Source organism: Mustela lutreola, chromosome 13, assembly GCF_030435805.1.
Source record: "Mustela lutreola isolate mMusLut2 chromosome 13, mMusLut2.pri, whole genome shotgun sequence".
Lineage (NCBI taxonomy): Eukaryota > Metazoa > Chordata > Mammalia > Carnivora > Mustelidae > Mustela > Mustela lutreola.
Genome location: NC_081302.1, coordinates 54705791 through 55859223, shown reverse-complemented (window position 1 = coordinate 55859223; position 1153433 = coordinate 54705791). Strand labels below are relative to the sequence as shown.

Here is a 1153433-nt window from a genome sequence, read left to right as displayed (position 1 = left end):
TAATCTTTTTAGGGTTCTTAGAGCTTTTTGAATGTAGGTTGATATGTCTCATCAGGTTTTGGAAATTCTGTCGTTATCTTTTCAAATATTGCTCCTGTCCTATTTCTCTCTCCTCTATTTTTATAAACCCTATCACAAGTGCTAGCTTTTTTTTCCTATATTTCAGTGCATATATATATATATATATGTGTACATATATATATTTATGTATATATATATGTATGTATATATATATACACATACACACACACACACATATATATATATCTCCTTATAACTTTCTGTATTTTTGGTCTTATTTTCTGTCTGTGGTTCAAGCTAAATTTTCCTTCACTTACATATTTTCCAGTTCACTAATTCTTTCTTCTGCTCCTATTTTCTATTAAACCTATCTATTGAGTTATTAATCTAAGGTACTTTAATTTTTCAACTATACAGTTTCTATTGTATTATTTATTTAAATATTCCAGTTTATTTATTCTCTAGCTTGTATCTGTTTTCTCAAAACTACTGATTACAGTTAATCTGAGAGTTCCTTCAAATAACTCCAGTATCTGGGTTGCCCATGGATCCATTTATTACTCCCTTTTGAAGTTGTGATTTCCAGTCATTTGGTCTCCAGGCATGCCCAGTGATTTTTAATTGAGCAATGAGTATTACCTATGAAAAACTGTAGAGAATTTGTGATACTATTTTCTTCCATAAAATGTTAACTTTTCCTCTGGCAGGCAATTACAGTAGGAGCACGTAACATGGATTCAATGGGCTATTGGGAGAAATTGGGTTGAATTTCAGTATTTTGTGAGGGCTTGTCTATTTCCAGTTTCCCTTTGTAGTTCTTCATGGGTCTCCACTAAAAGAGTAGAATGTGTACCATTGCAGCTCATCCTTGGTTGGGTGACATGAACTTCCATTTGTGTCTCCCTAGCACCATGATAACAACAAAAGTTTGCTAGGCTGTTAACCTCTTTTTTGTGTCATTATGTTTGTCTTTGAATCTTTTTTACCTCACACAGCTTTGCAATGGCAAAACATCTCCAGGGGAAAAGCAACAAAGAATGTCAAATTGTCTCATTGTATTTTCTTCCTTTTCAAAATATGTATCTCCTACTCTTTTCCCCCTTGGTTGTTCTCCAATGTCTTCTTGTAGTTATATTTTAGTATTTGTCCTACTTTTACTGAGGTTATCAGAGCCAGAGTTGATTTGATATAAACTATGCTTATTCTCAAATATGTAGATTCATGTATTTTAAATTTTTTCACTTGTAAATATCATTTTGATGAAAAAATATTTAGGTTTCAAAAAATCATTATATATCTGCCAAGTAAAATAACAATGTGAAGTTAGGACACCTATTACTTGACAACTACATTTTTAAAGGATGACTACATTGTAATCATGCTGGAAACCAGGTGATAAGAGGAAAGAAATAAACCATGAGATCATATTACCAGCAAGATGTTAGTTGAAACCAAGGGGAAAGATACTGGAAAACAAGTTCTGCAATGTCAATGTGGGTGTGTGTAGGAGGAGGAGAACCATTAATAGCCTACTTATTTTTAGAATGTATCTTTTTCATTCTAAAAATATTATCATTTATCAGGTAGCACTGTGGTCTTTCAGTATAACTTGATCAAAGATGTTGATTGAAAGGCAGGTGCTATTAATTATTCTGTATCTGCTGAAATATTGAAAATAAGGTGACAGAACTGAGTGTCCCCCTTTCCTCGGCTATTAAAAAATCACAGCTGCATCAGTCATATGAGAGACAGCATCACATGGTAGCATTGGTGGAAAAGTGCTATTCTGTGCTCAATCTATAGTAAGAGCAGTTATGGAAAAGAGTGAACGATGGGGAGAAAAGAACAAACAACTTCTAGACCATTTATTTGGGCTATCAACATCCTGCAAACTACCGACCCGCCCTCACACAACAAAAATGCTCAGTCACTGGAGAGTGATCTTACAGTTCACCGAACAGGTGATATGAGGAGGAATGAGAAGGGGTCTTGGAATCATAGTAACCAAGGTTCAAATTCATGGGTTCTGTCACTTCTTAACTATGTGCCCTTAGTCATATTGCCTGAATCTCTGATTTTTCATTTGTAAAATAAGGATCATGATACTTACAATGCTGTTGCACAGGTTAGATATAACCTAGCAAGGGGTGCCTGGGTGGCTCAGTAGGTTAGGTATCTGCCTTTCTGTTCACGTCATGATCCCGGGCTCCTGGAATCAAACCCTGCTTCTGGCTCCCTGCTCAGTGGGGAGTCTGTTTCATCCTTTCCTTCTGTCCCTCCGCACCATGCTCTCTCACATGCCATCTCTCTCTCTCTCTCTAATAAATAGATAAAATCTTTAAAAAAAAAAAAAAAAGAAATATCTTAGCAAAATAACAGACATAAATAGGGTCTCAATAAGTAACTTATATTCTTATAATCTCATTCTCAAAATAATCAGCATAATAATGCTTATTGAGTTACTTATTGTCGTGTAACCTTTACATGGAAGACAATTTGCCTTATAGGTTCCTTCAGAACTAGCTTTCAATTTTTATATCAAAGGAGTCATGTAAAATTAGCAAACTGTTAGATGATGATTTCATTGAGAGTTCGTAATAATCATTCCAGATGCTGTTAGTAATTTCTCATGGAGGAAAGAAACAAACACTATAAGTTTGAGAAAAAAAGGAATCAAATGGATGTTTTTGTAATTATGATTTGTATTCTATTTATCCTTTGACTACAATGAGACATCAATACAGACTTCCTTATTCTCAGAGATTGGAAACAAAACTCATATGTGGCACAGTGACCTTGACATTGATCAGTGTACTCTTTCTGGCACCAAAACTTCGAGGATTATTCATAAACAAGAACATCTGCTTTACTGATTTTGCCACCACTGTTCATCACCTCGTTCATGTCCTCAACTTACTGCCTCCCTGGGTTTAGGTTTCCTGGTCCATAACTACAATCACTCTATCTTCCACTCAGTTTCCTTGCTCCTTCACCCTCCATTATGAAGGCACAGCAAAACACCAACTTTCTCACTAGGACCCATTCCTCTTTATAGAAAAACTTGAGTGTTGTATGCTTGTTCTTCCTATCCCTATGTCCCTCCCTATGCACCCATTTCCTCTTAAGCCTACCCCAGCCAATCAGACTTGTGTGCACCCGTCCTCTCAAATTATTCTTATCAAAGGCATCAAATCCAGCTGTCAACACCACATCTCCATCTTACTCAGCAGCATTTGATGTCGGTGATAATTCCCTACTTTAAAAAAAAAAAAAAAAAAAAAACCTTCTTTAATTGGCTACAGGGACACAATAATTGTCTCCTTTGTCTCAGACTTCACAGGTTGTTACTTCTTAGATTCCTCTGAGACTCCTCCTCCTTTCCTTTTCTTGATTTCTGGATGTTGCAGTCCACTGGGGCACGTCCTCTGACTCCACTCTATCCATAGTCACTCTCTCGATCATCTCATCCAGACTGTGGCTTTAAATAGTATCTGCATGTTTCATCAAGTCTGAGATTCTGTGAGAGGTTGAATGGTGGCTCTCAAAGATATCCAGGCCCCAATCCCTGGTGTCTATAAATATTACCTTATGTGGCAGAAAAAGCTTTGTAAATATGATTCAGGTTAGGATCTTCTTATGGGAAGATGGATCAGGGTGTTCTGGTGGGCCCTAAATGTAATCACAAGTGTCTCTTGTAAGAAGGTGGCAAAGGGAGATTTGACTACAGGGAGAGAAGGTGATGCTGCTGGCTCTGAAGAGGGAGGTGAGGACCCCAAGCTGACGACTGCAAGGACCACAGCTCTCAGAGCTGGAAAAGGCAAGCAAATAAATTCTCCCCTAGAGCCTCTGAGGGAACGTGGCTTTCGTTTCAACCCAGTGAGACCGTTTGGACTTGTGGCCTCCCGAACTGTGGAGAGTAGAACTTTGTGTTGTTTTAAGCCCTCAAGTTCTTGACAGCAGCCTTGGGGAACAGATATGGTTATCCTATGTTTTTTACATTTTAACTTCTTTGAGATCAGATGCATGGAATAATTGTGGCAGAAGAATTGCTGTCAGCCAGTCAGAAGTCGTGACCTCGTTCAAACAGTTCAGTAGTGTTAAGTATATTCACATGGTTGTGCAACCCATCTCCAGAACTCCTTTCATCTTGCAAAACTGAAACTGTGTATTTATTAAACAACAACACCCCACTGTCCTCTCCTCCCAGCCCCTGGCTCCCACCCCTCTACTTTCTGTCTCTATAGACTTGACCTCATGTAAGGGGAATCACTGTTTTTGTCTTCTTATGACTGGCTTGTTTCACTTAGTATACTACCATCAAAGTTCATCCACGTTGTAGCATGTGCCTGAATTCCCTTTCTCTTTAAGACTGAATTGGGGCGCCTGGGTGGCTCAGTGGGTTAAAGCCTCTTCCTTCGGCTCAGGTCATGATCTTAGGGTCCTGGGATCGAGCCCCACACCGGGCTCTCTGCTCAGCAGGGAGCCTGCTTCCCCCTCTCTCTCTCCTGCCTCTCTGCCTACTTGTGGTCTGTCTGTCAAATAAATAAATAAAATCTTAAAAAAAAAAAAGAGAGAGACTGAATAATATTCCATTGCAGATGTGCCACATTTTGCTTATAAGGTATATGCCACATTTTGTTTATCCATTGATCTGTCAATGGACATTTGGTTTGCTCCCCACCATGGTTTTTCATCATGCTTAGAAGAAAATCAGAAGTCCTTACCTTGGCTTACAAGGCCTTTTATGGTCTGGCCCTGAGCCATCACCTTGGCCTCTTTGCCTTAAGCTTCTCCTCACTATCCTCTAGCTACCCCAGCCTCCGTGACGCCTATGCTGTTTCCCCTTTTACCAGGACTCCTCTGTGCATAGCCCACATGGCTCCTCTTCCTTAGGGCTCCCCTCAAATGTCCCTTCTGAGAGGACACTGCCCTGACCACCTCATCTAAAACAGTGATGCTTCTGTTTGACTGCCATTGTGTTGTGCTACTCATGTTCCTCCATAGCTCTTACTGCTTGACATGATTTGGGTTTTTATAAGTTTATGTATTGCCTGTCTCCCAAACAGAATAAAATACCAAGAGGGCAGGGATTTTGTGTCATTAAATGTTGACTCCTGAGTGCCTAAAATAGGAAATAGTACATACTCGGGCGCCTGGGTGGCTCAGTGGGTTAAGCCGCTGCCTTTGGCTCAGGTCATGATCTCAGGGTCTTGGGATAGAGTCCCGCATCCGACTCTCTGCTCAGCAGGGAGCCTGCTTCCCTTCCTCTCTCTCTGTCTGCCTCTTGCCTACTTGTGATCTCTCTCTGTCAAATAAATAAATAAAATCTTAAAAAAAAATAGTACATACTAGAAATTCAATAAATGTCCTAGAATATTGAATGAAGTAAAGGGATCAGATTCAATGATTCCTTTTCAGAGTATTTCAAGTTTTTCCAATTAAAAGATTTATTTCTTGGGGTTCCTGGGGGGCTCAGTCAGTTAAGGATCCGACTCACGATTTTGGCTCAGATCATGATCTCAGGGTTGTGAAATCAAGCCCCACATCAACTCAGCACTGGGCATGGAGCCTGCTTAAAATGCTCTCTCTCCCTCTTCCTTTGCCCCTCCCCTCTGCACTCCCAACACCCCACTGCATGTGAACGCTGGCGCGCTCTCTCTCTCTCAAAAACAAAACAAAACAAAAAAACTAAGACTTTTTTTTTTTTTTTTCAGAAAAAAATGCACGGAAAGTACAGAGGGGTTCCATATATCTCCTCTCCTCCCTCTAGTTTCCCCTGTGATTAACATTTTGCACTAGTGTGGCATATTTGTTGCAGTTGATGACCCAATATTAATACACTAGTATTAACTAAAATCCATGGCTTATATTAGGATTCAGTCTTTGTAGAGTACATTCTACGGATTTTGACAAATGCATCATGTTATGTATCCACCATTAGGGTATCATATAGAATAGTTTCACTTCCCTAAAATTTTCCTGTGCTTTGCCTATTCACCTCTCTTTCCTTCTCCGCAACCTCTGACAGGTCCCGGAGTGTTTCAGTTTTGCATGACTAGGTGGCTAGACGCTTCCCAGAACAGACATGAAGAAGCCCATGTGTGAGTTTTCTGCTGCTCCTAACACACTGTCTTCAGGCTGAATGTTCTTGCCTTTCAAAGCTATTAAGGAACCGCAACACATTTCTTGGTTTAAAAAAAGAAAGGAAGGAAAAAAAAAAAAAAACCACTTCACCTAATAATGTTCTATCTTGTTCTCCTTTCAGAAAGATTGCTTGGTTCCTAATTATCACCCAGCTGTGGTCCCAAAGGCTGACGTCTGAAAGCTGTGATGAATAGGGGGACTCACTGGGAAATCGTTTCTCACATAGATTCATTTCCTCCTTCTAGGATTCTCCCCACTCCCACTTTTTTTTTTTTTTTTTCTCATCTTCATTTTCTAACAAGTTGGAGTTACTGAGATTTCTAATTCTGTTTTTATGCAACGCCACTTTAATTAAGAAACAATCACAAGCAAATTGATTTTTCCAGTCAGTTATGAAGGGAGGCTGTGCTTGAAGATTTCCAAATCGTAAAGGCTCTATTATGGGTCTTAGGGGTGGGGGGTAGGGAAAGGCCCGGGAATCTTTCTGTGGGGATGGGGACAGAAGAACTGCTAAGTGAATGACTTGTCATTCCTGGTAAGGAGAGAGTTTCTATCCTATTTACCACCTGTGAAGGTGACTGAAATGTGACAAGGGAGAGTAAACTTTGAAGTCTTTAGCTTGTCTCCTGGGGGTTTCTTCCTCCTTTACTCATGACCACTAGTATTGGACCATTTCATTTGCCTTCAGGGCTAGGCTCTCTCCTTGGAGTAACTTGCCAGTTATAAAATCACAGCCATTGTTAAATGCAGAGAAGTCTACTGAGTGTTAAGGAAGAAGAGAATGTATTTGGGAGAGGAAATTATTTATGTTCATTGTGTAAATCAAGTTCTTAAAAGTGGTTTGTTTCCCTAAATTGCTTGCCATTTCCCCAGCCCATAAATCTTTCCTTCACACATGTTTCCCATGTGCTCATCCTGATGTCAAGGTTCCCATTTCTTTCTTTCTCCTTCTTCTCCTTCAGTGACGTCTTCTCTTTGGCCCCAGGGAGTGAGTCACTCTGTTCAATCTCCCCGTCGTTCCTTACATCATTTTAATGTAATACTTTTTGCTCAGATTTTTGACAAGTTCTTTCTTAAAGGCAAGAAGTTCATCTAGAGCTCTATAATCCATAGTTAGGAGCTCCAGAAATTGTTGGTTACAAAAATAAGCTTAGATCTTTTAACTAGACTGTGTGTAGCAGGAGTCTTGGCTAAGGTACAAGTGTGAGGTCCCTATGGCCACTCCAGCATGTCCAGAGGATAGGTGGAACCAGGCCACTACAAGCTGTTTTCATGAGGACAGAGGATCTCTGGGGAAAGAATCAGTACTACAAGACTCTTTCCTGGAAAGACCTAATCTCTCCTGCCTCCAGGCCTCTCTACACATGCTCTGCACATGTTCTGCCTGAAACTCTTCCTCCACCTCCATACCGAGCTAATTTCATTTATGTTGCAGAGATGAGTTTAAGTCTCATTTCCTTGGGGAGCCTTTGCTAGCCACCCAGACTCAGCTTCCCTCATTCTTCCCTCTCAAAGCCTGGGGATTCCTGCATCAGTACCTACATCATGCTTAGTTATTGTCCAGTGTCTGTCCTGTTTGCTTGTAAATTTGGTAAGGTCAGGACACTCTCTGCTTTGTTTACTGCTTTACTAGAGAATCTGGCCCAGTTCCTGTGCACAACAGTAACTCAAAAAATATTTGTTAAATAAGTAAATGAGTATATATAAATGTTGCACTTCAGGGACTCATAAGCGCATCAAACTATGCTGCAGATTACTGATTCTCCCTCTGAAGTCTGCTCATCTTTCTCATTTTAATAAATGCACCTGTATTTATCCTGTATTGCTTTGCCCAGAAACTTAGAATTGGTCTTGCCTCTTCTTCTCCTTTACTGGACCTCCATATTGAATATATCAGCAGATCCTTCTAGAATACCTCTTCCATTTACTTATAGAGCCATCACCAGTGTCACTGCCTTCCTTCAAGTCACCTTCATCTCTCACCTGGATGACTGCTGATCACAGCCTGTCTGCTCCACCTGCTTTCACTCTGTTCCCTTCTACTTTCTATGTAAACTGCTAAATGACTATTAATTCCCCCACAGAGCAGTCAAGATGATCTTTACAAAATGTAAAGAGAGCTAGTCCATTGGTCTGTTCTTTAATGGCTATTTCAGTACAACCCACAGAGCCAAACACAGGCTAGCCATTCCTTACTGCTCCAATCTCATCTCCTGACATTCTGCCTCTCACTCACTCTAGCCATGCTCACTCCAAGCTTATTTTAGGATATACCTAAAAAGCATTGGATATGCCATATACCCATCGGATATACCATGCTTCTTTCTTCCTTGTGCTCTTTGTGATTCCCTTTGCCTGGAGAACTCTTCACCCACTACCCCGTTTCCTTCGCATCCTTTGGGTTCACGTTACATGTCATTTCCTGAGTGAGGACACCTCCTGACAACTTCATCAGCTGTTGTTCCTTATTACAACACCTCGGCTAGTTCCTTCTTAGCATTTCATATAGATAGTTGTCCATTTATGAATTTGTTTTTCGTGATGCTTTTTTACTTATAACTGTGCACCATGAGCCATTGCTCAACATCTCATAGATATTCAATAAACATTTGTTGACTTAAAGGGTATGGACAAAGCTCAAGGGTAATAGCATGGGAATAGTTATGAGGACAGTACAGGATCTGCAATGGTCCAGAAATTGCTTCCCTCTGCCTTGGTCACCATTATCTTGCTGTAGACATCTGCAACAATCAGCCTTTCTTGGGCCGTGGAGGCCAGCCTCTCAACTAAGGAACAGGAGAGAGAGATACAACACCATGGAAGCCTGGATATCCCGGGGTCCATCAGGGCCAAGACGTTTAGTTGTTTGAATCCTCAGGTAGTGACATATGGGAAGAATTTGGGCCTTGCTAGGACCCAAATTGGAAGAATTTCTGGGAGCTAAAGATTCTACAGAGTGAGGGCAGAGCTATAAAAATGCCATCGTGTGAGCATTGTAGCCAGGCACATTAGGTTTTGATTTGTTTAAGGCTTGTCTCTCAATCAATAACTTATTTGGGGTTAGATTTTTATCCTCAAGACACTTAACATAGGCAGAATTAATAATCACTGACATCAGTAGTGGTGGAAGGTGAGGTCTCAGGGAGTTGAATAAAACCTCAGTCCCACTGGTGGGAGTGGTTGCAATTTTATGAAGTCACTTTGGAAGTACATTAAAAAGCAGACACAAAAGGTCTTTGAGCCATGTTCCAGCTGCTGTAGAAACCCTTCAGGTATTTATGTCAATGAGTACATTAACAGTCTTAATAGGTCACAGGTGGCTGCATTTTATTTTTTAAAGCATTCTTACAAGGCGATCCAATTTAAGTACACATTCGGGCCAAATTCTCATCCTTTATGACTCTATGGGGACATGAATTCATTAGTGAAAAGGCATAGAGTTCTTTAAAAGGAAGAATTGTCTACCAGTTAGTTAGTTAGTTGGCCTAAAATATTAGGAACTCTATATCCTATTTCCACTCCATTCATTGTCACATTATTTCCTTAAGTAGGGGCTAGTTTTCCTCAAGGCTGATGTTTCTTGTTGTCCTTCCCAACATGGGTTTTACATCATGAAAATGAGATCATAGCAAGCCAACATGGTTTAGTCTTGCTCAATATCCAGCCTCTTAGGTTTCCTCTCCCTCTGTGAATGAGACTGTGTAAGCCCAGTTTCAGGCTCACCCATTCCCCAGGCTTAAACAGCGCAAGATGTTCCAGAACACACCCTGAATCTCCCCACAAAGTCATATGTGCTGTCAGTCCAGCTCTGACCTTGTGTAGAGAGGTCTTTCTGTCTAGAACTAGACTCCACCTCCTGGGCGAGTTCTGAGAAATGGTCTTCTCCCTCACCATTATGCCTGAGTTTCTGCACTGGAAACCTGATGCTAGCGTTGTCTCTTTTTTTCTCATTTACTTTTTTCCTTAAAAAATTCATTTATTGTGGTAAAATATACATAACATGAGATTTCCCGTTTTAACTATTTTGAAGTACACTGTCCACTCACATTGTAAATTCATTCATGTTGTTGTACAAATATCACTGCTATCCTTCTCCAGAACTTTTTCATCATCCCAAACTGAAACTCTGTACCCGTGAAACACTAACTCCCCATTCTACCCCCATGGCCCTTGGTAACACATCTTTGACTTTCTGGCCATTGTCTCTGGTACCAAATCTTGCCTTGAACTTGCCTGCCCACTTCTTTGTCCCCTAGTCACCAGGACTAGTCAGAGATCAGAGTGTTATTTTTGAAATTTGATTGGAGAGATGAAGCCCTATTACTTCCTAACAAAATTTTTGTATTTTCTGTCTGGGTGGACTTCCAAGTTTCCTACCGCAGTCTTCCCTGCCTTCCTCTGCCTGTCTCTCATACTTTCCCTCCTATTTTTCTTTGAGTTCCTTACTCTTCAACACACTCATCCTATTTCCAGTCTTCATTTCCCCACGTCCATGGCTTATTTCCATACTCTCCAAAGCAGTGTTCTGTCTGCCAAATGACACTTCTCAGCACCTATCACATGACCCTCTCCCTACCCCCTTGCTCTAAATCTTCATCCCTCCCAGCATGCTTTGCAAGACCACCTGGCAGCCTCTTGAGGCAAGGGAACATTGCCATTCAGTGATGAGCACATGGAGACAAAACCATTGGCTCTGCAAACTCTTGCATATAAAGTTCTATGTCCTCTTGGAGGACATAGATTCAAGTTGAGAATTAGTGGCAAAAGACAATGAGAACTGACAAAGTACAGCACAAGGAGAACAGTCAGCACTCAGGCAACACAAATGAAATGAGTTTCAATGTACTGGAATGATTTAATATGAAATCTGATTTTCTATATGGATTTAAAAGACTGACTTCAAATGTCATTAACTCAATTTCCCCAGGCTCTTCACACCACTGTGTGAAATGTGAATCTCTTTGCCAATACCCCCCAAAGGAATAGGAGCTAGATGCATCTCTGAGTGTCCCATTGTACCTGAACAGGTTAGATTATTAAACCCTAAGATCCCATTCTGAAGGAAAGCTGTTCTTCCAAAACAGAGTATTATTCCTCTCTTCTATTAAAGGCTGATTCAGCTAAAGAATTAGTTTCCATACCATTTTAATAGTAGGTATTATTTTTAGAGGTCAGTGAAATGTTACTGTGAGATTGAAAATAATGACCCAATTCCTGATCTCCTTCAAGAGAAATGATACTTAAGACCTATCTCCCTGAGAAGAGAGATGAGGTAGAATTAGATATTCTTAATAACTCTGTGAATTCTCAAGTACTTCATTTTTCAGTGAACCTTTAAAAATAGTTCAAGAGCTTATTTAAAATAGCATTTGGGTCGTCTATAACTGTCTAATGCACTTTGCCACGTGTCATTCCTGGCCAGGACCAAGGATCAAGGCAAAACAGGAACAGAGACCAGGACCTCAGCATCAAACAGGTAAGTAAAAAGCTTAAGGCAGAATTTTCAGCTGTAAGATGAATAAGGTCTGAGGATCTAATGTAAAACATGGTAACTATGGTGGATAACACAGTGTTATATAATTGAGATTTGCTGAGGGTAGAACTTAAATGTTATCACAAAAAAGATAACTTATTTAAAAAGCTAAATTATAGTGTGGAAGCAGAATTGATTAAGGTATAGATCAACTCCTCACCAGCTGAGCAGGAATCAGAAACCTAAAAGTCTGATCAGACTCAACTAGGAAGCAGAGAAAGTGAAAGCGTTTGAGGGAGAAAATGGAAAATAAATGACTGGAATTGAGATTTGGTGATGCTTGAGAGAAATTTCTGGTTGTTTGTAGTGGTGCCCTTTAGAAAGCCAAAGCCCACTTTTGGTACTCTCACTGAGCAGGTGACATCTTGTTACAGATGCCTGTTGTCTGCTGACATGTGCCAAAAAAGAAGACCAAGGCTTTCTCAAGATGCATTTAGTAGTAGAAAGGGTGTTAGATTTTTTTTCAAAGTATCCTTTTTAAAAAGATTTTATTTATTTATTTGAAAAAGAGAGTGAGTGACATAGAGAGCAGGAGCGAGAGTAAAGGCAGAGAGAGAGGGATAAGCGGACTCCCCACTGAGCAGGGACCCTGACATGGGGCTCAATCCCAGTACCCCGGGTTCATGACCTGAGCGGAAGCTAGACACCTAACTGACTGAGCCACCCAGGTATCCCAGAAAGGGTATTAGATTTTAATTTTCAAGAGCAGGTTTAAATTCCAATTCCATTATTTTTAAAATACGTATTTGGAGCAAATCATTTATCATCTCTGAACCTGTTTCTTTCTCTGGATAATAACAATAAAACTCATTTTACAGAGTCCTTTTAGACATCTAATGAGTTAAGGATGTTTTGAGCATTGGAAAGTATTGTGTAATTATAAAGGCTAGATTTTTCTAAAAGAAACAAGACTTGCACACCCTAAAAAGAAAAATCCAGCTCTTTGTTTCATAGAAAATGTGAGCTGTATACAGAAAACAAGGTTGAGAGAGTTTGTGTTTTCCTTTTCAGTTCTATTCAAGAGTTCCACGTCATGTTTTTTCAGCTGCTAATAATGGATATTTCTGCCAAATATGTAATGATGATAATACTAACTCTAAACCTTTTCTAGCTGTCACTTTAGCACTAAGCCAGCACAGAGACAATGGTACACATTTTCCTGGAACATTATCTGTGTGATATCAGTTAATTTTATCCCAGATTTCTATATAGATCTTCTCTGATCAGTCCTGTAATACTGCAGAAAAGAGAGAATTTTCATCTTTAGATATATAGAACACTTGTGAAAGTAGTTCAGAGGGTTCCCATATACCCGGTCCCCAGTTCCCTCTGTCATTAACTTCTTACTTATTTGTTGCAATCAATGAGACAACATTGAAACATTCATTATTCCATGAGGTCTCCAATTTAGTTTGTTTTCCTTAATTTTTTTTTTTTTTTTAGCTAATATCCTTTTTATGTTCCAGGGTCCCATCCAGGATACCATATTACATTTACTCATTATGTCTCCTTCAGCCTCTCTTAGCTGTGACAGTTTTTCAGACTGTCCTTGTTTTTGATGACCTTAACAGTTTTGAGGGGTACTGGTCAGGCATTTTGTAACTTGTTTGATTTTTCTCATGGTAAGACTGGGTTTTAAAGAGAAAGACCACAGAGAAAAAGTACCGTTTTCACCATATCATGTGAAGGGTTCGTTTGGTCACCATGACTTATCATTGCTTCTTTTCACTTTGGTCACCTGGCTGAGGCAGTGTTGGTCAGGCTTCTGTACTGTGAAGTTAATTTTTTATTCCTCCTTTCACACTGCACTTTTCTGAAGGAAGGCACTGTGTGCAGACTATATTGCCACACTTAAGAAGGAGTTAGGAGTTGTGTCCCACTTCCTTGAAGATGGAGTCTCTACATAACTTATTTGGAATTCTTATGTGTGGGAGATATTTCTTCTCTACCCCAATTATTATTTATTAAATTATCTATATCAGTGTGGGCACATGAATGTTTATTTCATACTTTGGATTATAATCCAATACTACTTTGAGTTTTTGCCCAAATTGTTCCAGCTTTGAACATTGGAAGCTTTTTCAGTTGGCTCCTGTGTCCCTTTGTAATATTTCTCTTATTGTGGGATTTTGTTTACTCCATTTTGGTTTCTGGTTTTTTAACACTTCCTGCCACTATAAGATGCTCCAGTCTTATTTCCTCTCTCAGCCCTAGAATCAGCCATTTCTCCAAAGAGTCCTGGCTCCTCCTATTACAGGAGAATGATATTGGAGAAACCAAAACCTGGGTGGTAGGTGTGCTTGTTGCTATAGAGGTTTGATGTTTCTGGGATTTACCAGCTGACAAAACAAGGGAATATATGTGTATTAATTCATGTATTTTCACATATATAGAAATATTTTTTTATATAGCCATCTTTATCTATAGTAAGCTAACATGAGTTCATACTGATATCTCCAACCCTAATCCATTATCAGAGGGATCACTGTGGCTCCCTCCTCTTGCTTATTGGTAAAATTTCACTCTCACAGTGAGAAACCTGGCTCTCATCATCTGCTATCCATTTATCTGATTATTCAATTTCAGTATATATGTTTAGTAGTTTCAGAATTATTAAGACTTGTATTTCCCCTTACAGGGAAAAACTTTACCAACCAGAGTACAGTGCTTCTGTGTAGTTTCTTTTGCCTTTAAATCTTATGGATTCCACTCATTCCCTAAATCATTTAAGTTAGCATCTTTTCCTCACCTGCCTTAGTGAGGTTGTTTCATACACTGTAACACAGTTCAATTCTCTTGCGATAGTCTACATTTCTCCCTGGTATCCCCTGACATTCTAGATGGTTTTTTAAACTTTTACATAAACTAAGTTCCACTCTTTTTTTTTTTTTTTTAAGATTTTATTTATTTATTTGACAGAGACAGATCACAAGTAGGCAAAGAGGAAGGCAGAGAGAGAGAGAGGAGGAAGCAGGCTCCCCGCTGAGCAGAGAGCCCGATGCGGGACTAGATCCCAGGACCCTGAGATCATGACCTGAGCCGAAGGCAGCAGCTTAACCCACTGAGCCACCCAGGCGCCCCTAAGTTCCACTCTTTGTGCTATTAAGTTCAGTGGGTTTGGACAAATGCATAGTGCTATATCCACAATTACAATATTATACAGAGTAATTTCACCACCCTAAACTAACCCTTGTACTTCACATATTCAACATTGGCCCCCACCACACCCATGAACCCTTGGTGACCACAGATCATTTTACTATCTCTATAATGTAATGTTACGTTATTGGAATCGTATGGTATATAGCACTTTCAGACTAGCTGTTTTTTAAAAAACCATTAGCATTTAAGATACATCCATGTCTTTTTGTGCTTCATTGGCCCATTTCTTATTATGGCTGAGTAATATCCCACTATATGGATATACCATGGTTTGTTTATCCATTCACTTACTGAGGAATATCTTGGTTGTTTCCAGGTTTGGGTGATTATGAGAAAAGATGCTGTAAGAATTCAGAAATAATCCAGTTTTAACCCATTTCCATCAACTGAAAAAATTTCTTTGAACTATTGGCAGTCATCCCTGCTCTCCCTCTCTCTAATCTCAGGCAGTATTGTACTTTTTGGAAATTATTTATAAATGTGATCATCATAGTCTAATGTATCTGGCTTCTTTCATTTAGCACTATGTTTTTGATGTGTGTTGTTGTATATGTTAGTAATCCATTCCTTTTTATTATTGTGCAATATTCTACTGTCAGGATTTACTACATTTTTTATGCATTCATCAGTTGCTGGACATTGCCTTTTTTTGGCTATTGTGAGTAACACTACAATGACAATTCACATACAAATTTTTATGTGGACATATATTCTCATTTCTCTTGGGTAGATATCTAGGAGTGGAACAGCTGGCTGTTTAGTAAGTTTACATTTATCTTTTAAGAAACTATCAGTTTTCCAAAGTAGTTGCACCATTTTGTTTCTACCAGCAATGTATGAGGGTTCCAGTTCCTCCACATCTTCACCAACACTTGGAAATTTTAGTCTTCTTGATTTGAGCCACTCTAGTGGGCGTGAGGTGGTATCTTGTGGTTTTAATTTGCATTCTCTAGTGACCATTGGCATTGAGCATCTTTTCATATGCTTATTAGCCACTTGTATATCTTCTTTGGAGAAATGTATATTCAAATTGTTTGCTTATTTTTTTTTTCTTTCCAGTTTGCTCATTTTTTAAGGGAGTTATTTGTCTTCTTATTGAGTTGAAAAAGTTATTTATCCTATCTAAGTCTTCTTTCTGATAATGTTTTGTAAATATTTTCTCCCTGTCTCTGTCGTCTCTTTTTATATTATTAGTGATATCTTGTGAAGGCCAACATTTTCTTATTTTGATGAAGTCCAATTTATCAAATTTTTAATGGATGTGCTTTTGATGTCAAATCCAAGAAATATTTACAAACCCCAAATCACAAACATTTCCTCCTGTGTATTCTTTTAGACTTAGTTTCAGCTCTTACATTCATATCTATGATAACTGATTTAAAGTTTGGGGAGGTTTTTTTGGTGAGGAGGTGTTTTTTTGTGTGTTTGTTTGTTTTTGCAAATGGATGGAGGTCTATTTGTTGAAAAGACTCTCTCCTCATTGAATTACCTTGGCACATTTGTTGGAAATAAATTGACCATATATAGGTAGGGTTTATTTCTGGACTATTCTGCACTGTTGATCTTTATGTCTACCAGTATGCCCATATCACACTGTCTTATCTACTCTTACTTTGTGTTGACTTTTGAAATCAAGCTGTTTGAGTCAACTTTGTTTTTCTTTCTTAAAATCGTTTTGACTATTCTATGTTGTTTGCATTTACACATACATCCTACGATCAGTTTATTGATATTCATTAAAGAAAGCCAGCTGGGATTTTACTAGAGGCTATTTTGAATTTCTAGATCAGTTTGAGAAAAATTGACATCTTAACCATGCCAGGTTTTGTAATCCATGCACAGAATATATTTCTCATTTATTTTGTTCTTCTTTCATTTTGTTCAGTAATAAAATCTTAATATATAGAACAGTCTTATGTTTAAAACATTATTCCTAAGTATTTTGTTCTTTTTGTTGTTATTGTGAATGGCATTTTTTATTAATTACATTTAAATTGTTTGTTGCTAGTGTACAGGAATACAATGCTATTCGTATATTCATTTACTATCCTATAAACTTGCTAAACTCCATTAATAATTTAGTCTTTTTCTTAGATTCCTAAACTTTTCTACACAAAAGATCATTTCATCTGTGAATAAAACATTTTATTTCTTCCTTTCTAATCTATGTGCATTTAGTTTCTTTTTCTTGCCTTACTTCACTAGCTAGAGACTCCAATACAGTGAATTTCCCCAATCTAAGGAAGAAAGAACTTAGTCTTTCACCAGTAACTTTCACTCACCAAATGTGAGTTTTTTTAGATACTCTTTATTAAGTTAAGGAATTTTTCATTTATTCCTGGTTTGTTGGGAGTTTTTAACATGAATAACTATTGACTTTTTTTCCCAATTCTTTTTCTGTCTCTATGGAGTTGGGTTTTACCGCTTATCCTCTTAATATTGTGTATTACATTGATTGATTTTTCAACTATAATCTTGCAAATCCCACTTTTTCATTATTTATAATCTTTTCCATACATTGATGAATTTGACTTGCCAATGTTCTGCTAAGGATTATTGTGTCTGTACTCATGGGGGTTATTTTCCATAGTATTATTAATTTATTTTTCTTGTGATACATGTTTTACTTTTATATCAGGCTAGTACTGGCCTTACTATATCAGTAGAAAACGTATTCCTTCCCCTATTTTCTGAGTTTCTGTAGAATTACAGTTATCTATTTCCTTTAAATGCTTGATAGATTTTATAAGTAAAATCATTTGAAACTTGGCTTTCCTATGTGGAAAGATTTTTTGTGTATTAATTCAATTTCTTTACTCAGTATACATCTATTCAGAGCTACTATTTCTTTATGAGTCAATTTTAGTAATTTGTGTCCTTCTAGGAATTTATTAATTTGTCAATTCATTTCATTTAAATTGTTTAGTCTTATAGCATAAAGTTGTATATAATATTCCCTTATAATTATTTTAATCTCTTTATGGCCTATGTTAGTGTGTCTCTTTAATTCTTGATTTTGGAAATTTCCATCTGCTTCTACCTTTCCTTGTTCAGGCTAGGTGGAGGTTTATCATTTTGTTGATGTTTTTAAAGAGCCAAATTTTAATGTAATTGAAATTCTCTATTGCTTTGCATTTTCAATTTTACTTATTTCTGTTCATATCTTTATTTCCTTCTCCACCCTTTGAATTTGATGTGCTCTACTTTTCCCAGCTTCTTATGATAGAAACTTAGATTATTGACTTTAGATCTTTCTTCTTTCTTAATATAAGCATTTATAGCTATGAGCTCCCCTCTAAGCACTATTTTAGCTGTGTTCCAAAAGCTTAGATACTGTTTGTTCTTGTTTTTTAATTAGTTCACAATATTTTCAAATTCCTCCTGTGAGAAATTAGACCCATGGGTTATTTAGAAATATGCTATTAAATTTTCAGTTATTTGAGGATTTTCCAGATTTTTTTTTTTGTTACTGATTTTTAACTTAGGTCCACTGGAATCAGAATGTACTTTGAATGGCTTCAGTCTTATTAAATTCATTATTGTTTTATGAACTTAGCCTAAAAAGAATGTGTATCCTGGAGTTGGTGACAGTGTGTTTATGTAGGTCAACTAGGTCAATTTGGTTGATATTGTTCAAATCTTCCTTATTTGATTTTTTTTCTCATTCTATCAATTGTGGAGAGAGAGTATTTGAATATCCAACTATAATTATTGTTTTGTCTATTTCTACTATCATCTTGTCAGGTCTTGCTCTATGTATTTTGTGGCTTGGTCGTGAGGAATTTTACATTTATGATTGTTATATCTCCCTGCTTCCCTCTTATCATTACTAAGATTACTAACATTTCTACTGCCATTACCTTTTCCTAAGAATATTCCTTGTCGTAAAGTCTATTTTGTCTGATATTAGTATAGCCATTCCAGCTTTCTATGGTTGCTGTTTGCCTGGTATCTAAGGGTGTCTCTTGTAGCATAAACCTGCCATACTTTGCTTTTTATTTCTTTATTGTTGGGCATTTATGTTACACATTTTTCTATAGATACTTACCCTCCAAATGTTCAATTTTTTTAGACTAAGGAATTCTTTAGTTACCACCCATCAAACAAGAAATGTTTCAAACATCTTCCGTGATTGTATGGGCATAATTGTTATCCTTGGGAAATTATAAATTAATGAAAATAAAATATTTTAAGGGAATTATATGCTTTTTACTTATAACTTAACATAATCCTTAAAATAATCTAGTCACACAGATATTTTATTCTTTTTCAGCCTAAGGATCATAGAGACTAAATAAGGGACCCAAGCATACAAAACAAGCATTCAGTGAAGGAGCGCATCCTATTAGACTCCACATGATACGTGAAGTTTTTCTTCAACTTCTTCTCTCTCTTCCTTCTGTCCATGCTCTCCTTACTCTCACAATGTTTTTTCCTAACATTTCCCATGTCCTTTTCAGGCACGAGGTAGTTCAGAACAAGTTATTTGTCTTTTTTTTTTGTTGTCAGGGCCAGAGATTACGGTAAACTCATTCGAAGTTGCTTATAATTGATGATGGGTTGCTTTATATAAGAATATGAGCAAGAATGGGAATTTTTTTCCCATTCTTATTTTATCCCATTCTCTTACCTTATCTCTAATTGTATTGGTGGTAGATCCGGGAAAGAAATACAAGATGAGGACTGAAGAGATGGGAGTTGTTTTTGCTCTTGTGTTAATGTGTGGGGTGTGTGTGTGTATGTGTGTGTGTGTGTGTGTGTGTGTGTGGTGTGGTGGCAGCCTCCTATGTAGTCACAACCAGATCTCCCCAAAGTGTCCAATCCTGTCTATTCTGGCCAAGGAGGAATATCCTTTTCAGATATGAATTAATATCCATCACATACCATTTCACAACAGTTTCTAAAAAGAGAACCAAAACTGATATTTAAATTATATTTTAAAAATAGCATATAGATTGAAGGTGATAACATTCTTGTGTGAGTAACTGGAAAATAATATGGGGGAGGCAAAGAGGAATTTGGTCTGAATAAGGATTTATATATATACTAATATAATATTAATATATAATAATATAAGTATACAAAATTGTATATAAATACACACACACACACACACAGATATACCCTCTCTGTTCTATGTCCGAAAAGTGATCACCTACCTCTTCAGCATGAAATACCTCACTCAGCAATGATTTCCTTCAATGAATCCAAATGTTATTGTATCACCAAAGAGTTAAAGAGATATCTGCCTTTCCTGTGCCAATAGAAATAAACACACAAGGAGAAGATTGGTTTTAAACTTAGCAGATTTGAAGTCCTTGGGAATTTCATAAATGTTACAATTTTAGATACACACAGTGTTACTCCATTTTAATACTTTCCCAGAGCCACCATCCTTTTTGATCCTTCAAAGGGATTTAATTTTGATCTTTCAGAAATGTTCTTTTCTCCTGAAAAGAAAAATCTGTCATGGAAACAATAGCAAATGTAAAAAGTTTGGGTGTTTACAATTTTCTCAAACTAGTTAGAATTCTCAAGTTCTGTCCTTACTTCTTGTAGTGGTGGGAGCCCTAGATAGAGCAGAGGGTGGGGTGAAGAGAGTGTTTGCACCAAGAAGAACATATAGGAGAGAGGTGGGGTTTTTTGTTTGTTTGTTTCTTTGTTTTAAGATTTTATTTATTTATTTGACAGAGGTCACAAGTAAGCAGAGAGGCAGGCAGAGAGAGGGGGAAGCAGGCTCCCTGCTGAACAGAGAGCCTGAAGTGGGGCTCGATCCCAGGACCCGGGATCATGACCTGAGCCGGAGGCAGAGGCTTTAACCCACTGAACCACCCAGGCGCCCCAAGGAGAGAGTGTTGCCACTGCTTTTATGCCTAATGGTGAAAGGCAAATTGTAAGATATAGAGAATAAGAGTTAGAGATGGCCCACTAGGGAGGAGATGAGCCCTTTTGTTGGATTCTTACGTGGGATATGATGCATAAATGTGTACATGCTTTCCTTCTTTTTTTTTTTTTTTTAATTGAGAAAGCCTTGCAAGTGTTGAAAGTCTTAAAAGCCAAAGTTGAGTAACCATCAGTCATGCCTATCCCTTCCATTCAATATCAAAGAAATCCTATTTACCTGGGGCCCAGAAAAACCCGTTTTATTTTGCCCTCCCCCAACCCCATGTTCTTTTTGCACCTGGCTACTTGGTTGCTTGCCTTCTCCCATGGTTCATCTGGAGAGATGTGTGTGGCCAGGGAAGGACAAGAGGGGAGGTAGGGGGGCATATGCTGTATATCAATCGCCTTCCTCTCCTTCTTACCCTAGGGCCATGTTTCTGGGCATGTAAAATGTATTATCTTTTATTCTGATTTCTCAAATTGGAATATAGATTTCTCCATCTATATCAAGACGTCTAGAGGGCTATTTAAGGAAGTCAGAAGTAAAACTGACTTGGGGTCTCACTCCCTTTTTAAATTCTCTCTAGAAAAATAAAATATTAGGGAGACGATCCTCTAGATCAGCATATTAATTTTGCCATTGAGACAACTGAACACCAGAGGGTCTGAGAGGCTCTGTCAGGTCTCACAGCTGGTCCCTGCCCATCTAAGACTTGGTTTTCCTTCTCTGGCCTCCCAGGACTACCTTTTTCCCACTCAGCTACACCACCTCCTTGATGGATGCCAACAGGAGAAGGTTCTGATGAAAACAACCTTAAATTTTTACAGCGTGTGAAATCTCCTATTTAGCATCACACAATGTTAGGAGTTAGACCTTTTACATAAATGTTATTCCTTATTATTAATTTATTTTTTCTTCATTTTAGACATCAGAAAACTGAGGTGCTGAGTTGCAGCAACCTCCATAGAATCTCAAAAATACACCCTAACCTGCTCTTCACAGGGCAAGTCCTCAGTACAGGCTTTCTGTGGAGAAATGTGGCTCAAGCAAGAAGTGTTCGGGGTCATTCACACAGAGCCCAGGGGAATGGCATCTCTTAGGACAATCTGATATTAAAATAAACCAAGATTTGGATTGCCCAAGGCGTTCATGCTAAGGCTGCCTGTCTGACACTAACCCCACACTTTGATCATTCATTCAAATCAAAAAGCATTTATTAAGCATCAGTTGAAGGGTCCGGGCAGGGGTTTCTCTTTGTGTTTCTGGCATTCACACTTCCTTGCTTCTCTTCTTGACTCTTCACCCCCACCCAAGAAAACTCCCCAGTGCACATGGATCTCACTGCTGATACTATCCTTATCTGCTCCTTCCCAAGTCTTTGAATACAAAGTCCAGGACAGAACTTATTCCACTGAAAATCTATGTACCCACCCTTGCATTCATGGGGGCACCCCAGCCAGTATTCGAAGCTTAGAGAGGTGAAATTTCAGCGTCTGTTTTCTTCCTTGAGAAAACAGAGTGAATGTTTTAGAAGGGTTTTTAGGAAAGCAATTTACAGCCAGTAATTGGAAGTGCAGTGTTTCCACAAGAACAATGTCTCAGATTACAGGTTTATGATTTATCTAAAAACATATCATTTCTTTTAGGCTTAGATTTTGAAAAGGAGAAAAATTAAATTTTAGGATGATTTTCTTCAAGTTTTTCTTGACATTCTTTACATCAGCAAGGGGAGATGTGGGAAGGCAAGATGGAGTTTCTAGAAAGGAGAAATCCAACGTTGTTTTCCCTTCTTCAATTATGAGACTACATTTTCCTAGCCATGTACACTATTTCCAGATTATGACTCACTCAGACAATTTACTATATTTAAAATTACATTAAATTCTCTTTGCAATGCTTAGGTCAAATATTCATACTATGTATACAGTTGGAAATTCTTCCTCATAGATCCAGTGCATGGTATGGACGTTATTTGTGTCTTTGTTGCCATGGTGACTAGAAAAGGTTAAAGCCAAAGCCTCAGAAAACAGAGTGGCTGAGCAATAAAATATCATAAATATGTGTGTGCTTCTTAAAATACTCTTCTCACATATGGATTTAAAAATTTTAGAACCACCGCCTTGAAGTGAATTTTCCATTTCTAGCATGCAGGTTATTATCTAAAAAGAATATTCTCAAAGCAATCTGTTTCAATTCACTCTCCTTTCTCTCTAAACTGTAATCTAATAGCTATTTATCTCAAAAGACAGACTATGTAAATCATGGGCAATGTTTTGGATTTTAGATATGGATGAAACATGCCAATGAGAATGGAGATCAACGAAGTTGTTTTCTGGTTGAAATACACTGTCTTTTACAAATCTCTCCTTTAAGCACATCCATATAAGCATAATAAAATATTTTTTCCCACCTTAAGAACTGGGAAGCAAATTGGGCAGTATTTGAAAGTGCTAAGATGTGGAACATGTTTCTGCTGTACAAATTCAAACCCTTCTTTTTTGTCAGCTGATGGCCCTTGATCCCTAACTAACCCTTTTTTATTTCCTCACATTTTAACTCTCCTGTGAGATGAATTTTTAAGGGTTTATCCTCAAAATTAAGGCTAAACAGTAGTAGAGAATGTGATTCCTATAAAGCCGAGAGCCATTGCAGCAAAGGGTAAGAGAACATATCTTACATCCATATGTAAGTGCGGAGGGAAGAAGATGGGTAAAAAACCTTCACTAAGTAATTTTCTTGTCCCCATGGCCCACTTTATGAGGATCCCAGAAAGAATATTAGTACATTCTTCAGTCCATAATCCTTGGCTTAATGTTTAACCACCAACTAGCATCTAAATTCTTCACAATCCTTTATTTATTTCAAGATATTCCTATGTTGGAAGTATAATAAAAATAAAATTATAGCAATATATTTGGGCATTTTTTCCTGCCTCTGCGTAACATACCACGTTTCAATGTCTAAGAATCAAAGATATCTTGAACTCAGTAATCTGGCCCTTCTTCTGCCATCTGGTGGAGAAATGGGGAAGTAGTTTCATAATGAACCCAGAGTGACTTCACTGAAACCAGAAACTCATCAATCAACAAATGTTTATGGGGTTATTATTATTATTCATCATTTTTATTCAATAGGACATATTGGGGCACTTGGTACCATTAATGACCAAACTATTAGAATATACAGGTCCCCAAAAGAACTGTGAAATACTACAAAATTAATAGCTCTCCTACGGATTAGTCATTTTCCAGCGACAGATTCAACACACGGTACAAGGCAGAGACTCTTTAAGAATATGAGGTTACCACCTAGCTCATTTTAGTAAATTCGCTTTATGATGATATTCTGACCCTAAAATGCATATGCTTTTCTGAGTATTTTCTGAAGAGAAGGAAAGAGGATAGGAGGGTGAGGGAAAGAAACTGTGAGGGCGCCTGGGTGGCTCAGTGGGTCAAGCCTCTGCCTTCAGCTCAGGTCATGGTCTCAGGGTCCTGGGATTGACCCCTGTGTTTGGCTCTCTGCTCAGCGGGGAGCCTGCTTCTCGGCCTACTTGTGATCTTTTGTCTGTCAAATAAATAAATAAAATCTTAAAAAAAAAAAAAAAGGAAAAAAGAAACTGTCTTATGCCTTACAAAGTCAAAATTATAGTTTGGGAAATATTTTTCAGTTAACCACATAAGAGTGCCTAAAACATCTCGATAAGAGAAAAAATAACATCTCTGTAATCCGTCTGCATTTTTATCCATTCCTAATTTACAGCCTATAGAGAGTAGGGATGTGATAGAAGAGATGTGATAGTAATCATGCCACTGCCACAGAATTGAGGAAAAGTGACAGTCTCCTCAAGTTAGCTTGAACAAAACAAAGCCACAAGCCTATGGAATTAGCCCATATATAGCCAAATCTGAATTCCCTTCTTCTTGCCAAAGCCCACAGAGAAGAGGCAGATGTAAATCATGGAAGAGATGCTGCGGTTGTTATTAAATGTCCTGTGCATTTCAAGGAAATGTGGCACTTTTCCGCCAGTGGATTCTGGTGGAAAGCACTTGATACAGAAGGATCAGACCAGGCTGTTTTAGGTCAAAAGGGGCTCTTGGCTTGGCCTATTGCCATATGCTCTTTGGTTTTCAAAGGACATTCAGACCTAAGAAAAGCCCTTCATAGTGTTCCAGAATCATTACTATGGCACAGACAAAAAATAGTGCTTATCTAACCAACATGCTCAACTCAAATAGGGCCCTAGGCTGGAATGCGGAGTACAGTAAGCTCCCACCCCTACTTCCTGCCTTCTCCACTCAAATCCTCTTGCCCAAATCTAGGATGAACCATCTGCCTGAAGTAATTCTCACATTAAAGAAAGGACAAAATTGCGAACATCCTTGTTTCCAGCCATCAGTGGGTACCTTTGAAATAGGTACTGCACATATGATGTTTTTCTAAACAAAATGAAAATCCCTTTAGTCTAACAATAGGCTTTTAAAATACGCCCTCCACAATTTTTGTAGCTGCTTCTCTACTCCACTTCCCCCCATGAATTCTGATCTGCGGCAGCAAACTGAAAGGTCAATGGAGTTTCATGACTGACTCCTATAAATTCTTACCCCCCACCAGTGTCCACAAGAGGGCTCAGGACATTCTGCCCACAGAGGGAGGACGGGACACCTGCAGAAGAGGAACTGGCAATCACCAGAAACCAGTATGTTTTCTTAATATCAAGCTATGTCAGTCTAAACTTATTTTCCATCGAAACTGTTTCTACAATGTAAGTGCAGTATATCTTCACGACAGCAAAACACCCTGAAACGTTCTTTATGACAAAAAAAGGAGGACTATGAGCTGAATTCAAATATATTTGGGCTGGTAGACATTGAGAAAGATACCAAAAGAATGGTGTTTCTGGAAGAAAGCTACAATAGGCATCCTTTCTTAATTTTAATTAATATTTGAAAAGTAGAGAAGGTATATCACTTAGTTTGTCCAGGAAACATTTAACCGAGTATGCTCTGGACAACAGGCCATGTGCTAGGATTTGGAGATAGCAGTGTGGATGATGCAGAAAGTCTCTGGGAGCCTGGAGTCAGGCTCATTAATTATGCTGACAATAGAAAGCCTGGAGAGTAAAGTCTGGACAAGAGAATCACAAGCAAAAACCATGCAGACAGGCATTCATTGGGCTAAGTTTTAGGAGGGATATATAGAAAGTTCTCGACTAAGATCCAAAAAAATATAATAATCTAGCAATGCCATTACAGAGTGGAAAGATAAAGCTTAGCAACTATTTCGTTCAAAAGACTCAGTGGGGGGAGCCTAGGTGGCTTGGTTGGTTAAGCGTCTGCTTCCTTTCAGGTTATGATCCCAAGGTCCTGGGATCAAGCCCTCCACTGGGCTCCCTGCTCAGCAGGCAGTCTGCTTCTCCTTCTGCCCCTCCCCCTGCTTGTGCCGTCTCTCTCTCTCTCTCTCTCCCTCACACACACACACACACACACACTCACACACTCTCAAATAAATAAATAAAATCTTTTTTAAAAGATTCAATGGTTTTAGATAACTGATATAGGATAACAGTATGATGTAATTCCCTCAAGGTCTGTGCTGTGTTGGGGTGCATCATATTCATATATGGATCCAGATAAAATTGGCAACTATCCCCTTCCATTCTGCAATCGGTCTACGAATATCAGAGTATTGTACTTTGCACTGGACACTGCATATTAGCTGGGCCATAGACAAATAAGAGACCCACTGATGAACTAGAAATGTATATCAGTGCCTATGTTTAAGTCACTGATTTCGGTGCTAGGGATAAATGATGGACAGGACACGCAAGGTCCCTACCGACACGGAGATGGCTGTTTAGTGAAGATAGAAGATGAATAATAGTTGATAAAGTAAATTTATATACTGGTAACTGTTACTCTAAAAACCACCTAAACTCTGTCCCATGAAGCACAACGGAAGGGAACTAGAGACAGGATGTCTAGAGGGGAAAAATGAAAGAGACAGGCAGAGTATATACTAAAGTATGAGAAGGCTTTTCTACAAGAGATACTGTATTCTGTAAGGACCTGGCAAATAGAACCATGATGTCCAGTGAGAAACATGAAGACAGAATCAACTCAACATAAAATTAAACATTCTATAAATCAGGCCACTCCAAAGAAGACTGTCTTCGTCAAAAGAAGAAACGTTATTTACCAACCCTCTTCCCAAAGCAGAAGCTTCACAACTCCCCGCAGGAGTTGAAGGTGCATGACTAATGGGTCCAACCTTTGTGTCCCAGCACTTTGTGGGTACTCCTGTTAGCACTTCTCACTCAGCCCACTTCTCCAATACGTGAATTAATGAATTAATTAATTCACTGAAGTTAATTTCACTTCAGCTTCTCCAGTCCCTCCAGCTTCTATTCAGCTTCTCATTGTTTTTATCTGTTTCCTTAAGAAATATTCAGTTAGGGGAGGTGAACCATGAGAGACTATGAAAAACAATCTCTGAAAAACAATCTAAGAGTTTTGAAGGGGAGGGGGTGAGAGGTTGGGGGAACCAGGTAGTGGGTATTAGAGAGGGCACGAATTGCATGGAGGACTGGGTGTGGTGCAAAAACAATGAATACTGTTACGCTGAAAAGAAATAAAAAATTTAAAAATAAATAAAAAATTAATTTAAAAAATTTAAAAAAAGAAATATTCAGTACAAGTGACAAGAAAAACGAACTCAAGATCTGACATATTACCGATGTCTGTATTGATTAGGTCCCTAGCCTTCGGTACTGCCTCTTGTTCTTTTTTTTGTGGTGAATTTTTACGTCTTGTCATTTTGTCCAGATAAGAGTAAATGAAGGGGCAAGTAAAATACTAAAAGGGTGGCAACAACCCCAGGAATATATGCTTTAGCCAAATTAGAAGAGATCCAAAATCGTGAGTGGGGAGAAAGGGGATAAAAAGAGGTTCAAAAAGGAAGAAAGAAAAAAGAAAAAAAAAAAAAAAAAAAGAAAAGAAAAGAAAAGAATTTTTTTTTAAAAAAGAAAACACCTAAGAAAAATGTAAAAAAATATATATATATATTAGATAAACTATTAAAAAATCGTTAAAAAAGAAAAAGGTAACAGTTAAAAAAAATAAAAAATAAAAAATAAATAAAAAAAAATAAAATAAAAAATAAAATTTTACCTGAAGGCGAGAGAAAAAAAAAAAAAAAATGAAGAAGAAAAAATTAAATTAACTGCAAGACTAAAAAAAATCACAGGAAAAAAGCCATGAGTTCCGTGCTTGGCTTTCTCCTCCTCTGGAATTCTGCTGCTCTCCTTGGTATTGAAACCGCACTCCTTGGTAGGTGAACTTGGTCTCGGCTGGATTTCTTGTTGATCTTCTGGGGGAGGGGCCTGGTGTAGTGATTCTCAAGTGTCTTTGCCCCAGGCGGAATTACACCGCCCTTACCCAGGGCCGGGGTGAGTAATCCGCTCGGGTTTGCTTTCAGGAGCTTTTGTTCCCTGAGCGCTTTCCGTAGAGTTCCAGAGGACGGGAATACAAATGGCGGCCTCCTGGTCTCCGGCCCGGAGGAGCCGAGAGCCCAGGGCCGCACTCCCCAGTGCACCCTCAGAGAACAGCGCCCAGTTATTCCCGTCTGCCTGACCTCCGGCCGTGCCCCGAGCTCACCGAGCCTGCGACCGGTTCAAGGTAACACGGAGCTGCGAGCTTACTGTCGGCTCTGCCTCTGTAGCCGGCTTTCCCGTTCCAATACCCGCAAGCTCTGCGACACTCAGACACCCCCGATCCTTCTGTGACCCTGCGGGACCTGAGGCCACGCTGACCCCGCGTGGGCTTCGCCCCGGTTTAGCCTCTGGAGCGATGTCCCTCCGCGGAACAGACTTTTAAAAGTCCTGATTTTGTGCGCGGTTGCTCCGCCGCTTGCCGGGAGCCGGCCCCTCCCCCCGGGGTCTATCTTCCCGTCGCTTTGGATTCACTTCTCCGCCGGTCCTACCTTTCAGAAAGTGGTTGTTTTTCTGTTTCCAGAATTGCTGTTCTTCTTCTCTTCGATCTGCCGATGGATTTTCAGGTGTTTGCAATCTTTAGATAAGCTATCTAGCTGATCTCCGGCTAGCTGAAGCAGTCTCAGCTTGCTACTTCTCCGCCATCTTGACTAGAGTTCAGAATGACAATTCTCAAGGTTCTAGCCGGGCTCGAAAAAGGCATGGAAGATATTAGAGAAACCCTCTCGAGAGATATAAAAGCCCTTTCTGGAGAAATAAAAGAACTAAAATCTAACCAAGTTGAAATCAAAAAAGCTATTAATGAGGTGCAATCAAAAATGGAGGCTCTCACTGCTAGGATAAATGAGGCAGAAGAAAGAATTAGTGATATAGAAGACCAAATGACAGAGAATAAAGAAGCTGATCAAAAGAGGGACAAACAGCTACTGGACCACGAGGGGAGAATTCGAGAAATAAGTGACACCATAAGACGAAACAACATTAGAATAATTGGGATTCCAGAAGAAGAAGAAAGTGAGAGGGGAGCAGAAGGTATACTGGAGAGAATTATTGGGGAGAATTTCCCCAATATGGCAAAGGGAACGAGCATCAAAATTCAGGAGGTTCAGAGAATGCCCCTCAAAATAAATAAGAATAGGCCCACACCCCGTCACATAATAGTAAAATTTACAAGTCTCAATGACAAAGAGAAAATCCTGAAAGCAGCCCGGGAAAAGAAGTCTGTAACATACAATGGTAAAAATATTAGATTGGCAGCTGACTTATCCACAGAGACCTGGCAGGCCAGAAAGAGCTGGCATGATATTTTCAGAGCACTAAACGAGAAAAACATGCAGCCAAGAATACTATATCCAGCTAGGCTATCATTGAAAATAGAAGGAGAGATTAAAAGCTTCCAGGACAAACAACAACTGAAAGAATTTGCAAATACCAAACCAGCTCTACAGGAAATATTGAAAGGGGTCCTCTAAGCAAAGAGAGAGCCTACAAGTGGTAGATCAGAAAGGAACAGAGACCATATACAGTAACAGTCACCTTACAGGCAATACAATGGCACTAAATTCATATCTCTCAATAGTTACCCTGAATGTGAATGGGCTAAATGCCCCTGTCAAAAGACACAGGGTATCAGAATGGATAAAAAAACAAAACCCATCTATATGTTGCCTCCAAGAAACACATTTTAAGCCCGAAGACACCTCCAGATTTAAAGTGAGGGGGTGGAAAAGAATTTACCATGCTAATGGACATCAGAAGAAAGCAGGAGTGGCAATCCTTATATCAGATCAATTAGATTTTAAGCCAAAGACTGTAATAAGAGATGAGGAAGGACACTATATCATACTCAAAGGGTCTGTCCAACAAGAAGATTTAACAATTTTAAATATCTATGCCCCCAACGTGGGAGCAGCCAACTATATAAACCAATTAATAACAAAATCAAAGAAACACATAAACAACAATACAATAATAGTAGGGGACTTTAATATTCCCCTCACTGAAATGGACAGGTCATCCAAGCAAAAGATCAGCAAGGAAATAAAGGCCTTAAATGACACACTGGACCAGATGGACATCACAGATATATTCAGAATATTTCATCCCAAAGCAACAGAATACACATTCTTCTCTAGTGCACATGGAACATTCTCCAGAATAGATCACATCCTCGGTCCTAAATCAGGACTCAACCGGTATCAAAAGATTGGGATCATTCCCTGCATATTTTCAGACCACAATGCTCTAAAGCTAGAACTCAACCACAAAAGGAAGTTTGGAAAGAACCCAAATACATGGAGACTAAACAGTATCCTTCTAAAGAATGAATGGGTCAACCGGGAAATTAAAGAAGAATTGAAAAAAATCATGGAAACAAATGATAATGAAAATACAACGGTTCAAAATCTGTGGGACACAACAAAGGCAGTCCTGAGAGGAAAATATATAGCGGTACAAGCCTTTCTCAAGAAACAAGAAAGGTCTCAGGTACACAACCTAACCCTACACCTAAAGGAGCTGGAGAAAGAACAAGAAAGAAACGCTAAGCCCAGCAGGAGAAGAGAAATCATAAAGATCAGAGCAGAAATCAATGAAATAGAAACCAAAAAAACAATAGAACAAATCAACGAAACTAGGAGCTGGTTCTTTGAAAGAATTAATAAAATTGATAAACCCCTGGCCCGACTTATCAAAAAGAAAAGAGAAAGGACCCAAATAAATAAAATCATGAATGAAAGAGGAGAGATCACAACTAACACCAAGGAAATACAAACTATTATAAGAACATACTATGAGCAACTCTACGGCAATAAATTTGACAATCTGGAAGAAATGGATGCATTCCTAGAAACATATAAACTACCACAACTGAACCATGAAGAAATAGAAAGCCTGAACAGACCCATAACCAGTAAGGAGATTGAAACAGTCATTAAAAATCTCCAAACAAACAAAAGCCCAGGGCCAGACGGCTTCCCGGGGGAATTCTACCAAACATTTAAAGAAGAACTAATTCCTATTCTCCTGAAACTGTTCCAAAAAATAGAAATGGAAGGAAAACTTCCAAACTCATTTTATGAGGCCAGCATCACCTTGATCCCAAAACCAGACAAGGATCCCACCAAAAAAGAGAGCTATAGACCGATATCCTTGATGAACACAGATGCGAAAATACTCAACAAAATACTAGCCAATCGGATTCAACAGTACATTAAAAAGATTATTCACCACGACCAAGTGGGATTTATTCCAGGGCTGCAAGGTTGGTTCAACATCCGCAAATCAGTCAATGTGATACAACACATCAATAAAAGTAAGAACAAGAACCATATGATACTCTCAATAGATGCTGAAAAAGCATTTGACAAAGTACAACATCCCTTCCTGATCAAAACTCTTCAAAGTGTAGGGATAGAGGGCACATACCTCAATATCATCAAAGCCATCTATGAAAAACCCACCGCAAATATCATTCTCAATGGAGAAAAACTGAAAGCTTTTCCGCTAAGGTCAGGAACACGGCAGGGATGTCCATTATCACCACTGCTATTCAACATCGTACTAGAGGTCCTAGCCTCAGCAATCAGACAACAAAAGGAAATTAAAGGCATCCAAATCGGCAAAGAAGAAGTCAAATTATCACTCTTCGCAGATGATATGATACTCTATGTGGAAAACCCAAAAGACTCCACTCCAAAACTGCTAGAACTTATACAGGAATTCAGTAAAGTGTCAGGATATAAAATCAATGCACAGAAATCAGTTGCATTTCTCTACACCAACAGCAAGACAGAAGAAAGAGATATTAAGGAGTCAATCCCATTTACAATTGCATCCAAAACCATAAGATACCTAGGAATAAACCTAACCAAAGAGACACAGAATCTATACTCAGAAAACTATAAAGTACTCATGAAAGAAATTGAGGAAGACACAAAGAAATGGAAAAATGTTCCATGCTCCTGGATTGGAAGAATAAATATTGTGAAAATGTCTATGCTACCTAAAGCAATCTACACATTTAATGCAATTCCTATCAAAGTACCATCCATCTTTTTCAAAGAAATGGAACAAATAATTCTAAAATTTATATGGAACCAGAAAAGACCTCGAATAGCCAAAGGGATATTGAAAAAGAAAGCCAACGTTGGTGGCATCACAATTCCGGACTTCAAGCTCTATTACAAAGCTGTCATCATCAAGACAGCATGGTACTGGCACAAAAACAGACACATAGATCAATGGAACAGAATAGAGAGCCCAGAAATAGACCCTCAACTCTATGGTCAACTAATCTTCGACAAAGCAGGAAAGAATGTCCAATGGAAAAAAGACAGCCTTTTCAATAAATGGTGCTGGGAAAATTGGACAGCCACATGCAGAAAAATGAAATTGGACCATTTCCTTACACCACACACAAAAATAGACTCAAAATGGATGAAGGACCTCAATGTACGAAAGGAGTCCATCAAAATCCTTGAGGAGAACACGGGCAGCAACCTCTTCGACCTCTGCCGCAGCAACATCTTCCTAGGAACAACGCAAAAGGCAAGGGAAGCAAGGGAAAAAATGAACTACTGGGATTTCATCAAGATCAAAAGCTTTTGCACAGCAAAGGAAACAGTTAACAAAATCAAAAGACAACTGACAGAATGGGAGAAGATATTTGCAAACGACATATCAGATAAAGGACTAGTGTCCAGAATCTATAAAGAACTTAGCAAACTCAACACCCAAAGAACAAATAATCCAATCAAGAAATGGGCAGAAGACATGAACAGACATTTCTGCAAAGAAGACATCCAGATGGCCAACAGACACATGAAAAAGTGCTCCATATCACTCGGCATCAGGGAAATACAAATCAAAACCACAATGAGATATCACCTCACACCAGTCAGAATGGCTAAAATCAACAAGTCAGGAAATGACAGATGCTGGCGAGGATGCGGAGAAAGGGGAACCCTCCTACACTGTTGGTGGGAATGCAAGCTGGTGCAGCCACTCTGGAAAACAGCATGGAGGTTCCTCAAAATGTTGAAAATAGAACTGCCCTATGACCCAGCAATTGCACTATTGGGTATTTACCCTAAAGATACAAATGTAGTGATCCAAAGGGACACATGCACCCGAATGTTTATAGCAGCAATGTCCACAATAGCCAAACTATGGAAAGAACCTAGATGTCCATCAACAGATGAATGGATCAAGAAGATGTGGTATATATACACAATGGAATACTATGCAGCCATCAAAAGAAATGAAATCTTGCCATTTGCAACAACATGGATGGAACTAGAGCGTATCATGCTTAGCGAAATAAGTCAAGCAGAGAAAGACAACTATCATATGATCTCCCTGATATGAGGAAGTGGTGATGCAACAGGGAGGCTTAAGTGGGTAGAAGAATAAATGAAACAAGATGGGATTGGGAGGGAGACAAACCATAAGTGACTCTTAATCTCACAAAACAAACTGAGGGATGCCGGGGGGAGGGGGTTGGGGAGAAGGGGGTGGGATTATGGACATTGGGGAGGGTATGTGATTTGGTGAGTGCTGTGAAGTGTGTAAACCTGGTGATTCACAGACCTGGGGATAAAAATATATGTATATAAAAAATATATGTTTATAAAAAATAAAAAATTAAAAAAAAAAAAAAAAAAAAAAAAAAAAAAAGAAAAACGAACTCAAACTTATTTAAGCACAACAGAATTTATTGGCGTTTATAACTGGAAAGTCCACTGGTATACTGCCTTTAGACACATCTGGATTTCTGTCCTAGATTCTAGGGTCTCAAATAATGTCAATAAATTTGTTTCCCCAACTATTAGTGCATTTTCCTCTATTAACCTAATGATAAGAAAGCCCTCTCCATGTAAGGAAAGATAGCCTCTGGAAGCCAAAAGCTACATCCTTTCATCTTGAGGAAAAAAGATAGAAAGAAAAATAATCCTATGTCCAGGAGTCCATAAGTAAAATTTCACAGGAGAAATCTGATTGGTGCTGCTTGGATTATGTGATTAGCCCTGGGCCAATCACAGTGAATAGTGATATGGTATTATAATAGGCTGAGTTTGGGTCATATATCCACTTCTTCTGTGAGTGTGGGCCATGGACTAAGGACAGGGCATTTCTCTTCCAAAAGGCAGATGCCCCCCCACCCCACAAATGTTAACGAAATAAAATAGAATGCAATAGTCTCATTATTGCGATAATTTCCTAAATGCCCTATGTTTCCCTCAGTTCATGCTTTTTTTTTTTTTTTTTTTTTTCCGGAAGAATAATCTTCCAAAATGGCAATTATAATTCTCTGTCTTCTCTCCCTAAAAATTTAAGTGGCTCCTCTTTGCCTATAAGATAAAGTCAATCTCTTTGACATACCTCTGACATGGAACACATGCCATTTCTCCCTGACTGTTCTCATGGCCAAAGATCTAACAATTCTGAGTTGCTTGTAATTCCCCAAATACCCAGGATCATCCCACACCTTCAACTCTTTTCTCACATTTTCCTTTCTACCTTGCTGGCTTAATCTCTCTAATTTCCTTTCAAAATTAACCCAAACATCACCTCATCTCCCAGCCTGTCCTGCTCTCCCTCGGATAGATTTATCCATCTGGGCCATTGTGGACACCTCTCTCTCTAGCTTACACATTTGCTTACATGCCATGTCCTTGTCTAATAGCCTGCGGGTTCCTAGGGGACAGGGATTGAACTTCACTCATCGTTGTGTTTCTGGTGGTTGCCTGGCAGATAATAGGCATCTAATAAACAGTTTTAAGAAAGAATGATGGGGGAAAGGGAAATAGAAGAAGGGAAGGAAAGGACAGATTCCCTAGGGCCTTTCTTTTCCTTCCAGATAATAAATAAATGTTGAGGATTATATTCTGGGTAAAAGGGCCTGGCTTTGTAGTCTAAATCAAAGTAATGAGTAAGAGAATTTCAGGTTCAGTCATGATGGAAGGTAGATGGAGGGAACATGGGAAGAAGGAACGAAAAGGTCTTCATGATGTCTTTTTTGGTGTGTACCAGGTGGATGAGCCACTCGCCCACCCGTGAGAAGGGGAAGCCTGGCCACGGGCTCGTGAAGCGTCATCTTCCGTAATGCACGCTGGCTACCCTGTTTCTGGCTCACCTCCAACTGGGCAATCATGTGGAGAAATGAAAGTGAATGGAGAATTTAAAAGGTGACCTAATTCTCTGCTGAAAGCATTTCCAATCATAGGTCTGAATGTATTTTAATTATATCTGGACACAGGAGCCCTCACCCAGACATAACTGCAGTCCCGAGTGGACTGTCAGTGTGGTTGTAAAGATTTGTCTAAGCTTGTGGTTATCTCAAGAGCCTGACATCACACTGATCATTAAGCAACAGTGTGGAGGTGCAGCTGGGCGTTTCCATGGCAACCTGCACTGGGTTCACCCGCAGAGCTTGGTAACAAGAGCATTTTATTATGGGTCATTAAGGGCAAAAGGCTTCATTTACATTATTTCCTGTAAAATCCTATTATTTCAGGTGTTACATTCCATCTCCATCAATGCAGCTCTTCCAGAAGAAATCATAAAAGTGTGTTATTAGGTAGAGAAACAATAACAAGCTTCAGGTAAACTGTAAACCACAGTGTTCGGTAGATGAGAAAAGCATTTCACAATAGGGATGTGGGCTAAAGAGGCAGCCAGCATTCTCTGAAGGCAAAGAATTCTTATTCTGAAAAGAGAATCATCTTTCTTATTTTTCTCTTCCCCAGGGCTGAGTCATTCTTTAAGAATGGTTGATAAGGATTCTTATATTAAGGATACTAAATAAGTATAGACAAATCTGACTCTATTGTTTTATCCTCTAAATATTATTTTATTATGGTAACAATACTTAACGTGAGACCAAACTTCTTAGCAAATGTTTAAATGTACGGTACGGTATTGTACAGGTACAGAACTGTATAGCTCTCTAGAGTTTACTCCTTTTGCTTCAGTGAAAAATTATGCCTGCTGATTAGCAACACCCCACTTCCCCCTCGCCTGCCCCTGGCAACCACCATTCCACTCTTTGATTCTGTGAATTTGACTATTTTAGATACTTCGCATTAGTGCAGTCATGCAGTATTTGTCTTCCTGTGACTTGGACTGTTTCTTATCCTCACCAGGCACCGAGTCTCTGGTGTCTTATATTCCAGAATGCCTTTCTTTTCCAGCCCTACCAGATCCAGGAAATGGTAGCTTCTGTCAGTGCTTAAGTACTTCATACTCTACAAGGCAAGGAGCCTCTCCCTTGTTTATCTGTGCTTGGGAGTAGGGAAATGAGGCCTTCAAGCTGAGCCAGCATCTGTGTAATAGCTCAGGCCCCTGGCCAGCGTTGCAGGCTGACCTGGAGCTGACGGATAGTGATTGCCTTGGAGCTGTGCTAACACTGAGTCAGCTTGAGGACAGGTCCTCAAAGGTCATTCATTCACTTGAGAGCTCCACCTGCTGTCTATAAAGGATATCAGTTTTACAAAGGCAATACGGCAAATGCCACCAAATATGCGCTAGCTTCCAAATCCCTATGATCTAACAATAGTTAATTTAGCTTCTTCTGAAGGGTCAAAACTTCTCTCATGATCGAAAAGACTCTGGGGGTCTTGTGTCCCAAGACACAAGAGATGTAGAGATAAACAACAAAGGGACTAATCCTTACATTTCCCGAGTTAATTTAGTACGGTCAGGAATAGGTGAAATGTTTCCCTGTTCAGAAAACCACTTGCCTAAATGAAACAATAGGCATGTCATTGCATGTTATTACTTCCAAGGATGGCTGTAGTCAGCTTCAGATGACCCAAAGTGGAGCACTGGCCAGTGACTGAATGGTTATCAATGCTTCAGTTATAGAAAATAGTTGAGTCATACTTAAAAAACAAAATACAAAACTTTTCCTTCTCTCAGTGTCCACTAGAACTGTTAGAGTTATAAAAATTTTTGTGTCAAATTCCAATTTTTAAATATAGAATTAAGGTATGCCTATTCTGAACAGTATGATCTCTTCTTATGGTTAAATGACACAAGGCAGGAGACGGGTGAATGAAGACGATCTGATGAGCGTTCTGGGATGTATTTCCTGGTGTAACAGAGGAACCAGGGAGGTAAGTTTTGTGAAGACTTCCTGCTGAGCTGTGTGAGCCAAAACACAGGACCTCCCATATACTTTCAAGCCTAGACGATACTCTTTGAGGGTTATGATGGAGAGATTACAAGTCGCTTTTTTTTTTTTTTTTTTTTGATGTTTGTTTTGTGTCCTGGAAAAGGGGATCAGTCTAGATTAGATTTTCAAAATGAGGCTTTATTGCAGATAAACAATAGTGGATATGTAAACAATGGTGTATGTGGAACAGAGGTGAAATTCAGGTTTAACTTGTGCTTTTATACCAGTGATTACTTGCTATTAAAATGGTTGTGGCTATGTGAGATGTCAAACATCCCTTTAAAAGGATTCTAATTCAGGAAGCGCCTTATGTGGGGAGGTGAATCTCTCAGCTCCCCAAATCAATAAGTATATAATTAATTAGAGTTAAAAGGAAGCAAAGCTCTGAGGACAGGGGTTTCACAGGCAACTCCCAACAGTTGGATGAAAAGATTGGATTTAACCACAAATTATTGTCCCCAATCCCCTCCTTCACGTCCAGGACATGTACAGTTAACTCTTATAAAGGATTTACAGGTGAAGAACTGCTTTTCTTGGGTAAAGATAAGTGAATAAGAATGGTATTTATACATAAAATTAACCTTTTGTAACCCACATTTCAAATTTCCTTTTTCTGGAATACATGGGTTAATTTTTGTATGGACTACTAAAATAAAATTTATATGTTTAAATATTATAAACAGAACATACGCAGAGCAGAGTTGAGGAGTACAAATATTTCAGACACAATAATGACAAAGATAAAAAGAGAGAAAAAATTTTAAATAAAACTCAGTTCAAAAAAATGGAAAGGTTTTAAAAATTTAACGGTGTTTCCTTCTAAATACATTATCCCATTGTGTACTCTTGGCTTCTAAATTGTAAAAAAGTTATAGTGATTTGCTTTACCAAAAATAACAATGGATTAATATCATAACAGCTTGAGCAAAGTGAGCTAATTTAATTAACTTGTTTATTATGTCCTAAACTGTTAAATATTAAAATAATCCTGCTCTGAATTAAAGGGCTGACCTGCCTGTGAACATGTTATTAGAGAAGATTCATCTCTTTCACTTGGTTCTCTTATTATTTTGAAGAAAACCATTATGACCACTTTTCCAGATCTGTCTGTCCTCAGCTCCTGAAGAAATAATCAGCTCATCCAGATTTGAAAGGCTGTCATACTTGTCAGTTAGCATTGGACCTATGAAAAACCAAAAAGTGCTATTGAAAATGAAAGGCTTAATTATTTCAATTTTCTGGCAGAGACAGTTACTTGAATGACCGTCTGTTCCCTTTTTTCAATGTTATAGCCATTTATGAGTGTAATTTTAAAAAATTAATTGAAGTGTGGTTGACATATAATATTATATTCATTGCAGATGTACAACACAGTGAGTCCACAATTACATACATTACAAAATGCTCCCCATTGTAAGTGTAGTTACCTCTGCCACTATGAAAAGTTATTAAGATATTAGTGACTATATTCCCTATGCTGTACTTTTCATCCCCCTGATTTATTTATTTCATAACTTAATCCCCTTCCAATCTTGCATTAAAAGAAATGGTCAAAACAGTACACTTATAAGACATCTTTATAGGTTAATTGGGAACAATTATCTTCAATGTTGATTAACAAAGAGATCTATAATTAAGATTCTGAGAACTATCTATGCAGAGGAACAATTTTGTAAGTTTTTATAGAGCCTGAGTCTCAGGAGTTTTAAGGACCTCACAAACATCATCTATTGATTTTCTGCAGCATCTTAATAAGGTAGTAGAAAGCTGCCATCCTGGCCCTGTAGCACAGATGGGGATACTAAACCATAGCAGTAGGTGTTAGATTTATACTGATAATGCGTGGAGCCACAATCTTTTTTATTTCGTTTTAAAGACCTCAGACACACAGCACTGAATTGCTTATGCTCTTTAGTCCAACACTCATTATTAGCACCCACCTGAAGGAAGTCCTTGACTTGTCCTATTACTTTTCCTTCATCTCCTTCTCCAATTCATCCCCCTTCCCAGAAAAGTATATTAAAGTATGTGCTTTAGAATAAGTAAAGAATATGCAATGGGAAAAAGATAGTCTCTTCAACAAATGGTGTTGGGGAAACTGGAAAGCTACACGCAAAAGAATGAAACTGGACCACTTTCCTATACTGTATACAAAAATAAATTTGAAGTGGATTAAGGACCTAAATGTGAGACCTGAAACCATAAAGATACTAGAAGAGAGCAGAGGCAGTAATTTCTCTGACAGTGGCCTTAGCAACATTTTTCTGGGTATGTCTCCCGAGGCAAGGGAAATAAAAACAAAAACAAAAACTGTTGGGACTACAGCAAAATAAAATGCTTCCACACAACAAAGGAAACCATCAACAAAACTAAAAGTCTACTAAATGGGAGAAGATCGTTTCAAATGACATCTCTGGTAAGGGGTTAATATCCAAAATATATAAAGAATGTACACAATTCAACACCCCTTCAAAATAATCCAATCTAAAAATGGTCAATGGGGAGAACATAAGAACAGACATTTCTCCAAAGAAGACATACAGATGGCTAACACATGAAAAAAACGCTCAGCATCACTGATCACCAGGGAAATGCACATCAAAACCGCAATGAGATATCACCTCACACCTGTCAAAATGGCTAAAATCGAAAACACAAGAAACAGCAAATGTTGGCAAGGATGTGGAGGAAAAGAAACGCTTGTGCTCTGTTGGTGGGAATGCAAACTGTTATAGCTGCAGTGGAAAACAGTATGGAGGTTCCTAAAAAGTTTAAAAATAGAACTATCCTATGATCCAGTAATTGCACTACAGGGTATTTACCCAAAGAATACAAAACTCTGATTCGACAGGACACATGCACCCTTACGTTTATAGCAGCATCATTTACAATAGTCACCTATGGAAGCAGCCCAAGGGTCCATTTATAGATGAATGGATAAAGAAGATATGACATATATATATATTGTGATACATATATTACTCAGCCATAAAAAAGGATGAAATCCTGCCATTTGCAACAACATGGATAGAGTTAGAGAGTATAATGCTAAGTGAAATAAGTCAGTCAAAGAAAGACAGATATCATATGATTTCACTCATCTATGGAATTCAAGAAACAAAACAAATGAACAAAGGGAAAAAAAGGAGACAGGCAAACCAAGAAACAGACTCTTAACTATAGAGAACAAACTGGTGATTACCAAGGGGGACATGGGTGAGGGGGATGGAGGAAATAGGTGGTGGGGAATAAAGAGGACTCTTGTCATGATGAGCACTTAATAATGTATGAAATTGAATCACTATATTGTACATCTGAAACTAATATACCGGAATTAAAATTTAAATATATATATATATGTGCTGTCCTTCCAAGTAAGCAATCTATAAGCTATGCATTTATGACTCAGCAATTTTGTCCTTGGAAATATACCTTAGAAAAAAAGCTTGTACACATTCATAAGGAACTACCTACCTATTTGTTTCACAGAGTTGCTTGGGAGTAGCAGAGAAATGGAAGCTACCTGTATCCATCACTTAGTGAATAGATACATAAAATATGGTTTATGGACATGACAGAATACTATGGAACAGTCAGAGATGATGAATTTAATTCTCATATAGTAACATGAGAAATGTAGGAAACAGAATGGGAGTTAGAGCACAATGTCATTTATGTAAAATTTTAAAACCATGTGTATAAAACAATGCTAAATATTTCTCAGATGCCATCTGCGAAGAGTGATAATTTGACTTCTTTGCTGATTTGGATGCCTTTAATTTCCTTTTGTTGTCTGATTGCTGAGGCTAGGACCTCTAGTACGATGTTGAATAGCAGTGGTGATAATGGACATCCCTGCCGTGTTCCTGACCTTAGCGGAAAAGCTTTCAGTTTTTCTCCTTTGAGAATGATATTTGTGGTGGGTTTTTCATAGATGGTTTTGATGATATTGAGGTATGTGCCCTCTATCCCTACACTTTGAAGAGTTTTGATCAGGAAGGGATGCTGTACTTTGTCAAATGCTTTTTCAGCATCTATTGAGAGTATCATATGGTTCTTGTTATTTCTTTTATTGATGTGTTGTATCACATTGACTGATTTGCAGATGTTGAACCAACCTTGCAGCCCTGGAATAAATCCCACTTGGTCGTGGTGAATAATCTTTTTAATGTACTGTTGAATCCTATTGGCTAGTATTTTGTTGAGTATTTTCGCATCTGTGTTCATCAAGGATATTGGTCTATAGCTCTCTTTTTTGGTGGGATCCTTGTCTGGTTTTGGGATCAAGGTGATGCTGGCCTCATAAAATGAGTTTGGAAGTTTTCCTTCCATTTCTATTTTTTGGAACAGTTTCAGGAGAATAGGAATTAGTTCTTCTTTAAATGTTTGGTAGAGGGCGCCTGGGTGGCTCAGTGGGTTAAGCCACTGCCTTTGGCTCAGGTCATGATCTCAGGGTCCTGGGATCGAGTCCCGCATCGGGCTCTCTGCTCAGCAGGGAGCCTGCTTCCTCCTCTCTCTCTCTGCCTGCCTCTCTGCCTACTTGTGATGTCTCTCTGTCAAATAAATAAAACCTTTAAAAAAAAAAAATAAATGTTTGGTAGAATTCCCCCGGGAAAGCCGTCTGGCCCTGGGCTTTTGTTTGTTTGGAGATTTTTAATGACTGTTTCAATCTCCTTACTGGTTATGGGTCTGTTCAGGCTTTCTATTTCTTCCTGGTTCAGTTGTGGTAGTTTATATGTTTCTAGGAATGCATCCATTTCTTCCAAATTGTCAAATTTATTGCCGTAGAGTTGTTCATAGTATGTTCTTATAATAGTTTGTATTTCTTTGGTGTTAGTTGTGATCTCTCCTCTTTCATTCATGATTTTATTTATTTGGGTCCTTTCTCTTTTCTTTTTGATAAGTCGGGCCAGGGGTTTATCAATTTTATTAATGTTTATCTCTTATGTTTAAGGGGAAAATTGATGTAGTTTATCAAGAACAAAGGGAAGAAAGGAAAGGAAAACATGTAAGGACAAGAGGGAAAAAAAGAAATTAATCCAAGGGTCTATAGATATAATTTATTAACTATGCATCAACACAATACTAAATTCATTACATTTGTTATTTCAAGTAAGTAGATACTATCATTCCCCTAATAAAAGTTAAGCCAAGTGAGGCTCAAAAAAGCTAAATATCTCATCTAAGAGTTCACTGCAAGAAAATGGCAGATCCAGTTTACCAAAGCAGGAGATCTGGCCCAAGAGTAACCAAGTCAATTATAAAACCATTCATCTCTGCGAGTGTTTTTGGTGGAGGCAAGGTTGTTCATTTTCCTATAGCCTACAGTTTTCTCTGTTCTACACTCTGCATTTCTACACTCTGCTCTCAACTGTTAGTTGTTTTGTTTCTCAGACTCCTGGAAGTGAGTATAAAAAGTAGTAGACAGAAGTATAATAGACATTGATAGATAACTTTTCCTTCAACCAATATACTTGCATCTGATTTATATTTTAATGTTTCATTAATTCGGTTAGCATGGGTTGATGCCTAAGAAACCAGTAAGCCTAGATGCACTGTTCAAATTTAGTTTCTGGACATGGAAAGGCAAAAGAGTAATTCCGCAGGGTGACTCATCTGCTAACCTGACATACCTGAAAATCTGACTTGACCATACAGATCATATCCTTTTAAACTTTACAGATTGTTTTCAGTAGATTCTTAAGGTTCCGAGAGTATGTGTTGTGTTTCTTAGTAATAGAAGCTATTCCCTGTTTTATCTTTAAAATATTAAAGGAAAGCATTAATTAAGCAGAATGATCAATTACATTATCTTCTTTGAAGTTTTATGTGATGCTTCCAGGTTGTTAGAAAGTAAATTTAACAATAATGAAATCTCTTAGGTGTTAAAAAGAAAGTGCAAAATGCCAGACCACACATCTATTGTTGAGTTGGCTCTTTATATTCCTTATAAGTGCTGAATGGAAAGTGTTGTTTGAGAGCTCTAGCAGAGAGGGCACACAAGCTGCTTCTGATCAATGAAACAACGAGAAAGATGAGAAGGGCAAAATGGATGACATCGCCAAATAATATAATGCTTGAGATTTTTACTTTCCTATTAAATATGCTCAGTATGCAACCAGAGAAAGAAGTAGAAAATTTAATTAGGAAGCCACAATAAAAAGTACTATTTATTGATAATCTTATATGAATCTTCAAAAGCTAGGAAAAAAAAGAGATGTGGATGGAACTAGAGGGTATTAGGCTAAGTGAATTAAGTCAGTCAGAGAAAGACAAATACCATATGGTTTCACTCATATGTGGAATTTAAGAAACAAAACAGATGAACATAGGAGAAAGGAAGGGAAAATAAAATTAGATGAAAACAGAAAGGAGGCAAACCATAAGAGACGCTGAACTCTAGGAAACAAACAGAGGGTTGCTGGAGGGGAAGTGGGTGTGGGGATGAGGTAACTGGGTGATGGGCATTAAGGGGGGCACAGGATGTGATGAACAGTGGTTGTTATATACAACTGATGAGTCACCAAGTTCTACCCTTAAATTAATAATACAGTATATGTTAACTAAATTGAATTTAAATAAAAGATTTTTTAAAAAAATAGAATGCCTACCTACCACCTTAAAAAGGCTAGGAGAATAAAAAATTGGGGGGGGGTGAGAGAGTACATAAAATGTTATAGATGAATTTTGAGTTTCATAGTTCCAGAAGTAGGAGAGAATTGAAAAATAATGATAGAGGGCATAATTATACTATCTCTTGAAAAGGTACTAGTACTTATTTTTTTTTTATTTCTTTTCAGCATAACAGTATTCATTGTTTTTGCACCACACCCAGTGCTCCATGCAATCCGTGCCCTCTATAATACCCACCACCTGGTTCCCCCAACCTCCCACCCGCCCCCCTTCAAAACTCTCAGATTGTTTTTCAGAGTCCATAGTCTCTCATGGTTCACCTCCCCTTCCAATTTCCCCCAACTCCCTTCTCCTCTCTAACTCCCCATGTCCTCCATGCTATTTGTTATGCTCCACAAATAAGTGAAACCATAAGATAATTGACTCTCTCTGCTTGACTTATTTCACTCAGCATAATCTCTCCCAGTCCCGTCTATGTTGCTACAAAAGTTGGGTATTCATCCTTTCTGATGGAGACATAATACTCCATAGTGTATATGGACCACACTTTCCTTATCCATTCGTCCGTTGAAGGGCATCTTGGTTCTTTCCACAGTTTGGCGACCGGGGCCATTGCTGCTATAAACATTGGGGTACAGATGGCCCTTATTTTCACTACATCTGTATCTTTGGGGGTAAGTACCCAGTAGTGCAATTGCAGGGTCATAGGGAAGCTCTATTTTTAATTTCTTGAGTACCTATTTAAAAAATTCTATATTTCCACCAAGAACAATCTAACTAAAGAATTCCACATAGACTTCATTTCTTTATATAAAGCAATGATTCTTTATGTTTGGGGGGTTATGAACTTCTCACAATTTTGGCAAAGGTTCTGGACCATCTTTTCTCAAAATGCCCATTTGTGCTCATTTTGCATAAAATTCCAAAGGCTCATAAACCTAAAACCCGAGGACTGAGACTACAAAGATCAAATTGATAGGATACATAGCAACTCAGCCTAAGTTTTCCTTACTAATTCTCTTTATAAAGTTTTCTAAGAAACATCTTGATATTTACCATCTTTCTGGGTGCTCATATAATATATAGAATGAAAACTAATCATCCTACTTCAGGCAGGGTCCAATTTTGACATAATCAGATTTTGTTTATTTTATTGGAGCAGCCATTGAGTTGTGCAAATTGCAGACATCGTAATGACACTTACAGGAACTAGTGCTGAAGGAGACAAAAGCTATCTGGTTACCAAGGAGAAAGCTAGTGAAGCCTTGCGCTGTGGAAGGAGGCGGTATTTTCAGGGGCTCTATCAAACTAACAGAAGAGAACTGAGAGTTCGTCAAAGCTTACAGCTTTTTGAAAAAGTAAATCTAGACAAGTGCTCCAATAATATAGTTGACACTCAATTAAAATAGTCTTGTCTAACCCCACATCTGGTACATCATTAAGGTTTAATGCAATCATGTCTTGAGAGCAAATAGAAATGTTATTTCCCAGGTGTACTGAATCCAATTAAGAAAATTTATAAAGCAATGAAATCCATTCCTTGTGTCTTGGGATGATCTAATGAGAAGCATTTATCTGTTAGGAAAAGGTTTAGACCCCAAAGCTGTACCTACTACCCACCTGAATGATCATCTCTGGTCCCCAGGGTGTCACCAAACTGAGGGTGCAAATGAGACCTAAGATAATATTTGATTCTGTTCAGTTAGTTCAGACATGACTAATGAAGGCTGTGATTTTGTATATTCAGAGATTTTTTAGTTGCCACTGTGTGGGTGATATTTAAAGCAGTGTGGCAAACTTAAGGTAAAAGATAATGAGAAGCAGCAGATACTGTGAAGCCTGAATATGAAATCGAAAAGACTGGGTTTAGTCCCTGGCTCTGTCATTTTGTAACTTGCAAAATTTCTATGGGCTTCAATTTCTTCACAGGTAAAGTGAAAATATAATGTTTATCTATTAGGGATTTTCAGAGTTTTCACATGTCATCACAGTGAGGTATGTTTTTCTCTATATTCCAAATACACATTAAATTTATTTTTTATATTCATTATAGTGATCAGTGCATAAAATTTTTAAAACTCAAATATTACTACAGTTTCAAAAGAATCACAAAAAGCGGCAGTTTCTTTTCAGATTCCTGCTCCTCAGGGACAGCCACTACTAAATCTCTGAACTCTGTTTATTTGGTCTTTGAAGTCACTTTTGTAATATGCTTATTTCTATTTCTGGATGTTTTCCAACATTTAGTTACCATATAATGAATTCCCAAATTAGAATATGAGAATTTACTTCTCCTGAGCCACTCTCCGCACACACACTTTCCCCTTATTTATCCCCCCAAAATAGTCATATCACAATTTGTGATTAAATAAGTATTTAATTCTTGTTATGACAATAAAAATGTTCAGAGCTGAGCCATGTAATTTAGTATGATCCTATTCTTAAGCAACTCTTCCCTCTCTCGTGTGGTATTTTTATGCTTTGTATTTATTCCATTTTATATTTACTTTTCATTAATTCCTTATCCAAATCTCCACCTGAACTGTAAATAGCTGCTCAGTGTGATCAGATGCATCAGGTGATACCAGTTTCAGTTTTCCCGTCCCACAACCTGCCTACAGCCTTTTGTCTTCTGGTCCCAATCTTCACTGTTTATAGGATCCTTGAAAACTTACCCTTACCAACAAACTCATAAACCCCTGTGCGTCCCTCTTGTGACTGAACCGTGTTTCCTGAATCAATTTCTTTCCTTCCTCCCTTTTTATTTTCCTTCCTTCCTTCCTTCCTTCTTAATAACATAGAGCACATTACCCTGTTGCTTCCTAAGAAACTGTGTGTAGAAAGTAAATGTTTGAGATGGACTATATCTGAAAATGCTTAATTAAATATTTGTTTGGGTAAAGAAGTCTAGGTCAGAAATTAGTTTTTTGGGGCACCTGGGTGGCTCAGAGGGTTAAGCCTTTGCCTTTGGCTCAGGTCATGATTTCAGGGTGCTGGGATCGAGCCCCGCATCGGGCTCTCTGCTCAAGAGGGAGCCTGCTTCCGCCTCTCTCCACCTGCCTCTCTGCCTACTTATGATCTCTGTCAAATAAATAAATAAAATATTTTTAAAAATAATTAGTTTCTGACAGAAAAGAAGGCATTGTGGTAATGTCTTCCAGCTTTCAATGTTAACCTTTAACAATTGAGGCCATTCTAATTCCCAGGCTATCATGTGACCTATTTTTCCTCTTGGAAATTTAAATATGTTTTATTGTTTCCAAATGTAATGACGTTTCAAGATGTTGTGAGCTGTGCTGTCTCTTTCATTTCACCATGCTGCTGCGGACTTGAAGTCTTGTCCAAATTTTCATGTTCTTCACTTCAGGGAAGTTTCCTTGGATTATCTCTGTAATAATTGCCTCTGCTCTGTTTTCCATTTCCTTTTCTAAGAAGGTTTCAAGCAGTTATCCTGTTTCCCATCTGATCCCGCACCTACTCCATTAGACAAACTTGGTATCTCCACATCCGAATTCCTGTAAAGAAAGGTACAACCGTGTTGACTTCACAGGGACTCCTCACACGGGCAGTTGGCCACCGTCAGCCCCAACCTGAGCGCTCAGTCAGGTATAAGGATGCAGCTACTGCTAATCACTTATATAACCAAGCAGAACAGAGATTCTTACTCTAGCCTCTTTTTTGTTCCTTCTCTCCAGTCTCCTTACCCTTCTCCCTCTTTTTTCCTCCTTTGTTATCTTTCTCCTCCTTCATAGGGATAACCACGTGATTCTTCCCTTCTTTCACACTCTTCCTTTTTTTCTTAAACTTTACTATCTACCTGTATCCTAACCCTACTGGCCATCTGTCCTCATTTCAGTTCTAAACCTCTCACCTGTCCTCTCTATAGGCTCACCTGTCATATTAACTACAGCTGTAGACCTAGCATTCTGGAGCTAGAATGGTTCCATTTACTCATGAGGAACTGGGCCCGAAGAGGTTGGTCTGACTTGGTAGTGGCAGCAGGACTCCAATGCAGATTTGCTAACTTTGGATTCATTGCACTTCCCATTACATAACAGTTCAGGGTACCCCAACACCAGGAACACAAACCTCTGGGCAATGTGCTTATGCATTTTGTAGTACCAATCCCACTGAAAAGATAGATCTTTACATTGTGCTTGAGTTAACTGTTTACAAAGTAGCCTCTGTATATTCCAAAAGTAAAATAAAACAAAAAAGGAAAGGGTTCCTAGTAAATGCTAATATTTATTGAAACTTTACTAGGTGGCATTCATTTTGTATATGTTTATCTTATTTCAGCTATATACTAACCTTATGTAATACTCTCCCAAGCGCAAGTTTCTCACAAGTGTCAATAGGATGAAAGGCAGAGAAACTAATTTCTTTACTCATAGGAACATAAGAGGAACCTATTCACAAGTCTGTCTGTTTCTCAAGTTCATGCTGCTAACTCTTCTATGGTGCTTCCTGACAAACATTATTTAAGGCATTATTGTAGTCTGCGAGACAAGCTCAATAGACCAAGAGCATGCACAATTTTAAAACAGGCTTCAAAGTGTTCATGCTCCCTGGTTGTTTAGCAATACCTGTTTCTCCCATTTCTTTGCAAATCTGTAAATTCAGAGAGGGACAGATTATCCCTAAGCCCCTGTACATCCTCATTATGAGCCCTCCCATTCTTATGGAAAAAGGTAAATATAGCAAAAGTAAAGTGTTCCAGACTGTTTCCAGTTTGGTTCACTTCTTTTCAGATTAAAGAAAAAAAAAAACCATTTGGTGAAGTGATATTTTTAAAGCTATTATAACAATTATATCCAGCAAGCTTCTTAACGTTTATTTAAATTGAAGTGATTTGCATCAATCCAAGCGCCCAGTCTGCTCTCCAGGTTTTTGTGATTGCTGTTTTGAGCTATAAATCTAACTTGGCTAATGGAGGATAATAAGCAAAATGTCCTTGCCTTTTTTCCAATATAACTCAGCTGTATAGCACAAAACCTTGATTCTGCCTTCAGACATGTGTTGACCAGCTTGTCAGAATTTCCATTGGCATTGTCTGTGAGGGTGGGTGGCAATGCTACAATTTAGATGTAACTGATTTAAAAAAAAATTTATTTCAAGTGACTTCAACCCCTTGATTCATTTTCAACTTGGAAAAAATATCATATGCATGGTGGCCTATGAGAGCTGTACTTTGGCAAGCACCATTTATAATTCATTATCTTTTTTTGTCAAGGCAATTTTTAAAAAGCTATTTCTGTCATTTTTTAAATTGATATCTTTCTTCCTTGACTGCCATATGAGCTTTATGCCTTATTTTCAACATCTTTTGGGTATTTTTTTCTATTGCTTTAAAGTGTAATGAACCATATATCAGATATTGCAAAATATGTTCTAACCTTCAAAGCAAGTTAAGTCTGTCACCTGTTTCATAACAAGCAAGAAGCCATGAATATTCTGTTGTACTCTACACAGTAAGAAATAGTACTCTATATTAATATGGTTCCCAGGGTCTTTCAGAGTCAGTTTGGAATCCAGGACAAACAATGGTTTTGCTGTCGGGCTTAACACCACCAGGCGAACCTGTATGGTGGAGCTGTGCAGAGAAGGAGGCTCAGAAATATCCCTGAGTTTGGCAGGTTGAAAAGTGCCTCCCCTCTAAAAAATTATATCAGCTTGGAACCTGAGAATGTGAGCTTCTTTGAAAATAGGGTCTTTGTAGAAGTACTTAGTTCAGATCAGGTCATACTGGATTAGACTGGGCACTAAATCCACTGACTGATATCCTTATAAGAGTAAAGACAGGGGCACCTGGGTGGCTCAGTGGGTTAAGCCGCTGCCTTCGGCTCAGGTCATGATCTCAGGGTCCTGGGGTCGAGTCCCGCATCAGGCTCTCTGCTCAGCAGGGAGCCTGCTTCCCCTCTCTCTCTCTGTCTGCCTCTCCGTCTACTTGTGATTTCTCTCTGTCAAATAAATAAAATCTTTAAAAAAAAAAAAAGAGTAAAGACAGGGACACAGAGACACAGGGAAGAAGCAGAGATTGGAGTGATGCAGCTACAAGCCAAGGATTGCCAGAAACTAGGAAGAGGTAAGGAAGGATCTTCTCTAGAGCCTTCGGAGGGAACATGACCCCCTTAATGGCTTGATTTTGAACTTCTTGCCTATAGAACCTTGAAAGAATCAGTTTCTATTGTTTCAAGTCACCCAGGTTGGGGTAATTTATTACAACAATCCTAGGAATGAATATACTGAGGAGCTCCTGATTGATGTTATTTGAAGAGGCTTGGTCACAAGTGAAACTGTCCAAACACTCAAGACTCCTGGGTATCTGACTTTAAACTATAAACTAGAAGCTACACATGGCTATGGCTAAGAGGAATGAATGGGAAACTAGGGTAGTGATTAAAGCTGGGATAGTCTCACTTCAAGCAAAAGGGCAGCTGCTAAGACAGTGAGGAAGATCCAAGCTTGGTCTGAGCCTTGGAATGCAGGATTCAAGCTGCAAAGGAAGGAACAGACTTCAGAAACATTCTGGGATGGGAGAACCTCAGTAACCTGTTCATCTTCTCAGCCGCACCAGCACATGTACACTTGGGACAATTGAGCCCAGTCTGATAACTTTGCAAATAGGTCAACTACAGTAAATGAAAGGGCTTTTACTATGAATTATGGGAAGGTGTTCATTGCTTTGGGAAATCCAAGCTCAGAACTGGAGCCCAGGCTCCACTCTGGTTTGAGGAGCACCATTTCACACTGGGAAGCCCATGGGCTTTGACATCAATGAGACATGTGTTAACATCCTGACCCCTTCATTTTCTGGCTGTAGTATTTTAACAAAATGCTGTGAGCTGTGATATCCCCATTTAAAATGTGAATAAAATGTATCTACCCTATAAAGTGGTTGTAAGGATAAACTGAGATAACATATGCAAAGCAAGTGGCATACAACAGGTGTTCATTAAATACTACTCCCTTCTGTTCCTGGAATTCAGGGAATTAAACAATAACTGTTCTCTTCCTCTCTTTCATACTTGTGTCCTTAAGAAACTAGAGAGGGCATGATTGCCAAAGAAAGGATGAGACTGTGTTTGGTCACTCAAGCTTGTATAAGGAAATTGGTATATTGTTTCCCTATTTGATGGTCAAGGATAAATTATTTTTAATAGTCATGCTGAAGAGTTATCTATAGGGGGTCTTCCAGAAGACATTGATTTAACTCAGAAGCAGACCTCAAAGTCTGCAGTGGTGAGGAGATAAACTCCTTTGGCTGCTTTGAGCTCCTCATCTAGAGCTGAAGTGCTAGTGAGGCAAGAAATTAAAAATGGCTACTCTTGTAAACAGCTTGGATTGGTCTAATATGATGATAGGACAAAGATAACCTATAGTAGGACAGAAAGGGTAGCAGTTGAAACTTCACTTTTCTTTAGTTCTGGAAAATCATAAATTCTTTTCAAAATAGTAACACTTCACATAGACTATTGTGGGCCCAAACCCTCAAGGCTTTTAGAAAATAATGCTTTTCAAATTTGGATTCAAACTAAGACCTAACACCTAGAGCATCTGCCTGGCTTAACCACACCAGGCTGCCCAGTGTCTCTTCTGTATGTGTCTCCTCCTTTCCCTCTCTTAATAACAGTGAAATTAGCCTAAAAACTTTGTCTCTGAATTTTTATGTGTGTGTGTGTGTTGTTTTTTCCAGAGGAAGAAGTTACATTCTGATCCCATAATAATTAAATCAGAAAGGAACAATGGAAGACATTTGGAAGAATTGGATGCGATGAATGGTTATCGAATCTGGAATTCAGCTTCCTGGAAAGGGAAAAGGAGGCAAAAGAGTAGGGAAGGAGAAGGAAGAGACAGGAAGAGGCGATGAGGGCAGGGAAAGGAGGAAAAAACTGCAATACTGAAGAGAGAGAATGTGGGAGGAACATTTTAGGGGATTGTTTGGCAAACACAGCTCACCTTTCCTATGCCTTCCCTTGTCTAAACTTGTTACCTCATTTCTTCCTATCCACCACAGAGGGAAATACTGTAAGCAAGGACCACTCAGAGCTTAAACGGGGCCCTGTAATTAGTTCATTATGTGCTTGCTAGAGGCTTTGCTTAGAAGAAATTATGTCCAGGACAATAGCTGACTAACATATAAAATACATACTAAGTATTAGTCACTGTCCTCACAACCACCCCTGAGGAGATGACTATTTTTATATTTGACTGAGAAAAATGAGGCTTAGAGAGATAAAAAAAACTTGCTTTAAGGCCCTATAACTAGAAGAACCAGCATTCAAAACGAGGTCAGTGATTCAATACTCCATGCCTTTAACCACCAAGCCATGCTGCCACCACTAGAATGGAGAAAAGAGACTGGAATGTTCTCTCTGGGCACATTTCAGTAGCAGTGCATGGGCCTCAGTCCCTGGAAGCGGTGTGGTGAAGGGGTTTGCTTGAAGGAGCAACAATATTTTTTTGTTCCTCGTGTTTCCTTAGACAAGAGATTTCCACCCACTTTCTAGGAGGGAAAGGATGGGAAGAATATCCTTGCTTCTCTCTACCTCCTTCACTGATCTTCTCCTGAGAGGAAGAGGAACAAACTCTCTGATACAGAAGAGGAGAAAGAACCCAGTGTACTTGGCTCCACAATTTGATTTCTCCTTCCCCCAGCCTGTCTCCCACTCACTGGTTCCTCACTTACATGGTAAATTTTCCAGAGCAATCTCTGCCCTGGAGGGGAAGGCCCTGGGATGGTCCTGCTGAGTTGGGAACCAGGAGGGTAAGGAGGGTAATTGTCCATGGACTAAAGCAAGCCCATTTAGCCGCACAGGTAAGCCATGCTTTGTAGTCATTTTTATCAGTATGAAAACTGTTGGTTTTATTTCCATCTCTATGTCTCTTCTGTCTCAGTTCCCAACTCTCAATTACCTCAATTCAAAGTGGGAATGTTAATACCCAGTACAGGACCAGCCTGACAGTTAAATGAGATAAAGTATTTAAGTCTTTTGAGACCCAGTAAGGGTTTAATATCATCATCTACCCCCCACCCTTTCTCCTTCTCTTAGTCACCATCCACCTTTTATGACTTGTTTTTATTATAAATATATCTCTTCCATCTTGTAGTCTCTCATGGCAAAGATTCAATTCTATTCTTATAACATCTCTCAGGTTTGGGCAATAAAACTAAATTTGGGCAAAGAAGAAGTGTCACAGAGTTGCTATCTTCTGTAAGTTTGGTCTACATGTCTTTAATCTCTGAGCGTATTTATCCCATTGGAAGCATCCGATGTAATTGTTTCAGCAACATGTAATTTTTTAATCACATGACTAGATCATAATATTTAGGCTCTTGAAAGGAGCTGCAAAGTAGAAATTTGAACATGTAAAATAAGTCTTTTAGACTTCAAAATTATTAATTTGTCTTCTTTTTACATACCATATTACTCAAAGACAGAGAGAAAGGGCTAAAATATCTTTAGATTTGAAGGAACTCAATATCACTTGAATTTTATTATTCAATTCTTTCACATTTTTCCTGATAAAAGAGCTAAAAATCTCAGCCTTCAAAGACCAGACAATGCTATTTTCCCAGTGGGTCCATCATTAAACGTCTCCTCATGTAGGAAGATACCAAAAACAAACAAGCAAACAACAGATGACAGATAAAAGCTGCACATTTGTTGCTGATGTGCAGCCTGATTCTCTTTCCCTTTGCAACTAAATGTAACAAACTGATGTGTGACATAGGAGTCAGTAAGTAGTCAGCCCCAGCAAGCGGATCTTGGCGGTTCTGCTTTTAGGCCCTGTGCTTGGGTCAGCCAGAAGCCACACATTACAGGGCCACTTGATCACAGAGTTTACGAAGGCTGTACCTCAGGATGTGAGCCAGTCCTGAGTGGAGCTTTATGGAGGCAAATACTCAGTAAGACAGATCCAAGAAGTGTTCTGCTTGATTCCTGGCTCAAAGCTAGAGCTTGGCAATCCTAACAAAGATAGGAAATGATGGTGGTTCCAGCTGAGCATTACTTAGGGCATTTTGGTCCCCCCCGCCCTTTTTTTAATATATAGACAATGGCGAGTCTACATTTAGTATAAACTTGCTCAGCTTGGAATTCTCTACCTTTTCTTCACCTTTTGATTTCTTCCTACATTGATCCCAGATCGAGGAAAAGAGAAATAACAGAAAAACAACTTTAGTTCCTTGAATTCTGGAGTGCCTGAGCCAAGGATGAAGAATCTAGCAGTTAGGAGAGAGACACACTATCTGGTTTCTTCTGTTTTCTCCAGTCCATCCTCAACCACACTCAGAAGTCCATCTTTCTGTCCAAAACTCAACACTACGCTTTAAGAAGAGTCACAAAGATATAGCTCTACCCTCTCTCCCACTTGAAGGTTAGGAAAAGTAGAATTGAACAGAAACAGGGAAAGTTTATAAAGACCCAAATTCCACCCTATGTAGTCATACTTTCTAGTGTTAAAGGTCAATAACTCAATGTTTACCCACCCTTCCTAAAATGGCATAGGGACTTTGTCTGCCATAACTTTTGAACTGCCACAAGGATTGAGGTTTTAAAATAAAGCAAAGATGCCACTCCAAATTTTTCTAGTAACAAGCTGTGGGTATCTCCAACCTATAATGTTTATAGTATGGCTTAGCTTATTTCATTGTGAAGAAATTCCAACATCTATTTTCCATTAGTAATTAATGGAAAATGCTACGATACCATAGAAGGGTTACCCACTATCTATTAATGACTGCCTCTGAGATTGCTAATTGAACTGACTTATCGGAACAGTAACGATATTAACCATTGCCTGCCTGGAACACAGCTTAGCTCACCAGGATCAAACAAAAGACTGACAAGTCATAAGTAGGTATAAAGCTGGTGACATCATATTTCTGAGTCAAATATGTCCAACATTTCAATAGCATAACAGAAAAGACATATGCTTTCAACTGAGACAATGGCTAGCAGCACTCCGACAGCAACTTTGGCATTTGCCTTCATTGGGTATAGCAAGAAAAGGACGGACCTCTAGGACTTCACAGTGGGGTGAGGGAGGAAAGTACACTAATTGAGAAAGACACGGTCTACTTCCTGGCTGGTCAAAGAGAGACAGTCCTTCTTAGGCAAGAAGGATATGGTTAGGCCTCAGATTAGAGGGAAAAATAGGATCTGTGGCAAATTTCATGATAGGTACTTATGTCACATTTTTATGCAAAAATCAAGGCAATCAATGAAAAATAATCCAGTCGTATCACCTTGGTCATTTGCTAACAGTCCCGTTTGCTTCCCATCCCATTGGAATAGTGATGACAACTAGAGTTTAAAGACTTTACAGTTGTTCCACTAATCATCTACACTCATCATTTTGACATTAATCAGCTGTTTTGTTTTATTCTTCCCCATCCCCCACAGAAAGAAGAAGCTGCTAAATCTGTTCAGTGAGAAAATCTGTTAGCTGCTAAGAGGCTTGTTATGAAGATTCCAATATTATGGGATAAAAGGAACTGTTGCACAGTCTTGTCCTAGACATTCAAATACTTGAAGCCATACATCGTGATAGAGGATTATGCAAATGCCCCTGGTTTGCTTTGCAAAAGTAACCTGAGTCTTCCTGAGGAACTGACTTGTGTGGTTTTTGGAGGAACTAAATGGCAATAGTTTGGGAAGTTCTTGGGTGTTTGGAAGCGTCCTGGAAGGCTTCCAGAGATATTATCTAGCGCTACCCACACATATCCTGCCCTAGCCCCACTCCTGGATACTGACTGAGTGACGTCTTGCAAAGATAGAGATGATAGGTGACAATAACCTGCATTTCAGTTTGCGTAATTCCACTCTCCTTAGCAAACTTCCCTCAAAAGGTTGCAACCTTTAACAGGATACAACTTCTTTCCTGAGCTGAACTATTATGCTAGCTGTGGCCCCTTGTCTTTTTGCTCATTCCTTATTCCTCAGAGAACCTGGGGAATTTTAATAACAGGGACTACCAGCTATAAAAATTTTGACTCATGTGTCTAAAAGAAATGGAAATAGGCTTAATTCCTTGCTTCTTTCTAGTCTTCTCTGTAAAATGTCTTAATCTGGTTAAAGTGACATATTAAGACCTATGTTTCTCAAACCTTAGCATACCACATGTATCAAAATCACCTAGAGGACTTATATAGACACAGATTGTGGGGCCCCATCCCTAGACTTTCTGATTCAGTAGGTCTGAGTTTGTTCTCAAGGATTTGCATTAATAAGTTTCTAGGTAAAGCTACATCACAATGACTCCTTCAATTCAGTTGGTCACTCTAGGTGGGGCTAAAAATATATCTAGCTTAAAGGGAAATTTTGTAGTTCTTAATACTTCTAAAAACTGTTTTTGAGAAAGCTGTATTAGGTAATTAAAGGGCTTTTAAAATCAGTAAGTTTAGAATACTCAATATATCTAGCTAGTATTCATAGTTCTAAAATATAAATGGTCTTAGAGTATCCTATAATAACAGTAACAAGCTCTTAGTCAGGTCCTAAAGCTCTGTGTGCCACTATGTTAGCATTTTGAATATATTACATCTAATTCCTACAACAGTACAGCTTCTTTGGAATTGTAGTCAATACAGATGGTAAACTAAGCTTGCAGTGGTTACACACAGCTGGTTACTCTGTAGCTGGGATTTGAGCCCAGCTCTCTCTCACTTCAAAACTTGGATTCTTTCCCTTAGGATGATCCAAGTAGGTATTTGTTTTTCCTAAGGTTTAACATTTGCCATCACTTAATAGGTATAGATGTTCAAGGCCAGTCTGATGGGGGCTGATTATTTGTGCACTCAATCTGAGATTATAGTGCATGCCACTATGCCACTATGTAAAAACTGATATCTCCTTCGGGGAGAAACGGTTTGTAGACAGGCTTTCCTTTTTTTTTTTTTTTTTTTTTTAAATTAAATTAATTTATTTATTTTCAGAAAAACAGTAATCATTATTTTTTCACCACACCCAGTGCTCCATGCAATCCGTGCCCTCTATAATACCCACCACCTGGTACAGGCTTTCCTTAACTAGGAAAAGCTAGTACAAGAAAAAAAAGCCAGTTAATGTTTTTTAAAATAGAAAAGTACATTATAGAAAGCAATTTCATGGGTGCCTGGGTGGCTCAGTGGGTTAAAGCCTCTGCCTTTGGCTCAGGTCATAATCCCAGGGTCCTGGGATTGAGGCCCGCATTGGGCTCTCTGCTCAGCTGGGAGCCTGCTTTCTCCTCTCTCTCTGCCTGCTTGTGATCTCTGTCTGTTAAATAAATAAATAAAAATCTTAAAAAAAAAAGAAAGAAAGAAAGCAATTTCATTTTGATATTAAACTAGTTCACAAGTGAGGCACAACGTAATACAGAATAAAAGTTCAAGGCATACCCTTAAATATAACATCACCTCTTTATCACATTTCAATGATTACCAATCATCACTTACTGCAAGAAGGCCAAGTCCTCTCTCCTTTCCTTTCCTGGGGCCCCTCTGATTCATCACATACATACATTTGCTAATCATGAACATGTCCCAGATCCTGATCCTGTCTTGGGACTTCCAGTAACTGGGGATGAAACTCTCTTTACTCTTTCCCCTTCTGTGCTCCTACTAGAAAGCTATTGCAGGTTTCATTTTTCCCTTTATTTGCCATTTTTTCACTTTTTCTGAAAGAGATCTATTTACCCATCTCTCTCCCTCTCTTTCCTACTCTATGATCTGTCTTTTCAAGGCCAGATCATAGAAGAAGAACAAGACACCTGATCACCTGATCAAAATATGTTTCCTTCTCCCCTAAGCCTCTCACCCTGATAATTTCCTTCCAGTCAGGAAAATTATCTTGTCCACTCCCTAAACTCGTACAGTGAATTCTTTCCCCATCCTCCCCCACTCCATTTAACAACACCTTACAGTAAGTGCAGAATTCATTTTTTGATTACTCTGTCAATTTTGTGATTCCAAAAGGGCACTCTTCTTCTCTTTGTTACTTTAAATATATTTGGGTCCATCAGGAATGTTTCACAGGACTCACTTTTATTTTTTGCTTGTATAGGATATTCTCAGTTCCTAGCATCCTCTCACAATTATGTGCATATTATGGCCCACACCTGGTATGAAATACTTCTTACTCACCTTTTTTTCTTTCCTAATTTCCATTAAACAGAATGACTTACATGCTTATAACCATAAGAAAATAAAAGTTATGAGGGCAGAAACTCTCAAAGATTCCTAGCACCTGTTCTATTCCAGTTGGTGGCAGAGAACACTTGTGGCCCCTACTCCCACTAGGAGTGCTCACCTGAGGTGGGCTCAAAGAACACTGCTCAGAGTAGAAAATTCAAGACAGGATGAAAAAACATCCCCGACCTTAGAGCAGAGTCTATGGGGTGTAATTCACAACTTACTACATCACATCAAGCCTATGGGTGCTTCCTTGGCTTTGAGCCTGGCTTTGCACCTACTTCGATTGTTTGTCTTCGTCTTAAACATGGTCTGTATCTCTGGGCTTGGACCAGTGAATCTTTGCCAAGGGCTCAAGATGCTAACTGGTTCCATATAACTTTTATTTACCAGAAATGTTGGGTAAAAGAGAAAAAGGAAACTATGCACATCATTGTACCCAAAATTGGTGAAATTTTCAAACAATGAGAAAGTGGCTGGAAAAGAGAATGGGTAGCAAGTAGGCAGCAGTACCAATGAGTTCAGCAAACATATAGCAAATTTCATAGGTCTAAGTTAAGCAAATAGCAATTGCGTTCTCTTCCTTTTATGCCAACATTTTTTTTTAAGATTTTATTTATTTATTTGACAGATGGAGATCACAAGTAGGCAGAGAAGCAGACTCCCTGCTGAGCAGAGAGCTCAATGTGGGGCTCAATCCCAGGACCCTGAGATCATGACCTGAGCCAAAGGCAGAGGCTTTAACCCACTGAGCCACCCAGGCACCCCCAGGCCAGCATTTAAAAGTCAAATATCTTGAACAAGACACCAGACAGAGACAACATTTATTTTCTTTTGTTTTTCATAATCAAATGAGATTATTAACAGAAAACAGATCAAGCATAAATGGCCAACATCATAAAAGGTTTTTACTTAATACGTGTCTCGGAAACAAAGTAAAAATGTCTTAACAAAATTTAGCATTTCAAATTAAGATAATTGTGAAACAGTTATACTGAAACCAACAACAAACAAGGTTTTGTTGTGTGTGTGTGCGTGTGTTTTTAATACAGAATGCCTTTCACTGCTCATAGGATCAGATTGCCCCTTTTTGGGCAAAGACAAGGGAATGACATTTTAAACTCTGAACTGAACCCAATAAAATCTGCTGGTGGTTTCTTCCTTCTTAGGGTGTAGACCAGCAGAGCCCCTGCCAGGCCTTGGGCCTTCCTCAGGCCATTTCCTGACCACGAGCACTGTGGCAGGGCATGGGGCTACTTCGACATCTTTGTTTCAGGGCCTCAAGGGCATAGGTCTCCATTTAAGTTTCTGGTGGGCCAGTTCCAAGGAATATGATGTTTTAGCCTATAACCCATCTCAACGTTGTTCCAAAAAGTTTAACAGCAGACACAAGTTAGTTGATTGGGTTTGCAGTCAGTTCAGGCTTTCTCTAATGTTTCTTTCTAAACCATAGGTCTTTTTGGAAAACAAGCAGTTGCTACTGAGAAATTGTTTATTTCTAACCCGTGAGCTGCATGAAAACACAGTGTTTCTATTAAGATACCAGTTTGGTGATGTTTGTTTAATCATTAACATATTCTGTTTTTCCCTGTTGAATAGCTGAAAGTTACCCAGAAACTCTCCCAGAAAAGGAGAGTTTGAACCAGAAACACACATTAAAGAATTAGAATAATCGATCATATAATTTTCCAAACTACACTGAGAAAGTTCTGGATTATTTAGCATTATTTAATATGGCCTACCCTAAAGTATGTATTTCACTATGTGGGAAGAAATGCTTTGCTAAGCAAATTAATAGTGTATATAATAAATTCCATAGTGCTTTTAACCCACTAAAAATAATAAGGTATAAGTATTTTTACTTGATTTTTTATGCTTTATTTCTATAGAATTTGAATGGGTAAAGGAGAATATAACATTTTGTTTAAAAGTGAAGTTTGATTTGTTTTTGCATCGTGATTCATGCAATTTTCTTATATTAGAACAAGAAGATGAAACAGTACGTTTAGAAAAACTCAAAAGACTTTCAGAAGTTTTTTTTTTCAACTTTTTCCTTCTCAATCTAGCTTTTTTAGTTCTATAATTTTTAATTAATTTGTGTTATATTCAATCAACATTCACATAATTATATTACAACTGTAAGTAACTGGATTTTTTTTTAAAAAGGCATCAAATATAATAGGACAAGGAATGATGTATTGTGACATACTACAGCCTTGAATTGGCAGTACTATATCAAATTACTTTTTTCTTCATATTAAAGACTTCCTTTTCACAGTTCAGCTGATATAATTGGGGGAGGGGGTAGGACAGTGAGCAAAAGGCAAAACAGAATTTCTCTTGGCTTAGGCAGCAAAGTCTTCATATTAAAGACCAAGGTGTGATGCAAGAGCCGGGTTAGATGGATCAGGAAGCTGGCAACAAGTGGAAGCCAAGTAAGTCAACAACCAGATACCAAGAAATTGTGTCTGGATGAAGTAATCCTAGCTGGTTTTCACCAAGGCAAAGGCAGGGACTTTCTTATGTCTGATCCAGCCAAGAAAAAACACAAGGAACAAATACTGGTTAAGCACAAGACAATTACATAATTTTTTTTGTCCAAATTGGCACACTTTGGAGAGTTAAAGATACTATTAATAATATACCAGGACAAAAGGAATAAACCAAGCCTATTCTAGGCAAAATAGGGCTTACAGTCATCTAGCTAAAAGCCATCCAAGGCTATGTAGTTTTCATATCACAAAAACTAAAAGCAGAGGGAAACTTCCATCAACATTTTCATTTTGCTGGCGGAGCAGCAAAGGGGTAGGGCTACAAAGAGGACTTCCTTGAAGCCCCACAGCAAGTTCCTGGCAGAATTAGGACAAGACTTAGAACTTCCTGCTTCCTGCTCAGTGTTTTCCTAACATACTACATATCTCAATAGTGTTTCACTCTCTTCAAAGTGTAGTCCCAAATTTCTCCAGGTTGTAACATTCAGGAATATAAACTAAGGTCATAGTATCAATAGCAAATAATAGTTTCCTGGTTCTGCATCTACTTGTGATTTCAGAAATTCTGGTTTTACTTTAAATTCCCATTAAACAATTTCTAGGAGACTGCTGGGGCTGGTTCATGCTTGTTTATGAACAAAATCCTCCCTGCATTGTGTAGAATCCACTACTTCCCTCAACATCCACCTTCACATCAGAGTAGCACAATTTCCACAAGCTGGAGATAGAGACAGAGCTGGATTCTACTTCCTTGCAGTATTATGGCTTTGAACAGAGTCTTTAACATTTCTGGGACTACAATTTCTCTAGGCCTGAATTTTTGTAAAATGTGGACTTTATAGCCTTGCTTTCTGGAACTATCACTATAAGTGAAGTAATGTCCAATCAATTCTTATTATTTCTGGTAGTTCTGTTCTATAAAGCCACCTGTTAACATTTAAATAGCAAATATTAAGCCACTGCTCATAAGGAAAAGAGTTAGGTTCCTGTGAGCCTCTGGTCACATTTTGGTCGACTAAACAAATCATAACCTTGTTTGATGTGTGTTTCTATTTAAAACACCTTATTTCATATATATTATTGATTCCTTAACATTGAACTCATGGCCAACAGCACCATAACTCATGCCTAAATGAAACTTATCTAACATACCTACATTTCCCTAAGGCAGATCGCAGCTTTCTCATGCTGAGGAACACCAGACAGCACATAGGCATTACATTTGGGACCCATTGCAAACAGCAAAATCACCAACAAAAAGCACACAAGAATTGTGAAAACATGGTACTAGAATGACAGCCAAAGGACACTTCCTTACAGTATGATAGCTTTACCCTCTTTGACCTCAACTAGGAACACACATGCCTGCCATGGCATCAAATTTTTCCCTGTACTTCTCTATGAATGGCCACAAAAACCTGTGATTTTGGAGTCACAAATAAATTTTGTGAGTAGGCAAACACGGAATCTGAAAATAATGCGGATCTACTATCTATAAAGAGCCTAGAAGAGCGCATGACATGGAACCCACGATAAATGTTCACTATTATTTTTGCGTGATCATTGCTAAGAAGAACTTGCCAAGGCCTAATGCAGGGGAGCCACCTCCACAACTGTTGAATACCCCAGTGCTACCTACTGCTGAAGTCAATCAAAGGAGATGGTTTTTCACTAATATAAACAGTAAGCTGGTTTAGCCCTGATACTCAGGCTTTATATCCGAGATGGGAAAAGCGTAAAATTTTCCCAAAAGGCTCCAATGTCCACCAGGTAATGAATGGACTCTAGAGCGCCTACTTTCCAGGTTCTCTGTGGTCAAACACTAACTGGGACATCCTTTTCCCCCTCCTAGGTGCCGCCTCTCTTCATTTGACCCTCACAAGGCATTTATAGGTTATATTTGCAAAGGCCTGGCACACCAGAATGAATTCATGACCCAACATCAAACAAATGCACACACACTTGAACACTTTCCAGTTTCTCTTACAAACGGTACTCAGATTTTCTACTCCCTTCCTTGTATTTATTTTTGTTTTGTTTTATTTCTCAAGTTCCTCTCTTAGACCTCTCTGTGGCCTTGCATATTCTCCTATTCTTAGAGCATGTTCTTGAAATGGCTTGAACTCCTCCTTTGGCTGCCCTCAGGGTTTTCTCTTTCCCTATCCTCTTTGACTCCTTGATTTCTGGCTTATTCATTGTCTCAAATTCCAAATACTCCCTCTTCCAGCAAATCCTCTTCCTGCAGCTCTGTCTATAATTGAACTTGTTGTTCTCCTCTGGCTGTCTTAACTTCCGAGAATGGCTTCCTCCTTGCGCCCTCTCCTCCCCTGTGGCCTCGAGGACAGGGTTGTTTTCTCGAGGGCAGCCCCAGACTGTCGCCTTCCCTCGGTGGGGGGTGTCTTCTCCCTACAATCTCCTTCCTGTGCTTTGTGTGGAGCCCTTGCTGTATTCCTCATTTCCTGCTTCCCCTTCCTCTCTTATCTCTGTCTGAAATCCATCACCCTTAATGCATGTGATATGTAGGTTTGGATTTTGCAAAAATCGGATTGTCTTAAAATAGGTCGTGCCGAGCACTCTGTGTACATCCCTTATAGAACAGCTCATTATCGCATGGATTTGGACACATTGCAGGTCACATCCCACCCCCTAAATAGCAACTAAAAATGCACGCCAATGCAACTAAAATGCACGCCAATCCGTCGTGATTTTCAACTAAGTGTGTGCCTTAGATTTGTCTCTTAGTACCAGTATCAGAAAGAGTTAATAGTTACTTACAGTTCCAGAGTTTTAAATATTACGCCCAAATATTAATTTGCTCTATGATTTTTGCTTCTTCCATTTCTACTACCCTGTCCCACTTACCCAGCTCCCAATTAGTCTACTGAAACTACTCTCACTAGCCTGCCAAGGACTTCCAAAAATATCAGTCTTGTGACTTTGCCCATTCTCCTTGTCCCACTCTTCTTGCCTTCCCAGCACTATCCAACACTGCTCATTCTTTTCTTCAACAAAGAGCCGCTGAGTAGTTCTTTATACAAAGTGCTGTAATAGACACTTTGGACAGTTTAATAAAACAAAGATTCCTGCCCTTGTGAAGGTTATGTTTTATTAGACTATGGGGCAGACATCAAAAATGTAAAGAACAAATTATTATTATGTAGACAAATTAGTAAGTAAATTACTTGCTATATTAAATAGTCCTAAAGAAAAAAAAAAAAAAAAAAAAAAAGGACGGCAGAGCAAGGTAAGATAGTCAGGAAGGTGCAGGTATCGGGAAGCTTCAGCATTTAAAGAGTGGTCAAGCAGAGATCACTGAGAAGGTGACAATTTAGCAGATTTGAAGGACATGAGAGAGAAAGCCATATGGCCATCTATGGGAGTGTGTTTCAGGCAGAAGGAAGAGCCAGCCCAGTGGCCCTAGGATGAGGGTTGTCTGAGTGTTCAAGGATTGGCAAGGAAGCTAGCACATGTGAAATTGCTGAGGGGAGGATCCTAGGGGAGGAAGCCAGAGAGCTAATAGACCTCTGCCATCTTGGGTTTGCAAGCCCTGTTACCACATTCCTCCTCTGGTCTCCGTAACTGTGCTCTGCTGGTTCTTTCTTCAATTTCTTCCTGTGCTTCTTCCAGGGCCTTTGTCTTCAGCTGATCCCCTCAGAGTTGGGTTTTCCAGATGCTTCTTTTTCATCCTCCTCTGCTCCCTCACCATCTCTTCCTTTTTTTTTTTTTTTTTTCATCTCTTCCTTTTTGATCTCATCTACTTCCTTTGCTTCTGTCAGATGGCTAATTCTCAAACTTTTCTCCAAGTGACACCTACGTCCAAGGTATTGTTTCTAATTTGGTGTCTTACCAACATCTCACACCCAATATGTAAGAAGTCAGCTTTATCCCAAGCTAGTAATTCCGGTTTTTTTTTCTATTTCCATAAAGGAAAACTATTTCTTTGGCCATTTTTATTTAAAATATTATAGCTACTATCATCTTTCTTATCTAATCAGTTTCTAAGTGCTCTTAAATCTATCTTTAAGCAAGGAAACTTCTCGTGGATATCATATGTGCAAGAGAACCATAATCTTAACTATAGTCACTTTTAGGCTTTTATAATATTGTCAAATATGCCTATGAAAAATCTGATTATCAATGTTTGCATAATGAGTTTAACAAATTAGGAATTAATTTTAAATTTTAAATGATTAGAGTCATTTGAAAGTTTATAATAAAGGGAAATTCCAAGGTGTCAACTAGACAAGGTAGCAGTGGGTTTGTAAAAACCAACAGAATAATAGGATCTGGGTTGAAGTTCCTACTTTTAGTGCCAAAAAACTTACATCCTGCCATTTTCTGGGTCTTCCCTCATGTTCATTTAGCATCACTTAGGCTGCTTTGCAGCGCCTGCCTGGCACTATAATTCAACAGTTTATCACAGATCCACCAAGAAAAGAATTCAAGGAATGAGTGAAATCCCTGGAAGTAACCTATTCACCTTCCAGTCTCTTCAAAGATTACATGACTCACAAGCTTGTAAGTCCCCACCACTCAGTTTTTAAAGAAGAACCCCATCATTCATCCCCATTCCCACCTGGAGCCATAGGGTACATGCTGCCTTATTTGCATTTTTCCAGGCATTGTCACTTTCTGTGATACTTCTACAATAACAAGATGAGGGGTTATTCCCTGCCCTGCCTGCTGCCCCATTCTCTCTCTGATTCCTTTCCTCCCTTTTTCTTTCCTTCTGAGAAGCCCTTTACCTGCCTTTAGTCAGATGGAGAAAGATAGTTGAATCACTGCTGTTCCATACAATAAGAGAGTGCCATTTCTCCTTCTTAGGGTGCACCCTTCCTGGGGCACATAATATGGTCCCTATTCCTTTTTGCATAACTGTCCACTCTTCTTTCTTTGGGGAGGGGGTGGGAACAGCCTCCAGGGAGGGGCTATGCTTGCTACACATGGCTCAAGCTCTGGCTCTGTAATGTTAACAAAGACTCACATATGGCATTGAAGCAAGGAGGCGTCAGCAATAGGCTCTTCATCGGGGGCTGGTAAAGGTGGATGGGCAAGAGTGGCCCCAGACCCTATCAGGCAAGCAATGGCCTCACTTGCAGAGACAGGTCACTCAGCAGATATGCTTGAGGGATTCCTTTAGGTCTTACATTCTGGCTCAGGAGCTGGAAGAGTCTGATGACAGATGTCCTGGGTAAAAGTGATAGGAGAGAACAAGGTTCACAAAGAAATAAAGACAAAGGGTTTTGTTCCCTTCCTATGGAGCTCCCAGTCACCATACAAAGGACCTCTGGACCTCAAAAAGGCTTTACCCAGTTCACTAGTCTGTCTGACCTCAGCCTAATGGTGAGACCAGGAATGAGTGGAGTTATTGACACTGCTAATGAATCCTAAAGTCCGCAGACGTACCACACTCCTTGCACCTCTGCGTGAAGAGTCCAGTTTATTTAGACTGGGTCTGTAAGTTGGAAACTCAGTAAAATTTTGTTAGGGGCTTTCATTCTAAATTCTAAATTTCATTCTAAATTTCACAGCTGTGCCTGCTTTGTGTCCATTCCTTATGGGTCCTTCCCACACCTATGCCTGAGGCCTGTGACGCTGCCGTACAGCTGCCCTGACTTCTGAGCTCCGTGAATTCTCCTGAAGCCTCATGGTCTAAACACTGAATCTCATCACCCATCATTCTACTCAGCTTCTACTCCAGTGGATTTCTCAGTGTAGTGTCCCTTTCCTGTGCTGTCCCACTTGGAACTGGTAAATGGGTTCAGAACAGCCATTGCTGGCCTGCAATCCCTGTGGAAATCTGGCTCACATAATTTTCCCCAGGCTCTATTTTCTGCTTTCATGGGTAGGAGGTACCTAAGACACCAACAGCTAGGCAGAGAGTGTAGACAAATAATATGTTTCCTCAATATAATGGAATTTGATGATTGGCTGTGGGGTGGGAAAATATCTGGGGGGAGGAGAAACTTGCACATAAAACAGAAACGTAAAAGGTAAACATCTGATAGTGGCAAACACCTTGAGAATGCTTGGCTTAAACATTCTTCGCTGGCCTGACAGATAGTGATACTGATGGAAATTAGGAAAAGCACATCAAGCAATCTGATTAGCCAATACCAATAAACAAATTTAATCAAAAAAATATTTAACGGCAATGAACAACAAATGTATGTTTTATTATAGACTTTATTAAAAATTATCTGGTTGATTTCACCAGCATATGCATAAAGTCATTATAAATATGACATATGCTGGAATATACATTTGGTTCTTCTGTTTACTTCTCTGCTGAGGAGTGTCCAGGGTTACTTAGCTTGCGTCATTCATCATTGACTAGTTAGCCTTTAACTGCTCCCATCTTATGAAGGGGGAGAATTATGGGAAGAGTACAAAAGGAGAAGTTTCTGGAAATGATATAAAGCTAACATAACTTCCTGAACCATCCTCTTATTCTTTGATGACCCAGATTGGAGAGTCAAGTGCACAGATGTGCTTAGGAAGCCAACAGTGCCAAGTGGCCCCGGAGTCTTGGAGGTGGAAGTTTGGGTGTACCCATCTCCCACAGAGCTGAGTCTGAGCTCATTGCCCAGATGGTTGCAATAAAACTCTTCTTTCACATAAAAATAAAAACATTTTAAAAGATCCCTCCCATGTACAGTATTATCTGAGGTAAGCATAGGAAATCAAATCTGAGTCATTCATTTAAATCCAAAGCACTATTTTTAGTTGACAGTGTCAGCTGTTACTTAACACTCTGTCCTGATCTCTGGGCCTCTTGGCCAGACTTCCAATCATTTACTGATCATTAATGGAGTAGATGAGACATAACTTGTTAACAAGTTTCAGTTTGAGGCCGTGAATTGGTAGCAAATTGGTCTTGTTCCAAATGATCAAAGTTTAGTAGCTAAGGAGCTGTGAGCAAACATGGCTCTCATCCCCATATTTTTCATCTCTGCTCTTCTAGAACTAGGCAGAATTTTATCAAAGAGCTTTTTTGTTTGATGCCACTATGTAAGTGTAATTTGGAAAAGGCAGCATTTTGAAAACCAAGACATTTTTTAAAAGGGCTTTTGTTAAAAAGTATAAAGCTGGATTTCCCCTAGTGATGTGTTTATATTCATGGATTACCCAGGCTTTCTGTGGCTCAAGTTTCTTACAAATTCCCAGAAATTTGGCAAGACCTTCTGAGAGGAAGCCTCTGGAAAGGTCTATTTGTAGCATCTCATTTGTCCTCAGGCTATTCAGCAAGATCCCAGAACTTGGGGACCAGGGAATGATCAGGAAGGGGTCAGGATTCAGGACCTCCTGGGTTGCTAGGCAGGAGGTAGGTCTTTCCACCTCTCCCTGAGGTTAGGGTTATTGTTCTGGGCTAGCTGCTCCTTATGCATCTACCATCCCAGTTTATTTATTTCATGGACAAAGCCTTCCTCATGTTGCTTCTCGTGTTTCTAGATCCCAGAATGTGCCTGCTGACTGCCAGGAAGTGTTTTTCACCCCAGGCTGATCAGTCAGGGCAGTAACAACAATCTGGGAACCAGAGAAATCCAATGGCAAGTCTGAAGCAATTTAATTTAATCTTAATACATTTTCACAATAAGTGGAAAATGTGGATGTCAATTCTCCATTACTGAGTAAATTCAAAATATGAGAAAAAACAATCAAAACTCCAGTTTTCATTGGGGAGGGTATGTGCTGTGGTGAGTGCTGTGAAATATGTAAACCTGGAGATTCACAGACATGTATCCCTGGGGCCAATAATACATTATATGTTTATAAAAAAACAAAAAATTATTTAAAAAAACTCAATTTTTTTACCCAAATGCACCACATGACTATTCAGTTTTTTTCATATTATTGTGTTATTCAAATGCATTTCACCAAATGCAGATGCTTATGGTCTCTCAGTGCCTCATTATCATCAAACATTTGAGAAGCCAGGAAAACATTTTGGCAATATGTATCAAAAGCCATAAAAACATGCGTATCCTTGTACAAGAGATTCCATTTCTTGGAATTTTTTGAAATTTATCCTCAGGAAGTAAGTAGCTACTGTACACACAAATTTAGATAACTAAATTTGTACTGTACACACAAATTTAGATAACTAAATTAGATAACTGAGCAAGCAGCTGGAGACAAACCAAATGTCCAACGAGAGATTTAGGATAAGTAATGGCTAATCCATGCTACAGAACACTTTATAGCCTCTCAAAGCTTTATCTTTGAAGAACAGCAATGGCATGGGAAATATTTCCTATCACCAAAAGAAGGGGTATGGAGGGAGAGACAGAAACAGACGGCTGACAGAGGGCTGTGGGTAGAGGTGAGACCTTCGATCGGTGGGATGGTAAGGCAGGGCTGAGTTGTGGGTTACTGCTTGGAATGTTGAGGTGAGAACGTACAGACTCCTCTGAGAGTTTGCCTATGTGCCCACTTGCTCAGTTGGTTGATATTGGTAAGCTACTCTAGACAATTTTGCCATTCTGAGAAGTGGGTGGGTGAAATTATGAACAGATGGAGACCACATGCCCTCTGCTTAGATCAGGGAAAATACTCTCTACTTACCAGTTGCTATACATGACATTATTATTATTATCATTATTATTATTATTATTATTTTAGAGAGAAAGAGAGAGAGAGAATGGGAATGGAGAGGAGGCTGGCAGAGGGAGAGAGAGAATCTTAAGCAGGTTCCATACCCAGCTCAGAGCCTGACGTGGGGCTTGATCTCATGACCCTGAGATCATAACCTGAGCTGAAATCAAGATTTCAACACAATTTCACAATAGCCAAACTATGGAAAGATCCCACATGTCCATCAACAGTTAAATGCATAAAGAAGATGTGGTGTATATATACAATGAAATACTATTCAGCCATCGAAAAAATGAATTCTTGCCATTTCCAATGATGTGGATGGAACTAGAGGGTATTATGCTAAACGAAGTAAGTCAATCAGAGAAAGACAATTATCACATGTTCTCATTTGTATGTGGAATTTAAGAAACAAAACAGAGGATCATAGGGAAAGGGAGGGAAAAATAAAACAAGACGAAATCAGAGAGGGAGACAAACCATAACAGACTCATAATCATGGGAAAAAAACCGAGGTTTGCTGGAGGGGAGGGGGATAAGGGGATGGGATAGCAGGGTAATGCACATTAAGGAGCCCATGTGATGTGATGAGCACTGGTGTTATACAAGACTGATGCATCACTGAACTCTCTCTCTGAAACTAATACACGCTATATGTTAATTAATTGAATTTAAATTTTTAAAAAAAGAGTCCAATACAACTGACTAGGCCACCCAGGCACCCCTGCCCCACGTGACATTTTTAACATGCTTGGTCACAATCTTCTTTAATTAAAAAAATAATAATAATACAAATAAAGATTCCCTCACCTCTAAATTTTCTTCTAACAACACATGGTCTCTTCTTCCCTTCTCAGAAACACTTCTTAAAGGAATAGAATCAAGATGTCTGCTGCCTCATTATCTATTCACTTCTCAGCTCACTGAAATCAGGCCTTGAATTCCACCACATCATTGAGACTTCTGTGGCAAAGATCACCACATGGTTTATAACTGCCCCATCTAATAGACTCCTTCCTGTTCTTGTCTTCTTGGATCCAATATAGCATTGAACCATTCCTTACTGAAATTTTCTCTAAAACTCTTCAAATGCACCATTCTCACCAATTTTCCTCCTTTCAAACTCTTTCCATCACCTTTTTGTCTCTTTTCCTGACACCTTCTACTAGGCCTGGTGATTCCCACTGACCTTAAAACGGTCTTCTTATCTTTCAAGACTCAGCTCCAAGTTTGATGCCACTTTGTTCCCCCACTCAAATTAGTCGCCTGCCTCCTCAAAGGCAGATTTACATGGAAGTTAATAAAACTTAAGCAACAGGGCACTTTGTTTGCCAAGGCCCTGGTCCTCGGGTGTTCATGAGGACACCTGTCCTTGTAAATTTGCTGATGTAATCTATCTTAATTATAGTAAGTTAACTGTCTCTTGTCAGTCTGACTGCCCCCACCCTACTTACTTTGCATGTTCAGTAGTTTGGAACATCTGAAGGGATTTGGGGGATCCAGGTCAGAGAGTTGAGTTAGAGAGAGACATTGATTTGGATTTCGTCAGATGTATTTATACGGTTCATAAACACTTACATGTAGAGTCAAGTGATGCTAGCTGCCCTGGTGAAGGAATGGTTTCTGGGAATACTCTTACTGCCCACAGGGCTGACTCACCCTGCCCCATGGCACTCAGAAGCAAAGAGGCCAGAGGCTGGATCACAGTAAGAATAGCTTGCCACACCAGGCACTGGGACGATGAGAGCAGGTGAAACAAGGTTTGAGATGTACCAAATTTTCTCCCAATTTTTAAATATATAAAATTATAAGTGAGTGATTCCATCTTCAATTGCACCTAGTCAAAATTATCAGTAACAATTATCAGTAACGTTCAATGAACTATGCTAGAAGAACTGAATTACATTTCTGTCTATGAAAAATGGTTATAAAAGTTATTGTCATATGAAGAGGCAATCAAAGAGTATATGGCCAAAACATATAAGGGAAAATGTACTAGAAATTTGTTATGCAGTTAGTGAATAAAAATACTATGTTGGTTCTGCCCACCCCTCCCTGGATTATAAGATACTTGAGGTATTTGTCAGGTTTTTAAAATTTGGAATTTGTTGGAATTTGCTTTTTCACTCTGAATAAAATTTCTCTTTGATGCTTAAATTTCTATTTGTGACATAATCTATTTTTTTCCAAAAGAAAACCGCAAATTGCATTGACTTCTACCAGCCTCCCCTGCAGACATGCTCAGGTCTTCATCTTGTAGTTCCATTACTTAAACCAGGTCTAAATGCCTCAGGCAGGCTCAGGAAATGCTTATTGAAAAATGTATCAACCAAAAATGATGTTACCCTCTAGATTTACTTTATCTTACTAAATCCAAAGAGTGAGAACTAAGGGAATTAGGAGATCCTAGAAAACCAATCCTAATTCAGATGGTGTACCTTTGTGGCTCCTCTGCTCACACAGCACTTCTAAATGCTGTATGTCCTTCAATCTTTACAATGTCCCCCTAACAAGTGGGAGAGATAAGAAAAATGCAAGGATTCCTCTAATTATTATAGGTGATTCAGGGCCGAGAATGCAGCAAAATGAAGAGGAATTGAAAGAATAATGAACAATATCTGCCTAGGACCCCCGAACCACTGAGATCCCAAATTCCCTTTTCTGCAGAGACTACCCAGCTGTTACAGGTGTAGTCAGGGCTTAAATCTCAACTGCAAACATCAACTCTTTTACATTGTTACTTTACTTTCTCTTAGAGGCCTTGTTATTTCAGGTGATGAACTCTACCCGGAGGCTTAAATTATAGGTATGCAGCTGGTTTCTGACTCTGCAAAGCACACTCCCAAGCCTGGCTTTCTCCTGTTTCAACCTCCCTTTTGCTCCCATTCTAGAGATACTCTTTTCTACCCTGTAGGTGTTCATCTAGCATCTTCATCATTGGGCCCTTTACCTCAGCAGCCCCCTTTCTATAGACATTACAAGCAAATTTCCTGGAAAGAATTCATATTTGCCTGGTAATATAACACCTGTGATGTAATCCAACAGCCCCCCACCTGTGATTCTGTCAGTCAATTTCTTAATAAGTATAAATCTGTCATCCCCAATTCCATGTCTACAGGTTACTCATCAGTCTACATTTCCTTGCTATGAAAGAAACAGAGGGCACCAACTCAGGCTTCATAAATAGTTAGGCCTGGACAAGGTAGTTCAAGAAGGCAGTAAAAGTATATGGAAGAAAACCAGGATAAACCAAAGAAGAAAAAAGACATGGAGAGAATAGCCACAAAGAAGACAGAACTTTCACCCAATGTTCTAGATAAAATGAAAAAGAAAATTTTGAAAACAAAGTAAGGAGTGGTCTCCTAGAGAAAACTGAAAAAAAAAAAAAAAGTCTAAAACCTTAAAGCATAGGACAGATAACTTGAAGCAAGAGATGAAACAACAACAACAACAAAAAAAAAAATGTAGAAATTTATGTCTTAACGAGAAGAGAAATGTCCCCCTCTATCTGAGAAGATTGACCAACAGGAAGATGCAACTTCTGGGTCTTATGTGTCCATATTAACATAGTGAAGAAGAAAACCCAGTGACCATGCCAATAGGTATCATAAGCATATTATAGGGACAGCTTGCAAAACAGTAATGAAATAAATCTGATATTTAAAATACTAATAACAGGTTAAAACAAATACATTAGCACAATAAATGTAGGAGTTTAAAAGCAGATACAACAAATTCGTTTATATAAGAAATCTTTGGAGATATAGTTAAAGTATATTTGAGTTTGAAGATACAGGGACAATATGTTTCAAAGGTAGTAAGAATATGTGCTTCTTGTTTTTGAATAAATTTGGTATGACTCCAAGAACTAGTTACTCATTAAATTATTATAGGCTTTTCTGACTTATTAATTAAAAACCAATTAACAATAGTCTTTTTTAAAGATTTTATTTATTTATTTATTTGACAGAGAGAGAGCACGAGTAGGCAGAGCAGAAACCAGAGGGAGAGGGAGAAGCAGGTTCCCCACTGAGCAGGGAGCCCGATGTGGGTGGGGCTTGATCCCAGAACCCTGGGATCATGACCTGAGCAGAAGGTAGACACTTAACTGAGTGAGTCACCCACGTGCCCCAATTAACAATAGTCTTAACCTAGATTTCTTTCCAGTTCCCTTGACAAACTGGCTGTGGGTGTTTCTTGAAAGGGAGCTATAATGAAGTTGTGTTCTACCTTTTCAGAGAGTCTGACATTCTACCACCATCACACAAGGGAGCAAACAGGTTTTTTTTTTTGTAGGAATGTTGGTATAAATTTGTGCTCAAAAATAGAACATCACAGGGGAATGTCAACCCATGAGGATGGAGTGGATGAGAAATCAGAATCTGTATTATCTGATTTTGGCCAAATTTAGGGGATGGAGATTTGTACATATTGAGTAGTGTTTTCCTATATATACATAAAAAACTTTACCTATTCAATATCCAGAATAACATATCTCTTTGACAAATGAAAGGTTCCATTTGTGAAACAAGTCTCCAGGATTTCACTCCTTCCTAGTTGTATAAATTTGGGGGTAGACAAAGGCCAGCGACAATAGTCACACTGTTCTTCATCTCCCTTCCCACCCCCACTAGGACCACAGTATTTCCAGGATCTGGATACCATGCACTAATCAAACACAGTGACCAGAACTGTCTTCTGTCAGCATGAGGAAGCCCCTAGAAGGAATCTTCACAGCAGAAAAATAGCAAGAAGAGTAAAATTAAAAAGTGCATTTCTTTCTGTTATATCCTAGATCATTAAAATGCTGGGTCTCAAGAAAGTATTTCCCAAATCCATTGCACAACTTTGCCTGGTAGATGAACATATACATACCAGGAAGATATATTAAACTTTTCGGGTTGTTACAATGAAATATACCCCTATTCTCTCCTACCCCCATATCCCATTCTTATGTCTGTTTGGTCCTAATGACTTTGGCATAATTCCCTGGCAGGTGAAACACAGATTAAATGATCTCTGAAGTCTTTTCCCAGGAAGATATCCAACATTATAAAAAGGGTTATGTTTCTTGGGTATGTTCTGAATAGCCCCACTGTTTTTTTCTCGGGAAGCTGCTTGTGTGTTCACTTTATGCTTACCCAACCACACCCCAAATAAACTTAAGCAAAGAGGTGCCATAAAGAGTTCCCATTTGAATTGTTTTTGAACAATCTTCTGGCAAGAACTGAAGTGTTCCAAGTTAGGGGCTATTTCTCATATAAGAAGAGTAGGCATCACTTGCCTGACAAGTTTTCTGCCATCTGACTCTCATGTTAGCTGCAGCAAGTGGTATTATAGTCATGAGCCAAATTCCAGCTGACAGTGATCAGGGCCACCTTGACCTATGAGAGTTAATTAACAGAGGTCCAGGGGAAGTGTATGCATCCCTGGAATTGTTTCACTGAAGCACAAGAACCAGATTCAAGATTTCTTGAATCAAAGGGAGATGTCTCATATTCTAAGAAGCTGAAGTAGTTCTGATAGTCTTACCAAACTGGTATTATTACAATTCAACCTATCCGTGAAGCTTTATTTATATGGGCAAGAGTCACAGAGCCATAAAATTCTTTAACATTCCTCCTATGGAAAGATAGGTTTATATCTCCTCTCTATAAGTCTGGAGCTTTATGAGTGCTTAACTAACAGAATTCAGAGATTCTATGCTAGTATTCATAGTATTCAGAGATACTATGCTAGTTTCAAACCTAGGTCTTAAGGGTACTGAGCTTTCACTTCCTATCTATCGGGATATGAGACCCAAAAACCACATAGCACATAAAGAAACCCACATAAGAGGAACTGAGGTCCCTGGTCCATAGTCTTCGCTAACCTTCTAGTTAATAGGTAGCACCCATTTGCCGGCCATGTGAATGAGCTATCATGAAAATACATCCACCAGCCCCAGTCAGGCTATGCAAGCTGACCCCCATATGAGCAGATGAGTTGTCCCTGCTGAGCCCTGACAAAATTGCAGATTTAGGATCAAAATAAATTATTGTTGTTTTAAGTAACTCAATTTTAGAATAGATTAGTATGAAGCAATGTATAAGTGATACAGTCAACTTGCTACAAGATATATTTAGGCAACCTGAAAATTAAAAGTGAGGCAAACTGTAAAAGACATGGAACTCTAGGAAACAAAGTAAAGGTGGCAGGAGAGGAAGTGGGAGTGGGGGAGTGATAATTGGGTGATGGGCATTAAGGTGGACATTTGACATAATGAGCTGGGTGTTATATGCAACTGATGAATCACTAAATTCTACATCTGAAATTAATTTAAAAAATAAATTTAAAAAGTGATCTCTCCTTAATTTAATATCAATTTTGAAATCTAAGAAAGTAAATTCCATTTAAGAGAGTTGGTATTTTGCAGCAAAGATACATTTGATGTTGCTGTTTTACAACAAACTCTGTTAAATTAATATCCTGCACATTTAAAATTGAAAACAATGATATTAATAACAAAACCATAGCACTGGGATAAATCTAATCATAATATTATTCCCAACATGGGAGTTCTGTTGTTGGTTATCTTTGAAAATTTTTCCTTCAACTGCATGTCTCTCGGCGGTGGACTATTTAAATGCTTTAATTTTTCTGGATCATTAGGTTACATAACCATAAAGATTTTCAGCATGGGACAGAATACATCAAAACAAAACCTTATGAAATTTTAAGTAAATGAAACACTAGAGGACTTGAAAAATTTATTACAAGACATCTCAAATCCTTACAATAAAGATATATTCACTTATTTATCCATTCATGCCACAAACATATAATGGATTCCAATCATGTACCAAGCATCTGTAAGCGATTGGACATAAAGATGAATAAGAGGGCATAGTGAATAAAAATGAATACCTTCCACTCTTGTCAGCAAAGTATTTGTACCTCTACACCTGGGGAAACTGGGGCTTATGGACCTCAGACCACTTCCCCTATCTGTCTCAAATGAGGCAGAAATTGCCTGTGGAGACCCGTGCACTTTCATGGAGTTCCAAGGCTAAATATCCTGGATATGGCAATACACTGGTCCAGGTTCCTTTGTATGTTAGCCAGTGTGGTGGCATCTGTTATATTTTTCAAGATTTATTTATTTTAGAGAAAGAGAAAAGAGCACAGCAGAGGGGTAGAGGGAGAGAGAAAGAGAAACTCAAGCAGACTTTGAGCTAAGCGCACAGAGCCTGACGCAGGGCTAGATTCCACAACCATGAAATGATGACTTGAGCCAAAACCAAGAGTCCTGGGCTCAACTGATTGCACCATGCAGCCAATGCCCCTGCTGCCCACCTTTTTCTTTTAAAAGATTTATTGGCATGTTATTTTTGTCTGCTTGATATTCATCCCCTACTTATGGTAATAGCACCTGGATTTTCCTTTCAGGACTCCCTGTCAGTGCATACATTACTCTACTCCAGTCTAGCTAAAGCATCACATTCCATTCTGTTTTTCCTGGCCACGGTAATTGGCTTACAGTTTGGTAGGAGACACACATAAGGAAGATGTGGACATTCTTTATAACTGCCGGGAGGGAGAAACTCTTTTTCTTTTTTTTTTTTTAACTGTTAAATAAATTCTTTTTTTCTTTTTAATTTCTTTTCACCATAACAGTATTCCTTGTTTTTGCACCGCACCCAGTGCTCCATGCAATACATGCCCTCTCCAATACCCACCACCTGATTCCCCCCCCAACCTCCCACCACCCCCTTCAAAACCCTCAGGTTGTTTTTCAGAGTCCATAGTCTCTCATGGTTCACCTCCCCTTCCAATTTCCCTCAGCTCCCTTCTTCTCTCCACTCCCCATGTCCTTCATGTTATTTGTTATGCTCCACAAATAAGTGAAACCATATGATAATTGACTCTCTCTGCTTGCCTTATTTCACTCAGCATAATCTCTTCCAGTCCTGTCCATGTTGCTACAAAAGTTGGGTATTCATCCTTTCTGATGGAGGCATAATACTCCATAGTGTATATGGACCAACTCTATGGTCAAATAATCTTCGACAAAACAGGGAAAAATATACAGTGGAAAAAAGACAGTCTCTTCAATAAATGGTGCTGGGAAAACTGGACAACTATATGTAGAAGAATGAAACTCAACCATTCTCTTACACCGTACACAAAGATAAACTCAAAATGTATAAAAGACCTCAACGTGAGACAGGAATCCATCAGAATCCTAGAGGAAAACATAGGCAGTAATCTCTTCGATATCAGCCACAGCAACTTCTTTCAAGATATGTCTCCAAAAACAAAGGAAACAAAAGCGAAAATGAACTTTCGGGACTTCATCAAGATCAAAAGCTTCTGCACAGCAAAGGAAACAGTCAACAAAACAAAGAGGCAACCCACGGAATGGGAGAAAATATTTGCAAATGACAGTACAGACAAAAGGTTGATATCCAGGATCTATAAAGAACTCCTCAAACTCAACACACACAAAACAGATAATCATATCCAAAAAATGGGGAGAAACTCTTTTTCATCTGGGGTTGCAAGCCTAGGAGCTGTAAGTCTGGATGGAACACATCAGGGCACTACAGGGAGGGTGTCTGACCTGAGGGAAAGCAGAGTAGAGTTGTGGACAGATTGATAAGGCACAGGTGGGGCGGGGTGGGGGAAGCATGCTACAGGAGCCAATAATTCCTGACCTTTTGCTGAGGCTCATTTGAATAGGGTTTCTGTCATTTATAACAAATATTTCTAAAATAGCTGATCTACTGGATGATTTGGTCAAGAAATTGGCCCACAGAGAGGTAATTATTCTCTAAAAGAAGAGGTTAAGAAAAGCTGAGAATCTAGGACCTCTCCAGTGAGGGTGTTCATGCAGTTAAAGACAGACATGATGGTCCTAAAGATGCTTATGGTTTGGCACCAGGGAGCTGATACAAAACCGTGGAAACCAAGACATAGGGCTACTCCCAGAAATTCTCTTTACTTACACCCATGGACTTGATACTCTACAAACATACATATACTAGAACTTAATATTTTTATTATTTTTTTTAAAAATCTACAACGTGATTTAAAGTTTTCAAAGAATATCCACACCACCATTTCAAATAATTCTCACAACTGCCCCCAAAACTTTCCTCACTATCCAAAAACAGCGATGTTATAACTCAAGCCCAAAAGTTGAAGGGCATGCATTTCGACCTAAGATATCTGACTCCAAATTTAGTGTTCTTTTCACTATTCCACCCCTGTTGGTAAAAAAAAAAAAAACAAACCTCAGATCATCTTTTTTTTAAGAAGATTTTGTTTATTCATTTGACAGAAGTAGGCAGAGAGGAAGGCAGAGAGAAAGAGAGAGAGAGAGAGAAGCAAGCCCCCTACCGAACAGAGAGCTGGATGCGGGACTTGATCCTAGGACCCCGAGACCACAACCAGAGCTCAAGGCAGAGGCCCAACCCACTGAGCCACGCAGGTGCCCCAAAACTCAGATCATCTTTATTGTGATTTCACATTTACAACATTTTCTTTGGAGAGAAAAAAGGGGAAATATTAAAGGATCTGATTATCAAAGTGTTTTAGGAACCGGTATCAGATGAAGATTATGGGAACTAAAAGTTGCCTACTTGCAAACTGAAAAGAAAACTGAAAAGAAACTGCAAACTGAAAAGAAAAACTTATTTTTTATTCCATCAGGATAGTCAGATAGTATTTTTAAACTGTAATAGATTTTTCTGACTATATGACCCTCTTCCCCTTGTAGGCCAGACTAGGTTCCCTAGGGCACAGATGGGACAGGTGAGGGGGCCCTGGTGGACAGAGGGGTCTGGTGGGGTTGACAAATTTTCCTGATAGTCCAGTTAGGATTTTTGCAGCGAGACAATCAGCTGGAGAGGTTGGCATCATCAAAGGGAAAGGATTTCCTAAATTAATTTTACCGCATTTAATTAGGCAGTTGGCTGGGAAGAGAAAATCATTGTTTTGTATAAGTAAAGGCCTGAGAAAGCAGGAAGAGGAAGTCACAGAAAATCCATACCCTTGCTACTCTGAGAGAGTGCACCGGTGGAAGAGATGTGAGAAGTCATAACTTGATATTCACACCCTGGGAATTCAGTGTAGGTAGAGTCAGAAGTTTTCCTTGATGGGCTAAGGGAAACGGCAGGGGCAGAAGAGCTTCCTTTTCCCTCCTAGAGGCCCATCATGAGAAGAGGATGGAAAGCATGGCCAAGCAGAAAATGGGTTTTGATGTTCCTAAACCTCCTGCAGCTTCTGAGTAGTAAGGACAGTAGGCTGAGAACTGTGGGGCCTGACACGAGGGACGGGGATAAAAGACAGGACAGATAATCCTACAGAAGCCATAGTGGCTAAATATGGAGAGACTCAGAGCAATTTATGTGTTAGGGAAAGCCAAGAGCAGAAGGGTTGGCAAGGAGAGGTCCTGGGGCAGAGCAAGACAAGAATAAAATAATCAGGAAGTCATTGGCCAGAGACACTAACAATGAAATGGACCCATCTCCCTTCAGCAGGGGATGCCCAGTGCCCATTCAAGGTCCAGCACCAAGCCAGTGGTCCCCCTTTCCCCATGCCCTGAGGTTATGTGAGCCACACCCTTCCCCCCCTTACTCAAACACAACCTTCTAGAGAGTTCCAAGGAAAGGGGGAAAAAATCCATAAATCTGAGCAATTATCCCAGAGCTTTGATTTAAGCCTAAAGAGACTTGAAATTCTTAAATCAAACTGGGCTGAAACCGGTGTGTGTGGAGAGAGCCTACCATCCAGGAAGAGAGAGCCTCCAAAGGATTTTGCACCTTCTAATCAGTATCTGTGCTAAAGCCTTTTCTGGGTCTGGATGCATTCTTATTCTTTCCACCACAGTGTAATTCAGTCTTTCTTTGGAACATCGGTCCCCAGGCTTGCTTGATCATAAGAATCACCCAGATATTTTAATTAGAAATACAGATTTTTATATTTTATAGTCCCACCAGACGTACTAAGTTAGAATTGCTAAGGGAGGACCTGGAAATCTATACTTCTCATGACCACCTCCTATGACCCTTGTAATCGATTTGGCAATTGCTACTCTAGATTTTGTTGGAGCTTCAACAAAATATAATTCCATAAGTCCTCCAAATTGTGTAGCCTGGCAGGCTGATTCTGGCTGTTTGTCACTACTATGGAAAAGTATGGTTATTCTTGAACCAATTGTACTTCTTTCTCCTTAAACTTTGAGGGGCCCAGATGTTATCACTTCATTACCATGTTTACACAAAGTTAATTAAATTTTGTCCAGTTGGTTAAAGATGTTAAGCCCTTTGTTTTAAGTTATGCAGATAAATTAACAGCTTGGATGGCTACATCCCACACATCACCCTGACCATCAGGACTGGTTTGGTTGTGAGCAGTGCTAATCAGAGTAAAGCTAATGATGTGGCTTCTCTGGTGAAGCAAAAGATGAACGCCCATTTTCTACTCCAGATATGAATGGGAAAGCATATATCACAGTTTACTGGGATATTAATCACAATATTTGGGGCCAAGCCACAGAAATCTGCATTTTCAACAAACTCATCCAGAAAGTCCTCAAATCGCAATACTAGACAGAGATCAAGGACCCATGCTCATATCAGACATAGAACAGATTCTGGAGAAATCTGGTCAGGAATCACGGTAATTTTCAGTAAAGAAATGATATGGCAACAGAAAGTACATGGCTTGGGATGCCTGGGTGCCTTGGTCAGTTAGGTGTCTGCCTTTAGCTCAGGTCATGATCCCAGGGTCCTGGGATTGAGCCCCCATCGAGCTCCCTGCACAGTGGAGACCCTGTTTCTCCCACTCCCTCCACCCCGCCCCCTGTTTGTGTACTTGCTTGCATGCATGCACACTCTCTGTGTCAAATAAATAAATAAAATCTAAAAAAAAAAAAAAAAGAAAGAAAGTACATGGCTTGGAGTCTACAAGGAAAGATCTGTATCTCACACAGGAAAACGCTTCTGTCTTCCAGGCACAGAGGAGCTTCCAGAGAGCAGAAACAGCTGTTAGTCCAATGGAAGCCACTCTGGACACAGGAGAACCTGCCCATCATGGACTTGTGAACCACAGATTGGAAAAGAAGGACAGAAGGGTGGGTGACACATGGTCCCTGTCCTGCTGTAGTCAACAAACTTCTAAGCCCACAAAAGAAGCAGCCAGTGTCTGACAGTCTTTCCAAGGCACCAGGAAGAAATGGCCTGCTCTGCCCCATGGGATCAGGCAGGACTCCAAGAAAGCAGTGTTGGAACCCAATTCTGAAGAACAAGTAGACTTCTCTGTTCTTGGGTTGTTTGTGCAGCTTGCTTTATTTTGTTTTCCTATCTTGCCATATTCCAAAGAGGATTTGAAGAAATTCTGAATTAGGATGTTTACAAATGAGAAGTGCATTGAGGCAGAGAAAAACAGCAGAAGTAAGACACAAAATAATGATAAATGGACAGGACCAGAGCCCTGAGGAGACAGGAGTGGGGTGGGTGGTAAGACAGGCTCACTTGTTCAGGTAAGTATGATAAGGTCCTGGACCAAGGCAGGAACAATGATTTGGAAAACAGGGACCTACATGGAGTTTTTTGGGGTTTTTTTTGTTTTGTTTTGTTTTGTTTTGTTTTGTTTTGTTTTGAAGAGTGGGATAAAGAGAATGGGGAGGGAGAGCGAATCTTAAGCAGGGTCCATGCCCAGTAAGGAGCATGACACAGGGCTTGGTTTCACAACCCTGAGATCATGACCTGAGCCGAAATCAAGAGTCAGACATGCTTAATCGACTGAGCAACCCAGGCGCCTCCGTGGAGACATTTTAAAAGCAAAATCTGCAGGACTGGCCACAAATGGAATGTAGTAGGTTGAAAAGGGGAATAGTTGAAAATAACACTGACATTTCTAGTTTGATGCAGACCAGATAAAAACATTATTAGCTAAGACAGAAATTTGGGATAAGCATGAGGCACAGAGACACCTGGGAAGGGATGAAGTGATCAGTTTGGAACCAGTCTGTTTGGAATAGAAGTATATTTAAAAATATAGACAATGAGCAAAATGGGTAAAGGGGGGGTCAAACAGTATAAAGTTCAGTTATAAAATAAGTTCTGGAGATATAATGCAGAGCATGTGGCTATAGCTGATAATAACTATATGCATACTTGGAAGTTTCTAAGAGAAACATAAAAGAATCATAAAAGTTCTCTTTACAAGAAAAAAACATTTGCAACCATGTGTGATGACTGATTTATTGTGGTGATCACTTTGTGATATATACAAATACTGAGTCATTACATTGTACAGCTGAAACTAATATAATGTTATATGTGCATTTTACTTCAATGAAGAAAAGTTTAACTTGGGAAAAAGATCCAAAACAAAAGGTGTTTTAAATATCTTAGTATAACTCAAATTATTAGAGCATTTTGATGTCCAAGGACCAAGAATAAAGATGTTTCAGAGAAGCAGTGACAAAAAACAGATAGTCTACAAAAACCTGCCTTTGTTACCTCACTCAAGGAGAGTAATTTTGAACAAAATCTTGTGAAAGCAGACTATTCTGCTAGAGATGTTTACCATGCTAGGTGCTACTTTTAGTTGCCACTGCAAGTGAAGGGGAAAAGATGACCCTACTACTCTACAAAGTATTAGTTATAAAGTTACTTATTTGTAGTACACATTAGGTATCACACAGATAGAATAAGGCATAGTTCTGACCAAGAGAACCACAAGAGAATTCTGAAGCTAAACAAAAAATAAAAATAGATGATAGATAGATAGATAGATAGATAGATGACAGATTACACAGGTCAAATATCTCCAGAACAGCTACCAGTCAGAGCTGGGAGCTTAAGCTCCTACCTCAAGGAGGGGGCAGAACTAGATGAATATAGACTGGAGTACAAAAGCTTCAAAAGTGGGGCACCTGGGTGGCTCAGTTGGTTAAGCGACTGCCTTCAGCTTAGGTCATGATCCTGGAGTCCAGGGATCGAGTCCCACATCGGGCTTCCTGCTCAGCAGAAGTCTGCTTCTCCCACTGACTTCTCTTCTCTCATGCTCTCTCTCTCTTTCATTGTCTCTCTCTGCCTCTCAAATAAATAAATATTAAAAAAAAAAAAAAAAAGCTTCAAAAGTGACCAAAAAACAGGATAGGAACACCCTTAAGATCTAAGGACTGATGACACACATGTCTCATTTTAACCTATGTTTCCTTGAGTTTTGATATTGCAATTGGTTTGTTGTGTTGTGTTTGTTTTTGTCTAACAAAAGTGTCTGAGGAATGATCAGGTGCCAGCAGGTTGGAGGATGGCAGTCCCAGGCCTGCACTGTCGCTCCAGAATGGGGCAGGGAAAGGAGAAAAGCCAGTGGGAAATAATGAACAGCACAGCTAATTACCAGAGCCCAAGAGCCAGCTGGAAGGCTGTGGGAACCGCTCCAACCTGCAAGACACCTAAAGCTTTAACCAGTGAAAGGATTATGCCCAAACATCCAAGCCTTCATGGATTGCAGAAGTCAAGTCCCATCCCCAAATAAGGCACAAAAGCAAACTGAGTTTGTTTGGCTTTACTGCTGAGGACATAAACTGCTTTAGAGAAAAAACAGCGGCATTAAAAAAAAAAAAAAAAAAAAAGATTTATTTATTTTTACTTGAGAGAGGGAGAGAGCAAGTTGGAAAAGGGGCAGAGAATCTCAAGCAGACTCCCCACCAAGCTGGGGCTTGATCCTAGGACCTTGAGACCTGAGTCAAAATCAAGAATCAGACGCTTAACCAACTAAGCCACCCAGGAACCCCAGAACAGCAGCAATTTGTTCAAGAAATTTGGCAAGTCCACGGTGTTGACAACATGCTGAGAGAGTTAGTTGATGTTTGACCTCACCACGATTCAACCTATTTGCATTTCCTGCCCCTCAGAACACTGAAGGTGAAAACATGTCACTGAGACATCTGATAATGGAAACCTTTTCTCTGCTATGTTCTCCAGCTATCACCTGAACTTTTTTTTTAAGATTTTATTTATTTATTCAACAGACAGAGATCATAAGTAAGCAGAGAGGCAGGAAGAGAGAGAGAGATGGGGAAGCTGGCTCCCCACTGAGCAGAGAGCCCAATGTGGGACTCAATCCCAGGACTCTGGGATCATGACCTGAGCCGAAGGCAGAGGCCTTAACCCACTGAGCTACCCAGGCACCCCAGCTATCACCTGAACTTACCCATAATGTTTCAGCAGACAATAGTGAGATTGTCGAGTCAAACAGTAACTCTTTTAGTGATTCCATCCAGGTCTCTGGATTTACTTGGATGTCAGGAGTCCAGGCTTGGCAGAGAGAACACAGAGGAGGAAGGACAATGACTGGAGCAAGATGTGTCATCAGGAAGAAATCCCATTTTCTGGAAAAAAAAAAGGGGGGGGGTGAATGCCTTCTTATTGAATACATAACTAAGTCATGGGTCAATTTTGTATGACTCAATTACTTCTCTACGTTTGTTGACACTACTTCCAAGAATTGGAAGCCAAGAGCAGGGTTCTGAATGCACAAGAAACAAGAAGAAATGCAGAAATGTTGAAAATAGCAGAATAATGGGAAATGATGAGGATGAGAAATATTTTCTGGGAAAAGGACATAGCATGGGATTTCTCGATCACAGAGCAGCTGCTCCAGATGAGGGCATCAGCCCTGGGAAGAGTTGGATGAAGCCCTGGTCAAAAGGGGTTTTATTCTATCACCATCTCTGCCAATCCCCACATTTCATTTGCTGTTAGTGAAATAGCTGGGGTGGGGGGGGAGTGCAAAATATTTAATAAATAAAATGGTGAAGTCTGACCAATCAGAATAGATGTAGGCCAGAGTGTTGAAACAGGTGCTAAGACCTACTGTCAGGCTGGATCCTGGAGACCCTGGAAATGGGGCCCAGCATCTGGAACATCAGAGCTACTGATGGTCCGCCCTGTTACCAGGCCTTCTTTGAAGCCTCACTTTTGTTGCCATGTCCTCTCCATCAACCTGAGATCAGATGGCCTTCATGCCGCACAAGAGCATCTGATTTCATATCACTCCAGATTCAGTTGTCTGCTGACTTCCCTGTCTCTCCACTATTGTAAAAACCTAAGAAAAGCTGCCTCTTTCCTCTGTGGTTTTGGTATCTAGCATTCTACTTCTACTTTGGGTAGCAGTGCTGCAATCCTGGACGAGGTGGCATCTGAGAAATGCTTGTGTGGGATAAAATTCAGACATTCAAAACATAAATAAAATAAAATGGGAAGCAAGCAGGAAAGGGCTATTGCAGAAAGAGGAGGTATTGATGTCTGGCTGTGTGAAAGAAGGGGAGTAGCAGGGACCACATCTGAAAAGGTAGTCTGAGACAAAACTATGAAATGTCGTCAGTAACCAACAAAGGAAATTAAAATTTAGCCTGAAGACAAGTGAGAGAAGTGGGAAATTTTAGAGCAAATATTGACTGCAGGGGTGTGATATATCGAGTGGAAATGAGTCTAAGCATTTGGAGCCAGAAAAAAAGGCTCTTTCCCTAGTCCAGGCAGGAGAAGGTCATAACTTGACCTTGGCAGGTAACAACAGTGGGAAAGGAGAGGACAGTTTGGATATGAAAGATACCATGAATATAATTAGCAGTCCTGGTAACTGATTGGAAGCACAGATAATGGGGGATCAGAATCTAAGATGATAAAAAAGCTGTGAGACTTAATTTCAGGGAGAATGGTGTTATCCTTAGTAGCATGAATAACTCAGAGAGAGCCCAGATTAGGATTCAGTTGGGAAGGGGAAAGGAAGGGCTACATTACGGGCATGGGAATCTAATGGACTTAGCAGAAAACCAAGGGGGAGCTTGAGAATAGTCACGAATATGGTTTCAGAGCTTAGGAAAGACATCAGAGCTCGAGGTAGAGAATTAGCTCAAACTGACTCAGTTTTACTGAGCATTAAAAAAAAAAAACAAAGCTTAGTAGATGCTCCAGATACTCCCAAAAATGGGTTGGGGTCCCAGCAATGGGGCTCACTTTCTCACTTCCTGGGCTCTTTGGTCTCAGAGAAAGGTGAGGGAGGTATGCAACAGTTGATTCCTGAGCTGCCTAAGCTTGGCTGCCCTTGTGCAAAGCTGACATCCAAGAGGCCCAGCTAAAGAGAGGCAGCCTTCACCCTGAGTTTTCTTCAACCTCTACCTAATTGTATTTTCAAAACCTTTCTAGGAGTAGCTGGGTGGCTCAGTCGGTTAAGCATCTACCTTCGGCTCAGGTCATGATTCCAGGGTCCTGCTTATTGTGGAGCCAGCTTCTCCCTCTCCCTCTCTCTCCCTCTCAAATAAATAAATAAAATCTTTAAAAAATAAAAATTAATAAGTAAAATAAAACCTTTCTAACAGTGTATTGTGAAATGATACAAGTGAAGTCATACAAGTAATTTTAGTGAGTGAAAATGGAGAGAATATTTTATAGAACGCAAATTTACATTAGCCATGGCTAGGAAATGATAGATGGCTCACAGAAGTTTTAGTCTGGCTCTCAAAGCCCAATAACTCTAAGAAACATCATTTTTTTCCTCTCCGTACATGAGACAATATTGATCCAAAACTGACAACCTCAGCTTACCAGGTAGAAAGTTCTTGCACTCTGCTTTTACTGGATTTACTCGTTAGTAACTTTGCTTATCCTTGCTCAGTGTTAATGCACTATATCTTCATTTTGAAGTGATTTTAATTTTAATTTTTAAAATTTATTCTAGGCAATTTTTGAACCAGACATTTTAAAAAACTAAGAGTTCTTACAGCCCCATGCCTGCAGAGCAATGATTTTAACATCTCAGCTTGTACAAGGGCATACTCCCACAATTAACCATATCATTTCCCAAAACACTCATATCAGATTCACTTGGACAATTACTTCCTTTCTTAATTTACTTACATTTCAAAAAAATTTAAAAAGTAAAAGAAAAAAAAAAGAAAATGATCAAGTGTTAATGATCCAGAATCAGATGCCCGCTGTTTGAATCTTGGGGCACCATTAATAGTTTCCTGCAGCTGCTATAACAAATTACCATAAACTGGGGGAGGGGAGCCTAAAATGACAGAAATGTGCCTTTTCATAAATTAGGACCCCACAAGTCCTAAATCAAGGTGTCAGCAGGGCCATGCTCCTTCTGAAGGTACTAGGGAGAATCCTTCATTGTTTCTTCTACTTTCTGGTGGCCTCAGACCTTCCTAGACTTGTGGCTGCATCACTCCAATCTCTGCCTCCAAATTCACGTGGTCCTCCTCCCTCCGTGAGTTTGTGTGTCCATTCTATCACTTACGAAGACACTCACATTAGACTTAGGGCCCACTCTAATCCAGAATTACCTTGCTTCAAGATCCTCAACTTAATAGAAAAGCCTTTTATAAAATAGGGTCACTATCTGCAAAGACTCTTTTCCAAATTAGGTCACTTGCAAAGTACCAAGGGATAGGACTTGGAGATGTGTTTTTAGGGGACAAATGCAACCCACCCACTGCAGGCCCCCAGGACCAGCTCTGTGACCCTAGGCAACTTGCTTTACCTCTCTGTGTCTTTGTTTTCTCATCTGTAAATGGAGATGGTAATAATACCCAAAAATTATATAAATAAATATGTGCAAACCATTTAGCACAGTGCTTGAAATAAATATTGGCTAATATTATTTTTTGGTAGAAACGCAAACCATTTAGCACAGTGCTTGAAATAAATATTGGCTATTATTATTTTTTGGTAGAAACAAACAAAAAAACAAACAACAAACAAAAAACACGAGATTGGGTTATGACACTACTCTTTACCAGGCACTGTAAATTTGACACAGAGATCACAAGTAGGCAGAGAGGCAGGCAGAGAGAGAGGAAGGGAAGCAGGCTCCCTACTGAGCAGAGAGCCTGATATGAGGCTCAATCCAGGACCCTGCAATTATGACCTGAGCTTAAGGCAGAGGGTTAAGCCACTGAGCCACCCAGGCATCCTAGTTATTTTAGGTTTTTATTACAAACCATCACCCCATCTCCAACATTTTGTCTGGATATGAGGAAGGGATTGTGATAGAGCTCTTGATTTGAAATACATCTAATGACGATTGATATGGGAGAGAGGCAAAAAAGCAAGACAAATTAGAAAAGAAAGACAAAGGGCACCTGCATGGCTCAGCCATTAAACATCTGCCTTTAGCTCAGGTCATGATCCCAGCATCCTGGGATGGAGCGAGCCCCACATTGGGCTCCATGCTCAGCTGGAAGTCTGCTTCTCCCTCTCCTACTCCCCCTGCTCGTGTTTTCCTCTCTTGCTGTCCCTCTCTCTGTCAAAAAAATAAATAAAATCTTAAAAAAAAAAAAAAACGAAAAAAAAAGAAAAGGACAAGAGAATATATTTATGAAGTGATTAAAAGTGACTTAAGACATCTTTTCTTTCAACTTTCATATGTAATACTGTAGTTTATTTAGTCCAAAACAGGTTATCAGGCAACCTTTTTGAGCTAGTCACCTCAGATCTGCTCCTGTGCCCCGCAGGACCACAGTGGGTTGGAACGAGACACAGATGTCCACAGGGGAGCTCTTTCCCACTTCACTCCTTTTCAACCTTACTCAGTGGCAATTACCTGAAGTTCCAGCCCGACTTCTAATGCTTCAGGGAAATTGGGGACAGAAACAGGTAAGAAACAGGCAATAAAAGAACAGTAGGAAGAAACCTTGAATTTAATCCTTTGCCAACTGTGGTGAGAACAAACCCACTCTATTTTCTTCAAAAGGTATTCCTTGGAGGAAAAAACATTAGATATATTGAAAGGAAAGAACGTGAAGGAGTGATTCTGGTATTTTCATCTAGATCACTCAGCCTCTAGTTCTGAAGTTCCCCTGTGGGCTCCTGCTAGAAGCCAGAAAGTTGCTTCATAGAACAAGAAAGAACAGGAATAAAGCAGGGGGCATGGTAAGGAGGGAGTGAGATGATGAGGTGGGGACATATTTTTATAAATTCTGTCCTCAAAATATGGAGTGTGAATAATTATGTAAGTGGATGAAATATGAGTAAATATGGGTATTACAACCTCTGCTGAAAATTGGGCTCATACTGTTTAAGTCATTTTAATAAACTTGTGGTTTATTCGATAATGTATTTTCCAAATTGTTCTAGAGAGGCTCAAGGCACACGTACAATGAAATCATTCAGCAGAGTCCTTTAAACAATTGATACTAGTAATAACATGAAAACTGCCTGCATCTAACTGTAACCCACATTAAGATAATTCTTTGCCCTTCTATGGCATTGGCCTTGAAGTGACTGACCTATGGGTAAGGATTAATTAAATCCCACAACAGGAATGAGGGGCAAAATTCCAGACAAGTACAATTAAATCCTGTTATAAGGCACTTTTTTATTCACAGGTTGGGTTACACCTGGGTCAGATTATGCCCCTGATACACATGAAAATGTGGAATGAACACACCTTTCACTTATAAGCCTGAATGCTTGTAACACAAGGTTGTCCTTTGTCCGGGAGGACTGATTAAACGCCTGACTCAAGAATATATTTTTTTTGTTTCCTCCTCTACCCATGCTGTCTCTCAGCTCCTCATCCCCAGATGATGTCCGTCTAATCCTACAGTTAGAGCATTATAGCCTTTAACAAATACGGTAATCAATTTCTCAAACTCAACTGTTTCTCCTTTCTCCAATCTGCCTTTCATGAAAGAACTGGACAAAATGTATCCTGCCTGCTAGAGGAGCTATTTCAACTAAAGCATTAGGAAACTGGTCTCTCTTCCTGACTGCAGGACTGGATTCTATTTAGTTATATTTCTGGAAACAGGTTTTTTTTTGTTTTTGTTTTTGTTTTTGTTTTTGTTTTGTTTTGTTTTAGATGTAATTCCCCTCTAACTGAAACTTGAAGTCTGCAGGGTACATGTCCTCCAGGAGTGGGACAGAGAGCCTAGAGCAGGAAATGGCTAAACATCCATCAGATAGGAGAACGTTCGTGCACTGAATTGCCACTGTTCTCTCTTACATTTGAACAAGGAACTTGAAAGGGAATATAGTCCATTTAGGAAACTCAGCCCTTTTTTCACACTGCTTTCAGGCCTTCACATCTCAATTTTTTTCTCTGCCAACTTAAATCTGACCCTCATCTTGTCGATCGGTTAGATGACATTAACATCACCTGTCATGTACAGAACATGCTTCTCAGATCATGGAAAAACCAAAGAAACTTCTTTGCCTACCTGGAACAGAAATAAAAGTTAGCCTAAACAGAGAGACATGGCAGTGTGCAAATAAGAATCAGAGATCACATATACGGTTAATTATGGCTTCAAACAAGCTCTGGCAAAGCCAACTGAAGTGAAAAGACATAGAAAGGGGTTTTCTGAAAACATCTCAAGGGGTATAGAAGCTGTGGGACAAGTTTTAAATGTTAAAATTTAATTTTAAAATTTAAATTTAAAACTGAAATGTGCACAAGGGGTTAAATTGCTCCAAGCATGCAAAAATGTGTTTAGCTGGAGAAGAGGGAAGTCCTGAACAGAGTTTTTACCCATAGCCCATCCAGAGAGTTGATAACCAAATGTATCATTAAAAAAAGAATTGCTCCTCTGCTTTGTTACATTTTGTGTATCCTATTTTAGAGTCTCAGATGCTCTCCAACTCAAATAATAAAAACAAAATAGATAGTATTTCCATATTGCTAACCTCTAAAGAATGGTGAGTTGCTAACTGCCATATTCTCATATATTTCCTACAGAAATTACAGAAGCAACTTGGTGCCCATGGGAGTTTGTAAGTAGGCAAGGAGCTACTGGATAGATGATTCCTGAAGACCCCTACCTTTAATGAGACAGAACAGGTCAGGAAAGATCCAAGCAGTGACACCCAAATCTTAGATGTTAGAACACTGTATGCTATTACAAGACTTGAATTCACATTTCTGGGAATGAAACCTCTACTTGGCCCTGGCACTCTTATCTCCACAGCCAGAGTACAAATCCATGTCTAAGGGAGAGCGCACAGAATTCTCTATCAAGCGCACAGTAACAACCATTCTTTATCATTTCACTATCTAAAGAAATCTCTTCCATAAACCACATCACCAAATCCTGAGTGGAACTGAGAATTTCTTCTCCTCTGACCCACTGCCTGCTTGACCACTATTTCTGCTGTTAAGGTTTTCCAAGCTAGTGGGCTGAGGTGCTCTGGATCCCCAAGATTCTCGGGGCTCTGGACCACTGATCTTACTTCTAAACCTCATCATTACCAGTGCCCAAGGAACTCAGAGGCTTTGCATGAGGGCTTTGCCTCAGATCTGCTGGTTTGTTCTCCACAACATTTAAAAAAAAAAAAAAAAAAAAAAAGCCGGCTGATGTCCATCTACTGCCAGAGCATGTTCTCCTGGCTCACTTTTTCATCTATTTTCTTATTGACTCAACAAATACTGTCTAGTCCTTACTCTGCACAGGACACTATGTTGGGTTTTATTGGGAGTGGGGAGTAGAGTTAGTTGTCTCTTGGAGTATGCGCTGGGAATTCTCCAAAGCTTAGTACATGCATAGATACCATGCAACTCCTCTGTTACCCATTCTGATCTTGGAGTTCACTGAGTCAGGCATGTATAGAAAATGGGAAGATGCAGTGTCCTTGGGGGCTAAAACTGAAAGATGAAAGGACAGAGTTATAAGCCATTTATTACATCACTTCCCAAACAGGCGCCCTCCTCTCCTGGCTTCAGACACAGCCAACTCCAGATTATAGTCTTGAAGCCAAAATCTACCCTGTAAGCCAAACATACCCTGGGCATACCCACTGCCCCCAACTACAGGGATGCAAAAATTTCCCTACTCAGACATTAGCTGAAACTGTCTAGTAAATGGATAAAGGAGGTGAGAATACTTGACTTTTGTTAGAGAATGAATAAGCCAAAAGGAGAAACTAGAAAGTAGGAAAGCAGAAGATGATTGTGTTCATTTGTTATTGACTGTTTTTTTTTTTCCAAAAAGAGGGAGAATGTACTGCTCTCCTCTATTTTTTAAGAAAAATAAAAAATAAAAACTGCCTTCTAAAAACAGTGCCAGCCCAAAAAAGAATCCAGACCTGCTTCTTCCTTTGAAGTTTTCATTTAAATGTATTCTTCAACTCCTTGAGAAAGGTTCTTTTCCACCTAGACCCCAGGGTAGCTCTGATTTCTATGTAGCATCTGGTCCTATGTCAGAATGGACACTGGAGTTTGGAGACCAGAAAGCAAAAGAAATTTCAGGGGTTCCCTCAAGGGACACAAAACTTAACCAGCAGGAAAAAGAAAAACCACCAAATACCCACCCTTTCCTTTCCACCACTATTATAGTTATAATAGTACCACTATTGGCAATGTTGGTACTTCTTCTGAGGAGACAGAAATGAATAGATCAAACAGAATTCATCTTTAGAGGAAAACAGATGGCTATATAACATGCTTGGTGAGTCAGAAGAATTCCTAGAAGGAAAAATAATAATCATCATCAATTGATAATGAAAATTAATTGTTGCCACTTACTGCCTTTTTCCCCCTTAGCACAGAAGGTAGTTCAGATGACATGAAGAATTCCTCAAAAAGTTGAAAATAGAGCTACCCTATGACCCAGCGATTGCACTGCTGGGTATTTACCCTAAAGATACAAATGTAGTGATCCGAAGGGGCACATGTACCCGAATGTTTATAGCAGCAATGTCCACAATAGCCAAACTATGGAAAACCTAGATGTCCATCAACAGATGAATGGATAAAGAAGATGTGGTATATATATACAATGGAATACTATGCAGCCATCAAAAGAAATGAAATCTTGCCATTTGCGACAATGTGGATGGAACTAGAGGATATTACGCTTAGTGAAATAAGTCAATCAGAGAAAGATAACTGTCATATGATATCCCTGATATGAGGAAGTGGAGATGCAACGTGGGGGGTCTGGGTGGTAGGAAAAGAATAAATGAAACAAGATGGGATCAGGAGGGAGACAAACCATAAGAAACTCTTAATCTCACAGAACAAACTGAGGGTTGCTGGGGGAAGGGGTGTCGGGAGAGGGGGGTGGAGTTATGGATATGGGGGGGCGGTGTGCTGTGGTGAGTGCTGTGAAGTGTGTAAACCTGGAGATTCACAGACCTATACCCATAGGGCTAAAAATACATTATATGTTTATAAAAAAAAAAAAAAAAAAAGATGACACCAAGAAAAACTTGGTGTCATCAGAAATTCACAGAATTTATTCACAGAAATCATACCTAACAGGTCAAATAGATTCTTCTTCCCATGTAAAATCAATTATTTTTCCCATGTAAAATCAATTTCCTTCCTTCTGTCTTCCTTCACTTCCTCCAGCAGCCTTTCCTGCTGAATGATGCTAAGCTTTTTGCTGAGTCAGCCTGGCATGTCTTCCATTTAAGACGCTTAGCAGGTGTTTGACAGGCAGAGGTGACAGACTTTTGAGATTTATTTCCATCCATCAGCCTGACTGGCTTCACAGGAATTGATTTCAGTACCTGTAACAGTACTTCCCAAGAGCCTCTGCACACCAGCCAACTACTATCAGAGAAAAGAACATAGGGCAGTTTGCCCGCCTTTGCCCTGCATCCTTATGCACTCAACTTGCCAGAATAAATAGGAAAGTCTCCTGGCCTCCTATCATAACGTGGAGGTTGCTAACCTGAACATTGTTCATGTTTGTGGGTATAAACATGAACATGAATGCACAATTAATCACATGTGCGCTCACGAGGTAGACTTAGAAAAAATTCATTCCACATATTTCTCTTGTGTTTCCTTATCTCTTCTGCTGAAAAAAAAAGGGGGGGGGATGCAATCAGTCTACTTAAATGAAAGTACTAATGGCACTTGGCATACTTTTACAATCAACAATTCAAAATTGAAGTCAATTCTCTGGGCTCAGACTTTCAGCTACAAGATGGGTAAATGATAATCATACAAAAGTGATCAGAAGAAATGTTTGGAGAAATAATATTCTTTTCTAGTTTAACCCTAGTAAAGAAGAAGAAACACTACAAATGGGCTAGCATGCCAATTCTTATCTGCTAAACCTGTGATATTGTCTTCCTCCCACTTCATCCCTTCCTTCAGGTTTCAGATTTTTATTCCCACAAAAATCTTCTGGCTAAACTAGAAGATGGAAAAGTTATATTAAGGTGCAATTTAAATCTTAATAGCTTGCTAGTCTGTGGCCATACCACCCTGAACGTGCCCGATCTCATCATAAATCTTAATGGCTTGCTAAAAATATTGATACTGTAAATTTGTTTTCATGAAGGAAGACTTCAGACTTAATTTTATTCCCGATCCATGCAAGACAGAAACCAAACTAATCCCCACTAGTGATTGCCAGAAGAAAAAAGTTTGCCATTGATTAAAGAGATCATTGCAAGAAAACACCATTTGTACTACCCAGTTGTTCACCAATGGAAGCAAAACCAAAGTTGACCCCTTGGTGCCTTGTTATTTTAAGCACAAAAACTCCTGGTGATTTTCTTTAGGAAGGTGAACACACCCCCACCAGAATGTAGTTACTGAATGCAATGGTATTTTGAGGGTGAGAATCATCAGGTGTTTGTTCAATATACAGATGTTCAATATTCAATGATCTTCAATGACATTTCTGATTCAAAAAGTGTGTGCCTGATGTCCCAGGTACCTAAATTTTTTTAAAAAGCTCTTCAAGTAACATTAAATAATTTGCTAGCATCCATATTGCTGGCTAGAGGTAAAACCAAGACTAATTCCAGGTATTTTCACTTTTAGACCAAGACGATTGACAGTTCTGCACTGCATACAATTTTATTGAGGAAAATAACAATTAAAGTCATCAGGCAAAGAAATATAGGACAACATACCTGTAAGACCATTATATTTTCATGAAGCTTAGGTGGCATTGAAACTTAAGGGTATTACCAAACTATCATTTAAGGCTCTAGTTTGAAGGACCATGTGCTCTCCTCATTTTAATAACTGTTTTCAACTTTTAAGGTTTTCTTTAAAACTAGGATATCCCTCTATTCAACTTAGCATATAAACCCAGAGCGCAAAGGTTAAGTCTTTATGGTCCAATAACAATAGAAAGTTCAGAAATCTAGTCTATCCTACTTCAGACCTTCAGTCCTTTCTTTGCTCCATGTTCTGGGATCTCTGACAGCTCACAGGTGTCTCAAGTTTGTCATATGTCAACGGAGGAGGCATATCATGTCCCTTGTCCCTCTAATATCCACAATTCCAAAATAGGGTCTTGCCTTGGCCATGACAAAATTCAGCAAGAAACTGACCATTTCCCTAGCATAACCCATAGTAAAAATCTCCCAGACACTTTGGCTAGGACACTTTGTAATGAAATCCAGGCAGTTTTCCTCTCTCAGACCCTGGGCTTCCCCAGATTCGGTTTGGATGTGCATCTTCCAGGGTTTCTGATCAATTGGCTGCAGTGGTACCTGAAATGAGGCTCACACAATTCAGCAGGACAGCCTGCACCAGGCAGCATAGGTCAGACGAGGGTTTAGGCATGATGTTAGAATTTTTTTATACCATGGACACCTTGAGCTGTCTGATGAAATCTATGAACCTTATGACAGGTAGAATACTGCCCCTGAAAGACATCCTCATCTAATTCCTAGAACATAGGAATATGTTAATTCATGACAAAGAACAATTGAAGTTGCTAGTCAGCTGACCTAAAAAATAGAGAAATTATTCTGGATTATTCAAATGAGTCTGATGTAATGACAAAAGTATAAGTGGAAAAGGGAAGCGGGAGGGAAGGTTGGAATGATAGGATTTGAGAAGGACTCAAACATGTCTTTGAAGACAGAAAAAGGAAGTCCTCAACTACAGCCTGCAGGCAGCCTCTGGGAGCTGGGAAAGGCAAAGAACAGATTCTCCCCAGCTCCTAAAGGGGCACAGCCCAACTGATGCCTTGATTTCTGCCCAGTAAAACCCATGTCGGATTCTGTCCAGTGCGACCTACAGAACAATATATTAATTTGCGTTGTTTTAAATCACTAAGTTTGTAGTAACTTCTCACAGCAGCAACAGAAAACTAATATAGACCTCTTCTTGAAATGTTTGTAAATGCAGAAATAAAATGCATAGTGTTACAACGGAAAGCCATTATATTGAAATTGTTATCTAAGGTTTTTAAAGTGAGATATAGCTATATATCTATATCTATATCTATATATATATAAATTCACTAAATAAGATTTTGTGGCAAGTATAATTACTGTAATTTTGAAATAGTGAAGGTCATTAGCAACATTTTGAGAGATCTGCACAGCTATAACATAGCATAAATTACTTGTGATTTCTAATCATTATGGTCACAGGTACTGTTAATATTATTATAGTTTGCTGCTTACATTCATAATGAAAGGAAATGAAAATTTTCATCACTGATCAATAGAATAAAGATGCAATTTTTGCTTTCAAGTTCTGGAATTCTATCCAGAGATCCATTAGAGGTCAAACTCAGGTGAAGGCCTCCTGATTTAGAGAGGAGCTTGGCTGTGATTCAAGCAAACTGTTTCAGGATAGGAACATGGTGGATCTTAGGCAACATCCTAGAAGAGCTAGATATAGGAACAGGCTACTCAAGAGAGTATCATAACCCAAAAACCAAGCCAGGGAGATGAAAGCCAGCAGACCCTCATTCTCAAGTCCAGGCCACAACTGTGGGGATGTGATGAGCACAAGGTCAAGACAGAAAGGAACCCAGAAACTGTGATCACTCCTATGCATCTTCTTGCTGAAAAATTCTGGGCATCTCTTGGTAGCCCACACAATAAGGAGATCCCCCTGAGCCTAGAGGCGTGGTTATTGGCCATTCTTCCATTCATAAATCCTTGTGCTGGTGCCTGCAGGCAGGGCTCTTTTGTCCACCAGACTGCAGTCACAGGTGGAAACAGGTCATAAAACTGTATATACTTAAGCACACTGAATACTGAAAATTCCATTACCCCGGAAAGTTTTCTTCTGCCCCTTTCTGGTCAAAACCTGACCTTTCTGGGGCATCTGGATGCCTCAGTCATTAAGTGTCTGCCTTTGGCTCAGGTCATGATCCTGGGGTTCTGGAATCAAACCCTGCATCAGGCTCCCTGCTCAGCGGGGAGCCTGCTTCTCCCTTTTCCACTCCCTCTGCTGGTGTTCCCTCTCTCACTCTTTCTTTGTCAAATAAATAAATAAAGTCTTTAAAAAGAGACTGACTTTTCCTTGCAAAAGACACCATTATTACTATTTCTATCATCATATATTAGTTTTTGATATTCTTAAACTTCATTGGAATGAAATTTATAAATACGCATTATCTGGTGTCTGGCTTCTTTCACTCAATATAATGTTCCTGAGATTCGTTTGTATTGTTGGCGCATATATCAGTAGTTTTCTCTTTTTTATTGTTAAATAGTATTCCACTGTGTAGCTGTCATGATTTATTTACATATTCTTTTGTTGGTGGGATTTGATGGAAATAAACCTGTTATTTTCAGGAGTATTTTAGGCTACTAGGAATAAAGTTGCTACAAAGAACAGTGTTGTTAACAAGTCTTTTGGAGGACATAATTTTTTATTTCTCTTAAGTATATGCATAGGAACACAACTGCTTTTTCATAGATAGGCATACATGACACCGTGAGAAACTGCCATCGAGTGCTCTAGAGTAGTTATTCCATTTTATACTCACACCAGCAGTGTGTAAGACTTCCAGCTGTTTTATATCCTTGCCAACATTTGATGTCATACTTCTAATTTTAACATTTTAGTGGATACAAAATGTTATCTCTTTCACTATGGTTTCAATTTGCATTTCTCTGATGAAAACTGATGTTGACCAAAACCCAACCTTTCTTGCCACACTGCCTTTTGATCTTTTCAATATCTGAGCTATAAGAAAGGTTGGCTGCAGTTGAAGGTATTTTGGGTTCACTTATGTTTTATTATTTATTTATTTGGGGGGAACGGTCACATTTAGATTCAACTCAGTCAGGGTCCTAGAATCCAATTACCATGGGAACAAAAGGTAATATGTTATTTCCTTTCTGCTTACCATCTTTCCTTTACTGTTGCCTTCTCAGCCAAATTTCGGTTTGGAGAGAGACTTGTTAAGCTAATTCTGCTCTGTGTCTACTCTGCTTTTTGCTACCCCCACAGAAAAGTGTGATTTGAGTTTTGTACGGGTTCTTCTTGTTACCATGAGAACAAAGGGCTTTCATAGTTTTCCATAGTGTAGCTGGAGGCACACATCTTTTCCTTTTCTCTTTTTCTACGTTTTGCATTAACTGACAACTATGAAAAATTAGGGAAACCTCCCAAAATATGCAGATTTCCCACTTCCCTTTAGAGTAGGTTCTCTTGAACATACGAGGCCTTTCCATATGCAGTGATTGGTCACAGCTAAGCAGAGGCTACCCCTGAACGCAGGGTGGGTACCCTCCACTTCAGCCTCATGGCCTGCATTCCCATCATCTGGCCCAAGTCACATTACTCTTCATTCCTAGTCTTTTGAATATTCATCACCAGATCTTTCCATCAGCCTGAAAGAGAGTCATGTAGCAAACTTTTTTGACAAAATACTGATTCATTTAAACCTATGGTCAATAAAAATTAGGTCAAAGACATCCTGAGCCACTAATAATCTCTTCTGGTTCAAGTATCTGATAACATTTGGCAGATAATAGATCTCCCCAACAGAAAATCAGGAATAACTGCAAGTAGGTATCTCTTGTTTTAAGATAGAATTTCTCTGCTCTGGAAAGATATGGAAACTCACAGTCTGGAAAAGCTACCCTTAAGTTTCCATGTTCTGAGCTGCTTGTTCTGAAGTATTGTCTAATAATAGATAGGTGACAATTAAACATACTTTACACTATGTTTGAACTTTCTTTTAAAACAACATCAGTATGTCTTGGAACCTTCTCAAACAGTGTACAAGTAACTAAAAAAAAGCTGTAAGTTTTTTTACTACAAAATTCCCTCCTCCCAAGACTTCTAGTCAGTATCAATTTTAAGCAAGAAATCCCAGCCTATTTCCTATAGGTATATTCTTCTCATCATCTGAACTGAAATGCCCCCAAACTATACCCACATTTAGTACATTTAAATGAAGTCAAGGAGGATGAATTTTCAAAATAAGCTTTTATCCAAAATCATAGTGAGCCTCATACTGGAAGTTCACCAGAAAAGAGCTATCAAGAAAACAAAATTTAAAACTCATAGTTAGAGGGCACCTGGGTGGCTCAGTGGGTTAAGCCACTGCCTTCAGCTCAGGTCATGATCTCAGGGTCCTGGGATTGAGCCCCACATTGGGCTCTTTGCTCAGCGGGGAGCCTGCTTCCTCCACTCTCTCTGCCTGCCTCTCTGCCTGCTTGTGATCTCTCCCTGTCAAATAAATAAATAAAATCTTAAAAAAAAAATAAAACTCATAGTTAGAATGGAAATGATATGTTTTAACCAGCACCAAAATTCATTCCTGTACCTAAACTATTATTTTGTATGACTGTTTTGCAACCAATCGTGAGTTTTTTGGGGGCAGAGACTGCATGTTATTTATTATGTGACTTCAGCACCTAGCTCAATGCCAGGTTTACTGTGGAAGTTCAACAAATAAATGTTGAACAACTGATTATGAGAAGTATACTTTTCTGAATTGTGCTGGATGCAAGCTTAGAAAACTCTGAGAATCTCAAAAGCATACACTATTGCTGGTTTTTGAAAATAATGAGTTAAAAGATTTCAAAGCCATAATTGTGTTGTAATGAAACTAGAATGTCCTAGAGTATATTACAATTTAGGCGCTTGTGAGGGGACGGCTTGGAGGAAGAACTCTGTAGAAAGAATCTTCTCATCCTTTGTTAACTATTAAATTCCTGGCTCTCAGGAAAGTAGCCCTCCTGTGATGGAACTCCTTGCCATACAGGATTCATTTAGTGGGCATTTATAGGTCAGCACATATTCTCAGGGAAGGACGGCAGGGAAATTAATACCGGGTACATTAGCCTTAAGAGATGACTATCAAGATGGCAAAAAGGTAGAAAAAAATTATGAGAAATGGATAAATGCACAATATTAGTATGGGTTTTCAAGCAATATCCAATTTACCTTTCTTGGTGACATTTCACAGTATGTATTTTTTGCTAGATTTAGAGCCATGACCAATTCACAATGGTCCATTGTTGAAGCAGTTTCTCTGCCTTCTAGACCTAAATTCCAAATACCTTGGCAAGATTGGCACATTCTCTACCAATGTTACCCATAAACCTTTTCACTGGACTTATATTTTTTAAATAATGCCTGAGATGACAAATCAGCTTGGAATGATTCCTCTTATCTATTTTTTATGTAAAGCTTATTTGTATTAGACTACAGTTAGAAAAAAAAAAATGGGGGAAAACTAATTAGGAAATCCTGATTTTTAAAAATTCTCACCATTAAACCAGATTATAAATAGAAATCTGGACTTAAAGGCAGACTTTGAGCAAGTCATTGGGTTTTTTTGCTGCTTCAGTTGTATCAAAGAGTTAGACTGGACTCAATGATTAAATTATCATTTTAGAAATGATATTAAAAACTAAAATTTCTGGGCGCCTGGGTGGCTCAGTGGGTTAAGCCTCTGCCTTCAGCTCAGGTCATGATCTCAGGGTCCTGGGATCGAGTCCCACATCGGGCTTTCTGCTCAGCAGGGAGCCTGCTTCCTCCTCTCTCTCTCTCTGCCTGCCTCTCTACCTACTTGTATCTCTGTCTGTCAAACAAATAAATAAAATCTTAAAAAAAAAACCAAAAAATTAAAATTTCCTACAAACCTTAAATTTTAGACAAAATTTTTATTTAGTTTAATATATCCAAAGAATATGCATAAATTATGATTATCTTGCTCAAGAATTATCACAAAGAAGAACTCAACCAACTAAGCCCCACCTTGATGAAGAAATCAAACCTTACCAGCAACCCAAGTCTTCCTCAGGGCTCACCCAGCTATTACCTTCTCAGTTCTCCCCAACATTATCCTTATTTCTAATATCTTGAATCAGTCTGCTTTTGAACATTATTATGATGAAATTATACCACTTGTATCTTTTGTATCTGTTAAGCCATATATTGGTCATAATTTGGTGCTAATCAAAATTCAGATTTATCAACATAGCTGACCAAAGTATTGGGCCTTTGCACCTAAGCCTTTGTGTTATTCAGGTTTACGTGGGGAGGAAAAAGTGACTGTATAAATTTTGAGTGAAGAGATATTTAATATAGAAATTTCAAATTTTACATACCATTGGAAGAACTGGGAGAGCAAGTGTCAAGAGGCTACTTTAGGAGACCTTCAGTGATCACAAGGAAGGCTCTGCTGATGTCCTTAGCTGCCTGTCTAAAGGAACCCCAGAGCTGAGGGAAGTCATCAGTGATGGTCACAGCTCCCTACCTTCTCCTCTTCGGCCTTCCAAATCTCACCTAAGTTCCTGTCATCTGCAGGTTGAACTCAGAACTCTACAGGAAAAGGATTTTTTAAAAAATGGCATTCTGAGCCTCTTCTGTGATGCAGGACAGATTACAGAAAAGAGGAATGAAGATTCGTGCTAAGAGCCTCGTTTGGCAGAAGCTTAGACAGTTTTAAATTAGCTGATGGAAGAGAACTGGCGCCTGGCTACATTTCTGACCTGCTAGTCACTCCTTGGTCTTCAGATTCCTTTCCAACACAAATCCTACAGTGCCCTCCTTAGGGATACTTGAAAGCCTGCTTCTATTTTACTTCTTTCAAGACCAGTGAGTTACAAGACATTCTTCTCTTATTTTGCAGATTGTGCTCTACTTCTACTTTGAAGAAAAGGAGGCCTGTGTATAATCATCTGAAGATTCCCAGAATTATGCAATATGAAATTCATCATATTGAATCTAGGCACTTCCCACTGACCATGTCTCTCAGATGGTGAGACTACCTTTTAGGGAAGACGTAGTTGAAAATAATTACTATTCATCATCCTCTGCTAACAGAAACAATTATCCCCCCTTATGTAGGTTTCCAGCCTTAGAGGCTGCCCTGTCCCTGCAGAGATAGTACCAGAGAGGTAAGAGTTTTGTTTGTTTGAACCTTACACCAAATAGAATGGCCAAAATTAACAAAACAGTAAACAATAAGTATTGGAGAGGATGGGGAGAAAGGGGAACCCTTTTACACTGTTAGTGAGAATGCAAGTTGATGCAGTCACTTTGGAAAACAAGTGTGAAGATTCCTTAAGAAATTAAAAATAGAAATGTCTGTTCATGTCCTCTGCCCATTTCTTGATTGGATTATTTGTTCTTTGGGTGTTGAGTTTGCTAAGTTCTTTATAGATTCTGGACACTAGTCCTTTATCTGATATGTCGTTTGCAAATATCTTCTCCCATTCTGTCAGTTGTCTTTTGATTTTGTTAACTGTTTCCTTTGCTGTGCAAAAGCTTTTGATCTTGATGAAATCCCAGTAGTTCATTTTTTCCCTTGCTTCCCTTGCCTTTTGCGTTGTTCCTAGGAAGATGTTGCTGCAGCAGAGGTCGAAGAGGTTGCTGCCCGTGTTCTCCTCAAGGATTTTGATGGATTCCTTTCGTACATTGAGGTCCTTCATCCATTTTGAGTCTATTTTCGTGTGTGGTGTAAGGAAATGGTCCAATTTCATTTTTCTGCATGTGGCTGTCCAATTTTCCCAGCACCATTTATTGAAAAGGCTGTCTTTTTTCCATTGGACATTCTTTCCTGCTTTGTCGAAGATTAGTTGACCATAGAGTTGAGGGTCTATTTCTGGGGTCTCTATTCTGTTCCACTGATCTATGTGTCTGTTTTTGTGCCAGTACCATGCTGTCTTGATGATGACAGCTTTGTAATAGAGCTTGAAGTCTGGAATTGTGATGCCACCAACGTTGGCTTTCCTTTTCAATATCCCTTTGGCTATTCGAGGTCTTTTCTGGTTCCATATAAATTTTAGCATTATTTGTTCCATTTCTTTGAAAAAGATGGATGGTACTTTGATAGGAATTGCATTAAATGTGTAGATTGCTTTAGGTAGCATAGACATTTTCACAATATTTATTCTTCCAATCCAGGAGCATGGAACATTTTTCCATTTCTTTGTGTCTTCCTCAATTTCTTTCATGAGTACTTTATAGTTTTCTGAGTATAGATTCTGTGTCTCTTTGGTTAGGCTTATTCCTAGGTATCTTATGGTTTTGGATGCAATTGTAAATGGGATTGACTCCTTAATATCTCTTTCTTCTGTCTTGCTGTTGGTGTAGAGAAATGCAACTGATTTCTGTGCATTGATTTTATATCCTGACACTTTACTGAATTCCTGTATAAGTTCTAGCAGAAGACATCCAGATGGCCAACAGACACATGAAAAAGTGCTCCATATCACTCGGCATCAGGGAAATACAAATCAAAACCACAATGAGATATCACCTCACACCAGTCAGAATGGCTAAAATCAACAAGTCAGGAAATGACAGATGCTGGCGAGGATGCGGAGAAAGGGGAACCCTCCTACACTGTTGGTGGGAATGCAAGCTGGTGCAGCCACTCTGGAAAACAGCATGGAGGTTCCTCAAAATGTTGAAAATAGAACTGCCCTATGACCCAGCAATTGCACTATTGGGTATTTACCCTAAAGATACAAACGTGGTGATCCAAAGGGGCACGTGCACCCGAATGTTTATAGCAGCAATGTCCACAATAGCCAAACTATGGAAAGAACCTAGATGTCCATCAACAGATGAATGGATCAAGAAGATGTGGTATATATACACAATGGAATACTATGCAGCCATCAAAAGAAATGAAATCTTGCCATTTGCAACAACATGGATGGAACTAGAGCGTATCACGCTTAGCGAAATAAGTCAAGCAGAGAAAGACAACTATCATATGATCTCCCTGATATGAGGAAGTGGTGATGCAACATGGAGGCTTAAGTGGGTAGAAGAAGAATAAATGAAACAAGATGGGATTGGGAGGGAGACAAACCATAAGTGACTCTTAATCTCACAAAACAAACTGAGGGTTGCCGGGGGGAGGGGGTTTGGGAGAAGGGGGTGGGATTATGGACATTGGGGAGGGTATGTGATTTGGTGAGTGCTGTGAAGTGTGTAAACCTGGTGATTCACAGACCTGTACCCCTGGGGATAAAAATATATGTTTATAAAAAATTAAAAATTAAAAAAAAAAAGAAATTAAAAATAGAGCTACCCTATGACTTGCAATAGCACTACTGGGTATTTACCCCAAAGATACTGATATAGTGAAAAGAAGGGCCATCTGTACCCCAATGTTCATAGCAGCAATGGCCACAATCGCACAACTGTGGAAAGAGCCAAGATGTTCTTCAACAGATGAATGGATAAAGATGTGGTCCATATATACAATGGTGTATTATTATACTTTCATCAGAAAGGATGAACACCCAACTTATGTATCAACATGGATAGGACTGGAGGAGATTATGGTGAGTGAAATAAGTCAAGCAGAGAGAGTCTCACTACGAGTCTCACTTACTTGTGGAGCATAAGGAATAACATGGAGGACATTAGGTAAAGGAAAGGAAAAGTGAATTGGGGGAAATCTGAGAGGGAAACAAACCATGAGAGGCTATGGACTCTGAGAAACAAACAGGGTTTTGGAAGGGAGGGGGTGGGGGGTTGGGTGAGCCTGGTGATGGGTATTATGGAAGGCACATACTGCATGGAGCACTGGGTGTGGTGCATAAACAATGAGTCTTGGAACACTGAAAAAATAAAATTAAGTTAAAAAAAAAAAAAACTAACCAAAAAAAAAAAGAAGATTGTTTGTTTGCTTTTCTGTGCATCTGAATATCATGACAATCTAATCTCCAGAGTCCCAGTAACCAGGCAACATAAGACGTGCTCCCATTGTAAGGTACACAATTCACTTTTTCTGTGCTACTCTATTTCGAAATAGAAGCAGAACTGCAAAATTAGATTTGGATCTTTATTACTACAAGCAGATAACTTTTCCCCTTTCTGATACTTGATCAGAAATTCTGAGATAAGTGCTTTTAAAAAGGTTAGAACAACTAATCTCATCTAAGAATAAGACCAACACCAGATCAGAAAAAAAAGAAAATGGAAGGAGAAAGCTTTTGTCTGGTGACAGTTTATTTTAACCCAGACGTTTTTTCCATTTGTAATTTGGTGTCACTGTGTTATGAGAATCACTGCCAATTCAGATGGGTTTCTTGGGCAGGGACTAACAGACAAGGTTAAACACAGCTGTTCTGGTGTCTGAAATCCTTAAGAGTCCAGCAGGACCTGAGCTGGTAAAATAAACTCAGAGAAGCCTGTCTGAACCAGCTTTTCTAGAGACAAATTGAGCACAAACAAGCATGGAGTCAGCAGAGCTCCCTGGCCAAGGTCAGATGCAACCTGGGGACATGGATTTACAGAGGAAGATACTGTCTACAGCACATTTGCTACAACACAGTACAGAATTGAACATTCTGTCTTTTAATCATTAGGCTATCACAAGGAAAAGTGGTCCAGATTGGCACTGACCCTGTCAGCGCTTTTTATAATAAATGCTTCATTTACTGGGAATTTTGCTATCAGGTTGCTGAAGATAAAAATGTCACCAAAATACAAGGTCAAACCACAAGGCTAAGAGCTCCTTTCTATTAGTGAAACACACACAGTCCTAACTATTCAGATAAAGGGGGGTAGTTGCTTTCTCAAATGGTGCTTCAATCTCTAGTGATTTAAAGTACTTTTACACATCATAACAACAGCATGGTGTGTGGGCCCCGGTTACACAAATGAGTTGAATTGAAATTAGTTTCGCTTGCCAGTTTTAAGTGTTTTCCTTTAACCTCTGGGTGGCATAATTTTCCATGTGGCTTAAGAGAGATTGTTGTCATTTGGCTCTCCCAGGCGTAGAATACTTCTAGAGAGGCCAACAATCTGGAACTATCTCAGTTCTAACACCTTAAATGAGAGTTCCTTCACCTCCCTGGGTTTCATATTGTTCATATGCATGCCTTTGATATCGTGAACTAATAAATGATAAGAATGAGACTGTGTGTGGCTCTGGGGCTTTTACACTCAATGGTGGGAATATATATTAGCATGACTTTCTGTTGACCCTATGTAGTAAAACTCAAAATGTATGTATCATTTTATAAATAAAACCTTATACTTAACAATCTATCCCAACGAGAAAACCATATCAATAGGCAAAGATATACAAAAATGTTCCCTGCAATTAGAAACAATGTCAACATTTACCAACACAGGACTAGTGAAAAAAGAAGTGATAGAGATAGTCATATAAGAGAACCTATACACCTACTAAAAAGAATCATGGAGATTTGTACTCATGGACTTCAGTAGAAACTCCATGACATATTTTTGAAAGAAAAGAAATTACAAAACAGTATAGTTGATATAATTTCATTTATATATAAATGATGTAAATCCCAGATCCTGCTGCGACCCACCTCAGCAGTGTTGCCTTCACAGAAACAGCTCAGCTACTAAAAGGCATTACTAAAAGGCATTACATTACATTTTAGTCTTTGCTCTTAACTTTCAGAAAACATTAAGGAACGTATAATTCCTAACCCACAGCACCACATCTTAAAATACCCTCTGATTCTACCTTTTTCGTCGTCTTCTTTATCTCTAACACATTTCAGCGAACGCTTTCTGTCCCCAACAGCCTTTTCCTAGTCTCAACCACAAACTATGCCCCTAAATTGACCAATCACTCATCTTTTTGTCTCTTTTCCCCTTTCCTTTGGTTCTCTCTCCCTTGATTACCATAATCTGAATAATAAAGTGGGGAAAGAAGAAAATGCCAGGTGAACCAAATTTCCTTCCCAGGGACTAGGAGGAAAAGAGATTGACTATGTTTATACTACGATGTCTTAACTTTGCAGTAAATGCAGAGTTATTACACTGCTACCTACTGATATTTATGTAGAAGTGGCTGCAAGGTTGTTAAAATTCTTAGCAGTAATGATCTCAGTTGGAATTTCTTTAATGTCTCTCCTTCTATCTCTTTGAATTACTCATGGGAAACATGTTTTGTTTATAATCAGAAATGAGAAATAAACTTGTATCAACATGTAAAAAAGGGATCATAATGATGTTTACAATGAATAATGGATATAAAAAATTAATACACAGTTTAAATATAAATATATGTATTTTAAATAAATAAAAATACAGTTGGACTGTGTCTTCCTGTTTGCAATATTAATAAGCTCCATTATTTGCGGATTAGCTTTAATTACCCCTATGTGTTAGAGTTGGTCAGTTTCTCAGCAGCAGTTGAACTCTCCCTTATACTGCTTAATTTGCTCCTTTACTCCAAATCAATCCTATTTAATTTGTGAGTCCACTGCATTGTGACTCTTATACAACATCTAATGACTTATAAAAAATGTTAACGTTTCAATGAAACAAGATGGGATTGAGAGGGAGACAAACCATAAGTGACTCTTAGTCTTACAAAACAAACAGAGGGTTGCTGGGGGGAGGGGGGTTGGGAGAAGGGGGGTTGAGGTTATGGACATTGGGGAGGGTATGTGCTATGGTGAGTGCTGATTCACAGACCTGTACTACTGGGGATAAAAATACATGTTTATAAAAAATTTTAAAAAAATGTTAACATTTCAAACTAATTGTAATCATTTTCACCCATTTGCCTTGGAAGCCTTTATTTTTATGGGTCTCTTTGGTGAATAGGGAGTTACTGTATGTATGTTTGTACCCATTTAAATTTCTCCACACCTACACATCCCTCTACCTCTCTCTAAATAGATAGCATTTATTAACTTTTGTGGGTTTTGAGCCAGACAAATTTTCCTGAAAATCAAGGTGTCTAAACATGTAGTTCCCAACATGGTGACTCATGAATCTTCTCTCAGCTGGGGGAATTCTAAAGAGAAATTTGCAACACATCACTGGTGGGGCACAGTCCCTCAACTGCTAATAACTAGTGCCAGGCAACAGGCACTCCTAGTTCCTGAGAAAAGAGCTTGTTAGTCAGACTCTCTGCCCAGAAATGCCAAACAGCACCCTTGTTTGTGGCTGGAAATTCCAACCTGGGAATTCCAGAAAGCATAATTTGTCAGGTGACTACTATATTTACCTCTCAAAGTTCCTTCAGCATTATAATTAAGTAACTGAATCAGTTCTAGTTGTAGACAACTTACAGCATGTCTCTATGAGGAGAAAAGAAATAATTGCTGATCAAAATCCTGAAGAACATTGAAAAATTAGAAATAAGCTTCAATAGGCTGGCTACTGAACAAAACATTCAGAGGGAAAAAAGTGCCCAGACTAGGTAGAAAATGGTTAACTTTTTAGCCCCACAGATTCAGATGTCAGGAAGGGACTATGCCCTTCAGTGATACTATATAAACATTAAGCAACATTTTAAGAAATAAAATCAGGGTACATCTGTTTACTTTCTGTTTGTTCTTTTTGTCCTTCAGAGTCACTTGAGCAGAACTCAGTTATATGAATATGGCTGAGTAAGCCCCATTGAACTAGAGCTATAGTATAACAGGACTCCTTTATTTCTCTCTCTTGTTTTTAAAATGACTTCCATCTTCTGGTAAGATCAACATGGCCAGAAAGCCAGACTTTCCTACCCCTGAAGGATGAACTCAGCAGAATCACTCCCTCAGGAAAGCCTTCCCAGACTTTCCTGACCAGATGGTTTTTTTTTTTTATATAACCTCTCTGTGCCACTCCATCACTGCCTTATCACAGTTGTGACTTTATGTTTATATCATTACTCTTTGTTAATATCTCAAACTTCCTCTAGGCTTTAAGCAACATTAAGGCAAAGACCATGACCCTCTTTACCCATATTTATATTTCTAAGGCCTCACATAGTGTCTGACCCACATTAGCACTCAATAAATATAGTACTTGTAGAAGAGATGAACAGATGAGTGAATGAATAAATAAATGAATTGGAAAGATCTATTTAGTATGGTACCAATCAAGGTCAGTAGGGAGAGAGGATAACAAAATGGCCAAAATAAAGTTGTCACAAAGGTAGAAAAAGATATGGCCAATAGATTAGCCCTGGATATGGGATAGAAACAGAGAAAGGGATAATTGTTTAATTTCCGTGATGTGAAAGACACTAGAACTGGTCTTGATCCATCCTTCCTGGGAAGGCCAGTCCTTTAAACTGGCTGGGTATATAAACAAAGAAACAATTTGTATGAATGGTATCAATGTGCATCTCAGACTTATTATAGACTGATTCTATCTGAACTAAACAATGGACAGGAAATGACCTTCCCTCAAAGGCTTATTGAGGTTAGGACAGGGTTCTACCAAAAGGATCTCACCCAGCCCCACTGCATGTTTCTGGAGAGCACCCAGGGTTTACCGACAAGAGTTGGCAACATTCTGGAATAAAATTAATATACAAACTGTACTTCCCCTCCCTGCCTGACTCTTCTTCTTTTGCAGGGTTTCTGGGTCACTTCACATGAGATGCTTAAAAAACAATGATTGTTACCCCAAATGGGCTTTCATCTACCTTAAATTCACACAATGATTTTCATCAGAACGTGCCCTAAAGGAGATGAGTACCACATGAAATGTCACCAGGTGAAGGAATTGAAATCATTATAACTCAAAGGGACCTTGTCAGGGGGCTGGAAGTCATTGCCACTGAGTACAACCCAGACCCTCCCTGACATTCTTGACTACCTTAGGAACAAAAAGCTTCCATCTCTGTATTTCTAGCAAAGTCAACCTCTACTAGGAGCTTTCTACCCTTATCCACTCTCGGTCACCCATATGGCTCAGAAGCAGACTGAATTCTCCCTACCAAGATACCTGTGAATATTTGAGGGCTGGCAGGATAGAAGACAGGGATGACATTAGAGCTGCAAGAACAGACTCAATGTCTGGACTGTGTGTCTGCTTGTACAGACAAGCAATTACTTGAGTATCACACCTTATGAACCTAGTGCAAGTTATTTCTACCCAAAACCAGATAAACATTTATGTTACACAAATAAAGACCAGAAGAGAACTCATCCATTAAACTCAGTATCCCTCTCACCAGTGCCACCTGTAATGCTATCTTCCCAAAAAATCCAGATTGAATCACATCACCCTTCAGGTTAAAAATCTCGGATAAAAATATATGTTTATAAAAAATAAAAAATTATATTAAAAAAAAAATCTCCATGGGATTCTCATTATCTACAAGATCAAATCCAAACTCTTGTTTCATGCCCCTTTACACATCCTTGAATTTGTGTTAGCCGCATCAATTTAAAATTTTTCATTTTAGATATTTTAAGTATAAAATAATACACACTCAAAATCAAACAATGTAAATGGCACAAAGAAAAAATATCCTTTTCTTCTATCTCCACCTCTTTCCCTTCAGAATAAACTGTTAATGCTTTAGTGGGTAGGCCTTTACATCTTCCTCAGCGTATGAATATTTGTGTATTGGAGTTGCATTATAACTCACTCATGCATACACAAAAAATATGGAAACAGACAAAGAGAAACATACAAAAAGAAAGCAGTGTAAACAGAGAAGTTCAGACCACTGTTCTACTCAATGAGCACCAAGTTCTGAGAGAGGCTGGGATGCAAGGCGTGATTCTGCTGTCTCTTGGGAGAGCTAAGTTTCCAGTCCTGTGGAAGATGGACATCTCATGGAGCCGAATGTGGTTCTACTGCCCACAACTGCAGAGTTGACTATAGTTGTTCAGGATCACACCTTTCATTGAGTGTAACTCCATTGCATATATGAATACATTTTGTTATTATAATAAGAGTGTATTATACTGCTTTGCAACCATGAGCACTTTTGCAACTTTTTATTTAATTCGTAATTTTTTTTACCACTACCTGATATGCCATTGCTTAGATGTACCATAGTTTGATGTACATAGGGAGTTTAATCTCTCTCCTGCTGATAAGCATTTTACCCCAGGTTTTCATTAGTATAGGTGATGCTCCAAACATCCTTTTACATAAACCTTTGTGCTCTTGTTTGGGAATATTGGTAGGTATATACCTGGTAGTCAAAATACTGGAACAGGGGCACCTAGGTGGCTCAGCTGGTTAAGCAGCTGCTCTCGGCTCAGGTCATGATCCCAGAGTCCTGGGATCAAGTCTCGCCACAGGCTTCCTACTCCTTGGGGAGCCTTCTTCTCCCTCTCCCTCTGCCTGTTACTTCTGCTTGTGCTTTTACTCTCTGTGTCAAATAAAGAAATAAAATCTTTTTTAAAAATCGGAACAAAATATAGGTGCTTTTTTTGATAAATATTTTTGATAAATTTTTGATAAATGTTACCAAATGGTGATATAAACTTAAACACATACTAATAGTGTCTCTTACCCTTTTCTGAAGAATTTTTAGGGGCTATTTATTATAGAAAAGTGTGAAGAAGAAAGCAAATATATCCCAGAGTCTCCACTGAAATGTACAATACAGAATTGAAATGTATAAATATAAAAACAAAAATATCAAAAAAAACTACCTCTCCACAATCTCCTCCAAAGGGAATTACCTTGAGTGTCCATTAACAAATTTTTGTATGCATATAATAGCATTCTTATGTACATACAAATATATATGTCTTTTAATAAAGAAGGATTATTATATACATGCAAATTTTCATCGTGCTTTTCTTTCCTTTAAAAAATATATCCTTGAGATTCTTGCCATATCAGCATATATAAGTCTACTTAATTCTAATGGCTGTATATTATTCCATTTTATTGTATTTTATAATTTATTCAATTTGTCCCTTACTGGTGGATATTTATAATGCTTCAAGTTTTATGTTATTGCAAATGATCCTGAACACACTCATTGTAAAAACACACTCTTTTTAACTCACTCACACTCTAACACACTCATTCTTAAAATTGAACACCATCTTTATTCATATGTTATTAATAATATAGGTATCCCCCACTTTTCAAAAATTTCACGTTAGCTATTTCTCTTTTACAAAAGACCTACCTTAGTACCTGTTTTCGATACCCCCAAAAAAATCCAAAGAGGAATTGCGCTTTTGGGAAACAAGGCAAAAAGTGAAAATAGTATTCATCGGTTTTTTTGCAGTGACGCCTTATGGAGGCCATGTAATCAGGAACAGACGGGAGAGTGGTTCTGCTCAGCTCCTTCCACAGGAGCTACACAGCATCTCAGCATCCAGCTGTTACAGCTTTAAAGAATGTCTGTGAGCATCTGTGTCTTATGTTGATTTCTTTTGTGCATCTGTTAAAAAGATGTTTCCTAAGGTATCAGAAAATCCTAAGAGGGGTTATTTTTTGGATATGAGAACGCTCAAAAATTGTTCCATATCAATTAAGGTCATTGTTTCTTTGCTTTATGCCATTTCAGCTTAAGCAAATTATCACTAGAAGGCTCCACTTTCAGATAGTGGGGAAACTTGTACATAGATTGTAAGTGTAGTGTGATTATTTGGATATGTCTTCCCCAGAAAACTGTGAGCTTGAAGAAAGGAAGCATGACCTACTATTTGGTAAATCCTGCAGAGCAGAGTACATCATTACGGGATAGATGATTATTAAGCATTAAGAAGTAAAAAAGGAATGAAAAAAGTGTTGCTGGGCAAGTTGTATCTTTTCTTAGTTTTAATGTGAGTGTGAAAACTGTGCCTTTTATGAGTCCCTTGATGAAACAGACATTTATTAAGCATCTACTCTATGCTAGACATTATGACTCATCCAGCCAGGAATTGAAGCAGGTATATAAACAATAATGATAACTGGAGATAACAGCCAAAGTGCCACGAGTAATCAGAGGGAGCCAGAGAACAGATCTAAAAGGTAGTTTAAGCTTAAAATCAGACAGTGTCGTAAGGGGCCAGTGGCACAATGGATAATGAGTCTGACTACAGATCAGACAGTGTCTCGTATTGGTAAACCATCCTCTGGTGGATGGGATGAGGGAGGTTGTTTGTAACATATACCAATTTGCATGGCCATAATTAAGCTACCAGTATCCTGAACAATCATCTCTCTTAAGCCAATACAAGCATTCTCCAGCATCACATTGAATGAGGGCATACCAGCTGATTTTTTCAAAACCTCTTTCTCCTCCTATCACCATGACCTCTCAATACCACATCGTTTTAGCAATTGCCCCCAACCCATGTACTCTATAAAAGAAACAAAGTGGTTTTTGGAGGCTGTTAGCAAAGAGAAAATGGGAGCTAGAGAATGAGTTCCAGATGTGGTTAAGCTTACAGAAAACTGCTCTGTCCAGTTTTATGTGCTTCATGTCCAATTCTGCTGGCCTGCCATGGGTCATCCCCTCCTCAAAGGCTTCTTTTCCCCATTATATTGCCTACACTGGGTTCCTCACCAATACTTCCAACCCAGTTTTGCTGAAGAATCCAGAAATCTCTCAGAAAGGTAAGGAAAACAAAAGGAGATAGCATGTTTACAGGGAGGGCTCAAATCTAACCCAGCTCACATTCCCCCTGAGGCTTCAATTTGTATTTAGATATCAAATTTAAGGAATATGGGGCCTGGTGTTTGGGGGATGAATCAGAGTATATTTTAAGAGGTACTGGACACATGTTAAGATTATATTTTGCTTTAGTGTCAGGAAATAAAGTGTCTCAGCAGTGCCATGAGAAGGTGTAATTTCAAGATCTTGCTTTGGTTGCCCAAGTAAGAATATCATACAAGTTTGTAAAAGAAGGGCTTTATAGAAATTAGTCAATCTTAGCCCAAAGTGTTTTTAGTAGGGTTATTTGGCTTTGGGCTTTGTTTATCAGAAATCTTGAAAACAAAATAAAAACAACCAAGTGAAACAATCATATTCACCTCTTTGGGAGTTTGAAATTTATTTTTCCACATAGACCTTCAACCTACAATGTTCTCATTCATCATACCCAGACTTTCAAACTAGTGTGAGATTTTAATTTTCCACTCAAAATAAACCATGAAAACTAGTATGTCAGAAGAGGTCTCTTGGAGTATAAAATACTGCCTTTGATGATCAAAATAAAGAAAGGATGGGGAATCATAGACACAAAAATTAACCCAACCCAGTTAAAATCAATAAGAATGGTTTTTGTTGTTGCTGCTGTTTAAATTAAGAATACCAATGAACTAAGCCTGAACATTAGCATACATTCATTCTACTTTTTCTGTGGAAGATTTCAGACATGGGGAAACACTGAAGCTAATTACGAGCAAGAAAAAGAATGCTGTGTTTAAAAGGAAGTAGAATGCATCAAAAATCAAAGGCTGAATCAGGAAAGAACTTGGCTCAAGAGAAGGACAGAAACAGCAGATGATTACTGGGCTCCATGACCTTTAACTCATTTCCCAATAAAGCTGGCTTCATGAACTTGCCACCAATGCTATCTCTCAAAGCCCCACACTCACACTGGCCCTGTTCTTGGGGCTTAATATCCTGTGGTTGCCATCTTGAAATTGTTCATCTTATCTTTGAATTTGTGTTTTTAAAATGAAGTCTCCTGAGAAAATGGAACATGTGCTGGTGACCTGGAGCTTCAGCCCAAGAGAAGCCCCACCTACCTCAAGTCTTCTCCCTCAGATGGGCTTTCAGTCACCCACTCTTCCACTCCCTAGTGCCTCAGGCCACTCCCATCTCTCCCTACCTGTCCTTTCCCAGGACTCTTCTGCCCTCTGGCCCCTTCTGGAGCCTTGACACCAGAAGAATCAACCTTCTTGGGACAGGGTGTGGTGGTGGCATTCCCATATTGGGCTGGCAGTGCCACAGTGCCCTAAGCAGATTCCTTGGATGGGGGAGATTCTCACCCATCTCCCAAACCACATACTGAGTGCTTCCTAGTGCACAGGTTGCAATCCCTTGTGGGTTACCCATCAGCAGTGGGTTGGGAGAACAAAGAAGTCCTGTGGGAAGGGGAGACTGACTTCTCTGCCCAGAGCAGGACACACATGTCAGTACAGTGGCTGAATATTGCTATCTAATTAGTGACTTTTATGAGCCTCTGTTTCACTTTTTCTTCACACAGTTATCTCTCCATATTTATATTTCCCCCAAGAATTATTATTTTTAGTTACTTAATCACCTGCCTCTTGCCTGCAGCTCTCTGCCCAGATTCTCATCTCTTGTTCCACACCAAGAATCAGCAAACACCCAAGGATAAAACCAGACACTGAAGTCAATTCCTCCCTCTGCTATTCCTTTTCCCTGGGGTCTTAGCACCTTAAGCCCTTTTTGCTTTTGCAAGACTTCAAAAATAATTTTTTAATGGCTTTTGATTTTTCAATGGGAGTATAGGTATACCACAAGCTATTCCATCATAGCTGGAAACTGATGACATAGTTTACTATCATAAACAAGACAACTGTTCCTACTAACAGAAAGAACAAATGAACATCAACTGTTTCAAAATCCATCATTTTGAGTTCAGAAACTCTAAATTTTAGTTAGTTTGTATTAAATAATGTTTTATATTTGTTCTTTAAATTAGGCTATCTTTGGTTTTCTAATAGATACTTCAGATGATCAATATCACCTAATTGTAACATTATTCATGATGTTAAAACTAATATAACACTGTATAGTCATTATATGGGAATTAATGTAAAAACTTAATAAAAATTGAACACAGGTAAAAAAAAAAAAAAAAAAAAAAAAAAAAAAAAAAAGTATGTATCCCATAATACTTCTAGATTGTCTGTCTGTATAGTGAAGTGAAACAATTAATTAAATTAGTTAAACAATTAGTTAATTTTCTAGGAAAAATCTGGCCCTACCTAAGGATTTACCAACCCCTATGTGAAGGTGAGGTTGCCACCGGTTGGACTCCCTAATATTTATAAAATTTCATGCAGAAAAGTCAAACTTGCCCTTCTCTTAGTTTATTCCCTAAATGTATTTAGGAAACTTCCTCTTATCAGTAACCTGGAGATTGGGTTCTAAATATACAAAATACTATTAATTCTTCATGGAACTTCTTTTAAAATAAAAGGTTAGCTTTAAGAAATATTGCATAAGGAACACTACTGTAAAGTTAGAATCCACTCTTTCCTCTTCTATCTAATAGAGCTGAAGAAAAAAAAATGCTTTAGATTTCATTGCTTTTTGGTCCCTCATATACAAACTATGCTACAGCACTGTGCCTTTGACTTACATACAAAGAGGTAACAAGAGGAAGTCATTCCAAACTTGCCATTTTATTTATTGCATAAATATTGTTAAGGACATTGATTTCCTTGAGAAGTCACAGGAGATGTTTCTGCCAGCTGTCAATATTGGGAAGAGCGATACTTCACTGAAAAAAATATTTGTTTTCATTTTTAGATACTCTAAACATTATAATCAATTATGTTTCATTTTGTTTGGCAGCTAGGAAGCTCAGAGGCAAATCTGAAATCCACTTCGGACTGTTATTTCAAGAATTTTGTGTATTAATCTTATCTCTGGTTTTACTTTATTTTCCTTTTCTCTGATTTCTGTACAGTTATCATGCAGCATTGTATATATGTTTTCAGAGACAACCTGAAATAATTTCTGAAATAAAACAAGGGGTTAATAATATGCAAATAAATGACTAGACCTTAAGAATGGGGATGGGCTATGCTTAGGGTTCCACTATTTCCATCTTTTGGATCTACTCTTCGCATGGGCAGAGCAGGCTGCTGTAGGACTCAATGTTCCAGCTTTTATGACAGGGATTTACCAGAAGCTCCTGTGCTGGCAGTGCCAAGAAAGTGAGGTGAGAGGAACATGGCAGCCCATCAAGAAGCTCAATCCATAATTCACTACAATTGATAGGGTAAAACTCTATTGTAAATATTTGTGACAGTCTCTTCCAGCTCTAAAATTTTATTTTATTCTATAATTTTATAAGCAATCACAACACTAACAGATTAATTCTGGTTTTGTAAGTTCTTGATGCTCTTGGGACCTCTCTTCTCTGTGTTTCTTGAAGCCTTTATCTGTAGGGGTGCCCCTGCTCAGGTTCTTCCAGAAGGTTCTGTTCAGCATTAAAATCTGGATGAGGAGAACTCATAGTCCCTGTTCCTATGCCTCCACAACATAACAAAAAAATGAAATTAGCAGCATACTTGCATCGGCCACCCTAGTCCCTACAGAAGGGATTCTTAAAGGAGGTGGGGGGGGGTGTAATAGTAAATGTATTTACCCTTCAAAGAATCCATGGAAAAAATGTTACTAACTTCAGAATCATTTGCCTCCTTTTCACCCTCTTTGTTTTCAGCAACTCTTTACTTAGACCTGTTGCCTGGGGCAGGATATGCATAAATGAAAACATTTTCTTCTTCTGTGAAACACATCTTATAATTCCTATTATGAACTACATATGCAGGTTGCTAGGAGGATATACCAATCTTAGCAGATTTCAGAAAGGGTCCTTGGCAGTCTCTCATCCACTCAATCAATGTCAACCATGGCCCGGACATAAGGCAAAGCCACTGAAGGTAACTTCCGAAAAGGAGTTTAAGATCTGATAGAATAAAAAGAAGAGAAAGAAAGAATGTCAACATAGCACTACAGTTGAGAAATAGGGAAGGCACAGTAATGCCTCTATGAAGAGAGTGATCTACCCTGGGGGACGTAGAGAAAATTCAGAGAATTAACCTTGGTTGTGTAGGACAAGTGGTGGTTTGCCAGGGATAGAAGGGGAGGGGATGATTCAGGTAGAGTGGGCAGCAAGTACAAGATGTGGCAGGGAAATCTGCAACTCATGTTTGGGGAACTTCCCAGGAACGTGCATTATTTTTCATGAAGACTGAGAAGAGACCAGAAAGAAAGCCAAAAAAAGTAAGAAAGTAAGAAAGCAAAAAAAAAAAAAAAAAAAGAATGTAATGAAGGTGAGAAAGAGAGAAAGAAAGAGAGGAAGGGATGGATGAATGGGAGGAGGGAGGGAAGGAGAGGGAGAAAGGTAGAGAGGGGAAGAGAAGGGAAGGGTCTTCCCAAGAATGACATCTTGACCAAGTATATTCATTTTCAATTGCTGCTATAATAAATCACTGTAAACTTGGTGGCTTAAGGAGTACTAATTTGTTACCTTCAGAGTTCTGTAGGTCAGAAGTCTGACAGAGGTCTCTTTAACCTCGAATACACCTGCAAAGTCTTTTTTGCCATTTAAGGCAACATATTCACAGGTTCCTAGAATTAGGGCTAGAACATCTTTGGGAGCCAGTAGTCTGCCTGCCACATGAGGTGATGAAGGTTTACATCACTGGTAGAATGGGTCAACATCACACTGTCTCCTGTGGGATGCCCTGTGAGGAGCACTGTTAGCAGCATTCCTGGTGTATGGCTGCCAAGAATGCATGGCCTGACTCTAGGCAGGAGGAATCACTGAACAGACCCAGGTTGAGAGACGTTATACAGAATGAATACAGAATGAAATACAGTTACAGAATTCAAAATGTCAAGGCCATAGAATACAGGAAAAGAGTGAGGAAATGTTTCAGAGAGAAGGAATAAAGAGATATAACAATTAAATGCAACACATAATTAGGGATTAGGTCTTACATCAGAAGAAAAAAGAGATGTGGGGAACAGTTGAGGAAATGTGAATTGGTCTGGGCTTTGAGGGGTTGTGGTGCCTTAATATTAATTTTCTAATTCATTGCCTTATATGGCAGACACATGGAGAAATTTTCTTTTTCGAGGGTAAAGGTAGAAAATACACATTGGAGGGTCTAGAAATGATGAAGCATCATGTTTGCAACTTTCTCTCAAATGAGACAGAAAAATACTAATGATGATGGAGATATATATATGCATGTGAGTGTGCATATGTGTGTGTATACATATAGAGATAAATGGAATAGTAAAAGTGGTAGAATGTTAATATAAGGGGTTCTGGACAAAGAAAATATGGTGGTCTTTAGGTTTGAAATTATTTCAAAATAAATTTAAAAAATTATAATGTAGATGTATGCTTAGTAAAATGGAAAAATACCCATGATTTTTTAAAAAATATTTTATTTATTTATTTTGAGAGAGAGGATGAGCACAAGAGTGAAGTGAGTGGCAGAGGATGAAGCAGACTCCCCACTGAGCATGGAGCCCGATACAGGACTTGATCCCAGGATATCAAGATCATAACCTGAGCCAACAGAAGATACTTAACCAACTGAGCCACTCAGGCACCCACCCATGATTTATTTATACATGATTCCATATATTTATGTGTTAACAGGAATAATCTCTTTACCATAGAATTATAGATGATTGTTAACTCTCTCCTTATACTTGTCTGAATTATTGGACATATTTATAGGCTTTTACATTTTTCTGATTAAAAGGAAAATAAAAGGCCTTTTTTTTTTCTATTTTGAAGTCAGTCTTTTAAAACTCTGTAATTACAATTTCTTATTTGCAGTTTTTTTAAGTTTCTTTGCTCTTCACAAACAAGACTAAAATTACACTATACATACAAATATACCCCTGCATATAAGGTACTCATACTTATGAAAGGCTCAAATACATGGATGTGAAATCATCACTTAAGGTATATATGTCAATCATTTCTAAGCAATGAACTAAAGTTGTCATTATATGTACTCATTTACATAATTAAGTGCTCTATTACATTAATCATCCTAAGTCTTGTGAACCAGCCACTCAGAAAATTAAAATTAAATCCAGTGACATTTATATAATACTCTACAGTTAACAAAGTGATTTCGTTAAATCTTCTGAATCACATTGTTTGGCTGTATTGCAAGAATCCATCTGTGTCTCACCTCAGACCTCTCTCGATCATGAGACGAAGGCCAGCAAAGGTCTCCTCTTCCTCGAGGAAGCTCCTGAGAGTGTGTAAGTGTCCAAGCCAGTCAAGGGTGGGGAAGATCAGGAATATGCCTCCACATATTAAAGATAACGAACTCTTGTCCTCACTTCTCACCCTGAACTACTGCCTCAGGCAGTCAGCTTGTGCTCATCCTCACAGCCCAGTCTGTTTTCTGAATCATCCTCAGAGAAAGAGAGGAATCTGCTCAGAGATCTGCAGGCTCTCTGTTCACCACTAAGCTCTTATCTTCATTCATTAATCCTAAGAAAGAGACCTGAAAACGGTTTTCCCAAATCAAAAATCATTAGCAGATCAATATCCTCAAGTGATGTATATATACATATACAGGTCAACTTCATTAATAATGAAGCATCCTGCATCTCCAGTTCTAGCTGTTGAAACTGAAGCTGAGCAGTGCCTACTTTTGTAGAGATCTTACCTGGTGAGCCATTTAGTTTGCTTCGCAGAAGGAATGTTGTCTTTTGAGTATCCCGCTGGTCCCTTATTTCTGAGTGACTTTCAGTGGACTTTACCTTGGTCTCTCTTTCCACATCATGCTTTTTCATTAGTCCTGGCAGATCTGCACCATCACTGAGAGAATCCCATCTCAATCCTTTGTTTGGAATCTGTGGTTGTCATCAAGGGGGAAAGGAAGGAGACACCACAGTGTTTGAAAAGAGTGGCAAGAGGAGCAAAAGTGATTTCTGGATTATACCCTAGCATCCAGCCTGCTCACTAAACCAGTCGCACAGGTTGTCACTTGCCAGCAGATAGCAGGGCAGGAGTGAAACTGCTCTGCACAAGAAGGGGGTGAAGATAGACACAGAGGGAGAAAGGTGGATGAATATTCAGGAAAGTGTAGGCAGGAGACAAAAAAGCTAAGCATCAAGGAGGAAGAGAGGCAACCAAGATCAAGGAGTGAGATGTGAGAGAAGAAAAATGTTTACTGGAATATTTAATTAGAAACAGTCTTCTGGATATGCCCATAATCCATCTTCTTTTACCTTCCCCCATTCCCTCTACAAAAATCCTTATCACCCACTGGATTATGAATGATTTTAGGCAAATGGAGTTTTTTTGCTAATCTTTCCTCTTCAATTCTGTTCTCTCTCACCCACTCTTCACATAGTCACCAAAAGGCTATTTTTAAGATATAAAATGAGAGGGGATCCTGGGTGGCTTAGTCAGTTAAGCCTCTGCCTTCAGCTTAGGCTATAGTCATGATCCCAGCGTCCTGGGATGGAGCCCCCAGTCAGGGACTCCCTGCTTAGTGGAGAGCCTGTTTCTCCCTCTACCTCTGCCCCTCCCCACCATCTCTCACTCTTTCTCAAATAAAAGAATAAAATATTTTTTTAAAAGATATTAAATGAGACCACAAACTCCCCTGTCTAAAACACTTCATTTGTTTCTCACTGTACTGATAATAAAAACTAAATTTCTGACCATGACCCCAAAAGTCCTGTATGATCTGAGCCATATATTCCCCCTAGCCCCAAGTCATATCTCCTTTCCCCAACTCACTCTCCTTCTGCCACTCTAGATCCTCATATTCTCTTAAAAATGCCTGGTCCTAGAAGTGTTATTCTAAACCAGATATGCCATGTTTACAGGGAAGTCACCTATAAACCTCAGGTCTTCCAGAAGCCCACGGGAAGGCAGAGATGTCAGCCAATGAGGAAGCTTCTAGTCTGACGTCAGACCAACATTTGTTATTCCACCATCAGTATAAGAGAAAATTAATGGGCAGCTGCCTGTTTCTTCCCTGAGTGCCAGGATATCCCCATCATCACTAAGTGAGGCTACAAAGCTAGCAACAGGCTCCCTTAGTAGGGATGTCATGGTTCATAATATAAGTTTGATTTAGACAAAACTAGGTTTGAAACCTGACTTTACCACTGTGGCTGTATTTCTTAGTCTAGTTGCTTAATCTTACTGAGCCTCAATTTTCTACACTAAAATGTGGTAATTAGTTGACTTTGTGAAAGTGAAATTAGAAAAAGCATAGAAAGCTCTTTGTCATAGTAACCACTCAAACACTGCTAAATCCTGAACTATAACTGAACAGAATTGCTGTTTTGAATTTTATTTTTGCTTTTACAAACCTTGTAAGTCCAGAAGTTAAAAGATGAGTTAGGCAGGAAAGAGCCAGCAAAGTAGTCAACTTGTCATGGATTGGGACTGTGTTAGACTTTTCCTAAAGCTTTGGCAATATCGGGTGCAGTACTGGGCACACAGTGAAGCAATGTTTCTCAGGTGAGGCATGTCAACCCCTGCATCAGAAACATTTGTCGTGAGGCACATTCTTGAGATCCACCCAAGATCTCTCATCCAGAATCCCTGGGGTTGAGGGCAGTAATGGACATTTTAAACAAGTTTCCTAGATGATTTTTATTGCACAAACATATCGACAACATGTAACTGGCACTCAAACCAAGACTGACTGATTTATTGAACAGTAGAATCTACAGTTCTGATCTCAGAAGCACAAAATTTCCATTTAGCTTTGCAGCTTTTAAAAAATCTTTTTCCAAAAACATAAACAATATGTTAGATTTTTTTTCAAATGCAATGAACAAAAGGTCAAGGGTTGCTGGGATATTTATTTCCAAGCCCCAGAGACTTCCTTGAAATTCCAAATGCCCTCAGTGGGCCTGTAAATTGAATATTATATAACCACATGCTTATTAAACTCCATTCTCCCAGAGATTTGCCTCCATAATGCAGGTTCTATCAGGTGGTAGCTTATAGTTCATTTATAATATCAACATGGTGCCCTCATTCAACACCTTAGCACTCTTACCACTCTATGTGTCTGTAATAAAGAGTCTGACTCTGTTTTTGATTTCTGATTGCTGACAGCTTTGAAGCTACATCATTCCCCTTCTCTTTCTGCTCCATGTCTGGACAAGCTGATAAGAAAGTCTGGGTGTTTCCTCCTTTGGTACCAGCAGGAAGTTCAAACCATGCAAGTCTCAGCACATTGGAGGGAATACTCACTCCAGCCTTATACTCAGACCACCATAAAAATCCAAGGGGTCACCCCTCTCTATTACTCCTAAGCTATTTGTGGACCTGCTTGGTAGTTTGTCTTGCTCTCCCTAGAAAGCCTCATTATGTGAATAGTAAACCTTTTCATATCCTCTTAGTGTGTGTGTGTGTGGCATCTTCAGTCTAGACAGCCAAATCAAATTTTGCATGGTGGGGGGTCTATCTTGTATCCATAGAGTGACCTAAACAACCTGAAAAGGGGTAGTAACCTTTTAGTCCCTCTCAGTGTCTGAAGTTTCTCTGTCCAGTCCACATATGACTGAGCTATTCATCTCCCCAACATGCTGCTCTGATTCTGTCATTTCTGCACTTAAGGACAGAATTAAAATTTTCAATGGTTTCTCTATAAAATCAAGTTCTAAAACCTTAGCCTGGCATTTAAGCGCATAATTTTAACCCGGTTTATCTTTCTAGGCTTATCTCCTGAACCATTTTTAAAAACTCCTGCTCTTTAGTCAAATAACTGAATTACTGATATCCAAAGGAATTTTAATGTCTGACTTGTATTGATATTGCCCTTGTATGTTCTTTTCCACTGTTGTCTTAAAGTATTACTTATCCTTATGATGTTATTTAAACTTTGAATTTCAACAATTTTCCTCTACAAGATTTTAAGAAGCCAGGAACCTCCTTTGTTCCTCCCATAGGACTTAAGGCAAAGCCTGGCACATCATACGTCCTTAATAAATATTTATTCTTCTGATTTGATTTTATAAAGAGTCATAAATCTACTCTAACATTTCTCAAGGGTAAAAAATTAAAATAAAGGATAATTTTTGATATTGACTTTTCATCCAAATTCTATGTTTTAATCATGTATGACTTTATGGGATTGCATTTGGGAAAATATTTTTTAATGAAATGGATCTGTGTTTTTGTAAATATGACACTGCTTAGGAACAGGACCATATGGGTCATAGCTTTATAAGTATTGTATCAGCTCCAAATTCTAAATTCCACAATACTCTGTCAGTTTCTCTGCTACAACTTCAGTTGTCATTCCCTGAAAAGTTCACTATACACACACAACACTCAAGACATTCTTCCGTGTCCAGGCATTTCTCCAACACACTCAACACTCTTCACGTATCTCTTTTCCTCTAATTAAGTGTAATTCCATTCATTTTCATTTTTATTTTGACTCACAAACTCCCACAAACAGGGTCACATATCTGAAATAGTTCCCTTTCAGCTACTCTCCACATTCTATACCTTTACATGTTCCATGTGTTTGGATAATGTGAAAAATTTCAAGCTTCTGAAGTCTCTTTATAGGAGTTTTATGACTGTTTCTATTAGTTTAAGTCTCTCAAACATACTGTGCCACATTTTCTTCCTATCTTTTAATTTTTATAGCTATGTAATATTGATCATAACATCATTTAAATCTGGCAATGAAAGACTTTCCTCTATTGATGGAGAAAAAAATCTTCATTCATGATGATGGAAGCTAATAAAGCAGTTATCTGAGGCAAGGCTGTGCAAGTTACAAATGATGGCATGTGAGCCACATGTTACTAAGCTCTCTCAATTGCCAAAATTTATTTCATTCCTTTAAAAAAATGCAGCCTAAATTTCCAGCTGCAAAAGGCAAAGTGGAAAAAAAAATTACAAATTAGTGTTAGGTTTCTCAAGAACGTGTAGTTTTTGGAATCTAGCATCGTCACCTATGACTTCTTGCAACACAAGTAACATTTATCTGTAAAATATGGAAATAATCCTGTGAAGACTCAAATTGTAAGTAGAGAACATTTTAAATTACACACTTGAAGAACTTCCTGTAAATTAAATCTGAAAGTTCCATTGATATTCCAAATAAGGTTTCTCATCTTTGCAACAAATGAATAAAATAATCATTCCTAAATAAAGACCATGTGCTCAATAATGATTATATTCTGTTATTTCTTTTGTATTCACCCTGTAATGATCAAGCTAACAAATCCAGAATAGCAGTTTTACATTATAATGCTGCCACCTTTTTGTGGGGTTTTGATCCTAAATATGACTACAGAAGCTGGCCCCAAATGTCTCTTTGGCAATGATCCATTTTGGCTCCCATTACATCCTATCATATTCCCCAAAGGGGCATGCTAAATGGAGACATTTTTCTTTATCAATTAGCTACTAGAACAACAGTAGGAAAAGTAGCTGCTCTTACTTCTGTCTCAGAGACTTCAAGAGCTGGTTTTCAGGCAAGATCTGACTTTCAATTTTTGAATACTGACTAATAAGCTTCCTGTTAAAATGTAGACTGAACAAGAATTTACTTTCTTTCTAGAAACCTCACTAAGAAGGCAGTAAATGTGTTAAGATATATACATCTACAACCATAAAGAGAATGGGAAAAAAAAATGAAAATAGAATTTTGAAAGCTGAAAATCAGATGGATGAGTGGTTACTAAGTTAAGAAACTAGAAAAAGCCCAGAAGTGGTTTGAAGTGAGGAAACTCAAGGTAACTTCAGAAACAAAGAGATGCATGTTCTAAAGCCAAAGAAAGCCTGGGTATTTGGGATATCAATCACTTCTGCAAATGGAGGTTTGAGTGAGGAAGAAAGCCAGAAGCTTAGTTGGTAATCTGTATAAGAAACAACCCCATGGAACTCCTCTCTCAGACTGTTCAGCCAAATGACCACTTCCCTCACCGTGAAAGAAAAGAAAAGTTTTGCTCACAGGAGAAATTGAACCAGAGAGACTCCAGTCTCACTTTGCCACAAAATATGAAAGAAATGTACTAAAAACAGGGAGAATAGATTAATTATGAAACTTCTTTTTTTTTTAAGATTTTATTTATTTATCTGACAGAGAGAAATCACAAGTAGATGGAGAGGCAGGCAGGCAGAGAGAGAGAGAGGGAAGCAGGCTCCCTGCTGAGCAGAGAGCCCGATGCGGGACTCGATCCCAGCACCCTGAGATCATGACCTGAGCCGAAGGCAGATGCTTTAACCCACTGAGCCACCCAGGTGTCCCTAATTATGAAACTTCTGAGAGATAAACTTCCTCCATACCTACCCCAGCCTCTTCTTCCACTTAGTCCCAAAAGCTGGCAGGAACTCAAAACCCTAAGGCATGAAAATGGAGGATTTATCTCAAGGGAACCTGAGCCCCCAGAAAGACACATTGATATTGATAGCTGGGATCCTCTAAGAAAATATCTCAGCCAGATTATTTTACACCGAAGCCCACTACTCAAGAAGGCCTATCCACTCATTTAGAGTTTAAAAGCAACCTATTTTGGTGCCTAAAATATGAGCACACCACCATTAACACTGAATATGAAAAAAAAAAAAAACCTATGATAAAAAGCGCATTGAACAAAACAAAACAAATGAACAAGAATCAGAAAAGAAGTATTGAATGCAACAGAAGAAAACTTCAAACAAACAACTTAATTAATCCTTATAATCTTCAGAGAAATGAAAAAGATATAGCATACTCCAAACAAGAACAGAAGGCTATAAAAAACCAACATTTATTGAATAAAAACAAATTCTTGGAAGTAGGAGAACACAGCAGAAACAAACATTTTAATTGAAGGAATATAAGATAAAGTTTACTAAGTCAAGTAGAAAGCATGACACATCTGTTTAAGAGATAGAAAATAAGAAGAATGATAACATAATTAAGAGGATCAATCTGGAGGGCCATCATCATTTTAATGGAATATTCTGAAAAAGAAAAAATAAACCAGAGGGGTAGAAATTATTACAGAAATAATTTGAAAATGTGTCAGTGCTAAAAAAAAAAATTATCTTGCAAAGGGAGAGACCCACAAAATGCCCAGTACAATACATGAGCAAAGATCCATGTCAGTTCCTTTAGTCAGGAAATTTTAGGAGCTAAATGACAAAAAGGAAATCCTAAAACCTTCCAGAGAGTAAAAAACATATAAGAATCAGGAATCAAATTCACATTGATTGCATCACTTTAATACAGCAACTGCAAAATAAAGTGCAACCTCAGAATCTAGAGGATAATGGAGTGATATTTCAAACTCCTGAGGGAAATGATTTTCACTCTAACAACCTTTAATTACAAGACTAGAATAAGGACAGCAAGTTCTCAAAATATATGTCCTATGAACTCTTTCCTAAGAAGTTATTAAACGACATGTTCCCAAAAAACAATGGAGGAAACCAAGAAAGATGTAGACACAAAACTTAGAAAACGGTATGGTCCAAGGTCCAACAGAGGAGAGAGGCAAAGGAAATCTCAAAAATAGTAGTGAAAGAATATTCTTTGCCAACACCTGTGTAGAAGTTCTAGACTACCAGTCCAGACTTGAAGGAAGATAGAAGGTTACAAGAGATAGGTCTTCAAGAAAAAAAATATATAATGTGATAGTTTACCTGATGTAACTGAATATATTCAGAGGAGATTTTGTATTTCCAGAAGGAAGTTCAAGAATGAATTAATGGTAGTAAACAGTACATAAAATTTAAAATTGAAGAAGGTGATTAGTCTAGGGAAAACAAAAAGGTATAAAAAACGTTGTTAATAATGTTTACAAGAGAATAATATTGTAATTAATGAATACTGAACTAAGAAAATTATGTTGAGAAAATATGAGAGCTAAATTATCTTCCATAGTAGGAAGTGAGGGGATAATATCTAATGCTGAAAATCAAGTAGTAAAACCAGAAACATATTATTGAGAAATATGAAATTAAATACCAGAAGAAAACTAAAAGATGAGGGGGACTGCTTCTTGAAATTGAATTGAAATAGGATAGAAAGAGGCAAAGAGACCCCTGTTTTTTACTGAAAGCCTTAGACAGCAATTTGAAACTTAAAGAGAAATTTAAACAGTGTACATAAATAATTTTGATTAAAAGTAAAATTAAATATAAAAATTAGAAATTATAAAGAAGAACTTAATTAGGACTGATTCTAAAATGCATATGAAAGCCCAAGTATTGAGAACAGCCAATACAAGGTAGAAATACTTTTCCTGTCCTTTTTCTTTTAAATGTAGGCTCAGCATGGAGCCCAATATAGTGCTTAACTTTAAAACCCTGAGATCAAAACCTGAGCTGAGCCCTTCAACAACAGATGAATGGGTAAAGAAGATGTGGTACATATATACAATGGAACATTATGCAGTCATCAGAAAGGCTAAATATCCACCATTTGCATCAACATGGATGGAACTGGAGGGGATTATGCTAAGTGAAATAAGTCAAGCAGAGAAAGACAATTATATAGTTTCACTCATATGTGGATCATAAGCAATAGCAGGGAGGACCACAGGGAAAGGGAGGGAAATCTGAAGGGAAAGAAATCAGAGAGGGAGATGAACCATAAGAGACCATGAATGCCAGCAAATGGACTGAGGGTTTCAGAAGGGAAGGGGGTGGGGGGAGTGGGTAAGGCAATGGGTATCAAGGAGGGCATGTATTGTGATGTGCACTGGGTATTATATGTAACTAATGAACTGAACACTACATGAAACTAATCATGTACCATACAGTGGCTAACTAAACATAATAAGAAAACAAAACAAAACAAAAACCTGAGCTGAGATCAAGAGTTAGACACTTAACTGTCTGAGACACTCAGGTGCTCCAAGATATAAATACATTTTATATAGCTTCATAATTAAGGTAGTGTACTACTGGCATAAATATAAATAAATAAAGCAATGAAACAAAGTAGAATAGAAGAAAAGATCTATATATGTACAGTCATCTGATTTACAACAGAAACGCTACTATAATTTAGGGAGGAAAGATTGAAATTTTCAATAAATATTGCTGAACTAATTGAATATCCATTTGCAGGGAGGATATGAACCATGGCCCTTACCTCACAGAATATACAAAAGTTAATTAGATATAGACTAGAGAGTTAAAAGCAAAAAATAAAGCTTTTAGAAGAGAACAGAATAATAGATCTGTAAACTTGGGGTTAGATTTAAGTAGCATAAGAAAAGCACTAATTATAAAACAAGAGATTGATAAATGAAATTTTAACACAATTAAGAACTTCTAGGGGTATCTGGGTGGCTCATTTGGTTAATCCACTGCCTTTGGCTCAGGTCATGATCCCGAAGTCCCAGGATCAAGTCATGCATCAGGCTCCCAACTCCATGGGGAGTCTGCTTCTCCCTCTGACCTTCTCCCCTCTCAGGTTCTCTCTCACTGTCTCTCTCTCTCAAATAAACAAATAAAATATTAAAAAAAAAAAACTACAAGAACTTCTATTAATCAAACATTTAAAAGGCATGTCACGGAGGGATTAAATTTAGAATACATAAGTAACTACCAATCAATAATATAAATGTAGACAACCCAAACTTTATGGACAAAAACCTGAGTAAGAATTTTATAAACATGGATATCCACATGGGCAATATTTATTTGGGGAAAAGTGCTCAATTTCATTACTCATTAGGCAAATACAAATTAAAAACAGAATACCACTGTGCACTCACCTGAACATCTAACATTTAAAAGACAGGCAATAGCAAAATTTGGTGATGAAGGGAGGTAATGAAGGGGGGCAACATCTACCTCACATGTCACTAGCAGAAATTTAAATTGTATAACCACTTTGGAAAATTGTTTCAGTATCTATGACAGAGTAATTCCACTCCTAGTAACACATACATTCAAGAGGAATGAATGCATACATCCGCCAAAAAATGTACATGAGAATGTTCATAGCAAATTTATCCAATAAAGAAAAACACTGGAAACAACCCAAATCTTCATCAGCAATGGAGTAGATAAACTATGGTATTTTGCTACAATGGGATATTAAGTAGCAATTAAAAAGAACAAACCAACATTAAATGCAACCATGGGAATGAATTTCACAGACATGTTGGGTGAAAGAAGCTAGACACAAATGAGTACATATAGCATGATTCCATTTATGTGAGGTGTGTAAGCAAAATAAATTTTCAGTAATACAAATTATAGTAATTATTCTGAGAACAGAAATAGTGATGGGAAAGATGCACAAGGAAGCCTTCTGAGATATTGGAAGTATTCTGTATTTTGATCTGTCTTGTGGATCCTTAGGTATGCTCATAAATAAAAATTCAATAAACTACACACCTAAGATTAATGCACATATATTTTTATACCTCAATAGAAAAGAGAAGTTTGTTTGTGGGACATTTTTTAAGCTCCTTCACCTCCCTCAGGGTCTCCTTGTAGCCACTACTCCTAGTTTCCAGTAACCTCTGTTTGTCTTATTTACTCTTAGATACTTTCCAATGTCACAACACTAAACACCTTCTTCTCCCAACTACTCAAAAGTTAACAGTTTAACCATCTCAAGCTTAATGTTCCAGACATTCTGGCCTTCCATCAGCCCTAAGTAAAATACCTGCTCTTGGAGAAAGTGCACAGACTATTTTTAAGATTCCATGATGTCATCTTACTCCACATTCTAAGCTTGCTGAAGTCCTCTTCTTCACCCAAAGCCCCCCTACCACCCACAAAAAAAAAAAAAAGAAAGAAAGAAAGAAAAGAAAAGAAAAGCACAGAGAACAGGTATGAGGGGTGACTGTAAATTAAAAAAAATTTTTTTCTGGTAGCATAAACTTCATTTTCTTTATATTTTTGTAATTTTCATATTTTTCTACCTTTTTCTTTCCTTTGCACTAGTCTTATTTCTTCTTTTCTCTGCACCTGTATCTGTTATACTTTAAAAAGACATGAAGAATGAGTTGGTTCTAGAATAATTTCTTTAATAAACAGATTTTTAGAGCAGTTTTAAGCTTAGGGGAAAATTGATCAGAAAGTACTAGAGAGTCCCATATATCCATCCCCTTTCAAGGACACCAATCTTTCTAACTAGTTTCCCTAATATTAACATCTTGCATTGGTGTAGTACAATTGATGAAGAACTATTGATACAATATTATTAACTAAAGTCCATAGTTTACATTAGGCTTCACATTTTGTGATGTACAATGTTATAGTGTTTTAATTTTAAGTAAGCTCCATGCCTAATCCAGAACTTGAACTCATGACCCTAGGATCAGGAGTCATGCTCTACCAACTGAGCCAACCAGGTGCCCTTTATGGGTTTTGACATATGCATAATGTCATGTATCCATCATTACAGTATCACACAGAATAGTTTTCATACCTGAAAAATGCTCTGTAGCCTCCTGTTCACCTCCCTCCTCCACCTCTGTCTCCCATCTCAAACTTCTGGCAGCTTCTGATATTTTTATTCTCTCTATAGTTCTCCTTGTTCAGAATGTCATATCATTGGAATCATACAGGATATAGACTTTCAGACTGGCTTCTTTCACTTGCAATATGCACTAATGTCCTCAATGTATTTTCATGTCCTGATAGCACTTTTTACAAAAGTATTGTTAGGTAATAGTTCATGGTTTGGTTGTACCACAATTTGTTTACCCATTCACCTATTAAATTATATCTTGGTTGCTTCCAGTTTTGGCAATTATGAATAAAGTTGCTATAAACAGTTGTGTGCATGTTTTTTGTGGACATAAGAGGAAGGGAGAGAATCTCCCCAACGTGGGGCTCAAACTTATGACCACAAGATCATGACCTGAGCTGAAATCAAGTCAGAATTTGGGTAAATACCTGGGGGTACAGGTCATATGGTAAGATACTGTTCAACTTTGTGATAGATAATTTTTTAAACATTCTAAATACAAAGAAATGAGGTACTTCTTCAGAACAGAACATTGGAAATGGCCTTTTTCCCATCACTACCTCAGTCCTACTTAGTAGTAGATCTCAGAATAGTTCAAGTTTTCACATTTTAATCTACATTTCTTCTCTTGAAGGAGCCGCTAAACTCCTCTGTAAAACAAGCCAGAATCAAGTAGATCTGGGTGGTGAGGAAGAGAACCAAAATGCTATAGAAAAAATTCCATTGGTAAGAGCCCTTTTTGGAAGGGGGTGGGGGTATGAGATTTGAAATGAGGTATGTCAAGCTTGACTCCAAAATCTGCTTACTAGTTCCTCATTATAGTTACTTAACCTACCATAGCCTCAATTTCCCATCCATAAAACAGTGATTAACAGCATAATGGCATTGGAGAAAGATTTGATGAAATGGCGTATTTCAAACACACAACAGAGCCAGGTATATGGGAGACCTTCAACAAAAGTTTATTTCCCTCCTTTGATTAAGACTACATGATTACCACACTAAACTTTTCCTCCCCCCACCTCACTGGGACAATACCAGTGGGACCTCCTCTAGGGAGACCAGGAAATCTCTGATAAGACTCTGATAAGTGAATTCTTGAAAAGATTTCTAAGATTGAGTGACATCCTGTGGAAGTCATTAGAAGTAAGATAGTAATAGGCCTTGGCAGTTCTCTTGATAGATTTACTCCCTAATGCCTTTTAATGTATTATCCTCCCTGGAGTATTTGCATTTTAAATTAGGATTTCAGAAGATAATATGAAGAAATTAGTGTCCAGCTGAATTTTAATCAATCTTGTGATTGACTCTCCTTAACCTGTCCCGAGAAATACCAGTCATTTTGCAACATAGCCTAAATGGTCCACAGAATTCAACTCAGACTCTTCTAACAACAATGCAATGTGGGATCATTGTTCCTACACTACAAAGTTCAAATGAAAGGACTACTTGGAGCCTTATGAAAATGAGACGGCTATTTTCTATGAATGTGAGGGTAAAAATCACTTTTCATGGAAATATATCTATCTTTAGATGTGTTAGCTCTAACTACCACAGGGAGTATCCAATCAAAGTTAAGTGACTTCACAGATATCAAAAGTGCTGAGATTTGCTGATCACATCTGGGATATGTCAGACTTCTTAGAGATAGTTCTGTGCTTTCAGTGTCATTATAAATGATAGTTCCCTTTTTTCTCCCTAGATGATTACCAGGAGATTAACAGTTATTTAAATGCACCAATATTTTGGCTCTCTGCAAATCATAGATCCTACCATTCTTCCCCCAAGATAATTTACCCTCCCAGTTCTCAGGGTTATATTTGTGTCATGGAGCCAGTGTTTTCCTTCCTCAAAAGAGGGCAAGACCCATGTCTTATTTGCCTATGTACTTGGTTGCATGAACCCTTGTGTACATGGTGTTGACTATCTATTGGCAACTGTCATAGCCTTATTGTAAAATAAGAAATTAAAGATGCAAATTCTCTATTTACAAAGTGATTTGATTACCAACCCGGTAGTTTAATAATTTGCATTTTATAACCTACAGGAACTATGTGGTAGTATTCAAAATAATCGTAGTAGGCCCTGGCATTCTTAATATATATGTCCTGAGACAGTTACAAACTCCTCAATTCACAGATTCCATTTATAGTATGGAATTTCTCTTGTAAATTTCAGTCAAGTATCACTAAAAACTTTTAATTGATCCCTTAAGACCTTTATAATTCTATAAATAGAAGACTAGACTCATTTATAAAGCTAACAATATGAATTCTGTCTGGAAAATTTATTGAAATAGTTTGTGAATTGCCTTTCCTTCTTTCCTTATGGAGCACATGGTAAAAATATTCATATCATGGACCCAAACCACTACCAATGTCGCACTCCTTCTCTATAACTTATCCCAAGCATCTATTTCTCTGTATAAGCATCATCTACTTCTTAGGTTGCATAACTTCCTCTTCATACCATGACAACATTGTTTTTAAAGATTTTATTTATTTTTCTGTTTGTTTGTGTGTTTGAGAGACAGAGAGACAGAGAGAGAGAGCCTGATCTAGTGAGGGAGGAGCAGAGAGGAAGGGAGAGAGAATCTCCCCAACGTGGGGCTCAATCCTATGACCACAAGATCATGACCTGAGTTGAAATCAAGTCAGAACTTTAACCAGTTGAGCACCCAGGCACCACACCAAAACTTTTTTTTTTATTTCTACTTGGTTTTGGTTGTCTGGTGTGTTTTTTTTTTTTTTTTTTCCGTTTCTTTGTTTAGTAGGGGTACTTTCCATAAAATACAGATTCTTGCTTCATAGAAGGTGCACAAATGGGGGGATGAGCTAAGAACCATAAAGTCAAGCTGAGATGAGGATGTCTGGCATTAGATAGGCTCCACTTGAGGAATGTGACTCCCTCCTACCAACTAGCCCCCTCTCCGTATGTAGGATTCAATTGTGTACATCGGCAAAATTCAAACTATCACATTATGTGAACTATTGGAATTGCTTAGCAATTGTCAAAACTGCACATATTAATTCTCTAAATGCCAATGGTCTTACAATAATTTTTTTTAATTCTAACATAATTCATGAATATACAGCCTTTTTTGAGAAGGAGAGGGTTGTAAACTAAATTAGTGAGTCCTATTTTGAGTAAGAAACTGGGTTACTTGTCTTATGCTCTAGAGACACGACATTTAATTCTCCCAGAAACCTTATGAGGTAGGTATATTATTCCTGGTTTTACAAGAAACTAAAGCTCTGAAAAGATTTAAACTTGCCCAGATTATACAACTGATAATTGGCTGGGAAATCATTCAAAGCTGGGTCTGACATGACAGTGCTATTTTCACTTGGACCTTTGCTGTTCAAAATGTCTACAGCAATAGTGTCACTGGATGGCTGCTGTAAATGCAGAATCTCTAAGAAATACAAACCAGTTTACAGATAATTGAGATTGGGTCTGCCGATCTCATACATGCCAAGGAATGAATGGAAAAACTAAGAAACTGAGGTACACAGAGATTGAAAGTGTTGACAGGGTTTATTCATTACTTAATTATATAATCTAACCTTTGAAAATATTCCTTTTCTCCAGGAAAATTTCCACAAGTCAATATTATACAGGATGATATCTCTTAATAAGCAATAAAAAAGTAATATGCTCCAAGCTAATGATAGATTAACCACAATATTTTTCCAGGCAAGGGGAGATGAAAGGAATAAAGTCCAAGTTTAGTTGAGGTGTACCCTTTAGAGGAGCACTGATGTCCAGCTGCTAGTATAAGAGCCCTCTGTTGCTAAAGCATGTTGCTAGGGAATATGGGCCATGGTGTTGGCATTGCCCAGCGAGAGGAACTCTGAGGCCACTCCATGGTCTTCATCACTGCAGGGAAGAGTTGCCTTTACTGGCAGGAGCTAATGAACACCTCTTGGATAGTCCTCACAAACACTCAGTCTTTATGTCTAAATGTCCCTTTGCCACAGTTGCTTCTTCATGTTTTTATTGAAAGCCCTCAGGGGCCCCCCTCAGCAGCCCAGCTTATTACCAGCAACAGATGAGATGACAACACTCTGTAGCAGCAGACTTTACTCTTATAGCAAAAACAATGTTACTATTAACAATTTTATTTTTGTCATAAACAAGTGGATTTGAAATCAGATCAAACCCGTATACAACCTTAAGTTACTTCAATTCCCTCTTCCAAACATACTCCTCTTCTAGTCTTTCTTAGTAGTGACACTATTCAGTTGCTCAGACCAGTCCTAATGGTCATCTTTATTCTCTTTCTATTGTCCTACATATAATCCATCACAACTTTTTTTTTATTCTCCCATAAAATATCCTAAAATTCAACCACATTTCACCATTATCACTTCTTCCAAAAAACCCCATCTTTTTCTTGGGTAACTATATGGTCTCATAATTCACTATTCTTTCTTATTCTACTCTTTAACTTCTATAAGTCATTCACTACACAGAAGTCAAAGTGATATTTTTAGTTACTTCTAATAATTCCTCATTGAATTAAGAATAAAATTCAAATTCCATGATCCAGCCACTCTTTCTACCAGTCTTTCTCATTATCCATGCTTGAGTTAATACTGGCCTTCCTTCTTTTTCTGGAACATATCAAACTCATTCTCACCTCAAGGTTTTCATACCCAACTATAATGCTACTCCTTCAATTCTTTCTGTGCCCTTTCTCACACTCACACATCAACTCAAATATCAGCTGCTCAGTAGAGCCTTACCTGATCATCTTAACTAAAGCAACCCCTCCTGGCCCTGAAATGTATTCTAAAAGACAGTTTTATTTTTTTCATAGCACTGTTGCAGGTTGGGTTCCCATGGAACCAGAGACTGGGTAGTGGCTTTGCTTGTAGGAAGCTTATTAGAGATTTTCTTGATCAACATCTGATGAAGGGAAGGAAAATAAGAGGCTTTGACAAAGGGAGAAATTGAGCTACAAGTCCAGCCCCAGCAAAGGCCTCAGCCAACCCCACAGGGAGCTCTGCAGCTGCGATGGACCTTTAGAGATAGATCAAGTATCAGCAAGGGGGAAGGCAACATTTTTATATCTCCACATCAACTCAAAGATAGAATATAAAGATCTAGAGAAGTCACAACCCAATATTTCAAGGTCATTCTTTTTTGTATGTCAGCATCAGGATAACAGACATTTGGGGCTGGGAAGAAGAAGGAAAGAAAGGAGGGAAGGAAAAAGGAAGGAAGCAAGCAAGGAAGGAAGAACAAATGACCTTACCTTCACTGATATTTGCTCTGTTTTGGATTAGGATTAGATTAGTTTATTGCCCAAGCCAAGTGGAACTGAGGTTAGATTTTACATATAATTACTTAAAGAAAAACACATACAAATATACTTAACATTTTATGTGTAAAACTACCTATATATCTATGTACAGTGACTACCTATATATCTATGTACAGTATGTAAGGATATATTAGATGCCAGCTGGTTTCCAGATAGTGAAATAATATTGAAAATAATACTCTTCAGAGCCATAATTTTTTACTCAATTGTTAGGGCCAGTCTATCCAAAACACACTTTTAATAGTGGCATGAGATATGTGGAAAATACAAGGAAGAAAAATCCATGCAAACAGCAAATGCCAAAATCGAACTGAAAACTCAAGGCGTGCCAAAGTCTAAAAGGCATGATATGTGTACAGAAGCAAGCTGAAGTGGTCAGCCAGGCTCCATGAAATAGCTTTCAGCTCAGCTGTGAGGTCCAGAATAGGATTTTCTCATCTACCCTATTCTTCATTCTTTGGTTTCTGCATGAACCCAAATAAATACATTCTTTATCTAGATGGGTGTATCTGCCTTCTGGTGAGGGTCTAGTTACTGGTTTTAGGGAGGAACTGAGTATTGAAATTGGCCATGGAAACCTTGGTTTACATTGCCTTTGAGCCGCAGTCTTGTTTGCTCAGGGAAAGGAGCTGGCTGCAGGAAGAGGCACCTTCTTCCTCTGCTGCTGAATTTCAATAAGCAGAATCAATCAACAAAGTCAGGGCACTGTTCAGACCTGACAGGCTCTGGGATGAGGCCAGACTAGGGATTTAAACCTGACACAGAACTTGTTGGATATAATATTAAAGAAACATGAAGCAATGGCATGTCCCCAGGAGGCCCTTTCTCCTTGACACAGGAATAGAAGTTATGGCCACATGGCCTTATCTTTTTTTCCCTGTTGTCAGAGGCTACTTAGACATAAAAGACACCTTCTTTTGAAGAGAGTTATGGAAACAATGTATAATAGTTGCTTGTTATACATTTTACCAATATAATTAGCCAAAAAATGCCATAGATTATAAATTAGGAGTGTGTGAATTTAGAATTTCATTCTGTCCATAGCCTTCCCTTCCTTGAAACTTGAAAGCCAGTACATTCAGCTGCCAGAATAAATCAGCTCCACATTTTGGAGGCTTAACTTCAGTGCAGTCACCAGGCAAGTGAGATTCAAGGGTTTGCTGCAGATCCTGGTGTGTTTTCGGTTTCCCTGTTGTGAATGTTTAGTAGTGGTAACCCCTTCAGTGTTACTTCTCCCAAGGTATCTCTGATTCCCCTTGATTTATTTCACCGACAGAAATCACATTTTTAATCTGTCTGTACCTCTGAGCCAACTGAGAAAAGAGGGAACACAAAATGGCCCCATTTCTTGTGAATTATCCAAACACATTGTCAGCAACTCTAAATACTGCTCAAGATTAATTTCTCCTTTGGTTCCTTCTTGTGTTTTGGCCCTAAGCTTTGCTAACTGTGACTTTTGGCTCTGGTTCCTTTTGGGCTTCCTCCTCCTGGCTTCCACCTTGTCTCAGTAGCAGAACTTCTAGCTCTGACCATAAGCTGTGTCCTTGATCTGGTTTGTTGCATGTCCTTAAGGTCTCCTGCTCTCTTTTTCCCATAGACCTGGGGTGAGGTACTAAGGTAATTTCAAAATTCATGGCCTAGTTCTGATGGCATGTCCTGGAAAGAAGGGAAACCAGAAAACCTTGTCTTCTAATATTCTTTCCCTACCCTGAAAAACAGATTAAAATGTATTTTGCCCTTCTGGACAGCATAGGTGTGTTATAAAGATTAATATCTGTGGAGCCTATGTGGATTTATGGGAAAAGCAACCATGTAGACGATTGCCAAGCTATTGCCTTGGCAACACCTCCACATTAGGAAGAAACCTTTAACACAAGCTGTAATTACAACTAAGGAGACTGTTTTTGTTTTTATCAAGCAAACCAAACTCTGTATTTCCAGGTGCCTTTTGTCTCCTTCAAATTAGCCATTGGGTGAAACTGTCACTTATTTCACTGATTAAAGCAATTAATCCCTGCTCAAAAAACTGTTTAGAATGACCTTTTGGTATTGCCTTAAAGTCTCGTGGCATATTTTTTTCAAATATCCTTAATGGCAAAAAAGTCTTCATCCTATTAGGGTGGCCCTCAAAGTACCAAATACAGATATAAAGTTAGCCATTAACCTACTAGGAAACATTAGAGAGACAGAGAGGGAGAGAGAGAGAGAGAGAGAGAAATGGAAAGAGAGAGACTAGACTCTATCCATAACTATAACCATATATAGAGAGAGGACTGATTCTAAAGTAATAAGGTGTATATGTGTATACAAATCCATGCTCATAGGGGTGAGTGTGTGTATGAAAGAGAGAAAGACAGAGAATATCCTAGGTTTATTGGTAGAGTAGTGACTTTATGTTTCACTGAACAAGGAAAGCAAATCTAACAGACCATGCATGCTACAACTTCTACCCCATCAGGAAAATTTCTCAGCTTCAATCTTGATTGGAAGCACAGAAAAAAAAATTATTATTTTGCTGTCTGCTAGAAGGTCCCATGGGGCACAGTATGGGAACACCTTTCCTGAACCCAAGACTCACACAACATGGTCATCATCACCCATCTCTGCTGCTCCAGAAGACCAGACAACAGGACTGGATGTGCAGACTTGTTCTGAAGAAAATGTGCAAACTGTCAGACTGCCTCTAAAATGCAAGCTACCCCCCTTCCCACCCACTCTCCCCTTTTTCCACTGCAGCTAGTCTCTATCCCCATTATTCTTTCCCTCAGGCCTCTCTCTGCCTTTATAAAGATAAGCAATTATTTTCAGCTTCAAGAAGGATGCTGCCCCTTAGGGTCTTTCTGAATGTAACAAATCTGGGAAAGGCGGATGATTTACAGATTCAACAACTACCTGGCAGATACTGTGCGATATTTTGCTGTCAACCCCAAGGGACTTATAAACATAGTTTTTCTAGTCACAGAAAATCTGTAAGAAAAAAAAAGGGAATCAAAGCTTTTCCTCTCCTTTTAAAAAATCTGGTTCCTTCTTTCCTTCCCATTGGCAAATAATTCCATTTTTAGATGCCTACAAAAGAAGCAGAAGCATTCTTACTTTGTAAATTCTGGTATTTCCTAACTCATATTGTATATGATTCTTCTTCAACATTAACAACGGACAGAATTCCTGGGTTTGTACTATTTTCTGGATTCACAAGTCAGTGTGTGTGTTGGGATTGGTGGGGTTCTGCCTGTCAGATTCTACTGAGGACCAGTGATGCTAAGTCAGGACATGAGAACTCAGTTTTGTTTTGTTTTTTAAAATTTTGTTCATTTATTTGAAAGGGAGAGAGAGCACAAGAGCATGAAGACGGAGGAGCAGACTCTCCGCTGAGCAGGAAGGCCATCATGGGGATGCTGAGCTCATTCCCAGGGTGCTGGGATCATGTTCTGAGCCCAAAGCAGATGCTTAACCATTGAGCCATGTAAGTGCCCCGGGAACTGAGTTTATGTTCTTGCTCCTAATTCTCAGTGGTGTTAGTCACCTCTCAACCTGTAACTGACATACCTACCTTCTCACTTTGCCAGGACTGACAATTTGCCACATTTCAGGAAATGCTTTCATGTATGCCAGAGCATACTCAGGCCCCATGTTTACAGTTTTTGTTGTTGTTGTTTTCTATTTTAATCCCTCTGGCAGATTACTGCAACATTTAGAATGGATTGGTTGGGTCTGCTTTGCCCTGTTGCCTAAATTCAATTCATCTTAACAATCATTTATGGAATCCATGCTAAGGACAGATATAAACACTGCAAAAGGTAAATAAAAGGTTGAGACATAATCAACAATCTAAATGGGTAAATAATTTGAGCACAAAAGGAATGTAACATAAGGAAGAGTAAAACAAATGTCTTAAGATATACATGACATTACTCTTTACTATTATACTGTTAGATGTTGGCCATCAGGAACAGAATCTGATGAGAAAAAACACTTCTCCAATAAATAAGTTCTAGTCTGTATTCTTTTTTTTAATTTTTTTTAAATTTATTTGACAGAGAGAAATCACAAGTAGACGGAGAGGCAGGCAGAGAGAGAGAGAGAGGGAAGCAGGCTCCCTGCTGAGCAGAGAGCCCGATGCGGGACTCGATCCCAGGACCCTGAGAGCATGACCTGAGCGGAAGGCAGCGGCTTAACCCACTGAGCCTCCCAGGCGCCCCTCAAATCTGTATTCTTAAAGGGTCTTTATTCCTCTGGCTACACTAGAGCCCTCTGAATATGAATGCTATGTTGGTAAATCTGTGTAAAGAGTGTTAAGTGTAGGGAAGCCATTATTTGTTCTTTAAGACCTTTTTAAAGAGCAATTTTAGATTTATAACAAAATTGAGAGGAAGTTGCAGAGATTTACCATATGTCCCCTGAACTCACATGTATATAACCCCCTTGTTATCACCTTCACTCACCAGAACAGCACTTTTTTTTTTTTTTTTTTAACCAAGGATGAACCTACACTGATGCATCATAATCACCCAAAGTCCATAGTTTACCTTAGGGTTCACTCTTGGTTTTGGACATTCTGTAGATTTGGACAAATGTATAATAACATAATATCACTATAATATCACAGAGTATTTTCACTACCCTAAGAACTCTGCTCTGCCTATTGATTCCCTAACCCTGGAAACCCCTGGTCTTTTTATGGCTTCCATAGTTTTCTCTTTTCCACAATGTCTAATAGTTGGAATCATATACTCTGTAGCCTTTTCAGGTTGGGTTCTTTCATTTAGTAATATGCATTTAAGGTTCCTCCACGTCTTTTCATGAATGGATAGCTATTTCCTTTGTAGTGTTGCATAATATTCTGTTGCATGTTTATACAACAGTGTTTTTTTTTTTTTTAAGTCCATTCATCTACTAAAGATAATTTTGCTTCCACGTTTGGGCAATTATGAATAAAGTTACTATAAATATCCATGTGCAACAACTCATTTGGGTGAATACCAAGAAGCACTATTGCTGGATTATATAGTAAAAGTATGTTCAGTTATGTAAGAAATCACCAAACTGTCCTGCAAAGTAACTGTATCATTTTGCATTCTTATCAGTAATGTATGAGAATTTCTGTTGCTCCAAATCCTTGCCAGAATTTCATGTTGTCAGTGTTTTGTTTTGGCCACTCTAAAAAATGTGTAGTAGTATCTCATTGTTTCAAGAGAACCCATTTCATTTGTTTATTTCTTTAGAAAACAATAGTGGAATCCAAAAGTTGAAAGAGACCTATAGGCCAACTGACCCAACCCTCTAGAAGAAGTTGACTTCCTCCCTCCAACAGAAAAATTATTCTATCAGAGACATGGTACATTTCTCTAAGTAGATCCAGCATTTACTCATTTACTTCCTGCTTACCCAGTTAATTTCTCTTTCTTCAGACAATTCTGTTCATCTTTCTTATATCAAAAGGAAATCTAATTCCCTGCAATCTACACCAGATGAACATCAAAACATTTCACCATGAAAGCCCTGGAAACAGCTATCATGACCCATCATCTGTCAGTTGCTCACCTGACCCTGCCATGCCACTCTCTTCTGCAGCTCAATTCACCAATTATCTCAATAAGTATGCCCTTAACAATTCTTTTATTTTGTTTGAATGCAAAAATAATCAATGACTATAGTAGAAATTATGTTATGGCATTAAAAAACAACTCCAGAAGCATGTGGTCTAGTTAGAAAAAAAAAAGAAAGAAAGATAAATGTGTGTTATGGATATTATAAGAGCACAAAGAGGGGATATCTGAATGAAACTGGGTGACAGTGACAACTGAGTTGACTGCTGATGGATGAGTAGAAGGACAAGAAGCAGATCTAGAGATGTTTCAGGAAACATACTGTGATGTCCAGAGCTTGTGCCATAGTCCAGAAGTAGGAAAGTGGGCAGTATTTAAAGAATGGCAGAGGGTCAATTTGGCAAATGGTTTGTATGAAAGTGGTAAAAGATGAAACAGTAAAAAACAGTATGGAAACTTCTCAAAAATTTAAAAATAAAACTACCATATAATCCAGCAATCCCACTCTTATGTATGTATCCAAAATAATTGAAGTCAAGATCTTGAAGACACATCTGCATTCCCATGTTCACTACAGCATTATTTACAATACCCAAGATATAGAAACAACCTGAAAGTCCATCAACAGACATGAATTTTAAAAGTGTGGTACATACATGCAATGAAATATTATTGTGCCTTAAAAAAGAAGGAAATCCTACCATTTACAACAACAATAGATGGACCCAGAAGCCACTATGCTAAGTGAAATAAGATGTGAAATGTTTGGAGCCAGAGACTAGTCTACAGGAAATTCCTCCAAATTTTAAAATTACCTATGAAAGAAACTTTACTGAGGTTTTCCAAATTTGATAACAATAAAAATGTATACGATTATTCCTATAATGAGTTGTGAAATGTTTTAGAAATAATCGATAAGAAAAATAATTTTAATTAACCATACTAGATAACAAAGAGGATTATCTTTCTAATATTTCTATAGAAAATATTATCAAAGTTATTGTCATAAGAAGAATCAAAGGATAAATGGGTATGCAACCCAAATACATTTAGCAGTCATTTAACTAAAAACATGTTACTTATTTCTGGATTTCTTGAGGTATTTATCAGCTTTCTCAAATTTGTAATTTAGTATGATCTTAAATAAAAGGTAAATAGGAAAAAAAAACAGATTTAAATTAAACAATAGCACTTATTATATCAGATGTAATTCGTGTAGCCATATGAAATAAAAAGCAGACATTGTCAGATCAGATATCAAAAACAACTGTATGCTCTCTATAAGAACCACACTTTAGGGGATGCCTGGGTGGCTCAGTGGGTTAAGCTCCTGCCTTTGGCTCAGGTCATGATCTCAGGGTCCTGGGATCGTGCCCCGCATCGGGCTCGCTGCTCAGCGGGGAGCCTGCTTCCCTCTTCTCTCTGCCTGCCTCTCTGCCTATTTGTGATCTCTCTCTCTGTCAAATAAATAAATGAAATCTTAAAAAAAAAAAAAACACTTTAAATATGAAAAGGCAGATAGGTTAAAAATGAAAGGAATAAAAAAGTTCATGATAACACTAATGAAAAGAAATCTGGAGTAGCTGTATTAATACCATATAATGTAGGGTGCCTGGGTGGCTCAGTGGGTTAAGCCGCTGCCTTCAGCTCAGGTCATGATCTCAGGGTCCTGGGATCGAGTCCCGCATCGGGCTCTCTGCTCAGCAGGGAGCCTGCTTCCTCCTCTCTCTCTCTGCCTGCCTCTCTGCCTACTTGTGATCTCTCTGTGTCAAATAAATAAATAAAATCTTTAAAAAAAAATACCATATAATGTATATTTCAAAGGAAAAAATATAAGCAGGGGTAAAGAGGGCCATTTTATAATGGCAGAGAAGGAATTCACCAAGAGGGCATTACAATTCCAAATGTGTTTGTACCTCTTAACAGAACTTCAAAATACATGAAGCAAAAACTGCTAATACTGGAAAAACAAATAGACAATTCCACTATGGGAGTGCTCTCTCAAAAATTGACAGAGGTGGACAGAAAAATCATTAAATGTGTATAATACTTGAACAGCACTGCCAACATACCTGACCCTATTAACACTTACAGAAGACTCCATCAAATATCAACTGAATACACATTTTTTTTTAACAAATGTACATGGAACATTTATCAGATGTATTGGTTTCCTAGGCTACCAAAAAAAAAAAAAAAAAAAAAAAAACACCACAAACTAGGTGACTTAAAACAATAGAAATTTATTCTCTCACAGACATTGAGAGATAGGCTCCTTAATCCAGTATGACCTCAATATATCTGCAAAGACCTTGTTTCCAAACCAGGTCCTATTCACAGGATTAGGACTTGAACTATCTTTTTGGGGGACACAGATGAGCCCATGATACCCGATTAGCCCACATTCTGGACCAATAAACAAGTCTTAATAAATTTTAAAAGATTGAAATAACGTAATATATATATATATATATATATTCACTAACTCCAATTGAATTAAGTTAAAAAATCAATAACAAAAATATATATAGGTACAAGAGTTTTAATAATGATGTCTTGGTGAGACAATTTGAGGTCTCAAATGATTGAGAGGTGAGGGAGGGCTCAATCTATGAGTTCTAGAAGCAAAGTAAGGTTATGATGATGAGAGATTGAGAAATTCTACCTCCCCTTCTCAGAAATGTTGCCGAAATATCAGAAAGGAATACCCACACATTGCTGTATATTTCTGATTATTTCACCAATGCAGGAGCAGTTAGGCCAAGATATGCACATTGATTTTAGAATAAGAGAGGATGAACTGATTTATATATACAAGCAAAACTCATACTAAAAAAAAAAAAAAAAAAAAACTCATACTAAATTCATAAGATTTAACTGCAGATGAACACTGCATACCAGGACCATAGTAGGGAGGAAGAAGGCGGCAAAGAAAAGACCTTCATATGGGTGCTAATAGTCACAAAGAATTCTCTTAGCTAAAGAAAATTACAGTGAGTGCATGCTGGTATTATTCCTGCACACATCCAACTCATCGCCCCTTATACTGGAGTCCATTGTTCTTATAAATGGTTATATATAAAAGAAAAGTAACTAAATTGCTTTGCTTTCTTAGGAAGAAAAAATATAAAAAGCTTAACTCATCACATTTTAAGCGAACAATAAATAATATTAAATCATATTCAATACACAAAATTTGTTCTAAATTACCCTTTAAAAGTTCCCTTTAGTCCCAAGTATGGCCCATTAAGTGGGGAAAGGGAGAAAAGGGAGTGAAGAGAAGGCAAAAAAGAGAGAGAGAGGAAACAATAAATAAAGAGAAATAAAAAGGAGAAAAGCAGATAGAAAATGAGGGAGGTAAAAGTGACCAAAAGGGAGTCAGATATACCAATAAAAATAAAAGAGGAACAAGTGAAATGAGTATGGATAACAAACTTAATTTTTTTAATAAAAATTGATTATAAAAAACCTCTCCCTCCTATTCCTTTTACCTATTCTTTACTGAATTTGTGGTGATGTTTTCATCTAAATGTTGACAATAAGGAACATATAAACATTTGAATTTTTTAATGCTTTAATTTTTAAGTTTTAAAGAACCATAAAAATATAGTTACCTAGAAAAGTTATCTAGAAATTGTCAAGTTTTAACAAGGTCTCTTTTGATAAAATATACTAACATTGTTTCTTGCATTATTTCAAAAGGCAACATGACACAACAATTTGCAGACTTGAAAAATAGAAGGAGATGAGGGGAAACACATTTGTATTTGTCATTTTTGATTTTCGAAGTTCCTATATCTTTGTGACAAGAAAATAGATCCTGAGCTTGTATTTAAAGTCACAACAGTTGTTCTCTTTGAAACAAAGGAAGGAAAAAGGATTACAACTTCCCAATGCCTGTTAGATAAAATACTGGGAGGCACTTCTTTTTCCTTCCATTCTTTCCTTCCTGTCTCCCATACTCCCTCCCTCCCTCCTCTCTCTCTTCCTTCCTTTCTTCCTTCTTTTTGTAAAAGGGTTAAATGATCAACCAATCTGTTTTTGTCAAATGAGTCTGTCAAAATGTTAAATCTAGTGAATAGACAAGGGGGAAATTTTGCTGGATATTTATCCATTCATTCTTTATGCTACCCATAGCTGTGACTAGAGCAATATTACTTCCAAAGAAAGTTTGAATCATCAAATAAAATCTATATCAAAGGTTCCACCCTACATTAAGATCATGCATTGTACTACTCCAAATGATTCAACTATCTAAATTTTCATTTCTTAACAGGTCAGATACGATAGTCTTACTTTGTTACTCCATGAAAACTCTAATGTACCCATGGTGCTAAGATTTAGATACAGATTCTCAGCACTGCTGAAAAGGACATAGAGTAGTGTCCCCTAGTACAAAGTGGGGCTAGATATAAATTCCTTACACTTTAAATACTTACACAACTATAAAACCAAAAGAAACGTATATTATGTGTTATACATATTAAAACAAAATTAGTAAAATTCAAATTTGCAACATTAATTTAGTTTAATGTATGGTACTGATTGGCTGAAAATAAAAGTCTCATATAGAAAAATGTCAGCTCAGATCCAGTGTTAGAGTGCACTCTCTCTAGAATGATGGGATGTGAGGGGTTTGGAAGTAGAGGAGATGGGGAGATGCTGGTCAAAGTGCACAAGCCTTCAGGTATGGGATGAATAAGTCTGAGTATCTAAGTACAGCACAGTGCCTATGGTTAATAATACTACCATACACATTTGAAATTTTTTGAGAGAATAGACCTTAAGCATTCTCGGCACACACAAATAAAAAATGCTAATGATGTGAGATGATAGATGTGTGGTAATCATTTCACATAGTATATGTATGTCAAATAATCACTTTGTACATTGTAAATACATGCAATGTTGTCTATTAAACCTCAATAAGCTGAGAAAATTTTTTAAAGATTTTTTTTTTATTTGAGACAGAGAGAGAGAAAGAGAGAGAGGGCAAGTACACACTAGCAGAGGGGAGGAGAAAAGGGAAAGGGAGAGAGAATCTTAAGCAGTCTCCACATCCAGGATGGAGCCTGATGCAGGGCTCTGTCTCACTACCCTGAGATCATGACCTGAGCCAAAATCAAGAATTGGACACTCAACTGATACAACCATCCAGATGACCCAAAAAGTTGAAAATTTAAAAAAAAAAAAAACAAAAACAAAAAACAACTACTCTTTCCCACATGCAAAAGAGTATAGAATAAAGCCTAACTCCTTAGCATGGCTTCAAGACCCTCCAACTAGATCCCTTTCCAACCTCTTTTCTTTCTATATTCCCCACTCACCATTCACCAACTTCCAACTCAATGACTTTCCATGATTTGCCACTCCCCCAGAAAAACCCAGTCCTCTTACCTACCTGTGATTTTGCCCAGGCTATCTTCTCAGCCTCTAGTCTCTGCTGTCTATGACATTCTAATTTTGCTTTCAGATTCAGCTCCAATGTGTTTACTTCATAAAGCCATCTCAGGTGCCTGGACTTAATAACTGCACCTTCCTCTGAGTTTCCAGAATGCATTGTTCATATCTATTTCACAATTCCCAGTACCATGTTATCTGTTTATAGATATGTCTTCTTTACTATATTGTTACCTTATAAAAAATAACAACTTTATTGAAATTAATTCACATATCATGATTCACCCATTTGAAGTATGCAATTGGATGTTTTTTAGTATAGTCACAGAGTTGTGCAACCATCACCACGAACAATTTTAGAACATTTTCATTACTGCAAAAAGGAATCTTGTACCATTAGTGGTCATTCCGTACCTGCATACCCCCAGCCCTAGTCAAACCTTAGTTTTTCTTTTTGTCACTATAGATTTGCCTATGCTGAACATTTCATATAAATGGAACCATTCAATCAATATATGACCTTCTATGTACTTATAAATCTTTTAAAGGTAGAGACAAATCCTATTCATGGAAGAAGGAGTTAATGAGCAGGATATGTGATATAAGAGAATAAGTATGGAGTCATACAAACCTGAATTAAAATCTCAATTCAGCCATTTTGTGTAACTTTGGACAAGTCATTTTATCTCTCTGAGTCTCAGTTTACACATCTATAAAATGGAGATAAACAATTCCTCTCTTGAAAGATGGTTGTGAGGATTAAAAAGAGGATATGAAAAGTTCCTAAAAAAGTTTGCTTAGTAAATAAAAGCTGTTATTTGTATTTATCTCTGCATATCCATAGTACCTGGCATAGTAAACAGTAATGCATATTGATTTAATTTATGGATGAGTGATGAAAGATTCTAATGCCTTTCCTTCAGAGTGCCAATGAACTTCCAACAACTCAGGTAAGGACATAAAGTTACTAGGGCCAAATCTGACCTGGAATATATAAACTAGCTTCCTTTCCTTTTATTTCTCTCATTGTTCTGTCTCAGAGACCAGTCAATGAAGAGAGATAACAGAGCCAATAAACAAAGCTAAGATCTGAAATCAGAGAAGAGGTTGCTTTCTAGCTCTGATACTGGCATTTGAAGGCATTTTGAAAAACAGCTCATCCATTTAAGTCTCCAGTTTTCATTTTTATATACTTCTTCATTAAATAATAATTTCTGCTTTCCCTATTACAGGATAAATGAAACGTAAATCACACCTGAAAACTGCTTGATTTCTAAAGATAGACAAGCAGTACCATCTGAATCATGAGTAGATAAAAGTACAGAAAGGGAAAGGCACAGAATAGTTGTCAGTCCAGTGGAAGGAGAAGTCCAACCACATAAAATAATTAAATTATATCTAGATATGTCCAAATAAATTGGGAAACAATGTAACAGTTACAAGGCATTCCCACAGGAATGAAAACACTAGCATACCAATTCAATTCTCAAAAAAAAAGATATTTTTATTTCAAAGAGTCATAATAATAAATGTAGCTGAGTCATACTTATAATGGAGAATATAAGGACTGAATCAATGGCCTGAAAGAAATTGAATAGTTTGCCTTAAAACAAAAAGGGTACAAAAGTAATTCAATCTCTATGGGAGAGAAAAATGGCAGAATTTTTTTTAAAGGATCTAATCTCTAAAAGATCATAGGGCAAGTTACATGAGTTGTCTGTAGGATTTAGTTTTTAAAACTATAATCCTGCAAATCATAGGGATAATTAAGGATATAATTATTTAATTGGGCAGCTGCCTATTGAAGCAGTGTAGTTTTATCAAAATAGAGACTAAAAAAGGTAGAAATGATCTTGGAAACTTTTGCCATTTAAAACTTTTTTTTAAAAATATATAAAGAGCTAGAAAAATTAGCTTTGAGCTAGAAACAACTATGTGAAATTCAGATAGAGACATATCAAACTTATGTCATGGAAATGCCCTTACAAGCCCTTCCAGCCCTTACAAGCAGGCTGAGGAAAATCACAAGCACTGACATGAAGTAATATCCATTATTGGCATAAAGATAGGCTAAAGTGTTCCCATCACAAATTATTCTAACTCTTTCACTGGCCCTTTTCCAAATAATTTATCCCAAGATGACAGAATGTTTATCTTTTCATCCAAATAAAGGGAGCTAATGAGTTTTTCTATCTACTTAACTTTTTAAAAATAAGGCAAAAAAGAAAAATAACAAAAAGAAAATATATTGATTCCCAATGGGTCTCGTTCTTTATACTAGTGGCCTGTTCATGTAGGATCATGGACAAGTCATTCTAAAATCTCATGCAATCACCTCACCTCTCTTTCATGCAAACCAATATTCTCTCCAGGAGTTACAAGAAACCTGAGACCTCTTTTCTATTTCAACAGGTGGGAATAGCTCCTAAAACTCTCCGAAGATATTTGCTGACTGTAAATAAAAATTCTTTGAGTATCTAGACGTGAAGTTAAGAGCAATGTATATTTTTTTCCTTGTCACAATTTTCCAGATTCTATCAGAGGTCCATTGAAAGTGAAAGGAACAGAGACAATATATAGGAACAGCAACTTTACAGGAAATACAATGGCACTTAATTCATATTTATAAACAATTATTTGGAATGTAAATGGACTAAAGATCCCAATGAAAAGACATAGGGTATCATAATGAATAAGAAAATAAGACCCATTGATATGCTGCTTACAAGAGACTCATTTTAGACCCAAAGATAGGTGGAAAGTGAAGGGATGGAGAACCATCTCTCATGCTAATGGATATTGAAAGAAAGCTAGAGTAGTTATACTTATATCAAACAAACTAGATTTTATTTTTATTTATTTATTTATTTATTTATTTATTTATTTGACAGAGAGAGATCGCAAGTAGGCAGAGAGGCAGGCAGAGAGAGAGGAGGAAGCAGGCTCCCCGCTGAGCAGAGAGCCCGATGTGGGACTCGATCCCAGGACTCCGAGATCATGACCTGAGCCGAAGGCAGCGGCTTAACCACTGAGCCACTCAGGCGCCCACAAACTAGATTTTAAATCAAAGACTAATAAGAGATGAAGAAGGGCATTGTATCATAATAAAGGAGTCTAGTCAACAAGATCTAACAATTATAAATATTTATGCCCCCAAATTGGGAGCAGCCAAATATATAAATCAATTAATAACAAACTTAAAGAAACTAATTGATAATAATACAATAATAATAGGGGACTTCAACATCCCACTCACAGTAATGGACAGATCATATAAGTAGAAGATCAACAAGGAAACAATGGCTTTGAATGATGTGCTGGACCAATGGATTTAACAAATATACTCAAAGCATTTCATCCTAAAGCAGCAGAACACACATTCTTTATGAATGTACATGGAACATTCTCCAGAACAGATCAGGTGTCAATAGATCAGGGTCACAAATCAGCTTGCAACCAGTACAAAAAGATTGAGATCATCACCATGCATATTTTCTAATGGATTAAATAGTTGGGATCTCCCTGAAGAACTGGACCAACTCAGCTCCAATACTCAGTCATCAAAAAGCAGAAACAATGTTTGCAGCTTTGAACCCAGCTTTGACTGGACTTCTGTTTACATAAGAAGCTCTCAGCACTGAGACAGACTTTCAGTACTAAGCATCATGGAAGGGATTCCTCTAGGGCTGACAAGCTTGGGAATTGGGAAAGAAGAGGGAAAAGTGAAGTAGTAAAATGTTGGCATCTAGTATTACATTAACTATAACTGAAGTGAACCAAAATCAAGACCTAAATAACCAACATGAAACTCACTGCAAGAAATGAACAGAATACAAACATCCTCCAGTGTAAATGATGGCACAGAAAACTTCTTCTGATTCATTAAGCTTCCTTATCTTTTCTAATATTCATAATTATCCTGGTTCCTCCCCAAGCATTAAATGTGCTCATTAGTTTCCAACAGGCCACATAAAATTAAGCCTTAGTGGCTGGGTTTATTTTTGTGCTCTTAACATTCCCCCAAAGATTTAGTTTCAAGATCCAAACGTCTGCTATCCAGGCTAATAGTCACTAGATTTGTATACTATATTGGACTCTTCCAATGATTTGTTACTTTACCCAAGTGAAGTGCTGCTTTCTCTTTTTTTAACATGGGAACAATAACATGGTACCTATAATTTGCCTTACAGGGTTATGGTGAATGTTCTGCAAACATTAGCTCATGGATAGTCTTCCGAAAAATATGAAGAGCCTTTTCATTTTGAAACTGTTATTATACACTATTAAATATTGATATAGAACATTATAGTAATAGCTTCATAGTGAATAACAGGGCTGAAAGTCATAATTACACATACCTTTCAGTCCTCAAGATACTTTATTACTGCCCATAATCCTTTTTACTTCTCAGGAATGAAAGCCCCAATGGTCCATTTAGTTTTTCCCTTTATCATTAAAATCATTTATATTAACAAAAATTCAATCCACTAAAAGACTATGGCCTATGACTCAGATATTTTTAAAACTGACCAAAGAATCTTCAAGCATCTCAGATCCCTATTAGCCCAGGATAGATATGCAAATCTGACTTGTGATTTAAATATTATAAAGGCTATTTTGATGGGAATCTAAGTCAAATAGTAAAAAGGGAAGATTTACAAAGCAACAGAAAGCATATGTAATCCATTTTATATCTATTATCATGGTGTTCAATTCACTGAGATGTTGGTTTTCTGCTGCGTAAGTGAAGTATTAGACTGAATCGCTTTCAGATTCATTTTTTGAGAAAGGATTTGTGGAATGACAGGAAGTTTGGGTTTTTAATCTTCTGCCTTAAAAAGGGGTAGAATTTCAGTTTTGTGTGTTATATAATATTGTATAAATCATTTAATCTTCTTAGTCTCAGTTTCTTAACTATAAAATGAAAATAGTAACACCAAAAATTGTAAATGCCTTTGCTGCTTCATCACACAAAATTTTTATTTGTTTATAAGTCAGTCTCTGAACTTTTTTTTTAAGATTTATTTTATTTATTTGAGAGACAAAGAGTACATGAATACATGCGAGAGGGGGGAGGGGCAGGGAGAGAGGATCTCAAGCAGATAGGCCTGGATCTCATGACCCTGAGATCATGACCTGAGCCAAAATCAAGAGTCAGACACTTAATCAATTGAGCCACCCAGGCGCCCCAGTCTCTGAGCTTTTTGAGGGCAGGGACTATCTCATCCATCTCTATATCTTGAATATCTAACACACACCAACAAATAAAAGTCACTCAACAAATATTTGTTAAACGGTATTGAATCAACTATTTGCACTGCTTTTGATAACAATATTCTAAAGGTTATTTTTATAAAAAAGAAAATATCAGTTTTAAATTCAGATAGTAGATTAGATCACTGTTTATCAAATATTCATCTTCATCCCTCCCCTTAATGAGAAGAATATATTTTCTCACCCTTTAAATGTAGGCTTGGAGCAGAGTAGCGCAGCGGAAGCATGCTGGGCCCATAAATGTAGGCTTGGCCATTTGCTTTGGCTAAGAGGCCGTTAGTGGACATGACATGAGCAGATGTTTTTTTTGTTTTGTTTTGTTTTTTTAAGATTTTTATTTATTTATTTGACAGAGAGAAATCACAAGTAGGCAGAGAGGCAGGCAGAGAGAGAGAGGAGGAAGCAGGCTCCCTGCTGAGCAGAGAGCCCGATGCGGGACTCGATCCCAGGACCCTGAGATCATGACCTGAGCCGAAGGCAGCGGCTTAACCACTGAGCCACCCAGGCGCCCATGAGCAGATGTTTGAATTGTGCTTGCACAATTGGGATTGCTTTCACAAACTCCTGCCTTTCATTATAAGATAAGTATGCCTGGAGTAGCTACTAGTCCAAGGAGGGTGAAAGACCCTTGGGAGCAGGCCTTGGAGTCAGGGCATAGTTTGATTATCACCATTATTAACAAGTTCTTAGGTGATACTGATAGGAATGTAGATTGTGCCTGCAGATTACAGATTAGATAAATGGAAATAAATTTTGAAAAAAACTTGACCAGCCTAAAGTATTCATCATGCCACCCACATCAGTCAGTTAATAAAGATATAAGCAGTGAACTTGATAAGTCAGTTAAGTAACAGTTTGGTTAAGAAATTTCTTACTTTCCACTTCATACAATTGCTAGAAATTTTCACTGAGGTTATGACTATAAAGTAGTCAGCAGGTACCTGGTATATGAAAACACTCAATAAATATTATTATTATTGTTATTATTACTATTCTAGTTTTCTTTTTATTAATTTTAAAACTCACCCAACAGCCAAATAATCACCTCTGTGTCTTCATGTAAGTTATTTAATCACCTGGGTTTCTTCATCTGTAAAATAAAATGGTTGGAATAGATGATCTTTCTCTAGATTGGAAATTCTCTAGTTTTACATTAACAGGAATTCATCACACCTGTCTTAATTAAGGTTTTACATTCACTGAGGGTGCTCCCTCTTTCTGATCCCAACTGATATCCTGAAAATCTTGTTTCTTATTTATCTCATTTGAATTTTTCAACCTGTAGAATCTTTCTCTTTTTTTTTTTTTTTGAAAAAGTACTTTGGACTTTAGGTCAGTTTCTACCCTTGCCTGAGAACTTAGAACTTAAGTATTATAAAGAGAAAAACCCAAAGAGGAAAGGTTGTATAGTATAGAATACTATATCCAGCTAGGCTGTCATTGAAAATAGAAGGAGAGATTAAGAACAAAAAACAAAAAACAAAACAAAAAAACAGAAAGAAAAAACTTCCAGAACAAACAAAAATTAAAAGAATCTGCAAACACCAAACCAGCCCTACAGGAAATACTGAAAGTGATCCTCTAAGCAAAGAGAGAGCCTAAAAGTAACATAGACCAGAAAGGAATGGAGATAATATACAGTAGCAATCACCTTACAAACAGTACAATGGCACTAAATTCATATCTTTCAATAGTTACCCTGAATGTAAATGGGCTAAATGTCACAATCAAAAGATGCAGGGTATCAGAATAGATAAAAATACAAGACCCATCGATATGCTATCTACAGGAAACTCATTTTAGACCCAAGGACACCTCCAGATATAAAGTGAGGGGGTGGAAAACAATTTACCATGTTAATGGACATCAAAAGAAAGCTGAGGTGGCAATCCTTATATCAGACAAATTATATTTTAAACTAAAGACTATAATAAGAGGTGAGGAAGGACACTATATCATACTTAAAAGGTCTATCCAACAGGAAGATCTAAAAATTTTAAATATCTATGCCCCTAACATGAGAGCAGCCAATTATATAAACCAATTAATAACAAAATCAAAGAAACACATCAACAATAATACAATAATAGTAGGAGACTTTAAGACCCCCTTGCTCAAATGGACAATCATCTAAGCAAAAGATCAACAAGGAAATAAAGGCTTTAAATGACACACTGGACTAGAAGGACATCACAGATATATTTAGAACATTCCATCCCAAAACAACAGAATACATATTCTTCTCTAGTACACATGGAACATTCTCCAGAATAGATCACATGCTAGGTAACAAATCGGGTCTCAAACAGTACCAAAAGACTGGGATCATTCCCTGCATATTTGTAGACCATACTGCTCTGAAACTAGAACTCAATCACAAAAGGAAAGTTGGAAAGAATTCCAATACATGAAGACTAAAGAGCATCATACTAATGAATGAATGAGTCAACAAGGAAATTACAGAATAATTTTAAAAATCCATGGAAACAAATGAAAATGAAAACACAACTGTTCAAAATCTTTAGGACATAGCAAAGGCAGTCTGGAGGGGAAAGTATATAGTGATGCAAGCCTTTCTCAGGAAACAAGAAAGATCTGAAGTATACAACCTAACCCTACACCTAAAGGAGCTGGAGAAAGAATAGCAAAGAAAACCTAAACCCAGCAGGAGAAGAGAAATAATAAAGATCAGAGCAGAAATCAATGAAATAGAAACCAAAAGAACAGTAGAACAAATCAATGAAACTAGGAGCTGGTTCCTTGAAAGAATTAATAAAATTGATAAATCCCTGGACAGACTTATCAAAAAAGAAAAGAGAAAGGACCCAAATTAATAAAATCATGAATGAAAGAGGAGAGAGCACAACCAACACCTAAGAAATACAAACAATTATACAAACATATTATGAGCAACTATACATCAGTAAATTTGACAATCTGGAAGAAATGGATGCATACCTACAAACATATAAACTATCAAAACTGAACCAGGAAGAAATAAAAAATCTGAACAGACCCATAACCAGTATGGATATTGAAGCAGTCATCAAAAATCTCCCTAAAAAACAAGAGCCCAGGGCCAGATGGCTTCCCGGGGGAATTCTACTAAACATTTAAAGAAGAATTAATACGTATTCTTCTGAAAATGTTCCAGAAAATAGAAATGGAAAGAAAACTTCTAAACTCATTTATGAGGCCAGTATTACCTTGATCCCAAAACCAGAAAAAGACCCCATCAAAAGGAGAATTAAAGACCAATATCCTTGATGAACCTTGGTGGTTGCAAAAATTCTCTCCAAAATACTAGCCAATAGGATCCATCAGTCCAATAAAAGGATTATTCACCATGACAAAGTGGGATTTTTTCTTGGGCTGCTAAGTTGGTTCAACATCCACAAATCAATCAATGTGATACAATACATTAATAAAAGAAAGAACAAGAACCATATGATACTCTCAATAGATGCAGAAAAAGCATTTGAGAAAGTACAGCATCTTTTCTTGATCAAAACTATTCACAGTGTAGTCATAGTGGGTATCATCAATATCATCAAAGCCATCTATGAAAAACCCGCAGCAAATATCATTCTCAATGGGGAAAAAACTGAGAGCTTTTCTGCTAAGGTCAGGAACTATCCACTATCACCAGTGCTATTCTAGTACTACAAGTACTAGAAGTAGTAGAAGTCCTATGTCAGCAATCAGACAACAAAAGAAAATAAAAGGCATCTGAATCAGCAAAGAAGTCGTCAAACACTCACTCTTTGCAGATGATATGACACTTTATGTGGAAAACCCAAAAGACTCCACTCCAAAACTGCTAGAACTCATAAAAGAATTCAGTAAAGTGTCAGGATATAAAATCAAAGCACAGAAATCAGTTGCATTTCTATATACCAACAGCAAGACAGAAGATAGAGAAATTAAGGAGTTGATCCCATTAACAATAGCACCCAAAACACAAGATATCTAGGAATAAACCTAACCAAAGAGGCAAAGAATTTGTCCTCAGAAAACTATAAAGTACTCATGAAAGAAATTGAGGAAGAAATGGAAAAACATTCCATGATTATGGATTGGAAGAACAAATATTGTGAAAATGTCTATGCTACCTAAAGCAATCTACACATTAAATGCAATCCCTATCAAAATACCATCAACTTTTTTCAAAGAAATGGAACAAATAATCCTAAAATTTATATGGAATCAGAAAAGACCCTGAATAGCCACAGGAATGTTGGGAAAGAAAACCAAAGTTGGTGGCATCAAAATTCCAGACTTCAAGCTCAATTACAAAGTTATAATCATCAAGACAGTATGGTACTGGCACAAAAACAGACACATAGATCAATGGGACAGAACAGAGAGCCCAGAAATGGACCCTCAACTCTATGGTTTCCTGACAAAGCAGGAAAGAATGTCCAATTCTGTTGAATGTCTTCAACAAATGGTGTTGGGAAAATTGGACAGCCACATGCAGCAGAATGAAACCAGACCATTTTCTTACACCACACATAAAAATAGACTCAAAATGGATGAAAAACCTCAAGGTGAAACAGGAATCCACCAAAATCCTTTAGAAGAACACAGGCAGCAACCTCCTAACCTCAGCTGCAGCAATTTCTTCCTAGAAACATTGCCAAAGGCAAGGGAAGCAAGGGCAAAAATCAACTATTGGGATTGCATCAAGATCAAAAGCTTTTACACAACAAAGAAACAGTCAACAAAACCAAGAGACAACTGACAGAATGGGAGAAGATATTTGCAAATGACATATCAGATAAAGGGCTAGTATCCAAAATCTATAAAGAACTTATCAAACTCAACACCCAAGGAAAAAAATCATCCAATTAAGAAATGGGTAGAAGACATGAACAGACATTTTTGCAAAGAAAGCATCCAAATGGACAACAGATAGATGAAAAAGTGCTCACCATCACTTGGCATCAGGGAAATACAAATGAAAACCACAATGAGAAACCACCTCACACCAGTCAGAATGGCTAAAATTAACAAGTCGGGAAATGACTGATGTTGGCAAGGATGTGGAGAAAGGGGAACCCTCCTACACTGTTGGTGGGAATGCAAGCTGGTGCAGCCACTCTGAAAAACAGTAAGGAGGTTCCTCTAAAAGTTGAAAATAGAGCTACCTTCTATCCAACAATCGCACTACTGGGTATTTACCCCAAAGATACAAATATAGTGATCAGAAATGGCATGTGCACCTGAATGTTTATAGCAGCAATGTCCACAATAACCAAACTATGGAAGGAACCCAGATGTCCATCATCAGATGAATGGATAAAGAAGATGTGATATATAGATACAGATAGAGATAGAGATAAAGATATAGATATAGATATATGTATAAACCCAATGGAATACTATGTAGCCATCAAAAGAAACAAAATCTTGCCATTTGCAATGATGTGGATGGAACTAGAGGGTATCATGCTAAGTGAAATAAGTCAATCAGAGAGAATTATCATATGGTCTCTGATATGAGGAATTTGAGAGGCAGGGTTGGGGGTCATGCGGGGTAGTGAGGGGGAAAAATGAAACAAGATGGTACCGGGGAGGGAGACAAACCATAAGAGACTCTTAATCTCACAAAACAATCTGAGGGCTGCTGGGGGGATGGAGGGAGGGATAAGGTGGCTGGGTTATAGACATTGGGGAGGGTATGTGCTATGGTGAGTGCTGGGAAATGTGTAAGCCTGATGACTCACGAACCTGTACCCCTGGGGCAAATAATATATTATATGTTAATTTAAAAAAATTTTAAAAATTCTGTATATCAACATTCTTACTATCAGTATAACTCTACTTATTCACTTAATTTAATAATGAGAAAGCAAAACAGAGCAGAAATGAAGTGTACAATTGCCAAAATGATTAATTTACCATTGCCAGTTTGCTTTCTTTTGCAATGCCCTAAGTCTTTGGCTGAAAGTTGTTTTTACTGGAAATGTGTTCTGCATGCACACTGAATCTCACTGCCTCTTGCCTATATGATAACTCCCCCTCTCTTGCATCACCAATTTTCTCTCTGCTGCATCTTTGTTCTCTGCTCAAAAAATGCTGTTTTATTTCTCCCATTTTAGAAAAATCAAAGCGTCTCTTGGTCACAACTTTCTCTAATTACTGCCCATTTTCTGCTTCCTTTTATAGAAAGGCTCTGTGCACATTCACTTTCCATATCTTCTTCTCTCATTCTCTCTTGAGTGGACTCCTATCAGAGTCCCTTCCATTTCAATAAAACTGTTTTTTCCTTCATTGCCAATTAACTTCTAATTGCCAAATTCAGAACCTGATTCATGGTCTAAGCTAACCGTCCTCCTTACCAAAATACTCTCTGTTAGACTTCCAGAACCCTACATTCTCCAGCTAGCCTGTCCTTCTACCTCAGTGGCTAGTCTTTCTTGATCTTCTTTACTGAATCCTCCTCAGTTCCTGACCTCTAATGTTGGAATGCCCCAGCTGAGACCTCAGACATTTCTTCACTAAGTACATTTATTCTCTACATGATCTCACTTACCCATCCAATGGATGTACGGCTTTCAGTACCACCTATATGCAGATGATTTCAAAATGTCTCTAGTCCAGGCCTTCCCTGACCATTCTTTCTACACCCTCCTGTTATTTTTTCTTTTTTTGAATCACTTTTAAAATCTATTCTCTTAGCAACTTTCAAATGTGTAATATAGTGTTACTAACTATAGTCACCATAATGTACTTTAAATCCTCAGGATTTATTTATTTCATAAAAAGAAGTTTGTACCTTTTGACTATCTTCATTCATTTGCCACCACCTACCTCTGGCAATCACTGATCTGTTCTCCATATCTATGAGCTTCTTTTTTGAGGGGAGGGGAGTTGCTTTTTTTAGATTCCACATATAAATGAGATCATATGGTATTTGTCTTTCTCTATCTGACTTATTTCACGTAGCATAATGCCCTTGAGGCCCATCCATACCGATGCAAATAGCAGAATTTCCTTCTTTTTACGGCTGAGTCATATTCCACTGTGTGTGGATTGTGTCATACATTGATAGACACTTAGGTTGTTTTCATATCTTGGCTATCATAAATAATGCTGCAATGAACATAGAGGTATATTTCTCTTTTCAAATTAATATCTTTGTTTTCTTCAAATAAACACCCAGAAGTAGAATTGCTGGAACATATGGTGGCTCTATTTTTTTTTTTTCAACTACTCAAAGACTTTTGTTTTATTATAGTGCATGAGCTGGGACTGACAGGAAGGGGTAGATGTAGTAGGCAACCACTGCCCTGATTAGCATCAGATACCCATCCCGATGGCTGTGAATGTGTCAAAGGTGTCACCACTCTTCGTGGTTTTCCCAATGACACACATCAGCTCCCGATCCTGCATTCAGATCCTGAGACAGGAAAAGGTGTAGAAGAGCATCCCAGCCATGATGCCCGCTGCTCAGCCCATCACAAATCCCATCTTCATGTGGTAGAAGTAGCTTGGCTGAGACTGTTCTTAGGCCCCATGGTCACTGGCATCTCACTTGCAGCTTTAACCAGTCAGTTTTGGTGGCTCTATTTTTAATTTTTTGAGGACCCTCTGTACTGTTCTTCACAGGGGCTGTACCAATTTATATTCCCACCAACGGTGCACAAGGCTCTCTTTTTCCACATCCTGGCCAACAGTTGTCTTCTTGATAATAGCCATTCTGACAAGCATGAGGTGAAGGTTTATCGTGGTTTTGATTTGCATTTCCTTCATGTTAGTTATTTTGATTAATGATGTCATTTTCTATTCTCTTTCCCCACTTACTTTTTAGCAGCGACTTTATATTATATATCTACTTATTTATTTTCTTATCGTGTTCCTTCTAGACTAGAACGTAAACTCCATGGAGGGCAGGGATTTGATCTTGTTCCTTGTATCTCTAGCACCCAAATAGCATGTAGTATGATATATATTAGGTACTCAATAAATATTTATTAAGTGAATAATTAATGACAAAATTCTTTCTTTCAGAACGTTCAACACCGATTTATTTTATGCAACAGTGATAGACAAGCAATAGCTTTAACTCTCAGAGTGGGATTACAGCAGGATGCCTGAGTTACACTCAGCATTCCAGGATGAAGGAGGATGAGCTGAAGGGCACAAGAAGGAGGCCCTATACAGTGGTAGTAGTTCTAATTTGTGTTCAAACCAGGGAATGGCAAATCCAGTCCAGTCCAATGCAGATACTAGTTTTAGGGTGGGGAGACAATGGGATGGGAGGGCCTGAATATAAGGACAGCTTTATGATGATCAGGTGAAGAGCATAGACTGCAGGCCTCTAAATAGTAAACAAGGTTATCCAGGGAAACTATCCGATGTTCTGAAGCAAAAGAAAATGTGCTAAGCCCACAGGAGACCTACCACCTTAATGCCTGTTTCCTTAATTTCAGTGCAGGATCACAGCTGCCTGCAGATAGCTTCGCGTTCAATACAGTATCAAATGTGGGATGTGCTGGGGTAGGTGTTGTGGAACAATGCAAAGATGAATAAAACAAAATTTCTACCTTCAAAGTGCCTATATATCTACAGGAGATAAGACACAGCTAATAAAAATAAGAGCATTACATAACACGTAACCTGTTCTTCAGAGAGTCATGGAATCGTAGCAAATTATATCTGTAAAGAGACTATTTCTGGATTGGGTTTAAATATAGAACTAGTCTCTTGAGTACAAGAAGAAAGAACAATTTACCAGTCACAAATCTCTTCATCTGTAAAATGTAAGCTTTAAATAGAATTCTTCTTTATGTTTCCTTCCAGTTCCAAATTGCTATCACATATATCACATATACATATATACATATACCTATTTAGATAATTAAATCTCATTAATTTGGACTTTGCTAATCTAGAATTTATGATCAACCATCAAAGTGAGCCTAACTGAATTTTAATTTTGCTCTAACAGAGATATCAGTAGATTGTTCACTAAACAGTATAAATAAATTGTAAAAGGAATGCTCACAAAGTTTAAAGAACAAACTGTTTTCAAAGCATTCAGAACTCCTTTTTTGTAAACAAATAGCTGAACTGGACATCAGCCACTTGGACTGTTGTTTTGATATGCTTCATACAGATCCCTGGGCTAGGGCCCAAAGGACAAAAGGGGGCTGACACACCAGTCCCTTGATTCTCATCTCCGTTCAGAGCCTAGAAGTCAACTTGGTTTGACTGAAAGAGAAGACAGAGGAAATCACATCCAGAAGAAACATGGCCTTGCTGATTATTCCTTAAGCCTCTTACTGTATTTCTTGTTCTGATAGTAAAAAGTGCTATGCAAAGTGTACACTAGGAAAGATCTATTCTTTTTTTATTAGCACGTTATTACCTAAAATCTATTCATTTGGCAAGATTTATCAAATGTCTACTGTGCATTAATACATATCTTTGTCACATGATGGATTTTTCAGTGCCATATGTTTATTTGTCCACAGCTCTTGAAAATATGCTAGAAGAATACCTCTTATTACACAGTTAATTCTAATGGGAATTTCAATTACATTGTCTCAAAAGGCTGCATGTGGACCTCACAGGGGAATGGGAATATTACCAAAATAGAAATTAAGGTGCTTAGGGATATAAAATTTAGCAAAACTTTTAGGATGAAGGCCAGAAAAGCAGAAATGTAAATTGAAAAAAAGCCAGGAAGGGAATGGAAAATGAGATCACGGAAACCATGCAACTAGAAATCTTCACTATAACTCAGAAAAATAATAAAATGAATCATGAAGAGGATATAGACATGGGAAAGCAGGAATAGGAGTCATACACCCTATCAGCTGCTCTCTGTGGCAGAGTCAAACACAGACTAAGATAGGCCATGGTCCTCAATCTTCCTTGAACAGATTGAGGTCATATCCAACTTGGTGTCTTTCCAAATGCTGCTCTCCTCACCCACTGCCCAAGTTTTCAGATACTGGTCATTCTTCAGAGCATTGCTGCAATTCCAGTTTTACCTTAACTATAGCCCTCTCTAATTCCTCCTTCCAAAAATGACAACCATTTTCTGGATGCTCCATGAACTTTCATAACACCAAAGTTTACCACTAAATGTTTAAGAGATGTTGAGTTCTTCTGGATTAGACTACAGATATCTTATTTTCAGGATTCATGCCTTAAACCTTTTAATAACTTATGAACTTATTTATGAGAAAAGTCTTACAAGACACAAAAATTAAATCATATTAATTATATATTTAATGAATTGCCTTTGTTGAAAATAGTACTGTAGGAAAGTGAAACTATTGCAGAAAACTTGGGAGGTGTGGTCCACATACCAATTGCACTTAACTCCTTAGAAGACATAAAAGACATAAAAGTAAAATTTTTTTAACTAAAATATTTTTGACTGATGTACTAATTGATTGATGAATGTTTTAATAAGGGAATTTTTTCTTACCTAGATCTTTCATCCCAGCCTATATGTTAATAATGTATGAGGTTGATTAGTGCAAATAATCAGATAATATGTCCTAATGTAAACTCAAGACATTCACCACCACCTAAAACCTGCCTGACCTCCTGTATCCTCTATCTTATTTAATGACATCACCATTCACCCAGTGACCTAAGCCAGGAACCTGGTGGTCATCTAGCATTTTCTCCTTGCTCTCAAATTCTATTCCTTACCTAAAGGTTCTGGAACTAATTTCAACTTGTATGGGGAGAAATTTTCCCACACACCACCAAGCAATTCTCAGATGCCAGCTCGGTGTTCTACAACTCAACTCAGTTCTGACAGTACCTGGAGAGAGCATCCAATTCCACAGGCTAAGGGCTCAGTCTCACAGGAATGTCTTCACCCCCGACTCCCATTCTCACCCTCACTCCCTCCACTTTATATGCTAGTCCTGTGTCCAGGTTGTTGCAATCAGCTCTAGACTGGTGGGTCCCAAGACTCCCTCTACTTAGTAGATTACTGATTTATAATAAAATGATGTGACTCAGGAACAGCCAGATGGAAGAGATGCATAGGACAAGGTATGGGGAAAGGGCAGGGAGCTTCCATTCTTTGAGTGTGCCACTCTTTCCAAATCTCCCTGTGTTCACCAAACTGCAAGCTCTCAGAACTCCATCCTTTGGGGGTTTTATGGAGGCTTTATTAATAGCACAATTGATTAAATCATTGGTCATTGACCACTGGTGATTTATTCAACCTCTAGCCCCTAGCCTCTCTCCCCTCCCCTGAGGTCAGGGGGTGGGACTGAAAGTCCCAACCCTCTAATCATTCCCTTCTCCTGGCCATCAGCACCCATGCCCATCCTTTGGTTACACAGTTTTTCAAAAGTAACCTCATCAACATAACAAAAGATACCTTTCTGGTTCTCATCACTTACAAAATTCGATGGGTGTTAGGAGAGCTCTGCCAGGAAAGGGGGATAAGATCAAATACATATTTCTTATTATAAATCACAATATCATATTATCAAATTCTTGTGATGCTTTCAGATTCATCCCTGCCTCTTCTTCAGCACAGCTTTTACCTTGGTTCAGGCCTAAGCTTCCCCACCCAGGTTCAATGGTCATCTCCTAACTGTTTGCTTTATATTTGTTCTCACCTTTTTCCAATCCATGCCACATATAGCTGGGGATGATCTTTCTAAAATGCAAATCTATTTGTGTCATCCCCCTTCTTAAATATTGTAATGACTTTTATGCTTAAAGGATAAAGTTCTAACTTCCTTGTAAGTCATTCAAGGACCCTCATAATCCGGTCCCCTCCTTTCCTTTTTAATATCAACTTTGGCCATTTACCTATATACATTATAGCTTCTAATCATGCTAAAATTGTCAGGCTTTGAAACACCATGCCATTTCCTCTCATTCTATAAAGCCATCTTTGACTCTGTATGCATTTAAACTATTTGAGTTACCTTCAGACCTAATTCAAGGGCCAATTTCTTTCTTGACCACCCCTGATACTTTGGCTGATACTTTGGTCATCATTAGACCTGGTAATTGCCTTCAGTCTATTTGTTCATATACCTATTTTACTAACTGGATCTTCTTTACTCTCAGAAGGGTAAAAAGGGTCATAGCAGATTCTGGTATGCAAATAGAGTACATAATTTGGCATCTCGTATATCAGCAGCTTCATAATAGCCACTCAAAAGTTTGTTGAATATTGGTAAGTCAATGATGAGTTTACAAGAAAAGGAATTTCCTTTATAAGAAAAGGAATAAAAGCTCAGAAGTAGCAGTGAACTTGAAGTAGGCTGAGACTAGCCCAAGATGGTATTTTCCTGACATTGCTAAATTGCAGGCTTTTATAAAGGGGCTAAAGGTGAGGAGAGAAAAGAGTTTGAATAAGTAGTGAGTCAGTGAGTAAATCATGATATGAAACAGAAAAATAACTCAAAGACTTGTACCTGGGAGGTTAGCATATTGTCAGCACCTTAACAGAAAATAAGTCTGACCACACATTCAAACCAATTCTCATCATCTGAATCAGAAAAAAAAAAAAAAAAAAAAAAATGTCTAAGAAGGGAAATTGAATGGTTACCTACAAACTACCTATAAATGTCCTTGTCAGTCTGAGGGCTTATGCCACCTGGTGGCAGTTTACTCAGTTTTAGCTTCAACTCTTTAAAGTGGTGTGATGACTGAGTTGGATGTATAAATCAATGATTAAGGGAGACAAAGCTCTGTGGTGAAAAAGAGCTCTGACCTAAGGATCAAGAGAGTAAACATACAGCTCCATATTTTTATGGGGTGACCTTAGAAAGTCACCAGATCTCTGGGTCTCAACACTCGTGTCTATAGAGTCTCTAAGTAGGTGATCTCTAGTGCCGTGTCCAGCACTAATAGTATTGACTTTATATTGGGACTTCAATATGCTCATCTAGAAAAAAAATTAGGTAGCCAAAGATGATGATATATAAAAATCCCTTAACATTATATTATTTGGTTTTTTGAGTAAGTATATATGGAAAAAGGGAAAAGACCATTGTCATGCAAGAGCCACAGAAATAAGAGATAGGATATTAAGAATATTAGAGCTGAAATATAGGTTAGGGGAATTTAGAAAATGCATGTGTGTGTTTAAGAAGTGAGTTATAAATAACTCTAAAATGGTGAGGGATGAGAAGACCATGAAGGATCTTCTATTTCGTCAATGTGTGTGTGAACATATTGGAAGGAGAGAGAATGTGGTTGAGAGTAAATGGCAGGAAGTACTAACATTATTAAAATCTCTGCAGTCACTTCTGGGTAGGAGCTTGAATATAGACAAAACTGTTTCTAATGATTTGATACAATGGCTATTTTCCAGATTAAAAAAGTTTGACATCTTAAATTCAGTTGCGGGTGGGGGGGGCTGGGTAGAATAGAGGACTAGTAACAGTATACATTCTTGAGTATATATTGCCACCCAGTGGATGAATGTGCATGACGCACAATACATTTATAAAGGGAAAGACAAAGGAAGACTCTAAGAGGTTATGACCATGATGCTTGTGTTAAAGCTTTGTTTATGCTCAGTGAAGGTCAGATATCGTAGGTGATCCAAACGGAATCACCACTCTTTTAGAATGCCGGACTAGATTTTAATATACATTTTCCAAGTATTCTGATAAACATTATCAGAAGCTTTCAGCAATGAGAGAAAAATATTATGAGTGTGCTTACCTCCATGTTAGACACTAAAGTCTCATTAATGCTAGTGAAACTTATGTCCATGAATTTCCAATAAAACAAGTCAGAGACACTTAACTTACAATAAGCCAGAAAGAGGGTTCTCAAGGCAGAGATTAGAGATTCAAATCTTGGTTCTCCAGGTGCTAAGAGATTTGATATAAAGTCTAGACTCAATTACATTTTTGGCATAAAAATCTTAGAGTTTCCCTTCATTTGAAAGTGAGTAAAGACTTACTAGAATAGAGGGGTGCCTGGGTGGCTCAGCGGGTTAAGCCTCGGCCTTCAGTTCGGGTCATGGTCTCAGGGTCCTGAGATCGGGCCCTGCATTGGGCTCTACTCAGCAGGGACCCTGCTCCCCACCCCCCTCTGCCTGCCTCTCTGCCTACTTGTGATCTCTCTCTCTGTTAAATAAATAAATAAAATCTTAAAAAAAAAAAAAAACTTATTAGAATAGGGATATACAGGGGCACCTGCGTGGCTCAGTGGTTTAAAGCCTCTACTTTCGATTCAGGTCATGATCCCAGGGTCCTGGGATTGAGCTCCACAGCATCGGGCTCTCTGCTCAGCAGGGAGCCTGCTTCCACCTCTCTCTCTCTGCCCACTTGTGATCTCTGCCTGTCAAATACATAAATAAAATCTTAAAAAAAAAAAAAAGAATAAGGATATAGAGAGACAATGGATGGAAGTTGGATCCCTTATGTATTGAGGTCATGTTTATGGAGGAATTTTTCTAGTGGTTCAGCTTGGAGTGGCACAATAATATCCTTTTCATTGGATAACTCTTTAAGAATCTTCTTACTGAGCTAGGAGCCCAACTGGGGATGCTAGATCCCAGAACCCCAAGATCATGACCTGAGCAGCAGATGTTTAACCAACTGAGCCACCCAGGTGCCCCAAAATTCATGCTATTGTAATGACATTAGAAGTCCAAGGAAAACTAGTCTGGGGCTTTATTTCTTGGTTGTTTAGACAGTATTCCTATCAAGAGATTTATCCATTCACTTATGAACACCTCTAGATAAGAAGCCCAGTACAAATGTGTTTCTTTGTTGGGTCTTTACTACAAGTTGGAAACAGGAGAGTCTAACTGTGGGTAAAAACAAAAACAAAAACAAAAAATAAAAACATGGCTGAAAGAGACAGATCTCTATTGCAAACGTTCTTTATACTACATTAATACATCATTATTTAAATAACTTCAACTAAATGAGGATATACAAGTACCTGGTCACAGGTTCTCAAAATTCGCTTTGAAATGCACTGATGCCTGGTTCTAACACCACCTGTCATTCTAATTGAATTGGTTTTGAGTGTTATTTATTTAAAGATTTTATTTATTTATTTGAGAGAGAGATAGCATGCAAGTGGGGAGAAGGGAGTGGGGCAGAGAGAGAATCACAAGCAGACTCCACCATGCAGACCTTGGAGTCCAACATGGGGCTTGATACCATGGGCCTGAGATCATGATCTGAACTGAAATCAAGAGTGTCGCAAGTGCCGACAAACCGACCAGGGTTGAGAGGGTAAGAGGATGGTGAAAAGAAATTAAGAGACAAAGAGATGGGGGCAGGAGGAGCACCAAGGAAGATGTCCAATAGTGCCAATTTTATTGCAGGCTGCAAGGCATTATATAGCTAACAGAAACAATCATAAGAAAAGTATCTATTTTTAGCTGATTACTAAAGAATTTGCAAGATACACAGAAAATCCTTCGAGCTTTCCCATTATCTATTTCCCAAGCACCCACAGCAGACATTCTAGTGCCAGATGTACTGACTTCAAGGCCACTTAAGACACAGTTTATGTAAGCACAGCAGTCTTACAGTGGTGTAGTCTATAGCCCGTGCAAGGACAACAAGGACCAGTCAAGAATTTCTGACCCCAGCCAAATCGTCTCTATCTGACTAGCAAACATGTGGGAAGTCTCATAGGTGAGCGCCCAACACATAGCACAGACCCTTTCTCAGTGCTACTCGACTTTATCGATCTAAGCCTTTTGTTTGGCTATAAAGCCTTTTAAAAAGGCACAAGTCAGGGCCTGGTTTGGTCCTCGTCTCAAGCCTTACCATGGCCTCCCACACAAGAGTCAGATGTTTAACCAACAAGCCAACAAGGTGCCCCTGGTTTGGGGTGTTTTTTAAAAGTTTACCAGGTTTGGGACACGTGGGTGGCTCAGTTGGTTAAGCAGCTGCCTTCGGCTCAGGTCATGATCCCAGCGTCCTGGGATCGAGTCCCACATCGGGCTCCTTGCTCAGCGGGGAGCCTGCTTCTCCCTCTGCCTCTGCCTGCCATTCTGTCTGCCTGTGCTCGCTCTCTCCCCTTCTCTCTCTCTGATAAATAAATAAAATCTTTTAAAAAAAAGTTTACCAGGTTAATTCTATTCATGTAGTCAAGGTTGAGAACTATTGCTCTAAAGATAGAGTCTACTAAAACAAAGAAAACAAAACAACTTTACTATTTAACTTTCAAATATCAAGAGCGCTATTGAAAAGCTATTTAATTTTCATCAAGATTTAATTTAATTTTCATCAAGAACTACCTGTTTGATCTTTACTCTCTGGGTCCCTGTCATAGTGATTTGTTTAAATGGTTGTATTCATTTCATTAACAGGATGTAAATAAGTAAGTTCCATGGCATCATGGACCATGGCTCTTATGTAATATAAAATAAATATGAAAGTATATTATTACAGGAGTGAAAAAAATCAACAGTTTGCAAAATACATATTGGCCCTAATATACAGCATTCCCATAGAAGATACGTATTTTGGGGTGCCTGGGTGGCTCAGTGGGTTAAGCCGCTGCCTTCGGCTCAGGTCATGATCTCAGGATCCTGGGATCGAGTCCCGCATCGGGCTCTCTGCTCAGCAGGGAGCCTGTTTCCTCCTCCTCTCTCTCTCTGCCTGCCTCTCTGCCTACTTGTGATCTCTCTCTGTCAAATAAATAAATAAAATCTTAAAAAAAAAAAAAGAAGAAGATACGTATTTTATTTACAATTTTATTTATTTATTTGTTAGAGAGAGAGAGAAAGAGCACAAGCAGGGGGAGCAGTAGGTAGAGGGAGAAGCAGTGGGACTCAATCCCGGGACCCTGGGATGATGACCTGAGCCGAAGTCAGATACTTAACTGACTGAGCCACCCAGGCATCCCAAAGACATGCATCTTAAAGCCATAACTTAAAGTTTATATTGTTACACAAATTGGAAACCAGAAATCCTAATTTTTTTAAAGAAACATGGCTGAACACTTTAAAACAGATATTCTTTCTTTAAAATGACATTAATGTATCACAATTACTTAAATACAACTAAATATTGAAGATAGAAAACTACTTGATAAAAATGACAACACACTCCCCCTCCCCAGAATGGTTTATTATTTTTATCTTTGGACTTTGTGTTGAACCATTAAAAGATTCCTTCCCTTCTCCCTCCCTTTTTCCCTTCTATAGATATAAGTGATTATAATGTTAATCTTTGCTAGATATTAAAAATGTGAAAATGAGTAAGACATGGTCCTTACTCTGATGGAGCTTACATTTACTAGTAGACAAGTAAACAGACCAACATTTAAAAATCAGTACACTGAGGACTATAAAACATTATGCACAGGATGCTAGTGAGGAAAATGTTCTAGAAGAGATAACCACTTGTCTGAGCCTTAAAGAATGGTGTGTTATTCAGGAAAAATGAGTTTGAGAACTATGCACACAGAGCCAGCAGTAGGTACAAAGCCAGGAGGCAAGAGAAATCACTACTATGAAAGATAATGGTAAGACCTGCTGTGAGCCCAATGACATGGCAAAAAAAAAAAAGAAAAGAAAAAATTCGTGTTTAGATATAGCAAAATTTTGTTATATGGTAGAAAGTAGACCCTTGAACATTAACATGGCCCCTTACTCTGCCTAATGGAACAAAAACTACTGAGCTTCTTCTATATATGACCTGGCACGCTACTCACTGAATATATACTTCATTGACAACTGAATTTTGTTCATATCTCCCTAAAAAACTAGGGGGACACCTGAGTGAACTTAGATGTTTATATCATATGTCCTTGGTGCTACTTGTTTTCTAACTTAGTAGAAAACCTAAGTGAAAGTAACCTTAAACTTAATTTGACTTCTAGTCAATCTTTGAATGCAAACCAACCTTTGTGGTCTGACCTAGCTTTATGTATATTCTAGGAAATGGAAAAACAACAACAACAACAACAACAAAAGTAGAATGGCTGGAATATGATATAGACTGGGGAGTGGTGGAAGCTGAAAAGGTAAGCAGGGGTAAGATCATAATAGCACTTTAAAAAGTCAAAAGTCTTTATCTTGGAGACAGTGGAAGAGCCATAAAATAATTCAGAGGGATGTAATGTGACCAGATTTGGATTTTAGAACAATCAATAATAGCAGTAAAAGTAGGGATTAAATGAAGGCCTAGTTAGAAGCCTGCTCAAATGATGCATATGAGACACGATGATCTATTTGGCAGTTGTGATAGAGACAGAGGAACAGATGATAGATTTACAAAGGAAGAAGCATAGAAAAAGAAGAGGTAAAGGAAAAGTAATATTCCCCTTTCCTTTACCTTATTTTAGAGAAAAACTCTAAGATATTTGGATGGGCTACTTCATGGAAAATTATTTCATTCTCTGACACAGAACAGGAGAGGGGAACAAATTTTGGAGGGAAAATGGTAAGCTGGAGTATATTGTTTTGAGGAATGCGTAGGATATGTCCAATAAGGAACTTTATATCTGAGTCTGAGTATATATTTGAAAGTATAAAATTCAAAGAATTAAGTTACCTTATGAATATGAAACATCAATTATGAAAACCAGGATGGAGGCCCCTGGGTGGCTCAGTGGGTTAAAGCCTCTGTCTTTGGCTCAAGTCATGATCTCGGGGTCCTGGGATCAAGCCCCACATCGGGCTTTCTGCTCAGCAGGGAGCCTGCTTCCCCCTCTCTCTGCCTGCCTCTCTGCCTACTTGTGATCTCTCTCTGTCAAATAAATAAATTAAATCTTTATTTTTTTTAAAGATTTTATTTATTTGACAGAGAGAAATCACAAGTAGATGGAGAGGCAAGCAGAGAGAGAGAGAGAGGGAAGCAGGCTCCCTGCCGAGCAGAGAGCCCGATGCGGGACTCGATCCCAGGACACTGAGATCATGACCTGAGCCGAAGGCAGCGGTTTAACCCACTGAGCCACCCAGGCGCCCCATAAATTAAATCTTTTAAAAAAAAGAAGAAAAGAAAACCAGGATGATGGGGGATAAGAACATATAACTCAAAAAAAAAAAAAAAAAAAGAAAGAGAGAAAGAAAATATAACTGTAAAACATACTAAGGAAAGTAAAGGAATAGGAAAGTATGTGTAAGATATAAACTGAAGCAATGTGCAACACAAAACTAAGAATTAAGAAAATGGAGGACGTTAAAAACTCAAAACTCAATTGTTACCACAAACAAATCTATTTCTACAAATGTTTCTCATGAAATGAGAGTACTCTTTTTGTTGTTGTTGTTGTTGTTATTGTTGTAAAGAAATGTGACATTTTGAGCTGAAGAGTCTGCTGGAAATTTTAGTTGTTTAATAAAATACGTAACTGGACACCCCAGCCTTCTAAGAATTAAATAAAACAAAAAGCCTGCTCCAGATATAGAAAGGACATAGTTTACCACAGGCACTTGGTACAGGGACACAGGAAATACAGTGTAAGAATTTATTTCTCCATTTAAAAAAATGCATCTAAAGACAGTAGGAAAAATTTGTCTCCACATGGAGACATGGATTATCATGTGTCCAAACTAAATGTGTTAATCTATAGTACTGGTAGATTCTATTTCCTTCACTAAACAAAGATCTAGCACAGAATAATGTATTATTCGCAGCAACTGCCCCATCTCTGAAATCACAAGCTTAAAAACACTGCCTACAATGGAAACATAGGTGCTCTAGACTACAGTTCCCATAAACATACATAGTAAGCACATAAACCATGATTCCCACAATTTACAAAAATTTATAGAAAGAAATCTGTAATTTAACTGTATCCAATGTGTTTTTTGTGGATTTATATTTAGGGCAAAGAGGCTATGTATCCCATACAACACGTACATATTTCTTGCTTGCCATTTAGCATGAACACTCAGATCCACCCACACACACACAAACATATAGAAAACTGAGAAGGGCTTTCTTGAAAGTGCTGAACTTCTGTAGACTGGTGGCATTCTCCAAGAGTTCACATAAAAAGTAGGATGGATATATTGTAAGCATAACTTTAGAACAACCAAGTGAAAATGATATCAAATCCACTTTGGGATATAAAATAATGTAATTCATATGTAATTGACATCTTATCCTCCAGCTTTTGAATCCGTGGGTATTATTTATGTTCTTGTCATATACCACAGAATAAGTTTCTGAGAATTTTTCCCCCAAAAGATCTACTTACAGAAAAAGTATGGAGATTCTGAAGAAGTAAGATAGTTCCAGCTGGGTCAGGGCTCCTAAATCATTTTATATACTTGAACTAAAATTTGCATATAAAGTAGGAGCAATACATTCATTAAGTTTAAATGTCCCCCCTTTTTTTGGTATAAGTAAATACAGAGAATAGATTGGCTCAACCTTCAGTCAAGAAACAGAACAGAGCTACTTGTAGAAATACTGCCTCCTAGTGGAAAGATCACTTTTTAAATTTATTTTATAAAGCACTGGAATATAGCATATTTACTATGTCACTAGTGTCATAGTGTCACTATGTCACTAATGGCATAGTCACTATGCCATTATTCACAATTTAAAGTTACAATTCAATTTCAGCTTGATACTTAGTACCTCCAAAAGAATGTCATGAACTCTCATCTAATTTACAAACTTAGGGGCGCCTGGGTGGCTCAGTGGGTTAAGCCTCTGCCTTCGGCTCTGGTCATGATCCCAGGCCCCTGGGATCAAGTCTCGCATTGGGCTCTCTGCTCAGCAGGGAGCCTGCTTCTCCTCATCTCTCTCTCTGTCTGTCTCTCTGCCTATTTGTGATCTCTCTCTCTGTCAAATAAATAAATAAAATCTTTTAAAAAAAAGTTTAAAAAAAATAATTTAAAAACTTAATTCCTCTTCTTAATAAAATGACAACCAATAGTTCCTATGTGCAATTAGTAGTAGTGCTTAGAGTGAAAACAAAACTTACTAAAAATAAAAATTATCATTGTGGCTGTACCCTCAAAGTCCCAGAAATTCTTGAGAGTGACAGAGATCTTACAGAGTTAATAAGATATGATCATTTAACAACCTATTCATACTGTTTCTGAGTTACTGAATCAAGATTTTTTACTCAGTAAAACGGCAAGAAAACTTTTCGTTAAATACTGTGAAGCAGATAATCTAAAATCACAGATAATCAAACATAATTTTTATTTGGTTTTAGAATATTTTGGTACATAAAGTGAAATACAGACACCTAATACTTTTTTTTTTTAAGATTTTATTTACTTGAGAGAGAGAGAGAGCACACACGCAAGTGAGTGGGGGGCAGTGCAGAGGAAGACGACTCCCTGTTGAAGAGGGAACCCAACACAAGGCTCGATCTCAGGACCCTGGGGATCATGACCTGAGCAGAAGGCAGACACTTAACTGACTGAGCCACCCAGGCACCCCAGCCACCTAATACTCTTGTAAATTTGTAAACTTCAAACAAAATAATACACAGTGAAGAACTGGAAAATTATCATACTTTCTAAATGTGTGAAATTATTCTTTATCTTTATAATTATCATTAAACATAAAAGTTTTTTGCGTGAGTTTGAAATTATTGTCCTATGCTTTTTGTTTAATGCCTTCCATCAACTGGAAGAAATGAGGTATTTTATTTCAATTTTACACTGAGTTACGAATTGCATAGAAGAATTCAACTAAACAAGGTACCACGTTGTGACAACTTTACAACATAAATCACAGTATTGAAATTGCTGGTTTATTGACTGCCACCTTGTACTAGATATTAAACATGTGAAAGATAACAACTGGATTTTTTTTGACCTACCCTAGTATCTCAACAGAATTTTGGTTGAATGGATTATATTAACAAGAAGTTGAAAAAAAATCAACTTAGATATCTCTGATTAACTGTAAAATCTGAAATGAGATTTCAAGTCACAAGATGTGGGGTCAAATCTTATTTTACCACAAATTATATGATTTTAAGCTCCACCTCAATGAGACTCAGTTTTCTCATCTGAATAAAGAGAGGTACAACTGACCAATGTATTTCAGAGTAGCTACAAAGGTAAAATGAAGTAATGTATGTAAAAGTCCTTTGTAAATACCTAACAAATGTAATTTTCCATTATGCTACTGCATGTACAGTTAGGACCACGTGTATAAAATAAGAAAAATTTTTAAGATGCAATATAACTAACTACTCATATTAAAAATACATGTCATATATTACATGACACACCATTTTCTCCCAAGTGAAAACAGCGTGACTTCTCTCTTCAGCCTACAAATATACTTACAAGTACTGGTCAAAAAAGAAAGAAAAAAAAAATCCCTTCCTTCGAGACACAGCTCCCAGTGCTTTATTTTCTCTGCTAAATACTTTTAAAGAAGAGTGGACATCTATGCATATTCCTTCTCAATGCACTGAAATCGGACTCTGCCACCATTGCATGTAGAACAGCTTTGATATGGTTAATCCATTGGTTTCCTTCTCATTCTACATTTTATTCTATCTCTGAAAATTTCTTGTACCTTGTATCTCTGGAAATTCCAAGTACCTCTCACATTCATACTGGCTTCTTTATTCAAAATAAGTATACTCTGCTTTTTTCCCCTTATTTCTGATGATTCATCTTTTTTTTTTTTTTTTAAACTTGTTCAGCTTCTTGTTCTTCAAATGTACATGTTGTATGAGGTTTCACCCTTGAACGTCCTTTTTTCTCACTGTGTAGTTCTGCCTAGATGATTCAGCCTACTCCGGCAAACTTGGGCCTCATCTCTGCACAGCCAGCTTCTAAATCTGTATCTTTCTACCAGCTCCCACCAAGATGTGACGTCTGTATTTCTAGTCATTGACCAAATATATCCACTGGATATACTTCAGTCTGCATGTCAAACTCACTATTCTCCCTTTTCCCAAACATCTTCCTTCCGTTTGTTGCTGTTCTTGATAGACAACCAAGCAGAAAGCTTAGAGTCATCAGTAATTTCTCCCCTCCATAGCTGTCATCTTTGTTATCTATTAAGAGGATCTATGGGCTCTATGTCTGGTCCATCTTAATTTCCACTGCCTTCATTGTTTCTTTTTAAAAATATTTTGCCTCTTTTTTTTTGTTTGTTTGATCTTATTTTATTTATTTATTTTTTAAAATTAATTTTTTATTTTTTATAAACATATATTTTTATCCCCAGGGGCACAGGTGTGTGAATCACCAGGTTTACACACTTCACAGCACTCACCAAAGCACATACCCTCCCCAATGTCCATAATCCCACCCCCTTCTCCCAAACCCCCTCCCCCCAGCAACCCTCAGTTTGTTTTGTGAGATTAAGAGTCACTTATGGTTTGTCTCCCTCCCAATCCCATCTTGTTTCATTTATTCTTTTCCTACCCACTTAAGCCTCCATGTAAATACATCTTTCTGCTTTGGTCTCTCACAATTTAAATCCATCCTGTTACAAATGATGCTAAGGAAATAAAAACACTACCCTGTTTTTTGTGTTTATTCTTTACCTGGAAAATCAACCCTACACTCTTTGACATGGCATTTGAGACTAATCTCTTTCCAACCTGTTTTTCTAGTAACTTCTGCCTACACCCTTTTCTCTCTAGAACATGGTTTACACTTTCAATTTCATAGCCCTAGTTCATGGTATTCCCTCTATCTGTTACGGCTATTCTTCATTTATCAAAAGCCTGTGCATCTTTTGGGCCCATATGATACATCATATTCTCTATGGCACTTTCCATAACCTTCCTTCTTCTGTACTCTTCTGCTGCTATCAAAATTAAATTTAAGTATTATAAGTGTTTATCTCCTTCACTGCATTAGACTAAAGGTGAAAAGGTCTAACCCACTTTAATTCAGATATTCTTCATACAATGCCTGACAAATAGGGTATACCCAGTAAATACTGAACTGAACAGCCCTATTACTGATTTATATAACAAACAGAACAAACCTAAAGAATAATCTTCATCTAGATTTTGCTGGAATCAAATGAAACTCATTTGGCTTTGGATTAATACTGAAAATATACCTAAAAGATGAATTATCCATTTAATCCATCGGTTTTAAGTAAATCAAACAGCTAAATTTCCCTCTTGTAGTCAGTTGAGAAGGAGGCAGGAAACAGTTGCATAAAAATCCAGTCAAGTATCTGTAAAAATACATAGAAAAGAAATGTAAGACACTTACTAGTGCTATTACAATATCCAGATAAGGATCATTAGGTCTGCTAAAGTCTTTTGTATATTAAAGAGTTAAAGACATCGTGAAGCTTAAAAATAACATTACTTAAGTTAAGAGTAAACTTAAAGAAAAGTAGATATATGCTAAAGGGTCAGCACTAACTCACTGTCATGAAATATTTTTGTATAACTCTTTAAAAAATCTGAAATAAATACTAATTTAATGAAATTATACTCAGTTTTACTCTAAGACTATAGATCATGTATCAGCAAATTATAGCCTGTAGGCCAAACCTGCCTGGCCCCACATCTGTTTTTTAAAAATAAAGTTTTACTGAAACACGGTCATACTCATTTTGTGTTGTTACTGTCTGCTTTTGCTCTACAATGGCAAAGCTAAGTAGTTTGAGACGGAGACTGTATGTACCACAAAGCCTAAAAATATTTACTATCTCACCTTTAAAGAAATTTGGCCAACCCCTGCTACAGATAATCAGTTGCAAATCTAGTTGAAAACCATGTCAGTTTGATATGTGAGGACTTTTTATTATTCTAGAATTTAGAATCTTTATGCAAAGATTTCTTCTCAAAAATCAAAAGAATAAAAAATAAAGTTTTAAAGATGTTATGATAGGAAATATACTGATATCAAGTACATAGGAGATAAATGGTATACATGCAGGATTTTTAAAATAAATTATTTTATTTGTATATTTATATGGTGGCCTGTTTACTTAAGTAGGAAAAGGAGCAGCTATTCTTTATATTAGAGTATGTCCCTAAAAATTAACTCTTCTAAAAAAAAAAAAAAATTAACTCTTCTACCTCTACTGTCTCACTAAAAATAGAAACTTAATTCTTCCTACAAGAATAAAGGGACAAAGTTAAATATAATCAATTATTTTTTAAAATGAGGGGAAGGAAAGCTGGAAAGAGGAGAAAGAAAAGAGGTAAAGGAAGAGGAAGAACCCGCTGTTACCTCATTCTCTAATTGATATGAAGCCAATCTGTGTACCAAAATTAAGGCCATCTCGGACATGGGAGAAAAACTTGTCAGGATGGCAGGACGTACAGAGGTCAAGATCTTGGTTCAGGTCTTGAATATTCTGTGGTAGAATTCCTCCCTGTTCTAGAAGAATCCTTAGGATAAAGATTTTTCAAAGATACCAAGTGTTTATTTTACCTAGCCAAAGCAGTAAAAAATACATACATATGAATATTGGTGTAAAAGAATTCTGGGAAAGATTTGCTTGGAACAATGAAATTGGTTTTCAGATACAAAACATGAACAAGTCAGGAATTTGGAAGATTTTATAACCATTAATCACTTAAGTTTACATACGAACTATAAAACTTTCTATATTGTCCTGCAGACATGACCTGGGTCCAGAATTTTATAAACAAAATCAAGTACTTATTTAGAAGAAACATCTAAAGTTACAAGGATATTTGTAGACAAGATTCACCTGATTCAGACAGAGATGCTTTTTGGTCTTTTGGCCCTCCCACCTCTTGTCCTCCTATTAACAGATTTTCACAGAGAAATTGCTTCTCCATAAATACTTTACAATATGAAATATGAATATTAATTAGTGATTTTAATTCCACAAGTCACATTTTAACAATCAATTTCAATCCTTTCTATATGCTAAATGAGGCAGAATCTGTGCAACGTTTTGTTGACTAGAATAGAAACACAATTAAAATCAGACAATTTTCTTTTTTAAAAATAACAAATAATGGCTTTTAATAGCAAAACTTCATAATTCAAAATTGAAAGGGACCATAGAAAGCTTGAGAGTGACTATGTGCTTATATTATCTAACACTTTTGCTAAGAAATATATTCCTCTAGCTAAAGAATAAAGATAATTTTAAAATATCATCTTCCTGGGGCGCCTGGGTGGCTCAGTGGGTTAAAGCCTCTGCCTTCGGCTCAGGTCATGATCCCAGGGTCCTGGGATCGAGCCCAATTTTCTCTTGCTCAGCGGGGAGCCTGCTTCTACCTCTCTCTCTGCCTGCCTCTGTGTCTACTTGTGATCTCTGTCTGTCAAATAAATAAATAAAATCTTTAAAATATCATCTTCCTGATAGTTTATTACATTACAGATTTCAGCTGAAGAAAGACTATGAAGCACATGACAACTTTTCTATATGAAGTTTAAGTATATCTCTCAAAACTCAAATAATAGCTTCCTGCACTTTTAAGTCAATAAGAGATAACAAGAAAATTTCTGTTAGTCAAACTTAAATGAGAATAGATTTAATAATCAAAATACGTTTTTGTATAAAATACGTATGTCAGCTACCTATTTATCTGCCACCTCAATTTTTCTTGGAGTTACTAATTGTTGTCTAAAATTATTTTCATTTTAGAAACAATAAGCAATAACTAAACTTGCAGTTTTGGAATGAAATCAAACATACCTGGTGGCTTTACGAATGTCAATGTAAGGATTTGGTGAATCAAATAACCGTACACATTCAGGATCAAGATTATGAAATTCCTTTGCTGATTCCTTTGGCAGAGTAAAACAGCAAGGTCCTACTGAAGGTCCCAGTACAACAATAATGTCTTCCAAATTACACCCATATTCTGTGATCATAGCATTCACTGTAGCCATAGCAACACCTAGCAAAGTACCCCTCCAACCTGGTAAATAGGAAGAAAAAGAGATAAGGGAAGTTGAAACATAGCATTTCACCTTAATTTATCTCTAACTTAAAAATGAGCAGAGTTAGTTTGCATATTTTTCAAAGTCCAGAAATAGCAATGAATCACAAGATCAATTAATTAAGCTAAATAACCAATTAACAAAAACACCGGTTTTTATTTTTCTTATTTTTTAAAAGATTTTATTTATTTATTCATTTGAGAGAGAGAGAGAGAGAGAGAGAGAGCAGAGTGGAGAGGAGAGGGAGAAGCAGAACCTTGGGATCATGACCTGAGCCTAAGGCAGACATTTAACTGACTGAGCCACTCAGACACCCCTAAAACACTGGTTTTTAAATGAGGTACACTATGCAAACCACCTGACATGGGAGAAATATGTAATGGGAGGTCCCTTCCGCTTCCTTTAAAAATATTCTATACTTTCAGTTTCCAGTGGGATTATACCTTATAAGTCTTCTCTCTCTCCTTCACTTTTTTTAGACACTTTTTTTAAACTTGGGGGGAGGAAATATACATATCATTAAATTTACCATTTTAACTCCTTTTAAGTGTATACTTCAGTAGTGTTAAATATATTCACATTGTTGTGCAACCAAGTTCTATAACTTTGTCATCTTGCAAAACGGAAACTCATTAAATAACAATTCCCCATCACCACTTTGCCCCAGCCCATGGTACCCACCATTCCACTGTGTCTATGAATTTGACTACTTTAGATACCTCATGTAAGTGGAATCTTACAGTATCTCTTGTGACTGACTTCCTACATTTAACATAATGTCCTCAAAGTCCTCATTCAGGTGTAAGGATTTCCTTCCTTTCCAATGCTAAATAATATTCCACTGTATGCATTTATCACATTTTGCTTATCCATTCATCCATCTATGGAAACTTGTATTGCTTCCACCTCTTTGCTATTATGGATAACTCTGCTATATGCACAGGTGTGCTTTTGTTCTTTTGGATATATACCCAGAAGTAGAACTGCTGAATCATATGGTAATTGTATTTTAAAATTTTTGAGGAACCACCATACTATTTTTTATAGCAGCTGCACCATTTTACATTCCCACCAATTGTGCATCAGAGTTCTAATTCTTCCACATCTTCACCATTTGCTATTTTCTTTTTATTTCTTTTTTTAATATTAGCTATCCTAATGGGTTAGGTGATATCTCATTATAGTTGTGATGCGCATTTTCCTAATTATTAGTGGCATTAAGCATTTTTTCATCACTTGCTTGTTGGCCATTTGCTTATCATGTTTGGAAAAATGTCTGTTCAGGCCCTATGCCCATTTTTAACTGGGTTATTGATTTTTTTGTTGAGTTGTAGATTCTTTATATATTCTGGACATAAACTCCTTATCAGATATATGAATTGCAAGTATTTTCTTCCATTCCATGGGCTGCCTTTTAACTTTGTTGTCTGTGTCCTTTGATGCAGTTTATTAGTTTTGATGAATTTCAATTTATCTGTCTCTACTCTTGTTTCTTGTGCTTTTGGTTTTATAGATTTAGCTCTTACATTTAGGTCTTTAACCTGTTTTGAGTTAATTTTTATATACAATGTAAGATAAATATCTAACATCACTCTTTTGAATGTAAATATCCACTTTTCTCAGTACTATTTGTCGAAGAGACTGTCCTTTCCCCACTGTATAGTCCAGGTACCTTTTTAAAAACCTTTTGATCATATATGCAAGGGTTTATTTCTGGGTTCTTTTTTTATATATTTTTATAACAAGTTTTAAAATCAGAAAATGTCAGACTTTTAACTTTATTTAAGAGTGTTTCATTTTGACAGCTTTAGTATATGTGCTGCTGAAGCAAGCACTCATTTTGACAGCTTTAATCTTTGATATTTAAAAATAATGTTTCAAAACCTAAGAAGTAACAAATAAGATTCTCTTTTTATATCCAAAATCGAAGACTCAAATAACTTTTTGACAATGTCAAATCATAAATGTGACTACTAGTCATCCAATCCCATAACTTTAGCTAGATCAGAAGAAAATATGCCACCTTCTTATTTTTTTGTCTAAAAAGCACAATAGATTTACAAGCAGAAAGAAATACCAAAGATCATCCCTCATTTTACAAAGCCATGGCCACAGGATAATCTAAATAGCACTTTAAAATACCTTCAGGGACGCCTGGGTGGCTCAGTTGGTTAAGATGCTGCCTTTGGCTCTGGTTATGATCCCAGGGTCCTGGGATCGAGTCCCACATCAGGCTCCTTGCTCAGCGGGGAGCCTGCTTCTCTCTCTGCCTCTGCCTGCCTCTCTGCCTGCTTGTGTTCTCCCGCTCTCTCTCTCTGACAAATAAATAAAATCTTTAAAAAAAAAAAATAAAATAAAATAAAATAAAATACCTTCAGAAAACAAAATTCCATAACCTTAACACAACAACAAAAATCCTTTGTTCTTTAGATAATATTTAAAGGCACTAGACTATAACATATTAAGCTAAATGCAGTTTTCTAAACATATCTTGCTTCTTACCTCCATACCTTTACATATATGCTGCTGCACCTTCATCCTCATGAATACCTTTCTCCAACATACCTTATCTTCTTGGTCCCCATTGCCTAGACTTTAAAAGTTCTCAACAAGAGCCAGTACCACTTCCTCTCCCTCTGAAGTGTTCTGAAAAGCATGGAGGTGCTTTTTGCTGTTGTTGTTGTTGTTATTACAACTGGGGTGCTACTGGCATTCGGAATTTTGAAAGCCAAGCAAACTACAATATAAGATTATCTTGCCCAAAATGTTAAAAGCAACCCTGCTGAGAAACCCTGGCACCTAGTCAAGTCCTGCAAATTCCTCCCAAATCAGTCAGGGTACTGCTTCCTTTGGGAATTCTACTCTGATTCATGTAATTTGACTTAAGTACTGCTTTTATTTGTTCCTATAATAAAAGTATGCTGGCTCTACTTCTATTTTATATTTAATAGCTGTAAAGTAATTAACTGTCTTTCCCACTAGAAAGAAATTATAACTTTTCCTATACTACAAAACTGGTAAAATCCTAAATGCTTAATTAAGTACACTTACCAGCGTGAGCAACACCACATGATTTTCTGACAGGATCAGCAAAAACAATTGGTATACAGTCAGCACCAAGAGCTGCTATTGTGACTCCCCTCTGATTTGTGGTGATTCCATCATAAGATTCAGGTTCCTTCCTTCCCATAATCCAGACGTCATTGGCATGATCAGTCTAATACCAAAGATGTGTGATAAAAATATTTTGAAAGTAGAATTTCTGATCCATAAGCTTTTTCTGAAAATACTCATTTTGTACGAAATTATATAACCAGTTTAATATTACTAGCAAGCATTAAAAACATCACTTCGATAGTAAAATACCAAATTTACTTGTCATTTAACTTTTGGCATTATAATCTCTATAAATTTTATTCAAAGGAAAACAGACTTGAACACTTAACAATTTAATACAGTCCATCACAAACATCTCCTATTAGAGATGGGTAAATATCTCCTTGCAGCAGTTTCGATAAAGTACTATTTATGAAAAGAAGTTAATTACCAAATTAAAGATATTCTTACTTTTCCTGACCCAAATAAAGCTAGAATTCTATAACAAACAAGATATCAATAGTGATCCTAGTTCCTCCTAATGTTAATTTAGAAAATAATGGCCTTTCTCTCGCACCATTCTGGAATCTTCTTTCTAAACCAAAAAGGGCAGTGGTACTATAAGAATTAACTGTACTTTTAGATGCAAGAAGCTTCCCGTGAAATATATCTATGAAGAACTGATTTTTAGGCTCTAGTGTATAGATCCAAGAAAAACAACCATATCATTATCCTAAAATTTTAGATAAAATACCAGATGCAAAAGTTAAATAGCTTGTTTAAAGTCCATGTAGTCATTAGCACCGTCAAGAATATATTTTAGATCGTCCAAAACATGAAACAAAATTTTACCTTTATTCGGTAAAATTTCTCCACATTAAATCCTACAGCATTTCCCAACCTACGCAGATTTTCTTGAACAACGACCTTGGGATCTCTCCTTTTGGAACTACTGAAGAGATTGAATGAGCTAAGAGTTGGGATGTAGGATATTCCACCTGTTCTTGTAGTAAATCCGTGTAAGAAAATATCTGCTGAATAGAAGTAACGAAAGTAAAAATATGCTATACAAAAGACTATAAAATGCTCAAGCCCAGTGTCTCAGCAAGACTCTCCCTGATCACCTCAAGCTGCATGTTTTTCTAGCTTCCAATTTCTTCAGCACTGTGTACCTCATGTGTTCTGTTATATATGGCTTTATGTTTGCTTTACCTTCCCCATGGGATTATTGCTCTTCAAAGAGTATCTTCTGTCCCATTTGTCTTTGTTATTCCTAACAGCATATAGCCCAAAGTAAATATCATTTAACCAAGAAGTAAGATTCACATTTTAAAATTTCATTCTTCTGTGAACGTGCCAATGAGTTAAAGTATCAGAATTTCTAAATAGGAGATGCTTAGGGTCATAAATCTCATTTTAAAGGAAGGCTGGGGAATTTGTCTTAAAACAATTTGCATAAAGCAAATTTATTTGTTAAGGGTGGCATTGAAGGGACTATCCCTTGGTATCCCTTGACATCCCTCACACTCCCACGTTGCAACTGATGTCAGTGAATAATAAACCTATAGTCTATGAAAGAAAGGAGGAGGAAAAAGGTGAACAACCTCTAAAGAAAGACTAGTTTTTCATGTATACAGCAGAAACAACAGAGTGTTTAACACACCTGAGATTAAAGGAGATGTGATAATGGTTAACTCTCCTCTCAGTGCTGGCAGGCTTCTCAAATATGTTTGAATTTCATTCTGGATTGCTTCTACTTCTTGAGCTGTGATCATGTTTATTTCAGTGGATTGTTTCAAAGGATCTCCCCTCGAAGTCACCTGTAAGTCTTCAAACTCAAAACTGTAAACATCGGTGAAGAGCTGATCAATAAAAGCCTTCAGTAATGTCTTCCGGTGCGTGGGTACAATTACTTTAATGCTGGTCAAATTTTTTTCATCAATTTTTTGCTTAATAGTATACAAAGAGGCAGCCATACTAGGATTGCTAACAGTCTCAAATCCTCTCAAGAGAGTTGATAATCCATTGCTTGCTTCTAATTCACAGTGATTATGTGCACCATCCCTTTCACAGCTGATGTTACTGCAACATATTATACAAAGAAACTTGGCTTTGGCAGCATGGTGGTATCTGACAGCATTCAATGTCTTTAGTAATGCCTGATGACTGTTTTTCTGAGAGTTAAATTTCAAACCAAAGAAATCAACCAACACTGCTTCTGCCATCCTTCAGGAGGGTACAAGGCCCTTCAAAGATTTCTGTGCCTCCTAAGAAATCACCTACAAAGAAAAATTAGTCTAAGAATGCAAAATTATATCAACCTTCTCATAGTTACAAGTTTGTACCTATGTTTAAAAAAAAAAAAAGTTTTACCGATCTAAAAACATAAAAAAATAGATATAGATGACTCCAAGAAAAGCTAGTCCATTATTTGTCCTAACAGAACCATGAACATGGAACCATTTGTGAAAGTGATTTGTACATCTTTCCAGTCGAGCAACAGTTCCTGTGTGTGTGTGTGTGTGTGTGTGTGTGTGTGTGTGATGTTTTTCCATACAGCAAATTTTAAGTAGGGAATTACTTAACTTAGACAAAGTCCTGCTTTTTAATTACAGGGTGTCAAATTATGGTATATGTGTATCATTAATCCTGACATGACAGGCATGTTAGTTCACACCCCTTCATATGAAATATCGGGGCCTTCAATAGGTTAATGGAGCCACATCTAAAATTTACGGGTTTTTTAAAAAACTTTTTTGGGCGCCTGGGTGGCTCAGTGGGTTAAGCCGCTGCCTTCGGCTCAGGTCATGATCTCAGGGTCCTGGGATTGAGTCCCGCATCGGGCTCTCTGCTCAGCAGGGAGCCTGCTTCCTCCTCTCTCTCTGCCTGCCTCTCTGCCTACTTGTGTTCTGTCAAATAAATAAAAATAAAAAAAATCTTTAAAAAAAAAACTTTTTAAATTTATTTTCAGCATAACAGTATTTCTTATTTTTGCATCACACCCAGTGCTCCATGCAATCCGTGCCCTCTCTAATACCCACCACCTGGTTCCCCCAACCTCCTACACCCCCCCCCCCGCCACTTCAAACCCCTCAGATTGTTTTTCAGAATCCATAGTCTCTCATGGTTCACTTCCCCTTCCAATTTCCCCCAACTCCGTTCTCCTAACTCCCCTTGTCCTCCATGCTATTTGTTATGCTCCACAAATAAATGAAACCATATGATACTTGACTCTCTGCTTGACTTATTTCACTCAGCATAATCTGTAAAAGCTGAAACGATTCTAGGATTTACACAGCACTCTAGGATTTGGAACAGACGTTACTGCCCACCTGCTTCCTTACTCCGTCCCTGGCCCCCGCCCGGCGCAGATCTTCTCCCCTCCCAGCCCAGAGAGTCGGTTTCTCTTCAGGAGCCGCCTTGGGTGGTGAACCCCGCCGCCCAGGGCTCTTTTCTCCTGCAGCCACTCCCAACCTCCACTCCGGACGGTACTGGGCTCCCACTGAAGTTCATCTCGCCAGGTTTGAAAAACACTGAGAGAAGCGAGGGGAGTGACAACCATCCTCCCTTCTGCCTTGGGAAATGCCACCAAAAGTATCTGTCCTCCTCCCGATCCCGTGCTTGGTCTCCACCAGCCCGGGCGCCTCCACCGCCTCCTCCCCGCCCCCTTGAGACTTTCTGACCCCACCGATGCCCAGCGCAGGCAGATTTCCCCGTCCCGCCTGTGGGCGCTCCGCCTCGGCTTGCACCCTCCAGGCTTCTGCAAGCTCGGAGACGCCCGGGCGCCGCCACCTCCCGACCCCCCACCTGGAGCCTGGACGGAACCCGGAAGCCACGACCTTGGCACCTGGAGTTCTAAGCCTGACCCGCGACTCCGCCGCTGCAGCGCCTGGACCACCTCACCCACCTCACCGCCGACCCACCACGGGCGCCCCGCCAGACGTGGGCACGACGGCTGGGGCCCAGCGGCTGCGGAGAACCGGGCTGCGCCAGGCCGGCGACCTGCAGGGAGGGGCGAGCGGAGAAGAGGGCTGGGTACGGAGAGGCGCCGGGGGAAAGCCCGAGAAGAGCCCAGCGCCGGCCCCCGCGGCCGCCTCAGCAGTTCCGGGTCAGCGCAGCCCGTCGAGACCGTCCTACGCCGCACGACTGAGGCAAGAGAAACAGGAACCAGAGCCCTCTAGCCGGAGCCAGCCGGGTCAGCTGCCGGGGCCGGGACTGCGGGCCGTGAGTGGAACTGGGCGGGAGGCCGACTGTGGCGTGGCGGCGGGCGGGCCCTTGAGTGGGGAGGGACTTCGGGCGTGCAGGTGAAGGGAGCGGGGTCCTGGTAGGCTTGCGGGCCCCTTAGGGGAGCGGGACGGCTGAGAGGCTGGCGCTCGGGTGAAGGGAGCCGGGCGGCTAGCAGGCTTGCGAGCCCCTCCAAGAGAGCCCCGCGGCTACGAGGCAGTCAGGCGGTGAGGGGAACAGGACTGCCGGCAGGTGGGCGGGACCGCGGGCAGGGGGGCGGGACCGCGGGCAGGGGGGCGGGACCGTGGGGGGGCGGACTGTGGGCGGGCCTATGAAGGGACCCGGCGTCTGGCGGTAGGCAGGCTGGTGCCGGGAGCAGGGCGGCGGAAAGGCGGGCGGGTTACGGGAGGGGGACAGCTGCCAGGCTGGCAGGCGGGCGAGGAGAGGGGGTCCGCAGGAAGGCAGACCAGTAAAAGGGGCGAGGGGCTGGCTGGCTGACGGGCCAGTGAGGGGGGCGGGCGGTGGGCCGGCCCGTGAGGGGCGGGGCGGCTGACCGGAGGGCAGCTGGTGAATGGAGCACGCCGGCGGAAGGGCGGGCCAGGTGAGGGGGACGGATTGGAGAGGTAAGTAGGGCGTCTGGAAAGCTGCTGCGAGGGTGAGGGGAGAGAGGCAGCGGGAAGGCGGGTGGGCCGCCGAGGGGAGCAGCAGGCGGGCAAGGAGGGCGAGTCAGTGAGGGGGACCGGTGGGCCCGTGAGGGAAGAGGGACGTCTGGAAGGCTGGCGGGCGGGTGAGGGGAGCGGGGCCGCGGGAAGCCGCGGGAAGGCAGGCGGGACCCTAAGGAGAGACGGGGACCCGGGGAGCAAATGGCAGACTCCCTCCTGCGAATGGAAGCCCTCTCCCCAAGTCCGCTCCCCCAAACGCTCGAGGACGAGCCGTGTGGATCAGACACTTGGTTTCATCACCCGAGCCCAACCCTGAGAAGCAGCTTGTGTTAGCACTTGGAAATTTACCCCATCCAGGGTTCAAGTAATCCTCCTCCTTGGGTGGAGTTTGTTTGTACTTCTTGCTGTTTTTTTACACTGCGTGGCTTTTTTTGTTCCCAGAAACACTTGGTTGAACCTTCCTTTGCCTTTTTGCTGATTCCACCTTACTTGACTGGACTGGACGAACTTACTTGACTGACTGGACTGGACGAACGCTCTTTACAGCTCCTCTATTTGCACTGACAAAGTCTTGTACGGCCATTTAAAAATACGTGCCACTAGTAGAAAATTAGAAGGCAGTAACTCTCAGAATTGTGATAAATTAGCGTCCCTTGTCTAACCTCAAAGAGTATAACATCCATTTAGAAATATCGAACAGCTACTACATGGAGGGCAGATGCTAAGATAAAGGGAAAATCTGTCCCGCCTTGGAAGAGTAGGAGAAAGGGTGCTTCCTGTGGAACTGGTTATGATGGAAGGAGAGGTCCCTTTTGTCTTCCTAGTTGCTCAGACGATAACTGCTGAAGAAGTTTTACCTGAAAGAGTCCTAGATATCTGGGAGTTTGGAAGATCACTTGGAGGTGGGCAAGTGCTTCCATTCTATTTGACTAGGTGCTGGGATCCCCAACCCAGAGTAGGAACTCGCTGTTCTGTATCCCTAGCAGATGTTTTTGTCAAAATTTGTATTTTCATGATTTTTGTGGGGCATTCGTTAAGAGCCTTCCGCCGATGGTACCTGTGATCGAAGGGTGCACTCTGCACTCTGAGTTTATGTTAAATAATTACCTTAAGCAAAATAGAGATCTTTTGAGTCACAAAGCTGGTTTAAAACATTTATCCATGTTTTTACAATGATGGGAATTTATTTTCTTTCATTAAACAGTAGTGGCAGTAAAAAAAAATTTTTTTAAAGATTTTTTTAAATTAATTTGTTTGACAGAGATCACAAGTAGGCAGAGAGGCAGACAGAGAGAGAAAGAGAGGGAAGCAGGCTCCCTGCTGAGCAGAGAGCCCATGCGGGACTCCATCCCAGGGCCCTGGGATCATGACCTGAGTGGAAGGCAGAGATCTAACCCACTGATCCACCCAGGCACCCAGCAGTAAAAAAATTAAAAGTAATTGAAAATAGGAAAGCTGCCAGGGAAGAGAGTTTGTCATTGTGTTGTATTTACATAACATTTCTTTTCACCATTTGTTCCTAGACTATTTAGCCTCATCACCTACCTTGTCTCCATTCACCCCATTCCAGTGGTTCTCCTGCTGCACTTCAGAACTACAAACAGAACTTAAAATAATCTAGGGATTCCATTCAATATGCATTTGAATCAGAATCTCTAGGAGTCAAGTCTGGGCTTGATGTTTATTTTGTTTTAATCTATACAGATGATTCAGATGCATAATTAGCTTTAAAAAAAACAACTGCCTTATTCCCAAGCCACTCAAACTAAAGGCTGTTCCTTCTTGGAACACCCTTCTCTTTTTATGCTTATCTAACTGCTACTTGTTAAGATCTTCCAAGCTCAATCATAACCTTCCCTGAATCTCCATTCCCTCACCAGGCAGAATTAATTGCTTCTTCCTTAGCATTTTGTTCATACAAAAGAAACCCTCTCATTGATGTAGTCTGGACCCATAGCCTAGCAATAAACTAAAAAAGTCAATTAAACACTATAATGTGGGTGCCTGGGTGGCTCAGTGGGTTAAGCCGCTGCCTTCGGCTCAGGTCATGATCTCAGGGTCCTGGGATCGAGCCCCACATCGGGCTCTCTGCTCAGCAGGGAGCCTGCTTCCTTCTCTCACTCTCTGTCTGCCTGCCTCTCTGCCTACTTGTGATCTCTGTCTGTCAAATAAATAAAATCTTTAAAAAAAACACTATAATGTGTATACTTTATAAAGTGTATAAGTGTACACTTTATAAGGAACTTAATAGTATATAAATTTTCTCTAAATCTGCTTTTTTTTAAAGTCAGTTTAACCAGAGAGTCATTATAAAATGTATTCTCTCAAAGTTATAGAAACAGAAGAGAAACAGTCTCTTACCTGTCATTGGATTTAGGTGGGACCCTAAATTTAGGCACATTTAGATCCACCCTAAATCCAGGATGATCTCATCTCAAGATACCTTATTACATCTACAAAGACTGTTTTTCCAAATAAGACCACATTCACAGGTTCTGGAGGGTAGGACATGGACATATTGGGGCTGGGGGTATACTGTTCAACCCACTACAAGCTCCTCATGGTTTAGAGTAACAGAAGACCTTGCTTCTTACTGTTCTCATTGAAGCAAGCAGGTAGGTTATGACTGAATTTCATCATAGGCTTCTCATTTCAATTTGAAACAGTGGCCCAGCCATCCCTTAAAGCTTGGATTCAAGCTGCTGATCAGTCTCTGTATGTCTACACTTTACAAGGACACATTTGGTAGTCCAGTACTATCAGGAAATTCAGAGAAATCTCATCTTTGATGGAAAGCTAAAAGCAATGTGGATAATGTATTAAAGCTGCCTGTATTGTCTTTAATAGGAAGTTAAGGAATGGTACAAATCCTCTGGGTTTTTTGTTTTGTTTTGTTTTGTTTTCAGCAGTCTGAAACCTTAGTCACGTTGCCTAGTCAAAAAAGAGGTAATGCCTAGTCCTACCAGATCCTAACACACAAGTAAATAATAGATGTGAATACATTTTTTATGATTCAGTTAATTAATTCCTTTGGATGACTCCGACAATGTTGTAACTTCTCTTGAAAACATATGATTGAAAAGACATGTTGTTGCTGTTGTTGTTTTTACCTGAAATGTACGTTTTTACTCATTTGTAGTGTGTCACATTTTTATCACTATTATCTTGTTGGAATTGAACCACTCAAATCTGATTTCATCATGTTTCTGACAAATTATAGTTTAAAATTTGCTTGATACCAGGGAACTCTTTAATCTCATCTTTCCCCAGGCTAATTTTGTGGCTTTCTCAGTTAAATATCAGCTTTAGATAATAAGCCCACCTCCCACTTAGAAAACAATTTCACACAAGAAAAAAGTATCTGTTTTCTGATAAAGTATCTATTCTAAAAGGGTAGAATGAAATTATAAACTTAACTACTTTAACTGCCTAGCAGGTTCATATGACAGCTTTTTCCATTCAGAATGAAAAACAGTGCTTATGTGACATGGGTGCACATATACATTTGCCTCCTCTTAATTCTTCTAAGCTAAAAGCTCCCGAAGGCCGCAGAGTAGTTTGATAAACTTGCTTTATTTTGGTCATTAACTTGGAAGAGGTACCAGATGATGAGTTTCCAAAAACTTGAAACATGGCCATTTCAGATTCTTCCAAGGGTCACGTAGAGGGCCTTGCCTCTCAATGCAAAAGAGACAATGCACAAATCATGATTATCCTAGTGCTTTAGTACATATTGAGTGCCTAATAAATGTAATTTGGATCCTAATAGTTTCAAATTACATCCTTCCTACTTGTTGGATGTGTGGTTTTTGGCTAATTTCTTAATTTCTCCAAGTCTTGAGTTTATTCATCTACAAAATATAAGTAAAAATAGTATTTAGCTTATAGGATTGCTCTGAGGGGAAATAAAGATAATTCATGTAAAAGCACTTAGAAAAATGCTAGTTACTTGCAAGTACTCAATAAATGTTGACTATAGTTATAAAAGAATGGTAGTTTAATGTAACATGTGCATTACACTGTTTACTGTAAAACTAATTATTTTAGTTGAAAGTATTTTTTCTAAATGATTTTGTTTCATATGTAAATTGGACATTTACTATGGAATACTATAGGTATTTTTTTTTATCAGAGTCACTTAATTCATCTTATATTCCTCACAATACTTTGCATATTATATGTACCTACATATGTGGCTTGAATGAAAGAGTAATTGATACTGTCTAGTCTAAACTCTGTTTTCATTAAGTTAAGCCATTGTGATGCATTATCAGTAGATGGCAGTAGTTTATTTTCGTTTTTATCTTTTGTCCATTCTACAATAGAGATCCAGAAAAAAATAAAATTCCCAATTTATTATTTTTTTTAAGATTTTGTTTGTTTGGGGGGAGGAGTGGCAGGAAGAGGGGCAAATGGAGAGAGAAAAGTGAACTCCACCCCTGAGCAGGTAGCCTCACTTGGTACTTAATTCCACCCATGATCAGATCATGACCCAAGCCAAAGGCAGACAGTTAACTGACAGAGCCACCCAGGTGCCCCTCAAACTTCCCCAATTTTAAAGTAGATATCCTTTCACAATTAGTTGATTTAAATAAATGACACCCAAGAGTTTTTCAGTTCATATTGCTTCAGATATAGAGATCGAGAAGTACCAGTTATGTTATTTTTTTATTATGTAAATCTAATTTTCTTCATTTTTTGCATTTCTCCACCAAATTCTTTAAGGAATACAGAAATGAATAAGACATTATATTTGTCTTCCTGGAGCTTACAGTCTAATGGAAATAGTAAGAATAAAAACTGTTGAGTAGCAGGAATTTACTAAATGATGTCATGCATTATTTCATTTAGTCCTCCCAATGAGATAGGTATTACTATTGTTTCTGTTTTATAGGATAAGGACCTTGAGGCCCAGATTGGAAAGAATTTACCTAATGAACTAGTAAGTGGTACAACCCGAGTTCAAAGCTAGTTCTGTCTTACTCTATGACCTAAACTGTTATCATGGTATAATAGAGATATAGAAACAATTGCACTAAAGAGAGGGAAGGATCATATCTACCAAGAAAGACTTCTTTTTTAAAAAAAATATTTATTTGACAGAGATCACAAGTAGGCAGAGAGGCAGGCAGAGAGAGAGGAGGGAGCAGGCTCCCCGCTGAGCAGAGAGCCTGATGCAGGACTCCATCCCAGGACCCTGGGATCATGACCTGAGCCAAAGGCAGAGGCTTTAACCCACTGAGCCACCCAGGTGCCCCAAGAAAGACTTCTTAAAGAAGATGCCATCTATGATGGAGTTGAAAGACTGGCTGGGATGTTGATATGGTAGGAACAGTATTTTAGGAGCATAATTCTATCATTAGAACAAGGTAAACTGGAGTGGAGATAGACTATAAATAGACACCTATTAAGTAAGTGCCAGGCATTGTTCTAAGGTCTCTACCCTTATGGAGCTTACATTAGTATAAGGAAATAAAAAAAGAAACAAATCCATGTAAAATATCAATGGTGACAAATGCTATTAAGAAAAAGGATGCTGTTGAGGAGAATATAGGCAGTGATCTCTTCGACCACAGCCGCAGAAACTTCTTCCTAGAAACATAGCCAAAGGCAAGGGAAGGAAGAGCCAAAATGAACTATTGGGACTTCATCAAGCTCAAAAACTTTTACACAGCAGAGGAAACAGTCAACAAAACCAAAAGACAACTGACATAATGGGAAAAGATATTCACAAATGACATATCAGATAAAGAACTAGTATCCAAAATCTATAACTGAACACCCAAAGAACAAATAATCCAATCAAGAAATGAGCAGAAAACATGAACAGACATTTCTGCGAAGACGACATCCCGATGGCCAACAGACACATGAAAAAATGCTCACCATCACTTGGCATCAGGGAAATACAAATCAAATCACAATGAGATACCACCTCATACCAGTCAGAATGGCTTAAATTAACAAGTCAGGAAATGACATATGTTGAAGAGGATGCGGAGAAAGGGGAACTCTCCCACACTGTTTTGGGGAATGCAATCTGGTGCAGCCACTCTGGAAAACAGCATGGGGTTTCCTCAAAAAGTTGAAAATAGAGCTACCCTACAACCCAGCAATTGCATGACTGGGTATTTACCATAAAGATACAAATGTAGTGATCCCAAAGGGGCATTTGCACCCGAATATTTACAGAAGCACTGTCCACAATAGCCAAACTATGGAAAGAACCTAGATGTCCATCATCAGATGAATATATAAAGAAGATGTGAGATAGATGTATGTGTGTATATATATATATATATATATATATATATATGAATACTATGCAGCCATCAAAAGAAATGAAATCTTGCCAGTTGCAATGACATGGATGGAACTAGAGGGTATTATGCTGAGTGAAATAAGTCAATGAGAAAGGCAATTATCATATGATCTCCCTGACATGAGGAATTTGAGAGGCAGAGTGGTAGGTCTGGGGGGTAGGGAAGAAAAAATGAAACAAGATGGGATGGGGAGCGAGACAAACTATAGGAGACTCTTAATCCCACAAAACAAACTGAGGGTTGCTGCGGGGGAAGGGAGTAGGGAGAGGGTGGTTGGGTTATGGACATTGGGGAGGGTATGTGATATGGTGAGTGCTGTGAAGTGTGTAAGCCTGATGATTCACAGACCTGTACCCCTGGGGCAAATAATACACTATATGTTTATAAAAATAATGAATTAAAAAAAAAGAAAAATGAGGCAGGATAAGGAAATGGAAAATGAAGGAGGAGAGGTCATGTTTTAAAGAATGTTATGACAGAATCCTCTCTAGTAATAGTATTTAAAAGTGGCAAGCAGTGGGCGCCTGGGTGGCTCAGTGGGTTAAGCCGCTGCCTTCGGCTCAGGTCATGATCTCAGAGTCCTGGGATCGAGTCCCACATCGGGCTCCCTGCTCAGCAGAGAGCCTGCTTCCCTCTCTCTCTCTCTGCCTGCCTCTCCATCTACTTGTGATTTCTCTCTGTCAAATAAATAAATAAAATCTTAAAAAAAAAAAAAGTGGCAAGCAGTGAGTGGATTCCAATATAATTTAAAGATAGAACCAATAAGTTTTACTAAAAGAATTGCATGCAGCATATAAGAGAGAAGGCAAGATTCTGGCTTGTCCTTTTAGTGAACAGTTGTTTTCAGGATCACCAGGATATATGACAGGAGAAAAAAAGACAGAAAAGTGAAAAATTATCAATATTGATTATTTTATAGGCCTAAAGAAAGTAAACCAAAAAGAGAGAAAGATACAGAGTAGAATGTCAGGCAACAAAGAAAGGAAGAGTCAAGGAGTTCCTGAAGAAGGTAATGAAGCAATCTTAAGAAATAAATTATTTTTTAAAAGAAAGAAATAATTAAAGGATAAGCAGCAACAAAAAGGTAGTATGATAGGATAATTTTGTTAAAATGTATAGCCAAATGCAATAGAAGGAAGCTATTAAATTTCTCCAGGAGGACACTTAGATGGTATTTAGAAAAGGCATAACAACAGGCCTTTAATGAAAATTCATCAACTATAAATTGCTGTATACTTATTATGGTAGCACTGTAATTATGCATATGTGTAAGTGGTCTGGATAAAAAAAAAATGGGGACAATCAAAATATTTATACTGTTCCATACAGGAACAGGTATAACATTATATTAGGCTATTCTGCATTGTGTATTATTATGGCTTTTGATTTTGGTTTTGCTTATAATCAGAAAGGGAATATTACCAATTCTGAATCTACTTTATTTATGAGACATATCACATTTTTCATGACTTTGAGTGAAGAAACAATAACTTTCTTAGAGTGTTTGCAACTTACAGTTTTATGTACTTTATTCTTTTGTCTAGCTCTGGCTAACCAAGGCACATCTTCATTAACTGATGCTGTAGAGCAAGTTGCAAAGCAACAACAATCACAAACATCAGAAATAGAAAAAAACAAAAAAGTTCTGTTCCATTTGCAGGTAATCTACTTCATATAGTCTTTTAAATGAGTCAATACTGTCTTTAAAATGATATTGAATTATTAACAGGGAAGTTAGGAGGAGGCTAACTTAGGGGTTAGGGAAGTTAGGAAGTTAATTTGGGAGGCTATTTGAAACTCCTGTTTTTCATGTTTACTCCTTCTTAATTATTCTATTATCCCAAAGTGAAGTCTATACAAGTATTTTAGTTTCATGGAACATTTCACACACCCAATATACAAAGATTCAGCAATGTCCTTAGAACTGTAGTATGTACATATAAAGCCCAATGTATCACATAGAATTATTTTAAATTCACTTCTATTTCAGTTTTTCCTAAAATGTTAAACTGAAGAAAGGTTAAGTTTTTAAGCCAGTGTTCTTAAAGCCATGGCTATTAGTTGACAGTGAACATTACAAGGTGATGAGAAACATTTTTGTGTTCCTTATATTTCATAATGTATTCATGATTCCACTATGGGGAATTGGAAAAGCCATACTTGTTTTTTGTATGCAGCACAATTAGATATAACTATACTCTTAATATAGCTAAAGAAAAATGGAAATAGTATATTTACTATGTGGTTCTTAAAGATTATTATTAAATATATTATGGAACTGAAAAATAGGCTCTAGAACCCAGCAGCCTAGTTTGAAAGGCAAGATTTGCTGCTTTTAGCTCCATTGTTTAATTTCTCTGTGCTTCTGTTTTTGTATTTGTAAAATAGAGATAATAGTATGACCTGCCTACAAGGTTTTCATGAAGATTAAATGAGTTAATATTTGTAAATATATGTACAGTATCCTGCTGGGACCCTGGTAGACAGGATAGAGGTAGATTTTGATGTTGGTTTTAGGTATTAATGTATCAGCAGAGATATGATGATTAATAATTATACTACCATGGTAATATGGATCTCATAAATATTTACATTGCATAGTTACTTTTAGAAAAGAATACTTTTTTGCAAGAGAATATAAAATAATAATGTCTTAGCTCTTTATAAATAAATTTTCTGTAAAATTTCTCACTCTCCAATAAGTTTCACAGGTGTTATTTCACTTATATCAATAAACTACATTTTATTAAGCATTTTGCCAAACATTGTCCTCACTCATCTATTGAAGAGGGAGACAAATAAATAAATAAATAATTATACACAGGGTAGTAATGTCAACAATGAAGGCATGAACACATTTAACGCTAAACGAATGATCACAAAGTGACGTTTCTATTGGGTTTAAAAAAAGAAGACAGCTGGAGTTCACTTGAATATTGGCTATCTAGGACAGGTTTAAGGTTTGGGTGTGAGAAGGATGGTATTCTGGGCAAGAAGATCCTGAGAAAATTCACAGAAGCCTGAAAGAGCATTTGATACATTCACAGAACTACAGTTGATTCTTGAATAATGTGGAGTTTAGGAGTGCTACCCTGAGCCAGTTAAATCAACATATAACTTTTGACTCACCCCAAATTTAACTACAATAGTCTACTATTTACTAGAAGACTTACCAATAGACATATTTTTAAGTTACATGTTTTATATACTATATTTTTACAATAATGTCAGCTAGAGGAAAAAAAAATATCATTAAGAAAATCAGAAGGGGACACCTGGGTGGCTCAGACGGTTAAACGTCTGCCTTGGGCTCAGGTAATAATCCCAGGGTCCTGGAATCAAGTTCTGAGTTGCAAGTTGCACTGGGCTTCCTGCTCAGGGTGGAGTCAACTTCACCCCCTGCCTCTCCCCTTGGCTTGTTCTCTCTCTCGCTCGCTCACTCTGTCTTTCAAACAAATACGTAAAATATATATATTTTTTAAATCACAAGGAAGAGAAAATACATTTATAGTACTGTACTTTTTAGATATATAAAATCTGCCTCTAAGTGGACCCATGCATGTGTTGCTCAAGGGTCAACTGTATATGTGGTTTGGTGGCAGTATAGTATAGGGTGTGTTTTGAGAAGTAGTGAGAGATACATACTATGATAAGAAAGTTGGACATTATACTAAAGATAATGGGAAGGTTTTGGTGGGATTTAAGCAAGAGAACAAATTAGTACATTTATATTTAGAAAGAGAATTATAGACACATAAAAAATACTTTTCATAATCCAACATCCATTCATGATAAAAACTAGCAAATTAGGAGTACAACTTCCATAATCTAAAAAAGGACATTTACGTACCTTTATGAATCCTATAGCAAATTTATCTAATGGTGAAAAAGTGAATGTTTCTCTCCTAAGACCAGGAGCAAGGAAGGCAAGGATATGTGATCTTACCACTTCTGTTCTTTCTATGGTACTGGCGGTTCAAGCAAGTGCAATCATGAAAGAAAAATAAATAAATAAATAGTAAAAATAAATAAAAATAAATAATTTCATCCATATTGAAAGAAGAAAGTAAAACTTTTTATTTATTTATAAAGTGTTAACACAAATTATGAAATTTTAATATTTTGAATTAGATGAACATTAAAAAGTAAGAAATATATAACTCTCAGCTCCCTCTAACATTATAAAATCATTTTGTTACTTATTGAATGGTTCCTTTTATTGTATATCAATTTTTCTATATCTGACAAATGTGTATTTTTATGTTGTGGTTTTGCTACAGACATATGGATCAAAACAATAACATTCTTCTAATGTTGAATATCATGAATTAATAATAATAATATTGAAATATTTTACAGAATGAACTCCATGAGCTTGAAAAACAAATAGCATCTGTCTCTGCAGAAACTAAAGAAATAGAAAAGCAAATTTGTCAGCAAGATGCTGCCATAGAAAATGCCAAACTTCAGTGTGGGAACCTGGAAACTCAAATCAAATCCTTACATACAGAAAATGTAAAGCTTAAATTTGACATAGAAGCAGCCCAAGAAGATTTTGAGGAACACAAGATAAGATATAATGAATACTACGCAAAAATAAAAGAGCATAAAGTTAGTTTGGGGGCGATAGAAAACAAATGGTCATTCATGACTGTACTTCATGAAAAACGAGATCTTGTTAAAAAGTTAAAAAAAATGAAAGAGGAACTTATGCAAAATCTCCAAAATCCAGGAGGAAATCACATAAAACAACTACAGGTTTGAAATATCCTTTATCAAAATTTTTTCTATTACTTCTTTTTTGCAAGTACTCTTACTTATTAAGCGATACACTTATCATTAACTTAATAAAATGTCCATAACTCTCTTAACTAGATTCAGAAACTATTTTCACAACTTTTAAAAACTTAAATACATGAGTTATATAACAACTATACCAAATGTACAAATACATAAGGGAGTTTTTCTCAAATCCCTTGTGGATTAATAAAAATATATAGTCAAAAAAATTACAGTGAACAATTAATCCAGTTGTTTCAGAAAGTGTGACTCACAAAAGTGTTGAAGCCCTCGCTTCCTAGGCTAATGGATCTGACCAATTCAAATCAATTTTTTATGCTTAATGCTATTCTACAAACAATATCAATTAATAATAGTGCCTTAAGATCTTTTTTTACTTTTATACCATTTTTTGAAGACAATGGGAGATATAAACTTAAAATACCTGTCATTTTTTTTTTTTTAACCTGTCGTTTCTTGCTAGAGAATTTAAAAGATTCCTTTACACTGTTGCTGGGCAATTGCCACTACGACTACTACTTTTCTTACATCTTATTTACATTTCGTTTTAATTTTAAGTTTTTATCCTTTTTACATTTAAATTCAATTTAATTAACATATACTGTATTATTAGTCACTGTTTCTGTGCAATGGCCAGTATGACTACCACTTTTTAAAATATCTTATTTACGGGGTGCCTGGGTGGCTCAGTGGGTTAAGCCGCTGCTTTCGGCTCAGGTCATGATCTCAGGGTCCTGGGATTGAGTCCCACATCGAGCTCTCTGCTCGGAGGGGAACCTGCTTCCCTTCCTCTCTCTCTCTGCCTGCCTCTCTGTCTACTTGTGATCTCTCTCTGTCAAATAAATAAATAAATAAATATTTTTTAAAAAGAATCTTATTTACCTTCAGTTTTAATTTTAAGTTTTTAAATCAAAGGTTTATTTGTTTGAATAACAGTTCTTTATTCTTTGTACCTATGAAATATTCTAATTCTGTTTACCAAAATTAAATGTGATGGCTAGTTTTTTTAAATTATAGAAATACTAAAAATGTTGGACTTCTATTGACCATTCATTGTTTGACTTGTATATTTTAAACTTTTGTAAACATACAGGAAGACATTACAGAGTTAAAGGATAAAATTATAACTGTAAAAGAATCTATCACTGAAAAAACTTGTTTTCTTGAAGAAGAGAAAAAGACACATGAAAAATTAAGAAAAGAAATAGAGGTAAGTCTTCATTATCTGATTTCAGTGTTTTATGGTATCATTTCTTAAGCTTGTACCATATTTTTAATTTCCATAGTTTACTCTCAATTTCTAAAACAGCTAGAGAAAAAAAAGAACTATAAAAAGTAGTAAAGTTCAAATCATTAATAGAGATAACTCCCTCATTCAGATACTTCTGTCTGTGAAATGTATTCAAACAAAGCAAGCATTCATTCCTATTAAAATGTGGCCTAAAATTACTATAGGTCTCATTCCACCAACACTTTTGTTCTCAATTAATGTCTAGGAAACAGATTATCAAGTCAAAAGGCATGACAATTACTAGAGAGCTATCAGAAATTCCTTAAGTTAGAGTAAGAGACAATGGAAGTCATTAGTATTCTAAACCTCTCTGACCTTATATTTTTTATTATTAAGAATCAAATAAAATGATATACAAAATTGAAAGCAAGATTAAATTTGGGGTACCACTAGTAGATTTCTATGGTCATTATTGTTTAAATGAATGGAGAGCAAAAATGGAAAATAATATGTTGTTGAGGGCAAATAAATAATTTTCACCCTTAGGACATTAATTTGAAAACTAAAAAGATGCATTTGCTTGTGGCTAATTTGCCACAATAATAAAGCATTTAAGGAATTCAAAGGTAAAAATCCTCATCCTGGGGCACCTGGGTGGCTCAGTGGGTTAAGGCCTCTGCATTTGGCTCAGATCATGATGTCAGGGTCCTGGGATCAAGCCCCGCATTGGGCTCTCTGCTCAGTGGGAGCCTGCTTCCCCATCTCTCTCTGCCTGCCTATCTGCCTACTTGTGATCTCTCTGTCAAAAAAAAAAAAAAAAAAAAATCCTCATCCTTAAAAAATATTTAAGAAACATCATTACTTTATCTTGCATTTTTCTAGTAATCTAAATAAATGGGGGTTTTTTGGCTTCTAGATCCATATTTATTATAAAATTATAAATAGTAAGGCACTATCAATGGCCTCAAAATACAAATAAAATGATTAATGTAATAGAAAAAAGAATACAGATATAATCTATCATAAATTGTACAAACAAAATAGGTCAGCCATATGGAGAAATAAAGCAAATTTAGAAATAAAGTTGTATTTCTATCTTATAACACACACATAAAACCATTTCCAGGAAGATTAAAGACCATATAGGAGACAAACTTACCCACTTGTGTCAGAGAAGTATTTCTTTTAAAAGACACACACACACACACACACACACACACAAAATGCATGATTAAATGTGACTTTTGACACTATCATAAATTTCTAGATTATTAATAATTATATAATATTAATGTATAATTACATATAATATAATTGATTATAATATTAATAATTAATTATTATTCATGATAAGTGCACTGTAACAAGAGAGAAGACAAAACTCATTTTGAGAGAAGGTATTTGTGACTTACATTAAAGTGACTAAGAAATAAGAAGATGTCAAAGAAGCCAGTAGAACACTGAGTAATCGATATGAAAATTCTTATTTTTTGAAACATGAATATCCAAAAAACAATGGGAAAAATGACTGACCTAAATAACAATAACAGATTGATAATTAAAACCACAATGGGGTCCCATACTTAGTCCCTTAGATTATCAATATTAGAGTTAGTAAGATGTGGAGCACTTGAATTTTAATATACTGTTGTTATTTTTTTTTAAGATTTTATTTATTTATTTGACAGAAAGAGATCACAAGTAGGCAGAGAGAGAGAGAGAGGAGGAGGAAGCAGGCTCCCTGCTGAGCAGAGAGCCCGATGTGGGGCTCAATCCCAGGACCCTGAGATCACGACCTGAGCAGAAGGCAGAGACTTAACCCACTGAGCCACCCAGGCACCCCTATACTGTTGTTATTAATGTAAATTGGTAAAAAGCATTTTGGAAAGGAATTCGAGATTACCTATCAATTTCTTATTCTAATATTCTTTATTGTGGTATAACTATAACAGTAAATACACAAATTGAAAGGTTTAGTTTGATTAATTTTGACTAAGATATATTAATTTTGACTAAGATATATATACCATATATATATATATAAGATATATATGGTAATACCTATGTTACCATCACCTAGATCAAGATATAAAACTTGCCCATTCATGCTTAGGAAATCCTTTTGTGCCCCTTTCCTTAAGCTACCACTATTGTGATTTTTAAAAACAACTTTATTGAGATAAAATTAAGATAAAATTTACCCATTGAAAGTGCATAATTCAATAATTTTTGGTATATTCACAGATCATTTGTAACCATTTCCTTAGTTAATTTTAGAAATTTTCATGACCTCAAAACAGAAATTTCATACCCATTAGCTATGACCTCTCCATTTGTCTATTTATTTACCTGTATTTTTGCTCTATCATATTCTTCCTTCCTGATTCTCTAAAATTCCTTCTATCTTTTTCAATTCAAATCTTTTAGGATACTTCCAATTTAACTCTTTTAGGATAGATCTGCTAGTGACAAAGTCTTTTAGTTTTTTTACATCTGAGGTCTTGATTTCCCCTTCACTCCTGAAGGATATTTTTCTGCATACAGAATTCTGAGTTTGGCAACTTCTTTCCACAGTTGAAAAATGCTTATTTTGTGTTACTTCTTTCTGACCTTATTTTGCATTACTTCTTTCTGTCCTCCATTATTTCTGATGAAAAACCCCCTGCCACTCAAATTGTTTTTCTCCCTATACATAGGTGTTTCTTTTCCTTTTTTCAAAATGAAATATGATTAATATACAGTGTTACATTCATTTCAGGTATACAATATATTGATCTTATTTATTACTCAGTGCTCATCACAATAAGTATACTCTTAATTCCCTTCACCTATTCTACCCATATCCCCCACCACCACCTTCTCTCGGTCAACTACCAGTTTGTTCTCCCTATTGCAGAGTCTATTTTTGGTTTATTTCTTTCTTTTGTTGTTGTTGTTGTTTTCAATTGTATGTATGTATGAGATCATATAGTATTTGTCTTTCTCTGACTTATTTCACTTAGCATTATACTGTCTAGATCCACCTATGTTGTTGCAAATGGCAGGATTGTATTCTTTTTCATGGCTCAGTAATATTCCATTGTGTGTATAAACAACTTCTTTATTCATTCATCTATCATTGGACACTTGGGTTGCTCCTATAATCTGGCTATTGTAAATAATGCTATAATAAAACATAGGGGTGCATTTATCCTTTTGAATTACTGTTTTCATATTCTTTGGGTAAATATGTAGTAGTGGAATTACTGGATCATATGGTAGTTCTATTTTTTATTTTTTTTTAGGAAATTCCATACTATTTTCCACAGTATGGAGGAAACTCCATACTGTAATTTAGTTGTAATATATATACTGTATATCCACAGTTTGCATTCCCATCAGCAATGCATGAGGACTCCTTTTTCTCCATATCCTCACCAACACTTGTTTCTGGTGTTTTGCTTTTAGCCATTCCGACAGGTATGAGGTGACCTCTCATTGTGGTTTTGATTTGCTTTTCCTTGGTAATGAGTGATGTCCCCAGAAGGAACCAGCATCACCCAAGGTGTTTGATTCTTGCTGCTTTCAAGATTTCCTCTGTCTTTAGTTTTTAGAAGTTTTTCTGTGATGTGTTTTGGCATGAATTTCTTTGGATTTATCCTATTTGGTTACTCTTAGGCACTTGATTCTATAGGTTTATGTCTTTTGCCAAATTTGAGAATTTTCAGCTCTTATTTATTTGAATACTTTTTCAGCTCTGCCCCTTTTCTTTTTTCCTTCCAGAACTCTGATGACTCAAATGATCTTTTTTATGGTCCCACAGACCCCTGAGACTCTCTTATTTCACTTTTCTATCTGTTCTCTCTGTTATTCAGATTGAGCAATTTCCAGTGGTTTGTCTTCTTTCCCTGATTCTTTCCTCAATTTCTTTATTCATTTTGGTATTGTATCTTTTCCATCTGGTTCTTTATATATTATATTCTTGCGCTGAGACTTTCTGTATTTTTGTTTCAAGCATGCTCACTGAAGAATTTTTATGATACCTGCTTTAAAGTGCTTGTCAGGTCATTCTGACTTCTGTGTTTTCTTTATGTTGGCATAGGTTGATTATTTCATAGTCAGTTGGATGAGTGTTTTACTAGAAATATGGACATGTTGATTATTATGTTTTAAGCCTCTGGTTCATTGTTAGTTCCAGGTGGTGAAGGAAGTTCATATTCTCCACTCTGTCTCCATTGACACCCATGGAAGACAGAAGGGCTTCTTGATACTTGAAGCCATAAGTGGGAGTTCTGGCTACCCACTAGGTCTCTACTGATAACCTTCTGGCTGGGAGAACAGGAACACATCAGTTGTGCTCCTAATGCGGCCTTTATTGACAAAATGTAAACATGGCCTTGTTACTACCAAGCGGTGGTGAAGGTCCTAACTCTCTAGTAGGCCTTCTATGACATTGCTCAGTAAGAAGAGGAGGTTGCCTTTTTACCATCAGATAGGAGTAGAAGTCCAGGATCCCCAAATGGGTTTCACTGATACCGGAAGCATGATTTGTTACTTTCTAGTGTAGATGAAAATCCCTGGCTTCCCAATTAGCATCCTCTGACACCACCCCTGCAGGGAGATTGAGGTACCATGTTATAGCCTAGCAATGGTGGAAGTATAAGCTTACCATTCAGTCTTTACTGGTGTGGGAGGTGGCACATTCCTCATTTTTTGCAATATTTGACTTAGTAGTTACTACTTTAAATGTTTCTGTCTTGCTAGGTAGCCCTGTTCCTGGTTCTTTGGCTAGAGAGCAGGCATTTCTTAGAGTTTTATTTATTTTTTATTTTTTATTTTTTCTACATCTATTGACAATTCCAGGTTGCTGTCCTCTCTACTATCCACTTTGGGATATTTGAGGCAAAATAAAAAGCCAGGGAACTCACCACCATATCTTTCCTTGGGTCCTGAGGTCACTAGTCAGTTTGCCCTCTTCTCTCCACCTTTTAGAAGCTTCTTATGTTTGTAGCCTTAATTTAGTTGTATTTAGTGAGAGAAATAGATATTTTAAAGTACATCTACTTCATATGGACAGAGGCAGAAATGTAAATGGGTATTTCCAATGGTAAAGAGTAATGTAAGTGGTCACTAATATTAGATTTAGATGGAATGTCATTGAGCTCAAGACTTGATTTTTTTTAATGTTTTCATCATTAAACTATTTGTCCTGAATTTTATTAAGCTGTTTTTAAGCTTTCATGACATGATAGATATACTGTTGTTAAGATTCTTCAGATGCTTTTTTAATTTAGTTTTGTCACCTGTAACACATTTTAAAATAGTCTTCACTTCTATAAATGAAAATTTAAAAAATTAGAAATTATCCAAACTAAATTATAAAACTGAAAGACAAATATAGCCACCCCATTGTTTTGAGAACATTGCATTTCTGTTAAACAATTTCTCTTATTGCTTGATGAGAATTGCACATCGATAAGAATTAACTGCTTTCTCAAAACAGCCATTTTTATAAAGAAGATAAATTCAAATACCAGAATATTGTTATGAATTTTTTCTTATTTGAGTCTTTTCTTTTCTCGCCTCTCTTGCATGTCTTTAGCCATTTCCTTGGTACAGCTCATGATCATCTCTTACTTGAATTATAGCATTCTTTTGTTCTAATCCTAAATGCTTTCAAACATTTTGTACTTTGCATGTTTTAGTTTTGATGTTAATGTTGATTTTATAATTTTTGGTTCAGAAAAAATGAAAATAGGTTTTGAATTTCACATTTTTTGTCAAATAGATGTTTTTTGTATTTACAGACCATATCTGAATAAAACAATTATTTCTAAATTTTTATCCCAAAAAGCCTTTTTCTCCAGCTTATTATCTGACTTTATATATGTTTTAGAAGAAGAAATTGGTGAAAAAACTAGGGAAGCAAAATACCATAAAATCACCAAAACAAGCTTCAAAGCAACATTCAGTGATTAAAATGTTATTTGGCAAAGCCAACAAATTTCAGGGAAGGGAGACTTGGCAGTAAAGAAATTTTTAGCAAATGATGAGTGCTACAAGCAATATTTTGTGATGACGGACATTATGTGAAGTATTTTGAGATTCACTAGGGTTAATCTTGACTAAATTTTGTAGGATCTGAGCTGCAACTTTAAGAAGAGAGGGAAAATTTAGAGGTTTTTTTTTTAATTTTTTATTTTTTATAAACATGTATTTTTATCCCCAGGGGTACAGGTCTGTGAATCAGCACTCACCAAAGCACATACCCTCCCCAATGTCCATAACCCCATCCCCCTTCTCCCAACCCCCATCCCCCCAGCAACCCTCAGTTTGTTTTGTGAGATTAAGAGTCACTTATGGTTTGTCTCTCTCCCAATCCCATCTTGTTCCATTGATTCTTCTTCTACCCACTTAAGCCCCCATGTTGCATCACCACTTCCTCATATCAGGGAGATCATATGATAGTTGTCTTTCTCCGCTTGACTTATTTCACTAAGCATGATACGCTCTAGTTCCATCCATGTTGTCGCAAATGGCAAGATTTCATTTCTTTTGATGGCTGCATAGTATTCCATTGTGTATATATACCACATCTTCTTGATCCATTCATCTGTTGATGGACATCTAGGTTCTTTCCATAGTTTGGCTATTGTGGACATTGCTGCTATAAACATTCGGGTGCACATGCCCCTTTGGACCACTACGTTTGTATCTTTAGGGTAAATACCCAGTAGTGCAATTGCTGGGTCATAGGGCAGTTCTATTTTCAACATTTTGAGGAACCTCCATGCTGTTTTCCAGAGTGGCTGCACCAGCTTGCATTCCCACCAACAGTGTAGGAGGGTTCCCCTTTCTCCGCATCCTCGCCAGCATCTGTCATTTCCTGACTTGTTGATTTTAGCCATTCTGACTGGTGTGAGGTGATATCTCATTGTGGTTTTGATTTGTATTACCCTGATGCCGAGTGATATGGAGCACTTTTTCATGTGTCTGTTGGCCATCTGGATGTCTTCTTTGCAGAAATGTCTGTTCATGTCCTCTGCCCATTTCTTGATTGGATTATTTGTTCTTTGGGTGTTGTTTGCTAAGTTCTTTATAGATTTTGGACACTAGTCCTTTATCTGATATGTCGTTTGCAAATATCTTCTCCCATTCTGTCAGTTGTCTTTTGATTTTGTTAACTGTTTCCTTTGCTGTGCAAAAGCTTTTGATCTTGATGAAATCCCAATAGTTCATTTTTGCTCTTGGTTCCCTTGCCTTGGTGATGTTCCTAGGAAGATGTTGCTGTGGTTGAGGTCGAAGAGGTTGCTGCCTGTGTTCTCCTCAAGGATTTTGATGGATTCCTTTCTCACATTCAGGTCCTTCATCCATTTTGAGTCTATCTGTGTGTGTGGTGTAAGGAAATGGTCCAATTTCATTTTTCTACATGTGGCTATCGAGATAATTTTCCCAACACCATTTATTGAAGAGGCTGTCTTTTTTCCATTGGACATTCTTTCCTGCTTTGTCGAAGATGAGTTGACCATAGAGTTGAGGGTCTATTTCTGGGCTCTCTATTCTGTTCCATTGATCTATGTGTCTGTTTTTGTGCCAGTACCATGCTGTTTTGATGATGACAGCTTTGTAATAGAGCTTGAAGTCCGGAATTGTGATGCCACTAACGTTGGCTTTCTTTTTCAATATCCCTTTGGCTATTCAAGGTCTTTTCTGGTTCCATATAAATTTTAGAATTATTTGTTCCATTTCTTTGAAAACGACGGATGGTACTTTGATAGGAATTGCATTAAATGTGTAGATTGCTTTAGGTAGCATAGACATTTTCACAATATTTATTCTTCCAATCCATGAGCATGGAACATTTTTCCATTTCTTTGTGTCTTCCTCAATTTCTTTCATGAGTACTTTATAGTTTTCTGAGTATAGATTCTGTGTCTCTTTGGTTAGGTTTATTCCTAGGTATCTTATGGTTTGGGGTGCAATTGTAAATGGGATTGACTCCTTAATTTCTCTTTCTTCTGTCTTGTTGTTGGTGTAGAGAAATGCAACTGATTTCTGTGCATTGATGTTATATCCTAACACTTTACTGAATTCCTGTGCAAGTTCTAGCAGTTTTGTAGTGGAGTCTTTTGGGTTTTCCACATATAGTATCATATGATCTCCAAAGAGTGATAATTTGACTTCTTCTTTGCCGATTTGGATGCCTTTAATTTCCTTTTGTTGTCTGATTGCTGAGGCTAGGACTCCTAGTACTATGTTGAATAACAGTGGTGATAATGGACATCCTGACCTTAGCAGAAAAGCTTTCAGTTTTTCTCCATTGAGAACGATATTTGTGGTGGGTTTTTCATAGATGGCTTTGATATTGAGGTATGTGCCCTCTATCCCTACACTTTGAAGAGTTTTGATCAGGAAGGGATGCTGTACTTTGTTAAATGCTTTTTCAGCATCTATTGAGAGTATCATATGGTTCTTGTTCTTTTTTTTTTTTTTAAGATTTTATTTATTTATTTGACAGAGAGAAATTACAAGTACACTGAGAGGCAGGCAGAGAGAGAGAGAAGGAAGCAGGCTCCCTTCTGAGCAGAGAGCCCGATGCGGGACTCGATCCCAGGACCCTGAGACCATGACCTGAGCCGAAGGCAGTGGCTTAACCCACTGAGCCACCCAGGCGCCCCTTTGTTCTTTCTTTTATTGATGTGCTGTATCACATTGACTGATTTGCAGATGTTGAACCAACCTTGCAGCCCTGGAATAAATCCCACTTGGTCATGGTGAATAATCCTTTTAATGTACTGTTGAATCCTATTGGCTAGTATTTTGGTGAGAATTTTCGCATCTGTGTTCATCAAGGATATTGGTCTATAGCTCTCTTTTTTGATGGGATTCTTGTCTGGTTTTGGGATCAAGGTGATGCTGGCCTCATAAAGTGAGTTTGGAAGTTTTCCTTCCATTGCTATTTTTTGGAACAGTTTCAGAAGAATAGGAATTAGTTCTTCTTTAAAAGTTCATAGAATTCCCCCGGGAAGCCGTCTGGCCCTGGGCTTTTATTTGTTTGGAGATTTTTAATGACTGTTTCAATCTCCTTACTGGTTATGGGTCTGTTCAGGCTTTCTACTTCTTCCTGGTTCAGTTGTGGTAGTTTATATGTTTCTAGGAATGCATCCATTTCTTCCAGATTGTCAAATTTGTTGGCGTAGAGTTGCTCATAGTATATTCTTATAATAGTTTGTATTTCTTTGGTGTTAGTTATGATCTCTCCTCTTTCATTCATGATTTTATTTATTTGGGTCCTTTCTCTTTTCTTTTTGATAAGTCTGGCCAGGGGTTTATCAATTTTATTAATTCTTTCAAAGAACCAGCTCGTTTCGTTGATTTGCTCTATTGTCTTTTTGGTTTCTATTTCATTGATTTCTGCTCTGATCTTTATGATTTCTCTTCTCCTGCTGGGCTTAGGGTTTCTTTCTTGTTCTTTCTCCAGCTCCTTTAGGTGTAGGGTTAGGTTGTGTACCTGAGACCTTTCTTGTTTCTTGAGGAAGGCTTGTACCGCTATATATTTTCCTCTCAGGACTGCCTTTGTTGTGTCCCACCGATTTTGAACCATTGTATTTTCATTATCATTTGTTTCCATGATTTTTTTCAATTCTTCTTTAATTTCCCGGTTGACCCATTCATTCTTTAGAAGGATGCTGTTTAGTCTCCATGTATTTGGGTTCTTTCCAAACTTCCTCTTGTGGTTGAGTTCTAGCTTCAGAGCATTGTGGTCTGAAAATATGCAGGGAATGATCCCAATATTTTGATACCGGTTGAGTCCTGATTTAGGACCGAGGATGTGATCTATTCTGGAGAATGTTCCATCTGCACTGTGTATTCTGTTGCTTTGGGATGAAATGTTCTGAATATATCTGTGATGTCCATCTGGTCCAGTGTGTCGTTTAAGGCCTTTATTTCCTTGCTGATCTTTTGCTTGGATGATCTGTCCATTTCAGTGAGGGGAGTGTTAAAGTCCCCTACTATTATTGTATTATTGTTGAAGTGTTTCTTTGATTTTGTTATTAATTGGTTTATATAGTTGGCTGCTCCCATGTTGGGGGCATAGATATTTAAAATTGTTAGATCTTCTTGTTGGACAGACCCTTTGAGTATGATATAGTGTCTTTCCTCATCTCTTATTATAGTCTTTGGCTTAAAATCTAATTGATCTGATAAAAGGATTGCCACTCCTGCTTTCTTCTGATGTCCATTAGCATGGTAAATTCTTTTCCACCCCCTCACTTTAAATCTGGAGGTGTCTTCAGGCTTAAAATGAGTTTCTTGGAGGCGACATATAGATGGGCTTCGTTTTTTATCCATTCTGATACCCTCTGTCTTTTGATTGGGGCATTTAGCCCATTAACATTCAGGGTAACTATTGAGAGATATGAATTTAGTGCCATTGTATTGCCTGTAAGGTGACTGTTATGTATATTGTCTCTGTTCCTTACTGATCTACCACTTATAGGCTCTCTCTTTGCTTAGAGGACCCTTTTCAATATTTCCTGTAGAGCTGGTTTGGTGTTTGCAAATTCTTTCAGTTTTTGTTTGTCCCAGAAGCTTTTAATCTCTCCTTCTATTTTCAATGATAGCCTAGTATTCTTGGCTGCATGTTTTTCTCGTTTAGTGCTCTGAAAATATCATGCCAGCTCTTTCTGGCCTGCCAGGTCTCTGTGGATAAGTCAGCTGCCAATCTAATATTTTTACCATTGTATGTTACAGACTTCTTTTTCCGGGCTGCTTTCAGGATTTTCTCTTTGTCACTGAGACTTGTAAATTTTACTATTAGGTGATGGGGTGTGGGCCTATTCTTATTGATTTTGAGGGGCGTTCTCTGAACCTCCTGAATTTTGATGCTCGTTCCCTTTGCTATATTGGGGAAATTCTCCCCAATAATTCTCTCCAGTATACTTTCTGCTCCCCTCTCTCTTTCTTCTTCTTCTGGAATCCCAATTATTCTAATGTTGTTCCGTCTTATGGTGTCACTTATCTCTCGAATTCTCCCCTCGTGGTGCAGTAGCTGTTTGTCCCTCTTTTGCGCAGCTTCTTTATTTTCTATCATTTGGTCTTCAATATCACTAATTCTTTCTTCTGCCACATTTATCCTAGCAGCGAGAGCCTCCATTTTTTATTGCACCTCATTACTGGCTTTTTTTATTTCAACTTGGTTAGATTTTAGTTCTTTTATTTCTCCAGAAAGGGCTTTTATATCTACCGAGAGGGTTTCTCTAATATCCTCCATGCCTTTTTCGAGCCCGGCTAGAACCTTGAGAATTGTCATTCTGAACTCTAGATCTGACATATTACCAATGTCTGTATTGATTAGGTCCCTAGCCTTCGGTACTGCCTCTTGTTCTTTTTTTTGTGGTGAATTTTTCCGCCTTGTCATTTTGTCCAGATAAGAGTATATGAAGGAGCAAGTAAAATACTAAAAGGGTGGCAACAACCCCAGGACAATATGCTTTAACCAAATCAGAAGAGATCCCAAATCGTAAGGGGGGGGAAAGGGAATAAAAAGAGGTTCAAAAAGAAAGAAAGAAAATAAAATAAAAGACTTTAAAAAAATAAAACGTATAAAGAAAAATATAAAAAGGAAAAAATATATATATTTTTATATATATATATATTTTATAGTTAAAATATATATAGTTTTATATATATATTTTTATAGTTAAAAAACGTTAAAAAAGAAAAGGGTAAAGGTTAAAAAAATTTTAGCAGAAGAAGAGAAAAAAAATGATAAAGAAAACATTAAATTAACTGCAAGACTAAAAAAAATCACAGGAAAAAAAAAAAAAAGAAAATCACAGGGAGAAAGCCATGAATTCCGTGCTTTGCTTTCTCCTCCTCTGGAATTCTGCTGCTCTCCTTGGTATTGAAACCGCACTCCTTGGTAGGTGAACTTGGTCTTGACTGGATTTCTTGTTGATCTTCTGAGGGGAGGGGCCTGGTGTAGTGATTCTCAAGTGTCTTTGCCCCAGGCGGAATTGCAACGCCCTTACCAGGGGCCAGGCTGAGTAATCCGCTTGGGTTTGCTTTCAGGAGCTTTTGTTCCCTGAGCGCTTTCCGTAGAGTTCCGGAGGACAGGAATACAAATGGCGGCCTCCTGGTCTCCGGCTGGAGGAGCCGAGAGCCCGGGGCCCCACTACTCAGTGCGCCCTCAGAGAACAGCGCCCATTTACTTCCGTCTGCCTGACCTCCGGCCGCGCTCCGAGCTCACTGAGCCTGCGACCAGTTCAAGGTAACCCCGAGCTGTGATCTTACTGTCGGCTCTGTCTCTTGTAGCCAGCTTTCCCGTTCCAATAGCCGCAAGCTCTGCGACACTCAGACACCCCCGATCCTTCTGTCACCCTGCGGGACCTGAGGCCACGCTGATCCCGCGTGGGCTTCGCCCCAGTTTAGTCTGGTCCCTCAGCGGAACAGACTTTTAAAAGTCCTGATTTTGTGCGCCATTGCTCTGCCGCTTGCCAGGAGCCGGCCCCTCCCCCCGGGGTCTATCTTCCCATCACTTTGGATTCACTTCTCCGCTGGTCCTACCTTTCAGAAAGTGGTTGTTTTTCTGTTTCCAGAATTGCTGTTCTTCTTCTCTTCGATCTGCCGATGGATTTGCAGGTGTTTGCAATCTTTAGATAAGCTATCTAGCTGATCTCCGGCTAGCTGATGAAGTCTCAGCCTGCTACTTCTCCGCCATCTTGACTCCTCCCCAAATTTAGAGGGTTTTAAGAGCTACTAGGGATCAGGAGCAAAATATATTTTACTTGATATAATATAACATGCAGCTTATACAATTAACTAATGCATTCATTTCTTGAGGTCACCCACAGAAATGATTCTGCATCTAAAAATCTAGTTGTATGAGAAAAACCCAGAGAAGCAAAGGTTAAAAGGTGAGCTAAAGACAGGATAAGAATTATTCAGATATCTAGATTACATGGTAAAGTTTTATTATCTTTATTATTCTATTTTATAAAATGTACAAGAAGAAATGTTCAGAAGTATTGAATCTATTGCTTATTGAGTGCCTGGTATTTTTCAAGCAGTTTTCATAAGCTATTCCATTTATATTCTCATAACCTATTTTGCAAAATCTCAGAAATTTAAATAACTTCTAAGAGGTTATTTAGCTCAGAGACAAGAGTAGGATGTGAATCCAAGTCTTTTGTACTTCACTTCTCTCAATCTTTTTTAAAAAATGGTTTCATTTCAATTGGAGTGCATTCTCCTTATAAACGATTAAAGTATTAGGGAGAAGGCTATAGTTCCTTTGATGACCACTTCCCATTGCATTGCTCTCTCTTATCATGTTCACCTCTCATTAATGGCAACAAATGGTTAGTGTATATGCTTCAAGGTTTGTGTGTGTGTGTGCATTTAAATTAATGTGCGTGTGTGTGTGTGTGTGAAATCATTTCCTATGTAAGGGAAGATTACATAAATGTACCACACATATAATTTTGCAACTGCTTTACTTAAAAACCTGTCTCACAGATTTTTTTGTTCATATTAGTATGTATGGGCCTACTTCAATCCTTCTAACTGCTACAAAATATGCTACAGTATATCTATACCTTAATTTATTTAACCATGCTACAACTGATAGACATTCAATGGGTTCCAAGGTTACACTATTAAAAGTAATGTAATGGGGGTGCCTGGGTGGCCCGTTGGTTAAGCATCCAACTCTTGGTTTGGCTCAGGTATAATCTCAGGGTCCAGGGATCAAGCCCCGCATGGGGCTCAGTACTCAGCATAGAGTCTACTTTCCTCTTCCCTCTGCTCCTCCTACCTCTATTTCTCTCTCCCTCATAAATAAATAAAATCTTAAAAAATTAAATAATGTAATGAACATTATAGAATACCCCCTTTGCACCAAGAATCAGAATCATTGGATCAAAAGGTAAGGTCTATGATTTTTCCAATTTTTAATATGTTCTTCTAATAATTATCACTACCACCAAACTACTTCTATTACTACTACCAGTATTATGACTAATAATAATATCATCTTAATTTGAAATCACTTCATACTGTTCTATGGATCTTTATCTTCCTCCTCATGAGGCTGATTGAGTAAATATTAAATTTGGCCTTATTGGTAGCCTCCATGTTCCATATTTGTTCCCTTCAAATTCATGGTTTTAACCTGAGCTGAACATGTGTGGGGGATAAAATTCCAAGGAGCAAGAATGCTGGAATTTCAGCATCTGCCCACTACAGCATCTGCCAACACCTCTCTACTGCCACACCTTAGGAATAAAGATCACACTCAGAACTAAGAATGTCTTTGATTTAAAAGCCAGACTAAGAGCAAGGCCTAGACTTAAGGACAGAACTGAAATAGACACTCTAACAAAAATATTAAATAAGGTCTCACAGGATCAGTATGCTCTATCAGAAACTTACCTGATTATTTGAACAAAATTCAATACTTCAGAGAGAAATAATGGAATCCAGAGTTTACGATATATATACAGCATTCAGTTAATAATGAAACATTCTTAGACATGTGAATAAATAGAAATGTATTACCCATAACTAACAGAATAATCAATAAAAACAGAATCACAGTTGACTCAGAAGTTGTTTGAAAATTTTGATACATATATTAAATATTCTACAGAAAAAAAGGTGGATAAATGGGTAAAAAGAGAGAATTTTAGTCATTTAAAAAAATGGAAATCTTAGAATTGAAAAAAATGTTGAAAAATTTATTGGGTGAAGTTAACAACAGGTTGTACATAACAGAAGATATGCTCTTTCTTGAACTTAAAGACAGTTCAGTAGAAATCATCAAAGTAAACATATAGAGAAAAATAAAAATTTTGAAGAAATACACAGAGCCTAAATAACCTGTGGAACCAGGTTAAGCAATGTGACATATTGGTAATCAGAGTCCCAGAAGGAGAGGAGAAAGAGAAAAGGGAACAGAAAAGTATTTGAAAAAATATTGACCATAAATGTTCCAAACTTGACTAAAAAAACAACACATAGATTCAAGAAACGTAGCAAACCCTGAGTATAAAAGTAAATTATAGTCAAGCTACTGAAAACCAAATACAAAGAAAAAGCCTTAAAAGCAGCTAGGGAAAAAAAAAAAACATTCTAAATACATAAGAACAGTGATAAGAATATAATTTTTTTAAATAGACTTTATTTTTGGAACAGTTTTAGCTTCATAGCAAAATTGAGCAGAAAGTATAGACAATTCCCTTACCTCTTGCTCCTGCCCACAGCCTCTCACATTATCAATATCCCCAACTAGAATGATACATTTATTATAACTGTGGACCTACCTTGAAGCATCCTTATCACCCAGAGTCTGGAGTTTACATTAAGATTCTTTCTTTGGGGACGCCTGGGTGGCTCAGTTGGTTGGACGACTGCCTTCGACTCAGGTCATGATCCTGGAGTCCCGGGATCGAGTCCCGCATCAGACTCCCAGCTCCATGGGGAGTCTGTTTCTCTCTCTGACCTTCTCCTCGATCATGCTCTCTCTCACTGTCTCTCTCTCAAGTAAATAAATAAAATCTTAAAAAAAAAACTATTAAAAAAAAGATTCATTCTTCGTACTTTTTATGGTTTTTGACAAATGTAAAGATATGTACACATAATATAGTATCATACAGAAGAGTTTCACTGCCCCCCAAATCCTCAGTGCTCTGCCTTCCATCCCTACCTCCTTAATAACCCTGTCAACCACCAAGATTTTTATTTAATTTTGCTTTTTACAAAATGACATGTAGTTGGAATCATACACCTTGTACTTTTTAGATTGGCTTTCATTAACTTAGTAAAGTATTATTAAGGTTTTTCCATATCTTTTCATGCCTTGATAGACATCGTGTGTGTGTGTGTGTGTGCCCCCCAATAATATTCCCTTGTCTGGGAACACCAATTTATTTATCCATTCACATAGTAAAGGATATCTTGGTTGCTTTCAAGTTTTGACAATTATGGATAAAGCTTCTATAAACATCTACGTGCATGTTTTTATGTGGACATAAGTTTGCAGATCTTTTGGCTAAATACCAAGGAGTGAAATTCTTGGGTTGTCTATCAAAGGTGTGTTCAGTTTTCTTAGAAACCACTGAACTGTCTTCCAAAGAGGCTATACCATTTTGCATTTTCACCAGCATTGAATGAAAGCTCCTGTTGCTTCATATCCTTACCAGCATCTGGTGTTTTAGGGTTTCAGATCTGGGCCATTATAATAGGTATGTAGTGGTATCTTATTAATTTTGTTTAATTTTCATTTCCCTGATAACATCATGTGGTACATATTTTCATATGCTATTTATCATCTCTCATCTTTTTAAAAAATATTTTTATTTATTTTAGAGAGAGACAGAGAAAGCACAAAGTGGGATGAGGGTCAGAGGGAGAGAGAGAGGGACAAGCAGGCTTAGTGCCTAGCAGGGAGCCCAATGTGAGGCTCCATTCCAGGACCCCAGGATCATGACCTGAGCTGAAGGCAGATGCTTAACCAACTGAGCCACCCAGGCACCCCCCTGTCTATCATCTTTAGTGAGGTTTCCCTTAAGGTCTTTGGCCCATTTTAAAATCTGATTTTTGTTATTGGTGTTGATTTTCAAGAGTTCTTTGTATATTTGAATGAAGTCATTCAGCAGATGTGTCTTTTTAAAACCTTTTCTCCCAGTCTGTGGCCTCTCTTATCATTCTTTTGTGATAGTGTCTTTTACAGAGCAAGGTTTTTAATTTTAATGAAGTCCAGCCTATCAATTATTTATTTCATGGCTTGTACCTTTGGTGTTGTATCGTAAAGTCATTACTCATACCCAAGATCATCTGGTTTTTTTCCTAAATTATCTTTTTAAGAGTTTTTGCATTTTATGTTTAGGTCTGTGATTTACTTTGAGTTAATTATTGTGAAGAATATAAAGTCTTTGTCTAGATTTATGTTTCTGCATGTGGATGACCAATTGTTTCTGTGCCATTTATTAAAGGAACTGTCTTTGCTTCACTATATTACCTTTGTTTCTTTGTCAAAGATCTGTTGACTATTTTTATGTGGGTCTATCTCTGGGCTCTCCATTCTGTTACACTGATCTATCTGCTGTTCTTTTACCAGTACCACACTGTCTTGATTACCACAACTTTACAGTAAAGTTTGAAGTTGGATAGTATCAGTTTTCAGTTCAGCCATCCTGGGTCTTTTGCCTTGTCATGTAAACATTAGAATCAGTTTATTGATATTTGTAAAATAACTTGCTGAGGTTTTGATTGGATTTGCATTGACTTTACAGATAAAGCTGGGAAGAACTGACATATTGGTTATATTGAGTCTTCGTATCCATGAACATGGACTATCTCTTTGTGTGTTTATTCTTTCATTTCGTTCATCAGGGTTTTGTAGTTTAACTTATATAAATCTTATACGTGTTTTGTTAGATTTATACGTAAGTACTTCATCTGGGGGCAGATGCTAATGTAAATGCTAAGTTTTTTTCATTTCAAATTCTACTTGTTCATTACTGGCATATAGGAAAATGATTGACTTTTGTAACATTCTATAATTTGAAACCTTGCTATAATTGATTATTGAGTTTTTAAAAGCATAGACATAGAGGCCAATGCAAATGGAAGGAATCATTAAATTGCTGGTACAAGAAGAAAGGTCAAGCAAGAATTCCATATAAGATCTATTATCTAATGAAATTTTTTTTAAATGAGGGTGAAACATTTAATTCAGTTAAATCAGAGCTGATGAGCTTTGCTTCCAGTAGACATGTACTACAAGAAAAACTAAAGTTCTTAAAACTGAAAGGAAATATGGACAGACTGATTAACAACAATGAAATTAAATCAGTAATCAAAAAACTCCCAACAAATGAAAGTCCAGAACCAGGTGGCTTCACAGATGAATTCTACCAAACATGTAAAGAAAAGTTGATATCTGCTCATCTCAAACTTTCCCAAAAAATAGGAGAGGAAGGGAACTTCCAAATTCATTCTATGAGACCAGAATTACCCTGATACCAAAACCAGATAAAAACACAGGATAAAAAAGAATAACCACAGGTTAATATCTCTGATGAATATAGATGCAAAAATCCTCAGCAATATTAGCAAACTGAATCCAAAAATACATTAAAAAATCATTCACCATTATCAAGTGGGATTTATTTCCAGAATATAAGGATGGTTCAGTATTCAAAAATCAATCAACATGATGCATCACATCAATGAGAGGAAGGATAAAAAAATAAGAGAAAGGATAAAAACCATATGATCATTTCAATAGATGCAGAAAAAAACATTAAATGAAGTACAACACCCATTCATAATAAAAACCCTCAATAAAGTAGATTTACAGGGAACATACCTCAACATAATAAAGGCCATGTATGAAAAACCGATAGTCAACATCGTATTCAATGGTGGAAAACAGAGCTTTTCCCCTAAGATCAAAAACAAGACAAGGTTGTCTACTCTGACCACTTTCATTCAATATGTACTGGAACTCCTAGCCACAGCAATCAAACAAGAGAAAGAAATAAAAGGCATCCAAATTGGTAAGGAAGAAGTAAATCTTTCACTATTTGCATATGACCTGACATTATATACACTACATACATAGAAAACCCTAAAGATTCCACCAAAAAACTGTTAGAACTGATAAATGAATTCAGTAAGATCACAGGATTAAAAAAAATCAATATACAGAAATCTGTTGCATTTCTATACACTAATAATGAAGCAGCAGAAAGAGAAATTAATCCCATTTATAATTCCACCAAAAATAATAAAATATCTAGGAGTAAACTTTTTTTTTTAAAGACTTTATTTATTTATTTGACAGACAGAGATCACAAGTAGGCAGAGAGGCAGACAGAGAGAGAGAGAGAGAGAGGAGTTAGCAGGCTCCCCGCAGAGCAGAGAGCCCCATGCGGGGCTCGATCCCAGGACCCTGGGATCATGACCCGAGCCGAAGGCAGAGGCTTTAACCCAGTGAGCCACCCAGGTGCCCCTCTAGGAGTAAACTTAACCAAAGAGGTGAAAAACCTTTATTCTGAAAACTATAAAACACTGGTGAAAGAAAGTGAAGATGACACAAATAAATGGAAAGACATTCCATGCTCATGGGTCGGAAGAACAAATATTGTTATAATGTCTATACAACCCAGAGCAGTCTACAGATTTAATGCAATCTCTATCAACAGCATTTTTCACAGAACTAAAACAAACAATCCTAAAAATCTGTGGGACCACAAAAGACCTTGAATAGCCAAAGCGATCTTGAAAGCAAAAAACAAAAGTAGAGGTATCACAATCCAACTTCAAGTTATATTACAAACCTGAGGAAACAAAACAGTATGATACTGGACAAAAATAGATACATAAGTCAGTAGAACAGAATAGAAAGCCCAGAAACAAACCCACAATTATAAGGTCAATTAATCATCAAAAAGGAGGCAAGATTATGCAATGGGAAAAAGACAGTCTTTTCAACAAATGGTACTGGGAAAACTGGGCAGCTGCATGCAAAAGAATGAAACTGGACCGCTTTCTTAATACCATACGCAAAAATGAATTCAGAACGGACAAAAGAGCCCACTATGAAACCTGAAACCACAAAAATACAAGAAGAGAACACAGGCAATAATTTCTTTGATATTGGCCACAGCAACATTTTTCCAGTTAAGTCTCCTGAAGCAAGGGAAACAAAACTAAAAATAAACTATTGGTACTACATCAAAATAAAATGCTTCTGCACAGTAAAGGAAACAATCAACAAAACTAAAAGGCAACCTACAGATTGGGAAAAGATATTTGCAAATGACATACCCAATAAAGGACTAGTACTCAAAAATATAAATAAAAATATAAAAATATAAATAATATATATATATAAATTATATAAAATATAAATAAAAAATATTTTTAAAAACTTACAAATCTCAACACCCCAAACCCAAATAATTCAATTTTAGAATGGGCAAAAGGTGTGAACAGACATTTCTCCAGAGAAGACATACGGATGGCCAATAGACATGAAAAGATGCTCATCATCACTTATCCTCAGAGAAATGCAAATCAAAACTATGATCAGATATCACTGAACACCTGTCAGAATGGCTAAAATCAACAGCAAAAGAAACAACAGGTGTTGATGAGGATGTGGAGAAAAAGGAACCCTTGTGCACTCTTGTTGGGAATCCAAACTGGTGCAACCTCAGTGGAATATGGTGGTTCCTCAAAAGAGATTTCAAGATTCCTTAAAAATAGAGCTACCCTATGATCCAGCTATCACACTACTGGGTGTTTACCTAAAGAATACAAAAACACTAATTCAAAGGGATACATACACCCCTATGTTTATAGCAGCATTATTTATAATAGCTATATGGAAGCAGCCCAATTGTCTATCAATTAATAGATAAAGAAATGGTATACATACATATACATAAATATGTACATATACATACATATATATAATGGAATATTATTCAGCTGTAAAAAAAAAGAATGAAATCTTGCAGTTTGCAATGACACAGATGGTGCTAGAGAGTATTCTAAGCAAAATTAGCCAGAGAAAGACAAATACCATATGATTTCACTTATATGTGGAATTTAAGAAACAAAACAAAACAAGCAAAACAAAACAAAAACAAAACAAGCAACAAACAAGGAAAGGAGAGAAAGAGGAAAGAGAAATCAAGAAACTGACTCCTAATTACAGACAACAAACTCATGGTTATCAGAGGGGAGCTGGGTGGGGGTAGGAGTGAAGCAGATAAAGAGCACAAGATGACATACAACACAGGAAGTGTTGAATCACCATATTGTCCATCTGAAACTAATTATAACACTATATATTAACAAAATAAAATAAAAACTTAAAAAAAAAGAAAGCTGGTTTTGGTTTTATTAATATCAAGTAGATTTCAGAGTACAGACTACTAAGCTAGAGTCAATTAATGAAAAGGGAATAAATGTGAATTCACCTAATCAGAGTTTCAAAATACATAAGAAAAACTGACAGAACGAAAAATAAAAAGAGACAAATCTTCAATCATATTGAAGATTTTAATAACTTTTGGAATTATTGCTAGAACAGTAGAGAAAATCAGTAAGTACGTAGAAAATTTGAACAACTTACCTACTAACTTAACCTATTTATAAAATAGTCCAACTAACTATTCATTTTATGTTATTTTCAAGTGCAAATGGAACATTCACCAAGATAAACAATACACTAGATGATAAATTGCAAACAATTTGAATCTCTCAGTCACAGCAGAATTCAATTAGAAATTAATAACCGTAAGATAGCTACAAAATACATAAACATTTTAAACTTGGGCATTATAATGCTAAATAACTCATGAGTGGAAAAAAAATCACAAGAATTGGAAAATAATTGAAGTTAGGGGTTCCTGGGTGGCTCAGTTGGTTAAGCATCTGCCTTCAGCTCAAGTCATGATTGTTGGGGTCATGGGATATAACCCCGCCTTCAGTCTCCCTGCTCAGCGGGGAGTCTGCTTCTCCCTCTCCTTCTTCCACTCCCCCACTATCCCTGGCTCATGCTCTCTCTCTCCTAAATAAATAAATAAATACTTTTTAAAAAGGAAAATATTTGTATTTATTGATGATGAAAACATATTTGAAAAATTGGGAGGTGTAGCTGAAGTAGTGTTTAGAGAAAATTTTATATATTTAAATGCCTATATTAGAAAAGAAAAAAAAAACCTTAAAAGTAATTATCTAAGCTTCTACCATAAGTAAATAGAAAAATAGGAATAAATTCAGCCAAAATCAAATGGAAGAAATAAGATGATAAATAGCAGAAATCATTAGAAAACAGGGGGGAAAAAAGGAGAAAAAAATCAACAAAACCAAAAACTGAAAAGACTAATCAAATTGATAAACCACAGCAATATGGATCAAGAAAAGAAAGAAAACAATGGGGTATTCAGGTATTGTAGCATAGCAATATGGATCAAGAAAAGAAAGAAAACAATGGGGTACTTCAGGTATTGAAGACTTATAAAGGTGATAAAGTCCTATTATTAACAATTCTATGTCAGTAACTTTAATGACTTAGAGGAAATGGACAAATTTTTAGAAAAACACACATATAACTAACACAAGAAATCACTTGTATGATTAGGCTTATGATCTATTTCAAGTTAGGCTTTATAAATGGTGTGAAGTAGGAATCAATAAAATTGAATTTATCAGTAAAACCCTTCCCATAAGAAAAATATCAGACTAACATGTAATCACTGGTAAATTCTATCAAATATCTAAAGAAGAAATAACACCCAGCCTACACAAACTCTCAGAAAATGGAGGAAACTCTTTCCAACTCATTTGAGGAAGCCAGCATAACCCTGATATAAAAACAAACAAACAAACAGTGACATTACCAGAAATGAGAGACCAATGTCTCTTATGAGTATAGATGCAAAAACCCCTAATGAAATCTTTCAGATTGAATTCAAATACATATATATAGAGAGAGAGAGAGAAGAGAGAAAGTTTTGATTTTCACCTTTCAAAAAGTAAACAAGGTAATTCAGTACATTAACAAAATCAAAGGAGTTAAAAAGAAATAACTTGATAGTTGCAGAAACAGCGTTAGACAAAATTCAACACCATTCATAATAACAACTCTCAGCAAATTAAGAATAAAAGGAAATTTTCTCAACCTATTTAAGGGCATCTATAAAACAACTTACAGCTAACAACATCATATTTACTATAAAATGTTGATTGGTTTTCCCCCAAAGATTGGAAATAAGACAAAGATGTATTATCCTATCTCCTCTATGCAACATTATATTAAGAGGTTTTAATCAGTGCTATAAGACAAGAGAAAATATGGCCTAAAGATTGTAAAGAAGTAAAATTATATTTACAGACAGAATGATTGCTTATGTAGAAAATCCTACAGAATCTACAAAAAGACTAATAAACAAGTAAATTTAGTAAGGTCACAAGATAAAAGGTTAAGACAAAAAATCAATTGTATTACTCTATAGATTCCAAGAAGTAGCAACAAACAACTGAAAAGTGAAATGAATAAAACAAAACTCTTCGTTGACACTAAAGAACACAAAATATTTGCTGAGAAATTTCATGAAAAAATCTATAAAACTTCTATAATAAAAATATTAATGAGAAATTAAAGAACATTAAATAAATGGAATGATATTCTAAGTTCATGATCTATAAAACTCAATATCTTAATGTCAACATTCATTAGATCAGATTCATAGATCAGAGATCTAAACGTAAAACTAAAACTCTAAAGCTTCTAGAAGAAACCATCGGAGAGTATCTTTATTAAGATTTGGGTTAAGCAAAGACTTCTTGGAACACAAAATGCACTAACTGTAATGAAAAAAACTGATACACTGGAACTTAAACTTTGAAACCTCATTCTTCAAAAGACACTATCAAGAAAATGAAGACAGAGGTGCCTGGATGGCTCAGCTGGTTAAGCATCCAAATCTTGATTTTGGCCCAGGTCATGATCTCAGGATTGTGAGATTGAGCCCTATGCTCAGTGGGGAGCCTGCTTAAGATTCTCTCTCCACCTCTACCCCCACCCCACACCACATGCTGCTTAAAAAAGGGGGGAGGAATGAAAAGACCAAATTATAGGAGTAAAAATATTTGCAATACATACAGGTCAGGGAAGACTTATATCAAGGGCCTATATATAAAGAGCTCAATCCATTTTAAAAATGGGCAAAAGATATAAACAAATTTCACAGAAGACATAGGATGGCCACTAAGTTCATGAAAAGATGCTCAGCATCTTTAACCATCAAGGAAATGAAAATTAAAGCCACGGGTGCCTGGGTGGCTCAGTGGGTTAAGCCTCTGCCTTCGGCTCAGGTCATGATCTCAGAGTCCTGTGATCAAGCCCCACATCGGGCTCTCTGCTCCGGGGGAGCCTGCTTCCCCCTCTCACTCTCTGACTGCCTCTCTGCCTACTTGTGATCTCTGACTGTCAAATAAATAAATAAAATCTTAAAAAAAAAAAAAAAAAGGAAATTAAAACCACAATAGGATATCATTTCACAACCAATAGAAGGGTTAAAATCACAACAAATAATAATACCAAATGTTGTTAAGGGTATGAAGCAACTGGAACTCTCTTGCTTTTTTGGTGAGATTATCAAATGGTGCAACTGCTTTAGAAAATGGTTTGGCAGTTTATTAAAAAATTAGCAAATACATTGTATGTCTCAGCAATTCCATCCCTAAGTGTTTATTCAAGGGAAAAAAATGTCTTAAAATAAAACTTGCATATGAATGTTCATAGAAGCTTTATTCATAATAGCCCCAAAAAAGAAACACTACAAATGACCCTCAAGAACAGAATGAATAAACAAATTGAGGAATATCCATATAATGGAATACTATTCAGTGATAAAAAGAATGAAATACTGACACAACATGGGTGTATACATTTGTCAAAAGTCATTTAACCATAGCCTTAAAAATATGTGTTTTTATAGTTCCACAAATATATTTAACCACACTTTTTAGATTAAATAACTAAAAGAGAAGTTATATGACACGTTCAAATGACGAACAGTGATCTCCAAGTGGAGCGTTTTCTCCATGGTAAAACAATGGCATTTTATGAGTCTTTGTTACATTCTGAATAATACGGAATTTAACAATATATTTTATATAACATTCTTCTCAAAGTAGGGTAGCCATCATTTGATTTCCAAAAGCTGTCTCATTTTATTCACATATTTCTTCAGTAATTTATTCAACATATTTATTGTGCTCATACTATGTGCTAATTAATTACTCTTTAGGCTCTGATAATGGAGTGGTGAATAAAATAGCACATGATTCCTTCACTTTCCTATGCATGTGCTACATTCTTCACAAAACACTTTCTAATATATGTCTTTATGAACTTGCATTCTAGCTGGAGAGACAGACAAAAAAGATATGTAAATAAGACCTATTAGCTAAGGATAGTGTTAAGGACAAAAGAAAAAAAATGGAACAGAGAAGGGAATATGTAATACATGTACTGCAGGGAAAGGGAAGATGAAATATTAGATCTTGCAGCCATCAAAAGCATTACTGAGAAGGACTCTTTCAGCAAAATCCTAAAAGTGAAGGAGCAAGGCATGCAGATCTGAAGATGAGATTTCCAGGAAAATGAACAAGCAAGTATAAAGGTCTTAAGATGGAACATACCTTGGCTCAGAGAATAGAAGAACAGGGTGGCTGGAGTGGATGGAACACAGAAAAAAGCATTGATGAGGTCAGATTTGGCTCTTACAGGGCCTTGCTTTCTTTATGTCACTGTGTTTTGTTGGCCCCACCCCTCCTTCACTATTGTTCTTATTTCTGCCTCGCCAGCCACGGTAACTAAGGAGAGTAGTAGCCCATCCACTTCCTAGAGGCAAAAAGTTCAGTTCTATACAGAACCATTTACATCCTTAGTGCCTACAGATATCCAAGTTTGATACTCAGACTTGATATTCAAACAGATATTCAAAGTCTGAACATTACCAGTAGAGGCTGAACAAATGCTTGTCTTTCAAGAAGGCTCACAAAACAAACTTGGCCTTTATAAAGTCATGTCTGGTCCCTCACTCTTTCTTTTTTTGTTTTCCTTTGTGCATTTGTTGGTGGTGGTGGTGTCTGTGTGTGTGTGATGTTTTATTTGGTTGTTGTGTTTGGGGTTTTTTGTTTGTTTAGTTTCAAGTTTTTATTTAAATTCCAGTAAGTTACCAGAGGGTAGGTGGGTGGCAGGATAGGGGCAAGAGGTGATGAGAATTAAGGAATGTACCTGTGGTGTGAAGAGCACTGGGTGATGTATGAAATTGTTGAATCACTACATTATACACATGAAACTAATATAAATCTATATGTTAACCAGAATTAAAATAAAATAAGATAAATGAAATATTGGCATGTGAAAAAAAAGTAGTCACTTCTTGATCAAAACTGCCTTTTAGCCTTGGAAACTTAGAAAGTTATTCTTGTTAGTATCCCAGCGTTTGGTAAATATGGAGAGATGTTAGTACAGTCCACAAGAAACTGACATATAAAGCTCAAGTATCAGTTTATTAGTTTATAATAATAAAACTCTAAAGGAAACCAGATAAATATAGTCATTAGTGCTTCTTCTTCCTATAAGGAAACTACCTACATTGGAAGCCAAGTTATTTCAAGTTTAGTTAGTGAGCATGGAAATCAAAGCTGTTATCTGAGTTTGACTATTCTTGGCCTCTGGTTCTGGGTGCTCAAAGACCCAATCTCCATAACATAGTTATACTTCTCAGATAAATAATCCCTACCAGCGTATGACTCCTTCACCTTTCTATATATATACTACATTCTCCACAAAACCTCTTCTAAAGATATATTCTTTCTTTAGAAGTATTAAAATCTTCTGTGACATCTAGCTATGACTGATGATCTGGATTTCCCCTAAGGGACTTTGCACAGCTCTACTCTGATCTATTGTGTGTTAGTTTCATAGCTTAACTATTGAAGAATAATTTTAGAAGAATGCTACTATGCAACTGACCAAAGATTTTGATTAACCAAAAATTTGTTTTAGTTATTTTATTTCTATGAATATATTCTATGAACAGGGGTATGGACATATTTAGTGACTATACTCTCCCTCTTCTATTGGATATATATTCTGTTGGAACACCAATGAATATATATTATATACAAATATATTATGTATAGTGGATATATATTTTTAATATAGAAATATATTCAATGTTAAAAAAATCTTCTTTTGAACCAGCTTCATATCTAATATGATGTTTCAGTTTATTCTAATTTATTTCTAATCATTTTCAAGTCATTTTTTTATTTTGCCAACATATTAGCAGGCCTAATTCCACCAATTTCAACGAATTATCTGAATTCACAGAATTAACAAAAATTGGACATTTAAAAAGGCATAAAGTTTATAGGAACTTATGTGAATATTTTTGTTGATAAGTTTTCACTTCGTTTTTATAGTAGTACTTTGGAATACTTAATGTGTCTTGGTCCCTGTTCCCCTACTACTGCTGCAGAGTTGTTTCAATATTACTTATTTCCTTGGTAATCATGATTGTTTTATTTTATGTACTAAAAACATTATCCTAAGGAGTCCATAGTATTTATCATACTGTTGAAAGAACTCATGGCATAGTAAAGGTAAAGAAACTGTGCTGAGGGAGGAGCTTGGAAACAGAGAGGGAGTAACCTTTGCTGGGGGAAAAGCAAAGAGAAGATTCAAGATATAGAGAAATTTGAACCCATACACAGGAATCATGGGAATGTAAAAGTGGTACAGTCACTGTGGAAAACAGTCTGGCAATTGCTCAAGTGGTTGAACACAGAATTACCAAATGATCCCTCACTTCTGTTCTTCAGTATAGACTCTAGAGAAGTGAAAACATAAATTCACACAAAAACTTGCACATGAATGTTCATAACAGTATTGTTTATAATAGCCAAAAACTGGAAACAAATGTCCATCAACTGATGAATTGGGTAAATAAATTTTGATATTATTCTATAATGGACTATTATTTGACAATGCAAAGGAATGAAATACTAATACATACATACAGCATGGAAGACCCTAAAAAGATTATGCTAAATTGAAGAAGACAGTCACAAAAAAAATGTAGTGTATGATATCATTTATAAGAAATATGCAGAATAGGCAAATCTATATAAAGAGAAAGATTAGTAATTTTCTAGTGCTAAGAGTGGGGGTATGGGAATGGGAAGTCACTGTTAGCAGATACTATCTTTTGACATAATGAATATGTTCTAAAAATTGATTGTGGTAACAGTTGTACAACTCTGTGAATGTACTAAAACCCATTTTGAATTGTCCACTTTACAGGATGGATTGTATAGTATGTGAATTTTATCTTAATAAAGCTGTTGTAAAAAAGAAAATTAAGTATTTTTTGTATAGATAACAAATATCGTGAATTTTTTTCCTTTCTCTTTTCTCGTGGCCTGACAACAAAAACCTTGCACTTTCCACCATGCTTCATTGCTTTCCAGTGTAGCCTTGCTTAGCTCAGCATAAATATACTGCTCTACTTAATGTTATGACTACATGATCTTTTGAATCTTTGAGATGGATGGGTCTATGTTTCATTGAACCACTGGATATAGGGAATGAAACCATTATTCCAAACTGGTAACTATTTCGATAGCTTGAAGGCATTCCATCACGGATACTTTGCTTGAATTCAGATCCCAAATACGATCACTTATTAGCTATGAAACCATGGTTGAATTACTTAAACTCTTTGATCTTCAGGGTTTTTTGTACAAAAATGGAGATAATAATATCCATCTATATCATATGGTGTTATGAGAATATAATTATGCCTAAAAAGCTCTCGTGTAGTATCTAACATGTAATAAGTTTTGAATAGTTATTATTACTGTTGATGTTTATTACCATTATTATTTACAGTGAGTAAATAATATTTACTTCTTTAAAGAAGTCAAAATATCCTTTATGTCTATTTACTACTTATCCTTCTCAAGCCCTGTTGATGTGTACTGTTCTTTTAATAGGTGCAACATAAGAGATATGGTGCAATTCTTAAGCGTTTGCATTGTCAGGTGAACAAAATTCAGTCAAATAAAAGACAATGGCAATGGAACATTCACCAACTGGAAAAAACTGCAGCTGAACTAAGAAAACGCATTGGAATGAAAGATTAACATGGCCAAAGGACAATGTAGAACACAGACTATGTCAACAAAAATGATAGGACAAAAGGTTGGGAAAATTCTTTGGATTCTTAACCAGCATCTACTAAGAGAGGTCTGTCTTAATAACACATATAATATATTCTCTCTCTCTCTCTTTTTTGAATCAGTTAATCTCTTTGCTATAGTGCCTTCCAAACCTGCAATTGATAACAGTAGATAGACAATAGGAATGCTGACAGAAGTCTGGTAGAAGATTCTGTATAAATATTTTCAGTATGTAAGATATAATTATACTCATGAATGCCTGTTTATAAACATGTTGCCTTCGCTATCATATGAAATAAAAATGTAGAAAAGAAATGCAAAAAGTTATGATGATTTAAATTGTTAAGATATTTTAAATGATTCTGTTTCAAACTTTTTATTAAAACTTGCTTTTTTACCACTGTCTTCACAGTAGTCCATAAATATTGACATTTACAATAATATATGTTCAATGCTTCAGGTATTTTACTTTTTTCTTTCATTCAGAAGGTCGCAACCATTTTTTCTTATTAAATAAGACAATTTTAGAGTGTTGCAAGACATAAAACCTTTTGTTTAATTTTCTGTCTTTAGTACTATTCTTTAGTACTATTCTGTGACAAAACTGAAGTTATGACATCATGTAAGGAAAATACCAGCTCTTAATTTAAAAAAAAAAAAAAGAACATGAATAAATATAGACTACCGTGTATTTTTATTCTCACTGTAAGTCATATGCTATGTCCATGGCAACATTTCAAAATTTAACTTGTCCATATTAAGATACAAGTGCTCCTTTTTTTGGCTCCACTGAATCAAATTTTTAGGAATAAAAAAAATTATTGAATATAATGGTCTTTCAATATTTACTTTTTAGATTAAATCCTTTCAAAACAACAACATCAAAAAGGTATCTCAAGTTCATTTTCTTTTCACCTTTCTTTATGCCTAAAACTAAGTAAGAGGAGAGCTGATAAAGAACCTGATATTAATAATCTTGCTATGTCTAACATTAATAATCCTATAATGAATTAACATGGCTTATTATAACTAACTTCAAATGCTTTGCTATAACAAAATCAACTTTGGCAGGTAACTCAGAAATAGAGTTACAAATAGGAATAGTTAAACCTGGGGGAGGAGCAAGATGGTAGAGGAGTAGGAGACCTCAATTTCGTCTGATTCAAGGAATTCAGCTAGATAGCTATCAAACCACTCTTAGCACCTATGAACTCAACAGGAGATCGAAGAAAAGAATAGCAGCTACCTATGAATAGAAAAGCTACCACTTTCTACAAGGTAGGATGTGCGGAGAAGTGAATTTGAGGCAATATTTGGAAAGATAGACTGCAGGGTATTTGGGAAGATAGGAAGGCTCTTCCAGCTGGCTCCTTGGCAAGTGACAGAGCAGCAGAGCACAAAATCAGAACTTTTAAAAGTCTGCCCCACTGAGGGATGTTACTCTGGTGGCTTAGTGGAGAGTGCAACCTTCACTGGAACAGTGTGGTTTCAGGAACCTCAGATTCACAGAAAGACTGGGGATGTCTGAGTGCAGCAGAGCTCCCAGGTATTGGAGCAGGGAAGCCGGTTGCAAAGACAGAGCCACGGAGTGGGATCTCAGCTCAGGGTTGCCATAAACCATGATCCAATGCACAGTCGGGCCACTATTTGAGTGGAGACCCCACAAGTGGCAGATCCAAGGGATACTTCCCCTCCTCCTCTGGGGGTAACTGTGCAGAAGCACACTGAAGAAATCTGCTGGGTTTGGAGACTCCAAATGGGGCTGTGCTCCAGAGATAGAAATGGTTGGTCACAAGCTGTGTGAGCATGGAACACTGCTGGAGACCAGGGAGACAAGCATGGTTGACTGCTCTTCTCTGAGGGCTCACTAAAGAGGGCAGCTCCTGGGATCTCACCTCCTCCTGGCCAGAGATTGGGAGGCTGCCATCTTCATTCTCCTCCTCCAAACCTATATGGAAAGTGTTCAGAGAACAAAACTACTGAAAGCAAACCCAAGCAGATTACTTATCCTGGTCCCTGGCAAGGGTGGTGCAATTCTGCCTCAGGCAAAGACATTTGAGAATCACTGCAAGAGACCCCCTCCCCCAGAAGATCAGCAAGAACATACAGCCAAGACCAAGCTCACTGATCAATGAGAACTGTAGAACTCCAGAACTAAGAGAAAGCAACACATAGAATTCATGCCTTTCCCCCCATGATTCTATACTCTCTCAAAGTTAATTTCTAAATTTTTCTTCTTTCCTTTTCAACCAACATCTTATCAATTACTTTTTTAAAATCTTTTTTTAAATTTTCATTTTTAAATCATATGCTCTCCCTTCACTGTATTTAGCCTTATTTTTTTGTATATATATGTTTTTCTTTAAAATTTTGGGATACAGTTTCTCCTAACAGACCAAAATATACTCTTTATCTACTGTATGGCTTTGTTCTAGTCTCCCACCTGATCACATTCTCTCCTTTTTTAAAAATGTTTTTCTTTCTTTTTTTAACCAACTCCTTGTTTTATCAATTCCTTTTTACAAATCCTTTTCAATTTTTAACTTTCATTTTTACAGTCATATTCCATTCTTTCATCACATCCACCCTTATTTTTTTATACATATACGTTTTTCTTTAAAATTTTGATAGGCAGTTCTTCTAACAGACTACACCCAAAATCTAGTGTGTGTCTCTGTTCTGTTCGCTAGCCTGATCATAGTCTATTTTTTTTCCCTTTCTTTCCCCCCTGGTTTCAGGTCTCTTCTGATTTGTTTTGTGTATATTTTTCTGGGGTCATTGCCATCCTTTTAGCGTATTGTTCCCTCATTCATCTATTCTTCTCTGGACAAAATGACAAAAAAGAAAAACTCACCTCACCAAAAAAAAAAAAAAAAAAAAGAGGTAGTACCATCTACCAGGGACCTAATCACTATGAACATTAGTAAGCTGTCAGCAACAGAGTTCAGAATGACAATTATTAAGATACTAGCTGGGCTTGAAAAAAGCTTAGAAGATACTAGAGAATCCCTTTCTGGAGAAATAAAAGAACTAAAATTAACTATGTCAAAACCAAAAATACTATAATGACATGCAATAAAAATGGAGGCTCTAGCTGCTAGGATAAATGAGGCAGAAGAGAGAATTAGTGATATAGAAGACCAAATGATGGACAATAAAGAAACTGAGAAAAAAAGAGATAAACAACTAATGGACTATAAGGGGAGAATTTGAGAGATAAGTGATACCATAAAATGAAACAATATTAGAATAACTGGGATCCCAGAAGGAGAAAAAAGAGAAAGGGGGGCAGAAGGTATATTAGAGCAGGTTATAGTGGAGAACTTCCCTAATTTTAGGAAGGAAACAGGCATCAAAAGCCAGGAGACACAGAGAACCCCCTCAAAATTAATAAAAATAGGTCAACACTCTGTCATCTAATAGTAAAACTTACAAGTCTCTGAGACAAAGAGAAAATCCTGAAAATAGCTTGGGACATGAGGTCTGTAATATACAATGTTAAAAATATTAGATTGGCAGCAGACCTATGCACAGAGAACTGGCAGGCCAGAAAGGACTGGCATGATATTTCCAGAGCACTAAATGAGAAAAATATGCAGCCAAAAATACTATATCCAGTAAAGCTGTCATTGAAAATAGAAGGAAAGATAAAAAGCTTCCAGGATGAACAAAAACTAAAAGAATTTATGAACACCAAACCATCCCTACAGGAAATATTGAAAGGGGTCCTCTAAGCAAAGAGAGAGCCTAAAAGTAACATAGACCAAAAAGGAACAGACAATATACCATTACAGTCACATTACAGGCAATACAATGGCACTAAAGTCATATCTTTCAATAGTTTCCCTGAATGTAAATGGGCTAAATGCCCCAATCAAGACACAGGGTATCAGATTGGATAAATAAAAACAAGACCCATCAATATGCTGTCTGTAAGATACTCATTTTAGGGACGCCTGGGTGGCTCAGTTGGTTAAGCAGCTGCCTTCGGCTCAGGTCATGATCCCAGCGTCCTGGGATCGAGTCCCACATCGGGCTCCTTGCTCGGCAAGGAGCCTGCTTCTCCCTCTGCCTCTGCCTGCCATTCTGTCTGCCTGTGCTCACTCTCTCCCCCTCTCTCTCTCTCTGATAAATAAATAAAAATCTTTAAAAAAAAAAAAAGATACTCATTTTAGACCCAAGATTTAGACTCAGATTTAAAGTGAGAGGATGGAAAACCATTTATCATGCTAATGGACATCAAAAGAAAGCTGGAGTGACAATCCTTATATCAGACAAATTAGATTTTAAGCCAAAGACTATAATAAGAGATGAGGAAGGACACTATATCATACTTAAAAGATCTGCCCAACAAGATCTAACAATTTTAAATATCTATGCCCCTAATATGGGAGTAGTCAATTATATAAACCAATTAATAACAAAATCAAAGAAATACATCAATAATAATACAATAATAGGAGGAGACTTTAACACTGCCCCCCTTTAATGAAATGGACAGATCATCTAAGCAAAAGATCAACAAGGAAATAAAGGCCTTAAATGACACCCCGGACCAGAAGGACATCACAGATATATTTAGAACATTCCATCCCAAACAACAGAATACACATTCTTCTCTGGGCACATGGAACATTCTCCACATCCTGGGTCATAAATCAGGTCTCAACCAGTACCAAAGGACTGGGATCACTCCCTGTTTATTTTCAGACCACAATGTTCTGAAACTAGAACTCAATCACAAGAGGAAATTGGGAAAGAACTCCAGTATATGGAGGCTAAAGAGCATCCTACTAAGGAATTAATGGATAAACCAGTAAATTAAAGAAGAATTGAAAAAATCCATGGAAACAAATGAAAATGAAAACACAACTGTTCAAAATCTTTGGGACACAGCAAAGGCAGTCCTGAGGGGGCAGTATATAGCTATACAAGCCTTTCTCAAGAAATAAGAAAGATCTCAAGTACACAACCTAACCCTATTTAAAGGAGCTAGGGAAAGAACAGCAAAGAAAACCTAAACCCAGCAGGAGAAGAGAAATAATAAAGATCAGAGCAGAAATCAATGAAATAGAAACCAAAAGAACGGTAGAACAAATCAATGAAACTAGGAGCTGATTCTTTGAAAGAATTAATAAGATTGATTAAACTCCTGGCCAGACTTATCAAAAAGAAAAGAGAAAGAACCTAAATTAATAAAATCATGAAAGAAAGTGGAGAGATCACAACCAACACTAAAGTAACACAAACAATTATAAGAACATATTATGAGGAACTATATGCCAGCAAATTAGACAATCTGGAAGAAATGGATACATTCCTAGGGACATATAAACTACCAAAACCAAACCAGGAAGAAATAGAAAACCTTCCTGACCCATATCCAGTCAGGAAGTTGAAGCTGTCATCAAAAATCTCCCAAAAAACAAGAGCCCAGAACCAGATAGCTTCCCATGGGGAATTCTACCAAACATTTAAAGAACTAATAATACCTATTCTCCTGAAACTCTTCCAAAAATAGAAATGGAAGGAAAACTTCCAAACTCATTTTATGAGGCCAGCATTACCTTAATCCCCAAAACAGACAAAGACCCCATCAAAAAGGAGAGTTACAAACCAATATCCTTGACGAACATGGATGCAAAAATTCTCACTAAAATACTAGTCAATAGGATCCATCAGTACATTAAAAGGATTATTCACCATGACCAAGTGGGATTTATTCCTATGATTCACAGTTGGTTCAACATCTGCAAATCAATCACTGTGATACAGTACATTAATAAAAGAAAGAACAAGAACCATATGATACTCTCAGTAGATACTGAAAAAACATTTGACAAAGTACAGCATCCTTTCTTGATCAAAACTCTTCACAGTGTAGGCATAGAGTTTCTTGATCAAAACTCTTCACAGTGTATATGGTACTGACACAATCAATATCATCAAAGCCATCTATGAAAAACCCACAGCGAATGTCATTCACAATAGGGAAAAACTGAGAGCTTTCCCACTAAGGTCAGGAACATGGCAGGGATGTCCATTATCACCACTGCTATTCAACATAGTACTAGAAATCCTAGCCTCAGCACTCAGACAACAAAAGAAATTAAAGGCATCCAAATTGGCAAAGAAGAAGTCAAACTATCACTCTTTGCAGATGATAAGATACTTTATGTGGAAAACCCAAAAGATTCTATACCAAAACTCCTAGAAATCATACAGAAATCCAGTAAAGTATCAGGATATAAAATCAATGTACAGAAATTGTTGCATTTCTATACATTAACAACAAGACAGAAGAAAGGGAACTTAAGGAGTCATCCTCATTTACAATTGCACCCCAAACCATAAGATACCTAGGAATAAACCTAACCAAAGAGTCAAAGAATCTGTACTCAGAAAACTATAGAATACTCATGAAAGAAATTGAGGAAGACACAAAGAAATGGAAAAATGTTTCATGCTCATGGATTGGAAGAACAAATATTATGAAAATGTCTATGCTACCTAGAACAATCTACACATTTAATGCTATCCTTATCAAAATACCATCAACTTTTTTCAAAGAAATGGAACAAATAATCCTAAAATTTATATGGGACCAGAAAAGACCTCGAATAGCTAGAGGAATGTTGAAAAATAAAGCCAAAGTTGGTGGCATCACAATTCCAGACTTTAAGCCCTATTACAAAGCTGTCATCATCAAGACAGTATGGTACTGGCACAAAAACAGACACATAGATCAATGGAACATAATAGAGAGCCCAGAAATAGACCCTCATCAACTCTATGGTCAACTAATATTCGACAAAACAGGAAAGAATGTCCAATGGAAAAAGGATAGTGTCTTCAACAAATGGTGTTGGGAAAATTGGGCAGCCACATGCAGAAAATTGAAACCAGACCATTTTCTTAAACCACACACAAAAATAGACTCCAAATAGGTGAAAGATCTCAATGTGAGACAGGCATCGATAAAAATCCTTGAGGAGAACACAGGCAGAAACCTCCTCAACCTTAGCTGCAGCAACTTCTTAGAAACATCGCCAAAGGCAAGGAAAACAAGAGCAAAAATGAACTATTGGGACTTCATCAGGATAAAAACTTCTGCACAGCAAAGGAAATAGTCAACAAAACCAAAAGACAACTGACAGAATGTGAGAAGATATTTGCAAATGACATATCATATATAAAGAGCTAGTATCCAAAATCTATAATGAATTTATCAAACTCATCACCCAAAGAACAAATAATGCAATCCAGAAATGTGCAGAAGACATGAACAGACATTTTTGCAAAGAATATATCCAAATAGCCAAGAGACATGTGAAGAGCTGTTCAACATCACTTGGCATCAGGGAAATACAAATCAAAACTACAATGAGATACCACCTCACACCAGCCAGAATGGCTAAAATTACAAGTCAGGAAATGACAGACGTTGGCAAGGATGTAGAGAAAGGGAAACCCTCCTACGCTATTGGTGGGAATACAAGCTGGTGTAGCCACTCTGGAAAACCATATGGAGGTTCCTCAAAAAGTTGAAAATAGAGCTACCTACAACCCAGCAATTGCACTACTGAAAGATACAAATGAAGTGATCTGATGGGGCACATGCACCCAAAAGTCTATGGCAGAAATGTCCACAATAGCCAAACTATGGAAAGAGCTTAGATGTCCAACAACAGAGGAATGGATAAAGAATATGTGGGAGATATATATATATATATATATATATATATATATATATATATATATATGATGGAATATTATGCAGCCATCAAAAAATGAAATATTTTAATTTGTAATGATGTGGATGGAACCAGAGGGTATTATGCAAAAAGAAATAAGTCAATCAGAGAAAGGCAATTATCATATGAGCTCACTGATATGAGGAATTTGAGAAACAAGACAGAGGATAATAGGGGAGGGAGGGAAAATGAAACAAAGTGAAGCCACAGAGGCATACAAACCATAAGAGGCTCTTTATCTCAGGCAACAAACTGAGGGTTGCTGAAGTGAAAGAGGGTGGGAGCAATGGGGTGGCTGGGTGATGGACACTGGGGAGGGTATGTGCTATAGTGAGTGCTGCAAATTGTGTACAACTGATGAATCACAGACCTGTATCCCTGAAACAAATAATTCATTTTACGTTAATAAAAAAATAAAATAACAATAATAATAAAAATGGTTAAACCTGCAGTTTGAAGAGAATACCCACAATGCTCAGCTTAAGAGAAGACTGAAACATTTTAAGCCTGATTATATAAAAACATTTCAATTTAATTTGCATATTTAAAATGCTATTCTTACCATAACTATACTTCATATATTTACTTAAAGTTTGTATAAGAAAAATTCTAGGTTTCTAAACTCTTTTTAAGTTTATAATAGCTTTCAAAATATTTGTACCTGATAGCTAACACTTGGGTTATATTTGTAAAAGTTATTTTTCAATTAAGATATAACAAAATAGGTTTAATCTGCTTAAGATAATGTGCTTATTTGGGAAAGTAATTTTCAGTGTAGTGTTCTGTCGCTCTCGCCAGCAAGAACGACTCCGAGACTCCGAGACCTTTTTTATTAATCGCTTTTTTCTTCCTTCTCCTCTCTAACCCCGGGGGCATGGGTTTTTATGCAGGCAGTGTTAACCAATCAGAATGCCGTGCTCATGCACCTCCCGCGTGAGTGGACCTAAATGAACAGCCAATCATATTCAGTCCCTTACAGCTCTTATAGTAGGCCTCCCGTACTGGCTCCCGACAGTGTTCTGAAATAGCCATGATAATAATACATGTACTTATTTAAAACTCTGTGACAGATGAAAGAATTATTTGAACAAGAACATTTTTCCTTTCCTTGCTTTTCCATCTGAAAATCATTTCAGATGATGGAGGCTGTCAGATTAGCCAAGAAGAACTAAAACTTGAGGTATCCTCAAGCCTGATCATGTAGTTAGTGGATGTGATATCTCAACATGGTCGCAAACTCTAAAGTTAGAAAATGAATTAATTTTAAAAATTTCTCTATAACTGAACCTAGCTTAGAATATGAGCTCTTCTGCTTAATGGCCTTTGTCATCACACACACAGTTTTGCCTTTAAACTAAGTCTCTTTTGGGTTATCATTCAGTTCAGAATTGTCCTTCTCATTTTCTTCCTGGAAGTAACCTAAATTCCTGGGACAGGGATTAGGGGGTACACTTATGTTGTTTTGTCATCAGGGAAAGGGTTCCTTTCTCACTGGCCTCTGCAGGGGTGTAATCTATCTTCTTGGTCTTGAGCATTACCTTTTGTCTATGCTGTACCTACTGTTGTTTTCTTTAGTCAATGTGATCAGCCTCCTTCCCAATCACAAAGCCTCTTATGGTGATATTTAATTCTCTTTTTCTGTATGCAGGCCAGATTTTACCTCTTTTGGACCTGTTATTCTACGCATACATTCTTCCTTACTCTGATTCCTGGTATAAAATGAGTCTTTCAAGTCTCTCAGTGCTTTGGGGCTCAGCAAATTCTTCTCTCAAAATGCCCCTTTTATGCAAAGGAAAGCTTTAATTTCAACAGTATTGATTCTACTGTGGACTTTTTAAAAAGCTTAATGTGAAGCTCAAAGCTGATAAATGACTTCTTAACTCTGAGTAGTGTCTGTCCTGACTCCAGCCTGCTAGGCTCTATTACCTAAATGATCAGGAAAAGGTAACTAGTGCAAAAAAACAGTGAGAGAGAAAAAACCTATAGTTAATATACCAAAATATTACTTACTACATGTGCAATCTGTGGGAAAATTATAGTTGACTAACGTGAAGAAATCGATATCTGCTTTTAAGCCATATATTAACAGTGGTGATTTCCATTGTCAAAGTAGCCATCATAGACACGGTCATGACCAATATAAATGATCTATATGTTATCTGTTAGGCCATGTTCTTCCAGTCAATTGATTAACCATGCTATTTTCCAAACACTGCAGATGTGAAATAGCAATACTAATAACAGACTGAGTAACTATCTTTTGTCCTAGTTGGCCATTTGTATACATTAGTTCATTTACAGAATAATGAGAATAATTGCTTAAGGCATATACTATTATCCTTGATTTACAGAGGGTGCAACTAAGGCTTAGTAACTTGCTTAAGCTCCTATCACACAGGTCATCAGAGGCAGAGTTGAAATTCATTGCCCCATTTTTTCAGCTACTTATACCCTGCAAGAAATGAGTGCAAGGCAAGCCTAGATTTTATTATGAATAAATAATAATTGATTGTATATTCAATTAATTCTTTTAATAGATTTCAAGGCATACGCTGAATTTATTTTTTTTAAGATTTTATTTATTTATTTATTTATTTATTTGACAGAGATCACAAGTAGGCAGAGAGACAGGCAGAGAGAGAGGGGGAAGCAGGCTCCCCGCTGAGCAGAAAGCCTGATGCGGGGCTCAATCCCAGGATCCCAGGATCATGACCTGAGCTGAAGGCAGAGGCTTTAACCCACTGAGCCACCCAGGCGCCCCCATACAATGAATTTAATTAGAGAGAGAAATCTTATGATTAATAAACAGGCTCCAGTGGCACCTGTGTGGCTCAGTTGATTAAGCATCTGACTCTTGATCTCAGGGTCATAGGCTCGAGCCCTATGTGGGGCTCTGCACTCAGTGTAGAGTTTGCTTGGGCTTCTCTCTCTTCCTTTTCATCTCCCTCTTTACCCCTCTCCTTTCTCTCTCTCTCAAAAAAAAAATGTTTTTAAACAGAGGGTGGGTTCACATATAAGTCATCACACCATCCTAACAAGTGAAAAACTGATAGGCTGAAAAGTCAATAATTCCTCTTGGATTCCTAAAAGAGGTAAGGACATGGGGAAAATCACTGTGAAGTTGGAGAGACAGGTAGGTACATACAGGGAGTCAGAGTGACCAGAGCAGAGACTCACAAACCACCACGGGAAATAGTGTTAGGACAGGAAAACCTAAGTGTAATTGACAAAATTTCTGGAGTCTTGGTGTAGACAACTCTAAGAGTTAAAAACTCCAGGGGAACCCAGTCAGAAGGAGGTTCCCACAATATTGTGGGATTTACCTCCGTAATAAAATTACATCTGACTTCTTGGTAACCATGCAAGCAAACAGAGAATGATAGGAAATATATAAAGTGTTGGAGGAGGGGAAAAAAAAACCCCACCAATCTAAAATTCTGTACCCTGTGAAATTATCCTTCTGAAGTGAGGCAGCAACAAATATTTTCACAGATGAACTGAAAAAATATGTTGCCAGTAGACCTGCTTCACAGGAAATGTTCATGAAGTTCTTTACAGAAAACAAAAATAATATAGGCCAGAAACTTAAATCTACATAAAGTAAGGAAAAGCATCAAAGAAAGAATAAATGAAGGTAAAATAAAATATTTTACTTTTCTTATTCTTAATCTAACAGATAACAGCTTATTCAAAATACTAATATTAGCAACAATGTATTCATATATATGCTTATTTATATATACAAATATGTTATTAATGTTTCTACATTTGAAATGAATGATAGCAATTACACCAAGTATGAAGGAAAGAATTAAAATTATTTTGTTATTACAAGATACTCTACCAGTGAAATTGTATAGTGTTACTTGGAAGTGGACTTGGTTTGGTTGTAAATGTATATTACAAGCTCAAGGGCAACCACTAAGAAAAGTTTAAAAAAGTATAACTGATATTCTCTAAGAAGAGAAAATTTAATCACATAAAATGCTTGATTAAAACCACAAAAGGCAGAAAAGGAATGAGATACAAAAATTGGAACCAAAAACAAGGGCAACAAACAGAAAATATTAGCAAATATGCCAAGTATATCTATTATGCCATCTGTATCAATTATCGCTATGAATCTCAATGATATAAATGTGCTAATCAAAGATAGATTATTAGAGTAGACCAGAAAAGCAACAAATTATATTGTCTATATGAAATCATTTTTTAAAATATTTATTTATTTATTTATTTGAGAGAGAGAGAGAGAGAGTGAGCAGGGGAAGGGACAGAGGGAGAGGGAGAAGCAGACTCCCCACTGAGTAGGGAGTCCAATGTAGAGCTCAATCTCAGGACCCTGGAATCATGGCCTGAGCCAAAGGCAGACACTTAACTGACTGAGCCACCCAAGCATCCCTGAAACCACTTAAAATATAAAGACACATATTGATGAAAAGTGAATGGGTAGAGAATATACCATGCTGCCATTAGTAAATTTTAAAAAAAGGAATAGCTATATTAATTTCATGACTGAGCAGACTTCAAAGTAAAGAAAGTTACTAGAGATGAAGAAGGACATTATATAGTAATATAGAGGTCAATTCTCCAAAAAGACATAACAGTTTTTAATGTGGATGCATCTAACAACAGAGGATCAAACTATGTGAGGCAAAAACTGATAGAAGGGCCAAGGGGAAGTAGATAACTCCACTATCATGGTTGCAGACTTCAATATCACTATATCAGAAATGGACAGATTCATTAGACAGAAACTCAGTAAGGACACAGATGAGTTCAACAACATCATCAATGAACTGGATACAACTCACACCTATACATTACTTCATCCAACAACAAGAGAATACATATTTTCTCATGTATACATATTTTCTCATGGAACATTAACCAAAATAGACAACATCCTGGGCCATAAATTATACTTGAATGAATTTAAAAGAGTAGAAATCATAAAATACCTGCTCTCAGACCACAATGGAATTAAACTAGAAATCAATAACAACAACAACAAAAAAAAAAACTGGAAAAATCTCCAAATAGGTAGAGATTAAATTACATAGTTAAAATAAATGCATCAAAGAAAAAATTTTAAAATATTTTGAACTAAATTAAAATGAAAACACAATTTATCCAAATTTGTGGAATGGAGTAAAATCAGTGTTTAGATGGAGATCTATGGCATTGAATGCATATATTAGAAAAAAAGAAAAAACTAAAATTAATGTTCTAAGTTTTCACATTAGGAAACAAAGGGTGGGGGATTTAACTATTTCTAAAGTAAGTAGAAGAAAAGAAATAATAAGAATTAGAGCAGAAATCAATGAAATTGAAGGTAAGAAATCAGTAGAGGAAATTGATGAACCAAAAGCCTATTCTTTGAAGAAATCAGAAAAATCACTGAAACTCTAGATTAACTAAGATTAGATTAACTAAGACAAAAAGGTCAAGACACAAATTTCTAATATCACAAATGAAAGAGGGGACATCACCATAGATCTCATGGAAATTAAAAGGAAAATAAAGGAAAACCATGAACAATTCTATGCTCACAAATTTGATATCCTAGATGAAATGGACTATTTCCTTGAATGATACAATCTGCCAAAACTCACACAAGAAGAAATAGATTATCTGAATAGACCTATACTTATTAAGGAATTGAATAAATAATTCATGTTATTTATGAATAAATAATTAATTGAATAAATAATTCATGTTAAATCATGTTCCAAAACAGAAAGCATGAAGCCCAATTGGTTCACTAGTAAATTCTACCAAACATGTAAGAGTTATACCCATTCTCTATAATCTCTTTCAGAGGATAGAAGCAAAAGGAATGCTTTCTAACTCATTCTATGAAGCCAGCATTACCCTAATACTAAAACCAGATAAAGACATTACAAAAAAAAAAAAGAAAAAAGAAATCTACAGACCAATATCTCTCACGAATGTAAATGCAAAAATCCTCAACAAAATATGAGCAAACTAAATCCAAAAAAGTATAAAAGAGATTATATGTCATAGCCATTTGGAATTTTTCATAGGTACACAATGCTAGCTCAATATCCAAACATCAATTAACATAAACTATATCAACAGACTTAAAAAAGTAAAATCATGTGATCATACCAACTGGTACATAAAAATCATTTGAATCCAAATCCCATTTATGATAAAAACAGTAAAGTAAGAATACAGGGGAACTTTTTTAACTTGATAAAGACCAAACACAAACAAAAAATTTATAGTCAACATCATGCTTAATGAAAAGACAAAAGATTTCCCACTAAGATCAGTACAAGACAAGGATGCTCCCTTTCACCATTCCATTTCAACATTATACTGTAAGTCCTTGCAGTTGCAATAAGGCAAAAAAAAAAAAGAAGAAGAAGAAGAAGAAAAGAAATAAAATGTATACAGATTGGGAGGGAAAATGCAAAACTGTCTTCAAAGATGACATGATCATCGAGGTATAAAACCCAAAATAACTGGGAATAAAACCCTCCTGGGTTTGTTTGTTTGTTTGTTTGTTTGTTTGTAATCAATTATAGCATAGTTGCAGCATAGTTTTTTACATTTATTAGTATAAAAAGTCAGTGCTTTCTTATATATCAATCGTGAACAAGTGGAATATGAAATTTAAAGCACAATACCATTTACATTACATTAGTACCCCCCAAAATGAAATACTTGGGTGCAAATATAACAAAATATATGCAAGATCTATATAAGAAAAATTATAAAACTCTGATGAAGATAATCAAAAAAGAACTACATTAATGGAGAGATATTCCATGTTCATTGATAGGAAGACTCAATATAACCAAATGTCATCTCTTCCTAAGTTGATCAATAGATTGAGTGCAATCCCAATCAAAATTCCAGCAAGTTATTTCATGGATATTGACAAAGTGATAATAAGGTTTATAGAGAGAGGTTAAAGACTAAAGACTGGCCAACACAATATTGAAGAGAAAGAACAAAGTTGGAGGACTGACACAATCTGATGACAAGAAATACTATCAAGTTGCAGTAATCAAGATAGGGCGGTATTGGTGAAATAATACATCAATGTAACAGAATAGAGAACACAGAAATAAACCCAAATACATATATCAACTAACCTTTGACAGAAGAGGAAGGTAATACAATGGAGCAAAGATAGTTTCATCAACAAATGATGGTGAAACAACTGGACATCCACATACAAAACAATGAATCTAGACACAGACCTTAGACTCTTCACAAAAATTTATTCAAAGTGGATCATAGACCTAAACACAAAATGCAAAACGATAAACTGTTAACATAGAAGAGCTAACATAGGAGAAAATCCAGATGACTTTGGGTATGGTTTTTATCATTTTAGATATAACACTATAGGCACAATCCATGGAATAAATAATTGATAAGCTGGACTTCATTAAAATTAAAAATTTCTTTCCTATAAAATATAATGTCACAAGGAATGATAAGACTAGCCACAGACTGGGAGAAAATGCTTGCCAAAGATCCTTCTGATAAAAGACTGTTCTTTGAAATAAAGAACTCTTCAAAAGGGTCAAAGACCTTAACAGACACCTCACCAAAGAAGATAGACAGGTGGCAAATAGCATAGGAAAAGGTGTTCCACATTATATGTCACTAGTGCGAATTAAAGTGCAAATTAAATGAGTTACCACTACACACTTAGCAGAGTGGCCAAAGTCAAGAACACTGACAACACCAAATGCTAATGAGGATGTGGAGCAATAGGTACCCTCATTCACTGCCGGTAGTAATGCAAAATTGGTACAGCCATTTTGGAGGACAGTTTGGTGGTTTCTTATAAAACTAAACATAATTTTACCATACAATCCGCAACTGCACTCCTTGGTATTTATCCAAAGGAGTTAAAAACTGATGTTCCCACAAAAACACAGATATTTATAGCAGCTTTATCTATAATTGTCAAAGTTTGGAAGCAACCAAGATATCCTGTAGGTGAGTGGCTACATAAACTGTGGTATATCCAGTGGAATAAGATTTAGTGCTGAAAGAAATTAGTTATCAAGCTATGGAAGGACATGGAGGAACCTTAAATGAATGTTACTAAGTGAAAGAAGGCAATCCGACAGGGCAACAATACTACAGGTTTCCAACTGCAAGACATTCTGGAAAAGGTAAAGCTATGGAGACATTAAGAAGATCAGGTATTGCCAGGGTTGGAGAAGTAGGGGAGAGATGCATAGGCAGAGAACAGAGGATTTTTAGGGCAGTGAAAAATACTCGGTATGATATTATAATGATGGATATATGTCATTATACGTTTATCCAAGTCCATAGATAGTATAAAACCAAGAGTGAACCCTAAAGTATACAATGGACTTGGGGTGATTGTGACATGAAGGCACCATTCTGGTGAGTGAAGTTGATAATGAGGGAGGCTATGCATGCACAGGGACAAGGAGTTTATGAGAAATCTCTCTACCTTCCTTTCAATTTTGTAGTAAATCTAAAACTTCCCTAAAAAAAAAAAAAAAGGTTTTTTTTCTTTTTAAAAAAAGCATTCAAATGCATAGTTAACACTATGGGAAGGTCAGTATCAGTAAACATTTTGGCTAAGGACAATGGAATCCTGTTTATAAATATTGCTTTGGAAACTTTTAAAGTTCACATAGGTGATTGCAATGAAAACCCTAAATCCTTATATCACCTAACATTGAACATACTCATATAAAAGTTATTAAGGTACACATTAATGTTATGGAGATTTGGGACATTTTTTCTTTCTTTTTTTCTTTCCTTCTTCCTTCCTTCCTTCTTTCCTTTCTTTTTTTTTCCCCAGGAGGAAACAGTAGATTCGGAACTTGTAGTTTTGCAACTGTTTGATTTGTTGCTTATATTTTCAGTATTATAAATATTTTGTTTTTCATTAAGCTAATGATTACTAAAGTTAATGATCAGGAGCTAAAAATTATATGCCTGTCAAAAATAACCTATGCTATATTTGTTTATTTGAATTTATAATGTATTTCTGAGGAAAGGGTTTTTTTCTTTTCTGATAGATTTGGCAGTGTAAGTAATGGGTTTTCTATATCACATTAGTTATCATATAACTTTCTCCTGAATGTTACTGAACTATGACCAAAACCAGGAAAAATAAATTGAAAAAGATACTAAGAGCAGGATAGCTTTATTCAATACATAGCTAAGAATGGGATGCTCAAATTGCTTTCTCTCTTCTGTAATTTTCCATTTAAATGATGGCTTTGGGATATAAGTCTTTAGAAGTATAAAAATAGTATATGATTTGGTAATGACAGAGCTGTTTATGTAATCTAGTGAAGATGGACATGAAGTAATGAAATTCAGATCTCTTAATTAATGAGATGATGTATTCCAAAGCAAAATCATAGTTTTGTGGTAAAGAGTTTTAAAAGGCTTCTTACCCAGAAAGCTCTCTGGCATAACAATCATGTCAAAATTGGAATAAAACACATGAATTACACATTTTCCAATATTGTTCAGTCCATATGGCACAAAGTAATTTAGAGACAGTGATAATACACTGACAATCTAAGGTACATTTTCAAATTTTTTTTGTCCAAAATATTTAAGTCAAGACATATGGTCCATCTCATCTACTATTACTTATTACTCCTCCTGACATTATTTGACACAGTAAGGCAAATGTAATCCCTGGGTTTATATTGAAGAAGCTTCATCAGGATGTTCTTAAGACTATGCCTCCTCGAGCCTGCAGTGCTTCTTTGTGTATATGACATGGCAAAAATAAATAAATAAATAAATAAAATAACATGCCTGCAGTCTGCATGAGTTGTTTTATCTTCAGTGCCTAATGTTAACTAACTCATGCACAGTGATTCAGCCAGATGTCAGCACATCTACTTGGCTGAAAATACCACATCGTTTTCTTTTCATCCACCTTTCCCACAGAGACTGTGTAGAGCCATCCTCAAGAGTCTGTCATTCTTTAGAGTGAGACCTCTTTGGGGACACTTCCCTCCCTTAAGTGTAACATTAACTTTGCTGGGTTGTTAGATAATGTTGATATTATTTTAATCTGTGGTTCATAAAGATTTATATTAAGCACTTTTCCAGAAAGGTCCAATTTTTTTCTAATCTTTCAGTAATATGGGTTATTCATCTTCCAAGACTTTCAGTCTCAATCTGTCAATGTAATTCACTCCTGCACAGTTTTTCTAATAACTAGTGTAACTCTCTCATTTTTCTTAAATTTCTTTCCATTAAAAATGCCATGTCCTCATTCAGAGCTCACTTGTTTCAGTTTCTACAGGGCCATAGTTGTATCATCTTCAGGCTCCAGTTCTCATTTTTTGTTGTAACTCCAAAGTTTAATCCATGGACTAAAGTTAGATCTCGAACACTGGAAAAAATCTCTTCATTTATAACTGCTTATGCAAGAGAATCTATCTTTTCTTTACTTTGAGATGCTTCACAGAGATTAGCTTTCTCAGAAACACTGTGTAGTGGACATGGTCAGGGCTCTGCCCAAATCCTCTCAGATATATTTTTTATCCTTTTTGAGCACCCCTCTCCCAATTGAGGCATGCTTTTGCCTCCAATAACTCTCACATAAGACTTACTGTGGGAGGTTTTTTCTCTCAAAAAGAGTTTGCCTGATACTGCAGCCTTGCTTGACTTCTTTCTCCTTAGCAGTCTTGCTTCCCTTACCAATTTCACCTGGGAGGGCTTCAGTAATAAATCACTTGCTCAGAGTCTGCTTCTGGGAATCCCATAGTAAGTCCCCTTGCAAAAATAATCACACACTGAAATCTATTTTCAAGAGATGACAATTACTTTATTCCTGCTGCTCATTCCAGATCAATTCTAGTCCCAGTAGTAACAGCAGCAACAGGGGGAGGAAAAAAAAAAAAAAAGACGTGGTGATTGGGGAGCAGAGGGGTGGGTTTATGCCTTTGGAATTTAATTACTGTCCCATTAGTATAATTTTTATATTATTTATTTATTTAGATCTAAAAAGAAAGCCCAAAGACACAAACTTGGTTCCACATACTTAGTGTGAATATAAAATACACTATTAGACTTCAAATATAGTAAATCAATCACTATTTTGCATCTTTTTTGATGTTAGTGTTCTTAGGAACTACCATGTTGCTGCATATAATAATTTATTAAATAAGTCTTGATTCTGAGATTCCAATTTAAAAGTTTAGGATATGTTTTGAAGTGTGTTAAGGTCATATGACTTCATACAGATGAGTTAGAAGACTCATGCAACCAGACAAAAGTGGTGATATTAAGGGAAAACATCTTCATTGTTCTCAGCCAAACCAGATAACAAGACAGGGACAAGAATAAATCATGTGTGCTTATCCACAGAACCTATCTTTTTTTAATAATTACTCTGGTTCTTTCAAGCCATCCTTTCCCATCTTTTCCATTTTCTAAATCTACCAGTTCTCCCTTCTAATCATTCATTATCCTACTTACAGCTCAAGAACACTAGAATAAAAATCTGTTGCCATATCAATGTGTTGCCACATTGAGGTGCCTGGGTGGCTCAGTTGGTTAAACATCTGACTCTTGATTTTGGCCCAGGTCATGATCTCAGGGTCGTGAGATTGAGCCTAGGGTAGGCTCTGTGCTGAGCTTGCAGCCTGCTTAAGATTCTCTCCCTCCTCCTCTTCCCCCACCCCCCTTTCTCGTCTTAAAAATTAATTAACTCAGGAAATTACAAGGAAATACAGAGCTACAAGACAGAACATTATAAATATGAAAATCACAGCATCTGTGATCATGGTTTTTAAGATATATAACACTTTTGAGAGTATTGATAATAATGTCTTATAATATCTTTGTGGTATTTTTAGCATAGCAACATTTAAAATACACAATAATTCTCAAAAACAATTATTGCTGTTATAAAAATCATTTTATCCTAAGCTAAAGTAGATACAACACTTTTTGGTCTGAACCTCAAAATACTTTTAATGTTACTTGTCCTCAAAACTTCTAACTGATATATGAATAATTTAAAACTACTACAAAATGTCATACATTTACAGAAGTAGGGCCTGATAATAGGAGCAAAACTTGAACATAGATTTTCATTTTTGTAACATAGTCTAAAAACAGAAGCTGACTGGTATGGGTTATAGCTCAAAACACTGAACTGATGGCAAAGAAACAATTTTCAAGTTCTATCTTCTCTGTGTTAGATATCTGCAAAAATAAATAAGACATGACTCTTTGCATCCAGGAGATCAAATTAGTTGGCAAGAGAGACATATACATAGGGTCAAATGCAATGTAAAACATCTGGTAATAGAAACATAAACCAAACCTTGTGGAAACACAAAATAAGGAATACTTAATTCCAAATGGAGTCAGGGAGGCTTAAAAGAAGAGGTGACATTTCGGGTGAGCTGCAAAGCATTTTAAGTTCTTGTGACTGTTTCACTCATCAGACCTTGAAAGTTTCTATTTTATTCCTGTTTGCGTTCTACAAGCTACAGATATCTGGCATGCATAAAAGGTACTTTGATGTATGTTGAATGTATTAGTGAATAAGATAACCAACCATTATTCTTGTTATCAGTATCTCCCAACATTCCTATTTTCAGTCTCTCTTGGCTCTAGTCTTACTGTTAATGCTATTGCTTGAGTTCTCTCCTTTGAGTAAACACTGAGTATGTAATGCCTCTTCTAAAAAGAAAGAAAAAAGTAAAACTTTCTATGGATACAAAATCCCTTTGATCACTAAATATTAAACACGTAAAAATCTGTTCCAATCTGCTTGTTCCCCCTCATTTTTTCCTACTCAACCTAAGAAACTTAGACTCCAGCCAAAACAAAATTTGAACTCTTCTGTAAGCATGTATATTCATATACTATTCTCTTTGCCTTAAAGTTCTCACTCCCACATTCAGGAATCAGCTCCAATTCAGCCATCAACCTCAATTTCTCTGTCATGCCACAGCTTAGAAGTAGTAAGAAATCTACATCATGATTTCTGAATCAAAATAAATACTGGCTTACAACCGAGAGAATTTATGTAGAGCTCCTTGTTTAAAATAGTTTGAAATAATTTTAGACTTTTAAATATTGGGCTTTATGATGAATGGTCTGTCAAGGAATTATTTGGATGATACCAAATAACAGATAATTCATTTATCATTTATAGAAGAACATAAAAATTAGTTGTTACATGACTATTCCAAAATCTACTTTAATGATTTTAAATCAAAATGTGAAACTTTTTAAAAAATGCTTTTCTAGAAAATGAAATTGTACTTTTAGTTTAGCTCTAATGAAAGTAAACATACAATTTCATTTTCTAGATAAATGATAAATGATAAGAAATATGTTTTTCTCTTCTTCAATTATAAATACTTTGAGCAGTGCTTTTTAAAGAGTTTTATATATTGAAAAATTAGGTAAAATGTTCTATCCTTTAAAAAAGAAAGCTATAATAAGCTTTATGAAAACATAACTCAACAAATGAGACTGTATGGGAATTGAAAGAAAATCTGCATTAAAAATGGAAATCAGAACATTTCTCTTAACAGAATATTGTACATTAATCATAAATTTAATGTATATTTAGCATAAGTTGGCAAAATGTTCACTTTGTTTTTATTGTTTCTATATGAGCTATACATAATTATGAAGTTTAACTATAATTTTAATATAATTTTCCCAATGCCACACTTTATATCTTTCCTAATTACATTTGTAGCAAAATCATTTTCAGGAAACCAGCTTTCTATGTCTATTATATTACTCTTTACACCCCTGAAAATAGCCTCTTTTTTAATCGCTTTCAAATATTCTTTACTTTTTTCCTTTAAAATTACAATATTCCATTAGCTGGTGGCACAGGGGTTTTGAGCACTTTTCAGACTTTTGGCATCAGAGGTATCCTTAACCATGCTTATTAGGCCTTAGAGAGTGCTAATTTTCTCTTACAAAGGGAGTTTCGAGCTTTCATTAGAATGCTTCCCAGATGCTTTAATTTTCAGATACAGTTTAGTACCATTATGGCTGCTTTAACCAGGGTTATTTGAAAAATAATCTACATAGAAAAATGGAAAAGCACCAAGTAGCTGATAAGCAACCATAGTAACATGGTTTAATAGTCCATGTACTAAAGGGAAATGTGTATTCTGTGATATTAACTATTGTAATTGCTAATACATCATGATTTCAGCAAATAAGTTTAATATTCTCCCAAGTCCTTGAAATTGTAAGCATTTTTTGAATCTGAATTAAGATGTAGCACTATTTAAAATAGTGGGCACTAGAGAGGAGTGATTAAAAAAATGAAAGGCCAAATATACCTTATTAAATACTGGAAAAAGTATTTATGAATATGCATATTATCAAGAGTATGAGTTCACTGACTGAGTTAAGAGAAAATTACAAAACATTATGAACAACATATTGTAATTACATTTTTTAAAAAGTGACTATGGGTTGTGTTTCAAGAAGCTAGGGATATTTAAGACCATGTAACCCCAGTTCTTTTGTAACAAATCATATGATGTAACTTCAAGTTCCTTTATGATCCTTGTCACATCTGTCTGGTTACACTCTGCCTTGATACTGTCCTGTGAAAGTTATAGATCAGAATTTGAAACTTAGATAGATAGTCTGATCAGCTGTTTGTAGAAGCCTATTCATCCTATATTCGAGACTCTGTTTTCTAATAATGCAACCTAAGTTTACAAGGGAAACTTGGTGGTCATTATTCCTGGGTTTTTCAATGGGTGGAGGTAGGAGGAAAAAATTCATGAATTTCTACTGTATTTTCGACTCAAGGATTACATGTAGTTTTGCTTAACACCTTCAATTTCATATGTTTATCTTTTCCCTCTGATGCTGAAAATCTTAGTTGCTAAGTCACATTAATATGAATATTTATTGCTTCAAAATAACAATGATGTTATTTTTAACAATAAGATAATTTAAGATCAATTTTTATGTAGAGTCTAATTTCTTTTTTATAGCTACATAGCTTTCCATTCTAATGGATATTGATAATTTATTCAAATCTTTTTTTATACCCTCCCTGTCCCCATATAGCTTATTCCATTCTTCATGAACATTCCAGTTATTTCTAATCTTTTGCTACTATAAATAGTATTGTAATTATGGTCTTCTTGTGAAAATGTCATTTTTTAAAGATTTTATTTACTTGTTTTAAAGACAGAGAGAGAGAGAGAGAATGTGATTGGGGGAAGAGGCAGAGGGAGGGGGAGAGAATCTCAAGCAGACGCTCCATGGAGCATGGAGCCCAAAGCAGGACTCAGTCCCAAGACCCTGACATCCCATGACCTGAACCAAAACTGAATACTCCTGTGCTCAACTGACTGAGCCACCCAGGTAGCCCTGTCTTTTTTTTTTTTTTAAGAGTGGGAGAGACAGAGAGGAAGGGGAGGTGCAAAGGGAAAGGGAGAGAGAGAATATTAAGCAGGCTCCATGTCCAGTGAGGAACCTGAGATCATGATGTGAACCGAAATCAAGTCAGATGCTTAACTGATGGAGTGACCCAGGATCCCCCAAAATATCACTTTCTATTTTAGCCAGTATATCTTTGGAATAGATTGCTAGAAGTAGAATTGCTAAGTTGAACTTTATATATAATTTATACATATATGGGTACATATATAATTTTGCTTGATATTACCAAATATTTCTCTGTGGTGCTGAACTATTTTGTATTCCCATCAACAGCAATGTATGAGACTACTTGCTTCTCCAAAGTTTTGCCATCAGAGTAGATTGTCAAGCTTTTGGACTTTTGCCCACATGATAGGAGAGTGAACTTTTATATAAATGCATTTTAAAGTTTTTTTTTTAATTTTTTTAATTTGACAGAGAGATTGAGCACAAGTAGGCAGAGCAGCAGGCAGAGGAAGAAGGAGAAGTAGGCTCCCCACTGAGCAGGGAGCCTGAGGTGGGGCTCCATTCCAGTACCCTGGATCATGACCTGTGCCAAAGGCAGCAGCTTAACCGAATGAGCCACCCAGGCGCCCCTATAAATGCATTTTAATTGGCATCCCCCCCCCAATTATTGAATTTGAACATCTTTCATATGTTTAAAGGCTTTTAAAAATATGCATTTCTGTATCTGTGAATTGTTTTTACAGTTTCCCTTTTAAAAAAATTGATTTGAGGGGTGCCTATGTGGATCAGATAGTTAAGAATCTGCCTTTGGCTCAGGTCATGATCCCGGAGTCCTGGGATCAAGTCCCACATCGGGCTCCATGCTCAGCAGGGAGCTTCTCCCTCTCACCCTGCCTGCCATTCCTCCTGCTTATATTCTCTCTCTCTGTCAAATAAATTAAATCTTTTAAAAAAAATTGAGGGGCGCCTGGGTGGCTCAGTGAGTTAAGCCTCTGCCTTTGGCTCTGGTCATGATCTCAGGGTCCTGGGATCAAGCCCCACATCCAGCTCTCTGCTCAGCGGGGAGCCTGCTTCCCCCTCTCTCTCTGCCTGCCTCTCTGCCTGCTTGTGATCTCTATCTGTCAAATAAATAAATAAATAAATAAAATCTTTAAAAAAAAAGAGTATTGTGCTAAATGAAATAAGCTAGAGAAAGAAAAGGAAATTCTAGAGAAGAAAGTAAATGGGAGGAGTTCTTGTTTAGACAAAGTGGAGGGATAAGAGAGTGATAATGTAGAGTTAGCATGTTTGAGAAGAATGAAATGGTGCATGAACCTTTGAAAAAAAGAGATTGTCATTAATGATCTACATGATATGGATTAGAGTAAATACATGGTGAGCCTACTAAACTCAGTTTTGCTATTTTTATTCTGCTATGTTCCGTTGTCTAGGATCAGGAGGCACAGCAAAACATGGGATGGAAATTGTATTAAATAAATTCAGTACATCAAACACATTTTAAGTTTTCTTTCCTAATAATTATGGATTTTTAGCTCAGGGCTGTCATTTTAAATAGCTATGCTCTCTCTTTCTCTTTTTAAAAAGAATTTTATTTACTTATTTGAGAGACAGAGAGAGCACAAGCAGGGAGGAGGGGGAGAAGGAGGCTCCCCACTGAGCAGGGAGCCCCATGTGGGAATGGGATCCTAGGACCCTGAGATTATGATCTGAGCCAAACGCAGATGCTTAACCAACTGAGCCACCCAAGCACCCTTACTTTGCTATTCTCTTAATACGGTAGTATAGTGCTAAATATATGTTATAAAAGATAAGGCTAAACTCAAAACATACCTTGGAAGTAGTTTGTTTGATTTGTTGGCTTATTTTATTTATTTTATTTTATTTTAAGATTTTATTTATTTATTTGACAGACAGAGATCACAAGTAGGCAGAGAGGCAGGCAGAGAGAGAGGAGGAAGCAGGCTCCCCGCCGAGCAGAAAGCCCCACGCGGGGCTTGATCCCAGGACCGTGGGATCATGACCCAAGCTGAAGGCTTTAACCCACTGAGCCACTCAGGCACTCCTGTTGGTTTATTTTAAAACTAAATTCAATATCTCAGATTACAAGTGGAATGCTAATATTTATTGAACACCTAAGAAATGCTGGACATTTGCTTGGGCACCACACAAATATGTAACTTGATTTGATTAAATATTCCAAAGTTCTGAGCCATTTATTCAAAAAGTCTGGATGATTTATTCAACAATTGTACATCTACTAACTGCATCCCTCTGTAACATAATATGAAGTGTGGTACATAGTTATTTCTCTCCTTTATCTCAGACCCAGTTATGCCAGTAAGACATGAAACAGATGAGTCACTTGAGCAGCATCGAAAGGGTAAGTATAATGAAGTATCACTATGTTTCACAAATTTTCAGAGGAATGAAGAACATGAGTTATCTTTGGAATGATGGACAGAATTTGGATGAAGTGGAAAGGAAAGGATTGGTTGTTTCAAACCACAGCTGTTGTGTACAGGAACGACTAAAGTACACAGGTCTGACTACTTTGGGGAAGGGATAAAAGAGAATGCTTGAATCAGATATACTGAGATTCAGAGGCTGGGTGGGAGTGGGAGAGCTGCTTGGTGCAAGGAGAGAACGGAAACCTATCCCTGAGGGTTTACACCATTGGTTCACTTGCTAGTTGTAGCTCCTCTAGGTTGTTTTGGATATGAAACCTTAACTGTGCCATGCTTCTTTAGATAGCATTCTATGACTATCATTCCACCATAAAGATTTTCAAAACATGAAGTCTGTAAGAATCAGTGCTGTCTGTAATCATTCATATACTTTCCTCTTCCTCAAGCAATCCCCAACTGACCTACCCATTCATGTAAGTTAAACAGGAAACTATTATCTTTGGAACAGGTCACAAGGCCTTCATGCAGCCTAGACTTTTTTTTTATTATTTAAATCTTAAAATATACTAAATAAATATGAAGAGGTAGCAATTTAAATTTTCAAGTTTCTCTCTTAGAGCCCAAAACTGAGTTCAGATATTCTTATTTTTTGTAGTTCTAAAAGTAGCTAATGAGTTGTTAACATATTATTGTACCTCTTGAGAGTAAAAAGAAATAGCCTAATAAATTTTATTTTGACAAATGCTTGAATAAAATGTGCCAGAACATATCCTATAACCCCTAAACCTACTATAGGTCAAATATAACAGCATTCGGACTCTGACAGAAAACCCCAGACAGTTGCAGGCATTGTAAGGGGTCTCAGGAGTCAATTTAATTTAGGTTTACTTGCCCCCTACCCCAGCCGCCCAAATCCCTGGCTCTTCATACAAAGCAGCAGGATGGGTAGTCTGGCCCATAGTGCCACAACTTTTGACCCATACTTCCCACCACACCTAACATTTCAACAGATTCATTCATTTAACAAAAATACTTATGAGCAGCCACTCTGTGCAACCTAGTAGGATACAGTGTAGAAAAACACATATGGTTTCTGAAGTTATGGAGCTTACAACTGAGCAGGGAAGGCAGATGTTAAATAACAACTAAATTAATTATTGAACTGTAAAGATGGCAAGTGCTCTGAAGAAGTAATACAGGGAACCCCTAAGAGAATGACTTAGCCTAGAGACTCAAGGAAATCTTAAGTTGTCCAACTAAGGAATGCTACACATGTAGCAATTCATTGCCCCATAGAGATTCTAGAATGCAAAGAACAAGCAAATTATCCTCAACAAATACTTCTTTTGCATTTACAATGTCTCACAAACTCTCATAAGCACTTTATAAACATTAACTCTGTAACTTCCCTATGAGCAAAATGCAATTAATATAATCATTTTCATTGCACATGTGGGGAAACTGAGGCAGAGAGAAGCCAGGTAACTTCATATGGTCACACAATGACATAATGCCTTAGCCATGATTTGGACCCAGGTGCTTTCAACCACCATGCTCTGATGCTCCTGTTACACAGTCCATATAAAGCATAAGGGAAGAAGCAAGCATATCAAGCTATAAAATATGCTGTGATTGGTTTAAGTGCATTTGTCTTCTGCATCCAAGGGCAAATTTCATTCAAATTAAGGATTACTAAAATCCACCAGAAATCAAAGTGGGGCTGGGTAATATTTTTATGCACGATTTATCTTTTTTTTTCTCACCTAATTTTTCCCCTTACCCTCTTCCATATTCAAGCCAATAAACCAGCTCTGTGCACTTTTGCCTCAGGCATAGAAAGTAAAGTAGCCCCCATATTTCTGGCTTTTCTTTCTAAAAATAAAACTAAGCCCAGAGAGGAACTTACACTGTTTGTAGAGGATTCATTAGGGAGAAAATGTTTGCAGGAGCAAAATTTGAAAAAAGTAGAAGGAAAAAAAGGGCTTCCCCAAGAGACAAAGTCAGATGCAGTCTTCTGGAAACATCCAGGGAGGCAGAAGAGCCTAGTGCAGAATGGCTATGACTGTTAAGGCGGGACAGCATGGAAGCATGAGAGGCTACCAGACTGGAAGGGACAAACATGTGGAATGAGAAAACGAGTGTGAATACAGTTGGATACAATTGAGAAACCACTGTCTTCATCCATGTTCCACTGGGCATCTCCTCCTTACATCATCTCAGGGAGATCCTAGAGCATTTCTGGACATTTTCAACCATAGCTACAGTCTCATCATTAGGTAAGTATAAATTTAACTTTAAATTCCTGTTTTGACTAAAGCTTCCCTTCTGTCAACTGAGGTCTGACTCCAGCCTTTGATTGGGTCACAGGAGTAGGACATGCAGGCTATTTCTACTGCTGTCTTCTAAATACCGACTGCCAACACTGCACCACTTCTTGCCACCTCAGTGTGGAGGAAGAGGGCTGAATAGAAAGAGCAGAAACCTATTTACTCAGAGGTTGCTGTTTGTACTTCTGTCAAATGTAGAATCTCCCCCTTATGTTATATTTGCATATTATTTAAATACACCCCCCAACCCATTCAAGGAACTCTAGCCTGCACCATTCTCTAGTGGATGCCTTCCATATGACCTCTTATCATTCCCTAAAGCTGCCACCCCCTCGTGGTGCACACGCACCCTCTCTGCTGGGGTCCTGTCACTTGAGTTGGCTCAACACTGGCTCCCCTGTAAAGTTAACTTGGAGATGTAAAAAATCCCAGAACAATGACACCTTTGGGGGCAGGGGAGGTTTCGAAGAGAGGAAGAGGTTAAATTTTTCTCCAAGCAGGAATGATGGAAAGTCTGGAGTCAGAAATTAAGTTGAGTTATAGAAAACAAAGACTATTTATTACTTTTCTGTGTTTACGGTTTGAGAGAGTCCCACCTGCTAAAATGGTAAGTCCCTTATTTAAATGCCATCTTTGGAACTGTATAACGTATGGCCCAAATCATCTATTAACATATGCCAGGTCATTGCCCATTACAATAAATTTCCTTGGACTTTCTTGAAAGAGTTGCTGAGAAAGATGTCAGTTGCCATTGTCTTATAGGAGGCTGAATGTACAATTTACTTTCTAACTAATCTGTAACCATGGAAATTATGGTACCCAATGAAAAGTACCTCCTGGTTTCTCATTCAGGGGCTTAAAAACAGTCTTGTTTTTTAAAAATTATTTGTTCAATAAACACTTATTCTGCTCCTACTGAATACAGGGGTCATGGGGATTCAAAAAAGTTGCATGGTTTAACAAGTTGCAGAGGATATAAGACATGTCACAGATATTGAAACTGAAACAAAATTATGATAAATGGCACAAGAGAGGCAGGAACAGACAGCACAGTGTTTCCCAACCCGAATCTATTCCAACTTCAAAGAAACATGTGGGCCCCTCATAACAAGAATAAAAAGTCTTCCTTAGTAGAACAATATGGAGAATGAGCTTTCTTTCCCTCCTCTCTTCCCACTGGCCTCCCTCTTTCTTCTTTTGTCAATTGATCAGTAGTAGCTCAAAATCCGCAAGTCACTGCTAATCACTAATTGTCACAAAATTGGCCTCTGTTCACCATCCACTTTTTGGATTTTATCTTGTCCTTATTGTGGCAGCAGGGGACCATCATGTTTTGAAAATTTTCTGTTCCATTGATCTTCTCTGATAATTTTCAATATGGGTTAGCAAAAAAGCCTTGTAGTCCGTGTGAAGGAGGAAAAACTGTTAGCTGGGCATTTTTGCCCAATATTAACAGTCTTAAAAGAACAAAATTTAACACTTAAAAGTATATGATGCTGTTGTGTCACTAGATTCCTCTTTATCTCTAAAGAGCTATTAAATGCTGCTGGGTCAACTTTGACATGTTTAGTTAATGGGAAAGAGAGAACAAAGAAAAGAAACTTACATAATGCATCTGCAAATTAAAAAGAAGGCAGCATGGTTGGGAGTCTCTCAAGAATCACACATCTATGTGTTCTGCCTCTCACTCTGGTTCTCTGACTTGTCAAATCCTTTTGATTTTTCAATTACACATCTTTGAATCCTTAGAAAGGTAACAAAACCTAAAGCTAGCAAATCTGTTAAAATTCTCAAAAAAGAAACAAAAAACAAGGAAGGTGAAACAGAAACAGAAATGGCTGTTCTCAGCTCCCAGTACATATGTTTTGGGAGGATGTCATAACTTCACAACAATTTCAGGTCAGTATTTTATACTACTGTTCCCAGGCTCATCCCTCAATTGGTTATGAATTCCTTTATGATGGTCCTCCAAGTTCCCTATACACCCATAAATGCCTATTCAGTGAAAATGGCAGATTAAAAACTCTTTAAACACATAAAACTCTGTGGAACACAATCTTTAAATGTGTTCAAAAACACATTTTACAAACTAGTTATGTATTTCAGATCTGCTAATTTTTCCCAATAAAATGTTAAACAGGCAAATTTTAAGCCATCATCATTTCCATTGATTACTGACAGAAATAGTAGGGATCCAATAGTGTAGAATAAAATTAAATAAAACAACTTCAGATGGATGGAGGAGGGCATTTTATCCAAATATGAATCATTTTATTTTAGTGAAACCTATTGCACCCATATATTTATTAGCCATTCATGTATCCCCTAGACACCTATGTGCCAGGCAAAACATGATGATGGGCTGAGAAATAACCCATGCTATTGTACTAGATGGTAATTAACATTTAAAATCCTGGAAACAGTGCACTGAGTGGGCAGTAAATTGGGTTAGATGTGATAGCTGGCAACATCACCCACTGGGCAGCACATTTGAGTGGGAGTCATGTTTCTACATTCCATTCAAGGCAACCCTTTCCTCACACAAAATCACATCTCTTGACTAACTTCTCCAACATTAAAGATTGGGAGAAATGAGAGTATTGGTGAAGATTCTCACAATCTTGTGTTTTGTTTTGTTTTTTAACCAAGTCTTCCATGTCATACCATTTTATACTTAATGCATTAAGTAAGTAGTTCTTAAGCCCAAGGCAAGGCATCCCTTGCCTTGAAACCTTTAAAATATCTGAGGAGTCCAGTTACCTCCCCAAGGTAGTGGAAGTAGGGTAGAGACACCCTATATCACTGTCTGCTAACTTTCTGTAAATGTCTATACTTGCATTTGTTAATTTTTAATAGTTAAACCTGAAGCCAGGAATTTTGACCTAAATTTGGAGTTAAAGGCAAAACAGGAACTTCTTAGCTGAGTGTAAGAAAACTAGAGTGTTCTCAATTCTGGATGCATATTCGAATTACCTGAGAGATTAAAAAGAAAATACTGAATCCTTGGCCGCACTCCAAACCAGTTAAATCAAACTTGTTTTGGAAGTTTGGGAACCAGTGTTTTACAAAGTTACCCAATGTTTCTGATGTGTAGCTAGAGTTGTGACCCCCTGGAAAAGATAAACCAACAATAGTTGAGAAGGGCATGTGTCTTACAGCTGTGGAAGACTCTGGGGAACAGGATAAAAGTTCTGCTTGGATGAGAATGGAATTGCCTCAGGAGCAGTTCTGTATATAGGGAATAGTGTGGAGAACCAAAGAGAGCTTGCCTGAATGAAGGACATGTCTAAGACCACTAAGCAAGGACTTGGTCTGGGATGGGGCTGAATTTGAACAAAAAGATAATCAGGTCCAGAGTTTCTCTTAATCTGAGGCACATTTTGCTCTGACTCTGTAATCACCAATCTGCAGAATAGCCAACAGACCCTACGCTAAAGGAGCCTTTAATTTAAAAAAGTGCTATCCATGTCTTATTCCTGAGGGGAGGTATGAGAGAAAAGTTGCATCAAATGAACAACTATTTACTAAGCATGTGGCCTTTGTGAGATAGTATGGAAAATATAAATAAATATAGGACATGGCCCTGTCTCCAAGGAGCATATATTCAGAGAGCTGGAAAGATCGTCGTAATAATAACACTCATGTTACTAATCATTGCAAAATTTCACTTTTATTTTTTTGTTTGTTTGCAAATTTTCACATTTAAATTGTTCTTTTTACCTTTCTTCTTCACCACAACTTAAGAGCTGTTTAAAAGCAGTCTGTAACTAGTTGTCGCGTAGCGGCTCAGACAGTAAGTGCCGTGGTTTTAAAGAAGAGAGCACTATGGACAGGACTGACCTAGGGCAAGACGTCATAGGAGCTCAGACCCTGGCTGGGTTTGATGTCTGAATTGGGTGTAGATAAGAGAAAACAGGGAGTTCTTAGTGCTGAGGATGTCTTCCCTGGTGTCACTGCTGTCTGTCAGGGAAGTCTGAGACATGAATGGTTTGCCAGCGCTCAGGAGGTCTCCCTGCCTCCATGGTGTACACCAGCATTTCAGGAGAGCAATACCTCACGTGAGCAGACTTCCACAAAAGGTCGGCTAACCAAGCTTCTGTCCACATGGCACCACCATTCACAGCGTGCTCTGTGATCCACACCTGTACGTCACTATAAAAACCTGGATGTCTTTAACAAGTCCATGCCATTGACATTTTAACTAAGGGAAGAGCACCATATCTGAAAACATAGTTAGATATCAAATAAATGGTTTCTGGTTATTACATCACAATATCTGACAAAATAGTATTTGTTTTCAGACTGTATGACTACCCTGTGTGCATGTAAGTTCATTCAGTGTCTGATCTGGGAGATTAGTTGCCATCAAGAATGGGGTGAATGAGAGGAATCTGAGTCTGAGGACTAAAAGACAGAAGAGGGGCCCACAGGGGAAACAGGGTGTCAAGAGGAAGGGGTGCACTCAAAAGGCTGTGGGGAGACAGCCAACGAATGCTGTCTGCTCTATAGTTTTCCTGAGGGCTAACTTGGTAGGGTTGGTCCTGGAGATTGCCTAGAGCAGCAGGAATATTGCATACACAATATTCACAGCTACCCTATGAATCAGAATCCCTGAGAGGAGATCCAGGAGTGTACAACTTTTAAGAGTACCACAGATGGTACTGATGTGCAGGCTCGTACTATTCCAGAACCTCCTCCCAAAAAAAGCCTAGAACGGGTTGCTGGAGGCTGACCCACCTGTAGTTTGAACTTAGGCATCAGCAAAGCTACAGAGTAAACATTCCAAAGTTCTAGACAGTGATTTTCAAACTCCAACAGGCATGAGGATGGCCTGTTAAATGAGTGTCTGGGTGCCAGACCAGAGGTTTAGGATTTAGCAAGCCTTAGGACTAGGCTGGGAACCTGTGTCTTTCACCAGCTCCCCAGATGATGCTGATACAGGTGGTCTGAGGACCATGATCTGAGATACACTGTGCTGGCATGTTGCCAGGGCATGGCTCACAAGCCATATGGGGCACAACTGAGGGCACACTGGCTGGGAGAGAAGCCAGATGACCCAGCATGCTGAGTCCTCCTGGGGAAAATGTCAGGGACAACACACCCAACCCCTTATTCTCCATATGGGTAGCGTAAGATGAGCATGTGTAAACACCCCTGAGCCTCTTCACTAAGAAAAATGTTCCTCTTTTCCTCCTTTTCTTTGTAAAGAAGGTAATATGCTAGTTTCTGAGGTAGATCGGATTAAGGGTTGGGGGGAGAGCTGTCAGCTGAGCAGAGAAGGATTATTCACAAACCTTTGGAGGTTTTTCTCGATTTGTATTTAATTATGCTTCCATGTAAGTCCATTTAAATTTTCTTGTAGCACTGTTTTGTTTTTTTTTTTAAATCAAAGTAGATTTCTGTGAAGGCAATTATTTTTACTGAATTATTTCTTTTAATACCAGTAGGAAAATGACTTAAAATGTTTTGATAAAGAAAGAAACAGAGCCACTTTAAAAACTCTTGCAATCTTCATGACAGATAACAAAGGATTTTTAAATTTATGTCTTATTTGTGTTGTGTATACGTATTCAATGTGCACAACAATTCACAATCATGGGCAAAACCTTCAACAAAGAGAACATTGAAGCCCAGTAGATGGCACTGTTTGCTACTTCTTTACAAGTTAATTCAATAAGGAACCATTCCCCTCACCCCTAAACCTATTTGTTTTTACAATAATATAAATCCAACCTCCATTTTTAAAGAGCATTACTTACAAGGAGCCCAATCATTATGTCCTCTTCCAGACTCACATTGAGTAACTCTGTCACAATTTATTAAACAGAACAGTACTTAAGGATTATTAATCTTGTCTGAGAGTAGAAAGCATTTAACTTGCTCCTTTTCTTTCAGTGCTGCTAAGACAGCTGCATTTCTCCTCCCCCACTAGCCTCCATATACATTACAGATGCTCCCTCTTCAAAAAAGATGTAGGTTCAAATCAATTTCAGGCCAGAACTGCACCTGTGTTTAAATGACATTATGTTTGTATTAGGGTTGTACCTGGCTATCCATGCACATCTACCCCCCCCAAACATTATGATACATTTATGAACAGACACTTTATTGTATTTTTTGACATAAGAAAGAACTAACATGCAAGTGATGTAGGTAGTAGGTCACTGACATCAGAAGTGGCACTGGTATGGGGTCCTAATCGTACAACCTCTTATCAAAGGATTTGGGGTACAGAATTAACTTCTCTGAGCATCATTTTGATCACATGTGTAGTGTCCCCAAATCACATGATATCCATTAGGATACCATGGAAATGAAACTAGATAATGCAAGCATCAAACACAATGCATGGTCCACAGTAGGTCCTCAAGCTGTGCTATTGTTTATACTGTTTATATCAAACTTAATTTCCTAGAGTCAGGCAGGCCTTACACAAAACTTTCTTCAAGAACTTCAGAAAAGTAAATTCCATCATCTCCATGAGCAATATATTTAGTCTTAACCCTCCCCCACCCCACCTAAGTGTTGCTAATTTACTGTTTTTTTCTCATCTTCAGCATCAAACGTGTATATTTAAGCTTCTTGGGCTTTAGAGGCACATGGAGGCAATTCAGCAAGCACCATTTACTGCTGAAGGTTAAAGCAGCTGTACCCTGTAATCTCCTACTCAGCTGCCAATACTAATTTAATACAGAAAGGTGAACATGTGGCTGAAACATTTAGCACAGTATCTATTTTTCCTATCTTGGTTTAAGATTATGAAAATTATATATTATCTACAAAAGCTAGGATTTCTAGTTAGTGATAGTTTCCCAACATCAGGGCACTAAATACATCAAAGTGCCAAAGGGGTTCTATGAAATAAAATTTTATATCTGTAACCATTCAATTTGATTAAAACTCAGAAGCCAAGCAGAAAAAGATTAACAAAATGAACAGGCATATTCTGAAGATAGAAAACTACCACCTCATAAAGAGAAAAGGCAGAGGGGAGGGGACCCACCCTCACAACAACTTGGCTTTTCTATATTTATCCATGTGTATTTGCTTCACTTGGTTGTCAATTTTAATTGGTCTGCAACATGCTGTGGTTCTAATGTGTTCAGAATTTCAATTGTTGTTTCTGCCATCTATTATAGTATCCCCAAATGCAGTCTATTCCTAGTGAATAATAAGGGTTTCACTCATTATAGAAATAAATAGCTTATTAAATCTACTGGTAGTTTTTATACCTGATGACACAACTGTTTAAAAGTGCAGAGAATGGGAAACTGTCTCTTTCACAAATCACATTTTCCTACAAGCAAAGATGATTCATCAAGGTTGACCTACTGCTCATTAAGATTTTGCAAAGGTTAAGCCAAGGCAGGTATATACCAAATTGTCAGAAGTTCACTGCTAATGCTCATGTCGTTCTCATGTTTTGGATGCCAAGACTATGTTGAAAAAGGAAAGAATCCAATTCTGCTTGTATATATGGATGTGTGCCAGTGTGTCCTTGATGGTTTTCAAATTTGAGAGCCCACAGGATAAACTGACAAAGGCATAAGCCTTAGAGAAAGACAGATCTGGATTCCTAGGTGAATAGTAACTCTTATTAGTTTTCTTACCTTGGAAACTTACTTATCCTTTCTGAAGCAGAGCTTTGTCATCTGTAAAAAATGAGAATAATAATACATGCCCTAAAGGAAGTGATTGTTGTATTTCATCACAATGCCTGAAATATAAGAGATACTCAATACTCAATTAAAAATTAGAGCAGAAAATAAATAAATAAATAAATAAAAATAAAAATTAGAGCAGAGGTGAGCCTTTAAACAATTTCATATGCAAAAATCTGGATTTACAACAACAAAAAAATTAGTTGTTGATAATTATTTTTAAACACAGTTTTAAGAAAAAATAACAGTAGAATCATTACTTTTAAAAGCATCTATAAATACATTTGAAATTTAACAAAAACAATGCTGTATAAAACATATTAATTACAGTGGAATATACTGTAGAATTAATAGAACACCAAAGAGCAAGGCATTATTATGTTGCTTCTAGGCCATTCATTTGTTCATTTCTATGAATAAAAAGGAATTTCCCCTAATTGAGTATTACCTAACAAGTATTTTTTAGAAGATTTTATTTATTTATTAGAGAGATGGAGAGAGTACAACTAGGCAGAACAGCAGGCAGAGGAAGAGGGAGAAGCAGGCTCTCCACTGATGGGTGAGCCCAATGAGGGTCTTGAGTACAGGACCCTGGGATCATGACCTGAGCTGAAGGCAGCTGCTTAACTGACTGCGCCACCCAGGCACCCCACCTAACAAGTATTTTTTTATGCTTTACTTTGAATAGGACAAACTAATATATTTAGATATCTAGGCTTGTTAATTTAGCTAGTGTCCATATGTATGTGCATATATATTCTTTTGCCCTGTTCAGAGACATTAGCTAATATGTGCCTAGTAAGTATATGGAAATTAAAGGTCAAGCACAATAAACATACAGAAGACTTAAAGAGTTGAGACCCACTTCTCTGCATGTGTCTCAGACCCCTCACTTAATAGGAAAAGTTGGAAACATACCTAAAGTCTCAGATGGCTTTAATGAGGGGTTAATAAAATTGAACTACCACATCTTGATACTGGATGCATTAATGAATCCAGGATTGTCTATTGTATAATTATTCAAAATGGTATTAGAATATACTATCATAAAGTATTCGTTTTATATAAGATTTTTTATTTAAAATAAAACAGTTTGATGTTTTGTGGGTTTTTCCGGAAAATGAAAAACTGAACTGAGGTTGTGATGTTAATTGTAATTCAACAATACGTGTGTTTAATAGAAGCTGTGCGGGTGAGAATGGGTAGTCTGTTGAGCTGATTGTGATTCTAAGAAATAAGACTTAGTAGGCCCAAGCAGACTTCCCTGATGAACCATTTTGAAAAGATAATTAGCCAAAATGTTACTAAATGACTAAAATACATCTGTAAAATGATAGCACACATAGAAAGGATGTTGAGGATAATGACTTGGTCTCTAAGCTAGTATACATATCAAACACGTTCACTGTCATCGGATTCTAGCATCTTTGAGGGCTGTAGGACACTCTAGCAACTACTATGTGAGCATTTCCTTTAGCTCAAATCTGGTCTAGCTAACTGGATTACCAAATGTTTCCTGCCTCATCTAAGAAAGGCAGCCACTAAGTGCACAGCCATTCTCTTACCCTTCCCTGCATTACGACTATTCCCCAACTCACCTACTGACAATCCAGCCTCTATACGCAACCCTTTTCCAAAGCTCAATATAGCACACAAAAGTCTTGGAACTTGCATATGCCATTAGCATGAGCAGAGGACATTCATAGCAGGCTGTCAGTTGCAAGTCGTATGTGTCCTGATATCAGTTTCTGATTTCTGGTCAGCCCAGAAGATTTTCACAGTAAACACATCACACATTTTCTTAATGAAATGAAGGGCTAAACTTTTGCTTTTTAAGGCCCTTCCATTTATTGCATTTTGCTGGTTATAGTTGAATCTACTAGAGAAGTGGCTCTGTGCCTAAGCTACTGAACAGAGGTAGCAACTTGGCAAGAGTATTGGTAGGACTGGAAAAGAGTACTGAAAATTGGCATCACAAGGGTCAGGAACAAAAAATTAGCAATACAGAATGGTTTTTGTGGGTTGAGCAGCAGGTTAGACAGCAAGGATGTCACGACTCAATAATTAACCCTTGAGTCCTGCTGATAGGATATCCATAATATTAATTAATTAAACAACTCTTTATTAAGCACTTAGTGCAAGCTAGGGTCAGAGTTAAGCCCTGAGATGCAAAGGGAAGAAAATAGATAAGCTTCTCGATGCTTCTTGACATGCTCCCAGAGCAGTCACTGTTCCTGCTATGAAGTCCTTGCAGCATCAGGTGAGAAGAGACCGGGCAGAGATTCTGCAGGTCCTGATTCCCCTCTAGCTTCGTTTCTGTCTTGCCATGGGACCTTGGACAAGGCATTTAACCTCTTAGTCTCAGGTTCTGTCTTCATACAAAGAGGTTAACAGCAAAACCGCCCTCTCTAGCTCCCTCAAAGTGTTGGTGTGATGGACAAACAAGATAATCGATAGGAGAATGCTTTGAAAATTGTAAAGGAGCCATTTTATTTTCACCTCACTATACACAGAAATAATAATTTCCACCTATTCACCTCACATGGATGCTGTCGCTTCTTGGCATTTATTGAACAACAATGCTCTCTCCCTGATTTACAAATAGAATTAGACAGAGTTCCTGCCCTGTGATTTTAAACGAGGCAGACGTGCATGATAAAAAGATGTGAAAACATTCAAGGCAGACAATGTTGTGTGATGATCATTAATGTGTTTATAAGGGCCTATGTGGTTCTTAGTGGAAGGTACTGTGGGCATTTTTCACAGTTCTTGGGATATTTGCTTATTGCCAAAAAAAAAAAAAAAAAATCTCCACAACATAAAATGAGAAGAAAAGTACAGGAAGACTGAGAAGAAATAAAGTTAATTTAAAAGATGGGAATAAATAACATGATATACTGAACACCTTACTACAATCCAAGCCCAAGTTGGGTAAAACAGGGGCATGAGATGAACAGCAACCCACTTTACAAGTGAGTTCTTTACTTTGCTCTAGAAACTATGCTGAGTAAATTAGTTCATGGTTGACTGTGTTACTATATTTAGCTTTGAAAATATCAATGTTTTAAAGCAGTAATAACCATACTAACACCCTACAAATATTTTAGCATTTACACAACACCTTAGATTTTATAAAATTTTTATTGAAAAATTTAATCTTGTTCCTAATAATTCTGTGTGATGGGCATTGCCATATATGTCTAATTTAGAGATGAAAAAAACTGAGCAAGAGTTGGGCAAATCATTTACGTAAAGTAAGACAGTAATGGGAGCCCAATGGCTTGAACCCAGGCTTTCTCGCACTAGCGTCTATTTTCCATCTTCATTCCTCATAAATAAGTCAACAGTCTACAATAAAGTACCATTCTAACAGGCTAGAAGAAGAAAAAAACCTAAAAAATAAAAAGCAAATTCAAAGTGTGGATTGAATTTGGAAGCATTGTCCCTCAAACACCCCATCTTACTCCAGTTGCAGAATTTACAAGTCAATTAATTGCATTGGTTTCCGGAGTGATGCAGTCATTAGAAGGATTTTGTGAAATGGTAGTTCTGGGCAAACACTGCCTTCTTAAGGGATGTCAATTAAACTGTGAAGGTTTAATTGTGATTGTGGTTCTGCATACGTATGGAAAGTATTTCTTTCATATGTTTAGGACGCTCAAAAAAAAAAAAAAAAAAGAGCCTTATTGTGAGACTCACTAAAAAGTTTGAAGCATCTATTTTGTTTGCATCTAGCTATAGGTAATTATGTATAACATGAAATCTGAAAAAAGAGTAAAAATTGTTTTAGAAAAATTTAAGCCAAACCCAAACTCATAATTGACATTTCCACTTTAAGAATGAAAACAAGATTCTAGTTAACTGTATTAATGACAAGGCTATACCAGTAAAACACATACACATTCACATAATTATGCATGGTTGTTAGCAAGACATTAATGATTCCCTGGAAATTCTAACAGTCTTCTAGTCTAAGAACAGATTACTACATGGCAGTTAAGGTAAAACACAACTACTACAAAAATTCTTGGAGTAGTGTCTTAGTTCAGATTGCTATAAAAGAAAACCATAGACTGGGTGGCTTAAGCCAACATTTATTTCTCACAGTTCTGAAGGCTAGGACATCCACGTTCAGGGTGCTGGCAGACCCTGGGGTTGGTGGAGGCTCTCTTCTCAACTTGCAGATGACCATCTCCTCATACTCTTACAGAGTGGAAAACAAGCTCTCTTATTTCTTCTTGTAAAGACAGTAATCTCATTCATGAGGGTTCTACCCTCATGACCTAATAGATGTGTCCTCCCCAAAGCTCCACATTCTAATACTGATATGATAACTTTAAGGGTTAGGATTATGTGAATTTTAGGGAAACACAAACATTCAGCCCATAGGAGGTAGCCTGGCATATCATTTTCTCTCTTTCTTTCCACACTATAAGAACAAAACTGTAATACAAGATCTTTTACTACAATAAGAAAAAACCCTTTTTTTCTCTCCCAGACTACTGTCTCCATTCTAGAAATCTAAAATGGAGATTATCTCACTAAAATATCTGCTAAAGGTCAATTTCCATTTCTTTTCATTTTTCCTTCTATAATTGTCATGAAATAAAGCTATTAAAATGTATCAAAATAACAATCTAGTCTGGATTTTTCTATTCTATAACATCAGAATCATTTGACTAAAAAAATAATTGATCGTCAGTGTCCGACTTTATAAAGTACTTTGCATAAGTACTTCTATTTAGACCCATTTTTAAGGATATATATGTATATATACACACACATATACATGTATGTATGTATGTATGTATAAGAATATACATAAAGAGGACAATCCCACTCTTTTTTAAAAATTTTTTATTTTTTTAATTACTTTTCAGTGTACTAGAATTCATTGCTTATGCACCACACCCAGGGCTCCATGCAATACGTGCCCTCCGTAATGCCCACCACCTTGTTCCCCCAACCTCCCACCCCCCACCCTTTCAAGACCCTCAGGTTGTTTTTCAGAGTCCATAGTCTCTCATGGTTCACCTCCCCTTCCAATTTCCCTCAACTTCCTTCTCCTCTCCATCTCCCCATGTCCTCCATGTTATTTGTTATGCTCCACAAATAAGTGAAACCATATGATAATTGACTCTCTCTGCTTGACTTGTTTCACTCAGCATAATCTCTTCCAGTCCTGTCCATGTTGATAGAAAAGTTGAGCATTCATCCTTCCTGATGGAGGCATAATACTCCATCCCACTGTCTTTCTTAACTCATTCTGGATAGAATCATTTTCTTTGTCAGGAAACATTTCTTTATACTTCGATTAAATCCCTTATATACTATAGATTAAGACGTATAAATATATACACTTTGCATGTGAACACTTAACTCTTGGAGTAGTATGTTAAAATATGAGAAAGAAATTGAGTTCATTAATTTTCAAAAAGTCATGTTGTGATTTTTTATGACATGAAACACTGAAAGTTTCAGGCTGGGCCACACAGGATGTAACCTTTAATGAAACCTTCATCGTCTGGGGTTTGGCCACAGTTTTGCAGCTGCAAAAAAACTGAGTAGTGATCTGGCTCTGAGGAACAGAGTCACACTAGCTGAAATCACAAGAAACTGATTTATAAGGGTGACTATGTGGTATGATATGAGGAGTACAGAGTTGAGCAAGAAGGAGGAAGGGCAGATATAAGCCTTTTCTGCTGGGTTGTTCTTTTTCAGATATCAATATATCTGAAAAACTGATTCCAATAATACTTTATGTATTCAGAATACAGCCTAAATATGGGAAGTAAAAGGAAACTGGTGAAAAATAGATGTTTCCAAATCTGTGCAATGGAATTCTTTGGAGCAGATGAGAAGCTATGATTAGTGTAACTGATAGAAATGAGAAAAGACAGCTGACATCTTGAAAAAATATCAGAAAGCAGACATGGGAACTCAGAGGTCCATTCAGTGATGGAGGAAGATCTGTTAGTCAGGGTTCTGCAGAGAAATAGAACCAATATTCATATTTAAAGAGATTTGTTAGAAGAAATTGGCTCACGTGATTATGGAGGCTGAAAAGTCCCATGATTGGCTGTCTGCAGGCTGGACACCTAAGGAAGTCTGTGGTTTAGGTCTGGTTGGAGTCCAAAGGCCTGAGAATCAGGACGAATGAGGTCAAACAGAGAGAGTAAATTCTCTTTTCTGCTTTTTTTGTTTCATTCTGGTCCTCAGCAGAGAGGATGATATCCACCCACATTGGGGAGGGCAATCTGCTTTTCTCAGTCCATTGATTGAAATTGTAATCTCATCCAGAAACACTCTTGTAGGCACACAGAAATAATGTTTAGCAAAATCTCAGAGTACCTTATGGTGTAGTTAGATTGACACATAAAATGAACCATCACAGAGAGTAAACTCTGTGTACTCTCAGTATCCCCCAGGGGCATGTTGACATCAGGAAAGGAAATGCTTAATATTGTCTCATTAATCTTCACAAAAGGTTTTACAGTTAGGTATTAACTTATCCTTACTTTCTGATGAGGAAATGGAGGCCTAAAAAGGTTAAAGATAAAACTTACCCAATTTCACTCCAAGAGTGACAAGCCTATGATTTAAATCTAGCTTAGTCTGATCTTAAATCACATATTTTTCCTTTTCTATGCTAACTATAAAAACTGCTCTAGTGATTCTATTTTGTGAAGTTTAGGTTAAAGGATGTGAAACATACTATATTTTAGCAGAAAGCAATTAAATTAAAACTATTATTGTACTGATTTCCACATTTCTTAATTACTCTGGTCAGATATGTTTTTATTACAATAACTTAAAGACTGATTTTTGAGAATGGAGTCAAATGAATGAAAAGTACACAGCATCCATCTCTGAGCTTGGACCAAGCATTTATCACACAGGGCACTTACATACTCAACCCTCAAGGACATATTCTGGAGCACTGGTCTCATCCTGTCTCCCAGTCTCAGATTTTCTGTTTCTACCCTCACCTTACCTTTCAGATTGAATGGTGTGAATTTGGCATCTTATGGTTTGTAGCACAGGAGAGAATCAGGATAAGGGATCCTGTGCAATCAGAGTATACTTTTCTAGTTGCAGAAACTCTCTAATTTGCTAAATTCGATGGCTCTCTCCCTTGATCAATGCTGGAGACAGGCTATCAATTCTTGAAAACTTTTTAATACATATTGTTATTCCCTGTATACAATTTCTAAGATTATAGCTTGTCTCATATGTTGCATTTTATTATCTCATTATTTTCTTTTATGGGTTGCACATACAATGTTGTAACTTATTTACTTAAAACTTTCATAATTCACAATGTAGGGGATATATTCCTCAGAGAACTCCTGTATGTAATTAATCTCACCTTGTTTGCTTTTCTCCCTTCCTTCCTACTGTCAGTTCCTCAGCTCTCATTTTAAGAGTGGCACCAGAGGTCCTGGTCTCTTGGATTCGCAGGATAGGTTGGGTTGTGGTGGTTGTACTTAGGGAACCTGTAACCCTCTGTACAACTAGCAAACTGGCAAAATTATAAACACTGTTCTATGTTTCATTAATAATGATAGCTTCTGGGTAAAAGAGTGAACATGCTCAATTGCAAAAGTTGGAGATTCTACTGGAATTACAGCCAGCATTTGCATTGTGAAGGACTGTTTTTAGATTCTCCAAAGCAAAATAAAACAAGCTTCCCAAATTTTGCCTGCAGCAATTGACATAAAACATGAACTCAAATAATTCACTACTACGCCAACCCTCTGCAGAACCAGTAGATGGTCACACCAATGAACACTCTGGTTACTTATTGAAATCAAGAATCTTTTTTGCTCCATCAGGGAATGCAGTACCAGATCCAAGGTCAGAGCTGGACCTCATCTTGGGGGTGGAGGCTAAGTAATGCAAAGCACCCACAGAATGGCCAGAGGCCAAGGAGCAAGGCTTGTGACTCCAGATCACGTCAGCTCAAGGTGAGTTTAAGTTTTTAAAGGGTCATTAAAAAGTACTCATTGTTAGAAGTGGCAGAAGTGGGGAAATTGGAAGGGGAGTTTCCAAAGATGACTAGTTAAAATCCTAGTTAAAATCCTGTTTAAAGGACTAAAGCTAAGGGCCCATCTTGAAAAGAAAGAGTATGAAAGGGAAGAAAAATTCCGCATTTGAAACTTTTTGTGAAACTGTTTAACCATTTTTACTAAAATGCTAGTATGCATTTAAATGGCTGAACATTGACTTAACTGACTTTTATTTTTATTTAAGATTTTATTTATTTATTCAACACAGAGAGAGAGATCACAAGGCAGAGAGGCAGGCAGAGAGAGAGGAGGAAGCAGGCTCCCTGCTGTGTAGAGAGCCCGATGAGGGGCTCCATCCCAGGACCCTGAGATCATGACCTGAGCCCAAGGCAGAGGCTTAACCCCCTGAGCCACCCAGGTGCCCCGACTTAAATGACTTTTAAAAGAATAAATTTTTGCCAATAAAATATCTGGAAGGGAATATACCAAAATAGTAATGGTGGTTGGTTCCTGAGAGGTGATGTTAGAGTAAATTTTCTCTTTTTTATACATTTCTGTATTGCCTATTTTTACCCCCAGTGAGCACACACACACTACTTTTACAATTAAGAGTGAGAAAGCAGTGAATATTCTTGTTTAAAAAAATTACTATTAGTATTAATCTGTAAAATAAATATTCGCATAGCCATATTAGCAGGGCAAAGCAGCACTGGGGAGGCAGAATCTGTGTTATAGAAAAAAAAACAGAGACTAATCAAAAACAAACGAACACAAAAGCTTGGGTTTTGCCATAGCAGTAGAATTTATAGAATTACAGCACCTCTAGAATTATGAAACCCACAATTTTCTGCATAAGTCCGTTTCTGCCAACTTTTGGTTGTCTGTGGTTTTCCTAAAATATTCTTGGAAGGGACTCCTAGGAATCATCAAATCAGTTCAACATTATTTAAGTTATAATCTAACAAAAGCTCCCAGAATTTCTGTGGGAACCTCCCATTCATGTATGTGTTCCAATTTTCTGCCACATGTATGTTTTTTTTGTTTTTAATTATTAAGATCCAAAATTGCACAGAGTCACTTAGCTCCTACAATGAGAGGAACCTTTTGTCACATTATTTCATGTAATTGTCTTAAGAAATGAGGCAGTTATTATTCTCCACATTACACAGGAGGACCACCTGATGCTCAGAAAGTGAGTTGCCCGAAGTCTCACAGGAAGTTGTTGGCCAGGTTAGGATTGAATTTAGATCTTATGACATGGTGCTCAGTGATACTTTCATATGACACCAAGCCTCTGAAAGGGTAGAAAGACATGACTTACAGTCTTGGTTTCCCCACATGAAGCCTCTGGGGTCCTTGGGTAGGCAGGCTATGTAAAGTGTTCATATATATGGATGGCTGGGCTTTCCACAGGTCTAATTTTGTGACTGACTTTATGTCTGTGCCACCCTATGAGTGGGAGGGGAAATCTTGGTGACACTGCCTTAACCATGAAAATGTCTCATTTCCTTGGGTTGTTACTTTTCTGTTCTTCATCATTTTGTCATGAATTGAGTGAAGGAATTGTTATTTTTAAAAGTTATATTAACCAGGGTGCCTGGGTGGCTTAGTGGGTTAAGCGTCTACCTTCAACTCAGGTCATTATCCCAAGGTCCTGGGAGTAAGGAATTTTAAGGAGAGTACTTAATAAAATATTACATTAGCATATTATGCTAAATAATAAATATTATAGTATTGATTTTATATTTATTAATAATTTTAAATGAAATATTATGTAAAATTCTCCGATAATAGATTGTAGACCTAGAAATTTCATAAAACATAGGTACCCCTACTAATTCTTTGATGAATAGAATTCTGAACTCTAGTATATTCTAATCAATTCCATTTTGCTGAAGGATCCTGTGATAGGTAATCCATAGCCCCCATGGCCAACATAGTCCATTTTTCTTGTCAGTAATTTTCTTTGCATCTTCAATCTAACATTCAGAATACAAAAATAAACTTGCTTTTTACATTACAGCTCCTGCAATAACTACTAGGGAATATGAATATGAAAACATGCATACAGACATTGGCAACTAATAATCAGTTTTCAATGTAATGGTTTATTTAACAAATGGCTTAGTAAGTTGTATTGGTAATTCAAATCAAGGTTTTTTGTTCATGGTCAAGTGCTAAATTATGCTTAGTTTCACTTTTTTGTTCCTAAGAATAATGATAGCTAGACTATAGGCTCTTTAAAGGCAGCGATAGATGGCATTTTATATTTTATTGGTAACAACCACAGCATGAGAAATAGAATTGATTATGAAGTAGGTACTCAATAAATACTTGTTTGGTTTACTGATTTGCTTATGCATCTTTTTGGTGTTGACAATCAAATAAATTATCAGTTTAAAAACAAAAGTGAGGGTATTAGTAAATCTACCAGTTCATCTCTCTGTAGCTTTAAATGTCAGTGAGCAAAGGGTGTATATTAGGCAGGGGTTCTTAACCTCAGTTTCAGAGGAGATTCCTCTAACTCCTGAAATTTTATTTAAAAAAATTTTTTTATATCTTTGTACGCTCACTTTCCTGAGGAGAGGATACATAGCTTTCTTCTGCTTGCAGGAAATCCATCATTCTATCATCAACTATTTAAAACTAGTGGTATTTCATATATTCATCCACAACCTAAATATCATTTAGGTTGTGGATGAATATATGATGATAAAACCTGTCTACTTTGCTTTCTTTCTTGTTGTTGTTCTTGTTGTTGTTTCTTGTTGTTGTTCTTTCTCTGACTTTTGGCTTTGCTAAAGATGGTTGATTTTCAGTCAGAATCAAGCTGCCTGGAACAAAGTGAGTTATAAAAGCATGAAAGCAAACAGGATAACTTGAACCTTCTCCTTGTTCTCATGCTATCCTCTGTGTGCTGAGTTGGCACTTGTGTATAGGTGCAGGTCAAGGATTCTTATCATATAAAACTGGAATGGACAAAGTGACCTGGAACCTAATTATGGGAGAAATTACCTGTCTCCTTATGCGTGCTCACAACACTAAAATCAACAGCAGCACCTCAGCTAACGGTTCCTGCCTCCTCACTTCAGGAAATTTGGGGCAGTCGGCTTCCAGCATGAGGAGTTGACTTTGGACTTCCTGGGACATCTCATCTAAGCCTAAATTTGCCAGTTCAGAGGTAGAAAGCTTTTGTGTGTGTGTGTGTGTGTGCGCGTGTGTTTAATTTAGAATAACAGAATAGATTAGTTAGTTGTGGTCAAATCAGGTTAAAGTGTTTCTCTGCATATCCCACCTTTCCTCAATACTGTGTTGTTAAGAAAGTTAATGTTTCACTAGTTTATTGCACTGCTGCAAATTGAAAAAAGCAGTTATGTTAAGGAGCAAGGCTTTTTTAGGAAGAAAAATAGGACCTTTATGATTATGCTATTGATTCTCAGTCCAACTTATAAAAACATGTAACAGTGAATCTCTTAGTAGCCCATTTTATTATTTAGTGTTTAAGTAGCTTGAGGACCTATGATTTATAGCATTTTAATTCTACCTGTTCCTCCAAACTTTTATCCTTAAGTGGGTCATAAACACTATACATATCTTATGATGTTAGCCTTTCTATTGTTTATCTTTTAAACTAACATAAATTAAGATTGCTATAAGCCTACTTATTTTTAAATATTGGCTTCTTAAAAATGTATTTATTTTTATAAAGACCACTCTTTGGTGGTCATCAGAGAAGTTAAAACTTTGTTACATTCTTTATCCCACTCAGTAAGACAAGCACTTGGAAAGCCTAAAGGCAACTTTCTAAGGAAAACAAAGCTTTAAAATTATTTTGTAAGATTTTGACTCATACCTAAAATGTTTACTTGTCAAGAATCTATTTGGGGGTTTCAGAGTTTTTCTGCTCCCCCTGCAAATTCTAGAGCTTCTTTCAAGTAAAAATTTTAAATAGCATATATTTGAGTTCAACATAAAAAAGCACATGAATTCCATATCACAACAAAGGACTCCTAAGAAGACTGTAAATTGAGGGACAGAAGAGAAGTTATTTAAAGGGATCCCCACTAGAGAACACAGTGGCAGCTCCCAAATAAATCCATTTTAATTTTCACTTTATTTCAGTTATATTTCAAAGCTGCGATATCATGAGTAGAGAGAGAAGGAGCTCATAGAAGAGGCTGAGTTCAAAGGAATTGAAATTTAGCATGGAATGTAAAATTGAGGACTTTTACTTCTAAGACGGTGATTGTAGAAATACCAAGGCTGAAGAATGTGGGCTTGGTGCTACAGCAGAAATAGTAGTCTGGGTTGACCCTGCATATATTGGTCAGTGTCCACCAAGAAAATCTCTTAACAGGAGAAAAGCTTGTAACTGGCAAGCTAGTAGGAATGTGCATTTCTCTGAAAACTTCTTTTCCTGTCCTTCTGTTCTAAAGGGACATTCTTAATTGCTAAAGAACAGAGACTTTCCTGTTTTAAGAGGTTAGATTTCCCCAGCACTGAAATAAAGCATGCTTTAGCCTTCTTACACCCAGGATATCCCATTGGGTTCCCTGCAACATGCTCCCTTGCCCCCTTTGTTAAGGCGGCACCATGGGTCAGTATTCCCTGTAGTCTTTTTTTTTTTTTTTTTTTTTTTTTTTTTATGCTGGTGCTCTGGCTGCTAGAGGGGAAAATAGCCACACACAGGGAAATGGTGCAAGTTTAAATCAAGTAAGCCTAGTGGGGTGGTAATGACTTTCCCAGCATCCAAGTTTTTGCCTTCAGGACATGTGAAGCTAGAAAACAATGTCATTCATTCAACATTTATAGAAAACACACAATGTACATGGTACTGTGTTAAGTACTGGAGGGTATGCAAAGGTATGCAAAACACAATCCTCGCGCAAAGGAATCTGCCAAGAAGGGTATTTTCAAGTATTACTCAGACCTTATGATATTTCAAGAAATTCCTGGATGAATAAAATTGTACTTATAATTTAAAATAAGCGTGGAAAAGAATACTGCTAGGACGATATATCTTTTAGGAGGGAGGGGTGTAAATGTGTTTAAGATTTTTATTTCTAAGGTGTATACAGTGTGGCTTGGATGAATGGAGGAGTGTAGGGTTTTACAGGCCAACAGCGGCCCCAGGATGGCCGCACCGGCTGCTTCCTGGCAGAGCCTGACTTCAAAGAGGCAGTGCTCGGCTGCCTGCACACAGCTGAATCCGAACAAAGAAAAGACCGGCACTTTTACCTGGGAAGTGGATTAACTTTGAGGAAAAGTGGCCTCCGAGGAGAAAAAGAGGCAGCATTCCACCTGGAGTGAGAAACACCCTCCCTTCCTCCGGACCGTGCAAGCTCACCTCACCCACTACCGACCTCACCCTTGCCCCCGCCCCACATCCCTACACTGTAGAGGCGGTGGGCCGCACTCGGTGGGGTTCCACCGCCCATTCCACTCCCGCAGCGCTTGCACACGCTGACTCCAGCCGGTAGTCGGCCACGTGCGCCCAGGTCCTCTGCTCGGCCCCTTAGTGGGCCGAGAGACTCCAAGGTTGCAGTGCCAACCATGGGGTCCTGATTACTGTTCCCCCGCGCTCAGCCAAGAAGTCCGGAGCAGCCGCGGCGGTGGCGGGAGCGAGCAGCTCGGCCCCTCCCTAGAGGGGGCAGCGCGACCGAGGGCTGCGGGCACCGCCTCTGCTGCATCTGTGGCTGCGCTCTCCGCTGGGCTCCGACCCGCTCGGATCCGGAGCCAGCGCTCTGTGCCGCCTTCCCTTCCCCTTCTGCCGCCGCCCCGCGGGCAGCTCCCCGCCGCTAGACGCGTGTTCGATCCTCCTTCTCTGGCTTTACGGATTTCCGGGGGCAAAGAATTTTGCCTCCGTCCCTACGAGCATCTCTTGGCCTCTCTCCCCCTCCCCTCGCGACTCCCCCACCCCGTGGGCGCGCGCGCGCGCACACACACACACACACACACACACACTCACACTCACACTCGCAGGCGCGCGTGCGCACGTCCGCGCGCCCCGAGCCGTGGAGTCTCCAGCAGATCCCACTCTCTCGGGCGCCGCTACTCACACAGGCTTCCAGTCGCCACGGGGCGTCCTCTGTCTGCGGCAGCGGCGGCGGAGGCAGCAGTGGGAACCGCAGCTGCAGCCTGGCCGCGTCTTACAGCTTCGTGCCCGGGACGGAGTCTGGGAGAAGCCGAGAAGGAAGACGCCGAGGCGAGGAGAAGCCGCGCCGCGCCCAGCGCCCGGCTCCCGGCTCCGCGCGGCGGGCTGCCCCCGCTCCCGGTACCGCAGCTCCAGGTAAGCAAGCAGCCCCGGGGCCCGCAGCATCCCTGGGGTGTCCGAGCTCGGAGCCGGGGTTCCCCGGTCCCGCCCCCGCCACGGCCCGGGACATGAGGCTTGGAGGGGAGTGGGCTCCGGGGAGGGGGAGGGGAATGGAGCTAGAGGTAAGGCTGGTGGGGAGGGGTGCGTGGAAGCTTCGGGGCTTCCGCGCAGCCCCCCGTGCCCTTCCCGCTCTATCCTAGCTCTAGCCCTGTCACTTTTACGAGCCTGGGGGTGCCCGGCGCCCCAGACTGCTGTTCCCCGCTCTCCCCGCCGCCGCCGACGACGACCGGTGTTGGCTCCGGGCTTCGCGCCCGCGGCGCGCTTCCCACCTCCCCTGCACCTTGGACAGCGCACCCAGCCGCCCGCCGCCCCCTGCACAGCACCCGGGACGGCGTCTTGCTCGCGCAGCCCTCTGGCTGTCCTCTTCTTTCCCGATTGTCACCCTCCCGCCCTGTATTCCTTGTCCTCACTGTCTCGGCGGACTCCGCTGTGGTGCGGGCCGGAAACTTTACTCCCCTTCTCCTCTGCGCTAGGTAGTGTTGTTGTTATTTGTGACTGTCCCCTAACACGGGGAACTCAGACACCTTGGACGTGTCTTTCTCGGCGGGAGCGGTCCTGGCCCGCCGTGCAGGAGGCAGAGGAGGCACTGGGCAGCTGGACTCAGTGGCTGCCAGGGTGCAGAGCCCGCGCCTTAGGTCCTGGACGCCTGCCGCCTCTCCGCCTCCCTGCCTCCCTGGACTCGACACGTGCGCGCCTCCCACGGACGCGGGCCCTCCCCGACCACCCCACGTCCTCCCCCTGCACGGCCACGGCCACCCCATAGGTTGGACACCCGGAGTTCGCGGGTTCTGATTGGCTGAAGGCGTAACCCCGCCTCCTTCCCGGAGGGGGGTGGTTCTGGAGTGTTGTGGTTGTCATCCCGCGGCGCGCACATGGGGGAAGTGGGGTCGACAGGTGGGGATTCCGGGTGGGTAGGGTCCCCGCGTCTACACCGCTGTGTGTAGTCACTCACCCACCCTCTTTCCTCCAAATACACTCCTGCTTTTCTTCCTTTCTATCTCTCAACATTCTACTGCTGTAATTAAAAAATAAAACAAAAAACAAAAATTGGCTCGCAACCCTACTTTTATTAATACTGCATTCGTTCCGGTGGTAGAGGTTTTTAAAGCATATCTAGAAGAATGAGGGTACCAAGTGGGTATGCAGAGGTTCGTGGCAAACTGGGCTGCAGGTTTGAGTCCAGTAGTTCCGAGAAAGTAATGGGTGGCTAAGAGATCTGAAGAGGATGGAGAAAGTGGGATGGATTTTGTTCCTTGTGAGAAGGAAGGACACAGTGGGCGAGCTTGGGAAGCGGAGGGAGAAAAAATGGGTCACTTACGGGGTGAATGTGAAGGAGAAATTCCGATGGGTATGGGGGTGGGGCTCTGGGGTTCTGCTGAAGAAGGCTCTGTCCCAGAAAAGGGGTAGTTTTGAACAATATTTTGATCATTATTAGCACACTTTGTTTCTGTTTTGCTAGCGCTGTCCTTTTGATATGAGACTTCATAGTAGTAATGTTAATTCACTTAATAGATTTTGTTTATTCCAGTTTGTTGTAATATATAGATGTGCAAGTGGTAATGAATTTCAAAAACTGAAATTTTAAAAGTTCCTTTAGAGGGATGCACTAAATAGTTAAGGCAAAGTGCTTTTGAAATATTGTGAAAGAAGACGGATGAGCATTGCATAAAATCCAAAGATTGTTCTGGCGTTATTTAGGTCCTTTGCAGAAATATATATGTATGCATAAATGATACTGATTTTTCTTCATTTCAGAACGTGATTGCCTCTAGCATTTTCAGGCTTTAATTCCTTCAGGCTGTTTTGATGTTGTGTCTGTACATCTAAGAATATTGTAATTCTTATCTTTAGAAGCCTTGTCAGTGCAAAACAAACAGCAACTGATGCAAGTTAATGTTGACAACTTTATATTGAGTACACTGTGTTATTTTATTTGCAAGCTAGTGAGATATGCAAGAATAACATAGCATGACTGTTATTCCCCAGGGACCCATATCAAAACAAAGTGAGAATCACATGAGGCTATTCCAGGGAGAACAATTCAATTATTTTAAAAATGAATGTATTTTAAGATTCTTGGGTGTAAATAGCAACCGAATTTTTCTGTTTCAATTATTATCTTTGTACACAGTAATAGCACATGATAAGTCACACAGCATGTTAAATATATTTGGGTAATTCCAAAGTAGATAGTAAAGTCTTTCCATTTATTATTGTTTTTATGTAAGTAGACAGAATTGCTTCCTGACTGTAGGACTTTAATTCAAGGGACATATTTGATACATGTGACAAAATGGAAATTATTGCTATTGTTGAAAAAATAATTCTTACTATATTTTCATATTCATAAGTCATGCCTTGATTTGCCTTCAAGGGATTTAGAGTCTAGTTCTTGGCCTCTCAAATTTAGATAGGTTTTGAGGTAGGTAGAAAAACAGTGTATATAGTCACACATATACATATGCATAAATGCAAAATATATGTATGTATATCCACATACAGCTGTATATGTATATACATAATTTTGTGGTACATTCAGTGTATTTATTTATATGTTATTGTCATTCTTAAAATTTTTTCTCATTTCTTCTTGTCCAAAAGGTGGCCCTGTTTTAAACGTAGAAAGCATTACCAGGAGTAGAATTGGCCAATAGATCATGGAAACAGACAATAGTATTTTGTTGCTTGGCAACCACCTACTGTGAATGAAAAACAAAGCAGTGACAGCTGCTTCCACATCCTGATACCCATACTATAGCTCAAGCATTGAAACCCTCCAAGTGAGACAGATCTAAGTTTCATTTGAGTAAGGTGAAGCTGTTTCTTTTTTGGGATGTTTTTAAAAAGAGTATTTAAAATTTTTATTGTAATAAGAATTATATTGTGATTGTGGGATGAAATGAAGCATCTAATTCCAATTGCCCTCTTAAGCCTAGTATAAGCTGAAAAATGTAAGATTGGGAGGACTGTTTAGACCCTTTTCATTCTTCTCTTTATAGTCATTAAACACTGTAAGCACATTTTCTGCTGCCATCAGGTGCTCTTAGGATTTTATAAAAACTTGAGTTCTCTATGATATCTAAATAGATAGCTGGATTTTACTCTTAGCGGGGAATTAGAGATTCATGCAGTGGCCTCTTTCATTTTACGGGACGCTGAGGCACAGTGAGGTGATGTGATTTGACCCTGGTGACTAAGCCATCTCCAGAATGTCTTCCCTTGGGTCACACTTGGAAATTTTTTCCATTTCCTCCCTGGAATCACTCTTGTTCTTGAGTTACATAAGATTTATATAAAAATGATTTTTATCCTGATAAAGATACTTAGCAAATAAAGGAATTCTTGGGCATAAACATTTAGTACTAACATCAGGCTGAATTTTGGTGTTAAGATGCATTGTATATCCTGTGTTCTTCCTCCCATCTACAGAAGTCCAGATGGGAGGACCGTGACTCCCACCTTTTTCTCCAAAATGGGGAAGCCCTGTCCCTTGCTTTGCTAATTGTTTACACCTCTGTGTAATCTTTAATGATCCATTATTCTCTGTGTGAATTTTAAACGGGAATAAGATTGAAGATTGTGTCGGTCAGCTTGTAAGCTGGTGAGAGTTTAAACAGTACAGCTAATTAATCACCTGTTCTGGTCTGTCTGCAACGTGATAGACATACTGTGGGTGTATGATTTGGGCTCTTGAAAGTCCATGGGACAGACTGTGTCTCTCTGCATAAAATTCATTTCAATCTTTTATCAAAGCTGTCTTGCCAAAGGTGCTACCTGAAGCATGTTGGTGGAGGACAGGTCATCTATCTGTGTGAGATGGTAGTAGTGCCGATTGTTTCTTCACTTAGCAAAATGATAATGAATAAGTTATTAGGCGGCAAACTTGGATGACATATGCATTATTAAGCATTTCTTCTAAAACTTAGGAAATGTATTGCCTGTGTGATACATTTTGAGGTTCCTTATGCTATTTTAAACGATGTGTATTTCACTGTTTATTATTTATGTCAAACATACGCATTGAACTTTAACTTGAAGTGGACTGCTTGGAGAAACAATAAAGTGACAGTATTAAGTAACATTGAAGAACCATTTTCACCAGAAAAGCATGCACGTTAGCAGATTTGTAGGGGGGAATAAATTGATTTACAGCATGTTTAACCTAGATTTAGAAGCCTGCTATTAACTTGTTCTAGCTAGGAGGATTTTCAAACAGAATAATAATTTGGCGGATTTCAAGTCAACTTCACTGATTTTTTAAACCATTTTCCACAGTCTAGTTATAGTTTGTCCGGGCAAGTACTTGTTTTGGATCCTGTAGGATTAATCTGAATTTTAAGGTTGTTATTATTATTATTTTTTATTTCTGAACCATTTCTCTTTGCAGGGAATGATGTGAAATATTCTGATGTTCATCCATAATTTAGCCCACTGGAATTTTGATATTTAACGACACTCTCCCATCTTCACATACAGGATAATATATGTGTATGTAAATGGACGAACACACAATACTTACTTTTTTCCCCTTCTGTTGTTTTCATCCTTGTAATAGAACACTAAAAGACTTGATTTATGCTTTTTTTTTCATACAGTAAAAAAAGGCTTTAAACGAGATATTTAGTTTTCAATTTCCTTATGTCTGCTTCTGCTGTTATAACCTGTAAACTCTCACCCACACAAGTAGGATGGTTGCTAAAAAAACAAGCAAATAAATAAATATACATCCAAGCACTATTTGTTATCCCCCAAGCTAACCAGGAAAGCGTATTTTCTCCTTCTTAGACACACATATCCTTCCACACACATATCTACATACACATTGAGTTTAAGGTCCTCTAGACTCTTTTTTTGGTGGGGGGCAGTGAGAGCGAGGTGGGAGAAGGGGAGTGGGGGAAGAGAATCCCAAGCAAGCTCCATGCCCAGTGCAGAACCCAACACCAGGCTCAATCTCAGTAGCCTGAGATCATGACCTGAGCCAAAATCAAGAGGTGGGCCCTTAACCAACTGAGCCACCCAAGTGCCCCAGTCCTGTTAGACACTTTCAAGAGTGGATGGAAATAGTGTTTTTATTGGGAGCCCTGTGCATGCTAATGTTGATATATTACATAAAGTGGATATATTCAGATTTTCAGAAATATAGTAGCACAGGAAGAATTAAATTGAATTATTCCCTTTGGAAAATTCTCACATTATGCTGAGAACATAACCCACGGCTTCTATAACAATACCCAGTAGCTACAATGAGCCTAGCATATGGTAGACATTGGGTGTATGTTTTGTGGAATATACATCTGCCCTCCTTCTTGATATAATGTTGCAAACATTTCAGTCTGTATCTGTGTGAATTGTAAAAGTTGAGAAGATAGAGAAGAAATTACTCTGGTTTTCTAATTGTTTCTGGCACTATATTTAAAAAAATAACTTGGCCAGTGAGATATTGTGGAATATACTTCTTGTCAGTACAGGAAGTTATACCAGGGGTATATTTTTCACAAATACAGCCATCCTAAGTACAGAATAGCTCTTTAATAGCCCACAGCAGCAGAACAAAGGTTACGGCAGCTAGTCCAAAGGAATACTTTATTTAGTTGGAGCTGGAGGGTGAAGTTTGCTAGCCCTAGTGTAATTATCCAGACTGGAAAGTGGCCAAGGGACTGTGGTTAATGTCCCAAACAGTGGGAAAAAAGTCACAGATGAGGTCTTTAGTGACTACGAGTGGCCAGACCTCTGCTTTGGTCTCATTTGCAAGAGAGCACCTTTATAGTAGCTTAAAAACCACAGCAACTCTTTTGCAATTAAGGGGTAGAGCCCAAAGTTACCACTAGATCCCAGGAACCAAATTTGTTGTCCTTGAAAGAAGTCATAATCCCAAGAGTTCAGTGACATTGAAATAAGACTTTCTTCTTTGTCCTGTTCCATCTTTGAAAGTAGGTGGAGAGTAATGGTGTCTCTACGGACAACTCTGGCCGAACCACAAGGTAGGTTAAGTTTGACATGCTTCTGGTTAGTCCTAAACATCCTTGACCTTTCCACCACTACCTAGTTGGTTATCTCCTCTGTAGGGATTCATTAATAGTTTCATATCAGCAAAGCTCCAACAGATTGCTTTCCTGTGTTCCACTTTTCTGTGAAAGTGGAAAGTTAGCCCTGCCATATTTTTTAAAAACACTTCTCTATGTCACACCTGGGGCCATACTAGGTTGGGGAGAGGGAGGTATACCACATCCAATGGGTGGGAACTGAATCATGTTCCCTGTTTGCCCATCTCTATTAAAAGACCCCACTTTGGGGGGAAGAAAAGATGTTAAGGTGTGTACTGAGAAAAGTTATAGTACTTTTCTGGAGGGATTCCTGAGTCTCATGCGTATATTAGGTGCTCAATATATATTTGTTTATTTCACTAGTAGAATTATACCTACCTTTTTGATGCATAGGGAAGATAGTTTTGTTCAGGGAACACTTAAATATTATACTATTTCCTTTTAGAATTCTTTCTTTAAAAATAATTTTTTGAGCATTTACTATGTGAATGGTACAGTATTTGGCCCTGGGGATGAATAGGATTCTTAAGGCACAGTTCCTGCTCATGGAAGAGATAATGCTATTTGCAGGAAAGTGCACAAATTTGGTTTGGGTTAAAGGTGACTGTGAAGGAGGGTCAGTAGGTGTGGAGAGCAGAACAGCAGACAGACAATGAAAAGCTTTTGAGCTTAATAATAATAGGCAGTGTTTTTACAATCTGTTTGTTCAACAAAATCCCATGAAGCATTTGCTATGCTGCTGATCCCTGGGTCCTATCCCAGACCTACTGAATCAGAAACTTCAGGGACATGGCCTGTGGGAGCAGACATGGTCACTTTCATACTTGTTTGCCCAAATGCCCACTGCTCCAATATATGTCTGTAGAATTTTTCTGCAATCGCCTCTGTTCTCTGCCTGAAGGTTTTCTCTTCCATATGTAGGGCAGCTTGGTAGGGCAGTGAAGTTAATGGCTTCAGGAGTGGGCCTAAGCCAATAACAGAAGGGAGCTGGGAGGTGACACACTAGCATCTTGCGTCTTGGACCCTCTGATACAATCGTTGACACATGTTCTGCACTATGTCCCCAAATTCCCTAGTGAATCTGCCACAACAGCCATGTGCTAGATAACCTGTGCTTTGTGTGCTAGAGGGCTACTGATGGATTAAGACGTGGGCATCATTCTTTTTGATTTGCATCTTGGGAGCGTCATGCTGGCAGGTGTCTGGCGAGTGGATTGGCGGAGGGAGAGTCAGGAGCATGGAGATCAGTTGAAGGTGGCAGTGCCCAGGCAAGCAATGATGCCCGCCAAAGCGAAGGTAGTAACTGTGGGGACACAAAATGGATTTTTCTGGAAAGCTGTCATGACATGGAGGCTGGCAGTGTGTGGACCCTTTAGCTGGCTGCTGTTCCAAGAATGAGATTTCATTGCTCTGCTGTGCACCATGGCTCTGCTCTGGACTTTAGGCTTGGCACCCTTTGGAGACTCCTGTGCTTTGCCTGTAATCTTGGTCAGCCTTTCTAGACTAAAGTAGCACAAGTCTGGGAATAAATAAAAGAAGACAGGAAGATAAATTGAAGAATATAAATAATTCACTACTAGATCATTAAAGGAAGAAAGTTATATTTTACAGGAAGGATTTGTGGAGTTATATAGAACAGAAGAGTTGCAGAAATGCCTGCGTCGCATGTCCATTTTGTGATGAACAGTGATTTTCTCCCATGCTCTAGACTAAGAGGTGATTTTCATCTACCATTGGTTTCTGGAAGACCTAGCACGTACTTATGTCTATTGTTTTCCCTGCTTCTCTGATAGCCTGTGTTTTAGCTAAGTGAATGAGTGGGGGATGGGGGGTGCTCTATTCTCTTGCTCTGTCAAAATGCCAGGCTTTTCTTTGCAATTTCTCCTGCCTGTTCCTGGGCCACCATCTCCCGAAGGAGATCAAAGGGTGCAGAAGATGGGAGAAGGAAAGAGTAAATCCGCTGAGAGAGCTGTTTTGAATTAAATGCTTAATCATGAAATGAACAGGTTAAAGATGATATGAAATAAGATTAGGCAGCCTTCTAATTGTCCCATATATAAATACACTCCGGCTCTGTCTGTAGTCAGAAATGCAAAGGCTGAATAATCAAACAAGAGCAACCTGACACCATCATATTTCTGCAAAAGTAGCACTGAGCCAGTGGCAAGGAGAAGACTGAATTATAAGAAGTAGAATGGGTCAGCAGAGAGCTTCCTGGGCCTTGCTTAACAAAACAGATGATGACAGTGGAAATACTGAAGACAACATGGGTGAAACACAATGGAAGGGATGTAGCCTTATTAACAGGGAGTATTATGCACATATTTATGATATATATTTTTTTAAGATTTTATTTATTTATTTATTTGACAGGCAGAGATCACAAGGAGGCAGAGAGGCAGGCAGAGAGAGAGAGAGGGAAGCAGGCTCCCTGCTGAGCAGAGAACCCGATGTGGGACTCGATCCCAGGACCCTGAGATCATGACCTGAGCTGAAGGCAGCAGCTTTACCCACTGAGCCACCCAGGCGCCCTATTTATGATATTTTAATTAAACCTTTTCTTTGGAGATCATTCTAGATTCATATGAAATTTGAGAAATAACATAGAAAGATTCTGTGTACACTCTACCTGTTTCTCCCCAGTGATAGTATTCTTGCAGTCCTATAGCACAATATTATAACCAGGAGATTGGTTGGTACAATCCATCAATCTTGTTCATATTCCCCCAGTTTTACTTGTAATCATCTGGGTGTACATACACACATGTGCATGCAAAGTTTTCTTCTATTCCATACTTAAAAATATTTTTTACTTTTAAAAGTAAGAGTCTTTTTCATTTGAAAATTTTGAAAAAAAAAAAAAATTCGCTTGTTTGGACCAGACCAGGCTTACTGGTAACTGAAGAAAGGGCAATAGAGAGTAAATTCCCTAACCCTCTTCTAACTCTGGGATTCTGGAGAGTGACTCCAGGGGTCACCTAATCTGGCAGGAAGGTCAGTAAGCCGTGGTATAGCTTCCACTTTGTTACCATGTGACCACTTTATTATTGGCACCATTACATGGCAGTAAGCAAACCTTTTTAAAAAGTATGTCTGTTGCAAACGAAGCTTGCTTATCAAGACTTACTGTAACTCATCTTCTTTGTACCAGAGTTTCTGTCCTTTCCTTCTAGCATTCCGGCCCTCCCCTGTTCCTCGCTGTGTTGGGAGGGGACACACCCCTTCAGGCTGCTCTCCCTGATTTCTGAGTTAGCTGGTTCGCTGCATTTAGCCTGAGGGAGACACTGGTAAGAGAGGGAAGGGAGAAGGGCAAAGCCAGGCTATTTTTTTTCTTTCCCTGGCATCCCTGGCAGTGGGAATCCCTCCTGCCGTAGCACCACTCATGCTTGACAGACTGGCTCTGGTTCTAGCCGCTCACAAGTGACCTTGGCCCATGGACTCCAGACACATCATCTCTTGCTATTGTCTCTTCAGCCTTGGGGAGATTGCAGCTTCTTGCTCTTGCTGGTCTTCAGATTACCTCGCTGTCCTGCTAGGCTTTCTGCTCCACCATCACCTGAGTAACCAATTCTCTATATTAAATTTCCCTTGTAAAAAAAATACTTGGAGAGATTTCTGTTTTCCTAGTTAGGTGTTCTGCAGTTTCTCAAAGCACAGATGTGATATAAATCTGATGAGGGTTTCTTCTTCTGTCACTCTGGCTTCTTCCACTGGAAAAATCTAACTAGCTCCAGTCTGGGTCGAAAGCACCTGCGTTTGTAACCTCACCTCTCCCACCTAGATTCGCAATTCCTTGACCAGTTGTTCAGCCACTCCCAGTCTGGTTTTCCAACACTGACTTCCCTTTGTCTGATATATGTGGAATTTTGACAATTTCCCCTAGTGTCTGATATATTTCCCTTTGATATATTTGGGATTTTGACAGTTTCTCCTAGTGTGTGATATATTTCCCTTTGTCTGATATATTTGGGATTTTGACAGTAACCCCTAGTGTCTTTGTAATTCTGTCCCTGGGCCCCTCTCTTACTAACCTTCCCTATTGTTTTCTACTAACACTTCTTTCTGACCTCATCTCCATGTGTAATGCCCTTATGCCCATGTTCACATATCGGTCTCGTGGTACACTCCTGAATGTGCTTTGGTGTAGGGGGCATATGTCTGCTACATTAGGATTTAGTTTTGCTGCCACTTCACTTTTCTGCACAAGGATGCTGTTTATTTGTGTTATCAGCTCCTCTAGTTCATCTCTCATAGAAGCGTATGTGGTTCTGCTACAAAAACAATGGTGGAGCGCCTGGGTGGTTCAGTGGGTTAAACCTCTGCCTTCAGCTCAGGTCATGAACCCAGGGTCCTGGGATAGAGCCCCGCATCAGACTCTGTGCTCAGCAGAGAGACTGCTTCCCTCCGTCTCTCTGTCTGCCTCTCTGCCTGTCTCTGTCTACTTGTGATCTCTGTCTGTCAAATAAATAAATAATCTTAAAAAAAATGGTAACAGTGGGACTAAGAATGCTTTTGTGAGAAGGGAACAGGACTCAGTAGAATCTTCCAGTATAAAGCACATTTAGAAGCCCTGTCACTGGAAGCAAACCTGGGAACCACTGTGATGGCCACATGCTACATTAAGGAAGGAGCATGAAAGAGAAACTTAGTATGCTTAGGGAAGGTGTTAAGACAGTGCAGTGACCACGAGCAGTCTTGCTGGTTCCTACCATATTGGTCTCATAGTTAGGTGTATCAGGCAGCTTTGTCTTTTCTCCAGGGGGTCCTCAACTGAGACAGAGAGCTGGGAGCTGGAGCAACGAAAAAGCTTTCAAGTTTCTCTGACTGAGATGTCCAAAAAGTCACACAAACAATGCAGTTGCAGGTGGCCCTCACTTCTGAGGCCAGGAACAGTACCTTTAGGCACTGCAGCACAAGTGGGGATGCTCTTTAAATAGACAGCTGTGCAAACCACTACCAGGATGCTGGACGAGGGCCTGGGAAAATCCAAAGCTTTAGCTAAAGAAGAATTTAAATATTGAAAAGTAGCCTGTAGCATGGCTATGGATGCGTTCAGGTCCTGGTGTACTCCTGTCCTTGCGGTGGACACAGGGCTGGAGAGTGTTTTGTGGGCCAGCACACACAGTTATGAACAGATGGATCTCTTTGGAAGCTGTCTGTAAGGCTCCTTGCTTGCCTCTGCTCTCCATAATGATCAGAAGTGGTGAGTGCTGGGCAGGAGAATTGTAGATTAGGCAGCTCTGGGCAAGCGGACAATGGAAAAGAAATAAGCTTATTTTAAATGGGCATAAGCTTTGAAGGCAACTAATTGAGACATACTTCAGCCTCATGGACAAATTAGGGTTCCAGTTAATACAGGAGCAAGATTGGACAAAATAAATCACTTGCTCACCTATAATCTCTAAAGAACAGTTTGTTTAGTAACAAAACATTGATTGTGCCTGCTCTTAGGTGAGTTTCTCCTCTATGCCCCTTTTCCCATCAGCTCTCAGAACTGGCTGGGTTCCGGTCCTTTTTCCCTAGTAGTACTTCATACACTTTTACTCTGAGAAGTGGTGCCTATGTGAGAGCAGCTAATGGTTTCCCATGACATCTTTCTAAATCCTGGACTTTTACTCACCTCAGTTGCATCTTTCTTTCTTTCTTTCTTTTTTTTTTTTTAAAGATTTTATTTATTTATTTGACAGACAGAGATCACAAGTAGGCAGAGAGGCAGGCAGAGAGAGAGGGAGAAGCAGGCTTTCTGCTGAGCAGAGAGCCCGATGTGGGGCTCGATACCAGGACCCTGAGATCACGACCTGAGCCAAAGGCAGAAGCTTTAACCCTCTGAGCCATGCAGGCACCCCTCAGTTGCATCTTTCTGCAAAGATAGAGTCCCTGTTTCTTTCCTCATTGCTCAGTAATGTGCAGTGGCATGGAGAGAGAGGTTTTTTTTTTTTTTTTTTTTTTTAAAGATTTTATTTATTTATTTGAGAGAGAGACAGTGAGAGAGAACATGAGCAAGGAGAAGGTCAGAGGGAGAAGCAGACTCCCCATGGAGCTGGGAGCCCGATGTGGGACTCGATCCCGGGACTCCAGGATCATGACCTGAGCCGAAGGCAGTCGTCCAACCAACTGAGCCACCCAGGCACCCGGAGAGAGAGGTTTTAAAAGGAATTTTCTTGGGTGGTAGGGACTTGATTTTATCAAGAAGCACAGAGCAGGCACTGTAGAAGTGAGAGAAGTTGTTATTGTGCATTGGTTGGTGTGCTCTATGGTATTGAGTTGGCCCTAAGTAGTTTGTGATTTTTCTCATTTAGTTATTAAACAAATAATGTTGGATGATGTATTTTAAACTTCACATACTACTGCAACCTAGCCTAATACTCGTTCTGTAGTAGAGATTTAATGTTTTTGGAGGAAAGCATGCTATACATATTTCTTGTGCCCAATGGATAGGTGTTTATTGTGCCAAGTTCATGCTAGGGCTGGAAATATAGCAGTGAGCAAAAATGAATCATTGTTCCTGTCCTTTCTAGGAGCCCACAGTTTACTGGAAAGGGTATTAAGTAACCCCCAAATATTCCTGTTATTGGAACTCTTGATAAGAACCTGGAAAAGAATAGGTTTCTCTGACAGGATATAGAAAGGATGAAATAATCAGAGAAGGTTCATAGTTGGAAAATAATTGATAAGATCTGAAGAATGATTGGGAAGTCCAATCCCCAACTCCCCACAGATAAGGAGTCCCATTTGTGAAGTCCACATGTGAGATAGAGCTTGGATCGCATAACCACTGAAAGACAGCAAGTGTGGCTGGAGTGCAGAGAGTGAGCATGGCGGTAGCTGGGAATGAGGCTGCTGAGATGTGGCTTAGGGCCTGATTATGCCAGACCCACCAGGCCCTGTCGAGCACTTGGATTTTATCTTAACTGCAATAAGAAGTCATTGAAAGGTTTTTGCCTTTTTTTTTTTTTTTTTTTTTTGGTTTTGCTTTTTCTTTTTTCAAATGGAGATGAAACTCACATAACATGAGCCATTTTGAAGTGAATAATTCAGTGATATTTAATACATTCGTGATGTTGTATGACCACCATCAATGTCTGTTCTAAAACATTTTCATCACCCCAAATGGAAACCCCATCCCCATTAAGCAGTTATTATTGAAGAGTTTTAAGGGGGGCGATGTGTGAGTTGTAGTATGCAGGGTATTTCTGGCAAGTTTGTGGAGAAAGGGTTGGAGACGGCAAGAGCAGTAGCAGGGCAACAGACTGGGACATAGTGGTCAAGTCAGAGACAGAGGGTGGTGGTGGCTTCCCAGGCAAGGGATAAGAAGAGACCATAGATTTGGAGAAGAGGAAAATGATCCAGGATGGTGTTCTGTAAGCAAGTTTGATTATCTGTTTCAATGGCTTATTTACATTACTATTTCCCAAAGAGTAATCCATCTCCTATTTGGATCTGGCAGGCTGCTTGTTAAAAGTACAGATACTGAAGCCCACGTCAAAGTGCTGATGCAAATAGACTAGCGAGGGACCCTCAGGGGTTCTTCCTGGAACTGAGGTTTGAGAACCACCTATCAGTTGTCTCCTTTCTCATTCTGATGCCCTTTAAGATTGCAGACTGCCAACCATCCTTCAAGGAGAGATGAATTAGAATGAGACACAGGAGAGACAAATGGATATTCTAGTGTATGCTCATAATTTTGAGTGGGATGGGTGCCTTTTGGAGATGCAACTTTAATTTGATTCTAAAGACAAATATGGAATATAAACAGTTTTATGGGGTGGTGTTTGTTTTTGATTCTTTTCTTTCTTGGAGTATTGTGACTCTCCCAGAATCAAGCGGTGGCTGACAATGGCACTGTCATGTAATATAATGTAGGTACAGTGTATCAGTTTATTGTAAAAAGAAATCTATAACAACGGAAGATGAACTTATAAAACAAACCATCCTAATGTTTTAGCAATTACCTTGTACCTACAGGATTCCTATTAGAGAGATGTTCACTTTAATTAACTGATTTTAGAAGCCAGGCTTTTGAGACTTGAAAGTCAGAAAATCTTTCAAACTGTAGTAAAAATCCACCCATCAACAAATCTGGATTTTGTCTTTGGCTTCTGGTTTCTGTTTGCCTCTGGTAGGTTTTCCTAACCCAGCACTCTAACAGCACTCTTAGAGCTGTTCCTTCTAGCCCGAGTCTGCCAACACGCAGATGTTTCTATCCCATTCAAATAATTCCCTCCCCCACCACCATTTCTGGAATATGTTTGGTTGTATTTTAATTTTAGAACTGAAAGAGGTCACAGAGAATCTAGTTTTCTGCTGCTCTTGTTTTGGAAACTATGACCTTTGGAGATCTGAAAGTAACTTAAAGAAGGCTCCTGCTGAGGAAAGGGTGTGAATATCCAGCAGCTGTCAGGAGGTAAGCCCTCTACTCTACCCAGCCCAAGAGCACCCCGACAATCCCCCCCCCACCCCATGTAGCTTTTTTAAAAAAGATTTTTATTTATTTATTTATTTATTTGACAGAGAGAAACCACAAGTAGGCAGAGAGGCAGGCAGAGAGAGAGAGAGAGGGAAGCAGGCTCCCTGCTGAGCAGAGAGCTGACACGGGACTCAATCCCAGGACCCCGAGATCATGACCTGAGCCGAAGGCAGCGGCTTAACCCACTGAGCCACCCAGGCACCCCCATGTAGCTTTTAACTGGCCTCCATGCAAGGCCCTTCCTGTGGGCAGCCGAGCGTGGTACTCTCCCTGCAGCTTCTTTCTTTGAATAAGAAGTGCTCATCTTCTACAAGATGTCTCATTTTGATTAATATTACTTCCGGTCTTCTAGAAAGACACTTGGGCACCTCTGGCTATGTTTCCTTTTCAGCATGTACAAATTCAGATCTTAGAGTGGTTTCATTGCTTCATCATAGAATTTTATAATGAAATAATATTTTGAGTGCCTGCCTGGCTTTGATCTTTCTCCCTAGACCACTTAAGTTTGGAGAGGGATCTGAGGCAAAGCTGTCCATTTATTTTACACTAAAGACAAACAGAATCAGTAAATAGCCAGCTTTTCTTTTGTAAAGCTTAATTTTTCTGTTCCACAAAAATGCATGTTGTTGTACAAGGGCATACATTCTGGAAGAATACAAAAAGGAAAGTAAAATCCCTCAGAAATACTAGAGTTAGCCCTTACTGATATTTTCATGAATTTTTTCCCCATGTTTCTGTCTCTTTCTTTCTCTTTATGTGTGTGTGTGTGTGTGTGTGTGTGTGTGTGTGTGTCTATGTCTATTCACACACACCATGTACAGATGAAGTTCTCAATAATGCAGTTTTGCTGTATGTGATATTCTATAACCTGCTATGTTTTTCTAATAGTGTGTGGTGGGCAGCTGTCCATTTCGGTAAAAATATGTTATCTTTCTAATGACAGAATGCTTTTATCGGCTACTTTTCATGCAATTAATACAAATCCCAGGACGAAGTCATAATAAGAATTAAAACTAAACAGTAAGAATATATTGAAAAATCCAGTGGGAAGGGGCTTCAGACATGATTTAATCAGGATTTAGGAGTTCTTTCTTTATAATTTTCTTTTTCATGCTCCTCATGGTAACAAAACTGCCACAGCTCTAGGGGCTCATTACCCAGAAAAAGAGAGCCTCTGACAATCCTAGGCTGCTTCTACTTGGACCATCTTGGGTAATGTGACCAGGGGAATGACATTATTCTGATTGCTTCCAATTTGGGTAGACCTGCACGCCTGCTCTTTGGTGGATGACGGCTCAGGAACAGACTGGGTGCCCGGAATGCCAACCTGTATGTTCCCATTGGCATGTGCCCTGCAGTCACTCTGTATTGTCTATGTCCTCATTCCCATGCAAGTAAGTCATAAAGACCAACCAAACATAACTGGAAATGCTGGGAGATGGGGGCCACTCATGCATTTAGTCTGCACTTTCAACTATGGTACTTCTGAAATTCTTACAGTTGAATTTAGTAGTAAGCTAACTTAGAAATTCATGATCTCTGGGATGGCAGGACCCTGGTCATCCTTTTGGGGAAGTGAATGGGAAAGCTCATGGATTATACACTTTCAGGGAACCAATGACAGAAAGATGCTATTTGCCAGGATGGCCTTTATTAAATGAATGAAAAGGGCATTTGAATGGAAACAGAATAGAAAATCTCAGGGTTATGGAGAATGTCTTTTGAGTATTTTTGGCACAGTGGTAGATGCCATCCTGTTTAATCCTGATAATGACCTTTTTTTAATCAACAGTAAGAGGAAACAGAAACTCAGAAAGATTAACTAGTCCACTGCACAGTTAGTACGTGGAAGAAGCAAGAATTCTGAACCCTTTCTCTCACCACATTTTGCTCTCTGATGTTATTTCTCTCCATATAAAAATTATTGGTAATTGGGACGCCTGGGTGGCTCAGTTGGTTAAGCAGCTGCCTTCGGCTCAGGTCATGATCCCAGCGTCCTGGGATCGAGTCCCACATCGGGTTCCTTGCTCTGCAGGGAGCCTGCTTCTCCCTCTGACTCTGCCTGCCACTCTGCCTGTGCTCGCTCTTGCTCTCTCTCTCTCTCTGACAAATAAATAAATAAAATCTTAAAAAAAAATTATTGGTAACAACTTGCTTTGTTTTATTTTAACTGATGATATGAAAGAAGGAGTATATTGTCTAGTATTAAAATTAAGATGACATTGGAGAGATTCACCTTAAAATTGTAAATGGGAAAAACGAGCCCAAAGTGCAAATGGCCCAAATGAGGTCTGTGACCTAGAAAACAAGGAAGTTGGATCAACAGTAACAGAGGGAGCAGGGAGCAACCTGTGGGGGCTGCAGGTAAGGACTCCCATGAGCTTCAGACATGAGGAAAGAGGCCAAATGGTAAAAATAGGTAAGAAAAGTGTGTGGGATATGTGAGCATGTTCCAAAGCTACAAATATGCTAAAGAAGTAGAAATCATTGTTAAATTAGAAATGTTTATCATGGAAGCCTATTTTCATGACAGAATTTTATTATGAAGTAGAGAAGTAGTAGAGTTTTGGAGATGTGTGAACTTGGCTGCTCTGTTTTTGTGTTGAGAATACTAGACGGATATGGCTCAATGAAGTCAAACAATGTCCTGATCAAGAAGAAGAAGAAAAAACAGCAACTTATAAATAATAAGCAAAAATTCATTTCTATTAAAAAAGAAACTGGGGGCATCTGGGTGGCTCAGTTGGTTAAGAGACTGCTTTCAGCTCAAGTCATGATCCTGGTGTCCCAGGATCGAGTCCCACATTCAGCTCCCTGCTCAGCGGGGAGTCTGCCTTTCCCTCTGACCCTCCCCCTTCTCATGCTTTCTCTCTCCCTCTTCCTCTCTCTCTCTCAAGTAAATAATAAAAATAAAAATCTTAAAAAAAAAAAAAAACTGTTAGGGTGTAGCGTGTCTAATGGAGAAAAGTGATGGCTTAAACTCACAGGAATGGAATTATGTAACATGGGGTCAGTTCTTCTGCCAGTTAGAATAAAGAAGAGTTGTTTGTGGGCAGGGGCCAAAAGGAGAGCTCCCACTTTCTCAGCCTCTCACTACCCTCCCCCTCTCTAAGCTACCCAGTGCCAGGTGGAGCTGGAGGGCTCTGACAGATTGAGTGGTCCTAGTGAGTCTTGTTTTGCATCTGGCAACAAGTGCATTGCTGTCCTTGGGTTCCTGCTGGCTGCCCTGCCCTGCCTGTTGTTTGTGGTGTCTGCCAGTGGACAACTGATTAAGAGCCAGGGGGGAGAGTACAGGGCCTTGGCGAATACCCAGCTGTTCCACGGCAGACCCCGCACTCTGTAGGTGCTTTAGTGGGAACCAAGTGCTTTCTTCCGCACTGAGGCTGTAATGAACCCATTACAGAATATCTGCTCTCATGTCTCCTTGGTCGTCTTTACTGGGAATTGACTCCGTTGCCCAATTGCACCGATCATTAAAAACTTAAAGAGTGCAGTCTAAACTTTTCTCTCTTTGGCTCGAGGCATTTGCTACTCGCCCTATTTGGCAGTCGAGAGAGTAGCTGTGAGCCCTAGTGATGTTATTGGCTGAGGAGTTAAGCAGAAGCTGAATAAGGTTTGGCTCCCTGTATAGTCGGGGCAGAGCTTCGAGTCCCAGGGTTAAAACAATACAGAAACGGCAACTAAAAATGTCATTGAGCAGCGTGACGTGAATGGACTTCGGTGCCTAACGGGGGCATCCGTGCCTCAGTGCTGAGGATGCTGGAGTGGGCTTCCAAAGCTCCAAATCTGTGCTCAAGTTTCTTTAGTCTCAAAATCTTAGCGTGAAATATTTAGTACCCTAGGAAAGCTAAATTAATGGTGAGTCAAAGTAATTAAGGCAAAGTAAATAATCTCCAAGGTTCTCATTCCCCGTGAAACTAATTTCATATCTTATCCTTCATGTGTTAAAAATAGTTCTCTGCTAATTCAAGTTGCCCGTGCTCTGTGTTGGTGAAGTGCACTTCAGTTCTATTGAAAGGATGCAGATTAGAGAGTTATTTTCAATTGGGCATTTTTTTTTTTTTTTTTTTTAAAGAGAGACACTCATTTTGGCACCACGAGAGTGTGAATCTCTTTGGGTGAACTGAGTTGGCCACAGCTGTAGCTGGGCAGATGATGCGCCAAGTAGCTTATGACAACTTGCAGCTGGGACAGCCTTTTTGTCCTTATAGTGAGAACTCTCAGTTCCTAACTTTCGAGCTGGTGATGAGATTAATTTAACTGTCTTGTAGGATTTGGACTTGCCAGAGCTTGATCTTGTCTGTGTCTAAACGTTTAGGAACTAGATCTGTTTAGGTTTTCTACATAATGGGAACATTGGGGCTTAAACGTAATTTTACAGTAATCTGTCACCTTAGAATAACCATGACATGGACATTAAATAATTTTAGACTTCAGTGTACCAAAGCTGGTCTTTCTACAATTGAGCTATTCTAGGGATAATGCCGCATTGTCCTAGGGCCTGAGAAGACACGGTACTCTGGACTGAGCGCATGGGTAGGATAGATACTAGGCTTCTTCCAGCTCATGAAACTGCTTTAGAATCTATTATGGTCACAGTAGTGGTCTTGATTAAATGCGAGCATCCTTTCTCTATGATAAGAGAGTATTTTGGTTAGAAAGAACAGTGGTGTTTGAAGAGAAATGTTTAACATACAATCCTCAGTTACCTACAGCTGAAATATGAGCTCCTTATCTGGCTGTTGCTCCCTTTCAAAATTCCTCAGTTCTCTTTTCCTCTTTAAAGGGATGCCCTGACCCTCTGGTGCATCATGGACCTGTTCTTCCAGAGAAATGCAGTTTTGCCTATAAAATGTTTTGAGATGGCAGCATGGGAGTGGAATAAGTGGTTTCCAGTTTACATCACAGAGCAGAATCTGCCTCTGCCCACACGTCCATGTGGACAAATGTGCATCATTAGTAGAGGGAGAACCATATGTAAAGTGATTCTCTGAGTTCTGATACTTGGTTTAGATAACAGTTTTTGGACAGTGAAGTGTGCTTTTTCTAAATTTTTAGTATCTCTTTCTGAAAAATAATCAAAATTGGGTCGAGCCTAGGTACATGGTATATATGGATAATAATTTTTTTACTGTAGGTGAGGCCCTCATGCTGTATTCGTACATTATGTCTTTTTAATATTACCATCTTTATCATAATCACTGCAAATGTACCACATCTACCAAATTGTAAAGCCCCACCTCATCTTGTGGTCATCATAACTTCTTAATGAACTGAGTAACTATTATCATCCCTGTTTTATTTATTTATTAAAATATTTTATTTATTTATTGGAGTGAGAGAGAGTGTGTGTGCGCACTCCCACAAGCAGCGGGAGAGGCAGAGGGAGAGAGAGAGAGAAGCAGGCTCCACACTCAGCAAGGACCCCGAGGCGGGGTTCAATCCCAGGATGCTGGGACCATGACCTGAGCCAGAGGTAGACATTTCACGGACTAAGCCACCCAGGCGCCCTTGTTATTCCTTTCTTAAAGGTGATGAAATTTGATGCGGTTTGTTTTCATCCCTTCATCGATCTATCCTTTATTTCATAGGCTGCTACTGAGGGCTTCTCAATGTTTGGCGGTTCTGAATGGACAAAGATGAGATGCTCTCTGCCCTTGAGGAGCGGAGACAGTGTCGAGGAAGTGGGTAGACAGGCCCAGATAATGCTGTGTGGTCAGCGTTGGGCCGCACATAGTGTTCAAGGTTCCCATAGCAAGGTGCTTTTCATTCAGATGAGGGAACTGAGAGTACCATTTGTGGGAATGAGAACGAGGCTTCAGAGTGGTTCTCCAAGTAGGGAAGGTCATCTAAAGCTGAGACACGGAGGCAGGGAAGAGCGCCGTGTGCCCAGGGCAAGTGGCGTGAAGTGGCTGAAGCATTGAGAATAAGCAGAGGAGATGAGGCTTTGGAAAGGTCATATAACTTGTAAATGACAGAGCCAGAAAGGGGCAGGGCTTTCTGCTTCCTAGTATTATGTTTCTCCTTTACATTAGGGTCTTTGTTCTTTATTTAGGGTTTCTTTTCTTTTTTCTAAATACATCATTGACACCCTCTATGCAAGCTGTGTTGAAGATTTGACAACTAGGGATTTCAGGTGACAAGGTTATCTCATGTGGTTTGAGAGGTGTAGCTTGTCTTTTGGTCAGTGTATGAATACGTATGTCCTCCCATGTATTAAGGTGAAGTGACTGGGGACTGGGGCCCAGATGGTCTCAGCGAAACATTCTGGCAGGAGAAGTAAATACCATTTTACCAGCCACAGACAGGTGCATTTTTGCTGCATGACCCCAGCCCCCACTTTGGAGGTCTCCCATGTTATGTGTATTCGGCACTTGAAAATCTAAAGGCTTTAGTAATTATTTGCAAGGGTTTGGTTTTTTGAAGCTGTTTCTCAGGTTGAAAATGACTTTTTGTTCACAGAGCTGAGTAAGTGCTAGAAATAATTGAAAATGACTTGAAGAAGGAGGGTAAAGTGGAGAGAAGGCATATTAGCGGCTGGCTGATGTTATTGCTGGAAAGCAGGCAGTTTTGTTAGATTTTGTACACTGTATGTGGTGTAAAGAACAAACCTTTCCATTTTTTTTTTTTCCTGAGAGCCATGATGTTATCTCAGTAATTGAAAATAATCTTCTAAAGTTGCTCTTTAACTAGATTTACACAATCCCCTTTCAAATCGGCTGTTATCTGCCCTTACATTTCACAGTAAATGTTGCTGTCTGCACAGCCCCTGCTAACAAGAAGATCAAGTGTAACTCTTTTCATGATTTGAAATAAAGTGTTTCTATTGTAATTATCCTGGCTCCTGGTTGTGGTGTTCTAAGGAAGCTCCTTTCTCTGCCGGCTCAACCCGGCTTTATGAGGAATACAAGGCCTTCTGTTCCAGTAGTATCTTTTCCCACAAACATTTAAGGATTTGTCTAACTTTCTCCATCATTTTAATTTTTTTATGTTTAAAAATGTTTTCATAGATAGTTCAGGGTATGGGCTGGGATTAAGGAGGGGCAGGTTTTGGGAATTTTTTCTTCGGGTTATACTCGGGAGGCACATGTTTCTATTTTCACCAACCTCATTTTGGCAAAATTACACTAAACACTGTGCCTATCAAGCTGCAGTAGGTAGGTTTTTAAACGGGTGTTTTATGACGGTGGAGACAGAGGTAAATATTAAAATGTGCTGCTCAAGAATGGTGTGAAAAGCTGACGAATCTTTGAAATTCTTCAAGAACAGGATAAATTCTCCTATGTTTGGGATACAATTCTCTGAGTCTTATCTACTGTGATAACATATGTAACTCTACTTCTCGATGGTGTTTACATTCTATTTTTAAGTTGTTATGTTATCCTCCTTGCATTATTGACTTATAAAAGCATTTTTGCTTATTTGTAGGCTTGCAGTTTTCAATAAAATTTTCTTTAAGTCATACTGTGAATTACTTCTTCATGGAAGATAACAGTCAACAACCACAGAAGAATAAAAGGTTGTTAAGTTCTGTTTAAATTTGGAGTATCAAGTAAACCTGAGACTATACATAAGAGGTTCTCAGTAGGCATTTTGCTGCTGGTATTTTGGGGAGGAAGTCCTGAGGGTTGATAAAGGATGGGGTTAGGGACGGAGGACATTAACTAAGGCAGCTAATTGGTTTTCAGACTTCTTTTGAATATGGTCCTCATGGCTCTTCTTCATGATGTCAGTTGGAATAGTTAGATTAAGGCCCAGCCCTTCCATTTAACAACTGTTTGAGTCCCTTAAACATTTTAAGCCTAACTTCACTTAAGTGTAAAATAAGAGGGTTGGATAAAATGACCGTTTAAGATTCTCACTGCTCTGAAATGATGAACTCTGTTAAATTAAAAAGCTGTTCATGCACCTGTATATTAATAGTAAAGTGTGGATTTATTAGCTGTGGTAAAACTACATGGTCTCCCATTTTAAACTAGTGTATCAATCAACCCCATTAGTAGATATAATTGAGAACTGAATGAATCATTTTGACACCTTAATTACATTAAAAAAATATAAACATTGAATAAATATTTCATGTACTACTCCACAGGCTTCATATTATGTGACACTTTTTTCCTAAAAATATTTTCTGACTCTAGGTATAGGAAGTATTGTTTTGTATTGTAAATAGTGACAAAGTAAATTCTTGCAGAATTCCCACAGCTCTCCCAGTGCCTTTTTTGAATTGTTCGATTCCAAATTAGTGCTTGCCCCAGATTATTAACTTCTGCCTGGTGAAATGGACACCACTGACTTACTTTTTTTGGAGGCAAAAAATCCAGGTTGTGCTTCCACTTCTTCTTCTTCTTCTTCTTCTTCTTCTTCTTCTTCTTCTTCTTTTTTTTTAGAGATTTGTTTATTTATTTAGAGTGAGCACAAGGTGGGAGGAGGGACAGAGGGAAAGGAAGAGAATCTCAAGCAGACTCCAGGTTGAGTGCAGAGCCCCACAGGGGCTTGATCTCCCTGAGATCATGACCTCAGCTCGAATCAACGATTGGGCACTTAACCAAATGAACCACTTTTCTTTCCATATTGTTTTGCCTAATTCAGTATTTACTAAAGCTACTACCGGTTCAAAGACACAGGAGCAGTCCTAGAGAGTAAAATCCAGATTTTATCCCATGGCTCATGAAGGAGGTGAGGAAGTTGATAAGAAAGAAAATTGGGATTCTGAGAGTTAAAGCCAGCTTAGGCACACCAATTATCACAGAACACTGAGACTTGGATGACCTGTAGAATGAGTGATAACTGCCACCTGGCCACCTTCTCTTCATTCTTCTCAACATTAGGCTGTCGACGACACAGGGCATCCAGGGGAAATGGGAAGGGAGGTATGTGTGCCAGAAATGCAGACAGTATGTAGTTAGCTCACATCTCTGCCAGAGCTCAGAAGAGGGAGCACACTGTAAGCAGGAGAGACTAAAGTGGTAACAAAGTTTAAGTTGTCCCAGCGTCCCTTTAATTTATTAATTTTTCACCTAAGGGAGATGTTGCCGGATGAATTCTTCAAACTTTTGCGGGCACTGAGCTATCCCTCACGATAGATTTCAGCAGTCATACCCAACCCAGATGCAACCAGGCACATTAAGCATGATTCTTCTCCTTACGCCAGCAAGTCCAGTTTTACTTGACATTAGGTGTACAGAAAGGAGAGGGAGAGGATGTGCATTAATTAGATTTGCAGGAGGAGGCAGCATGACCTAGAGAAGGGCAGAGACACATGCTTTTATTTTAGTTTTGTTTCTCTTCCTGTCTGCTGACTCTTGGAAAGTGTTTCTAATTCCTCTTTTGTAAAAGTTTGTAGTATTTTACTAATCAAGGCTGGAAAGTGACACGGACTTGGCTTAAAGCAGTGAGAACATTGTGAACACTTAAAAATGTTACATAGTAAGAACCCTGGGTGATTCAGCAGACACAAATGAGGAGCTTCAAAGAAGAGGCGCCAGGGTCCTGCTAGTTGAAAAGCAAGTAGAGGCCGGTCCTAATTCATCGACATTAGTCCAGTCTAATGTCTTAAAGTGAGGAGACATCTGAAGATGGTGGGCGGTGAGTTGATACTTGTAACATGCTAATGCAGTTGTTTTTGTAGAGGTGTGTAGTTTTATATACTGTCATAGAATTTTTTTTTAAACCATATGAAACATGTCCTGAGAGTTCTTGCATTTACCTGAAGTAATTTCAAGGTGTTTGGAAAGGTGACAAGTTCATGTGGTGGTATAGCAAGATGAGAGTATCTTCCTATGTTTTAGGTACTATCCTTTAGTTTTCCTGTGAAATAAAGGCGGTTTCCTTCAGACTGAAAGCATTTATTAAAATTATTTTTTACTGATCTTAGTTCTGAGGAACTTGTTTTTGTTTAGTTTTAAACCTCAGTTTCTCTGTCTCAGAGGAAAATTAGGTACTTGTGGGATTTCTGCTCTGGAAGTGTTTTTTTCCTCAAAAGAAAATGGGGGCAGGGAGTCAGGAAGACAGACCCTCAGGCCTCTTCCTGTGACCTTGGGCAACTCACTTCGAATCTTGGTAGTCACAGCTTCTTTCTCCGCGTATTAAAAATTACACTTGCTTTTTTCTGTATCTCGGGAATTTGGGGAAAATAAGTGAGATAACATTTCAAATATTTGAACTCTTTGTAGGGAAAATGCTATATAATCACTCTCAGCCAGGCAGGTAGTGTTTGTTTCTTTGATTTTTTCTATAGTAATGCTCTAGAAAATGTGTGATCCTGGGGAAAAAGAAGAAGGAAAGCACGGGATCCTTTGGTTTCCCTGAAATTTTTTTCTACGAACCTGGTGAATTTGAACACGTTTTAGGAAAAACGTCTTTTTTTGAGGGGGAGAGGTTTTGTTTTGTTTTTTTAATTTTCTCATGTTTATTTTTTATTTTTTTAATTAACATATAATGTATTATTTGCTTAGGGGTATAGATCTGTGAATCATCAGTCTTAGGAAGTGTCTTTTTACTTTAAATTTATTTATATATGGTACCTGTTGTTTCGGTTCCCTTAGAAATTTCCATTTTTGATTTAGCTTATAAAAAGGAGGAGGAGAACCATTTAGCCAAGGGAGCAGGTTAAAGGGAAGGAATGATGGCAGAGACAGGCTGTGTGGCCACTGCCAGGAGTGATCAGGCCCCAAAGGAAACCAAACTTCCCTGCATGGAGGATGTTTCCTGTGAGGCAAACATGCACTCCCAGTTACAGGGAGGAGGGCGTGCACAGATAGCAGGTAGTAGGTAGTACGCAGTAAGACTTCCGGTCCTCTGCACCCCTCAGGAGAGTTCCGAGTGAGCACCTGGTACTGACATTTACAATGGTTACCAGGAGCCACTGTAAGAAAAGTATAATCATCTGTCTGTTTTAAGGATGTAGAGCCATGCACGATGGCTCATTTTAGAATTTAGTTTTTAGAAGTTTTATTTTATTTTATTATTTTCTTAAAGATTTACTTATTTGACACAGAGAGAGTGAGAGAGAAAGAGAGAGAGTGAGAGAGGGAACACAAGCAGAGGGAGCAGGATAGAGAGAAGCAGGCTTCCCGCCAAGCAGGGAGCCCGATGTGGGGCTTGACCCAGAACCTGGGGATCATGACCCAAGCTGAAGGCAGATGCTTAATCTACTGCACTACCCAGATGCCCCAGTTTTTAGAAGTTTTAAATAAAATTTTAGCCCAGGGTGATAATTTTTTGCTGTCAAGAAAGTGCACCTAAACAAACCAGAATACTCTTCGATGGTGCCAGATAAATCAGGTGCTGATTGTCACTATGTAAGTGGAAAAAAATGAATGAACAAACACATAAATAATTGCAGTATGTTTTCACAGTCTATTATTGTATGAAGGAGAGTCTTAAACACCAGTGGAATCCTTTCAGATGAGGAGATCCTTCTGCATCCAGTGAGGTATTCCCAAAGCCCCTCTGGACTCCCCATCCTTGTACATTTTATGGATGATTAAGCAATTGGATTACTCTCCTGAAAGGATGTAAGTTGCATGAAGGCAGAGGCCATGTCCCTCCTGTTCATAGTTGTAATTGCAGCATGTACTATGGTTCCCATCACAGAGAAGATGGTCCATGATTGTTGACTGGATGGATGGGTTTACCTAAAGATAGTGCAGCTTAACTCTTATGTACTGTAGCTCTTCTCAGACATGATCAAAGAAGTAGTTATCTTCAAATGTTGCTTGCAGCCCCAGACTGAAGAGATATCCTCTTCATTATTCCAAGGTGATATAAAGTGATATAATGTGCTGTATGTGTGGAAACCTTTGATTCTTATTTTCAGTGCTTATTAGATGCTTCTCATGTGCAGCTTGGAATTTTACAATATTGTGATAGACAGTGGTTTCTCCAACATCTCCAACATCTCCATCATTTTTTTTTTTTAAGTGAGACATTTTCCTTATTAGGCATTGTAGAGACAATTTCAGCATACCTGGAGAGATTTAGAAGTTAAATGGGGGATGAGTTAAACTTAACTCCAAGATTCTGTGACTCTTGGGTTATATGTTTAATTATGTATCTTTAGGCATATTATAGAGATTAGTCAATTTCCAGCACAGGATATCATTTACTGAATTTTCTGACACATATTTTCTTTGATTCGGTCTATAGCCTTTTCTAAAATAGAGCCACCTTTCTCTGTTTCCGGGTCCTTGAGCATGTACAGCCTCCTTTTCCTTGCTCTAGGTCTGTTTTCTAGTTAGCACCCTGACAAAATGAACTCATACCATTTGCCTTGCTTTCATGCCCCCAACATCTGAGTGGACTTGAAACAAATAGAAACATCTTTATTTGTGACTATGTTTATTATTTTTATTACCATTTGTTATAATTGCTACTAATATTATCAATAACAACATTTATTAAATACTAGTCATCCTATAAGGGTATTATAAATATTTCTTTTAATCATCTAATTTAAGCTCTGTTACACAGGTACCATTTTGTCCCTGTTTTACAGGTAAGGAAACCAGGGCTTACAAGTTAGTTCAGTAACTTGCCCAAAGCCACTCAAGTAGTTAACTTTAACAATTTTATTTATTTACTTGAAAGAGGCAGAGAGAGGGGGGTATGAGACAGATGGGGAGAGATGGGGAGGGAGAGATAATCCAAAGCAGACTCTGTACTGAGTACAGAGATGAACATGGGGCTCGCTCTCACAACTCTGAGATAGGCATTGTAGAGACAATTTCAGCATACCTTGAGCTGAAACTAAGAGTTGCATACTTAACTGACCAAGCTACCCAGCAGCCCCTCAAGTAATTAGTTTTAAACTAAGCTTTTTATTTTGAGACAATTAGATACATATGTGGTTATAAGAAATAATAGGAATCGGAGGAGGAGTCAAGATGGCGGAGAAGTAGCAGGCCGAGACTACTTCAGCTAGCCAGAGATCAGCTAGATAGCTTATCTAAAGATTGCAAACACCTGAAAATCCATCGGCAGATCCAAGAGAAGAAGAACAGCAATTCTGGAAACAGAAAACAACCACTTTCTGAAAGGTAGGACCGGCGGAGAAGTGAATCCAAAGCGACGGGAAGATAGACCCCGGGGGGAGGGGCCGGCTCCCGGCAAGCGGCGGAGCAACCGCGCACAAAATCAGGACTTTTAAAAGTCTGTTCCGCTGAGGGACATCGCTCCAGAGGCTACCCGGGGCAAAGCCCACACGGGGTCAGCGTGGCCTCAGGTCCCGCAGGGTCACAGAAGGATCGGGGGTGTCTGAGTGTCGCAGAGCTTGCGGGTATTGGAACGGGAAAGCCGGCTACAGAGACAGAGCTGACAGTAAGCTCGCAGCTCGGGGTGACCTTGAACTGGTCGCAGGCTCGGTGAGCTCGGAGCGCGGCCGGAGGTCAGGCAGACGGGAGTAACTGGGCGCAGTTCTCTGAGTGCACACTGAGGAGTGCGGCCCTGGGCTCTCGGCTCCTCCGGGCCGGAGACCAGGAGGCCGCCATTTGTATTCCCGTCCTCCGGAACTCTACAGAAAGCGCTCAGGGAACAAAAGCTCCTGAAAGCAAACCCAAGCGGATTACTCACCCCGGCCCCGGGTAAGGGCGGTGCAATTCCGCCTGGGGCAAAGACACTTGAGAATCACTACAACAGGCCTCTCCCCCAGAAGATCAACAAGAAATCCAGCCGAGACCAAGTTCACCTACCAAAGAGTGCGGTTTCAATACCAAGGAGAGCAGCAGAATTCTAGCAGAGGAGAAAGCAAAGCACGGAACTCATGGCTTTTGCCCTGTGATTTTTTTTAGTCTTGTGGTTAATTTAATTTTTTTCTTTTTCATTTTTTGTTTTTTTTTCTTGCCTTCGGGTAAAATTTTTTTTTTTAACTGTTACCTTTTTCTTTTTTAACGATTTTTTACTAGTTTATCTAATACATATATTTTTCTTTTTTATATTTTTCTTAGGTGTTTTCTTTTTTTTTAAATTCTTTTCTTTTTTTTTTTTCTTTCTTTTTTCTTTTTTTTTTTTTCTTTTTTTCTTTCTTCCTTTTTGAACCTCTTTTTATCCCCTTTCTCCCCCCTCACGATTTGGGATCTCTTCTAATTTGGTTAAAGCATATTTTCCTGGGGTTGTTGCCACCCTTTTAGTATTTTACTTGCCCCCTCATATACTCTTCTCTGGACAAAATGACAAGACGGAAAAATTCAACACAAAAAAAAGAACAAGAGGCAGTACCGAAGGCTAGGGACCTAATCAATACAGACATTGGTAATATGTCAGATCTAGACTTCAGAATGACAATTCTCAAGGTTCTAGCCGGGCTCGAAAAAGGCATGGAAGATATTAGAGAAACCCTCTCGAGAGATATAAAAGCCCTTTCTGGAGAAATAAAAGAACTAAAATCTAACCAAGTTGAAATCAAAAAAGCTATTAATGAGGTGCAATCAAAAATGGAGGCTCTCACTGCTAGGATAAATGAGGCAGAAGAAAGAATTAGTGATATAGAAGACCAAATGACAGAGAATAAAGAAGCTGAGCAAAAGAGGGACAAACAGATACTGGACCATGAGGGGAGAATTCAAGAGATAAGTGACACCATAAGACGAAACAACATTAGAATAATTGGGATTCCAGAAGAAGAAGAAAGAGAGAGGGGAGCAGAAGGTATACTAGAGAGAATTATTGGGGAGAATTTCCCCAATATGGCAAAGGGAACGAGCATCAAAATTCAGGAGGTTCAGAGAACACCCCTCAAAATCAATAAGAATAGGCCCACACCCCGTCACCTAATAGTAAAATTTACAAGTCTCAGTGACAAAGAGAAAATCCTGAAAGCAGCCCGGGAAAAGAAGTCTGTAACATACAATGGTAAAAATATTAGATTGGCAGCTGACTTATCCACAGAGACCTGGCAGGCCAGAAAGAGCTGGCATGATATTTTCAGAGCACTAAATGAGAAAAACATGCAGCCCAGAATACTATATCCAGCTAGGCTATCATTGAAAATAGAAGGAGAGATTAAAAGCTTTCAGGACAAACAACAACTGAAAGAATTTGCAAACACCAAACCAGCTCTACAGGAAATCTTGAAAGAGGTCCTCTAAGCAAAGTGAGAGCCTACAAGTGGTAGATCAGAAAGGAACAGAGACCATATACAGTAACAGTCACCTTACAGGCAAAACAATGGCACTAAATTCATATCTCTCAATAGTTACCCTGAATGTTAATGGGCTAAATGCCCCTGTCAAAAGACACAGGGTATCAGAATGGATAAAAAAACAAAACCCATCCATATGTTGCCTCCAAGAAACTCATTTTAAACCCGAAGACACCTCCAGATTTAAAGTGAGGGGGTGGAAAAGAATTTACCATGCTAATGGACATCAGAAGAAAGCAGGAGTGGCAATCCTTATATCAGATCAATTAGATTTTAAGCCAAAGACTATAATAAGAGATGAGGAAAGACACTATATCATACTCAAAGGTTCTGTCCAACAAGAAGATTTAACAATTTTAAATATCTATTCCCCCAACGTGGGAGCAGCCAACTATATAAACCAATTAATAACAAAATCAAAGAAACACATCAACAATAATACAATAATAGTAGGGGACTTTAACACTCCCCTCACTGAAATGGACAGATCATCCAAGCAAAAGATCAGCAAGGAAATAAAGGCCTTAAACGACACACTGGACCAGATGGACATTACAGATATATTCAGAACATTTCATCCCAAAGCAACAGAATACACATTCTTTTCTAGTGCACATGGAACATTCTCCAGAATAGATCACATCCTGGGTCCTAAATCAGGACTCAATCGGTATCAAAAGATTGGGATCATTCCCTGCATATTTTCAGACCACAATGCTCTAAAGCTACAACTCAACCACAAAAGGAAGTTTGAAAAGAACCAAAATACATGGAGACTAAACAGTATCCTTCTAAAGAATGAATGGGTCAACCGGGAAATTAAAGAAGAATTGAAAAAAATCATGGAAACAAATGATAATGAAAATACAACGGTTCAAAACCTGTGGGACACAACAAAGGCAGTCCTGAGAGGAAAATATATAGCGGTACAAGCCTTTCTCAAGAAACAAGAAAGGTCTCAGGTACACAATCTAACCCTACACCTAAAGGAGCTGGAGAAAGAACAAGAAAGAAACCCTAAGCCTAGCAGGAGAAGAGAAATCATAAAGATCAGAGCAGAAATCAATGAAATAGAAACCAAAAAAACAATAGAACAAATCAACAAAAGTAGGAGCTGGTTCTTTGAAAGAATTAATAAAATTGATAAACCCCTGGCCAGACTTATCAAAAAGAAAAGAGAAAGGACCCAAATAAATAAAATCATGAATGAAAGAGGAGAGATCACAACTAACACCAAAGAAATACAAACTATTATAACAACATACTATGAGCAACTCTACGGCAATAAATTTGACAATCTGGAAGAAATGGATGCATTCCTAGAAACATATAAACTACCACAACTGAACCAGGAAGAAATAGAAAGCCTGAACAGACCCATAACCAGTAAGGAGATTGAAACAGTCATTAAAAATCTCCAAACAAACAAAAGCCCAGGGCCAGACGGCTTCCCGGGGGAATTCTACCACACATTTAAAGAAGAACTAATTCCTATTCTCCTAAAACTGTTCCAAAAAATAGAAATGGAAGGAAAACTTCCAAACTCATTTTATGAGGCCAGCATCACCTTGATCCCCAAACCAGACAAGGATCCCACCAAAAAAGAGAGCTATAGACCAATATCCTTGAGAAATAATAGGAATCTCTTTCATTTTTTACATAATTTACAATATTACATTGTAATATCTTGCAAAACTATAGTACAGTGTCACAACTGGGGTACTGACTGATACATTAAGATACAGACATTTCCACCAAGTGAGGGTCCTCCACTTTGCCCTATTCTTTTTTATGCCTGCACCCACCTCTTCTCTTGCCCCTCCTCATAGTGGGCCCAGCAACCACAATCTATTTTTCAGATTCTATAATTTTGTCATTTCATGAATGTTCTGTAAATACGGTATGTGGACTTTGGGGCCTGGCTTTTTTTCACACAATGTAATTCCCTGGAGATTCAGCTAGAGTATGTTTACCAAAAGTTTGTTCCATTTTATTGCTGAGGAGTAGCCCAGCTTTTTTTTTTTTTTTTTTTAATTTATTTTCAGTGTACCAGAATTCATTGTTTATGCACCCAGTGCTCCATGTAATATGTGCCCTCCATAATACCCACCACCAGGCTCACCAAACCTCCTATGCTCCCCTCCCCTTCCAAACCCTCAGTTTGTTTCTCAGAGTCCACACAGTCTCTCATGGCTCATCTCCCCCTCCAATTTCCCTCAACTCACTTCTCCTCTCCATCTCCCAATGTCCTCTGTGTTATTCCTTATGCTCCACAAATAAGTGAAACCATATGATAATTGACTCTCTCTGCTTGACTTATTTCACTCAGCATAATCTCTTCCAGTCCTGTCCATGTTGATACAAAAGTTGGGTATTCATGCTTTTGATGGAGGCATAGTACTCCATAGTGTATACGGACCACATCTTCCTTATCCATTCGTCCATTGAAGGGCATCTTGGTTCTTTCCACAGTTTGGTGACTGTGGCCATTGCTGCTATGAACATTGGGGTACATATGGCCCTTCTTTTCACTACATCTGTATCTTTGGGGTAAATACCCAGTAGTGCAATTGCAGGTCATAAGGAGGCTCTATTTTCAATTTCTTAAGGAATCTCCACACCGTTTTTCAAAGTGGCTGCACCAACTTGCATTCCCACCAACAGTGTAAGAGGGTTCCCCTTTCTCCACATCCTCTCCAACACACGATATTTACTGTCTTGTTAATTTTGGCCATTCTACCTGGTGTAAGGTGGTATCTCAATATGGTTTTGATTTGAATCTCCCTGATATAGCCCAGCTTTTTAACCATTATCTTGTCAACATTATCTTGTTTCCAGGTTTGGGCTACTGCGAATAAAATTGCTATGGATGTTCGTGGATGTATTTCTAGTTTGAACATGTCCCGGGCTTTTAATTCTCTGGGATAAATCCTCAAGAGTGCAATTGGTAGGTAGTTTTTACATTTTGTTTTATAGGAAACTGCCAAACTGTTTTCCACTGTGGCAGTACCCTTGTACATTCCCACCAGCAATGTATGAGTAGTGTGTTTTCTCCACATCCTTGCCCACATTTTGGGTTGTCATTATTATTATTATTATTTTATTTAGCTTCCTGACAGATATCTAGAGATATCTCATTGTGGTTTTAATTTGCATTTTCTAAATTCTTTGGTGAAATATCATAACTCTGTTCCTGGGACAACACTGCTCAGGGTGGGATGGTCCTACATCTGGTTGTTGCAAGGATGGCCGACCACATGGCCTTTCATCCAGGAGTCTAGCTTGGTGATAGAGCAGAATTCTGAGAGAGCAGAAGCACAAAAATTCTTTTCAGACCTTGGAACTGGCACACCTTTATTTCTCCTGTGTTCCCTACTCAAAACAAGTCACTAGGCCAAGCTAGATTCAAGGATTGGGGAAGTAGACTCTGTTTGCCTCTTTTTTTTTTTTTTTTTTTTAAGATTTTATTTATTTATTTGACAGAGAGAGTTCACAAGTAGATGGAGAAGCAGGCAGAGAGAGAGAGAGAGAGGGAAGCAGACTCCCTGCTGAGCAGAGAGCCCAATGTGGGACTTGATCTCAGGACCCTGAGATCATGACCTGAGCCAAAGGCAGTGGCCTAACCCACTGAGCCACCCAGGCGCCCCTCTGTTTGCCTCTTGATGAAAGAAGCTGCAGAGTCAAATATCAAAGGGCATGGGTACTTTGGGGAATTGGTGGCCATCTCGAAATTAATATACCACATCAGGCATCTTGTATAATTATCTTTCACCCATTTTTTTCCCCTTCATAACACACATTAACCTTGGAAACGGTTTGCCTTAGTGAAAATATATTTGACTTGGAGTTGGCAAATGGTGTGTGGGTGTGTAAGAAATTGAATTAAAATTGCCTAGAGCCCTAATACTTTCCACCTTATTTATCATCACTTACCTTTAACATATACAGGATTCACTTTCTTTGAAATCAAAATGGGACAGTCATAGTTGGAGATGGTGTTTTCATTTTTTTTGTAAGGTGCTACATCGGCTAGTTTCCACCCAATCATTTCCAACTAAGCTGCTTTTGAGACAGTCTCTAAATTCATTCAGTGAATCCTTACTATGTGCCTGTCACTAGGGATAGAAAGGAGAAATAAGACATGGATGTACATAAAAATGGCAAATGTTATGTTGCACTTCCCACCTCATACATCTTTTCTCTGGACATCTGACACTTTACTTCTTCTCACCAGTAATGACATGGCTTCAACTCTTTTCACCCTCCCAATCCTAAGTGTGCAACCACCTGTCCCCTAGGTTGCTTAGAACTTTGTGGACAAGTGTCTCACGTGACCTGGCCAAATGACAGTGTTCTACCTATGGTTTCCTAACTAGTAGGAGATTTCTTCATTTGCTAGTTAATTCTGCTTGGGCAGGCTGGAGGTAGTGCAGGTCTTACACCATAATTACTTTATAGCTTTGGTTGAAACTCTAATGTTCTCTATAACACGTGATGTCTTTTGCTAAGGTTGCACCAAAAAGTAAATATGCTTTGGTGCCGTATTATCTGCCTGACAACTTAGAAGACAATAGTGGATAACTTTATGATTTCATTTTTGTTGAAAATGTTGTAACAGTGGAAAAAAGTCTGGGAGAATGTGTATCAGATGTTAGGACTTGTGATCTCGGGCTGGTACGCTTAATGATGATTTATTTTTTTTATTTAGGTTTAATTGGGTTTTCTATTCTTATGCAGTAAAAATGTATTTTGTTGCAAAAAAAATTTCTTTTAGTTTATATGAAAAAAATTTAGAGTTCATAGGTAATGATTTATAACCAGAGAGGGAGCATGAATGTAAGAGGTATTAGAGCCTCACAGGTGTACCAGACCCTTATTAAAGCGGTGACAGAGGCCTCCTGAATGACTGTTATGTCAACATATAGCAAGAGAAAGCAGGTTTAGGGAATTCTGACCGGACTTCGTTCTTTGATGTTAATTCTGTATACAGTGCCCCTGGTGTCTCTATTTCTCTCTTCCCTTCATTCAGTGTGTCCTTCATACTCAAAGATGATGCTTCTGACAGTGATGGTCATCTAGAGACACAGAGGTAGCTGAAAGTGCTCATATTCAACCAAAAATCCTTTCAATTAGGAACATGTTTTGAAGTTTTCTGTGCAGCGTGGAATGGAGAAGTGGTTTGTGTTCTGGGGTTTGTTAACAATAGAATCCTTTCTTTTATGTGCAGAACAGATAGAGCTCTGGCGATGCGAAGGATGAGGAAGCATGTGACCTCTGAGTTTCCTAGCATGGAGAATGAGTGCGGCAAGCAGGCTACGCTGCCTTGTAAAGCAAGCATCCTATTTATGGGTGTGAGGTCAACAGCATACGAGCAGATTCAGTTATACAGGCAGTCAGCCTGAATTCATATGTACGATTTAGAGGCAGGAACCCAAGACTAATCATTCAAAACCCAAGTAGAGACATAGAGGAAATACTCGTGTAAGTCCCAGTTCTGAAATGTAAGGACTAGATTTCTATTAAGGAAACTTGGTTGTAGCAGGATGAAAAAAAGAAGCAGAAACCAGCCTAAAAGATTCAAGATCAAAAGAAAGGTGAAATATTATTGCTGCTGGTCTCCCCCGGGGTTTCTCTTTAGTGGCAAGGGATTATACTCTCATATTTCAGAATCTGTGTAGGAAGGACCATATGTACTAAGTAGGAGAATCTTTCCTATACCACTTGGCTAATGAGCTCAAAGACTCATTCAAACCATCTAGGCCAAAAACATAGAAATAGAAATGATGATGTATCTGTACTTGTCTTCTCTCCCCTAGCATATGTAAATATCTCCACAGCACAGTTTTTCCTATATGTAACTGTGATCAACTTCCTTCTTAATTCCATTGTCCTCTGGCAAGAGTCCAGGATGGCATATCAATATATAACAATCAATTATATTACTGTATACTAACAGTTGAACAATAAGAAATTAAAATAAAAATGCCATTTACAGTAGCACCAAAAATATGAAATGCTTAGGGGTAAATCTAACAGAAGGTATGCAAGACCTTTTCACTGAAAAACCATAAAATATTACTGAGAAAAAGAAGATCTAAATAAATGGAGAGCTATAATTGAAGTCTCAGTTTTGTTATGATGTCAGCTTTCTCCAAATTGATCGATAGATTCAGTGCAACCCTACTCAAAATGCCAGCAGTTTTTGAAATTACAAGACAAATCTAAAAAGTCACAAAGATATGCAAAGAACCTAGACTAGCCAAAACAACTTTGGGGGAAAAAAAGAACAAAGTTGAGGGACTAAAACCACCTGATTTCAAGCTCAGTAATCAAGAGTGAGATGCTGGTGTTCCAATAGACAAATAGATTTCTGGAAGAACAAAGAGTCAGAAATAGATCCGTGTGTATAGAGACAATTGATTTTAGACAAGGGTGAAAAGGCATGTCTGTGGAGAAAGGATTGTTTCTTTAACAAATGGCTATGGAACACGTAGATATCCAAGAAGGGAAAAATAAATATTGAACCATACCTTATAGTATATTTTAAAAATGAATACAAAATAGATCGTCGACATACATGTAAAACCTAAAACTATAAAACTTGTAGAAAAAACAACAACAGCCTAGGTGCCTGGGTGGTTCAGTTGTTTAAACATCTGACCCTTGATTTTGGCTTAGCTCATGATCTCAGGATCATGGAGTGGAGCCCACAGGGGGCCTCCTTGTTCAGTGGAGAGTCTGTTTATCTCCCTCTCCCCACCCCTAACAGCTCAAGCATGCTCCCTCTCTCTCTCCCCCTCTCTAATATAAATAAGTCTTTTAAAAAGGGGGGGGGGTAATAGGAAAAAAATCTGTGTGACATTGAGTTAAACAAAGATTTCTTGGATATGATACTAAAACCACAATCCATAGAAAAACAAGTTGATAAATTAGACTTTATCAAAATTAAAATTTTCTGGTATTCCAAAGGTATTGTTAAGAAAATGCAAACATAAACCAGAGATTGGGAGAAAATATTTGCAAATATATCTGATAGTGGATTTGATTTCCAGAATTTATGAATTACTCTCAAAACTTTTTTTAAATTTAATTTTATTTTTTCAGTGTTCCAAGATTTATTGTTTATCTAACACACCTAGTGCTCCATGCAATACCTACCCTCTTTAATATCCACCACCAGGCTCACCCAACCCCCTCCCTCCCCTCCAAAACCTTCAGTTTGTTTCTCAGAGTCCACAGTCTTTCATGGTTTGTCTCCCCCTCCAACTTCTCCCTACTCTCAAAATTTCATAAGAAAACCATAACCCTCCAAAATAATGGGAAAATAGTTTGAAACAGATATTTTACCAAAGAAGAAATATGGGTGACAAATAAACTCATGAAGAGATGCTCAACACCATTAGGTTATTAGGGAAATGCAAATTAAAACCCCAATGAGATCGCATAATAGACATATGACTGTAATGAAAATGACTATATAAAATGTTGGTGAGAATATGGAGGAAATGGATCTTTCATACACTGTTAGTGGGAATGTAAAATGGCACAGTCACTTTGGAAAGTAGTTTGGCAGTTTCTTAAAAATTAAACATACACCTAACATATGACTCATCCTTTCTAACCTTTAAATATTTACCCAAGAGGAAAGAAAACATGTGTCTGTACAAAGACCTATATATAAATGTTCATAGCATCGTACTTTGTAATACTTTGTGATACTCAGGAAGTTGAAACAACTAAATGTTCATCCACAGAGGAAAGGAAGGACTCACTGCAGCGTGTCCATATCTATGCTGAAACTACCCAGGAATAAAATCAAATGAACTATTGATTCATGCAGCAACACGGATGAATCTCAATATAATTATGCTGAGTGTAAAAGCAAAGCAAAAAAAAAAAAAATCCATAGCATACAATTCCTTATGTCTAAAACTATAGCAAATGCTGGATGAATACATAGTTTCAGAAGCAAATCGGTGTTTGCCTTGGGATAGAGAAAGGCAGGAAAGGATGAGAGGGAAAGATGGAAAACTTCAGAGGCAGTGGATATATATGCTCATTATCTTGATTGTAGTGATGGTTTCACAGGAATAACCATAGGTTACAACATATGGAATTGTATGCTTTAAAATGTGCAGTATATTGAATTTGAATGTTTTCTCCAAAAGACTATTAAAAACAATACTGTGGAATGCTATGGTGGGCAGGAGGGCAGGAGTGGACAAGACACTTTGTGGGCATGAAAGAAAAGAGTGGGTCAGTCTTTCCTGGCAGAGGAGAGTTGGCAAAGACTTTACAGGGGAGGTGATCTTTGCTGAGCTGGGAAAGAAGAATAAGCAGTTGTTAGAACGGCTATAAAAACAAAGCATTCCAAGTACACAGCTAGTGTTGGTGAGGGCTGAGAGGTGTGAAGAAGCCTGGCAGAAAAATCTGAGGAGTTTCTGAGAGGTTGAGCATCCTGGCAGCCATGGAGGTAAATGAAACTAGACACGAGGTAGGGTCCAGACCATCAGGTCTTGCTTGTCATCTTGAAGTATTAGGATTTTGACTTCTAGATGCGGGGGAATCACTTAAGGTGTTTAATCTGGGCAGTGACAAGCCGTATTTATTTTAAGGAAGATTATTCTCATACTAGAATGAACACTTAACTATGATAATAGAAGCTATGTAGGATTTTAGTTAAATAAGAAGAGACTTTTCGATTGTTAAAGGTTTAATATGAACACTTGCTATGAAAGTATTTTATTTTGAATGGGCCTGAAAGAAATTTGATCACATGGAGATTAGGTACCAAATGCCAGCTGTGTGGGTACATACACATGGATAAACATTCTTGACTTTCTGTCCTGTCTTCTCCTTACCCCACCTGTTGATGTAGGGCACATTCAGCAGTCTTGTTCCAAGGCTTTTTGGACCAAAGATTCCAGATCAGATGTCTTGCCTTACTCTAAATTATGAAAGGGCTCCAGTGCAAACTCGCTGGAGTGAAGTTCAGAAAGAAGCTCAGCAGCCTGGATATTTGGAAGTCATCTCCGTGTGGTTAAGCACTAAAGACCAGGCTCACCCTTCCCTGCTTTGAAAAGCCCCTTGTGGTATTAAAAGTCAGCATTGCAAGGGCAACTATTAATTCCTCAGCTGGAATGTTTCACTTTGGACCTGTTAAGGGATATTGGAAATAATGCTACTGGCATGAATAGTGCATTCAAGAGGAGAACCCCCCCAATCTGCTTTGACTCCACTTTAAATATTTCCACTCCCTGATAATCTCTGGTCAGGAAATCCAGAGTATACCAAATTTTGCTTTCCTGTTAGGAAAAACTTCTTGGTGGTTCTCCCTACCCCCCACCCCTGCCCCCTGGGAACACACCTTTAGCTGTATGAGTTGGAAAGCTAAATCTCCAAAGGATACCTCTGTGTGTATCTGGGGAAAAACTAAAGATTTATTGCTTCTGACTTTTAACACTGGTGGTTTAGTAATCTTTTGATCATTGTTTTTTAAAAAAATCAGATCTAGCACTTAACATTTTTGCAGGGTACTGAGGATGTGATGAGCATTGATTTTACTGTATGTTAGAATTATTGTGATATGTACTATAACTTGGTTTTTGTATTATCTTCCACGCTGGGAGGGTTAGTCTTATATTCAGCAAAGAACCCTGAATTCTTAAAGCTCCTAAGTAAAAAACAACATAAAAATGAAATAAAATGAAATAAATTGATGGTGAGAATAATTTCATGGCCTTTATAATTTTGCTGTGATTACTAATTATTCAACTACCTTAAAAGATGAGGAGAAGTGGATGTTTAATATCGCTATTGTTGTTTGTACTGTAACTCTTAGTTCAGAAAATAACATCAGTCACATAGTCACACTCTCAGATTAGTGGTTTGTGTAGGTTTTATGTTAAGTCAAAGCCTACTAATTGCCTGGTGAGGAGCAAAGCCGGTCCCCCGCTGGGAAACAGGTGCACTTCTGGTCCTTGCTGTTGTCACTGAGCCCAGCATTTCCATGGCTCCTTTCTCCAAGGTGAGCTCTAGCCCGGACCACAGAGGCCCCCTCTCTGCACCTGTTTAAAGGTACAGAAGTAAAGTTATTTTTGTCCCTATATGACACAGATCTGTTGCCATAAAAGAAACATTTCAGACTTTAAAAAGATCTTTTCTGTGTGAGCTCTGACTTGGTTACAAAACCATGGGAAGTGGGGTCTTTCTTATTCCCCAAGGATATAATTGTGGCTGAATTTGTTCCCTGCCTTGTTCTTATTAATATCAAAATAGAGTCATGTAAATACTTTCCTTTAAATGAGACTAATTCTACTTCATTTGTAATAAGTCTTCACTGAAATTTAGATGGTTCTTGACCACAACTTGATGAGAAAGGGAGAAAGGGTTCTTGACAACAACTTGATGAGAAACCATTATATAATAACTATTGATGATGATACAAACAACTGATAATTACAAAGTATTTACTGTGTACCAGGCACTTTTTTTTTTTTTTAAGATTTTATTTACTTATTTGACAGAGAGAGATCACAAGTAGGCAGAGAGACAGGCAGAGAGAGAGGGGGGAAGCAGGCTCCCTGCTGAGCAGAGAGCCCAATGCAGGGCTTGATCCTAGGACCCTGGGATCATGACCTGAGCTGAAGGCAGTGGCTTAACCCACTGAGCCACCCAGGTGCCCCTACCAGGCACTTTTTAATGAGCTTCACATACAGTTATGAATTTGATCCTTTTAGGTAGATACTAAAAATTTTCCTATTTTACAGATCTGGAAACTGAATCTCAGAAATGAAGTTACATAGCTTGTAAACAGAGGAGGAAAGTTCAAACCTAGGCAGTCTGTTGCTGGAGTCTGTGTTCCGAAGCAGTGTATTATATTGGCTCTTAATTACATAATCTTTTAAAGGAATCTTAAAGACTCAATATAAATTATGACTTAAATGTCATTAATAACTAAACTAAAATAGTACCATCACTACAATTTATTGAGTACTTACTATGTCAAGTACTGGGCTAAGTTCTTTGCGTGCATTATGTAGTGTTTTGCCATACTAGTTAATCCTTTTAATAATGCTTTGAGGCAGGTTTTATCATTCACATTTTGTAGATGAGAAAAATGAGGCTTAGAGAGGTTTACTGGCCTGCCCCAGGCCAGATAGTAAATTTGAAATAGTGTTCAAAGCCAAGTCCTTGACTCAAATACTTGTGTTCTTAACCCTATGCTTAAAGGCAATAAAAGGAATTCAAGTGGGCTTGTTTTATCCATAGGCTGCTCTATTATGTCATTCATGCCATTAATTTTGAACTTTTTAGTCAATATAAATAACTCCTACATATTAGAATGGTAGCAGATTCCCAAATATTTTTGTCTTCACATTTAAAAGTGTTTCAAGCAATGGGATTGGGGTGTATGTAACATATATGGACAATTGAAAACCCAGCCCCAGGTTCTCTTTCCCTTTTTCATGTCATGGACATCTTTCATAGTTTGGTGGCATCTATGTCCTGCTTCTCAGGACGGTAAAGCATGTGAATGCATGAAATAAAAAACATAAAATGATAAGGAACCAATTCTGAATCTTGATTGAATCACATTTTGCCCCAAGTATAGTTATTAAACTTAAAACAAATTTGTTTTGTAATAACACCTATGCTTTTTAAATTAGCACATTGCATTCAGTCTAGCAGTGTATGGTATAATGACCATTGTGATTTCAAACTGGTTATAAGTGACGATATAGATGACATTTTGAAATATCAGCAACAATTACAATGAGATATGAAAATATCACTTCTGTTCAACAAATGTAGAAGTACTGCTAATGATACCATGATTTGTTGCCCAAATTCATAATGGAAGCAAATGCTACATTTTAGCTAGAAGTTGGTGAAAATACAGATCTAATGTTTTCTTATCTGAGTTTAGGTACTTTCATGAATTCTGTCCATGGACCTCTTTGGGATCAATGGACCTAGAGGAGCAAACTCTAGTCCAGAGAGTGTTGCTTAATCTTATACGTTTCAAGCGAAAGTGATCACTTTTGATGTGCTGTTCACAACCAGGATCAAAATCGTTTTGTCTCAACATGGCCAAATGATCTGGGATCCCCTGTACTGCCCCGACATACAGAGCGGCCCCTGCTGGTTCGCCCTGGATCTGCGGAAGGCTTAGAACTACTTCCTTCTCTTCCTGGCTTTCTAGAATTAGTTATTTGCCTTCTCTCAAGGTATAAGGACACAGCCATCACCATTCTAGATTTTATAGTTCAAAAGAGAGAAGGCAAAAATCACAGAACATGTTCAAAGTTGAGAAGGGCTTACAGATGCCCAGGAAATTTGCTTAGGAAGACCAGTCACAAAAATAGAAGCAGTAAATGGGAGACTTTACTGTTAAAAGGAAGTGACTGGACCTTATGATAGAGTTAGAATCCAGCAGGAGTTTACCTTTCCCATACCATCTCTCTCCACACAGGAATAATACTGTACGGTCCCCACCACGTTGGTTCTTTTTTTCATTCAGAAAATACTTATTGTTTATGGACATTGGGGAGAGTATGTGCTTTGGTGAGTGCTGTGAAGTGTGTAAACCTGGTGATTCACAGACCTGTACCCCTGGGGATAAAAATATATGTTTATAAAAAATAAAAAATTTTAAAAAATAAAATAAAATAAAATAAAATGCCAAAAAGAAAAAAAAAAAAAAGAAAGAAATACTTATTGTGTGTCTGCTGTGTCCCAGGCACTGAGTTTTCATTTGTCTATCATTTGAATCTCACAGTTCTTTGAAATTATACCCATTTTTTAGACTCGGAATCTAAAGCATAGCGAAGCTGATCATTTTACTTTTTGTACTGAGTGGTACTGCATACACTTGTCAGCTCTCCCAGCCCGAACACATTAGTTGCCCCAATTCCCAAGAACATCTGAGACGTGGTGACACAGACTAACATGATATATAGGAATGGTGATTTTCAACTGAAATTTGCTGAACTTGTTAAGGGCAGACACACTGTATTTTGAGGTTCAGATTTCTGTGTGGAAGCAAGAAAGCAGGTTTCAGGTTAATGGGTTTGAAGCTGGATTACTTTGTGCTTGACTGGCTTTTGGTAAATCAGCCATATGTTACAAGTCTCCTCATACATTCTGTTTGTTCTCCTCTCGTTTTTCTTCTGTGCTGTTTTATTCACGGTCAACCCTTCCTTCTTAGCCTCTCTTTTCCATGTTTTTCTTTTTCTTTTTCTTTCTTTTTTTTTTTTTTTTTTTTTTTGGCCACCTCTTCCCTTCTACCTTTCTGAAATTCCCCATCACTTTTCCTCAGGACTCGGAAGGAACAGTCAATCCTTTGTATACTGTCAAAAACCTTCTCCCTAACTTTCTTTTCAGATCGTTTTCTCATTCCTCCTGTCCTTCAATTTAGGGTCACTGGGTAAATCCTGCCCAACTTAGAGAGCTCAGCGTGCCTATTTATTTTCATTCCCTTAGAAACACAGTCTTTCTATATAGTGCTCTATCCCCAACCACCCTCTGCTCTTCAAAACTCCTCTTAGATTTTACTCCCCATTTCCCAAAGATAAACTTCTAAAATTTGTCCCCATATACTAGGTTTCAAAATTTTTTAATTCAATTTTTACTCCTCAATATGTTTTTTCCAATAACACTTATACTACAAGTTTACACAAAATGCAGATATTACAGATATAGATTAACATAGGAAAAGAAAATATGTGATCCTATAATTTTCCCTGCATTTTGGGTCTATTATTCCAAAGTCTTTCCTGAGTCTCTACCCACATATATTAATATAGTTATTTATTTTATATGAATATGATTATAACATGCATATTTTTCTACAAGTTTCTTTTTAAAAATATTACTTGGCCATAAGCCATAGACCTATCTTCATGTCAGTGAGAATAGATATACCTTAATTTTTGAACTGGTATAGGAGATTTTGTTTTAAGGAATTTTTGTTTTTAAGCAATCTTAACACCCAATGTAGGGCTCAAATTCGTGATCCCAAGATCAGGAGTCATGTGTTCTACTGACTGAGCCAGCCAGGCACCCTTAAAATGGTGTAGGAGATCATCTCATGTCTATGCCAGGACTTACATAACCTGTCCCTTATAGATGGATATTTGAGTTACTATCATTTTTTAACCATCACAGAGCTGTAGTGAATGTTCACATATACTCTAACTGCCTATGAAGATAGAGTGTGTACGTGTACATATGTGTGTTTTAACAATAAGATTAAAAAAACTTTCATAAGTAAACTGATATGTCCATATTTCACCTCTTAGGTAGTGATTTTGAGTTTTCTTTATTCCCTTCCAGACTTCAGCATTTTGTATACACATTTTCAATCATGGCATATTTATCATATTACATACTGTGTTTTTTTGTTTAGAATCATTTTATAAACATTGCTCCACGTTGATAAATTTTCTTGGTGGTTCTAATGGAAATGTCATTTTCCATTATACTGAAACTCTAACTGATGTTTTTGTCTTCTTCTGCTCTTCTGCTTTCTCTTCTGTCCCTGTCTACTGTCTTTACCAGTCCAGGCTTTCTACTGCAGTGGCTTCTTTTCTTGCATGTCTTTTGTTAAGCAGCTTCTTCTCTCCACTCTTGTGACACCTTCTGACCAGAGGTGTCTGCAGCTTTGCTATCTCCTCTGTGAGGCTCCAGACCCAGCACACTCTTAGTGCTCCATAAATACATGACCATCTTTTGCAAAGGAGTGCCTTCCCAATTACCTCCCTAAGAGTTTTCTTCATGTTGTGGTGCCTCCACAAATACTACCTTTTGGGAAAACTTGTACTCATTGGTGATCCATAAATGCTAAGACGCATTGTAGGAGTAATTTATATTCACAGCCATTTATAGGAGGCTCTAGTTAGGCAGTTCAGCACCAAGGAGAGTGACTGTTTGCTTTAGCTTGGGTTCAAGGTCGCTGGAGGATTTACTGTGTTTAGGCCTCTGTAGTGCTGTTGGCAAGATGTAATTTTTCCATAATAGATGAAAAGCCAAACCCTGTATAAACACACTTTAATAATGGTGGAAGCGCTGGCAGAGCTGTACACTGAGGAAATATTAAAGTTCACACTTCTGTAGCTTAGACTTAATTGAAGCAAATAGTTTTTGTATTTACATTTGAGTTGTTTGTTTTATTATCAGTTCTTGGAGTGGCTCATCACATGTCTTCCATTCCTCTACACATAACTGCTTAACAGCCTATTCCAGGATTCCATTGGGTCTTTGTCTTGTCTCCAGGCCTGGGGACAGATTTACATTTTCCTCTGTATGCCTTGGAAATCCTTGACATGGTACCCTGGCCTCCTTTCCTCTGAATATCTCCAGTGCTGAGAGGCACTGCTTCCTCATTAGCTGTGGTTCACTGAAGAAAAATGACTTGAGGGGCTTATTAGGATCTTGAACTGAGCTCTTTTTGTCTGTATAGCAGGTTCTCAGAACTAGTTCAGGGTTGCCCAGAACCTGTTTTCAGAGAAACCTCCAAGTCTTATCCTTTCTCTTGAAAAGGATGCTAGCTATCCCTTGTGCCCTGTGGTCACAGTAGATTTTCACTGAAACGGAAATCTTGTCTAGGAGAGAAGAGAATGGAAAGCTGCTAAATCCAGAAGAAAATCACCCTGTTTTTATGCAAAAAGAGACAGCTTAAATGCTTCTATTTCCTCCCTGTGTGTTACAGTACTTATCCTGCTTCACCTGCCTCTCTTGAGACCAGGGGAGGAAGATTAAGTCTCTTCAAGGGACACTAGAGCTGCAGTGCTTTTTTCCAGTACAGTGGTATGAACTCTTTTAGTTGTGCCTTGACCATCTTCTCAAGAGGCTTTAATAGAACTTGAGGATTTATGCCCGAGAACCCCCTGAGCTGGACCAGTGATGGAGTCCACTACAAAAGCTGCTTGAAAGAATTTCTGAGTTAATAGGAAATGAGGTTTTCTTGTCTTCCAGTGAAAATGTTCTAGAGGAGTGTGATTTGAAGGGTGCCTAAAATCCCACCAAGCCTATAATATCTTCCCTACTGACCTTTGTTGAGATTTGTAGTCAAGGCAATTAATTATTTGTTTGAATTTTGTCATCACATCTCTTAAGAAGTACTAGTGACAATTCAAATAAATTCCGAAGTGGGATTATCATCGTAGCCTTTTCTCACTGATCCCTCTGCTTCTGTTCGCATCCTTTTACCATCTAATTTCAACACAGCAGTCTGGGTGATCAGGTCAGTCTTCCAAAATTGTAGTCTGTTCCACTTCAAAACAAAAATATCAGAGTCCACTTTGAGCCCTATCATTCTCACATCCACATTCAATCTCTAAGTATATTCTATCAGCTCAACTTTCAAAACACATCCAGAATTGGACCATGTCTTACCACTTCTGTTATCCCCCTCATGGCTGAGCCACCATCATCTCTTACTCGGTTATGACAATAGCCTCCTAATTGCTCTTTGTTTCTACTCTCCCTCATCTGGTATAGTTTCAGTACAGCAGCTAGACAAATCCTGTTAAAATTAGTTTAGTTCAACAAAGGTGCCTAGATAGTTCAGTGGGGGAAAGAATGGCCTTTTCAGACAATGGTGCTGGGACCACTGGATTTCTACATGCAAAAGAATAAAGTTACATTTCCTTCTCTCATACCACATTTGCATATTAATTCAAAATGGATTAAAAACCTAAATGTAAGAGCTAAAACTACAGAATGCTTAGGAGAAGACACAGGTATAAATTTCATGATCTTGGACTAGGCAGTGCTTTCTAAGATATGACACTAAAAGCACAAGTGTCAGGAGAAAAAAGATAATTGGGTGCAGCCACTCTGGAAAACAGCATGGAGGTTCCTCAAAATGTTGAAAATAGAACTGCCCTATGACCCAGCAATTGCACTATTGGGTATTTACCCTAAAGATACAAATGTAGTGATCCAAAGGGACACATGCACCCGAATGTTTATAGCAGCAATGTCCACAATAGCCAAACTATGGAAAGAACCTAGATGTCCATCAACAGATGAATGGATCAAGAAGATGTGGTATATATACACAATGGAATACTATGCAGCCATCAAAAGAAATGAAATCTTGCCATTTGCGACAACATGGATGGAACTAGAGCATATCATGCTTAGCAAAATAAGTCAAGCGGAGAAAGACAACTATCATATGATCTCCCTGATATGAGGAAGTGGTGATGCAACATGGGGGCTTAAGTGGGTAGGAGAAGAATCAATGAAACAAGATGGGATTGGGAGGGAGACAAACCATAAGTGACTCTTAATCTCACAAAACAAACTGAGGGTTCCTGGGGGGAGGGGGTTTGGGAGAATGGGGTGGGATTATGGACATTGGGGAGGGTATGTGCTTTGGTGAGTGCTGTGAAGTGTGTAAATCTGGTAATTCACAGACCTGTACCCCTGGGGATAAAAATGTATGTTTATAAAAAATAAAAAAATTAAAAAAAAATGATAATTGGGATGTCATCAAAATTTAAAAAAAAGTTTGTGTTTCAAAGCATATATAAATTAGACCTGGCCTGCATTAGGACATATCTTCTGGTTCACTTGATTCATCCAAGTTTAAGTTGACCATATGTAAAACTACCTGAAGTGGGATGTGGAGAAGAGATGAGGATTTGGGTAGGAAAGGATGATAAGCCAGTGTTTCATTTCTTTATCAGCTTGAAGCTTTACTGCTTTCCATGGTCTTAAGTAGGGGCTCTGCACCATCCTTTTCATACGAAAGGCCCCAGAAACCACCTTTCATTATAGCCTTGTGGCTGGTTCTGCAGAGTTTCCCACTCAGACAGTCCCCTTAATGTGTGCTTTTAAACCAGTACCAAGTATCTGGGTGAAAATGAGTCTTTCCCTGGGAATAGAGGACCATCCTGTAGACTAGAGACAAGATGTTAAGAATGAAAGCAAATTTGTTGAGGCAGTTCACCGGACAATACATGCCACTTTAAAAGTGTTAGCTCAGGATCTTATCATTGTGGCCATTTTGCCTGAAAAACCGTGCCCTGTGATGAGCTCCATGTCCTCCGAATAGGACTACACTCAAGCGGAAAGCTTGCTTGCCATTCCCAGAACCAAATTCAGGGCATGTCAGTCATATTTCTAGAAATTAAAAGAACAACAGCAAACAGCATATTTTCATCCAATGAGTTTTTCATTCTTGTGTAACTTTGACTTTGAGAAAAAAAAATCTTTTTTTAAAATATATTTATTTGTTTGTTTGTTTATTTATCTATTTGACAGGACAAGAGAGAGAGAGAGAGAGAGACAGCAAGGGAGGGAACACAAGCCGGGGGAGTGGGAAAAGGAGAAGCAGGCTTCCTGCTGAGCAGGGAGTCCGACATGGGGCTGGATGTCAGGACCCTGGGACCATGACCTGAGCTGAAGGCGGATGCTTAACGATTGAGCCACCCAGGTGTCCCCACCCCCGCCAAATTCTTATTGACAGCACCTCTGAAACATAACCCATTGACTAGTACTTTTAGAGGAAATAAGCAAACTACCATGATTCATTTGCTGAAAATTTCTGACAATTTTTTTGCCATAATTTGAGAAATAAAAAATATTTACAATAAAGCTCTTCAGGTTTCCTGGCTGACATTAATAATTAAAAGATCAATAAATGCACTATACCAAAAGTTTCTACGCAAGTATAAATGTGTATGATTGAATCAATAGGGTACATTAAATGATGTTCCTTGCAACCAAGCTGACTGAGAGAGTGTGAAGTGGGTTTAAAAAAAAATCAATGAAAGGAGGAAAATGGAAGGAGTTAGTCCTAAAAATGGGTTTTGATCATCATTCTTTATTGCTCACTTTACCTTCTATAATGTTGTACTTTTACGGGAAGGCTGAGGAAGCAAGGATTCTTCCCATCATTGCCTGGTGCTGTGGTCAGTACTAAAAGGAAGCTCTATGCTGTTTTAAGCCTTCACCTTGAATGACCTTCAGGTTGATTAGATTTTTGTGTAGTAACTATCCTTCCCCCTGGGAGGTTGCGAAGGTTGAAAGGTTGGCCCTTTCATCTTTTACATTTTAATTTTGCTCCAAGTTTGCCTTTTCCTTTCATGCCTCTCAATCCCACAAGTATTTGTATTATTTAAAATGACTGGTAGTAAATTTTATTGTTTGTTTCATTTAGGTAAATACTGTAATGTGTTTTATTGATTATATTATTGTTTTATTATATATAGCAGGGAGGAATTTTTTATGTCTGTTCAGAAAAGCCGAGTTGTAATTGTGGTCTTTAGAGGCTCAGTTACTAGATTGTCACCTTAAATGTCATGCTTTCCGATACATTTCAACAATGAGTATTTTGATTAATTTTTATGGCATAGGAATATGTTCTCTATTTTCCTAAATCCATTTTCCACGTCAAAATGGTAGGCCTTGCTTGCTTGCTTTCTGACACAAAATTGGCATGGGCTGGGATATCTAAAAGTATATTATGAACAAATAACTATCACTCTCTTCTTTGGATATAGAGAAGCAGACTGATTGCTGTCCGGTAGAAGGTCTGCCTAGCCCAGGATTGGCAATGGCGTCCTCAAGATATGCCTTCAACATGATTTTCCTCATGTTTAGAATTATGACATGAGATCTCCAAAAAAATAACTAGCTCTAACAATAAGTTCTCTGGTTCTTCCAGAGCTATCCTCTGTCTTTGTGAATGTATATCATATATCTTTGTTCCAAACAGAGCCAACCAGAATTTCCCTTGCATCACATTTTTATTATAATCTTTTCAACAGAACACTCCATTTTCCTAGCTGCTGGTGGTGCGGGTCACCCCACCATACTATTTAATGTGATTGCATTAAATAGTAGAGGGCTGCCTTCATCTATGTGCTCATACCCAAACATGCTAGAACATCAAATTACTAAAGGTCCTTTAGATCTGAGCATTTGGAAAAACAAATAACAAGGGTCAGAAGTTGACTGCAGTGCTCCTGGATTTGCCTCATTGCCTTCTCCAGGATGACTCCTGTAGGAGAGAAAGGCAGAGTGACCTCCGCAGTTTCTAAAGATACTTTTAGGTTTTGAGGTGGTAGGTGGCAGTAATGTGTTTTCAATTCTCTTTGGGTTGCAGATACTAATTTCTGGTTTCAGGGTATCTTATCCTTTGGGCTAGGTTACAGGGAGTGTTCTAAGGCTTTAACTTAGTCTACCCATAAGGATTAATTTTCATGAAGTCCAGCTGGAAGGTCAAAGAATGGAAGAGATGACCCTTGTATTAGTTTTCTAGGGCTGCTGTTCCAAAGAACCACAAACAAGGAGCTCAAAAGGACAGTTTTTCTGTCTCCTCATTCTGGAGCCAGAAATCTGAAATCAAGGGATTGGTTGGCTATGCTCCCTCTGACACCTATAGGGGAGAATCCTTCTTTGCCTCTTTCTAGCTTCTGATGATTTGGTGGCAGTAGGAGGCCCTCCCCAGCACGTCTGCTGCAAGTCATCCTCTCCCTCTGTGGTCACGTGGTGTGCTGCCTTCATGGGTAGGTCTCTGTTTGCTTCTTATGATGGTATCCATTGTACTGGGTTAGAGCCTGCCTGAATCCTACCTCATTCCTAACTTGTTTCCAAGTAAGGTCAGGATCACAGTACTGGACATCTTGGAAAACACTGGATATTTGGACATGCCATTGTGGAGGACACCATTCAGCCTGTATTAACCCTGAAGCTTTTTTTCATATCTAACACGCAGAGAGCCTGGTGGTGAGGGGTCAACCTGAAGATCAGTAATCCAAACAATTGAAGTTGGAAAACAAGTCTCTGGCATGAGGAAAAATGAGAAATCTTTTAAAAAGATAGTGCTTCTGGTGCATTGAAAAACTAGGTCTCTGTGTTTCTTTGGAGCATCAGACAAAGTCAAGGATAAGTCACCACATGGATGTGGCTTACTCTAATGCCTTTTGATGCTTCTGACACGTTTGCAAAGCCCAAAACTCGCTTGTGCATAGAGGTTGTTATCTTTCAGTCCTTTGTGTGGAAAATATCTGTTTTCCAATCACAGTTACTAGACCTTCCACAGCGCAATTGCTATCTTTGCTTCTTTTCTTGGCTACAAAAGGTATTCTATGTAGCATTTGTTATATTTTATTGTTGTTATTGCTCCCATATGTAGATGGTATACAATTATTTAGGGCGTATGAAATTCTTATGTTTTTATTCCCCATCCACCACAGTAACATAAAATTTTTGTGCAGAATGGGGTCTGGTCATCCAGGTACAAATGTGCAGCTTGCAAAGAGATTTACCCTTTACCAAGTATGGAGAGAGGCTTTAAGGAAGGGACTAGTTTAACAGTGAGGTGTACCTTATGACTGGCCCAGCCTCCAGGGTGGGGGCTGTCTGTTACTCTGTTCCCCTGTGCAGTTAGATCTAACTTGTGTTAGTGACGTGAGCAGCCGGGATGCTGATTTTGCCACATGCGGAGCCTGAGAGACAGGTGGGGAACTTGCTTTGTCTTCTCTTTCTGGGCAGAGTGAAGGCCGGAGAGGATCCAGTGAGTGCTGAGGGCCAGTTAACAGGAGGGAAAAATTAATAGGCATCAGACCTATGCTTTACCCTCTGAGCTTTTTGAATCCACCAACTTTATTCTTTTGGAGATCTCATTTAGGAACATCTTGGAGTAAGATTTTTTTTTTTTTAAGATTTTATTTATTTATTAGACAGAGAGAGAGATCATAAGTAGGCAGAGGCAGGCAGAGAGAGAGGAGGAAACAGGCTCCCCGCTGAGCAGAGACCCAATGCAGGGCTCGATCCCAGCACCCTGGGACCATGACCTGAGCCGAAGGCAGAGGCTTAACCCACTGAGCCACCCAGGTGCCCCATCTTGGAGTAAGACTTAAGGTGAATCCATCTTAGTATTCTTTCATCTAACAGTACATTGTCTTTTTTATTTTTTTTTTTTTTTTAAGGGCAACTGTTCGGTACTTGTTCTTTGGTGCTAGCAGTGGAAACTAATTGGCTTATTATTATTATTATTTTTTAAATAGTAAGGGACTGGTTGGGCATTCACCCTTATTTGGTACATGTGTTCCAGTAACTTGGTAGAAAAGGACACTAGCTTTAGGGAAATGGATATAAATTCCAGAACCTTACTTTGTTCTACATCAGTTTGAACAGTAATAAGCGTACTTAGGAATAACCTTGGAATGAGGTAGACACAGGTTCACTGTTATCTGTCATTGGAGGCTTAATCACAAGGAGAGGGGAAAGACAAAAACTAAGAGAACTTTATTGAGTCCTAACACGGGCTTAGGTCCCTGGAGTTTATCTTATCTCTGTGTCCAGGCAGGTCTGTGTCCTGTGTCTTCAGGCAGGTCTGCCCTTGGCTGGGTGAGGCTGTGCAGGATTCAGCCTTGCACATACCCTGTTTTTATAAGGGTTAGCTGTAGGCGTAAGTGCATAGCGGGCTGGGCTTGGTGGTGGTATGAGCCTCTTAAATTATATTCACACTGCAAACGACTCCTGTAAGATTTGAAGTGAATTCTGGTGCTGTTAATATTGATTTTAATTTTCTTTTCCTTTTCCTTCTCTGCTTGGGATAAAATGTTAATGAACTCTTACCTGTGAAACTTGTGTGGCTCATATTGCTACTTTAATTTAGACTATAAGCCCATGGCACAAGTTCCTTTTCTTTTCTCTGTAGCTTGGAGGATCCCAATGGCAGAAATGTTTATTATTATTATGTCTTATAATAATCATGATGTTCTGCTCAAATATTATGCTGGTTGCATTTACTCACAAGTGATAGCTTTAGTCCTTTTTAGCTTGAAAATATTTTATTTTGCTTTAAGCTGTTTAGACAGTGATTTTATAAGGAAGACTAAGCTAGGTACTAAATTGAAATGTAGTTTGAATGTATTTTTGAATTATGTTGGTTATTCTGAGCCAAAAGCAGTTACACCTTTGATGTAAAGTATGTTTTAATCATTTTCTATCTCCTCTCACTCCAGAATGGCTAAGTGGATTTTTTTCCCTCAAATTATTCCCAAAGAAAGAAAAAAAAAAAAAAAAGAAAAGACTGGGACCAAGCTTAAAGAGGTTTGGCTGAGCAAGGGAATTATGATTGAGTGCAAACAGGTGGCTATAATATTCTTCCTAGGAATATCTTTAATAGGAACTTTTAAAAAAACTGTAAACTCTGTCATTTACTGTCCATGGAAAGTGACAGAGAAATGAAGCACATATTGGAATAATTCAGTCCAAAACACTCTATGTGAAACAGAGAAAAAACTCATTAATTAAAACTGACTTGGAAAGGCCAGCCAAATTAGTGAAGTTTAAATTAGAGTAATCTCTAGTGTATGGCAAATTGATGTGATTACCCAGGACCATTGCCTAGGAGCTGGCAGGGCTTCTGAGAGGTAGGGAGGGACTCAGACACAAGGTAGGCTTGGTGGGTCTGTGTTTGTCATAATTGATTTCTCGTTTTATTCATTCAGGAGATAGTTACCGGTCACTTTTATGTAAATGGCACCGTACTAGGATTGGACAGACACAGATAAGCAAGATACTGCTTTTGCCCTCAAGGGTGAGACACAGCATAGAGAGTCAGGAAGCCACTTTAAAGAGTGGTGGCAAGTTACAGGATATCAGAGAAATACTGAGTATGGATAGCTGTGGTCTAGGTTGGGAGTCAGGGAATGCTTCCTGGAGAGGTGATGCCTGAGCTGAATCCTACAGAATGAAGGTGAGGATGAGGGTAAAGCACTGAGTATAAGCAGTAAGGTCATAAATAGCCTTTAATATATTAACTTGTAAAGGTTGATTCTACTTTCTGGAGTGCCTGGGTGTCTCAGTCAGTTAAATGTCCAACTCTTCGTTTTGGCTCAGGCCATGATCTTGGGTTCATGATATCAGGCCCCATGCTCCGTGCTGAGTATGGAGTCTGCTTCAGATTCTCTCTCTCTCTCTCTCTTTCTCTCTCCCTCCTTTCCTACCCCTGTCCCCACCACACACAGCTGTCTGTCTCTCAAAAAGTTTTTTTGATTCTTCTTTGATCAAAATAATGACTGCTGGAAGGGGATGGGGAGAGACAGCGGAGAATGCCCAGGTTTATCTAGGACTGTCCTCAGAATATTTTTAGTATCAATTTATTTATCAAGATAAAACAACACAAACAATGTTACAGAAATGTTTTAACAAATAGATGTAAAAACATGAGTTTCTGGGGGCACCTGGGTGGCTCAGTGGGTTAAAGCCTCTGCCTTCGGCTCAGGTCATGATCTCAGGGTCCTGGGATCGAGCCCCGCATCGGGCTCTCTGCTCCGCAAGGAGCCTGCTTTCTCCTCTCTCTCTGCTTGCCTCTCTGCCTACTTGTGATCTCGGTCTGTCAAATAAATAAATAAAATCTTTAAAAACAACAACAACAAAAATGAGCTTCTGGTGGGTTACTATTAAGATGTTTGAAAATCACCTTTTGTCTATCATATAGTAATTAAATGTTTCCAGTGCTGATCCTATTTGCATTAGACATGTGTCTTCTTCATAAATAAGGAAAGGGAAATGTTTACCTAGACCTAGCTGCATTATCTCACGTGCCAAAATTGCAGAGTATAGTTAAGAGGTTTTACTGCACTTTAATCAAAAGAGTACCATTTTAATCTGAGTTAAATAGTTATTTATTTAGATTGTCTACTTTATCTAAGAATATGTAATTATATTTATAGTATATATGGGGTAAATACTATTTGGGGGAATGTTGGATATGGTAGAATATTGGATTTTCTCTTCCAAGTTCTCCTGCTTTCTTACTGAATGACCTTGGGCAAAGCAGATAACTTCTTTGGTCCTCAATCTTCTCACATATAAAACAAAAGATCTGGACTAAGTCAATGGCTTTTGTAGTTATTATTATTATTATTCCTGATTAAATAAATAAAGCTGAAAGAGGGGCTTAAGTTGATTTAGAAGTGCCAAGGAACTCACTGGGAGCTCATGTGGCCAAAGAAAGGAAAGAAAGACCATCGGTCCCTTCATGATGCTCTCCACACCTTCATTTACTATTTAAAATACTGTAGACAAGGGGCACTTGTGTGGCTCAGAGGGTTAAAGCCTCTGCTTTCACCTCAAGTCATGATCCCAGGGTTCTGGGATTGAGCCCCGCATCGGGCTCTCTCCTTGGTGGGGAGTCTGCTTCTTCCTCTCTCTCTCTGCCTGCCTCTCTGTCTACTTGTGATCCCTCTCTGTCGAATAAATACATAAAATCTTTAAAAAAAAATAACTGTACACAAAATAGTTTACAAATGTGTATAATTGGATTATAGATATGTGGCCCATTTTTCTTCAACATGTGTTCTATAAAACATTGATCAGTGACATGTAACCCTAAAGGAATTAATGGTCGGATATGTCAGATTAAGTCAGAAACTACTTACTATTTCCCTCTCTTAGGAACTCCCAATGAATCTTACATACTCCAAGAAAGTTCTCACATTAACAAACACATTTTTTTTTAACCTAGTAACTCTCAAATGAATTTTTTAGCTCCTGTTTTACTCAGAATCTGTTGTCTTCCCAGAGAGCCACTGATCTCAATACACTTTATGAGGAACAATGATATCTTTGCGCTCCAAATGTTCACTGAAGGGATAGAACATAAAACACCAGAGCTATGAGTCCCATGCTAGGTTCAAATTGAAGGGTGGGGGCAGTAGGGAAGGGAGGATGACAAGGAGAGTAGAGAGAGGCTGCCTAATGTTGTCTTCACTTGGCCATCTAGCAAAAGACAGAATTCATACCACCCCTTCTCCTCTTTCTGTCTCTTTCCTCTCTCCCCTGTTCCTCCTTCAGCATCCACACATGGATTTCAGTACCATCTTTTGCTATCCTTGTTCTCCTGGTGGTGAACCCCCTGACCCTGGGGAGTCCCCATACCTAGAACAAACTTTCTAGACCAACTTTGTAATGACAGTCTAGTTATCTTGTCTGTTAGTCAAGTAGAAAAGAACATGGGTCGAATTAATTTTTATCTATGTGTAGATTGCTTAATCTGTTGTCTACTGAGAGTGAGGGATGGCACAGTCCTGGATGTCCAGAGCTTATGCTGAGAGAGAGAGAGAGAGACAGAAAGAGAGAGAGAGTGTGTATGTGTGTGTAGAATTACCTATTATTGTTGGGTCTGCAAGAAGGTTTTGCTGTTTCATTCCCATCTGGTTTAACACATGTAATGAGGAATTAGCCACAGAATGTTAATAAAAAAGGATGTATCTTGAGTCCATTCAAATGATCAGGGGTACATCTGCCTTTGCTCTGGAGGCTAAGATAGTGGAAGTGTTCCCAGAAAGAGTGACATGTGCACTGGGGCAGGGGTTAGGGGGTTGGGAGGGCAGAGAACTTCAGGGTGTGCCTTGAAGGCAAAGTTCAAACACTTCTGCTTAAAAGAAGCAGTACGTTTCTCAGGTCTCTTAAGGGCTGAATTCTGAGGAGAGGACAATTTCTCTTTCTCCACAAAGCCAGTTCTTCTCACTGGTCAATTGTTTAGAGTGTGTTTATGATTTGTTGGGTGATTCAGGTCTTCTCCAATAGTTTCATACAGAACATAGAATAGTCACTAAATAATTAAAGTTGAAGCATGAAAAATGGCAAAACAAAAGTCAGAGTTGAAAACCTTAAGATTTTTTTCCCCCCTTTGGTGTGTGCTTTTCTTTGGGTTTACATTTTTTCCGTTGCTTGACCATACCTTGTTTCATTGCTTTGTTGTAGGATTAGGTTTGCTTCAAGAGCTGTGTTTCCTTTGTTTACTTTGAAAAGTAATATTGTCATCATTGGACAATATCTGGTTACCAAAAAAGTTATGAGCCTCAGAACTAACTTTAGGTGGCTCATAGCTGGTCAGGAACAGAAGGTGCCTCTGGAAAAAACAGTAGTCTCTGCAGAGATTTCTGCAAGATAAATCTGACTCTGGAGACAAAAGATAGGCTCTTATTTGTAAAATTCTTGCTGCTTGGCTCCTGCCCTCATCCCAGGGAGAAGAGCATGACTCTGGCTGATACTAGGTTTAGCTCTTTCGAATACTCTGTCTAGGATACCTCACAGCACAAGAACATCACTATGTGTGCTTCCTGAAGTCCATATCCTTTAGACTGGTGGTGATCAGAAAGGCCCAGTTAGCTGCGGCCTGATCCCTTAACATTCAAGCATTTTGGGGGAAGCGGGTCCTTTACAGTCACTGTACCAGGCTCAGACTGATTGGGTGATCCATTATCTACCCAGTGGGAAAGGAGACCCTATCTGACTTCCTTATAAAAACAAATAGAATTAACCAATAAAATGCTTCCATCGTGCTTTTTAAATACCAGTCGGGAAAGTCTTAGCTTATCTTTTCCTGCCAAAGTCAAATGCTTTATAATTACAACTTAATAGTCAAGGAAGTTGGGACAAACATCTTGTGGAATAACGTTTGAATTCTTGATACTCTAGAGAATGTTACCTTAGCTTTGTTGTGTCAGGCAGCTGAGTATTCAGTGGGTCCGTCCTGCTGTCTCTTTTCCCTTGTCCCCGTGGGTCTGTGCTCTCATGGGGAGAATAACAGAGGCCGATCACAGGGCTTTTGTGGTTACCTCGTGTGGGCTGCATCTAGAGCGAGATGAAGCAGGGTAACTAAATAACTGGTATAGAAGTTATTTCATGCATAGATTTAAATAGAAGCCATGTGTGTAAAGAGAGAGGGAAGGAGAAAGATAGAGAAGGGGAGGCAGAGAGAAAAGACAGGATTTTTTTTTTTTTGAGGAAAGATGAATTAGATAATTATGAATAAAAACAACCTACAATCTTTAAGTTCATTTTTTTAAAAGTTGAGTTTCCTTCAAAATCTATTACCAGGGTTATAATACAAAGGTAAACTTGACTGTCTTTGTTTAATCTTTGCATGTGTACTTGGTGTTTATTGGGCTTCTAGTATTGTGCTAGTCTGAGGAGATAACACAAGTGAATAAAACACTCCTTCACAGGTACAGACAAATGGATGATTTCATCAGTGTGGGAGACTGTGCTGCCGAGGGGAGACGGAGCATACATGCTCTGAGGATTCCCTCTTCAGTCCATGCATCCATGGGTTGGAGGTCTTGGTGGACCAGAGATGTCAAAAGGAGGGCAGAAGGAGGGCAGAAGGAGAAGCCAGGTATCAGACATATACAGGGCTCAGTACGTAGAGGACAGATCAGGCCTGCACTTGGCATTCGGGGTCCTGGGGAAGACAGATACGCCATTCCTATTTGTGCAGAAGCATGTGTTACCTTTCATGCATGAAAAGTCCTTTGTATACATTTGATTTATATAATTTAAAGGAGAGGCAAAGTAGGCACTTCCATTCGGGCAATAGCAAAAAGAACATGAAAAATGGATCCCTAGAATCTTTTCCCGGTGTTCACAGCATTATTTAAAAGACCTAATGTGATGTCATGTATGATTTATGCTGTGTAGGTGTTTTTCTACTGTGTTCAAAGCAGATAGGTATTAGAGAGTAATATATTATGTAGTTTCAAATATAAAAACTGCCTAGTGATGTGAAGAGATAAGGTGTTGTACTGCTGATCAGATAGCGCAGAATAACTGTTTTTGGTGGCAAAGCTTATATTTGGACATTTTTATCCTAATGAAACATTCAGGAGTCTAATTTCCTTTTTTTCTACTTGTACCTTGAAGACTTGGTCCCATTCTTCTTTCTTACATACGTGTGTGTGTGTGTGTGTATACATTTTTTTCCTTCCTTTTTTGTCTTTTTTTTTCCCCCCGTTTCCACTTCTTTAGATGTTTAAAGTGCCACCACCAATTGGAAGGAGAGCAAAACCTGGAGAAGGGTCTTGGCTCCCCTTTATAGCTCTGGTATCAACTTACTTCTAACTCTGAGTATCTCCAGCGACTCCTACTTTGTCCTGGGCTTTTGCTTTTGAAAAAGTATGTTAAAAATGCATTTGTACTCATGGAGTGCTTTGTTGCCTACTTGAAATGAATATAAGAAGATTAAGAGTTTGAAGTGCTTTTAGGAATAGCAGAGTCGGCTGTCTTCCAGTTCCTAATTTTCAGTTGAAATATGTGGTGATGTCATTTCAAAACAATCCTAACAGGTAGAATACAGAGCATTTACATGGCTCCTGAGTAATTTTTAGAAAATGGAAGCCTTTAAACAAGAATCCCAGCTTTGGTTTTTACAGATGTTGGTTTTCAGTCATGTTCGGGGCTGAAGTGGTAGGAGGCGAGCTAGAGACAGTGAACAGTATCCCACCCAGAGAGAATTTCACACCTGCTAGACTTCCAAGTGCCAAGTATGGCGTCCCTAGAGTGGTTTTCAAGATGTTTAAGTATAAAAAGCTACAAAACCTATCTTAAAATGGGACAAAACTGCTGTCTGGCAGGCCCAGGCTCTCACTCCCTCTGCCAAGGCGGAGGCTGAGGCCGTGTTTAGGGATCTTCTGCATCGTGATAGAACTCCAGAACCTCTCGTTTCTTCAGATGGAGGAACAGTATGGGGAAGCCTAGAGACTCAGTCGCTGTGATGATGCCCTAAGAAAGTGAACCATTCTGGCTCCTTGATTTTTCAGAGCCCTGTTTTATAAGGATGTGATTCTCCCTAACAGATTGAGTGTATCTTTTAGGTTGCCTGATAAGGATTCAGATGAATATTGTCATGTTTGTGTGAAGGTGAAGGGACCGTTCTGGGAATCTTGTACATTCAGAACAGGGATTTGTAATGACTCTGATTTCCTTTAGCATTTGGGTAAATGTTGCCCCAAATGTCTGAAGCTCAGAGTTTGAAGAGAATCCAGTGAAAGGTGGCTGACTTCAGAACATACCAGCTTTGTGACCTTGAATACATTACTTAAGTAAGAATAGGAGCTGTAAGAGGACTATCACCCAACTCATGGATTGGCTGTTAAAATGTAATAAGATAATACATACAAACTGCCTCTCATAATGTCTGGCATTTAGCACGCACCAACAAATGGTACCTCCCACCATGATTATCGTCATTATTTTATAAAATAATGGTAATGACCAATCTTTATCTGACATTATATGTTTCTTAAAGTTTTGTTTTTGTTTTTGTTTTTGTTTTTTCCCAAATACTCCTCTACTCTCTTAAGGGACAGGGAGCTTATTCTGTCCTCAGGCAGGTCCATGTTGCCTCCTTCAGAAACTCTTCCTCATATTGGTTTTCTGTGTACATGTCTCCCTAGTGGTCCCTGTGAGTCTTAAACCTTCTTCTGTTTTCCCAGTGACAGACATTCAGCTGTTAGAAGTCAGTAGTTGTTTTCCTCTTAGGTATTGTTTATACTTTATTATCTATATCGTGCAAAAGAGAAAACTGAGGGTCACAAAGGTGAATTTATTTCCTTTTGGTTATGTAGCTAATAGGATGTCAACATTATGTGAACCCAATACACCTTTTGATGAGTTCTTCTCTAAATTCCTTTTCCAGTGTGGCCCCAGTACTGAGCTTAGTACTCCAGGTGTTGTCTCTGCAGCACAGAGTAAAGAGTAGGATTATTGTTTTCATAGTTTGAGACCCTGTGGTCTTTTGTTATTTATTATACCCACCACATTCTCTATCTAACAAATGTTTACTGAATACAGAATGAACCCAACCTAGCAGCTGAGGAGCTGCAATCATTTCGCCATGAATAAAGCAGAACCCATGCCCCTAAAGAACTTTTGTCTTAGTGGCAGAGCTGGTTATGGGGTCCAGAGCAATTAAACATGTGGGTCCCCTTGTTCAGAAAAGCAGGGGGAACAAGGGCCTTTAAAGGTGTAAAATACAACGTTTTTTTCCTTTCTTCTGTGGTCTCTTGACTTATGTTATTTTTATCCCTGCAATTTAATGTCTTTCTAAATAAAGACTGATTAAAAATTTAGATTATTAGCATGAACTTTACCATTCCTTTTATATTGTGCAAATGCTGGTTTTAAATGCAAATATAAGTCACTAAACTTCTAGGTGGAATTACTGAAATTATGCAATTCATGTTTTCCATTCTTACCAGAATGGTTGAAACATTGCAAAACTGCCTTGGTTGTTTTTATTTTATTGCCTTTTCTTTTTTTGAAATTTATTTATTTAGGGAGAGAGAGAGAAAGGAACAAGAGAGTGCATGAGTGGGAGGGGAACTCCCACTGTTTGAGAGAGAATCTCAAACAGACTCTACTCTGAGTGTGGAGCCTGATGCAGGCACGAACCCACAACCCTGACAGGGTCATGACTTGAGCCGAAACCTAGAGTCGGTGGCTCAACTGACAGCCACCCAGGCACCCCTATTTCATTTCTTGATATGTGCATTCTACTTAGAGTCTCTACTTTGGCTTACTGAGAAATAAGGAAGAACTGGAAGGAAAACATACTATGGGTTACCCTCTCTTTCCCTTTCTTTCTATGGCATTATTTTCAGCATAAATTGTTGGATCACATTTAGAACACTATCACCTTCTTTCTATAATCAAATCAAGTTTTGGTTCAGATGGAAAGCATGGTCATCCGGGACTATCTGTGTGTTTGCTTACTTACTACTCTGTCATAAACATAATACACTTACCTTGTACTTGTCTGGAGTCTTGCTAAACTCCCACCCATTGTGGGTCCCCTGGAGTTCTCTTCTCATGGGGCATCAAGAAAGCTACATGCAGTGAGGTGGAGAGGAACTATGGACATACTCATTGTCTCATCAGATTTCATTTGTAACAGGCTGTTTGAAAGAAAAGAATATGGAGAATTTGAAGATGTTGACAGATGGGCTTTAAACCAAGTGTGGGCCCTTCTGAGAGGAGGGCTCTGTGTGACTGCACAGGTCGCATGTCCATAATGCTGGCCCTGCCTGCTAGGGACACGGAGAAATGTAAGCCAAGGCAGTCGGAAGCTGAGCTCTAGCTGAGATGGCTCTACAGGCTTGGGCATCTGGTGAGACTGGAGAGTTTCAGGGAGAAGGTAATGTTTGGATAGCCATCCAGAGACTGCCTTGATAAACAGAGGCACTGATGACAGTTAACAACACTGTATTATATTCTTGAAGATGGCTGAGTGGATCATTTAAGTTCTCATCACAAGAATAAAATGTTGTAACTGCATGGTGATGGATGCTAACCAGACCTGTTGTGGTGACCATTTCACACTAGACACACATATCAAGTCATTATATTGTATACGTGGAACTAGTATAATGTTATATGTCAATTATAGCTCCTTAAAAAAAAGAGAGGCATTAAAAGGGTTTCCAAAGGAGTGAAAAATTTTGCTAAGACATGGGGGGAGAGCTCAAATTCAAGGAACGGCTACATTCCGGGGTGGCCTGAGCAAAGGGAACGTGGTAGGTTAATAGAACATTTACTCTGTGTGGCACAAGAGTAATTGAATGAGATCCTTGCTTCTTTATTCTCATTTATATTGCATAGGGTCTATAAATCTGCAAACATAGTCCTAAGAGAAACATCAGATTTATATATGTGATTTTTCAATAATAATGTAAGTAATTTATATTAACTTTAGACAATCCCCCCCCCCACAATGAAACACCATTAATTCTCTGTCTTGCTTTTAGAATGATTACAGTTAGAGATATAAATCTTGAATTTTTTTCAAGTATATCTGCTTAAAGAAGGATTACGTGAACATGATGTTGGTTTCATTCTCTATATGTGAAAATTCCAGTGAGTTTTAAAATGTTGCCTTTATCTTGTCTGAGAGATAACATGTAAGTTCTGATTCCTTTTCCAGCAGCCTGAGACAGGAGCTCTTGGGCAGAAGACTTACTTATCTGGACAGACTAAGGATTGGGATGTGGTATGGTACCTTTGGGTCCATGGCCAAAGGGCGTAGGAAAGTCTTTTAGGATTTTAACTGGTTTCTCAGAGTTTTGGCTGCACTGTTGCATGCTTCGAGGCTCTCCATCCTTGGTAAGCTGCGTTTGGGTCCTCTGGTGGTGACTTCTTTGGATTCCTTATGCTGTGGTGTTGGGGGCTTACTTTAGGCATTTTGTCTGTGAGTGACTTAGGATTTGGTGTATTTCTAGTCTCCAGTCCTTTCACTTGTGATTTTCTCCCTATCTCACAGCTTGCCAACCACTATGTCATTGCCATTGGTTTGGGGAGGATAGGGGTGGGGGAGCCTCAGTGCTCAGTCACTGCATTGAACAGCTCCAGCTCCCAGGCTGAGAGGCAGGCTAGCGCAAGACAAAGTCATAGACACCAAAGCGCAGACCTAGCCCTGAACATGTGTGTGCGCATATATGTGAACGAGTGCATGCTTCTGTGTGCACCCATGGGTAGGTGTGGAGCACTACAGCTCTGTGGGAAGTAGAACACAGTTCTCACTGCTAAGGACATCTAACTTCCAAGAGGCAGTGTATGAAGCTTAGGAATCTTGGTGAAAGCCAATATCTGGAAAGGTGACTAGCTCTGTATCTTCATGGAAGAATGGCCAGTGGGAACTTAAATACTAATTGTCTTATATCTAGATCAGCAAACAACTAGATCCTGAGGCTTCAGGAGGAGGTGAAAGAGGATAGTGGTAGGAAAAAAAAAATCAGAAGGTAACAACAATGTTTTTCCTATGCATGGAATATTTCTCCATTAATTCGTTGTATCCATTATAGGCTATCTCAACATAGCTTTACAGTTTTTCCATAGAGGCCTTGTGCATACTGAAGTTAATGTAAAGATATTTTATTCTATTGCATGTATGTTATTTCCTTTTATATTTTCTACTTGGTTATTATTTTGTAGAACACTGTTGTGGACTTTTTTTTTTTTTTTTGAAGACTTTATTTATTTATTTGAAAGAGATCACAAGTAGCCAGAAAGGCAGGCAGAGAGAGAGGAAGGGAAGCAGGTTCCCTGCTGAGCAGAGATCCCGATGCCGGGCTTGGTCCCAGGACCCTGGGATCATGACCTGAGCCGAAGACAGAGGCTTTAACCCACTGAGCCACCCAGGCACCCCTGTTGTGGATTTTTATAAGCCAATCTTGAATGTAACCACCTTGCTCTCATTTCTTACTATTTTTTATTTTTAGTCTACTTACATATTGATTCTGTTGTTTCTTATCTCGTGTTTTTTTATGTTGATGCTCACATTTTCTATTCATCTGTCGATTGTGGTACTTTTTCTATGTTGATAGTCATAATTCTGCTGATCAGTTTTTTTTTTCCCCCTTCAGTCATACACCTCTGATGTCTTGTCTCATGAAGTTTGCTAGAAGTAGCAAGAGTGGGTAGCATTTGGTATCTAACGTTTTTTGATTATGATGTTTGCTGTAAATTTTGGTATATAATCTTATTTTTAGTATGAGAATTTTTAATATGAATCATTATTAAACTTTTCAGAAGTTTTTTCTATATTTATTGGGATAATTGTGTGACTTTTATCATTTAATCTGTTAATGTGATAGATTAATAGGATTTCTAATGTCACACTATCCTTGAATTACCAGGATATTTATTTTCTAGACATATAACATGTGTGGATATCAGGATAAACTATATCTGACCATGATGACTCTGCCTCCTTATTTATTTAACACTGTTGGATTTGAGTGGCAAATATCTGCTTTAGGATATTTGCATCTGTGTTATTAGTGAATTTTCTTGCATTGTCTTTATAAGGTTTTATAAATTTTTTAAAGATTTCTTTTATTTATTTGACAGAGAGATCACAAGTAGGCAGAGAGGCAGGCAGAGAGAAACAGAGAGAAGAAAGCAGGCTCCCTGCTGAGCAGAGAGCCCGATGCAGGACTTGATCCCAGGACCCTGAGATCATGACCTGAGCTGAAGGCAGAGGCTTAACCCACTGAGCCACCCAGGCACCCTAAAGGTTTATATTTAAGAAAACAACTGTTCTCGCCCTCTATGTTGGGCAGCTTTCCCTCTTTTCCTGTATACTTTGACAATTTTTTCTGTTCCTTGAAAGTAGAGCTTACTGGTGAAATTATCAGTTCCTTTTTTTGTTGCGGAAGAGACTTTAAATTATTTTTATTTCTATTTTTAAATGGTTATAATTTAAGGTTTCTAGTTCATCTCACTTTTGACATTTAATATCTTTAAGAATGGCGAATATTTTTTATTTAAGTTTTTCTGTTTGTAGTTGTATACATATGTATTAGTTGTTTGAGGTACAGTTGGCACATAACATTATATTAGTTTCAAGTGTACAACATAATAATTTGATGTATGTATTGTAAAACGGTTACCATTGCTGATCTAGATATAAGACAATGGTATGTGTTACCATACATAGTTACAAAGTTTTTTCTTGTGATGAGAACTTTAAAGATCTACTGTCTTAGCAACTATCAAATATACAGTACAATATTATTAACTGTAGTCACGATGCTGTACATTCTATCTCTAGGTCTTACTTTTTTTTTTAATTTTTTATTTTTTTATAAACATATATTTTTATCCCCAGGGGTACAGGTCTGTGAATCGCCAGGTTTACACACTTCACAGCACTCACCAAAGCACATACCCTCCCCAATGTCCATAACCCCACCCCCCTTCTCCCAACCCTCCTCTCTCCTCCCCCAAGCAACCCTCAGTTTGTTTTGTGAGATTAAGAGTCACTTATGGTTTGTCTCCCTCCCAATCCCATCTTGTTTCATTGATTCTTCTCCTACCCACTTAAGCCCCCATGTTGCATCACCACTTCCTCATATCAGGGAGATCATATGATAGTTGTCTTTCTCCGCTTGACTTATTTTGCTAAGCATGATACGCTCTAGTTCCATCCATGTTGTCACAAATGGCAAGATTTCATTTCTTTTGATGGCTGCATAGTATTCCATTGTGTATATATACCACATCTTCTTGATCCATTCATCTGTTGATGGACATCTAGGTTCTTTCCATAGTTTGGCTATTGTGGACATTGCTGCTATAAACATTAGGGTGCACGTGCCCCTTCGGATCACTACGTTTGTATCTTTAGGGTAAATTCCCAGTAGTGCAATTGCTGGGTCATAGGGCAGTTCTATTTTCAACATTTTGAGGAACCTCCATGCTGTTTTCCAGAGTGGTTGCACCAGCTTGCATTCCCACCAACAGTGTAGGAGGGTTCCCCTTTCTCTGCATCCTCGCCAGCATCTGTCATTTCCTGACTTGTTGATTTTAGCCATTCTAACTGGTGTGAGGTGATATCTCATTGTGGTTTTAATTTGTATTTCCCTGATGCCAAGTGATATGGAGCACTTTTTCATGTGTCTGTTGGCCATCTGAATGTCTTCTTTGCAGAAATGTCTGTTCATGTCCTCTGCCCATTTCTTGATTGGATTATTTGTTCTTTGGGTGTTGAGTTTGCTAAGTTCTTTATAGATTTTGGACACTAGTCCTTTATCTGATGCAATCAGGCAACAAAAGGAAATTAAAGGCATCCAAATCGGCAAAGAAGAAGTCAAACTATCACTCTTCGCAGATGATATGATACTATATGTGGAAAACCCAAAAGACTCCACTCCAAAACTGCTAGAACTTGTACAGGAATTCAGTAAAGTGTCAGGATATAAAATCAATGCACAGAAATCAGTTGCATTTCTCTACACCAACAACAAGACAGAAGAAAGAGAAATTAAGGAGTCCATCCCATTTACAACTGCACCCCAAACCATAAGATACCTAGGAATAAACTTAACCAAAGAGGCTAAGAATCTATACTTAGAAAACTATAAAGTACTCATGAAAGAAATTGAGGAAGACACAAAGAAATGGAAAAATGTTCCATGCTCCTGGATTGGAAGAATAAATATTGTGAAAATGTCTATGCTACCTAAAGCAATCTACACATTTAATGCAATTCCTATCAAAGTACCATCCATCTTTTTCAAAGAAATGGAACAAATAATTCTAAAATTTATATGGAACCAGAAAAGACCTTGAATAGCCAAAGGGATATTGAAAAAAAGAAAGCCAAAGTTGGTCTTACTTATTTTTTAACTGTAAGTTTGTACCTTTTAACTCACTTCACCCATTTTGTCCACTTCCACCTCTATTTTTTTTTTTTTTTTGGTTTATCTGTGATTTTGTTTTATTATTTTTTTAATTTAAATTTAATTAGCCATCATTTTATCTTATTTAGATTTGCCTGAGATAATATTTAATTTAAGTGTGTTTTCAAATAACCAGCTTTGGTTTTATTAATCATCTTCTTACCCTTTTTCTTCTTCCATCTTCCTTCTCTTCTCTTTAAAAATAAGTGGGTTTTGCATTAATTTTTGCCCTTCTCATTCTTATTTCCTCTTTGTGTTCTTCATTTTGTTAATTGCTCTTTTCAGATTCCTTTGTTGGATGTTTAATTTGTTGCTTCCAGCATTTCTTGTTGGCTTAAAAACATATTTAAAATTATAATTTCCCTTAAGATTTCCTCTATCATGGTTATTCAGTGGTATACTGTTTATTTTCCAGACATAGATTGTTTTGTCTTGCTTTATTTTTATCTTTCCCTTTATTATCAGTTTCTGATTTTATTACATATTATGGTCACAGCATGTTTTCATATGATGTTTATCCTTTGGAATTTATTGTTTCTTGTAGCTTATTACAAAATCAATTTTTCAGAAGATTCTAATGCACATTTCTCTTTTTCATGCAGCATCTTATCTAAATCTGTTAATTTCAGTTTATTTGTTGTGTTATCCTGTTCTATTGTTTTGCTACCTTATTGTCTGATCCATCCATCAGTTCATGAGATTGTGTGTTAATATCACAGCTATGATTTTAGATTTATCCACTTCTCTCCATATTTTCCAATGATTATTTTGAGTATTCTGGGCAAAATTATTAAGTGCATTCATGGGCATGATAGATTTATAGTCTTAACCTATGGTTCCTTTTCCTAATATGTAATTTCTTTGTCCCTTATGATTTTTCCTTGAATTCTATTTTATGCCAAATATTGTTATGCTAGCTTTCTTTTGGTGTATACCTTTTGTTTCTATATTTATATCTCTTTTTAAAAACTGTGATTTTTACAGACAAGGTATTGCTTTCTTTGTAAAGTCATTCAGGCAATATTTCTGTTTTTGGTGAGGAGGATAAAACTAATACAAATGAACTGCACTGGTTTTGTGAATGGTTTGATAAATTTGCTAAATGTATATACTTCTATGTAACTACCACTCTAATCAAAGTATAAAGAATTCCAGTTGCCCAGGATGATCCTCGTACCTTTTTCCAGTCACTTTTCATACTCTGCTGTGAGGCACAGATACAATCACTTTGCTTTTTTTTCTTTGTAAAAGAAAGATTTTATTTATTTATTTGACAGATCACAAGTAGGTAGATAGGCAGGCAGAGAGGGGGTGGGGGGGAGGAAGCAGGCTCCCTGCTGAGCAGAGAGCTGCATGAGGGGCTCAGTGTGGCTAGATCCCAGGACCATGAGATCATGACCTGAGCGGAAGGCAGATGCTTTAATCAACTGAGCCACCCAGGCGCCCCAGCTTTTCTTGTATCTATCAATCTCCCTTAGTTTAACCAGTTATAGAACTGCATATAAATGAAATTATACATTATGTGCTGTTTTTTTTTTTTTAAGATTTTATTTATTTATTTATTTATTTGAGAGAGAGAGAGCATGCGCGTGTCTGAGCGTGAGTGGGAGGAGGGGCAGAGGGAGAGGGACAAACAGACCCCACTGAGCAGGGAGCCTGACTCCGAGCTTCATTCCAGGACCCCAGAATCATGACCTGAGCTGAAGTCAGACATTTAACCAACTGAGCCACCCAGGCACCCCTACATTATGCACTCAGGTCTGGCTTCTTTTGAGACTTCTCCAGACTGTTTTCAGAATCAGCAGATTATTCTTGAATTGTTAGGCAGTATTTGGTTGCATGGATAGAAACACTTTGTTCATCCATCAATCTACAGATGGAATTCTTAGTTGTTTTGATTAACTGGCTTTATAAATACAGCTGCTGTATATGTGTGTGCAGTCCCGATTTGGACGGAGAAATGTGTAAATACCTAGGAATGGGCTTTTGAGTCATGACATAGGTATATAAGAAACTGCCAAATGGTTTTTTTGTTTTTGTTTTTTTAAGATTTTATTTCTTTATTTGACGAGATAGAGCGAAAGCACACAAGCAGGGGGAGCAGCAGAGGGAGAGAGAGAAGCAGGCTCTCCACAGAGCAGGGAGCTCAATGCAGGACTTGATCCCAAAACCCTGAGATCATGACCTGAGCTGAAGGCACAGATGCATAACTGAGCCCACTCAGGTGCATCCCAAATAGATTTCTAAAGTTGTCACACCATTTTATGTTTCCATCAGTGATGTCAGAGGGTTCTAGTTGCTCACGTGCTCATTTTAGTTACCATTCTAATAGGTCGGTCTCCTTATGATTTTAATTTGTATAGACATCTAATAGATATCTAAAAGATTATCTTTACCTGTGCTAATTAACATCTTTATATTCTTATGTATGGTACTTTTAAATTATTTTGTCCATTTTTTATTGTATTGTCTATTTCTTTATTATTATTGAATTATAGAATTTTAAAATATATTTTAGAAAGAGGTCTTTATCAGGTATGTATGTTTTGAATATTTTTTCCTATCTATAGTTTGCCTTTTCATTTTCTTAATGATGTCTTTTGAGGAACAGAACTTTTGATTTTGGTGAACTTTTTGCTTAATCTGTAGTGGGTTTATATGCAAAAAGATTTTTTGTCATTGTAAGGACATAAAAGTATTGTCTTGTATTTCTAGCTGGCAGCATTGCAGTTTCGGTTTTTATATTTAGGTCTATGAAACATCTTGGATTACTTTTTCTATATGTTTTGGCTCATTTATTCATTATAGATTTATAGCTGTTTCAACATCACTTGTTAAAAAGATTCTACTTTCTCTGCTGAATTATTTTGGTATCTTTACTGGAAATTAATTGGTCACATATGTCCACATATATATCTCAATTCTTTATTCAGTTTCATTTATTTAACTGTCCTTACATCAGTACCTTATTTTCTTGATCACTGTAACATTTTTTAAAAGTTGAAACCATGTTCTGTAAATTATGCAACTTTATTTCTTTAAAAGATTATTTTGATGACTATAAATCCATTATGTTTTCATACAAGTTTTAGAATCAGCTGTCTGTTGCCACAAAAATTCTGCTGAGATTTTGATTGGAATGACATTGAATCTATAGATCAGCTTTGGGTAATCTGACATTTTAATGTTATCGGGACTTCCAGTTCCTGAGTGTGCAGCATGATATATCTCTTCATTTATACAGGTCTTTATTTTATTCTCTAATATTTTGTGGTTTTTCAGTATGGAGGTCTTGCATATTTTTCATTACGTTTATTCCTGAGTGTTAATGTTTTATGATGCTATTATAAGTGTTATTTCAAATTTCATCTCCAATTACTCATTGCTGGTATGTATAGTCGAGGTTTATGTAGTGACTATCATCTCACCTTGCTAAATGAATTTTTGAGTTACAGTAGTGTGTGTGTGTGTGTGTGTGTGTGTGTGTGTGTGATATAATGTTTTTCTTTGTCTCCAAACATCATGATTGTTTATAGAGGAAATCTTAAGGAACAGTGTATAGGGATTCTCCATATTCTTACTAGCATTTGTTTTCTCCTGTCTTCTTAATCATTGGCCATTCTAAAAGGGGTAAGGTGACATCCTGTGGTTTTGATTTACATTCCTGGATGATTAGAGGCTTTGAAGACCTTTTCATGTACCATACAAATTTTAGGATTTTAAAAAATTTCTATGAAAAGTGCTATTGGAATTTTGATAGGGATTACATTGAATCTGTAAAATGTATGAATCTCTTAACAATATTAATTCTTCCAGTCTATGAGCACAGAATTTCTTTTTATTTTTGTCTTCTTCAATTTATTTCATCAATGTCTTATAGTTTTTAGTATATAGATCTTTCATCTCCTTGGTTAAATTTATTCCTAAGTATTTTATTCTTCTTTGCTATTGTAAATGAGATTGTTTTTGTAATTTCTTTCTGATACTTCATGGTTTGTGTATAGAAATGCACTTGATTTTTATATATTGATATTGTATCCTAAAACTTTATTGAATTCATTTATAAGTTCTAATAGTTTTTTGGTAGAGTTTTTAGGGTTTTAGATATATAGTATAATATCACATCATCCATAGATACAGTTTTACTTCTTCCTTTATAATTTAAATATCTTTTATTTTGTCTCTTGCCTAATTGTTCTGGCTAAGACATCCAGTACTATCTTAAATAGAAGTGGCAAGAGTAGGCATCCTTCTTTTGTTTCTGGTCTTAGAGGAAAATCTTTTAGCTTTTTACCATCAAGTATAATGTTAGCTGTGGGCTCATCATACATGGCCTATTTTATGAAGGAAATTCTGTCTATACTGTTTGTTGAGATGTTATCACTTATCTTGAATTTTGTCAAATGTTTTTTATGTATCTGTTGAGATAAGGTTTTTTATACTTCATTTTGTTAATGTGGATTGATTGTGGATATTGAAACATCCTTCCATTCTTGGCATAAATCTGACTTGATTATAGTATATGATTCTTTCAATGTACTGTGGAATTCAGTTTGCTAATATTTTTTGAGGATTTTTATATATCTGTGTTCATCAGGGATATTGGCCTGTATTTTCTTTTCTTACAGTGTTCTCGTATAGCTTTGGTATCGGGGTAATGTTGGCCTTGTTAAATGAATTTGAAAATGTTCTCTCCTCTTCCATTTTCTTGGGAAGAGTTTGAGAAGAATTAATATTAATTCTTCTTTAAATGTTTGGTAAAATTTACCAGTGAAGCCACATGGTCCTGGACTTTTGTTTGCTGGGAGGTTTTTAATTCCTAATTCAATCTTCTTCTTAGTAATTGGTCTGTTCAGATTTTCCGTTTCTTCATTATTCAGTTTTATTAGGTTGGATGTTTCTAGGAATTTATCCCTTTCTTCTAGGTTAGCCTAATTTGTTGTCATATAATTATACATAGTAGACTTTTACAATCCTTTTTATTTGTCTGATATCAGTTGTAATGTCTTCTCTTTCATTTTTAATTTCATTTATTTGAGTACTTTCTTTTTTTCTTGATGAGTCTAGCTTAATGTTGTCTATTTTTTTTTAATCTTTTCAAAAACCAGGTCTTCATTTCAGTTACTTTTTAGTCTCTATTTATTTCTACTCTGATCTTTGTTACATGCTTTATTTTACTAATTTTGGGCTTAATTTATTCTTTTCTCTTGTTCTCTGAAGTGCAAAGTTAGATTGTTATTTGAGATTTTTTTCTTAATGAAGATGTTTATTGCTATGAACTTTTCTCTTAGAACTGTTTTTGCTGCATCTGGTAAGTTTTGGTATGTTGTGTCTCAATTTTCATTTGTCTTAAGATTTTTCTTTTAATTTATCCTTTGATTTATTCTTTGATCTGTTGGTTGTTCACTAGTATGTTGGTTAGTCTCCACATATTTGTTCCATTTTTCTTTCTGTAATTGATTTTTAGCTTCATACCATTGTGGTTGGAAAAGACGCTTGATATGATTTCAACCTTCTTGAATTTATTAAGACTTGCTTTGGGGCCTAATATATGATCTATCTTGGGGAATGTTCCATGTGTGCTTGAGTGTATTTTGCTGCTGTTGGATAGATGAAATGTTTTGTGAGTGTTAGCTCCATCTGATCATTAGATCAGATGTGTAGTTTAAATCCAATGGCTCCTTATTGATTTTCTGTCTGGTTGATCTATCTATTGTTGAAAGAGGGGTATTGAAGTCCCCTACTCTTATTTTATTGCTGTATATTTCCCCCTATAGATCTGTTAATACTTGCTTTATATAATTAGTTGCTCCTATATTGGGTGCATAAATATTTGCTAAAGTTATATCTTCTAGATGAATTGGCCCCTTTATCATTATATACTGACTTTCTTTGTCTCTTCTAACAGTTTTTGGCTTAAAGTCTGTTTTGTCTGATGTAAGTATAGCTGTCTCACTTTTCTTTTGATTTTCATTTGCATGGGATATCTTTTTCTATCACTTCATCTTCAGTTTATGTGTCCTCAAAGCTGAAATAAGTGTTTCATAGGCAACATATAGTTCAGTCTTTTTTTTTCTTTCTTTCTTTTTTTTTTTTTCATCCATTCAGTCACTCTGTGTCTTCTAATTGGAGAATTTAGTCCATTTTTATTTAATTATGAATATGTATAGACTTATTATTGCCATTTTATTAATTGTTTTCTGGTTGTTTGGGGATTCCTTTCCTCCTCTTATACCTTTTTTGCTTTCTTCCTTTGTGATTTGATGATTTGCTGTAGTGGTATGCTTTAAATCTTTTCTCTTCATTATTATTTTTTGTACCTACTGTATTTATTTTGTGGTTACTAGAGGCTTACATAAAACATGTTATATTTAAAACTATCTACTTTAAGCTAATGAGAACTTAACTTCAAATGCATGCAAGTGCTCTACATTTTTTTCAACCCCTCCCCACATTTTGTTTTTTTGATATCACAATTTGTATCTTTTTATCTTGTGCATCCATAAGATACAATTTATATATTTTGATGTTTTATATAGCCTTGTCTTTGAGTTCACTGATCCTTTCTTCTACTTGATCTAGTCTACTGTGGAACCCCTCAATTGAATTTTTCAGTTTAGTTATTGTATCTTGCAGTTCTGTGATTTTATTTAGCACTTTTTAATATTTTCTATCTTTGTGGAACCTCTCACTTTGTTCATGTATTACTTTCTTGACTTTGGTTAGCATATTTATGACCACTATTTTGAACTCTATCAGATAAATCACTTATCTCTGTTTCATTAAGATGTGTTTCTAGAAATTTATCTTATTCTTTTGTTTGGAATATATTTTCATGTTTATTCAGTTTACTTTGCTCCCCATGTTGGTTTCTGCACATTAAGATAGATTCTTTAATTAATTAATTAATTTCTTTATTGAGAAGGAGCATGTGAGTAGGGTTGGGGGATTGGGACAGAAGGAGAGGGAAAGAGAGAATTTTAAGCAACCTCCATGCCCAGCATGGAGCCTTATGTGGGGCTCAAGTCTCATGATCCTGAGATCATGATCTGAACCAAAATCAGGCATCAGATGCTTTAACCAACTGAGCCAAACAGATGTCCCTAAGATTTTATTTTAAGTGATCTCTATACCCAGTGTGGAACTTGAACTTACAACTTAGAGATCACAAGTCACATGCTCTGCTGACTGAGCCTGCTGGGTGCCATGATTTCTGTAGGTTATATGAAGTATCCACCTCTCCTAGTCTTGACAGAGTGGTCTTGTAATGAGAGGTTAATCTTGTCAATCAACCTGGCCCAAACTCCTTGTTGTATGTTAAACCTTTCTGATTATCCAAACTGCCTTCTTTGTTCTTAGTCACTCCCAGCAGTTGAGGGTGTACCAAGTGTTCCAAAGGGGAAAACAACATTCAGTACTCAGATGGAAGGTGATAGAAAGCAGCTAGGAAAGTATATAGTTAATTGGGAGATGAGTGTTTTTGCCTGCTCCTTCTGCAGTGGGTCCAAGTGTACAGTGCCCGGGTACTTCTGTTGCCCATTAATAACTGTTTTGTTTGCTACAGTCCTATAGGACTCATGAATACAAACCCCATTGACTTACAGAGTCAGGTGATCTAGGTTCTGTTCTCTGGGCAGTAGCCACAAAAATTAAGATGCCACACTTGGGTACAATACCTTCTAAGGAGGACCGCTGACTTGGAGCTGGTTAGAGGGATAAGGTAAGGGATGTATCTGCCAGCTTCCCCAGTTTATAGGGTGGGTAGCTAGGTCCTTAGTTTTAAAAAAATATTTTTTAGCTTTTTTTTTTTTTTTTAACCACCAGTCATTAATTTTAAACCATTACTATTTTTTAAGTTAAGCTTTTCTTAAAGCTACAGATATTTCTCTAAACACACTTTAAGTTCACAAGTTTTTCTATGTTATGTTTCCATTATTATAAAGTTACAAATATTTTCTAATTTCTCATAATTTCTTACTTGGACTCACACTATTTAAAAGGGTGTTGCTTAATCTACAAGTAATTGGATCAGGATTCCTAGACCTCTTAATATTGATTTTTAATTTAAATTCTTTTAAATATTTGTATGTAAATATCATAAATCTTTTGTATGATATATCAAAATTATCAAGATTTGTTTTATGTTCTAATATGTGGTATATTTTATTGAATATTCTTTAAAGTACTTGACAAGCATATATGTGTGAATTCTGCATTGTTGACTTTAGTATTCTACGTATATTTTAAGTTAATTTGGTAAATAGTGTTGTTCAAACTTTATATATTCATACTGTTTTTTCTCTATTTTTATCACCTCCTGAGAGATTATATAAATCTCCAATTATGTGTGAATTTTTCCATTTTACCCTGAATTTCTATCAGTTTTTTACTATATGTATTTTAAAATTCTTAAGTACATATATGTTTGGGTTGTTATTTTTTAGTAATGAAGTGATCCTCTGTCATACCCTTTATTATTTAAAAATGACTCAATATCGAATATCCACTGGCTTAAAGTACTTGGATATTTATATAGCCACATTAGCTTTCTTATGTGTCATATGACATGATATATATTTTTTCCATTCTTTTTTTTAACCTGTGTGTTTACATTCAAAGTGCATCTTTTTTATAGAGAATGTAATTGTTTTCTTCCTTATCTAGTTTGACAATCTGTACATTGTAGTTTGATGATTTATTCTGTGTATATTTAATGTAATTATTGATGTTTGTGTTTATGCAACCATGCTATTTGGTTTTTATTTCTCCCCTATCTCTAATGTTTTCTTGTTCCCTTTCTCTTGTCCTTTTTTAGTTAATTGAATATTTTTGATATCCCATTTTATAACCTCAACTTTTTATTTTTTTCTAAGTGATAGAAAACTTATAATTGGAAGTCATATCAATTCTCCAGCTGCCTCTAGTTCCTCAAAGTAGGTGTTTCAGTAAGTAATTGGTGAAAATGAAGCATTTACTGCTAACGAGGTATGAGATTTGGAGAAACAAATTTGGAGAATACCTATAAATTAAATAATGTCCTGGTAAAGCATAAACAGTTTTTTATTTTCTTTCTAAATCTATCCTTCCATCATCTATTTGTCATCTCTATTCTTTTTTAATAGCTTTTCTTTTATTTATATGTCTTGAATTATTTTTTAATAATTACTCTAGACATTGCAGTACTTAGTTTTAACTCATTACAAACTACCTTCAGTTAATGTTATAAAATGCATATAGAATGGAAGGACTTTGTAGCACTTTGTTTCTATTTTCATCTCTCTTTGCCTTTGTGCCATTGATGTCTCATATTTTTCTTCTCTACTTTTTTTTTTTTTGAAGATTTTATTTATTTTCAGAGAGAGAGAGGGGGAGCGAGCGAGCACAGGCAGACAGAATGGCAGGCACATGCAGAGGGAGAAGCAGGCTCCCTGCCGAACAAGGAGCCCGATGTGGAACTCGATCCCAGGACGCTGGGATCATGACCTGAGCTGAAGGCAGCTGCTTAACCAACTGAGCCACCCAGGCGTCCCTCTTCTCTACGTTTTAAAACAGAATATGTTGCTATCATTATTTCTATTGCTTAGCGTTAGAGAGCTGACTTAAAAATCGAGCTAAAGAGGTAGTATTTTATATTTATCCATATACTAATTATTTCAGTCTTTTTGTCCTTTCCTATAGATTTCAATATCCAATATGTAATATTTTAAATGGTGTCAGTACCATTTCTCTTTAGCAAAAAAAAACAAACTTCCTTTAGTCTTATTGTTATGCAGATCTGCTATAAATGACTTTTGTTTATCTGGAAGTATCTTCATTTTTGAAATGAAAAGTACTGAACAGCTATTTTTTCCCCAAATACAGAATTTTAGTTGTTTTTCTATCAGCACTCAAAAAATGTCATTCCATTGTTTCCTGGCCTTCATTATTTCTAACAGTAGACCTGTTACAATTCTCTCCTCTCCTCTTTGTTCTCTTCCTGTGTATGTGTGTGTGTGTGTGTGTGAGTGTGTGTAGACTGTTTTTCATTTCATTTGCCTTTCTTATGGTGTGAATATGATTTTTTTCAAGTTCTGGTTTTATTTTTATTTATGTTATATTTGCCATTCTTCTTTTTATAAGAAATTTTTGTATTTCTTTCTTATAATTTATAAAATAAATTAAAATAATTAAATTTACAAAATTACAAATTAAAAGAAGATTTGTAAAATTTTCTGTCAGTGTTTTTTTCTGTAGATAGTTTTCCTGTTCCAATGTGTCTCTGCTTATCTGAAGTTTCCAATTACAGGTATGTTAGAGTACTTTGTGATTACTCTCAGCCTGTTGAGACTGTAATAATAATAAATGTATTTATTTCTGATTATTATGCTTTAGTTTAGATGATTTCTGTTGATCTCATTTCAAGCTTATTGGTGTCTTTTTTGTGGCCCATCTGCTGTTAATTCCAAATTTTAATTTGAGATATTATGTTTTTCACTTTAGGATTTCTATGTGTCTGTTTTTACAATTTTAATACCTTTCCTATTATTCCCCAACCAGTCATCTTTTAGACATCAATAGTTTTTTGTTTGCTAATTCCAACACCAAAGTTGTTTCTATTGCCTGAATTTTCTCTTAACTGTCACATTTTCTTATGTATTTTTATATCGAGAGGATTTTTATTACACTAATATCATGAATATGTTGTAGATATTCTGTATTGTGTTATTTTCCTCTAAATACTTCTGAATTGTGTTGGAGCAGCCAATTATGTTTCATAATAATTATATTAAACTTTTGGAGGTTTGGTATTAGATTTTGTTAGGTTAGGCCTGTTTGGGTTTTGCCTTTAATCTTAGGACAAATCAGACAAATAGGACAAGAGTTTTCTTCTAAGTTGTGGCCCTTCTGTGATGTCACTGGAAAGCCCAAGTTGTTTCCCAAACCAGACCTCAGTTAGCAGGTTTTGAATTGCAAACTCTGTTTCCTTTGAGATAAGGAGCTGTTAAAATCTATTATTTAGTTCTTTCTGTGTTCCATTGGTTGGTTTTCTCCTGTGCTTTTTGAAGTCTTGCCCCATGTGTGCACAATTAAATAATCAGCAAAGGGTTTATATGCAGATTGTAGGTTTCATGTTTTCCTTCTATAGATTTCTTGTTTCCTGGATCCCTATTCCAATTATGAGCACTTTTTAAGTGCTCTGTCAGCTTCAGACTCTGTCCTCTGATTCCTCAGATTAATAAAACTATGGATTTCTACTTTAATTCTGTCTACATTGCCCTAGGGGAAAAGATGTATAAAAGTAGATCTTACCTGGTGTGTTTTTTTTTTTCTTTCAAAGGTCAGCTCTCCTCTTTGTTTGGTTTCTCTTCAGTGCCTTTAAAAGAGTTGTTTTTATATTTTGTGTAGTTTGTACTTATTTTCAGCAAGAGGTTTAGCCTGAAAAGAGCTACTCCACCATTATTAGAAGTAAGAACACTTCTGAAGGTCTTGGTTGCTGACTTTAAACCATTTACCATGATTTTAATTACTGTTATGGCAGGATTTATTTCTGCCATCATCGTTACATTTTATATTTACTGTTTTTTTCTTTTTGTTTTACCCTTCTTTTCTAATTTCCTTTGAATGTATCAGATTTTCTTTTGTTTGTTTAAAAAATATTTACTCGATTTTTATTCTTTAGGTGATTTTTTTAAACGTGTTTTTCATTTTTTTCCTGTCAATATCTTAGTTGTTATCTATGAGCTTCCCTATCAAGCAGTGTATAGCAGTACAGGTATCTTTGGTATTTTTCTCCATCCCTGTCATTTTGGTATTTTAGAATTTTAGGTCTTTGTTCTCAAGGATATTTTCTTCAGGTTTGAGCATGGGGAAAAGATACAATAGCCCTTAATAGTTAACCATTTTGCATGTAGCTTTCTAAAAATAAAACATATTCCATTAGATACAGGGTCATTTTTTAAAATGTAAAACTGAGAAACTAATAAAGAAACAGCTTCTAAAGGAAGGCCAGTATAGAATTGTAAGCAGTGTATTTTTTATAGTCAGTGATTCCTTTTTGAACAGAAATTAGGGGAAAACAGAATATTCATTTTAAATTTAAGGTAAATTCTCTTAACTCCTAACATATCACCTGTTTATTACAAGTTTTCTTCTGAGTGCCTCAGCTACTGAGTAAAAAACTCTATTGAGAAATAACGTTGAGATATTCTGTAAATATCAGTTAAGAATAGGCTCATCACTGGGCTTTTGGACCGTAGAGGAAATATGTGTAACAACCCCAGATAAGCCTAAGAGAGGTAACTGATAATACCACCCAAGGCAATCTGAGTGGTCCTGCCTTTGTGGTCCTGATAAGTGGTCTCTATTCAAGGGAATAACCACATTTCTGGTTACCCATAAGTGAAGGGGATAAGTAAAAAGAAAGTGAATGGAACAAGAGAAAGAAGTTAAATTTGGGGGTGGGAACAATTATTCCTGACTATTTCTGTTTCTGTAGAAAAGTACATTTGTACACTTGCTTGAGCAAGGAAGACTTTGGGAGGAGTGCCACCCGTTTCACTGTGACTTCTCACTCTTCTGCTGGGTTTGAAGCTCTCTGAAAGGTTTGTTAGGGCGTAGAAACTCGGCATGCTCCTGACTTTGAGATCTCCCACCAGTAGTTTTCCAGCTATGCCATTGGGTAAATTTAATCCTTCAGTAGAATGTTAGCCAGCCATTTTGACGGTAAGTACAAATAAAGCCATATTCTCCAACCAGACTGAACAGTAAAACACTGATATCTTTATCCCCTATTTATCTGCTTCATTTACCTTCTTATTTTGTTTGGAACTTCAGAGTGTTATTTGTCAATCCTTGCAAATCCAACTTTATATTTTTGTACCCAGTTTGTATTATGATGAAAATGGTAACAGTATTCTTAAAGCACTAAAAAACAGTGCAAACTATTCAAACATGCAACAATTTGAATGGATCTAAAGGGAATTATGCTGAGGGAGAGAAAGGCCCATCTTCGGAGGTTAGGTAGAATATGATTCTATTTATATAACATTCTTCAAATGGCAGAATTCTAGAGATGGAGAGTATGTTAACGGTGACCAGGGGACAGGGATGGGGTAGTGGAGCAGATAGGAGAATTCCTTGGTGGGGATAGAATACTGTATCTTGCCTGGCATGGAGGTTACATGAATAGATACAGGGGAGAAAATTATATGCAAACACTATACACAAGCCATGTTAATATTGGTAACTGAATAAGACCTGAATAGTATTGCACCAATGCAGTTGTCCTGGATTTGATATTGTGCCATAGAATGCTACTATCTGGGGGAAACTGAGCTACAGGTACACAGAACTCTCTACTATTTTTATAATTTTCTGTGAGTTGAAAATTATTTTAAATAAAAAGTAAGAAAAAAAACCAGACTGTGCCAATAGTGTGTCAATTAAGTTCCCCCTCACTTAAAAGATAGCAAGCAGGGAGATGAGCTAGAACTTACAAAGCTGGACATACTAGAAGAGACTTTGCTGTAATCGTCTCTGCTAAAATCATGACGCAGATAATCTTGAAAACCCAAGAAAATACCCTAGTCAAGAATGAATTTTTAAAGTTCATCTATCTCTTGCTAAAGGTTTTGTTTGTTTGTTTTTTTGTTTTGTTTTTTTTTAAATCGAAGGCAGATTTTATTTCTACCTTACTGGATGAGACTGTTGGCTGCCTTGCTTCCTGATTTAAAATTCGACTTAATGAAACTTGCGCTCATTTGTGAATATAAAAATACATTTTCGTTTACCATTGGTTCTAATAAAATCAAGTGCTTTTTAAAAACAAGTGAATGGTTTGAGGGAAAGAAGTTCATACTTAGGAACAATGAATGGTTTGGGTAATTATTATTCACTGCACAGGTATTAACCAGTGTTCGCTCTTTAGTAGTAATATATACTTCAAGCCCCTAAATATTCAAAACATGAACTAATTTTTCTTCATTATTGCAATCTCTGTATGCAAACCTAGTAGCAGTTGAAAGCTAATCTCCCTATGTGCCAGAGTAATTACAGTAAAGTAAATAATCTCCAGTGTTCTTATTCCCTATAGAAATGGTTTAATATCTTATCTTTCAAAACTGGTTTTTGGCTCGTTCCAAAAGCCTGAGAAAAGTTCTTTAGTATTCAGAAAAGGAGTAACTTTAGGAAAGCTCTGGAGAATATCTTCCCTGTAGCTATTGCTATTGTAGTGGGCACTTTCTCCAACAGAGAAGGGGAAAACAAATCTCTTTCTTTGCTGCTGTTCCCTGGCGTGTGTGTGTATGTGTGTGTGTGTGTGTGTGTGTGTGTGTGTGTGTGTGTGTTCCTCTGTAGAGCCTCAAATCAAAACTCTGAACCAGAAGCTACCGTGTGTAAACATGAAGTGATTTATTTGGCTTGCTGATCGTTCCAGAGGTGGCATTCTGCCATCAATTCCCTTCTAAATGAATGCCCCAGTGTGACGTCAGGGGTCACCAAGCTTTTCCATGAGATGTTACACAGAAGTCCCAAGGGACCATGTTGATTTCTTACCCACTGGGATTTTTTGCTCCCTGACAAGTTTTGTGGTGTTTGTCCCCGTGTCTGTACTGGTTCCAGAATGAGTCATTATGCAATTGCTTTCCAAGTTATAAGGCAGTAATGAGTTCTTTGCTTCTGTATCTGAAATGTTGGATATCAGGCCTCAAAGTGCCAAAGTGAGTCTTGCTTTTTAAAACTGTGAAATTGTTTTTCACAGGTCTCTTTAGTAGTGTATGGGTTGGAAGCTCTGCATTTTTTTCCCCAAAAGGTTAAAACTGTGAGGAGAGCTTCTCAGCATAGATGACTCATGTTCCTTCTAGAGCAGGATTATTGGGAGACATTTTGTTTTGAATAAATATATCTTTAGTGAAATGTGCAAAAGACTTGACATGTGCTACTTGCAGCTTTCAGCCTGTTATAATTTTGTGGAAAGTGCGGTGTTGATTGAAATTTTCTATTTTTGGTCTTGGTGTTAAGATAGTTTTTGTTTTACTTTTTGCTTCAATAAAATACAAGGGGGAAAAAAACCCAACTATTCATTTTTATGAGTTTGTTGTTTTGTATTAAAATTGTCATGTTTTAAATACTCAAATGTGCCTTTTTATAATATAGTTTATTTGTCTAAAGTTTAGCTCCAATCTATTTTGTAACCACTGAGTTTTGTTAATTTTATTATTTGCTCTGTGACTTGGCATTCTGCAGGATTTCTGATATTTTGCCCATCATTCTAGGAATTAGGGCCTTTAGAGGCCTGTATTTCCAATTTTATATTATTGTTGATCTTTTCTTGGCTTTTAAGTTAGCCTGTAGGTGTTGCATGTGTTTACTGAAAGGTATTTATATAGGACCTCCCACTCTTAAATATTGGTTGCCAAAACAGAAAGGGCAGCTTTTTAAAATGGGCCAACCAACAAAACATTATTTGTGAGAGCACATCACTGACATGAAGTGAAAATTTTGGTGAAAACCAGTGAGATCAGTAGGGTCCCCGGGTGACCCATGCATTTCTTCCAAGTTGTCTCCTTGGATTTCTCTGGTTGGCTTCACCGTCACTGCACTGCTGTGCAGTGTCGTTGGAATGTTTTCTCTGCCTTGTCCTTTTTCTCCCTCTTCTTTCTTCCCCCTGACAAATGTGCATGTTCTTTGTGGTTCTGTCCCTCAACCCTGACTCTGGAGTAACTGAGCATCTAGCTCTGCTTTACTTGCTTTCTGAGCCTTTCCTGAGCAGGGTGGAAACAACAATGAGGGCTTCATTTCCAGTAGCCTACCGCGCTCCAGATCAGTCTTGCTCAGTGATAGGTAATGTGGAGAGTGAGGAGCTAGAATCATGGTGACCCACATCCACATCGAGCTCTGTCCCTACCATGGAGGCTGCTATGCCTACCGTGTGAACCAAGCTTCTGTTGGACCCATCCCTTTGGATGGAACTTGGGTAGTTTGGCTATTTTGCCCAGCTTTTGCTCGTCCTGAGAGGCTGGACTCTGCCTTTCAGCTTTTTGGTCAGTGGCAGAGATCTGCTCTGCTCTAATACGCTAAACTTTCTGACGGGAAATGCCTACGATTGAGCCTGGCCTAGTTTAAAACTAAAGCAGTAGCCCAAGTTAACCTGAATTTGCTGTGTCCCTTGCAACTTAGTAGTTGAACAACCGCAAGGGTAAGACCTAAAATTCGGTCACTTTCCCAAACCTGGCCTACCTAGTCCTGGCCACCTTTGCTTCACCTGTGGACTAAGTTTCCTGTTCAAGTGGGAGTTAAAACAAGCCCTTCTCCCTCACCCTCTTCACCCACTCTGAAGGCTTTAGCAGTGATCTCCATTAGAAGAATTTCCTAAGCTCCAACTTGTATTTTCATCTGCTGGGTAGATCCCACCTACTTACGTTCCTCTGGTATTTTAAACTCAATGTATGTCTGAAATTGGACTCTGCCTTCCCACTCATACTAGTTCTTCCAGTAGGCTTTCCCATTATTTCCTTTAATGGCACTATCATTTGTCCCATCTTTTTTTTTTAAGAAGGGAAATGAATTTTATTCTATTTATTTATTTATTATTTTAAAAAGATTTTATTTATTTATTTGACAGAGATCACAAGTACGCAGAGCAGCAGGCAGAGAGAGAGGAGGAAGCAGGCTCCCTGCTAAGCAGAGAGCCCAATGCAGGGCTCCATCCCAAGACCCTGGGATCATGACCTGAGCTGAAAGTAGTGGCTTTAACCCACTGAGCCACCCAGGCGCCCAGGTTTATCCTGTCTTCTATGCTAAAACCCTCGGAGTCTTTTTTTTCCTTTTTTTTTTTCAATTTTGATTTTTAAAAAATTTATTCTTTAATATTTATTTATTTTTATCTTAATGTCAGTGTAGTTAACATAATTATATTAGTTTTAGGTGTACCATATAGTGATTCAACAGGTCCGGGTCTTACTCTATGCTCTTCATGATAAGGGCACTCTTAATCCACGTCACCTAATTTACTGATCCAGGTCACCTAATTTACCGATCCCCCCATCTACCTCCCCTCTGGTAACCGTCAGTTTGTTCTCTGTAATGAGGAGTCTGGTTTTTTGGCTTATTTCTCTCTCTTTTGTTTTGTTCCTTTGTTTCGTAAGTCCCACATATGGGTGAAGTCACAGGGTATTTGTCTTTTTCTGACTGGCCTATCTCACTTAGCATTGTACTCTCCAGATCTGTCATGTTGTTGCGAATGGCAAGATTTCATTCTTTCTCATGGCTGAATAATATTCCACTGTGTGTGTGTGTGTGTGTGTGTGTGTGTGTGTGTGTGTGTGACTTCCTTATCCATTCATCATTCAGTGGACATTTGGAAGCTTCTGTATCTTGCCCATTGTAAATAATGCTGTAATAAACATAAGGGTACATATATCCTTTCAAATTGCTATTTTCATATTCTTTGGGTAATACCCAAGAGTGAAGTTAGTGGATCATATAGTAGTTCTATTTTTAATTTTTTGAGGAATCTTCATATTGTTTTCCATAGTGGTTGTATCAGTTTGCATTCCTACCAACAGTGCACAAGGGTTCCTTTTTCTCCATCCCTCACCAATACTTGTTACCTTGAGTTTTTAATTTTAGCCATAACAGGTGTGAGGTGGTATCTCATTGTGGTTTTAATTTGCATTTCCCTGACAATGAGTGATATTGAGCATCTTTTCATGTGTCTGTTGATCATTTGGATGTCTTCTTTGGAGAGATATCTGTTCATGCCTTCTGCCCACTTTTTAATTGGATTATTTGTTTCTAGGGTGTTGAGTTGTTTAAGTTCTTTATGTATTTTGGATACTACTAACCTTATATCGGATATGTCATTTGCAAATATTTTCTCCCATTCAGTGGGTTGCTTTTTACTTTTATTGATTATTTCCTTTGCTCTGCAGAAGCTTTTTATTTTGATGTAGAACCAATAGTTTCTTTTTACTTCTGTTTCCCTTGTCTCAGGAGATTTATCTAGAAAAACTCTGCTACGGGTGATGTCAGAGAAATCATTGACTGCTTTTTTCAGGATTTTTATGCTTTCGGGTCTCACATTAGGATCTTTAACCCATTTTGAGTTTATTTTTGTGTATGTTGTAAGAAAATTGTCCAGTTTCATTCTTTTGCACGTAGCTGTGCAGTTTTCTCAACATCATTTGTTGAAGAGACTCTTTTTCCCATTGCCTATTCTTGCCTCCTTTGTTGAAGATTAATTGTGGGTTCATTTCTGGACTTCCTGTTTTGCTCTATTAATTCATGTGTCTGTTTTTGTGCCAGTACCACACTGTTTTGATTAATACAGCTTTGTAATATAGCTTGAAGTCTGAGACTGTGATACTTCCAGGTTTTTTTGTTTGTTTGCTTTCCAAGGTTGCTTTGGCTATTCAGAGTCTTTTGTGGTCCCACAGAAACTTTACAGTTGTTTCATCTACTTCTGTGAAAAATACTGTTGGTATTTTGATAGGGACTGTAACAAATCTACAGATTGTTTTGGGTAGTATAGACATTATAACAGTATTTGTTCTTCTAATCCATGGGAATGGAATGTCTTTCCATTTCGTTGTGTCATCTTCAGTTTTTTTTTATTGATGTTTTATGGTTTTCAGAGTATAGGTCATTCACTTCTTTGGTTAAATTTATTTCTAAGTATTTTATTATTTTTGGCATAATTTTAAATGGGATTGTTTTAATAATTTCTCCTTCTGTTGCTTCATTATTAGTGTATGGAAATACAGTGGATTTCTGTACATTGATTTTGTGTCCTGCCACCTTACTGAATTCTTTTATCAGTTTCAGTAATCTTCTGGTAGAGTCTTTAGGATTTCCTATGTATAGTATTATGTCATCTACAAATAGTGAAAATTTTACTTCTTCCTTACCGATGAGGATAACATTTTTTTCTTTTTGTTGTCTGATTGCTGTGGCTAGGACTTCTAGTATTATGTTGAATGAAAGTGGTGAGAGCAGACATCCTTGTCTTGTTCCTGACCTTAGGGGGAAAAAAATCTCAGTTTTTCACTATTGAGTACGATGTTCCTATGGGTTTTTCATATATGACCTTTATTTTGTTGAGGTATGTTCCCTCTAAACATACTTTGTTGAAGGTTTTTTTCATGAATGGATGTTGTATTTTGTCATATGCTTTTACTACATCTGTTGAAATGATCAGTTGGTTTTCATCTTTTCCCCTACTGATGTGATGTATCCCATTGATCAATTTGCAAATACTCAACCTCCTTCGCATCCCAGGAATAAATCCTTCTTGATTTTTTAACATACCACTGGATTCAGTTTGCTGATATTTGGCTGAGAATCTTTGCATCCTTGTTCATTAGAGATAATAGCCTGTAGTTCTGTGTGTGTGTGTGTGTGTGTGTGTGTGTGTGTGTGGTGTCTTTATCTGGTTTTGGCATCATTGAGTGGATTTGGAAGTTTTCTTTCCTCTTTTTTGGAAAAGTTCAAGAATAGGTATTAACTTTAGAGTTAATAGGTATTAACTCTTCTTTCAAGAATAGGTATTAACTCTTCTTTCAGTGTTTCTAGAATTCATCTGTGAAGCCATGTGGTCCTAGACTTTTGTTTGTTGCGAGTTTTTTGATTACTGATTCAATTTAATTGTTGATAATCAGTCTACTCACATTTTCTGTTTCTTCCTGCTTCATTTTTGGTAGGTTATATTTCTGGGAATTTATCCATTTCCTCTAGGTTGCCCAATATTTAGCATATAATTTTTCACAATAAATATTGTGAAATATTATAGTCATTTATATTTCTGTGGTGTCAGTTATTATTTCTCCTCTTTCATTTCTGATTTTGTTGATTGGTATCCTCTCTCTCTCTCTCTCTCTCTTTCCTAATGAATCTGGTTAGAGGTTTATCAATTTTGTTGATCTTTTCAAAGAACCAACTCCTGGTTTCATTGATTGGTTCTAGTTTTGGGGGAGGGGGAGGAGCAGAGGGAGAGGGAGAGAGAGATTCATAAGTGGGCTCCACACCCAGCATGAAGTCTGACGTGGGGCTTGATCTCACAACCCCGTGATCATGACCTGAGCCAAAATCAAGAATTAGACACTTAACTAACTTTGCCATCCAGGCGACCACATTGGTTGGTTCTCTTACTTTTCAGTTTCTACGTCACTTATTTCTACTCTAATCTTTATTATTTCCTTCCTTCTGCTCATCTTGAGTCTTGTTTATCCCTCTTTTTGTAACTCCTCTAGGTATAAGATTAAGTTGTTTGAGCATTTTCTTGCTTCTGGAAGTAGGCCTGCGTTGCTACAATCTTCCCTCTCAGAACAGCTTTTGCTGCAGCTGGGGGTCATCTTCTCCTGCCCCTTCTGCCTCACTTCACATTTAGCCAACTGCCAAAACATCAGTTCTTTGTTATCTTTCCTCTGCTTTTCTAACTCCTCATTCTTATTCCTTCACCCTGCACTTTTTGCTTATTCTATTTCTTCTGTTTGAAATGCAGTTCCTCCTCACTTTTGCTTTTTTAAAACCTGGGTATCCTTTGCCAGCTAGTAAAGATGCCTTCCATTCCCAAATGATGTTCCCTGATGTGCCTAACTGGAATGAATCTCTCATATATTAGTTTAAAAAAAAAAAACATTATTTGTCATTATTTATGTTCCTATTATGTTTTTCTGTTGTAAGTACCTGACATAAAGATAGGGGTGTGCTTATATTTATGCGGTTTATCATTTTAAGTCTAGGGCATAAAAATTTAAACTGTATCGGGGCACCTGGGTGGCTCAGCAGGTTAATCCTCTGCCTTTGGCTCAGATCATGATCTCAGGGTCCTGGGATCGAGCCCCGCATTGGGCTCTCTGCTCAGTGGGGCGCCTGCTTTCCTTTCCCTCTCTGCCTACTTGTGATCTCTTTCTCTCTCTCTGTGTCAAATAAATAAATAAAATCTTAAAAAAAAAAATTTAAACTGTACTAAACCCTCTCAGAACTTCCTGAGTTGGTTCCTGCACTGTCTGTGTGTTCTCTAGCACTGCTTTGTGTTTTCCCCAAACTCACATCAACCACCTTGTTGTATTTGTGTTTACCTGCAGCGGCCAAAAATTGCCCATTCTATAGAAAATGTCTTTATAATCACCCCAATTATTTTCGCAGCTGAGCTCAAACTACCAGAAAGCTGACACAGAAGGAACCAAAAGAAGTAAAAAAGCAAAGAAAATAGTCTAACTCGTTTGGAGAAAAGTTTGGTTCCTCAAAAGTTTAGACATACAGTGAGGATATGACGGAGCAGTTTTTCTCTTAGGTATATACCCAAGAGAAATGAAGATATATGTCCCCACGAATACCTCTACGTGAATGTTCATAACAACATTATTCATAAATAGCGAACAAATGGAAACAACCCACATGTACATCAACTGGTGAGTGGAAAAATAAGAACTAGAATATCCATACGGTGGACTTTTATTCAGCTATGAAAAGGAGTGAAGTAGTGACACATGCTAGAACAAGGTTATCCTTGAAGACATTATTCTCCTTCACCGAATTCTTTCACAGAAGCCAACCACAGAGGCCACTTACTGATTCTCTTTATACGAAATGTCCACGGTAGACAAAACCTTAGAAACAGAAAATACGTTAGTGGCTGCCGTAGGTTGTGATGGAAGTATGGCGAGTGACTGCTGATGGGTATGGGTTTTCTTTGGGGGATTATGAAAGTGTTCTGGGATTAGATAGTAGTAATAGTTACATAACCCCGAATGTACTAAAATCCACTAAATTATACATTTTAAATGGTTAAACTTTCATGGCATGTGAATTTATACCTTAGTAAAGCTATTATTTTTAAAAAAGAAGAAGAAGAGGGGCACCTGGGAGGCTCAGTTGGTTAAGTGTCTGCCTTTGGCTCAGGTCATGAGTTTGGGGTCCTGGGATCAAGCCCCACTTCGGGCTGCCTGCTCGATGGGGAACCAGCTTCTCCTCTCTCTCTGCCACCCCCCTACACTCACTCATTCTCTCTCCCCATTTCTCTCTCTCAAATAAAATCTTAAAGAAGAAGAAGAGATTAGAGAATTTAAAGGTGGAAGGAGAAAGGTTTTGAGTATGTTTCATTGAACCAAGGTGAGCCCTCTGACTGGTTAGACTGATGAGGAGATGAGGAAATGAAGGCACAGAGAAATTAACCCACTTAACATTTTGTAGAGTGTGGTGGCAATGACTGAAGGAATCATTATTCAAAACACGTGTTTTTTCCACTTGTTACCTTCCCAGAAGAGCATACACCTGATATGAGATATGTCTAGTGAACATATTGCTCAAGGAGGCCTGATGACTGTTAGTTTGAAGTCTGGACTTAAAGCACCCCCTGACCCCCTGTTTGCCTTCTGGTGCCTTAAATAGTGCTATAGATATGTGTGCTATTAATGCTTGTGATCAGCTTACTATGGTCCTGTATTTTCTTTACTCAAAACAGAGTAGTTATTGGTTATCTCTGTGAAAGGAAAATGTTTGGGGCCTATGGTTAGGGGTGTCTATAATTTCTGAAAAGCACTACGTGAGTGACAAAATGCACCAGACTATTCAGGAGAGGATTTTACTCAAGTTGTTGTAAAAGAATGTTCTTTAATGAGGACTGTCTCGGGAGGAAGAACACTTGGGTTTCATAAAACAAGGGAGTCAGTATATAAGGGTGGACGTGGGTCTTGTTTCAGAATAAAAGAAGTCAGGGTGGTCCTTTGTGGTTAGCCACTGCTTCAGCCTTGTCTTTTCCAACATCATCAATAAGTTAAAATGATGCATACTTCTGCAGGTATTATAAAAATGGAAGCAATCTTCGAAGTGTTACTTAAGGTGGTACATTGTTCTCTTTCTGCACAACTGAAGTGAGAGGCACATACCTGTTGGTAGTCAGTTTTAAAAGAAACTAGAAGGGGCACCTGGGTGGCTCAGTGGGTTAAGCCTCTGCCTTCAGCTCAGGTCATGATCCCAGGGTCCTGGGATGGAGCCCCACATCGGACTCTCTGCTCATCAGGGAGCCTGCTTCCCCCTCTTCTCTCTGCCTATTTGTGATCTCTGTCTGTCAAATAAATAAATAAAATGTTTTTAAAAAATAAACTAGAAGGTGTCAGGAGAGTTCAAGAAGGGGAAGGGGCTGACTTGTGTGAACCAAGTCCCACAGGTAAGGAAGCCTATAGACAACGTGCTGGAGCCACAGCCAGCTTGGAAGGCATAGACTCAGCAGGAGAGGAACTTTGGATTAAGGTGATGGAACGATTTTTCATAAGGGCTGAAGGAGTTATTTTTGAACGTAAAAGTGGTAAAAAAAAAAAAAAAAATCCCACATTTAGGGTCCTTAAGACTGATTTTGTTCCAGCACAGACTAGCTCAATAACAAATTAGTCTTTCCTAGTGGTTTTTTTTTCCCCCTTAGCGTAATTTCCATGATTTTGCCATATGGAAAGTCTGACTTTTATAAAGAACTTGCTCCACTGAGCAAGCTTGGTGCATTTTTCAAATGTTTTTTTGACATTAACAGCTCTATTTCTCAATTAGCAAAGGGAATAAAGTTGATTATGCATATCCATGGGTGACAATTTACATCTGATTAGCCAGCTCTAAGGTAAACATTAAAAGGTCACTATAAATAACTTTTACTTCTTTTGTTTTCAGAAAGACTAGTCAGGCAGTCCTAGCTATGTCCTGCTCCCTGTGGTCAAAGGGCCCTATTTTAAAATGATGGGCCTAAACAAATATTGGGAGATAAAATCTGTAGAATTTAAAATTTAGTTAGTTGACATTTTGTTTGTTGCATTTTTCTAACCATATTCTGATTTCCATCTGTTTTGTGAGAACTATTAGCTAATCATAGACATAAAAAAAAAAAAAAAAGGAAACATATGTAAAGACTTGCAGCATGTTCTGATAACCTATTCATGGGTTTATCCTTACAGCCGAAAGGTCTTTCAGCTTTTTTTTTTCCTGACTAAAAATAGGCAAACTGTCAGAGAGGAGAGAAGAAATTAGTCCTATCTCCTCTATTATAAAAATTAACAATTCATCCCTTTTTTAATGCTCACTGGGATCAGAATAGCGGGTGGTTTGTCTTGGGTATGAGAAAGATACGGAAAAATAAATTTATAATGTTGGTCATGCAGGCAGTAGTTTTGGTGGTCCTTTGATGTGCCCTAGTTTGGATTTGGCAGACCTGGAGCAGATGAACTTCATGGCAGCTCCTAGTTGGTGTTTGTGAGCTTAAGTTATGGTTGCCATGCTTTACCCATGTAACCCTGCTCTCCCAGTCTATTCGGGAACATTGTTTTTATCTTCTTTCCCCACGTTATACATTCTTTTTCAACAATGGAAAGAGTCATACTGTTGGTAATTATTTTTTTAATTATAAAAGTACACATGCTCTTGGGAAAAAATTGGATAATATGAAAAGGTATGAAGAAACAAAGGTTTGAAGAAAAAATTTATAGTCCTACTTCTCAGAGATAATGATTCTTTCCATTTTGGTAAATATCCTTCCAAGTGTGTGCTTGTTTTGTTTTTTTCTTTTTCTTCTCTGTGTATAAATAAATGTATTTTAACACAGAAATAGGTACATTGTTTCTAACCCAATTTTAAAAGCATGTAGCATTTGTAACTGTTATGCATGGCTTATGCATAGCTTTCTATTAATTAAATATGTATATATCTTTCATTTTGATGGGTATATGGTATTGCACTATGAAGACCCACTATAATTTATTAAGCAACTCCCAACTGATGGATATTTAAGACGTTCTTTAGGATAAATTCTGGTGAAAATCTTGGAGCGTATTTTTTTTTTTTTTAAAGATTTCATTTATTTATTTGACAAAGAGAGAGAAATCACAAGCAGGCAGAGAGGCAGGCGGGGGTGGGGGGGGGGGAAGCAGGCTCCCCACTGAGCAGAGAGCCTGATGTGAGGCTTGATGTCAGGATCCTGAGATCATGACCTGAGCCGAAGACAGAGGCTTAAAGCACTGAGCCACCCAGGTGCCCCCTGGGGCGTAATTTTTGATACTGTTAAACCACTTTCCAGGGCTTTGTTATCAATGGTATTTAACAGTGCACATTTTCTCATACCTTCAGTTAACAGAGTATTTTTTAAATTTTTGTCATTCTGATACGGAGAATAACTTTTAAAGTTTAAATTTCCTTGATTTGAAAGTTTGAAAACTTTACATAAATTTAGAGGCACTCTGTGAACCTGTTCATGTTGTTTACTTTGCTTTTTCTCATAAGAGATTTGCATTTTTGTATTGGTTCATAAGAGTTCTTTTGTATTAGGGAGAGGAACCCTCTGCCATATAAATCAACTTACTTAAATTAGTTTCCAGGCAATGGGGCAAAAATGCATTTTTCTTAATTTGTTGATTGTCTTTTCTTTTGGATTTATAGCATTTCCCTCCCCAAAAGCTACTTATTTATTTAGTCAAATGTGTTAATCTTTATAGTTTTTGGCTTTAAAATCATGCTTGGAAAAAATCTTCTTCCACTAAGAGTACAGAAATTGTTCCTTGAATTTTCTTTCAGTTTTGTGACTTTTTAAATATTTAAATATTTAATCTATCTGGAATTAGTTTTGGGGACAGATACTTGGCAGGATCCAAAATTATAATTTGTCCATGTTTAACTCATTACCCCAGCGCTGGCATTTCAGAGTCCCCTGCTACTTTCATCATACACAAAGTCCCCATGGGTTTTTAGATCTAATTCTGCTTCCTCTCTTCTGTTCCACAGATCGATTACCATGATGCTAACTCAGAGATGCAAAAACACTTGATCATGGAACAGGGCCAACTTTCCCTCACAGAGTTAGGTGGAGAGTATTTGAGAAGTATTGAGAGTGATTCCTAAGGCTTCCAGGAGGTGACCCCTGAATGAACCGTAAAGATGTAGCAGCAGTAAGACAAGTGAGGGTCAGGTTGGGGTAATGGGGAAGTGCAGTCCAGGCAGAGATGTTAGCGTGAGTGGTCTCAGAGGTGAGATATAGCAGGATGGCATGTGTGCACACGCGCACATGGGTGTTAGGTGAAATAGGAGTCAGATGCCATGAGAAAAAAAGTCATAGCCATGGTCAGGTGCCTAATGCTTGCGGGTCTTTCAACCGTGTAAGAAATTTAGACTGTTAAGGTGTTTTAAGTAGAGCCTTGACACTGTCTGAGTTTTAGAGAGATTTTCTTTCTCTTTTCCCATGTATGCTCTCTTCTAGAGAAATCAGCCTATAGGTAAAGAGATCACTAGACATTTCTGTAGTCATCTAAATAAGGGGTGACAGGGACCTGAACCAACTGAGGTGGCATCACAGAGGGAGAGAAGCAAGTCAGATGAGAAGCCTGTTTTTGTGAGCCACATGAAGGATGGCTGATGATGTTCACAGAAGAGTGAAAATTGGCTCCAGGTTTCCAGCATTGGTAAATGGCCTCAAGTTTCTAGACGTGGAGGAGACAAGACTGTCTTGTGAAGAATAGGAGATGACAGAGTAACTTGGTGGCTTTAGGAGACGGACAGGGATGAGGGAACCATCTGACCTGACAAAACTGGTGGGCCTCCAGCAACCAACGCCATTTGAAGGCCACAGACAGGGTGTTCCTACTGTGAGTTTCATATTTCCAGCTTCTTTCTGAACAAATGCCTCTGGCTTTTCCACAGGTTACATACACGTCATGGTGGTGAACTCCTGCCCTTCTCTAACTCCCCTGTGGACGAGCTAGGAGTCTAGAATTTTTTTTAAAGCTCCATATTTAACCTCGCCAGTGTGAGGCAAGTTTCAGTTTCTCAGTTTCATACATTATCTGCATCAGCAGCTAAATTTCTAGATGTGCCTTGCAGATGATATTTGAAGCTAGCCGACTTTGAATAATGATGACCCTGTAAAAGCAGCAATAAGAAAGACTTGTCGGAGCTGACAGAAAATCTCACAGAAGCCAGGGACAAAATGCTCCTTGCAAAATTTTTCTTTACTTGTACACACTTGTTGGTCTCTCTCAAATCAAGGGAGGAGTTAATTTTGCTAATTGGATGACTATTTCTGATAGATTCACATCTGATAAGAGTTAGAGTGTGAAGAGCAGTAGAGGAAGAATAAAATGCGTATGATTTGTGCCACTGAACTGCCAACTCTGTGTCATTAAGTAAGGAAATGTGGGGAGCATTGTCACCATCCTCAATTTATATTTATTGAATGCTGTGATGTTCGAGGTCAGGCTTATAAATAGTCCCTTGGTCAGGTTGAGTACACTAATAATTTATGCTGAGCAAGTAGAAGAGGTTACTAATTTTGTTTTCTTTACCATCTGTGTACCTCCTGGGCAGATCTTTTTTTTTTTTTTTTTTAAATCTGCTTGTCTTTTTTTTTTTTTTTTTTTAACTTATTTATAAGCAAGACTGGCTGTTCTTCCAAAAAAATAAAAAAGAGTGTTGCAGATATCAGAATCCTCTTCCTTGCCCCAAACTTTGCATTCCAAAGAGAGAGAGAAGAGAGTAGATTGGTCGATAGCTCTGCAAAACCTCAGGTTCTTCTCGTCCTCACTGAAGTCCGCTTGATGCAGAATTGCCAAGAAAGTGAGCATGAATGTTCTGGGCTGGATTTTGTTTGTTTATTAGTTCGTTTAAGCTACAGACTGTCTCGTATTTGGTAATAGTGAAGTAATGCATGAAGTGTTATCAGGGTAGACTCCAACTGTTTTCTTGGTCTTCTCATCGGGAGCCGGGAACAGCCACACAAACAGGTGGGCTGGGAGTTGGAGGAGAAGCCGTGAGCAAAGCAGAGAGCACGGAGAATTGCGGAAAATGGAAGCAAAACAGAAATGCGTCGTGGTAACAAATCCCGTGAGTGCCAAGTGTGTATGTATATGCAGCTATATATTCATATTTATATTAATATGTTCATGTGTGTATAAGATCACAAAAATTTTTGATGCAGAATATATATTTTACTTATATAGGTTGATTTACAGACACAGAATTGAATGGAAAAAAAAAAGAATATTGTAATGCATAGCCCTAAAGCAGTCCATCTGAATGGTAATGAAAATCTGACTCTTTTGAGGAACTGATTTTGTCATTTTTCTCTTAAATGCAATTTGGCTTCTATCTCATATGATTTTTTTCATAGTATCAGTGGTACCAGGTAAGTGTCAGCTTGTAAGAGATGGGATCAATACTCAATAATTAAATTTGCACTTTTCTACCTATGTTCATTAAATATCTAACACAATCTTCCAGTTTAATTCTTATTTTGTCCTTCTCCTATTTTGTTGGCTCTTCTTCCTCCTCAAGTCATCTTCTGACATTTGTACTCTTCAGAGCTCTGAACTTGTCCTCACTCTTCACAGTGGTCTGAGTCCCTTTTATTCATTTTCATGTCTTTCTGGCCTATTGTGTAATTTTGACTCTTGTGGTGGATCCTGACAGCTACCCACCAAAACACATTCTACCCTTGTCCTAGACGCACACGGCCCTAGTGCATTTCCCAGCCTCGCTGGTAGGGAGGGGGCCACATGAGTGAGGTCTCCCCAGGGGAATGTGAGTAGGCATGGCACGTGCCCTTTCTAGAGCTGGCCCATGGAAAGCCCTCCAGGGGCTCCTCTCTGAACCTTCCTTCTCTAGCTAATTGGGATGGATGCTGTTGTTGGACTCGATCTTGGAATGACTGTCTTCCCACCCTCATCTGAGATCCTTATGCCATCATGGGAGAAACTTCTAACTAAAGCTACTGATTTTTGGTGGTCTGATAATAATATTTAGTCTGCCCTAACTAAGACAACTCTCAGACCTCTATGTCTTTACCTAGAGCCCAGGTCTTTTCCTAACTGAGATCCAAACGTCTAAGTGCTTACGAGACATGTTGTGGGTAATGTCCTCCAGGTATCTTAAACTCAGCTTGTCTAAGAAAGACCTGACCACTACTTCCCTCTCCTGACCCCATCCCTTTTCTAATATTGCTTTCTCTGTAAATGGTAAGCCCAGCCAATCAGATGCCAACTGACATAATTCCAAGTCCTTTTTGGCTGTTCTTACTGCTTCATCCCTCAGTCTAAGGGGTCAGCAAATTTCAGTCTCAGGCTAAATTTGACCCATTTGCCTGTTTGTTTGTTTGTTTTAATAAATAAATGTTGGTATGCAGTGACACTATTTCACTTACATATTTTCTGTGTCACCTTTCTCAACAAAACACCGAAGTTGAGTAATTATGGCAAAAGCCATATGACTGGCAAAGCCTAAATTTTGTCCATCTGCCCCTTACAGAAAATTTTGCCAACCGTGGTCTAGTCAACTTGCCCGAGTCTGTTAATTCTGTCTTCTTAACAGTCTTTTGAACCCATCTACTTCTTTATATTGCCACTGTCATTCCTATCCTCATGTGGACTACTGTTTCCATGTATGTTGTCTTACAATTTTATGATGCACCCTCCATATGGCAGCCAAAGTCATCTTGCTACATGGGAAATGTTGAAGATCCATTTATTATTTTTCTTAGCCTACTCTACTAACACACCTCACAAATCTACATGTTTGTTGTTTTATTTTTAAAAATTAACATATAATATATTATTAGCTCCAGAGGTACAGGTCTATGAAATCGTCAGGCTTACACACTTTACAGCACTCACCATAGCTCATACTCTCCCCAATGTCCATAACCCAGCCACCCTTTCCCTACCCCCTCCACCAGGCAACCCTCAGTTTGTTTTGTGAGATTAAGAGTCTCTTTTGGTTTGACTCCCACCCGATCCCATCTTGTTTCATTTTTTCCTTCCCTACCCCCCATGACCTCCCACCCTGCCTCTCAAATTCCTCATATCAGGGAAATTATATGATAATTGTCTTTCTCTGATTGACTTATTTTGCTCAATATAATACCCTCTAGTTCCATCCACGTCATTGCAAATGGCAAGATTTCATTTCTTTTGATGGCTGCATAGTATTCCATTGTATATATATACCACATCTTCTTTATCCATTCATCTGTTGATGGAAATCTAGCTTCCTTCCATAGTTTGGCTATTGTGGACATTGCTGCTATAAACATTTGAGTGCACATGCCCCTTCGGATCACTACATTTGTATCTTTAGGGTAAAGACCCAGTAGTGCAATTGCTGGGTTGTAAGGTATCTCTATTTTCAACTTTTTGAGGAACCTCCATGCTGTTTTCCAGAGCGGCTGCACCAGCTTGCATTCCCACCAACAGTGTAGGAGGGTTCCCCTTTCACTGCATCCTTGCCAGCATCTGTCGTTTCTTGCCTTGTTAATTTTAGCCATTCTGACTGGTGTGAGGTGATATCTCATTGTGGTTTTGATTTATATTTCCCTGAGGCCAAGTGATGTGGAGCACTTTTTCATGTGTCTGTTGGCCATCTGGATGTCGTCTTTGCAGAAATGTCTGTTCATGTCCTCTGCCCATTTCTTAACTGGATTATTTGTTCTCTAGGTGTTGAGTTTGATAAGCTCTTTATAGATTTTAGATACTAACCATTTATCTGATATGTTGTTTACAAATATCGTCTTCCATTCTTTCAGTTGTCTTTGGTTTTGTTGACTGCTTCCTTTTCTGTGCAAAAGCTTTTGATCTTGATGAAATCCCAATAGTTCATTTTTGCCCTTGCTTCTGTTGCCTTTGGCGATGTTCCTAGGAAGATGTTGCTGTGGCTGAGGTTGAAGAGGTTGCTGCCTGTGTTCTCCTTAAGGATTTTGATGGGTTCCTTTCTCACATTGAGGTTCTTCATCCATTTTGGGTCTTTTTTTGTGTGTGGTGTAAGGAAATGGTCCAATTTCATTTTTCTGCATGTGGCTATCCAATTTTCCCAACACCATTTATTGAAGAGGCTGTCTTTTTTCCATTGGACATTCTTTCCTGCTTTGTCGAAGATTAGTTGACCATAGAGTTGAGGGTCTATTTCTGGGCTCTCTATTCCGTTCCATTCATCTATGTGTCTGTTTTTGTGCCAGTACCATGCTGTCTTGATGATGACAAGTGTGTAATAGAGCTTGAAGTCCAGAATTGTGATGCTACCAACTTTGGGTTTCTTTTTCAATATTCCTTTGGCTATTCGAGGTCTTTTTTGGTTCCATATAAATTTTAGGATTATTTGTTGCATTTATTGAAAAAAATGGATGGCATTTTGATAGGAATTGCATTAAATGTGTAGATTGCTTTAGGTAGCATAGACATTTTCACAATATTTATTCTTCCAATCCAGGAGCATGGAACATTTTTCCATTTCTTTGTGTCTTCCTCAATTTCTTTCTTTCTTTTTTTTTTTTTTTAAGATTATTTATTTATTTATTTGACAGAGAGAGAGAGTGAGAGATCACAAATAGGCAGAGAGGCAGGCGGGGGGGGGGGGGAGGCAGGCTCCCTACGGAGCAGAAAGCCTGATGCCGGGCTTGATCCCAGGAGCCTGAAATCATGACCAAAGTTGAAGGCAGAGGCTTAACCCACTGAGCCATCCAGGTGCCCTCTTCCTCAACTTCTTTCATGAGTACCTTATAGTTTTCTGAGGACGGACTCTTTGCCTCTTTGGTTAGGTTTATCTCTAGGTATCTTATGGCTTTGGGTGCAATTGTAAATGGGATTGACTCTTTAATTTCTCTTTTTTCTGTCTTGCTGTTTGTGTATAGAAATGCGACTGATTTCTGTGCATTGATTTTATATCCGGACACTTTACTGAATTCCTGTACAAGTTCTAGCAATTTTGGAGTGAAGTATTTTGAGTTTTCCACATAAAGTATCATATCATCTTCAAAGAGTGATAGTTTGACTTCTTCTTTGCCAATTTGGATGCCTTTAATTTCTTTTTGTTGTCTGATTGCTAAGGCTAGGACTTCTAGTACTATGTTGAATAGCAGTGGTGATAGTGGACATCTCTGCCATGTTCCTGACCTTAGCAGAAAACTCTCAGTTTTTCTCCATTGAGAATGATATTTGCAGAGGGTTTTTCATAGATGGCTTTGATGATATTGAGGAATGTACCTTCTATCCCTACACTTTGAAGAGTTTTGATCAAGAAAGAATGGTGTACTTTGTCAAATGCTTTTTCAGCATCCATTGAGAGTATCCTATGATGCTTGTTTCAGCATCTATTGAGAGTTCTTTCTTTTATTAATGTATTGTATCACATTGACTTTTGGGTGTTGAACCAACCTTGCAGCACTGGAATAAATCTCACTGTGGTGAATAATCCTTTTAATGTATTGTTGGATCTATTTGACTAGTATTTTGGTGAGAATTTTCGCATCTGTGTTCATCAAGGATATTGGTCTGTAGTTCTCTTTTCTGATGGGTCTTTGTCTGGTTTTGGGATCAAGGTAATGCTGGCCTCATAAAATGAGTTTGGAAGTTTTCCTTCCATTTCTATTTTTGGGAACAGTTTCAGGAGAATAGGTATTAATTCTTCTTTAAATGTTTGATAGAATTCCCCTGGGATGCCATCTGGCCCTGGGCTCTCATTTGTTGGGAGATTTTTCGGAACTGCTTCAATCTCCTTACTGGTTATGGGTCTGTTCAGGTTTCCTATTTCTTCCTGGCTCAGTTTTGGTAGTTCATACATCTCTAGGAATGGCATCCATTTCTTCAAGATTTTCAAATTTCCTGGTGTCTAGTTGCTCATAATATGTTCTTATAATTGTATTTCTTTGGTGTTGGTTGTGATCTCTCATCTTTCATTCATCATTTTATTTATTTGGGTCCTTTCTCTTTTCTTTTTGATAAGTCTGACCACAGGTTTATCAATCATATTAAGTCTTTCAAAGAACAAGCTCTTAGTTTTGTTGATTTGTTCTACTATTTGTTTGTTTGTTTGTTTGTTTCTATTTTGTTGATTTCTGCTCTGATCTTTATTATTTCTCTTCTCCTGCTGGTTTTAGGTTTTCTTTGCTGTTCTTTATCTAGCTCCTTTAGGTGTAGGGTGAGGTTGTGTATTTGAGAACTTTCTTGTTTCTTGAGAAAGGCTTGTATCGCTATATATTTTCCTTTCAGGACTGCCTTTGCTATGTCCCACAGATTTTGAACCATTGTGTTTTCATTATCATTTGTTTCCATGAATTTTTTCAATTCTTCTTTAATTTACTGGTTGACCTATTCATTCTTTAGTACGATGCTCTTTAGCCTCCATATATTTGAGTTTTTTCCCAATTTCCTCTTGTGACTGAGTTCTAGCATTAGAGCATTGTGGTCTGAAAATATCCAGGGAATGATCCCAATCTTTTGGTACCAGTTGAGAACTGATTTGTGACCCAGGATATGATCTATTCGGGATAATGTTCCATGTGCACTAGAGGAGAATGTGTATTCTGTTGCTTTTGAATGGAATGTACTGAATATTTCTGTGATGTTCATCTGTTCAAGTGTGTTATTTAAGGCCTTTATTTCCTTGTTGATCTTTTGCTTGGATGATCTGTCCATTACAGTGCAGGGGGGCTGTTAAAGTCCCCTACTATTATTGTATTGTTGTCAATGTTTTTCTTTTTTTTTTTTTTTTTTTTAAATTAATTGGCTTATGTAATTGACTGCTCCCATGTTAGGGGAATAGATATTTAAAATTGTTAGATCTTATTGTTGGACAGGCCCTTTGAGTATGATATAGTAGTGTCCTTCCTCATCTTTTATGATAGTCTTTAGCATAAAATCTAATTTATCTGACATAAGGACTGCTACCCCAGCTTCCTTTTGATGTCCATTAGCATGGTAAACTGTTTTCTAACCCCTCACTTTCAATCTGGAGGCATCTTTGGGTCTAAAATGAGCCTCTTACAAAAAGCATATCGACGGGTCTTTATTTTTTATTTATTTATATGTTTTTAAAAGATTTTATTTATTTATTTATCAGAGTGACCACAGGCAGACAGAGTGGCAGGCAGAGGCAGACGGAGAAGCAGGCTCCCGCTGAGCAAGGATCCCGATGTGGGCTTCGATCCCAGGATGTTGAGATCATGACCTGAGCCAAAGGCAACGGCTTAACCAATTGAGCCACCCAGGCATCTGTAGGAGATGGGTCTTGTTTTGTATCCATTCTGGTAGCCTGTGTCTTTTGATTGGGGGCATTTAGCCCATTTACATTCAGGGTAACTATTGAGAGATAAGAATGAATTTAGTGCCATTGTATTACCTGTAAGGTGACTGTTAACTATATATTGTCTTTGTCCTTTCTGGTCCACTACTTTTAGGCTCTCTCTTTTCTTAGAGGATCCCTTTCAATATTTCCTCTAGGGCTAGTTTGGTGTTTGCAAATTCTTTTAGTTTTTGTTTGTCCTGGAAGCTTTTTGTCTCTCCTTCTATTTTCAATGATAGCCTAGCTGGGTACAGTATTATTGGCTGCATGTTTTTTTCATTTAGTGCTCTGTATATATCATGCCAATTCTTTCTGGCCTGCCATGTCTCTGTGGATAAGTCTGCTGCTATTCTAATATTTCTACCATTTTATGTTACAGACCTCTTGTCCTGAGCTGTTTTCAGGATTTTCTCTTTGTCACTAGGACTTGTAAGTTTTACTATTAGATGATGGGGTATGGACCTATTTTTATTGATTTTGGGGGCAATCTCTGTGCCTCCTGAATTTTGATGCTTGTTCCCTTTGCCATATTAGGAAAATTCTCTTCTATAATTTGTACCAGTATGCCTTCTGCCCTCCTCTCTCTTCTTTTTCTGGGATCCCAATTATTCTAATATTGTTCCATCTTATAGTATCACTTATCTCTCAATTTCTCCTCCTGTGGTCCAGTAGTTGTTTGTCTCTCTTTTGCTCAACTTCTTTATTCTCTGTCATTTGGTCTTCTATATCCCAATTCTCTCTTCTGCCTCCTTCATCCTAGCATTAAGAGCCTCCATTTTTTTATTGCAACTCATTAATAGCTTTTTTGATTTCAGCTTGGTTAAATTTCAGTTCTTTTATTTCTCCAGACAGGCTTCTCTAATATCCTCCATGCCTTTTTCGAGGTCAGCTAGCACCTTGAGAATTGTCATTCTGAACTCTACATCTGACATATTACCAATGTCCATATGGATTACATCCCTAGCCTTTGGTACTGCCTTTTGTTCTTTTTTCTTGTGGTGAATTTTTCTGCCTTTTCAGTTTATTCAGATAAGAATATATGAATGAGAGAATAAAATACTAAAAGAGTAGCAATGATTCTGGAAAAATATATGCTAGCCAAATCAGAAGAGACTCCAAATTGGGGGCGAATAAAGGTGGTAAAGAGAAGTTTAAGAAATTTTTTTTTAAAAATTTAAATATATATGTATATATACATATATTAGACTGGTGAATAGAACAGAGCCACCCACTTGATTTTGGGTGTATTTTGGTCTCTTAGAAGAAACTACCTCCCAAAATTTTAAAGAATTAAAAAAATATATATATACTAAAATAAGGATAAACATGATGAAGGGATGGAATATGACTGTAAGGATGAAGATTTTAAAACAATTCTAAAAAAGGAATTGATAAGATAAGTTGGTTTGTGGAATAAAGAAAAAGAAAGTGCAGAGAATTTGCTCAGTCTGGCAACTACAACAAAGCCTTGTGCTAGATTTAGGGTATATTTTGATCTATTAAAAGAAGTTGTATTCCCAAATTTTTTAATAAACAAAACCCTATATGTATACAAAAAATAAAGTGAGGTACAATGAAGGATAAAATATGACTATAATAATGAAGGTTTAAAAAGATTTTCGTTTTTTAGAAAGATACTATTAAGATAATCTAGTTAGAAAATGCTAAAAGAGCAAAAAGAAAAAGCTAAAAAAAATAGAATAAGAAAAAAATAAAATTAAAAAAATTTAATTAACTTTGCATGATTAAAGAATCATGGGGAGAAAGCCATGAATTCCCTGCTTTGCTTTCTCCTCCTCTGGATTTCCGCTGTTCTCCTTGGTCAGTGAGTTTGGTCTTGGCTGGATGTTCTTGCTGATCTTCTGGGGGTGGGGCCTGTTGCAGTGATTCTCAAATGTCTTTGCCCAAGGTGGAACTGCACTGCCCTTGCCAGGGCCCAGGCTAAATATTCTGCTCCAGTTCGCTCTTGGGAGCTTTTGTTCCCTGATCACTTTCTGTAGAGCTCTGGAGGATGGGAATGAAAATGGCAGCCTCCCTGTCTCTGGCCTGGAGGGGGCAAGAGCTCGGAGCCCCACTCCTCAGTGCGCCCTTGGAGAAAAGTGTTCAATCACTCCTGTCTCCCTGGTTTCTGGCCGCACTCCGAGCTCACCTTGCCAGTGACTGAGCGTTTCTGTCTCTGGTATACAGCACCATTTGAAGTCCGCACACCCAGCAGATTCCTGCTGCTCTGCTCTTCCAGTGGGTCTCCCCAGGCCTGCCACTTGTGGGGTCCCTGCTCAAAGAGCAATGTCCTGAGTGTGCCATGGATCACAGTTTAAGGTAACCCCAAACTGAAAGCTCCTTCCTTGGCTCCTTCTCTGTAGCCGGCTTCCCTACTCTAATACCTGCAATCTCTGCTACACTCAGATTCTTCTGTGACCCCGTGGGACCTGAGACCACACTGTCCCCGTGAGGGCTCCATACCCGCTTAGCCTCTGGAGCAACATCCCTCAGTGCAGCAGCCTTTTAGAAACTCGAATTTTGTGGAGTCGGAGCCCCTCCTCCCCCAGTGTGGTCTGTCTTCCTGTCACTTCAGATTCACTTCTCCGTATGTCCTACCTTTCATAAAGTGGTCAGTTTTCTGTTTCTAGAATTGCTGCTCTTCTCTTCGATCACCTGTTGGGTTTGTAGGTGTTCGGAATGGTTTGACAACTATCTAACTGAACTCCTGCGACCTGATGTCATCTCAGTCTGCTACTCCTCTGCCATCTTGACTCCTCCTCCCCACATCTATGTGTTTTTAACCTCAACCCAAGTCTCTCTCTTTAATCTCAGATTCAACTATCACCACTGGTTAAAATCCTTCAGTGGCTTCCCATTGTCTTTTGAATAAAATAGCTGAGGCCCACTCTTGCCTCTTGACTTAAATCCTCACCATCCTTACCTTCTTTCAGTGTTTTGGTTGTGTTATGTTCTTCCTTATCTGGACCTTCTTCTCATTCCCACATTCCCATTTTATCTGGTTAAGTCTCATTTATCTTCCCAAGCCAAAACATAAAAGGTACTTTGTCTAGGAGGCCCTTCCTGATCTCCAAAGGAGGTCTGATCTCCTTCCTATATGCTCCCATAACACCCTGTGTTTCCTCTGTCATTACAGTTACTACACTTTACTCACCTTATTATTTATCTCTCTTCTTCCCACTAACTGTAAATATTGCAAAAGGCAGGGCTGTGTCTGTATTGAGTCTTGTGGAATATCTAGCATCCATCATACTTGGGACATGGCTGGCAGGTTGTAGGCAGCAACGTAAGTAATACCAACTCACATTTGCTGCCCTTTTCTCTTTCTAGGAATGTACATTAAGAACTTACAATAAAAAATGTTTTTTTTTTTTTTGAGTAAAAATACTAATTCAATTAGTTAGAATCAGTGAAAACCTGTGATTAAGGGAGCAGATTATGAGATAGGTATGCTTGGTATGTATTAAGGTTAGAGAGATGAATTCTATAGAATATAGGAGCAGAAGAGCCTACAGCACATGCATGTGTGCATACACGCACACACACCACATTCAGTAAGTGCCAAAATATTCTAGAAACCTAATACTATAAACAGGCATGATCCACCCCCCAGTCTAATCATGGCAATGTCAACCATCTTTAGTCATAAAGAGTAAGGAGAAGAGAACATTACTTTTTGCCCTAGTTAAACAGAGCCTTTGAACAAGTTGTCATTCATTCATTGTTCAATCTTTCATTTGTTTGTTTAACATATTTTTGTTCAGCCTGATACCAGATGCATTGGATACAGATATTAAGGGGAAAGGGGAGCTATTACATTAGCAGGAAGGCAGACACTTAAAATATAATTACAGGACAATATGGTGAGCACTATAATTTAGCAATTTGTACAGAGTAGTATGAAAGTACAGAGGAGGAAGTACATTCTGTTTTTACCTGTTTCTGGCGATATGAAATGGAAATGTTGTATGAGTCCTTTGTGTGTATGAGGCGTGGAGGGAATGGGTGACACTCACTTCTCTTGTGTAGTTTTGCTCAAGTAGTTTCTTATTGCTGCCTTTCTCCCCTTTTCTTCAGGGCTGGGATGGAGAGAATGTACTGTTTTCCATGAGAATTTGCTTGGCAGATGGAATAATTCATGCATCACTGGGGGACTAGCAGTGACACTGATCTGACATATTTAGTTGAGTCATAGCAGAGAACACAGAGATTGCTCCCATGATGTCACCCCTTCTCCCCAGCCTCCCCAAGGAGAAGACACAGTAGGAAAAACTTGGTTCCTGGGCGTTGACCTCTTGAAATAGCCAAATGGGAACAAACCATACTTGAATAAGAGTGATACCATATGAGTGAGGTTTTAGTCTAAATGGGAAACTTTAACAGATGACTCGGTTTACTAAGAACAAACCTGGGGCACCTGGGTGGCTCAGTGGATTAAAGCCTCTGCCTTCGGCTCAGGTCATGATCCCAGGGTCCTGGGATCAAGCCTCGAATCAGGCTCTCTGCTCAGTGGGGAGCCTGCTTTCCCCTCTCTCTCTCTCTGCCTCCCTCCCCACCTACTTGTGATCTCTGCCTGTCAAATAAATAAATAAAATCTTAAAAAAAAAACAAACCAAACCTGTGTTTGTGGGCAAACATTTGTATGCTTCAACTTCAGAATCTCCCTTTGCCTCATGAAGTCAGATAATGGAGAAATGAACTGACAGTGTAGTTGCAGAAATTCCGTGTTTTCCTCAGATTTTTTTTTTCTTTTCTTGTTGGAGTCCTGTGGTTACTGTTGTGGGAAAATTCTTATTTTTTTTCTGCTCGCAGAATTATGACAGAAAAACTCCCTGGCTACTGCTAGTGTTAGTAATTGATAACATGGATTCACATCCCATCTGTGCCACTTATTAACTGGGGAGACTTAGATGATTTACTTAATTAAACTTACTAAGCCTCAGTTTCCTTATCTTCAAAATGAGAATATTGGGCACCTGGCTGGGTCTGATTAAGCATCTGCCTTCAGTTAGGTCATGATCTCAGGGTCTTGGCATTGGTCTCCTTGCTCAACAGAGAGTCTGCTTCTCTCACTGTCCTTCCCCTCCCCCCCCTCTCCCTCTCTCTCTCTCTCTCTCTAATAAACAAAATCTTTTTTAAAAATGAGAGTATTAATGTTACCATCTAACTCACACAATCATTATGAGGATTAAATGAGATAATGCAAATACATTCCTGGTATTATATCCTAAGAGCTCCTTAACGGTTTATCATTCAAGGGTAAGACTTGCCTATGTTCCTTCTCTGTTTAGAGTATCAGGCACTTTTCCTTTGTCCTTCCAACCATGACAGTGGCAAGAGCCTGCTGAAAGATTTCCCTAGGTTCTCGTATGTGATTTTGACTCCTTAGTTGGTGTGGGTTGGCTGAGACTTGGCTTATTTTCAGAGATTCCTCTGTGTTTAAAACCATGTGATGATCTCCACCTCCTGCCGCCCCGCACCCCCCTCCCACGCCCCCCAGTCTTCTAAAAGATTGCGGCAAGTTTCTTCAGTTCCAGAGGTGGGCTAATCTGATAATAATGGGTATGGCTCTCAGCAGGCCATGGTTCTCTCATTCCTCATCATGCCCAGGAGGCAAGACTAACTGGGCACAATGTGGACCTCACACTCCTCTAAAAGTTCACAACAACAGAAAACAGCAGAATTCAGAGGTCCATAATTTATGAACCCTTATTCTATCACCAACACCTCAAAGGAAAAAAAAAAAATCTGTTACCATTTAACTGTTCTCAGGTTTCCTTTTGAATTAATACCTTATGTAGTTCAGGTCTGAATTGCCAAGTACACTGACTCATTTCTTCATTATGTAAGCCATTTACAGGTCACTGCTCAGATGTTGGAATACCTGTTTTAGGCTAACAGCAAGGTGCTCAAATGACTCTCAGCTGTGCCCTTACACTTGCATTCACCTGTGCTCCCTAGGGAAGTCCCATACTGGGCTCTTCACCATTAGCTTGGAGTCCTGCACGGAGGCCTCATTAGCATCAAAGAGCTCCAACTCTCTGCCTTCCTGGCAGGGACCTACCCAGGGGAATGGAAAGAAACTATGCAAGAGGCAGGTTGCAGTTAGTGCGAAGTGAAACTTTTTGCAGAAAATGCAGATCAACTAGATCTGGATGTAGGGAAGTAAGAAGAGACTCCATGTGGGAAAGGGTCATCCAAGTGAATCCGGAAGCTGAGGCAGAATCTTGGCACTAAGTTGCATTTAAAGCAAACACTGTAGAGAATGACCTTGAGGATCCTGGGAAATTGAGGAACAGCAGCATGATTTACACAAGGGGGCCAAAAAGAAAGTTAAGTGCTTAAGGAACAGTAATTTCTTTTTTTTTTTTTAAGATTTTATTTATTTATTTGACAGAGAGATCACAAGTAGGCAGAGAGGCAGGCAGAGAGAGAGAGGGGAGGAAGCAGCCTCCCTGCTGAGCAGAGAGCCCGATGCAGGACTCGATCCCAGGACCCTGAGATCATGACCTGAGCCGAAGGCAGCGGCTTAACCCACTGAGCCACCCAGGCGCCCCAGGAACAGTAATTTCTAAAGACTGTCTGCTCAAAAGAGACTTTCTAAATGCTCTTTCTTCGAAAACCGTTCCACACACAGCTCAAACATTTGTATTGATACTACTTAGTTATGATCATGAAATGTTTGGACTTGGCTGATACAATGTATGTGTTCCCATTTTGTAATTAGGGGAAATACTGTTCCAGAAAGTCCATAGAAAGACAAAGCTGGCTACCATCTGTGATTGGCTATAGCTGTTGTGCATAACAGAGCGTTGGTTTAATTAAGTTCCTAATCCTTCCTTCTCTCTAAAGAGGTCATATCATTCAGTGTGGTAAATGCAAACAGGGGAATTCAATTGTTTCTGAAGATTACCTGTTCTCTGCAGGGTGATGGTTCTCAGAGGAGTTCCAGGGCCTCAAAAACAAAGATACTATTATTCCCCAGCCACTAATGTGGAGTAGGAGCACTGTCATGGGATTGATGATCCCATCTTTGGACTTTGATTTGCCCCTCATGGCTGCTCAGAGGGCCATCAGAACCTGCCACATTTTAAATGTCTGTGTTAAGGGACACCCTAGGACATTAGGCTTTCTTATTTTCTTCCTTAATGTAGATATGCTCTTCTTTTTCCCTTTGGTGATTCAACTCGAGTGTCCTATTGGGTACAGCTGGATGGATTCTCTCCTGTCTTCAGTAACTAAAGACACACATCTTTATCATACATTCAAAACTTGACATTTGGGGCGCCTGGGTGGCTCAGTGGGTTTAGCTGCTGCCTTCGGCTCAGGTCATGATCTTAGGGTCCTGGAATCGAGTTCCACATTGGGCTTTCGCTCAGCAGGGAGCCTGCTTCCCTCTCTCTCTCTCTGCCTGCCTCTCTGCCTACTTGTGATCTCTCTCTGTCAAATAAATAAATAAAATCTTAAAAAAAAAAAAAAGAATTTGACATTTACTGACGTACTTTGTTTTTTGCAGTCGTTAAAATAATTTGTTAAAAGAACTTAAGGGGGTCACAAGATAGTTATATAAACAGTTAAAATACAAAATAGCAAAAGATAGAGGAGCTCAAGGAAGGGAGTTATTATTTCTGGTGAGGACCTCAGAACAATTTCATGGAATAGGTTATATTTAAGGTAGAACTTGAAACACATCAGTTTTGAAAGGTGAGTTGCCCCTTGCGCAGACACAAGAGACATATACACTTTTTTATTTGAAGCACAGTTGACATGCAGTGTTAACATTAGCCTTGGATGCGCATACAGCACAGTGGCTCAGCAGTTCTATCCATTACCCAGCGTTCAACACCATAAGTATAGTCACCTTCTGTCATCATACAACCTTTTTACAATATTATTGACTATATTCCCTGGGTTGTACTCTTCATTCCATGACTTACCTACTTTGTAACCGGAAGTTTGTACCTCTTAATACTCTTCACCTATTTTGCCCATTCCCCCAACCCTTTCCTTTCTGGCAACCACCAGTTTGTTCTCTGTATTTATGGGTCTGTTTCTGTTCTCTGGGGTTTTTGTTTTGTTTATTTTTATTTTTATTTGTTTAGATTCCATATATAAGTGAAATCATTGTATTGTCTTTTTCTGTCTGATTTATGTAGCATAGTCGGCTCTAGGTCCATTCATGTTGTCATGTATGGTAGGATTTAACTCTTTATTATGGCCAGTATTCCACTGTGTATATATAACATATCTGTCTTTTTTTTTTTTACTAAGAACATCTTTATTGGTTGAATTTTCTTCCACCTCATTTGCTCACTGCTTCAATTTTATAGAGATCCTCTGATTTTTGACAACATGATGACATAGGCAACTATATTTGTTCAGTTTCATAATGAAAGTCTCTTAAAGCATCTTAAGGGCCCTATTATAGTGTTTTGTTTTTTTTTTTTTAATTATTTTATTTTATTTTATTTTTTTTAATTTTTTATTTTTTATAATCATATATTTTTTATATACATATATTTTTATCCCCAGGTCTGTGAATCACCAGGTTTACACACTTCACAGCACTCACCAAATCACATACCCTCCCCAATGTCCATAATATAACATATCTGTCTTATCCATTCATCTGTCAGTAGATCCTTAGGTTGCTTTCGTACCTTGGCTACTGTAAATAATGCTGTAGTAAACACTGGGGTGCATATATATTTTTAAATAGTGTTTTTGTTTTCTTGGATTAAATAGAAGTGGCATTTCTGGATCATAAGGTGGTTCTATTTTAAATTTTTTTGGAATGTTCATACTGCTCTCTGTAGTGGCTGTATCAATTTACATCTTACCAACAGTACACGAGTGGCCCCTTTTCTCCACATCCTCACCATTTGTTCTTATCTTTTTGATACTAGCCGTTCTTACTGGCATGAGGTGCTATTGTGGTTTTGACTTGCATGACCCTAATGATTAGTGATGTTCAGCATCTTTTCAAGTGCCTTGTGGCCATCTGCAGGTCTTATTTAGAAAAATGTCTACTCAGGTCCCTGCCTGGTTTTTAATTGGATTATTTGGTTTTTGTTTTGTTTTGTTTTTTGGTGTTGAGTTATATGAGTTCCTTACATATTTTGGATATTATCCCCTTATTGAATTTATCACTTGCAGGTATCTTCTACCATCCAGTAGGTTGTCTTTTTGTTTTGTTGATGTTTTCCTTCTCTGTACAAAAAAGCTGTTTAGTTTGAGGTAGTTTATTTTCATTTTTGCTTCCCTGAGAAGATGTATCCAGTTGCTAAGGCTGATCTCCAAGAGACATATACATCTTCATTAGCTTAGAGCAGTCCCTGTGGAGGCTGAATATGTGTTCTTTTCTCCTACTGTCCTTCCTGACATATGGTTCAGTGCTTGACACAGACTAGGTGCCTCATCCGTATTTGTCACTAGAGACAATAAAATTAGCATCCCTTCTAGAAGGAGGAGGATTGAAGTGATGCACCTGAAACATTCCACCACCTCATAGAACAGAAGTGTATCCTTGCCCAAGAACCCTGGAATGTTTTTCAAGAGGATCTGTTTTCCTTTACTTTTTTATGGGCTTCTTGGATCCAGTTACTTTGATGTTACATTAAGGCAGTAAAGGAGTCAATGAGGGCCTCAAGTTTAGAGTCTGCTTTTACATAATCTTTGGAGATGGATCTGTGGCTACTTCTTCCTTGAATAAAGAGAAACCATCTCAGAACCCCAACTGAAATTGGCTGTTTTAAGTATTACTATCTTTTTGCCTGCTTCTGTTGTCTTTGACACATCTGTTATGCATTTAATTGATTCACAAATAGCCATCAAATTAGTGTAGTGAGCTCTGGAGAGATCCAGGAGTCAAGGGATACCAGGTTCTCTGTTCCCACCAACAGCTGAAACCCAACCAAACAGAACCCAGTGTACAAAAACAATTGCAAAAATCAAATACTTAACCCTGAGAACTGAACGAAGACTTGAAAATTTCTAAGGAAGGAAAAAAAAAAATTGCTGCATTTTCCTACTCTGCCTGCCTATTAACAGTGATAGTTCAGTCTCTCCAGCTAATCTGCAACTGCGGAGACACTTGCCATTTTTCTGAGTGCTCCTCCTCTTCCTCGGCCCCATCCTCTCCTGCCACAGGTTATCAAAAGGCCATTGAGCTTGCATTGCAGGCAGGGCATGGAATCTGAAAATCCCTCCTCTCTGACAGGTCTTCCCCACCCTAGCCTTGCCAGACAATTGCAGGAACCTCAGAGGAGTACACAGCCAGCTATTGGAGGAGTTTCTTTGCAGTTATCTGCCATTGACCTTGGCCTAATTTGTCATGTTTCGCCTGGTAATTCCAAAAATGAAGGATGAGGTACCTATTAGATTTGATGTGCCACATTCTTCCTCTGAAGCTAGGTTTGTTTCTCCAGCTAATGACTTTATTCCACGATATTAAAAACCCAAGGTTTATTTTATAAATGTGACAACTAGTCATTATATGACTAGTATTCCACAGGCCCTAAGCAGCACACACGAAATGTCATTTCAAGTGCCAAGTTTCTTTTCTAATCCCGTTTTTTTTTTTTTTTTTTTTTTTAAGAATTTTGAAAGCAGCTTAAATCTAATTGGCTCCCCCAGGATCTCCGCTCCTGTCACATTTGTGGGTTTCTTTCTTTGGCGAGGCATCTGGAGAGACTGAGTGGCCACTGTTAGTTGGCATCCAGGGTGGGAGGGTGAGACACCTTTTTCCTTTCCTTCCTCAGAAACTTTCAAATTTTGGTTCCGTTCTTCTGGAGCTGAGCGTTTGATGTGTGCGATTTGTTTTTGTAATGTTGGCTTCTGTTTTTCCTATTGTCGAATGTCATATGAGTGAGAATGGCAGCCACAGCTGCAGCCAGCGCCGGTGTCCAGCCTCTATCTACTGTGAAAGGAGAAGAGAAAAGAAAAACAAAGCGCATAGTAGTAGTGGAGCATAGATTCATGTAAATAATACTCACCAAACACAGTGTGAATACATCAGCGGTATATGTGTCTAAGGCTGCTAAAGGTAAACACCTATTTAGACAGCAGGGCTGAGTTATTTTTAGTGGCCCAGATTCAGATGGTCCTGGAGTCTAAACAGCTGTGAGAAGAATGCCTGAATCTTTCCCTTAATCACAGTGAGATCATACCTTTGAAACCCCACGCAGTGAAGCAAATGAGACAGAAGATGCTACTCAGATAGAGAGGAAAGAGAAGGGTCTTTTTAAGATTTTTTTTTCCTGGTTTCAAAGTGTTTGTCTTGAAGCTCTGAGATAAACAACAGGAAGATAGATGTAGCGTCTATTTTTAAATACGTTATTAAAGGGTATTGAAAGTCTCTGGTTTTAGAGCTTTGGTCTTCCAGTGTGGAGTTGAAAGCTGGGAGTGAAGAAATTGAATATGTAGGAGACTATTGACCTGGCTTGGGCAAACCAGACTGAAGACATTAGGAAGCCAGATGTGGGAGCGTGTTGAAGGCTGTGGTTAGGCTGCCTTCTGTTGTTGAACTAGAAATAGAATATGGAGCAATAGCAAGAAACTTGGTCCTCTTTTGGAAAATAAATGATTTGAAATTTCTGTAGTAGGAGAGCCTTATCTTAAAATGTTTGATATCTTCTTTTCCTAAACCGAGGCCAGGAGAATGACAAAAATGGGCTCAAACTTTGTTTTGATTAAGTGCCTCTTGATTGTGTGTATGTGTGTGTGTGTGTGTGTGTTTATGTGTATGGACCAAGTGGGAATATCTGTTTAATTGAAATCTGATTGTCCTGTTATTGGTTAGACAGGACCTGCCCAAGCATAGAAAAACCTAATTTCAGGCTTAGCAGGCAATGAAGTTAATAATAAAACATGTCTATTGAATTAAAAACAGTGTGATTCTTGTTAATTCATTTAAAAATATTTCTCAAGATTTTCTTCCCAAGATAAAAATTTGTGTATCTGCCAAATGGAACAGGGCCAGCAAGACTGCTTTTTGGTAAACGTACTCCTTTTGTTGTCCTAAGGGAGACAACCCAGGTCTGGGGCACAGAGAGCGCCATTTTAGAGTTGAACCACCAGGTGCAATGACTTTGTCCCCTTGGCCCTCAGTTTTTCTCATGTATAAAATCAAGAGAATTGGATTAAGTGACTTCTAAAGTCCTTCATACATCCAATATTTTTGTGAAACAAAACATAACCAGTGGAAAGAAATGCGTGGAAATGGGAAGGAAAAGCTAAACTTCAGTGTTTGAGGAAGGATTTTCTGAGCAGAGAAGGGAGAGTCCCAGCAGGGCTGAGCAAAAGTCCCCTTCTCTCTCTCTCTCTCCCTCTCTCTCTCTCTCTGACTCAACTCCTGCCTGTCTGGTGGCTTTAAAGAACTCAGAAACATGGGGTACCTGGGTGGCAGAGTCGGTTGAGCAGCTCAGTTTGTGATCTCAAAGTTGTAGAATTGAGCCCCATGTAGGGGTCCCCACCAAGTCTGCTTCATACTCTCTCCCTCTGCCCCTCTCTCCTGTGCCCCCCCCCCGTAAATAAAAATAAATCTTTAAAGAACTCAGAAATGCCCTTCCATCTGCACCCTTTCTTCCTCTCTGCTTTTTTCTCCTCTTTGTCATGTTTGTTTCTTTATTCTCTCCACACCCTTACTCACTGCCATCTTTGCGTCTCTCTGAGAAGTAGGTGTAGTTAGGATTTGTCAGGGTAGATGAAGCAGCTTGTTGGAAAAATAGTTTTTCGGTTTGTTCCCCTCCACCCCGCATTTCCTAGAGTTTGTTATAGCTTCAATTTTATTAAATAACAAAATGAAAAATTTTGCTCATGAAATATATATAATGATGACACGGATGACCATCACGATGATGATACGAACCATGAGTGCTTCCTTTGTGCCGGGAACTGTTCTTAATGCCTTAGGCATAATGACCGATGTCATCCTTACTCCAACACTGTGAGGTGAGTCCTGTTGTCATCACCGTTGTGTAGATAAAGACACTGCATCCGAAAGGTAAAGTCACTTGTCCAAGTTTCACAGCTAATTATGGAAAAGTTGGGATTCTGTCCTAGGCAATCCTTTTGTAGTGTTGCTTCTTTTATGTGTTTGGCTTCACTGCATCTCCTCTGAGGCAGAGATGATATATTTTATTCATTTTTTGTACTGTCTTGAGAATTTGGTACAGTGCTTGAGGAAAGTATACCTTGAATTCATGTAAAATTGAATTGAAGGAACACCATCCTGTCTGAAAGAGAAAGCTGTTCATGGCTTCTGTGCCTTGGGCCTCCAGGGGAAAAGTCATACTCCCAATGCCTTGCCAAGTGTGCTTGTGGATAAACGTTTGACTTTTGCATCTACTTCCTTTCTGGGTAAAACCCATGAACTTCTTTAATTTGAAGATTTTGCGTGGGGGGTGCGGTTTAAGATTTTATTTATTTGACAGACAGAGATCACAAGTAGGTGGGGGGGGGCAGGCTCCCTGCTGAGCAGAGAGCCCGATGTGAGGCTCGATCCCAGGACCCTGAGATCATGACCTGAGCTGAAAGTAGAGGCTTTAACCCACTGAGCCACTGAGGCGCCCCTGGAGATTTTGGTTTTAACAGAGAAAGTTAAACTGTAGTTTACAGAAGTTGTATTGAATTTCTGTGCATATAGTGAAACTGTAGTATTATTGAAACAAACGTAGCTGATAAGTTAGTATTTGAATGAAGTGATATTTGAAGAAATAGCTTGGAACAAAGGGTCAGTGGAAGCCCTAGATACAGTAATTTGAAAAAAAATTTCTGTTAAAGTTTTATTTGCCTGGTTGCAGTTGACTTCTTTTGAGAAATACTAGGTTTTTCACCTATGAACATTTGACACACACATACACAAATCAATATGTTTACACTCCCAAGTTCAATATTTCTACTCCTATATAAGATATTAATGGTGGGAGAAATGAGTAAGGGAGTTCATTCTTCCTGTATTTGCTGCCATGATATAAGGATAAGTGCCTTCTTGCTAGGATTTCTCGATTACAGGGCAAAGGATGCATTGTTTATTCACCATATCCTCTAAGGCTTCACTTATCTGGTGGTCAGATTTCCAGAAGTTCTATCTCATAGAACACATATATGTGCCTTGAGGGTTAGGACTGTGGGAGATTAATGTTGGAAAAAACCTTAGGGATAATTTTACCAAATTTTCTTATTTTGCAGATAAAAACGTACAGTCCCAGGGGTGCCTGAGTGGCTCAATTGGTGGATGACCACCTTTACCTCTGATCATGATCTCAGGGTCCTGGGATCGAGCCCCATGTCAGACTCCCTGCTTAGTGGGAATTGTGGTTCTCATGCTCTCTCTATCTTATGTGTGTGCTCTCTCAAATAAATAAATAAATAAATAAAATCTTTAAAAAAAAATATGGCCTCAGATGGGTAAGGAAACTAGATGTGGATTAGAACAAAGTCTCATAGAGAAAATAGTAATTACAAATGTTGTGTAAATGCTGTTAATTCATTTTATAACTATTTGTTGAGTACCTTAAAATGTAGAGGGATAAAATGTAAAGACATTAGAGACAGACCAGTCCATCTTAGACCAGGAAATATGTAGGCCTTCCTGGAAACTCTTCCCAAACATGTGTTCTTAAGGCCACAGATGAGAAAGATCTGAGAATGATTCTTGGTGAACACTTTGAAGATGCCAGGGACTTTGTTCTTTAAATTCCATAGTGTCTCATGCCTTCTAGGAGATGAAGGTGCTGACCACAGGAAGAAATGAAAGGAATGATCACAGTGTAGGAATCTGAGAATATTTAATATGAGAAAATCCACAGACTTAAAAAAAACCTCTAAAAAAATTAAAATTTTTCATGCCAGTGCTATGTCTTAAGTCCATGACAATAAACCCTGAGTCAAAAAAAGGTTAAAGTTCTTTCAAGCTGCTCTTTTACCAAAGTGGTTAAGTGCATAATACATTTTAGAAAGCTTTCAAATATAGAGTATTGGTGTATAAAAGGTGAGGTTCACATTTCTGGAACATTTACTCAAAAGGCATCAAACTTTATTGAATACTCACCATGCACAGCTTATCTCTAGATCATGAATAGAAAAGTTTGATGTTCATGGAAGGGAAATTGACCACCATTGTAAATAAAGTTGACATTTAGCCATTAGCTTTATAAGAGGGTTTTCTGTATAGAAGCACTGTTAGGAACCAGTGAGCAGGGGGTCAGGCTAAGTGTGGGATAGAGAGAGAGGAGAGGATTCCTAAGGTACAGGAACTAGTACCCTAGTGCCGCCTAGACAGTGGCCAAATCTGTGACTTTAACTTGCACACCAGTTCTGCATGGTACTCAGGGCTCTTCCCATCTTGCTCACGAGGAAGCCTAGAATTAGGAGTTGAGTGAATTCCTCACAGCAATATAGTTGACAAACAGCAGGATTTGAGTCTGGATCTATGTGATTGCAAAGCCCACAGGATTTGAGTCTGGATCTTTGTGATTGCAAAGCACAAAGGTGCTAAGCTTTGGTCTGCTGTGTCTGACTCAAGTGGTGTTTCACCCTTCACCTGACATGGAGTGTAGCTAGATGGACACGTGAATTCTTTCATTTATGTGCCCCTCCATCCCTCCACTCAACAAATATTTGAAAACCAGCTTTATTCTATAATTGTTAAGGAGAGCCAGATATGAATTAAGAGAAAATTTGAACTACGGGATAAAATGAGACATAATAAAGGTACTTGACAAAGGCATGTGAGGGTGGTTGTTTTCTCTTTCAGTTTATAGACTCAGTGCTATTACTTTAAGATCATACCTTATATATATATATTTTTTGAAATTTAAAAAAAGAAACAAAAACATTGATTAGCCTTGAGCACAGACTTCTATCATTTGTAGTTAGAACTTTTTTTTTTTTAATAAAGAGTGAATGCAAGCAGGGGGTGTGGGGAAGGAAGAGGGAGAGAGAGAATCTTCAGCAGGCTTCCCGCCCAGTGTAGAGCTGGAAGTGGGGGTTAATCTCACGACCTTGAGATGATCACGAGCAGAGTTGATGCTTAACAGACTGAGCCACCCAGGCGACCCCACTTTTTTTTTTTTTTTTTTTTCAAATTGAATGTTGGTGCTAAGTTGGTGATATTGGCTCAGATCGACTAAACTAGGGCAGGCTTTCTTTTTTTGCACCTTCAGGGTGCAGGACAGCTGCCTCGTCCAACATCCTGTACCTATATTTTAGGCACAGCTCTTACTGTAGCACATCCTAGATTCCCAAGTAAGTGGGGTATCAAATGATGCTATTTTATTGCCTCACCAGTTCTAAATCTGTGACATCTACACTAATGTAATTTATAGCACATCGTTTTAGAGAATAAGAAATACACTAACAGCATATTCTAGAAGCACAGGATCTCAAGTCACAATATTTGGGTTTAGGGGCACCTGGGTGGCTCAGTCAGTTAAGTATCTGACTCTTGGTTTCGGCTCACGTCATGATCTCGTGGTGGTGGGATTGAGCCTCATGGCGGCTCCACACTTGGTACAGAGTCTGCTTCAGGTCTTTTCTCTGTACCCCCTTGCTCTTTCCTACACACATGCACACACCCTCTCTCTTCCTCTCTCTCTCTCTCTCTGAAATAAACAAATAAAACCTTAAAAAAAAAATCTGGGTTTGAATGAAGGGTCTTACTCTTGTGCAAGGTGAGTCTCTTTGGGCCTCGATTTATTTATTTACGTGCTTATATCACATAGTGTTGTGGGAATTAAAGACACAATAGAAGTGAAAGGTGCTTTGCAAGGAAAGTTACAATGTGTGCTTGTGCACCAATCTTCATAGGATCCTCACTATGATAATTGGCAGGCCAGGGTTTCAGGTGTTATATGAGGACGATAGGATGTTTAACATTGAGCTCAGGCCGTGAAGGAAGGAAGACTCTAGAAAAATAAACGGAATGAGGTGGTTTTGACTACAAAGGGGAAAGGGTATCATTATTTACCTGGTTTTTGCCTGCTTGGTTCCTCACCATTTCCTGTAACAGGTACCACTGGCATCCTTGCAGCCTCTGCTCCTGGGCCTTGGAGTTGTCTCTAAAGTGTCTTATAGTGGCTACCACCTTGCATGCCTCCTTGGTTTCCAATCCACTGCTTTTTCCCAGTCCCTGCTCCTGATGTATTTGTCTGCACTCCCCAGGCCTCCATCTTGATCACCAGCTTAGGCCCTGCCTAGGAGCAGGCTCTGTGAGTCAGGTTCTTATGAATTAACCCCATTTTGCCTTGACTCTTGCCATCCGTCTTTCCTGAACTCTCGTTGCAAATCTTAATCACCATCCTACCCAAAAAGGAAAAAAAAATCGAATGATATGGGAGGATGGGGTGTCCTACAGTAAAAAGCATTCCATAAAGCCGAAAGGACAGGAATGGGGAAGGTCTGGGTGGGGTATCTTGATGTGAATGGAAGCTTGGGGAGAGCCTGTGGGGAGTTTCAGAGTGAGCCTTCTGAGTGTTTCTTTTACAAAGGGGCAAGTGTCAACTGTCCTTCTCTGTGTACTGAGAGCATATCCCTAGTGTGGGTTCACTTGGTAAGAAAATCACTGGCCGAAGATAGTAGTTCCCATCTTTATACATGATTTTAGCCCTGGAACATGATTTTCTCAACCTCCAGGTTGGAGGATGGGGTTATCTGACCAAACATTTTAAACTCTTTTTCTGAACCCCCTTTCTTCAGCTGTTCTCAGTCTAGTTATTGTGAGTATCACTGACTGTGGCCATGTTGTCCATTAGGGGCTGTTCTTGTTCTGGAAGGGTCCTTTGGAAAAACATTAGTAGAGAAAAGCAGCAGATTTTCTTACCAAGTGAACCCACACTAGGGATATGCTCTCAGTACACAGAGAAGGACAGTTGACACTTGCCCGTTTGTAAAAGAAACACTCAGAGAGGAAGTCTGCAAATCAACAAGAAAACAAACAACCCACATTCAGTAAGAACAGAGAGTGTATGACTCACAGGGACAAACACAGAGACAGACACCCCCTCACTGTTTCCCTTTCAGACTTCTAAATGTTGTGAGGTGGGAGTCCTCACTGTTTCTGAGGGAGAGCCTGACGGAATGAAGCTTGTATTAAAAAGAAAAAAAAAAAAAAAAACTTGTATAGGTAGTATGCAGACTAAATAGCATGTCTGGGCCTACCAGTCCTGTCCCCGGTGTTTGTCTTTTTTAAATATGGTCTGACTTACTTTAGTGGTCATTTCACCTGATGGAATTTTACTCTTTGAGGCAATGGTACAAAAACCAGACCTGTCAGTTCTTTGGCTTCTAGCATTTTTTTTCCCTTTTCCTAAAATTTATTCGGGCTATTGGTGCGCTTTTAGAAACCCGAGGAATAGAAGAGGAATTCCAGATGAAGCGTATGAGGAGATAAGGTTATGCCAGTGAGTCATGGGCTCGTGCTCCGTCTTTTGAGGAAGCTCCGTCTGTGTAACCCTGACGAGGGCTACTGAAGAGTTTGTGCACAGGAGACCGCGGTGTTTGTCGTTGAGGTGTTCATTCAAAAGTCTGTGGCGAAGTGATATGGAGCACTTTTTCATGTGTCTGTTGGCCATCTGGATGTCTTCTTTGCAGAAATGTCTGTTCATGTCTTCTGCCCATTTCTTGATTGGATTATTTGTTCTTTGGGTGTTGAGTTTGCTAAGTTCTTTATAGATTCTGGACACTAGTCCTTTATCTGATATGTCGTTTGCAAATATCTTCTCCCATTCTGTCAGTTGTCTTTTGATTTTGTTAACTGTTTCCTTTGCTGTGCAAAAGCTTTTGATCTTGATGAAATCCCAGTAGTTCATTTTTTCCCTTGCTTCCCTTGCCTTTTGCGTTGTTCCTAGGAAGATGTTGCTGCGGCAGAGGTCGAAGAGGTTGCTGCCCGTGTTCTCCTCAAGGATTTTGATGGATTCCTTTCGTACATTGAGGTCCTTCATCCATTTTGAGTCTATTTTCGTGTGTGGTGTAAGGAAATGGTCCAATTTCATTTTTCTGCATGTGGCTGTCCAATTTTCCCAGCACCATTTATTGAAAAGGCTGTCTTTTTTCCATTGGACATTCTTTCCTGCTTTGTCGAAGATTAGTTGACCATAGAGTTGAGGGTCTATTTCTGGGGTCTCTATTCTGTTCCACTGATCTATGTGTCTGTTTTTGTGCCAGTACCATGCTGTCTTGATGATGACAGCTTTGTAATAGAGCTTGAAGTCTGGAATTGTGATGCCACCAACGTTGGCTTTCCTTTTCAATATCCCTTTGGCTATTCGAGGTCTTTTCTGGTTCCATATAAATTTTAGCATTATTTGTTCCATTTCTTTGAAAAAGATGGATGGTACTTTGATAGGAATTGCATTAAATGTGTAGATTGCTTTAGGTAGCATAGACATTTTCACAATATTTATTCTTCCAATCCAGGAGCATGGAACATTTTTCCATTTCTTTGTGTCTTCCTCAATTTCTTTCATGAGTACTTTATAGTTTTCTGAGTATAGATTCTGTGTCTCTTTGGTTAGGCTTATTCCTAGGTATCTTATGGTTTTGGATGCAATTGTAAATGGGATTGACTCCTTAATATCTCTTTCTTCTGTCTTGCTGTTGGTGTAGAGAAATGCAACTGATTTCTGTGCATTGATTTTATATCCTGACACTTTACTGAATTCCTGTATAAGTTCTAGCAGAAGACATCCAGATGGCCAACAGACACATGAAAAAGTGCTCCATATCACTCGGCATCAGGGAAATACAAATCAAAACCACAATGAGATATCACCTCACACCAGTCAGAATGGCTAAAATCAACAAGTCAGGAAATGACAGATGCTGGCGAGGATGCGGAGAAAGGGGAACCCTCCTACACTGTTGGTGGGAATGCAAGCTGGTGCAGCCACTCTGGAAAACAGCATGGAGGTTCCTCAAAATGTTGAAAATAGAACTGCCCTATGACCCAGCAATTGCACTATTGGGTATTTACCCTAAAGATACAAACGTGGTGATCCAAAGGGGCACGTGCACCCTAATGTTTATAGCAGCAATGTCCACAATAGCCAAACTATGGAAAGAACCTAGATGTCCATCAACAGATGAATGGATCAAGAAGATGTGGTATATATACACAATGGAATACTATGCAGCCATCAAAAGAAATGAAATCTTGCCATTTGCAACAACATGGATGGAACTAGAGCGTATCATGCTTAGCGAAATAAGTCAAGCAGAGAAAGACAACTATCATATGATCTCCCTGATATGAGGAAGTGGTGATGCAACATGGAGGCTTAAGTGGGTAGAAGAATAAATGAAACAAGATGGGATTGGGAGGGAGACAAACCATAAGTGACTCTTAATCTCACAAAACAAACTGAGGGTTGCCGGGGGGAGGGGGTTGGGGAGAAGGGGGTGGGATTATGGACATTGGGGAGGGTATGTGATTTGGTGAGTGCTGTGAAGTGTGTAAACCTGGTGATTCACAGACCTGGGGATAAAAATATATGTATATAAAAAATATATGTTTATAAAAAATAAAAAATAAAAAAAAAAAAAAAAAAAAAAAAAAAAAAAAAAAAAAAAAGTCTGTGGCGCGTTTCACTTTAGTGTTTGATTTGCTCTGTGTCAGGTTTGCTCCCGTGTTATGGACATTTTTTTAGTCTTGTCAGCCACATTTTCTAGATTATTTGAATAACATCTCACAGGCTGAGGTGCAGGCAGGGTGGCGGTACCCCGCCCTCACCCAGCACGTGTGTCCTCATGCTCCAGAGGACACACAGGCGTGTGTGATGTATGTCTGGTGTGATCTCCCCGGAAACCTGGCTCCTAGTGTCAGCTCTGCTGGCCAGTGGCTGTGTGACCCTCAGCAAGACCTTTCGTGTTATTTGCCTTCAGCTTCCTTACAAGTTAATGGAAATACTGATAATCTTTCTCTTTAGTCCTTGAAAGATTCCTGAAATGATTTTACATTTGCTTTAAGTTGCAGAGACCATTTACTAACCTTTATATATATTCACATATATCTCCCTGGACCAGTGAACGTATGTGTGTCTGTGACTGGCACACACATCCATTTGCTTTTCACATGAAGGCACATGTGTCTTTGGTGACACAGACACTCCCATGGCTTCCGTTGGTCTGTCACATGGCATGTGGCACCTTGTGTGGTCCTCATAGGTAGTTCCCCGGGGATCTTCCCCATCTCAGGAAGGGCTGTCTCCTCCCACTGAGAAATCGTCTTTGATTTCTCTTTCTCCCTCACGGCCCCATATCCATTGTCTCCATCACCAATCCTGTCAGCTCCTCTTTCAAATGCACTTTCAAACCCGCCCGCTTCTCCCACCATCATCAGCCTCTGTCCATTGCCTCTCTGGAATCCATTTTCCACACGGTAGCCAGAATGACATTTCAGAAATGTAAAACATACTAAAACAGGCCCAGCCTAAAACTAGACAGTGGCTCCTGGTGCTTTTAGGGTGAAACTCAGACTTCTAACTATGACCTCCTTGGCTCATCCTGATGTCATTCTTCTCTGCCTTGTTCACTAGACTCCAGCAAAGCTGAACTTCTTTCAGTTCTTCTACACACCACACTCTCTTCCCTTAAGGATTTTTTTTTAAAAAGACTTTATTTTTTAGAGCAATTTGGATTTATAGCAAAACTGAACAGAAAGTACAGAGAGTTCTCCTAGATCTCCTGCCCCCTACCCCACCACACGCACAGCCCTTTCCACGACAGACGTCCCACACCAGAGTGATGCCTTTGTTATAGCGGTGCTCCTACACTGACATGTCGTTATCACCCAGAGCCTGTAGTTTACTTCGGGGTTCGCTCTTAGTGTTGTGCATTTTATGACTTCTGACAACTGTATAATGACATGTATCTACCATTATGAAGTATTGTAGAGAATGGTTTCACTGTGTTAAACTCCTCTGTACTGTTCTCCCTTCCTCTCCCCAACCCCTGGAAACCACTGATCTTTTTACTATTTCCACTGGAGTTTTTCCTTTTCCAGAATGTCTTATAGCTGGACTTATGCAGATTACCTTCTTCCACTTAGTAACCTGCATTTCAGGTTCCTCCATATCTTTTCACGACCTTAAGGATTTGTTCTAGATTTTTGCTCTGCTGGGCTTTTCCTGTCCATCCTATTTAACTGGTCTGTCTTATCCCTTGGGTCTGTTATATGTTCTTTGTAGCCCTTATTACCTTCTGATATGTTTGTTTGTTTACTCCCTGTTTCTCCAGCTAGTTCTTAAGCTCAGTGGGAATGGAGGTCTTATCTGTTTCATTCCTCACTGTCCCCCCAGGACCTAAAATAGCTCTTCGTTCACAGTTGGTGTTCAGGAAATGTCATGCATTACCTGTAGATGAACCCCCTTTGGTTTTACTCGTCTCTTCCACTCGATTTTCAAGGTGACAGACTCTTCTCTTATACCGCTTCAGGTTTTGTTCAGAAGAAGAGGCAGACATTCATGCTAAGTCACTGAGTCTGAGAATGATTTCTTGTTCACCTTTGGCTTCTGAAGCTCTCTTGGTTGTCTGCGGAATTTAATGGGTCTCCAGGCGAACAGCAGTTGGTAGCCTTAGTGGGAATCAGTCACAGTGCAAGAGAGAACGGAGCTGGTAGAAAATGATTAAGGGAAAATAGCAGAAAAGTATGATTGAACATTTATTGAGTCACACATTGTAGTCAAAGCTGTGTATAACATAAAAGCGAATTAGGAGACAAGTCAGAGATAAAATGAGTGAGCACACACAAGCACACCAGTACTGCAGAGAGGGGGGTGTTTCTTCAGAGACTGTCTCTCACTTCCCTAACTGTAGTCCTATCAAAATATATAGGCTTGTTGGGGGGGGGGGGGGTAACACAGCCAGTGTTTGTGGCGGAGTCATGCCCTAGGGGACACAGACAGGCCTACAATTTCATTACTGCTTTTTAAAGAAACTTTCTCTTAGGCTAACAGACTTTCTGGGGAGACCAAACCAAGTGAAGCTGAGTTTAATGTTCTCATTAAAATGTTAAAGAGGCTTTATTCATGAACGACTAAAGCTGTAATTGCTTTATCCTTGTAAACTATGAAAATATGTGGTGATCTCTTACAGAGGCATTCACCCAGTCCCCTCTGTCTGGAAGCTCTGTTTAATGGAGGGCTTGGCTGGATTAGGGGCCTGGGAAGTAGCTTTTCCAGATTATATCCTTCAGGGACGTAGTAGTAGCAATGGTGGCAAGACTCCTTCACTGATCTGTTTTCATTCAGTAGCTCGCATTTGGTATGTGCTATTTGACTATTTGGCCTTAAGTTCAGACTTGGAAGTCATATGACAGTGTATATACACACATGGACACAAATAATGTGGAAGTAGTTTTTTTTTTTCTTTTTAATTGTTCCCAAAGGTACTAGCTTATTGGGATGAGAATAGAAGAAATCCAAAGATGTTGAGGTAATTTGAACAGAGAATTGATGTTGAAAAGATACCATGTGAATCACAGCCGGAGAAGGCACTCAGAACTTTGGTGGGGGGGAGGGAATCAGATTCCTCCCCACCTTCTCTCTGTACTCCAGTGCAAAAACATAGCTGTTGAACTTAAGGTAGTGAGTACAGATGGCAAATACAGCTATTTTTTTTTTTTTCTTTTTGGAAATGCTTTTCATACTGTATAGATATGACTGAAATTGTAGAGCTGGGATTCTTATATTGCTAGGAAACTAGATTGCTGGAACCCTCAAAATGAAATGAGGGGGTAAAAAAGTTAAAACATGATATCTTTTCTTCAGTTCTTTATTATTAGAAAACACTGTTGAATGGTAACACATCTAGGTCTTATGATATGCAGAGGTAGTAATAGAAGTAAGAACTAGGGATTGTTTTCAAATATTTTTTTTTTCTTTTTTCATTGATGAGTCATTTAGATGTCTCACTCTGGGTCAGATTTAAATTAAAATACATGTCTCCTAGAGCTGTCAAAACTTTTTCTTCAAGGCGTCAAATCCTTCTTTTCAAATGTGAGTGCAGGGCATTTTTTAAAACTGATTCAAGTCTGAGGGCACAATGGAGTTGAAAGCACAGAGAGCTCTTCCTGTGGAATTAGAATAGATAGGATTCTGAGGCGTTCTTTTCTGGAGGGGTGACCATCTCACCCTGAAGATATTAATGGTGTTAATGTTAAAAAGAACCTCTTACAGTTTTTTTGGTTTTTTCCTCTTACAGTTTTTAACATGAAGAAAGGAACTCTAATTTCTGGAACACTGTTGATTATATAAAATGAAATAGATCTTTAAGAAATTATTAAGAGATACAGAGCAAAATATAACAAGTTAGCACTGTAGGCCAGGCCAGCTCTGCCTCTAACTCCTATTTGATTGATAAGGAGTGACTAGCAGTCCCTGTTTGGGGAAACTGCTAATTCCGAGGTGAATCCAAGGAGATGGGGACTCCTTAGTTCTGTTAAGGTGTAGCTCAGCTTGTCGAGTCCCCTCGTCCTCTTATCTAAGATGGGATCATGGCCTGCAGTGAATCCATTCTGGAGCTTTCTTAGCTTGTCTAGAAAATCTTGGGGGGCTGTGCCCTAGTCTTGACTCCTTTGTGTGACACAGAAACTTTTGAGGAGAGGTAATGATGTGATGAGATCATCAGTAATAAAAGGGTGTGTATCATGGGAACATATGGAAAGATTCACTAATTTATCCCAAGCTAATTGCATTTTTAAAATTTTTGAGAACTTTCGTCCTCTTTTTAGAGTTTTTATATCTGCTTGTTTGCCATTAGAATGTGGGTCATCACATTGGACAACACCGTGTCCCCGCCCAACCAGCCCCTCTTCCCTTTACTAGATCTCAGAGGCAAGTTACATCCAAGACCCTAAGTTGACCATATGATTAGATGACAATGCCAAAACCTTGGAATTTTTCAAAGTGCTTTAGTGTGTGATAGTGTTTTCCTCTACTTAATTCTGTTGTGTCTTAGACTTACACTGATTGGTCAGTTAATTGATCAATAAACTCATTCATTCATCAAAAATTTGGGGAGCATATACTATAAGAGAGGAGCATATGCTACATCTAGGGACTAGGATAGAAGATGGGGATTTGTCTACAAAGTTTTGCCGATAGTTCACAGGGGTTGAAAATAATTCACAGGGGTTGAAAATAGAGTGAAATGCCTAAAGAAAACCAAATTGCTTTTCTGCAATTTGGAGAGTAAGTGTGAGATTGCCGTATCAAAGCCTGCTCCGTAGAGTTCTCCGTAAGTGCATTTCATGTGGGAAGCGGTACTAGACGTTTTCTGTATTACAATAATCTTTGTATATTTATTAAGCTGTAACTTGTAAGGCTTCCTGATGGGGTGTTAAATGAGCCTTTTTGTGTGCTGCATTGTGTCTTTGTCAAGAAGCACTCCGTTAACTCTGACCTGTGTCATTCATCTTCCTTGGGCTGGTAATGAGGCACATTTCAGTCATTCCAGGAGGGTGTAGGGGATCTGTACAAAGAGGGAGAAGAGTAATGACAAGGTTGGATTCATGGTGGGTTGGAGGGAATGCACTTAAGGAGAACCAGGTTTAGAATGAAACCCTTTGCCTAGTATACTTTATACCTTTGTTACCCATTCAGCACAGCAGCTGGATAATCCAGAATTGTTCTACATTTTAAAACTAAGAAAATGTTAAATTACTATATTTTCAAAGTATTTTTTTTTTCTTTTCAACTGTTGACCCGGCAGGTTAGGAGAATCTGGGAACTCCAAGGCTGACACTTGGAACAGTAGAGGTGGCCTGCAGGTCTGTCATTTCTGAGCTCTGTGCTTGGAAGAACTGGCTACATATTGATAAAGGAGATTGACTCTAGGAAAGGAAAGCGAGTTTAGGAGAGGGGAACAGAAGTGTGGGGATGTTAGTGGAGCAAAGGAAAGAGAGATCAAGGGAAGAGAGTAGAAAGATGTTTGTGGTTGTCCTCGCTTCTGTCCCTTATCTCCTCACAAAAGGACGGTGTGGAAAAGCAGGCGGATTAGAAGGAAAATAGATGAGAGTTGAATCAGAGACCGGAGGGCACCTGGAGGTTCTAGGGGAGAAGGAAAATGACCGAGAGAAATCGCAAGAGTAAGTGAGGGGGAAGGAGACGGGATAAGAGCTATTTAAATGCACAGAGAAGAAACAGGCTTGGAGAGAGGTGTGCACTCAGTGTCCCACTGAGAGCCTTCAGTTGCTCCCAGCCGTGCACCTGCCCAATAGCCAGTGTCCCTCGCCTGAGACATTTCCCTGACTTTCGTATTAACTTTAATGCAATTCTCTTTTTGGCCCCCGAACTGCTGGTTACGGTTTCAGTGACACTCTCTGTGATCAAATAGCAAATGCGGAGGGCACCGTTCTGTTATCCCTGCCCCCTTGCAGTGTTCCACAGACTTCTGAGTTTGTGTTTCTTGCATTTGATGTTTGCCATTCCTCCTTGACTACAGGTAGGAGAGTTAAAAGGGAAAAAAATGTTCCTAAGGGCCGCCACATTTATAGCTCATGCATACAAATATTCAAAGCAGTTGGAAAAAAAACCCTATACAAACACAATCCAATGTTTTTTTCTAAGTAAGGTAATTACCTCTTTCATTGCTGGTCTAGGTACTTGCCATAACCTAATACCACACTCACTGTGCCTATAGGTGGGCTGCTTCTTGAAAAATCTTTCTTTTTTTTTTCTTTCCCCAAAGCTGAGCTCAGGAAGACTTCCCAGTATTCCAGGTCTGGGTGAGAAGCTTCCCAAGTATCCACCACTGCCCACCTCTGCAGCCTGGTTTTCTGTGCTGACCTTTCCATAGTGGACCTACAATTCAATGTTCAAACCTCTGTCCTTCCTCTAGACTTTGGGCTCTTTGCACAATGTTGGTTACTATAGATCACCTAAGTAGATGTTCACTATCTGGTTATAGAATGAATGAATGACCTGATGCTAATCTTTTGACTGTAAAACAGAATCCTTCTAGAATAATGCTGTGCTTTTAGGTATCAGTTGGTAATTAGCATAACATCTTCTGGAAAGGAAAAGCTGATGTAGGCAGCAGGGAGTGGCTTCTGGGCAGTTTAGTAGGTTCCCAGATTCATGCAACTGTAGTAAAGGGATTTTGATTTCATTAACTCCTGGACACCAGAGGACAGTCTTAGAAGTCTCAGGTGACTTAGTTCTTGTGATTCTAGTAATCACAGGCCAGATGCAAAATGCATTTCAGAACCATGCTTCTCGGACTTGAATGTGCATGGGAACCCGCTGAAGGTCTCCGTAAAATGCAGATTCCATTTCAGTAGGTCTCATGTAGGTTCTCAGGCTCCTCGGTGATGCTGATGTTGCTGGTCTATGGATCCAGCTGGAGTAAGAGGACTTTAAAGTACTTTCTAGAAAATAAAGGTGGGATTTATCTTATGAAAATGTCTAGATGCATTTTTATAGTTTGCACCACAGCAGACTTTCTGAGAAGAAACTTCTATGTTTCTGTTACTTTATCTTAGAAATTTGGAAGAAGTCTTTCCCACACTTAAACATGCGAATCCTATACCAGTCAGCTCTCAGAACAACTTTGGAGTGATACTCTCGGTTGTACTGCTTTTAATTAACATACAGCTTTATTTATTTAGGTTTTCTTAGATGTGGGAGGCCCTGGCTCTCTAGCCTTGGCCCTGATGGAGCTACTTTGGCAACAAGGACTACCTTCAAAGCAGAAATACTCTTTTCGAAGATTGACGGCTCGTGGGCTGGGTTTATCATAAGACCTTCACATTTATTGATTGTTACTGGGTTAGCACCACGCAGAGACGTTCTCCAAGGGCAGTCAGTTGGAATGGCTAGAAATAAGAAAGGGCAGCGTTCAGCTCAAACTTTGCAAGTGAAACCTTGCGTCTGCCTGCATAGGTTCAAACAGCTCTCTGAATTCGGTGTTTGGAGTTTCTTCTAACAAAATGGACTTTATTTTACAGGTCCTCGGAAGCCAGCATGATATCATCTCTGTAAGACGTGGAAGAGAGAAAGCTCACCATGCTCAGGTAAAGGGATGGTGTGTCCAGGGAGCAAAAAGGAGGACTAATGGCATGTTGTTTGTCACTGCGGGAGAGGTGATTCAGCTTAATTATACCATTGACATCATTCTCTCCTGTGTGTTTCCCTCCCTTACACCCAGGGTGCAGAGGACCAGTCCTTGGTGAGCTTGGGGAACTAGCGTGCCTTTGAGGAGCACTTGCAAAGTCCCTACAATAGGACCTCTGTACACAGCCAGTGGGGAAATAGGACTAGTCACTGGAGCTCTCTTTCCATTTTTCTGCAGAGTTAACGTAGTATTACCACTGTTGTTCATCTCTATTACCCTATCAGAAGGCTTTTATCTTTTCAACATTTCTGTAAATATGTGAGTATTGAAACTCTTCTAATTAAGTCTTATCTCTGTCCCCTTATCTGGAGTTGCCGTTCTAAATATTCTTTGCATTTTCCTTTTAAATAAATGCATGTCCCACAACTTTGATTTGCCCAAATAGGTCACCAAGATTAATTTTCCATTAACCTTTATTGCTTCTGTTTCTTTCTAATCATCTTTTTAGAGGATTAAACAGTTCCCATTGGGTCAGCCTTCATATAGGATATAAACCATCTTTTTCTTTGATGGCATTTATGGAACTGCTGTAGAAAGTGGTGACCTGTGGTCCAGTGACCGAACCTGCCTGCTTTCACCGAGTCAGAGCATTTGTGGAAAGACCCCCTCAGAGAGTTCTGTTCCCTGGAAGTTTTGTCATTGGCCTCACTTCTTTTGTGACCCAATTTATATTAGTTTTTTCTGACAGCTATACCAATGTAGCCCAAACCAGGTGGCTTAAACTTATTATTGGGAGGTTCCACAGGCCGGACGTGTGAAATCCAGGTATGGGTGAGGTTGGTTTCTTCTGAGAGCTGTGAGGGAGACTCTCTTGCATTCCTCTGTCCTAGCTTCTGGAGACCTTTGGTGTTTCTCTGGCATGTACATGTCCATCCTTCTCCCTGGGCGTTGACATTGTCTTTCTTTTATGTGTGTCTATCTCTCTGTTCAAATTTCCCCTTTTCATAAGGGTAACTTTCACATTGGATTGGGGACCACTTTAATGACTTCATCATAAAAAGACCCTACTTCTGAATCAGGTCACATTTACATGTATGAGAGATTAGGCCTTCAACATCCCTTTGGAGTACACATTTCAAAACCCATCACACCATCCTAGGGAAGGACACTTAATTTGTTTCGTATCCCTTAAAGAAACGAGCACAGTGCCTTTTGCTTAATATTGGTTGAATGAATGAATGACAGAGACCATAATGGCCCTGGTCAAATTTAAGTTGAAAAAATAAATTGCGGCCATCAGAGGTGGACAGGTCTTCTTGCTGACCCTTGGCTTCGGTGAACGCTTACTTTCAGGGTAGTCCAAGTTAAACAACATCATGAATGTGCTAAGATTTTTCCTTTAAACATAATAGCAAATGCAGTTTCTATAAAATAGAGCCCTCTGTGTGAGCAAGTCGTGCCTTCTCATTTCAGGCTGAACTGCCAATTTACATGCCGCCCCTATCAGTACCTCAAGATATCTTTCCAACTAATTCAATACCACTTAAATAATACTTAGTCGGGCTGTTCTTCCTTCCCTGCCACATTGCCTCGCACTTATTAAATGTAGTGTTCTGCTCCCTAGCACTAATCCATGCAGGCTATCCTGAGACAGATCTGCTCTTGTGTCATCTACCCACTCTGTTCTTTCTTAGCTCAAAATTATTAAAAGTTCTCTTTTGAGTGTTTAGATTTGAGGGTTGATCAAATATGAGGATCCTGGTCTCCAGGTAGCCCTTAATTACCCGTTCTTTTTTATTTTTAATTTAATTTTATTTTTTCAGTGTTCCAAGAGTCATTGTTTATGCAACACACCCAGTGCTCCAGGCAATACATGCCTCCTTAATACCCACCCATCCCTCCTCCCTCCCCCATTCTAAAACCTTCAGTTTGTTTCTCAGAGTCTGCAGTCTCTCATGGTTCGCCTCCCTCTCCGATTTCCCCCAATTTACTTTTCCTTTCCTTCTCCTAATGTCTTCCACGTTATTCCTTATGTTCCACAAGTGAAACCATATGATAATTGACTCTCTCTGCTTGACTTATTTCACTCAGCATAATCTCCAGTCCCATTCATGTTGATGCCAAAGTTGGGTGTTCGTCCCTTCTGATGGTTGAGTAATATTCCATTGCATATATGGACCATATCTCCTTTATCCATTCGTCCGTTGAAGGGGCATCTTGGTTGGCTCTTTCCGCAGTTTGGCAACTGTGGACATTGCTGCTATGAACCCATTCTTTAGAAATGTCTATTTAGAAAGCCCCTATTTACTGTAAGGGTAGAGCTTTCTGGCCATGTCTACCTTACTTCCAGGAAAGCATTACCTTTTTATACCAAAAGGAAGTCTCCTGCTGAGAGAAGTCAAAGGCCTGGAGGGATTTCCTCCCAGGGAAGGGAATGTGAAGAAAGCATCTTTAGGAGCCTGTGCATTGGTGTTAGCTACTTCAGGTTGGCAGGCCAAGGTCTATGAGGGACTGAGGGCCTCAGGCCCTGGCCTTCCAGAAACCTGCACAGCAGGGGGGCTGGAGTAATTTATTTACCATCTTCTCACTCCCGTGGAGGCTTTCATGTTCCTGGGGGTGGGGCTGCAGCCTGCACCATGGCCAAGTGATAGCATTGGCCGAGACAGCATGGATTTGTAAGATGATGACACACAGTAGAAAATGAAAATGAAAGTAAAAATTCATTTTACCGTTTTTCACAACAACATTAGTCCGAAAAAAACTGGTGAATCAAACGACAGATATTTATGGAGTGCGTGATGCACACAGGCGTGTTTCTACCAGAGGCTGGGTGCGGATGTAAGTGCCATCCTGGAGCCTCCGTTGCTTGCTTTTCTACTTCATTTTGTTCAACAGCCTGCTACCCTCAGTTAGAGGCCCTCTGTGACTTACCATGGGAATCTCCTCATTTGGTTGGTGAGAGTGTCTATGGAGCTTCATTGAAATTAAAAGAACCAGGGCGCCCGGGTGGCTCAGGTGGCTGAGCATCTGACTCAGGATCTCAGGATCAGGAGTTCAGGCCCTGCTGGGTGTGGAGCCTACATGAAAGAAAAAAGAAAAGAAAAGAAAAGAAAAGAAATTAAAACAACCAATTTATATTGTCACACAGTGATCAAGTCTGAATGATCAAGTGATCAAGTCTGAATGATGATGGACTAGCCCTTTGACAATTACATGTAGAGTTCAGTGAGCAATTACATTTTAGTCATTAGACTCCAATACCTTGCTGTGTACTCTAAGGTATGTTAGTACAATTATAACATTCTAATAAATCCTCTTTTAATAGGTTATTTTATGTGTACCAGAACTTCCCTACTATTAAAGAAAATACATGAGAAATAAAACCTCAGGTGCCCTGAAAATTAAAAACTAATTTACTGTTGCTTAGTCTTTTCCCTCCTTCTGTTTTGCATTCTCTAATTTCACTAAGATTCACTTAGATTTCTGAAAATTCAGATCTAAGAGTTCTATGGAATTGATAATAACATATTCATTGTTAAATTCTGATTTTTACAAAGGGGTAATGATTTTCTGTGTCCCTTTAGTTAGTTAATAATTAACATGGTAGTTTTTTATGCTTCTGAAATTAGAGTGTATTTCTATTACATGGAAACTCTTCTAATTAAAGAAACTGTACTTTGAATGAAGAATCTAACAAACTTTTCTCAGAAAATGTTTACACCCAAGTAAGTTAAAATAGGAATCTTAGTGTTTGTTCTGTCTGGGTTCTTCCCTGCCTCTGTCTCCTGGTGGTTCCTTCTTTGTTTCTTTTAAATCCACGTATTTATGCTCAGTGTTTCTAAGCTAATAATATGAAAAGCAATGAAGAAGAGCATTGGGCTTCTGGCAGAGAACTCAGAAGCCTGGCATTCTCCATGTTTTGCTTACCCTACATTTATTTATTTTTTTAATGATTATTTATTTATTTATTTATTTGACAGAGATCACAAGTAGGCAGAGAAGTAGGCAGAGAGAGGGGGGAAGCAGGCTCCCCGCTGAGCAGAAAGCCTGATGTGAGGCTCATTCCTAGGAACCTAGATCATGACCTGAGCCAGAGTCAGAGGATTTAACCCACTGAGCCACCCAGGCGCCCCCCAATTACCGTACATTTAGTTATTACTAAGTTCTCCAGGTTTCTGTATTCTTTCATAGTTTTACTTTCTTTTTCCTTTTGATCTATGGCCATCCTTTTCTAGTTCATATGACTATTCACTTCATTCATTCATTCACTCATGTGTTGTCCTTCCCACATGCGCCAATAATTGTTCTGGGGGTAATATCAAGGGTGTTATAGTTCAGTTGGGGGATGATCCTTTAGAAACAGTTGCTCTGATGGAGCTGTGTGGTAGCTTTCCCTTACACAAGGGAACAGAGCAAGTGGCTTGGATTGGGGCAGTCAGGAAATGCCTTATAGAGAAGTTAGCATTTGAGCGGAGATTGGAAGGAGTCGAGCACTGCCAGATGGACTAGTGTGGTGGAGAGAGAGTGTTCCAAAGGAGACAGAGGGAAGGCAAGCTTAGCACAGAGCTATGCAGAGCAGGGAGTGTGCTTGATGTTTGGGTGTTCGTGGAACAGGAAGTGGGAAAGAGCATGTGCGGCCAGGTAGGGTGGGCAGGAATCACATCTTGGAGAGAAGATCCCCTTGCATCTTGCCTTGTCCGCCTTCCTGCCTCATGTCTGTAAGCTGCAGCTGCCTTCGATTCATCATGCTTGTGGTGATGAGGCTGTGTGAGGAAGAGCTATGTCCTGCCTCGTGCCTCTCTGGTCTCATTGCTTCCCGGGGAAGTCAGGCCTTCCTCACCTGTCCCTTGAGGATCTCAGCCATTTCTCTCTTGCATTTGGTCTGAAAATCATTGACCCCCAGCTAAATCTGCTGCATTTCTTTTCACACACAGTTTGTCCCTTTCTCTTCCTAGCTTCCCTTTTCAAAATCCTCCCATCCTCCAAGATCTCCCTCGAATTCATATCCTTTATGAACCTTTTCTCTGCTCATATGTGAGTTTACCGAACTCTGGGAGAACTTCTGAGGGACTCTTCACATCACAATTTCACACACTTCTTTAAATCCCATGTTCTTGGGCGCCTGGGTGGCTCACTGGGTTAAGCCTCTCCCTTCAGCTTAGGTCATGATCTCAGAGTCCTGGGATTGAGCCCCGCATCAGGCTCTCTGCTCAGCAGGGAGCCTGCTTCTCCCCCTCTCTCTCTCTGCCTGCCTCTCTGCCTACTTGTGATCTCTCTCTGTCAAATAAATAAATAAGATCTTTAAAAAAAATAATAAATCCCACATTCTTGACAGCACTTTGGGAGGACTGGTGCTTGTTATGGGGAAGGGCCACCAGCCCGTTACAGATCCTGTGCAAGCCTGAAGAGCAACTTCTTGCATCTAGTAGGCACTGCATTAATGTTTGTTAGAAAAATGGAGAGGAACAGAGTCTTTAATTTCTAAAGCTCTTACAGAGGTGGAACTGAGGGATTGATTAATTGTCATGCATGAGAGGCCATGGCTCATGTCATGTCCAGGTGAAACTATTGCAGGGCAGAGTAATTGTCAGTGGAAGGTAGAAGGCTTACCTGAAATGAAAAGCAGGAATATGTACGCAGAAGAGATCCATTCTGAAAACTAGTTACGTGACCCTGGAGCTTAGACACAGGAAGAAGAAACTTTGAACGCCATTAAAGCTTACGTGAGTGGTCTTGACAGGGAGTGACAGATGGCCTAACAGGTAAAAGCACCTATATTGCATTAAGAAGCTCTGCATCTTTATATGAGAGGGCCTCTGGAAGACCTGATTCAATTTGAGACTCCTCAGTTGCAGATCTGGAGACAATCACAAATTCAGAAATATATTTATGAAAGTCTGTTGCTACTGAGCTCAAAAGACCATAATCCTATTACTTGTGATTTTGAAAAGGGTAAACATGAATAACTGAAAGGAGATATTGATTAAAGAAGTAATATGAACAGGAATAATGGAATTAAAGTAATTGAGGCAATATTGGGCCTAATGGACCTTGTTCTCTTAATGCCTTTCTTCTGCTCTTTGTATTGAGTTGGCTCTGAAGTCGATTGGACCGTGTGCACAGGAGGAGGAGGACGTAATGGAGGAATTAGTATTGCTGTCTATGAAAAAATCAATCTGTTGTTCTTACAGAAGAACATCAATCAGTCTGTGAAATCAATTAACTGTTTTTTTTTTTTTTTTTAACATTTGGCTTATAAGGTAATGAGACAAATGATGAGAAAAGACTATATGCCTCACACATAGTAGATACTCAGTAAATGTTTCTTGAATTAAAAACCAAAGGATACCATGGGGTAAGCCCCTTCATCAGTATTAATCCAATCTGTTCCTTTTGCTTGGCTCTATCTACATTGACTATAAATGTGGATTCCTCAATGCCATTGATCTGGGAAGTGAGTCTCTCACGTTTCTACTGCCAAGCCATCCAGGCCAGCTTCACGTGGCCTGGGATCCTTGCAATGACTTAGGGTCTGAGCTGTTTTCTGTGGCTAGACTTTTTACTCCATAGTGTACTGGAAGATTACATTTTTCAAAACCTCATTTTGATGACTGTATTCCTTGTTCTAGGCCTTCTCTTTGTCTACAAAGTTGCAGGCTCGTTGTACCCTTTCTTTCTTTCTTTTTTTCTTTCTTTCTTTCTTAAGGTTTATTGATTTACTTTTTAGAGAGAGAGAATGCATGCACTAATGCAGGGAGGGGCAGGAAGAGAGGGAGAGAGAAAATCTCAAGAAGATTCCCTGTTGAGTGTGGAGCTCGACATGGGGCTTGATCTCAAGACCCTAAGGTCATGACCTGAGCTGAAGCCAGGAGTCAGATGCTTAACCAACTGAGCCACCCAGGCGCCACTGCATTCATTGTACTTCTGAGTTCATTCTCCACTCTATGGCTTTGGGAAGCTTCTGCATTCAGACATCTCAGCCACACTCCTTTCCCACCACCTCCTATCCAGATCCGATGGGGAGGACAGATTTGTCTTCGTTTTTGAACACGTGCAATATTCTCCTTGGAGTCCTTCCTCTCAAAGCTGTATTGATCCAATAAAAAGCCAGCTCTGTCTCAGGCAGTAGTTATATTCCTAAACTTGTGCATTATCAGAACCCATGTTATAAAGACAAATATTTCAGTGGGATAATTGGCATTAGGCACTAGAGAGTTGCAGGTGCACAGAAACAAAGTTGTTTTACCTGCAGTTATTTCAGTCACAATGATGATGATGGTGGTGGTGTTTTCAACCTGTAGATGACTGTAAGTTTAAAACCAGCACATCACTGAAAAAATAAAATGTATTATAGAAGGCACGGATTGCATGGAGCACTGGGTGTGGTGAGAAAATAATGATACTGTTATGCTGAAAATAAATAAATGAAAAAATATTTTACTGTATCTCTTTTCATAAGGTTGCAGGGCACCAAACTGATATTTAAAAAAAAATATATTTTACATCTTTATTACCCACTCTGGTGAAAAATAAAGAATAAAGATTTTAAAGCAGCTGTATTGTAAGCAGAACAGCTTCTTTTTTTCTGTATGCCAGCAGCCTTCTTCTGCATAAAGTAAACCTCATTCTTCAATCAGTTGATCACTTTGTATCTAATACACATTATGCAAACCGCACAAAAGAAATGTTTCTAAATGTTTATTTTTCAAAGCTGCCTTCAGTTGGGCTTGTCTCTGACTATTCCACTCCTTTGGCGGATGGTTTTTCCCTCTGAATACTCTCATTTTGGTTAATTATCAATTCAAGGACCTCTTTAAATAGTTCACCTTTTTGAGAAATTTTTCAAGCTGTTCTGAAATAGGGACATACTTTTATTTCCCACAGTGCCAAACACATTGTTAAGACAGAGAGTTAAAAGAGCATGCAAATTCAGTTCCACCAAAACCCCAATGTCTTAACTTTCCTACTTCCCGTTCCTCCTGAACATTGGACGTCACTGTCTTAATGGTGAAGATAAATCAAATAATGCCCATTTCAATGTGAAAGGATGAAGAGTGATTGGCAGTTTTCAGATTAAAGACGAGTACATGTTTTATTTAGTTCCTGGCCCTTCCTGAAACTCCATTAAAATGACTTTTAAGGGACTTTTTTTTTTTTTTTAAGGCACATACCTATAAGAACAAAGAAAGGCGGTAGCGTTTGAGAATCTGGGATATACAGTTGGATGAGTAGTGGCTTATGGAGCAGGCCTCAGAAAGCAGAATTTTAATTTGGCAGAGGAGAAAGGAAAGGAGGAGCCCAGTTTACCCTAGCGAAACCTGCAAAAGCTCAGGAATTCTCAGCAACAAGAACCCCTTGGAAATGAAAGTGAAAATAGGGGTAACAATAGGAGTATTTGATTGAAAGTTCAGATCTGTTTCCCAACTGTATACAAGCAGGCAACTTCCCATCTTCCACTCCCAACAGAGGAATGGAGATTATTTTTTCTTGTAGAAATGATAAAACGGGTTTCTGGATTTGCAGATATCAGGAGAGGTTTAAAGTGGTATTAAATAGTCTTGAAATCAGGGAGATTGTATTGACTTACCAAATCCTGAGAATCACAGCCACTTTCTTTGTGCCCCATAGCCGAAGGGCAGCCAGGATGATACCCTACCTGAAGGAGACTCCAGGATACTTCCCTGGGGTTAGGACCTAAAAATAAAACTCAAGGATACTGACAGCTAGGGTTCCCCCAAAGAAGAGACCTAACTAGAGCAATCCTACAATAAACCCCAAACCAAAAACACACCCCTGCAGCTTTACTGTTGACTTTCTAGTTCCTCACTTCTAAATATCAGCACATGGCCAAGGATCATCAGACATTTAAGAAAAGTATCATGGGAGATAAAAACTAAAACAGGCAAACATTTAAAAAAGCAGCTTGGAGGAAACCGAACCCTTGCAGAAGAAGAAATCTTAAAAAAGAAATCATCTGTATCTTTGGAGGGATAAAGTACGTATTAAAACCACAAAAGAGGAATAGAATCTATAAGAGACAGAAGACAAATTTAAGCAAACTTACTAGAATGTGAAAAGAAAAAGAGTAGAAAATAATATAAAAATATAGAAAATGGGTAGGAGTGGTTCATGAGGTCTAGTGTCCAAAAATAGTTAACACCAGATTGAGAAAGTGAGTATAGAAAACGGAGGACAGAAATTTATCAAAGAGATAATTTAACAAAATTTCCTACAACCAAAGGTAGGAATTTCTAATTAAGAGATTTTGCCAATACGTGTTCATGAAATTTACAAAATGATGATGTGCTCCAGTAAATTACAGGGTGAGCCAATCGGAAGGCCCAGGATCCCAGAGACAGGACCAACACAAGAGCCAGGAGTGCAGTGGGACTAGTGATCCTCTGATGGAAGCTGGGGTGGGGAGAGGACCTTGGGAGAGACTTGCTCACGGTGGAAAAGCTGATAAAGCTCTTGCTGTGTTTGTGTGGAGTTGAGAATTACAAGTCTGGGGAAGCTTTGGGGATAACCTCATGAAAAGTATATAGGAAACTAACCCAAATTAAATGTAACAGTGATTAACTTCAGGAAAGACAAAAAATAAGAAACGGAAATATAATCATAGAGTATTACATGATTCAAATACTAATGGTACCCCCATGGCTATAATGATCTCAAAATTGATGTTTAAGGTAACCAAGATTGTGGTAGAATTTTGAAAAGATGGGGACATGGGGCATGTTTATGTGTGTGAAAGAATGCTAACCCTCCTCTTTCTCACTGGGAAACCAATAGGCATTACCTGAAATGGAGACACCTAGAAGTGGTACTATAAGCATGTTATTTAAATCAGTTATCAGTTTTGCCTCATTATAGCACACGTAGAAACTAATACTTAATAATGCAGCAAGTTTAGGACATCCATCTGGAGAATATTGTATAGATATGAAACTTCTGGATAGAATCTTTACAGATTTTTTTAAAAGATTTTTTTTATTTATTTGACACAGAGAGAGAGAGAGAGAGAGCACACACAAGCAGGGGGAGCAGAGGGAAAGGGAGAAGCAGGCTCCCCACTGAGCAGGGAGCCCAATGCAGGGCTCAATCCCAGGACCCTGAGATCATGACCTGAGCCAAAGACATACACTCAACACACTGAGCCATTCAGGCGCCCCTCTTTTCAGATTTTCTAATGAGAAACCTGATTTTTTTTTTACAAACATTATTTTTTAAATATTGCATACATGCCTCAAGTAGCTAAACATGTTTCTTTATTAAGATTGTAGTGATTCTCTAAATTCTTGTTAGTCATTGTTGGATACTACGCAAGCAGTGATTTAAAAAAAAAAAATTCAAGCCATTTCACAACACTATCCCAAGTTTTACAAAAGTTAAAATTTTAAAAAATCAATAGCTTTAATCCTTTGTCTTACTATTTAAATGCTATACTCTGATAGGCCCCAATGAAATTTTTCCTATAAAATAATGAAAAATAATGAGGCCTTGATTGCAAAATGTTTGTTCAGTGTTGGATCAAACACCCCGTAGGTAGCTTGGTTGTCAATGAAAGAGTACATGAGCTGGAAAGAGGTATCAGGAAAACTTATGGAGAGAATTTGGGGAGCTGTCCTCTGTAGCTTTGTCCACTGGGTCCCCCTCCCCAAGTTCATTTACCAGCTTCATGGGTCACTTCTCCACAAAGGGCAGGGGTGCTGTTGAAGTGGGGGTCTATGGACATGTTTAATGCCTCTCAGTCGGGCAAGGAGTACTACATTTTTGGTCTCTGGCAAAGCTGATGGCCTGTTGTCACCTGTCCAGAGGTACCAAAGTGCCCCAGCCTTGCCCGCCCACCACCTGCTTCCGAGGGGCCAAGGGGCATTGGCCAACTTGGAACCCACTCACAGCACAGCAGTGTGTCAGGACCTGCTACTGGTTGGGGAGTGCTGATTTCCAGCTGTGGCAGCCAAGTCCAGAATAATTAACTAGAAACCTGAAAGCACTTAAGTTCTGGACCCAGGATGATATAATGGTTGAAGCTGTGGTATGAATCAGTGGGTATAAATACAAACTATTTTAAAAATTATTTTTATTAACATATAATGTATTACTTGCCCGGGGGGTACAGGTCTGTGAATTGTCAGGCCTACATATTTCACAGCACTCACCATAGCGCGTATCCACCCAGCCACCCTCTCCCTACCCCCAACCCCCCAGCAACCCTCAGTTTGTTTTGTAAGATTAAGAGTCTCTTTTGGTTTGTCTCCTTCCCGATCCCATCTTGTTTCATTTTTCCCTTAATACAAACTATTTTATTTTAAGAAAACATATCTCATGTGTTCCAGATCTTCTAGACCTTTTGTTTTATCAAGGCATTGGGAAGAAGTGCTTTCCACTCTGTTTTCATGAGACAAAACAGTGAAATGTATGCAGTTGTGAAACGGGATACACTTTAGGGACAACACAGCTTGTGGATTATGTATATGCTGTATTTCACCATTTTGTCTCAAAAATTAAGATAAGGGAAAAGACAGTACCTTTGAGGATAGCAAGCTTCCTTTTTTCATAAAGTTGGAAGAGAAGTTGAAATTAATGGGGAATAGGGCACCTGGGTGGCTCAGTGGGTTAGGCCGCTGCCTTCGGCTCGGGTCGTGATCTCGGGGTCCTGGGATTGAGTCCCACATCGGGCTCTCTGCTCAGCGGGGAGCCTGCTTCCTCCTCTCTCTCTCTCTCTGCCTACTTGTGATCTCTCTCTGTCAAATGAATAAATAAAATCTTAAAAAAAAAAAAAGGAAAAAAAAGAAATTAATGGGGAATATAGCTTGTGTTTTGAATCTTTAGTTTATTGTTTTCCTGCTGTTCTGGGGAAGTTAGCAATAATGTTTTAGGAGAAGAGTTAGGAAATGGAGACTCACTCTTTTCACTAAATTAGCTGGGAAAGAAGAAACACACTTGAGAATACATAGTGGAGAACTCTCTCTCTCCTAATGCAGAGGGGACAGAGCGCGCGGTCCATTTGGTGCCCTCCATAGTCAAGGCTGAAATTGGAAACAATGGTGCTTTAATTCGCTGCTCAGCTAATGGGCCTGCTGATTTATGCTCATTTTTCAGACATCTAATATGTCCTTAAAACCCTCTCAAGGGTTTTATACTTTTAGCCTGAGGTCCCTGAGCTTCATTTTTCCTTTTGTTCTCCAGACACTCTCATGGCCTCTCCCTGTTTCATCTTCTGAGAGGTTTGGAATAATGCATGGTGTGCACTGAATAATTTGGAGGGAGCTTGTGACATGTCTTGATGATGTTTAAGCCACTCAGAATCCTAGGAAATAGTCCCGGCTTGCATTAGCCTTAGATTAATTCAGGTGAACTTTGGAGTCTTAATTTTTAAAAATTTACATTTTTACCAGTGATGATTGAACAACATTGGCATTCTTTCTGCCCGCATTACTGATTACAATTGCAAATACTTGCAAAAAGTGCTAGAATGACTTCTCACTGTTCCATAAGGAACAGAGTATTATTTTACCCATGTCATGGTTATTAAATATCTAAAAAACAATTTTCCAAAAAAAAATCCATACCTGTATGTAACATGTGCATAAATCACAGTAGGAAATGTATTCTGATATGCTTGCCTAGTAATAGTTGTGTAGGTAGGTTTATGTATCTCAGAGAATTTGTCAAGAGGAAAGGTGAAATTTGGGTGGGGTTTCTCATTTAAAACTTCACTATGAGAATGGTAAAAGCAAGGGTGCTTTTGGATGAGGTCAAGATAGTTGTTAATCAGGCCGTTACCGGCTTATTGCCCCAGGATTCCTGGATGTGAGCCGGGTGTGAGTCCAGGCCTTATGATCTGAACCAAATGGTGGAAAACCATGGTGAGTTAGTTTTTTGGGATTTGGGATCAAGGAAACCCATCAGCTCTTGAATTTGCCTGGTGAAAAATGAGCAGAGGAAGCTGTTCTAAGTGGAGATTCAAAGGAGAGCAAGAACATATCATGGGGAAGGATAGCGGGACAGAAGTGTTGGCACCACTGTCTGGAGAGCAGAGGCTCTGCAGACAGGTCTACGGCAAGAGAGTGGGGCACAGCTGGGAAGGAGGAGAGTCAGGGAAGGAAGGGAGTCAGCTGGCAGATTTGTAAATCTGGGGTTGAAATTTAATTTCAAAAGCAACATTTGGCACACTTGGCAACAAGTGACATGATCAAAATGCCATTTGGGGGAGGTTGGTTCTTGCTGTGGGTTACAAAATAACTCAGAAGAGGAAGAAGGCTGGTGCATGATGAGGAGGACTGCCCCTGGGGAAGGAAAAAGGAGAAGGGCTTGCACTTGGCGACAAGATCCACAGAGAAGATAGAAGAGAAAGAGAAGTTACAGGTAACTTTCAGTCAAGCCTAGGGCTGCTGCCTTGGAGAACTCCTCCAGTCTCTGCAAGTCAAAACAAACAAAACAAAGCAGGGTATCCAGAAGAAATGTCCAAATACTTTCTGGAATGTGTCAGTTCTCTTCCGAGCCTGCAAGTCACGGAACAGTGGAAATGGAACAGATTACGAAAGATAGGAGTTTGTTAAGTTGATCAGTTCTCATTTGGAGGCACTCAGACCCTTCCCCTAATTCCACCAGCTCCCAGGAGACCCTCTGGGCAGCAATAAATAAAGGAGTGTGCTGAGAGTTAGTGGTTAGGGAAGGGAACACAGGCCTGCGGATCTTTGGTGCATTTGCAGTAATTGGATCTGGGTGTGTGGATAAGCATTCCACGACACAGAGAAGAGAGGGAAGAGCAGAGGCTTGGATGCAAACATCGTGAACACTTTGTGAGAAGGCCAAGGGAGAAAAGAAGCCAGAGAAGGAGCGGTCAGGATGCCAGCAAACCCGTGAAATTGATCTAAACTTGAAATAGATATTTTGCTTCATTAGAGCCGACAGTATGAATCGGACTTTTAGGTCATAAATGAAGGGGCAGTTCCACCCCCCAAGACTGAACATCTGGAGAGACCTCACAACAAAAACACAACAAGGCAAACGCCCAAAGCATCTTGGCCAAGCAGAAGTCCAGCTGCCAGAGAGATGTCCATGAGCCGCTACTCCTTTACAAATATAATTCACCCTCGTTCTTCCAAGACCGCACCATGAGAATTCTTTAGGTGGGTGTCATGAAACTGTCAAGAAAATTCTACACTCCACGGTAGTGGAGTGATTTAGCCAGAGGGTGAAGAAGGTCAAAAGGTACACATTTCCAGTGGTAAAACGAAGATGTCCTAAGGATGGCACATACAGCGTGGTGACTAGTGTTAACAAGACTGTATCATGTGTTTGGAAACTGCTAAGAAAGGAGACCTTTAAAGTTCTCTACGCGAGAAGAAAAACTTGTAATTATCCATAGCAATGTTAACTGGACTTAACTATGGTGATCATTTTGCAGCATATTCATATATTGAAGGATTATGGTGTTCACCCGAAACTAATATCAATCATATCTCAACTAAAAAAGTTGGAAGAAAAAGCATTAGCCTCTCCATTGTAAATAAGATCAACCAGCACTCACCTGCCCGCTGGGATGGATTAGAATACTGTAAGTTTTGTTGCTTCTCTAAACTGGAAGTGCTTTTGAATCTTGTGTCAGGCTTTTCCAAGAAAGTGAATTAACAGGCACATATACGTGTGTGTGTATGTACAGTATGTATGAAGAGATTTATTTTAAGGAATCAACTCATGTAATTGTGGCAGCTGAAAAGTCTGAAACTCCTAGGACAGCCGGACAGGCAGGTGTTGATAGATCCTTAAGTCTGGAATCTATAGGACAAGTTGGCATGCTGGAAACTTAGTCAGAATTTCGATGTTTATTGTCTTCAGGTAGAATTCCTTGTGGAAACTTAGTTTTTGCTCCTAAGGCCATCAATTGATTGGATGAGGCCCACTCTGATTATGCAGGGGAATCTTCTTCATCTGAGGTCAGTTGATGAATAATATTAATCACATCTACAAAATACCTTTAGAGCAACATCTGTATTGATGTTGGAACACATATCTGAGCACGATAGCCTACCAGACTGATGTTTAAAATTTTGCCGTCACAAATTTCTTTTTTTTGCCTTAGCGAAAGAACAGAGTCAGCCGTATTTTGCCCCACTTCTTCAATTTGAAATCTTTACACTGGAAACAGATTCTCTGAGTGATTCTATGGTGGCAATTTCATCATACCTCTGTTATGTTGAATTATTTTAAACATTTTGTTTGCGGTGTGCCTGGGTGACTCAGTCAGTTAAGCGACTTCCTTCAGCTCAGGTCATGAGCCCAGGGTCCTGGGATTGAGCCCACATCTGGCTCCCTGCTCAGTGTGAAGGCTGCTTCTCGCCCTCCCTTTGCCTGTCTCTCCCCTGCCTCTCTCTTGTGCGCGCGCGCTCTCTCTTTCTCTCAGTGTCAAATAAATAAATAAAATCCTTAAAAAAAAAAAAAAAATTCTTGTTTGAAAAGCTGGGCGATGTCAGAGTCCTTCTGTTCTGTCCTACATGATGCCAAATGATCCTGTCCGCTCTGCCTGGTGAGGCGGGGTGAGCCTGGGGGTAAGAGGTTATGGATTTCTTAAGCCCTGAAGTGAGACTGCTCTGCTGGCTGTGTGACAATCACGTGGGGTTTGGGGAGTTAATATTTTCTGGAAAGAATTTTAACGTTAGAATTTACTGTCTTTTGCACATATAAATTTAAAGCCTTAATGTTATGCTCGTCTGGTTATTTGCATTTAATATGCATGCAAATTCACAATGTATACTCTATGCCGAGAACATAATTTATAAATCAGTACTTTCCCTGGTTGTTAGCAATTTTGGCCGCTTTAAAAATTAATACTTTGAAGAAATATATGTTTTCAAATTTATATGTAGTATCTTTAGTTTCCAGAGAAAAATATGTAGTGCATTCTCTCCTGGAAAGGTAGATCGTCGCTACAAAGCTCTCCGTGTTTAAAGAAATTATGCATCATGCTAAAGGTTACACTGTTTTTATGTATTTATCTTTCCTATGAATGGGCTTGGATGAGGTGTTGCAGATGTTGGTTTCCATTAACAGTGCTGAAAAACGTGTGTTTCTGAAGCAGGATTGCAACCTGCAGCATTCTGGTACGATTGGGGGTGAGTCAGCTCAGCTGATGAGCTCCCCTCACCTAACAGAGTGGCATTTTGTACTTTTAAGTGGAAGAGCGGTTCTGGACTTCATAACCAAGAAGGGGAGAATCCCAGAGAGAGACTCTGTCGCCATTCTGGCTGCCATTTAGTCTTGTTGTCTTGGCAACATAAACACAGCCATCCATCCTTTCCTCAGGCAGGGAGCTCCAGTCATCCTTGAGTCGGCCATGACCTTTTCCTCTCCCCTTCCAATCTGTCGCGGGGTTCTGCCAGGCAGCTCCCAGGTGGCGATGGACTGTTTCTCTCGCACATCTCTAGGCCGTGGCCACAGCCACGTTCTGTCCTTTTTCCAGTGGGACAAGTGACTCCTCCTCACTGGCCCCGTGGCTTCTCAGCTGCTTACTTGCTTCTTCTGTCTGGCTCCAACAAGGCTTCATGAACCTTCCTTCCCAGTACTGAACAACATCTTTTGGTTTAGACCTCATGGTGGTTCAGCGTCCCTTGTGGGAAGCAGACACCCATTCTCAACCTCAGCAGTCCGCTGCTGTGTCCTATCTGAGCCGCACATCTTCGTGGACTGTTAATCTCCCTCTTCCTGCACCTTGCCAACACTGTGGACCACTCGACCTGAGTTACCTTCTCCACCTCAGTATCAGCCCTAATTAAGTGATAATGAGCAAAGACTCTCTAGCTGACAAGCTGTACTGGGACGACCACCACCACCACCATAAATACCATTGGTAACCTCTGCGTCAGCTTCGAACAAAGAGCTGCACGAAATGGACTCAATTCATCTGGCCTGTGGACGTGGACTCAAGACCCAGGTCAGACACTTTGTGCGGCATTGGGCAGCCTGGCAAAGGACATGAGCTGGGATGAGAATCTGTCTTGGGTCTGCTCACCAAACTGTGTGTCCTGGGCCACAGCTGGATCTGCCAGGTGAGGGGGGTGAACTCCACCCCTGAGTCCTTCCCAACCAAGGCACCACCTGCCCGCCAAATCATACGAGACCCAGAGCAGAAGGGACACCAGCTCCTAACCTACCAGGGAGTTGCAAGGGCGTCATTTGCATCATTTGTAGTTGAGTACCCTATACACTTTTCAATGCCCAGACTTACAGTAAATATGGGAAAATCAAGGAGAAACAAAGTGAAGTTTTCTGTTAAGAGGGGAAAACATTAAAAGGAAAACCAAATCTACTCCCTCCCCTTTCAACCATAAATGGTGGGGACCTTGCTTTGGCTTTTGAATTATGTGACTATGTGTGATGAATCAGATGTAAGTGCCTAGTACAGATAATTTTGTGATCAGTAAGAAGTCCAGATAAAATATTCTACAGTGATTTCTCTTTCCATTCCTCCTCATCTCTCTCTTCCTCACTTCCCCTCTCTCTTCTCCTCTTTCTCTTTTGATAATGAGCACAGCAGCTAATAAATGCATACAGTGTCCTGGGTGGCTCAGAGATGCATTTTTACCAGGCTGGTTTTCTCCTGGGTAACTCCAGTGCAAGGTCCCATGTGCCGTGGGCAGAGTCGTGGCTTCTAACTGTCATAGAATGTTTAGGGACGTGGAGGCTACATTCAGTAAGAACTGAATCCTTTTGGAGTTCACACATGTACTGATCTCTCCCATGGCTTAGCAGTCCCCAGAAGAGGCTGGGTCGAGGGAAGTGACGGGGTCCCTGAGAGAAAGCCATGAGTGAAGACATCTGCCAGAGTGGAGGAGACTGAGCAACAGGGTCTGGATGTTTGAGGGAGCAGTGGTTCCAGGTACCCTCTCTGATATAACCAGCTTCCCCTCAACCCCCCTTACCAAGGGCAGACCCCTCCTCGCACACACAAAAACAAGTGTGTTGTGGCATGAGTGAGGGCTGCAGCATAAAGCCGGGGTCAGCAAACACCAGCTTTGGGACGGATCCAGGCTGTGGCCTGTTTTTTGTAAGGATAAAAGGCTAAGAATTGTTTTCAAAATTTTAAAGCCCTATAAAGAAAGCAAAGAAGAATGTTCCAGAGACAATATTTAGGCCTTTGAAGCCTAAAATATTTATTGTCTGTCCCTTAACAGATAACGTTTGCTGCCCCCTACCAAGAACTGATTGACAAAATAGCTCTTTTTCGGTGGCCCTTTTTTAGGAAGAGCAAGGCCCAAGACTAGAAATGGTGTCCCTGATGACTGGGCCTTGAGGCTGGTGTTCTAGAGGAAGTTATTAGCCCAGACAATGTTGTCAGCAGCGTCCATTGTGACTTGTGGATGGCAGAGTGACGGGTCAGTGGAGCAGAGGAAAAGCAAAGAAGAGGAGGGCTGTCGAGCAGCAGGCCTTAGGTCTGTGTGTGTGGTCGACATTCACTCCCACCACCCCCGGGGCATCCCAGAGGGAGTAGCCGAGGACAAAAATCATGGGTGCTGTGTAGGGAATTGGGACTTAGTCTGTTGCCTTAAGTCAACATATTTGCAGCACCATGAACAAGAAGGCACCGGGGGGACCTTCGGTTTATCATTATATTCTGTAGTTTACCAGGTATGTCTCATTTTGTAATTATGAAAACCCTCTGAAGCAGACAGGAAGGATGTTGCTTTTGACCTCAATTTATAGAGAAAAAAGGCACTGATGCTTGGTCAGAGATGTGTCCTGTTCAAGGTCATATAGTTACTATATGATGGAGTTGGAAATCAAACCCAGATACTCTGGTCTAAAACCTGGGCAGCGTTCTCAGAGTCAATGAATTATCACTATGTAGTGTTGTCTCTGCTTCCCTCTCCCCTACCACAAAGCCTTCTCGCTTAATATAAAGTCTCTCTGTAAGTTCATTATATTACCGTATAAAATGACAGAAATGGCGGAGCAGCCCTAGAACCGGTGGATTTTGTGTACCTCAGCTTTGCCATCTTCTCCATGGGCAGGTACATGTGGAAGAAGCTCTTAGCAGGGTATCTGGGGTCATTTGCACACTCTGGGGACTCTGGGCTGAGACAGATTACTTGAAGTCAAGTTTGACCTTCAGAACCTATGAAGGGAACAGTTGCGAGAAATAATTAATGACACCGTGACAACCCTTACCCAAACTGGAGCTGTTTTCACTGTTTAATCATAGATGTCAGAGCAAGACATTATGCAATAGATAAATTGAGTGACCTGTTCTGTGTCTGTATGTTTTAGATATCAAAGACCGTCATTCCTCACGATAGGTATGAGAGAGGATTTTATACATTTGCCCACCACCTACTTACTTTGATAGTCCGTCGTAACGAAGGGTGCAGGGGAGCCGGCTGTGGTCTGCGCAGGCTGTGGCTCTCCATCACAGTCCGAACCTGAGTGATGGATTCAGTCCCGGGGCCAGTGTCCCAGAGACAGGCAGCCACCGGCCTCAGGGAGATCTGTCACAGACCAGCAATCCAGCTGTCTCCAGGAATCTGACCACATCCATATTCACAGAAGGAGAGCACTCAGGGCTTTCCTGGAGAGTAATATCCAGGGACTCTGGGATAATGCTGCCTTTACACTGCTCATAAAATATGTTAAAAAATAAAGCCTTTAAAGTCATGTTTGTGAAGAGTGAGGACAGGAAAATGAGCGTAGCAATTCACACAGTGCACTTTCCCTCGGAGCGAGAGGTCCTGTCAATTTCTCAGAGTGGGTATTTCATCTCTTAGAGTATCCTTAAGAAGGCCAGGTCAGCTGTGCGTTACTGGCTCGGGAGCTGACTTGGGTCTTTGTCCTCCAGGCTTCTTGTACGTCTTTGATTTCAGCTAAATTGTCATTTCTTAGAGAACCTTCCTCCCACCCAGCCTTCAATTTCCTTTCCCCCCAGTTCTGCCTCTTGTGATCCCTGTCATCATCCTGTTTTACTTCATCCACAGCACTTAGCACCGTTTGAAATTATTTTATTTATTTATTGGCCTGTGTAGTGTCTCTCTGTCTTACCCCTGGAACAGAAGCTCCATGAGAACAGAAGCCAACCCCGACTCTTGGTTGACTGTTGTTTTCTGTCACACGTAGAACCGTGCCTGGCCCACGGGGTGTGCTCCATAAATTTACTCAGTGAAGCAATCAGTGGATGAGTTAGTGGGTAAATATGTGCTTTTCTGTTGCTTCATCTGCTTCCTCCCACAGGACAGGGCCCAGAAACTGGGTAGTGGTCTTTCCTGGTAGAAGAATCCCGAGGGGAGATTGTTGTGCTAACAGGTTGCCATAAATTTAATGGATTAAATGTGCAGATTTCTTTTCTTGAAGTTCTGGAAGTCAGAAGTCCAACACAAGGGGGATTGGGTTAAAGTCATGGTGTCAGCAGGGCTGCTCTCCTTCCTGGAGGTTCCAGGGAAAATTTTGTTTTCATGCCTTTTTCCACTTCTAGAAGTTGCACACGTTCTGTAGTCTGGGACCCCTTTCCATCTTCAGAGCCAGCAAGGGTGGTAGAGTCTTTCTCATGCTGCCATGTCTCCGACTTTCCATAACTACAAGTTAAGGACTCATGTGATTAAATTGAGTTTACTTGATAATCTGGGAAAACCTCTCATCTCAATGTCCTTAATGTTAATCACTCCTATAAAGTATCCTTTGCCATGTTAGGTAACATATTCTCGTTCTGGGGAATACACTGCGGACATCTTGTAGGGGGAGAAGGTGTCACTCTTCAGTCTACCACACGGATTTACTCACAAGAGAGGTGGAGGGACAGTCTCATTTCTCTTCTAGAATATATACTGTGAAAGAAACTATTTCCAATTCTTTTATTCATTCAACAAATATTTGTAAAGCTCATTATATTCTCCTTGACAATGCTGTTTCTGGTGATGGGCTGGGCCAGCCTACACTACTGTTTTGTTGGGTTGGGAGACCCTGCAGAAGCTCACCTGAATTCAGAACCAGGCCTGATAGAAACTGGGGTGCTAACCAGAAAGGAATCAGTGGACCCAAAGAGCACTCAAAGCAGCATAGTAGTGGTGACAGTGATAACAGGTAACACTGATGACAGACAAGATTTATTGAGTACAGGCCTGTTTGGAGGATTTATTTCATTTATGTAATCTTTACAATGGTCCTGTGATAGAGGTACTCTCATTGTCCCCATTGTACAGCTGATGAAACTAAGGCACAAACAGGTTAACCCCAGACTAATAAGTGATTGAGCCAGGCTTCAAAGTCTGAGGCCATCTGGCTCTAGACTCTGCTCCCACGGTACTCTCCTACCGCTCATGGGGCCAATTATAGGGTGACCAAAGGAGCCTGTGAGAGGACAGAGTGGGGTGCTGGGGAGCAGAGCCTCCATTTCTGTGCGGGTGTGCAGGCTTGCTTGTTGTTTGGACCTTGTGGTTTCTGCCTTGGAAGCATAGGGAAGACCGTACTGTATGTCTGGTGTAGCCACTTGCAGTGGGGAGAGGCTAAGATGCTGTCTGTGCTTGGGAAGTCACAGAACCTCGCAGCTCACCAGCAGTTCCTGTTGAGGGGTTGGTGAGGGAGACATTTCCACTGAACCATCCGTTGGGCTTCTGAGTTTCATGAAGTACAAAGACTAGAATGGAACGGAGGACAAGTCAGAAGCCCTGAGTTTAATGTCCACTATATCAGTTACCAGATCGAGGCCTGGGTCAACACATTGAGCCTCTAGGAAAAAAAAAATACAAATTCTTTTTTGTCCACATCTCCAGGGAGGGAGAAAGATCAAATTGTTGTTGTGAAGTACTCTAAAGATTGGTCTTTACTGTCCACGTGCCTAAACAATAGCGTGAGGAAAAGTACTATGTATGAGCACGCAAAAGGTGTCTGGTTTGTGTTGCCCTGGGGGTAAACTGGAGAGTGTGGGCAAGACAGGACATCTTCTTCCTATGGCCTCTGTGAGAGAGACTGATTGATGGCAGGGATTTCCAGATCAGCCTGTGAAAGCAAGCCATCAATCACGGCATAAGAAGGCTAGCTTGTCTTTAGTGTCCAGACCCATGGTCCTGATAGCTCTGATAATCCAAATGTGGTCATCAAAAGGGGAGGCCTCCACCACTTAGGTCCACCTCCCTCACTGTAGTGGCTAGAGTGTGGCCAGACAGTTCTAAGAGTTTCTTGCTTTGAAGTGGAATTCTTTAGTGGGTTTGACGTAATTGAGCACAAGTGAAAGCTTCAGAAGGAGGCACAGAAATTTACCTTGGAGTTAGTGAGCCTCTTAAAATACTTACTCAAATAGTCACAACTATCAAGAGTTGCAAAGGCTTTTAAATTTACCCTGCCTGTAAGCTAATAAGTGTGCCACCACTTCCTATATGCTGGCAGAAGACATGAAATCTTTGGGTCAGACACAAAGGACTTTGTTCCTCATGATATGGCTTCCTGTTCCTACTGGTTTCCCTTGTCCCCCAGCTCCCAGATGGGACAATTCAGACCAGGCCATGGTGGGTCTGTGTCACAGCTGAGGAACACAGAGTTTAGGAAATCACCAGTTTTGTAAAGAGCTACTGGCAAACTTGCCCAGCCTTTATCACCCTGGTCGGGAAACAAATCTGTCCTGTCGGGGAGGGAGACACTGTCTTCATCCTTCCAGGCTGTTGGCTTCACAAACATCCTTGAAAAGAGAGTCTGGAATAAAAGCTGTCATGAGACAAGTAGCAAAGTCTCCCATTAGAAACTAGTACGTAATCGGCTGAATTCCTAATAGTGACCCATGGTAGGTATTTGTCTTTCAATGCACAGAATTGTTTCTGTGAATGGATATAATCTGAATTCTGTCTGAGAAAAAATAATCCATTTCTAATTCTCTATGCCTAGTGAGTTCTACTCAATATTGTAGGATAGTGATCCAGCCAAACTTTTGCTTATATAATTACCAGGGAATTCAGAACTTCTAATGAATTGGTAATCAAATGATATTTCGATTAAAAGTTCTTTACGTGGAGTATGCAGAGGGTATACGGTTGATGGTCTGTCTCTTCGATCAACTTTGGTTACAGGAGTTACAACAGTAAGAATTTTATGCTTTGACAGTGGATGATACTGATGGGAATTTATGCAAAGATTTTTGCTTAGAATAACACATGCTTTTCCTTTGATTTCAATCTTAAATTTTCTAGGCAGATTCTTATTGGGAGAATTATCATTTGTTGTACAAGTTTCTTTATATTTGATTTTTTCATTCTCCAGATGTGTTCAATTTTATTTTTGGCCGTGCTTAAGAATTATAGACCTATCATTGCCTACATAGTATGTTGTCAGGCATAAACTGAACCCAAATGATATCCATGAAATAACTGAACTTTGAATATTTTTAGGTGTAAACTTGATAAAAGGACCTACATGGTGTTGTAGATGTCAGGAAATTCAAGGACCCACATTCTGCCTGGGAGCTGGGGCAGTGCTCTGACCATGGCTTTAAATGCAGCTGCATCTGGATTGAACCCCAGCTCTGCTAATTCTTAATTCTGTAGTTTACCTACAATATCTCAGCCTCAATTTCCTCACCTAAAAATCATAGATAGTCACTACTGCTTCGTAGTATAGTTGTGCAGCCTAAGTGAAATAAGTTATTCAAAGCTGATACATTCCTTTAATAATGTAAAGGGAATATTGAAGTCAGTTCAGGACCATTACGAAGTTTTTTTTGATTACTTTCAGCTTGGGTGAAGCCTTAAATTCTTAGTTAAATTCCTTCCCTAAAGTACTCATTTATTGTCTATTATTTTTCTAGTTATCTAGGTGCATTGGGGAATTAAAATCATCCTTTAAAAATCATCCCATGGATATCAAACGCTCGTAAATTGCTAGATGCTAATGGGAAAGTCAAGAATCTGCTCCCACTTACTATTGCAGGCATGCAGAGAGCTACCTAGGGAAAAGCAAGGGTTAGCTTAAATTCCCAGAATAAGATGCTTTGCAGATTTCAAAATATGTCACTCACTATAAAATTAATTCAATTACTTACCAGCCACACACATACTAATCAGGGTTGTGAGTATGAGAGACCATAGGGAAGAGTGGACGGGTACCTTTCTATTACCAGTGCTAGTATTAAGAAATAATGACAGCTCACATGTGTGTGATGCCCTCAGTTTTATGGGAAATCAGGAGCTGAATATTTAAAAAACTAATTACAATTAATTAAGATGACTAAAAGAGCTGTGACAATTTGGGATTCTATTTTTATCAATTTAATCAGTCTCTCCAATGAAAAGTAGGAGAGATATTTTAGATTTGACAAACAACTTAAGAGCTTTGCAGGGGGAATGGAATGAGAAAGCACAACGAGCAGAAGAGAGTTAAGTAAAATTCTGTACTTTTTAAAATAAGCAGCTACTATGTTTTGAATATAAAGTGGCCAAGACTGAGGAGATAGGGAGCGAGAGAGGGGAAAATTGTATGTCAGCGGATGGGATGAAGGAAGATAAATGATAAGGCACTTGCCTCCTCCAAATACGTAAATCTCTACTCACTGCCACATGTAGAAAACATGATGAAAACAGCCTTTATGCCAAATGTGTGTGTGTACCGGGATCCCCTCTTTATCTGCAAGGGATTCGTTCCAAGACCCCACTGGATGTCTAAAACCTCAGATAATACCAAAGCCTATATATCTCTATACTGTGTTTTTCTTATTCCTACATACCTATGATAACATTTAATTTATGAAGCAGGCACAGTAAGAGATTACCAATAATGATAAAATAGAACAATTGCAATACAAACTGTAATAAATGTTACATGAATGTGGTTTCTCTTGAAGTATTTTATCATACCATACTCCCCCTTTTTGTCTTGTGATGATGTGAGAAGATAGATACCTGCGCGATGGGATGAAGTGAAGGGAATGACGCCGATACCGTGATGCGGTGTTAGGCGCTAATGACCGTCGGATGACGCATCAGGAGAACCATCTGCCTCTGCACCATGGTTGACCACAGATAACTGAGACCAGAGAAAGGGAAACTGCAGATAAGGGGGAAATGTCATATTTAGACAATTCAGTGTGTCTTCAGATTCCATAGAAAATGTGAAAGGCTTTGCTTAGAGATTGGGTCAAACCTTTCCTTCTGGCTAAGTACATACTACCACATGCCTAAACTTCCGACATAGTAGCTATTCTGAGGGGGGGAAGGGGATGAACGATTTGCAAGATATATCAAAACTAGTCTCAACTGGTTGTTAATGGAGGTAACTGGACGATGACATTATTTCTATTTAGTCCAAATCATATTAAATAAGCTCTTGCCAGAGGTAGGGTCTGTAGTAACTAAACTGATCATGATGGTTAGCTTCTCTCCTCAGTTCATTCACAGCCAGAATGCAGGCCCTGGGGACACAACCTATGTACCCACCCTCAGGCCTTGCATCCCCTGTGAGATGAGGTTTCTGAATCTAACCCTTGCTCTTAAGAACATTATGATGTGGTACGGAAAAGTGCACATTAGTGAGACAGGACACATGCACACATTTAAATCTTTGTGACAATTTTTCTTTGTCTACAAACCGAGTTAGTTTTTAAAGGGTTTTTTAATTTTTAATTTTTTTTCTACGTAATTACAACTGTTTTACTTTGAAAGACGCTGAAATTGGAATATTTCTTGCATTTTATGTTTTACTTATATTTTTCTTTACCTTGGACTGTATATAATCATGGATACAAATATCCCACACCTTCTAGTACAAATGCAGCCGTAATGAAGAAGTAGAATGTCAGCTCATGTGGAGGAAGTTTAGACTCTGGGCTCTAAGACAGGAAAATGGATATTCCAATAAACAGAGCTGTTGAGGCTACAGCAAGTTATCTGCACAAAGCTGTGGGGTCAGCAATTTTTAGATGGTATCATGCATGAGTACTTAATCGAGTAAAGACATCCAATCCCAGTGGAATCTTGGGGACATGAGGTCAATACTTTCTTCCCCTTGAACACTGGGGCAAACTGGTTTTTGATTCTCTAGTAGCCATCTCTTGGGTGTCTCTGCACTAAGATCTGCTTCTATTACTTTGAAAATCCTTTTATTGGGATGACCTTAGTGTCAGTGACACCCACAAGCTAAGTTTAATTGGTTTTCTAAAAATACCTTCTTTTTCTCCCAATAATTTCTTCAGTTCACAATTAATTAAAGAAAAATGTGTTGGAATCTCTCCCGTTTAAAGTCTCTGTATTCTTCACCATATCGATTTATTTATTTATCACAAATGGCCAATTCTGAATGGGTAGTATTTCAGCTTTCAGCTCCTAGCTTTTTTTCTTGATATTGACTAAATTTTGAAATATTCAAAATCAACAAACCCATAGAGACAGATAGAACTATGTGTGTGACAGTTGTTACCCCTTTAAAAAAAAACTGTTTATAGGAAGTGGCAGAATCTTTTGAAATTGGAGACTGAATTGTGTAGTGATCATTAGCATATGGAAATTTGGGCAAGTTATTAAGTAATGCTCTAATCTTTTTTGTTCATTCATCTGTAAAATTAGGATACTAGTATCTAAATGGTCTAGTTGTGTATTAAAAGTTGAAAAGCATTTAAAATATTGCCTAGTACGTAGTAAGTGCTCAATAATAAATGTTATCATTGTGACCATTATAATTCTGGTCATTTTTATCTTGACTATTTATATTTTAGAGGGTTGTCAGCTTCTTTTTACTTTGAGATATCTTCAGAGGCACTTCTTTTAAAAAAATATTCTATTACTCATGGTGTCTCTGATTTCAGTTGAATTGATTTAGATCACACAATGGTCACAGAGGCTTGAGTGCCTTGAGAGTATGTTCTATCCTGATGTCCTTCATCTCTAGGAAAACACTTTACTCACAGCAGGTGCTCAACAAATTTGGACAACAATCTGGGTCTGGATTTAATTCTTATATCATTAGCAATGAGGCTACTTGATTTGCCTTTCTGGACTCAGGATCTCTGAGGTCCTAAAGCCAAATCTGGAGGCCAAAAGACTTGAGATTTGAGTTTCAGCCCTGCTGAGATTGGGTCCAAGGTACCTGGGTTTCCCCCCAAATCTCTGTTCTTTCAATATCTGTTCAATCATATTTAATGGAGGCACAAGGGAAATTATTTTCAGTAATGAAAACACCATTTATTAACAGATTAACTAATTTATTTACTTTCTCTGGCCCAAGCAGGCTCAATGATCTGTGGTTAAAACTACTGAAAGGTGAAAGTTTTGCTGTTTTAGTTTTTCTTGATTTTACTTTAGACTGTGTGTGCATGTGTATGCTTTCTAGATCTAGCAAGTAATTGGGAGGTGTATTAAAAGATTGACATATTAGATAATAAAATATCTCCCTTGCTTCAGTCAAAGAACACCAGTGATGCTTATTTGGTTTCAGAATTTTAGCGGGCAGTGATAGTGGGTTCCTCCAACAAGACAGACCATTCTGGGCAGGTTTTCTTTGGTGGGTGGGTGAGTGGGTAGAGACAGACTTTTTCCTATTTGAGAGTGCTGTTTTTATATTTTGCTGGTTACATGAAGGATTGCATGATGAAATTTGAGTTGCTTCATGCATATCACTGGACTAACATTTTAGCACTGTAAAGAAATGGGCTCCAAAGGAATTGGCTTACTGCCCCGAGGCTGATTTGCCTCTGGCTCTGCTGCTTACCAGCTGCATAGTTTGGGGGTGTTATTTTGACCTCTCTAAGCCTTGTACCATCATCCTTAAAAGGTAAGACAGTGAGAAGAGAGGAAAAAGGGACACACCAGCCAAGTTTCTTCTCTTCATGTTAAATTAAATGCAAGCTTTCCTGGAACTACTAGGTCCCAGCATTCCCCGCACTGGCCAGAACAGTCGCATGACCACTGCTCGTTAAAGAGCTTGCTGGAGAAAGCATTTCACTTTTCCATTCATTTTAGTGTCTGCCGTTGCCACCACTTTTCCTCTCAAGGGAAAAGGGGGGTTGACTGTGGGTCTCAGGCCATCATCAAATCTGATTCTAGGGATTTCTCTGTATTAGAGATACTGTTATAGTAAGCATCTAGCGGAAACTTACAGTAGAAAAATTATGGGGGGAATCGTGTATTTTCTCATGTACAATAATCTGTGGATCGCCAGACACAATATAGTCTTTTGGAATTTAAAGAAAAGCGTACCCACATTGAATCTAGATGTTATTTTAAGATGTATCTCATTTTCAAAAACCTTAAAATGCAAGGACACCTGGGTTACTCAGTCCGTTGAGCGTGGGACTTCGTTTCATTTCAGGTCATGGTCTCATGGGTCCTGAGATCCAGCAGGCATGAGGCTCCACCCTTGGGATGCCAGAAGTCTCCTTGAGGATTCTCTCCCTCTGTCTGTCCCCCTCGGCTGGTGTGTGCACCTTCAAGCTCTCTCTCTCCCTCCCTCTCTAAAATAAATTAATTAATTAAAAACAAACAAACCGAAAATCTTAAGTGTGGGGAAAAAAATGCCAATCTTGGAATTGAGGAGCTGTGGAAGTAGATGTGATTAATGATGAACCTGAAAACCTCATTTGTTTTCCTTAGAAATATGACATTTTTAAGTGGGGAATAAGCAGACTGCATGGTTTTAGCTACTCAGAGATAAAAACAAATACTCTCTTTTTAGGGGGTATATATTCTACTCTGAATGCAATAATTTTTGGGAAGTATTTTAAGATTATTTTTGCAACCCTGACAAAATATTTTTATATAAAAAATAACAATAAAGATTTTTATTTAAAACAGCATTGGAAATTTTCTAAATAAACCACTTAGAGATGTAAAAGGGATTTTTAGAAACAAAAACAAAAACCATGCTGGATCAGATTCCTCAACTACCACAAGATATATTATGGAGAGTACCGTTTTCAACCCCAAAGGTCAATGCTCGCTCCTCACTCAGACTGTCTGGATCAATGCTGTTTACTTTCAGTTTAATTAATTAATTAAAAGATCAATGAATGAGCATGAATGGATGGAATCCATACTGGTGATCTAAGACTAATACCAATCTATGGTATTAGTGCAAATCTTTTAAAGAAAATACCGGGTTCTTAACAATTTTATACAATAGCCAGTTTTCTTTAGCTAATTTTACCTAATTTCTCAAGCTTTTCATGCAAGAGTTTGTTTATAAGTTTGGTGATGAATGTGTTCATGTTCATGCCCACCCTGTGCTGTCTGTAGTTTCTAAAAAGGTATTAATATTCCTATAACAAAGGAAACTAAAACTAAAAATCCAAAGTTACAGGCAGTTGTATTCTAAGCTTGAAGCCTCAATGAATTAATAACCTAATGACAACCATCAGTGGTTTTCAAATCCAATATTCAGTTATATTATATGTGAAAGACATAGCATTCCAGGAGTGCCTGGGTGGCTTAGTTGGTTAAGGATCCAACTCTTGATCTCAGCTCATGTCTTGAACTTGGAATTGTGAGTTCAAGCCCTGGGTTGGGCTCCATGCTGGGTGTGGAGCCTAGTTTAAAAAAAAAAAAAGAAAGAAAGAAAGGAAGGAAGGAAGGAAGGAAGATAGATAGAGCATTCTTTTTTCATCAGTTGTTTCTTTGCAGTTAGAATATATGTGAGCCTATACACTCTTACCCACATATAGACACACACATGAGCACATGTAAACAAACACATGAGCACATGTAGTTTTCACATATAAAATACACAGTGAAAACAGATTTTTTTTCATATAAAAATTTATTTTAACAGATTGTGAAACTTGGAGCATAAAATACATAACAATAGATAAACAGAGACCCAGCTAAGCAGTAATGCTAGGAGACATTTGAGTCAAAAATATAAAACAGCCATTTGCACAACACAGATTTCAACTTCTTCGGTTAGGTTGGCAAAGAAGTTTATTAGGGTTGAAATCAGCTCCTCCAATTATAGTCTTTGCTAAAGTGCAGTGGATTTGAAGAAAATTTCTCTGAATTAGGGGATCAATTGTTACAGTTTTTTGAAAAAAGGCCCTAGACACTTATGATGATAGTGTGAGTTAATTCTATTTCCCCCAGTGAGGTCTCACTGTGAGAACACAATGCGCCACTTTGGCTGAGATGCTGTTTCCAATAAATATGGAAATTATGGCTTCCAGTGCTGTGGCCTGGTATGAAATCTCATGGGAAATAACTTGAAACTATGTGATAGGTTTAAAATTAATTCCTACTCCCCTCTCCGAAGTAACCAACCTATATTTACAAGATGTACCATTATTTCGTGGCCATCCAGAAAGATGAGCAAATGCAATGCTATTTTGTAGAATGAAGCTGTAGTGATAAAAATCTCCTAGTCCATATATATGCTTGTTAGCAGAGGACTTGAATAAAGTGGTGTGTGTGCTTCTGTAAGCTAAAGAGTCGCTCTCTGACCCTTCCCCCTTTTCTTTCCTGGGCTTTCTCTAATGACTCTCAGCAGAGAATTACGATTGGGGTTTTTCCCTTTATGGGAATAGGTCGGTTTTGTCATGATGAGTTTTGAACTAAACCCACATTCTCAAGCTTGTGAAATCCTGGCAGGACAGAGGTGAAACGTGCTTACCATTTTCAAGTTGATTTGTCGAGGAGCCATTAGGGACGGACAACACTGGAGGTGTCGGGGGAGATGGTTACTAAAAGTGGGGAGAAACAGGAGATAGAGTGTTTTTGAACATCTCTGTAGATAAAGCCAAGATCCTCAGTGAGCTTTTGTTAGTGTTGTTCTTAAACGACTTGAATTCGCAAGTGACAACTGCCCCTGAGATCAGAACAACCTAATCCATACATGCCTCCCGCTTCCTCGGTGTCTGAGACTAGGAAGGGCTGGGGGTGGGCCTGGCCCTTCCTGGGTGTCCTGTGGCCTGTGGAGCTTCAGGGGCAAAGGCTTGTGGATGTGCTATTGATTTTTTTTTTTCTCCTTTAGCGACCAGTATTTCTGAGCGTCCTCCTTAACTTTCTGTACCGCCTGTGGTAGAGTGTCTGTTCTCTTTAAATCATACTCCGCCAGTTGAAAAAGACGTTAAGAGATTAGTCCTGTGTTTTGTTCATTTCTAACCAAGGGGAAAGGAACTTTGTGGAGATTTAGTAGATTAATAAAAATGAATACTTGCGCGCAGTATTTTGAGCTCTTGGGAAGTTGGCTCTGAATAACTTCCAGGTATGAGTGTGAGGCCAGGGTTGGGATTCCGTGAATGAGGAGGGGCTGTAAGCTGAGGACTCTGGGCTTTAGGAAGTGGGGCTCCCCAGCAGCACCATTAGAAAGCTAATGCTGTTCTCCATAAAGTTAGACCATAATGGTTTCTCCCCACCTTGCCCTTTTCTTTCCAGTCTTTCCCTTTTGGTCCCAAGGTGGTAGTGAAATGATGACTGAGTAAGGCCTGGGAAATTCTTCATGTAGACATCCAGGCTGCTGCTGGCCTGGAAGAGGTCTCTGGGATGTCAGGTTTTCCCTTGTCTTTGAAGTAGCGCTGACCTGTGGGAACTGGGAGAAACCCATACCAGGAAATTTGGATCTATTGAGAAATCTTTCTGATTGGGTCACCTTGGTCCACCTGAGGGCCTGTTGCCACAGTTAATGGGGGGGATGAGATGCTCTGTGCTCCCCATCCCTCATACCCAGCCCAGCGCCACATTCTGGGTGCCTCTAAGAGCAGTCTCTCTCCTCTCTGCCTCCTCATGAAAGCCAATAGTGTTCCGCTGCCCAGCCTCACCACAGCTGTGCCCAGCAGGCAGATGGGAGACAGGAACGATGTCCCCAACCAACACTTGGGACAGAGCCAGTCCTAATATACCGGCTTTTGCCCCAGGGAAGGCTGACTGAGGCATAGAAAGGTGAGAGACATTAACACAGTTTATTTCATTCCGAGTCTTACAAGGTTGTGGTTTGCTTGTTACTGTGTCTACGTTTCAAAGGGCTTTGGTAACAGAAGCAGGAATGTTCTGAACAACCATCATGGAGTGTGGTTACTTCCTTTAGATTTGTTGAGTAATTCCAATGTCACAATACAGGATCATTTTAACTGAGAATATTTGTAGTAGGAGCCTCATACTAAAGATTCACGGGCTTCCACAGACCTTTCCAAGGTAGCGGTGGAGACTGTTGGGATGAGAATACTGAGGTCCTGGAAGGTTAGCTGATGATGCTCAGAGTTAACGGGTAGGTTACCCCAGGGCCCGGACAGATGGCAGCAGCCTGGGAGCCTGAGCTGCTGGTCTGTCTGCTCTCCTATAGTCCTTTCCCCACGATGTGATGAAACTGTGTTCACCACAGACATTAAACGCAGAATCTCTCCTTTGAGAAGATTCTGTCATTTGAGATAGGATGTGGTGTTACGCTACTGTTAATAATAGGAGATTCACAGTGCTTGCTCTGTGTTGCTGTGATGCGCGTGACCCCACGCATGGCTCCCAGTGCTCACAACCCGTTGTCTGCTCATTCCACATTCGCCCTTCTCTACGCCTCTTCGTGTAGCAGACCTCTGTGCCTGACTTTCTCGAAACTTCAGGCAGCTTCTGTGGGGTCCAGGTCGGAACCCTCTTCTCATTCAATCAGTTGGTCTCCTTCGCAGGACCGAGGTCCTGCCTGGCTACCCTGGTTCCCCTCATGGCTCTGTTGGGCCTGTGCTAGCCCACAGGCGTGACCCGGTGACAGGCCCTGCCACTGCCCTCGGTGACAGATAAGTGTCTGCTGACATGGCAGGAGGCTGACCAAGGACAACAGGCCCACATAGAGTGTACCACTCTGGTCCTGGTACCCCGTCTTTCCCCTTTTGCCCTGAACTGAAGCTGGAGAGTACAGCGGGCTTTGCCTCTCCCGGCGCGCCCACACTCCATCCAGCTGCAAGCCCAGGGCCATGTTCCCTTCCTTGCTGCCTTTTCTCGCTAGGAGTCGCTGACATGATCAGACAAAAACCCTCACCTACCTCCTGTTTTACTGATAGGGGATAACTTTAGATACTCACTTCTCACACGTAGAGATTATAGGAAGTATATGAACTGAACAAATATTTCTACATTTAAAGTAAAAAGTGGAAGATAACCCCTCTAGCACATTAATCTCTGTCAGAAGACCAAAAAAATCAAACAGTCCCTATTCTTACAGTGTATTTTTTCCTCAGGTTTTGTTTGTTTGATTGTCTGTTTGTTTGTGTTTTCCCTACTGGGAACAATCACTGTGAGCTGGGTTGTTAATTCCATTGTGATTTTTTTTTTTTTTTTTATAGTAGGCATTTGTTCAAACAAAGAAATACTTATCAGTGGAAATGATAACTGACCAGTGACCTGAGCTTTCAGGCTTACTTACTATTTTCTGATGCCACTAAATGTCAGTTTTAAATCCCCCCCAAATTAAGCTGAATGTCATTTCTGTTTCCCATGGATAATTTGATAAGAGTTTTTCTCCTGCACCCTTTCTTGGACTCTGTCCTTTTCATCCCTTCACAGGTATTAATCCCCTATTGATGCCCACTTCTACCTTTATTCCACTCAGATTTCAGCCTCTCTGTGTCCCTTCACTCTCCCCTCATTCCTTTTTCTCCCCTTGCTTCTGATCTGTAGAGCAGCTGCCACAAACCTTTGCCGTTCTCTGCATACACACACACAGACACACAGACAGACACACACACACACAGAGACACACACAAAATAAACAGATATTTGCTCCTTACCAGAATTAATACCCTGGAGAGCCACCAAGCTTGACTTAGTAAATGGTGAGCTACACTCACCAGAGCATAAAGAAGTATTCTAGGCTTGTGTTTGTCCGCAGACGCACCTTTTGTGCTCATGGCCTCTTTTGTCCATTAGCATGGGTATGTCGTGTTTTGAACTTTACTTTTATTTACAAAAGAACATGTTTATGGTGTCATCTGGCTGATAGGTCTTGAAGCAGCCTCTCCCAACTTTGTATTTAAATAACCATGGTGACACAGAAAAAGGTAAAAGCGTAATACCAGTGGAAAATAAGACCTATAGCCTTTTGCAGGATTCCTGGAGGAACTTCCACTGATCACAAGGCTGATGGGGCTGAATTGAGAATAGACACTGTCAGCCACTACTGGGTTTCTGTATCAGTCGGAAAACCCAAGCGCTGTCTCCTGTAGATCGTATGCTTGCTGGCACGTACAAAACACTGAAGCAGGTCTTCTCCTCTGCATTAATTTTTTATATCTTCCTACCTCTATCTCCTTGTTTAGTGGTGGTGTTGGAGGAGAAGAATAAAATCCGTCCCAGGTAGTAAAGTCCCCTCCCTGTTCTAACATCAAGACTATGTAGGTGAAGGCAGAAAGAGCTTGGCTTGCATTGAGTGCATGGACTGTGGCTTCTATGGTACTCTTTGATGGGACTTGGGGTAGAGAAATATACAATGATGGGGGCGGAGGGGAGTCTTAACCTTGGTCACTTAGGGTAGTCCACAATGGATGCTAGGTAAGTACCCAAAATGCCTAGACCAACTTGTACCCATAGAGTAGGACTTAGAGGGGTTCAGAAACTACAACCCAACAGGCCTTGCCAGCCAGGAGTTATATGTATTACTTGTTGGCCAACTTCAAGTATGGGTAACTTTCTTCTAGTTCAAGAGTGAATAAACAGAAAGACACCCAAAATGATGGTCCAGCAGAAGGTAATGTAAATAATGAATATATGTTTCTTTTAAAATATTTTATTTAAAAGATACAAGTTGTACATGAATACACGCATGTAATGAATAATTAAAATAATGTAGAAATACTTAGATTAAAAATTATAATTTCTTTTTATCTCTAACTTCACTTACCTCCCTAAATGTTAAATACAATTACCTTTTAGTGTCTGTCCTTCTAAATACCTTTTATATAATATATATATACACACACACGCAGACACCCCCACACACACTGCTTATCTACCTACACAAACAAATACCGAGATTTAAAAATATAACCAGCATTAGGTTGGTCGTATTTGTCCTGAAAATTATTTTTTATATAATATATCTCATTTTGTTGCATTTTATTGCAGATAGGTATATTTCATTCTTTTTCACAGCTGTATAATATCCCATTGTATATATACTCTATAGTTTACCATTCTCCTGTAAGTGGACTTTTATGTGAATTCTATCATGGGATTATTATAATCAATGCTACAGTGAATTGCCTTATATATTTATATACACGTGTAAGAATGTCTGTGGTACAGGTTCCTAGAAAGGGGATTGCTGGATCAATTAATATACACATTTTGGGCCTCCTGAGTGGCTCAGACATTAAGCATCTGCCTTCAGCTCAGGTCATGATCCAGCCGTCCTGGGATTGAGCTCTGCTTCTGGCTCCCTGCTCAGTGGGGATCCTGCTTCTCCCTCTGGCTGCTGCTCCCCCTACTTGTGCTCTCTCTCTCAAATATCTCTGTCAAATAAATAAATAAAATCTTTAAAAACAAGCAAGTAAACAAAAAATAGTATACACACTTTTGCATTTTGATAGATATACATTTCTCTAAATCAACCACCAATTTCCTTTCTCATCAGTGGTTTATGAAAATGCCCATTTTCCCCATATTTATGCCAACACTGGACATTATCAAACTTCAAAATTTTTATCTACGTGTTAGACTGTGGTTAGTGATAAAATTGAATGCCTTTTTATGTGTCTACTGGTAATAAACATCTTTAATAATTATAAAGTTTAAGTCTAAAGTTTAAAATATAAGTTAATTTTTCTTTTGAATTGTTGATCCTAAAATCCATTTCAAAGAATAAATGGGTCAACTAGTTGAGATTTTGAGGAAAAGAAAAGCTCAATGGCAGTGGAAGAAAGACTGAAAAATTGGATATTCAGTACACTCCCAGGAAACAGTCTAGGAATCAATAGGCAACACAGTGGCAAACTAGAAGGGCTATAAAATATGCCATAAATGATTTGTATTTCCCTGATGCCGAGTGATATGGAGCACTTTTTCATATGTCTATTGGCCATCTGGATGTCTTCTTTGCAGAAATGTCTGTTCATGTCCTCTGATCTCCCTGATATGAGGAAGTGGTGATGCAACATGGGGGCTTAAGTGGGTAGGAGAAGAATCAATGAAACAAGATGGGATTGGGAGGGAGACAAACCATAAGTGACTCTTAATCTCACTAAACAAACTGAGGGTTGCTGGGGGGAGGGGGTTTGGGAGAAGGGGGTGGGATTATGGACATTGGGGAGGGTATGTGCTTTGGTGAGTGCTGTGAAGTGTGTAAACCTGGTGATTCACAGACCTGTACCCCTGGGGATAAAAATATATGTTTATAAAAAATAAAAAATTTAAAAAAAAATGCCATAAATGATATAATGTAGTATATGATAAAGATGACATCTAAACCAATGATGAATCAAATGATTTCTCAAAAACATTTTGTTTAAAATCATAATAAAATAGTAAGATTATAGTAAAACTAGAAGAAAATATACCTTAATATACATATGATTTTGGACTTGGAAAGGTGTAAACTATAAGAAAGAAAAATGCTAAAGCAAAAGACACCCTAACATACTAAATTTAAACATCTCTGAATGGGAGGGAAGGAAGGAAGAAAGGAAGGAAAGAAGAAAGAAGGGGGGAGGGTGGGAGGAAGGCAGGCAGGCACCAGGTACAAAATCAAATGGCCCTGATAACTGGGAAAAAATTTGCAACAAATATGAAAGACATAGGGTTAATATCATCAATATTTAAAGGAATTTCTCAAATCCCTAAGAAAAAAAAAAACCTAACACTTCAATAGAAAAATGAGCAAAGAGCATGAATAAATAAAATGTAAATCCTTCCCTGCTAGGGCTGCTCCAAGAAGAGCAAACAGCTGATGGAAATTGGGTGTTTAAAAGTTAGTTGAAAGATGAGAGCTCCTTTTGTGAAAAGATACTGCTATTTGTGTTGGCAGCAACAGAAAAATTCTTGTTTTAGAGAATGTAATATTAGAAGGTAGTATAGGACAAGCCACATTTTTACAATTAAATAACTTACAAGATTTATTAAGGAAAAGAAAACAGCTTCAAAAGTGCCTTACTGAAAGCAAAATGTGATCAGAGATACCATTACAGTCACATAGTGTGAAACCATAGAGTTTCTCAATTTTACTCCCACCCACGAAAAACGACAACTAAATAATAAAAAGACTACTTGTGTATTGTTATTGTGTTTCCAATTTTGTTTTAAAGATACTATGACCTTATAGCATGGAAACTCTTCTTTCCTGAAATAAATCAGTAGATGAGACTTCCTGCAGAAAATATTTCACCTTTCTGCTGACTCACAATCTCCTCTGGTTTACTACTCCAGTAAAGAAGCAGGATGCAAACTAGAGAAAACACATTTTTTACTCAGTTTCCCTGGTTCCTAGCAGCTTTCTTAAGGAGCAGAGGAGGTAAATCTTTTTGCAAGCTGGAGGAAACTCTGGCTTGCCTGGCCACACTTGTTGCACAGGAAAGAAGTACTTGAAAGGAAACCTCAACAGTGGGTTGCTAGAAGGATGCAGAATTTGCCATCTCTTTTCAGTGCCATGATGAGCAGCGGACCTGGTACTGACCCATTGCAGTGTTTCCTGCTCTAGGAGGGGGCCTTGTGCTGCCAGTGGCTCCAATCCAGTAATCCAAATTCTAGCAGTCTATCCTAAGGAAAAAAAAATGGATCAAAGATTTATGTAAAATAATATGCATTCAGCATTATTAAAAACAGCAAAAATGTAGAAGCTTACCCTCAAATAGAAGAATGTTTAAATAAATTATGGTACCTCCATGAAGGTAGAGTGTTATTATAGCCATTAAAGACTCATGTTTTAAAAGACCATTTAACCAAATGAGAAAAAGCATTATTATGTTAAGTGAATAAAGCAGGGTTCAAATGGTGTTTACAGTATGAGCCCATTTTATAAAAAGAAGGGGAAAAAAGTGCATAGGAAGAAACTAGAGTGGAATATTCCAAAGGAAATTTAACAGGTTAGAGCTAAATAGTATTATGTGGAGTTATATTTTTATGCATTTCTTTTTTCTGCCCCAAATATTTTACTGTGAGCAAATATTTTATCAGGAGCAAATATGTTATTATATACTACATTGGGGTACACAGGGAGTTAATCTTTTTATCTTGTGTGTATATGTTTCTTTGTAGAGAAGAGTAGGACCTTCAGCTTTTCAATTTAAAAACACAGCAACAGGGGCACCTGGGTGGCTCAGTGGGTTAAAGCCTCTGCCTTCGGCTCAGGTCATGATCCCACGGTCTGGGGATCAAGCCCCATATTGGGCTCCCTGCTCAGCTAGAAGCCTGCTTCTCCCTCTCCCACTCCCCCTGCTTGTGTTTCCTCTCTCGCTGTGTCTCTCTGCATCAAATAAATAAATAAAATCTTTAAAAAAAAAAAAACACAGCAACAGGCAAAACTCACTTGGAGCACTTTGTATTAAATGCAGTAAGCTTTAGCTGAGAGATGTTTTAATTGTATTCCTGTTTTAAATGATAAGTCTTCCACCCTTTATTATCACCTTCTTCCTCTTGGAATATGCTGTTAGTACTAGTGTTGAATGTAGCATTTAATGACTTATGAAGCACAAAAGTCTGGAAAACAAAGATGTGTTATAATCAAGTGTGAGGGCAAACAACTGAAAATGGACACGCAGCTATGAACATTTCTGTTGCCCAGCCTCAATTTTCTTACCTATGTTAATAACTTCTGCTTCTGAAAAAAAAAATTACTTATAAAAAGCGTCTACTTGAGGCTTCTCTGAAAGGTGACAGTTCACATACTCTCAAAAATGCTGATGAAAATGGGCAGTAAGAAGCATGCATAGGGATGGGAGGGAACGGTGAGACTAGAGAATTATCCTGATACAATACCACAACATCAAGTAAGTTTTGTTAAATACAGTCTGATTTTGAAAAAATTAAAAGAATGCATCAGGAATTGGAATAAAATTTCCCCAGGACTCCATACAATGTTTATTTCTGTAGGTGGGGCAGGTTTAGAAAAGTTTCACTAACCATCTTCAAATCAGTTGAAATAGGGCTGGATAGGAGCCAGGCAAATGAAAAAGGAGAACATTTATGGAAAGCTTTCTTCTGAATGATAGTACCTATGTCCTTTCACCCTATAAGAAGAATTTCCTTTAAGAAATTCTTAAATTTGCTCTAAAATGGTAGGTACAGATTAGATGTGAGGGCAAAAATAAATGATAAAGAGCAATTTCTGCGATGAACACCATAGAAAACAACACCAACTCTGTAAAATTAAATAAATATAAATAAATAAAATTTAAATAAATTTAAATAAATGTAAAATGTAAAGTGGTACATGTATGGAAGGCAATTAGGGAACAGCAAATGCTAATATAAAATAAAAGTGTAGACTTCTGGGTAATTGGAGTAAATATACTATTTCCCATTTCTCTCACTAAGTACAACTGAAAACCATGGACATTATACATAGGACAAAGACAAGGTTCTGAAAAGTACAAGGAGGCAAATTGGTTGAGGACATGAGGACCAGACTAGTCACCCAGTGGTGCGTTCTTTAATTTTTCTCCTTGTCTCATAAATTGAAGACTGGATACTGACGAAGCCAGCAACATGGAGTGTTAATGGGTACAGCAACATGGAGTGTTAATGGGTACAGATAAAAAAGATATCGCAGTGAAGTCTACTCTTTTTATACAGAAAGATAGCAAAGAAATAGTGGGTAAGACAATATTTTTACACAACAGCCACCTTACTCCTCTAAACACTGCAGAAAAAAACTAGCACCACCATTATCCATGCCAGGAAAGGCCGAGTGGGGAATCTAGACTTTGACCCACTAGAGGCTGTAACAATACTCCTAATGAAGTGCTGTCAGAGACCCAACAGGGAGCCAGGACTTTCATTCCCACTGGCCAGTAGTAAGCTACTTCTTTTCCCTTCCTTGTTGCATTATCAGTGGAAATCACTTGGAGAGTCTAGACTTCAACTTCCACCTGGAAAAAATTAGGCATCCCTCTCATTTCCTGCTCACATTGTGACAGAGAGACCTGGCGGAGAGTCACCATTGCCCAGTGGTAATGAAGCTACTCCCAGCTCAGTGTCTTAGGAGACCTTATAGGGAGCCAGAACTTTCAAGTGTGACCAGCAGTAATGAGAAACTTTCACTTGGATCTCAATGGAGCAATAATGAGGTGTTATCCTCCCTTCCCCTATAAGATCAGTGTCAGAGAAGGCCAATTAAAACAGAGGTTTAAATAAGGCCCAGAGTCTCTGAGCAGGTGCCAAGTGAAAATTTCTCTTCATAAAAAGAATCAGGAAGATTTGAAATTGTATGAAAAAAAAGATAATCAAGAGATGCCAACATTGAGGTGACTGTCAGAGTTATCTGACAAGGATTTTTAAAAAATTGAATTTAATTTCTTTTCAGAGTTCCAAAATTCATTGTTTATGCACCACACCCAGTGCTCTATGCACTATGTGCCTTCCTTAATATCCACCACCAGGATCACCCAAGCCCACCCTTTTCCCCTCCAAAACACCCAGTTTGTTTCTCAGAGTCCATGGTCTCTTATGGTTTATCTCCCCCTCTGATTTCCCCCAACTCACTTCTTCTCTCCATCTCCTAATGTACTCCGTGTTATTCCTTATGCTCCACAAGTAAGTGAAACCATATGGTAATTGACTCTCTCTGCTTGACTTATTTCACTCAGCATAATCTCTTCTCATCCCGTCCATATTGATATAAAAGTTGGGTATTCATCCTTTCTGATGGAGGCATAATATTCCATTGTATATATGGAAAGCTATGTGTAGAAGAATGAAACTCAACCATTATTATACACAATACACAACAATAAATACGAAATGGATAAAAGACCTCAATGAGAGGCAGGAATCTGTCAAAGTCCTAGAGGAGAATATAAGCAGTAACCTCTTTGACATTGGCCACAGCAACTTCTTTCAAGACATGTCTCCAAAGGCAAAGGAAACAAAAGTGAAAATGAACTTTTGGGTCTTCATCAAGATCAAAAGCTTTTGCACAGCAAAAGAACAGTCCACAAAACAAAGAGGCAACCCATGGAATGGGAAAACAATATTCACAAATGACACTACAAAGGGCTGATATCCAAGATCTATAAAGAACTCCTCAAACTCAACACTGACAAGGATTTTAAAGCACCCATGATAAAAATGCCTCAACAAGTAACTACAAACACACTTGAAATACATGAAAAATTAGAAGGCCCGAGCCTTTAAATAGAAATAGAAAATAGAAATAGGAAGTCTCAGTAAGGAAATATAAAATATGGAGAATAACCATAGGGAGTTTTTAGAACTAAAAATACAAAACCTAAAATAAGGATGGGCTCAACAGCAGAATGGAAAGGATAGAGGAAGGAACTAGTGAAATGGAAGACAAAATGAGATAAACAAACTTCATCTCAACAGTACAGAGAAAATGGAATAAAAATCAAGGAACATAGTCTCAGGGACTTGTAGGATTATAATAGAAATCTAATATATATGTCTTTGAAGTATCAGAAGGAAAGGAGAAAGAGGACAGTGCTAAAAAAGTACTTGGAATTATAACAGGGGGAAAAAAGATACAATGCCTGAAAACTTGCTAAATTTGGCAAGAGCTATAAACCTAGATTCGAGAAGCTGAGAAAGTCCCAAACAATAAACAAATAAATCCATACCAAGCCATATTAAGTTTATGAAAATTATTTTCAAGTAAACTTGAAGGCAGAAAGAGAAATGACACCTTACCTACAGGAGACAAACAGATAGACAGCACATTTCTGATCAGAGACCATGGAAGCCAGAAGGAAATGACACAGTATTTTTGAAGTGCTGAAAGAACTATGAACCATAACATAAATCCAGTGCAAATATCCTTTAGGAATAAAGAGGATATCAAGACATTTCCAGGAAAAGGAAAACTAAAAGAATTAGATATTAGCAGACCTCCTCTAAAAACAAAATGTGGCTTGAGGAACTTCTCTGAACAGAAAGGAAACTGCAAAAAAGGAACTTTGGGAAATCAAGAAAACGTGGTAGGCAAAAGTATGGGTAAATACATTAGGCTTTCCTTCTCTTGAGGTTTATAAATTATAGTTGGTGATTGAAATGAAAGTTATAATACTGTCTGATGAAGGTTCTAAATGAATATAGCAGAAATATGTAATACAATTATATTTTAAATAGAGAAAGGGAAGGGACATAAAAGTAATAAGTTTCCTGTACATCACTTGAACAGGCAAAAATAGGTAAGTTACGTATATGCGTAAATACCTAGAGCAGCCACCAGTAGATTATACAAAGAGATATTCCGAAATACTAGATAGATCAAAATGGAATTCTACAATACCATCTAATCCACTTGAAACATAATAACAAACAAAAACTAGAACAGAAAATAAAAAATAAGATGGCAGACCTAAGTCCTAGTGTATCAATAATTACATTAATAGAGATAATCTAAAGCCATCAGAGACATAAATTTTCAGGGTGGATTATATAAACCAACTATATGCTATCTGTAAGAAACTCACTTCAAATATAACAATGAGAAAAAACCAAGTGTAACAATTAGACATGTTGAAAGTAAAAGGTTCAGGAATTTATATACAAAGTCATGCAATTACATATATATATTATGCAAATTCTTAAAGGAATTCAAGATTATATTATTAGATAATGTATACAAAGAAAATTGCCAGAGACAGAGCTAGACATTATATAAAAGGATCAGTCCACCAAAAAGACCTAACAATCCTAAATGTAACTGCACCAAACAACAGAGCTACAAAATATGTGAAGTAAAAACTGATGGAACTGAAGAGAGAAGTCAACATATCCATAATTATAGGTGGACACTTCAACACTCCTTCCTTCACACTTCACATAAAATCAGAGAGGATAGAAAAATTCACAACAAAATACACTACCTAATAATAGCAAAGTACATATTCTTTTCAAGTACCTATTGGACATACACCACAAAAGACCTCATCCTGCATCATAAAACAATCTTACAAATTTAATAGAATTGATACCATATAGAGTATGTTCTCTGACCCCAATAAAACTAGAAATCAGTAACAGAAAGATAATATGATCTAATGCATTGAAACTAACTGACATTTTTCTAAATAATCCAGGGATCAAAGAAGTGTCAAGGGAAATTCAAAAATACATTAAACTAAATGAAAATGAAAATGCAACATAACAAAATCTGTGGATAGCAGGCACTACCATTGTGAGAAGAAAATGTATAGGAATAAAATCATGTATTAAAAATGAAAAAATGTCTTAAATCAATAATCTAAGTTCCCATCTGAAGAACCTATAAAAAGAAGAGCAGACTAAACCCAAAGCAATCAGAAGAAAGAAAAGAATAAAAATAAAGTTAGATATCTATGAAATTAGGGGCACTTGGGAGCCTCAGTCAGTTAAACATCTGCCTCCAGCTCAGGTCATGATCTGTGAGGAGCCTGCTTCTCATCTCCCTCTGCCTGCCACTCCACTTGCTTGTAGTCTCTCTCTCTCCTTCTCTCTCTCTCTGTAAAATAAAATCTTAAAAAAAAAAGCTTAAACTTTAAAAAAAAATCAATGAAATTGAAAACAGGGAAGCAGTAGAGAAAACGAAATGAAAAAACTTCTTTGTAAAGATCAATATAATTGACAAAACTTCAGCAAGAATGAAAAGGAGAAACACAAATTACTAATATCAGGATAGGAACAGCAGATATCACTGCAGGTCCTGCAGACATCAAAAAGAAATAAAGGTAATATGAACAGTTTTACCCACATGAATTTACAAACTTAGATGGAAAATATCAAGTGCTTAAAAAACACAAAAATCACCCTATATGATGTAGATAATTTGAATAGTCCTGTACCTATTAAGGAAATGGGATTCATAATGTGAAAGCTTTCCCAAAAGAAATCTCCAGGCTCAGCTGGTTTCACTGGAGAGTTTTATTGCACACTTCAAAGAAGTAATAACAATTCTGCACAGTCTCTTCCAGAAAATAAAACAGAAGGGAAGCCTTCTCAATTTATTAGATAAAGCTCATCTTGCTCTAATACCAAAATTAGACAAAAACAGTACAAAAAAAGAAAAACCCATACCAATATCTTTTATAAACAGACATGCAAAAATCCTTAACAAAATAGTAGCAAATAAAATTCAGCAATATATAGAAGAATTATAAATCACGACCTAATGGGATGCATTCCATGGATGCAAGGATGGTTCAATATTTGAAAATCAACCTCTGTGATCCACTATATGAACAGGTTAGAGAAGAGAAGACACATGACCATATCAACTGATACAGAAAAAGCATTTGACAAAATTCAACACCTATTCACAGTAGACTTTCATAAAAAACAGGAATAGAAGAAATTTTTTCAATTCAATATATAACAGTCTTCAAAAGATTGCTACAGATAACATTATAGTTAAAGGTGAAGGATTTGGGGGCACCTGCATGGCTCAGTGGGTTAAAGCCTCTGCCTTCAGCTCCGGTCATGATCTCAGTGTCCTGGGATGGAGCCCCATACTGGGCTCTCTGCTTGGCAGGGAGCTTGCTTCCCCCCACCCCCTGCCTGCCTCTCTGCCTACTTGTGATCTCTGTCTGCAAATAAATAAATAAAATCTTTTTTTAAAAAAGGTGAAGGATTTAATATTTGGGTTTTTTTTAATTTTAATTTTTTTTATTTTTTATAAACATATAATACATTTTTATCCCAAGGGGTACAGGTCTGTGAATCACCAGGTTTACACTTCACAGCACTCACCATAGCACATACCTTCCCCAATGTCCATAACCCCACCCCCCTTCTCCCAACCCCCCTCCCCCCAGCAACCCTCAGTTTGTTTTGTGAGATTAAGAGTCACTTATGGTTTGTCTCCCTCCAAATCCCATCTTGTTTCATTTATTTTTATCATGCTTAGTGAAATAAGTCAATTGGAGAAAGACAACTATCATATGATCTCCCTGATATGAGGAAGTGGAGAGGCAACATGGGGGGTTAAGGGGGTAGGAGAAGAATAATACTTTGTTTTTAAGATTGAAAACAAGGCAAAGACATTTGCTTTCAGCACTCTTATGTAACAGAGTGATACAAAGCAAGCAAAGGGAAAAAAGGCACACATATTGAGAAGGAAGGAATAAAAACTGTCTTTATTTGTAGATGATATGACTTGTGTACACAGTAAATATCTAAGAATTTGTAAAACAAAAAACCCAGAACTAATAAGTGAGTTCAGGAAGATCACAGCATAGGCTAAACATACAAAAATCAATTTTATTTTTGTGTACTAGCAATTAATATTTTGACACAGAAATTTAAAAATACAATGTCACAATTGCTCAAAAAAGAGAAATAGTTATAAACCTAAGAAAACCCATACAAAACTTGTATGCTGAAAAATACACAGTTATTGTAAAAGAAAAAAGTTTTAAATAAATGGAAAGACATGCCATGTTCACGGAGTGGAAGATCTGTATTCTCCCGAAGGTGATATATAAGTTTTGACAGCAATTTCCTCTCAAAAGCGCAAGAAGATTTTTATGGATGTTGACAGGATTATTTTTAATTTTATATGGAAAAGCAAAGGATCTAGTTTAAGAATTTTGAAGAAAAGCAAAATAAAATGGAAGGAATTGGTCTGCCCAATTCCATGATTTATTATATAGCCACTATAATCAAGACTGTAGTATTGGTGGAGGGATAGATACATAGATCAATGGAAGAGGACAAAAAACCCAGATAAGGCCCCACACAAATATGCACAACTGACTTTTGATAGAGGTTCAAATGAAATTCATGGAGATAGATAACCTTTTAACAAATCGTGGTGGAGCAATTGGAAATTCATAGGCAAAAATGAACCTCAATTGCAGTCTCAACATAGTATGCAAAATTAACTCAAAATGATCATAGACTTAAAACTACAAAACTATTAGAATAAAATAGAAAATGTTGGGGATTTAAGAATAGACAAAGAATTCTTAGACTTGACACCGAAAGCATGATTCATAGAAGGAAAAATCAATATATCAAACTTAATTATTATTAAATATTTTTTTTAACTCTGCAAGAGTGTTGGGAAGATGAAAATGTAAGCTCCAGACTGGGAAAAATATTTGCAAACCACTTAACTGGGAAAAGACTAGTACCTTAGAATATATGAAGAACTCTCAAAAGTCAATAATAAAAAACAATCCAATTAGAAAATGGGGAAAAGACATGAAGAGACATTTTACTGAAGAGTATATGTAGATGGTCAGTAAACATGTGAAAAGATGTTGGACATCATTAGTCATTATGGAAATGCAAATTAGAATCACAAAGATGTTTCATTATAAACCTGTTAAAACGGCTAAAATAAAAACTAGTGACAACATCAAATGCTGGCAAAGATGCAGAGAAACTGAATCACATACACAATCCTGGTAGGAATGTTAAATAATACAGCCACTTTGGAAAAACAGTTTGGTGATTTCTTAAAAAACTAAGCATTGCAACTGATCACAGGGAATGATCACAGGGAAACCTGTAGGCAAATGTTTGTAGCATGTTTATCTGTAATAGCCAAAAAATTGGAAGCAACCCAAATGTCCTTCAAAGGTCCTTTGGTTAACGAACCGTGATACATACATGCCATAGAATAGTACTCAGCAATAAAAAAGGAATGAACTGTTGATACAGGCAACAACCTTGGTGAATCACCAGAGAATTATGCTTAGTCAAAAATGCCAATCTCAAAAAGTCACATTCTGCATGACTCCCATTTATGTGACATTCATTTTTTATTTTCTATTTTGTTTTGGAGATTTCATTTATTAGCAAGAAAGAGCATGATTGGGGGCATGTCAGGGTAGAGGGCAAGTCTCCCTGCTTCCGCTGAGCAGGGAGACTGACATGGAGCTTGATTCTAGAACCTGAGCCACACACGATAGTATCCTTGTAACATTCATTTTTTTTTAAAAACAAGGTTATTGACAAGTGAGTTCCCAGGGGCTACAAATGGGATAATGGAGATAAGTGAGTATGACTATATAAGGGCAACATGAACATTTCTTGTGATGGATGAATTCTGTATATTAACTGTTTCAGGGAAAATATATCTTGGTTGTAATATTATATTGTAGTTTTGCAAGATGTTACCATTGGGGAAAACTAGGTAAAGGGTACAGTTTATGTCTGTATTATTTCTTACAAAGGCATGTATCTATACTTCAAAATAAATAGTTTTAAAAATATGCATATAATTTGATCCTGAATTGTACTTCTGAGATTTAGCCATAGATCGTCATTTCAGGTCTAGTTATAATAGCAAAGATTACAAAGATTGTGTTAGTTCATCAAGTGGTATAGGTTTTAAATAAATTCATATAATGCAGATGTTACAAAGAATGAGATAGCACAAATACAATGATTCATATGGAAATGCACACTCCAAAACCATGCTTTGGTACATTATTTTAATGACATATTAATATACCCAAGTGTTTATATTTACACTTTTATATGCAGGGATTACTTTTGGAATGTTAGACAAGTGACTCAAAACCATGGGTGACCTTGAGGAGCTGTGTGTCTGGTGGGCAGGTGTGAATGAAGCCTTATTTACTATCTATATACACTCTTGTTTCTCTTGAATTTTGTACTTTGTATTTCTATGACCAACTGAAGAATATATGAGCATGTTTAAAAAAAAAAAAGAGAACATCCAGAGACTCAAGTATACACACACACACATATATACACGGGAATTTAGTATATAATAAAGGGAGCATTTTATGACAGTAGGGGGAAAAGATGTGTTATTTTATGAAAGATCTCAGGAAAACTGCCTAGCCATTAAGGGAGGATGAACAGTCATACAACTACTTAACTCTTTATATCCAAATGAATTCCAAATGACATGAATATATAATTGTAAACAATGAAAAAAATATTAGGTAAACATTTCATCATCTTGGGATAGGAAAAGTTTTTTGAAAGCATATCACCAGCAATGTAATCACAAAGGAAAAAGATTGACAGATTTAATATATATATATTAAATATGTATAAGTTTATTCTTTTGTATGCCTATAAGTGTCCAAATATATAAGCTATATCAAAAGATATGACACTGCCCCTCCAGAAGAGAATAGAAAATAAATTGTGGTATATTTGCATAGTTAGTTACTACACAGCAACAAAAATGAATGGACTATAGGAGCAGCATGGATAAATTTTGTGGATATAATGTTGAGCCAAAGAAGCTATTTACAAAACCAGTCTGTGGTATTAAATGTCAGGAGGGTGGTTCACTTTCAAGAGGAAGGATAGAGTTGCGACTGGCCGGGTAGACATGAGCAGGCTTCCATGACTCTGCTCATGTTTCATATCTTAGGTGGTAGTACAGGGGTATGTTTCCTTTGTGATAGGTCATTAAGCTGTATACTATTCCATATGCATATTTTACTTCAAGAAAACAGTTTTAGGGGCACCTGGGTGGCTCAGTTAGTTAAGCAACTGCTTTCGGCTCAGATCATGATCCCAGAGTCCCAGGATCGAGTCCTGTATCAGGCTCCCAGCTCCACGGGGAGTCTGCTTCTCCCCCTGACCTTCTCTCCTCTCATGCTCTTTCTCACTGTCTCTCTTTCAAATAAATAAATAAAATCTTTTTTAAAAAAACAGTTTTAAAAACAAACAAAAACGTAGCACTTTTTGATTTCCATATTTGTGAGGACTTTTTTTTTTTTAATTGATGTTGTCTTTTGATGGTACCATAAATGATAAAACTTCTCAGAAGGCAAACTAGTGATGTGTTTCAAAATTTTACTTAACAATTCCTTTTTTTTTTTTTTAAGATTTTATTTATTTATTTGACAGACAGAGATTACAAGTAGGCAGAGAGGCAGTCAGAGAGAGGAGGAAGCAGGCTCCTTGCTGAGCAGAGAGCCCGATGTGGGGCTCGATCCCAGGACCCTGGGATCATGACCTGAGCTGAAGGCAGAGGCTTTAACCCACTGAGCCACCCAGGCGCCCCTACTTAACAATTTCTATTAAGAGAATTTGTCCTAAGGATACAGTGAGAAAAATATAAGAGGAAACATCTATAATGATTTTCATAATAGTTTATTTATAAAAATGAAAAATCAGAAACAAACTAAATGCCCAACATTGAAAGATTATTTAACTGATAATAATATGTAAGGAATTTGCTAAATATACCAAGCAGGGAGATGTTTCTTTGTGTGGAATGCAATACAAATAGTTTGGTGAATGAAGTAACAATTTTAGATCTCTACATCTTTTTTTTTTTTTTAAGATTTTTATTTATTTATTTGACAGAGAAATCACAAGTAGGCAGAGGCAGGTGGGGGAGGGGGAGAAGCAGGCTCTCCACTGAGCAGAGCCGGATGCAGGGCTCAATTCCAGGACCCTGAGATCATGACCTGAGCTGAAGGCAGAGGCTTAACCCACTGAGCCACCCAGGCACCCCAGATCTCTACATCTTATGTAAACACATTCACACACATACACTTAAATATACATACTCAAAATCATATATTTAAAGAACATCTATAGCTAAATAGTTGGAGACATTAGTTATTAAAATGTTAACAGAATTTATCTCAGTTTTCCTGTGTATTTTTTTTTCTTTTTTCAGTTTTACCTTTCATTTCTATAAAAACAAGGAAGCACAGGGAGATATGACTTTATAATACCTGAAGAAAATAATAAAACACAAGAAAACAAAAGTGCCAGAACATCCTTTTTGTATATTTCTTAGAGTTATTTCCAGCCCCTCCCAGCACTATTTAGGGGTTTTAGTTATAATGGGAGAAAAAGAAAGGAAGATAGAGAAATATAAATCAACTGTTTATTTGTTAAGTTTAATCATGTTACAAGATAACATTGAAAGATATGAATCTTACAATGTTAAAAAGAACTTCTCTTATATATGATTAGAATTATTTCTAGGTCATCCTTCAATAGAGTTATTTTCATTTATAGATTGAATGATCATGATATAATTCTAAGTATTTTCTAGTGTATTGGAAAAATTTAAAAAGTGGTATATTACGAACTTAAAAAGAATTTTCATAATTAATTAGACCAGGTTTTATGAAGTTTTAAAGGTATATAATTTTTGAGTCTGCCTTTAAGAAAAAGAACAAAATTTGTAATACAATGTTATTTACTGCCTCTTGGAAAGGCATGTGGAAATGGAGGGTCCTAGCACTTAAAGTTCCTTTTACTTCATGTTAAATTCACCTAGTTAGACACATAATTCATGTTAAATTCACCTAGTTAGACACATTTCTTATGCCCTGTTTCCCTTTTAGGGGGAATTATTGCTCAAAATTGTTAAATTATGGCAACACACCTATTTGTTAATAAAGCAATTTAAAGATGTCTTGAAGACTGATTCATTAAAATACAAAGGAAAAGAATACATATCTAAGTCTTACTGTGGAAGGTTGTTAAACTTATTGACGCTTCAAGGCCCTATACATAGAATAATTGGATTTACTTATTTCTTCTATTTTAAAGTAAAAATTCATTCAACGAATAAGTATTTGATTAGCTTTATTTATTTATTTATTTATTTATTCATTCATTCATTCATTCATTCATTCATTCCAGAAATAGCCTCACACTTATAGAAACTGTACCCCTCCCCCGAATTCTAAAATTTGGCTTCAAAATATATTCAGATTTCACTTCAGAGCTTCTTGAACTTGAACACACACCCTGCATTCAGGTCACGCGGGGATCTTTTTGAAATGCAGGTTCTGATTCAGTAGGTCTGGAGTGGGGTCTAGCGCCGTGCGTGTTTTCAGCTAGCTGCTCGGTGGGAAAGCGCGGCCGCTGCTCCGCAGACCACACCTGGTGTAGAGCGAGGCCCCACCCCTTCCAACCTGTATGCGGCAACCCCTCTTCAGAAGCCTGAAGGTACCTCCATGCCCTCAACATGGGAGGTGCTGGGGGAATGTTCCAGGCTGTGGTTCTTACAGGCGGTTGGTGAGAAAATAAGTGGGAACGGAAATATAGGACCTGGGTTGCTTGAAGTGCCTGACACGGCTGAGGACCGTGGGTGAGTGGAGTCGGACTGAGAGCCAGAAAGCAAGCCCTCGAGAGGAGGATAAGCCCTCCTCTTCCTGCACTCCTTTGAGGAAGTGGTCTGAGTAAAGGAGATGGGCAGACTCTTGTCAGTTGGCAGCCTGCCTTCAGAAGCCCCGGGGAAGGCGGGGAGTTCGTCTTGCAGGAATTCGAGAGTGTAGAGGAAGACCCTCAGAATTGTTCCAACTCCAGTCACACACATGAGGTTGCTTCCATTTCAGGGTTTAGGGCGTGCTGTGTGAAGCCACAGTCCTCCCAGCAGGCGGCCTGGCCCACCTGTGACCTGTGACCTGTGACCTCTTCTGGGAAGTCTCCTCAGGAGCTGACGGCATCCAGCGTTCCCTAGTTTCCTCGCTCGACGGTAAAGCCTTGGCATGGTGTTTTTTACATTGCGCTCTTGTGCGGTGAAGCGCCTGCACGTCCTTGGTGGGGCGATGCGGGGGTGCGGAGCTCTGAAGAGGCGCCTTCCGGTATCCACGACTCCGGCCATCACAGACATAGGACTTGTTACTGTCCAGGAAAACGAAGAAAAGCACGAAATGTGCTGTGGCTCCTAATTTTGGTACTTTTCATCCCTAGGAGAGCTGATGCACGTATTTTTGTCTGTGGTAAAAGCACACAAACATAGAACACGATGTTTGCCTTCTTAACGCGTTCTGAAGTGTTCAGTCCGGTACTGTTAACCCTCGGTACAATACTGTGCAGATCTCTAGAACGTTGTGTTCATCTTATAAAGCTGAAGTTCTATAGCCTTTGAGACTCCCTGTTTCCTTTTACCCCCAGCCCCAGACCTATGATACTCCCTGAGACCCGCAACCTGCAACCAACCATCACTCTACTTTCTGTCCCTTGGAGTTGGACTCTAAATACCGCATGGAAGTGGGATCGTGGAGTATTTGTCTTTCTGTGAGTGGTTTATTTCACTTAGCCTTATGTCCTCAGGTTTCATCCATGCTGTAGCATAGGTCAGCATTTCTGTATTTATGGTCAAGTCGTGCTCTAGTGCATGTATATACTCCATTTTCTTTATTCGTTCCTCCGTGAATGGCCTTGTCGGTTGTTCTCAGCTTTTGGCTATGGTGAATAACGCTGCTGTTAATATGGGTGTGCAGGTATCTCTCTGAGATCCTGATTTCTGTTCTTTTGGCTACATACCTACATACCCAGAAATGGGATTGGTTGGTCATATGGTTGTTCTGTTTGTAGTCTTTTTGCGGAATCTGCATCCTGTTTTCTTCATCAGCTGCACCATTTTACATTCATTTACAGAACACTTGCTATTTTGTTTGTTTATATTTTATAATGGCCATCCTAACAGGTGTGAGGTGATCTATTTTAAATATAATAATCTCGAACTTGTAACATACAAGAGTATGGGTGTAATCCATTTGGGGTACATTTGTGTTTTCACCTCTAACATTTTCTGCTACTGTTAACTAGTTGGGCCACTGAGATTTACTTTGTTGGCCCTTCCTATCTGTAATACACCCATTCTTATTCAAAATGAGCCTGTGTGGGACATTAGTCTCTTCTCTGTCACTGCCTCACAGAGGTCAGCTTTGAGTAGTTGCAGTGGATTTTCTTTGGTTTGCCTTCCTATGGTCACCCTCCCCTATGAAACAAATTACCAAGAATTCTTAAAAATAGTGAATTGGGATAAATCGGAGGGAGAGACGAAGCGTCGAGACTGTGGACCTGAGAAACAAACTGAGGGTTTGGGAGGGAAGAGAGGTGTGGGGATGTGGGAGCCTGTGGTGGATATTAAAGAGGAAATGTATTGCATGGAGCACTGGGTTTGGTGAATAAGCAGTGAATCTTGGAACACTGAAAAAAATAAAATTAAGATGTTAGAAAATAAATAAATAAAGCTCTTTCACCAAAAAAAAAAAAAAAAAAAAAATTAAAAAGTAAAAAAATAAAGTATTAACATTCATATGTGAGGATGGATATTGACAGTGATTGACTAGGTATGAATGACTAAAAAAAAAAAAAAAATTATGCAGAATTGGCAAAAAGGAAAAGAAAGTGTCCACCCCAAATGTGACATCAGAATCTTTGGGATATTTTAGGGAATCTGTTTATGACACCAGTGCATGAGCCTGGCAAGCAATGTGACATTGCTGAAACTCATGAAGAAAAGCAAGGTCCCATGCCAGGGGTAAGCTCAGACCTCTGGGCAGAGCTCCCAACTGCTGGGAGGTTTACTTGTTTTGCACACTTTACGAAGTAATTGGTTGTTAAGTCACATTCTGTGGTTGCTTTACAAAGTGGCTTTACAAAAGTAGCAATACTGGGATGCATTAGAAATGATGATTTAAGATTGAACTGGCTCTGTTGAAATAACCTAAATTACATGCTGTAACATTGTTTTTCCCAAGTGGCTAAAATCACTGACTTAAGATATTTAGAATGTCAGAAACGTATATTCTTAATAAGCTTGGAAAGTCTTCCATACTTCAGGGAGTATCATAGGTCTTCATCATCATCTAAGTAGGCCTCTGAGACCACATGGGCTGTGACTTGATTTCTCTCATTATGAATAAATACAAAATGACTGATGCATTCTGACATCCGGACGGGGCTGGACCAGATGTGAGATTGAGTCATAGTTGCGTGTTCCTTGCTTCAAATCCTTCAGTGTACATTTAGCATCTAACATTTAAACATTTAGACTGAAGGATTATTCTTCTTAAGTATGGTAATTCTTGATGCCTAACAGATGGATCTGTCAAGCATGTGCGTGTCTGGGTACATGGAGCTAGATTCAGGAATGGCAGCTTCCCCGGGCATCACTGTATACCAGTGGAATATCATTAGTGTAGACAGTAAACATGGCACCTGTCAACTCAGATTTCTACATGAAACACTCAGGTGGTTGGTAAAACAATATTTATTCCAACTCCCTCATAGGGATGGGGAACAAGATAACATTAAGAATTGTTTCCACTGTTGAACTATCTCTATTGAATATTTTCATAACAATAGTGAAAACCTCTTGGCATTGCCTAATTGCCTAATTGTAGAGCAGCGAGAACTGGGCCTGCAGCATTCGGTACTCCCCCGTTTCCTGCACCACCTCCTCAGGAAGGCTCCGCAGGGCCACCTATGGCCAGGGTGCCCACGAGCGATCAGCAACAGGCTTCAGGACCTGGCCACTACCTTGCAGGTTTAGGCCTCCCAGTCCCAAACAGGGCCCACCTTGAGGTGCTCGTTGGTCCGCACAGCTCCCTGAAGTTCGGCCTGCAGCTTCTCCAGCTCTGCCATCCGGCTGTTGGCCAGTTCCTGGAAAAAAATAAATAATAATAAAAATAGGCATTGCCTAATTGCCTCTTTTAAATATTTTGCAGAGTGTTACAGCAAGCCACACCACTATCTTAGTTTGGAATCACTCAATTTTGGCAATCGTCAGTCAGTTGAAATTCTTGTACTGAATGTTATATTGTATAGGTCTGTTTATTAGAAATGAGTGGTTTAGTTTTGAACATTTATTTCATTTTATTGAGGGATAATTGACTGTAACATCATATTAATTTCAGGTATACAACTTAACGATTTGATATATGTATATATTGCAAAATGATCACCATGATAAGTCTAGTTAACATTTATTAACATATTTAATTATAATTTTTTCTTGTGATGGAGATTTTTAAGAAGTATTCTTTAAACAACTCCCAAATATATATTACAGTATTATTAACTACAGTCACCATAGCATTTATTTATTTGTTCTATCTAAAAGTTGTTAATGTGCTTTTCAAGAATTTTTGGGTTTGGTAAATCATAAAAGGAAGCTGAACTGAAAAAAGGACCATGGAAAAGTGGAAAATGTATTGACAATATGAAAGTAAACAAACAAAAGAACTTTGAAAGCCATTTTGTAACTTTATATCTGTGTACTTTACCATTGCCCTGGTAAGTATGAATAACTAATTCTGTCTAGTAATGAGAGACCAACTATAGATACACACACTTCTGTTAATACAAAATAACTTTCTCCCAATTCCATTTCATAAATGTTCAGTAATACTTGAAAAATAACAGTTTGAATGGTTACCAAATTAGCCTTTCTGAGGACACTGTCATGATTTAATCTCTGTTTGGCAGATTGTGTGTGTGTGTATATGTGTGTGTGTGTGTGTGTGTGTGTGTGTGTTGGAAAAGTACTCACATGCATGTGAGATGGGTTCCAGTTTGAGAAGGCTAGAATTTATTTATCACCTGCAAATTTCACAAAAACTTGACATAAATACCGAGAGCACTTTGCCTTTATAATATGACATTGGAGAAATATCTGGGCTCTGTCCTGACAGCAAGGGCAAATGGTTGATATCATGCATTAAGAATGGGCACTTTGCAGTTCTCAGCATTTAGAACTCTGCCATGTAAATCTGAAATGGTTTGAAGTGGAATGCTAGGATTTTCATATAGTTATTAGAGGGTGCAAAATTTCAGAACCTGTTGGGGGGATCATAGGAAGTTAATTTCTGAGAAAACAATGTTACTAGTAAAAGATATGTTTGGACCAGAGACTGTAATTTATCTGGGTCTTATCTGGATGAACAGGAGATGGGAAAAATCTTAACATAATGAGTGTGATGGAGTAATGTTTTTCTGTGTTAGTAATAGTCATTTTTGATATTTGGGTTGAGGTACATTCTTGTGTCATAGTAATGTAATAGTTATTCCTTAATGCTATTATAATATGTGTACTAGCTTTAATGAGAGCCTGCAAAGAGATGAATATAAAAAAGATTCCATGACATGGTTTATGTTACAAATAAGAGCTTTTTGTCAGTTGCAAGTGTAAAGGTGTATGGGGAGAAATAATCAGATGCTACCTAAAGTGTCACACTTTGATTGCTTTACTTTTTAGACATGAACCTCAGGCTTTCATCGCCTCTATAGGTTTGCCGTCCTTGGATGAGAGGAAGCAGCACTGGAATGGTAGTAAGGCTGCTTCTAGAAAGTTTGAGTTGTATATCCATGCTAACACAGCTGAGACCCAGTGTTATCCATTATCACCAAAACACAAACTATTTATAAAAATATAAATAACACAAAAGTGACTATTTTATTAAATGAGAATCACTGGGTGGAGAAAATTTATGAAAACAATAAGGCACTTCTAAGCTATCAGACTGTACAGCTACAAATGAGTTATTACAAGCATAATGATTGTCTTATGCAGGGGTTAAAGAAAACAAAGCTTTATTCACAGATATGCACCAATAAAAAGTGATAGATTGTGACCACATGGTTTGTTGACCACAAAGAGGAGCAGTATTTATGCGGATCAACCTGATGGTCTCAGAGACTGGGGGCAGTGTCAGATCAAAGATTGGCCTGTGAATGGGAAATGCGTCCTTGCATTTACTGAGTGCCTGCTCTGTGACAGCTCTCTGCTAGGCGTTTAATGCACGTTGTAATTTGAGAAGAACAAAGAGCATGATGAATAGTCTAGTAATGGACAGAGATTAGAAGGGCTGGTGCAAGCTTCCTGGAAATTCAAGTGATAAAAAGGAGGTGGGGGGCTGACACTAATGTCAGAGAAGAGGCTTAGCAATAAGAAATAACAGGCCAGTTCTGGGCGCTCGGAAGGAAGGGTGCTCAGCAGAAGGCTTCAGCCACTTCTTGTGCCTTAGTGGTGACTAAAGGCAGTTTTATACTCATTCAAAGCACATTTACCTTACAGCGTGTCTTTAGTTTATATCTGGGGTGGGAAAAATAGGAAAACACCAGAAAGCAGAGGGACATCAAGGGTTACCAAATTAGCCTTTCTGAGGACACTGTCATGATTTAATCTTTGTTTGGCAGATTGTGTGTGTCTGTCCCTTCCATTCATCTATCTGTCCATCCATCTGCCCAATTCAGGAAGCCAGAAGACAGATGGATAGTTAGTGGTTACTTTTTCTGGAGTTACCAGTATAGGTAACTATTAGAGTTAACAGTTCTTAGTTAACATCTGTGTTAACATCTGTGTTAACATCTGTGATCAGTGGCCCTTAGTGTCTGTGACCCATTGGCTTCACACTATACCTGTGCATATCGTGTGGCCCAGGACATCAGCTGATGTTTGTAATGCTGACCTTAAGTCACTGAGGAAATAATTCAATATAATATTCAATAGACCCATTTTTAAAAAAACATTGTATTTATTTGACAGAGATCACAAGTAGGCAGAGAGGCAGGCAGAGAAGCCGGCCCCCTGCTGAGCAGAGAACCTGACACGGGGCTCGATCCCAGGACCCTGAGATCGTGACCTGAGCCGAAGGCAGGGGCTTAATCCACTTAGCCACCCAGGCACCCCTCAATAGACCCTTTTAAAGAAGGCAGATACAAGTAAGATGTTATTTGAGAAATATTTCCTTTTTTCTTCCATGAGATTGATGATTCCTTGTGAGTAAGAAATCATCTCTTACTCATTTTTATATCCTTGACACCTAGCACAATGTTTTTCACATAGAAGGTAAAATATTTGTGACACTGAACAGAATAGAAATAATTTAAGATTTGGGAGAAGAGATTTGCATTGTTTAAAATCCAGCATTCCCATTATCCGGTTACTCAACCAGAAATGGTATTTTGTCCTACCCATACTCCTGCCCATTTCTAATACACAAAATATGATGTTTCCATGTATTGAATTAAGGACTTGGTCATGGAAGTGTCTTTAATAGCAAAGAGGATATGTTTCTAAGACATATTTTAGGAGTGTTGAACAGAGGAAGGTATTGTCAGGGTAGTATCCTGTGAAGAACTGTTCTCCACCGTTCTGCATCACAGGTGCCAGTCACGGTCTCTCCTACTCGTGCCTGTGCCTACCTGGTTCTTAGCTCAGTAAGTTGGAATCTGCTAGCCCAAGTCTATACAATACTCTAAGCTCAAGGTGGAACTTAGAGAGATGTAAGTTAGGGTCAAGGACTATAGACCTTTCCTAAGATACCTCTACCTGAAGTATGGCCAAGGCATCCTCATCTCTACCTAGACCTATCATGCATCTCTGAAGAGACCTAATTTTCCTTTAAGAGAACTCGTGCTGTGTGGTAGAAAGAGCTGTAGGTTCTGGAGTCCATGGGCTAGGATTTCAGTGACCACATTTGCCGCATATGAACTATAATTCCATGAGCTTCAGTTTTCCTAATTATAAAATGAGTATTCTAATATCTTCCCTACAGGATTATTGGCCAGATCATAAGAAATAATGTGTGTGATGCACTGGAGGGATTTCAAGGTGCTAAATGCGCACTGAGCCAGAGTTCTCTTTGTGACCAGACCAACTTTTGGTAGCTTTGCTCCCGAGGGTGTATTAATTTATTACTGCTGATACTGGTTGAAAAGTAGGGGAGTTTATAAGGAACATTTTACTAATAAGGTCTACAGTTACAAATTAGTTATTTAGGGTAAATTGGTAATTCCAAAGTAAGGAAAAAGAAAAAGTGTTATTCATAAGAGGGGAAGTTCTTCACACAAGAAACACAGACTATATACTCTTCTGCCAGTTCTTCTAGTACTTTGACTTTATTATCTTCGTTACAGACTCTCCCACCTTCTCAACAGAATCCTGACCACCTCCCTGGTATTCAGTTAGCTCATTAACACTCTAGTATTTTCACTTAAATCTAGTCAAGATCCTACTAACACTTGTAAGTGGGTTAGCAGTGTTTCTCTCTCTGATAACAACGTTTTACCACGGGGCTGTCCTTAGTGTGAGAGAGAATAGCATTTTTCCTCTGTAGGTTCTTGTCAGCTTGGTGGCCTTCAGAATTCCTGTTAAACTATTCCTGGAATCCTTAGAAAAATGATTTCACATTCTAAACAGTATATTTTAAGGGGGCTTAAACCCTTTCCTACAATGCTATACATAGGACACTGCATCACCCACAGTTTAATATTTGTTTTAACAAGTTACAATAAAGATGAAAACCAGCTGTGTCATGCTTTTTGCAATTTACCATTTGCCTTTGTCAGTTAGAAGTATTTCCAGAGTCTAAGATTCACTAGCAATCCCTGTATCTTGTGTTCATGAGCCATGCAGGTGGCAAGAAGTCCCCTTTATGAACAGATGAAGTAAGCTCAGGGAAATGGCCCAACTATTCAAACCACAAAATGTGTTTATAGCACTTCTGACAATAACATTTTAGAGTTTAGGTGCTCTTTCAATTGGCTTGTGTATAGGAGATACAGTAAAATATTAATTCATTCAACAAATTTTTAGCTCCTATAATGTACAAAGCACTATAGGTTATGTGGAGAAGGCTCTGAGAGAAGCAGACAAAAACTCTGCTTCCTGAAGCATGTTTTGCTTTTTTCTTTTTGTTTTATTTTATTTTGTTTTTGTAGGGGACTGCCAGATATTTCTGGGAGGAGAGTGTTATGCTACTTATTTGGCTTTCAGGGGGGAAAAAAGGCTAATTATTAGTGTCTGATTTCAGACTATCTGGAGTTGGGGAGAGCTAAGAGAGGGCGCCAATAAACAGAGGAAATGAGTAGAATGTGTAACATGTCAGATGGGGATTGGTAACTACAAGGATGATAAAGCAGGAAGGGGAGAATAGGGAATGTTTGGGGAGGGTTGTATTCCTAAATACGGTGATCAGAGAATGCCTTGTGGAGATGCGTACACTGGGTAAAGGCCAGAGGAAGTGAGGGAACAAATGCAAATGTCTTGGAAAGCGAGTTCCAGACAGAGGGAACAGCAAGTGTGGGGCTTTGAAGTGCAAAAGCGATGGATGTATTTGGTGTGGGCGGGGAAGCCCTGAAGCCCACGTGACTGGACACCAGTGAGCAGGGATAGTGAGGGGTAGGAGATGACGTGAGACAGACCCACGCTGAGCCAGGCCTGCAGCGCCTTAGTAAGGACTTTGCTCTTCCTCTGAGTGACAAGTCAGAGGGTCTTGGGCAGAAGAGTGACATGGTGTGATTAAACATTTCAGCAAGACCCCAGGTGGCTGCTCTCTTGAGAGTAAGTGGAGAAAGGGCCAGACACTGGGAATTTCTTCAAGAGCCCATGAAATAGCCCAGGTGAGAGATGGCTGTGATTTGGACTAGGGTAGTTAGATGTGGTCGACTTCTGGATTTATTGCGTGCCAGAGCCAACATGATCTGTTCAGCAGATTGCATGTGTAGTGTGACAGGCAGAGGTGAGTCAGAGATGACTCTGAGGCTCTTGGTAACCACGTCAGTCAGTCAGACCTGAGCTTTTGTGTTTTGTTTTGAGGTCAGACTCAGATTCTCTTTCTGCCTGCTTTCCTCCCTAACTGTTTGTTTCCCTTTGGACCAGACCTTGCTCATGGATGGTAAGCCCCCTGAAGGTAGGGATAGGATATAGCCTAGCACAGAGCCTGCAACGTAGTCAGTACTCAGTAAATAGTTCTTTGAGTGAATGTTGATGTACCTTTGTCCATGGTTCAGTTTCTGAAACTGTGAGGTCTAAATAATAATACTGAGTTTTGAAGAATAAATGGAAAAATGCTATGTCCAAGATGCATTATACATTCAATGTACAGGAAACATTAATAGATGGAAGCTGTAATTGTCCATATTCGATGCCATTTAAAATGTTGGTAAATGTTTCGAATATCCACAAGGGAGACTTCTTAACAGGAAAAATAATGGTGGCAAATTTTCACCATTTCTGTTAAGACCATTTCACTAGGAGCCATCCCGTAACTCAGAAATAGAAGACTCCCATGTCTAAAAGCCATAAAATCCAAATTATTTTAACAGCATTGCTGCAAATGGAGGGGATTTGCCTTATCCATAATATTGAACTAGTGCACAAGCAAGAGAAGCATCCCCTAGGAACTTACCTTCCACACATCAATATTGCTTACTATGATGATTGTGGTTTTAAAGTGGCACCTACTCTCGGCTTTTGGAATAAACATGGAAGGGCTGCAGTGGTGTCAAAAGTAGAAGAGCAGAGACTAAACGGTTTGAGAGACTGTGTCCTTCTGTTGTCACGGTAGCCAGAAGCTCCCAAATAGATCCTTTCCCCTTGCCCAGATGTTTAATGTGTGTAATAGCATGCCCTAAATGGTGATAGAGCCCGATGTAAATGTATAATGTCATTTTTTTTTTTTTTTGTCCTTAACAGTTTAGAAAATCTTTTTAAAGCTCAGAGGTTGAATTTAGCTGAGAATAAGCAAGCGAGGATTTGGTAGAACATCTGTGTTTCGAAGTCGGTATTTTCAAGCTGTATATGAACACTCTGTTGCTTTTCCAGTCGAACTGGTTAATTCCACACATTCTGAAAAAGAATTCATAGATCCCATTAATATGAGCACATCTGGTCATTGAGACTAGAGTTTAAAACTGTCAATATGAATCTTTCGTTTTCCTGTGTACAGTAAAGAAAAAAAGAGATTCCAATTTGAAAGTAACTCCTAAAGTTGGTTGTTTCAAGGAAAAAACCTTTGCCGTGATTTTAGCTCTTCAGTAAGTGAAATTTTATATGCATATTTTATATTTTATTTCCACTAGTGTTTTATTTTTGTTTTACACAAGAAAACTGTTAGCCTGTATTTCCCGTGAAAGTACCTTGATGAAAGTAAAAAAATGTGGCCTCCCCTCGCTATTGACCCAACGACCCTATAAAGGAATGTTAACTGAGGACCGTCATACACGCTAAAAGAGCAGTTAGTTCTTCTTGAGAAAGAAAAATTTTAATGTTCAATTAATCTGTGTGAATAACAATGAACATAAAAGTCTAATACATGGACGAAATAAAATATTTATTGCAGTTATATATATTTTTTCTGGTGACTGGAAGGTAAAAGAAGAAGAGGGAGAAGAAGTTTTTTTTTTGTTTTGTTTTGTTTTTTAATAAGGAGATCAGAGTCAGATAGTCAAGGACAAAGAAGAGCATAGGAGAAACTGAAGAGGAAGAAAATGTAAATAACTCCTATTGTTCAATACATCGTAAAACTCCTTTCTCTCAAACCTTTACTCACTTGAGCCCTAGTTTTCCATCTCACTCAAACACAACATAAAATCCTGCCCACCAAACCCCATTCTGACGGGAATGTCACTCTCCCCTACCTGTGGCAGCATTTTGTCCTCACCTGTGGGTCCAGACCCAGAAGGCTGGGCATCCCTGAATCATTTGGGATCTGTGCCCCCAAACCCTCTTCTTTTCTGCTCTCCACACCCCTTCCTGCGGGATTGCCTGAGCTCTTCCTCTGGCAACCTTTTTGGTGTCCATTGCTCACTGTTGCAAAAGGAAGTGCCTCTCAAGGAAGTCTCTCTTCCTTCTCTTTTGGATCTGTGTAGAGTTCACCCCAGTGATCTCCCTAAACAAATCTGTCCTTTCAGGGCAGTACAGATTAATAGTACTTCCTGCAACAGCAGAAATGTATGTTTGTGTTGTCCAGCATGATTGCTAAGAGCCACTTGGAGCTACTTAGATTAAAATTAATTAAAATGAAATAAAAATAAGGATTTAATTCCTTAGTGACACTACCCACATTTTGGGTGCTCAGTAGCCACATAAGGCTAGTGGTTGCCAAACTGGATAGTGCAACTCTAGAGGCAATCCCGGGGTCGGTAGGAATGGGCCAATTCTGCTACCCATCCCCAGTCTCAGCCCCAGGGAACCATGGTCTCAGAGGAAGGCCACTGTGCATGCAAAGCGACAGCAACTGTCCCATCATCAGCTGTGCTCCTGTAGTGGCTTCTCTTAAAGGGAGACTGGAAGGAGCACCTCCATGTCCACCACGTGCACCATTTCCCAATGACTAGTGCTTTAGTCTGAGTGTAGGCTTTGGAGGTAGGTCTGAGTTTGAATGTTAACTCTTCTAACAGCTGTGGGACCATGAGCAGTTACCTAAATTCCCTCAACATTTGTTTCTTCGTTTGTAAAATGGACATAGTAATACCTACTTCCCAAGATTGTTGTGAAAGTGCAGGGAGGTAATAAACAGAAGGCAGGACAGTACCTGGCCTGTCCCAGCTACCTACTGTATTAGCCAAAGATGAGGTAGTGTGGGTCCTTTGTCAGCCTTTTCCTACAAATTTAACAAAATCCAAATTACCCTTGTGAACTAAAGCACTAACTAAACAAAAGGATAATGCAGGAATTGTTGCTACATTGCCTATAATTTTTAAATACTTTTTTTATACAAATGTAACTCTACTTATATGAAGATACTATTTTGAGGGATTGTGTGTATATACATGTACGGATTAAGCTTTATTCCTACTATTGACAGCAGGTAAGCACAGTCTAGCTAAGTACTTGACCTCTGTTCCCAGACCCAGGCCTCTTGCTGTTTTCGTGGCTGCCATTCACTTGCTGACAATCAGAGTCCCCTCCTCAAAGAATTATCCACACTTCTAGATAGAGCATTCCAGGCTGCAGAGGGGAGAGAGCTGTCTGAAGGAGAAAATTACCTGTGCATCTTGGGAGAATTTCTTCTGCCCCCTTTCCTTGCAATTTCACACACTTTCATTCACCCAAGCACAATCAGGCCTTGGTATGGATGAGGCTCAATCCTAGAGAAGAGGGCACGTCAGGGCACAGCTCCTGGCTGACCTTGTAGAAGACAGGAGGACTGGACTTCAGTCCAAAAACCCAAGTAGATTCAATTGGCTGAAATGCCGGTTTCAGTGCACTTTTCAACTCAGCTTCCTCTTTTCAAAATAAGTCATTGATTTGAAGGAAGGAGGAGGAGGAGTTAAGAAAAGGCTGATGAGTTATTTTAGAAGGAGTCCCAGTATATGCTGGGGGCAGTGGAGGACAGCGGCAGAATTGTAAATCCAGGTGGGTCTTCATAGGTGAGTCTGCCCCCCCACCCATTCTGACTCCTGCTGCCTGATGAACACTCACCTTTGAGGTAAGCTTTGAAGGGCTTTTTGTTTTGTTTTATTTTAGGGTTTCACTACAGGCAGGGGAACCAAGAGAGCAAAGTTGGGGAAATTGCAGCTGCCTCCAAAGATCTGGAAGGGGCTTCCTCCCTCAATCCCAGACTCCCACTTACCCCTCAAACTCCCAATTACCCCATCCCCGAAGAATTTCATTTCTGACCCCATCAGGAGGTAAGGCTATGGAATCAGTTTTTTCCTTCTGGTCCTTCTCCCTGGATTTGTGTAGACTTGGACATGCAGTTTGGACAAAATAGGAGAATCTCTTTGTTGAAGTAATCTACGAAAACGACAGGAAGATAAATAGACTCCCTGGAAGTCACTCTAGGACAGTCTCTATTAGACCCTAGGCTGTTATTCTCCTCTAGAATAATTATTAGCAAAAATTTTATACTAGCAATTCTTAGGATTAGTTGGCATTTATTCTGCTCATATACGAAACACTAGCCAAATATCATTACTGAATAGCTATAATGATAGCTACTGATGTTTTTGAAAACTTTGGTGATACAGAATACTAAACTTTAATAGTTTCTGCAATTGTTTTTCTATAGTTACCTGGCAAAGAAATCATTATGAGCAACTACTACTTGAGACTGATTTTTAGAATGTTGAATAATCATCAACTTCATCAAAACCAAAATTGACTTTAGAAGATTTTGTGATAAATAATAGTGTATTTAGGACGTGTCCACTGCAGAGGAGGATAGCAGTCTTATATCATTGCACAAGTTGACTTATTGAATCATGTAGGCTGTTTTTACAAAAATCTTAATTTCTTCCTTTTTCTCCCTTCCTTTCTCCCTTCCCTAATATATTTTATTAAGATTAAATTTGCAACATGGAGGAATCTATACCAATAAGCTTTATATTCTGATATAAAAATGAAAATTCAACCAAAATAATTTGATTAATTAGTATAAATCAACTACTAATAGAATATTGATATTCTATTAAATACAAAGTTAATCAGGAAAAATCAAATGGCCCAGTCCTTAATGTTTTTTCCCTCTAGGATTTCTTTTCCCATTCTGTGTAGATTTATTTTTATTTTAAAAAGTACAACAATAATTGTATTTTAAAGCATCTGTGAATAAAACCACATGAATGTTCGCATAAGGTAATCACACTTTTTTTTTGACCTGTCCCAGATGGTCTATTACCGCATATACAGTAAATTATGTTTATAAAGACTGAATGTTTCCGGAAACATTGATTAGTTGACATGCAGTAACAAAAGTCTTGAATCCAAAACTCACTATGTTTAAATGGTAATCAAATTACAAGAAGTTGGACTGGTACACTTTCCTAGAGTCCTTTTACGTTTCATATCTAGTCAAAAAGATGTTCAAGTGCCTTTTTATTTCCTCCCACTAAGATGAATGATTAAAAACTTGCCGACCATATATTGTAAAAAATACATACATAGTGTTGTGATAATTAGGAGTAATTAGCTATCTCAGATCAGCTCCAAGAAACTGTTTGAAGTGGTCTGCAGGCCAATCCTCCAGTCCCCTCCACTGAGAGCCCAGCAGTGATGGGAGCTGCGGAGGGAAGGTGACACCCGGCAGATGGGCAGGTGATGGGGAGTGCTTCAAAGCCCAAGCTGGTCTTTTGACTTCAAAGGTTCCCTTGGAAGAGTCACCTCAAACTTTTATTAGCGCAAACCATGATTATCACATAATCCGGTGGCAATTTGTGGGTGGAACCGATTAGATGTGCCTTTAAGGTTGAGAAAAGACGCAGGTGGGAGGAAACCAAAGACATACCTGGTCAGGTCCCCAGATTTGCTCAGAGTTTGCTGCTCACCCCCTTCCCCTGTGCTGTTTTTAGAATTTTCATGAAATATTTTATACGTGTAATGAAAAATACATCACATATATTTACATTATGAAAAAAGAATGAAACAGCATTTGTGCATGTGCCACTCAGCTGAAGAAAGGGAGTATCAGCAATAAATCAAGTGTCTTCTGTCTCCCCATCTTTGCTTTGTTTCTCTCACCTCCCTCTCCCACCAAACCACTCTGTGATTACAGTGTTCTGTCTTATGATTTTACTACACATGCATCTGTACACAATATATTGTTACAGGTTTTCAAAGTTTATATAGTCAGTTCTGTTTTGCTTTTTTTAAGTCAACATTATTTTCCTGAGATGTACCCATGTTGATTAGTGTAACTACAATTCATTAATTTTCACGCTGTGAGATATTCTGTTGTATGAGTATGCCAAAAGTTTTTAATGATCTGTTGGTGGACTTAATTTGAATTCCTCATCGTTGGATTTTCTCTTTTTCTTTTTTTTTCTTTAACAAACAATGCTGCTAAGACCTTTGACCTTTCTCAAGTCAGATTCCTATGTGTAAGTGTTTTCCTCTGAAGTAGATTTAATCAGTTGAAATGATTTGTCAGTGGATATGTACATCTTCAAATGTCATGCCAAATTATTTTCTAAAGTGGTTTACAAATTTGGGGCACATGGGTGGCTCAGTTGGTTAAGGGCTGGACTCTTGCTTTCAGCTCAGGTCATGATCGCAGGTTCATGAGATCAAGCCCTGAGTTAGATTCTCTCCCTCGGCCCCTCCCCGATCCGGTTGCATATATGTGCACATACTCTCTCTCTTGTAAAAAAAAAAAAAAAGTGGTTGTACAAATTTAAATTCACAGTGGTTCTCAATACTCTGCATCTTGTCAATATTTGGAAACTACAGGTTTTCTAACTCTTACCCTCCAATCTTGGGTATTGACTGGTATCTCATGGTTTACTTTTATATTTCTCTGGTTAGGGTTTGACCATCTGTTCATAAGTTTATGGGTCATTTGTGTTTCTTCTTCTTTGAACTATCTGTTTCAGACATTTGCCCATTTTTCTTTTGGGTCATCTATCTTTTGATAGAGAGGCATTCTATTCTCTATGTATTCTAACTAAAATCCTTTGTGGGTTTTACCTTTACCAGGTTTGTAGGTTAATTCTTCACTCTCTTTATGGCATCTTTGGATAAAGAAAGTTTTGATCATGATGTATTTATTGTCATTTTCTACCCACATCTTGTACCTTTTTCACATTCCCCATGATCACTTTGTCACACTGTGCTGTGATTGGTCTTTGTCCTTTAAGTCTGCCTTCTAGCTCACTTAGTTTTTCTTTCTGATTGTGTGCTAATTTGTGGTATTAGGTATTACTGAGGTTTTTTTTTTTTAAAATATTTTATTTATTTATTTGACAGACAGAGATCACAAGTAGGCAGAGAGGCAGGCAGAGAGAGAGGAGGAGCAGGCTCCCTGCTGAGTAGAGAGCCTGATGTGGGGCTCCATCCCAGGACCCTGGGGTCATGACCTGAGCTGAAGGCAGAGGCTTTAACCCATTGAGCCACCAAGGCACCACTAAGTATCACTGATTTTTAATTTCAAAGATTTTCTTTTTAATTTCCAAAAACATCTAATTTATTATCTTTTAAGTCTGACTGAATATTTTTTATAGTGTTATTTTTTGCTCATGAGAAATGTTCTTTATTTTTTTTATCCATTTGGAACATAATTCTTTTATATTCCGTACTGGGTCATGCTAATATTTGAGGCCACTGAAATTTTAAACCTCTGACTTATGGTACTTCTGACTGCTATCCATGGTGACTCGGTTTCTTACTTCATTTTGTAATAGTTGATTGTGAGCTCATATTTGGTGGAACTTAATCTGTGGAAATTATGAAGAATGATATTAATTGCTATGGACTGAATCCCACCCCCCCCCATTCATATGTTGGAGTTCTAACTCCTGTGTGACTGTACCTGGAGATAGGAACTTTAGGAGGTGATTGAGGTTAAATTAGGTATTCATGGTGGGGCCCTATGCAGATAGGCCTGTAGCCTTATAAAATGAGACGGGGCAGATCTCTGTCTCTCTTCCCACCATGGGATGACAGAATGAGATGGCAACTGTCTGGAAGCCAGAACCTGACCATCCTGACACCCTGATCTCAGATTTCCAGCTTCTAGACCTAGGAGAACATGAATTTCAGTTGTTTAAGCCACCCAATCCATGGTATTTTGTTATGGCAGCCTGAGATAATTAAAGCATTAAGAATGCTGGTTTTTCTCTGGTTTAAACTTGCCTTTTCTTCAGCTGGGCATCAGAGAGTGCTTAGGGCAGCTTTTATTTATTTATTTGGCCTGTGGTTTTCCTGAAAGCCCAAGTAATATAAATTTGAACACTACACCCATGTGAGATCTGGTCTCCTGGTGTAGATTTTAAGTGAAGACTGTTACATTTTTATATTCATTTTTTGATTTTTTATCCTGGGAACAGGCTAAGCTTTCTATCTATTTCCTCTGCTACGGATTGTTAGCTTCTAGTACTCACACATACTGAGGGTGCGTTTTCTTCAAGTACAAGTTCAATTTAGGAGTCTCAGTGTTAATAACCCTCCTCTTCTCTCATTAATAATATCCACCTGTGGGTACCTGGTTTAGTCACTTGTCCTCAGGGAAGCCTTAGCTTCAGGGTTATCTTACCTTTTTATGATTTTAGTTTATGGATCCCATTTTTTATTAGCCTCCCTTATTTTCTGGAGAGCTCAGCAATTGTTTATGTGTGAGCTAGTTATAGTTTATCCAATACGTAGGTGTTTTCTGATAGGATAGCTTTCCTGAGTATTTAGTCCAGCAACAGTTGGAAATAGAAGTCAGATACAGTGCTCTTTGTGTTTAAAATACCACTTCCTCATTCCACATTGGACAAGTGCACAGTTTAGATACATGGAGACCTCAGTATTGGAAGCAACAATATTTAAATCTCATTTGTTGATTTTAAGATTTTGCTATATGTGGATCTGAGGCTGAGTTAGACTGAGAAAGGTCCTGCATCCACACATCTTGTGTCACTAGAGTAGCCCTGTTTTTATCATTTATTTTTTAAGATTCTGAGTAGATTTTCTACTGTAAGAACAATGTCTTGAAATGGGTGCCATTAGTGTGATGGATTGATGAAGAAGCTATAGCTCAGAAATGGGGGGCAAGTAAGAATTTCAGCTTCAAATTTCAATCCCACTTTCCCCACATTGGAGTGCGAGGTCCTTTTCTAAAGCCTATACTGGTCCCCACTACAGCTTTGTATTTTTATCTTATTCTTCATTCCTTTAAGTGTAGAATGGGTTTCCCAGCCATACTCACAAGAAAGGAATAAAGACGAGGTGTGATTACTTATCACCATTACTGAATAAAAGAAATGGAGATCTAGAGGGGGTGATGGGACTTTTTTAATCTGATAGTGAACAAATGAGCTAAAACTGTGATCCAGATTTTTGCACTCCAAATCCACTCATTTATATATCTGTTTTAATGAGATAATATTAAATTTATCTTTAAAGTATGCCAAAAATTTTTAAATGTGCATGCTTCAATTATATCACATCAATGTGAGAAAGTAAAATGAACTAATTTACTTGAATTAATAGAAACATACTTAATCTGCATTGAGATTTTTTTCCCCAGGAGCCAATTAGAGATGAAATTTTTTGTTTATCTTATTCCATTTTACTTCAGAAACATAATTTGAGCCTCCATTTCTATGGCTTTATCAGAGAGGCAGATTAACTTAAAAAGCATCCTCTGCTCTCAACTCTGTCTTTCTAGTCATAGATTTAAAAGAAAAAAATGCACAGAAGTTAATGGAATCAGAGGATAGTCCCTGAAACTACTTCCACATGGTCTAACTCATTATTTTTGGTGTTTACGGCTTCTAAAATGAAGCACGGCTTCTAAACTGACAGGTAAAGGATAGCGCGTTTGTTTTTATTTTGAACTAAAATGTTACCCACATAAATATATAACATATGTTTAAAATGAAGAAAATGGCTAGAGAACTTTGTGAGGCTTTGATTTGAGTCTAATGGTTCCAATTATAGATTGGAACATCAAGCCAAGATGAGCTCTACTGTCAGTGCATTAGACAGTTCTTTGCAAAAGTGTGAGATTTTTATATTTCTGGGAAAAAATACTGATAGATTATCCTAGCCATCATAAAGAACGGAATTGACATGTAAGTATTCTGCAGGTAAAAAGCCATTCTCACCCTGTCATTCAGGGTTATGAGTCAGCAATATATAGGGCTGTTATCAAAAAGGAGAACATGATCTGGGGTTGCATTAGCCAGAATGTAACACCCAAGAATCATAAAATAATCCACTCACAGTGTTCAGCGTTGATAAAGCCCATATTTGAGTCTAATTTTCATCTCCATATTTTAAACACAATATTAGGAAATTGGAGGTGGGCCAGAGAAAAGGAATGAAATGATTTGAAAGTACAAAAACTTACTATGCCGAAAACTGAAAGTGGAAGTCTTTCTCAACAAGAAGGGAAAGTGAAGGGGGGGCATGAGAGGAGTTTTGAGTCAGTCTTACCTGTAGCAGAATTGGGACTTACAGGTGCCTCTTGTTCCCAATCTTTCAAGGTGAAGTTCTTAGCACTGGAAGAAGTGGCCATGATGCCAGGGCTGGTTGTTTGAGTACCAGTTCTCAAATCTAGCACCTGCTTCTTGAAAATAGAGGCCTATGAGGGCATGGTGTCTTGTGGGGTTATTTCTCAAAGCAATTCCAAAGCCAAGTATGAGCCAAAACTAAGAGAAAGATAGATCAGGCATATGCCAGAGGTCATGTGAAGGGAAAACTTGTTCCTTCTGTTTGTTCAGAGTGAGGGCTGGGCTAGGCATTGTGGTGAAAGAGATGGAGAGAGGTCCTTGCCTTCAAGGAGCTCATTCTCCAGAGCTTGCCAACAAAGTTGAATCAGTATTCAAAGGTATGCAGGAGTTTGCCAGTTAAACAGGTAGTGAGAACATTGTATGGAGTGAAGATGAAGTACCAAGTGTGAATGGAATGCTGGGTGGGGCACCAGGTTTGGACAGAGGACAGAGATTAAAATTGGGTAGTTGGGTCAGTGTTAAAATATGAAGGCCCTTTTATTTGGTAAAGATGCTCATTGTCACTCTCTTGTCAATAATGAGCCATTTGGCTTGAGACTATCAGATTTGTGTCTTGTAAAGGTCTTCTGGGGGCAGTTTGAAGACTGATCTTGCCCAGGTTAGGGTTGGGGGAGGCAGTGGCCCGAGTAGACACAGGAAGACTAGCGAAGACTCACAGGATGCATTTTTCTTCTCAGGAAGTACCCATCGGAATAAGAACAAATGGGTGGCAGGAGACATAAAGGATTTAGGAGGAAGAATCAATAGGTCTTGGCAAGTCATGTGGCAGAGTGGCAATTGGGAGAATTGGTGGTATTAGTACCTTCTTGCTGTTGTGACAGATTACCACAAATTTAGTGGCTTAAAACAACATAGCATGGTTATGTTACAGTTCTGGTTGTAGTAAGTCCAAAATGGGTTTCACTGGGCCAAAATCAAGGCACATAGCATGGCTGCACTCCCTCCGAACATTCTAGAAGAGAATCTGCCCTTCTGTCTTCCAGCTCCTAAGGGCTCTTTACACTCTTGGCTTTATGGTTCCTTTCTACCTTCAAAACGAACAATGGCCAGTCAAGAGTTTCTCACATTGAATCACTCTAACACTGACTCTTGGAAGTGCTTTTGTGACTATATTAATCTACTTGGATAATCTCAAGACCCTTAACTAAATTCTATCTGTAAAATCCTTTTTACCATGTAAAGTCCCATAACCAAAGGTTCTGGACATGAAGACATGGACATATTTGGAAGACCATCTTTCAATGTCTCCCAATTTAGATGGAGAAAGTGAATATAATTTATGTATATGAGGCTGATGAGCTGGGGATACTTAGTTATATGATTCTTACCCAGAGATAGATTTTGGGGACATAAGACTGTTAGTGCCAGTTAGTGTTAAAGCTATGAATCGCTGTAAATAGTTGTGGCCAAGTGTGCAGATGAGAGCTGAGTATGGAGCCCTGACAACCACTGAACTATCAGGGCATGTGGAGAGTCTGCAAAGAGGAAGGAGCATTAGTGAAGTAGATGGAAAACCAGGAGCACAAGTTTTGAACATCTGTGAAGGGGCACATTCTGAAGGAAGGACAGAGCAACATGAAAAACAAGGGAGAAAAAAAAAAAAACTGCTATATTTCCTTACAGGAAAGTGTCAACCATGTCAACTTCTTTGTTGACATGGCCTTAAAATAAACTGTAACTCTTGTCTTCAGAATGAACTAGAAATTTGTCATTTCATTGGATTTCATTGCTTTTGAAATTGTACCCAGAATAACACGTTTACATTGGAAGTCCAATTCTCAAAAAGTGTATCAACCATGGTTGGAATGTGGCCTTTTAGTGCCGTTTTAACTTAATGTCAGTTTCTCACGTTAAATCCCATAGTCTCTGCTCTGTTTAATATTCTGTTCTTCGCAAACCTTCTGGTGCCATTTTGATAGGACTGTTGACCCTGCTGCACATAACAAATTACACATACATTTTGAAACTCGACATTATGACTGTCTCACAAGCTTATACATTTTCAGTGAAATTTTAGGACACAGGTTAATATTTGGAATTCAGGAAAATGAAGTAGGAAAGGGATGCGTGTGTATCGTTGGGTCGGCATTGTAAGCGTGAAGCACTTGCTTCCAAACCAATAGTCTAATGAAACCAGCAATTCCATCCTGACTTCTTTACTCCCCATCACCTCCATGCCCTGCATTGATGGTTCTAGCTGCTTTCTGGCTTCTACAGTAGCTGCTGCTGTCTGCTTTCTGGCAGTCTGAGGGTAATTAGAGTTTCTCAGTCTGGAGCCAGAGTGCATCCAGTGCTGAGTCCTGCCCTGACTCTGGCTGCAGGACGATAGTGGGGCTGGTGTGGCCACCGCCCTGCTGATGTGCAGATTTGAAACCTTCATTCTGTGCACATGCAGTAGCATTTATAGGGAAACCACGACTCATCAGTCTTCAGCTTCCTGTTGCTTTTATACCCTGGATTTTTGTGTTTGTACGTCAAAACATGGAAGTATGTAAGGATCTGTGCTTGCAGTGATTGGCTTACAAAGGAACATAAGACATGGCCCTTATGTTCAAAAAAGTTTCCAGTCTAATAGGAGAAGCAGTGCTTTGCACGGACCCCTGTAATATGAGGTTAACTGTAACAGGTGCCGTAAGAGAGAGGGAGAAAGCTTTTCGGTTGTTCAACAAAAAGAGAGAAGTTTCTGATTGTGGGGAGAATCAAGGAAGCTTTTCTTATGAGTTAATATTTAAATTTGGTTTTGATGGGGGGATAGGACCTTTAGAACTGGGAGCAAGTTTGGTCTTGTGACATTCCAAACACAGGCGCAAAATTGGCAGAGTTCAAGAGATATGACATGGTGTTAAGTACACAGGAGATTGAATGTCATCGGATTGGTGACATTAATGTGGGAAATAAAAACGATCATACTCTAAAAGGCATTGAATGTCCGACTAGTGAGCTAGTGAGGGATTTGGTGCTGACATATTTTTTCTTAAGTTTTTGTTCTTTTTTTTAATATTTTTTTTATTCTCTACACTCCAGAAATAAATTCCATTTGGCCAGGCACATTATTATTTAAATCCGATTCTATTTGTCAGTATTTAATTTAGGATTTTTGCATTGCTATTCCTAACTGAGTTTGCTCTATAATTTTCTTTTTGGTGCAGTCTGGCAGGTTTGGTATCAATGTTGCTGATGCTTTGTAAACTCTGGAAGAGTTTATTTTTTAAATTCTTTTTAGGAGTTTATTTATTTTTGAGAGAGAGGGAGAGAGAGAGCATGTTGGAGCACGTCCAGGGGGAAGGGGCAGAAGAAGCAGGGCTCCTCACTGAGCAGGGAGCCTGATGCAGGATTTGGTTCCAGGACCCTGGGATCATGACCTGAGTTGAAGGCAGACATTTAACCAACTGAGAAACCCAGGTGCCCTGGAATAGTTTAAATGGTTTTGGAATTAACCTGTGTTTTAAAGGCTTGGCAAGTTGTGCCTTGAAACCATCTAGGCTGTGTGTGTGTGTGTGTGTGTGTGTGTGTGTGTGTGTGTGTGTTTGTGTGTGTATTCCTAGTTTTGGTGGTAACTAACAACTTCCTTTATTTGTATGATAATTGTCTGATTAGATCTTTTCTCTCTTCTGGAAGCAGTTTGGCATACCATATGTTCTAGAAATTATCTCTGTCATCCAAGTTTTGAGATTTATTTGTATAGAATTGAGCAGAGAAATCTGTTACGATTTTTTTAAATGTCCTCTATATTGGTGTTGTCTCTTATTGATTCTTATTTTCTTTAATTGAATCAGTCTCCTTCGCCATCCCCCTTGATTTGATTAGCTAACAGTTGAAGTATCCACTTTTTGATTTATTAATTCTCTATTCTTTTCCAATTAATTTGTACTATGTATATTAATTCCTTTTTCTGCTTTCTGTGGTTTTTGTTTCCCTTAACTTCCTAACTTAGAAGCTTATTTTATTTTTTATTCTTCCTTGTTTATTAATAAACTATTGAAGTCTATGAATTTTCCTTTGAGCACTACTTTAGCTATTCCATGGATTATTTTTACATAGGTATTTTCTAGATGCTCTCCTTTTTTTGACTCCAGAATTAAGAGACACATTTAAATTCTTCAGAAGTCAGAGAATTTTTTTTTCTAGTTTTGTGAGTAATTGATAGTTTTATTGCATTATGATAAGAGAATGTTTTTTGTACTTTTCTGTTTGGGGGACTGTATCGATGTTTTATTTGTGGCATAATACATTGTTGAATTTTGTGCCTGTCTGACAGATATTGTAGAGGAAGAATACTTTCTCTGTTTCCAGGGTGCAGATATGATATATACTAAGTAGATCTGTGATTTTAGTTATGATATTCTATGGTAGATCTGTGGCATTATGGTATGATATTATATATCATTATATATTTTTATGTCCACTTGATTTATCATGAACAGAAGGAGAGGATTTTCTGCTCTTCAACAGTTTCTATATTTTTCTGTATTTTCTCTTTGTGACATTTTAGGTTGGACAGTTCCCATGGTGAATGACTATTCTGTGCACTGCAAGATGCTGAGCATTCTTGGCTCCTATGTAGTAAAGGCCAGTGGAGTCCTCCAGTTTATTGTGATAACCAAAAACACCAACTAAGATGCTAGGGACACTATCATTTTTAATTTAGAACCACTTATGGTTGGAAATATGCTTTTTAAACTTCTCCATTTCTGTGATAATTCTATATGACTTGTGAGAAAATTTTAAATTTTTTAAAAATTGTTTTTAATTGTATATGAAAGAAATTGTTTTTTGCTCTTGTTTTTTTTCCCTCTCTGGAGATTGGTTGAAACCAGTGAAATAGTGATGCGAGAAGGGACCATGAGGAATCAGAGATTATTAAAATTATTTGCGTCAAACCCTCCCCTTTCAGTATTTTGCTCTGTGTTTGGTCTACGAGGTAGACTACAGGGTCTGCCAAATAAACTAACTCTTCCAATAGCCTTAAAATAAATCTATATATCATATTTCAACACAGAGTCCTAACTTTTATTACCATCTGCTGCAATTAAAATCCCAACAGGCAAGCCATATTAAATTGACAGGTTCTTGAATGTAAACACAGCATACTCAATAACATATATACATTACATTTAAAACTTCTCAAGATTCTAAACTAAATTCCTAAATACTCAAGCAAGTTTCTATACACATGGCATATATACACACAAAAAGCATGCCATTGATATGAAATGGAACCTTACCTGTAAAAATAAACTAAAGTTCTTTGAGCTGAACATGAGCTTACTAAAAATTGTGTGCAAGCAATGTGGAAGAAATAGAGTAATTTCAAAACAACTTTTGGCTAGCTCCTCAGAATTTTCAAAGAAGCCCCTCCCCTGCCCCAATGTGTATATAGGATTTGAAACAACTTAGCTGAGGCTAACACACACTGACATTAAAGTCCTTTGTAGGGTCACTGGAAATGACTTTCACTGCTATAGAAAGGAGAGTGAGTGTGTATTTTTAGGTATTCACCTGAGCATACAGGAACTGTTGTCGGCACAGCTATTCTGGTCAGCTCTTGAAAATACCTCACAGAGAAGCTGCTCTAAATCTTCCACTGGTGAGAATTAAGTTGTACTATGTCTGTGAATGCTCATAACATTACTTATTTGGGGCTGAAAGGGTCCATTCTTGTTTACAAAAAACAAAAACAAAGCTGAAAGTCAGCTGACTAAGCACACACAGACTGCTAATTTGTAGCCAACTAGAGTATGATAAAAATCCATTTCATGTAAAAATTAAATGCAGAATGCCATTTGATTGGTCTTTTCTGGTATAGCAAGCCACTTATAGTCTTCTGTATCTCAAGGACATATCCCAGGTTATGTCCTGATACCACAAATTTGAAAGAAGCCCATATTCATTCTCTCACTCGGAGTCTGGATTTAGATTTTTCAGGTCTCCTCTTCCTTTAAGAAGACCCAATCACCAACCCCTTGCATCTGGGTGCTTGCCCTGTATACACAGTTTTTGATGCCCGTTCCTACCTTCTGTGCCAGTTCTATTGGTGGTCCTTTCAGAGAACCCCTGGAAGCCACTCTTCTCTACACATAAGGTCTCTTTGAGAAAGGTCAGCTTTTTCCCAGATTCCTGTCCTGCTGTTGTCAATCAAGATATGGGCTTCTTTGGATTTGATTACAATTAAATTTTTCTCTCCTATTAAGAACTGTAGTGTTTATTTGTCTTTGTTTGTTTCTTTGTTTTGGCTCATTTGCAGCTTCTCTCCTTCAGGCTTACTCTAAATTTTCTTTAACATGAGCCTTCTAGGCAGGCCTAACTTTTTGTGTCGCCAAGAATACCTGGGCTCCAGTTCCTGTGTTTTTCCATCTCTAATTTTATGTGGTCTCATGAGGAGATCAGTAATGTAGATGTCTGTTTCAAATGACTATCTTGTGTGGTCAAACTCTGAGCAAAACTAGGGTTTCTTTTCTCCTTGTCTCTAATTATATATTACATATACATTTGATTAGGTCACCCATAGAGTCAATGAAGCTTCTGGTTTCCATTTCCTTTCTCCATTGTTTCCTATTTTAAAGACTCTTTGCTCTGTAGGTTCTGTGATTGTGGGTACAGTAGCTTGTGGATTACAGAAGCTGTGACTTTAAGGATTAAGGCTTTACTCTGTAAGGACTCTCAGTTAGAATAGGGACATGGAAGCAGACAGTTGTCAATTGATGCAGAATGCCAGCAATTTGAAAAGTTATCTAGAGATGCTATAAATGTCTATGCTCTCTGGCTGGAATACACGTCCTTTCATAGTTTGTATGATTGTTTGTTTGTTTGCTTGTTTTAAATGCTATTCATCTTTGAAGATTTAGCTCAAACACCCCCATTTCATGTTTTCAAGATTTTCCTGGCACCCACTTCCTTATCTAGGCATATCCTCTTCCTTGCCCTTGGCCTCCCTCTGAAGCAGCTGTGTCCTGGATACAACCGTGTGGCTTCAGACCTCTAGTGCTTTCTGGACAACACATGCTTACATACAAGCAGCTCTGGGCTACACTGAGATCCTTAAGGTCAGAGACCAGGGGACCATGCATTTCTTATGTATTTTATTTTATTTATTTTTTATTGAGGCTTAGTTCACATAACAAAAATTACCATTTTTAGTAAAGATTTTTATTTATTTATTTGACAGACAGAGATCATTAGCAGGCACAGAGAGAGGGGAGTAAGTGGCTCCCTGATGAGCAGAGAGCCTGATGTGGGGCTTGATCCCAGGACCCTGGGATCATGACCTGAGCTGAAGGCAGAGGTTTTAACCCACTGAGCCACCCAGGCGCCCCCCAAAATTACCATTTTAAAGTGACCAATTTAGTAGCATTTAGTGCATTCACAGTGTTGTGCAACCAGCACTGCTATCTAGTTCCAGAATATTTTCATCATCCTCAAAGGAAACCCCACACCCGTCAAGCAGTTGCTCCCTATCCCTCCCTCCCCTCAGCCCCTGGCAACCACTTCTTATTTATTTTTGTGTCCTCAGTGCCTTGCATAGTACCTGGCTTGGAGTAAATGCTTAATAAATGTTTATTAGAATAATGAATGGATTACACTTTTCTGAAAAGAGAGGAACTGACTTGATTTCAAGTGCTGCGTTCATTCCCAGGACTTGGGACTGAATAGCAGGAGCCAGGCAGTATGCTGAGGGCAGGTTATGGAGCCCTGAATGGAATAGAAGTGGCCCCGCCCTCCTGGAGTTCACGACTGAACCCAGTGCTGTCCAAGACAAAGAATATGGGATTGACATATGGAAATTTTCTAGTACCTACGTGTATTTGTTTGTTACTACTGCTGTAACAACGACCACAAACTTAGTGGCTCTAAACAACCTACACTTACTCTCTCTCAGTACTAAAGTTGGAATACTGGGCACTGGGCACTGAAATCAAAGTATTAGCAGGGCTACCTTCCTTCTGGAGAAATCCATAGTAGTCTTCCAAATATGATATGTGTTTCACACAGAAGCACATCTCCATTTGAATTAGCCATATTTCAAGTGCTCACTAGCCACATGTGGCCAGCGTCAACCATATTGGACAGCAACAGCTCACTGGGGGGCGAGTGAGACACTGAAAAATAATGGCAACTGTGATATATATCAAGACCAAGTACAGGTTCCTACAAGATCATACCGTAGGCCTCTGATCTCATGGTGAGGTGTGGGGAGGTTTCCTAGAGAAAGCAATAACCTGAATGACAAGTGGATTGGGTCTTAAAAGCAGAAGGAGAGATTTTATGCTCCCCTCCTCTCCTAGTTTAAAACCCTTAAATAGCTTCTATTATCCTGTGACAACAGTTCGTGTTACGGATTTGGGGCCAGCTAAGTAGAGAAATGTTGGGATTAGATATGCAATTCTTAGAGAATTACCCTGACTGCTTTTAAGATCGAGCTTTCTTCCTTCTTACCGTTTTTTTTTTTTTTTAATCTGACTTGTCTTTCAAATTGAAGAAAATATTTTGTGTTCCATTATCTTCTCTCACAAGTTTCCCTTTAGACCACAAGGTCAGTATATTTCAGTGGACTGTAAATTATTCCATTTTTTTCTTTGTAGTGTTTAGGAACTTGCATATTACAGCATATTTCTGATATGTGCTTGCTTTTTTTTTTTTAAGTTTTATTTATTTGAGAGACAGAGAAAGAATGTGTGTGTGTGTGTGTGTGTGTGAGAGAGAGAGAGAGAGAGAGAGAGCGAGCGCGTGAGTGTGGGGGCAGGGGCAGAGGGTGAGGTGAAGAATCCCAAGCAGACTCCTTGCTGAGCACAAAACCTGATGTGAGGCTCGATCTCAGGACCTATGAGATCCTGACCTGAGCCAGAATCATGAGCTACCCAGGTGCCCCTAGGATGTGCTTTCTGAATTCTCCCCTGCCTGGGCCATTACCCTTAGGATTCCATCAAGGTGTAACTCCCCATCCCTTGTAACCATAGCAGACTGTCAGGCCACCTCTGTGGGTTGATTTTACAGATGAGGAAGCTGGCACACAATTCCAAATGGCTAGGCAGGCATCTCACACTGGGTGAAGAGAACCATAGGCAGCACTTGGCTAAATTCCTGAGGAATCTGTGTTTAATTCTTCTGCTCTCCTGGTCCTGCAGTTTGAGCTGCTGGTTACTTGCTAGTAACCCCAGTGTAAACATAGCCTGTAACATGAGCCTCTCGAGAAGAGTTTCAAGATTGGTGGCTAGAAAGAAAGGCAGAGGCACTTCTTAGTAACAGTTGAGTAAAGCTGATTTTAGATGATTGAAAGATATGGACTGAATATGGCCTCCTGAAGTCTTTTCTTTCTTTCTTTTTTTTTTTTTTTTAATTTTATTTATTTATTTGACACAGAGAGAGAGAGATCACAAGTAGAGAGGCAGGCAGAGAGAGAGAAGGGGAAGCAGGCTCCTGCCAAGCAGAGAGCCCAAGGTGGGGCTCGATCTCAGGACCCTGGGATCATGACCAAAGGCAGAGGCTTTAACCCACTGAGCCACCCAGGAGTCCCCTTCTGAAGTCTTCTGTGTTACTTGGATCTGTTCAGAGTGGAGCTAATGTATTTTTGCATTTCCAGAGGGGCAAGGTTGGGGAGGTTGGGAGAGAACACAGCAGTATTGCAGTTCCCTGTGATTCACCTGTTTGTTTTATGAAAACAGTCTAAGTTTTGCAAACTTTCAGTGTTGTCTCTATTTTCAAACTCTACTCTGCAGAAATTTCCACGAGGGAATGAAAAAGAACTTACATCTTTAACTGGCCCGTTTCCCTTCCTATCATATTTCAAATGGTATCTAGTTGCTAAAGCATTGAGTTGGTGTATGCATAATGCAGTTAAGTGTTTTTCAACATGGGTGGCCAATCATTGTGGAAGAATCTTGAATAACCTGGAGACACACCCTGTGTCTCTGTCGTGCATCCGTGTGAATATCTAATGGAGTGATTCTTGAGGAGGAAAGTCCCCTACTATGATAAAGTAGTTTGTAGGAAACCAGTGGTTTCTCTTTGCTGAGAACTCAAGCATGACGGTGTTTAGATAGCACAGATGCCTTGGCTGGGATTAAAGTTGAAAACGGAAGTGTATGTTTTACTCAACAGTGGAAGTGTTACAACCCTTGACTGTCCTTCCATCGCTCGTGATTTGGGTTTACAGCGAATTACAAAGATTAAAAACTTAGGAAATAGCAAGCGTGATGCACCCATTAAATCATTTTCATTCATGTTATCTAAGCATTGATTTTAACCCAAAGGGTTAATTTTAGTAGAAAGTGATGTATTGTACACTGGAGGTCAAGTTAATAGAGTGGGACTGTGCTAGTGAGTGCCCAGGCTAAAAGAATTCTTGCTTTTGCAGAACTCGGGGATAATATTGCATGTTTTCTAATTGAATGGGAAAGGCTGTTTTGTGGCTCACTGTCTTGACTGGCATCTTTATAACATTTTAAGACCCCTACCTACCTGAAAAGTCCTTCCCACAGGCTCTTGTTTTTCCCTACCAGATTGACACATATAACATTACATTTTAAATAGCACTTAGCCTGTCATATGCAGCAGTAGCTGTGGAGATTTGCAGTCCATGTTCTAATTTTGAGGGGGAAAATTGGTTAAAAGACAGGAGAAATATGGCAGTTCGTGAACAAAATTCTTCCTGAGTGTCGTTTTCTGTTCTAGTCATCCATATCCTGTCACTAACTTCATTAGGTCAAGGGCTTAAAGGCATTTTGTGTACAATTGGCATATGTTTTTGGTGACAGTGGTACACATTTTAGTCTCTCAATAGCGATTTTCTTTCCTGTTTGGGGGGAACAATAGTTTTCAAATGCCTCTAATTTTTAGCTTGAAAAATTAATATTGCTCAGTGTATTTTGCTTCAGGAAAGCCTTTAAAGCAGGATACTGAAGTTTGTCTCACTTCTCCCATAAGTCAGAGAACTCCTCAAACCCTCATCAGCAGCTGTGAGGACTATGCAATTGAAGTAACTTCTGTGGCAGGATTGATTTGATTTTACTTTTTTTGGATGCCATTCTTCTTATTTGTCCTCAAGTTCTCAGGCGTCTGTGGCAAACGGTATATTGTGGGTTTGAATCCTTACGGAATGTTCCTTCAGTGGAATAATAATGGGAGAAGTGAGGTTAATAACGAATGTGGACTGTGGAAAGGAACATCCGTAGCCATGTCTGTGTGGGTAACATACGTGTGGGGCTGTGTTGCAAGCTGCGTCTGGAATAGTTCATCAGTAGGGAACAGATGCTGGTGTGAAATAGGTCATCGCAGCAGCAGAGCATGAGAACACACAGATTTCTTTATTCTTGCAGTGACAGCCATTGCATTTTATTCATGCTAATTATGAAAATGTCACGCCCTCTCTGAAATATGAATACATGTATGATAGCAAAGCCTTGGTAACATTTAGAGGTAAAAACCAAACTAGCTGCGAAGGATTCATACAATACCATTTCCGTGGTACAAAAAATTCTCTCGGTATTAAGGAGTGGAACCCGGGGGGAAGGGAGAAATGTGAAGAGCGCATGGGCTTCGATCACAGACATTCCTGAGTGCCTTCTTGGTTGCAGACACCCAGAAGGACGCTAATTCATAGGGGTACATCAGTCTTGTGGAAGGAGAAGTCACCGAGATAAGAAAAATGAGCAGCATGAGGACATGAAGCAGTGACATTCAATGAGTCCTTGTCACCAGCAGTCATTAGTATGCAAGCCTGCTGTTAGTTTTTCATGCTTTATGTGATTTCCTTGACCAAGCGGGGAGCCTTTGGAGCCCTAGTAGCAGTTAATATCACACAAGTTATTGTTTCTTTCTGGAATGCCTTATATTTTTTAGTACCAATGAGATCCTTCTCTGTCCCCATGTGCCTCTAAAATTTTAAAGAGAATCAAAGAATGCATAATTTATATCTGTCCCAAAGGTAATGGAGTGACTCAGTGATATCTGTGAAGGGATGATTTTAAATTTCATGTCTTATGCAAGAGGTGATTTTTATGTGAAAACTGTAAGAACTGGCCTCAGGGATAACCAGATAATTATCCCTCTAACAGCAGGGCCAGATTCCAGGGGGATTATAGCTGAAAGCTGCGGTGGATCAGCTTTGCCCTTGTGAATCCCGGTTGCCACAATGGAACACATAGCCACTGATTGCCCTGCGTGGAACATGTCTTCCTTCTGCCTCTGGAGAGTGCCTGCTGGAGACCTGGGTCTCAAAAGGCAGGTGAGCAGAGATTTCCCGTGCAAGAATTTGGGACAAGGCTGAGTGAGATTTCTGTTTACAGCAGCAGCTTGTAGAAAAAAACAAAAACAAAACAAAACCAAAAAACACCAAAAAGCAAAAAACTGTTTTTTCTCCTCTGTTCCCTGAGGTGCTCACTGATGAATCCCATAAAATCCTTTAGTCCTTAAACCAGGAGTGCCAGGGACCCACCCTGGATCTTCCTTGTTTTCCTTGAGCTCAGAGCCTGGAGACCCTCCCCACCTCAGCCCCTGGTATGTGGAATGTTGCAACTGGAAAGGTCTCGGGCTTCCAAGGGAAAATAATATTCTACTGTCTTCAGCTTGGTTAAAAGCTGTTCTGTTCTTTGAGCCAAACAGTTTTTAGCATTTGCTTTTAAGCATACTGTGGCTACTCGTTTTTTCTCTGGGCAAATGTAGGTGCAAAAGTACTATCTTATCATTTAGTTGAGGAAGAAGCTTATCTAAGCATAGAATTCCAGCTGGTAGGAATTGGAATTTTTTCCAGCTTGATTCTATATTTTGTTGTTGTTTGTCTATATCTTTGTACATCTATCAGAGCATATGTTTTATTTATATAAATCCAATGTATTGATTGTATGTGCGCCTGCAAATATTGATTGTATTGCTCTCTTTCTGTCTCTGAGAAGGCTCCTGATAAGGTATCCTATAGTCTCTTAAATTGTCTTTGTCCCAGGCGACTTGACCGCTGTGCTGCTGCTGCCCACCAGCTTCCACTGAAATACCTCCTTTTGCTTCTGAGAAGTTTCTGACTCATGGTTCCTCTTACTTGACTGATATGCACATGGACAACATGTTCAGAGGTTGCTGAAGGGTGCTTGGGAGATCATCCACTTCCACCCCTTCAAATATCCCACAGCGAATTAAAATTGTTGTATTTCTATATTTCGTCTTTAATAATCTCCCTTGTAGTTTCATGGTGTGGACTCCCCCTCTTGAGTTCAAAGATCCAGTTGAGAAGCTAACTCTGGAACTAGATGAGGGGAGCTCACACCGTAGGTTTATTACCAGTGTGGCTGAACTGGAGACTATGGCTTACACCTGAGACCACACGGATCTCCTTATACAGCCCGGCCCTCTGATACAAACTGACCCCTTAAGTATGGGAAGAGCTAGCCAACGTCTGCCCCTCTGCCGTGGCAGGCCTCCTATGAATTTAAGGGAATAGGATGATGAAGTGGGCAAGCTCAATCCCTTTTCCCAAACTAAAAAATTAGATGAATGACTCCTTCCTCAGAGGAAGTGAGTAGGAAGGCAGAGATGATATCTTCTTGTGAAGTTGATGTTCCCTCCTTTCTGTGGAAACACAAGGGATGGCAGGCGGTGGGAGAGTGGCGGGTAAGCATTCAACCCCAGTAGGAATTGTGGAACCTTTTTCGTAAGGACATCTTACCCAAAATATAAAATATGAAACATATTGCAGTGGGAAAAGTAAAATCCTTCCCGCTTTGCTCATTTGCTAACTCCTTCTCTCCAGGTCTCTCCATTCCCTCTTTCCTTCTGCTATCCACCCAGGCGGCCACTGGCCACTGGCGGCTTCCTGCTCAAGCCATCTTTCATTCAAACTCCTAGTCACCGTAATGAGTATGGATGAAAGACATTCATTCACTCTGACCAACTGCTGTCTGGTTTTTCCTGTTCCCTTCCCTCCACTGAAATTATTTTCCATGATGTCTCACTTTTCCCTGTACTCTCTCCTCTCTATTGTCCAATCCACCATCTGTGTTTGGTTTTCATCCCCCTCGATCATTATGAGACACTAACATGGTCCTATCTTATTTAAATTTTCCAGTCTTTGGCTTCCTTCTGGCCTCTAGTTTCTTTGGTATCTTATTCTCCAGAGCATTCCTGCGGGGTCCTTTTCCTTACCTCTTTTCTCTGTCTTTTCTTGGGTCCTCCTTATCCATCTATGACTTCTGCTACCTTCAGCTCCCACCACTTTCTCCAGTCCTAGGTCCAGACTTCCTGACTTTCTTCCGGTTTCTTCCCATCTCTCAGTGAATGTCATTACTGTTTCCTTTGCCTCCTAAACTGAAAACCTTGAACGTGTCCTCTGTTATATTCATCGTCTCCTAAACTGTGTTGAAGGCTAAGAAAACAGAGTCAAATTAAGACAAAGTTCCTACTCTTGACCAGCTCTCAGATCTTAACTTTAAGCTCATTAACAGAGCACGTGACTGGTGCAATGATGAAATATTTATGGGAGAGGTACAGAGCTAACCTAAAGAAGGGAATGACTAGCTTTTTCCAGGGTGTGGTGTGGGCTAATTTATGAACTGGGTTTCTGGAACCAAGCTGGAGTTCGCCCAGCAGACAAACAAGCAAAAACACCCTGTAAAAAGACCTGGAACTGGAAACATCATGGTGTGGTCGGGGAGCTATGAGTGGCTCACTCTTAGGGCCTGGGGATGAAGCTCATCCAGAGCAGAAATGAAGCCCAGACAGAGCAGAAAAGGCCAGATGGAGAAGGATGGTTTGTGCACTGCTAAGGAGCTTGTCCTGTCTTCCCTCATGTAAGAGACTTTCGTAAAGGAAGAGAAATTGTTTCAATATGCCTCTCCAAGCAGAAATGCCAAGGAAGTCTCTCCTCTGCCTCCCCGGCCTTGACCCAAGCCTATGGATTTCCATGAAATCAGAGTTTTTAAGAAGATCTGCGAGCCAAAGCAAAGGCTATTCAGGGAAACAGAAAAGAGGGAATAATTGGTAAATTGACTAATGGAGGTGTCCTGGTTGAATATCTGGGGTCTGTCTAGCTCTCCGTCTCCCCCTCCCTGTCAGCCAGCCAGCCATCCACCCAATTTATTTATTTGTCCGCTACGGCTGGTTTTTTTATGCTTGTGTGGCATACTTCATAAGAGAGTCCAATGAGAGTGAAGAACCAGGGATGAGAAGGGCAAGCATGATCTAATAGTATTAGAGAAAAAGATCATTTTAATAGTAATGTGGCTTAGACAGGGGTGACAGTAGAGACAGGAAGACTCCTTAAGGAATTATTGAAGTACTCCAGGTGAAAGGTAAAGTGAATGGATGAATAGATGAAGGAACACATTTATACCTAAGAGCATACAGCTGTTTACTCTGTTACCTCTGTGTGTGTGTGTGTGTGTGTGTGTGTGTGTGTGTGTGTGTTTGTAAGCTGCTCTGACAAAAAGAACCAAGCCACATTGCATAAAATCATTGTTTCACTAAACATTTATTGATTACCTACGTGTGCTGTAAGTCCTGGGGATTTGACAGACCTGTATCCATAATGGAAGCGTGAAGTCATTATGTTGCACTTTCCCATCATGCCAGCCTCAGAATTCTTCTTAGTTCAGCCAGCTAGCCACTGCTAAAAATCAAAATTGGCTTTCAAAATGGAGTCTGTTTGCCTTTCTCTGTCTAGTCTCATCAATACAATGAGTTTTAAAAACCTAATGATTGCAGTGATGAAAGTAATATTTATACTAATGGACTGAAATCAACAGATTAATGTAGGAACTTGAATTTTGGCAGACCCAGAAAAACGCAAGTTTCCGGACTTGCTCTGGGTGGAAGAGCGGCTAAGGCTAGACTGGTGACCATCTGGATGCATTATTTGAGGAGCTCGCCTCTTTCTTGTTTGTGCTGCTCTCTCTTCTCCAAACCTGTGATCTGACTTGACCCTTAGAAGCTTAGGTAGAATGGGCAGATCTAACAGAGTTTCTGGGAGGAGGTTATCATGCTGATTTCGGTTTGGTTCAAGTATGACGTTTCTCTCTCTTAATGTCTGAAATAGCCAGTGGAGTCTGACTTTCTTCCAAAGGCACTCCAACACTTTTGCTGAGGACACCTCTCCGTTGTTAAAAGCTGAAGTTGTAATTCATGTATTGGGTGCTCTTCATGCGTGTCATTCCTCAGGCAGTGCGCTGTCTGCTAGCTGTTTCAGAAGGCGTCATGCAGGTCAGGGAAGGAGGAGAGGGCTTCTAGATTATTCTCGGAGGCAAAGCATTTATCTGACACTTTCGGTCAAAATATTGTGGCTGCAGCCATATACTATCCAGTTTAACTTAAATTTATAAGTAATTGTGCCATTGTCAAAAGTTTGGAAAAAGTGTTATTCTATCACAAAGAAAGATCTGTCTCCTCGGGGTTTTTCATGCTGTTTTGAAAGTGCAGCAGATCATCATTTTTATAGTATGGAAGCCTTTTCTATGGCTTTTAGAGGCCCAAAGTAAACACTTTTAAATGTCAGAAAGCTTTAAAACCCAAACAGGCTGTAGTCTCATTAAAGAACAGACTGGCTAGAAGTCACAAATTGAAATATCCTCCCATAAAATTTATTGTAAACAAGAAACCAGGAAAAGGCATGTAAGTAATTCAATAAACATCAAGATCTGGATTTCTATCTTGTTAAATTCAGTGATATTTAAAGTTACGTAATTGTACCCTGACTCATGTTATCATGACTTAAAATCTTACTTTACAAATTCTGTTTCTCTTCCTTGCAGCTCTGAATATGGGAAGGGAACAGAGTAGACATGTGGATTAAGTACTCATCCCTCCTTTGCAAGGTAGTTATCCCTTCAGACCTCAGTTTCTTTCCTCTAAATTAAGGACATTTATGATCTTCCTTTTCCTACTTTTCTTAAGTATACAACAATGAAATCACTGGGCCATGTCTAGACAGTGGTAAAATTAACTCTAAGAATTATGTTTATTATTTTAGTCAATTTTAATTTTTTTAAAAATTTAATGGATATAATTGTGTCCATTTTTGAAGCATATAAAGATTTAAAACTATTATCTAAAGGTTAGATAAAAGTGATAGAACTCTGGACTCAAGAGGGCATGATTTTTGAAACATATATAGAGGCAGAAAGATTACAAGTGAGCTTTGATATGGAGGAAAACACTTCCTGGATCCCGATGTATTACTTTGATAACTCTAAAGAATTAAGTGTAAGGAATATGCCCTGATACTGACCTTCATGATAAGGGTTTGGTTATGATGTGGTTTTTACTCTAGGCTTTCAAGCCCCTAATTACACTGTTAGTTGTATTTTTCTTTCCATCTGTTCTGGTGAGTTTTTTAAAAAGTTCATGGAAAGACCAATCAGGAATTGACTGCAAGGTACTTCATTCAGATTAGGAGGACACAATTGATTTATTGAATGTAATAACATTTTCCACTGGCTATCTCTAATTCCAGGGGGTAACCTGTTCCATGCATTCTTATTTAAGATGCTTCAGGCCTGAACACTGGAAAAATAATGACAGGACTTTGGTCATAATAGTTGGCATAATAAAGCAAATCCAGTGATAATAATGGTATGACCTTACATTTTACAGTATTTTATAAATTGAAAATCATTTTCACATATGTGAATATTTGAATTCATTTGATTTCAGTACAGTTCAGTAAGTTGTTAAGCTTCTGAAAGATCTATAGTCTTCTGAGAGTGGACACAATGTCTTCTAATTATTCTACTATCAAATGATGCCAGTCCAGATAATACTAGGTTCTTAGTGTTCTTAGCTTCTAGTCTTAGCTCTTTGTCTTTCAGAAATAATACTTTATTCCTCAATTAACCAGTATTCCCTCTGTTTTGCTGCAGGACTTTAACAGAAAATAACATTCTTTTTTTAAAAGATTTTATTTATTAATTTGAGAGAGAGAGATGCAAGAGAGAGCTCGAGCAAGGGAGAGGCAGGGAGCTGGAAGGACATGAAGCTGGATCCCAGGACCTTGGGATCATGACCTGAGCCAAAGGCAGATGCTTAACCAACTGAGCCACCCAGGCATCCCTCAAAAAATCACTTTCTAGCAGAAAATGGATATGCTGTTGCCATTGAGAATAACAACTTGTATATTCCAAATACAGAAATAAAATACATTTATTTACCCTGGGTGTTCATCTTACTTAGAAATAGTAATACAATAGAATTCATTTGATATAAAAGTATAAAATTCTTTGACCTATGCACTGATGGTTGTAGCTAGGGTTGCTGAGTTTTTACCTCTTAAGACTGAGGAATAATCATTCATTTCAAGAAAATAGTATGACCTCATAGAGAAATGTGGCCTGATTATTTTAAGAATAAAGAAATCTAGTGTCAAATATAAACTGGCATATTAATCCAGGCTAGAAAATAAGAAGTGAGAAAAAATATAAACCTTAACATCTCCAGAGCAACTTAGTTATATTCAACATTTGTATAAGAAAGCATAATTTTAGTAGTGAAAACATTTAGTTGAAACTTGGCCTAGAAAAACAGGCACTTCTGAAATTTCCTATTCTTAATTATCATCAGTCACAAGTTACTTTGATACTATAATACATATAGTGATTATAAAGATTAAGTATTTAAAAGTGAGGCCAAGAAAAAATGGAAAAACCTCTGGAAAATTGTCCTAATAAGTGAGACTCCTTTTCCACATCCATCAGTGGTTTTGTTTTGCTTTTCAGAGACCCTAAGGGACACTTACTAGGAAGGCATTGTTTGTTTGTTTGTTGTTTTTTGTTTTATAAATCTTGAAAGGGTAGAGATGAAACCAGCAATTGTTTTTGTTCCTCTGGTCTGGATTGGAATTTCATTCATGGGATCCTTGACTGGGTAGTTCTGAAATCAGACATGTTCCTGTAGAAAGAATTTTAAGTGAGGCTGTCAATGTATCTATCAAGAATAAAGAAAATAGATTGTATCCAACAATGATAGGGAAAATCCTTTGGCAATTCCAATCCACTTTGGCTTTTCAGCGATATATATATCTAAAGCAATAGCAGACTAGAGCAGAATTCTTGTCTACACTATAAAATAACAGTTGTGCAATTACAGGAATTCTGGTGACAATATTAAAGTGAAATAACTTTGTAATTTCTGCTATTCTCAGTTTTGTCCAAAGTGCTAATTTGGAATTTCACAGACAAAATAGGTAAGCAAAAGGCAGAACTCTTTCCCCTAACTAAACAAGATACCCTAAAATTCTGTCAGAGAGAGACTGAGGTCCCTACCCTCACTCCCCGAAGTGTGTCTTTGTGGGGACTGGTGCTGCTATCCTCTTGTTGGCCTTGGCTCACCCAAGTCTCCCACTGTCCTCCCACCATGTCCTCCAGAGCCCATGGCCTTTGATCACCAGAGCTTCTGAGGTCCCCAGCCTCATGCATTTTCTGTCAACAGCTGAGGAGCTGCTCAACCTCTGGCCGGAGCTGCTCAACCTCTGGCCGGCCCTGCCCACAAAAGGAAGGAGGAAGGAGAAGGTGTGTGTTTGTTGCCCAAAGCTGGAATTCAGAATTCCTTCCCGTTGGTGAAGCATTGCCCCTGGAGTTTTTCCCGTCCCTCTGCTGCAGCCTCACTGGCTGCCATTTTGTTCTGGGAACACCCCAAGCTTTTCCCAGCCGCTGTGGCTTTGTGCTCACTGTTCGCTCCGCCTGGAACTTCCTGCCACTTGTCTGCTCGTCGTTCAGGTATCACGTTCAGGTATTACTTCCTTCCACATAGAGTGGCCTTCCGCCCCTTGAAATACTCGCTTCTGCTTTCTTCATAGCACTTTTCATGGTGTAATCTCACTCATTTATTTGTTCATTTTTATGCTCTATGTTCCTTGCCTCCCCCCTTCCTTACCCTGAAATACAAGCCTCATGAGAGGAGACACCTTGCTTCTCCTGGCTCAGGATGATTGCCCTCTCTTAGGACAGCGAGGCACTGGTGGTAGGCGTTCATCAGATGGGATGTACAGAGAAAGGAATGAATGAATGAGAGGGATGACAGAGTTCTAACACTGCCTTAGCTGCATTCTTGTTCTGGGGCTGCAGGCACAAGCCTGGAAATTTCTCCATCCCCTACCACAGGGCTTCTGTGGGGCAGGTGTTGTCTTCTCAAATACCTGCCTTAGAGATCAAGTTTTGGAACACAACTTTGCTTTCTTAAGTTAGGGATTAGCTCTGCTTCTGTGATAAGAGTTGATTCCATTTATTAACTGAGAGCAAAGAACAAGTAACATTTTCTTACTTAAACAAACAGAGTTGAGATGATTGAATGCTTGGTGTTTAATTAAGTCCTTGGCCATGTATGTTTTGAAAGTTATTTCCTCCTTCTGTCCAGACACAGTCCTCTGTCATACTCACACTAGTGTGCTCATTGCCACTGCAGTGCTGCCGTGGGCCTTTGGGCCCTTCCCCACCTGGGGACCACATCTGTGTCTTCGCTCATCCTAGGTCATCCTGTTCATATCCTGCCTTTGGCTAGCTGCATTTCCTGACTACTCCTTTGGGGCTCCCCTTTCCGCAGCCACAGAGTATGGAGTACAGGTTACCAGACTCTCTCACTCTCACTTACATTTCTTTCTGTATTAATTATTGTTTGGGGGCCATGTTTATGTGAAACTGGCCATGTACACTGCTTTACTGAGTAACACCTTTTACTCTACAGACATCCTGTAATGTAGCTGCTCATCTGTATCCTACAGATAAGGAATCTGAGCCCGAGAGGTTAGCTGGCTCTGGGTAATACAATGATCGAGTCTGAGGCAGGCTGAGGCTGGGGTAGGGTCAGGATTTGCACCTTGCAGCTGGCTCCCCACCTGTACGAGTGCAGATGAGCTTGCTGTCAGCTGGGCTCATGCCCTGATATTCTTTGTGCACTACAGGTGAGTCCTGTCAGGACCCTACACAGAGGACATTCTAAATAAATGTACATTAATGATCATGGTAAGGAGTGGGATAAAAACCCCCAAAATATAAAGTCTGGGGTAATTGCTGTGAACATGCAAAAGGAATCCTGGGGATTAGCCAAATTCTCTCATCAGTGCAATAATTTTCTAGACCTTTCTTTTGGTTGCACACTTTATATTCTTCTCTACTTCACCTAAAATTGTTAATAAGGGAACAGGGGAAACAAAAGAGCAAAGAAATTTTGTTAACTACCTTCTGAGTGACTTCTGGATAAAAGAAGCTGGTACTTTTGGTCAAAATCCCAACTGAGAATAAGGCAAGAGGCTTCTAGGTGAGAATGACCACTTTGTAAGTGGCTCCATGACTGAAAATTGCAGGGGGTCTCCACCAATTAGTCCTGGTGACCTGTTACCTAAGATAAGCATGACCCCTGAACACAGCAGGTCATTCGCAGTCTCATGCAATCTGTGTCTTACAGTTACTGATGGACAGATTCCTTAAAATGTCTTTTCAAGAAGACTATCCCCTCATCCCAGTGCAGAAGCAAAAGCCACAGACAAATGAAAAATCACAAGTATTCGCAATATATACGATAGACGGTGAGCTCATTTCCTTGCTAAACACATGGCTCATTTTTATCAATCAATTAACAGTAGCAACCCAGTAGAAGAAAATGAGTAAAGAATATGAATGGTCAGTTCAAAGAACAATACAGTGGCTTCTCAGAAACACGGCCTCATTAATGATGAGAGAAAAAAAAGATAAGATAGCATTTTGCACTTGTCAATTGAAAACAAGTTAAGCAGCTGTTACTCTCCAGTGATAGCGAGGCACTTTCACACTGCTGGAAGGAGTGTGGTTTGGCAAAATATATTTTGGAGGAGCTTTAGTCCTGTCTGTACAGATATGTAGCTGTCACTATAGAAAAGCATATTGCATCTTCTTTTGTAAAGTTTGGAAGTTGGAAGTAGCCTCAAAAAAAAAAAAAAAAAAATACACCAATAGGGATACAGGCTCTACAGTGACCTGTTCAACTTGCTTTTAAATGGCAACATAGCATTTTTAAAAAGCAAGTCAAGGGACACCTGGGTGGCTCAGTTGGTTAAATGTCTGCCTTTGGCTCATGTCATGGTCCCAGGGTCCTGGGATCGAGTTCCGAATCGGGCTCCCTGCTCAGTGGGAAGTCTGCTTCTCCCTCTCCCTCTGCTGCTCCCCCTGCTTATGCATGCGCTCTCTCTCTCTGATAAATAAATAAATAATAACATTTTTGAAATAAATAAAAAAGCAAGCCAATCTGTACAAATGATACGGAACAGTGTTGCTTGAGTTTTATATACAGTGGAGTGTATTTAGATAAGATAGCATGTTTTTTAGAGTTTAAGCATGTACCAGCAAATATGCACATGTATAAATATGCAGATATGCATGCTTTTATATGCATGGGCTGTAAACTAAACTGTTTATGGTTCTTAGCTCTATAAAGTGGGACTGTGGTGGGAGGCAAGCCTTGATTTCTTGCTTAGTCTTTTGAGCTCACTGAAACTTTAGCTTTACTCTTATATTACTTTTAAAGAGAAGCCCTAGTTAGAGTATATCTAAAGCCCTTTACCAAAAGAGAAGGTGTTTTGGCATTTCTAAAAGGTGAGTTAGCCTGAAAAATTAGGTAATTTTCCTTGTGGTCCATGCTCCTGACACGTTGTAATTCCTGTTAGAAATTAAAGTTTTCTTTGTTATAAATTATAAACACCATACATTTTGCTGTCTTCCTCCATGACTCTGCTACCACTGTTCTGGGTGGTTCCTTTTCTGCTGTATTACCTTTGACAGCTGACTTAAAGGAGGAAATTTCACACATCCTCTGCAGTTATGATCCTTGTGCTCCTTTTCCTAGTTTCGGCAATTATGATTGGGGATAATTTATGTATACTCCAAGAGCATGAAGGGAAACATATTTACAGTAAGTACTCCTTTTCAGAAGCCATCTCAATTGCCTGAGAGACAGAGAAGTCTAAGTCTATAGAATCTGCAGTGGGTTTGGGATCCATAGATTCAAAGTCCCCTTGAATCCTGCACTCTTGTCCATGCTGTGCAGAAAGTAAGGTGCACAGAAAACCAGAGTCCAGTGCTTTTTATAAAGAGCCAAAAGACAAAAATGCTTTTAAAGAAGAGAATTAAACACTGAAAAAAATAAAACTATCAAAAGGCCAAGTAAGGATTCATGTGCTTGGAGGGGCTATTTGTGGCCTGTGACCTTGCACACCGGAGGCATTACCGAGCCAGAGAGTGGGTCTGACTAAATGTTATCCCCCTGGGTTCTTGCAAAGGCACCGGCTGAATTTTACTGAGACTCGCCAGTAGGCCAGACGTGTGCGAGTTTGCCAGATTTAGCTGAGTGAGTGGTGCAATGAATTGAGAAAGTCACTAGGAACATATTTTTCACCTGCTTGTGGTACCTTTTTGTTGTAGAAGTCAAATGGTGTGCAGAGAAAAGAGGGTCAAAGGATAGGGAGGCAGAAAGGAGATGCATTTTCTCATGCTGCATTTTTCCCTCTTTAAGGGGATAGAGAGTGAACGTGGTTCGAGGTTAGAAGTAAACATTCAAGTGGCAGACAAGAAATACTCTTATCAGAAAGCTGTCACTCCCAAAGACCACATTGGCTAGCTGATAAAAGGAAGTCTGCCACATGAAAATATTTTAAAAAACCAAATTCAATAGCTTTCTTATAAAAATCTACTTCTCTTTCATCTTTGCATCTATTGTTGATTTCTTGTGTATAATTTGGCACAATGATCCATGTTATCCTTTACCTTGAAGAGTAGGAAAAAAGAAAAAGAATATATAGTAATGAATAATTGTCTGATCCGTTTAGTGTTGAAACATAGAAGTATCTCCTTACCATAGAGGTGAATATAAATAAATGAAAACCTAGCAGACCAACTAAGGCAGGTCAATGACTAATTTGTTGTGATCCGTGGTAGAAATGCTCACCTTCTCTTGATGTCAACCCAAACTTGGACCCAGCTTGGAAACATTCTGCCTCCTTGAGTGTTGTGCTGGAATCTTAGTCCAGCCTAGTAGCCCACCCAGCCTCGCTACACCTCAAAGGAAGCAGGCAGCCAGTGAATGGTTTTCAACTTAACTGCCACTTGAGCAAGGACACCCAGAGGCACAGTTCATACTGCGGACTGCAAAATTCTTCCAGCCAGTCAAGCCCTGTCATCAACACCACAGCTGATGGCCTTTCTGCTGAAAAACTGACAGTGGTCAGAGAGGTGCTTATGGAGATAGAAAAGAGCCGCTGCCAACTAGAAGCCTAGAAAAGACATTGCTTGATCTGCCCAGAGGTTCCCACACTGGCAGATGCTGCCTTCAGCACCATTTGGTTCCCCGGCTTTCAGAATGGACCACAGAGGCAGCCCTTCCAAGTAACATGGGCTCATGTTGCAGCTCTCAGGGATGGGTCCTTCAACTCTTACCCTCTTTGTCATGGTTTACCATGGTGGGATACTGGGCCTAGATTTGCTTCAACTGTCTCAAACAGGAGGTAAGTATGAGTGTGGAAGACTTTCAGTTCTAGCTCATTGTATAGCCCCATCAGCCATGACCTTCTAACCGAAAAGTCTCCCACACTTTGTTTCTCACCATTCCTGCTTTGTTTTTTTCCTACGTTGAGCCACAGAATGAATCTCCTGCTTTCAGCCCAAGTCCTTAAGCTGCTAGAAGCTAGCAGGTTTAACTGAGAGGCATCTTAGAATATTATCCTTGCCAGCAACAGGTGAGGTCAGAGGAGGGTTCTATTTCTAGCACGGAGTGAAGCTCTTGAGCCTGCCTGGCACCAGATTCTATTCAGAACCAGAAGATCAGTCAAAGCCACAGGCTCTTTGTCTCTTCATATTTGTCCCTTGGGATGTGGAAGCCCTCTGAGATAGGGGGTGCTTTCTCATATACTCATTTTTGTTTCTTTCAGGGAGTTCCTCCTACCAGGACCATCTTCCCAGTAACCCTTCCCTGAAATTGTGGCTTACTCCTAGGTCTTCCAGAACCTATTTTCTACAGAAAGCAGATTTCCTGAGAGCCAAAGACTTCCTTATAGATTCTGTCTCTCCCTGTCATCTGCTGGCCATGAATGGAATGTGCCTCTTACATCCATGCCTCATATGTAGAAGACGTTCTTCCTTTACAGTTCCTCCATCGCAAATGTTCCCAGACTTGGAGATGGTGTGAACGTTCTCCTGACTGTCCATATCCTCTCCCATCTTTAGTAAAAAACTTCCCACCTCGCGCTTTATGCAGTCCTGCCAACTCTCCTTCCCACTGTTGAGGTGGGCCTTCTCTCCCTTACCCACCACTGATTCATGTGGGAACTGCCTCTTGCTTTCATGTGAGGCTGTGTGTCACCTCCTTGTCGTTGTTTTTCCTACTAATTGGAATATTTGTCATTTTCTTTTTCACCTACTCCAATCCTGTCTTGCCCATGTCTCATCACCCTTTCTCCAGTCCCTTCCCTGGAAACTCCTGCCAGTAGAGACTTCTGTACATATTAAATGTAGCCTTTCCTTTCCATAATTATATACAGTGCTCATGACAATCAACTTATTTCATATTAAAATTTAAAGCTTTAGTGCCACTTGACTTTTTAAGTGTTGTGTACCTTATATATCCACTTTGACTGTCAAGCTCTTTGAGGGTAGAACCTTCTGAGAACTTTTTTTAATACGATTATCATCAAGCCTGTGTCTGATATTTAAATGTCTGGTGTTTGTTGGATGAAAGAATCAATCAATCATGAATAAGTATTTAAAGATGTTCGGGAGATGTGCCTTCTTTTGTTGCCAGCTTGCCAGCTGTGACCTTTATAACAAATTTCCTGATGTGACCTCTTAGTTCTCGTCTTTAACCTGCTTTGAGGGTTGAAAGAGTTACAGTAAAGTAATATGAGCTTATAAGGAAAAAATATTTTAAATTAAACATCGCAAGTATAAAGTAAAAGTTGTAGCAGAGTTAAAATAGTGTCTCTATTGACTATCATCTCTATAAATAAGATAATGTGGTGTCCTTAAGGGAAAGCATTTTGTTCTCTGGTATCGATCACTGCAGAATGTTTCTTTTATCTTTTGCAACATATTAGAAAAGAAAAATAATGAGTTCTATGGTTTAAACAATTGGACAACTAAGTGTGGTAACATTTTTAATTGCTTGCTTATTTTCCTGGAAGGATCATCAAAGAGAATGGGAGCAGTTAAGAGTTTAGGAAAAAAAATACTATTATTTATGCCTTGTGATACAGTTAGAGCTCACCACGAGACACTTTTTGCTATGCTTTGAACATTCACTGGCATCAAAGTACTTTTCGTTTTAGGAAACCATCCCCAAAGGAGAGTATTTTAAGTAAGGAGAAGATTTGGGAAGATTGGAAACTGTTAAATGTGGGAGGAGGTGGGTTATAACTGCTGAACCTTCCTCGACTTTGATTTCTCTGCTCTGTGCTATCTCTGTAAAGCAGTATGTCATCCTGAGCTGTGTGGAACAGATTCATACATATTTACCAGTCACAAATTATAAATGTGCAGCCTGGAGAGTAGCAGTGTTCTTTGTCTTTCTTCCTCTCTTCCTGCACTAATGATTCAAAAAGTCTTAACACATCCAGAATTTGGAGACTGGTTTTGTAACTTGTCATTTCCTTTGTATACCAGTTAAGTCTTTGTAATTTAAATGGAATTTTATTTTCCATTTAGGGAGCTTCCATGTAGGTAGACTGAGATTTTCCCCATCCTGTGTCAGAGCTTTGATATAATGATTTATTAAGGTACTAGGAGAAATATTGATCCTGCTAATAGCTTCTGCCTTGCCACATAATGTTTTACACTTAACTTAGCTGAAAGACCATATTCCTTTCCTCATCATCTGATTGACCATAAATGCTTAGGTCTTTCCTCTGCAATTATCTCACTTACCAAAGCAGTGGGTAAAAGTCAAGTATTTATAGACTCATTAGTGAAGTCAACATGTCTAAATAGAGTACTATATATAATGTAAAGAAGTATTGTATAGCACTGTGAGATTAGCAAAGGTAGGTACAATGCAAAGAGGCAAGGGTTGAGAACACCAGTGGTTGAGGACATATATATTACTAGTGGCAGTTGTTTTTTATATAATGATTGGGACACAGCACTTTGCCTCTATAGCTTTTCTCCTTGATCCTAACTTTTTTTTACTTAGAGAAGCTTTGGGATATTAGTGGGTTTCAGGTTTATATTAGATTCATTTTTTTAGAATTTAGTATCTCAAGACACCAGTGGATAGGAAAACATCATTTAACACTTGAGCTCTTGGGTAGAAAAATAACATTACAATGTGAGTATCATTTTGTTACACATAAAGCTATTTTACATTTTCAAAATATCTTAGAAGTCTTAACTATCATTCAAGGTACAGTTAATGCAGCTTTGAAAATAAGAAAAACATGGCTGGTATAACAAAGTGTATAAAGTGTATTGGGCTGGGAGTCAGAAGACCAAGTTTGGTTCCTGACTTTGTAACAAGTCATTATGCATCCTTGTAGTGGTGACACGGGTGTTTTAGGCATCAATTTCATCATTCTGGAACTATAGATTCAAAACTATGTATTTGTAAGTTTATTCTAGAACTATATGTTTGTTGTTTTATTTATTCTTATATATATATAAAAGAAACAAAGGAGATAATGAACACCCAATTACTTCATGAGTTACAAAATACCATAGAGATACAACTATTTCCTTCCTTCCCTAGCCTTATTGAAATATTATTGACATATAACATATATAAATTTAAGGTATACAACATGATTACATGATATGTATATGTATTTTGAAGTAATAACCACAATAAATTAGTTAATATTCCATTCCCTCACATGATTACCAATTTTTAATGTAGTGATGCCATTTAAGATCTCCTCTCAACACCTTTCAAGTGTTTAATATAGTGTTGCAAATTATAATCACCATGTTGTCCTTTAGATCCCCAGAACTTACTCATTTTATAGCTGGAGTTTGTACCCTTTGATCAGCATCTCCCCATTCCCCCACTGATAGTCCCTGGCAGCCCCCATTCGACTCTCATTTCTATGAGTGCAGCTTTTTTAGATTCTATACAATTTAGATTCTATACATACAGTATTTATTTTTCTCTATCTGATTTATTTCACTTAGCATAATGTCCTCAGGGTCCATCCATGTTGTCACAAAAAGCAGAATTTCATTCTACATTATGACTAATACTCTATTTTATATATTTATAAATGATACATTACATTTTATATTATATATTAGTATATAATATGCATATTTATATCTATATCACATTTTCTTTATCTATTCATTTATTGGTGGACATTTAGGTTGTTTCCCTGTCTTGTTTATTGTGAATAATGCTGCAATGAACATGGGGGTACAGACAGCTCTTCGAGATAGTAATTACATTTCCTTCAATAAATACCAAGAAGTGGAATTGCTGAATCATATGGTAGTTCTTTTTTTAATTTCTTGAGGAACCTCCATACTCTTTTGCTTTGTGGCTGTACCAATTTACATTCCCACCAAAGTTCTCCAAAGTTCCCTTTTCTCCACATCTTTGCCAACACTTCTTTCTTTTTGATATTAGCAATTCTAACAGGTGTGAGGTGATATTTTATTGTGGTTTTGATTTGAATTTCCCCAATGATCAGTGAGTTCAAGCCCCTTTTCATGTGCCTGCTGGCCATTTGTATGTCTTCCTGAGAAAAATGTCTATTCAAGTCCTCTACCCATTTTTAAATCAGATCTTTACTTTTTTGCTATTGAGTTACATGAGTTTCTTTTACATTACAGATATTTTATCAGATAGGTGGTTTGTTAATATTGTCTCCCATTCTGTTGGTTGTTTTTTTGTTTTGTTTTGTTTTGTTTTTAATATAGAGGTTGCTTTTTAATTTTGTTGATTTTTTTTTTTTTTTTTAAATTCAGAAGCTTTGTAGTCTGATGTTGATTTTTGCTTTTGTTGCTTGTTCTTTTGGGTCACATCCAAGAAATTGTTGCTAAGACCAGTGTCGAGGAGCTTTACACCTGTGTGTTCATCAAGTAGTTTTATAGTTTTAGGTCTTACATTTAAATCTTTATTTTGAGCTAATTTCTGTTGAGTGTATAATGTAGACATCCAGTCTCATTCTTTTGCTTGTGAATAACAGCTTTCCAGCCCCATGCGTTGAAGAGACCATCTTTTCCCCATTGTGTGATCTAGGTACCCTTGTTGAAAATCATTTGACTGTGTATGCAAGGGTTTATTTCTGGGCTCTCCATTCTATTCCATTAATCTATCCGTCTGTCTTTGTGCCAGTACCATACAATTTTGATTACTGTAGCTTAATAATACATTTTGAAATCAGGAAGTGAGTGTGGGACTTCTAACTTTGTTCTTTTTCAAGAACGTTTTGACTACTCAAAGTTCCTTGTGATTCTCTATGAATTTTAAAGTGAAGTTTTACATTTCTGCAAAAAAAAATTTGAGATTTTGATAGGGATTGCATTAAATCTGTAGATCACTTTGAGTGGTATTGATATCTTTACAATATTATATCTTCCAATCAATGAGCATCAGATTTATTTTCATTTATTTGTGTTTTCTTCCATTTCTTTCATCAGTGCCTTATAATTTTCAATTTCTCACCTCCTTGGTTAAATTAATTTCTAAGTATTATTTTTGATGCTATTGCAAATAGGATTGTTCATTTCTTTTTCAGAGAATTTGCTGTTAGTGTATAGAAATGCAGCTAACTTTTGCATGTTGAATTTGTATCCTGTGACTTTACAGAATTGTTTTATTCTAATAATTTTTGATGTAACTTTTAAAAAAAATTATTTGCGATTACATAAAGGCCAGTGAAGGATTTCTTTTGAGATAAACATCGGTAGAAGTAGTATCGCAACCCAGACTGCTGTTAAGTCAGTAACATTGCTTCCTGTTTGGATGTGTGCTGTTCCTTCTGATTAGAAGTGTAACTGGATGCTTGTGTACACGCCTTTGTCATCCCACATACATTTTCGAAAGGACAAAAATCCCTTTGGAGTTTCCAGAGATTATGGAATCCTTTGGAAATAACAAAGAATGTCTCATCATCCAGGATCCACTTATAATTATCTATATTCTCCACAAGTACCATTGATGCTCTTGGAAAGAGGCTTTTTGCTTTCCCACAGTATTCTGGGCCTCGAATGGAAACAGCAACAACAACAAACCAATACTTCAACATATCTTCCTGAAGTAAATATCGCTGTGTGCCTGATTTATGCTGTGCCTTTCGTTTGTTCATTATCCTTTACTTCCTTGAATCCCTCTACTTGTCATTATCTGCAGGAACTAGCAATTTATAAAACCAGAAACCAAAGCAAAATTGAATCCTACAAATGACTTCCAAAAGGAAGGAGGTAGATAGATTTATGTGAACCAGTTGTAAGGACTCAATAAGTACTTTGATCCCAGGGAAATGTGGACTTTCTCTTCAGACCTTGTCATCAGGGAAGCCAAGGGTCAAGTTCAGCCCGTCTTATGGGGTAGCATTTTTTGGTGTTTGTTTTTTTTTGTTTGTTTGTTTTGTTTTGGAAAATTAATACAGTTGTGGAATGGTGGTAGTCCTCCATTAACTACTAACTTTTGCCATGATTTCTTAGACTTCTCAACACAAGTTTCCCCAATTCAATATATAGATGTCGTAACTCCCACTGTATGATCCTAAGTGCAATAGTAATATTTATGTACAATTTTGTTGCCATCTTTGATTTTTATATGTGTTTCCTACCTCCCAGTGTCCCTTCTCACTTGTCTTCAGGTGCCCATAGTGTCCTCAATGCACTAGTGTCCTTTAATGCAATCCCCAGGTTACCTCTGACTGCAGAGTTCCCATTTTGTTTTAGGACCTCTTAACCCCCCCCCCTTCACCCCTCTACCTGTCTGCCTACAAAATATCCCAGGCTCCAATATTATCTTCTCTTCCTCAGTGTCATTATAAACTCCCATTTTATTTTTCTTATTGTGGCTGGCTAAATTTTTTTAAAAAGTAATAGAATTAAATTAATTCACAATAAGGTGTCAGTGACCAATGAAGACCCTCCCTTAATGTTCCTTCAGATGTGTTTCCATTTTAAAGGAAAATTTTTTCTTCATATATGTTACTGGAGAAACAATAATTTCTTCATTTGTCAATGGAAAACTGAATGCCTAGTCTTACCTTTACATGTTAATACAGGTGAAAGACTATGAGGTCAGGTAGATCTTTTTGGTATGTTGATCCAGGATTTAGTGTCTGGCTTGTCTTGGTTCTACCGGTCATACCCAGCAGTGGCCATGATACTGTGGACAACAGCAATTTCAGAACACATGGGAGGAGGAAGGACAGTTCCAGAGAGGACAGGAAGCAAGCTGGAGCATGGAGTTGCAGTGAGAAACAAAGGGAGGAGAAAGTACATCCATAAAAACTGAATCTTTTAAACTTCAGGGTCTCCTCTGACTCTATAATTCTGCATAAAGGAGAATGAAAAAGGGAGGAAATAACATAGGGAATGAAAGAGGGAGGAGAAAAATGCTGAGAATCCAATGAAAAAGGCTTTATTTTTTAGCTAAAAGCCTTTTGGTTAGTAAATACAAGAGAATGTGCTATTTACCTCCTAGAGCAGAGGTGAGCCCTCTTCCGTGGCTTCTAGGAATTTAAAAAAGTAATCAGTATGTGACTTTGCTGGCATGCCCTTTTCATGACATCAGAGAAGGCCTCCCATGGTGAAGTTGAGGCTGCCAATAAATACGTCCACATTTTCTTTCCTAAGCCAGAACTCTCAAAGAAGGTTATAAGAGCTCAAAAATCCCTTGGGGTGGCAGGGCTGAAGGTCCCTGCTCCCTCCTAGCAGAGGTTCAGACCCCTCACCCCTCGGGCACGAAAGCATCAGGCAGAGACCAGAGTAGGCAACAGAAAGGCAGAGAACAAAAATTCACCTCCTGATAAAAATCAATGTCTTCTAAACTGAAGAAGCAATGGGGGTGGGGACTTCAAGGGTGGAGAGAGAGGGTGTAGGTTTAAGTGTTTGTGAAGAGAAACTAAACACACTAAACCTACTGCACACACATTAAGTCAAAACAGTCTCACCTGGTGTGAGTTGGGGACCACACCCGGCCGCACTGGATCCACCCCCTCCTGCCCTGGTGAACACCTCCCTGGAAGGAGAAAGGAGGCTGGGACGGCGTCAAGGCTGACTGTGCCCTGGTGGTGTCCTGTGCAGTCTGCGTGGTGTTCAGACACCAAATGTTCTTCTGCTTTGCAGCCATCCTGTTATCAAATGCAATCATCAGCTGTTTCGGCTAATCAAACTTAGGACCATCAAACATGACTCAATTGCAATGTACCTTTAAAGATATATATATTTTTTTAATCCCTTTAAAAGCTCAGTGGCTTTCTGGAGCAGAAATATGTCATGTAATTTTTAGAAGATAAATAATTACCCCCCCTAACTTGACTGAATTGCTCCATTTTGAGGTCTCACCATGGGCAAGTGTCAGTTGTGTTCTATGTTAGGTGTGTTATGATTGGAGGAGGATTTGAGAAAGCATTTCTTGAGGAGACAGCATCAGCAATTTTTGTTTTATTTTTCAAAGCCAAGTGAAATTAAATTTTGGATTGTGTGTCTTTTTTAAAAGTTATCTGAAGTTGTTGAAGTTGTTGTTTGTTTGTTTGTTTGTTAAGTCTCTTGGGTTATTAGAGTGTTTGAGAGATGTTGCTGAGCACAAACATAATTACACTAAGAATTTGATCTAGGTATGGGTTGTTTTTATGATTTAAACTTTTAAACAATTAGAGACAGATTTTGTGATATGAAACCCTTGCCTTAATCAAATAAAATGGTGATGTAAATGATTGTTGTAATACCTCTGAAGTTTCATCACCAAAATGATTAACACTTTTTTTTTAACATAGTATAAAGTGCATCTCTTTTGATAGATCAAGCATCCTGAATATGGCTCTTAGAATCTCCAACAAAAGGAGGAGAATTGTTTTTGTTTTTTTTTAATGAACTTTATTTATTTTTTTATTTTTTATATTTTTTAAAGATTTTATTTATTTATTTGACAGAGAGAGATCACAGTAGGCAGAGAGGCAGGCAGAGAGAGAGAGGAGGAAGCAGGCTCTCTACTGAGCAGAGAGCCCGATGCAGGGCTTGATCCCAGGACCCTGAGATCATGACCTGAGCCGAAGGCAGAGGCTTAACCCACTGAGCCACCCAGGCACCCGAGAATTGTTTTTTTAAAGCACACAATTATGGGACAGTTACTCAACCTCTCTGAGATTCCATTTTCTCATGTATAAACTGGCCAGTAATAATTTAACTCTCAGAGTTGTTGTGATGGTCGACTGAGGCTCTGAGCATTGGAGTTGCATCTTATATCAATTAGGGATTAGATGTACATCACCTGCAATCAGTACAAGTTGAGAAAAATATGTAGGCTAAAGTACTCTTTCAAATGCCCCTAAATCTTCCATAAAGAACAGCAAGTGTGGTTCTCTGCCTATTTCTACTATCCCTTGGGATATCGTGCATGGCCCGTCATCCCTCCGGCATGAGAATGGTGGTTGTCAATGATGAACTCTGGAGGAAGGCACCATGTTGGATGAAACCTTGCATATGGTGGACCTCACATGTGTGTAAGACGTCCAGCACTGTGTCTTTTATAGGCAGTCTTAATTTCCTTTTCCCTTGCCCCTCGTGCCTTGGTATCAATCCTTTCTTTTTTTTTTTAATATTTTATTTATTTATTTGACAGAGAGAGAGATCACAAGCAGGCAGAGAGGCAGGCAGAGAGAGAGAGAGGAGGAAGCAGGCTCCCCACTGAGCAGAGAGCCCGATGCGGGACTCGATCCCAGGACCCTGAGATCATGACCTGAGCCGAAGGCAGAGGCTTTAACCCACTGAGCCACCCAGGTGCCCCGGTATCAATCCTTTCTTGAGAATTTGTCAATAGGACCTGAAAGTGGGACATAATAGTACAGCTGTAAGGCCTTGCCCATGAGAGTCCCACTTGAAGTAGATGGTTCTGAAGTCTGAGGTGTTAAAACTGGGTTACTGGGAGACAGTGCTCATTTTCATCAGGTGCTGAGGAGGAGACTTAGGAGGGAATTAGACACAGAGCACATATGCGTTTGCAGGATACGGAGAAGTATCCTCTAGAATCTACTTATGCCCTTATATTTTAAGTAATGGTGAATTTAAGTAATGTTAAAAATAACCTGCATTGCTAGTCCATAGGCTATTTTTACATGAAGCATCTTTCATCACAGTGAAACACAAAATTTCTGCTTTTGTGAAGTCAGAGTATGAACTGAAAATATAAATGGAGTTAGAGATGAATTAAAGTTATTTTACTAGATTTTAGATTGAATACAAGGACTAGCACTTCCTAATGAATCATTTTAAAATACTTTAGCAGTTAATGTTCTGTTTTCTTGTCCACGTTTGGGCTTTAGTGACTAGGTAAGAACGCATTTCTCACATAACTGAATTTTCAAATTTCTGTTGAGAATATAGAAACACTAAAGAGGGAAGCTTTGCTAGAGATTATGTCATTGTTATTTCAGAAAAATTCAGGGTGACTGATATTACAGTGGACTGATGGATATACCAATCAATCAGTCTTCGGGGGAAGAACCGCCCTAGCAACAACAGTCTAATTCCATAAATTTTTACTATTTTGTGCTAAGGATTGTCGTAGGTGACAAGGATAAAAAGCTTTTCGGGAATTTGTTACATTTAAGGCAAATACATAAACAGAGTGGTTCCAAAAGTGTAGTAAACTCAGCAATAGCGGGAAGCACCAGTGTCTGTGGGAAGACCAGAAAGGGTTTCCTAAACCAAAGGGTAAGAGTGTGAAGAGAGATTCTGGTTTGTTTGTTTGCTTTTTGTGTTTTTCTTTGTTTATATTGAGATATAATTGAGCTGTAACATTTTGTGTCAGGTATACAATATGGTTTTTTTGATACATTTATATATTATGATGTGATTATCACTATAATGTTAGCTAATATCTCTATTGAAATATAGTTATTTCTTTTTTGTAGTGAGAACTGTGATGTTTCTGATGTATGATGTAGTATCATCAACCATAATCACCACACTGCGCATTAAATCTCCAGGACTTACTACAGACTAGTAGCGAGTTTTTACCCTTCAACATCTCCCCAAGTCTCCCACTCTCCACTGCACCTCTAGTAGCTACAAATCTACTTGCTATTTTTATGAGTTTGGCTTTTTAGATTTAGTATGTGAGTTTTATCAGACAGCATTTGTCTTTCTCTGTCTGATCTACTTTGTTTAACAGAGTGTTCTCAAGGTCCATCCATGTTGTCGCAAATAGCAGGATTTCCTTCTTTCTCATGGCTGTATACTATTCCATCGTGTGTGTGTGTGTGTGTGTGTGTGTGTGTGTATCACATTTTCTTTATCCATTTATTTGTGGATAGACACTTAGGTTTGTTTCCATGCCTTGGCTGTTGTAAATAATGTTGCAATGAACATGGGGGTGCAGCTCTCTTTTTGATACCTTGTTTTTGTTTTAATTAACCATTTTAAAGTGAATATTTCATCAGAGTTTGGGAAGAGCGTTTTGCCTAACGGAATATTTGAACTTGGATTTTTTGGTTTTTTTTTTTTTAAGACTTTATTTATTTATTTGAGAGAGAGAGAAATCACAAGTAGGCAGAGAGGCAGGCAGAGAGAGAGGACGAAGCAGGCTCTCCACTGAGCAGAGAGCCCAATGTGGGGCTCAATCCCAGGATCCTGAGATCATGACCTGAGCCAAAGGCAGAGGCTTAACCCACTGAGCCACCCAGGTGCCCCTGAACTCAGTTTTGACGACTTTGGATGAAAAGAGTAGGGAAACAAGTAAAGGGGTGGAACAGCATGGGCATGATACGGTAAATACCTGTTGGCCTCCCAAAGCAGTGCACATTTCTTCCTGGGTAGCAGCACCTAACTTTTCCTTGGGGTACCAGGTCGCTTCTTAACCTGTGAAATTCAACTGGTGCTATCCTCATCCTCCAGCTAGAGGGTGGGAGGGTAGATCCCCTGGGCCACTCACTTAACTGTTCAGAGTATTATTCTCTCCCCACCCACAGACCTCAGAGAGGGTATGTGAACTAAGCTAGATAGGTGAGACCCAACCCTGAAACCTTTGATGAATTTTTGGTAAAGGTGTTTTTGCTTTTTGCTTTTGTTTTTGTTTTAACTAAGGTTGCTACGTGATAGAACATAAATCTGGTGCTTCTGGTGGTCATTTTGCCTCTAGTAAAGATAACTGACTTGAAAATGAAGCCAATTCAGAGGGTAGCAGAATGAAGAGATGGAGAAAGTTTCTGATAATATAATTTAAGCACTTAGATTTAGCCATAGCTGAATCCATTATCCCTTGGACCTTTCAGTTAAATGTACTAATAAATTCCCTTTTGCACACCAACTACCTTGAGTTGGGTTTCTGTCATTTGAAGTCTGAATAGTTCTAATAAAGTGTTTTGTTTTGTTTGTTCGTTTGTTCAAGAAATTGTTTTGCTTTTAAGAAATTTTGTTAGTTTTGGCTTAAAGAGAAACTGTGGCAGTTTCCAAATAAGTGTGTTTCCTCTGAAAGGGAAACCTATTTCTTCTTCATTCTAATATATGTTCAAATAATCAGAAAATTTCACTCCATTCTAAAACTACCATCTTATTTCAGAGAAGCATTTTATACTGATTACACTCAAAAGAAAAGAAGGCTTTACCCAAATTGTAGGCGTTTTTGAAAGCCGTTAATTTTATGTGAAATGTTACATAAAATTGTGTGTGTGTGTGTGTGTGTGTGTGTAGACTCTCTAACCACCCTCTTGGTGGGGAGGATTTAGGTTTCTGGACATGGTGCCCCTGGGAGGGGGGCAGTAGATCGTCCACACCCATGCTAGGTCCACCCCTGCCTTGCCTGATAGCACATGGAGGCCCAGACCTCCCTCTTCGGGCTTTGCAGTCTCCATGCCAGAGATGCCCAGCTTCCAGAGATGCCTCTGAGGAGACTGCCTCTTTCTTAGTCTCGTTGTGGGTTCTATGTGTCACCTGAAGACATGCAGATGCATTTAGGCAAGAACATGGTCTTAGACTATCTGATCATTACTGTTAAACTAGTCATTTCGACTAGTAGACTTTCCTGAGTTGTTTGCTTAACATTTCAAAATGAAAAGCATTCCCTTTCGACCTACACACCAAAGTAAACCAAAATTGTGCCTACCTCAATCTTAATCTCCTGATTATTTAGCAAGTGCACTTTCAGATCTTCCTCTTTGATGTCTTTATCAGTTACCTTTTCCAATCAAAGATAACTTTTATCTTCACACATCATTAATGAATTTTTTAAAAGTTGACTTCCCCTGTACACCTATCTTGTCATTTATCTGGCAGTACAAATTAAATGAGCGTGCTCTTCTAGGGACTCTCTGGCTGTCTGAAACCACTTCCTTTCCTTACTTTGGTCTCTAGTTTGTTTTCATTAAGGAAACCAAAGCAGATATAGACTTGAGAACATTAACTTGACAACAGTAGTTGATTGTGTTAGAGACATCTTTCCTTGTGGAAACAAAACTCAGACTTCACTAATGAGCCTTCTTCCCCATTGGGTCTGTGGACCTAGGGTGGGGGCGGGTGGTTTCTTGGAGACCAGAGGCAAGAGGATGGGCCAGGCATGCCTCTCACATGATTTAATGGTGGGCTGAGGCAGCTTAACAAAAGCAACAAGCTTGCTTGCCTTGTTGAAACAACAATCCTTGATTGGTCCAAAGGGAGATGTTGACAACTCATATGGGAAGAAAAACAGTTCAGCCCAGCCTGCCTTATCCGTGCCTGTGAAACTTTGCAGAAGGCGCTTACTTCTAGGAAATCCAATGTGACGATGGGACTTGGCAAGTCATTCTCAGGGATGTGGTGAGAAGAGTAATTTAGATTCATTTGTACAGATAACTACTTTCTGGTTCCTCTTCCTTAGTATTCAAGTCATTGTGGGGGCGCACCTGGGTGGCTCAGTTGGTTTAAGTATCTTGTCTTCGGCTCAGGTCATGATCTCAGGGTCCTGGGATTGAGTCCAGAGGTCCTCTGGCTTCCTGCTCAGCGGGGAGTCTGCTTCTTCTTTGCCCTGTGCTCCTCCCCCAAACCTGCTCCTGTTCTCTCTCTCTTTTTCTCTCTCTCTCTTGCACTTTGTCTCAAATAAATAAATAAAATCTTAAAAAAAAAGTCATTGTGAAGTATAAGAATGATAAGTGAGAGCATAGTGGTAGGTGAGAACTCTTCTTTTTTTTTTAATGATAGGTTTATTTAAATATAAGCAATTTGTCATCAAAACTCAGTCTCAGTTGAGTCACCAATAAGGATAAAGCAGAAATTGGGATATGGGGAATATATCTTTGTGCTGTTGATTCTAGAGAGGCCTGAATGGCATGGATCCTTAGAAGGTGGTGAGCTGGAGACATGTAGTGAAGAAGCAGAGGGTATTTATTTGGGTTTAGATCCCCTCCAGTGGTTTCCCTTTTCTATTAGAGTGACTGGAACTCCTTTCTAAGATCCACAAGTTCCTGTGGGATCTGGCTCTGCTGTCTTGTGACCTCTGGATCATGTCACTTGCTCACTGGTTAGCAGGCTCTGGATCCACCAGCCTCCCCTCTGCAGCCACCACAGGCCATTTGCATCTTCTACCTGAGATGCTCTCGACCACAATGAGATCTCAGCAGCATCTTCGGATCCTTCAGCTTCCAGCTTACATGGCAATGCCTCCAAGAGGCCTTCTCTAATCCTGCCTAACATTATCTCCAGTCCATATTCAGTCCCTCTATGCAATGAAAACGTTCTACCTTCTTCATAGCGCTTCTCACTATTTGAAATTATTTTTTAGCTTCCTACTAGAATTCATGTTCCATGAGGGAGGGACCTTGTTTACCACTGTATTCCCAGCCCTTAAGCATCATCTGGTATAATATAGATGGTCTTTTAACAATGAACTTTTGAGTTTTCTAGACCTATTTGATGTTTGATCCATTATATATATATATATATGTACCTCACATAAGCAGTTCCCCCTTGCCATTATGGGAGAAACTTCAGCCACCTGAAATGGCACCCCTTCCCTCCCCCTCTACCCCACACTTGTCAGAGGTCCTAGTAGCTCAGACAAGGTGGTCTATTTTATTGAGTAAAAGAACAGTGAGAACAGTAGATGCTAACAATGAAACGTGTGTCACTTGCCTGAGGGAGGGAGGACACATTCCCCTGAAGCATCTTCTGGATGCAAATGGGGATCACCCTCTCCCCACCCCCAGGGAGCCTGCACGTGGCTACACGGCACATGTGTCAGTTCTTGAAAATTAACAAGTCCTTGAATGTGTTCTGCCATTTCTCTATCTGTGACCTTTGGATTTGTTTTATAAAATGTGTAATCATACCACCTGGCAGGAAGAGAGGCAGATTCTGGGAAAGAGCTTGGCATTCCCAGCAGACCTTTTGCAGGGACCTGGGGCCTGGAGACCAGGCTGCTGACAGAGGACGTCCTCAGGATTCCCTTTCATCCCTCCCCACCCTAACATTCCTCCTCCCCTGGGGCCCCTTATTCATGTGTGTAAGAGAAGAAACAGAAACTTGACAAAAAGATTATTTTTGTGAGGCAGTTTAATGGCAGATTAGACAGTGAATGCCACCCTAGGGTCAGTTGGAAAGGCTAGATGTATAAGAATTGCATTTTCATTGTTACTTTGAAGATGGTGGGATGGGAAAAACGCAGTAGCTTCATACACCTAGGGGTCCTTTAGAGATGACTGTCCCATTTACTGAAACATATGTGACCTGTTTTACTCAGAGGCACAGGCATTTGGTTTTAATGATATCTGGAATTCTTCTGAGATGGCAAAGAAATGTGGAGCAGCATGTTCCCCTCCTCTCTCAGACATAGGCTGGTCATGAGAGAGTGGGCCCCTGGTGAGGGCAGCTGGTCAGGTGTGGAGAGACGCCTTGTCATCTCAAGGGACTAAGGATTTAAAGCACAGAACCGTGGTGGCAGAGGTAGGAGTGTGAGGTGTGTTTATGTAGATGGGATTGGAAGAAGGGAAGTTTTGAAAAGAAAACAAGGACTGGTCTCTATTTAATATGGTTTTTTGTAGGCTTGTTTCAGAGCAAAATGACTGTTCTATATCTTATCAGCTCTCTCTTCCCTTTTGAAGATAAGCAGAAATATCACAGCCTCCTCAAGTCTAGGTGCTTTGCTTGTCTTGACTGGCAGGTGCTTTCAATTACTGGCTTCTTCCCAGAGTGGAGAGATGTGTTTAAATTCCTGTCAGGGAACATGAAGCCTACCTGATGAAACTTGACTTTGGCTCCCTTTGTAGTTGGGCCATTTGGGAGTTGGGGGTTTCCTATTGGGATTACACACCCAGCCCCAAAAAATCCATTAGCTAATATGGGCGTAAAGATTGGCTTTTATAATTATTTTGCAATAAATATACTCAACAACAGCACCTTTTCTTAATTTTTTTTTTTTATTTTTTTAAAAGATTTTATTTATTAATTTGACAGAGAGAAATCACAAGTAGATGGAGAGGCAGCCAGAGAGAGAGAGAGGGAAGCAGGCTCTCTGCTGAGCAGAGAGCCCGATGCGGGACTCGATCCCAGGACTCTGAGATCATGACCTGAGCCGAAGGCAGCGGCTTAACCCACTGAGCCACCCAGGCGCCCGCACCTTTTCTTAATTATGTCAACTTTTTATCAAGCATCTACAGTGTGTCAGGCCATGTGTTGCACCCAGGGGATCAAAGGAGATGAAAAATGCTCTTCAGGAAGGCAGAGAACAAGATGCCTGCTTATATATGAGAAGGATGAGAAATAGTTGTGTGCTCGTGTTCTCATTTTATTATAATTCAAAATAGTCATTTATTGAATGCCTAACTTCTGTCAGACATTTTGCACGAATCATCTCTACTCCTTGCAACAATCTGGCTAGGGAGATAGTATTAATTTTAATTTACAGCCAAAGAAACTAAGGCTGAGAAGATGAATAACTTTCCAAATTTATACAGCAAGGAAGTGATTCTGATTCATTCCCTTTTTTTTTTTCTGTTGGACAATAATTTAGATGGGAATGTATAAATGAAGCCAGCTCATACGCCAGTTTTTAATACCATCTACAGAAGAGATAAGCAAAGGAAAGAGATGATCTTCATAATCTTTCAAAGATCAGTGATCCACTGTGCCTGAAGGATTTGAGAACTATTTAGCAGAGAATCAACATATGACACCAAATGAGACAAAGAAGAAAAAAATTCTGAAAAGTTGGGATCAAGGGTTTTATCTTTGTTCCATTACTGGAAACAGAAATAAAAGGGAAACATCGTGTTTTGTTTTGAAGGTATAAAGCCCAAGTGAAAAATGAGCAAGTCTTTAACATAGAGGTCCTTTTTTGTCAGAAGGAGAGGGCAGGGAATCTTATATACTGTAGCTCACTGATTTACTTTTTACTACAAAGCATAGAGTTGGAAACATTTTATATGACAAATCGGTATATATGTGTTTATATAATCCCACAAAATATAGTCACATATATGTGAGACAGAGTCTAATGAAATATTATCTCTATTATAAACAATATACTCTGGTATGTTCTCTTCTAGCTCATAAAACAAATTCTGGTCTCGACCTACTCACTGATGGCTCACAGCGTAGTGTTTGAAAAACAAAGCTGGCTCTAATCCCTCAATTTTTTTCCTTTTCCTCTCTTTATCCCTCAACCCCAAGACAAACAACCCTAGTAAAAATAGAAGCACTGACACTCATCACCCCCTCTTCCTTGCTCCACATCCCCATGTTCAACACAGGTGCGCCTCCTCTCACCCTCCACACAGACTGGGGCTTCAAACACAAGGGACTACTGGTATGTATCCCCTTCCTTTTCTGCAGATGGGAGAGTGTCCCATTCATTATTGGTGCTCTGCAGATTGTGATTGCTGAAGGGATTTTTTTCCCTCCCAGTAAATGACACTTCTCTCATTGTCAGAAAACATTCCTAATTTTGGATGCTTTTCAACATATTTTTATAACTAGAAATGAAAATCTTTGTCACTCAACGATCTTACAGTTCCATTAAGAACTCAATTTTTTATTTTAGAGAGAAAGGACAAAATTTAGAAACCTAAATGAAATGCATACCCAAGGAATGATTAGAGGGTTATCATTTCAATTACAAATATGCTGGTTTTTATGATAGAAATGCTTCTTTTGAAAGTAATGGTACTAAAGTCTTGTGTTGAAGAAAAACAGATTGTCTTCCATCAGAATTGTATTGAAATGTTTTGTTTTCTCCTGAAAAATGCAATTTTTTTGTTGTTTTTGTGGATTTTGTTGTTGTTGTTAGTGTTAACCTGGTCTGAACCACATAGGGTTTTGCCCAAACCTTATAGTGTCTTTTGTAAGAAGAGTAGTATACTATAGTATGAGGTACACCGTTCAGTTGGAATCATTTTGAGCACAAAACTGCAAAGGAAAAATACTACAGAGAGATTGGAGTTAGTGGAACTATGAGAGGTATTCACAAGCTTGCAATTTTTAAAGTTTATTAAATGAGGGAAATAAGATACTGAAAAGAAGATAATAAGCAGTAGATTTGGTAACTAGTCAATAAGTATTAGACTTCATTGTAGCTACAAATTCACTATAAACACTTGCCATGGGTGTGTTGCTTGAGCCAGAACCATGAAACCCTCCTTAACACCACACTCTCCCTCATTCTCCACATGAGGCATTATTATGTCCTACTGATTCTCTCCTCAGAAATACCTCAAGTCCACCTGCTTCTCTTTCTCAAGTCAAAGGTACCATCTTATTTTGTGGAGGACGGGGATGTCTTTAGGAGACTTTCTGAAATGGCTCCTTTATCCTCCACCCCACTTCCATTCTTGCCTTCTCTAATCAGTAGCTGTCCGAGTAAACTATTAAAAACATAAATCATACCACATTGTCCTATATATTGGGAGGTACCTTTCTAACACAGTCAATAACCCCATAAAGCTGTATAGGATCTCACTTATGACCCCATCCCTAGTCACCTCTTCTTCTCACACTGGCCTCCTTTCCATCCCTTGAACTCACTGAGCCCCTCTCTGCCTCAGAGCCTTCCCACATACTGTTCCAAGCCAAATTTCATGAGCTTTGCTTCTTCTGAAGAAGTCGTATTAGGAGCCTGTGGGTATATTGTTATGAGGCTGCCATCACTCGTATTTTTTAACTTTCTCTGAAGCAGCATCTAAGAGCTTACAGGTTTGTTATTTTGTTTGTTTGTTTTGGAGAAAATCTTCAGTGGAAGGATATTTAGTAATACTGAGTTTGTTTTAGAACATTGTAGTCTCTTTAAAATAATTTAATTTTTTTCAGTGTTCCAAGATTCATTGTTTATACACCACACCCAGTATTCCATGCAATACGTGCCCTTCTTAATACCCACCACCAGGATCACCCAAGCTCCCACCACTCTCCCCTCCAAAACCCTCAGTTTGTTTCTCAGAGTCCACAATCTCTCATGGTTCATCTCCCCCTCTGATTTCCCCCAACTCACTTCTCCTCTCCCATCTCCCAATGTCCTCCATGTTATTCCTTATGTTCCACAAGTAAGTGAAACTATATGATAATTGACTCTGCTTGACTTATTTCACTCAGCATAATCTCCTCCAGTCCTGTCCATGTTGATACAAAAGTTGGGTTCATCCTTTCTTATGGAGGTGTAATATTACATGGTATATATGGACCATATCTTCTTTATCCATTCATCTGTTGAAGGGCATCTTGGCTCTTTCCACAGTTTGGTGACTGTGGCCATTGCTGCTATGAACATTAGGGTACAAATGGCCCTTCTTTTTACTACATCTGTATCTTCAGGGTAAATACCCAGTAGTGTAATTGCAGGGTCATAGGGAAGCTCTATTTTTAATTTCTTAAGAAATCTCCACACTGTTTTCCAAAGTGGCTGCATCAGCTTGTATTCCCACCTACAGTGTAAGAGGGTTCCCCTTTCTCCACATCCTCTCCAACACTTGTTGTTTATTGTCTTGTTGATTTTGGTCATTCTAACTGGTGTAAGGTGGTATCTCAATATGATTTTGATTTGAATCTCCCTGATGGCTAATGATAATGAACATTTTTTCATGTGTCTGTTAGCCATTTGTATGTCTTCTTTGGAGATGTGTCTGTTCATATCTTCTGTCCATTTTTTGTTGTGATTATCTGTTTTGTGTGTGTTGAGTTTGAGGGGTTCTTTATAGATTTGGGATATCAGCCCTCTGTCTGTAGTGTCATTTGCAAATATCTTCTCCCATTCTGTTTTGTTGGCTGTTTCCTTTGCTGTGCAGAAGCTTTTGATCTTGATGAAGTCCCCAAAATTCATCTTCGCTTTTGTTTCCTTTGCCTTTGGAGACATGTCTTGAGAGAAGTTGCCGTGGCTGATGTTGAAGAGGTTACTGCCTATATTCTCCTCTAGGATTTTGATAGATTTCTGCCTCACGTTGCAGTCTTTTATCCATTTCAAGTTTATCTTTGTATATGGTGTAAAAGAATGGTTGAGTTTCATTCTTCTATACATAGCTGTCCAATTTTCCCTGCACCATTTTTTGAAGAGACTGTCTGTTTTCAACTGTATATTTTTTCCTGCTTTGTATCTGGGCTCTCTACTCTGTTCCACTGGTCTATATGTCTGTTTTTGTGCCAGTACCATGCTGTCTTGGTGATCACAGCTTTGTAGTAAAGCTTGAAATCAGGGAACGTTATGCCCCTAGTTTTGCTTCTTTTTCAATATTTCCTTAGGAATTCAGGGTCTCTGCTGGTTCCATACAAATTTTAGGATTGTTTGTTCCAGCTCTTTGAAATGTATCAGTGGAATTTTGATCAGGATGGCATTGAAAGTATAGATGGTTCTAGGCAGTATGGACATTTTAACAATGTTTATTCTTCCGATCCATGAACATGGAATGGTCTTCCATCTTTTAGTGTCTTCTTCAATTTCTTTCATGAGTGTTCTGTAGTTCCTCGAGTACAGATCCTTTACCTCTTTAGTTAGGTTTATTCCCAGGTATCTTATGGTTCTTAGTGCTGTAGTAAATGGAATCGACTCTCGAATTTCCCTTTCTGTATTTTCATTATTAGTATATAAGAAAGCAACTGATTTCTGTACGTTGATTTGGTATCCTGCCGCATTACTGAATTGCTGTATGAATTCTAGTAGTTTGGAGGTGGAACTTTTGGGTTTTCCATATAAAGTATCATGCCATCTGCAAAGAGAGGGAGTTTGACTTCTTCTTTGCCGATTTGAATACCTTTTTGTTGTTGTTGTCTGATTGCTGTTGCTAGGACTTCTAGTACTATGCTGAACAACAGTGGTGAGAGTGGACATCCTCGTGTTCCTGATCTCAAAGGGAAGGCTGTCAGCTTTTCCCCATTGAGAATGATATTTGCTGTGGGTTTTTCATAGGTAGACTTTATGCAGTTGAGGAATGTTCCCTCTATTCCTATACTTTGAAGCATTTTAATCAGGAACGGATGCTGTATCTTGTCAAATGTTTTTTCTGCATCATTTGAGAGGCCCACGTGGTTCTTCTCTCTTCTCTTACTGATTTGTATTTAAAAGGATTAAATTTTTATGAATAATTAAAAGTTGATCACTATTCATTTAAGCTACAAATCAACAATAGTAATATTGAGAACAGTTGTAAAATCTTGAATATTCCCATATTTAAAAATTAAGAATTATTTTTCTAAATAGATACAGGATCAAAAAAGAAATCACAATTTCAATTAGAAAATATTTGCACTTGAGTAGTAATGAAATTTTGACATATCAAAATGTATACAATGCAACTAAAGCCATATTTGAGGGAAATTTATAGCCTTACATGCATATTTAAACTGAAAATTAATGAACTGAACATCCATTTCAAAAATTGATAAGAAAGAAGGAGAAAAGGAAGGAAAAGTATACTGAAAGAAAGTAGAAGTAAGAAGAAAGGAGAAGAGCAGAAAATAAAAAACCAAAAACCAAATGCATAGCAGAGACCATCCTCAAAGCCGAAATTTTGTTCTTTGGAAAGTCTATTAAAATTGGCATGCTCAAACGAGAAAAAAGATTAAATAACCTGGTGATGGGAATGATAAAAGATGATATCATCATAGTTTCTTGCAGACATTGAAAATATAGTAAGAGGATATTATCAACAACTTTATTAAGTACAAAGTTTCTTTTTTTGTTGTTTTTTTAAGTATAAAATTTCTGAAGAAAATATTAGCAAGTTGTCAATGTATTAAAAAGTTAATACACGAGAGAGTTGATTTTAAAACTTTTATTTATTTTTTTGAGAGAGAGACTACAAGGGCATGGTTGGGGGGAGCAGCAGAGGGGAAGGGAGAGGGACAAGCCAACTCTGTACTGAGAGGGAAGCACAGGCCAATGCAGGGTTTAATCCCACAACCCTGAGATCTTGACCTGAGCTGAAACCAAGAGTTGGATATTTAACCGATTGAGCCACCCAAGATACCCATACATGAGCAAATTGATTTCAAACCAGAGACACAAGATTGCTTTAATGTAATTTTCCATACTATATAAAAGAAGAATCATATGATTACCTTTTTATATTCTGATATTTATTAAAACAGCATTAGTTCATTATAATTTTTTTTAATATTTTATTTATTTATTTGACAGAGAGAGATAGCAAGTAGGCAGAGAGGCATGCAGAGGGTGAGGGAGAAGCAGACTCCCTGCTGAGCAGAGCATCGGATGCAGGGCTTGATCCAGGACCCTGGGAGCACACGCTTAACAATTGAGCCACCCAGGTGCCCCACATGATAATAATTCTTAGTATACCAGGAAGAAAGAGAAGTTTTCTTAATCCAAAAAAGATATCCACACCAAAATATATAGTTTATGTATGTGCACCCCAAATCTACAATTAAAGCCTGTGTCCTGTCATGGGTCATTCTGGCCCCATTCTGATCTGTGTTGTGCCATTCTCCACATTAAGTTGTTCATCTTCTTTATGATTTTGTTAAAAAAAAAAAGAGAGGAAATAAAGGAATAATGAAGGAAATATTTTTATTTCTGAAACCATACAGGATTGCCTATAAAAATGGTAAGAGTATATTAAATATATTGATATGATTTTAAGTTAGGCATTCTCTCAAGAAAGAGAATACCAGTATCAACAGGAATGTAGAATTGGCAGGACAGGACAGATCCAGAAGACAGGTCAAGGTCAAGCCCTAGGACAAGCTGGAAGAAATCAGCTAATGCTGAGAAGATGAGGAGCAGTCATAGATCCCTGGAAGCTGGGTCCAGAGCACAGGAAATTTAAGTTCACTTAGAGACGGGCTATTGAATGATTGGGGGACAGAGGCTAAGTTAGTTCTTCTACTCCTTGGGGACAAAGGGTAATAAACCAGGAAATGTTTTTGTCCATGGTGTATCATGATGAGGAGGTAGAGGGAACACTGATTCTCAGCAGTTTCCTCCATCTGGCTCAGTACTTTTGGATATTGTGTCTCATGTCACAGAATTTAACTTGTGTGCTTATTAATTTCCACTAAATATTCTTTTTTTTTTTTTTTTTTTTTAATTTTTTATTTTTTATAAACATATATTTTTTATATACATATATTTTTATCCCCAGGTCTGTGAATCACCAGGTTTACACACTTCACAGCACTCACCAAATCACATACCCTCCCCAATGTCCATAATCCCACCCCCTTCTCCCCAACCCCTTCCCCCCGGCAACCCTCAGTTTGTTTTGTGAGATTAAGAGTCACTTATGGTTTGTCTCCCTCCCAATCCCATCTTGTTTCATTTATTCTTCTACCCACTTAAGCCTCCATGTTGCATCACCACTTCCTCATATCAGGGAGATCATATGATAGTTGTCTTTCTCTGCTTGACTTATTTCGCTAAGCATGATACGCTCTAGTTCCATCCATGTTGTTGCAAATGGCAAGATTTCATTTCTTTTGATGGCTGCATAGTATTCCATTGTGTATATATACCACATCTTCTTGATCCATTCATCTGTTGATGGACATCTAGGTTCTTTCCATAGTTTGGCTATTGTGGACATTGCTGCTATAAACATTCGGGTGCATGTGTCCCTTTGGATCACTACATTTGTATCTTTAGGGTAAATACCCAATAGTGCAATTGCTGGGTCATAGGGCAGTTCTATTTTCAACATTTTGAGGAACCTCCATGCTGTTTTCCAGAGTGGCTGCACCAGCTTGCATTCCCACCAACAGTGTAGGAGGGTTCCCCTTTCTCCGCATCCTCGCCAGCATCTGTCATTTCCTGACTTGTTGATTTTAGCCATTCTGACTGGTGTGAGGTGATATCTCATTGTGGTTTTGATTTGTATTTCCCTGATGCCGAGTGATATGGAGCACTTTTTCATGTGTCTGTTGGCCATCTGGATGTCTTCTTTGCAGAAATGTCTGTTCATGTCTTCTGCCCATTTCTTGATTGGATTATTTGTTCTTTGGGTGTTGAGTTTGCTAAGTTCTTTATAGATTCTGGACACTAGTCCTTTATCTGATATGTCGTTTGCAAATATCTTCTCCCATTCTGTCAGTTGTCTTTTGATTTTGTTAACTGTTTCCTTTGCTGTGCAAAAGCTTTTGATCTTGATGAAATCCCAGTAGTTCATTTTTTCCCTTGCTTCCCTTGCCTTTTGCGTTGTTCCTAGGAAGATGTTGCTGCGGCAGAGGTCGAAGAGGTTGCTGCCCGTGTTCTCCTCAAGGATTTTGATGGATTCCTTTCGTACATTGAGGTCCTTCATCCATTTTGAGTCTATTTTTGTGTGTGGTGTAAGGAAATGGTCCAATTTCATTTTTCTGCATGTGGCTGTCCAATTTTCCCAGCACCATTTATTGAAAAGGCTGTCTTTTTTCCATTGGACATTCTTTCCTGCTTTGTCGAAGATTAGTTAACCATAGAGTTGAGGGTCTATTTCTGGGCTCTCTATTCTGTTCCATTGATCTATGTGTCTGTTTTTGTGCCACCACTAAATATTCTGATACAGTTGTCCTGTTTCACAGAAACAATGCAGACAACTACGTAGAAAATAAAAAGTAGCTATTACCATAGTCAACATTTCTATTTCTGCCCATTTCCTGTGTTTCCTAAGCCGCTCCATCCTGGGAATAAAAACAAATCACAGCAAAAGTTACACAACAGCCTTTCTTTGGCTTCAGCTAGCTGTCCCAGGTCCCTCCCAAACAGCGTTGGAGTCTCAAGGAGTGTCTTCCATGCATGTGTGAGTGAGTCTTCCGATGACTGCTCATCACCAGCAAGCTGATTCCCCCTTCATCCTGGGCAAGGTTTCCAGTCACTGTGACTGCACATGAGGTTCCTATGTCATTGGTAACTGGGAGTCCTACTGATACCCATCCAAGGGTGACAGACCTCATATCTAGAGCTATACAGGTATCCCCTTATTCTCCTATGTTTGTGTTATGCCACTTTACTTTTAGGAAAAAGCTACACTACTGCCTGTTTTCATTAACTGGAAAGAAAGAAGAAAAAAAAATCCAGAGAGGATTTCTGCCTTTATGTAAAAGTGAAAAGTGAAAAATAGCACTTTTTCTACAGCAAGCCCTTATTGGGGCAGAGTGGCCCCCCACCAAGCTGCTTCCCTGGGATCTGTGCTCAACATCATAGCATCAAGCTTTGAACTCCATCTGCGAGCATCTGTGCTTTATCTTGATTTATTTTGTGCATATGTTAGCAAGATGTGTCCTCAAGTATCAGAAAAACATTTGGGTCTGGGAATGCTTAAAAAATTTTCCATACATATTAATGGTAAATGCTTCTTTGTTTTACACCATTTTGGGTCAGGAAAGTTTTCATGGGAATGCTTTATTTTCATATTGTGGGGAAAGCCTATATTAACACCAACAATTACATTAACTAGGTGCAGCCCAAGCGTGAGTATCATAAATTGAGAAATGGTACTGGACAAATGACACTAATATTTTCTAGTGCCCTGCTGAGATTTCAGACAACTCACTCTTATTCTTTAGTGTTAAATTTATTGAAATTTTTTTACCCAGTACCCTGGTATGCTTCCCCATATTCAAAGAGTAGACATCCTGTGGTTCTCAACATCGCTTCTTTTTTCTTGTATTATGGTTCCTTGTCCTAGAAGAAAATAGTTTCCTTGTCAGTACTTTCCCTTCCATTTTTATCCTCAGAAGCTCTTCCTTGTGTAGGTTAGTTCAGAGAGAATCCACCTTCCAGTCCTCCAGAAATAATAGCTCACCTGACTCAGCACACGCAAGGCTTCAGCTTATATATGGGGTATAAGTAAGTATACTCCTAGGGCTGCCCCAACAAAAAAAGAAACATCTTGGTGCTTTTTACAATTAGATCTTTAAAAATATTCCTTCCTGAACATATAAGATTGTGAGTGACCAGAATCATAGATGTTATGAAAGGTGATGATATATTTTGAAGGAGGGAGGCTGTCATGCAGACATGTCTCTGCCTCCTTTATCATTCTGGTGTGGAATGTATATTTTTCTTAGAGAAAGGTTTACAGAATTGGAACCATGGAGGGGTTGTTTGTTTGTTTGTTTGTTTTAAGTGAAACTCTCTTCTAATAGTCCCCAAACTAGCCATCTTGTATCCTGTTATGGTTTGAAGCCTTCTAGCAGAATAGAGGATTTTAGTATTACATGCAAGAAAATCAGCAATAAATTTCTCCAAAGGAAATAATGTTAGTTTTTTATGCAAGAAAACCAAATTCCTGAAATGCAAGGCTAGTTACCTGTCTCATTAAGAAACATGAATGCAAATAAATTCTTTGGAAAAATTATGGAAAACAATTGGCTGGAGAGTGATTACAGAGGTTAATCTGTGTACTAATTGGCTTGTTTAGGACGTACCCCCAACCCAGATTCACCAATCATTTCTAGTGTAAGTAAATGATACAGCGTTGTAGCAATTAAAACATGATTCATTTTTCCACAGTGTTTCTGCATTAACTTAAAAATAATCATTTGGGTTTAATCCAAATCAACAAAAAAATATGCAGCATCTAAATGGAGCTTTTACCTTTCAAGTAATTTTCCTGCTGCTGAATGTGTGGAATGGTGCAAGACAGAACTTCATTTCTGAACTGCAGAGCTTAAAGGATAGTCTCGCAAGGCACATGCCCTCCTCACAACCCCCATTTATTTACGCTACAGGTCGTTATTCTCATGAATGTGACACCTCAGTCATTTGTACAGTTGCAAATTATAACGTGCATGTGCAAATTATAACTTTCTTGCACAGAGCAAGGAGCAGAGCTGTATCAGGTGATAGAAAGGGGATAAGTAAAAGTCATTTGATACAATAAGGAAAATAAATTAGGAAGAATTTTTTAGCCTGGGGAATTATTTCCTTAAAAGATGGCTCATTTCTACTAAATTAAGAGTTTCTGGCTGATACATGCTAAAAATGCCACAGAGAGTGTGTAGACTGATAGTACATTCTGACCACATGCCCCTCCTGGGCTGAAACTTTGACCCTTGAATTTTGAACATGGTGACCCTGCTCACCCTCCCCTTTTCTGAGGCCCATGGGAAATCATCCCATTTCCATGCTACATGCTCTTCATTGTGAGCATAACTTTCTACCATTAAACCCCTGAGGTCCCAGATTGGAGAATGGGGTTTTGGGGTTCTGATGGGAGGAAGAAGTAGCAGAGAAGCAGAGCCTGAGAAAACCCAGTTAGAATAAGCAAGCCTTCTTCTGTGGCTAGTGGAGAATGAAAAGGTGTATCTCACTGAGCAGTCAAGGGACAGAGGGGTGTCTCTTGCTTGGGGACAATTCTTCAGGATTTTAGAACTTTGAGATATGTCTTGTTGTGTTTTTGCTTAGCTGAGTGTATCTATGATCTCCTTAGTAATGGATTCCAAGTCTTTATTCTTTCATGTATTTTCAGATCCCAACATAGTGTCAGGTACCTGGTAGTTTTAAGTGTTTGCTGATGACGATGCTGTTGGTGGTGGTAGCAACAGCTAACATTTATCATGAAGCATTTTGTAAGTGTTATCCAAGGCAATCTTTACACCAGTTGTGTGGAGGCATTACTTCTTAACATTCATATAAAAAGTGCAAAGTTTAAGCTCCTTGTTCAAGGTCTCACAACTAATAAGTGTTAGAACTGGGGATCAGATATCTCTAATAATGAAAATGGTATAAAAGTGAGAATACTGGAATGAACTATTGAATGATGAAAGCAGTGATCCCATTTATATAGATGGCTCCTAAAGTGGTGTGTTTGGCATTAGACTAAGACAGGGTTTCTTAACCCATTGACATTTGGGGCTGGATAATACTTTGTTGTGGGGGCTGTCCTTTGCCTTGGAGGATGCTTAGCAATATCCCTAACTTATACCCAATAGAAGCCAGTGGGCGCCCCCCTCCCTCCAAGTTGTAATGACCAAAATTATCTCCGGGAAAACTGTGGCCAGTTTAGAAGTGCAGGCCTTAGAAGGCCCCCTTAGGCTTCTACTGGAGAAGCATCCATTACTACAACAGTCATCTGGGAATATTACTACATCATCAGCCTCAAGATCCGTTCATTGGCAAATCTACCTTAGGTATATTTACCACTTGCTGTGAGGTCATCACTGTTTTTCATGCTCGAGAGCTTAGGGGATAGGGTTGGTAGCAGTTTTTGATTTTTGTTTTTTTTCTATTTTTTTTCCCTTCTGTTATAGAAGATGAGAGAAGGCAAAAATATTATCCCAGGAAAATGACGAGAATTTGTCCCAAGAAAATTATTCTCTAATCCTGGAAGAGGAAATGGTGATAATGAGGAATAAGGCCATAGAGGAAAGGTGTCATACTGGAGGCAAGAGTGTAATCCATTGGTCAGATGCAGCAGCATTAGGCTGAGTCTTAAGAACACAAGCCTAGGTTCTAGGCCCAGTAGGAGGTGGGAGGAAGATCCAGTGGGTGATTACATACTAGGCTCCTACATTTATTTAGAATCCACATTTATTGAGGACCCAAAATCTGTGATTGAGTGATAAAATAGAAAGGGTATGTTGGACAGGAGTGTGTGTGTGTGTGTGTGTGTGTGTGTGTTTAAAAAATTTTTTATTTATTACTTGAGAGAGAGCGAGGAGAGAGCACGCATGGGGTCTGGGGTTGGGGGGAGGATTGGTGGGGTGGGGTAGGGGGAGAAGGAGGCTTCCCACTGATCAGAGAGCCCAATGCAGAACTCCATCCTGGGACTCGGGGATCATGACCTGAGCAAAGGCAGACACTGACTGAGCCACCCAGGCACCCCCCCCAAAAGGGTGTGTTTTAATTTAAAATAGGAAAAACCGGTGTAGATTTTTGCAGAGGAAATTCAGCTTTTGCATTTGAATATCACTGATAAAGATTCCCCTATTCATTCTGCAATAAAATACAGGCTCTGCTCTCCAGTGTTCACACTTTTAGACTCTTACGTGGCTGTGCTGTCATTTAGCTCTACTCTTTAGCATTCTGGCACAGATACCCTAGACTACTTAAAATGGGTACTCAAGAGCCTGACAATGAAAATTCCTAAGTACAGCGAAAAATGTTTCAGGGAGTATAGTCTGGTTTAAAGTTATTTAGGTAAGACCCCCAGAGACCATTCGAGTTTAATGGAGCTAACTCTCTATATTTTTAATTCATTAAAAAGTAACATTAATAATGAGAGAATGGCATTTTAGGGCTGGGTGGACTGTGTTATTGTTTTTTAAATCCTAGGTTAATTTTAAAAATCAGTTCATTGGTGTAGATAACCCTCATTTTAAAAAATCCAGATTTATGAAATAAACCAGTTCATGAGTTCTTCTATAAATATATTCTTAAACTTGTAAAAAAAAAAAAAAGTCTGATTAAATAATGCTTCTGACTTGTTTACGGCCATGCAGATCTCCAGTGATTTGACTGAGAAGCAGTGAGTTTGGAAAGGGAGAAAAAAAGAAAACTAAGGTGGTCAGGATTTAACCTGATTGAGCATTACTCAATCATTTACTCACTGGGAGCAGTCCCTTTACTGGACTTTAGGATTTACATAGTTTCGTTCGCTTTCAAGAATTGTATATTATGGAGCTAAATAAATTAAGGATGTCCATTATATGTTTGATAAAAGTCTTGTTATAAGGCAACATATCCCAAACTTTTTGGTCTCAAGACTTCTTAAAAGTTATTGAAGTTTCCAAATAGCTTTCATTCATGTGGTTTATAGCTATCAATATTTACTGTATTGGAAATTATATAGAAAACTTGAATATGTTTGTGTATTTATCCATTTAAAAACAGCAGACATATTACCTGCTAACATAAATGACACACTTTTTGGAACATGTATTTTTTAAAACAAAAAATGTTAGAAGTTTAGTGTTCTTTGATATTTTTGCAAATCTCTTTAATATCTTACTTGACTGGTTTAATAGAAGACATATGGATTCCTTTTTAAATTTTTTTTGTTATGTTTAGTTAGCCACTATATAGTACATAATTAGTTTTTGACGTAGTGTTCAGTGATTCATTAGTTAAGTAAAACACCCAGCGCTCATCACAGCGTGTACCCTCCTCAATACCCATCACCCTGTTACCCCCTCCCCCACCCACCTCCCCTCTGAAACCCCAAGATTGTTTCTTGGGGTCCATAGTCTCTCACGGTTCATCTCCCCCTCATATTTCTCCCCCCTTTGGATTTCCCTTCCTTCCCCTATGGTCCTCTGTGCTATTGTTTATGTTCCACATATGAGTGAAACCCTATGATAATTCTTTCTCTGCTTGACTTACTTCACTAAATATAACCCCTCTAGTTCCATCCATGTCAATGCAAATGGTTGGTATTCATCATTTCTGATGGCTGAATAATATTCCATTGCATGTATGGACCACATCTTCTTTGTCCATCCATCTGTTGAAGGACATCTCTGCTCCTCAGCAATGTGGACATTACTGCCATGAACATTGGGGTGCATGTGCCCCTTCTTTTCACAGCATCTGTATCTTTGGGGTAAATATCCAGTACTGCAATTACTGGGTTGTAGGGTAGCTCTATTCTTAATATCTTGAGGAACCTCCATACTGTTTTCCAGAGTGGCTGCACCAGCTTGCATTCCCATCAACAGTGTAAAAGCATTTCCCTTTTTCCACATTCTCGCCAACATTTGTTGTTTCCTGTTTTGTTAATTTTTGCCATTCTAATTGGTGTAAGGTGGTATCTCATTGTGGTTTTGATATGTATTTCCCTGATGTTGAGTGATGTGGACCATATTTTACATGTCTGTTAGCCATTTGTAAGACATATGGATTCTTGTCCCTGCTTCACTAGTCAGTCTGTTTTGATGTTTCAGTTGAAGAAAAAAAAGAATCCAGTTCCACAAATATATATATTACTGTAAAGAAAGGAGTATTTTAATAGCCTTTTGGATCATTGTAGATATTTTTCTTTGATCATGCACCAGAACTTGAAAACTACCTTGATTCTTTGTAAGGCTATAGCGTTTTTACCCACCATTGCTTTTGACTCACCAGTGGAAATGTCAACATGGTGAAAAAAGCAAATAATGTTTTAATATTATTATGAAAATAGGTTTGACCTCCTAGACCCAAAGAAAGGATCTCAGAGACACCTAGAAGTCTGAAGTCTATACTTTGAGGATTGCTGTTATGGAAGTCCACTTAAATGCCGAAAAAATTCCACAGTGTATTGTTCAGTAATAAAGGGATAGAAGTGTTCCATTTTTTAAATAAAAATATTTATAGTCCATAGAAAAACTTGAAAGTGTATATCAAACTGTTAAACATAATATTTCAGGTTAGAAGAATTATGGATAATTCATTTTCTTCTCCTTGTTTATTTCATAGACTCTTCTACAGAAAATATTTTGCAAGGGAATAAAGTTATTAATTCAATCTTTAACATTAGAAATCAAGTGTTTTTTTTAAATTTAAGCAAAATACAAAACCTCCTATAGTCCCATTACCTTAATAATACTGTTTTTTTGTTTTATTATGGTATGAGAACACTTAGCATAGATCTACCCCTTCATATTTTTAAGTGCACAATATAGCATTATTGACTATAGACACAATATTGTACAACAGATCTCTAGAGCTTGTTTGTTTTTACTTCTTGTTCATTTTAGTTTTTATTCATTTGTATTTGTATTTTTAAGGAGTGTTTTTTGTGGGGTGATAGAAAATTCATTTTTCCACTTAGTACTTTATATTGTCAAGAAGTTTTCATTATAATTATATATAAAATATTAGCATTCTAATTAGTGTCACAAATTTTGGTTCATATGGAGATGAATTAGCTAATCTCAATGGTATCCAATGATATTAGTTAATGTAATTTTTTCTAAAAGGAAGTAACTAGGTTTCATTAACTAGATTTAAAGAAATATAATCATTACCTTACTACTCTAATAATTTTAGATCCTAAATTATGCTAATTTTATTTTAATGGTTTAGCCAGCTTCTCTTTGTTCTTAAAGATTTAAAAATAGCCAAAGATGTTTTAATTTAAGCAGTTTTGTTTAATGTAATTGTTGCTGTAAATATACATTTTTAATTTCAATCATTCTCAACTTGGTTTATTCCACACACAACTTAGGGCTAATATGGAGAACTAACTATTTTTAAATTTTGGTGAGATAGGAGAGATTTCTGCTGCTTGGCCTTCTGCTACAACCATTTGCTAAACCATACAATTTTCATTTCTTAACATCATTTGTATGATGAGCTCTAGATGAGGGCACTTTTAACACACATAGCCTCTGCAGGGTCACTCCCAGGTGGCTTCCTATCAGAAGTGATAAGTAAGAAATAATTGAATGGCAGCACCTTTCCTTTGTTCAGCTTTAGTTCTTTTTGGAGAAATTTTACTCCTTCTGTCTATCACAAGGTAAATCCCCTAGACATCTTGTCTACTCTGATTATGTACTTCAGTACTTAACGATATCTATGTCAAGCTTGTTACCTCCATTGAAAGAGATGATTTATGAAAGCTGATAAGTATTGTTTAAAATACTATGAACATAGGATGTTTTGTTTAGTTATTTCCTGTCTGCTCCAAGATAGCCTTCGCTCACATGCCACATGAAATATTAGATGAATATTAAAACATACACACAAGAGAGTCATCCTGGCTTTAATAATTGATTCAGAGAGATCCTGAGTCAGAGGCATTCTTGGCATCTAAACTCAGACTATTCCAGGTTGGGCAGCTCAGTGTGACAGCTACACTAATAGTTTGCTGTTTTAATAGTTGTGCAAACAATTGTTAGAATATTGGCTTTTTAAATTGAATGGGCACTGGAGATACTCTAGTTGGGATTAAATCCAGCTCCTCTATTTCTAATACTATCATTTGGGAATGTTAGCCACTTTCAATCAATATCTCTATCTGTTAAGCAGAAATAATAGAGTTTCTATAAGCATTGAATGGGTTAATACATTTAAAATAAGACAAGCAAAAAAATTTTAACATATATGGACTATTATTAGTAGTACTATAATTCTTTATATCAGTAAGCACACAATAATTTTAAACAATGTCCCCAAATTTGTGTGTTAAGCATCCTACACTCAAATGCCATATTATAGTCCCCATAGTTTGGGAGTCAAATTTTGCATACTCTGGCCTCATTAAGATCTGCTTCAAGTGTAAGACAATATGATCCTGTGTAGACTTGAAACTGAGGGAATCGAAATGGTAGAATCAGAGAATAAGAAAAAGATACTGGTACATGTGTAATTTCCCAAATTAGAAGAATCAGTGAGGCAGCTGACAAATGGAATAAAAACACTGAATGCCAGAATGGTGATTTGGTAACTTCAGGCAGTCCTCCCAAAATACAAAGCAGCAAGAAAGCAGGATGAAAGCATGAGAGAAAACTGGGGCATGGAAAATCAATCCAAGAGGTCAAACATTTATTGACTAGGAGTTCTAGAAGGGAACAGAGGAAATAGATAAGAAAATATTCAAAGAAATCATCAAAGAAATGACAGAAGGTAATTCTCTAACTTGAAGATAGAGTTCTGTTTTGAGATTAAATGGCTTGGCAGATTTCTAGCTCAATGGGAAAACAACACATAGTGAGATGCATCTTGATAAAATTTCAGAATTCCTTGGATAAAGAAAAAATTCTGTTTCCAGAAAGGAAAAAAAAAAAAAAAAAAACAAAAAACGGGAAGAAGAAGAAGAAAGAAGCAACCTAAAGGAGAGCGTTATGTTAGCAGGGTCATAACAGTTTTGGGATTTCAAATTAAAATAACAATTAAGAGATTCTTATCCAAGAGAATGATAATATTCAGTGTTGGTGAATATGAGAAATAGGTATTCTCATGCATGTACTTTAGGTGAAATTATACCAATTTCATGCAGTCATCTTGGAATATAGTTTGGCAAAATATATTAGGTATCTGCCTTCAGCTTTGGTCCTGATACCAGGGTCCTGGGATTGAGCCCTGCATTGGGTTCCCTGCTTCTGTGGGGCAGAAGGAGTCTGCTTCTCCTTTCCTTGCTGTCCCTCCCCGTCGCTTATGCCCATGTGTTCTGTCTCTCTCTCTCAAATAAATAAATAAAATCTTCAAAAAAATAAAATACACATTCCAATTAATCCAACAGTTCCAAGTATCTATAATAAGAAAATATGTATGTATTCCTACATATAGAAAGGCTGTGTACTCAGGTGTATGTTGTGCAAAGTGTAGACCTGGGCAAAGACTAGGCAAAGAGCACCATCTTATCATTATGTCATCCTCTTCTGTACCACTTGCATGACTTGAATAATTACGTTAAGTGCCCAAGAATTCAAAAGGAGAGGGGCTTCTGAAGTCTGTCAGAGGCTACATTATCCAAAAGGAGATTAAGCCTGATCTATTTTTATAGGAAACAACTCATGTGATCAACAGAGAAAACACTCCTTTTCTGGATTCAGGTGAATCAAGACATTCAGTTGTGAGCTGAAATCAAGCTTAGGAAGTTTTACCCCTCAAGGAAACCCTTTTGGAAAATCATGACAAAGTGAAAATTGGGTTATTATGGAAGTCTATCTACTCTGTAATTTTATGGTTTTCCAAAGAATGTATCATCTCACTTTGCATTGTTTACTTAATTAGATGTTTGAAATATGGAAAACAATATTTAGAAGAAAGCAGAAACATAGACTTAATGAGACCCAAACAGCATAAACAGAAAAGATAAATTCAGGTGTCTTTATATTTTAATCATACAAATAATAATTCTGGTGTAGAAAGTTAGCTGGCTCTCATTGCTTTCTATCACTCATACTCTTTAGCACCTACATAGTATCCGTTTTTTTCTTCTTGCAAGATACATCAGGCTACATTCAGGAACAGAAAATGAAACAAAAAATATATTATTCTTTTTTTTTTTTTAAAGATTTTATTTATTTATTTGAGAGAGAGACAGTGAGAGAGAACATGGGTGAGGAGAAGGTCAGAGGGAGAAGCAGACTCCCCATGGAGCTGGGAGCCCGATGTGGGACTCGATCCCAGGACTCCAGGATCATGACCTGAGCCGAAGGCAGTCGTCCAACCAACTGAGCCACTCAGGCGCCCCCAAAATATATTATTCTTAGATTTCTTCTCAGCTGGGTTGAAATTAGCTATGTAATAAACTCTACTTGTATAAAGGGATTTAGAGATGTGAGACCCAAAATCATATTAAAAAAATACCAAGCAAGTTCTCCTTTCCTTAAGTAGTATACAGGAGAATTTTTAGAAGATAAAAAGCCCATAACTGGGAGCTTATGGGGAAAAATGTGGAATCGAGTGTAGAATAGTTTAGTGATCATGAAGCAACAAGAATTGCTTGTGGCATTTGACACCATGACTGTGCAGCACACAGCACGAAGCCTGGCACATAATACCCAACAAGATCTTGGCAAATAGATTTAAATTACTAATTTATTTCACAGACTTCTACTGAGTGTCTCTGGGTGTCTGGCACTATGTGACGCACTCATGTGTGGGTCTTTAGGAGGGGAAAGGAACCAAGGTTGAGGGAAGTTGTCTTGCTGTACCATTTCCAGAGGGCAAATAACTATTTCAAGTGAAGAAGAAGATAAAGTAAGGTGTGCTATAACTGGGTAATTTTCTGCTTTCAGACTTTGAACTGATGCCCCTAAACTATAGTATCTTTAATTCAATGTAGGTAGGGAGATGGAAAGAAATTTTATATTAATACAAATTTATTTTAGACTCTAAAAGAACTTGAAATCCAAATGTTCTGCTAACCAAACTGCTTTTCTTCTTTTTTCTTGGTCTTCTAGTTCAAAGAACATTAAAAATCTTACTTTTTTTTTTCAATATTGTAGAAAACTATGCCGTTCTGTTATTACAGAGCATGAAAAGCTCATTTAAAAACTTTTGTGCTTTTTTATTTTTCATCCTGGTTTTTTAAAGACAGAATAAAGAATGAAAATAATGGGTAAGAAACAAAGGCTTTCAAGTGCAAGATGTAGAGGTTTTAATTAAAGGATGATGAAAAAGTGACTAGTCCTCCAAATCTTTAATAAAGCTAGTTAATTCTTCACTAATGCTGTAGGAATTATGCTCTAGTGATCTGGGGACATTTTATTCATAATCAGGCAACATTATGTGCTTTTAATTAACAGTTGTACTTCCATTTGTCAGCCACTATTGAAAGAAAAGTGATACCAAATAGTATCTTATGTTGTCTTATAATCATCCTCAGAAAGCCTGCATAGAGCATTGTTTGCTAAGAATTGCATGGGTCAGGGGCACCTGGGTAGCTCAGTGGGCTAAAGCCTCTGCCTTCAGCTCAGGTCATGACCCCAGGGTCCTGGGATCAAGCCCCTTGTTGGGCTCTCTGCTCGGCAGGGGGCCTGCTTCTCTTCCTCTCTCTGCCTGCCTCTCTGCCTACTTGTGATCTCTCTGTCAAATAAATAAATAAAATAAAATTAAAAAAAAAAAAAAAGAATTTGAGTCAAACCAGGGCACCACTTCTTTTCTCTAGAAGCTCACCACCCGAAATAAAATGGACAGGTTAAGAGGACACCAAAAAATTCAATGAATTAAAAATATACATTATTTAGCAACCCACTGAATGGGAGAAAATATTTGTAAATCATACATCTAATAAGGGATTAATATTGAGAATATACAAAGAACCCCTACAACTCAACAACAAGAACAACAAAAACCAAACAACCCAACTTCAAAAATGGGCAAAGGACTGGAAGAGACATTTCTCTCTTTTTTTTTTTTTTTTTAAAGATTTTATTTATTTATTTGACAGTGAGAAATCACAAGTAGATGGAGAGGCAGGCAGAGAGAGAGAGAGAGGGAAGCAGGCTCCCTGCTGAGCAGAGAGCCCGAGGCAGGACTCGATCCCAGGACCCTGAGATCATGACCTGAGCCGAAGGCAGAGGCTTAACCCACTGAGCCACCCAGGTGCCCTGGAAGAGACATTTCTCCAAAAAAAGATATACAGGGGCTCCCAGGTGGCACAGTCGGTTAAGCATCTGACTCCTGGTTTCAGCTCTGATCACGATCATGGGGTTTTGGGATCAAGCCCCACATTGTATTCCATGCTCGGTGCAGAGTCTGCGTAGGACTCGCTCTCTCTCTCTGCCTCTCTTTTTGCCCTTCCCACTGCATGTACTCTGTCTCTCAAATAAATAAATCTTAAAGACCAGATATACAACAGGCCAACAGGTATATGAAAGATGCCCAGTATCACTATTCATGAGAGAAATGCAAATCAAAACCAAATGAGCTATGTCCTCACACCCCTTAGGATGGCTACTATCCAAAAAACAGAAAATGGCAAGTATTGGTGAGGATGGGGAGAAAAGGGAACACTTGTTCACTGCTGGTAGGAATATAAAATGACACAGCTGCTATGGAAAACAGCATGGCAGATGCTCAAAAAAAGTAAAAATAGAATTACCATATGATCCAGCAATTCTACTTTTGGGTCTGTATCCAAAAGAATTAAAAGCAGGGTCTCAAAGAGATATTTGTACACTCGTGTTCACAGCACCATTATTTGTAATGCCCAAAACGTGGAAGCCGCCTGGTTGTCTATTGATGGATGAGTGAGTAAACAAAATGTGGTTTGTACACACAATGCAATATTACTCAGCCTTAAGGAGGAAGGAAGTTCTGACACATGTTACAATGTGGGTGAACCTTGAGGACCTTATTCTCAGTGAAATATGCCAGTCCCAAAAAAACAAATACTGCATGACTCCACTTGTATGAGGTACCTAGAGTAAGCAACTTCATGGAAACAGAAGGTGGGATGGTGGTTCCCAGGGGCTGAAGGTGGGAGAAATGGGGAGCTATTCTTAAATAGCTACAAAGTTTCAGTTTTGCAAAATGAGAAGGTTTTTGGAGATAGGGGATGGTGATTGTTACACAGCAGTGTAAATGTACTTAACGCCACTGAACTGTACACTTAGAAATGGTTAAGATGGTAGAATTTCTGTGTATATTACCACAATTAAATTTTAAATACATGTACATTGACATTAAGTATGAATAGGTACTTGATGAAATGAGGGCTTTAAAAACAAAATCAAATTTTTCCTTCCTTTTTTGCTAATATTTATCAGACACCTTCTATGTGTCCCATATTATTCTTGAAACCGGGGATATTGGATTAAAAATAAAGTTACAGCTCAGAACTCATGTTACTGAATAACTCAGGAGAGCGCAACGAGATAGTAAATATATCAACTAAGGTAATACATAATTGAATTTCAGTGGTAATGTTATGAAAAAAATAAATCAGGAAAAGACTAAGAAATAGAAGCACTGTTTTAACCAGGTTAGTTATCTAAGACCTTTCTGAAGAGATGACCTTTACAGAGAAACCTGAATGAGAAGAATGATACATCCGTGCAAATACCTGGGGGAGGATTATCCCAGGTAGGGGAACCAGCAAGGGCAAAGGCTGTGAATCTGGAATGTGCTTGGTGTCCTTGAGGACAACAAGGAATTCAGGAAGCTGGAGCAGAGTGAGCTGAGCAAGGGGTAAAGTGGCCATATTTTCATGGTTATTACAGACTTGAGCTGGTTAGAATGTGAGGGCAGCAAATGTGTCAAGAATGAGTCCAAAGACTTGACCTCAGCACCTCTTCTAGATCAATGGTGGAATCTTCTGTCTGCCAAGATGAGGACCTGGAATGAAACACATGTCAAGGGTGGGGAACAAGAGGCTGGAGCCTGATTATTCAGTAAGAGTACTAGGCAAAGATGCTTGTCAATGAAAGCTGCTAGGGAATGTGGCCAATGGGTAGGTATCTGTGTGAAGGTTGTGGGATAAGAACTTAAGGCTGATCCCAGTTGAGTTTGTCGTTATCAAGGCAATGAGTCAGGAAGAAGGCTTTTGTTTACCTAATGGAGTCTGAAGGCTAGGACATGGTGAGGAAGGCAGCTGAGTGGCTCAGATAGTTTCTAGAGATTTGTACTGTGCCTGTAGCCATGAAGGATGAAAAGGAAGACAGATTCCATAGGTACTATGAAGAAACAAAGGGGGCAAAATACTTGGTTAGAACGTCTGCGTTAAGAATGGTAATGGATTACCAAAAAAACTTAAGGGTAATTTCTTTTGATTGGCTGACACTGTGGTGTACCATGCCACTTCCCTTGTACACCTGCAACCTTTGCACACCTGCAGCCCTTGCACGCCCGCATCTGGTGAGTAAGCGGCTTCGTGTTTGTACTGATGATCATCCAACCAGTGGTGTTGCTCGATGACTGGTGTTCCGTGAATAGATTTACCCTCTCTGGAGCCAGAATGATACCTCAAAGACCGAGTTCTTCTGTTACTGTCTCGCATGGGGGATCTCAGAGGTCACCTGGAGGGTGGAGGGTATCAGAGAAAGGGGAGCAGAAGGGACAGGGCTCCGGGTCACATCCATCACAGTAGCTCTGAGTGCATCCAAAGACAATGCTTCCTTGAAAGATATTGTTTGAAAATAGTTGAGCTACTAAGAGGGGGGTTAAAAAGTCCCCAGTCTCGTCCACAATCCTTGTCTATCAGATGAGAACACAGAATGTGAACATAAGCCATTTGCCTTCTTCAAATATTCTCTTTATTCTCATCCTTCTTGCTCTTGTTCTCCTTTTCTTGTTCTCCTCATTTCCGCTGTTACAGCAGCTGAAGATTCTCAAAGGAATTTTATCCTTATAATCTTGCCATCAGCCTCTGTGGAGATGAGAGCAGATTTTATCAGCCATCATTTGAAAAATAAGAAGCCGGCATTCCTTAGAACTAGACCCCATTCCTGAGAACTGCATCCAGGGTGGGCCAAGGAACTTGAACTTGTAATATTGCACCTCACGTGATTCTGATGCAGAGAGTCCTGAGGCCACATTTTGAGAGTAATCAAACCCGTTTTTTTTGTTGTTGTTGTTGTCGTTGTTCTGTTTTGTTTTGTTTTGTTTTTGTGAAGGAATAACCCTAGCAATGGGTGGGTCAGGAATTACTGAACTTTGTGGATAAAAGACAGATCAAAATGACACACCTAAGGATGTCCTATCACTATGATGTGTTTGAGACCTAAATTCTATGTTCTTTTAAAAAAACCATTGCTTCCCAAATTCAGATACACAGAAAAGTGACTTTCCATATGGGCTTTTTTTTTTTTTTTCTGTGACCCTTAGTGAAATGAGAAAATGTGGGAAAACATTATGTTTTATCAGGAATCACCATTTATTTATAAATAAATATATATATATATATATATATATATATATATATATATATATATAATACTAAGGACTAAAAGTCCTTGGTATTAAAATAGCTCATCTTAAAATGTTTTTTAAAGTTTAAGTGAAACATCCCTTATTTTATGACATCATGGTAATTGTACATGGGTTTTGTTTCTTTCTTTCTTTCTTTCTTTCTTTCTTTCTTTTTTTTTTTTAGTAGCACAAAATCCACAAATCTGGATACCTAGGCAATAAAGCCCAATGTGTCTAGCTGAACAGAAAGCATGAGATAAACAGTGGAACTATGTCCTTCAAGACCCCCTTCCCCTGTCTAGATCCCTAGCAGGCTCCGCAGAACACTGAAAACCACTGAGGTGATGGAAAGTGGTCCAGACACAGAGTTGTGAGAGCTACATTCTAATCTTACCTCCATCATTAATTAGTTCTGCGACTTTAGCAAATCACTTCATTTCTCTGGGCCTGTATCATCATCAAGGACTCTATATGCTTAAGGATAAATTTCTGTTTTGAAGTAAGGGAATTATTAAAAAGGATTAGGGGTTATTTTCCTTCATTATGAGTAATTCATCAACTCTACCATATTTGTATGAAATGACTAACACAATTTCTTATTAAGCCTGGTACACAAAAAACTCATTAAGCCAACACTGGCTTACCCAGAGTGATATTTAATTCACAGCAATTGCTATTCCCTCGTAATCTAGATCTCTGTGGTTTAGTAGTGGAAATATTGAATTATCTGAATCTAGTTAATGCAAGACTCATTTTTTTCAATTTCCCTATTTCTAAATAGAGTTTTTTCTCCTTGTTCAGGAACTGGATGTGACCGAGAGGTGTAGGTCTTGAGCACCAATCTCTGTCTTGTCATGACCAGTCCTCTGGTCCACAGATCTTCAGATACTTAGGATCAGGTGCTATTCGTGATTCTATACAAATCAGTCACTGTGCTCTCATGAATTCTTCAATGCCACATGAGCTTTAAAACTCACATTTTCATTTGGGCAACTCTTATGCCTCTGTAGCATTTATGTTTTTCTTGTATTTAGCAAGCATGTAGTGAGCCTGCACTGTCTGCCAAACAGGGGGCAAGGCCTTGAAGATAGTCCCAGACTCGGGGAGCTCACAACCCAGTAGAGCAGTTAGGGTTACAGACAAACCATTATAATGTGGTGTAACTGTGGTGGTGGAAAGTTTATATTTTCAGTCTTCATACTCAAACTTGTATTCATGTTTGCTCTAAGCAATGTTTTCTCTTTTTAAGATTTTATTTATTTGAGAAAGAGTACACATGCAAGCAGGGGGGAGGGGCAGGGGGGAGAGAGAGAAGTAGACTCACTGCGGAGCAGGGAGCTCAATGCAGGGCTCAGTCGCAGGATTCCAGTCCGAGCTGAAGGCAGACGTTTAACTGACGGAGCCACTCAAGTGCCCCCAAGCAGTGGTTTTTTAGGGCAAAGTGTCTTCTGGTGCATACTGGACCTTCAGGTCACAGGTGTACTTAACCCACTCACTCCCCCTCCCCCCCATCCCCCTGTCCCCCACCCAACCTGCAGAGGCTGCTCAGGGAAGCCCTGCTCCCTGTACTTCCTTTTCAGGAGGGGGCACATAAGGGTTCCGTGTAGGCGTTGGGAAAAAAGCACTGCTTTGGCACCAAAGGACTGAACTTGTGTGCCCGCTGTACAGGGCTTAGGGAAGCCTCACAGCCCTCTGTATGCAGGTGAGGGTAGTCACATGTCTCCTGGGGAAGAGAAGTTGGTGCCATCCCTGGGGGGAGCAGGAGCACTGGCCCCAGAGGAGTTGTTAAGCTGACTGCACTGAGCCTTTGATGGCAGTATCTGGACAGTCCTGACTGCTTCTCTCTACACAGCCTGTCCCATCCCTCCCAGCGTGCAGCGTCTCGTTCGGCTGCACCCGAACACGTCTTCTAAGGGTGGAAATCCCATTGCTCTCAAATGATGCTAAATGTTTTATTAGTCAATTGGTCATGTCAGTAAAACACTAGAGTTTATCTATTTGTGTCTTTCATAATGTACCTATAAAATATGGAATTTAGTTGTTCTCTTACAGAGAAAAAGCCTGTTTCCAGATGGCGTTACCTGTACTAGTCAGTGTTCCTCCTGCAGAAGGTTTAGGCAAAACTCAGATTACGTTTGCTTCTCCACAAAGTTCCAAAGGAAAGAGTGGGTTACAGCATGCACTTTTGGGGTTTGTTTGGAAAACAGTGAATTGTTCTCATGTGTCCCTATGTTAAGAAAATCTATCTCTGGCAAAGTGTACATATGTTACCAGATTCCTAGAAGTTTATACACAAGAGCTTCCTTCCCTCCTTCCTTCCCTCCTTCCCATTCTAATCAGTGAGCTATTGTTCCTACAGCTGGGGGTCAATGAGGAACAACAGAGTGAATGAGTAAGATCTTCTGACGAAGACCACCTTCTCTCCACATCTGCCAGCCTGGGTCATTTCAGAGAGCCAAATTAACTGAGTAGTTACGTTTTTCTGCAATGAGATATTTGACATCACATTCTGTTTTTAAAAATAGCATCTAGGGGAGCCTGGGCGGCTCAGTCATGAAGCGTCTCCCTTCGGCTCAGGTCATGATCCCGGGGTCCTGGGATGGAGCCCCCCATTGGGCTCCCTGCTCTACAGGAAGCCTACGTCTCCCTCCCCTACTCCCCCTGCTTGTGTTCCCTCTCTCTTAGTCTCCCTCACTGTCAAATCAATAAATAAAATCTTTAAAAATAAATAAATAAAAATAAAAATGGCATTGATAGGTATAATTACGGCCTTCTTGCTAATTCCTATACACACTATATCCATCCCTGTTTCCTACATCATCCACCAAGCTCAGCAAGGTGCTTGGCTCCTGTTTAAATGTGAACAAGGACCTGAGAGGTTTTGGACTCAAGGTGGGATTGAGTCCTAAGTCCAGTGCATACTAGTTCCATGGCCTTGGACAACTTCCTCCTCTAGCCTCACTTCCTTCATCTCTTATAATGAAGGTAGTCAAACCTATTACAGGGTTGTAGGAATTAAATAAGGGAAGCAGTACGTTGCTTTTCCCTCCCTTTCTCTCACCTAGTATGATTATAAGTGAGAGAAAGGGAATGGCTGCACTCTTTCTAAGTTGTGGTCAGTAGGTGCAGCCTTTATGCAACTCCCTTAATTAATACAACATTTTTTTTTTTTTTTTTGAGTAGGAAGGATCTCCTGTTGAATTTAGAAATGAAGCACAAACCTCCTGCAGATAATAAAGGGGGGAAAAATGTAGGTTTCTGTGTTGAAGAAAGTCATTTAATTTTGACTAAAGTTCAGATACGATGCTATTATCTTATACTGTGTCTATGAAAAGAGATGCAGTGGTTTAGAATTCTTACACTAGACCTTTAAAGCTGAATTTCTAAACAATGAGTATATGCAGTTAGACGTGGTCGGAGATTATCTTTGGGAAGCACGGCACTCTGCCACATTACATGGTTGTGCCCTTCACCTTTACATGTGGTCCCTTGTCATTGCTCATCTTCTAAGGTGTTTGCTGCAGCTGTTGGCCATTTGGGGCTCCTCCATGGCAATGTTCGAACTCCACTTCCTCTTGGTCGGTGTTTTTCTTTTTTTCCTCCAATAGGAAAATGCCACACTGAAAAGTTTGCAGCAGCTTAGAATATTTATTAGCTGTCCTAGTTTAATAAACTGTTGTTTTGTTCTGTTTGTTTTGTTTTTTATCTTGATGTCTAAAGAGGAAGGATCATGAAAGGATTGCCTTTAAAGAGTGACAGTCTCAGCCCCGGGGTGAGCCCACTCCCATGATTCCCTGATTCCATGGATCCTGACTCAGAGCCCGCCCCCTGCTTCTTCCTACCTGCAGAGCATCCTGCTTGCAATTGCTTCCTTGACCTGCAAGGCCCTATGAAAAGAAATATGACATCTTGTCAACTTGTCATTTTTAGAAAAGAAATATGACGTCTTGACAACTTGTCATTTTTAGACTCCACCTAGCTAGTTTCATGCATAGTTTCTTGCACATAGGAGATTAAGGCAGTATTTGTTAGTAATTATTTTAGTCTCTGCATACTGCTATCACACAAATACCATAACATCGACCAGCTTAGAAACAACGGAAATGCCTTTTTCACAGTTCTGGAGGCTGGGCAGCCCCAAATCAAGGCACTCACAGATTTCTGTGTCTAGTGAGAGCCCATTTTCTGTTGTCTTTTCACTGTAACCTCACATGGCAGAGGGGCAATGGATCTTTTATAGGGCACTAATCTCATTCATGAGGGCTTTGCCTTTTGTGACCTAGTCACCTCGCAGTGGCCCTACCTCTTGATACCATTGTACTGGGCATTAGGTTCCAACTTAACTTAACGCATTTTGGAGGGATACAAACATTCAGACCATAGCAGTGGTATTAGAGAACTTTTCAGAATTTAAATAAAATGTAATTATGAAATCCTTTTAAAAACTGCCTTTTACTTTAGGTAATTCACTAGTAAGATCATTGGAACATCAAGACCCTGTGGAACATCACCTGTGCAGGGTGACCATTACACATAGTGGAATATAGAGAATAACCAGGGACAATACCAGTGAAGAACCTTCCAGGAAAGGTTGCTAGGGAAGCAGCTCTAGAACATGTTTTTGACCTGCTATGTGAGAATTCGTAAGGGGATGGGTATTGTCCAGGGTCATTGGGATGAAATCTGATCACCAAGCCAGGGAACACACTTTTAGGAGGCATGGTCACATTTCTAAACTAGAGTTCAATTATTTGTTCAATTATTTGATGAACTTTTTAAAAAAGCATTTACTGTGGGCTTAAGTGCTCTGCATGGTTCTGAGAACATGAAGATGAATGAGGTCCCTGCTCTTTCAGGAAGCTTATAGCCCAGTGGGGAGGCAGATACGTGAGCAGGCACTCAAAAAGGCAGTGTAAATGTTCAGGGATGGTGATAGTGTGCATATCGTTGGGGGCCTAGGAGGAACACTGAACCCATGGGAAGTCAGGATCCACTCCTCTCGTCTAAGTCAAGGGCATGGAGAGAAAAGGTGGCTTGTATAAAAGACAAAGGCATTGGGTACGAGTCTGAGACTGCCAACCAGGTGGGCTATGGCACAAGCCTGATCACACGGGATGAAGGACTTCTTGGACTTCTTGGGCTGGGTTCTGCTTCCTCTTGCTGACTAACTCCCTTCTGTCTCCCTAAGACCTGCTCTGGGGACCTGCCTTGTAGTCTGGGGTCTCCCGCTCTTTGTTTTCCCCAGCCCAGTTTGTCTGGCAGCCAGCCAAGTGCCCCCTGTAGGCTTTCCTCCAGGTGTTATGGGGAAACAGAGATGAACTTATGACAGTCTCAGAGCTGGGTAGAAGGAGATCCTGGAGAGGGCATGGTAAGGCATTTCAAGTGCTAGGAACAGCTGGAGCTGAGGCAAGTACAGAGGCAGGAAATGGGAAGAAATGGTCAAGGTGGTGGTCAGTTAGGCTAGAGATAGGTTGAAGTTTTGTTCTTAGGCCAGAGAATCTATTCCTTATTAGTAGACAGAGAAGTTTTTTTTTTTTTTTTTTTAATTGGCATATGATTAATGCAGTGCTGTAGGCTAAGAAGTCAGAGGTGGGTATATAGGGTAGGTGGTTAGATTGTGAGAAACACACACATGTGTGAAGTTATGTTATTGAATTTAACATACTCTGTTACACTTGTCTTAGTATGAATTAATATGCATCTCAGTTGCTCTGATAATACCTTTTAGGGAATTTTAGCAGAGGTTCTTAACAAAAAGGAATCACGTGGTTATGTGCATATATAGAAGTAGTACCCAGGCTTTTTGTGTCCTTCACCCATGTTCTCCTTAGCCACCCCTGCCCCCCAACCCAGTCATTTTTAGTCAGTGGAAAAGAAAGAATATTTAGCAAGGATTCTTGACTTCAGTAGGGGAGAGTTTTGTCGTGTATCACCTAGAATCACTAACGTCAATCTTAAACTTAATAAAAAGGATGTTAAAATGAATGGAGATTTCACTTGATTATGTTTTCTGTAATTTACTTTAAAATTCTTCAGCGGAGACACTGTAGGGTATGTGTGTTGCATGTGAATTAATCTGCATCTCAGAGATGGCAAACTAATATCTACAACACCTAATTGAGAATATTTAGTCAAGGGTGTTTAGCTAGTATTTGAAAGATTCATGAGTTGTTTACAATAAATGCTTCAGTGATCTTTGTTTCTGATTAACAAGGGAGATTTAGAATTATTATTTCCCACAGTGGTGGAAATGAATGGAGTTTAAGATCTGTGGATTCCGTACCATGGCATGAGCAAGATGTTAAGATCGAGTGAACCAAGGGTGGGGAACCCAGTGCCCTTTTGAAGATGACTGTAAGTTTACAGTTCTGGACCATCCTGTGTGCGAGACTATCGTCCTAAACTAGCTGAAAGAGAGCAGAATGTTGTATTAGAAGATCATACCTGTCTGCACCGAACTTTTCATCCGAAATGCTGATGGAACACTGAGAAGAGCAAAGAGGAACTTCTCAGGGAGCTGTTGGCATAAATGTTTTCACACCTGCTCACTAATATGTGCAGAATGTGTGCTGGGGGTTGCGGCACGGCTGGGCACAAGGTTTGTGGGAGAGGAGACCTCCAGGTCCCACCTACCAGAAGGAACTGCATACTGAGGAATGATCAGTTTGGCTTAGATCAGAAATCTCACAATACATTTCTTGAGAAGGAAATGAATTGGGGTGGGGCATTTTTAAAAAAAGGAAAATTTATTCATGGGATTGGGATTCATGGGACTTATGAATTCTCCTTAGTGAGGAATGCATTGTTTCCATTGGTTTGGGGCTGCTCTCTCTAATCATGCATGAGGCTTCCTGACTTGTCCCATAGGATCAGTTTTGCAGGAAAGTAACGCTACATTCATTGACCAAGAGGCACTCCTAAACTTTTGGTCAAAAATACTGACTGGACTTGATTTCCTTAAATATGGGTTTCATAGAACTGCATGTTTCATATGAAGTATATAGGGCATTTTTCTTAAATCACCAGGCCAAAAGCTTCATAAACCTGTTTTCTTTTTTTTTTTTTTAAGATTTTATTTATTCATTTGATAGACATAGTTCACAAGTAGGCAGAGAGGCAGGCAGAGAGAGAGAAAGGGAAGCAGGCTCCCTGCTAAGCAGGGAGCCCGATGCGGGACTCGACCCTGGGACCATGACCTTGAGCTGAAGGCAGAGGCTTTAACCCACTGAGCCACCCAGGTGCCCCCATAAACCTGTTTTTACGATGAAATATAATTGGGAGATGCAGCATAGTCTGTTTTATCTGAAGCACATTGTTTATTTTTGTGGTGTAATCTGAGTGTTCCATCACTGAATTAGCATAATGGGTTTAGCCTGCTTTCCTCTTAGGGTATTGTTTAAAAGGAAAAATTAATATGGTCTGTTTCTGCTAATCACATATTCCGCTTTGTATTTTCTGATATACTTTCTTTGATGTGAGGGAAAAAGTCTAAACCTCTCTTAAAGGAAGAAAAATGTCAGCAAGTCTGTTTAGCATGTACACAATCTCAGGGATGGAAGATGCACAAAATGGGGAAGCTAATAGTCTATGTTTGGGGCAGCTTTGCTTGTTTGAGGAATTTAATTATAACTCTAGTGGCTTCCTGGGCATGTAAGAAATTCTTACCCTAAGACTGTAGAACATTTTCAACTATCCTGTTTGATTTACTGGGCCACTTAGAGACAAGCTAGATAAAACACCAGCTAGACTTTTCTAGAAGCAGGAGCTGAAGAACCAAAGAACTGCAGCTTCCCCATTGTTCCTTATGTTCTTCTTGTGTGAAAGAATTTTGTTTTCCCCAGATGGCTTCAGTGGTCATTGCAGAGCAAGGAAACTTGATCCTCCTTCGGTAGTCAGGAGAGCAGAGCTCTCAAAATTTCTTGCTTCTGCCAGCTGGAGAGGAAAGGACTGAATTCACAAGCCAAGCTTCACTTCCCCCATCTGCTTACACATTTATAGCACTAAAGCCAACACACTTTAATGTGTCCACCTCCCTTTATGCAACAGGAGAGTCCCTGAAAACCTGTGTCTAATTCACATTTTCATAGATCAATAGTAGATTTCCCACTGACTTAAATTATAATTTCAGAGACATTTTATCTGGAATTTGGATTGCTTTCCAGTTGGCAATGGCTTTAACTTTCTACCCTCCAGGCTTTCTGTCCAGAAATTAATGATATGTAAATGAACACAGGGGTTTGGAAGCCTTTGGTAAATTCTGTCATAAAGCGAATAACCTTCCCTTACATTGTACACAACTGTTCATTTCGCCGCACACACCTATGGAGCACCTTCTTATCACTAGACACCTGGAGCAGAAAATAAATAAGTCCCAGCATATGCTCTCTAGGGGTTTACAGTCTCCTGTGGAAGGTAGGAGCAGAGTGTGGGTAATCAGTGCGACGAGGCCAGAGAGCACTGCACCCTGGGAGTGAAGAAGACAGGAATCTAACTCAACCTGGACATCTAGCAATAGCATCTAGATTTGTCCCATGAGGAAAAATGAGCGATGTGTGGAAGGCGTGGTGGACATGTTAGCAGAGAGTGCAGAGTACATGAAGGCACAAGGATAGGGAGCAGGAGGACACCTTGAAGGAATTCTAAGCCGTTCCACAGAGCTCACATCAAGGGCTGGGAAGCCATGTTCTTCCAGCACTTCACATGACAACTGTAAATCTTGGCTGGAAGCTTCAAGTCTTTGTCGGAAGCACATTGTAGTGGTTGACACATGGCCTCAAGCCAGACAGCCTAGGATCACATCTTGGGACTCTTGAGGCAAGAAACAGTAGCCTTTCTGTGTATAAATCTCTCATTTATAACATGAGTATTATAATATTATCTAACACATAAGGTTGTGGTGAGAATCAAATCATCATTCAGTAGGGTTTAGCATGTAGTAAATACTATATAAGTATCTGTTAAATAATTTTTTTTAAAATGTGAGACTAGGAGACCAGGGCTGTGGGTTGTTCATAAAAGATATCCAAATGATGAATAAAAATATCCCAAGAGCATCCCTAATGAAAAGCTAAGCCTCCAAAGTTTAGAGATAGAAGAAAGACTTAGATTAGTAGTTCTCTGACTCTCCTGTGAATAAGAAACATCTAGAGAGCTTATTGAAATGCAGATTCTCGGTCCTACCTCCCAAAAATCTAATTGATAGCCTTTGGCTGGGCTTCAGGAATATGCATTTCTTAAAATTGCCCATAATGATTTTCATGCAGCATGTCCCAGAATCTTTTTGAGATATTTCTTGAGTCATTGCCCTTCTGGAGCATATCCCTTCTTAATCCTACCCAGAGACTAAGAAGACCCTGTGTTCTGGTTCCAGCTCTCCCATTCCTGGTTGTTTGACTTTGGACAAGTGATTTATTCTCTGAGAATCTATTTCTTTGTCTGGGAATAATATCATTTGACTTCTGTGAAGGTGAAATAAGATGTGTGTCTGAAAGACACCACTGTTAAGTCATCTTGTTACTGGAACTAGAGGGGTGCCTCAACCCACAGCTGGGCAGACAGAAAACCTCCATCCTGATGTTAAAGTTATTTTAGGATTGGGGAGGTGGAGTGTGGTTGAAGCTGGATCTCTGGCTACTTTCCTCCACAGAAACTACTTGTCTCTTCTGTGGCGTCTTGATGGATTATCCAGCTAATAGTCTGGTGCTCAGACACATAGGTGAGGGGAGTTACACTTGATGAAATAAATCGTCTCAGTTACTAGACAGCTGTGCTTGTAAGAAGGTTCAACAGATTAAGCCAAAATCGGCCTGCTGATAGATTTTGCCATATCATTTGAGACAACTGGATTGTGGAAGGGTTAATTAGAACAGGCTGTTCAGATCGAGTTGGGCCAGAACCCAGAACTTGGGTGGGGAGAGCTCAAGGAGGGTTGACTAGTGAAGGGAGCCAGCTAAGCTTCATGCCGTCTTCCTGCCCAGCTGTTTCAGTGAGTACTGACTCTCAACCAGTTTCTTTGACTGTAGCTACAAGTTCACATGCCCAAATGAAAAGAAAAAAGGATGGAGAAAACAAAAGGACAAGAGACATTTTATCATTTATTAAGATAAAAATAAATTTGGTGCTGGATACAAATGTTTTCCTAAAATATAGCTGCTTCTGGTTTGGGAATTTAGCAGCTACCCATTGGAGACTTAATATTATGAAACAAAATATTTAGTACTAAAAACAAACTCTCAGTTGGAAATTAGGATATGTAAAGCTGATTTGAATCACCCTTTTTTTCTACTTTAATTTTAAATGAATCCAACAGGAGAAAGAGATGAAACCTAAAAGTGCCTCTCTGTTTTCAGAGGTGATTATGACTTGACCCACAAAGATAAAAGATAATTATTACTGCTCCCCCCACTGCCTATTATGAAATAGATGCACATACGAATGTATTTATCAATGTGTCTGAATATAAACAAGCATTGCATTAATACACAAATTTCATAGTTTAAGATTTTGATGTTTTCTATGAAAACATTTCATTGTTTATATAATGAACTAATGGCAAATTGTTGCGTTGAGATCTTTATTCTTTGAAAACTCGTTTTCCAAACTGTGATCAGTAGCCAAGGAAGAACGTTTACTTGAAACTAAAGGAGTATTGGTGTTGCCTCTCCATTTTTATTTCTTGACATTCAAAGTGCTCATTTGTTTTGTGTTATTTTTCCTCATTATGCTGAGTTTCAGAAAGGAAGTGTAAATCACAGATGGCGACGTGGCCATAATGCTTGACCTGTCACTTAAGAAGCTCTCCAGAATTCCCCAGTGGAGTGGGTGGAGAGTGACTTGTGTTTAGTTGTAGACGGTTCACCGGGTTGCAAGGAGAGGTTCATATTAAGAATACCAGAGTAACACTTGCATTGTTTATTGCTACTTCAGGGTGTATCATTAGAGTCATCCTACCCAGTATTTATTAAAGTGATAAATTGTCAGGGAAGAGGGATCAAGGGCAGAGGATGAATCTCAGAAGAATAGGAGTAGTTCTAACCTGTGCCCACCTCTCCCACCATATTTCTTGCCACTTCTCTCCTTGTCACTATACACCAGCCCTTCCTTTTATGAGGGTTTGTTTGTTTGTTTTTAATGTTTTGCCTTTTTCCCCCTGCACCATTTAATTGTACTGTTCCTTCTGGTTCCTAACACTCTTCATTTTTTTTTTTTTCTGACCCCGTACCACTTATTCTTAAAGCCTCAGGACAAACGCTGTTTCTTTCAGAAATCCTTTATGACCTTTCTCTCTACTCCCCATTTAGCAGGCTGTTCTTTCTTTATCATAGCACTTAGCACAAAGTGAATCTTCCCAGCTATACTATAAACTCCATGATGGCAGCGAATCCCTCTTGTTTGTCATTATTTTTCTGGCAACCAGCACAGCACTTGACACATCTTAGATACACTTGACTAACACTTGGAAAAATGGATAGATAGATGGGTGCTTAGATGGATGCATGGATGGGTGGACGGATGGAAGGAAAAATATATGCTCATAAAGAAGGACAGATGCTGGCCTCGTGAATCAGGATCTTACCAATAGTAGTTTGAGCCAAGGAAATTGTATTTCTTAGTTTCTCAATGATAAATACAGGTTGATTGAACAATTTATTTGACTGTCAGGAAGAAATGCAAGCAATAGGCAGCAAGTAAAATATGAACATGAAAACATGAAAGCTTGATAATATCTAAGTTATTTTCTTGGCCAAAAATGGGGGAAAAACACATTGGTTTTGGAAGCTCTTTAGAAATGTATTTTAACATTTAATTTTTTTGTAAATGATTTTCTTTATTATATGGTATGTTAGACATCTCTAGAATGGTGCTGGCAAGTCTTTTAGTCAATTATATGTTCATTGGCAAAGTGTTTCAAAATATTGTGGTAAACTCTGGAGCTGTGTGCCATTCAGCAGCTCACATGACATTTCCATGTCAGTATGTTGCTTTTTTATTGCATTTTGTTCACTCATCACTTGTGTGCTTCTTGCCAGCTTTTGTTCTCAGGATGAAATAGGTTTGAATTTTGGGATAAAAATATGCAAAATGGTACAAGAACCTCATAGTGTTGTGTAATTAGAAGTGTATAGTACAGTCAGAAGGAAATCAAGTTAGAAGTAGCTTTCTGGGTTCTAAGTAAATAACACCTCATGTGTATTATATATACATACATGAATACATAAACAAAGAGACACACATGCTACAAAGCTTTACACTAGGGTACTGGCATGATCACCTCTGGAAAGAGAATTTCAGGTGATATCCTCTTGGATCTCTTAGAAAGAACCTGGAAGATTATTAAAGTCTGAAGCAACAGCTGCTGTTGACAGTTTTTCCCCTACAAGGAGGTGAAGTGATGCAGACCAATGGCCTAACATTTCCCAAAGCGCTCTAAAAGAACAAACAAGAATCAGTGAAATAGCATATCACTTTATGCTTTATTTTGGGAATTTTGGAATTTCTTTGGCACACTACTTATTCCCCCCCCCTTCCCCCTCAACCCCCAATCCTATCCCAGGAGAACCCCTTGACCTAATTTGGAAGTTGTAATGGAAAGGTCTTGCTCACATCATAGTGTATGATTCAGAAATAGTGTGTTGTTTTGTTTTGGGCTTTTCCGTCTTTTAAATGCTCCCAAAAAAATTCAGGTCAGTCTGATATGTTTACATTGAAGTAAGCTGACATCTGGATTTCAATACTAATGGAGCAAAGAGTCAATATAAATATAACCGCACAAGCTCTGTCATGTGTACAATGACAATAAACTAAGCTCTTCTGAATGAAGCTGCTATCTGAAGACATGTTAGCTTACCTCCACAAAGAATGCTCCTAAAGCAAATCTCAATCAAAAGTAAAACTGTTTTACGTGTAAAGAAGCTTGTCACGTCCAAGTCACATTGAGAGGCCTTCATGGAAGTGAAAACACATTGAGCAATGTGCTTTGAAAAACGCACAAAGAGTGAATAGAGACCCTGAATCTTCCTCTGTGAGTCAATGCCTCCGCTAATATCCATATTCTCCCCCAAAACATAGCCTACTGAGCCGAGGCTCCACGGGGCTCCTTTAGGAGCTAAATATGGAGAAGAGTAGTGCATCATACTGAAACTTCAGAGGAATTCAGGAATTAAAAAAAAAAAAAATCTGTCCTTAAACTTGTATGGCATTAGTTTAAAAGAAAATCACAGCACAGACATTACTGAATTTCCTTCTGTGTTTCCAGAATCCCTATAGTAACGGAAGTTGTAGCCTCAGCTCTCACGGTGGCACTTAGCGCTTTCTGTACACGGGGCCTTGTTTTCTGCGAGTTGCGCAGAGTAACCCATCTAATTCTCACAACAGCCCTACTAGTTAGGCCCTGTTACAGCGCCTCGTTTACAGGTGAGTGATCTAAGCACAGAGTTTTAAATAACCGGCTCAAGGTCATTCACCCAAGAAGTGAGTCCTGAGTGGTAGAAGCAGCGTTTTCATTTAGGCTCTGAAAACGGTGCCCTTCTGCCTCTCCCTGGTAGGTGAGTCTGATTTCGTAGCCCAGCAGCAGGATCCAAAGTGCCGGGAATGGCTGTCAGAGCTGTAGGCACTGGTCCCAGCGGGATCTAGATTATGCTGAAAAACAACAATGATAACTCCCGTCTTAGAGTGTTTTCGACTTTGCAAAGCACTTTCACAGGAACTTGTTCCTTTGCTCTTTACAATGAAATTATAAGGAAGTTATTCATTTAAGAAACTTGTGGAATACCTATTCTATGTCAGACACTCTTCTAGATTATGGAATACAGTAGTAAATGAGACAACGTCCTTGTTATCATGGCACTTTACTTAAAAGATTGAATAGTAATTATAATGGTAACAACCACTGCTACATGTGAAGGCATCAGAAACAACAGTGTAGGCTAGCTGGGCAGCTAAATCTTTGCCTTTCCTGTTTCTGGAAGGCTTGTGAAAGCTCACGAGTCATGATCTGAAATCCCTTTAAGCTCTGATTTCATTCACAGCAAGGCAATCTTAAAACATTTATACATTATTTACTTCTTAATTGTTTTTCTATTACAAAAACATTATGGAGACTGTCCTCTTCTAGTTATACCTACATATAGGTACAGATAATTCTTTCCATAATGACTTCCAACAGAAATCTGAAGTCTGTTACAACTTGGAAATTTTCTGGGACCTAATTTTTGCTAAAAAGGGGTTTTTAGATAGAGGACTGTCCAACTCTGAGAACTTACATCGGGAAACTTAGCCACAGCTGGAAGATTCTCAGTCAGAATGGGGATAAAAGCCCATATTTTTTTTCTTTAGGAAAAGCAAGCCAGCATTCATTTTTAAAGCTCCTATAAGATGGAAAGTATTCAAAGTCTGCTGTTGAATTTCAGATGTTTGCCTGTATCGAATGACATTGGAAAAACTCTTTCATTTGAAATGTTTAAACATGGAGCCAAGGAAATTTGAAGATGAATGAGAATACCATCCACAAATTCTACAATCGTTCTTATTTTGACATTTGTCTCTTTTTAAAATTTCCCACTTCACTTTACTTTTTTTCACATCTCTATCACAGAGAGCAGTTGTTATATCCAGAAAATTCAAATTCATGTCATATCAGGTACATCCCTAATTTCAGGTGACATAAATTCTGCGGTGTCATAGTATGCCTGAAGTCATTTGAGCTCTATGATGTTTGATGGTGGAGGTATTGTGTCCTAGAAATGAAAGTTGAGGATATGGCTCACAGATTCTCATTCTGATGGGCAGTTTGTCACCTGGCTCACTGGAAATCACAGAGGGAATAAATGACAGGCGCAGGATATCCCAGGACGGGTCCAATTTAAGCAGTCTTCTATTGTTGTGTTAGTGAGCTATTAAAACCAATGTAACCCTTTCTGTAATATGTGTTAGGTACCATCGTGGAGAGTCATCAAGGGCTGGGATTTACCTACTTCTTATTTTCTCACAAATATTCTAACCACAGTTTTTAATATCTTTAACACCTAATAACCTGAAGTAGGCGATTTTGTCATGTGTTCTAAATTGTTTCTGTGATATTGTCTGCCACAGAGTAGAATCTGTAGCAGTTATTTCTATTTCAGGTTTAAAAATGTTGTATTTTAATTTCTGATCCAAAAGCTTATTTAAATGCTGAGGGCTGCACCATGAAGCATAGTCTAGTTGGAGGATTTCCAAATAAATATTTCACTTTTACTTTCATCAATAAAATACATATATATGCTTTTAAAAATTGAAAAATACAGTAGGCTTATAATGAAAAACTGTAGTTCTGGATTCCACCTCCAGAGTTACTGCCCAGAGAAAAGCTTGTAATTCTTCTGTTTCTGTGTTTATATGCTTGTTAGTGCTTTTAAAGTTCTAAATAGATTTGTAATATTGGCTAAATCAAGTGTGAGTGAGTGTGTGTGTGTGTGTGTTTATAACCACCAATTCCTGATTTAAGAAATTTAGATATTATCAGTTGTAATACTGTGTGATTTATAAGAAATATATATCAATCATCCTATTGACCAAATATATATTTCTCATGTGTGGTCTTTGTCTGTGGTTCCTGGCTTACAGCTCCCAAAACTCTTGAAATTTCCTGAGTGATAAGAGCAATAGGAGTGTCTTCGGTTATAATATTTGATCTTTTCCCACGTTTCTGAAATCTGCTTCATATCCATGAAGGCGAAATGGGTGTCTTATTATTCTGAATAAACCCCTTTCTACCACAGCTGGGTTTATGTTCATGTGGTGAAGTTTGGAAGCACCTGGGAATCAACTATAAATAGAAGATCAGAACTTTCATTTTCAACCCCTGGGAGGAGATGAGGGACTGGAGGTTGAATATATTGACAATGACTCATGATTTACTCACTCATGCCTATGTGATGAAGCCTCCATAAAAACCCAAAGGACAGGGTTCCAGGAGCTTCCTTATCAGTGAATGCATGGAGATTGGGGAGAGTGGTGCATTCGGAGAACATGGACGTTCTACTCTTTTCCCCATATTTGGTTCTCTCATCTCTTCCATTTGGCTGTTTCTGAATTATATCCTTTTATAATAAACTGATAATCTAGTAAGATGTTTCACCGAATTCTGTGAGAAGTTTTAGCAAATTAATCGAACCCAAGGAGAAGGCCTTGGGAACCTCTGGTTTATAGCCAGTTGGTCAGAAGTACAGGTAAAAATCTGGACTTGTGACAGGCATCTGAGGTCCAAGGAGGTGGTCGTGGGACCCTCCAGTGTGTGGGTCTGAAAGAAGTAAAGACCCAATCTTGCAACTATCATCTGAAGTGAGTCAGGGGAAGGCAGGCCTGTAGGATGAAACCATTAACCTGTAGATTCGGATACCATCTCCAAGTAGATGGTATCAGAATTAAGTTCAATTATTAGACACCCTGCTGGTACCTTCAGGTACCTTTGATGATGTAGGGGGAATCACCCTCCCCCACTTTGGTAATTGAGTCTTAGGACACAAAAGGATCTGTTGGGTTACTACCACATAGATAAGGATCTAGCTTATTTGTGCCACTTGCTCCCTATTCTCAATATACTCCCTTTTTTAGTTCTCTTATTATCTATGCACCTTACAATAATATACTTATTTCTTTAAAAAAAAAAAAAAGATTTTGTTTATTTGAAAGAAAGAGTGCACAAGCAGAGGGGAGGAGTAGAGGGAGAGTGAGAAGCAGACTCCCCACTGAGCAGAGAGCCTGATGCAGGACTCCATCCCAGGACCCCAGAATTGTGACCTGAACCAAAGGTAGACACTTAACGACTGAGCCACCCAGGCATCCCTAAAATAATAAACTTATTTCTGTATTTCTCTCTTAACTTTAGATAGTATCTAATGATTTCTTACATAGTAAGATGAAAATATTGCCCTTTCCATAACTTTTCTTTTTAATATCTTCTTGTTTCTCTCATTTGTACTGTTAATTCTACATTTATATTCTATTTTTAGCCATATTAAGGCTTCAGTGTTATGTCTGTAGATTGATTCTAAAGCTTTAAAATCAATAAAAAATTATTAAGAGAGGCACTTGGGTGGCTCAGTCGTTAAGCGTCTACCTATGGCTCAGGTCATGATCCCAGAGTCCTGGGATCCAGCCCCGTATCAGGCTCCCTGCTCAGTGGGAAGCCTGCTACTCCCTCTCATACTCCCCCTGTTTGTATTCCCTCGCTTGCTGTCTCACTCTCTCTCTGTATCAAATAAATAAATAAAATATTTTTAAAAATTACTATGAATATGTGTCACTCAACTGCTAATCCAAGTAGTATATTATGATAACATTGTCTTATGTTATATAGCTTTTTGTTTTCCTATAGTTTCTAATTGCTTTTGTTTTTCATTGTATAATCTGCCTGTATGTTATCATTAAGAACCAGTATAAGTTTCTTATGTTTTTTAAGTTGCTTAAGAAATTAAAATGTAAAATATTTTGGTACTTCCTGACCAAAGAATATCTGTAAGTTTATTTATTTATTTATTTCGTAAGAGACTTTTGGAGTGACAATGGCTTTGGATATTAACTTTTATTATTTACTTCTCTAATGGTAGCCTGTGTCTTCTTGGATATAGTTGTTATGGCTATTACTGATGATGTTACTAATAAATTACTCTTGTTTAGCCCATTTCCTAAAATTGTTTAAGTGTAGTTATAAATTCAACCTAGTATTTCACAAAAGGGGGCATAAATTCAACTATTAATAATTGAGCACAGACTTCCAGTGAATTCAAACATAAATATGTGGTCTGATTCAATAGATGTTTTTTTTTTTTTTTATTTAAAAAGAAAAACAACCTTTTCATTTTGAAATAGTTTTACTTTACCAAAGAATTAGAAAGATAATACAGGTAGTTTCTGTATACTCTTCATTCAGACCCCCTTAATGGTACCTGTGCCTTGGTTACTTAACCTTAGTACATTTATCAAAACCATACTTTATTTTTTTAAGATTCATTTATTTGAGAAAAATAGCATGAGCAGGGGGAGTGCCAGAGGGTATGGGACCAAGCAAACTCCTCATGGGTGGGGAGCCCAACCCAGGGCTCACTCTTAGGACCCCGAGATCATGACCTGAGCCTAAATCAGGAGTTGGATGCTTAACTGATGCTTTCCCCTTCCTATGACTTTAGTCCCTTTGGTCTATGGAGGCTGGTGACCTCTTTTGCTCTTAGGAAGATTAAATTACTACAGAGAATGGGGAGAAAACTGTGTGCCCATGTTAGAACACTGCAGGCATACAGACTTCCATATAGAAGTCTGTCTCCCATCTGAAATGCATGCTGAGCGGGCAAGTTGGCTGTGAATTCAGTAATACCCTCTTGATGATGCAAAAAAGGGGGGGAAAAAAGAAAAAAAGTATTGAGTTTCATAAGCTGTTTGTACTCAAATATATTTTCTCAGTTTCAGATCCTCAGCTATTTTATTAAGTGGAAAATACTGAGCTAAAAGAGTTCAAGAAAAATAATGTTGCATTTCCTTATGTCTCAGGAAACACTTTTTATGGTAATGTCAAATTATCTCTGAACAAACCAACTTTTTTAGACATTGATAAATCTTGTTTTCTTTGTGTGATATTTTATACAAGAACATTTCAGGTGTATTCTTAGATGTGACTGATTTTAACAAATCCTATTAGATTTGTATCAACTAGTTGCATGTTTTAAAAAAAATGGGAGGGCAGGGGAGCCTCTGGGTGACTCAGTCAGTTAGGCATCTGCCTTCAGCTCAGGTCATGATCTTGGGGTCCTGGGATTGAGTCCCAAGTTTGGCTCCCACTCAGTGGTAAGTCTCCTTGTCCCTCTGCCTCTTCCCCTCCCCCCTACTCATGCTTTCTCTCTCTCAAATAAATAAAATTAAAAAAAAAAAAAAAACAACCTTCCGTATACTCCATACTTTATTTGGACTTCACTGATTTTTCATTTCTGTCTTTTTTCTGTTCCAGGATCCCATCTAAGATACCACAGGCATCATGTCCCCATAGTTTTCTCCAATCTATGACAATTCCATAGTTTTCCCCTGTCTTTCATGACCCTGAAAGTTTTGAAGAGTATTGATCATATATCTTATAGAATTTTCCTCACTTTTTATTACCTGATGTTTTCCCATGATTAAACAAGAGTTTTGGGATTCTAGGGAACCACAGAGGTGAAGTACCCTTTTTGTTATATCAAAGGCACATGATATCAACAAGACTTTTACTGATGGTATGAATCTTGATCACCTGAATGAGGTAATATCTGCCCATTTCCTTCACAGTTACTCTTTTCTTTTTCAGTATTATATTCATTTAGAACAAGTTACTAAATCTAGCATACAGTCAAGTAGAAAGAAATTAAGTTGCACCTCTTGGGTAGAAGAGTATCAAAATATTTTGGACATATGTTAAAACTATTAAGGTCATTTTTAATATTTTAGAGGGGCTACTTTAGAGGCTATTTAACTATCATGCTCTTGTTTAAGTTTTTGCCCACTAATTTTAGTATTCATCATTAAATATTTTCTGTAGCATTTACTACTGGTTGTTCTAATTATTTTCTGTTTCCCTCGTTCCTTTTACATTTTTTATTTGAAATTCTGTAAGAAGACTTCTCTCTTTTCTCATATTTATTTGTTTATTCAATCATTTTTATGTCATTATGGACTCATGGCTATTTATTTTAGTTTTGGGTTACATAGTCTAAAGTTATCATTATTTATTTTGTTTCTCCTATTGGCCATTGGGAACTCTTTCAGGTTGGCTCCTTTGCCTTTCGACATGCTGAATAATAGTTTTTATTAGTATCATTATTTTTAACACTTTCATGCTTCCTGGCATTATAAGATGCTCCAAACTTATCCACAATAGATGTTTGGGGTAAACCACAGAGTAGACAAATCAATAATCTCATAACATTTATTTAATGTTAAAAAATTGTGTTTGATGGTATGGAGAACAATGAAGTTGAAGAAATTTCTGCCTTCAAGGATTCTATCTATTTTCAGAGATAAAATAAACTATTGAAAGATAACCAAAAAATAGAGCACCACAATATTAAATTAGTAAGGGCTACAGAAGCTTACAGAAAAGGAAAAATAACATTTAGCTAAATACATCAAGAAGAAAGCCAGGAGAGATGCATATAGCTTAGTCAAGTGAAAGAGATAGGAAAAGAAGCAAGTTCAGGAATTGTTATTATATGATGTAAGAAGCAGTAAGAGACAAAGTCATCTTAGATGGAATAGATAAATTTCTTGTTTAGTAAGATAAAATCTACTAACTTTGATATAAGAAGAAATAGAAAGCAGACATAGCTCTATATTTGTTAAGTAAGTTGAATTTATAATTAAATGCCTTCCCACAAAGAAAAATTCAGATCCAGCTGGTTTCACTAGTGCATTCCTTCAAATTTTTAAAGAAATAATACAAATCTGAATTAGAGACAACACTTCCCAAATCATTTTCTGAGACCTGCGTAACGTGAATACTAAGTCCTGAGAAGCAACACTCTAAAAGAAAGTTGCACATTGATGCCCCTAATGACCATAGACACAAAAATATTTGACCCACAATTAGGAATAGAATGCAGTGATATATTTAAACAATGATATGTCTTGACCAAATTGAATTTATTCCAATTATGCAAGTATGCATTAACATTAAAATTAAAAAATCAGTCCACATACAGGATAAAAATCATATGATAATGTCAATAGATTCAGAAACAGCATTTGACAGAATTTAGCACCAAGTCACAATAAAAACTCTCAGCAAAACTACAAATAAAAGGAATCATCCTTAACCTGATAAAGAAAGTCTTTGAAAAATCTGCAACTAACAATGTTGAAACAGAGAATGCTTTCCTCCTAAATCAGGAAGAATGCATGGGTGTCTATTCTCACTAATTCTGTTTAACACTGTACTGGAAATCCTACCCAATGCAATAGAGTTAACCAGTTAAAGAAATTTTTAAAGCTTACAGATTGGAAAGGAAGAAGTATTTAAATTGTCTCTATTTGCAAAGGGCATGATTGTGTATCTAGAAAATCCTAAGGGACCTAAAAAGACCTATTTGAACTTAGCGAAAATGTATTGAATTTAGCACGGTTTCAGGATACGAGGTCAATGCAAAATATCAGTTCTATTTCTATACACTAAGAAAAAATTAGGAAGTGGAATTTAAAGCAAAGCCAATTACATTAGTATCAAAATCATAAAGTAGTAATATATTTAAATAAATAAGTACATGACCTATACACTGAAAATTGTAAAACATTTCTGAGAAAAATTAAAGAAGATGTAAATAAGTGGGGAGAGATATACTATGTTCTAGAATGGAAGACTCAGCATTGTTAAAATGTTGTTTTTTCCCCAAAATAATGGACAGATGTAACATAATCCCAAAAGGTTTTATTGTTGTTCTACCAAAAAAGCTTATTGGTAAAAATTGACAAGTTAAAATTTGTATGGCAGTACAAGGACTTAAAAGAATTAAAACATTTTTTCCTTTTTTTTTTTTTTCTACTGAGTCAAACTTTTTTTTAAAAAAAGAATGTCAGTATTGGGGGACTCTTACTCCCTGATTATAAGACTTACATAAAATCATCAATAGTTAAGAAAATACGGTATTAGATAAGGATAGAAAAGTCGATCAGTGGAGCAGAATCAGCTATCAGGAAAGAAGCAATTATGTAGTTAGTTGATTTTCAACAAAAGCACCAAAGCAATTTCGTGCGATAAAGGAAAGGCTTATCAACAAATGGTATTGGAGAAATTTATTAACTGTATTGAAACAAAATGAAACTTAATGCTTACCTCACACAGAAATTAATTCAGGATATATCATAGATTTTTTACATGAAAACAAAAACTGTAAAGCTTCTAGAAAAAAAAAATGTAGGAGTATTTTTTTAAAAAGATGACAACAGTACCTCAAGGTACCAAAAGCACTAACACTCTTGGAAAAAACCTGATAAAGGGGACTTTGCCAAAATAAAAAACTCCTGCTCATGAACAGACATTGTTAATAGAGAAGCCACAGACTGGAAAAATAATTTGTAATACATATATATGACAAAGGAATTGAATTCAGAATATATAAAGAAACTTTTACAACATAATTTAAAAAGACAAAGAACATCCTTCCCCTAAAGGGCAAATGACTTGAACAAAACCTTCACAGAAGAAAATACAAAATACAAAACACGTTTGAAGTTGTAATAAGGACATTATTAGTCATAAGGGAAATGGAAATATAAGTACTACTTGATGCCCACTAGAATAACTAAAAGTAAAAGCACTGATGACACCAAATGCTCGTGAGGACGTGGGGAAGCAGAGAGTCCTACAGTGCTGGTGAGGGGTAAAACAGTACAGTCATGTTTGGAAAACTGGTGATTTCTTTGAAATCCAAAATGTACCTGCCCTATGCTGAGCAACCTCATGCCCAGTTATTTACATGAGAAAATGAGAGGATATAGCCATCAAAAAAAAAAAAAAAAAAAAAAAAACCTTGAATAAGAAGTTCTTAATAGCTTTGTGTATAATGGCCCAGACTGGATCAGCCTGAAATGTCTGTCAATACGAGCATGGTGTTTTCATACAATGGAATACTACACATTTACGCAATGGAGTAATTCTCATAAATTAACTAATAGATTTAAAAACAAGAATAAATCATCATTATTATGTTGAGTGAAGGAAGCCAGACAAAAAAGAATGTATACCATATGATTCTATATATATGTAGTTCACATATAGACAGAACTATCTTTAGTGACACAAATCAGAACTCCCCTTTTGGGAGGACTTGCCTGGAAAAGAACTTTCTAGGGTGATGGAAATGCTCTTTATCTTAACTGGTATGTAGGTTACTTGGGAGTGTATCTTTGACAAAGCTCACCGAACTGTATACTGAAGATCTGTGCCATTTACTATATGTAAATTATATCCCAGTTGGAAAAAAAGAAAGACCTCGTCTTTGAAATTCAGAACTGGTCTTTGGGGAAGGATTTATCAAAGCTTGGGTTTGCAGTATTCATAAGCATAGGAAGGAATGTCACATTTCTCAAACTCCGCACCTCCAAGGAGAGTTCATTATTGCTTTCCACTCCCCAGGCATGCAGACACATGCCAGATCCTTTCTTGAATTCTACATTTTGTCAGTGTTCTTATAGGCTAAGGCTCAAACTATTCTTAATTTTTTTTTTTACCACTTCTCTTATTATGAATTCTACCGAATTGATGGAATTTCTTCTGTTCCCTGTCTTTTTCTCCTGTCTAGTCCTTCCTCGGTATTTTCACTGCTTTCTCTCAAATTCACTCTCTGCGGCAGTCCTGCCCTTCCCCCTCCCCTAATTTTGACCACTGATGCCGCATTCATTTTTAGGAACACACACTACATCAATCCAAATCAAAACCCTGCCAGAAGCTCTGAGCCACACTACAGAATTTCAAGTTTGCAACTCTGGAGTTCACACTCTGGTCTTCTTCTCCAACTCTGTAAAATCACCATTCCAGTCACCAAATAGGTCATGATTTGAGGAACTTAGAACTCATCCTTGAGACAATAGGACACCATTGTAGGTTCTTCTGTAGTGAATATACATAGTTAGGGTTGCATTTTATTTCATTTATGTAGTCATTCATTCATTTTTTTTCCAAATATTTGTTACTACCCTAGACCAGTCAGAGAGGATGACTGATCTCTGAACTGTTTTCAGGATGAGCTACAAGAAAGAAAACCAACTAGAAGCTTAGGGAAGTACATAAAGTATAACGTCATGAGTTGGATGAATGGGAAGAAGCATTGGTAGGATTTCCCAACTCAGTGGAAGGGACGGAGAAGGGTGAGAAGGGAACGATGCTACCAGAAGCTTTGTAGGCTCATTCATTCTCCTAATGCAGACCTCCCTGGGCCATAAAGCAGGTGGGGGATGTGGGAGAATTCAAGCCACTGTGCTTCTAGCTCTTCTGTTTAGTGCAATGGTGTATGTGTCTGGCAAAGGACAAAGTAGCACAGTTCAGTAAGCCCTTGAAAAGAGACTACAGAGGGACTGCATTTTAAATCTATAAATGATGGGATTCCTGCTAAGCTTCTTTTGAGTTAAAAAGTCCAGAGTAGGGGGGAATAAGAATATTCATTAATGGAAGAAGACAACATTTCTAAATGAATGATGCAAAATCAAATAAAGTCTTTGTTTTCATTGCTTCTCAAGAATCAAAGTCACAATCATTCTGTGGCTCTGTGCTTATAACAATATAGTACATCTTTTCATTATACTTCCCAGAATAAAAGGGTGTATAGTTTCTCTGCACAATGACAGACATGTTTTCTTGAACAATACTCTGTAAAGGTCACATTGGAGATTTGAGTCACAAGCCCTGTGATTTAAATTTGAAGCTAAGTTTTAAAGTGGTATGTCTAGAGCTTGCCAAGTTCCATTAAAAGCCATGCTGTCATTTTGGATTACAGTTGAGTAAAACAGGATTCGGCAAGATACAGTATCTTTCTTAGTAACAATACATAGATTTTCTTCTTTGTATCATTCCCTGGCTGTTGTTATGGTAGATATCTACTTTCACACCATATCCTGGGAAATAATGTTTAATTTCATGGACCTATTTTTTTTTTCCTAAAGTAGCTCATTTTCTAGCTTAAAGAGGATTTTTGTAAAAGCCTAGTCATTTGTGCGTGTTTACTTATGGTGGCTCTTGAATGTTACCTTTCCACTGCTGCCTTCTTGATTGCCTTTAGCCCCTACAGAGAGGATTCCAACTCACTGAAGCTTTGGAGCACTTTTTGCCTTGCTGACATCATCATGGTCTGCTACACAGCAGGAATATTACTTCTCCCTAATATTTGCTGGGTTCTTACTATGTGCCACTCATTGTGCCAAACGCTTTCTCTAGGTGATCTGACTTCATGATCCCAAAAAATCTGCATGGGAGATATATCATTTCTGCATTTGGTAGATGAGAAAGCTAAGGGTAAAGAGTTAAATACCTTGCCCCAGGTCAGATGGCTGGTAAGTGATGAAACAGGAGCACCCTTAGGCAGTCTGGTCCAGACCCCATTCTTTCTTGCTTTCTTTTCTTTTTTCTTTCTTTCTTTTTTTTTTTTTTTTTTAAAGATTTTACTTATTTATTTGGTAGAAAGAGAGAGAGAGATCACAAGTAGGCAGAGAGAGGGGGGAAGCAGGCTCCCTGGGATCAGGACCTGAGCCGAAGGAAGAGGCTTAACCCACTGAGCCACCCAGGTGCCCCCGGACCACATTATTTCAAACAGTTATTAGGACTGCCTTCTTAAAATTTTTGACATCCTACTCACATTCCCCTGCAAGAAAGTTAACAGGTATGAGAGGAAGACTACCTTGCTTATTTCCATATTCCTGGAGTTTGCTGACTTACTGATTGACTCATAAAGAAATGAGCAGTCAGCAGTGGCCGAGTGAATATTTGAAAACTGCCATTTGGATTTTATGGGAAGCAGGGTGTACAGGCATATCTCCTAAAACTTTGCTTTGGGATATGAAGAAAACAGAATGCTAGTATATGAGATGTTTAAGAAGAGTTTCTGTTTATTTTTATCCCTGTCATTTAGGTTAGATCCTATGGTCCAAACACTTCCTTTTCCCAGTTCTTTGTCAAGCTCTTCCTCTTTCTCTTAAGCAAAGATAAACTAGCTCTGTTTGGCTATGTTCTTTTTTCTTTTTCCCCTATGTAATAATCCCAGACTCCAGTCCTACAGAACTCTGAAAGTACTATCAATCGTTTCCCCCATCCTTTATTCATGACTTAAGCTTTTGTTGCCAAAAATAAAATAAGGTTTTTTTACAGTTACATGTGACCTTCCTGCTCCACCATTCTCCAGCCTTTTTGAGGAGCTTCCCAAATGTGGTGTGGATATGAACTAAAAGTCCCAATACTCAGAAGTCAGTGGCATTAAAAGCTGGAACTTCAAGGGAGGTTTTGACGTGGTTAATTGGTGGGCAGTGACCCTGAAACATGCTGTGGGAGGGGGTGCTGGGACCTCCGGTGGAGGGTAAGCTGAGGGTTGCTCTGTGTTGGCACTGGAGCAACCGGAGACACGTCGCTGTTTAACTAAGAAGGAGAATGGAAATCTAGATGGTGTCCCGCTGAGCCTTCCCGCCCGGTCACCTTCAGAAGGATGTGGCCATGAGGAGATACAGTAATAGCACTCAGAGATGCCATGGAAGCTGCTTCCAGCCCCACCTGTAGTAGGCACACCCTCCCCTTTTGCTGTCCTGGGGAAGGAACAGGGGGTGAGGCAGAGACCCCAGAGGAAGAGGACAGCATCCCCCAGATGGTGCACACAGCACACAAACGGACATGGCGGTCTTAACAAGGGAGCTGCGGAGTTGCCAGTGGCTTTTCTCTCCTTACCTAAAGAACAAAATGGGAGACAAGCTGCCCTGTTTAGAATGGAGAGTCTGTATTTCTGTGACTAAATTAAGACAGGATTATACATAAAACTAAAGCAAATTAGGAAAGAAAATGTCTGAATTTGATGATATTTGAATTAATTTAATAAATTGCAGCCTTTGTCTATTGTCTTGTCAATTCTGCTTGTGAAATGTTTTCTCTAAACCACATAGGCCACAGAGTGAAAGAGGGAAAAAGCCAGCCCTGAAGCCTTGGGGCTTAGACAGACCCAGGTTCTAAGCCTGACCTCAGGAGTCTGTACTTCATTTTTCTCATCTGTGAAATGGAGCCAGTACTCTCCGCTGGCGGGCCCGTGGTTCAGATGAAGAGCCCAGATATAAGCAGCCCCTCACCGAGCCCCTCACTGTGCAGGTGGGCACTCCCTAAATACCAGAGTTGCTCCCTCTGTATCCATCCCCCAGGCGCAGTTCTTCAATACGCCTCATCTTTAAAGGTTTTTAGATACAGGACTGAGAGAGTACCGTCTGACCCTGCCATTTGTGACTAAGATTTGGGGGGGGGGGCGGGTATAAGATAACAGAAATGAATCATTATATTAATAATAGCAGTAGGTTTTAATACAAACCATGATGGCTGAGACTGGATTACTTGGATATTTCCTAATAGCATGCTTTTCTTTCCTTCCAGAAGCATCTGGCATGTCAGAGCCACACTGTTATCTTCTGTGGGACTCCCTCTGTGAACAGCTTCCATTTAAAAGACTTTTGTGAATATATTGTTTCAACCAGGTCCCCAGAGAACATATTTGTCTTCTGATCTGCTGGAGATCTTAAGGTTTGTGTTCATATTTTCTATTTTTCTTAGAGAAGATATTATTAATTTTGACAGATTTTTTAAAATGGATCATAATCTTGCTCTACTGTAATAAGAACTCTAAAATAGATTATGTACAGATTATAATCCTTTGATTTCCTTGGGAGATAGATACAAATGAAAAGAAATTTGATATTCTACTTCTCATACTTATTATCATATGCTCTGTAGGATGTTATAAGGATATTAGAAATAAAATATCCCCCACATTGGCTTAAAAAAACCTGTCTTTTCATTCATAAATTCTGAGTAGATTCAATAAATTTATATTGAGTATCTAATTGATATCTAATTGAGTATCTAAGTAATATCACTTAGAGAACTTGTAGATAAATTATATCTTGAAGCATTAAAAAATCAAAACTGCATTGGTCAGTATCAACTATGACGACAATGATGATGATGATGATGATGATGATGACGACAACAGCTTTTCAATTAGAAAGACTCAATGGCCTGAATGTTTTCAATTAGGTCTACCAAGGGGAACTCACCCTGTGATTTATAATGATAGAACAGGGTTGTTGTTATTGCTTTTTAATATGTATATATTAACAGCTTAAAAATTTGCTAACAATAATGTTGCTTATTCAATAAAAAAAGCTTGCTAGCAAAGCAAACATCTTATTTTGGAAGTACATGTTTTGCTGTTGAGATCGTACCAAGGAAAATACTTTTATTTTGAAAGTACTTTCCGACAAAGACCTACCTAAAGGCTGAATTCAACCCATGCATCTTTCATAGGTGGAAAATAAGGGGAGAGGGTAAAGCTTGGTCCCACTGAGTGGACAAAAACTCAATGAAGAACAAGGAAGAAGCAACATCATACTTTCCCTAGAATGACATGTCTTTTCCAAAGGTGTTTATTTCATTTGGTTGGACTTTTATTCTGTCTACAGTGACCAAATGTTTTTTTCCTCTAATGGCCCTTTTCTGTGGGTTTTCTTCTTATTTCTTTTATTTCTGCTGAGAAATCAAAGTAGATTTCACTGCAGTGCTGGGCCAGATTCCAGTTCTCCCGCTGCACCCTTCCTCACTGGGAGGCCTGATTGGTTCACGTTGAAGGGTGAGGCACACAGGACGTACTGGGAGAGAGGGATGGCGGATGGGAAGTTGTGCCTCCACCTTTAACTCTCCAGTCAGTCCATTTGGTAGTAAATTGTAGGGTGTAGAAACCTAGTAAGTGTATCCACAGAAACAGAAGTGCTAGAAAGGACTTTAGAAGTTACCTAAACATTCTTTACTCGTCTGTAAGAAAGATCCCACTTGAACTGTCTAAAATCAATGAGAATCTATTTGTCTTCCAACCTTCATACCTAGGTTTCCTCTTTCCTTTTGAAACCTAATAGAGTCTCCGTTCTTAGAAACCCTGTTGTCAAGAAAGCCAAAGCAATCCCTGACCACCCAGCATGACAATGCATCAGATCTCCCAGGGAGAGAGAGAATTTACTCATCAGACCCCTCCTGTCTCATCAAAGACTCGGTTCTCAAATCATCCTTTTCCTCGTCAGGAGAAAGGAAACCATTTTATGAACTTTTTCTATGAAATTGTATAATCCAAAAATTTACTTATCCTCACAGTTTTTTTCTGAGACTCTGAAGATCTCTATGATCCATTTAAGATTAGGAATCCAGACTGATTGAAGGAGCATTAAACATCATCTGTTAGTGTTTCTCAGTGGGGCCAGTATTGACATTTCAGCGGGGGCAGTTCTTTATGATGCAAGATTGTCCCGTGAGTTTTAGAATGGCCAATGGCCCTGGTTTCCAGGAACCAAAGAGTAGTTAGCTCCCTCAGCTTCCAGTCATTGCAGTAGATCACCAGTTTCTGACCTCCTTCCCATCTGGCTGCAGAGGACCAGGACTGCCCAGACCACATACTCCTCACTTAGGATTGAAGATGCTGACACTGGCAGAGTTGAGCAAAGGGTAGGGCTGGACCTAAACCCCAGTTTTTAACACTGGGTACCATTCTCTGCCCACTCCATCATACTTCTATTCTGGGCTTACATTTATTTCTCAGCTCTCCAGGAACAGTGACATGCATGTATAAACTAGAATTTCTGGTTTAGTGTTTAAATGACATCAGTGTTGTTTGATGTGGGAACATGGCTATGGGAAAGATAATACCAGAACTCAGTGCAGGAAAATAGCAAAGAGACGACAGCTCTGAGGATTTAAAGAAAAGACAGGACCTAGACCCCAGAGGAAATAGTGAGGTTGATGTTGCAGAGGTGTTAGTTCAGTTACCGAAAGAGAAAAAAGTAGAAAAGCTGACATCTGAGTGGAGACTGAAAAAGGTTAACTAATTAACAAAGGAGTATTTCTTCCCTTGCTTTTCACTGCGTACCCTAGTTTCAACTTCCTACTCCATGTCACAGGCTCCCCCAGAAGTTCCAGGATCAGTTTCTGGGGAGGTGAAAGGGCTCTTGACGGAAGCTGAAACTCTCCCTCCCTGCAGTCCAGTATCCCCTGCCTCGCCCACCCTCTGTCAGCATTTCTCCTTTCTCCCTCATTTGCTTATTGATGACTCCTACTCTATGCTTCAAGCAGAGAATGGGGAAATGACTTGATGCCTTTTATCTTTCTGGATCCTTCCAAGGTCCCAAGGAAAGTTGTAAATTGAAAGAATGTAGAAACAATTGAGCTTCAGGAAATTTCTCCCCCAGACAGTCTGTTAAGGCTCTGATTTCTTGGGGCTACTGGGTAGCTCTGTCGGTTAAGCGTCAGACTCCTGATTTCAGCTCAGGTCGTGGGATTGTGAAATCGAGCCCCTCTTTGGGCACTGCACTTAGCAGGGAGTCTGCTTGAGATTCTCTCTCTCCCCCACCTTCTGCCCCCCCTTTACTCTCATGTGCATATGTGCTCTCTCTAAAATAGGAAATCTTTTTCAAAAAAGCTCATCCTAGAAATATATTGTAATATGTAACATGTAGAGCTCTCTCCCTCTCTCTCTGAAATGTTTTTTAAAATGGCTCTGCTTTCCTGAGACATTTATCATAATATAGGTACCTTTTCATAGAAAAATAAAATCTCATTCACTATGAATTTTTTGTAAATTGACGTAAGAAATCATATAATTCCCTAGTACAGAAGTTACTTATGAACAAAATGGAATGTGTTCATGACTTACAGATACAATTCTAAGTAGGAGTATCTGAGTTGTAATAGTTTATACTTAATATCTGCCTTACCTTCTTACAAAATACACATGTTAAGTACAGAGTTTATGAAAATAGACTGGACTAGAGGACTCTGTTTTCTAGTAAACTGAGGAATCCTACATGAGAAGATTTATCATATCCAAAAATGCAGACATGTCTGAAGAGAGAAATAATAGCATCAAAGGCTTCCCTTATCTTATGTTATTTAATTATTGAAAGCTTTATGACTGAGTTCCTCAGCCAGATTCTTTAAACATGGTGATTTTCCTGTTCTGTCTTTTGTGCACAAGACACCAAGTTAAATTTGACTTCTCAGAGTTTCTCATTTCCTGAAATGCAGTACTAGCTGTATAAACATGGAAGAATAAATATTAGCTTTATGAGACCATGTTCCTCTGCTAGCTGAAAAATGGCATATAATAAAAAATACAAGGATGTAATATTGAAAATTATAGGTCAATATGCCCTCTTACTGTGGGTATATATCTAATCCTCATGCATGGAGACTACTTTTTCAGAAAAATGTGTACTGAGTAATACCACTTGTGTCTGTGATATATTTTCACCCCTCATATTTAACAATATATCTCATGACTCTCACCTCACTAGTGAAACATTTCAGGCTTATTTGACATTATGATGTAAAAAAAACAAAAACAAAAACAAAAACAAAAAACTCTCTGGCTCTTTGCTATTAATTCTAAGAATTGCAAATGATCCAAAGTTAATAAAATGTTTTCAAGTTTCCTTCCTGCTAGAGTACCTCAGACCCAGTGAGCTCCTTGGAATTACATTAGGAAAATGCTTAATGGTAATTTTGAAAGAACAGGCAGAATTCATGAGGGGTTTAAAAAAAAAAAAAAAAAAGTTGAGTGTGGTCTTGAAAACTAATCAATACTTTAAATGTTTAAATTGCTATTCCCAAATCCAGACTCTAATTATACATTTTTAGCAGCAGTGAAAATGTGGTATCCATGCCTTAAACCTCACATTCACACCCCATAAGGAAGAAAAGAGTGACTTACATGGATAGTATATGATTGAAACACTCTTTTAAACCTAGAGGATTCAATATAATTATGTTCAGATAATTCACTTCCATCTGGAAATTACCATTCATTTTCCAAAAGTGCCACTGACTTATCATATCAAGGACAGTCTTTTCTTCTACATTAACTCTCCATTGTTCCTCTTGCTAAAGATGGAAAATAATCAGCCTTGTATATTCCAGGCTCAAAAGTAAGAAAATTGGACTTACAAGAATAGTTTGTTCTAATTGCCTAAATTTCTACCACATCTTTCTTTTAAACCACAAAATTTTTAAAAATACATTTTTTATTATGAAGTAGTTTAAACCTATGGAAAAATTTAAAAGCCTATATATCCATCCCCATATTTTAATATATTTATATTATTATATTTGCTTTGGATTTCTTTTTTTTTTTTTAAGCTAAAAAAAAAATCACCCTCCTTCCTATTCATCCATTGCCCAGAGGTAATATTAACACTAATAAAATTGTTGCCTATTGTTCCATTTATATTGTGTTATATCATATTATATATACTGGTTATGGAGGTATAGATGTTGACATATAGATATATATCCATAACTAATATAAGTCTGTCCCTGTATATATTGGAATATTATTTTTAAATGGGGGAGATCATACTGAATTTGTACCTTTGCAACTTGTTTTAACTCAACACTTTTTTTTTCTCAACACTTTTTAAAATTATGTGACATCTGGCTTATTCTTAGTAGTTAATTATTGTTTAGTCTCCCAAATATCTACTGTCTCATAACAGAGCATTTACAGGCTTCTTTTTTTTTTTTTTTAATCTTTTATTGTTCACAGAGGACATAGGGTTTCGTACGTGGTATGGCTATATCCTGCCTGCCACTGGAATAGGCCCTTGGGAAATACTTGTTTTTTAAATTCTGTAAATAAACCTTTTCTTCCTTCTTGTCAGCAAACTCTTCTACTTCTTGCTCTGTTGTTTCTGGTAGATGTGCCTTCCTCTTTCCCTCCTGATTTTTCTGACAGGCATTTTCTAATGTGGCTTCGCCCATTCCATCTCACTCAAGGATAAGTGTGTCCAGACTGTGAGAAAAGACAGAAGAAATAGACCAAAGACAGAGAGAGAATGCAAGAAGGAAGAAGGGATTCCTTTCCAGCCCTCAGATTCTGACCTTCAGTTGGCATCCACAAGAGAGAGTTTTTCAAGTAAATTTGCACGGGGTTTTATCCTCCACCATCGCAGGGGGCCCCTAGTTCTAGAAGCCATTCCTTTTCCATTGGAGCAAGCAAACATTTCATCTCTTGGTTTCATAACAACATTAGAAAAATGCATATGAATTTGTTTTTCTTTTTAAAGATTTTATTTATTTGATAGAGATCACGAGTAGGCAGAGAGGCAGGCAGAGAGGGGGGGAAGTAGGCTCTCTGCTGAGCAGAGAGCCCGATGTGGGACTCAATCCCAGGACTCTGGGATCATGACCTGAGCCGAAGGCAGAGGCTTAACCCATTGAGCCACCCAGGCTCCCCACATATGAATTTTTTTAAAAGGTAGATATAATGTTAAAAATTTCCAGATCGGTTAAATGTTTGTTTAGTGTATGGTGCTTTCAAAAAAGGGGTACTACCAAAATCCTCAAAAGAATACATATTTGTACTTTTTTAGTAGATTTTGGGGCTGTCTTGTGAGTGTTTTGCCTAGCGTGTGCCAAAAAAATCTTTGTCGAATGGTTGAATGAATAAACAGGGTAATAAATTGTTGTAGAGGTTACAGTAATAAATATTTGTAGAGGTTATGTGGTCATTTGACTTGGAGGTATTTTAGCCTTCCTAGTAATCATCTTTCATCTACCAGAACACTTAGCTTCAACATTTCGACCTCCTGTGACTGAAAACTGAAGTATAAGCACAAATAAAAGATCAGAGTTAACTGAGAGCATTAATTTTTGAGAGTTATTAGATTTAAGTCTCAGTTTCGGGGTTCCCAGATCTTTCCGGGCTGCCAAACTAGTGTCTAATTCCTTAAAATTGTAACAGCTCTGTTTATTAGAGTTTGGTGCACTCTCATATTTGGTTTTGTTTTGTTATTCTAAGGGATTAAAGCTTTTTTTTTTTTTTGGTAAATCATATTTCTGTATATGACAATGGGCTGACCCAGTTGACACCACTAAAAAAATGCAACTTGGAGAAATTCAGGAGTAAAGCAATTATTTCTAGAATTGTGGAACCTTTCCTGGGTTCAATTCTCACACTTTTTAATTATTTAGTCCCTTCAAGATGCTGGAAATTATTATACTGTAAATTTTCTTACCACTTGCCAAATGTAATTTTCTATATAAAAAGATTAATAAGAATTGAGATTTCCTTTGTTCTCCCTTGCAAGCAATGCTGTGGTCTTTTCTGAAAGTCAAGTCCATAGGGTCCCCCCCACCACGCTTAACCTTTATTTTTCTTTGTATTTGATGGAGTTCTACTAAGTTGAAATTTGGGCCACGTTTAGTTTTCAGCCGACTTTTGTACCTGAGTGTACGTCTTCAGAAAATAGAGCTTCTGTCAGAAGTGCCTGCACACATTACCTATAGCTGCTCTGCTGGCCCTCCCCATAATACTCAGGCTTTGCTGTATGTCTGGAATGAGCAGGGAAATGCTTTCAATCTTCAATCTGTTTTTAAGATTGTTCTGGTAGTACAAATATTCCCAGTGTGAGATCATTAGGGCTATCTTCTAACATTAAATTATGAGTTGTATCAGTACCCATGATAATGATAGATCTGCAGATGACCCCAATTCTCATTTGGCATATTTGTTAGTAAGTGTGGAATTCCAGCAAATCGTACACCTTTCATTTTGGCAGATATTGCTTTAGAAAATGAGATATCTGCTTTATCCATCTATCTGCCTTCACCACGTTGCACTGGGACTCTGCTCCAGTTGTCACCAAATTGGTAGCCTTCTTCCCTTCCTCTTTGGGCTGATCTTCCCAGGAGCTGGAGTGGGACAGCAGGGTTCTAATCCCAGCCCCACGGAGCCTCAGAAGAAAATGAGGAAATGTACCCAGTAGTAATAGGCCTGCTGTCATCCCTTTATATTTCTTTTATTTTATATCAGAGTCCATAGAATTTTTTTTTTTTTAAAGAAAAGAAATAACCAGGCCACCCCTGGCTTGGGAGAATGACAGTTGGTTGTAATGTTGGATTATAAATTTTCCAAATGTTATTTGAGAACGTATGTTAACATTTGAAATGGAATGGAAAAGAGTAAAAAAATAAGTCTGGTTTTTGATTCAGATTTGATCAGCAAGTTCATTTTGAGCAAATTGAAACCTAAATTTGGATTCTTCAAAATAGAAACAACTATGCAAAATGTAAAGATAAGTGATGCATTATTCCTGAATGTGTTGAAGACAAAATTAGCTTAACAAGTCTAGGCAGAAAACAGAACTAATAAGTGTTAGAAACCTAGCAAATTTGTAAATTTCAAGTGTGCTCTTACTACTTGAGATAAAGATATAAATAATTAAGGAAGGACAAAGAATTTTGAGGATGATTGTAAGAGAGACAAAATTAACATGAGGAAACCTGCCTAGCCTGGGTGAATCAGAGACAGCACACTTGTTGGAATTATGTGATGTTTAATCTCAGTATAGTTATAACCTCTCAAGTAGATACAGTAGTAAATACAGTAGTAAAAAATCTCAAGAACAACATAAACCCTCTCTATCCTGCTTCATGAATCCCTAACTTCTTCCTAATAATTTTATTCTAAGATGATCCACACTGAGAGGAATTACAGAAGTTTGGCCTTTTACCATTCTTAACAATATATATTAATTTTTTAAAAGATTTTATTTATTTGAGAGAGAGCACAAGTGGGGGCTGGCAGAGGTAGAGGGAGAAGCAGGCTCCCTGCTGACTGGGGAGCCCGCTGTGGGGGTTCCATCCAAGCCCCCAACCAGATGCTGACCTGACCCAAAGGCAGATGCTTAACCAAATGAGCCACCCAGGTGCCCAGCAATGTGTATTAATCTAGAAAACAGTAGATTAGCCTAAAGTCAGTGGTAAACTTTGAGTATGATCTCCTTGATATACTTGTCTGACAAATTTTTACTATTTAAATTAAAAGGCTGTTTTAAAATTACAGGTGTATCAGTGATGGAACTCAGAAAGATGATTTCCAAGTGACTGTTTTCATTTAAATGTAACATTTTATTTCCCCTTAGCAGTAAGGTTTCACTTGAGGGGAAGGATAATAAGACATTAAAGCACAGGACACTTGACTCCCAGCTTGCATCTCCACTCAAGAAAGAGGTCATATAGTATGGACATCCCAGCGCCCCAGCCCAAGAGAGAAGTGGGAGAAAAAGATAAGAGCTGGGAGAGGTGACTGCCAACCAGCTTTCTCTTCCCTCTTATCCCAGAATCTGGCATGCTGCCAATGTCTCTTTAATTTTATCTTTAGCTTCTATTGATAGTATTGGGTTTGTGTGTGTGTGTGTGTGCCCCCAAACTGGAGGTAGGAAAGGGAGTTCCTTTTTAAATAGACCCAAGGGAATGACATATTTTTATGAGAAAGGCATTTTTCTAAATTCTTCCCTGAAAATATGGACAAGATTTGAATAAATACTATAGGTGAAAGTTTTCCAGATTAAAAAGTCGGAGACCATTTCCATTCATTTGAAATGTTTCACACACACAAAGGAGTGCTATTTACTGAACAATGCCATCACTGTTAGAAATTCCATCTTCAATTTTAGTAGAGAAAGTATAATCCCAAAATAAAGATGAGTTGAGGGAATGGAATGTACTTTTCCTTTCTTTTAAAAGAATTTCTTTTGTTGTTTTAAAATCCTGGGCAAAAATCCATTAATCACAGTTTCTTAGAATTATCAAAAGTATATATATTTGACAACCCCCCAAACAGCAGCAATAATAAGATGAAACAATTTTCAACATTCTAGAGGTCAGTTTTCTTATTAGAAACATTGCTACATTTCAATTTAGTAAAAGATATAACATGAAGACATTCCACTTCCATTTACAATAACCATTTATAAAAATGATGTTTATAAGCACTATAGAAAATATCATTTATAAAAACGTATTTTTATTTATACACTTCTCAGCAAAGTAGGCTATAACCCACATAAATTCTGCTACCTTCTTTCCTGTCTGAGAATTTCTGTCACTTAGGAAAACATTCAGTTGCTTCATCTATTGATTAAAAATGCTAAAAATCGTATTTTTAAAGTGAATCCTGAAAAGGAGGTGGCGGGGTGTAAATAGTACTATTTTCTTCTTTTACTGCACTCAGAACTTTTCCCCCCAAGATTACCTTATCCACCTTCATTTTGGTTAGGTCCTGGAGGGCGATGCATAGTAGAACGGTGCCGAAAGTAGGCTGTGATTTAAGTGTTTGCTGAACAAATAAATAAGAAAATTAATTAAAAGTGGCCTACAAGGGTGAATTTCCCAAAACCCCATGACTTCAGTGGGCTAAATACCAGATGGGAAGTGTTTGGGAGACATAATGCTACATGTTCTTGCTTTACGCTTCCTCTCCAAGGACTCACTCTATTTATTGCTGTGGCATCTGGCAGGCTCGCTTTTCTGGGCCCAGCATGCTTCATGCCGTGTGTTAGCATTTTCCTGGAATGAAAGTCAAGGAAATACCATTTCTAAAAATACGCTTTATGGGTTTTCAAAAATATAGTATTTCCTTTCTACTAACTCATTCACTTTGAAATCCTAATAAATGACATTCATGCATTGGAAAAAATCACAGTGAATCTGACTTTATCTATGCAACAAGCATAACAACTGCTTTCACGAAATGTGCAAACACAGTCCTCCTCTTCTGTTTTTGAGACATCTTATTTTTGTGGGTTTATGGCCACAGGCACTCCACGCTCACTAAAAATAGTTGCTAAAACATTTACTCAGTGCTTATTTATCTCAGGAACTGTTCTTTACATATATCAGCAAGTCCAGTCCTTTACCAATCCTTTATATGAGGTATTATTTATCCCATTACATTTTATAAATAAGGAAATTTACACTTAGACTATTAAATAGTTTGCCAAATTCACCTGGTTAGTATTTTACAGGACTGGGATTGCTTTCTTTTTTCCTTTTGATTTTTTAAAATTCACTTATTATTTATTATGAAAGACTACGTTTTTAAGAATTTTTTTCTTTTGCATCATTTTATTATGAAAATCTTTAACCATACAAAAAGGCAGAAAGAAATGTTTAGTGAACACTCATGTACCCACCACTATCCTTCCGTCCTTCTAGCCATCTACGAATCCATCCCACTTTTGGACCCATTTTAATACGTAAGTTGTAACCCAAAATACTTTGGGTTATATATCATTACTAGAATTCAAACTTTGTGTTTTATTTAATAATTCTTTTTTTAGGCAAAATTGATATTTACATAAAATACACAGATCTTAAGTATACATTTCTGTAAGTTCTGACAAATGTGCTCAAATCTGTATCACCTCAGAAAATTTCCTCATACACTTTCCCAGCAAATCCCCAGCCCTCTTCACATCCAGAGTAAATCACTTCTGTTTTAGAACTTCATGTAACCAGAATCATATACTGCATATTCTTCTGTGTCAGGTTTCTTTCAAATAATATAATGTTTTTGAGATTACTCTGTTCCTGAGTTTATCAATGCATTTCTTTTTTTTTTCTAATTTTTAAATTTTTATTTAAGTTCACTTAATTAACATATACTGTATTCGCTTCAGAGGTAGAGTTCAGTGATTCATCAGTCGTATATAACACCAGTGCTCATTACATCCCATGCCCTCCTTAATGCCCATGATCCTGTTACCCCATAACCTCACCCTCTTCCCTCCAGCAATCCCCAGTTTTCTTCCTATGGTTAAGAGTCTCTTATGGTTTGTCTCCCTCTCTGATCAAATCTTGTTTTATTTTTCCTTCCCTTTCTCTATGCTCCTCTGTTTTGTTTCTTAAATTCCACATATGAGTGAAATCATATGATAATTTTCTCTAATTACTTATTTCACTTAGATACCCTCTAGTTCCATCCACATTGTTGCAAATGGCAAGATTTCTTTTTTTTTTTTTTTTGATGGCTGAGTAATATCCATTGTATGTATGTGTATATATTCACAGATACATACACACCACATTTTTATCTACTCATCTGTTGATAGACATCTGGACTCTTTCCACAGTTCAGCTGTTGTGGACATTGCTGCTATAAACATTCAGGTACACGTGCCCCTTCAGATCACTACATCTGTATCTTTGGAGTAAATACCCAGTAGTGTGATTTCTGGGTCATAGGGTAGCTCTATTTTCAAATTTTGAGGAACCTCCATACTGTTTTCCAGAGTGGCTGCACCAGCTTGCATTCCCACCAACAATGTAGGAGGGTTTCCCTTTCTCTGCATCCTCGCCAACAGCTGTCACTTCTTGACTGATTAATTTTAGCCATTCTGACTGATGTGAGGCGGTATCTCACTGTGGTTTTGATTTGTATTTCCCTGATATCGAGTGATGTTGAGCACTTTTTCATGTGTCTGTTGGCCATTTATATGTCTTCTTTGGAGAAGTGTCTGTTCATGTCATCTGCTCATTTCTTGACTGGGTTATTCTTCAGGTATTGAGTTAAGTTCTTTATAGATTTCAGATATCCATCTTCATCTGATAAAACATTTGCAAAAATCTTCTCCCATTCTGTAGGTTGTCTTTTAGGTTTGGTGACTGTTTCCTTTGCTGTACATTTCTATTTCCTGGGGACTGATATTGTATTCCATAAATATGCCATGGTTCATTGATCCATTCTTCAATAGATGAACACCTTTGCTCTTTGCAGGTTTGACTTTAATAAATGAAGTTATTATGAGCATTCCTGAACAAGTCCTTTTGTAAACAGAGCCTTTCATTTCCATTAAGTCACTATTGAAGAGTGGAATTTAAGTCATAGAAGGTACATACTCAGTTTTACAAGAAATTACAGGTCTTTGTCCAAAGCAGTTGCACCATTTTACATCCCTACATACAGTATATGATAGTTTTGGTTGTTCTATATCCTCAACATTTGGTATTACCAGTCTTTTGACTTTTAGCCACTCTGATGGGTTTTTAGTGGTACTTCCTTATCTAATATGCATTTTTCTTGATGATTCATATCTGGAAAACTTCTTTATGTGCTTACTGGGCATTCATATATCTTCCTTCATAAAATGTCCATTAAATTATTTTCCCATATCTATATTGGGTTGTTTGTACTTCTATTTTTGAGGTTTACTATATAAAATACACACACACACACACACACACACACACACATATATATATATGCCTTCTATCTTTGTTCTTCTTTTACAATATTGGTTTAGCTTTCTTAGTTGTTATGAAATTTTATATACATTTTAGAATTAGCTTGCCAGTTTCTAACAATAATCAACTTAGTGGGGCTCTTATTGGGAATATATTAAATCTAAGTCTCAATTTGGGAAGATTTGAGTATCATCAATAATGAGCGTAATTCATAAGCACAATTCATAAGCATATGTACCTTCTCCATTTTGATAGGTCTTCTTTAGTATTTATCAGCAATATTTGGTAGTTTTTTGTGTAAAATTCTTATATGCTTCTTATTTCATATTACTAAGAATTTTAAGTATTTTTAATACTTCAGGTGAAATTTTGATTTTTTTATCTCCTAATTGCTTACTGCTAACATAAAAAACTCTAATTATAGTATTATCTTGATGCCAAAATCGAACAAATATAAGAAAGCTACAGACCAATATTATTTAGGAATGAAACAACATGTGAAGAGAATTATACACCATGGGCAAGTGGGATTTATCTCAGGAATGCAAGGCTAGTACAACATTCAAAAGTTAATCAATTTAAGATACCATATTAATAGAAAAAAAAGGGCAAAAACCATGTGATCATCTCAGTAGACCCAGAAAGAACATTTGACCCATACTTTTCATAATAAAACTATTCAACAAACTAGATATATAAAGAAAATTTCTCAACCTGATAAAGGATATCTATGAAAAACCTACAACTAACATCATACTTAGTGGTGAAAGACTGAAAATGTTTCCTACCAAAGATGAGAAACAAGACAAGGATATCTTCTCTTGCCACCTCTATTCAATAATATACTGGGGGTTTTAGCCAAGGCAGGCAAGAAAAGAAATAAAGGGCATCTTAATTGAAAAGGGACATATAAAACAAACTCTGAATACAGATGGCACAGTCTTATATAGACAAAATCCTAAGGAATTCACACACACACACAAAACCATTGGGGCTAATGAATGAATTCAGAAAGGCTGCAGGATAGATCCGTGTATTACAACCAGTTATATTTCTATACACCAGCAATGAGCAATCTAAAAATGATTAAGAAAACAGTTCCATTTAAAATAGCATCAACATTTTTTTTTAAAAAATGCTTAGGAATAAGTATAGCAAAATAAGCATAATATGTGGACAATGACACCACATGTTCTTGAAGACTAATGTTGATATGGCAATCTACAAATGTATGAATATAACACAAAATATAATCACTAGTTTTTAGAAAACATAAATGAAAACCACAGTAAAATACTGCTTCATACCCATTTGGATCACTATAATTAAAAAAAAAAAAAACTGATGATAGTAAGTGTTGGTTAGGGGGTAGAGATTTTGAACCATTATTCCTTTTGGTGGGAATGTGAAATAACTGTAACCACTTTGGAGCAGAATTTGGCATTTCCTCAAAAAGTTATTCATAGAATTACCATTTGACCTTGAAATTGTACTCTCAGATATAAAACCAAGAGAACTGAGAATATATGTTCACACTGGGACACCTGGGTGGTTCAGTCAGTTAAGCATCTGCCTTCAGTTCAGGTCATGATCCCAGAGTCCTGGGATCAAGTCCCTCTTCTGGCTCTTTGCTTAACAGGAAGCCTGCTTCTCCTTCTGCCTGCCACTATCCCTCCTTATACTCTCTCTTCTGTGCCCTCTCTCTGGCAAATAAATAAAATCTTTAAAAATACATATCTATATATCTATATCTATATATATATATATATATATATATATTCACACAAAAAACTCAAATACAAATGTCCATCAAATATTATTCCTAATAGCTGAAAGTATAGAAAACCCAAACAGCTAATGAATAGATAAACAAAATGTGGCATATACACACAACAGAATATTATTCAGCCAAAAAAGGGAATGAGATACAGATAAATGCTACAATGTGGATGAAACTTGTAAACAGAATGCCAAGGGAAAGAAGTCAGACAAAAAAGACATGATGTTGTCTAATTCCATTCATGTGGAGTGTTCAGACAAGGCAACCCCATGGAGACAGAAAGTAGACTAGTGGTTACCAGGGACTTGGGGGAATGGAGAGTGAGTGCTAATGGTACAGGTTTCCTTTTTAGATGATAAAATATTCTAAAATTAAATAAGGATAATAAATAGGTGCACAATCTTATAAATATACACAGAACCATTGAACTGTACACTTAAAAAGGATTAAATATATGGTATGTGAATTATATCTCAGTATAAAAATAAAACTGTGCTGATTTTATAAGCTTATTTACCAGCTATAATTATTGTTTGGTAGATTTCATAGGATTTTTAAATATAAACTATGCACATAGGGACAGTTTTGTTTCTTTCCTATGTTTATCTTCTATTTCTTTTTCTTACTTTATTGTAGTGGTTCAAACCTCTTGGGAAAGAAGTGGTGAGATTGGTTATCCTTGCCTTGCTCTTGATTTCCTGAGGACTCTTTTATTGTGTTAAAAATTGAATAAGATTTTAGCCGTAGGATTTCAGAGATGCTTTTTATCAGATTGGAAAAGTTCTTTTCCATTCCTAGTTGGTTATTATTTTATTATAAATGGATGTTTAATTTTCTCAAAGGTTTCTTCTTTATCCATTAAGTGACTCATACAGTTTTTCTCTTTTGTTCTTGAATCTTTCACTTTATCTTGTACCTGATTATCAATGAAATAGACACTGGGATAGACAATGAAGTACAGGATCCCACAGAAGATTTTTCAGGGCTAAGGCTGCATGTGGCAATCCACATTCATTTGTCTAGAAATAGTTACCTTTACACCTAAATGCAAGGACTAGTGGGAATTATAGTCTTCTTATGTGCCTAGAAGAACCATGAAATGATTTGGTGAAAACAGAACAGTTACAGTGATGATGTTTAAAAGAAAAAAAATAAAGCCATACATTTCTTTAGCACTATATACTATCTAATTCAAAAGTCCTTTCCATTTTCTATGATTTGTATTAGAATTCAGCATGTATCTGTCATCATAGGCTGTTGCCCTGGTCTGTTCTTTATTCTTCATACATTTCTGGCCTTTTCATCCAGTCCCAAGGTTTTCCATCTTCCTTTTTGGGCCGAAGACCCTGAAATTCACTTCTACAGCTTAGACAACTCTGCTGAAATCTGAACCTCATTCCAGCAAGCCTTTGAAGCATGTCTGCATGGGTATTCCACTTAAAAGTCCCCAGACTGAGTTATTTCCTTCTCGAACTCTTTCTTTCCTGTGTCTTGTCTAACTCAGATAAAAGCACATTGGATACCCCATTATTTAATCCACATTCATCTCTGACTTATCTCTCTCACTTTCCACATCTAACCACTTCAATGCATTAATCTTCTAAAATCTCTCTCAAGTCTATTCTTTCTTCTGTATTTCCATAGCTATGGCAGGTCCTTACCCTCCATGTGGAGAATCATAGCATCCTTGCCTCACAGCTCAGCCCAGCCCCTTTGAGCCTTTTCTCACTCATTTTAGGGTAACATTTCTAAAAATACAAAGATAATTATGGTACTTTTATAAATTAAATAATCTAATGACCTTCTCTTACAGTATCTGTTTTCAGGCTCTTCTTCTTATTTTAAAGTAGTAGAAATCTGTTTTCAGGTTCAAATCCTGGAGTTGAACAAAACAGTAAATGGATAGTAAGAGCCAGTTTTCTCCCTGCTGCAGCATTTGCAGATAAGCAAGGAGGGGAGGCCGGAATGAAAACCTTAGTACTGGATTAGAGATGGACATGTCACATAGGAACATGTAACCCAATATATATATATATATAGATAGATAGATAGATATATCTATCTATATATATATATCAACGGACAGGTATAGGAACAATTGTGGTTATGTGTGTATACCTGGGCTTGAATATCTCCATACCTTCCCTAGCTCTTCCTGCTGACAGGCCCTGGGGGCAGTGCTACCCCCATGGCAGCTAAAACACCAGCGCCCAAATACTGGTTTCTGAACCTCATGCCCCAATAAAAGGAACTAGGAATATTTGAAGAAGTGGCTGGTTCTAGGGCTGAGGTTGGAAACATACAATGTAAACTTGGAGCATTTGTTATTCCCCAAAGCAGTAAGGTACTCAAGAACCAGAAGAATGGGGGCATGTCAAAAGGGACATAAGAGCCAACCTAAAAAAGTTCCCAGTGACCAAGGCTCGAATAATTTGAGCAACAAAATAGATAATGTGGTATTGGATTACAGTTGAAAGTATAAGATGAATATATATGAGTTCATCCATATAAATAACTGATTGAACAAATTAATAACTGGAATGGAAGGGACAAATCTTCCTTATAAAATAATTCCACCTAGCAAAGGCAGATATGGTTTCCTCCAGCAAGTAAAGTTTATTCTCATCCTCCAGTAGGAATTGAACTTAATGACTGACTCCCAATAAGGGAATTTGTGAAGAAGAGGAAGAGTAATTTTCCAGAGGAGAATCCTGTTAAACACTAGTGATCAAGGTTATCATCACAAGTGGTAAGTCTTGTTGATATCATACAGCTCCTGCTGTGACCTGATGAAAAAATGTACCTTATCTCTGCAATATTGCTCCCCAAACCCATAAACATAGTCTGGTCATATGGAAAACAGTAGACAAAACCAAAGTAAAGGACGTCCTCTAAAAAACTGGCTAATATTTCTCAAAACTGTCAGGGTCATGAGTAACAAGGAAAAACTGAGAAACTGTTATGATGAAACGCAATGTGGTGTCTTGGACTGGATGCTGGAACAGAGAAAGTACATTAGCAGAAATCCTGGTGGGATAGGAACGAAGGCTGGAGTTTAGCTAATAGCAGTGTACTGGTATTCGTTTCTTTCTTCTTTTTTTTTTTTTTAAAGATTTTATTTATTTATTTGACAGAGAGAGATCACAAGTAGGCAGAGAGGCAGGCAGAGAGAGAGGAAGGGAAGCAGGCTCCCTGCTGAGCAGAGATCCCGATGCGGGACTCGATCCCAGGACCCTGAGATCATGACCCGAGCCAAAGGCAGCGGCTTAACACACTGAGCCACCCAGGCGCCCCGGTATTGGTTTCTTGATTACGACAAATGTGCCACAGTAACATAAAAGGTTAATGTTAGGGGAAACTCGGTGAAGCATTTATGGGAACTCTGTACTATCTTGGCAACTTTTCTGTAAAACTAGTTCAAATTTTAAGAGCTATTTAAAAAATTAAGAAGGCCCAGTATAAGAGAGATACTCGCCAAGCTACTGTGCTTCAGGCAGAGTTGCAGGACCCAGAGTCCTGACTCCCTGGCCTCCCCCTCCCTCCACTCCGTCCTTGTCCCACCTCCCTCCCTCCCTAGGGCTCAAGGGTTATCTGGCCCAGATTTTGCAAACAACCACCTATAGAATTAAACCCAAACCCCTTGACGTGCCTTCCAGTGCCCTTTATATCCTCGCCCTTGCCTCCCTCTCTCTTCATCATCTGTTGATCTCCTGCCTCCTGTATTTATTTCCATCATATATTCTGAAGGCAATTTCTTTCCTTCAAGCAGACCATGACCTTTGTGTTGGTTTTCCCATGCTGTTCTTTCAGCTTAGAAGATTTTTCCCAAGTTTGTTCAGCCTCAAAAACTCTCCATTTTATGCCTAGATATCTGAGAATTTAGCTCAAGAGTCTCCTTTCCAAAGTCTCTAAGGGCAGGGAGGTGCTCTGGCAGTATTTCCATGATAACTTGACATCCCTCTTTGCTGTTTGTATGCAGGAAGCCTTCCTTTGGGGGTTGGCAAGCCCCCTAAGGAGATGTCATTCATCTCTTTGTGCCAAATATCAAGGCATACCTAGGGCAGAGCAGGTATTAAGTACATGTCAAGTAAATGGATAAATGGATGGGTGGATGAACAGACAGTAGCAAGGTTACTAAAACTAAGTTATGTCCTTTTTTTGTGGCATTTATATTTATTTGAATCTGGCTGTTCTAAAACTACAAACTCAACATTCTAGTAGGCAAATTGATTGCCTACTAGTCTTCTAGGATAAAAGTCTTTTATCCTAGAAGACTAGTCTCCTAGTCTTCTAGGATAAAAAGAAAAGCATTGGGTCTTGGGGGATAAGTACTAGACTTAATTCCACCAGTATGTCTAAAAAACATACTGAAGGGGTTTGGATTTTACCCCTTTAAATAACAAAAAGTCTACATGTTGCATTTTTTACAGTCAATTAGATGGGGGCTGTAATGTTGCTTTTTCAGTCCGCTGGTGTTTGGAGGACTTGTCAGTAAAGCTGGTGGGTACATTCATCTTCATTAGCCGTTTCAAAGTGATGCTTTTTGATGCAGGTGGGCCAACTATTCTCAGGTACTTTAATTTGCCAATTATTGTACCCACGGATAAGAACAGATAGTGATTAGTCTCACATTTTGCTCACTGGGCAGCTTAATGTTCTTGTCACCTTACATTGAGTTTTAAATGTGCAAAGTGCAAAAAGTGTCAAATGCTTTTCTCGAACTTAAGGGTGGGAGGGTGGTCACACCTAGTTACTTGCATTGCTTCTGGATACAGAAACTAAAGGGCCTGATTGATTAATAAAAGAACTAGATAATATGGCAGAAGTCAATCAAGGAAGAGGGTGCATGTGCACGTGTGTATATAAAGGCTTCGGTGTATCTACTTTCTTTCACAGAAGCACTGTATGCTAGCTTTGAGAATCCAAGTGCTAGTTGATGGCTTAGATTACTACCATTTTTTTTAAAGATTTTATTTATTTATTTGACAGAGATCACAAGTAGGCAGAGAGGCAGGCAGAGAGAGAGGAGGAAGCAGGCTCCCTGCTGAGCAGAGAGCCTGATTCGGGGCTCAATCCCAGGACCCTGGGATCATGACCTGAGCTGAAGGCAGTGGCTTTAACCCACTGTGCCGAAGGCAGAGGCTTTAACCCACTAAGCCACCCAGGCACCCCAGATTACTACCATTTAAGGAAAGAGAGCATGGTAGGATATTCTTTACAAAATAACTTTACACCTTAATAATTTCCTTCTTTGGATATTCTCAGGCAACACAGGTGACCCAAAACACAGAGTGAGATGCATCAGTTTTTCACATAATGAATATTCACTGCCTTATACTTTGGATGGTTTTACCTGAGCTGTGTTTCACTAATGCCTTCTTTAATTTAAAAAAAAAAAAAAAAATGCCATAGAAAGGTAGGAAAGCTCCCTTTGGAAAAGCCCACCCCTCCCCCTGGGCAGTTTTGTTTGCTGTTCTTTTGCTTAATTGGGAGTAAAGTTGACTGGTTTATGGGAACCAAACCTAGTGCCCCTATTAGCAGAGAAGATTATTTAAAAGTGTAAGAAGGCATAGGAAAATGTCAGGCACATAGCATCCCAGACATAAACTTTAGTTGCTACCCTCTTGAAGAATGTTTGCATATAATGTTGTTCACGCCACTGATAACAGAAAATGTATTTAATAACTACTCAGAATTAATATGCTGTAGTATGCATGGCTGCCTAATTTAATTTATCTCTGATTAAGCCTATTATGTTTGAGATCACTTTACAGAAGAGATTTTTTTTTTTTTGCCAGCTGTAAGCTTATTTGAATTGTAATATAAGTTAATAATGTGTGAAATAACCAGTGGTGCCTACTTCTAAATGTTAATTTTGCCCACTGACTTCCTGAGATGATGCATACCCAGATCATTCATTGACATTTAGTTCATATCTTGCATGAAGGCCAGATATTGGAATAAATAGGAAAATTAACTCTTTTAGGAGGCAAAGACAAATGGAATAGTAGTGCTTAATTCTGAAATCAGAGAAAAGGCCATTGCATTGTAAAAGTAATTGAAAATCAATGCTTGATAATCATCACTTAACATGACAACTAATGCATAACTTTTGCACAAGTTCTATCGTAACTGTAGTCCTTCAACATTAAATAACCACTTGATTAGATAGGGTGGAACCTCAAAGAGTTTGGCCACGACTGCTGGAGCATTTGACTTGATGTCTGGGTGATGAGGTCTCTTCAGTGGGCCTAGCACAAGAGAGGGAAGGGACTTTTGCCACTGCCGTTCAGTGGCTTGGTCCCCAAGCTGGACTTTATGCCTGTCTTAAACCAGCTCTTTCATCCACCAGTCCAGTTCTCATTTTCAGTGTCATAGGGTGATCATCACCAAAAAAATGATTGGGTGATTATGACCCCCTTGTTCAGCGGTTGGCCTTATACTGAGTTACTTGCCTCCCTAGATATGGTTTCCATTGTGTAGAATGTGTATATATATTTACATTTCTTTATTTTTATTATATTTCTTTAAGATTTTATTTATTTATTTGACATAAAGAAATCACAAGAAGGCAGAGCAACAGGCAAAGAGAGAGAGGGAGAAGCAGACTCCCTACTGAGCAGAGAGCCCCATGCGGGGCTCGATCCCAGGACTCTGGGATCATGACCTGAGCTGAAGGCAGAGACTTTAACCCACTGAACCACCCAGGCACCCCTATTATATTTATATTTGCTTCTTACCTACCCCAAAAGTGTTTTTCTCCCTTCTGGGATTGCCTTTCCTGGTTCTAATTGAAATTCCACCCAGTCTTCAAGGCCTTGTTTAAACCCTACCTACCACCCTGTACAGATTTCCCAACCGTCTCTGGGCACAGCCATTTCCTCTTTGATCTCCTCTTGTGGCTGGTGACTCCATTGTTTAGTCACCTTTCATGTGTTACATGGTGAGCTCCCTGAAGGCAGCTTGAGTTTTGAGTTTTAAACCTTTGTGGCCCCACAGTGCCCAATACACACACACAAAGGCAATAGATGGTGGTGTTTGATGGTCAGAATGAAAACATGAAAAGACAGAAACTTATATATGCTGATCCTTAGGTAAATAAATATACAGTCAGTTCTTAAACATTCACGTGTTTAAGATGTGATATGGAAACTTACATGTAATGTTTAAAAAGTCAGTACCCATAAAGTAGATTTCTCCTGGCTCTGAGTGGCTCTTATTAGATCTGTAGTTTGAATCCCAGAATGTATGCAAAGTAGTGTTTTTTAGCCCATGGTAACCTTAGAATGAACTGGGGAATTTCAAATACATATTCTAATGATTGGGACTCACCTTCAGACCAAATCAGGGAATAGCATCATTTTAAAAAACTTAACCAGATGATCTAGAAAGGAGCCAGGATTGAGAACCACCGGTGTAAAGGAAACTTAAAGGTCATTAAATTCATTCATCCTTCTGGTGTCTGATTGCTTTCTACAGCTGTTTGGCAATGAAAGAAGAGAACTTCTAATAGGGAGATTAAAATTACAACTTTCTGGTGCAAGAGTCCAGTCCTCTCACTCAGGCCACAAACCAAGGTTACCCACTGTCACTGTTTGCCAGAAGACTGTCTCAGTTTTAGGGTCCAGAAGGCCCAACACATGGGACACCTATCTGTCCGGGACAAACTAGGATGATTGGGCTACCCTACTACCAACACACTTATTCTTTAATTCAACAATGTTGGTTTTTTTTTTTTTTTTGATAAATTTCCTTTTAAGGAGGAGGAAAAGTATGCTTTTGAGGCAGAGTATTTAATGAAAAGATAGAAAAAATTAGAACACTTTAAAACCTTAGCAGCCTAGAGGGGAAAGAGACACATCAAGAGAAAAAAGAAAACATAGCAACAGGTTGTGTTGGAACTCCTGCAATTAAGGTGAAGGAGGGGGGTTTATTTCATGTAATTAGTTAAAGAACATCAACATATTCATTCACTTTTATCTCTGCTATGTAGATAAATTAAGAATGATTTTGTAATGTAAGAAGCATTAAATGAAAATCCCAAATTTATAAATATAATCAACTTAGCTATAAGCTCCTTGAGGATATTTTTACCAGTAAGAAAACAAAGACTTATTGAAGGCTACATGGAAAGTTCCTGACACAGCTTCTGGCTCTTGGATACTCTTTTGGTGGGTTCTTTGGCCTCTTTCCTGCTGTATATCCTTTTATTGCCAGCAACATACAGCACAGCCCTTTCCTTTCAGATCAAAGTAAATGCTGGTAGGTTGATAGGAGAAGTGAAATTGTTTTTGGTGACAAATCGTTTTAGCAGTTTAACTTGTAATTGTAGCATTAAAAATTATGCCCATGAAATGCCCATTTGAGTCTTCTGTTTTCACGGTGTAGTCCAGCAGCCTCAGGATTAATTTATCCTGAGATTTTCCATCCAGGTCCTGCTGATCAGTGAGCAGCCAGTCCAATCACTACCTTGCTGATTCATTTCATTCACTGATTGCCAAAATTGCCAGATGTGTCTTAGTAATCTGACTCTCTTCTTCACCAAATCAAATCTACCAAATTGGCAGCAGTTCATTCAATGTGTTGGTGATCAGAGATACTGATGGTACCATGTGGAGGAGATGTTAACCTATACTTAGAAATTTCCTTGAAACCATGATAGACTTTCTCCCATAAAAGTTAAATGCTGCTGTAGGAGAAATCAATAAATAAAACCTCTGACACATTATATTTTCCTTTTTTTTCCTTATCTAGACCATTTAACTGAGGCCATAAGACTCAGAGAAACATTATAGAATGAGAAGCTGCAGGTCAACTCATCATCCTTTCCAAAATATGTTAATAAGTAGTACCTGAAAAAAAAAAAAAAAGTGGGGATGATTTGTAAGCAAATAAGTTTGTGATACACCAGGTTGAACAAATCCAAACTGGTCCCTGGAATGGGGGAGATGAACACATATTCCAAAATTACCTAACTGTAGAACTCTTTCTCTTTAATATCTGAAGGAGCTTCATCTAGCCTCCCAATTTTGCTGTTAATAGTGTCCCCAAAAGGTTAAGAAACTGATCCAGAGTCAAATATTATCTTCAATTTTTTTCCACGGTCCCTGCCACCCCCATATTGCTTTCCCTAATTGCCTATAGAACTTATCCCCATCACTCCTAAGTAACTCACATGTTCCTTCTAATGGACCAGCTTACCAGTGATGTGATGCCTAAGAACAGAAGTGAAAACTGTTCACTTAGAAAAGATATACTTCTAGAGAGTTAAAGGTTTCTTCTTATGCTCTGATTTTAATAGCTTTTATTTATTGGGCATGTAGAATATGTCAGGCTCTTTATATGTATTATGTTATTTGATCCTCATAAAAACCTGCAAAATAGATAATATTATGTCTGTTTTCCTGTTAAGGAGATTGTGAGCTTTTTGAAGATCATACATTCAGTATGTTGGAAGAGTTAGGATTTAAAACAAGGTCAGTCTGACTACAAAGTCTTTCATCTTATGAAGCGCAAAGATATGATCACAGCTGCTTTAGAAGCATTGTTGTGGACAACATACTTACTTTTTAAAACAGTTATTGGCCCATAATTGAGTTATGGCATAGTATAGAGAGAATTACATAATTTCAGGTAGACAAATTTGTAAGAAATATATTCAGGAAAAATAAAAACATATTAAAAGGATAGCCAGTAATCTGACCTAAATTTATTTTGGGAATGAGGTAAGGAATATATATAATATATATTAGTGCATACATAGATAGTTTTGGGGGCAGTAAAAGGACAGGAACATAACTGGAAGATAATCTGAGCATGTAATTGTGACACTTTCTTATCTGGATTGTTTTTGCTGGATAATGGTGTTTTTTATATGAATTTTGGGTTCGTGTTCCTGAATGAATGAATGGATGGAGTTTCTCCCTAAACACTTAGTGATTTCATTACTTGAATGCCTTCGGTGTGAGTGAGCATTGTTTAGAGTTATCTTAAAGTCAGATGACTTTCAGCAGTCTTTTCTCTTGTTTAATAAACTTATACAGGTTTTCTTAAAATAGTTATTTGGGCCAGTCGTCTCAGGATTTTTTAAAATCCTTTTCTTGATGTGTGTTTCTTTTATTTCCTTCCCCACTCTGTCCCCCCAGCTCACCTTCTCAACCCTCCCTCCCTCCCTCCCTCCCTTCTTTCCTTCCTTCCCTTGTACTAAGAAATTGACGTGGCATCTGCCTCAAGTTGATTATGGGTCCAAACTTCTGGAGTCAAGATAACAATGAGACACTGTAAAGCTAAATTCTTAGAGGAGTTCAACTCACTTTGCATAACACTACCTTGAAAATAATGGATAATTAAACTGATTTGGGCAACATTCTCCCTGAAAATAGGTTTCAGGTAGTTAGTCGTTGATTAGGGGTAACCTGAAATTCTCTGGATAAACAAACTAGACCAGAGTAGAATACATAATAAGTACATAAAACCCAGGAAAAATTTATAAGACTGGAAACCTGTGTTCTGTCAGATTGAAGACAATGCATTCACATCTTCTTATCCCCAAATCTCCCTGAAATTGTAGTAAAGGGTCAAAAATCTACAAAAAAGATAAAAAGAGAATGAGAGCAAGAGAGACCAAGCCAAGGAGGAGATGCTGCCAAGTAGGAGATGTCAGCACATTTGGGGAAGATGGCACCTTGATGGAGGAGGAGGAGCTGAGCTAGCCTGGGAAAAGCCTGCAAATTCATTCTGGAGGACCCTGGGGAGACTTGGAAGGGTGTGAGCATTAGTCCTCTCCCTACATCACATCATCCCTAACAGTTTTCCATCCATGCTGGATGCTTGAGGCACAGTTTCCAGCTAAAGTGACTCAGAGCTGCTCTGGACTCAAGGAAATGCAGCCCAGACTGGAGAGGTAAAGCCAGGGGAACTAAACTCCACAGGGAACAAGTTCGACCCTCCTGGACTATTTCATAGCAGAGCTCCAGAGCAGCTAGTGCTGGGGACCAGCTCTTTAGATAAGAGTTTAAAGGATGCTCATCTAAAGAAACTGAACAACTCAAAGAAATGACCTGACTGGTGTTTGGAATTCCTATCAAAATGGCTGGATTCCCTACCCAGTTACCCCACAAGGATGCTTGCCAGGTAATAAAAATGCCCTGCACCCATGCAGGGCTTCCACTTAGTCTTGTAAAGACTCACTGTTCCAAAGTGCGTGTGTGTGTGTGTGTTTGTATCTGAAATATAAATGAATAGTGAGAGAGTCACCAGTGAGTTTAAGCCCCAACATAAAATACAGAATAAAATATAGAGATCAAAACAGGGAAGTTGGGGGGGGGGGTTGCTCAGTGAAAATATAGATAACTCAGAAGTAGAAGAAAAACTTTAAAGAACCTAAATATCTTCAGAAAGATTAGAGGACAGTATTAGATCTACAAAATAAAAAGGGCATCCTATTTTTAAAAAGGATAATCTGAAGATAAGAGCTCCTGGAAATTAAACTCAGAGTAAAAAAAAAAAAAAAAAAAAAAAAAAAAAAAAAAAAAAATTATCCAGAGGTATAGAAGATAAAGTCAAGTAAACTTTCTAGAAAGTAGATTAACAGGGCAAAGGTGGACAAGAGGGAAAAGAAGGTAAGAAATGCAGTGGATGAGTCCATTAGATTCCGCATCTTACCATAGGAGTTCCAGAAAGAGAAAACAGGAAAAAAAAAATGGTGAGGAGACAAGTATCAAAAAATAATACAAGAAAAATTTCAAAATGAAACAATAGGCATATCCACATTTGAAGGGTCCAGAAAAATGGATAAGAAAAGATCCTCACTGAGATCCTTTAATATGAGGTTTCAGAATACCAGGGATTACAAAGAAGATTCCAAAAACTTCCAGAAAAATAGGTCATATATAAAAGATCAGGAATGCCAATGATACCAGGCTCCTCAAGCACCCAAAGACAGTTCAGCCCTCACAATGCTTAAGGAGATGATTTTACTTAGGATTCAATGACAAGCTTAAGTAGCAAGTGTTGAGTGTAGAATTAAGACGTTTTCAGACGCTTAAGGAAGGTCTCAACAAATTTACCTCCCATGTACCTTTTCTCAGGAAGCTACTAGAGAATGTGCTCTACAAAAATGAGGATGTAAACCAAGAAAGAGGAAGCCATGGGATCCAGGAAACGGGGGACCCAACACAGGCGAGAGGCGCAGGGATTTCGCAAGATGGTGTTAAAAAGAAGCCCCAGGACAACAGGTGGGCAGCTGGCCTGGGAAACCACTAGACCAGACAACTCAGTGGGAGGATCCTTGAGGGAAGAATAGAAGTGACAGATTAACTGATGCTGTTGATCACGTAAAGAAAAAATGGTTTTAATAGCGCTTTTGTAGTTTAAAAGTTTAAACTTTAAAAAGTGCAGGAGCAATTAGTATTAGACAAAAAGGGAGGGGCCACCAAAAAAGCTAAATATTGCACAAGCTAGGAAGTGTTTTCTTATACTATGTGGCTCAATAGTAAACAATTATTATACAGTCATAACAATCTAAACACAGAGTTTTGATTCAACCCCAAATCGCTACTTTAACATACTGGGAAGATATGGGAGGAAGCTTGCTAGGAGGTGGTGATGGTACAGGGCTGCTAAATTTCTCTTTGTCTACTAGGGAGACAGAAGGTAATCTCTAAAAACGGTAAATTGAGAAATATCAGTATGTACACATTACTTAAATTTGGAAGTTGAAAGTAGTTTTCTCTTTCACGGCAGGATTCATTCTCTTTGTGGGGAGGGATGGGTTGGTTACCAGTTAGTGTCTCTCTTCTGGATAACACATAGATTTATCAAACTGAGAGTAACTAACTGCATGGAGCTGTGTAACGAGCTCACTCTGGCAAATAACTCTCTTTCATAATAAAGCAAACCAAAAACGTGATCTCCTCCAAGGAGCAGGAAGGGGTTGGGGGGACAGGTGACAGACGGGATAGTTGTTTTTAATTATAGGCCTTATAGTACAGGCCTTATAGCTTTTTTAAACTATAGGCATATCTTATTTTGAGAAGTATGAAGTGGGTTTTAAAAATTACTGGAATTAGAAGTAGAGGTTGTAAAAACCAAAGAGTACAACCCTCCCTCACTCCTGTACACCACAAAAAAAAAAAAAAAAAAAAAAAAAAAACAGAGGAAGAAGCTAATGTTGCTTTTTTGTATCTCTTTTGAAACTAATGTATTTATCCCACATCTAATAACGAAGTCGGGGCCTTAGGACCCTATGCTGGTCTCACCTCAGCCAACGTTGCCTGCCATTCAAGCACACCCCACATTCAGCGCTGAAGCTCTTCAGGGCCACTGCACAGTCCCTTGCAGCATCTGTTCTTCCCCTCAGCTGGGCCTGTGCTCCCCTTCCACTCACACGTGTTCGCACACACACACCCAGTCCCAGAGTCTCCTTGTTCCACTTTTCCCATTTTGTATCTCGCTTTAGATTCCTCTCTGAAGGGTCTTCAAGAGGCCTCGGATCATAGTGTTCTCCCCTTTGTCTTAATACTCATTGTATTGCGTGTGACACCACTTACCACAGTCCTGCTATGTTGTGTTGTTTGGTTTTTTACTTGTCCTGTCTTTGCTGAAAGCTAGAAGGTGACAAGGACAGGAGCCATGGTGCACTGATATTTATTCCTCCTACAGAGCTTGGCTGAGTGCTGACATAATCCAGGCCCCGCCTCAGATAATAATTAAATGAATAAATTAATCTTTCATTAAATGTGGAATCTGTTCAGTCAGATGGCCCAGAGTTAAACATCTGTATCCACATTAATAAATTTTACTGGAAGGTAAGGATTTTGTTTGTTTTGTTTTAGGGAAGCTTACATGCTTTCTCCTAAAGGGGAAGATAGCCTTTAGAGCCCAGAGGGTTACCTGCTCCCTAAAATGTTTGTTTCTACTTCATTTGTGGGGGATGTATAAAGCTTGTCACCTGGAGGGTCAAAGATTTCCTTTGACTCTGTAAGGATTCCAGGTAGCCTGACACTGAGGAAAATTGCAAACAGGGTGTTGCCTTGGCTACCCTACCAACCCCAGCTAGAGGAGCTTCTAGACATCCCCCTGTGCATGGTCGACAGTAGCATAGGCTAAGATGAGGCAGGAAAGGGGAGAACCTCTCCTGAGGCCAGAACACTCAAAAAGACATTCCAGCAATACTCAAGGATAACACAAGCACCGGTGCGGGGGGGCCGGCGGGGGGCGAAGCTGTGAGTGGCTCTGGGACTTCTATCCAGAGCTTCTTTCACCTGAGCACTTCATCAGGTTGGATGCTACATTCCCCCAATCCTTTTATGACCTCTAACTGATCATCTTAACAAATTCTACAACAGGATTAATCTAGAACCTCCTTATGTGCAAACAGTGGCATCCTATGGACCCACGAAAGAGAATGAGGTAGACCTGTTCAGTTCTGTTATGGGGAGAGCTTTAATGCACACTGCCAAAGGGAAAGTCAGCGTGGAATGGGAGGATTCCCTTCATGTCTTTACGGTGATGTCACTGTTTCTGTTGGCTCTTCCTTCACCACTGCATTTACAATCACAATCATCCCCTCTCCTGCTTTTTCTCCATTAACTTTTATCCCTATTTGACATATCACGTATTTATTTTGTTTATGATGTATATATTCCTTACTGGGATGTAAGGTACAGTAGGGTTTCTGTGTGTTTTATTTACTGTTTCCCCCGCCCAGTGCCTTAAAATGACTGTATGAATGAATTTGTATGAAAAAGTGCATTATTTGCACAGAATATTATTATTCATCCAGATTCTCTAGAAGGCCACAAACCTAACGACAGTTCTCTGTGAGCTGTAGAACTAAGGGCACGTGGGAGGAAGAGAAACTTCGGTTGCATATATCTTACCGCATACACGCATCACTTCTTAAAATAAAAACCCTAGTTTAAGAGGGAGTCCCATTCACAGTGTTTCTCCAAAGGCCATAAAAAAATAGAAGTTATTTAGTCAGCACCATTTATTTCTGGTCCCGAGATAATGAACACCATTTAGAATTTCCCTTCTTTTCAGAAGTCAAGTTAGAAATGCCCCCATGATTCAAGTCCATGGACTTTATACTTTATGAAGCCTTTATCAGATCAGACTTTTTATTTTCCATCAGAGTGGTGCCATCTGTATTGATGTTGTAGTGGGGCAAAAAAAAAAAAAAAAAGGGGTTTTAGGTCAGATACATTTATAACTTCTTACTAAGTGACCCAAGCCCCGTGACTTAATCACCCGGAGCCTCAGTTCTCCTACCTCTAAAACGGGGATAATTTTTCCTAGGAGCAGAGGGTGTTGTCCAAGTGAGATAGGATGAAGTCTGAATATTCAGTGCCCGGCGGGAGCTGGTTCACAGCAGGGCTCAGTAAATGTGAAGCCCTCCCCTTTTCTCGGCAGAAGGTGAGCTAGAGAGCAGACTTGTAGGGATATTCTTCTCCCTGGGTTCTCACGGTGGTCCCAGCAGCACTAGGGAGTTTATAGGAAATGCAGAGTCTCAAACCCCACCTGATCAAATGAATCCGCATGTAGTTTAACAAAATACCTGGTGATTTCTCTGCACCGTGGAGTCTGAGAAACTCTGTTCTTATGCTTCTGAGGCAGTGTTTCTGACAGGGTTGCATTAATCGTGTTTTTTATTTTCTGTATTTCATGATAATTGGATATCCTAGGGCCTCGCAGATCCTGGGGAAGGCTCTGTCCATGCAGGGTTAGCTAATTCCTAGAGATCTCAAACAATTGGCCTAGGAACACTCTTCGGATGTGCAGATCAAGCCATCCTGAGCCCATGCCCCCACCCACCTCCTTTTCTCAGGCCCTTGCAGTCCAGAATATTATCCCCCCTACTAAATCACCTCAGCGCCAGATACGGGACAGTTGGGAACCAGTCATATACCGCTGAAATTTCGCCAACTAGCCAACCCTAAACCTCTCACCTTGCCTTGCTTTGCCTTTCCTGCAGAAAACACCAACAAGTTTGTTGCCCAAATTCCCCCCCTTATTCCCTCTGATTCCAGCTGACCCTGGTGCCTCCAGACCCTCTTGGCACTGCATGGCCCCCTCCTCTTGGGAAGTGCATAGAGCAAACTGTCTTTTCATGGGCAAACACTCCTAAAATTCTGGCCTCGCCTCACCTGATACAACCAAAATCCAGGGGACATTTTCAAACAAGGCTGCCCTCTTTAAATGTGTTCCCTAGTTTAGTGCCACCAGCCACCATTCCCGCCGTTCACCTTGCCAACTGTAGTTTCATGGGAAGAGTGTGCGGGTGCCCAGCAGAGCCAGATATAGTGGGGGGAGAGCTGACCAACAGACAGAAATGCCAGAAGATGCTTGAGGCACCTCATGAGCCTGAACTTACTTTTAAATAGAGATGATCAAGAATAACCATGAACAAAGTTGTAAATCTGCTTAAGGTAGCACGACTACACCAAATACCAGTAATGCTCCTTAAGCACGCGCTTTGAGCACTTCCGAAACTGCCATCACAAATGATTAAGACCTCTGAGATAATGGAACCGTTTGAATTGAAACACACAAACTTATTTACAGAATGTCACGGAAACAAATGAAAACCTGCCATCCACATCCATTCATTTTTCCCTGTGGCTTCGTAATGTGGTATATGTGTTTATGTCGAAATAACTCCTGTCGGGAAACAGCCCTTCTGTAACCCAGCCGCCAGCCTGCCCGCTTTTGCATGTGCCTCTTGTCTCTCCTGTTTGGAAAAAAGTCTTGGTATATGCAAGTGAGCAACCTGAACCTGAAGTGAATTAAGGCAGATACTCAAAGAACATAAAAGGGACTTTTCTCCCTCGGACTAAAAAAAAAAAAAATTTAATGAGTGTTTATTTCAGAAATATCCCACATTTGTTAGATAAGATGATGAGAACACAAGATAGCAACTTTATAGTAACTTTTCCCTAATAAAAGTTTTTATTAGTTTAATTAAGAAATTGGAATTTGATTAGCAGCATTTAATTAGAAATATTAGACAAGGAGATTTTTTTCCATTGTCTTACAACTATCAGTTTTGTTTCCTTGAGACATAAACCCTTCTCACCAGAAAGGTAACTATGTGAGATGATTACCACAAAAAAGTTGTGGTATCTATCAGCACTGTATGTACACATTAAATTTATATAATTGTTTCTGCCTGTTCTACCTCAATAAAGCTGGGGAAAAAAATAATCCTATCAGTTATGACCATAAAAAGAAACTTGGGCTGCAGATATCAGGAGTCTGTGCCCCATCACCAGCTCTATCACATTCAAGATTATGGCCCAGGCAATGTCTCAAATCGGATTCCTGGCTGGTGTGACTGACAGCATCCCCCCAAAACACAGGCTTGTTTCTCAGTAGGTATTTTGTTTGATTGCTCCTTGACCCTTTTCCAAGAAGCCTAATTTGCCCAAGGGAATCTCACAGAGGAAAAGAGTGTTTGCATCTGCTTAGGGAAATGTGCCTGAAATAATGACTTATTTAGAACAGAACAGAACGGAATGGAATGGATTGATAAGCCAGTTTGAGCAGGCAGAGAGCAACTCCGGCCTCGTAACCCTTATAAAAGGAGCTGTGCAGCAAAGCAGTCTGCCCAGACTGGGTCTGGCAGCACCCATCTCCGTTCAACCAATGTCGGTCTCCTCTCCGTAAACTCCATGCAAAATTCTTAGTCTTACAAATGCCTCGAGGCATGTGATCTTGTCCTCGGCGTCACAGCCACTTCCAAGATGGTGCGGATTTCTCGATTCAGTCCTGCAGACGCCAGTGTAGAAATTGCTCCCCAAGGTATGTTCCCCGTTTTAAATGTGGCATCCCGTGGGTGACTGCAGAGCGCATGGTAGCGGTGCTGGAAGTGGAAGCACTTTCTGGGGGGCGGAGGGAGTCAAGTCAGCACGTGCGCGGGTGCAGGGTTTCCCCGGGGAGAACTTGACTCAGCTTCTTGCTCACTTACTGAACTTAAAATGGACCAGCAGTCAGAAGCAGGAGCTGACATCTCATCTCGCAGGATGAAGGATGAGTTAAGGCAAATAAAAAAACCAAAAAGAAAGAAGGAAACGGAACATTGCCACTGTATGGCTCTTTGGTGCTGCTGTTTTCTATTTCTTTTGCTTTGTCTTTTTTCTCTCTTTTTTTATTTCCCCAGGAAAATGTAGTTAATTTTTTAGAACCATAGCCTCAAGGCCAGCAACTCCTTTGAAATGGTAAAGGTGACAACAAGAAATTTCTTAAAATAAATTTTAAAACCTGAGTTTACTTTTATTTCCGTCTTAATCTTTTTCTGCTGTTCAGTTAAAAATGAAAACAAAAATGGAATCGTGGACCACATTTAAGTGAGCAACGTTAAACTTAAAGTCGCATGTATGCACAGCAGTAATGGGCATTTGTTTGCCTTTCTTTTTAAGTTTAAATCTATCTTTGCACAATTAGCAAATTATTAAATGACCTTTCCTTCAAAGTCTGCAAGCAATTGCTTGTTTCCACTAATAAGAGAACATGTTTTACAAGGTTCACGTTGATTAATTGACAAATGCTGATAAAATCAAAGCAAGGCTAAAATGCAGTGCTCCAGCTGCAGTATAAATTACTTCTGTTCAATAATGTTTCAAGTGACTATGCATTTATGGTTTACCTTTCAATAAATATTACTGTCTTAATTGAAACATCCATTGTGGAAATTTATCTCTGAAGATGACTGTCAGGAACCACAGCTCGGACTAAACATTTCTATAGCTCTATATGTTTTTCTACTCAATTAAAAACATTGATTGCTATGGGTATTTTAAAAATGGATGCTTTATGGTTTATGTAAAATGAGCACTAACACATTCTAATATACTTTGAGAATCTTGCACCCTTGAATGACCTAAGTATAGTGTTTCCTACATTTCTCGATAGCTTCAACTATAACAAAAAATTAAGTGTTCTAAACCACTTAGCCTTACAGCATTCACTAAGAGCATTACAGGATTACAGGATGGCCCTTTGCCATCCAGCTGTTGTGGCAACTATGTTGGGCTCCATTAGAGGGCCCATAGCTGGCTGTTTCAAGTTCATCCATGTTTCAGGCATCATTGGGGCACAGCCAAGCTCAGCTTCCTAGTTTTGCTTATGAGTAAGCAGCTGTCCAGAAGAGTTTTGCCTCCCAGGTCAAACCTGGAGGCACAGAAGATCCCAGCAGGAGGGGAATGTACATTAGGTCACTGAAGAGTTCCTATTCCTCTCTTGTTGAGATTCATACCCATGGGGTAGATTCACAGACTCTAGTGCCTCCAGAATATTGTAGCCTATAGATTTAGGAGTCCAACTGCTCTGATAGTTTTGTCTGGACATCTTAAGCTGTCCTACCACATCTAGCCTCCCGGGAAATTAGACATCTTCCAGAAGTGACTTTGACGTACTTTTCTCTACAAAGTCATTTTAATTCAGCAAATTTCTATCAGCCCTACTATACGGCAGGCACTGTGCTGGGTCCTGGGGATATCTATATGAACCAGATAGATTCTTTAACCGAAAGGAGTTGACAATATCCAATTCGAACTCCAAACATTTATAATTTGTTATTTAAAAGATATCCACATATAACTTGGCCAAAATTTTTTTGAATCCCCATCGTGTACCAGGTACCATTCTAGATGTTCAGTAAATATTCCAGATGTCTTCTTTCTTCAGTATTTGTCAAAGATCACTGTGTTATGGAAGGCCTTTAAGGCAAATTTTATTTACCAGTTTTCTGTTTGAACCTCCTGAGCTGCTGGTTACCAAGTGATAGTTGTAGTCAAGAATACCTCAGCTCATCAGACCTGTATTTAGATTAGTGGGACTGAGCAGAGATCATCACTCTGAACTCAGTCAGAGGGCACGCTGCTCTTGGGTTGGGCATGAAGACCATGGAGCAGGTATATGGGCTCTGTGATGAGGGGGGGTCAGGAAAATTTGGGACACCCTAGAATCAAGTGATTTTTGGAATATGGATCTCAGTGGAGGCAGATTAAACTGCCTGGCAAACCAAAGTTCAGAGATGAGCAGAAGTTGCAAGGGGCTAGTAAATCATAGAATTCCAAGTGACCGACTGGCAGGTAAGGAGGGAAGGGAGGCTAATGAGGGAGGTGACAGAGAAGCACCCAGTTTAGTAAGAAGAGATCGAAGCAGGTCAACAGGCAGGTGAGTTTTTTGGCCATCGGCCCGGGTCAGCACTGGAGAATTCCAAAAGATACGCAGCTGCTGGGGTCAGTTCAACCATCAAGAGAATCAGTCTAAGTGTAATAAACAAGGAGAAAAATCTCTGCTGCTAAGAACTTGGTCACAAGAAGTGAAACGTGCTTCCAGTAATCTAGGTCACAGGGCTGTGGGCAGGACGGGCAGCTCGATGGAGAATTTCTGAGTTTGGGCTCATTATGTTCTCCTAGCCCAGACATCATTAAGACAGTGTCTGACATGCAGGAGACACTGCCCAAATGTTCCGCAGAACCGACCTGGCTTCCCAGAGGGAGGCAGGTCCCACAGCGCAGCGATTTTTACAAGGCAGTATAAAAATTAAATTGCCCCCGCACTTAGTGAAGAAAAAGCAGCACAAGAGAGTCAAACACAGGAGGAGGAGGCCCGTTTGCTTAACCGATGCATGCATTGTCCCAGTATTCGTGTTCCTTCCCTCCCGTGCTTTCTTGGCTGTGGGGTGGCAGTCAGTCGGAAGAGGGACAGAGAGTGGTAAGGAACGTGGGACGTTCTAAGAGCATGTGGTTAGCTGCTAATAGTCAGATTCGTTTTCCTTGTGAGAGCATTTGGAAGGAAAGAAACAAAAAGGGAAAGGTGAGGGAATTGAAACCCTGCCAGACTTCCAGGTTTTGTCTGTGAAAATCTACGTGAGATGCCAGAATGAGGATGGATTGCTTGGGGCACGCCCAGAATCCCTTCCTTCCGTCCATCAGCAAGTTGCTGCCTTCTGATCTCCAGCCCCCTGAGGCTCGTCTGTGTTTATGGCCATCGCTGCCAGTAAAAATATTAGGAAAGATCATTCTGGGCAATCTTAATAAAAGTCTTACTGTGCTGGCGTTGTACATCATCCTTAGAAGTTGTAAAACCCAGCTTTTTCAAAAATGTCCTTTGCCACCAAGTTGGGTCAGAGAGATAAAAGACCCCCCGGGCAGCCTTTCTGCCAGCTGCCATTCTGTGCCCTGATGCCACAGAGGGCCGAGAGCCATTCCCCACCACACGTGTACTCCTGGACCAGTATTCCCTGTTTGGACACTAGATGGGGCATTGTTATTATTACGGCGACTCTCAAATGTGAGTAAGTAAAACCCAGAAGGATGAAAACCTCTTTTTAGAACATCACCTTGTGCTACCAAGTCAGAGAACACTGCGGGAGGAAACAGCCATGAAAAGTCCCTAAAATCCAAGCCCTGGCTTTGCATTTTTACCTGAGAAAACTGTGACCAGCCCAAGTTCATGCAGTGCGCCAGCAGCAGACCCCTCCCAAAACTGGGAGTCAGAATCCAAGACTTCAGAGCCTAGAGCAGCCCTGCCCCATGCCTCACAGCCTACACACCCCAGGAGGAGGCATGCGGGGCCCCACAGGCTCAGGGGCCAATCACACAACTCTCAGAAGCTGCCCCCTTTTATATGGGGAACTATAACTTTGTAATTCCCCATATAAAAAGGGAATTACAATTAAGACACTCCGAGGCGCCCTAAATACATTCTTCCTGAAACTTGGCTCTACCTCTATAGATGGCCCAAAGAAAAATAAACAATGCACACACTCCAGATGCTCAGTTTATTTTTTTAACCTCTCTCTCTCTCACACACACACACACACACATACACCAGTGCACACATAGATACTTACACATAACGTACCCCTTTGAAAATAATACCAATATGAATGGATGAACTTCATTTTATGAAATAAGAATAAGCAAAATATTACCTATTATATTTAGGTTCTGGCTTCCTAAATGTCCATTAGGTTTTTAAACTCTGGTTTGGCTGCCTTCTAGGCACTATGAAAGTGCATCCAAGTCCTGTCCTCCTCGTCATATCTCAGCCACTAACCAGCCATCCTTGAGCGCTAGAATCCTCAGAGCTTAGAGCCGTTGCCTAGAGCCCAGCTGAGGACAGGGACTTCCCATAACTCCTTTCCTTCTCCAGGCCTTCTGACCTTGCTTTCTCCCTCTCTTTTCCCTCTGCGGCAGGAGATGGGCAGAGCACAAAACACCAGGCCTGTCTTCATCTGTGCTCAAGTACCAGAGTGACTCAGTCACTGAAAGGAAATTCTTGCTTTCACCTCAACTTGTGACCAGTAGGCGCTAGCACAGAGCAGAATTCTTACAGACCCTGTAGCTGATGGCACTTTGCAGGCATTTTTCTTGGTAGGCCCTCTTTCTTAAAGAGAGTAACTTGCATTTAAGCAGACCGAAATTACGTGATCGCTGCAATACGCTTTTTCTCATTTCAGCAGGAACACCTGTCCTCACAGGCATGTAGTGCTGGTTCCCAATCTTACTTCAGTTCTGGAAGGATTCTCACTTTCTCTGCTCCTACCAAGGGGCTCTCAGTCCTCTGCTCCTTCTAATTATACCTACTTCCTAAACATCTAGGGTGCTTGAGAGAAGGGTAGGCTGGTGAGAATGTAACCATCCACTTCGTGATCTTATCTCATGTTAGGCTTTGCAAACTTAAATCTTTTTGAAGCAAAACACTTTTTTTATTTTTTTAAGATTTTATTTATTTATTTGACAGAGAGAGAGATCACAAGTAGGCAAGAGAGGCAGGCAGAGAGAGCGGGGGAAGAAGCAGACTCCCTTCTGGGCAGAGAGCCTGATGCAGGGTTCAATCCTAGGACCCCGAGATCATGACCTGAGCCGGAGGCAGAGGCTTTAACCCACTGAGCCACCCAGGTGCCACAAAGCGAAACTCTTTTTAAAAAAGAAGGTTTTATTTATTTAACTGACAGAGAGTGTGTACGCATGTGCTGGGGACAGACAGAGGGAAAGAGAGAAGGAGGCTCCCCGCTGAGCAGGGAGCCCCACTGAGGGGCTCCATCCCAGGACCCCGGGATCATGACTTGAGCGGAAGGCAGACACTTAACCGACTGAGCCACCCAGGCGTCCCCTGAAATCAAACACTCTTAAAAGTCTGATTTTTAAATTTGGCATGCATGGGCTGATTTGTTTTTTTCCAACTTAGAATGCTCTCATCTGCCTGGTCTAATCTTACTCATGTTCTAAGATCCACTCAAAAGTCATCTGCTCTACTGAGCCTCTGCCCTCCCTACCCATGTCCCCTTCCCGAATCCTCACTCTTTATTCTGAGCTGCCAGAGCATGTTCTTCATACTGCTGGAACAGAGTCCCAGTCTGGTACCCCCAGGTATCCAGCTGTCCATCCTGCCTGCCCAGCTCTGGGCTCTTGGAAGGCAGGACCCGTGGACTGTGCCTGATTCATCTCTTGTTACCCGCGCAGAGCAGAGTGGGTGATGTGCGCTGTACCTGTGGATGGGTTGGACCAAATTATGTCAGCATCAGCTCTTTTAATATAAGAATTAAGGTTGAGGAAATGAGGTTGAGGAAAATACAGCCAACCAAAGTGTAATTTAAAAACCATAGTCTTCTGAAATTTCCTGAAGAAAGTTTCCAAAGACTTAAGTTTTGTTTTTTGTTTTTTTGTTTTTTTACATATTCTTATTTTTAAGAGGAAAGTGTTACATAAAACCAGGCATATAGTACCAAGCTTTTGGGGATACTGGTCATTTATTTGCTCCCCACATCCGAATAGGGTAAGAATTTTTGTCACTGATTCACTTTGTTTTATATAGAAGATGTCTACTGGAACAGTTGTATGTAAATCTAATAGCTATACATCCAATAATGTACATTTTTCCAAGTGAAAAATATGTAAAAAAGATAATTTCTGAATTTATCAGGGAATTTCTCTATAACAGAGAAGTATTTCTCCTAGAATGATAAAGGCTTGCCTGTGTTCCAGTCGAAACTTGCCTGGCATTAATATCATGCTTTTCCATAGCCTACTTAAAACACTGGACTTACTCCTAAGAAGATTTAATTTATATAACAGATACTCTCAGCTTACTACAGTGCATAACTCTTCTCACTGTCATAAAATTGGTATGTATTATGTATTATTTCAGGTTCAGTTAATAAAAAATTACTCGTGTGGGCATTTCATTATTTTAATACAAATCTTATTGGAAGGAGTCAGTGTATTATACTTCTGATCTGCAGGAAAAATTGAGGACTCTTGTGAATGTTCACACAGATCCAAAATATGGGAAAGGACACCAGGCACAAATCTCCATGAGGTACTTGTTATCCAAAGAGCCAAAGACCCTGCTCTTGGCTCTGAAGTTTTAGATGTGTTTTATTTAAATGTTTCCATTTTTCTTTTTTTCTAGATTGGACAAAAGGGAATTGAAGAGGGGTGGAGTCCTGTGGGTTTGGTGTTGTGGCTGTGAATTTATAGTGAGTGACTTAGCGTCCCTGCCTCCTCTCCCGTCTGCCCGTAAGGACACAGCAGTAGTCCTTTAATAATGCATTCACTCAGTTGAAAAATAATACTCTCGCTTCTGGAACTATGCATTTAACACATTCTTAGCGAATGCCATGTGGCAAACCTAGTGCTTTCAGACTGAGGTTCTGCCTTGCATAAATAAGACACAAGCATGTTGACCTTTTTCAGTAAACAATGCAGAAATGTTGAGTACCTTTAAAATTCAAATGCAGCTTTTAAAATGTGTTCTCATTTCCATGGACAGCTGAGACCTGCTGCACTAATACCCAGCTAATCGGAGGTCTGTGAGGAGCTTGGGAATCGGTCAGACTCCGTTCATCATTACTTGTTTTAGCTCCGTGTCTGGACGTGCTGGGGACTGCTCTGTTCAGGGCCCCCTGCATTTAGACGTTTGATTCCCTGGGAGATCTTTCCCAAGTCAGACCGTTTGTCTCATGAATATCTCGTTTGCACTAACATATATTCCTCTACCCAAATTTAATTAAGTAGTAAAGCTGATCTTTATTAGAATTTTATTTCAAACATAGATATCTCCAATCCTACCTTTAAAAAAATTTTTTTTTTTTTAATTGGCGAAGTCCTTTCTCACTTCTGCAAAAATACCGAAGGCAAAAACCCCCACCCTACTGTGAGATCTCGTCCTGCTTTTATTACTGCTCCTTGGGATCAGAGCTCCCAGAGCCAGGCAGTTGCCTGGAGATTGCTTTTACCCAAAGGTGACAGTTACCAGCAGACCTGCAGTGGTGCCTGGGGGCAGGTAGGTTCTGGGCCAGGGCCTCCGGTGGGAGAGCTGCTTCTGACCTATTCCACTGGATTAAAAATTAAAATCTGTTTAGAAGCAAGCTGCTCACTTCTAGCCTGGAGCATCTAGTAGTATTCACAGGCTAATTAATGTGTTTTAAGGGAATAGTGTTTCCTTCCTCCTGGCTTCAATCCCTGCCCCTCCCCGCGACATTTTTTTGTCCTACTTCTCTCTCTCTCTCTCTGGTCTGCTCTCTGGTTAGGACAATGAAACTAGCCTTCCTGATTCTAATCTTCTGAGCTCAGATACTGATTTGGGAAGACATACAGCCTTTGTAAGAAATGACATCTATATTTAGCTTAGTGTAAAGTCATTTTCAATCTGTTAACTGGAGTTTCTAGTTAACAGAGAATCCTCTTTCGATTGTAACTGTTTTAGGGAAGATTGCAAATAATATTAAAACAAGTTTGCATCATAAAGTTTAGCTAATATCCTAGATACAGTACAGAATTAACCCTATATTTATGCTTCCAATACTGTGTACTGGCAGCTGGTCTTTAAACTGACGATCCGAATACACCAGAAATACCAAAAATGAATAGAACAGTCCTGCATTCTTTCTTTTTCTTCCATACCCATGTCATTATTTCTTAAGAGTACTGGTTAGTTATTTGCAGGATGTCTTTGATATGGGTTTGTCTGATGCTCTCTTCTGATTAAATTGAGGTTATACAGTTTTAGCAAGAATATCACAGAGGTGATATACCCTTCTCAGTGTCCCAGGTCAAAAGGCATAGGAGGTCAGTATATCCTACATCTTTTTGGTACCATTAGTTGAAACAATACTATTTTCTTCTTAGGAAGCCAAATTGTATCATTAGAGCACAGTGCTTTATGGGTCTCATAATTGAGGTTTATATTTAGTATTTTAATAAAACTGTGCTTTTATACATAGAATATACATTTTCACCTGGATAAAAATGATGCTTCAGTGATTTTTTTTTTTTTTTAATAATGGACACTTTTTATGGTATTCCAGTTTCAGGCATACATCAGCACACTCTGATCTCTAGTTTCCTGATCTGTTGAGCTGCTGTGACAGTTACAGGAGCTGACATATGTGAAGGTTGTAGATGCTTGGCAAATAGTAGGTAAAGGAAAATTCCGATTTTGATCATTTTTGTCCAAAAAGGAAGGAAGGAAAGAAGAGGGAATGAGACAGGGAGGGAGGGAGGGAGGAAACATTCAGTCCCAGGGCAGTAAAATGGCAAAAAATGTCACGAGCTGGTTGAATACTGTAGTAAGTACTTTAAGCCGATGTTTAACTGTTCAACATATAGAAGCATATTGCTCACAATTAATAGAGGGATTTGTAACATTTTTGGATCTTCACATCAGCCACCTGTTTCTACTTCTTCGACTGCTCTAAGATGAACTTTGAGCTTCCCATCCTTCCCACCCTTTCATTTGTGTATTTGTTTTGTACCTAATTGTCAGACCTGATTACTAACACATAATGGATATGAAAGCCCCAGGTCAATGAGACTTTGAGGTTAAGACTTCCTAGATCTAGATATGGAATAGGACCATGGTTTAAATATTTCTCAGATTTAAACACCTAGGCCTGTTTCATCCTTTTATATATTTATTCCATATTTTTTCATTTATTTTCTATAAGGAGCTGTGTATATAACCTTAAAGTTTTGGAGGCAAAGTGTTTCCTTGAGGTAAAAAATATATAAAAAATGTCTTGTATGTTACTGTGTGTGTTTTTATTATTTCTGAAGCTGTTTTCTGGGTCTATAATACACTCACGAACAGGTCCATAGGCTTATTGAAAGTGATACAGTATAGCCTAAAAATTTTCACAAGAACAATCTGGCTCATTTCTCATTTATACACTGAATATCTGTGTTTTGCTGGGTAAATGCTGGACAAACAATAGTGAGCAAAAAAACCTAGTATGCCTGCCTTCGTGGAACTCCATTCTAAAAGAAACCGACATTAGGGCAAGTAAATAAAATATTACAAAGTTAAATAATGTGTTGCTATTAGGCAGGATGGCCATTAATAATGCAAGAGAAAGACGTCAAAAAGATTTATTGATCACTCAACCAGTGCTCTGTCTTCAAGAGTCAAAGCTAGGGACACCATAACATCACATTCATGAAACCTTTAGATTGGAAAATATGAAAGGTCATGTTGCACACTTTCCAACCAACACCATACCGTTGAGTAGAGGCAACTAGCTGCTTCTTCAAAATCCTCAGGAAGCCTTCTCTCCTTCCCTTCCTATTTTAATTAATGGATCAGTTATTTGTTGACTACATCCCCAGTGGCTGTCAAATTTTGATGTACATGAGAATCTCCTTTGGAGTGGTTTCAAACATGCTTGGAACCTCACATCAGATCCACTGAGGGTTTAGAAATCAGGGTGTGGAGACCAGATATAGTTACAAAAACCTCCTCAGGGGATTCCAGTGTCCATCAAAGGCCAAGAATCACTGTGTGCCGAGCACAGAGGCTAGCTCTGTAGCTGTCAGTAGAATCAGATATCTGCCTGGGGGACAACATGCTTGCAGATATTATGTAAGTTCATTAATGAGGGCTATTGATTGCTCTATAGAAAGTTCACATTGGGGCTCCTGGCTGGCTCAGTTGTCTGCCTTCGGCTTTTGTCATGATCCCAGGGTCCTGGGATTGAGGCCCATATTGGGCTCCCTGTTCGGCAGAAGCCTGCTTCTCCCTCTCCCACTCCCTGTGCTTGTGTTCTGTCTGTCTCTGGTTGTCTCTCTCACTGTCAAATAGATGAATAAAGTCTTCAAAAAAAAAAAAAAAAAAAAAGAAAGCTCACATTTTCCTCCTTCCATACTAAACTCGTATTTTAACTGTTCTTATGCCTTGGAAATCCCCTATTTTTATCCACCAAGTCTCCTGAGCCATAAATGGGAGAATCATTTTTGAATATTACCTTCTTGCACCATTACCTCCATATTCCAATTGCTCACCAAGTCCTATCTTTCTGTCTGCAGAAATATCTCTAATCTACTCCCACTGTCTCTCTCCTCTGCTACTGCTGTATCTTGCCTGGACCCTAGTAATTATTATCAGAATAGGTTCACCTCTTCAAGCTTTTCTCCCTGTGAACTTCCCCTCTATATCACTTGAAGAATTATTTTAAATTACAAATTTGATCCTGTCACTCCCAATTTAAAATACTCCATTAGGGCCCCATTGCCTATGGAAATCAAACTCCCTAGCATTCCCCTGCCTATATTTTCAGTATCCTTCCCCACCATTTGCTCCTTAAGCTGCAGCCAGACAAAAACACTCATTTCTGTACATGCCATGTACTCTTCACCCAAGTGTCTTTGTTCATAGTGTTGTTGATCACTGAAAGACTTTTCATTTCTTGTTAATGCCCTTCCAGTTTTAACCTTCAGCCATCCATGAAGAAAATCCAAGATCACTTCACTGGGAGCATTGGTTGATTCTTCCTCTCTGTCCTTGATATTAACCCATGTTTTAATTAAAGTACGCATTTGGCTCTCTATCCATTCATTTATGCTTGTGTATTGCCCTATCTATCTGGGCCAGTCTTCTTTGGAGTGAGTTTTTTGTTGTTGTAGGACTTAAACCAATGCTATGCAACAGGAGTTAACCAAATATTCACTGAGCCAAAGGGGGAAAGAATGAATGAACCTGAAATGGGTTTGCCATATCCCACTGGTCCTCATTCCCTTCTTCGATGTATCACTTAACTAATCTGATCTATCTTCTATATTTGCTTTCCTTCTAATATGTGAAGATTAGCTTCACCCTTTCTCTTTTTTCCCTGAGTCACCAAGCTAGTAAATTGTTATTCCAAAGCCGACACCGTTCTTTGGAATTCTGTAGTTGTTGTGAGCAGTTTCAATGTGGCACTAAGTTCTCAAGGTCAAGTGAGCTAATCTTAATAAACTTGCTACAAACTCAGATTTGCAGGGAAGAGAAGTGGGTAGTATTTAACCTAATATCCTATCTCATTGGCTCCTAGATTCAACATCACATTTGTTTCTTATTCTGAGAGTATCTGAAGATAGCTCTACTGTCTTCCCTCTCTCTACTCCTACTACCACCTGGTCTGAAATTCCATGCCCAGGGGGGTTTGTTATACCATTTCCAGTTAATGCATTGTGTGCTTGAAGAGGGAGACCCACAAAATGGTAATTGAGCAATTTTTTTTCATGTTTCTTGTGCATTTTTAATGGCCTTGCCCCGAAGTATTTCTGTTTGTCCTTGTCCCTTCTCTTCAGGTATGTCTAAATATATTCCGTGTACTACCTTTGGTATTTTTTCAAAATGTTCAGTTCCAGTCCTTCTGGGGATAGGCCTCTCTAGCATTCTTCTAAGAATTCTTCCCACTTTTGTGACTATCTTTACTTCTGTGTCATTGTTTCCATTTACTTCTCATTTTTATAGAACCAGAATTCACCACAGCAGTTCTTGTAAAGACTTCGTGATATCTGTAACGGTGTCCCCTTTTCTTTCCCTAAGATTATGACTAGAGAGTTTTATATGATCAAAATTTTATTTTTCAGAATCTCTTTTCTATTAGAGTTGCTATCTCTGTGTTCATAGCATACCTACCTTTTCACTGAACTTTTAAAATGTTTTTCACAAGTCAATGGCGGGTATCCGATTAGAATTAATGTTCTCTGTCCTCACTATTACGAACATCAGGCTGGTACAGTAACTTTCTTCTAAGAGTCCAGTAATCTTTATGTTGTTACTGAATTTTTTTTTTCTTCCTTGCAACTGATCAATATTAAGGCTATAGAAAGCTCACTTTGGGGCTCCTCGAAGGTTGTGAACAGACTCCTGCCATTCCTAATCTGGTTTAACTAAATCATTATGAATCTATTTTCCATGACTTTATTTTAAACTCTTTTAAAATATATATTTTGTTATATATTTTGGTCTCTTGGTTAATGAATTCTGAGATTACTTCCTATGCTGTAAAATGTGCTTTAATTTCTTTCTACTAAAATGCTTCCTTTTATACTTTGAGCAGTAAAACCCTAGCTTTAGTATTTCATGAGTTGGTGAGTAAATGTATGTTTATATTTTTAAGACCTTCCTAATCCTTTCGGTCTGTCTTTTTATAAAAAAGCTTACTTCCGTTTTCTAGCTGATAAGATAGCATCTTTATATAGGAAAACATTATACTTAGGAAGCATGAATTTAAATTCCTTCACATCTTTCTCAAAGCAACATTTTAGGGAATGTAAACTACCATTGTCATTCTGTAGATATAGAGACCAATATAATCGAATGACTCCACTTAAATGTAAAGTAGTGAAAATAGACACAACCCTGTCCTTTCAGTGGTCTCCACCACTCTGGATTTCCCACATTGGGGTTTTTTGTTCCCTTCTTGGGCTGCCATTTTCCCTCTCTCTCCCCACTGAGGTATTTTTTTAATCCCTCAAGACTCAGCCAATAGTTTTCCCTCTGTGCTACTTCCCTGACACCCCAGATGAAAGCAATCTTTCTTCTCTCCTCACCACACATTTCAATAATAATTTTAAAAAATGTTATTGATCGTAACATCTTTGTGACTGACCTCCTAGGTATTATGAAGACCTAGCATTCTACAAATTACAGCAAGACTGGTTAGTAGGCATAATTTTTTTTTTCTTAATTGCTGTATCTAAAAGAAACACGTTACAAGACCTTTCAGAATACCAACTGTGTGTAATATTTTGTGTTTTTAAACGAGAAGTGAAGTAGATAGGTTGCATGAGTGACATTAGGTAATGTTTTGAAACATGTGAGCCATAATTATCCCCACACATTTCAAAAGACCTAGGCATCATTTTTTAAGGACAGTATTGAACTTTATGCTGGCTACAGTGGTCAGTAGCTGAACAGAGAAGATGGGGCTGGGAGCATGTCATAGGAGGAGCTGGCTTTCCATAGTCTCTCCCCTCCTACCTTTTTGTGGCATTGTCTGTTGGGATGGGAAAGCAGAGGAAACAATGCATATTCGGCTGCTAAATGGAGTGAGTTCAGATGGTCAGCCTGTGTTCTGTCCAATAGACCACACTACCTCTTAATACTTCTTAGCAGTTTCTAATGTGCCACATTGTTAGAAGTCCTCAGTTTTAAGTTTCTGCAGGCCTAAGTCTTCCTGGCCATAACTGCATGGCCAGTCACTTTCCAGCTTTAGAAAAACAAGAAGAAAAACAGGGTACCTGGCTTGCTCTGTCAGTGGAGTATGCCATACTTGAACTCAGAGTCATGAGTTCAAGCCCCATGTTGGGCATAGAGCCTACTTCAAAGAAAACAAACAAACAAAAAAAGGAAAACAAATGGTGTTTCCTGGTGATACCATTGTAAGTGACCGGCTGGTCCATAGGATAGGTCCGTCTATGGTGTACAAGGTACTATGCTGAGACGTTGACCATTCAGATTACTCCCTGCCTTGGAGTGTCTGGGAAACCAGTTGAAGAGAAAACACAAACACATAGACACACAGAGAAAATAACCACCAAAATGGGGCATGTGAAATGGCCAAAGAGGCATATGAAACACTGGTTGTCAAAATGCAGATGTTTGCCCTTCGAAGGTGGGTATCAGTTTAACATGTTTTGCCATGTTTGTACCATCAGAACATTTTTTTACTTATTTATACATGACTTGCTAAAGTATTTATTTTAGTCTTCTTCCTAAGCAATAATATTAGTAAAATCATACAGCTTTCTTCTAGTACATTGTTTTGGACACATGTGAGGTTCAGCTATGTGAAACTTCCAATATTTGACCATTTTAAATCCACAGAAACATCAGTTTCACATGGCTAAAAGTAAACATAACTCTTAAAAGTTAAACTAATGGTTTCATGTCTCCCATCAAATCCCTGGACATACCACCCTTGAGTTGGAGGGAGCAAGCCGCCCTAAAACTTTGGGACTCTGAGGGCGGTCCTCTGAGGGCAGAGGCCCTGCTGCGGGTGTGGGAGGCAGTGGGGACTTTGGGTGAGAAACGAAAGCTGATTCCCTAGAGAGAACCCTCCTCTCTCTCCTCTGATGTAAATCTTTAATCCTTGCATAGATTAGGAAAGCATCTTTTCAAAGCATGTGAACACAGTTTTAAGACCTTTCTGAAGTTTGCTGAAAATCATGCTCTTATTATTACTAATACCTTAAGCAGGATAAGGTATTTCTATTAGGGAGGATATGGGTGCCAGCAGGGTGACCGTGGCTATGTAGTGCTGTGTGACGTAAGTGGAGGAGGCATGAGTTTGACCACGTGAGGACAGCTGCATGGAATAGAAAGTTCTGTGGCACTTTCCCCCTTAGAGAGCAAGCTTGCCTGGCTATCAAATCGCATTGAAGACTTGTCTGCCAGAGGCAGCAACTGACAGGGCTTAGGCTCCCTTCAGTTCATTCTAGAAGCTCCTTTTGCCATTCCTGTGGCCATCTTTGTAGCTTTTTGGCCATCCCTACTGTGCTGAAGACTCCATCCTCAGGCTTTCCTCCTTACCAGGTGCAAGTTGCCCAGCACATTCCTCTGAGCTTACTGTGAGGGTGAATCAAAGGTCACTTTCTCAGGATCAGTTTCTGGGACTGCCCCGCCTGTCAGGCCCAGACTTAACCCTGCCTGAGGTGTGTGCCAGCAGAGAACATCGAGGCATCTGACCGGTGGACCATGGAACAACGTGAACTATATTTTTTTGGAATGAGAACAACTGTGTTGTAATGTTTCTAATGTTCTTTGAAAAACTCACTGAGTGCTTCAAGTCATGGAAATGTGTGCTCACTGCTTTTAAAGCTACCTATAATTTAGAAAATTATAGGTAGGACTTACTGTTTCCTTAAGTGTAAAGAGAATAAATTTGTGTGTGCTTCATTGACAATTTATTGGTATTTGGTGTCTAGTGTTAATTATTTGTGTCTGGCAGAAAAGGACAAGGCAGGGGTGCGTGGGTGGCTCAGTCATTTAAGTGTCCGCTTTCCGCTCAGTTCATGATCCTGATGTCCTGGGATCAAGTACCAAGTCAGCTCCTTGCTCAGCAGGGAGTCTGCTTCTCCTTCTGCCCCTCCTGACCCATCCCCCCTTCAAGCTCTAGCTCTCTCTCTCTCTCTCTTTCTCAAATAAATAAATAAAATTTTAAAAAAAGAAAGAAAAAAAAAAAAAAGAACAAGGCAGGGCTGCTCTGTTGACTTATTGGTACTTAGATCTTAAAAAAAAAAAAATGCTTGAGGGTCAAAGTAGAATTCAACAATAATGACCACAAAAACAATTCATAAATTAATCTCAGAACCAAGATGAGGGCTAAATTACATTTAAATCTTTAAAACATCACAGACACTTTATTTCTCATGAGTCCAGGAAAACCGTGACTCCTGGTCACGGTCATGTCATTTTGCTTGATGACACAGTGAACTTCATTTGTTTGAGTCATTTAGCAAATTTGTATGTGTATATTTTAAAATGCAGGTTTTATTATTATTTAGGTTTGGCTAAGCCAAGAGATCAAGAGATACATTGAAAATATTTTGTTACTCAGAGTTTGCAGAGTGTGCCCTTGGGCCACACTGGGAGCTACACTAAGGTCAGTCAGGATGCAGCGGGAGCCCAGGGGGGTGAGGGAGAAATGTGGGCAAGAGGCTTTAGTGTGGTTTCTGAGGAAAGGAATGAGCGAAGCAGAGTAAGCAGGTTTAGGATTGACTAGTTGGAATAATCTGAGCAGGCATGAGGTACAGGGGTTCTCTCCAGGTATCCGGTGCCGGGCCCTGGGGCAGTGAGGGCAGAGGAATGGTGGTTTAGAGTGTGAGCGCCTAGAACGGAGATGATTGAGAGTATGAGGTCCGGGTTCTAGGTTTGCATTTGAAAAGTGTGGTCTTAGGTGAGTTATTTGCTATCTCCAGGAATGGGCTAGCCCTGGAAAGGGTGGTCCCTCGTCTTAGGTGAGTTATTTGCTATCTCCAGGAATGGGCTAGCCCTGGAAAGGGTGGTCCCTCCAGTCCTCCAAGAAGGAGACCTCCTCCCTGCATCAGGAAATACAGAAAAGAAAGGCCCCGATTAATACTCTGTGTGTGTGTCTGTGTGAGCATGTGTGTACACACAAACACACTCAGAACATTTATTCAGTGAATTTGTGGTGGGGGAAAGGAAGGATGCATGTCTGCTGTGTACTAGACACTATTTGGGCTGATGGAGATTTAGCAGGAAAAGCCCAGGTTTGGGTTTTTTTTTTTGGTCAGACTGCCCTTACAGGAGACCAACCTACTGATGAAGTCCCAGAACCTAAGTCAGGTTCGGTGGGGTGCCTGAGGAATGCTACACCTATGGAGGGGAGCGGATGGAAGGGGGGGGGGTGCAAGGCGCCAGCTCTTGCTTTGTCCTCAGCCAGCCTCCTGCTCCCTCATCACTACCAAAGACATGATTATGTAATACAGCCTCAGAACCTGCAAAATCCTGTGGAGATAAACAAGGGCGGGAGCAGGACAGTAGAACTGGTTTTGGGTAGGTCCAGGAGGGCCTGTCTGCAGGGGGTGACGTTTCAGCAGAGAGGGGACTCAGAGGAGAGCAGGTGATGGGACAGGATATGGGGGAACACAAGGGCACAGTCACTGAGCAAGGACCCTGCTTGGCAGGCTCAAGGAAGAGTAACGAGGCCTGAGTCCTGGGGACTCCGGGAGAGGGGATGCTATAGGAACTGAGGTAGCCGAGGTGACCAGAAGGCAGATTCCAGAAGAACCTGAAAGTCATCCAAGGGTGCTGGAGGCTGTTTATGTATGATTCTGTGATGCTAGAAATTTGAGCCATAGTAAGACAAGAGTTCAGCTTTGGCCTCAAAATGCAAATCAAGTTGCCATAACCCCAGGCTATTTTCTTCTTCACTCTTAACTTTTTTTAATATTCATTTGAGATGGATTAGTTTCCGAATGGGGAAGCTTAGTATTTTTCTCCCCAAAGTTATACATTGGGAATTCTTTTTTATAGTTTAAAATATATCACACAGGATCACCTGGGTGGCTCAGCTGGTTAAGCATCGGCCTTTGGCTCTGGTCATGGTGCCAGGGTCATGGGATCGAGTCCTCCACTGGACTCCCTGCTCAGCAGGGAGTCTGCTTCTCCCTCTGCCTGCTGCTCTGCCTGCTTGTGCTTAACTCTCTCTCTCTCTCTGACAAATAAATAAATAAAATCCTTAAAAAAAATTATATATACATATATATATACACACACACACACATATATATATAAGACAGAAATTAAAAATTCTCCATATAATAACAAAAGGAGAGCTTTCAGGTCATGACTTCTTGAAAATGACTTTCTGTACCATTGAGTTCCTTGGCATATATTGGAGTTTAAATAAAGTAAAATGCAATTTTAGAAACTGCCACACTTCTGTAAATCTAGGAGAAGAAAAAGAGATCTGTGAACAATCAGCAATTTGCTTTTATTTTCTATTAAATCGTGGTGTTTTTTGTACTTGGTATCGTTTACTGAATATAAAGTAAAATCCACTCATACGCCACTTACCATAAGCGTGCCTACAAAGAAAACCTCATTTCAAATCTAATTGTGGACATTGTTCCTTCGTTAAAAATTCATAGGGTTTGTGAATATGCCACAGAAGTACTAGAGTACCATTATTTCCCCTGCTCTTTTCCCACTGCCAATTCTGATCAGAATTTTGAAGCACCCATCTCTCTGAGGGAAAAGAAAAAAAAATTAGAAAAGAAAGAAAGAAATTACGAGTATAAATAGAAAGACCTTCTGACCAAATATGCTGCAGTTTCAGTATAGGCAGGTAAAGAGACAGGGCAAACAGTCTTCTGCTAGCCTCTGTATCTTGTTATAGCCACCGACTTCTTCCTCTCAGCAAACTTTCCGTGTGCTGTTAACAAAGACCTGGTCCGTTGTTTCAGAGAAAGGGAGGAAACCTGAGAGTGGGCACCTTGCCATTGGTTAACGCCTATCCACCCACATTAGTGAGACCTAAGTCACACCTGGCTTGTTAGTAGAGTGCATGCTGTTGGTGGCAATGGACAAGACAAGCAATGCCTTTGGTTAGCCTCCATGGTTAGCCCCCATTGTTTATAAGCTTTCACTGATTTGGGTTGAGAATGTTCAAACACATGTGATGCCTGGATGGCTCAGTTGGTTAAGGGTCTAGATTTAGGCTCAGGTCATGATCTCAGGGTTGTGAGACCGAGCTCCCCTCTAGGTATGGAGCCCTCTTAAGATTCTCTCTCTCTCCCTCTGCCCCTCCCCTCACTGTCTCTCCTCTCTCTCCCTCCCTCCTAAAAAAATAAATAAGAAGAGTATGCAAAACTGGTGCAGACACTCTGGAAAACACTATGGAGTTTCCTCAAAAAGTTAAAAATAGAGCTACCTTATGACCCAACGATTGCACTACTAGGTATTTCTCCAAAGGATATAAATATAGTGATCCAAAGGGGCACGTGCACCCCAATGTTTTATGGCAGCAATGTCCACAATAGCCAAACTAGGGAAAGAAACCAGATGTCCATTGACAGATGAATGGATAAAGAAGATGTGGTATGTGTAGGGTGTGTGTGTGTATTTAATGGAATATCGCTCAGCCGTCAAAAAGAATGAAACCTTGCTGTTTGCAATGACGTGGATGGAACTAGAAGATATTATGCTAAACAAAATAAGTCAGAGAAAGACAAATACCACATGGTCTCACTCATGTGAAATTTAAGAAGTTTTGAAGTTTTAAGAAGTTTGAAATTTGAAGTTTGAAATTTAAGAAGTTTAAGAGGGAGGAAAACCGTAAGAGGCTCTTAACTGTAGGAAACAACCTGAGAGTTGCTGGGGGAGAAGTGGGTGGGGGATAGGGTAACTGGGTGATGGGCATTAAGGAGGACACTTGATGTAATGAGTGTTATATGCAAACGATGAATCACTGAATTCTACCCCTGAAACTAATAATACAGTGTATGTTAACTAAATTAAATTGAATTTTTTAAAAAAATATAATGTGCAGGGGCACCTGGGTGGCTCAGTGGGTTAAGCCTCTGCCTTCGGCTCAGATCATGATCTCGGGGTCTTGGGATGGAGCCCCACATCCAGCCCTCTGATCAGCAGGGAGCCTGCTTCCCCTCTCTCTCCACCTATTTGTGATCTCTCTCACTCTCTCAAATAAATCAATAAAATCTTTAAAAAAAAAAAAAGATGTGCAAATACAAGAAAAAATGCATAACTGTATATGACAAAAAACTGATCACAGGGCATAGAGGAAATGTACTTGTCTGGATTTCATTTATACTTGCAACCACTGTGTTACATTTAATATATTTTAGAAGTTACCTTTTCTCCTCACATACATTTATTTTGGCAATTTAGCTCAACAAGGAGCTTGCAAATTCAGAAACAATTTGAATCCCATCCAACTCTGATTAGAAGACTACAACTATAACTTTTATTTTATCCTGCATCATATTTTCAGTATTAACTCACGTTTTCTCTTTCATTTTCTGCCCTTCTTAAACTGGCCTGCTCATCTCCTTGGTTCCCAACAGTGCTCTAACAACAGTTAACAGTTTCTGAAAGGCTCCGCCCTTGTCAGCCATTGTTCTGAATTTCCTGTGCTGGATTAGGACATCAGGATTCCACTGTGTGCTTTTCCTGCTGTCTGATTGGCCGGAGCACAGGAGTTTACAGACCAAAACAGAGATGCTACTGCCAAACCCCTACCATGTTCACACTCAAGCCCCCTAATTTGTGATTCTGGTGTCATGTGAACTAGCAATGAATTAAACCAGGACATTGGTGGAAAAACCATCAAGAACAGAATATGTCCTTTTCAAGGGGGAAGGGAAGAAATAGTTGGTGTGAAGATGGGCTCACAAAATTGTCCTTGATGGAATTTATACTGCTGTTTTGGAATCGATAGAATTCCTCTATGAGAACCTAGCTAAAGGCATCTGGGTTTTAACTGTCAAAATACCTGACCGCGTTGCCAGTGACGTCTCATTTCTTTCAGTTCCTCCAACAGACGTTATGTGTTAGCCCCTGAAATAACTTGGGAGATGAGGATCGAAGGCATAAAGTTGAACAGCTCAGGGAAACTGGCCCCCCAGGGAACTTGCGGCAGGAGCTGTCCTGCGATATGGAAACTGCGCTGCCAAACTGCCCTGCCATGTTTTGCAGGAGAGGGAAGTCCCCAGCTCTGTGCCCAGGCTGACAGTTTATCTTTGCTGGGTTGCAGAGTAACTGCCATAATGATGATGACTCTGATAAGCACATGGCGGGACTCTAATTCAAGTGGATGTCCCACAGTAACACAGATCCTTATGCCTCCAGCACCTCCCATATGTCAGTGATCCCTTGGGCCAGGGATTAGACAATGGGATTTCGGGTTTACTCAGCTCCCAGCTTTCCCCACCTGCACAGGACCTCCACCTCCTGCTTTTCTGTAGCTCTTGTTTATGCTGGTAAGCAGAAAGGAGAACTGAACCCCTGGCCTGCCTTGTAGCCAGCTGCTGGGGTAACGAGATAGCCTGTGTTGGGGACAGCACCTCAGGTAGAGGTAAGAGAAGTAGGACGAGAGGGATAGTTAGCACAAAGTGGGTAAGGAAAGGAATAGTAACCCGAACTTATCTCCCAGCCATCTTATTCATATGCCCAGGGCAGCCTTTCCATCTTGTCATCCTTCTTTCTCAGTGTGGTATTTCATTAAGTAGTAAAATCATGGGGGTGTAGGGAGCTGGTGATTTGGACAGTACACTGTACTACCCGTACAGAAAGAACAGCTCTGGGCATCTTTGGTGGGGACGATGCTTACACCACATTCCCAGCTCTGATCACAGATTTACCCTCAACATATGCATTTGATAAAGTTAAGCCCAATTTGGGCCAAGACATCTGTGAGACTTTCTGGTAAAACCTAACCTGTAAGGTCAACTGTAGGTAGATGTCTTAAGCATCTTTTCCCCCTATCCTTTTCTCTAAATGCACAGTTAATACCCTGACTTTAAGAAAAATGTGCTTCTCAATGAAACATTGGTCTTGACATGTTTTCCAGCAGTGATTTCTGATTCGCTCAAATTCTTTCCCTTGCCTACTTTTATAATTGAAGTACAAGGGTCAACTTGGATGACTGGGAACTGGGGGAAGGACCATGTGAAGATAAAAGTTTTGGGTCCTAATTATCTTGGGATCCTCAGACTGTGGCTTTACCTTGACTTGTCAGGCTGTCTCCTGGCACAGTGCCGATACTGGCATTTTCTCTCCCAACAACTTGGGCTTCTTGTATACTTCTGCTCATAGCAAGTCTTGGTTTCAGCCTACCTGTCTTTTTTGGGAGTGTAGGTGAAGGAAGGAATCTTAGTGAGTGTCCTTCCTTATTGCAAGCCTAACAATACTCTAATGAATGATTATATCCAGAATCTTGTTGTTGTTGTTATTATTTTCTTATGATAGGCAAGTTCCTGGTGATACGGTTTTGGAATGTAGGTGAGGTTTGGTGGGTTGGGGTCTGGAGCCAACATCCAAGAAAGAATTCTTGAGACATCTTTGGTGCAAAAAGTTGGTTTTATTAAAGCACAGGGACAGGACCCGTGGGCAGAAAGAGCTGCTGCAAGGGGGTTATGAGGGGTGGCTGATCGTCATCTTGGGAGTTGGGGGAGGTAAGGAAAAGGGAGGTTTCAAAAGGATTTTCATATGTTAAGGACTTACTGGATACTGGAGGCCTTGCCATTGTCAAGTTCAAGTAGTTTTTCCCTCTAGGAACACATTAATATTAAGACCGTTGGGAGCTTCCTGGATGAATGTTACACATGTCCCACCCAGGAGTTGGGAGTGGGGGGGTTGGTTTGCAGGGTGTCAGCTTGTTCTTTGTCCTCGGCTTGCCTTCTGCTCCCTCATCACTAGGAATACCTAGTTTGCCACACTACAGCCAGCCCAAGTCTGGTAATGCTTTTTTATTTTGCAGACCCACACTGTGTCTGTGTCTTGCTCGCCATTACATTCTTGCTCTCAAGCACATTGCCTGCATACAATAAGGATTTAATAAAGATCTGCTGAGTGAATGTGTCCCCGGGGAATGGAGTAACCCTTCACCTCAGACACCGGTGCCTTTAGAGCCAGTCAAACCAAGAAGGGCTTCTGAGTCTGGCCTTTGTTGGAGAAAACCTCAGTTCCCCAAATCTACAACAACAGAGGCCCCCGCTAAAATGAACTGAACCTTGGGGTTCTGCGATTCATTAGCTTTGTGACCTTGGGTAAATGAGCCAAAGTCTTCACTTTCTGAACCTTTTCATCTTCTGTAGAAACTGGCCAATAACATCTATCTTGTAGGTGGTTGTTGATTTTTCATAAGATCAAAGATGTGGGATTGTTACACAAGAAGCTATTTTCCCATGGGGTGCCTCTGGGAGAAGGGCTGAAGGAATGATATTCTCCCTTTACCTTACAGACGTTCAATTCCTGAACTCATTAAAAGTATTAGTGTTAATCACAATACCTTGAAAATAAAAATGCCCTTGAAAGAATATTCATTTCCATCTACCTAGCCCATAATGATGTTTATTCTCAGATTGGAAAGAATGTCACTGGATTCCACTGCCACAAATGTCACTATCAGAGAAAAAGGGACTGTGGCATCAGTGGGTTAGAATGGCAGCATGGGCTTGGGGCGTCTATTTGAATGAGGATGGTGTGTCTCCTGTTAGTACGACTTTAGTATTCAGAGATTGTACTGGGAGAAGTCTGGAAAGGATGCTGCATTTAGTTCCATGTTGATTATGTGTTTCCCGGTGATGTTGGCCTTGTTGGTCGGTTACTAATAAAATGCTTTGTGTCTTAGTGACTGTGTCGGGTTGATACTTGGGAGAAGTACGTGAACACATGTCTACTTGACTATGCAAGTCATAAAGTCATTATTTTGATTGCATTCATGGTCAAAGCCTGGCGACTATCTGGAGTTGGCAGCCATTGCCCCGTCAAACACCCTTATGTATGCTGCACTGTAGAACCGCCCCTGGGCACCGGGCATTTTCTTCACCATTATTTTACAATAAACATTTTCTCCTAATAAACCATAACATTTAGAATTGCATAAGAATAAGAACATCCGAGGACTTGAGGAGCAGAATATCTTTTTCATTAAGACTAAAAAGGAAAAAAAAAAGATGCGTTCGGACTAGTGGGAATTCATTTAAAATATTTGTCGAGGTTGGGTTTAAGCCATCTTGCTGTGAAAATAATAAACCACGGTAGCAATAACAATGCTCTGTAATTCCCACAAAGCACATTCAGCATAATTTCTTTTTTTTATAAATAAGAAAACCATAAATAAAAATGATTACTTTAAAGCTAACATGAAATTACAGTCAGTACCATAGGCCAGATGTTTTCCTCTCGTATCCGTTTCTTCTGGTCAGTCTTCTTACCCTCCTCTACTTTCCCCCCAATCATAGGTAAGTGGTCTGTGAAGAAGTAACTGGGGATAGCATTTGATCCTAAACGGAGGTTGGCAAATTTTAGGGGAAAATAGACCCTTGTTTATCTCACACATTGTAGGCAGGAAGGAGACAGAGCCTCAGAGTAGCCACTTAATAAGACTTTTGCAGACTCCTGGGGTGACTGGCAGCTGGACTTCGCTTTTGGAGGCCCCCCCACCCATGGCACTGGACACACAAAATACACTCACATCTGATCATCTGATATTCGATACCATTTTGTCTATAGGACTTTTGGACAGAACTTTTGTAATTCTGCTTTTGAAATGATTTTCCTACGAGTGACTCCTCTCATTGAAAACCAGCTCTGATTTATCCATAACGGGGCAGACTCAGGAGTTTTTTGCAATTTGAGAAAGCCACACTTACAACCGATTTTCAATGGTAATGAAGTCTATATGACTATTAAATTTGAGAATTAGAGAAGTTGTCATAACACAATGTTTCGGGGTGTTTCCTTAAATAAGTATTTGGTTCTGATGATGCACTTTTCACTGTCTGTTGACACAAAATGTTTTCAGCTCTCCAGCATTATGGGAGACTCTGTGCCTTTAGTTCATAAATGATAACACAGCCACAGCTAGAAAACTAGGCTACTTTCCCAGGGCAGATGTGTTGTTGATCTGGAAGACTGGAGTAGAAAAAGAGATGCTATTTGAGGAGCTTAGTCCTCCAAATGCCATTCCCTTGTACGGAAGGATTTCTGTTTGACATTCTGAAGAGACACATATTTCCTCCTACTGACAGGGAGAAGGAGTATTAATGGGGGAAGGTAGGGTGGAGGATAGCACATTTACACCCTTGTATGGAAATATGTAACCAAGATTGAGAGCAGAAATGGAGTTACAGCTACGACAGCAGCATTTTCCAGTGACCTTCAGCCTGGTTCGCAGCGCTGGAGCCCTCCGTTGCCTTTATCCCACCCTGCTTTTCAGGGGCAGGAGCCTCCATGGAGGATTTCTGTGTTACAGAGCTCTCGCTAAGATCACGATGGTCAGGCAAGTCTTTACCTCTGAGGATCCCCACCTCCAAGAGCAGTTAGAACATAAAGCCTTCACCACAAAAGAACCAAGACCATCTTTCTATTAGCTTCAAAATCACAAATGTCCCTAGAGGCTAAAACCACCTTGCTACACACCCTGCAGCCTCTAAGCTCAAGAACCTGCATGTTTTCAGGCCCTGAAGGCCTTCCTCTTGTCTGAGCATTTCCATGTGAAGCTTGGTGAACACAGCCAGGGACACCAATGGCTTGACCACTTCCTCAGAACACTTCCCACCAGCCCAGAAATTACCAAATATCTGGCTGTACTTTCGTTTGCCCCAGAAGCAAGCCCTTCTCCAGCTGGCCCACTCCCATGAGGTAACCACAGCGTCTGTGACTCTCCACGGAGTGGAAGGGACTGCTCCTAGGAATCCAAGGCCCCCCACCATCCTGTTCTCTGTTTTCAGACCGTAAACAAGGGCTGTGTGTGGTCATTTAAGGAAACAGAAAACAAGGCCTCTGGCTCTGGGCACCCCAGTGGAGGTTAGGAGTCCTGCTAAGTCTAAATCCTGGGGCAGTCATGACTCTAGGGCTAATACTTCATCCATGGTGTTGCAAAGGCATCATTAAGAGCACATTAGTTTAAAGAATAACTAAAGTGTTGTTTGTGACCCAATGAGGAGAAATGTTAATCAGGATGAGCGTCTGGCTCAGGCTGGTCAGGCTCTGATCTGAATTTTACTGCAGGGAGATTTCCATAGATTAGAAAGTTCTAATCAGGGCTTTTTTCAGAAAACAGATAATTCATTTACCTGAGTTTGCAGCCAGGTAAGGGTCAGTTAGTCACCCGCTACAATTAAAATGTTCCACTTTGTAGCTTAATACGTTTTTCATGGTTGGGGCAATGTGTAAAATGAGTACATAATGAAAAAACAGAGTTCAAAACAGCACAAATTATAGAATGATATTGCCAGCCTTCTCTTATATAAGAAGATAATAGCATTTACAGAACTTGCTTCTGTGTAGAAGTGGGGTTGGAAAAGCCAGCATGGGACCAATATGCCACATACATGCAAATACATTATACATGCATACAAAATTACTTTTTGATGGATGGGTGGTTTATAGACCTCATACCTTTGAAGCCTGAAGTCTGCCCAAAGTCTGTTTTGGAGGTGTTACCTCTCTCTCAGAAGGTCTGCTTCTTCGCATCTCTATTGCGCTTCCTTGGCCACCCATTGCTCTGCCATCTCAAGGGAAGTTTCTGTGTAGTTACAGCATTGTCTTTGCTTGGTTTCACCAGCAGAACTGTTTGAATGGGAATGTGAGGAGAACAGAGAGTGTGCAAACAGGAAACCAACTTGTCCAGTGAGAAGAAGCACCAGTTCTCTAATCTGTCCTGATTCACATTCATAAATTTGTCTGTGATTGATTTGGTGGGCAGTCCACACCCAGGAGAAGTTGAAATTAATGAAATCTCAGGCTTGAACCTTGATGTTCTGTGAACCTGGTGTGTTTGTCCTGAATTGTTAGGATTTAGAAAAAGCTTTGCTTAAAGTGAGACTCTTCTGGCTTTAATGGACCCAGGCTTATGTTTATGAATGAGATTGCGTCCTTTAATAATTCACTCGCCAGCAGAGTCAGCAATGATAACGTTCCCTGTGCTAGGTGTATTTTGGAAGGTAGGAAACAACGTATGACAACATATTGTGTATGTGGTTGATGGATATCCATGAATGAGAGGTCAGAGTTGACCCATTACATGTTTCATAAACAGCCTTCAGATATAATATTGCCTTTCTCAGAAAATCTGAACTAACCTAAGTGTGGAAGCTCCTATAACTTTTTTTTTTAAATTTATTTTTATTAGAGAGAATGAGGTCTCAAGTAGGCAGAGAGGAAGGCAGAGAGAGAGAAGAAAGTAGGCTTCCTGCTGAGCAAAGAGCCGATGTGGGTCCTAATCCCAGGACCCTGAGATCATGACCTGAGCCGAAGGCAGAGGCTTAATCCACTGAGCCACCCAGGTGCCCCGGAAGCTCCTATATCTTAAAACTTGCCTATACAAAGACTTTGAAATTATATATTGTCACCATAGCATCTTGTCATGTTTTCTTTTCCATTTTTAATGGAAAGGGAAATACTTTTTCCCTGTGGTCTCAAGCTTTCTCTTTTATTATTTTGTTCAATTTAGAAATATGAAATATAATATTTTTAAAAGCATAGGTTTTCTGAAAACAAAATAATTTTACCTTTATCATTTTTCTACACTTACAAATGTAATGCCAAGCTGTATTTTTCTTGGTGTCAGAAGATAATTGGCTTTTATCTACTTTCATGCCTATGCTGGTTGAGCTGTCTCTGGCAAATCTGGTGATTTTGTTTGATTTCATGAGTTCAGAAGAAGACCTTGTTTTGTCTCAATCATATTCTCTCTCTCTGTCTCCATCTCCCTCTGTCTCTTTCAACATTGAGTTCTTTGAAGACAGACATGTCATGGGTAAAACCCTATCATCCATTCAATAACCATGTCCTTCCCAGATGGAAGGACAATGATTTGTAGTTTAAAACAGGCTGCTAGATAGAGTGGAAAAATGGAGGATGTAATCACAAATCCTTAACAACCTTTTGTGCTTGAGAAATGGCCAGACCTGCTTTTTGTCCTCTGTGGTGCACGTCAAATAGAGATTTTTCCTTTCTTCCAATGATTTCACTTCTTCAGCATATATGTATATCTGTGCCCTTATTACACTAATGTCCTGCTTAATGGGTCTGGAGATGCTGTTATTTATAGATTTCAGTACATTCAAAGAACAGCTGCAAAAAGTCTCACCAAGGGGGAGCCTCACTGTAGCCTGATTATGACCCTGCCAGGGAGGTGTGGGATCTTAGATCTTGGAGAATGACTTGTTAAGTGCACCAAAAGCTTATCTGGAAGGATCTAACATTTTAAAAAATTGTCTTCCTTTGACACTTTAAATTCATCTGTGTTCTAGTTTCCAGAAGCAATTTACCCTCTTGTGTTCTTTAGCTTTCAGAACTCCAGCCTTTGGAATTGGACCCTGGAACTGAAGTTTAACCCTTTGCTCCTTTATTATTTTCTTCTTTCTCATCTTATTTTCCTTTTTAATTTCCTTTCTTCCTTCTGTGACTGAATTCACTCGAAAAACATATATGAATGTGTATATATACACACATATAACTTATATATCATTTTCCATATATTTCATGAATTTATAAACATTATAACATTATATATAACAAATTTTGTATTATATGTAATATTGATTATATGTAATCTATATTACTCTACATTACACATGACATATATAATTACATATAATGGGTCAACTCATCCCCCTCATTAATGAAAATATAGATAATAAATACAGATATATATATTTATTACCTATATTTTATTATTATATTATCTATCTATCTCTCTCTATATATATATATGGAGAGAGAGAGAGTGTAAACACATACACATCTGCCACATTTTGGGTACTGTGCTTGTTAGCTGCAAGGTATGCAAAGATGACTCTTCTCCTGAATCATTTTAAGCGTGTTGTTTATAAGGGACATAGACATAAACAACTAATTCGAATACAAAGTCACAAATGCTGGTATAAAGGTCCAGGGAGCTGTAGGAGCATAGTGGGGGGAGTACATATCTCCTTTGCCTTCTCATTTAAAGAATAAACTACAAACTATGAACCAGGGAATGGGGTCTCTCCTCAGGGGCACAGCACTGCTGTGTATGTCAAATCGTGATACTATTGAAAAGAGGCCAGTGATTGTATAAACGTATGAGTCACAGGTTAGATATTAAAGAAGACCATTTTGATTTCATGGTTTTGCCAGAACGTGCTATTAAGGTTCAGCCCTGCCTGAATTGCTCGTTGCTTAGTTCCAACCTCTGCCCAGAATTGTCTCCAAGAGGTGACTTTTTTCTCCATCACTGAGAACGATCTTTGTATCCTTCTTTGATAGAATATTCCTACTTTACAATTCTCCCATTAGGAATTCTCCCATAAACTCTAATTCTTCATAAAATCCAGTTAAATCTAAATCTCTTCTTTGAAACCTTAATCTTTTTATTCTCATTAATCAGGAGATACTGATCATTCATAGCCAACATCCTGTATATTTAACAGACTTGAAAAAGTTATCATGCCTTATCATGTGGTACCTTAAGTAATCTTCATTATCAGCTGCTCCCTGAAGCACACCCAGAACTCCCAAAATAACTCCTATCTAAGAATTAGGGAGTCACGTAGGAATTTCTGTCTAGAGTAGGGCAGGAAAATGCTGGCATACATTGTATACTTCCCAATGAGCCACCTGAAAATCTGCCTCATCATTTCTCTTTTCCAAAGTGCTTTTTTCCCCACTGGTGGCCACCAAGACCCCTTCTTTATTTCCCCTCAGTGTGCTTACCCTTAGGGTCCTTTTTTTACCATGTTTTTCAAAACAATTCCACTCTGCCTCAAAACTTGCAGAGGCCACTCATTTCCTAGATCAGTAAAACACTAAGACCCAATATGTGGCAGGACCCATTCTCCTTAGAAGCCTAGTAACCCTCTACAGTAATTAGAGTATGTCCTTTGGGATCCTTTTGTATTTGAAGAAATAATAGAATTTCACAAAACAGCTGAAAAGACATTAAGCTTTTCTAGTTGTTTCTCAGTGGGAGAATTGGTGTGAATTACTTAGTTTACCATTGCAGGAAGCAGAAATGTCTCTCTTATTATTCATAGACAGTTGCTTAAAAATCATGGAATTAATAAAGAAGCACCATCTCTTTAACAATATTCTGTGTTTTTTTTTAAACTAGGGAACATTTCTATAACCTCAAAAGCATCCTACTGATTACATGAACATCAAAATGAAATACTTTCTTCATCCTGGAAAAGAAAAGTAGAACTTTGGATGGGAATCCATTTCTCTTTTTGCTATAAGTATAAGCCATGTTAATGCTAATGAATAGTTCCTGTAAAATAAGATTCACATGTCATATGAAATAAGTTTCCTTTGGAACCAACTCTTAAGAACACATTAATAAATATGATTTTCTCACTATAATTATTTTTCTATTGAAGTAGGTATGAACCTGAGGACTTAACATCAAACAAAATCATTCTTTTAAATTAAAAAGAAAGAGAATTTTTAAAACTTAATGCATCTCCACCCCATTTTATAGCAATCTATGCTTTATGGATAGTTACAGATGGGTATTATTATTCAAAGCATGTGTATGCCCTTGGGACCTGTAAAAGTTGGACCGGGTTAGCAAGAGCTGTGTTATTTACAGTGAGAGAAGCACGTGCCATTTGTTTGTTTGGCTGTTTTTGAGAGGGGGAAGAAGAAAATAGTATTTGCATAGGCTTGGTCAGTTTGAAAAATCAATTTGCCGCATTGATAAATCCTGAGCTTAGAGCTTGTTAAACAGTTATGAAATTGAGTATGAGGTTTTGTACTTGAATATACCTTAATAAAGAACAGGTTAGATTTCAGCTGAACCCTGGACAAAGCTGCATTGTTATCTTTGGCATTTTGTACATCTGATTATTTTGTGATGATCTCATCGCCCTAAAAACTGTAAATTCATACTACCAATTTCATAATTGGTCATCAGTCTCCTGAAAGCTTTCATAGTTGCATAGACAGGAAAAAAACCCAGAGGAAAAAAAAAAATCACACATCTTTTAAATCACATTATATTATTTTATAAAGGATTTTTAGAAAGTGAAACATTTTGCTACCATTTAGGTGTGGCATAGAAAACTAGGGCAATGCTTACTTTTAGAAATATCAAGTGTTACTCACTGTTTTAGAATTAATTGCATAATTATCCAGTAGAACAGTAAGATCCCAGGGTACCTTAATAGAAACACTACACTTCCAAATAAAATAATAATAATTAGCACCTACTATATTCCAAGTACTTTATTAGCTATAATTTTTTAACTCCCCACATCTCTGTGTGTAAATAAACACCATTAGCAATATTAATCTTTTCTATAGTTTAGAAATAAGAACACAAAGGCAGAGAAATTGATTTGAATGATAAATTAGGCATTATGGCTTTGAGTCATCTAAAGAGGCAGGTATTCAATAGGAACGATAGATGTTAGTAGAGTATGAAAATCACTCTTGCCACTGTTCATAAATTACTGGGTAGTAATTAATTAAAAATATCATCTTTCATCTGAGCATCAAGGAAATTAACATTTTTAAAAGAACGCATAGCATCCTTAAGACTCTTGGATATGCCTAAGATGTTGTAGAACTTACTTTAGAGTTACCATTCTGGGTAGATGGTAGCTACATGAAGTTGTATGACACTGAAACCATTGGGTTGGTAGACTAAAGACATGTAACAGATGTCAGAGTCTCCTTAGGGAATAAGGTTTACAAGCCACATCTTGCCAACAAAGCAATGAGGTTTTGTTGGTTTGTTTTTGTTTCGCTGATGGACTCAATGTATACATGAATGAATGCATCTTTTTAGGATGGGGATGAAAGCGTGCAGAGGTGCTGTGGGCCCCCAGGACATTTGATGCCCCTTTGTAACACCATAACCACTAAAGAAAAAAACTACCATCGGAACAGAGAGTTATGGAGCCATGGAAAGCTGACACCATCCCTAAAGTACTGTTGTAAAAAGACAAAGTGAAATATGGTTGGTCAGGTACGAGTTGCGAAGTCTACAAAGTAAAGGGATGTTCTCCGCTGTAAAGTTCCAGAACTGTAGACTCATTGGACAGAAAGCTGTGATTAATGCCCATCTGACGAGAGCCCGAACTGGAGGGAAGCCAGCCAACTAAACTTAGTTTGGGGAGATAAGTAAGACAAATAGTGACCTTGCCATGATCTGAAATGACTCTACGACATGGCCATTCGAGCCAAAGAAGGAACAGTGTAGCCAGACTCTGCTGTGGTGATCTGAACTGGCTGAAGTTGGAGAGGGGAAAGTGCTTTGAAGTTTCATCATAGAAATATAGCTGGTACATGGGTAGCCAAAGGACACACACTTAGATTAGCTGTGTCTTTATGTTACTGAGTTGAATTTCGATGGTGAGACTTGTCGTCTGATGGCATCCATTGCCCAAGATCATTGATTCACCATAGATACACAAGTTCTCAATTCATTTGGATAATAGAGTTTAATTGCAAGATATAAAACATTTGTCCTGAGTCCAGTTTGCTCCCAAAGTTGAATTGTTTTCTACTGCATGATGATGGTTTGCCTTGCTGACAAATTATTAGGAAAATCCCCACTATCTTGCTTGCCTCTCTGGTCTCAGACTAGGGGTTTGTGGAGGCCATGGAAACCATTTGCTCATTTTATCCACCTATCCTTGAGGTATTGAAATGTGAGCTTCCATTTGAGCTAAACCTATACTTAGCAGGCAGTGAGTTTTCTTTGGCAGTATAGTGTTCAAAGGGATTACTGATTCTTCTACCTAAGACTCAAAGAAATAAAAGAACATACCATAAAAGGGCCAAACTTTGCACTAGACATGCACAAACGGGCCATAACCTCTAATTCTACAATATCCATTGGCAGAAACATGGCTTAGAAAAATTTCTAGGGTTGCCTAGGTGGCTCAGTCTGTTAGGCATCTGCCTTTAGCTCAGATCATGATCCCAGGGTCCTGGGATCAAGCCCCGAGTCGGGCCTTCTTCTCAGAGGAGAGCCTGCTTCTCCCTCTCCTTTGGTCTGCTGCTCTGCCTACTTGTCTCTCTATCTCTCTATCAAATAAATAAATACGTAAAATCTTAAAAAAAATTTAAAAATTCTAAATTTATACCTAAATAGAAAGTAATAATTAAATTCAATTGCTATATCAAATCTTAAAATTCAAAATTCTCAGATCACACATCTAAGCAGTATGTTTTGACTTCTCAGTTTTAAACTGGTGAAAGTGCCCTTAAAATATGCATTATGAAAAAAATATGTAGGTATGAATGCTGTGGTTTTGCATCTTTAAGGATGGAGAGAAGGCGTAGCATTTTATAAATAGTGTGCAATAAAGGCACCCTTTCCTTTGCAGCTTTATTAAATGTTTTATTGATACTTGTTCTTATTAGAAAAGTGCTATGAAAAGTGTAATAAAAATACAGGCGTGTGTGTGTGTGTGTGTGTGTGTGTTTTGTGAGAATTTAGGGAAAATTCAGACCAAACAAACTGTAGCCTATTCACTTTATCTCCATAGAACTAAAAGAAACAACTGCGTTTCCTTTGCTGCCCCAACATCCTCTCGGTCTTCTTTTATGCACTGCCTGCCATTCTTTCCTTTTGCCTTCCCTGGCTATTGTAATTTGGGTGCACTCCTTTACCAGCCTCAAGGTAAAGAGCTTCATGCCTTTCTCTTCTCCTTCCCTGCTTTTTTTCCCCCTGTCTGAATACATTTCACAGACGGCCGACTGTCTTCCAAAATAACAACATCAATTAATTTTTTAACTTAAAAAAAAAATCATCTTTAGCCCTAAGTCTGCCCTCTGCATTGATGTGGAGTGTGTGGAAGAGGCTGTACCGGGGCTGATAAGCCCTGTCTATGATGTCTCTTCAGGAGGAGGCAAGGCCCTAGCTGCTCACTGGTGCCTGGGGCTGCCTATCCAGCAGCGCGGCTCCCCAGGGAACTGACGACTGACCCCCCGCACCCGGAGCTGTGAACCCAGACAGGAGCAGGCTGCTGGGGCACGGGAAGTAGCCCCTGCGCTCGGCCCGTGCCCGTGACTCTGTGATGGAAACTTGCCCCTTGCCATTCTCTGTTTTTCCCTAAACTGCAGTTCTCTTCTCTAGGGCTCCCTCAGGTCCCCATCATGATCACTCACCACACTGTTTTCCCTTTTGCAGAATCCGATGACCTCTGTGGGGACCCTGCACTCAGCCATCAGAGCGCTCCTGCTGCCCAGGATGGTCCTGCTTCAGTAGTAGATGCTGGTGGCCTTGAAAGCATCACCCGGTGTCCCCAGCAGCTTCCTCAGATGATGGCTGCAGGTAAACGTCGCGGGCAGCTGGCACAGGACACAAGCAAGGCCTTTTGAGTTAGTGGAAAACTGGCCTGGTCGCGAACTTGTGCATTGACCCAGGAACCTTGGATCTTTAAAGAAACCAGGTCGTGGAGCTAGTGTACGTTAAGAAGCATTCAGTCAAATGGCACATATTTTGTTGAGGGTTTTTTTTTTTAACTCTGCTATTTGTTTTTAATATTATTTATTTGCTTGTTTTGCTGAAAGTCTGACCTTAGAAGAAATATTTTGAAAGACACTTTTAGGCAGACACCTGCATTTTCTTAACATTAGGGAAAGAATACGTTACAAGGTAACACTAATGAATTCAGTTAGGATCAGCTTGGCTAGTTGACAACTGTTTCTAAAGATTCTATTAATTAGTCAGAAGGTGTGCCTGCTCCAGAATCCTACTCAGAAGCAGATGATTGCATTTATTTTTAATCTACTAAGCCAATCGACTTGTTTTAACCAAAGGAGTAAGCCTGCTTTGCCTCTCAACCTTGGAACTTAACTAGTGTTTTTTCACTGAGAGAAAGAAGCAGTTCTTCAGTTTGCTTTCATTTTGTTTTTCCAGGAGTCCTTTCTTAATGGCATGCTGTGGATAATACAAACTACATGTCATTAAGTTTCCTCCCAGAATGTATTCGGAAACTCTTTATGTTTACGTCTGGAGAAAACATTGCCGTAGATTACAGCGCTTTATTTTTGTGTGGTTTGGGAATGTGCTAAATGAAGTCTCCCTTCTCCAGAAACGTGCTCTCCTTTAAGACAAACACTCTCTCGCCTTGTTGACTGGAAGTCACTGTTTCTTCCCACAGCAGCCGATGGTTTGGGGAGTATAGCGATAGACACCACGCAGCTCAACATGTCCGTGACAGATCCCACAGCCTGGGCCACCGCCATGAATAACCTGGGCATGGTTCCTGTGGGGCTGCCTGGACAGCAGCTCGTGTCCGGTAAGCTTGGGCTTGAAGGGACTTGGCGGCAGTGCCAGAGGGTGGGGGTGACAGGGGCCCAGTCATCTCCCTCACACGCAAGTGTTGAGCAGAGTCGGTGATTTATGATGGGGGCATGTTTGGCAGGTTGTGCTGGAGGTTCTTCTCCTCATCACCTCGCTCTCCTGCCGAAGAGCTATTCTCAGAAGAAAAAGGCCCTAGGCGGTGTGTAACCTTCATAGCATTGCAGTTTCGAGTTCACATTTTAAACTGCTACATAGAAGAGCTAACATTCGCTTTCTAATTCGCAAAACTCTTTCACGTTATGCCATTTGATTCATCTTTTTGAAGCAAGTAGGTATTGTGGTTTATTGATTGATTGAATGATTGATTAATGTTCCCATTTAAAAGACAGGGAAACAAAGGACAAGCCTTTAGTTGGCTTTTCCAGCACTGAAGTAGCAGAACTAGAAACCCAACTCAACAGACTCCATAGTCTACATTTTTTCCCATCACACTTAGGAATCATAATAAAATGCATTAAATAAGGAAAACGTTTAGAAATGTCACAAAGTAGAAGGCCAGTTAAAAAATTTCACCCGTTAATTTAATACATGTTTATTGAGGATTTTCCAAGTGCCCTGTAAAAGTACATTCAGAAACAGAATATATATATTTATTAATTATATTAAGTATAAATTAATGTATATTTAAAGTCAACAGATTAAAATTAATTTTTATTTTAAAATTTTAATTTTTAAATCAAAAATTTTTAAATTAATAATTATATGTGTGTGTGTTTGTGTGTGTGTATACATATATATATACACATTTGAGGACCATGTCTCCCTAAATTGCAAAACACAGAAAAAAAAGAAAAAAAATTGCACAAAATCAATGTGTAGAACCAGGTGTTAAGTAGTGGTGCAGGCTAATAATGTAGTAATTTCCAGAAAGATGAACTACTGGGGCTCTAAGAGAAGATATTATCAGGGAGGTAGGACTTGAGCTATCTGACAAGTTACATAAAATTCGCAGTATTCACTCACTCACTCATTGGTTCATTCAGCAAGTATTTATTGGGTAACTGTCCCAGTGCAGGGTGAGGGGGTGCGGGAGTTCCAGCTGTAAATCAAGCAGGTGTGGTCCCTCCCTCCTAGAATTTGCAATGGAAAGGTAACAGTTATTATGTTATGGTCATTGTTTTAATGTCAGAAGAACAATTCACTTTTGCCCATCGAGTTAGATGAGGGTAGATGGTGCACATCAGGTAGAAACCAACAGCTTTTGGAGAGGTCATTTCTACACCCACGGACTTGTGTATTTTGTACTGAGTTGACCAAGCATCTGTTGGTTGAGTTATTCTCAGAAGAAAATTTTAATTTGCTACGTAGAAGAGCTATGTAGCTCTTCTATGTAGTTAGTTGTTGTAGTTGGTTGTTGTAGCTTTTTAATAATGTCCATAGATAGAAATTCTAAACTAGTTATAGTAAATTACATGTGTGTATACTTATAGGTATTTACATATGGCTTATTTTTTCATATAATAAGATATAATGTTTTCATTTAGTAAGAAAGAACATGAGAGAAGACAGGAGGTAGGGAAAGTGGGAAACAGAAAAAGGGAAGTCAAAGATTGAGTTGCAGGGGCGCCTGGGTGTCTCAGTCACTTAAGCGTCACTGGGTTTTGGCTCAGATCTTGATCTCAGGGTCCTGAGATCAAGGCCACATTGGGCTCTGAGCTAAGTGGGGAGTTTGCTTAAAGATTCTCTCTCTCTCTCTGCCACTCTCCCAACTTGCAGGTGTGCGCACTCTCTCCCTCTCTCTCTGTAAAATTAAAAGAAGAAAAATTAAGTTACAAAGCATTGTACTTAGGATATTTATAAAATTCCTCAAAATATTATAAAATTCACGTGGAAGGGGTGCCTGGATGGCTCAGTGGGTTAAGCCTCTGCCTTCAGCTCAGGTCATGATCCCAGGGTCCTGGGATTGAGCCCCACATCAGGCTTTCTGCTCAGCAGGGAGCCTGCTTCCTCCTCTCTCTCTGCCTGCCTCTCTGCCTACTTGTGATCTCTGTCTGTCAAATAAATAAATAAAATCTTTAAAAAAAATTCACGTAGAAGGGAGGATTAGTCTAGTGCATGACATGTATGTATGGACGTAAGGGACATTTTCCATGATTTGGACATGTGTTTATCCAGACCCCCTTTCCCTAAAGCTTGACCCAGACAGATACCGACTGACAGCAAAGATTTGTATTTTTCCACCCAAAGTTTCCCAGTTGCCTAATTGAAATATTCATCTAGCAGAAATGACTCGTCTCCACCTCCCACTTCTCTCCGAAAATGTTGTGCAACTTCCAGAGTAAGCCTCAACCTCAATAATTCATTATTTTTTCTTATGATTTTGAGTCTTCTGACATTTTAACCATGACCAATTTATGATTTTCCCAGCAACTTACCATGAAAAGAATTACAGCCCTGCTCGTTACAGAAGATTTACCGTATCTGCCCTGAATTACGTTCTCTATCTCCTGTATTAGCCAGCCTGCTTTAAACTGTTTTTGAGCCTTTCAGGCTCTTCCTGGGCGCCCCTTCATCAGGTCCGCATTCCGCCAGTGGAACAGCACTTTGCTTTGTTCCCAGAGCTGCCGGCTGACTCTGTCACAGGGTCGGGATCGCTTTTATTTACTTCGTGTGTATGTATTCTCTTCCAGTCTTCTTTCCACCCAAATGGTTTAATCATATGAAGTGCAAGCTATTCAATGATGCATTTTTAGTAACACCTTTTCCTAAATTACTTTTCCATGTTATTGCTTTATGTTTAAGAAATTTAGTCCATTGAAGGAATCTCCAATTTATTTAACCATGCTAGTGTTTCTATGTAGACTGTTTCCATTGCTTTATTCTTCCTAGCCAAGTTTCTTTGGAGAACTTAATCTCTTCAAGCATGTGGAAACATTTTACCTTTCCTGAGAAATGATAATTATATCTACTTCATGGGATTGTTGTGAGCTTTTAATATGATTACTTACATGCAATAACTGCATAGTACCTACGCAGGTAACTATATTAACTATTAACTTATTCCTTCCCTTTGCTCTTTTAAAAAAAAATATTACATGAACATTTCTATGCATAGGGCTTTTTAGCAATTAGAATTATTGCCCTTGAATAGATTCCTCTGTGTTGAACTAGTAGGTGACCAGAAATGAGTATTTTGAAGTGAAATACTGGACAATTAATTTCCAAAATATATGTGTATTTAATATTTATTTGCTAACTTGATATGTAAAGATGGCATCCTATTATTTGATCTTAAATTCTTTGTAATAACTATCCTTTGTAAATTATTTTATAACTATCCTTTTTAAATTATTTACTTTCCCTCCCTATCTCCTATTCCTGTTTCCTCCTTTGTAAATAGATGATTTTCACACCATATCCATTTATCACACAGAGCTCTTGGTGGAGATTTTTGTTTGTTTGTTTGTTTTGTTTTGTTTTTGGTCATTAACAATTAAGCATTTTAATCTTGGAATTCATATCTCCTAAAAAATACTTATCTAGTCTGTTTTTGGCCCCTTAATGCTGTTTTTTTTTTTTTAATAGGTTTAACTTTTCCTTGATGAGTTCTTTATTGCATTTCTAACTACAGAAATGCTTGGCCCAGGCTGGAAGTTAATAGGTATTCCCAGTTTTCTGTGTCTCCATTGGTTTACTTCTTTCTTTGATCAGACCTTCCGTTATGTGTATTTTAATCTACTCGTGAAGTATCTGCTCTGTACTACTGATCTGTGTTTGTCCAAGCACCACATTGCTTCAGCTCTGAGAGCTCGATCGAGTATTTATATGACCGACCTTGTGCTTTGTTACTGTACCCCATTCCTTTCCTGCTCATTCCTTTCCACACGGCTACAGCCAGCGCTCGTCTCACAGTCCGCTTGGGGACACCTCTGAAAGTGTTCAGCGTGTGAGACAGAATGTGAAACACGGGCCCCACGGTCTCAGAAGGGGCTTAAAGATGATTTAGTGTGGCCTGCCTCCCAAGACATCTCAGCTGAATTCTCTCTGACAGGGTTATGGAGACATTGGATTTTATGAGCACCTGGCCTTCTCCCAAAGTTTCTGATATTTCTAAATGAGCAACCCGTCTTCCCATATTGGTTGAAACTAAATTGATACTCAGTCCATGCCTTACTATTCCTTGTGCTTATTGAGGAACTAAGATTATCAGCAAAGGAAGGCACACCTTTTTTCATGTCCTCTGATTTTATCAGAAGTGTTTCCTAGGAGATCAGATCACTTACTGCCCTTGTCTCATCGTGCCTTTCTAATGTGCTGTTGTTACTCCCACGGAGACCCCTTCTCCATTTTCCTCTCCTCACATGGGCCCACCAGGATTCCATTCCCTCTCAGAAACTTTCCTGCTTACCCTCTTCTTACCAAGTGCTGCTTATCATTACATTGAATTGGTTTCTTTGGTCCAGAACATACCATTATGTTGTTTTACCCCAGCCTTAAATCCCATACTTCAGGGTCTTGGTTTATGTATAACATAACGTTTACCTCCCTGTGTTATTGTTTCATGTTTATTTTATTCCCCATACTTTTTAGTTTTGTGAAACTTCTCATTTTTGTGCATTTCAATACTTCGTACATTGATAGAAATCTAGATTTTTCTAAAGTAATTTGTTAGAACATCGGTGCCACACGGCTATTAGGTAGAGTGGATGTCCTGGAAGTATTTACTGGGCCCACAGAGCCATGGCAAATTCAGGGCTTAAAACAGATAGGTTGCTTTCTTTGTGAGTTTCCTCAAAGCCTTTACTATCCTAAGGTGCAAAGTATAGTTTCAAAGAGTAGTATCTAATACATAGGCTTCCCAAAACTTAATTTAGCCTTAAAACAAAAACAAAAACAAAAACTGTTGTCCTCTCATGAGATGCTAGACTAGCCATGTAACCCAGATTTTCCCCATCAGCTGGGGAGATCCTTTCCCACTACCATCCTTCTCTCTATGTCATTTATGATCTCTGCCTACGACCTAGTTTACAGTGTTGTTTATGTTTTCACCGAACAGTGCTACTGCCTCCTCTCAAGTTGCAAAATAATTGACTTGTGGTCTGGAGTTTGCCTGAAGCCTTCTTCCCAGTTTTCTATGCTGTGTGTCACTTTCCAAGAGCCCCCCACCACGGGTGTCATCCGCCGAAACCCCGAGTATCAGATCGTGAGCTTTGACGCCATCTGTGTGCGTGGCTGCTCCCTTCCGATCCACACTGGCTTCTTCTCCAAAGTTACAGTCATCAACTGGAAGAGTCAAAAAAGTGGCAGCTGCAGCCCCAGGCTTTAAGTTTTTTCCCCAGGCCTGTGTGAGAATTGGTAGTACTTCCTGCATATTCTCTGGCCGTGAGATTATACCTTGCTTGTCTCTAAACTTTTTGAAGTTTTCTTTCCTAATTTCAAATTCTTTCGGCAAGATAGAAAATGAAAACAAAAGAGGACTCTGAGCAGCATCTTTTAAAGAGCCTGGCTACTATATATGAGCTCTCTGTGTCCCCACAATCACGCCTGGGTCAGGGGGTGTCACCACTCATCTATGAAGGAACTAAAGAAAGGAAGTTTGCCGGTTTGAGTGTTATTTTTGTTTTCAGAAAACAAGTATGTGGGACAGTTTGTCATTGGACAGGCCGTCTGAATGCCTCTCCTTAGCTGTTACTGACTTTGATTGACATACCCCAAATTTCTTGGCATGCCATTTGTTGTATTTTGAATATGTGTTCCAAAAAGGCATCCCACTTCCCTATTAGCTGCAGAAACACTATCTGCAAGGTAGTGTCACCTGCCTTAGCAGGGATTACCTTGGAGCCAATAAAAGATGTTTTCCCTCTTACAAGGATCTGTGAACACAGAATTGTCCCTCAGCTCACACCTTGCTGCTGCTTCTTCAGAAGCTCTCGTGTTTCACCATCACTGCTTCCGTTCCTGCCCTCTGAGACGAGACGAGCTTTGAAACTCATGGGGAGGCCGGGATGGGCCACAGGCTCCCCTCTATCCTCGCCTTCTCCTCTTCCATTCACGCAGGCTTCCACTCATTTTCATTCTTCTCCGCCCGCTCCAAAGATTTTTTTTCTCGTTTCCTTCTCGGGTTGTTTAATCCTCCCAGGAACACCTTGATCCTCTTTAGTATGCTCAGATATGAGAAGGCATGTGCTAAATCCTTTCATCTCCCGGAGCATCGCTCTTAACTGGGATTTATTGAGCCAGACATTGTGCCGAATGCTGGGAATATGAGACATAGACATTCAGAGCCTAGCAGGAGAAACAGAGAAGAGTAAATAAGCTAATACAAATCAACATGATGAGTGGTTCTGCCACTAGCAGATAAAGGGGGCTACAGGATGTCACCGAAGAGTGTTAAGCAGGGAGTAGCGTGATTAAAGTTGCATTTTTACAGAGAACTTTTGTTAAGTCCTTCAGAGAATGGATGGAGAGTGGAAATGTAGGTGGCAGGGAGGTGGGACGGAGGGCTGTAGCGGTTACTCAGATAAGAGATAATGACGGCAATCAATAATAATCATGGCAGTGGAGATGGAGAGAACTGAAGGGCCCCAGGAGACGTTTAACTCTAGAAACAACAGAAACTGATGACTGAGTCCTCATAGAATGTAAAGGGAGTGAGGAATCAACCATGACTCCTGGGTGTCTAGCTTCGGAAATTGTGTAAATGCTGGGGTCATTGGCTGTGATGGAGAAGGCTGGAAGAGAAGTTGAGGGGGGAAGATGGTAAGATTCTTTCTGCATGTGTTGAGTTTGAAGAACCGTCAGATCTCAGGGTCTAGGGTTCATGAGAGAAGGGGTGGTGGGGATGTGCTTTCTGCAGTCCTGGTCCATGGATGGTCACTGACTCCCTTCTCCCCCCAGGCTTGCTTTTGCTGTGCAATTCTAAATAAGCCCTCAGCGGCTCAGGCAAGTGTCAGTCTGACCCACAACTGAGTCTCCAAATATCCGCTTCATCTGCTTCCTCTCCTGACCCACTGGATTCCTGCCCATCGGAGGGCTCCAAAGTCTGGAAAGAGAGAAGCAGTGAGAGATTTAAAACACAATAAGCTAAGAATCTATGCCTGAAACCATCCCATCAGCTTACAGAGATGCTCAGATGGGCTTTCTGTCAGTAAACCATCCCACATACTTGTTTTTAAGATGAAAGTAACACTCCAGCAAGCTTCCTTTCTTTAGCCCCTTCCCTTGTTAACGGTGGCCCTTTCTAACCACAGGCATGATGAAGGGGATCTAGACAGCCTGGTGCACAGGGGCCGGGATCTTGAAAGGTTGATGTGCAGAGTCTTCTTTAGCTCTTATTTTCCATCTTGCTGAAAGATTTTTCATTATCAAATGTCAGAAAACAAAGAGGTCCTCAACTTGTGTTTCACAATTTATGCCCCTGATCTCATGTATTCTTGACAGCTCAGTTACACATCCCACAGTTACTTACCCTTTTCTCCCCAGGACATTAGGACAGTACATCGGTATATTCATTCATTCTCCACAGTGTTACAGAAGGTTCAAAAATGTACAACATATTGTACAAACCCCTAGAGAAACAGCAGTTTGCACGACAGACAGGTGACCCTCCTGTGCAGCATTCATATTTCGAAAGAAGCAGATGTTGTTCAAACAACTGTGTAAGGGATTGTTTCATTACAACAGTGAAATGTTACAAAAGCGCGATGGGGAGCCCAACTTGGCTTGGAGGTATTGGAGGGGGTGTGCAGAGAAGTTCCTCTGAAGAAGGAATATTTGGGCTAAGCACCCAAGGATGAATGAGAGTTTACAGGTAGCAGGAGGGAAGAACAGGAAGAGAAGGGGGAATTGAGAAGATGAGAAATTCTAGAAGTATAAAATGCACCATGCAAAGGCCTGAAGCAGGAGGAGTTTGGCCACTGCAAGGATGTGAACGTGGGATAATGTATGCCGGTAGGAGGGGGTGGCTGAGATGGGGCAGGGTTGGCAGGTTGGCTGGCAAGAGAGGTGTCTGGCATACATCCAGAAGTGGCTGGGAGTCCAGAAAACAAGCCAGGTAGATAGCCTGGATATAACCCAGCTGAGCACCTCCCATGCGTCCGGCATTGCTGTAGGCGCTGGGGGTACACGTGGCTGTCCTTCCGGAGCTCTCATCCCAGTGCTCCATACATGACGTGTGCGTCTACAGTATTTCTGGAGATGAGAGAATTTGTAGCAAGTTGTTTCCAAAAAATATTTGCTTCTTCCTGTGCTGTGTGCTATATAAGGTAATTGGCATCACTTAAAACAAATCAAGGCTTGTCCTCAAATAACTCTCCACAAGTAACAACAACCTGTATCCTTGTTGGCTAGAGATGTTATAAAATGAAAACCCTTTTCAGATGCTTGCCTAACATGATCTAGTCATTTGAAATACAGTCATTTTTCCCTTCTGTGCAACGAAGCACATGAATTTACTTGCTTTATAGATTGACTTCTGAATTATGAATGTGTAATTTTGTTCTTCCTGTGTAGACCACAACAAATGTATTTTTAAACAATTTTATACTAGTTTCCATCTCTTGATTAGCCTTGTCTTTACTTGGTCTTTCGTACTCTGGTGTATGTGTTACTCAACTTATCCAACTAGCCTTTTGAACTACACTAGTCACTTTCTTACTCGCTAGACCAAAATTAGAAAAAATATTTTGAAATAACTGAATGTACTTACATATGTATAGATAAATTAAATGTATGCATATTACATACAAGTATGTAATGTGTATATATGCATATACATTAGAAACACAAACATTCTCTGATTTTCTTGGTTTCCTTTTCTTCCTCTGGAATAGAGACGCTTTTGTATCTTTAACAGCAACAGGAGCTAAAGGGAAATATTTGCATTCCATAATGGAAAATTGATTGTATGCTGCCCCCTTAGTAGACATTCTAATGCAACTGGAAACAGGAAGAAAAATCAAACTTAAATTCCTATTTTAAAATTAATTTATATGTTCCTATCCAGTGTGCACACGTGCGTGCGCACGCATACGCACACATCACCATATATTGGATTTTTGTTTTGAGTTAATGTCAAGGCGTTTTATGTGTCAATATGGAGTAATTCTGTAGTGACTTCTCCTCAACTATATCTTGTTTCCTCTTATTTCCTTTTACTGTTCTGCAGCCTTATCATTTACTATGTGTTATATACCACATTGTTGAGTGGTAGATATATTGCATTGTGCACTTATATAATTAGGCTATCATTTATCTAATAGACTGTGCTAGGCTGTACATTTATATGGGCAAGAACCACATCTAGTTCATCTTTGTGTTTCTTCTATCATCAAACACGGAGCCAGGGGCTCCGTAACCAAACTGTGGAACAAAAGTATGGTTTGATTCATGTATGTAAATAACTCCATAAAGATGTGTAAATTTTGCAAAAGTCACTTTTTTCCTGGCCTTTACACTGTTCTAAAGTATAACTTTCATGTTTTTAATCATGGTCAGATATGAAGGGGAGCTACAACCATCAGCTCCCTTATTTGACATCTGTGATTTATTTTTCCCGTAACTGAGCATTATCTTCCCCATTATTTCTTTTTTTCTTCTTTTTAAAGACTGTGTCTTCCCTGTCTCTCCTTATCATGTGTATATTTTAATTTGCCATCTTGTACACATGGAGTATATGATAGCTGTTCGAGTGCACTTATCTGCTAATTCTGTTATCTGCGAGGTTTCTAAGTGTCTTTCTGTTGGTCCTCATGATGGGTCATATTTTTCTTCTTCTTTGCATGCCTAGTAATTTTTTATTGGATGCCAGACATTGTGATTTTACAATGTGAGGGGCTGAACTATTATTTTTTTTTTTTTTTTGGTATCCCTTTAACTGTTTTTGAGATTTGTTCTGGGATGCCATTAAATTCCTTAGAAACAGTTTAATTCTTTCAAGACTTGCTTTTATGCCTGGATAGGTGGATTGGCAGCCTTTCGATAGACTAGAAATAATTCTGTCCCACTTCTGAGGCAGAACAGTTCTATAAATTGCAAAGTAGTATATTGCAAAGTTTCTCCTCTCTGGCTATGGGAAATTCAGTCTGTCTTCAGTCCTTCTGTAAGCTTTAGAAACAGTTCCACCTGCTCCTTTCCCATTGTCTTTGCCTCAGTCTTGGTACGTCATTCACACACCTGATCAATACTCAGCCAAAGACTTGAAGGGAACCCTCTGAAGATTTTCAGAGCTAGCTCTCTGGTCAGCACCTTCCTCTGCAGGGCTCTTCCCTGTTGTTTGCAGGTGATGTGGCCTCCTGAACCCTGAACTAAGGTACATCTCAGACTCTGTTTGAGTTTCTCTTTCTTGGGTTAACTTCGAGAAACTTTCTAGACAGTAGACTGGGACAATCACAACTTTTACTTACCTTTCTCCCCTCTCTCAATAATCACTGTTCTGTACTTGGTCTTGTCCAGTGGCCAGAAACTGTCATTTCTTGTACTTTGTCTGACTTTTAAGTTGCTTGAGGCAGGAGGACAAATTCTATCCTTGTTACTTCTTCATAGCTGGAGGCAGAAGTTTTCAGACGAAGTATTTCAAAAAAATGTGTGTGTTCTTTAGGGATATAACAGTATAAATCCAAGGCTATGGGGTAAGTGACTTGTTCTAGGAATGCTAAAAAAAGGGGATAATAAACCCACCAACTACTGAGCACATAATACGTACCAAACACTCTAAATATCGCTTCATTTAATCCTCTGCTAGCAAAATATTATTATCCCCGAGATTGAGGGATGTTAATTAACTTACCCAAAGTTATTCAGGTGGACGGAGACTGGAGTTGAAATCCTGGTCTGTGTACCTAATCTGTTTCCACTATGTGAAGATTTAGAGGAAAATGACTGAAGCAAAGCTTAGATTTTTGCCTCAGGCCTGCCCTATCTTTACATTTTTACTTTTTTTTAAAGAGTTATTTATTTATTTTATATATAGAGGGAGTGTTCACACAAGAGAGAATGGAGGCAGGAATGGGGGATGGGGAGAATCTCAGGCAGACTCTCCTCTGAACTTGGAACCCAACTTGGGACTTGATCCCAGGACCTTGAGATCATGACCTGAGCTGAAATCAAGAGCCAGACGCTTAACTGACTGAGCCACTAAGGTGGCCTTACACTTTTATATTTAAAAATAAATATCTTACTTGGAAAGATATCATTTGGGGGAAAAGGGAAGTAGTCATCATAGACAGTTTTTATATTACAGTGAAATTAAAAGGAGAGCAGTTATTTAATTTTTATGCTTCTCAATCATCTTTATTGTACTTAAAATCCAGAGATTTCCATTAAGCCTCATGAGTTTAGGACTTGGAGTCTAGTGCTCTCAAATCTGTACAAAAGTAAGAATAACTTAATAACATAAAATGGATTACTATGAATAAGACCAGGTGGTGACCTTCCTCTAGTTAATGTCAGTAAGCAAGATGATCATAAATATGGGGAAAATATATATTGATTTCAGTCTAAAGATACGTCAGAAAGTTTTCCCAAAAAGACAAGGGACTGTGAACTTCTCAGTGATAACACAGATCAGATTGACTTGGGTTAACTTAAATCTTCCTTCTTTGGGAAGTAGAGAGTCCAGAGCAGGTGGGAGCTGGGCCACACAGTCCTACAAAGTTGGGGTAAAGCACTGAAAATGGGGATGGAAGGAGTTGATGAGGGCAAACAGGGGTTTGGAAGAGTTGGAAGGTATGAAGGACAAAAGGGCATTAGCCAGTAACAGCAATAAATAGGGTCCCTTGCCATGATATCTGCAAAAGAAGAATTATTTTCCCTGGAAACTGATGAGCTGTCTCTGCAAGAGGCAGAGGGTAGCTTTAGAGCCTGAGGTCCTGGGTTTGAGCCTAGGCTCTTTTCCTTGGGCAGGTCATATTTAACTTCCCTGAGTTTGTTTGTCTATAAAGAGGGATGTAATTGTATCAACATCAGAGAATTGTAGCAGCTTCCAGATTCTGGTGATGTAAGGTGTGGGACATATTGGAGGGATCCAGATGGGTTAGATTCCTTGCCCCTTACTGGAGAGCAGAAGAGCAGGGTAGGGGAGAAGAGTGCCTTTGGATGACTCTGAATTTTAATGGGTTGAAATAGGAAGACTTGGCCCCTACGGGGGAAAAAAAAAATGGTCCCCATGTCCTGACTTTTCAAATCCTGTCCTAGGAGCAATGACAACCTCTTTCCTCTACAAGCCATGTGGAGGCTCCCACATGCCCCCAGAACACAACCACAAATTGTAGCTCTAAGATAGTATTACTCAGAGGATTTTCCACTGATTGCCTGTGTCAGTATTTCCTGGACTGTAGATTTCTGGCCAATTTCAGCCCTTCTGGAACATGAGGCCCTGGAAACTACAAATGAAAATCTGAGAACACAGCTGTTTGAAGCACTTCAGGGTCTAGGCTAGTGGGAAAAGGAAAAAAAAAAACAAAACAACTTTTTTTTTGGCCTAGAAATAGGCGGGGAAACTTGTTTGATGCTACATTTCTGTGGTCTCTTAACTATAATGCAATTTTACAACTGAAATTTTTTCGTAAAAGTCGCCAAGACTAAAAGTACCTAAACGGAACCTGCAGATCCAAATTTAAAAGTCCTATATTGAGTATCCACTATGCTCAAGCACTGTGTATAATCTCATTTAATCAGGTTTTAGCTTGCAAAAGCTTTCTTGGGCATGGAAACACACATCCTTGGACTATAATAAACTGTATTTTCCTCTTTGTCAGGGGCATTTGCTCAGATCATAGAAGTCACAGTTTTGACCTTGAAGTTTTACTTCAGAAAGTTTATGCCTGTGGGACAAAGGGATACTTTATTCTAAAGGGGAAGGAGAAATATTATAGTCTTCAAGCTTACTATGTGCTCCAACCATGAGGGCATCTTTAAAGAACTATCCCTCCGCTCCCTGGATGGGACTCTTGTGACCTCCATCAGTTAATGCCTCCTAGTCATTTGTTCTATCTCAGCAGGAAAAATAGGCCTCAGCACTCTAATGTGAGGCAACTAAAGTCTCCACAGGGGACCCTCACGCAGAGTGAATCATTGCTGACGAGGTTCTAACCAGAGACATTTTTATGAGCTGTGCAATCACTCAAAAATGCTCATTTTATATTTTCAAAACTCAGTGGCCTCTATCTTGGAAACCATGTATTTGAGAACATCTTTTTGAATTTGTTCATCCCCAGCTGTGAGAAAATACTGCCTAGTCACGGGTAGGAAAAAAGCAATTTAAAGAAATAATAGAGGAAGACGATGATTTCATCCTTGCCTGGATCTCTGTGTCATCCTTGTCGGGACCGAGCCAGGGGAGAGGACAGCCGTAGCCTCTGCAGGGGCAAAGGAGGGGAGCCCAGGGCACAGCAGGCCGTGACTGGCTGGAGAAGACCAAGATGGGCATTCAGGGGCAGAAAAAGCAACCAGAATCATCTGGGAAATAGAGTGCCAGGGCCCTGAAGACGTGGTGTTACTCTTCCTCTCTTCTGTCCGGTGCTGGTTAGGCAACCATGAGCCGGTTGCACGGATTTTGAGAGACTCATTATCCCCACCTGTCACAGGAGGGGATCCGGGCGTGTCCTTAATGCTCTGAAATCCCATGCCTTAGGAAAATCCCCAAAATCAAGAGCACAAGGTATTAATATGCACAATGCTAGAGTGACGAGCATCCAGTTAATATCTCGAGGAGATAAAGCAAGACAACTTTTAACAGGAACCACAGGAAGAGTATCTCTATAATTAAGGTAATCTTTTTCGGTGGTGGTGGTGTTTTTTGTTTTGTTTGTTTGTGTATTCTTTAATGGATCTGGAGAGCGCCTACAGAGTTAATCACACAGACTACCCCTTGAGTAATGTAGGAGAATCATTGTAAGGAACTTCGGTATTTCTAGTCTTTGAAGAAAGAAGGTACAAGAGAGGGGAGGACGTACCCCTAGCAGTTTCGTGGTCTTTGACATAGCTGTGGTGACCGCCGAGTAGCCGGTAACTGAAGGCAGACATGAAGGTGACATAGCTGTGGTGACCGCCGAGTAGCCGGTAACTGAAGGCAGACATGAAGGTGACATAGCTGTGGTGACCGCCGAGTAGCCGGTAACTGAAGGCAGACATGAAGGTGAGGAGGAATGGGCATTCTCTTCAATTGGAGAGTCTCCAGCAGGCCTAGGAAGTGTGTGAGGTGCCTCCTATCAGACATTTTCTTCTCTGTGGAAGGGCATGGCTAAAGACCACCTGAAATCCAAAATGGGTGGTCTTGTTTGTTTTTATTTGTCTTTGCTAATCTGATCTATGAAGTTCTTTGCAGAAAACTGGGGGACTTTGTAAAAATATGAGTAAGAAGGGGGCGCCTGGGTGGCTCAGTGGGTTAAGCCGCTGCCTTCGGCTCAGGTCATGATCTCAGGGTCCTGGGGTCGAGTCCCGCGTCGGGCTCTCTGCTCAGCAGGGAGCCTGCTTCCCCTCTCTCTCTCTGTCTGCCTCTCCGTCTACTTGTGATTTCTCTCTATCAAATAAATAAAATCTTAAAAAAAAAAAAAATATATGAGTAAGAAGGAATCAGAAATGCGCACTTTCTCACCTACCTTTCTCTTTGCAAAGCCGTGGCTGTTCTCGGGAGTGTTCTCGGAAAGAGCCCGTGTGGCATCTGTGCCATGCTTTGCTCAGTTTGTGTGTGATGGATCCTTCTTGGAATGAGTAAATGAAGTATTCTGTTTTAACTGGCCTCCTGCTGGGCTCCATGCTTGGGAAGGAAATGTAAATAAGGCCAAGCTCATTCCAATCGTGTTAATGAGAACATGGAGACAAGACTAGGGGCAAAATAACTGAAATGAGGATAATTTAAAATGTATTGTAATATGGTGGCCACTGGATGGGAAGGAAGATGATAGCACCAACTCAGTCGAAAGAAGAGTCCAGAGCTAGAAAGGACTTAAATAGTAATATATCACTCTGGTATTTAGTGTTTCATTTTCTGAGAGACTTCAGATATAATATTTCTTTTCGGCCATAATATTTAGCTCTGCAGTGGCCAGTGTGTCTCATACTACTCCCATACTGGTGGCAGACATTGCTAACACGTTTGTCAGCACCCTTTTTCCTGCTGAAGGGGGATGTGTCCTTAGGTCCCAGCATAGCTCTCCAAGCAGCCAACACCAGTGTAAACGTGAAGGAGTCCTTCTGCGAACACTGGACCTTTCATTTTATGGATGAGGAGCTAGAGGTCCAGAGAAGGTTTAGTGAAGTTCTACAGGACAATTTATCCTGATTATTCTCACCACTGTTGATTGGCTTGAGAGGAGCACCTCAGGGACTCTCGCCCGTTCCCTTCCATGTGCGATAAAGAGTGTGCCAGGTTTGGGAGGGCCCTCATACTTTTCACTGAATGAAATTGACTGGTTATAAGGGGAAACAGGAAAGGTCTAACCTTGGCTGCTTATGCGGAAGATTTAACGGGAAGACTTAATGGTTTTCATCATTTACTATAACAATTGTGTGTATTTAAAGGAAAAGACTATTAATAATTCCATATGACAACTGAGATACGGATGAAATTAATGAACCATGCTTTTTCTTCGCATTTATAATCAGTGTCCTTAACTTCTCCTTGTTTCATTTCTCATTCTCGTTACTTTCTTTTCCCTGTGAGACCGTGCTCAGTCGTCCGTCCTTTCCTTACACTCTCGTCTGTCCATCCACCCATCCGTCCATTCATCCCTTCTTCCCTCCTGTCTTTGCCTCCTCTCTCCCCCTCTTTTCTCTACCCTCCCTTCTTCCCTGCCTTCTCTCCTTCCATACTTGTTGATCACCTTTCACTATGAGAACTAAAGTTATCTCTGCCTCATGGAGCTCTTGCTTTGACGGTGGAGATAGATAACAGACATGTTAATATGGGTATAAGATGCAACTTGTAACATCGTTCTGAGGAAATAGTAGGATGCCACAATTTTGATTGAGCGCAAAGGGGGAATCCACTGTGGATCTTAACATGATCAGTAGAAGTTACTCTGTAGAGACAAAACTCAAGCTAAGACATTGAGGAGGAGAAGGAGCTGGCTCTGGAAAAGGATGGAAGAGTGTCCAAGAGGATGCTAAAGGCAGAAAGAGCTTGACTTGCTTGAAGAACTGCTTTAGGGCCAGTTTAGTGGAAGGGCTGGAGATGTTATGAGAGGTGTGATGGGGTTCATGGCCCTGTAGGTCCTGAGAAAGTGTTCAAACTTAGTTCTAAGATTAACTGTAGGCCACTCATTCATTCACTCACTCAACAGAGGGATTCTGTGATTGAATTTAATGTTAAAAGAGGAAGGATCAGGCTGCTTTGGGTGGCTCAGTCAGTTAAGTGTCTGCCTTTAGCTCAGGTCATGATTCCAGGGTCCTGGGATCAAATCCTGCATCTGGCTCCCTGCTCAGTGGGGAAGGGGCCTCTTCCCCTCTGCACCTCACCTCTGCTTGTGCTCTCTCTCACTCTTGCAAATAAATAAAATCTTAAAAAGAGAGAGAAAGGACCCATGACAGGGTGGAAGTGGGAAAAAGGGAGTCATGAAGAAGGCAGCACAAGTCTGTGCCCAGACATGGTTTTGAGTAGTGGGACACTAACGAGGTTGGAGAGGTGAGAACAGATCTGTGATATATTGTTGAGGTCGAGCCCTTAGGATGTGGTGATTAAATGAGAGAGGAATGAGAGAGAAAGGGGAATCAAGATGAACTGCATGTTTTTAGCTTGAGTAATGGGGTAATTGGTGGTGGCATTTCACGAAACAAGAAAAACACAGGAGGAGCAAATACAGGCAATCAGACATGGGGATTTATCCATCTCAGGGTTGTGCTCTCATGAGAAATCTAAGTGGTGAAGTGGAGGAGGCATAAGGACATGTGTGTCTGCTGTGAGAGACACGTGTGCCAACATATACACACACCAAGGTATCTGTGTCATCAGCATGTAGAATGTTCTACACCATGGATATGAGGGAATTGGCAAGAGAACAGAGGAAAGGGGGGGTGCAGGAGCTGGCTTGGACATTTACAGATACTTTAATGATACTTTAAGGGTCAGGTGAGGTGATGCGTAGGGAGGTCCCGTGCAAAGCCAAACACAAAGAAAATAGATTATTATGAGTAATAATACCTTCATGATATTAATGGATTCACTGTTTGTCATTTTTGTTCCATATTTAAATTTGGACTATTAAACCCCCTTCAAAAAAAAATGAAAGAGAGGGGAAGGAAGGAAGAAAAAATAATGATAAATGAAAGGTTAAAAACATATGGTCAACTCTTTGAAGATGTATGTCTAGAAAGGAAGCAGGTAAATTGAGAGGTACTTGGGTGGGGGGCAGACATGGGCTCAAGAGAAAATGAAGACAAACTGATGGGACATGACGATACACTTTTGGAAATGGTCCCTCTGACAGAAAGGAGTATGGAGAGAGGTAAGTGTAAACAAAGAATCCCAAACCTGATTTGGGTAAAGCTTTCCTGTCCATGGTACACATAGTGAGGCCGTAGTGTAGAAAGAGAGTGAGCTCTTGGTCTCCGATCAAATAAGGAGCCACTGAGAGAGGAAGGGTTTTAAAACTCAAAATGAAATATATTATTGATCGACACAGTCTTATACTTGCCAAAATCTTGTATACAATTGCTGAATCTTTGCAGACATTTCCCTTGATAAATAAGAGAACACTCATACGTGTCCACAGAAGCCAGTATTGGGCACGGCCATCTGGTGCAGCCCCACTGCTCCCTGTTGAGGAATCTCTCCTCCGAAGACTTAAGTTTCCCTGTCTAAATTTCATTTATTTGCCTTGATTTCATCTCTTTGTGCTGTAACTTACTCTAAATATTGATATTGGTTAATTAATTGATTATTGATTATTGGGGAAACTAAAGTCCATACATGGCTTTTGGAAAGGAGGAGAGTTATTATTTCTCCTGCCATGAAAACGTAATGCCTCCCCTCCTTATTGGAACCTGCTGTCCAAATACACGTCACACTCCTGAATAATAGGGCTCTCCCAGGCCTCGCCTTCTTTTAAGCATTCATACTGTATCTTATATTTGCATGTCGTTAGTTTTGCTTGTTTTTGCCAGGTCACAGGCTAGGTCAGAGGACAAACAAATCGCCTCTCTCTCTCCCCACCTCCCCCTCTGCCCTCCCCCACCCCACTTCCAGAATGTAGTGTAGAGCAATGGTATTTGTTACCCTGCAGGAAAGATTAGGCTGGACTGACCATTATTTCCCCCAGACCCTAGTGGTTTGCCTCCATGAAATGCAGTTCCACACCTGAAGAGAGATGTTCACCTAAGCAACACGACTGCATTTAGCCTTGTGAAATTCCTACCATGGGCATCACGGAAAACTAGTAAAAGATTTGACTTTTTCTTGTTAGGCATATGAACTCAGGGCCAGTAAGGGTAAGTCTCTTAACCTCTGTGGCCTTCCGTTTCCCTGGTAGAAAACCAGCCTATTGATAATATCGATTGCACTAATCTTTCTTCCAGGGATCAAGTGTGTGGTATATTGTGACATTTAAAACCGGAAATTAAGAGTTGCCTCAGGGTTCATAAAGTTCTTTACACACTTTAAATATTTTAACCATCTAATCATTCACCTTCTCAAAGTTTCTAGAACTAATTCAGGGGAATGTATATTGAAAATTTTGATATTGTCAAATTGTCTCCTACATAAGCTGAATCCATATTACCCTCATCCCCATAGTGGGTATTTTTAAATGGGTTTAATCCTTCTACCTCAATGGGTGAAAAATGACCTCACACATCTCTTCGCAGTGCTTTGACTACTCTGTTGGTAGTCTTTGAGCTAGCTGTTCCCAATTTGCAAATTGTGCGGATAACTCCACTGTTGAGTCTTGATTTCCCACTTGGAATGTTTCCTTAAGATCGATTTCCAGTGAACAGATGATATGGTCATTTCAGTTGCTCTTGAGACATCACAAAATTACCTTCAAAAGAGTTTTGCAATTTATATTCAGTACATACTTATGTATACAATATATATTCAGAGATGCCTCAATGTTTTGATTTTAGCCTCCTTGCTCACTCTGGGTGTTACTGAAAGTATTTTTGCTAATTTAGTAAAAGTGAAAGATGTTGACTTTTTATTGCCCAGGAACCATAATTTAAAGGGCCTCCTGATGGTCCTATAGCCAGATGGAAGCCTGGCAGTGACACCAGAGATTTATTTTCTGTTCTTTCACCTGCTGGTTAATAATTAGGCAATATTTCCATGCCCACAGTTGGATCAGATTGAACTGTTCTTGCTGAGCTGTTAATGATTCAGAAACACCTTCCCCTGCCTCCCCACCTACCTAAATTCTACCAACTTCTTTGAGGGCCCTTCAAGTCCCACATCATCCAAATAGGCTTCCCCGATAGCTCTGGCCAAAGTCAGTGATGCCCTTTCCCACCTACCCCAAGGCCCTCATTGCTCTTCTCATATGGTGTGACCCCAAACTGTCGTTAATTTGTTTCCATTACTGGCTTTGCTTTTAAGATTTTGTAAAATGATACACTCCACCTGCCAGGTGGTGTTCACACCATGCCCTTTCTCTCCAGGACGTTTTTGTTTTTGTTTTTGTTTTGTAAGGAGACACTTCCTAAAAGAACAGTGAGACCTAATTAATATTATCGGTTGTACTGAACTGAATTCACTCCAAACGGATTTCACTCCAAAAGGTAACGTAGTATAGGCCATTCCTAGGACTCTCCACAGGCAGATCAACGTCACCATTATACTTTGCTTTCAGACATTACTGTCTTTATGCCATTCTGGTTGGTTTTTTCGGTACCTTTCCTTCATGGTCTCTCCTTGTTTAGTCTTTCAGCATATTCCAGTGAACAGGATTAGTTTCTCCTCCCACAAAATACCGTAAGCACGCTCACCCAGTGGGTTGAATTTCTTCTCTGTTTGGATCATGTCTCTTAAGCGACACCAATCCACTCGAACCTGGCAGCCTTCATTGTTATTATTGACTCCGTCTCTAATGTTGGCATTTTCCAGCTCTGCTATTTTCAGAATATACCTGTTCATGTCATTCATGTGTCTTTTGTCAGTAATCTCTGGTTTCACTGACATACTGAGTTTCTGCGGCTAGGGAAGAGCTTCCACCCACCTATGGCTAACTTTGCCTCCCTAGCTTAAAATACTTCCAAATCATGGATGTTCAATTTTACCCCCGTACCATGACGTCTCAGCCTGATTATCTGGTATTAACCCTCACCTAATGTTCAAAAGCACCTGTGTGTGTGTGTGTGTGTGTGTGTGTGTGTGTATGTTTGTATATACATGTGTATATATATGGGTATATATTTTTATAGTATATCTGGTTCTAGATCTGTGTTTATATAGTTGTGTATAAGGATGTGCATACATATGTATATATATGTGTGTCTGTATATCTTCTAGCAATTAGAACAGAATTAAAACTATTTACAGAGGTATTCAAATCTTTCTCTTTAACCTTTAAAACACTTCTGAATGATCATTCAAGCAGAAAGTCAATAGGCATAAAAGATAGTGATTATCTAGTTGAATAGCAGGGATGAGGAGGCCCTTGGGACATTGTTCAAAAGCATGATTTGTCCCCTGCCGTTGATCATATCTCTTCAGCATAATCCTTGCCCACCAGGCTCCACCAACACTGGCCTCTTTTTTATACCCGGAACTTGCTAAGCTTGTTCTTGCGCTTGGGGCTTTGCTCTCCCTATCTCCCTGCCCAGAACCTCCCCACCTATATTTTCCCACTTCTCACAACCTGGCTGCTTGTTGTTAGAAGCTCACATCAAAAGTCACGTTTGGGGACGCCTGGGTGGCTCAATTGGTTGGACGACTGCCTTCGGCTCAGGTCATGATCCTGGAGTTCTAGGATCGAGTCCCGCATCGGGCTCCCAGCTGCACGGGGAGTCTGCTTCTCCCTCTGACCTTCTCCTCGCTCATGCTCTCTCTCACTGTCTCTCTCTCTCAAATAAATAAATAAAATCTTCAAAAAAAAAAAAAGTCACGTTTGCAGAGAGACCTTCCTTGACCTGCCAAGTGGCTTCCCCCCTTCTCTCCCACCCCAGGGTAACCCTTACATCCTTCTTTCCTTAAGGCTTGTTTACGTCCAATTGACTCCCGCTAGGAGGCAAGCTTCCTGGAAAGGAGGCAGCAAGTCTGTCTTGCTCCAAGTTGTGTCTCTGGTTCTTAAAACACGGCCTGGCACACAGAAAACACTAAATAATATATGATGGGGGGAAGAAAAGCATCAATGGAGTATTAGCCTGAGAGGACTCTCAAACTCTCATATGATTTTCTTCTCCTGCTCCTAATTCACTGGGGTTTACTTTTTAACAGTCTAGCTTTTTAAAGGTGCTGCCCAAGCTTTTTCTAGAGTTAATGTTATCAGGGCAAGTTTTGATATCTGAACTCTAATTCCTAGTAGGAATTATAAAGCTTATTATGAAAAGCTACTGCAAAGAATTAACGAAAATGTGTTAAAATCAGTTCTAAACATTTTAAGGGAAAACCCTGAAGAATTTCTATTTACTAAAATGAGCGATGATGAATCACTAAATTCTACTCCTGAAACTAATATTACACTATATGTTAACTAACTAGAATTTAAAAAAAAAAAAAAAAAAAAAAAAAAGTAGGTGAAATTTCAATGTTCATTTCCCAAAACAAATCACCAAGACACCATGTTCTTGTACTATTTAATTCAAAATGCCTACAAGTAATTTTATTTCTATTTTTTTTAACTATCCAAACAAAAAGCTAAAAATTTTACTTCTAAGTCAACAATGGGTGATGAGAAATGATTTATTAATATCATTCTTTGGTGAACCTTAGTTTCAATCAGTTTTTACCAGTTTTAGATTTATTGAGTAGGAAACAGCTTGTAAGCATAGCATTTGCTTGGGAAAAATAATATGTTAATATAGTAATGTAATTTGTGTTCCCTTCATTCTTTTATCAGAGAAGAGTCTACCAGTGCTGAACTAGACTTAAGAGTTCTAAAAATTATTTTCTATAGAGTTAAATTTTCTGGTAGGCCTACCTGACCAATTTTAAATAATCCTCTTGGGAAAACAACAACACTGCTACAAAGAAATTTCATGCATCATCAGCATGTCTTGGTAATGACAATTACAATCACAATGTAATGTGAATCCTGACTTACCCATTTCCCATCAAAGATAGAGTTAAAAGGGAAAATAGAACTTGGAAAGTACAGAGGAAAATTTTAATACATTATAGCATAAAGATGAAAAAAATTGTTGCAATTTCAAAGAACAGAAATAACCACTACTTATATCAATGTATTTCCTTCCAGTCGCCTTTCTGCAAATGTAAAAACAAATGTGTTTAATTCTAAAAATTTGGATTATCACTTTTTCTTACCAGTAGGGGGAAAAGATACAATTTTCTCACGTCAGTAAATATTCTTTGGATGCAAAATAATTGACTTAGCCACACATATTTTTGGTCTGCTCCTCAAATCCTTGCTAAACCTGCTATTATGTTTTGAATCTTTGTTAATGAGATGGGTAAATGTATCTGGATTTATTTTAACCTTTTCAAGTCTTTTTCTTTTTTTTTTTTTTTTTTTGAGTATAGTTGACTTCTATGTTGGTTTCAGGTATACAACTGAGTGGTTTGACAGTGTCTCTATTATGCTATGTTCATGGGAATAGCTACAATCTGTCCCATTACATCATTATTACAATATCATTGACTGTATTCTTTATGCTCTGCTTTTTATTCCTGTGACTTACTTATTCCATAACTAGAAGCCTGTATCTCCCACTTCCTGTCACACATTTTACCTACCCTCAACGCCCTCACCTCTGACAACCATCAGTTTGCTCTCTGTATTTATAGTTCTAATTCTGCTTTTTATTGTTCTATTCATGTTTTTTTTAAGATTCCACATATGAGTGGAATCATATGATATTTGTCTTTCTCCGTCTGACTTATTTTTAGCTTAATACCCTCTAGGTTCATCCATGTTATCTCAAACAGCACAATCTCATCCTTTTTATGGCTGTGCAATAGTCCATTGTGTATATGTACCAGTTTTTCTTTCTCCATTTGTTTATTGATGGACACTTAGGTTGCTTCCATGTCTTAGCTATTGTAAATAATGCCGCAATAAACATAGGCCTGTATCTTTTCAAATTAGTGTTTTAACTTCTCCCTGGGTAAATATGCAATAGTTGAATTGTTGGATCATTTGGTATTTTTATTTTTAACTTCTTGAGGAACTTCCATACTGTTTTCTACAGAGGCTGTGACAATTTACATTCATACCAGTGGTGCATGAGGGCTCCTTTCCCCCACATCCTTGGCAGCACTGATTATTTCTTATCGTCTTGATTTTAGCCATTCTCATAGGTGTGAGATGATATCTCACTGTGGTTTTGATTTCATTCCCTTGATGATGAGTGATGTTGAGCATCCTATCACATATCTGTTGGCCATTTATGTGTCTTCTTTGGAAAAATGTCTACTCCGCTCCTCTGTCCTTTTTTTTAAATCAGATTGTTTGGGGTATTTTGTTGTTGTTGAGCTGTATAAATTGTATGTTAGCATCTAAGTTGCATATATAATTTTGGATATTAACCCCTTATCAGATATATCATTTGCAAATATTTTCTCCCATTTAGTATATTGTCTTTTTGTTTTCTTGATGGTTTCCTATACTGTGCAAAAGCTTTTTATTTTGATATAGCCCCAATCATTTATTTTGCTTTCCCTTGCCTTAGAAGACATATCTAGAAAAATGTTGCTTTGGCTGATATCAGAGAAACTACTGCCTGGGTTCTCTTCTAGGATTGTTACGGTTTCAGATATCACGTTTAGGGTTTTAAACTGTTTTGAGTTTATTTTTGTGTGTGGTGTTAGAAAGTAGTACAATTTCATTATTTTATATATAGCTGTCTTGTTTTTCCAGCAGCATTTACTGAAAAAAATGTTACCCATTGTGTATTCTTACCTCCTTTGTAAAACTAATAGATTAATTGATCATATAAATTCAGGTTTATTTCTGGGCTTTCTGTTCCATTGATCTGTTTTTGTGCCAGCACCATACTCTTCTGATCACTACAGCTCCAGCACCATACTCTTCTGATCACTACAGCTTTGTAAGATAACTTGAAATCTGGAATTGCGATGCCTCCAGATGTATTCGTTCTAAACTTTGCTTTGGCTCTTTGAGCTTATTTGTAGTTCCATAAAGATTTTAGTATTATTTGCTTCAGTTTTGTGAAAAATGCTGTTGGCATTTTGATTGGGATTGCACTGAATCTGTAGATTGCTTTGGGTAGTAGGGACATTGTACCAATGTTTGCCCTTCGAGTTCATAAGTATGGAACATCTATTTGTTTGTGTCCTCTTCAATTTCTTTCATCAGCGTTTTACAGTTTTCAGAATATAGGTCTTATACCTCCTGGTTAAGTTTATTCATAGGTATGCTATTCTTTTTGGTGAAATTATAAATGGAATTGTTTTCTTAATTTCTCTTTCTGTGACTTCATTGGTAGAGTATAGAAAAGAACCTTTTCAAATCTTATTTGGCCATATCTCTTTTTTTGTGTGAATTCCCTGTTTCGTTTCGTTTCTTTTCTCTTTGTCTTTTTCTAAGCTCCACCAAAGAGGAGCTTTAACTCACAACCCTGAAATTAAGACCTGAGCTGAGATGAAGAGTTGGACATTTAATTGACTGAGCCACCCAGGGCCCCCTCTCTGTTTATTTTCTATTGAAACATTCTTTTTTTGTTGTTTCCTTTTTGACTTTTTAAGGTCCTTTATATACTGAAGATTTTGTCCATTATACGTTGTATATTTTGGGACTATTTTTAGTAGTAATGGTTTGAGTTTAATTTAGATTACCATGCTTTTACAGAATTATTACTTCACCTAAAAGCTAATTACAAGTTTTATTTCAAAATTGATCCTAAGAATACTCTGATAGTTATGAGCCTATTGATATTATGAGATGAAATTTTCTCCTGCTTATAATTACTTTTTAATTTTTATTCATAAACTATTGCAAATGTTTGTGAGAGTGTGCTCATTTAAGCAGCCTTCAGACACTCTCTCCCTCCCACCTAAGAAGCAGGGACACTTACTCTAGCTCTTCATGCCACAGACCCTTCCAACCTCTGTAATGTCTTAGTGCTAACAAGCCACACATTTCTTTTCTCTACACTTTCTGCATAATACCCTTTTCTGAGGAAGGGAGCACTGAACAGCCTCATTTGAATTATAGTACCAGGTAGGAACCAAGGAAAAACCAGGAAAAACTTGATTATCATTTCAAGTAGATTCTGCTGACATGCAGAGATGACCCAGTGATAATGTTTGTTATCTCCCTGTTCAGGTATGACAAGGAAACTATGTTTCTCCCAGTAGTACTTAAGACTATGGTCCTTTTAATGATTTCAAAAAGCCTGGGTACTGTGGGGAACGCCACCTCCTGACAGACATGTTTTCCTCCTGAATGCCTTTGCTCAGAATATACCAGCACTTTCTGGATCGAAAAGTGAAGCTGCTTGGGAGAGTGGAAAATCAATGGGCTAAGGACCAGATGGCTGTGTGCAGAAATGTTCTCCCCAGCTGTGTGAATGGAAGCCAGTTATTTGACTTCTTGGACCTCAGTTTTCTGGTCTGGAAAGTGGGAATTCTGTCATCTACATCATGGGGTTGTTGTTGGAATTAATGAGATAGTGTATGCGATGCCCTTTATACATGCTTCTATGCAGAAGCACTCAGTGAGGGGTGGCATTAGGTAGTTATTATTTGATACTCCGGGCTTGCCCAGTCCTCTATCCCGGAAGATTTTGCTGCACCCATGGAAGAAGCACTTCTCTTTCTTATTCCTCCTATGCTTGCAGGAGCGGGCAGCTTGGAGGTGCTACTGTCATCTGTTCTCCCCAGCCACTATCGTGTCGGCAAATCTGTGTTAATAATAATTGTTGCTTCCTTCTGTGGTGTCTGTGCCAGACCTTTTCCTAAGAGTCTTACAGCTATGAAATAGGGTGCTGTGGTTAGCACACCGAGGCACAGAGAGGCTGAGGAGTCCCTCCCGGGATGGCCTGGTGTTGAGGGGCACAGCTGGGACGCGAACCCCAGCAGCCTGGCTCCCCTGCCCAGCAGCCTCTGGCGTGTTGCTGTGCTGTCCCCCAAGAGTGGCAGTCTTCACGTTCTAGGACATTTAACTTAGACATGAAAACACCTGCTAGAAGGAAAAGGAAGATGCCCAGAGTTGAATGTCGTTAACCAGCAGGTCGGTGTCTGCAAGAAGCAAAGCCACAGCCACACAAAATCCATGAGCTCTGCCCACAACAAAGCAGCTTTGTGTTCCTTTCAGTCAAGAGTCTCCACAGCGCCAGGAGAATTCCTGTCGATGGTAATGGTGTCATTTCTTGTTTTGCCGAGAACGCTCTTCTGTAATTGCAGCCCTGTAAACACGAGCTGCAGGAGACCAGGAGGGAAGCCTTTGTTGATAGTACCGTAGGGTCTGTCGCCTTTGAGCAAATAAATAGACGTTATTTATTAAACATGTAGAAGTTATTTAAAATACTAACTCTAATGGAAGCAAGAGAAGGATATATAGGTTTCCCACGGATTATAAACCTAAAACAATAATATTGCAATATTAGCAATGTAAACGAGCTTTTTCTTAATACTCCTTTTAGCACCCAGGATAATGATGTTTCTCTCCTCAATTCTATTTTAATCTGAAATACAAACAGCTTAGGCTTTGCTTGCCTTGAATCATGATTATGGTGGATTTGAGCCATCTGTGTGTTTCTCATTCTGCTCATGGCTCCAAGGAGAAGTCTTGAAATCGAACAAGTTGGGAGAATTTCTGTGGAGTAAATTCAGACGTACAGTGACATCTGAAACCCTGCAAGATTTGATATAGCCTGGGAAATTTTTCTCTCTCGGATTGAGTTAGGAGTGAGCATTAATCTCATCCTGCCAAATCATCTACAGTTTTCACAACCTCTTGAGGTCGGGAGCCATGTTTCATGCCAAATTTTGCTCATTTCATGTATAATCCCTAGTCTGCTTCCTGTTGCCTTCTGAGATTATAAAATTGACTGTTTAAATCAGGATCCATAAAGTTTCTGTCTTGTTGGGAGACTAAAAAACTTTGCATATGCACACCTCACATTTTTAAGTTCACCTCAGGAAGAACGGCCATCCCCTCCTATAATGCATTTCCTTGCTGAGACCAAGACTTTGGATATCTTCACCTTAGCAGGCTTACAGTGACCTAAAAATCTGTTGTATTTAGCTTCAATAAAGTATAATTGACATACAATAAGCTGCACACATTTAAACTGTATAATTTGATAAGGTTTGACAGATCTCTGCACTCGTGAACTCCTTATCACAATCAAAATAGTGAGCATATCTATTATACCTAACAGTTTTCTTGTTTTTATTTTTTTTTTTTTGTAATCTCTCCCTCCTGCCTACTCAACTCCCAGGGCAAATCCTGGATCCTTCTGTCTCTATAAATTATTTGGCATTATCCAGGAATATGCTCAGTATCTGGTTTCTTTCAGTCAGTATAATTATTCTAAAATCCACCCATGTTGTCAAGCATATGGATAGCTGAAGAGTACCAGTCAATAGGGACATATCCTTGACCTGTTCCTGATCTTATAAGGAAAATGCAATTAAGTATGAGGATACCTCTAGGTTTTAAACACATCATCTTCATTAGGTTGAGGAAGTTTCCTTCAAATTTTAGTTTTCTAAGAGAATGGATACCGGATTTTTAAAAATAGCTTTATCTGTGTCTAGGGAGATGATCACAGGTGTTTTTTTCTTTCTCAGCCTTCCAGTTTGGCAAATTACATTGATTGATTTTTTTTATGTTAAACCAATCTTGCATTCCTGGGATAAACCCTGCTTGGTCATGATGTATTACCCTTTATGTAGATCATTAGATTCAATTTGTGAAAATTTTACTTGGAGGTTCATGACAGATATTGTCTATAATTTTCTTCTAATGTCTCTGTCTGGTTTTGGTATCAGGGTAATGCTGGCCTCATAAAATGAACTGGGATGCATTCCCTCCTCTCTGGTGTTCTGGAAGCGTTTGTATAATAGAATAGCCATTATTTTTTTCTCTAATATTTAATTTCTACTAGAGTGAAATTCCCCAGTTAAATCATCTGGGATTTAAAGTTTCTTTATGGGAATGATTTTAACTGCAAATCCTATTTCTTGAATAGGGACTGTTTAGATTATTTTTCCTTTAATCGTCTTTGGTAATTTGTGTCTTTATGGGACTCTCTTCTAACATCTAAATTGTCAAATTTACTGCTAAATGTGTTCTCAGTATTTCTTTATACCTATAATTGGTATGGGACCTGTATGTAGTTAGTACTCTCTGTCATGCCTGCTGTCAGTATTTTGTGTCTTCTGTCTCCTCCTTCCTGGGAATGACTGGAGGTTTATGAATTTTACTGATCTTCACAAATAATGGCGATTGGTTTCATTGAATTTCTCTATAATTCTTCTGTTTTCTACTTTATTGACTCTTGCTCTTGTGTTTACTAGTTCCTTCTCTGCTCACATTAGGCTTAATTTGCTCTTTTTTTTCCAATATTTTAAGGTGGGAACCAAAGTCATTGATTTGAGACTCTTTTCAAATACAGACATTTAGTGCCATAAATTTCCTTCTAAGTACCACTTTAGTCTCATCCCTTGAGTTGTGGTATGTTGTTTTTATTTTCATCTAGTTTAAAATACTATCTATTCCTCTTTCAATTTCTTCTTTCGCTTACAAGTTATTCAGAAATATGTTATTTAGTTTCCAGGTATTTGGTAATTTTCCAGATGTCCTTCTGTCATTAATTTCTAATGTAATTCCACTATGGTCCAAGAATATACTCTGCACTTTCAATGATTTGTGTCTTTGTGGTTTTATTGAGGTTTTCTTCAGGCCCAGAATATGGCCTGTCTTGGTAAGTGTACCTTGTACACTTGAAAAGAATGGGTTTTCTTCTATTGCTGGGTGAATTGTTTCTCAAGTATTAGGCCAAAATGGTTGATAGTGTTACTTAAGTTTTCTCTATCCTTATTGATTTTTTTGTTTCCTTGTCCTAGCAATTATTGAGAAAGGGTTATTGAAATCTCTGTTATTGTGGATTTGTCTATTTTACCTCCCTGTGCCTTCAGTTTTTACTTGATGTATTTTGACGTCTTATTCGGTTCCTGAATGTTTAGGATTGTTACGTTCCCTTGGTGAAATAAGTCAGTCAGGGAAAGACAAATGCCATATGATTTCACTCATATGTGGAATTTAAGAAACAAAACAATTGAACAAAGGAAAAAAAGAGAAAGGGAGGAACCAAAAAAGAGACCCTTAACTACAGAGAACAAACAGATGATTACCAGAGGGGAGGTGAGTGGGGGGATGGGTGAAATAAGAGATGGGGCTCTTGATGACCACTGAGTAATATATAGAACTGTTGAAATTTTTTAAGATTTTATTTATTTATTTGAGAGATAGAGAGCATGAGAGGGAGGAGGGTCAGAGGGAGAAGCAGACTCCTTGCTGAGCAGGGAGTCCGAGGCAGGACTCAGTTCTGGGACTCCAGGATCATGCCTTGAGCCAAAGGCAAGTCACCCAACCAACTGAGCCACCCAGGTGCCTTGGAATTGCTGAATTACTATATTGTACACCTGAAACTAATAAAGCACTAATTGCAGGATGTTAACGCTATTGGAATGAAAACCTATAAAAGGGTCTGTTGTAGGCAGTATATAGTTGGCTCTTTTTTAACCTAATCTAATAAATTCTGCCTTTTAATTAGGTATTGCTTACATTTACTATGATTATATGATTCAGCTAAAATAAATCTTATTAACTGATTTTTTTTTTGGTCTATTCTGTTCTTTATTCCATCTTCCATCTTTTCTATTTTTGTGCCTTATTTTGAATTACATTGTAAGATTCTGGTTTAATCTTGTTTGTTGGTTTTACCACTTTATGTGTCGTATAAGAACCACAAACAGGATAATTTTATTCGCCCTTCTTATCCTAAGTTATCTGCTGTCATGTATTTTATTTCTACATGTGTTATAAACCCAAAATACATTGTTAGTATTTTTGCTTTTTCTGTCAAGTATCTTTTAAATAAATAACAAAAAGTTTTTTATGTTGAACAACATGCTTACTATTCCTATTGGTCTTCCTTCCTTTGTGTAGATTAAGATTAAGATTTGTACTTTACATCATGTTTCTCTGCCTAAAGGGCTGCCTTTAATATTTCTTATAGTGTTGATCTGCTGGTGATCAATTTTTTTTCAGTTATGTCTGAAACATTCTTCATGTCATTTCCACATTTGGACATTTTCACTGGTTATAGAACTCTAGTTTGCCATATTTTTAAATTTCAATTTTTGTATAGGTGTCATTCTGGTGTCTTTTGGCTTACCTTGTTTTCAACAAGGAATGCTTTCATTTTTTGTCATTTTCCTCTTTATATAATACAGCTTTTTTCACTGGATACTTTTAAGAACTTGTCTTTATCACTGGTTTTAAGTAACTTACTATGATATGTCCTGGTATACTTCTCTTCATGTTTCTTGTGTCTTATATTCTTGAGCTTTTTGTATCTGTGAGTTTATAGTTTTACCAAGTTTGGATGACTTAGCCATCATTTCTTCAAATGTTTTTCTGACCCTATCTCCTTCCTTCAGAGAACTGAACTTAGCCACTGCTGATAGTTTTCTTAGCTCTTTTTATGATCTTTTTTGCTGTTGTTCTTATTTCTTATCTCTCTGTTTCATTTTGGACAGCTTCTATTTCTGTGTCTACATGATCACTAAGTTTTTAATTTAATGTCTAATCTGTTAATTTCATGCAGTTTATTTCCATTGCACACAGTGTAGCTCTTATTTTTGGATGTGCAGTTTCAGTCTTCCATGTATCTCTTTAACATGTTCAGTCTTTATTCCATATTCTTGGATATATGGAACACAGTTATGACTATCTCACTCTCTTTGTCTACTAGTTCTGTCATCTGTGTCATTTATGTTTTTGTTTTGTTATGTTTCATTTTGTTTCTATGGATTTATTTATTTTTTCCTTATTATGGATCACTTTTTCCTGCTTCATTGTATACACGGTGCGTTTGTTTGTTTGTTTGTTTTACTGCTGCTGTAACTAGTAACAACAAACATGGTGACTTAAAAACAACTTTATTATCTTACAGCACTGTAGGTTAGAAAACTTCACTGGTCTCAGTCAAGATGTCATCAGGGTCTTATTCCTTTCTGGAGTCTCCATGCTCTGTATTCCTGTTTACTTCCTGGCCTTTTCTAACTTCTTTTTTTTAAGACTGATTGATTGATTTTTGAGAGAGAGTGATTGGTGGGGAGTGCTGCGAGGGAGAGAGAGAATCTTTAAGCAGGCTCCTCGCGGAGTGAGGATCCCAGGGTATGGGCTCTATCTCATGACTCATGAGATCATGACCTGAGCCAAAACCAAGAGTCAGACACTTAACCAGCTGAGCCATCCAGGGGCCCCAGCCTTTTCTAACCTCTAGAGGCTTCCTGCATCCTGTGGCTTGTGGTCCCCTCCATCTTCGAAGCCAGGAATGGCTCTCACATTAAATCACTCTTTCTCTCTTGCCTCCCTCCTCCCCTGTTAAGGACTCTTGTGATTGTATTAGGATTCCTGGTAGGGGATTCTCTTTATCTTTATTTCACGATCAGCTGATTAACCGCCTTAATGCTCTCTTCAGCCTTAATCCCCCTTTGCCAAGTAATAACATAGTCACAGGTGTAGGCATTAGCCTTTCAGATCTGGTCATTTTTCAGTGGCTGCCAGATATGTGAATTTCACCTTGTTAGGTGCTGGATATTTTTGCATTCCTAAAATAAAATCCTTGAGGCTTGGGGTGCCTAGGTGGCTCAGTGCATTAAAGCCTCTGCCTTCAGCTCGGGTCATGATCCCAGGGTCCTGGGATCGAGCCCCTCATCGGGCTCTCTGCTCAACAGGAAGCTTGCTTCCCTTCCTCTCTCTCTGCCTGCCTCTCTATCTACTTGTAATCTCTGTCTGTCAAATAAATAAATAAAATCTTTTAAAAAAAATCCTTGAGGCTTATTATGGGATGAATTTAAGTTTATTGGAAAGAGTTTGAACATTCTGAGGCTTGCTTTTGAGTTTTGTTATAAGAAACCAGAGCAGCGTTGAGGACTAATTTTGTCCTACTACAGAGGCTGTACCATTCTGAGTGTTTTACACAATACCTCATGAATTATGTGACTTTTCTACTCCAGCTGAAGGGGACATGAGCTCTTCTTAGCTTTTGTGATCTATCTGAAGTATTCCTATAATCCCTATGGGTCATTCTTCTCCTAGCCTTGCACAGGTTCCTCACATGCATACACTGATTAGTTCTCAGCTGAAGAGTCAAGATGTTCCTGCCTTACATCTCTGAGTCGTGGACATGTGTGTGTGCGTGGACATGTGTGAGCACACGTGTACACATGAATGTGTATGTGCGGTTCTCTCAAGTGCTCTGCCCTGCAAATTCTAGTGACCTTAACCTTCTCAAACTACCAACTATAACGTTAATCAGGAAGACTGCCAGGCCCCTCCAGGGTTTCTCTTCCCTGGGCGATAGCCTGGAAACTCTCTTTTGGCAATGATCTCTCCAGGCTGGGCAATCCTATGGCTCACCTTGTTTGTTTCTCTTCCCTCAGGAATCATTGTCTTGTATTGCCCGAGATCCAATATCTGAAAACTATATTTCATATATTTTGTCTGGGTTTTTGGCTGGTTCAATTGGGGGAGTATATCCTGTGTCTGTTACTCTTTTCCTTGCCAGAAGTAGAAGTCAAACATTTGTTATTTGTCGCATATTTCATTTTGATAAGGGCAACAGTGATGCCCAAATATTTAACAAGTTGCAGTTTGGGCACTGACCAAACAGAACAGATAGATGTTGGCATTAACCAGACATGTGTCCACACCCGTGTTTACCAGCTGAAGGTCAGTCCTGTGTAGTGGTGAGACCCAGAATCCATCCAGCTCAGGGGTTTGTCACACAGTCCTGGTGAGACAGAAAGACCTTGCTGTAACCACCTGGGTTTGAGTTTGTACTCTGACATTTCTAGCTGACCCCTGGACTTAAATTTCCTCCATTCCTTCGTTTTCCCAGCACTGTGGTAGAGATAAAGTGGGGGGATGTATGTGAAGGTTCCTGGCACCCTGCCCGACACCTAGAATACGCAGTTGTAATGAGAACCCTTCCCCTTCCCAGACCTTCCTCCATGATCCATTTGGATTCCTCAGTGCTCTGCCAACAGCAGAGTTTTACTCATAGGGCAACCCACCTGGGAGAAAGAAAGAACCATCCCCCTGAGCCCCGCCTGTGGGGAAGGGGGAGCCAAAGACTCCACTGCGAGGCACCAGGGAAGGGTGATTAGGTGTAGTGATCACGACAGTGAAACAAGCCTCCTGGTCAGGCTGGTGTGAAGCAGGTCCCTAGGAGCTGGTATCCACCACCACAGGAGAGGCCCATGCAAGGCACGCCAGCCCCAGCCAGGTGTGGAGAGGGGTAAGGCAGGGCGACAGGCACCTGAATTCAGAAATGCGTAGCAGGAGTCTGACATGCCTCCTCCCAGCTCATACCTCTCTGCTCCTTAAGGGAATGACAAATCAGAGCTGTCCTGCCATAGTCCCTTGACAAATGGTGGCAAAGGGGGGCACTGTGAAGGACACTCTGTAGGACTGGGTTTCTCTGACCTTCTCCTCAAGGATTAGGATTCGCCTCCTACACGTAGGACTTTCTCTTCATAATCTGCTGTGAACATGTTGGGCATGAGCTCAACACATACTATCTGCCCTTCCCTTTCATTTTAGGGTATTTTTCAACAAATGAGGATATTTTTTTTTGTTTGTCACTTTCGTTGTCTCTGAAGGTTTCTGTGTCTCTGGAAACACAAAGCTCAAACGTTTGCCTTCAATTTTTGTGTCCCCAGCCCCTGCAGCACACCTGAGCACACGTGCCTGGTGGTGACAGACAGCATTTGATGAACATGTCATAAAGTTCTTTGTCCAAAACACAGAATAAAGATATTGAGCAGAAAAGGCCCTAGGATAAATCCTCCTGATATACACTTGATATATCCTGCCAGTTTATTCGATTTTATTTTATTTAAACTTGGCTCTGTTTGTTCAACAAACACTTTATGCTTGAAATTATTCACATCTCTCATGCCTCTGTCCCATCGTTCTGTGACAGAAGAAAGTTAACTATTTGTGATAAGGTTTTCAAATTCTCTTGACTGACTTTCCAAATTTATTTGAGAAGAAAATGTAATGATCTGTCCTCGTTATAGTAAAAAAATAATAGTAACAATAATTGACTAAGGGTGTGAATGCCCAAGCTAACATTTCCATTCTGGTGTTTCTGGCAAATGGAAGTCCCCCATTCAGTGACAGGCAGCTCTAAGTTAGGCCTTAGACTCAGTCCCTGACAAATCCATACCTTGTAACCTCCACACCACAGGCACTTTTGAAGTAAACACAGCCTAAAGAAAGCCTGGTGATCCAGAATGCCCTCGGTATTAAGAAGAGTAGAAAAATATATAATGATATAGCCAAAGGAAGAGAAATAAAATACCCGACAGGCCTCTGCCCTCAAAACGTCATTTGATAAATGCAGTAAAAATGACTTCTCTTGAAAGTGTGGCCTGAGTCCTGAGGGGCCGCTGGTCTCTGACTTGGCTGCGTATTTACAAAGTGCTCTGTGCTTGGATCTGAGGACCCAGCGGCTAAGCTGGAGAGATCATTTCAATGAGGAGGGCCACTTGTAATTCCGAGTGTGGCAGACTCTTTTCGGACTGATGGCACAGGTGCTGAGTATGCCTCCCGAATTTTGCTGCCACTCTCCAATGCAGCTATGTGCCCACATGTCTGTGTCAGTGTGTGCACTGTGCACCTTAGGCCAGAGACCCTGACTTGGCCCCATATCTCCTGCATCTAGCACATGGCTTAGGAAACTTGTAGATGATTAGTAGTGGGGAATGAGCAAATATCAGAGGGACCTAGGGCAGTATGCCACTCAGCTCCTTAGTCTTTTCAGCTATAAAACTTAGTAGATGATCCTGACATGGAGAACGCGTAGTTCTACGGCAAATGTGGGTTCCATGAGAAGAACAAGGGTACACCGCACACACGCGTGCGCATGCGTGCACACACACACACACACACACACACACACACACACATTCTTGCTTACACCCATTCTTGCTTACTCTTCTCCTCCCTCTCTTCCTTCTCCTCCCTCCTGCCAGGTTTGTGTATACTCCAAAGCACAGAAATATGCAGAATAATCTACTGAATTCTCTTTCTGCACGAAATTAGCACTTAGTGCCATTGGGGAGCCTTGGAGACCTTCCCAGTAGGAAAAATCATACCTATAATTTACATTTGTGTATTGACTGATTTCCTTGTTTGTAAACTGCTGGCCTATAAACACCCATCATATAATTGGGCATCCGTAATAACAATGCAAAGTGAGCGTGGAAGGTTTTAGCCTTACGTGGGAGATGAGGAACCTTGTGGGGATGGGATGAAGGCCCAGATAGGGTACATCCCGGCTCTTTCTCTGTGTGCTGTGCGGGCCTGCAAAGCACAGGCAGGTGGGCTCTCATCACAGCCAGGACAGGGGGGACCACGGTTTGCTTCTCTTCCAGATCCAAGGATGCTGCCGAGAGACGTCTCTTGTCTCCCCAACCTCCATTCCCTCCTTCATGTGCAAAGCCAGTGGGGTGGGGGTAAAGGGGCCTTGGAGAGATGTGATGAAAACTAGCTTATTGAAAGATTGAAAAGGGATTTTGAAAATCTAACGTTGCATAAAGGTAACAGTTCAAAACTGGATACCTCTGGGGACAAGGAGATGTAGATCCCTGAACGAGGAACAAAAGCCTTCTTTGAATTGACAAATGGATGGAAATAGATGAATTTTAAATGAAAATCTAGGTAATAGTTTCTGTTTTTAACCTTGCACTTTCCAGGAAAAAAAACAAAAACAAAAACAAAAACAAACTGCTGTTTGGCGTCTGTTTTTCATGCGAGAAATAACCCACTGTTTGGGGCATGTTTTTCTCTTGAGTTTTTCATGTCCAGGGGTCAGCCCTGTAGAGGAAGACACACTACTGCACCAAACTGCCAAGAAACGCTTCTCCACATTGGCTGCACTCAACTCAAGAGGCTGAATTTGATACTTGAACCATTCCACCTTCATTTACTTCTCTGAAAAATTATCTACTGGCATTACTTAGGGTGTTTGCCAGAAATGACAGGCTATCGGAGAGGAGGACGTGGCCTTGATGCTTTCTAAATTAAAATGCATATCAACATATAAATAACTAAATCTGGCCAGGGTCTCAGATGTAAGAAAGTATTTTTAAAATCTGGTGCTGCTCGACTTTAATTTATTAGAAAGGTTTGCGTGTGTGTAAAGAAGCTTAATAACATAGACCTATTCACTGAAATTAATACAATAGGATTGCAGTGGAAAAACTAAGTTTACAGGGAAAGTGGATAGCCAACCTTGAGTGAGCCCACCTAGTGAATTTAGGTATAAAACCTAATCTTCTTGGCAGAAAAAGCAGGGAGGAAATAGCAAACAGCTCTGAACTTTGTAATTCTCATTTCCAGGCACTGGGAAACATCTTGGGCCCTTTGGGATAGACAGGGGTTTTTTGCTTGGTTTCTCCCCCCCCCGCCCACCTCCTAATACATTTCTCTGTTGGAGAAATTCCTCCTGTGGCAAAACTATATGGCCCTGCCTCGTTAGTTATTTTCCTAGAAGACCTTCCTGATTTTCCCCCAAAGAATTACTTCTTGAAGTCAGAATAGGTAAGAAAACTTTAATTTAGAAGTCAACAGAAAATTGAGATACGCCTTTTTTTTAAAAAGAGGAAGGACACCAAGGTGACGTGGAACCATGTACACTGAGTAGCGCACACATACAGGTGTGCACACAAATATAATCTTCTGGTTCAAACAACAGTTAATATGCACTGAGTGCTTCCTCCACCAGGCACTCTTTTAAGCCCTTTATATGCTTTAACTCACTTAATCCTCACAACAAGTCTATCAACATAAATATGTTTTTAAAACTCTTTCAGCAGATTCAGACCCAAGGCCTAAGGAGGTTGGGACACTGAGCAGCAGAGAAAGCCTATCCTTGAGCCCAGGACTCAAGTGTCCCCTCTCCCTCTTGCTGCCTCTCCCTTGGATGTCTCTCTCTCTCTCTCTTTTTTTTTTTTTTTAAAGATTTTATTTATATATTGACAGAGAGAGATCACAAGTAGGCAGAGAGGCAGGCAGAGAGAGAGAGAGAGGAGGAAGCAGGCTCCCTGCTGAGCAGAGAGCCCGATGCGGGACTCGATCTCAAGACCCTGAGATCATGACCTGAGCCGAAGGCAGCAGCTTAACCCACTGAGCCACCCAGGCGCCCCTGGATGTCTCTTTTCTTTCCATCTTCAACTCTTGTTTCTTCCCAGCCGGTTGTCCTTGTCCACACAGTCAAGTAGAAAAATTAAATTAATATTGGATCAGTCTGTGATTTTAAAACAACACACGACCCGAAGTTTCCTTTAGGAGCGCTCATGATGTGTTTGCTTTTAAAAGAGGCTCTATTTTCTCCCCCAGCCCAGGGCTATATGCTGATCTTATTTAAAGAGACCAACTCTGTGTTGCTTCAGCCCCTTCAAGCAGTAAGTTTAAATTGAAACTTACATAAATTGTTTAAAATAATGTGATGTGAATGTTTTCTTTGAAGCTAAATATTGAATAAGTTTTTCCTTTGTTCTTGTTTAAATTTATGAGATGTTCCCTATCTCCCCAATGCCTTTGTAAACTAAAACTAAGGCAGATAAATAAAATCAAAAGGTTAGCCCTTGCATTATTATCTTGGGAAGATGCAGGTTTCGAAGGGAAGATCTCTGTGTAGAAATTTACACGCTATGAATCCCACCTCTGTTGTCATGGCCACTGACCACAGTGGGCTTTCCATCAATATGATGCCAGGCTATTCTCCTGACTTCAGAGAACAGCTCTGCAGAGCGAGGAGGCATTGAATGCCAGAAAGAAACGTGTTGACATAAATCAGTTAGACTTTCATATATATTCATAGGGTCCCCATCCTTGGAAAGATAAATGGATAGATACCTAAGAATTACAGGTGCTTCTTATATGTTTAACTGAATACTCAAAACCAATTTCCACGATTCTGCCGTGTTTCGCTGCTGTGTTCTGCCCCCTGTGCCGTAAGGCTGTCAGTAGGTTCAAAGCAGAGAACACCAACAGCCTATTCAGTCCTCTTTGTTCTATCATTATGCAACAGTCCTGCTAGACAAAATCACATAACACGGTACAGAGAGAAAATTAATCATCGGCTAATGAGATGGGGATGTGAAAAGAAGTTTGAAAGAAGTAATTTAGAGGCCCCAATTAGGGCCTATTCTTGTGGGTCTCCCATGGGCACAGCTGGTTGATCCCCAGGTTCAGGGGTGTGAGAAGGGCACCGGGGTGGGGATGTGCGGGGTGGTGGGAGGAGATAAAGAAGCAGATAAAGAAGCCACGGCCTCTGGGCATACAAAGCGGCTTTTGGAATCCTCCAGATGAGAGCTAATAAGAACCCACATAGCAGTGGGTACCAATGCAATGATGTAGAGAGGTTTTTCAAAGGTAGGTCTGTCTGAAAGGTTTTGGCATGTGACTAGATGAGGTTGCCTATGGAGGTTTTAAACTAGGAACTGAGAAAGGGGAAATGCCATTAAAAGAAAATAGGCAAGCCCTCAAGTTACTCTGTCTGGGTGTATGGCATATGACCTGGGCACTCAGCGGTTTGCTGTGGAGGGCATTCAGACACACAGAGGCACGAGCGTGAGGGTACCAGCTGGCCACAGAGCAGAGCAAATTACTCAGCATGAGCTTCCAACCCAAGGAATTCAGAGTGACCCCCTCCCTCCCCGGTGTGAGAATTTGGCCCCATCCCTCAGAACAAGAAAGCAACAAGAGTTTAGGAGAAGTAAATGTTCGGGGGAAAGAGTCTATATAGATTTGTCTAAGAGGGTCTTCGTTTCTTCTGTGGCTGAGTCTGATCTGCAAGGAGAAATCAGAAGGGGTAGGAACTTTAAGAAAGAGTTGTCTTGCCATTGTATAGACATTGAGGGCCAGATGGGGAAAACTCAAGACAGGAGGAGATCCTAAGAAAAAATTTTTGGAAAACCCAATGGAGAACACAAACCCTTTTATTTAGTTTTAAAACTTCAACCACAAAGTTGTATGACAACACCCTGCAGAGACACGACATACATGTTTTAGTTGAAGGAGGTCATTTGACATGTGTCAACTCCACGATGGGACTGCCAGAAAGATTCTCGCATGAGCTGATGTGACACTTTCAGTGCAGGCTTGGCCCAAAGCAAGCATTAGAGTGTGGCCACTGTTTTTTAATCATAATGTACCAGGTCAGCCACAAGGGATAGAGCCCAGAATCAAGAAAGGTCAAAAGCACTGCTAATCCCATAGGTCAGATTCTATAGGGCCTATTTCTGGAGTTTCTCCTAGACTGCAGAAAAGGTGGGTTTTAGAGGAAGTCACTTGTGGAAGGGCTGAGGGAAGCAGGGTCACTGAGGCCAAGCTGGAGAAGACGCAAGTGCTCCCGGAGCCTTCTCCGTGGAACTGACCAGCAGCGCTAGGACAGAGTAGCAGACTTCTGACAATAGCCCAGGAGAGCAGAATCGGGACAATGGGTTTAGTCCAGGATATCAGGTCCTGAGGCAATGTAAGAGAGGTAAATCTCTCACTGTGAAACTGTTAGAAAAGGGAATGGACTGTCTTGGGAAGTAGCAAATAATCTGTCATTAGATGTGTCTTAGGGAAGGCAGGCTGGGGGTTGTGGGGGAACTCAAACGTGCAATGGTGAAGCAAGCAGGACCCCTCATCCTAATTTCAGCTCTACTCTTAACCAGCTGTGTCACTTTGGGCAAGTCACTTAACCTCGCGAAGCCTCCATTTTCTCATCACTCAATCAAGAAGGTCAGACTAGGAAATACTCAAAGTCTCTTTCCGCTTTGAAACTTCACAGTCTGTAGTGAGGCCTGGCATCCTTTGCTTCCTTGTCAAAGTGAGCACCTCCACACCTGCCTGGCTTGTGCCAGCGTGGTCCTTATGCCTCAGCTGTGAGGCCCATGGTGTCTGAAGAGTGTGTGTTTCCACAGGATCAGAAAACAGAGCGGCTTACTTTGAGTGTGACAGTTCAGGCCTCTGTACTGAGCGTTGGCGTCAAATTCAAATTGCCCAGCCCGCGGTGCAAGGGAATTTCACAGGACCTCTGATGGGCTTTTACTTCTTGCTCACTCCAATTATATTTGGTTTTCAAGCCCATGCTCCATGCACAGGTGGCTGGAAAGATCTGACAGACTTCTTTCCACAGTCATTGCTCCCTGCAACAATTTTGGTGAGAAGTGTGGAAATTCTCTTCACTGGGTGCCGTGTCATAGTTTCAAACATGGACACAAATCTCCCCACTCATGTCAACAGCACTTAAAATAGCTGTTGATGGCTGCATTCCTCCGTCCTGCCAGCATTATATCCCCAGTCAGAGGAGACAGAGGGTTTTATTTATGGAATGAGGTCTTTGTTTACAGCGTGAGCACAGCCAGGCTCCAGGAGCTCACCTTGGGTGTATATCTTGCATTCAAATAGAAAACATACCTCACCACCTTTGGATCTCTTTGGAAAGATCACAAAAGCATCATCAATGTTAACTTTCCTTGATTCTGCTTGTAGGCATTCACTTACCTCATAATGTATACTATAATGTTAACTTATCATCTTTAGGGTTGATTTGTTCTTGTTAAATATGTACCCATCTTCAAGGTTGGATTTTTTCACAAGGGGAAAATGTAAGAGCGATCCCGCCTCCAGGGAATTGGTTTTGAACATTTCTTCTAGGAGAACATTTAGAAATATCTTTTGTATTTATGATCCTAAATGAGTATATTTTGAGAATAACTTTTTTAAAGATTTATTTATTTATTTGAGAGAGACGCACAAGCGGGAGAGGGGCAGAGGGAGAGAGAGAATCTCAAGCATCTATGCTGAGCACAGAGCCGGACGCAGGGTTCAATCCCATGACCCTGAGATCATTATCTGAGCCAAAACTAAGAGTCAGATGCTTAAGCAGCTATGCCATCCAAGCGCCCCAAGAACATCTTTTCTACACACTCACACACACTTTGAGTCTCATCTCATAAAGGATGAGATGAGTCTCATCTCATAAATGCTGTCACCCCCTCCAGCATTCCTATCGTGACCCTTTCCCCCTGTGATTAGTTTCTGGAATTGCCTTAACATAGTACCACAAACCCTGCAACAGCTTCAAACAGAAATGTTATCTTCTCAGTTCTGGAGACAAGCAGTCAGAAAGCAAGGTGTTGGCAGGGCCGTCTTCCCTCTGGGAAGGAGCCAGGGAAGAATGTGTTATATGTCTTTCCCTCCATTTCTGGTTTTTGTTAGCAATTCTTGATATTCTTGACTTGCAGCTACATAACTGAATCTGCTTCCGTTGTCACGTGGTGGTCTCTCCGCACACCTGTGTCTCTTCCCTGCTTATGAGGACACCAGTCCTATCAGACAGAGCCCACCCTCATCGACTGTAACATTGTCTTCCCTTGGTTACATCTGCAGTGCCCTCTTTCTCAATAAAGTTACATCACAGGTACAGGGGGGTCATGACTTCAGCCTCTCTGTTCAGAGAGATACGACAGAAACTATCACACCTGTATCCCAGACTGCTTTCATGCTCCCCTTCTCTGTGCTTAGCATCTCCCATTTAAATGTCTCACAACCGTTCTCATACTGTATTGTCATTTTCTGCACAGGAGTGTTTTCATCAGACTGTCCCTTCATTGCAGGAGCGACTCATATAACATCTTTACAGGAAAAGTACCTTGCGGAACATCCAACACCTAGTAGGCACTCGAATGTTTGTCAAAAGAAATACTTTGTCATCGTCATCGTTCTCCTTTCTGTGTCTACAATATGAATAGCATATTTATATAAGGTTACATAAATATTATTATACATGAAATACATATTCACATTGCACATAAATGCTACCAGTTTTTGCATATTCACCATGTGCCAAACATGTTGAACACTTCAGATTTTTTAAAATCCCATTTAATCCTCACAAGCGTATTACAATTTAAATATGATGATCTGCATTTTGCAGATACTATAAATCAGGCTTAGGAAGATTCAAGGTCCTGAGGTCACACAGCCAGTGTGTGGGAGATCCAGGACATGGTCCCAGGTACATTTGATTGCAGATTTGGGCTCCTAACACATTGATACGCTGCCTTCAAACAGACAGTGCTCTCTGAGGCTCCCATTCTGTGGACGTAGTATATCTGGGTTCATGCTCACATTTACCTGAAGAAGACACGGAAGTCCGAAGAGGTTGAGGGACCAGTCAGCCTTGGGTTCCCTCAGCTGTTGCCCAGATCCTTTCAGTTCGAGTTCACCTTTTTCAGAATCTGCTTTCCTTTTTTGATTTTCTGATCGTGAAACGATTTTTGAGAATATTAGAGAAAAGGAGGACATGGGATGAGAAAAAAGCATTTGCTTTAATAGTCTGTGAATTTAACCGACATTACAGAAGACGAGGGTTGTCAGTTGCAATGCACAGAATGAGCCCACCTATCACCACGTAGCTTCTCTGTCCAATGATAATGGATCATATCCTGAGGCATTAAGTCCTCTGGAGAAAGGAGAGGAGCTTCTACATGTTTCTCAAAGCCCCTCAAACCTATTGCTCTGCCCTGGCACCCCCAAGCCTCGCATCTCTCTGGACTTAAGGTCCCGCCTGGGCCTCAGGTACAAGGAAGGGGGCCCCGGACTGAGTCAGAACCTGGATCAGGGTGGTTCAGAACCGATGACCGGCCAACAGAGTTCCCTTTTGAAGCTGGCCTGCCTGTGTTTGTGTTTTGTCTGCTGCTATTGATCTCTGCCCAGGTCTAGAGCCACTGCTAACCTTTGGCCTGATTGCTGCCTCATTTCTCTTATTATTCTCTTGTAACGCGGTACCCTGCCTGCTGGGCCACACTTGTTCCTGGAGCTGACAGTGTACCTCTGTCCCCCTAACCTCAGCCCAGCATCCATACCCACACCTACCCTAATTAGGCCCAGACTTGACCAAGACAGGCCTCTCTTGCCTTTCTTCCAAGTAGGATCAAGTTCTCATTGCCAATAATTAGACTTCAGAGAGGCATTGATGTTGGAAAGGGCAGAAAGGGGGCTAGCCGCTGCTCGGGGCAGTGGACCAATGGAGAAGGAGGGGTGGGGTACAGCACAGCAGGCAGGGGCCTCTGCCCAGCAGAGTGCACATCTGATCTTGGCTGGCTGCTGTCCCAGTGAGAATAAAACCACTAGCTCGAGTGCTAAGATCCCTTCTCCTCTACTCTGACTCCTGCAGCCCCTCAGGACACAGGTCACAGAGGTCACAGTGTCGCTCGCTCACTATGGCTGTAGCATGGATAGCAGGTTGGAGTCCCCCAAGCTTACCAGGCTGTCCCCGGCCCATCTCTTCCTGGGCTACTCCGTGAGTCTCGGTTTACTCTTCTCAAGTCTTCTGCTAAGTTTGGTGCCCATCCTTCACATTCTCCTTAAACCCGGAGATTTCCCCAAGCAAGGACCATGTTGCAATTCCTGACCCCATATCTCAGCAATAGTACGTGCCCAGGAACTGCCACATGAATGATCGAAAGAAGGATACTGCCATGCCTCTTAACACCCTGAATCCAAACCCGAACCTGCCCTCTGCCACCTGCTCGTCTAATTGAAGAAGCACTAGATGAATCAGGAAGCAGGATTTTTTTTTTTTTTTTCTGGTTTTGTCTTGTCCAGGTGGGAAAAGACAATGAGAAAGAAATGCTTTCTGAGCCTCGGCCTTGGCTCCTGTGTGCTCGCTGTCTGCAACACAAGGGGAAATCTGGACAGGGCTCCGGTCTTGGAAATAAATAACCCTTGCTCTTATTTAAGTACAATTTCTGAAAGAAAGTTCTACTCTATACTTAATTGGATTCTTTCTTGCTGCAATTTAAGCCTTCTTCCTCCTTTTCCTGAGCGGAATTGTAACTCATTATCTCTGAAGTTCACAGGGGCAGCTTTTCTAAGCAACACAAGGAACTGACTCTTGGAGCTTGCATTCTCTCCTCACCTTTGTCTTCCTGTGCCTGGGTCTTTCTCAGACTCCCAAAAAGTGTGCATTTGCTTTAATGAGTTAGTACATAATAGGTTCCTGTGCTATTTGAGAAAACAATTTCCATCTGTTCATATATTGTTAAAAAGTAATGGGTTCTTATTAAAAAAAAAAAAAAAAGTCTAATGCTTTCCTACTTCCTCCTCTCAAATACTGAATCTCAGATCCTTTGAGGTCCAACATAATTTAAGTGTTAATTCCTTTCTAAGCTCTTTTCAAGCTACTGCACTCACCATGCAGATTTCATTAAACCTCAGAGTCTCTTCATATTGATGTTTTTGTAAAAAGCAAAGTAACTCTTGCTCTATATTAAAATATTTCGCTCAAGAGGAGTGTCTTTTGTCCCCATTTCTAAAGATGTGTTTATTTATTTGGCCTTCCGAAAGGAAACAGAAGTCTGTTACAACTAACAGAGGATGCAAGCGCTGGGCTTCTCATCTCATTTGTGGGCAACATCTGGTTATTGTAATTCACAGGGTTCGCTGTCCTGAGCGGTTTCAGCCTTAAATCACCCTGTGTTGGCAAACAACAGTGAGGGCCAGGCCAGGAAAGGAACAGACGAATCCTGTGCACGGAATGAGATTAAATAAAGGCATGAGCCTGCCAATATTTCAATTTCTAATATATTCACCTTGAAAGCCAATCTGTTGTTTCAGTGATGCTGACACTGAAAGCCCTTCTGTTCTGGAACTTCCCCCTTTAGATCTGACAGCTGGATCAGAGTAAATTTTTAGTAGTGACATGTATCAGGTGAATCATCAAGTCGAATCATTCTACATGGAGACGTTAAGGTAGTCAAAAGAGTCTTGTTTACATAAGGAGCCAGAGACGGAGACCGAGACTAAGACCCAGGGTGCCAAGCAGACTCTGCCCATGTGTCCACTTTAAGATGCTGGGGATTCCATGCAACTGCTTTATGCCTCAATTTCTTGAAACTTGAGGAGCATTGTAAATTCCAAGGGTGAATCTTCTCTGTCACTTCTCAGCTTTTATATCTTTCCTGTCTCACTTGTTTTGAGGAATGTCAGTACAGATTCTGGAACACTAGTGCCCCAGGAGATTATTCAGCCTAACAGTCCCATGTTACAGACGAAGAAACTGAGAACCATAATTACAGAGGAAATACCAAGAATGTCAAGGTGGCGCCTTTGAACGAGAATGCTTATTTGGCATTTATATTTATGTGGTTTTTGCTGGTTTGTTTGTTTTTTAACAAAACCAAAATTGGAAAAAGAAAAAAAAAAAAAACCCAACCTCATTTTATTGAAGTCATGCTGGTGCGCTCTCAAGTTAGATTTCCTAAGAAATGGGACGGCAGTCCTCTTGGGGTTAGAGATCAGGAGCACCCTGCTTATTCTGTTTGACCCAGAGGAAGAGCAGAAATATCCAGGGTATAGAGGAAAGCTATCACAAGCCTTTTCCCCGAACGGAAGAGTGTTTGCCGGTGCTTTGTATGCTCTGGAGTGTCTTCATAAACAGAGGGTGTCCCTGTCACTTCATCTGCCTCTGGGTGTCGCCTACATTTCAGCACAGGTAAGCAGAGTGAGACCACGCCTGGGCTGAGGCGGAGGCTGTCCCTGAGAGCCACGAGGGTGGAATGGGAATGATCTAGGAAGAGGAAGGAGAATATATAGGACAGTAGGAAAAGAAAAGGGAGTTCATTGCCGAGGAGTTGCAGAGGGTCACCGTGGCTTCTGGTGGTATCCGTGCTCCTGTGTGTCTTCCTGAGCATCACCACAGCACCAGTGATAGTGTCTGCTTTCTGTGAACAGACATGCTCTTCAGAGATGGATCCCTTTGCAGTATTCTAACAATCCCTGCTTGTAAATCAATCTGACTTCTTTAGGAAAAGAAAATCCCAGTATATGACCATTGAAATAACTTGTTTCATTACCATGCTAAAAAAAAAAAAAAAAAAAAAAAAAAAAAATCATTGCTTATATTGGAAAACCCATTCTTTTGGTCCCCTTACTTTTCTTATACAGAGTGTAATTTTTTTTTTTTTTTTAAATAACAGGGCATAAAGATTTCAGGAGGGTTGGTCCATTATTTATTTGTTGACTGAATTATAGGAAGAAAGTATGATCATCCAATGGAATGCAGAAGCATATACAGCTAATTCTGTGCCTATGTGTACTTAACCCAGCCATAGTAATAACTCTTTGTTTTTTATTTCCTGGGGGAAATAGGTTAGGTTGGACCTGAATGCATCATTATAAAGTATGCACATATAAATTGGACTTTTCTAAATCTAGGTCACTTGGATAAGAAGGCTCTTTTGAGAAAACCAGACTGACAATTAGATTCACAGGGCACTTCAATGTTAAATGGCATTCTTCCCACATTCTGGGTCATAAGGCAGCAAGTATAAACAATACGCCGATGTTAAGACACAGAAAATCACATTCACAACAATAGCATAGCTTCATGGTGCATGGTTTTCCACTTTAATATGCTGTGTTCTGTTCTGCCATGTTAATGTTTTAAGTGACATAATTTCCTTTTCATGTAGTTTCAAGTTCATCTTTTATTTTCTCTTTACCTTTCTGGAATAGCTTTCTACAAGGCTGTATCTTGTGCTGGGAGAAATTCCTAACCAAAAAAAAAAAAAAAAAATGTAAAGTCAAATAATCTTTGCAGGAAAACGACAAAGTAACAATGAAAATGGATTTAAGACCCTCCAGCCAAAATGTTATCTTGTGTACTTTACAGACTCAATCTGTGTCCCAGGCTTTGATCCAGGCCTCAACATGATGACTGGGATTACGCCCATTAACCCAATGATTCCAGGCCTGGGGCTGGTGCCACCCCCACCACCAACAGAAGTGGCTGTCGTCAAAGAAATAATCCACTGCAAAAGTTGTACTCTTTTCCCTCAAAATCCAAGTAAGTGATACCTGCAACAAATAATCTGCTCCTCCATTTAAGATTTAAGTTTTCCTTTTTTTTTTTTTTTTTTTTTTTGTAATGTAGCATTGCATGCACTTTCAGATGTGATTCAGAATTCTTCCCCATGGATGCACCAAGTGGGGATCCATTTGACAGGAGGCTTTTGTCTCTAGATTCACACAAATGGATGGGGCTGTGTCCATGGGTTCTATCCAGGAGCTGAACCGACACCATGAAGCCAGTGTATGTGATGTGGAGATACAGACCCAGCATTAAGAATCTTTTTGCATGCAACAAAGTCTAGCATTTGCTGCAGAACATAGTGTGAAATATATGAGCATTTCTATCCATCTTCACAAATGTGGGAGAAAAATTCTGAAATGTGCTTTGCTAGATGGAAAATTGAATTAATTTGGCAGTTAGCAATTTTGGGGGAAGGCCGCATCTCAGAGTTTCTGGGCCAAATGGCATTTGCTTGAAGGAAACATATATTTGATGAAATAAATGAGTCAGAATTTTTTTTTTTAAATTTAGTCTCAGATACTAAGTTTATGGGCTTAAATAGCTAGAATTTTTTTTTTTATTCATATTAATCAGTGTTGCCTTTTCGAAGTGGACTTTTCAGGAGATTGCTTTAGTAATCTACATATAAACTAGGTAAAATGTTGTGACAGTGTACGTTTTATCTTTTCCTACAGCCTCCCCCAAATGTAATCGTTAGCTCATTTAAATGTGAATTTTTAAAAAGTGTTGTTTTCAGTCGCAGTGTTCCCCTAGCCCAGCAAGGACTGAGCAGGCTTGCAAGTCCATTCTCTGTCTTGCTTATCCGTTATCCGTTTCCCGCAGCAAGACAAAGCAGATAACAAGCCCAAATTCCCCATCATGTTATCATCTCATCATGCTTTGTACCTTGTAAACTCCCCCCACCCCACACCATTTTGGGGGGCTTCTGTATTATGAAGGGGAAACGAAATTACGCTAACATTGGCATTATCTCTGTTCTGGGACAAGCTTAGCTACGCCATGTAGAAAGGAGCCCAGAAAGTAAATGTTGGGAGGAGGAGGGGAGAGGAGTTAAGAATAAGGCAGGCCACTATCAGTGTAAGTCGGAGTAGGCATTCATCACGACTCTGGGTTGAGAACCTTGCGCTGCCGAGTTTCCCTTTTGGCAGGTGAACCAGGAAGCGTGCAAATAAAGGGCACACCCCTCTCTTTCTGTTGTGATTATTAGATCTTCCGCCTCCTTCCACAAGAGAACGACCTCCTGGGTGTAAGACCGTGTTTGTCGGAGGATTACCAGAAAACGCTACTGAGGAAATTATTCAAGAAGTCTTTGAGCAGTGTGGTGATATTACAGCCATTCGGAAAAGCAAGAAGAATTTTTGTCACATTCGCTTTGCGGAGGAATTCATGGTTGATAAAGCCATTTACCTTTCCGGTACTTTGCATTACATTTTGTTATGTTTTGTGATGTTAATACGAGCTTGCTTCCCTTTTGCCTTCATGCGCAATAAAGTCCTCACAGTTTGGGGCTGGAAAAGGAGGACTTCTGCCTTTACCCTGGGCTGCCAGAAGCTCCATGTTAAGACTGAGAGTCCACCTCCCGGCAGGAATGGTTTCCCACCACCAGACTTGAGGAATTCCATTGAGTTTCTAATTAATGTTCTCAAGTGCTTATTAGATGAAAAGCAATATTATGAATACTGAGGACCATTATTATTACTGGATGTAATTCCTCAGGGGAATAAAGTACTCTCTCGGCATAATTTCAGTTTTTCAGAAGTGGTTCAGTTTTTAGACCCCAGGGTACCACATCAAGATCAGTTTCCTTGCAGAAAGTAGTCCACAGGTCCTAGGGGGAGGCCGGATCCCACTGCCCAATTGCTAGTGCCTTTAGAGTGGTAATGCCTACCCCCAGGATACCTGCTCCTTTGGTGCCATTTGATAGGGGAGATTTTCACAGATGTTGAAATTAGACCCAGTGCTGCCTGTGGGTGTTGGAGCAAGTGTACAGAGGCTGTCCTCGAGGCCTTTGCTAAATCGAAGAACCACAGATCTGGTATGTGGTTTTTGGGAGATGCTGCTTAGAATCAACTCATTGCCATTCCCTCGAGCTCTCCTTCCGCCTGTTTCAGTCTGTTGCTGGGCACACCACCTCCCTACTCCTGACGGAAAGCTAATGAGGGAACGTGAGAAAAGAATAGGGGGAAAAAAACCCACAACAACTACTGAATGCTACTGCCAGGCTTACTTAATTCCTGCAGGCAGCTGCTATTGCCTCGCAATTCCCTTGCAAACCCCAGAAGCCTTGGAGTTATTCCAGTGCTGCTGCAACTTTCCTGAGCCCAGGTAGTGCTGTGGAGAACTTTAAAACCCTTATTCCGATAAAACCTTACAAAGGTAGGGGGTGGGGGTGGAAGCTGAAAGCATTCTAAAAAAGAGGTGGAAGACTAAACATAGAAAAAAGTGTTTTACAACACACAAATAGCTGTGTGTTTTACCTGTCATGTATCTCGGGCCATCGCATCAGAGTAATCTAGCACACAACTAGGGACTCTGTTGCGGCTGTGGGTCTCACATTCCTCAGGCAAGATAACCTCTCTCTGGCCTCCATTTTCTCATCTGCAAAACTGAGGTAGTACCAGTACCAGTACTAACTCAGAGGATCATGATGAGGAATGAATCCAAATAATGGATAGTAAGTGCTTAGCAGGGCACCTGCAGCAAGAGGAACCATTGAGCAAATGGATGTTTTTAACACACATTTCCCGAAAATGCTAAAGAAGGACTGATTCTCGTTTCTCACAGACGTGCCCCGGGGAACATGGGGTGTAACCACAGCTCTACCAATAAAACTATTACTTTACTCCCCCTGATGAAATAAGAGGGGTTGAGTAGATCAGAACTGCTTTTCATCTCCAACAGAACACAACGTTTAGACCCGATCAGAAACCCCATGAGACATCGCCAAAAATGAACAGGCCCAAATTTAGGCATGGGAAAGGTATTCCTGTATTTCTTCCTTGATGCTAGGCACTTCCCAGCATGGACCTTGGTCCTGCTTCTGAGCCAGTCGTCTGATTGCCCCTTGGTCTGCCTCTTGGCAGCAGAAGGAGCCCACAGCAAAGGCCTTACCTGCAGCCTCCCTGCCTGGATGCACAATGGTCTCCCACCTCTCGGCCTCAGCCACTCTTGGGATGTTGTCCATTAGTCCAGTCCAGAAGACTGATTAACTGGAGGGGCAGGAGGGAAGGAAGGCTGCTCGTCCTGTGCATGAGCTCCTACAAGCCCAAACCCAGCTGCTAGGCCTAATTTTAGGACTGTGTTCACAGTTGAAGTCCAAGCTAATTTTAGACTCAGCCTCATCAGGATCTCTTTTAAGGCCTTAATGATGATGTTTTGGTGAAAGAAAGGGTACTTTTTGGAACCAGAAATATCGAAAAAGTGGTGCTCTGGACACCCACCCAGTTAGGGTTACAGGCCAGCCTTAGGCGGGGCGGGCCACTCAGCTGTTGCTGATTTGTCACCGTGGCCTGCTGATGCATTAAGTTCCTACGGCCCAGACCAAGACACGCTCTGCTTTAGCAAGAATTCTGCTCATACGTGATCGGATGTTTGCAGTTTTGGTTGTTATTGTCATATCTTCCCATTTTTAGAGAACACCATGTAAACCTAGCAATGAGATGGGCATAACAGGAATCAGATGTGAGATCTGTTTGGTATTTGTAACTTCTCAAAGGTGTGAAGCGCCCTACAGAGAAGAAGTCAGCCTCTGCACGGGTTTTCAGCTGAGTTTCAGCCCAAATGCCAAGATAATCCATTGAAATCTACCACGGAGATCTCGAATGTCAGCGTTAGTGCAGCCTAGCATTTCACAGTGGTATCTCATTTGCAAAGCCCCTACACAGCAAAAGTGCTCATTTTGCTCTTTCCTCTGGCAGCCCCAACAGCTGTGATCCTGCTGGGACCTGAATTTATGTTTTTAAAATCTGAGTACCCCAAAGTGAAGAGCAGCCTCAAAGCCAAGTCGTCTTCATCTGAAGTGAGGCTGGCTGTCTGGGTTCAGTTCTGTTTGTGTTGATTTCTCCCATCAGGTTTCTGCACGTCATCTTTATACGTTGGCTAGCTCGCAGTAAATCCCCCAAAGATTTCCAGGTGCCCCCCCTCCCCCTTTTTTACTGGTCCAGCTCTGCGCTCTTGCGCAGGCTCCCGTGGCCTTCAAAGATTGCGCGGACAATTTGTGTGGGGCTGCATCCTAGATGAGGTGCTGCAGGGCTGTAAGGAAGGCAGCTGGTGAGGCCTCTTGATTGAAGGTAAAATATTCTCCCACGTGCCCCAGAGGATAAGTGGAAATAAAACAGCATTGCAAAATTGCCTTGGTAATTGTGGCTTTTGCAGCTGCTGAGAGAGAATGGAGCAGCATTTTCTAGGGGAATGAAGCAATAACCTGGGAGTGAGGTGTTGTGGAATTTACTTTGTAGATCTTTTTAAATACCATAGATATTCTTTATTTACTCCTATTCCGACTTTTTTGAAAAAGAATTTAAGAACACTTATGCAAGAGAGTTACGTAAATTGAAAATATAATACCACTGGCCCTAGAAACGCAGATAGGGGGAAAATGCTACATGCCAAATTTATTTCTGAGCTCCCTGGAAGCCAGAGGGAAGAAGGAGTTATGGTAAGTGCCCTGGTTCTTGGGGTCATCATCTCAGTAACATGGGCTTGAAAGATGGGTGGGTGACCCCCTGAGACACCTCCCAGAACAGTGTTTAGCCCTACATCTGTGATAAGCTGAACTTCGCAGTACTTCCTTATCATCTAGGAGAAGGGTAATTGCTTCCCACCTCCTATGGAAGGAACGCCGGGCCCCTTCCTGAGGGCGGGGGGAAAAAAAGGGCGGAAGTTTCGTCAGGATGCCGTGAGGGCCGGGCCAAAACGGTGCCGTCGTCGCGGCGGTGACATCCTGACGCCACCGGCCTCTCCATTGCTTTCAGGTTACCGGATGCGATTAGGGTCCAGCACGGACAAAAAGGACTCGGGCCGCCTGCATGTGGACTTCGCCCAGGCCAGGGACGACTTCTACGAGTGGGAATGCAAGCAGCGGATGCGCGCGCGCGAGGAGCGGCACCGGCGCAAGCTGGAGGAGGACCGGCTGCGGCCGCCCTCGCCGCCGGCCATCATGCACTACTCCGAGCACGAGGCCGCGCTGCTGGCCGACAAGCTGAAAGGTAGGGGGCCGCCCTCGCGTCTCCGGCCGGGCGGGAGGCATGGCCCGCTCGCAGGACAACACCGCCATCCCCCAGGGCCCCAGCGCCCCCGACGTCTCGGTCTCCGCGTGCTGGGTGCGTGCAGGCGACGGCACCCGGAAGCAGGGGACACTTGGGCTTCCTCCTGCTGTTGGGACGCAGCCCGGCCCTTGCTCACCGGTGTGCGTGCACGAGTGTGTAGGGTCGCGCAACGTGGTCCGTGGAAGAGGGGCAGAAGGGGCATGTGCCGTCGCCCCAGAGCGGGCTCCTGTCTTCCCACGTGTGCGGACCGAGTGAGGCTAGTAGCTCCTGCAGACAGGCGGGTCCCGGGGGCGGGGGGGTGCTCCCGGTCCTGGTGGGGCTCCGGGTTCTGGAGCTTCCACCTACCTGTGCTCTTCTCAGAGCCTCCCTTCACGTGGGAAAAGGTGCTGGGGTCTGTGGAGGGTAGAAGCAAAACGTGGAACAGGATCCCTGCCTTCAGAAATGGAGTTGAAGGGACACTGCTGACACTACAGAATAATCGGGAATTAAAAGGAGTACATTTCATTCCTAGAGGGTTTGCTCTTTTCACATGTTTGATGCTATGGGGGGTAAAACCACATGGAGGCTTTAGTACCTGCCCCAGTGAATGGAAAATGATAGGGGAAGGGCCAGACTCTAACTCTGGAGCACGGTTATGTGTGAATTCTCTTCCATTATTGATCAGAGTCCTGTAATCTAGCAGCATCTGCATTTACAGGCCAATGATAGTCAGACTTCTTCCGACCATTGAGTGTGTTGGGCTTTAACGTGAGATGCAGGTTTGGGTAGCTGACCACACCCAGGTGTCTCAAGTAAATGATTAACTCTAGGACAAAGCCAGTGGCTGACTCAACCAACCTAGCAGCGTGCTTTGGGAACACGGTGGGCAAGTGTTGATGAAGGTATCCAGAAAATCTTCCCAGAGAACCGTGCAGGAGAAGAAGGGCCTTAAAGACATTCCAGTCAGAGGCAGGAGCTCTGGGATAAAAGACACAAGGAAGCCAAGAAGAAGGTGGTACCGGCAGAGAAAGGCAAGGGGGTACTGCTCCAGCACCCGGGAGAGCAACTTGGAAGTTTATAGAGCAGGGTGCTGCAGGAAGTGTGGCAGGGCCCTGAAAGCTGCTGCTGGATTGGGATTTTACTCCATAAGCAGTAGAGAAGCCACTAATGTTTTCTTATGAGAAGAGAGATGTGATTGATCCTTGGAGTGTCTTAGAGCATCGCTAGCACACTGCTGGCAGCATGTAAAGTGGATTGGATGTTTTCACTAAGTGAGATGTGTGAAAGCTGCCCAAAACCTATTTTAGGAGGATAGGAGGTTGACATTCTGTTTCTTTAAAAGAGTTAAAAAGGATGTCTGCTTCTAGCCCTCATGCCCTGTTCAGGCCTTAGGAGCCCCTAATCAGCTGCCGTTTTGGCTGAAAGCCCCCCACTGTAACCACCCAGGGCTTTTTTTGCCACCAGCCCATGTTGCTCTGCTCTGGGAGGTCCCATCTGACAGACATAAATATACAGGCCATGGGTGTCCCTTTAACAAAAAAACACACCAAATGCAAACAGAGGCATCATCTCCCTTTTCTATTCAGGCGACAGATCAGAAGGAGCGCTCAGAATGAAAGAGCACAACACCCTCAACCAGGAATACTGATTTTGGAACAAGTAGTTTTTTACTACCCTGCACATTGTGCATTATCAGCTTATGGGCTACACCTAGACATGACAAAAACTAGTCCTTTCATTCTGTGACCTCTTGGAGGGATTTTACAAAAATCTGGCCACCTTCTCTGCTTTTTAAGGAACCAGCACAGAAATGCCTATGCGCGTGAGAGGAACGAGGCACTGCCTTTGCCGTGAGAGGATCACAGATTGGGATGTCAACTGGGTGAAGTAATTTGCAAGCTTTGCCATTTCAAAAATATATATTTATATAGATGAGTATAATTTGAAGAATTTAGGAGCTGCACCTTCTCCAAGTACTTTGTGATCCCTTGAGAGAACAGATTGGAAAATTTAATAGATGGCAGTTACAGTAGAATGAACTAGCTGGGGATACATCTCAGGCAACCAGTCAGGTAATATCAAGCTTGACAATTTCAACCCAAGCACAGAGTTTGGAATATAAACAGCATTTAATTGCTTAGGAAATTGGCTGCCTCAGAGAGGAAATCCACTCCATGCTCCTTATATAACGCTGCAAAGCCAGACTGGAGGGGCAAGGAAACTGCTTCCTGAAGATGATTTCATTGATGTGGGAATTTAAAAAAAAAAAAAAAAATGCAGTCAAAACCCAAGGTAAAGAAGCCTGAGTAAAAAAGAAGATGGAAATATGATCTGAAAATACCTAATTGGATTTGATTTTTTTTTTCCTCCCCTGAGAAATCATTCTATCTTAGGTTTATTACAAACGTTTCCCCCCATTTTACATTGTACTTGTTTATTCTTGGAGTTTTCTTTTTGAAAATCAGCTCTATCTAGCAAAATCTGTATAAGCCAACTCTTTTTTTTTTTCTTTAAGATTTTATTTATTTATTTGACAGAGAGAGTTCACAAGTAGGCAGAGAGGCAGGCTGAGAGAGAGAGGGGGAAGCAGGCTCTCCACTGAACAGAGAGCCCCATGCGGGGCTTGATCCCAGGACGCTGAGATCATGACCTGAGCTGAAGGCAGAGGCTTAACCCACTGAGCCACTCAGGCCCCCAAGCCAACTCTTTATTATGACCCACAAGGCCCTCTACATCCTGCCCAGTTGTTAAAACTGTGTGCATAGTAAATACTGAGATCCTTCTTCCCTCCCTCCCTCAGTGATTTGGAGCTTTGAGCTATGTTACATTTGTGGCCACTGGTGCCGCCAGGCATGGTCAGAAGTACAGGGGGGAGTGATGCTCGCCACCAGTATTGCCCAAATATTTGTGGAGCTCTTTACCGTATAGCTGGAACTGTGCTAATAAGCACTGCATGGGAAGACAATGGCGTGCGGGCCCCCACCTCACAGAGTTTAGGCTTCTGACGTGGTAAAGCCAGTTACAAAGCACTGAGATGGGGCATCTGGGTGGCTCAGTGGGTTAAGCCTCTGCCTTCGGCTCAGGTCCTGATCCCAGGGTCCTGGGATTGAGCCCCACATCAGGCTTTCTGCTCAGCAGGGAGCCTGCTTCCCCCTCTCTGTCTGCCTGCCTCTCTGCCTACTTGTGATCTCTGTCAAATAAATAAATAAAATCTTAAAAAAAAAAATGCACCAGGACTTGCTGATATCGTGTGTGAGAAGTGCAGTGGGAGCTCCCAGGAGTGACCCAGAACCCAGCTGGACAGGGTGCAAGGGTGGATCTTCTAAGACCAGCTCATCCCAGATCCAGTTGCCACTGGGCCTTCTTGAAGGCAGAGAAGAAGTCAAGTTGTAATTGTGTAGAGTCTAAGGGAGCGTCTGTTACATTGATACAAATTCTAAAAAGAAATGTAGCGGGCACCCTGCTGATTAAATAGACATTGTTCTGAGACAATTCAACTTAATGAAGACTGATTGGGAAGTAACTGCTCACAGACCCAAACTTTATAGCATGGCTTTGAGAAAGTGAGAAGGAGCTCAATAACACCATAATTACACTTTATTGGAAACAGTAGCACCAGGCAGATGAGATAATGAATTTCAGTGTGTCTAACACAGACCATCCACCCCTGGAGGAACCCTGTGTTTGGACTGTGGAAGGAAGAGATTGATTAGACGGTGAGAAAGATTATATCCTAATTCACTGGAGATTTCTCCTGGCAAGAGCATTTAAAAGTTTTTGTGTACTTTTTCCCCCTTTGGAAAGCTTCACATAGTCTTTCATTATGTGATGAAATGAAGAGTTTCTCTGTGCATCAGGTGAAGTTTTGACAAAGCTTTGAAGCAGTGCCCTTGGGGTCCCCCTGGTGTGTCATCATGAATTCAGCTCTCCTGGGATCAGTATTCATAATTTCCGGAGGGCTAGACTCTGATTTGCATACAGAATGGCCCCTGTCAGCCTGCCAGAGGGAGGAGGGGTGGCAGTGGTGTTGGCGTTTTGCTGAGACGGTTGTCAATATTTATGGCTCCCAGAAAGTAAAAATCAATAATGCTGTAAGCCAAGTGGAAGTTCCATTAGCTAAAAGCCAGGCTTCCTTCTTAGGGCAAGGGGAATGAGAAGCACAGGAGCCTGTTTGAGAATCAGTTCCTTAGGCGTTATTGACCTTCACAGAGGCAAGATAGGCCACTGCATCTAGAAACATCTTGCTTAACCCAAAAGCTGGAATAACCAGTGCATTTTCGTATTGCCACCACCTGTAATTGTTTTCATTTTTACAGGTACTATGAGAGTTGGGGGAGATTGTGTGTGTGTGTTGGGGGCGGGGAGAAGGGTGCATTAACCACTTGCATCACCTTTCCTGCTACCTGTGATTTGGAGGATTGATAAGGTTATACCCCTTTTAATAGTGCATTGAGCAGCCAAAAAATGGAGACTTGTTTAGGGATGTCCAATGTTGAGGGACACATGTTGAAATTTTAGGGATGTCGTAGTATTAATGTTTGGCCATCCTGGAATCCCCATTCTGCTTGGGTCAATATATGATTCTACATTGTAAGCTGTTTCCAGCTATCATAGAAGCCAGAAATCAGTGATAGCTAGATCAACACACCATTCCTGTGGTTCACTGTGTGTGTGTGTGTGTGTGTGTGTGTGTGTATCCCCATTTTTATTTATTTATTTATTTATTGGGAAAAATGTAGAACATCTTCCTTTTATCTCATTCTCAGGACATTTTTTTCAAACATTAATCTCCTCTCCTGTTATTCCTTTATAGACCCAGCCATAAATAAGGGTCTTACATCTCCCCTAAGTTTTCATAGTCAGTGTTCACGGCCTGGCTCTCATCCCACTTATTGTTCTGAAAATCAAGGCCAGATCTCCCTCCATCCACAAAGGGGGAGAAAAAAACTGCTTACCAGTCTGAGTCCTTTTCCCCTTTATTATCTATTCATCAGTTTGACTGAAGTTCACCCTGTGTCCACCTGCTGGGTCCTGGGCTCTATGTCATGGCCCCGAGGTTTCAGATCTGATTGCAGCACGGGCCTGGCCTTTGAGGAGTTTATAGTTCAAGGGTGGCTAAAGGATATTGTGGCTGTGGAACCATGACTTACAAATATGAACAGTGCCAGTGATTTTCTTTAACTCATTTAGACGTTAAAAACTGTTTCAAAAGAGAATTTGCTGTACAATGATTCATATTTTCTACTGAACAAAAATTCATCTCCGTTGTTAGGGAGAATTATTTGTGTTGTTATCAGCCCTCCACAATTTATGTCCTGTCCCTAAAGAGTAATAAGATAGCCTGGTCAAAAACAATGAAAGAGGGACGCCTGGGTGGCTCAGTGGGTTAAGCCACTGCCTTCGGCTCAGGTCATGATCCCAGCGTCCTGGGATCGAGTCCCACATCGGGCTCCTTGCTTGGCAGGGACCCTGCTTCTCCCTCTGCCTCTGTCTGCCATTCTGTCCGCCTGTGCTCGCTCTCTCTCCCTCTCTCTCTGACAAATTAAAAAAAAAAAAAAAACAATGAAAGATTCACTCCCCCATCAAATCAGATAATTCTGGGGATGGGTGGGAGCAATGCAGAGGGTCCTCTAGGCCATGGCCAGCATTTCACTGAAAGGATCTGCAGTGGTCTCTATGCCCATTTGCAAGTCGTGGACAATTTTTTTTTCCACATTTTTTTTTCCCCTGGGATGGGGATGCCAGGTGCTAAAGCAGCTCTTCCTTAAATGCCGGTGGGGGAGGTTAGGGACAGGGATTCACGAAGCTCCTAAGGATCACATCACATCCTTTCAGTATTCTCCACTACCTCAGCTGCTACTTTCCATTTCAGGGTTTTGTTATCTTTTAACTTAGATGAGCTCCCAGCCAATTTCCCGGGTTTTCATTGACTGATTTCTTCCAGTGCTTCCAAAACTTTAATGTGCGTATGAATCACTTGGAGTAGGGTGCAGATTCTGAGTCAGGAAGCCTGAGTAAGAGTGAGTCTGCATTTTCAAAGAGCTCCCAAAATGAGGCTCAAGCTTAAAGTCTTTGAATAGCAAAGATTTATCCCATGTGCAATTTTTTAAATGCCTACTATGTGCCAGGTGCTCAAGAAATATGGAAGAGAGGGAAAGAGAGGGAGGGAGGTTGATAAAGTCTGAGGTAAACAGAAATGAAATGAGATGGGTACGGCTTTAGGTCATGACATTGAGGGATGATAGTCATCATAATATTGTTTATTCCTCACAAAACTGAAGTCGGTCATTATTTCCCCAGAACTGAAAATGTCTTCAAAAAGATTTTTGACTCCTATGACAAACTGGTTAGTTAGTGCCTTACTGCAGGAAGTTCTTCTCTGTGATTATCGGACATCATTCTGAACTTTCATTGCCAGTGGGAATGACCTCAGAGGCCTGAAGGGTAAAGGACCAGCTAGCCTAACTGCCAGGCAGACATTTATCTCCGAGAGTCCCTGTGAAAATACTCTTTAACACAAAATTGAAATGTTTATTCCCAACTGATGTTTCCCAACTTCTGACCACTGAATTTGTGGCTCTCTAGCTCTAACCACGGCAAGTCTATTAGAAATAGTGTAGCCAAATGTAGGTAAACTGCAAAGAGAAAAGCTCAGAATGACCAGGAGATTGAAATGTGTTTTGGAAGCTTTATTCTCATGTCAGCGCTTCAAAACTGGAGACCCATCCATAAACCAGCAATCACTATACAGAGTGACTGATGTTTTAGTAGCGGGATATTTAGGGAATTGCAGAAACATAGCAAATGGACACATAATTCATGCTGGAGTTCCAGAAAACCTGCCTTCATGAAAGGCACTGAAGCTGAATCTTGAGGGAACCAGAACAGGGGGACCAGAAATGAGAAGGTTCCTTGGATGAGTGCACAGATAGGCAAAGGCTGGGGTGGTGTGGCCATGGTTTTTAACAAAGGGGAGAACAGTAAGGGAATGGGGGGTGGATTGAAGAGGACAGTGCAAATCAAGAAAAGTCATGGGGAAAATCGTTCAGTAACCTGGGTGTGATGTCTTGAAGACCCTGATTAGAAAACACCGCACAATTTTTAATGAGCAAATCGTCCGTATTCAGTCCTTACTGCGCCGATCTTCCCAATTCTTGCTGTGGAAAAAGCACGTCTGCACATTCTAGTTTCTAAACTGCACCCGTGTTCAGAGTTATGCCTAAGTATGTTCACAGAAAGTATTTGGAATTCTTCATAACTGCATCTTTGATGTGATTTTTATGAGCACTGTTAATTTCTTTTCACATGAATAGCTTTAATAATGCTGCAATCTAAGTCCTGTTTAAATTAGTTTATATTGTTTTCTGTTTTCTCAGTGATCTTGCCACTGAATACAAAATTGAATTTACAGTTGGATATTGAAAATGACCGCTCCCCTTACACTCCTGTAACCATTTAGAGTGAGTTGCTGGGTTAGTCTTAATTAATATAAAGTCCCTTCTTACACAGCAACAGATATTGCCCAAACTTAACCAAATGCGCCTTAACTAATGTCTTCACATTGAATATACATGTCAGTACATCAATTTTACGTTGGCCTAGCAGTTTTAGAGAGTTCAGAAATGAGGATGAAATCGGGAGTTTTCACCAGAAGTGTACACTTCTTTTAAGCTAATAGAATTCTGCCTACAATTACTCGTGTTACATATTTTTTTTAACACTTGTTAAAATATGAGCAAGTCTCTTGCTTCCTTATTTTATAAATTGTATATTTTCAGTTCTTAATCCTAAAACTGCTGTTTCTCTTTCTGAAAACTATCAATTAACTGTGATCTGCTGGTGAACTTACACACTCCATCTAGGAGCGAGGAACAATAAAATTTGCTTTTCAGATCATTTCAGCAAACATATATTTTTAAAATTGAAGTGTGCTCTCCCTGACAGTAAATTAGTGTATTTATGAACTCAGTGACCACAGGCTAGAGAAGGAAAAACAACCAGTAACAGGAGGGAAAAATAGAACAGCATTGTTCTCTCTCCTAGTTAGCTCCCCAACAAAATCATGGAGGGTTTCTTTTGCTCTGTGTTATGCAGAGATGAAAGTCCCAGCTAAGGGGAAAAATGGTACATGAAGTCGGTGTTTTCTTTTTTGTTGTTATTTTTTAAGAGGGGGAAAAAAAGATTTCTTATAAGCATTAGGTTTATTCGTGCTGTCTTTTGGGAGGTCCATTCTCCTAACATATATTGGCAGGGAGAGAGGTAGAGAGTGCACGCGGGAGGCAAAATTTATTCTGACTGTAACGGTCACAGTGGGCCTCTCACAAACATAATGCTAAATTATGGGCCTCTCCATGGGCTGAACGTAATGTTAAGTTGTATGATGGATTTTATCTTACACAAGCCGCTCTGGTCCATGAAATGAGATAAGAAACCACTGTAGCTGGAGTTCACAGAGGGTTGAGCTCAGACTGAAATTCCAGAGTTAACAGAATTGGATGAGCCTGCCGTGAGACTGCACGTGTATGTTCTGCGCCTGTGTGTTGAGATTTTCAAGGAAAGGTGTCTTTGTGGGGTGCCCCGTGGGTGTTCCCAGGGTCTGTTGTCTCCTCCTGTGAAGGTGTGAGGGTGGAGGGGGCAGGTTTGCACTGAAAAAAGGCTTTGATCCCCAACCCTAGACTACCCCTGCCACAGTGGGAGAGGGCCTGGGTGGATGCTGATCAGTAGAATGTGTTCGATGTGTACTTCCACCGTGGAGAAAGCAGAGCACATCCCACACACGGGGTCAGGCTGGTCGGTCCTGCCTTCCTTCAGCACACATACTTCTGCGCAGGCAACAGCCACTATAAGGAAGGGGTGCCCCTTCTGGGAGGGGGCCTCTAGCAGGAAAAGTACTAAAGGTATTTCTGTAATGTGCTATGAAATTCACAGAGAGCCCCAAGAAGGAAGGTTTTGTGTGATGTGTAACATACCAACAACAGTGGTTGATTAAAAACATGTGGTGTGTTAGATAAAACAAAACTCCTCTACCAAGTATGAATCACACTCTGTCCAGTCATCTGGGTGTGTGTGTGTGTGTGTATGTGTGTGTAAATAATATATAATAAATAAAAATAGATAATAATATAGAAAATATATGCAAACACAAAGATACACAGTTTTTCTGATGTTCCTTCAGTGGAGGGATCATAATAAGCACTCAGTATCTATCAGATAAAAATAAGTAAGAATCTGAATCTTCCAGTTTAATTTTGCTTCTGATTTTTAGAATTCAGAGCTTATATAGTTTTCTTGAGAAATGTAGGGTATTCTTCTCAAGCCACATTTTCCAAGGGTAGAAAAATGTAAGTGGAAGACTTCTCCCCTCAGATTTGCCTGGGAAGTATGCAGGAAGCCTTCAGCAGTAGGATTGATTAAATGTTGTGATAATTGACATATAACTTCCAGTTCTAAATAACTTAATTACCTTCAAACTTGCTTTTTTTCCCCCCTACTTCTAAGCCGTATAACAGGTTTGTTCCAGTAACAATTCCCAAACAGGCAAGTTTGTTTTCTTTCAAATAAACTTTATCATTTATTTACAGGTGGAACCTCATTCCCCACTCCCCCCACCCCCAAATCCCCATACATACCTCAAACCAAGTTTCAAATGCATTCCAATAGGTTTCCAAATTGCTTTGGGAGAAAACACTGACCACCCAGATAACAAGTCCTCTTTTGCTGAAAACAAGGAAATATTCTGTTTTTCAGCCTAATTAAATATGTTGTATTAAACCTAAGATGAAATTAGTTTTGAACTGTAGTATAAAAAGAACTGACTAATTCTTACTAAAGCCTTGGGAACAATATCATCCGTTACATCCAGTTTTAAAATAGTTAACTCTGTCATCCATATTTAGACATCCATTTTTAGAATCTGCTGATTCTAAGCCAGAAAAGTAGTATCGTTGTATAATATATCTGATGAAAGAATAAAGTGGATACCAGATAGGTTAATGACAGTTTTTCCAGCCAGTCTTAAAAGAGAGAAATCCGGGTTTGGCATACTGTGTTACCAAGAATGCCCAGAACAGACCTCAAACTGAATTTTCTGGTTTCATAGATGAGAGAGTGAACCACTATTTGTTTCTTGGATGGCTCTATGGGACCATGGAGTTAGAGGTGGAAGGGGAAGCCAAGGGATGCTAGAGCACTTCATCTTAGGAGAAATAATTTGTGAAGTTCGGGAAATGCATTCATTAAGATGGTCCCTGTTAGGTCTTTTGAGAAGAGCCTAAAGTCAAGTCCATTTTCTTGCCTTGGCATGATTTGTACTTGGTGGTCTTCCATTTCCAGATGATAGCAAGTTTTCAGAGGCTATCACAGTGCTCCTTTCCTGGATTGAACGTGGGGAGGTGAATCGGCGTTCTGCAAACCAGTTCTATTCCATGGTGCAGTCAGCCAATAGCCACGTCCGCCGGCTGATGAATGAAAAGGCCACCCATGAACAGGAGATGGAAGAGGCCAAGGAGAATTTTAAAAACGCCTTAACCGGAATCCTCACCCAATGTAAGTAAAATTTTGGGGGCCATTTGTTTTCGTTGTGATTTTGCCTTTTCTTTTGCATTCCTTTAATTTTGGTTTTCATTTTGGGGGTAAGTAGTTCAATAATTTCCCATTTTACTCCATACGGAATGGCAAACCTCATAACCTATTTCATATTCTGTGGCAACTTGGCGGAACACGGACCCTGCCCTGAGAGCTTACTTCTCAAGGTGAGCAACGTTTCTGTAGCTTTTCCTCAGAACACCAAACCTGGCCCCTGGGGCAGGGCAGCCAGAAGCTTCTGTGCGACTGTGGACCCACCTCAGGTCACACCGCACCTGCGGTGCAGCCACCCTTTACCTGTGGGCTGGCCCCACATGCAGGACGTGACCTGCATGGCCTCCTAGTGCCGACACTAGGAAGCAGACCCTGAGTACATTGTCCTTGAGCTCTGTTTAGGATGAAAGCACCATCAGAAAAACTCCTCCTCAGGATCCCTTATTTGAGGTGAGCTTTGGCTGTCAATGTGTGCAACTCAGGAGTTGAGATTTTTCTACAGTCTAATTTTTTTGTCCTTTCTTCGTCTGGAAAGCAAATTGCCTTAACTGCTTAATGCTGGCGATTTTTCATGTCCAGACCTTAAATTGATGTAGGGGTATAAATGGGCTTTCTCATAGAACAATAGTCAGGGTAATTACCCAGGGCTCTATTCGAAAAAAGGGCGTATAATTTTTTTTCTGGGTACTCTGTCTATGTCTGTAGTTAGCATCACAGCAGCATCATGCATTATGGTTGCTGATGTTCCCGCGGTTGGTTAAAGCCATCGAATGACACTGTAACAATGCCCGCTCCATTCGGTACCATGTGGGACGGTGACATATGCAATTTACATATTCATTCCGTGAATGAGGAATTTTTTCAGTGATACAGTGTGCCAAAACGTCGATCGCCTCTTTCATCAGTGTAAACCCAAGGGATGACATATCTATCTGTTAGGACGGGAAGAGAGAGGGACATGAAAAACTAGGCTCTCAGGTATCTTATATGACTTTGTTGTCAGAAGAACATTTTTTCATAGCAACATAAAATATATAAGAAACGTGCACAGGTGAATACTGGTAAGTGACCAGATATCCAGTAGGAGACTAACCTGGGACACCTGTCTTTATAGAAAAGGAAAAGGAAAAACAGAAGTGCTGCTGTCTCATCAGACCATTATCAGACCACTTTCCCTCGATGACCTATCGTGAGGGACGGCCTTTCCTTGGACTACATACGCCCAGCAGCTCTGAGGTTAGGATTACTAGGGATAGGATAAAGGACACTAATATTGATTTCCTCTTTAAAACGAGGGAAGCATGGAAGGGATGAGTGGGTGGAGGGGAAGTAAGGCTGGCTGGTAATGGAGAAAAGGAAGAGAGGGAAAGGCCACTCAACTCTAATGATACCGTCCCTCCAAAGCGATGGCAAACCAGATGCCTGAACATGGGAATATTATTGGATACCTCTTGTTCGCTAGCATCAATTTTAAATCCGTTTTCACTCCCGTGACTTTACAGTCATACCCGGCAGGGAACATCCAACCCTTGTCCTGACAATGAAGGTAGGAAGGCAGCCGTGCATTAAAATAGAGGAACAATTCTGTGTCCTTCGGTCTTATCCATTAAAAGAAGCCCCTGTTAAAAAGAGGCCCAGCTCCTGTGACTGAAGAAATTCAATGCGCTTAACATGATGCAGGACTGAGTTGGTCTTGTTTGAAGAGAGAGATAGAGGAAGAAGCCTGGCTTATGGCAGGGTCCAGACGTCAGCATTGGATTACTGATAAAGGCTGAACTGGAAAGGGAAGTTCAAGTCCCTTTAACAGGCTTTCTACTTTTCTACTGTGAGGCCTCCAGGGGGCGCATCTGGCCACAGGCAGCCCAGAAGCCCTGGGCCCCACTGCACAGTGAGGAGGAGCAGAGGGAAATGGGGGATGGGGTGGGTGGGTGGGGTGGTATGGGCAGGCTGACCTGCCCCTGCTCTGGGAGGGAGAAAGTAAAGGGCTAGAGCAGGACCAGGAATTCCGGAGGGAAATTCACCTCACGGAAACCTAAGAGTGGAGACTCCTGTCCTAGATGCCTCTTCAGCACTTCCCACTATGAAATATAAAAAATGGAATTCTTGCTTTTAATCTTTAAACCCATTCTGTTTTAGATTTTTCCTTTACATTTTAGGGAATTCTCAGACCCAAATCCTACAAGTAATTTTTACCCTCATCATCTCCTTCTACCAAGCCCGTATTCAGGCCATCAGGAAACCCCACTGTGTCAGCATTCAAAAACTATGGCTTTTCTTCATTGTAACTACCAGCATTCAAGGGCAGGCTGTCTGCAGTGTGGCAGCGGCCTGGCGCCTCAGTTAGACCTGGTGTCCACCTGTGAGTAACAAAAAACCCCGCCTAACTTTGCCTGAAACAAGGGAGGTTTTTCCCTTTTCAGACCTGGTAAAATCTGAATTTAGGTGTTTGTTGGCATGGGTTCAGGGCTGTCACCCTGAGGTGTCTGTGCGGCTATTAGCTTTTCCTAGGTGATGGTCCAAAATCACCGCTTTTACTCAGGCCATCACTTCTTTTTTTACAAGCTCAAGTCGCATTCAAGGGAAAAAGCAGAGGACCGGGTTGTGCCTTTAGAGCAAGAAAGCAAAACTTGCCCAAAGATCCCCAACAGACTTTCATTTCTGTCTCATTGTGCAGAATTATTACATGTGTCCATGCCTAGCTATAAGGAAAGTAGGAAATATCCTTTCTTGAGTGGGCGTGTTGCTCCCCAGAATAAAACTGGAGATCTCATAGGAAGGAAGGAAGGGAGGATGGCTGCCTGGAGGCATTTTGCAGTTTCTGCCACATATAGTCCCTCCTTTTCCACTTTTATTCCTGTTCAATCTATTTTTCACACATCGTCTAATATAATTCACATCATATCTTCCCCACTTAAATCCCTTGAGTAGGTTCCCATTGCACTTATAGTAATATTCACTCTCCCCAGACTAAAAGCTCTCCATTCCTTCCATTTCAACGTCCGTTTTCCCTTGGCTTACCGTGCCTCATCCCCACGGGCCTCCCTGCCCTGGAGCCTGTCAGAACCGCCTCCCACCTGCAAGCCTCTGCACCTCTGTCCTGCCTGTTGGTTACTGCCCCCCTCCCTGCATGTGTGAATCCCTCCCATCCTTTAGGTCTTGGCCCAAAGCCCACCCTTCAGAGAGACCTTTCCGCTTCACCCTTCCCCAGGAGGTTCATCAAGTTCGAGGTCCTTTGGAGTACTTACTGAAGTGTGCAATGATGTCGTGATTTGTCTGCTTGTGATTATCAGTCTTGCACGCATACCAGGTGTCTGGAACACAGACTCAGGATGATGAGTGAGCAAGCACATGAGTAAATGGGAAGGATGGCAGGAAGGAAACTGGAGACAGTTCAGAAGTTCCCAGGGCCCTCCAAGAGTGGTTAGGTGCAGGTGGCACAGTCTGGGGTCCTGGGCCTTCAGCTTTGCTTGAATGGCTAAGCACGTCCGAAAGCTCACTAGCTGTGCCTTGGTTGGCAGCTGCTGCACTCTCCCAGACTCCTGGTAGCAGGTTAGGGGGCGTTAGGGGAGTCAGCATGGAGGAGTCAACAGAGAAACTCATGTTGGCATTCCTCAGTTGCAGTTACATTTCCCATCTACCTATTGCTGCGGGAGAGACCCCCCTCAGCCCTGTACTTGGCTTCTGGGGAAGTGTTTCAGCAGTCAGCAGAGACGGTGAAAAGTCCCAGCTGACATTGATAGCCCACAGTGCCGTGGGGCCCACCCCAGCCACAGAGGGCCTGAGGGGCCTTCATGTGCCTTGATAGTTAAGGCCTTCGGGACAACTTCCAAGATCTTAAAGACCTTAAACATGAGCATTGACCTGGAATGAAGCCTTTGAGGGAGAACAGGAAGATGGCCTGCCTTACTGAGCAAGCTCAGAATTTTCCATTCTTTCTTATGTGCTGTCACAAAGATGACCACTCCCCAGGTGCACAGGGAACCCAAGCCTACCATCCGTCATGACAGATGTCACCTGGCTGAGCTGTGAGGTGTGTGCACATTTCATCGCTCTTTGAATTTTAAATACATCTCCTTTCACGTCTGGTGCAGTTGCATCTGTTTGTCTCGACCATGTTTTCTACTTATCCCAGAACCCTTTAGCGTAGTGGGGGGAGTTTGGCATCAGCATGTGATGCTGCTTCCAACATAATGACCGCCAGAGTCCACAGCGATTGGCACACTTGCTGCATTTTCTAAGAGCAGAACCAGCCACACCCCCATTTGTCTGCATTTATGCTTCTGGAAAACACCACAGGAGTCACATTTCGGCTCTCTCATTTAGAATTAGATCATGACTGTTAAGCACGAAGGTTCAGGAATGGCATCTCAGTTTTCTTTCTCCAGAGGGGCTGGAAATCGGGTTGTTTGGCAGTAACCCTGAGCCCACCCTCCCACACAGAAGATCTCCACAGCGCCCCCGCCATTCACCCTAGCGCCCCATGGTGGGCTCTCCGTTGGAAAGCCATGACGTTCTGACTTTCCACAAAGTGTTCTAAGGCAATTTGAAAGCAAGTATATTGATGAGCTAGCTTATTACAGCAGATGGGGCTGGCCTGGTGTCCTGAGGGGAAGGCTCATTTAACAACTTCAAGAGAAGTTCAGGCACATTTTTGCAAAACGCTAAGCATGGTAAAAGTTTGGGTCCCTCGATAGATTTTACTGGAAATAGAAGGGAAATTTCACTAAGTATTAGTCCATTAAACTGGATTAGATGCACCCATCCTTGCTTTGCTTGTCATATTTGTCCTTGCTTTCATATTTGAGCAGATAGCATTTGCTCAAAGGGGGAAAAAAATCAAGAGCCATGAATAATAACTTAAAGAAAAAGTTGTGATTTATTTCAAGGCTTGCATCAAGGTCCAGTAGTTACCTTCGAGCAGCCTTGTTGGTGTTCAGTCCTGCAAACATTTGTTTAAGTTCTAGGCTTCCTCGTATCTTTGGTCTTCACCCCAGGACCAGCTATTAAACAGAATCAAGCAGGCGTAGTTTCCATCTGAGCCTTGGCTTTAAGCATCAAGGGGCGGCACCTGATGCATCTAAGAGTTTGGGGAGTTCAGCATCCATTCACTTCTTTTTGGGATCATTTTTTACTTCAGACCATGTTCGTGCAGTTCTGAGAGGTATCAGTGGTGGACGCCGTGTATCGTGGCATGGAAGCTGGGGCTCTCTCTCTTTTCCGGCCAGCTGGGTGGATCTCATCTGCTAGATATAGAAGGAAGAGAAAAAAAAATATCACCTCAGGTGAATCATCTCACTCTTATGTCATCTTATCCTTAGGTCATCCTTGCCTCCTGTTTGTTTCATTTCTTAACCTGTCCATTGGGCTGAAAACTTCCCCATTTTTCCCCACTGAGAGATTTTGGGGTTCTGATCTTCTTTGCTTTTTAAAAATGTATGCTCCGTAGGCACTCACTCCCTGTAGGCCTGCCCACTTTCAGTTTTTCAGTTACAGCAAAGCTTGTCATTTCAAAGCTCAGAGAGGAGCTGTTTATAAAGTTCAGGAAGCATGTACCACAGCATTCAATTATTAATATGCATGCCAAGATGATCAATTGTGCATGCCTTGTTACAACACACACTCATCTAATGAAAATTTAAACACTCCGTGATATCCCCACTTTGGTACTTCCCCAGTACACTTCCCAGTAAGAGAGAAGAGAAGTAAGGGAGGAACGTGGGGGAAAGGCAATTGGGAAAGCAGACGGCAGTGAAGGGTTGATTAATATTAATTTAAGAATACGTGCCATAAATACAATGAGCAAGACTGGAAAGTAGAAACTGTAGAATGTCAGAGTGAGAGGGGAGTTCAGAGACCCATTTTCTCACACCCTGCCATTTTAGAGAGGAGCGAACAGAGGTTCTAGAGAGGACAGGACACATCTTGGTCATTTAGCAGTCTGTGGGCAGATCAGAACCCAAGACTCTTGGTCCACTGTGCAGTTAGCTGTCTACCACTGTGCTTAGGTGTGTTTTTATGAACAGCAAAAATGAGCAGAGGAGGACATTATAGCTATAAATTTATAGCGTACAGGTGGAGTTGAAGAAATGTTCGGTGATACTCCGCGCCGGTTTCACAAGGAATATAAATGCTACTGCCTGGTTAGGAAATGAAGCCTTTGCCTCTAGCGGTCCCCTCGCTCCCCCTCCACGCTGGTGCCGATGCTCCCTCCCTTGCCTCCAGTATTTCCCTCGAGCCCAGGCAGGAGCCTCTGTCATGCATGCTCCTGATATAGCTAATCGCCCCAGCCCCCTCCAGTACCCTCTACAGCACTTATTACCAAGCTCCCTATCCCCTTGAGTATTTAATTCTTTCCAATTATCTTACGCACATTGAGTTGTGGGGTTTGTGTTTTTCCTTCTAGCAAGACTTTAGATGACACAGAGGCCATTTACTGGTGCCCTTTCCCACCTCCCTGAGCTATGCCCCAGTCTGTATAATTCCCAGCTTTGTATCAGAGACCTCAGTACAACTACTGGCTGTTGGTCAAAGATTATAGATGGAAATGAAGGTGGTATCGGAAATCAGTTTGGACCCTAAAAACTGCAAGACATGTTCTATATGCTGGGCTGTTTGAATAAACCGTGAGCTCAGCTGACTTCGCTCCAACATGCCATCTTCCTTCAAGTAGAACACACAGTATATTCTTCAGCTGAGCAACATGCAGTAGTGCTATCCCAGCCCTGTTATTAATACTGTTGAGCTGGAGATCGGAGAACTGAGGACTACCATGCGCATTTGCTTTGTGTGTTTATGATAGGAATCAACGCCACCCTCATCTTAGATCTTGAAAACAGACAGGAGAGGCTGTTGACCAGGCCTGAAGAGATGCTGGTTCTAATCCTGGCTTGACCATCAGTTAGCCAGGTGACTTTAAGACAGTCCCCTGAGCATCCTGGGTCTCAGTTTCCCCATCTATTCGGTAGCACAAGGATTTGACCAGACAGCACCCCCTCTAAAGCCCATTCCCATTCTGAAAAGTCTACAGTCCTTATCATGTCCATGACTTTGATCCCTTTTCCCTTGAATATCTGAAACAGAGCCAGCCTCCCTGCTGGGATCCAGCCAAGATGCTGAGATCTCCTTAGCTGATCACAGAACAGTGGCTCCTGTACCCTCCTAGGTGCATGCCCTGCTTCTGCCTCACTGTGGAGGTCATGTCTGCAGGGCAGTTCTGCAAATTTCAAGCCACATTTCAACCCTGGGAGTCTGTGGGCGGCACCTGGCTGGGATGCTGCAGAGTCTAGACAGGTCAGGATCCTTGTTGGGGGGGCTGCACCTTCCCTGACCGGTCTCCTCTATCACATCCCCATCTGCTTTCTTGATTAAAATCGTAAAATCCTCAGGTGTTTGAATGAATGATGAAATTCACCCACAAATATTTACTGGGCGCCTTTTAAATACCCAGTAGTACAAGGAGTGCTGGAGTGACATATGCGGGGTCTGTGACCTCCCTGTGGACCGTGACCCTGCTTTCAGGCAGATGGGTGTTATCATCCCCATTTCTTCTGCCTGGAAAGCTCTTTCTGAAACCACTCACTTCTTAGGAACATCTCAGCTAAACATTTTTTTTTTTTTTTTAAATTTCTGCCAAGGGAAATTTGGCTTCTATGTTCCTGCTGTCGGAAAGGAATTTTATGAAGTGTTAAAATGTTTTCCATGTCTGTGGTCGTCATTGCTATCGTTCATCCATGGGAAAAAAAAAAAAAATACCCTAATTGCTTTAGCAACTCGACAGGTTTTCTGCTTCTCCTCCAAATCATACTGATAGCTATATTTGCCAGTGTTTTAAGTGCTGGAAGCATTATTTTCATTAAAAAGAAAAGAAAAGAAAAGAAAAAAAACCTATTTGCTCTCAGAGAATCAATGTCCAGAGAAAATATTTTTTTATAAAAACTTTCAAATCAAGACTGAGCACAGAATTTCCTATTTCACAGGATACGAAAAGCAATAGGAGCGGATACTGGAAGTCTGCCAGATCTGAGTTGAGCCTTTTTTGGTCTCTCTCCTTTCAGTCTCACTGAAAATATATGTACTGAGCCACGTAATACCACTACAATAATAACACACACACACACACAAAATGTTTTACTGATAGCAAAATAAGAGACAAAAATTAAGCCTTACACTCTGGAATAATAAGGAATTGTGGAAGCCTAGATTTCAAGAGTTAATATAGTATATGTTGAGTGAAGAGGACAGCAATTCAGAAAAGATAGAACTTTGGGGAGCTAGAGGTGAAACCCCGCCATCTTAATATGAGCCCACTTGAAGGGACTGGAAAAGAAGGCACTGCCAAGTGTAAGGAGGAGGTGGGAGGGGCATGGGTGGAGGAGGAGGGGATCGGCTAAGAGGAAGTGGTCTCTGAGCTACTTTGGAAAGAATCTGCCTGCAAACTGTTTTTTTCCCCACAAAAACTTTTTCAAGCCAAGACACTTTTAAACTAGATCTAAGGAAAAGTGAGGTGTCAGTATAGTTACTTTAAGGCAGAGATGATATGTTCTGGACTCTTCTATGCAACTGACAAAGAAGTACAAGTTGGTGTCCATCATATGACCTGCAAAGCAAAAAATATTTCCTGTTTCTTTATGGAAAAAGCTTGCTGACCCATCTTCATCTTCTGTGGGATCCCAGAGCTGGGGCAGATATTTAGAAATGGCTAGACCATCCCCTTTTGCTTTGGACCTCAAACATAGAGGCTTTCTTGAGGGCACATGGCTGCTTGGTGCTAGAGCTCAGACTTCCCCACAACCTGGCTTCCTGGCTCTCCCTCCCTGCTCAGGCTCACATGGAGCCCCACAGTGTCCCATTCCTAAAAACACTTCCTCAGCCCTGCCCCACCTTCTCAGGTTCTCCCCTCCCCCAGGTTTATTATCCAACAACAGTGATGAACAAAAGTAGGGCAGAGTGGATTTCAGATGACTGCTGAGGGAGGGAAGTCCAATCCAGTCCAGGAGACACACATGAAGTAGGGGCCCTTTTGTAGACACTCCTTCATTGTCTTCCGGATTCCTCGGTACGCTTATGGAGAGGGGTCAGTCAGCTTCCTGCCCCATAACAATCTCAACTATTTGGCTTCTTCCTTTTAGAAAATTCTACATACCTTAAAAAGTTTTGACCCAGGGGTCCTTCAAGCCTTTCCTGTCTCCTTCGGTGCTCTCTTCAAGCTTCTCCTCCTATGACTCCATCCTGTCAGTAGTGGTCTCCCCCCAGGACTACAAGAACCAGCAGTATCTTCATCCCTATCCCCAGTGCCTAGCTCAATGCCTGGCATGGTACACCCCACAGTCCTCATGAGACTTTGCTCATAGTATAAATCCATATACAAATGTTTATAAATAGAGTTGGCCCATGAATAACATGGGTTTAAACTGCTGGTCCACAGATTTTTTTCAATACAGCACAGTAGAACTGTAAATGTATTTTCTCTTATGATTATCTTAGTGTTCCTCTAGCCTCCTTTATTATAAGAATATAGTATGTGATACATATGATATATAAAATATGTGTTGATCAGCTATTTTATAAACTGTAAGCAGGAGGCTATTAAGTTTTGGGGGAGTCAAAAGCTATATGCAATTTTTGACTGGGGGTGGGGCAGGTCAGTATCTGCCACCCCCCACATTGTTCCAGGGTCAGATATACATAAGTTGAAGTCGAGCAGATACAATTCCATTCCCGATTTCACCACTTGCTAAGTATATGACCTTGGACAAGTAATAATACCTCTCTGAGAATCTGTTTCTTTATCCGTGAAATGGGCGTAATGGAAGCACCAGTCCCAGAGAGTTGTTGGGAAATTTAAATGAGATAATGGTTTAAATCAGAGTTCTCAAATTTCAGCATTCATTGGAATGATCTGGAAAGCTTGTTAAAACAGCTACTGGATTGGTGGTTGCCAGAGGTTGAGTTTAAGGGTACAGGAAATGGGTGAAGGACGTCAAAAGGTACTAACTTCCAGTTAATCTGAAAAATACTTAGCGGGCATGAAATTGGAATACAGTTTGGCAATAGCTCTCAAAAATTTAAAATTCAGATACTCTTTTATCTGTTCCACTGCTAAGAATTTCTTATAAAGACCCTTATATAAAAATGTCAAAAGATATGTCTGAGGATGTTCATTGCAGCCTTACTAATACAGGAATACCTCAAATATACTGCGAGCTCAGCTCCGGGCTCTCACAAGAAAGTGAATATCACAATAAAGTGATCCCAATGAATTTTTTGGTTTCCCAGGGCATATAAAAGATATACTTACCCTGTGGTAGTCTATTAAGGGTGCTAAAGCCTTTTGTCTCTAAAAAATCACTGTACATAGCTTGATTAAAAAATACTTTGTGGCTGGGGTGCCTGGGTGATTCAGTTGGTTTAGCATCTAACGCTCAATTTAGGCTCAGGTCATGATCTCAGGGTCATGAGATCAAGCCCCGTGTCAGGCTTTTCGCTGGGCAAGGAGCTTGCTGAAGTTTCTCTCTCTCTAAAAAAATAAAATAAAATAAAAATACTTTGTAGCTACAAAATGCTAACCATCTGAGCTTTCAGGGAGTTGTAATCTTTTTGCTAGTGGAGGGTCCTGTCTTGTCACTGATGGCTGCTGACTGTTCAGGATGGTGCTCACTGAAGGCTGGGGTGGTTGTGAGAGTTCCTTAAAATAAGATAGCAGTGAAGTTTGCCACATTAATTGACTCTTCCTTTCACTTGAACACTTAGAGGCCACTGTAAATTAATTGGCCTAATTGCAATATTGTTGTATCTCAGGAACTAGGGAGACCCCAGGAGAAGAAGAAAGGTGGGGGAACAGCCCATCAGTGGAGCAGCCAGAACACATACATTGATTGATTAAGTTTGCCATCTTATGTGGGTTTGGTTTGCAGCGCCTCTAAAACAATTACAGTAGTAATACTAAAGTCCCCTGATCAATATCATCATAACAAATATAATAATGAAGAGAATTTGAGATATGGCAAGCATTACCAAAATATGGCACAGAGACATGCAGTGAACAAATGGTGTTGGAAAAAGAGTGTTGGTGGATGCGACGGATAGAGAGTTGCCAGGAGCCTTCAATTTGTAAAAACCACAATTATCTGTGAAGTGTAATAAAGGGAAGCACGGTGAAATGAAGTGTGCCTTTCACATGCACATCAGTAGATTTCCAAGATATGTTAAGTGGAAGCAAGTCCCAGCACAGTGTATATAATACTAGCACTTGTGTATAAAGAAAGGAATGTTGTACATAGAAAAATAGACAAGTCTATACCATATGTTTAAGGTTTTTTCTCTGGATGGAGATGCTAGCATCTGTTAAGAGTGGTTACCTTTAAAGAGAGAAATTGGATGGGAGGTAGCCAGAGAAGGTGGCCTTTTATATTTTCCTTTGTTCCTTTTTTCTTATATATATCTATTACTTTCATTTAGTTGATAGGGATAATCTACCCAGGAGGATTTATTGGATTTTTAAAAGCCTCATAAATGCTGCATATGGTAAGGAACCATTAAAATTGTGATATTCTTATAGATTGTTGTTTTGATACTTCTCAAAATGTTTGAATATATGCATTAACAAGGGGATCTGCAGTTTCTGAAATGTATTGAGATTTATACAAAGCTTAAGAAGTCAACACCATTTAAGGTGACTTAAGTCACCTCATCATTTATTTGAATCACCAGCCCCTGCTTACTTGAAGTTGGCTAAAAGCATCCTATTTCTTTTTTTTTTTTATAATTTGATCACCATGTTTCTCTTTCTTTCTGTCTCCATTGCCATTCCCCCCCAAAGAACCAACCATCTGGCCTCGTCTAGCCAGGAAGTTAAGAAACATGCTGCTGGCTCAGGCTGTCCGACCTCAGGTTTAATGGGGCTGTGATGGATTCACAGTGTCACTCAGCAGTGCTCTTTTTCACCCATCTCCAGAGAAAACCCCAGCCTGCCCTTTTTCCTCCTCAAGTTGAAATTCTAGGCCATGCCTCCCTAATGTATGGGTCTAACCGTGTTAATTCTCTGTTTCCCGGGCTTCCTGCCAGGCTGACTGGCAGGCTCCTCTGTGCTCAGGACCCAGAGTGAGTAGGCAGGAATCTCTCTGGGAATCTCTCTTCCCGGCTTGCCCTGCCCCTGTCAGACACTAACTGCTCCTCCCTCTGGCTTTGTCTTGCTCCTCTGGGTGTCCTGAGAGCCTGAATCACTTACTGTATTTTCTCTGTTACAATTCTTCAGCCTGGAGCCAAGACTCATCAATTCCACCCCAGCTTTTAGGATTTAAAAACAGTAACAAGCTGGGGCGGGGGGGTGGGGGGGTCAACTGTTTCATTAGTTATGTGCCTTTCTTTGAACATCTTTTCTGAGCTATTCTTAGAGGATGTAGAAAAATGTTATCCCTTAAAGGAAAACCACATTTCCTCAGAAGCTTACAGACTTAGGCTCTATGGTGAGCCCAGATTACATTAAAAACAAAAATTGAGTTTGGAAGACTTGTTTGAGATACTCTATTAAGGCAAGCCTTCTGCCTGGAAGGACTTAGTTTCTCCAGATATTTGCCACAGTAAAGGGATCAAAGGCTCTCTCGCAGCCATTTAGCTAGAGCGCACGAGGTAGGAAGTGCAGGGACTATGGAAGAACGCAGTCAGGAGGACAAGGAAAAGGCTGGGTTTGGAGGAGCCTGACCTTTGGAGGAGCCTAACCTCCCTCTTCCTTGCTTCCAAGGCTTTTCTTTTTTTTTTTTTCTTTTTTTTTTTTTAATAATTTTTTTTTTTTAAGATTTTATTTATTTATCAGAGAGAGAGAGGGAGAGCGAGCGAGCACAGGCAGACAGAATGGCAGGCAGAGGCAGAGGGAGAAGCAGGCTCCCTGCTGAGCAAGGAGCCCGATGTGGGACTCGATCCCAGGACACTGGGACCATGACTTGAGCCGAAGGCAGCTGCTTAACCAACTGAGCCACCCAGGCGTCCCAACTTCCAAGGCTTTTCTGCCCGGAGCTCTGAATTTAGGAGCCTTGTACAACCCCGAAACCCGAAGTTTTGTGCTTGATGCTCTGATCCTTCTCAGAGAGTTTGTTTATTTTGTTTTATTCTATTTTACTTTATTTATTTAGATTTTATTTATTTATATGCCAGAGAGAGAGCACAAGTACGGGGAGCAGCAGGCAGAAGGAGGAGCAGATTCCCTGCTGAGCAGAGAGCTCAATGTGGGACTAGATCACTGGCACCCTGAGATCACAACTTGAGCCTAAGGCAGATGCTTAATGGACTGAGCCACCCAGGCAGCCCGCAGAGAGCTTGTTTCAGCAGGGCGTGTTTCTGGGTAAACGGATATCCTGTTCTGAGCTTTCCTTCCCTTAGACTGAAGGCAAGTCTTTTAATGGTAATTTACAAAGCTCTCTCCCAAGTGAGAAGTATGTTCTGAACTCAGCAGATGTCCAAACATTTTGACGTGGAGGAAAGTACTAAAATAAATAAATAAATAAATAAAGATTATTAAATTAGTCTTATGGATTTTTTTTTTCAGATTCTTATTTATTTATTTGACAAACAGAGATCACAAGTAGGCAGAGGGGCAGGCAGAGAGAGAGAAGAAGGGAACCAGGCTCCCTGGTGAGCAGAGAGCCCGATGTGGGACTTGATCCCAGGACCCTGGGATCATGACCAGAGCTGAAGTCAGAGGCTTTAACCCACTGAGCCACCCAGATGCCCCAGTCTTATGGATTTTTTTAAAAAATTCTGAAGATTATACATATACACATGTGTGTTATGTGTGTGTATGTGGGTCTCTTTACACATAGCAAAGAATGACTAATCACTAGTAGGATATTTAGTTAATTGAACAAGGAGAACCCCAGACAGAGGTGGCTCTGGTGTGGTTGTGGCGTACATAGGCAAACCCAAATCCAAGTCTACAAATGCCTGAAGTCACAAAATCAAAACCTAAATACAACCAATCACAAGCAACCAATTAGGCCTGAAGCTGTGACCAATCCATGATTTCCTTGCTTTGCTTCTGCCTTTTCTCTAGAAAAGCTCTTCCCAGCCCTGCCAAGAAGGGGAGCGCCCCTAACCACTGCCTATTTGGCATGGCCTGATTCCATCTGTTTTGCTCAAATAAACTTCAGATTTTTAACAGACCTCAGTTTATCTTAACGTGGGGTCTGCAGCCGCAAAGGGTGATTAGCAACTTCATCAAAGCTCTGTTCCCCTTCTCTTAGGTTCACTTATACCTGCTGGATATATGTTACAGAATCTCTTTTGACATTTAAGACTGACATTCAAACGTACTGTGAAAAAAAATCACTTTTAATTTTTTCTTGATTCTCAACCTAATTTAGGCAAAACATTATAATGTAGAATTTGACAGTGGGCTGGGGGAAATTTTCAAGTTGTGTGAATGTAGATTTAAGTTTTCCGACTGATCTTTTTCTGTTGATAGTACTTTCAAAATATTTATGTGTATAGCTGATCCAGCCTCAACTAGGGCCTCAGAACCTCGTAGTCTCTCTAGCCCACTGGGCGCACTACTGGCACAGATTGGGGCTGATCTGAATTTGTTCTTCTATAAGCTGCTTTTTTGAACAAATGCCAGTACCATCTTGTTTACTATTTATCTCTTCTCTGAGCTTTTAGGTAGAATTTTATTTTATTAATTTTATTTTTTAAAAATTTTATTTCTTCGTTTGAGACAGAGGGAGAGCACAAAGTGAGAGTGAGAAGCAGATTCCCCACTGAGCAGGGAGCCCCACTGAGGGGCTCGATCCCAGGACCCTGGGATCATGACCTGAGCCAGAGGCAGATGCTTAACCAACTGAGCCACCCAGGCACCCCTTAGGTAGAATTTTAAAAATTCAGTTCAGTTAGTAACTACTTGTAGTTTTATTATATATAGAACAAGTAGTGTGAATTATATACCAGGGAAGTAGTGAGTGATGGTCAAATTCGGCGACTTGCTCTTTGGGGGTTCCCTGCTGGAGACAATGAAGAGTGTATACTGGGGCCCCCGGGTGGTGTAGTTGGTTGAGCATCTGACTCTTGGCTTCAGATCAGGTCCTGATTAGGTCCCCAAGTCTGGAGCCTGCTTCAGATTCTCTCTCCCTTTCCTTATATCCTGTCCACTTGTGCGCGCTCTTTTAAAAATCTTCAAAAAAAAAAAAAGTGTATGGTCTTTACTTGTGACATCACCACTAGCAGTCATCCTGATTTATGATTTTGAAAATATGCTGTCTTTAAATCACATTCATTAAGGCATACTCTTTGAGGTGGTTTTTCCCTAAGGATGATGAATTCCTGCTGATCCAGGCACTCTTTCTGAGTCCTTTTGTGTGCCCAAGAGCTTTCATTGCAAGACAAATGGCTGGTTGGGGGCAGTCTGCACAGAAATGAGAGAAGTAAACTGGGCCTTGGAAACACTGTGAGAATATTTATTAAACCTAAGCTGAGTTCCGCAGTTTTTGGTTTTGGAGGGGTTCTTTATTATTTGTTAGCCACCTGTAGTTTTGCTTTTAATTAGTTACCATACCGAAAAGAACACAATTCCTGAAATTGAGAATAGTCTGGAAAATTTAAGACCTGTCTCAATTTTGAGTCTTGACTTCTTTCTGAACCCCTAGTTGTGTTTCAGCTCTATCAAGATGACCTTCAGGCATGTCAAGTTCAGCATGTTCAAAAGCAAACTCTTGGGCGCCTGGATGGCTCAGTGGGTTAAGCCACTGCCTTCAGCTCAGGTCATGATCTCAGGTCCTGGGATCGAGTCCCGCATCAGGCTCTCTGCTTAGCAGGGAGCCTGCTTCCCTTCCTCTCTCTCTGCCTGCCTCTCTGCCTACTTGTGATCTTTCTCTGTCAAATAAATAAATAAAATCTTAAAAAAAAAAAAAAAAAAGCAAACTCTCTACCTTCTCTCTCAGACTTCCCCCTGTGCTTGTCCTCATGGTCTCTACATACTTCTCCAGCCTGAGCCATCCTTGTCTCCCCTTCTTGAAAGGGAGACTTCTAGCAAGTCAGCCCCTTGTGGTATCACCTCACTCCATCAAATGACTCCTTGCTCCTGCCTCTACTGCAGTGCTCTGCTTTAACTCAAGCCTTCATCATTTCTCCCAAACAAATCCTACTCAGATGTGTGTCCTAGGGCTACAATACGAAGTTCACCAGCTGGCTTAGCATCCACTGTCCTTCTTGATCCATCCTCACTCAGCATTTGCCCCAACCCTACAAATCCTTTCATAACTCTATACCACTCTTTGAACTCAGGAGCAAGCATTGATCCATCATTTAAGGTCTAGCAACATTGGGAGTTTTGGGAGTATTTCCTGACTCCACCTACTGAGTTAGTTACTGTGTCCGCATAGCATCCACACGTCTCTGGCATAGGATAATTAACTGCTTATCTCTCTTTCTCCCTAGAGCCTGTGATCTCATCAAGGGGCAAGCACTGTCTTAATTATATATTTCTAGCAGTCAGTCAAGTGTTTGGTAACCAGAGGAACTCAGATATTTGCTGTATGAAAGGATGGATGCATTGCAACTATGCCCTGGGATATGGTAACGACTTGTTCTAAATAACTGAGGCACTTTAACTCAAACACAACACATTTACCACAGAACATGGCTTGAGTAGGTATGAGAGGATCTATTTTTACCCTTGAACTTGTGTAGTATTTGGCCACTAGGTCTTTTTTCTAAGTGCTTTCCCTTCCGTATGCTTCCAGAGGTGTTACTGGCCACTCTTACCTTCCCTCTACTTCACACACATACATGAACAGAGAATTTTCTCTCTAGTTTATTCCCTTTATTAACAACCTTTCTTGATTGATGGCAGAATTTTGACTGTCACCACCCAAATACTCTGCCTCAGTCCTTACTGCTCCTTCCCCTCTGGATACCACAGTTCTCACTCTTGTAGATGGCTGTTATAAAGCTCTACACTTAAAACAGTGGGGTCCCGTCCTCTTTAACAGGCTTGTGATTACCACCCCTGCCAGATAACCTCATCTGACTGTGGATTTCACCGGTGCATATTCGGCTGACTGCTCTGTGTTGCCCCTGCAGAAGGTAGCTTAAAGTCCCCCATAACCCCAGCCTGCGTGCAGACAAAACAGCAGAGAGCCGGGGCAGGAGGGCAGAGCCAGTTGTCCACCGGCTGTGCTGCCCTGGAGCCCAGCAGAGGCCTGAGAGCTGGTGGTCAGATACACATCCACACGTAGAGCAGCACACAATGTGTGACCCTGTCCAGACAAGGTCGGGGAAGGGAGCCACGTGTACGCACGGAGAGTGTGAGCAAAGGGGGTGGCACCTCCTCCTGCTGCAAACTGGGTGCAACCAATTCATCATGTGACCTAATGATAAAGTTTGATGAATAGGAAGGTTTGGAGTTGGGATTCTTTCAAGGTAGTAATGAGTAAACATCACAGCCTCTGTGAGAATTACACATTGATCAGGAAGTGGTTTCTCATTAGCCTTATGAGACATTTACAGTGTGATAAGTGAACAGAATCTACTTTCCTTCTCTGCTCCATCACACTCTTGTTTGTTTTGTGGGCTTCTTTTTACGATTATTGTTCTTCTGTGGGGATTACTCGATTACTCTTTGTCATACTTTGGACACCTGGAAGATTTGGAAGAGCTTTGATGCCCTTTTTTATAATAGAGCCTTGGGAATCACGTAAGAAGGATTTATGTTAGAGTATTAGCATCCATGAGAGGCTAATTCTAACTGTGCCTTCCTAACTAAATATTCAGAAATTCAAGTTTAATCTTACTGTTAATTCGGTGCTATAATTTCCTAATCCCATGCTTATTAGATCAATAACTGTTGGTTGGCCCCACCCCTAAAAACCACTACTAAGAGCTCATATGCCCTTCTCTGTACAGCTTTGTTCAGACCCCCAACATTTATCATTCCAGTAGTGCTCTTCCCAAGAGCCCCAAAAGTACTAAATGAAGTCAAAGTGAGAGAGTTAGCACTTCAAAGGGTTTGGGAGGGCAGCCTTATGAAAGTGAAAATGGCAGAACAGAATGGTACGTGGTCGTGATGAGCTACAGAGGGCGCCACGGGGTGTTGAAATGCAATCTGCATGCCTGAGCAGCTGGTTGGAGGAGCCTTGGTCTGTCTTGAATGGAGGCTATGGCTCCTGTTCCCCGCCAGAGGGCTGGAGGGCTGACTGCAGTGAGTGTAAGGGCTGGGGGAGGGGGAGGGGCAGGAAGGAGAAAGGAGCCAAGGAGTAAAAATGGCCCTTGAGATTGAGGGGCAATATGAAATAACTACTCATTGCCCCAGCTTGGAACTTGGAAATGGTACTGTCTTCCAAGGACTGCACTTGAGTCCTTGAGATGGAGACCAAAAAAGAAAAGATACATGTTTGGCTCTTCCTCATTCAGCCACTCCACCCTGGCTTCACCTCTAAGCCCCCAACCGACGTTCCTCTATCCATGTATCTGTATCTGTATGCCAACTCCAGATCTGTCTCTGTAGATCTTGGTATATAGGCATAGCAAGTCCCATTTTTAAACAAGAGCTGTGGAATGCTTGGAAGCAGATGCCCATGAACTCTTCCCAGTCGTATTTAGAATTTGTTTTAACCTAAAGTTATGGAGACAGACTTGAAGGGAGACCTCCCCAACTTTGCTAAAATGTAAGTATAAAAAGGCACAAATTGGATGAATATTGATGATGTTATTTCTACTGTAACATCATCCATAGACTCCTAGTGTCTTTGCTTTGCTTCCCTATAGTGATCACAACATAAATTACTTGTCTTGTTTGACTTCCTTGTTCACCAAAGTTGAGCAGATTGTGGCCGTTTTCAACGCTTCTACCAGACAAAAAGCTTGGGACCATTTCTCGAAAGCTCAGCGCAAGAACATAGACATTTGGCGAAAGCACTCTGAGGTTGGTGATTTTATGATTACTTTTTAACCACCATCACACAGCTGGATTGGCAGAGAATAGTGTGGCTGCAGCCATTTCGGTTTTTGTTATAGCGGGCAGCTGTTGTACCATTGTCCTGTCTCATTGTCAGCTCCGAACCCAGCTCAGACTTGGGCCTTAGCCAGAAGAGCAGCTGACTTAATGCTTAGAAAACAGAGTGCTTTTCTACCCCGCAAAGGGAGAAAGGCATCTCTCCCATTCATAGCAAAAAGCTCGGAAATAAGCCAAGACACTTCGCCTGCCTATTCTGAAGAAAAGTGTAATGTAAAATAGAAAACTGGCTTTTTAAATAAATATGGAGGGTTTTTTTTTCCCCCCCAGTGTTCTGCAACATGATGATGATGCTTTGCTCTTTGGGCTAGAAATGGCAAGTAAGCCTTTCTTCTGTGCCTTCCCATCATAAATAAGGCCCTAGTCCCCTTTGCTAGCCAGCCAGGTATGTAACAGCTCTCCCCAGAGTGCCTTTCCCCTGGGGGATCGAATGTCCAGGCTAGCCAGAGTCCACCCTTCTGCAGCAATGCATGTGTGAAGTGTGAGTATCCACCCCAAGGAAAGAGGCCAGATCCTGACCTTCGTTGCCACCCAGAAAGACCAGAATGTGTCATTAGTCATTGGTCGTGCAGCTGTTATTTTTAACTTCACAGTTTAGTGTACGCTTTGAACCTGTCGTTTAAAAGTAAGTATACTATCTTTGTTTGCTTATTTGTTGTGTGTGTGTGTGTGTTTTGTGTATGTGTGTGTGTGTGTTTTTTTAACGAGAGAATGTTTTCCATTTGGATGCCTCTCCATCTCTAGCATGTTAATATTAAAGTTCTCTAAATGATACTCCCTTCTTTCAAAATCCCCAAACTTATAGAAGGTAAGGCTTGTTTATTTAATGATTTGGGCTCACACTTGTAAAATAAGTTTTTTATATGGAGTTTGAAGAACCACAAAGTACTATAATATCAATCATTTGGGTAGCATTTTAAGTGCCCATTAACTAACGCTAAATTACAGCTAAATACCAATGGCACTAGATGTAACATCCACATGAATACCAAATGAATCCTTTATTATCACTGTTATTATGGTGAATACTGAATGACTCCACAATAATGGGACACTTAAAATGCTGGTGCAATTTATTAAGAAGGACATTTTTTTATTTTGTTCACAAATACTTAAGAAGGTGGCTGGTGACTGATGTAGTTCTGTTCCTCTGTTCAGGATTATGAGTAAGGAGGAAGTGGGATTTCTCTTTAATTTTTCAGGGGCCAGAAAAACAAAGGGTGCTGACCTGCTGCTCTCCCAGACACTGAATTGAGACCTGAGTCAAGGCTGATTTTCAGGAGGAAAGAGAGTCCTCGTTTAGGATGAAATATGCAGATTGAGGGTTATGAAAACACAAATTGATATCCATAAACTGATTCAGATTTGGGAACAGAGGGTCTAATAATTGTTTATCTTATTTTTTTTTCCTTCATATAAACAGCAAATGATTAAAAGAAATGTTAAGGGGAAGGCAAGTGGCATTATGCTAATGATCTGACATAAAAAGGCTGTCACTAGTATGTGAATGTTGGGAAATAATCCATTATTGATCTAAATCACGCTTCCCACGGCCTGGTCCACTGCCCCTAGCCCTGGTCCCCAAAGGAACTGGGGCTGTGTCCCCGCTGCTGAGCAGGGCACAGGAAACTTCCAGCTTTGTTCTAAGGAAGCCTGCTCACTTTGCTGGGTCCATAGGATGTAGTAGAAATAGATGCACACGTTCCTGAAAGGTGCTCCTGCAAAGGGGCTATGTGCCTCCGTGCCACTCCTATCACCTCTTTTGATATTCTAGGAAATAGAATTCTAAATTACCTTTGATTTTCTCTCCTACATGTCGCTTAATTGATTAAATACCAGTTGGTAATTTAACATTGTGGATGATTTTTCTGTTGCGTATAAGCTTGATAATTGGCTTGATTTTTTCCGCGTTCCCGTGTACAGCATCTGTTAATTATCTGCAACACCTTCGCAGATTTATGAGAGTGTACGAGCGATTTACTGCTGAACCAGAGGCACCCTGTGGAAACACCCTCGGCTTTTTTTTTTCCCCCTCCAGTTGTTTTTTTTCCTTTCCAACACCCTTCCACACAAGAACAGCTACAGTATGACAGTTTGTCATTAACTGTGGGGACTCAACAACAGGCCCTTTCAGCCTCATTTATTCCTTCCTCCTGACTTTTCCTTGTTTCAAGTATTTTCACGCCACCTCTTTAGGAACTGGGATCTTTGTCAGTAGAAAATTAGCTGTACACAACCTAAAGGCGTCCCCACTAATCACACGTGACGTCCACCTCCAAGAGCCACTGATGTTATTTACGGCGCAATTGGCACTTCTTTCTACTGGCTGGCAGGGTCAAGTGAGGAGGCACTGCCCATCCTCCTGGAGGCCTCTCAAGGCTCCCTGTGATGGGCGTCCCTCTCCCAGGGACCTTGACTTCATGCCCTTTCTCCCCTTTCCTGGTCCTCTGCAGGGCTTGTTGCCAGGGTTCAGAGTTGACCACGTGAATACTGCTAGCAAGACCTAATTTTCTTTTGGTCCTACTACAGTTAAAATCTGTGAGCTAAAGAGAAAGGAGAGTTCAGAGAACCTGTAACACAATAAAATACGCACATCCATTAGATGGACATTAGAACTATGTTTAAAATCATGCCGTTAATACATTAGGTGTTATAATTTAGTTTTATTGTTTTTCAGAAGCAAAATTATTTTAACTCTTTGACTTTTATTTAGAGACTTCAATTTCAGAGGTGAGAAAAAGAATAATGTAGTTCTTTCCCTGTTTTGTTTTCTTGAGGATAGTACATTTGACAGAACAGAACTGGTAAGGATTCACAAATACACAATATTCAGCTTAATACAAAATAATATAATTACTTACCATGAATAATTAGTGTCCTAGTTTTTTGGCAAGGGAGTAAAAAATTTATTGTGACTTGTTACTTTTTACAGTGAGTTTTCACATATACCCTTTGACTACCATCACTCCACTAGTAAGTAGAGAAAGTAAGATATGATCCTAAGATCTCTCAGTGATGTCAAAACAGCCATCACACAGAAACACTAAATGCTACCTGATGATGTGAAACACCAAAAAGTAGGCATCGGTTCTATTTTGTCATCCAGCATCTTTGGCATTTTACCGTTTCGCTATCTGAATAGTGTGTGCGTATGATCACACATGGGCACGCACACACAATGTAAGGGCACTGTTTTTTTTTTTAAGATGTTATCATTTATTAGAGAGGAATCATAAGTGGTGTTGGAGCAGAGGGAGAGGGAGAAGTAGACCCTGTGCTGAGCAGGGAGCCCACGCTGGCTCAATCCCAGGACCCTGGGATCATGACCTGAGTTGAACGTAGACGCTTAACCTTAACCGACTGAGCCATCCAGATACCCCGCAGGGGTGCTACTTTGCATGAAGAATTATTGTCTCTGTTATCAACTTAGCGAACCAAGTGTATACCATAATCCTAAGGAGTTTTGCATGCATTAATTTATTTGATCCTCAAAACTGTTATTAGCACAGTATTCCAATGAGTAAATCAAGGTTTAGAGAGATGAAGAAACATTCCTGAATTTACACAGTGGTCAACAAGACCTTTTATAAATGTCATTGTGCGTATTTCTTATTAGCTCAGAGTCCCTCACATGGCAAGAGGCATTTCTGTGGAATCCTACTAGGTGATGCTATTATCCCCTTTTTGGCAAATGAGGAAATTGAGACTCAAGAGATGAAATAATTTGCTAAAGACACCCTGACTAGTCACTGGTGAGCAGGGATTTATCCTTGGGTCTTCCTACTCCCCCACAGCCCTCAGAACTTTATTCCAGATTACCTGGGGCAGTGTTTGGGAGGGGAACACTTCAGGTTCAAAGCGTTCAGATATCAGTCACAGTACACCTAAAGACCACTGGGAAAAGGTGTGTCGACATGTGTCTGAGACTCTGACATCCTCCTGTCCCTGTCCTCTGCTTTCAGGAGCTCCGGAACGCTCAAAGTGAGCAGCTCATGGGCATCCGCCGTGAAGAAGAGATGGAAATGTCAGATGATGAGAACTGTGATAGTCCTACTAAAAAAATGCGAGTAGATGAATCAGGTAATGCTGACGACGGCCACACGCACCCCTGTGAGGCGCTGTCGTGAGGCGCCATCATGGTCTTCCTCACGCACCCTTGTGAGGTGCTGTTGTGCTCTTTTACAAACACCCCTAGGAGGCGCTGTCATACTCTGCCTCATGCACCCCTGTGAGGCGCCATCATGAGATGCCATCATGCTCTTCCATATCTCAGGTGGGGCGTAGGTATTAGGAAATGGCCACATAACTCACTTTTATTTGAGTTATACTAAACCTTCATCTTTGCGTGACTCTGCTTTTTATTAATAGAACTCGAAACTCCTTCTTAGGGACATGGTGATTTAAATTGCTCCAGTTGTTTCTCCATCCATGGATCTAGGGCTGTTGTTTTTTTCTCAGGGATATTTGCCTATTCCCATAAAAATCCTTTTCCAGAGCGTGGCAGCCACTGCTGGTGCTGAAATACACATAAAATTTGGTTTCAGTCAGAGTACTTCTTATGTGGGAATTCTTTAATCTCAGAAGAAGCTTTCTAGCCTCTGAGCCAATGTGCTGGGGAATGAGACATTTTTCTAATAAACGTTGCCTAACCTGTAATCAAAGGGGTGGCCCCATTTGGTACCAAGAAAGGAGTATCACTCCTTGAGTTGTGAAAAGGAAAGAAGCTGAGTGAGAACCTTGCTTTATGTGCTCTGCCTGAACCAAGAGGCCGATTGAAATCTCTCTTCTCAAATTAGATGTAAATCTCAGTATTGCAGGCAAGAGAAATGCTCACTCAGATGTGGGAGACACCAAGGGAGACTGCTTGTCTGAGGGTAAGAGTGTTGTCTAAAGGGCCTGGGAAGAACCACAGTTGCCACCATTTCCAAAAAAGAAAATCAGAGGGTTTGCGTAGATTTGACCTATCTCCTCATACATACCTGTGACTAAAATATTCACCCCTTTAACAAAATCCAGAACAGGAACAGAGGATCTTTGCTAATGTGTTGGTAGAAACCAAAATCAAGATTCCAGCAGGGTCAGGTTAGCAAGATTGCAAAGTGGTCAGAGTGTTCTGTTTCTTCAGGGTTTAGAGAGGGCCAGGGACATAAATGATGATCACCAGAAAGTGCTCTGCATCCAGGCGGTTACAGAAGGGACTTCAAATTCATTAGAGTAGTGGTTCTGAAAGTGTGGTCCCTAGTCCAGCAACATCAGCATCACCTAGGAACTTGTTAGAAATGTAAATCCTCAGGCCCTACTCAATACCTAAGGAATCAGAAACTCTAGGGGAGGCAGAGGTGGGTGTGAGATCCAGCAATCTGTGATTTAAATGCTCCCGGGAATTCTGAAGCATGCTAAAGTTTCAGGACCAGTGCCTTAGAAAATTTCCCTTTCATCCTCAAATTCCTCTCATTTAAATCTTTTAGAAGCTTAGCATAAAAGCAGGCACCATGCCACTATTTTTTGAAGCTATATATCCTTTGTCTGAAAAATGAACCTAGCATTTATGTGTCAATGTATGTCTCTTATTAAGTGGAGATGAGATTTCTCAGGACTGCTTGATTATTGGACTTGGACTTGCTTATTTGAGGGTGGCAATCTCTATTCTGCAAGCCTTCATTTATCAAAAGAGAAGAGCAAGTTTTAGTGTGAGTTTCTTAAATTTAATGAGATCTTCCAATAAATAAATAAATTTTTTTCTGCTCAAGAAAGCTTTCATCATTTTTGAAGTTTCTAGATGAGGAGCAAGTTTACATGAAACTTGGATCTTTAACATTCTTACAAGGTAGGTGTAGAAGAAAAGAACTGAATCCATCAGAAATTCTTGTTTGAACCCATGACTTTTTTTTTTTTTTAATTTGGGGGTGACATTTCTTTTTAAACAAGTTGTCAGTTTTCCAAGTAAGGAATATATATAATTTCTTAGTCTGCTCGGAAGAGGACAAGAGTAAGAATGACTCAGAACAGTCAGGTCCAACGGGAAGTCTTACAGACCATAGCAGCAAGCACAGACCAGCAGCATCAGCTCCCAAGCTCTGATGCAGAACTCAAAGAGCCCTTTGCTCAGCAGGGACACGAGATCCTCTCTGGAAGCTTCACTGAGGAGCCCGCTTCCCAGATCTCTGTCGGTTTTTTTCCCCAGGCATCTGATAGGAGCCTAAAGCAGGAGCTGAACTTTGAGTTTTCCAGGCTTATTCCTTGGTCAGCAGCATGAATGAACACAGCACCGAGCGTGTATTGTACCGAGTGCTGGGGGAAGAGATGGAAGAGCTGGAGTTCAAATGCCAGGTCCCCAGGAATTCAAAGTCTTTTCCGTGCTTTTCAAAAATGAGATGGACCAGAGAACGCAGTGTGTGGTTGATGGAGGAAGTTCAGGACCAATTAGAGAGAAGGGAAAGCAACTAACCTTTTTTATTCCTCTGGGCCCAGAAAATCCCACTGAAAGGCTAGCAGCTGTTTTTCTTTCCACCCAGCATATTCAGGGACATATGCTGAGAGCAAGAATTTCCATCTGGTCCTTTGACCAAGCTTCCTCCAGATCCCTGCAAAATACAGCTGGAAGGGGCAGGATTGAGACCCTGCAGCCTGAGGGAAGCACCTTTCAGTGAAGTTAGGTGACTCTGTATTCATTTTAGGTGCAAACTTGCATCTGTCAGTTACCCAGGAGCAGGTATCTCAAAACCTAGCGCTGCAGTTCACTGATAGCAATTGCCAAGGGCTGACCTAGAAGTAAATTCCTCTGTTCTTTAAAGAATCCCTTGCCCTCCTCCTTTCTGCTGAAACTGAGCTTTTGCCTCCAGCCTCCTGGGAAGCAGGTGACCCAAGACTCCTTGGGAATTCCAGGAGAGAACATCCTTTGTGGAGCCTTATGCCCGAGAGGATTGTGACAAGACCACCTCCTGGGGGTGCGTGAAGCGGGTCCCCCACGGCCTCCCTTGCTCTTCACCTCTCCTAGCGCAGAGACCCAAGCTGCATGGGTTTTATTTCTGAGGGGGAGATGGAGAGAGTCAGCTTTGGTTTCTAGAAAAGACAGGATTTTTTTTGTGAGGACTTATGTGATAGCTTGGGTTTATTTATTTATTTGTTTAAAATCTGTGTTTTTCCGTGTATCTCTCCTCTTCTGGTTATGAAGAAGACTTGCATTGTACTTTTGCTTTTTACCACACATAATAACTTACAGTGTGTCTTTGGCTAGAGAGCTCCCCGACATCGCCATCACTACCATATAATTCTGGGCAGGTGGCCTATAGGCCCACTATTCCTTATCTGCTGACTCTTATGGGGGAAAAGGAGTTTGCTGGAGCAAAACTAAGATGCCGATAAAAATGAAAATGAGTTTTGTTAATAAATTTGAAAATCAAGACAGATTTATCGAAGCATTCATTCAAGAAGATTGGCATCCTGCTCCAAAGCCTATGAAGATAATTTTTGATAAAAATTCAAATTTATTGCTGCAAAGTCTGCCTCTTACTAGAATTAAGCCCAGCTTTGCTCCTTCTTCCCCTCCCTCCTCCAGGTTGACAGTGGGTTTGGGGCAGGAGTGCACGGGGTAAAAAGGAAGAAAAGAGAAAGTCTGTCCAGAGTGTTAGGCCTCGTGTAGTGGAGCCCAATTAGTTGTAGGACTGTGGATTCGAAGCAGGTAGAGCCCTTCCAACCGTACTTAGAGTGTGGCGCACATAGCAAATGCTCAGTCACTGTGAACTCCTCTTGCCTTAGTCACCCTCTGGTACCTGGCTGGGCCTTTCACCAAGTCAATGAATTTTGTAGACTTCAATTGCATATTCCCTTCTTCTGGTCTTTTTGATGCCTTTGTCCCATAAGTGGATGGGAAGGGCGTAACCCTGAGAACATTTGCTCTAAATTTAAATGGCAAGCATTAAGAAGCTTGTTCAAACAAGGATGATTCATTTCTCCAAAATGTGCAAAACTTTTATGCATTCAGAATCTGCCGCCATGTGCAAAATAGGCCAGGGCCCAGAGAGCTGACGCTCAGCATCATTCTAATTATCAACAGACAATTGTCAAACCCTTCTTGTGCTCAAGGCACTGTGGATCTAGGAGGTATGGAAAGGGCTAGACATGGTCTCCCCTGCCCTCAAGAGTGTGAGATGCTTTTTGAAAAGAAGAAATATGCATTTTAAGTCAATAAAAGTCTAGTGCCTAAAAGCCTAATTCCAAATATATTCTAAAGCCATTGCTTTAAATTCAGTAGAAACCAAAATGAATATTACTGTCCAGTGATGTACCTTGTCTAGGATATGTTGAGTATAGATTGTACATTGAACACAAATTTTAGAAGAGGAAACTAAAATATCTTTATGTAATAGACCACCCTTAAAAAATTTCATAACGTATGAATGAAGGTTCTTGGGTTTTAATTACATCTCATTCAAACTCTGAGCTCCTTATGAGAGCACATATTCTTATAATTATGAAAAGTGTTTTCTGGGTTGTTGATTTGCCATGGAAACTCACCATGTGTAGGTACAGATTTCTTTTTGCAACTTCAATAAGACTTCCAGCAAGGATTTCCCAAATATTTCAGCTAACTGAATCAAGTTAGGGACTCATAATCAAGTTCAGTTGGAATTAGCAGTATTAGGTTTTCTGAATAATTTCATATGTAGCTGGAAGCTTGAGGTTAAAAAAATTAATAGTAATAATAATTAGGCTCTCTCTGGCTACCTCCTTGATGTCTTTGGGTTTGTTTTTTTTTTTTAAGGATTTATTAATTTATTGGGGTACTGGTGTGGCTCAGTCAGTTAAGTGTCTGCCTTTGGCTCAGGTCATGATCTTAGGGTCTCGGAATCCAGTCCCCGCATAGGGCTCTCTGCTCAGTTGGGAGTTGGCCTCTCCCTCTGCCCCCCACCCCTCTCATGTACTGTTGCATGCTCTCTCTCTCTCACTCAAATGAATCTTAAAAAAAAAAAAAAAAAAAAAAAAAAAAAAGATTGATTGATTGATTTTAAAGGGAGGGGTGTAGGGGCAGAGGGAGAGGGAGAGAAGCAGCCTCCCCAGTGAGATCAGGCCTAAGCCAAAACCAAGAGCAAGTGAGCCACCCACGCACCCCTCCCCTTGATCTCTTTGAACACTGGGACTGCCACTGTTGTTTCTGCTTTGGTTTATTTTCTATACAAGAGTGTTTTTGAAAGACATAAAGGATACGCAACAGATTACAGTTTGTCACAAGCCTGAGAAGAGGATTACTGCTGTCCCTGGGCACCAGCCTGGGCACAGAAGGAAGGAGCCACTGGCCACCAGCACCTGGTCCTGCCACCGACTCATGGGGTACCCACTGAAGGGGGCCATGCCACCCGCAGCTGGTAGAAGCTTTTAGGATCTAAGCAGACTAACTCTGGAGTTGCTCGGAACTCGGTAGAGGGACAAGAGTGCTCAGACGTGGGAAGTGAGGTGACTCAGTAAGTCCACAGTCGTGCTGAGCTTCTCGTACCAGCAGACCCCCAAGACAACATGGAAGGATATTCTGTTAGCAGACTTTTCTGCATGTGATGACAACCCAAAGGAGAAATAGAGCAGTGGTGTGTGTATATTAGCTACCACTGAATTAAAGACGAGCCTTTTATTTTCAACCACAACAGAATGCCTTCTGGGAATCCAAGTGCCAAACAAAGAAATGTGATTAATTAAAACTAATATGGCTGAAAGATGATGAAATAAATCTTCTGATGTGGGCTGAGCAGCCTGCTTCATTCTTGAACTCTTAAAATAGAGCTTCATTCTCAAGGAGCCAAGACTCTGGCCACCCACCCCCAAACACTTTCCCTTTTAAATCTTTCTAATCTTACCAAAGGAAATCAAACAAATGCTTATTTCAGGTAGATTTCTCAATTCCCTGATTTCATGTACAGTTAAAGTTCTCTTTTCATAAAGGACAAGTCTTTGAAGAGTATAGAAATAGATATATTTTTGTAAATTGCTTTACCTTTTAAATGGAAGAAACAGATGCCATTAAATTGATCCTCAAGTGTAGGATTCCTTTGTAACGGAAGCACTCCTGTCCAGCCAGACTGTCTGTTTATTATAAAGTCACATTTGAAACTCCCTTCAAGCTTAGCCCCCTTATAATTGATTTATATATAGTACCTGGCAGTGCCGTATTCCTGACATCTCTCACCTAGGCACGGATCTCCATAATCACGTATTTCTTGTAAAATGGATTTGTTCTGCTGAAATTGTGTTGTGTCTAGGAGACCACAGATTTTGCCCAATACTCTAAGCATGCAGCTGTTCTACACCCACGCAAAACCCAGTAGAACCTCGCTGAAGATCTCAAAGAGAGTATGCCTGGTGCAACTATCTCGGAGCTGGGGGTGGCTCTCCTAATGGTTTCCTGTGTGACAGCCCTGCATGGGCTTGCAGCTGCATTTGGGGAGCCCGCTGCAGCTCTGTTACGCTCTGGCTTCTTGTCTCGTGATGCAAGCCCCTGCGGCTTGGTGAAGGGCTTAGGCTGATGGGCAGTTAGCAAACAGAGGAGAAAAGTGAGGAAGTTCACAGCCCATCCTCACAAAGGGAGAAGTGCAGAGCTCATAACCCAGGCGGAGCATGGATGAATGGCCAGCGGGCAGCACAAGGTCACCGCACAGCTGCTCGGGCACAGCCCATGGCGCTCTGACCCTCTCACTTGCCAAAGCACTGTGGTCTAGATTGCGGTTTCTTATGTTTTCTGGGCATTTCATTCTGATAAGATTTGATGCAGGATCATTACATAGGAGAGTAGATTTAATCCTGTTTTCTTCTTAGTAGGCTGTAAGGACACTGAGGGAATATTTATGTAATAAGATGCAAAGTTGCTATGGAAAATACTATAGCAACCTAACATCTTCCCAGAGTCAGGCAGCCACTTGTAACTGCAATCTAAATTTACATTTATTTTAGTGTCATTTTATCGACACTCTTAGTACCTCATTCTGACAGGATGTTAAAATATGTTTTCAGCTTGCATTTGAGCAAAATTAACACAGTGTTGTTGGAATTTAAGTGTGGTTTACACAACTTCTGGAAAAAATCAGAATATTTTCAAGAGAGTTTAGATGATAGAATCTGGGTAAGTTTGTAAGTTTTTTTTTCTTTCTTTCTAAACATAAAAAAGAATTCCTTAGTGTTCCTTTTCCTAGTTGTTCCTTTTAGTTGTAAATAATAAGTAGGGATTTCTGATCGTGAAACAGGGATCGCTCATTACCCTCCAGCAGCATGTAACATTTTAATAATAAAATCAGTTTTTCATATAAAAATTGCACTTGGTCATTTTGGAAAATGTAATGACTAAGAAGAATGAAAGAAGAAAACTGTTACAATACTACAAAAGATAGTTTTGTATTTTCAACTGTTTTCTCCTGCACAGTTTAACTATAGAAGCACTTATCTATATATTTTTCAAGTCTCAGAAACAGTAATTCTATATGATTTTGGTTTTAGACAGCTCTCCTGTAAGAGTGAATGGGTTTTTTTTTAAAGCTTCCTTTTTATATGTTAATGAAATAGAAAATATAGAGAAAATGAATGGATATCTTTTCTGGATTATCATAGGCTCCTTTGCGTGTATCTTTGTGAGCTGAAGCTCTAACCTCTGAGGTGGTCAGAGTGGATGCTTGAGGTTATTAAAAGCCTGATAACTGGACCAGCCATCCCCAAAGCATCTTTTAGGTCCCTTAAATGTGAGTGTGGCAGAGGGGCTATATATATGAGGCTGGTTGGTAGTGGAAAGATAGTATCTATTGATTTTTCTTGTGTACCTCTCAATCTAAAAATCTTAAAGTATGATTATAACACTATTAAAGTGGGACATTGGCCAAAAGAATCAATACCAGACTATATTAAAACTTATGGTGTTACCAACTTCTTAGCACTGATGTACTGTTTATGAACAGCATTGTCCTAAGTCTCCTATGTTTTCATATTGCTTTGTTCATCAAAACACAGTTAGTGACATAGTTGTTATACCCTGACTCCTAACGCTGTTGCCCACAAGCTCCTTTCATTAAAGACCTGACGATGCTAGGTCTACTGTATGAACACAGCAAGGCAGGACAAGAGGACATCCTATAGAATTCCAGGAAGCCATGCACAGTTAGGGGCCTCATAACTAATGAAAAAAAGAATTGAAAGAAGTGATTACTTTCTTTCCTTTCTTGGAAATTATACCTGAATGATAAGATATTTATACTTAGAAGCCCCTAGACTTTGAAGTTTATAACAGTTTTCAAATCATTATTATAGTGATCTCTCCCATGTCTAAATGGCTTAGAGACTCTTCTCTTTTCCTTGGGTGAATGTCCTTGACACCAGGGAGGGACTAAGGGCTCAGCCACTCCTCTCCAGTTCCAGGACACAATGTGAACAGCCTTCTGGGAAATGGTTAAGGAAAGGAATTTTTATTTTGGACTCCCCAGCAGTAGCAGAGAAGTAGGGAGAAATACTTCCAGAGCAGAAGCTGCAAGACAGATGTATTCATTGTGGTACTTCGGGCAGGGTGTTGGAGGTTCTTTAATGAGCCCACTGTAGCTTTCCAAGCTGCTGTGTCCCAGAGACTTTTGCTTTCCACTCGAGGCATGTATGTCGTTGCCAAATGATGCGGTTACCTAAATTTTCAGTTTTCAGAATTATTTTAGAAACACATTAATATCTAACAGTGGGATATGGGTTAATTAATTACATAGCCATAAGCAGCTTTGAGAAAAATCTTACTCTGGAAGGCTATATATATAATGTTTTATATATATATAAGTATATATATATAAATATATATATATATATATGATGTCATGAGAGGTTCTCAGTATTGTGCTAAGTGATAAAGTCAATTACAAATAAGTGTCCAGATCATTCCTACTGGTTAATGTATGTATTGTCATCACATTTTGTATGTTGGGGGAAATATATAAGGATACAGGTCAAAATATTCAGAGTGATGATTTTTAGATGGTGTGAATATAGGTGATTTTTGTTTTCTTCTCTGAGCATCTCAGAATTTTCCACAAATATACCTGTATTATTTTAATCATTAAACTGTAATAAATAGTTATTTTAAAATTACCTAGGAGAACCTGTGATAAAATTCCCATCAGTTGGGGAATACCTGGCCATTTCCAATTATACAGGAAAATTAAAAGTGGTAACAAATGGTAACCAGTACCAGATGATGGAAGTTTATTGAATTGCCTTCTTCAGCTTTACATTAGGGAACTTCCACATTTAATATCCAGATCACATTGTCTTACAATTTCCTATTCCAAGGGCTGATCATATTTGCGTAACTATTAAAATAAGAGTCAAGAAATAATTCAAGTTCTAAACCAGGCAGACATGTTGAATTCTTACCCCCAGGGAGTGGCAATGATCAGTCTCTTCAGATGTGGACGAGACCCTTAGAAATCATCTTCTACAACCACCTTCTTTTTTTTTTTCTTTTTTTTTTTTACAGATAGGAATGTGCAGTCACATGGTAAGAAGTAATGTTATTTCCCCAAGGTAGCAAGTAGAAAGTCTAGAACTCAGTACTAGTTTCCTTCTTTCCAGGTTAGTGACCTTCATATGCCACCACTAAGTTTGATGGGAGGAAGAAAAAACCTCCCCAAATGCCTTAAGTGGAATCGTAAGAGTCAGTAATCAAATAAAATCATCCTCTGCGATGTGCATGGCACCATGAGGCCATTTGGGAGGCAAAGGTAAATTGCAGAGTTTATTACCTTAAAAACTGATAGCAGACAAATATGACTGGGGCTTATTTTTAGTTTTCCCATTATTTTCTGTATTTCTACTAACTAGAAAGAGATTGGCTTCAACATAAGCAGTGCATCCAGCAAACTGTCCTTAAGCCCATTCCAACAGCAGTGCCAGCTTTTAAAAATACCCAGGAAATTGGCACAGTCTCTTTTCTAGTTGAGTGATACTTATTTCCTCAAAAGCAATCTGTTCTGTGGCTTCAGGCAAGAAGAAGAAATACTTTGAAGAGGTGAAGTACATTGGGAAGGAGCCGTGCCCTGTCATGCATTTCCTTTGCTGAACCGTGCATACTGTCCCAACTCATGTTTTCCATTCCCAAACTCTCCAAAAAAGTAAAGAGAAAAATCAAGATACCTCTCAAAACACAGGCACAGACTTGATGGGTGATCTGGAATGATCTGAGCTACAGTATTAGCCTTTTTATTTCCCATCTCATCCCATATTTCCTTTGCATCCTCAGGGGCTGGGAGAGCCTATGAGAAGATCACCAGTTTATTGACTATCTAATTTCAGGACTTATTGAAGTGCTGTCCTAGCTTCCTTGTTCCTAGGGCCTCTTTTTTCCCCTTTATTTTTTTAATAAGATGTACTTCTCAATAAATCTCAGTCAGAGGGGCAGCACATACAATAATATCAGTCCTGTGGAGATACACAGACTCAGGGACATTTAATCCAGAAGAGATCTTACAAGGAATATGTCCTCTCCCTCTCCATCCCATATTTTAATTTAATGAGAAAAATTGGGGCTTTTTTTTTTTACCCCCAACAATAATTATTTGAAATACTAAATAAATTATGCAAGTTTATATTGGGTAGTTTTTGTCATTATAAAAAAAATTGCAAGTTTTCAGGTACAATGTAAGTGACAATTTGGCAAATCTTCTGGAGGTAGGATAAGATTTTATTCTTCTTTTAATGATTTATCAGTTTTTAAAGAATTGTCTCTACCTGCCATATGGATTTTGTAGTATGGTTTGTATAATCTGAGTATCCTAAAGCCATCCATTTCTCTATCTTTCTTAGCTCTTTGCCTCCATGAATTATCTCAAGTAATGTTGTAATACAAAGCCATGATAAAATGAATAGCCACCAAATTTTTACGATGTATATGGGACCATGATATTTGTCTTACAGTGCCAGATTAAAGGGAAAAATTAGCAAAGCCTTAAAAGACTAATGGAAACTCAGTCTTTGATCTGAGAATGTTGCTTATCTACTCTGAAGAATTATCATATCACATCATCAGAGCTCTCCTTTTCCCGTGATAGACCTGGGTCATGGGTCCATACAGGGTCTGCCCCCAGTACCTTCTGCAGTTAGAGCCCTAGCGAGCAGATACACTCTGGCATCAAGAGCTATGAGAGCAGATATTATCTGTGAAGGATTTGTATAAATCTGTCCATCTGAACTCTGTCTTATCCCTGGTTCATGTTTTGTTTCAAGCAAGTAAGAGTGGAAACATGATGACACCCCATATGTTCCTTAAAAACTAGTTTGAGATCTTTTCCTTTCTAAATGGCCAGCATATGGCATATTATGTACACAGTAGGTGGACAGGAGTGGGTGAAATGTTGGAATAGGAAATTCAAACCTGGAAGAACTAATTTCTAATCAGTTAAAGGACTTTTTTTTTTTCCAGTTTAGGAACCCACACACACCAAAAAAAAAAAAAAAAGAAAAAAAAAGAAAAACCCTGTAACTATTACCTATTTAATCCTCATAGTACTGACCAGGTTTTTCAGATGAGGACCCTGAGGTTTAATGGAGGTTTACCAACTTGCTCCAACTCTCATAAGAGGAATGTGGATTTAAAGTTCCTTCTTGCTGTCTGTCTTACCCCCTTTGCCTCCCTCTTGTGTATAATCTATGTCTGTACAACTCCCTGAAGTTGACAGGAGCAGGGACACAAAGTAACATGGCCAGTGTTCTTCTCAGGACTACTGCTTCCCAGAAACAGTACCCTGGATGGGGAGTCTGGGTAGCTCAGTTAGTTAAGTGTCTGCCTTCAGTCAGGTCATGATCTTAGGGTCCTGAGATCAAGCCCTGTGTTAGGCTCCTTGTTCAGCAGGGAGTCTGCTTGTCCCTCTCCCTCTTGCTCTGCCTGCCATTCTCCCTGCTTGTGCTCCCTCTCTTCCACTCTGTCAAATAAATAAATAAAATCTTAAGGAAAAAAAAATAATATCCTGGAGTCCCCATGTGTGGGACCTCACATGTCAGTCCCTTTGCCCTCCTCTGTGGAGTCCAGCTTCCATAATTCTACAACAAAGACTCTTCTGTGTTACTTTTTAGAGCAGGAAGAATGACATGTCCTTTCAGGTCATTAAAAGATGGGGGACTATGGCAAGGTGAGGGATGAAGCTAGAAAGAGGAATAGCAGAGAAACCAAGTAATATTGGAACCTTTCCCCCTAGAACTAGGTTGAAATTAATGCAGATGGAAAATGTATCTTGATGATTTTTTTTAGTAATTGAAAATTGTTGGGTCTCTGGGCTTTTGAAATAGAAACAAAAACTTAAATTGGACTCCTTGCCCCTTCAGTACAACATTTATGACTCTTAAGAATGTTATAATTGATGCTGGATCATCGGCCCCCTGTTACCAGAACACGTTACATAAAACAATCCATGGCGCCTTCTCTCTCATGTTCAATAAAGAGCTAGCAAACAAGAGAGCTAGTTTCTCAGAGGAATTCTTTTAACCTTTCAGAAACAAAATATTTCATGCTAATTCCTGCTTAATTGGAGGGAAGTCATTTCTTTAAAATCATTGAATATGAGTTTGAAGTCTGTTCCATCCCTGACCTCTTTAATTCAATCAAGGTCACCTCATAAACTTGCCCAAACAGCTCTATTTCTCAATTAGAAAAAGGGGTAGAGCTGTTTAAAAGCATTTAATGTTTGATTAATAGTGCTTAACTGAGGCTTCAGCGCTCATGGAGGGTTTTCAAGGAGTTGCTAGTAAGAATAAAACATTGCTACCTGAAAAATTACACTCATCAAAAACCAAAAACAAATCATTTTAATGAATAAAGCAAAAACTGCTTTTCATGGGGATGTGAGAAAGATTATCATACTCAATACAGAGAGGGTTTTAATATCTGAACAACTCTCTCCCAGGGAAAAATTGCTATAATTTAGCCATCTAGGCAGTTTTTAAAATATGTGCACTTTTCCCTGCCCAAGGACTCGGGGAAGATAAATGCGGAGTTTGTCAAAGCAGGATTTTGTAGTTTTCAACCTCTGGGGATGAGAGAAGTAATGAGAAGATGTGTCCAGTTGAGGAATGTGAACTGGAGCCATCTGAATGGATGAGAAGTCAAGAGTTCTGAAAATAAGTTTTTGAAAGACTTCCTTCCACATTTCCTTCCTATTTCCTGGGCCTGAGGAAGGCTAAGCTCACTTTGATGCTCTTTGGATGAGGGGGTCATTTGGGTGATAAAATCACCAGAAAGGGTCTGAAGAAATGGATACGTGAGTGAGAATTAGAGTCCCAGGAAGAGAGAGCTTGGAGACACTGAATATAGTAAAGAAGTAACCTGGCACCAGAAGATGCCAGAGGTCCTGGAGGTATCTGAGTTTTGGTTCTGGCATGAGTTGGCAAACAATGGGCCTCTTCCAAGCCTCAGCCTTCTCAGTAAACATAAGCCTCATCCTCAGAGAGATCGCGTGAGATTGTAAGAAATAACCAAGTAAGGGTTTCCATGGCATTTTACAAATAACCTGGTGCCATGGCAGTGTGGAGGACGGATACTGAGGAGCAATAACAGAAGGTGTGAGTGAGCGACTCACGGGCCTGCCTCCACATGACAAAGAGCTGGGAAGCTTTCCTAGCAATGCCTGGGAGTTCAGTCCCACTCATGGAAGTTATAAATTACCACGCAGGTATTTCTGCTGCACAGAAGCTTGAGAACCACTGGTATGTAATCTTACGATTGATGTCTGTCAATAATTGGTAAGAAAGAAAGGGGAAAAAAACAGGTTGAGGTAGGGTAATGAAATATGAAAAGACAGTAAAAGTGAAGTAAAAGATAAAAATGTTTAGTGGAAAGGAAGTGACTGACATAGGCAATAATAAAGGACTGAAGAAAGAAGAAATGAATGAGAGCTCTTTTTTTTTTTTTAAGATTTTATTTATTTATTTGATGGAGAGAGAGAGAGAGATCACAGGTAGGCAGAGTAGCAGGCAGAGAGAAGGGGAAGCAGGCTCCCTGCTGAGCAGAGAGCCCCATGTGGGGCTGGATCCCAGGACCCTGAGATCACGACCTGAGCCGTAGGCAAAGGCTCAACCCACTGAGCCACCCAGGCGCCCCAAGAGCTCTTTCTTGAGTTTAAGTATGGCAGACACGACACGGGTGGACAGCCCCCCCATCATATCCGTGTGAGGAACAGTGAAGTACCCTGTGGCTAATGGGGAAAAGGCTAGCTGGGAGGAAGGAAAAAAAAAATGAAGATAATCTGATGCAGAAAGATGTGATGAAGGCCAGGAACAGAGTCTCAGCTTTTCTCAGACCCTAGGAGAATAGCCAGGGACTTCTTCCTTATCCATCAGTGGTGAGAGAAGGAAGCAGCGATGCCTGGCCCCGTGCCAAAGAGAAAAACCTCTGAGGATCCAGCGACAAGTCTGGGGAGAGCGGGCGCACAGGATGGGCCCCGTCTCATCAGGAAGAAGCTGGTCTGAGGTCCTGGTAAGGGGTCATTATTTCCCACAGAACACCGAGGTTGAGCTGGGTGTCTCCTGCGTGCAAGCCACAGATCGGCTGCAACTGGAACTTTCTCCAGAAATATGCCTGCAAAGAAAAGTAATACACAACAACACCCAGTAGATCAGAAAAATGTGTTTTGGAGACACTGCCTGGAGGATTTATGAAAGCATTCAGTCACAATATCATCACGGGAGAGGCAGTAAGTAGCATTCCAAGAGGAACAGGTCGATAGATTCATGAAATGTGAGAAGGCAAGGCAGGTGGCAGAGAGGCCGAGACGGCCATGTTGGATAGTCACAGCTGGACAGGCAAGGTCCTTCTAATGACAGAAAAGCAGTTAGAGAAGGCAGGTGTCAAAAAAATAATGAAATATTTATAAGACTGGAAAAAAGAAGAAAGCATGAAGAAATGGGTATCTGGTCCCTAAAAAGCCAGGGAAGTGGTTCTAAAATGTTGGCATGCATTCCGCCCACCCTAGAAAGTAGTTAACTGCACATCCTCAGGCCCCATTCCAGTTACTCAGATTCAGAGGGTCTGGGATGGGTCCAGGAATCCTCATGTAAGAGCTACCAAAGTAGGACAAGTGAAGGCTGCGCGTGGAACAAACTTTGAGGAATACCAGCCTTAATTATCAGACGAGTGCCATCCTACTGTGGTAATATGTTTAGAGAGGTTGGGATTCTAACTAATGTCAGGCACAAATACATGCACATAAATGAGTTTCAACACTAATGACCAGGATAGTGGAGAGGACAATGCCTTCACGTGCCTCCATTCCACCCCCCCAAGCTTAAGAGCAAATTGGTGGTTCTCTTGCGATAGACTGGATAAAGTTTATATAAAACAAAAACTGAGGAGAGAAAAAGGGTTTCTTTACAACTCATCTTTGTTATCCCAAGTATTTGGTGTTAGAAAAATAAAAACTCTGTGGTTAAGTTGCCTTCCTTGCCCTAGGTGGTGCCTAGATCTGAGAACGTTGTTTAAGTTGGGGCTGACCTTCATTTCACATTTCAGAGTATGGATGTGTTTTATGTGGGTGTGAGTTTGCATGTGTCTGGGGGAGAGGCTGTTAGTAAGAGCAGGAAATCATCACCTCTTGAGGGGAAGTTTTCTTGAAGAAAATTAGAAGTGACCATTTGTTAAAAGGGAAAGGAATCTGCAGTTTGGTGGGGGAAAGAGGAGACGGTCCTCACACGGTAACGGGAAGGGTTGCTGTTTAAATTTCTCTTTGGCCAAGACCAACTGCTTAGTTAGGATGAAGTCTTACAAAGCAAAATCCAGTGATGCAGTACCATCCCCAAGGGAGGCACTCTGTCTGCGATTACGGGAGCCACTGCCAAGGGAGAGGTGGCCACCCCTAGAAACGTGTCATTGTGTGATTTACCTTGGTCTGAGCCTGACTGCTCTAAAAGAGAATTTTTAAATTTAGCTTTCAGAAGGTGGGGCTCTTGGATGGTGCAATCAGTTCATCATCCGACTCTTGGTTTTAGCTCAGGTTGTAATCTCAGGGTCCTGGGATCAAGCCCCATATCGGGCTCTACACTCAGTGTGGGATCAGCTTGAGGTTCTCTCTCTCCCTCTGCCCCTCCTGCCCATGCTGTTTCTCTCTCTCTCCCTCCTCCCATAAATAAATAAATAAATAAATAAATAAATAAATATCTTCACAAAATATCTTAAGGAAATTTAACAAAAATAGAATCTTAACAAAAAAATGATTAAAAGCCTTTGTGGGGGGGGGGGGGGGGGGAGGAAGCCCTGAATCTTAGGAATCAGCATAGGGATTGAAAGTGAAAAAGAAAACTGAAGTTTAGTCAAAAGGGTGAATTGGGGTGGGAGGGATCCCCTCTTGAGATACCTGTGGCCTGAATTTAGGTCTCCAACAACCCAGCGCCTCCCTCCTTCCCTCCCCCTGATCTTGCCCTGGCTGCCTGGGAGGGTTGGGGGACCCTTCTCCTAGAGACTTCTGGGTCCTTTGTGAAAGAGGTCTCCACTCAGGCTTCCCTTCAGTGAACTTGACCTGAAGACCCTCTCCCCACCTTCTTCAGGAAAGAGGCTCTCTCGGCAGCCCTCCACAGCCAGAAGCCTCCTCTCCCTTGGGCCTCCTTCCACACCACGCGGTAGGGAGAGCCCCTACTGGCTGCCACCACATCCACACCTATCGCAGGTTCTTCCTGCAGCTGGCTGGGGAGCTGCTGAGGTCAGGTGGGGCTGTGCCTGGCCCAGAGAAAGTTACAATTCGCAGGGCTTGCTGATAGGTGCTTGTCTAAGGCCTTGAAACGCATCCCTCAGCCCATAGAGCACCTTTCCCAGTATTTTAAATGGCAGACATCACCTACTATCGAAGGAAGTGGGCAAGCTTCTTTCCTTTGCTTATTTTCTCCTGAGGACACTGAGGGGGAGTTGGGAGCGGCGTCAGAGGATAAGAAGTTTGGTGGCAAAGCAGGAAGGCTTGATGTCAGTTCTCAGTAGTGTTTGCACCCAGCGGCTCCTGCTGGCAGCCATGGCTGCCGCAGACCCCTTCCTTAGGAAGAGCTGTATGCAGGGAGAAACAGAGCATTTCTCTTTTTTTTCCAGAGTCACCTGCTGCCCGTTGTGCCTCCAGACTCACATTTAAGCCATTGTAATAACAGGATCTAGCTTACCTGCACTCTCAAAATTACCCTTATTCCAGTGGCCTCACACAAAGATGGAAATAGACACCGCATTGTGCTTCTGTTTAGCTCTCCCTAATAATAGCTAATGTGCAGACTATAATGCACACTGCAAATATAAAATGTTATGTCAATGCTAAGTTGTAATAATAATAATCCTGCAAAAATGAAGCAGAAGGAATTTCCGTGAGCAATTTGAGGAAGATTGCTGCTTCCGCGGTGATACAGGTGTTACTGAAAAACAGATCGATTACAGTTTGTCGGGACTGTAGGAGGCTGGCTGGCAGGAGCCTGGCCGTGTGGCGGGTGGCCGCCGTGCCTTTCAGCTCCGAGCCAGGACACTGGAGGAACCCACGCCTTCCCCTGGTTCTCTGAGGGTGGGCCTGGGCCTTGTCCTGGGGCTTCCTCAGCCCATTCAGAGGAGGTCTTGGGGGCAGGACCCTTTGAGAAGGGAGGTTTCCACCACCTGCGCTCTACCAAAAGGCGCATGCCACAGTAACAACACAAGTGAGGTCAGACGGGAGGGGGGCATCTAACTTTGGTCCTTGAGAGACCCCAAGATCAGCATGAGTGGGATGGACTCAGCCCTCTCACGGGAGCCTTATTAACTGACTGCGGCTCAAGAGCTCAGCAGTTAGCGACTGTCAGCGTGGCCATCTTGGAGGAGAGAGACACAGAGCAGGAGGAGGATCCCTACGTGGTCTGAGCCAGAGGGCCAGAGGGGTCCTTCCACAGGGACTCTTCCGCAGAAGATACACGTGTGTCTGCTTTTAAATAGAGGCTCAAGCAGAACACTCCCCAAACCTTGCCACAATGGACTGCTCTTTCTCTTTTAGCAACAAAGTTGCTGCAAGGGTGGTGTCCTTGGTTTCCCCGCTCTCTCCTGCACCAGCTCTGAGCTGCACTGGAGCTACCCCAGTCCCGTGCTAGAGGTTCTGGAGTCACACGTGCTGAGTGTAAGCCCTGCACCACCGCCAGCTGCCCAGCCCCTGTGTCTCTCAAACCCAGCTCCATCGATCTGTAGAACAGAAACAGTAATTCTGTTCACTGAGATTGTGCAGGTGAAATGCTTAGTCCGTAGCCTGGCATGTCAGAACGGTTAGCTATTACCACCACCATTGCTCTTGCTCTGCTGTTGCTACTTTTATTTGGGGAAGATGGGGAAAGGAGTGCTCTCGCCCTCACTTCATGAGGAGGTGCTCAGGGCATAGGAATGGGGCTGGGGCGGGACAGCCCTCCCTGGTGCAGAGCATGGAGCTGGGGCTCACACAGGCGAAGGTAAAGGAAGGAAACTGGAACGACAAGCCAAGCCTGTGGTTCCTTCAGAATCTGTCCACGTAAGTCAACCATTGCCCCAGTTCAGGAACCAAGAGAGTGAGTGAGTGCCAGTCTGAGCAGCAGTTCTCAAGGGCACCCTCTGCCCCCACAGCATCAGCACCCCCCCCCGAGAAACTGAGGAATGCAGTTTCTCAGGCTTCGTCCCGGACACACCAAATTGCCAACTCTGGGGGTAGGGCCCAGAAGTCTGGGTCTCAACATGCCCACCAGGGGATCCTAATGTAAGCCATTACCGGCATTAGACAAACACCAGCTATTTCATTAATAAGTCACACATTTTCAGGGCTTTAACAGCAACAAAAAGTTTATTCTTGAACACAGAAGAGTTCAAAGCAGATATGCTTGGTCTTTGGCACCTTTCTTCCTTATGGTAATTCAGAGACCCAGGCCCATTCCAGCAGCGGGAAGAGACGGATTATTCAGAAGACACACATCACTCCCTTGTGCCCCACTGGAGAGAAATTCCCGTGGCAGCCTCTGGGGCAGTCACCTCTTGGGAACAGCACTGCACTAAATAAGGAAGGGCATGAGTTGGGGTACCTAGTGTGTGGTCTCTGCAAGCTCCACCCCTCACCCCTACTCCAGGCAGCCTATAAGAAGAGGTTGGGTGCAGGGAGCCAGGTGGAGCCTGGGTAGTAATTAAGTCACCAGATCACAGGGACTGGTAGGCAACACATATGGTGAGGATGTTCTCTGGGTTTTGGATCCATCCACATCATCCTGCATTCTGGACCTATCAGCACAACTGCCTAGCTGGGCTGCAGCTGATGAAATCCTTGGAAGAGACTCTCTGCATGTGGGAAAGAAACACCCACTTGACAGCACCCTTCCGGCATTCTGGGGGGACATCTGGCAGAGCAGAGGGAGAATGCTAAACACAGAGTTCCCCAAAGAAGCCGAGATGAACAGTCCCTGAGAAATCCAGATATTGTTAGCAATAATATGTTAAAATGTTTTATTATTTAGTTACATCTCGCCTGAGCATGAAAAAGATATTAACATACTGTCAGCTTACTGGGACATAACCCAAAATAACTTACATTCTTCATATAGTGCTAATTATTTTTCTGAGGCTGGCTCAGGCTAGTAAGAGAGAGATTTCCAGGCTTTCACCAGATTATTTACTTAAAGAAGTTAAGCATGCCACTATCTGTTCCCATGGAAACACAGTAAGTAATCCAGGAGACACAAAGAGGTCACTTTGACCATAATTAATATAAAGAATAATGGTTTATATAGAATCCAGTAAAGGGTACAACAAGCTGCTGTAATACTTTTAAACCTCTCCTTTCAGCAGTGCAATTTAATCTTGGGATCAATTTCCTACCCTAATGTCACTTTGATAATTTTAGTAGCCCAGTGCTAATTTTTGAAATGTAATTTAATCTTGGTTAGCAGAGTTTTTCTTACGTTGCTATTGCATTTGTGATCCATTTGGAAAATCCAGTAACAGAAGTTTTCTAAGGCCTGAGCAAGTATGAATTGACAACCACACTGGCCTTCCCCTTGTGTATGCTGCAGCTTCTTTTTTTTTTTTTTTTAATTAAGATTTGTTTTATTTACTTATTTGAGAGAGTGAGAGCACACACATGCACGTTTGTGCAGAGGGGAGAGGAGAGAATCTAAGCAGAGGCCCCACTGAATGTAGAGCCCCACAAGGGGCTCGGGGCTTGATCTCACAACCCTGAGATCATGACCTGAGTGGAAATCAAGAGTCAGACGCTTAGCTGACTGAGCCACCCAGGCGCCCAATGCCGCAGTTTCTTTATAGAGCCTTTCAGTAATCTGTTGGTTGGTGAATGAACCAATGATAATCCATGGGCACTACTGGATTCGGAGCACCTTTATAGTCACCAGAGGAAGATTTAATTGTAGTTAGGAGAATAGTTTACACTGAAGTCTTACTGTATTCTTTTTATTATTATTATTGAAAATTGGTAATCCACAGAGGCTGGCTCTTAGCTAAATATTCCATTTATTGAAACATAGTGCACTCCTCAGGGATTCTTACTAAAAGATGCACACTGTAGTTTATTTTTAATCCTTACGCTTATTTGAATAGTGAATTTATTATGTAGTCTCTCAAGGGTAAATTTTATCATGGAAGTTTGATGACACATTTTTCAAAACTATTTAATATAGTGTCCCAGAAAGAACTAAAGATTAAAAAAAGAGAGAGAAATGAAAAAGTGGAACTTTCAAGTTTCTGAATTTTTAACATACTGAAAAAAATAATATTAAGGTAGGAATTATCAGGGTCTTTTTTCTTTTAGAAACATAATGTAGTGTGTTGCAGGAAGCCTCATCTGAAGGTTACATTCAGGGCTGAGGCATGACATTGAATAATGTGTACAAACAGGTGTCCTGAAGTTAAGTGGAGTCAATACACAATTTCTCACTCTTCAGAAATAACTACTTTGCTGCCACATGAGTAACCTTTTTTTTTTTTTTTTTCAAATATCAAGCTTGAAATCACTTAATCAGGAATGTAAATTCGTTATATGCCTCAGTTACAAAAATGTTGATGGGATTGGCTATGGTATTGATTTGGGGGGAGGGGGTTGTTACAGAGTTACAACTGCTTTTTTTTTGTGGTTTTTTTTTTTTTTAATATAATGATATCACTGTCCTATTCCAGAAATGCAAAGAGCATTGTCTCTTCCTTGGCAGAAACAGTGGTCACTCGGCTCAGCCAAGAATAAGAGCTGTCAGCAGTGCCATTCCACAGGCTTCTAAGAAGAGCCCATGAAATAATGGATGGTGCACTTTCCTATATGTATTTATGTTCAGATAATTTATTTAAATAATGTTGCTGGCACATGCTTTATAGCTGCTTGCATTTTGCTACACAGATTTCCGCGTATCTTGCAGACTATGCAATTCATTTGGAAAATGTAATTTCCATCCCTGCATACTAATCGATTTCTTCACAAACACCTGCTATCAGTTATGATAATAAAAATGCCACTCTAAATTGAAAAAGGGCCAAATAGAGCTTCCTAAGGAAATGACTTAAGTGTCTTTGAATGCTACTAAATGTAGTAATGTGCTTATGTAGTGCCAACACTTTTTCCATCATTTGCATTTTCTGTAATTTTGCCCTATTACAGCATCCCTCTCAAACGATGCCTCACAGCCATTTCCTTGCGGATTGGTAAACTGAGTTGTCAGGGGTTGGGGTCTCTGGGTGTGGACAAGATCTGAAGTTGGGCCTCGTGATGTTAAAAAGCACGAGCGCACGCTCCTGCCCATATTTTGGGTCATTTCTGATTTTCTACGTCCCTGAAAACTGTAAAATTGGCTGCTGCTTGGTTTTGCACACACGTGGACACCAAATACAATTTCCTCCATTCGTTCTTTTCAGCCTCCAGTTCATTCCACGCACCATTGCCAAACCAATCTTACTAAATCACTGGTTTCATAGTGTCCTTTCACTGCCCAGGCACCTGGAGTGGTTCTCCGCTGGCTGCTGCACTGAATCGGGCCTGACTTCTGAGCCTCCACCCCCTCTCATCACCAAACCTGGCTCACCTTTCTCTCCCTGCCTGCAGACCAACACTTGCCTTGTGGATGGAGCTTCTCTCTTTCCTGCCCCAAATAGTCGCCTTCCCTGCCCTAAGTAGTAGCTCTCCCATTCTCCTGCCTGGGTTTTTGCTTAGGCTGAGACGTCCTTCCCAGATCCTCGGGCTTCCAGCCTCTGAAGCCCTCTTTTATTATTCTGATCTATGTCTTCCTTTCTCTTCCCGCAGCTCCTTAGGTCCTTGACACTAAGTTGCCCATTTATTTGTTCGGTCAGCCAACATTCATTAAGTTACTACTATATGCCAGGCATCGGCCTGAACCCTCTTCCCCAGAATGTGTTGGTTTCTTTACAAATGAATCAGTTTCTCATACTCTGAACTGCTTGAGAGAAGAGACCTATTCCGGCTCCTCCTTTTGTGATCCAAGATGCCCAGACAGGCCTGGGCACAGAGTCCGTATGCAATAAATGTTTGTTGACTAATTGCTCCCTGATGGTTTGAGGTAGGGAATTTTCTGGTTAATTGCATGTTCTATTTGATTAGTCTTTCCTGTGTACTATACATAATCATTTTGCAAAGCAGAATACCATAAACCACTCAACTATAAAGCTATTATTAATGTAATTTCATGTTTGATACTTGAGGAGAACATTCATAGGGATTTCAGAGCACCTCTGTGAAGATCAGTTGTCAGTGTACTGCAACGTGAAGTTAGAACACGCAGGGGGCTGACCTCCAGGCTGTCTGATTGGTTTTGGGAAGTGAGAGGTAGAGATGAGCACACACTGAGAACCGGCCGCACAGTAGGCCTCACATTCTGCCCTTACAGACTGGAAGCCACTTTTTTGAAGAAGTTTCTGTTAAGTATTGAAATTTCTCTTCCACTTTTATCTTGCTTACAACAGTAGAGCATGAATTTGCCGTGGGAGGGGGAGAAAGTGTGGGATACTGGTAGGAGAGTGGAGGAGAAAATTCACAAGGAGTTTCAAATTAGTAAGAACTAAACACACCCAGACTGGCAGAACAGCCCAGTGACTTGAAAACTGTTTGTGCTACTTTTTTTTTTTTTTTTTTTAAGATTATTTATTTTAGAGAGAGAGAGAGAATGAGCTGGGGTCGGAGCAGAGAAAGAGAATCTTTGACTCCCCACTGAGCAAGCAGCAGCCTGACGTGGGGCTCGATCCCACAATCCATGAGATTATGGCCCAAGCTGAAACCGAGAGTCAGACATTTAACCAACTAAGCCACCCAGGTGCCCCAAAACTATTCCTGCTACTTACTTTGTGGGATGAGAAGAATTCTCTAACTTCTCTGTGCCTCACCTCTTTCACCTGTAAAGAGGGGGATTAAGAGCAGACTTGATGGGGGGGGGTGCGGAATAGGGACTTAGTCCAAACAAAGCCCTAGGTTCAGGGCCTGTCACTTGGTACGTGTCCAGCCGACGGTTCTCATCACTGGAGAGGCCAAAAAGCCCTAAGCTGGAAACCATCTTCAGTGTCGTTCGTACCATGCACTCTTTCTTCTTCAGTCTCTGCTGTTTCCAAAGCTCTGAGGTGTGGAGGACCCTGTGTTAATAGTCTCTCTCTCTTGGTAAGATGGAGATGTGCGTGAGGTCCAAGTCCACATCTGGGAATTTTAGGTTTCAAGAATGGGTATTTGAGTAACCACTCAGCCTTGTAGGGGCTCAGAGTTTTAATGTGTGAAACAAATGGAACCAGGTTACCCTTCTGACAGGAGTGAGCAAATAAGCTGTCTGATGTGTCCCAGCCACTGTGAGGGAGGAAAGACGTGCCTGTCAATTCCTCCCTCCCTGGGAGCGCTGCCGCAGGACTCCACCTGTGGAATGGCTGATTGCTGGAGAGAAAGTGGCCCCCGAGCCGCCTAGCCAGGCTGCAGAAACGGGACAGTAAAGGGGTGGGTGTGATTGCTGCTTGGAATTGTCAATGCTGTCGCCACTTAGCCACCATCCGGACTTCTTAGAGCCTTGGACTGGGAGAGAGGTCAAGAGATGGGCCTTTGGAAGGAATTATTCCTGTGCCCCCAGGAAACATTCCTCCATACAACAAGACAAATAGAATAGATAAAAATCCCCAAGTTGGTCATGCCCACCAACTGCAAACTAAAGAGCCCTGGGGCAAGGCCTTTGGGGATGTCTCTGAGCTGGGGCTAATGGTAAGAATTGGGGTGAGTGACTGCTCCTCCCACAACCCCCCACAACCCCCCCCACCCCACCCCACCCCCCATCAAAGCAGGAAGGTGACTGACTTAAGCTCACTCTGTGTTGCAGCCCTGGCCGCTCAGGCCTACGCCCTCAAGGAGGAGAACGACAGTCTCCGTTGGCAGCTGGATGCCTACAGGAACGAGGTAGAGCTGCTCAAACAAGAGAAGGAACAACTTTTTCGAACAGAGGAAACTGTCACCAAGGACCAGCAGCTCCAGTTCCTGCAGCAGACCATGCAAGGCATGCAGCAGGTACCAGGCCCAGATTTTGTTCTCTTTGGTCTGAGGGAGAGGGACGTGTGTGTTAAGTGGAAGAAAAATGGCAGCCATTTGCCAGGAAAGGTGAAGGAAAAGAAAGGACAACTGGACACTGAGTCGCAAGGAAAGGAAAGTGCTAGTGGGTGTTGGAGCAGAATGTGGAGAAACAGCAAAGCTAAAGAATTATGTTGAAGAAATATGCCCTTGAGGTTGGAAGCTAAGCGAGAGAATCGAGGAGGTGGAGGGGTTTGTGGCTGGAATTCAGCCTCGTGGCAAATGGTCAGAAAATCCTTACGGATCATGACGAGGGTGTTTTGTCCTTGAGAACTTCTAAGTTGAAAGCATGCCAACAGATTTTACAAAGGCATGGTGAGCTTGTTTCCAAGCTCCATGTAAATGTAAACGCTATTGTTTTCACTCCTTCTGGATTATAGGGAGGATATAGTTGGGTCTCATGAACATGCTACTGTGCAGTTAAGATGTTTATTGATGGAGTGGCTGAAGCACCAGAGTGGGCAATTTTGGGAACAGGGTGGTATCTGTGTTTTTGCGAAGGAGCGCCAGACTTTAGCCTCCCACACTGAAGCTAAAGATGTGTCTGTGGAAGTTGTTAGGAAGAGATAGGAGTCACTGGGCAATGGAGGAGGGAGAAGGAGCACAGATTGTGGGGGGTGAGAGGTTGAGGGGATGGGAGACCCCAGCACAGCAGATGGAGAATAGAATCAAAGATTCATAGCAGGATCGAGGTCTGAAAAATCTCAAGTGACTTGTGACAGAATTCTAGTGTTTGAGCCTTCAAGTTGCTATGGAACAATACGGCACAAATTTTTGTCACACATAGGTATCCTGTATTACCCCTCAGAATGTACAAACCTAACCACTCTTTTCTGGGGGGGAAAACTGTTTTTATTTAAACAGGGAAATGTAAATAGAATGATGGGCAACCAAACTATATAGTAAGTAGGATATTGTTTTAATTCCCCTGCTCTCCAAGATCAGGAGCACGAATTGCCTACAGAAGTGTCTTAATGATTAGAAGTAGCTGCTATAGAAAATTGGCCAAACAGGGAAAAATAATTTAGAGGAAAGGGTATAAAAAAAAGATGTGCAGACTGGGATAGAAACAAGTTAATGACTAAGTCACAGAAATTATGTCTTAAACATCTCCTGCCATTTTAAAGCCATTTTTGAGTCTTGGCTTTGAGTCCTAACTGGTTGATGTTTCACAGTGTGTGTTAGGCAAATCAGTGCAATTCGGAGGTCAGTGCTCGCCAGGAAAATGTCATTACAGTCGCTGCTCAGGTCCCTGCGCTTGGAAATGGGTGTAACAGCTCCTGTGCGAGGCTCCCGGGGTTGTACGCATGTCCCGACACTGGGTGTGCCTCGACGCCCCTGCCAGGAGAGCCTGTCAATTCCCCCAGAGTCGGCTATGCCAGGCCGAGACCACGGCTACCATCTCACACCTCATGCAAAGGGCCCTCTTTTCCTCTAGGAAAGTTTGCCTCAGTTGATAAAACTGTTATGATGCTCAAAGACTCATGTCTGAAGGCAGTCTGAGGAGATAGGGGGGAGCTCGTCAGTCAGGGAGAAGCATGCTGGGGAGTCAGTGCTGGGTCCTGGGAGCCTGGTCCACACAGGAGCCAAGGCAAAGGTCACCACAGAGCTGCAGCCCCTTAGAGGAAGTAAGTGTTCGGCTATTGCAGCCTCTGAGACATTGACAGAATCTTCTTGTCAATAGGAAGGGTACTTCAGTTTTGTTTTGTGGGATTTGGTTTCATAGGGTTTGGTTTGAACAATGGAAATGTGTCGTCTGAGTTCTGGAGGTAAGAAGTGCCAGATCCAGGTGGCGGCTGGCGTGGTTCTGCTGAGGGCTGCTCCCCATTCTGTCCCCTAGCTTACGGTGCTTTGCTGGCAGTCTTTGGTGGTCTTTGGTTTGTAGACACATCACCCTGCTTTCTGACTTCATTTCTTGCTGTGCATGCCAGCATCCACATTCCTGCTTTTTCTAAGGACACGATTTGTATAGGACCGAGGGGCCTGTGCTGTTCTAGTGTGACCTCATCTGAACTGATCAGACCTGTAATGACTTTTTTCCAAATAACATCACATTCTGAGGCACAGGGGGCTAGGATTTGAAAATGGAAATTTTGAGGGGACATAATTCAATCACTAATAGCCACATGGTAGGCAAATACACCTATTGAATGTCAGAATAATGGACACAAGCACAGAAGAAGGACTAACGTGGAGCCTGTGGGAGCTCTGGATTCTTGGACCATAGATAGGAAGCCAACATCCTAGAGGTATGTGTAGCTCCTTCTAGTAATGTGGGAAGCACTCCCTCAGTGACAAAAACTATGATTTTCATTTTAGTGGCTATTAGGTGGCTGCATGGCAGTCTTTCTGGCAACACAACTTTAATAATGTTCAAAAATATGTGCTTTTTCGGAGTCAATTTCTACCTTTATATCATTCTGAATAAATGACCATATCATGCTAATTTGAGCCCTACCACAAAGGATTCTGCTGATTTTTAAATTTCCTCTCGGTCTACCCACTATCCACTTTCTTAATTAGAAAACCATGATCTCACAGGAAAGTCAACAGCTAGAGGACAGGTTAGCCTCCCACACATTGTTGTTTCAGGAATTGATCTGTGGGAAATTATTTCTGTAACAAATAAAAGAAAATACAGTCTTCACAGCTTTTAAACTAGCCGGCCATTTTTAGAATTGCCCTCAAGTTTAGTCAAAAAGTTTTTATCCTTTCTTCTTTTAGTTTTTTAAAGATATTTTCACTGACATCATAGTTTCTCTTATGTTCATGAAGAAAATGTTATGGGCAGGGTTGCTAAGGCTAAAAACCCTTGGGTGACTTTGGTTGTTTCTGAGTCTACCCCAATATTACATGTGAGTCACCATTTAATATTAGAGATTTCACACAAAAGGAAATAATAGCTTGTATCCATGGTAACACTGTAGCCTTCACCTGATCTTAAGCTGGCAATGAAGTTAACCTGTGTCTGCCACAAGGAGAGTGAGGTTGTTGGCTTTCATTTGTATCTTTACGTATATAAAGAAAGGATATACCTATCTTAAACTCTCATTTATCTTCCAATTATCACACTGAATTTATTGAGGCAAAATTTACATATAATAAAAATATTCTTGTTAGGGCTGCAGTTCCATGAATTTTGACGAATTGATACCCTCATGAAACCACTACCACAATCAATATATAAAATTGTTCTATCACCCCCCCCCCCAAAAAAAATTCCCCTATCCCCCTTTTTAGTCAACCCAATTCCCAGCAACCACAGGTTTGTTTTCTACCTTTCATGGTTTTGCCTTTCCCAGAATGTTCTATAAGTGCAAGTATATAGAATGAAGAACTTTCGAGTCTGGCTTCGCTCAGCTAGCACAATGATTTAGAGATTCCTGCACATGGCCTAGCCATATGTATCAGTAGTTCATACTGATCAGACTACTGATAGTAGTTTTGACTAAATAGTAGTAAAGAAGAGCCATAATTTGTTTATCTATTCACCAGTTAATGGACGTATGGGTGGTTTCCTCTTTGGGGCTACGATGAATAAATGTGTTGCAAACATTCACTTACAAACTTTTTGTTTGGAATAAATTTTCATTCCACTTTGGTAAATACCTAGAACTAGAACTGCTGGGTCATATGGAAAGTATGCTTAACTTTTTTAAGAAATGGCTGGACTGTTTCCCAAAGTGTCTGTACCATCGTGCATTCCCTTGGAATACAGGAAAATTCCAGTCGTTCTGCATACTTGCAGTCAGTGCTTGGTAAGGTCGGTCTGTTTTGTTTTGTTTTATCTTTTTTAACCACTATAGTAAGGGTAGAGTATCTCAGTATGATTTTAGCCACACCTAAATTTAAACAATACTTGGATTTTCATTTGTGAGCATAGGCTAATATATTATATTTTTAAATAACCAATTGAAAAATCAATTCCTTTTGAAGCCTTTTGTAAATCATATTGACAGGACTGGTGAATATTCACATAACAACAGAATCCCATTATAAGCTGCTGATCATAAAACTGTGTGTGACTGACGATGATTATGTCAGAAGAGTCCCTCATAAATACTTTGAGCCAATGCTTTTTAATAGTGTTAGCAAATGTCATTTGAAGACCAGCTGTCTTTAGGCCAGTAAACCATGGCCCATGTAGAGCAGTGGGTTTCTAACACTCTTGGCTTGACATTAGTTAAAGACCAGGGCTAGTCAGCTGTCTTGACAACTTTTATTTAGCAAGATCAGGACAAACCTGGGAAAAAGAGGATTATTATAATTGACAGCATTTATGCTGGAAAAGGAATATTTGTATGAATTTTCTCTATATGTATTATAAACTCACTAATCTAAACTAATTTTAAAGAAGGAGACTGAGACATATAATACTATTATTTTCCTAAAATATATAGTAACCCCAGGTAGTTTGCCAAATGTCACTCAAGAACTGGTCCTTTGGGGGCAGTTATTAAGAAATAAAAGAAAGTTGTTAAAATGACATCGATGAGTATATCTGACCACTTAAGTAAAGCATCTCTTCTGAATCCTCTCTAAACTACTCAGTTGCTTTGTAAGTACTTTTTAAAAGAGATAATGAGGGGCATCTGGGTAACTCAGTCGGTTTGGTGGCTGATTCTTGATTTTGGCTCAAGTCATGATCTCAGGGCCCTGGGATAGAGCCCCATGTTGGGCTCTGTGCTCAGCAGGGAGTCTGCTTGAGGACTCTGTCTCCCTCTGCACCTCCCCCAGTTAGCTCACTCCCTCTCTCTGAAATAAATAAATAAATAAATGTAAACATAAGCAAATGTAAATAAAAGAGACCATGAAATTTTGTGCTCATTTCCACTCCCATGTTCCCACATAGTGAAGTCTCGTGCACACAGGTCAAAGCCAGGATGAGGATTGTGGCAGCAGGAGTGGTGCTATTGGTGGCGGTGATGGTGGCTGTGGGGAAGGTGGTATTTTTGACCATTAGAAAATCTTAGGGAAAGACAGGTAAAATGAGCATATTCCAGAAATTTTCAGAGGATTTAAAACAAAAAGTTTTTTTCTGAAACATAAAATGCACTTCCCTTAAAAATTACAAAAATCATCTGAAGCCCAGCAGGCCCGCTGCTCCCAGCAGGCTTCAAGAGTGCTGGGAGAAGGTGCTGGGAAGAGCCTGGGGAAGGTTTTATAGGCAAAGAACACAGACAGATGTAGTAGGCGTTTGCCATGGGAGTTTCTCTCTTTCTTGGATAATTTTTCACTTTTGTTTTCAGTTTCTATTTTCTTTCTGAAATGCCCACCAGTCAGATAACAGACCTTTACCAGGCTGATGCTAATGTGCCCGTTACCCATTTTTCTCCTGTTATCTGTTTAAACTGTATCCTTGCCACTGAAGGTTCTGTTTGATCATTGTGTTATTTCCAAGCGTTATTTTTTGTCTTCGATTATTTTCTCTTTGTACACGTTTATTTTTTTGGTTTCAATATCTTCTCAAATCTTTTTGAGAATACTAATTAGAATACTTGAAATTCTGTTTGTTCCTGAGCCATTTCTATTTATTCCAGGATTGGGTCTTTGGTTTGGTGTCTCTGTCTGTCTTTTTGCTGCTGCAGGTTTCTTCTCGTGTGGTGGTGTTGGTTGGTTTGCTTCCATTTAGCAGCTGACTTCCCCCGGGAGCCATGGGGGCAGGCGTGTTCCCGGCTGGGCATACCCCGCTTACCCCTTACCCCTCAGCCCCCCAGCCATGGCTCCATGCGGTGGCGCTTTGATGGCCAGGCATCACTTGCAGGACATTTGGGGATCCCACAAATGCCAGAATCTGTCCCATATGAGAACTTCCTGGAAGTCTCTTCCCATTCTCTTCACTCTTTTAAGTTTACTCAACAACAGCCAGCTTAACTGAGTTTCTGGAGGAAGGAAAACCAAAGAGCAGACACATGTTCTGTGTCTGACATCTTGGATATTCAAGAACCTGTTTCAGGGGCTTTGAACTTTAGTCCTCTGATGAATTCTCTATTTCTTTCTATCTTTATTTTTCTTTTCTTTTCTTTTCTTTTTAAGATTGTATTCATTTATTTGACAGAGAGAAAGAGCACGGCAGGGGGAGTGGCAAGCAGAGGGAGAAGGAGAAGCAGGTTCCGCACAGAGCAGGGAGCCCAATGCGATGCGGGCCTTGATCCCAGGATCCTGAGATCATGACCTGAGCCAAAGGCAGACACTTAACTGACTGACCCACCCAGGTGTCCCTGATGAATTCTTGGTTAAGGTGTGGGCCAGTGAGGTGGCCAGGGGGAAGGTACGGCAAATTATTCTGGCTGTCCTGAAATATATGAGGAAAGCGAGAAGTGCAAGCTTATCTTACAGATGTCTGGGAGGAGTTGGCATAGGGACTTAAGGCAGCATATTTGAAATGGAGTAAAGATAGCTGCTTCAGGACGAGGGGGCAGAATAACAAATTAGGAGGGTTGTTTAGGGTAGAGGAAAGGGAGACAAACTGGAAGAGGCTGAAATCTGGAATAACGATAGAGAAATGGTTATTTATCCACTCTGTTTTGGGGTTTTGTCCTGGAGGAATAAAAGCAGCAGGGAATTGAGAAAAGGACCTGATGGGATGAAGGGGGCCAAGCATCAGCTCACAGGGCTGTGCAGAGAGTAGAGGAGAAGAAGCTGTTCTGGAGGGAAGGAGAAGGATGTGCAGAGGTCACGGAAGAGACAGTGGGAAGAACAGTTCTTCTGTAGTTTAGAAAAAAAAAAAAGGAAGAAGACAGAAATGTAAACATAGAAGAATGAGGAAAAGGGAAAAAGGTATTTTCTAAAAGAAGAAATTCAACATTTTTATAATGGTAAATTATATTTTAAGAACTTTTATGAAATATTTAGACAGGTGAACTAAGGGTTGATAAGTTTGGAATTTCAGCTACAATGTATTATGGGGATTCCTTCTCAGCAGGGTTTATGAACCTCAAAAATGTTCAGTTAGAAGGAAGAAATAGCACATACATCATGATCTGGTTGTTTACTCATTCAGGAAGAAGCCTGTAACAACATTATCAGAATATCTTTAATGTACAAAAACATCAGTACAGAAAATAATTTGGTATCACGGCATAGGGCAAGAAAAATCACATTATTTAGAAAAGAGGAAATCAAAATCACATTATTACAGTGTAGAGAAAAAGGCTTTCTTTCAGACTTTCATGTGTAGATAGTAAAACCTTTAATCTTAAAAAGTTCAAAAACTATGTGTGTACAAAAGCACAGACCGATCTGGACCCGAGACAACCAAGGGCTGCGGGGACACACCCTATGCTGGTCTGATTCTATTTCAGCTTCCTCACCGACATCTTTTTCTTTCTGAATAGAAAACAACTCCTAAGACATTGTCCACATTCATATTAAAAGTCTTTGACATTTTACTAGAATCAGAAAGTGTATAAAACATACACATCTCTCTCAGATGGTGTGGCTTTTAAAAGGTTTAAGGCCTGGACCTCAAGGTTCACCACAGCCAAATTTGGGGTCCACTATTGTCTTTTTTTTTTTTTAACTTCAATTCCCCAGAGTGTGTACTTTCATTTTCTATCCATTTGTCACCGAGGTGTCTTGGGGTGATGCAGTATAATGGAGACAAGGACGATAATCCTCATTTATAATTCAATGTTCCCTTTCATGAGGCTCCTTAAAAGTGACAGGTGGCGCTCCCCCCAGCAGCTTGTGTATTTTCTAGCATTTGCAGATTCAGTCCCAGGCACATCTGAATAGTGTGTACATCCCACTTCAGTGTGAGACCCTTAGAAGGTCATTAGGTACATTTGGAACCAGAAATAAAAACTGATTCACCAGGGTGCCTGGGTGGCTCAGTCAGTTAAGCATCTGCCTTTGGCTTGGGTCATTATCCCTGAGTCCTGGGATAGAGCCCCATGTCAGGCTCTCTACTCAGTGGGACACCGCTTCTCTCTTTTCCTGTCACTTTCCCCACTTGTGCTCTCTCTCTCTCTCTTTCTGACAAATAAATAAAATCTTTAAAAAAAAAAAAGTCGGGGGTACCTGGCTGGCTCAGTGGGTTAAGTGTTTGCCTTGGGCTCAGGTCATGATCTCAGGGTCCTTGGGATGGAGCCCTGTAGCAGGGAGCCTGCTTCTGTCTCATTGCATTATATGTGATATGCTGTAAGTTGCTTTCTCTCTCTCTTCCTGCCTCTCTGCCTACTTGTGATCTCTCTCTCTCTGTGTCAAATAAATAAATAAAATCTTAAAAAAAAAAAAAAAAGACGAAGAAAGAAAGCCATTCTGCGATTCTTGGCCCAGCACTTTCCATTACAGAGCCCTACCTGTTGGAAATGATCATACCTAACAGTTGCACCTGGGTTGGGAAGTTTCAAAAGCACATTCCCATTTGACTCTGGACAAGATTAAAAAAAAAAAAAAAAAAAAAAATGGGAAGCAACAATAAGGGAGGGGAAACCTCCCTGCATTTTTTCTTTTAGCAGTCTCAAACGAGGATGGGCCATGGGGTATCTTGCCATTCTCACGGGACAGAGACCATAAGATAAGGAAGGAGATCAGCTAGTTGCCTCTTTGCTAGCTGAGCATGCCAGGCTTTTGCACAAGGAAATGAAAACCCTGAACCGATAGAAGGAAACGTTGGCTCCTGTTTTCTGGGCCACTTGGCGTCGTCAATCAGCCCGTCTGAACCTAAGGGTTCTTCCTACAGATGACAGGTGGTCCACCCTCAGTCAGAGGCTCTTGCAATCAAAGGAGATCAAGTCGGTGAACACAGTTTGGACAGCTATTACACGAAGCATGAATGCCCCATTGTACATAAAAATATGAAGAAATGTAGAGGTTTAAGAGAAGACCCAGGATTTGGAGAGCAAGTCTGGACAAATCGACAAGTGGGAGTTTGCTGATAGTGGGGGGGGGGGGGGGCTTGTAGTTGCTCCTACACCCCTGTGCTGGCGAGGCCTGTCCCCAGGGCTAATTCACATCCCTGCCCCCAGGGCTCCCAGTGCACTAGCACTTGAACTCTGAGTGCTTATCTCAGCTTCTCATGGTGACAGAGAGATGTCCAGTGACTTGCCCAGGGTACAGAATGTTCCTGGCAGATTCAGAACACCAACCCAGGTCTGTCTGTCACAACCCCTGCATTCTATCTGTTCCAACAAAACTTCCCACAGGGTCCTCTGTAAGGGGTGCTCCAGACCTGTAGTCATCAGGAGAGCAGAAGAGCAGAAAGCTCGGCTCTTCCTGTGCTTGTCGATTGCTAGAAATATCACTGGCAAGAACCCGCTGCTTGTTTTCCGACTCAATCCTAGTCCCAGATTGGGTCTTCCCATTAGCCGAATGAGAGCTAGCAAAAAGAAAATAACATACATGTGGCTTTTATTTATTAAATGTGAACTTGGAAAATAAATCTCTTCACTTCAGGGAAGGAAAAAAGCAGCCCTAATAAAATTTAACTATGGGAGGCTTCATCTCATAATTAGTTACCCTGCTCTTCCATTAATTAATGTGAACATCAAATGCATCCTCATTAGTAATCATCCCTTCTAAAAATAATGAGGCTAGCAGCCGAATCAATGGAGGAGCCAGGGGTAGAAATAATGACATTACCCTGCAGACCATTAAAATCATTTGGCTTCTACCTTTGACTGCTTTCCCGGACATCTGCCGCGGGAACTAGCTGATCTCCCCAAGACTTGTAGCCATTCCCAGGCTAAAGCAACTCTGCTTTCCCACCACTGTCAGCTGCAGTCCTCGGATGACCTTCGAACGACCCTCCCTTCCGCCACCTCCTTTGGAAATTGCCTCCTGACTTCAAGGCCCTAGCACACCAAGAATACCAGATTTATAGCGAAATGGATCTTTTCTTAAATGTAGTAAATCAAAACAGGCCTCGGCGCCAGACACGCACTGGCCTTTCCCTCCGTCCGATCTTTGTCGTCTCTCCCTCCAGCCATGGACGCTGAAATGAATCCCTGTGCTCTGGCCTTGACTTCTCTCTGAAGCCTGCCAGCACGCAGAGTCAGCCTTCTGCCCGCGGCGGCCGGAATCCGGCCGGCACATACTGCTGCCTCTGTACAGCAGGTGTCGTGCTCCCGGCCAGACTGCTGTCATTACCAGCTCTCACACTGGGCTGCGCGGGGAGGAAACCGGCCTGGGGGCTTTCTCTGTGCAGCTGGTGAGAAGAGGAAACAGGAGGGTGGAAGACCAGCCAATCATCTCCTCCTCCTCTTCCTCCTCCCCCTCCCCCGCTCCTCCTCATCCTCTCCCCTTCTCCCCTTCCCTTCCCCCTCCTCCTCCTCCTCCTGGAAAAGGAGCACCCATGGAGCCAATGCAGGGAGAACCCTGGTGGACGCGACAACACGACGCGGAGACCAAGAAGGAAGGAGAGGAATGAGTCCGGGGGTGGGGCGGGATCCTCTTTAGGAAGATGAATGTGGGTGGGAGTTGCAGTTCTTCTGGGTCTGGGTTTGTCATTTTAATTTTTGTTTTATTTTCCTTTTCACAAAAGAATACGGGCTCCGTGCAGCAAACTTGGAAACCTAAAAGAAGCCTATAAAGGAGACAGCATTCCTCACGGCCCCTCCCAGATGCAACAGTTGTTAACCATTTCCTTATATCCTCTCAGGCTTCCTCTCTAAGGTGCACTGGCACAGCGAGGGGTCGTCGTGCCCCAGATCATGCCCACTGACCAGTGCGACAGCCACATTCACTCAGCTCACGTTTCTGGAATTGTCCCCCAAGGGTGCGATTGGGAATTCAGCTCTGAGATCTTAGATGGTTAGTTAAAGACTATGTTTTCTCCTCCGTTTAACAAAGCACCCTGAATAGTCATCAAGGGAGATGTAAACAAAGTTAGTGCCCAATCTGGCCCTCACTTGATAGACCACCCGCTTCATTCCCTGGATCACTGGCAAGACCCGGACTGCTCAGTTCTTATCTTGATGGCGAATCCTCAGGGTGCCGGTTACCTCTCCAGTTTTAGTACTCCAGTGTGTCTCTGCGCTGCCTCCTCTCTCCCTCCCTCCCTCTCCATCTCACATACACCCTCAGTAAACAGCGACAGCAGCTCTATTATTTTCTGGCCGTACTGGGAGGGTAGAAGAGCCGAGAGGCTATTTGAACTCGGGTTGTAGGTTTCCAAGGAAAGGTGTTACCAGTAGTGCTTATAAGTGAACGACGAGCAGAGTGACATTTCAGAGCTGTATTGTCACTTTTCTAATTCCTTTTGTTCTCTTAATTTATTCTGCTGTCCTCCTTGCCTACACATTCCATCTCTGGCATCCGCCATCGCCCCCACCTTATTCATTGACACCTGCTATGGCTCCCGTATTCCGGTCAGAGGACTTGCATTAGCGATTGTGGGTGGGGGGCTCTTAAAGGTGTGTATTTTCACCCATGCTTTGCATTTTATCTTGAGTAAGTCCTTTCCTGAGCCCGTGTATTATACGCATTTCAATCATTTCAGCACAGACTGGTACTCTGCGATTTCGTCCTCCACTAGTTCTCTGCGCACCTTGTCTTCTTTTCTCCTGGGCTGGTATTTCTTCCCCCATGGTTTGTATCTCTTTATTTTTTGCTAAAGATTTTATTTATTTATTGGACAGAGAGAGCACATGAGTAGGGGGAAGGGCAAAGGGAGAGGGAGAGAGACTCTCAAGCACACTCCGCACTGAGTTTGGATCCTGACACAGGACACGATCTCACAACCCTGAGATCATGACCTGAGCTGAAATCAAGAGACAGGCACTTAACCACCCCCAGTGGTTTGTAGGTCTTAAATTGTGCTACTCACAATGACCTCAGGAGGGTTTTGGTAATGACTTAACTGTAAAGTTTATTTAAAAAGCTGTGGTGCTGAGTTTCTCTTTACAAAATAATCCTCCCCGCCATAATCCTCCTGTTTGTCATTTGGGGAGAAGGAAAAGTGGGGGTGGGTTATAATGTAGTTTTCCTACTCTACACCTGATGATACGAGCTCTTCAGAGAATCGCCAGGTCACTGAAGGGGCACTCCCTGGTCCATGCCCTCCCCTGCGGGCCCTCGGGTCTTAGTCATCTTTTCTGCCCAGCTGGTAACTGACAGATTTTCTTTTAAGTCCACAATTTTCTGGCCATTTTTCATGCGAAATCCATGCTTTGCTTTGGCTATGGGGGCCACACACACTAAAAAAGCAAGGTAGAATAAAATGATAATGGAAATTCTGTTTTGTATATAAAATCTGGGCTGGATATATAGTCTCAGTTTTACCACTGTTGTTATAGCAAAAGAACCAAAAAATACAGAATATTAAGACCAGGAAAGGCATTGATGATTCCCTAATCCAGCATTACTTCCTAGTTATAATCAAATGGAGAGGTTAAGTCACTGAGTTAAGTGCCCCACGGCACTGTGTCCCCTCCACTGCCCAGGGCTCCCAGTTTCCTGTTCTCGGGTCCTCACTCTGCCTCCCCCTACTTGACTTGCATTCTGAGAACCTTTTCCTTACACACTCATTTGTATCTCTCTGTCTCCCATGCCTATGAAAAATGAGTTGAGGCACAGGGGCCATTTTCCCCCGACGGGTTAAATGAGTATTCATTTCTTTTTTCTTCTGACATCACAGTTGAAACTAACGCTAGCGCCTGAGACCAGTCTCTTAGGGCTAATGTAGTTGTTCGTATCCAACCACTATCTGAATAAATGAATGAAGAAAATAAATTGTTGAGTCACCGCACACAATTTATTGTGTGACAGAAAACTCTCAACCAGCTTCCCTCTTTCCTCATCTCTGCTGTATTCCCTAGGCATGCCCAAACAAGTAATAATCTCATCTCACTGACTGGATAGAACTGGCCTTCTGAGAAGTCCTGGTTGACATATTAGCATTGATCAAGTCCTTCTGTCTTCAGAGGTCATAAATGCTCTCTGCTGGCACGGCAGGTCCCTGGGGGTAGGGGTACTAGTTCCTGACCTTCTCAGCATGGCCAATGAGGCTCTGGGCTCCCAGAGATGGCCCCAGCCTCAGGCAGTAAGCTCGGAGTTTCCACTCACGCTGACTGCATGTGTGTGCAGTCCCAAATGTTTCTGTGAAGAAAACATCTTTCTATGGTCCAAAAGCTCTCACAGCTTTAATGGGTCCTAAGAGATGACATTTTTATTTGTACCATGCTTATTAAGGAACCAGGGATTAGAAACCATAGGGAAGAAGCCTCCAAACCAGAAGTTCTTAACATATTTCTTCCTAATGTTGAAGGTGACATTATGTGACAAATTGAGACTGGAACGACAATGGGGAACAAGCCCACCCCACTCTATTGTAAAAAACCCTAAAATAGTCAGGAAATAAGGACATTTTTCTAAACAGCTCTGCTGTTCCCTCCCTCTTGCTGTAGCTGCCAATGTTTTCAGTCTACGAAGCATTTCCATACCACTCAGCCCATATAGGCTTGGGACGTGAATGCAAAACTGTACTTTTCAAATATACCTGGAACATTTACAAAGTGCATCTTTTTTTTTTTAATATTTGAATCAACAGCACTTTATTTATTAAGTAGTGGCACATACTGTTGAAAAAGACTTCTTTAAATAAGTTTCATTTAGCTAAATGCAAGAAAAGCAAAATCAAATATGCATCTTATACTACATTTTATTTTTTACAAAGCTTTTTAAAATTGCAATAGCTTTTGTTTTTTAATTTAATTTTATTTTTTCAGTGTTCCAAGATTCAACTGTTTATGCACCATACCCAGTGCTCCATGCAATACATGCCCTCCTTAATACCCACCACCAGGCTAACCCATCCCCCTCTCCTCCAAAACCTCCAGTTTGTTTCTCAGAGTCCATAGTTTCTCATGGTTCATCTTCCCCTCTGATTTCCCCCAATTCACTTTTCCTTTCTTCTCCCAATGTCCTCCATGTTATTCCTTATGCTCCAAAAGTAAGTGAAACCATATGATAATTGACTCTCTCTGCTTGACTTATTTCACTCAGCATAATATCCTCCAGTCCCATCCATGTTCATATAAACGTTGGGTATTCATCCTTTCTGATGGAGGCGTAATATTCCATTGTATATATAGACCACATCTTCTTTATCCATTCATCTGTTGAAGGGCATCTTGGCTCTTTCCACAGTTTCACGACTGTGGCCATTGCTGCTATGAACATTGGGGTACAGATGGCCCTTCTTTTCACTACATCTGTATCTTTGAAGTAAATACCCAGTAGTGCGATTGCAGGGTCATAGGGAACCTCTATTTTTAATTTCTTAGGAATTTCCACACTGTTTTCCAAAGTGGTTGCACCAACTTGCATTCCCACCAACAGTGTAAGAGGGTTCCCCTTTCTCCATGTCCTCTGCAACAATTGTTGTTTATTGTCTTGTTAATTATACTACATATTAAAGCACATCTCAACACATTTCCAAGGAGCACTATCATATTTTCTGACCACAACAAAACTGTTAGAAATCAGTATTACTAAAGATAACTAAAACAAATCCTATGTATTTGGAAATTTAAAAGCATACATCTAAATCCACAAGTCCAAAGGAATCAGAAATGTAATTTTAAAATACTTACAAGTAATTGATAATTAAAATACAACATAGCAAACCTTGTAGGATGCAGCTGAAACAGAACCTAGAGGAAAAAAAATTTTTTTAAATGCATGTTTAAGGAAAAAAGAAAAGCATAAACAGGAGTAAGCATCCAACGTTTTCTAAAAAATAATAAACTCAAAGAAGGAAGGAAGGATAAAAACAAGGAGAGAAATGACTAAAAGAGCAAGCTGTCCTCCAGTACAGAAGGTCAACAAAGCTAATGCTATTTTTTTGAAAAGACTAATAAAATGGAAAATCTTTAGTAGTATGAATTGCAATAAAAGAAGACCAGATAAATAATATTAAAAATTAAAATGAAAGGGATGCCTGCGTGGCCCAGTGGGTTAAGCCTCTGCCTTCAGCTCAGGTCATGATTTCAGGGTCCTGGGATCAAGTCCAGCATTGAGCCTGCTTCCCCCATCCCCTGCCTGCCTCTCTGCATGCTTGTGGTCTCTGTCAAATAAAGAAAATCTTTTAAAAAAATTAAAATGAGGAATAACTACAGACATATGAGAAAATCAGAAATATCTTTATGACAAATTCTTAAACTTTGGTGACATGGATAAATTCCTATAGGAAAAAAAAAAAAATACCTTACCAAAAAAAATCAGGAAGGAATTAAAAGCCTGAGCCATATCATTAAAAATCATTAAAATCTTGGGACTCCTGGGTAACACAGTCAGTCAAGCCTCTGACTCTTGATTTTAACTCAGGTCATGATCTCAGGGTCCTGGGATCAAGGCCCATGTTAGGCTCCATGCTCAGTAGGTAGTCTGCTTGAGATTCTGTCTCTCCCTCTGTCCCTCCCCCCCGCCACACCCCCCCCCACACATGCTTTATCTCAAATAAATAAAACTTTTTTAAAAAAATTATTAAAATCTTAGCATCAGAGCAAGAGTCCCAGAATGGATTTACAGTCAAGTTTTACCATTCGAGGAGGATTATGCCAGTCTTTTACAAACTCATTCAGAGAACAGAAAAGAAGGAAACGTGTTTTCACTAATTCATAAGTCTAGGATACTTGATACCAAAAAGGGGCAAGGACAGAGGGAGAAAAAAAAAAAAAAAAAAGAGGGGTCAGGGGGATTATAAGTCAGTCTCACTTAGGAACATTGATTTAAAATTCCTTTTTTAAAACTAACTTAATCTGGTATTTTATAAACCACCCTATTGGATTCATCACAGGAATACAAGGTTAGTTCAACATTACAAAAGTCTATTAATGTAATATATCCCATTAACAGGATTGAACCAGAATTGAACCAGAATAATCAGTTTAGTAGCTAGAGAATACCAATTTATGATTTAAAACTAACACAACAAAGGAAAAACTAAAGATTTAAGAACTTTGATTAAAAGAGAACTTTATTCAGGAGCCCGGGTGGCTCACTTGTTAAGCGTCTGCCTTCAACTCAGATCAGAAACCCCAGAGTCCTGGGATGGAGTCCTGCATCAGGCTCCCTGCTCAGTAGAAAGCCTGCTTCACCCTTTCCCACTCCCCATGTTTGTGTTCCCTCTCTCGCTGTGTGTCTCTCTCTGTCAAATAAATAAATTAATTAAATAAACAAAAAAGAACTTTCTTATCTGGTTGAAGATGATCCACAGTGAACTCGGTGGTAAAACAAGTGATTATTTTCTAACCCTCCCCAAGTAATCCCAACATAATCTTTCTTAATCCTGATATAATTACTTGGGCTATAATGTAACTGCCTTGAATGACTTGCTCTGTATCACGATTTATATTTTTAAATTATCATCTGGAAGCAGAAAAATGATTACTGCCCAAAGTCTGCCAGCAGACCCTAAAAATGTGGTTTCCCTATTCTTTCTTTTTGAAATATTTTAAGTTGGGGCTGCTGGGTAGCTCAGTGGGTTAAACCTCTGTCTTCAGCGCCGGTCATGATCTCAAGGTCCTGGGATCAAGCCTCTTGTCGGGCTCCCTGCTCAGCAGGGAGCCTGCTTCCCCCTCTCTCTCTGCCTGCCTCTCTGCCTACTTGTGATTTATCTCTCTCTGTGTCAAATAAATAAATAAAATCTTTAAAAAAAAAAAGAAAAATTCCAAGTCATTAACACTACCTTTGGTATTATCCCGTGTTTCTAGGATGCTCACTCCACCAGCTTTTTATCATGGATAATGATGTTTTCTGTGCCATCATGGTCAGGAGAAGTCTTTGAGCTGACTTTGGCAAACCCACAATGGAAACTTTTGTTAAAATGACACGGGTGCAAGTGGTGTTCAAGTGCATGTAGTCGCCAATCTTGAGCGAGAGGACTGCTGAGGCTGGAGGAATGCTTCATGGGGTAGACAGATATTAAGTGTAAAGCTACAGCTCTAATTTCTGTTCATTTGTATACCTTGGGAGCCTTTCTTGCTGTTACCGTTCATGGCCATGCTGACACCATTTGTGGCAAAGGGTCTGAGTAATTCAGATCGCTTCTTTAAAGCTCCCTATATTGAGTGTTTCCGTAGCAGAGAAGATTGGTTTAAAATGGTCATTTTCTGTCTGTACTTTTGCGATCCAGGCAAGATGGGTGGTGCTGTATTTTATTTTACCAGCTAGAGTTCAGCTGCAGGTGTTGAGAATATATATGCCACGCTTCACAGTGACAGGGTGTGTTGAAGCTTTCTGTTGTTGCTGGTGCTGTTTCTTTCCCCTTAAAGACAGCGTGCAGTTCAGAGAAAACCTGAGGTAGCTGGGGGCCCCGGAGCTGTCACACTGACCACCTGTGGTGGTTAAAGCTCCTCAGGGAAACTCTCTTCATTGCGCCCACACCTGTCTAACTAGGGCTCAGCCCTGGAGGAGAGAATGGGGGAAATGTGGAGATCTCCAAAGGTGCTAGTTGCAATGAGACTCCTAACATGTGGGCTTGCAGACCAGGCTAAATGTATCAAAATAACTTGGAGCCTTTGGGGAAGCCAGCAGACTTCCTCTGCCTCACTCCTCTGTGATAGATGAACATGCCCGTTTATTTGCAGAGCTTGTCCCAGTGGAACCTAAAGATTCAAAGTGCTAGTAAGTTCAAGGGCTGTTCTTTATTCTGATCCTGCCCCTAGATGTCCTAGTGTCCTAGTTATAAAGAAATGGTTAACTTGTGTTAACAAAGGAGATGTGGGAATATAATCATTGAATTAAGGCACTTTGTTAAAGTTCAGCGGTGACTAGCAGGTAAGTAATGTGGGTGGTGGAGGCCTTCTAGACACACAGCAGAGAAAGTTCTCCATCCTTCGGCATCTATGGCTGACACAGAGAACGTACCGCTATACTCTCTCACTTCATTTTTCTGCAGACCATGTTAGAGCATTACAATTTCTCACCATTAGGATTCAAGTAAAAACTCTTAAGACTGCAACACATGTTTTTATCCCATAACCATTAAGTCAAAAGCTGCTTTCCTAAAACTACAAGCCAGGAAGTCAGTGATGGTGGTAACACCTGATGTTAATGAGTCTAGAAGGAGCACGGTTTGGCTCTTCAGGAGCTAAACTGAATGAGGCCCAAATCATTTTGTATAAGCCAAAGATGGCCACAGGACTTCGGTCAAAAGTCACCCATAAAGGGTTTTCTAGCTCTAAGCTCTGACCATGTCTGGGTTATAAACCCTGCAAAGAAAGAACAAATCTCTATTGGCCTTTGGGGCACAGTGCAAGACCCAGCTGTTCAATCAAGTTCTTGTTTGAAGTAAATGGGCCAACCTGGCTGGAAAGCATGTTAATATTTTAAATTTCTACATTAACAGCTGTACATGTGCCCAGAGGCCGGGGTGATGACCACCTCATATAACTGCAAAAAAAAAAAAAAAAAAAGTGATAGGCATAAATAAGTCCGAGCAAATTGGATTATCACTTGCAGTAGAATTGCCAGCAAAGGCAATGGAGAGAATTATCACTGACATATACTCCTACTTCAGCAAAGCATTTGACGCCTTCCCTTGTGAATTGCATGAATAGTGTTAATTCAAGTTGGCTGCCCTGCGTTTTGAAAATTGGCTGAAGGAGGGCAACCAGCATGGCTGGGTGGGGCTGAATCACAGCCCTTTCTCTCTGAATACTAATCCCCAGGACTGCCCACTCGGTAAGTTAAAAGTCACTTGACCTTGCTGGGTCTTAGTCTCTCCGGAGGTTCTTGCAAAGAAGATAATAGTAGCACTTTGATTTAACTTGGTACTCCTCGCCATTCAAGGAGCCTCATGTACTTAATGGATGTTCTTTAGTCTCATAGTATCCTACTGGTGAGTATTGTTATCTTTATTTAACATTGGAAGAAAGTGAAAACCAGAAAGCCGAAATGACCCTGCAAATCACACTATTAAAAAAGAAAAATTGGGGCGCCTGGGTGGTTTGGTTGGTTAAAGTCTGCCTTCAGCTTAGGTCATGATCCTGGGGTCCTGGAATCAGGCCTCATGTGGGGCTCCCTGCTCAGTGGGGAGTCTGCTTCTCCCTCTGCCTCTCCTTCTGCCCCTCCCTCTCCCCCTGCTCCTGCTCTCAATGGTGTGCTCTCTCTCTCTCTCTCAAATGAACAAGATTTTAAAAGTCTTTAAAAAAAAAAAAGAAAGAAAAGAAAAATCATGTAAAGAAAGAAAAATAGGTTTTAGAGCCTTCCAAACTACTTTTGTATTTGCTTTTCCTGTATTCACTATTCAAGAAATTAATTGACGTTTTACTTTTCAAATGATAAATTATTCTTCAGGAGACAATTGTGGGAGAAAAAGAGACGAGAGCAGTAAAACAGTCTGCAGGTTATACAGTGAGGGAGCCAGTCACGCTAGCCTTTGAAATGCTGACCAGTGGTTTAATTTTTGCCTATACACGCAATGCTTCTCTCTCTCTCTCTCTCTCTCTCTATATATATATATATATATATATACACATATATATATGTATATATATATATTTTATAATAATGTTGCCTTATCAGGATAGAGGGTATTATGACCAGTAACTCCACTGGATTATAAAATGCCAGAAAGTATCCATTTGTAATGCAAGTCCCTCCCAGAAGGATAGTCAAGTGAAAGAGATGGTCTCTAAAAACCATGTCTGAAGAAACCTGGCCTTCCCTCCTCCACCCAGCAAGCCAAGGTCATGATCTCTCTTTCCAGTCCAGATACTGGGCTGCTGGTCAGTGAGGCACCTAGTGTAATTTGAACTCGGAAAGAATCCTTTTTTATATATCCTCCTCTAAATGACATAATTATTTTCAGTAATAATCATGAAATAAAGTGAATAATAACCACCAAGAAAGAAATGCAGACATTAACATTTTCCTATTGATTTTCACATATAATTTGCCTGTAAAAAAAAAAAAAAACCCAAAACTAAAGTGGTACAATGAAGGGAAAAAAATTCACAACTATCTATTCGGTAGTTTTTTTTTTTTAATCCAACAAACAGTTTGAACTTTGATTCTCTAATTATGGTACACAGGATATAAATAATTGTCCCCAGTAAATAAGTGAATTTTAAGAAAACCAAATGAAAAAGGTACGGTTGAGGCAACTATTAATTGTACCACTGATGTAACATTTTCTTTATTCATCCTTTAGTTTTAAAGCAAACAGTTTTAAAAGAATGCATTTCAATTTTTGAAATACTCTTAATTCAGTGAGAATACTTAATCTATGAGCTAAAGTTCACACTTAACCAAAAATAATACCACTCATGGTTCTCACCAAGTTCTGTTGTTTAAATCTTAAACCTAAAGATTCTTTCTCGGGTCCTGTGGAATGACTTAAAGTAGCTCAGGTTCTAGTTCTTAGTCTTTGCAATAGTTGTGCTGTCTTTGTTTATTTCAGATCTACTGTGCAAGTGTAGGAATACAGGCAGTGCTAATGGGATTGGAGACACTGTGTCTAAAGCAAGCTCCAGGGACTCAGAAGCCAATGTGTGTAGCCAAGTCCCTGCCTGAGATGGGGGGAGGGCGGGGCAGGTTGGGAGTAGGAGCAGAAGCTGGACATGTTCTGAATTAGTTTTTACACAGAGTATGTTTGTTAAAGTGTAAGTAATGAAAATGTTAATTTGAAGATTACATATATATTTAATCTTAACCGGAACAGCAGCAATTTTAGACCAACAAAGGATTTTTGTCAGACAGGAGTACTTTATCACTGATTTTGTGTAGAATTACTGGTACACAGTGATAATAAGTGGATGGAACTCCAGTTATTTTTTTATTGTTGAATTTCAGACAGTTGCACCTGCTTATATCCTGCCCTGAGTCAGACAGTTCTCAGGCCTTGATATCCCACCGCTGACCGCAGACTTAAGCCTGCAGTTCTGCATCTCAGTGCCTCCCAGTGCTTCCCAGCCTCTTAGTCACTCTTGAAGTCTTATATTTGTCACTCCTTCTTCCCTTTGGAAATTTTTCAAGACTCACAAGTCTGGGATTTCCCCTGCTGTCGAGAAGGGAAAAGTCCACAGTGTTCTGGGCCAGCCCTTGGGAACCTGGAAACACCCCTGCTCTCTGGGGTCAGGTACCTCCTCTCCCCTAGAGAATCCATAGTCCGTGCCCTCCCTTCATCTCACCGGTGCCCCATGAGATCTTGCTTAGATGTAGGCACACCGTGTGTGTCCTTCTGTCAGACCCTTACTCATACACTCAGAGAAAAAAATCCTTGTCAGCGCACACTGTCCTGAGTGGGTGGCCGGGTCTCAGGGTCTCAGACACCCCTTTGAGGGCCCAAGCCCAAAGACCTTGAAAATGCTCGCTTTCTCCTCAGTTTTGAGAACCGACTCAGGCTCCCAGAAGACTGATAGTCATGACCCCAGTTCATGGTCTTGACCTATGAGAGGACAAGCCCCCAGTCAGGCCTGTGCTTGGACTGTTTGGCTTGGGTCCACCTTAGGATCTTAACAGCAGGGTCAGGGAATAGGGCGGCACTCCAGGGTCTCTAGGCTGTAAATGAAGCCTGATCCCATCACGAGCGAAGAGATTGCCTTTCTGCCTAGCAATGAGAATGGCATTTAAAATTCAATATCAGAAAAGATATTGACGAGATTAAGGGCCTGAAGGAATTGATTTATGAGGAAAGACCCAAGGAATTAAATATGTATAGCCTGGTGTAATAGGATATTAGGCTCAGAGCACAATTTCATTTCTCTGATCCAGTGTTCCTGTTATCAGTCATCTGAACGGTGGAGCTCTCTCCTAGAGATGTTTCTCCCTCAGGGGTCACCGTGCTGGAGGCCGACAGAGAGGCATCACGATTGATAAAACAGGCCACAGGCTCGGTTACCCTCGCACCTTACCGTAAATTGAAGTGCGGTTTCATCCCCAGGTGGAAGCAGATGACATTTTAAACTAGAATAGATCTTGAGTCATCTTACCACCTTGTGTGACAAGAAAATTCAGGCTAGTTCAATTCCATCTTTTTTTTCCCCCCAAGGAGAAAAGTGAAAGTTGTTGCTACCAGGTGGTAAATGACTGTCCTTCCCCTGAGTCAGCTCGCTCTCTTCTGTCAGGAATTCGGTGAGATGTGTTTGCCTTCTGGCACAGCCTTGCTCTTTCGTTCCAATCATATGCACTTGATTTTCCACATCTCAGACTTCCCCTAACAATCAGGGATTGGCTCAGGATTCACGGTGATAGGTGGAAAGCAGGCACAGGTGACTTCATCAGCAGGACTAATGGCTGACATCCCTAAGTGGTTCGGACTATGTTTGGGTAGCAGAATCTTACCAAGGGAAAAAGAATAAATGGGTGCATCTTGTCTCCTTACTGCAGGACAAGGTGACAAGGGTCTGGCAGAGCTGGCCAGGGTGGGGTTCAGATCACAGGCTAAAATGGAGAAACCAAATTGGAGACCAAGTGCATGGACAGGGTGATGCTGGAGGCTTGCAGGCCTGGCTGAGTAGCTCGCCCTGGTATTAAAACACCTGCTGGGGTCGGTTGACCCAGCAACACATCCACCACAGCTGGGCCTTCGGAAGGCCCAGCCCTCACTTCCTCAGCAGATATTTGCCCGGCCTCGAAGGCATATCCCACTGAGTAGGGCATCTAATTTACAGCAAAGTTATGGAGATGGAATAACATTAAAACTGAATCAAAAGAGCAAAAACACCTTTAGGTTTAAATTGATGACCCTCTGTGGGTTCAGATATTTCCAGGCTTTGATGCATGAATATTCAGTGGCTCATTTCAAATAAACAGAATGAATTCTGATTCAAAATGGACCCCCTGCGTCCATATTCTCCTAATATCTAAACTGATTCCCCAAAATCTCCTAGGGAACCTCTACAGGCTATAGCCATTATTAGAGCATCTTGTGCTGTCCTCAAATCAGTGTGCTATTTGTGGGTCCTCTCAATTTTATGTGGACCCTCACCTCCATCTCCCAGCTGCCCACCAGTCCTGCCAGAGACTCCTGTTACCACAGTTGTCTACTGGGATGTTGCTGGGACACTTCATGTAGAGAGTACCTGCTCTGTTGTCTGTGGCTTTTAGGGAATCTAACCTTCCATAAACTGCTAGCTATATCAAAACTTCACCTTGATAGCAAAATTATAAAATTGAAGGAAAAACGACAAGGACAGGGGTTGCAGGGTTTTTTTTGTTTCATATATTTTTTAAGATTTTATTTATTTATTTGAGAGAGAGAAGGAGAGAGAAAACACAAGCAGGGGAAGCAGCAGAGGGAGAGGGAGAAGCAGGCTTCTCACTGTGCGGGGAGCCAGATGCAGGGGCTGGATCCCAGGATCCTGGGATCATGACCTGAACCAAAGGCAGACGCTTAACCAACTGAGCTACCCAGGCGCCCCAGGGGTTGCAGTTTTTAAAGTGAAATTAAATGCACCACAGGGTTTCACAAAAGTATACACAAAAGCATGCCTCCAGCAGCCTCGCTTTTAAGTGGAAATGCTGAATACCTGGGTAGAAGTTGTTGCTAGGAGGATTTCAAGTTTGGCATGTCCTGATTTCCATTTTCAGCTGGCAGTGCAGTGTGGTTGTCAGGGTGGGAGCCACGGTTTGAAGCAGGAAAATTGAGATGTGCAAGCAGTAGGTCTCTCTCAGACAGGGTGGCCTTGCCTACATGACTTAACCTTTGTGTGGCCATGATTCTCCCATCTGTAGAAATGGAAATGTGACCTCACTTATTCTGGGTCTCCAAATAACATTTGTAATGCTCTTTGAATTTGTCAGAGGGAAAGACCCATTACACACGGAAGTCTACATCCCCAAAGAGCATTACAAATGATCCTATTAAATCAGTGGCCTGGAAATACCAAGATGTGTCAGGTACGGCATTTATTTACCTGTTATTGGCTGCCAGAGTGTTCACTCTTTTTTTTTTTTTTTTTTTTTTTTTTTTTTTTTTTTTAAGATTTTATTTATTTATTTGACAGAGAGAAATCACAAGTAGATAGAGAAGCAGGCAGAGAGAGAGAGGGGGAAGCAGGCTCCCCGCTGAGCAGAGAGCCCGATGCGGGACTCGATCCCAGGACCCCGAGATCATGACCTGAGCCGAAGGCAGCGGCTTAACCCACTGAGCCACCCAGGCGCCCCCAGAGTGTTCACTCTTGATTGCATATGGATAATTGTCTAATTGGAACACACTCGATTGTAACCACCAAAAAATGTAATAATGCATCTGTTTAATGTCATACTCTCCAGTGTTAAATTAAAATTATGCTGCAGTCAGCCAATCCAACTGAGAGACTCTTCTGATTAAGTTCTAGCTGCCTGTGAACTTCTGTAATTGAGGCATTTTAGTACTTCAACATCCAAACTAGAAAGAAGATGATACAGTCTCCTACATATCAAGTGAAGAAGAACCAGAGAGGCTGACTTAAATTACCTAGGTGTGGACTAGCTCATGGTTTTTACGGGAGGCCTAGTCAAATGAAGAATAGCAGTTTTGACGCACCACCACTGTTTTGCATACATAAATATTAGATTTGCGAGTTCATGCTTTGTAAACAAAGGAAAACATTAATCTAGAAGAAAGTGGAAAATAGTCTAGGGGCTGTTGATCTTGTTTTTCCTCTAGTGGTGGTTTGGTTCTTTTTTTTTTTTTTTTTTTTTTTTTTTTCTCTTTGATGGAACACAGGGAAGAAATTACAGAATTACACATTCCATGAGTGGATTGCCTAAGCCTTTTAAGAAATAGTCCCCATTAGATTAAGGAGGAGATCTGGAACTATCAGAATCAGGAATAAAAATGTCTTCCTTGAAACTCCTATTCTTTTCTGAAAGCTCCATATTCTCCCTTTGTCTCCCTGTGTGTCCCTGTGTGTCCTGATGTCTAGGACAATAGGAAACTTCCCTCAGGTAGTTTCTGGTATTGTAGTTGTTTTGGTTTTGTCTATGTGTGCAGTTTTTTTGTTTTGTTTTTCTACTAGATCACGGCTTAATCCCGTAAGTGGGGAAACCAGAGCAAGCATTCATTCCTTTCTTTACTCATTCTTCATTCAGCCCTACTATGTGTTAGGGATGCCCTAATGGTTTTGTTTTGTTTTTCAAGATTTTATTATTTGAGAGAGAGAGAGAGAGAGAGAGCACAAGTAGGGGAAGCAGTAGAGGGAGAGGGAGAAGCAGGCTTCTTGCTGTGCGGGGAACCTGATGTGGGGACTTGATCCCAGGATGCTGGGATCGTGACCTGAGCTGAAGGCTCAGATGGGTATAGTCTAATTGGGGAAGTTGCTATGAAAGGTAGTATTGCATATAAAGTGCTTTGGGAGCATAGAAATTAGGACAGTTAGCTTTGGATGATTGGAAGGTCTTTATTGCAGAAGAACCCAAGGATGCCACATATCGTTGTGCAGGTGCTGCCATGGACAAAGGCAGCAGGCCAAATGGGTGAGTGGGTTTAAATCGAGCTCCCACTTCACTGCCTAACCGTGGGCCCTACTGAGGAGTCATGGCTCTCTATTGGATGAGGCTGTTTTCTGTTGTGTAAAGTCATAATGTGGGTGGTGCTCATATGAAAACATTCTTTAAATGGAAGGATGAGGGGGGTCTGGGTGGCTGAGTTGTTAAGCATCTGCCTTCGGCTTGGGTTATGATCCCAGGGTCCTGGCATCGAGCCCCACATCGGGCTCCCTCCTCAGCGGGGAGCCTGCTTCTCCCTGTCTCAGTCCCCTGTATGTGTTCCCTCTCTCGCTGTGTCTTTCTCTGTCAAATAAACAAATACAGTCTTTAAAAATAATAAATAGAAGAATGAATAGGAATCTTCCCGGCAGAATTCTGGGTAGTGACCTTGTCACAGAGTCAGGAAAGGACCTGGCACATCCAGGGAAAGATGAGATCAGTGGTTTGGTTTTTATCCAGTATAGGGTGGGGAAACAAAAGTATTTTAAAATTATTTTTATTGAAGTATAGTTGACACACACTGTTCTATTAGTTTTAGGCAGACCACGGTTTTTGATGTTGGATTGTTTGAGTTCTTCATATATTTTGGATACAAATCCCTTATCAGGTATATCACTCACAAATATCTTCTCCCATCCAGTAGGTTGCCTTTTTGTTCTGTTGATGGTTTCCCTCAGTATGCAGAAGCTTTCTACCTTAGTACAGTTCCAGTAGTTTATATTTGCTTTTGTTTCTCTCAACTGAGGAAACATATCTAAGAAAATGTTGCTATGGCCGATGTCAGAGAGATTCCTGGCTACCTTTTCTTCTAGGAGTTTTATGATTTCAGGTCTCCCATTTAGGTCTTTACTTCATTTTTAGTTTATTTTTGTATATGGTCTACGAAAGTCATGCAGTTTCATTCTTTTGAATGTAGCTGTCCAGTTTTCCCGGCACCATTTACAGAAGACACTGTCTTTTCCCCAGTGTGTATTCTTGCCTCCTTTGCTATAGATTGACCTTATATGTGTGGGGTTATTTCTGGGCTCTCTGTTCTTTTCCATTGATCTGTCTATTTTTGTCCTGGTACCATACTGTTTTGATTACTATGGCTTTGTAGTAGGTCTTGAAATCCGGAATTGTGATACCTCCAGTTTTGTTATTCTTTCTCAAGATAGCTGTGGCTCTTAGGGGTTTTTTGTGGTTCCATACAAATTTTAGTATTGTTCTAATTCTGCAAAAAATGCTGAACCAGTAATATTTTTTAAGTATTGGAGCACTTGAATTTTTAAATGGTCAGTTCTCTCAGGAGCCTAGAATGAATGATGAGGGAACAAACCAATCCAGAGTAGGGGAAAGGGTTGTCTTAACTATGACAGTGAAAATTGGAGAAAGGCAGAGGAGTGGCCAGGGAGGTTACGAAAGGAGGGACTTCAAGCTTTTAACTCTGGATTCCAGGGGAGCAGACTTGGGTACAGACTGTGATCATATGCAGAATTTGAAACACTGTAAGGTAAGGGTCTAGTGGATAGTAGGAATGAAACAGAGGCTGCAAAGTCATGCTTGTAAAGTGTGAGCATATGAAATGTGCAGTTGAAGTCAAGGATGTGAACAGATGCCCTAGAGAAGGCATAGAGCAAGAAGAAGAGAACCTGGCATGCTGGCTGGCTGGGAGAAAAGCATTGGTGACAGGACAGTGTGAGGAGAGCACTCTGGATGGGTGTCACGCTGTAGTAAAAGGAGGCTTAAAAGAGCATTCAAGGAAACAGTGGTTTTTATCCCAGTTGCACATTAGAATTGTCTATTAAGGTTGTTATTGCTGTTTTCTTTTAAACTATCATTGCCTAGATATTCTGAGTTAATCAGTCTTCTTGAGGCCCCAAAAATCAGTATGGTTTTGAAAAGTTCCTGATATTTACAGCGCCTGGGTAGGTCAGTAGGTTAAACATCCAGTTCTTGGTTTCCACTCAGGTCATGTGGTCAAACCCCATAGGGGAATCTGTGCTCAGCGGGGAGACTGCCTAAGATTCTCTCCCTCCCTCTCCCTCTGCCCCTCCCCCTGCTTGCACTCTCTCTCTCTCTCTAAAATAAAGTCTTTAAAAAAAAAAAATGATTCCCATACTTAAGAACCATTTCCCTTGAATAGTCTTCTAAGAAGTTTGAATAAACCTCAGCAGCTAGCAATATATGATGCCATATTTAAAATCACAAGGAGGGAATACCTGGGTAGCTCAGTCAGTTAAGCATCTGCTTTCGACTCAGGTTATGATTCTAGGGTCCTGGAATTGAGTCCTACATGCGGCTCCCTGCTTGTCAGGGAGTGTGCTTCTTCCTCTGCCTACTGTCCCCCCTGCTTGTGTGTGCTCGCTCTCTCTCTGACAAATAAATAAACAAAATATTTTAAAAATTTAAAAAAAAATTTTAAAATAAGGCCTTAGAGAAGTACAAAAAATGTTTCATGAAGAATCTCTATATTATTACACAGATATGAGAACTCTGACAAGTATTAGAAAGCTGGGTGGGCAACGCTAAGAGTTAGTGTGGCTGTGGGGCACAGAGACTCCTGAACACTGCTGGTGGGTGGGCGGACTGGTATCATTTGGTAGAGTATCTTGGGCAACTCCACCCCTTAGGCACACCCTATGATGAGGGTTCCGCCACGGGATAGGCATGCTTGGGAATCCTCCTGCGGGCCCATAAGGTGATGTGCGCCAGCATGTTCCACTGAAACCTGGTATAGGGTGAGAACTAGAGGTAATCTGAGTAGCTTTCTCTGGGAGAGTGGATCAGGTATAACTGGGTGGATGGACTCCATAGGATATTACGCAGCCCTCAGAAGCAACAGGTTAGATACATATGGATGTGTGTATCATATGGATGGGTCTTTAAAAAATAATGCTTAGTAAAAGCATAAGTAATAAAAAATATGACAAAATCACATAAAAACACATCCTCAGAAATCAACATATAGTTTAGAAAAAAATACTCAGAAAAGATACAAACCAGTGAAAGTAGTTGCCCACATAGGAGAAGGAAGTGAGGATAACAGAGAAAAGATTTTATTTTTAAAAGTGATTCCACAGAGATGAAAAATACAGCACAGGGACTATAGTCCGTAATATCGTTAACAACATCGCATTGTGACAGATGGTGACCACACTTAACTGTGGTGAGCACGGAGCAAGGCAGACAATTGTCACATCACTTGAAATTATTATAGCATTGTGTGGCAACTATACTTAAATTAAGAAAAAAAATTAAAAATAAAAAGTAAAATAAATACAATTAAAAATAATAGAAAGTGTGATTCCCAGGAAGAATGGAATGAGAAATGAGGTCCAGGGGAGGAGTGTGTGTGTGTGTGTGTGTTTGTGGTGTGTGTGTGTGTGTGTGTTTCTGTAGAATAAAGTGGTGTTGTAAATGTGTGGATGAAATGGCAGATTCCAATACAAATCTCACTTCCCCTTTTATTTGTTCAGTGCTGATAATAACAACACTAGTTAAGCAATATATGCTCCATACAGACATCCCAGAAAATTACCAGTAAAACTGACCTAACGATCCTTAAACCCACGCACCCAGGGAAGGTATCCAGAACCTTTCCTATGAGTATACTGCAAATTCAGTGAGCCCCTCCTATAACCTGACATATCCGTGGGGGTACCGTGTACTCTGGGCTTCCTCCGTGCGCAGACACGTTCGTGGTTTTCCCTGGCTGCGTGGAGCCCCGCCATACAGATGCCTGTTCCTGACCCAGCCAGCCTTCTTCCGCTGGACACTAGCTGTCCCAGATCCTGCGGTCCCAGCTACTGCAGTGAACAGACAATAGCTACCTACCTTGGAAGATAATTTCCTGTTCTTCCTTTGACTCCTGTTTAAAGGGGGCTTAAGGATTGGGTTTGAAACTTGTCTTATATGTAAAAATTCCCTGGGCATTGTCAATGTCCAAGCACCAGCACCCTCCTCACCCCCTCTCCCGCCCCAGCCCAGGGAGCAGTTCTGGGGGTCAGTCGTGAATGACAGTGAAGGAGCAGTCACTCCCCCACTCTCTGGAAGCAGTCATTTTAGGTACTTGTCGGGATGCCAAAGTACAATATGGGCTCTCTGGTTTCTGTACTTTAATCAATTGATGCATAGTTAAATCAATTAGAGCACTGAGGGCGCCTGTGCAGACCGTGTGCGTCACCTGACCAGTGCGTCTCACGTGTGTAGGTGGTGAAATGGGAGGCGTTGAGTTTTTAGAAAACGGCAAAGAAATCACTGTTTATGTGGGGCAGGGGCAGGAAATGAAAGTAGGTTCCTAAATATCCAGTGCCAAAGCAGGGACAGAAGAAGCAAGCCCAGGAGAAAGCGCAGCGTGTTTTGCTGAGTGCTGTCTGCTCCCCAGCATACCCCAAAACTAGGTTTTAAAGATTTAGTTTAATCCTTCCAGTTGGTGGGTTTAAGCCTCAGCAATCCAGCACGGGTGTTTCCTCAGGCCTGGGTGTTCAGAGCTGGCCGGGCACTGTGCGACAGCCGCCCCCGCTGCCTACCCAGTAGCAGCCTCCTTGCTGGGGACCCCTGCCTTCGTGGCAGGAATGTGCCAACACTTTCTGTCGTTGGCGTAGCACTTGTTACCTGAGCAAGCGGGAGAAAGGCTCTTCTGTCTTTTCCAACTGGCCCTTTGTTGTTAAGAAGCTTCTGAGTAAATGCCGAAGAACCGCGGATCGGTCATGTTTGAGCATCACCAACACATGCTAGTAAAGTGAATGTGGTTTATTTATTAAAAAAAAAAAAATCTTCTGAGTCGATACAGCCTTTTCTACGGCCCTTTGCAACGCTCTCGAATGCGTTTCCCAGGCCGCGTGTATATTAACCTATAACCCCGCCGCCGAGAACTCACGCTGGGTGCTCCCGGCAGACGGGCTAAGCCTCAACATGAGTTACAGTGGATAGGGCCAGGGAAGCTCAAGGCAAGGCTTACAGAAATCCCTTCAGTGGCCCTGCTTAAAAATAGCAGTGCAGGCCATAGCTTAGTGTTTTGACAGCTTAGATCAGCAGTTTTCTCGGCTGATACATTGATTGCCGTTTGGACTTCAGTCCTGCTGATCTAATAAAACATCACCGTCATAACAGAGAAAGTAAAAGGATCTCTTGTGGTCCCAGCCACTCGGGAAATAGCTCTACAGAGCTGCTGCTGGAAGGCCAGCCCTCCCGTCTGATGTCAGATGAAGTGACCTTGGGCAAACTGACGAATCCTATCCAGTTTTGGGTCTTTTTAAAAATTATTTAACTTTTTCATCTATCAAGAGCTATTGTCTATTAACACTGTTTTGCATATTTTTACAAATACACATTTGTTTCAAGGACTACGGGGGTGCCTTCATAAATACTGAAACCAGACTTGTTTTATCGTGTAGCAGGATCCCAACAGCCTAATTACGCATCAAAACCTGCAATATTGGGGCATCTGGGTGTCTTTGTCCATTAAGTGTCTGCTTTTGGGTCAGGTCATGATCCCAGGGTCCTGGGGTCAAGTCCCACATAAGGCTCCTTGCTCATTGTTCTCCCTCTCCCTCTGTGCTCTTTCTCTCAAGTAAATAAATAAAATATTAAAAAAAAAAAAAGAAGAATCTGCAATATTGTTATACTAAGTGAATGGGTGTGCACAAAAGTTAACTGAAGTTTGGATTAAACTATTAACATGCAAAAATCTCATGCGTTTGAAAGGTTGTTAATATCTCGCAGTCACCGGGCCATCCGTCCTACTGATCTTAAATGTTCTTACTTTGGCAGCAATTGCTGACCATCCAGGAGGAGTTAAACAACAAGAAGTCAGAACTGGAACAAGCAAAGGAGGAGCAGTCCCACACGCAGGCGTTACTCAAAGTCCTCCAGGAGCAGGTAAGTGAAGGCAGCAGCTCCGATTCGGACATGTGCGACCCTCCTGCCCCACCCGCACCCAGACATTTCTGATGCTGGTCTGTGGTACAGTCCGTCTTTACCCATCACACCTCCCGGCAGCACTGCTGTGCAGAATTCACAATCTGTTCTCACTCCTGCCCCGATGGGGACCACCCGAGCCTGCCAGCGACCTGTGAAAATTTTCTCCAAAAGATAAATGCTTTTTGATAAAGTTTTAAAGTCTCAGAGATGCAGATAAATGTCAAAGCGGACTGCTAGTTTCCCCATAAGTGTTACAGCGAGGAACGTGCGTTCAGATTACCTGTGGCACTCGGGCAGACATATGAATGGGAACAACTGATTCATCGGGATGTTAAAAAAAGAAAAAAGCATCCCCGCCCATCAGGGCACTTATCTAACCACAGTGAGCAACAAACCTTTTCTATGAAGTTTGTAAATCTGACCATTTCATCCCGGCTTTCTTTGATACTGAAGTGTGGCCTGACATTGATAAGTGGATTTGGAAGTATTGTCTTACAGCAGGGTAAGATAGATTGCTGGGCAGCAGGGTGAAATCCGAGTGAAATCTGAGCTCCCTATCTGCGCGGGAGAGCTCTTGAAATGCTTTCCTATTTCTGGCCTTCCCACATTGCCAAGGATGGAATGAATGGTAATTGGGAGGCAGAAAAGAAAAAAAATCACACAGAGTAACCCCAACCCTTTGGGGTAATCAAATTTAGCTTGTTTAACATTTTTTTCACCCACAGTGGCTTATGCGAAGGTTCTTTGTACCATAGAAATAACTTCAAAAGTGATATTTCTAAAAATATGACATTGGGAGAATATAGCCAGCTGTGACTCAGTCACTTTACAAGTGGTTTTTAGATTTTTGTGGCTTGGGAGCCGGAAAATACAGTTTCCGTTCCTTTCTCCTGAAAGTATTAAGTGACTTGTGAGTGAGAAGTGAAGATGTGGGAAGCTTCACAAGCTTCAGAGGAACGTGCTTTGTGAAACTGCTGATCATGTGATTACCACAGATTGAGTAACGTCAACTGAGGCTGAAGGTGTATGATTTGGGGTGAAGTTCGATTGGCTGGAAACTGAATTCTCCATGACCTGCTAGCTAGGAGCCCCCAACTCACTGGGCTTTCCTCCTCTGCATGACTGAAAGACTTCCAGAAGAGTAGAGCAGCATTGATTGGGTCCACATTTGCTCCTGATCAGACAGAGCTCTGAGCTTTGCTGTTCTGTGCTCTTCCTCCCCGCTCCCACTCCCCACACCGCTACTTCCCCCTTCTCCGCCTCCTCCCTTTGCTGGGATGGGAGGGATGGGTTTCTCCTTTCTCCAGAGGACTCCCATCTTTTCTGTACATTGTCTTTTTAGACATGATGCTATTGCACACTTAGTAGACCACAGGACAGTGAAAATTTAACTTTTATATTCACTGGAAAACCCAGAATTTCAGTTGACTTGCTTTACTGCGATGCCTCTGAGCTATGCCTGTATTTTGATTTGAAGTCTGAGCCCCGGTCACAAAAAGAGACTCTGAGGGTTGCAGAAAGCACTGGTATCTTCTTGGTATGGCCTTCATTTTTAGAGAGCAGAAAGCTCATACACAGGCAGCTGTGAAACATCACACTTCATCCCCATCCCTTAAAAAATATGGGGAACATGAAGAAGCTCCAGAACAACTAAACTCATTAAAGAGCCAGAAAATATGACTGGGAAGGAATCATCTTTAGATCTGCTGTGCTCATCTAAAGGGGATAGCTCTTTTCAAGCAAAGACATCAAAAGCACGTCCATCTGAGAAGGCACCACAGCAAATACATCTGGGTGCTCCTGCCATCCTCAGACTGTTCTTCCGAGCACCCCTAGGCGGGGTGCCCCCATCATCTTTGCAAGTGGGAGCACAGAAGACACATTCCCTCCATCTCCTTGCGGCCAACCACCCACACACACACATACACTTGAAAACGCACCTCTGTACCTCCATGAGCATTGCCCGTTAGGCTTTCTTTGGATGTAGGTGGAGTAAGTACATGTGTAAACCCTTGTTCAGTGCCTTCATAGGTAGGTACTCCTGGAGAGTATGTCTGTGTGGGCCTAGAGTCTTGTTTTCCTGTGCACACACACACACACGAAGAGACCCACCTTATTCTGAAGACCCAGTACTTTACTATTCAAAGTGATGCCATTTGATGGGAATCCTAAAAAGAAAGTAGCTCATGAGGGGAGACCCCTACCGTCATGAGCCCCTGCCCCATCCCCATCAGGGGAGGCAGGATTATTCCCCAGGTTTTCCTAAGTAAGCTCCCAGCCTTCCTTATTTGTTAGGATGAGGCTTCTCTCAGTCCCTGTAGGCCCCACCAGCTCCTGCCCTTCACCTCCTTTCCAAACGCAGCTTTTGACATCCGGAGCCCCTTCCCAAGCCTGGGTATCACCAGCCAGGACACCCCTCCACTCCATCTGCAGGAGGGGGAGCGGCTAGAGGAAAGAAGGATGGGCAGAGGCCAGTGAGGGCAAAGCAGCGACCAGCCTACAGGTGCAGGAGGGAGTGGTGGCCTGTGGCGGCTCTGGCAGAGGAGAGCAGGGCAGGGAGCAGGGCCGGTGGACAGGGAGTACGAGGAGAGCCAATAGCGAGTGTCCAAAGACAGGAGGACGTAGAGCATCAGGATGGAATCTTTACAAGGGAGGAGAGCAGTGGGCCTGTCTGTGCCAGTAAACTTGTAAAGGGTGGAACCGGCTTCCATGACATGGTCCTTTACTTCTGCAGCAAAGTATCAAAGTCTTCCCTTGCTAAGCCGGCTCTGTGTCACGGAAGCAGAGCCTCAGGACCTAAAGTGAGCAGAAAAGGTTGGTGAGGAGAAGGGAAGGGGGAAACACCTGCAAGACAGAAACCTTTCTCCAGGAACACAGAGAGGGTCTTAAGTCCTTCCGTGCCTTGTGTTATTGGCTGGTCTCGCTATCACTGTGGGGCTCGTCTGCTTTTCTTTTTTTTCTTTTTAAGATTTTATTTATTTATTTGACAGAGCGAGATCACAAGCAGGCAAAGAGGCAGGCAGAGAGAGAGAGGGAAGCAGGCTCTCCGCTGAGCAGAGAGCCTGATGCAGGTCTCGATCCCAGGACCCCGAGATCATGACCTGAGCTGAAAGCAGAGGCTTAAGCCACTGAGCCGCCCAGGTGCCCGTCTGCTTTTCATGTCTGTAACATGTTGTAGTTGTGTGGGGAAACATCAGTGAGGGAGCCCTGAAGACCAGTGGACGCAATTCTTGTTTCCCAAGTGGGAGTGATATGTAAATGAGTCAAAGAGCCTCTGGTCCAGAGTCCGCTGCCCCGGCCTCAGCTTTTTCATGTTACCCCTCCTCTGGCAAAGCCCCTCTCTTGGCACGGAGAGCACGTGGCTTTCTTGCTGAGAATTGGACATTGTCTTAAAAAAAAAAAGACGCTTTTATTTTAATATGTACAGATAACCAGAAAGAACCAATATTCTGGATCAGATGCACTGTCAATATACATGCATTTATTTTCTTCTTTTCTTTCCAACTTTAAGCATTTATTTCCTGCCATGAATACTTTATTTTTGGCATTAAAAAAAAGATGATGACGAAGCTGCTGCTTCCTAAGCACTAATAAGCCAGGAAGAAATACTGGCCAGCAGCTGCGAGGTCTGCTCACCCTTTGCCCTTGCTCTCTGCTTCCAAATGTCTGCTTTGAGCTGGGCGAGGATAAAATGCCAATTAAAGGTTTCCAGAAATCTCCTGATAACGGATCACTCCTAAGCCTTCTGAGAGAGTAAAGAGAGTAGTGTTTTCAAATGTTCACTGTTAACAATCTCATTTGAGAAAGAGCTTTTCTTCTGATGCCTCAGTGACTGAGGAAATGTCTTCCCTATCCTTCCTTTACAAAAAGAAGAAAATCATCTTTTTTTTTAGGCCTCCAGAAACAATGCCAGTCATTCAAATATGTTCTCAAGGAGGACACATAGAGTAGCACTGCGGCACGTTAGAACAACCGAAAATACATCATTCACGAGTAATCGTTAGTGTAACATCATTTAGCTGGTGGCAACTTGCAAACGCTGCAGGGTTGAAATTAATAGCAATACAACTAGGAAATGAAATCATTTATTATTCTTAAGAACCAATTTTATACATTTTATGCCTATGGAACTGCTTTCTAATCTTATTATTTAAAAAATAATGACCAAGACCCATTTATTTTTTGCCAGCCATCAACTTTTATAAAATATTGGTCTCCGACTGGTTTCAATAAGACTCATTAGAATTAGGTGCTCCATCTGTGTTTTTTCTCAGAAGTTTTATAAAGTGCAACCTCAAGATAAATCAGAATTAACAGGATGATATATACTTAAGAGCCAAGCTTGCTTATTCATTTGGGCTTTTTTTCTTTTGCAGTTAAAAGGTACCAAGGAATTGGTTGAGACCAATGGCCACAGCCATGAGGACACAAATGTAGGTACCACTCACCTGATAGTTGCTCTTGTTGCTTGATGTTGATTGAATGCCCACAGGTATACGGCATTTTATTTATAACACCAAGGAAGTCAGAATCCCTACCTCTCAGTGGCTTATTAAGATTACTGTGAATGGTTTGGCAATAAAGTGTGGAAGACAGGTACTGCTGTTGTTAGCTGAGATTAGCAAACGTCCATTTCAAGGTACATGAGCCAATCTCTATTGTAAAAATTCTCATCTCAGTGAATTTCTCTGAGCCCTTTATATTTTCAAAGCTATACACTAATGATGGGTTGGGAGGGCAGATGGAATGAGACCAAACAGGGTAATAAGTTGTATATTGCATATATATTCTATTAAGTTTGCTTGTCACTGAAGATGGAAATGAAATGATTGTTATGCTGGAGAGGATTGAGAACAAACTCCTTCTCTCAGAAAAGCCTTTGAAAGCATTGCCTCTCTCTGTTTCTGACCCAGAACAGTAGCATGGTCCATCCATCTTCTTGATACAAGATCCCAGTGAGCACCCTGATTTCCTCTCTGTTTTGCTTGCGTATCCCGTTGCCAACCTTAGTCAAGTACTCTCTTTGCCTTGGAAGGGCCTCAGTCTCAGATGGAACATTATTCCGTGTAGATCATTGTCTCTCCCTGGGTTGGATGGTTTTGCTTTTGTCTTTTTAAAAATCTGATATCTGATGTATTTGATTATCCTTATCACAGAAAATGCTTACTAAGCAGTTCTTTTCATCTAACACAGAATCAGACATGGTAATGAATGCCTGATTAAGCTAGAGCTAGGAGAAATTATACATTTCATGTTCACTCTTGTTTTAATTATATACTGTGGAAAGCTGGACATCCAAAACACCAAAAAATCCCTCTTAATAGCTGTTGTTCCTACCAAACAGATAGTTAACGTCTGACGTTTATTGAGAACCTACTGTGTACATGGAGCTCTGCTAAGTGCTGGTAGTGGGGACGGTTACAAGGAAACGTAAGGCTTGCCGTCCGTTCTCTGAGAACTTAGAACACAGTGGAGGAATGAGGGGACACTTGAGCGATATACAAGATGTGATAAGTGTACAGGAATGTGAGGCAGCTGTTACGTGATATAGTGTGAAATCTGGACTTTGCGTCTTATTAACCGTGTCAGTTGGGGCAGGCGAACCCTCCTGAGCTTCGTTTTTCTGTTTGTAAAACAGATGGCAAAGCTACCCTCACAAATGTGTCATGATGTTGCAAGGAGCTAAGGCACGTGGGAACCTTAAGGTGGTATTATTATGGTTTCCTTGTGGTGGATAATTAAGAATGGCTTTCCATTCTGGGTGGCTCAATCAGTCAAGCATCTGCCTTCAGATGATCTCAGGGTCCTGGGATCAAGCCTGGCATCAGGCTCCCTGCTCAGTAGGGTGCCTGCTTCTCTGTCTCCTTCTGCCCCTCCCCCTGCTTGGGCTCTCTCTGTCTCTCTGCCAAATAAATACATTAAAAAAAAAATGGCTTCCCAGATCTGTGGGATTTGGGTTGGCTCTGAAGAGTGGAGAGGCCTGAGAAAGTAGAAAAGGAGAGGAAGACGCGCTCTACAGGCAGTATTTCTACCGAAGTAGTTTCTCTTCCCACTCAAATATTTCATAAACCCTGTCCTTACCCTAGAGCTTTTTTCCAGGGTTCTGTCCTCCAGCAACACATTGCCAAGTTCTCAACCAGAACCTTCATGTGCTCTCCCCTCAGTCAGTCCCTCTGTGCCTTCCAAGGAAGCTACCATCAAATCCAGCAAGCCAGCCAAAACTGCAGTATGCCTCAGTTTCCTGGTCTATAAATGGGGATGGTGTTACCTGCCTTTCTTTCCATAAGGCTTATGGCGAGAAGCGAATGAGAGAACAGACGTGGAATTACTTTGTAACTCTGAGGTTCTGAGCAGGATGTAGTTACGATTATGGGCTCATCTGTTGGTTTAATTAAATTGACGATACTTGTGAAGATAAGCCTACCATAATATCTAGTCCCTAGGCTCTCATTTTGAGAAATGTCAAAAGCCGTTCATTATTAAATGAAAAAAGTGGAAGATCATCTTTGAGGTCTTTTGTTCTTCCTAAAGGGAAGTTTTTAGCTTTGAAAAATTCCTTTCTGGAATCCAGGATATGGGCTTTGTAATCAGCAGAAGAAATGACTGTTGGGAGATGAGGTTCAGGCCAAGTAGGAGGGAGGAGCAGCATCGTGACTGCTGAGGGGTGGGTGAGATATTTGTGGAAGACTGAGCCCAGCCACACTTGGCTGGTCACTACTGGTGGTCATGGCCTCACGGACCAGAAGGCCGGGTAGTCGTCATAATCACTGCCTGGTCGTTCAGGGGTTTCCCAGTAAGTGGGCTCTTCACTTGTCTTTCTCCCTTTTGTCTGTAGTGTTGTCTCCTTTGGGCAGTTTCCCTACCACCTCCACTGGGGTGATGTGAATGAAAAGAAACAAAAATAAGTTATTTTGGCCACAATGAGAAGCCCCTGAGCAATATCTTATGAAGATATTTTTAAATGTCTGCTATGAAGTCTGTGTCCCATCTAACGTTTCCATCAGCTCTGTGGTGGTAGAGGGAATCAGGGCTTTCAAACCAGACTGAGAGGCTTTAAGTCCCATTTTGGCCCCTGAATAAACTTGTGACCAGGGCAAGTTATTTGACCTTTTTGAACTTCATCTTCCCTATCCATAAGTATGCTCAGGAAAACCAGATACATAAACACAGGGGTCAGACTACATACTCGACATCAGTTCCCTCTCTTCACTTAGGCCCATGAAGTGTTTAATGTGGAAAGCAGAATTTTGGCAGGATGCAAAAAATGCAGTTCATGAGGTTTAAAGCCTCTGGCCCCGAGGTTACTGACAAAGACATATAGATTTTTTTTTTTTACTGTCATTATTCACATATGCTGAAATTTTGCATATTATTTATTAGTAACAATTATACAGGACTGGTGCTGGCTTAGCTGGATATTCTTGTGAGAGTTGACAAGTGCTTTCTAAAATCAATGCATTTTATTGTAAAAGAAGTAGTTTGTATGGAACTGGAAAATTATAGAAAAAAAATAGAGAGGTAAAGAAAAATCACTTAGTATCTCATTACTCAGAGGTAACCATGTTAATGTTTTATTTTCCTTCTCTCCAGTCATGTGCATATATATGACCAGAGGGAAAAACCCATAAATAAATATTATCATATTATTTTCAGTTTTGTACCTTTTTGATTTCTCATTATATCTTAAGTATTTTCCTTGTCACCAAATGTTCCTCAAAGACGTGATTCTTAATGACTGCATAATGCAGATATGCAATAATTGAACCACAGGCCTATGTGTTAGGCATTTAACTTCTCATTTTTTCACTATTATAAATAGTGCTATAATTAACATGCCCGTAAATCTTGTTCTGCATCTTTCATATTTGTTTCTGGGGGATACCGTATATTAATAGCCATGTCATCAAGTCTGGCAGGGAGCGTCAGACTTACAGAATTGTTAGCATTTAGAATGTGGTAGAGCAGATGTACACTTATGGTATCCATTAGTGGTCCTGAAGGGACCCATAAAAATATGTCTAGTCTTGTAATTTACTGACTCTGTTGCCTTAGTCCCAAGAGTTGTCAGGCTTGTGGGATGTTCACCACACGTAGATTTGGTCTGTTACTATTATTTCTCTACTGTGTTTACATTTTATTGAGCAACAACTCTCTGACCATCACCACCTTGTCTGGTATTCCTGAGGTCCCCAAACCAAAGTGCCTTAAAAAACCTACCCTTGTCCCCTATCACAAGATCTGTGAGCTCATGCGCATGAGAAAAGTTTTCTGAGGTCTGATTTAAAACCATCAGAGCCAGAAACTGAGATCACATGCAAATACCTTGCTCTCCAAGAGCACTGCACTTTCTGGTTTTAAATAGGTTTTTCCTTCTGTTTGGAACTGGATATGTTAATGACAGCTGGGCAGTCCAGCTTTCTAAGTGTAGCCAAGTTAGGCCTTGATCACAGTTCCTTTAGAAATTTCAGTTATTCCAGACCTAGTTTCCTTTCCTAAAAAGCAAACTAAGAATTTCCTTTTTATCTCTGTCTCTGAGCTATATCCTAATTCCTAGAACTGCTAAACAACTAGCCTGGCTCCTAGTAATCATATATAACAGAGACCAAAGTCTAAAAAAAAAAGATCATCTATGCTCATCTTGCATCTCTTTTTTGATGACCTTCTCCCCAGAGCTGTCCCCACCTGTGATCCTTACATGTGAATGTTTGGTGAGAATGTGGAGGGAAAGGGAGAGGATGCGAGAAAGGTAGAAAGAATTTGGAGGAGTCAAGTACAGTGGTGGCTGAAGCCTGCAGTGTATGCACAATTTGGTTTAAGAATTTTCCATGAATTTCCACTGTTCCCGCCCTTGTGTCCGCTATACTAAAGCCTTGACACCACAGTCTTCTGGTTGCCCAGTTCAGACTCCCACACTGGGGTTAGAGGAATCATTTGCAACCTACGAAGAGACTTAATTCATGATACTGAAGGTTCCCACTGTCAAGTACAACACCCTTCCCACCAACAATAAAACAAAAACACAAAAGAGAAAAGACTTTTCAGTTTTTCACGCTGCCTCTGTAAGAAAGTAAATCCTCAGAGTTGTCTTTAAATCTGTCAGAGTAAAGATGTTAGGAGTGTAGAGAAGAGATACTGTGTGAAGAACATTCTTCAGTTTCGCACACCGCAGCAGAAAGCCACTGTTAGCCCTGTATTTTAATGATATCTGTGGCGGGACTTCCGCAAGGGCTGGGTCCGTTGCCCAGTTTCGGAACGTGGCTTTCATCCTTGAGGCTGGCGAGCACAGGAGGTAAAAATATATACTGGTGCCGTAAATAAGGCAGGAAAGAAGAAAGGAAAGCCCCACAGGAGAATGGGCCCATATTCGCAAAAAGCTAAGACACCTTGGCTCCATCCTTTCCTTCCGTAACGACTTGTTACCTACCTGCTCTTGGGGGTCATCCCAACCCTGCACCGTTGAAAGGGACCAGTGCCTTGTTACCTACCTCTCTTGGGGGTCTTCCTGGACCTGGAAGGGGAGGAGAGAAGATGGAAGGGACCACTCTTCTCACATCTCATCCCACAGGCTCTGTGAGGGCAATACGTGCCCCTGACCTGCCGAGCATGAGGCTAGCGGGACTGGGGTATGAGACTACAGAGGTCACACTTCCTCTAGCCATGCGGACCTCTTCTCACCATGTCCTACTGCCCTCAGCCTTATGGAGTCACTGCTTTGTCCCACCATCCTCTTCCTACTCTGTTAATCAAGTAGTCTTTGAGTGGGGAGGCAGGCAGCAGAGTGTTAGGATTTGGAACAAGTCTCAGCACCAAGTGACCTGGCCTCAATCCTGGCTCTGCCCCTTACTGTCCAGGAGACCTTGAGTGATCACTGCCCTCTTTGCACCAACATTTTTTTCACTTCTAAATTGAAGTTAATTTCGCACCTGCTTCACAGGGTTCATTGTGAGCATGGCTTAGCGGTGCAGACATGTTGGTACGTGTTACGTATTGTTATTACCCTGGCCTTCCACAGGCCAGCCGCCGCGCCACAGGCTGGAGATCCATCAGTGAATCATGTCAACATGGTTCTAGCCCAAGGCGAGCTGACCTCCCATTACACACTCCACCCTTAGCAAAACTTGCTTGTCCTGTGTTTCAGTCTATCAGGGCTCTCTCTCCACCATCAAGTTAGTATCACAGCGGGCATCACAGACTTGAGGTAACTTGTTTGCATGTTTCCAGTAACTTTCTGGAGATGAGTCCTTTATCAGAAGGACTGGCCCCATGGAGAGGAGAGTCTGACAGGAATGGGTTGTGCTATGTAGTTACACAGGGAGCTTTAGGACCTTGAGAAGCTCAACTGGAAAACCAGCAACCACTTTGTCTTTCTTCAGGGAGACATGGACCCACAAGTGTAGGCCTGAGGGAACCCTTGCTCATGAGATGTTTGAAATCAAGAAGGTGGACTAGAATTCCCTTTACCCTGTAATATACAACTCTCCTCATATACTACATGCTGACTTCCAGGACTTGGTCTTCTCCTTAAATTACAGCTCCTGTAGCATCGTTGCTTTTCTCCTGCCGGTTCTCCCTTCGCCATCCTCTATCCCTCCTACCCTCTCCTGCCACAATGCAGCAGCCTTTTGTTTTCTGCTGTGAATGAACCACGTGTCTTGCTGTTACCATGAAATCCATAGTTCTGTCTTAAAAAACCCACACACACATTCCAACCCTACACCGTTGAAAGGGACCAATGCCTAGAAAAGGCCCTGTACCACTTTCTGGCTCGCACGGAGCCCCAGGGAAGGACAAGAGGGAGCTGCCATCAAAAATGGGCAAAGGCTGGCTTCATGGTCTGTGCTTTGTTTCCAGTAAACACTTGAGACATTATCTTATCAAGTTCCTCACTGCCAACCGAGAGTATGTTTCCCCAGCTGGACCTGGGGGCTATGGTTCCGTCCTTTGTATCAGGATGGGAGTTGACTTGGTAGTAGCTGCTTGGCCAGTAGTGGATTTGGAGCAGGTAACAGCATAAGCACATGTCCAGTAAAGCTGCTGGTTTGGGCTTAGAGAAGTGGAAATACCTTCTTTCCCCAGGCCAGGTTAGAGAAGAGTAAGCAAAAGAGACCTAAATTTCAGTTCTATGTAAAATGGTCTGACACGGACATGGATACCAAGATAGCTAAAGCCAAGATCTGAAACAAAAGTTTTTGAGCTTGGAGAAACCCAATGTACTTTCCGGAAAGGTTGAATGATCCTGCCCGGTGTAGAAGCAAAGCAGTTGTTTAAAATGGAAGACCGGTGACAAATAGAGCCGATCTACATACCTGTGAATGCTTCTTTTCTTAAAAGCACCATCTGTTTTTGTGGAAAATGCAGAAAATGCAGAAAAATATAAAGTAAAAGAAAACCACCTGCGATCTCACCACTCAGAAATTGGTGTTTCCACTTCTTTGTAATTCCTTCATCTCCGTGAGCACCCACACACTCGTCTACCACACTTGAAGCATATCCTGTTGGCAGTTTATAGCTTATGCTTTTCCCCTTATAAATCATTAGCCTTTCCCCCATGTTATTAAGTACTTTTTTAGCTATGACTTTTAATGACCACCTCATACTTCGTGCCACACATACGCTCTAGTTTTAATCAGTTCCTGCCATGAGACCTCAAAATATTTGTTCTTGCCCTCACAGACAGAATGCTGTGAACATTAACAACATACTAGTTAATTCATCTACCATTTTTGCACTTTTCAAATGTGGAAGATTCCCGTTTGAGTGGGATTTAGGGATGGCGGGAGATCCACGAATTGTTTAGAAATGTTAGTGCTCAGCACCTACGTGGTGAGTGGTGAGATACACAGCCAGTTCTAACATCTGGATGTTAGCACGCAGAGAGACTCCTGAGTTCCTGAGTTCCTCAGCAGTAGAGGAAACACAACTCTCGAGAATATTTGCCTTCTGAAGAGAAAGGCAAATGGTATATACTTGATGAATTATTTAGAAGAATAATAGCAAGACATGATATTTGGGTTCTGTGCTGTGAACGGCAGGTCAGACTCCTTGGTGGTCTCAGGATTATGGAGTCTGTTCTCTGTGTGGATCCCAGACCCAGGCACACAGAACCAGGCCACCCCTACCCCACTGAGGCTTGTCTGGAGAAAATGCACAAGATTAAATGCACAAATTTTTATTTCTAATGTGGCCAAGAAGATTTCTAATACAGCCAGATCATCAACGAGAGAGGCATGCATAAGCACACGGGCATGACTTGAGTGCAAGCAACATCATTTTAAAGTCAGAGACCCAGAGGGCTTAATCACAGCTCTATGGCTTAGTGCTACCCGATATGCTGATCAAAAGTGAATAGGGAGAAAGTCTGGGAACATGTGTGGGTAAAACCCTAGAGTCCAAAAGCTGGATAGAAGCAGAAGTTTGTTCTAGTGCCTCTCAAAGACATTAAGGGAGAGTCTCAGGAGGCTCTGTGATTCAAACAGCTTCAGTTCCTGATGGCACAGCACCAAGAGTAGCAGTCTGAAAAGAGCATGGAGCAGGGACTCACCAGCCTGGAAAGGTCCCTTCTGAGTCCTGTCCCTGTGGTGCCACAGGGCTCCTGAGAATGTTAGACTATTCAGTGTTCTGTGGGACCCCCCCCCCCAACTCCTAGTTCATGCTGAAACTGCAGGAGAGCAAGAAGGGGAGAGCCAGCCTGGTGTAAGCAGTGGTGAGCTCTCCGTCTGTGACCTTGGTCTCTCCTGGGCTCAGCCAGAGGCACTCTGTGACATGGCACAAGGCGGGCCTTCCCCGTTTTCACACAAGCTGCTCATCTCCAGACCTCATCCGTTATCCTGCCACATAACTCACTGGACTGTGGCATTTCTTTGAGGAAATGTGTAGGAAGATGACAAAGAAGAAAAGTAGGCGGAGAGATGGGAAGAAGCCAAAGGGGGATGGGGGCGGGAAAGGCTGCGACAGGAAGTTTTCCTGTTCCATCACCTGCTGCTGCCCAACAGCCCCTCTCAATCAGCCCTGGCAGGGAGCGGAACGGGGTCCTCGGCCGGCACACACGTCCCTGCCAGCTCTGCTAGCCAGCTCTGCCTGCACGGAGGTGTGTTTGTGGCTGCACAACCAAGTGAAAACTTGGTCCACAAATCAGTTCTTGAACTCGAAGCAAAAAGCTCAGGTCTAATCTGCTAATGAAGGGGGTAACTACCAAGGTTGGACCTGGAAAGACATCTGTTCGACCCACCACAATGAGGGGAAACGTGCTCTAAATCCTTCAACCTCAAAACTCTCCCCAGCCTTGAGGGAGACCCCTCTCTCCATTCCCTCCCTCTCTCTCTAGGGCCCAAGAGGTGGCAGTCCACTGGGCAGTGGAGGGCTGTGAGTCCATTGCCGGCCAAGTGTGGCTCGCCTCCCTGTCCCAGCCCCGCACGTGCGCAGAGGGACACCCAGCCCAGCTGCTCTCCTGGGCACCAGAGGCCCTGACATAGCCACCTGTAACTGAGCAGCACATTCAAACCTCCAGGCACGTTGTGAACCTCAAACTCTGGCTTTAAATCTGACTTAGGGTACCACAGAATTTCAGCAAACCAGACCTCAGTGTGAATGCCCTCCACGTGCTCCTGCCTCAGGCAGAGCACGGGCTGAACTGGGGAGGCAATCCGGTGCTCACAGGAAGAGGCCATCGTGGCTTAGATTCATAACAGAAAGATGGGGGGACTTCTGCTGAAGGAATGATGGAGTAGATCTGAGGTGTGTGACCGGCAGGCGCACAGAGGTCTCTGTGGTCACCCGCCTAGGCAGCAGCCCGCTGTGAACACGCCCAGTCCCTGGGAGACTTGCAGGCAGTGTCGGGTCAGGTATATGGCTGCTGTTCTCCAAAACCTTTGCGGGTTCCCCCAAGGAGACTCACCAGCTTTGGACCACTTCATCTTTTTTTTTTTTTTTTTTTCAGACTTCTGTTCGTTTGATTTTTTTCTTTTTTCCCCAAGAAAACCCTATAAACCTCAGCCTTCCCAACCCTGATATTGCCCTTGTAGAGGAGATTTGTGGCTTCTGGTGCTCGGTATCACCGTCATTTTTATTGTTATGTCAGCTTCCCCATGAGATTACAGAGTGCCTTTCTTTGTCTGGACCATTTCCAGACTGTTCAGTGTATGTGGATGAGCTAGCTAGGTTTTGCCTGCCATGCAGATTCCACCTGTTTGTAAGGCCAGCTCAATTGCCATTTCTTGGGGCCTTATCCTAAGATCGGCCCAAATCAGTTAGCATCTTCTCCATGTTCCCATGGTATTTAGTAGCCTTCCAGACATCCTGAACAACCCATGATGGACCTACCGCCTCAACTCAGGCATAACTGCCTTAATGGCAGGTGATGTGTGTATGCCTTACAGAACCTACCATAATGATGGGCCTACATAGCGGGTATGTTTGTATCATATTTAAAATACCAACTGATGATTTAATTGACATAGTTTTTTTTTTTTTTTTTAAGATTTTATGTATTTACGAGAGAGAGCCAACACAAACAGGGGGAAGGGCAGAGGGAGAAGGAGAAGCAGGCTCTCTGATGAGCTTGGAGCCCAAAGCAGGACTTGATCCTAGCACCCTGGGATCGTGACCTGAGCCGAAGACAGACGCCCAACCAACTGAGCCACCCAGGCACCCAGCTGACGTAGAATTTGTGGAAGCCTAGGACAGCTCTGTGAGTCCACTTGGACTGGTTAGATGAGAGCTGCACACGCTTCCTTGTGTATCTTATCTGCAGGTGATCTTGAAGGTAAATGGATTCCATTCCACTTCACTTGGGTACAGAAGGGACACCTGGGTGGCTCTGTAAGCATCTGACTCCTGATTTCAGCTCAGGTCATGATATCAGGGTCATTGAGATCAAGCCCCACATTGGGCTCTGGGCTCAGTGCAGAGTCTGCTTGAGATTCCTTCTGTCCCTCTCCCTTTGCCCTTCCCCCCAGTCACATGCTCTCTCTAAATCAATTTTTTAAAAATGTACAGAAATCTTGTAGATTATCAAAGTTAGAGCTGAGGTGGTAGGGATCACATCAGCTAACCCTTACTTTATGGATTTTAATTTAGTATGCGTTTTCTTGCCTAAATGTGTGCTTATGAGTCTACATTCTGGAAGGCAGTATTTCTCAGACTTTAGTAAGTGACAGAATCTAATGGAGAGTTTCCTAAGACACTAGAGCTTCAGATTGGGCAGATCTGGGCTGGGCCCTGCAAATCTGCATTTCTGACAAACTCCCACATGACGCCAGACGACACCCTGCCTAAGTGCCACCTGCTTTCCACCTGCCCAGGTCACGTGCTGCCCACAGCATCCAAGGCCTTGTCATAGTTAGACCACACTGTATTTTACTATCTTTCACATGCCTGTCATCCTCTGGACATGTACATTCTCTGAGAGCAGGAACTACTGTTATTCATCTGTGAATCTCATCCAGCACAAAGCCTACCACAGACAGAGTCAGTGCTCAAAAAATATTTGATGAACGTAAGAGTGGTGGAGGCCCAATAGATTCCAATCAGACTGTGTCTAGGGATCTCATTTAGTCCAAATGTGGAACTTTTCTGCCACCCAAACCCCCAAAAGAAAAGACTATACAATTAGTAACTGTCAGACTCTGGTTCATAAGAAAGCACATCCACTCGGAGAGCACGCAGAAGACAGCAGACTCCCAACGAGCATGTCCACCCTCATGCAGGTGCCAGGCAGTGCAGTGTTGTGGGCACAGAGTCGTGTGAGGGAACGGAGGCCACCACAGCCCGGTCACTGTCTTCAAGGAGCAGCTGACAAAAAAGGGAAATCACCAAAGACTGGCTCTCAGTAAGGAAGGGACGAGGGGCTTGAAGGAACTGAGGTTGTGATTCCCTGAGAGATGACTCAGATAGGAGGCGGCACATGCCACATAATAGCTCTGACTGGGGCCCAGACTTAGAGCCTTTACTTTCCTGGTCCCTGAACTTAGGGAGCTACTCACCTTATTTGAACTTTAATTGTTTCATCTACAAATAGGGATAATAATTGTACCAGCATATGGCATCTACCAAGCATTCAGCAAGGGCTACATATTAGCATTATCATCATGACCATTATTCTTATTTTTCGTTATTCAGAGGACCTCATATTATACATGTACTATTCTCTGGCAAAGACACTTTGTTCTTGGAATATTTCTCGTGTTGCATAGGCAGGAACACAGAGGAGAGAACTGGACTTCAGTGTGTTGGGGAGGGGAGACTATTTAATGTTTACTGAGATCTCATAGTGTGCCTGGCCAACCTTGTGAAATTTGATTTTACTTTAATAATAATTAAATGTCTTCCTCATTTATCAGATTGCATCCCATCTATTCTTATGACCTAATTTACTGCTATAAAGGTCATGAAAACTCTGAATTTTAATATTATTATTAGTAATGTAAACTCAGCAGGTGAAAATTATGATAGTGGGTCCTTTGTAGCGGAGAAAAATAAGAAATGTCATACTGAGAAATGGACTAGGAAAATAACATGCCAAGAGCACCACAATACAATTAATCTCTACCAGCAATAGAGTCAGTATCATACAAGATAAATCAAGCCAACTAATTCTGGATGCACATACATACATTTAGAAGTAGTTCACTTGAGTTTCTTCTGTTTGGAGCTCCGTTTTTATTGGTTAAGGAGATTTTTCATGTCAGTACTTCTGCAGGCTGTGAAGGGTTTTTACTGGCGTAGGTATCATGGCGCACATTACATTTCTTACATATTGAAGAGAAACACAGGGCTGTGTTTGAGATCAAGTGTATTGGGGAACATCTAGAAATGGCACATAGGAAACTCAAAATGCTACACCATACACTTTAAATAATGAATGGAGTTATTGGAATATGAAGGAATTTTTTCCTCATTTTTAGATCATGTGTATTTAATAGGACTGTCACAAGACTGTGTCAAAGAAAGTCATTCATTTTGCCAGCTTGAGAGCACAGCATAAGCATGGTGTGAACTGTCATACCCATAACTAAGTTATGATGCAGGCAGCAGTAATGCTCTTACTATTTAATGGGAAACACTACAAAATTGAAATTAGTCGTTCCTGTCAAAGTCTCTGTTCTCTTTTAAAAGTACACGTGGAAGAATTCCTGTTTTTCAAATAAGAGCTAAACAGTAATCATACACGTGTGTGTGTGTGTGTGTGTGTGTGTGTGTTATGTTCTCTATATGTGTGGGGGAGGGTTATATAGAAAACATAAAAGGTAAATATCTGAATGTTAAGACTGCTTATGTTTGGGTAGAAAAGTTTCTGTTAATTTAACTATTTCCTTTTATATTTTATGATTTTTCTACATTGAAAAAATATATATTAAATTTGTAATGAGAAAATCAAGAAAGGTTATTACTAAGGATTAAGGTGAACTGGAGAACTGTCTTAAATTTTGGAAAGGAAAGGAAAAGAACAAAGTTATAAGCTTATAATGGTCTCCAAAAAGAGTCAGTATTTAAATTAAAAACATATTGGAAGCATTAATAATGGATATAAACTAAAAATTAACTTTTTTACTTTCTTCAACCTGAGATGGTAAAACAATGATTTTACTTGAAAATGACACTTCACCAAATGCATTTAGGAACCAAAAGAATGAATGCAAAACAGTTGAAGCAACTGTGACTGGCCTTGTCACTGTCCACTGTATATGCTCTTCACAGTCTGCTTGTAAGTCACTCCAGGCCAGGTCCTGACCAGGTCCTGTCATTGCCTCTCAGTCTCACATATGATTATCCTCTCTGTATGTAGTAACAGGTCCATCCGATTGATTTAACTCAACAGATACTACTGAGAGTCTCCTACTGACTCTTTCAAAAATACTGGTTGCAGATGTCCTGTGCACAAGGGATTCTCTGCCCAGGTACCAGGGACGTTGTCCCTGTGCAGAGAAATGCTTGCTGCCAGAGCAGTCCCACAAAGGCCAGGCAACTCTTGAGGTGACAGGGAGCACTGGTAATACTACTGCTGGGACAACAGGGGTGCTGTGGGACTGTGCAAGAGGGAGAGAGACAGAAGATGGGCTGGAAGGTCATTCCTGGCGCAACCGCTCTCCAAAGCTGGTGTGCCAGACTTCCAGCTGCCCTTTTAAGACCTTAAATCCGGAATTTCTGAATTATTGAAGCCTGTACTTCTCATAACTCTGTGCTCTCTGATTCTAGAGAAATGGACTATTCTGCTAGTCATCCAGACTTGTTTTAAATTTTTTTTTTTTTTAACTCTCCTTTGCTCTGTTTTGCACACAGAATCTGTCCATTCTCTCTTTGGAATGGCTTCTATGTCTCCCACCTTTTCTCTCTTTTCCTGCCACGTCAATGGCAGGGGTGTGGCTGGAGCCCCATCCTAGGTACGCCTGCTTGACCTCTTCACCTGTTAGCTAGTCCTGCTTGCGGCCCACACTTGATCTGAAGTCCTGCTCTGACCTGGGCCCTCTGCCGCCTACCTCCTCCAAACCAGAACATGCATGTGGCGCCTTCTTTCCTGGCCCGCTGCATTCTGCCTTTGGACTTCCTACATGTTATTACCCAGGCCAGGGTTCTAAGTCACACTTGTCCGAAGGAAGTCTGTCACCATCTAACAGTAGCGGGCAGCCAGGCCCCATCCCTGCTAACTCTGCTCCTCTGCCAGGCCCCTGAGGCTTTCTGCCTTGCTCCCCTTTGCTTTCATGATTGTGCAAGAGCCCGGGCTGGCTCCAAATGGGTGAGCCCTAGAGTCAGTCCTCAGAAAAGGATTTGATCCCAGTGTCCAACAGGCATTTTTCAATTGACAAGGATTGTAGTAGGTGTCAGCAGAGCATTTAAGAAAGGCAGCATCGCACTGTAGTTAATGATGCCTCTGGAGTGAGGCATCATTGGTTCAAATATGGCATCTGTTTCCTACTAGTTGTGTGACTTTAGGCAAGTCATTAGCCTCTCTGTGCCTCACTTTCCTCATCTGTAATGTGGGAATTCAGAAATACCTCATAGAGCTGTTAGAAGGATTAAATGAGTTCATATTCATAAAGCTCTTATAATACTACCTGCACACAGTAAGCACTATCAAAGTATTTATTAAATAAATATAACCAAGAATGACCTGAAAGGAAGGCTACCAGGAGAAATCCTGTAGCTGGATGCCTCTGACACCTAACCCACACTGAGCTTTCACTTGTCTTGCTTAAGAAGGTACCTTTTATAATCTGTAACCAGCTCTCGACTATCTTCATCTTTGCCATTGGAAGTCTTAGAAAACACAGTTCTTGGAGTTGTCTCCGGACATCACACATGTCCTCTGGGTCCAGCAACTGAACCTCAATGAAGTGGAACATCTCAGCACATAAAATGGGGTTGCATTGTGTGTGATGCGGCTGGCGGCAGGAGCCCGACATGTCCACTCACACGTAGTCTCTCTGAGGCTCCCCTCACACAGACCCTGAACACCAGTGGCTTCTGAGGAAAGGGCACAGGGCAGAAGGGAGTCCACGACCCTTGGAACAAATGGTACCAAACTTTAGTAACTGATAAGATTAGTGAGACCTTGCTGCTTCCTACCCAGAGAAAATTCCTGAGATCCTGCTCACTCTTGGAGACTGATGCTTTCTTACTTTTCTTTGAGCCATAAGAAAATTTGAAGGTTATTCAGTTACTCATTCCCATCAGTCCCTTTCTCATCCATTTGCTTTTTCACTGTGTTTCTCCCTCTTCTTCCTCTTTGCTTTCTGATTTTTTTTTTTTTTTTTTTTTTTTTAGTTTTTAATTTTATTTTTATTTGCTCCAGAGGTACAGGTCTGGGTATCTTCAGGCTTACACATTTCATAGCACTTGCCATAGCACATACCTTTCCCAATGTCCATAACCCAGCCACCCTCTCTCTACTCCAGCAACCGCCTCCCAGCAACCCACAGTTTGTTTTGTGAGATTAAGAGTCTCTTATGGTTTTAGTGCCTCCCAATCTCATCTTGTTTCATTTTTTCCTTCCCTACTCCCTGCAGACTCCCACTCTGCCTCTCAAATTCCTCATATCAGGGAGATCATATGATAATTGTCTTTCTTTGATTGACTTATTTCACTCAGTATAATGCCCTCTAGTTCCATCCACATCATTGCAAATAGCAAGATTTCATTTCTTCTGATAGTATTCCAGTGTATATATACCACATCTTCTTTTTTTTTTTTAAGATTTTTTTAAGATTTTATTTATTTATTTGAAAGACAGAGATCACAGGTAGGCAGTGGGGGTGGCGGAGGCAGGCTTCCCGCAGAGCAGAGAGCCCGATGTGGGGCTCGATCTCAGGACCCTGAGACCATGACCTGAGCTGAAGGCAGAGGTTTAAACCATTGAGCCACCCGGGCACCCCTATACCACATCATCTTATCCATTAATCTGTTGATGGACATCTAGGTTCTTTCCATAGTTTGGCTATTGTAGACATTGCTGTTATAAACATTTGGGTGCACATGCCCGTTTGGATCACTACATCTATATCTTTAGGATAAATACCTAGTAGTGTTATTGCCAGGTGGTAGGGTAGCTCTATTTTCAACTTTTTGAGGAACCTCCATGCTGTTTCTAGAGTGGCTGCACCAGCTTGCATTCCCAACAGCAGTGTAGGAGGGTTCCCCTTTCTCTGCATCCTCACCAACATCTGTTGTTTCCTGACTTGCTAATTTTAGCCATTCTGACTGGTATGAGGTGGCAGCTCATTGAGGTTTAGATTTGTATTTCTCTGATGCCGAGTGATATGGAGCACTTGTTCATGTGTCTGTTGGCCATCTGGATGAAATCTTCTTTGCAGAAATCTCTGTTCATGTCTTTTGCCCATTTCTTGATTGGATTATTTGTTCCTTGAGTGTTGAGTTTGATAAGTTCTTTATAGATTTTGGAAACTAGCCCTTTATCTGATATGTCATTTGCAGATATTTTCTCTCATTCTGTCAGCTGTCTTTTGGTTTTCTTGACTGTTTCCTTTGCTCTGCAAAAGCTTTTGATCTTGATGAAGTCCCAATAGTTCATTTTGCCCTTGCTTCCTTTGTCTTTGGCTATGTTTCTGGAAGAAGTTGCTGCATCAGAGGTCAAAGAGGTTGCTGCCTGTGTTCTCCTCAAGGATTCTGGTGGATTCCTGTTGTCTCATATTGAGGTATTTCATTCGTTTTGAGTATATTTTTGTGTGTGGTGTAAAGAAATGGCCCAATTTCATTCTTCTGCTTGTGGCTGTTCAATTTTCCCAACCGCATTTGTTGAAGAGACTGTCATTTTTTCCATTGGACATTCTTTCCTGCTTTGTCGAAGATTAGTTGACCATAGAGTTGAGGGTCTATTTCTGGGCTCTCTATTCTGCTCCACTGATCTATGTGTCTATTTTTGTGCCAGTACCATGCTGTTTTGATGATGACAGCTTTGTAATACAGCTTGAAGTCTAGAATTGTGATACCACCAACTTTGTTGTTCTTTTCAAAATTCCTCTGGCTATTCAGGGTCTTTTCTGGTTCCATATAAATTTTAGGATTATTTGTTCTATTTCTTTGAAAAAACTGATGGGATTTTGATAGGGATTGCCTTAAATGTGTAGATTGCTTTAGGTAGCATAGATAGTTTCACAATATTTGTTCTTCCAATCCATGATCATGGAATGTTTTCCCATTTCTTTGTGCCTTCCTCAATTTCTTTCATGAATACTTTATAGTTTTCTGAGTATAGATTCTTTGCCTCTTTGGTTAGGTTTATTCCTAGGTATCTTATGGTTCTAGATGCAACTGTAAATGGGATTGACTCCTTAATTTCTCTTTCTTCTGTCTTGCTCTTGGTGTATAGAAATGCAACTGATTTCTGTGCATTGATTTTATATCCTGACACTTTGCTTAATTCCTGTATGAGTTCTAGAAGTTTTGGAGTGGAGTCTTTTTGGTTTTTCACATAAAGTATTATATCTGCAAAGAATGAGAGTTTGGTTTCTTCTTTGCTGATTTGGATGCCTTTAATTTCTTTTGTTGTCTGATTGCTGAGGCTAGGACTTCTATGTTGAATAGCAGTGGTAAGAGTGGACATCCTGCTGTGTTCCTGACCTTAGGGGAAAAGCTCTCAGTTTTTCCCCATTGAGAATGATATTTACTGAGGGTTTTTCTTAGATGGCTTTGATGATATTGAGGTATGTACCCTCTATCCTTACACTTTGAAGAGTTTTGATGAAGGATGCTATACTTCATCAAATGCTTTTTCAGCATCTATTGAGAGTATCATATGGTTCTTGTTATTTCCTTTATTAATGTATTATATCACATTGATTGATTTGCAGATGTTAAGTCAAACTTGCAGGCCAGGAACAAATCCCACTTGGTCATGGTGAATAATCCTCTTAATGTACTGTTGGATCCTACTGGCTAGTATTTTGGTGAGAATTTTTGCATCCATGTTCATCAAGGATGTTGGTCTGTAATCCTCCTTTTTGATGGGGTCTTTGTCTGGTTTGGGGATCAAGGTAAAGCTGGTCTCATAAAATGAGTTTGGAAGTTTTCCTTCCATTTCTGTTTTTTGGAACAGTTTCAGGAGAAAAGGTATTAATTCTTTAAATGTTTGATAGAATTCTCATGGGAAGCCATCTGTTATGGGTCTGTTCATGTTTTCTTTTTCTTTCTGGTTCAGTTTTGGTAGTTTATATGTCTGTAGGAATGTATCCATTTCTTCCAGATTGTCAAATTTGCTGGCATATAGTTGCTCATAATATGTTCTTATAATTGTTTGTATTTGGTGTTGGTTGTGATCTCTCCTCTTTCATTTGGGTCCTTTCTCTTTTCTTTTTGATAAGTGGCCAGAGGTTTATCAATCTTACTAATTCTTTCAAAGAATGAGCTCCTAGTTCCGTTGATTTGTTCTACTGTTCTTTTGGTTTTTATTTCATTGATTTCTGCTCTCATTTTTATTATTTCTCTTCTCCTGCTGGGTTTAGGCTTTCTTTGCTATTCTTTCTCCAGCTCCTTTAGGTGTAAGGTTAGGTTGTGTATTTGAGACCTTTCTTGTTTCTTGAGAAAGGCTTGTATCGCTATATACTTTCCTCTCAGGACTGCATTTGCTGTGTCCCACAGATTTTGAATAGTTGTGTTTTCATTTTCATTTGTTTCCATGAATTTTTAAAATATTTCAATTTCCTGGTTGACTCTTTCATTCCTTAGTAGGATGCTCTTTAGGCTCCATGTATTTGAGCTCTTTCCAACTTTTCCTTTTGTGGTTGAATTCTAGTTTCAAAGCATTGTGGTCTTAAAATAAGAAGGGAATGATGATCCCAATCATTTGGTACCAGTTGAGACCTGATATGTGACCCAGGATGTGATCTATTCTGGAGAATGTTCCATGTGCACTAGAGAAGAATGTGTATTCTGTTGCTTTGGGATGGAATGTTCTGAATATATCTGTAATGTCCATCTGGTCTAGTGTGTCATTTAAAGCTTTTATTTCCTTTTGATCTTTTGCTTAGATGATCTGTCCATTTCAGTGGGGGGTGGGTGTCTAAAACTCCTCTACTATTATCGTATTATTGTTGATGTGTTTCTTTTTGTTATTAATTGATTTATATAATTGGCTGCTCACATGTTAGGGGCATAGATATTTAAACTTGTTAGATCTTCTTGTCAGACAGACCCTTTAAGTATGATATAGTGTCCTTCCTCATCACTTATTATAGTCTTTGGCTTAAAACCTAATTTATCTGATATAAGGATTGCCACCCCAGCTTTCTTTGGATGTCCATTAGCATGGTAAATTTTTTTACACCTCCTCACTTTAAATCTGGAGGTGTCTTTGGGTCTAAAATGAGTTTCTTGTGACAGCATATTAATGGGTGTTTTTTTTTTTTAATCCATTCTGATACTCTGTGTCTTTTGATTGGGGAATTTAGGCTATTTACATTCAGGGTAACTATTGAAAGACATGAATTTAGTGCCATTGTATTGCCTGTAAGGAGACTGTTACTGTGTGTTGTTTCTGTTCCTTTCTAGTCTATTACTTTTAGGCTCTCTCTTTGCTTAGAGGACTGTAGGGCTGGTTTGGTGTTTGCAAATTCTTTTAGTTTTTGTTTGTTCTGGAAACGTTTTATTTTCCTTCTATTTTCAGTGACAGCCTAGCTGGATATAGTATTCTTGGCTGCATAGTTTTCTCATTTAGTGCTCTGAATATATCATGCCAGTCTTTTCTGGCCTGCCAGGTCTTTGTGGATAAGTCTGCTGCCAATCTAATATTTCTACCATTGTATCTTACAGACCTCTTGTCCTGAGCTGCTTTCAGAACTTTCTCTTTGTCACTAGGACTTGTAAGTTTTACTATTAGATGACGGGATGTGGACCTATTTTATTGATTTTGAGGGGGGTTCTCTGTGCCTCCTGGATTTTGATGCTTATTCCCTTTGCCATATTAGGAAAAATCTCTACAGTAATTTACTCCAATATACCTTCTTCCCCCCTCTTTCTTCTTCTTCTGGAATCCCAATTTTTCTAATATGGTTTCATCTTATGGTATCACTTATCTCTCAAAATCTTCCCACATGTTCCAGTAGTTGTTTGTCTCTCTTTTGCTCAGCTTCTTTATTCTCTGTCATTTGGTCTTGTATATCATAATTCTCTCTTCTTCCTCATTTATCCTAGCAGTAAGAGCCTCCGTTTTTTAGTGCACCTCATTAATAGCTTTTTTTTATTTCAACTTGGTTAGATTTTAGTTCTTTTATTCCCCAGAAAGGGATATTATTTCTACAGAAAGGGATTCTCTAATATCTTCGGTGCTTTTTTTGAGCCCAGTGAGCACCTTGAAAATAGTCACTCTGAATTCTAGTTCTGACATATTACTAATGCCCGTATTGATTAGGTCTGTAGCCTGGTACTGCCTCTTGTTCTTTTTTCCCACAAAAACTCACTTGTCATTTTATCTAGATAAGAATAAATGAATGAGAGAACAGAATACTCAAAGGATGGCAAAGCTCCCAGAAAAATATATGCTATCGAAATCAGAGGAGACCTGAAATTGGGGGAGAAGTAAAGGGGAAATAAATAAAAAACACATACATACATATGTGTGTGTGTGTGTGTGTGTATCTGTCCGGTGAAACTGGTGAATAGAACAGAGCCACCCACTTGATTTTGGGTTTATTCTGGTCTCTTAAAAGAAACTACCTCCCAAAATTTTAAAGAAAAAACTTAACATATATACAAAAATAAGGGTAAACATGATGAAGGGATAGAATATGACTGTAAAGATGAAAATTGTAAAAGATTCTAAAAAAGGAATTGATAAGTTGGTTGGAAAAAGGAAAAAAAAGAATGTGATCAGTCTGGAGACTAGAAAAAAGCCATGCACTAGATTTAGGGTATATTTTGACTTATTAGAAGAAATTATACTCCAAATTTTTAAAGAAAAAAATACCTATATGTATATAAAAAATAAGCTTAAATATAATGAAGTGATAAAATATGACTCTGACAATGAAAATTTAAGATTCTTAAAAAGGCATTGATAAAATAGTTAAAAAAAACATTAAAAGAGGAAAAGTTAAAAAATAGAAGAAGAAAAAATAAAATGAAAAAAAAAATTAACTTTGAAAGACTAAAGGATCATGGAGAAAAAGCCATGAATTCTATGTATTGCTTTCCCCTAACTCTGGAGTTCCACAGTTCTCATTGGGGAACTTGGTCTTGGCTAGATGTTCTTGCTGGTCTTCTGGGGGAGGAGCCTGCTGCAGTGATTCTCAAATGTCTTTGCCCGGGACGGAATGGTACCACCCTTGCCAGGGGCCAGGCTAAGTAATCTGCTTGGGTTCACTCTTGGGAGCTTCTGTTCCCTGAATGCTTTCCATAGAGCTTTAGAGGACAGGAATGAAGATGGCAAACTCCCAATCTCCGGCCCAGAGGGCTGAGAGCTCTGGGACCCACTCCTCAGTGAGCCCTCAGAGAAAAGCAGTCAATCCCTCCCCTCTCCCTGGTCTCCAGCCACACTCCATGCTCACCTGGCCTGTGACTGAGCATTTCTGTCTCTGGTGCCTGGCCCCATTCGAAGCCTCCAAACCCAGCATATTCCTGCCTCCAGAGGAGGAAGGGGAGTTTCCCTGGATCTGCCACTTGTGGGGTCCCTGCTTGAAGAGTCATGGTCCAGCTGTGCCTCAGATCACGGTTTAAGGTAAACCGGAGCTGAGAACTCACTCTTCAGCTCTGTCTCTGCAGCCAGCTTCCCTGCTCTTCTACCTGGCAGCTCTGCCACACTCAGACACCCCCAATCTTTTTGTGACCCTGTGGGTCCTGAGACCACACTGTCTCTGCAAAGGTTCCACCCCCACTTAGCTTTTGGAGCAACCTCCCTCCGTGCAGCAGACTTCTAAAAAGTTCTCATTCTGTGTTGTGCTGCTCTACCTTTTGCTGGGAGATGGCCCCTACCTCCAGGGTCTATCTTCCCATCGCTTCAGATTTACTTCTCCTCACGTCCTACCTTCTGGAAAGTGGTCGATTTTCTGTTCCTAGAATTGCTGCTCTTCTTCTAGTCTCCTGTTGAGTTTGTAGGTGTTTAGAATGGTTTGATAACTATCTAGCTGAACTCCTGGGACCTAATGATACTTCAGTCTCCTACTTTTCTGCCATCTTGTCTCCTCCTCCTTTCTGGTCCATATGACCACTAAATCCAAAATAAGTACACGGCATCTGTACCGAGTTGGCTACCTTTTTCTGAAAGGAAGTTACACATCAAGCATAAGGGCAAAGAACAGGCACGGAATCTTGGAGCAGGAAAACACTGCCGATACCATGTGCTTCAAATCTCACTTTTTACAAATGGAAATAATGACACAGGGGTACACAGCAAGTCAGTAGCAATTAGAACCAGTCATCTGTGTCCAGACCCATCGTTTTCCCCACTATTCCAGGCCATCATTTAAGGTCATTCCTTCATCTGTCAGCCACAGAGCACCTGCTATGGCTTAGTCACTGGCTCATCAAGAAAAGTGTGAAAGGCATCTCCATTCTCTTTCCTCCCCTGGCCAAAGCTGCAGTCTTATAAGGAATAGCCTGACAGTTATTGCAGACTGTCATGTCACTTGAGTGATTGCTTTTGGTACTTTGAAAAAATGTAGGTAAAGTCTATTGAAGTAGCTAATTAGAGCATCTTGACTATGGTCTACAGGGACCCAGATTTCACACAGTGTGATGTTTGATAGTAGGGCTTCAGAGCAAACAGCAAAGCAAGGCTGTGGAACCAGGAAAGCAGAGAAGGAATAGGGGCCTTATGGTGTGGTGCTGGCAGAATAGGAGGTGACACAGAGAATCTGAACCATGGGGATCTTGACAACTGTCCCACTCACCTTGGAATAGTAGCCATAGAGGCCCCCAGTCACTCGGTGGAGGTATCCCTATTTGGTGTGGAGTGGGGATGTCTACTCAGGATGGTACTCAGTGAAGTAGTCAGCTACTGGCTGTGCTTACATAGAGCTCTTCCAAATGTCATCTGTATGTCACTGGCCTCTGTTTCTTTTAAATAATAAGAATAGCAGTAGACAAACACAGCCACAAACATTTAGAAAAATAGAAAATAAGCACAATTTGAACACCATCACAGTTATCACTTCTGCATGCATGTTTTCATAGAATTACAGTCAAGATCTTGTACAGAGTTCTTGCAGTGATTCCGTACCCCAAGGTATTCAGTGTGCACCTGACCGGTATCCAGTCAACCTGAGAATAATACAAGTCAATCATGATGATAAAAATGATAAAAATGTATCTTCCTCAAAGTTGGCAGTTTTCAAAAGCATGATCTCATATAGAACATTTGGCCTTCACAACAACCTTGACTTCTTATCATGTTTTACATAAGAGGAAGCTGAGTTGAGCCTAAAGTAACATAAATAATGGTGACAGAATGAGAACACAGGTCCCTTCGGCCACACTGCCTCACTGGCTAGGGAACAGTGACTTCCCTAAAGGAGTTGGTGGTGTTACTGAAGAAACAAACACAGATGAATCAGTTCTACCCAACTGTGTAAATGATCAAGTGCCTCATAAGTGACATAGGAGATGTGTGACGATAGGGAAAACTTGAAAACAGCCTGCAAGAAAGGCCTCTGAGAGATATGGGACTTGGATATAATGTGTGGACAATGTGAGCTGGAAGTGGTAAAGAAAAGGGACGAGGCTGTCTAAGAACATATCTGGACGTAATGGATACAGGAAATAAGCTGTTTTGATAGGATTGAGCCTGAAATGCCAGGCTTGATCTGGCTTTTTTCCACAGGTTACCAGAAAGTATCCAAGGTTTAAATTGGAGATTAACAAAATGAAAGTGGCATTTTAGAAAACTGGTCTGATAATCTCATGTAAGGTGGATTGGAAGAGGAAAAGCCCAGAGGAGGAGACTAAGTAGGAGGTTCTCCCAGTGGTCAAAGCAAGAAACTAACAGAACTGTATCACAGTGCCAGTAGTGGAAATGGGGAGTGCCAGGGGTGGAAATCGAAGCCATGGCTCCCAAGGGCCATGGGAAACATTTCACAGAGACTCGATAGGACTCAGATCTAGAGAGGCCTTAGATGCCCTTAGGGAGCAGAAAAGAATAAATCAAAATAAGATGGATATTTCAAGCCCTTATAAGTAGAAAAAGGATGGTACTACTAATAGAAATGAGAAAGTCAGAAGAGGCTGTAGCCTGACAGGTGAGATTAATTAGATTTTAGAGACTTTTTAAAGAACCACATTAGGCAGGACCTGGGTTCAGACATTTTTTTTTTTTTTTTTTTTTAATGAGCAAATTTTCTTAGATGAAGCTTTACATGGAAGTCCTGTATCTAAAACAGAAAAAAAGCAGTAAATGAGTGGGAATTCTAAAGACCTGCTCTTTGAACTTTCCACATCACCTGTGTAGAGCTGATAGGGCCTCACGGAACATTATCGAGATGACTGGCTCCACCTAGCACCCTCCTTTGTAGACAAGTGAACTAAGGCTTCAAGAGGTTGAGTAACTTGCCCACGGTCAAGCAGTTGTTAGTTGAGGGGTCAAAGCCAACACTCAAGTATGGGGTATGTCTTGTGCCACCTCGTGGTCATTTCTCACCCTGAACTCAAACTGGGCAGAGGTTAAGTTCAAGTAGACAAGCCCAGTGGTCAGCTGATGATAAGGAACGAAGGCAGAGAGCTAAGCATGATGATAGTTGAACCCGTGAGAATGAAACATCTCTGGTAAAAGGCAATAGAGAAGAGTGGTTGGTGAGTGAACTCTGGCAAGTACCAAAGTTGGAGTATAAGAGGAAGAACAAAGTAACCTTCTCCATGTGTCCTGGGCCAGCAGAGGGAATTAAAAAGCCAGTGAAAACTAAACAAAATTTGGGAGGAAAAATCCCAGGACCTTTTATGTAACAGGAGCAAATGAGACAGATGATTTAGGAGGGGCTGATGTCAATAATGTCAAATATCACACATGGTAAGAGACTGAGAAAACACAGTCTCTGAAAATCTTTCAAAGGACAGTTAATGGGGTGACTGATGAGAAAGCTGGGCTTTGAGATGTGAAAGCAGTAGACACGGGGCATATACTACATATTCATGCAGCTTTGTAGTTGACAGGCAATAGCACTAAAGTTACTGAGGTCACGAGAATAATGAAGTGAAAGGAATAACAGGAGTCGAAGCTAGGGAAGCCATGTTCTTGGTTCTTAGGGGCTTGGTGGATGGAAAGAAACAAAAATAAAACAACAAAGACAATTCTAGGTCAGTATATTTCTGATAAAGAGCTTTTCTATGGAAATGGATCAATTGGTCATTGCTCAAAGTAACTGATAAGGACTCTTGGGAAATTTCTGCCTTCAGGTAGCTGACTCTTAAGAAGTCTTTGAAAAAGTCTGTGATATCTAGTTTCCAGTTATTGAAAACCTCTTCTTCCAGCTCTTTAATGATTCCTTCTAAGTTCACAGAAATTAGAGTTAAAAAGTGGACTGAGAAAAGATTTGTTAGATAATCCTGTTCATCCTCTTGCCAAGTGCAGAATTGTTACCTATCAAGCATTTTCTAGCCTGGAGTGCCTTTTACTGTATCAAGTGAACGGTGTTCCCACCACTTCCCTTAGATTATTATTTCATAATCCTATTGATCTCACTGTGAAGATACTTTTGATCCTCATCCTAATGTTCCTTCCTTCTGTACACTTGATACACCATTAGCAGCTTGTCCTTAATAACGTCCTCGCAATCCCATCTCCTCTTATCCACAGCCAGTTTGCAATATCCAGGCAACTAAAGCACCTTCTCCAGAACATCTGGAAGACACACAGTTCTTCAGGGCATCATCAGGGTAAAGGATTTTAACATGATAAAAGATAAAGAGTCTTCAGAATTTTATGTTTCTTTCTTTTTTAAGATTATATTTCTTTGAGAGAGAGAGAGCATGAGAGGGGAGAGGGTCAGAGGGACAGGCAGACTCCCCGTGGAGCTGGGAGCCCCATATGGGACTTGATCCCAGAACTCTGGGATCATGACCTGAGCTGAAGGCAGTTGCTTAACCACCTGAGCCACCCAGGTGCCCTGAATTTTATGTTTCTAATGATAAAACTTTCCCATTCTGATAAAGTTTCTTCCACTTTCCAGAGATTTGGGATGAGAAGGATTAATAAGGGCAGTGATGTTTTAAAGAAAGGGGCAAAGCCTTTGTTACTTCATTACTTATGACCAGTGTCTCAGTGAAAAAGTGTCCCAGATTACTCAATAGAGAAGTTGGAATATCCTGGGTAGGGAATGTGAAATTTATAAGCTAAGACATAAACTTCATGTTTTGTCCATAATTAAGAGATGAAGCATACACTGGTTATATCCTCTGATATACTTGAAATCATATTCTTGAAATGTGCTGTCTTAGTGCTTAATATTATGGTCAATTTGTCACTAGTATAATAGGTTGTTCTCAGAGAAAGTCTTGGCCAGTATCCACTTGAGGTTTTATCGTGTGCTGCCAAACAGCCATCCCAGTTCACCAGATTTATCCTCATGGATCTTCCAAGCTCATCATTCCCAGAGGTGCCCAGATGGAAACACATGCAATGGGTTATGTGACACGAGAGGAATACTGAGCTTGGGGAATCCACTTCTTTTATAGAAAATAGTAAGCAAGTCTTTCTTTGTCCCAGAAGGAGACATCAGGGTTGCTGGCTGTAAACACAAACCTGAGAAATGGCCCATAAAAAGAGCTGTCAGGCCTTGCTTCTAAGTTCAAAAACCACTATATCCCATTTTCTCCAAAATATCTTGACAAGATGTCACAGAAAACTAAAATTCAGCATTTTCAGAACTGGATGCATCGTCTCTCACACTTGCCTCTTTCTCTGTTTTCCTATTCACCAGGGCACTTACTCATCCCCAGCACTGACCTCATCCCCCAGCTCACCAGCTGTTTTCTCAGTTCCGCCTCCTAAATGTCTCCTATGCTTGCACTCTGCACACCACCGACCTGGTTTGGAGCCCTTATCATGAAAAATAATAGACTGTTTGCAGGAGACTCCAACCTGGCATCCCTGCCTCCAGTTTCATGTGCTCCTAATGTGCAGAGTCACTCACAGAACTCCTGCGCTTAGCACTTTCCAGTACTTGAGCTTTCCAGATAAAACCCAAACTCCTCTTCATGATCTACCTACTTCTCCAGCTTCAGCTACTGACATTTCCTCTGAGTTTTCTTACAGACCTTTCAGAAAAGAGCTGCCTGTTGACCCCAGGGTAAGCACATACCTTTTGCCATTCTGGACTCCATGTCCTTAACAAGTTAGCATTACTTGGCATACAGTAGGCATGTAATATATGTATATATTATATATGTATAGATAGATACTTATCCAGTGGCTGAAAAGAAAAACAGTCTTAGCTGAAATGAAATGCCACAAAAGTCTGGCTTGGGAAATGAGTTAGTTCCACATTCTCTCTGTATTCCCCTCCCCTTAACCAGTCATAAGGATGGATCTCTTGTGACAAATATTGCATAATTTCAATTTGTAGGCACCAAGTGAAAACACGGAAAGAGGGAATCGGTGTTACATATATACTACTTCGGTTTTTGTTTTAATTAATTAGTATTTTATCTCACTTTTTAAAATTTTAATTCCAGTGTTAGATCAGTTTCAGGTGTGCAGTATAGTGATTCAGCACTTCCATACATCACCCAGTGCTCATTGCTCCTTAATCCCCATCACCTATTTCCCATCCCACCACCACTCTCCTCTGTTACCATCACTTTGTTCTCTACATTAAGAGTCTGTTTCTGAGTTCGTCTGTGTCTCTTCCCTTTGTTCATTTGTTTTGCTTCCTGAATTCCACATATGAATGAAATTATATGGTGTTTGTCTTTGTCTGACTTATTTTGCTTAGTATTATACTATCTAGCTTCATCCATGTTGCAGCAAATGGCAAAATTTCATTTTTTATGGCTGAATAATATTCTATTATATATGTGTGTATGTGTATGTTCCAGTTTTTACCCATTCATCTCGTGATGGACACCTGGGCAGCTTCTATATCTTGACTAATATAAATAATACTGCAATAAACAGGGGGTTTCATGTATCCCTTTGAATTAGTGTTTTTCTGTTTTGGGGGTAAATACCCAGTAGCACGATTATTGGATCATAGGGTAGTTCCTTTTTACTTTTGAGAACGCTCCATACTGTTTGCAACAGTGCCCATACCAAGTTGCCTTCAGACCAACAGTGAAGAGGGCTCCTTTTTCCTCACATCCTCACCAATACTTGTTGCTTCTTGTGTTTTTTATTTTAGCCATTCTGATAGGTGTGAGGTAATATCTCAGTGTACTTTTGATTTGCATTTCCATCATGATCAGTGATGTTGAGCGACTTAACATGTCCTTACTGGCCCTCTTCAAGTTTTCCTTGGAGTAATATCTGTTTATTGCTTCTGCCCATTTTTAATTGGATTATTTGGGTTTTTTGGTGTTGACTCTATGAGTTCTTTATATATTTTGGATACTGACCTTTTATCAGATATGTCATTGGCAAATATCTTCTCCCATTCAATAGGTTGCCTTTTGTTGTTGTTTTTGTTTTGTTGTTTTCTTCACTATGCAGAAGCTTTTTATTTTGATAAAATACCAATAGTTTACTTTTAGTTTATTTTTCTTTTTGTTTCCCTTGCCTCGGGAGACCTATCTAGAAAAATGTTACAGCTGATGCCAGAGCAATTAGTGTCTGTTCTCTCTTCTAGGATTTTTAGGGCATCAGATCTCAGGTCTTTAATCCATTTTGAGTTTATTTTTGTGCATGGTATAAGAAAGTTGTCTGGTTCCATTCTTTTGCATGTAGCTCTTCTGTTTTCCCAACACCATTTGTTGAAGAGACTGTCTTTTTCCCATTGGATATTGTTTCTTGCTTTGTCAAAGATTAACTGACCATATAACTGTGAGTTTAGTTCTGGGCTCTCTATTCTGTTTCCTTAATCTATATGTCTATTTTTGTGCTGGTACCACACTGCTTTGATTACTACAGCTTTGCAGTACTGTTAAAATCTGGGATTGTGATACCTCAAGTTGCTATCACTATTCAGGGTCTTTTTGTGGTCCCATACAAATTTTAAGATTCTTTGCTCTAGTGAAAAATACTATTGCTACTTGATAGAGATCGAATTAAGTCTGTTGATTGCTTTGTGTAGTATGGACATTTTAATAATATTTTATTCCAACCCATGGGATGTCTTTCCATCTACATCATCTCAATTACTTTCATACTTTTCAGATTACAGGTCTTTCACCTTCTTGGTTAAATTTATTCCTAGGTATTTTATTATTTTTGGCACAACTGTAAATGGGACTGTTCTCTCAATTTCTCTTTCTGCTGCTTCATTATTTGTGTATAGAAATGCAAGGTATATATACTGATTTTGTATCTTACAGTTTTACTTATTTCATTTATCACTTTGCTGGTAGGTTTGTTTTTTAGTTTTTAGGATTTCCTATATAAAGTACTATGTTATCTGCAAGTCCTTACCCATTTGGATGTCTTTTATTTCTCTTTCTCACGTGATCACTGTGGCTAGGACTTCCCAGTACTATGCTTAATAAAAGTAGTGAGAGCAGATACTCTTTTCTTGTTCCTGATCTTATGGGGAAAGCTCTCAGTTTTTTTACCATTGAGTATGGTGTTAGCTATGGGTTTTTCATATATGGCCTTTATTACAGTGGGGTATGTTTCCTCTGAACTTACTGTGTTGAAGGCTTTTATCATGAATGGATGTTGGACTTTGTCAAGTGCTTTTTTGCATCTATTGAAGATGGTAATATTTTTATCCTTTCTCTGATTATCATATTGGTTGATTTGAGGATATTGAAGCACCTTGTATCCCAGGAATAAATCCACTAGATCACGGTGAATGCTTTTCCCCCTGCCATGGTGAAGTGTCGGGGACTGCCTCCGGCCAGGAAAGTCCCCGCCATTACAAAAAGGTGCTTGGCTCACTGAGAGCAAAATACGCTGCAAGTATACAATGAACTTTCTGGTGAAGCCCGCCTAAAGGAGGACATAGTTATTGGCTGTATCAAATTTAATCAGCATAGTAACAGGACTCTCATTGGCTCTCCCCATTGCTTGACCCCTTATTGGTCACCCTGCTGTATATAAGCTAAGGAAGTTGATTAAATAAAGGGAAATGAAGCATTAACACCATACCAGGCTCATTGTCGTCCTTGCGGTCCTAGTGGGCCGAGGGCGACAGTGAAGGATTTTTTTTTTAATGTATTACTGGATTTGCTTTGCTAACCTTTTGTTGAGGATTTTTGCATCTATGTTCATCAGGAATAATGGCCTGTAGTTCTCTTTTTTTTGTAGTGTCTTTTTTTGGGTTTAATATCAGGGTAATTCTGCCCTCCTAGAATGAATTTGAAAGCTCTCCATCCTCCTCTGTTTTCTGGAAATAGTTTGATAAGAATAGGTATTAACTCTTTAAATATTTGGTAGAATTCATCTGTGGAGCTGTCTGCTTCTAGACTTTTGTCTCTTTGCCTTCTAAATCTGGATTTGTTTCCTTCCTAAGATTTGAGAAGTTTTCAGCTATTATTTCTTCATATAACTTTTCTACCCACTTTTCTTTCTTTTCGTCTTCTGGGATCCATATACTGCAAATGTTATTATGCTTGATGGTGTTGCTGGGTTCCATAAGTCCGTTTTCATTTGCTTTTTTTCTCTCTCTCCTGTTCAACTTGATTGCTTTTTATTACGCTGTCCTTCAGGTTGCTGATCCATTCTTCTGCTTCTTGTGTACTATTTTATAGTTTTGTTTTTTGGTTTTTTGTTTTTTTTTCTTAAGATGGGGAGAGGGGGGTACCTGGGTGGCTCAGTGGGTTAAAGCCTCTAACTTTGGCTCAGGTCGTGATTCCAGGTTTCTGGGATCAAGCCCCACATCGGGCTCTCTGCTCAGCAGGGCGCCTGCTTCCCTTCCTCACTCCCTGCCTGCCTCTCTGCCTACTTGTGATCTCTGTCAATAAATAAAATCTTAAAAAAAAAAAAAAGTGGGGGAGAGGGAGAGTAGTGGGGAGGGGCAGAGGGAGAAGGAGTGCAAATCTTAAGCAAGCTCCACACCCAGCATGGACTCCAACATGGGGCTCGGTCTCACAACCCTAAGATCATGACCTGACCTGAAATCAAGATTCAGATGCTTAACCGACTGAGCCACCCAGGCACTGCCCATCTAGTGTATTTTTAATTTCAGTTATTGAGTTATTCATCTCTGATTGGTTCTTTATGTTTTGTCTCTTTCTTAAGGGTCTCACTGAAGTCTTCCACTCTTTTCTTCAGTCCAATGAATATATTTATGACCTTTACTTTAAATTCTTTATGGGGCACGTTACTTATCTCTGTTTCATTGAGCTCTCTTGCTGTGGTTTTGTTCTTTCATTTAGGGCATATTGCTCTGCCTCATTTTGTCTCTCTGTGTCTGTTTTGTGTGTTAGAAATGTCAGCTACATCTACTCCTCTTGAAAGTAGTGGCCTTATGAAGATGTCTTGTAGTGCCTTGAAGTGCAGTGGCCCCTCTTTACCAGAACGTGGAGCTTCAGGGGTGTCTCCTATGTGTGTTGTGTGTGCTTTGCTGTTGTGCCTGAGCCGCATTATGCCTCAGTCCAGTCACCTTCAATGGCTGTCTTTGACTGTTGTGAACAGGGTTTGGTCCCTCTGTTGTTAGTGGGCCAGTCTGGACCTGTCCTGAACTTGAGTTGTCAGACAAGGCATTTGCTAGAGAGGCAGTAGCACCAAACTGCAGGATGCTCTTCCTTACAAGCTTTCACTGGTGGGCGGGGCTCATACCGGGATCTCATAATAAATCTCAAACCAGATATCTGCCCCCAGCCCACTGCTACCTGTAGCTGGACTGCTGTGTGTAGTTATCTTCCTCTGTCCCCTGGGCAGGAGTCCCTTTGGTGTGGTGCAGGCCCATCGGGAGTGCTTGTGGCACTGCCAGGCTTGTGGCATGCTTTGAATGGGCTCTGACCGAGGTCATATTGTAAGGGGCATGTCTGCAGGATAATTCAGGGGTGGAGCATGGGGTGTGAGCAAGTGCATGTGTGTACTGTGGGAAGGGACCTGGACCTGCTCTATAAAAACCCTGCTTCAGGGCTGAGACCTTATTAGCAGAAACAGCAGGGGCAAGGAAAGCCACATTAACTAGGTATGCTCGAGTCTGCTTGTGGAAGGAGACCTGGAGCAGAGGCCTGGCTAGAAGGGGCATGTCCACAGGAGAACAAGGGGTGGGATGCCCTGTTGGCAAGCTAGGTGGAGAGTCTGGCACACTACTGGTCTCCACAGGTGTCTGTGTACTGGGAAGCAGGGGGAAGGCAGTAGTACTTTCCAGCTCTTGTATTGCTGGAGGAGTCTCCCAGTGATCCCTGCCCCTCCAGCACATGCTCTGAGACTAGTGAACAGTCTCCCTCTCATATACCCCAGGCATCTTCCAGACTGCTGCTGCTTCTGCACTCTGTGTCTGCAGGGCTGTTTTTGTGTTGCCTCTTCTAGGGCATGGACTCCGTTTCCTCTCACTTTCCTGGCTCTCCCAGAGAGGAGCCTGTAGACTTTTAAAGTTCTAGGTGTTAAGTCCTTCTGATTGTAAGAACTCATGAAATTTCTTGCCCCTCTGGTTTCCAAAGCCATGTTACAGGGATTGATCTTTCCTGTGCAAGTTCCCTGTGCCTGGATGCCTAGTTTAATCGTCTTTTTCTCTCCTCTGTCCACACCCACAATGTCCCTCCATCCTCCTGCATACAGTATCATGGGTCCATTTTGCTCCCCATAATGTCTCTGTCTTTCCTAGCCTCTTCAATGTGGTAACCTCTCCACATTTAGCTGTGGAGAGTCTGTTTGCCATTCTTCAGGTTATCTTTCAGGTCATTTATACTGATGTTATCTAGTTGTCCAATGGGACACAGTGAGGCTAGGGTTCTCCTACTCCACCATCTTCCCCGGAGGTCCCTCTATTTTTAATTTTTTGAGGAATCTCTGTACTGTTTTCCACTGTGACTAACCAATTTACATTCCTACTGATGGTTCATGAGGGTTCCTTTTTGCCACATCCTCACCAACACTTGTTGCTTGTGTTTTTGATTCTAGCCTTTCTCACAAATGTGAGGTGATAACTCGCTGCTGTTTTGATTCACATCTCCCTGATGATGAGTGATGCTGAGGATCTTTTCTTCTGTATACTGGCCATTTGTAGATCTTCTGAAAGCCATCCATTTGGGTACTCTGCCCATTTTTAAACAGGATTGTTTGGAGGGTTTTTGGTGTAGAGTTGTGTAAGTTCTTTACATATGTGGGATATTAAGCCTTTATTGAGTATCATTTGCAAGTATCTTCTCCCATTCAGTAAGTTGCTTTTGTTTTGTTGATGGTTTCCTTCACGGTGCAAAAGCTTTTTATTTTGATGTAATCCCAATATTTTATTTTTGCCTTTGTTTCACTTGCTGTAGGAGACCTATCTATAAAAATGTTGTTAACACTGAGAAATTACTGCCAGTCTTTTCTTCTAGGATTTTTACATTTTAGATTTCAGATCTCACATTTAGGTATTTAGTTCATTGTGAGTTTATTTTTGTGTGTGGTGTTAGAAAGTAGTCCAGTTTTCCCAAATCATTTATTGAAGAGACTATTTTCTTCACTGTGTATTCATGCCTCCACTGTCACAGATTAATTTACCATATAAGTTTGGGTTTATTTGGGAGCTCTCTACAATTTTGAAAACTACAGGTTTGTTGTATATCCTGAAATGTGGAATTATAAAATCTCTGGCTTTTTCTTTTTTAGGACTTCTTTGGCTATCCAAGATCTTCTGTGGTTCCACACACATTTAATGAGTATTTGTTCTAGTTTTGTGAAAAATGCTATTGATATTCTGATGGAGGTTGCACTGAATATGCAGAGTACGCTGGGTTTTATGAACATTTAAAAAATATTTTCCTAAATCATGAACATGGAATATATTTCCATTTGTTTTTATCTTTAGTTTCTTCCATCAATGTTCTATAGTTTTCAGAGTATAGGTATTTCACCTCCTTGATTGAGTTTATTCCTAGGTATTTTATTCTTTTTGGCACAATTATAAATGGAGTTTTCTTAATTTCCCCTTTTGCAACTTCATTACTAATGTATAGAAATGCTATTGATTCCTGGTTATTACTTTTGTATCCTCTCACTTTACTGAATTTATTACTTCTGGTAGTGTTTGGTGGAGTCTTTAGGATTTTCTATGTATAGTAGTATGTCATCTGCAAATAGTGACAGTTTAACTTCTTATTCACAAATATGATGCCCATTTCTTTTTCTTCACTGACTGCTATGCCTAGGACTATGATGAATAAAAGTGGTGAAAGTGGACATCCTTTTCTTGCTCCTGATCTTACAGGGAAAAAACTCTTTTGTTTTTCCCCCCCATTTAGTATAATGTTAGCTATAGGCTTTTTTCTTTTCTTTTTTTTTTGTTGTTGTTAAGCTTTATTTAATTTGAGAGAGAAGCAAGGAGAGGGAAAGAGGAGGAGAAGCTCAGGCAGCCACCCCACTGAGCAAAGAGCCTGACTCGGGGCTGTATCTCATGAGTCAGACACTTAACCAACTGAGCTACCCAGATGCCCCAGAGATGGGTTTTTCATATACGCCCTTTGTTATGTTGAGGTATGTTCCTTCTAAACCCACTTTGTTGAGAATTTTTATCACGAATGGGTGCTGAATTTTGTCAAATGCTTTTTTCCATCTACTAAGATGATCCTATAATTTTATTTTTTGTTTTGTTGATGTGGTTGATTGATTTGTGAATATTGAAACATTCTTGCATCCCCAAAGTAAACCCCACTTGATTGTCACGAATGCTTCTTTTAATGTATTGTTGAATGTGTTTTGCTAATACTTTGTTGAGGATTTTGTATCTATGTCCACCAAGGATACTGGCCCGTAGCCTTCTTTTCTTGTGGTGTCTGTCTGGTTTGGATACCAGGGCAATGCTGACCTCATAGAATACATTTGGAAGCTTTCCTTTCTATTTTTGTGGAATAGTTTGAGGAGAATATGTATTAACTCTTATTTAAATATTTGGTAGAATTCATCTGTGAATCCATCTGCTCCTAGACCTCTTGTTTTGGTAGTTTCTTGACTCCCAATTCAATTTTTGTTACTAGTAATCAGTCTGTTCACATTTTCTATTTCTTATTGATTGGTTCTTGAAAGACTATTATTTTGTTTCTAGAAATTATCCATTTTTTTCTAGGTTGTCCAATTTATTGGCATATAATTTTCCATAGTATTCTCTTAATCACCTTTTTATATCTGTGGTGTCAGGTCTGTCTCATCATATTTCATTTATTTGGGTCCTACTCTTTTTTTTTCTTGATGAGTCCGACTAAGGGTTTATCTTTTTAAAAAAGCCAGCTCTTGGTTTCATTCATTCATTCATTCTAGTCTCTATGTTATTTATTTCTGCCCTGATCTTAACCTCACCTTGGGCTTTGTTCTTCCTTTTTCTAATTTCTTGAGATGTAAGGTTAGATTGTTTATTTGAGCTTTTTCCGGTTTCTTGAGGCCAGCCTATATATGATGTTTACCTTTTAGAACTGTTTTCATTGCATTCCAAAGATTTTGGACTACTGTGTATTCATTTTCATTTGTCTTCATGTAATTTTTTATTTCTTCTTTGATTGCTTTGCTGACCCATTATTGTTTAGTATCATGTTGTTTAGCTTCCCTATGTTTGTTTTTTCCTAGTGTTTTTCTTGTGATTTATTCCCAATTTCATACCAATGTGGTCAGAAAAGATACATAGTATGATTTTAATCTTAAATTTGTTGAGACTTAATGACCTAACATACAATCTATTTTGGAGAATGGTTGCATGTGCACTTGAATGCGTATGGGGCTCCTGGGTACCTCAGTAGGTTAAGCATCTGTCTTTGGCTCAGGTCATGATCCCAGAGTCCAGGGATTGAGCCCTGCATCAGACTCCCTGCTTACTGGGGAGTCTGGTTCCCCCTCTCGCTCGGCCCCTCCCCCCATTCATAGGTGAGCATGTGTGCTCTCTCAAATTTTTTTTTCTTTTTTTTAAGAAAAAAATATGTATTCTCTTGTTCAGGGGTAAATATTTTGTATATAACTGTTATGTCCATCTGGTCTTATGTGCTATTCAGAGACACTGGTCTTTATTGATTTTTCTGCCTAGATAATCTATCCATTGATGTGAGTAGAATGTTAAAGTCCCCCACTACTATTGTATTACCATCAGTTTCTCTTTATGTTCACTAACATTTGCTTAATATATTTAAGTGCTCCTGTGTTAGGTGTGTAGATATTTACAACTGTTATATCCTCTTGTTGCATGGATCCCTTTATCATTATGGAATGCCCTTATCCCTTGTTAAAGTCTTTGTTTTAAAGGCTATTGTCTAAGTATTGCTGCCTCATTTTTTTGGTGGTTTTTTTTTTTTTTTTTTTTTTGCTTTGATTTGCATGGTAAATGTTTTTCCATCCCCTTCACTTTAACTCTATATGTCTTCAGGTCTGAGGTGAGTCTTTTGTAGGCAGCGTATAGATGGTCTTGATTTTTTACCCATTGTGCAACACAATGCTTTCTTATTGGAGCATTTAGGTCATTTACATTTAAAGTAATTGACAGATGTTTACTTATTGCTACTTTGTTATTTGTTTTCCAGTTGTTTTCTAGCTCTTCTCTGTTTCTCCTCTTGTTCTCCTTTGTGATTGATGAGTTTATAGTGTTATGCTTGGATTCTTTTTTTTTGTGTGTGTGTGTATCTATTACAGGTTTTGGATTTGTGGTTACCAAGAAGTTGAAATAAACATTCTAAGTAAATAACAGTCTATTTTAATCTGATCATTTAAGTTCAGACACATTCTTTAAAAAATTTTTTTGATCCCTTCTCTTCTCTTTTTACTTCCTTCTCCATATTTTATTTATATCCTGTTGTATTTTATATCTTTTTATTCATATTTTATTACATCTTATCTGATCATTTCTTTTCCACTTAAAGAAGTCCCTTTAACATTTCCAGTGAGGCTTACTTAGTGGTGATAAACTCCTCTATCTTTTGTTTGTCTGGGAAACTCTCTCTCCTTCAAATCTGAATCCTAACCTTGCCAGCTAGAATATTTTATGTTGTAGCCTTTTTCCTTTCGGCGCTTTGAATATATCATGCCACTTCATTCTGGCCTGCAAAATGTCTGCTGAAAGAAAATCAGCCGATAATCTTACAGGTTTTCCTTTGTAGATAACTTTTTGCTTCTCTCTTGCTTTTAAAATTCTCTTTACCTTTGATATTTTAATTATGTATCATGGTGTGGACCTCGAGTTCATCTTATGTGAAATATTGTATGGTTCTTGGACCTGGATGTCTGTTTCCTTCCCCAGGTTAGGAAAGTTTTCAGCTATTATTTCTTCAACTAAGTTTTCTACCCCTTTTTCTCTCCCTTCTGCAGAGACCCCTATAATGCAAATGTTTGTTTGCTAGATTGTGAGATTCCCTTAACCTATGGGTTTTTAAATTCTTTCCTCCTTTGCTGTTCAGTTTGTTTGCTTTCCTTTACACTGTCTTCCAGATCACTGATATTTTTCTGCATCCAATAATCTGTTGATTCCCTCTACTGTGTTTTTTAGTTATTGTGTTCAATTCTGATTCTTTTTTATATTTTCAATCTCTTTATTGAAGGCCTCACTGAATTCTTCTACTCTTCTCTCCAGCCCAGTGAGCATTTTTATGTTCACCACTTTAAAATCTTTATCAAGCATATTGCTTATCTCTCTTTCACTTAGGTCTTGTCCTATTCTTTATTTTGGAGCATATTCCTCCATTTCCCTATTTTCCTTAATTTCCTGTGTTTATTTCTATGGATTAGTGAAGCAGTTACTTCTTCTTAATTTGAAGGAATCATCTTGTATGGTCATCCTCTGGGTAGACTGTGTGTGCTTGGTGACCTTTGCTGGTTAGCTTGAGCTGTGACTGGCATGGGCTCTGGGTTCCAGTGCTTTCCACGTATCCTGTCTGGATAGCTAGCTGAAGTGGATGCAGGCCAGGGTGTCCTGGGATATTATGCACTGAGGGCACCGTGGCAAGATAGCTGAAGCTGAAATGGGTAGTGCAAGCTATGGTGTCTTAAGACATTGTGTACAAGGCATGCCTTGGAAGGGTGGCTGGAGCTAAGGCAGTGTGCTTGCTAGGAGTTCTGAGTTGTCTACATAGAGAGTGCCCTGACAGGATAGCTGAAACTAAAGTGGGTGCAAGCCAGGGTGACCTGCAGCTCTTAGCACAGAGGGCACATTGGTAGGCTAGCTGAAGTGAATGTAAACTGGGATGTTTCAGGACTCTTGGAACAGAGGATGCATTGAAGGGGTAGATGGCGTTGAGGCAGGGTATAGGGCAGTAGGTTCTGGGGCATTATTGCAGGAAGCATCCTGGCAGGGCACTGAAAACTAAACTGGGCATGGAATGGTGTGGTCCCTGAGCTGTCTACACGAACTGTATCCTGGCAGGACAGCTGAAGCAGTTGCAAGCCAGTTTGTCCCAGGGCTCTCCACCTGGAGGGCAACCTGGCAGGACAGCTGTAGCTGAATTGGGTACAAGCTGTGGTGTCTTTGGGTACTCCGTGCAGGGGGGTCCATGGCTAGGGAACTGGAGCCAAGGCCAGTGTGGACAAGAGTGTTTTTGGGGTGCTCTGTACATAGGATAACTGGAACTGACACAGGCTTGGGCTGGGGGTTCCTGGTGTACTACATGCTGAGGGCAACCTGGCAGGGCAGTTGGATCTCAAGCAGATGTTAGCCAAAAGGTTCTGGAGCACTCTACACTGGAGGCACCCTAGCAAGGCATCTGAAGCCAAAGTGGTATAGGCCCCTTGAGTGTTCTGGGGTGCTTTCTGCCTGTGACCTTGGAATGAGCTAGAGCTGTAGTGCTAACCAAGGGCATTCCTTTGGCTGCCTTGGTGGGCCAGATGGTACTGGTGTGAGTCAGAGGTCTAGGGCTCACCAAGGCAGCAGGCCAGTAGGCCACCGGGACCGTGCATCATTCTGTGTTTTCAAGGTGTGTGCAAGGGGTAGTGAGTGTAGACTATGTTTATCAACCCCTCCCACCTGCAGAGCACCCCAGCAGCTACCCCTACCATTTGGCAGTTTTAGAGCTGGCATTCTAATAGGCCAGTTGATCTTTTAAACTATGGCTTTTTTTTTTTTTTTTCCTGTGCCCCACCATCTGAAGCTGGTGTTTGCCTAGGGAACCTGGGGCTTGCTGAGCTGGCCAAGCCAGCTATGGAGACTGGACCCTGATCTGGGCTATGCTTTTAAGGTTGGGGTGTAAACCGTCTTGTTCTCCAATCTCTCTGACTCAAAGTGTGTTTCCACAGCTTTTCCACCATTTGGTGGCATTCAAGGGCTGGCTCTTTTAGATACTAGTCACTCTCTTAAACCATGGCTTTTTTCTGTGCCCAATTCTAAGGAATTTCTTCTGGGTCTTCAGTATTTTCCCTCCCCAGTGCCATTCACAGCGTGGTGGTTGGGGGCTCCCTTCCTTACTCTTACTCATCTCTTTTGCCATTCTGTCTTTTGTCACCCAGAGGCTGTTCAGTCAGCCCTTAGTTCTTCTTCAGGAGGAATTCTTCTATAAATAGGTGTAACTTGGTGTGTTTTCTGGAGGAGGTGTGTTCAGAGTCAGTGTTGCCATCTTGGACCAGAACCTCATAGTCTGAGCTTCTGTACCATGCCTGTGACAGGCTTGGCCTCCAGGACACTTAGCCAATAGTAATGCTTTTGAGTGGCCACTGGTTGGTTCGCTCTTCCCATGATGTTGTGGACCCAGGTCTCCCAGTTTGCTGGGACACGCCTTGCGCTGTAAAGGAAATGACAGTTCCCTTTTTGCCAGCTCTTGACACCAGCTTATTACAGCATGCAAGCACCACCTGGAGCCTGGCTGGTCCACTTCATTAGGTCCTATACCACTTCTCAGAATAGTTCTTCTCCAGAAAGAGGTAAGAAAAGCAGCAACATATCTATGCTGGGCAGAACCCACAGTGGAACCCGAAGATGGAAGCATTCCCAAGCCTCACGTCTCTGTTAAGCCCAGGCCTAGTGGATGCTGCTGAAGCCTCGCAGGGGTGTGTCCACTCCAGAGTCACTGAAAGTGACCGTGCCAGGGAACACATTTGTGGGCAGCAGAGCGCTTGCTGCAAAATTCAATCTCAAAGATATTTCCTAGGACTCATCTCTTTCCATTCTCATTTACCCAAGCCTAAATCATCATCAGAGAATCAGTCAATGGTAGGCCGTATCTGGCTTCTTATAGAATTTGCTGGGATCTGCTCAACGTACTTGCCAGCTCTGAATATGAGACAAGTGCCTAATAAACCCTTTGAATGGTCTCGGTCTATTCTGTCCTTGCCATTTCCTGCTGGTTCTGTACGTCCTGCCTGCCTTCTGTGGTCCCTCTTCCTTACTAAACCTCGATCCTCAACTGTGTGATGACTCCAGGACACCACTCAATTTTGTCAATTAATGTGGGCTTACTGTCTGCTAAACTCTTCTCAGTAATTTCATTTGGCTCCAGTTATCATCCAGGCTGTGAACAGATCACCCCTTCTTGAGAGATTGTTTCCCTTCATCCCTTGGGTTCATTATTTCTTAAATAATACTATCACCCTCCTAGTAATATCTTTCCATCTCTTTCCTCCAGAACTCTTCTAAGCCCTTAAAACATATCCATATGGTATTTCATCACAGAGGGAATTCCTTTACCTTTCCTGAAACTCCTTTTCTGAGCTCATCTACATAAACCACTGAGTTTGTTTGGTTTTAAAGTTCTGGACTCTCTTTCTCCCGACGCTGGTTCTCAAGATCCCTTTTTGGAAGTATAAGAGCATCTTTCATCTCTAATGGTCTTTTATGTCTGGCTGGCTCCAGCCTTTCTGTGGACCATTCCTTAAACCCTTTCTGATTCCTATCCTCCTGGGCACATTTCCTGTTATCAGCTTCAGGCCTCACTGGTACCCTCTTAGCCAACCAGCATCCTCCTCTGATCTGTTACCACATCACGGTGATTCCCTGAATTCTTTACCTTACACCCACCTTTACCCCTTACTCTGTCTTCAGCAGTTAAATCTGACCTTTAGAGGAGCCTCCAAATTGCTCACCAAATATTGCCAATTGCAATTTCTTAGCAGAGACTTCTTTCCTGCAATTTCTAATTACCCCTGATTTATAAAGTACCAGCTCATAGGTTAAACACAGCTCATAGGTTAAACACAGCTCATGGAACTTTGGGACTGACATACACTGAAGTTTTTCTTTTTTCTTTTATTTGAATGCCTTCAGATGGGGTTTGTGCTACTCACATGCTCAACATGTTCCCAATAATTTTCTGTATTCTTCTATCTGTCCAACTTTACTGATTTGTATTAACTAGATCAATATCTGTAACCAGTTCTAGCCCTGGCAACACCTGCCAAACCTTCTGCCCAGACCTTCTAAGTTCTCTTTTATCCCTCCCTACGTTTAACCTCTAGCCTTGTGACATCATCTAATGGAGTATCCTTAACTCTTTGCTCAATATGCTCGTCTTTCTTGGAGACCTGTCTTTCAGTGAGAAACTTTCCTCCAAAACTCAACTACTCTAATGATTCTAACCCATATATGTATGTCTCTGGTCGTTACATTTGATTTTCTATTAAATCATTCTCCATTTTGAATCCTAATACAAAGTCTGGGAGAATAGGAGTTAATTTTTTTTCTGTTTCTAAATAAAAAAGACCATTGGAAGAACTAAAAATAGTGTTCTACATGTTATTGGTTTGTTGTACAATTCTTCATTTTTAGTTTCCAAAGAAAAGAATTTCTCAACCTTTGCTTTATCTACCTTTTCCAGTTGTGTATAAGGACATATATTTATTCAATGTAAACCCTTCTAATAACAATCCTATCTCACCTTCCCAATAGGCCCTATTTCCCCACACACTCGTACAAGTTACTAGCATAGTAATATAAATCAGTCTGTGCATGCTTTGGGGGAAGTTTTTTATATTTGAAATAAAAACATGTTAAAGTAGCTATAGTCAAACAGACTTTGCTGATGGAGTTTAATCAACACATTGGACAAAAACCTAAGATAATTTATGCCAAATTTGCCACTTTTGCATAGTCCACTTGATTTGCTGGAAGCAGTAACTAGGAACCTAAGTTTTAGTATTACTTTTCTGTTTTGGGGCACATAGATAAATTATTTATAAAAGTTGATGTTCAGTTATAAATGGAAGTGATGAACTTATTTATTGAGTTGAAAAGACCTGGTGGCTTTTATTGAAATGCACAAAATCTACATGCATGCCTATATGGTTTTTGTTTTTTAACCTCATAGGAAATCAATGTGTTGACAGTTGCATTGGTCAATCAAGACCGAGAGAACAATATAGAAAAAAGAAGCCAAGGCTTAAAATCAGAGAAAGAAGCTCTACTAATCGGTAAGGAAATTGTTTTCCTCATCCTTTGTCTTAAATAATATTAAACTAACTCACCTCCAACACATTAACAATTGAAAAAGCTTTGCCTTCTGGTCAGAGGTGAGATTAACTTTGTCAAGATAATATTACACTTACACTTCAAATTAGGGACATACAAATTAAGGGGTTTTGCTCTTCTGTAACCATGTATATTAGTTGGCTGTACAACATAGAACTGATTACAAGATGACCAATTATTTTGTATCTCACATGTTAACAAACCTAAATTCCAAAATTTGGAAGGCCAGGTTGCATCCAATCCAAAAGTTGCAAATCAAGCCAGATCCCCAGAATCAAAAGAGGCTGCATCCTGAGGTCAGCCCTATAATGCTGATGGTACAGGGACATCTGGACTACCACCAATAGGCTAATCCACGCTTCCCTGCCCACATCTGGATCCATTTAACCAAGATAAATAAAATGAGCTGGCCACTAAGGAAGGGGAAGGAAGGGAAAATTTTACTGTTATTAGCCCCACAAAATACATCTAGGTGGTGGTTGTTGGTTTTTTTTGGTCTGGACCAGAGACAAAGCTCTGACTGATCCCTTTTTGAGAGCCTCATGAGCACACAGATCCAGAAGTAGTATTTACTCTCACAAGGAAGAATTCTTGATGAGGATATGTTGGTGATGTGCCTGGGCCCCCACTGTGGAAGCTGGTATGGTTAAGGACTCTCTCCATAGTGCTCACTCTAGAGAAAGAGAAGCTGTCCTCCTCGCTCTGTGATGCCCAGCACTGATTCAAGCTGCGCCTTGGCACTGACCGTGGTGTGAGGCTCCAAGTTTAAACTGGCTCCTCCTTGGCACTGTTAAGAGTGAAGAATGAGGTTGTTGTGCATGTGAGACAAATTGTTCTTCTCTAGTTGGTATTCTGGCAGAAGTAGCACCTGGCTGCATTTTCTAAATAATGCATGCGCTCACCTCAAAATGACAGGTACACCAGGGCCTGTAGAAGTTGGCACAGGAGGAATTAAATTCAAGATAGTCCAAACTTCATCCATCATATATAGATTTTTCAACTACAGGGCTATTGAATATGACATCAACTTAGAGATACTCCAAGGAAAACCAATTATTTTTTTCTCTCTCTGATGATATACAGCTGTAATAACGTGCCATGCACAAGTTTCATAAGACATGCTGATGTGTTATCAGTTCCAGGAACCCAAAATGAACCTGGATTTTTCTTCTATTGGAAAATGTGACAAATGCTGACAGCTGTTTCTCTTTTGCTCAGTGTGACAAAGTTGTTATATCCCCATGATTTTAGGATGTGAACAAAGCACACGATGATCAGTAAACATTCCTTCTCTAAGTGTGAATAATACAGACCACTTGAAACTTTAAAAAATGGGAATGAGTCTCCATTTTTTAAAATTCCATGCTTCTCACTAAGTACTTCTCCTTGTATTTTGTGCTTGAAGAATACAGTTTACTTACACTGTCTCCTAAATAGTACTACACACATACACATTTTTCTTTTCAATCAGCTCCCTCAAAATTTAAGAAATGATCTGCTTTACACAACATAGGTTAATGAGAGTAGATAATTTATAACATGTTATCTCTATGTAGGTCTTTACTATTAGAAAATTCACAAGTATATGAGAAAGAAAAAAAAAATTTAGTAAGTCAGAATCTTCAATAAAGAGCAGCCACAAACGGGCACCTGGGTGGCTCAGATGGTTAAGCATCTGCCTTCAGCTCAGGTCATGACCTCGGAGTCCTGAGATAGAGTCCCACATCAGACTGCCTCCTTAGGGAGCCTGCTTCTCCCTCTGCCTATGTCTCTCATGAATAAGTAAAAAAAAGAAAAAAGAAAAAAAAGTAGGTATAACCAACTCTAAATTTTCCAGGATTTCCTCCCTCATTTTTGGTCTTTCGATCTGGTTTACCTGTATTAGCTTTTGACACTCCTTTGATCACTATATGAGAATGTTTAGGTAGAAGGGAGGCTAGAGACTCAAGTTTTTTTAATTAAAATAAACTTGGGAGTTTCTTTTTTTTTCCCTTCATTTCTCCATTACCTCTCTACCTTGGTACTTTATCTTACTTTACCTTAATGTAAGTTTTAAAATGATGTGTTTTCCAATCCATACCCTCCCCCAAAATACTGAGGTATTTAGACCTGTCCTCAGACAGAGTAATGCAGAAGAAAGCCATGTAGAAAACAGTTTCTGAGACTGGCAAAATCGATGCTGCCATTAAGTGTGTCTCTCTGCTGAGTTTGGCCATCCATACTTTGTAGAAACCTGAATGTTGGGACCCAAAAGACCTCTCCTACAGCTTCTGGAATCTAGATAAGGGTTGTGACAGGGACAGAATGACAGACTATGTGGTCCCAAACTGCTTTGGACCAAACTACACAGAGAAAGGAGTTTTTGGTGCTGAGACTACTCTTTTCTGAAGAACACTTGTAGGTAGAATGACTCTGGGAGTCCCCTGGACTTCTGCTGTATGTGGAGAGGTCTGGAATACTCTTTGCAATTTCCCTGGAATCTTCCCTTGGAATAATTAAGCCCATATAGAGGGTAAAACGGGCCTGCTCCAAATCAGCCTAGAAGGCCAGGAGCATAGCAAAAATCTACCTTGAATTGGAAATAGTTATTAGCAATATCTTTATCACATATGGGTACCTATATTACATGCTATATGCAAATATATTCAGATAACACTCTTGGGACACACAAATATTATATAAAACAGCAGAGTGGCATAAATCCTGATTTCCTGGAAGAGAAGCAGTGAATGAGAAATATGCTGTTGAAATAGATTCCACATACAGAGAACGTAAAACTGAGGCTAGAACTTCCTAAACAATAAGCAGTGCTAATTACTTGTGACACTAATGTACCTGGCAAAAGTGTGTATTCTTTCTACACATTCTCATGTCCTTTTTATAAAATTGAAGTCTTTAAGACGTAACGTAGATATACATATCAGTGGGATTTCACTGATACTAGTTGGAGTCTGGCAAATTTGGATTGAGTCCCTTGACAGTTCAACCATTCTGCTAAACTTTCTGCTTGACAGTGAGGATTAAGTCCTATATTCCAACTCAGCTAAAAAGATGGGTCCTTAAAAAGCACTTTATTATTTTGATTTCTGGATTATTTTATAATGAATCCTTGTAAAGACAGGTTAACATATAATTAGATCTAAAAGAATTACATGATTATGGAGGGCAATGCAGGGTACTATTTTATAGCTCACAACTCTACAGTAACTACACATTAGGTCGGCCTGATGTTGTCTAGCATCTAAGCCCGAACTCCTAGTCCTCTTCACATTTGGCCTACGCTTGGATTTGGCATTCACTGAACTTATATGGGATAGAAGGAGACAATACTTTTGATTTATAACCAAAGTTCTGAAACCACTAGCTATTGTTATGAAGAATGGATCAAAAGAATTTTTATTGATAGGTAGATAGCTCAGAAGAGATGTGAACAGTGTAACTCTGGTCTGTATCACTTCACCTTCTCTTTTTAAGTAATTCTAAGAAGTAGAGTTCCAGTCCTGGCAGCCCTGATTGGCACCCCGTCAATGCTGGTCATCACTGTAAATCCCACCCCGATATAGTCAGAACCTTCTTAAGAGCTCTGTTGATAAAGTTTCTTTTCTTCAGAACTTCCCCAGACCTGTGGTTTAAAACCAGCTGCAAATTCTTAACGATAAGGCAAACTTCTTTACTGATCACCCTGACTCCTCTACATGTTACGGGGAACTAGGATGTTGCCTTCCGTCAGTGCCTCCCCTCCCCCGGCAATTTCCACCCCTACCACTGGTTCACCCGTCTGCACACAACCAGTCTCTATCTGAACAGGAACATTCCCCCTGATAATGGGTGTTAGGAAGCAAATGAGTGGACTGTAGAGAAATACACTTAAAGAAGGTTAAATGGTGAGGTTTTGGTGTTTTCAGTGAATGGAGTCGATGCTGGATTTAGGCTGCACCTGAGAAAAAGTAATCTGAGAAGTGTGTGCTTCTCTGAAAGCTACTGACCATAAAGAATGAGTCATTGACCTAAATCTTGCTTCCAAGACACAAATGTCCGTATCAATAAATCAACAAACATTTGTCAAGAGCCTACTAAAAAATTACCAGCCTTCAATGTGGAAAGGAATCATCTGGGCAGTCTGTTTAAAAGGCAGAATCTCTGCCTCCCCCAACCAGGTAATGTTTATTGTAAAACTGACATCCAAGGTGACACTCAAACAGGCACTGATGGGACCATGTTTTGAGAACTAGTGGCCTGCCATATGCCCGAACCTATGTTCACCAACAGTAGTGATCAGATGATCTCTTCCCTCAAGAAGTCATAGACTAGTGAGAAAGAAAGCAGTTAATGACAATGAAATATGGTTTGTACTAAAATCAGAAATCCCGAGAAAGGGCTACTTACCCTACAGATGCCTTGTTAGAAGAATGGACAGTCAAACAAGTCCTCAAGGATGCATAGAGTTTCTCTGAAGGGATAAAGGAGTTGTCAAGGCCTTTCAGACACAAGAAATGAAGTACTGAAGGGAGCAGATATAGTCTCAGGGGTTTAGTTATAATAAGACTGACAAACTTTTTAAATTTTTTTTAATTTAAAAAAAAAAAAAAAAAACCAGCTAACTGCGCAAGATCAAGTTCGGTACTCACCAGATACGTGGACCAAACTGCTTTTTGGAAAATAAAAGCTTTTCAGAATCCCAGTGCACTGAGAAGCATGAGATTAATCACAGTGTCGGGTCCAACTACCCCTCACTCACAGCCTTACCTCGGCCCAGTTCCCATAATTGGTTTAGTGCCCTGCAGCTGCTCACAGATACCTGTAGGCTCGTGGCTTAGTGGGAAATCCAGATTTCCCACGGCACCCTCCTGGTTGCCTCTCTGGTTCAGTGTTCATGAAGCCTTGTAGGCTGCAACAAGAGGCAAGAACATTTCAGGCTGGCTTCTGGTCAGGCCTCTTTTGGTTTTCAGCAAGACAGAACCATCCAGAAAGACAGCTGTTCCTCTGCAGAGCTGAGGTTCCTGAAACTCCCTGGGAGGCCCTCTCCCCCAACAAGCTTCCAGGCCTCAGAGATATCTGAAGTCCCCAGGAGACCATCAGCAAATGTGGACATAGGGAAGGCTAATCTCAGCCAGGACGTTACAAGCTGACACAGGGAGTTTGGAATGAAATTCCAAGCAGCCTGAGGAAGGGGAGTCTGTTCTGGTAGGATTCCATCTGACCAAAATGAATATATAAACTGATATTTTATTCTCAAGAGGTAACCAATAAACTTGTTTAAAATAGGAGTCCATCAGAAAAAAAGATGGGAGTGGGATCGATTGGCCTTGTGACAAATCACAGTACCTGATGATCCCTGAACAGCCCTCAGCAAAGGAGGCCCGTTCTGAGTACAGGCAGATGGGGGCATCAATTCACCGGGCAAGTCACTGATCCATGATGGATCTGATTCCTCACACTGTCCAAAGCTAGGAGATCTGATTAGATGGTCATCTTCACCTCACTACTCTGTAATCTATGAGGACTACTAGAAAAGCGGCACTGCCCTTTGGGTGGTGATGTTACATGTAAGCAGATGCTCATATCCTCAGCATATGAATGTGAACTCTACTGTCTCATACCTTAGAAACAAAAGAGAAGGAAAGCTTGTCTTGACTCCAACAGCCCATTTCCCTCTTCCCCACCCAAGCCTAATTCTCCAAAGCACAGTCTACACTAACAGCTTCTATCCCCCTACCCCCCACTCCCTCTCCGGCCACCACTCCAGGATGGCTGGCACCCTCACACTGAAGTCGTTCTGTCAACATGACCAGAGCATGCCATGTTGCCAATTTCTCAACTCCCTCCATTTGTCATCATCTGCACGTTATACAGTGGACTCCTCACCTCTTCTGAGCAGAAATACTTTTCTTCTCTTAGCTACCATGACACCATTCTTTCTAATTGATCACTCCTACTCAGTTTCCTTTGATGAGTTTTCCTCAACCTCTAAATTTTGGGCTTCTTTGGGGTTCGGGCTTGAGGCCTCTTCTCTGCCTACAGAATGTCAATATGCACTTTGGCTTAGAATCCCTTTTTGTGGCCACTGATTCCCAGATACCATCTCCAACTACCATTTGGTGTCTCCATTTAGATGCTAATGGACATCTCAAATTTAAAAAGCCCAGAAGAGAACGCTTGATTCCCCCTTTTCTTTTTTTTTTTTTTTTTTTTTTGCTTTGTATATTGGTGGATATGTATTTTTTTTTTAATTTTCAACATAACGGTATCATTATTTTTTTCACTACACCCAGTGCTCCATGCAATCCGTGCCCTCTATAATACCCACCACCTGGTACCCCCACCTCCCACCACCCCCACCACTTCAAACCCCTGAGATTGTTTTTCAGAGTCCATAGTCTCTCATGATTCACCTCCCCTTCCAATTTACCCCAATCCCCTTCTCTCTAACTCCCCATGTCCTCCATGCTTTTTGTTATGCTCCACAAATATGTGAAACTGTATGATAATTGACTCTCTCTGCTTGACTTATTTCACTCAGCATACTCTCTTCCAGTCCTGTCCATGTTGCTACAAAAGTTGGGTATTCGTCCTTTCTGATGGAGGCATAATACTCCATAGTGTATATGGACCACATCTTCCTTATCCATTCATCCATTGAAGGGCATCTTGGTTCTTTCCACAGTTTGGCACTGTGGCCATTTCTCCTATAAACATTGGGGTACAGATGGCCCTTCTTTTCACTACATCTGTATCTTTGGGGTAAATACCCAGGAGTGCAATGGCAGGGTCATAGGGAAGTTCTATTTTTAATTTCTTGAGGAATCTCCACACTGTTCTCCAAAGAGGCTACACCAACTTGCATTCCCACCAACAGTGTAAAAGGCTTCCCCTTTCTCCACATCCCCTCCAACACATGTTGTTTCCTGTCTTGCTAATTTTGGCCATTCTAACTGGTATAAGGTGGTATCTCAATGTAGTTTTAATTTGAATCTCCCTGATGGCTAGTGATGATGAACATTTTTTCATGTGTCTGACAGCCATTTGTATGTCTTTATTGGAGAAGTGTCTGTCCATATCTTCTGCCCATTTTTTGATATGATTGTCTGTTTTGTGTGTGTTGAGTTTGAGGAGTTCATTATAGATCCTGGATATCAACTTTTTGTCTGTACTGTCATTTACAAATATCTTTTCCCATTCCGTGGGTTGCCTCTTTGTTTTCTTGACTGTTTCCTTTGCTGTGCAGAAACTTTTGATTTTGATGAAGTCCCAAAAGTTCATCTTCACTTTTGTTTCCTTTGCCTTTGGAGACATATCTTGAAAGAAGCTGCTGTGGCTGATATCGAAGAGATTACTGCCTGTGTTCTCCTCTAGGATTCTGATGGATTCCTGTCTCACATTGAGCTCTTTAATCCATTTTGAATTTATCTTTGTGTACGGTGTAAGAGTCAAGTTTCATTCTTCTACATATAGCTGCCCAGTTTTCCCAGCTGATTCCCCCTTTTCTTTGCACTAATATGCCCCTCCCTAGTATTCCCAGCTGAGAAAATGCTACCACCTAGCTGCTCAAGCCAAACAGTGAGAACTCCTTCTTCTAAGCCCTTACCACTCACAAGCCTTCCACCAACCCTACCTTCAATGCCCACTGCCCTTTGGTCCAGACCACAGCTTACCACGTCAGGTCTTTTTTTTTTTTCTTTCTTTCTTTTTTTTTTTTATAAGATTTTATTTATTTGACAGAGAGAGATCACAGGTAGGCAGAGAGGCAGGCAGAGAGAGAGGAGGAAGTAAGCTCCCTGCTGAGCAGAGAGCCCAATGTGGGGCTGGATTCCAGGACCCTGGGATCATGACCTGAGCCAAAAGCAGAGGCTTTAACCCACTGAGCCACCCAGGCGCCCTACCACTTCTTGTGCAGACACTTCTAAATGGTCTCCCAGTTTCCTTTTCATCTATTCACCAAACAGCAACTTGAATGAAATTTTAAAAACATAATTCAGATCATATCATGCCGCTACTTAGAACTCTTCTGTTGGTTTCCTGCTATTTTTAGAATTTAATCCACATCCCTTCCTCTGTCAATTCACAGCCCTAAGTGATCTGGCTCCCTATGCATGCTGTACCACCACTCACCAGCCAAGTCTGTTCCTGCCAGTTCATCTCCACCTCAGGTCTTTGGCGCATTCTGTTGACTGTACCTGGAATAATCTTTCCCCAGGCTGCCTGTGGCTGGCTCCTTCCCATCTGACACAGGAAAATTTACCTTCACTCCACCTTCCCGTGTGAAGTAGCACCCTACCAAGCTTGAGCCTCTTTTGTCACCATGTTTACCACTACCTGAAAATATTTCCTTTATTTTTAATCTTTGTGTTTATCCTCTGTAACTTACCTAGAATATAAATTCCCCCAGAGAAGAAACCTTGTCTGTCTTGTGCAATGCTGTGTCCATAGCACTTTGGCAGCTAACTGTTGCTAAGGAAATGCTTAAAGAAGGGTGAATGAAGCAGTAAAAATCTAGCACTTTTGGCTAATTTAAATGCTGCTGCTTCCTTAGTCTTAGGTCTAAAAATGAGAATAAACTCAATGATTCTGATAGAGAAAGCTCAAAATGGTTTTTTATGTCCTTATTTAAATGCGCCTTCCTAATGAGGGGCTTGCCACAGGTTGTACAGAACTGGTCTATAGGTCTTTTTTTTTTCTTCTTATTTTTATTTCTTTTTTCTTTTTTTTTTCTATAGGTGTTTCTAAAGCAATTTTTAAGATCCTGAAATACGCAGAAAGCTCAAGAGTACTGACAGCCTCCTCTGTTCCTTTTTCAAAATTTATTTAAATTAGCTACTTACACTTGTATTTTCCTAGTTAGGAAACCCATTCTTAAATACGGAGACTTCTGCTTCTCCATGGAAATAACCAAGACCAGGGAGTGAGTCTGTCCCTTTGGAGATCCAGCAGTTCAGTCCTGGCTCCATTCTCCACCCTCAGTTGTCAGTGTGTTTAACCGAGCTCTTAGATCCCCTCCCAGAGGACCATGAAACAGTCTCCAGTTTCTGGTTTGCGGCATTGCTCATTAGATTATGAGCTACACCTGTCCTTTTTTCCATTCTCAGGAAATATCCTAGTTCTTTTAAAGGAGCTACAAAGAGGCTTTAATTAATTATTCAGGAAGCCCCACCTCACCCAGCCCATGAATCCAATCCCAAACCAGGGCTTAGAAACCACATTTTCTCAAATGGCATGACTAATGCTTCTGTGATGAGACGTGATGGGCAGCGGTAAGGTGGGAGTAGGGAAGAGGAGGGGCGCAGTACTCCGGAGGATATGACTAATGTTTCCCATTTCTGCTGTATCTCTAGCAATATTGAACAGCTTAGTTGCCATCCATAGGAAGTGCTTTGAAGCCTTTATTTAACTACCTACTTTGGGGGCGGCTGGGTGGCTCAGTCAGTCAAACATCTGCCTTCAGCTCAGGTCATTATCCTGGGGTCCTGGGATCCAGCTGCATCAGGCTCCCTGCTCAGTGGGGAGTCTGCTTCTTCCTCTGCCTCTGCCATGGCCCCTGTTTTGCTTGTGCTCTCTGTCAAATAAATAAAGATTAAAAAACAAAACAGGGACGCCTGGGTGGCTCAGTTGGTTAAGCAGCTGCCTTCGGCTCAGGTCATGATCCTGGCGTCCTGGGATCGAGTCCCGCATCGGGCTCCTTGCTCAGCAGGGAGCCTGCTTCTCCCTCTGCCTCTGCCTGCCATTCTGTCTGCCTGTGCTCACTCTCTCTCCCTCTTCTCTCTGATAAATAAATAAAATCTTTAAAAAAAAAAAAAAAAAACCTTTAACTACCTACTTTGGCCCCAGATGAATCTAGTGGCAATTGCTCGGTTTTTTTGTTTGTTTGTTTGTTTGTTTTTAAAGAAAAGCTAATGGCTTATTGGTATCAGCTACCACAGTGATGGTTTCGAATACCCTCCTAAGGAAAGATATTCATGTCTGGGTTAGAATTTCTAATCTATTTTAGAAAGACATATAGAAATCATATAAGCATTTTCTTTTTACTTTTTGAGCAAGAAAGTGTTTCAATAAAAAAGTTTCCATGCTCAAAATATTCAGGTTGCTCTGTCCTGAATCCATAAAGTGGATGAGCTAAGGGCAGGAATCACCAGTGAATAATGCCTCAAAGTTACCTGATTTTTGGAAGACTACTACATTATTGGTTAGTACTGTGCAATTTATTTTTAAGATTTTACTTATTCATTTGACAGAGATCACAAGTAGGCAGAAAAGCAGGCAGAGAGAGAGGGGGAAGCAGGCTCCCCGCTGAGCAGAGAGCCCGATGTGGGACTCAATCCCAGGACCCTGGGATCATGACCTGAGCCGAAGGCAGAAGCTTAACCCACTGAGCCACCCAGGCACCCCAAGTACTGTGCAATTTTTAAGGTTCTTATTTATCTCCATTTATCAATAGAACAGTAGAAATTTTTAAGGAAGTATACTGACCAGTCTTACTTCTAGAGGGTAAATTCACTCAATATACATTTATTGTAAATGAATACTGTATTCCTAATACTGAACCAGAACAGGCACAGACTGTGTTAATGGCAGAGTTCCCGGGAGTTACAGACCCAACAATGGGCCTAAGGGTCAGGCAGTAACTCTTGAGGGAGCATGTACACAGAGGGGTATCGACATCACAGAGGGCAACAACAGCCGCTCCAGGTCCTCCCATTACTGGTATTCCTAAATTTCCTCCTTCAGTACTTCATCTCCCAGGCCAAAAGTTATCAACCTCTTCCCCATTCCCCCCCATCCCAGCCCTCTTCTGACTCATTCTGTTTATTCTACCGAAGACATTTAACTTCACATCACATTCCCGTGGATATTTATAGGAGAGGCTGTGGGTTATCTAGGAGATGGTGAGGAGTCTCTGTTCAGTAGAGATTTTAATAATGAAAAATGCATTTATCTGCTAGTGCCCTTGGGGTAGTTTACTCCTTAAGGCTGCTCAAAACCTCTCTACCTTCTAAGATGCCGCTCACCTCATGGGAAACACACATCCTTGTCACTCCAAAGGCTGATCAGTCAGTCTGATGCCTAAGCAGAGGTCCCACCAAGGAAGGGACTATTATCCCTGTTTTGCAGGACCCCTCCTGGCTCTCGAGTCACTCTCTTGAAGCACCCAGTCCCTGCCTGGGAGAACCTGTGTGCCAGGAGAAGAAAGGAACAGGTTCACCTTTCACAAAGCCAGAGATGACTACTCATTCTTCCCCCTTGTCCTCTGATGGAGGTGGGGGAAGGGCCCCCCTACCATTTGTCAGAGGCTCCTTTTGGAAACTAGTGGACAGAGCACCACTTGCCCTCAGCCTGGGACAGGAGAGAGAACCCCATTCACCATCCTGCAATAGGACTTTCCCTTAAGAATTCTGCCCCCTCTCCCAATTAATAAATGCAAATACGTGTCACTGTTTAAATACTTCTAACTTGTTTTTAAAGTAAGTCCTTCATAAGCTTCTGTATTTTAACTCGTTAGTAACAGAATCACTTACTGTGCCACCTCACCGGATTTGAGAACCTCAGAAACACAGGAAAGTAGTTGCCAGGTCTGTAAAATTAAAATATAAATGAACAAATAAAGTGGTAGGAGGGGAACAAAACAGTTCCATTTAAGTATATTAAAATAGCTATTTGCCACTTAAAGATATTAAAACTGCCATTAGTACCTTTTACATGGCCATTATTTCATCAAAAGGCATTTTAGCAAAAAAGGAAGAACATAATCTCAGAATAAAATGGTAGTTCTTTATACCTCAAGAAAAATGGGGTCAGTCTCTAAAAACTGAGGTTTTGGCATAATGGAGAAATAATGAATTATTTCCATCTTCCTCATTTCTCTGTTAACTACTATAAACCTCACAGAAGCATTGTTCTGAGGACAGGTCTTTGAGAGCACAGGCTAGACCCTTTGGATCTCTATCCTCAGACAAAGGCTGAACTGGGAGCTTTGCTTGAAAACAGACACTCATCCCAGACCATCCCAAGCATCACACAGGAGATCAGGAGGCCACCAGACCCCATCCCAGATCAACCCAAGGTCCCCCTGCAATTCCCAGGATGACCTCACGCAAGAGCGATGTCTCCTCGAGGGCTCGTCCTGCCTGCATGTCAGACAAGTGCAGGTCTTTCTCTTGACCTCTGCCTCTCAAGCATCAAAGTGGCCCAATGAACAACATGAGGGCTTATACTCAGATTTAATTCATCTCGAAGTCTACTTAGAACTAAAAAAATGTCAGTCTGAACACAGTTTCCTAGCAAACAGCAGCATACAATCTATGGAGTCTTGATTTTGGATATGGGAGCAGGAAGGAGAAAACAGGAATGCTTTTACTTCAGCCCTGACACCGAATACCCCGCTTTTCATTTGTCAGTACCATGTTGACAGCTGATTTTCACAATTGAAAAGACTTCTGATTTAGAATCAGACTCCAGCCAAACCATCCATTCCCGGGCCTTTTTAAACGATCCTGTAAATTACAGCAGCAAGGAGGAGAGAGGGAGAGCTGGCTCTGTTTACACAGCAGCAACAACCAGGGGGAAATAAAGGTTTCAGAAAAGATCTGGGCTTCCTTCAGTGGCAGTTAGGGGTAATATGGATTAAATACTTTTCATAACTAGCAGCTGTAATTATCAGTGAAATCAGAGGCCGTGCGATCTCTGACACAGCTGTAGGAGCCATTTTCATACTGCGAAGTCCACTGAGGGAAAGAAAAGAGAATTTTATCCTCCCAATAACTACAATTTTATATTGGTAAATCAAGCATAAAATTGGTAGTTGAAATACTTCCAGGAGTCTTTGTTTAGCAAATACCTTTATTCATCTATATATTATCTCTGAGCCTAGCTTTTCTAACTACTATCATTCCAGGAGCAGAGTGTTCTGTTTGCCACGTTTCTAGGACTGTTTCGGAATGGGCTGTTACTGAGTGCTGTTACAGTGGTGAGACCGTAACTCAGCCTGATGAAACCATTACGGGGTTCGATGACATTATTTGACCCCGACTCTTATTTACCTTTCAGTGATGTCCATTGTTTGTCTCTTTAATTCAGGCATCATATCAACGTTTCTTCACGTCCATCCTTTTGGAGCCAATATAGAGTACCTTTGGTCATACATGCAGCAGCTGGACTCCAAGGTAAATTCTCTTTCTCCGGGGGACCTGCACTGCTAAGATTTAGCGTGTTGACTGCTGGCTGCAGGTGGGCCCATGGGAGCAGCCTTGGGGATAGAAGAGCATTTGGATTTTCATCAGTACTTTTCCACAAGGACCTCCGTTTTGGGCAGATAGCTGTCTTCTTTTCACTTGCTTTTGTCTTTATAGAAAGAAGAGCAGTTATCTAAAATGACAATGACTTTCAGCAGATGCCAAATTACTCTGAAAAGCATATGAGGGACTGAAAATTACAGGTTGGCCTGGAAGTTCCCGAAACAGGGAGAAATCAGGTCAGGGTGGCTAATGGGGCATTATCCTGAGACCATATTCTCACAGGATTCTGTGGTAAAGACTCCCCACGATAGAGGGAAAATCACCTCAAATAACATAAAGATCTGATAGGACTCTCAAGAAAACGGTATTAATGGTTGTTTTTCAGCATTATTCTCTAAATGGAAAAAATGCCCACGAAGTTATTCTCAGTGGTGCCTCCCCCAAGGGTGACACCCAGAGTCAGGACATCGTTCTTCATTTCTCTGAGGCTCAGTCAGCCTCATCTGCAAATTAGCTGTGCTCCTAACCCACTGCAGTAGTTGTGTTCTAAAAGACACAAAGGGTTCAATGTATGTATCAATTTCTGTATCAAATTCCAGTGAACAATGAGAGGGGGCCCTGTTGAAATAAAGTCACGTCATTAGGCAGCATTGCTGGGGAAAGCCTTGGAAGAGGATGAACAGAGAAGCAGAGAATTGAAGGCAGCCACTGAGTCCCTTGTTGAATGTCCTGCTGGGAGGGAAAATGGAAATAAGCCCTTGCACAGAGTACAACAAAGTGCACGGGACGTGTAGGACCAGGACCCCGGCCCGCAGTTCTGTGACCCTGACTACACACACATACAAGCCATTCTAAATCTTCAATGGCCAGTATAGATTAAATGACTACACTGTGCTCTCAATTGGAGTTAAATTATTTTACCAATTCATGGTCACAACTGCTTAACCTTTCTAATGGTCTTATACTTCCCCTCTGAGAGAATCATCTGGAACAAAAAATATTTTTCAGTCACAGGGATTCATGCCCTTTTCATCTCTCACAGCTGGTAATAGGGTAAACCAAAACAGAGTGAAAGGGGGTGAGCAGATTATAAGATTCTGAAAGTTCACACACACGTTATTGTCTTCTTTGTGGCCTTCCATCTCATGGACAGGGAGGGATGGAAGATGCTTATGTTAATTCAGATAAAATGAGGGTCAGCTATACCGTCTTACTTTGTTGAAATTAAGCTTTCTTGAACGGCTTCTTTGCTTTTTACCCTCACCAGTTTCATTCTTAGCATCAACCCTCCCTTTAACTGGAGGATTAAAGGAAATACTGCTTTCACTAGAGTGGCTTGGCATAGAGTAAGTCCTCGAGAAATTATTCCTATTGTTGCTATTAGCCTTCCCTTGCCTTGTTGACATTGATTTCCTTCCCTTCCTGGAACTCCCAAGTGGGAAGCCTTTGTCGGGAAGCAGTTGTTGTTTTAGTATATACATGAGTTCGTGAGTGTGTGTGTGTGTGTGTGTGTGTGTGCGCGCGCATGCGCGCGCGTGTTGGGGGGAGGGGTGTAAAATCACCTGGAGGGGTGATAAATAATGAATTATCTTGTTCTATTCTAACCATCAGAACAGAGTGTCCATCATCCATTTGTTCAGGCAAAATTTGTGTGGTCTCTCTCTGTAGTCTCTAAGGAAAGAATTCATACCCCTGGTCTCTGACCATTAGATGATTAGCTTTTCTGGAAGGGATTCAGTTAAAGGGAATTCTATTTTATCTCAGACTGGTACTTTTATTTTAGAAGATAATGAGGAATATATTTCCTTCATGGAGGAAATACATAGGGTCTTCCCCACACAGCCCTCCATCTCCTGAATGAAATGTTCAGTAGAGCTGTCAGGTTGTTTCCTCATGCCTGAAGTAAAAGTGCTCTAAAACTCCTAGATGCCAGCAATTAGACCAAATATTCTTTCTATCCCAGTGAGGATGAAGGGATATTTAGACTTTCTAATCCACAGACCAAATTATTGCTCTGAACTGGAATTCCATATCCTCAGGGCTTTAAGCAGAAAACAAAATAATGAGAGGTTTGCCCTTTAAGTACCCAGCAGGGCCTTGTCCTCGTATCAGCTGCCAGAAGGCTCAGAATCGTGGAGCCACCACCAGCCCACGGACTCAGAGGCTTTCCAGTGCAATGGCCTGGTGCACCTGCCTCTGGTTAATCAGAAGGAGCTGGGGGTCACCAAGACCCCACTAAGTTTTGGTTAATGTTGCATGAAGGCAATGGATTCAGTTTAGCCTCAACGACACACAGAGGGTTCGCTGATTCTAATAGGATGGGTTTTTTAAAATTCCGATTAGAACAGCCCGGTTTGACATTGGACAACATCACCATTATGACAATTATAAAGTAACATTTAGGTTCTGGCTACTCCAGTGCTGACGAGAGCAAGGAAAGCAGGCTCAATCAATCCAGCCTGTAATGGAACTGATTTTATTAGGATTTCCCCAAAGGCCACATAGGAGTATAAGAATGATTAGAAATGGAAGGAGAGCCAGGAATTAATTTAAATTATGCTGGGCATGTGAACTGCACATGGCTCCTAAAACTGTATAGCCTAGTAATAGGCCATTTTCCAGTTAAATATTATTCCTGCTCTTGATAATGATACAAGCATATTTTTCTCTTCTCAGCCTGTTCTAAACCATCCACTTGCATTCACTTAGCCCTCTTATAGAACAGTGTCACCATATGACCACATCACAAAGATTCACTCAGAGGAAGGCAGGAGAAGGGGGGGTGGGGGAGATGGCTTCCTAAAACTTTGGTGAGTTAAAAACTGTGCCCTGGATGCAGGCAGGTAAGCTCTTCAAAGAAGGCAGCACTACCCTGAAATGGTTTCCGATCAATACAGAGAACTTCCAGGTCAGCCCGGAGCCCTTAAGCCCGCTCCAAGACCCTGAGTAGCAAGAAAGTCACATCTAGTGGAGCGTTAGCAGATAAGCATATCCTGTCTTACAGTCAAGAGGAGGCGTTCTTCTGCTTTCCCCCAGTTTACATATTCTTTCAGACTTAAGTTCTCCTAAATGTGTCTGGCTATCCCCTCTACATAAGTATAGCCTCCTCCCCACGCCCACCAAGTAGATTTGATTCTGAAAACCAGATTCAACATAATATGGCTGTGGATACTGGAGGATTTACAAAGACCTGTTGTTTTGACTGCTCACTGATGGGCTTGGGGGCCACAGGCGTGTACATTTCCCAGCAGAGGAGCAAGCCATTTGCATGTTGTACTAAGAGCATACCTTTAGAAACACAAAATTAAAACATCTGGTCAGTTCTAAAGAGATTCAAATTGCCATAACTGGAGAGCATTCCTCCCTAGACTATAGTTCAGCAGTAAGGGTAGACAATGTTCTCGGTGGTGTTAAGGCTCCCCCCCCCAACTCTGAAAAGTCTTCAGTATTACGTATATTCCAGTGTTCTCCTAAATCACCACCTGTCATAATATGTTAATGAGTGAGTGAGTTTTCTATTGTTTAGGCTATAATGAGTGTGTTTTTTAGATATGACAACACCTCTGGAAAGCACATGATAAATGAAGCATTGGGGGTAACAGTACTTGGCTACATAAAGAATAAAAAGGAAGTTGCTCACACGCAGCAGGAAAAACTGACAAGGTTACCAGGGACCCAGTGAACACTGGGATAATGCCCGGCTTTTCATGAACCCAGCATGTCCTAGGGATCAGAGAGGAACAGGGATGGCCAGAGCACCAAAGCAATCTGAGAAAGAACATTACTCTCAAAAAGTTTGTAGTCTGAGGAAATGCCAGAATATTTATGGAATAACTGGATAATCAGACATGGACTAATGAAGGGCTATACTGGGCAGGCAGAATTTTAGTGGGACAGAAGTTGGAAAAGGGTGAAGTTGAAGTCCCTGTGAACCATATCTACCAGGAGATATCCTTGAGTGTGCGCTCACTCTCACCCCTCCTTTTGGGGCGCCGGCACCAGTGCCGCCCCACCACACACCCTGTGCCCTCCCTTCTCTCCTCCTCTCGTTTTCCGTCCAGATCCTCATTTTCCTCCTTCTGTTGATCTTCTTCCTTTCTTTTCCCCCTTCCCTCCCTCCCTGTTCCTCTTCTCTCTAGTTTTTTCCTTCTGTCTTCATGATTCCTTACTTACGTTTAGCTTCTTTCCTTATTTCTCCCTCCCTACCTCACCTTCCCTTCTTTCTCCATCCATAGTCCACATTTCTCTCTGCAAAAGTTTACTGCAAGGAGTCTGTGTGCTGATGCCATGCGTTGCCCAGGGATATGAAGAATGAACAAGATTTAAATGTGCACTAAAAGCCAACAGTTTATCCTATGGAAGGAAATTTGGTTTTGCAATTGGCTTCCCTGACTCTTCAGCCTTGACAAAGCCTATGCCAGGTCTTTTCAGTGCCTCAAACAAGAACCCCTTATCACTCAGCTTCTCTTGCCTGACTGATATGGGACATGGAGCCAACCATCCCCATAATAAAACTGATTTATGTCTGCTTGTGTCAATTTTTATATACATGCTTAGAGGCCTGGCAAGGAAGCAGTGGGCTTGGGCTGGAGTCAGCAAATCAGAAAATAAATCAAGCAGATCTTAGAAATTACCTCCACAGTGTTAGCAGCACACAAGCCCCTTGGTTACATGGAGCCTTTATTCCTTCTCATTTTTTTTCCCCTTAATTAGAACAAATCAATCATTTCTAAAAGAACAGATGTCAGAGGGGCGCCTGGGTGGCTCAGTGGGTTAAGCCGCTGCCTTCGGCTCAGGTCATGATCTCAGGGTCCTGGGATCGAGTCCTGCATCGGGCTCTCTGCTCAGCAGGGAGCCTGCTTCCTCCTCTCTCTCTCTGCCTGCCTCTCTGCCTACTTGTGATCTCTGTCAAATAAATAAATAAAATCTTTAAAAAAAAAAAAAAAAAGAACAGATGTCAGAATTAGAAAATTTTAAACAAAACAGAGGTGGCCAGGGATCCACTGACAACATCAAAGACTGAAAATACACAGACCACCAATTTTTTTTGGGACAACAGGCAGCTGAGGAAGCAGGTGATGAAAGCATCACATCTGTGACCATCGTCCCCACTTTCTAGAGCTCCGACTACATGGTGTATGGGTAAATGAGATTTGACAGGCACAGCACAGGTCTCTAACCTAGATGGTAATGCCATACAGAGGTCTTTCAACCACGTGTATTTGAACCCTCAAAACAGGGCTGGCTTTGGCATCCAAAGCCCCACATTACCTGCTGGCTGAGTACCCCCTTCCCTGACTCCCAGTGCCCTCCACCCAGGACAGACAGGCACTTAGAATTCCTGAGCTCAGAATGGATTTGAGGACAGGTTAGGGTATATCTCACTCAGAGCTTAACCAGTGAGATCTGGCTGCTTTGTCTTATGTGAGGACTCCAGGACTCTTTCAGTTCTCAAAACCAAGAAATTATAGGTAGGAAGATGAAGGATATCGTCAAGGCAAAAGTAAAAACTCTTTGGCCACAGGGTAAAAAAAAAAAAAAAAAAAAAAAAAAAAAATTAAATTAAATTTGCTCTTTGTCTTGAAAAATCCCAAAATGTGATATATCATCGAAGTTATTCTGTCAGGACAGAGAAAGTTTTAAAAACCATCAAACTAACTTAAAAGCAGTTTCTCCTTGAACTTTCCTCTGGCATGAGATACAAAACATCTTTAAGGAAATGCTCTGGAATTCATCTTTGAGCCTCATTAAATGGAGATTTTGGGTAGTTCTGAGGTGGTCTCGTCTGTATTTGTGACACATCCCTGTCCATATTCAGGCGGTTACCTTGCACTACCAAAAGCCAGTCAGCATTAACTACTTTTGAGGACACTCATTTCTATTATGCTAATTTCCGGCTCTGGCAAAATCCAAGGAATGGCTAATTGGTCATCCAAACTAAGTAATCATAAGAATTTCAAATCCCATTTTTACTAGTGGGGACTTTAGTGACTTATTTAACATCTTTGTGCCTCAGTTTTACCCTCTGTAAAATGGGTTTTATGGACTACCGTGTGTAATAAATGACTGACTACATGAGAAGCACTCAGGAGAGTACACGCAGCACAGCACATGCTACTACGTTTATCAGTTGCCATTTGTGCTTTAAAGCGCACAGGAGATCTAGCCCACTCTGTCAGTATGAGAGCTCTGTAGCAACCTAGCGGTCCCATGAATTTTAAGTAGCTTGCCCAAAGGCCGGTGCTAACAGATGGCGGGGCCAGCACCCAAATCCAAGATCTTAGAACATCCAGGGATTTCTTTCCAGTTCCCTTGTCTTACAAATGAGGGAACACCCAAAGAGATTAAGTGATTTAGACAAGTCGATGAAGCTGGTTAATGGTTGTTCCATGACTGGATTCCAAATGTTTTCCCTCCACATTCCTTTCTTCCAGCAAGTGAGTTTGTTCACGGGTTTAAAGAGCTGAGAGAATGAACGCACATTATGCTCATGCTCAGTACCTGGCCTCCCAGGGAAGACTCGCGAAGGGGGGCTGCCTCTCTCCTCCAGCAGGCTACTCCAGCTTCCTCTGTGGTTCTAGTCTAGACTTGGGTCAAAAGGCACTGTGGAAAACAAGATTCTCCACCATCTGCTGGCTATTTTGGTGAAGGTTTCTGTGGGGGCACCCAAGCGTTAGCACTGGAATGTGTCTGAGCTGGTTGAGCTGGGAATTCTCAGTTTTTCGTTACTGACACTCCTAACACTCTGAAGTCTTGTTCATCACAGACCTGCCCTCCAGTACACAAACCCCTTCCCTGTGGGCACCTTCCCCCAACAGGGAGACAGTCCCCTGCCCCCCGTGGCGGCTGGCATCAGTGTTTGAGAACAAGGCCAAGAAGTCTGGATCTGCAGCCCAGCTCCACTCAGTTCCTGGGTTACCATGCACAAGGTCCCTAATCTATCTGGACCTCAGTTTCCTCGTCTGTAAATCAATCCCTGTCTTATGAGAGTATAGTGAGAATTAACAGAATTGTTTTCAAGAGTCAGGGGAAGACTTAGGAGTTGTCACACTTCTCCCAATCAGCTACAGGGCTGCTAGGGGGCACTACCTGCATAGATAGAGTTATCTTTACATCAAAACTTTATTTTACCCTCAAGAATTTAGCTTTTTCTCCTCCCTAATGAACACCACAAAGCTCCTTTCCCTACTTTTCCAGGGAACTGATGGTTATCCTGAAAATAAACCTGAGATGGGCTGGCTGTTAACCTGGGGCTTTGGCAGCTTCTCTGTGGCTCTGCCTGATCTGGGGAAGGACAGCTCCTCTCAGGGGGTATCACTTGAATTGAGGGGAGACCTGAGCCTATTGTAGACGACCTGGGCCGTCCTCCTCCAAAGGAAAGAAAGGAGGTTAAGAGGATAACTTGGCTTCAGAAAACTGCCTTCTAGACCAAGTGAAAGTGGGTTTGACTACACACTTCTCTGTGTTTGCTTTGGCTTAGGAGCACAGAGCTTGACCCACCTACCACAAAGAGGTTAGTAACAGTGTCGTATTCTATCAGCATTGTCTGGTACATATAGAGAGAGAAAGCGTCTCGTGCCAGGCACCATGGTACATTTCATGTATAATCCTCACGATCAGGCTGAGAGATTACTTCTATTCTATACATGAATACACAACTGAGAATTACAGCTATTAAATGGCTCGCCCATGGTTACACAGGTTGGCCTAAGCCAGATTAAAATCCAAGCCTGTCTGATTTAAAATCCCATTCTTAACCCAAATATACCTGATCTTAAGAATATCCTGGGATGATTATCAAAAATAGAGTCTATGAGCTACACCCAAGATCAGCTGAATCAGAGTCTCCAGAGAAGAGGCTAAGGAATCTGAGTTTTTTAACAGGAACCCCAGATGATTGATATTTCAAAAGAAAGCACTACACTCCCGGTTCTTCACCCACAGCTTGCTGAAATCATGTGGAGCACGTAAAGCATACCAATGCCTAGTTCCCAGGCACAAGCGGTGGGTTCTTTCCCAGTTCTCTCTTTGAAAAAGCACTTAACCCTCTGTAGTTCACTCTGCTTTCTTGGCTATAAAACGCAGATAGAGCCTAACATTTTCGCCCCATGTATGTCACAGGAGTGCTGTGACAGTGGAACGAGGACACTGGGGAAGGCATTCTGCACGGTGCTCACTGAAGAAAAAGTCTCAAAGTCACATGCGACCTTTTAATCATTTGTTTAATAGGTGTTTGTGGGCTGACCTGGCAATCTAATAATCCCTTTAACATGGTTTTTGAGGAAAATGCATTCAGATTTCAAAATGATTCACACAAAAATTTCAGAATGCAATTTACTTCAACTTTCAGGTCTGCCTCGAAAGGTTTTTTGGTGTGTGTTCGTTTGTTTGTTTGGTTTGGTTTGGTTTGGTTATAGGCCTAGGAATACTGAAAATATCATATGACATCTTTTTCATGTGAACTGATTAAATGAACCGATTTAACTTCCTGGTCTATTTGGTCCCCCTTTAAAAATAAATGTTAAGTAAGTTTAGCATTTAAACGTTAAATGGAAAATGTAGACTCTAAAATGATATCTATCCAGTGATAGTACCATGACAAATAATAATAGGTCTGAGTCATTAAACATTTCTATGTGCTAAAGCTATGCTAAGCCAGTAGTCTTCATACATCCTTATTACATGTTGTTACTCCCATTTGCTGAGACTTAGAGAGACTAATTATCTTGGCTGGAGTCATTTAACTCATAACAATAGTAGACACAGTATTCAAACAAAAATGTTAGCCCCCTGGTTCCAGGGTCTTAGCCACCTTGCTATAGGAGATCCCCATGCAAGCACATGGGCTGGGAAACAAAGACAGGAAGACGAGAACAATGACTGTTAAATCAGGAGGATCATGGCTGGTATGTCCTTTATTTAAGGTAAAATGAGTTATTGGTATGAAAATGTATGTAATAAAGAAAAACTGGTAGAAGAAAAAAACTGCATTAAAAATCTACTGGGGTGGGGATAGGAGTCCCTTAGGTGGCTTAGTCAGTTAAGCATCTGCCTTTGGCTGGGGTCATGATCCCAGGGTCCTGGGATCGAGTCCCACACTGGGCTCCCCAGTCAGCAGAGAGCCTGCTCTTCCCCCTCTTCCCCAGTCAGGGCTCTCTCTTGCTATCTTTCTCTCTCAAATAAGCAGATAAAATCTTCAAAAAAATTTTTTTAATTTAAAAGAAGAAATAAAGAACTACCTGGAAGGGTGCTAGCTGGTTAGTCCGAAGAGCATGCAACTCTTGATCTCAGGGTTCCAAGTTCAAGCCCCATATGGGGTGTAGAGATTACTTAAATAAAACCTAAAAATTTTTTTTAAAAAACTACCTGGACTTTAAGAATGGATGTTGAGACTTTCAGGTTGTAGGTTCTGGGTCTCATTTCTTTCTAAATCTGTATGATCTTCTGGTCTCTGTGAAAATTAAAGAAAGAGAAGTTAGGATGGCCAGAAATCTACCCAGATGCCCCTTGGCCCTCACTGAGTTAGCTAAAAGCGCTGCCCTGTTTGAAGAGGATGGGTGCACCAGGAGTGGTGATGAACTCTCTCTCAGCTCTCTTAAATCCCATTCTTCTATCCTTTTACATCGGGGTGGGGAGTGCTGTTCACGCATAACACTACCCAGTAGGCTAGCCATGCACAGGAATGGTGAGCCTTGGATTTGCACCCCATCTCCTGCCCAGCCCTGCCAGCTGTTGGAGACCAGGACAGCCCTGTCCAGCCCCTGACCAGCGCTCCTCTCCCAAGCACATGACTTGACAGTCAAGTCATATCATTTATCTCCCTGGACAAGTGCATCCCTACCCAACCCCTTGCCTCCTCTCTGAGGAGTCTTGTCTCCAAAAGTGACTTTTCTTTCTTTCTAACAGATATCTGCAAACGAAATTGAAATGCTTCTGATGAGGCTGCCACGCATGTTTAAACAGGAATTCACAGGCGTGGGAGCAACACTGGAAAAAAGGTGGAAGCTGTGTGCCTTTGAAGGAATTAAAACGACCTAACTGTGAAGAGCTGGCAAGTCTCTGGAAACGAAGGCGCCTGACGGGGCCAGGGCTGTGCAGCGTGAGCACTGGAGGCTGGGGATGGTCCGGCCTGGGGCCCCTGTGGAGCCGTCGGGGCCCGACTTCAGTTACATCTGTGGCGTTCTCCTGTGAGTGGAAATGTGCTTGTGTACCAGTTCCTTAAAACAAAGCTTCATACTGTGACAGATCTGTTTCCTATGAAAACCAACGATTCCACAGTCATAATGATGGCAAAATCTTAAAATATGCTACATTTGAGAATAGCTCACCCAGCAAAATATTTAAAGTTAATGACAGTGTAGCAATGGTTGTCGCTAGGCTGCAGAGTTGTATATGTAATGTATAGCTGAAATCATTCAATGACATTTTCCTGAAAGTCTTTTTGTTTTAGTAAAAAAATAAAAACAAAAATAAAAATAAGAAGTAATTTTACAGTAAGGAAAAATCATACCAAAAGGAAACTTGAATATGTGTCTGAACATTTATTGTATTTTGTAAATTAAGTTATATGCTATTCCAGGGACATTTGCCTTATTGAAGAGGCAGAAAATGTGATTGGACTCCTTGGACTCCTTGAGAATGCTTTATCAAGAATATTATTTTTCTAATGTAACAATTCTCCATCATAAGTTCTTTTAACATGGACTGCGTAATGATTTTCATAAAATGTAAATAAAGGAAAGCTAGTGCTGCTGTCTTGTACTTGGTATGTAATATTCAGGTTTATGCATCAAAATAAACATTCAGTAAATATTCCTGTTACAAATTTTATAGCAAAGATATTAATTTTTTTCAATAAATATGACTTCTGCCATAAAGGTTTTGCAAGTTATTCTTTGATATACCTTTCTTCACCATTATTCAGTTCCATCTCATATCCTCACCATATTTAAATGATTGTCTACATGAAGGATGTAGAGACAAAACATTACTTCAAACAGAAATCTATAAAAACTAAGGTAGGAAGTACCAAGACAAGAGGATTATACAGCATTAGGGTACACAGCATTTTAAAATACCAACACCTCAATCGAAATACAATCAATATAAATATTACCTTTGTTTTTTGTCTGCAGAGGCAAGTACAAAAGAGCCAATTAGTTAATATTAATTCCGGGATGTATTTATTTGTATGTTCTCTGGAAAATATACAAGTTAGAAAAGGAATTAAAGAATTCACACTTGAGTCAACAGTTTCGTCAGAATTTGGGCTTTCACTATTTAATTACAAGTACGATAGAGCTTTAAACTGTATCTCCTTCCTGCTTTCTTACATAAGAATCACAAAAAAGACAAGTATTCAAAATATTGATTTTAAATGAAACTTTTTTTAGGAAGATTACTCAATAGTGATCTTCTTCAAAATTCTGAAAATATGTTAATAATTTTCTATTACATAGGAAGTTATTGTCTTTAGGATCTTTTTATTGAGCCCTGATAAATTAAGGTACTTAGTCATGCTTCCCATGAATACCTGCATGTTTTGTTCAGGCTCAGTGCTAATCCTGTGAATACAGATATGAGTAAGAAAGACCCTGTCAGGGCGCCTGGGTGGCTCAGCGGGTTAAGGCCTCTGCCTTCAGCTCAGGTCATGATCCCAGGGTCCTGGGATGGAGCCCCACATCGGTCTCTCTGCTCAGCAGGGAGCCTGCTTCCTCCTCTCTCTCTGCCTGCCTCTCTGCCTACTTGTGATCTCTGCCTGTCAAATAAATAAATAAAATCTTTAAAAAAAAAAAAAAGAAAGAAAGAAAGAAAGACCCTGTCCTTCATGAGCTCAAAGTTCAACAGGAAAAAGATATTTTCCCAAAGGTTTCTACATAATGTGAGCCAGGTGACTGGAAAGATAGAACAGGGTGCTTTGGGATTCAAGCTAAATGTCAATATCATATTAAATACTGAAACACTAGAGGCCTTTCTAATACCATCTATCAATTCCCACCACTATCATCATCCTGACATGTTTATCTCTAGGTCAGGACACACAAATAAGGATACAACCATCAGCAAGGAGATAACCTCATATACACACATCATCAAACAGAAAACCTAAGAGGTTTGCTTGAAGAATAATTAGAAGAAAAATATTTCCATAATCTGGCTAGTTAAAATCTAATAGAGATACAAGATACCGCAATCTAGACTATTTCTAATGGAAAGCATGGGAGAGGTTTTCAAATGTGCATTCACACTTTCAAGTAGTGCCTGTAGTCACTTTAGCAGGATACAATTCACAGAGTAAAACCCTAACTCAGAGCTTGGATCAGGAAAAGGAATTAGACGGAACTTAGATTAGATCTGCCGAAAGAACACCATTCTGTAAACACACCATGCTGAGGTAGAAATGGTAACATATAGGATTAAAATAGTTAACACAGCATTTCAAAATATTTGAGTAATTCCCAGAGAAAATTTTCTGTACCAGGGGAATCTGTTTTAGCTGTGGTGGTTTTATTGCTGCTTGAAATTCATTATTTTAATTGTCTAGAAATATATGAGTTAAAATGTAACTTCAATTACAGGAGTAAGTTATATTTGCAGGAAAAACTTTTAAATTCATTTCACATTCAGATTCAGAGGGTACCCTAGGGATCACCTGGGGCCATGTGGAGTCTACATATGTGTGTTGCCCCATTATCTTGAACCCTCAGGACAATCCTACGTAAAGACACCAGTATCCCCATTTGTCACACCCGGAGAACGAGGTTCAGCAGTACTGAGTAATCTGGCAAAGTCTACACAGATTACAAATTACAAATTACAGGATTTGTACCCACAGCTGACTGACTCCAAAGATGTTCTCACTGTGTCATATTTCTAGTTCAATGTATTCCCACCCCTCCCAGGAGCCCAGTGTTCATCCAGGGCTTCTGGATCACGGCTTTTCCTCTCCTTTTTCTCTGCCATCCCATGTACATGAGAATGGGTGTGAAGATGGCTAGCCTTTCTCTTCCAAATCTACCAGTAACAAATCATGGTTCCTAGACTCCTCGAATAGGCAGAACATTGAAAGTGTGGAGATCCTCATAACCTAGCCCCAAAGGGCCTTTCCGGCTTGCTTTTTTACTGCTTCCCTGAATAGGACTAAATATTTGCTGCCTTTCTGCTTTGTTCCTACCTTTCTATCCAAATAAAATTATCTCTTTGTATCTAGTTACCACAGTCCGACAAAGCCTTAAGGGGTAAGTGCAAAGACTCTTACCCTCCCCCACCATACTTTTCTCCCTCCCCTGCACAGCTATCCCACATTGACTGTTTAAAACCCTTACCACCCAGCTGTCTCTACCTTATCTCCCTATTAGATTCTAAGCTCTTTGAGAGATCTGAATCTGTCTCATTTACTTTGAATTATTTCCCAAAGTTGTTTTGCTTATAATTTTTAAAAAAACAGAACAGAGAACAAACCAACATGTCTTCACACCTCCAGGAAGCAGTGTGCTGGTACCCTTAGGGGAAAAAGTCACAAAATATTTGAAAAGCCTGCAAATATCTTAGATCCAAGATTCCAAGGCATAAAATCAAGAGTGATCATGTACTGCCTATTACCAAAATACCAAAAGCAACCAATTCCTTCGCAAAGTTCAAACCCAGATAAATTATCGACTCTTCTATGAAGCCCTGATCCCCTCAGGAACCTCCTCTCCAAAGTTCCCACCACTATTCATTGTATTTCTCCTGCAGCCTTTCCACAGTATTTTAATCATATGTGAAATGGCTATTCTCCCAGTCCCACAGGCTCCCTTACTCACCTTTCCAATCCTCAGTCTAGATGCCAGACCGTGACTTTTTATTTTTAAATAAATATTTATCAATGGAATGAACCAAATGGATGAAAGAAGGAGCCCACACAGGAACTTTTCGAATTTGCTGAACCAGCACATATTCAGACATCAGGCCCAGTAACAGAAGCCAGAACTTTCTGCTCCTCAGTTGTAAGATCTTGGCAGAATTCTTACCTTCTTTTTCAAAATGTTTTTCATTGTCTCAAACTATACATAACATTTACCATTTAAACCATTTGTAATTGTACAATTCTGTGACATTAAATAGATTTACAAAGTTATGCTTCCAGTCACCACTATAATTTTTCATCATCATCCCCACCAAAAAATTTTAAGGTACCCGGGGTGCCTGGGTGGCTCAGAGAGTTAAGCCTCTGCCTTCGGCTCAGGTCATGATCCCAGGGTTGTGGGATCAAGCCCCGCATCAGGCTCTCTGTTCAGCAGGGAGCCTGCTTCCTCCTCTCTCCCTGCCTGCCTCTCTGCCTACTTGTGATCTCTGTCAAATAAATAAATAAAATATTAAAAAAACAAAAAAAAAAAAAAAAAAAAAACCTTTAAGGTACCCATTAAAAAACAAACAAACAAAAAAAAACCCAAACCCCCTTCACCCTTCCTTCCAGCCTCTGGTAATCTCAATTCTACTTGTGTCTCATTGTCTACTTTGTGTCCAGCTCTGTAGAACAGGGATGGAAACAAGGTATTTGTGCTTCTCTGTCTCACTTCTTTCACAGTAAATGCCTTCAGTGCTCACCCACATTGTAGCACGTGTCGGAGCCTCATTCCTGTTTCAAGACAGAATAATATGCCATTGTGTGAGAACACTTCTTGCTGGCTTAGGTATCCTTTACCTACTGCAGCAAGGGAAAGTCAATTGTCTATGTTTTAAAAAACGTAAACACTTCTATTTTTTAAAATTTTTATAAAGATTTTTATTTATTTATTTGAAAGAGAGAGCGAGGAGAAGGTCAGAGGGAGAAGCAGACTCCCCACGGAGCTGGGAGCCCGATGTGGGACTCGATCCTGGCACTCCGGGATCATGACCTGAGCCGAAGGCAGTCGTCCAACCAACTGAGCCACCCAGGCATCCCCATAAACGCTTTTATTAAATACCACATCAAAACTAACATTTGAAAGTACAGAGGCTTGTTTTTCCATCTGGATAAACTCCTTTTCATCAAGGATGATGAAAATGAAAGGACAAAAGTAGAAAACACTTGTAGGAATTGTGTAGAAAACAAGGCTCTTTAACAAATATCCATGTGACAAATGTGATATGATAAACAAGTTGGTTTTCTTCTGGGTAAGGGTTAGGGATGTTCCTTTTATCAAAAATGGCTGCTCTGTTTGTTCCGCTGAATAAGAGATGTTTCATCCTGAAAGCATACGAACTATTTTACCAAAACTCAGTTACTTCTCATAAACTGAGAAAACATAGATTTTAGAGATGCCTAAAATTTTACAGCTTGGTTCACTTTATATCAAAAAGGTAAGAGGTTAACACGAATATTCAATCAACTGTCATTAGTATCTGAACAAACTACAGGCATACCTCATGTTATTGCATCTCACTTTATTGTGCTTTGCAGATATTGTATGTTTTACAAATGCAAGGTTTGTGGCAACCCTGTGTCAAGCAAGTCTGCTGGCACCACTCTTCCAATAGCATTTGCCCATTCATGTTTCTGTGTCACATTTTGGTAATTCTCATAATACTTCCAACTTTTCATTATTATTATGTTTGTGTTATCAGTGATCTTTGGTGTTACTATTGCAACTGTTTTGGGGTGCCACAAACTGCACCCATATAAGATGGCAAACTTAAAGGATAAATGTTATGTGTGTTCTGACCGCTTCACTGCCTGGCCATTCCTCCATCTCCCTCCCTATTCCTGGAGATGCAAGAATATTGAAATTTGGCTAAACTAATAATCCTACAATGGCCTCCAAGTGTTCAAGTGGAAGGAGGAGTTGCATGTCTCTCACTTTAAATCAAAAGCCAGAATACATTACCCTTAGTGAGGAAGGCATGTCAAAAGCCGAAACAGCCAGAAGCTAGGTCTCTTGTGCCACATAGCTAAGTTGTGAATGCAAAAGTAAAGTTACTGAAGAAAATTAAAACCCAGCAGACATACGAATGGTAAAGCCAAACAGTTTTATTGCTGAGATGAAGAAAGTCTGAGTGGTCTGGATAGAAGATCAAGCCAGCCACAACATTTCCTGAAGCCAAAGCCTAATTTAGAGTGAGACCCTAACTCTCTTCAATTCTACGAAGGTTGAGAAAGGTGAGGATACTGAGAATTTGTCTGAAGCTGGCAGAGGCTGGCTCATGAGGTTTAAGGAAAGACTTCTCTGGAACATAAAACTGCAAGGTGAGCCAGCAAATGCTAATGTAGAAGCTGCAGCAAGTTATCCAGAAGACCCAGCTAAGATCATTAATGAAGGTAGCTACACTGAACAACATATGTTCAGTGTAGACAAACTAGTCATCTGTTGGGCAAAAAAAAAAAAAAAAAAAGCATCTAGGACTTTCATAAGAGAAAGAGAGGAGAAGTCAACGCCTGGTTTTAAAGCTTCAAAGACAGACTGACTCTTGTTAGGGGCTAACACAGATGGTGACTTGAAGACAATGCTCATTTATCATTCTGAAAATCCTAGCATCCTTAGGAATTATACTAAATCTTCTCTGCCTACACTCCATAAATGGAAGAATAAAGCCCAGAACACCTCTGTTTACAACATGATTTACTAAGTATTCTAACCTCTCTGCTAAGATATACTGCTCAAAAAAAAAAGATTCACTTCAAGATATGACTGCTCACTGACAATGTGCCTGATCACCCAACAGCTCTGATAAAGATGTACAAGAATAACGTTATTTTATGGCTGCTAACACAACATCCACTTTAGTCTGTGGATCAAGGCATAATTCTGACTTTCAAGGTTTGTTAAGAAATACACTTTGTGGAAATAATGAAGATTAGAGCAAAAATAAACAAAATAGAAACTAAAACAACCAATAGAACAGATCAACGAAGCCAGGGGCTAGCTGTTTGAAAAGATCAACAAAAATCAATAAACCTTTAGCCACACTCACCAAAAAAAAAAAGGGGGGGGGGAAGAGGACTCAAATAGAATCAGAAATGAAAGGGGAGAAATACCAACAACACAGAAATACAAAAAACTGTAAGGACAGCTACATGTAAAAAGAATGGAACTGGATCCCCAGCTTACACCATACATAAAGATAAATTCAAAATGGATTAAGGACCTAAATTTGAGACCTGAAACTATAAAAATCCTAGAAGAGACCATAAGCAATAATTTCTCCAACATCAGCCATAGCAACTTCTTTCTAGATATACCTCTGAGGCAAGGGAAATAAAAGCAAAAATAAACAATTGGGACTACATCAAAATAAAAAGCTTCTGCACAGCAAAGAAAACAATCAAAACTAAAACTACTTACTAAATAGGAGAAGATATTTGCAAATAACATCACTGATAAAGGTTAGGATCTAAAATATATAAAGAACTGATACAACTCAACATCCAGAAGCAAATAATCCAATTAAAAAGTTGGAAGAAGATATAAACAGACATTTCTCCAAAGAAGAAATACAAATGGCCAACAGACACATGAAAAGATGTTCAACATCACTAATCATCAAGGAAACGCAAATCAAAACTACACTGAGATATCACTTCACACCTATTAGAATGGCTAAAGTCAAAAACACAAGACATACCAAGTGTTGGGAGGATGTGGAGAAATAGGAATCTTCGGCACTATTGTGGGAATGCAAACCAGTGCAGTCATTCTGGAAAACAGTATGGAACTTCCCCCAGAAAGTTAAAAATAGAACTATCCTATGATCAAGTAATTGCACTACTGGGTATTTACCCAAAAAAAAAAAAAAAAAAAAAACAACCCAAAAAACAAAAACACTAATTCAAAAGGATACATATATATGCACCCCTCTATTTATTGCAGCATTATTTATAATGGCCAAACTATGGAAGCAGCCCAAGTGTCCACTGACTGATGAATAGATAAAGAAGATGTGGTATTTATGTAATGGAATATTATTCAGCCATAAAATAGAATGAAATCATGCCAGTTGCAACAACATGAATGGAGCCAGAGAGTGTAATGCCAAGCAAAATAAGTCAGAGAAGGACAAACATCGTATGATTTCACTCATATGTGGAATTTCAGAAACAAATGAGCAAAGGCAAACAAAAGAAAGAGAGACAAACCAAGAAACAGACTCTTAACTATAGAGAACAAAGTGGTGGTTGCCAGTGGGGAGGTAAGTGGAGGGGGTGACACAGGTGAAGGGGGTTTAGAGTCCACTTGCCATGACGCTCACTGAATGATGCACAGAACTGATGAATCGCTATATTGTACACCTGAAACTATTGTAACACTGTATGTTAACTACACTAGAATAAAAATTTTAAAAATTAATCTAAAAAATATACTTCATAAGGCTATAGCTGCCATAAACAGTGATTCATCTGGTGGCTCTGAGCAAAGTAAATTGAAAACCTTCTAGAAAGTCTTCACCATGTTAGATGTCATTAAGAACATTTGTGATTCATGGGAAGAGGTCAAAATACCATCATTAACAAGGGTTTGGAGGAAGCGGATTCCACCCTTCATGGACATCTTTAAAGGGGTTCAAGATTTCAGCAGACAAAATAACTGCAGAGGTGGTGGCAAGAGCCTGAGAAAATAGTGTTAGAAGTAGAGTCTGAAGAGGTCACTGCATTGCTGCAATCTCATGATGAAAACAAATGAAGAAAGAGTTGCTTCTTATGGATGAGAAAGAAAATGGCTGCTTAAGATGGAACCTACACCCAGTGATGATGATGTGAATATTGTTGAGATGACAATGAAGGATTTAGAATATTACATAAATTTAGCTGACAAAGCTGAGGCAGGGTGTGAGAGGACTGAATCCAATTTTGAAAGAAGTCTTAGAAGCTAACCGCATTACCTGCTAGAGAGAAATTATTCATGAAAAGAAGAGTCAATGGGTGGGGTAAACTTCATTGTCTTATTTTAAGAAATTGCCACAGCCGTCCCAATTGTTGGCAACAACCATCCTGATCAGCCAGCAGCCATCAATATCAAGGCAAGACCCTCTGCCAACAAAAAGATATGACTTGAGGAAAGCTCAGGAGAGGGTTGGAAAGCTCAGGTGAGGGTTAGCCTGTTTCAGCAACAAAGTACTTTTAATTAAGGTATGTGCACCGTTTTTTAAACATAATGCTACCACATGCTTAACAGACTACATATAATGTATATATAACTTTCATATGCACTGGGAAACCAAAAAATTTACCTGACTCACTGTATCTCGATACTCATTTCATTACCGTGGCCTGGTACCAAACCTAGAGTATCCCCATTAGGCCTGTGCTTGTAAGTGTAGCACACCAAGGGAACATCTCAGAGTTAAACAAATCATAATGAATTATATATTAGATCACCAGAAATAGTGTGTCTTAGTTCCACCACCTCCAGGTTTCTTCTTTGGCTTTCAAGTGAATTTTATTTTTCATTTCTGGGCTTCAAATATTTTGAAAGTTTTCATACTATATAGGAGAATATCCAGACTGTGCTGGAGTAGAGTCCCAGCCCCAGCATCAGCTGGGCTTGTGACTAAGGCATGGAACTCGGTGCCTAGTGAGGTCCTAGTCCCAGATTCATAATATGGTCATGTGAAAACCTACTTCATAGGGTTGCTGTGATGGGTAAATAAGATACGATGCGTACAGCTCCTAACATAGAGCCAGGCCAACTGAAGGCACTGGTTCCTTCAAACATCATACTTTTTTTTTCTTTCTTTTTCTTTAATTCTTTAAATTATGTTCAGTTAGCCACTGTATAGTACATCATTAGTTTTTGATGTAGTGTACAATGATTCATTAGTTGTGTATAACATCCAGCGCTCATCACAACATGTGCCCTCCTTAATACCCATCACCCTGTTACTTCCTCCCCCGAAACCCCCTCCCCTCTGAAACCCTCAGTTTGTTTCCCAGGCCCCACAGTCTCTCCTGGTTCATCTCCCTCTCTGATTTCTCCCTGTTTGGATTTCCCTCCCTTCCCCTATGGTCCTCTGTGCTATTGCTTATGTTCCACATAAAAATCGTACCTTAGATACACCATTCCAACCAAGCAAAGGAGGCAAGCCCTTTCCCCTACTACCCCCTCCTTAGGGATAAACAGTGTTTATGTTTCTAAATGTAAGAATAAAATAATTAGTATAAGGCAAGCATCATCCCTACAAACAGTCTGTCTGATATGTGCAAGTGTAAGACATAAGCAAAATAACCCTAACTCTCTAACCTACAAAGACTCTCCTAACTCTTACAGGCCACTGGGCAGTCATAGTCACTGTGACCCTCAACAAAGAGAAAATGCAGAGCAGGAATTCTTTGTTTTAAGTCGTTTTTTACTTATTTGAGCTATTTCTAGTAAACAGTAATCAGGGTCAAATACCTTCAACTATGAAGAAACTATATGGCTCTGGACACGTGGCACTTTGAATGATGGTCAACAAGGTATAGAATAAGAAAGGATTAAATAAATTAGTAAATAAATAAATAAATAAATATTTTTTAAACCCAGCAGAGTTATCATCAGGAAAAGTTGTGGTTGTAGCTGAAGCATGCAATAGTATTATTTTAGAGAACATACATATCCATTATGGTTGCAGAGAGAATCAAAGTAAATGACTCCAGTAAACCTAGCAATTATAGACTGGTTTTTAATAAAATTAGTTGTTCTTGTCCAAAATTTTAACTCTTCTCTCAGATACCCAAACAATAAAAGCTCAGACGTTTATATTGCACATTTCACCTCTTATATAATGTACATTTATCAGTACAAGGTTATGTAATGGAATATTCTTACTTCATAGGAAAAGCAGACTCATAAAAATAAATTGCAGACATTTTACAGTAGAAAATGGCACTTCTCTACACAAAGCAAGAAAGTGGTTAATGTACAATAGAAAGTGCATTGCATGTAATGAAATGCATTTTTTTGTCTAGAAAATATATTTATTGTGTGTTGAAAATTGTAATATCTTCCTCTGCACAAAGAAATTTCTATTATAAAGCCCATTTACTATTGTAGGGAGTGAAACCCTTTTTCTTGTTTACTAAAGTCGTCTATCTTAATATCAGCCCACAACACTGTCAAGTTCACTTAAGAAGAGCTATGTGTAGATAAGAATAGGGCTGAATCAGAAACCAGAATATTCCATTTCATCCGCTTTTCATATCTAAGCAAGTGCTGTGTAATCCACTACATCTGGTAGCAATCTTTTTTTGGAAAGCTTTCTTCTTTTCAGAAGAAAACGCTAAAAATTGGTCAATTTGAAGCCCTCATCAATAAATAAATCTTTTGCCTTTGAATATGTTTATGTATAAGTGAGGTTTTTTTCTCTAGTATGTTTTGAGCTAGAATGTGAAGTATGGGCTGGAAAATCAAACATTGTCTTCAGGTGGAGATAATGTATGAAAACCATTGTCAGCCGTTTATTAAATAGACATTGATTGTTACATCAAATCAACATATCATGCATCATTTTTATGACTTACAATCACAGTAAATCAAGTTTCACATAGGAAGTGCTATGAATTCTTAGGATATTTGTCACTTCCTAAGCTGAGCAGTGACTAAATAATGTTCTGCACCTCATTATCTGTTCCTCGAGCAGCTAAAATAACTTTGGTTCAAAGCATGCCAAAGAATAGACTTTGTGGTGCTGGGCCTGGTAATTGTAGGCAGCCAAGGTGAGACAGTGAAATCTAGACTCTGCCAGTCTACAGTCAAGTATTTTGCATTGCAGCTTACTACTAGGGGCTGGTAACTGAAGATTCCAGACTTTTGGTCATGGAAGGGGTAGATCACCTGCTTGCAGACACTCTATAGTGAGATATTCAAGAGCATTTACCTGGAATCATTCCAAGTGAGTAATCATACAACTTATTATATGAAACAGGGATTGGTAATACCTATCTCATAGTCTTTCTGTAATTTTATCCATTGATAGACCTTCCTTGGTCATCTAAGATAACGAACTCTTCTAGTAAGTTTTCATATCAAAGCCTCACACAGACCACTCCCAACTGAAAAGTATTTCTCCTCAGAGGTTACCACTAACATATCAAATAGAACCACCTTCCTGAGTCCTCCCTGGAAAAACAAGTATTTTAATATATTGTAACAGGAAATCTCCAGCAGTCCCAAGAGTCTGCTGCACTGCACAAAACTAGAATTCAGACTTCCAGAGAACTCCAGATTCCCATGGCCTCACTGGGAGGTTTGAGGGACTCGTAAAGTGGATGAATAACCAGTAAAGTTCCTAACTCAAACCAGGCCTGTTGGAAGAGAGTCTTGGCAAAGACAATCCTGATGTGTTTTCTCAAATATAAAATATTTCCTCTGAAATATCCCATTCTTGAGACAGAGAAAGAACTAGATGTCTTATTCCTAGTCTTCTATCTCCAATAAGGATGGGACATCCTGGTGCGAAAATCAAAGAGATAAAAATCTATCCTGTGCTGCTCTGTTTTGCATTACTTTACAGCAGGGCAACAACACAGATATATCTATTGCCCACATTACCCTAGCAACCAGGTTTAATGAAGGACAGAGGGGGAGAAGGGCCAAGAAACTGCTCATAACCGCTATCTGCAATTTCTCAAATCTCAAAGTATAGGATGGATGCAGGAGCCCCCAACTCCTACTTTGTTCTTAGAACCCTTCTGACTCCTATTTCCTTCTTTTCCCTTTGGGCTTTGCCCCATGAGCATTCATCTCACATCTCATTGATTTATCAGATCAAATGCAGGGGTATTTTTTAGTAAACTGGAAAGGAACACTCACCCCATGCATATATACATGTACTAATGTACAAGTGTATAGATATTTTTCACACACATGCACACTAAGATTGTTGTGCACACACAAAATGAAAATGTACACATACATGTATTCACATTTACACACATTCACTTCATAGACACTCAAACCCTCTGCTTTTGGGAATCATTTCCTTCCCTCAGGTTCTTCCCTCTCCATTTTTTTTTTTTTTTTAATCCATAAGCTATTTACTCTTCCAAGGAGAACAATTAGCTTTTTCTTCTAAGATTTTATTTATTTATTTGACAGACAGAGATCACAAGTAGGTAGAGAGGCAGGCAGAGAAAGAGGGGGAAGCAGGCCAAGCAGAAAGCCCGATGCGGGGCTCGATCCCAGGATCCTGGGATCATGACCTGAGCTGAAGGCAGAGGCTTTAACCCACTGAGCCACCCAGGTGCCCCAAGAATGATTAACTTATAACAAATAAGAGATGGTGCCACTCAACTCTATAGGTAATCAACATACAGAACTTTGAAAAGATAACAATGGCAATAAATGTAGGTGTATTTGAAAATATTTCAAACAAATTTATGAAAGAGCCAGAAAAGGCAAAGAACCTGGGACAGCTAACCAATGAAGACATCAGTGAACCCTGTTCCAGGAAGGCACTGGAGCAAGGTTGCAACACAAAAGATTCTAATACTTCCCCAGAAATAATTTCTATAGTAGATGGAGATTATTAACAGGCTGTACTCTCACTTCCTTCCCTATAACTATGTAATCTCCTCCTACTTCAACTCTGGACTTGGTCATTTGCCCTGTTTTGGCCAAAGAGATGTTGGAAGAAGCTTGACAAGAGCATGCAAGCTTCCGCTTGCCTTCATGCATGACTGGGTTTGGACACTCCTGCACTCTGCCACAACTATGAGAACACACTGGACTAACCCACCGGAGAATGACCAGTCTATGCAGTTGAGGCAAGTGGCCAAAGCCAAGGCCATCCTATGTTAGCTGAAAGCCAGCTGATCATTCAAGGAAACATATCAAAGACAAGAAGTACAATTCATCCTCAAGTGTTGATTGTAGACTTGTGACTTAAATCAATGGCTGTGTTAAGCTACCGAATTTGGGGGTGACCTGTTGTATAGCATTATTTGTGGCAACAGATAACTGACACAGAAATTATTTAGAATCAGGATACTGTAACAACCCAAACTTAAAAATGTGGCATTGGCTTTGAGACCAGGCAGTAAACAGAGGCTAGAAAAACAGTAAGAAAACTGTTCTAGAAGGATGTAAAAAATGACTTGGGTTACGTAGTAGCAGAGAAAAAAAATGGTAAAACCACCACATGTGATCATTCAGAAGATAGAAAATGTACTAACGAAGTTTGGGATTCGAGCAGTAACATTTCCAGGCAGAATGTTCACAGTGTCTGTGGCTCTCACTACTTGTATATTGATAAGGTTCTACAACAAAGAGAAGGTTTAGAAAAATAACTGACAGTGTGTAAGCAAACTCAGAGGGAATATAATGGGACCAGGACTTCAGGGCTAGAAAATAAAATTGTATCTCATCTCTAGTCCTCCAGTTAGCAAAAAAATTCTCAAAGTAAAATATATCCGGGGCAAGTATCCAAATAGACTTTTATGACCTCTGAAAGAAATAAAGAACCACCTAGAAGATCCTTTAAGCTAGACAAAAAGGCTACTAGAAATCTTAAAAGCCTTGTCCCACAGGAATCTGACTTGCCCAATAAGTCTTGAGCTTTTGAGAGAGTTCTACTTCTGAAAGTATTGTAAGGTGTTGCTTTTGGCTCATCAGATTTATAAGAAACCTACAAAAAGTTCAAGGGTACTATATTGCTAAACATCTCACCAATTTATACTAAAAGAAATGGAGACTGTCAGGAACATTAAGAAAACCTCTGGGCTCTCCATTTCCTCAAGCAGCAAGCAGACTGGGAATACTGTTCAAAGCACACAGAAATGGCTAAGGATGTTAGAAAAGTAAAGATATCCCAGATGCTGGAGCACAGAGCTATACAAAACAATGAACTGGAAAGTCACTCTCAGGGAGAAATGAGGCCTGATCAAGGAACATTTCACTCTTCTTCTGAATGGCAGTCTCGGCAGCATTTACAAGGCTAGCCTTCAGAGATGCTATAAATTAGTGCCTTGTAAGTGTGTTCAATTCTTCCTCTTTTAAAATGGGATAGTGTACTATGGTTATCCTATTCTTTTTTACCTCAATTTAATTAGGGTTGGGGACAAACTGTTTTTTTTTTCATTCATAGATCTTCAACTCAAAGGAACTGCATTCAAGGAGCCAGATTTGGATCTGTTAATATATGTTGACATCCTGGACCTTGAGCATCATGTGATTAGATGAGATCTTTAGGGATCTTGGGAGGAGGAAGCAAGTATATTTTTCATGTGGGCATACAATGAATAGCTGAGACGAAAGTATGGACGTTTCATTTCTGTACCAGTTTCCACTCCAATTTCTGTATCAGTGTTCTATTGCCACACATAACACTGCATAACGGATGACCCCCCAAACTGAATGGCTTGAAACAAATCATTTATTTAGCTCAGAGGTTTGTGGGTTTGTGATTTAAGTTGGGAATTTCTCCTGATCTTGGGTGGGCTCACTTGCATATTTTCTAGGTCAGCTGGTGAACGGCTGGGATCGTGTTTACAGTGGTGGTTGGCTTGGGACAAGCATGTCTCAAGTGACCTCACCCACAACAAATCTCTCCTCCACAACATTTTCTCATCCTTCCAGGAGATTAGACTTAGCATAAAATCATGACTCTGATGGAGAAACAAAACAGTATGATTAAGATTATGGTTATGAAGAGCAGCAAGAGAGCAAGCCTCAAAGCATTTTTCAACCCTCTGATTGCATCACACTTGCTAACAACTGATTGGCCAAAATAAGTGAACGACTGAGCCCAGAAACAAGGGATGAGACCATCAATACAATCAACCTACCATAATTCCCAAACTATCTTCTCTGGAAACCAATGTCCCACAAATTTTTTAAGATGTTCCACTGAAAAAGAGTTCTGTGGTCATATAAATTTGTGAAATGCTGCTTATTTATTTCTTCTAGGTGAGTCACAGTTCTCATTAAGTTATTAAAGACTCTGAGAATTCCTATGTCTGTTTACCCTGGTTTAACTGTTCTCTACCACAGTAATTTAGTCATGAAGCACATTAATCACAGAAAACTCTCAAACATAGCTTACACAACAACTATTCCCTGAATCAGTCTGAAAAGCACTAGTCTAAGTTATGAAAACTCCTTATAATAACTGCATTACAATAGAAAGATCTGGAAGACCCAGAAGCTTTCACAGCAGAGATTTTTAAAAAATACTCTTAGTGATGATTTTCTTTATTCCTAGATGAGAAAACCAAATTCAAAAAAGTTAAGCAAGCCCCACAGAAAGAGAGCAGAGCAGCAAAGCTGGGATGTATATCCATATCTGCCTGCTTTCAAACACCCATCATCTTTTTATTGCCCTGTCAATGGAGGAATATCAGACACCATGATAAATGGTAGGTGAAGCAGTACATGATGATAGTCTAATACTTAACAAAATTTGTTTTAGTGCTGGCTTTGCCACTAAGTGATCTTGAGTAGGTCACAACCTTCTTAACAGAGTATACTGGAAATACCTTTCTTTTTTTTTTTTTACTCCCTTGTACCTCAAAGAACCTGGAAAATATTTTGATGAACAGTTCTCTGGGACATAAGAATCCTCTGAGGCTTTCCCAACTGCCACTGTGAAGATGACCTAAAACTTACTGCCTTATCATTAATCTGGTCCTGAACATAACAAATTCATTTTTTGATTTGTTTGTTTCAATCACTTAAGATATTCAAAATATCCTTCCAGCCTAAAATTCCTCCCTTGCCCTTTCTAATTTTCCAGTGAAATCTCGATGATGTATTCCACTGAGGGCATATTAATATTCTGAGGAGACACAATACCTGTACTGCAGACACTAATTTTAGAACATTCATCACTGAGGATGGTTTTCTTCTTCCTGTCCTAATTTTTTTTTTTCTTCCAGGTTGTCAGCCTGTTGGACTACATTAAGCTAGGTGGTGACTTTCCTTTATTAAACATTTCTTTCCTGAGGGCTTGCCCTTTGTTATGAATGGCAGGAGGCCCAACAGAGGGAGAATCCAGAGCCCTTGGATGCACTGAGCTTGCCCTCTAACTGCGGAGATAAAATCTGGAGCAATAGGAGACCACAGAAAAGGTACCAACTGAATGGCAGAAACAAGGTCACTTTGTCAGGGAAGCTATTTCACTGTTACAGAATCCATCTTGGCTTTACTTCACCATTGTGCTGAGGCAATGAGGAGAACCGGTCTCAAAATAATTTCTTACTCTACAATCTAATGTCTGGCTTTGGTACAGCAGTACCCGCAGCACCACATCAGGCATTCAGTGAAATACTTTGTCTTGCAGGAAATATCCAAAATACATGAGTCTCCTGTTCTCCTGAAAAAGCAATATGACTTCTATCCTTCTATTACTACCAGTCTAACAGTGTATACTAGGTTGCTTCTCCTTCCTATAGGGAGGGAGGACCTTCAGAGCAGGATTTCTCTGCTCTAGACACTATCGACATTTATATACATTTATATATATATATAAACATATATTTATGGGGTGGTCCTCTGCATTGTAGGATGTTTAGCAGCTCTGGATGCCCCCACCCTGATGCAAAAATACAAAATTACTCCAGACACTTCCAAAAGTCCCCTGGGGGGCAGAGGGACAAAATCTCTACTGGATAAGAACCACTGCTCTAATGTATTGGGTGGGGGGAATCCCAATTTTTGTGTGTGTGAAATGGATACCACTACCAAGTATCCTAAACTTCCCCCAAGTCCTTGTGTGCAGCTGGAACTTCCCACAGTTGTTCACAACAAAGACCCTAATACAGCAGCTGTTCTGTAGCTTTCCCACTTGTCCTCCACTGCCCAATATCTTTTGCCACTCTACACACCAAAGTTTTTGAGCTCTTCATTAGACTTCCAAGAGGGAGTCCATTCTCCAGGTTTTAATGACAACCAATCTTGAGCAATTTCCGACACATCTAGTGCCAAATTTGGGGAAGACTCCCATGGCATATCATGGCATCACATTCAAAAGTCGTTTCCCAGGATGGTGAGCCAAGGAGATGTATCAAAACATGCATCTTCCATTCCTCCTCCTTCAGAGCGAATTCCCTATGGACTCAGCTGAGCCCACTTCAAGACCTCTGCTGCTACTGAGCTAGGGTCAGACTAAGAGTCTTAAGTCTGGAGTCTCAAAAAGGTATATCATCTTTTTTAAATCATAAAGCTAGCAGATGGGAGAACGTGGGTTCATCTACCTCCAAATGCACATACTATTTCCTTCACCACCACACAATGCATTCCTTCAGGAAAAATAGAATCGGGAACACCATGAAGGGCATTCCACATTTTCCCCTAACCCTCCTCCCACAACAGCGCACACACAGACATGACTGTATGCCTACACACCAAATCAGCAAACGGTGATACTCATCTAAAAACCATATAATGGTTGCCAAGTGGCAATTACACCCTTATTTAATCCTTACAGTAACCCAGCAGCAAATACTCTTTATTCCTTTTAATTGGCAGCTTTCAGAGCTATTAATTTTCCATCCACCTTATTCCCACTTTCTGTTTAGAGTCGCTGGAAGAAAAGCTTCAGACTGGTCAGTAGCCCCTCACTCAGGCCTGAGCGGTGGGAGCTGCAGCCCAGGCCTCAGCAGGGAACCAACAGCCAGTAGCGCCCACAGGGCACCCGCGTGCCTTCAGACCCCGCATCACCTCCGGCTGAGCAGCCGTGAACGCTGGACCTGGGCTGTGCATTCGGCCTGAAATTCGTCCTTGCTCTCGGCCTTTCCAGCAGCAGCCGGCTCTTCCAGGTCATTCCCAGCAGCAGCCGGGTCTTTCCTGTCAGTCTCCTCCGGATCTCTGAGGAAGCAGAGAACTCATGTGACCTCCCGCGAGAGCTCATGGGAGCCAGGACCGCACATGCGCAGAACTTCCCAGCCCGCGTCTGCCTCCTCCGGCCCATCTGGTTAGGTCCCTGTGGTTGCACAGGATGGCCGTGTCCACATCGGTGGAGGACAGTCTGTCACATTCAATGACGGTGGGCAGGTTAACATGAGATGGCTCTGGAGAGGCTGGTGGGTGAGTATTGGGAGCAGGAGCCACCAGAACTCCTGGCCCTGGAAGGCTGCCTGGATCTGGTTATGGAAGGTTCCAGGAATGAAGCAGCCAGCACCAGGAGTGGCTCCAGGGGCTGCAGCACACTTCAGCACAGCCTGCTGGCCAGTGTTTCTAGAGGACGTGCCATGACACCACCGGGTTTTCAATGGCAGCAATGGCACAAGCTACCTGCAGAGCTTCTCCTAGGCTCTCTTAACATTTATGGCGTAGATGCCATTTTCATTTTGTAGATGCACCGATCCATTTGAAAGTCAGCGTTGGTGCCATCTAAGTGGATTCCTGCTGCAAGAAATCTAAGGAGACTCCCTCCTTCACTTGTAGGACATCAAGGGCTCCAGAGAAGTCATGATGAAAACTCAGAACAACTCTGTATGGACCCCGCTCTGGGGATAATGAAGAAAGGCTCTTTATTACTATTTAAAGGTTGAGTAAATGGATGCACAGAGAGGTTTGTGACTTGACCAAGATCACACAGATACTATGAAGCAGGACTGGACAAGTTCTAGAATACTTTAATTACCTGCTAGTCCTTTGGACAGAAAGAAATGAGAGTTTGGTATTAACCAACCAACCAGAGTTGTCCAAAGTAACAGAACCAATAGACAGAGGACAGATATGTGGAGAGAAAGGAAAAAGAGGAAGAGGGCAGCAGATTTAGTTTACGTTATTGTCCATGCAATTATGGAAGCTAGCAAATTCAAAATGTGTAAGGCATGTCAGTGGGTTGGAAATTAAGGATGAGGTTGCGTGCAGTCTTGCCACTGGAAACTGTAGGGCAGGCCAGCAGTCTGGAAACTCAGGCAGAATTTCTATGTTGGAATTTTGACACAAATTTCTTTTTCTTTGGGAAACATATCTTTGCCCTTGCAGCCTTCAGATTGGAGGGAGAATGATCTGCTTTTACTGAAAATCTGATTTAAACATTAGTACATCTAAATACTACCTTCACAGCAACACCCACACTAGCGTTTCACCAAACCCTAGTGTGCTAGTCTAGACAGGGCACAACAACCTATTCAAGTTGACACTTAAAATTAACTATCATCACCACAAGAATCAAGAATAAGGTAGCAGTGTTGTTCTTAGTATTCAGTGAATGCTCAAAGGGAAGCTGGCCTTTTCCATTCCAGCAGGAAGGAGGCGCTGTGCTCAATGCATCAAAAACAAGAACAAAAAACAAAGCCAAAGAAAGGCACAGAGAAGATTAGCACAAAATCTGGAAGGAATGTACTGAAAGCCTGAAGCACACAGAAAAGGAAGGCAAACGGGAAATGATGCCCCTGGGCAGTGACAGCCCAAGATGCTGCAGGAAGGAGCAAAACAGTCTGGCTTCCTACCTTGAAATCCATGCTTGCAAATTAGATTTCACTTGTTTAAGGTAAATCTCCACGTTAACAGATAAGGTGTGGCACAGCCTGGAAATAATGTGGTTTTAAAGAGCTCTGAAAACCTTCTTCCCACCTAAAACTGTTCGGTGATCCCAAATGGCTTTTAAGGGTGTTCATTGAAGGTAAGCACATGAAAATACATGCTGAGCTCTTGCAAATGTTCCATCTAGAGACAAGGCATGTGGGGACTGAGCACAAGTTAAGGAGCTTCCTTTGCAAGAGGGATTTCCACTGCCTACAATCCCTTCTAGTGCTGTCTGCATCCCTGGCTTGGTTTCAGAGATTTTATGTTGTTGAGGTTTTTTTTGGTTTTCTTTAATATGTTTTCTCCCTAATAAAAATGATTAGTGGAGAGAGGTCCTGAGTGCTGCAAAAATACATTGTAGGATGTTATGTATTAAAAACTGTCTTGGGATCCAGGTGTCAGTTTCTTCTTACAACTCAGCTCAGAGTTAGTTCCAATTCTCTTTGCTATGTTCAGACTGGCCTCTGGAGAGCAAAATCCCATGTGTAATGGTTTTGCGAAATGCTTAAGTGCTACAAGGGGGGGGGGGGGAAACATAAAAGGAGATGATTCAGTTGTTCAAGAGAGAGATCATAGTTCCAAAATATATTCCCATTTCTCTTCCTCCGCTATCTGACTTTGGGCACTTAACTACCTATGCCTCAGTTTATCTACCAGCAATATTCAACATTTGTCCGCCTTCTTCCTACCTAATAAGTAATAAATCAGGTTGCTGGAGCACTTTGTAATCTTAAAAGAATATAAATCGAACACAGCAAAATATAGAAACCATCAATATCATCACCTTAGGTCAAAAGCAAGATTTAAATTCCAGGCTTCAGTGATGAAAGGCCAGTAGGTGGAAATGATGTCAGTTGGCCCACAGCTCTTGACTCCATGCTTAACACATTCGCCTTCAGATCACCGAGTCTTTAGTGAAAGACGCACATTACAGTAGCATTGTTATAATAGCAGATTGACAAAAATGGAGACAGATGGCTGCTCAGTGGCAGGTTTTTAAAATGAATTTATTGTTTATGAAATGTGCTAGATTGATGGTGCCAGTGACTGAGTCTGCCACTTAAAAGGAGAGATCGAGGGGGACAAGGACAATGACCTGGGCAGCCTGTCCATAATCCCCCTGACCCAATCCCAGGCAGGAGGCTTGGGCAAGCTGCCAAGTCTCCAAAAGAGAAACAGTATTTGGACTCCTGGCGACACTCACTGTGGATGGAACAAGAGAACAGATGCAGCCCCGTGCATCCCTCACAACGGTGGAGAAAATGCCAGTGAGTGCCAGTTGTGTGAGGATGGGAGAGGGATCAGGCTCTTACTGTCTTGTGTTCATTTCTTGGGAAAGAGCATGGGGCAGGGGTTGAGATAATGCATTCCCCAAAATGGAAGCACCAACTGAATCCGTGATGTACATAGTCATTACAGCATAACGCTTAAAGGGCTGGTAACTGTTCTCATCAAATGTCCCAAGGTTTGACAAGCCTTCCAAACACCATTTCTTCCAATTCCACATATTCTTTATTTAGTCCTCCCAGGCTTCAGTGAGTTTATGATGTCCTTCTTTCATCACGTCAGAGGATTTCTGCCAACCCCAAATGGCTGCATTCTGTTTTCTCAGCTGTTTCCTTGAAGGAGGCTCAGGTTTCAGTAAAACACTCCAGGATGGTACTCTCCTCCTTGGCACTTCTGAGGCACCTCTAGCACCTTTTGTCAGGCACAGTGAGTCAGTGACATAAAGAAAAATCACCTCCCTATGAAAGTGACTATAAAGCAAGGGAAGCTAGGTCCTACAAGTGCCAACTGGCTGAGAACATCCACAGTGTTCCCTCTACTGGTTGACCTATTCTACTGTCCATTCACTGATTACACACAAGGTTCCGGACCATACTGGATTTGTATATGGTACCATGAAAGTATTCATAGGATAAGCCACACTGAATGTGTCAGTGTTGAACTGTAACCTTAAAAAACATTCTAGTTCGATACTCAAGACAACAGCAATCCTAGTAAAGCATGTAGGCCATGCACTCTGACCACTCCTGGGAAGTCCTGAATACCTACCCCCCCCATAGTCTCCGTCTGGAGGGGCCGGCAGTATATGGGGCACTATCGCTGATGCGGCCTAGGACAAGCTCTCTGCACACAGGGCTGGGCCTCTGCTGGATGTGGCCAGCCAATCCAGTTAGACCCTTCCTGAAAAACTGATAAGTGAGATATACAGAGAGAGCCATCAGGAAGGAAGGACTCCAGAAGCTGAGAGATATCCCAAGACCAGGCACCGAGCAGAAGCTATGAAATTGGAGGAGAACAAGAAGTCAATCAATGGGACAGCAGAGGCAGGCCAAACTTGCTGTCACCACAGTGATGAAGCAGATCCAGGAAGAACCTCTCCTGCTCTCCTGAGTAACCTGGCATGAGGTCTTGCTCCATGGCTAATGAGCTGGTTTCCAGTCTCCTTGCCTTTCCCTGTGTACTTTCTACTTCTTAACTGACTTAACCTCAGTATGTTCCTGTCGCTTGCATCTCACCAGAGGTGTTACCCCACTATAGCCCGGGTCAACTAAATGTGAGGGTCAGTGTACCCACCTTGATGTGGATTCATAATAGCTACCTTTAGTGCCATGGTGGCCTGTGGTTAGAGAAAGATTTACTTATGCACTTCTTAATTCAGGCATCCAATAGTCCTGAATGTCTATTATGTGCCAAGCAATGTACCAGTCACTTAAGATACAAAGGAAAATTAGAAATAGACCTCAAGGGGTGCCTGGATGGCTCGGTAGGTTAAGTGGCTGCCTTTCGCTCAGATCAGGATCCCAGGGTCCTGGGATCAAGCCCCGCATAGGGCTCCAGCCCCACACTGGGCTCCTTGCTCAGAGGAGAGCCTGCTCTTCGCTCTCCCTCTGCCTGCTGCCCTGCCTACTTGTGCTATCTCTCTGTCAAATAAATAAATAAAATCTTAAAAAAAAAAAAAAGAAAAGAAAAGAAATGGCCCTCAATCTCAAGAATATTCCCAGAACTTGAACTAAGTCCATGGTTTTCTGATTATCTGGCAGCTTGCCCAATCAGAGGTGTCCCATCCTCATGGCTCTGGTTAGAGATTATGGGATGAACTCCACTGTTAAAGAAACACCACCACTGCCAATGAACCAACAGGAGTGGAAAAGGGTTTAGCTGTACAGACAGCTAAGAAGAGAAAATGAGAGTTAAACGTCTAAAGCCAATGGCTGAAAGGTTAGCTCTTCAACTTGCATCCCAATGAAAATAAAGGATCACCAGAAAAAAGATGAAAGCACTAAAACAGCGCAGGAACACTTGTGAATGGTATGTTTGTGATACAAATGCAATTCCAACCTGCCCAGGTTTGGTCAGCAGGTGGGAGAAGGAGAGCAATGCAGGTTCCTATTGAGATTCGGAGGAAGCCTAGGTCAAAAGAAAAATACAAAGTGACTGCTTTCCCCTGGGAATATTCCAAGGGAGGAAAGAGCTGCTGCTAGCCCCCCAAAAATGCTTTTCTGTAAATTAGAACAAGATGTCTCCTCTGGGCTGACAAAGCCCCACACCAGCGCTTCTGCCTCAGTAAGCAGAGTGTAGGATGCATTTCTACCTTCATTTCTCTTCCTGGCAAGCTGTCCTTGTGCAGTTAACAACCTACAAACCTTTACATGGCAGAAAGAAGAGAGGAAGCTGAGAAAGAGACAACGAGGGTTAAGGGACTCGTGCAGAGAGAAACCAAGCTTAGAAACAGAGAATGAAATAGAGAAGGAAGGATGAAAAAAGAAGGTAAGAGAAGAAAAGGAAGAAAAAGAAGGGAAAGGAAGATGAAGAGATACTTCCAAGAAAAAGCAAGAGAGAGAGAGACAGGCAGACAGAGGAAGGGGGGCCACTTGTTTCTCCATGACCAGTTAAGTCTTGGTAGTGATGGAGAACTCAGTTTAAATCAACAGGCCTGTCTTCAGAACTGACCTGTGAAACACTGTGTTTGAGTCCTGGAAATAAGTCTGGGTGACCAGCTTCCTGTCCCAAGGGGCCTACTGCTGCCTGGGGAGAGCACAGAATAAAAGAAAATCCCAACAGAACCCTTGCCTGCAAGGCACATATTACTGAGATGTACAGTTGCTGGTGACTTCATTAAAATGCCAGCTGTCTCATCAGGCATTTTTAAGCATCCCAGCTCTCTGTTAAAAACAAACAACAGTTGATCTGACCTAACCCCCTCCACTTACAACACCACAAAAAAATTCTCTCTCACCTACCCCCCATCTGCTATGTATGGCCTGATTTGGGAGAGTCCTTTAACAGTCTGGGGAGAATCTCCTTATAGAACATGACATTTCCTAGATCAGCACCTAGATTACCAATTTAGAATTTCCAAGCAGCTGGAACTTAGAGACATTTTTTAAGATTCTCCAAAAACACCTTAAAATAGCCCTGGACATTGTCAGTTCAGTTCCTTAACTGAGGAAATACCTTACAGCCAACCTAGAGCTAAGCCCTATGCACATGAGCCCAGAATCCAAAGATGTTTGCAGGAACAACAGAGACACCAAGAAAAGAAAAAGGTGTGCTAAAAATAAAACCCACCTGCTACATGCTTTCATCACAGCTAGTGCCCCAAAGGTCATGTGCTCATTTTTTGGGTTCTTTCAAACATATATTCATAAGTCCAGGCCTGAATCAGACTGCAGATACTGCAGTGATGAAGAATGAGGAAAATCCTGCCCTCCAGGAACTTACAGTCCCATTACACAAAGAATGACACGATTAATGATTCAGTGTGCACTATGACATAGTAACTGCAAGTGTAACTGAGCTCAAGTACAGGCTCTAGGCAGGGGTGTAACTGGAGTATCTGAGATAGGAGGACAGGAAGAGGAGTTAGCCAAAGAGTTAGGAGAGAGCAGACCAGAAAGAGGGAACAGCAAGGAAGAACGCCTTTTAGCCAGAGGGCTCCCACCCAGATCATGAGGCGCACTGGGGAAGACTTAGGGGTTAAGTCATCGGGCTCTGGAAGGCCAGGTTAAAGATAACTTCTGTTTACTTTCTTTTAGACTGAGGCATGGTTTTTTTCTTTGTCTTAGTTGTCTAGAAATATTGGAAAGAAATACCTGATCTCTAGTGTGTGAGCTGGCTGCAATATGTAGGTCCATCTAGAAATGTCAACTTAAAGAACTGAACTCTTGAGTTCCAAACCACAGGATGACAAGGCTCCAGTAGCCCTCTCTACTTCCCAGCTCCAAACAGAAGAGCTGTACCACCCAAGAGACCCCTTTGCTTCTCTTGGCAATAGTTTACATGGCTCCCAGCATCTTCCATTCACTTGAGCTTCTTGACAGCTCTCCCAGGGCTGCCCTGCTTCTTCAGACCACAACCTCGTCCGTCCCTTCTAAGAAGGTTAAATAGCACAAATGGCTTTATTATATCCTTTCTGGGTCTACACGCTTGCCATGTAATCATTTTAATTCCTTTCCCATTCATTAGAAAAGAGGAATGCTAGGAGAGGAGAATCCCAGAATTCATAAAAGTTTGTGTAATAGCCTTTTAAAAAGTATTTCAATTCTTTTCACTTCTCTTTCTCTAGTCAGATTCAGCTTACGGCACACAATGGAGGGAGATGAGGTGTTGCTCTAACATTTACAATATGCAGTTTTGCAGCCAGCATAAGAAAAGGCAGGAATCTTTCTTAAACTGCTGGAATTTCAGGTACGGTGTAGTCCAGAGATGGGAGATGAGTTCTGCCCTGGATTTCAATTCTGTTTAATTGCCAGTGGTGCCTGGGAGCAGACCGTTGATTCTGAGACTGCACCAGTCTCAGCAGGCAGGTCTGTGTGGTCAGCCCATGACAGGACATGGGAGTAGTGAGTCACAGCAAATGTGCCACACATTTCCCATCCCTTGCAGAGTGCTTAAGAGAGTTCATTAGCTTTTAAGTTTGACAGCCTCTAGTTGAATTCTGGCTTACCTACTTACCAGGTTATGATCTTGAAATTAAAAGAAGGCCATAGAAGGTCAAACATTAGATCTTCAGGACCTCATCAGATTAAGTTACTACCATCTGCTCTGACCAGGGGAAAATTTTCCCAATTCTCACTATCCTCTGCATATAAACATAGTCACCCAAACAGTAATAACTCATATTTGATTTGCTTGTGGCCCCTCTTCTGCTGCAGGATCACCTGCCCTTTGGAAAGTCTTTGCATCTCGAGTCTTTCCATAGGTCTCCATAAGGTAGCTCTGTTCCTGCTAGTGTCATTGGTCTGCCAGAAGTATCTCATTTCCCACCAGACTTTGTGAAGGCTAAACAGTCCCCACCAGTTCCACTATTTGTCTCAGAAGTGCAGTGGGTACCATTGTTCCTCTGTAACACTTTTCAGTACTAAGCTGTGCTGAGATGTGCAGTGAAATGAGCACACTAGATAGAAGTTTAAGGATGACCCACCATGATCATCACCTTTGCAGCCCTTCCCTTTTGAGTGTGTGTGGAATCTTCAGACATGATGAGATGTCACTCCTATGATTGTTACCTTATACGGCAAAGGAAAGGTTATCCAGGTAATCCTAATTAAACCTACTGAACCCTTTAAAAAGCAGACAGTTTTCTCCAGCTCATGGCACAGGGAGAAGTGAGGGAGAGATGAAGCATGAGAAGGACTGGTTATAGTGTTGCTGGCTTGAAGATGGAGGGACATCAGAGATAGAAGTGTGGGTACCCTCTAGAAACTAAAAGTGGCCCCTCTCTAACAGCCAGACAGATAACAAGGACCTCAGACCTTCAACCACAAGGAACTGAATTCGGCCATCAACCTGAATGAACTTGGAAACAGATTCTTCCCCAGAGCCCAGGTAAGAGCCCAGACTAGTCAAGACACCTTGACTTCAGCATTGTGAGACCCTAAGCATAGAACCCAGCCATGCCTGCCTGGACATCTGACCTACGGAAATCTGAGATTATAAATGAATGTTGTTTTAAGCTGCTAAGTTTTAGTACTAGATTACAAAGAAATAAAAAACTAATACATGGCAAAAAGGAAGAAACGGTTCTCTCTATTCAGTGACCCCACAGCAGTGTTCTTTGGCATCCATAATTTACAGTTCAGGGAAATGAATCTTCCTGATTTCCAAGGATCAGACAGGTATCCAATGGGTACTGGGTCTAAAGATAGTCATTATTCAGTCTTCAGAATTACCCTTCTCAGCTACTGCTTAAAACTCAGCAGGTTGTTTGTTTGTTTGTTTTAGATTTTATTTATTTATCTGAGAGAGAGAGAGAGAGAACGTGCACGCATGCACGAGAAGGGGAAGGGACAGAGGGAGAGAGAGAAGCAGACTTTCTGTTGAGCAGAGAGCCCAACATGGAGCTTGATCCCAGGACCCTGGGATCATGACCTGAACTGAAGGCAGACATTTGACAGACTAAGCCACCCAGGCACCCCAAATTCTGCAGGTCTGAGGCTTCCCAATTCCATGATGCAGAAATGTACAGGTCATTTCTATTCATTCACGACATTAAGAGTCAGGTGTTTAACCAAATAACCACCCAAGCACCCCTGAACTGTTTTTAGCTGTATAAAAGATTTTTTAAAAAGATTTACTTATTTGAAAGAGAAAGAGAGAGGGCATGCACAAGCAGGGGGGGGGGGGGCAAATGGAGCTGGAGAAAAAGGCTCTCCACTGAGCAGGCAGCCCAACATGGGGCTTGAACCCAGGACCTGGGATCATGACCTGAGCCAAAGGCAGATGCTTAACTGACTGAGCCATCCAGGCACCTCTAAAAGATTTTCTTTTATTTACACTTATTTATAAAATGGCTACATGCAGAAATCTTATGTGATTTTCATATCCAGAAAACTCCACGACTTATTCTCTGCTCATGTACAAAAGCAGTGATTAGGTTGAAATGCTATAGAAGCTGGTAAATAATTGTTTGGACCAGTTCTTTAACTGGGACTTAGGATGTCTTAGAACTTGGTTCCAGATTTCATACTCCTACTGAGATTTAACATCATACTCATGAGCTGGGCAAAAATGTATAAATCCCCTGGAATTAGGGGCTGGGGAACCAATGCCATATTTCCTGCCCTTTCATGTTAAACAAGGATACATACAGGCTGGTTGCTAGGTCAGGGATCTTTACTGCTTCAAAGATTTTGCCTCTCCTGAGTTTTTGCCTCCCAGCACAAACTTGGTTGTGTCTAGAATTCCATTTCCCAAAGCAGGGATCTGAAGTTAAGCCTGGACATCACAACCACTGGGCTTGCACAATGTGTGGGTGGCAACTGGAGAACTGATGGAACAGAACTGATAGCATGAGGTATTTCCTGGGAAAGAACTTAAGCCACAGTCACTGCTGGAGTTGAGATACAGACATGTATTTTTCTCAACTCTTTTCTTTCCTTCACGTTCCATATCTAACTCATCCACAAATTTTGTCAACACCACCTTCTAAAAAATCCATAATCTAGCAGCTTCTCAATGTTCCCGTCACTGCCTCCCTAGCAAACCCCCCCTCACCTCTCAGTCTACTGGCTCACTAAGCGCTCTTCTCTCCCCTCTGGCTCCTCTGCCACAGAAATGCATGTCAGATTATGACTCCTCTGTTTAAATCCCTCCAAATGGGGCGCCTGGATGGCTCGGTTATTAAGTGACTGTCTTTGGCTAAGGTCGTGATCCAGGGTCCTGGAATTCAGCCCCGAATCGAGCCCTGCACATCGAGCTCCCTGCTCCATGGGGGAGCATGCTTCTCCTTCTCCCACTCTTCCTGCTTGTGTTCCCTCTCTTGCCATGTCTCTGTCAAATGAATGAATAAAATCTTAAAAAAATAAAATAAAATAAGGGGTGCGTGGTTGGCTCAGTGGGTTAAGCCACTGCCTTTGGCTCAGGTTACGAAGATCTCAGGGTCCTGGGATCAGGGCTCTGCTCAGCAGGGAGCCTGCTTTCCCCCTCTCTCTGCCTGCCTCTCTGCCTACTTGTGATCTTGCTCTCTCTGTCAAATAAATAAATAGATAAATAAAAATCTTCTAAAAATAAATAAATAAATCCCTCTAACCTTTTCCATCTCACTCAGGGCAAAATTCAAAGTTCTTCAGTGGTTTCTAGGGCCCTCCATGATCTAGCTCCTGATATTTCACTGACCGCATTTCCTCATGGTCCTTGCTCGCTCCTCTCCAGCAATGTCAGTCCTTAGGCTTACCAAGCACTCCCCACCTCAGCACCTGCACACCTAGAATCCCTTCCGCTTGCAGTGCTCTTCCCCCACATATCTGTGTGGCTCCCTCTGTAACTGCTCAAATGGCTCCCATCAGGTCACTGCGGACCACTGTGTATAAAATGCTTTCTCCACTCTGGGGTTGCTCTCAATCCCTACATCTTCTATTTTTCTTCACAAACTTGGTCACATGCATGTATAGGAGCATGATATCCATGCTCAGCAGGGAGTCTCAGCTTTCTCTCTCCTTCTGACCCTCCCCCTACTCTCTCTCTAAAATAAATCTTAAAAAAAAAAAAAAAAAAGTTCGGGTAAGATGGTGTATACCCATTCTCCTGACACCTCTCTACTAAGCACAAGTATAAAACCTGAAGATCGGGGGCGCCTGGGTGGCTCAGTGGGTTAAGCCGCTGCCTCGGCTCAGGTCATGATCTCGGGGTCCTAGGATCGAGTCCCGCATCGGGCTCTCTGCTTAGCGGGGAGCCTGCTTCCCTCTCTCTCTCTCTGCCTGCCTCTCCATCTACTTGTGATTTCTCTCTGTCAAAAAAAAAAAAAAAAAAAAAAAAAATCTAAAAAAAAATAAAATAAAACCTGAAGATCGTATAAGACACACCAAGGAGAGCAAAATGTGTTAAGAAGGAGGCTAGCTGATTTGAGAACCCAGGACCTGAGGCACAGCACAGTGATAAGGCATCTTGCATTCCCCCCAACCCAAAAGAGGAAGGCCACCCTTCCTCTGCGGGTTCCCACAGAACCCCAATCTCCAACCTAGCAAGAGAAGGCCTCCCAGGATATTCCTCCCTGGAAAAGACCAGGAGACCCTCTGACAACTGGAGGCCCACCAGAAATGACCAGGAGGCACTCTTCTTCCTCGCAGGCCTCAACTCTCCTTTTCCACCAAGAGGTATCAAGAGATAACAAAGGGCTAACAGGAAAGGGCCAGCTACAACAGGTAGACAGTCCTATAGCCTCTCACAGTCTGAAACACTTTTCCCCCACCGGGGGACAAATGCGGTGGGAGAGGGAAGAGAGAAAGAGCAGTCCCAGTCCCAGCAACCAAGCTGATGGAAATAACATGAAAAAGGCTCATAAAAACTAAAGAACTAAAACTTTAGTTCATAAATGATCCTGGTATTTTCGCAGCTACAGATTAATAGGATAAACTGGCATATATGGCAGGATTGAGCTGTGGAGCTAATAAAAAGGTCTCTGTAAAAGATTTTATCTAGAAATTGAGATGCCCAGGTAGGGTTGCCAGCAGAAAACCCTTAACCTTACCTTTATATTTTAAACACAGGCAGATTGAGGTTAAAATGAAATACACAATTTTATTGGAATACAGGAGCAAGAAGGAGACATTGGTCTGTATAAAGCTCTAAACTAAAATTTGATTTTCAGCTAAGGTGCTTTGGGGGAATACACATAAAAAAAAGGTTTCAAATAAAACTGAAATATGCTTTTGAGTGACAGTTCAGAGTAGCAGACCCCCTAACTACGTAAAAAAGGCCTTACCCTTACAAGCCAAATTTAAATAAGAAAACAGACCATTTTATTAAGGAGGGCAGAATTCAGGGTTCTGGGGATATCAGGGAAGTTTTTAGCCAAAAATGATCACTGAAAAACTTTGGGAGGTTCCCAAATCATCCATATCTGAAGCAATAAACTAAATAAGTTCTGCAGTTTCCTTAAACTTAGCTAGAGAAAAAAGAGGGGTCATGGGGGTAGTTCATCAACATTTGAAAGATAACAGAAGCCAAGTGCTACTGACTGTTTGTGCCCCAGACCCCAAATTCCTATGTTGAAATCCTAACCCCCAATTTGAAGGTAATGCCTTTGGAAGGTGGAGCCCTCATGATGGGATTAACGCCCTTATGAAGCCAACCCCTGACTGTTCTCTTGCCCCTTCCACTCATGAGGTTGTAGCAAGAAGACAGCCATCTATGAACCAAGAAGGGAGTTCTCACCAGACACAGTATGTGTCAGCACCTTGATCTTTCCAGTCTCTAGAACTGTGAGAAATAAATGTTTGTTGTTCAAGCCTCCCAGTCTATGGTATTTTTGTCATAGCAACCCAATCTGGACATAGTCCAGCCCATCTGGACTAAGGCGTCAGATAATTCAAGAATGTGAAATGTAACATCTCATATGGAGATGCTGTACAATCAGTCAAGCAATGGAATCATCCTTCTTTAGCACTCCACAAATGACCCATTCTATAAGTAACAGGGAAAAATTGGTTCTTATCAGAGTTTGCAAGAAGAGAATTCCTATAATATTAGTCATATTTTTTTTATACTTTTGCACTTTTCCTTTGAGTTCCATCAGGTACTTTTAAAAACAAAATATTTAACTAATAAACTCTGGTTGGATTCATTCCTTTCATAATGAAAAAGACAAAAAATCTATTCTACTTCTGTAAAGAACCGATTCAATCACTAGTACTCTGTGCCAACTGCTGATAAGACAACTGGAAACTGCTGCCAACTACTGAAAAGACAACCGGAGCCAGGAAGCACATTGCTCCCTGGAACATCATGAAGATGCTCAGTATTCCCTCTCCAGCAACCTCTTAGGTGGATGCCTCCAGTGTCTTTGCCTTAATTTCTTGGTGTGAAACACAGGAACTAAATCTCTAAAGAATCTCTAGCTGTAAAGAATTTGTGATAAAGAAAGTTTAGATAATCCATTAGATTAAAGATGACCTTTAGGATTATTTTTTAGTGACTCCTTTTCTTGATTATAAAAATAGTACATACCCCACATAAAAAATTTTTGAGGACACCTAGATGGCGCAGTTAAGGGGTTGCCTTTGGCTTGGGTCCTGATCCCAGGGTCCTGGGATGGAGTCCTACATCTGGCTTCTTACTCAGCAGGGAGCGTCTTACTCCCTCTGTCTGCTGTTCCCCCTCCTGGTGCTTACTCACTCACGCTCTCTCTGAGAAATAAAATCTTGGAGAAAAAAAAAAGAAAGAAAGAAAGAAAAAACTTTTGAAAACACAAAGATGTATAAAGAAAAAATAACCCTTCAGATGTAATATACACTATGACTACAGTTAACAGTGCTATGTGGTGTATTCGAAAGTTAAGAGAATAGATACTAAGAGTTATTATAAAATTTTTTTCTTTTTTTATATCTATATGAGATAATGGGTATTAACTACATTTACTATGGTAACCAATTGTCAATATATAAAAATCATTATGCTGTAATACTTTAAACTTACATAGTTTTGTATGTCAATATATCTCAAACATGGGGAAAAAATCCATTAAAAAAAAAAAAACCCTTAATCTTCCGACTCAGAGTTAAGCAAATTAAAAACTGCTTTTCATCTTTCTAGCATTTTATCTCTGAAGATATGCCCTTTTTAAAAATTGAAATCATGCCATTTGAAAAGTAAAATACTGTTTTCTCCCTTGTGTTTTATTTTCCCATATCACTAAATACTTTTCAAAACATTATTTTGAATCATCACATACTATTCTTATAAATGTACCATAAATTATTGTCCTTATCACTGGATAGTTTACAACCAATTTTCTCTATTAAGTGTTGTACTGAAACAATATACAAATTATATACAAATCTTTTTTCTACATCTCTAATAATTTGATTTGTTCACAAAATTGAAATTGCAGGGTAAAAGAATATAATTTGTTTAAAACCATGGGTTTTAACACACAACTTTTTTAGAAAGATACACTAAATTACATTCTAATCAGACATGTGTAGGAAAGTTTGCTTCACCAGATACTTAAGAGAACAGATTCTTAAAAAATTTGTGGTTAAACTTCTGCTTCCACAACTGGCTGACAAGACTATAAAAACCTTCTACCTGAGGATAACCAGAAAAGCTAGATAAAATGTATTAAAAGAAATCTTTTTAAAAACATGAGACCTGGGGCACCTGGGTGACTCAGTTGGTTGAGTGTGTAGCTCTTGGTTTTGGCTCTGGTCATGATCTCTGGGTCCTAGGATCAAGCACCCTATTGGGCTCTGTGCTCACAGGTGAGTACACTTATCTCCCTCTCCCTTGGTTCTTTCTCTGGATCTCTTCAATCAATCAATCTTTAAGGGGAAAAAAAAGAAGAGATCTAGTGAGAAAATGAAATTTGCAGGGAAAAGATATGGAAGAAAATTTTTTAAATATAAAGTTAGGTTCATTTTTATAGTTACAGCTATTACTGACATTGAAAGTGAAAGTGTCAGCTATGAGCCTGTCAGCAGTCTCAAGCTGAGGGGTCAAAACTTGGAAATGACTAAGGAAGAGGGACTCTGGTAAATATCCTAGGCTTTCAGGATTGGAAGCCTAAAAGGCCCACAGTTTAAGGGTGAACCAGAAATAGACCATACCTCACAAACACTTAAATCCAGCTTGATTGGATTAAGGTGATCAGTTCCTTAGCCTAAATGCCTTACAGAAGCAAAATCCTCTCTGAAGGAAGACAGCATAATCCAGAGCCACAAATCATCTCTACCATTTTTCACACAAAATGTCTGACACTTAATAAAAATATGACTAAGTATGTAAGACTAGAAAGGAAAAAATGAGAGACAGACCATAAAAACAGAGCAACAACAAAAAAATCCAGAAACTGTAGATATCATAGACTGATAAGCTCATGAAACAAGATAAAAATTAAAATAAGAGGGGCGCCTGGGTGGCTCAGTGGGTTGAAGCCTCTGCCTTCGGCTCAGGTCATGATCCCAGGGTCCTGGGATCGAGCCCCGCATCGGGCTATCCGCTCCGCGGAGAGCCTGCTTCCTCCTCTCTCTCTTTCTACCAGCCTCTCTGCCTACTTGTGATCTCTGTCTGTCAAATAAATAAATAAAATCTTTAAAAAAAATAAAATAAAATAAGAAAATATTAAAAAGGAACCAAATTAATATCCTATAATTTAAAAATATAATAAATGAAATTTGAAACTCAATAAATTAACATCCTAAAACAATCCAAACATCTATTAACAGATGATAAAATTTGGTACATTTACACATTATTCAGAAATAAAAAGAAGTACTGATACATGGAACAACATGGGTGAATCTTGAGAACATTAAGCCAGCCACAAAAGACTGCATATTGTTAGATTCCATTTATATGAAAAGTCCAGAACAGGCAAATCTATAAAGGCAAAAAGTAGACTAGTGGTTGCCTGGGGGTAGGCAAGATGGGAGATTATGAGATGCTATGAGCTAGGGAGCACAGGGTGTCTTTGGGGGTTATAAAAATGACCTAAAAGTGATTATGGTATTATTTATGAATCTCAAAGTATGTCCTAGAGGGGTAGGGATAATTGGGAGACTTCTCCAAAACCAAAAGAGCTGACAGGCTCCATTTCCTTCCCCCACCTCCCAGCCTGTGTATCTAGACAACTGCAGCACCCAGCACAGCACCAACACCACCCTCCACCTAACTGAGTAACAGTACACCCTGCCCTGCATTCTGCAGACCCAGCTCTTCTAGCCAGGCTTCAGCTCTGGGTCTCCTACAACAGACCCAGCAGAACTTGTCAACACAGTGTGCCCCACACCTGCCCTTTCTGTGGATGCGCCGACTCCAGCCTTGCAGTAGCAGTTTTCTAAAGCAGCTCAGGGTCCCCTCTCACAGTAGACCTTCACAAACCTTGCTAACACCACATGCTCCCACATTCTCCTCAGACCTGCCCCCTCTAATATGGCCTTGGCCAAAGCCCATCCAAAGTGGCACCACAAGCCTAATACTGTGTAAGCAGCCCTAACAGGGGCAAGCACCACTCCACAGTGACTACTGCCCCATGGAGAGAAGACAACCACACACACCAGTTCAACAGTAGACCTAGCAGTAGGCTGAGGGCAGATACCTGGTGTGATTGAGACCCCATCCACCAAGGAAAATTTCTCAGGGGACAAGACAGGGAAAGTGCCCTGAAGCTCCAACTACAGCATCTCTGGCAAACACTTGGATGACTCAACTAAAGCCCAAAGCAACCCTAGGGTGGCCCACTAACAACACAGGGACCAAACCCTGCCCACAGCAGGCAAAGAGATCCATTACAGACAACTCGACTGAAGACAGAACATGGCTCAGCCCCAACAGTAAGGTCAGATAACACATACAGGAGACACTCCTGAAGCTCCAGGTTCTGATGAACAGGAAACATTGCACTGCAGTTCATTACAGGGCCTCTTCTTCGTTAAGGCCACTGCTTTCAAGAGGAGGAGACTTAGCTGACTTCTCTATTACACAGAAAGAGACACAAAGACTTAGATAAAATGAGAAGATTCAGGGATATGGCCCAAATGAAAGAACAGAACAAAATCACACAACAGTCATATGCAAAACAGATAAGTAATATGCCCCATAGAGAATTTAAAGTAATGGTCATAAAAATACTCACTGGACTTGAGAAAAGAGTGGAGGACCTCAGTGAGATCTTTACCAAAGAGAAAGCAAACATAATCAGGAGAGATGAAGAACTCAGTAACTGAAATTAAAAATACACTAAATGCAATAAACAGATTAGAGGAAAAACAGATCAGTGACATGGAGGACAAAATAATGAAAAACAAAGCTGAACAGAAGAGGGAAAAAAATAATAAAAAATGAAAACAGAGTTAGAGCAGCCTACGACACCATCGAATGTAATAACATGAAAACTATAGAGATCCCAATAGGAGAACACAGGAAAAGGAACAGAAAATTTATTCAAAGAAATAATATCAGAAAATTTCCCAGTTCTGGGTAAGGAAACAGAAACCCAGATCCAGGACCCACGAAGAACCCCCAACAAAATCAACCCAAGGAGGTACACACCAAGACATATAGTAATTAAAATTCCAAAAAACTAATAGTGAAGAAAGACTTTTAAAAGCAGCAAAAGATAACAGTTACATACAAGGGAAACCCCATAAGCCTATTCAACTGATTTTTCAGCAGGCCAGAAAAAAGAGGCAATATATATTCAAAGTGCTAAAAGGAAAAACGCTGCAGCCAGCAATGGTCTATCCAGCAAGCCATCTCTCAGAATAGGAGAGATAAGAAGTTTCCCAAACAAAACTTAAAGGAATTCATAACCATTAAACCAGCCCTACAAGAATTATTAAGGCAAACTTTTTGAGAGGGAAGAAGGTAGGAGTAAGAAAAGTTAGGAAGCACAAAAGCAGTAAAAATAAATATTGCTGTAAAAAAAATAGTCAAGAAATTCACAAAAGGATGTTAAAGTATGAAACTTATACCTAAAATGTGTGGTAGAGAGGGAAGGAGTAAAGAATGGATTCACACTTAAATGACCCACTTAATATAGACTGCTATATACATATTATGTTATATACAAAAACCATAAATCAAAATCCAGTAATAATACATAATGCAAAAAATAAAGAGAAAAGAATCCAAGTACATGACCAAAGAAAGCAACCAAAGCATGAGAGGGAAGAGAAAGAGAAGAAAGGAACAGAGATGAACTACAAAAAAACCATAAAATAAACAACAAAATGTAAGTATATACCTACCAATAGTTACTTTGAATGTTAATGGACTAAACACTTGAATCAAAAGACACTGGGTACCAGAATGGATAAAAAGACAAGACCTATATATATGCTTGCTGCCTACAAAAGATTCAATTCAGACCTAAGACACATGATGAGTTAAAGTAAAAGGATGTAAAAGCATTTATAATATAAATGATAGTGAAAAAAAAGTCAGGGTAGCATACTTATATATGAGAAAATAAACATTAAAACAGACTGTAACAAGAGACAAAGAAGGACACTATATAATCATAAAAGGAAGAATCCAATGAGAAGACATAACAACTGTAAATATTTATGCACCCAACAAGGGAGCACCCGAATACATTAAGCATCCAATAACAAATGTAAAGGAAGTAACCATTAGAAATACAATGACAGTAAGGGACTTTAACACCACACTAACATCAACAGACAGATCATCCAAACAGAAAATCAACAAGGAAACAGTTCCAAATGAAATAATTGGACCAGACAGATCTGACAGACATATTCAAGACATTCTATCCTAAAGCAACAGAATACATATTTTTTTTTCAAGTGCACATGCAACATTTTCTAGAAGATCACATAGTAGGCCACAAAACAAATCTTGACAAATTCAAGAAGACTTAAGTCATACTATGCACCTATTCAGACCACATGCCATGAAACTAGAAATCAACCACAAGAAAAAATCTGGAAAGAACATAAACACATGGAAGTTAAGTAACATGCTACTAAACAATGGATGGGTCAACCAAAGAATGAAAGAGGAAATGAAAAAAATACATGGAAAGGTACCTAAGTGGCACAGGTGGTTAAGTGTCTGATTCTTGGTTTCAGCTCACGTTGTGATCTCAGGGTTGTGGGATCAAGCTCTGAGTCACGCTCCAAGTTCAGCTTAGAATCTACTTGGGATTCTCTCTGCCTTCTCCCTCTGCCCCTCCCCACCATGTGTTCTCTCTCTTAAAAATAAACAAATATTAAAAAAAAAAAAAAAACATACAGACACAAATGGAAATCAAAATACAATGGTCCAAGACCTTTGGAACGCAGCAAAAGCTGTTCTAGGAGAAAAGTTTATAGCAATACAGGCCTACCTCAAGAAGCAAGAAAAGTTTTTGGGGTACTTGGATAGTTCAGTAAAGTGTCTGCCTTTGGCTCAGGTCTTGATCAGAGTTCCAGGATCTTGTCCCATGTTGGGCTCCCTGCTCAGTGGGGAGCCTTCTTACTGCAGCTCCCCCTACTTGTGCTCTTTTGTGTTCACTCTTTCTTAAATAAATAAAATCTTAAAGAAGAAGAAGAAAAAGAAGAAGCTGGAAAAAAAGAACCCACAATAGAAGATATCAATGAAACCAGGAGATGGTTCTTTGAAAAGATCGACAAAATTGATAGAACTCTAGCACGCCTCTTTAAAAAGGTGGGGAGAGGGACGCCTGGGTGGCTCAGTTGGTTGGACAACTGCTTTCGGCTCAGGTCATGATCCTGGAGTCCCGGGATCAAGTCCCGCATCGGGCTCCTAGCTCCACGGGGAGTCTGCTTCTCCCTCTGACCTTCTCCTCGCTCATGCTCTCTCTCACTGCCTCTCTCTCAAATAAATAAATAAATAAATAATAAAATCTTTAATAAAAAAAAAAAAAAAGGTGGGGAGAGAGTACTCAAATAAACAAAATTACTAACAGAAGAAATAACTTCCAACACCACAGAAATACAAATAATTATAATAAAATATTATGAAAACCTCTGTGCCAAAAAATTGGATAAATGCCAAAGAAATAAATTCCTAGAAACATAATATACCAAAACAATCACCAGGAGAGAAATTGAATCAGTAATCAAAAAACTCCCAAAAAACAAAAGTACAGAACCAGAGAAGTTCACAGATGAAGTCTATCAAACACTTATAGAAGAGCTAATACCTATTCTCCTCAAACAATTCCAAAAAAACACAAGGGGAAGAAAAACTTTCAAATTCATTCTATGAAGCCAGTATCACCCTGATGCCAAAATCAGATAAGGCCACCACAATTTAAAAAAAAAAAAATTAAATAAAGAAAAAGAGAGAGAGAGAGAGAACTACAGGTCAGTACCTCTCATGACTATCAATGCAAAAATCCTCAACAAAATAGCAAACCAAATACAATTTAGTTAAAAAATCATTCACCACATCAAAGTGGGATTTATTCCCTCCATGCAAGGGTGATTCAATATTCACCAAACAACATGATACCTCACACCAATTAAAAAAAAAAAAAGATAAAAACCATATGATCATTTCAACAGATGAAACAGCAGAAAAAGCATCTGACAAAATACAACATCCATTCACAATAAAAACCCTCTGCAAAATAGGTCTAGAAAAAACATATCTCAACATTCCTTATATGAAAATCCACTTAAGATGATGCAAAGAAATCAAAATACATTCTATGCTCATGGGTTGGAAGAACCAAGACTGTTAAAATGTCCATACTACCCAAAGAATCTACAAATTTAATGAAATCCCTATCAAAATATCAACAACATTCTTCAGGAAACTAGAACAAGCAATCCTAAAATCTATAAGGAATCACAGAAGACCCCAAATAGTCAAAACAATCTTGAAAAACAAAACAAAACAAAAAGTTGGAGGTATCATAATTCCAGATAGCAGGTTATACTAAAGCTGTAGTAATCAAAACAGTATGGTACTGGCACAAAAAGACACACAGATCAATGGAATAGAATAGAAAGCCCACAAATAAACTTACGTTTAGGAGGAAAGAAAATATAATGGGAAAAAGACAACCTTTTCAACAATTAGTGCTGGGAGAAATAGACAGCTACATGCACAAGAATGAACCTGGACCCCTAGCTTATACCATATACCATTCAAATCCAATACAATCCATTAGAAATGGATTAAGGACCTAAATGTGAGACCTGAAACTATAAAAATCCTAGAAGAGACCACAGACAGTAATTTCTCCAACATCAGCTATAACAATTTCTTTCTAAATATATCTCCTGAGGCAAGCAAAATAAAAGCAAAAATAAACCACTAGGACTAAAAATAAAAAAGCTTCTACAAAGCAAAGCAAACAATCAAGAAAAAAAGACAAACTACTAAATGGGAGAAGATATTTGCAAATGACATCTCTGATAAAGGGTTAGTATCTAAAATGTATAAAAAACTGATGCAACTCAATACCCCAAAAGAAATAATAAAATTAAAATATTGGCAGAAGACATGAGCAGACATTTTTCCAAGGAAGACATCCAGATGGCCAACAGATACATGAAAAGATGCTCAACATCACCAATCATCAGGGAAATGCAAATCTAAACTACACTGTGATATCACCTCTCACCTGTCAGAATGACTAAAATCAAAAACAAGACTTAAACAAATAACAAGATAAATAAAAACAATAAACAAGTACTGGTGAAGATGTGGAGAAAAAGAAACCCTCTTCCACTGTTGGTGGAAATGCAAATTGGTGCAGCCATTATGGAAAACAGTATGGAGGGTCCTCAAAAAAGTTAAAAATAAAACTGTCCTATATTACTTGTATTTACGGCAAAAATACCAAAAAACAAACAAGCAAAAAAACAAAAAAGCTTCACTAATTCAAAAGTATACATGCACCCCTATGTTTATAGCAGTATTATTTATAATAGCCAAATTACAGAAGCAGCCCAAATGTCCATCAATTGATGAATGGATTTTAAAAAATGGTGCATATATATATATATATATATATATATATATATATACACAATGGAATATTATTCAGCCATGAAATAGAATGAAATCATTTCAGTTGCAACAACATGAATAGAGCTAAACGCTAAGTGAAATAAACCATTCAGAGAAAAACAAATACCATATGTTCTCACTCATATGTGGAATTTAAGAAACAAAACAAATGAGCAAAGGAAGAAAGAGAGAGAGACAAACCACAGACTCTTAACTATAGAGAGCAAACTGATGGCTACCAGAGGGGAGTGGAGGCAGGGGGGAAGGAATGGGATTAAAGAGTACACTTACCAAGGTAAGAAATAAAATGAAAAAAAAAAAAAGAATAAAATGTATTAACTGAACAAAAAGGGGTAAAAAGATGGAAAATACAGATAGATAGCTAAAGAATTATATGGAATTTGGTGAAAAAGTCTAACATACCTATAATTGGGAGTTTCAGAGGGAGAAAATAGAGCAAAAGTAATAATAGGAAAAATAAAGATCTTGATGTCCAAAATGGGAAAATAATTACCATGAATGTTCCTTCAAAACAGACAAAAAGGTAAGTATTATGCCACAAATTTGAAGGGATTTGGGACAGGTCCCCCAGAATGTGCCACTTTGGCATGCATATTATTTTAAGCTAAATTAAAGACTGTTGAGACCCTGGGGGCTCAAGAGAAACTTCTGCCTCTCCCTTAACTACATAGAAGAATCTAAAATGAAGGGTCTTTCCAGAATAAGAGTTACCACAAAGAAAAATTTTATCTGCATGACCCATCTGTATGCCAGGGCAAACAGCTAACTGCCAAACATCTGCTCTTCTTTTTACCATCCTGTGAATTGCATTCCTTTCCTCTGAAGTCCCAGACCCCCACTCCCTTCTCCTTAGTTCAGAATGAGATATATGCCTCATTTTATCTAACTTTCTTTGGAATTTCTATGTTTGTGTAGATTCCCTATAGGTATGCTATTTAATTTTTCTCTTATCCATCTCATGTCAAATTTGATTCTTAGTCTGGCTAGAACCACTGAGGGACAGAATGCTTAATCCTCAACACATTTACAAAGTTACATTAACCATAGAAAGATACACGCAAGGAAGCCATACCTAGTTAAGCCACACTAAAACTTCTGAAACCAAAATCAAAGAAGAAATTATAAAAGCAGAAAAAGAAATTCTCCTTATTAAAAAAAATAAAGATATTTGTAATAAAAAAAAAAATTGAGAGAATTAATCACAGCAGATTCACTCTGTAGGAAATATTGAAAAAGTTTCTTGGGCTCAATGAAGGAAAGAGATGCCAAAGGTAACAATGACTAGTCTAAGTAACATAAACTAGTGAATAGATGGGTAAATGCAAAGAATCCTGATTCTATGAAATAATATCTTTTAGGATTTCAAGTTTATATAGAAATGAAACACATAACAATATCATAGAAGTTAGTAGAGAGAATAAGTGGCTTTAAAGTATGTTAAAGTCCTTATATTATCTAAGGATGGGTAAAGTCATTAATTTATTTTACTTTTTAGTATGTCATACATACAATCACTAAAGTAATAGTTGAATATGTAAATATTATGGAAAATCTGAATTATCAGAAATAATTCAAAGGAGTCAATAAAGGTTAGAAAAGGAAACAGCAGGTGAGAAAACAGCTTTCACGGACACTATACATCTATACTAAAAACTCAATTAAAATACAAAGATTTATAGAATGAATATCAAACCCAGCCATATGCTGCTTATAAAAAAGTTATTAACTATAATCCCATTTAAATACTGAAAGTAAAGAACAGAAAATAGAAAGGAAAGAATAGAAAAGAATATTGAAAGTAAAGAATAGAAAAGAATAAAAAAGCATTTGATTGCTAAACAAACAAAGCCATGATAGCTCGCTGCACATGAGACAGGTAAGCACTGAGGCAAGAGGCCCCATCAGAAACAAACAAGGATGTTTCAAAGATAAAATGGCCAATTCACCAGGACATATTATACAATCTTAAAAATTTATGTACCTAATCTATATTTGTAGGCAAAATTACATATAAGCAAAAATGACAGAAGTAAAAGTACATGTACAAAATTCACAGTCATAGGGGCGACTGGAGGGCTCAGTTGGTAGAGCATGCAACTCTTAATCTCAAGAGTTGTGAGTTCAAGCCCCGTGGTGGGTGTAGAGATTACTTAAAAATTAAAAAATAAAAAAACTGTAAAAAATAATTCACAGTCATAATGGAGAGATTGCAAAATACCTTTCTCAATAATTGAAGAACAAGCACATAATAAATCAGTAAGGACAGAGATATAAACAAGAGGATTACAAAATTTGGCCCAGTTGACATGTTTAGAACATTGCACATAACAATTTCAAAAGGCACTTTTTTTTAAGGACACACATATTATTTACCAAAACTTATGATATGTTGAGCCATAAAAAGGGTCTCAAAAATATCAAATAAAATCATGCAGACTATATTGTCAGACCACTGTGAAATTAATCTAGAAATCATTAACAAAAAATAACTGCAAAATATGTCTTGGAATTAAGAAATCCAATTCTCAATAACCCACCAATTAAATAAGGAATTACAATGGAAATTAGAAAATATTTTGAACTAAATGGTATTGGAAACACATCAAAGTTTGTGAACTGCTGTTAAAGCTCTGGGTGGAGGGAAATTTGTTACTTAATAGTAAAGGAAGACTGAAAATCAATTTATCTGAGCAAACACTCAAGAAGTTATTTTTAAAAAAGGCAAATGAAGGAAAATAATAAAAGCAAGAAAATAAGTTATTGAAATAAATATGCATATAAAAGATAAACAAAGACAAAAGTTAGTTCTTTCCGTAGACTAATAGCAATGGTCAAGAGTAGGAGTAAGAAAACCTTTTCTTAAAGGGCCAGGTGATTCTTTTCTCAGTCTTTGCAAGCCTTATGATGTCTTTTTATTTGGCATTGTGGTGGGAAAGCAGCCATAGATAATAAGTGAATAGGTGTGGTTGTGTCACAATAAAACTTAATGTACAAAAACTGACACAAGGCTATATCTGTGCCTGTTATACAAGGCTGTATACAAGGCTAAAATTGGCCAGCCTGTAAATGATGAACCCAGAGCAAGACATGTATGGTGTGTGTGCGTGTGCACATGAGAGAGAGAGAGAGAGAGAGAGAGAGAAACACAAACAAAAATTAGAAATAAAGACCTCATTATAGGTCCTACATTAGAAAAATCATAACAGTCATAATCGCTTACTATGAATAACTTTAGGCTAATTAATTTAAAATTTTAGATGAAATAGACCCTAAGGGAAGCTCAACTTACTAAAACCAAATAGAAACTTCAAATAGCTCCTTATCTATTAAAGGAATAAACCCCGTAATCAAATGTCTCCTCTCAATAAAAATCTTAGATCCAGAATTCACCAGTCACTTCCATCAAATGTTTAAGGAATACATTCTAACTGACCAATTCTGTAGAGCATTAAAACAGAATACTTTCCAACTCATTTTATGGGGAAAGCATAACACTGAAATCAATTGCCAAGAATATTGACAATAAAGGAAAATTAGAGGGCCATCTCTCTCATTTACGTAAAAGCAAAAATCCTACACAAAATTTTTACCAAATCCAACAATATGCAGAAAGGATAACACACCATGAACAAATTATGTTTAAGAAAGAAAATAATGTTTTAACATTCAAGAATCAATGTACTAATAAAGTATAAAATAACTAATTTGAATAAAAACAATCTTGCTTCCAGGTGCATGATCAGCAGCTCAGCTATTTCTAGGTGAAGCACTCATGGCTTAATCCTATTGGTCATTTAAAGGACTTACAGCTTTGATTAACAAGTTCATCATGAGCCCACGGGGAAAGAGGTTTAAGAAAATGGGTCCTTTTTTCCACAGTCAAAGCTGGATCTGTCAGGCACACCTGAACTGTGCTCAAAGGCAAATTATTTACTCTATCTTTCTAGACTGCTGTTAGGTTTTTTCCAATATTTTCTCCCCTCTTAAAATCTCCACATCTTGGAACTTGCTTAGCGGACTGGACATGAGTATTATGAGACAATAATTCTGCTTTCCATCCATTATGCCAGTTCTCACTAGAGAACTGCAGTCAGAGGGTATTTGGATAGGAACATCCTATGCTTATCTTTATGGGTACTGAAAATTGTGGAAGAAACTGGCTGTGCAGAACGTTACAGAAGCTCTCCATGTTCTTCTATTCTTAAAAGAGAGTAGCTTTTTACAGTATTTTTTCTACATGATATTTTGTACCCTGAGGACTATTTTAAAACATTAAATAAGGCTGATTTTGCTACCTTTTTAAAAGTTTAAAAAACTTTTTTGCACTCTTCAAGTAGGTACATAATATACATTAAAGGTAGAGGAAAATGTACCTTGAATTTACATCTTCCTTCTCACACCAAAGCTGTAAACAATTGGCGTATTTAGTCTTAAAACACTTGGTTCAATATATGCTTATCTGTTTTCTAACCACCAAACTCTTTCGATTTAAAATGCTGTTTCAGGGGTGCCTGGGTGGCTCAGCGGGTTAAAGCCTCTGCCTTCGGCCCAGGTCATGATCCCAGGGTCCTGGGATCGAGCCCCGCATCGGGCTCTCTGCTCAGTGCAGAGCCTGCTTCCTCCTCTCTCTCTCTGCCTGCCTCTCTGCCTACTTGTGTTCTCTGTCAAATAAATAAATAAAATCTTAAAAAAAAAAAAAATGCTGTTTCATATGTTACTTTTGAAGACAGCGTGTACTCCGAAATTAGGATATCCTAAGTGTACCATAAATTTTCTAGTGTTACACCTAAGACACGAGATGTGGTCACTAAAAAACAAAATACATATGTAGGACTTAATGTACTCTTGCTTCGCCAAGCCTTTCGCTAGTTTTCAAGGTCGTGTTACTCTAACTCTGAAAAGTGATGGAATGTGGTAGTAATGTATTAGTTCATTTGCATAACTTAAAAAAATCAATGTACTGGCAGCTTCCAGAAAAGACAGTCATGGCTGCCACAGAGGAAGTACTCACCCTAGGGGCTGAAGCCGACCGGACGCGTGGGCCAGGAGAACCTGAACTGCTTCAGGCAGAAGTGCCTACACCGTCTTTTAAAGGAGCCCAGCCCCCCCCCCGGAGGCGGAACTAAGTCCGGAGCATCCACTTCCGCTTCCGGTGCTGCAGCGGCTCTCACCTAGCCCTGTGTGCGCGGGCCTGTGCCGATGTCCGTGCCTGCGACTGCCGCGTGGTAGTGGGCAGCGGGGAGCTGGACCACCCGCGGGCTCAGTTTCTGGCAACCTGGCGTGGGCGGTCTTGGCCTGGCTGACTACCGGTTGATAGCGGGGAGCCGCTGGGCCACTAAGGGCAGCAGGATGAGGCCCTTCTGGCCCCTGCGTTACATCGGCGTGGAGTGCGTACCCCGTGCGCCGGCCCTGATGCCATGGCAGCCCCAGACCTACTCCATCTCTAGGACCCGCCGACGGAGTGCTCTCGTGCCTGTCTGGTTAATGACCGGTAGGGGCGGACCAGAGTGCCAGCCTCGCACACTGGCCGGTGTCCGGTGCTTCCAGGTCTAAATCATAGCCAGCCGGCCGGCTTGGCGCTTTCTGTGTCTCTCCCAACTTCTCCAGTGGAGAGGGTGACTAACGGCAGGGATGATGGGGTGCTCGGTGTAGTAACTCAGGGGCTGGGCTGCCTGCAGCACCGGAAGTGCTGAAGATCACTGCCCTTCAGAGGCATTTCATCAGTATTCTAATGCAAAGCCACAGACCCAAAGGGACAGCTTTCCAGGAGTGGCCCACTGTGACTGATCTGGAGAACCAGAGAGCCTTCTGTGGCTCCTGAACCACCGACAGTGTCTTCCCTGCAGTTGCTGAGCTAGGGGAGCATGCTTCTGCATGGGCAGTAATTGACTTCTTGGAATTCTCGGCACCCTAGCAGTTGCTAGGTGTCAGGCCTCGAGTGGAGATGGCTGTCTGTTGTTTACTCCAGTCCTTTGCAATTCTTGGAATGTGGAATGGAGGAATGCAGAAGAGCTGGAAACTCCTCGAAGACGTAATCCAGGAAGAGAAGGGGACATGTAGGAAGTGATGGCTCTCCACATTTATGTGATTTGTAAACTGGGTGACGACTTCCCAAAAAACATAGTCATCCTGTAATCTTTTTTTTTTTTTTTTAATGTCCTGCTATGCTATTTTAATAGCAAACCAAGAGTTGCCCGCTAACAGTTCAGGATGCTGTGAGGGCCTCATGGACTGGGCCGCTGAAATCAATGAAACATCTGCAGTGCTGAGGTGGCTGGTGTAGTGTGACCTGAAAAAGATGTGAATTACCTCATGTTATCTCAAACACAGATTTATTTTCCCTTACAAACTGCTGATATTCAAGTTAGTTTCCAGGTCTACTTTGTGTTGTACACACAGAACATTTTCTGTGGTTTGGCTTGCTTTTGAATCTTAAAAGTCCAAGTTCCAATCCCTCACTTCCCCTTTAATTTACCTTTTCCATTTTGTTGTTATCTATTACAGCATTTTAGAGCCGTGTAAAATGTAGATGTTTTTATGTTGTTTACTTACTAAACAACATTTTCATAAAATGGCCAGTAGTCTGCCAAGAATGCAATATGTACAAAAAATTAGAAGTAGACATTTGGTATGTCATTACACGACAATGGCAAATTAAAGAATAAATGCTTTGCCTTGTCAAAAGGGGGTACTCTCCAGCTGATTGTTACATGCAAGCCTATTATTGTCATATATATATATATATATATATATATATATATACACACACATACATACATATATAGATATATATAGATACATGTTTAAGAGAAGGCCGAAACCACAGATGTAATGTAAATCTCTGTGTCTCTTGTAAAAAACTGTGTGTGTTGGGGGATAGGGGTGGTTTAAAACTATCATGGGCCAGACAAAACCACTGCAGGCCACATTCTCTCTGTAGACTGTTTGCAACCTCTGGTTTGGACTCTTGTTTTATTAGAAAAGGCTAGTAGTTTAACAGTCAACTTCAAAATTAGGATATCATCATATATTGTAACTTTTCATAGTTCTTTAAAAAGGTGTGCTTAAAGTATGGTATACCCCTCTCTTATAAATATGTAACAGGCCTCATTACTTTTTCCCAAGGGGTTATGGAAATAAATATCCAAGACCTAGAGGAGAGAACAAAACAACCAAAAACCAAAGCAAAAATCAATGTATTTTACCACATGAACAGAAAAAGACAAAATATTGTCATCTCAACAGGTGCAGAAATCCTTTGGGTAACAAATAATAGAAGAAAATATCCTTTATCTGTCTATCCAAACCTACAGTTACCATCACAGCTAATGGTTAATTGTTTAAAGCTGTGGCTTTTAGATTTGAAATGAATCAAAGATGCTTGGTATCACCACTTATATTCATATTTTAAAACACATTCTAGTCAGTACAATGAAGCCAAAAAAGAAACATGAAATACATGAGTTTTAGAAAAGAAGAAATAAAACAAACTTTTTCCTCACATATTTTCCTTTCTTTTTTTTTCAGAAGTCAAGATCATATGTGTAGAAAGTTCAAAGTATAGATGCATGCTATTAAAAATTAATATTGCATTTATAAGCTATGGTTTTAGTGGCGATTATTCCAATTTTGATAGTTAACTTTACCTGTCAACTTGACTGGGCTAAGGGGTGTCAAAATAGCTTGTAAAACATTATTTATGGGTGTGTCTGTGAAGGTGTTTCCAGAAGAGATTAGCCTTTGAATCAGCAGATTGTTTAAAGATTTCCATTACCAATGAAAGCAGGCATCATTCAATCATTTGAAGCCCTGAATAGCACAAAAAAGGTGGAGAAGAGGCAGATTTGCTCTCTCTGAACTAAGATACCCATGCTCTTTTACCCTTAGACATCAGTGCTTTTGGTTTTCCGGTTTTTGTACTCACACTTTTGTACACCTTTGACCCCCCATTCTCAGGCTTTCCGATTCAAACTGATTACAACACCCATTTGCCTTTTTCTCCAGCTTGCAAACAGCAGACGAAGGGACTTCTTGGCCTTCATAACAGCATGAGCAAATTCCCAAAATTTATCTCCTCATGTATACCTCTATATACATCCTATTGGTTCTGTTTCTTTGAAGAACTCTAATAGACCAATTAATCATACTTCTTTATACCAGCCCCAACTCCCAGAAAAAGAAAAATAAAATGTAAAGGAATTTCACTTTCAATAACAACCAAAAGCATAAAAATACCTATGAAAATAATCTAACAGAGGATATGCAAGACCTCCACATAGAAAACAATGAAATCATTACCAAAGGAAAATTGAGGAATAGCTAAATAAATGGAGAGATATACCACATACACATACTAAGAGACTCAATATTGTCAAGATGTCAGTTTCCCTAAACAGATTTAGTAATTCAGTGCAATCTAGAACAAAATCCCAACCATCCTTATTGTGTAAATTGATAAGGTTATTCTAAATACTACATGGAAATACAAAAGTCCAAAAATCAGTCTTGAACAACAAAAATATTAGAGGCCTACTCTACTCAATACTGAATATTAAGTGTTAAGAGAGTGTGGTATTGGGGCTAAGATAAGCAAATAAACCAGTGAAATAGAATAGGGAGTCTAGGGACGCCTGGGTGGCTCAGTTGGTTAAGCAGCTGCCTTCGGCTCAGGTCATGATCCCGGTGTCTTGGGATCGAGTCCCACATCGGGCTCCTTGCTCGGCAGGGAGCCTGCTTCTCCCTCTGACTCTGCCTGCCACTCTGTCTGCCTGTGCTTGCTCTCCCTCTCTCTCTCTGTCAAATAAATAAATAAAATCTTAAAAAAAAAAATAAAATAAAATAGAATAGGGAGTCTAGAGATAGACCTACATATACATAAGTATACTTGATCTATGATGCTATTCATCTTTCTTCTGTAAGCAGAGAGTTTTTTGTGTTTTTTTTTTTTTTCATTGAAAAAGTGTTGAATTTCTACATCTGTTAAGACAACCATATTTTTCGGGCGCCTGGGTGGCTCAGTGGGTTAAGCCGCTGCCTTCGGCTCAGGTCATGATCTCAGGGTCCTGGGATCGAGTCCCGCATCGGGCTCTCTGCTCAGCAGGGAGCCTGCTTCCCTTCCTCTCTCTCTACCTGCCTCTCCATCTACTTGTGATTTCTCTCTGTCAAATAAATAAATAAAATCTTTAAAAAAAAAAAAAAAAAAAAAAAAAGACAACCATATTTTTCTCTCTTTGAATATGGTAAAATAAGTTGACCTCAACTTTTGTAGGGTTGTATCTTTCTTTACTATTGTAAGAATATTTGTCTAAGGTCATGTAGATGACTTTTGTATTTCCATGTAGTATTTAGAATAACTTTATCAATTTACACAATAAGGATGGTTGGAATTTTGTTCTAGATTGCACTGAATTACTAAATCTGTTTAGGGAAACTGACATCTTGACAATATTGAGTCTCTTAGTATCTGTATGTGGTATATCTCTCCATTTATTTAGCTATTCCTCAATTTTCCTTTGGTAATGATTTCATCGTTTTCTATGTGGAGGTCTTGCATATCCTCTGTTAAATTATTTTCATAGATATGTTCTAGAATCTTTATGTTATCTTTTTAATGCTTAGATCTATGATCTACCAGGAATTGATTTGTGTGTTTGGTGTGGGAAGATGTGAGTAGGAGTCAAGTTTTATTTTCTACATGTACATCCTACTTCCCCAGCACCATTTAACTCACAACTAAGCTAACTGAACAGACTTTGTGATCATACATAACAAAAAAATATAGACTTTACGAAACTAGTTCAGAAGTCAGGTAATATATACACAAACAACATCAGTATCAAGTAGCAGGGGGCACCTGGATGGTATAGTTGGTTAAGCATCCGACTCTTGGTTTCAGCTCAGGTCATGATCTCAGGGTCCTGCGATCAAGCCCCACACTGGGCTCCACTGTCTGTGGGGAGTCTGCTTAAGGATTCTCTCTCCCTTTCTCTCTGCCCCTCCCTCCTCTAAAATAAATAAATAAATCTTTAAAAATAACAAATGCCAACAAGAACAAACTAAATCTCAAGTAGGAGGGAGAAATTGCTTTTCAGACTTGCCACATCATTTTATTTAAAATATCCAATTTTCAACAAATAATTATGAGATATGTACAAAAATAAGGAAGTATGACCCATAAACAGGAGGGAAAAAAGAGGGTGATAAGAAGTGTCCCTGGGGAAGCCTAGATATTGTGCTTAATTTAAAAAAAAATAACACTTTGCAATCATATATATTTTTTTAAGATTTTATTTATTTATTTGACAGAGACCACAAGTAGGCAGATAGGCAGGCAGAGAGAGGAGGAAGCAGGCTCCCCGTTGAGCAGAAAGACCGATGTGGGGCTTGATCCCAGGACCCTGAGATCATGACTTGAGCTGAAGTTAGAGGCTTAACCCACTGAGCCACCCAGGCACCCCTACAATTTTAAATGTGTCCGAAGAACTAAAGGAAACCGTTTCTAAAGAATTAAAGGAAAGTATGAGGATGATGTCTCACCAAATAGAGAATATCAATAAGGACAAAAATTATAAAAAGAATGAAATTTTAGAGTTAAAAAATACAAAACCTGAAATGAGATTTCAGTACGGGGCTCAACATCTGATTTGAACAGGCAGAATAAGAATCAGCACACTTGAAGATAAGTCAATGAAGATTACACAGTGTGAATACTAGAAAAAAAAAAAAAAGAACAGAAAAAAATGAATAGGGGGTGCCTGGGTGGCTCAGATGGTCAAGTATCTGCCTTCTGCTCAATTCATAATCTCTAGGTTCTAGAATTGAGCCCCATGTCAAGCTCCCAGTTTAGCAGGGAGTCTGTATCTCCCCTCCCTCTGCCTCTCCCCCTGCTTTTGCCCTCTGTCTCTCCCTCTCAAATGAATAAATAAAATCTTTTTAAAAAGAAATGAACAGAGGCACGCCTGCATGGCTCAGTGGGTTAAGCCTCTCTCTCTTTGTTGAATAAATAAAATCTTAAAAAAAATAAAATAAATTAAAATAAAATAAATAAATAAAAAGAAATGAATAGAGACTCAGAGAAACGTGGTTCACATCAAGCACATCAATATATGCATAATAGGAGACCCAAAAGCAGAAGGGTCTATGTTCATAAGAGAGATTGGCCTGTAGTTTTCTTGTAATATCTTTGTCTAGTTTTGGTCTTAATGTAATTCTGGCCTCATAGCATGAGTTAGGAAGTACTCCCTCTGCTTCTATCCCCTGACAGAGATTACGGAGAACTAATATAATGCTTCCTTAAATGGTTGGTAGAATTTCCAGTGAACTCATCTTGGCCTGGTGCTTTTTGTTTTGAAAGGTTAATTATTGATTCAAATTTTTAAATAGATATAGGCCTGTTCAAATTGTCTATTTCTTCCTGGGTATGTTTTAGCAGAATTGTGTCTTTCAAGGAATTGGTCCATTTCATCTAGGCTATCAAATTTGTGAACACAGAGTTGTTCACACTATTCCCTTATTATCCTTTTAATTTCCATGATATCTGTAGTCATATCCTCTATTTCATTTTTTATATTAGTCATTTGTGCCCCATCTTTTTTTCTTAGTTAGCAAGAGCTTATGGATTTTATTGTTCTTTTCAAAGAACCAGCTTTTGGTGTCCTCGAACTTCTCATTGATTTCCTGTTTTCAATTTCAATGATTTCTGCTCTAATGCTTATTTCTTTTCTTCTACTTACTTTGGATTTAATTTTCTCCTCATTTTCTGGTTTCCTAAGGTGGACTGTTAGATGATTGATTTTAGATCTTTCTTCTCTTCCAACATGTGCATTCAAAACCAGACAAGGACATTACAAGAAAAGAAAAGTATGGGTCAGTATTCTTGATGAAGATAGTGCTAGATATCCTCAACAAAATACTAGCAAGCCAAATTCAAAAAAACATTGAAAGGATTATATAGTGTGATCAAGAGGGATTTATTGCAGTAGTATAAAGATGATTTAACATCCGTAAATCATTCTGTGTGGTACATTAACAAAATGAAAGATAAAAATTATATGATCATTTCAATAGATGCAGAAGAAGCAGTTGATATCAATATCTATTAATATAATAATAATAATAATAGATATAATAATAGATATAATAATAGATATCAATATCTATTAATGATAAAAACTATAAAAACTTAGCTATAGAACAAATGTAGCTCAATATCACAAAAGTCATATATGATAAGTCCACAGTTAATATTCTCAACAGTGAAAAGCTAAAAGCTTTTTCTCTAAAATCAGGAATGAGACAGGGGTATCCACTCTTACCATTTCCATTCAACATAGTTCTGGAAGTACTAACCAGAGGAATTAGGCAAGAAAAAAAAATAAAAGGCATCCAGGTAAGAGGGAAAAAGTAAAATTATCCTTCTTTGCAAATAACATGATCTTATATAAAGGAAAGACACCTGAAGACATCACCAAAACACTTAGAACTAATGAATAAATTTAAGTGGCTTGATTAAAAATCAACATACAACCTACAAAACATACAAAAATCAGTTGCATTCTATATATCTATGTATAGATATCTATACAACAATGAACTATCTGAAAAAGAAAGAAAACAATTACAGTCACAGTAATATCAAAAAGAATAAAATAACTTGAATAAATTTAATCAAGGAGATGAAAGGTCTATGCACTGAAAACTACAAAACATTGATGGAAGAAATTAAAGAAAAAACAAATAAATGGAGAGATATCCCCTGTTCATGGATTAGAAAATTTAATATTGTTAAAATGCCCATACCACCCAAAGTGATCTATAGATTTAATGCAATCTCTATCAAAATCCCAAAAGCATTTTTCTCAAAAGTAGAAAAAAATTCTAGAAGTCATATGGAACTAAAGACCCTATGTAAGCAAAGCAATCTTGAGTTAAGAAGAATATAGCTAGAGGCATCACACTTCTGATTTCAAAATGTATTATAAAATTTACAAAAGCTATAGTAAACAAAACAGTATGATACTGATTTAAGAACAGACATACAGACCAATGGAACACAACACAGAGCTCAGAAATATATCTACTCTTTATGGTCACTGATCTTCAAAGAGGGTAACAAGAACACACAAGAGGGAAATGATAGTCCCTTCAATTAATGGTGTTGGAAAAACTGGATATCCACTGGATATCCAGACTGAATCCTTTTCTCACACTATGTACAAAAACTAATTAAAAATAAATACTTAAAGGTAACACCTGAAACTATAAAAGCCTAGAAGAAAACAGAGAGGAAAATCTTCATGACAATGGTTGGGGCAATTTTTTTTTTTTTTTTAAGATATTACCCCAAAAGCAAAAATGGACAAGTGGGATTTCTTCAATCCAAAAAAATTCTACACCACAAAGGAAGCAATCAACAGAGTGAAAAGATAACCTAAAGGATAAGAGAAAGTATTAGCAAATCCTATATCTAATAAGGGATTAATATCCAAAATAGGGAATTCAGACAACTCAATAGCAAAAACAACCAAATAACCTAATTTAAAACTGGGCAAAGGATGGCCATCAACTATATAACAAGGTGCTAATTGTCAGGGAAGTACAAATTAAAACAATGCAATATCTCTTCACACCTCTTAGAATTATTATTATCAAAAAAGTAAAAGGTAAGTGTTGGTGAGGATGTGGAGGAAAGGGAACCCTTAGACACTGGCAGTAGAAATATAAGTTGATGCAGCCACTGTGGAAAAAAGATTCCTCAAAAACTTAAAAATAGAACCTCCATATGATCCAGCAATCCCACTTTTTAGTATATGTCCAAAGAACATGAAGTTGCTAACTTAAAGTGATATGTATACATTCCCAAGTTTATTGCAGCATTATTCACAGTAACCAAGTTTGAGAAAATTACCCAATGTCAATAGACTAATGGATTAAGAACACGTGGTATGTGTGTGTGAGAGAGAGAGAGAGAAAGAGAGAGAGAGAAATGTTTGTCTTGTTGGTTTATTTGTTATGGAACACAATTCAGCCATTAAAAAGCAGGAAATCCTGACATTTATGACAACATGAATAAACCTGAAGAACATTATGCTAAATGAAATAAGCCAGACACAGAAAGACCCAACACTGCATGATCTCATTTGTATGAAATTTTTAAAAGTTGAACTGATAAAAGCAGAGTAAAATGGTGGTTGCTGGGGTCTGGGAGATGGGGAAGATGGCAAGATGTTAGTCGAAGGGTGCAAAGTTCAGTTGTGCAAGATGAATAAGTTCTGGAGATCTGACAGACAACATGGTGATTATAGTTAAGCATACTGTATTGCATACTTAAACTTTGCTCAGAGAGTAGATCTTGTGTTCTACCCTGTGTTAGGTGATGGATACATTAATGAGCTTGATTGTGGTAATCATTTCACAATGTATATGTATACGAAAACATCACATTGTATACCTTAAATACACACAGTTTTTATTTGTCAATTATACTACAATAAAGCTAAGGGAACCCCACCCCCCACAGCTAACCTCATACTTAACAGTGAAGAAAATACCCCCCCCCCTATAATTAGGAGCAAGAGAAGGATGTCCAATCTCACTACTGCTATTCACAAGCAATCAAAGAGAAAAAAAAAAAAAACACATAGGACTCCATCAAAATTGAAAACCTTTTTTTAAAAGACACTATCAAGAAATTGTAAAGTTAACTCACAAGATGGGACAGGATATTGGCAAACTATGTGTCTGATCAGACCCAATGTCCAGAACACAGAAGGACCCATTGTGAGTCAACAATAAAAAGACAACCTAATTTAAAAATGGGAAAGCATCTGAATAGACATTCCTCCAAAGAAGATATACCAGTGGCCAATAAACACATGAAAAGATTCTCAGTATCATTAATCCTTAGGCAAATGTTATCAAGTCAGAGTGAGATACTACTTCATACCCACTAAATGGCTATAATTTAGAAAATGGACAATGATAAGTCAGTTTGTAGAGAAGTTGGAGCTATCATCATTGCTAGTAAGAATGTAAAACAATGCAGCTCTTTGGAAAACACTGTAGCAGTTCCCCAAAACACTAAACAGAATTGCCGTATAACCCAGCATTTCCATTCTTAAGTATATGCCCAAAAGAACTGAAAACATATGTCATAAAAAAATTGTAGACCAATGTTCAAAGAAATTGTAGACCAATTGTAGACCATTATTTCAATGGCCAAAAGGTGAGCACAATCTAAATGTATGTTAACTAATGGATAAGCAAATGTATATCCGTATAATGAAATACTATTCAGCCATAAAAAGCAAAGAAGTATTCGTAAATCCTACACAGTGGATGAATTTTGAAAAAATTTTACTTAGTGATAGAAGCCAGACACATCATACAACAAATTGTATTACTCCACTTATATAAAATGCCTGGTGGTGGGTATTGCGGAGGGCACTTATTGCATGGAGCACTGGGTGTGGTGCATAAACAATGAATTCTGAAACACTGAAAAGAAATAAAATAAAATAAATAAAAATTTTTAAAAATAAAATAAAATGTGCAAAATAGTCAAATACATAGAAGCATAGATTGATGATTGCTAGTGACTACTGGTGGGAAGGACATAGGGAGTGACTGCTAATGGATATGGAGTTTTCTTCTGGGGTGATGCAAATATTGTGAAATTAGATAGTGGTGATAGTTTCAAAATGTTATAAATATACTAAAAATCACTAAATTAGGTAATTGTTAAAAATGATTTTATCATATATGAATTATATCTCAAAAATGTATATTTTTTACATGGTTAACAGAGTCCCTGTAAGTTTTCTCCAGAGTAAACCTGTCCAGTCTTACCAATCATTCCTCATACCCTTAACTCAAACTTCTACATAATGGTGACTTTTTTCTTTGGGGATATTCCTAAAATTTAATCTGAGGCAACTAAAGAGTGTAGTATTGATTTGATCAGTATAACACAGAATGGGACTGATAGCTACAGTTTTAGACTCTGTAATCCTTTTAAGGTAGCTGAAGATTATGTTGTATACTTTCATCACGTTAACGCATACTGACCTTACTGTCATGTTAAAAATTGAAGTCATTTTTCAGATGTCATCCATTCTATACTTGTAAGATTAACTTTTTGGTTATAAGTGTAGGAGTTTCCATTTAGTCCTAAAGAAGTGTATCTTTATTTTAGCCCATATTCTAAATTTTTTAGTTATTTTTCAGATTCTTATGTTACCATCAGGTAGACAAGGTATCCTTTCCTGTTGCCTATATGATTTCCAATTTCATCAACATATTATCAGTGTCCCCATCCAGATCTTTTTTTTTTTTTTTTTTAAGGTAGGCTCCATGCCCAATGTGGGACTCAAACTCATGACCCTGAGATCAAGAGCCACATGATCGACTGCCTGAGCCAGCCAGGCGCCACCTCATCCAGACAACTAATAGGTAGAGAGAAAAGCCAGAGACATGTCATATACCACCATACCCCTTTTTTCCCAGATAATAGGCAACAGTTCATTGATTAGTGCTCTTTCAACATTTTTGTACCTAAACTAGGATATGCTGTTATCACAAATGAACCCTCAAATATCAGTGACTTAACAGAAATTTAATTCTTACTCATGTCTCGGTCTGGTGTAGGTTGGGCAACTCTCCTAGGCACTTTGCCTCATGCACCACCGAGGAAACTGGGCTGATTTCCATCTCTATACCATGCACATGGTGGATAGAACACAGAGAGAGAGAGAGAGCTAAGTGTCTCACAGGAGATTTTACAAGGTAGGTTTAAAAGTGGCCTTTATTTGGACACCTGGGTGGCTCAGTTGGTTAAGTGGCTGCCTTTGGCTCAGGTCATGATCCCAGCATCCTGGGAGCGAGTCCCACATCGGACTCCTTGTAGGGAGCCTGCTTCTCCCTCTGCCTCTGCCTCCCACTCTGTCTGCCTGTGCTCTCTCTCTCTCTCTATGACAGATAAATAAATAAAGTCTTTTAAAAAAATTATTTAAAAAAAGGGGCCTTTATTACTCCTGACCACATCCTATGGGCTGTATCAGTTACACGGCCTCCAATTAACTATTGGGAAATGTAGTCTTTCAGTGTCTCCAGGAAGTGGAAATAGTATTGATGAACTTCTAGCTATAGTTTCGTAATAATAAAACCTCCATCATTCAAGGTTGGTAATAACAGGCGACTTCCTGAGTGGGAAAGGGTAAATGAAACTTGCAGCCTTACTCTTCTCCCCATAGGGTTTTGCCTTCCTTTGGAGCTCTCTCATTGGCATTACTGCCATCACCACCAAGATATCAGGGGCTGCTGAAACCCCTATAATGTGCCCACTGAAGAGAAACTCACTTCAAACAATGTGGAAGAGATGCTTTCACCAGTTGAGTTAGATGAAATAGGTGAGCTTGTTCCTTCCACAGTCCAAAGAAATTTGGTGGTGATTCCACCAGTTCCCAAGTCCTCTCTGCTGTGGATTCTCGGCCCCTCCAGGCAACAAAACAATATGACTCCCCCATTGACTCTCTCTTGCAGGTGGTCCCACATCTGTTCGAAGAGGAAACACTCCTAGATGTCTCGTCCCAAAGAAGTATGAGAATTTTTCCTGATAAATCAGCTCTTCTCCAAAAAATTGATACCTGGGAAGCCCTTCTCTTTTAGGGGGACATCCCAATTCCAGCTTCAGAAGAAGTGTAGTCTCACCTGTATGATCTTAACAGGACAATCGTAAGATGACCACATGTTCCACTTAGAGGGGGAGGTGGGAGGATTCTAGAAAAATTCTTCCTTGTGTGGAACTGTCCTAACAACTACCATGAAATGCACTAAACAACCCTAGCCACTGTGTCTAACAAAAATGACTCCACAATTTTCATAGGTATTCTAGGATCCACAACTGAGAATCCCTGGGATTTATACATAAACTTATCCAAACCCAAGCCATCAAAGAAGTGGATAACTTTTCCCCCAGTTTCTTTTTCTTTTCTTTTTCTTTCTTTCTTTCTTTTTCTTTTTTTTTGAGAAATAATTGACATACAGCATTGCATATATTTCAGGCATACAGCATGATGGCTGCATTTACATATCCTGTGAAATGGTTACCACAGGAAGTTTTACTAACACCCAGCATCTCCTATAGATACCATAAAAAGAACAGAAAAAAAATACCCTTGTGATGAGAATGCTCAGGATTTACTCTTTTAGTAGCTTCTCTGTATATCATGCAGCAGTGTTGGCTATAGTCGTCATGTTGTACATTTTATCCTTAGTAGTTATTTACCACATAACTGGAATTTTGTGCCTTAACCACCTTCCTTTGATTCCCCCTCCCCAAATTCCTGATTCCCAGTAAACACAAATCTGATTTTCTAAGTTTGCTGAGATTTGTCTTTAGAATCCACGTATAAGTGAGATCACACCGTATTTGATAGACACAGATATTTTAACCTTCAATTCCATGCACTTTAAAAAGAAAAAGAGGCTATTTATTTGGTTTCATGTGCAAAGAAGGAAATAGCACCATCAAATGCCTTCCTCCTACTCCTCCCCCTCTGCCTTCCAGGCAAAACAGATTTGCCAGCTGATTGACGTGATGTAAGTGATCCGTTCTTGAACTGCGATATGATACTTCTGGATTCCTATTTTCAGTTGCTTATTCTATAAGAGAAATAAAAGGAGTCCAGGCATGGCATCACCCGAAGAAACAACCCCCACCCCAAAAGAGCCTTCTGAATCAGCAGCACCCCCAAACTGAGACTCCTTACAGAGCCCCTCTTCCTGTCCATCTCTCCAGGATCAGCTCCCCACTGGCCCATATCCCTTAAGGCCCTTACTACTAACTGGGGCCCTTCCTCATGGGCCTTTTCAGAGAACAGGGCTTCGTTATTATTAAATCAATTGATTAAGTGATTGTAACATTTAGTAATTAATTTTTAAAGTATTTATTTATTTATTTATTTATTTATTTGAGAGAGAGAGCAAAGCAGACTAGAACATGATAGGAGGAGAAGGGCAGAGGGAGAGGGAGAAGAAGGCTCTCCGCTGAGCAGGGAGCCTGATGTGGGGGCTCCATCTTGGGACCCTGGGATCATGACCGAAGCTGAAGGCAGACACTGAACCGACTAAGCCACTCAGGTGTCCCACATTTAGTCATTAATTTAGTAATGCTGAGAATGAAAACATTCTTATGGCCAGCATATAGTAACATGTCTGATTCATAAATGCCTAAAAGCTTTTCTAAAGCCAGAGCATATTCAATATGACTTCTACTTTTTTCTTCTTTTGAGGTGAGATAATCATGATCATCAGAACAATATTATGATACTAAAGCATAAGGGCTGGGTTTTATCTTGCATCATTTTACTGATCTGTCGCGGCTGGTGCGACAAACCGACCAGGAAACGTAAGAGGATTGTGAAAAGAAATTAAGAGACGGGGCAGGAGGGACACTGAGGAGGATGTCCAACAGTGCCGATTTTATTCCACATCTTACAAGCCTTTATAAGGCAGACCATAATAGAAGGAGTAATACATCAGTATCTTGTCAGATGACCGCAAGTTTCTATACTACTATTCTATGTCTATAGAAGTTTCTATACTTCTATTCTATAAGCAAACCTCATGATGCCAGGTAGTCTAGGCTAAAGCCATTAGCAAGACAGTCAACCAGGGAGTGGGTTAAGGGAGGTACAGGAACAACAAGGACCAACTAAGAATTCATGACCCTGACCACATTGTTCCCTTCTGTAGGGACAGTGTGTGGGAAGTCACGTAGGCGAGCGCACGACACATAGCACAGACCCTTTCTCAGTGTTACTCAACTTTCCTGTCCTTAACCCCTTGTCAAGGTGTCTGGACTTTTTAAGGAGACACAAGTCAGGGCCTGGTTTGATCCACGACTCCAAATGTGCAGTGGCCTCCAACACTAATCCATGTGACTGTGCCAACAAACATTATTCCACCAAATGGCCAGCTAATGACCACAAGCACCTGTGAGGCATTCCCCTAATCTAGCCAATATGCTAACTTCTTCAAGAGCAAATGAAAACAAAGGCCACAAGATACAAGCTTAAAGCTCTTTCACATTTAAACACACACAGTAAAAACCAATCAGATGTGGCTTTCATAAGACCTTCAAGAACTCTTTATATGACCTTTTCATTGCTATTACCTCTAGGGGAGGCAGCCCAGGCAGTGGATTTACAGTCAGGAGGCAGGGCTGGGCTTTGTCTCCTGTACCTAGCTGACATTGGGCAAGTCATTTAATTCTTCTCTCCTTATCTCTAAAGATTAAAAAAATAATTCTTCCTTTCTAATTAGAACCTAGTTAGGAAAACACAACCCTCCTCAAATATTTAGAACCAAGGGATGTTAATGCAAAGAATTGCTTACTCAGGTGCTAGAAGCTCTGAGCCCGAAGTGATGGTAAGGTAAACCAGGTTTGCAGCAGAAGCAAGAGAAAAGGGCAAGGGGGCAGAATTTGCAATCCCAGGTACTGAAGGCATGTCTGGTGGGAGATGGAGCCCCAGAGTAGAAACAGCCACTTGCTGCTTAAATGGAGGAGCCCCCACCTCCCACCGGTGCTTCCCATTAGCCAACCCTGCGTTGGAAGCCTGCTAACAGGGAGAGGGCATGGCCTGCAGAGTCAGGGCTCCAGCAGTATACAGCAGAGCTGAGAACCAATGAGGAATAAATCTGAGGGCAAACTAAGTACCTTTATAGGGTTATTGTGAGGATTAATAAAATCACAAAATATATAGGAGAGACCTTTGTGAACTGTAAAGTTTTATACAACATAACCAGATCTTGATTTATAAGACACATTTCATTGAAAACGTCAGGCACATCTCTTCTGTCCCCTATAACACTTTCCCTTTACTTGCTTTCCAGTTATGGTTTTCTGCCTAGTTCTCTTGTTTTTTGAGAACATGTCATGTCTTCCCTTGCATGACTGTGCTCCCTGAGGCCAAGTCATAATAATGCTCACCAAACATTTCCTGCAGTGGATGTTCAGTAACTATGGGAAGGAGGAAGAGAAGGCAGGAGGGAAGGAAAGAAAGCGTGGAGGAAGAAAAGAAACATCATATCCGGAAATGAAATTAACTTACAATATAAAAGATGACTCCCATCTTGGGCATTAATAGCATTTGGGCAGAAAATTATTCATCAGAGGGATTGACCCAAGTGTTACAGGATGTTTAGCACCCTTGACCCCCACCCATTAAGGGCCACTTATTCTGAGACCCACCCCAAGATAAAGATGCTTAGACATCTGCATCAAGTCTGGCCTCAGGACAAGCTTAGGCAACTCTTCTCCCACACTCCCAACCCATCATACCTCCCTTTGACCTTTTACTTGATTTTATGTTGGGATTATTCATTGTGTCCCAGTTGCGGGAGAAAGTAAATAAATAAAGTGTTAAGTGTTCTCAGTACTCATTACGTACATGCAACACAAGAGCCATGAAGTGACTCAAAGGAAACTGGGGGGAATTGGGCATTGTCATAGGAGAAACATTAGTTCAAAAGAAAAATATTTCCTTTGTCCTGCTGGCACAAGGCCATTCACTTAATCGATCAACAAACCTAATAATTAATTTGCCAGGTATTGTGTTAGATGCTGGAACTATGGATAAATAGGGCAGTCTCTGCATGGAGTGTTTGATCCAAAGATGGTGACTGAGAAGTGATTCAGCAATTACAATGCTAAATGTGTGTTTAAAAGCTTAGATGGTGCCAAAGACCTTAGGGACGGGCCTGACAAACCACTGTGCTTCTTTTCCATTCAGGACACTTTGGAAAGTCCTCGGCAATGACCGGTCCACATGGTAGGCTTCCAACAACTTCCCATCCCAGCCGTGGCAGAACCCCAGAGGACAGAAGGAAGCTGGTAAGCTGTCTGAGGTCACAGTGATACCTTGCGTTACAGCCGCAGATTAAATTCGTCCTTGAACTGTGGAACACAGAGACGGCAGGCAGCTTGTGCCAAAGCGCAATCCATTGTATGACTTGACAAGATGATCCTTGTTTGTCTTTCCCACTAGGCTAGCTGACACATTAGCCTCTCTGTTGCTTAATGATGCAGTTGTTATTGTTGTTTTTCAGAATGAAGCATCACGCAGATACAGACACGTGCGGAAAATATTTATGGCCTCTCCCAGTGAAATACATGTCAAGGCAAGCTCTTCCACTGAATGCATTCACTTGTAAGTGTCACTCCATCCCCCATTTGCTAAGAAATAAGGGTCCAGGAATGGCAACATAACACTATAAAGATGTATAAAATGCACACTGTGAATTAGTCCTTAAAGATGAAAGGCTATGTACTTGGAAGTACTCAAATCTTTGTTCAAACTCCAGATTTCTCCTGCTTGAACTGTAATGCTGAGTGTGATTCATCAGAGTCTCACTCTTGTTCAGGCTGCAGACATGCTGAGAAATGACCCAATAATCTCGGCGGAAGATGAGCCTATCTGTTCTCTGAATTTTTGGAAACTCAATATGTGTAGCCGCTAATAGAGCAGAGTTGTAATAGCTCCTTGTGGTGGCCCACGGTGTCAGGGGGTCCCAGCCTTGGTCTTGGAATCAATAAAAACTGTACCAATGACTTTGTCTATCTATTGATCAGGGACCTCGTCCCTCATGGAGCTCTATGCGAGCCTCGCAGAGTCCTCATGTGCACAGATGATTGTGTTTATGGTACTGGTGTGTGTTCCTCCTCTGGTATGAAGCTCTTATCCATAAGCCTTCCAGGCATAAACAGAATAGGAAATTTATTCAAATGAGACAATAAAGAATTCGAAAGTGCTTTGTAAACTGTAAAACACATGCTAATGATAGTGGTTTGTTGCCATTTTGTTATTAGTGCCCATTTAAATCTTTGCTTGTCACAATTAGTTATCATCATCAACATATAAAGAGGGGAATTTTTGATGTTTAAAAAGCTGCAACTTGAGTTCCTCTTAGGACAACAGAACTATCTTTGTTCAAGATAAAACTGGCAGTTTTTTGGTGCAGGAAGTAAAACCCAAGGACTTTGCCCTAAGCACACAGAGAAACGAAGTGAAGGAAAGAGGCAGTCAGTAAAGAGACAGGGAGAGGGTTGGAGGCTGGGAACTTGTTCTCTGATATTTATATCTAGGTTGTGTAGCACTGTGTTATATATCCCCCTCACTGCCCTAACACTTCAAGAAGCCTCCTGCATATACAGCCTTATAGATTAGACATTAGTGGGCACAAAAGAAATCCGGGTGGCATGGAGCATAGGAGTGGTAGTGTACAAGACACCCAGAGAGCATGAGATGGCTAGACACTAGACACTCCCTGGCAGTGAGCTCTTGTAGCTGCAGCAGAAATTTGGAACCATAGTTACTAGAAGAAAGGTGACCTCACCCACAAGGTCTTTCCATCTCATGAGGTAGAACTAACAGTAACAGTGTGAGCCATATTTTTTCACCATGCTTTAAAGTCAATGTCATTTGAATCTCAAAGGCATAAGGATCCTAGTTGACATCCGAGCTGGAAATTCCTTGGGATTCACCGTTTCAAACTAATGGATTCAGGGCTGTGCGGTTTTGATGGTGTTGTGAGTCTCCTGGTACCCTTGGAAACCAGGTATCAAGTCACGGCTCACAAATAAGCCCTAGCAGCCCAAGGAGGTGAGAGCCCATTGGGATGCTACCCTTCATGCAGCATTTCTGTTTCTGGGAGCCAGAACAGCACTGGCTAGGGTATGAGTAGGGAGCAGAGGAACTGGCCATGGTTCAGGAAGAAGGTAGACCAAATCCAGCAAAACCTTGAAGAAGCCAGTTCAAGTTTCAAGATCCAGGAAGTGGTCACAACTCAGATCCTACTTCTTGGTTTGGAATGATTGGCTTGGGGAAGCTGATAGGCTAACCAGAGCAGTATGTATCCCTAGGAGCCTGGAGTGGTCACTTGGTGGGGGTCCCTGCCTGGGCCCACTCCCCAGGCATCAGGGAGCAAGAAACACATTGTGTCAGAGAAATACAGTTGAGCCAGATCAACAAAGCTAGGAGGAGCTGAGGAGGTAAAGGGAAAACAAGAGGGGTAGGTTGGCCACGTGAGAGAGAAGTGCAGGGGTACAGAGATACAGTTCTTGCCTGTGCAGTTGCAGCCCCTTGGCATAGGAAGTCTGAGTGGACTGCGAGAACTCAGGCCAGAGGTGACAGTAATGATTACATGACTGCATCTGATTCTTCAGGGTGCCCCTGAAGGCCTCTTGCATGTTCTAGCTTTCTAGTTTAGCCTTGTGGGTCCATAATCAGTCATCAGCCAGGCCTACTGCCAAAGGAAATGTCTTCTGAAAAAGAATGGATTTTTTTTTTTTGGGGGGGGGGGTAGTTACCTTTATTTTTTCTTAATTAAGAACAAGAGGCAAGGGGCGCCTGGGTGGCTCAGTGGGTTAAAGCCTCTGCTTTCAGCTCAGGTCATGATCCCAAGGTCCTGGGATCGAGCCCCACATCGGGCTCTCTGCTCAGCAGGGAGCCTGCTTCCTCCTCTCTCTGACTGCCTCTCTGCCTACTTGTAATCTCTGTCAAATAAGTAAATAAAATCTTTAAAAAAAAAAAAAAAAAAGAACAAGAGGCAAGTACAGAGGCATCTGGCTTTGGACCCTCCACTACCATCCTGAAATAAAAGAGATTGGGCTGGCCGGGGGTGGGGAAGAGCCATCCTGACCGCTGGAGACGACACCCCAGATAAGAAGAGCCAGTTTTCTAAGTAAAGATTATAAGGTAAGACAAAACAAACCACAAATTAAATATGTAACACTGTGAAATCACTTTGATAAGAAAATAACATAAAGATATTTTAAACTATAAATAAATATGGTCAGCCATTTTCATTCAAGAAAGCCAGAGAAGGGCGCCTGGGTGGCTCAGTGGTTGGGCCGCTGCCTTCGGCTCAGGTCATGATCTCAGGGTCCTGGGATCGAGTCCCGCATCGGGCTCTCTGCTCAGCGGGGAGCCTGCTTCCTCCTCTCTCTCTCTCTGCCTGCCTCTCTGCCTACTTGTGATTTCTCTCTGTCAAATAAATAAATAAATAAATCTTTAAAAAAAAAAAAAAAAAAAAAAAAAAAAAAAAAGAAAGCCAGAGAACTGCTTTCAAACCCTTTTAAGAATGCTGAGATTAAAAAAAAAAAAAAAAAAAAATCCAAAGATTAAGAAAACCGGGAAGATGATTTTTGAGAGACCTGAGAATAGTGTTGTGGGCAGGAAGGTGGATGGGTGCTTTATGAAGGTATCATTTCAGGGACACCTAATGACACAGTGCTCCCTAATAACCCACCTTTGTCACTGGTGGCTAAATTCACTCCTTTGATAATGTATCCCTTTCCAATGGCCTTCTTAGGACTTAAAAGCCCAACAGATTTCTGGAACATGTCAATCCCTTAGCTTGCTGTTTACACAGAAATGACTGAGGATGTGGGGATCCCATGATTATTCAGCACTGGGGAGAGGTGGGTGTTGGTAGAGTAGATTTGAGGTAATTTTCTTCTTTCTCCTATATTGCCAGTACTTCTTATCCTGGGGAACAATCAGATGCCATCAAACAAGCAATAGAAACTAATATAGGCTTAATGAAATGAGGGCCTTGGATTGACAATACTTTGTTTTAAGGACTCTCTGGGGCTCTGGCTGCATAATTTATTCATAACTTGCTACTCCCCAGAAAGCGAAAACAGATGGTTCATCCCTATTTTCAAATTGGAGGTTGAAGGACGAAGATCAATAGGCATGATCCCATGGTAAACACTGTCGTCTGGCTATCCTCCAAATCCCCCTTCCTTTTTGCCCTTCTCCCGCTCTAAAGAGTGAAAATGCCAGAGACTCATGTTCTAAACCTCCTTTGCTACAGAAGTAGTGCTAACAGAACTATACTGGGAGGCCTCTGGGAGGAAATTTTCCTCCTCAACTGAAGATGGGAGGCACACAAGGGGAACACTTTTATGTGACCCTCCTGTCTGTCCTTTGGACATGGTTAGGTGAGAATATAGGGCCTGGAGCAGTGGCAACAATCTTGTGAACATGAGGAAGAGGCCAAAAATTGAATGAGATGACAATCTGGTGTCTTGACAACATAAAAATGTGAACTTTACCTAGCAACCACTTACCTCCAGACTTCTTGTTAAGTATATTAAAAAATATTTATTTTTAAGGCCTCACATTTCAGGTTTTTTGAGTTGAAATAATCAGAGCAGCACAAATAATACAGCTGAAAATACAGAATGATGGAGTCAAGGTGGTGGTACAGGGGACAGTGTGGCCTTCTGTTAGAGGCTGGGACTTTGGTAACACTTACTAGGTGGTGACAAGGCACATGTTTCAGACTCTTGATTTTCATGCCTTGAGATTCAAATTGCAACAGGGAAACGAAAGGGACCCCATGGAAAACTGCTTTATTCCCTCCTTATCCTGCTTCCATTCTCGCTAGGACCTATACTTCCACCTTACACATGCCTTATAAGACAGATAAAGTAAGTCCTCCTTGTAAAGGTCAAGGAATTGAAAATTTCTTTGGAGTCTTCCCACAGTAGATAACAACACCTAAGGAATGACCTGACAGGTTCACCATGAACATTTTTCAAGAAAACTGACTCATCAAGACCCCTGATTTGAGGGCATAAGTGACATATGGAAAACACCCAAACACTTGACTTTGTTCCTGGATGTCTGAGAGGACATGTATACCAGACTACTATCCTCAATAAAAACCCCAGCCTCTGCGCAAAGATGAGAATTACTTTCCTTTCCAAGTCTCTCAGAATCTCTGTCTGTATCCATACTCTCTTTCTATATCCTCAATAAATTCTGCTCTCACTTCCTCTTAGCTCATGTTTGATTTCCATCCTGCACGAAGCCAAGGATCCTCTTGACTGGTCCTGCAGGACCCCCTCTGGGCCCTTGGACCCAGCCAGCCAGCAACATAATCATGTGCCTACTGAGGCTATAGAGTGAAGGGAAGTAGTGAGGAACATTGAAGATGTTGGGTGATGTTGGCTACCTCTTTCAGCTTTTGGTAATGTCCCACAAGAAGATAAACATAGGTTAGAGAAGATCTGTCATTAGTATGGGAAGAAAAAGATCCCTTCTGGGATGTTCTCTGCTGGTAACCAGCAATCTAAATTGACTGAGAATTCCACAATTCAGAGACTTGCTGGAGTCAGAAGCAGGGGCATGTAGACAGAGCAAGAGATAAGACCGGCAAAATTAGAGCCCAACCACTCAAACTCCTACCATTTCTGTTTTCTTTGTCAGGCAAAGCAGACAGGCCTGCCACAAACGTTCTGATAAAGATGGAGCCACCTCACCCAACCTTCTTGTTTTGAGCTGCTTCATGGCAGCCACCATTAAACTAATATAAAGAGAGGTTCCCAAAGCTGGTCAGCCATATCCCTGGCCCCGGCTGCTGAGGAGGTGCCCCACTTGGGCAAGAAAGAACATACAGTGAAGATAGTTCGCTGATAGCCTCCAGCTGTTAGCCCCCTTGGGCTCCAGCCCAGCTTTACACTGGAAGCCGCGCTCTGAGAAGCCTCTGGTCAATGACTAAGTACAGCAGGAGTAAACAAGGCTGGTTATTTCTTTGCTCTGAAGCTCTCTATTGAGTTAGCAAAGACTTTGTCAGATTTGTAGCACAGTAGGAGGCTCTTCCTACCCAATTATAGTTCACCATTTTCTCTCTCACAGGTGTTCTTTGATCGACAACATAGGCCTTCCTTGCCTTGCGTCTTATTTTCCTCGCCTCGTGTCGTATCTCCTTGTTCTGTATTATAGGTTGCCAGATAGGCCGATGAAGTAATGGAATCCTCTCTCATTCTTACCATTAAAGAGCAATAGTACTGGGTATGTGCTAAAAACCAGGGACTGTTGTAGGCTTCCCATTACACCCTTTTCCAAATGCAAGATTTTACTGAAGGCATCTTCTTTCTACATCATTGTGTTTGAAGTTGTTACACTGTTTTTTAGTTAGAGGCTGTTGCACTTGAATCTACATTGAGACATGATGGAGAAGATTACCAACCAGCCAGAGATTCGAGATTTGGTGGCAGCTACGGTAACTGGGTGATTCTCCCATTGAAAATGGGTGACAGCACTCCACCCACAGTGGCTACTGGGGAAGAATGAGGCCAAGAAGATGAATTCTGGTAAACACTCTGGCAGGCCATCCACAGCCATGCCCAATCTTCCTTTCCCTTGTATACCTTCCAAAGTAGAAGCTGAAAACAACAATGGATATTTTCTTTGTCAGCTTCCTTTGCTGCTGAAATAAAAGGGAAGTCTGCAGGGAAGGCTTCTGGGAAGGTGATTTTCTGTCGAATAAATGGAGAGGTACACTGGGCCAGGGCTATTCTGCTTCCCTACTTTCTTCTTGTAGTTAGTTACAGTTATGCGGGGAGTTGATATCTGGAGCTATTGTGGCCTTGTTATAATGGAGAAAGCAAGAAAGTGGCAGAGATAGAAATCCAGGTGCTGACATCTGGAATCACCCACCTCCAGACATCTTGCTGGGTGAACAACAAATGTTCTCATGATTTCAGTCATTGGGTTTTCAGTTACCTGGAACTGACTGTGTGTAATTGATCTAATCTCAGACTTCTTTGAAAGAAGCACCTCCAGTATCTCCAATAGTTGGGTTATCTACGTCCATCTTTCCAAAATTAAAAAATAATAATAATAATTAAACCAAAAAGCTGTATTTTGCCTTCCAGCTCTAGTTACTGGCGAGAGCCATCTGGCTCAATGATTTTCTAATCCCTACTATTGTTCAGGTATCAGTCTGCCGCTGTAATTTTACAGATAACAAACTGAGGTCCCGAGCTGTGGGAGTGACTTGCTAAGTCCATTTTGCTTCTTAGTGACAGGGGTGGGAATTAACCCCAGGTCTCTTGCTCTCGGTCAGATGCCGTATCGACTGAACTTTTCTTTCCAAGGGCAAGGAAAAGCATGATCTCTTCTTTTGTCTCACTCCTTCCGAAATATCTAATCCAGAGCTGTCACAACCATATCTAATAGATGGTCAACAAAGTCTGGTGGAAGGAAGGGAGGAGGGGCGGGAAGGAGAAGAGCTGCAGTGTAAACATGCGAGAATCACTTGGTACTGCTCGAGTCAGACTCGGGAGCCCAAAATTGTTCAGAGATATATATTTTTTTAATCTCAAATCATCCTGCTGAAATGAAACACTGTACTCCCACACCATGAGCTTCGGACATCATAGGCATCTAATTAACACTTACTCAATTGAATGGAAGGAGTGGAGTCGATTCTTTACGGGGTCAAAAGTAGCACAGACATACATATTTAGATAAACCTCTTTTCTTTTGAATTACGTATTAACAGCGACATGGGGAATTATGTTTACTAACAATATTGTTGAGGGGAGAAGATGAAGATTCTTACGTTTCTCAGAAATATACGAGAAAAGAAAATGCTTTCAAAAATCATTTGAATATGACTTAATTCAAAATTTATAGAGCACCTACTATCTATAAGTGCATCGTTAGGCATTGTGGGATACTCAGGGGTGAAACAGATATAGTATCTTCCTAATTGACAAGAGTTTATAATCTGGAAATATGGATAAGACATTGATGTCTATACCTAACAAATCATGGGGTTACAAGAGCTATATAGGACCATAAAAGAAACATATGTATTTGTGAGTTCCCAAGAGAAGGCAGGGTCCTCCCAAGCCATGTTAATGATTGAGTTTTATCAGAAGAGAGGCAGAAAAGCCACTGAAGAATTTAAATGAAGTGGTGTTTTGATGTGTATTTTTAAGTGCATATTAGTGAGTTAAGGCTCAGATTATATTTCAGTACCTTGGCCAGCTAGCAATAGCACTGGGATACTGGCGATAGACTTTGCAAACTGTTCTTAGACGAGATTCCTTCTCCAGATTTGATGGTTGTGAAAAGCCTCAGGTCCCCTTTGCTGTTCATCATCAGCAAGCACTTGAGGAGCCCTGACAGTGATCTGGTTGCTGATCTGGGCTGGATAAAAGTCTAGTGCTGTGTTTGTATAATGATAGATTTAATATATGCTGGCTCACAGCATCAACGCTTTATCAGAGGAATAAATGGAAAGTTATTCTGGGCTGAGAGGGTAAAGAGATCAGTTTATGGAAAAGAGAGCCTCCTTACACACATATTCTGTAAACTACAGATCAAAAGCCACAAGAGGAGCTCCAGCCATGAATAATGAAATCATACATCCAAAGGTCTGGATGGAGTCAGACATCCTGATGATTTCTTTTTAAGGAAAAATCAAGACTTTTGCCTAGTGTTGAATGCTTTGAAGATAAGTGCTCTGAAGGCAGAGCAAGAGAGCTATCATATTCAGGAGAGATGGGCAAAATTTCAAAAATGGGTTCATTTAAATAGCGTGCCCTAGAGTATCCTGCCAGACAAGAAAGGTCAGAGTGTCTTTCACTGCATTGGAGGGGCACTCTGATCTCCAGTAATATGGCTGTTCCATGATGTCAGGTGGTTAGAGACTAAGCTGACCTTTCCCGAAGGCTTCACTTTGGACTAAATACCCAGGCCCTACATCCTAACCCATGAAATTCCCAGTGTAGTGAAATTGTCAGAAAAACACAGCACAACCATGAAAGCCACAATCATGTACCCCCAACAGGTACATTTCTTAACTCCCACTCACTCCCCAATCTGTTAAATTTCAACCCTGTTGTCTCTCCACCCCCAGTGACAAGTAACCGCTGATGCTGAGGGAGGAAGAGCAACCATCCAGGGGGTCCAGGCCCTGTGCTGAAAGCCCCGCATCTAAGGCAGCCCCCACCACCCCCCGCAGCCATGGGCAACCTAGTGAGGTTCCCAGCGCATGTGCAGTGACCTGTCTGCACCCCTCACACTTGACCTCTCAACAGCTGTGGATGTGAGTTCGTCCTTGTACTTTCAGAAGACTCTTTATTCCCCTGGTTTCCTTGCCTCCTCCCTCTCTCATTCTTACTTTCCCTATCTTTCCTCTCAATTCTCCGCTGGCACTTCCCTTCTAACCTCTAGAATGTTAGTGTCTCTCAGGATTCTGCCCTTAGCTTTCTTTCCTTTTTTCTTCGCCTTTGCACTGCATTGAATAGTGACCCCCTCAAATTCATGTTCACTCAGAACTGCAGAACGTGAGCTTCTTTGAACTAGGGTCTTGGAGGACACAATTAGCTAAATTGAGGTCATGCCAGATTGGTCCAGGTCCTAAATCTAGCATAACTGATATCCTTACAAGAAAAGCACAGGACCCACAAAAATAGACCGATATGGAGGGAAGGCCATGTGACAATGGAGGCAGAGATTGAACTGATGCAGTTGCAAGCCAAGGAACACTAACAATTGCCAGGAGCTCCCAGAAAGTAGGAAGGGGCCAGGAAGGATTCTTCTCCAGGGCATGGACCAGGTGACAACCTGGTGCCTTTCATGCACTATCTCTGCACAAGGTCCAACTCTGAATGTATCTTTTACATACCTGCTCTCCCCTCAATAATTTTTTATCTAGGCTAGCGCCATCTCCAAACACCTCCCTTCTCAACCTTAAATCTTGATGTTACCTTTGATTTTTTTTTTTTTTTTTTTTTTTTTTTTTTTTTTTTTTTTTTTTTTTTCCCTCCTTTTCCTCTTTCTCCTCCTTCTCCACTTACCTGACCATTGAAACCTCACAATTCTCCCTTAGCAACTTCTCTCTGTTCAGTACAGACGGTGTGTCCAGCCAGAGCCCAAGTGATCTCCAGGGCTAGGTTTTTGACCTGGGTCTGAGCTTGTCTGATACATCTGGGCACTGGGCCAGTGGGGGAGATCTAGCCAGGAGCCAGTTTGGTGAAGAGATTTGTGTGAACTTGTGAGAGTATAACCTACATTTTTCCTGGCTTCGCCGGCCTATGATTACAAAACAAGGTCCTTCTTCCCTTTTACAATCCAAATTACTATGGCAGGAGGCCTCATCCTGCGTGCCTGCGGGAAACGAGTCTTCCTCACAGTGTCTTCGTGTTATTTGCAGAAGTCCCTAGAGGGATGTCTCAACTGTATTCACAAATCAAACTGGCACCTGCTGGCATCACAAAGTGCATTAGTCAGGCCCATTTTGCCACGTGTGTTCAAGGCCATCCACAAACTAGCTTATGGAAGACGAGAAAATAACTGGCTCCCATTGTTCAGAAAAAAGGCTGAAGATTTTCATGTAATTCAAGTAGCAGTGGAGGGGACCAGGGACCCGGGACTAGAACCAATGCCCGGTACCTCCACACTACTTCTCTCTCCTCCTATTTCTCATTTTGGCTCTCTTTGCTCTTCTTTATGTACTGGCTTCATTTTCTGTCCTTACCCACATGGCACAGATCATGGCAGTGATGTGAATGGATCCCAGGGACAGACTCTGATGAACTCTATGGGCTCTCATGCCCTTGCCCGGACACATCACTGTACCCAGGAAAAGGGAAATAATGATTAGTGAGCCTGGGTCACTTGCCCATTTCTGCAGCTGGGGGACAAAGTCCATTACTAGGAGAAAGAGAGTGTCAGACAAAATCAAAGGCTACCTCAGGCCACGACACATGTGCTCCCTCTGTAATCCATTCCTGCTCATCTGTGTCTACGCTTCTGAAGCCTCTTGGTAAGACTTCATCACTGCCAATGCCAGCACGAGACTCAGAACACAAGCAACATTATTTAAGGCCCAAGGGACACAATGTATCCCCAAGAAGAGAAGAAGGGTGTTCTTTCATGTGAAAACTCATAGTCTGATGCCCAGTGTCCCCACATGAAATTAGCAATTATATCTAGATAGGAGGAAGTAAAATGAAGTAAGATGGTGACAATATCCAGGGTGTGAATCTATAGGAAGAGGAGGTGAACATTTCAGAATCAAGACTAGTGTCCCAGGGCTGGCTTTCTGGACAGCTAGCTGTTCAGTGAGCAAGAAATGAGAGATTTGGGAACTCAGAGATCAAACCAACAAGTGGAGACTTACTGGCTCTGGGGGTTTCTTTTAAAGGGGTGTGTGTGTGTGTGTGTGTGTGTGTGTGTGTGTATACCTGTTGGCCGAATAACCCAAGTGAAAAAAGCCAGTTGTTCTACACGGGCCCAAGATTTGGTACCTTCAGCATCCCTCACTATGTCTTTCACCAAACAGGGTCATGGAGGCTCTTCTGGATTCCCACTGCAAGGGCTCGCCTTCTGTTTTCAGGGCCCATGGCGTCCTCTTCTCAGTAACCACAGCACGGCCAATAGAGCCCACAGTTAGCAGCCCAACCTGATTTAAAGACACCTGTTCGACTGAGTCTCACTTGCGGTGTGAAACACAAATGATTGTGCTTATACAGAGAGAGGCTTGGGGAATAGAAGTTTGTGGCTTGACAGAATATAATTAACACATCATCTACACAAAGCCCAAAGATGGACTCCACAGTACCACCGTGATTACTCCCAGGAAACACACTGTAATTGTATCATCCCTTCCAAATACACTCGGACAAGCATTTTGTGTCTGGATGAAAGTCAAGGCAGATTAAGAAGTGCTTATGCCAAAAGCAGCTTCCCTGACCAGCAGGAAGAAGCAAGAGGTGAAAGGAGCTAAGGCTGGTTAAGTAAATAATTCCACCGCCGTACAATAGAATACGCTGCATAATTGGGAATTACATTGCAAAAGAACATAGAGTAACATGGGAAATTACCACAATAAAATGTAAAAAGAGAAGAATATGAAACTAGAAGAAACCATAGAATTGCCAAGATCCTCAAATGTTTATGATTTTTGTATGCTTTTTATGTATCTCTAAAATTTTTCTTTGGACTGGGTTATTTATAGAAGGAGTAAATCTCAATTAGCATTATTTGAAACAACAACAATGGCAATGAAATTCAGAAAAACCCTTTCTCAAACTAGAAATTTTTTTTAAATTATTATTCCCGACCTTCTCTTCCTCTTCCCTGGCCTGAATCCTACCCAGGAGTCTTGTCTGAGATGTTGAAACCTCCTGTCCCCTTTCCTGCCTCTACTCATAGTTGGAGCCACTAGGGAGCAAAGTCCCAGGGTCTAATCTGATATGGAACACACACACACACACACACACACACAGTAAATAGACAGCCTTTCTAATGGGAACTTGAAAAATAAACTCTTTAAGTTAATGATGTTCTATAAAAACCAATTACTAAAGAAAATAAATTATAACAAAGGCAACACCACAAAGGATGACCATCTGCTGAGAATGTTATAAAAAAGATTTCCGCATGGGGAAGGAGGTTGAGGCAAATTATCTCTTAGGACTCCTCTGAACCTCAAAGTCCATAAACCAAATAGTGAGCTCATCATAAAAGGAAGTATGGGGAAAAAAGAAAAAGAGGAACCCCCCACCCCCAACTTTGACATATCTTCTGTGACTTCTGGCACAGCTGCCCGCTTAGCCTTAGATTGGTAACCCGGCTTTTGTTCCGTGTTCCCAAAAATCTCACCCTATAGGTGGCCTGTTTCCCCTTAACGGAAACCTGGGGATCACCACGCTCTAGTCCGCTTTTATCTCCCTGTCTCTTGGGCAGTTCTGATGACAACCCCTCCTTTCCCTCTGTCAGCCCGCACAGCATCCTCTCTGCAAAGTTCTCAACTCCAAACCTTCTCATGGCTCTTTCCTCCTCCGTCTGGCTGAGGCATCAATCCCTAGCACGCCCTGGGGTGGTTTCTCACTGTGCTGAGTGACGAAGAAAAAACAGGCAGGGCTCCCACCGGAAGGGCTAGTGCTTCGTGCCCTATATTGTATGCCAGTGTGTTTCTGTATAGTAAGTGTGGGTTTGTGGAGTTAACAGAGCTAACATGGATTCCCTCCCCACCTCAGCCCCCCCCAACCCCCCGTGTTTGTGAGAACAGAAGGGTAAAGGTAGAGCAAATACAGGCTGAGTGCCGAGAGAATACAGGCTGAGTGCCGAGAGGCACACATTAGGTGCTTATCTGAGCTCATTTTACGGAGTGGGAGCTGTGAATCCCAGAGTACTCAAATATCCTGCCTGGGGCTACGCAGCCAATAAGTGGCAAAGGAAGGGTTTGAACTGGTTCTTCCATATCTTCCTGTTTATTTAGGGGGTTGAAAACATCAGATTTTGTTAACTTCTTCTGAGTGTCACGTCATTTGAAAAAAAAAAAAGTAAGGAGTGGATGTAAAGGTCACGCTTGTTCCTCAACAATACTTCAGTTTAAATTTCAAGTTACATGTAATTAAATTGTATAATTTAGAATATAATGATGCCACTGTATTAGCAAGATAGACACAGTTAGTGATGCTTACTACTGAACACAAAAGAGCCATTTAATTTAAACAAGATAATTCAAACATTTGCTTTGCCTAAAGCTCATAAAATGCCATTTCATTAAATCATGTTTTCATTTATGTAAGATGACTGTCGTATCAAAGCTATTTTATTGTTATAGAAGTTAAAAACAGTATGGCGCATTGTTATTAAATTATGAACATATAATGAAAAACACTTTCTAGAATAAAATACACTTGCCTATATTAATTTATTTAGTCCCTTGGTAGATAGCAGCTAAGAATCTCTCCGTTGTAAGCATGGTTCTAGGTGCCTGGGGTGGAGCGGATTTCCCCCATGGAGTCATTGAGGGAGACAGACATTGTGGGAAGCAGGATAATGGTCCCCAAAAGATATCAGGCCCTAATCCCTGGAACCTGTGAGTCCCATCTTGCCCGGAAATGCTACCTTGCACAGAAATGCCACCTTGCCCGGAAATGCCACCTTGCATGGAAATGCCACCTTGCCCGGAAATGTCACCTTGCATGGAAAGAGGTGCTTTGTAGGTGTGACTAAGGGGAGGCTCTTGGTATGGGAGCTGATCAGAGCGCAATTACACATGTTCTTCTAAGAGGGAGGCAGAGGGAGGTCTTGACACAGATAGACAGAGAAGATGATGCGAAAATGGAGCTGAGAGAAGATGCCGGCCTTGGAGGCTGGAGGTTCACAGCCATGAACCAAGGAGTGCTGCTAAGAGAGGCAAGAGTGAATTCACCTCGAGGGCCTCCAGAGGGAGAGTGGCCCTGCTGACTGACACCTTGATTTTGGCCCAGGGACGCTGACCTCAGACTTCTGACCTGCATTAACTGTGGGAGGAAACACTTTTGTTGTTTCAAGTCAGCAAGTGTATGGTGATGGGTTTCCGCAGCCACAGGGAGTGAACACATACATGCACAGGGAAACACAAGTACGCTGCTGGTGATGGATATACCCGGGTCTGCGACAGGTGGTGACTAGAAGCGCCACCTTGGGTGACACGTCCAAGGCAGGCCTCTCTGCCCTGAGAAGGTCCGTGGGAGCCTGCGTGTCCTGGAGCAAGGCAGGGCCAGAAAGGCGGGCTCTGGGCAGTGGGCAGGAGGGGCAGGCGGGGCTCCGTGTGCGTTGGGAGCCAGCTGTGAGATTATGTCAGATGGACCCGCCAGAGCCACAACTGGGAGGCTTTGTCGGCCAGAGTCCGTAGCCCGGACTATCTGTTGGTGTGTCAGGAAGACACTGCGGGGATCCACCAGGGCATAAGAGGACCTGCTTTACATCAGGTAGAGCTCAGCATCGAGAGAGGGGTTGTAAGACAGCTTTCTGCTGGAGGGAGGTGGTCCAAAAGCCATTGCAGGCTGTGGTAGCTCGAAACCGAGATGCCGGTGTCCGACACCATCGCTCCGTCTTGCTCTGCAAACCAGCTCCTCCTCCAGGCGCCCCTATCCCGGTGATGGTACTGCTATTTCCTGGAGACCTACAGCAAGAAGCTGGGCAATCTTTTTCACGTTTTCTTCTCCAATCCCTCCCACACCCCTCCTGCCATCACACATCACCCATCCTGGTGGCCTCTGATTCCATGAGATCACACCGTGCCTCTGCCGCCCCTCACTTTTGCTCAGGCCCTCATTGTGTTTTGCAGCCTCCCTCACCGTGGTGTTGTGGGGATGGATTCAAAGTGCCAGCAGCCGTGAATGCCATTAGAAGGCTTACCTTCCGTCATCATCTCCCTCCTCCTCATCCTGACCGGCTGGCCCTTCCCCCTTCGTCCTGGCCCTCTCTCTCCCCGGGCCCTGATGACACCACAGGCGGATTCACCTCCGGGAGCCTGCTGGGATCTGATCACTCTCTTCAGACACCTTCGGGAGCTGCGGACGCCTCTGGTATGCAGTCTGGACGCCGCAGCCTGGACGGTCCACTGTCCTTGCCCATCTTCCCGCCTCCGATCTGACGGCCCCCACCACAGCCAGACGTAAGCCTCATTTTTCTCGAACATGCGGTGGGCCACTTCCTCAGCTCCAGGCCTCTGCTCTCACCGTCTCTTCTGCTTGCACTTCTCTCCTCGAGAGCCGCCTCCGGGTGCCTCCTCGGCTGCCGGCCTGCATTTAAGCTTTTTAATCTTTGAAACCTTCAAAAGTTTCTCAGTATTTCCCATGGAGTCCTTGCCCTCTCTTCCCGGAATAAGCTCATTTATCCACATGTCTGTTTGGGGGTGAACTGGAGACCCTGCTTCCGACCTCCTTTTTATTAAAGAAGACTGGGATCAAGACAATGTAACCTGAGGCGGGGCACCAGTCTCGCTCTGCGTCCGTGAGCCCCTCCTGCTGACCTCAGGAAGGCTCCCGGGCCTGGGAGGGTGGGGCAGGGTGGTGCCCACCATTCCTGAGATAAGACCAAAAGCCGGTAAATTGGGAACAGGCCCTTTTTTCCTTGTAGATTCGAGGATTATGTGGTGTGGTCTCTGAGGAAAGTCTGTGCTAGACACATGAGGAACAACGTCACAGGTGACCCAATAAGGCAACTGGCCGGTCCACAAGCTCCCAGGGCCTGTCAGCCGTCCTCAGCAGCTGGGATGACTGAGTGGGAAACATCATTGCATGTGAGAGGCAAAGGTTACAGAATTCTTGAAGGAAACTTTGGAAAAGCATAGCATTTTCCCAGTGCAGGTGTGGGGTCCCTGCACTGGGATCTGGGGAAGCAGCTGTAGGGTGGGTGACCAGAGAAAAGAAATCCAAGAACCAGAGCTGGGGAAGGGGCTATGCGAGGGGACAACCTCCATGTATGGGCCCAGGTCTGGAAGGTGTGGCACAAGGAAATGTCTACCTGGGATTTCAGTTCTAATTCTCCCTACTTATTGGCAAATACTCTTCAGAGATTTTGTCCGGCAGACGTTCATCTTGTCTCACTGCTGGGAACGTTCCCGGCTGCCTCTTCCACTCAGGGCGCACACACATTTTCATGCAGGAAAAGGATTTCCACCTCAAGATCAGAAAGAAGCATTGGGGGGCGCCTGGGTGGCTCAGTGGGTTAAGCCGCTGCCTTCGGCTCAGGTCATGATCTCAGGATCCTGGGATCGAGTCCCACATCGGGCTCTCTGCTCAGCAGGGTGCCTGCTTCCTCCTCTCTCTCTGCCTGCCTCTCTGCCTACTTGTGATCTCTCTCTGTCAAATAAATAAATAAAATCTTTAAAAAAAAAAAAAAGAAAGAAGCATTGGGATGCATATTGTGTCCTCTCTTCTCACCCTCTCTTCCCTCTTCCCAAAGGAGGAGGAATTGGTCTGATTGATGAGTTGACAGAGGACAAATTCCTGGGATCACATCCCCTATTCCAGCAGGTCGGGGTACTTGGCCTTAAAGGTGGGGAATAGGTTCAAGGGGTCCCTTGTATTCCCAGGCTGCAAGGGGAGGAGGTCACAAACCAGACGGGCCTGCTGTGGGGAGGCTGGGCCAGGTGTCTGTCCCTTAGTTCCTCTTCCTTCATCTGTGACTCACTGGGGAGATCAGCGGGCCTTCACTGGGGGCCTTATAACTTCAGTTCTGGAGAAGGGAGTTAAGAAAGGACAATTTGACCCTGGTAGCCGCCCCCCCCCCCCCCCGCCCCGCCAGTGCTATAGTCCAGAGTTGCCCGGAAGACCTATACTCTCAAGGTCATTTAGCACTTGCTGGGCCCACAATGAAGTGGACCCAAACTTTTTATTCCCAAGGTGGCAACTTGTACCATTTCTGGATTAGGTAGAACCTCCAAATCAATAAGCATCCAGTAAGGAATTCCATGCACCTACGCTGTGGTCTGAAGTAGTGGACGGGGTCAAAGACGAAGCACAGGGTAGCCCAGGGAGAGAGAGACCCGGTCCAGCCCTTTGGATGAGTTCCTTCTGGGATAAACTATAGAGCCAGCTGCAGAGGGGAGACTCATGACCCAGGAGATGCTAGATAAGACTCCAGATTTGGGAAGCAATGTGACTTAACCTCTTGACTCTCCTCTAAGGGTTGGCAAAAGTTAGCTTTATGAACAGAAAATGAAGGGACTCTACCATATTGATGCAACGCATCTACTCCCCCCTCCAGATTATAACTGCCTCATGATCTACAGCTATGTTTAACTTATCTTTGTATTCAACTGTCAAGCATTGAATTTGGCATAAGGTCAGCAAATCTCTCATGCTTATTGGACTGAATTAAAACCAGATTGAAGAAAATGTGCTCTGGGTGATATATTTAAAGAGGACGTTGGAGGGCATGGCCTCTGTCAGGATCAGAACAGGAAGTCTCCCAAAAGATCACGGCTCATCTCATTTCAACAGGAAGTAAATGACATCACCAATGGAAGTGGAATCTTTAGATACAAAGAACCAGCAGTTGTGAAAAGAGAAACAAAATCATTACAGGAATTGAGAACCTCTCTAATTAGTTCCATTTTTCTTTCTCTTGTCTCCCGTATATGTTCTTCCACATTCTCTGTAAGATTGCAGTGTGGGTCCTCCCCGGTCCTTTACCTCTACTGGCTCTGGTTCTTGGATGAACACACACACACACACACACACACACACACACACACACACGCCATTGTCCCTGTCAACTTGAGTATCTGCTAAGTTGCTATTCAGAAAAGGAATCCATGAAGAAATAAAGACCCAGTGAGACGAACCTCACAAATTCCTCCAAGGCACTGGGTCCCTCTTGTCACGGCCTCCGAGGCACACAGCAGTCATCCAGATGTCGGCTACTTCTTAACGATTACAAACCAGGTAAGTTAAATTGATGATCTGAGATTCTGCCTTGGGGCATTAATGTCTGTCAATTATTGAAGTTACTGCTGGTTCTAAAATAGTGTTTGCTTTAAATCTCCGATAATGTAAATCTCATAGGCAGGAAGAGTCCCCCAGCAGCCATTCCAGCTCCAGTGAGAAACCGGAGAAGATGCTAAGAAGTTAAGAGGGGTAAAGACCAGGGTCTGTCATTTGACTAACACAACAATTATCTTTAACACCAGAGGGGAGATGAAGACTTCTGTTCTGTTTTCCTCAAGTAGCAGGGAGAAGCCACAGACGGGAGTTTCAAATGACAGCATAATAATTAACTTGTGCAAATCGTAAGTGAGATTATGTAATGCTGTTATGAATAAAATACACACACCAATGCAATTGAAGCAGCCATCTCTCCCTTGTTAATTCTTATATTTTAGTCGTATTAAATAAACCGTTAAGATCTAAACTCCTAAAATAAATATTCAGCCAATATTTATGAGCAAGCACTGTGATCTGTGTTAGGAAGTGGGCTGTAGGGAGTCTTCGATGCTTCGGGTCTACTCAGTGAGATCACAAGTCAATGAGATTACCTGCTCTAAGGACTGTAAGAGGTCCTACTGGTTTGCTAGGGCCGCTTAACAAACTGGGTGGCTTAACACAACAGAAATTTTTTTCGCTTACACTTCTGGAGGCTAGAAGTCTGAAATCAAGGCATCCGCAGGGAGCCAGCTTTCTCTGAAGGCTCCATGGGAGGATCCTTCTTTTTCTCTTCCTAGTTTCTGTTTGTTGCCAGAATGCTTTGGGACTCCTCACTCTTAAGGTGCATCAGTCCAACGTCTGATCGGTCCAACGTCTTTGTGGTCCTAGGGTGTTCTGAGTGTTTCTGTGTATACATAGCCCTCTTCTTACAAGGACCCCAATCATATCGGATTTAGGGGCCCACCGTATTCCAATATGACCTCTGCTGAACTGATTATATCTGTTATGACCCTATTTCCTCATAAGGTCATATCCGAGGTTGGAGGTTTAGGACTTCAACTCCCATCTTTTCTGAATGTGTGTGTGGGGGAAAACATAAGAAGTCAACTTATATCAGAGGGATCTTTTAAAAACTTGATGCCTTCTTGTGAATGAGAACAAAATTAAGGATTAACTCTTACTCTGTATTTCGGACTGTGGCATGAACATAATCTGACTTTTCTGGCCAAAGGGTCAACACTTGACACTGTTCCCAGTCAGGCATTTGTCCTTTGGGTGTCAGGACTGCCCTGCCAGTATAGGGTTGACCCACTCAGAGCCACTGATGTTGACCCACTGGGGAACATGGGCCCCCTCTTCTCTCTCTTTTTTTATTCTCTTCCCATGGTATCTTATTCTGAATGCTAGAATATACTATTTCGACATGATCCAACCAATTCTTACCAGGGGGACTTGAAATTTTTCAATTCCAACCACCAATTGTCTATGTGTTTTGAGGAAAGGTGTTGGGAGAAGCCTGTCCTGAGCAGACTTCTTGGCCAGGCAACTGACAGACCAAGAACTTTCTTATGAAGTGAAGAGCCATCTGGACAGGGTCACCCAGGGAAATACCTCAGGCCTGCCTACTAGTCTCCTAAGTGAGACCCACTTTTAGGGTTGGAACTAGAGCTTTCCTTGAGGAAGAACAGCTTATGAAATCAAGGAGAAAAGCACTTTGAAAACCCTGAATAACAACAGTGGGTTATTTTGATGACCTTCATTTCCCACAGAAACAAAACAAAAAACAGTGCCATCAACATTACTGAGTCAATGCTGTTATTGAAATTACTGTCAGGGAACAGCTCAATTAAGCCCAGGCCACGCAGAGGGTACTAATGGCAGATTCCATGGGCTCAGGTAGAAAAGATCTTTACCTCCCTTTGTTGCTCCTCTCCCCAAACTCAGTCCAGCTGAAACCCAAAGCAAAAGAGCAGGAGGGAGGGGAGAAAATTGTTTTTATCTTCCTTCCCTGCAAGTTTCTGAATCTGGCTTGAGCTAGAGGGAGGAGAACAGCTTAAAGAAGATGAGAGATAACAATTTTGATATCAGATTGTTTTGGAGTTTTTAATGTCTGCTAATAAGAATGGACATTTTCATCTGGAAATAACCAGAAGAGTTATGCATTCTGCCCTAGGTATTGTCCAAGGGCAGGGAAGAGCAGGACTGAAAGAGAATGATAAGTAAAAACTAGGAGGTACCCCATTGTGTGCAGCTGAAACATGTATGGTAGTAAGAGGATTATGATAGAACTAGTAAAAAGTTTTTTTTTTTTTTTTTTTTTTTTTTTTTTAAGTAGTCTCCATGCCCAGTGTGGAGCCCAATGTGGGGCTTGAACTCATGACCCTGAGATGAAGGCTTGAGCTGAGATCAAGAGTCACACTTAACCAACTGAGCCATCCAGGTGCCCCAAACTAGTAAAAATGTCTTTATTAAAGGGTCAGGTATCGCTCACAGTAGCATTACCATATGGAGAAACAGAAGTTCTTCGTGGATTTCATTTGAGCACCGACTGGTTATGGAAGAAAGGACTAGCCTCGGGCCTGTCAAACATGCTGGTGGCACAGGAATTTCTCACAGTCACCTTTCTTCCTCTCTGCTGAACCTCACTCTCCTTGTGGTCCCTACACAGCTCCCTCTTTCTAGCTCTCCAGTGTCTACATCTCCCCCATTCTACCTCGGTAAACCCTATCCCTCTCCAAATGAGTTTCAACCCTTTGGTTTCTTCCCTTGTGTTGCAAACTTCAGTAGCCAAGGTTCAGCCAGACCCTAAAGGAGATGCCCATCTCAGGCCTGTTGACACCAGTCAGAAAGGTTGTGTTTCTAAGTGTGAGGGAGAAGGTGGATCCTGGATATACAGCTTGAGTACCACCTGGGAGCTTGCTGGGAAGGAAGAATCTTGGGTCTCACCTAAACCTACTGAACCCAAATCTGAACTTTAACAAGCTCCTGTGGCTTGTTACATGCAAATTAGCATTTGAGAAGGAAAAATTTAAAAAGTGCTGATATCTGGTTTTAACACATACCCTGGATGATGTCCATGACATTGGGAGAGGAGCCCTAGGCCAGACACCACTTCCTACATCCCACATGCTGAGTGAGAGGCTGTGCATTCAAAAGAGTCTTGCCCCTCTGGGTCGTTCTCTGAAGAGCAACTTCTCAAAATCCATGTGGTGATGATGATGATGTTGTTCTGTGGGGGTGGGGGTGTATCTATTTTATTTAAACATCTAAGTTTTCTGTAGTCAAATGCCCTCCTCCAACTTTGACAAAGTTCACGGCTGCAACAGATGTGTAACCAAGTCCCTAGCAGGGACCATAGCCCATATTACCTCACAATAGGCTGTGGAAATCCATTCTCTAGTGAAGTCCTCATATACCACTCAGTCAGCTGCCTTCCAAGATCAGTAATTTGGAAGCGGCAGGTTGTAAGGAAGAAATTTCTGGGCACGGTTGGTGCCCCAGAAGCAGCAGAAACTGAACATATTGATTGGACGTTTCTTCAACATTCCTCAGAGAATGCATTTCACAGAGTGACTAGTTTAAAAAACAAAACAGAACCCCTGGAGGGCAAAGTAACATTCTTTCAAACTCTAAATGTATACAAAGTATAAATCTGACTAATTTTTGGAGGGGTTTTTTTTTTCCTCAGTAAATATCCGTAAAGCCCTCAAGATAGCAATTGAAAAATGTTCTCCATTTCCTCCCAGCATATTTTAGCACTTTATTTTAGAATTCTGAACTTTACTGGGGCCTCCTCCCTAGTAACAAACAGCATTAAATCAACTGTATCAGAAGCCCCGAATCCCTCATACAGGATGGGGAGCAGAATATATCCAAAATCTACTCCAAGATAGATGATTCACGAGCACCCTTGAATCATCTTTGCTCTTGCTTTCAAGATGGCCTCTAACAAAATGTATGCCCAGAAGTAATGAGTTCATTTTTTTCTTATCCAAATTGCAATTCAAGTCTAAGAAGTGTATTTGTTTTGCATGAAATATTCTTTCCAAGAAGTTCTTCCCAGGTGAGGACGTTTAAACGTGCTTGCCTTGACAGGGAAGGCAGACAAATGGCTTTAGCTGGTCAAGGGTTGTATTTCTCACAGCCAAGGTATTCCAAATGGTTTCTTATTCCAATAAACAGCCAGGATCATATGCATAAAACTGTCTTAGCTTCACCAATGCTAATACAGACCATTTCTTGAGCTTCTCCCAAGGTAGAGCCTTAAAAAATCCTGACATCACTGAAATATATGTACAGTAACAAAAACAATAAAAGGTTGAAGATGAGCAAGACAAACTCAGCTCTGGACATGCCCTCAAGACAGTTGTTCAGTGCCATTCAGGCTTTCTTCTTATGCAGAAGAAACACAGACCAAATTTAACTCTGTCAGCAAGAACAAGTCCAGATTTCTGTCACAGTCGTCTTCGCCCCAGATAGGATCTATAAAAAACCAGCCGATGTGAAATGAATTAATGTGACAGGGCAATCACTGTGAGTCATAAAACCCCTTGAAGGACCTCAGACCTGCAGAGGACCACAGAGATGGAAAATGTTTAAATGCCATGATCTCCATTTATAGGCCTCCTTCGTGCTTGAGCGTCCGGTGGCCAGGCTCGAGATCCACGCCACCCCCTCAGCTTGTCCGTGAACAACTACCAGTCCCACAGCCTGTTCATCCCTGAAGGGCCATCCTACACATGGGATCACATGTTTCCTTTTATACCCATACTTCCTTCTGCAGAACCATGATATAATTTGTTCATCTACTTCCTAGAAGGTTTTGTGGGAACATAGGTTCTTTTCAAAACTAGGGTGACTTTTTCTTGTGAAGTTTTTGGAAGGAGGAAGAATCAGAACTAATCTGTCATCCTCTTTCCTCAGTGTGTTCTATCCCCTTCTCTTGATACTCCCTCCCTATATCACTGTGACTGAATGCAGATTGGTCTTAAGATCCTAAGTCCAGGAAGTTTGGTTTCTCATTGGGTTTGCTTCTTTCCAAACCCTCCCACCAAATGGCAGAGATGAACAACTGAGAAGACTAGCTTGGGCTTCTGCAAATACAGCCATCTGGCAACCATGCTTTTCCAGTCTTTCAACCATGGAGGAACCTTCTTTCAGTATTGGTATTGACCAGTGAGTTGAGTCCTCAGTGAGAACAGGAAAATATAAAACCCATTATGAAAAAACCAACCAACCAAACAAACAAACAAAAAAAACGGTAAATAAGAATGCAGAAGACCAGCAATCACAAATGAAACACATCAACACGACAGCATCCTTAGAGATCCCTACACACATGGAAAAGAGAATTAGAAATAATAGTATCTAACAGCAGATATTTCTTGAGTCTACTGTATGCCAAGCAATATTCTAGGCCCTGCAGGTAGAAAAGGACACACTTAATAGAAAAAGGCTGATGCTGACCTTGAAGACCTCAGGCATAAATGGAGATGCAGAAAGGTGAATGTATTCATAGCACAAAGGGGCCGGGAGGGGTTATTTAACAACACCAATGGGAAGGAAATCACCTGAGAGCAGAGAGGTACCTGACCTTTTTAAAAGCAACTAGCAATAGTAAGAGGAATTTTTTCTATCATATAGGAACATTCAGGGACAAACTAGCCTACCAAACCACTGGTTTGGTAGCATAGAGGGTCTGTGAGCGGGCAGTAGTGTTAAGTCAAATTGACCCGAGTTTGAACCCAGGTTCTGACCTACTAGCAGGATGCCCTGAGCAGATCACTTAGACTTGCTGAGTCTCTATTTCTGAATCTGTGAAATGGCGAGAGTATTGTCTATCTCCTAGAATTCCTAAGGGACAAAACACCATAATCCATTAAAAAAAAAAAAAAAATGCTCATGACATTCTAGACTTTCAAAGCAACTGCTCTTCATTTTTCTCTTTTTGGCTTTGGTGCCTATGTGAATGAAGGACCACATTTAAGAGACAGAGTCCTGAAGGAGAGAAGACCTGGGTGGGTGTTTAACCCTCAACTTTGTATTTAAAAAAGAAACGGGGCAAAAAAGAATATAATGTAACTCCCCCAGGCATTGCATTAGTGAATGGAAAGAAGTTGCTGGTTCTCCCTTCGAGGCTGTAAAGAAGTTGCTGGTTCTCCCTTCGAGGCTGTCAGACCTTCAGGGATATCTGAAGAGTCTTACCCATGAAAGTCAAGGCTGCTGACACCATCCCCTTTCAGCATGCCTGCTTGGTTTATGGACAGCCTGCCTGCGCATTCAATACTGGCTCAGGGTAGCCCCTTGGACCCCAGCCCACTCCGCATGTCGGGGCTTCCTATTGATTCTCTGTGCTGTGACTGCTCTGTGGGCCAAAGTCAGGATGGCTATGCTCTGCTCAACTCCAGAGAGGCGGATCTGGGGAGCTGCTGCTGTCCTTCGGGGAGACAGCTGGGTGTCCAGCAGATCTCATAGGTTATTCACACGCTGGAGTTCATCGGAGAGCTGGGCCAGCACCCAAGGTGGTTGAGAAATGGGCTCCTTGGGGGCAAAGCTCTCCAGGCTTGTTCATGTAACAGAAGGGGACCCTGCCCTGGAGTTCATAGGGTCAAAAATCAGCACTTCTCAGCACCATACAACAGGGTTCCCAAACTTAACACAGAAAAATACCCAATGTCCAGCTAAATTTGAACTTCTTATAAACCATGGATTTTTTTTTTTTTTTTCCAGTCTTGGTAGGTCCCAGGTAACTTTTTGACTTAGAGTGAAAAGAAAAAAAAAATTGTCCATTGTTTATCTGAAATACAAATTTACCTGGGTGTCCTGTATTTGTGTCTCAAATATTTCATGGGATGTACTTACGCTGAAAAATGATCCGTTGTTTATCTGAAATCCAAGTTTAACTGGGTCTCCTGCATTTGATATCTGGCGTAGCTACAACATACATAAATAGATGCATAAAGGGAACAGACATGGTTCCATCTGCTATAACCCTGATGTCCAAAGCAGAGAGTCGCCCCTAGGACAAGTCCAAACTTCTCTGTCTGGCATGCCAGGACTTCCACTATTTGCCCTATTCTGTGCCAGCCCCTTTCTCTTCTTTCCCAGTACAGCCATTCTGTTCTAGACTGGACAGTCTTCCTCAACCCTGAACATGTCCAAAATAGCCTACTGTCCATCACACAGGGACATATATTTGTAGTGTTCTTTCTCCACATGGATCCACCTCTTAGCCATGTTTCACGACCTACTCAAATCTCCCCCTCCTCTATGTGTTCCACAATAACCCCTCATCAACACACAACCCCCGCCCAAGTCACCCTGAGATCACCCTCTCTTGCTTGGAACTCAGGGAGTGTCTGCTTTCTTCCTCACTTATTTGGCGTTGAGTTGCCTCGTGAGGTAATTTTCATGATTCTTGGTCAGGTATGAACTGATGACTCTAACTCTACAGGGCAAGAAATGACTCAGCCCTTTATTCTTCTCCATCTGTTCTGAGCCCCCATTTGCCCAGCTGGTGGGAAAAGTCATGCCAGTGAGAGTAGAGTGTAGGTTCCTGCCACAGGACCACACGTGATACCCAGGCTTGCAGCGTGGATGCACTTAGGGACAGGGTGGGTGAGGCGTAGGGCAGGGAGTAGATGCTAACTTCAGTCAGTCTTCAAGTCTGACAATACACCCTGATACACACAAATGTCAACTCCCAAATTACATGGTAGGTCTGGCAACACCTCTTTCCATGGGAGAATGTATTAACATGACTCAGCCTTTAAGATCCAGCTCCAAAGTATTATCTTTGACGAACTGTTTTCTGATTTCTTCAGAAAGAAGCCAACACCCTTACAAGTGCTTGTAGACCCTCCCTGACACTTCAGCCTCCCTTCCTTCTTGCTGCCTCTCCCATCGCTTCCCCTTTGCTCACTCTGCTTCAGCCACACTGACCCCTTCGCTCTTCTTCAAACATGTTGTGCATGCTCCCCCCTCATGGTCTCTACCTTTGCTGTTCCCTCTGACTGGAACGTTCTCCCGCCTCTTAATCACACAGCTATCTCTCCCTTGTCAGGTCCTTGTCGTAATGTCACTCCTCCGTGAGGTAACTGTTGACCGCCATCTTTATAAACACCTAATCCTTCCCAGCCACCTCCATTCCTGCTCCTGCTTTAATTTTCTCCTAAGCACTTATCATCAGGTAACACACTGGTTTTTTACTAGCTTTTCTATTTATTGTTTATTGACCCCCACACTATAACTGCTATAGCTCTAGTTTCAAAACCCGTTACAAAATCTCTAACTCCACCTAGTTTTATTTTCTGATGTCCACAGACTGCTCTCCCCGCCTCCCGCACCAGAGCCTTTGCTGTACTCTAGTAAGTGAAAAACAAACGTTCCAGGGAATTGAGGCAAAAGAAGTGTGTAACAAACAGTCCTTATTGTGTGGCAGGTAACTGCCAAATAAAATACTTGCTCATTTAATGAAAATTAACGCTCCAAAAACACGTGCACAATCACCTTCGAGAGGATGTCATCTCCCAAATGTCACCTCCCAGGATCTAATAGGTAATCTTAGAGCAAACCAGTGTGGACCTTTGCAGAGGGTAGAGGAATTATGGGGCATTGCTGTTTCTCCAGGAGAGGTGGAGTCAGCATGTGGAGCCATTTATGTCCTGCCACTCCCTCCTTTCTGTTGGTGTGCCCTTCGCCCAGGTCACATGCACAGGCTCCAACCAGAGTGGCTGGGTGCAGTCCTGGGCAGTGGAGCAGAGTGAAGTTAACTGGTCCCTGCAGGGATCGAACCCAGACTTTGGCCTCATTAGCACCAGCTGCCACCCACCAGTCACACACAGACTCCAAGAAATAAAGAGAGGACACAGGATGGCTGGGGCAGACACATGAATAAACCAACACACCCGTAAATAATGAAATATTTACATGAACCACAGGGTTTAGCAAGACTTCATGAGGAGCGCATTGAGTGGGAAAGCAGGAGCATCGGTGTTCTTTCCTCTCAACCAGGAAAGGCGATGCCACCTCTGTGCATTTCAAAAGGAGGCCTTAAGTCTCCTCAGTCTGCTAACACCAGCAATTTGTGATGGGGTTTTGTGGCTGTTGCTACTGTTCTTTGGATTACTAAAATACGTTTCTTTCTGTTTTAAAAGAAACTAATTGCAAACACCTTGGACGCAAAGAGGCTTAATTTTTCTCCCAGCTCAATACCTTTGTTGATGAATAAGAAAGGCCCATAACGCTATTTCTTAAAAGCAAATAACCAACTCTTTCTCCTGCCTCGGTCTGTAGGAAACTCGTGGCTTCCAGAGCTGGCTGTGGGTCACGAATCATTCAACGAACGAAAGGGAGGGTCTTTGGACTCACTCAGAGGGAAGGGCTATACTTTTCACTGCCCATTTATTTGCCTAAAAGCTGTTCAGAGAACATTGCCAGAGCCCTGAGTAGGACTCTTAGCGGTGATTTTCTCAGCCACATCCTGCTTGCAGAGACTGAGGCAAGGACAGAGGACAGCTACTGTATTTGCGAAGTCAAACCCTAGAGTGGGGAGGATGAGAAGAACATGGGCAGAAAGGCAGGGAAGACAAGTAGCAATGTGATATGATGGTGCTGCCCCAGCACTGCTTCTTGGTGGGTGGCTGAAGACACAGGCTGCTCTGCGTTTGTGTCCCCTCAGCCCAAGGAACCGCTGTAGGTTTGCCAGCAGAAGCTGTACCCCAGGTTAGAGACAGAATAGGTTCTCCATCTCCAGTGACCTGAACCCAGGTTCACTTCCAGGGAGGCAACACCGTGCTCTTCTGGGTGTCATCTGGTCCCTCAGCAGCCACTCAGGAAACCAGGTCCCATGTCCCATGGCTGTGGCATTACATCTAACTCTCAGGGTGGAGAGCACCTTGGAATGAATGAGCTCGTCAGTGAGGCTATGAGGCTTACAGCCTCCGCTTGACATCCGGGCAATTCCAGAGCTTGGCCAAGGCAACAGCGCGGTCAGTGGGGGCTGAGGGAATGGGCAGCACCATCGGAAGTAAGGAGGTCATAAAAGGGAATCTGAGATCTTCAGCGTTTGGGTCCAATACAATGGGTTTCTCAAAAAATTCTTCCTGCTTCCAAACTTAGTACAAAGTTGTATCACAGAATCATTTTTTGGAAATCTGTTGCCATTCCTTTTTGGCTCACTGGTTTGCTTAAATCCAAATCAGGTCAGAGCTTTGCCTGGAAGGATTCTGCTACCTTCTCCCTCTTTCAGCCCCTGCTGTACTGCTCGTTTTCAATCCCATATTCCTGGATTCCTCCCACTGTAGCCCAGGTGACACCTTTTTTCCTTTCCCACCTAGTCCCGTCCCTCAGCAGAGGATGGAAATTCTCCGAGATTACCACTGGGGACTCCGGTTGCAAGATTGTGACTTTGAATGATACACAAGCCTCAAGAAAGATTGCTCAACCTGTCAAGGTAGCAATTGCAATTAAGCGTACTCCCTTGGGAAATGATTCTGAGCCAGGATATGAGATGGGGAGAACGAGACTCGGCGGCGGCCCATCCTGGTTTATGGTCTGTCTCTGCTCATCACCGTCCAAGTGTTCCTTGCGGCTGGAGTGCTTCGCTTTTCACTTGCAGAGTCGGGTGGTAGGAGGAGGCCCCGAGTAACGGCATGGGAGCTGAGTGAGATGCTGCCCTAGTGCCTCAGTGACATTTTAATGCACTGACGTCTAAGACTTCCACAGAACTCCAGATGTAAGATGAAAAGGGGTTAGGATCCATTTAGCAATGTCGTTAAAAAAAGTGATAGCATATGCATATTTTCCCAGATAGAAGATGCATTTCCCACCATTTTCCACAGACCATTTATTATTCAGTACTTGAACACAGCTAAGGGAGGGGCATGTGGGGTGTGTGTGTGTGTGTGTGTGCACGAGCATGTGCACATGTATTAGGAGTTATGAGGCCAAAGAATGAGGCAGGAATACGATCTGAAAAAAGTCTCCAGCCTAGCCCCACAAATGCCCAAAGCAAATCAGTACAATGCAGTAGGCTATTTTAAAGATGATGGAGGAACAGGAATCTCCCTGCCATCATTCTTCCTGCCCTTTAACCGTTCTACCCACAAGACCCATTGACGCGATTTTTCTAGGAGAAACTTGAAATTCATTTGGATCCCCCGCCTATTTTATCTACATGCTAACTGTTCACTCAAAAATAAAAATAAAGGATCACGCAAGATGCATGCAACTGCCTTTTATACTTAAGGATGAAAAACTGGCTATGAAGGAGGTTAATGTTGTTATTCCAGAGAGATAACCCCGGTTGCTATGGCGAGGAATCTTCTGTCAATCACTCTCATGAAGTTGGCTCTTCTTGCGAGAACAGCTTCTGTTACAACTGCGGTTTGAATACATTTGCCACTGAGCTTTGACTCAAACGTGTAACTTAGTAGACAGGTCTCTGTTTTATCAATTGGAATATTGTAGACTTTACAGGTGGTGCCTATAGAACGCAGCTGTGTGAAATTGTCTGCCTTCGGAGTGGGCCAATTTCACCACCAGGCTAGATACTCTTCCATCTCTGAAAGAATGAGTAAGGATTCGGGCAAGAATAGAGCTAACCGTGACCACCGAAAGGAGAGGATCCAAAGAATATGTTAGGATACGTGGTATGATTCGGTTGGTAAAACAGGAGTTCTTCTTCATGGATTAGTTGATTGATTGATTTTTTTTTTTTTTTTTTAATTTCGGTAGTTTTGATCTGTGGTGTTCACAGCTTAATGATCTGCCTTTCCCGCTGAAATTTATTCAGGCAATAATCCACAAGAAATTGGTTGTTTTCAGCAGTTTATGACTTGTTATTTAACATTTAACAGAATGGCTATTTATTTTGGAAACAACCAATTGTGAGAGGTTTATTGCTATTGTAAACCATAATCAACTGCTTGTATCATTACTAGTTTTGCAAGAGATAAAATGGGCAGCTGCAAGGGGAAAATTGTTGAGTAGCTTTAAACATTTGCATTTGCCATCATACCGGGGAGCTACTTCACCTTGAACTTTGCCTTGCATTTGCAGCGACTATGCACTTGCCTTTAGTATGAAATATTTCGCATTCTGGTTAAAATCGGATCTAAATAAGATAATGCTCCAGAAGGTCTGGGCAATTTTTTCCCCCCAATTACTTACATGGAAAAAGAAGATACAATTTGGATGAGCTAGAACAATGCTGTAGATTACATTCCACTTATCCCAGTATCATACCACAAATTAAGTTTCATCGCTCTTAGAGAAACCCAAGTGTTTGAGTAATATATTCCACCAAACCCTCCGAGACTTCCTTCTGTCACCGGGGTTTCTGCTTTGGCTCTCGCAGCTCCGCTGTAAGATTCACTGCGATGACTAAAACCGAGAACGTGATTAGATCTCTGAGCAGCGCTCAGCCTGGAGCCCCAGCCAGCTCCTGCGGCCCTAGACCAGGATTTATAGAAGACACCATGTGCATACAAGCCACACCAACTCTCTGGGGCAAGTTCGGTCTGAGATGTTTGGAATTTCTGGAGGGAACCATACAGTCCAAGAACTGAGGCCATGGGTGGGAGTGAGGGTCTCAAGGTCCCCGGGGGGGGGCCCCGGACAATGAAACTTTGTGACAGCGGGCAAATCACTGTGTCTCTCTGAACCTCAGTTCCCATTCTTAAAAATGGAGACAATAATAATAATGCCACCTTGGGGTGCCTGGTGGCTCAGTTGCTTAAGTGTCTGTCTGACTCTTGGTTTCCATTCAGGTCATGATCTCATGGTGGTGGGACTGTGGCCTGCGCTGGGCTGCCAGGCTCAGTGGGGAGTCTGCCTTTGCCCCTCCCTCCACTCTCCCTCCCTCAAAAACATATACATAAATTAAAAAAAAAATACCACCTCTCCTACTATGAAAAGTTTTTCCTGAGAGACAAAGAGTGGGATAATATATCAAAAAATACATTATGAAAGGGTTAAGATACAGCACACTGCTATAATTATAAACATTTTATTTTTAGATATTCTGTATGTCTGCAAGTAGACTAAACCAGTTAAACAGCCACGAAAGATTTCATTTCAATACATCTGATATTTAAAGCTTTGTTTTGCAACAGGACTTCCTCAACCAGAAGTTTTTCCAGGCAGGAACCATGTACAGTAATTTCTAGTTCAGAGAGAGGGCGGTAAGAAGAAGGGTGAATTTTGATCTCCTGCCTAGGAAGGAGGAATCCATTTTCTTTCTTTCTTTCTTTCTTTCTTTCTTTCTTTCTTTCTTTCTTTTTTTAATATTTTATTTGTTTATTTGACAGAAAGAGAGAGACAGTGAGAGAGGGAACACAAGCAGGGAGAGTGGCAGAGGGAGAAGCAGGCTTCCCGCTGAGCAGGGAGCGCAATGCAGGGCTGGAGCAGAATGAAGGGCTCGACCCTGGAACCCTTGGATCATGACCAGAGCTGAAGGCAGATGCTTAATGACTGAGCCACGCAGGCACCCTAGGAATCCATTTTCTGATGGTCAGCCCCCTTCCTGCTCCTCCAACATATGTCTGCTGAGGGTGTGTTAGAGCTTGGGGAGGGGGGCATGGTTTTTATTAGTAGTACCTGCATTCCAAACCACAGCCCCCAGAGGGGTTTTGAAGATTCAAGGGACACAGAGAGCAGAAGGGTGACAGGCAAGGGAGGAGGGACAGAAACAGATGCATAGAGAAAGACACAAATACGCATAGAGACAGAAAGAGGGAGGGAGGAGGAAGTGGCTCTGTGGGTCTTCCCAGGTTGTCGACTGAGCCCTCATGAATAGCCTTAGGATGTGGACAGAAGGGAGGGGACAGGCCAATGGAAAGAAAACTGGAGAGTGTATTTTGGGGGGTGGAATTGTTGCAAAAAGCAAAAATCATTTGCAAAAATGACAGACTTGTAATTTAAAAAAAAAAAAAAAATCCCTCCAAACCTTCATGGCTTAAACCAAGAAGTGTAAAGCGGTGTGAGGAGGTTGGCAGCATCCTCCTGGAGAGACCGGGCAACGGAGACTTAGCAGGGCTGCCCTGTGGGCAGAGGGCTGGGGCTGATGGGATCCAGAAACCACGCCCAGGCTCCGCCCCTTCTCAGCCCTGTCCCACTGGAAAGGGAACCAAAGCCGTAGTGTGATAGGGATGCCAAGGATCCTTGATCTTTTATTATCCTGCAGATTTCTAGAGCAAAATCACAGTAATAGCCATCTTGTACTTAGCATTTATCATGTGCCAAGGGCTGTCCTAAATGTTTTTCATGCATTATCTCATTTATTCCTCATCCAACCCAATGAGTAGGCACTATTACTGCTCTCATTTCACAGAAGGGATCATATCTATCTGACCATATTCATAACCATCCTGATATACATCATATTTAAAGAATTTTAAAAGAAAAAAAATCCCAGAACTCTAAACATCTTCACACATGCAACCTAATTTTTCCATAGTTCCAATTATAATGAACTTATACCCTAAACTCCCATTTATTTTATACACCATCATGTCATCATTATTATACTGTTTTCCTTACCCCCTGAGTGAAAAGTATTTGGTGTGAAAATTACCTGACTGTCCTACATCAGGTCCCTGGGGGTCTGCATTAGATCTGTGTCAACCCAATGAACGCTTGCTGGGTACTTCAGTAAGCCAAGCACTGCACCAGTCCTGGGTAAGCACAGAGCCCCCACCACTAACATGTGTCTCTGCTTGAGGCAGCCTCTGTCCCTCCCTGGGTTGCAAAGCACAGTCCAGGTCCTAGAACCATGAGAATGATGGGGATACTAGATTCAAAGTTGCTTTTATGTTTGTTTCCCTCTGAGGCAGCCACAACACGCAGCATATGGGATGTAAACAAGACAAAGAAGCAGGAGGGTAGTTGGGGGGTTCCCCATAGCTCCACCCTTTCTCACAGAGTACACCTAGTGTTTCCTGGTCCTGCCCGCTGGTATGGATTTGTGGTTCCCCAGGATGGACAAACACAGAACTGCTGGCCCATTGCCCTTGTACATCTAGGTTCATCAGCCACCAGAAAGATGGATGTGGCCAAACAAGGCAGTAATCCTACCACTCAACCCTGGAATCTCAAGGTCCTAGGCTGGCATGGTTCAATGGAGCTTTCTGCAATGTTGAAACTATTCTGTATCTTTGCTGTGCAAAATGGTAGCCACTAGGTTCAGGTGGCTATTGATTACTTGATATGGAGATAGCGCACCTGAGAAAACAAATTTATAATTATATTTAATTTTAACTAAATTCACATTTTAACTGCCAATATGGCCACTGGCTACCATATTGGTCAGCACAATTCTCGGGTTTGAGATTCGGGGTGGGCCAGCGCTGGAACAGTCTCCCCTCACGTGTTCAGTTCTCTCATTCACACATCTAGGGCCTTTCTGTGGGCAGACCTGGGTTGTGTCCTTATGTTCTTACACAGCCCTGATTTTCACAGTCATTTGACTTTCCTTTGCTCCATGTGCCAGTAGCAGGAGTCAGGAGAGAAGAGCTGCATGAATCACACAGGCTTTTTCTTGCAAGAGACAGGAACTAACTCAGGCTGATTTTAGCAGAAAATAAACTCATTACAAGGATACTTAGAGGTGCACAGAATCACCAGGAGGGTATGGGAACCAGGTTCAGGGTCCTGCAGCCAGGGCAGTGACTTCAGCCAAATGGGGAGTTCACAATCTCCACTACAGTGACATCAGTCACTGAGTGCCACCAGTCAAGGTGGGGGCCGGTGCTACCCTCAAAAGATTATCTTTCTGCAGCCCCAGCCAGGACCTATGTTGTCATCGTAACTCCGGGGCAAGTTGGTGCTGTCCGGGTCACCTGCCTACCTCCCAGTCGCAAAGGAGGCTGGCAGAGCAAGGAGCTGCCCTTTTCAGCTTCTGTAATGGTAGGGAGGATCCATGTCAGCTCAGGAATTCCACAAAGCTAGGAAGGGGTTCTGATGCTCAGTAATGAAAAGAATGGATATCCATCATGACTGCTGCATTGTCCTTCTCCAAATCTCCAGGGAGGCCAGCAAGCCCTGCAGTTCCTCTGATTCAGTAAAGCCTGTCTGTGAATCTAGCCAGGCCAAGCAAAGACTGTGTAGCCAGATCTCCTTGAATGGGCCACCGTGCAGAATGTCTTACCTCGAAGGGCACTCAGATGTGATGCCATAGGTGGACAGTCAAGTATGTTTCCTAGCACAGCCCCATGAACTGTACTACGTCCATTCCAAGGATGCTGCTGAGGACATTGCTGACAACCACTCAAAGGGTCGGGTGGGCCGCTATAAAGCTTAGGGTTGAAGCTGGGGCCCATCTGAAGCCTGAGTAGAAGACCCCAGAATGTGGATTCTATGCATAAACCTCATTCTTTATTATTTTTTAAGTTTTAAACCTTTTCCCCCATGCCCTGATTTTTCACCTACTTTAAAGTATGTGGTTTATTTTACATTTTAATCGTACATTTGCGAGGGTGTGTGCTTTGGTGAGTGCTGTGAAGTGTGTAAACCTGGTGATTCACAGACCTGGACCCCTGGGGATAAAAATATATGTTTATAAAAAAATAAAAAAATAATTGTACATTTGCAATCCACCGTAAGCTCCCTCTCGGAGCATGTCAAAATTAAAAATATTCAATAATATGAACTCACAACTATGCCAAGAGGTTGTTTCAATATGCACAAAGAAGCATGGGCGGGCTCTGTCTGGGGAGGTAGGGAGAGGAGGCAGTGCTGGGGAGAGCTCCTGAGAGGAGATGACCTTTGAAGGATAGAGAGGTAGACATTTATTCCCAAAGAGGACAAGGCAAGAGAGAGCCTTCCAGGAACCATGAGCAAAACCAATATTTAATTTTGGTTTTCAGCCCCCCCCCCCTTAAGAATTACTGCTGTGGTTTGGAGGTGAGTTTTTAACGCACAGGCTCCTGGGTGGTTTTTTCTGACTCATGTTCTTGCCTTCCATGGATTTCCTCTTTCCAGGGGCACTCAGAGCAGAGTGGGAAAGGACTCTGAGGCCAAATTAAGAGGCTATCTGTTGGCCTTGGTCCGATCCCATCTGCCCTATTTGGCTGCCATCCTTTTGACAGGTGGGCCTGGCACGGCAGCTCAGGCCTTTTGGCTAATTGTGGGCAGCTCTGAAGAGGCCTGTTCACTCACTTCGGAAAGGAACACCCAAATAAATCCACCCTTTTTGGTAGATTTAGCAGCCAAAGTAGCTTTCTGGAGAGCAAATGGTGCCAGACCTATTTAATTTCCTTGTCTGATAGAATGAAAGAACACACAGATAAGGAAGCAGAAATAGATGCAATCTCCCAGGGCTGCAGAAGAGCTCTCAACTCTGCCCAATGTACTCATCAGCAGAGCAAGATGGCAGGGATGCAGTAGAGCACGACCCAGAGCAAGGTCAAGTGGAGCTTGATGCCCAACATGCCTGAGGCCCAGAGAGTCCGGGGTGAGCCCAAGCTCTGCAGAAAGACCAAAGTGGGATGTTTCAAAGTCTGCTGAGACTCCAGGTCTTCTTTCTTTGACAATTTGGTGGTCCCTGTGGGCTTCAAGCAGGGCACAGAGTAATCTCTCATGGAGGGGTTGGCGTGACTGCGGGGGGAGGGGGGGCATTGGTGGTAGGAAGTGCCTTCTGTGAGACGGTACACCTGAGTTTTAAAGAGCCTGGCCTCGACTGTCTTGGGCATCAGGCAGACACACTGCAGTTTGGATGCCAGCTCTGATCCTTCCTGCTAGCTGGGTGATGCAGGAAAGTCATTTACCCTCTCTAGACGTTAGTTTTCTTGTCTGTCAAATGGACAGAATTCTTTTTTGTAAATACCTTTGTGTGTGCGAATAACTAGAGATTAAAATGAATGTAAAATGCATAGTGCCAAGCACTCAATAAATGTTATTTCCTTCCTCCCTAACCCCAGACTTCTCAGTGCTCCCTAAATGGCCTGTGTCTAGTAAACCAGCGCAATTTCCAGGAGTCAAGATACAACATTGTTGCCAAGGATCTTTAATGGAAATAAAGATCTCTCAGAGGCCCAGAACCCTTGAACCTCAGGCCAGGAGCCCTGTAATAAAACAGAACCAAACAAAAAGTAAAGCACATGGGTACATAATCACAAATGGATAGAGCCAATTGGACTTAACAGGATTTTTTTGTAGTTATTTCCTTAAATTTTATTTTTGTTCCACCTTTACTGAGATATAACTGACATAAAGAGTTGTACACATTTAAGATATACAAGCTGATAATTTGGTCTCTTTACATAATCATTGCAAAATAATTACAATAGGCTTTAGTTAACACTTCTATCACATTATATAATTATCATTTTTTGTGTGTGGTAAGAACATTTAAGATCTACTCTCTATCTACTCTCTCAGCAACTTTGATGTGTATAATACGGTATTGTTAACTATGAACCTGTGCTGTGTGTGCATTGGATCCCCTGAACTTATGCATCTTATTACTGAAAGTTAATGCCCCCACCTTTTTAAAAGATTTTATTTATTTAACACAGAGAGAGATCACAATTAGGCAGAGAGGCAGGCAGAGAGAGAGGGGGAAGCCAGCTCCTCCGCTGAGCAGAGACCCTAATGTGGGGCTTGATCCCAGGACCCTGGGATGATGAACTGGGCTGAAGGCAGAGGTTTAACCTACTGAGCCACCCAGGTGCCCCAAGTTAATGTCCTTTGACCAACACCTTTATCCCATGCCCTAGCCTGTGGCAACCATTCTACTCTTTGTTTGCGTGATTTGGCTTTTTCAGATTCTACATGTGTAAGATCATACAATATTTGTCTTTGTCTGACTTAGTTCACTTAGCATAATGCCTCAAGGTCCATCCATGCTGTTATAAATGGCGGGATTTCCTTCTTCCTCGTAGTTAAATGATATTCCATCACATATCTGTACCAGATCTTCTCAATTATTCATCTGTTGTAGACTTTATGGTTGTTTCTGTACATATCTTGGTTATTGTGAATAAAGCTGCCACGAACATGGGAGTGCAGATATTTCTTCAATATTCTGACTTCATTTCCTCTGGATACATATCCAGAAATGGGATTGCTGGATTATGTGGTAGTTCTCTTTTCAATTTTTTTATGAGCCTCCACATTGTGTTCCTTCCTTGTTGCATTGATTTACACTCCCACCAACAGTGCACAAGGATTTCCTTTTTCCACATCCTCATCAACACTTGCTATCTCTTATCTTTTGAGGTTAGACTTACTGTAACAGGTGTGAGGTGATAGCTCATTGTGGTTTTTATGGGTTTGATGTGGTGTGATTTGCATTTCCTTGATGAACCTCTTGGCTAGCTGTATGTCTTTTTTGGAAGAATGTCTATTTAGATCCTCTGCCATTTTTTTTTTTTTTATCACATTGTTGTTGTTGTTGTTTTGTTATTGAGTTATACGAGTTTTTTAATATACTTGGGACATTAACCTCTTATCAGATATACGTCTTGCAAATATTTTCTCCAGTTTGGTAGGCTGCCTTTTCATTTTGTTAATGTTTTCCTTTGTTGTCCAGAAGCTCTTTGGTTTATATAGTCCCACTTGTTTATTTTTGCTTTTGGTATCAAATCCAAAAAGTCATCGCCAAGACCTATGTCAAGGAACCTTCTCCCTAAGTGTTCTTCTATAAATGTTCGTGGAATGTACAAGAACTGAGAGATTGTAGGTGTTCAGTGAGCCAGATGATACCACCTCTATGATAGTCTTTTTGAACCAGGAGGATGCAGGAACCCTTAATCTAGTCCCCTAGATCTATATCTATACCTAGATCTATCTAGATCTATATCTACATCTAGATATAGGAATATACAATGCAATGTGAAGGTTGAATATCTTCTTTCCCAACTAGCTAGTGTGATTCTAGAGAGCTCACTTCACCTCTCTGACACAGAGCAGACACTCAGTAAGGAATAACTTTCATTCCATAAAACCAGAATTAACCAGAAAGATGCCTACAAGGGAATGTTGACCAGACACAATGCATGTGGAAAGACTGGAGGATCCTATGGTCCAGGTGTAGGACAAAGCATGATGTTGTTGAGAACAGTCAGGGTGTTGTTATTTACATCTCTGTTAAGTATTAGAGACACTGGCTTCCCTTGTTTAATCATTACAACTTGCAAGCAGGAGAGGGGTTTCTTAAACTTTTTTGTGCCCCGGGGCACTGAACCCCTTTTCAGAATAAAGTTTTCAAATGCACACATAAAATAAATAAATAAATAAGTAAGTAAGTAAATAAAATTACAAAGAAAATCAATTAGTTTAAAACACAATTTTCATAAAGATTTAAAACATTTATGATGGAGTAAGTGCCTCATTATTAAACATTAAATATTGAGATCCAGCAGCAAGGCTGAAGCTATAATTTTGAAGTAGATGAATACAAATGTATGTAGAGATATCTGCAACTGTAACGTGATATGCAAACTTCTGTGACTTCCACTATCAACAAAGTCATAATTTGTTGGGGACATTCATAATTAAACAGGATACTAAATTTCAGTTAAAGATTGTTGAGAATGAAAATTTTTTCATTCCCATCCTGTCCATACCCACCCCTCCGGATTCCATCCACAATCCCCTTGGCAGTCTGTTATTAAGGTAAATGTTTGTATCCCCAGTTTTCAGAAGAGGAAACCAGACCTCAGAGAAGTTAACTTTTCTAAGATCACAGAGTAAGTGAAAGAGGCAGGATTCAAACTTAGAAACACTGCTCACCTCTAAAACTTGTTCTGTTTTCACTATAGTTGTGCTTCTCAATCTTTAATGAGCATCAGACTCACTTGGGAACCTCGTTAATTGCATAGTCCTAGGTCCCAACCCTAAGGATTCTGATTCAAGTTCAGGTTGGCCTGAACCCTAAGGATTCTGGTTCAGGTGAGGGTCTGAGATTCTGCATTTCTCACTGGCTCCCAGTGATACTGCTTGTCCCAGGACTAACCACACTGTGCTTCCCAACAATGATATGGGGAGACTTCATTCAAAGTAATGAGTCCATTGGTCTTTGACTCTGGAAGACAAGGAGAGGGTAACTCTGGGCACCTTACACTAAAAGCCTTCATGGTCAGGACATGCGAGTACAGGCTTGCTCTCACTATCTCCTTCTGCTGCCTCTTCTCCCCCTTTACGTGCCATCTCCCCTCAAGCATTCTGTTTTGGCCCTGGTTCTTTCCCAAGATGCCCTCAAATTCCATTTTAAGCTGGTTTCACTTGGGTTGAAAATTCTGCCAGGGGTGGGAGGATGGGGAAGGAGTGGCCCCAGGGTGATTAACTTCAGCTGGACCCTGGGGACAGCTCTGCCCAGAGCTCCCAGGGAGAGCTGAGAGTCCCCCCAACATGGCCCTGTGGCCCTCAGTCCCTGATGCTTGGTCCACTGTGCTCCTGCAGAGTCTGTGCAAACAGGCTCAGCCCTGTGCACCTGCTGGGTCACTCACACTGTACCCGGTCCCAGGATGCCCAACCTTGGCTAGACATGGACATACGGAGGGGTTTTGGAAAAACCCGTGGCCTGGATCCCGCCCCAGAAACTCTGAGAGTCTGGAGCACTGCCTGGACATTAAGAGTTGTAAAAGCTACACAGGTGATCTCAAGGAATAGTCAAAGTAGAGAGGCCCTGGCTTTGTGAAAGGAAATCAGTCATGTCCACAGTGAGGGACTATTGGCTATGCACTGGACAGTATGTCTGGTATTTGACTTACATCACTTTATTTCATCCTCACAGCAATTCTGTGAAGTGGTGACAGAATTCCCATTTTTCAGAGAAGAAAACTGAGGGTTTATAGAATTAAGTAACTTCTTATTATGATGAGCACTGAATAATGTATGGAACTGTTGAATCACTATATATTGTACACCTGAAACTAATACAACACTGTTAACTCTACGGGAATTAAAATTTTTTAAACAGATAAATAAATAAGAACCAGTTGATAAAACAAGAGTGATATAATGGTTACTGTATCTAGCAAAGCAATAATTTGTGCCCCATTTTTATTTTAAAAAGAAATAATTCCTAAAAAATAAATATAGACTCACATCTTAAAAAAAAAAAAAAAAAAAAAAAAAAAAAAAAAAAAAAAAGGAGTAGTTAAGTAACTTGTCTAAAGCCACAAGTGTATGAGCCAGAATTTAAACCCTCATCAGTCCACCTCTGAAGCCTGAGTTCTTGGAAGCCTGCCGGTTCCCAATGGAGGGGACATGAAAGAGGTAACATTCTCTTTTGCCCCCAGGCCTGATGCTATCTCTTTTAACTCGCAGTGTTTATCCTCTTTGCTGTGATCAAATGCTTAGAAAATGCCATGGATCTGGAAATCCATCAGACAGCGCCTGAAGGAGGCCTGCAGATCTGCAAGTTCTTTTCCGGCTCCAACTCCGGCTTTGTAAGTCTATTCGTCACAAAAGGGCCTCCGTTCATTTTGCTGGATGCCTCCTCTGGCATCCTGAATGCAACATGACAAGTGACAAATGTCTTCAGAGGTAGGGAGGTCCTTGGACTGCAATCATGTTGGAATGAATGACCAGACCGAGGAGACTTAATAAAATCCCCAGCATCCACTCTAAGGCAGGAGTGAAGTTTTTAGGAACTTAGGCTAAAAATCTTAAGGGCAAGGAGTTTTGTACGTGGCTGAGAACACTCCCTGGGAGGCAGCAGGAAAAGGGAAAGAGGATGGACTTTGAGGTTAGTCAACCTGGGAGCAGATCCAACTCCACGCCTTCCTAACTGGGATTCTGAGCAAGGTGCTTAAGATCTTGAACCCCCCACTTTGTGGATGAAATGGGCATAAAAATACCTAGATAACTGGGTTGTTTTGGGGAGTAAAGACATCATGTGTATAAAGAATGTCTGGCACAAACATGAGGCACCCAATAATTGTCCGTTGCCATACCTTGCTTTGCCGTAAAGCTGGCCAAAGGACTGTTCTTTCTCTAGATTCTCTTGGATCAATTTTTCTTTTTTTTTACATTTAAAAAAAAAAATATATATATATACATATATGCATTTTTCTCTTTTAGATTTTTATTTATTTATTTGACAGAGAGAGATCAAAAGTAGGCAGAGAGGCAAGCGGAGAGAGAGGAGGAAGCAGGCTCCCTGCCGAGCAAAGAGCCCGATTCGGGGCTCGATCCCAGGAGCCTGAGATCATGACCTGAGCCAAAGGCAGAGGCTTAACTCACTGAGCCACCCAGGTGCCCTGGATCAATTTTTCAGCTGTTAAATAAATAAGAGAAAATATTCTTATTTAGTCACTAGCATTGATAAAAGTATTCATTCTAGTAAAAGTATTTTAATTTGAGATAATATTGTAAAATATTATAGCTTGATTTCCAATCTAGAGATCTGTGTATTTGTCCATAGGCATTTTCTGCAAGATAAATTCCCAAGATCTATATTAAGAGGCACAGGAAGGGGCCCCAGAAAAAAAGAAAATGGTTGATGTTAGGATATTGGCATTATTGGTATATGTTATTCATTGTTTTAAAAATCCTTTAATTGCTGTTATATTTGTGCAGTACTTGAGAGAGGGAAAAAAAAGTAAAGCCAAATTGATAAGCAGTAAAAATGAACATTTGTGGAGAAGCTATCATGTACAGGCACTGGTAAACAGGCACATCTTTGTCTATGAAATTATTAAACTCCTGAAATCACCCTCTGAGGTACATATTATTATACCCATTTTATGGGTCAGGAAGCCCAGAGAGGCTACAAAACTTCCACAAGACCACTCTAATAGAAAGTGGTTCAGACACTTACACTTAGGTGTGTGTGACTTGGGAACAAGTGCTTCTTCAACAGACTGCTTGACTCTTAGAAAACCGCTAATTCAAGTGGCTCAAAGAAGGCTGCATCCTGCCCAGAGTCAGAGAGTTGATGACTTGCAGAGCTAGGGGATTAGAACCCACGTGTCCAGTCCCCAAAGTTACAGGAACTCAGGTGTGTTGTCCCTTTGAGGAATAGTGCTATCTTTAAACTTATTGTTAAAAGAAAACACAAGATACTCAAATAAATCATTACTGGTTAATTTAGGTTAGACATGCAAGATTATGAGAAAAATGCCTTGATAATAACATAAGATTTGTTGTCCCCTCCCCTCTGAAAGCACTTGGGATGGGAAGTTTTCCAAGAGGCATCTGCACAAATAGTAGCATCAGGAAGAGAAAATCCAGGCACCCTCCTCCTCAGAAAGCAAATAAAATCGGTAACATGTGTAGGTGTGTCTACTTAATGGAGTGGGTGGAGAACAAGACCAACGATGACTCTGTGTCAAGTGAAAAACATCTTCATATAGGGCTGAACATATGCAGATCCCATTAGAGCAATCCAAGTCACTTACAGATGTTACCTGGCAGCTTTGCACCTGGCTCTGTGAAAAATACTAATTGGCTTCAAGGTATAGTTGGACATCTGATTGGCTGGGTTGCAAAGGAAAATTTCAAATCCATCCGTGTGCTAACTTTGCCGCACAGAGCCTGCACTGAGCATTCTTGGCACGATGGAGTATGTGCTCGACACTGGCTAACTCATACACTGAGCTCTGTGTAGAAAACGGAAAAGAATGCAGTATTATCTCCCAGCCACTGACAAAATGGAGCAGAGATTCATACGTGGAACCGGAATAAGAAATACTGACTTCAAAGTCTGTGCTATTAGGCTGTGGGTGAGGCATTTTGCCCATTTACAAGAGAAAGTTTCCTTCTTTCTTTCCTTCCGTCTTTCCTTCCTTCCTTCTTTTCTTTCTTGAAGATTTTATTTATTTATTTGACAGAGAGAGAGAGCTCAAGTAGGGGAGCAGCAGGCAGAGTGAGAGGGAGAAGCAGTTCTCCACTGAGCAGGGAACCCAACGCAGGGCTCAATCCCAGGACCCTGGGCTCATGACCAGAGCTGAAGGCAGATGCTTAACCCACTGCCCCTACAAGAAGAAGTATAAACATTCCAAGTCTGTACACATGCAGAATGGTTCTCAGATGAAAAAATCAGTGTTGCCGTTCCTTGCAAAGATTCCTTCAAGGTTCCTTGAACCTCTCTTGAAGGTGTCCAGAACATTCCGTGTGGTTCTCATTATTTCATTATTTTCCAATCCTTTCTCATTAGTCTCACTGTCTCACTCTATGGGCAGGTAGCTGGATGGTATTCCCGGGAGCAAACACAGTGAGGTGGGCTGGGGTGCTGGGCTGTGGGCCCAGAGCTCACGGATGGCAAAGCAGGAAACATGCCCCTGCGCCCTGACGCTGGGGAGTCTCCCAGCCTGATGAAGTTGTGGCTGGTGTTGACGTGAAAAAGAGGCCAGCAGTAGAAGAGGACAAAGGCAGATGGGCTTATTAGGACAGAGGAAAACTCCGGCTGCCATATGGTGGACTTCTAACTCCCAGAGAGCAAACACACACCAGAATCTCGGCCTCAGGCTAGGCCGCCTTAGGAACAAGAAATGCTTGCTGTTGGGGTTTGGAAGGGGACACAAAACCTAAGATACACAGTCAGCTGCTATGAATTTCTCCACTGGGTCAGAACCTCAGAACCTTTGTTGTAACACCAACACTAAAAATCTTCAAACCTCTTTTGGTTGATCAAATTGTCCCCTACAGTCACATTATGCCATGGTAATTCCACCACGGGCCACGAAGGAGGCTCTGAACACAGACTGCCTGGCTTCCAGCTGATGTCCACTTACTACGCGTGTAGGACTCCTATACATTTCTTTCAGGCTGGTGACAGATTGGTCAGTCAAGTTCTTTTTCTGTCCCCAGGAGTAACTTTCAGCCTGGCTTTGGGGAAAAAATGCACGAGGACAAAAGGCCCTCAGACCTCCTGACACCAGATACTCTACTTGGAGTCCTGAGGGCTGAAGCTGCTGTTGAACCCGCTGTCACCAAGCCATCCTAACTGCCCGTTAGGCATTCTTGCTGTTAAAAAATTCAATCCGAAAAGGAAGAAGATAACACATTAAGATAATTTATTTGTCTTTGTATTTCTACAGAGAATGTGTGTACTTCGCATATATCTTGAGCAAAAACTTCAAGTTAATAATTTCATCAGCTGCGTCGTTTTCAGGTTTGATTTTCCTCTTTGTTACATTTCTTAAAATTTAACAGCCTACACAACCATATGTATGCTTCCAGTTTTTCATATCATGGTAATATGTACTCAATTATGTCTATACAGAAAATTGATGTTCCATACATAAATCCTATCAACAGAGTCAAATAGAACACGTTCCCTGTAGGACTCAGTATATTGTTCTTAATTCACCAGACTGCTGTGGAAAACATATTCCTCTCTGACAAAACAAAACTCAAGCTCGTATTTTATGGTAGACACACCCTTCATGTTATGTTATCCCAATACTGTCAGTCCTCTTTCCCCTTCCTGTCTGCAAACACATCACAGGATGGTGTCTCATGACAACACGAGACCCTCCCAGGCCAGGTGACTGTGGCGTGCACTGTCCAACTGGCCTTGGGAGAGAATTACGAAGTGACCACTTGACGCCGCGTGGCGTCTGTGTGGGACTGGCCAGATGATGAAGGGCGAGAGGGGAGAAACACAGGGCATGCCTATCTGTACTCCCCTCAGCGAGAAGTTGGCGACAGAACAGTAGCCTATCCGTCATTTACACTAAGTATGGAATCCAGGCATTTGTGCAGACATATTCAGTAATACCCAGGGTAACGGTTTCGTTGCATCAGCATTTCGAATACCAATGCCTCTGTTTAGAGTTTTTTAAGCAGCAGCAGGCCAAAAGCTGCTAGGGATACACCTGAGGCAAGAAAGAAATAAACCAAGGAAATAGGTACTTTCTTTGGTCTCTGTTACAAGATAAATACACAAATCAATTTTAAAGTATCATTGGGCTCATTTCTATTTTTTCCCCTTGCTTATTTTGGTATGAAGGGTAAAAACTCAAGTTTCACCAAGGGCTTCTAAGAAAATCCACGTGTCTACAGTTCCAGTTTCTGATAGTAGCCCTTAGAAGTGAACCAATCAATACTGTGTCCTGAGAGGCAGCCGGGCCCAGCATCTCCTGAAACAGAGGTATAAAAGAAATAAAAGCAGTGCCTGCAAGAGCGATCATAATGTAAACGAAGTTACATAACACATACGATTAGTGTATTTTCTTCAAGAGTTGTATGACAGAAAAAATTTAGTGTAAATTCAATTTTACCAAGTCAGATTTAATTTTAACCGTGTTGGAAAACGAGACAGAAGTATCTTAGTTTACCCTTTACAGTTTTAAAGCAAAACAAACACAGTAGTATAAATGTATATATGTAAGTATGTATATAATTTTTTCATATTGGGCTAAAAAAAATGTTTGCAAGGGGAAAAAAGCCCAAATGAGTATATAGTGTAAGAGTGTAAAAGAGTAGAATACTTAAGTAAAAGACTGAATACTTAAGTATCCAGAAGCTGAGGAACAAAGCATACCATCAGATCTGAGTGGGGCTGATTAGGGAGGGCTGCATTTCTGTACATGCTGCTCTCTCTGCCACGCTATGCTACAACAGCCCAGGACAGCCTAAGAGATGCAGATGATGCAGATATCGTCTGACTTCCCACCACCACAGGACAAACATTATTAGATAATTTCGTCCCACTCCAGAGGCATAGAAGCCGAGATGTAAATACTTTGAACATGAATTCTTGATGGTCCACATTTACAGGAGGAAAGAGCAAAGGGCCTGGGAATCTAAGAGAAGATAGATGGAAAGACCAGGCTGTGGCTTTGGAATGAACTTATTCATGAATATAGGGGTATCTGACATTCAAAGAACTCACAAATCCATTATCACTATTAGAGTTATTCAGAGTTACAAATCTCTGGAAGTTAGAAACCTTTTCACCATTTGAGTAGAGCAGCTGAGAACACAGAAAATTAAGTGGTAAACTTAAGACACATTCTTAGATTGGCAACTTAAGAACTATGGGTTCTACTAGACAAACCTTTAGCTGTGTAAAATGTAATTCTGGAATTTGGCATAAAAGCATGGCATGAGCAAATAAGCCAGTCTACAACTGGGAATATTGCAAAGTTTTCAAGAAATCTACTGTGCTCTGTCAATTCTCTTTCAAATGCTGTGAGTGGTCTCTTCTTGGTTTGGTTGTCTCTCTTGTTAACCTTAATTTTTTCACTACCCTGTTCCTCTCAATAAGTTCAGCCTTCTTATTCTCATCTTTATTATATCGAGCAATTTCTTCATTTCTCTCCCAATGCCTGCTGCTTCAGTTTCACAAGCCGTCTTCTGAACTTTGCTCTAGATGTTTTCCTAGGAAGCTTTGGCCCATGAAAGTTTCACATAAAATCTCTTCTAAGTTTCATCGATTCCCCCTCAAGTCAGAGAAACCCAGCTGCTACTCGACCAAGTGAACTTTGTTCACAAGTGCAGCTGGATGGGCATCACAAGTTTCCAGGGCAGAAATCAAGACAGTAGGCAGTCCTTATTCATAATGCCAAACGACATGACCCTTCCATAAACATTTTGCAACCTATCACCCGACATTCATGGTTATCGATGAATGAGTACTGGGCCATGTGAGCCCCTTCATTTTGCAATGACTCCCACATGTCTAGAATAAGTGCAATATAATGGGAAGGTAGAGTATGTGCTTCAGAATCAAGCCAAACTGATTTGGATCCTAGTCCCACCGCTTATTAATTACATAATTTTGATAAAGTTCCTAAACTCCTCTGACCTTACCTTTCTTTATTTGTAAAATGGGGATATAAATAGTACCTATTTCTTAGGAGTACTGTGAAAATTAAAAAAGAGATAATGTAGGCAGGACGCTTGGCACAAGGTGCTCAACAACTATTAGCTAGTATTAATAAAATCTCTTGGACTTATGATAACGAGCTGATTCTAATTTCTTAGTCTTTAGCACTACAGCTTAGATGTCAATATTGAACTAGTATTTTCAATGTGATTTTCATCTTGTCAAAACTGAATTAAATTTCCCACTGTTGATTTAACTTTCCAGGGGCTTCTTGCCCCTCTAAGTTGAGGTACTTATGTGAAATTTATAGCTAACATCTAGCCTGTGTGATCGTATTCTGCCCACGTGAAATAAAACTCTCTCTTGATGTTGGAGATTGCATATCTCCATCTATATTATAGTCTGTTCAGACTTAAAATGTTGACCAGGGCTGCTAGGCACTCCTGAATTGAGTAGAGGGGGAAAGGGTTATTATGGCAGGAAGAGAGATGAATAGTACTTAATGAACTTGCATTTCAATTGAGCAGGGTTTTTAATAAAAAAAAAAGCTTTTTATAAATTCTTTTGCTCAGCAACAATAAAAAAAGGAAAAGAGCACTCAACTGGGAACAATAGCTACTCAGCTCATAAAAATCATTAGAAGGAACATTTTCTTTGTCTACCATGCCCAGCAATTTCACTGGTGGGCAATGATCCAGATCAGTTAGATTCTACCTAAAAAAAAATGAGTCCAGAGAGCTTCTCAACTTTTCCAGCTAATAAATTAAAATTCTAATTTTCTAATGTGTCTAACTCTACCATAAATAAAATTCGGCCCATAATTCATGGAATGCTTTTGACAAGTAGATGATACTGATGTAGTGTTAATGGGATATGCTCTTTGGGTTGCCCTTCTGATAGGAGGGAGGCACACTGCTGACAGTCCCTCACTGCCATCAAATCCCCGCTGGAGCCAGAGGCCTTTAAGGAGGTGACTGTGGGCGAGGAGCTGAGTGCCTGTGGAGGGTATGGTTCCCAATGTGCAAAATAAGCTGGCTTACCTAGATATTTAACTTTGCACTGCAGCCTCTACAGCTCATCTTCAGTGAATTGAGTCAGAGAAACTTCAGTATTTTTGATTCATCTTCTCCCACAAATGTCAGTAAACTACCTTAAGCTAATTGCCAAACGTGTTGAAGATATATCACTAAAGGCTCTTTTTTGTATTCAAGATTCTCCATGACAACCAAAGGATTTCTGTCCTTGGATAAAATATGTTATGTCTAATGACCATGCTGGGTAATCACAAGTGTACCCAGTAATAAAATTCAGAATTTCTTAATTCAGTAGTATCAGGGAAAAAAAAGTAAGAATCTGTTTTTTTACTTATCTTGAGCATATTACGCATTTTAAGAATATACTTATTTTATATCTGTACTGCCTGACATAGTATTTAATATTAACCAAATCACTGAAATGCATTTCAAACCAAATAAAGGGGATGGTCTGAAGACTAAATAAAACTATGTCTTCTGCAATCACCATAGCTTTTTCCTTACTGAACAACTCTCCACCTTTGGCTTTATGCTGGAGATCAGCGCCATCAACTATGGTCTAAATGGCATCCTGTGCTCCCTTTAATTAACTGTCCATTTGACTTACACTTTCTCTGGATCTGGGAAGTAACTGTTTTATTTTTAAAAGGTCTTTTCTGCATTCTCAGATTGCATCTAAGTTGTAAGAATAAACAGAAACTGCAATATCAACAAAGAACTTAATTAAGAAGAATATGCAATAACAGCAAATATTTAAAAGCCATCTTTACTGAGGATAGGTAACCATTCAAATAAGCTTTTTACAGATACTAAGGAGTTGAGTGAGGGTGGGTAGCTTTTAAAAACCCAATTGCACAAGTATAACGCCATTTACAGAATGACTACTGAATTAATATCTACCTAGAGTTGTACTTGTGTCATCTGAAACTACTCTAGTTTACTTGAATTCTATTCTTCTGACAAAATTTTTAAAGCAATGCCTTAACTGATTTGAGTAAGCAGGGGAAAAAATCTAAACCCTGCCCTGCTACATGTTAAAAATGGCTATTAGTTCTTTCACGATCCCCTGTACCCTCTGCCTTTGAGTCTAGGCAGGCTCAGTGCTTATGGGAACCACTACCAGAGCCAGCTTGGGTTTGCAGCTTCTACTTCCTGTCTCTTCACCTTCTCTCATTACACAGCCGCTGTAGTGTGCTGATGCTTCTCTCCACAGCCCTGGGGAGAATCCTATGTGGAGAGCAACTGAGGCTCCTCCTGGCTGATGGCCCTGGTCAACCTCCCAGCCAAAGCCCATACTCACTTGCCAGCAACCTGAAGAGGCTCTTCCACAGTATTTAAAATGTAATTTTAAGATAGTTGAAATATAGTGGTTCAGTTTACCTGGGATGACCCAGGATTTATAAAGGAGTACTGGAAAATGATGCTGCTGGGACTAAGTCACCTGGGTGGCTCAGTCGTTACGTGTCTGCCTTCGGCTCAGGTCCTGATCCCAGAGTCCTGGGATCAAGCCCCACATTGGGCTCTGTGCTTGGCAGGAAGCCTGCTTCTCCCTCCTCGCCCACTCCCTCTGCTTGTGTTTCCTCTTTTGCTGTGTCTCTCTCTGTCAAATCAATAACTAAAATGTTTTTAAGAAAAAAAGGAAAGAAAAGAAAAGAAAATGATGTTGTTACTCTGTATCTGAATCTGTTTTCTCACCTTTGGGACAGTAAAGTGATGATGACTGAGGGCTATTGGAGATAATAATTTCATGCAGTGTAAATTAAAGGGCTGGTCCTTCAAGATTATGTGTCTGTCCATTGTTTCTGAGAAACCCTGTACTCTAATCACACTAATAAATCATATTTCTGCTAATTGTGAGTGATCTCAGGGGAAACAACACTGACTCACTAATCATATGATTTATCTCTAAAGCCCAGCTTTCATGGACTTATTCTATGAAGCTCCTCCTTTATGCTCTCAGTTTAAAATATTCTTTTCTTCTTTGCACTTTGTTAGCATATCACCTGTACTTCTCTAATAGTGTGATTTACCTTTTCTCTAAATGTAACTTCTTTGGGGTCATGATCCATGGTTGGTTCACAACTATAACTCTCAGAGGACCCACTACAGAGCCTTACACATTATAGGTGGTCAATAAATATCTGCAGAACGAATAACTGAATAAATACACAGTACTGGAAGGCTGTAATTAAAGACAAATTCCTCAGACTTCTCCTACCACTTTTTCAACTTTTCCTCACTGGGCTCATTTTGCAAATCTTTAATCATTTTAGTAGCTCTCCAAGTTCCCATGCTTCAGTTATAGAGTCTCAAAGAGAGCACAGATCTTTAACAAGTCCTAACCACTATTTTACAAAACACCATTTAGTAAATTTGATTGAGTTTTCAATCTTTTTCTCATGGGATGGCAGTCAGTGTTTGATCTCAAACCCTTACATAGGCAGAGTAGTAAAGTCCTCTAAGAAAACAAGGGATATTGTGAATATTAGTATCAGCAGTAAGAAAATTTCTACTTATTGCTCATACTTCCCACATTACTGATGATGATAACTGGGTGAGGCTGGGGAGCCAAGAGAACTTAGGACTAAAGCAAAAAAACTTCAAATGTATGACTATCACAGAGAAAGGAAGGGAAAAAAAGAAAGAAGATCAATCCTTGAATTTTAAGGTGTTCCTTTAAAAGATAATAAAAAGATAGGGGCATCTGGGTGACTCAATAAGTTAAACGTCTGCCTTCAGCTCATGTCACGATTTCAGGGTCCTGGGATCACGCCCCACATCAGGCTCCCTGCTCAGCTCTCCCTCTCCCACTGCTGTTCCCCTTGCTTGTGCTCTCTCTCTCAAATAAATAAAATCCTTAAAAAGAAAGATAATAGGGTGCCTGGGTGGCTCAGTGGGTTAAGCCACTGCCTTCAGCTCAGGTCATGATCTCAGGGTCCTGGGATCGAGTCCCGCATCGGGCTCTCTGCTCAGCAGGGAGCCTGCTTCCTCCTCTCTCTGCCTGCCTCTCTGCCTACTTGTGATTTCTCTCTCTGTCAAATAAATAAATAAATAAAATCTTAAAAAGAAAGAAAGAAAGATAATAAAGATAGATTATTAATCTTTTATTATTATATACCTTAATAGTGGAATAAATGATTGTGGTCAGTACATGTATGAAAATTATGAACACCGTAGTTTAGATTAATTTGGACTTTTTTTATATTCTCTCTTCTTTTCCTTCAGAATGATTCTTAAGTATCGATCAATGTTTGGTGGTTGCTTCTAATAAGTCTTTTGCTTCATTTATTTTGGTTGCTAAGTAAGGAGATCCACCTGAAAGGACAAAGAAAAAATAAATGGATTAAAACATACTTCATTATTGATATTTTCTAAAGTCTCAAATAAAGAAAAACACTCTTAATTAGAATTCTCTGATACTTTCCCACATATTCATCTTCTTGACAAAATTATTTTATAAGCTAAGTAGAAATCACAATAGCATAAATTAAATTTGTTTAGCAAAGCACTACAGATACCCAACAATCAAAGATAACCTCTGAAAAAAAGAATGAAAGAAAGCTATGATCAGGAATAATTTGAAAAACCACTCAAATATTTCACTGGTCAGACGTTGCCATTCAAATACTTGATCAGAGGTTAAGTGGATGGTTAGGTATATAAAATAATGGTCTCACTCCAAAACTTTTTTTCTATAAAGGGAAGAATATTCAACTATGAAGGAAGGTATCTTTCTGAAGGAGGTAAAGCAATTCAAGGGAACTTTCAGAGACATATCAAGCCTTACATTTCCACACACACACACACAAAATATTAGAAAATGCAACTTATGTACTATCCAGTTCTAAAAATCATACTTATTCATACAGGTGAATGAACTAATAAATGAAAATAATAAAAATAACATTAAAGGAAATGCTCCCTATTCTCTAAAATGATCCTAATTAGAATACAGTCTTAGATTCACTGTGCCCTAAAATAAAATTACATCAGTTCTTTTTTTAGAATTCTTTGCAATGAATTCTTTCTAATGCAAACAGCAAGATGGAAGGAAACTGAGCTGAATTTTAAATTCATAATCATCATGAATCACAAACAGAATCTGACATACAAAAATACTAGCCCCCAAAAGTCACATTAAAGCTATTTAAGCATTATATGCCTTCTAACTTCTAGTCCTGAATATTTTCACTGCTTAATGCTTGAGCTAACAATCATATTACGGTTCACCAGTCTCTTTGTGTTTGTTTTTATTTTTTCATTCTCCCCCTGAGTACAAACCATCTATGGCTTGTGAAAACCTCAGAAAACCTCAGTAGCTTACAACAAACCAAAACATATCTAGATAGCACTGGTGTATAAACTGTCCAGACCATAACCAAGCCTTTTATTAGTATCATAACACCAACTTATACAGGAAGAAGAAAGCAGGGAAAACAGATCAACAAACACAGTGCTGTTGTAGAAAGGGCAACGCTAGAGGAAGCTATATATAGCTTTTTGCCCTTGAGGATCCTACTGACATTTCCATATCAAGATCTCAATTGCTATGAACAGTTATGGGATATATTATGGAGTGTCCTTGACTATATAGCAAGAATTACAAATGAAGTTGATGAAAGTTTCCTTATGCACTTGGTTATGAAATAAATTGATTTCATGATTATCTTTGAAAATAATCTTGAATTAGGTAGTGTCAATCTTGGTAAGATGTTTGAATGTTTAGAGTTTTGTATGTCTTTTTGTCATTTTGTATGTCTTCAACAAATATTAAAATATTAATTGAACTCAAATATAACCTGTAATTGATTGATATGCACTCTGGATATTTAAATCATAGACCATAATATGCTCAATTAGCAGCTAGAAAAAAACAGAGACACTTAAATTAAAAGATGCATTAAAGGGGCGCCTGGGTGGCTCAGTGGGTTAAAGCCTCTGCCTTTGGCTCAGGTCATGATCTCAGGGTCCTGGGATCAAGCCCCACATCGGGATCTCTGCTCAGCAGGGAGCCTGCTTCCTCCTCTCTCTCGCTCGGCCTGCCTCTCTGCCTACTTGTGATCTCTGTCAAATAAATAAATAAAATCTTTTTTAAAAAAAAGTTGCATTAAACACTACATTTACTGATGGCAGAGTTACAGAAAAAGAACTGACAATTTAGAATATGGTTGGATTACCACTCACCATCTGTAAGTCAGAGGCACACTGCACTTCCAATTTATGTGCATGGTAGGAACTTTGGTCAGCTCTCATTTTACCCTCATTCTGTCTTCCTAAAACTTGGAAAACTACAACTCCTATATTCTTTTTTTTTTTTTTTTTAAGATTTTTTTTATTTATTTGACAGACAGACATCACAAGTAGGCAGAGAGGCAGGCAGATAGAGAGTGAGAGAAGGAAGCAGGCTCCCTGCTGAGCAGAGAGCCCGATGTGGGACTCGATCCCAGGACCCCGAGATCATGACCCGAGCCGAAGGCAGCGGCTTAACCCACTGAGCCACCCAGGCGCCCCAACTCCTATATTCTTTACAAGTAGTGTGTGATTCTAATTCGGATCTCTCAGTGAAGGGCAATCTTGCAAGATCTGGAAGGCTCAAGCGATAGCAAGGCTTTCTTGATGGTCCTCTTTGTTCTTGCTGCTATCAGTGAGATCATGGTATGGCAGTGGCAGCAACCGTGCTTCTTGTGCAGTGCTAGTGGCAGTCCACAACGTAGCAGTTTCCCTGACAGAGCAGCTTTAGCATTATTTTGGGAGTCATTTTTGTAGGCCAAGTCTAGAATTTACACCTTCAAACCTTCCAACAATCTGTAAACACTAACTCATTGTATTTAACGCTCTCCTGTTTAGAACATCCAGTTTCTGGCACTGAATCTTGACTGATATAATGATATATAGCCTATATTTAATGGACACAATCTACTTTTGGATCTTTCAATCCTGCTCAGATTTCTTGGGAAAGTCATCTGAATTCCATTTATTTAGAACACTCACCCTCACACCTGATCTCTATACCACTGTACCTTCACTAAATACTACCAGAGCTCTTCTGCCTTTGGCTACCATGAACTATTGTTTTAGACCAACCATCCCACTGACACCAACTATAAGAGCTGAAAAAACACGTTAGTAGGAAAGCACTGGAGTTCTACCAAGTCAGCCAGGTCTTGAGGGTCAAGATCTTAGAGATAAGGAAAATGCATTGTAATGAGCGCAACATTCTGCACTATTTATATCCTTCACAGAAATCAGACACAAAATAGAACATACTATACAATTCTGCTTATATGAAATGTTAGAAAAGACATCTCTAGGGGTGCCTAGGTGGCTCAGTCAGTTAAGCATCTGACTCTTGATTTCAGCTCGGGTCATAATCTCAGGAATGTGAGATTAAGACCCACATCGGCCTCTGTACTAGGTTCTGTCTCTCCCTCTCCTTCTGGGCCTCCTTCCCCATTAAAAACAAAACAAAACAAAACAAAACAAAAAAAAACAGAAAAAACCCCCCAAATCTATTTAATCAAACCCATAGCTGCAGAACGTAGAATGGTGATTGCCTGAGTTAAGGTTAGGGACTGGCATTGAGTTTTAAAATGTTCTGTATTAATTGTGTTAGTGGTTACTTGGGTGTCTACATTTGTCAAAATCCATCAAACAGTGCATTTAAATAGATATATTTTATTGCATGTAAATTATGTCTCAATATAGTTAAGTTAAAAAACATGATAAAGAAACAATCTAAGTAACATACATAAAACACTCCACTCTGCAAGTATAGATTATGCCTTCTTTTAAACTGCATGAGGAACATTTACTGAAGTTGACCATGTGGAAGGTTATAGAGCAAGTCTCAACAAACTCTGAAGACTAAAATCACAACAAGCAGTGCAACATGAAGTGTGTCCCATGGACTAGTGCTGGTTCACAGGTGTTAATGGACCACAACTAGATAGGTTTAGATATTGAGAATAAGTGTTTAAAAATATAGCCATTTGATAAAGTAGTGCATCTCTGTAGAACCTAATAATAAAAAATAAACCTGGGGCTGCTCTTACATATCTTTTTATTTTGATTTTCTAATAAATTCATTTTTATTGTATTTTTTAAAAGTTGCTAGTTCAACATAGATTGGGAAAAAGGAACAAGTCCTCTATCACAGTTTGAGAAGTACTATATGAGATATGCTAATTGACTTCAGTAGAATTAAGGTGGACAACAATAATAAACACACGTAGGGGATCCTAATGCTTGGAAATTAAGCACTATATTTGTAAATAACCCATGCACCAAGGAAAATGTAACAGAAATTAGCATTCAAGAGAATTAACAGAGTTAAAGTTTAGTTCTCTGAAAAAACTGATCAGATTCATAGCAAAGCATTTGAAATTTAAATGAAATAAACTCCAGGAAATGGGGCACCTGGGTGGCTCAGTGGGTTAAAGCCTCTGCCTTTGGCTCAGGTCATGATCCCAGGGTCCTGGGATCTAGCCCCGCATGGAGCTCTCTCCTCTGCAGGGAGCCCGCTTCCTCCTTTCTCTCTCTCTGCCTGCCTCTCTGCCTACTTGAGATCTCTGTCAAATAAATAAAAAAAATCTTAAAAAAAAAGGAAATAAACTCCAGGAAAAATGTAATATATCAAAACGGATACAAGAAGAAATAGAATACCAAAAGGATACTCTCTTTTTGAGAAATTGGATCTATAATCAAAATCTTCCCACAAACAAAAAGCCTGGTCAGGATGGTTTCATCAGTGAATTTTTCCAAAAACTAAAAGAAAAAAAACCTCCCCCACCCCACATTTCAACTCTTTTTATGAAGCTAGCATCTCTTTGATAACAAACCCTGAGAGAAGTATCATAAGATGAACATCAATGCAAAAACAAACAAAATATTAGCTTATCAAATCAGGCTAAATATCATGACTGAGAATCTAAGACTGGCTTCAACATTAGAAAATGAATTAATGTAATTCACCACATTAATAGAAAAAAGAATAAATATCCTATAATCATCTCAATAGATGTAGAAAACTCAATGCATATTCATAACAAAAACTTTTAGTAAACTAGGAACAGAAGGGAAGTTCTTTTATGTAATAGAAGTCATCAAAAATATAGCAAACATAAAAATATATATATAGCAAACATACTTAGTAAAATGATGAGACCTTTGGCTCTGAGATCAGCAACAAGAAAAAAGATACCTACTATCATAATTTCTATTTAACATTATATTCAAGGGTCTAGCCATTTTAATAAATGCTCCCTTCCTTTCCCAATTAAAAAAAAATGATTAGAATGAAACTGTCATTCTTCACAAATGACACGACTGAGTATGTAGAAAATCCAAAAGGATCTAAAGACAAAAATCATAGAATTAAATGAATTTAACAAGTTGTTGGATACACAACAGCAAATATACAAGCTCAATAGTTATGTCTTATAAAAAAATGACTATACAATATAAACTTTTGAAACACCACAATCTATAGTAGCATTTAAAAAATTGACGCTTAAGGATAAATTAAACAAATTAAGTATATGACTACAACCCAGAACACGGAAAAGTCTTATTGAAACAAATTAAGGATCCCATACATAAACAGAATGATATGTTTTGCTCCTGGATTGGAAAATTCAATATTGTAAAGATGTCAATTCTCCTGAAATGGATCTACAGATTCATGGCAATCCCGATCATAACCACAGAAGGTTTGTGTATGAATGTGTATGTGTGCACTTGCACATGTTCACATGCAAATCAATACGATAATTCCTACTTTATATTAAAGTGCAAAGGGCCAAACATAGTAAAAAAATCTTAAGTAGGATTTACACTACCAAAAATAAAGATTTGTTATGAAGCTACACAAATTAAAATAGTATGGTATTGGCATAAAGACAAAGAATTTAGCAATCAGAAAAAGAGAGGAAATACAAAAAGGTCTCCATAAGTATCAAGTTACTTGACTTATAACAAAGTAATACTGTAGATCACCAGGTGAAAGAACATTCTTTTCAGTAAATAATGCTGGACCACTTGGATATCTATATTAATATCTCACATGATATACAAAAATTGATTCTAGTTTATTATAAGTATAATTATGCAAGATAATAAAGGTTTCAGAAGTTATCTTCATGACCTTGAGACAGGCAAAAGTTTCCTAGGCAAAATAAAACACACTAAGTGTAAAGGAAAAATTGGATAAACTGGAATATATTAAAATTTAAAATTTCTGTACAATGAATGGATACCATTAAGAGGCAAAAGCAAGACACAGAGAGGAGATACCTACAACACAAAGACTCATGTCTAGAATACCAAAATATATGATTTTCTCAGAAGTCAATAAGAAAAGGAGATGACACAACAGAAAAAAATGAATAAATGCAGGATAGTCATACCATGGAATATTATACAGCAATAAAAATGAGGGAATCATTACTACTGCATTCACTGCTACATAAATGAATCTCACAAAGATAATAAATGAAAGAAGACAAATACAGAAGATTGCATACTATATAATTCTACCCACACAAAGTTCAGAAAACAGGCAAAGCTGATCTATGGCAATAAAAGCTAGGACAGTGATCACTTTTAGGGAGTGGGGAATGACAGGAGAGGAGAGTTTTTTTTTTTTTTTATTAAATATTTAATTTATTTATTTGACAGAGATCACAACTAGGCAGAGAGACAGGTGTGGGGCGGTGGGGGGTGGGGAAGGAGGCTCCCTGCTAATCAGAAAGCCCAATGCAGGGCTTGATCCCAGGACCCCGAGATCATGACCAGAGCCCAAGGCAGAGGTCCAATCCACTGAGCCACCTAGGCGCCTCATGAGGAGAGGTTTTGTCTGGTTTTCTTAATCTGGGTGATAGCTACATAAATTGGTTCACTTTGTGACAATTCATTGAGTTGTATATTTATGATCTGTGTACCATTATAAATATATATATTTCAATTTTTTAAAGTTTATTAAAAAATTTACTATAAGGGAGCCTGGGTGGCTCAGATGGTTAAGTGTCTGCCTTTGGCTCAGGTCATGATCCCAGGGTCCTGGGATTGAGTCCTGCATCTGGCTCCCTGCTTTGCAAAGAGCCTCCTTCTCCCTCTCCCTCTGCGTCTGCTCTCCCTGCTGGTGCTTTCTCTCTCTCTGTCAAATAAATAAGTAAATAAAATCTTTAAAAGAAATTTACTAAGATATGTTGACTTCCTGCAGTTCAATGACACTATAAATTTATACTTTCCCCAAATCACTGGGGCTCAACAAACCTATGATCAAGACCACGATGATGAGGACAGTGACTAGGCATTAGTCTACTTTTTTATATAATCTCATCCCAGGTTCCCTTCTTCCTGGAGAAGATTGAAATCATGACTGTGATTTATCATTTAAATATGTCTGTTTACCCATTAGATAATAAATACCTTGAAGAGCATTCTTGCCTTAGATATTTATTTATTATCAACACAGTTCTGAGTATACAGATGGGACTTGAGATATTCTTTGTGGAGGAGTAGGAAAAGTGATGAGTCACTATTCCATTATTTTCATGCATCATGTACCAGCTTCACAGAAGTAAAACTACTCCAAAGACTCAGAAAACAGGTAAACAAGAGTGTTACAAGTAGGTGCTTTAAAAAATAAATAAATTCTGCAATACATCTGAGTAAGAAATCTAACCAGCACAAGAGAAAATAAGCAAATATTCTATAAATAACAAGAATTTCAAAGCTAGGTACAATTATTAATAATTAAATGTAACTAATAATAATAGCTATAATTTGATGATAATAATTATATCTAATCAAGTATAATAATTGTTACTAATGTGAGTTTCATAACAAGCACACCAATCTGAGGAATAAGAAGATACAAGTTGCCTTATATTCTTGGGTCTTTCTTAGATCTTTTCATGGGTTTTTATATATTCTTTAACTTTGATGATAACTTATGAATATCTACATACCAAATCTGTAAGACAGAAGTAAAAAGTATTATCATTATCATCTACTGTCTGAAGGGTTCTTAAAGGCCACCCACATTTCTTAAAAGAAAGATGGTAAAATCATGTGGAGGCAGACAGTTTGACTTCTGACATGAGGAGTTCCACTGATCTGCTCCCCACTGGAACTGGTGAAAATTATGTAAAAAACCCCAATCACTTAAAACCTCTGAAAATGGTCTTAAAAGTAAAAGTGAAGAAGAAACTTCCATTCAAGAAAACCTATGAAAAATTCAGTAAGAAAGGCAGGAAACTGGTATTTGAACCAAAACAGCTTCTTCCTTCTCTCCTCCTAGCTCAGGCACTGGACTGCTGCAGCCAAAAAAACAGGGCTCCCTTTCTCCCCAGCTCCTGCACAAAGGACTTTCAGAGGCTCTCCATATTTCCCTTCCTGCTACTAGCTGCCTGACACCGAGGCTAAGTCCTAAGGAAGTGATACAGAAGTTATACCTTAATTGTGGCTCCCTCAGAATACTGGGTCTCAAGAGCCCTTTTCCTAGTCCATCAGGCATGGTAGTCTCACACAGAAGAGGCAAGCCAAGAAGACTACTGCTCCCTGCATTGCATGCTTGGATCCAACAGTGGGGGTTTCACTTGGAGAGAAGACTGCCATAGTTTCCACCCTCTGCTCCAGAGTCCCGGCAGAGATTTTGCCTGTGAAGTACACAGGCCATAAAACAGAGAGCCCCTAATTTCTTTCCAAAGGAACAGAATTCATTTGCAACATAGCATGGAGGGTGCACACAGGGACAAAAAAACAAATGAAAGAAGATTCATGAATCTAGTTAACATATAGCATAGATTATAGGCCAGTTCATAGGACAGAACCAGGGAACAAACAGGCAGAGAGGAGCCCCTCTGGGGTCAGAACAAATATCAAACACTGACCTCAGAAACTGTTCCATCAAAGGAGCAACTATTTGATAGTATTAGTTTGTAGAGAAATTTATATCTCAGGGCATTGTTGAGAATGACTGAGTAACTGGTCAGAAATTAGGTTAGTTTACAGTTGGGTGTGATCAAGAAAAGAGAGGAAGAGTGCCCTACTAGTACCACTGTCATCCCATGGTAAATGATGGCATACCCAAAGCTATACCTCCTTGGGAAACTTGTAAGAAGCTGAATATTTCAAGGTGGGGGTATCGGTTTCATTAAAATAATACTGACAGATACTAAACAAATAAAAATAATAAGCCCTCCCTGGAGTGGACAAGTACCCAGAGCTGCTATGACACATAATATAAAATGTTCAGTTTCCAACAAAATATGCAAGGCATGCAATAAAAAAGCAAAGTATGACAGTATGAGCCATGCATATGTAATGAAAAAAGCAGCAACAGAAACTACTGTGAAAGTGATCAGATGCATTTATGGGAAAAAAGATTCCAAAATAGTCGTTACAGATCTACAGAACAAAATTTTTTAAAAAACCACTAGAGGTGCTGAAGAGTAGATCTGAACAGGCATAAGAAAGAATTAGTGAACTTGAAGATAGAACAATCGAGATTAAGGAAGCCAAAGATCTAAAAGAAAAAAGTAAGAAAAAAGAACAGAGCCTTAGAAAGATGTGGGACATCATTAAACTCACAAATATACATGTAATGGGAGTACTAGAAGAAGAGGAGAGAAAGAAAATCAAAGAAAACTTTGAAGAAAAAAATAGTTAAAAACTTCCATAGTTTACTGAAAAACAAAAACCTACACATCTAATGAGGTCAACACATTCCAAGTAGGATAAATAAAAAGAAATCTAAAGACACAGTAAATCTAAAAACATAGTAAATCTAAATCATAGTAAAAATGCAGAAAGTCAAAGACAAGGAGAAAATCTATAAAGTAGTGTTAAATTGATTAAATAAAGAAGTCATTAGACTGAAGTGGCTTTAATGCTTTAGTAGCCTATATAACCAAATCAAAACCTAAGGCTGTAAATCCCTTAACATTAAGAAATTGAAACCTGAGGACAACTAATCAAAGTCAACTAGGCTTTTCTAAATAAAGCAAATGCTTAAGCTGCAGCCAATCAAATAATTTGTTTTGCTCCTGCCTCTTCTCTATAAAAACATTTCCCCTAGCTCCTGTCAGTGGAGTGGTTAACCAATTTCAGTTTGGCAATACCCAATTCAAATAGATTTTTTGCTCAAATAAACTCTTAAAAAATTTTTTTAAAGAGGGGTGCCTGCGTGGCTCAGTGTGTTGAGCCTCTGCCTTTGGCTCAGGTCATGATCTCAGGGTCCTGGGATTGAACCCCAAGCAGAGAGCCTGCTTCTCCATCCCCCTCTACCTGCCTCTGCCTACTTGTGATCTCTCTCTCTCTGTCAAATAAATAAATAAAACTAAAAAAAATTTTTTTAAAGAATTTATTTATTTGAGACACAAAGAGAGTACATAATGGGTGGGGTAGAGGGAGAGGAAGAAGCAGAGACCCCAATGAGCAGTCAGTCTGACTTAGAGCTTGATCCCAGAAGCCTGGGATCATGACCTGAGCTAAAGGTAGACACTTAACCTATTAAGCCACCCAGGCACCCCAATCACTTTTAAAAAATCTCAAAAACCATGAAAAACTAATTAATGATATTAAAAAGCTACTTAGAAAACATTCACTCAATGTAAACGTAGTAAAAGGGATTAATAAAGAAGTAAAAAAGACATGAGATATAGAAACAAAAAGTAAATCAGATGTAAATGCAACTATGTTAATAATAATATATGTGAATGGATTAAATAATGTAATCAATCAAAAGTTATCAGATTTGATTTAAAAAACTAGACCCAACTTCATGCTATCTGCCAGAGACACACTTCAGATTAAAAGACAAACAGACTGAAAGTCAAAGGATGCAAAAAGGATGCAAAAAGATGTATCATGGAAAAAAAAAAATCAATCACAGAGAAACTAGAGTGCATATACTCAAAATAGGCTTTGAAACAAAAAATGTAAATGAGACTTTAAAAGGGACATTTAATAATGATAAAAGGGCCAATTCATTAAGATTTGGCGATTATAGGGGCACCTGGGTGGCTCAGTGGATTGAAGCCTCTGCCTTCGGCTTGGGTTGTGATTCTAGGGTCCTGGGATCAAGCTCCACATCGGGCTCTCTGCTCAGCAGGGGGCCTGCTTCCCTTCCAATCTCTCTGCCTGCCTCTCTGCCTACTTGTGATCTCTGTCAAATAGATAAATAAAATCTTAAAAAAAAAAAAAAGATTTGGCAATTATAAACATATATGCATCAAACAACAGAGCACAAAAACAAAAACTAAAAGACATAAACAGAGAAAAAAGACAATTCAACAACAAAAATTAATGCTCCACTTTCAATTAATGGACAGAAGATCAACAAGAAAACAAAAACTGCACAACATTTAAACCAACTAGATCTAACAGACATCTATATAATGTCCGTTAATCTATAGAACACTTCACCAAAAAAACCCAGAATATACATTCTTCTCAAGTGCACATGAAACATTCTCCGGGAGAGGCCATGTGCTAGGCTATTAAAGAGACCTAAATAAATTAAAAGGATAGAAATAATACATCATGTTTTCCAAACACAATGGTATAAAATTAGAAATAAAAACAAGGACATAATTAAGAAATAGATTTGTGGGAATTAAACATACTCTTGTAAAATTAACAAGTCAAAAAAGAAATCAAAAGGTAAATCAGAAAGTATTTTAAGGTAAATGATAATGAAGACACAATATATTAAAACTCATGGTGTACAATGAAACCAGTGTCTACAACATGGCAATTACAGCTGTAAGTGCCCACGTTAACAGAGAGATCTTAAATCAATGACCTAACTTCAACCTTAAAACACTAAAAAAGAATAAACCTAAGGCAAGTAAAAGGAAGGAAAGAGGTAAAGTTAAAATGGAAATAAAAGAGATAACAAAAGAAAAAAAAGAAAGAGAGAGAGAGAAATTAACAATCCCCAAAGCTGATTTTTTGGAAAGAATCCTTTAACTTGTTGATCAGCAATACAAACCTTAAGCTTGTTTGGCCAAGAAAAACAACACAGTCAAATTACTAGAATTAGAAACCAATGCCACTATCAACCTTAAAGAAATAAAAAAGACTATGAAAGAATACTAAGAACAACTGCATTTCAACAAATTAGGCAATTTAGATAAAGTGAAGAAATTCCTTGGAAGATACAAATTACTGAAACTTAACTCAATAAGGAACAGACAATTGAAGAGAGCTTTGACAACTTCAGAGACTGAATCAGTAATCAAAAAACTTCGCATAAAGCAAAGGCTGAGCCTAGGTGGTTTACAGAAGAGGAAGAAACACTTCCTAACTCATTTTATAAGGTCCACATTATCTTGACACTAAAACCACAGACATCACAATAAAACTACAGACAAATATTTCTCGAGTATGGATTTAAAAAAAAAAAAAAAAAAAACCCTCAACAAAATACAAGCAAACTGAATCTAGCCACATTTTAAAAAAATTATACACCAGACCAACTGAAATTCATCCCAGGGATGTGAGGTTGGCTTAACAACCAAAAATCAATTAATGTGATCCATTACATCTACAGAGTAAAAAACAAAAGTAGAAGGGACCTTCCTAACCTGATAAAGGGTATCCATAAAAAACGCCCAGTTATATCATACTAATGGGGTAAAGACTGGATGCTTTTCCCTAGTATCAGAAACAAGATAAGACTATCTGTTCTCACAACTTTTCAATATTGTACTGGAGACTATGCAGGGCAATTAGGTAAGAAAAAGAAATAAAGGGAAAGGAAGAAGTAAAACTACCTCTATTCACAAGTGACACAATAGTCTCCTGAAACCACTAAAAAAGCACTGGAACTAATAAACAAGTTCAGCAAGGTTGCGGGTGATAAGACCAATATTTAAAAATCAGTGATATTCCTATACATTTTCAATGAATAATATAAAAATGAAATTAAGAAAATAATTCTTTTCATACTAGCATCAAAGAGAATAATACACTTAGGAATAAACTTATAAAGTGCAAAACTTATACACTTAGAACTATAAAATTAGTGTTGAAAGAAATGAAATTATCTAAATGAATGGGAAAAATCCCATGTCCATGAATCAATGGCCTAACATGTTAAGATGCATTATTCCCTAAACTGACTTACAGATTCAACACAATCTCTATCAGAATCCAGCTAACTTCTTTGCAAAAATTGACAACCTGATTCTAAAATTCATATGGAATTCCAGGGGACCCAGAATAGCTGAAACAATCCTAAAAAGAAGAATACAGTCAGAGGACTTGTACTGCACAAAATTAAAACTTATTACAAAGATTCCCTAGAGAATTCTACTAAACACTCAAAGAAGAAATAATACCTATTCTTCTGAAGCTGTTTCAAAAAAAAGAAACAGAAGGAAAACTTCCAGACTCTTTAATTACTCTGATACCCAAACCAGACAAAGAACCCACCAAAAGGAGAATTTCAGACCAATATCCCTGATGAATATGGATGCTAAGATTCTCAACAAGATCCTAGCTAATAGGATACAACAGTACATTAAAAAGATTATCCACCATGACCAGGTGGTATTTATCTACGGGATGTAAGTGTGGTTCAACATTTGCAAATCAATCAATGTGACAGAACAAATCAATAAGAGAAGAGAGAAGAACCACATGGTCCTCCCAATTGATGCAGAAAAAGCATTTGACAAGATACAGCATCTGGTCCTGATTAAAACGATTCAAAGTATAGGGATAGAAGGAACATTCCTCAACTTCATAAAATCTATCAATGAAAAACCCACAGAGAATATCACCCTCAATGGGGAAAAGCTGACAGCCTTCCCTTTGAGATCAGGAACACAACAAGGATGCCCACTATCACCACTCTTGTTCAATATAGTACTAGAAGTCCTCGTAACAGCAATTAGACAACAAAAGGAAATAAAAGGTATTCAAATTGGCAATGAAGAAGTCAAACTCTCTCTCTTCACAGATGAGATGATACTTTGTATGGGAAACCCAAAAGACTCCATCCCCAAACTACTAGAACTCATAGAGCAATTCAGTAATGTGGCAGGATACAAAGTCAATGTACAGAAATCAGTTGCTTTCTTATAGACTAATAATGAAAATACAGAAAGGGAAATCAGAGAATCAATTCCATTTACTATAGCACCAAGAACCATAAGATACCTGGGAATAAACCCAATCAAAGAGGTAAAGGATCTGTACTCAAGTAATTACAGAACACTTATGAAAGAAATTGAAGAAGACACAAAAAGATGGAAGACCATTCCATGTTCATGGATTGGAAGAATAAACATTGTTAAAATGTCTATACTGCCTAGAGCTATCTATACTTTCAATGCCATCCTGATCAAAATTCCACTAGCATTTTTCAAAGAACTGGAACAAACAATCCTAAAATGTGTATGGAACTAGAAGAGACCCCAAATTTCTAAGGAAATGCTGAAAAAGAAAAACAAAACTGGGGGCATCACATTGCCTGATTTCAAGCTTTGCTATGAAGCTGTGATCACCAAGACAGCATGGTACTAGCATAAAAACAGACACCGAGACCAGTGGAACAGAGTAGAGAGCCCAGATATGGACCCTCAACTCTATGGTCAAATAATCTTTGACAAAGCAGGAAAAAATATACAGGGGAAAAAAACAGTCTCTTCAATAAATGGTGCTGGGAAAATTGGACAGCAATGTGTAGAAGAATGAAACTCGACCATTCTCTTACACCATACACAAAGATAAACTCGAAATGGATAAAATACCTCAACGTGAGGCAGGAATCTATCAAAATCCTAAGGAGGACATAGGTAGTAACCTCTTCGACATTAGCCACAGCAATTTTTTTCATATATGTCTCCAAAGGCAAAGGAAACAAAAGTGAAAATGAACTTTTGGGACTTCATCAAGATCAAAAGCTCCTGCACAGCAAAGGAAACAGTCAACAAAACGAAAAGGCAACCCACGGAATAGGAGAAGATATTCACAAATGACACTACAGACAAAGGGCCAATATCTAAGATCTATAAAGAACTCCTCAAATTCAACACACACAAAACAGATAATCACATCAAAAAATGGGCAGAAGACTGTGAACGGACACTTCTCCAAAGAAGACATACAAATGGCCAATAGATCAAAAAATGTTCATCATCATTAGCCATCAGGGAGTTTCAAATCAAAACCACATTGAGATACTACCTTACACCAGTTAGAATGGCCAAAATCAACAAGACAGTAAACAACAAGTGTTGGAGAGGATGTGGAGAAAGGGGAAACCTCTTACACTATTGGTGGGAATGCAAGTTGGTGCAGCCAATTTGGAGAACAGTGTGGAGATTCCTTAAGAAATTAAAAATAGAGCTTCCCTATGACCCTGCAATTGCACTACTGGGTATTTACCCCAAAGATACAGATGTAGTGAAAAGAAGGGCCATCTGTACCCCAATGTTTATAGCAACAATGGCCACAGTTGCTAAACTGTAGAAAGAACCAAGATGCCCTTCAATGGATGAATAGATAAAGAAGATATGGTCCATACATACAATGGAGTATTATGCCTCCATGAGAAAGGATGAATACCTAACTTTTGTATCAACATGGATGGGACTGGAGGAGATTATGCCGAGTGAAATAAGTCAAGCAGAGAGAATCAATTATATGGTTTCACTTACTTGTGGAGCATAAGGAATAACACAGAGTATGTTGGGAGATGAAGAGAAGTGGGTTGGGGAAATTGGAGGGGGAGATGAACCATGACAGACTGTGGACTCAGAGAAACAAACTGGGGGTTTTGGAGGGGAGGGGAGTGGGGGGTTGGGTGAGCTTGGTGGTGGGTATTACGGAGGGCACGTACTGCCTGGAGCACTGGGTGTGGTGCATAAACAATGAATTCTGGAACACTGAAAAGAAATAAAATTTAAAAAAGAGAGAGAGAGGAAAAAAAAGCAAAAGTCACCAAAGATAGTGTGGTACTGGGAGAAGGACAAACATGCAGGTAAGTGAAATAGAACTGGGGATTAGGAGAAGGGAGAAGGGGAGGGGATAAGGAAAGGAGGCTTTGGCTAAAGGATATGGGGTTCCTTTGTGAGGTAATGAAAATAGTCTAATCAACAGTGGTGACGGCTGCACATATCTGTAAATATATCAGAAACGTCTGAATTGTACACTTTAAAGGATGAATCACATGGTACATGAATTATATATCAACATAGAGGTTTAAAAAAACAATCATGTAGAGACAGGAGAATTTGAAGAAAACTTTGAATCTTGATTCAGTTTATCAGGCGTCGAGAATCACTGAAACATAGAGTTGGAAGAGTCTTAAAAGGGTTCTACACCTCATTACCCAATAAATGAACACTTCCTATGATATCCCTAACAAATTGTCCTCCAGCAGTTCTCAATCTCAAGTTTACTTCACTGCTCTGTCTGAACATCTCTTCTTCCACTGCTGTGGCTGCAGTGCCTAGAACAGGGCCTGGCTCCCAGAAGGTACTCCATAATAACTAGCTGACTGATATCTTTTGAAGGGGAACTAATATAACTCCAACTATAAGTACAGTCTTCCACATCGAGGTCCAATATTCACACTGCTCATGGTCTCATCTCAGTAAACATACTTCTGTCCTCACAAAGGCATAGAAGAGAGACTCCACACATATGTGCAACATTTTAAATATTAGATGTTACAAAGAAGCCCTCCAAGATTCTCATTATAGTGAGGTTTCTTGTTCTTTACTGCTTTGGCCAAAAACCTAAGCCATTCTTCCTTACTTTTTTCTTATCCCCAATCCATCAACTTCGTTGGTTTCACTTTTTACTTTTTTTTTTTTTTTTAAGATTTTATTTATTTATTTGACAGAGAGAAATCACAAGTAGGCAGAGCGGCAGGCAGAGAGAGGGGGAAGCAGGGTCCCTGGATGAGCAGAGAGCCTGATGCGGGGCTTGATCCCAGGACCCCCGAGACCATGACCTGAGCTGAAGGCAGAGGCTTAACCCACTGAGCTACCCAGGTGCCCCTCGCTGGCTTCACTTTCAAACTGTATCATCAAGTAGACTGTTCTTTACCTCTTTCATCACAAAAATCCTCTAAACCAGTATCATTCTTTCTTGGGTTACAGTATTCTCTACTAACTTCCTTGCTTCTACTCTGGACTCCCCTATTTTTTCCATACCTAAGTAGTCTAATTATTATAAATCAAATAACATCATGCCTGTCACACTTAAAAATAAAAGCCAAAATTCTTAGTATAGCTTGCAAGCTACTCCATCATTTAACCCTGGATATCCTATCTAATCATACGTCCTGTCATTCCTTCCTTTGCTCATTATACTCTGGGCAATCTCCTTACAATTTCATAACATACAGTATGCTCTTTGTATTTGATATTCTTTCTGCCTAAAATACTCTTTCTTCAGATTTTTGTATAACTTACTCTTTCAGGTCTCTGCTCAAATATTATCTCCTCACAGAGAATTTCTAAGATGCTCTAAGTAATACTGCAGTTACAAGAGGCAGCTGCCTCTCTCTAGCTGCCAATCTCTATTCCCCCTACTTCATTTTTCTTAAAAGCACGTACCATCATGGGACATTTTCTTTATTAGTCTTTTTTGCATAACAAACTATCCCAAGACTTAGTGGTTAAAAACAGTGGTTTTTTTTATTCTCACTATTCAATGGATTAAGCTGGGTGGTTCTTCTGGGTTGGGTCAGGTCTGCTATAACTGGATGGTTATAACGTGGATAGGATACCCCGGGCAAAATGATGGACTGGGACCTTGACTGCACAGCTAGGCCACTCTCACTTGCCTTTCATCCTTCAGGAGCTGAGCTTGGTTTTCACCGTATGGTGGTCTCCAGTTTCTAAGAGGGTAACGGCTGAAGCTGCAATACTTCTTGAGCTCTACTATATCCTATTGGTCAAATCAAGTCACAAGGCTAGCCTAAATATAAAGGGTAAGGAAACAGACCATCTCTTGATGTGAGGTGCTGTAAAGAATTTGTAGACAATTTTAACCTAACAAATTATCTATCTACTGTCTCTCCCAGTGGAATATAAGATCTGTGAAGGCAAGACTGGCTCTCTTTTCAGTGTCTAGTATATGTATGGCTTGTACTATATACTCAATAAATGTGTGCTGAATGAATGAATGACCATTCACATGACATTGCTTTCGGCCCTTCACCATCTGTTTGCTTTCCTTTGAATACTACTTAATTTGTCGGGATCCTTCAAAATTTGGGATCTAGAAAGGGACACAAAATTTTACATAAGGTCTAACTACCCAAGCTCTGTACAGCAGGAAAATAAGTATCAGGTAAATGAATGAGTGAATGAATGACAAGCACAGAAGGCTACAGTAACATTCAATCTCATAATACTGATACCCTGCGTCCTTTAAGGCAGCTTAAGAATTCACTGCCATATTTTAGTGACTTTTACACTGCTGAGTCTTATAGGCTTTGAGACCAAATATATCCCCATGGCTCCTTTACATCTGAAACATTGCCAAGTCTCTGTCCTGTATTTACACAATTGATTTAGGGGACCTAAAAGAACATTACCTTTATCCCTGTTGAATTTAAATTTAATCTCTTCTAAATCATTGATCTCTCTAGTTGATCATTTCCACTGACATAAAAACCTGCTTAAAACCGTTCAACAAGCTTCCAAAAAGCATATTTTACAAGTAAAAAACAAAGAAAACAAAAGAAATTCTTTCTCTTAATGCCACATCCCTACTTTCCAGCTACCATTCCATTTCTGTCCTCATCTTCCTTACAATACTTCTAAAGAAAGCTGTTTATATAAGCTAACTCAACTTCCTCATCTTCCTTTCACTTTTCAACCCACCACCAATTAAATTGTTTTATAAGGTCAAAGGGATCCTCTAAGCAGAAAGAGCCCCAAAGTAGCATAGACCAGAAAGAAACAGAGACCATATACAGTTAACAGTCACTTTTCATGTAATACAATGGCACTAAATTCCTTTCTCTCAATGATTACTCCCAATGTAAATGGGATAAATGCCCTAATCAAAAGATACAGGGTATCAGACTGGATAAAAAAGCAAGATCCATCAATATACTATCTGCAAGAAACTCATTTTAGGTCACCAAGACACCCCCATATTTAAAGTGAAGGGGTGGAAAACCATTTATCATGCTAATTGACATCAAAAGATATCTGGGGTAGCAATCCTTATATCAGACAAATTAGATTTTAAACCAATGACTGTAGTAAGAAGGAGGCAGGGAGGACACTCTATCATAATTAAAGGGTCTACCCAATAAGAAGATCTAACAATTTTAAATATTTATGCCCCTAACATGGGAGCAGCCAATTACATAAGCCAGTTAATAACAAAATCAAAGAATACACTGATAATAATACAATAATAGTAGAGGACTTTAACAGCCTCCTCACTGAAATGGACAGATCATCTAAGCGGAAAGTCAACAAGGAAATAAGGGCTTTGAACGACACACTGGACCAGACGGATATCACAGATATATTCGGAATATTCCATCCTAAAGCAACAGAATACACATTCTCCTCAAGTGCACATGGAACATTTTCCAGAATAGATCACATAATGGGTCACAAATCAGGTCTCAACTGGTACCAAAAGATTAGGATTACTTTGCTAAGGCTCTCTATATCAATGAGAATGAAGACATTACTGCTCCACATTACAATATAGATGATTCTCACAAGGATAAATATTGACTGAAAGCAGCCAGATGCAAATGACTACACACATTCAAAAGAGGCACAACTAACTTATGATATTATAAATCAAGACAATGTTTGTTCTAGGGAAGAAGCAGACTGGAGGGCTCATGAAGGGGATTCAGAGGGTGATGATGTCCTAGTTCTTGACCTGGAGGCTGGTTATACAGGTGTTTGTTAAAATTTATGTAGATATATACTTAATGATTTGTCCACTTTTCTGACTATATACATCAATATGAAGTATATTTAAAAATAAAAAGAAGTAAGGAAAGATTGAGGAGAAAAGTGATTTCTTAAAAAGTAAATTAAATTACATCACTCTACTGCTTAAGAGCTAACGGAAACTTCCCACTGACTTTAGAATCAAGTTCAAGTACTACACAGCACATATGTGTGTTTCATTATCAGAAAGCATACCTGAGGTTTCAAAATGTGAACACCACCTCATTTCAGGCTATCTCTCCCCTTACATATTATATCTCTAGCAAGCTAGTTTTCTTTCAAGTCCTTAAGCTCATTATTTTCTTTCTTCCCTTAGAGTCTTTGCATATGCTACTTCCCCGACCTTTCAACCATTCTTCACAGAGATAGCTTCTTTCTATCCTTTAAGTCTCTCTTCACAGAGGTCTTCCCAGTAACTTTGTTAAGCTGCCTCTTTCTCATATTCTATATCTCTGCCTGCTGCATCCTTTACTACAATGTGAAATAGGTTTACTTGTTTTTTGTCTGTCCCTCCATCAGCATACAGGCTCTATGAAGACAAGGATGTAGTTGTCCTGTTTTACAGTTAAAGCCCTAAGATTTACCACAGTATCTCGCACATTAGAGAAGTTGAGTAAATACTTTCTGAATGAATGAAAGAATAATTATAGGTTGTTTCACATCAGTGTAATAAATCTTTAAAATTTCTCATATGATCATTATGTATTAGTTATCAATCTCAATTCTATTTTACCTGTACGTTTTTTTTGTATACCATCTTTTTATTCACTTGCTTAATCATTCATTCATGAAAAAAATTAAAAGCTTAAGTGTCAGCAATAGAGATTATAAAAATGAATAAGCCATGTTCTTTACCTTTTAAAGATCACACCATTTATCAAAGAAAATGAATATGGATAAAACAAAACTATACTTTTATCAAAACAGTTATTAAATACAAAATGTTAAGTCTAATTAAAATGTTAAGGGGAAGAAAAGATGAGACCTTTGAAAGAAGTTTATAGTCTAGTTACAGCTATCAAAAAAAGGAAACCAAGCTAATTAGGCATGACTTTTTCTTAGTGAATTCATTTGGACTCTTGGTGATCATGTCTTTCTTTTTGTAAATGTTTACAATACACCTTTTAAATGTACTATATCATAATAAATCGTAATACCAGGACTTTCTGTCAAATTTAGCTTCTTCTACAATGAGAGTAATTAGTGAAAATCCCTTCACTTTGATTTGTTTTTAATCCCAATATTTAATTTTTTTTAAAAAAGATTTTATTTATTTATTTGACAGAGAGAGATCACAAGTAGGTAGAGAGGCAGGCAGAGACAGAGAGAGTGGGAAGCAGGCTCCCTGCAGAGCAGAGAGCCCAATGCGAGACTCGATCCCAAGACCCTGAGATCATGACCTGAGCCAAAGGCAGCGGCTTAACCCACTGAGCCACCCAGGCGCCCCCAATATTTAATTTTTATTTAAATCCTATTTTTTAAAAGATTTTATTTATTTATTTGAGAGCACATGAGAGAGAAGAGAGAACATAAGCAGCGGAGAGGGAGAAGCAGATTCCCCGCTGAGCAGGGAGCCCAATGTGAAACTCAATCCCAGGACCCTTAACCGACTGAGCCATCCAGGCGCCCTATTTAAATATTATTAAAGAAGAGTGACAGTACTGTATGTTCATTGAAAGGGGGCATAAATGAAAAAGGAATGAGAATATCTGCTATAGGCAGGCAGATTTCAGTTAAATATAAGGAAGAACTTTCCAGTACTTAGAGCTGCCTACCTATAGGCTTCCTATAAAGCAGGAAGCTCTCCAACACTAAAAATCTTTAAGAATAACTAATCAGACATTGTCCCCATGATATAGCAGAAACTTGACTAAGTCTTGACTTAGTAGGCAGCATTGTTCAGATCAGTGTCTCTCAAACTATAGTAAAGACGCACTTGTAAAGAAATTTCCATTCTGTGGTAAATTTGTAATTACAAATTACAAAGGTATCACACATTTGGATGTTACTACAATGTCAAACAGCCATAAGGGTTTCTTTTGACTTCCGTTCTTAACTCGTGGCATACCGGTAACAAATTGGCCCATGTGAACAAGCAAACTATACTTTTGAGTAGCACTGAATTAGAGAGTTTATAAGAGATCACTGAGGTTCTACAGCTTTTCAAATTTACCTAGTCTGTCTTCCTTTATATTAAGTATAATATGAACTGCTTATTTCCTAATAATTAACCTCTCTCTTCAGCAATTTAAAAAAGCATAACCTAAAAGATATTAACCTGAAAGCATTAGATCAACTGAGATTTTATCTCACTAAACTGAATAGCAAAATATACTTTTTACCAAAACACATGTGAATGCTCATTTAAAACTAATTACAAAAAATTTATTTTCAGCCATCCCCACACCTAATTTTCTCATGTCACCTTCTTTGCAAAAACTGATAATGAAAGGTGTGATAAATTATAGTTGATCACACATCTGAAGTTCTAACTTTGTTTTACTAGCTGGCAGCAAAACCAGAAGAAAACTGACTTGGGGATGAAGTGGGGGTACATTCATGAATTTCAGAAGCATGGAGTAGAGGATTTAAGTTTTTGAAACTACCTATATAATACTCAGTCAGTGCTGACCTGGCCAAAGCAAATACGATAAGGAATTAGGAAAAAGAGTAGACAAAATTAAAAGTTGCCTATTCTCATATTTCCCCAAATACTTCTAGCTTTCTCTATCCAAGGATAATGAGACATTCTTGCTTAAAATCTGATAACTTCTCATTGAAAAGAAAAGAAAACAAAACAAACCACCTTCCTTCTCAAGAGGCCATTTTCAGGATTTATGCATTATCATCTCCCAACTCCATCATCCATGAATACCTTCCCTCCAGTAATGCCAATATTCCTTAAATTTATCCTACTTTTTACTAGAGTAAGAGTTCTTAACTGTGAGCTTATGCGTGGGTGTTGGGAATCTATGAACTCTGAAACTCCAAATGTTTTTAAAATTGTGGGTGAATGACCAATTATATGAACAAAATGTCCAGTTTTTAATACATTCCTAGAGGGTACAATAATCCAAAATGATTAAAAGCATCTTTCTGGAGTGAAAAATGTGATCTGAATAGAAATACAGGATACAGGTTCTTCATTAATTGAATAGGCATATAAAGATACTATATTACTTAACAAAAAGGACTTTAAAAATAAATCTCTTCATCTTGTATAAGATAAAATTGACATTTGGAGAGGTTAAGGGAGTATTCACGGTCATACTGGTAGTTAGAAGGCAGAAGCCAGAGAAAAACATCAGCCTCTGGCTTCCAGGTTCATTCCCTTACATCCTGCTACCTATACAGGGCCAGAATGGGTAACAATAAGCATACTACAGGCAATCAATCCCACTTCTGATAAATATATAACCTCAGAGTAAATCAAGTAATTCTGTAAATACTACTGGCTCGCAGGACACACATTTTCTTTCTTTACTAAAGGTATCTAAAAATACAATTTCTCTTAGATACATTTTAGAACTTGCTTCCTTCCCAGTAGGCACAATCAACAACTTGTCAATCATCTGAAAGACATGAGTGCCTGATCCTACTGCAATCAATCAGAGAAGGGCATACACTTGACCTGGAAAGGACAAAGGATGTTTAGTAGGAGACAGAGGGCTTCAAGCAGGCACTTTAAACACATTTCTTTCTGAGTCAATCACTCTGAAAGCCCACAATGCGAAGTAAATTAGTTGAGTGGATCGTTGAGTAACTGTTGAGGCTATTTAGAAATTTTAAGCAAAATCTCTTTTCAAAGTTTAATCTCTTGTTTATTCATACTAAAGAACAGCAAATAAAAAGCCAAAGATGATGTTTAGTGAAAAGAATTTTTATAGTACATAATTAAGTGAGAAGACTGAAAAAGAATGTCCTGCTTTGGTGTCAGTTATGATGTGCAAAAATCTAAAATTTGTTTTTAATTTTTTTCAAAATATTAGAAAACTGAAAGTCTGTAAATAAGAATCCAAAACCCTTTACTCTCTTCCCCTTACCACACCCTTGACTTCTGAAATACAGTGCAACTTTCTACCATCTGTTATTTTAGAGAAGAAACAGTAATGAACATATGGGCTTTCTCTCTCAAGCAGCTGTAGTGTAGTTAAAGTTATAATAATTGTCTTTCTGTAAGATAAATTTACATTAAAAACCTGGCCAGTTAAAAACAAATGGCTCAGCCTCAGAGCCTTCCAGAATAAAATTGAGAAATTTAGAATTATCTATGACATAGTACAGAGATTTAGAAGATATCCTCTAAATCTTATGCTTTTATGTTTAAGGTTAAACAAACATAATTCACGATGCCCATATCAGTTTACACAAGAGTTCACAACTCATGTTTTCTCTTTCCCAGTCAAAATGCTAGGAGCCTCACACAGAGGCTAGGTACACATATATAAAAATCAGTAACTAAGTTCTTGAAAGCACTAATATGAATCCACCACTTCTGCCGGCTACTTAACTTCAATCCAAAAGCTTATCTATTTATAAGAAAATCACAGTACATGTGGCATATAAACTTCCATTTCAACTATATACATATATACATATATTTTTATATATATATCACTTATATGTATCACTTAAAATGAGTTTAAGTAAACTGAAAGGAATTCAGAACAGATTCAGATGCACATTTTATGAATAATAGGAATTTTACTTACCTTTATCTGGGTGATTCAAAATCATAATTCTCCTATGAGCTGTTCTAATCTTGGCCTTGCCAGCAGATGGGCTGTAAAAAGAAATTAAAGTGCTTATAATAAATAGTGTCAAATGCAGATTATAAATTAACAGTTTATATGGGTTTCAAGGAATTAAAAACTAATGAGAATTTCACCATCTTGTGGATAAATATGAAATTACAGCTTGTCACTTAAGTCTACTAACCATCAAAATAAACTGTTGATTGATGCATATATTTTTCTTCCTTTGTAATGTCAGTCTCTTTTTTCAATCAATTTAAAAAATAAAACACAATGGGGTGCCTGGGTGGGGCAGTTGGTTAAATAACCCACTCTTGATTTCGGCTCAGGTTGTGATCCCAGGATCATGAGATCCAGCCCCGAGTTGGTCTCTAGGCTTTGTGTGGAATCTGCTTAAGATTCTCTCTCCCTCTCTCTCTCTAAAATAAATAAATAAAACAGCATACAAGGTAGGAGGGGCATTTTCTCTAGACCAGACTGAGTTTGAAAACATATGCCTCAAGTTACCTGGGGGAAGGCAGCTTAAAAAGTGTTACAGACAGGTATCCAGACTCCAGAGATACTAGACAGCCAGATTTCATTTCCATTGCTACTTAGGATGGGCTAAACTTGGTCAAATTCTTAACCTCTCTGTACTCCCATCTCCTCATTATAAAACACAGCTAGGAACAACATATTCCTCATAGAGAGACTGTAGGGATTAAATTAATTAAAACCTTCAAAGTGCTAGAACAGTGCCTGGAATGTAGCAAGGGTTCCAAAACAGTTAGTTTTTATTAATTATTATATTTCAACAGAGCATCTCAAAACTCTTCATGACTCGTAGTTTATTTAACTTGTAAGAAATGTATGGGAGAAGCCCTTGCTAGAGACAAAAATTGAGAAAGTTAAATCAACTTAAAATTATTTCAATAAAAACGAATTTATCCAGTATTGGAAATGTTTCTCACTAGTACATTTTCCAGGCAAGGAAACAAAATTAACACTTACCAACAACAGAATTCTGGTATTGCTAATTAATAGCTATATTATTTTATCTAAGTTACACCTTTGGGCCTCAAACTGGGATAATAGCAGCTGACGTAAAGTACGGAGTGGTTGTTGCAAACCTCAAAGTAATTTAATTTGTATGGATGAACCACATTGTACTGGCTATAAAAGCAGATTCTTTTTTTTTTTTTAATATTTTATTTATTTATTTGAGAGAGAGACAGTGAGAGAGAGCATGAGCGAGGAGAAGGTCAGAGAGCGAAGCAGACCCCCCATGGAGCTGGGAGCCTGATGCGGGACTCGATCGCGGGACTCCGGGATCATGACCTGAGCCGAAGGCAGTCGTCCAACCAACTGAGCCACCCAGGCATCCCTAAAAGCAGATTCTTTAAGAGATCGTCAGACATAGGTTCAACATCCTGATTCCACCATTCATTAGCTGCAAAACTCTGTGCTGTTCACTTAAACTCTGAGCGAAAATTCTCTCATAAGTAAAATGAACATTCTAAACTACCTCCCAGGATTATTTTAAGAATAAATTAGATAATGCAAGTAAGAAGATTAGCATAACCTAGCAGAGAGTTAGCATTGAAAGTGTTCAAAAATAACTAGTCTTTAGTTATTATCATAAAGATAAAGCATGTTTATGAAAATATTTTACATATGTCCCACTTCTAGAAATATAGTATAAATCACCTAATGTTTCTTGAATGACTCAATAGTATTAATCTGAGTATAAATTAAGAGCAAAGAAATCCTTAAGGTCTGAAGAGATTTGTCACCCTTAAAGAGTCCTCCAATGCCTTCCATTTAAGTTCCTCTGTCTGTTTTTTAGCACTGCCCCCCTTGCTATCAGCTGTGAACCCTTGATTCTGCCATTGTTCCAGTCTAGCTATTCTTTGACAGTTAATTACACTTCTAATCTTTTGAGATGAAATAACAGATCACCAAGCATGTTAAAACACACTATCAACTGCTGAATATGCATATAAAATATTCTTCTATGAGTAAAAAAAAAGTCTTGAATCAAAGACAAAATCAAAAGAGAAAAAACATCCTGAGATAAATGGAAATGAAACTGGAAATATAATAACAAATTTATGGGATGCAGTGAAAGGAGTTCTAAGATGAAAGTTTATAGTAATAAATGCCTACATTAAGAAAAAAGAAAGAACTCAAATAAACAACTTTATGCCTCAGGGAAGTAGAAAAAAGAAGGCTAAACTAAAACAAAGTTAGCTGAAGGAAGGAAATAACAAAGATCCAGAGTAAAATAAATGAAACAGAGACTAAAAAGACAATAAAGGATTATCTTTTATTGTATTAATGAAACTAAGAGCTGTGCTTTTTTAAAAAAGATAAACAAAACAGACAAACCATTAGCTGGACTCACAAGAAAAAAGCAGAGAGGACTCAAATAAAATCAGAAATTAAAGAATTAAGACTTTATAAAGATACCACAGAAATACAAAGGATCATAAGAGACTACTATCAACAGTTATACACTGACAAAATGGACATCGTAAAAGAAATAGATAAATTCTACAAACATAAACTACCAAGACTGAATGGAAGTAAGAAAATCTGGAAAGACCAATTATTAACAGTGAGATTGAATCACTAATCAAAAACCTTCCAACAAAGAAAAAAGCCCAGGACCGACAGCTTCACTGAAATATACCAAACATCTAAAGAATACCAATTCTTCTTAAACTTTTCCCAAAAAATAGAAGAGGAAATGCTTCCAAACTCAATTTATGAGGCAAGCATTATCCTGATACTACATGTAGACAGGACACTAGAAGAAAATTACAAGCCGATTTCCCTGATGAACATAGATACCTAAGTCTTCAGCAAAATATTAGCAAGTCAAATTCAACAAAACATTCAAGGATCATATATCATGAACAAGTAGGATTTATTCCAGGGATGAAAGGATTGTACAACATTCACAAATCAGTCAATGTGAAACACCATAAATGTGAAACAAAATGAAGGATAAAAATCATATGACATTTCCAAAGATGTAGAAAAACCATCTGATAATATTCAATACCCATTCATGACAAAAAAATCTCAACAAATTCAGTATAGAGGGAACATACTTCAACATGGTACAGGCCATATGACAAATGCATAGCAAATATCATACTCAGTGGTGAAAGCTCAGAGTTTTTCTTCTTAAATCAGTTACAGCACAAGGTTGTATGCTCTCACCACTTTTTTCCAACATAGTACTGGCAGTCATGGCCAGAGCAATTTGGCAAGAAGAAGAAATGAAGGGCATCCAAATCAGAAACAAAGAAGGAAAAGTGCATATGATATGATTATTACATAAAGAAAACCCTAAAACTGTTAGAACTAATCAACAAATTTGGTAACGTTGGAGGATACAAAATCAATATACAAAAATCTGTTGCCCCTCTATACACTAATAAACTATCAGAAAGGGAAAGAAAACAATTCGATTTACAATTGCATTAAAAAAAAGAATAAAATACCTAGAAATAAATTGGACTAGGAAGTTCAAGACCTATACACTGAAAACTGTAGGACATTGATGAAAGAAATTAAAAACACCAATAAATAGAAGGATATCCCACATTCACGGATTGGAAGAATTTATTTTGTTAAAATGCCCATACTATTCAAAGCTATCTACAGATACAATGAAATCTCTATCAAAATTCCAAAGGCATTTTTCACAAAAATGGAACAATCCTAAAATTTATATGGAACCACAAAGACTCCAAATAGCCAAAGCAATCTTGGGAAAGGACAAAGCATCATACTTCTTAAATTCAAATTATATTACAAAGCTAAAATATAATCAAAATAGCATGGTATTAGATTAAAAAAACAGATACATACATCAATGGAACAGAAGAGAGAACCCAGAAATAAATCCATGCATATATGGTCAGTTAACATATAACAAAGGAGACAAAAACATAAAACAAATAAAAGTCTCCTCAATAAATGGTACTGGGAAATCGGGACAGCCACATGCAAAGGAATGAAACTGGACCCTTCTCTCACACCACACACGAAAATCAATTCAAAATGGATTAAAGCCTTGATAAAGACCTGAAACCATAAAACTCCTAGAAGAAAATACAGGGGGTAAGCTCCTTGACATCAGTCTTTGCAGTAACTTTTAAAATTTGAAACCAAAAGCAAAGGCAAGAAAACAAAACTAAACAGCTGGGACTACATCAAACTTTAAAAAATTTCTACACAGCAAGGAAAACTATAAAAAAAATGAAAAAAATTAACCTATGAAATAAGGAGAAGATATCTGCAAATCATATATCTGATAAGAGGTTATTGCCAAAATAAGAACTCATACAATTCAATAGTACAGCATAGCTACTAGATACATAGATAAGTAGATCTGATTTCCAAATGAGTGGAGGATCTGACTAGACATTTTTTTTTTTTTAAGATTTTATTTATTTATTTGACAGACAGAGATCACAAGCAGGCAGAGAAACAGGCAGAGAGAGACAGAGGAGGAAGCAGGCTCTCCACAGAGCAGAGAGCCCGATGCAGGGCTCGATCCCAGAATCCCGGGATCATGACCTGAGCCGAAGGCAGAGGCTTTAACCCACTGAGCTACCCAGGCGCCGCCCCCTGACTAAACATTTTTACAAAAACAGAAAATGTCAAACAGGTACATGAGGTGATCAGCATCACTAATCATCACGGAGATGCAAATCAAAGCCACAATGATACAACATCGCAGCTTATAAAATGAATGCCATCAAAAAGATGAGATAAATAAGTGTTAGAAAGATGCAAAGGGAACCTTCGCACACTGTTCATGGAAACGTAAACTGGTACAGCTACTATAGAACAGTATGGAGGTTCTGAAAAAATTAAAAATAGAACTACCTTATGACCCGGCAATTCCACTTCTAGGTATGTGTCTGAAGGAAATAAAATCACTGTCTCCAAGAGATATCTGCACCCTCATGATCCCTGCAGCATTATTTACAATACCCAAGACATGGAAACAATCTGTGTCCATCAACTAAAAAAGAAGAAAATCTTGCTATCTGCTGACAACATGAACAGGCCTTGAGAGCATTACGCTAAGTGAAATAAGTCAGGGAGAGAGAGAAAGACAAATGTTGTATGATCTCATATACATGGGAAATCTGAAAAAGCAAAACACAGAAACAGAGAACAGACTGGGGGTTGCCAGAGGCAAGAGTAGGACGGCAGGGGAAATAGGTGAAGGTAGTCAAAAGGTCCAACTTATGGTTATGAGTGAGTCCTGGGGATGGAATGCACAGCATAGTGACTACAGTTAACAATGCTGTACTTCATGTTAGAGTTGCTGAAAGAGTAGATCTTAAAAGTTCTCATCATAAGAAAAAACAAATCTGTAACACTGTGAGGTGAAGGATGTTAACCAAAGTTTTTGTAGTAATCATTTTGTAATCTATACATATTATACATATATCAAATCACTATGTAATTCATCTTAAATATAAAACGTTAGAGGCATCTGGGTGGCTCAATGGGTTAAAGCCTCTGCCTTCTGCTTGGGTCATGATCCCAGGGTCCGGGGATCGAGCCCCAAATCGGGCTCTCTGCTCAGCAGGGAGCCTGCTTCCTTCTCTTTCTCTGCCTGCCTCTGCCTACTTGTGATCTCTGTCTGTCAAATAAATAAATAAAATCTTTAAAAATAAATATACACAATGTTATACATAAATTATATCTCAATAAAATGAAAGGAAAAATTTAAAATTAAAAAACATTTTTTAATAATAAAAAAGTTTAGTTAGTTCAAAAAAAATAATAAAAAAAGCCTTTTTCTGTAAGGACTAGTAGGGTGTTTGTTCCTTTTGGCTATTTATGAAAGTCCTCTGGGGGACCATTTTAAACTTACTTTTTTGGTTTGCAGATACTTCCCAGAAAACCAATCAAGACACTGTCTGATTTTAAAGACTACTAAGTTTGAAAAAGAAGTCACTAAACACTACACCAGGGCTATGAAGACTTTATTGTTTTACTGCCCACTAAGAAATGAAAAATACATTATTTTTAAAAATTCTAGTATCTTTAGTTTCTTGTAGTAAATATACATTTATCATTCTCTTTTGTGGTGCTCTGTAGTATTGCTTTCCTTTATTAGTTATGTTTTCTAGTTGTTCTGTAGACATTTGATATGTCTCCTTAGGTAGACACTAAACTAAAGAGCAGAAACTATGTGGGATCGAACCCCACATCGGGCTCCCTGCTCAGCGGGAAGGCTGTCCCACTCCCCTTCTTGTGTTCCCTCTCTTGCTGTCTCTCTCTCTGTCAAATAAAATCTTTTTTTTTTTAAGATTTTATTTATTTATATGACAGAGAGAAATCACAAGCAGGCAGAGAGGCAGGCAGAGAGAGAGAGGAGGAAGCAGGCTCCCCGCTGAGCAGAGAGCCCGATGCGGGGCTCGATCCCAGGACCCTGAGATCATGACCTGAGCCGAAGGCAGCGGCTTAACCCACTGAGCCACCCAGGCGCCCCTGTCAAATAAAATCTTAAAAAAAAGTAGTATCTAGTATTGAATACACAATAGGGCTTAATGCATTTTATGCACCCTTCAAAGAATAATGGCTCTATATTAGTAAATACTAACACTCAAAGGCATTACTGTATTACAGAAAATGTTAAAGTAGAAAAAGAGGAGCTTTAAAAAACATTTCTTAAAGTGGACTACATAATTAAGTTGTAAGTCCAGTAAAATCCAAATCTGCATTCTGTGTGTTTTGGTGGGGGGCGGTTTACATGGTAGGTTGTATCTTATTCTGGATGTTAAACTTTAATTTAGCATATGGGACAACATTTGAATATTATCCTTGATAATTACACCTGATAGATTATACTTGATAATCACTTACATTGCTTATAAAGAACAGTACACGAGGTTTTGTACATGAAAGTCCATAAAGCTTTATGTACTATGAAGTCTGTCAACCACTGAACTAGATAGATTAGAGGAAGTAAGAAATGCAAGAGAATGGAGCCAGGCAATGTATTCATATTTGAAAGAATTTTCTCAAAATACAATACTACCTGATTGAAAGGGCTAGAAGAAAGCAAATAAGGCTTACCTTTCTATTTAATGTGTTAAGTAAGGGTAAATATTTAGCTTCTGCATTGGTGATATTGATAGGAAGAAAGAGGAACCAACATATATTTCGCACCTGTTGTTTGGTAGGTACTTTTATAAAAAGGTATCCTCCTATCATTTTATGTTATTTCAGCAAGGCTAAATCGTATTAATTCTATCAAAACTGAAGAAACTGGGGTGCCTGGGTGGCTCAGTGGGTTAAGCCGCTGCCTTCGGCTCAGGTCATGATCTCAGGGTCCTGGGATCGAGTCCTGCATGGGGCTCTCTGCTCAGCAGGGAGCCTGCTTCCTCCTCTCTCTCTGCCTGTCTCTCTACTTGTGATCTCTCTCTGTCAAATAAATAAATAAATAATCTTAAAAAAAAAAAAAAAACTGAAGAAACTGAAGGGCAGAAGAGCTAAAAATAACTTGACGAGGCTCATACAATGCTGTGCTTCAGTGACAGAACCAGGAGAAGGATCTGTTTGGTTCAGTTGGTATTTGTTGAGTAGTTACTAAGTGCCATGTTTATATTAAGAATGTTATGTACTGGGACACCTGGGTGGTTTAGTCATTAAGTGTCTGCCCTCGGCTCAGGTCATGATCTCAGGGTCCTGGGATCGAGTCCTGCATGGGGCTCTCTGCTCAGCAGGGAGCCTGCTTCCTCCTCTCTCTCTGCCTGTCTCTCTACTTGTGATCTCTCTCTGTCAAATAAATAAATAAATAATCTTAAAAAAAAAAAAAAAACTGAAGAAACTGAAGGGCAGAAGAGCTAAAAATAACTTGACGAGGCTCATACAATGCTGTGCTTCAGTGACAGAACCAGGAGAAGGATCTGTTTGGTTCAGTTGGTATTTGTTGAGTAGTTACTAAGTGCCATGTTTATATTAAGAATGTTATGTACTGGGACACCTGGGTGGTTTAGTCATTAAGTGTCTGCCCTCGGCTCAGGTCATGATCCTGGGGTCCTGGGATCGAGCCCCACATCAGGCTCTCTGCTTGGCAGGGGGCCTGCTATCCCTCTCCCATTCCCCCTGCTTGTGTTCCTACTCTCTCTCTCTCTCTCTGTCAAATAAATAAATAAAATCTTTCAAAGAATGCATGTATTATATATGTACTAATCCTCACAACAATTCTAGGCAATAGAAACTGATATTATCTCTATTTTACAAATAATTACATTGAGGTCACATAGCTAGTAAATGGTAAAACCAGTATTCATACTCATACTCACCTGTTATTAGAGTATATACTCTTAATCTTTTTTTTTTTTTTTAAGATTTTTTTCTTTATTTATCTGACAGAGATCACAAGTAGGCAGAGAGGCAGGCAGAGAGAGAGGAGGAAGCAGGCTCCCTGCAGAGCAGAGAGCCCGATGTGGGGCTTGATCCCAGGACCCTGGGATCATGACCTGAGCTGAAGGCAGCGGCTTAACCCACTGAGCCACCCAGGTGCCCCTATACTCTTAATCTTAATCAGAAAATTATCCTTGTAAAATATTCTACAGCTTCTTGTTCAACAGGATAAACCTTTATAACCATAAATCTTAAGTCCTAATTATCTGTTTCAACAGAACTGGCTTGGATGATATTAACTAATATTCTCAAAAACCTTTATGTTCAGTTTTAAAGTAAGTTTCATATTCACATTTCAAGACTATGAATGGAATGGTATGGGGGTCCAATAAAAGTTCAGGAAAAATAAAAATGCTATCCTGAATAATAGTAAAGCAAATAATAATCAGCAATATAGCCAACTTCCAAATTTGGTTTCTCCTACCTAAAACCTATTCCCAGTGAGATAATTCATCTCTTATTTAATAAAGCACCAAGCTGAAAGAGCTGTTTCCGTTAGTTTCCACCCCTTTGGCTTTCTTGCTAAGTCAAAAGAAATAATTAAATGTTTTGGTCTTAAAAACATGCTGCTTTTGGGGCGCCTGGGTGGCTCAGTGCGTTAAGCCGCTGCCTTCGGCTCAGGTCATGATCTCAGGGTCCTGGGATCGAGTCCTGCATCGGGCTCTCTGCTTAGCAGGGAGCCTGCTTCCCTCTCTCTCTCTCCGCCTGCCTCTCCGGCTACTTGTGATTTCTCTCTGTCAAATAAATAAATAAAATCTTTAAAAAAAAAAATGCTGATCTACAAGAGATTTAAAAGACTATCTCAACATAGGGCTTTATGACCTATTTTGCTTGTTTGATTAAATTATCAGAAGATCTGCTGTTAGATGACATACTGTAACCAACCCCACAAAAATTTAAGTGAGTTCTAAAGGATCATAAGGTAAACAAATGAATATTAGCAACTGGCAAATCTATAGCAGGGACATCACTTAACACTAAAAGTTAAGAAAATATCACAGAGCATTCACACAACATTAACTTTCTCCTACACTGTCCAAAGTCACACAATAAACAGATTACTAAGGTGAAACAATTATAATAAAATATACTATATGTCAAATTATGGAAAAAGAATTGTGAGACAGATCCCATATTATAACAGAAAAATGATAGATATCAAATTATGAAACTAAAAAATCCAAAAAAAAATTCAGTGTCACAATAAGGGATATTTTGTTAATTGCTGTGAAATTAGTATTCAGAGTTCCTTGTTAATAAAGACATATCATGGGGCTCCTGGGTGGCTCAGTGAGTTGAGCCTCTGCCTTAGGCTCAGGTCATGGTCTCGGGATCCTGGGATCGAGCCCTGCGTCAGGCTCTCTGCTCCGGGAGGAGCCTGTTTTCCACCACCCCTTCCACACCTGCCTCTCTGCTAACTTGTAATCTCTCTGTCAAATAAAATAAAAAATAAAAAATACTTTAAAAATAAATAAATAAATAAAGACATATTACATTATGCCTGATATTTTTAGCGGATGTATTTTTAGATTTGAGGTTTTAAAATGTAAAATTTTTGTATTTTCTCCTCTGCCTCTTATTCATAACTTAAAATATAAGGATAACTTTACTGTAATGTTTTCTCATTTTTTTCAAAACAAGCTTGGCCACAGAACAAAATAATACTTACGCAGCACACCTACCTTATACCCAAAATAAGACTAGCTTCTCGCCTACTCATTTTCTGTTCAAATCCTCCTTTATAGTAGGATGAAAGGCTCTGTACAGGAAAGAAAGAGCATGAAATAATTAGTTCCATGTATGAGGTGGCATGACCTTATCCCATCATAGCTGCAGTAAGAGTAATGCATTTTACCAGAAGTCAACTTGAATCTGTGGAGGGAGGAGAACTCAACAATGAGCCTTTACAAGAAACTATGACCAAAATGAACTTAAAAAAATTAACAATTTTTTCACTTTAAAATACATTAATTTTTCTACACTAAGATATAACAGAATTAAAATAAATCAGTAGAAGCAAAAGCCTTGAACTTTTCCTAAGCTCTGCAGCAATTTTCTCTTTGGATAACCTTGCTAAGTCACTACTGTTGATAGGACACACATCTTTTTCACCTCCTGGACTGGCTGATAAAGAAGGAAAAAAAGGAACTGACCAAGTGGGGTGGACATCAGGAGAGTAGACAGACAGGCCAAGGGAGACCAGCAAAGGACTGCAAGGTCACTGAAAGGTAGCTGGAAAGGCATGAGCAAGAAAGACAGCAGAATCAGAGAGGCAACTGGGCCAGAATGGTGGAGCAAGGCTGTAAGCAACAGAAATAATTTAGGAGTTTATTCTCAGAGCACTGAGTAATGTCATCTGACTATATTTTGAAAGGATTACTCTAAACGTTATGTGGGAAATAGAAAGAAAGGTGCAAGAGGCAAGCAGGAGACCAGCCAAGAGGACACAACAATAATCTAGTCAAAAGATGATAGTGGTTTGCATGAACATGGTAAGAGCAGAGCTAGTTTAAAAGTGATCTGATTCTAGATGTATACTGAAAGCAACCCCAACGTTTTCTTGGTAGATTATAAATAAAGGATACAAGAAAGAGAAGGATTGACGATGATGTACTAAACACACTATACACTGTGCAGCTTCCCCTTTAGAAGTGAAGGACTTAACACTTTGGGTGCTGGGGCTATCACAGGCAGACAGCTGTCAGCTGTCAGACTTTTTAGGAATTGCCTTGGTTGAAGAAAGTCAAGTCCAGGTCCCTTTTCCAGAGCAGTCTCTATGTAATGACTCGTTGATATGGGGGTATAAACATTGTAGTTCTCTAGAGCTCAGTCCTTCGACTTCATATCTATAGTTCACTGACCAGGTGATCTCGTTTAGTCTCATGGCTCCTTGCCCCAATCTGGGACAACCACAATGAGCCAGAGGAGCTTCAGAGCTTGGTATTAGGTTGACTGAGGCCTTTGTTATGACTGTATTGCAGCCTAAATTGTCCCTCTGCCTTTCTCCCCTCTCTTCCCTTCTGGAGTTGCGGATCATAAGAGCACTTCCTAATGAACTACTGTTGCAGGATTTCCATTCCTTTAGTGCCCGCAGTTCTTGGTCACGCTGCTTCAAAGAATGAAGAGGTAGACCAGACGAAGAGCAGTGGGCAGCAAGGGGAACTTTATTGAGCGGTAGTACAAAGCTCCCAGAGAGGGAGGGGACCCAAGAGGGTTGCCGTTTTGACATTTAAATCCAGGGCTTCTTATGAGATCTTCTGCAGAACTATCTGAAGCTTCCTGAGTGTGGGCCCCCTGTGGAATGGCTGCTAAGGCATGACACTGGATGAGATCACCTATGGAGTGAGAGAAGAGAAAAAAGTCCAAAGACTGAGCCCTAGAGAATGCAAGTTTGAGAGGCAGAGAAATGGAGCTAAGTCAGTAAGCAGACTGAGGAGGCCTAGCAGTGCAGACACCAAAAGTAAGGGAGGGAAAAACAGTTTCAAACACTTCTGATAGGTTACATCAGAACTGAGCTGACATCTGGCTGTTGGATTTATCAAAGAGGTCAAACTCTTTGACAAGAGCTGCAGGGAGTGGGAGTGAGAGTCTGATTAGGGTGGATTTAAGAGAGAACAGGGCGGAAGGAATGGGAGACAGTAGTACAGACAATGCTTTAAGAGTTCTTAACAAAGAAACAGGATGCATGAACTCAACTTTTAGAAGGAAAAAAATGCATCAGTGATTGTACTGCATACATGTTTTTAAAACAATAACCTCTATTTTTCTAAGGAAAAATAAGTAAGTGTATGTTTACATAAAACAACATCAGAAAGTATATACACTAAAATGTTATTTTTGGTTGGTGACATCATGAATAATTTTTTTTCTTATGTTTATTTTTACTTTCTAAATTTTCAAAAATGAACACAGGCTACCTATATAATTTTTTAAAAAGGAGAACTAAATAAAAGACCAAGGAAATTAGTAGAACTTAAAAAATGAGCCAGATCTGGTCATTTATATAAGCTGTTGTCTTCGAACAGCTTGTGAAAAATTTCTACTTGGTAAGAATTCGCTGGCAATTAATTCACGTAACAAGCACTTCAGCACCTAGTAAAGCCAGGAACATTTCAAATGAGACAGGTCAAGTTTAGTTCTTCATCGCAGAGATGCTAATCTATCAATGTACCAGTGCTGGGAGGAATATGACATACTATTTCAAGTTTCAAGTAATTTGTAATCTAGAAAGAAAATTAAAAACAATACCCTTCTCCAAACTGTGACAGGAGGAAGAGAATCAAATTATTTAAGTACACATAGTAACCTGGACAAATTATACACATGCACACACATACACTTCCACACACACAGAGGGGAATATATAAAGGACTAGGAGATTTAACAGAGAAATAACAGATGATTTTAAGTTTTCTCTCAGCAGACTAAAGTTTTTCCTAGATGTTTATCTTCCTCCCCAACATTTCTGTAAGTATTTATTTAGCTTAGGGAGCTTCAAAATTTCAACATAATAAACATGGTAAATTGATGTTTCAGGAAGTGTCACTCCCACTAGTCACAATGCTCATTAACCCTAATGGCAGGAATCATATCTGTGCAGTTGTTTACTTTCAGTTTTGCCCAGGTGGAAAAGGAGACCCAGAACTTAAAATCCAGCATTTGGATAAGGCTCATACCCTAAAACACAGACCTGCTGAAGAATAAGTGAGCATGTGCATATCTATAAGGAACAACTATAGAACAACTCCATCAAATAGAGTGGATGATTAGAACTTTTTTTGTTGTTGTTGTTATACCTTTCTAATAGAATTTCTAAGAACAAAAGCAGTATGATTCCACTACTTTTATGCTGCTGTCTATTTGAAATACACCCTGAACCTTACAAATTATTATTTTGTGTTATTCTATTCACTGAGGATATATATAAACATACCTCAAAATCATTTTCCACCTAAAATTATCATTAAATACTATAGTGCTATATATTATCAAAAGAAATGTGAAATGAATCAAGTTAAACAAAATCTTCATTAGAAAATTTACTCAGCCAAGAGCTAGATATACAAAAACTCTCCAGACAACAAAGAACTATATCATTCCATAATCCTAAGAGAAGAAACACATTTACCATAAACTATAAATTCCTATTATTTACAATAATCTATTTCACTTAGAGAGCCACAAAGGGATGATTTTAATTGTGCTGTTTCCATGAATTTCACTTAACCTTAAGACAAAGGAAGTCAAATTTTTAAAAAATTACATTCAAATAAAAGGACATTTTCACAAATAGTAAAGAGCCTTAAAAGAAGATGAATGACCTAGTTTTTTTTCCCCTTGGGAAAAAATATCAGGGTAGTTAAACATTAGCTGAGTTAATAACATACTAACATATTAAAAATCAAGCAAAAAAGTACTGGTTCAAAACAGAAGATTGCATACAAAAACTCTCTTGCTTTCTAAAGTACCTCTGAAATGAGAAGAGAGGGGTTTTGTTTTGTTTTGTTTTGTTTTTAAGAGAGATGTTTTTAAAAGGAAGTCCATTATAGCCCTAGAAAACAAGAGATGATACAAGTAGCAAACCAAAAAACTTTAAAGATAAATACTGAAAGGCTGTAAACAGGTAAGACTTGCACATATGGAAAAATCACTACAGCCTTAAACACCAGAGGAAAGAAAAAAACCCTTTTCAGGAAATTAAAAAGAAAACTATACCTTTAGAATCAACCATACAATAACATCAGGATAATTAATTAAACTACAACAGCAGAAATGACAATTTCTAACCTCAGTAACACAGAGCTTAACGGGCCTACCACCTGTCATTTTGCCCATAGGATAAGAAAGACAACTGCATGTCCTGGGATGTATCTCATTGTGGGGGGTAGGTCCCAAGAGAAACAAAGTAGAGTACTAGCAGATCACATATCAGAACCCACAAGGCCAGAGAGGGACACAGTTACGCCAATGAATAAGATATACATAGTACTCAATGTCTCCTCAACCTCTCTCTGGAGGTCCCAAGCCTGCCTCTTGGCTCCCTGCTTGGGAAGACACGCTATTGATATATCCCATCTACCTATTCATGGCCCACTATCAACCTTCTCATTCAATAAAATTATTGAAGTGAGTCTACCAAACTGCTGGGGAAGCCCACTTATATTAATCAACTTAGTTCTCACAAACATAAACCAAAAACCAAGGATTACCAGACATTTGAACAAATCCAGGATCATGGGGGAAAAGCAGAACAAAGATGAACAAATAACAACTGGCTTTTGGAGGAAAGAGATAAATCCAGCAACAAGAATAGGATTTGTCAAAATTTGAATTAGTATCTTATATCCATAAAAGTGTAAGTTGCTATGAAAAAGAAACAAGAAAATTTTCAGATATTAAAATAGTACTGATATAAAAAATTTAGCAGATGGACTAAATAAGAGATTGGTCACTGCTAAAAACCATTATGATGATCTGGAAAATAAGCTGTGGAAATACTGTGGAATGCAAAAGAAAAAGATAAGAAGATGGAAAATAGGGCGCCTGGGTGGCTCAGTGGGTTAAGCTGCTGCCTTCGGCTCAGGTCATGATCTCAGGGTCCTGGGATCGAGTCCCGCATCGGGCTCTCTGCTCAGCAGGGAGCCTGTTTCCTCCTCTCTCTCTCTGCCTGCCTCTCTGCCTACTTGTGATCTCTGTCAAATAAATAAATAAAATCTTTAAAAAAAAAAAAAAAAAAAGAAGATGGAAAATAGAAAATGTTCAGAGACATAAAGGACATACTTAGAGGTTCAATGTGTCTCTAATAAGAGCTCCAGGAACAGAGAAGAGAGACAATGGAAGGAAAAATTTAAAAACAGTCTAAGAGAATCTTCTAAAATAAAAGAGGCAATTTTCACTTAATCTGACTAAGAAGACCTGTGAAATTTCAGAACATTAATAATAAAGAGAACCCCCCAAAACTTCCAGAGTTAAAAAAAACAACCAAAAATCACCAAAAAACCCCTAAAAGCATAAAACACAACAAAAGAAAACTAAAACACGCAGCTTTCAAAGGAGTAAGAATAAGAACATCAGACATTCTGGCTGAGAGCCTTGAGTGTACCAGAAAATGTGGCTAAGAAAGCATGTACATGGCCACTGAGGTTCATTCAATCTTAGCAGAGTTTTTTTTTTTTGTTTTCTTTTTTTTTTTAAGTAATCTCTACCCCCAATGTGGGGCTCAAACTCAAGACCCAAGATTGAGAGTTGCTGCAAGCTCCACTGACTGAGCCAGCCAGGAGCCCCCTGAGCAGAGATTTCTATACCTCTCATACTGGCTCCATCAGATTCCAAAGCTGATGATTAATGGTGAGAGCAAAAGAAACAAGTTGTTAGCAGAGAACTTAAGACATTTACCATCCATGCATCCCATATGAAAAAAATTACTCCAGGCAGTATTCCAGAAAAATGGAGGGAAAAAGGTATGAAAAAACAAAGATGAAATTTAAGAACAAGATGATGTTAAAGCACAGAGAAAGCAAACTTCACAGAAACTTGAACCTTGAAGGCTTTCTTTTGAGACACAGAGATTTAGTGGACCATGATTAGAATTTGCATTTTTTAGCAACTCTATTTGGTTTCATAATGAATCATACTTACAACATCAAAACACTGTAAACGCCGTGTTTTGTGAAGTTTGACAATTTGAAATCATTACTACCAAGAGAAAGTATGTATATATTTCTCAGTTTCCCTAGAATTATTAATATTTAAAGAACTGTTTAAGACACTCTTATCTTCACAGAGGTATAATTATGATGGCAGTGATGATGATAAAGATATTCTACGAAATATTTTCACTGCAAATTGTAGGAACAGTACTTTGTTGGGCAGGGAGGGGGGGCAGATTTATATAAGTGTTCCTTACCTCAGGCCCACAAAGGTGAAGGATAAGAAGAATACATCATTTCTCTCTCCTTAAGAAATGCAGGTACCAAGTTCAATATACCCATGACAATTTCTTAAATTATTCCACCTTATCCATGGGCCTTCACAGAGCAGGGAAAATTTCCTCATTTTCTTGCTCTCTCTTCCTATATGTTAAATGATGTAGTTCTACAAAACTTGTAAATCTTTTATTTACAATATAAATATATCTATTGAAGATCACCTTAACAGAAGAGAAATAATTTCTGAAATTTTCTCCATTCGTTATTTATAAACATATGGAAAAAAAAAATAACAATCCATTAAAGAACTATGCTACTATTTCCATTCCTGGATTTCAAGCCACCATTATCTATTACCTGCACTATCTCAATACCCTCTTAACTGGACTGATAGCTTTTACTCTGGCTCATTCTTGCCTACACTCCACCGCAGGCAAAGTGATAATCTAAAATGCAAATCACATTGCCTCCATGGTTAAAACCTTCCAAAAGCTTTCCTTCCATTACATTGTAAATAAAATTTTCAGTTTTTATCTATAATCTATGGGACTTTAAATGATCTAGGCCCTATTCTACCACTATTATCTTTGCATACTCCTTTGGAGTTATTCTTACGGCAAAGCTCATTTCCACCTCAGGACCTCTGCAGGGTTCTCATTGCTTGGAAAGATTCAAGTCCCTCATCTGGCCAAGTCCCTCATCTTCTCATAAAGGTCTTCCCTGATCCATCTAACATAGACTCCTCACTGCTGTTATTCTTTAACCTCTTACCCTGCTTTCTTAAAAGCAGTCAACACTTCTACATATCATGCATTTTACTTATTTACTTGTAAATTGCCTGTGTCCACTAAAATGTATGCTCCTAAGGGCAATGTCTTTGTATGGTCCCTGACCATAGCCCACTCCCCACAATAACGTCTGGCATGTAGTAGGAGTTTAATGAATATTTACTGAATGAATGCTAAATGCCTATTAATACTGCAGCCAAATAAAATATAAATAGGAAAACAGAAGGAACCCCCCCCAAAAAACATGTTCCCTCTAATCACAGACATGCATTTCTAGGTCTGCAAAATCACTTGCACTTCTTCTGAACCTGAGTTTAATTACTTGTCAGTATGTCATCCTTTCAAAGTGTGGTCATTGTTCATGACTAACTAAGCCTCATAAGCCTGTAATGACTTTGCTAAAACAAGCCATTCATTCTCAGACTGCTGCAAGCCAAGTTGATCTATCCCAAGTTGATCCACTTCTATTGCCCAGAAGTCAATGTTTACGCTGTAACGCTTCAGTGAGTTTTCTTTGCATTATGTCCAGTGGTTACAAACCAGTTCACTACACTGTAGCTTTTCAGGCACCTACTATCACTCATTCTTCACTTATATTCAGCTCAGAGAGTAACAATAATGCCTGTAGATGAATGTAGAAATCATACAGATTTCAGAACTGGAATCTTCTAATTTTGTGTTTTAGATGACCAGGTGGTGGTACAAGGGGACCCATTTGAAATTTTAGGATGAAATAAACTCCTGGGTAATAAGCTCCATCAGGGGAGGGACCATATCTGTTTTGTTCATTAACTATACCCAGCTTCTACCACAGGGATTAGTACAGAAAATCACTGCAAGAATAAATTAGTATTAATTAAACAAAAACAATAAATTACCTCAAAGTTGGTGTGATATTACTAAAAGGAATATAGTAATTAAATGTCAAAACAGGAATGAGGTTAGAAATAAAAATAATGTGACCAAGAAACTAAAAAAATCAATAAATTAAACAAACTGTCCAAGGATAAAATGAAGAAAACTACAAATGTTGGGAAATCCAAGACATTTTCTGAATTACTATCAAATATGGCATATAAACAAAAGTCAAAATGAGCCTTCTAACTAAAGCCATCTTAAACTCACAGGAGTGGAAATCTTCTTTGCTGTTTCTGTGATTACTTGTTCTAGAGGCTTCCAGATCTGAAACACATAGCGACCTAAATAATAACAGGAATAAAAGCAAATATATTTTCTGTAATCAAACACAATACCCACAAGGTACTAACCACAATATTTACTGATAGCTTCTTCCTTATATGTTATTTCAAACAATCATTTCAAAATCTACCAGAAAGTCCTAATTTTTCTTTTATTAAATTTTATTTTATTTTTTCAATGTTCCAAGATTCATTGTTTATCCACTATACCCAGTGCTCTATGTAATTCATGCCCTCCTTAATACCTACCACCCTACCCTCCTCCCTCCAAAACCTCAGTTTGTTTCTCAGAGTCCACAGTCTCTCATGGTTCATCTCCCCCTCCAATTTACCCCAATTCACTTTTCCTTTCCTTCTCCTAATGTCCTCCATGTTATTCCTTATGCTCCACAAGTAAGTGAAACCATACGATAATTTACTTTCTCTGGTTGGAAAGTCCTATTATTTTCAAATTCTAATTTATTAAATAGAGGAAGCATTTCATTTTAACATAATTAAAATAGTTCCTAAATTTATCAAGTTCTAATTCATGATTATAAGATTAGAAAATGTCAATGTTTATGTATCTTACACATATGCAATATACTAGGTAACAAAAAAATAATATCCTAGTACTCTTTCTGCCACAAACTATAGATAAAGTCCTTTCACGTATGTATATTCACACATCTGGTTATTTGTACTGGTTTTCTCAGTGATAATCACTTTGAAATATACAGAAATAGAAAATTACTTATGATTTGTACAACACAGGAATAATTTTAATGGTGTTACCTCTAAAGTAAAAAAGCAGTTATGTAAAAAATATTCACCCTAACCCTTTCTTTTCTTAGTATCCTATTAATTAAAACTCCTCTGAGTCTTCAATAGCAAAACAGGTTCCAAACTGTTTCAAGGGTCTAATACAAAAATAAAATATTACCCGGCCAATTTACCTTTTGTACCCTAATCAGCATATAGATTTACTAACAGTATTGTCTTTCTTCCCAAAAGTCTTGCTAGAAAACCCATTATGACACTCTGGACTTTATCCAGCCATAACCTTTTTTGCAAATCAAGATTTCCACTGGGAGAGTATAATTATATACATCTTTTAGAAAAAGTTACCGTCTAGCCATACTGCTATTCCTGTGCAAACAACATTTAAAAATGAAAAAGAGGATGCTAGAAATGGAAAATGGGAAGTAGTCAACCCAAGCAGAAGATAAAAAAAATTCTTGAGATCAAGGATAACATTAAATAAATTAAACAAGTGAAATTAAATAACTAAAATAAGTGAAAGCCTAACTCCTTTAAATCTCTTATCCTAGAGATTTTTTTAAAATTTTTTAATTTTTTTTATAAACATATAATGTATTTTTATCCCCAGGGGTACAGGTCTGTGAATCGCCAGGTTTACACACTTCAAAACACTCACCATAGCACATACCCTCCCCAATGTCCATAACCCCACCACCCTCTCCCAACCCCTCTCCCCCCAGCAACCCTAAGTTTGTTTTGTGAGATTAAGACTCTGTTATGGTTTGTCTCCCTCCTGATCCCATCTTGAACTTCCATCTGATTCCATAATAGTACAAAGCATACCTTTTAAATAACTTCGGAATTCCTTTAAAAGCACATACACTCAGGCAGTCTCAATGAAAACAGCAAGTAAGGCCTTCAACAAGTGACATCTGGAGGTTTACTTGAATCATAAACCAGAAGATCTAGTTCCAACAAGTTTAAGTGTACTTTCTCCTAAATTCTATTATTCAGTTATATTTGGCTCTGGAAGAGATCTGCCTGCTACTTAATATTCAAGTTAGTAATAAGAACTTGGCAACAGTGTGGTTGGTATATATACAATACACATGCCAGTTTTTCTCATTTTAGAAAGAAGAACCTGGCAAAAGTACAGCATCTTTCTTTAATTTCAAATAAAAATCTTACATTTGAATTTTAAAATAACTATGTCAATAATAGTTAATACTGTAACAGTTAGCACTACAATTGTTTCATGTTTATGGGCAAGTTTGTCAGAATTCCTTTCTGGACATTAGAGTCTCCTCATGAAACATCAGTATAGTTATAATGCCAAGACACAAGACCCTGATATCATAAAGACCAAGAGAATCTGAACCACTGATCTTCTTGATTTTAAAGCGTTTATTGTTAAGGTGCTTTAAAAGAGAGTTGTGTGAAATTAAGTACCATATAAAATGAAACAACAATTTTTTATGTATCATTTTTTTACTGGATATATGCCACAATGGTATATAGCTTCACTTAAGAAGAAGATCCAAGAAGCAAAATCAAATCCATGGAACTTGAGATACAAATGCTAAAACAAAAAATGTAAATCTTTATCAACAAGGAGATGTTCTCAGATAACATATGATTAGGAAATAGCTATGCAATTTAAAACTATAAGTTAATGCCTGGAAGATAAAGCAATTTTTGCTTTAAATATTTATACCTATTCTTTGGTGATTTGGGCAGTAAAAGAAATTCTCCTGAGTTTATCAAAGAAATTACAGCAATGTGTTAAAAATGAAGTTACTAATACATTACAGGGAACTATGCTCATCAGAACATGCAACAGCTCAGGAAATGTGTAATCTAATCCTGCAAGGAAAAAAAATATTCAACATGGGAGATTAAAGGAACCCTATATCACTTACACTACTTATTATTAAAGAATTTCTTTAAAGTATACTATAGCTCAAACTAAAAAAAAAAAAAAAAAAATGCCAGGAAGGTCAACTACTATTAGGGCTAGTTTTCCTAACTTCTACTCTGTTAATTTTCTTTACTACATGATTTACCTAGTTTTTGCTACATTGACAAATGTTCAGTGACTATACATGGAGGAAAAATGAGAATGTAGGTCTTAAAACCCAAACCTCAGAATACAGAGGGTCTCCTCATGAATCACTAGAGAAACTATTTGAAAATATTTCTCCTGCAACATTTATTGATAAGTTTTCTTTATTTATCTTACCTGCAAATGCAAGAGCTGCAACACCCAGTCCTACAGCGATCAAACTTCTTGCCTATGAAGGAAAAAATGATTATATCACTTACGGTCTTACACACTAGCTTTTTTAAAGTAAACCATTTTAAATAGTGAAAATAATTATTTTAAATAATGAAAATAACTATGTTAAATACATTTTCCTCAACCTCTGCTGTGAAGAAGAGAATTTTTTTCATCTGCAGTGTCTATGGGATTTTACCTATTGCATTCTATATCAGCTAATTTTCAGTAAACTAAAATCATTCTAGATATCATTTAATTTCCATATATTTGAATTCATTCTACCCAAGAGTTTGTATGTCACCTATTGGTAAAATAAAAATCTTTTAAAAAATAATGAATAATTTAAAAGTTAATTTCTACCTTTCTAGATTACTTGTTTTTAAGATTTTATTTATTTACATATTTATGTATTCATTTATTTTGGGGGGTGGGGAAACAGAGGGAGAAGGACAAGCAGACACCATACTGAGCACAGAGCCCAACATGGGACCCGATCCCACAACCCCAAGATCCTTACCTGAGCCAAAACCAAGAGTTGGATGCTCAGTTGACTGAGCCACCCAGGCACTCCTGTAAATTATTCTTAATAGTCGGTTAAATATATTTATCTTCTACAAAGATAAAAAGCACATATTTCCTTAATATTTACAATGCTCAATGGCATTTGCTATATTTAAAATTTTGACAAGGGGCGCCTGGGTGGCTCAGTGGGTTAAGCCGCTGCCTTCGGCTCAGGTCATGATCTCAGGGTCCTGGGATCGAGTCCCACCTCAGGCTCTCTGCTCAGCAGGGAGCCTGCTTCCTCCTCTCTCTCTGCCTGCCTCTCTGCCTACTTGTGACCTCTCTCTGTCAAATAAATAAATAAAATCTTAAAAAAAAAATGCCAGTGGCATTTAAAATTTTGACAAAACATTAGATCTATGTTTAGTAAATAAGTCAACCTGACAACAGTTAGTAAAAATTATGAATAACTTTGGGGTGCCTGGGTGGCTCAGTGGGTTAAAAGCCTCTGCCTTTGGCGCAGGTCATGATCCCAGGGTCCTAGGATCGAGCCCCACATCGGGCTCTCTGCTCAGCAGGAAGTCTGCTTCCTCCTCTCTCTGCCTACTTGTGATCTCTGTCTGTCAAATAAATAAATAATTTTAAAAATCTTTTAAAAAATAATGAATAACTTAAAAGTTAATTTCTACCTTTCTAGAACAATGTAAAAATGTTTCAATCAGTCAAGAATTCAGAATATAAAATTATGAGCTCATTCTGATAAAAATCTACTTTAAATTGGTTATATACTTCATATTATTCTAGGCTTTTCTCTTTTACCATCTCAGAAAAATATTTCAGTCACAACAGAAAAGGTTTATGTAGCAGAGATCAATGTTTCCCCCCAACATCCATTCTCCCTTTGTTCTCTAGGATCAGGAGTTCCTATTTTTAGCTGGATTTATTTCTAAGCCTCTCTTTTTTTTTTTTTTTTTTTTTTTAAAGATTTTATTTATTTATTTGACAGAGAGAGATCACAAGTAGGCAGAGAGGCAGGCAGAGAGAGAGGAAGGGAAGCAGGCTCCCTGCTGAGCAGAGAGCCCGATGCGGGACTCGATCCCAGCACCCTGAGATCATGACCCGAGCCGAAGGCAGCGGCTTAACCCACTGAGCCACCCAGGCGCCCTTCTAAGCCTCTCTTAAGTGTTGGCTTTTAAGATAATAAGAAGGGTGGTGGTATGTGCAACTTCTGAGAAGCCCTTCAGGGACAGGGGAAATGTCCCTCGAAAACTTTTCCATTCCTGCTTGCTGGAAATGTATACATTCTTCCTGGAGCAGATCTTGGGTAAAGAAGGAAAAACAATGGATGAAAGAAGGCTGTATTCTAGATTATCATGGAGCTGCCACAGCACCCCTGGACTGCCTTTATTTATGTGAGATAATAATAGAATTCTAGCTTCATAAGCCACTATTATTTCCAGGCACTTGCAACCAAATCAAATTTTGATGATACAGAATTAAGTACAGACACCACAGAAATATTTCTGCCTGATTAATGGTGAGAGAGGTAAATCCACAAGATCCAGGAAAGACCATCAAAAACAAATCCAGAATAGTCTCAGTAGGGATCAGAATGGATTCATTTCACATTGGTGCATAAGTAGTAAGATGGAGGCTGAGACCAGAGGGATGATAAAACCAAAAATTCCTGCAAACATCTACAAGTCTACAAGTTCCATGAGGGAATAGAAGTCTCAGGAAATCAAAGCTCCAAATCTTCTGGGGAAGATTTTATCATGAGAAACACCAGGAAACGAAGAGCAGCTGTATGAGGTGCTTTAATATCCAGTAGCTCTCTCTTAGAAATCTAGAGCTCTTCATAGACAAGATGAAGTTTATCTATAGTTCTTAGTTCTAGTTCTAAGATACAACTTTCACAAGGCAGTATACTGGCACACTTTAGGAAAAGATATTTTTTTCCCCTGGCAGAGGAATGGAAGCCTAGTGTCAGCTATAGAGAGAGGCAAAATAGTTCCCGAAGTTCCTTTAAGGTTGTCTAAACAGGTTGTCCTGAACAGAAGGGAAGTGAGTACTGATTTAAAAGAAGATATTCTCTTGAGATGTATTTTTGCCATTTTCTAGAGCTTCTCTGATGCTATATAGTTTGAAATTTTCAGTCTTATCTTCCACTGGTTCACTTCAATGAACTTCAGTCAAAACAAACTACTCAACTATTTCATTGTGAATTATTTTCCTTCCTTAAACCTTGTTTATTCTTTCCCTTGACTAGAAATATTTTATCTTTGCCTACCCAGATAGAACTTGTTCTTGACAACACTTCAGCCTAAATATGCCACAGAATGGGAGAAGTCATTTGTAACAAATTACAATGAGCACATATCCAAAGACATATATAGAATTCCCCCACATCAATAATAAGTAGAGGGACAATCCAATAGAAAAATGGGCAAAACATCAGGAGCTTCATAGAAAAAAAGCTAAATGGTTAAAACATATAAAAAGTAATCAACTGAAAGAGTAACTAGGGGATACTAACAACAACAAAATGGCGCTGAAATATTAATACCAGCATATAAAGATCTCTAGCCTTTGTGGAACTTGTGCTGCCTACTGAGGGGTCCTAAGCACTAAGCAACAGTATCTATACTTCCGAGGATTATTGTAAGGATAAAATATAATAATGTATATAAAGAACTTAATATAGTGGGTTGGCACATAGTAAATAGTAAGTGGGAACTGCTTTTAATATTATCAATAAAAATAACTAGCTATTACTGAATATAAGTGGTATGACAGAAGTATGAATGGTGTTATGGAAACACTGAAATTTGTCTAGAGGAAGATTCATGGAAGTAATATTTGAGGTAGGCCCTCGAAAATGAATTGATCTTTTCTAGATTAAATAATCCCAATTTTCACATTTCAAAAAATGCATATTTAAAAAATACAAAGTCTTGAAAAGTTGAGTTATTCTAATTTCATGTTTATAGATTAATATTGTGTCATTTTTATGACTTCAATTACTCAAAACACAAATAGCTGTCTCTACAATTCCAAAGAGATTTTAATTTAAAGGTATTTATATCAGAAACATTAAAGCACTAGGCATTTGGTCATTTTTCACTTTTTAAAAAAATTATTTTTTCATTTTTCACTTTAATACATAAACCTAAACTCTGTTTAAACTTTCTTTGTACTTCTGTCTTCCCTTATTTCTAAAGACCACATTATCCAAGTCCTCACTTGCCCTCTAGTTTCTGGGTGGGTTTTGCCAAGGAGAGGAAGTATCAAAACGAACACCAAGCATAGGTTACCAATAGCAGGCAGGACTCCAGACACTTCTGCCTACTGCATCCTGGTATCAAAGTTGCCAAGGAAAACACTGTAAAGTCAAGCACTGGATAATGCTTTAATTAAAAAAGATAAAGATCAGTTCTAGTTTTATGCATTAGTCCCTTATGACTAGTGGGTGCCCCCAGCAGTTAGCTGACTAGAGCAAATGGGCCTATAAGCACCCACCTCTCTGGTGGTATGATGGAAGGACCTTCCCCCTCCCTACTCCACACTGTCTCTAGAGTCTGAAACACTGAAATATCTGAGGGCATATGTGAAGCCATTGATTATGCTTAAGCGGAGCAAAGAAACACTCAATAAGCCCTAAACCTGGAAAGATAATGCCACAGAGGTGGGAAATCCAGCAGAGGCTATATGAGGTCCTTATCTCTTGGTAGGGAAGAATTCTGAGCCCAAGGCCCACTTTTATGTGGCCAACTGGGACTGAATACTGTGCATAAGACATAGTCCTTCCCAACAGGAAGCATTAGCAGAAAAGCAAAAGGTAGAAGGAGATCGAAGTAATGGTACAATTTACTCCCTGCTATGCCTCCTCTTTGGCCATAGCTCCTGTTAAAGGGCTTCTCTTCCAGGGGTGCCTGGGTGGCTCAGTGGGTTAAAGCCTCTTCCTTCGGCTCAGGTCATGATCCCAGGTCCTGGGATCCAGCCCTGCATCAGGATCTCTGCTCAGCAGGGAGCCTGCTTCCTCCTCTCTCCCTGTCTGCCTCCCTCTCTGTCTGCTTGTGATCTCTGTCAAATAAATAAATAAATAAATCTTAAAAAAAAAAAAAAAAAAAAGGGGCTCCTCTTCCAAGCCCACAACTCTCATTGGGTTCTGGAACATAATTCTCATCTTCTTGTCCCTTTCCCTGGGTGGATAAGTTTCTAACCTTTGCCAGGTTCTGGGGGATTCATCATTCATTTCTGGTTACCTTAAAGCATACCCACCTCTGCTAATAATCCCTCCATTAAACTATCTTCAAAAAAACCACTCATTACCACCAGACTCTCACTAATACACACATTACATACAGCAGTCACTATACTATGAACAAGGCAAAGGCCTATATCAAATGGGTCCTATGTAGGACACTGACCATGGTGGGCCTCTAGTGTTTTTATGAATCTTCCAAAGACCTTTTAATTTTAGCCTTATTACAAAATTACACTAATTAATAGTTAAATGTGTTATTTCCTTCAGTTTTTCCCAATATCAAGTGTCCTTTAAAAATCTAATGAAATCTATGGATCACCCCGGAAAACCACAAATACATAAACACAGCAAAATTTTTATATAGTTTGAAGGGATCCAAGGGTTTCTCTGAAGATTTTCAGTTTACAAGTCCCAGTATGAGACTCTCTGTAAAAAAATATATAAATAAAGAAGCTCACTAAAGTAAAAAAGAGTATATCAGATATATTTGAGCTCCTAGAGCACATCAGAAACCTGCCATGTAATTTCATTTTTCATTCATTTAACAAGAAAAATATTAATTATATAACAAAATAGTAATACAAGAAAAATAATGTTGATGCCAGAGTTAACCTCTATTTCTAAAGACTAACGTTACAGAAAGATAAACGTGAAAGGCCTTGCAACCTTTAAAAACAACAACAAAACCAAACCCAGATTAGGTAGATCACTGGAGCAAATAAAAATATTCAATATATGACCAAAAACTGTGGAATCAAGTCTTATTTATCCACAGTGAATGGATAAACTATTGTACAGCTCATCAAAAACTCGTTCTCCTTAATGGGATTAAAATTCCTTATTGGAAGGTGTTATATCTAATTTACCTCTTTAACGGTATTTGCAATTAATGATATTAAAATAATTTATACTTTTAAGCATAGATAATTGATAACAAAAACATATTATTTGAAAGATGAACTCAACTTGAGATTTTTCAGAAAAATACCATGTTATCTTACTTACACAATCAGATTTTGTACTCTGACATAAGAACAAAGGTCTTTCTCTGGGGCGCCTGTGTGGCTCAGTGGGTTAAAGTCTCTGCCTTCGGCTCAGGTCCTGATGGGATCGAGCTCCACATCAGGCTCTCTGCTCCGAGGGGAGCCTGCTTCCTCCTCTCTCTCTCTGCCTACCTCTCTGCCTACTTGTGATCTCTGTCTGTCAAATAAATAAATAAATAAATAAACGAACAAAGGTCTTTCTCATAAAGTTTTCAGTGGAAATACTAAAACTATTAGCTATAAGCCATTAAGTTAAAACTTTAACCTTAACTGGTCCAGAATAAGAATATGATCAATTTCCCAGAAAAACATATTTATCTACTACCTAACCATTTTCCATTCACTAAAAAGTCATTGATATTTTTCTTTTTCAGACACAAATTGAGAAAGCTCTAAAAGAGCAATAAATTCCCCAGCCCTCCACATATGTGAACAACCCCAATGGGGAAAAGAAACTATCTAATTACAAATACAGAAAACAGGAAGTACAGGAGAGCAAATCTGAAATCTCAGCAAGTAGCTCACACAGAATTCTTAACCATACCTTTATTTGGCTTTAATTTTTAAAAGTAAAATAATTTTTAATTTTATTTATTTTATTTGACAGAGAGAGAGATCACAAGTAGGCAGAGAGGCAAGCAGAGACAGAGGGGGAAGCAGGCTCCCCGCCGAGCAGAAAGCCCGATGCGGGGCTCGATCCCAGGACCCTGAGATCATGACCTGAGCAGAAGGCAGCAGCTTAATCCACTGAGCCTCCCAGGCGCCCCAAAAGTAAAATAATTTTTAAAAGTAAAATAATGGGCAATTTTTAAATTGCCCATGGTTATTTGGCACAACTGGGTAAGTATCAGAGAATTCCATCAACATCTTCTCTAATTTACAACTGTTGAAAAAATTTCACATAAGCTTTATTACTATGTTATTTCACATTTACTTAAACTTCAGTATTCTATCCTCAGGCTAACAGGATCTAATTTATTTCTTTTACATATGCAACATCGTATCTGATCCAGTGTCAAGCTCGTGGTATTCTTCAATTTTTATTTTGAATGTTTTTTAAATAATGACTCTGTAAAGCTAAATTGCCAGTAACAGAATGACAAAAACAACACTGCAAAGACAATTTAAAAGCAAAAGGGTGAGTCAGGCATAGTGTTAGTACCACAAGGAAAGTCATTTTCTAACAACGAGGCAATAACCAGGTTAAATGTCTAAAATTGCTCATGTGATTGGATTAGCATCATGGTACTTCTGTGATTTTACAGAAACTAGAGAAATGCTATTTCTTTGACTTAGGAAAACTATAATATGTGCTGAAAATAAAAATAATCAGGCAGTGGTATTTAAAAAAGAAAGACGTGTATATGCCTTTACTCTCACCTAGCTAAAACTGCCATAGTTGTCATATACACACAGAAAGAGAAGATGGTAATGTGGATGCCATACAAGGGTTTTTGTTGTTTTTATTTTTTTTTTTAAAGATGTTTATTTATTTATTTATTTGACAAAGAGAGATCACAAGTAGGCAGAGAGGCAGGCGGAGAGAGAGAGAGGAGGAGGCAGTCTCCCTGGTGAGCAGAGAGCCTGATGCAGGGCTGGATCCCAGGACCCCGGGGATTGCCACCTGAGCCGAAGGCAGAGGCTTTAATCCACTGAGCCACCCAGGTGCCCCAATGATATTTATTTCTTAAAAATTCAGGACAACTTTAGATTTTATCTGTGAAAAATGTCAAAAAACAGTTTTCACTGTGTTACCTTTGACCATACAGGAAGCATGAATACTTTAGATATTAAAATGTCCAGGCATATGCATAATAGCACTGCAGAAACCAATGAATGATAAACTCTCAATGAAATCATTGAATGGTTTCAAAATAGTTGGTGAGGTACCACAGAGATTCCTTTTCTTACACTGCTAAGTCTGACTGAAGAAAAAAGTCTTATGTCCACACTAAAAGGTATCAGAAGAATATTATGGCTTCTGATGTCTGTTGGCCTTCGAATCTGCTCAATATCATCTCCTCTTCATCTTTAACTCATACCATTCCCCATTTCTCTTTGCCTTTAGTATTCTAAATTTGTATTCTTTTATAAGACTTCATGTTTTTCATCCATGTGGCAAGCATGAACTACCTCGGTCTTCCACCCTGATTATCCATACCTTTCACCCCTGAAAGTATGGGCTTTGAGGTTAATCAGGCTCAAAATCCAAATCAACATTTACTGGTTGTGTCACCCTAAGCTGATTTGTCTGAACCCATTTCTTCATCTATACAATGGAAATGTGAATACCTATGTCATAATATGCTCAAAATAATTTATGAGACAAGGTTATGAAAAATGACCAGCACCACTGTGTAAACGTGGCAGATCTCTGCTACTCCTTCTTTACTCCCATGTCTTTACTCTTACTCCATCCGCTTTGCTCAGTCCTCCTGGAAAATTCCTACTTACTCCTCAACAAATGGTTTCAAGGTTATCTCCCAGGGAAGCCTTCCCCATCCATCTCCTTACCCAAGCAAACCTCTTTAGTGCCCCCACAGTATTTAACAGATCTATTATAACACATGGTACACAATTTAATAATGGTTTTACCTGTCTATTTCACTTCCTAAAATGGGAGCTTTCTGGAAGTAGGGACTATTTATCTCTTTGGATTTCCAATACCTAACAAAGTACCCAGTACAAAGTAGCTTTTTAAAATTTTGTATAATGAGATGAAAATGACCTTAAGAAGCTTCCCCACTATACAAATGGCTTTTAGAATCTGTATGATTTATATACTGCATTGTGTGTCTACTAGTGAATGGAATTATATTTGAAATGGGAAAAGAAATGGACAGTGGTCATCAAATTTCACTAAGACACAAACACATAATCAAGTCTCTAAACATCCTAGACCAGGTAAATATATCTAACAATCTCACAGATGACCAAGAAAATGAAATAAAGAGCTGTGTGTCAGTTAAATTTCATTACAAAAATCAAGATAATTCACAGGTCCATGTAGGAAAACATGAAAAGACTGAATTGTTTTAAGAAAGAAAATAAAGAAACTTCCAATGAAAGAGTTAGGTACTTTTCAAGTAGCTATTTGGAGGATATCTCTCATCTTTGACTGGTTGACTGATTTCAAAAAATACTCAGTGAGTGCCTACTATATTATATGCCATTCCCAATTCTAAATTCTGATGATTTATCAGACAAAATCCTTATCCTTCTGAAGCTACACTTTAGCACAAGAAACAGACATTAAACAATATAAATCAGAAAAATATACAATAGAAAGTGTTATGTGCTGTAGAGAATATTAAGCAGGTAAAGAAGTGGGTGTGTACTTGTATACTGAGAGCAACAAATTTAGATAGAGTAAGCAGGGAAAGCTTCACTGAAAAGGTGATTTTTAGGGGTAAAAAAAAAAAAACCGGAAGAAAGTGGAGAAGCCATGCCAGTGTCTAAGGAAAGATCACTGGGCAGGAATAAGTATGAAGGCCCCAAGGGAAGGGACATACCATAAGTAAGCCTGGTGTGTTTAAGGAATACCCAGAAGGCCAATGTGCACAGAGCAGAAATTGACAGAGTGGGAAGGATTATGGAATGAGGTTAGAAGGTAACATGGGGACAGATCATGTCAGGCCTTAGGGGTCAACATAAGGATTTTAACTCTGAGTGATACAAGACATGACTGTTTTGAGAAGAAGCCTAACATTATCTTATTTAGAATTCTAAAATTCACTAGATGTCATGTTAAGAATAAACATGTCAAAGCCAGAGACAGGGAGATGACTTAGGAGTCTATTAAAACAATCTATTAAAATAATAGTAGCTTGCACCAAAGGGATTAGTGATGAAGATGGGGAAAAGTAGTCTGCTTCTGGATACATTCTGAAGGCTTTAAGATTTGTTGAGAGATTGGAAGTAATGAGAGGAGAAGAAACAGTGTTCAATGATAGATGAATGGATAAAGAAAATGTGTGTGTTTGTGTATACACATACGCACAATGGGATATTATTCACCCATAAAAAAAAAAAACCAAGCAAATTCTGGGATTTGTGACAACATGGATGAACCTGGAGTAACTACATTATGCAAAGTGAAATAACCCAGACACAGCAAGACAAATACTATATATGATCTAACATTTATGTGGAATCTAAAAAAGCTGAACTCATGAACTCATTGGAGCGGAGATTAGAATGGTGGTTGCCAGGGGCTGGGCATAGGAGAAATGGGGTGATGGTGGCTAAACTTACGCTTATGAGTAAATTTTACACCTGAATTTGCCAAGAGTATGTCTTAAGTGTTCTCACCACACACATACACACACACAATGTGAGGTGATATATGTGTTAATTAGCTTGGTTGTGGTAATCATACACAAAGTATATGTATATCAAATTATACTGTATACCTTCAATATATACAATTTTTACTTGTAAATTATAATTCAATAAAGCTGGGGTATTAAAAGGAATGTCAAGGTTATTGCCTTAAACAACTGGAAGAATGGTGTTGCCTGAGAGAAAAATCTCTCTCAGAGGACTGAGGTCAGAAGAAAGGGAAGTCATCAGCTCTCTTCTGGACTTTTTTTTTCTAAAAACATACCATGATGAAAATGGTAAATAAAGCCCAGGCAAAGCGGTATGTGAATTCATAACACCTGGGGAGAAAAAAAAGTTCTCATCTAAGAATGGAGAAGAAGAATGAGCAGGTTGTTTCAAAAAACATTCTTTCTTCGTTATCTTGCAGTGACTCAACTCTCAAGGGTTAATCACAAGCAAATCACTTTCTGCTGAACTCAGTGTTTTATGCTGCCTTATTATTTGGTTCAATTTCTACAAAGAAAGCTCTTTGAATTTAAACAGCGTAAGTGAAAAAGAAAAAAGAGAGGAAACAAGAAAGACTGTTGGCAAATCAGCAGAATTTGGGAAAGAAAGTTATTGCACATACAGATCAAAAGAAAGAGGAAAAGACAATTTATACTCAAGAAAAAGTGTCAGACATGATAAAATGAATGACATTAGGAAGAGAATTTTTACAATAATCATTCCCTAAAATCTTCAAGCTGGCATGAATTTCATAGACTTTCATATCTAAATTGGACCCGTACACATTAATTTACTTAGCCTTTACCATCCATTGCCAAAAACAAATACATGTGAAACTCTCAAATACGAATTCCCCTGAAAACCTTAAATTAAGCAAAAAAGAAAAGACAAAGTGAACTACATCTTTATTTGCTCCACTTTAAAGTCACTTGATTTATTTTTAACTACAGGCAAGCATTAATTTCTATACCAAGACTAGAGAGTAAATAAAATGGCAAAACAATAAAATAAAACCAAAAGCCAAACATAATAAAAAACAAAACTCTTAGGCTTGGCCCGATTTTTAGAGAAGTATTTCTCTAACTTCTAAAATAATTAATAAAAATTCCCCAAACTTATAACCTCGCTATACATAATGATTTCTTTCTTTCTCTTTCTTTCTTTCTTTCTTTCTTTCTTTCTTTCTTTCTTTCTTTCTTTCTTTCTTTTTTAAAGTATTCATTTGAGAGAAAGAGAGAGCACAAGCAGGGAGGAAGGTCAGAAAGAAAGGGAGAAGCAGACTCCCAACCAAGTGGGAAGCCTTACGGAGGACTCAATCCCAGGACCCTGGGACTATAACCTGAGCTGAAGGCAGATACTTAACGGACTGAACCACCCAGGTGCCCCCACATAATGATTTCTTAAGAATAATTTTTTTTTTAGATTTTATTTATTTATTTGACACAGAGAGAGAACACAAGTAGGCAGAGCAGCAGGCAGAGAGAGAGGGGGAAGCAGGCTTCCTGCTGAGCAGAGAGCCTGAGGTGGGACTCAATCCCAGGACCCTGAGATCATGACCTGAGCTGAGGGCAGAGACTTAACCCACTGAACCACCCAGGCACCCCAAGAATAGTCTTTTAAGTACTGTTTCTTCAGTGATCCACTTTCTTGTAATCCACCTTGTCTCCACTTTCTCCTAATAAAATAAGCAGCTTTCTTTGTTGATATTAAGTGTAGCTGGTTGAAGTCCCGCCCCCATATCAACGGAGCTGTGGATGCCTCAGAAAGCACGAAGAGCTCCTGGGCTTATCACAGGTTTGCCCAACAAGACTGTATATTTGATTACAAGTCCTTAAACTCAAAGATGGTTCATTTCCATGTCCATTTGGTTAGGTCATCAATGCAACACTGATGGAGGTGTTGCTGTGTGGATTATTTCGAACACATGGTTGGTGTTTACTATCAGTTGCTTTTAAAGGAGTTTATCTTTGATAATATTGTGGGCCTTGTACAATCAGTTGAAAGGCCCTAAGAACAAAACTGAGTTTCCCTCAGGAAGTAGAAATTCAACCTCAAGAATAAGCTACTGTCTAAGTTTCCAGCCCTCAGGCCTGCCCTACAATTTTTTTTTTTAAGACTTATTTATTTGAGGGCACCTGGATGGCTCAGTGGGTTAAGCTGCTGCCTTCTGCTTGGGTCATGATCCCAGGGTCCGGGGATCGAGCCCCGCATCGGGCTCTCTGCTCAGCAGGGAGCCTGCTTCCTCCTCTCTCTCTCTCTGCCTGCCTCTCTGCCTACTTGTGATCTCTCTCTGTCAAATAAATAAATAAAATCTAAAAAAAAAAAAAGACTTATTTATTTGAGAGAGAAAGAGAGGATGAGCAGGGAAGGGAGGGCAGAGAGAGAAAGAAAAGCAGACTCCCTGCTGAGCAGAGAGCCTGATGCCATGTGAGGCTCAGTCCCAGGATCCCAGGATCATGACCTGAGCCAAAGGCAGGTGCTTAACTGGTTGAGCCACCCAGGCACTCCTGCCCTACAAATTTTAGACTTGCCAGTCCACACAATTATGTAAGCCAAATCAGCAAAATAAACAAATAAATAATACAAACTACTTGGTTCAGTTTTCTGAAAAATCCTGACTAATATAGATTTCTGCAGTGTTTCAGGATCAGAAAATAAAGCTTTTAGTTATATGCCCTTAATTTGTTCATTGTTCACTAATTAATCCAATATTCAAACATTTAATCTGATTGCCTACTACAGGACCAGGCACTGCACTAGGGGTAAATAAATAGAACAGTAAGATGATGTCACAAAAGTTACAAACTGATTCAAAATTTTAAAACAAAACATGTATGTCTTCAAATTTTGCTAGCTTGCTTTAATTATTTTATCTATAAATGTATCTAATTCCTTTGAGAACTTACTAAATTTTTAGCCAGAAATGCTTCCTGAAATAATAAAAGTATGCTAATACTATTTGTCAATGATTCTCAAAAGTTGACACATAGGACATTACCATCCTTAAGCTCAAATTTTAAACCAGATAAAAACATACTCCAGTTTCTTTGCAAAGGCACATGGCTATAAATGCCATCCCTTTTCTCATCTTGCTATATTAACGTGCAGGAGCATTGAGGTTAAGATCCACTGCTTTATACAATTATATTGAGATAACAGTGTGCAGAGAATAATGTAGTGCACAGACTTTGCTGGTGTTAACAAGGTTCATCAGTCAATTTTGGAACAAGGATGCACTGACCAAAAACCCTAAGCATATAAAATTACAGTAACATAGTAATTGGAATTATCTAAAAATTTGTAAACATTTTTACTTTAACTTGAGATGGGAAGACTTCATTTTTATATCTTCAATATAATTTAGTCAATGTAGTAGGGAGCAGTGGAATGGAGAGGCTGAAAGATGACTTCAGCAGATACTTGACCAGGGGGCACCAATAAGACACCTGAACCTACTCTTACACATTTTCCCTGAGAGCTGGTCCTACCCTCTATCTGGACCATGGCACCTTTTCTCAAAATACTCTCTCTCCTCTGAAGATGCTGGCTGTGAGGAAGGGAGCGGAGGTACCTGAGTCATATCCCCACTACTCTCACTGACTCTATTTGTCCCTGCCCTTCTGTTTCACCACCCTTCACTAAAAGATATGATCAATCCCTATCCCTAACACAGAAGGGTGTTTGATATATGGCTTTTCAGCTACTAAACAGCAAAAGGAAAAATTGAACTACTCTAGACAGGCAGCAATATCAAGTAAACACCCAAATAAGAAAGAAATCAATGCCACTGGAATCTCCCCTATTCCAATAGCACCACCTCTCTACTTCCCAGTTTATTTCTGTTGTGATCCCAGACTAAAACTTCATGATCTTTCTCCCCTACTAAATTATAAGCCTCTAGAGAGCAAGAAGTAGGCTTTATTCATCTTAAGTCCCAAAACAGAGTATGGGTCAAATGAGTGACAGGAGGGATGCCTATGGGGATAGATGGTTAAACAGATAGATGGCCAGGTGGCTGAGTACTCTGCTTCTGGGTAATAGATGGCTTCTGAGAAGAGTCCAGATAAACCTGAAGGACAGAGTCAAGGTTAGGCCAAGGAGGAAAATGGAAAGGTACTGGGACAAATAAAGATTAGAAGATGGGGAACCTGAATTCTGATTAAGGTTTTGCTCTTAATTCACTGTGAACTTAGGTTACCATGAGTGAATATGTCTCTGTGTTGGAGAACAGGGATCATCTATAAACTATGTTAAATACCTATAAAATGTTAAATCTAGATTAGATTCGTTACCTGTGAAATATTTAAACAAATTCAACCAGACAACTTATATAAAGTCAACTTCCATCTATTTAACAATATGGAATCATCTCAAGATTAAGCAGACCAACCAGAAGCAGGTAAGATCTTCAAAGCAAAATTCTAATCAGAAAATTAACTCAGAATGGTACTGAAAAACAACTATCACATTTGGAAAAGATTTGTTAAGAAGTAAGATCCAGTATAGGCTCTGCATCCTTGCTTTGTGTTTCCCAATGCTAAACATGTCAAATCTATAAATGGAACTTTTGAGACTTGCTCTTTGATCTGAAGCTTCAGATACACCTGCTCTCAAAAGCTGTGTCTTTTAGGCACTCAAGGTTCATTTAGGTCTAAGAGTTGGTTTCTTTAACTTTCTTCACTGCCCTAAATTTCTCTTTCAAGTTTAAGGGGTATCCTTAATTCTGTTTCTAAAATTTGGAAGAAAGGGACTTTTCACCCAATGGATATCCTTTACCATTTTATTACTGTACTTTTATTAAATTATTTCTTTTCCCGTGACTTCCTGAATTAAGAGTTCTAAACTATCCCTAAATTAAGGTCTAAACTTTTTAGCATTTTTTAAAAATGAGCTTTCCCCTCCCCACACCTCCACACTCCACACCTACGTCTCCCCTCAATATATTTATTTGTTGTCTCTTCCTGGAAAATTTCTATTGACTGTTTTAAAAGATGCAAGCAGAAATACTCACATTATTCTAGATACAGAGACACTATACTTTTATACAAAAAGATATATTTGTTTTATTTTCATCAGCTTCCACAGGGTGTCCAATGTTTTGCCGGCATTTCTTACTGCAATACAGTAAGTCAAAGTCACAATTATAGAGGTGAAACAAAAGACAGAAAACATCTAGCATAGAAAAAACCCACATTTTCCAGAGGAAGACACTGAAGTCCTGAAAAGTGACATGCCTTGCCCAAGTTATAGCGGGGTTATCAGTGTCTGCATTAGAACTAAAATGTAAGTATTTTAATTCCCTAGGGGACCCTATGTCTTCAACCAACAATTTAAAATTAGTCCCATACTCTTCAAATTATAAAAACCTGTCAATCTTTCCATTGTAAACTCATATTTGATGAAACATCCCTATCTGACTTTAATGACCATTCACAAAAACCTTGTCATGTCTTATCCTATTTATTAGTTTAATTACCTACAAAACATATTATCATTTAATTATCAAATGCCAAACTAGATCCTAGCACCAGTCCTTGATGCCTTTGTTTCTTATAACTCCCTACTTTTTCACAAAATTTGATCTTCCCTCACCCACCCCCAAGAAATTGTATTTTCAATACTCTTACATTTAATATAAAATCACCCAGTTTGTTAAGTATGGAAATAGATTACACTGACCACTTTAATAAGTATGTAAGTGAAATCACTCTTATATCCTTAAACTTTTCTTCTAGATAGGGACATGTGGCAAACTTGTCATTCTTCCAGTACAAAGGCCACTAATGAGAAGCACACATTTTAGCCAACAACTCCAAGTCTTACAAGTTGCTGAGAGAGTGAGTCAGTAAAAAAAATCTCATGAACGGATGCTAGGAATTCAAATTGGGACAATCTGTCTTGAGGGTAATTTCATCATTGGAATCAACAGCCTTAAATATATTCAAGTCATTAGGCTCAGTAAGTATAATTTTAAAAAATTATCCTTAAGAAAATAATCAGAGAGGTGCATAAAAACTTACATATGAGAATATTCATCATTGCACTATTTGCAATATAAAAACTGGAAATAATCTGAATACCCACCAATAGGGGGATAATTAAATAAATTAGGGCATACCTGAAATATGCACTGACAAATAATATACTGAGGAATGGTTATAGATGATATAATAAATGATTATAAAACAGAATGCACAGCATATACACAGAAGAAAAAGGAAACAGAATGAGATAAACCAAAATTTAACCGTAGTTATATATTCTTAGTACCTACATTTTATCATTTAAACAAAGTCCTAGGATCACAGATTTTTAAATCAAAGAAATATGGTCTGACTTTTGAATCTTTACTTGTCAGCTCCATGACCTCTGACAAATTACTTAACCTTCTCATCTGTAAAATGAGGATAATAATTATAGATAAGTATGAATTTTTATAAATTAGAACATTCACATGTATCACTTAGTATTTGGGATGTGATAAGCATTTAATAAATGGTAGGTATTACAATTACTATAATATATTATTATACGGTTGTTTCTTTCAAAGTCAGAGGAAAAAATAAAGGTTACTAGGAAAGAAAAATCTTGCGAAAATCCTACTTGGTCAGAAGGGTTTAATAACTTAATTTCTTAAGCCAGAAACCCTCTGACCTATCTATTTCCAAATAAACTTTGAAAACAAACTCCTCCTGGCACTCTTCAATAAAAACAAATGCACTGATCTTTGGCATCTCCCTTTTTATCGCTACACTTAATTTTGCACCCTGATCATAAAAATGATCTTGCTGCACCTCTAGCTAGCCTCGTCTTTATCATGTACTCCTACAAGCTTTTATTACACTGACTTTAGAGTCCCTGGCAAGTACTCCCTAAACTCTTTCGGCTTACATCTGATGTATACCTTACCTGCAACACTGTGGCTTTGCTTATTCTTCTTGCTTGGGAAATCATGCCATTTTCTGAAAACTTTTACTCCCTTACAATAAGCTTTTCACTTTAGGCAACAATTTCTTAAGAGTGGTTATGCTGACAGCTTAAATTTCATTACACAGTATTCTTTTCTTCCTTTCTGAGTTAAGGTAAAATAAAATTAACTTGGCTTCAAGGTTTAAGAATTTTTAAACGTATCTTGAAGTATCTGAAGACTGAAAATTACCACAAATACCAGGACTATAAATCATTTCTTGGAGTTGGATTTCATCAGGTTCCAATATCTAAATGATGGAGCAGCAATATCATTCAGTGAAAAAGTCAAGGACTTTTTAAGTCAAAATTGGTTTAATATCTTAGTCCTGCCACTTACCAGCTATATGGCCTTGACCACTTTGGTCCTCAGTTTTCTTATATATAAAATGGTGAAAAGTAACATCCACCTTCTCAGAGTTCTAAGAAATGGGAAAATGTAATTACAGCATCTAGTAATTAGCAGACATTGACTAAGTGCTAGTTTACTTCCTCAGTTATGTGCATGCACATTATGAACTCAGTACCTTCATACCTATCATTCTGTTTTATCTTATTTTTATATATTCAACAAATAAAAATAGAAAACATTACTAATATTATGGAAGCAGGAGATAGGTATGAATTTTTTTCACTTTATAAAATAACATACTCAAAAAAGATTAAGAAGCAGTGTTTTGGGGCAAACAAACTTGAAAAAAAACTTGTACTGGCCAAAAGTGTATTTGGAGTACAAGGACCTAAAGTGATATTCTACAAAATCTCAGTGTCAAAAAGCCCGAGGATACCAATGCAGACAATAACGTTAGCATCAGAAACAGATCTGCTGACACTTAGAAAAGAGAATGAATGAGTCATGATATTCCTACATGATATTCCAACTGTTCTAAACTACATGATAGTCTAAATATTTTTTAAAGGTAGAATAGCACAAGTTTTCTAGAATGAAGTAAAGGCAGAAACAAGTTACCCCAAATTACTTAAAGGAAATATACAAATTAGGTATCAATTCACAGTACTTTTTAAAACTTCTATTTAAAACTCTTCACAAAACCCCATAAAATATACCTAGAAATATTAAGTACTATGGGTGATGGACATTGCGAAGGGTATGTGCTGTGGTGAGTAACTGTGAACTGTGTAAGACTGATGAATCACAGGGCGCCTGGGTGGTTTAGTGGGTTAAACCTCTGCCTTCAGCTCAGGTCATGATCTCAGGATCCTGGGATCAAGCCCCACATCGGGCTCTCTGCTCAGCAGGGAGCCTGCTTCCCCTTCTCTCTCTGCCTGCCTCTGTGTCTACTTGTGATCTCTCTCTCTGTCATATAAATAAATAAAATCTTTAAAAAAAAAAAGACTGATGAATCACAGACCTGTATCCCTGAAACAAATAATACATTATATGTTAATTAAAAAAAAGTAAGTACTATATAGTTATAAAGTACTTGATGAGTAAAACTTTAGCGTAATTGCAGATAGGAAGTATTTAAGGGAAAAAGGGCTATTTATAGTATATTCATAACTGATTTCATCTCTGTTTTAGTTCTTATCCCTTCAGTTCTGTATATCTGCTATACAAAATTATTTTTTTCCGTTGAGGCAGTGGTGACAACTGTTGTTAAATTCCAGGTATGCCAAAGTGAAATGGAAATTATTCCCTGGAAGATCTAAAAGATCTAAATCTTTTAGAGAATATGCAATATTTTACTTTATACCTGGAGATAGGCACTTCTGCTCACTGACTCAGTAAAATTCTATAAGCCTGGAATATAATGATAAATACAAAAAGACTGATGAATCTCTCTCTCTCTATCTCTCTCTTTGATTTCACAGTGCACTGGCATCCTCTATTAGCAGTCCCTAATAGAAGAAGTTGAAAAATAAAAATAAAGCCAAACCAACAAAACAAAAAAGAGCATGGCTGAAGCTGCAGGAGAAATACTACATTTTCTGGTGGACTGAAAGGGTAGCCACCTACCTCAAGACAAGGAACTCTTTTACTATCATACTTCATCAGCGATATAAGGAGAAGATAAGGAAAATGGGGATAAGTTGGGTAAGAGGAAAAAAATGAAACTATTAGGATCCAGAGTTGTGACCCAGAATGAAGTTTCCCGGGAGGTAAGATTTCATACACAAAACGCTTCTTAGAGAGATGGTTGATTCTAGGACAGGGACAAAAATATACAAGATGAGCCTAGAGCACCTTACCTTATAGTGCCAAAAGTAAGGAAGTGCTCAAAAAAAACCCCATAGTAATGGGGTATGTCGAAAGAGCCACCAAGGCCAAAGGTGGAACCATTTGAGCTACAAGATAAACAATACTGGATTATAACCCCCCAAAGTATAAATATCCACAAATCTTGATTGATGTAAATAAATGACTGAGTAAATAAGTGGGGGAGAAGAGAAAGATCTCTTGTGCAGAAAAATTCCAAGTGATTTCATAAAGAACTCTACCCTCAAGGAGGGGAAGCTTAACTCCCCACTCCTTAAATATGCACCACACATAGTGACTTCCTTTCAAAAAGTACTATATAGAATGGAAAAGAAGTTAACTTTACCATGGAGAAACCAGAAAAATACTACTTCATCAGATTAGATCAAGGCTAACTTATATAGTGAGAGATCATGTTTATAGTATGTGCCTTTCATATGGATAAATTCTACAAAATATTTGACCAGCATTCCTCAAATCTGTCAGGGTCATCAAAAACAAGGTGAGTCTGAGAAACTCTCATAGCCAAGAGGAACCCAAAGGGACACAAAAGCTCAATGTAATGTGGTACCGTGGATGGGATCCTGGGACATTAAAAGGACAATAGGTAAAAAAATGAAGAATCTGAAAAATGTACAGACTTTGGTTAGTAATGTTATTAAGCAATATCGGTTTGTTAATGATAACAGACCATACTAACACACGATGTTAACAGGGGAAACTGAGTGAGGTACACCGGGATTTTGTGTGCTATCTTTTCGCTTTTCTATAAATCCAAATCTGTATTTGAAAAAAAGCCTATTCAATTTTAAAAGGAAAAAATGTTACCCATGGTGATCAGATTTTCATGAGAGCAAATAATGCTTATTTAATTCCTAATAGCATTTAAATAATATTCAGAGAGCATAAGACAGTGAAAATGGAGTTCCTCAAAGAATACTCTCTGCCTTACGCTACGAGTGAAAGAGACTCCTGTGGACTAAGGGACTACACACCATTTATAAAATTGTGTTCTGTAACAGTGTTTTTAGGAGACTATGCTTACAAATTTCTCAACCTCTGTGGAATTCAAATCACGTCACAGCTGAAAATAACCAACGTGAGAGTGTTCATCCCAGAGCTGTTTGTATTCACTGATCCATTCCCCAGCTTCCCCCTACTCCGCTCCACTGGCAGGACAGCTAAGTCCTGCAGGCTCCTGTGTCACCTGGCTCCAGCAGGGTCCCACCCATGGGATGCAATCGTGGGAGACAGGAGGGTGGTAAAGGGGAAAGGCCAAGGTACCTCTCCTCTTTCCTCTCTGTGTCTCCGTGGGTGCAGCTCCCCACTGGATAGACCGCCGTGGTCCAGTTACCAAGGATGGTTATGAAAACACTACCTCTTTCCTTTTGACCCCACAGCCCTGAGAAGGCTAACAGCTTTTTCCTGTTCTCAACCTCTGCACTGCCTCGCAATCCGGCCTGGCTTCACAGCAACTCCTTCACCTATAAAGCCAACTCTCTGTGCTACATTTCCTTCGTTTTACATAATTTAGATGTGTCTGTTTTCCTGGTTAGACCTTCCCTGACACAATTAGGAAGTTTGAAGGGGAAAGAAGATAGAATTATATTTTGACTAAAAGCAGAGGCCAGAAAGCAGAATACCTTTGGGGTTCATCCACACATCAACTGTGGGACCCTGGGCAAATTATTTCATTGCTTTATGCCTCAATTTAGATCTGTAAGTGGGGGGTTATAATAGTACCTACATCTCACAGGGTTATTACATGGACTAAATGAGTTCATGCATTTAAAGAATTAGCCTAATGCCTGGTAAAAAAAAAAAAAAATTTGGCTACCACTGCTATTACTGCTGCCATTATGGCCTCTAGAATCCAGAGGACTGCCCATTCTAATACAGTCTTCACTGATCCTGCCCTCTTCTGCTTCTCTATCCTCTACCCCTCTGTTAAACATTTCTTTAGGCTTAATATTCATGAAGCCCAGCTCCTACAAAACTTCAACTGCCTCTAGACATGGTCCTCGCTCCTAAACCTGCCATTCAGGTGTATCCACAACTGTAATCCCAATGTATTTTTCCTTATTTTTTCCCTCTTGATAGTAAACTACATTTACTTTTCTCTCTCTCTAGCTTCTCTTGAAAAATCAAATATTTTTCAAGTCCCTTGAGGACAAAACCCATGTTTAATTTGTCTTTGTACTTAACTACAGCACTTAGCCTCAGTACCTTACCTAATAGGACTCCAGATCTCACGTTTAGGAAGTTTGGCTTTTGCCTCCTTTCCCCGAGAGACATATCTAAAAAATGACATATCTTAGACATATCTAAGGCCAATATCAAAGCAATTAGTGCCCATGTTTTTTTCTAGGAGCTTTAAACTGAAACTCAATAAATAAGTGTTGAATGAATGAATGAACAAATAAACAACAGTGCTTAATAGAGCTGGTCTTGAATTAGGTATTTAAATTTGATCCAATTTACCTTATAGAGTGGTGCCTGGCAAACTTACAGGCCACACCCAAATCTGGCCCTCCAACTACTTTTGTAAATAAAGTTTTATTGAAACACAGCTACATTTATGCATTATCTATGGCTGCTTTTGCTTGACAATGGCAGAGTTCCCTAGTTTAGCAGAGACCAACCACATGGCCTGCAAAGCCTAAAATACTATTTAGCCCTCTACCAACAAAATTTGTTTACCTCTGTCCTTGAGGGTCAGGGGCAATTGTAATTTATCCATACCTGCCCCAGAGACATCTAGTATATAGCCTCCATGTATTTGGTATTCAAAAATTTTTTTATTAAACTGAATGCACTGACAAACTTTAAAAAGAGATTTAGAGACTGTGTTTTTGGAGGTAATAAGCAATAAAATGACAAAAACCATCAAAAGTCCAGTGTGTACTCTAATGGTATATAAAATGTATTAGGTGCTTATATTTTAGCCTTTACTACTAAAAAAGTAAAAAAAAAAAAAAGAGAGAGAGAGAGACAGTCTCATTTATCTTACTCTTTTTATTCCTTAGGGCTATCAGCTTATACTTCTATAAAACATTTCTCAAATCCTCTATTTTTTTTTCCTAACCAGTTGTTTCATTGAACCACTAATTTAACCATTTAACAAAAATTTATGGAGCAGTAACTATGTGACTGGTACTGGTACTATGTTGAGAGCTGAGAGAAAGAGGATCCTTAAAACATGATCTCTGCCTATAACAAATATCTAATCTTAATTTTTTTAAGATTTAAAAAAATTTTTTATTTCATGGATAGAGATCACAAGTAGGCAGAGAGGCAGGCAGAGAGAGAGGGAAGCAGGCTCCCTACTGAGCAGAGAGCCCTATGTGGGGCTCGATCCCAGGACCCTGAGATCATGACCTGAGCGAAGGCAGAGGCTTAACCCATTAAGCCACCCAGGAGCCCCTCTAATTTTAATTTAAAAGACATATTTCAATGGTACCTGGGTGGTGGAAGGTTTAAGCACCCTCTCAGGTTGTGATCTCAGGGTTGTGAGATTGAGCCCCACACTGGGCACTGAGCTCAGCACAGAGTCTGCTTTGGATTCACTCTGTCTCTCCCTCTGCCCCTCCTGTTCCCGCTTGCTCTCTCTTTCTCTCTCTCTAAAATAAATTATAAATCTTTAAAAATAAATAAAAGACATATTTCAAAAAGGAGAAGCACTATTTAAATAACACCAGCAAATTAACAAATGGGCCAAGTCTGGTATCTCCTGTTACTGCCATCTAGTTTCAAATATCCACCAGAAAAAAACCAGGGCGCCTGGGTGGCTCAGTTGGTTAAGTGTCTGCCTTCAGCTCAGGTCACGATCCCAGGATCCTGGAATCAGCCCCATGCTGGGCTCCCTGCTCAGTGGGGAGGCTGCTTCTTCCTCTCCCTCTGTTCCTCCCCAGCCCTTGTACACACTCAATCTCTCTCCCTCTCTACAAATAAGTAAATAAAATCTTTAAAAAATATATCCACCAGAAAAAACAAACCAGAAAAATTAAATGTTCCACTACTACGAATCAAAGAATTTCTGTAAACTGGGAAAACAGCCCATTCCATCATAGCTATTGCTCGGTGGCTGGTAGCGGGTGGGTGAGGGGGGAGGTGGGAGGGTGGGGGGTAGAATCAAAGTTGTTTACAAATTCCCTAAGGCATTTAATTCTTCCAAAACAATAAATAAGCAGTAATTATCATCTCAATGAATATAAATTGCTGAAAGCATTATAAAATGCCAAAACTTCTATCTCAAGACTATAATATTTAAGTTCAAGATAGACAATGGTTGTACCAGTGGGAAATTAATAAGGAAAAACATTATTCTGCCTCAAGAAGATAGTTGTGATGGAGAAAGGAAAGATGGAGAATATTCACTCATACCCCAAATATTTATTTAGCATTTACCATATACATATACAAATATTTATTGAGCATGCACCAGACTTGTGCTAAGTTCCAGGAATAGAATAGTGAGTAAGAAAGACTCTTGTTCTCCTTTAGAAGCTAACATTAAGGAGAAGTCCTACAGAAAAAAAATACCTTTATCAATATGTTAGAATCAAACATTCAAAGTCACTCAATAGTAACAGAAGCTAATAGCTGTTCATTTAGTGAATAACTAAGTGACTCCCATGAGTCAAATACAGTACCAATGACAGAAGCATATGAAAGTTCTTGTCCGGGGCACCTGAGTGTCTCAGTCAGTTGAGCATTCAACTCTGTTTTGGCTGGTTATGATTCCAGGTCTTGAGATGGCCCTACCTTGGGCTGTGGAGCCTGTTTAATATTCTCTCCAACCCCTCTTCCACTCTCCCCCCAGCTCATGTCTGCTGTCACTTTTTTTTTTTTTTTGAGGATTTTATTTATTCATTTATTTATTTATTTATTTATTCATTCAGAGAGAGAGGGAAAGAGAGCAGAAGCAGGGAGAGTGGCAGGCAGAGGGAGAAGCAGACTCCCCACTGAGCAGGGCAGGGAGCCATGATCATGAAAATGTGGGGCTTGATCCCAGGGTCCTGGGATCATGACCTGAGCTAAAGACAGAAACTCAACCAGCTGAGCCACCCAGCACCCCTGTCGCTCTCAAAAAAAAAAAAAAAAAAAAAAAAAAAAAGATATACAATCTGTAATCCATGTGATTTCTTAAAAGGAAGCTTCAAGGTAAACATTTTAAATGAAAAATAGAAGTGCTTTCTTTTGTTTCAGTAATAAATAAGTACTTAATAATTTACAAGTTTGGTAGGTTTTTAATTTTCATGTTATCAAGTTGGCCTATCACTGAAATGTATATATAGCAAATTTTCTTGTATTTTACACTATCCTACAAACACAAGGAGTTACACTTTTGGGGAAAGTACTGAAAACTAAAGGTTATCATTTCATACAAACTGGTTTTTTTTTCAAAATGCTTTAAAAATTGATAATATTCTCTTCCTAAAGTTAAAGCTTCTTCTCTACTTTTCCATGAGAATCAGATTTGCTAAAGCAAAATCTGACCATGACCTCTGACTATTACACAATTAATTGTAAGATACTATTTTATTCAAGGTACTACCCAAGTACTTTTATCTACATTTTTATCTTTTTAATCTCCTAAACTGGTTAATGCACATGAATACTTAGTCCTTAAGAGAAAGTTTACCTAAGAGTTATTTAACATCTACAACTACAGATGCTGTATTTCAAAAACTTCAAAATAAGTTGCATCTTAAAAAAAAATGATGAGAAAAATCTTTTCTTCCAACTCCTTGACATTTTATTTTCTACTATTTTCAGTAAGATTGCCAAAATGTCCCACTCCTGGGTCATTTATTTTTTCCTAACACTTACCCTTTGTCAGCCTTCCATCATTTTCAGTACTTCTGAGCTCCCCCCAAATTATTATTACCAGTTCTCTTAACTTCTAACTCATCACTCATAATTACCTGGACTAATGATTCCAACAGAAGCAGAATAGGCCCTTAGGGACATTTTGAAAATTTGTGAGGACCTTTTGGTTGCAATAATAATTTGGATAGGAGGGCAAGTATTTGGTGGATGGGGAATTATTCATCCTAGAAGTTCTAAAATGTATGAAACAACCTTTACAACAAAGAACTACCTGCATCCCTCAGGGTTTTAAAAGATTCTACTGTACACTGAAGTAGGTAAAAAGCTTATTTGTTATCATCTTAGTCTAGAACTTTATGTAATACAGTATATATAAAATGTATCATTTCACACTGTTTTAAAAAGACTAAATTTTTCTTAAGTACAAATCTTATGTAAATTGAGGGAAGATTCCACTTTATTTAATTTAAAATTCTACCAAAAATTGTTAACAATTTGGGAAAAATCAGTTTGCCAATGACAATGGCCCTTATGGTATCTGAAACGCCAGTATAATACATTGGAAAAGTGGTCTGTATTTGTAGCTGTTACACTCACAGTGGTTCTTTGCACTGGTGCAATATGCCAGCAACTGATTACTTCATTATGTCTCCTAATGTAATCATGTCTGACCATTTACATGCTTAAATAGTAAACATGTTTTTTTTCTAATAAAATACCTCACCTTTATGTCTCAATTAGAGCATTACACTGATTTTTAAGTTATTTTATGAACAGATTTCATTGCCTGTCAGTAGCATTTTAGGATATTACAGGAGACTTTGAAGAATGGGGTTATAAAAAAGGGGGCACTGGGGGCACTAGGTTGGACAGGAATCACTAGAATCACTGGCCTACATCTTAGCCTTCACGTGACTGGACTACTAAAGATGTCTCCTAACTGATATCTTAAATTCTACACGTATCTTCTTCCAAATGAAGTACCTACAGATGTAAAAGATCACCAACATTACTTCTATCTTCAAAATACCACAGAAGCTCCCAGCTGCCTTGCAAATCAGTCCAGTATGGAGATTTTTACAACTCCCCATAAAGAGATTCCTTCTACCTAACCTAATAATTTATCCAGTCTACATCACAGACTGAACACTCTACTCAGAAAGCCTTATTTCTAAGTCAGTAAGTGGAAATGGTATATAGGAGAATGATTCTGGGTAGGTTACTTACCACTTTAAGTCTCTTTCTTTTTGTAAAATTTTATTTATTTATTTGAGAGAAAGAGAGCAGGAGTAGGGAGGAGAGAGAGAGAAGCAGGCTCCTGGCTGAGCAGGGAGCCCCACACTGGACTGGATCCCAGGACCCTGGGAGGGTGACTTGAATGGAAGGCAGACTTTTAACCTGAGCCACCCAAGCATCCCTGAGTCTCCTCATCTCTTAAGTGAGGTGGGTATTAAGAAGGGCACGTATCGCATGGAACACTGGGTGTAGTGCATAAACAATGAATCTTGGAACACTGAAAAAACTAAATTAAAAAAAAGAGAGAGAGAATTAAAAAGGACTTGCCTCACAAGGTTGTGGTAAAGAAGGAATCAGACAAGCAGAAGCTTAGAGCCTGCTACTTCAAACTTTTATCTGTTTTTTTTTTTTTTTTTTTTAAGATTTTATTTATTTATTTGACAGAGAGAGATCACAAGTAGGCAGAGAGGCAGGCAGAGACAGGGGGAAGCAGGCTCCCTGCTGAGCAGAGAGCCTGATGCAGGGCTGGATCCCAGGACCCTGGGATCATGATCTGAGCTGAAGGCATTGGCTTTAACCCAATCTGTTTTGTTTTCTTATCTATTCCAAGGTCTTAGGATAATACAGGGCACCTAGCAGTATTCAAGAAATGTCTGTTGAATGAAAGCATATTGCTTTCTGAAACCTTCCCACGTAAGCCCTTCTGATGGCTGCAGAAATCTACCCATTAATCAAGTAATGATAATTGAGTGCTCATAAATTGGGTGCTTCCTTGAAGTAAATCTGCAGTCCCCGCTCTTAGGAAATTTAGAAAAATATTGGAAAATGACAGGTCAACATAAAAGATGTCACAATACAGTGTATGAGTAGTCAGCAACTGGTATGGACAATAAGTGCTATGCATCTAAAGGCAAAGTATGGAATGCCGTGTGAAAAAGAATTAAAACAGCCCTGTCTCTAGACTTTCTCCAACTAATCCATTCTTCTTATACAAAGCCTGAGAGAGCTTGGTTTAACAGCCCAATCTATCAGTTCTCCGCTTAAAACTCATCAAAATGGTACCACTGCCCTCAGGATATCCCAACTCCAGGTGCTTTACCAGATGCTTCATATGTTCTAATCCCCATTAATCTTTGGGAACTAAAATGATTAATAATGTAGCCACTAGCTATACGTGGCTGAACACCTGAAATGTGGCTAGTCCCAAGTGAGATGTGCTGTTATTATAAAACACATACTGGATTTCAAAGACTTGGTGCATAATGGAGGGGGGGAGGATGTAAAATATCTCAGTAATTTTATATTGATTACATGTCAAATATTATTGTGGATACATTGGATTAAATAAAAATACACTTAAAATGAAATTCATCTCCTTTTTAGATTTCAAATATCACTACAGAAAACTTAAAGACATATATGAGGCTCTCATTATGTTTCTGTCGAACGCTTTTCCCAACTCAGCAGCTCAACCTGAAAAAACCACCTGGCGATTTCCAACTAGCCCCTGGTCCTCTGGCCTACGACTCTGTAACTACTACTACCGGTAAGTCAAACACGTTTTCCTCTTCCTTCCGCTGACTTCACAGCCACTCGTTTTCATAGTTCCGTTTTTAATCGTCCCTTTCTCCCGGACGCCTCCTCTGACCTCACTCCCTACCCCGCAACACTGGACTGGGCTCTCCTCCTCTGAGAATCCCCCCTGGAGTACTTATCACACAGCAGGTGCAACTGTTTGTCTTCCCGCTCGGACCCCCGACAACACTGTGAGCTCCTGGAGGGAACAGCGACTCTGTGCGCCGGGCACAGAGCACGACTCCGCGGGACGAAGGAGGAGGTGGGACAAAAATGCGAATACCGGGACCACCGCGGTTCGGGGGTGAGAGGGTACAGAGGAGTGAGGCAGCGCCCTCGGGAATCCTGGGTGCCAGCAGGCAGGCCCGCGGAGAGGCGGGAGCAGCTGGCGGGACTCACCAGTCCCTGGTCCACGTCCGTCTCCGGCCGTTTGGTCGCCGGCGGCGAGTACTCGGCGTAGCGCAGACCCTCGCCGGCAGGGGCGACGCCGCCTCGGGCAGCCATGGAAATACGACGCAGGGAGACTCGGGGCGCCGAGGCGTCGGCTACGAGACGGCCGCAGGGACAAACTAGTTAGGGCGGTTCACTCGCGGGTTTCGCTGGCACCGCCCCTGCCTCGCGGGCGGAGGGCATGTCACCAGGAGATCTCGTTCTCCCCCAGGCTCGGGCCACTTTGTCCCCACGAAGCCGAGGGTCAGACTCGGAGCTGAGACCCCCTTGGACGTGGAGGAGTTTTTCGTTTGTTTCTGATCCGCAGGCCCAAAGTCAACATTGGGCCTGGTGTGCATTGTGTGGTGGAGCCTGTCTCCTCCCCAGCCCTCTTCCCAACCAAGGACCAGGATTTAAGCACTACGGTCAGATTTTGGTCTCATCAAAGGGCTATCAAGGGGAGACCCGGAGACTCCAATTGCAGTTCTTGAAGGTCCCTGACGCACACCAGACCATTCCTCCCACCCCAGCTACTGATCATACTTCTCTTTAATGCCGCAATCTCCCACCCCTGAGAGCGATAGTAGTGGCAATTTCCTTATTCTACCCCTTCTCTCCACATGAATGGCTATATTTAAGATGAAACAAAGAAGAAACTTACAAGCAAGTAAATAAACCTCACTCCCCACAAATGGTTTTGTGTTGACTTGGACATAGAAAGAACCATTTTAAAATTAATTTTTAAATAAAACATTTTGGAGCAAAACTTAACCAACAAATGAAGCTGGTGAGGTGTTTTCCAACTCCTGAGCCAACAAGGCAGTGCCTTTGCCCTTTGTATCCATTGTAAAAGATGTGAGTTCTACTGTATGTTCTATAATTGTCTAGGCTTGTGTCCCTGAAATACCCATTTACCTCTCCAAATCTCCTTATCTGTGGAAGGGGAATAATATTTGTCTAACATAATGACTCAGAAAGTTACAAGGATAAAATGAACAAAAGCGGAGGGGAGAGAAGGATATGGAAGCAGTTTGTACAATGCGATTACCATACACTCAGTTACCACCACCGGCCTATTGGCATTTATGGGAGGGAATGTTCACTCTTAACCAGGTTTCAGAGAAGGGTCAGTGGAGGCTTAGCTGCTGAGATGGTGAATAAGGAATGGGTGAGACATTTTTAGATGGAAGAGGAGGAGGGCTGAAAATTTCAGCTGGAAACAAATGCAAAGAAATGACAAAGGTGGTATGTAAAACTGGACTTAAAAAAAAAAAATCATGCCAAGATCTTCAGAGACATGATCTTGAGTAAGGGACAGGCAGGGCTAGGAATGGAAAGATAGATAAGGGGCTCTGGGATCAGATTCACAGAAATCCCAAAAATATGGAGGTATGAGGAAACCAGAAATAAGGGAACACACCACACCACCCTGCCCTAGATGTCCAAAGGGAAATCTGATTTTTGACAGTCTCCTGTGGTCAAGAGAAAATAAGCAGACCCTAAAAAGAAGTAAGCTATTGAAGATGTTATCACTAGTCCTTAATTAATGGTGCTCCCAGTAGAGAAGTCAAAAAGGTTTAAGTTCCCTGGTTAACTTTTTATAAAAGACCAACCTAAAAGCCCTCAATGGCAACCCTAATGGGACCCCTCTCACTCCTGAGACTTTTTCTGTGTCCTCACTCAATAAAACTCTACAGGTTTACTCACTCTCCTTTGTCCATGAGATTCATTCTTTGACTCCATGAGACAAGAACCCAGCTCTCTCACTTCAATCTTATTACAAAAATTAATTTTCCTTAGACCGATCCACAACTATCAAGAATGCTGATGAATTAAGCAAATGAATTGGTTGGGGCTCACAGGTCATTCATTCATTCATTCATCCATTTATTTGTTAGGTAAGTATTTATTTAGCATCTCTTAGGTCTTGCACACTATACTATGCATTGGGCCTACAGGGTCAAGTAAGTAAGATTACTGATTCTTTGCATTCCACACTATGGGAGGGTTCTAGTGTGCCCTAGCAGCTGGGTCCTCTCAGTCACCCGCTACCAGCCTAGAGCAAACAAGCAGTTAGATCAAGACCTAAGTCAGCCCCAGCTCCTCTTCTGGAAGCTGCTCCCCCACCCCAGAACTAAAAGGAAGTTTCCATAGCACAAGTCAGGAAAAGAGAAAGGAGAATGGGGCAGGAGAGAGAATGGTAATATTCTGGGGAGGTGGGCTCAGCAGGATTGTGCCTCAGCTCAAAACCCAATCTAGTGAAAGCAGATTGCTGACTTGCCCCAGCTCTACTGCTGACTGGAGCATGGAGCATCTGCTCCTACAGCAGGAGTCAGTTTTTGTTTTTTTTTTTAAGATTTTTTATTTATTTATTTGACAGAGAGAAATTACAAGTACACTGAGAGGCAGGCAGAGAGAGAGAAGGAAGCAGGCTCCCTGCCGAGCAGAGAGCCCGATGCGGGACTCGATCCCAGGACCCTGAGATCATGACCTGAGCCGAAGGCAGCGGCTTTACCCACTGAGCCACCCAGGCGCCCCAGCAGGAGTCAGTTTTAAAGAAAAACCTTCCATAAAGACTGTCAGTTCTCAGCTTTTGGTTCTTTGCTAAGGTCACCCCCCCCCCCCCTCCTAATAAAGGTTGGAAACAAGAGCAATTAAGTCTTGCCTCTCCTCACACAGAGCTCATCCTGATTTAGCTAAACTCACTCCTTTGGTTTCCCTGAGAATGAAGAGGAACGCTTTAGTGAAATCATAATGGAAGCCACATTAAATTTTCATCAGCTTATTTTTATTAGTTACACCATTTTAGAAACAAGTTACATTATGTTCAATAGACTTCGTGAAAGAGAGGCAGATGTTGGTAATATATCTTAGAAACATCTCAGTAAAAAAAAAAAAAAAAAAAAAAGAAACATCTCAGTAAAAGATGTTTTAAACATCTGCTATTTTAAAAGACTTTTGGCAAAAAGAAAAAAAAAATTGTTTTGGCCTCTATGTGCCTCAGTCTCCTCATCAGGAAAATGAGGGGTAATGATGGAGCCCTGTTTGTGAGAAGTAAACAAGTTGACTTTTGTAAAGCTCTTAAGACAGTGCTGTATACCTTATAAATTCTCTGATAGTGTTAATTACTATTTTCTGTATATTACTTATTTCACTTATTTGTTTCCTGTATATATATATATATATATATATACACACACACATATATATATTTTTAAGATTTTATTTATTTATTTTATTTGTTAGAGAGAGAGAGCACGAGAGAGAGCGAGCATAAGAGAGTACAGCAGAGGGAGAGGGAGAAGGAGAAGCAGGCACCCTGCCGAACAAGGAGCTGAATGCGGGTCTTGATCCCAGGAGCTTGGGATCATGACCTGAGCCAAAGGCAGCTGCTTAACCAATGGAGCCACCCAGGCATCCCCTGTATATTTTCTTATTGCTGCTCCCTGCCAACAGTGGTGTTGGCTCCTCAAGTGGTTGTCTTGTCTTTGAAATGATAAAATGTGATTAGACATTATTTAGTGATTAAGTGTAATTGTGGGGGAGAGAAGAAGTTATTTTTATGAAAACTAAATTAAAAGCTTTGGAAAGACTTAATAACAGCAAGTTTTATACACACACACACACACATACACAGAGTATAAGAAGCTGTCAAGTGGTAGGCATGGGGATAAAATAACAATTGAGTCATTACATTCAGTTTGTTTTTAAAATGCTTTGTTCCCCTCCAATTTAAACAAACTGAAATTAGGCATCATATAAGATAGATTATTGATGTGGAAAAAATCTGAGGCAGAGGACCCACATTCAAATGAAAGGCCTTGATCCTGTAGACATACATAGAGTGCATGAATAGATATAGTGTATGTTTGTTGTGGTATTAAAAATCACAGGGAGAGGGAGGAAGGATGCTACTAGAAAAAGTCTAAAAGAGCTCCATAGTAATGGGTGCTTGGCTGGCTCATTTGGTAGAGCATATGACTCTTGATCTCAGGTTTGTGAGTTCAAGCCTCTCATTGGGTATAGATCTTGCTAAATTAATAAATATATAAATAAACAAGCAAGCAAGCAAACAACACTCCTTACTAAGAAATAGTGATAGAGCCTGGGTGGCTCAGTGGGTTAAAGCCTCTGCCTTCGGCCCAGGTCATGATCTCAGGGTCCTGGGATCGAGCCCCGCATCGGGCTCTCTGCTCAGCAGGGAGCCTGCTTCTTCCTCTCTCTCCGCATGCCTCTCCACCTACTTGTGATCTCTGTCTGTCAAATAAATAAATAAAATATTAAAAAAAAAAAAAGAAATGGTGATAGATTTGTATGTGATACTTAAAAAAATAATGTTTAGGGGCACCTGGATGGCTCAGTCAGTTAAACGTCTGACTCTTGGTTTCTGCTCAGGTCATGATCTTGAAAGACCCCTCCCTTAGTAGACAGATAGGATAACTAACCGCTTGTTTGCTTTTCTGTGAACCGCTGGCTTTTAGGCGTAAATTAGGTTATTAATTGCTTATTAATTGCTCTTTTGCCCTTCTGTAACTGCTTGGCTTATAGAAATAATAGAAGACGCCATGATGGCACTCCTACCTTCCCCCTTCTTGTTCCCCCTCCCTGCCTCTCTCCTCCCGCGCGTGGGCCCTCAGAACCAATCAGCTTGTTCCCCCTTCCCGCCTCTCCTCCCGCCTCTCCTCCCGCGCGCGCGCGCGCGGGTCCCCAAAGCCAATCAGCAAACTCCACTAAGGCCTTTTTCAAAAGTTCTAACTGTCAACCAATCAGTTGCGCCCCACCCAAAACTTGTTTGTACCTGTCTATAAAAACCTGGCACCACCCCAGCTGGGTGTGCTCAGCTAGCAGGAGCTGCTGACCACCTGCAGGCGCGCGCTGACCACCCGCAGGCGCCTGCGTAACAATAAAGAACCTCTTGCTGATTGCATCCAGTGGCAGTGTTGGATTCTTGGGTAAGGGGATCCGCGGGTCTTTCAATCTCAGTCGTAGGACTGAGCCCTACATTGGGCTCTCAGTGCAGATCCTGCTTCAGATTCTTTCTCCCTCCACCTCTGCCCATCCCTTCTCTCTCTCTCTTTCTCAATTAAATAAATAAATAAAACCTTAAAAATATAATGTTTAGGGGAGTCTGGGAGGCTCAGTCAGGCATCTGCATTCAGCTCAGATCATGATCCCAGCATCCTGGGATCAAGCCCTGCATCAGGCTCCCTGCTCAGCAGGGGGCCTGCTTCTCCCTCTCCCACTCTCTCTACTTGTGTTCCCTCTCTTGCTGTATCTCTCTCTGTCAAATAAATAAAATCTTTTAAAAAAAGATTATAAATGTTTAAAGTATGTATCATTATTGTTATAATCCCCAATTTAATTAGTTTTTCAGTTAACCCATCAACCACTATGCCGGTATGATCAGAAAAGAGGGCTCTGCTGTGTGGCAAGTGCAGTGGGCATAAAAAAGGATGGGTCTGAAAAGAAAGGAAAGGAGTTAGAGAAGATAGCATTCAAGCTGACTGTGGAAGGATGAATACAGATTGGCTGGCTTGATAAGATTGAGGCAGGCTTAAGGGAACTAGGTATGAGAAAGCACTGCATATGAACAGTACTACAAGTAATTCAGTTTTGCTAAAGTTTAAAGTATAGAGAAGAGAATATAGACAGATGAGAGTGGACAGATAACCAGAAAAGGGCCGGATATTAAAGAGCTTTACTTAATAAGAAAAGGCATTTGGAATTGATCTTATAGGTAAAGCCAAGACATCAAAAAAAAAAAAAATGTTGAATGTAGCAGTGACATGATCAGATCTGCATGCTAGGATCATTCTGCTAGTAATGTGGGCTTGATGGGCCAAAACTAAAGGAGGAAAATCAGCAAGAAAGTTATTTCAGTAGTCTGAGTAAGAAATGTTGGGTGCTAAACTAGGACAGTGGCAGGGACATGGCAAGGAGGAGTGTAGTTTCCTCCCTACATTCAATTCCTCATAGCCCTACCCAAAGAGGACCCAAGGATTAACTCTGCCCCCTACTCTCAGGACGGGCTCTGCTTAAGCTAAGCGAACCAAGGTATCTCATCATTCTAACCATGGTGATTCATTTCATGGTTGGGCACATAGCCCTTCTTGGACATTGGGGTTACAGAAAATTGGGGTTACATTTGGGGTGCTTCTGGGGAAGGAACTTTTTCTCTAGTTAGCTGGGCATGAACAGAGAAGCATGCCAGGTTTTGATAACTTTTAACTCAAAATAATGTTTATACCAAAGTGGTCCATCTTAGGGCACTCCACTCTTGTCCCTACAGTGTTATCTAATATCCAGTTCTTATGCAAATTTCTGTTACAAAAAAAACTTTTTTTTTAATTTAAATTCAATTTATTAACATAATGTATGATTAGTTTCAGAGGAAGAGCTGAATGACTCATCAGTCTTATATAATACCCAGTGCTCATTATACTGATGTGGTTTTGGAATATTGGTGAGGTTTGTTGGGGTGAGGTCCAGAGCTGACAACCAAAAAATGATTTTTTTTAAAGATTTTTATTTCTTTATTTGACAGGAAGAGAGAGAGAGAGAGGGAACACAAGCAAAGTGGGAGAAGGAGAAGCAGGCTTCCTGCCTAGCAGGGAGCCTTGGCATATTTTTGGTGCAAAATGGTGGTTTATTAAAGCACAGGCATAGGGCCTACAGCAGAAAGAGATGCTGCCCCAGGGTCTTGAAGAGTGGCTGATTATATACTTGGGAGTTGGGGGAAGAAAGGAAAAGGGAGGTTTCAAAAGAACTTTCATATGCTAAAGAGGACCAACCTACAAGATATGATACCTCTAGGATACCTACAAAATACCAGAGGCCTTGACATTGTCAAGTTAAGGTTGTTTTCCCCGTCTCTGAAGGTATTAACACTAAGACAGCTGGGAGATTCCTGAAAGAATGTTACTCATGTCCCACCCAAGAGTAGGGTGTCAGGGGAGATTACTGGCGTCAGTTTATGTTTTGTCTTCAGCTAGCCTTCTGTTCCCTCATCAACATCATGAACTCTCCTTAATGTCCATCACCCAGTGACTTGTTGAAGAAACTGTCACCCTATTTTTAAACCAGGTTTGGTGGCATTTTCTGTATTTGCAACCAAAGTAGTCTTACGATTTCAAGAGGAGAAATCTAAGGGGTGAAGAGATAGTGTCAAGAAGACATGGAGTTGAGCAGATAGAAGGGTTAAGGAAAAGGGAAGAATCCAAGAATCTTAGCTTTCTGCCATTGGTAACTACAGAACTAAGAAAAACACAGAACAAAAAAAAAAAAAAAAAGAAAGAAAGAAGATTAGCCTCTGCACACTGAGACTCAAAAGTGGACAGAAGAAAGGGGAAATAAAAGGGAACTACAAATAAGAAGCCAGAGATAAAAGTGGTAGAAGTCAGGAGAGAGTGGGGTCATGAAAAAAAGGAAATTTCAAAAAGGATGAAATAGAGAAAAACGCCAGATACCTACAGAACAACCAAGTAAGATGAGGATAAAATGTGCCCATTGAATTTGACAAGTAAGTATGCCATACTTGGGACAGGCCTGGAGACCCACAAGCGGGCTGGCAGGACCACAAAAGGGTTTTCGGTTTTGTACCGGCCTATTTAGCCAGAGCTGCCCCACCTTGGTTGAACATCCATTTTGTTGTTTATGCAGTAAAACTTAAACTTACCCTCCCCCCCCCCCAACAGAGGAACTTACTTAAAAGCAAGTCCAGGAAACCAGTCCCAGGTAACAAAGCCCAAATACAAGGGTGGGTCAGGTCAGGTGGAGATAATGGCCAGAATGCAGGGATAAGTCCAGTCAGGTGGAGACGTCCAGTCAGGTGGAGTCATCCAGTCAGTAAAGTGCGCATACTGTCTCCCTAGCTACCAAGGAGTGTGGACCCCGCCTTTTGGCCGCCAATTCTGACTAAGGTGATAGGCTAGTTCAAATAGCTACTATGGGATGAATTGTAATTCAATTGGCCACCATGTATGACCTAGCATGACTGTGCAGCTTTCTCTGAGTGTTAAAATCTCATTCGCCACCTGTGTGTGGCCAGGCCCAACCACATGGCCTTTGCTCTGTAAAAGTTAGTCTGTGAGGCAGGAGGGGTCACCCTCTCTGTAAGGGGTGGCCCCGACTGGTCTGTTTAATGATCGGTTTGATTCTTGATGCTTGGTGCGAAATAAAGCTTTGCTTGGCCTTTGCTTTGTATCGGTCTCGCTCCTTTGACCATGGACCCATTATTGGGGGACCCAACATTGACAACCCAACAGCTTCACGCACGATAGAAATCAAACATGAAACAGAAGGAAGTGAGAGCAGAGTTTACTGAAGACACAGAGAATGCAGATTTGGACCGAGCATCTGGAAGCCTCTAAGGGGAGGGTGAATGTCCCCTTTGCTTGGGGTCTGGGTTTTTATTGAGGATTGTGGTCTGGTGTACATGTCCTCTCAGGCATCCAAGAACCGGTTTAAACAAAAACAAGGGTTCCCGTATCCTCCATAAGTCATTTATGCCCTGAAGCTGAAGAGGAAAATAACACAGACAGACCTGCGCCCTCAAGCCCCAGAAGATGGAAAGTTACTAGCAATACCAAGAGATAACCAGGAGTCCTACTTGAGCAAGAGATAACCAGCCATTTCTGCTTCTGTAAACAAGCTTCAGGCCACTGCACTATCCACTGTTCCCACCTAAAGCAACCCCCACCTTCAACTTAAACCCACCTACTAGGGGTCAGCACAGCCCTTGTAGCTTGACCCCCCAGCACTTCCCTATAAAAGTTCTGTGACCCTGCTACCCGGGGCCCAGAATTTCCAATGTGAGCTGCTCAGGGTCCACCTGCATAAAATAAACCCAAGTTCTCCTACTTTTCCGTGTGTCACTTGGTTTCTCACCAGTCCGATTTTTATTTTCCATAACAGAGCTAGGGGGTTGTCTTGGGGTCAAGGTGTCTGGAGTTAGTGGTCTGGAAAACATACATGATGATCTCACATGGTCACTCCTTAGATGTTATCTACTGTGTTGGAAGATTCCAAAGAAATCATTAACTCCTTGATCCTTAAAAGAGGACATATTATAAGCATGTGTAGGGCGTGCAGGTCCTAGCAAAAATAGAACCAGGAAAAGGAACAAGAAAGCAACTCTTCATGGAATCCCTTTAGTTTCCCTATCCCAGGTACTCACTGGTGACCCGAGCAAAGTAGTTTCATCCATACTGGGAGAAGTGATCACCACAATCACACATTCAAGAATAGTCTAAAAAAATATTCTAGAATATTCTAAAAAATATTATTTTTTAAAAAGTAAGGAGAGCAATTCCTTTTCCCCTCTGCATTGATATCAGATAGTTTACATAGCACAAAGGGAAGGAAAAGCTACCTAGTTTGGATTCTTTCATCCAATGGATGTCATTCTGATGAGGGAACAGAAGGCTGGCTGAAGACAAAACATAAGCTAACACTGGTAACCTCCCTGGACCCCCTACTCTTGGGTGGCGTATGTATGACATTCTTCCAGGAATCTCTCAACTACCCAAATGTTAATACTTTGCTAGAGGTGAAAACAACCTTAACTTGGCAATGGCAAGGCCTCTGGTAACTTGTAGGTATCATGTGGGTATCTTGTAGGTATCTTAGCAAATGAAAGTTCTTTTGAAACCTCCCTTTTCCTTACTTCTCCAACTCCCAAGTATATAATCAGCCACTCCTCAAAACCCAGGGCAGCATGTCTTTCTGCTGTGGGTCCTGTCCCTGTGCTTTAATAAACCACCATTTTGCACCAAAGACATGTCAAGAATTCTTTCTTCGTCGTTGGCTCCAGACTTCAGCCCACCAAACCTCACCTATACTCCAAAACCACCTCAATTCCATGATTGCTTGGATAATTGCTAAAATGTTTATCCCTCCCTTGGAACTTAAGTAGGAAGACAAGAAAATGTTCTGCCGTTTTCCCCTTCGAAATATTCACTGAACTATCTACAGCAAAGAAATAGGGGAGTGGTGTCAGGACTATATTTCTAATCTTATAGGAGATTTTAGAAACAAAGAAATAAACCCAAAGGAAGTTACTGGGGGATAAGCCAAACAAAAACGCATTTTCATTTTTAAACTTCAATGTGCATTTTCAGTTGACTGTCTGCCAATAGCTGGAAAGCTGGTTTGGGCCAATGTCAAAGGCAGGAAGACAAGTGCCCTTCATGGAGGTGTCCACTCACAGAAAATGGGGATCTACATGGTGTAGGTTTGTCTAATGGTGACCCAGAGCAGCATCTGCTGTTCCGGTGCCAGCTAGAGAAAATCCCATGAAAGAAAACCTGGCACCAGCGCACATATGTTATTTTCTGGAGCCAATTTACATTTTGTGCTTTTGTCGATCTGAGCCAGAACAGCATAAACAATGCCAAACCCAGTTTTCTGATTATTTTCAGGCTGATTGAATCTGGCACATGACATGGTTTTATCTAATTAACCCACATGTGGTACAAAACAAAACAAATTTGAAATGGAAAGCTCTTTCTGCCTTTATTGAAAGACTGAGGTGCATATATAATTATTTTGTCCTTGTCTCTCAGCCAGATTTATAGTTGAGAGAGGAGGGCTTTTTCTACCAGATAGCAAAACAAGTTCTTTCTATTACCTGCCTATTATAATTAAAATTTATGATGTTTTATGTTTTTCCAAATCTAGCCCTTCCCTTTTCTCTCTCTGTTCCAAAAGAGAAGAAATGTATGGAAGATGCATTCCTAATTGTAGTATAATAAGAAATATAGTTGATCTTTGTTTCTGGCTACTGGCACAAATCTGAATACCTCGGAATTTCTTGACCAATAGGATTGTCCCTTATTACTCATAAGGGACATCTTCTGAACAGCCTAAGTTTATGCTAATGAATGGCTTAGGGTGGGGTCCCTAGATAGCTTCACGATGGGGCTAGTCACAAAAAACCAAGTAATTAGAAAGTTGGAACTTTCAACCCCACCCATCAACCTCTGGGAATGACAGGGGCTGGGGGGCTGCACACTAAAATCTATAAAAACTCTGGAACTGTGAGATTTGATGAGCTTCTGGGTTGGTGAACGCAAGAGGGTGGTTCACCCCAGTTTTAAAGGTATAGAAACTCCTGTGTCTGGCACTCTTCTGGACCTTCTGGACTCTGGAGGTTCATCTGCATCCTCTGTAATATCCTTTATAGTCAACTGGTAAACAAAAGCTAAATGTTTCTTTGAGTTCTGTGAGTCGTTCTTAATAAATTAATCAAACCTGAGGAGACAGTCTTGGAAACCCCCAATTTCTAGTCAGTCAGACAGAAACATGGATAACAACCTGGACTTGCAACTGGCATAGGAGGTGAGACTGAGGTTATAGTCCTGTGGGTCTGAGCCCTTAACATCTGAGATCTAATGCTGTCTTTAGGTTCTGTCAGAATTGAATTGAATAGAACACCCAACTGGTGTTGCAGAATTGCCTGGTGTGGGGAAACCCACACTCCCCAACACACACACACACATTTGTGACCGGGAGTGTCTGAAGGGTTCAGCTTGAGTATCAAAGGGGAAACACAGGCATGTTTTTTCCTTTATACTAATAAATACATGGACTGTTTAAAAACAAAAACTCAAAATTGGGTGAGAGAGTCTATTTTTTTTTTTTTTTGAAAAACAATGTTAGCCAAAGTAAAAGTTCAGTAATCAATTCAGGGTTGTAATTCTTCCACACTTATTATATTATAAAATGGTAGTCTGGAAGCAGGCATCATATTTCTCATTTAGAAGTGCATCACAACATCTAACACAGCAGTGAGTACTGTGATACTCAGTCAAGTGCTGTTTCATGTTTATGGCAGCAATAAAGTTGTTAGAATAGGAAGTGGTACATAACCACCATTTTAAAAGAATATTTCATCTACTTATTTGAGAGAGAAAGAGAGTGCATGTGCATGCACAGGTGGGGGAAGGGGCAGAGGAACAAGAAGACTTCCCGCTGAGTGGGGAACCCTATGTGGGGCTGGATACAGGGACCCCTGAGATCATGACCTGAGTCAGACGCTGAACCCACTGAGACACACACATGCCCCCCTAACCACCATTTTTTAAGAGAGAAGAACTGTCTCTAAAATGATCCTAAAAAATGAATATACTTAAACAGAAATCTCTAGAGTGAAGGAGCAGAGCACAGGCCAAGTGTCATAACTTAGCTAGCATGGCTCCCATGGATGGTAAAGTCTGGATTTAGTGTGTATAATGGGGGTCACAGGTGGTGGGAATTCAACCAGTACAACCCCTGTACTGTGGGGTCAAGGTCAGGAGATGACTCACAGGTGAAATGGTTGGTCCACAGGCAAAGCAGTTGGTTATATATAAGATGATTAAGCAAATAACTAAATATCTTGAAGATAAGAAGAATTGATTATTAATTTTTGAAGGTTCAGATATGAAAAAGGAAAGATTAGAAAAACCCAGTGGTATTCAGTTAGAATCAGTGTAAATTCAGTTTTATATTTATATCATTGCCCATCTGTATAAGTTTTCTATTGCTACTATAAAATTACCACAAATTTAGTGGCTTAAAACAATACTCATTTATTAGCTCAGAGTTCTATAGGTCAGAAATCCAAGGGGGCTCAGTTGGGTTCTATACTCAAGGTCTCAAAAAAACCAAAATCAAGGTGTTGGTCAGGCTGGGATTTTATCTGGAAGCTCTGGGAAAGCATCTGTTTTAGTCAGGTTGTTGACAGAGTTACGTTTCTTGTGGTCGCAAGGACTGAGGTCCCTGTTTCTTTCTGGCTGTCAGGGCCATCCTCCACTACCTGAGGCCACCTGTATTCTTCAATATACTGTCCCTTCATCTCAAGCCAGCAAAAGCATGTCAAACCTTCTTGTGATTCCCATCTTTGACTTTCCTTCTGCTTCCAGCTGGAGAAAATTCTGCTTTTAAAGGACTCACCTACCTGAACCATCTTTTTTCAAAGCCAAATGATTTGGGACTTTAATTATATCTGCAAAATCCCTTCACAGCAGTACCCAGTTGGTGTTTGAGTGAATAAATGAGAGACAAGAATCTTAGGCAAGCTATCTTTAGAATTCTTTTCCCCATATCATCAATGGGTTAGTAAATATCTATGTGGGAAGATATAGAAATGTTTACATGTGTGTGTATTTCCTATACATGTCTTTGGAAAAAGCCTAGAAATGATGATACCCCAGTATCGATGAGTACACCTTGCACTCAAATGGTTTCTAAATATCATTCCCCACTAAGTGGACATACGGTTTCTTGGATAATTCTGTGGTTGAAGCAGGGAAAGTACAAGAGGCCTTGCAACAGAAAGTAAGGAGTGCTCAAAAAATGATAGGCCATGTTCAAAAGGATCAGGGGTCAGGATGAAGGGAATCTCATTAGCCAAATGTGACAATCTAAATAATGATAATAATGGATTAAAACCTACTGAATCAAATAGATATCCATGAGTCCTTATTCGTATAATCGGATACATAAGGGAAAAGGGGAAATCTCTTCCTAAAAGCAGAATGTTAGCTAATAAATGTTGAAGAGATGATAGAGTTAGAAATTATTCTCTTGCAATCACAAATGATTCAGGCAAAAAATATCAGTGTATGCTAAAGCCAGTGTGTAAAAGTCTGATGAGGAATGGGATATTTACATAGCCTCAAAGTAACTTCCCATGAATTACATACCAATTGCTTATTAATTATTCATTAACTATACAGTGGAGAAATCCAGCCCGTACTATTTTCACCAAGTGATAACAGCATGGCCAATAATGGGACAGACTGCCATTGTATGTTTCCCAATATGATGTACTGGGAAAAACAGACTATCCCTGTGGTGGTATTTCTGCTGACATGCATAGCTTTATTTGAATCTTGAGGAAATACCAGACAAACCTTTGCAAAGAATACTGCAGAATTACTAGGCTATACTCTTCAAAAAATGTCAAGGTAGAGACGAGACAAAATTGGGACCAGTTCCAGCTTGAAAGAGATCAGAGGCACAACAACAAAATTGTTCTAGATCCTGGATCAAGAAGAAAGGGGGGAAAAGGAAAGAAGTTTTCTCTTTGTTTGTTTTTGTTAGGAAGGACTTTTTTTGACACAGTGGCAAAATGTGAATGGAATTTTGTGGCCTAGATGGCAGCAGGTATTGATGTTAATATCTTGATTTTTATGGGGATAATAAGATTATGTAGAAGAGTGTCTCCATTTTTAGGAAATGCATGCCTTAGTTTTTAGGAATAATGGGGCTATGTGTCTACAACTTATCCTCAAATGTTTCAGCAAAAATAAGTTTTAAAAACCCTGTCGAAGGTTGAATTGTGCCCCCCAAAAAGATAGTGTTGAAGATTTAACTCCATCCCTATGAATGTGTCCTCATTTGCAAGTGTGATTTTTGCAGATGGAATCAAAGTTAAAATGAGGGCATGCCGGATTAGGGTAGTCCCTCAATACAATGACGGATGACCGTATGATGAGAAAGAGATTGGGAGGTACAGGGACACAAGAAAAAAGGCCATGTGATGGCAGAGGCAGAGGTTGGGGTAATACAGTTATAGACTGAGGATTTCTGACAAACACCAGAAGCTAAGAGACAAGTGTGCAACAGAGTCTCCCTCAGAACCTCCAGCAGGAACCAATTCTGGTCGACACCTTGATTTTGAGCTTCCAGCCTCTGGAACTGTAAGACCTTAACTTTCTGTTGCTTCAAGCCGCCCAGTTTGTGATACTTTGAGATGACAGCCCTAGGAAACTAAGACAAACCAAATTGCTTGCTTGCTATTAACACCAGCATCTTATGCATCTGATTTTCTGGATATTTTAAAAGAGCAACTGAAAGAGCAATATAATAATGTATTTCTATGTACACATAAAAAATATTTGTTATTTTTCTATGCACATTGCTTTCATCCACGTACCTATGGGAGTCTTGCGTATGATATCTGGTATGGTCAGAATATGTGTGTTAGGGTTGAAATCCTCACCACAAAGGTGACGCTATTACTAGATAGGGGCCTTTGGCAGGCAGGTAGGTCATGTAGGTAGAAGCTTCATGAATGGGACTGGTGCTTTTATAAAAGAGGTAGATAGAGTTTTCTTAGCATCTTTTGCCATGTAAGAATACAAAACAAGAAGTCTGTTACCCAAAGAGGGGGGCCTCACTTGACCATACTGTCACCCTGATCTTAGACTTCCAGCCTCTAGAACTGGAGCGATACATTTCTGTTTATAAGCCACCGACCCAGTCTGTTGTGTTTGTTGTAGCAGCCCAAATGGACTATGATACTCTCTTTTAATTTTTATTTCCTTATTGGATAGCATCTCTTTTAAAATGGCCAATACAAAAAAGCAGAGTGAGGCAGTGGAGAGAGTCATAGAGAATTAGATGAATTAGATCTGAAGCCTGCTTTTGGAATTGACCCAACACAGGTGAAAATGCCTATCAACGTCTGACACACAGTAGTACACCTCCAGTAAGTGTAAATGTATATGTGTGTGTGTGTGTGAATTATTATGCAATAATTCTGAGTTGCTTGCTTTAAATTTAAGATCGAGAAACTAACATTCTTCACAGGTTATGTCAGGATAAATAATGAGATAATAAATGTAAAATTTCTTTTTAACTTCTAAACCCTCCTGCAGAGAATACCTATATTATCTATAAAAATGTTACTATCCCACTAATACATGCTTACAATTTCTATTTGCAGACCCGGATGATCGGGTTTGCCATTGTTAACTTGTGAAATAACAACTAGGAAAACAAATCCGATAAACCACCTTTATCATTTCCAGTGGGGCATGATCACATTTGGCCCTGAAACCATATAAAAGCAAATGGGATAGGAAAGATTTTCCAGAGAGGGAAACTGGTTCAGAGGAGTTGTGTAATTCTCTCAAGGTCATGTAGCTTTTAAGAAGAAGAGACAACATGGGCAACCTTCTTATTTAAAATTCCTAAAATACCTCTGTCAGTCATCTGTCTAGAACACAGCTTAGCCAGAAGTAAACATCTGGTTTGAAGCATAGATTGTTGATGGTACCTGAGAACTAATCCACTTATTACTATTTATAACAGAATACGTTTGATTGCTTCATTTATTTTCCCAGTGGGTTGAAAATTCATCTTGGCATTCCGTAGCCCGGGAGTATGTTTTATCTTGGATTAAATACACCCCACAAGGGACTAACAGCATGATGATCCGAGGCCGTTTGTGTCAGAAAAAGCATTGCTGACAAACACAACAAGGAAATAGAAAACATTGTTGTTTTTTTTGTTTGTTTGTTTGTTTGGGTCTCAACTTTGCTTTTTGTTTTTAAAGATTTTATATATTTATTCGACACAGAGAGAGAGATCACAAGTAGGCAGAGAGGCAGGCAGCGAGAGAGGGGAAACACGCTCCCTGCCAAGCAGAGAGCCCAATGTGGGGTTTGATCCTAGGACCCTGGGATCATGACCTGAGCAGAAGGCAGAGGTTTAACCCTCTGAGCCACCCAGGCACCCCTCAACTTTGTTTTTGTGGCAGATTCTATGTAAATATGCGAGGTTTTGAGACAACCTCTACTGGATTGTTTTAACCCACACCGAGTAGCAAAGAACCTCTATCTAATACTGACAGAGTGCAAATTGTACTACTTTCCTTGAATTTTACTTGTTCTTCCTACTTTATAACCATGAAAATTTATTGAAAGCAAAAGGGACTAAGTGGGATGTGGGCTTGCTCTTCAAAATACTTTAATTTTTCACAACACTGTGCTACAAAACTCATCTCATTGAGGTGATGTTCCTGTACTCCAGACCCAAGAGCAGTGTGACCTCTTCAGGGTCACCTGCATGGGGTCCAGTAGAACCATACTCTGACAAACAGATTTACTGGATGTGTGTTCAGAAGGAATTTTGAAAGCACTGTCTAAACATTTAGAAATTTCTTACATCAATAAACAATTTTTATATCCTTACTTTTTCCTCATTCTCCTAAAAAGTGTCAGGTATTGTATCAACTGCCACAGCCTCTGTTTCAGTACATTCTGTGTACATATTTCATTATCCTATCAAGCTGATGATTCTGCTCTATGCTATACAACACCAACTCTATCACAAACTATGAAAAAAGAAACCGAAATTGTTGTTCTGCTTGCAGCCAGCATTTATTTGGTCTAGACCTAATGTTCTGAGAAATGACCTACTAGAAGCAATGTAAAATATAAGTTCAAGACTTTCTTTTATACTTTGTTTTTCAGCCTTCTAAGCTATCATTTTGTTATACTTTAGTATCTTCTCTCTAATGTCTGTCTGGACAAAAAGGAAACTAAGAGCTCTCTTAAAAGAGCTGGTAATGCTGGCTTATGAACTGTAGTGCTTCATCTACAATGTTGATTCTCAACCTTGGCTGTACACTGGAATCCCTGGCAAGCATGTAAAACTTCCCATGTCCTGTTGTACCCTAGATTGAGTAAATCAGAATTCTGGGGTGTGACCCAAGCCTCAGTGATTCTAAAGCTGCCCAAGTGGTTCCAAAGATAGCTGACATTGAGAACCACTGAGCTAGAATATAAAGAGCTGCTTCACCAGCTGCTGGTTAGTCAATAGCTATTCTACCTTGTCTGTGGCTGTGTTCCTGATTGGACTTGAGTTTTGTATGTTCAGATGTGTCTGTTTGTTCCTGTACTCTCAGTGTTGACCCCACACCATTGGAATATTGGCCTGGCTCACTAATATCCATCCCTGGACACCTATGCATTCCAACTAACTAACCAGCCTGGACCTGGAGTAAGCAGGGAGAGAATTCTAGTTCTCCTTCAATATTATTGCTTCTCTTCTTCTGTAGTGATAAAATTGCTTCTATCATTTAAAGCTAGGAAAAGGACATCCAAATTTTCTTTTCTGTTTAAACTCCCTTCCTAGGTAATCTCATTCAACCACTTGGCTTTAAATATACTCTATAAGCCAATGAGTTCCAAATTTATATATTCATTTTGGACATCATCCTTGAGCCCACAGTTCTACTTTAACAACTTACTCTACTTGGATGTCTAGTAGGCTCTTAAAAACTCAACATGTCCCAAAGTGAGCTCATGACAATACCCTTCCTCACCACCAATACCAGAAACACTCCCATCACAGCCTTCCCCAACTTGGTTGATGGTAACTCCATCTTCCAGCAACTAAGTGTAAAACCTTCAAATCATCCTTGACTCTTTCTCTGCAAGTTACATCCAATTTGTTTCTGTTCATTCTTCACTTTAAATCCTGTTCATTAGACTTTTTTTTTTTTAAAGATTTTATTATTTATTTGACAGAGAGAGATCACAAGTAGGCAGAGAGGCAGGCAGAGAGAGAGAGGAGGAAGCAGGCTCCCTGCTGAGCAGAGAGCCTGATGCGGGACTCGATCCCAGGACCCTGAGATCATGACCTGAGCCGAAGGCAGCGGCTTAACCCACTGAGCCACCCAGGTGCCCCTGTTCATTAGACTTTTAAAATATATCAAGAATCTGGGCATTTCTCATCACCTCTTGTGTGTGTGTGTGTGTGTGTGTGTGTGTGCGCACACGCACATATATATGGTTCACGCCACCATCATTTCTCATCTGGATTATTGCAATTGCCTCTCACCTTTCCTTCCTGCTTCTACTCTTGCTTTTCTTCAGTCTATTCTCAAAATACCAGTCCCAGTGATCTTGTTAAAATATGTTACATCACGTTACTTCCCTGCACCAAATCCTCCAAATGCTTCCTATTTTGTGCAGAGTAAAAGCCAAAAGCTTTACTATGACTTAAAGAACCCTGTATGGTCTGGCCCCCAAGTTATGCTTCTGTCCTCATTTCCTACTACTCTCTCCTTCTGCTCACATCAACCTTCTTGTTGTTTATCCAACCGACATTTTCTTACCTCAGGGCATTTGACTCCATCCCAATTGCTCAAGGCTGAAATTCATCTGGGTTTCAACATGGGGCCCTAGGGGATGTTTATGACTTGCATTAGATTTTATTGGTTTGGGCATATGCTGTGACTGGTCACTGCCTGTGTTATACTGATTGTTAAATATTCTGAGTATCAACATGCTTCTACCTGAAATGTTCTTCCTGTGCCCTCTCATCCCTGAGATCCCTACTAAGAGGTCACAAGAAGACATTCTCTGGCCACCCTATTTAAAATTTCATACCTATTTTACTTTCCATTCTCTTTCCACTTTAATTTTTCTCCTCATACTTGTATTAGTTATTCTTTGCTGCATCACATATTACCCCAAAATATAGTGGCTTAAAACAATATTAAATATTTATTTTCTTGAGCAGTTTCTGTGAGGCAGAAATGCAGGAACAGCTTAGCTACATGATTCTTGCTCAGGTTGCACCAAGATGTCAGCTGGAGTTATAGTCATCTTGACAGAAGCTGGAGCTTACACCACACCATCCTATTCAGAGTTGGAGGGAACTACTTAAGGGCAAGAATTGCAGAACACAAGAACCACTGGAGGCTGCTTTAGACAGTATGCCCACTGGCCCCCACGGGGTTCACATGCAAACTCTGTTCATTACAGCATCAGCTCAAAATCTAGAATCTTGTTATCTAAATCAAGTCTGGGGCAGTCAAGTCCACACATGTAGTTACTTAGGCATAGCTCCTCCAGTATGGTTCTCTTGACCTGAAGACTTATGAAGTAAAGGGTCAAGTTACTGACCACCAATATCGCCCACATAAAATTGTAGGATGTGCATAGGATAGTATAGGTTTGTTCAAAGTATATGATTTGTTCAAAACCAGTATAGGTTTGTTCAAAGGAGGAAATGGGAAGAACATAGTTGTCACTGGGCTATAATGATTCTGAAATTCAGCAAGGTATAGGCTTGTACTTCCTTGATTAGGACTCAAGGCATGGGAATAATTTGGCATTTGGTTACACACTGTGGGCTTTCAGTTCTCTTTATGTGATCTTCTCTTTTCCATGAAAGGTAGCCCAAGTGTGCAGTTGGTAGTTTTCCCAGCCTGGTCCCTGTCAGTGTGAGACTTCATTTCATCATGTATCTATTTCTTTCATTCCAAACTGGTGGCATTTCTGAAAGTACAATTCTCTCCAAAAGTCTTAAGGGGAGAGGAGTGCCTGGCTGGCTCAGTCAGTAGAGCCTGTGACTCTTGATCTCAGGGTGGTAAGATCAAGGCCCACTTTGGGTACAGAGATTACTTCTAAATAAATAAATAAATAAAGTCTGAGTGTTCTTTACAAATTTCATTTTGGTTTATCCCATTGGACAAAAAACACATCTTGGCTTCTGTCTACTTTGGGCTTCTGCTAGACTATTGAAGGCCAACATTCCTAAGCTTCTGAAAGTTTTATTCTTTGATTGAATGGTTCCTGGAGATATTTGTTTCCTTAGATCATTCTAATGTCTTAACAAACAAATTAATAGGCACTCTCTTATGTTCCATTTTAGATCAGGCTTTCAGGTTGGTGCCCTGATTGGAACTCTTCCTGGAGCCATTTCTTAGCAAGCCAAACTAAGCCAAATTAGCATAATTTGACATTTAGAGAGGTTGAGAACTTCCAAAACCAGCAATCCCTAGCTCCTTTTAGGTTCGTAACCCTCTTCCCACACTTTACTATAAGCAGCAAGAACGAAAGAGGCAGGATCTTCCACATTCTGCCTGGACATCTTCTCAGCTGGCTCACTCACTTCTTTAAGCACATTTCCTACTTCCTGCATTACCACAGATCACAGGGTTGCTGTCTACCACCACACTATAAAGATCCCTCACAGTGCTCCTCAGCTTGCGCTGACATTCTCCCAGAGTCCTTCCTGCTTCTGCCCTCTGACCAGTTTTAAAGCCAAGCCCATATATACAGTTTTTGTTAGACTATGCCACACTTCCAGGTACTATCATTTATATTACTTGTTAACTTCTGTAGTACACTTCATCCCAGATTTGGGGTAGGAAGCAAGAATCACTGGAGGCTGTCTTGAAATCTGACTACTTCTGTAATTAACAATAATAAACTACGTATCTTACTTATTTGTTTTCTTAGTTGTCCATCCAGAATGAAAGTGTGTGGCAGAGGGATTTTTGATGAGTTTATTCACTACTATATCCCTAGTGCCTGGCTTATAGTAGGTACTCAATATGTGTGTGTTAAATGACTGAAGTAGGGCTATGTTTCTTGGCCTTTGTTGTAACTAGCGGTGGCTATGCAACTAAATTTGGCCAGCAAAATGTGAGCAGAAGTCATGAGTGTGATCTCTAGGTTGTGTACTTAAAGGTAAACTTATCCTGCAGTTTTTTTTACTCTCTCCTCACTGGCTGGATTATTTATGCTTTAGTTGCAGATAAGAGAAACATGCTAGAGAAGGCAGAGCAACACAGTAGAAGCCTGTACCCTTGATACTGGAATAGAGTAACACCATCACTACACTAGCCCTGGCTTGAATATGCTAGGATTTGTACCTAATAGCAAATTTCTAAGCTGTTTAAACCACAGTTATTTTGAGTCTCTACTATTGCAGCCGAACCTATAGTTTAATACGTTACATGAGAGGGGCTAGATAGAAATACAAGCCTGAAAAGAGCCTGAGGAAGGAAGATAAATAGCCATTTAGCACTTAGAGAATGACAAATACAGAACTCCTCATATGTAGGATTACATTGTTAGAATACTCCACCATCTATTATTATTTCTTTTCCTTGTTTTTTCCCCTAGTTTTAAGATGTACTTGGCATTCAACACTGGATCAATTTTTTAAAAGATTTTATTTAATTGAGAGAGAGAGAGAGAACAGAAGAGAGAGAGAGAGAGAGAGAGAGAGAGCATGAGTTGGGGAGAGGGGCAGAGGAGAAGCATACTCTCCACTGAGCAAGGAGCCTGATTCAAGACTCGATCCCAGGATGCTGGGATCATGCCCTAAGCCGAAGGCAGATGCTTAACCAACTGGGCCATTCAGGTGCCCCATCAATGGATCAGTTTAAAGTGCATAACATGATGGTTTGATTTACAATCCATTTGTTTCTGATAGGTATATTAATTTGTTTCTAGTTTTATACTCTTATGAATCATGCTCATATGAAATTCTTTTTTTTTTTAATATTTTTATTTATTTATTTGAGAGACAGTGAGAGAGAGCATGAGAGGCGAGAAGGTCAGAGGGAGAAGCAGACTCCCCATGGAGCCGGGAGCCCGATGTGGGACTCGACCCCGGGACTCCGGGACCATGACCCGAGCCAAAGGCGGTCGCCCAACCAACCGAGCCACCCAGGTGCCCATGAAATTCTTATACAGGACTTGGTGAACACATGTTCACCAATGGTGATGGCTAGATAAGAAAATATTCAGCCTCAGAAGATTTTGCCAATTTTCCAAAAAGGTACTGATTCACAAGTCCACTAGTGGGGCATGACAATTTTGGTTTCACATCCTTACTCATGGTACTTTTTTTCTTTCATTTTAGTAATTCTGTTGAGTGTATGAAGGTATCTCAGCATTATTTTAATTTGCATTTCTCCAATGACAGATGAAGTGGAACTCCTTTCCATATATTTACTAGCCACTTGGATATCTTTTTTTCTTCTTCTTCTTCTTTTTTATTTAATGCAAAGTGTTTGTTCAAGTATTTCACTCAGCTCACTTTATTTTTTGAGAATTTAAATAGTATTGGGCACCTGGGTGGCTCAGTTGATTGAGTGACAGCTTTTGGCTCAGGTCATGATCCTAGAGTCCCAAGATCAAGTCCTGCATCGCGATCCCTTCTTAGCGGGGTGTCTGCTTCTCCTTCTGACCCTCTCCCCTCTCATTCTCTCTCTTACTCTCTCAAATAAAATCCTGAACAAATAAAAAAAATTTAAATAGTATTGATCAGTATATTTATTGAGTATACTATGTTGGATACATGGTACTAAGCACTTTATGCTTACTTTATATATACAACAACAATGTTCAGTAGGTCTATAACTCATTTGCATTTTATAGTTGAAGAAACCGAAGCCCTGGAATGTTCAGTAGTTTACCCAAAGTCTCTCAGTTTTAAGTGGTAGAGTCAAGATCTAAACCCAGGCCGATCTGACAAAGCCTGAAGCTTGCATGACAAACCTGTGGGGGATATCATGGGAATCATTGCCTTTCTTCAGACTGCGTGTAACTTCATTACTGTAATCATTTTCATCACCCTCCCTTTGTCAGAGATTGTTTTACTGGAACCCCAGGGAGAAGAGCCATATAGTTGGCTGGCTCCTGAAGACTATTCAAGAGAGTCTTGAACTCTAACCTCTGTCATGTGCCTGTGGGGAGTCCCAAGCCCAAATCTCCCTCCTGGAAGCCTACAAGACCATGGGAATTTCTAATATGACTCCTTTTTACAAGTCAAGTCAAACAGAAGAACCCTAGGTTTTATCTACAGAAATGGAACGCTTGTTGGCTTCCTGAAGAACAGTGTCATGAAATGTCTAGGGAGTACTCAGTACCTTCCTGTTATGCCAACCGAGTTCCACTTCAGTGGGGACTGTACACTTATACCAGGCATTTATATATTGGTAGGTAAAACTGCATACTGCTTTATTTCTATTCTGAAAGGGATTTCAAGATAAAGCACACTGAGGATATAGCTCTGTAGTGTTTTAGCAATTGAAAGTCAAGAGCGGCTGGAACTGAAGTTAAGAACTCTTTGAGGACAAATTTAAGTATTACTAGAAAACATATATAAAGCACTTGCACTGACAGCTCAAAAAAACCCCACAATACAACCTTCCATTTATATGGCATCAAGGTGCAATTTAGGAACCACTTTCACATATGTTATCTAATTTGGCCATCACAAATCCCTGAAGGTAGATTGGACAGCTGGTCTTATTATGATTAATATTTCCATTTTACAAATGCAGCAGCCAAAGCTCAGAGAGTTTCAGTATTTGTCTGAGGTCACAAAATTCTTAAATGGCTCGGCCAAGTATCAAGTTCAGGTCTTCTGTCCCTCACTGCACTTTCTTTTATATATACCTGGCCATATTTATAAAGGATGTGAATACTTACAGGAGTTGGCTTAGAGTTTAAACATCAGGACAATTAGGAGTTCCCTAGGAGTGGGGAACTCTTTTTGGAAAAAGCATAGTGGTGGGGTTTAAAAATGAGCAGGGCTATGCAAAGTTTCTGTTTGATTCAGTCATCACAACTAAAGAAACCCTTCAGGGGAATTTCTCTCCCACGCCACTGACAGGGTCTTCAGGACTTTCCCCAGTCAAGGGAAATTCCTTTCATCCCTGCAGCCGGCAGAGGTCTTGTGACAGTCACTATATAGTGTCAGAACCCAGGGATGGAAGCCGCTACCCTTGCCTCAGATCAGAGTTTACAAACAAAGCAATGCAACCACCTTTCAGAAGATAGTAAATATTATTGAAAGCACTTTCCCCCTTTTTTCCCCAAGTGACAGGACTCATTGTCATCAGAAAAAGAGAGCAAACAAATGTACCTCTTTCCATTCCTAAGTAGAATTCTTCATGCTACACTACAAAGCTCACTATTTTAACACTGTTGAAGAAAAAGGAATTCTAACCCAAATTTAGTAGGTTTGCTACTTGTGAAAATTTAACAAATTGGGTAAAGCACTGTCACTGTAAGGATTATCTGACCATGTAATTATAGGGATGAATGTTGGAGCACAATGGTTTTTATTAATGTTGATTCTAATAGGTTTAGAGACTTTGACATATCTGTTTTTGGACAAGAATACATAGCTGCTCATGGGGAAGATTATAACAAATGAAAAGCATTCCCAATTCTGAATTTTGTCAAAAGATATATATTGTTACAATCATCTTCCAAAATGTGGAAAGCTAGACATAGACTCAGAAGACCTAAATTCAAATTCTGAGTTCTCCCACTAAATTGTCCCACAATACTAGCAAGCACTTGACTTCTCTAAGTCTCCATTTCCTCCCATCTAAAATGAGGTGGCTAGATGACCTTAAACATGGAGTTAGCATAACAAGGTTCTGTCCCCCACTGTAGCTCCTGGGTCTGACAGAGTGAGCAGTCTATGCTTATCATTCAATTAACATCTATTACACGAACTTAAGGTGACTTATAATTGTACCATTCCATGATTTTATGGCATAAGTTTAAAGAATTTCTAAAGAATATGAAATTGTCATAACACAAGTCAGCCACCACCCCACATATGCTTAAAATGAGGAGATGCTTAGTAGCAGGTGGGGTTTACATAGTTCCTTTGATGAAGAGAGAAATCAAAGCTTTAAAATAACTGCTCTCCTCAATGTCTTGGATTAATTTAACCTTACACTGCAGACTCATACTTAAGGAAGCATGACATTTTTCGAATTTTCAGAAACTAATATTTTCATTGAGACACTTTATATCAAGAAACAGCTGAGATGCTACGTCTCTATATATTTATTCACAATAATGTAAGAGTAATAGAAGGCAACTAATCTTAAAATCAGATATATGTTTTCATTTTTTTAAAGATTTATTTATTTATTTGATAAGATAAATTTGAGAAAAATCGCAGGGAGGCAGAGAGGCAGGCAGAGAAAGACGGGGAAGCAGGCTCCCTGCTGAGCAAAGAGCCCGATGTGGGGCTCAGTCCCAGGACCCTGAGACCATGACCTGAACTGAAGGCAGAGGCTTAACCCACTGAGCCACCAGGCGCCCTGTTTTAACTTATTTCCTTGGAAGATAAAGGACGTACTTGGATATGTTAGCATTAGCCGAAACTGGTGGCGTTTCTTTTTCATTTCATCTTATCTTTAATCTTATCCTAGTGTGTTGGGCTCATTGTAGTCCCAAAGTGCTATTTCCTATCAATATCTCATTTTACAACATTTTCCTGTGTACAGCCTTTTGAATCCTCCTTTTCTTTTCACTCAGGTTTCCTTTCCTCCAACCAAAATGTCTTTTGCTTAGATTAAATTTCTTTACCTAAAGGAAGGAATAAATAAATGATTATTTCCTGGAGGCAGTTATATTTTAAAAGAAAACCATTTCCTAAAGGAATCTCTAATCAGCCAAACTTCAGGCAATTTAGCAGTCTCACTGGATTTCAGAGATTCCCCCATAGCCCTTGAGACATACAGGTAATGCTGACATGCAGTAAGGCTAAGGATGCTGCTGGACATCCCAGGATGCTTTGGACAGGCTACAACCAAGAATGATCCAACCCCCGCCTCCCGCCAAAAAGAGAAACATACAGGTAATTGTCTAGTACAATGGTTTGTCAAATTTTAAGCCACGGAACTCTTGTGCAAACAAAATCAGGCAGCAATCTGGTACATGGAAGAGATAAGGGCTCAAGTACTCTGGCTGAGGCAGTGGTGGATTCAGAACCTTCTCCACTCACCATGCTTCACTCCACCAGCCATTGCTGCAGAGGCACGTGACTCTGAGCAGCCCGAGTAAAAGGTCAGTCCATATGTTCACACAAACACACACACACACATAAAAGCATACGTGATACACAAGTAGATGACCCACTCTCAAGTATCCTAAAGGAGCCTACAGACGTCCGTTGCAGTAATAAACCATAGTCACATTTTTTTTTTTTAACACTCTGAGAGTGTAGCAAAATGAAATGAACAGATCAAGCAGTTTAGATTTGGCCTATTATCCTCTATTTCTATCTCATGTTTGAAACTTTGGTGTGCTCCATGGTTGGGCTGCAAAATAAGTAACAGTCAACGAAGTGTATTCCAGAGGTCAGCATTACTATTACTAGTTCCTTTAGAAGAACTGGATTTCCCTTATTCAAACTCTCTATTGAATCCAATCACCAAGACAATTGTTTTTTTCCTCTGAAACAAAAGTTCCAGTGGTATTTTCCCCAGATGACATTCTGATGCATTCTGGCCTCCAGAGAAACTAGCTAGATCCACTTTTTGGTGGGCTGGCCAACTGCCTTTCTTACCCTTTCTTACCCTGCAGGCACCTGCAACCCAACAGTTTCCAAATCAAAGTCTTTCACTTTTGCCAAAAACCTGTCTCTCCTCCTGGCTAAGATCAACACTTCTGCCTTCCAACCACACAAAGCTAAGACCTTATAGTTACCATCAATCAGTACCATTTAATTACTGGGACTCTAAGCTAAGCAAATTATGGAAATTAGGATTTTTCAACCTCAGTGCTATTGACATCTTGGGCAGGATGATTCTCTCCTCTGGGAGGCTGTCCTGTCCATTACAGGGTATTTAGCAGCATTCCTGGCCTCTACCCTCTAGACACCATGAGACACATCCTGACCTTGGGCTTCACAATAAAAGGTGTTTCCAGGCACTGCCAAAAGTCTGCTGGAAGCAAAATCAACTCCAACTCCATTTGAGAAGCACTGGTGTGGACTATCTCTTTATTCTTTGCAGTATCCCACAAGCTAAGTATTGTAGCTTCATTCCACATGGTGTAGATCAGGAAAATGAACCTTTGGGGAAATCATTAACTTGTCCTTGGTCATGGGGCAGGTATGTGGCAGAGCTGAGTTTAAGGATACTGTAAAAGCTGTCTCCCATCTGTCTTTGTTACCTCTGGAGCTCAGTTCCTTTTTGCATGTAGTTGTTTTTAGTTAAGTATTTTTTAAAAGATTATTATTATTATTATTATTTTATTTAAAGATTTTATTTATTTATTTGACAGAGAGAGATCACAAGTAGGCAGAGAGGCAGGCAGAGAGAGAGAGAGAAGGAAGCAGGCTCTCTGCTGAGCATAGCAGGGACTTGATTCTAGGACCCTGAGATCATGAGCCAGAGGCTTAACCCACTGAGCCACCCAGGAGCCTCAAGATTATTATTATTTTTTTTAGTAATCTCTACACCCAATGTGAGGATCGAACTCACAACCCCAAGATCAAGAGTCACCTGTTCCTCTGACTGAGCCAGCCAGACACCTGTGTATCTAGTTTTTTATCTAACCATGTTAACCTTTCATTCGGAATGCCTTGATTTTGCTCCCTGCTTCCTGTTTCACATGCTATCCCCTTCATTCAAATCTGTATTTCCTTCCTAGATTATAACAACCAGGCTCTTAATTTCTCCCTGGGATTTCAGTCCCTTCATTTTTCAGTCTCCTTTTCACATTGCTGGCAGAAGATTCTCAAACATCTTATTACATAACTGCCTTATTGAAAAACCTTCTGTGCCTTCCACATTGCCCACAGGGTCCCTCTCAAAGTTCAAAGGGTGGTCCCAAGACCAGCAGCATTGGTTATCTCCAGGTAACTTGTTAGATATGCAAATCCTTGGGCAAGCTAAGGGATAGGCAGAAAAGATTCTCCAGGCAGCCTTGCTAAGTAATCGATCAGACATTCAAGAAATATTGATTACATACCTGTTCTGTGCAAGACATTCAACTAGGGTATGGGCACTTTCTCAAATATGGATTTGCAAGACTCTGTATCTGTAGGTCTGGAGGTAAGACTCAGCATCCATATTTATAAAAATCTCTCCCATGATTCCAGTGTGTATTGGGTTGATCCTGAGTGTCCTAATGCCTGCTATACAAAAATGAGAGACATCTCTCACCTCCCTTGACCTGTATTGCTGGAGATAGGTAAACAAATGCTAATGCCGCCATGGTAACAGGAGAAATAACAAGGGCTTGCTTCTCCTCTTGTGGGTTTCCTTTGACTTTTGACTTCACTTTACAGTTTCCTTTAACTTGAAAGTATTTTGCACAATAACCAAACAGCAGTCATTACTGATAAAAGGCAAAATTTTGTTTGATTTTATTAATTCACCTGATCTCTGGAGTCCAAAGTTTAATATATTGTTCACGGTCTCGGATATCCAGCAGTAACCACAAATTAGGGTTACCTGTCAAACAGTCCCTAAATCTTTCAGGATTCTCATTCCCTTGTGGCCACTTGCTCACGAGGTGTCGGTGGCTGATGACGGTTCTCTTTACTGTGCTCTGAGGTGGTCCTGGGACCTTAAACCCAGCCAGGGGCACTCCCCACCCCGCGAGGGTGGCGCCTTGGGAGCTGTGCCCTGCGGTAAGGTCCGAGGGCGCCAGATAGAGCTTCAGTGGGGAAGTCCCTAGGGGCGGGCGCAGCTGCAGCTGGTAGCGGGAAATCGAAACTCTAGCTGTTAAAACCGCTGCCTTGCCCTTCGGAATCGCATCTCGAGACTCCCTAAGCGTCCCTCCTGCAGTGGGCGCCCGGGACCCGCGGACCCAGAGCTATGTTCACCCGCACTCGGGTGGTGGGTTCTGGGCTCGGCGCCTCTCCCGCCCCCCGCCTGACCCGGGACCTCCCTGGGCGGCCCCTGGAGCCAGGCCGGCTGCAAGGCCCCAGACCCGGTTTGGAGGTGGCGCCCCAGAGCCCTGCGCGGGAAAGCCGGGGGCTCCAGAGCCAGCGGGTGTAAGTACTTAACAACCGGTTTTGGGGGCGGGAGCCCAGACCTCAAACCTACAAGCACTTTCTGAATCACTGGAGTTTGAAACCACAGGGGCCCAGTGGCAGGGTTTTTGGGTGAAGGTAACCTTATTTGCCTACACAAAAAGCACTCAGAAATTGCCTTATAAATTGAGTGTGCCAGTCTGCGGGTCTTTACTAAATATCTGAGCTCTGATTCCTTTCAAGAACTCTGCTTTTCTGATTTTTGTGGCTGGCTACAGTATTGAAATGACGTGTGTAGAAATCGCCTGCACTTCCTACTAACTTTCCAGGTATCTCCAGAACTCAGACTCTTTAGTATGAGAATTTTTACCCCTCCTGGTTTCAAAAATCAGGGCTCTAAATGATGCCAGGGTAGGAGCAGAGAGGGAATGTTTTAGGGGATAGAAGTCCAAATGCTGCCTCTGGGAGCACTTTTGCATCTCTACAAAGTTCCCAGATAAACCACTTGGTAGGAGTGAGACCTGGTGAGGTCCAGAGTGACTGTAGGGTTTGGAGTCCTGTCCTGGGTTAGGTGCTGTATGCAAGAACCCTTACTTACAGTGTGGAGCGGGTTGTGGGGCTTGATCCCAGGACCCTGAGACCATGACCTGAGGCGAAGGCAGAGACTTAACCCACTGAGCCACCCAGACGCCCCAAATCTTTTTCTTTTAAAGGGAGTTTAATTTATTCATTTTTAAAAGATTTTATTTATTTATTTGTCAGAGAGAGAGAGAGAGCATGAGCACAAGCAGGCAGAGTGGCAGAGGCAGAGAGCGAAGGAGACTTGATGTGGGACTCCATCCCAGAATCCTGGGATCATGACCTGAGCTGAAGGCAGGGGCTTAACCACCTGAGCCACCCAGGTCTCTCGATTTATTCATTTTTTTTAATTTTTGAAGAGGAATTACAGCATTTTTCTGATGGGAAGTGAAAAAGGAAGTAAAAAGTGCTTAGCCTTCATTTACTCACTTTCAATATGAGCTTATTTACATGCTAAAGGATTGAGATTTAACCTTCTATTGTATGCATCCCTCCATTCATTCATTAGGAAATACTAGTGTAGGTGTGGGAGCACCAGCTTCAGCTTCGGCTTTAAGGACCAAGGCACTTGGGTCCACATTCTTTTATTTATTTATTTATTTATTTATTTATATTTTAAAAATAAACATATAATGTATTATTAGCCCCAGGGGTACAGGTCTGTGAATCGCCAGGTTTACACACTTCACAGCACTCACCATAGCACATACCCTCCCCAATGTCCATAACCCCCCCCCTCTCCCAACCCCCCCCCTCCCACCACCCTCAGTTTGTTTTGTGAGATTAAGAGTCTCTTATTGTTTGTCTCCCTCCCGATGCCATCTTGTTTCATTTATTTTTTTCCTACCCCCCCAAACCCCCCATGTTGCATCTCCACTTCCTCATATCAGGGAGATCATATGATAGTTGTCTTTCTCTGATTGACTTATTTTGCTAGGCATAATATTGGGTCCACATTCTGATTCTGCCATTATTTTTCTCTGAACATCAACAGGGTGCTTAACTACTTTATGTCTCAGTTTCCTCATTATTTAAAATGAGATAATACCAACCTCTGAGGGTTTTTTTGTATTTTTGTGTGTGTATGAATAAAGAGTAAGGTTATGCCTGGTGGAAAGGAAATGTCTTTGGATGCTGATAGCCTTGAATTCATTTAACAAATATTTATTGATCAACTACCATGCTGTCTTCCTGAAGTGGAGTGTTTGTACCTTGAAAAAATATACTGATTTAAAACACCTACTTACATATAAATATAAATAGAGATTTTTAAGGAAATCTTTTAAAATTCTAAATGATTTATGAGAATCTCTAATAGACTCTAAGGCAAAGGCTGTGTTCTTGACTATATTTGGATTTAAGTAATTATAAGTGCTAATTCATATCGGCTCTCTCAGTTATTTTTAGTGGGTGATTTTCTCTTGGCCCTCAATATCATAAGCCATCTACACAGATTTAAAGAGAAAGAAGCTCATATATACTTCAAATCCAAAGTAACACTTTCCCTTTCAATATTTTGCTTTTTTTGGTAAGTATCTCACAACTGACTTCTATGATATCCAGATAAATAAAAGATTAAAGCGTGGGTTTTTCTGGAAGGGGGATTTCACCTGACTTTACTCAATTCTGGGCAATAGGCTCTTGTTTGTGAGAGCAACACAGGGTTCACTTCATTCAGAGGCCAGTCTATAATCATGCCTAGAAGTGGCCCTTTTGCTTGATGCTGTTTACAGGCAATAAAAAGATACTCTGAAAATGAGCCTATAATGTGGAATTCTGCTATACAGTTAAATTTACATCAGATGAATTGAATTCATATATAAATGAACATATTTGTAGCCTACTTTATACTAAGAACTGAAGAGACTTAAAGATGAGCAACAATAATAGTAAACACATGTAATGCTCAGTATGTGGAAGTGTGTTATATATATTCTCTTTCAGACCTCCCAACAAACCTGTAAGAGGATCTCCAGCCCTGGATATTTAATTAAAAATTGAGGAACAAGTAACTACTCAACAGAAGATAAGCCGTAATGTAGCTTAGAGTCTAAATCGATGGGGCAGACAGTGATTAGGTAATTACGGGAGTGACTCTTCATCTGCCCTACAAGGAGAAGCCAGGGTTGGAGAAAGCCCTGGGAGCAGAAGGCTTGCCAAGAAGTGATGCTCGAGCTGCAGTCTACAGGATAGTTAGGAGCTGGGTGGGGTTTTTGCTGACGGTCGTACATTATTCCAACACCAACTGACTTCAGTGCAGTTCTGACACTACTCAGAGTTAGCACAGACCCCGTGGGTTAGGGCCCAGTCTCACAAGACTGCCCCTGTTTCAGACACCAGCCACAAATGGGGGTCCCCAGACTACCTGCGCTTCTGCCCGGCTGACTGCAGAGGTGGGTGTTTCCATGACCTCTCCTCCCCTAGTTTGATAATTCACTAGAATGAATCACAGAAATCATGGAAACCGCTCTACTTATGATTGCAGCTTTATTATAAAGAGTACAGCTTAGGAACAGCCAAGTGGAAGAGATGCACAGGGCAAGATATTGGGGTGGGGTGTTGCACAGAACCGCCATACCCTATCTGGGTGGGCCATCCTCTCAGCACTTTGAGGTGCTCACCAATACTCAGTCCTTATTGAAGAATATTTATTCTAGCCCAATTACACAGGCATAATTGATTAAAGCACTGGCCACTGAGTTCTTCACTGAACTAGGTCTCTAGCTCCACTCCCCCCTCCCCAGAGATGTTAGAAGGGTAGACCTGAAAGTTCTAACCCTTTAATCATAGGGTTGATTTTTCTGGCAAATAGCTTGGCTCCAGAAACATTCTGGGGTTATCTCATTAACATATAATCAACACTCTTATCACTTGGAATCCCAAGGGTTTTGGATTTCTGTGCCAGGAACCAGGGACAAAGACTAAGTTTTTATATTTTATTATACCATAGAAGTTTATATAGCCTCTGTGGTGCCCAGGGAAACTTGCTATCCCAGATCTCCTTCAAAAGAACTTACTGTGGGAAGCCCAGTCCACTGACAGCCCCAGCGGTAAGCCGTTTGTCCGTTATACCCTTTGTTCTGAGAGCACACTGATTCTGCATTCTTCCAGCCAGTGTCTGAACATTCTAGGGTACTAGAGTCAGCCCATTCCTGGCCCAGGTGAAACTTCTCTATTGGGCAACTTTCACCAGAAAGCTTCACATTGAACTATCTTAGGATTTTCTCAGACCTGTACAGTGGTCTGAGGCTTTTCCCACTCAACCCCTCTCCCCTCTCTGCTTTCACAGGTATCAAATCTGCTCTTGTTCTTAAGGCTTTCACAGCCTACCCCCGCTCATTCCTCTTTGGTCCTTCACAAGCATTCTTCCCAAAAAACCTCTTACATATCTAATGCTGTCTTGATGTCTTCGTTTCGGAGGACCTAAACAACACAGCCTCTTAGATACACCATATCCCTGATTACAGTAGCTTAGATACTACGTCTGTTGAAGTGCTGTATAATTGCACTGGGGAAACCCACTCCTTCTTCTTATTTCCTCCTTTTGGGGCTCCAGTTTCCTCATTTCCTTACTCAAACTTCGAAAGTTTTCCCAGTTCGCTGTACTCCAAGGAAGGGAATAACCTGGGTAACTGATACTTTTCTTTCCCTTCATCCTTGAAGTCTCACAGGACAGTGAAGGGAGAATAAAGGATGGGTTGGTATGGATCCGTTATTAATGGCCAATTCCTGGTTTCTCTCTCTCTTCCTCTTTAAGAGCACATGTTACATTAGTATTAAGTAGTTTGTAAATAGAAGGTAGGATATAAAGTGGAATTTATGATAATACAACCATTAAGTTATAGGGATCAGTTTTCATGAACATCACTATCTAATAATTGTTGAGTGTATTCTGAATCCTGAAGTAAAAATGTCTTCTGTCCAAGACAGATCATCAAAACTTCTTACGTCATTCTTGAGTCACCTCATTTCAATCAGAACTAGCCACATAAAAATAGTCTTAAATTAAGTGCAAGTTTTTACAAACTTATGAGAGCCTATAAGAACTGCTTTCACTACTTCTTCTTCACTGCAGTGCCCCAGATTTCTCTGCTGAATCCTCACATGAGTGTGAGAAAATAAGTTTTTGCCTATAGATGTTAAATGGCATGAAAGCATTAAGGTATTACTCCTCCCTGGGGATGGAGAGCTAAATAATGATGAAATTCCTTTTAGTACTATGAAATAATAGTACACAGGAAGAGAAAATCTATGATTGATTCTGATGGATAATTTTGACAGCTTAATATACATGGCTATTTGTTAGATGACTGTAACTCAATCTTCAGACAAGGTTCACAGGTATTCAGAAAGTTTGTAAAACAATAGATAGTGTTTAACTCTTAGTGATAATTATATGGCTTGGAAAGCTTGTTAGGTGTCTCAATGATTACTGTATTCTCCTAGCAACCTGATCGGTAGAACTCTGCCTATTTGACTTATTTTTGATATGAAAAATGTGACAGAGCACGTGAATACTATAGTTATCTTGAAGTAAATTACTTGTGACCTACAATAATCAAACTGGGTACCCAGAGAGAATAAAAACCAAAGTAACAATCAATAGCTTGAACTCCTACATCTTGGACTCTTAACCATGCGCTAGACCTCATACTACACATGTCATGTAATTCCTTTTTCTTGTCACAATAAACACTGCCACTTTACAGATGAAGAAACTGAGTCTTGATAGATTAAATGATTTCCTAAGGTCTCATGGCTTTCTTTTTTTTTTTTTTTAATGATAGAACCAGCACTCCAACTTGAGTCTATCCAGCAAAGTCTAGATTCTGAACATGAGATGGAGTTGAAGGAGGAAGTGGTGTACATCTGGCTAAGTTCCCATCAATCATCATATTTTCACATCAAGAAAATAGAAATTCCATAGGCTAAAGGGAGTGATACTATAGAAACAGTAATGTGACATTTACAGCTTTAAAAGTCTTTGGATAGAGAAGTCATTTATAAGAGTCCAGTTTCTGTGGGGACTCTTGTCTCTGCTGCTTTTCTTTCTTTCTTTCTTTCTTTTTTTTTTTTTTTAAGATTTTATTTATTTATTTGACAGAGAGAGACACCACAAGACAGGGAACACAAGCAGGGGAGTGGGAGAGGGAGAAGCCAGCTTCCCGCTAAGTGAGAATCCCAATGCAGGACTCAATCCCAGGATCCTGGGATCAGGACCTGAGCCAAAGGCAGTGGCTTAATGACTGAGCCACCCAGGTGTCCCTCTGCTGCTTTTCTTAAAGGATAGTTTGGCGGGCTTGCATTCAGACAGTTCTCTCATCATCCCTGGTTATGAGCAACCTAAACAAATCCTGCCTTCTGGTGGTCTTTCAGACTTCTGAACGTGGGTCAGAGTAAGCAATTCATTTGATATTCATGATCTAGGACATGTTTGGGTCTATATGAGCTTATATACAGGTGAAAAATATTCCACAACTCTCACCCTTACTGTATGTGATGCATGCTGACATTTTCCACTCTCGTTCATTAAAAATAAACCCAAGATATTGGTTTCATGACCCGTTAGTGGGTTACCTGTGTGGTGTGAAAACATAGTTCTGTGCATGGCAGAAGAGATTGCTGAAGTGGATGGAAAGAAAAGACATTTTGGTTTGCTTAGATCCAATTTACCTTCCTGTTTATACAGGAGGATAGAAATTATGGTTCTGTTTAGAACAAATTTCCAACTTTTCTGCAGTAGAGTTCACTCCTCCATATGGAATGCATTTGCAGTCTGCCAAGTCTTAGGGAGCAATCATTTTTGCTCAAATACAATATCAAAAACGAGTGGGCATTTCTCAAAAAGTCTTTGACAGCTGAAACAGTGAAACAATAAAATCAACAGGATGATGAAAGCACAAAAACTCATAATACCTATAATAATCAGTAGAAGCATAGCAGAAATGAGAAAAAAGAGACTTAGTTCAATTACACAGTAAGGTTATTTAATTCAAAGTCAGTAGAGTGCTATAAGGTTATACATATTGTTAAGGTTAATTGCATCTATTCAGAGTCTATTTGAATCTGAAACAAAAGCTTAACAGGAAAAAAATCATCAAAGGGAGAAGACTGCATTTGAAGGGTGTTCTGTATTAGAGAATCAGCTAATGATGATCTTCCTTTGTTCTGTAATGTTTGTAATTTCCCCCCCAAATATGAACACTTAAAAGGCAATCCATTAAAGTTCTATAGAAAAATTAAAGGCATTTATCATCATTAAAACTCAAGGGCTAGTATGGCCCAGTGTTTGTTTTGGGGTCCCTTCCTGGCTCAGTGGGTTAAGGCTCTGCCTTCCTCTCAGGCTCAGGTCATGATCCCAGGGTCCTGGGATAAAGCCCCGCATTGGACTCTCTGGTTGGCAGGGAGCCTGCTTTCTCCTCTCTCTCTGCCTGCCTCTCTGCCTACTTGTGATCTCTCTCTGTCAAATAAATAAATAAAATCTTAAAACAAAAACAAAAAACCTCAATGGCCCCGTTTTTGTTTTACTGTGGCATCAGAGAATGGAAATCCGGAGCTACCTAATCTCTTGTAAGAAAATCTGAGCCCCTGCTTGAAGTCTTTATATTAAATATTTCCTCATTAAAAGAAATCTTTGGAATATTTACCCCTGATTGTAAAAGTAAAGTTATATCTGCTTGCTATAAAAACTGAAACATTACAAAAATAATATAGACAGTAAAAGTCCCCTGTGATTATAATCCTTAGAAATGACCACTTCAAATAGTTTGATATGAAGACATCTTTATATTTAAAGTGTTAAGTTGTGATCTTTGATTCTTTATGCCAAGTAGAAAGTCTTAGGGCCATTATGCCAATAGAAGGTGACAGGCAGGAGAAGATATGTTCATATTATAAAGAGATTATTATAATAAACATTATATATAATATTTTATATGTTATAAAACATTTGAGAATTATATAAATATATAATATATATTATACATATTTTTATATATAAGATTATTTCATATATATATAAAGAAATTTATTATAAGGCTATCAGGTATTGGGTCCCATTATTATGAAGGCTGAGAAGTCCCATCATCTCTCATCTGCAAGCTGGAGACTTAGGAAAGCCAGTGTGTATCTCCAAATCCTAAAAGCAGGAGAGTCTATGGTGTACTTTCTCTTCTAAGTGTGAAGGCCCAAGGACCAGGAGTACCAAGGGCAGAAGATCGATGTCTCAGCTCAGCCAATCAAGTTTTAACCTGGTTTTAACCTTCCTCTGCCTTCCTTGTTCTGTTGAGGCCCTCAGTGGATTGCATGATGCCCAACCACAACAGGAAGGGCCACTTGCTTTACTCAGACCATGGATTCCAATGCTTCCCTTTTTCTGAAACATTCCCACAGATGCACCTAGAAATCACCTTTAGCTAGATACCAGGGTATCCTGTTGGAGGAAGCTGACGCAGAAAATCAACCGCCATATCTGGACTCTTTAGAAATATTAGTCACGAAAGGCAGGAAAAAGTCAAGGAGATGATCCTGGATCCACTAAAGAGACGTGTCAAACAACAGGCATTGTGATCTGTGATTGGATGCGGTGGGAGGGTAGGGAGAAATATTCTGAACATTGGAACAACTTAGAAATTTGAATATAGAGTAAATATTATATTAATTGGGTGTGATAGTTTTTTTTTTTTTTTTTTTTTTAACCTGTAAGTAGGGGAATGTTTTTGTTCTTAGGACATACATGCTGAGGTATTCAGGGTTATGTTACTGACTCTGCAGCTTACTTTCATATGATTCAGAAAAAAATAAAGACAAGGAAAGTGAAAGAAATGTGACCAACCATGAGCAATTGGTAAATATAGGTAAATAGTATATGAGTTTTCATTTTATTAATATTTGAATTTTACTTGTAGGCTTAAAATTTAAGATAAAAAATTGGGGAAAAAGTAATTTCAGATTATATTCTAAAGTTCATTATGCCCCTCTCTTTTTTTTCCTTTTTTCTTTTGGAATCTGGAGAAATTAAAAGGAAGTTTGTCATGGAGCTGTGTGCTTAAGATATGTACAGTTTGTCCTAAGTATATTCTAGCTCAATAAATAATTTAGGGAAAAAAACCTGGGCTCAGAACCATGCTATCTTTTACAGAAGACTATTTGCTAATCTTTAATGAGCTATTTATCAACAACACTTTGTTTCATGCAGTGGTTCTTATTACTCCTAAGACACAGATCAAAGAAAAGGATCAGGAACTAGGATACAGATGTTAGAGACAAATGTGAGAAACGGTTGTAAAAAGACAATTAGAAAAACTAAATCATGTACATTGTGGAAGACGGAACAAAGAAGAAATTCAGTCACAGCATGAAAAAGGAGTTGTACTGGGGCGCCTGGGTGGCTCAGTGAGTTAGGCCGCTGCCTTCGGCTCAGGTCATGATCCCAGGGTCCTGGGATCGAGTCCCACATCGTGCTCTCTGCTCAGCAGGAAGCCTGCTTCCTCCTCTCTCTCTCTCTCTGCCTGCCTCTCTGCCTACTTGTGAACTCTGTCTGTCAAATAAATAAATAAAATAAAATAAAAAAAAGGAGTTGTACTGTGATTTAGGGTTAGGTTATATTACATATGGTGAAAGAGGGATCATATATATGTTATACATAACTCTTATATTACAATTACATATAGTAGATATGTTAAGCATAGATGGCTTTGTTTCTCACCTATGAAATAGGTGTGAGGGTAGTTAGTTTAGGGTTTATAAAAATAGCAGGCAACCATAATAGAACATTTATCACCTAGCATTCTTCTGAGGACTTTATATCTGTACTCTAAGACATACATAGCTGTCATCCCCATTTCACAGGTGAAAAAATAGAAAAACTTAGTAAGTTGCTCAAAATTGTAGTTAGAAAGTAATAGAATTAAGGTTTAAAACCAGGCAACTTGGTGGGGTGCCTGGGTGGCTCAGGCCTCTGCCTTTGGCTCCAGTCATGATCTTGGCATCCTGAGAATGAACCTTGCATCAGGCTCTCTGCTCAGCAGGGAGCCTGCTTCCCACTCTCTCTCTCTCTGCTTGCCTTTCTGCCTACTTGTGATCTCATTCTCTGTCAAATAAGTAAATAAAATCTTAAAAAAAAAAAATAAAACCAGGCAGCTTGGTAACAGATTACCACTAATACAGTGGTTTTATAGTCACAGGGCACCAGATAGCTTTTGTCCTTCTGTTCTGCCATTTCTGATGCATGTCTTCTGCATTCAATGCCTCATTGACCAAGATAGCTGCTTCAGCACCAGCTACCACTTTAGTCTTCCAGGAAGTGGAATGCAACAGAAAAGTCATTTCCTGTTTGTCTCCATTTGAGGGAGACTTCCTAGAAATTCTTCTCAATAGCTTCCACTTACATTTCAATTTCCCAAACTTAATAACAGGGTCATACCTAGCTTTAAAAAAGGTTGTGGATGACAGTCTTTTGATTGGGTGCATTGTCAATCTGAACAGTATAAAGGTGCCAGCCATTAGGAGGAGAAGGTGAAAATGAATGGCTGGATAGAACCAGCATCTTTCCTAGTTTGAGAATTGAGGAGAGTCAAAAATAAGAGCAGACATTAATCATTCATCAAACTGTTTCTGGGATTTCAGAAATGCAAATGGGATATGTAAGGAAGAAAAATTTAAATATAGTCCACATTACTGTTCAGAGTATTGATTTAAGAGGACTATTAGAGTTATCTTCTGGATAATATTGTGTGCAAGCTTTATTTTTATGCTCTGTATATCCTGCAGGATTATTTGTAATAGTGAACAACTGAAACAACTGAAATAGTTAGGTGAGAGGTTGAATTATGCTGCATCCATGTTGTGAAGTATTACGTAGCCGTTTAAAATTAAGCTTGTTATATGAATAGTTGGGAAAACCATTTATAACTGAAGACATAAAATTGGACTTAAGATATGATTGCAGCTGTGTAGTAATAGGTACAGAATATAGACTGGACTGAAATTCACTCAAATAAAAGTAATTGGGGGTGGCTTAGTTGGTTAAGTATCTGCCTTCAGCTCAGGTCATGATCCCAGGGTCCTGGGATCAAGTCTGCCTCAGAATCCCTGCTCTGCAGGGAGCCTGCTTCTCTCTCTCCCTCTGCCTGCTGCTCCCCCTGCTTGGCTTTTTCTCTGTCAAATAAATAAATAAAATCTTAAAACACCCCCCCCCCCCAAAACAGCAATTGTGATTTCTGAGGGATAGGATTATAAGTGACTTTTCAATATTTAAAAATATATTTTTGTACATTTTCATCTATAAGCATGTTTCTTTCAGGATCAAATAAAAAGTGAATTTTTTCAAATGTGCTATGCAGAAATTTAGATATAAATCCCTCATGTCTTGCATTTCTGGTTTTGTCTTTTAAGTTATAGATCATCTTGAGGAGCAATGCTTAAGACATGGGGACATAACCAGATCTTAGTCTGTTAATAATAATAATAATAATAGAAAATGTACAACCATTTGGTAAATATGCAAACGAAAATTTCCTTATCACAAAGCCATTCTTAAAAGAGCATTTATCCTGAATATTCTCTTGTTGGAAAAGACAGCCCTGCTAGGGCCTCTTCCACCTTTATATGTCTTCAGGGGTGTGCCAAGGCACCACACCAGACCATTTTTTCATGTGGACTATTCCTCAAGGTTGCTATGTAGCTGGGAATGTTGAGAGATGAGGTAAGCTTTCCCCAGAACGGAATCCAGTCTTGCTTACCGTCTGTTGTAAAAACGGTGGATTGCTCTGCTGTGTTCCTCACCTGCCATGCAAACACGCTGCATGTGCAGCATCTGTCGTGTTGCCCCCAGGAGCCAGAGAGAATAGACATAAATATGCTGATGCTCAGGCTCTGTGCTGTGGCATGAGTAATAAAATCTTACTAGTCTCTGGCCCAGGAATCTCATGTCTTTTGCCAGCATCTGTGAATAGTAATACTAATAGTAATATAGTGATATATACTAATAGTAATACTAGTGAGTAATAGCTCACTAGTAGGCTAAGGTTAGCTTGTTAGGTTAAGGTTAGTTTGAAAGTAGGCTCAAAAGAAATCCCAGATGTGATATCTCTATGTTCTGAAAATAGGTATTCCTTGTGGTTATTTTTACCAAAGTAGCAACTTTATGCATTTTTGCTAGTATACCTAACAATTGGTCTCCACCCATCTCTACTCCCATCATTGATTTTTGGCCTTTTAAAGATGGTCTCCATAATACTATGCTTCATATATATTCTTTGTATCCTTAGAGTGAATCCTTCCTGCTATCTTCACAGCTTTTATCATTTATGTGTATAGATAGTGTTTTACGTGATGAAGTGTGACATCTTTAAGGTCTACCCTGTATGGTTGTGCAGGTTGGTAACCATACAAACTTGCCTAGCTAAGGGAATAATTTGGAGCTGAAATATACCAAATTGTGTGGCCTAGTGTATGGTTACCTCCACTTGAAAGAAGGGACACATTTTTCTAATTTGCATAAGTTTACCACATCTCATTAAGTCATAAGCCTACATATGAGTGCTGGGATGGATAGATGTGTGCATGTATATACCTCTTTTAACTTTCCATGAAGTTATCCTATGAACAAAGGTGCTGATGACCTGTAATCTCTTGTTTATCTTTTCCACTGGGTGTCTGTTCAGCCCTCTGGGGATCTACTGAACTGTCCAACAGAAGCTGTGAATTAAAAACTGACCTGCTTCACATCAGCCTCTTGGATGTGTACACAATGTTTTGGGCTCTGCAGGTTGTGAGACCAAAGAATTCATGAGCCCTTCTACACTGGAGTTGTGGAGTGCTGGATCAGGGTTGGTGGAATAGGTTTAGTGGTTAAGGATGATTTGCTCAGCCTGATCTTGCCTGTTTTTGTTTTTCTAGGAAATGTGGTCTATTTAATAAAGAACTTTTGGCAACCTGAATGGCTCAAAAGTTTTGACTCATTTTGGCTAAAAACAGTAAACTTCAGATGCTCATATTAAGGTCATAAGACAAAAACCAGTGTGGAAAGACATAGCTAGAAAATAATTCTCTATCCAGTGCTTTTGATTAATCAAAAAAATCCTTGTTTTTTCAAGTTCACGCAAGGTTAAGATTTTCTTGAACTATGAAAATCTGAAACTAATTTTTTTTGTAGGATGGTAGACTACATGTCTATTATTCTGCCTGGAAAGATGTGTTTGTTACTCAATCTCCTACCTCTTTCTGAATTTTTGCTCTTGACTATGTTTCTTTTTCAGTCAAACCAGTGTTGTTCCTAATTAGAAATTTAAATTACATCTGCTGTAGTTTGTACACACCAGGGGATATATTTATGTAATACTTGTAGCCAGCCAAGATATTTTTCATAACTTCAGCATAACATTTTTTCATAGAGTGCTTATTGATGAGACATTATAAAAATTGTGCAAGAATGGACACGAGAGAAACAGTTGTGTAGCTCAGGAGAGACCTCACAGGAAAAACATTCCTTAAATGTATTTTTCATATATATATATATATATATATATATATATATATATATATATATATTATGGTGCAGGAACACATTTTCCTCTTGTCTTGTGCTATTCTTTATATGTTCTCTCTCAGTATTTCTCCTGGATGTGTGCTGTTGGAAAATGAAAATAATCTTACAAATTGTGATATTTCATTAAATTTCAATGAGGTAATTAAGGAAACTAATTTTCAAAGATATACATTTATTTCAGTGACTTGAATGTTGCTTTATCAGAAAATGCCGAGAATACTAAATATAGATAGGTTGGGCTTGTCTAGATCAGCATCTTTGAGAGTCAGATTGTTGAAAGGGAAGACATGCAGGTTAAAACAGCAGAGGCCCTTGCTGTGGGTGGAAACTAATTGGCTGAAAACATGAATAAATTATACTTGCTATTCATGTCAAGAAAAAGCAAGGAGAGAAGGGACGAATATTTGGATCTACCAGCGCGTTACATTCTGACACATGATTAAAGAAAAAAAAAGATCCTCAGATGTAGGCTCCTCCTTCTATAGCAAGTAAGAGGAATAGAATCTCCATTACTTGCCATGCTTTCTTCTAACTATTGTTTCAGATTTGGCATGTTCAGCCAAGAAAGTGGTTGCTGAGATGGTTGCTAAGGAATTCTCTAATATGAAACACTTATTAATGGGACCCCTGTCACTGAGCCTGGGGTTATGTTAAAATGCTTTCAATTAAAAGGCTCTGAATTTAGGGTTGGGTAATTCTGTCCCTCTTTTCATGGTCTTGCCCTGCGTCTGGGAACTTATAGACTATGTGTCTTGCAATAGTTTGACTGCAGTTCTCATCCTAAAACGAAAGATTCTAGTATGTTGTTATCAGACTTAAACTTATCCAGATTAGATATTGTAGAGTAATATCTTTTACAAATGGATTGATTTTTCTTTCCAAATCTTTCACAAAATTTGCATACCGGAGGCCTATGGAATTTGGAAAATTCTCTTTGAAGCAGCTGTTAGTAAAGTGCCTCTGAAGAAACACTTCTTTTGCCATTTTGGATCCTGTCTTTTAAACTTCAGCTTGCTATCCTTCTCTGAAAATTTCTACCCCTTTGGGGCCTCTGTGACTCTCCCTGACCCTGGATCTCTACTTAACATCATCCTACTTTGACACTTCTTTGGGCATTCTTGTGCTGTGCTCCTGTGGCTTCATAAATTGTTCCAAATTAAGGTCTAAGCTCTGTTAAAGTGGTTGCTGTCTGCTTTTTTTTTGTATTTCCCCTCATTCTTCGAAAGCCCCTTAACACAAGTCCATAAATAGGTGCTCAGTTAAATAGATTACTTTGGAAGTCTATCAAGAGGGTGGAGTTAAATGACAATTAATTACTGTATGCTTTCTGTGTTGAGCTGAAGAGTTAGCTACAGATGCCCAACACGTCTAAGACAAAAGTCCGGGGTTTGAGTCTAAGCATCATCACTTAATTGACCCTATGACCTTTGGTAGATGATTTAATGTCTTTAACAGGGATTTAATCCCTAAGTTCCCTTAAATCCAAATGTTCAAGGATAACTTGATCTAGATAAATGGTTCTCATATTGTGGTCCCTAGATCAAGAACATGGACATCACCTGGGAACTGTTAATGCAAGTTCTCAAACCCCACCCCAGACCTCCTGAATCAGGAACTCTGCCCTTCAGCAAGAACCCCCAGGTGATTCTGAGGGATGCTAAAGTTTGAGAACGACTGATCTTTGTAGAGTCAAATCCCTGGAATGGCGAATGTTAGTGGACACTGAGGACTGTGTAGTCATGTCATGGCTGACATTTAAATCCAGTATCTTGTGCTTCATCTTTAAGGCTCTGTACAACGGTTCACCCCTGCATCATATTCAAGTGTGCAGTTATTACCCACAGAATTGCAGCTCCCAAGATCCTATGAAGTGCTGGCAATTGAGAAGTGAAAAATCTTTCTTAGGGTGAACAAAGAATTTGCCGTGGACAAGGGATTCATTTCCAGTAGCAGCCTCCTAATTTTGTATTCATAACGTCGTATGCATGTGAGGCTACAAATGCAATGTCTGCTGATATACATTAAATAATTGGACATCTTGCAGCCCCATTTGCATGCAAAGGTGGTTTTACACATCCCCATTTACAAGTCTAAAATTAAAGCCCAGTTTGAAGCAGGCTAAAGTCTTGCAGCTAGGAAAATAATGAGATAAGGAAGAAATGACTTCTGTTAATCAGCACTTCGGCCTCTGCTGTTCAATCTTTGCTAATTTGTCCTTTGAAATGGTACATTCTGTGTTGAAGAGAGAGAATTCGAAGTGTCCGTTTTAAAAAACAAACAAACAAAACCCTACATTTATAAGCTGATTGTGTTTATCTGTAGCATTTCCCCTAAAACTGGATTCACACGTATGCTGCAGTCTGTTGCCACGCTGGATTTCTGCTCTGTGAAGTATTTGTGTTCTTGTGGGACCCCAGGCATCATCTCAAAGAAGAGCCCCCCACCCCCAATCTCCACAGAGGTACAGACTGAGTCTGTGGCATCATTTCATTTTAGTTCAGCCCACATTCATCAAGCAGCTACTTCGTGCCAGGCATTGTGCCCGAGGCTGGGTGTGTACAGATCAGTCAAGTTTCTGTCCTCAAGTTTAACAGCTTCCTGGTATCTCAGTGTTGCGTATTTTTCCTTAAGTGAAGTCTTCCCCGATCCCCACCCCAGGGATCCTTCTCTGATTATGTTCTACCTGTGACCTCAGGAGAAACAGGGACCTAGTGGACCCATGCCTGGAAGAGTCAAAGCTCCAAAGCACAAGATTGTGGCCAGAGAGCCAATCAGAAGGGTCATGAAGAGAAGGTGGCTGCATTACAAACGGCCTGTGTTTCCAGTTGGTCAAAGGATGTGGGAATGTTTTCTGTACCCCCAGTGTGGGTCAGAGTGGCAGAGAATGCCCATCTCAACCCCTTTCAAAGGGACTTGCCCACAAGTGCCACCTGGAAGAACAATGGATCCCTACATGGACAGTTTACCAAGAGCCAGCTGTGAGGCAGTCACTTGCCCGACTTCACGGGCTGCTTTGTATTTCCGTATTTGGACATATGCGTTCGTTTTACTTTGACAACTAGTTCCTAAGCTTCCAGAGAACAGAGCTGGGCCTTAAGAAGATTATCTTCCACAGTACCTATTTGGTGGTGAGGATCATAAATATATGAGCAGGAAGAATGTCTAGAGGTTTATATGCATTAGTATTTTCTTTTTTTTTAAGATTTTATTTATTTATTTGACAGAGATCACAGGGAGGCAGAGAGGCAGGCAGAGAGAGAAGGGAAGCAGGCTCCCCACTGAGCAGAGAGCCCCGATGCGGGGCTCGATCCCAGGACCCTGGGATCATGACCTGAGCCAAAGGCAGAAGCTTTAACTTTTTTTATGTGTTTTTTATTTTATTTTAATTTTTTATTTTTTATAAACATATATTTTTATCCCCAGGGGTACAGGTCTGTGAATCACCAGGTTTACACACTTCACAGCACTCACCAAAGCACATACCCTCCCCAATGTCCATAACCCCACCCCCCTTCTCCCAACCCCCCTCCCCCCAGCAACCCTCAGTTTGTTTTGTGAGATTAAGAGTCACTTATGGTTTGTCTCCCTCCCAATTCCATCTTGTTTCATTGATTCTTCTTCTACCCACTTAAGCCCCCATGTTGCATTAGTATTTTCTCATGGTAATCAATGTTTTTTCTCTTCGTTCCAGCCCAGGTGCATATACCATGATAGTACCAAATGAAAACCGAAGAAATCAGATAAAAAGGAGTACGTATATTTATTCAGTCAACATTCAGAATGCTTCCCGTCTTCTGAATAGAGTAGGATTGATTTACTTAGGTTTGTAGTATTTTTATTTTCTCATTTGTATAGACACAGACTCACTAGATCTTATCAAGTTTTTTTCTTTTTTAACTTAACTGCTTTAATTACACCTTTTAAAATGATTCTATTATTAGTGTTTCTAAATTTGTTTCTCTGTGTTAATAGCAGAACTTATAGTGCAATCATAAACCTTGGATTTCCATGGGGCTTAAACTTTCCCACATCTTTTGCCAATAAATCTACCTAGTTCCCAGGAAATTGGGCTGACTACAGATACTCTTACAGGACTATGAACACTGTGGAGCAGAGGAATTATATATAAAATGCACGATGACCTAATTTGTCCCTGTCTTTATCTGTCTTGTCCCATCCCTTCTTAATGGAATTTTTCTTTAACCACTGTGTACCCTCAGCTGTTTTTATTGGTGTATCTTAGTTTCCTTGTCTAGATTACAATCTCTTTGAGGGAAGGGGTTACACTGTACTCATTTTTGTGCTCCTTGTACCTACTGGGTGTGTCACATATTTGACTGAAGTTTTACGGTAAAATAAATGCTGTCATTAAAAGTTACAGCATTATGTCTTAGAGGTAAATGGAGAGCTAAAGTTCCGCTAGTTCACAAAGAAGTTAGGCTTGTTCAAGTCAAGCTGTGGGGCTAGCCTTGATGTTCTGTGCTCTCTTTCATTAGATCTTGGTAAGAAATTTAATCTTGTGGCTGGGAATGGGTCTACAGGCAAAACAAGAAAGCAGGTCTCTAAATTAGAGACTTGGGTCTCCGCCAGACAGGTAGCACCCTAGGTCGTACACCTGCATCAGCGCCAAATACAATAATCACAACTATGCAGAGTAATTGTGGGTACTGCCAGCAGGTGACCAATGGATTCCTTAAAGGTTTTGGCATTTTACAAGCTTTTGATTTCAATACTTTCCAGGAATTTAAGACTTAGTGTGGTCTGGAATTTGGGGATGTTTCAGAAGTTTTTTGGTATTTTTTTTTCCTCTAATGTTTAAAAATTACCATATATGGACATTTGAGACAATCAGGTCTAAGGGGTAGAGTCAGACGTGCACTGAAGAACGGAATTAGTATCTCTGGTGCCCCCTGCTGTCACACAGCGGGTATATTGGGGAAATAGCACCGCTCCATCAAGCGAGGCAGCTTTCTGGCTGGTGGTATCCAGCCCAAGGAACCCATAAACCCTCACTCCTCCTAGTTGCAGTAAGCATGGGGGACATTTAAAATAAAGGTAGTATGGGCATCAGATTCTCTGGAGATATGTTTACTAGGTGTGAAGAGTTCTTATCGACATAAGGAGGTTCTCATTTTGCACACATTCTCTAGAGGAAATTAAATTTAATTTGATATAGGGTTTTAAAATTGCCAGAATGAGAGGAAAAACTAAACTCCTTTATTTTAGTAGGAGTTCAGGTTTTTTTTTCTTTTTCAAATTTGAACCTTCAGTTTATTTTCATGGAGAGAAAGTGCCGGCAGGGTGGTGTGAGGGGGTGTGGGGGCAGGGTGACTCCAAGGGGTGGCTTCCTTTTCTGGATATTTTGTCCTCTTGTGCTTACATGTAGTTAATTGCCCTCTGCTGTTTGTTCCTTGGGCTTTCAAGAGACCTGTTTCCTTTTCACATTCTAATAATTGATGATTTGATATTTCTCACCTGGCTTAGTTGCTGAGCAAGAGCTGGAGAGTCTTGAGAAGTGGAAGGAGCAACACAGAGCGAAGCCCGTTAACCTGGCACCACGGCGGTTGGGTAAGCCAGCAAACCAGGTGCCTGAGTTGGGTAGGAGCGGGCCACCCAGGGATCCTGTTAGTGCCTTGCCTACACCTGTCTTTGGATGCACGTTACAGGTTTTGGGGTCACTATGCTGCTTGGAATGGAAATGCATTTAAAACTGAAACTCTTAGGTGTACTGGTATGGTATTGTTTCTGATTTTCTGCAAGAAGCAAACGTATGATGCCACAGTTACGTGGGAATAAAGTGATGGCTTAATTGCTGAATAATTTAGAGTCTCTTAGATGATCAGCTCTGAAGAAAGCTTACCTGGGGCGCTGCATATGCCTTGTCATAGCACTAGTCAGGATGGGAGTAAAAGCTAGCACACGCATATTAATCCTGGAAGTATTGAATGCTAATGGGAAAAAAAATGAATGGCGATTCAATTCTAAAAGGAAGATGAGAATGAACTGGGGACCCGGTGGTAGGTATAAAGAGACTAGCTGTTTTTTCATTGTACAGGTAGAGAGACCTTTGGGACTCTGGAGTGTATGCCAGTGTGATGAATTGTGTGGGCTGCCTTTGCCTGGTGGTTGACTCATTCGACAGGGATGCCACCTAAAGGGAATCACTCATGTGCTTTCTTCTCTTTTCTCTTCTGGCAGCATCTGAGAACTGAAAGGCGCTGGATACACCGCTCCCAGAGATTTAGTGAATACAAATGCCTCAAAGTCAGGGGCTACTTGTTGCAAGAGTTTTAGAAAAGTAGTTTTTGCAGGATGTAGGTTAAAATAAGCCAATTTGGAAATTTTTTAATGGGTGAATATAGTGGTATTATTACCATCATTCCACTGTATTTCATGAAATGGTTAATCTCAAGTGTCACCTTTATGCTCAGTAAGCCACATTTGAGGGGCATCACAAGAAACAACTTTATTCTTCCTAATGGACTCCCTCAACCTGGTATGGGACTAGTTTTTCCCATGCTGTCTAGAAGAAATTAGATCTTACTGGTCTTTCTCAAATGAAAGCTGTCCAGCTAATTCTAGGCATTAAACAGTGTCATTTAGTAATTAATGTTCAGTCTTAGGTAGTACTAAAAATTGTTACTAATGGAGATTAAAGCTTCTTCCCTGCTCCAGCTTAGGACTATTCTGGTTAGAAAACTAGCAAAGGAAACAGGACATGGCTGAATTTTCCTCTATTGACTCCCGTGCTCCCAGATTCTGACCCCTCCTGGGTCAAAGGAGGAGAGAGAGAGAGAGAGATGAGAGGTAGGATGGGTACTGTACAGATCCTGGTTTCTGAATGTCTTGGTGAATCCTTACTGGGATTCTCACCCTGGGGGTTTGGGGTTCTTCAGAGCCCCTTTGCCTGCCATCTATCTCTTACCTGGATTTCCCTGATAGACATGGCATACTTTCCTGCTGGTTTGCTTGGCTTCACCATTGGCTCTTAGTAGGGAGACTGTCTTTGTAGGGCTCCAGTATTCCTCCAGGTGGCCCACGTGGGCAAGTCCTTTAAGAAAGTTTTAGATTGGTGGTCTCTTTCATGACATCCCAGATTGGGAGCATAGGAAACACTTGTGCATCCTTTCTTCCCCCAAACTCTGGGACTGCAGACCATTTGCAATGTAGCCACCTCTTCTTGATGACCTAAGGAGCCACCTAACAGCAGCCAGGTGCATGTAGGCTTTGACTCTTCTAAGTAAAGGGCCACTAGGTACTTCAGTCTCTTGGAGACGCAGATTGAGTTCTCCCAAGTAATTTCCATTAAACCTTTCTTGCTTGTCTTGGTGTGAATATTCCTTCTTCCCCAAATACACACACAGACAAAGTGGAACTCAGAAAAACCTCTTTCCTCTGATTTCTACCTCCCTTTGACCTATCCAACCTCTTTTATAAGCTGAAGGCAGTTGCTAGTTAAGTTTCTCCAAACTGTTTTTCAGTTACCCCCCTGCAGAGAGCCAGGTCCCTCTCTTTAGAATTTGTAGCAGTTGGTGTCTATTATCTTGGGGCCTTAGGCAATGTGAGTCTCACTGCAGCTTTATGTTAATGATACATCTAGGAATGATCAAGGCTATATGCGTGGAAGGAGGCTGGGTTTTTTTTTTTTTTTTTTTTTTTTTTTTTTTTTTAAGTCTAGAATGTATCAAACTTCGAGACGAGTTTTGAACAAAACCTTCAAATTCTTAGGCATCTGACTTAGGCATCAACTCCCCCCCCCTATTCCTTTACGGTCTAGAATATTGGAATAGTTCTGGGAGAGGCTGATGGTGGTTGTAACGTTAGATAAAAGCTTCAATAGCCCTTGCTGTTTCTTTCCCATTCCCCAGTCCCCCACAACAGAGACTGAAGGGCCCAAACCAAACAGACCTTATATCTCTTTTGGGACTCAGAAGAAATGTCTCTATGGTGTTTTTATCAGTTCAATTACAAAAACTACAGTGAATGCAAATTGTTTTAATGCTTCTTCTGTGTGAATGAATCTTTCAGAGAACTGACACTTTTAGTGACCAAAGCACCAGAGAATCATTTCAAAGGAATCTTTATAATACACATGCCAAGCTTGCATAAACACTAAGAAATCCCTTAGCAGCAATTCTTAGATGATTGTCAAGCTGCAAGAATTTCTGTCCCCAAATTATTTGAGGTTTAGGAGAGAACAGGCAGATAATCTAATATCTATATTTTTCTCTTGAATACCTAAAGAAACAATAATAAATAGTATGGATTGATAATCAATTACTAACTAAAATATTCCCATTATAGTTTTAAAAACTGGATTATAAAGACTATGTATTTGCCTAGTGGCAAGACCCCTGAGGATTTCCTATACTTTGCTACTAGAATATGGGGCAGTAGAGTCAGAAAAAGAAAAACAAAGCATCACTGATCATCATCCTTAGTAAGTTAAGGAATGGTCGTACTCAAGCAGGACGAATGTTCTAGAATTTCTAAGGTAGGCACTATTTCTTATTATTTAGCATAGGCCTTCAGGTGTAATTTCAGTGTAAGTGAAGACTTGAATACATATATGATTTAAAACCTTGGTGAGAATGTCCTCTTCTTTCAGGAATTTGGCACCATAGGCTGAGCAGCTCTGTTTCTCTTTTAAGAAATTACCATTCTCTAATGTCTTAGGAAGAAAACTGGTTATGTCCTTATTTCCAGGGACATGGAAATGTTAAAGAAATTCACGCTGTAGACTTATCATGTATTAATTAGTCTTTGAAGGCTGACATTTTAGCTTAATATTCGTGTTTCACCTTTGTGACTTTTTCCCCATAGGTGGAAGCCAATCAGAGGCTGAAGTCAGACAGAAACAACAACTCCAACTGATGCAATCTAAATACCAGCAAAAGGTCAGATTCCATCTCCTTTAGTTTAATTTTGGCAAGGAATTTGAGTACCAGCACTTTTGATAGCCATGGAACAATATAGTACCTTTACCAAAAACAAAACCTTAAAGTCGATTGCAGGAGGAAACTCTCACAATCAAAGAAATCAAGAAGTGAGAAGTGAAGAGAAAAATATCTAGAATTCTTATCCAAGCCATAGGTATCAGCCAGCAGGACCTTTGATAAAGGGATTTGTTGTTTATAGCTTAACTCTACCATGATTTGAATATTTTTTTAAAAGATTTTAGGATTTATTATTTATTTATTTATTTTATTTTTAAAGATTTAAAGATTTATTTGAGAGACAGAGTGAGAGAGAGAGAGAGCACGAGAGGGGAGAGGGTCAGAGGGAGAAGCAGACTCCCTGCTGAGCAGGGAGCCCAATGCAGGACTTGATCCCCAGACTCTAGGATCATGACCTGAGCCAAAGGCAGTTGCTTAACCAACTGAGCCACCCAGGCATCCCTGTTTTTTGATGTTTTATTCCAAGGACATGGATTTGTTTAACCAATACCAGTCATGAAAGTAGCGTAGAAAGATTTAAGATGCTAGTGACCTTTTTTTTTTTTTTAAATAAGGAACTCTATGAGTTTTATAATAAGGAAATATTATCTGATCTTTCCTCCCCCCAACCTGTTGAGGGGTGGGATGATAGACAGAGACCAAGGAAGAAACACAAGAGATTAATTTCACAGGCAGGGGATGCAGCCTGACCATTCTCTGTGATCTAAGGAGCTGGAAGCACCAGCCTATAATCATGGCGAGGTAGAGCCCAAACAATACTGTAATTTGCCTTTCATCATAATTTTGTGTTCCAGAGGTTCAGACTGAAAAATAGTAACTGTTTTTTGTCTTCTGTAATTTCAATACAATTTAGCTAAAAAGAGAAGAATCTGTAAGAATCAAGAAGGAAGCAGAAGAAGCCGAAATGCAAAAGATGAAGGCAATTCAGAGAGAGAAGGTAAGATGGTAGAAAGGATGATGAGCTGCCGTTTATGGAAGGCTTTCTGCTTGCCAGGTTCTCTTCTCCACACTGCCCATATACAAATTCATTTAATTCTCACAACAACTTTATGAGTATATGTTATTCTTATTACCTAAGTTTACAAATGAGGAAACTGGCAGACAGGATATATAACTTGCCCAAGGGCTCCTGGCCAATAAACAGAAGTAGGATTCAAATCTGGCAGACTGGCCTCAGGGCTTGAGTTCTTTTTTTTTTTTTTTTTTTTTTTTTTTAGATTTTATTTATTTATTTGTCAGAGAGAGAGAGCAAGCGAGAGCGAGCATAGGCAGACAGAGTGGAAGGCAGAGTCAGAGGGAGAAGCAGGCTCCCTGCGGAGCAAGGAGCCCGATGTGGGACTCGATCCCAGGACGCTGGGATCATGACCTGAGCCGAAGGCTGCTGCCTAACCAACTGAGCCACCCAGGCGTCCCAGGGCTCGAGTTCTTAGTGAACACATCCTCTCACCTTCCAAGCAAGCAATCCAGGTAGGGGCTGTGTATTTGACCAGAAGACAAAGCAGTTAATAACAAAGCAGTCAGTTCACTGCCATGTTTATATCTAAATTTGGAATTTTCTGGGGTGAGAATTCAATAGGTGAGCCTACCTCTCTTCCTGTTAAGAGAAAAAGTGTGCATTTGTATTTCAGTATTACTAATAGGATCTATGCTAAACCTCTGAGTGAAAGTGATGTTTTTAGTTTTGATACTCTTTCTGGGGTTTGGCGAAAAAATCTCTTAAAAATGCTTTTCTGCTGCAGAAGAACAAGAATGTCGTGTTGTTCTACCCCCACCTCTCTTCCTTTTCCCATTCCCTGCGAAGTCCTGAGCTGTAGTAGGTTTTGAGTATGGGAGGCATGGACATTGGTTCATGATACTTCCCACTGAGAGTGGTATCTGCTGCAAGTTTAAGTCATGGAAACAAGTTTAAGTCATGGAAACATTCTTGCTGTCTGTCTGCCTGCCTGTCTGCCTGTCTCTTTCTCTTTCCCTCCTTTCCTTTCTTTTTCTCTTTTAAAGACTGAGTGTTGGGGGCACCTGTGTGGCTCAGTCATTAAGCATCTGCCTTCGGCTCGGGTCATGATCCCAGGGTCCTGGGGTCCAGTCCCATGTTGGACTCCCTGCTCAGCAGGGAATCTGCTTCTTCCTCTTCCTCTGCCTCCTGCTCCCCCTGCCCCCATGTTCACTCTCTCGCCCTCTCTCTGTCAAATAAATAAGTAAAATCTTTAAAAAAAATTTAAAGACCGAGTGTTGGTCAAAATTTAAGCCTGGTTACCAAGCAATAGATGTTTTTACCAGTTGGAGTTAATGAAGCCAGAAGGTGATGGCTTATAAGACACATGCGAGTGTATGAGTCTTTTCTGCTGTCCACCTCGCTGATAAGCAGACCACCTTTCTTATAAGGTATTCAGTTATGTTGTATGATCTTGGGCAGCTCCCTGCCATGCCCCTACACTAAGCCCTACCTCATCCCATTCTCTCATGGCTGGGAGCATCTGTAGAGGGAGATGTGTGCGCTGGTGCGGAGATTAGACTGGACTTCTATGGGAGGAACTCTAATGTAATGCTGGAAGCGTAAGACAAAAGAGTGTAAGAACTTCTGCTTACAAAATCTGATTTGGCAATCTGTTTCCAATTGATCAGCTACTATACCTTCCCTGAAAAGATTTTTATTACAATAATTTGTTTTTAACCTTTAATGCATTTGTATTGGTCTTTCTACTTCCCTATTCGCCATCCTTTTTCATCCAATTCCCCCCCTCGTTCCTTTTTATTCAAAGGAAGCCTCACATTTTGGTCTTGTGATTGTAGAAGAGGTGTCCTATTTTTACGTAGTCTGTCTACATTTTAGATGGAACTAAGAAAGTCATCCAGTCATCACCAGGAATTGAATTAAGAGGCTTGCAGATCCTGAAGAATTATTGTGTTGCAATTTCTTCTAAGAGCCACGTATTAGTGGTCATTTAATACCATAATTGGCTGGCTTGTGGGTTATTAATAGCTCTTTTCTTCCCAGGGTCAAATAATGTACACTATTCAGAAATGTTCGTGGCCGACGTGGCTTTCTTTCACGTTAAGTAAAAGCAACATTGTCCTCTTTCCTAGTTGTACCATAACACTAGATGTATTGCAATCATTAACTACAGAATCTTAATTGGGTTGGCTTTTCTAATGTGATAACTGTAATGATTATTGGCATAATTTTATCCAAAAGTGAAAGATGGGGAGAGAACATGGATATGTTGGTCCTTCCCGTTCAAAATGTGTTCCTTAAGCCAGCAGCATAGGCATCACTTGTCAGAAATGCAGAATTTTGAGACCCCACCTGAGACCTTTTAAACCAGAACCTGCATTTTAATAAGCTCCCCAGTTGATTCTTGTGCACAGAAAAGTTGAGGAGTATTCATATAAGCTTCCTAACAAGATAAGGAGCAGCCTACCCTGGTCCTTCCACGGACTTGATTTCTCTGGTTAATTGCCCTGTGCTGCCACCAGGACCTAGTTCTTCCTGTTGAATATAAAGCTGTGGCTTTTCCTACTGAGTGTGAGCCTATCTAGTAGCTTGTGTCAGATAAAAGAAAAATGGACATTAGCCATCTAGAAATGGCATCCTTCACATTGCCAGTGTGGAAATGGCCAAGGGAAGCAATAATAGCAGTACTTATGGAGCACTGATTCCTTAAAGTGCACAGCAGACACACATGTGGACAGCAGCCTGCAAAGTACCACCCTCCTCCCCAGGCAAATGGCTACTGTCCAGGAACTCTGGGTCAAGTAGAAACCAAGCAGCCTACTGCCACCCGAGAGTCCCTAGCTTGCTCTGTGGTCTTAACCCCCCTTGCCCTTCAGTTTTTCCTCTCCCAGGGGGAGTCACCACGGAACGCAGGTCTTTAATTAGTCACAACCTGTATGTGAGTGAGGGGAGAGTAAACTGTATTCCCTGCTAGCACATGTGAGTGGTCTTTGATTTTTAAAAAGAACAAGGGTGTGAAAGGCAGCAAGCTCTTTAGCATCTGGTCACGTTGATGGGTTCAGGACAAGTCAGTCCTATAGGTCAAGGGGAAATTTGGAAAGGGTGCTTGGATACTCCACCAAACTTTTATTTCCTGTACTAGGATATGTTGACATTATTTATATGTGCTCCCGGACTTCATCTTGGTAACTTCAAACCGACCATTGTGGGAGTATTTTCACCACAGAAATCAGTAAATGCTACAAACCAACCTCCCCCTTCTAAGTTTATCAGCACACCGCTGCTTCAATCCTAAGTGAAAGAGGGCCTCCCTCACCTTCCCGTACAACACACATTCCAAAGCCAAGCCTCTGAGGGCTAAGATAGGCAAAGATTTCATGAAGTATCTGGCATATACTATGTCTGAGGCTTATTGATTTAAATCTAGATTATAATCCATGTAGTAGGCAGAGTCATGACCTATCCTGCCCCTCCATATTCTAATCCCTGGAACCGAGGAATATATTATGTTACCTGGCAAAGGTCGGGGGATTACACTTGCAGGTGGAATTAAGGTTGCCAATCAACTTACCTTCAACTAGAGAACCCCTCGTTATCCAGGGGGCTCTATTGTAATCACAATGTAAGAGGGAGGCGGGAGATGGAGCACTGAAGAGATGGCAGCAGGAGAAAGATCCGGCCCGCCAGTGCTGGCTTTAAGATGGAGGAAGGGACCATGAGCCAAGGAATGTAGGTGGCTTCTGGAAGCTAGAAAAGGCAAAAAAAGAGTCTCCCCTGGAGCCTCCAGAAGAAAAGTCATCCTCCTGATACCTTGATTTTAACCCAGAGAAACTGTCTTGCACTTCTGACTTCCAGAGGTGTAAGATGACTAGAGTAAACTTATATCATTTGAAGCCACTAAGTTGTGGTTATTTGTTACAGCAATGATAGGAAACTAATACAACTTGTGCGGTTTTATGATCATGTATTAGCTTCTATTTCTGGAAATCTATAAAACAGAGAAAATATCTCTAAAATATTAGAACATCAGAGTGAAAGAAAGTAGTTAAACAAAGGCAGCCTACCAGGTACAAGCACTTTCTTTGCTGGCTGGATCTAGCAGGATAAGTACACAGGTTTTCACAAATCCTCACAACAAGCTTTTTATCTGAATTTTGTGCTGTGGGAGTAAACCTCCACCATGATTTCCCTCATAATCACATTGGTGGATTAGGTAATAATTCGATATCCCTCCCTAGGCTTTCATAATACCCACACACTTGAAACCTGAAAATCTTATGATTCCATGTTAAAGACCTCCCTACCTCCTGGATTCCTCTTATTCTGTTTTTGATCTACTTATGCTCGAAATAATATTATACAGTGGCATATAGTTTATAAATACTTTCATTTAATACTCAGAACCTTTTGACCTCAGAAAGGGCAGGAAACCAGCCAGGGATCTTTCCTTCTTTTTTTCTAGTAAACTATAAAGTCATAAAGCTGATAGTTATTTGGAACACTGGAGGTCACGGTATTTTATGCAGACATTGAGAAGCATTGTTAAAGTCCTTTTTTTTTTTTTAAGATTTTATTTATTTATTTGAGAGAGAATAGAGGGCAGAAGTAGGGGGAGTGGCAGGTAGAGGGAGAAACAGGCTCCCTGCTGATCAAGAAGCCCCACATGGGCTCAATCTCAGAGCCTTGGAATCATGACTTGAACTGAAGGCAGACGCTTAACCAACTGAGCCACACAGGCGGCCCTGTTAGTTAGTTTTAATGCAATGTAGTGAAGTAGGAACTAACCAGTAGAAAAGAATGTATGCATATACAGAGATGCATACATATACATATTTTTTAAGGAATCACATTTGTTGTTTCTAGTAAGCAAGTAGCAGCCAGGGCTAACAGTTTAAGAAAGATTATAGGGTAAAACCACACTTATTGCATTATTATTATTATTTATTGCAATATTGTTTTTAGAAACTAGGAAAAATGTCCATTTCCTTATCTGTAAAAAGGGTGTAATAATAATAATATAATGGAGCAGAAAGCTTAAGGGATACAATATGTGCAAAGGCCTTCCTACAATGCCTAGCACGTTGTAATCACTGAGTTGGGGTGTCCTAACCTAATTAATTATAGATGTAGCGAAGTGCTTTAACACTATCTCATTTGACTTTATTGTATCAAGCTGGTGCGTGGAAGGCAAAGAATTATTTTACACACGAATAAGTTCAATTATTTCATTTTTACTAAACCCTTCTGAATGAGATTGCTAGAGAAAGCAAACACATGTGCTTTTGTGGGTTTTCTTTTTTTGCCCTAGCAGATCATGGGCTTCCCTCTCAGCTGGGTCTCTAACGATGCCCTCAGTGTAGTGCTTCACTTTGTAGGCCCGGCCCACCTCTAATTACCGAGATCTTCCTCCCCTCACCTCTTACCCTCTTCTTTCATTTTTCAGGTCATGATCTCTTCTCTTACCTTCTGGGGAAAAAAGTGTCAGGCCATAAGAACCTTTATTTTTCTGTTTCTGTACTGTTCCTTTGCTCTTTCTACCCCCCACCCCATCTCAGGAGGAATAAGAAAGTGCTTGTGTTCATTGCTACGATGGATTCTTCCACTTGTGTTTATTATCTCTTCTTCCCTTCCATCTCCTCAGCAACCTTCTTGCTCCAACCGTTAAGCTCCCTTTTTTCTTGTTACTTTCCTGCCCCCCAACCGTTCTGTCTCTTGGAATATGATCCTACTCAGTTCTCTTAAAAACAAAATGTCTCCCTCTGTTCTGGCTTGCTTTCAACTCCTCCCTCCCAAGTATCCTGGCTTAACTGCTCAAAAGCCTCTCTACCACATTTGGTTCCCAAATGCCAGTCTATGGGCCAACTGGTAGAAGTCACCTGAACCAAAGAATCTCTTGTATTTAAAAATGCCCCTTAGGTGATGCTGGGTGCAGCTGGCTTAGAGACCTGCCCAGCCTTTGAGTTCTCACCTCTAATTGTTCCTTGGTGGGCTGAGTTTGATTTCTGTCTCTAGTACTCTACAGGTACTGATTTAATTTAAAAAACCCAATGTGGTGGGGGGGGGCACCTGGGTGGCTCAGTGGGTTAAGCCTCTGCCTTCGGCTCAGGTCATGATCTCAGGGTCCTGGGATCGAGCCCCACATCGGGCTCTCTGCTCAGCGGGGAGCCTGCTTCCTCCTCTCTCTCTGCCTGCCTCTCTGCCTACTTGTGATCTCTGTCTGTCAAATAAATAAATAAAATCTTAAAAAAAAAAAAACAACTAATGGAGACTCTAATTTCTAGCTTGCTTAAACTCTTTTGTAATATTGGAGCTGTTAAGTACTCTGTCCTTCGAAGTCCACCCCTCTGGAATTCCAGATCCTCTCCCATCCCACATGTTTTTTACTATGGATGTTCCATCCCAGTCCTATCTGTTGGTCTTCTCTTATCCCTGTACCTGTCCAACCATAGTCTTAGGTGAAAGTCCTCACATTTCCACATTTAAGGGTTAGTTATTGCTTGTGCTGGTGATTTCTGAAATCTGTATCTCTAGCCTATATTCCTGAATCCCAGAACCATGCATTCTACTGTATGCTTGATACTTCTCTCTAGATGTACCACAAGTAGATCCCAAATCCAGTAGGTTCAAAACTAAACTTCTGTTCATTCTCTTGCTCTTAACGGCCATCCTCCTGTCCTAGTCCTCCTTGCCTCCTCACTCATCCTTCACTGATGTAGTTTTCTCCTATTATCTTTTTTCCCCTCTCCTATTATTTCTGTTCCCTGCATTTTTTTGAGAGTTTGCTGATCCTTCTCTGTCCCTGTTGCCTTAATCTGGGACTCATAATTTATGGCCTGGATTACTCTGAGAACCACTCCATTGGTTTTTATATTTGTGGTCCTTCCTGCAGTTTATTCTCCACATTGCTTTTGGAGTGAGCTGCTTACTCTCCTGCTTAGAATAACATAGTGTCTCATCATGGCCTTTAATGAAGTCCAAACTCCTTTACTTGGCATATAAATTCCTCTATAACCACCCCTTCCCATTTTCTCGACCTTATCTTCCATCATGTCACTACAAACACCTTTCAATTTATTCAGTAGCTTCTTAGGGTTCCCTAAACAGCTTTATTCTCTCATGCCTTTGTTTACTGAAAATATTGCAAGTTATGGGAACATACCTTTCCTACCCAGGGCCCCTACTTGCTCATCACTGCCGTGGTGCAAATTAGAAGTGGATTCTTCATCCAGTCAGTTTTGTGGGTGCTCAGGTTGGTGACTGATAGTACTTTTGTGGTTCATAGAAAAAGGCCCACACTGTGCTGAAGCACCCTGAGCTGGGATTTAGGGCTTGGTGAGCTGAACGCCAGCCCTCTTTTAGCCTCTGCAATTCCTTTGCTGCCCCCCCCAACCCCACCCCACCGAGTAATGAGCAACCTGTGTAATGGAGTGGAGTAGCCCTGCTCCCATCAGCTCCTCTTCCTGGAAAACTTGCTAAGATTATTCTCTGTCTTGGATTTCTACCTCTCATTAGTCCATGGTTCTTATCCTTCAATTTGGTCACCAGCCGCTTGGTGAATCTGAAGAAAGCTGTGGATGAACCCACTCTCTGTAAAAATGAGCATACTTTTTTTTTTTTTTTTAAGATTTTGTTTATTTATTTGACAGAGAGAGAGAGAGAGATCACAAGTAGACAGAGTGAGAGGGGGAAGTAGCCTCCCTGCTGTGCAGAGAGGCTGACATGGGGCTCCATCCCAGGACCCTGAGATTGTGATCAGGACCCTGAGAAAAGGCTGAGGCTTAACCCACTGAGCCACCCAGGTGCCCCCAAATTAGCCTACTTTTAACATAGAGTTCACTCATGAACCCGAAGTTAGAAACCACGTTCTGAATATTAATCAACTTGGCTCCTGTGCCCAGGATGGGGTCTGCCACTTAGTGGACACTAAATTAATGTTTGTGGAAATGTTGAAAACATTTCCTGATGACCTACTTCTGTACTTTTTCTCTGTTCATATTATTTGCAAACCTCTATCCTCCAACATATTTTATATACTGCCATCATTGCTTTCTTGTCTGTGTTCCCAACTAGCCTCTGAAATTTTCCAGAGGAGGCACTGTTCTGTCCATATCTGTATTCTCAGCATTTACCACAGTACCAAGCAGACATTTGATAAATGTTTAACAAATGAGATTTAGTAATATTAAATGATTTGATGAAGGTTATTCAAGTGATGGTGGATCTGGAGCTGGTTACATAATTTTTACTTTTAGACCCCATGCTCTTAAATATTTTAATTAGAGTATATGTGCACATATGCACCGTGGGGACAGGCAGAAGAGAGAGAGAATCTTCAGCAGGCTCCATGCCCAGTACGGAGCCCCATGTGGGGTTCTGTCTCATGACCCTGAGATCATGCCCTGAGCCAAAACCAAGAGTTGAACACTTAACCAACTGAGCCACCCAGGTGCCCCTAGATATTTTATATTTTGCATGTGTGTGTGTGTGTGTGTGGGGGGTTGGATGACTCCTTAATTCTCTATTAAATGGAAAGAAAGAAACAGTATGACTAAATGTAAGTATTCAGATTAGTATAATAAATAGCTCCTACATTAATAGGTATTGAATATAATTTTTTAACTATGCTGGTTATTTTGCAAAATACTTCTCCATCAACTTCTAACTGATAAACCTTTCTGGACAGAATTTAGCTACTGAGTTGAATTCAATGATAATCTTTTAGAGAAGAGATCAAAACTAGGTTTCCAATTTTTGACCTTGCTAAAGGAACCCGGCCCTGGTCTCCAGATGCTTGTGTGGTTTTCTCACCATTTTCAAAGTAGCATTCCTAATAGTGGTTTAATGAATCCTTCCTGCTTGCTTGCTGCATTTTATTGCCCCCTGCTTTTTTCCAGAGATGTAGGGGCTCATCACAATTGATCATTTTGGCCTCATGAATCAGGAATTTTTTTTTCTAGGTTGAGAGCCAGTTGATTTGGCTTTATAATTCTCTGTTAGTTTGCTTCCTAGAACTTGTTTCATTAAAAATCCAATTGCTTTGTATTATAATTGATTCTTTTTGTAGTAAATTTTCTTTGTTTTTTTTCTGAAACTAAAACCTCCATTTTACTTCTCAAAATGGGACTAGTAAGTGGTTCTGTGTGAATGGAGACTTTTAAATGAACAACATCAACAGTTTTTCCCCTTCTTTAAAAGATGGAGGAGCCAAACTTACGTCAGGGTTTAGAAGTGAAGATTTCCATTATTTCCTTTTCACAGGTCTTCCTGCTAGGCAAATCCAACTCTTTTTATTAAAGCAAACCCAGCCGCTTGCTGTCTCCCTCGGATTCATTTAAAACTTCAAGTCTCCCCTGTGTTGTTTCAGCTCCACATTAAACTTGCTTTCTAGAAACTTCACTTGTTTTCCATAGGCAAGTTTTTTTTTTTTTTTTTTTTTAAATGACAGTTATGTCATAGTGAACAAAAAGCTCCAGGGTTATTTGCATTGGATTAAAATATGCCAGGTCCTTGGTGACAGTAATATCAAATATGAAGTCCTTTGTTTCTAGATTCACCAAATAATGAATTAAAAAAAATAACTCTTTCCATTCCATTTTTTATGACATTTGCTGTTCAGTCTCTCAATAGGTTTAAATATCTGATTCTAAGTCAGGAGGGAGTTGAGTTGGCTTATTGAAAATCTTTCTGAATGCTTTAGTGGAATGTGTTTTTTATGAACTACTTAGCCATTTCTTATAATTTCTTATAATTTTCATTTAACATACTTGCTGTGGAAATTTCATGTTTCCCTTAAACCATCTTGAAAACACTTCTTAAAATATAAACGTTGCCATCATTTGAACTACAGAATAAAAATGTGAATAATGATTCTGTGATTATCCAGTCAAGTTGGGAGAGGGAGCCATGGCAGGAATCTGGGGACTCCTGGCTTCCAGTAAACAGTGCCCATGGGTTGAGAGGTCACATCTTGGAAGCCCTGGTAGGTACCATCTTGGACTGCTGGGGCCACTTGAACCTTAGGATTTTGGACCTTGGGTAACTTTAACACCATGATTCTGCTTAAAGCTTCCCTAACAGGTGGCATTTTGATATTTGCAATTTCAGAGCAATAAACTAGAGGAGAAAAAAAGGCTTCAAGAAAACCTCAGAAGAGAAGCATTTAGAGAGCACCGGCAATAGTAAGTTTGTGTCTTTTAGAACTTTGTACCTTTGTAAGCATAATGCTTATTCTGCTTTTAAATTCTAGCTGATTTTTAGGACCTCTGATATTGGATTATTGGCTATTATATTATGTAATTAAGCTCTGTCATTATGTAAGTGAGGTTCTGAGGTTCACAGAGTATTCTTTAGTAGTCAGTCGATTTGAAATACTACTGCTAAATTTGAGAAATTCCCCACTGTAAATAACTAGGATGGCTTATTCTTTGGTGATCCAAGGTACTTCTGATAATACTGACTTTCAAAACACTCATATAAGGAAGATGATATTTGAGAAGAAGTACCCAAGCAGAATTGAAACTAACCAGGGGTTTATCTAATGTACTGAGGACTAGTCACACTTGTATTTTTGTAGACAAAAATTGAGGAATAATTTAGCAATTATTGGCAAAATTCCCAATTGGTGGTCATCCACCAAAGTACTTTTTCTAGTAAGACTTGTGAATATCAACAGCTACTATGTATAGGGCAAAATGTGCTATATGATGTAGGTAATCTACTCCGTTATACAGGCTTTAAAGATAAGCTCCTGTCCTAACTCTAAGTAGCTAGATGACCTGTAAGGTGCTTAAAAGAACAGAAAAAGCCAAAACCTGTATTTTTTATTATAACTTTAGACTATATACATACACCCCCTAGAAATTAACATAGGTTAATTCCAAATGTGGTAGCATTAAAACCAAGCATATCTGGATTCAAAGTCCTAGCTCCATTCCCCAGCTGTGACCTTGGACAGTGTATGGAACCTCATTTTTTTTTTTTTTTAAATAGGGATGACAGTATCTCTCCCATAGACCATTTATAAGGATTAAATAAAATATTTTACATAAATGGCATATACAAGTGCCTGAATTTTGTGGAGACAGAAATGAAACTTTGTGCAGAGATCCTTGTTGAGTGGATCAGACAATTTCTATTTTGTAGTGACTGTTATGTAGAGACCATTCTGGTCCCACCCAGAAGTGGCAGTTGGCCTCTACTTTCGGATGGATTATCTGACTGTCCTATTCTCTTTTCCCATTGTTGTACCTCATTTTCAGAATTTAAGATCATCCTAATGTTGGGGTGAGCATATATGACAACCTAATGTATGTCGCATCCTCTGGTTTTCCACTGCAATTATTCTGTCTCTATCCTAAGCAGCTCTTTCTTGCTTTAAGTTTCCAAGGGAGGAGTGGGAAGAAGTTTCTCAATGCTTTACTTTGTGTCTTAGCACAAAGGTACTTGGGCCTCTGCTACACAGGCCAGAAAATGGAAGACGGAATGGGTTGGGTAGAAATGCCAATGAGTGACATTATCTTTTTTTTTTTTTTTTTTTTTTTTTTTTACATTATCTTTTTTAAGTTAAAATATGCATTGCCCTTATTTGAGTCATAAAATCCATAGCTTGTTTTTCCCCACTGTTCTTCTAAAACTTGTATGGGGGTGAGGGAACTGGTGGGAATCTACCCACCAGGAGAAATTGTCTTAGAGAGAGATGGCAGGAGGGAGGTAGTAGATCAAGGCTGTTAATATATTATTTCCTTTCTATTCATTGGTAGAGGGTTAATGAGAGTATTTCTAGGTCAACCAGAGGAGTTGAAAGAGATAAGGGGATGCCATGAGGGTGGCTGTAGGCTAGAGAGACAATAAAGACAAATGTATTTATCCTACATCATCCAAGTTTCACTGGAGAAGGGAAGAGCTGCTTACCAATGAGGGGGTCCCAGGTACAGGACCAGGAATTTGAACAAGCCCATTCTCTGGAGAGTTTTAAACATGGTAAGTTGAAGGATGAGAGATTGTTATAATCTAAAGGAAATGGGACATTATGTCACCCAATCACCTTTCTTTCATAGTCTCTACCTTCTTGAGTTGTGTTTTACTAAATACTAGAGATCAATCACTCTTTTTCTCTGAAGAAAAAAAAAAAAAAGTTTTACCCTCAACCACCTCCTATACCATCAGTGGAGCTGAATTCAATTACACGCACATTTCACTCATGCTCTTTCTTCTGCTTATCATGAAGTCCCAGTTAACCAGGAAAAAGAAGTTAACTAAAAGTGAGAAGTATCTCAAATTGATTTTTAAAGCCTACTGAGAAACTTAAAAAAAAACAATTTGTGATTTTTTTTAAAGAATATTTTGTATTGAACTATTTTTGAAATTGAAAGACTAATAACTCATGAAATGAATGATCATTACATAGCTAGGAATATGAAAGGGACTTCTTGGAAAACATGGTTACTCTCTGTATCACAAACCTCTATCATACCTTCTTATAATTGGTTAATGGTTCAAAAATTGTCTAGGGGAGCTGTTTGAATTCTAATAACACAAAAATTTCACCAGACCCACCAGGCTATTCCCCATTCCCCAATGCCCCCTTCCACCACCAAAAGAATTAGATTCTCCTGAAGCTGTCAAACCAAGCAACACAAAATAGAAACACAGGTAAGAAATTCTTTCAAACTAGTCAATATCTCATGTCCTTGCTAGTTTCAGCATGCTGTGATATGTGGTTCAAATAGCAGACCAGGAACGGTGGGTGTTTTTTTTTGTTTTTGTTTTTTGTGTGTGTTTTTTTTTTTTTTTTTTTTTGTACAGAAGTGCATCCATGGACTTGAGCAGACTGTAAATCCAGGCTTCTGGGGAAAAAGCTCCTGATAGCATCCTGGGGCACCACCATGAGAATCTTAATGTGCTCTTTTTTAACACCTTATTCCTGACTTTGTTCATTTGCTTCTGATTATTTTTAGTGTTGTCAATTATTTAGCTAACAGGCAGAAAACTAGGCTTTTATTGACATCCAAAGGGACTCTCCTGAGTGTAATAATGAAGGCAGTTTATTGAATGCCTGTGAGGTTGCTTTCTAATTGTACGCATTAATCTGCCCATGCAAGCTGGCTGGAAATACACAAGCAGATTGCGTGTGCAGATGGAGCACACAGGATGGCTTTTATGAAAAGACCTCTGGAATGTACTTCTGCAGTACTGTCTTTTCCTTAAAAATCGAATGACTGTGACTATTTCAATTGGCAGCTGAGAGCAGACCAGATTAATGGTGCATTAAGTCTGCTACACTGGCTGGGGACAGATTCATTTCACAATTTAGAATTAGTTCTAGGATTCTTGAGCATGAAAGCAGAGGGTAGAAATAGGTGTCTAACCCTGGTGTACTTTTCACCATTATTTTTACTCTCTCTAATTACTTATTTATAAAAAGTCAAATGTGGCACTTTTCAGGATGGCCTTTTCTATTAATCAATATTACTGGTGGATTTGAGCATTTGAAGTAATAGTTAATAAGCCTTTGGCTGTCCTTTAAAAAAATATATCAAAGGGAGGATGTTGGGATTTAAATGATTTAAAACACTTGAGTAAAATCTCAGCATTTATAATTTTGAATGGTAGCTTATTTTGAGGGTGGTAATCATCTTTCTAATAATGTCTTTTGGATAGATGTAGAGATAGGTTTGAATTATCAGCCTATTTAATCAGTGATGGGGCTCACGTAGGATGGGAGTAAATGAATATGTTTCTTCCCACCAAGATCTAAATTTTGCCTATAGTAGATAAAAAAAAAAAAAGCCAAAAAAACTGAGGAAGTATGTTAGCTTCCTCTGATTTTCATCATATCTGAATGCCATCCTCTTCCAGGTCCAACAGTGGGTTTAGTACCACAGTTAAATTTACTATAGGGTCCGTGGGCTTTCATGACCTCTCTGGGCTGTACTCTATTCCTAGATACTATTTCTAATATTTGTAGGGGAGAAGGCACTCAGTTCTTAAAACCCCAGTTGAAAAAGCTCTTGGAACCAAGTTCATTCCAAAACAGGACGTTCCTGTTCCTAAAGTGTCAAGCACCACCCTGAGCTTAGCCTGTCTGTTGCAATGTTGGGAAGTTTACTTCATTTCCACCACTAGAACCATGTATCTCTTTTATTTCCATTTGAATAATAGTATGATTAACTCCTAGGAGGCACATCTTCGTCTATTTTAGTTTCCTAGAGTGGAGGATCCAGGCAGGTCTGCTGAATATGCACACTTAGGCCCCAAGTTTGCCTTCTAATATGCTCACAAAACTTCTAATGCCCTTCATGGGAGCTTCCAAAAGACACTTAAGGGCTAAATCGATCCCTTATCCATATGGTAGGCTTAAATCCAACTTCACATTTTATAATCCAAGTAAGGTGAATCCAAAGTCATCCTATTCATAACTTTCTATCTTATGCTAATGAAGTGAACTTATAGATACAAAAAGCTCCTATCTATTTTGTTCAGAATAAGACTGAATATTTAATGGGAAATCTGATCTGAGAGGATCCCTGCCTAGTGCTGATGGTTAATACCGTGTCAAAATCTCTACCCACTATTGATTCTTCCTATAGATGTCCTAGTGCATGTTAATTCATTTTCATTTCCCCTGCTACCACCTTCATATAGGTATTTATCACGTGCCACCTGCATTATGGCTTCTGTCTCCTTGGGGTCCCCTGGACTACTGGAATGGCTTCATTACCGTCTTTGCCCACTGTCTTTTTCTTTTGGTTGCCTTACATGTTTTATCAGATTCCGTTTCCTAAAACACAACTTTAATCATGTCTCTACCCTATTCTAAAAGCCTCAATTATTTCCCCTTTCTTATTAGATGAATTCCAAACTGCCTAGCCACACTGTGGGAAAAACTTTGGGCCCCATTGGTAAGAAGACACCAGACCATGCTAGGATTTGGGTCTGTATCAGGTGACAGGATGAGGCTTTGAAGAAGTAGGGCTCTGTTCTGGGTTCAATGTTATCAGGAGGCAGGTATCTTAATCTTACCTAAAAGGAGCAAGACCTGAGCAATTAATTGTAATGGTAAGTAATAAAGAAGTGGCAGTCACACAAATTTGCTAGGAATTGGGGGTATCTGGTCACATTAGTTTAGAGGAGGTTCTTGTGTCTGCTCAGACATATTAAGGAGTGCTCTTCTTTTGGTCAGGATCCATCACAGTTGCAGAATGACCTTTTTATTTATTTATTTATTTTAAAAGATTTTATTTATTTATTTGACAGAGAGAGATCACAAGTAGGCAGAGAGGCAGGCAGAGAGAGAGAGAGGAGGAAGCAGGCTCCCTGCTGAGCAGAGAGCCCGATGCGGGACTCGATCCCAGGACCCTGAGATCATGACCTGAGCCAAAGGCAGCGGCTCAACCCACTGAGCCACCCAGCCACCCCAGAATGACCTTTTTGATCTTGATATTACGTGAAGCTGCTTCCAAAAGGAGCATACCAAGGCCTAACTCTGAGTGCCATGCCAGCTCCTGGATGTCAGGGACAGCTTCTAGCCTTCTCAATATGTAATTAATGCTTGGTAAAAGATGAAAGTTGACTATTGTCTTATTTATAAACTAGTTTCACTAAATTATCTTGTCATTGAAAGCTGGTACTCTCAAAGGTTTTCTTCTTGTGAGGGCAGATTTGGGGTGAGACTACTTGGGCTCAAACTATAACCCACCTGCTCACTAGCTTGAGCATTATTTAACTCCTTTAGCCTTTTTTTCCTCAGGAAGAGCATGGGGTGGGACTAGTAAAAGTTGCTAAATCAAAAGAAGATTAATCAATATAACCATATAAGACATCTAGTATTGTGCTTGGAGGGAGAAACTAGACAGAGTCTAATGGAACTGAAATAAAGACAGCACAGGAAGAAGAGAGGGACCAGCTGATTGGGCCTTTGTTCCCAGAATAGAGCCTAAGAACTTTTTTTTGACAGAAGAGATTTACTAAGGCTGTGGAGCCCAGGAAGTGCTTCTGGAAATTATACTGTACCTGGGGGCATATGTGCCCCACTTCAACCTTAGAGACAAGCTAGCTGCAGAGCCAACTTTATCACTTTCCTTTGAGTTCTAAGATCATTCCTGAAAAAAAATTACCACAAAACCAGCTCCTGTCAAACAAATAATGAATCCAAGAAAAAGGAGAGAAGATATCAGAATAATTGTGAACAAAGAAGATAGTGACATTTATAGTCAAGAATATGATGGATTGTTATCTTTTTTAATTAAGAATCAGTGTGATCAAATTAATATCAAGAGGATGTTAGTGCTAGAAAAGGCACAAGGAAGAGAGGGGGACAGGAAGTAATGTAAGTATTTTTTTTTCTTTGCATGAGGAAAGGCTTATGAATTCTACATATTGATGGAAGACTAAGTAATACGTGTTTTATGTGTTTAAGTAGATGTACAAATAGGATAGGATATAGGATATATAACTGGATGATGGGATATATAACAGGATATATAGGCTATATAACATAAAAACATTAGGAGAAAAATACAACAATGAAATACAATGAAAATTTGATCATTATAACAGAAGGCAGAAAAGAGAGCAGAAGTTTTATAAATAAGTCAGCAATCACAGAAAAGGTATATAGGCCAAATCTCCTTGTTAAAAGAAGTGCTCTTGGATTGCATAAAAAGATGAAACTCTGGCCATATGTTACCACAAGAGATGCTGCAAAACAAGAGTTGAAAATAAAGGAATAGAAGATTTGAATAACAGTGGCTCAGTATGATTATATAGACAGTTATAAAGTGCTGTACATAGTTTATGAAAATATATATTCTTGGGGTGCCTGGGTGGCTCAGTTAGTTAAGTGTCTGACTCTTGATTTCAGCTCAGGTATTGATCTCAGAGTAATGAGTTCAAGCCCCATGTTGGGCTCCACACTGGAGCCTACTTGAAACAAAACAAAACAAAGCAAAACATATTCTTTACAAATACTGACATTTGTAACTACAATTGGCTATGACTAAGATTTCAAAGTTTCTCAGGCCCCCCAAATACTCCCAAATCCTAGAAAGCACCATTCCTAAGAAAAATCTAATGAAGTTAGAAATTAAGCAATAAGAAGCTTTAACTTTTTTTCTTATCATTTATCTAAATGACCTACAAATTGAAACCCAAACTGAAATTATAAATTACTTAGGGATAAAGGAATACAAATTCTAATGTATCCTATGTTAAAACCTATAGAATGTGGCAACAAAATTATTTAAAAAATGTAGTTTTAAAAGCTCTTAGTAAAAATCGAAGTAGAATAATCCAAAGCATTTTATTAAGATAGTATTATAACCATAAAATAAATAAATACAAAGTGATAGAAGAGATGGAAGGATAATATGGAAAAAGATTTTTAATAAGGTAGAGGAGGAATTTATCATCTGGGTTGGGTTAATTTATTAAATTAACCCAAACACTAAAGTTTAAAAAATTCTGATAAAACTTCATACAAATTTTGAACTTGTCTGATTATAAAAGAAAAAAAAAAAAAAAGAACTACAAGGACAAGAAAGGAAGTATAACCAAAATTCTGGAGGCGCAAAATACTATGTCCTACTTCTAATTGTTAAATGAGGAAATCTGGGTGAAAAAAAGTCTTTCCTGGGCAAATATGTACAACTAGGCTTAAAGCCTGAATAGAATAAAAACTATAAATGGAAGGGAAAAGGTAGTTTGACTTTGACCTACAAAAGACCCTAGACCCAGCTGGGTTTTTTCCAGTGAGTTCTACTAAACCTTCAAAGAAGTTGTTAGATTTCATTTGAAATTCTAGGAAGAAAGCCAGCTTCCCCTAGTGAAGTCTGGAACAGGATGATGAGAGTCCTTGTTTATTACTGACCTGCAACTAGAGACCTTTTCTATTTCTAACAAAGAAATAAAGAGCCTAAATGTTGGCTCTTTAGAAAGGGGTAAGTGTCTCTGATTGTCTAAAACATCCCAGACGGATCAACCAAAAAATTACTAGAACTGGTACAAATAGTTCAACGAAAACGAATGGCTCTAAAGCCAATAGGCAAGTATTTGTCTTTTTTTTTTTTTTAAGATTTTATTTATTTATTTGACAGACAAAGATCACAAGTAGGCAGAGAGGCAGGCAGAGAGAGAGAGGGGGGAGCAGGCTCCCCGCTGAGGAGAGAGTCCAATGTGGCGCTCGATCCCAGGACCCTGAGATCACAACCTGAGCTGAAGGCAGCAGCTTAACCCACTGAGCCATCCAGGTGCCCCAGTATTTGTCTTCTTATACACAATCAAAAGCTCATTATAAAATATGATTGAAAGAAAAGCCCCACTTAAAATAATCATCTAAACTGTAAAACAGGTAGTTATAAGTCTAATAAATAGATACTATATAAATGAAATACTTAAAGGAAGATGAAAATAAATATAGACCATTTATGATAAAAGGAAAAAAAATCAATATTATAAAGATAATATTTCTCCTGAACAGGGCTTTTATGGAATTTGATAGACCAAGTTTAAAGAGAAAATACTAAAAAAGTAGATAAACTTAAAAATGAAAAATTGAAGGGACTTGGGAGAGGCTTATTGTACCAGGTATCATATATGTAATAAAAAAGTATGGTAGTAATAAGGTGTTATTGGCATTGTAATAAATAAATCTACTCAATGAAAGAATTTACAAGTAGACCCATTAATATATGGGCATTTAGTATTTAGGACTTCAGCGATTGATAAAAGTATTCTTTCAAATTAGTGTCAAAAAGACAATTTTTGACAAATTGTATTGAACCAACAAAACTAGAATGTAATGAAGAATGTTCTTAGAAATTTTAAGTCAAGCACATAACTCAAAAACTATAAGGAAAAGTACAGATTTAACTACAGAAAATATTTATGGTAGGAGACACAGTGAAGAACATTACAAGTGAGTCTAGGAGAAAATATTTGCCTCAAAGAGTAATGGACAAAGTATTAACTTCACAAAGAACTCCACAAAGTAATAAGATAAGCAACTCAATAAGAATAAGCAACTCTAGAAAAATTGGCAAAGCCCTATACCAGGTTACTAGGTTACTAGGTTCTAGGTATGTATCATGAATAAAACAAATAAAGCCCCATGATCAAATGTGGAAATTCAGATGATAAACAAGCTCGCCAAGAAATATATAGGATAACAGACTATAATTCCTATGACAGAACATAGTGGTGAAGTGATCAAGAATACTGGGACTGGGGGCGCCTGGGTGGCTCAGTTGGTTAAGCGACTGCCTTCGGCTCGGGTCATGATCCCGGAGTCCCGGGATCGAGTCCCACATCAGGTTTCCAGCTCCATGGGGAGTCTGCTTCTCCCTCTGACCTTCTCCCCTCTCATGCTCTCTCTCTCTCTCTCTCTCACTCTCTCTCTCAAAAAAAATTAAAAAAAAAAAAAAAAAAAAGAATACTGGGACTGGGAGGGGAGAATCTCCTTAGCATGATCAGGAAGGCATGAATCTCTGAGAAAATGACATTTGAACCGAAGATGGAAGCACGAGAAAGAATGAGCTCTGCTGAAAACCAGGGAAGAAGGCCCAAGGCTGAGCGAAAAGCACACAGCGTATACCATAACCTGAAAGGAAGCAGGTATATTGGGGTTGAAATGGGGAACAACAGATCCTGAAGTTGCCAAGATGGCAGGAACCAGACAGATCATGCACATCATGGCATACAGTCTGGGTTTTATTTAAGCTATTGGGGGTCAAACCTTCAGAAGCTTTTTTATTCTTTTTAAGAGGTGATTATCATTTGCTGTGTCCAGAATAGATGTGAGGAGGCAAGAATAGAGATGGAGAAGCTAGAGACAACATCACTGCTGGAGTCCAGGCAGGAGCTGGTGTGGGCTCAGTTTAGAGTGACGTCAGTGTTTGTGAATTTCAAGTGAAGCCAATCTGTCCCACCGCTCTTCCATCCTCCTCCATGCCTACCATCCCCAAACACCTGATATGTTATTTTTCCTCAAGTTTGATTCACTTGTTCTGGTACACATGCAGAGAAAGCAGATGGTTGACTTTATTTGAGAAAGAGGAGGGAGAGAATTAAAGGCATTTGTAAAGGAAAGGGTCCTGGGATGGAGCCCCATGTCAGGCTCTCTGCTCAGCAGGGAGCCTGCCTCCTCCTCTCTCTCTCTCTGCCTGCCTCTCTGCCTATTTGTGATCTTTATCTGTCAAATAAATAAATAAAATCTTTAAAAAGAAATAGTTTTCAGTGAAGAGAAAGTTACAAAAATAATACAGCGTTTTGAGTAAGATCTTCTAGCTTCCCCTAATGTTAATATCTTATAAAACCATAGTACAATGATCAAACTAGGAAATTAACATTGATATGGCACTACAAACTACAGGCTTTATCAGAATTTCACTCTAGTGTTCTTTTTCTGTTTTAGTATCTGATTCAGGATCACATAATATAATTATCGGTCATGACTATTTAGTTTCCTCCAATCTGTGACAGTGCCTCATTTTTGCCTTACATTTCAAGACACTGACACTTTCAGTCAGTATTGGTTAGATACTTTGTAGAATGTACCCCAAATTTTGGTTTATCTAATTTTTTTTTTTTTTATGATCAGATTGAGGTTTTAATTTTCAGAAAACTAAGAAGTGATGCCGTGTCCTCAGAGCATCATACCAGAGGGTACGTGCTGTTGAGGTCCTCATTATTGGTGATATTAACTCTCAATACTTGGTTGTGGTAATCTCCACTGTAAAGTTATTTTTTCCCTTTGTAACTGGGGGAGATTCTTTCGGACTATTCTAATATCCTGTTATCCTCAAAAATTTCCCCCCTGATTTAGCTCTGAGTGCTTATATGAATGCTTTTTGTTCGTACCCACTTACATGAAACTGACTCAGGCAAAACTGTATCTGTTTAGTTTATCTGATAACTCATATTACTAAGCACAAAGCAGAGACTAAAGAAATATCTGTTGCCTGCACAAATGCAGGTGATGTGAATGTAACAATGATTACTTGCTCACCTAAACCTCATGGTGGAGAAGTTCAGGTTTGTGAAACTATTGTGAAAGATAGGAAGAATGTATTATTAGATAGTACTCCTATAGAATGGCTTCTAAGACACACTGAGGTTTTGTTTTCAAATGTGTGTTATAGCATGATTTAATCTTAAGTCAGAATCACATGGGCCTAACAGAATTATGCATATTAAATATCCATCTGTATGGCTATAGTAGTTCTCAAGATCACCAGGGGTGCTTTTGAGAAACAAACTCAGATCCTGCTCCAGGCATGCTGAATTAGAAAGTCCAAGTCTTGCACCCAGTAAGTTCCAAGAAGCAAGACAGGTGATTCTCACGATGCTAGTCTCACACAGGTCTTCCTATTGGCACTTTGGAAATTATTGTTCTGAGGAACCTAGAATGGCACGTGTAAAGCTTTTCCCCAAAAAGCACCACAGTGGTATGTATGCTTTTTCTCTTTTTGAGAAACATTTCAAAATCACAGAGAATAGGTACCAACCACTAAAGTCATACCTAAGATTTTGCTTACATGTGGTTCATTTTTTAAAAAAGATTTTATTTATGTATTTGACAGACAGAGATCACAAGTAGGCAGACAGGCAGGCAGGGGGGGCGGGTAGGGAAGCAGGTTCCCTGCTGGGAAGGGTCTAAAGAAGCAGGGGATAGAGGCGCCTGGGTGGCTCAGTCATTAAGATCTGCCTTCGGCTCAGGTCATGATCCCAGGGTCCTGGGATCGAGCCCCATATCGGGCTCCATGCTCAGCGGGAAGCATGCTTCTCCCTCTCCCACTCCTGCTGCTTGTGTTCCCTCTCTTACTGTGTCTCTGTTTGTCAAACAAATAAATCAAATCTTAAAAAAAAAAAAAAAAAAGAAGCAGGGGATTGATCTGGGTTATGTGTTGTTAGCACGTGGGAATGATTCTATGGGTGTCTCCGTAAATCTTACCTATAGGAAGGACAGGCTAGATGAGTATAAAGCTGTAATTGATGAGGAAGTTGCCATTCATTTATCAAGATGGGGGATATTTGGTAATTTGTGAGATATACTTGTGTGAAATGGATGCTCTGTGGGACCATTTTTGTCCATTAGTAGAACAACATAGTTTAGTCAGATTAGTTTGTAATAACATTGAGTTGTAGATGTGTTAGAACAGTTCCCAGATGTTTTTTTGTTTTTTTTGTTTTTTTTTTTGTTTAATGCTCAGTTTATTGAATCTAGTATGTTAGACATTAACAATCTATTTCATAGTTTTGGAAATCATTCCTGAACACTCTTTGTACTTTGATAGTGTTGACTTAAGCATTAGACCCTTTCCAGACTTGATTATTGTGTGTGGCCATGGGTATTCATTATTTCTTTTTTTTTTTTTTTTTTACTTTTAATTTTTTATAGCAGCAATGTCCACAATCGCCAAACTATGGAAAGAACCTAGATGTCCATCAACAGATGAATGGATCAAGAAGATGTGGTATATATACACAATGGAATGCTATGCAGCCATCAAAAGTTCCCAGATGTTTTGAGCTGCTTTTCTTTTTCTCATCATGTGTATTTTTCCAATTTTATTACATATATATGAAAACACAGAGCCCCCTCCACTCATATATTCAGAATATTGTTTTGCGTCCTTCAGATATTTTGATCACTGTATCATACTTTCACAATTCCCCCTCTCCCCCACTGGATACTGTTTTTTGGAACTGAACCATATTGATTCTTGATGTAGATCAAGTTCATTTCCCTTTTCCTTTCCATTCTCATCTCTCCCACCCCATCCCACACCTGGCTCAATCTATCTTCCTTCTCTCTATCTCTGAGACTTTTACAAATGATGCTGTTCAGGTGTCTTTAAATACCTATATAAGAGTTTCTCTAGAGTAGGCATTTAGACATGACACATATACTCAACTCTACTAAGTATTGTCAAATTACTTTCTGAAGTGGTAACACTGATTTTCCCTTCCATTAACAATTTATAAAGGGATGTGTTTTGCAAGACACCCTCCCTAGCATCTGGAAGGTTATCATACTTTTATATACTCTGGGCCTAGGTAGTAGCTTCTAGAACTGACAAGAAGACAAAGCTCAAGGATGAATAGATTCTTCCCCTTTCCCACCTTTTCCTCCCCCAACTAAGGTTCTGAAATACCTAACCTGCCTAGCTGAATCCTTCAAAATCTTTTCTTCCCCCCCTCTTTTTCCTCAGCTCTTATACTAACTTATACTTTTGGAGTTGATCACTTGATTTAAGAAATGATTCTCTTGTATATTTCTTTATGTTGTGTTATAAGGGTATTCTAGGGGATGTAATAGACTTTAAAATATATATAGATTGAGTAATATGGGGTTTTTTCTTGCTCATTTAAGGCATGGGTGAACAAGTTTGAGTGGAGGCCCTCTTTACTCATATAGTCAGGCACTGAGCCAATATAGGCTTTCCTGCCTTCTACATACAATTTTCAAGTTTGTGCTGGGATTTATCTTTACTCCAGCCAGCCAGAAGGAGAGAAATGTATGGAGGGGCATGTATAAGAAGTTTGTAATTAGTTAATCCTGGAAAGGGTATGCATCATGCCCTTTCATGTTCTATTGGTCAAGACTCAACCCTGTGCCCAAAATTAACTGCAAGGGAGACCAGGAAATGTAGTCAAGTTGTGTGACTAGAAGAGGAGAACATGAGTTTTGACATTTAGCATTCTCTACTGCAACTGAGTTATGTTGAAGTGAGGTTATCCTGAAGATACCTTTTAGGATAAGCCAGCGGAATCACCCTAAAAACAAGCAGAAACGACCCTTGAAGATCTTAAGTTGGACATGAGTGGACAAAATCTTCTAAGTCAAGTCTGAGTTATTGGTAATCCTTCCATCAGTTCTGTAGAGAATAAATGAAAGGAGTGATCTATTTATGCTTGGGTTAGAGTGATAAAGCAAAAGAGGGTCATTCCCCTTGATAGGTGGCAGAGTCACACGAATGACAAAGGGCAAGAAACACCAAGGGAAATGTAACTCAGTGCTGCAGTCTGGGGTTCTTAGTCTTGTTAGACTTCCCACCAGGAGATTCTCCTACTTTTTGCCTTCAAGGAGGTTGTATATTTTATTTTTATTAAATATGACCACAATTGCCTACCAGGATCCCAATTTAGTTTTGGCCAATATATGGTAATTAAATTATATATGTAGGCATGGTACTAATAGTAGAGAAATAAGTAGCTTGGAACTTGGCTTGTTTATACAGTTAATCTTTGGGAATAATCTGCATTCTGCACAGACCCCAACTTGCATTCCTGTGACAGTTCTGTGGCCCTGTCATTATGATTTAATCCTGTGGTATAAGTGGGGCAGTCATAATTGGCAGAGAGGCCATGGCTAGTGATTGGCTCTGCAGTTAAGTACTTGGCACTAGCAGTTAAGATGCAACCATTAGTACACAATGCAGGGAGGCCAGTCAACTTGGCCTGAAGTTCCTTCGTTGTTTATCACAGTGTTTCTTTTTTACTGCTTTTCCTATGTCTGAATTCAGCTAAGGATATTCAGAAATCTCATCCAAACTTCTGGCAACTCTCTTCTTTTAACACTTTTGACTGATGACTTCATAAAGCCCCGAGACAGTGGGGCAGCTTCCAGATTCTGCGACTTCATTAGTCTCCTTGTCTATTCTGGGCAAGATAAGCAATCCTAGACAAATGGAGAGGCTGTTTGTCTCAACTGCCGAAGCCTTATGTTCCTCAGGGTTATGTATGTCGCTTAACTTTATGCTCTTCCTTTCCTAGCTTAAGCTTCTGACCTTGTTCAAATGCCATGTTCTATCTAAGTAATTATTTGAAGTGAGGTGGGCATTTCTGTTTACTTTTGAATTCCTTGTTTTGACTTTTCCTTCCACTGGATGCCATTTGTTTTTACCAGACCAGTTGTGTTTCCTTTGATGACCACATCTTAAGGGCTTGATGAACTGGATCTTAGCAGTAGGACTAAAATATTAGGGGGAAGAAGAGGGATAACTGAGAGAAGGAGGAAGGCAGATGTAATATAAATTAGGCCTCTATGAGGTATCTGGATGTGAATGTGAAATATGGTGGCAAAAATCCCATAAATTACAATAGGAAAGGACAAAGGAATAGAGATCAATGGTAGGCAGCATGGGAAAGTCACTGAGGTAAGGGCTAGGAAATAATTCTAGTGTGCTTTGCCTGACATAGGGGAGTGGAGAGATTGGGGTGATGGGTTTTTTCTTTTTTTAAAATATTTATTTATTTATTTAAAAGATTTTATTTATTTATTTGACAGACCAAGATCACAAGTAGGCAGAGAGGCAGGCAGAGAGAGAGAGAGGGGAGGAAGCAGGCTCCCCGCTGAGCAGAGAGCTGAATGCGAGGCTCGATCCCAGGACCCTAGGACCATGACCCGAGCCGAAGGTAGAGGCTTCAACCCACTGAGCCACCCAAGCACCCCAAGATTTATTTATTTTTTGAGAGAGAGAAAAAAGGAGAGCAGGAGAGGGAAAAGAGAGATGGAGAGAGAATCTCAAGCAGACTCCCCGATGAGTGTAGAGCCTGACCTGGGGCTCCATCTCATGACCTTGAGATCATGACCTTAGCCAAAAGCAAGAGTCAGATGTTTAACTGACTGAGCCACCCAGGTGCCTCCAATGGTTTGGGATTTTGGGGGGAAAATCAAAGAACTTCTTATTAAAACTGATGATAATATTTCTAGGCCAATCTTTCTGAGCTAAAAAGAGATATCAGAAATGCAGGCTAGACCAGCAGCACTTCTTAAGTTCCACGGGAGGTACAAATCAATGTGAAGGGTGTGTGTGTGTGTGTGTGTGCGCGCGCACATGCATGCACGTGTATGTGTGTGTATGGAGAGAGAGCGTTCATCCTTGCTTTCAGAATCCCAAAGGGAGGTGGTCCATGATCCATATATGGTTAAGAGTTACTGAATTGGAGGGGCGCCTGGGTGGCTCAGTGGGTTAAAGCCTCTGCTTTCGGCTCAGGTCATGGTCCCAGGGTCCTGGGGTCAAGCCCTGCATCGGGCTCTCTGCTCCACAGGGAGCCTGCCTCCCCCCATCCCACCTCTCTGCCTACTTGTGATCTGTCTGTCAAATAGATAAATAAAATCTTCAAAAAAAAAAAAAAAAAGGGTTACTGAATTGGAGGGACTATGTGTCCTGAGAGTAGTCAAAGCCATGAGGGAAATGAGAGGAGACAGTGAATCAAGGGCCATGTAAAACCAGTGTGGAATGAGAGTCACAGGGGACCCATTGTACCACAGCTCTTTCGTGAAGTCTGAGGGTCAAGCTTTAATGCTCAGAAGGGAAATTAGAACCCCACGCTGTGGAATCTGAGAGAGCATTTATCTCCATGTCAGGGTACTTGAAGTAGAAAATATGAAATCATAGGTTCATATTCCACAAACCTAATTTTATATTTTTTCAGACTAACGTTGTTCAACAATGTGGTCTTGCAATAGCATTTTGTTTTGGTTTTCTATACTACCTTGTACTCAAACTCACCTTTTGTTCTACTCAGGAGATTTTCAGTCATCACCCAATAAAAGTCTACGCTAGTATCCAAAGGCACAATAAATAATATTTCTATTTTCATGAAAGCACTAATATCTATTTGTGTTTCTTCTAGCAAAACTGCTGAGTTCCTGAGCAGACTGGCTGCAGAGTTGCCAGACAGAAGTACCCATCAAATTGCTCTTCATGACCCACAGTCTTCAACTTGGGTAAGTGGGATGCCATGCAGGATTGCCATCTGGTACTTTGTAAAGAGGCATTTAGTGAATGAGGACTAAGGGCATAGAGTATCCTTATATCATAGATTGTTGGGACTAAAGGCAGATGACCTGATCTAAAACTTTGACTTCAACTGTTGCTTCCTTCAAACTATAAAACAATGCCGCACTTGTTATCTACATTATGGGCACCTTTCAGCCTCTGAAAAGCCTTTGAGCTCACATAGTCATCCATCTATTTTTCTGTCCTTCAGATTTTTATGTTTACATAGGGTCTACCAAGTGCATACAGTCTCTGCCTGGAGGGACTTTTGTTAAGTGAAGGAGAAAACCATAGTTATAAAGTGGACAGGTGAGTGTAGAGCATATAACAGAAAGTTAGAGCTTAAAGGATGAGTCAGTAACATGAGGAGTCATTCCGGGTGTCAGGAAGTAGAACATAAAAGCAAGAATTAAGGCATAATGGCAAGAAAATGCACAGCTTGTGTTAGGGAATAAGAGTTGTGTAGCTCACTCTTCTAGAGAAGGCTGAAGAAGGATGCAGGAATCATGAGGGGAGTCAGGTGGCAGTTTGGGTGGGGGTAGTTCATTCTCTAGGGTGTCTTGGGTACTGCAGGATGTGTGGCATCCCTTACCCCTGAGCACAAAATGCTAGTAGCATCCTCCAGACATCAAGACCATCCAGAAATGCCTCACATGGGAATCCTGTGGTGCTCCCAGTGAAACATTTGTATGATGCTTTGGAAAACTTGGATCTCATTCTTTGAGTGCTAAAGATACTAAAAATTTTCAGGGAAGGTTCAAGGTCAGATTTATATTTCGGCAGAATCATACTGGTAACCATGTGAAGGATGGCTCTAAAGGAATAAAGAGGCCTTTAAGAGGCTCTGTATTAGTCCAGGTGAGGAATAATGAAGACATGAAGTAGGTCAGTGGGTGGGAGGATGGAGATAATAGAGCATAGGTCAGAAAACCACTTATAAGGTCAAGTTGGCAGGGCCTTGGTTATTGACGAGCTAACTGGGGACACGAAAGTAAATGTAATTAAGGATGCCTCTGGGAAGAGGTTATAGTTGAAAGAAAAGATGGATTCAAGTTCTCTAGAGTGTTCACTTTTCCAGGGTTTGGATATGTAAAAAAGAGGTTAGAGAAACCTGATCTTCATCTTCTCCATCCTCCTTTAGTGATCATGTTTTAAAATGTCAAGAACACATTATGGCACTTGTTGGGAAAAGTCATTATGCTCTTACAAAAGTTGAAATGTTTCTTATTTTTTTGGTCCACTTCTAATATGGTGTTCCAAGTCTAGAGTTGCCACAAATCCTGTCACATCTGTCATTCCTTCCCTCACTGCAGGGCCATAGAGGAGAGACTTGAGTAGCTGTAGGTAGTAGAGTTAAATCCTGTGTAGGGACAGTCCTTGATGTCTATCCAGATACCCTGTGGCTGTGAGGGAGGGAAGGGAAGTCAGGAACTGGATAGCTTTATCAACTAGGTGCTTGGCTGCCAGGATGGTCTTGATTTTGTTTGAGGGCTTCCCGAATCCTATGGTTTGAAACACCTGGCAAAACTGTGTGTGCCTGCTCAATTGCTTTTTGGCTTGTTTCTTCAATTTAACAAGATCATCCTGAATTTTAATATTGTTGTCCAAAACATGACTCATCTCTCCCAGAGCTGTGTTTTCTGTAGATTGATTAGTGCCTTAGTCACACGATCCTCAGAGCTATTAATAGACAATATAGGGCAGCATTGGACCCGGGATGGTTCTTTTTTTTTTTTTTTTTCTTTTTTTCAAAGATTTTATTTATTTGACAGAGAAAGATCACAAGTAGGCAGAGAGAGAGAGAGAGAGGGAAGCAGGCTCCCCGCTGAGCGGAGAGCCCAATGCGGGACTCGATCCCAGGACCCTGAGATCATGACCTGAGCCGAAGGCAGCGGCTTAACCCACTGAGCCACCCAGGTGCCCCCGGGATGGTTCTTTATGAGCTGCATTCAATAGCTGCTCCCCTTTCAACACCAAACTATTAATAATTTGTTGGTGTTCAATATATATATATATATTAAAGATTTTATTTTATTTATTTGACACAGAGAGATCACAAGTAGGCAGGGAGGCAGGCAGAGAGAGAGGGGGAAGCAGGCTCCTGGCTGAGCCGAGAGCCTGATGCGGGGCTCGATCCCGGGACCCTGGGATCATGACCTGAGCCGAAGGCAGAGGCTTAACCCACTGAGCCACCCAGGCGCCCCGGTGTTCAATATATTTTTAAGTGATTTTTTTTTACCCATATTGTACTCTTCTCATTCTGTCTAATCCATATGCATAGAATGCCTCTGAGAACGCTCAGCAGAACCTTTTCTAACACTTTAGGAAAGCTGCACGTACACAGGGCACTTTTGTGACATGGGGAGAAGACACCAGCAGTTTGCCTCACCTATGGTCAGTGTATGGAATGTGAGCACTGTGTGGTACCCATTTATGTGGGATGTGATGAGCGGCAAGGTTTCAAGTTAAAAAAAATTTTTTTTAACATAATGTAACTTTTTTGAGGAAATTATTATCATACTTCCTTAAATGTGGATCTTCCATGGGCAGGTGGGAATCTAATAAATACTATATAATTCCATCAAGACACAAGAAAATTCCTTTGATACTCAAAAGAACTTCAGACAACAGATGCAGTGTTTACTTACACATGGATTGATACAGTTCTCTGTACTCTGTGTGTGTGTGTGTGTGTAGTCAGAAGTCCCAGCATCAACATGCCTTCCCTAAACATTAACATTGAATGTTTCCGGTTATACAAGAAATGGTTTCCATTCCACTTGGTTGTCTCAGGCCTCCTCCTCCATAGAGAATAATAATGTAAAAAGTCTCAGTTTGTTTAGCCACTGCCCAGTGGCTCCCTGTATCATTAAAGATAAAGTCAAAATTCTTTAGCTTAAACACAAAGCCTTTTCTGCCCTCTGCTCCCCTCCCTCCCTGCATGATACCTTTCTCTGCACAGAATCTAGGTCTCTGCTACTCCAAGTGTGGGTTATGGACCAGGAGCATGGACATCACCTGGGAGCCTATGGAGGCCTTGATGAATCTCAGGCCCCACTCCAGACCTGAATAGGAAGCTGCATTTTAACAGTCTGTGGTGGCTTGTGTACACATTAACGTTTGGGGGCACTGCTCCATAACTCATATCTTTCCAGCCATTTCCTTTCACTTCTGCTCCTTGGAAGTCCTAGTGCAGTTTGGTTAAACTTTTATTCATGTGCCACATGTTTTTAAAAAGTCAACACTTAAAGAACGACATGTGTCCCTTCCACCTTTTCCATCTCATGCCCACTCCCAATATTTTAAACTCCTTGTATGTAATTCTAGTTAACAATACTGGGCTGTGTATTTGAAAGTTGCTAAGAGAGTAGATCTTAAAAGTTCATGTCATAGGGGCGCCTGGGTGGCTCGGTGGGTTAAGCCGCTGCCTTCGGCTCAGGTCATGATCTCAGGGTCCTGGGATCGAGTCCCACATCGGGCTCTCTGCTCAGCAGGGGGCCTGCTTCCCTTCCTCTCTCTGTGATCTCTTCCCTTCCTCTCTCCTACTGTGATCTCTCTCTGTCAAATAAATAAATAAAATCTTAAAAAAAAAAAAAGTTCATGTCATAAGGAAAACACTTTGTAACTATGTATGGTGACAGATATTAACTAGACTTATTGTGATCATTTTGCAGTATACACAAACATTGAATCATTATGCTATACACCTGAAACTAATATAATGTAATGTCAGTTGTGGCTCAAAAAAAAATTTTTCCCATTGCTGCTGTAATAAATGACTGCAAACTTAGTGGCTTAAGGCAGCACAGATTTATTCCATTACAGATCTGGACGTCAGAAGTCAGCAATGAGTATGAAGGGGCTAAATTAGCTTCTCCTGGAGGCTCGAGGCAGGCTCAAGGAATCCGTTCCTTGCTTCTTCTAGCTTCCCTTTGGCTACCGACACTCTGGCTGCTCAGCACGTGGCTGCATCTACTCTCTGCTTTCATCTTATGTCAGTTCCCTTTGACTTTCTTGCCTTCCTCCTGTAAGGACCCTTGTGATTACACTGGGCTCACGCGGATTATCCAGGATCCTCTTCTATCTCAGAATCCTCCATTTCTGCAAAGTCCCTTTTGCTATAAGGTGACATTCACAGCTTCTAGGCATTGGGATGTGAACATCTTTGGGGCGCCATTATTCATTCTATCACATTCTCCTAGCTGTTTGTTATTTGGATTCATGTATCTCGTAATGTATAGATTACTATTGCTTGACTAATTAAGTTTAGATTTTGTTAATTTATTCCTTCCCTTCCATTCTCCTAAAATTCAGTATTTCATGCTTTCTCTTACTATGGCTACATAATTCTTTTCTCACTGTCAATCCAGTTAGTATACTTTGCATTTTCTTTCTTTTATGACTTCTCAAAAATTGTGTTTTAACATTTGCTTAGTTTCCTCTGAACATCTGACTGCCCTCCTTCAGATTTTTTTACTGTGCCAACAAGTGTCTCTGGTGCAAATTTCCGCACAATTTTCCATTTTGTTCCTGTGAGATAACCTGTCAATTTTGGTTTTTTTCCCCTCCTGGAACCAGCCCTTTTGCAGCACTCTTCTGCCTTAACCTGGACCGGTTGTTCATTTGGCCTCCTACACAGCTGTTGTTCTGGGACTTTCCTTTCACAAAATGGTCCTCAACCTCATCTATACATGGGAATCACCTGGGGGGTGTTTTAAAATTCACTGATGCCTGGGTCATAACCTCAGAGATCCTCTTGTATTATGGCCTGGGCTTCAGGGCATTTAAAGCTCTCCAGGTAATTCTAACGTGTAGCCTAGGATAAGGCTCGCTGTTTTAAGGTCATCCAGGGAATTGCTCTTATTTGTTTTCCTATGTTGGGTCTCCTATTTTCTATTTTCCTGTTTTATTTCTTTGTTTTGATGGAGCATATTATTTAGTGGCCTCCCAAGAGAAGAAGCATGCTCAGGTCATTGCATTTCTGAAACTATCTTTATTCAGTCCTCACACTTAGCTTGTAATTTTCTGGTAAGTATTCCAAATTAGAAATAATTTTCCTTCAGAATTCTGAAGGCATTGCTATTCTACGTTTGAGTATTGGTTCCTGAGAAATCCAAGGCTATTTGAATTTCAATCCTTATATATAAGGGCTCTACCCTGCTTCTCCTGGAAATATTTTAATATCTCCTTCCCCACCCCCAATCGGTATTCTGTAATTTTGAAATGATGTGTCCTAGTATGAGGGTCATTTATATTCATTTTCAGTCTGGAAACTCATTTCTAGTTCTAGGTTTTCTAGATTTTCTTGTGTCATTTCTTTGATTCATTTCCCTTCATGTTCTTTAAGGAATTCTTATTATTGAAATCCTAAGATTTATTTTCTTCTTTGTGGAAAAAAAATATTTTTCTCCTTTAATTTATCCTTGACTTTTTTTTTTCTCCTCCTTGGCATATTGGGTTAGACAAATCCCCAGTCCTTTCCCTCCTGAGTATCTCCTTTCCTGTCATATGACTGCCACACACACACACACACACACACACACACACCTGCCAACAGATGTGTGGGGGCTTGCCTCATACCAACTAATTCTGTGACAACAGTCGGGGGTCCTATAGTTTAACTCAGTTCGGACACTATCTACCTGGAGGTTCCCACAGGTTAAGGGCTCAGTCCCACAACACTGCCCTCTTCTTCAGATGCCAAACTGCAAGTAGTAGGTCCTAGGTTACCCATAACTTCTGTCCAGCATGGCTACAAATTGTGGGTTCCCATGGCCCCCTTCCTGGGTTCCCTTAATTTTGTAGAATGGCTTAGTTCAAGGGAAACACTTACATACATTTACCAGTTTATTAAAGGATCTGATAAAGGATACAGATGAACAGCCAGATGAAGAGATGCAAAGAGTAAGGTCTGGGAGTGTTCTGAGCTGCAGGTGCTTTTGTCCCTGTGGGTTGGGATATGGTCACCCTCCCAGTGTGGATGTGTTCATCTACCTGGAAATTCCCAGAACCCTCATATTTTTGGGATTTTGTGAAGGCTTTGTCACATAGGCATGATCAATAATTAACCCCATATTCACCCCCTCTCCCCTTTCTGGAGGTTTGGAGGGGACAGATCTGGAAATTCCAAGTGTCTAATCATGGCTTGGTCTTTCTAGTGACCATTTCCCATCCAGTAGTCCATCCAGCAAGTCTCACTGGAAAAAAGATGCTATAATGCTCTTCACACTTAGGAATTTATATGGGTTTAGGAGCCCTGTGTAAGGGATGGAGTCAAAGAAATATGAACCCAAGAGATGCTCCTAATGCTCTTATCACTTAGGAAGTTACAAAGGTTAAAACCTTTGTTGATATCTGTGCCAGGAATGGGGGCAGAGATGTATGTGTGCATGTGTGTGTGTGTGTGTGTGTGTATGTGTGTGTGTGTGTGCACATTTATGTTTTCTGTTATCTCACACATTTTCTTAACTATCTTCTGAATATTTTACTGGCCGCCTTTGTGGAGAGGGAAGATATTTTTATTTTCCAGGAGCTTCTCTCTTCTTTGTTGCTTTTTAAAAATAGCAGCCTTGGGGCGCCTGGGTGGCTCAGTGGGTTAAAGCCTTTGCCTTCGGCTCAGGTCATGATCCCGGGGTCCTGGGATCAAGCCCTGCATTGGGCTCTCTGCTCGGTGGGGAGCCTGCTTCCTCCTCTCTCTGCCTGCCTCTCTGCCTACTTGTGATCTCTGTCTGTCAAATAAATAAAAATCTTTAAAAAATAATAGCAGCCTGTTCTTGTTTCATGGACAAAATATCACCTTCTGGCTCTCAGAGGACTCAGAGCAGGGAGCAGAGGATAACTTTGAAGAAGGGAGTCTGGAAGCTCACTACTCAGTATCCCGGACTTTATACAGTCCTTTCACTCTGCATCTGGGGTTTGACCACCATGAGCTTCCATGCTAGGTGTGCCTGGTTTAGTTTATCCAGAGAATACCCTTCTGATTTACTGTCAGAATTGGGAGAATTACTGGCTGAATTTCCAGGGTGGGAGCAGACAGAGGCACTTTCCTATCTTTCATCCGTCGTCCTCACCAGCTGTTGCATCCTTCTTGGGCCCTCGTGTTGCTCTGTGGAGAAAAGCGGCTTCTTGTGGGTATCCTCCATCCCAGCCAGCCAGCATGTCCTTTGTTTCGCTCTTTTCCTCTTTTTGCTTATTGTTTCTTCATCTTCCTAGGTTTTTGTCTGGGAATACAGATGTATCTTGGTTTCTGAATGTAGAGTTTGACTCATCTTTTCCTCTGTTTGGGGTAATTTTTGAGAGAAGGATGGTGCAGAAACATATTTATTCCACTATCTTGAAATGGAAAACTAATGCTTGTCACGGGTTGAACTGTGGTCTCCCTGCCCACCCCAGAATTCATTTAGCCCTGACCCTCTGTACCTCACAATGTGACTGTTTGAGATTGAGTCTTTATAGAAATAATCAAAATAAAATGAGATCATTAGGGTGGGCTGTAATATAACAGGAGAGGTGTCCTTATAAAAGGGGAATCTGGACACAGAGACAAATGTGTATTCCACAAAGATGATGTGATAAGACAGGGAGAAGATGGCTATCTACAAGCCAAGGAGGGAGGCCTAGATCCTTCTCTCCCAGACTTCAGAAGGAATCAACATTAAAGATACCTTAATTTTTGAACTTCCAGTCTCTAGAACTGTGAGACAATAAATTTCTGTGTATTTAAGCCACCCAGACTGTGTACTTTGTTATGGCAGCCCTAACAAACAAATACCATGCTATTTTTCATTTGTTCACACAGTAAACTTCCCCCTGCTTCGTCTGATTCCTACTTGCTATTTTTCTTTTTTAAGATTTTATTTATTTATTTCAGAGAGAGAAAGAAAGCACAAGCAGGGAGAGGGAGAAGCAGACTCCCATGCTGAGAAGGGAGCCTGAGGTGGGGCTCAATCCCAGGACCCTGGGGTCATGACCTGAGCCAAAGGCAGACGCTTAACTGACTGAGCCACCCAGGTGCTCCCCTACTCACTCTTTAAAACACAACTTAATGTCAACCCATTTTGAGAAGGTGTTTGTTGTTTCCTTCTTTCTTTCTTTCTTTTCTTTTCTTTTCGTTTCTTTTTTTTTTTTTTAAGATTTTATTTATTGATTTATTTGACAGAGAAAAAGCACCAGCAGGGGGAGCAGGAGGCAGGGAGTGAAGCAGGCTAGGCTCCCTGCTGAGCAGGAAGCCTTATTTGGAGATCCATCCCAGAACCCTGGAATCATGACCTGAGCTGAAGGCAGACACTTAAGCTACTGAACCATCTAGATGCCCCAAGAAGGTGTTCTGATCCAGTTTAATTAAATGTCCTTTTAGCTTCTTCTGTCATAATACCCATCATGCTGCACTGTAATCATCAGTTATCTTGTCTGACTTCCACACCAACTCTGATCACTTAAGGTCTGATATCATGTCTTAGGAAGTGATTACACATAGTGGCTTACATATTATTTATTGAACATATGTATTATAAGCATAGCTTTTGGGGAAGGGTGAGTTAAAATGTATATTTTGGTTGAATAACAAAAATTTAGTATTGATATTATATTAATACTTAGTGATAGAAAAATCATGTGAATACAATGACAGAAGTTGCAGGATTTAGAACTAAGAAAAATTGTGATAAAAAGTTCCCCCTCCCCCATTATTTTTGAACAGAAACTTCCTGTCCTGCTTGGGAATCACAGCTGGGTAAGCAAGAATTAGGATTCCAAGTAACTTTAAACTCTTCATAGTTGAGGAGCCATGTGACTTCCCAGTTTCTGTGGCCTTTTAAATGACACTTTGCGTCTAATCCCTGTCTTTTTTTTCTGAGTGAAAAACTAGGACCCCTATTCTGATAAAAGGCCAATAAAGTGGTTATGTTAAAAGGAAATTATACAAATAGAATTTAGATTTCTCACTCAACCATCATATCTGCTTTAACTAAATATTTTATTACTCCTTTTAATCTCTTGAGTAGAAGATGTGTGTCCCTGGTCCATTTTCCTCTTTCGGGTCTTATATGGAATATCTGTGATAAAGGCTAGCCTTCTCTAAGTAAAAAGAAGAGAACCACTTATTAGAGAACAACTCTCCACCTTCAGTGTCTTATCACAGTTCTCTTGTGCTTAGGATTTAGATAAGAGAAAATCCTAGGATATTTTTGCTCATCTAATGAAGCAGGGTTTGAATGTGTGAGGGCTTCCTGAACACATCTGGAGTAGAACTGGAGTAGATGTAGTAGTACTGCTGTAGAAGGCCTCTCTCCCTTCCTGGCAAGTGCTTATTATTTGATGGAATGTAGGTTTTTATAGTGACAGAAAATGGGGGAATAAATTAAGAAGTGCTTGAAGAAAAATTATAGTAAGGCAGTGGGGGGCAGCCTTCATAAGCTTTATGGGTTATTAGTCCAAAGAACAAGGCCTGAAATACGTAGTGTGCTGCCCTGATGCTGCTGGTAGTTTTATGGGAACAATGGCATTTCCAACATATTAGCTTATCAGGCTGCCCTCTCTACCTTACAGAGGGTGGGCTACAAATCACTGTGAGCCAAGAAAGTATACGACAAATGAACAGACAATATACTTGAAATCTCATAAATTCCAGAAGGCACGGTCACTATGCCAGTGTGTGAAACCCTGTCGTGCTAGGTCAGTGGGACTAGAGGGCCTCCTACTGTGTGTGCTGCTTCTCCCAACAAGGCCCCTTGAGGCTCTAATTCAGCCAGAAGTAATGACCCTTGTGCTTCTGAACAGCCTTTGTTTTCCTTCTCAGAAATAAAAATGAGCTTCAGATACCGATGAAGGATGCAAAGACTTAGAAAGAAATGCATCTCTGGAATGTTATGGTATCAATCACCAGCTGACAGGCTATTTAATAGGCTACCATTAATGAGCAGTAGGTATGTCAGTGCTTCGAAAGTCACTGTCTTTATTGCTTGTCTCTGAGATTAACTGATCAGCTACTTGGAGTCTATATAATTTACAGAAGAATATAGCTTTATTTGAGAGCAATATTTTTCCTAGGCAGGGCCCTCTTTCCAAAATTTACATGTGTAAGGCCTTAGTTGAGTTCCCTATATGTTGAATACAACAGTATTTTAGCTGAGCAGCAAAGGAGTGGGAAAGGCTGAAGGAGGGACAGCCCAGGCAAGGAGGAGAATGGCAGAATCAGGGCTTCCGAGTCTGACAAGCTGCAACTGGAACTCCACTGTGGCCTTGTGGTCCGGTCAAATTAGTTCACATACCCAAGTCCATTTCCTTATCCACAAAATGAGGATAAAATCTACTTCATATAATTTAAGGGTTAAATAAAGTACTAAAAATAAATGCCTGACGATTTAATGCATTGGCGCTGTTGTAAATGAGGTAAAATCTATAGATTTTCCTCCTCCTTGATGGGCTTATTCTAAGTCAGTTTCATCGCCATGCTCTTCTGCTTACCAGAGTCTAGTTAGAATTGATGTTAGTTGGAATATACTTGAAATAGAGGAAAGTTAAATATGTTTTTCAAATCCTTACAACTAGAAGAATAAACGATGTTGATTATCTCTGAGGGGTATTTTCTAAGCTTAATTAAACAAACATTTAGATCATCCTTTAAAATGTGCTGGATGATTATGCATATACTAGCCTTGTTTTTATATATCCCCTGGGACATCTTCAGATATATGCATAAATCACTCCATAGGCAAGTGTGTATGGAGAGCTTACTGTATGCTTGGTGTAGAGGTTGAGTTATTAGAACCAGTCCTGTGGTAGGCAGACTAGTATATTGTGGCAATGCTTTTCCCTATGATTTTTTTTTTTCTCCTATACATTTACAGGCCAGAAGCCGGGCTTATAAGGATTCTCTAAAGGAAGAAGAAAACAAAAAATTGCAAAAGATGAAGGAGGAACAACATCAGAAGGTATTCATAAGAACTTTTAGTCACTGCTAATTATCTGCTTGTAGTACTAGATAATTTTGAAGGTATTTCTGAACAAAAAAATTTACATACATGAAAATTATTTAAAAAAAGCATTAAAAATAAAAAGTGAGATTTGGGCATATTTTAAGAATATGATGGGGTGTGGTCAACTCTCATGGTACTTAGCTTCCTAAGGGGGCTGGAGTGTATCTGCTATAGGTGGGCCAGTAATTCAGAAGATAACCGAATACTCATGAACTTCTGATCTACAGAATATATCAATGTTGCTGTCATTTTTCAACGCAAAGACATAGGAAACTATAGTGTTCAGAGAATACTATAATGCATAACAAATAGCCATAAAATGTTATGAAACTAGCTTAAATATTCACCTAAAAATACCCATAAAACAAGGATACTCTATACATGTACACAAATATATGAGGTATTCCAAATGTTTTGAGAATAGAAATGAGTGAAACGAATGCAGAGCCTCCTAAGAACAGTGCTTAAAGGGCAATTCTCATTAGAATATAAAATTTCTGGCATGAGAACTGAAAACATTCAATGTTGTGACTTGATGGTCACACCTGCCTTTTATACATTGCTCAGATGGGGCCAGAAGCTCCTCAGCATGGGATGAGAATGAACACCAGTGCTTAGCTCTATGGTACCACTTCATTCCATATCTTTTATTTTTTTTATTTATAAAAGATTTTATTTATTTATTTGACAGAGAGAGAGATCACAAATAGGCAGAGAGACAGACAGAGAGAGAGAGATGAGGAGAAGCAGGCTCCCTGCTGAGCAGAGAGCCCCACGAGGGACTCGATCCCAGGCCCCTGGGATCATGACCCGAGCCGAAGGCAGAGGCTTAACCCACTGAGCCACCCAGGCGCCCCTCATTCCATATCTTTTAAAGAACAAAATTAATTATTTAGGTAGTTGGACACCATTATCTTCCCCATCATTCTCATTTTCCAACTTCTCCTCTTGCCGTATTGGTGGTTGATAAATCCTGTCATTTCTTCCAGAATATCTCTCAAATTTATTTCTTTTTATACAATTAACTTGAATTCTAACTCTCATTTGATTTTTTTGAGTCGATCTAAAATTTTTCCTTATGTCTTTGCTGTACAACATAACTTATTATAGCAATTATGTGTAAAATCACTTTATGAAATAGACTGTATGTAACTAATTGGCACCGCTATAATTTGACCCTTTTGAGCGCTATCCTCCTTCCAGCAATGGTCAAGCCCTTACTCATTGTTCCCGTCAGCATATCTTATAGAGGACTTGTGTCACTCAACTGCTTTGTGCATAGCAGATAATAATTAAGTCACTGGAAGAAATAATTTAAGTAGTACATTTAGTTACTGAGCTACTATGTAAACAATGAAGAAACCAAGAAAAATTTTTATTCCTTTATGGTTTTTTTAAAACATCTTTTTGTTTTGCCAAAGGCCTCATATTGAAATCCACAATTTAATAATGAATATAGTAAGATTCTAAAGCAATTAGCATGTAGAAGCTAAGTCCAATATACACTCATGTTATATTTTCAATAAGTCTGTGAAGTGACATGTAAATGTTAGTCTATTTTTGTGACCTTTTAACTTAATATCAAGTCCTGAGGTACTTAGATACTGAGGAGAATGTTGTGAAGTTGGTATAAGATATACTTATATAAAAATAACTTTTAGTGAATTTTAAATAGTACTTTATAAGGTTTGGTGGAATATTTACAACGTAAAAACCATTAAAAGTAGAACATTTCACAAAGAGAATGCTCAACAGATTAGAAAATCAGATCTGGGATTTAATGTTCAGGTTGAGCAGTTATTTTAAATAGTGAAAATCAAGCTTTTTATTTCTTAATCTTTTTTTCTTCTAGAGTTAGACAAATATTGATACATATTTTCTGGTTATTGATTGAGCATATTTTTTGCATAAATTATTTCCCTTTACTTACTGTAGCTTTCAGTAAAATGAATAATTTTGGCATACACATAATCCCATCATTAGAGTTTTCAATAACAGTAGAATAGAGAAGGGTAGTTACCTTATTTTTATTTCTCTTCCTTTTTGTTCAGTCTGTTGTTTACATGTCCCTGAAGGCATTTCCTGATTGGTAGAGTCTCTCATTCTATATCACTTCTAAGATTTAGCTTAAGAAAACAAGCATCAGGTTTATGCTAAGAAGATACAGAAAAAACAAACAAACCCAGACGTATAACATCACATCTATTCATGTGTTTATTTATTTCAGTCATTCAACAAATACTTAGTGAATACCCACGATGAAGTGATTCATAAGCAGATAATCTAGGTTAAGTTGAGGTGATAGCACATTTATTTTGCTTTGTGTATCTCTTTCACACTCTTTCATTACTCTGATCTCTGGACACAGTAAGTTCTTCCTTAAGGTTAGCCTATATATATTTTACATTTAATTCAGTTTTCTCTTCTTACAAAAACTTATTTATAATTCCCCTTTTCTCCTATATACTCAATATGTTCTTCTCATCTGACTACATTTTTGTGGTGGCAAACAAATACATTCACTCTTGCTTTTCTAAAATAACTCCTTCCTTGATTCTGCTATCCTTAGAGATACTATTTTTTCTGTTTCTACTGGAAAAAAAAAGACAAAGGTAATTTTACTATAATCACATCTTTATTATTAATTTTGCCCTTTCTTCCTTATGTTCTGATTTATATTTAGAAGTGCTCATACTGAAACCTCTCCAAAGGTAAACTCCTTCTGATCATTCAATTCAGTGGTCATTTTGCAATCCCCATCTCCCTGTAACTCTGTAACGGTATTTAATATCAGTTTGAAGTTTTCCTTTTCTAGCTTTTTTTTTTTCTTGGTGGATCTATCTCAGAGTAATCTGTCCCAGTATCCAACCATCCATCCTATCAACAAACATGTATTGAACTCCTACTATATTTGGAGCCTTTTGCAAGATGCTAGAGGTTCAATGAAGAACAGGACGTCAGGGATCTTCACAAAGTTTGCTTCTTAATGGAGGAGACAGACAATTAAAAGGAGACAAAGAAATAAACAACTGCATTTTTAATTTATGGCAACCAATCACTTTGTAGTAATTAATGCTGCAAAGAAGGAAATTGCGCATTGTGATAACTTCAGGGTGGCTTATTGAATACTGTTGATTACCTACCTTTCTCCTAAAACCCTGGGTTCTTTTTTTTTTCTCTCATGTATACATCCTACTTAGCATAGCCCATGTTTCAGAGAAGGCAGGCATATCCAAGGCCCAGGGATCTATTCCCAAAGGGTCTAACTGCTCGTGGGTATTCCATTCTCCTCAACTGTTAACTGACTTAGCTATGGACACAGGAAATTGTTCCAACCAATGAGACTTAAGGGAAATCTGTTGTTCAGTACAGATTTTTGCCATTATGAAATATACTAGTCTTCCCATTTAATAATTTTCAGCTTGATTTCTTTTTTTTTTTGCCTTTTTATTTTGTCTGATTCTAATATTTTCTTTTAGCTTTTTTGTCTGAATTTATACAGCGATTTCCTTTTCCATCACTTAATTTAACCTCTCTGTGTCTTTTGTCTTAAATTATATTTCTGGTGACAAAAGTAGCTGTTCTTCCTTTTACCCTGTTTCATGGTTCCTTTTAATTTAATATATTCTCACTTATTGTGATGACTAGTGCATTTGTACAAATTCTCGCTGCTTAATTTGCTTTTTAGCTATATTTTCTTTCTTGTTTTCTGTTCTCTGTTTTTTTTGACTTTCTGAATTTTTTCTGTTCAATTTTTTTTTTTTCCTTTCCTCCTTCTTTTCTCTCCTGTCTTTCCCTCTCTCCTCCCCTCCCTAGTGGTAAGAAATTTCAGTGTTTTGTTTTTGACCTTGTATGACCTTTGGTCTATTTAATTGCAAATAGATTTTGGAGTCTGAGAACTGTTCTTTAAATCTGATATTGTTTTCCTTATACTTCTATCTATTCGGCCTTTTTCATTACATTCTGGGAGAAATCTTTAATTAGATCACCCTGCTTACTAATTTATTTCATAAGTTTCCATTCTGCTTATTTGGCACTTGTATTGAATTTATTTACCAAGACTGCTGACTTTTTCACAGCAATATTATGCTTTATAAGCACCATCTTCTTTCTGATTTCTTCATTGATGGTAATTACACAAACATTAAAGTTTTCTGTTTACCATTTTAACTTTTTTTCCCTTTCCATTTAAAGTTTTATCTCCTGTGATTTTCTTTCTCGACTATATGATTCTTGGTCATCTTATTTCTTTGGGCATGCTGCCAAATGAGGTATTTAGGAGCTTGTCATCTGGGAGTAGTAGCCTCTTTTTCTCCTCTAGTAAAGTCGGTACCTGGGACACTGTCCTGTTTCTCTGAGCCCAGATATCCCTCCTCCATTCACTGGTTACCCAGTGGCCCATGTCTGGGCTGTCTGCTGTGTAGTGCAAGTGTGGGAGGAAAAAGGGCCCACGGCCAAGCTGCTCTCAATGAACTTCTCCAACTCATCCTTTTAATGACTACCTCAGTATTACCTCTCAGAGCTCTTTCAGAGGCACAGCTAACTCAGCTCAGCTTATCCTGCACATTTGTTTCCCTGTGTAATTTATCCTGTCTCTTTTCTACTATTCAGAAACTTAAATAGATTTCCAATAGGCCAGTTGCACTTTTTGCATGTTTATTCACTTTTTATAGTCATTTGGAAAGTAAAAACAAGCCAAAAAATAGGAGAATACTGAAATAATTGGGTGACAAAGAAAATTATTATAGAATACATAAAAAATTATGAGAGCATTTTATGGGGAATGCGTACAAAATTGTATTCTGAGACATTGTACTCAGAAAAGAAGAATCATAACTTTTAAATCCAATCAGTATTAAGAAAGAAATGGATTAAGCATCCAATCTAAGAACTCAGAACATGAACCATAAAGGATAGTGAAGGCAGTAATTAAGATAAGAACAGAAATTAATAATAACTTCAAGAAACAGCTGTTATAAAAATCCAACAGCTTGTTTTTTGATAAGGTCAACAAAATGAACAAATCTATGGCAAGTCTAATCAAGAAGAGATCAGTAAAAATGCAAATACACAACATTAGAAATGAGAAGCCAGAACCATAGATTTGGAAAAGATTAAGCTTATATTATTGTAGATAGTGCTATGCTAATAAATCAAATATGGGGATTAAGTGAATGATTTTACAGGGAAATATAAAACTCAAATGATTCAGAGTTAAAACAAATAAAGACAAATGAAAATGCAAGTGATTTCTAAAGTTTTCTCTTTCTAAAGAGATTTCTAAAGTATTCTCCCTTAACAAGCTAAACTTGGAAAATTTTACAGAAAATTCATTGGGATTTTCAAGGAACAGTATTTTTTCCTATGCTTTAGGAACAACTTGCTTTAAGGTTGTTTCAGAGCAAGGAAAAGATGAAGTAATTTAGAATTAATATTGAACTGTACTCTCCAAGATGTCACTGCCTGATAAAGAGAACACACACACATAGAAACTTATAGAGGTTAAATTTGAAAGAAAATTCTAGTTAATGGTATTTTTTCCTCTTAACTAATTTACCAAGGCAAAGTAAGATTTATTCTAGGAATGTGAAGGTGACTGACTATATATTATAACTTTTTATATCTTTTCACTACAGGATAGGTCATGAAAGAAAATCCAATGGACCTCCTCTTTAGCTATTAAAAAAAAAGGCATTGATAAATTTTAATCTCTGTTACTAATTTAAAAATAACAAAAACAAATACGGTGAACTAGAAATTTAAAAGGTTGTGTTAAGATACATGCAGTCAGAAAAGAAGAATCAGAAAAGAAGAATCATAACTTTTAAATCCAATCAGTATTAAGAAAGAAATGAATTAAGCATCCAATCTAAGAACTCAGAACATGAACCATAAAGGATAGTGAAGGCAGCTTATCCTGCACAATAACCGACATTAACTCAATGGTAAAATACTATAGCAGTGAACAATATTAGGACATCTTCAACTCCTACTACCAACCAGAATCCGGACCTGGAAATTCTAACCTAGTTTGTAAAGTTATTTGATGGAAAACTGTTTTTTTTTTTAACTTAAAACTCTTAATACAGTATGGAACAAGATTTGGGAGTTATCATAACCAACTCGATAGGACAAAAAAAAAAAAAACAAAAAAAAACGGAGCTTTTCTAATTACTGAAAATAAGTAAAACTATTTTTGGGTGAGAACAATTTGCCTGCACAACCTGAGGGAATCAACTGAAAAATGATTAGAACAAATGGAATTAAATTAAAAAGTTAAAAACACAGCAGGAATCAAGAACTTTCTCAAATATTAGCAAACATCAATTAAAAAATAAAATGGAATAAAAAGGCCTTATCAAAAAGATATGTAACTTGCATATGTGACTTGCAACCATGTAAACGCAGTGTTCAATTTTTAAAAAAATAAACAAGCCAAAAAAACTCCCAAAATCTCCTATTATCTGTAAGTGTCAGTTTGAATAAAGTAGAGATGGATGTTGCTCCTGCGTGGTAAGATTCGATATTGTAGTAACTGTAGTTCTATCCATATTAATTTGTGAGATGTGTGCAATTCCAATAAGATTTTCAGGGGAATGAGGTGGTTTGAAAAACTATTCCTACATTTCAACCATGAGAATAATCACAAAATTAAATAAGAAGCTTTACAAAAATATGGATAATAATTTGTGTGTTTGCTGGGGCAAGGAGAGTATACAGAATTAGCTATTAAAAAATACCTCAAACACCCTCATACTGCCGTTTGTAAGAAGTGAACTGAAAAGGACTCTTTGACAACATCAAATGAGAGTTTCCAAAATGTGAAAGTATTAGATATAAAAGGTCTAAGTTTGTTCTGCAGAAATAATCAGAAATCAGAAATGTACATAAGATGTACATATAACATTGTGGTTTTTAAAAAATATTACTGGAAGGTTTGAAAGTTTGTTCAAGGATAGAGGATTGAGGATTTTGAAGTTTGGAATACCATGCAGCAACTGCTACTGTGTCTGAATGATACAGGCATATGATCACCTATATAACAATGAAAAAAAATTATAAAATAGACTCCAGGCAAGTTCTGAAACATGCCCCTTCTTATTGTGCTCTGTGGAAATTACTTCATCCCTCTAAGCCTTATTGTGTATGATAGTTATTTACCTCATGATACTGATTCTAGGACCAAATGAGAGAAAAGCTTGTAGAAAGTTTATCTTAATGGCTGGCATGTGGTAAGCCTACAAATGTGACCTGAGCTGCTGATAAGAAGTTATAATCTGTGTGTATAAAATCAAGAAATGAAGAAATTGACATGTTATTCCTGGGTAGAGAGATTTTATGTGTGATTATTATGTCTTCCTTTACTTTTTTATTTTTTAAAAAGATTTTATTTATTTGAGAGAGAGAAAATGAGAGCATGAGCAGGGGGAAGGGCAGAGAGGGAGAAGGAGATGGAGAAGAGGGATTCTGCCTTGGGGCTCAATCCCAAGACCCTTGGGTCATGACCTGAGCCAAAGGTAGATGCTTAACCAACTGAGCCACCCAGGTGCCTCCATGTCTTCCTTTATAGTTTCTGTACTTTTTATACTTTCCACAATGAATAAGTAACTTTTAGGAGAAATCTTTTTTAAAAGAATCAAGTTGGGGTACCTGAGTGGCTCAGTGGTTAATACTCTGTCTTTGGCTCAGGTCATAATCTCAGGGTCCTGGGATCAAGCCCTGCATTGGGCTCTCTGCTTAGTGGGGAGCCTGCTTCCCCCTCTCTCTCTGCCTACTTGTGATCTCTCTCTCTCTGTCAAATAAATAAATAAAATCTTTAAAAGATAAAAGAAGAAAGTTGATAGGATGTATTTCTGGGTTGGGAGCTAGAGAGCTGGGGATTCAATGATTATTATAGCTGGAAGTCCATTTCTCTATATATTAAAATGGTAGAACTAAAATAATTAATGAATGGAGAACACACATTAATAATGCTATTTTTTACTCACCTACTTCACCCATTAATATTTCCTTCTTTTGACTTGGTTGTCTCCTCTTAATTTTTTGAAGTGCTTTCCACTTTTTTTCCTTAGTGAATCCATCTTTGTCCTTCTGGGCAAAGATATTGCTGTGAGGAGCCCCCAAATCAGGACTTCTCTCAACTGTCCCCTCCCATAAAGCTCCCCTCGTGTATTAAAAAGCATTCAAAGAAAGGGGTCCTTTAACATCTGTGGCATCAACTCTCCTTCCACTATCCTTTCCTCTTGAGTTGAGAGACCATCCTCCCCTGGGAGAAGCTTATCCTAGCCAGGCGATGACACTTTAATGTTTACATGAAGCAGTCAAGCTGAACCATGTGGGAACACCCCTCGCTGGGATTCAGACATGATTTCAAAATGACCCTCTCTTACTCTTCAGTGACTGCATGACAGCCATGCTCTGGGGCATCCCTTTCACTCTGGCCACACCAGGTTTCTCCAGTGTCCTGCTTGCACAGACCTGGCTGTCATGTGGTTGACCCTTTGGCACACTGTACCACAGAGAAGTGCCTTCTACAACCTCGGGCAGGAAATGGTGAGCTCTCTACTTGTTGTTGTTAGCTTGGGCCCCAGTGCTGATCTTTGGTACCTCCTGTAGCTCCCCAGCCAAGCAGCCTGTCCCCTAGTGACAGCAACCCTACCTGAGGGGTGAGCCAAGGCAGAGGCATGGTTTGCTGTGTTGTCACATTTACTGATCCCATTTTGGGCAGTATTTACAGAAGATTCTGCTCTTAGCATCTCCAGAATGTTATCTTATTTTATCCTATTACTTCAGTGCCCTCTTTGAAGGCAGCTCTGTCTGAATGGAGCGAGATGTGGAAAGCAGCGAGAAGACATGGTCTCTGTCCTCTGGGAGCCTTCATGACCCAGGCATACTGTTGCACAACAATTTGCTCCTGGGTTCTCTGCACCCTTTCCACTGTAGCCTCAGGTCCTGTTGTTTGAACTGGTATTCAGCAGTACATTTCTTTGTGCTTCGTCTTGGAGTTGCACCTGCGTCTGTCTCCCTCATTACATTATGGTTTCCGTCAGAGTGGAGCTGTCTATTTCCATCTGTACCTTCCGCATGAATCCAGGTGTCTAGAAAACAGTTGGTGCTTAACAAATTCGTGTTGAGTGGGACAGGTTTGATGGTTTCTCAGACGCTATGCGTCCTATTCCTCCTGTTTAAAGTGTTTTGATTTCCTTAATGTCCAAAGCTCAGTCCTTGGAACCAGAACAACTTATTTGTATCTGTCCAACTAGATATTGCACTTCTGGATGAAAAACCAGTAAATGAACCAAGGATATGCTTATAAGGCATGCGGACGCATCTGCAATGGCTGTCAATTCAGCAGAACAAATTAATTAGTTGAAATTATCCTTCGTGCTACCAAAGGAAAACCAGCCTTTCTCTAATAAATATGCTTTGCTAGATACAGAATAATAATCCTGAGTGCGGCATTGCCAGAGCCTCCCCTCTGCCATCTGGAGTGATGTTCCTGCATGGTGATGCCTCATCAGCTCTGTCCCGGTTTCTGTCCTGCTCTGGGTTTTCTCCTCTCCCTGTCCTTACTCTGTCATAGGATAATGTGTGTCACTCTCTCCCTGTCCTCTTTTCTTCCCACTGGGCAGTTCTTGGCTTCCTAATGGAGTGTTTTGCTTTTTAACATCTTTACATATGAAAAACTATGTATTTATTAAGATTTTTAAAAAGAGGAAAATATAAAGAATGAGAAATAGTCTCCCGTGTGGAGAAACCTCTGTTGATGGTATGAGGAAGTAATGTGAGCACAAGGATCAAAAGTTAGAAAGCAAGAATTACATGCGGTGTTAAAGCTGCTTGCCCTGCCTATCCACCTTCCATGCTTCTTACCCCAGTGATAATTACAGTTAACATTTTGGTGTATGTTTTTTATAAAATTATTTTAAATGTGATACACATCTGTATATAAAAGTTGAAATCAATGTGCATGTATCTTTTCTATTTATATGGAATAGTCCCAAGAAAACTGCTCTGAAATTACTTTTTTTTCCCCTCTATTTGTCTCAGGGGAAGTTTTTTGTGTATTTGACACAGAATGTTACATTAGTTTCAAGTGTACAACTTAGTAAATTAACAAATTTATACCCATGCTAGGTTCACCACAGGTGTGGCTACCATCTGTCCTGATACATCACTATCACAATATCATTGACTGAATTCCTTATGCTTTGTTTTTTATTCCTGTGACATGATTATTCATTCCATCACTGGAAGCTTTCTCCCATTTTGCCCAACCCACCACCCTCCTCCTCTCTGGCAAATGCTCAGTTTGTTCTCTGAAACTTTTATTACTTAATGTATCTTAGTGATCCCTCTACTGGTGCCTCCCCTTCTCTCCCATCTGCCTTATTCTTTGTATCTCCTGCATAGTATTCCATTGTGTAAATGCTTTAACTTACTGGTACAGTTCCTTATTAATGGACACTAAGACTTACTCTTGATCTTACATTTTTCAAAAATTCAATTATGTAAGTTCAATAATGAACTTACATAATTCAATAATAATAATAATAATGATAATATATCCAACTGTAACTATTCCTATATGTGTATCTCTGAACATGTACGTTTTACATGTTGCTGGTTGTTGCCACATTGTCCTCCAAAAACGAAATCAGTTTTCACTAATTTAGGTATGCCACAAAAGTGCTTGACTATACTTGTTTTTCTGTTGATGTTTTCTAGTTTTTTTCCATTATGATTGAAAAATTTTATCTCATTTTTCTGATTTTTATTTCTTTGATTGTGTGTGAATATATCATGACCATTTTGAATTTATAAGCAATCTGTGCTTTGTGAATTTTTCTTTCCTCTTCTTTGGTCCTTTCTGTTTGGTGGTTGTTTTTTTCTCACTAGTTTATATGAGGTCTTAACCACCTCCTCAGGCCTCCCCAGAATCTTCATCTAAAATAGCAACTGAGTCTCACATCAGTGTGTTTAATCCTCCGCATAGGATTACAACTGGATATATTTTTCACTTGTTTTTGGGTTTCCTCTTTTCTAGAGTAGAAACTCTTAATGAGAAAGGTTCTCCTCTATCTTGTTCATTATTATATCCCTGTCATACAGATCCAAGCCTGGCTCATAATAAGCAGTCAGAAGTTGTTGAATGAGTGAAATAATAATTGAATTTATCTATATGTGTTACAAAAAGTTTTTAAGTTTGTTTTCTAATTTTGTTTAAGCTATTAAGCTATTTTTCCCAATGGAAGCTTTGAATTTTCATGCAGCCAAATTTATCAATCATTTTCCTTTATGATTTCTGAACTTTTCTTGCTCTACACCTATAAATAAATACACTCATGCCTCCTTTGACAATTCCTGTGGCTTCATCTTTTAAGTTAAAATCTTAGACCTTGGAGCACCTGGGTGGCTTAGTTGTTAAACATCTGCCTTCAGCTCATGCCATGATCTCAGGGTCTTGGGATTGAGCCCCACATGGGGCTCCCTGCTCAGTGGGAAGCCTGCTTCTCCCTCTCCCCCTGCTTGTATTCTCTCTCTTGCTGTCTCTCTTTCTGTCAAATAAATAAATAAAATCTTAGAAAAAACTCAGATTGCTATAAAATTTATTTTTATATTAAAAATTTTTAAAGATTTATTTATTTATTTTAGAGGGAGAGAGAGAGAGAGAGCGCGCATGAGCAGTAGTGGGAAGGGAGAGGGAGAGAGAATCTCAGGCAGACTCCACACTGATCCTGGACTCCCAAATAGGGCTCGATTTCAGAACCCTGAGATCACAACCTGAACTAAAACCAAGTGCTGGAAGCTTAACAGACTGCACCACCCAGGAGCAACCCCTCCCCACCCACACCAAAATTCTTTTAAAGCCATAACCCAGTAAGAGCAAAATAACAGGTTGGAGACTACAGCAAAGAAAAGGAACCATCAGAATTTCAAAAGTTGAACCACAGAGCTAGGGAAAGCCCAAACTTATTTGCAAGAAGTAGTAAGTTGTGAGTTGAAGCAGTCCCAATGCAGTTCTTTAACTGGGGTACCAGCTACTTTGAGGGCTGGTGTTGAAGAGACAAGGATGACTTGGAAGTCTAAAGACTTGGAAGTCTAAAGCCGTAGGACCCCTGGAGCCCCTCCCTTGCCACTGAACTTTGGAAAACACTGTAAGGATGAGGGCTGAGGATGGTGATATAGTGAGAAGGGAGGTTGGGGTTGGGATGGTGGTTGTAATAGAGCCCAAAATCTTCCACAGTAGGAAGGCAAAAGATAGTATCTTTTTTCGAAGTTAAGAAATAGAATATATATACTATTAAGAAAGAGGTAACTGACAGATGAAACTACACACAGGAACTAAAAGTGATTTTGGTGTCAATGGGGGAGGATAGGAACTTCTTTTATTTTAGTGTAAGGTTTGGTAGTACTAATAAGTAGCTCTCTTACTTGGTAGCCTTTTAAAAACTATGTTCATATATTTTAGTGACAAGAAATAAAATAAAATTATTTTATGCCATTGTAGGAAAGTGAGTCTCTAGCACAAGGCTTGGCATCTACTGCATAAATGCCCATACAATGATTGAGTGAATATTAATTTATTTAGAAAACCTGCTGATTTTTTTCCTTTGGTGGTGGTGCTAGATAGTAACTGGAATTAAATAATGTGCTTTAGGGATTGATGAGTAATATATTTGTAATATCACAGTATATGAAACCTGTCTCTTTGTTTTGGGGATGGTGGAATGTTAGAAGGCCTTTAAATAAAGTTAAAAAATAAAATGTCAATCTGAACTTTGAATTTATTTTATAATTTTATTTTATTTTTAAAAAATATTTTATTTATTTATTTGACAGACAGAGAGATCACAAGTAGGCAGAAAGGCAGGCAGAGGGAGAGGAGGAAGCAGGCTCCCTGCCAACCAGAGAGCCTGATGCAGGGCTTGATCCCAGGACCCCGAGACCATGACCTGAGCCAAAGGCAGAGGCCTAACCCACTGAGCCACCCAGGAACCCCTATTTTATACGTTTTATCAAGGACATTTTGTGCTTAAAAAAAAAAATACACGTGTTGGCATGTGTTTATTAGTATTTTCTCCACTAGAAAATTCTCTGACTCAGGCCCTAGTTTATGACATGGTTCTGGTAATTCTCATCCCTCTGCCTTTTCCTGTCTTTGAAAAGAGGTTAAAAAATCAGTCTGCTTCAAGGAAGGCAATTGAATACTAGAGAAATGCTAGCACCTAGTTCTTTGGCTTAACACCATAAACAGAGTAAGTTGAAGGTTGCATCTTCTAGGAAGATAATCTGAATGTCAGACGCAGAGATTTAGTTGTAGTAACATGATCTCACCGAAGCAACGTATCCCCTCCAGGGGGTCCAAAGTTCCGCTGATGTTAGAAGTAACTAGTCAATAATAGGTAAGTTGATTATTCTCCAGGAGGGAGGATATTTTACTAAGGGAGTTTCACTACAGAATTGAGATCAGCATTTATTTGTAAGTTGCTATAAATTCGTTGGGAAAGAAATGCTCGAGAAATACCAGGAAATAGTATTGTGTGACATTTCTTGAAGAACTGATTTGATTTTTCTTTGGAAGACATAGGTGAGTTTGACTCATATTGTATTTTCTTCTGTGTATGTTGTACCTATTAGTCTAATATCTTGAGCATGCACATTGGCGTTTTAATCTTACAATTTTATACTCCCAGAGCTATTGTTTGACTAAGGTACAATTATTTTTGCTACCTAATTACATAAGAACATAATTTCACATGGAAATGGTACTTAAGTAAAAGTTTCAAAAATGAAATAGTATACCATCTCAGGTTAAATATGTAATTGATTTGGGTATCTTATGTACAATGATGTTAATTGAAAGCCATATTTTAACTTTTTTATTGTTCTTAGAGTGAATTACTGGAATTTAAGCGACAGCAACAGGAGGAAGAAAGGACCAAAACTCACCAAGCTGAACACAGGAGGTATAAATGGCTAATAAAATAAGCATCCTTGATTAAAATAACTACCTATAAAGTTTTTGCAATGTTTTAAGAAAGTACTATAATCATACTGAGTATGGTTTTGGAATCTATATTACCTTTGTAACTTTATATTATTGGGGCATGTTATGTATGTGAGGATGACAACTGCTATATATGTATACACATATACATACACATACACTAGCTGACTTTTCATACATAGACATAAAATATCCAGCTTTTCTGGGGAGGTGGCAAAAATTCATACTAGAAAACAGAATCATGCTGTCAAGCTATGTGTTTATTTAGGTGACACTTAATTTGCCTCCCATGGGACAAAGTATCATTACTTTGAGATGATCTTTTACTATTTGTACACAACTTTAGAGTAATAACTGAATTCATATAGAGGGTGAGATACTCATACTTGAATACGAAAGGTCAGACAAGAACTATTTTATATTGACTAACATATTAGGAAAAATATCTTAAAATAGAAACCATTAAACAATTTTTAACATTGTAAGTACTCTCTTATTCCTAATATCAGACATTAAGAGTACCCAGTAAAATATCATGTTGATGTTCAGCCATTGCTAATAACCTCCATATCTATCATTATTCTAGGATTTTCCGGGGGGGGGGGCGCTTGGTTTATCTGAGTTTATTGCAATGTGCTTGAGAATCTCAGAAGAATTTAAAGGGTTTCATGATCTAAGAGAGCAAATTCTTTTGAAACTGAGTGGTGTCACTTATACGTTTAACCTTCCCACTGTTGCTAATGTGTATTTTTTTAGTTGTGGTGGTTTCATTTTTTAATTGAGAATTTACAGAGTGTTAATGGAAGCTCCCAATTCTGCTGGAGCTGTGAACTATGGTTGGGTACTCATATTTTTTTGACCTGATTATTTTACTTACATAGTCAATCAAAATATTTTTAAAATGTCAATTGTGAATTTAGATGGTTTTCTCTGACTAAAAGAAAACATCAGAATTCTGATGCATTGGTTAGGCTATTTTTGGGGGTGAGAGGTAGCAATTACTTCTACCTTTTTTTTCTTATGGTTTTTCTCATTTTCTAAAAACTTTTTTTTTTTTTTGAAGATTTTATTTATTTGACAGAGAGAGCACAAGCAGGGGGACAGCAGGCAGAGGGAAAGGGAGAAGCAGGCTCCTCACTGAGCAGGGAGCCCAATGTGAGACTTGATCCCAGGATCCTCGGATCATGACCTGAGCCGAAGACAGACATTTAACCGACTGAGCCACTCAAGTGCCCCTGGTTCTTCTCATTTTCTCTTTAAAATTCTTTCTACTAAAAAACCATTTCTTTAACACTGGTTGTTAGTAGTAGCCAGTTATTTCTCTGGATTTCTGAGGATTGAGGATTGATTAGATTGTAAAGGTTTAAGCATCTTAAAGATAGTGCGATATGTTACATTAATGGGCCCTCTTGGCTAAGAAATTCATGTTCAGTGGGCATCCAATAAAAACGCAAGTTATTTGGTAAGAGGTAGAAAGGATTAATTCCTTGTGGGAAACTTGACCCTCATTCTTTATTTCCATAATACTGGATACCTAAATCTTGGTGGGGTTATTTATTTTCTATACATTATTTTCTCTTTTTATTGATTCTAGTTAAATATAGATGCAAATTTAATCTAAGAGGAAATCTCTCCAGGTAATAACCTCAGTAACCAGTTTTGAGGTAACTGATCAAGTTTTTGAGCACATATTTTATGTTCTCAGTCAGTTTTTGAGGAGAGCATATGTTTATATTGCCCTTTAGAGTTTAAAGTAAGCTCTTGCATGTTAAATGAAAATACTCATTCAATAGCCTCTGAACGACTAAAATCCGTGACTATTCCGGCGGAGGGCAACAGCACTAGCTCTGTGTATATGTGTGTGCATGCACACACACTCATTTGTGTGTGTGTGTGTAAGGGCCATAAGTTAGATTTTCTCCAGGTATATAATTTTATTAGAGTCAAAAAGACAACATGTATTCTACCATTTAGAAGTTGACATAGCAGAAAACCCAACTCTGAGTTTTGTAACGGAAAGCTTGTGGAATTCCTCACAAGCTTTTCAATGCATCCTATATTGATTGAGCCTGGCTGCACCTGAACCTGACCCATGGTAACTTTCTGAGAGAAGAAAGTTGAAACTTCAGAGAGAAAAGACAAAGCACGGGGGTCAAGGACTTGAAAAGATCTGAACTATGAGTTGAAAAGTGGAGTGAACTGAACTGATTTACTGAAACTTGAATCATCCTTAAATAGTAGTTTTTATCCATATTAACTCTTAGAAGAAAAGCCAGAGCAGTGATTTGACAGCAATAAAATGTATGTTCTTTCTAACACTAGTAAACAAATCTATAAGCTGGTACTTTTTTCTTGTCTTTGAATTCTCAATAGGAATTGAGAAAAAACACAATCTCTTTACCACCTATGGGCTCTTGTCGACCCACTGTGCTGTCCTCCTAGTAACTGATGGCCAAAAGTGAATTGTACCACCTGTGTCCATGATAAGACAGTGTGTGAACGAACTGAGAGCTGTGGACATTGGGCCATTTTACAGCCTATACTCACCACCATTGGTGGTTTCTTGATGCAGCTGTAGTCACAGAAGCAGGCAGATATGGGGACCACCACGCACCTGGATGATCATTCATTCTCTTCTTACCTATCAGGACAAGGCTCTGTGAAGGTTTTGTTCTAGGCGTTGGGAATAGGCATAAAATAGCAGAGAACATCCCTAACTGCATGGAAATTACAATCTGGAGAAGAGAAATAGAAGTCAACAAGTTAACAGCAAGAGTATTTCAGACAATGATATGTACTGTGAGGAGAGAGATTGAAGGTGGTAGTCCCCATGAAGAGGTAACATCAAAGGACAAGAGCCAGTCACATTGTAGATATCCCCTATTATTAGGTGTAGGAAAAAATGCAAAGGCCCTCAAATGGGAATGAGTTTGGACTTGAGTCTCAAGTGGCTGGATTATAGATGGTGAGAAAGAGAATAAGATAAAATGAGGTTGGCAGGAGCCAGAAAATACAAGATTTTACAAGCCAGTATTTTGTTCTAAGACTAATGGGAAATCACAAGAGACTCTTAACTATAGGAAATAAACTGACAGTTGTTGGAGGGGAGGTGTTTGGGGGATGGGATAACTGGGTGATGGGCATTAAGGAGGGCACTTTATAGAATGAGCACTTGTGGTTATACACAACTGATGAATCACTAAATTCTGCTCTGAAATTAATAATATGCTATATGTTAATTAAACTGAATTTAAATAAAAAAGTATAAAGACTAATGGAAGATCATAGGAGGGTTTTAAGCAAAAGGAAGGCATGATCCCTTGTATAATTTAGTAAGGTAGTTGTGTGGAGAATGGTGGAGAATGAATTACAGAGGGTGGGAGTGGAAGTAAAAGCAAGATGAGAGAGGATAGTGATTTGGACTAGAATGGTGGCCATGGAAAGTTTTAATTTTTTTATATTTTATAACATATAGGAAAGTCCATGAAATAAATATTTAGAATGATTAATTAGAGAGTGAACATTCAAGTAGCCAGCTCCAGAATATAACCACCACCCTACTGTTAACCCTTATTCTGACCTCTATGATAATCATTTTCTTGCCTTTCCTTAAGGTTTTACCTTCTATGTGTTAACCTTAATTTCTGAAATTGGTTACTGCAAGTATGACCAAACATCAGGGAAGGATATACCCATTCTTTCTTTTGAGAGCTTGAGCTTCCCTCTTTTAATATTTCCCATTTCTAATATGAATCTCTTCCCATTTTCCTTCTAATTTGCACTTATGGGGTTTACTTTAGCAAGACTGGCAGTGGGGTACAGGTCATTTGGGAGGGACATCTCCATTGCAACAATAGTACCACAGAGCTATTTTTAGTTCCCCTTCATTTTTCAGGTCTTTCCGAAGCTTCCATCTCTTCTCAGCCTCTAGATTTCGCATCTGGCAGGTCTTGGAGGGGTATGGTTGCTGGGGAATAAGGCTCTTGCAGAACTGGTAGAAGATGAAGGAATGAAGTTCTGAGTTCAGAACTGTGTCCCCTCTTGCTGGAGCCACAACTGGTGAAGGGCTGTTAACAGCATGTCATATGGCTAAGGTGAAAAAAAGTCTCTACAGATTACTTCTAAACTGAAGGGAGGGAAGCAATCCTCACAGTTCATACAGCATGTTAGGTTCTCAAAAATCTCTTAACCCTGTAGCAAGCTTTCCACTTACACATATTTTTCATTGTTTAAAGGGTAAATAATGTTTTCCTGGACCGGCTCCAAGGCAAAAGTCAACCAGGTGGCTTTGAGCACTTTGGAGGCCATTGGAATACGAATAGTGGTAACAGCTGGGTGAGTTTTTTTCTTTTCTCTTAAAAAAAATATCTTTCAAAGTTGAACAGTAAAAACAATGAGAATTTTAAAAATATGTTGTGGCTTTCTCCCAAGATATTGTTTTTTTGTTGTGCTGTTCAGCTGTATGATGGGCAGTCAGCCAGGATGATTACTGTAAATTCCACAATAGTTTCTAGAGAGAGGGAAAAAGTCCTGGTTTCAGTGCTGGCCAATCACAATAAAAAATGACACCTGCCCTTTGTTCTCAATATGATTGCCTGGACTGTAAAGATTTTTTATCACCCCTTGCCCAGAACTACAACAAAAACAAATGAAAAAAATTTTTTCAAGAGGATTTTAAGTGCAATACGGATATAAAAATAGTAAGCATTCTCTAGTAATATATTCTTTCAGTGAAACTAGCACATCAAAGAAACCAGTATATAATTTTTCACTACAAAATGATTTTTAAAAAACCCTACAGCAAAAGGCACTTTTTGGAAATGAAATGTCCTTATGGATTTCTGTGAAGAAAACCTTGCAACTGTGTCGTAATATGTGTTTAATGTGTTTTGTGTGCACAATATATCATTGAACCAGCACTGAATCTTTGGAATGTATATAATTGCAGGCTTTGCAATGTGTACAGAATCAAAACTACACTGGGTTTCATAATTTAATTGAGACCCAAGTGCATACATACCTACTAAAAAAATGGGGCAGATAGAAATCTTTAAACTGGTAAAATACAACAAAATAATCAAGTGCTTGCTGGAAACTCTAGAGATCACCCTTAAATAAATACTTCATGGGCAAAAGATAATTTTTGAGAAAGTCTGTTGGAAATCTTATGCATGTTTTCTTGAAAGGCATTTAGTAGTTAAAATTGATGAATAGATCTTACAAATGTATATATTGAAGATAATTGAATGTAGGCAAGTTTGCAAAGAATTTTACTGGATATGTATCCATAATGTATGCTCTTGTGTATCACTATGGAATTCAGAATAGGGACAACATGTAAGAGAGAGAAAAGAATAAAAACACAGGATTTTTGTATCAGGAGTTACAATTTATAAATTATTGACTTAAGAATATATGAGTAGGAGTCCTGTGGAAAATGGGGTATTGTGACTTGAAGACATTCACATTCATGGAATTTATAAGTTGTGAGACATGATTGAAACTTGGATTTTGGGCAGGACTTGGAAACTGTGTATTTTCTCCTCTACTTACCAACTCTCAAAATTTAGAGAGTACTTAGAAAAATAACCTGGGATTGAGGGGAAGATGATGGGAGAGAGTAAATGAATACCACATGGGCTGCTGTTAAGGGAATGGGGGTTTGGAAAGCTGGTTCACCCCTGACTATTGATAGGCCTCATGGGAGTGAGCTGTAATCTCTGCTTAGATTCTTCATGGATAAAAAGAAAGGAGTATCATTTTCTTGTGATATGAGTGAAGGTTGCTAAAGTTTCCTTAGTAGGACAGTCTTGGCCAAAGTGGTTATCAGCTCTTCCCTTACTTGAAAGAAGCAGTGACCTAAAGGTCCTCAGGCCCCCACCTCTACATCCCTATGGACATCCTTACTTCTATGTCTGCTTCTCCTTGGGGACCAGATTCTCTCTTATCTACCTACTGGGGGACTTTGTTCTAATGATATTCTTCTCTCTCCTGAATTCACCTGAACTAGAAAATTCCCATCAGCATAAAATATAAATATAAATTATATTGATACCCCTTCCCTCTTGCTACTGTCCTGTTTCTTTGTTCCTCTTTCAAGCAAAACTTAAGAGGTTTCTATCCTTTAGTTGTCTGTAATTTCTTTCTTCCCATTTCTCTTAAACTCATTTAAATCGTGATCTAGATTTTATCAGTCCAACCATAATGCTCTTGTCATGGTCACTAATGATGTCCATATTACAAAGTTCAGTGGTTATCCATCAGCATCATTTGTCATGGTGAATCACTTCCTCCTCTCTGAAACTATTTACTTGGCTTCTGGGGAATTATTCTTTCTTGGGTTTCCACCAATCCCAGTGGCTACTCCTTTTCATTCTCCTTTGCTGAATCCCCTGCATCTTGCTGTCCTCTCAACATTGGAGCACCTCAGAGATCCACCTTGGATCACCTTCTGAAGTTTATGTTCACTTAACACCTTGGTGGCCTCATTTGTTCTCATGAATTTAAATTCCACTTACATGTTTATTACTCATACATTTCTAATTCCAGCCTTGACCTCTTCGTTGACTCTAGACTTGCATATCCATTTATCCACTCAACGTCTCTACTTGCATGTCTAATGGACATCTCAACCTTAACATGTCTAAAAGTTGACCTTTGATTCCTTCTACCTGAGTGCTCCATCCACACTTTATCCTTTTATATATTGGTACAGCCCATCTCATATCACTCACAATTGATTCATCAGCAAATCTTCTTTTTTAAAATTTATTTATCCATTTATTTATTTGAGAGAGAGGGAGACAGAGAGCATGAGAGGGGGGAGGGTCAGAGGGAGAAGCAGACTCCCCACTGAGCAGGGAGCCTAACGTGGAACTCGATCCTGGGACTCCAGGATCATGACCTGAGCTGAAGGCAGTCGCTTAACCACCTGAGCCACCCAGGCACCCATCCATCAGCAAATCTTCTTGACTTCTCCTCCAAATATGTACAAACTAGCAGCTTCTCACTACCTCCACCACTATTATTCTACTTCCAATCTCTGTTAGTGCTCATCTAGATTCTTGAAATAGTCTTCTAGATGGTTTCCTTGCTTCTACACTTACCCACCTACAGCCTATTCTCAATATGAATGATCCCTTTGAAACAGAAGCCAGATCCTGTCACTTCCTTGCTTAAAGTCTTCCAGTGGCTCCCGTGACTCTCAAATCACATGGAGTAAAAACCAAAGTCCATACTGTAGCCTACCAGGTGCTTCCTTGATCTAGACCCCACTTTATCCCTTTGGTGTTCTCTTACCACACTGCCCTTCCTTCTTCCTCATTCCTCCCAGCCACATCAGCTGTCTTGCTGCTCTTTGAAAACTTAAGGAACTGGCTACTTTCACCTTATGGACTTAGCACTGGTTGCTCCCTCTATACTTCTTAATATGATTTTTTTCTAGAAGATTTTTCTCGAATCTCACCTCAGTGAGGTTTCTGTGGCCATCTATTTAATGCTGCCACTTGTGCCCTTATCCCTGGCTCTAGCCATCCTTTTTCTGGGCTTCACTTCTTTTTCTGTGGCACTCCACAACTTCTAACATACCTTTCTAACATTATTTGCTTGTATGTATTATTTTCTGTTTACTCTTAATCTCTCTCTAAGGTATAATACACATTCCATATTGCATCAGTCAGGGCCCTTTGATTGTTTTATTCATTGATCTATCCCAAGCATACAACAGTGGTTGGATCTTAGCACAGGCACAAGGAAACAGGTGGCTGTGACTGAGGGATGGCAAAACAACAAAGATTTAGAACCAAATGATTTGATATACTGAAATGCTTTGATACTAAATTTAAAATAGCTATGTATAAAACATATGATGTAATAAATTTTGGATTTGAAACAATGAGCAAAAACAAGTGACAAAGACAACCAAGAAGATTTGAAAAAACAAACAAAAAAAACAAAACAGAACTTCAAGGAAGAAAAAAACATGATCTCTGGAAAAAAGCTCACTAAATATTTGAAAAACAGATTATTCTAGAGGTCTAGAAAGCTTTCCAGATAAATGAAAAAAGAGAAAATAATCTCCAAAGAATTAAACAAGTAACTATAACCTGAATCATGATCACACACAGAAAAAAATTTATGAATATAGGCTCATTCAGACTTAAAAAAAATCACAAAATTTTGACAGATTCAATAATAAGTTTCTTTAAAAAGCATAATATATCCTTATCAAATTGGACTTATCTCAGATGGAAGCTTGATTTATCACAAATGAATAAACAAAACAAGACCAAAAAACTGAGATGATTTACCTCCTAAATTATAGGAGAAACACCATATGATCATCTCAGTAGATACAGAAAAAACATTAGAAAATTTTCAGTACTCATTTGTAATAAAAGCTACTTGGAAAGGAGAAATAGAAAAAACATTTCTTTAGCTAATAAAGGGAGCAAAATTTATGTGATTTGGTGAGTGCTGTGAAGTGTGTAAACCTGGTGATTCACAGACCTGTACCCCTGGGGATAAAAATATATGTTTATAAAAAATAAAAAATTTAAAAAAAAAAAGAAATATATTAAAGGCATTTCCTTTAAATCATATGTGAAGGCTGAAAGGAAAAGAAACATTTATAAATCACAGATGATACAATAACCTACTTAGAAAATCAAAAAGAATTGATATTTATGTTATCAGAATAAATAAGAAGACTACAAATTTGGTAAATTTAGGATCAATATATAAAAACTTCTATAAATTGCAAATAAACAAAAAATTAATAAAAAGATAAAACCAAAAATGCCATGACCTTTAAAAAATATATAAAGTTTTATAGAAAGATCTTAAGGAATAAATGAATGAAGTTATACCTTATTAAGGGATGGGAATAGGAATGAGCTCTCAAATAATCTACAGATTTCATTAAATTATGATCAAAGAACCAAGAATAACCAATTCACTACTAAAAATAAAGAAGTATGTATGGAGACTTGTTTAAACATTTAATACAGTCTGGAACTGGCACAAGCAGACCCAACCATTTTTGGAATTCTGACATATGACAGAAGGCAAAGCATATCAGTGGGGAAAGTATACTCTTCAACAAATATTACTGGGACAGTTGAATACCCACATGAAATCATAACCAATCAACTCCAGGTGGATTAAGCCTTATAAGGAGAAAAGAAGACTTTTCAAATTTTAGAAGAAAACAGACTATTTATAAAATTGAGCTAGGGAAGATTTTGTAAGATCCAAAGTATAAACCAAAAGGAAATGATAAATATACATTAAAATGAAATATCTATTCAATGAAGGACACCATACAAAAGAAAGAAGCCACATATGAAGATTTTTACCCTGGACATGTTTTGTAAAGAACAAGTGGACAAAAGTTTAATACACAGAATGTATTTAGACTGTGTCATTTATTTAGAAGTTGACAGATGACACCTGAGCTCCCCCAGGAACGAGAGAGTTCACAGAGGGGACTTGGAGGAACTACTGGAATCAGTAAAAAGCTGAGGAAGCAGAAAAGGAGGAAGGCAGAAAGTACAATGATGAAAGACAAAGAGAAAAAAAACCTTGTTTCTTGGAACATCATATGAACACTTAAATAGGTCTTTGATAAGTGTATTTGTGTAGACAGACTGATCTTCATCTTTCAATCTTTTAAAAATTAAATCACATTAATTGCATATTCCTTTATATATAATTAAAAATTATTTTTACATTAAAATTTTTTTGGTTTTCTAGCCTCCTCTGCTACTCTTTTTTGATAGAACTAGGGTAGGACTTTGAAAGAATCACTTCAAGTTCTGTTTTCTCTGATACCAATAGGTGAGACTCCTTAAATGCTGTGGAAACTCTAAATCCTGTGTCTTCAAGGGCATTTGCACTTTCAACATGACCTATGAGGCAACCTGAGATTTTAGTTTCCTGGAGTGTTAGAGCAGCAATAGTCTGAATCCCAAGTGTAATGTTGCACAGCATTCTGGGAGGTTTGATGGAGACTTCTTGACCCTTTGCACAGGGTGGGGGTGCAGGGGACTCATTTAGTCTAGTTCCCTTCCTGGAGGTCCCCTTAGAAGTCACCTTTCTGCTGCATAATACAATGCCATTCTACGCCATGCATTTCCATTTAGATTGCTCTGCTTCACACTGTGTTGTCCTGTCCTTGCTGTAACTATGGAGGTAGGTGACAGTATTTGTGAATACTATTGTTTGTGACCTATGTTAACCTCTCTCTAAGAACACAGCTGATGAGCTGTCACTCAACAAGCCATTGCATTGTTGACAGAGACTATTTTGTGAATCAAATGCAATGGGACTTAAAAATGAAAACATGTCACTGGGACAAATCATTAAATACAAAATAGACATTTAAGCCCAGTATAGTAAAGGGTGTTCTCTGAGGGAACTTCATTACAAAATGAATAGAGGCTTATAGAGGCTCTGAATTTGTTTTGCTGTTTATACTCATTTTTGTTCTTTTTTTTTTTTCCAGGATGTATGAGAAATATTTACTTCATCTGTCCTTTGTCACCTGACCTTGAAGGACCTCACTTGATGATTTTCCTTAAAACTCCTTTATTTATCTTCACTGTTTTTACCTTGACTTCAGTTTCCCATCCACTCAGCTGAACAAATATTGGGGATGACCAGTTTTCCCCTGTTGTTATTGATGCATGTTTGTAGAATCTGATTGCTGAGCTCAGATGTAATTTCTACTGCCAGTGAAATGTTACACTGTTTCTCTCCCTGATTTCACATCTTATTGGAAGCCTAATTACAGCAATGTTAGTAAGATAAAAAAGGAGGGAATAATTCGATAGTTTTGGGTTTGCAAGAGTTATGGGTGCTACATGCTTATCTATCAAAGCAGCTAATTCTTATGTAATTCTCAGATAACGCTGGGGGAAGCTTTGGCATTTTTTAGATTAAGCTCTACTTAATCCAGGGTACAAACTTGAACAAAAGAAAAAAATAAATCTTTTATACTCTTTTAAATACATTCATAAATACCTTTTGAAATACTTCTGTATAAATGGTTTTTATTTTTAATGAAAAGCTCTTGGGTTGTTCTCTTTTGATGGGTCTCATTTTTATATTCTTTATAGTCTATGTAGATCAAATGTAGGACTGCAATCACTATTAGATCTGCCTTTGGTATTGATTTACTTACTAATACTATTCCTCTAGATTTTCATAGTGGGCCAGTTAATCGCCTGAAAGGACATGGTTTGTATAAAAATCAACTAAATGGAAATATAGATACAATGTGGTTTTTAGGTGTTTTGGAAACTTGTCTTTTCTCTATGCACCCTATGTCCTATAGCTAATTCAGCAGGCTTTCCTGTTCTACTTTTATGCCCTTACCTGGTTATAGACCTGAGAGTGCAAGAGGTTGGTTTTCCCATGCTTTATGTTCTAGTCCCAACTCCATGTTATATAGAAGAGCATTACATTTAGTCTTAGAATGAAGGCTGGAAGAGCAAATAGTTTTGCAGCTAAGAAACTTAATACTATTATTTAAAATGGCATTTAACTGACATGCAATGTTATATTAGTTTCAGGTGTATACCACAGTGATTTGACATTTGTATACATTGCAAACAGATCACAATGAAGCCTAGTTACCATCTATCATCTTGCAAGTTAAAATAATAATACTTGGTATATTCCCCATGCTGTGCATTATATCCCCATAACTTACTCATTTTATAATAGAAAGTTTGTGTTCCTTCATCCCCTTCACCCAGTCCCCTACTTCTCTAAAACCTCTCTGGCAACTCTTATTCTGTTTTCTGTATCTGTGTGCTTGGGTTTTGTTTGTTTTTAGATTCCACATATAAGTGAAACCATGCAGTATTTGTCTTCCTCTGTGTGACTTATTTCTCTTAGAATACTACCATAAGTTCCATTCATGTTTTCACAAATGGCAAGTTTTCATTCTTTTTATGGCTCAGTAGTATTCCACTATACATATCTACCACATTGTCTTTAGCCATTCATTCACTGATGGACATTTAGGCATTGTTTGCATATCTTGGCAATGGTGAATAACACTGCAATGAACAGAGGGGTACCTATATCTTTCCAAATTGGCATTTTTGTTTTCTTCAGTTAGATACCCTGTAGTGGAATTGATCATATGGTGGTTTTATT

At 39.6% G+C, this 1153433-nt stretch overlaps 5 protein-coding genes and 1 pseudogene across 26 annotated transcripts; 3 read left to right on the top strand and 3 right to left on the bottom strand.

Annotated features, from left to right (window-relative positions):
* Nucleotides 1-160150: 160150 nt before the first annotated feature.
* LOC131814107 (reactive oxygen species modulator 1-like) lies at nucleotides 160151-160380 on the bottom strand (annotated as a pseudogene).
* Nucleotides 160381-174368: 13988 nt separating this feature from the next.
* On the bottom strand, nucleotides 174369-186753 carry LACC1 (laccase domain containing 1). Of its 2 annotated transcripts, none has more exons than XM_059143828.1 (7): nucleotides 186616-186753; nucleotides 184372-184987; nucleotides 183561-183742; nucleotides 182664-182829; nucleotides 179365-179590; nucleotides 177918-178078; nucleotides 174369-176907 (listed from the first exon to the last, which is right to left on the bottom strand). In XM_059143828.1, the coding sequence occupies exons 2-6, from the start codon at nucleotides 184931-184933 to the stop codon at nucleotides 177919-177921; spliced, it is 1296 nt and encodes a 431-aa protein (XP_058999811.1). In that variant the 5' UTR covers nucleotides 184934-184987; nucleotides 186616-186753; the 3' UTR covers nucleotides 174369-176907; nucleotide 177918. The 2 variants fall into 2 exon arrangements, with proteins under 2 accessions (XP_058999811.1, XP_058999812.1); XM_059143829.1 differs by having other exon boundaries at nucleotides 183561-183739.
* Nucleotides 186249-229515, top strand: CCDC122 (coiled-coil domain containing 122). 5 transcript variants are annotated; one of them, XM_059143826.1, is made up of 7 exons: nucleotides 186769-186903; nucleotides 192489-192536; nucleotides 194837-194926; nucleotides 195462-195577; nucleotides 198277-198675; nucleotides 199811-199927; nucleotides 228527-229515. In XM_059143826.1, the coding sequence occupies exons 3-7, from the start codon at nucleotides 194881-194883 to the stop codon at nucleotides 228674-228676; spliced, it is 828 nt and encodes a 275-aa protein (XP_058999809.1). In that variant the 5' UTR covers nucleotides 186769-186903; nucleotides 192489-192536; nucleotides 194837-194880; the 3' UTR covers nucleotides 228677-229515. The 5 variants fall into 5 exon arrangements, with proteins under 5 accessions (XP_058999806.1, XP_058999808.1, XP_058999807.1 ...); XM_059143827.1 differs by lacking the exon at nucleotides 186769-186903 and adding an exon at nucleotides 188118-188496; XM_059143823.1 differs by lacking the exon at nucleotides 192489-192536 and having other exon boundaries at nucleotides 186249-186903.
* A 48289-nt stretch (nucleotides 229516-277804) lies between these two features.
* Nucleotides 277805-849886, top strand: ENOX1 (ecto-NOX disulfide-thiol exchanger 1). 13 transcript variants are annotated; one of them, XM_059144561.1, is made up of 20 exons: nucleotides 277805-278556; nucleotides 407282-407347; nucleotides 458708-458847; nucleotides 569689-569835; nucleotides 586792-586904; nucleotides 596245-596391; nucleotides 635772-635915; nucleotides 636748-636885; nucleotides 683937-684110; nucleotides 685345-685551; nucleotides 689111-689344; nucleotides 699716-699928; nucleotides 718759-718865; nucleotides 722918-723035; nucleotides 747240-747424; nucleotides 778601-778708; nucleotides 783127-783183; nucleotides 825626-825728; nucleotides 838852-838937; nucleotides 848916-849886. In XM_059144561.1, the coding sequence occupies exons 6-20, from the start codon at nucleotides 596304-596306 to the stop codon at nucleotides 849045-849047; spliced, it is 2094 nt and encodes a 697-aa protein (XP_059000544.1). In that variant the 5' UTR covers nucleotides 277805-278556; nucleotides 407282-407347; nucleotides 458708-458847; nucleotides 569689-569835; nucleotides 586792-586904; nucleotides 596245-596303; the 3' UTR covers nucleotides 849048-849886. The 13 variants fall into 13 exon arrangements, with proteins under 13 accessions (XP_059000544.1, XP_059000543.1, XP_059000542.1 ...); XM_059144560.1 differs by having other exon boundaries at nucleotides 586789-586904; XM_059144559.1 differs by lacking the exon at nucleotides 586792-586904.
* Nucleotides 849887-955891: 106005 nt separating this feature from the next.
* Nucleotides 955892-1037276, bottom strand: DNAJC15 (DnaJ heat shock protein family (Hsp40) member C15). 2 transcript variants are annotated; one of them, XR_009346902.1, is made up of 7 exons: nucleotides 1037112-1037276; nucleotides 1008707-1008758; nucleotides 1005653-1005726; nucleotides 997494-997570; nucleotides 987322-987392; nucleotides 962767-962963; nucleotides 955892-956923 (listed from the first exon to the last, which is right to left on the bottom strand). XR_009346902.1 is itself a non-coding variant. In XM_059144161.1 (6 exons), the coding sequence occupies exons 1-6, from the start codon at nucleotides 1037214-1037216 to the stop codon at nucleotides 962893-962895; spliced, it is 450 nt and encodes a 149-aa protein (XP_059000144.1). In that variant the 5' UTR covers nucleotides 1037217-1037276; the 3' UTR covers nucleotides 962738-962892. The 2 variants fall into 2 exon arrangements, 1 of the variants encoding a protein (XP_059000144.1); XM_059144161.1 differs by lacking the exon at nucleotides 955892-956923 and having other exon boundaries at nucleotides 962738-962963.
* A 28909-nt stretch (nucleotides 1037277-1066185) lies between these two features.
* On the top strand, nucleotides 1066186-1152301 carry EPSTI1 (epithelial stromal interaction 1). 4 transcript variants are annotated; one of them, XM_059143805.1, is made up of 11 exons: nucleotides 1066191-1066481; nucleotides 1083281-1083339; nucleotides 1085074-1085157; nucleotides 1088413-1088486; nucleotides 1089400-1089483; nucleotides 1099603-1099676; nucleotides 1116136-1116229; nucleotides 1127129-1127212; nucleotides 1141154-1141227; nucleotides 1145504-1145603; nucleotides 1151773-1152301. In XM_059143805.1, the coding sequence occupies exons 1-11, from the start codon at nucleotides 1066303-1066305 to the stop codon at nucleotides 1151779-1151781; spliced, it is 915 nt and encodes a 304-aa protein (XP_058999788.1). In that variant the 5' UTR covers nucleotides 1066191-1066302; the 3' UTR covers nucleotides 1151782-1152301. The 4 variants fall into 4 exon arrangements, with proteins under 4 accessions (XP_058999790.1, XP_058999789.1, XP_058999787.1 ...); XM_059143807.1 differs by lacking the exon at nucleotides 1127129-1127212 and having other exon boundaries at nucleotides 1066186-1066481; XM_059143804.1 differs by lacking the exon at nucleotides 1151773-1152301 and having other exon boundaries at nucleotides 1066188-1066481; nucleotides 1145504-1145627.
* Nucleotides 1152302-1153433: the final 1132 nt, after the last annotated feature.

Excerpts from the sequence above, each read along its gene's own strand:
- ENOX1 (XM_059144563.1), top strand. The coding sequence starts at position 596,304 with ATGGGATCCAGGAAACGGGGGACCCAACACAGGCGAGAGGCGCAGGGA. Across the intron at positions 778,709-783,126 it reads TCAAAGTCCTCCAGGAGCAG|TTAAAAGGTACCAAGGAATT; the intron begins GTAAGTGAAGGC and ends TTTCTTTTGCAG. Across the intron at positions 783,184-825,625 it reads ACAGCCATGAGGACACAAAT|GAAATCAATGTGTTGACAGT; the intron begins GTAGGTACCACT and ends TTAACCTCATAG.
- DNAJC15 (XM_059144161.1), bottom strand. The coding sequence starts at position 1,037,216 with ATGGCTGCCCGAGGCGGCGTCGCCCCTGCCGGCGAGGGTCTGCGCTAC. Across the intron at positions 997,571-1,005,652 it reads CAAAGAAGATTTCCACTCCT|AGCCTTTCATCCTACTATAA; the intron begins GTGAGTTTAAGA and ends TTTCCTGTACAG. Across the intron at positions 962,964-987,321 it reads TTTGAATCACCCAGATAAAG|GTGGATCTCCTTACTTAGCA; the intron begins GTAAGTAAAATT and ends TTGTCCTTTCAG.
- EPSTI1 (XM_059143804.1), top strand. The coding sequence starts at position 1,066,303 with ATGTTCACCCGCACTCGGGTGGTGGGTTCTGGGCTCGGCGCCTCTCCC. Across the intron at positions 1,099,677-1,116,135 it reads TTTAGAGAGCACCGGCAATA|CAAAACTGCTGAGTTCCTGA; the intron begins GTAAGTTTGTGT and ends TGTTTCTTCTAG. Across the intron at positions 1,127,213-1,141,153 it reads AGGAGGAACAACATCAGAAG|AGTGAATTACTGGAATTTAA; the intron begins GTATTCATAAGA and ends TATTGTTCTTAG.
- LACC1 (XM_059143828.1), bottom strand. The coding sequence starts at position 184,933 with ATGGCAGAAGCAGTGTTGGTTGATTTCTTTGGTTTGAAATTTAACTCT. Across the intron at positions 182,830-183,560 it reads AGAAATTTTACCGAATAAAG|ACTGATCATGCCAATGACGT; the intron begins GTAAAATTTTGT and ends CTTTGGTATTAG. Across the intron at positions 178,079-179,364 it reads GACATTCGTAAAGCCACCAG|GATTCTTCTAGAACAGGGAG; the intron begins GTATGTTTGATT and ends CTTTATCCTAAG.
- CCDC122 (XM_059143823.1), top strand. The coding sequence starts at position 186,399 with ATGCCCAGCGCAGGCAGATTTCCCCGTCCCGCCTGTGGGCGCTCCGCC. Across the intron at positions 198,676-199,810 it reads ATCACATAAAACAACTACAG|GAAGACATTACAGAGTTAAA; the intron begins GTTTGAAATATC and ends GTAAACATACAG. Across the intron at positions 199,928-228,526 it reads AATTAAGAAAAGAAATAGAG|GTGCAACATAAGAGATATGG; the intron begins GTAAGTCTTCAT and ends TTCTTTTAATAG.